General features: G+C 37.1%; 13 protein-coding genes, 3 long non-coding RNA genes and 2 other non-coding genes across 46 annotated transcripts; 14 read left to right on the top strand and 4 right to left on the bottom strand.

Annotated features, from left to right (window-relative positions):
• Positions 1 to 14,453: 14,453 nt before the first annotated feature.
• Positions 14,454 to 17,224, top strand: LOC138695145 (uncharacterized). Its single transcript, XR_011331081.1, has 6 exons — positions 14,454 to 15,184; positions 15,440 to 15,498; positions 15,646 to 15,715; positions 16,452 to 16,513; positions 16,616 to 16,743; positions 17,085 to 17,224. It is a non-coding gene; the product is annotated as an uncharacterized lncRNA (long non-coding RNA).
• Positions 17,225 to 24,247: 7,023 nt separating this feature from the next.
• Positions 24,248 to 194,681, top strand: stj (voltage-dependent calcium channel subunit straightjacket). Of its 10 annotated transcripts, none has more exons than XR_011331075.1 (31): positions 24,248 to 24,461; positions 35,537 to 35,618; positions 41,105 to 41,209; positions 43,345 to 43,561; positions 48,594 to 48,725; positions 55,398 to 55,657; positions 55,818 to 55,928; positions 57,620 to 57,821; positions 64,301 to 64,437; positions 64,820 to 64,966; positions 69,663 to 69,755; positions 79,965 to 80,021; positions 103,301 to 103,381; positions 108,003 to 108,077; positions 108,157 to 108,261; positions 113,025 to 113,096; positions 114,318 to 114,459; positions 122,858 to 122,912; positions 124,126 to 124,271; positions 129,091 to 129,141; positions 138,444 to 138,534; positions 145,147 to 145,179; positions 160,447 to 160,551; positions 164,814 to 164,932; positions 168,980 to 169,134; positions 173,771 to 174,013; positions 176,992 to 177,109; positions 179,438 to 179,642; positions 181,236 to 181,431; positions 182,495 to 182,684; positions 186,761 to 194,681. XR_011331075.1 is itself a non-coding variant. In XM_069819578.1 (31 exons), the coding sequence occupies exons 1-30, from the start codon at positions 24,364 to 24,366 to the stop codon at positions 182,597 to 182,599; spliced, it is 3,738 nt and encodes a 1,245-aa protein (XP_069675679.1). In that variant the 5' UTR covers positions 24,248 to 24,363; the 3' UTR covers positions 182,600 to 182,634; positions 187,134 to 194,681. The 10 variants fall into 10 exon arrangements, 4 of the variants coding, with proteins under 4 accessions (XP_069675679.1, XP_069675677.1, XP_069675678.1 ...); XM_069819578.1 differs by having other exon boundaries at positions 182,495 to 182,634; positions 187,134 to 194,681; XM_069819576.1 differs by having other exon boundaries at positions 182,495 to 182,634.
• On the top strand, positions 191,480 to 191,551 carry TRNAN-AUU (transfer RNA asparagine (anticodon AUU)). The gene has a single exon. It is a non-coding gene; the product is annotated as a tRNA-Asn (tRNA).
• A 646-nt stretch (positions 194,682 to 195,327) lies between the features above and the next one.
• On the bottom strand, positions 195,328 to 212,668 carry LOC138695144 (putative ribosome-binding factor A, mitochondrial). Of its 4 annotated transcripts, none has more exons than XM_069819580.1 (6): positions 212,495 to 212,668; positions 207,799 to 207,988; positions 207,551 to 207,719; positions 203,809 to 203,936; positions 199,093 to 199,176; positions 195,328 to 199,012 (listed from the first exon to the last, which is right to left on the bottom strand). In XM_069819580.1, exons 1-6 carry the CDS (start codon positions 212,527 to 212,529, stop codon positions 198,842 to 198,844), a joined length of 777 nt encoding a protein of 258 aa, XP_069675681.1. In that variant the 5' UTR covers positions 212,530 to 212,668; the 3' UTR covers positions 195,328 to 198,841. The 4 variants fall into 4 exon arrangements, with proteins under 4 accessions (XP_069675681.1, XP_069675680.1, XP_069675684.1 ...); XM_069819579.1 differs by lacking the exon at positions 212,495 to 212,668 and adding an exon at positions 212,226 to 212,474; XM_069819583.1 differs by lacking the exon at positions 212,495 to 212,668 and adding an exon at positions 212,185 to 212,473.
• A 3,129-nt stretch (positions 212,669 to 215,797) lies between these two features.
• Positions 215,798 to 274,463, top strand: LOC138695141 (retinoblastoma-like protein 1). 5 transcript variants are annotated; one of them, XM_069819569.1, is made up of 21 exons: positions 215,798 to 215,814; positions 215,962 to 216,141; positions 218,918 to 219,057; positions 222,097 to 222,297; positions 224,151 to 224,341; positions 224,483 to 224,643; positions 225,316 to 225,451; positions 226,333 to 226,446; positions 229,677 to 229,783; positions 232,374 to 232,546; positions 235,590 to 235,806; positions 239,010 to 239,213; positions 240,651 to 240,855; positions 243,836 to 244,021; positions 249,359 to 249,546; positions 250,849 to 251,028; positions 261,780 to 261,960; positions 265,354 to 265,556; positions 270,071 to 270,241; positions 270,740 to 270,926; positions 273,660 to 273,797. In XM_069819569.1, the coding sequence occupies exons 2-20, from the start codon at positions 216,004 to 216,006 to the stop codon at positions 270,911 to 270,913; spliced, it is 3,270 nt and encodes a 1,089-aa protein (XP_069675670.1). In that variant the 5' UTR covers positions 215,798 to 215,814; positions 215,962 to 216,003; the 3' UTR covers positions 270,914 to 270,926; positions 273,660 to 273,797. The 5 variants fall into 5 exon arrangements, with proteins under 5 accessions (XP_069675670.1, XP_069675672.1, XP_069675669.1 ...); XM_069819571.1 differs by lacking the exon at positions 215,798 to 215,814 and having other exon boundaries at positions 215,917 to 216,141; positions 249,365 to 249,546; XM_069819568.1 differs by lacking the exon at positions 215,798 to 215,814 and having other exon boundaries at positions 215,917 to 216,141.
• A 13,462-nt stretch (positions 274,464 to 287,925) lies between these two features.
• Positions 287,926 to 352,940, top strand: LOC138695142 (synaptic vesicle membrane protein VAT-1 homolog-like). Its single transcript, XM_069819573.1, has 9 exons — positions 287,926 to 288,242; positions 326,919 to 327,048; positions 330,510 to 330,725; positions 337,081 to 337,223; positions 337,368 to 337,471; positions 342,513 to 342,568; positions 343,838 to 344,032; positions 349,534 to 349,744; positions 352,006 to 352,940. Exons 1-9 carry the CDS (start codon positions 288,007 to 288,009, stop codon positions 352,032 to 352,034), a joined length of 1,320 nt encoding a protein of 439 aa, XP_069675674.1. The 5' UTR covers positions 287,926 to 288,006; the 3' UTR covers positions 352,035 to 352,940.
• Positions 352,941 to 359,011: 6,071 nt separating this feature from the next.
• Positions 359,012 to 370,921, top strand: LOC138695140 (uncharacterized). The gene is made up of 3 exons (XR_011331074.1): positions 359,012 to 361,561; positions 366,508 to 366,615; positions 370,636 to 370,921. It is a non-coding gene; the product is annotated as an uncharacterized lncRNA (long non-coding RNA).
• Positions 370,922 to 374,430: 3,509 nt separating this feature from the next.
• On the top strand, positions 374,431 to 393,284 carry Prosalpha3 (proteasome alpha3 subunit). Its single transcript, XM_069819567.1, has 7 exons — positions 374,431 to 374,792; positions 374,883 to 374,925; positions 375,013 to 375,175; positions 385,085 to 385,251; positions 387,885 to 388,015; positions 388,292 to 388,415; positions 392,995 to 393,284. The coding sequence occupies exons 1-7, from the start codon at positions 374,790 to 374,792 to the stop codon at positions 393,138 to 393,140; spliced, it is 777 nt and encodes a 258-aa protein (XP_069675668.1). The 5' UTR covers positions 374,431 to 374,789; the 3' UTR covers positions 393,141 to 393,284.
• A 19,180-nt stretch (positions 393,285 to 412,464) lies between these two features.
• Positions 412,465 to 440,474, top strand: blw (ATP synthase subunit alpha blw, mitochondrial). Its single transcript, XM_069819566.1, has 11 exons — positions 412,465 to 412,680; positions 413,554 to 413,676; positions 417,140 to 417,253; positions 420,729 to 420,925; positions 421,288 to 421,431; positions 422,325 to 422,473; positions 425,158 to 425,327; positions 430,058 to 430,372; positions 438,099 to 438,243; positions 438,444 to 438,561; positions 440,120 to 440,474. Exons 1-11 carry the CDS (start codon positions 412,615 to 412,617, stop codon positions 440,232 to 440,234), a joined length of 1,656 nt encoding a protein of 551 aa, XP_069675667.1. The 5' UTR covers positions 412,465 to 412,614; the 3' UTR covers positions 440,235 to 440,474.
• Positions 440,475 to 462,309: 21,835 nt separating this feature from the next.
• LOC138695137 (ATP-dependent RNA helicase vasa-like) lies at positions 462,310 to 500,441 on the top strand. 2 transcript variants are annotated; one of them, XM_069819564.1, is made up of 12 exons: positions 462,310 to 462,388; positions 466,656 to 466,699; positions 475,343 to 475,712; positions 475,973 to 476,106; positions 476,841 to 477,026; positions 480,051 to 480,272; positions 483,944 to 484,120; positions 484,957 to 485,152; positions 485,879 to 486,076; positions 489,151 to 489,323; positions 496,473 to 496,577; positions 499,255 to 500,441. In XM_069819564.1, exons 2-12 carry the CDS (start codon positions 466,661 to 466,663, stop codon positions 499,324 to 499,326), a joined length of 1,872 nt encoding a protein of 623 aa, XP_069675665.1. In that variant the 5' UTR covers positions 462,310 to 462,388; positions 466,656 to 466,660; the 3' UTR covers positions 499,327 to 500,441. The 2 variants fall into 2 exon arrangements, with proteins under 2 accessions (XP_069675665.1, XP_069675664.1); XM_069819563.1 differs by having other exon boundaries at positions 462,342 to 462,414.
• Positions 500,442 to 511,231: 10,790 nt separating this feature from the next.
• Dbp73D (putative ATP-dependent RNA helicase Dbp73D) lies at positions 511,232 to 531,619 on the top strand. Its single transcript, XM_069819554.1, has 10 exons — positions 511,232 to 511,571; positions 512,300 to 512,669; positions 516,333 to 516,483; positions 519,827 to 519,957; positions 521,622 to 521,799; positions 524,710 to 524,895; positions 526,328 to 526,501; positions 526,636 to 526,930; positions 528,025 to 528,190; positions 531,405 to 531,619. Exons 1-10 carry the CDS (start codon positions 511,549 to 511,551, stop codon positions 531,549 to 531,551), a joined length of 1,821 nt encoding a protein of 606 aa, XP_069675655.1. The 5' UTR covers positions 511,232 to 511,548; the 3' UTR covers positions 531,552 to 531,619.
• A 3,356-nt stretch (positions 531,620 to 534,975) lies between these two features.
• LOC138695135 (protein rolling stone-like) lies at positions 534,976 to 687,292 on the bottom strand. Its single transcript, XM_069819562.1, has 5 exons — positions 686,932 to 687,292; positions 543,649 to 543,755; positions 543,228 to 543,468; positions 537,170 to 537,292; positions 534,976 to 536,253 (listed from the first exon to the last, which is right to left on the bottom strand). The coding sequence occupies exons 2-5, from the start codon at positions 543,733 to 543,735 to the stop codon at positions 535,880 to 535,882; spliced, it is 825 nt and encodes a 274-aa protein (XP_069675663.1). The 5' UTR covers positions 543,736 to 543,755; positions 686,932 to 687,292; the 3' UTR covers positions 534,976 to 535,879.
• LOC138695136 (uncharacterized) lies at positions 538,899 to 556,900 on the top strand. Its single transcript, XR_011331073.1, has 3 exons — positions 538,899 to 539,710; positions 540,365 to 541,490; positions 549,988 to 556,900. It is a non-coding gene; the product is annotated as an uncharacterized lncRNA (long non-coding RNA).
• LOC138695134 (protein rolling stone-like) lies at positions 556,243 to 631,535 on the bottom strand. 6 transcript variants are annotated; one of them, XM_069819556.1, is made up of 6 exons: positions 631,505 to 631,533; positions 607,056 to 607,205; positions 572,656 to 572,775; positions 569,169 to 569,412; positions 568,966 to 569,088; positions 556,243 to 563,092 (listed from the first exon to the last, which is right to left on the bottom strand). In XM_069819556.1, exons 2-6 carry the CDS (start codon positions 607,095 to 607,097, stop codon positions 562,677 to 562,679), a joined length of 945 nt encoding a protein of 314 aa, XP_069675657.1. In that variant the 5' UTR covers positions 607,098 to 607,205; positions 631,505 to 631,533; the 3' UTR covers positions 556,243 to 562,676. The 6 variants fall into 6 exon arrangements, with proteins under 6 accessions (XP_069675657.1, XP_069675656.1, XP_069675662.1 ...); XM_069819555.1 differs by lacking the exon at positions 631,505 to 631,533 and adding an exon at positions 627,538 to 627,557 and having other exon boundaries at positions 607,127 to 607,205; XM_069819561.1 differs by lacking the exon at positions 572,656 to 572,775 and having other exon boundaries at positions 631,505 to 631,535.
• Positions 687,293 to 722,055: 34,763 nt separating the features above from the next.
• LOC138695131 (voltage-dependent calcium channel subunit alpha-2/delta-3-like) lies at positions 722,056 to 813,392 on the top strand. 4 transcript variants are annotated; one of them, XM_069819550.1, is made up of 28 exons: positions 722,056 to 722,217; positions 725,428 to 725,509; positions 730,902 to 731,012; positions 736,228 to 736,465; positions 739,770 to 739,901; positions 744,692 to 744,948; positions 746,599 to 746,709; positions 749,557 to 749,779; positions 752,356 to 752,492; positions 762,760 to 762,903; positions 767,148 to 767,252; positions 770,751 to 770,831; positions 772,496 to 772,570; positions 778,910 to 779,014; positions 780,536 to 780,610; positions 782,329 to 782,525; positions 786,497 to 786,684; positions 787,638 to 787,682; positions 789,316 to 789,409; positions 793,094 to 793,204; positions 795,129 to 795,241; positions 797,448 to 797,593; positions 800,233 to 800,481; positions 801,198 to 801,327; positions 804,907 to 804,975; positions 807,617 to 807,740; positions 811,814 to 812,012; positions 812,694 to 813,392. In XM_069819550.1, exons 1-28 carry the CDS (start codon positions 722,108 to 722,110, stop codon positions 812,787 to 812,789), a joined length of 3,747 nt encoding a protein of 1,248 aa, XP_069675651.1. In that variant the 5' UTR covers positions 722,056 to 722,107; the 3' UTR covers positions 812,790 to 813,392. The 4 variants fall into 4 exon arrangements, with proteins under 4 accessions (XP_069675651.1, XP_069675653.1, XP_069675652.1 ...); XM_069819552.1 differs by lacking the exon at positions 762,760 to 762,903; XM_069819551.1 differs by lacking the exon at positions 804,907 to 804,975.
• On the bottom strand, positions 729,377 to 729,448 carry TRNAD-GUC (transfer RNA aspartic acid (anticodon GUC)). Its single transcript has one exon. It is a non-coding gene; the product is annotated as a tRNA-Asp (tRNA).
• Positions 813,393 to 839,548: 26,156 nt separating the features above from the next.
• LOC138695349 (uncharacterized) lies at positions 839,549 to 848,691 on the top strand. 4 transcript variants are annotated; one of them, XM_069819768.1, is made up of 4 exons: positions 839,594 to 839,681; positions 840,218 to 840,598; positions 842,099 to 842,236; positions 848,516 to 848,691. In XM_069819768.1, the coding sequence occupies exons 3-4, from the start codon at positions 842,105 to 842,107 to the stop codon at positions 848,633 to 848,635; spliced, it is 252 nt and encodes an 83-aa protein (XP_069675869.1). In that variant the 5' UTR covers positions 839,594 to 839,681; positions 840,218 to 840,598; positions 842,099 to 842,104; the 3' UTR covers positions 848,636 to 848,691. The 4 variants fall into 4 exon arrangements, with proteins under 4 accessions (XP_069675868.1, XP_069675870.1, XP_069675869.1 ...); XM_069819770.1 differs by having other exon boundaries at positions 839,639 to 839,681; positions 840,560 to 840,598; XM_069819767.1 differs by lacking the exons at positions 839,594 to 839,681; positions 840,218 to 840,598 and adding an exon at positions 839,549 to 839,587.
• Positions 848,692 to 971,160: 122,469 nt separating this feature from the next.
• LOC138695130 (gastricsin-like) lies at positions 971,161 to 994,860 on the top strand. The gene is made up of 10 exons (XM_069819549.1): positions 971,161 to 971,246; positions 972,520 to 972,562; positions 976,076 to 976,181; positions 976,906 to 977,009; positions 979,949 to 980,172; positions 984,877 to 985,023; positions 988,175 to 988,298; positions 988,377 to 988,415; positions 988,570 to 988,671; positions 993,369 to 994,860. Exons 1-10 carry the CDS (start codon positions 971,191 to 971,193, stop codon positions 993,519 to 993,521), a joined length of 1,098 nt encoding a protein of 365 aa, XP_069675650.1. The 5' UTR covers positions 971,161 to 971,190; the 3' UTR covers positions 993,522 to 994,860.
• The last annotated feature ends 259 nt before the right edge of the window (positions 994,861 to 995,119 follow it).

Genomic DNA, 995,119 nt, shown 5'->3' with positions numbered 1-995,119 from the left:
ACATTTGCAGTGACTGTGTCATTGTTTTTATTATTGTATTATTTTGAGTTTTTTATATTATATTACTTACATAGTCATCCTTCCTGTACTAACTCAATTACGAGTTACTAAACAATTTGTATCATAGTTGTAGTTTGTAAAATAAAATTTAAAGAAATATTTTCATAAAATGGTCCATTTTAAAATATGGTGATTGGTTCCAGTGGAAGGGGATAATAATGTAATCCCCAGGCAATTGCTCAGGCTGGTGACAGAAGGGAAAAATATTTTGAAACACTTGTTAACAGAAATAATAGAAGTTTTATTTGATTGTAACAAAAGTAAAGAAATATTTCATACTTATGTATTCCTTCCCAAATAATACTTAGAGAATAGCTAGCAAATGTCATGTTGAAAATGAGTAAATAAATATTTTCTTTATTAGATATATTTAATTAATTTGCATATTTTTTGTCCCTCTTCACAATTAATCCGAGTAGAGGTAAGAGTTGGCACAGATCTTTTCCTCAGTCTTTTTAGTACCTTATTAATTTCAGAATCTCCTAAGTACGGTACTTTGTGTTTTAGGCAACATATATGATGTCAATAATTTTCAGTAGAAAATAAAGTCTTCATGTATTGGTTTTATGTGGTGGCAAGAAAAGTTGCATTTTCTACGAATCTCTGTACTGATGCAGGGGTTTTTTTATTACTTATTTCTGGTTTGACAATATTTATGGCTGGTTTGGGAGCTAATTTTGAGTATGACTTAAAGAAAATTATTGCCTTATCTACTTTAAGTCAGTTATACTATTACCACATAGAATTTTATTAATAGACATACTTAAGAGAAAACTTAAATTAATTGCTTAACATGTTGCAAGTTGTTTATGAATGCATGTAAGATCTATTGTTTCTGGAAGTGGATGGTTGGAAATTAGAACAGAGGGGTCACTACCAATTACTGGCAGGAAAAAGAGAGAGAGCACACATGTGAACGAGTATGTGGACAACAAAGTTTTTCTCTTAAGAGAGGCCCAAAGATTTGCATTGCAGCCCGAGACTTATTGCCAGATGATAGATGGAGTTGAAATTAATGATGAGGAAAGAAATCTGATGTCGAGCGTTATCCAGCAGTTCTACTTCATTTGACTGGGGAAAACCTCAACCAGGTTCTAACCAGAATTTGAACATAGGCCCACTCGTTTTACTCTGTTATTCCACAATGGTAGACGGACACAAATGTTACACCATTTCAGAGATAATGCTCTGTGGTAACGAAACTCGTTTATCAGCATCCAACTGCTGCAGCCGATCAGTATGCACAGCACACGTGGGTGCTTCAACTGCGCAGCTTACTGAGCTCGCATATGCGCTGAGTTTTGTCGTAAATTGAGACGAAATTCCAAGGGGCTGCACTGTTTTGTCTCAGACAGGTGACGCACTCAGTGTGAGCCTGTCTTAACACCACATTCGCGATGGTGACTAAAATGCAATCAGTAAATGATAAATGGTGATAATAAACATGTATTTGCTTCACTGAAACAGACCAACGAATGAGATGGTCATTATAACACAATTCTCATTCAGTAAATGCTCATTATGTCTGGTGTTCTCTGCTTTTCAATTAATTTAATAAAATATTTTTTAAAACTGCATATATTGTATTTTTACGACAAAGAGAGAGGGAGAGAATAATATGATCACCAGCCCTCAGTTTCGCTGTCATGCTTTATTCTGGCTTATATGCCAGCCAAACTTGGCGTATGCTGCTATGCAGCGAGAAGTGCGTGTGCATAAACTGTTATTCACGTGTTTCCTTTCTGTAGCATTGATTCCTTCATATGCTGGCATTGGTGTAGGTATGGTAGCATGTTTGTTGTAAAGAATTGGTGTTTGCTGTCGACCATAGCTGTGCAGTTCTAACTAGAGTGGTGTGTGTGCGTGTTCGTGCGTGTTTTTTTTTTTGTTGCTAAATATTGTAACTTTAAAATTCAAAACAATAATGTAGTTTTATTCTGACAACAATAACTCTTCACTTTCTACAATTTAATTCTACTCCCGTCAACAATGGGATTTCCACTCCACACAGTAACACAGTATTCACTATTGCACTCCACCGACGACAATGACAATTTACTTGGATTATTGAGAACAACAATGTAATGCTAATCTTAGCTAATGTTCACAAAGCACTATTTACAAATCAGAACTGTCAGTTCTCAGTTCACAGCTCGTTTGCCTTGGCTAGTTCTTCTAGCTCAGTCACTCGAGTTCACAGTATCTCGAACCCCAGACCTTCAGAGACAATCCGTTGAACTTCGAACTCAGGTCCCCCAACTGCGGTCCACTGCACTCAAACTCAGGACTTCCGGCTCCACAGTTACGGACACAACTCAAGTCGAACTTCGGTCTTGAAGCTGGCTTGCTGTCCACCGACTATAACCACACTGCTACAGTTCACTCGCGTCTCTTCTTTTATAACCAAACCATAGTTTCTGGAGAGTACAATCGACAGATGCCTAGAAGATTTCCACAGATGTCAGGATGGCATTCTCGAATAATCTGGATATCTCCCCTCTCTGCTGCGGTCGCTCTCTCTCCTCTCCCCCCTCCTTTCTACGCCACAGGAAGCAGATGCGCGCACTTGCACAGAACCACGGCCGACCTTGTAATTCTTCTGCCGGTCGTGAGATCGTATCCCAGCTCTGTCACAATATTAAATATGACTGGTGAAAGTTTACCGGATTCAAATCAAATACTCAGTTTTCTATTCCTCTGTTTAATCTAACCCAAGAACAGCAATGCCAGTTAAAAACCAAAAGTCCAGTACCGAATTTTAAAAGTGGGCAGAAATCGAACAAGTACTTCAGTTCTCATGATATAGCAGGTTTCCTTGACTGACTGGATGTGCTGAAAAGGATAGAACATTTTGCTATGCATGCATTACATTTGGAGTGAATGACTCCGAATGGCGTAAAGAGGACATATCTGACTTCTAAACATCGTTTATTACATACTGAGTCGTTTTGTCTCCTAGGTAAGACATGCATAGATCATGTATTATCAGAAGCTGTCTGACTTCAAGCAATAAAACGTGATGAAGCCTCTTCCAACAGACATCTTAAAGCGACTCATTCAATCGGTGATATTTTTAAGTAGGCAGGAATTAGCCTTCCGTGGATAGTGACTCAAACAGCGCAATTGAACTCAAGAGGCACATGGATGACCAAATATTTGTTTTTGCTCTGTATTTTCGAAGTATGCTTTACCTACATTGACCCTCTCTTCAATATCCTGGACTCTTCAGCAGTGAGTATCGCAACCTGAAATATGTGTTGCCATCAGAAACATAGAGAACTTCAGAAAAGAGAGTTTTACAGATAGGTACGTTATGTCGAGAAAAGTATGAGATTGAATGATATGCTACAACCTGAGACAGCTGGCATTTGAAGTGATAAAGAACTACTAAAATGAGAATTAGATGTGAAGACTTCCTCTTATAGACTTTGTTGAATTAGTAAGTGGAAACAAATTTAAGGAATACAACGAAGTGTTTCACCAGGATAAAGTGGATAATTTAGTAAAGCAGTATCAGTTCTTTAACAGTAACAAGCCACAAAATGAATGACACAATGACAACTGCAGTCAGCAGTGAATGAAGCACGAGTACCTTGAAGAGAATTGAAACCTGCCTCAGAAACTTCATGAACAACGATCATCTGTCATGTTTAATTCCTTGTCAATTGAAAAGAGACTTCTGGGTGAGCTTTCATTAGATCCAGCATTTCTTAAGATGATTTTGCAGAGAAAAAAAAGGTGATTGGAATTTATATATAAGGCTGTATAAGGTATGTGCATATTATTTTAAAAATAATTATTTTACATACTGGTACATCTTTTCTCTTTTCATAAAAAACATATTCAGACCAAGTGATATTCAGGCTGAGTAAAAGGTATGGAACAGTGCTTGTAACTTTCTTTTTTTCTAATTTTATTAAGAAACTATTTATACTAAAGTTGTAGGGTATCAAAGAAGGAATATTTTGAACATGTTTTCAAATATTATGCTTTTCATTTATGAAGAATGTACCAATGAATCTGTTTTTTAAATGGCACTATTTACTTATTTGCTCATTTTTGGATTCTTCAGGTCTCAGTACGTAGCTACGAAACAATATATATTTCCATTCATAAACTATTGTTTTGTAAAAATTACCTCTTTTGATGAGAATGTATGTGTACTGAACAAAGGGAAATTTTAATGCTATAGTACATCAGTTGGAGGAGGCTTTGGATTAAACAATTGTAGACAGAAGCTAACAGAAACAAGTGAATAAAGCTAATAAAAACGAATAACAATATTAATATTTAAATTTAAAAATTAAAAAAGACACATCGTAGGATATGCACCATTGAAATTTAACAGCAATAGTAATACAATATATGGATTTTAAAGCAAGAAAACCAAAATTAGCATTGTTTTGTTGTATAACGTGTTGATTTCAGTTCACAAAATGGCTCCAGTTTACCGCCAAACAATGCATAAATTTGTCTTGAAATTGTTTAAGGTTCTCAGCAATACTGTTCGACTGATTTGCTGTACTTCATCCCTAATTCTTCGTTTTAAGCCTTCCAGATCTCGTGGTCAGTTCTGATACACTCCACTTCAAATATCCCCATAAGAAACAATCTAATGAGATCAGGGGATCTTGGCAGCCATTTAATACTTCCTCTTCTGCCTATCCACTTTCTTGAAAATACTTGATTTAAATAATTCACCACCTCCTTTCCATAATGTGTAGGGGCACCATCTTGCTGGAATAAAATATCATCTTAAATTCCTCCTCCTTCTCCAGGGAATAAAGTACCACAAGCTGGAATTATTTCATTTTGCAGAAGGCTTAAATACAGTTCGGAATTTAAGTTGCCATCAATGAAAAATGGGTCTACAAATCTGCCATCAATTATACCAGCCCAGTGGCGTAACTTACACCCCCGCAGACTCCATGTTGTGGAGGGGTCCCGAGGCCAGGGTGGCCCGAAAACATTCAGTGGTTACTGACGCATATTTGGAAATGGGTGCGAATTACAGTTCAAGTATTTTCCATAACGCATAGCCACTCTTTTTACTCTCTGGCATATGGAAATCTGTGGTAATGACCGCCATCACTAGACCCGAAGATGGACATCTGGCAGTTCTTCGCATCATACATCCCTGTCAACTGCATCAGTAGGTGCCCATAACCATACTGCAGTGATGCCATCATTGAAAATGTGACATAGTGATTTTTATGGATGGAGACATTGTTTCTCGTGGTGTATTTTCATGTCATCAGGTTGCCAGCTGTAGTCGCAGCATATAAACAGTAAACGCACATTTAAATAAAGAAGTTTTTTATAGCAACACATCTACTTGTTACTAGACATCATTTTTCTCGTGTTTTGTGACAATGAAACCTTTTTTTTTTTTTCATTTCTGTTTACTTAATTTTGTTAAAAATGGAGTATTTTGCTATGCTAAATTGTTTTATTCAAATTAGATGTAAAAATAAAATTATTAAATTATTTAAAAAAAAAAAGGCACTAAGGAAAGGGGTCCAGACTCTCATTTTTGCTGGGGGCCCAGCTATAAGAAGTTAGCCACTTTACCAGCCCATACGTTTACTTTTTGTGGACGTTGTGTATGATGTCCTATCATCCAACGAGGATTCTCTTTATCCCAGTAATGGCACTTGTGACGATTTACATTACCGTTTAGACCAGGGGTGCTCAACCTTATGAATACTGCGGGCCAGTATTTTAAAAAATGTTCTTTTGGAGGGCCGCAGACATCCTTGAATAATAAATACAATTTACATAAATGTCTTACTAATTAGTGGTTAATGTAATCTATATATTTTTTTTTTTAATTTTAAGTTTGAAACTTTACTATCGGGCCGCAGCAAACATAGTGGCGGGTCGCGAGTTGCGCACTGAAAGTAACTTCATCGCAGAATATGATTTTTTTCACGAGGTTAGGGTTCTGGTTGAGCATGTCATTGAGGATTTCAGTATGTGTATGAAAGTCTCTTCACTGAGATGTGCCTTGTATGAGTGCCATTTGACTGCCTTCATTAAGTTTCATATGGATTTTTGGCTGACATCATTGTCAACTGCAAGCTGATAAATGTGGATTTTCTTCTATTATTAATACAATATCAAGAGCTTTTTCACCATCTGTAATTTGTTTTGGCCTTCCAGACTTTGGCTTATTTTTAACACATCCACTTTCATTGAACTATCTTAAAATTTTAGATGCCGTAGAATGAGTAATTTTCCTTTCTGGATGCATTTCACTAAATAAGACACAAACCTCTTCTTGGGTCCTCCTTCTATCACCTTAGCCGATCATCATTAATATTTCAGTTCTTTCTGTAAGATTTGCCATGATTAATTACTTTCAGGAAGATATTGGAATGAAATAACCATTGTTATTGAATTGTTTTTATTAGCTTTATTCACTTATTTCTATTAGCTTTTGTATGTAATTGTTTAATCCAAAGCCTCCTCAAATTGATGTATTGAAACATTAAAATTTCCCTTTGTTCAGTGCACATACATTCTCATCAAAAGAGGTAATTTTTACAAAACAATAGTTTATAAATAGCAAAAAAAAAAGTAAGATTTTATATGTACTGAGACCTGAAGAATCCAAAAATGGGGAAATAAATACATGGTGCCATAAAAAAACTCTCATTGACACACACTTTATAAATGAAAAACATAGTATTTAGAAATATATTCAAAATATTCCTTCTTTGATACCCTACAACTTTTGTATAAATAGTTTTTTCATAAAATTAGAAATTTTATTAGAAAGTTACAACCATTGTTCTATACTTTTTACTCACTCTGTATAGAATCCATCTTCATTTCAAACATAAATGAACCGCAATTCCATGATACGCAAATTAATAGCTGATTTTTCTCCCCACTCATCAGAAGGTCTTGGTGTTCCCATACAAAAGTGTAGGCTACACTACGCCACTGGTTTCCAAGGAAAAATCAATGAAATAAACGTATTTTTTCTAATTTAATCGTATTTTAATTCTGCTGAAGTGGTTGATTGGAAATATAGGAATTTTGAAGATTTCTTTCTATAATAATTGTTGGCAGCTACTGTCTTGTTCGAGTCACATTCATTCAGTTGATGATCTATTGTAGTATTATTTTATTATCGTTAATTAATGTTTGTCTAAATTTGTTCGGTATCGTAATAATAGGTTTTCTATAGCATGGTCTTAGTCTGTTAGATAAAGTGAAGGTGCAAAAGTTCATTAACGTGATGGTGAAAGTTCAACAGTTGCATCTGATTCTGAAAACTACTAACAACATAACGAAATGCAAATCCCCTTGGGAACATATGTACTAAGGTTGGATTTGAAGCAGCAACAAGTAAGTTCAAAGACTCAAAATCTATAGGTAGTTTTAAGTCAGGGGTAGACAAATCCCAAGCGCCACGTCGCCTAAAAGTTTTTATGTGATGCCGGAGTTATTTTATTAAGTTAAACATTTTAAGACTGATTTCTTTTATGTCGCCTAATACATAATGTTAACGAAAGCAGTCTTAGGAAGAAGTTCAGGTGCGTAACGTGTTGTATTAACTAAGAATATTGTTTATGTATAAGAATGTAATGTGATTGTTTGATTTATTAGAACGAAATTCATGGAATTGTGAAGAGTTAACATCGCCATGATTAGAGAGGAAAACAAGTAAAATAAATAGAAAATAATCTCGAAATTCAACATTGATATTAATGATTTGCGAGATTTCGTGGATAATTTAATAGGAAAGAACAATGGCCCTTTGCAGTTAACTGTAGCCAAAACAAAACGAAAACCTTTGGCTGTAAACAACGAACAACAGCAAAGTTCTCGAAATACGTGTTTATCATACCGGTGGGCTCGGCTTTCTGATCTGTCCAGCTCCGCTCATAGCTGACTTCCTTGAGTTTTCTGATCTGATCTGTCAGTTTGAGCACGTTTCGTGGGTGACTCTGCCATTGTAATGCGATGTTGCTGCTAATTTTCCAGTAAAATTACGCACACAAGACCCACACCGAAACTTCTGATTAAATATCACTATTCGTCCAGGAAAATAGGTTTATTTACAAACGAAAGCCATTTATTGTATCTGAATCGGACAACGCATGTAATCACAGCGCTTTCTTGAAGTTGTCTGAGCACCTGAAATTGTACTCCATCAGCTTCCTTCCCTCCCACCCTGTGCACATCTCTCCCATCTGGCACACCTAGTCGCATAGTGGAGGATATCCCCAAACGTTGCCACCTAATTGAAACCCATCAGGAAGTTCCTATCATACGAACGCTTCATATTCCTATTGTATTTCATTATGCAAACTTTTCTAGCCTACACCCACCAGGGTTGCCAGGTTTTAAATCTATCAAGGAGGGACATTCTTTTTCTATCATAGACAGTACTTACGTTTAGTCTTAAAGGAATGATGATATGATTATGGGCAGAGTTGACATTTTCATGACTGTACATGCAGTTGTCTCGAAATTGCAATTTTAATAAAAAAGAAACATATTCTAAGTATAGATTTCCAAGTATAAAACAATATTTATCATATGATGACGCAGAATTTCTGCACGGAAATATCATATGTACTTCAGTACATCGTAATAAAATATTTATCTGGCTGTAAGTTACATCACGTTTCTCTGGCATCTTTCCGAAGGGCTTGTGGCAATAATATGTTATGTCAAATTATTAACTTAATGACTTGATAGCAGTTCTGTCTCATAGATTTCCCCACCTGTTTATTATTAATTGTAAAGCACAAATTCCAAACGATAGCATCACATGTGACAAAATATTTAAATTTCAATGTTTATTAACTGATTACAATGACAATTTTTTATATTTCTTTCGTGGCTTAACATATTACTGCTCCAAACCCATCATCTAACATACAGTATAGTCTACATTTTCAGAGCTGATATACATATTTATCACAGGACATTTTCAACAGGCTTTCTTCCATTCTCTGTGCCATTCATTTCTGATGAACATCTCTTTCTAAACGTTTAGAAATGTATTCATACTGAATTGGCTTTCTCAAACCTTACACTTGCCAAAATATTCATTTTTCCTATGTGCAAACGTATATTGTTGAGAAAATTTATTTAAATTTAATGTAATTATGCAGATGTAGAAGAAAATAATTACTAAGTAGGGTAATGATAAAATTATAAAAGTAATGTTAATTTTCTAAAGGAGGGACTTTTTGCATCCCGACTCCTAATTGAAGCGGGACTCAGGATTTTTATATGAAAATTGAGGCATGTCCCGCCAAATCGGGACATCTGGCAACCCTGCACCCCACAGGCAGACAGAATTATAAGATGTCATCACGTCAAAAGTAAATCACAAATTCTATTACCATTAGCAGCACGGAAGCTGAAAGAGGCTTTAGCGCAATAGATGACATAGCCACTTGTGAAAGAAGTAGGCTAAGCTTACAGTCTCCCACTTGCCTAGTTTAATGACTATTAAAATTATCTGCAAATCTATGAAAGAATGGAACGCGGTCTCTGTGCTATCGTGGTTGAGAAATCATCGCCTTGCTACTGACACTCGAGTGTGTCCTGCAGCTGAGCAGAAACCATCAGTCAACAGAATGGCAGTTTAGAACATTTTAAACGTAAAAAATTATTATTATTATTATTATTATTATTATTATTATTATTATTATTATTATTGGTATCACAGTGGTCGCTTTGGGCCCTTAAATGGTTGTAAGCCACGGATTATTTATTACTGTACCAATAAGGTATCACTTATGAGGCAACTAAGCTAGAAGATAATAGGGTAGAGTGGCCAGTTCCTTTCCCTCTCCATTGCAAACATCGCTGACTATAGTAACATATTAGATTGTTCTTTCTCTGACACATATCGACTATATTACCATACCGGTAGCCACTTTTGTAAAGTACCGCGATAACCATTTTAGTAAACAGTGACCTTTGAGTGAGCCTTATGTCTCTTTCCGCTCTATCTCGTTTACGTAATATTTTTGTAAGTCATTAAGGTTTTTTAACCCTCTGACAGGATATCCTTAACTGAGTTTTTTAGTCTTTCCAGTTTCCACCTGACTTGGCTTACCTTGGCATTTCTATAGGGTTTTAGAGATGGGACATGACTGTTAGTGGCCGAGCTTGGAACTACAACGCCACGTTGCCAGTATGGGCGTCCACGCGACCAGCTGATGCAAGTTATCAGCTATACCAGGACCGCATGGGGGGTTTCTGTCATGTGGTGGAAGTCCTGATCACATATATAATAATTTTGACGATAAAGATCGGTACAAGTATAAACCCTATACTTACTTAAGGCTGGTCCACAATAAACCTGGAACGGAAACAAGAACGGAAATATTGTTAAAATAAATGTATTTATAAATGTGAGCTTCCACAATTAACGAGAATCTGCTGGAGCCCGGGATCGGGAACGTGAAAGTTAATTGTGAATGCTCACATTTTAATAGTTCCATTGTCGTTTCCGTTTCCGGTTTATTGTGAACCAGCCTTTACTTACAAATGGCTTTTAAGGAACCCATAGGTTCATTGTTGGTGAAATGGAAGAGTCATAACAAATTGTTAAAAATTTTAACACATATTAAGAAACGTGTTAGAGTTATAACATCTGTTGATGAAACCGGGCATATATGCATTTCTGGATTCGCCCATACGTGCTACATGCCCTGCTCATCTCAACCCTATGCCCATAATATTTCAAATATATTAATAATTTAGTAGGTGTGTTTTAGCTTCTATTAGCAGCAGGTGGCTGAAATTTCAATTCAATGTGTGCTATAATAAGTGAATAGAGTGTACCTAATCATAGGCATATAAGGAATTTATATTAAAAAAATGTTTAAATTAAAAAATTATTTTAAGCAAAAAGATTTACTCTAGAGTAACCACCCTCTTTTTATTTTAAAGCTTAGACACACATTACTAAAAAAAATGAAAGAGCTCTGATAAATAGTATTATTTATGACTACTTGGAGATAGGTTTTTTTACCATTATTTTGCATGCGATAAGGAGTAAGGCTGGGGACGGAGCGGTTTGGTTCGGAGCAGTTACTATGACGTCATTACTCGGTTGATCCGAGTACAGTACTGAGTACAAATTTGTGGCGATAAATTTAAAGTTTAGATATATTGAGTGTTTTACAAGCGTTGTATTAAAGTGCTTTCGCTTTGCCAATTGACGAGAAAAAAAGTGCGTCTCTTCATTGCAAAATGGCGGTTGCAAATTTTATTTGCGTGATTACAACTATTTGCGCAGTTGTTTTATATGAAAGCCCTATTTAACCTTCAGTGTTGTTATATATAACAGACGAAATAAAATTGATAAAATAATTTATAATACTAACCGCTAATAAATTAACATGTGAGGTAAACGTTAAACACTGCAGTTAAGTAAAAAAGAAGATACAAACAAACGGGTTTCATGATGCACTGCCTAAAGAACTTAAAAAATAACACAGAATTATTTACTATTACGGAAAGTGGATAAAATAATCAATAAAACGTGGAATCTTTAACTGAAGAACATAATGTTTATTTACCCGTATTTTATAACATTACTAGCCTTCCATACAACCATGTTCTCTTTGGTGAAGAGTAATGTTACTGATAAATTTAAGTAATTAGGTAACATAATTCGTAGAAATAAATACAAATAAAGTGATGACTGATGAGGTAACACAAATCAAGTAAACGCAAATAGAAAAAAATATAATGCACTTCCATTTTTTAACATATTTCAATATTAATCAAACACCCTAATATAATAATAATAATACTTATGACTTTTAAGGAACCTGGAGGTTTATTGCCGTCTTCACATGGACCCGCCATGGGTCCCTATCCTGAGCAAGGTTAATTCAGTCTCTACAATCATATCCCACCTCCCTCAAATACATTTCAATATTATCCTTCCATCTACGTCTCGGCCTCCCCAAAGGTCTTATTCCCTCCGGCCTCCCAACTAACACTCTATATGTATTTTTCTGGATTCGCTCATACGTGCTACATGCCCTGCCTATCTCAAACTTCTGGATTTAATGTTCCTAATTATGTCAGGTGAAGAATAAAATGCATGCAGTTCTGCATTATGTAACTTTCTCCATACTCCTGTAACTTCATCCCTCTTAGCGCCAAATATTTTCCTAGCATCTTATTCTCAAATACCCTTAACCTCTGTTCCTCTCTCAAAGTGAAAGTCCAAGTTTCACAACCATATAGAAGAACCGGTAATATAATTGTTTTATCAATTCTAACTTTCAGGTTTTTTTAGAACAGACTGGATGATAGAAGCTTCTCGACCGAATAATAAAACATATTTCCCATATTTATTCTGCGTTTAATTTCCTCCCGAGTGTCATTTATATTTGTTACCGTTGCTCCAAGATATTTGAAATTTTCCACCTCTTCAAAGGATAAATTTCCAATTTTTATATTTCCATTTCGTACAATATTCTGGTCACGAGACATAATCATATACTTTGTCTTTTCGGCATTTACTTTCAAACCTATCTCTTTACTTGTTCCAGTAAAATTCCCGTGTTTTCCCTAATCGTTTGTGGACTTTCTCCTAATATAGTCACGTCATCTGCATAAACAAAGAGCTGATGTAATCCGTTCAATTCCAAACCTTCTCTGTTATTCTGGACTTTAACAATAATAATAATAATAATAATAATAATAATAATAATAATAATAATAATAATATTATTATTATTATTATTATTATTATTATTATGGCAATGATGATGATGATGATGATGACGACGATGATGATAATGGTAAGTAAAACTTTTATTACTATTATTATTATTATCATCATCATCATTATCATTATTGTTTTTATTTATATAAAATATTTATGATATAAAACGATACATTATCGTTACTTTTCGTTTCTGATTTGAGTGTTCTGGCACTATTCAGACGAAGTGGCTTCAGCCGCCACTGGCAGGGGCGGCTTTAGAGGCAGTGCCATCGTGCCATGGCACTACCACCAACCACGTTGTAACCAGTGTTTGCAGCATGGATCTGAGCCAGGACTACGTCCCATAAGAAATATAATGGGATGCGCGCGCAATTTTCGTCTTCTCCAGTCCATTTCAGCATCTAAAATGTGCCAGGCACAGTTCACCGCTTTCGTTTTTAAATGCTTGGGTAGCTGTATACAACCCCATTCACTATCTCACTCCCTCACCTCGCACTCTCTACTGTTCTCCCGCTTTGTCTAATAAGTTTCTTAGAGGGGAGGACGCAAAAATAAGATAATAAAATCCTTGCGGTTTTTTTTTTTAATACTATGTTTAAGAGTGCTTTTATTTCAGTACATTTCTAACTGTAGTGCGAAACTGTAAACCTGTGAAGTGTTGTCGTGTTATGTAAGTTGTGAAGAAATTAATTCAGTTATCACTTTATTAAAATCTCCGCTTTCAATATTAACATATTATGAAAACTAAATTCCTGTTAAATAATTTACTTACACGGCATTTAAATATTCACAGCAACGTGCTAAAGTTAACAGATCTGGCAAATTCAACTTGGATGTTTATTAGGCCTATAAAAAAATTGGTTGTTTGGTTGAGATAATGGAGAAGTGTTCTTCTGTTTCCCGTGTGTTCTGATCCAAGGTGAACGTAACTATAACTATAGTTAAAAGGGGTCTTACAGATTTACTACACTTAGGGCCTGTACTACGATCGCCTGTTAAAGCTCCAGATTCGTATACTCCAGTTTAGCAATCTGGAAGTTAAATATTTTGTTCTGTACTACCAGCGGATTTTAACTGCAGGATTGTTATCCGGAAGATATAGTAACATTTTTATTACGTTGGCAATGAAGTTACTGAAAATGTAGTGAAATTTATTGCGTTGGTATACCTTTCCCCGCGTATTTCATGTTTATATTCCGTGTTTATATGGTACTATTTATTTTGAGGTTTTATTGTAAGCGTTATTGTTATTATTTATTATAATACTGAAGCTCCAGCCAAGAAAATAACAGAGTGAAGAACAGAAAATTACACATACTGTATGAAGAAACTTTACATGGAAGCAAAAGGTAAGATTTTAAAGGTTATGTTTCTTTTCGAATAGTAATAATTCCTACAATACGATAGTATTTTGGTTTTAATTAGTAGGCCTAAAGAGGACGGGTGCGGGTTCCAGCAAAAGTGCGTTTTTCTCCATAATCATTGTTTTATTCATGTGTAACTGCACAAGAAGTGTAGATGGCAATTATTTTTGTATTGTAATTAATATTAAGTGTGCTTTCAGTTTGTTGTATAGCCTACATTATTAGTGAATAGGGCCTATTTCGGTAATTTTTTTTTAGAAATAGTGTACTTCACGGCTTCAAATTATGGGTCGAAGGCACAGTAACTCGTTTAAAAAGAAAAGTTCACTGATACTGATAATAATGAATGATGTTTTTGGCCTGGGATTTCTAACCAACATTAGTACAGCAAGGTACACTGTTCCTAGCAAATTACCAATATTTCAGCATGTTAGGCCTACGTATTTTACTGTTAGTAAATGGGCGGATATTTTGTATTAGGCCTATAATACCATTCGATCATAGATAGGGCCTAACATTATTTTTTAAAAGAACAGCATGAGGTGGAGAGACGTTTCCACTAAAATGCAATATCTGTTGCTGCTACCAGTTCGACTATAATCACTCACTGTAATGCACATTCAACACCTCGTAAACTAACACAGAAACAGAAGATATTAAGTTTTTTCCAAAGTTTCTATGTACAGTATAGTCATATGTTTGATATTGTACTGACAATCGTCCAGTAAAAGCTCTTGCTTATTTAGGTATAGAAACTTAGATAAGGGAAAAAGAGAAATACAGTATATTTTCTAATGTTGTAGGTTGCATATGGAATTAACCTAGTTTTACTTCCTTTTTAGCAATATAGAATGAAGCATGGGAAGAATATAGTAATATCAGCACAAATACAAGGACCTGAAAACAGCTGAGAAGCAAATTTGAATTCTTGGAAAAGAACACAAAGAAAATTGCTGCTGCAGAGAGACAATGCAGGCTACAAACAATTGGAGCCCCTCCAACTGAAGCAAAACCAAATCCAAACTTAGCCAAGGTAAGTGATTTAATTCTCCTATCAATTGAGTGATTTCTCAGTGATTTTTATTCATATTCAATGCATAAGTTCACTTATATGTTAATTTATACAATTATTACATAATAAGCAGAGGAAATTGTATAACACAAGTTTGAATTCTTTTTATTTATTTATTTATTCATTCACTCATTTATTTATTTATTTATTCATTCACTCATTTATTTATTTATTTATTCATTCACTCATTTATTTATTTACTTACTTTTGTTACAGCCGAAGTAGTAACTAAACCAAGTTCCACTGATACCAGTGCAGCTAATAACACGAATGAGGTTAGTGTGTAAGGAATTAAGAGTCAGAAGAAGAGATGATGAGCTTTAGAGATAAAAACAAAATATTAGATTCTTGAAAATTGTTATACAAATTTAATTTAATGTCGGTATTACATTATAATACTATTATTTCTTTTTTATTTACAGTACCATTCAGGTTCACAGTGCAATTCTTTAGTTTTTGAAGTGAAACTGGACATCCCAACAATATCTCCAGGTAATTTGATTTATACTACAAAACGTTCTTTCACATTCTACGTATGATGCTTACTTTTCCAATCCGAAATAGCTGTAACATGTAAACACATTTTCAGCCAACATGTTGAAAATAAAACTAACACACATACTATATGAAATCTGCAGCAAGCAGTAGATAAATTAGATGCAAAAGTTAAAAAAAAAAATGTTAAAATATAAATTGTACATAATGATGAAATGGTCACAAGAAATGGATGTCTTAAAAATTAAACATCATTGTATTATAATATTATGTGGGATTTGAGTGGGAATTTGAAATTTATAAATGTAAGCCTAAAAATAGAAAGTACACTAAATTCAAGAATTTATTTTGAGATTTCTCTGTAATGGGTTTGTAATTAGATTAGGCCACATTATGTTAAGTTGTATTTCAATTTTACCGTGAGGATTCTCACTTTGAAACTTGTGAATGATTTCTTGTGTACAGAAAAACTGAAAAATATATTTTCATAAGGTAAAACAGAAACTGACTACACACTATTTACAATAGAACTATTTGCTTGGTTTTCTCTCTCTCTTTTTTATTGCAGCTTCACTTTCTTATTGTTAAAAATGAGTTTGGATTAATAGCACGTTAGAAAATACAATACTGTTACAGCTGCTGACTTTGAAGTGTCCACACATTTATGATAAAACATCATCTTTCTCCAGAATTAAATATCTTAAGAATTAATTCCACTCTTAAAATATTACAGAGTCAGCTGGTGCAGCAGATGAAGGTCTTCCACTGTACGGGTATTTACACAGTGTAATGAAAGTAAGTTTTAAGTGAAATTACTGGTTTATTCAGTGTAGGTAATGTAGGCTAAACCCAGAAAGGTCTGAATATAAGCATATATCCCTCTCTTAAATATTTCAGCTGATAATGGGATAATAGCTGATCGAGTTACACCCCAAGGGTGCTTAAAAACAAAAAGAAAGAAAGAAAAAGCAAGCCTCTGAGGAATGCATTAGCCACATTGAAAAATCTTTCTCCATCTGTGAACTGTAAGTTTAATGTTGACTTAATTTTACTTGAGATGTTAGAAATTCATGAACTTCAGTACGATTACAGTGATTTCTTTAAAAAATACATTAGTTGAAAGTTGGATGCTAACATTATAACATAGAATGATTTGAAATAAAAGTAAGTCATATCCTCATGTTTGCGAAGAGATGGGGTTTGGAATATCAAAAGTAAGATTTGGAGTTTTTACATTACTTTTTCCTCCTCTTTAATGGGTGGTCTATCTACAAGGACATCTTCAATTAGTGGCAGAAAGTAAATGCTACAATAATCACCCATTCTTTATGTTTTAACAAAAAATATGTTTAATTTTGTTGACCAGATTTGTTTGACCTGGATGACTGGGAGATTACTTCTTCTCATCCTTCTAATGGAGTGATAATCTCTTGCAGCTGTTCTTGATCCCTGTGGTCTCTGGCCTCTGCTTTATCTGCTAGTCTTCAGGATTAGGTTCGAGTCAGGTGATAATTATTAGCTAATCTAAGGTTTCTGGTTGGGTTCGGGTCTGGTTCAGATCAGGCCGAGATGGGCCGGGCCTAAGAATTATGGCCCGTGCAGATCTCTAACAAATGGGGCTTATAGCTGAAGTTGGCTCTGCCACAGTTTTCCAAGTTTTGTGTATTTGCATATGTATTTGTGTTGTGTTTAATTACAGTTACTGTGTACTCTTATGTATTAGCCTGTATATTATTAATTTGTAAATATGACATGTACCATAGCATATATAATGAGACAGTGGATGTAATAAATGATTATGCTTATTGTATCTCCTGAAAAATGTCGTGTTTTGTTCACACAAAATAAATAAATAAATTTTAAATTTAATTGCAGCTATAGTGCATCTCTCTTGTTTTAAGTACACATTCACAGAGTACCTGAATACAATTGAAGCGTCAGCTGGAACAACGTTGTAAGTTACAAAATTTTCATTCTGTGTGTTTCCGTGTAATAATGTTGTATGTCATGTTACCTTGCTATACTCCTTGGCTTGCAACTGTCCATCAATGCAGTACGTGAAATTTGTCCACTCAAAAGTTTGCTACCCTCATAAGAACAAAGTTGTACGCATATACACATTTTTGCAGCTCCTGTAAATTTTACCAAATATAACTTATAACGTTGTTCCAGCCGACGCTTCAATTAATGTGCCTCATGAAAAATGTTGTTTTACCATATTTTGCTTATGTAAAATAAATTTGAATTGCAGATACAGTGCATTTTTATTGTTTTAAATAGCCTACAGTGTACCTGGTCATAATTTTTAAAATGTATTTATCAAACCTTTGTGTTTGAATCATCTTAGCCTGTTAAGACATCACTGTGAGGGATCCAAGCAATAAAATATATTTAAAAAGTAACGATATGAATATGTTTGCATACATGAATCACTAGGCCTAGCGTGAATGAAACAGCTCCCTTGCAAAACATAAATGCCAATTCCAAAACTTTCAGGAAATGAAGAAAAACTGTCACGTCTAAAATTCAATAAACTGTTACAGTTTGTTAAATAATAATACTGTATATAGCAAGCATATCTTAAGTCTGATTAGTGAAATATGTTAGGCCTACTCCTACTGGTGAGCTATATATGCAAGGAAGGAGAAGGGAACTTGCCACCTTACCACATTATCTCCTGACAGTTGTCTCATGAGTGATGCCTTATTGGTATTCCAATCTATCTTCGGAGAGTTGACTAAACAACTAGCAGACACAAAATGAAACAGTTCTAGGAAAACTTTAATAAAGACCTATAATATATACATAAAACCTGTATTAAAATACTATTCAGAAGTATTCGTAACAGCATCAAAAAGAGAGACAGAATCCCTTGGGGTGGAAAAAAAACAAGCCTTGCACTTAATTACTGGAGCAAATAAAACTACTCCCAATGAAGCATTAAAAGTCATCACTTCAATTAAACCAAGCAGCAAGTGCAGCACTAGCTCGATTGACAACAGTTCCTGCTGTAACTTCGTGGACCCCACAAAAATCTCCTACTGTTGTCAATGTTCTCCCAGTGGCATAGAATCTCAATACCAGTAGTAGTTGGTCCATTGGAGGTAAGGCATTATTTCTGGAAAAATGTATAAACAATCAGATTTGGTTACACCTTTACCGGTAAATCTTTACAATAGCGTTACCAAAAGAAGGCAAGGACTCCCTACAGGATAGCCTGGAAGAGAGGTTTGGATGCAGTTTTGACTTTTTTTTTTTTTTTTTTTTTTTTTAGACAATTGTAAATATATGCAAATCATACTAACCTAACTGCCACTAACTCGATCTTATGAAAAACTTGTCTTTTCCCTTTAATTAGTAAGGAAACACAGTAATGAAATGAATGTGCTGCCCTTCCCTGCCGCCTACCCTTCTATCTCGATAGAGCAATCCTGCCTACCCGTACCTCTCCACCGCACTCCACTTTCACAGCAACTTTCCACCTTTATTTGGGAAATTGGTGTCGACACTCAATTTTTCTTTCGTTTATGGTACATATGACTTGACTAGAAGCCAAATATGTGAATACATTTGTATCTTAAAGTCGTAACGCAATTGTGAAGAAATGGTAGTTTACCATATAAAGGATTTTGATATATTATATACTGTTATTATTTTTTATATAAAAGTATTTTGAAACTGTTATTATTGTAGGTTGCCCTATATTATTATATCAATCACCTTCATACCTTGTAAGGGCAACAGAACACCTGCATGAAGCAACATTCTAACCTCACTTCTACTGTATTACAGGTTACTGTACTTCAAAATAATTATTATAGTGCTATTATATACAAAATATTGATGTAATACCTACCGAAATAGTGTAGCTTATTATTAACTGTGTACTTACGAGCTGTGTCTTGTTTCAGTTGATAATTGATTTCATGTAGTAGGTTTCGTTATTCGAAACTGTCTAAAAAATTTCTCGTCATCCCACTCTTCAAAATTATTTGGACGCAGCCTAATTCGTTTTGCTGTTCTGATATAACGAAGCATCTGCTCCAGAACTCATCATCAGAATCAGTATCAAAATTAAATTGATCCTTCAAATCACCAGCTGTACGACGTGCAGCCATCTTGATTTCAACACCGAGTTCCAACCTCCGGATAACGCCTATCTGCTACTCTGCCTCCCGGATTGCTAATCTGGAAGTTTAGCCTCCAGATTGCACATAACCAAAAGTCGTAGTACGCAATTACAACCCAACTTCCGGATAAATATGCCATCTGCCGGATAAGTTTAAACTAGAACTTTATCCGAGAGTCGTAGTACAGGCCCTTAGGGCTAAGGAATAAACTGAAACACAAAAAATCAAAGGTTCGTATGACTAACGTCTTCAGTTTGTGCTGGTTAAAGAGAATACTGAAATTCAGTTAAACTTATATTACACTCTCGCGATTGCAAAACACAACGAGCAAGTTGAAGAAAACAGAAATGTCTTAAATTGAATAATAAATTGTATAAAATTTTAGGCAGCAACAGATTTAGTATTGATTCAAAACGAGTTGCTTGACTGCATGTTGAAAGTGTACCATGTACAAAAAAAAGGAACTAATGATTACAGACTATGTTCCTATCATTGTTTACCACATCACTGATGTTTCAACTCCCCCTACTATTACGTTACAAGCCACCGGCGTAGCTCTGTCGGCTAAGGCGTTTACCTGCCGATCCGGAGTTGCTTTTAGGCGCAAGTTCGATTCCAGCTTGAACTGATTACCCGGTTGGGTTTTTTCCGAGGTTTTCCCCAATCATAAGGAAAATGTCAGGTAATCTATGGCGAATTCTCGGCCTCATCTCGCCAAATATCATATCATTATCACCAATTCCATCGACGCTAAATAATCTCGTAGTTGATACAGCTTCGTTAAATAACCGAGTAAATAAATAAATTACGTTACCGGTATATTATTGATGCAATGCTTGTCTGTTAACTGACAGTGTGCATTATCCCTCTAAATTTGTCTGGATTGTGTGTACAGTTGTATACATTTTGATGAGTTTAATAATAATAATAATTAATAATAATAATGATAATAATAATAATAGTCATTATTATTACTGTTTATTTTTGTCTTTATCTCTGGCACTAGGCATTAAATGTTTATGAGCCGCCACTGGTACAGTGTGTCCCACTCGGTAACGAACCCGGAATTTATTTCAATAATTCCAGTACTATAATGAAGATATTGATCACTGTTGTGTGGTGTAACTAGGAGTAGCAACAATGCGCTTGTCCGCTGGCTTATTTGTGACTGTTGCGTTGCGTGTGTAATCATTGATTGTTGATTGCGTTTATTCGTAATTCGAGTGTATTGAAAAACAGACTGTCAGGCATGTCAAGAGCGGTTCGTAGAGAGATTTGAAGACAACTGACATCCACCAAGTTAAGTCCACCATTTGGGCCTTATCGAAGAAACTTGAAACACATGCAGGAGGTAGAGAAAAAAATGAGACAGGAAACGATCGAGAATGTAAAAGATAGGCTACTGGCGTCTTCCTCTAAGTCATTATGCCGACTTTCGTAAGAAATAGAGATGTCCAAAAGCACTTGTCAGCGTGCTGCAAAAAAAAGCGAAGCTTCGCTCTTACCGTTTCACTGTGGTGCAAGAATTAAAAGAAACTGACGAAGTGAAACGAGTAGCCTACGTTACTGTCAAATGTTTCAAACATTTCTTCAACATAATCCGACCTTCTGGACTACACTTGGTTCACGGACGAGGCGTGATTTCACCTGTCGGGATACATAAATAATAAAATTCCCGCATTTGGGCAAGTGAAAATCCCCATATGATACACGAAGAGAGTCGACCTGGTTGGCGAGTTGGTTTAGCGCTGGCCTTCTATTCCTAAGGTTGCGGGTTCGATCCCGGGTCAGGTCGATGGCATTTAAGTGTGCTTAAATTCGACAGGCTCATGTCAGTAGATTTACTGACATATCTACTGACATGTAAAAGAACTCCTGCGGGACAAAATTCCGGCACATCCGGCGACGCTGATATAACCTCTGCAGTTGCGAGCGTCGTTAAATAAAAAACATTTTACACGAAGACCCCCTACATTCGGAAAAGATTGGTGTTTGGTGTGCAATATCTCGACGGCGAATAATTGGTCCCATCTTCTTCAATACAGCCATCGCAACAAATGAATACCTATCTGGAAATATTCAATACGTTTGTAAATCAACTGGACGACCAGGAACTCGCCACGGGATGTTTCCAGTAACACGGTGCGACGTGCCGCACATCAATCGCCAGCATGGACGAAATTCAGTCCTTTTTCGGCGACCGCGTCATTTCGAAAGGGCTTTGGCCGCTCGCCCGATCTGACATCACCTGATATTTTTCTGAAAGCGACAGTTTATAAGAACAATCACGAACCATAGACGCTTTGAAAGAAAACATCATCACAGAAATCCAGGCAATAAACGTGGACATCCTAGCGAAGACATCCGATAATATGGTCTGGGAATTCAATCTTGCCTGGATGCAAGTGGTGGGCACTTCCAGCATCTGTTATGATGTCACCACATTTCTCGCAGAATGAGATAAGTAATCTTCAAATTTCATTTCAATATCTTCATTAGCATTGGAACTACATATTAAAATAAATTCCGGGTTCTGTAGCAAGTGGGACACTCTGTATATAACTTATGCCATTGACAATGTCAGACACCCTGTGCTACAAGTCTGTTGACAATAAATAATGTCTATCTATCTATCTATCTATCTATCTATCTATCTATCTATCTATCTATCTATCTATCTATCTATCTATCTATCTATCTATCTATCTATCTATCTATCTATCTGTCCGTCTGTCTAAAATCAAAGGCAAGACCGCTTTGAAGCCACATAATTAAAGGCGGTAAGATGGAAAGGATAGCTCCGATTTAATTGAACCCAACAATGTGAGCGTGTATTGTTTTAGCTATTCTAACAGAACACGTGGAGTCGATGTTGCCAGAATGTTGTAATGTATGTATTTAATATCTAAGAATGCAATGAGAAGAGGGTAGACGTGACAGCTATGTCTTTGTCTTAGTCGCGCCGCGGTAGCTGACTTAGAACACAAAGTTTCACCATCAATTCAAGGAGTTGAAGATGCCTGATTCCCTGGAAGAAACTGTTGATGAATATAATGTTGAGTTTCAAGATACAGAAGCTACTTTCAATATCTCACTTAAGCAGTAAACGTACGCCTACTCCTACAACGGAGAGTAAGAGCCATCACAGGCAAGAGTAGGCTATGGACATATCGGAAGTTATTTTATGCTGTCACTAAAGTTAATATAGGCCTAGATTATATTAATTTATTAAATTTAAGCTCTGATTATAATCACATTGAGAGATTTGTTGTAAATGTATTATTATTATTATTATTATTATTATTATTATTATAGTTGATAATTTAATTACGCTGTATCAAATACCAAGTTATTTAGCGTCGATGAGATTGGTGATAGCGAGATGACGAGATGAGGCCGAGAATTCGCCATAGATTAGGCTACCTGATACTCGCTTTATGGTTGGGGAAAACCTTGGAAAAATCCTACCAGTTAATCAGCCCAAGCGGGAATGGAACTCACGCCCGAGCGCAACTTCGGATCGGCAGGCAAGGGCCTCAGCTGACCATGCTACGCCGGTGGCCATATTATTATTATTATTATTATTATTATTATTATTATTATTATTATTATTATTATTATTGCTAAATCCGGCCCTGGCCATGAATTTAATATTATGAAACGATTTTCCGTGCTATAATATTTAATACATCATTGTTGTCATAGCAACCCCTTTCTTCATAGAACATCATTACATATTTTATATGTTATTACTTTAATTATTCATTGTATTGTTTTATAATACTGTCGTGCAAAAAATTACGTATAAGCAAGTTTATAATGTGCAGTTATTGTATTCGTCATAATTAGGAAACTCGCTTCGCTCGTTTCCTAAACATTGGTACATTCAATAAAGTACAGAACATTATAAAACTTGTTTAATAGCATTACTATTACTTGCCAGATACTTACTGGCTTTTAAGGAACCCGGAGGTTCATTGCCACCCTCACATAAGCCTGCCATTGGTCCCTATCCTGAGCAAGATTAATCCAGTCTCTACCATCATATCCCACCTCCCTCAAATCCATTTTAATATTATCTTCCCATCTACGTCTCGGCCTCCCCAAAAGTCTTTTCCTTCCGGCCTCCCAACTAACACTCTATATGCATTTCTGGATTCGCCCATACGTGCTACATGCCCTGCCCATCTCAAACGTCTGGATTTAATGTTCCTAATTATGTCAGGTGAAGAATACAATGCATGCAGCTCTGCGTTGATTACTTGCCAGATAAATGGACTAATAGATGTAGCACATGCGTAAAAGAACTATAACATCCTAATACACAGAAGTTCCGTCGACACGCCTGGTAGATGAACAGATTCGTAAGTATATAGCTGACTTGCGCATTTTGAGAAGTAGAGAGTGGGGGTTAGCAAGTTGGAGAATCTGTCAGTGAGATCGATACAGAAAGCGAGAATGTCGGGGGTGATCAAGAGTTTCCTAGTCTCCTAAAATTAAAGCACTGTGAAGATAATGCACTTGCTTGTGATATTCAGTGCAGTCGTCCTGTTATCCTCCCCAGTCAGTGTGTCAACTAGTCACAACAGTGCAGACAGGATCAGCGTATCGACGTGAGTAGTTCAGTTATCGAATAAGCTCTTATTTGAAAAATTGCCATCTTTGTTACTAGCGCCTATATTCATATGACTGTTAGCTTAAAATGTGTGTTTGATGGCGATTAAAACTATTTAATTTTGGTATTATACTGCATGTTGACCGTAACAATTAATTTAATAGGAATTTGGTTTTAATTTAAATATTTGCATGTAAGTACATTGAAATTCTCAGGTTATTGAGTTTTATTATTCGATATTTCAGTATCTATATTGTTTAAGATTGATTAAAAGATACATTTGCTAACGGATTTCCTCTGCAACTACAAATTTTTATACCATAGCCTACTACGATGAATAAACCGTGACAATAATACAGTGATAATGTTAGATCTGCTATCTTGGAACAAAATTGAGTATACGTTACTTTAGACCTACTTGTGAGTTTAATTCTAAGTCATTGTTCATTGCGTTGCTTACGAGATTATACAAGCTTGCGCATAGCGCTTGAAATACAGGTCTGAAGTGGTTCCCTCGTAATGCCAATTCCGCCGCTCGGAGCGCTGTTCCATCCTAAATATTCATAGCAGAACACTTAAATGACTTTGTCATTTGGGACATTTAAAGGACTCACCATTGCTTATTAAATGCTTCGTACAATATTTTATGGATAATAGACGTAATTTTCAAACTTCTACGTCCAAGTATATTACAATAAAAGGCTGTCATTCTTGTTATTAAAATATATTACATATTATAAACTAAGGTACTACCTTTCTGTTGTTCAATTCATACACCGTACCTTTTCGGAAATAATGAAAGAAACTTAATATATTTTACATGAATACTGTAGTCTACCCTTTTCACGTATTCATTTGTTATTATTATTATTATTATTATTATTATTATTATTATTATTATTATTATTATTATTATTACAATGAATTAAGGTACTGTATTACCGTAAAGTGGGGTGACTTTGAATGCTGAGGTGACTTTGAACAGTAATTTAGCGCCTTTCTAAATTAAATGCTGTACCCAATTGCGAAAAAACTGTTTAAGTTGTCAATAAATTAGTTCAGTTTTTTCGCAATTGGGTACAGCACTTAATTTAGAAAGGCGCTAAATTACTGTTCAAAGTCACCTCGGCGTTCAAAGTCACCCCACTTTACGGTATCTTCCATTTCCCTGACTTCATAATTTAATCATTTGTAAGTGGGCCTAACTTATTCCTTTCTTTTTTTTAAATATATTGACGTTGAAGTGTTATGATGTTTACTAAAGCAAACAGCAGTCACAATACATGATTAGTACAAATGTGCGATTTTTCTTGCACACCTTGCAGTGGTGAAATAAATATCTAATAGGCCTGCTGATTAACCTGTTACTTACAAATGGCTTTTAAGGAACCCGCAGGTTCATTGCCGCCCTCACATAAGCCCGCCATCGGTCCCTATCCTGTGCAAGATTAATCCAGTAGTGGGTAGTAATAGCAACTGCTATGATATTTTAGTGTGTGTAAACAGTTTTTAAATTAGGAGTTAGAATTAAATTAATTAGGAAGTTAGACTGCAATATATGTGATTAGAAATGGTTTTCGAATTTGACCATTTCCCAAAACATAAACAAATATCTCAGGAATCTCAGGGACAATATTTTTTTTAGAATTTACCTCCCATAGGCACATGCGCATCTGCTCTCCCCGATCCCCATTTCATTTTTAGTAATGTCTGAATCTCGCTCCCCTGAGCTGTTTTCTGTCGTCACTCATTACATGTAAATTTAATGAAAACATAAAGTAAAATTTTCGGTACACCATGCAGTGATAATTGTACTATAACACAACGAATAATTGTAGTAATTATTATTTATTTATTACTCGTAATGTCGTAATAATATTTGATTTGGCTTGGAGGATGAGGAGTACGTTACATTAAACTTGGCATGCTCAACGTTAAAATCGCATTGCTGCGTATGTTGTATCCTAAATAATGCAAATCGTATATGTGTCAATATTCAGCAGTAATAATTAACCATTGTCGTGGAATATTTCACCGCTATAAATGATGATGGTAAATCATACTATTTTCCTCGAATAATGCTACTGATTGTCTTAAGGCAAGACAAGCTAAGAACTATATTAGTTTGATTTTGATGATGATAATGATGATGATGATAATAATAATAATAATAATAATAATAATAATAATAATAATAATAATAATAATAATAATATCTGAAAGTAGCAGAAACCGGTAGTTCACGTTCAGCAATTATAACAAATTAGAGGGAACGAAATCTGAAGGAAAAACACGGAACTGAAAACAATCTACTTGCCAAAGTAAATGAACCATATGAACAATGTAGTTTGGAAGCAAAATTTTTAATTCAATAAATTCAGACTTTCGGGAAGCAAAATTGTAACTTCCATTAAATGACGCTGAAAATCTGCATACTGATATTTAACAAGTCATGAATAAATCTCAAATAAGACTGTAATATGCTTGTTATGTGTATAATCTTCGTACTCGATCATTAATGCAAAATTAATCAAAGAATTTTCACGATGCACAATGCAGTAATGGAACTATTCATCATTTAATAGGATGGCGAGGAGAACCTAGCGGCAGAAATTGTCATGACGCTCAGAGACCCTCAGCTGTTCATTTTTGCGGAGTTACAGCAGCTGTGAGTTCCTGAACGACCATTGCAAAATGTCCGCGAGCCCCTACCACGCCGTAGCGAAGAAGTGAGAAATATGTTCCCAAATTGAAGCAGCAGAAAGCCGCCATTTGTTAGGTAGAAAACGCGCGGGATTTCGAAACCGCTGTTTGAATACGTGTTGCATTGCGTATCCGAAAGCTAAATGTTTTTGTTTAAAGGAACAATACTTCCTTTGCGATACCTTTAATACCGTGTCTCTATTGTCAGCAGAGTTGCTAGGTTTCCTGCGAAGGAAATTGGGATATCAGAAGCTAATCTAAGACATTAGACTTGTCAACAATTTAGCCTATCATAAGATTTATAGCAGTTTTCTGCATAGTGTTCACGTGCTTTTTAATGTAATAGGCCTATTCGCCTCCGTGAGAAACACTAAAATACGAAGGACACACAGTACAGTGAACACTATAATAATTTTTTCTTTTACTAACCGCGAATAGCCTATGTTTTAACAATTTGCTAATAAATTAATTTTGGAACCGATACTGCAGCAGTTTCACTATCTGACGATGAATCCATGTTTCAACATACAGTAGTTCACTAAACTATAAAACGCAGCAATTGTATGTCTCTGTATATGTACGATATCAAAACGCTATCTTTCTTGCCAGTCAACGCAGTTGAAATACACAATATTTGCTAATTGCGAGAACAGCGACTAGGGACCGGAACGGAATAATCAACATTGCGGTATAACTAGAAGAAGTATTATTTTGCGAGGTCCACACCTGTGGAGTAACGGTCAGCGCGTCTGGCTGCGAAACCAGGTGGCCCGGGTTCGAATCCCGGTCGGGGCAAGTTACCTGGTTGAGGTTTTTTCCGGGGTTTTCCCTCAACTCAATACGAGCCAATGCTGGGTAGCTTTCGGTGCTGAACCCCAGACTCATTTCACCGGCATTATCACCTTCATCTCATTCAGACGCTAAATAACCTAGATGTTGAGACAGCGTCGTAAAATAACCCAATAAAATAAAAAAAAAATATTTTGCGAGTTTAGTTGCCTTACGGCAATCAGCTGGACTACCTCATAGACTTCCTAAATATCCGCAGGTTATCTCTGTGTTTACAATGTTACCATTTGAGTCAATATATAAGTAAAAATATCGGATAATAGGAAATACAGACTAATTTGTTTAAATATGTTCAAGGCTAATATCTGTAAAATCGGGATATTTGTCAATCCCTACTCCCTTTAATCGGGACTCAACCAGGAAATTAGGAGAATCCCGCCTAAATTGGGATACCCGACAACCCTGGCTGTCAGACATAGGTACTGTGTTCATACTTGCATCATTTTCATACGAACTCTGAATGTGAACATTCATAACCACGGTTAATAAAAGAATTAATATGTCAACTTTTTAATTCAATCTGTAGGTTAAACTGCTGTATGAAGTCAAAAAAGTAGTGGTAATAATAGCAGTGGCAGCAGCAATAGCATAAGAAAATGTTTAATTAATCCGTAACTAAGACAGGAATTACTTTCAATCAGTTGTATTAAAAAAATATATATATATTTTTATAATTTATGCTGTATGTTTAAGTTCGGTGAATAATTTTATTATTCATGTATCCACTGAAACAACAGCTGTTTGAAGAAAATGAATGATATAGAGTGAAGGACAATAACAGTGTATAATAACGTAGATTGAAAGGTAATTACTATCTTAGAAATGAGTTGAACACACTGAATGATTCAATGTAGGGTAGAAATTCTTTCTGCGGATTACACCTATCCACTTTCGGTTAAGGGAATCTTTACTCAGAGGAAACTTGAAGCATAAAGAGTCATATGGCAAGTACAATAGTTTTTCTTCTGTAACATAATATGGAGAAAAAATCGTCGTAGAAATTAAGAATTAACTAACCATTGAAATATAACATTCCTTCCTTCTTTATCGTTACATCCGTGTGCATTGCTGCAATAAAAAGCAGCACACGAAAGAACCATACTTGTTCAGCTCTACCAAACAAATGGCCGCTCGTCGACGACTATTCAATTTGGGAACATAACACTAGCGCCAGTGAGCGGTCTAGCGGTTATTTAGTAAGTCTATGAATGTCCGCTGTGTTTACAATAACGAGTTAGAAAGAGAAAGATACTAACTCGTTGGTTTACAACAACGAGTTTAGAAAGAACTTTCTAACTCGTTGCGTTGGTTTACAAAGAACAACGAGTTAGAAATTCTAACTCGTCTAACTTGTTGACAAAGAAACACGCTGCTATTGTTCCGTCTACACCGGAATATATGTTACCATTGGTTGTTGCCTAGCCCCTCCACTTTCGCTGGCTAGCAGCAGGCTTGCAGCGAAAAAAAAAATTGCTACGAAAAATGGCGCCCGCTATTTCAGCGCTGTCGGCCAGCAAGGCGTTCAATGCAAAACGTCTTTGGTTCAATGCTGTCGCTACTTCAGCGCTACCTCAACGCTGTCCCGGCTGAACACAGCCTATAATGTGAAGTCCTTTTGTCATCCAGTGTTGCCAACTGGACGGAAATTCCCGTCAAAACTGACGGAATTTCAACGTAGCGGACGGGAAAAAATGGCTTTGACGGGTGACGGATTTTCTGGCGGAAATTACGATTTACATCGTCTTTTGACATGTCTAGCTGCTGTCATTTTTAATTGTTTAATTTTTGGGAGATTTTACTTTTTATTTGAACAGCCCTGCTGCCTGTTCCATACTATGTTTAAGAATCCTATGTTTCAGATTTCCTCGTAATCAAGTTAGATGTTGACGAATTATTATTTTAATCAGGATTGGTAAGTTGTGTTAAAATTTGCTTTATATATATTTATTTGGTCTTTTTTTTAATTTTGACGGATTCTGACGGTTTTCCAGGTGTTATACTGACAGGAATACAACTTATGTGTTGGCAACACTGTTGTCATCTAACTGCAGCGCGCGAACACTCTACGTGCTTTTGGTAATTGGAAATGAAGTAACTAATTTCCATTACTATGAAGGCAGGCATTGAATACTATAAAGCAATGCATTTTCATATCTTGATGAATAGCCCGATTTTTCCACACGAGAACGATGTAGAGGTAAACACTTGATAACTTCAAATTGTAGCTATTACGCAGTAGTCTTTATGTTACTACCTGTGCAGTTCACCAGGCTACAGTTTATTGATTGTCTATGTTCAGTATAATATTAATAATGTTTATATGCCTATGCACGTAGCCTACAGGAGAGAACTTTGTAGGTTACGAAAGAGCGAGTCAAGTCTAGATATTACATGCGATATAATACAGGTTATGTTAGGTTGTGCCAGGTTCTATTTGCATGAAACGCAACAGTACGGCCTAAAAAGTCAGTTTACTTTAGACAATAATGTTAATTTTGTGATAATGAATTTGTGATAACTCATATCTGCGCTCTGAAAGTATCACGAATCTCGGTTCATGATTTTGTCGTATTTGACTTCTGTCTAAATTATCATAAATACTTAATCAACATCTTGAACTGCGAACTAATTTCTAGTGCGTGCGTCAACACTAGCCAATAGGATATGATTTGGTATGATGCAATGGCGAAACCCTTAATAGACTTTTGAGACAGCCTACCCAAAAAAAATTGAGTTGTTATGCCTATTAACAGCAGGCCTATAAGCTGCATGTACAGTAACATTTGGTTTCACTCCGATCCTTCCATATATTAAGTTCACTGTTGGCAGTCATTCCAGGATGAGTTCTGTGCGAGGCTGGTCTCGGTGGGAATCGCGGCTAGCCTCTCCGTCACAATATGTCTCGCTATATTGGTATTCTGTGAATGCTCTTCGTTGTTGAATGTTACTTTAATAAAAAGTGCATGTGTGTATTACATGTTAATTTTGTGTAAAATGGCGCATATTGAGAGAACATCGTCATTTGTAAAATTAAAAGGGAAACAGTTTTGTAGAACATTGTCATTTGTAAAATTAAAAGGGAAACCGTTTTGTAGATCCACCCTCCCTCATTTGTTTTTATATTCTAAAAGGTTATGTGCATCGTAGTATTTCCAGAAAGAAACCACTCTGGCATTCTGGATGTGGTCTCTCTATAGAGGCTACAATGATGACGTATTAATTTATAAATGAATAACTTAATGTATTTTGATGCTTCTTTATTTCAGTGCTTTATAGAATACATTACATTTTTTATTAGCAGTTGCAATACAATAATTCACGGTAAAAGCACTTAGGTGAAACTAGCGCTGAGTTAGTTCTGCTGAGTTTGTAAATGAAAATCCGTCATTACACTATCTTATTACAGACCAGTAGTGACAACATCACAAAAAAAATCACCAGTCTTTGCTCACTGTATATGCTGGCATAAAAGCCTGAACTAACCTGTTACAGTTTCGTATATATGCATGGCATAGTGTGAGTGTACACTAGCTTGAAACTTTAGTAATGTCACCAAAGTGATGTTGGTATGACTGAGGAGAGAACTCTTAACACTTGAAGGTGTATAAGCAAAGTGCGAGGAACTAACGCAGCACTAGTTTAGCCAACAGTTGCTATAGATATAGCCTAGTTCTTTAGTTGTAACTAAAGTAAATTATTTTTACTAAAGTAGTAAGCATAATCGGCAAGGTGTATCCATTGTTGAGACCGAGTTCAATGCAGTTTTAAGTAGGCCTATCAAAATGGGTACACAAGGCATTTGCAGATACTAAAAGCACTCAAAAAGTACCAGATAGCGAGAAGGAACGGTTCGCCGAAATAATGAAGAAGTAGGCTTTAGCTTAGTGGAATTGAGAAATAAATGAGACGTGGGGGGTAAAATTGAAAAAAAGAATTCCTTATAAATTCTACAATTTTTAAAATAAAAACAAATGTATATATAATTGGCCGTATGTATGAATTGTTTAACTAAAAATAAAAAAGAAAGCCAACGGTGTAGCTGAGTCGGCTGAGGTGCTTGCCTGCTGATCCTGAGTTGCGCTCGCGTGTGGGTTCGATTCCCGCTTGGGCTAATCAGTTTTCTCCGAGGTTTTCCCCCAATCGTAATGCGAATGTCGGGTAATCCATGGCGAATTCTCGGCCTCATCTCGTCAAATACCATCTCCTATCATCAGTTCTATCGACGCTAAATGACATAGTAGTTGATACAGCATCGTCAACTAAGTAAAAAAAAATAAAATAAAATGAGCAACAATGATTGTTTGAAGTACTTGCAAACTGCATATACCAGTATGTATCATATTGTTCGTCACAGGCTAATTAGAATGGTTAACTATAACAGACCTATTAACAGCTGCATTTGCTGCCTGTTGAACTTTATGTTCATCGACGCCTTCCACTTTTACAGGATCAACTTCAAACACATCGCCGACTTGTATCCCAAAGTTATGGAGAACAGCAGTAGCTATGATAACATTTATTTTGCACATTTGGTTGGCTCAAATCTCATGGTTTTAGTCAGAATCTGAGAACTTTTTTTCTCCCACAGACCAAACACGTGTTCTACAATATTTCTTGTAAGGATACGAGTTCAATTGGAGGTGCCATTTGGCTACTGTTTTGGGGCCGAAACACAGGTATCTCTAGAGAGTATATACCCACTGTCACTGACCAACAATCTGTCATACTGTCTCTTTCCAAATCCAGCAGCAACTATGCTATTGTTCCAAATGCGTGGATCATGTGTAGAAGCGTGCCAGCGACTACTGCACTCAAAATCTTCAGATTCGCATCACTAATAACTTGAGAAGAGACATGTTTACAGTTCTGCATTAGGGTCAGGAGGACAGAGGGTGAGTTATGTATACAAGCAATAGCCCCTATCACATTCGGAAATCGACAGAGTATGAAGAATTGTTTCTTATTGTGTGATGCACTCTCTTAGCTATTCGGCATTGACAGATGCAATTTTTTAAGGCAACGAAAGTATTTAATACATTGTCAAATGCCCTACCAGCTGTAGTTCGATGGACATTTAATAAATATCCTGCAACTACTTAAGTAGTTTTAATCATATGGATAATGCTGAATTAATTTCAGAACTGTGTTGTAGAAATGGTTCCATCATATCAAACAGCATTTCAGTAATGTCTTACGGAATCCAAATCTCTCTCTGAGTTCGTGGGAGTGTACCCATTTGTGAATGAACAGTACAAAGTTAATTTTTCACCAAACTTTATTATTTTGATTTTAACTTGTGTGTGAACTTGTGCCATTTATTTTGCATACCTAAAATCACGCAGCTGATGTCCATCTTTCTTGATGCAGCTTTCAAGTCGAGAAGTGAAGCTGCCCCATATGCATGCCTGGTCTTGCTTGATCTGCAGCACCTCTACGAATAGCTGTCTTCAGTTTGTCGAAGTGAACTCACCCTTTCAGATATCCCCACAGAAAGAAGTCGCATATACTCAGGTCAGGAGACTGAGAAGGCAGAGGCACATCTCCGAACCTGGAAAACAAATGACCAGGATAGGATCCCTGTAAGATGTTCATTGAATTTCTGGCGGTGTGGGTGTAGCCCCATCTTGTTGTTCCAAGTTCAACATCTGGAGTTCTGACAGAAAAAAGCTGTTTATCATGTGCATGTAACGATTGAAATTCACTGTTACCGCTACACCATCCTCTTCAAAAACATAGGGACCGATAACATATCGCACACCATACTGTCACATGGGGTGAATGCGGAGGTCGTTCATGCAGTTGTCTTGGATTTTCCAGTGCCCAGTACCAGAGTTTTGCTGATTGACGAACCTGTTTAGATGGAAATGCACCTCATCACTCATAAAGATGAGGGCATAGGGTTCATCCTGAAGAAGAACCTGCAGCCATACAGCAAAATCTTTCTGCTGGGTATAATCTGTTCCGAGTAATTGCTGAACACAGACAATCTCATTGCATGAAATTTCAGATGGCATGTATGGAATGAAAGAAAATATGTGGTCAAGAAAAAAAGAAGCTTATCCGTGGATTGAGTGTAAGCAATGTAAGCTAGGCTGTAAAGTGTGTCATGAAGTAACTACATTAGGTGCATTAAAAGAAGACTGTATTTCTGTATCTAATGAATGGCGCTTATATTCAGTAAATTACTGGGGATCAAACAGATCAGATCAGATAAGCTTAAGTCACTACGAAAAAAATCATTGAACACAAGAAATCCAATGCTCATAATATTGCACAAACAATTATTGATATGTCTGAAAAGCAATCAATTGAAAATGTTGGCGAATAAACAAGTGCAGCCCACCATGAAGCAACAAAAGCGAAATTTATATCAGCTTATTACATTGCGCAGAATGATCACCCTTACAGTGATCATTTTGGTTTACTTGAGCTTCAGAAGCTAAATGGAGTAGGTATTGATTGGTGTTGCCTTGCATTCTCCTTACAGTCTTACTTTATGGCATTTCTTTCTTTGTCTTATTTTTTTTTTGCATCCAAACCTTCCCCTTCCCCAAAAGTTAAAAAACAAAAAAGAGCTCCGGCACTGTAAAGTTTGGACTACAACCCTGGAAACAATTGAAAATGACTTGCGATATTATTAGGCTTACTCGTATTTTAAGTATGCCCCTATTCTTTCAGTTTATGTATGAAGGACATTTTCCATGTAACTTATAAGGCTCTGTTAGCTAACAATCGTGTTCCTTTTTTAAAAATCCACTTTCTCCAATAAGTATCTAAAATACTTTGTTCCATACTTTTCAAAAGGGAGAGATATCTCGCGAACTCACTGTCACATGAAGTGAGCTGAATGAACTTCCTCCAGGCTTGTCCGAATCTTTCTTATCTATACTGTAAACAGACAAGTTGTACAATGAATGTCCGTAGAATATAGCCTTGATTTGCATAACAGTTTGCAGAATTGTGCTTTCTTCATACCTAATGTGAGAGAGAGAGAGAGAGAGAGAGGGAGGGAGCTATATAACTCTGACCTGGGGAGATGTGGATTGCCCCATATGTTTAGGGTTATGGTATTTTTTATTTGTTATTTGTAGTCGTAATTTCTGTTAATAGAAGTGCCCATTTTAGGTCTTGTTCATAAAGAGAAGTAACCACAGTCTAGTATATAGTCACGGATTACTATCGCGTCATCACATACAATGTGAAACAGTACCGGCACAGTCTATTGTTCCTAGTATCCTCATCAACTCAAGCTTCGTGACTGTATATACTAGACTGTGATGTAAGTATGCGCGCGCGCGGGGTGTGTGTGTGTGTGTGTGTGTGTGTGTGTGTGTGTGTGTGTGTGTGTGTGTGTGTGTGTGTGTGTGTGTGTGTGTGTGTGTGTGTGTGTGTGTGTGTGTGTGTGTGTGTGTGTGTTTTTTCGCTCCTTGTATGTGTTATCTATATTAACATACATTGTTATTATTCTTGTATGTATTTTCGTAGTGGACACATTTATGTGATAACGTATTAATTATGTAGGGTGCGAATATGGGCTGGAAAACTTGGAGCAGAGCTGTGGCATCTGGGGGAGTATGTGACCAGCAGAGAAGACATCCAGAAGGTAAACTTCATGCAATGCAGAGAGATCAGATGAGTTGTAGACACTCCTGGCAGGGAACGGACAGTGTAGAGTCACTGTGATACAGCTATACAATTTTCCATAATTATTTTAAAGTGTCTTCCTTACCAACTTTATTGATGAAGGTGCTGAAACTGGCTGCCTTCGTTATCCATACATTTTTGGCACTTCTTTATGAAATGTTGTTTGAGAAAAATATTAAATGTGGGTCTGTTAGTCCGTTATGAATATTATTCAGCATCCACTAACAAAGTGCATGATCACCTTGTTGAAGAGCATGTGTCTTAGTTATTTCATATGGCTACAATTTTAACAATTTAGTAACTTTTTGCACAGATCTATAAGAAATTCTTACTTGTTGTGAAAGGCACGTAAGTGATTTTCTAGGTGACTGTTCCAATCGATGACTAATGTCATCTAATGTTTCTTCTGTGACAACCCTACACTGTTTGTTTTGTTTCTTATGCTGAACACTTTCCATTGCCTGAAATTTATTATAAAGATTATGGGTTGTTCTCCATAATGGAATTTTTACACCTGGGAATCGTGTTTCAAACCACCTTCATACTTGGCTAGTAAACTGGGTTAACACATATGAATCATAAATATATACAATATACATGTTGTTTGGCAATAAACATTTGATTAGCCATTATACAGTTTACACTTATCCACACTTTGACTGGCATTACTGGCCAATCTCTTGGAAACCAGAAACCAGTTTACTAACCTTGAACACGTGCATGCTTGGCTCTGTCCACACTTGATCTGATTGCTCTGCAGATGCACTCCTTGGTGGTGGATAGTTTGAAGCTCATGGATTTTCAGTGCTTCAGTTCACAACTTAATTTAAACAAAGAACCCATCAAATTTTACAGTGAGCTGAGAATATGATAGAGGCAAGAAATAGGTCGGAGCCCAATAATTGTTTTGGCAGAACAGAAGCAGAGCTCTTGAAATATGGTGAACATGAACTGAGTCAGTTAAAATTATCTGGAAAAAGGAGACATTGTCTGGTGAATGGAAAATTGCATATTAAAGGAAATCAAATGCAGTGCTCAAGTAACGGTATTACACACAATAAGTATTTCCTATACAGGCCATGAAGGTGCTTGGGGGGCATGGAAGTAGAGCTCCATGCATTCTTGACCTCGACTCTAGAGTGAGATGGTTTGATTGGCACCACACTCTGTCTTTTACAATCATGAAAGACCCGGTACTTAATTTGACTGACTGAGTGAACCTCGGGCCTGTTCTGGATATTACGGGAAAGAGAAAATCCCATCACCACCTACAATTGAATCCAGAACCTTCCAATTCGTAGCCAGTTGCTCTACCAACTGAGCAACCCGGCTGGCCGATATATAAAATACTTTTTAAAATTCTTTGTTCGTCATATGCAGAGAGGGTAACACAAAACTATCAAACTATCTAACATTGTGGGAAATTCACTATTGGTCAGATACAAATATGTTGCTATTACTGTGAATGTCAGAAATATGACGAATATTGACAAACAGGAACAATAAACTTGTCGACATTTCCCAAAAGGTTATTTTTGCTGAAAGTTAAAATATGAATGGCAGATGAAATTTCTTTTGCATCAGTCAGTGGCGAATTATCATGGTCACAAATACTGTAATGGAGAATGTCTACATACACTTCACGCAGCTACATGCTTGTTTTCAGTTGTTTTGCAGAGCATCAGGCGTTGGTGTGGCGCGTGGTACAATTCTGTTTGGAATGTGATGAGTTAGTGAAAGTGGCAAAGAGAAAACAACATATGGAAAGATATAGTGCTTCAGTAATACGTCATTACATGTTTTGAAAAAAAAAAGACATGAAATAAAGTAAAGAATTATCAGTCAGATGTAGATATCATCTGTAAAATTTCTTCTCCTTATAGTGTAACTATAAGCATTCCAGATGTTGATTGAGGACTCACATTCATGATAATGAGTATTATCAAGTTGGAACAGTTGAGTAGCTTTCAGCATGTAAGGAGAAATGGCTTGGCATTGTTTTTTTTAGTAGGTTATTTTTACGACCCTTTATCAACATCTTAGGTTATTTAGCGTCTGAATGAGATGAAGGTGATAATGCCGGTGAAATGAGTCCAGGGTCCAACACCGAAAGTTGCCCAGCATTTACTCATATTTGGGTTGAGGGAAAACCCTGGAGAAACCTCAACCAGGTAACTTGCCCCAACCGGGAATCGAACCCAGGCCACCTGGTTTCGCAGCCAGACGCGCTAACCATTACTCCACATGTGTGGACCTTGACATTGTTGAGGAACACCATCATGTGAAATAATTTCTCTCGAATCATAATTATAGCAGTGGTCGAAGGTACAAACGTTATTCTTGTGTAAAGAAATGTTCATCAAATAAATGCATTTGTAAAAGTAATGGCGTCCTCTATATAAAGTGGATTAATCTAAACAATGTTTAAACATTTCAATATCTTGTACTAGTTCTGTTACTTTGAAAATTCATCCCATGTTTCTTACAAAAATGAATTCCTAGAGTTTCTGTTCATGTTAACAGCACTGATTTCTGAGACAATGTTAAATTTTCAATTTACAGTTCAGCAGTTTGAGTGTGTATTATGAAGAAATATATTCCTCTGCATTGAAGGAAATATTTTGAAATATGTGTGCTATCAGGTGTCACTAAGGCAATAGATAAATTACTATGCTATAATATAATATATTGTGTGCATAAACTTGTTTATTTTTTATTTTTTAACATGCACAGATACTCTTTGGGGGCTGTCGACATTCTCTGGTGATTGTTGAGAAACCTTTTTTCTTGTTAGAAATTTCCAACATGCATCAAATGTAAGACATTCGACATTCACAGTAACATCCTTACGCTGATGTTCAGAGTTATGTCCCACCTCGGAACAGCTCAGGAATCATCATGTGCACTGTGTTTACATGCATGCATTTTACATAGAGAGATTCGAAGCCTGGTCTTTGTAACGAGAAGAAAGAGTTCTATCACTAGGCCATAAAAGCTTCATAGGGATTGTGTCGTTTCTTGACATACAGATACATTGCTGCCACAACTTGATTCATCTTCTGATCTCGATACTTAATATTTGCCCATGTGAATGTCACCTTAACCCTAACGACACTTAAACAAATTTATGCTACAGGAGAGTGGCCATTTTCCATGTCAAAGGGTGTACATTACAACATAACCTTGAAAGAGAACAAAATACAATATTGAAACTTACCATCTCTTTGTAGATAGCATTAATAGTGCTGCACTTTATAGCATTGTGTAAGAATTTGAGTTTCCTGACAAATTAATAAGATTTGGGAAAGCAACAATAGAGAATAGTCAGTGGCGTATCCAAATTCATTCTGAACCGAGACAAATAAATTCTCTGGCCCTTCAAGTGAAAGTTTATAGTCAAGTGTTTTTCCATAAATCACTTTTTTGGTCACCGTTCTCACTATAAATTATGTAACTCAGAAACTATCAATGATAGGAAGCTCATATTTTGTACAGACTATTTAAAAAGATTTGGCTTCATTAGAATTTTGATATTTAAATTGAATATAAAAACTATTAATAATATGCAAAGAAGTGGACTCGAAAACTGAAATTCATGATATTGTGAACTCAGTTATAATGTTTCTGTAAAGCATATTAAAAATCAAGTGAAGCCATTTTGTGATATATTTTTTTGTGAATTTAATGGTAAAAGAACTTCTCAAATACCTATCTTAAAAAAAAAAAAATTGACTGAGTTATATCAGTTTTTGTAAATAGTTACAAATGTGGGGCTAATTGCCAAATTTGGGCTCCCCCTTTTTTTTTTTTATATAACACTCAATTTTAGATTTTATACATACTTACAGTTGTTAAGCACACAAGAAATTTCAAGTTTGTGGAAAAAAAAAAAGAAAAGACATTTCAAATTTTCATTATTCTCTTCTCTTAATTACTGTACTGTACAGTAACTCCTGGATATTGCTTGCTTCTTCCTCTAAGGAAGACGAAAAGAGAAATGTCTTTCTGTTCCCATTTATCAATGTTGTTAAGATATTTTCTATTAAACAGAATACCGTACTGGTGTGCACTAGCTAATAGATAAATGTACTGTGACTTGTCCAGAATTATGGATATGCATTTCTTCTTCGCTCTTTTGAACAATAAATTGTCATTACATACATTACAAAATAATGTTACAACAAAATATAAAGTTACATACCTTAAGTGAAAAAAAAGTACCTTCTGGAATTTGAACTTTGGACTTCATTCTCTGACAGAAACCATCTACAATATTTACCGTACCGATTGTGCCACAGACACACAGCAACATGGTATCAGACACATTTCCAAAGGTATTGCTGTGCCACATGCAAAGTCAATTAGTGAAGACCACTGGCCCAAAAATATTTCGTGCCATTGCGTGCAAGTTTGAACCCACAGACGTCTAGTTCCCTGTCTCAAAATACTTACCTGGGACCCCTCTACAATGCCTTAAATTTCTTCAGTTGAATTCTGAAACACTCTGTATATCAATAATATTGTACTACTCTCATCTTTCATTATGTGTTGCTTCTGTATACACAGATTGCACCATGCGGGCACTTGCACTGTAGCTGCAAGGCCCTAACTTTTCGTTCATTTAATAAACATTTATATGCATATCGTTTTTTGATCACTTGACTTATCCACTTTAGGACCAAATGACATTTAAAATCGTTTACCATGTACACACACGAGCTCGATCTATAAGCAGACACATAAACCTTACAACTGCGACCGACTTCCAGGTAACGGGCACATAAAACTCGCTGCACTACATAGTGCAGTATTTTTGGTTAAGAGAAATATATGTAAAGCCACTGTCCAAAGTGATCTGTCTGTAACATGCAAACCAGACATCGCAAAAACATGGGCTCTGGACTGAAAGTCATATATTGTGAGGAATTATACTTGTCAACAATGACAGTATAGCCTAACCTAACTGGCAACATTGCAATCTTCCTATTGGCTGCAGTCTTATCGGTGCTGAAGAACATCTGCCTTTGAATCAGCGTCTGCTTTAATAGAACGAGTTATAGCATGTTATACACAGATGAAAATATTGCAACAAATAAACTGGACTTGGTCCTACAATGCTCACCGAAAGAAAAATGTATTTATTATTGTCTAAAGGATTCATTCCCTCAGCAATGGGTTTTTAACAAAAACTTAAACTTCTCAGAAAAAATGGATCTTGTTCAAACCAAAGAGTAATAATACTTTGAAAACTTGCAGAATTGCTCTCATGGAATTGAACACACCAGGGGTCTCAACTGCTCTCCCCCAGGCCCAGGGATTTAGGTTTTAAGACAAGTTTAATAAATTTCCATGTGATTTACATTTTTTCTAGATCCTGGAGAAGTAACTTTTTGTAAAATTCATGTAATTACCTTTATAATTATTAATCCTAATCCTTTTTTTCAGAATTACAAGTCGGTACAGTTCAGCCGGAAAGATGGAAGCATATTAGCAAAAGAGATAGCGAATGACGTCAAGAATATGACAGACTTGAAGATCAGTGCAGTGAAGGTGAGATTCACTAACTACGTGTGTTTCTGTAGTCGGTTCAGTTCTTTCTTCGTATCCAAAATAATTGAATACATATATAGAAATGTGAAACCAAATTTGGATGGAAATTGAAAAGTGTAATTCCAAAACTTGCTCAGTCCATTTGCCCATTTTTATGATTTATACATATTTATGATTTTTTTAGACCTCTGTAATTATATTTTAAGATTGTTTTCTTCCAAAACAAGGCCAATCATTATCTAAAAGTTTGCAAAGCTGTCAAAAGAAAAAGTGGCCACTCTCTAGAAACTAAGTTCCCTTCGGGTATCTCCGTCACAATTCGGAGACAGGTGATGTTACATGTTGTTGGACCACGTTGCCTGATATCTATAGTATTCTCTGTGTTACAGTTGTAGCGTTTCAGGCTGGTATTTGTGAAGTCGTGCGTTCAAACACAACCTAGTGCTTTTTATGTTTTTTTGTTTTTAAAAGAGAAAAAAATGCTTCTGCCTCTTTATGACTGTTTTAGTACGTAATTAACATCAGGTTCATGAATATATTATGCCATGAATTTATCATGATTTATTATAACATTGTTGTTGCAAATGGAAAGAAAGAAAGAAAGATTATATTCTCGACAAAAATATCTTTCGTGGCATAAACAACAAATTTACTGGCGTCTGCCTTAGAAAATTCAAACAATTAAAAGTTCAAAAGTAAAACAAAAAGTCACGATTCAATATTTAGTCCATTTTCCTCCCATCTCGATCACATCTTGCAGTCGAGTGGACATCGAATCGACTAGTCTTTTCAGTTCTCAGCTATGGCATCCCAGGCGTCCTCGACGAGGTTCCACAAATCATCACGATGGCTTGGAAGGGGATTGGGCCAATTTTTCCGCATATGCTTCTTTACTTGTGGCCCCGTAGCTCAGTTGGAAGAACATTAGAATTTAGATGTCAACATCTCAGCTTCAAATCTTCATCAATCCTTTTCATTTTATTGTGTTACAGGATAGTATAATGTAATAATATAAGAAGAAAAAACTAACATTAGTATTATGCGACTGTATTGTTTCCATTATAACATTAAATTTATATTCCTTTGATTGCTAAAGAACTATAACACAATATAAATAATAAGTTGAATATTATTTATATCACTAAAGAACGATAACAGAATACAAATGATAACTTGAATATTATTTATATCGCTAAAGAATGATAACAAAATAAATTAACTACTGAAGCTTTCCTGGCGACATGATAACTCAAACGTTCTCGGGTTTCCAGCCAGGTCATAAGTTGGTGGTGCCACGCAGTCATGTCGTTCGGGCCATTCTTTCAGGGTGTTGCACTTTTCACAAACAGTAGTATATACTCTATACTATAAACTATACTATACTGTACTATACTATAACTACTATACTATACTATACAATACTATACTACAGTGGCGTATACTGGTTAAAGGGTTTGGGCTACCGCTGACCCTATTATTACACAAAATATATCTAACAATTACTTTAATTTTAATTACTATGGTAAAACTAATAATACAAAATTATTACATTATGTTATATTATAAACTTTTTCTTTTGTAATTTCCTTGGGCTACCGCTGGTAGCCCCGGTAGCCGTAAGCTTGGTGTCAGAAAAGCAGGCCCAGTCTTCACATTCATTTTCCTAATTTTAAAATGTGTCAAATGAGTAAATTGATTGAAGTTTTCATTTTTGTTTTGTGTTAAATTACCCATCTGCTCATTAAATAAGTGAATTGTAATTACTAAATCTAATTATAATCCAGTTTTTAACAATTTGTGAGGTGTGTAAAATGAATAAATTGAAGTTTCCATAAACGACTCTTAATGTAAATATAAAGTAAGTGATAGGCAGGTACAGTTTTAAAAGTCATCTCCCGTAAAGTTACACATATGTGACGTACCTTTTTCTCCTTCCTGTATTGTGCAAATCGACAATTTTGAAGTGATGGTCTTCACTCCTTCATAAAATGTTCCATTTGGCTCTCAAGTAATGAAATGTTAGACCACTCATAATAATTACCTCTGTAGAGCAGAATTAACTTTTTATGTGATTGTTACCAGATATATGTATAATTACAATTAACTTAAATCTTTTTGTTAATGTTTGTTGATAGCGGATCATGGATTCTGCAGAAGCAACAGCTGTATCGCACCAGGATGAAGTGGTGACAGAATACGAATATTACAATACCAAGACATTGCGGCCACCAGGTGAACCGCTGGAAAAGGGGGCAAAGGAGATGATCCTAACCTCAAACAAACACTTCTACAACATACCTGTCAACACAAGCTATAGTGCAGTGCATGTACCCACTAACGTATATGATCAAGGTATGCAAGAAGTATGAATGTATGACTTGAGGCTTTCCCGACATTTGATGTAGAATAGTTCTTCTCGGGTTCTCAGTTGGAGATTTGCTTCCAAGCTTCCATGGCTAGCTCTGCCATCGTCTTCAGGGAAATCTCCAACCCATCTGGCTGAGAACCCGAGAAGAACTGTTCTAAGAAGTATGAAGTTTGCATGATAGCTCAGTTATGATGGATTCTAGCAATAAGTTTATCCATTTGACTCTGATAATATCAGGCAACATGTTAAATTTTAATAATAGACCTACTCATATCATACAGCTCCAAAAAATTAATCCTACAACAGAGTTGACGAATTTCAATGCTAAGAAATAAATAAACTATTGGGTAAGTAGTTAAATGTGTGTATGTTTATATATATATATATATATATATATATATATATATATATATATGCTTTTTTCTCGTGTTCATGAACTTTATTCAAAACATTGATACATAAGAAAGACATATTGCCATTTATCAATAAAACAATAATTTTTTTTTAAATTTCCGCTCTCAAGTGCCCCTCATCTCTTTCGATGCACTCACGCAGCTGTGAAACTATGTTTTCCAAAGTGGCGAGGTTTCTGATGAAGCTCAAGAGGATTCACATCACTCCAATATCTCATGTTGACATTGCCACACAACTGAAAATGTATTTCATCAGACATTATCATTTGCCGAATGAGATCTGGCTGCTGTGTTGTTCATTCAGTAAATTGCTCACTGAATTTCCTCCTTACAACACAATTATGGTCTGAAAGTTGTATGGATGGGAATTCATATCTTGGTGCAAAATCCGACCCAGTGACACTTCTTGAGGTTTGACGTGTTTGTGTATGCCTGCATACTGATCATTTGGGACTTCGTTGAAAATCAATCCTTATGCGTCCAATGTTTTACAGCATCTACAGTCTTTGGTTTCTCTCCATGCTTTTTATCTTCTGTAGATGCTGTAGTTCGAAACTTATGTACCCAGTTAACTTATTTATGGTTTGCCGGTCTGGAACATGCCCTGCCTCCCAATGTTAAAATGTTATTTAAATATTCGTTGCGTCAGTACTGCAGAATCACCATAAAAAAAAGTCTCAACAGCGAAAGCACGATGTACAGCTGACCAGTGCTCCATTTTGTTTATTAAATGGCATTGTTTGTGGGTGTTGCCTTGCAGTAATTACATGGCCAGGTTGATGAACATCGCCCACCTTGTACATGTATACATAATAGGTTCGTCTATGATGGTTTGAGAACTGTTTACAAACTGTCCCAGCTTCACCTAATGCACATGATCGGTTTGAATACCAATTTCAAACCATCCGTGATTTCAGCAGAACTTACGACAGCAGAATAAATTAATTAAAATATTGTTTTACTTCAAATTGTTGAGAGAGAGAGATTCTCTGCTACATGGTGAAGTACATGGAAATAATAAATTCGTGTTATTGTACCTAGGGATAATATATTGAAAATAAGTTTCATTTTTAGGCCTGTCTCTTTCCTCAAATAATTCCAGCAAGCCTAGCTCATCCCCACTGGATATTTATTCCATATCGTTATCACTAGAATTGTTTGAATCAGACATCTGAAGGAATAATAACAGGCGTAAATTAGCCTAACTTCTATTTTAAAACACTTCTGGAAAATAATTTTATTACAATTAATCTGGGAACGACTTCAGAATAATACGCGTAAGTACATATATACGTTATTTCATCATTGAATTATTTATTTTTTGTGCAAGAGACATCTCTTTTTATGCACTTATTTATTTATTTGTTTGTTTGTTTGTTTATTTGTTCATTGATTCATTGATTGTTTCATTGATTCATTTAGTTATTTATTTATTTATTTAGTTTATTTATTTAGTTTATTTATTTATTTATGTATTTATTTATATATTTATTATTTATTTATGTATTTATTTATATATTTATTATTTATTTATGTATTTATTTATTTACTTGCAGTATGTATTTATTTATTTATGTATTTATTTATTTATTTGTTTATATATTTGTTTGTTTGTTTGTCATCAATAAAAAGTGTTTTAAATCATTTTCAATTTGCACGGTTTTGCTACATAAGTACTTATGTGGTATTCTGAAGTATCAAGAGTTTACTCATCATAATCACAAACTGTGAATTTTGCTTTAAAAGAGAACTGAAATAAAATCGTTAACTTACTCTATGCTATATATTTTACAAATTAAATAAAAACGTATCCAGAGAATTAAATGTTAGAGCTATTGAATAAAAAATAATAGGTCTATGCTTATAACTTATTCGGTAAAATTTTAGAATAGTATGCACACTTATATATAGTATGACCTTCCCGAAAAATGGCAATAATATGAAGACAATAGTACTAAAAATACGATTATATATTTAGGGCATACTGGTATAGGTTATGTTGTAAATAACATGCAGAAAACAATGGCAAAACTATCTTAATGCACATGCATCATCTATGATTAGAGATTGGTTGGCACTTGATTCGCAAGTCAATTCTAACTGTCAAGAATCTATTTGTGAGGATAGGTTGAGTGGATGAAGGAGCAGCTGAGTGGACAGAGAAGGATTGGCTGGGTGCATGGAGGGATGGCTGAGTGGACAGAGAAGGATTGGCTGGGTGCATGGAGGGATGGCTGAGTGGACAGAGAAGGATTGGCTGGGTGCATGGAGGGATGGCTGAGTGGACAGAGAAGGATTGGCTGGGTGCATGGAGGGATGGCTGAGTGGACAGAGAAGGATTGGCTGGGTGCATGGAGGGATGGCTGAGTGGACAGAGAAGGATTGGCTGGGTGCATGGAGGGATGGCTGAGTGGACAGAGAAGGATTGGCTGGGTGCATGGAGGGATGGCTGAGTGGACAGAGAAGGATTGGCTGGGTGCATGGAGGGATGGCTGAGTGGGGGGAGGGAAAGCTGGGTGGAGTAACCAGTTGCTTGACAAAGGGTATGAACCTCACATATGAGACAACAAACCAACCAAGTATTTGTTTTCGAGCAAGCTGTGTTTCGTTTCTGTTTGAAAATATTATCCTTTGAAAGTCTAGTTTATACTTTTAATTTAAAACTTTAATTATTTGCCAATATAACCGAGTTTGGCTTTTATTACATGACACATATTGCATGACATATTTGGTGACTTCCTTTAATAGATGTAGGTTATAAAGCACATACACTTAGTGTTAGAATTCCTTTTTTGTTTTAACAGTTTACTTGTAGCTGTATATATGTTTCAGTGAAAATATTGTGTGCAATTTACGTGTAATTAAATCTGTGCTTCAATGGCTAACCATGATAATATCTTTGAAAAATATTGGAGTGCAAGAGGTGAAATGACTTTATTGTCAAACTCCTGGCATTAGAAAACAACAACAACATATACGTGTAATTTGGTATGCATCTACTGTTTCTTTCTGAATTGTCTTAATTATTTCGTGCATCCGTTTGTCTGACTATACAACACAGCAGCCTACCTGCACATACAGAATTATTAAGGAGTGATGTTGAATAGAAGCATTCCTTTGAAGTCACAAGATAAAATGTTTTTTATACATTTCCTACAGATTACAGCCAATAACTCCAACACATTCCAGTCTTCAACAGAGGAAATTCTCCTCAAAATATGTGACTGGTTCTCAGTCAGTAAATTAGTATTAAATTGTAACAAAACATAATTCAATTTAAATCCTGTCCAAATTCAACCTCGCAAATTTCAATTGCAATAATTAACAATAAGTCCCTAATAGAAACAACAACTATTCAATTTCTTGGCTTAAAAATCGATAATGTGTTAAATTGGAAAAATCATATTAAATAAATTACCCCCAAACTAAATTCAGCATGTTTTGCTATTAGATCTATGCAAAAGATAGTAAATATCAATACCTTAAAAACAACATACTTTGCATACTTCCACTCGATAATGAGTTTTGGAATAATATTCTGGGGAAATTCCACAGTTAGTAATAGTATATTCCTGCCACAAAAAAGAGTAATTAGAATAATAGTAAGTGCCAAATCTAGGGAATCGTGTAGGACTATTTAAAAGAACTACAAATAATGCCCATGGCTTGACAGTATATTTTTTCATTAATAAACTTCCTCGTATGTAATTGTGAAAACTTTGTAACTAATTCAACAGTTCATAGCATAAATACGCATCAAAAAATGACTTTCATACTCCATCGGTAAGTCTGTCGTGCTATCAAAAAGTAGTGTGTTGTATGGCAGTAAAATTTTTTTAATAGCCTCCCTACAGATATAAAAAATGAAACTCAAAACATAAGTAGTAGAAAAGTTTTCCGGGCTATGAGGCCGTGGTCTGTTGGTTGTGTGACCAAACGTTTCGTTCACTGCTGCGGTGAACATCTTCAGTGGTGTCTAGTAGAACCAGCTGCACCAGCAATAGACACCACTGAAGATGTTCACCGCAGCAGTGAACGAAACGTTTGGTCACACAACCAACAGACTACGGCCTCATAGCCCGGAAAACTTTTCTACTATTGACACCGGCTGTGAAAGCCTACACTCCAATCAAAACATAAGATTATTTAGGGCCAAATTAAAGAAGTACCTAGTTTCTCATGCCTTCTATTCTGTAGGTGAATTCATGACATTCAACAACGCTTCATGAAATTGGTACTAAAACTTTGTGTTGTACTAGTAGGCTATATTGTAAACCTCTCCTGTATATATTTCAACTAGACTGTGACTATAAATTAAGACTTTATAGTATCGGTAATATTAAGTTTTCTGACTTGTTCCATATTCTAACTGTGAAGCAATGTACGAATACCATGGAACATTAATATAATACAATACAATCCTTGGTGTCTGTTTTAATTGTCCATTCATTCTCCAATTTATTCCAAGAGTTTTGTTTATCAATATTGTGCACATTAATGCAATGTTTTATAAATTCATATGAAAATCTGTGTATTGCTTTAACAGTTTCTTATTGTGGAGATGCAATTTAATTTAGAACTTCGTATTTTGTTCGATTTTCAGCACCCGATATTCTAAAAGCCATAAAATGGTCTGAGAACTTGGATGAGATTTTCACTCGAAACTATCAAGACGATCCTTCTTTGTCCTGGCAGTACTTCGGTAGTTCCTCAGGCTTCATGAGGCAGTACCCAGGCAAGTTGTTCATTATTCTAACTTGAGAATTGCGTTTTATGTTATAATCACATTGTAACTATAAGATTTAAGTCTCAGTACATGTAGGGGCTACGTTTAGCACATAATAGGCCTAGTTTAAAGTTATTATAATGTATAAGTATTTGCATGATGGCGAAAAATTCAGTTGCTGACATTAAAGTAGTTTTGTGTGCAATAAAGATATAAATTTAGAATAGGAAAATGTGATGTAATTTTATTTATATCATATATTTGAAATTAGAAAATACACTAGAACCTTGCTTATCGTAGTGTTGTACTAAAGTTGATTATCGTCCAAATTCTACTAAGCATTGTTTTTTGCTGTATCATGTAGCCTACCAGTAAATTGACCCTGGACAGCTACATTTATACAGTCTTGTGCACCCGCCCGAAATGTTGAAAATCACGTGGTGACTCACAGCTTACCCAAATTATTATTAAAGAGTGAATCATAGCTAGTAATGAAGTCACTGACTTCTTCTAGCTGTTCTGGTAGTGTTATTGTACTTAAAATGGCTGCAAGTGTGAAAGCAGTCAATACCAGTAGATCTAGAATCTAGAAGTGTTACTTCTTCAGAAGTTAAATATTGTTCGTAATTTTGAGACAGATAAACGAATTGGAAACATAACTCATGGTGTGTAAAACAATTACAATAATCACCGATGTAAGAATATAAAAATGACTGAAAGAAAAATGCTTGCAACATTTGAAGTAATGAAAATTTATGATGAAATTGTGAATAAATAGAGCATTTATTTTAATATAGATGAGTGAACAACATTAGTGTTCCGTATATTAAAAAAAAAAATGGATATGACGATCAGAAATTTGAAGACATTGTTGAATTTGTGATCAATAGGCTTGTAATTCTGGGGACCGATAGGGTGTGTCACTGTGGTTTCCAGTTGACTATCCATTCACCTGTCACTACTGTGGCATTCGTGAACAGTGCACCTGCTGAATAATAATGCCGAAGATTAAAGTTCTCGGCGCATATTTTTGCAGCAGAATTTGGTGAGTGTTTTGAAGTGAATGATGGGAACATTACATGTAAATTATGTAATACAAACATACGAGGTGACAAGCGATATTATATACAGAGACATTGTAACACAAGAAAAGAAAGTGGGAAACTCAGACCCATGAATAATTCTGTGATAATTCTTCTGCACGTAACGAAAGGTATGTAAAAATATATCTTTGTAATGCTATTTGGCATAGATTTACTTTTAGAGCTGTCCCGATTTGTTTATGTGCACCTTGTTATTCATGTAATCGATTGCAATGTTCTTGCACTAGCTCCTGTCACCATGCTGCACGCAACTTGTGTAATTGGTTCCTAACATTACAAGCCTGGTGATCAGAAACTATGGGACAAATGTTCCTCATGCAGAAATAACCACGCTGATAAAGCAGCTTCTAGATTTTCTCAACTAAATTACAAGTGATCATAAAAGAAGGATATTGAAGTTGGTGCAAAATTAGAATCGTATGTACTGGCACCTGACAAAACAGGATAATCCCCCTCTGATGACTTGAAATTACAACCGGGATTGGTTTCAGCATGCTTTAATACTAGAGCTAAGCTTCTATAAAATCTTAGCAGTCTGTTATATGGAAGACTAGCAAATGATTCTGGCAGATTTATAGACTTCCACCCGCCCTGCAGTCAACATAGACTAACCTTACTGACAAGGTGCTGCCAATGCCAAAACTTCAAGGGAACGCAAGAGATGACAGCGCATGGGTGTAAAAACTAAGGATTCACAAGATTTCAATCGAGTAAGAGCCTTTATCGTAAATCATTGATTTAAAACCAGAGAACTAAATTAATTTTAAAAAGTATAAAATAAAATGTTTCTGTTACGATGAAAATAATTATGTGCTTGAAAATCTCTGGACTAAAGCTGTTATAGAATGCTGGTACACGGAGCTCATCCTTATATCTCCATTATCACTCTGTTGTCAGTCCTTCTCCACAGAACTTCCGCGAATTCTTCATCTTTACAATAGACACAATCCGTTCTTGGAATTCATTACCTACAGCTGTTAGGGGCTGCCTGACCCTTAACGCTGCCAAGTCCAAAGGGAAACATCTTGTTTTAGAATGCACAGTGTCCCAGGGTATATTATATTTCACAATTGTAACTGGTTTATGAAGTAATCATGTTAGACTATAGTGGACTTTATGTTGTCAGCAAACAGCTGGATACATTAAGAAGATTGATAAAGTAATCATTTAATTTAATTTGTCATCTAGTTTAAGTAAGAAAGTTCGATAATCCTCTGACTTATGCATATTTTTCTGTTTCGATTTTGTCTTAGGTGTACCCATAACTTTCTTTTGCATTAACTTTATATTATCATGTATTTCCTTTTTATCCTCTGGTTGAGTGGAAGAGAAGGCCTCACGGCCTTAACTCTGTCAGAATAAATGAAGCATTATTATTACTATATCATTTTTGGTTGCAAATTTGTCAGCGATCTTCTCGTTAAAATGTGGGAGCTGATCTGGCAGCTCTTTCTCTGTAGACAACATGTCGACGAGGCATTCCATGCCAAGTCAAACCTGATTTAATCGCAACCCTTCAGATTGTATGCAAATATATTTTGTAGATTCTATGAGGAAATCATTAGACTCGTAATTTTTATTTACGAAATTGCGACTATATTCTCGAAGTTATGCACTTTCGTCGTTTCGCGTGAAAAGCCTAATCAGAGCACAGGCATAGTGTCCATAGTACTGTGTACAATGCTCATAAAGTAAATATTACGATGATGCTAATGACTTTTAAATGATTCAGTTCTGTAAAACAATATTATCCCGAATTTTTAAAATATGATTATTTATTCTGTCCAATCTTCGATATTGCCCCATACCACACACGGGATTGAAGTCTGATTTAAGTTTCTTTATGGGTTAAATGGGTTAAATAAGGGGATAGCTAAGTGACATTAAGCCGAGTATGTGACAGGGTTAGTAGGTTAGTTGAGGGGATTATTAAAGTGATATGAGGCCGAGGAATTGTGTAGTGTGGGGAGATGCGGAAGTTTCACCTTTATTCTTGATATTTTTATTGTATTCGATTGAAGAGATACCTCGGTGGTACATCCGATGCTGGCTTTTCTATAGCACGCGACACTGATACTTCCAACTTGGGTTAAGTTAAGTTAGCTTCTCTCGTAAATGCTTAAGTCTGCAAAGTGTAAGTTTTATTCGTAGTATTGTGATTATAAAAATTAATTACAGTGATATCAGTACACTATTCCTTTCTCTTAATCAGACTAAGACATGAACAATACAAATCTAACCATAGGCTAAATCATTGTATAATAAGTACATTCCACACATGCATATTTAGCTGTGAAAAGTTATTCCAGAAATTTCTTTGAAAATCTGTTTGTGCAACCATACATAGCACGTGTAGGCATCTTTAAATTAGTTGCTTTATGAATAAAAGCGACGATGTAACACCACAACCAACTGTCCATGTGCTAAGCGGGAGCTGATGTTTCGGTAGCATCATGAAGTGCAGCTTCACCTTCAGGCTCTGTCTTCTGTGCTCGTTGTACTGGAGCCTGTCAGGTGCCTGAAAGCCAGATTTGTGTAATATATTCGTTACTGGAGGTACGTTAACAGAAAGCCACAATTTAAGTCACACAGCATTTGTGTGCACTCAAAGTTGCGTTCTGGCATCTTGTCAGCCCACTTGAGTTGTGTGGATATAAAGGAAAATTTGTGATGGTGTCGTGTGTAGTTCCTGGGGTAGCTCAGTCGGTAGAGCATTCGTGCACTAAGCGAAGGGTCCTGGGATCAATACCTGGCCCCGGCACAATTTTTCCTTGAAATTATTCAGAACATTTAACGTTGAGCAGCATGTGAGAACAGAAAACACAAACGTGGTTTACAACGAATTGAAAACTGCAGCAAATGCTCCTAGGGGAATCCCACCAATCTCATTCACCATTCTGTGAACTTCGTACAGCCTTCCTTTGTGCTGACATTCCCTAAGTAAACTGGTTCATCCAAAACTTCGTGAATTCTTGGAAAAACATACAGGCAAATTTCTTCCACTATAACAAAGGATTACATCAGCCGAAGCAACAGATCAGACAATGAGTTGAAAATAAAAAGTATGGGTTTCAATTGATGAAACCACAGGCTCTTTGCATTGCAAATGTTATTGTGGGAACTGTGGACGTAGATGGTCCAGGTGAAAATTTTCTAATAAACTGTGAACATTTAGAAAAAGCCAATTTTTCCACCATTAGTAAACTGTTCGACAGGTCTGTGGGTGTCATATGGCCCGAAGGCGTTCAGCATGACAATGTACTGCTCTTATGTGGTGAAAGCTGTAGATTCACTCAAAGCATTATACAGTAAAATGGTGCACGTGAGTTGTTGGCTCACGCCTTACACAGAGTTGCAGAAGAGATTCGTAGTCAATTCAGTGAGGTTGATAAATTAATTGAGTGTGTCAAAAAGGTCTTCTAGAAAGCCCCTTCACGTGTTGCATCATTTAAGTTGGTAACTCCAGACATTTCCTTGCCGCCGTCTCCATTTTGACAAGATAGGGGTCCTGGATTCATGCTTGCAACTATTACTGCCAGAACTTCAAGGTTGTGAAAAACATCATTGATTCGTTTGACAGCAAGGAAGCCGCTTCAATTAGACTAGCCCAAGAATTAATATCTAATTCTTCCATATATCAGATTCAATTTTGGGTTTCTTCCTGCTGCTATAACTGCTTTGGAGCAGTCAAAGTGCCACTAGTGAAGAAAATTGTGAATGACTGGTGTTGTTTGTGGTCAAGTAGGGCAAGAAGTGTCAAAGAAAATGGAAAAGATGTTAGAAAAAAACGGGGTATCATCATACATTGTATTCCATTTCAATGATTTTGTCTGGTGAAAATTTTTCTCTTAATGACTCAGAATTAGATTCAAGTTATATTGCCCATTGTAAATATGCTCCTCTTGTGTCAGCTAAATAGAAAGTTTTTCGAAGTGCAAGGCTTTGTTGGCTGACAATAGGAAATCTTTTTAATTTGAAAATTTGCACAAGGTATTCATTGTACTTTGCAACTCAGAACTCATAAACTGAACTAAAAGAAACATGCGAAAAAATCATAGCATATTATGTCAACTACTGTTAATTTTAATGAAATAAAAAGCATACTACAATATTAAATTTCATACTTTAGCTTGCATATGCATTTTATTCTTAAATAAATAGTTGATTGTCATAAACTTACATACTAATTTTTTTTACAACTGAAATTATTACCTAATTATAATATTGTTAGGTCATATTTTTTATGTTATAGTACTTATTTCTGCAATTTTTAGGTCATAAATGCATATTTTATACTGTATATTTTGGAGATTTTTAGGTCATAAAAAACCCAGCCCTATTCATCACCATTAAATAAATAAGCATAAATATTAAAACAAAATCTAAATCAGCTACATGAACACAAACCATCTATTAACACACGACAATGGAAACACCATCTCAACAATAGTCAATGACCTACTGCTACACTCAGAGATCCTACACATGCTATATGATCATAGATGCTAAATCGTATATAAACATACATAATTTTTTTTTTTGGCAAATGTAATGTGATAGCATATCTAAAGAAAGTCCACAATAATTATTTGCCTATGGAAAGATTTGTTATCTTGCTTGTTTGTGCTCTGCCTGAATAGTTATATGAACTGCAAGATAGACCGTTTTCAGCGAAGTAGATTGTAATCATTACTTCGCAGTTAAACGCACCAATTTCTCCTAACCATATATAACGCAACGTGCATTTTTGACGTGGACCGTGCACAACTTCAAATTGAAATCCAGAGTCAAGATGACATTGAGCAAGTGAGATGGCTGACGGCCAAAATGCAATGTACGAGGGTTGCAGTTCCAAACTCAACGATCCTATTCCAAGCTTGGTTACATAATAGGTAATTTATGACTATTAATGTAAAAGGAGTTGAAAGCGTTTGCTATGGTTCTGTTGTCCGTTAAGGTTTTGTTGTACAGTAATGGTTCATTAGAGTATGTTTTCTCTTGTTTACTGCGTTGATAAATGTATATAAAATAGCCATATCTTACCCTAGATGAGAGTTGAATGTTTTTATTTCTTTAAGCACATAGAACTTGATGAATGGCGTAGTGCAAGTCATACATAATTGCATTATTCATGTTGACAGCAATTTTAGTGACATAAGAATTACATTCAGCTGGCTGTCAGGTATGGGTTCATTAAAAAAAAAAAACCTTTGTCACTGTGCCGTGCACATTGCCGAGAAGTCATGAATTTAACTAAAGAGGTAATGGAAAAATCATGAATTTGATTCACTGAAAATCAGTAGATAACCTGTACTACAACATGCCAAAATATTTACTGTTCCTCCTCAAACACTCTGAATATACGTGTATGCACCTAATGGAACATCATATTTTGCTAATGACAGGTCATTTTTCATTACCAGTTTCATAGTGAGGAAAGAAGTGAAATACAGCAATAGCCTTCTTACCACGCGTAGTTTATGTTAATAATCCATACTTGTAAAAATAGAGATATGTGATCGAGAAGGAGTAATTGCATTTTTGAAGTGCACCTGAGCTCTGTGATTACTTGGTGCAGCCATGCAGTGGAAGAATGACTCGGTGGACCTGTATGATTGTCGGACGAGGTCGTGGTACATCGAAGCCGCAGCCAGTCCCAAAGACATGCTGATCTTGGTGGACAATTCAGGGTCCATGACTGGGATGAGGAAGGAGATAGCACGCCATGTGGTCAGCAACATCCTCGACACGCTGGGCAACAATGACTTCGTGAACGTGTTCAACTTTTCAGAAGAGATCGACGAGGTCGTGCCGTGCTTCAAGGACATGCTCGTGCAGGTACTGCCAAGTCATCGGAGTCTGCGATCAGTTTTAATTTTCTTTTAGGTGTTTTCTAACTTACATAGGTAGATGCATACTTGCACTAATGAATTAGATAGAGTATTATTTTCGGACAGATTGTTGACATTTGCTGATCATAGTTATTAACTTATTACAGGCAAACCTAGCCAACATCAGGGAATTCAAGCAAGGAATGAAAGACCTGCACACTGACAAAATTGCAAATTTTTCAGCAGTTCTCGTCAAGGCATTTGAACTTCTACAACAGGTAAGAAATTTTTACATATAGGTATGATTCGTGATCACAGTATTGGCATTATTTCTTTGAAATAGCGAAGTTTGCTTCAGAGTAAATTTGTTATATTCATGCGTGAGATACATGGAGCAGAGTGGCTGAGTACACACATCAGTATCATTAGTGTAAGTTAACATCAGGCGCCGTTCTGTAACATATTTAATGTTAAACATGTCTGCATTTTACTTTTTAATATTATTCGCATAGCATGAAAATGTTCGGGAAGCAACTTAGGCTTATTATTTTACACAATGTTTTCATTGTCTTAAATATCAAATTGGTAATGGCTGGAAATAAGTAAAGGCTATATTATATTAACCTTCTTTCCTCTCCCCCCCTCCTCCCTGTAAATTCATGAATGGTTTTTTTTTTTGTGTGGTAAGTGTAAAAATCTTTTTACAATATCGCCAAAAATACCAGAGTTTTACAGCTTTCATTAAATAATATCATATTATGGTCACTGTTACCACATACTCTTAACAATAATACTGGAAAGGTTTCCTGTTTAGCATTGCAGGTGGTGGCGAAAAGTGACTGTGCTGCCATCTAGCAGCTTGAAATGTTGATATGCTCCTACGAGAGTCACTTTGTTCACAACATTTTAACTTAATAATAAGTTACAAAGTTATCAGAATAGAAATGAATTGGCACAATTCTCGTATTTTCAAATGTATATAATTTAGTTGTACATGACTTAGCAGCTTTTCATACATCACTTACTTCGTTTCCCAGCTATCTGGTTGTTCATTTTACTTTTGATGTAACAGTTTATTAGCATATTGAAATATTATCAATGAAGATATTGGAACAGTTACTGCAAACGGAAATGTTAACAGGGTGCACTACCATTTTAAATAGCTCTTTTGTTTACACCAGTTCTAGTTTTACAAATAACATCATTAATTAAAAAAAACAATCAGAACACAATTTTGTCGTAAGAGATAAATATTCTTAGAGAAAACCATTTTTTCAATCATCACAGTGTTTTTTTTTTTTCGATGTGTGTTGTTACATCATTTGGACTATCTGAAGAAAAATTTCGACAAATTTCGCGATTCACTAAGCTATACACCCAACCTGCAACATAAGTTCATGCATTCTCTTGCTTTCATTAACAGTTTCGTCCAAATAGGATCAAGTGATGAGGTTTGTGCAGCCAAGAGATCTTGGGCATTTCATTGTGAAAAGCACCATAATAGACCACTAGTGTAATGTGGAAAGTGTCGACAAAAACAGAAGCACTTGTGAACTCACTGATATCTCCTAATGGAGTTCGAGTTGAGATAGAAAAATTCGCATTCGTTTGTGGTGTGTATACTGATGCAGTTCAGATGTTCTTCCCCTCATGCGCAGATTGGTTTCATGACATACCAAATGGCCTATAACCATGTTCCTTTATGAAGTGTAAGCATCAATCTTGCGTTACTTGAGAGAATGGATGGTTCATTTGGCTTAGCTTTATTTAAAATAATGTAAATAATGTCGTCATGTTTTGTTTCTATTTAAAATGTCAAGAGAATGTTTGTGTCATTTAATATGACAGCATTCATTCTTCTTAATAACTTTGAATATTCTTAATAACTTGTAATATTTATGTGCTGTTCATAATATTTTAAGATTACATACAACATATTTTACAGTTGTTTTCCCCATGTGGTTGACAGTATAGGGAGACGAAGCAAGGTGCATGCTGCAACCAGGCTATCATGCTCATCACTGATGGCGTGCCCTACAACTACAAGGAGATATTCCAGGAATATAACTGGGTGGATAAATCCAATATGCCCGTTCGTGTTTTCACTTACTTAATTGGTCGGGAAGTAACAGATGTTCGAGAGGTAAAATGGATGGCTTGTGCAAATCAAGGTATGTTATTATTTGGAAGTGCGTACTACTTTCAATTGACTTTTTATTTATTTTTTTACTTATTTTTTTTTACTTACTTAATTGCTTGTTTGGTTATGTTAGAAAGTAGAAAAAAATGTGATGCTGTAAAAGTATAGTTTCAGATTTTTACAGAATTACATGTCGTTTCAGATTTTTATGGAATTACATGTCGTTATTTTGTTATATCCGTGACATTGTTTCTTTTCTACCCAAGAATGGAAAGAATGATCTATACTTTCTGGTTTTTGACCATATGAGTCATCGTCCAGTTGCAAAACTCATTATGTGCATTGAAACAAAATGTGCAGAAAGTGCAAAAAACTGTCATTTTTAAGATATCACAGATAGAAAGTTAGATTTTTTTACCGAAGAATTACAAAAATTATTATTAATTTACAACGAGAAAGGAATAAAATTTGACTTAAAATAACAATGTTGTAAATAATACTCGTAGTTTGGACGTAACGAGATTTACAGCAGGGAGGAGGACATAATGCATTTTGCTGCAGTAAACAAAAATTGATTGCAATGAGTATGAACTATACCTTGTGTTAAATTACAGAATCTTACGCAATATTTTATTACATCAGTTATAAGCACAACAATATACAGCATGTGATCACTACCAGTCCTCCCTTCTCTTCTGTGAAATCTCCCACATGATCTGGTACCTGAGCTGTAGATTCTTGCTGTGAGAACAATGTTTTAAAAAGCTGAAGATTTTCCATTCATCTCCAATGTGTTTTTTCAACAGTGTATTCAAAGTTGAAAGTCTTTCTTTAATTAGTGTTATTCCCTTTTGTACTTAATTTGGTTGAATGTACGACGATTGTTTTTCACGTTTCAATACACTCTTCGCTTGCCTAAGTCATTATTGTAGTTGGCTTCTCATCTTATGACACAGTTTTCCTGATCACTACTGTTGTAGATCCACTGACTACTTGTATTAATGATTGTCTTAGCACTGGCGCATTTCCTGATTCCCATTTTTAAAAAGTGTAACAATACGGAACCCAGTAGCTATAGGCCAATTTCGCTTATTCCCATTTTTAATAAAATATTTGAAACTGTAATAAAATATCAAATTTGTGAATACTTTGAATCTAATAACATGTTTCTAATTTTCAATATGGATTCAAATCTAATTCTAATACAACCAAAGCTGTTATTAGTTTTATTAGTTATATTTTCGAAGCTCTTGAGGACAAAAAAATTAGCTTTGCTACATTTTGTGATTTAAGTAAGGCTTTCGACTGTGTTTCGCATGATGTTATATTAGAAAAATTACAATATTATGGTATTAGAGGGAATGAATTGAAATTATTTGTATCTTATTTCAGTAACCATCAGCAGTGCCTCTTCATTGAGGGCAATAAATCTAAGCCCATGAATGTAAAATATGGTGTGCCTCAAGAATCAGTGTTGGGTTCTATTCTGTTTTTGATAATGGTTAATGATTTGATGTGCAATATGTCTGCTTATTCTGTGGTATTCGCTGATGAGCCACTTTCTTGACAAATCATAGTGATATTAATGAATTGAAAACTCTTACTAATTCAGTTTTCACGGAAATCAAGAAATGGTTTAGTTCCAATAAATTTCTTCCAGAAGAAAGTAAAACTGCATCTTTGTTGTTTAGTAGTACAGTCATGGAAAATTATAACTTCTAACTTTCTGGTATTACTGTGGACACCGCACTTACCTGGGGAGACCATGTTGCTTTTGTTTGTAAAAAATTCTCAAGAGTAATATTTCTTCTGCGAAATTTGAAAATGTATGTTCCGAAGAATTACATTAGAGTTGCCTATTTTTCTTATTTTCATAGTATACTTTCTTATGGACTACTCTTATGGGGTAATAGTACTCATATTAATAAGGTTCATATGTTACAAAAAGAAGCTATTATAACTAATTCATCAATGAAGGCACACTGCAGACCGTTAGTTGTAAATGAAAAAATTATGACTGTAACATCACTGTATATTTATCAAGCCCTAAATTTTGTCAAAGATAATTCACAAATGTTGACACATAGGAATGATGTTCACCTATACAACACCAGAAACCGTGACCTTTTTGATATACTTAAGTGTAGGCTAACCAAAACAATGAATAATTATTTTATTATGTGTTTAAAAATTGCAAATAAATTTCCGACACATGTTTTCAATCTGAAAAGGAAGTCTTTTAACAGACTTGTCTCTGGTTGGTTGGTCAACAAACCTTTTTATGATATTAATGAGCTTTTTAATGTTAATGTTGTTTCTGATACAATTTTATTGTTTTTTATGTCTCTACTGTTTATTTTATATATATTATTTGACTTTGTCAGTTGCACAAATTTGTGTTCACTGACTGTACAATACTCAGTATACTCTTGCGAGGTTGAAGTTTGAAATGCCATTGACCTGGTTTTTAGTGACTAAGGAAATGGCTTCTTTCCAATCCAATACAGAACACACTGCATGAGACTCGAAAATTTGTTCATAATCTTTGCCAGTAAGGATTGTTGAATGTTTTTTTTAATTTCAGATTCTATTCTTCCAAAAACTCTATCAGGAGCAATAAAGGAGTGCCTACCACAGGAAATTACAAATTTGTGTTATTGGTTCAGGGGCATGTTCTGCCAGATGTTTGCAAAGCATACCACTTAGGATTTTATTCTTATTTTGGCCTCAAAACAACTTGATCAATTGATAATGTGTTAAGTCTGTGGACAGTTACCAATGATGGAGGGCACTAGCAATTTGATTTTGAGCCTTCCTGTACTCATTTTCAAGTCACACATAAGCGAATATCAGAATATGTTGTAAAATAACCAACCTTATAGCTTGAAATTAGTATCTGATGTGAAAATATTAGAAATATTGAACCGAAATTCATTGTCACAAACTTTGACATAACGACTTTTGCAGCAGTTTCTAAAATCACAAATGTATTATTATTATTATTATTATTATTATTATTATTATTATTATTATTATTATTATTATTATTAATCTTTATTAGCCATTAAACAATACAATTATAATAGGCTTCGTCATTATTGAATTACATATTATAATTGGACATATCAAATATTGCTGCAGTACAGTCCTTGGACATAACGAGTTCTGCTGCAGTCAGTTTTTCAGAGCATGTTTAAGCTGGACAAAACGAAATATGAAAAATTATAATCATATTGTAGTGTGTATTCCAAACTGCGAAATAACATGGCGCCAAAAACTCAATTTAAGAAAAAAACATGGACATAACGAGTTTTCCAACTGAACAACTCGTATGATCTCGATGATAAAGTCTGTAATTAATTACCGAACATTCGAGAAACCTTGTAAATTAGCTACATCTTTAAAAAAAGAAAGCAATTGCCTTGAATTTAGTAAATCTCATTTCTTACGTATTTTTTTCTCTGAGCTATTGGATAATTTGTGTTGTTCATATTCATAATCATTATTTACTAATCAACTTGTTGGACTGTAAAATTATATAAATACTTGTCATGTAGTGTTGTGCCATACATATTTAACACCTAATGCCAAAACCAGAGATAAGGAATACGCAGTAAAATAATAATAATAGTAATAATAATAATTATAGTGATAGTAGTAATAATAATGGTGCAGTATGCAGGAATTCTTTTCCATCAGTTTAATGGCAAATGCAACAGAATACTGTATTACCATGACTGCTAATCTAACAGCCATAATAACCGGACATGGAAAAAAAAAAAACCATATCTGCACAGATTTTACATAATGGATGATCCTACTTATTCATGTTGCCACGAAACCCAAACAACATATCTTATCTTAAACTGTCTAGAACTAAAACATCAGAGGTATAAAATGATTGAGACAATTAAAGTGAAGAGTGGAAATTGACCTGTGTCTTAAGAGCATGTAGTAACGACATTTCGAAGACAACTTAGACAATTTAAAATCTTTATTAATTGTTTAGACTTCAACAGATTGTAAATATTTATCAAAGTGTAAATAGTGTAAACTGTCACAAATTAAAATTCACAGTTACCGTACTTCAGAACTGAAAAGGAAGAAAAAGGACTAAAACACCTTGCATCATAATGTGTATTTACTTACTTACAAATGGCTTTTAGAGAACCCAAAGGCTCATTTTCGCCCTCACATTAGCCCCCCATTGGTCCCTATTCCGAACAAGATTAATCCAGTCCCTACCATCGTATTCCACCTCCTTCAATCCATTTTAATATTATCCTCCCATCTACATCTTGGCCTTCCCAAAGGTCTCTTTCCCTTTGGCCTCCCAACTAACACTCTGCATGCATTTCTGGATTCGCCCATACATGCTACATGTCCTGCCCATCTCAAATGTCTGGATTTAATGTACCTAATTATGTCAGGTGAACAATACAATAGGTGCAGTTCTGTGTAGTGTAACTTTCTCCATTTTCTTGTAACTTCATCCCTCTTAGCGCCAAATATTTTTCTAAGTGCCTTATTCTCGAACAGCCTTAACCTCTGTTGCTCTCTCAAAGTTTCACAACCATACAGAACAACCAGTATTATAACTACACTACAAGTATTATAAGTGTTTTATAAATTCTAACTTTCAGCTTGTTTTTCCCTGGTTACAGAAATGCAAAAATATACAGAAATGCAAAAATATAGTTCTTTATCTGATTCCAAAGCTGCAATCCAGGCAGTTCATACAACTACTTTTGCTAAATCAAAAAAAAAAAAAATTAAGGAAAACCATTGTATGTTAAGGCAGATTCAAAATTTAAATAAGACCTTAGTTCTCCAATGGATCCTAGCCCATCGTGGAATATATGGTAATGAGAAAGCTGATATGTTGGCCAAGAAAGGAACTAGAATAAATGTAAAGAAGAACTGCAGTTTTTGATATGAGTCCATAAAACTAGTTATCAAAAGGAAAATTACCAGCAATTACGACACTAATTTTCCAAGTGAACATCAGAATTCAAGATGGAACAATTTACTACAAGATTTAAAATCCATTCCTGATCTACCACGAAAATCTGCTGTGGCCATGTTCAGACATTACTGGTCATGACTGTCTTACAAAACATCTACATCGAATCGGCTTATTGGACTCTGCTAAATGTTTATTGTGCAATAAAGAAGATGCCATGGACATGGAACCTCTAAAAATCTGTGAATTTCTGGAAAAATGTATGGACCTTACATCTAAATATTGGGAAGCAAGAAGGAGAATGACTTCACTGTTAAATATTGAGCATTAGACATACACACTTTCAGCTTTTTCGTGAGCAAACTGGATGACAAAAGTTTCTCAACTGAATAATAACAGGCATTTCCCATTTTTATTCTGAGTTTAATTTCCTCCCGAGTGTCATTTATATTTGTTCCCATTGCTGCAAGCTACTTGAATTTTTCCACCTCTTCAAAGGATAATTTTCCAATTTTTATATTTCCATTTCGTACTATGTTCTGGCTACGAGACATAATGATATACTTCGTCTTTTTGGAATTTACTTCCAAATCTCTCTCTTTACTTGCTTCAAGTAAAATTCCCGTATTTTCCCTAATCGTTTGTGGATTTTTTCATTGCTCTGGCCTTCGCATCTCTCTGATGAGTACAGTCAAACAGCAATTGGGTGATGTTATGTTGTGACAACAGCTGGGGATCTTGGTGTCTGCTTATGGCTTGTTCATTCACACTTCTTGGAATAGAATGTGAAGCACGATAAAAAGATGATGTAGACCTCTTTCTTACTGAACCAGATCTACTTGCAAGCCAAGCAGTTACTGGGGTCTTCTTACAATACATTATTGGCTTGGCCATGTTCATTGTGACACAACTTTTTTGTAACTTGTTTATTTTACGACACTTTATCAACTGCGCCGAAAGTTAAACAGCATTTGCACTTAATGTGTTGAGTGAAAACCCCGGAAAAACCCTCAACCAAGTAACTTGCTCCAATCAGGATTTGAACCTAGTCTCACTCATTTCATGGTGAGATGTGCTAACTGTTACTCCACAGTGGTGGACGTGTATAGCTGCATCCATTATAATTCCAGAATGGTTAGATTTAGTGCAACTCATGTTAATCCTGACATACCGTATGAGTGACGTGGTGAGCGACAGCAACAACGCAAATTTTCTTCTTTTATTGCAATTAATAATTCGATAAATATTCGTTGCTGTCCTAGCCAGAGCTTCAGCCTTCTTTAGTTCACACAAATTAAGTGCATTTCTTATATTATTACGAATTTATGACGTACCATACATCTCAAGGTATTGAGGTTGCCAGTGAGTGTATAAAATTGTGATTTCTGCCTTCTTTGTAAATTGAAATGTAAGAACTCCTAAGTATTCCTAATATAAGTAAATTTATGTGCTTCGAGAAGTTTGGGTTCGTTTGAAAGCTCCACTCCTCCTCCTCGATATGTTACAGAATAATTTTATTATAAGTATGTTTTGATATCTGGTCACAGGATACTACGTGCCGTTAAGCACGTTAGCCGAAGTGCGTGAGCAAGTGCTGCATTATATCCCCGTGATGGCCCGTCCTCTTGTGCTGACAAAGACTGAACATCCCATTAATTGGACGCCAGTGTATGCTGATATAACGGTGAGTGCAACGCATCCATCTTAGTTTATAGAGCAGTGCTGGAACTGTGGTCTGTCTCCTTCAAGAGGTTTCGATGGCATGAACAGAGTTACAGTTTACACAGTATATGAATTTGAAAATGCATAGATGAGATTCTTCTCCAGCATTTTCCCTGTGACCCAATGTTTCTTCATACTATTACTTTTTTTCTGTACTCTATTGTTTCTTCTGCCGTTTCTGCAAGATATCCCCTCCTCCCCCCTCTCAAATAATATATTGCAAACAACCCGTAAAAATATAATATTCAGCACAATCCCAACGACTTATCAGGAAGCTACAATAGTGACAAACAGGCACTGACACCAGCAATATGATATATTCATCATCATCGTTTGTGTTTCAGGATCCGAAAATGACAGATTGGTTGTGGGAGAGAAGGGAGTGCACTGAGCAGAAGGAGATATACGAGCTGTTTTACAGGGACAAGTTCCGCAGCAAACACCTGAGCAATGAAGAGCACGACCGGAGATATGTGCAAAAGTTGAAACGGGTAAGTTGCTGAAGCTTGTATAGTAATGAACAGATGACCAAAATAAAGATTCTATTGGATGTGTTGGAAAACAAATGACTAACACATCGGCTTTCCACATGAAATATGGAGGTCGAAGCACAGGTAAAACATGGCTGGATTCATGGTAAATGAAAGTGGGGCGATAAGTTTTCTGAAAGCACCCTCGTTTCTCCTGCTATATTTTACTTTTGCTCAGCATCCCCAACAAATAAATGAGCAAAGTTATAGTGTGCGTATGTTTCAAGTAATTCCCTTGCCTCTATCGCTGATGGGTGACGGCTGTACTTGTCAGCGATGCAGTGAAGGGCCGCTTGGGAGTCACTAAATATGCGCGCTGAGTTTTCGTTCTTAATGCACCATTTCATAGCTTCATTAATTGCTGGAAGTTCTGCCTGAAAAACTGCAATAAGGAGACAGTTTTATCTTGATGCAAAATATTTCATTATCATTGTGGTAGGCAACAAATGCGCAGCCTACTTGTTCTTCCAGTTGATTACTTTAGTGTCGTGACCCATCTGTATATATGTGGTAGTCGTGTGTGAGGAGGAGTTGTCCTTTTGATGGAATGCTTGGGTGTCCCACTGCTATGTGATCCGCTAACTGTTCAATATTGTGGTTGTTGAATGTCGTAGTGGAGTTTTTTCGATTTTTCTTTAAGTCAGATAACTGAGCTCTGTAGATTCCAGTAAGATCTAATGGTTCAATAGCTGCGATGACTTGAGCTGCATCAGTTGATACAGTTCGGTAAGCTCAAGTAATCCTCAGTAGAAAGCCTCTTTGGATTTTTGCTAATTTTGTTTTGGCCCATTGTTCATGTAGTGTGTCCTGGAAGGCAGATGCGCAGTATAAAATTAAAGGTTCTGCAGCTCCTCTGTATATAATGCGTAGTATGTCCGAGTTCAAACCCCAGGTGGGTCTTGAAGCCATTGAGAGTCCAGATAACAATTTGCTGGATTTAGTTGCTGAATAATTGAAATGTGCTCTGAACGTTAGTTTTCTGTCCAAAACAACACTAGGTACTGTAACTGATCAACTATTTCAATTTCTTGCTTGTTCATTTCGATTCTCGGTGTGACCAATTTTCTTCTTCTAGTTGCACACATGGCTTTAGTTTTTTCAGGGTTGAATTGCAACTTATTGTCACGACCCCATTCTAACAGGATGCTTAGTGCTGTGTTCGCATCTGTAGTTAGTTTTGAAGTGGAATCTGCCTTGACCAGCAGTAAAGCGTCATCTGCATATGCTAACAGGTTGCAGCTCTCAGGAAGGGGCAGTTGAAGTAGATCGTCGTAAAGGATGACCCAAAAGCCAGGACTGCAAGTTGATCCTTGGGGCAACCCCGCTCTACTTTTTTGGTAACAGTGGTGTTGCAGAGGCTGAGTTGAACTTTCCTGTTGGTAAAATAACTTTGAGCAAGCTGGTAAATATTTCTTGGACAATTTTTTCTTTTAAGGTTGTGTAGGATTCTTGGCCACCAGGCATGATTGAAGGTGCCAGACACATCTAATGATATTAGAAGACCAACTTGTTTCATCATAAACACGTTTTTCATCCACGTAACAATGGAGCAGACAGCATCTTCTGTTGATTTGTTGGGAGTGAAACCATATTGGTTGCTGCTGATATTTGTTGCTATAAAGGTGATACATGATGCGGTCTATCATAAGTTTTTCAAGTATTTTTCCCATTACAGGAACTAGACTGATGGGACGTAAAGTATTTGTTGAATGTTTGTTCTTGTTGATGCCTGGTTTTGGTATCACTGCAGTTTTCCACAGATCTGGAAAAGTTGAAACTTTTAAACACTTACTGAACAGTTTAGTGAAGAGTGTTGGGTTTGTTAAATGTATGTGCTTTATAATGTTTGCAGAGATGCTATCAATTCCTGGAGCTTTTTTGTCTTGTTGCATTTTTATGATGCGGCCAACTTCCTGTTGATCGAATAGGAAGTCATCTGGAGTGATTGGCAGAGTTTAGGATTCATGTCGAAGCTGTTCTTGAGAGGTGCTATTAGTGGTATCCGCTGAGAAGAAAGAATTAATTAGTGCGTTGGCAGTATCGAATGAATTGGTGGTATATCCATTGACTGTTTCTATTGTGGTTAACGTTTTGTTGAGATTTTCTGCTTTCCTACAAAATTTTTAGACTATGTTCCACGGGTTTTGGTTACTTTGTGACGTACAGAAGTTTCTCCAACTGTGTATTTTAGATTCGTATATGAGTTTTTTGTATTGAGCCTTTATAATCTGATATGAACTTATTGTCACGACCCCATTCTAACAGGATGCTTAGTGCTGTGTTCGCATCTGTAGTTAGTTTTGAAGTGGAATCTGCCTTGACCAGCAGTAAAGCGGAGCCAAAAGACGTTTCCTTAAAATTGATAGTTCTTGTGTCCACCAATAGTTTTTGGCAGGTTTATGAGATATCTTTGGGAGATGTGATTTACAGAGTTTAGTTATTTCAGTTGTCATTTATTCCACTGCAAGGTTGACATCTATGTCGGAGGTGGAGTTTTGTATTGTTGCTTAACGTCCCGAAATGTATATTTAGATCTTCTTTCAAAATGGTCCCACTTGACATTTTTCGTCCTATATTTCCTAGTCAGATTACATCAGGTAGGAGACCTAGAGTTTTGCGAGTAGTTGATATCTTTGTTATAATCAGTTTGTGATCTGAGAAAATTTCCATGTCATTGACATTCCAGTTGGTTATGAAAGGCAGGAGAGATGAGCCGCACATGGGTGATGTCAATGAAGCTGCATGCATTGTGTCGGCTGTATGTGGGTGTCTGACCGTCATTTAGTATACTGAGCCGATGGGCACAGCAAAAGTTGTAGAGTTTATTGCCTCTTTCATTGTTAACTGGCTGCCCAATGCTGCATGCTTAGCGTTGAAGTCTCCAGTTATTAGTAAGTGTTCACAGCTAAAATCCTTACACAAAGTTTCTAATTTCATAAGAGAAGCTTCAAAATCACAATTAGGGCTACGTACACACTGCATATATACAACTCACTATTCAAAACGTTAACATACACTACAGAACAGTGTTGAATTAATTGTAGAGCTGAGTTGGACGTCGTAATTATCGCGTTCACTTCCATCATTTGAAGAATACACTTTTAGATCTGAACCAAAGCCTTCGACATAGTTGGATTTGGTGTAAGGTTCTTGTACACATAGAATCCTAGAACGTGTATAGAATTCAGTTTGAATACAAAATTACAGTAAAATATTTAAGTAATAATGAATTAATAAGTCAATGAAATGAAATAAAGTAAAATAAAATAAAGTTTTAACAAACGATGTTGTCTATAAGAATATAAATATAAAGTATAAGCAAGCACTAAAAATATTTAAAAAAATATGTTCTTGTTTATCATCTAATTAAATGGAATAGTTATAATATTTTGTAACAGTTGTATTCGTAATGTTACAGGACAAAAGTAAATACATCAAAGAAACCAAGGAGGAAATTCTAGATAAGAATGAACAAAAATTATTAATTTTAAAACCAAATGGCGATTTTTCCATTGATTCTTTTAATTTTGGAATAACTTCAGCACGAATTTTGTTTGCTCCATCCTTGATATTTCGTCATATGGTCATTCAATGTGAAATAATAGAATCTGCATCCACCTTACCATAAGTAGCTGCAACGTCAATCATTGTCTGCGATTAAGCACCTCTTAATATAAGTATTGTAAAAATGTTAAGCAAAGTGAACGTGTACAGTTTGTTTATTTTTATTAAAAACTATGACTGAAATACATTTTGTCTGCTTTTGAAGAAATTTGAGGTGCATCACAAAATGTCTGTTCTTTTTATGCAATCACATATTTACTAAGTGCTAAACATTTTCATTGCTGATATAATGAGTTCGACAAGAAAGATGCTGAATAACATTATTGATAATATACAGCATCATTTCATATTTTAAAGAATTGTATTATTTAAAAATTATGTTTCCATGTTTAGAAGTTTAAATACTTCCTGCTTTTCGTGCTATCTGAAATAAAACAAATGGTAACCTTCTTAGGTACACTGTTTTGGGTATTGGGTATTAAAAGTTGATGTAATTGTAGTGCAACAACCTCGAGCGCTTATGACTGACTGAGCAAACATTGCAGCCAATCAGTTATAAATTCTCAACTGCATGCTCTCGAGGGAATCATTTTCCGGCTGCCTTCTTCACAATCAAAGACTGACGAACTCCGGTCGTCCGTTTCTGTGAGAATATAAAGGTCTGGCTGGCATCCACAGTACTAGAAGCACCTTCTAGCCTACCGCTGGAGCACAGTTTTGACTAAACTGGACGAATGGTCCTTGTTGGTTTGAGTGATTCCTCCTACATTTATTTGTGTGGAAAATGTAGTAAAGAGCTTGCGATGTGAATAAACCTGCCACCTCGCCACATATTCCACTTGAGCCAACTGCGTTTTTAACTTGGGTATCTAATGTGGAAAGCCGATGTTCTAATCATTTGCCTAACTATGCTTCCATTCATAGACTTTTCCTCTAGAAATGAAATTGATACTATTTGAAACAGTTACAAATATTGGAGTAAAATAAAGACTGGAGAATCAAAGAGGCTAATGGGAATAGTAGTCGCTATGAATACATTTTAGAGCTGGATGTTGAATATGAGTCCACAATGTTGTGTTCTGTTTGAGTGTAGGCACAGGACAACGAAGAAGAAGACGAAGGTTACCAGAAATATCAGCTGATGACGTCGGTGTCAATGCCAGTATTTGACCAGAGGGAGAACGCGGTATGAGTACAAGTGTTGCATTACTTCATTGTGTGGCTTAAGAATATCATTCTAAATTAAGAATTGTTACAAACCGTATTAATAGTACATTTTAATATTTTGTTTTATACTTTGGAACTTAATAAAGATTTTGTGTGATAATTCTTTGGTTTCACAACTGTACCATATATTATATTTCTTCAGGTTCTACTATTTATATGTCTGAATTCTTTTGTTTTAGGTGTCATGTAGACTCTACTTTAAGTCTCAAGTAATAAATGTCGATATTATTCATATTTCGTACTATTTCTGATGAAAGTCTAAAGTGAAATATTACATAATTATTTGCAAGTTTCTCTTTAATGGAATACATTTCGTGACACTTACCATGTTACGTTACTTTCCATTTAGTTGCTATGGACAGTTGAAACTTGTAGCTGCAAGATAATTGCACTTTTACCAACATTTGACGTACAGTACCATCAGAAACACAGTGCAAGTACGCCAGTGTTGATCTCAAGCTTGTTTCTGAATTATAATACTTACTATCTGTTGTGAGCTTAAGAGTCAAGTTGCTCTTTCTTGATACCGCCTACTAGGCATAGCAGTAAATTCTTGGAAATCGGAAATTGAGTTAATGTAGATTGAAACTAAAGTACTACTGTGTCAGAAAGAAACATGAATACATTGTGATTCTTGAGTTCAGTCATGGAAGGACTGTGTTACGAAGAATCAGAGTGTGAACTAACAACGTTCAAAATTTAGAATGAGAAGTAAAATGCACTTATCTTGCTCATTTATAACTTATGAGTGGACTTGCTTCCGAAGAAAACGTAAATATATGAATTGACATTTCCCCAGCATCAGGACTCATGCACGCTCCAAAGAATAAACAGATATTTGAGCTAACACTCCATATCCTTTGTGAATGGACTCTTCGAGGTTCCCTGGTGTCAGTGGTTGGGAATAGTGGTGGTGTCCATTGCCATGGCAACGTCTAGCCCTAGTACCGTGTGTTACTAACAGACGTTAGCAGATGTTGGTATGTGTTATGTGAAAGTGTTTTATCACAATTCAACTGATGAAATGAAATGGAAACAAAAGGAGTGTTTAAGTCATTGCATTGAGGGTGTATCCCAGAATCTCATTCCACCATTCCTATTTATTTATATTAAATAATTATGACTTTATAATCAGTGACCATATATTAGCATTAATGAACAGTAATTAAGCTCAAACATTGTTAATAATTTATTCATAAATGTGGCAATAAGTAAAGTTATAATTGAACTCTAATTTTTACTTATTATGTTAATCCTTATGACGTCCATACGAAATTCCACAAATTTTGGTTAATGGCATCTGAGGAGATTGACGTTTGAAAGATTTCCATCGACTTTGTTCAGCTCTTCTGGTACCAGTTTTTGAATCAGACTTACGACTTCTGATAACTGCTTGAACTATGTGCAGTAAGTTATCTGATACGTTCACCTCAATATAATTTTTTGTGAACAGCTTCTAAAATTGGACGTTGGGCATCCAGTTCAATAATTTGATCAGACTCCGGACAATTACATTGGAAACCTGAATTGTTCGGTTCAAAACCAGACAGTTGGCAACCCTAGCCTGGAACTGCAACAATACAAACATTGCCTTGTAAGGAATTTTAATAGTAGAGCAACACAGCAATTAAAATCTTAACGGAAGTAATGCAAATCCATGCTGATATGTGTGTAAACCTGACTAGTTGGGAATTCTATGTTTTCTGTAAGCAGTGACCGGAAGAGATAAATTGGTGATGAAAAACTGAAGAATGTGTAGCAACTAGTGTAGTGTAGCCTGTATTCTCAGTGCAAATAACTTCTGAACATAAAATTCCAACAACAAGCCATTTTTCTTCTTCATAAGTGAAGGCATAGACATCTACAGAAGCACTTGGTCATTGTGCGCCCGTAAACTAGAAATCACCCAGAAGATTACAGGAATGGTCAGTTTCATAGCTGCTGGGTTCAAACTTCTGAATCTCCTCTGGAGACAACCTGTGTTACTGAGTCACCGCTTGAACCCAGACAGTCCTCAGCGTCCGTCCTGCATTTCTGCTGTGAGGTCCAGTACATTACATGGCATTGTCTGATTAGATACCAATCTCAGTATTCTCCTTTCCATAGCTAGGAGTTGCTGCAGATCTCTGTTTGATTATACATGCCAGGAGATTCGTTTGTTCATTATTGTGCAGTTAATTCACGCTTTTGCATGATATATGGTATTTAGATGTTGGCTAAAACAGTATACTGACCGAGAGGCCTTCTTCCTTTCTCTTTGTAAACCATACCAGGTGGGAATTGGTTAAGATAATAATCTCCCTCCCTATCCAGCCAGCTAACAGACTGTTTTGGATTGTGACAGCTCTGTTCAGTGTTGTCCTCATGCTGCTGCATACTTTTTTTTATTGAGAAGAATTGCACCATGGTCTGAGGCTTATTGTGCATGCCACTTCTTTTGGTAGGGATGAGTTTTTAAGTCCTAGGACTGGATTCCTGACTCATGATTTACTGTTTGATGTCATCTATAGATTCAGCTATGTCCAGTTCCACACCCCTTCATTCCCTGTGACTCTCAGAATGACGCCATCTGCTTACATCATGCTGCATCTTGTGTTGAATGATGGTCGATGAAATTAAAATTAATTCTGGTGAAATGAGTCCGAGGTCCAATGCCGCAATTGGTTGAGGGAAAACACAACCAGCATTTGAAACCCGGCCCGCTCGTTTGACGGACAGACATGATGTTACTCCACTGCATGGGACCTGTTCGGTTGTATCCACGAAGCACTTTGAAAGGCAGCACCTTATTCCTTTAATACTGGATCCTTATCAGAGTGAGAGCATTTCCTAGTTTTATTTTCTTTGTAAACAAACTGATTTCAGTATTATTTGGATTTGTGCTCAGTCCCTCCCTCACGTATCAGTGTGATAACATGGTGTCTGAGAGTTCATATGACTAGATCTTCAGCATGGCCCTCATCTGTCACAATAAGGACCATAAGATGAGGACATGCATCCTCTTGTAACAGACTTCCTTATTAAACTGTCAATTATAGAGAGTAAGGTCCTCATCCATCTGTTTGAAGTGTTATCGATACTTCTTCTCTTTATAACTTGACATAGAGAATCGAAGGATGCAAATACTTCCAGGCAAAAGTCCATTGCACTGTGACCCTGGTTTTCTGCTACTTCAGTTCTTAAAATGAAGGGCGGTCTCAGTGGATTTGCTAGGTTGAAAGGCGTGTTGCCTATGTCATAGAGTCCTGCGTTGGTTACTTCGTAGATATACATCGATCACACTAGCTTCGCTTGCAAGAAGAGCAAGTTGGAGTCAATAGTTCACGCTACATGAAGTGGTCTTCTTGCACTATGTTTACATGTAAGTCAGTGAAGCACAGGAACAATATTCATGTACAAACTACCACTTGGACTTCATAACAATAACAGGGTGTTTATTTAAATTCAGCTTATATGCAATGAATGACAATTTTTACCAGTGATAGACAGTACATAGCCAGTACATTTACTGAAACATATAAAACAGTAGTATGCTCTGAAGCTCTGTAGTGACAACATCTTGAGCCTCTCAACAAATGTAACAATGTAAATTTCTTTCTACAACCACTTTTGTTAACATTATGTATTAGTCGTTGTGACATAAAAGAAATAGTCTTAAAACATTTTGAACTCTTAAGTATTCAGGTGCCACATCAAAATTTTTAGTCGCCATGGTGCCCGGAATTTGTCTACTCCTGTCATTTTTACAATAAGTAAAAACGCATCTAGATACTTCAGATTTAATTAAAGGTTGAAATTAACCAAAATAATGAAAAAACATAAATGTCAGCACAAACTTAAAATAAAATATATTATATTGACTACGTGTTTTACAAGTCTCTATACATTACAATCAATGACTGTAAACATTTTAAACGTTTGAAATGAAAAATTTCTTCTTTTTGATAAAATACATTTTCTTCTTTCCTAGTGAAGTGCCAAATTCTTCTATTGAAGCACTTATTTCCAAGTGTCTAACTTTGTTTTGTTTTTGCATATTCACTGCACACAGTTCAGGTAGAGACCTGAACTGTGTAAGTAGAATTTGATGCAGACGAGCTATGGTGTTTTGTTTTCATTTTAGACAGAGTAATATTTATATTCATTCATAGTGTTCTTCCCAAGGGCAGGTCTTTCATTGCAAACCCAGCTTTCTTTAGTCTTTCCTATTTTCTGCCTTCCCCTTTGTCTCCACATACGTCGTTATATCTTAATGTCGTCTATCATCTGATATCTTCTTCTGCCCCGAACTCCTCTCCCATTCACCATTCCTTCCAGTGCATCCTTCAGTAGGCAGTTTCTTCTCAGCCAGTGACCGAGACATTTCCTTTTCCTCTTCCTGATCAGTTTCAGCATCATTCTTTCTTCACCCACTCTTTTCAACACAGCTTCATTTCTTATTCTGTCTGTCCATTTTACACGCTCCATTCTTCTCCGTATCCACATTTCAAATGCTTCTAGTCACTTCTCTTCACTTCGTCATAATGCATATGCTTCCGCCCTATACAATGCCACACTCCACATAAAGCACTTCACTAGTCTCTTCCTTAGTTCTTTTTTTCACAGGCCTGCACAAGATGCTTTTTTTTTCTATTAGAAGCTTCCTTGGCCATTGATATCCTCCTTTTGATTTTCTGGCTGCAGCTCATGTTACTGCTTATAGTACACTCTAAGTATTTGAAGCTGTTCACTTGCTCTACTGCCTCATTTAGAATTCGCAAATTTAACTTCTTTATTTTTCTTTCTGTGACCATGGCCTCTGTCTCGTTTGCATCCCATACTCTTCAGAGCTGTCATTTAGCTCCAGGAACATATGCTTTAGTATCATCTCCTCTTCTGCTAACAACGCCATATCAGCAGAAAATATTATGCACTTTATTCTTTTTCTTCCTCCTCCTACTATCACTCCTCCCATGTTCTGAAAACAGTTCTTCACTAAATCCTTCAAGTAGATGTTGAACAGGGTAAGTGATAAAGGACATCCTTGATGTACTCCTCTCCCTATTTCACTTCCTTCAGACATTTCTTCTCCTATCCTGACTTTGACTGGTTGTTTCATACAAAGGTTACTGAACAGCCTCCTCTCTTTCCAATCCACACCAATTTTCTTTAGGATCCCCATCAGTTTGTTCCAACCCACTCTGTCAAACACTTTCCACAAATACTACACACACTTCTTTATTCTTCTCCGGGTATCTTTCACAGATTGTTCACAGCAGTTCAATTGCATCTCTCGTATCTTTTCCCTTCCTGAAGCCAAACTGCTCTTCTTCCAACTGTCTTTCCATCTTAAAATATAAATGTCGATTCAGTATTCACAGGAGCGTCCTTGCCGAGTGTGATATCAAGCTGATAATCCTGAACTCGTTATATTTCTTGGCATAATTTTTCTTCGATATTGGCAGCAACACCGTCTCCGTAAAATCTTCAGGTCATTTGCTGTTCTAATATATTTCGTTGCATAATGATAGAATTCCCTTCTTGTGTTTACCCAAGCATTCAACTAACTCAATGAGGATTCCATCAACTCCTGTTGCTTTTCCATTCTTCGTTTCCCTAAGTGCTATTTCAGCTTTTTCCTTTAAAATAGAAAATCTTTTTCAATCTTCTGATATGATTGCTTTGTCTCCTATAGCTAAGTTATCTGGACGATTCCCTGTCTCATATAACTCTTCTACATGTTTCGTCCATCTGTCTAGTATTCCTTGTTTGTCTATTATTTCGTTTCCAATTTCGTATTCTATAATAATAATAATAATAATAATAATAATAATAATAATAATAATAATAATGTTACTTGCAAAATTGTATATCATGAACTGTCTGGAAAATCGAACTTTAGGAAATTTATGAATATGTCTGAAGTGGCATTACAATTAGGATTTATATATGGCAAAGCCTCTGCAGTGACTGATGGTCTAGACCTTCGGCTGGTCCTGTTTTGAGTTCGATCAGATCAGGCATTTTTCATTAAAAATATCTTTTGTGACAATTGTTGTGGACAAGTTCATAGTTGGGGTTTTCGCTGGGTTTCCTCATGTTAGATATCAACATCATTCCATCCTCTTATTGTTTCCAGGTCGCCAACTGGCCTAGGGACGAAACCTGGGAACTCAGCGGATACTAGTGCATTCAGTGTGGTGTGGGTTTGAAAATGCGTCAGTATGAATTTCTTCCGATAGGATTCATCCTCCTCTTTCTGGAGAACTTATATCACAGCTCACCACTGATGTCATCACCACAGAACCAAGTAGTCACTCGATAAGAGAACTAAAATTCATGCATTTATTTTGGTTTCAACCAGTCATGTTTCTGGAAGTAAACAGATTAAGCAGACCACAAATGCTGCCATTAACAGATTTCAGTTCACTATGTGATGTCAGATAGGAAATATGTCGTGGAAATTGTGAAAGACTTGAATTATGATGGCTGACTGACTGGCTTTGAGAGATGGATCCGAGATTCATCCATATGCAGCCAGCACAATGAACAGTTGGAGAATCTAAACAGTCACGCAAGGTCACGCTCTTTACCTCCCTTAGGGGTGAGATCAGACTGTGGCGTGTTTCCTTTCTCCAACTATTCAGTGTGCTTAGGCTCATATTGTTCCATTCCAACAGGTGGCGGGGGGAAATTGCAGATCCAACGCTCATCTTGTTACAGAGGCAAGCCCTTTTCCAGACGGGTACATGGTATTGACTTCAGGATGCAGAGTGCAAAGTATGGAGCTCCAAAACTTCATCTCAGCCTATTTTTAACTATATTGGAGATGAAATGAGGGGAAGATGGAGTGTGTTGGTGGATTGAAAGAGTTAAATGGGAGTACCCTGAGAAAAATTTATACAGTGTCCGCTATGTCCACCAAAATTCCATCACGGCCAGGCTGGGCATCGAACCAGCACTTGCTGACACTGTGCCACAAACGAGGTTTGGATTGTGTAATCATTCGTATATTCATTGTGATAGAAATGGTAGAAATTCGTTTCATATTGTATTGTAGCACCAGTGCATTATACTGATATGGTTCCTTCAAGAAGGAAGGGAACAATTAATTTTGAAGGACTGAAATTATAAGTAATCACGTCTAAAAAGATCACTCCTCATGTTTCGACACGTGACAGAAGATGAACCCAAATCGGACCTGTAGAGAACTCTAATACAGTGGTGAGTCAGTGTTTATATGTAGGTTGTATTGTGGACGGAAGCTTGCAAGGAGAGAAGCATACATACATCCTGCATTTTTCGCAGGGATTGTTCTGAGGAGGCTGCAGAACATTTCGGACTCTGTTGCAATTATTGAATGTTCTGTAGCTGAATCGATGGATGGAACTAAACAGTGAATCATGATACAAGAATGCTGTTGTACGGATTTCAACAATAATCCATATAAAAGGAATGATAAGCCCTGGCTATGATCCAAGCCTTTGGGCCCCGCCTTTGGAGAAGAGAAAAAAAGACTGTATTACGCAGGGATTGCACCAATACCTATTTTGTTAGGTCAAACTTGTGAGATGTTGAAAACTTACTTCTTTCTCATTCGGGTGTAAACTAGTTGGGAAAAGACGAAACGTCATGGAGTGTATTGTGGAAGTAATAGATAAACGAGGAAATAAAGCTAAAGTTCATGTAGCTTCACAGAGAATTCCTTGGACCATGCAAACGTTCTACAACTCGTTTTGTTGTTGTCAAAGTATGATGTATGTGTTCAAGAGCACTTGTCTGAATGTATCACAATGTCACAATTGTCTGAAGAAAAAAAAAATAGGCAGAAGATCCTTGGTGATATTGTTAACGAATACTGTTAATGTTGTAATAGCTATTAAATAAGATGTTGAAAGTGACGGAAAAATGACTTGAAATGTATTCAAGATATCACATTGGGAGACCAGTGTTTTGTAATGTTTCGGTGTGTGACTGACGAGGTTTATGAAAAATTAATTTTTGTTGTAAAATGTAAGTCTTCATCAGGTGAAGTGTTGCTACAGTTAATAATGAATGTTCGGTCATTCCAGTATTGTATTCGTAGTTACAAGACAGTTCAGAGGTATTTTTTCTTGGCTCTCAAGAGAATCCCCACGGCAGATTTATATTTGGTGTTTGCACAAGTGCAGTGACAATTGGTGCTTCGATCTCCACATTGCTCAATGGCATTTCCATGTGTCTTGGGAATTCTTACCTTCGAATGGGAAAATATTAGCCAAACCACCATGGTAGAAAACTAAATATGATAGATGATGCATGGTGTTGCCTAAGGACAGAACTTTGAGTTCTTTAATCCTCAGAAAGCTCTGTATTTGGACATTATTATAACCCTTCATGGAGTTAAAGCATGGTAAAAATGATAGATGATGCATGGTGTTGGCTAATGTTAGAGCTTACAGAAAGGTGGATCATGCTTTGATCCTCAAAAAGGTCCTGCAGTTAAAGCATGGTGAATGACAAATCACAACCAGGCGCTCCAGTGAAAGCACAACTCGTACAGAGAGATTTTCCTCTGAAATATAAAACAAATTTTACAGCTCAACTTTTCCCACTCATTTTTTAATTGACGACTTCACTATCAAAATACTTGCAAACAAGCAGGCTACCATTTTGGATTTTTTTTACAAGTCCTGAAGGCAAATTGGCTCGATATTCTTACTCATAATGTAAAACACAGGAAGGCTTTTAGAACCTTCGAGACACCAAAAACTGCTGCAGATAGTTTTGTTAAGGAAAGAAAAGCAGATGGATTTGGACATCGAAATTGAAACTTTGCTTCCCGACAAACGAAAGTGCGGGAAAAAAGTTATGCCAGGAGAAATTTCTCAAGACGAAGTGATTGTTGATACCATCAAAACTTATGAAATACAGATCCATAATGCTATAACTGACGCAGTGATTCTTTACACCAATCTAGAGCAAAGAAATTTGAGTAATATCAAAAATTGAGGGAAGAAAGTTACCAGACTAGAATAATTGTGATGCAGGAGCCGCAGCAGACAATTTCAGTTGTGAACTGAGAAGTTTGATGTTTCATGGGAAAAAGTTAAAATATTCCGTAGGGCTGCCTACACAATTAAATACAGATTTGTTCATCCAATTAAGAAAATGTAAAACAATATAAATGCGATAAAATAAATGTAGAAAATTGTTCATGCTGAGTGTATAGAAGCTGTATCCTATATTGCTGCAAACTTTTAAAGAAATGCAACTTCTGACTAGGCCAGCTTGTGGCGCAGTGTTAGCCTCGCTGTCTTCCACTGTGGTGGCCTGGGTTTGTTCCCCACCTGAGTCACGAAGGAATTTGTGGTGGACAAAGCAGGTGCCAGGGGTTTTTCTCGGGGTTCTCCCGTTTCCCCTCACCACCATACTGCACAACCACCCTCACTCTGCGAGGTCCCAAAATATGGCTGAACAATTATACATATTGTTTATTATTAATAGCGCGAGTTGCTAAAAAGCAAATTGATGCCTAATCCACTCATTCCAGCTTTAGAGACTTTTCTCCTTAAGACGTCATCAGTGGGTTTTCTTTTATTGTGTTCTGCAAGTACTGGTTTGTGAAAGGAACAAAAGCAATGCAGTGCATATAGTGGGCAGGGTCAGAATTTTGTCTCAGTCCATCCCTGTTACCATTGTAAGTTTAGCTTGAGATGGGCAACACTGTAAATCGCCAGCACTTAGTGATGCAATGTATTTATAATAAATGAAAATAGTACATTCATGTTCAAAGAATGTGTTGATATTATTCATCAGTTTTGAGAGAGAACGAAACAAGACTTGTGTGTATACGAAAAACAATATTTTACAGAATTGCACATGATGATATGGCGGATTTTCTCTCGGGAGATTCAAATCTGGCTAATAGGTTTTTTCTTGATTTTCCAACTTCCAATGAACCATGACTCTGCCTTTTCAATCCACCACTACCATTCTATCTTACTGATGCTAAATGATGCTGTTCTCCAAGTAAGGAATAAAAGCATGCTGCGTGTGTTGTAATGGTACAGTTGTAAACCATGTTTTCCATGTAAAGTCATTATTAATGTTCCAAAATGTAAAACAGATATATTGATAAATGACATTGCTATAATAAGTTGTCTTGAGTTTTGTTACATCTTCATGTCGTTCGTTTTCCTGTCTGCAGAACATCACCGAACGGATTCTCATAAATGAGGCGATTTGGGTTGAAAAAATACGAGAGGTAGACGGAATTAAATCAGTTAACTCTCAGTTGTTTTATGTAGCAAATCCATTAAGTGGTGATAGTTACTGTAGGTAGTTGAGGAGGTAACAGACAGTCTCAGCCAATTAGAAAACTAGAACTTTATTTTCATTAAATTTGTAACAAATGTCTCATTATCATTATCATCAGATTTTTATCACCATTAGTCGTGGGTCAGTGAATGGAAATAGAACCTCATACATATACATTGTTCTGTCATAGGATGTAGAACTCGTTCTTTATTTAAACATATAGAGTAAAAGCAAAGTAATAGGTTTGCTGATGAATACTGAGGACTCCAGTAGACTGCATGTTCAACACATGCTCTTGAAATAACCGCATGACTTTACTTTATTAAGCCATAAAACACGGTTGCTGTCTAGCAGTTATTTAAAACAAGTTCCCAATAAACACGAGACGTCAAAATAGTCTGAGTCACATTGCAGTTATAAGTGTAATGATATTTCTGTATAGGTATGAATATTGTAAGTCCGAAAGTGATAAATAACACGGTTGCTCTTGTTTATATATTTTCCAGTTTTATTATAAACCTATTTTAGGACAGTTGACTATACAACAACAAGGCCAGATTGCTCTTGGAAACTGGAGTGTTAGGTAAATGGGCTGGTTAAAAACAACTTGTGCAATTAAGCCCATAATTCTAATAAATAAATTATATATATAATACCACATATATAATAATCCGTGACACTACAGCCCTTTAAGGACTCAGACCAATCAGCCAGAATGAATGTATTGTGTGGTTAGCATGATGATCCTCCCCAGTCACTATAGCTCCCTTTTCGTAACTCTCTTTTTCTCGCTCTCTCAAAAAAAAAAACAACAACAACAAAAAGCAGGGTTGGATTCATCCTACGTAGATCAGAAAAAAAAAAGTTCATCTAAACATGATTCGAAAATTCGTAATTTCTGAGATATCACACTTTGAATTTCCTGTAATCATGCACTCTCTTGATTATTACCTTACAAGAAATCGAAATGTCCACCCGTGTCTTATTGCAGGCTGCTGCTCATCGCCTCATGAGTCACTAACACACTCAAAAATCGTTCTCATGTACGTAGTGTTCGATCACTGAATATTCAGAGGTAGACTAATTCCTTCCCTGTTGGACTTCTTTGTGTGAGGGCACTTTAAGTTGTTAGTGTATGTGGAGGATGATGCAACATTGTGGAGACTTCTCATGCATCATGGCAGCCATGTTCGTGACAACAAGCAGGGGTGGGCATTTCTTGTGGTAATTAAGAGAGTGCAACGTTACAGGAAATTCAAACAAAGTGTGATTAATCAGAAATTAACACAAAGGAAGGACTGATGACCAGAACTCGTATTGAGAGATAGCACTAGGGACAACACCTTGAAAGTCTACAAAGAGGCACATAAAACAAACAGATAGCCAAATTCAGAAAGGGGAGAGGTACCTGCTGAGCTACATAAACAAGATACTGAGATACCAAAGAGGAAAATGCTATGTGGTATTCATTGATTACACAAAGGTCTTCGACCTTCTCAATAGAACAAAACTAATGACAAAACTGGATTCAATGATAGGAAGCGACAACCCACCATCTGTTTCCATAAATAACCTCCTGGCCTACAACAGAATAACAATAGATGATGGGGTGTCATTTTCTTCTCCTATCACACAGACCAACTGAGTGCTTCAGGGCGATTCGATAAGCCCAATTCTTTTTAATATAGCCACTGCAGATGTCGAAAACTCCCCAATTGTGCTGTATGCATGCGCTGACGACATGGTGCTGGGATCAAACAGGAAGCCATAAACAGGCTGCAGGAATGAGCAGAACTCCACTGAAACAAAGAGAAAACAGTGGCACGGTCTTCAGAAAAGGAGGAAGAATTGCAGCTCACTTAGCTACTGTGGACAAGAACTGAAGACAGTAAGCACATTTTGGTACCTTGGCATCACATCAGAGAGAGGACAGCAGCAGCCTTATGAAACGCAGAACCCCACCAGAATCTCCCTGGGAACTGTGATGCAGTTATTCCGCACCAAAATCATGCCAACATTAACGTACGGCATTGAACTCATATAGGACTACCACACACTGATGGATCTAAGAGGCGCATCCAGAAAGTAAATTTCCCTATTTTTTAAAAAAAAAAAAAGAACACACACTTTCAGAAAAACATTTATTGGCAACAGTACGGCAATGTTTCAGCTATTTTTCAACATAGCCACCATCAGAATTGAGACACTTGTCATATCGTGGGATCAACTTTTGTATCCCTCTGTCGTAGAACTCTGCCGCCTGTGAATGGAACCAGCGTGTGACAGACGTCTTCAGCTCTTCGTCGTTGCCAAACCGCTCACCGGAGGACAGGAATTTCTTGAGGTGCAAGAAAACGTGAAAATCACTGGGAGCAAGATCAGGACTGTAGGGTAGATGATGAAACAACTCCCAGCCAAATTCCGTCAAAACAGCTGCTGTGCACCAAGCCGTATGTGGACGAGCATTGTCATGGAGGAGCACAACACCTGCAGTAAGCATTCCACGCCTCTTATTTTGAATGGCACGTCGCAATTTTCGCAGTGTTTCACAGTAACGGTCAGCATTCACTGTTTCACCTCTTGGAAGGAAGTCAATGAGCAGAATGCCCTTCCTGTCCCAGAACACCGTGCACATCACTTTCCGTACCGACAGCGTCTGTTTGAATTTCGTCCTGACCGGAGATCCACTATGCCGCCAATGCATTGACTGCTGCTTGGTTTCCGGGGTGAAGTGCGAAATCCAAGTCTCATCGCCCGTGACGATCCTGTCGAGGATCTCGTCGCCGTCATCGTGATACCGTTGCAGAAATGTCAGTACTGCTCCTAAACGTTGCATTTTGTGTTCGGGTGTCAGGTTTTTCGGCACCCACCTGGCACACACTTTTTTGAAGAGCAGGTGCTTAGTGACAATCTCGTGCAACAAGGATCGCGATATCTGCGGAAAACGGCTGCTCAGCTCCGTAATCGTGAAGTGGCGGTTCTCCATGATGCACTGCCGCACCAGCTCAACACGATCATCATTGATGAGGGACTGTCGCCCACTGCGCTCTTCATCATGGACACTTTGACGACCTTCGGAAAACTGCGTACACCAGCGACGCACCATCTGCTTACTCATGATGTTCGGTCCATAGACCTGACAGAGCTGCCATGAATTTCAATTGGCGCAATGCTTTGTGCATTAAAGAACTTTATCACCGACCGAACCTCGCAGGCGGCAGGAGAAGGAATAAGAGCTTCCATTTCGGACCACTGCTGTCACGCTACTGGCCCAAGCGGGACCTGTCCGGCTGGTATATGATTGATACGTCATAGATCTGTTACGTATGCGCAGTTGACACGGCTGATTACGTTTACTTTCAAGGGGAAAAAAATCGGTAAACTTACTTTCTGGATGCGCCTCGTAGATACACTAGAAAAAGTAAAAGTGAGATTCCTGAAAAGGATATTGGGAGTATCAAGATCATCTCGACTGGCATATACTGTACATTAGCACAGGAAAACTTTCTTATAGGGAACTGAGATACAGATCACTACTGCCATCTACACCTCAAGCCGCGGAATCACTGAGGAGGAGAATGGAGAAAAGAGGAGAAATATGACCCGAATTCTACATGACATGTCATGATGAACCGAGACAGAGCAGGCCCAAACCATACATGGCTTTCATAATAAACTCTGCATGGAATCATTGTACCACGAACCGAATGAAAAGTGTGTGCAAACTGTGTAACAAGAAATGCGAAAGATGCCACTTCTCTGTATGCACAAAGACTCTAAGGAGTGATAACCCAAAACTTGATGTACGTTCGTACGCATTTCTCCCATTAATTAATCAGAAATTAGGAATTTCTGGATCCATGCTTATATACACGTATTATAGCCTTTCCTTCTGCTCTACATATGGGGAATTCACCCTGCAATTTTTCCGTGTATTTTGGAGCACCCTATTAGGTATATGTATATACATCTCTCAGAAAACTATGAATTACATATATATATATATATATATATATAAATCAGATTAGTTATTTCCACACTTAAATATAGGAAATTTCCTTTCAAAGAGATTTTTGTGCTTTATTTGGTTCTTAACTGTTGAGGACTGAAAGATGAATAATACTCTTTTGCAGTTAAAATCAGATGAGCAAACAGAATGAAATGAGTTTCAAACAGAATACGTATCGGTAATTGAGGTTGTGGAGGTCTAAACAGCTATTTAGGATATGAATTTACTAACACATAAACCAGTTATGAAATGTTGCACAAATAATTGTTGTCGCTAAATAGCAGTAATAGTAGTAATAATCCATCTGTCTATCTTCTTAATGTGACCAGCTGTTTGCTGACAACATAATGTCCACTATAGTCCACTGTAATCTATTCAGTTCTTGTTTTTCCCGAGAAATGAGGGGTATTTTGATCGATGTTCATTATAGATGCCTGTTGCTAGTAGCCAGAGTTGGGGTGTAGTCAATATAATAATAATAATAATAATAATAATAATAATAATAATAATAATAATATAATTATTATTAATTTTTCATATGTCAAGTAGGCCTAGTTTTATAATCCAGAATATACTTCGGTACCATATGTATACAAAGTGGGAATGAAGTCTGAGGAGGCTTAAGTAGGACAGGCCTGCTCCATATGTGTAGCCTACTTCGCTGCTTTGACATTTAATCGAATTAGTAGGCTTTGAATCTGATTTGTTAAGAGAAGTAGAATACAAAGAGAAATAAAAAAAAAAAAACTATTTTTTTATGATAATAGTATTATTTTGGTACCTGTGTAAAACTGTTCTTGATATTTCTGATTACAAGTACCGGTACGCGTATATTTTTTTTACAAAATAAGAGTACCATACAGTACGTACTGTACTAGAACTTTAGTGAGTAGGCTACCTCGGTATTTAAAATTGAATTGTGTAATCTGTGCATCATTCTTATATTGCCAAATGTACCACACGAACTTCGTTCTCGTTAAAATATGATCAACAAACTCTCTAATTACAAAAATCAGTTGTCTTACTGGCACTATTCTCTCATTGTTCCGGTATTTTGCTGAGTCTGAAAATTACTTTATATGGTAATATTATATTTAATTCGATATTGTTCCATTCCATTTAAGAAATACAAAATTTATTTTCATATGATGTCTATTTGACCTTGATTAGTTGAAATATTTATAATTAATGTTTTCAATTTTGATAGTTGACCTCTGTCTAATGCGAAATAATGACATGATAACATTAATTTTATTTGCTTTGCTGTAGTTGATAAATGTTCTTCTGTGTGTGTTTATTTAAAAAAAAAGGCGTGCTACATAGGTAAACAAAAATATGAAAAAAATAAAGAAAAAATACTACTTACTGAACCATTTATCTAAAATGTCTTAATCTATTTAGAGAGATTTATTGAACCTTCTGTCACAAAGGCAATAATACATCTTAAATTAGTCTAAAAATACTCATTTTACACGAAGGCTTAGTAGTTAGCATGTTGGAAATTAGGAATATGTAAATTGGAGATAAAAAATTACGATATGATAGTGACCAGTGATGAAACTCACTATAACGGACTTGCATTAACATTTAAAAATATGTCACTAATAAGCTCAGTTCTTATTTTGTTTTTGCTAATGGCACTGTAGTAATATTCACCCGCAACTATGGAAATGTTTATTGGTTTTGTCACGTTTTATTTGATATGAACTGGCAGGAACATGTTTCAATAATGTCTTAATTAATGTAGCAGCTACTGCAAGGAAGGAGAGCACAGATTGGTTCTGATCAAACTGCTGAAAGAGGAGATTTATAAAAATACTGGATCCCTCTGTTATTCATTCTACAACCCTATTACTTCCTGTGATGAGTAAAATTGTTTGGAATAAGTTTTTTATGTAATTTTCTTAACGTGAACATTTAGTTATATTGAGATTCCTGTTCAGTAGGGTACAGTATTGAGTATATGGTTACTATTCTACTACCACCAAATCTAGCATCAGTTGAGAAGCTTCGTTTCCAACACGTTACCAACTCCCAAATTTGATTCACTGAAACTATTTTTGTTTAGTGGTACCATCTGATACCTCCTTTACAGGGGTGCAATTATTTTATTTTTATTATAGTACCTGGTTTACGGCTGTAAAGTTGAAGAAAGCTCGACTTTAAGAATATGACATTTAAAATAACACCTCATTTGAAATTACTGTATTTCAATTTCTCATAGGCCCCATTACATGTTTCATGGTTCCCGCTTCTGATTAGCTTTGCATTGGACCAATGCCTAAAAAATAACATTAATTTTGTAATGAAGAATTCCTTTCTATACATTCCCTTGTTTCTTCAAAAGTAGTTCCTTTTCAGAGTGGCTTAATTTATTGCTCATGGAAATTGGAATTATTCTTATTTTTAATATCGAATGCTTAAAAGGATACTCTTGACATAACGTGACATTATTGTCCTTCACGAGAATTGAATATTATGCAGTGGAAATGACAGTAGAAAAATCTGAGTTAAATATTTCGTAGGAATAAATGTAATTAAGCTTAAGTATCTAATATCAATACACTACATACTGGTACAGTATTTACTTAATATAAATAGAAAGTAGGCCTACTGTATGTTTAGACTACCGGCATTTATTGAAATTATTTTATACCAGTACAAAAACACGTTCTATTTTCCAATTCTATCACTCCCCCATAGTTAGCTGCGAACTTGTTAGGTTTTCAAAGACATGCATATGTAGTGACTTAGATTTAACATACCGGTACAAGATCACTTCTTTGTCAGTGAAATTTTACTGAAATTAGGTAAACTTGCGAGATTGTGATTGGTATCTTTTTTATCTAACTCCAGTTTGTTGCCCTGCAATATATTTTATGAGTAAACTGCAACATATTAGGCCTATGTAGTTAGTTATAAAGCAATTACCGGTATACATAGAAATTTCGTTGCACGTATGTTATTAATAGATTCCAAACTCGTACGCAGTTAAATATCGTATTTTTCACATCAACGGGAATAGAAAGTACGAGGGGTAGTTTTGCAACACCCAAAGCTTGACTAAATGGACATTCTAATCGAACACTGCAATTAGACCTTGATAGTCTTGAAACGTAGTTCTTGTTTAATTCTCCTTGTGACTGAAGAGTTTCTTAATGCCATTTTCACGAAGATATAGGCTACCAGTACGAATAAATTATTTAATTAAAATTGTAATTAAAAATAATGTGTAATTGGAGCATAGAATTTATTAACATTAGAGGTTCAGTAAACGAAGCAATTTTTCACACGTGATGTAAGAAATGCGAAGCAGTGGGAAGAAAAAGACTTTAATTAACGTTATAACTTCTTTACTGTGTTAATATTATAAAAATTACCTGGTTGACTAGTTTCGGCGTGGTGTCCGTCATTGTCCAAAAACTAGCCAGACAGGTAATTTTTTTAATAGATTAGCCGATAGAATTATAAGCTTTCATGGCATCATCAGTACACAAAAAAATGACATAACATACAATATAATACAAATAAATTTAATTCAAAGTAAGCTTCGCATGCAAAACTACAATTCCTTTAATTGATAGACAACACTATGGATTATACAAGGTAATATATATTACTAAATGACATGCCAAAAATATATGTTCCATCCAGTCTCTTCTCTGTTTAATTTTCTGTGTCTGATCAAGGGCAGTATCAAGGAGAGAATATTAACTACAGACATTTTATATTTAGATATTCATTTGTGTAAACTGGCTTGTGTTAATAAAATGTCCTTTTCCTCTTTTTTTAATTTTCTCTTGTGAAGTTCTTTGATATTTTGTGGAAGTTTATTGTATAAATTGCTGCTTCTATGTGATATGCTGTTAAGACTCGTGGTAAGCCTGTGGTAATTCAAATGTATGTTTTGGGATATTCTGGTGTTATACTCATGATAGGTTGAATTTGTTTTAGAGGAATCTGTGTTTTGATGAATAAAGCACATTATTTCTAATAGCTAGTAGGCTCTGAGGATGGTGTGAAGAAGCACCGAAACAGCTGTAAGCCGCACATGCTTACACAATTAACACGAGTAAGATCGCCATTTAATCAATTATTTATTTCTAAAATATATACGCAGGGTATAGGTAAGATTTTTAGTTCTCTGAAAACTTTTATACTTTCAGTCCGAATAGGAACTTGTTTAATGATTTTAAGTATTCTTTTCTGCAATTTGAGAACTTGCGTCAATTTTGGTGAAGATCCCCAAGTACTAATGCCATATGATAATTTGAATGAACATAGCCATAGTAGACTGATTTTAAAAGTTCCATGGGTGATATCTTCGCAAGGACTCGAAAAGCATAACATAAGCGACTCAGGTTCTCAGATGTTGCATAAGTTTTCTTTTCCCATGTCAGACTGGAATCTATCGATAGTGCATTCTACTTGCTTAATTATGGTACCGGTATTATTAAGTACAGTACTGTGTGAATCTGATCAGATGGTTATTGATTAAATGACATATAGAATGTTTTCTTTACATTTAATTTAAGCTTATTATTTGCTAGCTACTGTTCTAGATTTCCAAGAATTGAATCTTGAGAGACACCATGGGGCCTAGCAACGGATTTTGATTTTACTGAACCAATTTGTATAAATTACTTAAATATGATACAAACAAGTTCCCTGCTAATCCCCTTATACCAAATTGATGTAATTTCCAGATTATAATTTCGTAATTAACAAGTCAGATGCTTTGCCAAGGCCCAGAAATAGTTCAACGGTTCGTTCTTAATAACACAGTAAGGAAGTTATAACTTTAATCAGTGTTAAGAGTGTAAAAAAGAGAAAAAGAAACTCGAGGATTCCAGTGTGAAGTAACGTGGAAATCATTTCTCACATTTATTTCAGTTACCATTCTGTAAATGGTACCATAATCTTTGCATTTATGCACGTGGTTGTGTATTCAGTGATGAATTTGTCTAATTTTCTCTTTCCCTTGTGAATTCGAAACCAGTCACTTGATTGACGGATCTATGATTTGTAATATATTGTATTTTAAGAACGATATATTCGGTCAAAATACCGTACTGGCTGACACTGTAACTGTACGGTTATAGTTACGTAGGTATATATTTAATTGCAGCTATTTGTCACGTGCCACAGTCAAAGCATAATTCATGTCGTCACCGTGGATTAACTGTTCGAATATGCACGCTTCTCATTTACAATTATGAGAAGTTAGGCCTGTCTATTACTTGAAATGTTTGAAGGAGAGGTAGAACAGCTGTGGAATATTTAAAGCTTATGTGTACTTATTAATTGTTCCAGCATTGATTCCAATAGAATTTAAACACAGTGTCTGTTCCCACTATGCCGTAATAACAATGGGAGGCCTGTACCGTAGATTTATCCTCATCATGACTCCAGACGAAATTTACCGGCCATTTGTAAAAATCAGACTCTGCTATTCTTGTTTGTTATACAAGTGCTGGTGCTTACAGCCAGACTAGCAGAGTCCAGAGACTGATCTCTTTTCCTTATGCCAGGTACTATTTATAAAAACAAAAGAATTAACACCTGTAGTTCATTACAGTATTATCAACCTTGTTTTGGCAAGTGAATGCTCATTACATGTACATCAGTAAATTAGTCCTGTATAGTAAGACAATGCTTGGCATTATAGAAATAGGCATCTCTTTGCTGTTAAGTCTTTAGCTAGCATTAACCTTGGTCTTGCCAAAACAGAGTTGCAACTATTTCTTACGAAAACCTGCTGAATCCCTCTGCAGTACTTCCTTACATACTTCTAGGCTTGAATAGTAGTATTTTTATTTTTTAAAAAAGTTCTTAAAATAAGTAATTGGAGTTGGTAGGTTTTGGAAATCAATCTCTCACTACGTAGTTGTTGCTTAGACTCTTCAACCCTGCATGGGTATTTCTTTAGATGCTCGCAGCCGATGTCGCATATAATACTATAAACTACTTTCTGTATGTACGTGTGTGTGTTTGTCTGTTTCTGTTATTTTAGGCTAGAATACTGACATTCTATGCCTTTTGTTTATATCGGCATCCATTTAAATATCTACAAATTGTCATAATCATCACCTGATTTCTATGCTTCATACAAGATGTTTCAAACACTTCAGTTGAATTTTACTAATCGAGCACTAAGCATATTTGCTATTTTGGGTGCAAACTGTATATATTTAAATATGTAGGCCTATATTTAGTTTGTAATTTCAATAAATTCAGATAAATTCAAACTGTAGTAATTAGAATCTGGTTTTTTTATGCAATATAAAATTAATTTTTATTGTTCGAAAATTAAAGCAGCAGAGTTATTATGTATATTAATTTCTTAATAGTAATAAGTACATTTTTTATTTTGTAACTTTCATGTAATTTTATGTAATGTTGTATATAAATATTTGAATGTACTTTATATTCACGTTCGTTGGAATATTCTAAAACGTTTTTCCTGATATTTGTAACATCTTGTATTCATATGATATAAGTTAGACATAATCTATCATTTCACATAAATTTAATTTAATGATAAATACTGTTCAGCATAATGTATATGAGACATGGTACTGTAGTTTATTTCAAGACTTCTATATCGTTGTTGCTTTACCCTTCATTACATTTTCTACTACCATAGAGATGCATTTCTTAATTTCTTTGTATTAAATAATAGTAGAAATTAAAATGTATGCTGTAACTAATATTGCATATTACTCTAGCTTTCTAATTTTACAGCATTTCAGGATGGAACAACCAGTTATGCAGCCTGTGTAGCTTGTAATTCACTTTCAAAATAATAAAATTACAAAATTTGCCAATTTTACACGTAATCATGATAAATTCCATCTCTGATTTTAGCATTATAATACAAGTTTAACACATAGTGAACTCAGGTTATAAGAGTGCCTCAAAATAATAACAACCAGTGGTGTAGAAGTTGTCCGGGCTATTTGATTATAGTTTGTCATGTGTGGTACTAAAACTAAAAAGTCATTTCATTATTGCTCATAAAATTACATTATCTTTACTTATATTTTTTATTTTGGAAGAAATCTGGCATAGGACAAAATTTGTATGTTACAAATTAAAAGTTAACTTTAGGCAATTAATGCAAATCTATCGAACTTAATATGAAACTAAACACGTAGTCTGTTACACATCGTTTATTTTAAATGTTAAAATGTAAGATTGAGTTGGTAAATTATAATTGAAGATAACTATCTTCCATAATTTTGTGGATTAATGGAGGTCATGAAAACTGGTTCCATAGACCTAACAGCGTCTGAAACAGAATATATTTGAAGAGTCCACTGCAAGAATGATGGATGTCATTTGGAATACATTTTGCAGGAGAAGCAATTGAAAGTTTGAAATGCTTAGCGCTCAAAGCTTAACTGTGATTTTCCGATCATTACTGGACAATGACTATCAGTGTTAATGCCATATAACTCTCTATGTACATTCTATGTGTCTTAAGCTATGCATTGACAGTCTTGGTTCATTTTCGACAAGAAAGTGACATCCATCATTCTTGCAGTGGACTCTTCATTTGTAAGAACATATGTCTGAATGCAGACACTCCATGTCGACTTAGAAATGTAATATCAATTCCATAAAATCTGGCTATTTCGTCGAATTGTTTCAGTTCGTCATAAGGGGATAAAGAACATTATTAAATTTTAATCTTACATTTAGCAGAACTGCGTAATTCTCCAGATAAACTGTATTCAACTATAAATTTATAACTGCGCAATGTAAGCTCACTCATGCTGTGGAGTAGCAGTTAACAGTCTGACTCACCCTGAGTGGCAGTCGGTATAGCGCTGGCCTTCTGTGCCCGAGATTGCAGGTTCGATCCCGGCCCAGGTCGATGGCCTTAAATGCAACAAGCTAGTGTCACTAGATTTAGTGGTATGTAAAAGAACTTCTGCAGGACAAAATTCCGGCACACCGGCGACGCTGATATAACCTCGGTAGTTGCGAGCATCGTTAAATAAACCATAATTTAATTTGTAACATGTCTGACCGTGAAACAAGCAGGCCCAGGTTCAAATCCTGGTTGGGGTTTTTCCGTAGTTTTCCCCTCAACCAATTCAAACAGAATTGTTGGGTAACTTTCGGCATTGGACCTCGGACTCATTTCACCATCATTAATTTACATATCATGGTGCGGCGTGCTGTACTTGTACATGAGCGTGGCTACCCAGTCATTCACAGAACAGGAGTGGTGAGCACAGCAAGCCTCAGGCTGCTCCATACGAAAAGAAGCTCGCTCGTAACATTGCTTGTCTGTTAATGAAAATGAAGCTATAAACGTTAGTAATGAGTCCTCTTAAATCTTGAAATTAGTTATTTCATTGCCTATAATTTATCTGATATACCCGAGCTTGCGTTGATTGGACGTGAACATACCGTTAACATTTAACAAATATGGGCCATTCTTCGAATTATTTTCTATGACAGCCTGCCATATTTCGATTATTATTTAGAACTCTTGTAACGTCATACAGAACCTGAAGTGTTGCCCACGCAGAAAATGCGCCATTTGAGTGTGTAGATGCAGTGTAGCTCACTTTTGCTCGAATAAAGGCAGATTATGTAGAACATAACATAGTCTTGTGCTCAACAGTGGTGTCTGTTGTTTTCTTTTGTTACACGAAGAAATTAGGAGTAGCTGATGGTAGATCTGACTCCATCATTCAGTTTGTGTATTCGTAATCTCAGGCTTTCACAAGTGATGGAAAACAGTTTATTGCAAATGGCCAAATGTTTATCACGTCTTTCGTATTGGTTATTTTTCGAGTGTAGTTCGCAGAACCTCACAATTTTGAAATGACCTCCTACAGTTCGTGCAGAAAAAGAAAATATATCAATTCCTTAGAATGTGGGGTACTTTCCACACTTCACTACATAAAAGTGATTTAGCAACATTGTCTGCCCTCCCATTGCGCAGGTGTTGAATGCTAGGCAATTTCTCTTACCTCAGGGACTGTAGACTGTAGACAAAAGTTTGTCTTCATTGAAATTCTTGAATCACTCTCTTTCAATTTTACAAATTTCGACAACGGCAACTGCGTTTTGCACTTAAATTCTTTTGCTAATAATAACACACAAACACCCTCTTTGTTGTAACAAAAGAAACATGCATTACTGTGACAAAAGAGGAGTAGCAGGTACATGATAGTAACTACCTACCCCTGAACTGTGAAGTCTTTTGAATCAACCTAATGAAAAAAATTCCAACACAACTGAACATCAGTTTTACCAATAGGAAGAAAGTATGTTATGATTATTTCTGATAACGTTAATGAAAAGTGGCTGCTTACGAAGGGAGAAATTTTCTTAAATCTATTTGTGATAGAAAAGAAATATGGTGCATGAAGTATAAAAACATTCTCTATCCAACCATTGGTAACGCTTATGTACGGTACTGGTACAATTAGAAAAAGTGCTTAACATTGACACACCAAACCTGGATTGTTAATGGCTCAAAACTTTCTTGTAAATTTTATAGAGGTGAGGTCAGTGATTCTTACGTTGTTCGTAATGCATACTTTAAATATGGCTGCATGACTGGTTCTACAACAGGATGGTTCAATTGCATCAAGGCTCAAATGTGAATTTAATGTCTGAAGAGTTCATTATCCTGCTGCAGTGTTATATTTTCGTGTCGTATTGTCAGAAGTTATGCAGTACGAATATAATGCCTTTATCTGATTCAGTTGTTGGATATTTGCATTATATCATGTTACGAAATTGTGAACAGTATATTTGTAATACGGTATAATGAAGAAAATAATTTCGTGTTTGTCATAAGCATGCTTAGGGGTCCTTGAGCACTGAACACAGGATGATAGGCTATGAAGTTGTGTTGATACACAGCGATGTCGCAAGTTACAAACAGCCCGCTCTGTTTTCACAGTCTGTTGACGTTTGCAATCAAACATTGTGCTGCTGTCTTCAAGTAAGTTTCTTCCGTGTCTCGTACACCAGTGATTGTGAAGAGTTTCAAGTTTATAAGCAGGACTACAGAATGTCTAAAGTACGTCAATCAAAATATAAAACAGTACAGCAATATGCTGAGTAATTCGGTCCTAATTATTTCTCTATAAATGACGAATTGGTAGAATGCAAATTGTGTAATTCAGAAATAAGAGGGAACAAAAAATTTAATATTGAACAGCATTACAGTGGTGAAAGACATCGTCACCAGATTCAGTTGTTGGTTCAATGAACAGGAGGAAATAATGCTCTCTGCTGCATATCCAAAATCATAATCCGAATTTTTTTTCAGATTTATGCCACGTGATGGTAGGAGGTGATATCCCATTAAATAAATTACAAAAGCCATGTTTTAAAAGTTTAATGGAAAAATATACAAAAAGGAGCTTTCTAAGTGAAAAGACAAAACGAAAGGGAAGTATTTAAAAGATACCTATGAAAAAGTACTTGTTTATGCAAGAGACTCTGTAGTCGATAATCCAATATGGTTATCATAGAAGAAATCAAACACAGTGCCAGGAGATCAACAGCAAAGATTGTGGTAGGACTGCTCTTACCCGGAGTGGGGAAAACTTGTCTGTTGACGACTGAGGAACTAGGTGAAGTAAATTCTTCAACTATTGTAAATATGTCTGACTCTTTGTTGCTTCTGTGGTCTGCTGGGATTAAAAGTGAAAAATTATTGTTTTTCGAAACGGACACTGCCCCTCATGCGTGATACAACAGAGAATAAATATCAGTCTCTAAAGATATTACATATTCGTGTTGTAAATATAGTGTCTATTAATAATGCAGCACCCTTCACTCCACTCGCCACTTGGTTACTCGATTAGTTACATGCCCGTCATCCTGTGTGTTTGGATTCTTTGTACTGGCTACTGATTTCAGAGTAGATAACTTGATGCCAGCTGCTTAAGAACCCCTAAACTGGTCATAAGTAATAACATCTGGGTAATTGAATTGAATTGGGAGTGAGAAGTAGCAGTTTCGCTGTTTGGGAGCATATTTGACCTATGTTCTGTCAATCCACACATGTGAGACTTCCGTACTTTAATGTAATTGTATGCTGTATCCCATAATCCCTATAACACATATTTACATTTGTTTTGTTAATGACCTTAATACAAAGCTGTGGTATTTCATGCTTATAATTTGAATCACCCAAGAAAAAAATAATGCCAAGAAATGTAACGAGTTCAACACTATCAGTCTGCTATCACACTTGGCGCGAAGATTCTCCTCGAATACTAAGATAGAAGAACAGTTGGAAGAAAAGCAGTTTGGCTTCAGAAAGGGAAAAGATACGAGAGATGCAATTGGACAATCGGCGAAACATACCTAGAGAAGAATAAAGAAGTGTGTGTAGTATTTGTAAACCAAGAAAAGGCTTTTGACAGAGTGGACTGGAATAAACTGATGGGGATCCTAAACAAAATTGGTTTGGATTGGAAAGAGAGGAGGCTGTTCAGTAATCTTTATATGAAACAAGTCAGTAGGATAGGAGAAGAAATGTCAGAAGGAAGTGAATTGGGAGAGGAGTACGTCAAGGATGCCCTTTACCACCTACCCTGTTCAACATCTGCTTGGAGGAATTAGTGAAGAACTGTTTTCAGAACATGGGAGGAGTGATAGTAGGAGGAAGAAGAATAAAGTGCATAATATTTGCTGATGATATGGCATTGTTAGCAGAAGAGATGATACTAAGGCATATGCTACTGTAGCAAAATGACAGCTCTGAGCATTATGAGAAGAAGATAAATGCCAACAAGACGAAGCCCATTGTCATAGGAAGAAAAATAAAGAAGTTAAACTTGCGAATTCTAATTGAGGCAGTAGAGCAAGTGGGGTGTACTATAAGCTGCCAGGAAGTCAAAAGGAGGATAGCAGTGGCCAAGGAAGCTTTCAATAGATAAAGCAACATTTTCTGCAGACCTCTGGAAAAAGAACTAAAGAAGAGACTGGTGAAATGCTTTGTATGGAGTGTGGCATTGTATGGGGCAGAAACATGGACATTACGACGAAGTGAAGAGAAGGGAATAGAAGCATTTGAAATGTGGATATGGAGAAGAATGGAGCGTGTGAAGTGGACAGACAGAATAAAAAATAACGCTGTGTTGGAAGAAGCATTTGAAATGTGGATATGGAGAAGAATGGAGCGTGTGAAGTAGACAGACAGAATAAAAAATAACGCTGTGTTGGAAGAAGCATTTGAAATGTGGATATGGAGAAGAATGGAGCGTGTGAAATGGACAGACAGAATAAAAAATGACGCTGTGTTGGAAGAAGTATTTGAAATGTGGATATGGAGAAGGATGGAGCGTGTGAAGTGGACAGACAGAATAAAAAATGACGCTGTGTAGGAAAGAGTGAGTGAAGAAAGAATGATGCTGAAACTGATCAGGAAGAGGAAAAGGAAGTTGTTGGGACACAGGCTGAGAAGAAACTGCCTACTGAAGGATGCACTGGAAGGAATGGTGAACAGGAGAAGAGATCGGGGAAGAAGAAGATATCAGATGATAGACGACATTAAGATATATGTATCATATGAGAACAGCAGGAGGCATTGTGAGTTGGGTGTTCATTGTGGCAACTGGCCATCTCTATGAATTTTAAATAACCATTTCTGGCTTATGTCTTAGTTCATCTTTCAAACAGATTAATTATTTTTAACACGAGGAATTTATTCGAATTATTTGGGGTGGGGGAGCGAGACCTCCTACTAATTTTTATTGATTGGACGACGTCCCTGGCTCTAAAAGTTGTGGGGGCAGAAAATGTCTTGCTCCCCCTCGAAGTCGGCGCCTGTAGTCAGGTCACAAAGGTCATAAATCTAACTGCAATAGAATATTTATATCCCAAATCAGAAAAAAAAAGTTGTTATGCAGTCTAAACATATTTTTTTCTCTCCACATTAGGCCTGTCATTGCAATCTTAGGCTTATTGTGCTACCGATTCTCCAGTCCTGCTTCTTTGATTAGATGTACAGTCTAGATATAGAACTTGGTGCAAAATGTTTTGGTTCTAGAGATTCTTTCCCAAAGATAAAGTATCGTGTGCAAACCAGTGAATTGCGAGAGCAAATGATGTGCTGGGCTATTTCACTCCAGTCCAGGTTACCTTGAAGCATACCCAGTCTAAGCACATACAGATAAATTTATTTCGATTAGTCCCTTATTTAGGTTAGTTACATTAATGCTTTTGATTTGTTGAACCATTCTGTTCTAAGGTAATTGTGTGTATTCTTTTATTTACAGCATGGATTCGAGGAAGGCGTCAACATTCATATCTTACAAAAATGTGATTTGAATGAAGTTTTTACACACTATGCTCTGCTGTGCAGCTGTCTCTCGTAAAGTGAAGCAATAAACTAGCGAAAAGCATAACATCTTCATGCAGATTGGAATATTCACATTAATTTCCATTTTTATTAGTTGTCAAGTTTTTGACATTGTGAAATTATAAAATAGTCATGCTATATCAAAACTGTGTCATGCGGATGAAACAATGAATGAGTTACTGTAAAATTGACAGAGTTGTTTTGGGTGTTGGATGAAGCACTACAGAATTCATAATACTGTACTTCACGTTCCCACAAGCCAGAGTTTAATGTAACTATAAGACGATTCTACAACAGTTCGACATAAAATCCTATTTTAATTTGAAATAAAATTGAAACTGCAATGTTTGTAGAAATGTGAGATGTCACATGATTGCATGCGGTATTCTATATCGCAATGACTTGGTCACTGTTTGTACAGAGACTGGAGAGTAAACAGATATGGACAGGGACAAGGAGTACGTATGATATGCCGAACCTTACACATTTATTAGTTGCTTTTCTTATTTGTTACACTTTTAGCAGAAAATTTAAAGAAATTCTGTGCTCAATTCAGATAATGCAGAGAGAAGAGAGTGACTACACAGTGTTTCTATAATTTGTTTATTTTCAGAGTGTGAAGGACAAATAATCCATGACATCATCATTATCATTCCATTGTATTATATATAATTATCATGTATGTAGGGAACTCTGTCTTAACGTAATTTATGTATTTCAAAATTAAACTGTACCACTATTTCGTACTTTCTGCATAGTAATGTGATTTCCGTGTTCAGATTCACCTATTAACATATTAAGACAAATGAAAGTTTATTTTAATTTACAAGTATGTTAACATGCACGGAACTGTAATTGCAATAAGAGCTAGACCGACAGACAAGGACTAGTTATACAGGAAATATCTTGGCTGTCCTATCAAGTGACCTACCTTGAACTTGACAGTTACGAAAGAACTGAAACTACTCATTGCTGCATTTGTTAAGGAAGGATCTGATTTGTGTAATCCTGTTGCTTCACTTTACTTTCTCACAGTAATTTTGTAATTTTTATATGTTTTCCAAAATGCCCATTATTTGAAATACCATAATATGAATACGTACTTTATTAATTTTTTTGGACAGTGCAGTGGTATATTAATTGTCTGGAGTCAACAGTAGAACATATTTTATTGTAATATCATGTCGTGTACAAAACATAGTCTAATACTATGTAGTACTGCATACATGGTTGTGTGACAGGATTGTGAAATCAATGGAGCATGAGTTTAAACTGCAGAATTTAGAATACTAAACATTGCACCAGATGCTGATCAGGTTTAATGTAGTGGAGGGAAGATGATTAAAAGGAATTTCTTAGTTAAACTGAAACATACTGTACGTTGGTATGGAAAACAAATACCTTACATGGTAATGGTCTTACAATGAACTAGAAAGTATCTGTTTTAATGTAATACTCTGAAATTGTGATTTACAAAATTAAAAAAAAAAAAGACAGTTTTTTTTTTTTTTTTTTTTTTTTTTTTTTCATTATAGTATACGTTGTCTATTTAGTAACTAAAGAGACAAGTGATTGTAATATAAAATGATGTGTTCGACTGTGTACCATATTTCGTGCACATACATTATTGTACAGTACATAGGCTACCACGATAAATAATATTCAAAATTATCAGCCATTACAATTAATTTGTCCACTGATTGAACAACTACCAGTGAGATTTTCCTGTAGCAAGAATCTGTTGAAGGGCAGACCATATGTCATCAATTGTATGAACCATGCCAATTTATAGAAGTAAAGGTAAAGGTACCCCCTTCACGTGCCATGAAGATACTTCCCCCCCCCCCCCCCAAAGGGTATGCTTCCTTGACCTCGGCACTAGAATGAAGTGGTGTGGTTGGCACCATGCTCAGACCACCCTTTACCCCTGGGAAAGACCCGGAACTCCATTTGATAGAAGGCTGAGTGAACCTCAGGGCCGATCTGGAAGTTTGGCAACAACGAAATTCTGTCACCATCTGGGACCTTTCAGTCAGTAGCCAGTTGCTCTATCAACTGAACTATCTGGCCTCCAATTTATGCAAATGGATTGATAAATTTGGAAATGGCAAAATGAATATTTTACATGGAAGATGTCTGGAAAAATCAATTGAAGTTCCAACGCCAATGTATGATAATAGGCAGGTAGGAGATAACTATTCAGGATATGGCATTAGCATTTTCTGTAAGTAAGTGTGAAAATTCACCAGAACTATCATAAAACTTGGAAGAGGGAGCTTATAGGTGAGAACAAAGGAACGAGGTTTAGGATAGGGCTATGCAGTAGTTATGATAAAAAGAAGAAGGCTCTATTGGACATCTGTGCTGGAAGATAAACATACTGCGAATAGAGAGTATTACACCGACTTTTCAGAATAATGCTTGTAGCACCATCGGATGTATTGGACATCTATGCTGGAAGATAAAATTACTGTCCATAGAGAGTATTACACCGACTTTTCAGAATAATGCTTGTAGCACCATCGGATGTATTGGACAACTGTGCTGTAAGATAAAATTACTGTCCATAGAGAGTATTACACCGACTTTTCAGAATAATGCTTGTAGCACCATCGGATGTATTGGACATCTATGCTGGAAGATAAAATTACTGTCCATAGAGAGTATTACACCGACTTTTCAGAATAATCCTTGTAGCACCATCGGATGTATTGGACAACTGTGCTGTAAGATAAAATTACTGTCCATAGAGAGTATTACACCGACTTTTCAGAATAATGCTTGTAGCACCATCGGATGTATTGGACAACTATGCTGTAAGATAAAATTACTGTCCATAGAGAGTATTACACCGACTTTTCAGAATAATGCTTGTAGCACCATCGGATGTATTGGACAACTATGCTGTAAGATAAAATTACTGTACATAGAGAGTATTACACCGACTTTTCAGAATAATGCTTGTAGCACCATCGGATGTATTGGACATCTATGCTGGAAGATAAAATTACTGTCCATAGAGAGTATTACACCGACTTTTCAGAATAATGCTTGTAGCACCATCGGATGTAATGGACAACTATGCTGTAAGATAAAATTACTGTCCATAGAGAGTATTACACCGACTTTTCAGAATAATGCTTGTAGCACCATTGGATGTATTGGACATCTATGCTGGAAGATAAAATTACTGTCCATAGAGAGTATTACACCGACTTTTCAGAATAATGCTTGTAGCACCATCGGATGTATTGGACATCTATGCTGGAAGATAAAATTACTGACCATAGAGAGTATTACACCGACTTTTCAGAATAATGCTTGTAGCACCATCGGATGTATTGGACATCTATGCTGTAAGATAAAATTACTGTCCATAGAGAGTATTACACCGACTTTTCAGAATAATGCTTGTAGCACCATCAGATGTATTGGACATCTATGCTGGAAGATAAAATTACTGTCCATAGAGAGTATTACACCGACTTTTCAGAATAATTCTTGTAGCACCATCGGATGTATTGGACAACTATGCTGGAAGATAAAATTACTGTCCATAGAGAGTATTACACCGACTTTTCAGAATAATGCTTGTAGCACCATCAGATGTATTGGACATCTATGCTGGAAGATAAAATTACTGTCCATAGAGAGTATTACACCGACTTTTCAGAATAATGCTTGTAGCACCATCGGATGTATTGGACAACTATGCTGTAAGATAAAATTACTGTCCATAGAGAGTATTACACCGACTTTTCAGAATAAAGCTTGTAGCACCATTGGATGTATTGGACAACTATGCTGGAAGTTGTTGCCATATACCCTTTCAGCGTGCATCTCCATCATGAGACTTTTCCAAGTTTGGTATGGAAGACAGTGATAAAGCAAAAATAAAACTGCAAGGAATTACTCTCTAAATAAAGTTCAAATCAGAATAATTCAGAATGTATTATTATTTTAGGAACCTATAACTTTTGTCACTTTGACTTCCAATATATTCCAATTTTAAAATATGCGTTGTTATCCAGTGGTTGTATACAGTTACTGTCAATGAAAGAGGAATATATGTAACCAATTTTTTTTTTTAGTGCCCAGCACATCAAACCGAAGCTGGTTGGTTCACAAAGAAAACTGATTACTGTACTTGCACAAATGCGTTCTCAGCTGAAGCTTTCACATCTGACATGCTACAGTGAAGGAAATTTTTTGGAATAGACATAAAATCAAGTTCTAATGATAATTCTGTAATCAAGTGCCTGAACATTAAAATAATAATAATAATAATAATAATAATAATAATAATAATAATAATTCATGTTGTGGTAAGAGAGAGCTTTCATTTCATAATGTTGTAATTTATCACTAATAATGTCAGTAAAATAACGCATAAAGCATTCATATTTGTTATCTTACTAATAACTTATCAATTAAACTTGATTGCCTTTAGTGAATTGCTAAATTGTAGAAAAATTGACTTCACATATTTATGCAAAAGACTTTTTTGTCAAGAAAATTTGAATTTGTTAAGTAAATATTGGTCCTGGGGATGAAATTTTAAAGACGAAAGAAATGTTAGCGTAGTTTCTTTTGGAGGTAGGTATATAGCTGGTTGTATAATTTTCAAGTGTCCCAAGTCAGATATTTCTAACATAACATTGCTGTAGCACGGGATCTGGCTCCCAGGTGACAGCTCGAGCTTCAGCCGGTAAAATGCTGCCTACAACAGCAGAAGCAGAAATGGATTGTGAAACCTGCCTCACAGTAAATGTTGAAAGTGTCGTCCTGCTCATGTACAAGTTTGACTTCGCGAGAATATGTTGTCACTCATCTAAGCTCATCGACTAAAACTCTTATTTCATGCCTAGACTTCCTCTAATGTGTGCAGATCTTTCAAACTACCCCATAATAACAATCACTGCTGGTTAAACAGGGAGAGCGTGACGATCACAACCCAACACTAATTGTTGCTCTCTCAATGAACACTTCACTTATTTTATTAATGATTCTTGAGCTGTATGTGCTGTTGCAGAATCCGGTTGAAAACAGCCATACAAATTTTTGTCTTCTGTCAACTGCTAAAAAACCCGCTAAGATTAGTGTTTGATACTGATCCGCATTTATTGTCTCACGATAAAATATTGGACCTATTATTCTCCCTGCATTACTGTACTCCACACATCAATTTTCTGGTCATAATGGGAAGTTTTACGCAGAATTATAGGTTATGTGTTTTGCACGAATCCGCACACATTAGAGGAACTCCAGACTAATATTGAGCATGGAATAAGAAGAATTTCAGTTGGTCTTAGACGAATGAGTGACGACATATTCTCGCGATAAGAATCTGAAGGACGACACTTTCAACATCTACTGTAAGGTAGGTTTCATAATCCATTTCTGCTTCCGCCATTGTAGGCAGCATTTTACTGGCTGATGTTCAATCTGTCGCCTGGGAGCAGATCCCGTGCTATGCCAGCCATATATATTATTGACACAACCATACTTTCCATGAAGTGTTGCTTACACATCTTGAATTACATGACCAATTAAGTATAATATTTTATACACATCAGATTGAAATGCAGATGTGTCGACTCATGTCTTTTGAAAATGAATGTAGTTGTCACTGCACTATCCATGTATATGTGATGTTAGTGATTATAAACATAATCTTTAATTAACCTTTATTTTAGTTTTCATGCATTACGGACGAAGGTGGTGTTTAAGTGCTTGCTGCAAGTGTGTGCCTTCTTGGTATGTTTGTGTAGTGAGATATTTTTCATCTAAGTTTTGTGAATTATTTGGGAAATAATTGGGCTGACATTACAAGTGACTTACTTCAAACTTTTCCTTGTTTGTGACACAGACAAGAATTGCACATCTGTTGGGTGTGGCAGGCACCGATGTTCCCATACAAGACATCCAGAAGCTCATGATGCCACACAAGGTGAGAAAAGAATACAAACATTGCAGGACTTCATTTATATGATTTGATTTGAAAAATTTTAGATGTACCTTAAAAGAAACTATTTTACTTATTTCATCAAAATGTAAATGGTTGAAAAGAGTATTGATTTGTAAAACCTAAGTAGTTTAAAAGAGTGCTGATTTCAAAAATCTAAATGGTTTAAAAGACTGTTGATTTATTTATTGCGTCTAATTGATCACATACATGATACTAGACATAATTACTAATACAGCATATAAAAACTGAAATACAACATACAAGAACTAAAATACAATGTAGGTAATAATTTTAACAACCGCAAGAACAGATTTAACACTTAACAAGGCATTGATTCGCACTTAATTCAACGGTTCAGAGAGAAGAGTCAATTTGAACTAATGTGTCCTTCACGAGAAGACATCCCATCTTGAAGTCGAGACCTAGAAAACAGGAAGTAGGTTTTTTTAAGCAAGACGCTCAAAATGTGAAGTGTTGATTTCAATCTCGAAAAAGGAGCATTAGACAATAATGAACTTACTGTTACCATACATAATCTTAGGTTTAAACTTGATTTATTCCTTAGACATTTGCATACTTTTTTTTTTTTTAATCTTTAAATATTTAATTTGAAGAATTTCGGTTAGTAGTATTAAAATTATCATGACTGACAATTTTAGAACCTTGCAACGAGATAGATTAGAGAGTAAATTGCAAAGGCTTGTTTATGTTATTTATGCTGTAATGGAATAGCAGATCTTGTTGCTGTCAAATATAACTGGCAGGAATAAATGAAATTCTCTCAGCCAGACCACAGTTGGGTGGGGGATAATTAATCAAATGGGTAAAGCAGCTACTGTTTCTTAGTAGCATTCTGGAGTAGGGAATTTTGTTGGTAGGAGTCATACAGGACGATGCTAAAAAGAAACTGCAAGGCCCACTGATTGAAAGAGTTCTGTTGCTTCGCAAGCTGCGCCTATATGCTGCAGCAAACTCGTACTGAGAACTGATGGACCTCACCCCCTATGTATGGACGACTTGCAATTGTCTCTGCAGCTGAAGAGCAGAAGTTGAACAGTGGTGATGAGCAGCCTGCTCTAGCCAGCAGTGCCTCAGTGCACTGGGATTTGGTTTGAATGTGCTTCACATGATATGCAGTATCCTGAACTTACACTTTTGTGAAGCATGCTGTCCTTAGAAGTGCTGTGATTTTAAAAATTCTAAGTAAATTTTGATGTTTTTTCCCCCATAAATACAGAGATTCAAGAACTTAATACATTAATATTGACAGTGGAATGGCACTGTAAAGTAATTAACTGAGAGGTTATTTGGCATCGGTAGAATTGATACTAGAGAGATGTACAAAGTAGCCCGCATCCTGTTTGCACATGCCATTTTGATCGAAATGCCATTCGAATCCCTTACTCCAGTGAAAACTGGTCAACGACTACATTTCTTGCTCCTCACCACATTAATTAATATATATATATATATATATCTTGGTTGTGCATGATAAGGTGCTCAATAGAAGAAAGAGTGGCAATTGTAGAATCTTGCGTAAGATGGGTTTGATTAAGGAAATCCGTGGAATTTTTAGGATTAGTTTCCAGGTAGAGGCAAACCTGCAAAGATAGCCCATACAGAGTTGGTTAAGAAATGGTGCACTGTATACATACAACGTCCAGTGACGAAGCTAAGCTGTAAATACTGGGTAGGTTGAAAAAATTTGCTTATCTTGTATCTGTTTATAGAGCAGATGTTTCTTGGCTTTTCTATCAAAATTGTTTGTGACATAGATCCCACAAGAAGATGATGACCACTCATTTTCATCCCCAAACATAATACAGGTATAAAAATATAACTTATTTGTTTCGGAGCACCCTGTTAGCCAGGGTTATTTCTTATACTGTGAAAACTGAAAATTTCTATTTTGTCTTCCTCCATCTGCTATTTTAATATGTAAATGTGGTGTCGATTTTCTATCTTTGTAAGCACATTTTCTTTCATATGTCCAACATGAGAATGGTTTCTCTTTTAATTCTACAAATAATGACCTCATTGTTCTCTCAGTATGAGCCATTTTACACAAAATTAATATGTAACACACACACACACACACACAAACACTTTTGATTAAACTAACACTCAACAACATAGCACATTAACAGAACACCAATATACTTACAAATGGCTTTTACAGAACCCGGAGGTTCATTGCCGCCCTCACATAAGCCAACCATCAGTCCCTATCCTGAGCAAGATTAATCCAGTCCCTAGCATCATATCTCACTTCTCTCAAATCCATTTTAATATTATCCTCCCATCTATAGCTCAGCCTCCCCAAAGATCTTTTCTCTCTGGCCTCCCAATTAACATTCTATACCCATTTCTGGATTCACCCATACACGCTACGTGCCCTGCCCATTTCAAAAGTGTGGATTTAATGTTCGAACACCAATATAGTGCAACGTATTATTGTGAATGTGAGGCTAGCTGTGTTTCAACTGAGATGTAGCAAATCGATACCCCCTCCCCAGTCCCCCCTCAAGCTTGCGAGTCAAGGTCGCGGCTATACCTTTAGAGGCTTCTGTCACAAGCCTCGCACTCAACTCTCCATGCTGGAATGACTGCCAACAGTGAACTTAATATATGGAAGGAGTGGAGTGAAACCAAGTGTTAAGATACATTGTTAGTGCAAACTTACAAACTTACTGTTACTGGGTGTAATGACTCAAATTTTTTGGGTAGGTTAAGCCTCAAAAGACTCATAAGAGCTTCGCCATTGATGACGCCCTAAAACAAAGTGCTCCTGAAATTTGCACACCGAAAGATAGTGAGGTAATTCACCATAGGATTACGCAAAGTCTGAAAAAATCAGCATGTAAATTGGTGCTGAAGGCACATGTAAGCCAATGTGTGCTGAAGATACTGCAGTTGAAGCCATATTGTGTCATAGTTATGCATCAATTAAGAGAAAGTGATAAGTTGCAATGCATACAATACTGCACGTGGCATTGGCGTGAGTCTGTTAGATCCATTCCTGTACATAGTGAGTGATGAGGCATGATTTAATCTCCTGTCACATAAATTCGTAATATTGAGCTATGGAAAACCATGAACAGTCATTCCATGACTAAAAATCTATCTTTGGTGTGCTGTGTGAGGAACATGCATCATTGGACTGATGTTTTGCGACAGTTTACATGATCACTTCTGTGTTCAAATCACTGAAGAAGAAAGACGACTTCTTCCAGCAGGATAAGGTGACATGTTACATTTATCATGTGTTTCTGCAGCGAGACTATCAAGTTTTATCTAAGAATCCAGCAGTTCGCAAAACTTTCTGGCTGTCACGTTCTCTTGACTTTTCTACTTGCAACTGTTATCTTTGGGAACTCATGAAGAGCACAGTATACAAAGTAAATCTACACGCAATACAGGAAATGGTGGACAGTGTACCTAAATAGACGGACACAGCTTTGCATTGATGCTGCAGGGAGCCACTTTGAACATCATTTACCTCCTGTATTCTTTTCTACATTTAAGCTGTGCTGTACTGTGGACTGGGCTACTTTCCATGCACCCCTCTGTATTTGCCGAGACAAGTCCGAAAATTCCCCATGGAATTACCTCACATTCGCCTAATATCGCATGTCCTGCGAATTTTTGTGACATTTGAAAACTTCTCAAAGAATTCAACCTGGCAATCAGTCCAAGCTAAATCAGAACCCATGCTCGCGCGAGTAGGTTACTCTGTATTACTTTGTTATAGAAATAGTATACATTGTCATCAGATGGGAATCCATGCACAATCATAGCCCGGAACGCGAGTAGCTGTGCATGCCATGTTCAGGTTACTCTATTATAGAAATAGTATACATTGTCAACAGATGGAAATCCATGCCCAAGAACAGCCTGGAACGTGAGTAGCTGTGCACGCCACGTTCAGGTTACTCTTTGTTATACAAATAGTGTGTATTGCCATCAGAATTAATGTGCTGTATAAGTGCAGGAACAAATGACATTACTTTATTTTTTGTGTACTAATCCAATAGTAATTAATTACTTTCCGCAATAATGTTACACGCTTTAGTAAGGTATTTAATCAGTATAATTGACGTGTTTTCACTAAAATAAATAATCGTGATTACAAGATTGCAATCTGTTAGTCATACATGATATATGTATGTTGCCACATTTGGGATCATCAAGAGATAAATGAGTTGAAATTTTGAAATGAATAGAGTAGAATATATATGAAACGTCCAATTCCAAAACTGTCTACATCCATTTTTTTTTAATTGAGATAATGGCGGTTTCGTCATCTACCTAAATGTCTCTAGCAATTTTCTAATGAATGTTGTGCCTAAATTCCGTCTTTCCTTCGATAAATAAGCTTCAAATATGACGAACACTGCAAACAATTAGGAAAAAAGTTATCAGTTTTTGGCGTTTCCTGAAAATTGTTAAGAATGGATGTAGACAGTTTTGGAATTGGAGGCTTCATATGTAGTATTGTGATTTATAATTTTGATTACAAAAAAAAATCAAGTTGGTGGGCTTGGAAATAGGAGATAGGCCTATTTATTAAATACACTATAAATGGCTTTTGTTTTATTTTCAGTTGGGTGTGAATGGATATGCTTTCATAATCACAAACAATGGGTACATCCTGATCCATCCAGACTTGCGTCCAGTGGTAAGTTGAAGTAATGAATCAGATTTGCAGCAGCCACAGCCGAAACTGTCTAGTTTACTTCCATTGGACTCTTCTTCAGTTTCAGGGAATTCTGAAGCCCAGTTACAATAGCGTGGATATGGTAGAGGTGGAACTGGTGGATGATCACAGAGAAGCAAGAGACGTGAACCCAAAACTTCGTGAAGTGAGTGTACCTGAAATAGTCACAAAATGGAAATTAATGCAAAGTGCATTTAGTATATTGTGTGCGTGCGTGCGTGCGTGTGCTTGCACACTTTAGGTCATCTGATAATGGAGCTGTTACTCTAGTTGAGCCTTCTCGTGGCATTTGGGTAAGTACTCAAGTCCCACCAGCATCGTGGCAGGTATTTTCAATAAAATGGAAGCAAAATACCTACGCCCATTCAGATTTTTTGTTGTTGCATAAACAAGTAATATTACTTTTAGCTTACAATTTAAAAACCTGCTTGAATATGAATAGAGTATGATTAAATATGCTGTCATACACTTACAGTTACTTTTATTTGTGTGATAAATGCACAAGGCCATGCCACAACTGCTTTCCTTCATGAGTCCAAACTCTACACTTCCTTCTTAGCACTGAGACACATGTATAAGTTTAGACCACTCTATAGCTGATTATCGAAATCCTTTCCAGTGATTGTGTAATGCTTGCTGTGCGAGCAGTCATGGCTGTAATCTTTGACGACATGTCCTTTACAAATATATTTCTGATTAAATTTATTGTTTTCTGCTGAAAGCTCCTATTTGTATAAAAGATGAACATTTTTCTCCATATCACAGATGCCGCATCTTTGGCTCGGTGCTCATGTGCTGGCTTCCATTCAGGCAGCCTGGGTTCGATTCCTGGCCAGATCGTGTTGGGGTTTGTGGATTTGTTTTGGACACAGCAGACCTTGCAGACTGTTTTCTCGGGGTAGACCCACTTCTGTTTTCCATATGTCATCTGCAGTAATTAAAATAGACTGCCTAAAGATGTTGATAAAGCATCGTAAAATAACCTACTTAAAAAAAATAGGCTGCAGTGAGGTCTTGGGATTAGTATGGGTTTCTTATCCAAAAATAGGAAGGACTTAGACTCTGGGCCCATGCATGGGAGTGGGATCTGGCTGTCAGCATTGGATTCACGAATGTCACTCAGGCCACCTATTGGATTTGGACAATCAACGCATATATAGGATGCACAAGGACCAGAGTTAGACCAGCAGCAAACTGTATTGGACATTCATCTGATACAGTATGTTGCAGCGTCATAAGAATGCGTGTAATCATTGTCACACCGAACGGCCCGAGAAACACTGTCCTGTTCGAGACAAAATATCTGATGCAGTTTGATGCCAGTCTTCCTGACTTCTCCCTTCGAAGAGCCGAACCAAGCCATGTCACAGTTTTCCTGCAACAGGGATAGTAATGTGGCACCTAGTATGCCCTATCAAGCCATGTCACAGTTTTCCTGCAACAGGGATAGTAATGTGGCACCTAGTATGCCCTATCAAGCCATGTCACAGTTTTCCTACAACAGGGATAGTAATGTGGCACCTAGTATGCCCTATCAAGCCATGTCACAGTTTTCCTACAACAGGGATAGTAATGTGGCATCTAGTCTGCCCTATCAACACCTTACATGCATTTATTATAATCCCCAGTTTTTTCTGGAATATAACCTTTTCGTCCTTCCGGTTTTTGTCACTTTCTACAATTTTTGCAGTATGTAGCATATATATGTCTCTCTGGTATGCCAGACCTGGAGGAGAATTTGACCCTGACGAACAAAAGTGGAGGGAAACGATAAAGGAGCCATGTCCTGCACTAGTACCAATGTCTGCATTACTCTATGCATTATTGTATTCTAAATTATCTCCAGTCAGTGTTTTATCATTCGCATTATTACAAAATACTTAATATTTGTATGCAACCGATTAACCTTCATTACATGACAGAGTACTAAAGTAATTTCTGATATCACAGAATAGCATTGTTGTGGGAATCTTAAGTTTCCCATTCATAAGGAGAGTAGAGGCAGAACAAAAACATGCACCAAAGCATGAAAACACTGGTGGGAGTCCTTCGACGTTGTATGACACTCGCACCAGAGATGTGAGTCAGTTTGCTGCAGTTTTCATGATCCTCATTGCTGAGCTGTACCAGCCTTCTTTGCATATTGCTCACAGTAATAATGGTAGATAGAAATGTTGACGAAATGGGAGTACTCCGAGGAAAACTCTTAATTTCGACCTTGTCTGCCTGAAGTGTCACTATGGATTTTTCAATGAAAAGTCCAAGGTCTTACTGGGACTTGAACCCGAAACGCCTGGATAACAGGTCTGGCCCACGCAGCCACCACATGCAATATTATTAAAACTAGCACTCAGAAATAGTTAACTGACCTAGCAAGGAACATAAACATGTTGAAATATTTTCTAGAAGGTAATGCAAGAAAGATTCGTTAATATTTTCAGCAAATATTAACAATAAAATTATGCACTTATTATCATTATGAAACTATACACTTATTATCATTATGAAAGTATACACTTATTATCATTATAAAATTATGCACTTATCATTATGAAACTATGCACTTATTAATATAAAATTATGCACTTATCATTATGAAACTATGCACTTATTATCATTATAAAACTATATACTTATTATCATTATAAATTTATGCACTTATTATCATCATAATACTATGAACTTATCATTATAAAACTATGCACTTATTATAATTATAAAACTATGCACTATGCACTTATTATAATTATAAAACTATGCACTTATTATAAAACTGCACTTATTATCATTATAAATCTATGCACTTATTATAAAACTATGCACTTATTATCATTATGAAACTATGCACTTATTATAATTATAGAACTATGCACTTATTATCATTACAAACTGTCTTCCGTGGTAATATAATTTATTTAATGTATTATTAGAAGTACCTAGTTACGAATTGTAGAATAAATCATAGGGCAAGACGAGTCCACCACTATGTAGTAACTGTTAGCAAGTCTGGCTGTGAAATGAATGGGCCGAGGATCAAAAGTTACCTGGTTGAGGTTTTTTCCAAGGTTTTCTCGTCAGTTGAAGCAGAATTGCTGGATAACATTTGGCGTTAAACCTCGGATACATTTCATCGTCATAATTGCACTTCCCCTCTTTCATCCTCATCATCATCTCTGTTTCTTTCCCATATTTCGGGCCTGCTCTGATGTAGAATTACCACCGAACTTGTACCCCATAGTACAGTGACACTGTTTTGTTCAGCCGTGCGGTTTTCATTTTATTGTCGTCCGCCGCTAGTAGCTTATCTGCGGCCAAGCGACCACCCTATCTGCCGGCACTGAAACATTTAGTATAGGAATTTGTACTTACCCAGTTCAAAGTAGGTGTTGAAAATGTCCCCCACCAACTGCTACACACTGTTGACATCTTCTTAAGAAATTGTTAATTACTTTAAGAAGTTTTGCTTCACTGATTTATTCGATTTCAGCTCCTATATAGTCTTTAAGCTCATTCATTGTATGCAGGTTTTTTGCATAAACCTTATTTTTAAGTGCCCCCATAGATAGAAATCGCATGGTGTTAAATCTGGACTTTGAGGGCCCAAAACTTTTTACTGATAATTCTTCTTCCAAAAATTTGACGCAATCCTTTGGCAGTATGAGCAGTGGCAGAGTCTTGTTGGAAATATAATGATGTACATTCTCCATAAATCAGTTCATCAACGATCTCATTCACATAACACTCACTGGTAATTGTGCCCTGAGTGAAAATAGGGTCATTAATTCTGTGTCCATTCATTGCACACCGCACGCCTATTTTTTCACCGTACAAAGGTGTTTCGAGTACAAGATTGGGTTTCTCCTGACTGTAATGCCGATGGTTTTGTGAGGATACGTGTCCATTTAAATGAAAATAGGCCTCATCAGAAAAATAAATTAATGTTGCATTCGTTTCCTCAGAATTTACTTTCTATAAAATCAAATTACAAAAATGCAACCTCTTATTGGGATCTTGTTCATTTAATTTTCGAAATACCGGAATTCTGTATGGCTTTAATTGAAGTAATTTTGTTGTTGACGAGCTGACTCGTAACTAACTTCTGTTTCCTGCGTGAAACGCTTAAGAGATTTTTGCGGGCTGTGCTCTGGTCTCTGTCCTATCTCGTCTAATTTTTCTTCTATAAGGCATGTCTCCTCCTCTGTATTTTACGATTATTTTCTGAACCTGTCTGTTTGAATTTTTTGGCTAACCTTCTTATTGCAGTGGCATTAGGCACAGGTCTGTCTGGAAATTTGTTACGGAAGGTCTGTCGTGTTCTCGCTCAAGATTTTCTGTACGTAGTAAGCATATACACACGTTCATGTAATGAAATCGCATTGTAGCAACGTCGAACACACACACACGCAACACAACACGAGTAATTCAACCTTCACATACGAGTGCAGATGTTAAACTAGCTCGCAACTGTCACTGTATGGCACGGCGTTCATCAGTGGAAGCAGGCTGGAAACACACTAGCTGTGTGGGCAATGTGGAAAATGAAAACCCTGCTGCATAATAAAACAGTGTCACTATATGTGGTCATTAGTTGCTGGTGGTAGTGCTATGTACCTTGGACTCTCATCTGGGCTTGTGGGACCGGGGTTAAGGGACCACAGTGATGTCTACACAGAAAGCTAATGGAATTCTATAGGCTGTAGGGGAGTTCGAAGCAGCCCACAGGCAAATCTGTAGCGCGGGGGGGGGGGCCTTAGGGCATGCATACCATTCCATTGTGAGTAATACAATGGGCCCATCCAAGTGGCCTACATGCGAGGGTTGTCCCCAGCCCATGCCCTTCCCCTCAAGGGAGACTAATAGATAGGAAAAGGTGAGATTGTGTGTCTTAAACAGTTTCTTATGTTCCAGTTCCGGCACAATGTTATTAACCAGACCACCGGTGCCACGACTTTAGAAGTGAAATATCATTATGATGACATGGTAAGCATCACCTTGCTAAATGAGAGTACATTTGGAGGGTTTTGTATAACTACAATTTGTACACCATTAACAATAACAATGTCACTTCACACTTGTACTTCCAGATGTTAACGAAATGCAACACTGCACGAACTCATAGAAATAGGCTTAACTCTTTGCACACAAAAATTCACAAGATAAGTTGATAAAGCAGTGGATAATTTTCGTTCTAAGCTTAAACATTGCTAATATGTACACACACACACACGCACACACACACACACACACACACACACACACACACACACACACACCCCGCGTAGAGTGTGAGAATGCTATTTGCTATTTACGTTTCATATTTACCTACTTTTATTAGTTGTAGAAATAAAGAATAGTATGAAACCTAAAGCTAAATACATGGAAGATAGACTGTGACATAATTTTAATTGCATCGCATGATATTCATAATACCGGTACTAAATAATTTAGCATTTAATTTTAAAAATGCTATTTCATAAGTTTTTATAGAGCATGTATACAACCAATTAATGTTCAATGCTGTACGAATTCTGAAAATTTCACCTGTGATATCCATCTTCGTACATTTCATATTTTTCACGGAATAAGCATTCAATGAGGTATTCCTGATACATTTGTTCAATTTGTTCCCATAATGGTGACTGAAAATTCTGTGTCTCTGCAGTCTTGACTTGCTGATGTCCTTCTTAAGCCAGGGATCATATTTAAAGTAAAGCGCATCTTCTTTCAAAAGTTGTCGATGTTGTTTGATATCCGTGTGTACACTGATTTCGTGATTCGTAACTGAATAAAGAGGCAGTTCTGATTAAACAGAATAACGTTGTGACTGCACTATTTCATTTGCAGTTACTTCACAATGAGTGCATACCATATGAAATGTAAGATTTTGTTCAGTTTCGGAACTTGCTATTCTACAGTTCTAGAGTATTTCACGGATATATCAGAAGCATTAGTGCTTGAAAGTCTTAAGTATTAAGTTTATGGATTCGGTATACATTATTTTTGAGTGATGGACATAATATAGCTTTTAGTTTCTCATAAAAATTTGTTGTATCACGTTCCAAAACTTATTATTGAGTTTGTGTATTTCTGATTGGTATCGTAGTGTCTTAGCATAAGAAATTGGAAATTAAGTGCACTTTTTATATAATTTTTCATATGGGCGAATGGTAATGTGAAAGAGTGATAATGCACATTTTTCAGAAACGGGCCTCGTGCATGAAGCGGCACTATTACTACACAGGCATCGATAACACTCCATTCACACTGGTGGTGGCTCTGCCCGACCACTACGGCCTCACTGCAGTCCATGCTCAGCTGGAAATCCGCCGGCTCTACAACGACGGTAATTATGACAGTATGTGAATACCCCCAATAAGGGTGTGTGGTGCATGGTTTGCCTATGCACTTATACTCTTATTCCGGGGGGGGGGGGATTCAATTATTGTGTTACAGTAATGTTAATTTTTCTCATCGGTATCTAGAAACTCTGTTGTTGTTGTTGTTATTGTTGTTGTTGTTGTTGTTGTTGTTGTTGTTGTTGTTGTCATCATCCAGCCAAGTACAGACCAACAGATCCATTATAGTCTCATGTCATCTCCAGATCTCTTCTCTCTAGGATAGGGTTCCCAGACATCCCTAAAATGTGGGATCGTCCCATTTTTCACTAATGCGTCCTGTTGTCCCGAGAAAAGTATTCAGGACAGCTTTCCGTCCCGTATTTTAGAGTTCTAAACTGAGAAAAAACTGAAAAATTACAATGTCTATTCTATATTACAAATTGCTAACATCACACTTCATCATTGCAGGCGACTGTTATGAAGCAATATTGTTGTGAGTTGCCATCACTCGCCTTTAGATGTTTAGATGAAGTCTGGGTGGATGTTTTTAAAAATAGTGAAGGAGAACTCTCAAATTTGAAGAGGGTAGTGGAGTTCATTATGTATATCTCTGGAACAAATGCGTGTGTTGAAAAATTATTTTTTCACATGAACGCTCTATGGAGTGATGAGAAAAATAAATTGTCTGTAAGAACAGTAAAATCAATGCTTGTTGTAAAATCATTTTTCAGTGATGATTGTGTTACTTTTCATGACATGATTCCATGTTAAGTGAAATTCATTTTTCAGAGAAATATTGCAAGGCCAAAGCAGATTGATTTATAAGAATATTGTCACTTGAGTAGTGTAGTTTGTAGCGATTTCTGTAATAGCAATAAAAGCAATTTGAAGGCAACTTACATAAAGAAGCTTAAACTTAATGCAGATATGCTCCTTAACATATGCTCTAGACAACAACAACATTTTTGTTTACTATTTGTTTTTTTACCCTTAGAGTAAAGTGTTTTTGTAGTAAACTTTACTACACACACACACACTTTGAAAGATTGGCGTATTTGATGGGTGTGCATACTCAGTGATAACTGATAAGTGTCCCGTATTTTTTTTTCAATATGTCTGGGAATCCTACTCTAGGATCATCTTAGGGATTCTTCCTTTGTCCATTTTTTCTTTGTTGTCCCTCCAATTTTTTCTTAATTTTCAAATGCACTCGAAAACCAGTTCAATCCTTAATTCTCTCAAGATATCCTCATTTCTCTTGAGATCCTATCTCACCACGTCTCTCTCTGCTGCTGTAATTCTACAGGCGTCGCATTTTCTGGCAGTCTATGCATTGCTCCCATAAGCTATAATGTGTCGTGCTACAGTTGTATAAATAACTCTTCTAAGGAAAGAACATAGGATTACAATTCATGTTTGAAAAAAGTCGAGAATGATTGAGTATGTGAAATGCAGTAGATCTGTTAGATTAAAAGTTGTGTTACTTTAGAAAACTACATACATACATACATACATACATACATACATACATACATACATACATACATACATAGTGTTCTGCCCAATGGCAGGTCTTTCACTGCAAACCTAACATTCTCCAATCTTCCCTATTTTCTCTCTTCCTCTTAGTCCCTCATATATCTCAATGTCTTCTATCATTTAATATCTTCTTCTGCCCCAAACTCTTCTCCCATTCACCATTTCTTCCAGTGCATCCTTCAGTAGACAGTTTCTTCTCAGTGAGTGACCCAGACAATTTCTTTTTTTCCTTCCTGATCAATTTCCGCATCATTCTTTCTTCACCCACTCTTTCCAACACAACTTCATTTCTTACTCTGTCCATTTCACATGCTCCATCCTTCTCCATATCCACATTTCAAATGGTTCTAGTCGCTTCTCTTCACTTCGTCATAATGTCCATGTTTTTGCCACATATAATGCACACTCCATACAAAGCAGAGATAAAATTATAAAGTGATAACTGTCATCTTCACCTGGGAAATGATGTCCAGATGTGATTCCTATCCGTGTATCAGCAACAATGCCCCTCATCCAGTGGCGACTCCTGCATATTTCTTAATAGGAGGATAGATGTTAACAGCATAAAATGACATCTTGAATGAAACATGCTATAAATTAGCCTACATGTTTAATTAAGACCAGGTTGTTTTGGACTTGACCTTCCTTTTTGTATAGCAATAATCTGTTCTTGTAAACTGAGTTTCCTAAATTGTCCAAAATATGTTTTCACTTCAATTCTTTGTTGAATAATTGCACAAATTAACAATTACAAAGAAATTCACAACTTTGCAGCATTTTTGCGCACACTACGTCATCACACATGTTAGAAGAAACGTTTACGGAAATGGGAATGGGAAATAATCTGTTAGGAAAGCGAGAACACTGCACCCACACATGTACATTTTACATGTTCAGTATCACATGCTTTTGAAGAATGTCATTTCTTGTAAAGTCCTACTACCATTATTGTTAAAACATAGTTTGAGCATTTAAGGTTTAAGTGAGCTGCTGGTGGCCGATTAATTTATTTTGTGTTAAAAATATTGTAGTTTGGAGTACTTTAAATTTCAAATATTTGTACGAAAGTGACAACTTGGCTGTCACCCTGTCTAGTAGGCAATGAATGGAAGTGAATTCTATTTCAGGGGCCAAAAAGGTCTGTGATATAACATAGAACTACTTCTACAATTGGCTTAATCCTTTCAACATTGACAGTGCTATCATTATTTTTGTTGTTGTTATTGTTATTATTATTATTATTATTATTATTATTATTATTATTATTATTATTATTATTATTATTATTTTCAGCCGTAATGTATAACTTCAGTTAAGTTCGTTGTAATTGCTATTATTCAATTTTTCTGTATAATTTCTATTTATGAGTAGTTACAGTAAACTTTGTTGTTCTCATTTTTTTTTAATTGCATTCTATCTGTAGATAATTGTAATCTCCGTTATTTTCAGGTTGTATAATTTAAATGTTATTGCTAAGCTGTATAATTTCAGTCTGTGTGGAGTTCATTGTAGAGTAAAATCCCTTGTATCCGGCACCCAAATAACCGGCAAACAATTCGCAGATACGATATTGTGACAGCGACGTGAGATTCGAACTCACGACCAGCGTCCCGCAAGAGAGAAGATCGCGCGGAGCACTTTGGGATGGCGCGCGGCGGAGAGGGGAAAAGGGCCAACGCGGCGAGAGAGTGGAGAGAGAGTGCGCGCGCATCTGGTGCTGGTAGAGAGGAGAGGGCTCGGGATTTTTCTGGAGTGCCATCTCTAGAGACGCGTGGAACCTTCGAGGCTACGTCGCTGTGGTTATAAATTACGGACGCGAAGGAACGACAGCAGTTTCGAGTTTTCAGTTATTCAGTCAGTGAGTAAGCCAGAGCAAGCAAGCAAGCCAGACTTGTGTGCCGGAGTTCGACTCGAGTGTGCATCCGCATCTGCGTCAGCATCCGAAGGCCTGAGTTCGCGTTAGTGGACCGCAGTTGGAGGGACCTGAGTTCGAATGCAGTAAACCGCAGTTGGAGGGACCTGAGTTCGAGTACAGTGAACTGTCTCTGAAGGTCTGTGGTTCGAGATACTGTGAACTCCAGTGACTGAGATAGAAGAACTGTGAACTGAGAACTGATAGTTCTGATTTGTAAATAGTGCTTCGTAAATATTAGTTAAGATTAACAGTTCATTGTTGTTCGTACTAGTCCAAGTAAATTGTCATTGTCGTCAGTGGAGTGCTATAACGAATACTGTGTTGAGTGAAAATTCCAATTGTTGCCGAGAGCTTTTAAGGCGAATTGTAGAAAAGAATTATTGTTGTGAGGAATAAATTACATTGTTGTTACTAATAAAATTCACAATATCTTTAAATTTACCACTTGAACTCGCCCATTTCGAGAGGGTGTTGGATGAATCTAAATAGGGAAGTGTGAAATTCTCCGTTTCTACAGCACGTAAAAGTTTCATTCGAGTCATAATACCTATATTTAAACAAGCAGATATTAGAGATATGTTAAAGAGGTTCGAATCATCGAGGGTTACTTCGTCTTCATAGTTGCGACATTGGCTACACTGCTCTTCAGGTCACATGGCCGCCATTTAAAATTGTCATAAGGTTACGAAAACTCTTAGTATTTTTTACGCTATTATGTATTAAGTTACCGTAATCTTATGTACTGATTAATGTAATTACCATATTCAGTACCAAAAATAAACATTGTACGTATTTAGAAACTTTATTTTTAAATATCTATATGGAAATTACTAAATTTGAACATGGAAAAAAAAATGTTCGTGCAGTACAGTATGTTTTTACATAACCTATAAACGTATTTTCCAATTATCCTGCAAATCAGTTATCCGGTATTGGCTTCGTTCCACAGTTGCCGGATACGAGGAATTCTACTGTAGTTCTTATTCTTAATTATTTTGTATAATTCCAATGTTCAATTTTGAGATTTTGACAATGTCAGAAACTTGTACTATACACACGTCTATTGACTGCTAATATTATTATTATTATTATTATTATTATTATTATTATTATTATTACTTACAAATGGCTTTTAAGGAACCCGAAGGTTCATTGCCGCCCTCACATAAGTCTGCCATCGGTCCCTATCCTGTGCAAGATTAATCCAGTCTCTATCATCATATCCCACCTCCCTCAAATCCATTTTAATATTATCCTCCCATCTACGTCTCGGCCTCCCCAAAGGTCTTTTTCCCTCCAGTCTCCCAACTAACACTCTATATGCATTTCTGGATTCGGCCATACGTGCTACATGCCCTGCCTATCTCAAACGTCTGGATTTAATGTTTCTAATTATGTCAGGTGAAGAATACAATGTGTGCAGTTCTGCGTTGTGTAACTTTCTCCATTCTCCTGTAACTTCATCCCACTTAGCCCCAAATATTTTCCTAAGCACCTTATTCTCAAACACCCTTAACCTATGTTCCTCTCTCAGAGTGAGAGTCCAAGTTTCACAACCATACAGAACAACCGGTAATATAACTCTTTTATAAATTCTAACTTTCAGATTTTTTGACAGCAGATTAGATGATAAAAGCTTCTCAACGGAATAATAACATGCATTTCCCGTATTTATTCTGTGTTTAATTTCCTCCCGAGTGTCATTTATATTTGTTACTGTTGCTCCAAGATATTTGAATTTTTCCACCTCTTTGAAGGATAAATCTCCAATTTTTATATTTCCATTTGGTACAATATTCTGGTCACGAGACATAATCATTGACTTTGTCTTTTCGGGATTTACTTCCAAACCGATCGCGTTACTTGCTTCAAGTAAAATTCCCGTGTTTTCCCTAATCGTTTGTGGATTTTCTCCTAACATATTCACGTCATCCGCATAGACAAGAAGCTGATGTAACCCGTTCAATTCCAAACTCTACCTGTTATCCTGTTATTATTATTATTATTATTATTATTATTATTATTATTATGTACGTCACCACACCTTCAGCCATAGTAGATAATTATGAACTCTTTAAATGTTTGAAAGGAAAGATGTGATTGCTCCATTCTCCTTTGTTTTCATGAAGTTCAGTGAATTTTGCTAGAAAAAGGATCAAATTCCGCGATTAGCTTCATTACCGAATCCACATTGAAAACCGTCCTTTTTGTAAGCTTTATCAAATAGTGTGAACGGTATCTTTCTGTTATAGCAGTGCTGTGTGTGCCTTACAACTTGAGGAACGTTAGAAGTAAGCCTACAAGACAGGCTAATAATATTTGCTGTTGCTTTTTGCTTCCAGTCTACGTTTCTCCAATGTTGAGATGTCTACTTCTGTACAGATAGTTTATCTCTTGTCTTTCATTTACGGATCTCGTATGGTGTTGAAAAATTTGGCTCTCTTCTATGGTATTGTGATTGGGATTGTGATTTGTGTAAATGTGCGAGAGAAATTGTAATAACACGGGTCTATAGTTTTGGTATTACGATTTGGCTTCCAATTATTTATAACATACGAGAATAGCAGTTGACAATATGGCTGTGGAAGAATGAAACATCAGCGAACCAATTCCTGTAACGTCGAGAGAAATGACACCTGCTCAGTGAAAATCAAATACATTAACCCACAGTGATGAGCGAGCTATGATTGTGAATTTATTGAATTGCTGTGAAGTTAAGAGGAGCAGAAACTGATCAAAATAACACAATTGAGAGAGTTGATACATACTGTGGGAAAAGCGAAGCTTCTGTTAAACAGATTTGCAGGTTCCTGGAGGAGCACGCAGAACTGTGCACAGAAAGAACACACAACAATAAGCGAGGGTGTTTTACTATTGTACTTCGTAATGCAGTAGTTAGTGTGGTCCAATGTTGTTATGTGTTTCGGGAAAATATAAATAGAAACAGATGTGAGAAATAATGATGTTGTTAATTCATTGTTAGAGTGTCCTTTTTCGAGAAGAAATGGTGTTGAAAGATAGAAAGTTTTAAATAAAGATATAGCCTATCGAGATATGTACGCCATCGCTGACAATTTTTCTGACAGATAATCTTAAAACTCGAATTTCTATTGCATCCTAGTATGGGCGACATAAATGGATCAGTGGCAATGTGATGGCCTTGTTTGTTGCTGTCAAAGGAAAAAATAAAAAGAAAAGAAAGATAGTGAGAGCTTCAGCTATCTGAAAAGTATTTCCAAGGGAATTTCAACACATACTTCAGCTTAGCATAATATGAGTTCCTTCACCACACTCAAACAATCACTGAAACAAACTAACAGCATAACAACTTATTTGGTGAGTGACATTATTTTTCATTAATAATAATAATAATAATGATAATAATAATAATAATAATATTAATAATAATTATAATATAGTAATAATGATAATAATATAACAACAGTAATAATTGATATGATGAATAAATATTTTCTGTTGGAGTCACTCCAACTAGTTGCAGTTGGCCTCACCGGCTGCTATTGCTTCATATCCTCGATCGTTCTCGACTTTTTTTCAAACATGAATTTAATCCTATGCCTTTTCCTTAGAAGAGTATTTATATTTGTGCACCACATTATCATAATCATCCTATCACATCATTGGGGTAATGTAACTCCGCCTTCCAGGCGCCCCAACCTCAGAAGTGGGTTACAACTAAGCCACGGCCAGGAGAGAAGACCAGAAATGTCGAAAAGACAACCTGGTGGCATTGGATAAAAAAAAAAAATATTTGTGCCATCAGCGGCTTCACATTAACCTTTATGTGTTTCTCCCCATAATTCCAAAGTAATTTCGCAACTTGCAGCGTCATTTCAGATGTCTCCGGTTTCTTAGGAACAGTGTGTATGAGACCACTTGAATGCAATGTTAGCGGTAGGAAAGCATATGTGTTCACCACCCATGATTATTTGCCTTTTAAAAATTTCTGTGGTTTTACTTGACATTTTAATTTTCCATAACTAAGTAACTCCAGACTTAAAATTTTTATAAAATGCTATTCAGAATATTAAAATACCTGTCAAAATAATATCAAATTGCATATTTTTTTACAACGTAAGTATACAATTAATTAAATATCTGCACGATTCCTTTACTGGAATGTTCTAACAACATAGTGTAGGATCTTTAACCTATTCCTTCAGGAAATTTTTTTTTCTTAATTGTAACCTTCAGTATTAAATTGTCTAAAATTTTTTATTAATAAGTCTATAAAGTGTAATATTAAGTATGAAAAGTTTTTTCATTCAGCTTTTGTAGTAACTGAGATATAAAAAAAAATGAATTTCGTTAAATTTTTACAGACCAATAGTACCTACAAACTTAGAAACTATAAATCACTGGGAATGAAAAATTATAAAATAAAAAAAATCCCAGCAGGGTTTGAACCTCAGTATTCTGCATATGAGACCAGAGTTCTATCCACCAGACTGCAGATGGCATCCTCGACCCACATGACGCATGTACTGCACTTTAGAACTTTGATTTTGACCCAGACAAGAGTCCTGCCATTTTGTCTTGTCTCCACTTTACCATCTGTTTGTGTAGAATGCATAATTCACTTTGGCTGCAGCTCCTCCTTTTGTATTTAAACGTTTTTAAGCAAATTTGCGTGTAACAGGGATCCTACTGCCTTGTGTGCTTCCTTCTTTCATCTGCAGTGAGACGGCAACACAGCAGAGCCTGCAGACTTCAATGGAAAGTGAGTCTAGTGTCGTTTACATGACAACTGTTATTTTTGGGTACTCAAACAAGTGAAAGCAGTGAATAATATTATGAGGATGTTTCATACCCGTACAGCAAACATGCTAAAGCCTCCAGGAGAGGATAAGGTGTACCGTCAGTAGTTAGATCTGCTGCATTATCTTACAATATCGAAATCTTAATACTGACTATATTATTATTTGCAGGAACAAATGCTTCACAGTATTTCCAAGGAGATAGTTGGAAAATTCACCCTGAATGGTAAGTGCTGTCAGAGTATTATTGCTTTAACAATGCTGCTGTAAATATTTTAACCTAAATTTTTGCTACTGGAACAATTAGTTCGTTCCTTAATTTGGAAAATTCATTTGCCATAATGTTTATTTGTTCATAAAGATTCTTGGTGCCGACTTGCTCAGATATACGTTCTTATTCCTCACGTGCCGCTAACTGCAGTGAGAATCTTCTCCTTCTATGAACTCGTGGTGCCACAATGCTTAGCTGGCTTTCCCCTCCATACACATTACATAAATAAATTTATTAATAAATTCGGTGCTCAACCTTCTCACAGAACTGAAAGTGTGATGCACAAGAACTATCATTAGTCATTTACACGCGTCAGTTCGTCTGCACTAATGGACTTAATTCCCGTTCTTCTGGAGGGAGTGGATTAGTTGCTTTATTACTTTGGCTGTTAGGAAATCTAAAATTTTGCCTTGTGCTGCCGCACTACTTCTTGCACTACGATATCTAACCATTGCACAACACTGCACTGCAGCGTGACTCAGGACTGATCTGCCCACAGTTCGGAATGTTGTGGCACTGAGTTCACAGAAGGAGATGCCGGCAGTCTTGCCATTAAGCGTCCGATAGCCATGTTCTGTACTGTACTGTACTGTAGTAACAAGGGGTACCAGGACAGCTTACAGAAGTACACGATCGGTGTATAGATACACAGTCTAGATGGAAAGGATCTGTTGCAAAGTCTTTTCATAAGCGAGATGACATGGGCCCATTGTTATCGACCATGGTCAAAAGGACAAAGCTTCACAGTTTACTGGAGACACAAAGATTAAAGTCTCGGGCTTCTCCAGGTAAGATTACCTGCTTTGAGAAAATCACTACAACCTGACCTTAAAGCAGTCAGGCAACTAAAATTTGAACTTTTTTCCCAACCACTTTGTGGTGGTTCACCTCTTTGGCTTATCGAAGGAAGTTGTGTATGGATAACACTGTGCCGGTAATGACATGACTTCAGGTGTAGCAGAAGATTGTGAACTGCTATACAACATTTCATGAGAAATGTGCTCTACTATTTTTTTTACAGACTATTCACTTTACATTCTTACTGCTAGTACCAATCCTGATGCTGCAGCAGATATTCCTAATGTCACGTTTCCAGTAATATATTTTGAATGACTTTTATGTACACTTCTGATTCTTCTAATGGTGAACTGTTTACTTACATTTACAGGACATATTGCAAGTACCATTATGATTCAGAACATGAGTTCCCCACGCCGGAAGCAGAATTCCGTCACTTCCTGGTGAGAACAGGGAATCCTAACTGGAAATGGTTGAGCAAGCGTTCCGTGACTCCACCGGAACACGCCGAGCAGTGTGAGTAGTTTGATGATCGAACCTCCATGTATTATTGATAACAGTTTATACTATCATAATCAAAAATTACTACAGAGTGGCAGAATGTGGTTATGGTAAAATATTGCTATGGAGTGGCAGAATGTGGTTACAATAGTATCCCTCCCCCATTCTCTCTTTTTTCTTTTCTTTACTTAAAATCTATTAGAGAGGTTAATAAGATCCAGCCATGAGTTGTGTATTACCTTCCTGTTGGGAAGATGTCTCACATGTTCAGCTGACCATTGCATTATATTGTAAATTTATGTTTGCCTTATTTTATTGAAGTGGCAACAGTTGAAGTGGGCGAAAATCGGAAATATTTTAATAATCAAAATATTACATATTAGATACCCTTGTACACTGATTTAAGGTCTTTTAATTCATAATAAATTTATTTATAATTTTTATATCCATAATCTTCTTAATAATATTAAATTTTACCTACATTTTAGCTTGTTATTTCAGCATAGATGTGTAATATTGTAAAATATAAAATTGCACTTATTAAAATGTTTCATTGTCGTGTTATTCTTTGCTCTAAGTAGAAGATTTCCATTGAATTATATTTTGTTGTAAATACAGCTATAATATCACAGAAGTAATAAGATAACTTAAATACATAAAACAGTAAAGTTAAACATCTCCATTAAAATACATAGTTACGTTTAGAGAATCAATTATTCTACTTACTTGTCATATACGCCTATACAACTCTAATGTGATTGTCAGATAATACTGTTTTTCATACTTGATTTACTGCACATCTCATTTACTCTTAATCTTTATCCCCCCTAATTCAAGAACTTGCTCATTAATGAAATTGTTAGTTTATCCCTGTGTGTCATTTGTTTCACCAACCAACTTCGATACCACAGAGTGACAATGAGTGCCGTTTGGTGTGCTCATGCGAATTGTAGAGAGAAAATATACTGTTGCTGTAGGAAGTCCATTTCAAGTTCTCACGGAAGTGTCTGATAACTGAAAAATGGCTTTCCACCTATCTGTGTCTTAAGTCACTGGACTGATATTGTTCGTATTCGTCTATAAGTGAAGTAGGTCCCTTTGCTTCACTCGCTGCTGGTGATTTTCGGTTGTTCGATTTCTTTTCACATAGCAGCCTACTCTTGTCTTCTGTTGAGATTTTCGCTATTTCTTAAGAATAACTAAATTCTTAAGTGATACAAAGTGTTAAAGGTGTGTAATCAAAATGTATAATTTCGCTATTTCTTGTTACGTTGATAAGCAGTATTGCGTGGCATTTTCAAAATGTATTGCAATTCCTCCTGGCCCAAGTACAAATTCGATACTTGTTCGGCTGCCTACATGAAATATAATAATCTTTACTAAAAACAAAATAAAATGGAAATTACCTCAAAACTGGCTCAAACGATTTTCTTGATTGATATGAAATAATATAGATTGGATGCTTACAAAAACGATCGTTCAGAGAAATTATCTACAAAATTCTGCTGCTAGTTGATAATTTATTTTTCAAAAGTTAGGGCATCTCTATGCGAAATAATTTGTGAATTTAACCTAATTCAAGGTGATACAAAAATGGAGGAGAAAAGATAGGCTACTATTTTTCTGTATGAGGTGAGAATATACTCTCAGCATGTACATTCCTTTCTTGCTACAGATAATTGAAATGCTAATCAGAGTTCGTTTAGTAAGAATATTAGGGGCCTCCTGTCCACTGACTTGCCCTGCCCTGTGTTTATAGGATGATAAACTAAACTAATTCACAAATACTTATTTTTATCATGAGCATATAATGTCCCTACATGCATAAAAGACAAATACATGGGCCTCCATATACATTGACAATGTAAAAATAAACATTCATTATGCTCTCTGAAACCTATAGCCTATCTAGCTGACTGAAATGTCAGTCGTACCAATATCAAATAAATATTGTCGTTCATTTTTCTATATACACTTTTAACACTTAAATATCACTGATTAAATTATCAACTTCATTACCGTGTTAATATTTAGCATTTACCTTGCTTGACTACTTTCGAAGTCTTGTGCTTCGTTGTCCATTGGACAAGGCTTCGAAATTAGTCAAGCAAGATATTAAAACGGTAAAGAAGTTGGTAATTTAATCAGTGAAATATTGTCGATTTTTGTTAACAAGATCCTAATATCCTTGTGTGAACTAGAGAACTGTAGGATGCTTCATATTTGTCCACTTCGCCATTTGTATCATTACATAGTTATAGGTTGGATGTCATTGCAGATGCACTATTATCTGCAGTATTAGCAGGTTCCTCATTCTTACTAATAAGTTTGCTTCCACTTTGTTCTATACTGGTACCGTACTTTTAAAAAGGAACTCATTGTCACATAAAGTGAACTGAATGAACTCTCTCAAAAAATGTTCCAGGCTTGTCCAAATTCTTTCTCATCCGTAGGCCTATTATAAAAAAAAACAAATCGCGTAATGAATGCCTATACTTAGAAACATAACGTTTACGTAAACATTGATTTGTATATTAATTTGCAAATAAATTATAACTCCTTAGAATTACTTAATTTATACTTAATGCAAGAGAGAGTCTGTAGCCTATATCACTTCGACATTGGCTGTATCTCCGCCTGTACTTTCACAGTACAAGTAACATAATCGCATTACAAACCACCAGTACTTTTAATATATATCTACGTGATATTAGAAACAATTACAATACGTAAATAGCTGTTTCTTACGAATTCGTGCAACATTATTTAGTCTTCTTTAAGCAGTACAGTTTATAAATTAAATTGTGCCTTACTTTTGTGAATTACCGGTATAAAATACGTACACCTTTATATGTAGCCCATGTGCCAGTTCTACAGGAAACGAATGTTTGTTTTATTTGAATTCACAGTAAAGTGATTTGTCTCTTGAATGATATTAACACTGTTACAAGAATCGTGTTATAAGTCCTCTACTCTTCCTAAGAATTCACATAACTGGCCTGAGAATATATTGATTAGGGCCTTGCTACTGCCTTCACTTAGCAACGTTTCTCATAAAAATCAGTTTTTCATTCTTCCTTAGGTTATGGTAAATTCATCACATTCACATTTTCACTGAATCTTTTCATCTTAACTTTTTAGTACCTACGTATGAGGACGAAAATTCTCAATTAATATTAAATTAAATTATATATATAGTCCACACCTATGGAGTAACGGTTAGCGCGTCTGGCCGCAAAACCAGGTGGCACGGGTTCGATTCCTGGTTGGGGCAAGTTACCTGATTGAGGTTTTTCGGGGGTTTTCCCTCAACCAATATGAGCAAATGCTGGGTAACTTTCGATGCTGGACCTCGGACTCATTTCACCAGCATTATCACCTTCATCTCATTCAGATGCTAAATAACCTAAGATGTTGTTCAAGCATTGTAAAATAACCTCTAAAAATAAATAAATATCACGAAAATTCTGCTAACCTTCATTTCGTCATGATGTCAGTCATTCATTCTGCACATGTGAAATACGTGTCAATTGTTCTGTGCAAGAAGGAATATAATGACCTTCCGACCAATTCTGAAACTATTAATTTCTCTGGCTGTAGCCCGAATGTTGGCTTCAGTTGTAGGGATTTGTGTCGTATATTGATGTTTCATTCAGTTTGGATGTGAATGTTATGTTATGCGAAATGCATGAATTAGCCTGCAGAGGTTTCTGTTTTTTTATTCTGTCAATGGACGTAGCACTCTAGCAGATTCGTACTGATGAAATTTCAGGCAATTTTTATCATGAAAATGACATACTGTAAAGTCAGAATTGTCTTAATTTTTTTTGGGGAAACTATATTCCCTCGTGTTTGTGTATAATCTCATAACTATAAGAATGTTACAGATTACTTCTCAGATATTAGCACATCATGATAGATAAATTCTACTTTTGATTATTCAATAAAAATCTGTAAAAAATGAAATATGGGAAGTCTCGGTTTAAGTGCAACTCATTTGTATTGCAGTGAAGATCATTTCCATTTTTAAATTTTCTGACTGAAACACTATCGACACAGTCATACTAACAAGGAAATCTAATCCTTTAGTTTTGTTTTGAGAAACTGATGCAAAGAATTTCAAATAAAGACTTAGGAGGGAGGAATGGACACTGTTTAGAGTTTGGCAGCAAGAGACAAAATTGTATAAAGTGACTAGCAGCATTTAACGTGAGTGCCAACATCAACATCATCATTCTCAGTGCTCCGTTGTGATCATAATTAGCGATGTTGTCACTGTAATGCAAACGTTACAGCAGAATTATATTATGACTTCGATTATTTATTTTCTCCTAGTATTTGAAGAAATTAGCTTCATATTTGCAGAAACCAGCTTGCAATTATAATTTTCCTCATGAAGACAGGCTATTGTCTGTGTGTTCCTTTGTCAAGAAAAGGCTAACAGAATCGTTTTGACAATGCGCAGTTATCATGAATTTAATACATAAAATTATTTAATTTTCATTGTAGATGAATGTACGTTTTATGGAAAAGATCATGTTTCATTTGGACTGACAGATATATTTACATTTGCTTCAGAGTGTGTATACATTTTCTTTATTGCCATAATTTTGTTTAAAATGCTTATAAGTATACAAACGGGAATTCCCTTCTTGAATAGTTAAGATTCTATTGTATATTTACTTTTATCACCTTTTAATTTATTTATTTTAAATTTATCTTTCAGCCACGGGCCACATTTAATCTGGAATCCACAAAACTGCACAATCATTTTTTTATTTACTACACTCTTTGTACTTTATTTTCTTATGCCAAAACTATTTCTTTTCCACAGCTAACACATCTGGGGGAAAATCAGAAAAATTGGACAAGGACTCATATTTCTGTGAGTAAAAACAAAAATGTAAACAAAAATTGTTCTAAGAGAAATTATTTGCATCTTAGAAAGCATTAGACTCCCACAATGCACCTTAGAACTGATACCTGAGTAGTGATGTAACATGCATGGTGTGCACTCAGGCAGGCAGGCAGGCAGGCACACAAAGCTTCTGGTAGTTACTATGTTGTCTTGAACTTAGCTGCACAGAGTGCTAAGTCTGTTTGCTGTCATAGCCTAATACTGTACTAATGGCTCTTATTCTTCCTGTTAAACTTATTATCTTCTCCTAAACTCTGACTTGCAGCGTCCATCAGGCAAGTATTACTCTAAATAACTGAAATATAATTACGCGAAACATTAACTTAATGTGATAATTAAAATCTGACTCACTAAATGCAGAAATGAATAATGATACACTAAACTGTGATGTTATATTACTGAATAACATTTTAAAAGTTACATAAATAACATAATATTCAGAACATATAGTTAAATAATAAATCATAAAATCTGAACAATGTGCATTTATGATTTCGAACTGAATTATACAGAGTGATTCATATAAAAACTTGTGCGATTTTAATCAGTTATAACATCCTTGCGGAAGTCAGTGTGAAATTGAAATTGAATGGCTCTGGGAGAATCACGGTTGGGCATGAATGTTGACTGTCCATTATCGCCTATGTAGTTGTTAGGTGGTTAAAACTCATTGCTTTACATATTCTGTGGTGTTTGATGTGTGTGTTTTCCAAGCAAGCCAACAATTCTGTCATGGCAAGAAAATTGGGCAAAACCGTTCAGAGGTAGGCCTGCAGTGCCTCAGAATCACATGAAGTTCGACACCGGGAGACAAGCAGTTATGGCACATGTCGGAGTAAATGAAAGAACCAGACGAGGAAAAGAGAAAGTGATGTTGCCAGTTCAGAGATTCTCTCCATAATATGATTTCTAAATGAAGCAAGATTTTGCTTGACAGGCTACATCAATTCCCGCAAGAGCAGATAGTGGGCTGACGAAAATCCTCATGTTATCCACAAAACGCAATTACATCCTGAAAAGGTTGGATCTGGTGCCATAAGAATGATTGGCCTCATTTTCTTGGATGAGATGGCGAAGGCTGAGGTTTACATCCACATATTTGACATTGAGATCACCGGACCTAACATAAAGGATGATAACTGCACACTTCTCAGCTCTGAGAAAACATCAGGAATAAAGTTAAGAACATAGCGAATGTCTGTTTGCATGGAGGTGGAGGATACTTCCAGCATTTGCTGTGAAATGAGAGAGAGAGGCAAGTCTAGTTACTTCAGAAGTGAATTCACGAGTTTGCTGTTTCTTGTTTCGAAGTTATAACTGATTAAAATGATAGATCATCCTGATAATGTATAGTAAGAGCATGAGAAGAGACGAGTTGCTGCCCTTTTCAATTAAGGAAAGTGATGCTTATTTTCTGATCCCAAACATCACTGCCAACTCTACGCAGTTGGCTTGTTTTGCTCTTTCTGCACTGTTGAAGTTAATGACGATGGATGACGTAGCGGTGAGCAGTGGCCTCTTTGTGAACCATAAATTCTGCCTTGAACAGCTTCTCTAGGTTAAAGAGCTAATGTCACTGTGGCAACGCTGTATTTTATCATAAACACGGAACTGCGAGCTTGTAAGTTTAAATGATGTGATTATAGTTAAAAATTGTTATTAATACTGCACACACCGTAATTAAGTCTAAAATTGTAAAGTTCGTTCAGAATTGTGAAGTTATTCTACCAAGGAACAAAGTTAAACTTGACCCACACAGTTTGGCATATGAAATGTGCACTCTCAAGTCCACAAGAGCTTTAAATTCTGTTGTACGATCTCCCAGGGAGAATGAGGGCACCGGTAAAGAATGAATTATTGTAGGCTTGGACAAAGAGGACCGAACAACATAACTCGACACTGATCATGATCACCGAGTGGCTCAGAACTGGCATCTAGCTAGTCTTGCACGCATTTAGACACTCAGTAGCCCATTATACGGAGTTAAAGTAATATGACTCTGAGCTTAGTACAAAAAATTGGAATGCCATGTTAGTCCCAATTGAATACTTTTCGTAGAAAAAATAATTTTCCCCTAAATGTTAATACTGTATTGCTCAATAAATGCTATCCATTCGATTCTGATTGTTACTCTTACCATTAGGGAAACTGATAAGGAATGATTTATCCCTCTGCAGTTTTTAAATAAAATGAACGGTTTTCTTACAAATGAAATAAAATCATTAACATTATCATTATTTCTTGCCATTAAGAAGTCTGCTGCAGTGACTAAGGGACGAAATGCTGTTATTCAGACTTGAGTTCGTGTGTATTCGTAGGTGAGCTGGAGATGCGCTGTTGCCAAATTATGCAGACTTCCACCTTAATTGTCTAATTAACCAGCACTTAATTACAATATGCTTCAGTGTATTCTGTTGTCCCTTCACTCCGCACAGTCACATCACCCCCATCCTGTGTATGCGATTATTGCTCCTGGCCTGGATGGCATTTGTCAATCCAATGCTGGTAGGTGGGCAGTACGAGGTCCCCCCCCCAGATGAGTACCTGATAAACAAAGATAGACAAGAAACGTAAATTCAAAACTAATAGGAAACCCACAACCACGTTAACACACCTGTAATCACCCAACATATTACAGACATGCAGCATTTGAGCCATGATACACAGACTAATGAACCAACAAGACTGTAACAAAGAGTGCACACAATCAAATTCATTGCACAAGAGGACTGATATTACTCCAACACAACTGACAATACAAAAAAGAGACACAATGATAAGAAACAAAGAAGCACAAGATATAGTCCGACCATCGGATCTGTGTCCCCGTAAGATATGCAAACTGAACCTTAATTCCTTTTCAGCCTCGGCAATTCATTTCTCCCCCTGTATTCCTATTTCTCTCTTTTCTACCCCTCTCTCTCTTTCTCTCCCCCACTACTCACAATTTTGAGCCTTCTTGCGGGACAGTTTATTTGCACTTGCAGTCCAGTGTTGTCAACTCAACATGAATACTGTAGCACGGAGTGGCGAAAGAAATATTATTAAGCAAGTAATAGCATTTTGCATAAGTCAATCAGCGTCATTAGACCTACTTAAATTAAATTACGAGTAAGTAATAATTAACCTTACATTATTATAAGCAATATTCAAGAGACATGACACTGTTTGATGGAAGTTGGGCAACATCCCTATTTGGCAGGGGCGTATTTTGCGGGCTACCGGGGCTACCGGCGGTAGCCCAAGGAAATTACAAAAGAAAAAGTTTATAATATAACATAATGTAATAATTTTGTATTATTAGTTTTACCATAGTAATTAAAATTAAAGTAATTGTTAGATATATTTTGTGTAATAATAGGGTCAGCGGTAGCCCAAACCCTTTAACCAGTATATGCCTCTGCTATTTGGCAAGGTTCGTGGCCTGCTGTTTGACGTAGTGGGAGAGAAACGGGTGGACTGGGGTGAGTAGAGGCGTTAACTTTTCCAAGAATGACGACAGCGCTGAAGGGGCATGGACCCGATGGTCTGACAATAACGAAGAAGCACATCACACTAACATATAAAAGCAAAAACACACACAAGATAGCATCTTCTAACAGGAAACTAAAATTATAACTTGTATTGGTCAAGGTAACACTGGAGTTTCTCCAGGAGCTCCGATTCCCCTGTGTCATCTCAACAAATCTCCAATAATCCCATCTCATTGCAGGTGAAGCCCTATGACACAACCTGAGGAACAGCTCTGTCAGTAGGGTAACTGGCTTCATAGGTGAATGACGAAGTCAAGTACCTTCCATAAAAAATACAACATTGTATACAGAACACAAACAAGTACGATCCGACAGGTGTTTACAAATTTACAGGCAATAGTTGTAACGAATTCTATATTGGACAGACTGAGAGATATTTTCGTACATTATACAAGGAGCATATCACACAATACTTCCCACATACACAGAATATTTCACTAACTCCAACCACAACCACATCAACATGGAAATTCTACACATTGAACTGAAAAGTTAGAAACTAAATACTGGGAACAATACGAAATTTATAGACATACAAAAACACATGCATAACACATTCTCAGCCCTCAACTGAATTTCAGAATGCACATCTTTTTCGACACAATACTACCAATCATAAACACACCCCACCGAGACACCAACCAAAAGAAAGCACAACACCTGACTAGCAATCTGAAGATGGCGTACATTCCTGCCAAAACTAGTCATTAAGGTAAAATACTGTAAAAGTTTCAATATCAACACAGTAAGGTTAAAAAGTTATTAATGAAACAAATTTAACAGATCATTAGATATAAGTGTCACTAACACGTGTAGATAGCATTGGCCATATTTTATCTGAAGTGTTTAGCTAGTCCACTGTAACAGACTAGTGGCACTAACGACACTGACCTTTGATGGCACAAACGTACAAGTTACAATCATGCTGCAGCTTGTGTAAAGGAATTCTAGTTATGGTCAAGACCGATACATTGATCAACTTGTCTCTTTTTCGTTTATTGGATTGTTTTTAATTCGTGACTACAAAGAGCAACGACCCTAGAGAAGTAACGGTGAAGTAGATCATTTTAATTTTAATGTTATTTTAGAAAGAAATAACCACAGCTGAATAACTTGCTACACTTCCTATTAGCTTGCCTGTTACGTCATACTGCAATAGCACTGACTCACTTACCATGAACAACATGTAGGTGTTCATAAGAACTTCAGACTGTGGATTTGGGAAAAATGTTGTATTGCCTTCTTCCGAGTTTTTCATTGTAATACTTATTGTAGGACCAGCTAGAACACTTCTACATAATCTGCCCTTCCCTTTGTTCCATGGTTATATATTTCTCTGTGTCCTATTGATATAACACCATGCACTTCATGACAACGTCTGGAACGTGAGAAGTGAGATGAAGAACCCCGTCCACCATTTCTAACATCCTTAGTGACAAAAAAATTAAGTTATGTTGACGTACTGATAGTTATGAAGAATTGGGTCTAGTATGAGGAGGTGCAAGAACAAGGACTAAGTAGCACTTACCAATCACAACTAGTTTTTCTGGAAACAATATATATATATATATATATATATATATATATTATCCAATTTCATAAACCCTATTTCACCCTGAGGTATATTGGGGTTACAGTTGGCATCAAAATACATATTTTATAACCAATAAACAACAGTAAAGTGATAATATAAAATAGTGATCACAGTTACAATTCACATGAATTATGTAGACGCATGCACATTAGTGAAAGAATGGCTCCTGTTAAAGATTATATATATATATATAGTCATAATACCGGTATAATAATTATTAGATAATTATGGGTGATAAAATTGAATTATGTGTTAAAACCAAAATATTTACCGTATATGATGATACCCACCAACATTTGTGGTGCAGAAAAGATTCTAGAACGGCGTTCTGGCAAGAGAATTATTTCACACATAACAGTATTGTGTTCTAGCTGGAGAAATAACGCTGATTATAACAAATGCGATAAAATACGTATCGGTATAAAAGTTTCAAATGTAATTTTTTTGGTTTAGTTAGTGGACGGTCAACTTTTCCAAAAACGGAACATGAAATGTCTTCATCTCATAGTAATACCCATATGTGGAGAGAGAACCATTTCCTTGGGGGGAAAAGCAAAACCATAAACTGCCCATATAATGGAGTTATGGGAGACATCATTTATCTCCTCCCCCGTTATATATAGCTTGACTGTGGTACAGTGTATGAGCATTTAATAAAGGTACTTTCGAGGCCATGTTTCTTACATACATATCCTTGATGTTTCAAACCAAGTTGTATAGACTTGAACTGTAGGCCTACTACAAATTATAAAAGCCCGCTCCCACTTAGCAGAATCGAATCGACAACATTTCTCTTCACAATGTACTTAAATGGAAAATACCAGAAAGCGGCGCATCGAATCAAACAGAATGGAATTCATGAGCTAGAATATTTATTCCACTGCCGGAATAGAATTTCTTGTTTCGGGTATGATCGTAAGTTCTCGTGAAGCCTTCGTGAAAAAACAAATGAACCACATCCATTCTTGGCGGCTTAATTTGTTTACTATTGAAAGTTATTGCTGAAATAGTATGTATACAAAAATCACAATGTAATATGAACGAAGAAAAATTAATAAATCTTGTGTAGAATTATTCTCTTTTGTAAGACAAAACACAAAAGTACTGTTCAGTTCGATTCCGCTAGATGTGAGCGGCAGCACACTTTTTGTTTCGATTCGATTCGGTTCGATTCCGCCAAGTGGGAGCTGGCCTTAATAGGGCAGAACTTAAAACAATCTCCCTCTTTTTCTCTCTCGTACAGAAACACGTGCATACATCAATAAAACTACGTAACAGTGCTAACAGAAACTTTTTTATATGGAGCTTACCTTCCTGAAAATATTATATGAAATGTAAATTCTAATTATTTTATGTAATCTCGTCTTTAAGTTTACACATTATACCGGGATCACTTTTCTTTTTTCTGCATTGTTGTGCAGCATGTTTCTCCAAGTGGCGGCCTGAACACCTGCAGACTTCTAACACATGAGTATAGGCTGTTACAAAAAAAAAAACATTACAGTGCTTCCATTCCTCAAATGATGTATAGAATTCTTATACATTCAGAAACTTAAAATAAATATTATAGTCCAGACACATGATCTGAAGACATTAATTCATCAATTTAAGCACAGAAACTTAATCATAAAGAAAAGCAAAAAAGATCTTTTGAATTCAATATTTTCTAATGTTAATAGAAAAAAACTCCGCCTATGGTAATAACCTTCTGCATTGGAATTGTCTCTCGACAGTCATACCGATTGTTTTGTTCCTTCTGTATTTTGCTTAGTTTCGCAGACACTTCAATCGTAACATTACAGTACCCAGTATCTGAAGAGATTGGGAATAAGTGAAAAATGCTAAAAGCAGCTGAAGGCAACATTCCTTTGGATCTATTTTCATTGCTGATTAATGATAGTGTAGTGGATATTCGTTGACTTCCATTATAAAATTAAGCATTTCTAATACAATAAGTGTAATTCTTGTTCGTTTGCGAAAGGAAATCGATGATTCAAAGAAAACTTCTTGAAGACTTCTTCCTCCACTAAATTACTTTCCACTCATCAGATACCAAAACCTAATATTTTAAATTTTAACGTGATATCCAGGAAAGGATAACTTTGAAACATATTCATACACATTTTGATATGCAGATGGTGTGTGTGCGTGCTTGTACTGTGCTTGAGCATTGTGTGCAATATATATTGTCCTCTTTCTGCTTTCCTTTCTATTTTTGCCCTTGTCTCTCTCTTTCTCTTCTTACCCCTACCCTCTCTCTCTCCCTCACACCTTCCCCTCTCCCCCTACCTCTCTCTCCCCTCCCCTTCTCTTCATTATTTATTATGTTTCTGATTTTCTTTTGTTTTTCCTCTTGTTATTTCTTTCTTTCTTTCTTTCTTTCTTTCGACGTCATCCCATTTTTTATTTTGTTTTCCATTTAATTTTTTTTTTCTTTTTTTCTTCCTCTTTTCCCTTCTGTCGTTCTTTTCACTTCCTCTTGCCTTCTTTGATTGTCTTTTCCCTTTTCTTTTATTCCCTCCCTCTTTTTTTGCACTGGCATTTTCCATATTACATTGGTTTACCATCGTACAGGTTTTCTGAGTGCGCTATTCTGTTGAACAGGTGGCAGGCCTAATGCTGAGAGTAACGTGATACATGAGAAGGTATAGGTCTCGCAAGCAGGGATTACCGACGGTAGGAATGCGAATGAAACAATATGATAAGGAAGAGCTGGAGACAGGGAAAGTTACGAAATAATTTGAATGATATTCAAGAGTACAGTTGGAAGAGAAACGACATCGATAAAACCAGTCTTGCATTATGATAATTAATTACGGTTTTGGTTTCAGTTCCACTGCATGTGAATACGTGTCTTCTTCCAAGTGTGTTAATTTTATTATAGGTAGTGATGGAGCGTTCCCCTCATGGAGTATCATTATTTTATTCATAAACATATGTTGCGCGTTTAATTCTCGTGGGGTTTTTCTCTTTATTTCCACAGGCGATGTAGGAAGAGGCAGAACTCCTCTCGTTCCCTCGGCATGCCTACATCCAGACAATAATGCCACTACTGCTTTTCGGTAATCGTTCCTTGCACGACCTATAATGAGTATTGGGATGGTCCCTGGGATCGAACCTCTGATCTCACGAATGAAAAGTGAGAATGATAACCATTACACGCTGTTTCCTTTATTCCTATTTTTTTAAATACTCTGTTCCTTGTTTGCCAGCTCAATCTCTTTCTTTCATAATATAAGTTTGGTTCCATTGGATTACTTTTCAGTGATTAAGAGCTAAAAAGTTGTCTTATTTTTTGGGAGTAAGCATTAACACGTTGTATTTCCCTTTTATAGGTAAAGATACAAAGAATAAGTAAGAGCACATTACGAAAACATCGCTACCTACTTTGTAACATTTTTCTACATAGACATAAAAAACCGCGCACACACACACACACACGAATATTCCTTGCAATAGTAGTGCGAGTCAAATCTGAATTCCCCCCCCACCCCCCAATTGCCATCAGATTGTCTTTCGACATTTTGGCCTTCTCTCCTCATAGTGGCTTATGTTTGAGGTTGAAGCAGACGTTAGGTTTTCCCTGATGACCATGATTATGTAGAACCTGGAGAGGTCTTAAATCTAGACTTACCCTAAATTGCAGACTATGGACGAACACAGGAACAGTTCCCTTTAAGGGAAAAGTCCCTATGCTCTGAACAGTAATCGAACCCGGTACCTCAGAAACTCTGACCACTAGCCCATGAGGCTGGTCAGAAATCTGAAACTGGAAATAGAAAGGCGACACCAGGCTCCTGGAAGTTGTGAGTTCTGTCGGGGTTCGAACATGCTGTCCAAACTCTGACTGGAGCAATCTGACCCCCACGTGTTTAATATTGCATAAATTAAGAATAAGTTTGAACTGCAATATGAATTGAATACCGTATGTGTAGTGCAGCTGTATTGTATAAGTTATATCTGATAGTGGAGACTAGGGGGAAAGGAACTGGCCAACCTACCCCGTTATCTCCTGGCCTAGTTGCCTCATGAGTGATACCTTATTGGTGTTACTTATGAGGTTCAAATCTGTCTTCGGACAGTTGACTAAACAACAACAACAGTGGGGACTGTCATGTCAAATGTGTCGTTTGTTTTTCTAGGTGACCGTGAACTGTTCCTCACTTTAATTTTTGATGCAAGGGCAACAGAATGGTTCTCCAATAGAAATATGAGTTCCAATCAGGATTCTAAGTAAGTTATTTTCTCTTTAATCTTTCGGCTTAGAAATTAAGAATATTCATGTTTAATAAAATGTTCATTTCGATGTTACGGCTCAGTCGTTAAATATTCATATGCTTAAATTTCCATTTATAAACTGTTCTTGGTAAAACTAAGAGAGCTCGCATTTAATACTTACTTCACAATCACCATGAACCTAGTGACGATTAAATGTCACAACATTGGTATTCGTCATCACTAGTCCAGTTCACAATGTTATGGGTGGAAGAAATTTGGTATCCAAGAACAGATGTAATGCTATTCCTAAGCTTATAGTATGTATATCTAAAAAGCATTTGAACATATGTAAATATAATACAATACAACACCATATATCACATCATGTCATGTCATCATTGTATCACACCATACCAAATATCATACAATACCTTACCAAATTCTAGGTGGACCCAAGAAATGGGCGATTTTGAATCCCTGATCTTTATTACTGATACATGTCTCAGCATGCTACTTACAATAATAAAAACTAAGCACGTTATATACCATTTGCTTTGTTGTAAAAGAATTCTCAAGTTTTCAACACCGTGTTCCTAAGATGGCCTCCATTTACCTCTACACATTCTTCGATTCTCGAACGTAGAGAACCTATCACCTGGCGCAACATTTGCGCAGAAATTCGAGACGTTCAAGACGAGTTCTTTCTTTCATTTGTTCTATATCTTGTGAAGACTTTCATTTTCAAATACCCCCATAAGAAGCAATTGCAACTTGTTAGGCCACGGTATATCTCTGTATCTTGAAACGAATGTCTGAGGCGTCTCATTGATTCTCCAGCAGTATGGCTGGTATGAAACCATGTGTCTGGGTGTTCGGGAATCTGAGTTTTCAAAAGGTTATCAATCATTGCAGCATAACGCTGTGCAGTTACTGTAACAAAATTGCCACTGTCATCCTCATGCAGGAAGATCCAATGATTTCAAACGACGACATGGCGCACAATGCATTGACCTTGGCACTGTGTAATGGTTCCTTCAAAATGTGCTTCATCGCTCATTATCAGGTTATGGACAATGTCCTAATTATCATTCATGAGCTGTAAGGATCACTGGCAAAAGTCCATACGACGTACTGTGTCACCTTTCTGTAATACTTGAAGCATTTGTAATTTGTATGGATGAAGCTTCAAGTCTTTATGCAATATTCTGCACAGACTAGGACACGATGTCCGTAGAGAAACAGAGTGACGTCGAGCAGAATGTTTAGGGCTTTGCTCAAATGCGATTCTTACAGTAGCAGTGTTCTCTGGTGTTCGCCCATGTCTTACTCTCCCTGTAGATTTCTTCTTTAGAGGAGAACCCGTCTCTTCGAAATTTTTCAGCCACGTTTTGATTATGTGTGCAGATGGCATTGACTGATATTGTAATGCTGCCGAAACGAGCGTTGTGCAGCGAAAAAACTATTACCACTTTTGTAATAAGCTTTCATGGCAAACACACGTTCTATACCACTCCAATTTTCCATCCTGTCTTTACTCTGATTAAAAATAACATTGATAACAAACTTTAAAATACTGAAAGTTTGTTTATGCTCGACCATGCCGAAATGTAGTAATTATACACCTGGTGGCAGTCCTTTAATACATGTCATTAAAGTACATCTATTCATTAAAGTTCAGGTTTTCGATTATTCTCGGATATGCAATCGAAAGACAACTATCGAAAGGTCACGGAGGCTGGAAATCCAATACTGTCGCAGAAGGTTATGTTCTGTTACTATAATAATTAGCCTTAATTGTAAATAATATTCAAATAAAGTCCATTTGTCATCTCGTTTTTCAATGTCGAATTCAATTTCAAGGTTATATCAAGACTAATGCTTATCTTACTCTCTAGATTATATCAAGGTCGTCGACATTCGTTTCCCAGAAAAAATCAATACTTTCGCGTCTGCGCACATCTCACAATTCATGAAGTAGGCTATTGCACTCACTCACATAACAATAACATGAATAATTATGAATAATTTCAAGTGAGAAATATGGTCGAGCATAAAAAGTCGTATGAAACTTGCCTATAATGGTAATTAAGATGCTCGTATGAAAATTATGAAACTTGCTTGCGCTCGTTTCATAAACATCCTCGCGTCTTAATTACTACCATTATAGGCTCGTTTCATAATGTACTATTATGTTACGTTGTTGCTGTGCCAATATTAAACCAGACCTCATTCTTTGGTAAGGATTAAATGGTATGCATTCCTAAACACAACAAACATGTTCGCAGCCTAACCTAACTCAGCTTAGCTGAAATAAGGAGAAGTTTAAAATCACCTGTTTTTTTTGGGTTCACCTTTTACAATACTATACCAAATAACATAACATAACATAACATAACATAACATAACATAACATAACATAACATAACATAACATAACATAACATAACATGACATTACACACATACATTCATAGACACATGTAGTAATTCCATACAAGAAGACAGACATAATGCACAAAGCCTTCCGTGCTGATTGGTCCTATGTTTGCATGCATCAACACATGTGGAGCAATGGCAGATGACGTAACATAACATAATTATTTTAAATAACATTCTAACATACGAATAAAGCATTGAATGCATTCGGGAACTTTACAAGAATGTACAGACACGGAAATAAAATTTCGAGCTACTCTTGATGATGCTTACAGCACACTACTGCGTTCCCTGTCCGAGATCGACATGACAGAAAATCATGAGTTCGGAGAACTGTGATGGTGTTTGAATTAGTTTTTTTTTTTTTTATGTGGAATAAATTATTTCCCACGTCCCATGGGATTGTATTTGACTTGATCCTGCAAAAAAAAAAAAAAAAAACCAGTATAAAAAATGTATATTGGAAGATCCATTTTGTCTTCTTAATGAGAGAAGGAAATAAAAAGTTAATCATAATAAAGAAACAAAAATAAAAATAAAAAACACTGGACGATCTAATACTTTGCCCACCAGCCATCTGCACCTACCACTGCTCTGATCTAGCAAGACTGCAGAACAAGGGTTCTCGATCTGTGGTGAGGTCTTCCCACATTTCGAGGACTTGACTCCACAATCATCTTGATTTCGAGGGGCTTGTTTTGAATTTCTCGCGCCCCCTCTCTTTTAATTCCACTCACACATTCTCTATTTCGTTGAAATCTAGCGACACAGGAGGCTGGACCAAGCTTGAACGTCTCTCACTGTGTGCACAGCAAGGTTACTCTGCTGAAGCAAAGTTCCCGAGCAGATGGAAGGAACACGTCTGTACTGCGCTGAATCCAAATGGCGATGGACCCTGCCTCATCCAGGCCTGCATGTTGTGGGTCACACCTCGAACCTGGCTCCGATAAACTCCAACAGGTCGGTCATAATCGGTCGAAATGCTGGTCTCGTCAGAGAAATTCACTCTTCCCCAATCGAAACTGTCATCTAGGCTGGTTACAAAAGCAAGACAGTCTACAGCTTATTCTAATGTCATTTTCTTGTAGTCACTGCATCTAATATTATAATCTATTATCAGACGGTTATGAACCGTTCAAGAACGACCTGGAAAGCCAGATGCAGCCTGCAATGGATGAGCAGAGTGGAAGGGATCTGCAGAAACTGCTCTGTGCAAAGCTTCATCTTGTACAAATATGCGGATATCCAGAACCAGGACATCTCCCGACCTAGCCACAGTGAGCCCACCCTGAGCCGTAAAACGAGGAATTCCCAGCCTATGACCCACTTCTGGGGCTGAAAAGCCATTTTTGATCAGAGCAATCAGCTGAAGCCTCAGTTCTCTGTGGTCCACCATGGCTGCTATTAATCAAAACACAGCCTAATAATGATAGTAAGAACAATTCAATCCAGTATTGGAGAAAGATATATTTTCCTTACTAAGAACGAACTCGCGAACTCAAACTAATGACTGAAAGTCGTTCAGTAAGATAATCGGATTATGACATTCCTCTCCAGCTTGGTACTTGATCACTAAGAACAAGGCTCCGTGTCAGATCATGATGTCGACTTTTTTTTGTTAATTCATAATGTAGGTCAAATTTAATTTACTGTCATTCTATTTTACTGCAGTGTTTATAAATACTTATCTAGTCTTAATATTAGATCACTTTTCATTGCATTATTTCAAGAATCGAAGAAAAATGATATATTTCAATTGCTGACAAAACGCTGCCGTGTGGAGAACTGGGCATGAGCAGTGACACACAATAAGGGAGCTCTAAATTTTATTTCCGTATCTATACATTATGAAGCATTCAGTTCAGGTAATAGACTGTTTCTAAAGGTTTCCCTTATGATATTGAGCCATTGATTACGGGAAACTGGCTCAGATATAGCCTACACTATATGGCGCAGGACATTAACAGAAATGCAATGATACCATATTCTATATAGTACAAGGAGCACCGTTCATGTTTTGACAGATGATGCAGCCATAGATAAGTTACACAACCTGCTTGTTATACAGAGTCCGCCAAGAAATGTGTGCATTCTGTAAGGGACGAAAACTGTTTATTACCAGTATGTGTTTGTTTTACATTTCAATACTGATCACACATGTAGTACTGTCTTCAGTTAAGCACATGGTTACTTTAGATGTTCAAAATGTTCGCTGTTGGCATAACGCAACAATATCCTGATACAGTATGACAAACAGTGTATATACTTTTTTGGCGAACTCTGATTATCAAGTCTCATTGCAAATGGTTAGTGTTCGTCCCCTCCCCGCTTACAAATCACATTCTTTCTTGATAGCCTTCAATAGTTTCCAAACTGCTTCATGTATCGTATTTTCTTCTTGTTTTGAAATAACAGCAAATTTCTCATGAAAAAGTAAAAAATATCGGCATGTAACAGGTTGTGCTTTCAGACAGGGATCTGATTATCTTCGCATTCTTGGCACTACATAATACTGTAGAATGTTTGTGTACAGCCAGTAAGAAGAGCTTCGAACACGTGCATTTGTTGACATGCAGAGTCTTCTTGTATGGAATGAAGATTAGTGAAATAAATATACAGGAAACACACGTGCGCACTATCCATTTGTTCGTATTATAAACAGTAACCCTATATTAATTGTATGTACGAAAACTGTCGATGAAAATAATTGTGAAAAATTGCATGTGTCTGCTTTGTACTGCAGTTTCTCTTTTGTCTGAGGTATGTTTAATGTCTGAAAAATTTACCTAGACGGCAATTTTATTTTTGATACAGTAATATGAAGAAAGAACTGGAGAAATTTCCGAAAATTAAGAATATATCTGATCGTGTTTGCTATTGGCACTGATTGCTGTGTGTCTCTGATTTATTAATAATTGTTGACTTAAGTTAGGCAGCAGTGCATTCCCAGATGTTTCTAAGATTGGTCTATTCTTTGTGTTTGAATCTTTCACTTCTGTTTGTATTGAGTTTGTTTTTTTCTCTCGGTTTGAGGTAATGGCGTGGATGTACAAGGGAAGTAATATTGTTTTTATTTTATACTAATGTGTCTATTGATACAGATTTCCGTCTCATAATATCAGAAGTTCATTTAACGATTGTTTCCGCCTTTCTCTAAGGCATCTTCAGGTTTACAATAAAAATCACTGTTTACATACTTGAACAATTTAGAAAGTTTTAAATTATCTATAAATTAAAGTTACATTCTTGTCAACATCTGCACATACTATTATTGTACAGTTTATAGTTATTTGTCATGAGCATTATCTTATAAAATGATGGAGTACAATATAATATGTTCGCAGCCGGATGCATTACTTGCTAAGGGTTATACAGAGTGTGTCTAAATTTCCATTACAGACTTTGACGGCTTGTAGTGGGGACCAAGTTTTGCATAGGAACTCATGTCCAGAAATTTACCGTTTCCACTACAAACCTTCAAAGTCTGTAATGGGAATTTAGACACACCTGTACATATAATTATTTAATAATTCTTTGGTTACACAAATACCATGTCTGTACAAACAAGCAGCGTACATTTTTAGAAATTCAAATGGCTTTGCAGCATATTATTATAGGGCAGTTGCGTATGTGTTTTGTGCCGGTCAGTTGTCCTAAAGTGTATACTTTGGTTTTCTTATTTCATGGACACCAAAAATATATTTATGGCTATCCCAACACTTTCGCTGGTAGAACTTCGTGGTGTGTTGGTGAATGGAATGGGGAGACTTTATTAATAAAATCATCAGAACAAAAAACACAATGGCCGTTAGTTTAAAACATTAAAATTAACAGAAGAAACGTAAATAGAAGGTTCCTCTGTTGTGTGCTACACACCGGTACCGTTAATGTGAAGTTGTTAATGTGCGATTCAGTTAGTAATTAATGACATGTGTGACTATTTCATCTAATTATACAATGAACTATAGCTTCAGTTATAGTATCCTTCAGTGTAATGATTGCTTACAGTTATAATATTACTCCATTAGGATAAGTATGCTGTATAATAGTATACTAAGTTATTCAGAGATGAACAGCAACATAATAAATTACTAGGTGACGAAGTTAGACATGCCTCGGACCACACTGCATGTGTGCTGACATCCACATTGCACTAACTGTACATGTCCTCCTATTCACTTTGTTCACAATAGCCCCATTGCAATGCTGATGGTACTACTTCCAAGGTAACGTAACATGTAACATGTAAAACCAAACTATCTTTTAAAATGTTTTCGCTTGTAAATAGAACCCAGTTTAATTACAGCTGAATGTAATAGACAATGTGTACCGTAAATGCATTCATACAGTTTACATGTACAAATATTTTTTCATTATAGAGAACTTTCGTTTTTTTTCCTTCGTAGATTTTATTTCTACTGGAATATTATTACGACAGTTCTGTCTGCACAATGAACTTATTTCAATAGACTTCTTCACATCAATTGTGTGAATGGATTTTAGTGTTAGCAGATTCTTGCAACGCAGAGTAATTTGTTGTGGACATTATTATTTTTCGGTTCTCAGTTAGGATCTCTTCCTCATATGCAAAACACAATAATGTTTAAATTATGAAGGAGACATTAATTGTTGTACTTAATTGAAGGCAGTTAACATTATTCTCTTATGACATTTTGTGTACTGACTCCGGATATTTTCTATAGAGAGATGATTGTCATAATATGCATTTTGTCATCTTTGGTAATTGCAGTATAAATTATTGCATTATGGGGATAACCACTCTTTCACTTCTAAATTATGATAAAGACTTTAATACGAACCAGTTATATGAGACGTTCTGTAAGAGAAGGGCGAACCCGCCAAATGTACCTGTAGAGATAACAGATGTTCAAAGTACTTTACCTGTAAATGAGATAAGGGCGGAGCCGCCAAGGACACGTCTGTAAATAATGATAATTTCTTTGTACACTGAAAAACGAATACCTTTATTGAAAATTGCAATTAAATGTCCAATTTAATGTTCCAACTTAATAGTGATCATAGATGACATTATGAATTCATCAATATTATGGGAATAATTTGAAAACAGTATATTAGAAAAAGCAAAGGGCGTAGAATGAACTCAGTAGTGGCAGACATTAATAACAATATAATAATAATAATAATAATAATAATAATAATAATAATAATAATAATAATAATAATAATAATAATAATAAAAACACATAATCGCATTATGTGACATTTACAATGTGTCTGAAATTATTAATAAACAAAAATAAGTAGATGCCTGTCATGTTATTACTCTTGCTATCAAAAATGGTCTCACTTGTTCTGGGAACAGAGGTGCTAATAATCCATTACATGATCTTCATGAAGATGTTCCTCTGAGTTGGTCACTGTTACACATTTTGTTTGTTGATCACGTCATCCAGAAACTTTCTGTGGCACATGGATAAGGAGAGCTTTCAGATCCTTGACTTTATCAGAAGAGAGCATTATTGGCGTGACATACCTCTTTGGCAAAACCAGCTGAGAGAGATCGGCCTGTTCTTAATGCGACATCTGTTCACATCAACACTGGTTCGAGCTTAGAAATACAGGCATTCTGGAGGTCATAATCACCCAACTCTCAGAAATTACGAAATTCAGGTTGCATTTTCTCCATACCTAATGCGTTGAAGCACCCACAAGTACATGGCGGGCCTATACCTCGAGCTTGCACATGTCGAGATGTTTTCGTATTAATATACGATTCACCTTTGTTCCTTTTAATCTTTGCTTGTACGTTTTTCCATTTTTCGACATGCCTCTGACGTTTCCTACAATAGCCAGATATGTCTGGTTGATTATCACCGTCACTCTTACTCATAATAAGCTATTACAATGTCCATAATACACGTAATTCCTCACTACTACAGTTGTACTCGACTGTGTGGTTACAACAACACTGAGACAATGAATGGCGCGCGCCTTCAGGCAAAGTGGCGTATTCGCCCTTCTCTTACAGAGTAATATGAATATTATGAACCTGTCACAGACTACGCAGTTTCTTCAACCTTACAAACAATGATAATTTCTTTGTAGTAAGGGAGAGCCCGCCAACGTCTGCCAGGGTTATCTTGCAGATATGTGTCTTAAATATTTGGAGGAGTAAAAAACACAAAATGCGACCCTTGGCAAGCTTGCCCTTCTCTTACAGAACGCCTCATATATTCTGCACTTACCTATTTCTTTTAACAGGTAACTTTTCTCTCCACTCTGATAAATTGATTTCAGAATGAAGAAAAAATAGTCTTTATTACTTTAAATTATGATATAAAATATGAAGACGTAACTTGTTTACTCTGCCATGTACAACATTTGATGGAACCTTGGATTAACGACTGACATCTTATAACATGCGAAAACTCTAGTCATCACTTAATTTTCTTTTCCCATCTCAGAAAGTCTTTAGGTCTATTCTGTACAGGATAGCTAGGGAAAAATTAATTCAAATGACTGCAACACAGGCCATCTTAGTACTAGAGTTCAATTTTTCTGTTCTAGAGCAATGTACCCATCCTTTGCCTTCAACAGATTTTTTCCTCTATTCAATCTCTTTGTACTTAATATGTTTTGGCTCAGAGTGTATTTTGTTCCGTATAAAAACTTGCAGTTAAAAACGGTACTCGTGTCTCCAGTTGACTACCTATGTGTCGGTAGTATGAGAGTGAAATGAAGTTCAGCTTGTAAAACTGGGTTTTACCCGTTGCTTTCTCTATGAACTTTACAGTACTGTATCTTAACAGATTTAAATTCACACGATTTTAATGGTGTCTTATAAAATGTGTCTCATTTTCCAATAAATTTGTTAAATTAATTTCCATTTTGCAACAATGTCTTGCATTGTGACTTACTAATGTCTCTTTACAGATATTTCTGCACAGACATAGTTGTGTGGTATTCCACTGTACCATATGTTCACATTGTCATGTTAAAAATATCTAATTTCTCCAAAATTGAAGCAAACATAAAGTTAAGAATACATAATAAGATATGATCTCTCTTTTTTATGTGCTGCTACACTATAATATACCGGTACTGTACCGTACATCTGTGTTCAGATTCAGGATCATCATATGAAATACTGAAGAGCCACGAAGAGTTCTCTATCATCAAAGTGTCAACATATTTTAACAAGTTTTTCTAATGTAAAACTGTGACTACGAAAACAGAGGAGTACCTGTCTGCTATTTTTTTATATTCCTATCTTTCAGGTCCTGACACGTGCACAGATATTTTCACGTATATGACAGCGATTTCATAATACTTATTGAATTACAGGAGTTACCGGTACTGCAAATGTTATCACATCAGTATATTGATTTTTTTATGGTCTGTTGTATAAATTCTGAGAGTACGTGGATGTTACTTGAAGTAAATAATGCTTATATAGAGTTCGTATGTTCAAGCAGCATTTCATTGGCGATCCGATATTAATTTATAGTTTATAGTTTTTATATTTTTGCAGTATCCTTCAAGATTTTATTGGCTGTACGTGAGATATCCAGATATGTTTCTATTTAGTTTATATTTCAAGTAAATTATTATCTTTTGCGTGCTGATTACAAACTTCATTTCAGTGGTTGTGACTTTCCTACATTTTACTCCCATATAATATTTGTTGTAGCTACGTTGTCCTTACAAAGTCGAAGAGTATTTTGTTTTGTAGCATCACCACTCGTAGTATTTATAGAATTGAATTACGTTGCCACCACACATGCTGGACTGGTACATTTAGATATTAACATATTTTCTATTGCTGCTTCAAATTTTAAGTTACATTTTTCGCATGATGCGAAAACTTTATGATGGAACATGGTGTGAAACAGATTAGTTACCCAAGCAGTGACGCATTGACTGAGCTACCCTTCTTATATGAACTCTATAAAGTACAAAGTTTCTTCTTATTTTTAGGTAATAGCCAACTTCTGTGTACGATTTAATTTGGTAGCAAACATTTTCATATTGTTGGACGCGATAATATGTGCTATTGTTACACCACTAATAACTGTTGAGAAAGACAAGCTTCAACACGAATCAGAGTCACGTGATTATCATGGTCTAGTCTTGGGCATCTCGACAATCGCATAATATAAATACATGTTCAATGTTCTAAAAAACGAAGGAATTGCAATATTAAACTCCTGTTAAACGTGCATTTATATATAAACTTGTTCAATGTTGGCCATGTTGTGACGTCGTGTCTTTCTGTTAGCCACGTGACTGTTGCTAGGGTCAACTGGACTGCAATAGTTCTCTGATGTGTCATAAAATGGGTCTTATGATGGCCATCGTAAATTTAATACACAACACTGTTTACTTGGCCATACAGGGCTGTCCATAGAAATTGTGAAATTGTGCTCCCCCCCCCCCCCCCCAAACTTATTTTGTCTGGGTCCTCCCCCCTCACCACTAATATTTCAATTAATATTGAAATTCTGTAATTTAAATACAATACTAAGACAACAAGCTATGAACATTTTATTACAGTATCTGGCAATCTTGTATTTATGGAAAATGAGAAATTATTTGGGCACGAGACATAAAAACCCTCAGTTTATAATCATGCTCAATAATTACATCTTACAATCAGTAAAACATTAATGCTGACATACTCCAATGAAAATATTAAAAATATAGATACCGTACTGTATTTAAGAAAATGTAATATGCAGATATAACTAAATCAGTGCAGTGTAACCTAATTAATTGTTGTAATTACAGCAGTATCCTAACCGTTGCTTACGAGATTATACAAGCTGGCGCATAGCGCTTGAAATACAGGTCCAAAGTGGTTCCCGCGTAATGCCAATTCCACCGCTCGGAGCGCTTTTCAGTCCTAGATATTCATAGCAGAACACATAAATGACATTGATATTTGGGACATTTAAAGGACTCACTGTTGCTTATTAAATGATTCGTACAATATTTTGTGGTCGATAGACGTAATTTCAAAACTTCTACGTCTCAATTATTAAAATGAATGGCTGTCATTCTTAACATTAAAAGATATTACATATTGTAAACCAAGGCACTACTTTCCTGTTGTCCAATTCATACACTGTACCTATTCGGAAATAATGAAAGAAATTTAATACATTTTACATAAACACTGTAGTCTACTCTGTTACGTATTTATTATTATTATTATTATTATTATTATTATTATTATTATTATTATTATTATTATTATTAAGTTCCAGTGAATTAAGGTACTGTATTATCTTCCATTTCCCTGAACTCATAATTTAATCATTTGTAAGTGGGCCTAACTTTTCCCTTTCTTTTTTTAAATATATTGACGTTGAAGTGTTATGATTTACTAATGCAAACTGCAGTCACAATACAAGATTAGTACAATTGTGCGATTTTTCTTTACACACCTTGCAGTGGTGAAATAAATATCTAATAGGCCTGCTGATTACTCTGTAGTGGATAGTAATAGCAAATGCTATGATGTTTTAGTGTGTGTAAACAGTTTTTAAATAAGGAGTTAGAATTAAATTAAATTAGGAAGTTATTCAGCAATATATGTGATTAGAAATGGTTTCCGCATTTGATGATTTCCCAAAACATAAATATCTCAGGATTCTCAGGAACGATTTTTTTTAGAATTTTGCCACCCATAGGTACATGCGCATCTGCTCTCCCTGATGCCCATTTCTCTTTTAGTAATGTCTGCATCTTGCTTCCCTGAGATGTTTTCTGTCGTCAGTTATGACATGTCAGTTTAATGAAAACATAAAGAAAAATCTTTGGTACACCATACAGTGATAGTTGTACCTTATCACAACGAATAATTGTAGTAATTATTATTTATTTATTTATTTATTACTCGTATTGTCGTAATAATATTTGATTTGGCTTGGAGGATGAGGGGAGTACGTTACACTAAACTCGGCACGTGCAACATTAAAATCGCATTGCTGCTTATGTTGTATCCTAAATAATGCAAATTGTATATGTGTCAATATTCAGCAGTAATAATTAACCATTGTCGTAGAATATTTCGCCATTAAAAATGATTTTTAATCACACTCTTTTCCTCGAATGTAGGCCTATTGAATAACGCTACTGATTGTCTTAAAGCAAGACAAACTAAGAACTATACTACTTTAACAATAATAATAATAATAATAATAATAATAATAATAATAATAATAATAATAATGTCTGAAAGTAGTTCACTTTCAGTAATTAAAACAAATTAGAGGGAACGAAATCTGAAGAAAAAAACACGGAACTGAAAACAATCAACTTGTCAAAGTAACTGAACCAGATGAAGAATGTAGTTTGAAAGCAAAATTTTTAATTGAACAAATCCAGACTTTCGGGAAACAAAATTGTAAATTCCATTAAATCACATAAAAATCTGCATACTCTTATTTAACAAGTCATCAATAAATCTCAAATAAGACTGTAATATGCTTGGCATGTTTAGAATCTTTGTACTCGATTAGTAATGCAAAATTAATCAAAGAATTTTCACAATACACAATGCTTAGTAATGGAACTATTCATCATATTAATAGAACTGCGAGGCGAACCTAGCGGCAGAAATTGTAATGATGCTCAGAGACCCACTCTTGATCATGCTATGCGCCAGCTTGTGTAATCTCGTAAGCAACGATCCTAACATAGCAGGCTACTGCTACTTTATTCAGAAGTAGACTACTTCTTAAAACTTGTTGAATGCATAATAATTACTATTTCAAAAATATGTGGTTTAACGGATTTCTTCTTCCATGTAAAAAAAAGCAAGTTTTTGTGAATATTTTGTTCCTCGTCTCCTTAAAAAATAAAAAATAAAAAATCGACCCTGATCCCATAGCATCCAGGACCCCACCCTTGTGAGTAATGTCCTCTCCCCCCACCCTATGGGTCCACGTATATAAATTATGGGGTTTAAGTCGTTTGGTACAGTGATATTCTGGAGAGAAAAAAAACTTAATCTGAAATCTTAGAATGTAGGCTGAAGATGTCCACCGGAGTAATGGACGAAATGTTCGGTTATATTACCGACAGACCACGGTCCTCTAGCCCAGAAAATACCAATCCTATTAATCTGAAATGTTACGTCACTGTGACGAAAATATTCTGAAACATTGGACCGATGTTAAATAAGTGGTGTCACGTAAAATGTTCTTACTGCAAATTATTATTTTTATAAGGTACAATCCTGTTGCAGAAAAGTCTGTTGCACTTGCAATAAAATATGAGGTGCGTTGTTTTCTTCTTTCCAATAAATAGCAATAAAATATAAAAGGTGCATGGTTTTCTCCTTTCTGGATTCTATCTTGTAATAAATAATAATAAAATATTAGAGATGCGTGATTATGATAAGTAGTAATATAGAGAGGCATGGCTTTCAACTTTTCCGTTTCTATCTTGTAATAAATAATAAGATATTAAAGGTGCATGATGTTCTCTTTTTCTGCTTCTATCTTGTAATAAATAGTAATGAAATCTAAGAGATCAATAGTTTTTACATTCTTTCTGGTTTCTACCTTGTAATAATTGCTATCTGATGCTTTTCCAATTCACTGCAGGCTAAAGCAAGGAGATGCAGTATCACCTTTACAGACAGGGTTTGGAATTGAACGGGTTACATCAGCTTCTTGTCTATGCGGATGACATGAATATGTTGGGAGAAAATCCACAAACGATTAGGGAAAATACGGGAATTTTACTTGAAGCAAGTAAAGCGATAGGTTTGGAAGTAAACCCCGAAAAGACAAAGCATATGATTAATGTGTCGTGACCAGAATATTGTATGAAATAGAAACATAAAAATTGGAGATTTATCCTTTGAAGAGGTGGAAAAATTCAAATATCTTGGAGCAACAGTAACAAATATAAATTATACTCGGGACGAAATTAAACACGGAATAAATATGGGAAATGCCTGTTATTATTCGGTTGAGAAGATTTTGTCACCTAGTCTGCTGTCAAAAAATCTGAAAGTTAGAATTTATAAAACAGTTATATATTACCAGTTGTTCTGTATGGTTGTGAAACTTGGACTCTCACTTTGAGAGAGGAACAGAGATTAAGGGTGTTTGAGAATAAGGTTCTTAGGAAAATATCTGGGCTAAGAGGGATGAAGTTACAGGAGAATGGAGAAAGTTACACAACGCAGAACTGCACGCATTGTATAATTTCGAGGGAAAAATTGTTCCGGGGCCGGGTATCGAACCCGGGACCTTTGGTTAAACGTACTAACGCTCTACCAACTAAGCTACCCGGGAACTCTACCAGATACCAATCCAATTTTTCCGTCTATCCACAGACCTCAAAGTGGGCTGACAGCCGTCAAGCAGCCAACGTTGAGTGCACACTGACTGTGTGTGACTTTAATTGTGTTTTTCTGTTAACGAACAGTGACGTGTATTATGCAAATCAAGCTTTGAGATATAACATCCTGTAAAGTTGATTTGAATAATTTCGAGGGAAAAATTGTTCTGGGGCCAGGTAAAGCAGCAAGAAGATTGTGTGTTGCTGTGTCATAATGCCACCATTTCCGGAATAAAAGCCAATGCAAAACCTTACATAATGGTAAGCAAGGATTCTGAGCACAGAAATAAACAGTAGGTGCTTTGTTCCTTTTGTAACAGTAAATGTATCGGAGAAGAATGGGTTTTATATAGGCCTAATACTTGAGCATAGCAAGGCATTGCTAATTAAATTATACTGACAGCAACAGCAGAAATTACAGAATTGCTTGTCACTGTTTATTCATTATTCACAATTTTATTATACAATAAATTAGCAAGTACATATATTAAAACAAAGACTACAGTGGCGGCTCATGATCATTTTTGTTGGTTGAAATGGAGGTACACCTTTTAAAACATGGTCGACTTAAGTTGTACACTAGAATAACAAACTATATAATAAAATTTATAAAGATAAATTTAAAAATAATAATAGAGGTACGGAACTTAACTCACCAAGTGGCAGCATTACTTATACAAGAGTTCATCTGTTCTACTGGCTGGCAAATGTATTGACGACTCTGTTGTTGAAGTTTTGAATTTCACTCATTTTCTCTGTATGAATCGAACAAACACCCACTAAATTCTGTTTGGCCCATGCTGTGCCTAAGCAAAGTGTTTATTCTTTTCAAGGTGTTGAAAGATCGCTCTGCCTCCACTGTTGAAACAGGAGTTGTTGGTGCAATTTCTGGATTCTCTGTACTTCAGAAAACGATCCATTGAAAGAATATACATGAAAAAACTGAATAGTCACAGACTGAAGGAATATCTTGGAAGGTATTATTGCGATACATCACTGGCAGTTAATTTTTCAAATAATGAGACTGTAACTTGATGCAAAAGTGCTGAAAAGTTAGCTGGGAAATTTTATGTGAATGTAGCAAATTTCTTTGGGTCAATAATTTTGAAACTACTAAATATTTGAGGCTCTTGTAATCGTCCTTCCAGTTTATTAATTACTATCTGAGCTGTGTTTCGGTTGTTTCCTTGAAGGGCCAGGACATGTGTCTTCATCAGCGTGATGCCTTCCTGTATTTTTCTCTTCTTTCACATACAGCTGATTTAAAATGTTGTAATGCGTTGGATATGGTAATTGTATTGGCACTCTGCATCTGAATTGTGTTACGTAAGATGACAACATGTTTCATAATGTCGTAGAAAAAATTTAGAAAAAACAAAAATCCTGGATTGTTAAGTAAATTCTTTAAATCAAAAGCTTTCCTCACTGGTAAATCATCCCATCCATCTTCCTCTTCGATCTTCTCGAAGCATTGCAACAAATCAGATTTGTTTTCATGAACACTATTCACAACCCGAGTCGGCCTGGGTAGCGTAGTCAGTATAGTGCTGGCCTTCTGTGCTCGAGGTTGCAGGTTCGATCCTGGCCCAGGTCGATGGCATTTAAGTATGTTTAAATGCTACAGGCTCATGTCAGTAGATTTACTGGCATGTAAAAGAACTCCTGCGGGACAAAATTCCAGCACACCGGCATAACCTCAGCAGTTGCAAGCATTGTTAAATAAGCCATAATTTAAATTTTTCACAACCCGAGATTCAAAGATCCAGCCTGTTGTGCTTATTGCAGACTGATCTAATAGGTGAAGAAGACAAAACGTTGTGGATCCAGTCATATTGGCTAAAAGCAACCCAACTGATTTTATGTTCTTAGAACAAGCATTTCTTATTACCAAATTCAGTTGGTGTGCGTAACAATGTACATATTTGGCATGAGGGAAATAATTCTGTATCAGAGTCTGAACACCCCCTTGGTTACCACTCATTACCGCAGCTTCATTGTATGCTTGAGCTACAGTATAAGTTTTTTGTCAGCATTCAAAGGTTGTAGACTTTTTTCAGAACCTTGCTGAGACCATAAGCTGTTCGATCATGAACTGTTTCAAAGGAAAGAAACCTTTCAACAGGTTTATACCCCTTAATATACCGTAAAATAATAACGAACCGACTTCGGCAGGTTATGTCTGTTGTATCATCAGCCTGCAGTGAAGCATAATTGGCAGCGTTAATAAAATTGATCAGTTTCTGATGCAGAAGTCTAGCAACTCATCCTGCTGGATGTGGGCAGAACCATTCAAGAAATTGCCGCGGTTTGCTGATTCTTGTGTTTCAGTGTGAGAGCTCTCAATGCTACTTCATCAGTACCACAAAATTTTAAACACTGTCTACTATGTGTATATTTTTTGGCACCAGTTAATTGTGTTTCTGGATTGAAATTTTATGTGCAGAGTCAATCTGCGCAGCAATGTTTGCAGTCCCAAATATTTTTAATTTACAGCTATTTTCTAAATGAAGTGCACTTTCCTCGTGTTTTTAATTCGTTCACTTAAAAATGTTCGAGATTCTTGCAACTTACCATTGTCCATAGTCTTCATCAACAAATAACAAACTATAAAAACAAAATAGACTTTGTTTTCTTCACTCACTGTTAACCACGATGTCTTACTAAACCACATATTACAGAAAGTTCTCTTTTTCTTGCCATCCAGTTGGGTTCATATAAAGTCATTTGATATGACCACCCAAACGTTTAATTTCAAGTTAATAAATAATCCATTTTGTTCATTTTACACAAAACACTAAGCGAAATCAACTGTTTGTAACACCGTGGACCAGTGCAGCGCAGCCCCAAGTACTGCTATGATAATGCAGAAGACAAGAAGAGGGGTGCAAGCTGGCCCACAATGTGCATTTTATCAGGCTTGCCACCCTTGACAGACTACGCACAGTATATTATTCTCATCTAGTCAGAGCCACTTTGGAAGTGATAATTACAAGAAAATAAATGTCAATGCAATACACGTTATTCTTGGTGGGGGCGAGCCCCACTGGCCTTTATTGGTAATCCACCACTGATTACTGTAAACATTTCGAATTACTTTATTTAACAAATCAGGGACAAAATCTGAGAAGGATTAAGTCCGGGATGTGTATGCTATCCTAATTTTTGGGGAGGAATTATCACCTTACTATAGTAATCATTTCACGTTAAAATCTTGAACAGCATGAAGGACATTGTAAGTAACAGCTTTAAATATTGTGTATTGTTTTATTGTTTACATGTTACAAAAATTTTTCTGTTAATTAATTTATTATAGGTCTGTAGTTTGGCTTTATATGATGCCAAATGATAAAATATAGAGAATGTTGAGCAAATTTTGTGTACTCAGGTATTTTATATTTCACACCAAAAGAATCCTTGCTTACTCAGTATGATTGCTTTTTGTGAATCATTCTCCTCTTAAAAGTTGTCAGCCAAGGGGTGTGTCTGATGCCGGCAAGTACGTTTCCTTAACTTTCTCCAATTTAACCGAGCCAATGGAATAGGAATTATTTTATTTCTGTAACTTATACTATTGTCCTTAAACACATCATCAGTTTACATTAGCTCCCTTTGTCAATGCTCTGACACATTGTTTGGCTGGCAGGCAGAGAGGTTTACTGTTACTTACTTACTGTTTATTGTTAATACTAATAAAACGTGTTATTTCTGTTTTCCTCGTAATTTAACATCCTACTTCTCTACTTTCTCATGGTTTTTACATGATTTTCAGCAAAGTGTACATTTATTATGTAATAACATTTTCTTTGAGTGTTACAGAGTCTTAACTGTCACTTTATCAAATATGTTTCAACTGTTGCAGATTTGGATGATTAGTTTTGAGCTCCCTCTTCATGTTTGATTACATTATTTTCTCTGTTAGTGCTTAACTAGTCTTAATACGGATGAAATGTTTCCATTTATACAGTAGTAAGCAAGTTTACATTACATTTCAGGTTGCGAATTAATTTTATTTATTGTAACATATGTTACTTTGCATTTTCAAGAACTTGATTACGTATTTTTAAATTGTATAATATGGCTTATGCAATTGTGTAATACTTCCATTAATATTTAATGAAACTTAAAATATATTTAATGCATAGAAAGTAATTATTTCGAATTTGTATATCATTATCAAAGGGAACCAAGTCACGTACAGTATGTCAAAGAATAATACACAGACCAATTCTGTACACTTTCTCATATGTGATACTAGTAGCTGCAAATAGCCTTCTTACCAAAGTATTCTATGTTAATATTTATTTTGGTTTTCTGGAATGTACTGTACGAAGACTGTATTTTCTTAAAAATACCGTATTTGTTTATATTTGAAACCTCATTCAAGATTAAAGTTCATGAATAGTTGATGAAAGGAGTAAATATTTACGTTGGAACAATTCAAAGGAGACTTTGGTAATTAGATCAACCTGGGTTCAAATCTCTGCAAATCAAAATGAAATTTTCAATGAACAGATTCCTTCAATGTTAGTAAGCAGCCAGGGAATTTGTGCTAATGTATTAATGTTTGGGCTTAGTACCAAATAAAAAGGCTCGATCTTATCGTAGTTGCCATTCTAATTACAAGCTTTTTTGAACATGTTTCTACTCAAAATTTTAGTAGGCTATTCGTCGAATAGGCAGACATTATTTCTTACTACATACTGGTACTTTAATTTTTTGCTTCTACTGAAGTCTTTCTTTCTTCTACTGTGTTGTTTTACGAATTCAGGAAAAAACTTTTTATTTTGCAGATATTTATACTCTTTCAAAATCATTTCTTTTGTTATTGACATAATATTTGGCATGTCAGAGGTTATATACTGTTCTATTAAATCTGATTTATTTTTGTAATAATTAACTGCTACCGGTATTAAAGTTGTCTTCGAAATAATTTCTAACAGTTATTATGTTTAGAGTAATTTTTTAACGGTCTCAGAAGAGAGGTATCTTGACAGTCGTGATATTAACAACCAGTTCTCACATGTGTACCTATGTTAAACATATACAGTATAGGTCCATGATAATTGCAAACATTACTTAGAAATAATTCAACAACTGAGTGAGTATTGGAGTGTACTATGTCCATCAATGTAAGTTCCGAGAAAATAGAGAAAGAAAGTACCGGTAAGAATGCTAATTTCACACATTTCACTTCTGTTTACAAAAATCTAATGTTAATATAATGTAACTATCATCCAGTGGCATAAATACAAGTATTAAATTTCAACGTAAAGTTATTTGTTTGTAAGAAAGTGAGAGAAATTGTTTGTTCTGTGTGCGTTGCAGGCGATGCAGTTTCAGTATTCCTTTGTGATTGTGGCGCAAATTGTCACATGGCGTGGTCAGTCTTTGACATGATACAGCAGAGTAGCAGTAAGCACTGTTATTCAGTCACTAACCTTATGATTGCTCGTTCTGTTTCTGTGAAGTGCAGGCGCTGTACTTTAACACGGAATATCAGACCTGATTTCTGATTATAGCACCTTAAAGTAAATATGGTGAAGAAAATGAACGTAATTATTTCTTAATGCATAATGTGTATAGATATTTTATTTTGTAATCTTTGATGAAAGACTTGCATAAAAAAAAGTATAGACTGAGAAACAAATTTGGGCCACCTTGATTTTCCAAGTTCCAATTATAACATACTGCACATGCTCAGTGCCAGATTTTGTTTGTGGGTCTGCACTTCGTTCATTACAACATCGATCATTAGCTCATTACGTTTCACTATATTTATATTGGACTACTTAATAAAAATGTTAGGATACTTGAACACAGTAATAGTTCCTGAAGTAGCTAAATGGTAGGGTACTGAAATAAGATAATACTTCTTTAAATAAGTGGTACGATATTAAAATAAAACAGTATCTCATTAAATAAAAGGTATGATGTAGTAGAATGTGGTACCTACTGTTTACTATATGAAACTATCTGTGGCATGTACTGCAGCATTCAGTATATTTCTTATTTTTCTTCAGACATTGTTTTACAGTAGAATCATTATTAAGGGGCTTAATTGGGCGAAATACTCTTTTTGGAAAATCAACTTCTACTGCCTACGTGTATTCATTTTAAACCTTACATCTATGTTCACAGATATTTCCAAAAATGATCATTTATAGGCTAAGAAAAATAGTCCCTTCTTCAAAGAGCAAAATGGGACTGCAGGAAAATTGAAATCAGTGGGCGCACATATTTTGTAATCGAAGAATTCACCTTCTGACATTTCAATTACTTCAAACGGTGGGCAAGACTCTTAGCAAACGATTCAGACGTAAGGGACTGTATATTTCTGTTTTTTTTTTTTCGTGCCACTGTCATTGCTTCATTTTTGTTCTGCAGCTCGCAAGAAACAGACTACAGGATTAAAATATGTTCAGCTAGCGGATTATCTTCAACAACGAAACACAAAATTTCTATCATAGCACTTGCAATTTGAATTGCAAGGACACAACAGGCTTTTCAAGTAGATGAACGATGAGCTATTAAGTCATAAGCATTAATTTTACGCATGCAAAGACATCTGAAACGTGATTGAAATACTGCAGGAAATTTTGGCAGTTTGATATAGAACAAAATAATGCTGAAGACACTGATATAGAACAAACGCATTTTGAAAATATATTTAGAGATGGATATTGTTATCACAGCATGTGCATAAGATATGTACCTACACTGAATGTTGGAAATATACATTATCTGGTATTTTGTTAAAAGTGAAGTTAGTACACTCCAATATTAAGCTGATGAAGTGTTCTGTGTTTAGCTTGAACGGAAATTTTTTCTTTCTCCCTGAACTGTTTGTTTGTTTTATTTATTTATTTAATTTACTTACTTACTTATTTGTATGTTTGCGTGTTTGTGTATTTGTTTATTTGATATTTAAGAAAAGAAAACAATGTTATTGTATTAAAGTAAAATTTCTTCAGCATAACATCATACCATAAAGTCATATATGGGAAAGACAAAACGTAGACCAGCTTATCTTTCTCTGACTTGTGTGAATAGTAAACAATATTTATCACGAGATACATAATATAGAAACTCCTGCTAGCCAGTTATCCTAGTTAAGCTTGTTTAATGTTAATGTGGAAGTGTCTGTGTGCTTGTAGGAAGGACTTCCAGCAGAGATTTGGGGTCACAATAGCATTCGTTGCAACTCACAGTGGTCTAACCAGATGGCAGGAATTTCCTGGGGAGGAAGTGAGAGGGCAACCGTAAGTAGAAGAATGATGTTTCAGAAAATTGCCTAATTGCTTAAACCTTTACCAACTATTAACATTTATCGGGAGTTTCTTGTGCCAGTTTTTCATGCATGCCTGCTACTGACCGATCAGTGAAGGCTGGGTCTGCGGATGGGCTCATATCATATCACAGCTGTTCACAGTGACAAAATGTTTTACTCACGTAATTTGTCCAAATAATTGCCCTCATTCCTCTATAAATATTGCAGTTCACTTTTTGTTATGGAAGCTTTTTCAGTTTGTCTGGGTTGTGTCTTTTCTTCGGTATGCCCAAAAGGTAATAGTCGCAGGATGAAAGATCAGGGGATCATTTAGGTCACACATTATTGGTAATCACTAATCACCCTGTCTTCAAACACGTCAAGAATTCTATCGGCGATGCGTATTGTTGCTGAAACCTGTTGAAAGAATTTTGCAGTTCATTTTGATATGGTCAGCTAAGCCCCAATACTAATGTTGCTATATATCAATATATTAAATCTTTCAGTCTTATGGCTTAACGTAAAATATAAAGCAAATTAACTCAGTGTTTTATATATTTACATTTTGTTGTATTATTCTACAAATGTTTTCACCCTCCTAGGGGCATCATCAGGTACAATGGTGTTTACATCATCAGATATCTAAAATCAATTATAAAAGAATATGACCACATGTTCAAAGGAGTGCATCGTAATAGAGTAATAATATGTGTGTAAATTATCAAGCATAGTGTGCAATTGAACAAAATGTTAGAATGAACATACAAAATTATACATTAAAGCATAAACGGGTCAGAATATATCAAATTCACAGACCTAAATGGCTCTTAATTGTGTGTAATGTTCATAGTATAAAGAATGCAATACGTTTAATTATAATATATGTATACTTTAGTGCTAAAACATGATATATAAAAGTTGAGTCATAATATAACATTAATATACTCGTACTATTGTAGAGGACTGTTAACTATCTCATTTTTATGTACACATTGTGCTTAAAGCAAATGAACTTTCATTTCTAAAATATTTAGAGAACATATTTATGTGTAAGCATGTGCATTAATATATCATTACATGTTGAACAATAATAGTTTGTTATATAATTTCTTATAATACAGACATATCTCTAAATGTTGAGTCGTAAACTGAAGTTAATCATTATGCCGGTTCGGATAAATGAAGTGTTCTCAGTATTCATGTAATACTATCGTGTACTCAACTTATATGTTGATAATCGAAAGCAAAATGTAGCTACTGGCTCGTTCATCTACTTATGTCGAGAAAGTATTACCACTATGTATTGTATCGTTTATTGAAATATATTGCAGTGGTATTTAATATTAGGTGACAGAACAATTAAACTCGTCAAGAAAATGTACCGCATAAACTATGTATGCAATGTCAGTAACTGACAAGCATATGGTATTGTTTTGTAAATGCTAACAAAACCTTTCAGGATACCCAGGTCATAAATATCTTTTCCATTCCACTCATCAGCAATCAGTGTCGTTCTTTCCCTCTTTGACTTCAGTGTGAATAAACTCTGAAACCTGTAAGGGTGGGAGGCAAGAAGATTAGTGAAATACCGGGGTTTGTATTGTGTGCGTCACCTACACTTCTACAGAGTAAGGAAACGGGTACCGTACATAGTGCTTCGTGTGTTGTGAAACTCGAAATATGGCCTTCTGGTGTGATCATCGCTGTGTAACTGCAAACGCCGTTCAGTGCACTGAGTTATAGCGATAAACTTAAGATAATAGAGGATGGTCCTCCAAAATCTTTTCTTAATCTTGAAACAAAGATGAAAACATGTGTTAGGCATTTCCATGTTAATTTGTATGAGGGAATCCAGTGGGTGTGAAAAAATTAACAAAACGTTCTGCTGGCCATGCCTTTCTGTTTTCAAGAGAAAAACACATTTTTACCAGTTCAATATGCTGATCTAAATAACTTCTACAAAATGAACGAGAGGCATAAGAATTCTATTCCTTGTCTCAAAGAACTTAAGTTGTTTGGCAAGAATACGTGGATTGAATTTACTTTAAGCAATCAATATAAAATTGCGGTTGAAAACCATAATGAGACAGTAAGGAATAATAGAAAAATTGTCGGGAATTTAATCACCACAGTTTGCTTCCTGGGGTCGCAAGGTCTTGCAGTAGTTCATCTGTAAATAGAGGCAATTACATTGAGATTTTCTACTTCATTTCGTGGTTCTTCTCCTCATATACAAAATGAGTTAGTTCTATCTGTCTCTGAATTAATGATTCTTAAAATAAAGAAAGAAATTTCAAGAACGAATTTTGTGGCTTTAATCCTAGACAAGACTTCAGATATCATTATGGAATGTCAAATGTCTTCGTATCTTAGGTATGTCACAACTGACGGTAATGTTAAAAATGGTTTTTACGAGGATGATCCTGACTCGTGAAAATCAAAGAGGTGAACCAGTCTACAGATCTGGTCAATGATTTGCAAATTCTCTTTTCAGAAAAAGTAATAACACTGACAAAGTCTATGACTGGAGGAGGATGAACATGGTATGAAGTAACTTTCTTGAGCCCTGCTCCTCATGTCCCATCATCAGATTTAGAGATCCATCTGTATACTTTGAAGGTGATCCCTATATGTGCTGCAGATTAGTTGCATGGCATCTAACTTAAGAATGTGTGGAGGATAATTTTTGGAATGATTTCCTGGAATAAAATGGTTTGCATAACTTTGTCAATAACTCCGCTTCATTCTGTGCTTCAAAGGCATTTTATAGTAGTGGCAATTCTGAAGTCGTCTGAGTACTAGATCCGCCACTGAATTAATTTTTTACTTTTGTTTTTCAATAATATTGTATGAAATATATATTATAAATAAATTTAGTGTCAGATTCATGCAGTTTTGTTAATAGCAACTCTAAATAATGCTATAATGGACATTATAAATAAGTGAGATAATCATTAAAAATCAAACTCAGACATTTCCATATTATTTTGTCATATTTATAGGAAACAACTAACATTTCTTGCCATTTAAAGGAATAATTATGGTACCGTAAAGAGGGGTGACTTTGAACGCCGAGGAGACTTTGAACAGTAATTTAGCGCCTTTCTAAATTAAATGCTGTACCCTATTGCGAAAAAACTGAACTAATTTATTGACAACTTAAACAGTTTTTTCGCAATTGGCTACAGCATTTAATTTAGAAAGGAGCTAAATTACTGTTCAAAGTCACCTCAGCGTTCAAAGTCACCCCACTTTACGGTATTAGTTCTGTCTTTAAACAGTTAGTACAGTTCAGACATTTTATGTGACATAGTTTGTTAGTAAATCATTTTTTTCATTTCCTGAAAAATTAACAAAAATGGAAATGTCGGTGTTTGGTCCTATACGACTCAGTATAGTTTGAATTAAAAAAGCCACTAAATTTGAAGCTAAGGGTTTGTTAAAAGTCACTGTTAGGTTGAAAATTCCCTTTGTTTTCCACCAGTTACTGTCAAAATTCTTTAATTTGTGAAAGTAGATATAGGGGATTTTGAATCTATAGGATTCACATATGTCATATCATATTATACCATTATAATATCATACCATTATAATATCCTCATGTTATGTTGTCTATGAGACGATATTAATTTTTTGTAAGCAAACAGAATTCTCTGTTATGTTTATTATGTACTATTTATATTATATTATATTATATTATATTATATTATATTATATTATATTATATCCTGTCTCCCTATGTTTGTATTCATTGCATTGTTTTATCAGTTGATTCCTCTAATAATAATCTCACATAGAGGCCTACTGGGTCTTACAATTGAAGACCTCCCAGGAATAAGGATGTAACCAACAAAACTGTAATTCATGTTTGAGAAGAAAAGAAATGAATTTGAGGGATATATTTCATTAGGCCTAATTTACAAACAAACCCATTAGACTAATCAAGGACAAGTTAATTCTGCTATTGAATGCAGTACTGGTAGTTTATTGTTATAGATGAACGCTTCAAAATTACTTTTTCCACCTAAGAAACACATTTCAGTAATTTGATGTTACATCCTTTTTCCGGGGAGATTTTCAAATAGTTTCCTATTTCATTGTTTTCTTATCAGTTTTCTCATTAGATACATTATTCAGCTGTTGTACATTTAATAACCCCATCGCCTGTGATATGTCTTTTGTCAAATTTTTGCACTCTCCTGGCCGTCAGAAATCTCCCATCACTTTTCAGAACTCTGCATTTTTGTTTGACAGACGTTTTGGTGACATCCACAATCGGGCGATAGATGAAATTTGGTACAAGCGAGCTGTGGAGCAGAATTATGTGGAAGAGGATAGCTTCGTGTACTCTGTGCCATTTGACGACGGCGAAGGTAAAGTTTAAATTGCTTGTTCTGAACTCAAATAGGATATTGCGAGAAATGGAGTTGGAATTATACTTTCCAATCTCAAGAATAGGCGAAAATTTGGTTTTCATTTACAAAAACAGATAAAAATACAGAAACATTATTGGAAGTAATAGATATAGATAATATTAACCACATATTATGTAAATATCATGAAACTAAAGTAGAAAATATGGTTTTGTTGCGAGTCCGTCGAGTTAGCTTTGTGGTAGTGCGTGTGCCTCCAGACTAGCTGGCCCTGGTTCGATTCCTGGCGGAGTTAGAAATTTTCATGTAAAATTTCTACCTCGGGACTAGGAGATATGGTGGTGTACAATTTCTGATCACTAAATTGTGCACCAATATGCTTGGGTTAAATCCCAAATCTCTCCACAGTGCATGAAGAGAGGCAAATGTCATTGTTGATAGTGATTTGTCCATCAAACGGAGATGTCAAGCCTGGTGCCCCCCCCCCTTGGTGCTATTTGAGTAGGCTATGTGCCGACACTGAGTTTCCCCTTCTCCCTTCCTCACCTTTATCAATATCCTCACCTATTCCCTACATTACATTTACATGAACATACACATACACTCACCCTAGTACACGACATAACTCTTCACAGATACACATCATGCATAACGTGGCCTGCCAAAGTTGTGTGCAACTTGAAATTGAGTCACAGTCCTGCCATCTATCCACAGTATGCGGAACCCGAATCACGCAAGTGAAGTGGATAGGCATAAAATACGCGCGCCCACACACACACACACACACACACACACACGTTTTTGTTGCCTGGATAACAGACACAGTAATATCTTGTGCTGATGGAGTTTGCATTAGGAAATCATTGTTCATTCCTCTGTTATATTGCATTAATGTGATGTGGTTGTAAATCATTCAGTTTTATCTTCAAAGTATCGGAGACAGTTGTAGTGACACTGGCAGTAATGTTGTGGAGTAGGTGCTGTAATTTATAAATCTGTGCCATGAGGCCTATATCACTACTCTGATTTCACAATTCTGTTTCCTATACCTAATTTGTTTGTGGTTACAGTAAACTTACTTATTGAATCTATTAATTTTACATTTCGAACATGGCCTTCAAACCATTCGACATAAATTTTACCCAAACAGAAAGAAATAAGTAACCAAATGTGAGGAAAGGCATTCCTTTTTTAAAATGAAATTACGAATAAAACATAACTGTGCACAGGATCTCTGTTATTAACCCTAGCAATACCAAGGTATTTCATATAACATGCAGTGCAGGGGTGTTTTGTGACCACTACAAAAATGTTCAATTTTGAACAACTTTTTAACATTTGTAGTCAGCAAATAGTACCTACTATAATAAAATAGAAAAATTGAAATGCCATTCTATATTTTCGAACAATTACTTCAACAAGGGACCAATATTTTTCGTCCACCTTGACATATTTTAGTAAAACTATCAGTAAAGTGATTAAACAATAACACAGTAAGATAGATGGATTCATAACTGACAATAAATTAATAATATTTGTTTCATGTTTTTAATATATATATATTTTTTTTAATCCAATGCCACCAGGTTGTCTTTTCGACATTTCTGGTCTTCTCTCCTGGCCGTGGCTTAGTTGTAACCCACTTCTGAGGTTGGGGCGCCTGGAAGGCGGAGATGTTTTTAATATAAGTATCAATATAAATTTTGGAGAAGGTGGTTACAAAGAACCTCCCTGTTGGTATTGTTAGGGTTAAGTTGAACGTCGACCTTTCACATTACGACTCCACTAGTGAAATTACTGTGTTAATGTGCACATACGGAAATAAGTGGAAATTTAAGATCTTGCTAGACTGAATTGAAACAAGTGCTGTGTTGCTGTTAAACGAATTGCTGCTTGGAAAGAAATTGATTGAATTAATAGAAATAAGAATTCAATCTCAATTCAAGTAACATAATTACTATAAAGGTGGTGGTTGTGCAACCCATCACTGCTCCTGACAAAGAACAGCTGTGGCCTGATATTTGTCATCTCAGGTTTAAGAACAGAATACAATAAAGTTGGTAGTTGTGCAAACCATCACTGCTCCTGATAAAGAACAGCTGTGGCCTGATATTTGTCATCTCTGATTTAAGAAAATGGAATTTTGTTTTGCAACTATGGCTTACCTACAAATGACTTTTAGAGAAGGTGGAGTTTCATTGTCACCCTCACATAAGCCTGCCATCGGTCCCTATCCTTTGTGAGCAAGATTAATCCAGTCCCTTCCATCATGTCTCACCTCCCCCAAATCCATTTTAATATCTTCCCATCTACGTCTCGCCTCCCCAAAGGTCTTTTTCCCACTGGCCTCCCAACTAATACTCTATATGCATCTGGATTCAGCCATATGTGCCACATGTCCTGCCCCTCAAATGTTCCTAACCTAATAGTGACCAGAAAGCACTGTTGTGTTTCGCCAACCTGCGCCAGACTGCTGCTTTCAGATGCATGATAAATATCAACCAAGTCATTCAAACCTGACAGAAAACATACAGATATAGACAAATTACTGGAAACTTAATTTATCGTCTTCTGAAATGTACGAATATAATAAAACATACAAAGAAAACCATGTCTCGTCAGCATAATATTCATTAAATTCCTCTTCTCTTCTCTTCTCTTCTCTTCTCTTCTCTTCTCTTCTCTTCTCTTCTCTTCTCTTCTCTTCTCTCCTCTCCTCTCCTCTCCTCTCCTCTCCTCTCCTCTCCTCTCCTCTCCTCTCCTCTCCTCTCCTCTCCTCTCCTCTCCTCTCCTCTCCTCTCCTCTCCTCTCCTCTCCTCTCCTCTCCTCTCCTCTTCTCTTCTCTTCCCTCCGCTCCCCTCCCCTCCTCTCCTCTCCCCTCCCCCTCCCCTCCCCTCCCCTCCCTTCCCTCCCTACCCACCCTACCCTACCCTACTCTACTTTTCCCTTTTCTCTCTCCCCTCCGCTCTCCTCCCCTCCCTGCCCCGCCTCTTCTCTCCTCTGCTATTCTCTTCTCTTTTCTCTTCTCTCCTCTCTATCCCCTCTCCTCTCTCCTCTCCTCTCCCCTCCTCAACTAGTCACAAGTTACGAAATGTTACTATTTTGTTCAGTCAGATACACTCTGCAGGAATATGAAATGTATAATATTGTCTCATTATTTTATGAAATTCTGCAGCGCAATAAATTGTAAAACTGTGTTTCTTTAATCAAGAATTATCTGCCGTTATTTCTTGTGTCAGATAAACTTTGCAGAAAAATGAAATGTAAAATATTTGTATTATTGTATGAAATTCTGTAGTGCAATAAACTGTAAAACTATGTTACTTTAATCAAGAATTTTCTGCCATGTTGGACCAGAACATAAAGATTTTTTGAAGTGACTTAGTAGCGAATGAACTTAGATTTCAAAGTAGTACTGTTTCATCTTAACCAGCATAGACTGCTTCCGTGAATACAAGTCACTATACAATACGAGCACACAGGCAGGCTTTCTTGGGTCCCGCCTGGACTGGGCTTATAAAACTCCGGCTGAATGGGCCAGTCTCAACTTTTAACCTGCTGTGCAGCTGCGCCGGAACCCAAGCCTGACGGCAGGCAGTTACGGGCGTGAGTCTTGTCTCATTTGCCAATCTCTACTGTGGTGCTAGGGATCAGCAATGGCTACTAGAAAAAATGCATTGTCATTGTAGTACAGTAGGGCCTACTTGATTCTCGCAAAAATGCTATTGCTATTTCACTTTCTGCAGTGTGTGAATAGATACAGAACAGTGAACTTCTACTCAAACCATTCCTGCTCACATTTTAAGATTGCAAAAATGCAACGTGACCTCTTTCTATTATACCCAACACATACGACTTGTATGAACAAACAAGTAATTTGTTGGATATTTCAGTATAAAATTACGCAGTTAACCTCTCCACTTAGAGACCACGTTTGCACACCACGTCGCTGATTGCATGATTGAACATCCAGCTGACTTGGAGCAGATTTCATACTGAGAGGCACAGCTGCTGTAAACCAGTTAATTCTGAGGTTTACTTTTGCAGGATATAAGAACGACACAGTAGTGACAGCCAGCCACGCGATTTTTGTTCACAAAGCAAATTCAGAAATCAAGACGACCAGATACCCAGTGGCTGTGGTGGGCTTCCAGTTCCGGCATATGTCACTCCAGGCACTATTCAAAAACATCACCAGTACAGTGAGTATAGACACCTAGTGGATTGTAGGCCAGGATACTTACAAAAAAAAATATTTGTGGTTTATTGCAGCAAATATTTTATTAAAGTTGGTGTGTGTTATTTTTTTTTAAGATAATTAATATTTGTCATGGTTTACTTCATTACTTCTTTCTGTTGAATCTTGATAATTAGCTTCACAGATAGAGGACACTGATTTTTTACGTGTTGCTGTCCAGTGTGATGGATGCCGGATGTCATGCAGTGTGTGCAGTCCCATGCTCCAATGCTAGGCAACCTTGCAGTTGGTAGAGCATTGTTTAAAGTTATAACTGGATTACATGCATTACGTGTTGTCCAGTGTGATGGATGCTGGATGTCATGTGGTGTGTGCAGTCCCATGCTCCAATGCTAGGCAACCTTGCAGTTGGTAGAGCATTGTTTAAAGTTATAACTGGATTACATGCATTACGTGTTGCTGTCTAGTGTGATGGATGCCGGATGTCATGCAGTGTGTGCAGTCCCATGCTCCAATGCTAGGCAACCTTGCAGTTGGTAGAGCATTGTTTAAAGTTATAACTGGATTACATGCATTACGTGTTGCTGTCTAGTGTGATGGATGCCGGATGTCATGCAGTGTGTGCAGTCCCATGCTCCAATGCTAGGCAACCTTGCAGTTGGTAGAGCATTGTTTAAAGTTATAACTGGATTACATGCATTACGTGTTGCTGTCTAGTGTGATGGATGCCGGATGTCATGCAGTGTGTGCAGTCCCATGCTCCAATGCTAGGCAACCTTGCAGTTGGTAGAGCATTGTTTAAAGTTATAACTGGATTACATGCATTACGTGTTGCTGTCTAGTGTGATGGATGCCGGATGTCATGCAGTGTGTGCAGTCCCATGCTCCAATGCTAGGCAACCTTGCAGTTGGTAGAGCATTGTTTAAAGTTATAACTGGATTACATGCATTACGTGTTGCTGTCTAGTGTGATGGATGCCGGATGTCATGCAGTGTGTGCAGTCCCATGCTCCAATGCTAGGCAACCTTGCAGTTGGTAGAGCATTGTTTAAAGTTATAACTGGATTACATGCATTACGTGTTGTTGTCCAGTGTGATGGATGCCGGATGTCATGCAGTGTGTGCAGTCCCATGCTCCAATGCTAGGCAACCTTGCAGTTGGTAGAGCATTGTTTAAAGTTATAACTGGATTACATGCATTACGTGTTGCTGTCTAGTGTGATGGATGCCGGATGTCATGCAGTGTGTGCAGTCCCATGCTCCAATGCTAGGCAACCTTGCAGTTGGTACAGCATTGTTTAAAGTTATAACTGGATTACATGCATTACGTGTTGTTGTCCAGTGTGATGGATGCCGGATGTCATGCAGTGTGTGCAGTCCCATGCTCCAATGCTAGGCAACCTTGCAGTTGGTACAGCATTGTTTAAAGTTATAACTGGATTACATGCATTACATGTTGTTGTCCAGTGTGATGGATGCCGGATGTCATGCAGTGTGTGCAGTCCCATGCTCCAATGCTAGGCAACCTTGCAGTTGGTACAGCATTGTTTAAAGTTATAACTGGATTACATGCATTACGTGTTGTTGTCCAGTATGATGGATGCCGGATGTCGTGCAGTGTGTGCAGTCCCATGCTCCAATGCTAGGCAACCTTGCAGTTGTTGGAAATTTAATTTTTCAGTCGTTGACTTTACTACATTATATATTTTGTTAGGTGTTAACCTTTACATAATAAGTTGTGTGATGTATGAACGTTTTCGTTGAGCATGTCAACATCATCAGATACACTCTGTCATTTTACAATATCAATACTCTCAATGTTATCTACACAATTCACATACAATACATGTTTACTGTCATATGAAGGTAAAACCTATTAAAAAATTATATGAATTAGTTTTATAATGTTGAATTGTGGATACCCCAACTGTCAACAATTAAAATATACTTATATTATCATGGGTATATTCTTTGCAAATCATCACATGTGAACGATAATATGAACGTTGTAATGATATGAGGCTAAAAGTAAGATAAAATATAAAAATGAGCTAACTCTATTTAATGCTTTACTATGCATGTGAGGATTTGCAAATTACAATATTTTGTTACAAGGTATTCACTTTTCCATATCATAGTATAAAATTCTGGCCTGTTATAACTGCCTATATTTTGTAGATCTTGGTGTTATTGTTTATGCCAATATGTTGGGTTTAAACTGTTTGTAATTAATCAGATGATGGGCGTATGTTCTGTTGTTGTTCATGTTACACTGAAAAATAATCAAAGTCGTAGGTAGTTAATCTAATTTTGAAACTGATGGATTTGATTTTAATAATTGTAATGTATTAAATGAAACTTACGGATAATTATTCAATATAGTAGTGATGTTGTAGAAGTTTATTTAACATGGTGTGAATCGAAAGTCTGAAATCGCTGAAAGAAATTAAGTGTTGAAAATTAATATTAGCTTAGTTAAAACAAATGGTGCAATTTGTTATATAAATTTGATTGAAAGTCCGGTTTCAATTAATGTTGAAAAAATGGGATGGCTACGAAGTACACTAAATAAAATGTAAATGTCGGTAATAAATTCTAACTTTGCTAGAGCAAGTCGGAAATATTTAATTATATTAACTACATACATTGAACAATACTCACTAGTTGTGGAAGTGTTTTCTGTGGATGTTGGTCGTGTACTGGCTAAGTGGAGACTGTGTACCTGTGTTTGACATAGTTTACGTAAGAAGCAAATAGTGCGCGCATGAATACACCGCATCACATGCTGTATAGTGTGTTTTGTAAATTGGGTAAATTTTCATTAATCAATGATTTATCTTTTTTATAATATTTCGAAATATAATATTCTTCTGCCGTGTTTATTTGTGTATTATCTTTATATGTTTTGATTATTGTTAGGGTATCACTTATTGATCCAAGTTCATGTCCATATTGAATGAGATGGGATGCATATTTAGATTTTGTTCTGTTGTGTTTAAAATCGGAGATGTGTTCTTTGTATCTTGTTTTAAAATTCCGTTTTGTTTGCCCAATATATTTGGCATTACAGGTTTTGCACTTTAACATGTATACTCCTTTCATGTTAATTTTATCGGTGTGGTGTAACTGATTGTTGATATTATTATTTAATTTATTGTTGGTTTTATATGCTAATTTTATATTTTCTTTTTGGAAAAAGTTTGCTAATTTGTTAGAAATTACTTTATTGTATGTTAACATTGACCATGTTTTGTTATTTTCTTTAGTGTTCCTGGATAAAGTAGATGAACTTTTCGTTCTTTGTTCATTTTCTTTTTTATGTATTAGTTTTTTAATTAAGGTTCTGCTATAACCATTTTCTTTTGCGATGTTAAAAATATTTTGTATCTCCTTTCTATATTTTGTGCGAGATAAGGGAATCTGTAATGCTCTGTTTATTAAATAATGAAACGTGCTTAATTTATGAGAAAAAGGATGTTCTGAGGTTGCTGGTATAATATGATTGGTGTGTGTTGGTTTCCTATAAATATCAAAGGATAAGCTATCTTTTTGTTTTATTATTTTTATATCCAAAAATGGTATGGAGTTATTCTTTTCCAATTCAATTGTAAATTTTAGGTTGTTATGGATTTGATTGAAATCATGTACGATGGAATCACTATTCGTTTTGTTGTTATATATTATAATGGTATCATCTACATATCTGCGGTAATATGTTATATTGTGTTTATTTAATAAATTTTGAACATGGTTTTCTTCTATGTGCTGCAAAAAGATTTCTGTTAGGATGCCAGATAACGGACTCCCCATTGCTAAACCAGTATTTTGTTTATATACTTTTTGATTAAAAGTGAAATAATTTTGTGACGTGCAAAGTGTTAGTAACTGGATTACTTGTTCGATTATGGAATCACTAACTTTGTTTTCACTAAGCTTTCTTTTAATTAATTCTATTGTTTCTTGAACCAGTATGTTCGTGTATAAATTTTCTATGTCCAGAGATATTAATTTTGTATCTTTGTTGATCGTGATGTTTTTCAGTTCATTTACTAAATGTTCTGTATTTCTTATAGAGTATGTGTTTTTCAAATTAAGGGTTTGTTGTAACCATTTTTGCAAGAATTTACTTAGTTTGTAATTGGGTGAGTTCATACTATTAACAATTGGTCGCATTGAGAGAACAGTTTTATGAGTTTTAGGCAAAGCCTTTAGGGTTGGTATTGAAGGGTTCATATTTATGTATTTGCTCGCTTCTGTTTCTGGAATAATATGTGGTACTGATTTTAATGCTGTTCTGATTTGTTTTTGAAAAGAATCGGTGGGGTCCAGTTTTATTTCTTCAATTTTGGATTTTACTAAAAAATCATTAGTTTTCTCATTATATTGGTCTTTGGTCATGATTACGATTGCATTGTTTTTGTCTGCTTTTATATGTACTAAATCATTTTCTTTTAATTTTCGTTTTAATTTGATTATCTTGCTTTTCATTTTCTTGGCATTCTGTATGAAGTTATTTGTTCTGGGATCATTTTTGTAATCATTTATAATTTTAGATGCATTATACCTTAGATAATCTTGCAGTTGGTACAGCATTGTTTAAAGTTATAACTGGATTACATGCATTACGTGTTGTTGTCCAGTGTGATGGATGCCGGATGTCGTGTGACTCCGACGAGTTGGAGTGCTATCTGCTGGATAACAACGGCTACATTGTGGTGTCAGAGTCGCTCAGAGACACGGGCAAGTTCTTCGGCGAAGTGCAGGGCAGCATCATGGAGATGATGGTGGCAGAGGAAATATTCAAACGAATCCGAATGTTCGACTACCAGGCTGTCTGCTTCAGGGAGGATGGCTCCAGGAACAGGGCTGCTTTCCTGCTGACGGTAAGGGTATACCTGTCCCTGCAGGCAGATCTGAAGCCAAGCCTGGAAATGCTGTTTCTAATATCTATAACAGATTTTACAAAAATAGGATACAGATATGTGCAAGGCAAGTTTTATGCTAATTTTAATGCACATTTAACTGATTTATTGCCATAAATACGTTTGCCATTCATAATTAAAGAGAATAATGACTACGACATAAATTAATGTGGTTGATTATGAACCATATTTTGTGGACCTACATTGGCAACATATCCCATTGTTGCACAGAATCCGTCAAGATAAATTATGCATGTAAAGTATTCTTAATTAATATGAAAGATAATGGTCCACTAAACATATAGGCCTACACTGATTAAGTACAGGCCATGACTGTTTGGCCAAGCATCTGCATAGAATTGGAATATATCAGTCCCCTAACTGTCCATTGTGCAACTCAAACCAAGAAATTGATTCAGAACATCTCAAAATCCGTGCGTCAGTGGCTAACCATGACAATATCTTTGAAAAATATTGGAGTGCAAGAGGTCAAATGACTTTATTGTCAAATGCCTGGCATTAGAAAACAACAACAACACTGATTAAGTAAATATCAGTGACACGTTTCTTGTATCAAATGGTAAGAAACTCCAGAGATGTATTCTAGAATATACAAACAATGCAACATCAATTGTATGAACGTGCCAACTTCTGTAAATGAGTTGATATGTTTAAAAATGATAAAACAGTTATTGTAGGTACCAAGGAGATCAGTCGAAATTTCAGTCCCAACGTCTGAAAAGAATATTGATAAAGTTATTTGGTAAGATAGGAGGGTAACTTTTCAAGATATGACTTTAAAAGTCCATACATAACATTGAAATGCTTTCAATTATCCATAACCATCCGAACTATCGTAAAATTTGAAGGTAGGTCCCGAAGTAGCTTATAAACGAGAAGAAAGAAACCAGACTTGGGATGTGCAATGGTTTGGATAATCTTTATTTGCCTGATGGGAATGAGCTTCTGAAAATAATGGAATGTGGACAGAGTCTAGTAAGCAGAGCATGAAGTGAAGGTATCCATCTTCACCTGTTAATAATATTCAAATCTAAACCATTTGTAAGTAAAGTTGTTGTTGTTTTCTAATGCCAGGCGTTTGACAATAAAGTCATTTGATCTCTTGCACTGCAATATTTTTCAAAGATATTATCATGACCAGCCATTGAAGCACAGATTTTGAGATGTTCCGAATCCATTTCTTGGTTTGAGTTGCACAATGGGCAGTTAGGGGGCTGATATATTCCAATTCTATGCAGGTGTTTGACCAAACAGTCATGGCCTGTTGCCAATCTAAATGCAGCTACAGACGATTTTCGTGGTAAATAGGGAATTAACTGTGGATTTTAATGCAGAGAGTTCCATTTTTTCCCTTGGGATTGTGTTATCAAATTTTGTTTGTTGAAGTCTAAGTATGTAGATTTAATAAATCTCTTCACAGAGTAATACGTAGATTTAGTAACAGGTCTGTAAGTAGCAGTGCTGCCCTTCTTTGCTAAAGCATCCGCATTCTCGTTTCTCAGGATTCCACATTGGGATGGTATCCATTGGAATACAATTCTTTTATTGAGTGATATTAATTGAGAGAGCATTTTAGTTATTTCTGCTGTTTGAGATGAAGGTGTGTGTTTAGAGACGATTGATAGAATAGCTGCTTTGGAGTCTGACAATATGACTGCATTCCTAAATTTATTTGTAAGTAAAGTAATGATGACTCTGTTTTACATTATTAATTTTATTGCATAATTCATTGTGTCTTCTTGAAAGGTCACTGCACTGTGATTAGCAAGCATTATGCCATCTTGTGGAGTCAATGCAAGGCAGGGGCTTTTTTCTTCTTTTTCTTCTTCTTCTTCTTCTTCTTCTTCTTCTTCTTCTTCTTCTTCTTCTTCTTCTTCTTCTTCTTCTTCTTCTTCTTCTTCTTCAGGATAACTGTCCGTACCGTAGTCAAATGCACTGGACAACTTGGTTGGGAGATTGGCTCACTCCCTTACAACCCAGATTATTAAAGTTTTGCTCTTGTTAAAGATGCTGTGAGACGAATCAGATTTGGTGGTAATGAGAAAGTGAAAATAAGAGTAGGCTAGGCTACATCAAGGTAGAGATCTATTTTCTGCAAAAATTCGAAATCTTATAGTAGTGCAGTTGTATGTCATGCATTATTGCCAGTAGAATAAGCAAGCTTGATCTGTGCTCTGAGTGAGATGCTTGCACCCATTTGAAAGGGCACAATAAAGTTGCACAAATATTAATTGTCAATATTACAGTTATTCTGTAGGACAAATTAATAAAATCTTTAATATTCCCATAGCTAACAGTGCATATTTCTGTACAGATTACTGTGCACTTAACTGCGGAATCCCGGCCAAATAAGTCACTCAGCTGAGTGCGCCCCTTGTGTAATGGCAGTTGACTTGGACATAAAACATCAACGTATATGCCTAACTTGGAGTCAGGCCAAAAGGGAAACATTGAAGGAGGAGGGTTCGATCCGGTGCTCTGGATTGAATTCGGCGTAACTCAGTGGTCAAAGCGCTTGGTACATAGAACCAAGGACCCATGTTCGATCCCCAGCGCCAGAGCGAATTTTTCTCCTCAAATATTAATCTGAAATCTACATTAAATCCCCTGAGGCCCTAAGTAAATCATTATATGGATAAAAGGAATGTAGACCGAAGTTTTATATTGTATAAATATAAGGAAATTTAGTAACAGAAATTGCCTAAATGCTGCAAAACATTTCTGCTCTCCAAGATTTTCACTTTAATGCATAATTTTGTTCACTATCTGTGTAACATTTTATTTAGGTGTGTTTTAAAATCTTTGATTGCATGTATCTCAATTCACCGTATTGAGGTACACGCCCTCAATTATTATAACATTTGCAGAACATTTCCGTTGCACCCAATAATTGTCATCTTTCAATTCTATCATGGCAGCCTCTGAATCATCTGAAATGGATGATGGAATGGTTCGTAGGCAACATCGTGTGGCTGGCCATTGAAAGCAACTTGAACTTCCTCTGGCACCTCACGGATGCATTTTCTTCATATGACGGTATGTACTGATAGGACAGTCACACGTTTATACCACAAAAGAATTCTGGGGCCACTTATTACTAGAATAGCCATAGCCACATGTTACAGATGCCAGAATGAAGTGTTACCGGTATCATTAGGGGGCGGATTGCTATGCATTAGAAAACAGCAAAATATGCATGCACTTATGCTCTTGAAAACCATGATATATGCACTAAAAATAACAAAATATGCACTCTTAAAATTTGGGGGGGGGGGAAACAATTTACCATTATTAACAATTTTTCTGTTGTACATAAAAATATTGAGACACCATCAGTTGCCAAAGTTGCGTGTCCTTCAACTCACAGCTTAAACAGTGCACCTGCAAAGAACTTTTTGTTAGACAGTGTTGATAAAACTAATTCAAAATGAATAATTTTCTTGCAGCTAAGCTGTTCTAAAATAGAATGCACTCTACACACTGTCGAAGTTTCTAAGACCTGCCACCATATAATTTTTTATTTTTATTTTAGTAGGTTATTTTACGACGCTTTATCAACATCTTTGGTTATTTAGCGTCTGAATGAGATGAAGGTGATAATGCCGGTGAAATGAGTCCGGGGTCCAGCACCAAAAGTTACCCAGCATTTGTTCATATTGGGTTGAGGGAAAACCCCAGAAAAAACCTCAACCAGGTAACTTGCCCTGACCGGGAATCGAACCCGGGCCACCTGGTTTCGCAGCCAGATGCACTGACCGTTACTCCACAGGTGTGGACGTCACCATATAATAAAATGAAAATAAATATTCTGATTTGCCACGTTGGTAAAAAAAAAATTGCATTATGGTGCCTATGTTATTGTTGAATTGTTGACAGGTGGCGAAATTCGAGTTTAGCGAGTGTAAAGAAGCCTATGACCTCGTTCTGTAATTTCTGCTCTAATCATATTGCAGTGTTCTAGTGACAAAATCTTATGAACATGTGGAGTAGACAATAAGGTGTCTTCTTGTTTGAATAACTGCTCTTTTAATCACAACTTTCATCCATCATAACATTCCAATATTGTAAATTTGCAGTCAGCAATACATTTCTTCTCACATCATAAAAATGTCTCTGTACTTTAGAAATGGCACTTAGAATAGGTAGCAGTATCTATAAAGTTTTTAATGACACTTAGAATTAGATATACTGGTACAGCTATAAATATCACTTAGAATTAGGTGTACGGTTATAGATAGGCCTAATATTAGATGTCCAGTTACATGTAAATTGTCCCAAGGATTATGTACTGGTATACAATTTTGAATACATAGTCCCTAGGGTTATATTTACGGTTTCAGTTGTTCTTGAGACTATATTTACTTTTTTAAATTATCCCTGTACAGTTTAAATTAGTCCCTAGTTTTAAATATATAGGATAGTGTTTCTAAGATTACATACAATTTTAAAAACGATCCCTCTTATTACCGTATTTACGCGATTGTAATGTGCACTTTTTTTGATAGAATGTCGTCTTGAAAATTAGAGTGTGTATTATATTCGCGTGCAAACACCAGACTCGAACAAATTTAAATGCCCTATTTATACTACGAGATACTGGCTGGAAAACCGCTGACAGAAGTGGCCTTGCATTTTCGTGTTTTCTCGTCTTTTGCGCATTTTTACCATGAATATTATTTTTAAATATGGGAATGACTTACTGGCAGTTTTTTCTTTTATTGCGCGTCTTTAAATAAACCAAAGAATTCACCAATAATAATTATGAGAGGGTGTCTTGACAGTCATTGTTCTGACATTAACCAACGAGTTCCAGAGTAATATAACTCGGGCATAAACCCAGACCTGTTGACCGGAAGTTCTATTTCTAATTCCAGCAAGTGAGGACGAATGCGATGTTTACCTAGAGGTAAGGATGGCTTTATAATATTATTTAAATACTGAGGGCTTTTAGCACAGGTGCGTATTATATTCGCCAGTTTTCTGTAAGATAAAAAATTGGGTTGGTTATTATATTCGATGGAGTATAGTAAATACCGTATATCTGAAGTTCTAAATTGAACCTACTGTTATATAAATAATTTTAGTTAGATCTACGATTTATTTGGAGCTTAAATTATGTGTGGAATTAGACTATATTTTTAAATGGTCCCTAGGATTGTATTTATATTTTTTAATGTTTATTGTTTTACATGATTCTTACTATTTGATTTCCACTTTTAATGGATCTACGATTATATGTAGTTTTTAGTGGTTCATGAAGGTTTTCAATAGTATGTACAATTTAATTAGTACTGTATATGAGAATTAAGTGGACAGTTAAAATAATCCCTGGCACGGTGTGACCATGATTACTGCACTGTGTAGATTATCACGACGGCTCCGACTTCGCTACTGACACGACATTCGTGGAGGACTCGGAGGAGCAGAACATGAAGCCCACAGAACCGCCCTATGAGAAGCTGCAAATCAACAGAACCCGTCCTGAACCTTGCGACATGGAGATGGAACTGTACCAGCTGGAGTCACGGAACGAGCGCGCCTTCTCCAAGAAAGCAGATGAATGTAATAGGTATACTGATGAATTTATTTATGTAATACACAAGGTTTGCACTACATTAATTAGACATTGCAGCAGAAGCTCGTGCTTGGGCGCAGTACTTACTTACTTACTGGCTTTTAAGGAACCCGGAGGTTCATTGCCGCCCTCACATAAGCCCGTCATTGGTCCCTATCCTGAGCAAGATTAAGCCAGTCTCTATCATCATATCCCACCTCCCTCAAATTAATTTTAATATTATCTTCCGATCTACGTCTCGGCCTCCCCAAAGGTCTTTTTCCCTCTGGCCTCCCAACTAACACTCTATATGCATTTCTGGATTCGCCCAGACGAGCTACATGTCCTGCCCATCTCAATCGTCTGGATTTAATGTTCCTAATTATGTCAGGTGAAGAATACAATGCGTGCAGCTCTGCGTTGTGTAACTTTCTCCATTCTCCTGTAACTTCATCCCTCTTAGCCCCAAATATTTTCCTAAGAACCTTATTCTCAAACACTCTTAATCTCTGTTCCTCTCTCAAAGTGAGAGTCCAAGTTTCACAACCATACAGAACAACCGGTAATATAACTGTTTTATAAATTCTAACTTTCAGATTCTTTGACAGAAGACTAGATGACAAAAGCTTCTCAACCGAATAATAACACGCATTTCCCATATTTATTCTGCGTTTAATTTCCTCCCGAGTGTCATTTATATTTGTTACTGTTGCTCCAAGATATTTGAATTTTTCCACCTCTTCGAAAGATAAATTTCCAATTTTTGTAGTTCCATTTCGTGCAGTTCAGTTTAGTTACAGAAAATTGAAGAGTCTTCATTCAGCACAATAATATGAATATATACTAAAATATAAACTATGTAATACTGTACAGGGTGTTTCAGACCACCTGTATCATCCTGTTTTCTCGAAAACTATATGATACTGGTTGTTCATAAAAAAATTTTGGTAACCAAAATCTATGTAAAGAATCGATTGGTGGCAGTACCATTTCCTGTAACAAACCGAAAGTTGGGGTACCGTGATCAACTTCGAAATTTCAAATGAGAACATGGGTCATTGAAGGTGCCATTGGAAACTACTTTTAAAAAGAAACAACTTTTACCGAAACTTTTTTTTCTAACTTTTATTGTTTACTCACAAAGCAACAAAAATGGTATTTTCTGAGAAATGTTATATGTTGTTTATGCACGTACTCTCTTCATAGTAAGTGTTCAAAATGTCCGCCACCCTGTGCAAAACAATGTTCTGATCTCCTCCTAACATCTGTTATTGCACAAAATGAACATACAACATAGCATACAAAACACAAAATACACTACGAAAACATCTTAACACACAAACAAAACCCGACAGATGTTTACAAATTAACATGCAATAGTTGTAGCGACTCCTACATTGGACAAACTGGGAGAACCCTTCAAACAAGATACAAGGAACACATGACAGTCGTAACCAAGTCACTAAGGTAAAGTAGGTACTGGTACCTAATAGCTTCATGAAGTTATAACAAGTGTAACATTCCCATTAAAGTTCCGAATACTTGAAAACAGAGTACGAGTTTTACTGATGCATCAAGCAATGCAATGCACTTGTGTTTGTATTGCAGACCTTTCGTGGTGCAGAAAGTAAGTTACAGCAACATGATTCTGGTGGTGGTGGACGCGCTGTGCTCCCTGGAGGAGAGGGAGCTCAGTGTGGCTCCGAACGAAGTGCGGTACAACAACACGCTGGCCTGCTTCAAGGTGCACACCACGGAGCTGCCTCGCAAGCGACCCGCAACTTGCATACGACACCATCCCAGAGTGAGCATCACTCTACTTAATTCTCCTAGTACAAAACTGCCATGCCTCCTTTGTTCAGAGTGGTAGGCCCACATTTTATTATAGGATCAACATTCACAGCACAATATTAGGATTTCCAGATATTCCTCACTTCATACATGTGCTAAGCAGTTTCCTGAATTTTGCACTTACTTCAGTCCATTGTAAAGAATGTGAATAGAAAGTTGAATCGTCAGCAGCTTTATTGATCCATTCGTTATTCATATTAATGCTGTTTTCTATGATCTGTGATCAGATAGTTGAAAGAGATCGCTGAATAATGAAACAAGTTTAGACAGTAAGTCATTAAATTAATTGACTGCACATGCTGAGAAATAACTTCAAGGTTCGAGTATTTTATATTCTTTTTATACTTATTGCATCCTTTATTAACTTTTTTCTTTCATTCAAAATTTTATCATTGAATAATACAGTAAAACTTACTCGGCATGGAATTGCAATGGACCGAATTTATTTAAAAAATTTGACAAGTTTCCACAGACTACTTAATTTCAGAGGAACTTTTTTTAAGAATGAGTAGGTCTGTGAGGCATGAGATTATTATTTACCTGTTTATAAGTGAAGCTGACACTAATTTTGGAGAGAATTTCTCGATTTTCCCTCACTAAAATTTTGAATTCTTAACAGTAGTCGAATAAAACAAATTACAAAAATGATTGTGTTTGAAACAGTAAGAAGAAATGCCACAGGTCTGCATCTGCACATCATACTTCTGGTCGGAAGCTTTCACAAGCACTCACTCCCTTTGATCTCTGCAAATACGTGCTTACATTTACTTTTAGACTCAACGCAAATGCAGTATATTGATTTATTATTCCTGTTAAGATTTTGTCACTATGATTAATTGTAGTCCATATAACTAGAGCAGTCAATAACATTGTTCATTTTAATTGAAGAAAGCATTTGTGAATTTTTGAAGCTGTATTTTTCAGGAATTAAACAGTACTCAAGCCTAAAGAGGTCAGTTTGAGTATTAATGATGGGAGTACTTGAATGAGGCTGATAATCGTCAACATGTTTTCAGGAGGAAGAAATAAAGCTATGCGGACACAGTTCGCGGGTGGAAGCGAGTCTTGTGCCACTTGTGCTGTGTTGGCTGGTGGCGTGTTTGCTGCACACAGAACACTAGTCGCAGTGGACGGAGCTCGCTGACTGTGATATGACGTAGGTAACTGGCCAGATAATTGTTGGACAGGACCAGTCGTGTGCATGAGGTGTGTGTGTTTTCCTTTCGTACGTTCGTAATGCACATTACAGTCTATTAACAGAATTAATGCTTGAGTTTTACGTTGATGCAAATTTAATGAAAACTAATATGGAAACTGAGCGATTTTCATTGCATTATTTTTGTGAAGAACCATCTAATTTCCTCTTCAGAATATCTCTGTACTAATTTTTTATGCATAGATGGTTGTGGGTCCATTTCTTATGAATTTTTAAAACGAAAATTACTTATTCATCGTACATACTCGGTAGATTATGTACTCGTACCTTGTGTCTTTTCACGCTTTTTGTGCTAAACAACTACCCAAAGGAATCACTGATGACATCCAGAGCCATATGCTGGCGGAAATTTTAAGAGCTTTAATTCGAAGCAAGTTTAAAAAATGTTACCAAAACAAAAGACATTCAGGAATTCACTTATAGTATCACACCCAGTTCCGCAGTGGCATGTGCGTCTGTGTTACTCCTATATGAGCAAGATGGCAGTATGACTCAAATATACCAGTAGACTTACTTATGTTCACAAGTTCGTATTAATTACGGATCCCAATTTTCAAAATAAACTGGGACACTTGGATGTATATACACGAAATATTTTAGCACCACGGCAGTTCCATATAATATGAGTTTTTGTGGTTTTAGGCTCATTTTGTGAAAGTCTGATGATTAGATATAGTCAGAGTTGGCACAGGACACGTTTTCCAAATATACTAAATTTAATCACTGATTTATAATAACTTTAGGTAATAATTAAAAACAACTTTAATTCTGTTTTACAAATATTTAGATATTGTACCTTTGTAAAGTGTTATCTTTGTCCTCAACAAAGTTATCCATGGGCCAGTCCACTCCTCAATTTCAGGGAATTTGTTGGAAGAATGAATAACTTTCAAGAGTGTGACGTCAGAAGATATAATTTCAAAGAACTTCAGACAAGTAAGGTCCTCGTAAAATGTTTTCAACAACAAAATTAACTTGACAGTATTTTCTTGAATCTTCTTTTTCCCTTTGGTCCACAAAGTGTTCCTCCCAACGGGAACCAGGCAGCCTCAAGCCAGTCAAGGTTTTCTTACTAAAGTGTGCAGAAGTTTCTACACTTTTAGATGCACTGACTTTTTTCTTCAGTTACAAACACTTTCTAAAGGATGGAAACATCAAAAGGTTTATCTTCATTGATGAGAGACTTTGCTAAGCCTTTAGCTTACTATAGGATTCTCCCAGGTCAAATCGCGTTCGTTTTTCTGCATCAGTCCACTCAGCTGCTGTAGAGTAAAGTTCTGCTCCTGCCCTTCATCTTCTCCACTCCTCGCCATCTCAAGAAGGTCAGTGGTTCATGAAACTTACTTCTTCCCTTCATTCAAGTTTCAACAGGAGGCTTTCTACTGCTTTCATCGCCGCAGAACCAATTGCTTCATCTCTTTCAATTTTAATATAGGTTCTGAAAATATTACAAGCTGACTTCGTAAGAAAATAACATACTTACTTACTTACAAATGGCTTTTAGAGAACCCGCAGGTTCATTGCCACCCTCATATAAGCCCAAAAGTATCTTTTGTCAAAAATCCTTTGATGGTAGTCGGGCACTTTTCAGAGCAAAGAGACTGGTACATCTCAATTTACCTGTTGGCTCCAAAGACAACCACCTGGTAAAAGATCTCAACTTCCCAACCTCATGATGTATGTGTGGAAATGGAAAAAGGTTTTCACAATCACAGTTGGATGTCAACTGGAAAAGTGTCTGCAGCTGTTTGCACTGCATTCTGCACCCACTGCTGTGTGTCCCTCCTTGCCACTCAAGTGCAGTCAGGAGATTTACGAAATATTTCATCAGCTATTCCATGGCATAACATGCTGGCAAAGAATACCTGCTGATTCATTTTGCAAATTGTTAAATTCTAGTGTTTGTGATCTGATGCATAAATCAGTCAAAATACAATATCTCTCAATTATTGGTACCATTTTCAGATCAATGTGGTAATTAACATCTACAGAAATGAGAGCTGTCATATTTAATCTTCTTCTCGACATTGACAGCAATTGCTTTACATTTTGTCTCTTGAAATAACGATTTTTTGTTTATAAATTGTCTTAAAAGTCCAGATGTGCATTCCATAGGCTTTTTTTTTTAATAATTTATTGATTGCTCAGGGCATTTAGCACTATACAGATCATTTCTAAATAAAATATAAATACAGTACATGACACAGAATTGAGGGCAGCCTATATTGGGCTCCTCAATGAGCAAAAATAATTGTTAATAAATAGTTATAAACATAGGTTGGTGTGATGATAAATTTTGATTACAATGTGAGGTCCATTGGAAGTTGGCTCTTGATTCTGGTGGGAAATGTGGACTTTCTTCCGAGAGAGTAGTGGATGGCGCCTGGAACATTTTCTAAACTGTTTGATTGTGTCAATACCAGTTTCTCTGTGTAGTTGGCTATTCCGGACAAACCAAAGAAAATTGAGTGAAATTCGTAGGACTTTATTTTGAAATGACTGGATGTGTTTAATTTCACTTATTGCAGCTCCTCCCCAGACAGGACAGGCATAAAGCAGTAGAGGTCGTAATAGAGATGTGTAAAGTAGCATGCGATTTTGTAGCTTTAGAGATGATTTCTTGTTGAGGAGCGGATATAATTTAGTGAGTCTTGAGTAGGCCAATTTAAGTTTGTTGTTGATGTGACAGACGGCGATCTAAGTGCACTCCAAGATATTTTACAGCTTCATCCTTTGGTTTCCACGGTATCACGTTGGTTGAAAGATTTATGCATGGAGGATTAGCAGGACAACACAAAGTAAATATCATTGCTTCGCATTTATTGTAGTTCAGTGCAATGCGCCAATTTTCAAGCCAAGGGCATATGATGCTTAAGGCTTCCTGAAGGTGATTTGAGGCTATGTTAATGTTGCGATGGGTTGCATAAATAGCTGCATTGTCTGCATACATAGCAATTTGTGCAGTTGGTGTTGCAGGAATATCCGAAGTATATACATTGAATAATATCGGACCTAAGATAGAGCCTTGTGGAGTGCCAGCACTAATAGGTCTAACAGTGAGTACAACTCACTCTGACTGAGAATGTGCGATTTGACAAAAAATAGTCATTATGTTGCATAGGTAGTCTGGATCGCCGGACTTGTGTAATTTGCACCATTTCAACTTTCAAATTTTCCCCAGAATGAAAGCAAGTTAATTTCTATAATTCGACCTCACTAAATCCAAATCTGGAAACCAAAATGTGCTATTACCTAACATTTTCCTACAACTCTATAGGATTCTACAATTCTGTTCTAAATCGTTCAACTTCTTTTTGTTATTACATCATAATCTTAAATTAATATGTGTATGTTGTGAAAACTGTTTGAATATTAAAGTGAGATTATGAGACATAAAATAAACAGTTATGGTATGCTCTATGAAAACAGTTCATATAATGACATGCAAAAAGAGAAAAAATTGAAATAAAAGTATATCTTTATTCACATTTTTAGAATTTCTTTCTTAAGCTCTTTCGTTTGTAACTGCCGCCAGAATCCTCTAGTAGAAGGATCCAATAATAGTCTGCTAACATATTCTGAAGTGACTTTCCTGAATATCTTTTTTCCGTGGTAGAAATATCCTGATGGAATCTTTCTCCGTGCTCCCAGGTTAGGAGGAGTCCAAATGGAAGTACAAAAAGTGCATTTTTAAAAACATATTGCATCCCATATGTCTTCAACAAGTTCCTGATAGTTATGGGCTTTCACAAAACCGAGGAAATTTATGCATATCTCTCTGAAAGCTAGCCATGCAAATTTCTCAGTTTCTGTTAACAGATTCACAAAAATGTTATCATGAATGATGTCACAAATTATATTCCCGCTTTTAACTTACTATAGTATGACGAAGTTTAGGAAATTTTGTTCTGAAACACCCAAAATCCTGGCCATGCTTTCCCAGAACTTTAGCAAAATGTTTCATCAACCCTAACTTAATCTGTAATGATAGCAACAGAATATATATTTTTTAACCAGAGGAAGATTCTGCACAGTTTTCTCACCTGGAATTATTGTTTGTCTCCAGCGTATTGCTGTGCTGCAGAATGCGTGGTCCTGCGTGCTTGTTGAAGAGGCCAGGATTGTTTTTAACATTCATTTTGAGTCTGCCAAGTAAAAAGATTTTATTTGTACTGAACTTACCTGAATCTAAGATTTATCCTCTATCGAAAATTAGAACAATTATTTTTTCGCAATATGGGGTAGTTATAGAAGGATATCACAATAGCTTCTTCGGAATTGCGAAGAATATTGATAATTAATAATGGGTCCCAGAACCGAAACAACATCTATTTTTCTTAGCAATGATTTGTACTCGACCTATTTTTGTCATAACACAGTACTAGCTAATTATTGACTTATTCTTTGGAGACGCTGTAGTATTTTTTATCTTTTCACAGTTAAATCTCTCAAAGTTGGACAATTACTGTTCCACCAAAATCTGTCCAGCTTACAGAGGTGTCCGAGATGTGGAACAAAAATTCTGGATGCAGAAGTGTACCATGGACATGGCACTGAACAAGGAACTGTTACAAGTACTGTAATAGCTGCATTTTTTTCCTTATTTCACTTAACTGAATTTGAATTCTTTTCTTTAGATGGTAGATCTATATGTTTATTATTATTAGGTACTGTTATTTAAATTAATTCGAATCAATTCAGTAGGCTACACTTATTTAGTCACAGTACCTATTGTATTCTATGTTTAGTCAAAATCATATTTTAAAATGTTCCAACAGTTGCAGCTTCATTTCGATTTGAATGGTTTACATCTGTACGCACTTTCAGGTAAGTTATTTTGATTGAAAAATTTGTTATAAGTCGCTGCCTATTGGTTTCATTTATTTCCTATTTTCGTCACAATAGTTCTCGTTGATCACAAGCAAAGACTTAACTCTGTTTCTTGTACAGCTTCAGCGCAAGCCTGAACAATCGAACTGAGGATATTTGGAAACATTTCCTCGTTAAAATCAAGGATAAAACAATTAATCTGTCCAACATAATATGACCAAAGTGAAGTCCAAGTTAAAGGATAGACGGGTGTCTGAGACATAGAGGATTCAAACCTTGTAAATATATAGTATTTTAAGTGGTTTCAAAGAAAAATGTCCAAGATAGAGGAGTGTCCAGGTTATAGAGATGTCCAACTTGAGAAGTTTTACTATATTACAAATTATTTACATTCCAAGCTGTTTAATTAGAGAAACAAAAATGACTATACAGTATATATAGCTTTGAGATCTTAGATTTGGGTAATTTCAACTCTTTGAAAAGCAAAATGTAGTAAAATAGGTGTACCGTTATAAAATGCAATTTATTTCTTTTTTTACGCTAGAGTCTTGATTTAACTCTTTAAGGGCACAACAGAACTGAAGCCCTACAAACAGCCTGTGGTATCACATAAAAATGCCAGTGACAATGCATGGGACAGTCCAAGTATGAATACTTGCTAAGCAATTTCTTTGAAGGGTCAAAGGCAAGTGTTCATAATTTGTAGATATATACAGGTTGTAAAGATCCTGACTTAAGATATTGCTCAACCACTAGATTTTTTCTGTTCAGTTTATTTTATTAGGAAGACGTATGCCTATTGTATTATTTTCACAGTTGAAGAATGTGATACCAAAACGTGTTCAGTCCATTTTTAGACAAGGATTGGCATTATTTTGGAAGATGATGATAGAGGGATGAAACATAATCATAATCATAATCTGGCCAGGTGGAGTGAGCAAGTTTTGGGATCGCACTTTTCATTTGCTTGTATGGTGTAAAAATGTTGTTGATAAGGAAGATAGGTGCAAATGAATGTAAAAAAAAAGTCACTATAAATGAATATATGTGAATTTTGCATATCTTATCATAAAGTTTCAAATCAAAATGCACTTTTTATGCAGTACTATTTTAATACCATTACATTAGCATTGTTTCATCAATTTTCTAATTAGTGTTATATATTCGTGTTTGATTCCCAGACATGACATTTAGATCTCATAAAAATGCACATGAGCAATGCTTTATGCAAGATTGTTTCAAGCCAACTTCTTGTGTTCTGGTCTGAATATAAATCAATAGTTGAAGCATTAAAAGAGAGAATAACTCCTTGAAACTTTATTTCAGATACAAATTGAATTAAAATTAAAAGGGAATCTGTTAAATATGTAAAAGAAGTAATTTCCAATGCATAATGCATATATTGTATTTTCCAGATCAAAACATAGTGTTGGTAAAATGTTGATATTAAGTGAAAAGCTCACCAACTTATTTTGAAAGATGGCGAAAGATTTCATTTTCTGTAGGCACATATTAATGATAGTATCACAGCTCTTGTTGTCTGGCCCACATTTGTCTCTCTTTCCTACTGGTTCATACTTCCATGCTAATCTTAGTATGCGATTTTGATTCATTCCCTCTAGGTGCCCTAGCCATTTTTGCTGGTAAAAGTTCCTGTAACATTAATATTTTACCTTAATAATTTCTAGGGAGGTCTTTTGCTTCCTCCTGGAGCTGTGTAGTAGAGGTGGGGGTGCGTTTATGATTGGTAGTTTTAGGTTGAAAGAGTGTCACTCGAATCTTGAGGATGTGTTGTCTGTAAATTTCGTATTGTTCTGGGCTTGTTTTTGATTGCTGCATACTTAATGTTTGTGGTAAAGATGGCCACATCCAATTCAACCACTTCGAAGAAGTTTTGTGACATATAAATATTGGCCCATTCTCCATAACAAAGTGCGTTTGTAAACAAAACTTTGCTGGCCTCTACTGCTCACATGACGCATTTCCGGTCATAAGCAGGGTGCGAATTGGAAAATTATCCCCTCTCATAAATTCATATCAACATTCCTGCCAGAGATAACTTCTGTCCCCCTCACAAAATACAAAATATAATTGTTTTAGTATGAATATACTTTATAAAGTATCAAGTAAGCAAAGAAAATAATATTGATGTATTATCATCACTGGCAAGCTAACAACAATCAATAACTTAGGAATTACACATCTTATCTTAAGCCTGCTCGTGGATATAATTATTGTTATTATGATCAAGATGCAAGACAAGCAACTCAGTGCGACCAAGCGTTGAGCCGTATCGAATGAGGATGATAATAATTTTATGTGTGGTATTCTCTATCAGAAATCTTAATCCGCACCCTGGCCATCCACTCCCAGTCTGTGTAACATCATTGGTGATGTACCGGGTGTTTCAGACCACCCGTATCAGCCCATTTTCTCGAAAACTATACGATACTGGTTGTTCATAAAAAAATGTTGATAACCAAAACCTATATAAAGAATCGATTGGTGGTAGTACCATTTCCCGTAACAAACCGAAAGTAAGGGTACCTGTGGTCAACTTCGAAATTTCAAATGAGAACATGGGTCATTGAAGGTGCCATTGGAAATTACATCTTCCCTCTCAAACGGTGGACAATGACAGCACAACAATCTTGAACCTGCTACTAATCGTGGGTAGAGTTTGTATTTCATTTAGGTTCAGGTGGTGAGTGCTTACGCAGTACATATAGATACTAAATGAGTAGTGTATCATTCATTACATAAATTAAAATCATTTACATCCATAGTACATTAAATGATTAAATAATTGAAATTTCTTCTTGAACATCCTTATCACCTCAGTTGCAAATTATCCGCGGTTTTTCACCCTCAACTTGCCAAGGATAATCGAGAGTCTACTGTGTAAGAAAAATAAATTACTCTATAAAACACTATGCAATGATAAAAGCAAATAGAAGAAACGGAAAGCCGAAAAAAAATTAACATAACAGATTAGAACATAAAATTATCATATGAAGACTAATATTCACGTGACAATGTCAGTGGCGTTATACCCACACCTGATTCCACCTTCGAAATCATTAAATACCTCCCACATGTCCCGACTGTAATTTCGGCTGCCTAAACAAATGAACAGCTTAAGTTAGACACCCTGTAAAATATTAAAGTTATTTCTTTCCTTATTTCCTTGCGTACCGTAGTAACTTTTAACATCCAAAAACAATTGAATCTTTTTGGCAACTTTAGCCCTAATCAGACTTAATATAAGAAAAATTTACATCCGAAAATAACTAAATTCGTCTGTCCTAAAATGTGAATATTAAATAATGCATGCAAATACACTATTAATGATTCTTTATACATAGTTTTTCTAACTGTATACTGCACTGAAAAATATCTATTGAAACGTTTTCTTTTAATTGTTATGATCTGAAAAATATATAATATGGATGCAAATCAAGATTTCAGGTATAACTCCCTGTAAAGTTGATTTGAATAATTTCGAGGGAAAAATTGTTCCGGAGCCGGGTATCGAACCCGGGGCCTTTGGTTTAACGTACCAACGCTCTACCACTGAGCTACTCGGGAACTCTAGCCGACACCGATCCAATTTTTCCCTCTATATCCACAGACCTCAAAGTGGGCTGACAACCGTCAAGCAACCAACTTCGAGTGCACACTAACTCCGTGTGACTTAAATTGTGGTTTTCTGTTAACGAACAGTGACGTGTATTATGCAAATCAAGATTTCAGGTATAACTCCCTGTAAAGTTGATTTGAATAATTTCGAGGGAAAAATTGTTCCGGAGCCGGGTATCGAACCCGGGGCCTTTGGTTTAATGTACCAAAGGCACACGGAGTTAGTGTGCACTCGAAGTTGGTTGCTTGACGGTTGTCAGCCCACTTTGAGGTCTGTGGATATGGAGGGAAAAATTGGATCGGTGTCGGTTAGAGTTCCCGAGTAGCTCAGTGGTAGAGCATTGGTACATTAAACTAAAGGCCCCGGGTTCGATACCCGGCTCCGGAACAATTTTTCCCTCGAAATTATTCATATAATATGGATGTTCAGCTTGTGAAACAGCTCTAACATCACAAGTCGACATAATATGCAAAGACAGCTACAGTTCTGATGCAAGATCTATGGAATACAATAAATAAAATGATTAAAAAACAGCATTTCATATATTGCTTGTGCATTGCTCATTCAACAGTGTATTTGATATTTTACCAATATGAAAAGGACAAGTTACGTTTACAAGGACCCTGTTCAGATCAGTTTCTAAAATGTGTGGATGACAATTCAATACTTCATTGTTTTCTTTGAGATGTTCTTGTTTACTAGTCAATTATACATTTGATGGTTTATTATATTATTTATCAGAGGCAGTCACATAAGAATTGGCTAACATGTAGTGTCTTCACATCCAAATTTTTTAATTGGCATATCTTAATAAAGAAACAGAATAATTGTTATAGTATTCCTTCTTATTACCTGCACTCATTTTACTGAATAATTCTCACACGTCTGTCAATTTCAGCTCATCACGTGTCTTACAATAATTATATTCATGAAGGTTTTCTTTCACTTTTGGAAGAAGCTGTAAGGTCACATTGTCGAGGATTGAACAGTAGGGGCTCAAAGAACATGTTGAAGAACTGTGACAGCTTGAACATGCGCAGAGCATTGCATGAGAAATTGACCTCAACAAATTATATGGCTAGAACTGTTCAAAGACATCGAAAATTACCTTTAAATACATTTTTGAAGTTTCTTTCATCTGCTGAACGTGAAAACTCTCGGGATAAGCTTCTGCAACAGTTTTCTCTTGGAAAAAATAGGGGGCCATATACCATTTTTGCAGGACATAGCACGAAACTCATTAACCGTTGGGGAATCCCCTATAAACTTCACTGTGGCTTTAGGATTTCCAGTCTCATATCCGAATGATTATTTACTTTTCCACTGGTGTGGAATGTCGAATCATTGCTAAAAATTAGCCTCTCACTAAATTTGAATCTTGCTCACAGTGTTGAAGCATTTCCACACATAAGTTATGACATTGATTTTGCCATCAGAGCGTGCAATAACTGAAGTTTGTATGGAGTAATTTTCAGCTGCTTCCATTGGACTGCTTTGGAAAATCAGTACGAACACGATCAGCTTCTTCACCCAACACATGTAGCCTAGTCGGTCATTATCTTCTGAATATATTCTAAGAGCCACTGTACGGCAGTAACAATGCGTTTTGGTTAATTTAAGCATGCAACATTCCTTTTTCAACTGCAGTGACAGGACTATGAACAAAACTCTAGAAATAGAATTTATACATTTTGAGTGGTCATGATTTTATAACATGTTGAAGTGGTCTATTTCTTTTGCAATCATGGTGTACTCTCCTTCCTATTCTTTACGTTGTAATTTTTTTTCTAATTATATCAATCAGTGATTATGGAGCTACTGAATTTGTATTGGCATAGGTAGATGCACACTTTATTCATATTACAAGAATTATTTCTGTGTTTCGTTTAATAAAATATCCCTATTCAAACAAAAATTACCGTAATGAAGATACTACCTTTCAGCCAACTCTGTTACGTTGCTGTAAATGTCTGTGCAAGGCATTGTGATGTGATTATTAATTCTATTATGCTGTTGGTCAGTATTGAGAATTTTCATACGAAAAATGGTTACGGTTATATGGCTAACAAAGTTATATATTTAAAATGTAACTAGCATCAGATAGAGCAGTGTTTCTCAAACTGGGTTGTGGTGCCATGTGAAGGTAGTCACGAAACAAAATATCGTAATGTATGCAAAAGGACTACAACAATTTTGTTTGAGAAAACCAACAGACAGATTTATTAATTATATAGTTCGAAGTCAAAATTTTAAATATGACGTGTTTGTTTTTCATTTAAAAGTTTGTCCATATGTAGGTCCACATTTAATTTTCAGTGTTACCATAAGACGTGGTGAAAGGGATTAATATTTTCATGTTGGAACACGTGACGACTCCCATACATCAACATGTACAAACTTGTCGCTAGCAAGACAGCCAGACAGTTTAGTCACTGTTATTGTTAAGTTTTTGCAGGGGGTCGCAAAGTATTAGACTTTTCAAGTCACGTTACTAAAAAGTTTGAGAAACACTAAGGTAGAGCATATCTGGAAGTGCTAGGTGATATTGTTACAATGTTCATCAATTTTATTAAATAAAAGTGTGTATATTACAATGTACTGATATACGTATGTGCCTTTTTGTAATGTATTAGTGTAATATTTCTTCGTTACAATACATTTGTGTTAAAATGTATTTGCAGAAGAATTTCATAATGAAGTGTACTGTGTTCTGACTTACCATATCAAAGTAAATTATCTCATTTCTACAGAAGCTTAGCAGCCAATAAGATAAACATGTTCACATGCTTACTAATTTTATGGACATATTGTATGCATCGTCCCTAGAATCTGATACCGACGTCTAGTAGCAAGGCTTGCACATTCAGAAAAGGGAACGGCAGGCTGTACCTGTCTAGACAGAGCCATTTGTAAACTATACAGATAAGGATGGAAAGATATTTCAAATGGACGATTCTAATAGTCACCAGGGTCTGATATAATGCGTTAGATACTACTGACATCAGTTCATACAACAGAATCTGAAACTTTGCAAAAAGGACCTCTGGACTAGTTAAGAAACAGACTGCAAATTTAAAAATACAAGCGAGCAATACTATTTTAAATAAAAATGTTACATTCTCTCCCTCCAGAGGTAACAGTGTTCTAGTCCACCCAGTGTGATGCGAGTCTTTCAGTGTTCAATGTACTGTGAAAAGCAGAAGCCTGCTGTCTACATCTGTGACAATGCGAACACCTACCAGCAGTCTCTCATCGTTCTCGTCATGTGTTTGAATTCCTGAATGTCTGCATATTATTTTCCATGTTCTGTGTTGTCTCAACTGGAAGAACGCTGATTTTGTAAACCGTGCATCAGGGAGATCTACCGTGATATTGTTTGAATTTTATTTTCTAAAAAAAATAGCTAGTATAGAAATTTTCATCATTTCCATACATGATATCTGTATTAGACTTGAAATCTTTGGTTAGAAATCCCATGTACTGTGGAAATTTCCAATAAAAAATATTCTTCAATTGACCAGGTAGCATCAAACTCTGATTTCTAGCCATCATCTCTGAATAAAAATTCTTATACATATTGTTTACAAGTGAATTGATTTTCAAAATAGAAATCATTTTGAAAAAAGCCATAATATATCAATATCAGGGTTGCTGGAACTATAATATATCTGTAGAAATCAACTGCTGTATTCACTCTCATATTACTTCCCTTTTTTTCCTCCTTTTTTTTTTAATGCAAAAGAAGTACGTATGTGTTTTATATTCACATGTGTAAAAAAAAAAGCAGTAAGAATAAAGTTTTTGAAGTTAGACTTAAATATAGATATTTTAGTTTTAAAATGCCAATACAGTTTGTCTACATAATCAATCACATTCAATTTAAACGACAAAGGATAACTAGCTGGCTTGTTGCTCATCTATATATTCACATCTTTCTCTGAATGACTGACTTCGGAAGTACGGTGTAGTAACCTATACCATCAGTAGAAGAAAGATAATTTGTCTGTCTGTGCTGTAGCATGTTGTTCCTCTTTGTCAGCGTGGATTCAGGACAAAGGGACTGAGGATAGTTTTACCTTGCAATCTTTCCGTGAGTATTTGTGATTGATAATGTAAACTTAATTTATACGTTTTTATGGGGGTTTAAAGAAAAAATGTATAAATGAAATTGCATTGTTTTTTATTGTTTACTTTAACATTTACGCTAAAACTATAAAATTTCTTAAATTAAAACATTTAAAGTGTTAAAAATTTTAAAAAAAGGTGATATACCTTAATGACAGACAGACCTGTTTCAACACCAGTGTGGTGTCAACATTAATGTCCTTTGAACTACTGCAGCTCCAGCTAGTCTTGATTGCTTTCGTCAGTGGTGAGGTGCTGCTTTATGGTTGTTTGTATAATATCGTATACTGTATGTGTATTGAATTGTAATTGTGTATTAAGTATATGTTGTGTGCTTGTATATTTAATATGTTTAATTGCGGACTTTTTGGTTGATGTGTAGTATTTCCATATCTGTTATTGTGTTGTTAGCAATATGTTCTGCGTAATTTGATGTCATGTATGGTTTGGTTGTCATTGTGTCTCATTTGGAATGATCTTCCAGTCTGTCCAGTGTCAAAATCTGAACAACTATTGCATTTTAATTTGTAAACCCCAGTTGGATTGTATTTGTTTGTTTGATGTGATAATTTACATATTTGTGTAATGTGTTGAAAAGGGCCATCTGTCATTACGGTATATTACCTTTTTTAACATTAACACTTTTAACGTTTTAATTTAAGAAAGTTTTATAATGAAATGGCATTTAATTACATCTGAAATAGCATTAATAATTAATTACATATGATTATTTTACAAAATAAAGTCAGTTCCAAACACATTTCTCTTTTCTCCACTCATTAGAATTAAAAAACCAATCAGCAACCTTGTCGTCATATCAGGTTGAGTCTACTGTCAAAATATTTTCAATTTGGAGGAGTGTTAGAATAGTTGTCACAGCTTTGGACTGGATTCTCATTGTTTAAAATGTTCCATTTCTTCTTTCTGCACATACCTCTCACCCCTCTTTGAATTGATTCTTTCACTGGGTATAACCGATTTACTGAAGCTAGCATGTGCGGAGACAACAATGGACAGTTTCGAATTTCCAGGAATTTCAAAGCCGGACACATCTTAACAATGTACACACATTGTACCGTATTTACGTAACTTTTTTGACAAAATGTCTTGGAAATTGGGATGCATATTATATTTGCACTCAGACTCGAACAAATTAAATTTAACGCTCTACGTATGCTACGAGATATGGTGGGAAACAAACGACAGAAACAGCCACTGAGAGTTCGTGTTTACTCGTCTTTTGCGCACTTTTCATTCGTAATTTGTCCATTTTTGACAATCACTAAATAAGAATAATATTTTTAACGACTAGAATGACTTAGTAACACATTTTTCTTTTATTGTGAGATTTTATGAATACAACTCTCAACAACTGCAAGTCTTTAATTAAACCAAAATAATTTACTGACGAAAGAGTAGCATGATGTTAGTCATTGTCAATCAATGTTCTGACACCAACCCAGACCTGTTGACCGGAAGTTCAGTTCTGATACTGCAGATGAGGATGAATGTGATGTATAGCTAGAGATAAGAGAATGCCTTTATAACCTGTCTTGATAATGCACAAGTGCGTGTTATATTCAATGGCGTAAATACGGTACTTAAGTGTTCTTACATTTTCACGGCAAACCTGATATCAAGCAAAATTTAATTATAGTACAATTAACGAATGTTTGTACTTCTGACAGTTAACATTATGAGTGAGGTGGGGGCACATTGCCATAGCAACGCCCAATCAAGTCTGTTCCCCTCTCACCCTGCTGCCACCAACCTTCAACAAGCATGCGAAGTGTTGCCAGTTCAACAAAATATACGCACGTGGTTTACGAGTCGGTTTGTTTTTCTGTGATGGCATTTCACTGTTCGCTGTTCTTGGTTTTATCGTTTAATATTCTGCCTTTTTAACTCAGTGTTTCATAGTAAATGTTGTAGGGAGTTGTTATAAGTGTGTGTGTGTGCGTTGTTAGGCTATTAGTGTTTATTTAGTTTTTACGGTTTATTTTTAAGTTTAAATTTTAAATGGCACAGTCAAGCCTTAAAGGTAAAAGAGTGTGGCCACGACTTCATTCTCCAAAAAGAAAAACTGCAAGGTTCGGCAAAGGAACACCAATTCGTGGCCAAGCCCGTGAAGTGGTATGCTCTTTTAGGGCTTATTTTGAATTAGAAAAACAGAATGAGGGTCCGCTAATTGATGTTAATAAAGTGTTGGCGAGAAGTGCTACTGCTCTGAACATTTCCAGAAATATTGCCATCAATATTGGTAAGGGAAAAGATGGCACACCAGCTGGGCCTTCAGATGCGCTGCGGAAAAACCAAACCCAGGTCAAAGCCAGTCACGGACCTTGATTTATTTAAAAAGGATGCCATTCGCTACCATGTATATTCATATTTCCTTAGAAAATACATAATTAATTAGCACATGAGGTCTTCCACACCACTTTTCAATTTTTATATTTTTGGTATTGAAATGTGTTGTAGATTATCAATGTTCGTGTACCGGTTTTACAACAATGTTATTTAAATATTAAATATGTCGCACATTTTAACTTTATTCACTCATTGTTGAAGCTCTCTGTCCTGCTCGCAAACAATCAAAATTTGAAGGAGGGTTTCGTTCCTGCAAATACAAATTTAAATCCATATAGGCCTACTTGTTTACGAATTCATTTATTTCGGTATATAATTATTTAGCCTATGTGAATAAATGTACTTTAAAAATGAACAAAAATACTTATTTCAAATAATAACAACACATAATTCGTTCATATAACAAAATTTACCCAGTCATCGGAATGTTATTATTATTATTATTATTATTATTATTATTATTATTATTATTATTATTATTATTATTATTATTATAAGTAGTGGTGCAGTAGTGATATTAGTAGTGTGATAGTTTTGATCAATCAAAATTTGTTGCATGTAATTTCGTAAACTTTTACTATTTTTAATTTTCCGACGATGTCTTTTGTCAGACAGCTCTAATAGCAATCTTGGATTCAAGATACCTGCATTAGAAATTAGAATTCGAGCCTAATTTAATACAACGTGAGATAAGATGTAGTTTTGAATTTTAAATCCGCTGTCCCATCCATCTCTCACTGCAATGTGGCAACAGCGCACTCCCAACTGTCAGAAGTACAGACTTTCGTTAATTCTAGTATAGAACATATAAATGAAGTTTTCTACCTCTTGGGGTTTAAAATATGATCATAAGTGTGAAAAACGTATAACTGAAACAAATTAATATGGCAAGTATAGGATTTTTGCCAGAGCTTAAGTGAGAAATGTATAAATGAAGTTTTACTGTATTTTTACATTTTGTTCTTAAAGTAGAGGGGTGTCTAATAAGCAAGTAAATACGGCACTTAACTAGAATTCCCAGACTATCAAAATCAATGAATTCTCAGAAGAATGTCAATGCTTAAAGATCCAAATGGGAGAATACTTCACTTTTGGAAGTTTTTATTCTAGAGTAATGCATCGTACTACAGTACATTCTGAAACCATTTTAATTCAGATACCATCTTTACATTGTCCTCAGTCTCATTACAAGTCCAACTCAGGGCTGTAGTTCTTCCTTTCCTTCTGCATAAACTGCCTCCTTGTGAGGAACTTGGTCAGCTCCTCTTTCCTCACACTGACGTCTTGCTGCACTGCTGTGTGGTCGGACGGTTTCTGCCTGTGAGGAGCCCGTGACTTCTTCAGGGACTTCTTAACCTGCGTGAACAGCATATCATTACACACGACAAGTCTTCGTTGTGTCCTTTATGAAAGAAACAAATGGGTTGGTTGGTTACCTTGGTCATAATTTCATCATGCTTGAGGCCTAAAACATCCATCCTCATCGGTGGCAGGGGCCGTTCAGGAACTTCACTGTGATGCTGCAACAAGAAGAGCAATTCTTGCAAAACAAAGTGTAACAAATCAGCCATTACATGATTATGGTAGGCTTCCCATTCATTTCGCTTTTCCTGGGACAGTTGGTTTTGGTAAAATGCCCCAGTGCCCCGAATTTATTCCAATTGTCTCACTTTTTAAAAGTGTCTTCCCTGAAAAATAACTGTGGATGGCAGATTTTATTCAGTTTATAATCAATTGAGCTAGCACTCCTGGTAGTCAATCCTTGAAACATTGTTGATCAATTTCTATTACGATGTTGGCAATACTTATGGTGATGCTCTTTTTTTCTCTCCAGCTTCTGTTGGCAGTATTTTAAAGGTGTCTTTTATAAGATGATTGATTGTGATTTGTACTTTTTAAGGCAGAATTTATATTGATGTATATATTTTTATACCTCTTCTATTTAAATGGCTTTTAGAGAACCTGGACGGGTTCATTGTTGTCCTCACATAAGCCCTCTATCAGTCCCTATCTGGGCAAGATTAATCCACTCCCTACCATCATATCCCACCTTTCTCAAATCCATTTTAATATTATCCTCCCATCTACGTCTCGACCTCCTCAAAGGTCTTTTTCCCTCCGGCCTCCCAACTAACACTCTATATGCATTTCTGGATTCACCCATACGTGCTCTCAACCGAACAGTTAGTAAATTCCAAACCCTCTCTGTTATCCTGGACTTTCCTAATGCCATATCCTAGAACAACATTAAAAGGAAAGGTGATAGTGCATCTCCTTGCTTTAGCCCACAATGAATTGGAAAATCATTAGATAGAAACTGGCCTATATGGACTCTGCTGTATGTTTCACTCAGACACATTTTAATTAATCGAACCAGCTTCTCGGGAATACCAAATTCAATAGAATATTATTATATAAAATTTCTCTCTTCACCAAGTCATATGCCTCTTTTAAATCTATGAATAACTGATGGGACTAATACTCCCATTTTTTTCCAATATCTGTCGAATAAAAAAAATCTGATCAATAGTCTATCTATTATGCCTAAAACCATATTAATAATCCCCAATAATTTCATCTACATATGGCGTTAATCTTCTCAAAAGAATATTGGATAAAATATTTTAAGACGTCAACATAAGTGATATTCCTCGAAAATTACTACAGTTAGTCTTTTGCTCCTTCTTAAAGATAGGTTCAATTATGGACCCCTACCATTGTTCGAGCAGAATTTCCTTTTCCTAAATAACAAGCACAAGCTTATAAATTTCGCTAGATAACGTGCTTCCACCCTCTTGTATTAATTTTGCTGGAATTTTATCAATACCTGAAGATTTGTACTTTTTCTGCTTTTATATCGCAATTTCGACTTCAGAAAGTGGTGGGTTCGGGTATAAATGGCTCAGCAGTTCGTATTTGAATTTCGCCCTGATCATTTCTACTTGGCCTATGTACATTTAGTATTTGTCCAAAATAGTTTTTCCATCTGTTCAGGCAAGTCACCATTCTCATCCATCATGTTTACCCCTACCTGATATCATTTCTTAAATTCCTTTATGCGCTTATTTAAATCTCTAATGTTTTTATTCTTACTATTGGTTTCTACCTCATTCCGTTTTTTCTTCAAGTAATCTCTCTTTTTGTTCCTAAGTCTACGACTTATTTCCCACCTTTCATTGAAATAATAATTATATCTATTCGCCTGGACTGGATCCTGTAAGAATTTCAATTTTGCCTGTTTCCTTCTTTCTACTACCATGCAACAGTCTCCATCATCACACCACGGTTTCTTTTTCTTAGTTTTGTAATAACTTATGCTCTGCTCAGCTGCAATTTTTATATTATCTCTGATATTTTCCCACACGCTATTAACATCTAACTCTTTCTCAACTTCGTCGGAACTTCCTAAAACGGCAAACCTATTTGAAATTTCGACCTGATAATGTTGCTTAGTTCCCTCGTCTTTTAATTTCGTAATATTGAATCTACTAATATTAACTTGTTGCTCTACTTGCTTGGCTACTAATAGTCTTTCTCTTAATTCTCAAATTACCAAATAATGGTTAGAATTTCAGTCTGTCCCCCTTAAGGTTCGAATGTTTACTATACTAGTATGTCTTCGTTTATTTATCAAGATGTGATTGATCTATTTGGTTGTGTGTCAATCCTTCTGGAGAAGTCCAAGTATATTTATGTATATCCTTATGGGGGAATATTGTACTTTTGACAATTAAATTTTTTGATGTGAACCTAATTCTATTATCATTACTAGTTACGTGTGAACTGCCTTTTCCAATAGTGTTTAAAAATATCCTCCCATCCTACTTTAGCATTGAAATTCCCCAATAAAATTTTCATGCGATATCTAGGTAACTGATCAAAAGTGTGTTCCAATTCCTCATAGAAGCTATCCCTTATATGGTCGTCTTTCTCTTCTGTAGGGACGTGAGCATTTATAACTATGATATCGCACCATCTACCCTTAAGTACTGAATATGATAACCTGTCACTGATAAATTCGACCTTTTTTACTGCTGATTTTATTCTTTTATGAATAAAGAATCCTGTTCCTAATTTGTGATTATTGTTTTCTTCCACATAATACAAGTAATCTCCTATTTGTGATATGTCATTCCCATTTAACCTAACCTCCTGTACTCCCGCAAAGTCTATTCTATATCTAGCTAGTTTTTTTGCTACTAATGTTACCCCTCCTATTCTTTAAAGCAGTGATCGCCAAAAGCTGTGTCGCGACACATGCCCCTGTCTCCACTCAAGCGTAACTATGACATACCCCCACCCTCTGTTTACAGCCATCACTTCGATATAAGTAGAGACATTTATCAGCAGCGGACGTATGCATGTAATGTTACAAGTGTGTAGGATAATATGTTTCGATGTCTTTTCCAAAACAGACAATAAGTAAAAATTTAATTTTAAGGGAGAAAAAGTATTTATTTTGTACAGATGGCAAAAATATGAGATACTTAATTAGTTGTAAAATTTTAAATGAAGTATAAAAGAACAATGTACATTGTCATTATTTTTCTTGTTATGAAGACTACCACGCCCTTACCTGTGACTTGAATAATAAACAAACAATAAAAAGTAACAGCTTCTATGTCTTAATCGGGGTAAAATACTTTGACGTTTTTTTCGACGTATGTAGTGTAATTTGTATATTTCATTAATAAATAAACAATAAACAGTATCGGCTTCTATGTTTTAATCGGTGTAAAATCTTCCACGTTTTTTTCTACGTATGAGTGTAATTTGAATATTTCATTAATAAATAAACAATAAAAAATATCGGCTTCTATGTCTTAATCGGAGTAAAATACTTCAACGTTTTCTTGAAGTATGTAGTGTAATTTATAACTGCGTGACCAGCCTGGTACGTTTTTCTAATTTCAAATTACTGCTGATGTAAAGTACACGCTCTTTCTATGTTAAATAAGAAAATAAATGTATGTTATTTTATTAATAATACAAAAATAATTAATAGGAGGATAAAAAATTAACATGGAAAAAAGTATGTATAGTTAATAAGTAGAAGAATATTATATCGCTTTCGTTTTTTGATCACAGTCAGTCTCTGCACTGTTATTCACTGCATTACCTGACGAGATACCCACTCCACCCCTCTCCCTGCGATAGTGGTGAGCGGGTTGCATTTGTATTACGTCACAATTTCGTGGTGTTTGGCAACCACTGCTTTAAAGGCTTTGACATTCCAAGTATCAAATCTCATAACCTTATTCCTTTGCTGTGGTCATACCAGAGAATCAGAACCATTCCAAGGCTTATGTTGGAGCTTCGTAACTATCTTTTTTTTTTTATGGTGATGGGTTGTAGCCCTTCGCCCAACCCCCAAGCTGAAGGACCACTCCTTATCGGCTATCTGTGAGTGCTTATTCAATATATTCGCAGCTACACTTCATATCTGGAGGCTGTCTCCTCTATCTGCAATCTGAGAACATGCCTGCCTTACAGTGAAACATGTGGTGCTTATTTTCGGTTTTCTTAATTTTTAACATGTCCCTTTTTTTTTTTTCTTCTTTCATAAAATGTCGCAGGTTTTTAATGTAGAAATTTGAAAATGTCCCGGGTTTTGAAAAAATCATCATGGGAACTTTGTTACATTTGTCTTCTAATAGTCTGTTTCTCTTTTATTCATATTTGTCAAGATCCCAGCATTTTGCGCAGCAACTCTGTGCTTACATGCTGATAAGGTGATACCGCAAACACTGATGACACACTTAAAATATCCTATTTGGACTTTATTATTTTGTGGGAAAACTGAAATATGTTTTCAAAATCCCTTTAAAGAAAAGTTTTTTCCCCTTCAAAGAGAAAGTTCATGACATCATCATCATGGAAGTCAACAAAAGAAGATAAAGGAATAGATGTCAACTGGTAAGATGTGAGCTAGTTGCATAGGTATTAAAACTTGTTTCTAAAGTAAAGTTGCACTGAAATGACACACCATGTACAGTGTAAATATCAGACACTTTAAGCTTCAGTGTTATATATAATTTAAAATCGTGTATATCTCCTGTCTGAGTTCTCGTGGAATGACTGATATTAAACCTTGAAAAAATATAAACGTGTGTTCACGTTCCTTACATATAGGTATAGAAACACTACAGTACCTCAATTTCAGAAGGCAGTTTTGTGTTTAATGTGAAACTGTAACCAGCATTAACAGGAACATAGTCCTCTCCAAAGTCGGCAGTTGCTAAAATTCTATCCACCTCTACCAGTTTTGCATACTGCTTGTCTGAAAAAAAAATGTTATTCTACAATTAGCTAACAACGTAATAACTATAGAATGTGACCACTATGACACCAGAGCCAAACTGCTGTTGAATCAATATCCTATGGTCTTCAAATAAATATCAACAAAACGGGGCATGGACCAGCAACTAGTTAGTATCTGATGTGTTTCAAGCAGAGGCCTGTTTCATAAAAGTATAGTAAAAAAAACTCTACTAGCTTACTAGACTAAATTTAGATTGCTGCTTAAGTTCATTTTCATGTTTCATAAAACTGTTACTACCTTAGTAAAATTTTTACTCTAGTAGACCATAGCAAACTTATGAATACACCATCTAGTGGGATAACATGTAAATATAATAGGAGGACATGATTATTGTTCATGCTGAAGATATAGAGCAACGTCTTCTAGTACCATTATTTTGGAATTGCTGAAAACTTAATCTGAAATGTTTATTGAATTCATAAGTATTTTTAAATATATCAAACTCTGTCCCTGGCGTAAATCTTCTTAGTTTTCTACATTCCACAATAACTTCATCATTGTCCACTTGATTCTGAAGACTTTTTTTTTTTTTTTTATAATTTTGTTCCTCTTACTTAAATATTGTGCACTAGTAATTAATTTTACCCAGCTATGAAGTTAAGTAAAAAAACCTTAGCATTTAACTATACGTCCATATTATTATCATTATTATTTCCGAAATAAATTCAATTCGCAATATAAACAGGGCAAGTTTGAGGGGGCTTAAGCTCTTCCCTAAATCCAACTACGTCTCCACTTCACTTCTTTCTGAGTCTTCTCAAATTTCTTCTTCCTACCAGAATGTAAGTACAAGCTACTTTTAAATAGGTACAGTCCCCCAAAAAAATAGAATGCCATGACATGACACTTGCTGATGCGAATGTCTAAGTTCTATAGTGTGGTACACATGATATTGACGTAGTCATACAGGAAGGGATCTAGCCATGTGTGCGTATGTTCACCTTGTTCTAAAGTACTGTATATACCTGTCAAAATTTTATCAGTTATCTGTCCATTTCTGGTATTGTTCCCTGATTATATCCGTGGAAGGAATCTTGTGGCAAAAAGTCTCTTACCAAAGGAGGAAAACAATGTTGTTATGAAATGACAAAGACAAGGACCACGGTATGGACTATGACAAAAACCACGGGAAAGAAAGACAACAAGGACCATGACAAGGACAACAATAAGGAGCACGATAAAGATCACGACAGGACCAAGTCCATGATAAGTTTTTTGCAGTTTTTCAAATGAGTTTCGGAATTAGTTCCAACAACAAACCAACGCATTATCTTGTGTATCTATGCTCCAAGTCTCAATCATGCACTGTGTCTTTTATCTGGGACTCAGAATATTCCATCGTCTCATTCTTTTTTGGGGGGATTGTATGTCAATACCAATTATTTTATTTCATATTGACTGACGTAGTTTCTACTTCTGAGTTTTAATATGTTTAATATGGAGATATTTCAAGGGTTACAAAGTCATTTTGCACAACCGTTACTTGAATGATTCGAGAGAAATTGGTTCTTCTACTTGACTATGGCAAAAGTATGGTTTACTCTCTGTATGGACGAGAAAGCAATGGAAAGCTTACAATACCTGTACTTAATGCAGTTATGGTGAATGAGCCTCCTGCAGGCATAGTGTTGTGCAGTAGTGATATAATGCGAACATACTAGGTGTCTTAGTTTAATGTCATTTGACTACACAGAGGTACACCAATCAGACATGGCATGCTGAGTTGGCGCTGGTAATATGTTATGTACTCACCTAATCTAACCAAGAACATGCTGAAACTGCCCGCCATCTTTTTCTACACATTTTTGGTACCTGCTTAACTTGTTCTCAATCACGCACTTAAGTTTCCACCAAGAAATAGAGGCAACCTCCTGATGGGTTATGCTTCAGATATTCTAAGGTATGTTGGTTTGTTCTGTACACTTTATCTTGCAATGAATCCAAAAGTAAAAATCACAGTCAAGTCGGGAGATCGAGAGGGCCATAAATTAAACATTAATGATTCTGTCCTGAACACTTAATTTGTTATAGGGAAACGTTCATTGTACAAGCAATGATGGAATCCTGTTGAAAAAAATTTGTAATTTCATCCCAGCTTATTCACATACCTATCAACATTGCTTCTTTAGAAAAAAAACTGTCTGACAATTCTTTCTTGCTTATGGCGCACCATACACCAACTTTCTCGTTATGTAAGATCTTTTGAACAATGTCTGGTTTTTCAATGGACCAATAATTGTAACTTTGTGAATAAAATTTACGTAAAAGACGTAAGCCTTTTTCCAGGATCGCCCAGCAGCAGCAAATAACACACACTAATTTTGTATGGTCTCATTTTTGACAAATTCAATGCACGAAAGAACGAAAAGTTCTCACTTGCTGGGTAAGCCACCTAATGGATTTTTAGGAAACTTTTCAAGTTGTAGGCAATGTCCTTCAAAGTTTCTTCCATCAAAAACTTTTTTTTCTTTTGTTTGCGTTTCCTAACACTTCCAGTCTCCAGAAATTTACAGATTGTTTCACAAGCTGGAACCTTCACAACAGGAAATCTTCCTGCAAATAGTCTTTGAACTTGCTGAGCAGACTCTACATGAACACACAATGTTCTGCAGAAAACAAACTCGGCCACATTGAATGACTGACTGGCTGTATGTGTGTGTGTGTTGTAGTTCTGATATTAACTGGGAACATAGGTTGCTAAGAAGTATATTAATTTTGTAATTCAAATAATGCTTTTAAAAGCAAAGAGCACCTAAGAGCAAAGATTGTAATAAATGTTAGAACAAGTGACGTATTTAGGATGCGAGGTTGCTTATGAAAGGACCAATAAATTGAGCAACAATTACATAGATATCAACAGTTAAAATGAACAATGAAATATTCTATTCATGAAGATAACAAGGGAAATAATCTTAAAATGTTATAAAGCACTGTCACTTCACACGTCATATGGTTCCAAAATATGGACTCTCACTCTCACATCTTAACAAAAGAAATGAACAGAAGTAGCAGAATGAAAGTGCTGAGGCTCCTTGCCAGATTTATTCTATTGCATTACAAAACAAAAGAAGAAATCTAACAAGAGTTAGAAGTGGAAAATATTTAAAAAAGTAAAGACCAGAAAAAGTGACTAAATCACGTAATGAGAATGAGTTCCAACAGAATGCCTAAAAAATTGTACAATAATTATAAATAGTTCAAAAGGCAGAAGATCTATTGGGCGACCAATGCAGTTTCTCTCATAAGAATTGACCCTACATAGTGTCTATCAAAGTAACGTACTCTAACAGAAGTCACAAGCAAAGAAACGAATTCTGAACTTTACCTGTTGCCTGAAATAATTGTCGCAAGGCAAATAAAGACTGTGTTGTCACATAGATCCTTAGCTCAGTTGTCACTATAACGCAAACACTTCTTTCTGTCCTTAACAGTAATGCCTGTCCACTGTTAGAGGGAAGAGGAGGGGAATGCAACTTTATGCCCTGACCCTCTGACTTCACTAGACATCAGAAGTTGTTTCTTTGGTTGTGACAGCTGTAATTGAATTATATGACTAATGATGTCAGGTCTACCTTTGATAAACTCTATACGAGGCACCACACCGATGACGTGCAACTGAGTGAGTTCGTGGCGCAGCTGGCCTGCTGATTGTTTAAGTATTGCCTCTACCTCGTCATCACTTTCTATTCCTTTTGTTAACCAGAATACATTAATTTTATTAAAATCTGGAGCAACCTGGACCTGTGAAGAAAATCATTACAAATAGAAACCATGTAACTCTCATATTATGGGATACAAATATGCCATTAGCAAACCGTACTCTGGATATCTGTATTCCTCTCCCAACTATGTCACTTGCAACTTCGCCTGTTGCCATCATATCGGTTATGTGTCTCATGAACAATTTATTTAAGATGGCGGTTCTCTTGTAGTTTCTTTGAATTCTTGAAATATTGCTACTTGGTAGTGCAGGATTGTTACTGATATATTCGGACTTATACCATGGTTTCCTGCAATAATAAAATTTCAATTACAATGTATTACAATATTTTCTGTAGGCTAGGCTTACATCTTTGATAGTCAGCACAGTATGGGACAGTCCGTATTTAAAATCGTATGAACTTGTCCCACATTAACCCCATATACACGTACAAAGTCCACACCTGTGGAGTAACGGTCAGCGGTCTGGCAGCGAAACCAGGTGGCCCAGGTTCTAATCCCGGTCGGGGCAAGTTACCTGGTTGAGGCTTTTTCCGGGGTTTTCCCTCAACCCAATATGAGCAAATGCTGGGTAACTTTCGGTAATGTACCCTGGACTCATTTCACCGGCATTATCACCTTCATTTCATTCAGATGCTAAATAACCTGAGATGTTGATACAGCGCCGTAAAATAACCCAATAAAAAATCCATACTTAAGGACTAGCCAAAAGGGCCATTTTTTTTTTTTTCTTTTCTTATTCTATTTACGTTTTGTGAGGATATCGAGTCACACAATCAGACATCACGTTGAAGATCTAAAAAAAACAGCAAAAAGACTACCACACTGTTCAGCATTATCATGCATGGTCCCGGTTCCATACATTCAGCTACATGGCAAAAACAAATATACATCTAGGCCTATGAAAATTACAAATGAAAATAGAATGACAGATCTATGTACAACATTTCAGAACGACTGAATTAATTTGAATTTTCGTATGTCACCACAATGGCCGTTTTTCTCTTCCACATGCGACATACTATAGGTTCTTGTTCTCGATTTATTGCTGATTGCTTACATAGTATTTGTTGAGTTGATATCAAAATAGGGAGAAACTTGTTTTAATAAGACAAATTATTATTTAAAGAATTAGGAAAACTAGCCTGGTTGGAAAACTATTTTCCTAAAGTCAAATATTCATTCTTAACCCAACATTAACCACTCCTCAGGGGGGGAAACGATGACGTCAAGCAGCATGTATTGAAGCTTTGCAACACACTGATAACAGCACAAAAATGGCAAGAAATGTAAACTTCACCTTTAGAAGCCACTACAAAACAGAAAGGACCGTGCAAAGGTTAGAGTGGGTTGGATGAGAGGATAGCTAAGTGACAGGAGACGAAGATTGTGACAAAGTTAGAGTGTGTTGGATCAGAGGATAGCTAAGTGACAGGAAACCAAGATTGTGACAAGGTTAGAGTGTGTTGGATCAGAGGATAGCTAAGTGACAGGAGACCAAGATTGTGACAAGGTTAGAGTGGGTTGGATCAGAGGATAGTTAAGTGACAGGAGACCAAGATTGTGACAAGGTTAGAGTGGGTTGGATCAGAGGATAGCTAAGTGACAGGAGACCAAGATTGTGACAAGGTTAGAGTGGGTTGGATCAGAGGATAGTTAAGTGACAGGAGACCAAGATTGTGACAAGGTTAGAGTGGGTTGGATCAGAGGATAGCTAAGTGACAGGAGACGGAAGACTGTGACAAGGTTAGAGAGGGTTGGATGAGAAGATAGCTAAGTGACAGGACACCAACGACTATGACAAGGTTAGAGTGGGTTGGATGAGAGGATAGCTAAGTGACAGGAGACCAAGACTGTGACAAGGATGACACTTTGCTTGGTGTGTGGATAAGCTTCAGGGCTTCTACCGCGTTGTCTTGGTGTTGGTGGCTGACATTTCGACGGCTGTGTTGTGGTCATCTTCAGAGCAGTTGTTGGATAAGGAAATAGTCTGCGAGCTCGTATATATATATATATATATATATATATATATATATATATATATATATATATATATATATATGTATGTATATACAGTAGCGTGCAAATTAATCCGAACACGACATAGTTTTACATTTTCTGTCATTGTTGGCCTCACAGCTGCTCATACCGCTTTAACTGACATCTGTAGTACGTGTAATTCAATTGTTGAAGGTCTGTCATTATTTTTTTTATAATATGTGACATTTTGCCTGTCGTTTTGTACTTATAAGCATTTCAGTTGTGTTGAAGACTTAATACTGCAATCCTGTGTACATTCTGTCGTCTTCACAAATGGATACAACTCCACGAAAACGGTCTAAAATTATAACATTAGCAGAGCATTCTTCTATGACACAGAGGCAAATTGCTGCAGAATGTCACATCGGTTTGGCTATTGTTAATTCGATCATAAAACGATACAGGGAGACTGGATCCATCACATCCCAGAAAAAAGGAAACTGTGGCCGGAAAAGGAAGACTTCACCTGCAGATGATCGTTTAATTGTCAGGAAAAGTAAATTAAATCCTAGACTAACTGCTGTCGACTTAACCCGCAAGTTAATGGCTACCACTGGGGCGAATATTCACGTCACAACAGTGCGGCGTAGGCTTTTGGAAGCTGGACGAAGGGCTCATAAGCCTATTAAGAAGCAACTACTAACCCTTGTTATGTGCAAAAAACGCTTAATGTGGGCAAAATTGCATCAACACTGGACAGTGAATGACTGGAAGAATGTACTTTTTTCCGATGAGTCTCATTTCGAGGTCCACGGCCACCGTGTTTCTTACGTACGGAAAGGATCCGAAAAAGTAACAGCAGCTCATCTCCAACAAGCACCCAAATACCCCCCTAAAGTAATGTTTTGGGGTTGTTTTACACATGAAGGGCCTGGAGCATTAATACATATCAAGGGAATGATGAATTCTGACAAATATATTCACTTATTGGAAACCAGAATCGTACCTCAGCTGTAAAAATCATTTCCGGATGGTAGAGGTGTGTTCCAACAAGACCTGGCACCATGCCATACGTCTCGAAAAACTACAGAATTCTTCAACAAGAAGTATATTCAGGTACTCCCCTGGCCAGGCAACTCACCCGACATCAACCCCATTGAGAACTTGTGGTCAATTTGCAAAAGAAGAATGCAAAAAATGGATTGTTCTACAAAGGAGAATATGATTTCTGCCCTCATTAGTGTATGGTTTCGCGATGAAGAAATGAAGAATATTTGTGGGAAATTAGTGGAATCCATGCCAAATCGTCTCAGAGCTGTTATTAGGAACAAGGGAGGCCAATAGATTACTGAGGTATGTCTTAGATCCTTTTTTTTATCCCATTTGAGTGTTTTTGCATAAGTAATTACGTTGTTCGGATTAATTTGCACGCTACTGTATGTCCGTCATCTAACCCACTCTAACCTTGCGGCAATCCTTGGTCTCCTGTTACTTAGCACTGATGTGTAATGGCCGCTGAAGTAATGCTTGCCAATGTAGTTGTAGAAGAATGTACACTTTTCACCACAAATTAGCCTAACTTATTAATCTTACTGAATAATTTATTAGCACACATTGTCTTGCAACTTACGAAATCTGAATCCCAAATAAATGGCTTAAATGTACGCCAATAATTTGGTAATTTTTCACAACTGCGTTACCAAATGAATATAATATCCATACCCATCTAAAGTTACCGATCAAAATGCATATATGCCTATGCAAGGTATACCAAAAGCTGAACTAACCCTAAACTGTCACCGATAATCATATTACGGAAACTCTTTCTATTCACGTACCTACCAGAAAGCTTACGTGTAAGGCATGCGATCCCGCCACCACTGTCAAAGCAATTTTCCACCCTTATTCCGGTGCGAAATTGGCGTCGCCCCTCAATTTGTCTTTTGTTTACGCCGTTTACGGTACTTATGAGTCGACTAGTACATAAATACATCCAAACTCTCTTTAGTAACGTAATTGTAAAGAAATACTCAATTTTCAAAATAAATGATTTTAGTTGTGCCCTAAGAATATGATGTGGCATGATGCACATAGTGTTCTCAAAATGTCGCGCCTTATCCTGTTCCGCATTAGGATTCTAATAATCTGGTAACTCTAACTCAAACCTAATTTGGGGATAGTTGTACGTATTATACATTATATTGCCATGCAGTATGTACGTGCCATTACCATTATACTAATATTGTGATACATGAAAGATAGACTAGCAATTAATATATTGAAAATCTAGGCTAAACTAGCACTGAGGTAGTTTTTTCATACTGCGCTTATACACCTTTCACATACGAATCTGTGACAGGTTAGGTTTGGTTAGATTTACGTTCTTGTTATGCCTTGCATGTACGCTCAACTGCATCTCTACAAAAAATACTCTCTAAATTCAACTTTTCACCAGAACTACTTCAGCGCTAGTTTTTCCAAAAATATATTCATTTATATACATTACAATCAGTCTCACGGCACAAACAAATTTAATGTTCAACGCACTTTTCTGATGGCTTATTTCCAAGCAACTTTCTCATAACACGACCTTCTTTTGTAGCACAATTTTTTAAATTAATTTGACAACAGCATATATTTCGAAGTGATAACACATTAACATAATGTTTATTCATGATATCAAGGAAACTGGCAAAATTAACACTCAAAACCATTTTCATGTTAGAAGAGAGTGGCCAAGTTGTCCTGTACATCATTCTTTGCGGTGCCGCCGCTGTTGCAGCCGCGCCTACCGTTGTAAATATTCGTTTGCTTACAAAATATATATATATGCCTCTCGTGTGTGCTGCATATGAGGCGTTCAGAGCTAAAGTGGATCAAGTCACAAATTTTCATAAATTGAGTTTAATTCATTTTATGATTATCTGAAGTTAGAACTGGATCCTTCCCCAGCAGTCGGAGCAAAATCCTTGTTGTTCAGTGTAATCTGACTGGTGTCATCTACCGGCGAATGCTTGAAATTAAGACTTGATCCATACTGGTGACAGACTACAGTACTAATCGCGATTAGCACTTAGCTCCGACCTCCGACAATGTTTTGTGTGCGCTGAATCCGAAAATGTATCTCTTTTTTTCGTATCACGTAAGGTTTTTAAGACATACTAAGATTTCACCTTTCGATAAGCGCTCCCCCAGGAAAATCTGGCGCGAGGGGGTATAAACCAAAACAAAAGCTAATGCATTTGATGAGTTTATGACTTATTTCCGGTTTCTTATGATTGTTGGCATGTTCTTTTGTACTTCTAAAAACAAATATTGGTTCCTTTTATTAAGTAAATTTCATAACAGTTCAAAGTGAGGTCTACACAATGAACAAACAAAGGTGTGGTTTTCAGTATTTAAAGGAAAAGTTTACCAGTTTGAGTGAAGGCAAATTAAAAGAGGGCATTTTCATCGGTCCACAAATTCACAAAGTTATGGCTGACACTTTGTTTGAGGAAAAACTTTCCGTTACAGAAAGAATTACATAGCGCGCTTTCAAAGACGTTTGCTCAAATTTCCTTGGAAATTCTAGGGCAGACAACTACATAGAACTTGTTGTGGAAACCATGTTAAGTTCATATGACAAAATGGAATGTAATATGTCTCTCAAAATACACTTTTTACATTCTCATTTGGATTTCTTTCCCCCTAACTTTGGGGCGGTAAGCTACGAGCATGGGGAAGGATTTCATCAAGAAATATCTTAAATGGAAAGGCGATATAAAGGAAGGTCATCATCCAGCATGCTTGTAGACTATTGCTGGTTCCTTGTAAAATACAGTCCCGGATCTAGTTATGAACGGAAGTCATCCAGAAAATTATTTTAAATGTAGGTTCAAATTCCGAGATTTTTCTCATTATACGCATGAAATAATTTTATTGTTGTTGTGTTTTAAATTATGTAACATCATTTTTGTAGCCAGTACACATTTTGTAAGTATTATGAGGAATTTTGAATCTCCAGTCTGTTGTAATTTTATCAGTAGCAGTGAAAAATTAAAAACAAGTAAGTTTTGTCTTAAAAAATTCAATTCATTTTCCCCGGAAAATGGTATGTGATGGGGAAATTTGGATTTTATATTCAGATTTAGGGCACACATATTAGTAATATTCACCTATTTTTATTTCGCAGCAAGACAAAAAGTAAAAATTAGTTGTTCAGTGTTATTAAGAGCCATAGTGGATCAAGTCACCAAAGCGTTGTATACTATATAACGTCTTTGGCATCATTTAACATCACAATTGTTTATATTTTATAAATTTAGAATTTGAGAATAGAGCAATAAAATTATTGCTAGTGAAATTAAATAATCCACTATAGCAAGTTAACTTTAAGTCCTATTATCTCAAAACTACGTCTCATGGACTTGATCCACTTTAGCTGTGAACGCCTCATATAACTGCAATATCAAAAGAAAAAAGACAACTGATATATCATATTTTCAGGTAAATTTTATTAAGTTGAGTCCATAGTTTTGTCAGTTAGTAGCATTTTTTTTCATGCGTAAATGTGTAACAAAGTCCGGCATACCATGCTGTGTGTACAGTATTTTTCTTTTCTTCCAGATTTCCTTTGAAAAAAAAAAAAAAAGGAACTGGTGGGTAATAAATATGAAACGAGACAAATGGTGTACTCCATCAAAACACTTGTTTATAATTTATGATGCAGTTTCACACAACCTATTGTTCAAGTCCCTAAATTGTTTATTGTAGTTTTGGTGAACTGCATTTTCTGAAAAAAAAAAATGAAATTAACATTGTCTTCATTATATCATAAGCTTTACGTTTTGTAGGTGAGGATCTGGAGTTCATGTTCTTCTGTAAATGTGCAGGAAAATCAGCAATTGTTTGTACTGCCTCGTCAACAACCGCCTCCTATTGTTTGTCATGTACATATATTTGTCTTCTGAAATGTGAAGAGTATAGGAAGTTGTGTTTCGTACGATGCCATTTAACCCTTGTCGTATTTTTTACCCACTGATTTATATAACAAATCTTTGTTTTCTAAAGGAAAAGTGTAGGTTTCTCTGTTCTATATACTTCATGCATAAGTAATTGCATGCAGTGTATTATTATTATTATTATTATTATTATTATTATTATTATTATTATTATTATTATTATTGAAAAATGTTTTTTTCCTTTCATTTAATATGTAATTAATATATTGTCTGAAGAAAAAATCTTGTATGTTTTAGAGTGCTTTCAAAATTGTGTAATATTCTTTATTTCTGCTCCTTGTGTCCTTCCTGTTTATACAAGACGACGATGAGCTGTAACTTATAAAAAGTAGGTCTATTTCGAAGACAAACGATAAACCAAATGGTTCACTAGTAATGGACTTATTATCTCCATAAACACCATTGAGCTTTATGTTGAGATCACTGATATACACAACGTTGTAAGCAGACGAATTTTTACAACGGTAGGCGCTTATTTCATTTCTGCCGTGTTTCGCGCAAAGACGTTATATAGTATACATCGCGACGTCACTGCAAGGAGCGCTGTACAGGACAACTTGGCCACTCTATAATCTCTCTTTCTAACTCATGTCGCTCTTGATGTTTCAATTGTTTCAATGACTAAAATGACAACATAAAATTACAAATTTCCCTACTATACAAAATTTGTCACTTTATAGTGATTACATTTCGGTTTATATTTATTTTATAAATTAAATACTACAAAATAAAATCTAAAAAAGTAATATTTAAAACAAAGGTATAAAAAAGAATTCGAAAATTTATTATAAATGATAAAGGAATATCTTTTTTTTTAATATCGCACAATTGGTTTCCCGCGGAAAGTAGTTCCTATTAACCTACTTAATTTGGCGCGCTTATTTTTATGCATAGAAATAAAGTCAAACTCCACAATTTTTTTAATACTTTAGTCTGGTCTATGCCTTTATAAAGAAATGAGACTTTTATACTGTAGAGGATTACAGTATTTTGGGGCAAAATTAGAAATAATAGAATATTTTAATCAATTTTATTTGGCGCGCTATAGCGCGCATGTCTTAATTTTCATAATTTACCGAGTTTATTATTGGATTGAAAAAATGTTATGAGAAGTGGTAAAATAAAATAGACTGGTACTATATTTAATATTTATAGAAATTATAACTGTTTTTCTTTTTAAAATAAATATCTTAAACTTCATTTCATATCGAGTAGTGATAAGGTCTGCTTTCCCGCCACTAGAGACCTGGATGTCGTAAATGCTTGGTTGGTGATTTCAGGAAGGATCGCTGTGCCTTTGTGAAGGTTTTAAATCTACGAAAATGGGGTTATTGGACGATGCCGATGATGATATATTCAAGAGACACCAAGATTTGTGCGGAAATTTAAATATGGATAAAGATGCGGCTGATGAAGCATGGCAAAGTTACGAAACTATACGACAAAATTATACTTTGGAAGTAAGTACTAGGTTAATAGCAAGTCAAAATATCCACAACAGAGTGCTATAATTAATTACCCGTAACGAATCCAGAATTTGAGATGTTAATTTCTATTTTAATATAAACTAAGAGCAGGATTTTTTTTATGTACAATGCCTAATAGATTGCAATTTAAAGGAACGAATTATGATCATGATCTTGGAAAGCATCACGACTATCTGATGTAAATTTCCCGTTTCTCTATTTATGGAATTGATTTTTACACATTTTTTCCTTAGAAATACTTAAATTATGTTGTAAATAAGATCAGGATATAAGTGTTCGGGTTAAGGACGACAAACTGCTCCTTTTTTGTTACAGTATTAGTGTTACGTTCACGCCCATAATGCAATAAACATATTTTCATTTAATTCCTCAAAAATTGGTTTTGGTTGCACTCCTGTAAAATTTCTATTGACACCATAATTTTAATTTGTGGACTTACAATTCTTGTTGCAACTCGATTTTAAGGTTTTAAATTTGTGTAAATGTCTTAAAATACCAGTTTTTCTTGTTCAGTAAAATTTAATTATATATTCCATGATTCATTCTGTGGTAGGTACCACGAAGTTTCGTTAAATATATTTTGCATAGAATATAGGCTACCTACATTTTAATTGGTTTGTTTCGACTGAATTACCGTATATTGTTAGTTTGGTGTTATGTACCGTTCTCTATGCAGTGTACTTTAATTCAACTAGCCTACTTATAATTATATTCCTTTATCTTGTTGGAGGGTCATTTCACAATAAGGGTTATGTTAGTCACAGGGCATTCAGAATATTGTAGCATATCTAAAACTAATAAAAATATAGGCCAAATGTCCAGTTTTTTTCAGAATTATACACCTGAAATCCTGCTATTAATTCCATATTAATTCAATAAAATATTTTCCTGAATAAACAATGGTACGATAATTATTTACTTCTGTGCCAAATTGAACATTGTTCAGTATAGCGAACATCATCGAGGATCAGTGACAAGTTAGGTTTGGTTTGTTCAGGCTTTTGATCTGCCTTACATATTAATACTTCTTTGGTAGGCATACCAAAAACCTGAACAAAACAAACCAAACCAAACCTAACCTGTCACTGATCCTCGATGATGTTCGCCATACTGACCAACGTTCAATTTGGCACAGAAGTAAATAATTACCTAAACAATAATAAAATGCAGTGTAGTCACAGGATCAAGAAATGTTGACATGATATAAAGATCATTTTCTATCCTCTGATTCGCAGCAGTCATCATAAAGGCAGGACTGCAATTTTGTGCAGAAGTACTGTCATTGCAAAACAAAATGAGACATCGTTCATTAATTTATTACTCTTTGTTAAAGTATTAGAGCGGGAAATGTGGAATGAGGTCATGTTAGTCACAGGACATATTCATTCACCAATGTTGTTGTTTTCTAATGCCAGGTGTTTGACAATAAAGTCATTCGACCTCTTGCACTCCAATATTTTTCAAAGATATTATCATGGTCAGGCACTGAAGCACAGATTTTGAGGTGTTCTGAATCCATTTCTTGGTTTGAGTTGCACAATGGGCAGTTAGGGGACTGATATATTCCAATTATATGCAGGTTCACCATTGTAAATGAAGACATCAAATGACCTGTGTATATTTTCACTGAATGAAAATGAAAACATAGGCTTGGATGGGGATAGGTACTTCCTTAATAACCACGTCTAAATCAACCACAGTTCTGTCTTCGTACTCTGGAAGACAGAATATTGTTTTTGCTTAGTCTGTCACTCTGTAGCAAATAACTTGAAGCTTTCCCTCTTGTGATTTGGCTAGAGTACATCTTCACGAGTAAGTGATCTGACAGGATGTAGAGGGAGTATTACAGCACTCGTTGTATGGCATGGCAGTGAAAACTATTACTGAATCACAATTCCAGTAAGCTTGCAAAATTTCATGCTGATGCTTAATTGTGTAATCCTCACCCATGACAACATGTCCCACAGGCAAGGTTTCCTTTATTTGACGAAATTATTTATGTTGACACTTACTGTTATGAACGTGGTAACTAAATTAGCCTATTTCAGGGTTTTCCGTAAGAGTTTCAATTGCTTGAAGGAGTGTTGTTTCACATTGCTTTTTCTTCAACTTCGTCAAGCCAGTGCATGAATCTTTCTCAGTTTTCCAGTAGTAATATGTGACAGCAGTAGTTTCAACCAAGGGTTCGATATTAGATGCTGAACACGTGGCTTACCTGCTATTGTTGTCATTCCACACCACTATGAGTGCTGTCATCGCCAACTTGTCGGAAGATGAAGCTCTTGCTCTACTGTACTGTACACCTTGCTGTCCAGAACTGATGGAACTAACAGCGAAACATAATTTGAAGGCCTTTCTGTCATAAAGAGGATTTTGTCTATAAAACTTTATTTATGATAAGTAATTTGTGCAATTTAAATATAAACAGATTCTCCTACAGGAACATTGTAGGTGTGCCAGCCATGCCAGCAGAGTCGTTGCTGGCATTGAACCCAGCGTAATGTGGTTCAGATCTGCCTGAAGGCACTGAATTTTTTAACTTTGATAAAAACGTTACAGATTTAGAGCATCTGAAAGAATCCTTATCCTAATTGAAAAGGCTACAGATAAATTTGGTAGGCCATCACTCACACAAGTTCTCTGGTTTGTGAACTGATATTGTTATAGGCCTGTGATAGTGGAAGAGTTTCTGATAGAATGTGTGGAGACCTGCAGGATCGTTAAGAATGTGCCGGAATGGCTGTTGCAGGGCGACCAGCTCCATTGGTTGGGCTGTGCGTTGTATGTTGCGTGCCGGAAGTCGTCCACGCCCACTGTGGGACGATCCGGCGCCATGGTGGAAGGAAACTGTGTCAGTCTGACTCGCCTGCTGAGGCTCTGCAAACTGAGGTGAGTCTGAAAATACCGATCGATAAGGGGCAGAGGCTGTCCTCAAATATCATGTAGGAATTGTACTATACAGCAATTCTTATAAAGTTTATGGAGGGAATTGATGTGAACAGTTCTAAAGATGAGCTCAAGAATCTTGTAACAGGTATTAAGTAAGATAGAGGCTGGATGATAGCCTTGTGGCAAGACTGTAATACAGGAACACAGCAGTCCTGCCATCCCGTAAATAGACGGTCTGCCATATCCTTGTGTCTAAAGAGTTATATTTTTCTTCTTTATTAAGTTGAATTACTAAATTGTGTGTTAAATAAACATCCAGCATTAATTTATGACAATGTTAAGTTCAATTTCAAAGACGAGAAGTGCGGTCTGAAAAGTTGCAGTCTGAAAAGTTGAAAATCATACCTTCAACTCCATATAAGTTAGGCATACAAAAGAATAACACATAACACAATATTACTGCTAATACAACTACTGCTGTTGCTACTTCCACTACTATTATTACAGTACCACTGCTACTACTACTAGTACTACTAATAATAATAACAACTCACCTTACATTTTATCTTTTTAACCTAGAGTCCTAGGCCTTACTCCTCTTATGGAAGAGAAACCTGCCAGCTTCACTGCAGCGTGAGACTTATTGTGCTCACCACTCCTATTCTATGAATGATTGAATAGCCGAACGGCAGTGTCCTTGTACAAATACAGCACGCCACACTGTTAACTGGACTCGGGCTATTGTATGCATGATGATGATATGTGAATTATTGATGGCGAAATGAGTCCGAGGTCCAGTGCCGAAAGTTACCCAACATTTTTGCTTCAATTGGTTGAGGGAAAACCCCAACCAGGATTTGAACTTGGGTCTGGTCGTTTTATATTCAGATGCACTGTTACTCCATAGCAGTAAACTTTTCAATTTTAGACTTAACTCTTCATCGCCACTTTTTACTTTTTCTGAAAATTGGTTTCAAGTGTTTTTTTTTTTTTTTTTCGTTCAATACCTGTGTATAATTATTAATGAAAGGTAATTAGTTATTTTAAATCCCGAAGATAATGATGCAATTTCTTCTACACTGTCTTCATTCATATTCAAGAAAATAACAGTCACAACAATTGTAAATAAAGCTACACTTCTTTCCTGAACCTCATTTGGAAAGTGTGAATTATGTCCCTCTCTTTTCCCTGAGAAATCCGCCTTGTCTCTTCATCTCCGTTGATCTGGAGCTGGAACACTGACAGTATGGTATGGATATATTGCGGTTAAACATCATTGGTAAGATTCGAAATTTCTTGGAGAACACGAACGAAAAGCATCATCACCTTTTACGATAGGAAAAATATCTTCCCTAATAACTAATTTAGGTTTAAATTGTCAACTCAAGAGAAGGACCTCCTCTTTACTGATTTGTGTTTTTAACCAACCATTAAACATAAAATTGTTTATGACAAAAGGTATTGCCTCTATCGGCTATAGAAGTTATGTTTGACTAATTAATAACATTATTTTTCACAACAAAGATCATTTACTTAAAGTAAAAACCCATGAAAAATGTCACTAATCGTAATGCTGATAATGAAGCCCTGGTCATTATTTGTTAACAGGTAGGGCTTGTGTATTACACTGTTTGAGTGTATGTATTAAAAATCTCGTTAAATGCTATGATAAGTGTTCCAATTTAGCCGGAAACTAGTTAGAAAAGTAAAGAAAAGTTTCTAGTTTCAAACGGTCGCATACAAGTCTTGTAACCACATGGCCATTTTTGTTACAATAAAACAGAAGTTGGTTTATGAATAGCCCTTGTACATACACTGCCCTCTCTTAACTTACGTACAGGATATCTGCTATTCAGTTCTTGGCAAACAGCGAGTCCTGAAAATCAATGAAATCAGTGCTGAGTGTTTTTTGCCGTGCTAAATGGACGGTAACTCGTCTGGAGCACAGCATTTATCTAGCACTCTTTGGGTGTAGAACGTTGTAAGTTATTTACTGTTAAAATAATAGTTTATGTTATAATTATGTGAAATAGTACTGTTTGTGTAGTCCTAAACTTTTTGTATGGGAATGCATTTTGCCATTTGGTACCAGCTAGGAGGCACGTGAGTACTGACATGAGTAACGTCACTTACTTCAGTGCGGAAAATGAGATCTAGTGCGCATGGGCCCTCGAAATGAATAATGTTTTTTGTATTTGACTTATTTTAAATTGAATTTAATTGTATATATTTGACCATGTCTATGCATATATTATGCCTTCGACAATAAAGTTCTATCTATCTATCTATCTCACGTGTTTAAAAAACATCTGCAGGTTGTATTGGAATATAAGGAAACTATTGATCTGCAATTTATCAAGCTAGCCATGCGACACACACACACACACACACACACACACACACACACACGCACACACAAGCTTAAAGAATTAACTTGGTTAAATTGGATGATTGTGTATCCTGCAAGTGGAGTAGTAATAGAATTTCTATGGTTGTACTTTATTTTCATGCTATTTTTCTGTAACGAAACATGTTTTAGTGTGTAAAAAATGTTACAAATGTAATTTTAACAAATGGTTTAAATAGATGTACAGTTTTAGACACAAAATGACCAGCTGCCATACTCCAAGTCCCCTTCGGAAGACTTCAGTTGATTCCGAGAGAGCTTAGGTTTACACCTGAAGAAATTTCTTATGCATGACTCTGCTCTGTTTTTCCTTTGTTTCGTTTGTTTGTTTTTCTGTCTCCTTATAGGTCAAGTGTTATGAATAATCTATAACGAAGATATATAAATTAGGTGCAAAATGAACATCCTTTCCCTAGCCGTGTGAACCAGGCACTGCTCGAATTCACGCTACAGAAGAGCTGTCATTTCTTGTGTCTAAGGCTGTACATGTCTTCAGTATTTTATGGGATACATGTACATACTATACGTTTTTATTCACTTATTTTTCTTGGTATGTGGGGAGATATCAAATTTATGTTTTAAGTGTGAGATTTTGTAATTGAAATTATTCTAATGTGGAAATTGCATTTTAGTCTGATCCAGTTCTTCAGCAAGAGTAAGAAATGGGCAGATATGGCGAACATGCCCCCAGAATTTCGCAGCAAGATTGACAGACTAGAACGTAACTTTGCAGTGTCCATGGTGATATTCAAGAAGTACCAGCCAATCTTTGTTGACATGTTTCACAACCCGGCTGATGACCAGTTGCGGCAACCACGATCAAGGAAACAGCGGTCAGTAAGGTGTCAGATTTTCATATAAAACCCAATTTCGCCTTTTTTTATGTAATTGAAAAACTGAAGAGAATGTATATGCGATTATCTAAAAATGAGCAGGAAACAAGACACATTTGTGTAGTAATACAGAGAGCTCCTATGTAGTGATGTCCTCAGGAAGCTCCAACTACAGATTTTATTGGAGTGGGACCGGTCAGCATAGGAACTCTCTGTACTCAAAGTCGGTAGCCTATTTATTGCAAATTTATTACTCGCAGCTTACAATTTCGATAGTCGTGCTCTCTCTCTAATTGGGTTCAAACTGCTGCTGCCAGAAGAAGATCGAGTCTCTGAATTCACGTCTGGAGCGTTTTCCGCGACTACAAGCCCCAATAAGTCATGCATTTATTTGTCTCTTGAAAATTACGACAGTCCACGCCTGTGGAGTAATGGTTAGCACGTCTAGCCGCGAAACCAGGTGGCCCGGGTTCGATTCCCAGTCGGGACAAGTTACCTGATTGAGGTTTTTTCTGGGGTTTTCCCTCAACCCAATATGAGCAAATGCTGGGTAACTTACAGTGTTGGACCCCGGACTCATTTCACCGGCATTATCACCTTCTCATTCAGACGCTAAATAACCTAAGATGTCGATAAAGCGTCGTAAAATAATCTACTAAAATACTACTACTAAAAAAAATTACGACATCTTTAAGTGTGATGGAGTCTTGGAATGAATACAGTAATTCAGGTTCCACAGACTGAAGAAACTGATACGGCTTAAACCTTGTTAAATTCAAGAAATGTAAAGAAGTAGCGCATTTGATATTTCTGTTATTCTTTGAGTGCTGTGTAAGTGTACAGAGCTTTATTCCGTGTAAATGGGTGGGTTGCTTGAGTTCACCCAAGACTAGAGTTGCTAGTGGCAGTGTAGCGAATTCAATTTCTGAAGGGAAGAGTACATAGAGTGAATTCGTTACACTGATGACAGAGTTGAATTTTGATTATAAGGGAAATGAAGCAATAAATTTCTCCTGAACCCTTTCAGTTAGGGCAGGCTTCATTCACGTGTTACAACTGTACCGGCTTTACTCCACTGTGCTGTATGCTTAGATGTTTATTGCTCGGCACGTTTGTGGAGACGGAACAAAAAGACTAGAAGTGTACAAACTCCGATGTTGGCATTGATAAAATATCTTAATGATATGTTATTTGAACATATTTGAGCAATGGCAACCTTACACGTACTGAGACACTATTATAGGAATAATGGTGACGACAGTTTCACGATTTCTTTGTCGGTATTAATAGTGCTAATGAAACAATATATGGTTTAAATACGGTACATGTTCTGTTTCATGCCCAGATAATTTTTTATTTGATTATTTAACGATGCTATATCAACTACTAGAGTATTTAGTGTTGGTGGAATTGGTGATAGTGAGATGGTATTTCGCGAGTTGAGGATGAAGATTCCCCATAGATTATTCTGACATTTGTCTTATGGTTGTGGGAAAGCCTTGAGAAAATCCCGGCCACGTAATCAGCACAGGTAGGAATTGAATCCGCACTCAAGTGCAGCAGGAAACGTGCCAACTGTATCGGTGGCTCTCAGATGTTGTAGTAATTAGGTCCAAATGTATGAAAACATCAAAGTGATTACTATTGCCAGAAAACTTTAATTTATTTGGACTGTAAACACAAATAGAGTAGAAATAAAGAGTCAAGAGTTGGAGTTGGTAAGCACTTTAACTTAGACCATGCCAAGCAGTGCAGCATGTTCACGTGTTAGTATGTAGTGCAGAGCACAGAACAATGGAAACTAGGCAGGTCTGCTTTGTTTTTGGAATGTACTGGCATTCCTTTGTTCACAGAAGCATGCCATGCACCGCAGCCAAGGTGTTTGACTTCTGCTGGACCCTGTTCGTGTGTGTGAAGGGCAAGTTTCCAGGTGTGAGCGATGACCTGGTCAACTCGTACCACTTGCTGCTGGCCTGCTGCGACCTGATGTTTGCCAACGCCATCCTGGCAGATCGACGAGACATTCTCAATCCTAAATTTCCTGGTAACCAATCATTCATAAACCAAAGTTGTTCCTTTATGAAAGATTTACGAAAAGTCTTGATGCTGCTAATTACCTCAAGAAGTTTGCTAGTAAAAAATACACACACACTTACTTACTTACTTTAATTTGTGCTGTTTTTAGGACTGCCTGCGAACTTCTGGGATCAGGACTACACACCGCCTTCTCAAGCACCTTGCATCATAAACCAGCTGTGCAAGAAGCATGACGGCATCTCTGTGGAAGCTATGGGGATAAAGGAGTATTCTTGGAAGACGCACATCAAGAGGCTGTTTGACACTGGAGTAAGTGATTAAAATGCAAAAGCCTTGATGGCATCAATTGCTTCTTTGTGCTTTTTGTCGTTATGCTTCTGAGGATTGATAATCGATATCATAGTTAATACAGTCGAATTCCCCTTAGCACATTTGAGGAAATGTTGTGAATTGAGTGCAAGTGTAAATTATGGCAAATGGTGTACGCTTACCAAGAACATTAATGATACAATGTTAGTACATAGAATGATTTATAATTAGTGCTCGGGACTTTAACATAGAGCGCTGTAGAGAGAGAGACCACCAGACATCACTGGAGCTTGTCAGCAAATTGCAACTCAGGACAGCATTTTATATTTTAATATTTTATTGACCACAGCTTATATAGCTTTTTATTTTATCCATATTTTAATTATTTTGAGTCTGCAATTGTTTATAGTAGAGGCTCGTAATTCACATTGCACTACATAACACGCATGTTCATGTGTATTCTCAGGCATAATTTCCTGAAGATGGCTTATTCAAGCCGAAAACGCTCAAGCTAATAAAATGTGATAAGTATTTTAACATTTAATATTAAAGTAGATAAGCATAGACGGACCCTGCTCATCCCTAATTCAAAATATTTTATTCTTATTTGCATTTCATTTCAGTAAGTTCGTCGACTTTTCTACAGAATAGTGATGTAGCCTCTCTTTGTAGGTATTGAAAGGCGAAAGTTCTAATCTGAGTGGGATTCTGGAGCAAGGACGTTTCGACTACAACTACAAAGCTGTTAGCAGAGCATACGAAGAGTACGTTCTGAGTGAGGGAGACTTCGATGAGAGAATATTTCTAGGTAAGAATGCAATGATAGTGTTCCTGCTTACTTACTATGCTCTCCACACCAACCTGCGTACCTCCCGCTACTTAATATTAAACATAATATGTTGGTGTAATTTCAAGTTTCCCTCAATTAACATCTCCAAAGAGTCGAAATACTTTACATAAGATTCTAAACTAGCATGTTCAGAGCTAGCAGTGGGACAGACTGTTGCTCCATTGTAATTTTACTTTATTACAATTTTTAATTAAGCTTGCATTAGGTGTCTAAGTTTGTTGATTATGGAAAAAGAGAGGAGGGTGTCTCCATTGTGGTACCGTGTTTTGGCAAAGCATCTGGGAAGCTGTGTTTCGACATCCACAGCATCATGAAATGTCTAATGTGCAATGGAATAGCTCTTAGAATGTAAAATAATCCAGAGATGAGATTTAAGAAAATGATTCCGTATTGCAGTGAGATTGAACATAAAAATGCCAGTTAGTGACGTAGTTCTGAAAGTTATAGACTTGCTGGGACTGAAGTTTGTAGACATTAGACTCGTTCATACAGGGCAGTCAGCATGTTCAGAGTCGCCCCCTTTAATGAAAAGTATTGTTCTAGCTAAGGAACTTTCAACTTCCTTTGCTGACTACATCATCTTTGATGACTCGAACTGCCGTCTGGAGGCATGCTGCACTGTCCTAGCATATTCCATGACATTGCTACATCATAGCAACAAAACATTAACACATCTGTTGTTCCTTGTTGCACCACCAGACAGTAGTTTGCAGCTCCCTCTGTCTTGCTGAAAGATGACATTTTCTTAGCATTTTAACATTGTCTTTGCACTGTCAAGTTGTCTGTACTGCATGCTGTTGAAGCTGTTTGTACTGTTGAGCGTGGCTTTGCTGCTGCAGTGGAATGTAAGCGATTGCGAGCGTTGGGTCCAAGAGCTAAGCGATGCCATTTGGTTGCTGCACTAATCAGGGAATCTCGACCAGAGCTCAGGGATAGGAATAGTGGTGATGAAGGTGAGAGATGAAATTCAGTTTCAAATATTGTAGGGGATGGGGAAGTAAAACTTAGATTGCATGCTACAGATGACCAGGGAGAGCAGCATCCCAAAGAAACCTGACAGTCCATGTGCTGCACCACCAAGCGACTGTTACATGTAAAGCTATAGATATGTTGCTACTCTTGGCATTTTCAATGACTTTGTTTTCTGTGTATCTTATATGAAAATCTTGGTTTATATTTGAAGGGACGTAGAAAATGACATCCTAAGACCACCTTCAAAATATATTTATAACAGAAAGATACAATATGTAAGTGGAACATAAAATGTCTGAAATAAAAATCATAAGTAGCTACAAGTACAGTATTGTTTTAATGCTTGTTTCATTCACTTGAATATTGACATAGCTGTGTACATATGCAGCTATTGTTTATAAAAAATAGTTTACCCATTATTATTATTATTATTATTAATAATTTATGTTATTGTAATTTAATTAATGTAATATTGGTTATACGACAGCCTGGAAACTAAATTTCAGAAAGCTCATCGTAATACACAATACCACTAATGAGGAAAGTGAGACATCATTACCCATTGATAATTTGTTTAAAAGATTGTATCTTTCTACTTTAAGGAACATTTAGTAATATTCATATTGCATGCGTCTTCAGTAAGTTGTTTTAAATGCAATGTCTGTCTGGGAAGTATCCAGTCATGCATCTCCTTTGGGGCTTCTGCATGTTGTGGCTGTCGCGTTCACAATAAGCAAGTGAGTAGATAGCAGTTCTGCATCAAGTTTACTTTCAACTTGACGCATTTGTCTGCAGAAACTATGAACTGATAGAGAGCTGTTGAATGATGCCCAGATAAATTCAGAGTTGACCAGGAATTTATAGAAAGTGTGGACACATTCTGAAAGGCCTTCAATAATTGGGACAGTTGAAATTAACGAAAATTTCAATTGATAGTGCGAGAATTAAAAGATTTGGAGATTTTATTCACTATTGTTACAGAGATTTTGAAGGAAGATCTTTTGATGGCAAAATTCATGACAATGCATCTGCTCATGGCAGCTCAGATTTGGATTCCTGCAACTTCTGGCTTTTCTGCACTAAAATCGTCGTTGAAAAGGAGGAGATTACAGATTAAGGAACTGCTGTGAAGCAGCTGAGTGGTGTGTGATGTTTCAAGGCACCATTGCCATAGGTAGACTTTTTTTTTTAATGGCTTGATACTTTCTGAACAGACTTTATATTTTAATTTAGTGGTTCTTACATATATTAGTAGTTTGTGTGTACCATTGTTATTAGCATATGTGTACAGAGATGTGTATGTATGTGTGCGTGCGTGTTTCTCCCCCCCCCCTCCAGCCCTTTTCTTTCAGTTTAAGTTAATTTGTTTACATTTGATCTTAACTGTAAGTAAATGAACAGTGATTGAAAATCTGGCAGGGACACTTTTTACTCCCATGATACATCGCACTGATGCTGTCCCACTAATCTTTAATAATATATTAACTAACTCACTGTCCCTGCAGAAATAGTTGAACAGGAAGAGCTCCAAGTTGTCTGCACCTTTTCACCTTCAGTTTCTCTTTTGTTTCTTGTTCACCATGCCAACTAAGAACACATGCTGATCCAGGTGCTATTCCTCCAATAACTTTACAACTTTATATTGTGACATCACAATAATTGTTCCATCAGCTCACAGAAATGTTTCATGAAAGAGCGTAGTCACACATAGGTTGGCTGTACTGCATACTTATCGTTTGTGGAATGGTGCTCTACACGTTTCAACAATGCTCCATGAATTTTGGTATGGATGTGGCCGTGTCTAATCTCTGCACAGATTTCAGAGCGTCTTCACTTGTTACCATGTTTTCACAAAAACTACCAGATAACGAACATTTTAATATATTATTCATGCAAACCGTGTGTTTACAATAATATCTTGAAGGAATATAGCAATCACAGTGAACAAGACAACGCCTGAACAAAGTTGTCAAACAGTTTTTCTCTACAGATAGATTGTTAATTTTTTTTCCTTCCCCTCTGAGTGTATTTAGAATTTTTTTAATAATTACATTTGAGTGTTTTATTTTTGTTATTTTATTTATTTTGTATTGTATGTAGCAATAAATACTGAATACTAAATATTTATTTATTATTTTAATTTCACGCAGAGCTTTCTCACTTACAGCCAGTCACGCACAATCTTTCTGACCTTGTGACGTAAATCTTGGAGAGTAAAGCCACTTACGTTAGAGTATATGAAGGAAACTTCACTAGGTGAAATCCTACTCTATCAGTAATAATAATAATAATAATAATAATAATAATAACAGGCATCACAGTTGAGGCCCACTGACCTGTTTCTGTACCCCTAGCAGACTTACTAAAACGGGTCCTCACAGTGCATCCTCGCATGTCAATCTTTCGTAATAATAATAATAATAATAATAATAATAATAGTAACAGGCATCACAGTTTAGGTTGGGAAGGAGCGCGCTGCAGAAAGTGAAAAACGCGAAACTATGAACTACACAATAAACGTGGCATGCTACGAAGCTGAGATCTGCAGTATGTATCCACGTCGCAGATGCCCCAGGATGTTGGAGCGTGTGCGTCACTACACTTGTGGTGATGAGGTGCTGCATCGCTGCACAGTAATCTGTTTAGGGTTATTGCATTGTTTCTTAATTCTCTTGGGTATTCGTTCCCTGGTAGTTTGTTAGTAATGATATACTTGTCAGATGTGATATGGTGATAATGCAGTCTATCACATTAATAAATTACTCAGTTATGAGACACCGAAGACTGTGGGTTCCTTATATCAAAACACTCGGCTAACATCCCTGAACAACCTCTGGAAGTTTGTTGGTAGAGTTTATATGTATGTGGACGTGTGCGTGCGTGAGCATATGGTGATAATTGTTACATTTTGTGCTTATGATTGTTTAGTTGTAAGGCCGTTCATTTAAACTCGTATACGCACACAAATACTGAAGAACATGCAATACCATGAATGATAGCTTGACGCTAGGTGGAAGGTATGGTTGCGGTTTTTTTTGTCAAAGCAGTTCATTAACTGCTCAGGATTGGTGTAAATTGCGGGAAATTTGAAATTTTGATAATGTAAATGGGCAGTAAGAAATGCATTGTGAACATAGAAAATTATTATACATTAGACATTTTTGCATTGTTTTCCATGAAGTGTTTAAAAGTTATTGCTTCAACTGGACAGGTGATGACGCGCACTCAGATATTGGCACGCCGACAAAAGCTTGTGTGATGGGAGAATTTGCAGAGAAGTTACAAGCGAAGAGAGCAGGTCAAAAATACAGTGGAGGGGTGAGTAACATTTTTAATGCCGAATACATTTATTTCTTATTTCTATTTTTCTTTGCTTTTGGTTATTATTAATAATTTGTCAGAAAATATTAATTTATATGTACATTAGAAGAGGGACCACATGTACCCTGGCTTTATCACCAGTGGAAATGGAAGGGAACAAAGTTTTAATATCTGTGTAATTAGTAAAACTTCATTTATACGTTTTTAAGGGGGTCTGAAGAAAAAATATAGAAGTGGAAAAAAACGTGTAACTGAAATGGCATTTAATTGCATCTGAAATAGAAATACATGTGATTATTAAAAAAAAAAGTCGGTTACAAACCCTCTTTCTCTTTCTTTCACTCACTGGAATTCAGAAACCAATCTATCAGGTTGAGTCTACTGTCAAAATATTTTCGGTTTGGAGGGGTTGTATAGTTGTATTCAGTGTGGTCACAGCTTTGGACCTGGATCCTAGTATATAAAATGCTCCATTTCTCCCCTCTGCACATACTTCTCTCCCCTCTCTAAATTGATTCTCCCGCTGGGGCATAACCGATTTACTGAAGCTAGAGCTCTTTCAGAATTAGAAGGGGGACTAGTTTAAACTGGTTTATGTTGATTGGTCAGTGCTAATGAGACAGTGTTGCCTATTTAAATTGTCTCGTATTACTGGCTTTCTTGTGCGCACCCAGGATTGAATTTTCATTCGATAGAGCTAAGAAATCTGAATCTGACTGTACAACAACGAAGTTCATACGTCGCGTCGCATGTCACCTGATTCACTCCCATGTTATCGCTTTAAGACTAAACAGTGATTATATCCAAGCTAAACACTGTATTCTCTGAAGTCTCTTGCTGTAAACAGAGATGGATTTAGACATGGACTGTTTATTGCGTGTACTGAAGGGCCTATATTGAATAGTAATACTTACAGTAGCAATGTCTCTTGAAAGGATTCAAGTGGGTCAAGTATTTTATTTTGTCTGTTACACGCAAAAGAAAAATTCTACACTCACAGGCAAAGGTAGGATCTGGTATGATTTTCACCGTAATATTATACACAATGTAAGAAGAAATATCGCAAAAAGTATGAGATAATTGGTTGATATTGTAAATGTCCTTTGCGATTAATTATAACGAAGAGGATTGACAACATGCCTCCTTAATAACAATGAAACTTTTTAAGATGAAATATATTTAATTACATTTCCAGTGGCACAACAACAGGGAGGTGAGGAGATAAGATTTACCCCCAACAATTCAGAGGGGTAAATAGTATAGCTTTTATACTTCTGAAATATTAGAGAGCTATATGTATAGTATAGTTTTTACCTTTCTTTGTGGCCAAAATTTCAAGTTTATGACTTTTAAATTATTTTAATGAGATGAAAGAACTTCAGAGTCGCTTTACTATAATAATAAAATTCGAACCTGACACGAAATGAATGTTCTTTTTGTCAGTTGTTGAAAACATCACAAGAGCAGCCGCAGTGAGTGTGGTTAGGAATCTAGCCCTGGCTGATTCACTCAGACTCGAACAAATTAAAATTAACGCTCTATTTATGTTACGAGAAATGGTGGGAAACAACTGACAGAAACGTGAGTTCGTGTTTTATCGCCTTTTGCGCACTTTTCATTTGAAATTCCTTGGCAACAATCACTAATAAGAGTAATATTTTTAACTGCTAGGTTGATTTAATAACGTTTTTCCTTTTATTATGAGATTTTATGAATACAACTACAATTGTGCATCTTTAATTAAACCAAAAGAATTCACCAATAATTACTGACGAAACAGTAGCATGACGTAAGTCATTGTCGTCAAAGTTCTGACACCAACCCAGACCTGTTGACCGGAAGTTCCAGTACTGATACTGCAAATGAGAATGACTGTTTTGGACCGCTGGAGGTAAGGGAAGTGCATTTATAACCTGTCTTGATAATATAATTGAATCTTGAGTGACCTTCAACACAGGTGCATATTATATTCGCCAGTTTTTTTTTTTTTTTCTGGATTTTAGGATAAACAAATTGGTGTGTGTGTGTTATATTCACTGGCATAAATACGAAATTTCCGCATTCTTACATTTCATGACAAACCACACTTCGAGCAAAATTTAATTAGAACATATAAATGAAATTTTGTACCTCCAGGGGTTTAAAATATGATCGTTTAAGTGTGAAAAGTTAATAACTGAAGTAAATTAACATGTAAAGTATAGACATATTGCCGGAAAAAACGTATAAATGAAGTTTAACCGTATTAACCATCCTGAAATAAACACTCTTTCTAATCGTCCATTCTTTCCTCTCTGGCGCTGCTAACATGCCGGGTCCTGCCTCTCTGATCTGCAAGCAAAGATGACACACCTGAGGTTTTTAAAATGTCTTGTAAGAATTTCGTGATGGTTGAAAAGGTTGCATTCTCAACAAGGTTATGTGCTATTACATCAAATTTATACAGCATAATGTTCCTTGTGTTGCAATTTTTTTTTTTTTTTTTTTTTACTGACATTTGGTCAGTAGTTATTACTAACTTAACGCAGTTGAGTTCTGTTAAAATGTGTGTGCATGCCTTGTGTAAGGGAAGGACATCTTGTTGCAGATGCAGCAGCTGGCTCCATCAACGCCGCTCACGGGGCGCCGGTACCTGAAGAGCAAGGAGTTGCAGCTGAATGTGACCCCTGTCAGCACGGCCACACAGAGTGTGAGTCGCTTGCAAACACTGCTGGCGGGACGCCAGGCCAGTCCCAGTGAAACTCTACTGGAGTTGTTCAGGTGCACATTGAAGACCGTATTTTCATAATGTTCCATAGTCATACAGAGCAATTGCAAATGATTCATCAGGTTTTAAATCAAATATTTGTGAAACCTATGGGTGCAGTATGTTCGTGCTAATCATGAATCAAAAGAAAAACTCTGAAAGTTTACTTTTCCATTGTTTAACTCTGATGCATGGCAGCATAAGCATAGTTTTCAAAATGGTAAGCGACTGCAGTTTTGAAATATGAGAAGTCATTTTCCTTTGTTACCGTACAGTGTTCGTTCCAGAGACAATACCCTGGAACTTCACCACCAGGTCACCAAACCATTCTGCGATGACAAATGGTACTGTAAATAAAGATAAAAGTAGTGGATGCCCAAGTGTTTCTAATGAAACAGTGGAGCAAGTGAGGGCAAGTTTAATTCGCAGTCCTTAGAAATCAACGTACTGCGCCAGACAGGAACTTGATATTCCACAACCGATTGTATGGAAAATTTTACTAACCCAATTGCGAATGAAACTACTGCACACAGTTACTGCAAAAGCTAAAACCGGAAGACCTCGTCAAACAATATGAATTTTGTAATTCCATGCAGGCTGCTATGAGGAGAGTGATGGTTTTGAGGACCTTCTAGTGTTCAGTGATGAGGTCACATTTCACTTGAGTGGCAAAGTAATCGCCATAATGTATGCATCTGAGGTGCTGAAAAACCTCGTTTGACGGTGCAACATGAATGAGATTCTCCAAAAGTGAATGTGTTTGCTGCAGTGTCTAAATCAAAGGCGTATGGCCTGAAGACAACTGTGACCGGCAAGTCACTCCTCGATATGCTGGAGCAGTGGTTGTCTCCTCAGCTGACTGAGGATTCCAGTAACTTCATATTCCAACTTGATGGGCGCCACCCCATTGGCACACTGAAGTGCATTGCTACCTGGACGCCACAGAACTCCTTGCCATTGGATTGGGTGATACACTGAAGATGACTTACAAGGGAACCTGCTTTCATGTGAATTGAAAGGTGGTAATGCCGTATATCTTTGGAAAGAGGAGGCAAAAGTAAGTCAGCAGCTGAAATTTCTCCGCCTGAGCTCCATAGGAACAAAAGTTAAGGGACTGAAATTTAACATGGCAGTCTGTGGGAAGTGACTTAACGGCTAAAATGAAGTTCTCTGCATTGCAAACAGCTGTAATGCCTTTGAATTGCAAACATTATGGACATCGTCACAGAGTGATGTAGAGAGTAACATTCAGTGCAGTGTGCACACCGTACGAAAGCAGAAGCTGTACAAGCGCTCCTAAACAGTCGAAGCAGTATTGACTTGGCTTTGAAAAGACTCTGGCTTGTCATCCAAGTACCACTGCCATAGAATGAATAAATGTGTGTTTTCTTCCTACTGAAAAGTTTTATATTTTGCACATAGGCGTTATCGCAGGAAATAATCTGAGGCTGCCATGAAAATGTATTGTTATTTTAAAAGTCTTGTATATCCTTAAATATCAGTCCTATCAAAATTTTGCATAGAATAAAACTCATCGGAAATCACTTTTAAAGAAACTTTTGTTATGTAACATTTTTCACAAAAATCAATAATTTGCGAGATATTTCGATTTATTTAATTCAGGCCCCCTTATAACACCCCTTTTAAGTAAAGTATTTTGAATGCCATATAGCCTAAAATATTCCAATTTTCATTGAAATCCATTCAGCCATTATCGTGTGAAAAGGTAACAAACATACAGACACACAGACATACAAACAAAACTTTCAAAAAGTGATTTTCGGTCTCAGGATGAATAATTGTACATGTTACCACCAATTATTTTTGGAAAAGCGAAAATTGCCAGAAAAATTTCGGTTACAGATTTATTGTTAGTATAGATATTACTTAAAAAGTGTGTTGTTAATGGATGTACTCCGATAAGTAAGTTTTTAATTTGTTGTAGGGGTTCTTGAATATCAGGAGGAACAACTTTTACAACAGTGCAACATAATCTGCTTGGCTCATTACCCAATTTTTTTGCATTGCATTTATTGCATAGTTTATACATTTGATCTATTTTAACACCATTCAATTGAGCATAGTTAAAATTTGGATTATAAAGTAATGGAATGCTAAGCTAACGTACTATTACTTCATACTAAATCAATACACTCTCGTTGTTCGTTAATTCTCTGAGATGAAAATGAATGTGTATATAAACATTATTTTAAGAAATACAGGAAACAAATATACAGAATAGCCTATCAAGTTTTCTGTGCATAAGAAGCTATTTTAATCTTACCTGTCCACGATTCACTCAGAAGTTACTGTAATAACATTATAGCATTATGTCCATCTAGAGAAACTACACTTTCCAATGGTGAAATAATAATTATAGAAATCGGTTAGTTAGCTTCTGAGATTAATTCATACAAACACAGAAACATTCTCTGTATGTTAATAGCTTCCGTTTGTTGTTGCCCAAGGCCCCTTATAGACGAAGTCATTTTTTATTTCATTACAGCCTGTTAGGTGACGATTATAAACGCATTGTTATTTTAAAACTCATTTATCTCATTAAATATCAGTACTATTAAAATTTTGCATAGAATAAAACTTATCGGAAATCATTTTTAAAGAAACTTTTGTTATGTAACATTTTTCATGAAAATGAATAATAAGGGAGATAGGCTATTTCGATTATTTAATTCAAGTCCCCTTATAACACCCCTCTTTTTAAATAAAGTACTTTGAATGCCATATAGCCTAAAATCTGAGTTACAACAAACTTAATTTATATTTCAATTTTCGTATAAATCAGTTCAGCCATTATCGCGTGAAAAGGTAACAAACATTCAGACAGACAGACATACAAACAAAAATTTCAAAAAAGCGATTTTCGGTTTCAGGATGATTAATTATACATGTTAATACCAGTTATTTTTGGAAATAAGCGAAAATTGCTAGAAAAATTTCGGTTACAGATTTATTATTAGTATAGATGAACTGCCATACATCCATAACAGTGAAGGGAAGGGGTTCAACTAAATCTGTGGCTGTTTATGTGTCCATCAGGTCATGTAGCTCAGATCCCAAGGAGAAGGTGGCGGAGTGGGTGAGGGAGATGGGTCACCAGTTCTGCACCCGCTACACGCAGCACACAGACGACCACCCCGGCAAGCACATGGACTTCGCTCGCAAGCGCCTGCAGCTGGGGGAGAGCTTGTACTACAAGCTGCTGGAGAACATCTTGGTGGAGGAGCGCAAGAAGAAGCCGGAGTTCGACCTCACGGTAACACAACTGCTGCTATGTGTATGACCACAGCCATACTATTATTATAATTGGCAACGTTGGCATAGGCTGAGTCAGGAGGCAGACTCCAAGCTGGAGTTTAAAGCCAAGTGCGGGAGAGTGATTGAAGATTTTACTTTGGAATACGAGGCGCGTCCATAAAGTAACTTCCCCACTTGTCCCACACCTAGCAAACCGTATGTTGTGCGAAGCAACTGTGTGTACGTGATAGAGTAATGTCCTGGCATGGCGCATGCGGAACTTCCCGAGTGCTCTCAGTAGCTTCGTTGCATTGGTTGAAGATGGACGTTCCTATTCCAGCTCCTGCCGCGTGTGAAATGTGGTCAGTGATAAAGTTTTTGAGTGCACAGGGCATAGCGCCGATTGAAATTGATCGTGATTACAATATGAATCTTTTTATTGACGAAATGTCTTGAAAACTGGGGTACATATTATTTGCGCACTCAGACTCGAACAAATTAAAATTAACACTCTAATTATGTTATGAGATATCTTGGGAAACAACTGGCAGAAACAATCACTGCGAGTTCGTGTTTTGCGCACTTTTCATTCGTAATTTCTTGTCCATTTTTGACAACAGTCACTAATAAAAATAATATTTTTAACTACTAGAATGACTTAACAGTTTTTTTTACTGTGAGATTTTATGTATACATCTCTCAACAATAGGGATATCTTATGTGAAGTTTCACCGTCAGATGGCAGGAGCATTCCATGCAGCACAACATGTTGTTGGGCTATATTATGTCATATGCTACAGTTGATTACATTCTCCCACTTGTTTTTATGTGTGTGTCAAAATTATATTTATAATTACTTTTATAACCTACTATAATGTAATATAATGCAGTATTTTCTTATTTCATAATTTAATTTCATTTTACAATAAATAATAGCGTAAACTTGTATAATACTGAGTGATTCCCCTTAAGAGATGGAGGGGGAATCTGGGGTATGCAGAATATACATACATGTAAATTGAATGTTCATGAACCTAAACGAGAAAAAAAAAAGGTGAATATTGCCTCTTTAATCATTAGTACTATAAGTTCCGTAAGCAAAAAACAGGATATGCAGCCACCAATATGTTTTTTTATAGGGGAGGGACTATTGGGCTTGAATTCCTCGTATTTTTTTTCTCTAATTGCAGAAAGATCAAATTCAGTTTTGAATAGGATGATATAATATGATTACAATAGTATCTCGATTATTCGTGTGTTTTGTAGGTTAAGGACATGCAGTTTTGAATATGTAGGATGATTTTGAAAATTTGAAGTTAAACCATGATTTTAATAATTAGTCTACATTAAAAGCATTATTCACGAAATGGATTTTTGCAATCAAGGTTCCCCTACTTTCTTATTTTACACATAGACTATATTATTTATAGGCCTATATATTTTTTTTCACCGGATCGTTTTGCATAATAAACATCCCAGTTATTCCAGAGTTTGCTATAGGCCTAGTATCGTCCCATTGTAAACTTTGGAGACTACTACAAGTACTGAACACAGTCTAAGCGAACATAGCTTGCTGTCGATGTTGCATATGTTGTTACAATATTGCTTTACCCTCTTCCAATTGAAACTGTAGCCAGCAATTCCTCACTTGAAGTAGTTCTTTTCCTTTAATAGCTAGCACTTTTGAGGCGCAATTTAATTAGTTATATTTTTTTAAGATTGAAAGCATATATTCAGATGAAAATAAAAGTGCATCACCCAATATCAGAGAAACCACAAGAGTCCAAGTAATTTCCTACCAAAGATGGATGTTTGAAAGATCTCTCTACTTCATTTCAGCCACTTATAAAACTTACCAGGATCACATATAAATCCCATTGACTATTTTTTGTTTAGGAAGTGTGAAATCGATTGAATTTAATTAAAGATTTAAAACTCATTACGCGATGCAAGCTTCAAAGTAGCTACTCGACAAATGATTTGTTTTATTCATACAATTGTTACGTAAAGTATGCATTTAATAATTCACCCATGACCAACCTAGTGATGATAAAAACAGCATTACTTCGTAAAAATGTTAACTCATCTCATACAGACAGTATTTTAATACTTTTTTTTTTTATTAAATATGCATAAATTCCTATAAATTTTACATGTAACCTTATCAATCATTTTTAATTATTTATTTTTAATTGATGGTTGTTTTAAACTTTTTAAACTTATTTATTGCAATATGTTTAACATGGATTTACTTACTTTTACATAACTATCTACTTATTAGTGTGATGCTGCCCATAATAAGGGCGAACACGTTCACTAATATGTATTAGTAAAATAACTTTTGATATTTTGCTACAGTAAATAAGTCTAAGACTGAACAATCATATTATATGACTTAATTGGAATACACATAAAATGAATTTAAAATTCAATTTAAAAAACTACGTACTATGTTACAACTTATAAAATTGATCTGTACATTTCTCTGATAGTTATTCAGTATGAAAGAGAAGTAAAGCGAAAGGTCCTTTCCCTAAAGAAGACAAATTCTGCCAAAATTTCCCGAGCAGCTATTTCTTGTCCACGATATTCCCTGCTCAGTAGAGAATGTCTTCTGGTTAATATCTTGATTGAATCTGCAAAACCTCACATGAAAGTATTTGGATGGCATATGAATTCAGTAGCTTTCTGTTTGCGGGCGTTTAATTTAAGACGAGTGTTTGAGTATAGGAGTTATGAAACATGTTGAAGAAGATATTAGCAAGAATCAAAGGTCCATACTTGTGGAGTAACGGTCAGCGCGTCTGGCCGCGAAACCAGGTGCCCCAGGTTCGAATCCCGGTCGGGTCAAGTTACCTGTTTGCGGTTTTTTCCAGGGTTTTCCCTCAACTCAAAGACGAGCAAATGCTGGTAACTTTCGGTGCTGGACCCCGGACTCATTTCACCGGCATTATCACCTTCATATCATTCAGACCCTAAATAACTTAGATGTTGATACAGCGCTGTAAAATAACCCAATTAAAAAAAATCAAAGATCGTGATGAATGCTGCATGATATCTAACTCAGTAGCCCTCAAATTCAATGCAGAACCTTGTGTGAGTCATAGAATCAGAGTATGCAGTTTTCATCATTTTGTTGATATTTAACTGTAAAGACTTTCAAAGTATTTTTAGCATTATTCTGAGGTCTTTTTTTTTTTTTTTTTTTTTTTCCACCACCAGAACCTTCTAGAACAGGAAGTTTTCCATCAGTCGTTGTTTGCCTGTTGCCTGGAGTTAGTGATCTACTCGTACAATTCCCAGCGGACCTTCCCCTGGGTCCTGGACGCTCTCAGCCTGGAGCCTTACTTCTTCTACAAAGTGATTGAAGTCATAGTGAAGGTGGAGGATCAGCTTTCACGTGATATGGTTAAGCACCTTAACTTGGTAAGCATTCACAATTATTTTGTTATTTACACGTTCAGTTTCAAAGGAGAATGCAAGTGGCACTGTAATGTATTTTATTTGATATTCTTGTGTGTGTATGTAACTGTTTCATCATAAATGGAGGAATGCCAGGTATATATAGATTGTCCAGAAAGCTTCTAAGGTAGCAGCCCTATTGATGGCTTGTAACTCGTTACATTGAAGTCTCCAAGGAAATGTAGTCATACTGATGATTTTGTTGACAACCAAAGTATGAATAAGGACATGTCTTTTATTATTCTCCACGAAATTGCAAGATTTTGGAGCAGCCTATGAAACAATGACGTGAAGTCTTAACAGATCCACTGGAGTATGTGAATGATGACGACATAACATATAATATCCAATATTTCCGTGACTATTGTGTCGAAAACATCCAGGCAAGAAGTTCATCTTACACTTTTGTCTCCGTGGTATGATGAGTGATGACAGAGTAAACCTTGTATAGTATGTCAGAATGTTACCATATTTCTATCTTGTAGGTCAATCATAGACTTTTCACCCCAAACTGAGGTGACTATACTACTGACAGTTTTGTGAGGTGACTACACTACTGACAGTTTTGTGAGGTGATACACTACTGACAGTTTTGTGAGGCGATACACTACTGACAGTTTTGTGAGGTGACTACACTACTGACAGTTTTGTGAGGCGATACACTACTGACAGTTTTGTGAGGTGACTACACTACTGACAGTTTTGTGAGGTGATACACTACTGACAGTTTTGTGAGGCGATACACTACTGACAGTTTTGTGAGGCGATACACTACTGACAGTTTTGTGAGGCGATACACTACTGACAGTTTTGTGAGGTGACTACACTACTGACAGTTTTGTGAGGTGACTACACTACTGACAGTTTTGTGAGGCGATACACTACTGAAAGTTTTGTGAGGTGACTACACTACTGACAGTTTTGTGATGTGATACACTACTGACAGTTTTGTGAGGCGATACACTACTGACAGTTTTGTGAGGCGTTACACTACTGACAGTTTTGTGAGGTGACTACACTACTGACAGTTTTGTGAGGTGACTACACTACTGACAGTTTTGTGAGGTGATACACTACTGACAGTTTTGTGAGGCGATACACTACTGACAGTTTTGTGAGGCAATACACTACTGACAGTTTTGTGAGGTGATGCACTACTGACAGTTTTGTGAGGTGACTACACTACTGACAGTTTTGTGAGGTGACTACACTACACACTCAGACTTTGTATCCACTAGAGTGGCATGTCCCTCCCTCAGTTGAAAGTGTACTATATGTGTGAACGTCTGTATTCTGAAACTAAACAGAATTCTTGTGGAATAATATTAAAAGTTGCACTAATTGTAATTAAGAAAAGTGTCGTAAACCGATATATTTAGCTATCCCCCTCTTTGTTGACAGATAGAGGAGCAGATAATAGAAGCTTTAGCGTGGCGCAGTGAAAGTCCTCTGTGGGAGAACATTCGAAACTCTGGGCTGCCTGTGCCGTCTTGTGAAGATGTCTGCTTGCCCGGCCAGCTGGATGACATGTCTTCGGTGTCCTGCCCGAATCCGGTCATCCGCAGACTTACAACTGGCATTGACAGATCGGCTCCCCCACAGCAGAGTGAGTGACGAGACATGGGACTAGTTCTTAGAGTTGATAAAATTGTATTATATTATAAATTCGACTACACCAGGAATAATGTAAGTAGTGCAAAATTCATTAACTTCCTATATTATCAATGCCAGTTCCTTCTGACGCTTTTTCAATTCATTGTGGACTGAAGCAAGAAGATACACTGTCACCTTTAACTTCGCTGTAGAGTATGCCATTAGGAAAGTCCAGGATAACAAGAGAATTTGGAATTGAACGGGTTACATCATCTGCTTGTCTATGCGGATGACGTGAATATATTGAGAGAAAATCCACAAACTATTAAAGGAAGCACGAGAATTTATTTGAAATATGTAATGAGATAAGTTTGGAAATAAATCCTGAAAAAAAAAAGTATGTGATTATGTCTCGTGACCAGAACATAGTACGAAATGGAAATATAAAAATTGGAAATTTATTCTTTGAAAAGAGGAAAAGTTCTAATATCTTGGAGCAACAGTAACAAATATAAATGACGGGGGGAAAATTAAACACAGAATAAATATGGGAAATGCCTGCTATTATTTGGTTGGGAAGCCTTGTCAACCACACTGCTTTCAAAAAACTGAAAGTTAGAATTTATAAAACAGCTATGTTACTGTATGGTTGTGAAACGTTAGTCTCACCAGCAAATAGCGATTATATAGAATGAACACTGAGCGACTTTTCATGTTTAATTTTCTGTGCACTGGCATTTAGTTCTGCTTTCAAGCGCTAGAGGTCAGTGTAATCGAGCACACGCTAATTGAATATAAGACTTGAGACAAGCATCCAAACATCACCTTCCTTGCTGCATAATCCAGTAACGACTTTGCTTCAAATAAATTCAAGTTAACAGCTTTTCCTTATTTCTCAGTGATAAACTAGTTGTAATAATAATTTTATATATAATAAATTATATTATAAAATAATATAATACATTATAAAATTATGTATCAAATTCGTTTAATATTTGTATACACTATAATAGGCACATGCTTTTACTTGTCGTAGGAGTTTTGTTTTTCCACTTTCAGCGCTATCAAATCATTACATGTTGTGGCGCCATGTTGGAAGACCTGATCGCGTCGGGGAAGTTGCGTGCACATCTAGTGCATGACACGGAGCAGGGGGGAACATTGGGAAGTTTCGCAAAGCCACGTGAACCGATTGTTGTAGAAACTTTGGGACGCAGTACATTCGAGAACGTGTAATCTAATAAATCAAAAAGGGGCAAGTGAGCCAGTTTAGTTCGGTCAGTCTAGTCCGTGAATCAGCAGCGAGCAAGGAAGCCAGCCTTCGAGACCGGGGTGCGACGTGAGGAGGACCGCAACTGTGGCAGCGACCAGGCGAGTGCGGCGTATCCGGAAGTTTTGGGTTCGACGTGCAGTGAACTGTTATCTGGAAGGCTTGGGTTCAACATACCGTGAACTTGAGTGAGCTAGAAGAACTAGCCAAGGCGAACGAACTGTGAAGTGAGAACTGACAGTTTTGTTCTGCACATGGTGCTTGGTGAACATTAGTTGGAATTAGGAGTACATTGTTGTTCTTCTCAATAATACACGTGAATAGTCATTGTCGTTCTGTGGAGTGCAGTAACGACTACTGTGTTGCAGTGTTGAGTGGAATACCCATTGTTGACGGGTGTGTTATTAAAGTTAAAACTAAAACTCACATTGTTGTTGAAATATAAAGTTACAATATTTTAATTGTTGGTGGGGTCAACATCTCAACTCTCGTATGACTTGAGGCTTTCCTGGCGTTTGATGTAGAATAACTCTTCTCGGGTTCTCAGCCAGGTGAGTTGGAGATTAGCTTCCAAGCTTTCGACGGCTAGCTCTGCCATCTTCAGGGACGAAGTGATGTGGGACCACGTCTAGCCGGTATATATGCAAAAGTAGGGCTTCCCGCTGCGGGCCAATCAGGAGCTAGTTCCTAGTCCCGACCGCCAGGCGCATTCTGGTTGGTGGACACGTCAGCCAATCAGGAGCTACTTGCTGGTCCCGACTGTCTGCCATGTGCTGGTGGTACATAGTGCTTGGTGTTAGTTGGAAAACTTGAGGAAAAAAGACCTTTGGAGAGGCCGAGACGTAGATGGGAGGATAATATTGAAATGGATTTGAGGGAGGTGCGATATGATGGTAGAGACTGGATTAATCTTGCTGAGGATGGTATGGCGGGCGGCAATGAATCTCCGGATTCTCTAAAAGCCATTTGTAAAAAAATTATCAATTATAATAGTTACAAGTTCTTAAAATAGTATGTAACCCTATTTAAACAATAGATAAGTAACTGTATTTTAAAAGAATAAGGTGTGATGACAAAGTCACTCACTAAATTAGCAACAGTGGCCACCACAAGCTACAGGCCACAGCCTTCTGTACTCGAAATGCTAGCGGTGTAAGCATTCCAGAAGCTGACTTACCGAGTAAACATGTCTTAATACACTTTGGATACAATTCCAGAAGGCTACTGTATGTTTTAAGTCAATGAAGCAAACAGGTAGTACTCTTTGCTATGAAGGAATGTGTAAATAAATTTTTACAGATCATATTTCAGTGATGGTATGTTTTCTGGTCATAGTGACCGGTGCAGTATTCCACACCAGCACGTATCATTAATACTTTCAACTTAATTCTTCTGTATATGTTTATCTACAATGTAACATTGAAAAATTATACTTAAGCACGCACAAGATGCTGCAGGATGCAAGTTACATGTTACAAATTTCCGTTGATACTTCTATCTGACCGAGCGGTTATGTCGCGGAGTCGGTGAAACGGGAAAGTCATGTGACAGTTGCTTAATGGGACCATTTTATTTAAATTATTTTAAACAGTTGTATAATATTACATAGACTTTCAATTCTGAACAGGAGTGGGGGGAGAAGAAATCGAGATGCGACATAACCACTCGGTAGGACAGCAGTAGCGAACTGTCCATAGTGTGAAGCATGTGTGTTGCTTTACAGATCCACAACAATCACCAATATCGTCGGTCTCTGAGAGATTTCAGTCACCAGTGGGATCGAGTCTGGCCAAGAAGAGATTGTTCACAGATGGACCAGCCCTCAACAACGTCATCAGGACCTCCCTTGTAAAACCGGGGCAGTCTCTGCTGCAGACGTCGGCCAAGACCATGTCCATCAACATACAGAGTGAGCTGCTGTGTAACTAGACACTTATTAATGGAGCAAGATTCGTCTGCACCAGAAATCGAACCCAGGACCTTCAGCTTGGCGTGGTGATACAAAGGAGGAGAGTTCGGTCAGTACGGTGGAGACACTCCATGCGCCAGGCTGAAGTTCCTGGGTTCGATTCCTGCTTCCGGTACGAATTTTTCTGCATCAATAAATATCATTCTACATTTAGCATTGTGATTACAGCGTCAAGTGATGCAGCTGTATGGGCAGTCAGCACACAGTTACTCAAAATTTATACAAGGAGAATGTAACCAACGATTTCACTGCGTTGGACATAATCTATATTGAATGATGCAGTGGATACAGTTTAATAAATCTGCACACGAAAAGAAAATTCCTTGTTACATTCTAAAATTACTCAAAATTTCTAACAAAATTAGTCAGTTTAGAAGTATAGATGGGACTTTTTCCATTGCCAATAATGAACAATCAGCCTGGGTAGCACAGTCGGTAGAGTGCTGGCCTTCTGTGCCCGAAGTTGTGATTTTGATTCCAACCTAGGTCGATGGCATTTGTTGGCATTTAAGTGTGCTTAAATGCGACAGGCTCATGTCAGTAGATTTACTGGCATGTAAAAGAACTCCTGTGGGAAAAAATTCCAGCACACTGGGAACACTGATATAACCTCAGCAGTTGCGAGCGTCGTTAAATAAAACAATTTAATTTGATAAAGAACAACTACACAATGTTTCCAAGTTTGGTACTGTCTTCGTCTTCATGTGAGAAGGACATCTTACTGATTGCATTCATTGCAAACGGCTAAATCTGCTAGACTGGTCCAAGTCAAATGGGCTGAGAAGAGTGTATTACTGGTTGGGGCCGTTACAGACAGCAAAATCTGCTAGACTGGCCCAAGTCAAATGGGCTGAGAAGAGTGTCTTACTGGTTGGGGTCGTTACAGACAGCAAAATCTGCTAGACTGGCCCAAGTCAAATGGGCTGAGAAGAGTGTATTACTGGTTGGGGCCGTTACAGACAGCAAAATCTGCTAGACTGGCCCAAGTCAAATGGGCTGAGAAGAGTGTCTTACTGGTTGGGGTCGTTACAGACAGCAAAATCTGCTAGACTGGCCCAAGTCAAATGGGCTGAGAAGAGTGTATTACTGGTTGGGGCCGTTACAGACAGCAAAATCTGCTAGACTGGCCCAAGTCAAATGGGCTGAGAAGAGTGTCTTACTGGTTGGGGTCGTTACAGACAGCAAAATCTGCTAGACTGGCCCAAGTCAAATGGGCTGAGAAGAGTGTCTTACTGGTTGGGGTCGTTACAGACAGCAAAATCTGCTAGACTGGCCCAAGTCAAATGGGCTGAGAAGAGTGTCTTACTGGTTGGGGTCGTTACAGACAGCAAAATCTGCTAGACTGGTCCAAGTCAAATGGGCTGAGAAGAGTGTCTTACTGGTTGGGGCCGTTACAGACAGCAAAATCTGCTAGACTGGCCCAAGTCAAATGGGCTGAGAAGAGTGTCTTACTGGTTGGGGTCGTTACAGACAGCAAAATCTGCTAGACTGGCCCAAGTCAAATGGGCTGAGAAGAGTGTCTTACTGGTTGGGGTCGTTACAGACAGCAAAATCTGCTAGACTGGTCCAAGTCAAATGGGCTGAGAAGAGTGTCTTACTGGTTGGGGTCGTTACAGACAGCAAAATCTGCTAGACTGGCCCAAGTCAAATGGGCTGAGAAGTGTGTCTTACTGGTTGGGGTCGTTACAGACAGCAAAATCTGCTAGACTGGTCCAAGTCAAATGGGCTGAGAAGAGTGTCTTACTGGTTGGGGTCGTTACAGACAGCAAAATCTGCTAGACTGGTCCAAGTCAAATGGGCTGAGAAGAGTGTCTTACTGGTTGGGGTCGTTACAGACAGCAAAATCTGCTAGACTGGCCCAAGTCAAATGGGCTGAGAAGAGTGTCTTACTGGTTGGGGTCGTTACAGACAGCAAAATCTGCTAGACTGGTCCAAGTCAAATGGGCTGAGAAGAGTGTCTTACTGGTTGGGGTCGTTACAGACAGCAAAATCTGCTAGACTGGTCCAAGTCAAATGGGCTGAGAAGAGTGTCTTACTGGTTGGGGTCGTTACAGACAGCAAAATCTGCTAGACTGGTCCAAGTCAAATGGGCTGAGAAGAGTGTCTTACTGGTTGCTGATGTCTGTAAATTGTCTGCGAGCTCTAAAAAGGAAGAAATTACACGACCATCCAAGATGTCTGTGATGTGTGCTTGAGCCACCACAAGATAATCACGATGCTTTCATGCCTGTCCACTTGTTGCAGTTCTAGGCTCATCAGTAAACATTACTGGGGCCATTTGCAAATACAAGCTGGGCTGCACGGCTTTCCCTAGTACTTGAGCAGGTCTTACATTTGGTATTGCCTGAAAAGACACTCATACACCAGAGGCTATCCTACGCAATACTTACTGATTGGCCAAAAAAAAGCTGTTATGTGTTGGCTATAAATTGCAAAATCTGCTAAATCTAGTACACCAGTGCAAGTTAATAAGATCCGTGCGTCTCCTAGCACTGTGAAGGGAAGGATAGGTGATATGACATTTACAAATTAATTGAAAAGGAAATAGGAATAAAAGTTTCTCAGTTCATGGCACTGGATGAATGTACAGATATAAATCACAAGGCTCAGTTAGCCATCTTGATTCAAGGAGTGAACAACGGTTTATCTATACACGAATATCATCTTGATTTGATTACACTGAAGAAAAATACGTAAACGACCATCAAATCCAGTTAGGAAAACTGGGACTCAACAATAAACCACCCGGTGCCAGTGCAGTGGCAAGACAGTGTATTTGTTCATTGTTTTGAAAGCGACCTGTCCTGATACAAGTGTATGGCTGCTTCTAATGAGTGAAGAGGGTGGGGATGTGAAGCCATTATTGGTGCATGTGTCATGACTAAAGGTAGGCAGAACCCTTCATATGCTTGCTCGCTCTCATACCTCTGTGTTGTGACTCCCGCTAGCTTGAGGTGATGCACGGCATAACATTGCGTTGCACGATACTGCAGATGAGAGCGACCACTCTCTGTCGTGTTCAGTCTCGACCAGTGATGAAGAAACCTTCACTTGCATTCCCTCACATGCCAATTTGCCAGTTGCTGCTCTAAGTATTATTTAGTTGCAGAGAAATGGCAGCACTTACTAAAGAAATAGTTATGAGTAAATTGGTCAATGGAGGTTTTAAGGTACCTACTTCAAAATTCAATTATTGACGAACTAAATGGGATATGTATGTTTGGGCCTATACACTAGCAAATGATTTACAAATCTCTGTTTCATATTTCAACATTGTGCTCTGTAATGTGCTCCTTCATTTACTTGTCATTTCAAGTACAGTACTTCAATATTGCACATTTCTGTTAATTAAAGAAGTCATCCATTTTTAAAAGAAGAACTGAAATATAAAATAAGGTGTGGACTAAATTCAAATTCCTGGAACAAATACAATAGTCTGGTTTTACTTTAGCATTTGAGGTCCTTACTGACCGTGGTTTTTCACTTCAATAATTTTCCTTATATGAAAATTTTATATCATTACATTGGGGACCTTATACATTCAAATTCGGAGGTTCACCGACAAAAGTAGTAACAATCATTAGGTTGAAGTCTCTTCAAGAGCAAGATGGGAATAACTGGAGCACAGCGGTGTATCTCGTAGGTGTAGCCTTAAAGTTATTTACTGTTTTCTTTTCGTTTTTTACTTACTCATCAAGTGATCAGGAAGATGCTGCATCCATCTTGGCAAAAAAAGAAGTTCGAGAAGAGGTGAACTTGAAAAATATGTAGACCCTACACAAGGATGTACTAACCTGTTACTTTGGTCCAGCAGGGCAGGGCTTATTGTTAATGATTGGCACAGTGCCTGCCATCGATCATGATCATGTGAATGACGTTTTAGTGATTTAAAACAATAAATTATTAACATTCTCATGCCAGGCTAGAGAACGCAATTTACAAATTATGTTAATACAGTATTATCATTAATTGAGTAGTTTAATATCAAAGACGGACATTTGTCGTCTCCATAGTTTTGATCTAGAGGCAATTTTTTGTTTCACAGTGTTCTTTGTAATATTTAACACAATTTATTTTATAAATGTAGTGTTAGAGTTTGCATATGGTTTCACTATAACTGGAAAGAGCATGAAAAATTGTATAAAAAACCACAGCTACCTAAATTTCGATTGAGGTCAGATGTCCATCTTTGATATCAAGCTACTCAGTTATAATCATGGTGGTAGTGGCGGCAGCAGTAGTAGTAGTAAGAAAATGTACTCACATAAGTACATACTCATAAGTGCCATCACATGACTGCTATTTCAGTCAATATCATGGACTACGAGATGCTTCCTGTCCACTTACCAAGCGAGAGCTCCGAGTTTTGCTCGCTGTCGATCTTGATAATGTCATTCTCGTCTGTTATTGTCTGTGAGGACAAGAGAGAGCATAAGGAGATTTGCTCGCTACTAGTTGCAACACAGCTTTTGGTGATCCCTGATATATGTTAAGATAACTGGTCATGTTAAATAACGACTGGTACTGTAGTAGATTCCTGCATATTGCAGAGTGGGAGGTAATGGGACAACTGATTTCTTGGCCAAAAATGGTATCATTGTTTCGAAGTCATCTATACTAGACTGTTTCTTACCACTGGGGTTAATATGGTAATATAACACACTAATAAAACATTGTAATGCTTGTAAGTAAATGGAAAAAAAGTGGTAGATATTGTGCAGTACATCTGATTTAATAACTGAACTTCCACGAAAATTTGCAGTGGCAACATTCTGATTACTAGAACCCAAATGACGTAAATGAAGTGGGTAGGCATTGGATACACACTGACCCTGATTGCCGCAATGAACATTAATTGACACAGTATTGGTATTGCAGAATCTCTGCAATCTTAATGAAGATAATTGTTCTGAGTTCCCCTCCCCCACATGATCCTCAGAAACGTCATCAGCTGTATTGTGGGTTGTTTACACTCACCTGTAATCCTTGGTCGCCATGGATTTGATTAAGCAAAAGTGGCAAAATTTTCTTTATATTCCAGGTTTTCTCTGGCCCTTAAAAGAACCAACAATAGTCCCCTTGGCTTAACGTGCATTTCCTTGAAAGCTGGCAAATGACAACTTCTCTCCTATTAACATATACAGACTCAGAAACAAAATTCAGGTGGCCCAAATTTTGTTTCTGGGTCTGTACACAATTCTGCTTGTGTGACATGGTTCAAAACCCGAATATGTCACATTGTGAAAGTGTGACTGCTAGGAATAGCATTTGTTGCAGCTATAGAAGGCGAGAATGGCCAGCGCTACATTCCCATCTCGTATGTTCCGGGCACGGGCAGCGTGATCATCCAGGCACAGCCCACGGGCGCGGTGAAGCAGCAGGCCTCACCCAACAAACAGCAGCCACTGGCGAGCAAGGAAAAGAAACCTAGGAGAACAGGCTCACTGGGACTGTTCTTCAGGAAGGTAATGTATCGGAGTCTAACTTATTTTCAGAACGTGTATTTGATTTATTTATATTCTCAGAAAACGGTTTGGTTGAAGCATGGAAGAGTGATATGCTGCGCTGATTGCTCCCATATCCATCATGCCTGCGCTATTACTTCACTCTGACCACTGAACTTATCCGAATGCACATGTTTTGTTATTATGTACAAGTACATATCGTAGCTCTTATTTGTCTCATAACAGTAGTCTTAATCTGTAAATGTTCTTCACAGTTGAAGGCCAAGAACTTGAGATAGACCGAAGAAACTATTAGGAAATAGGAACAGAAAAAAAAGGCAAAGTTCAGGTATTTTTAAAGTGCAGAAAAGAGTAATTTTATTGAAAGCAGTAGAAGTGTACGAAAGATCAGCTCATAGACTGACAAAGGAGTGAACAGTGTGTGACACACAAGGCAGCTGGCAAATGTGTGATGTATTGTGGAGTAGCAGTGCGTGCACACACTTCCATTAACATTTTCACTGTTAAGATTGGTTGTGACGTGCTTCACAGTTCGCAGAGGGTTGAGCATTCCTGCATAGGTACAGTTCCGTAAAATTTGTTCTATTTTTTAAGGAAAATTCGTTTTAAAATATCAAGATTTCAGTGTTATTGCCAATTTAGCGACTTTGTTTTAAAACTATTATATGCAAGTTTTATAAGATAGCAAACACGGTAAGAGTGGTTTGTGCTGTGTTGTCAGCATCAGTTTTCAGTTTTTACAGTTTATACTGTGTGGATTTTAATACACGGCTGCATTCATTTGTTGATCAAATGGAGAAACAAAATGTGCCATCGGAAAAGAAAAATACGGAAATTATGGAAATATTACTTAAAAATACATTATTGTTCAGATTTCGTGATTAAAACAACAAAGTGCATTTTTTGAGGTTGGGGGAAGAAGTATAAAGAAATGGTGCAAACTTTAGAACAATTCACATCGTCGCATCTTGCAAATTTCATGGATCTTTCTGTATTGTGAACTACAATGAATAGACGACCTAATAAGAGAAATGTTAGAATATGGACAGACAACAGAGAGCTATAATTCTGCAATATTGGAATAAATCAGGCGGAATTCTCGCAATATACTACAAGCAATAGGTAATGAGGTAAGTATTTAACTGTGGGGAAGAGTTTCTGTTGTTAGGCTGCTGTATATATGACTGAAAATAAGAGAATTCATTAATTTGTTTATTTTTTTGTTAAAGCCTCATAAATTATTTAAAATTGAACCAAAATAGGTCAGACACATTTGACAGGACTTGTATCTGTTGTGTGCAGTTCTACAACCTGGCATCGGTGCGCATGCAGGAGCTGTGCTGCCAGCTGGAGGTGAAGGACATGGAGCTCAAGCGCAAGATCTGGACCTGCTTCGAGCACTCTGTCATCCAGCACTCCGAGCTCATGCAGGACAGGCACCTGGACCAGATCCTCATGTGCTCCGTGTACGTTATATGCAAGGTCAGTTATCAGGTAGCACAGCAGTCTCGGTTTTCCTTTTTAAAGGCGAGAAATGAAGTTGCAAAAGACTATATAGCAAAGCTGATACACTTTGTCTATGTTGTAAGCATTCTATCCTTTTACCAAGTTGTATTGTAAATATAATTATGTTTTCCGTGACCCTGAAATAGAAACAGATCATTATTTACTTGTCTGCCCAGTCAAAATGAAACCGAGATTGTATAAAAAGAGAGAGAAAAAAAAAACAAAATCACAACCTGAATATGAAATCATATAAAGTTCACTTACTTAACCCTGCATAAGTGTGGCTCAAGACTGCAACATCTTCAGTGTGGCCGGTCTCTCAGACCATCCTACCAATATATTCTTTCTTTTTAGTTTTATTTCATGTTATGTTTGTGGGTAAGATAGCTGACTTAAATTTTGAGATATCTTGGGTTCAAATTAAGGACAGGTAGGTACCAGGTCTTGGGTTCGAGCCTGTTATTGCAATACAAATTGTTTAATTCCGTGTCCCATTCATTGTAACTGGAAATACTTATAAATTGTGAAGAGATGAGAGAGTATTATTTTGAAGTTCATGGACTTCCATAATATATACAGGGGGATTCTATAGAATGTTTTGCCTGAGATCTGGCTTCAAATCTTGTCATTCCAATGAGAATTTTTTCGTAAATTCTGAATATGTGGTAACTAGATAAAAGAAAGATTTATGGGCCTACTCCGTTATGTGGATTCAGATTTCAATTGGTTACATTTTGGTAAAGGATCCTAGGTTCAAATCTGTCATTCCACTTCAGGATTTTAACTCAAGCCCCATTCTCCATATATTGTAAGGACAACGAAACTTGAAAAAGTATACCGTGTCCCTTTCAAACTTTCCACATTTTAATTAATCACTGGAATCATGAAATGAGTCTGGTAATAAAAGAAAGAGAATCTCAAAGAATTATTTCATTTGTTCCAAATTAATTCATCTGTCACATGTTCGGCAACAATGGCATAAAACAAAATGGCGACTCCGCAGCAACGTGCACAAACTGTTTTCTGGTATGCAGAGACGAAATAATTACCCATGCAAAGAAATTACAGAAGAGAATATGGAGGAAATGCGCCTGATGGGAAAATCATTAAGGCATAGTGTAAGAAGTTTCTGGTGACTGGAAGTGTGAACAAACTATTAGGAGGTTCTCGTCGACGTGTCTCAGAAGAGAAAATTGAAGAAATTAGAGCAGGATTTCAGAGAAGAATTCGCCATTCATTCCGACAGTTCAATGTGCTGAGATCAACTGTGCATGGAGTGCTTCATAAGCAACTTCATTTGTATCCTACAAGAGGTAAATTATTCAACAATTAACCCATTATATCCCAGAGAAATTTTTTTTTTCGATTTTTTTTGTGAAAACTCTCAGAGATTATCATTATATGCCAAATAAGAATATAAAATATAAAAGAATTCGAAATAGTGTTATTTACGTCCTTTTATTCTATGTTTGATGTATCAAACGCTGGGCGTTGTTGTATAGCAATGTTATTTGGAAGGTTCTATACAGAATTATGTGGGATGTGACAGGGTAAATAACTGTTTTGGGTTATGGGGATGTTTGGAAAGATTTCAAGCATATGTAAAATCACTGGGATAAGTGGAACCCATAGTTTTCTATGGGGAAAGTGGAACCTAACGAATGACAGTGCCAGAGAATCATATATGAAAATGAAATTTAGTGCATATAAATTCCAGTTTACTTTTTGAGTTCATTATTACCTAATAGTTTCACCAGGCTTTAATAGTTTTAACGTAACAGCTATAGGTTCCACTTTTCCCAAGTTTCCACTTACCCCATTGTACCTTATGTAAAATAATTTACACTGAATTTTGCAAGAAACTAAATTATTATTTCCATAAATCATAATGGAATAAATTGTAACATAAATAGTCAGAAATTGTGAACACTTATTTCAAATTATCCATAAATACAAAAGTAATCCACATTATCCTACTTGGTGGGGAATTTTAGAAAGCAGTCTTTTGGGTGCAAGGCAACTTTACATTTGATGCAGTTGTATTTTGCACTTTTCTTGCATAATCCACAGCGCCTTTGATTGTCCTGAAATTGCACCAAATGTCTTTTGCCATCATACCGCAATTCAGTTGGTATCAGTGATGGTTTCTTCGGCAAAACAGACGTCCTTGGGGAGCTCAACTTTGGAGTTGAAAGTGTTACCAATGTTATCCTCCTAATGAATTCCAACAAAGGATACCCTGGAACATTCCTGTACAGTAACCACATGCTTACTACCGCCCCATTCAAACAGAACCTGAAAAATGGCCACCACCATTTTTTGACCTGATTCGAATTCGATACTATCCTCGGTGTTGATCGAACAAATCAACATCCCCCCATATACTTGTTGTAGTGTTTGATGATTGTCGGTTGAGTAACAGCAACACGTTTCTTTTCACTTGATTCCATCGTTGACAAGTTCCATAAGCAAGTGTCACATTTTCATCTTGAACATTAGTGCCCATAGTCACTTGATTGTTATCTTGCCATTTGATGAGCGTTACTTTCTTGTCTTTTGATTGAAGGGTGTGAGTTGCACCTCTTGACTGTTTTCCTAGGTCTTTTAACGGTGTATTTCCAGTCCTATCAGCTCGAATTGTTCCTGTTACATTTACGTTATGTTGTAACATTGTGTTGAGGAGTTCTAAAGAATTGAAATAATTGTCAATGAATACAAAACTGTTAACAGGAATAAATCCAATACAAATACTTTGAACAACTGACGACCCCAATGATTCACCTTGAATCCTATCCTTTTTCCCTGTATAAGGACAAAATTGAAGAAGATACCCTTCACGTGTGGCTAAACACCAGAACTTGAAGCCGAACCGTATTGGTTTGCTGCGAAAGAATTGCTTCATTGAGTGACGGCCATAATACAGCTTCATCCAGTGAATACTTCGAGCCAAGAGGTTGAGCAGATTCTTGAAATTTGTTGTTCAGGTAGTCAATGAGGGGCCTTACTTTGAATACCCTATCTGTTTGATCTATTTCAGAATTGTCACTGAAGTGAAGAAATCTATGAATTATGTCAAATCGATTTCTTGTCATTGCATTTGAAATCAGTAAGTTGTGTGTATCGTCTCATGTTTCCCAGAATAACCGCCGGTGTGGTACCTTCACATAACCGGAAACTAAAAGAATTGCAAAATATTTATATAGTTCTTCAATGGACAAATGTATAATGCATCCTTTCTGGGCTGCATATAATACAGTCTGCCGACATATCATTCCCATAATTTCTAAGTCGAATACCATTTTGAACAACTCATCGGGAGACTTATCAAAATTCAAATCAAAAATATGATCATTAGGGGAGGGTGGTAGAGAAATTAAATTAGTTTTATGAAGATTTCTTTCAATCCATTCAGTTGTATATTTAGCTTTCTTGGGTACAGATTTGTTTACTTTCTTCGGTATAGACTTGTTTACATTTTCAGAATTTGAAGAAGGATAAACATTCAGATGAGATGAAGTAGTAGAGTTCGATGGTAATGCTCTATGAGACGCGACTGTTCTTAAATTTTCTGATCGTTTCTCAACCCTAGGTTCATTCACTTTTGATTCAAAATTTATATCCTCTCTCTGTTTGAAATGGTCCCTCTGTCTAACTATCCTCATCTCATCTTCTTGAAGTAAAATTGCACTGCCCAGATCCATAAAAGTAGTTTTTTCATCGTCGTCGCTGCCACCATCATCCCGATCACTGTCGCCGCCATCAGCAGGAGGGTTAAGTACTACCTCTATTTCGTCAGCAGCATGTATACTTGCACATATTTCAGGATCATCTGCATCTAACACCTCATCTAGCCATTTTATCGATTGTTCTGTATCTTTCCTGTAAGATGGATAAAAGTTCACATAAACGCCCAGCGTTTGATATATCAAACATCAAAGTTTACGTAGTCCTCCAGTCCATATTATTCAAATTATTATGAAAAACTATAATAGTACTGAAAGGATACACATTTGCCAACACGTTAAAATAATTAATTAAAATCGAGCATTCAGAACCAACTATTCATAAAATAAAAATCCAACTTACGTGTTATCCATCTTCCATGCAGACTGGTACTGGAATTTCAACACTCGCAACGACTGCCAAATTAATATATTTAAGTTTTCCATTGTACCAACAATCACAATGATAACAAAAATGCAAATATACAACAATCAAACATCATAAGCTGCATCGTGTTTGATATATCAAACGGTGGGATATAATGGGTTAAAACCAGATGACAGGCCACGGCGACAGACATTTGCTACTGAAATGCTGGATCTTTAAAACCTTTTGTTTTCAGGCAAGGCAATGTTTCATGCATCAAGATCTGTCAATCGGCACAATGTAAGGATCTGGGGTACACAAAATTCACATGTCTACCATGAACATGTCCGGGATAGCCCAAAAGTAAAAGTTTAGTGCGGTCTGATGTAGAACAGGATTATCGGTCCTTTTTTCTTTCATGAGGAGTCAATAACTGGCACAGTATACCAAAACATGTTGGAACACTTCTTGTACCACCAAGTAGCTGATCTGCAACCTCAAGTTATCTTTCAACAAGACTGAGACTCCTCATATTGGAGCCTGGATGTTCGGAATTCCCTAACAGAAACCTTCTCAGATCACTGGATTGAACGAGGCGGACCAATTTGGTGGCCACCACGTTCGCCAGACATCACCCCACTGGACTTCTTTCTCTGGGCTATGTATACAAGACCATGTGTTTGCGACTCCACTACAAGATATTCCAGTTTTACGGACCCGTATCTGCGACACAATATTGTAACAGTATCAGTGGATTTGTTGGACAGAACGTGGAACGAAATCAAATACAGATTTGTGCTACCAATAATGTACATGTAGGGGGTGTATTAGTGTGTGACAATGAAACTTCTTTGAGTTTCTCTTTCTTTTAATACCTGTCACATTTCATAATTCCGCATATTTTTGTTAGCAATGATTAATTGAAATGTGGGACCTTTGGAAGGGATGCATTGTATTTTTTCTACAATACAATATAATGTTCAGCGTCTAGCTCATGTTCACTTCCTGAATCATCTTCTCTCGCCTCTATGATATAGTCTTCCTCAGCGTCTGATTCGTTATTTGATTCTGGTTCATGTTTGGAATATGAATACTTTCTAGTAGCCTCTGAATTCAACTTTCTTGTTCATAATTAATTACATCTAGAACAACTTACATATATAAATAGCAATAATAATAATAATAATAATAATAATAATAATAATAAAGATAATAATAATAATAATGTGATGAACGTGAGATTGGCCTATATCCTATTTTATTATATTTCATCAATTTGCTAATTTTACACTTTACCTCTTGTAATTATCGTTATCGTAATTAAATTAACAAAATATGAACATTATTATATAAAATTGTATTTATATACTGCATATGGAAGTTATATATACCTGCTTGTCGATCTCCAAGTTACGACAACAGTGTGGTCGGTCTCTGACACCGAATCGCCTCGTCTTACTTGAAAAAGGGATCTTTTGTTAACTGGCCTTGCTCTGGTATGTAAAGGGCAATAAAATATAAAGCTATACAAAATAACAACCCCTGTCCTTGAGTGGATGGGGAAAGAACATAAATTTATTCTAAGGTCGGTCTCTGACACCGTGCCACACTAACGCAGGGTTAATGATTGTAGTATGAAATAGTTATACCAAAAAAGACTGGATAAACAACACAATACCTGTGAGTGATGAGGTTGAAGAGTGGTCGCATATTTCATAGATGATGAAGCAGGCAGCATACGAAAGTCTGAGCACAAGACAAAGGTGGAGTAGAATAAGAGGTTCACAAAATTGGGATTATAACATTAAACAAATTATTGCAAACAAACGAGAAGCATATCAAAAATATCTTTGCACCAAAACGGAAGATGACAAAATTAATTACCATGAAAAATGAGTTATAGCAAAATGCGAAGTTAGAAAATACGTAGACAAAATTGGGACAAATTTGTCTCCTTTCTTGAAAATAATATAACATGAATTCAACCACAAATATATAAAACTAGTGGCTTGTGCAGCAAATGCTGCTAATTAAGTTCATTAGACGTTCAAATAAAAAATTTTTTCAGATTCATTTTCAGTGAAGAATACCAGACATTTTGAAAGTTATTTGCTTCCGTAATAATGAAACATACTCCCTCTGAATGGTTTTTTTTATGCCAAAATATTTTTTCTTGAATCTATCCACCTTCAGGTTTTGAGTTTCAATGCGAAAACGCAAGTAACAATGTCAGGATGATCAGTGGGTTTTTCATGTGGGAGTAAAGCAATAGCTATTTCAGATCATTCTGGATTGTAGGCGAAAGTTAAAAAATGTCAGGTGTGCTGTGCTTTTGAACAATACGCTTAGCATCTTGGTATAGCTGCTGCATGTAGAGCTTGAAATGTAGAGGGTAAAATCATTTTATCTTGCTAAGAGATCTTGCTGAAATTATCAGGAGACTGCATAATTTTGTAGGCTTTTTATTTTATCAGTAAGTAATACCTTTTGATCTTTTCTTAGGAACTGTAATTTTTGCGCTCTCTGGAGCCAATACTGAAGAGAATGACGCATATAAATATCTATACCACACCGCCATTAAGTATATGAAAAAGACCCAACCCCACTTGATTAATAACTATAAAAATATTTGATTTTTAATAACAATATTAGGTACGTACGTAAGTTTTGTAGGTATATAGCCGCCACGCAGTAAATTATAGAAATGAAGATCTAATTTAAGATATTCTCTACATCTACTTACATAACTCCAAAACGTTTCACTTTCATATAATCAATATAGCATTAATATGTATAATTAATGAAAAATAGTCACATCATGGCATTAACTATAATAATATTTCATTTCTAATGATAATAATGTCATCAAACCACCTCAAGTTTTGTAGATTTTAATATCCAATACACAGCTGTACTCAGAAAATTACACACCTCAGAATCAGACTTCTAAATTATTTTTAGTAAGTCTTGAAGTTTTTAATAACCAATTGAATTTGAGCTCTAAATATGTCAGGAATCCTGTAGGTCATGGCCATCGTGCAATTCCTATTGTTTATTGTAGTGTGTGTTTTGTTTTATATTGAAATGCAATTAGTTCTCAAAACTGACGAAAGATGGATTTTGGAAAATAGGAAAATTATGTAGAAAAACTAACGCTTCACAGAAAGTTACTATTTGTCTGAAAATCCTTGGATGCCAAGCTTCAAAATGACGGGTCATTCATTAAAATCCGTTCAGTTGTTTTCCGTAATTTCTATTACCAGTTCATATTATATATATAGATATTGAAATTTCTTGGTAAATAATTAAAGAAACTGTAAGTTTAAATAGTTTCCACGAAAACATGGTTAAATTATTACCAAACAGTACCCTTTGATGTTACCATATTCTGATAAATCTCATGCAGAGTATAGAACTGTTTAAATGAGCAGGACAAGCTTTGCTCTTAAGATTCCTGATATGGAATGGACAAGAACCACCTAAATCTGTTGTAATTTAATATATGAGAAAGGCAATCGAAATAACTGTGACAGTTATAGAGGAATAAGCCCATTAAACACAGGATGTAAAATTTTTGCGAATACAATAAAAAATAGACTTTACAGTTATTGTGAACATATTTTGGGAGAAGAACAAAATGGTTTTCGAAAAGGAAGATCATGTTGCGTTGGATATTTTACCTTTAAAATGTTAATATAAAAGACAGAGAATTTAATATGGAAACACACATCACCTTCATAGACATCAAAAAAGCATTTGATAAAGTTAATCCCCATATCTTGTTAAACATACTTACTTACTGGTTTTTAAGGAACCCGGAGGTTCATTGCCGCCCTCACATAAGCTCACCATTGGTCCCTATTCTGAGCAAGATTAATCCAGTCTCTATCATCATATCCCACCTCCCTCAAATCCATTTTAATATTATCTTCCCATCTACGTCTTGGCCTCCCCAAAGGTCTTTTTCCCTCCGGCCTCCCAACTAACACTCTATATGCATTTCTGGATTCGCCCATACATGCTACATACCATGCCCATCTCAAACGTCTGGATTTAATGTTCCTAATTATGTCAGGTGAAGAATACAATGCTTGCAGTTCTGTGTTGTGTAACTTTCTCCATTCTGCTGCAACTTCATCTCGTTGTAGGCCATCTGCAGAGGCTGAAAGGACTAAGTCATCTGCAGAGATTAATGTAGGTATCTAGATGTAGATGTCGATTTACAGTTACATACTTCCTGTTTTATAATGCTTATGTACAATCAAATTGACCTATGGATGTGAATTATGGGGAAGAGCATTAGCAACTCACACTATGTATTATAAAAGGATCTAAAAATGCATTTAAAATTGCAAGCCTCATCCAGATATCAGATGTTGTTCAAACTGTCGGATAATATCCTGTGTAATTTCTATAAAATAAACAAAGAAGAAATACAAATCTATATCACAGACACACTCATTGCTAAAACTGCAGTTGTGAGCGAAATTCCTCCATGGAAATGGGTGATTCCAGAATATAGCATACAAATTCCAGGAAATCATTCCAAAAATGAATCTCCATACGTTCTTAAGTTAAGAAGTACTCTGCAGCACATATAAGAATCACCTTCAAATTTATACAGCTGGATCTGTAAACCCTAATGATGGGACATCAGGAGCAGGGTATTACATTCCAAAATATCAAGAAAGTTACTTCATACCATGTTCATCCTCCTCCAGTCTTGACACTGAATTGCTAGCTATTGATGCTGCTCTTCAGTGTGTTACTCAAATTTCTGAAAAATTTATTTGCATACTTACTGACTCCAAGGGGGCTATATTTAATATAATATTAAATATGTACCAAACCTATATGCACATAGAATTATTCCAATTCAGAAACAACTAAGGAAACAAAAAACTTCTAAAGGAAATAACATTTAAATGGATACCTAGTCATTGTGGTATACCTAGAAACGAGAAAGTCAGTAACATTGCAAAACGGGCAACATATTTGCAACCAAGACCTCTTCAAGTGATATCTCTATCCAATGCCTTTGCTTCAGTAAAGTCTCGTTTTATAAACCTATGGATCAACAATTGGCTCTCTTCTGACAAAGGAAAAATTATACAGTGTGTACAAAAGAAACCAAATGATCTGGAAATGTACAAAAACTTGCCCAGACATGTTCAAACATTTTTAGCAAGAGCTAGAACAGGTCACATTGTCACACAATTGTACCTACACCGATTTCACATTTCTGATAATCCTACTTGTGTGTGGTGCAATAATCATGATGAAGATCTGGAGAACATTCTTCTATACTGTCCATCCATAAACCACAAAAGAAGTAAATTAAAATCATCAGTACCAATTGCAGAAGATACAGTCCTGCAGTATATTATATTGACTACGCCCAAACTCTGGCAACTAGCAACAGGAATCTTCAATAAACACCAACCAAAATACTCCTCATTTCTCATGAAAAACAAAAATTGACTAGACTACAGTGGACTATAGTGGACTTTATGTTGTCAGCAAATAGTTGGATACATTAAGATGATTGATTGATCCTTCGGTAGGCAGTTTCTTCTCAGCCAATGACCCAACCTATTTCTTTTTCTCTTTCTTAATAATTTCAGCATCATTCTTTCTTCATTCACTCTTTCCAGCACAGCTTCATTTCTTATTCTGTCTGTCCACTTCACACGCTCCAGTCTTCTCCATATCCACATTTCAAATGCGTCTATTCATTTCTCTTCATTTTGTCGTAATGTCGATGTTTCTGCCCATACATTGCCACATCCACACAAGCAGTTCACTAAAATATACACACACACACACACACACACACACACACACACACACACACACACACACACACACACACACACACACAGAGTTTTTTTAGATGACTTGTTTCGAATTATTCAAGATTGAAGGTACTAAATAATTACAAACATAAATGTTACTTTCATTGACACCACCATCAATTCTGAAATTAAGTGCTCGAGTTAGGCCAATAAATAGGAAGTTGTTTGCGCCATTTTTTATTTTTACACTGTTTAAAATGTAACACTTAAGGATCTAGGAGTATAATTTGGCATGAATTGTTGTTATTATTTATTTAATTCCAGAGACTGTGAAATACAGTATAGGAAAATGTCGTGTAGGTTACAATTAAAGTACAAAATAAAAAACATATAAATACTAGTGAGACAATAAGGTATAGAAGTTTCATACGAAGAAATATCATATAAAATAATTTATTTACTTTTACAAGGTGTGCCAAAGTTTATAAGGATGAAAGTGTGTGGACTGATTTGGTGTGTAAATTCTACCAGACATAGTCGATCCTGTTTCAAACACATTTTGGATCGCTCATGACACTGACTTTGCTTCCTGGTAGAAGTATTTGTAATACCATTTACCAGTTAGTGGAGATAGTCTTGCCACCTTTGTTTATTTGTTGTTGAAATGGGCAACCACTAAAAATTACAGTTACAACGTTTACATAATATGTAAGATTCATGTGAAAATTGCAAGCAATATTACTGCGGAAATTTGATACCTTACTTGATAAACAAAGATGTTTCAGAAATGTTACTTATCACGGCTGTGGTAGTTAATGAGAGTGGAACTTATTTTGTATGCAGGTCTCGCAGAGTGAGAGGACGTTCACAGATATCATGCGCTGCTACCGGCTGCAACCACAGGCCGCCTCCCACGTGTACCGCAGCGTGCTGCTCTGCTCGAAGCGCCGGCGGGGCTCCGGATCCTCCAGCAACGGCACGTCCAACACGTCGAGTCCAGTTCCAAGCGATGCGGAAGTCAAAGGTAGAATTGTAACCATCATGGCTAAGCTTTTGCATGAAGCCTGATGAATGTTGTGGAGAACAGGCTGCAACATTTGACAGGGCTTTTATCCATGATGCATTCTCCAAGGGTCCCAGCTTTAATGAGGCCAGCATTCAGTTTTATTGATATTGTGGTGGCAGCACTGTCATATCCCTGACTTCTCATATCATTTAGGTCGAGCTCCATTTTCATTAGGCCCTTGATTATAGTGTGAGCTAACGCAGAACCCATTACATCATAAAACCAAGATAATCTTTCCTTAAAGTCATTGACGTATCATACACACACAGTAAACTGTTCTGTTTGGGTGCTGCCAGTGATTACATCAGCTAACACTCAGTCGAACTTTTTTTGCTTTGGGACAGTATTTGATTATAGTTAAGTTCCTTAAAATCATAATTACTTTCGTTTGAATAATAGAGCTAGTCCACACCTGTGGAGTAACAGCACGTTTGGCCGCGAAACCAGATGGCCTGGGTTCGATTCCTGGTCAGGGCAAGTTACCTGGTTGAGGTTTTTTCCGGGGTTTTCCCTCAACCCAATATGAGCAAATGCTGGGTAACTTTGGTGTTGGACCCCGGACTCATTTCACCGGCATTATCACCTTCATCTCATTCAGACGCTAAATAACCTGAGCTGTTGATAAAGTGTCGTAAAATAACCTACTAAAAAAAATAATAGAGCTTGTCATCACTATTAGCTCTGTATCTAATAAAGTTACCATAATATTGTTTCCTGGTTCATGAATCATATTTGCCTCATAGGGCCAGTTTAAACTCAAGTTTTTCGTTCTGCTTCGTATTGTAAACCTTAAGTACCAGTTAATCTTGGGTTAACTTGAATTTAACTTGATCGGCAGTCTTCTGCTATTTAAACTGCAGTTCATAGGTGGAGTTATGGGGGGACACGGTCGCCTCCCAAACTTGTCTGAACTCTTCCCCCCCCCCCCCCCTATTAACGTTAGAAAATATTGAATTTAAAAGATCTTTTTTGCTTTCGTTTATGATTAAGTTTCTGTGCTTAAATTGATGAATTGATGTCTTCAGATCAAAATTTCTGAATGTATAAGAATTGCTATACCTCATTTGAGGAATGGAAGCACTGTAATGTTTCTTTTGTAACAGCCTGTACTCATGAGTTAGAAGTGTGCAGGCCGCCACTTGGAGATGTATAAATAACACTGCACAACAATACAGAAAGAAGAAAAGTGACCCTGTATGATGTGCAAACTTAAAGACGAGAGTATAATAAAACAGTTTACATTGCATGTGATGTCTTCAGGAAGGTAAGCTTCATACAAAAAAGTTTGTTAGCACTGTTACGTAGTGTTATTCATGTATGCATGTGTTTCTGTATGAGAGAGAGAAAAAAGGGAGATTGCTTTAAGTTATGCCCTATTATAATTTGTAGTAGACCTACAGTTCAAACCCTCTACAACTCTATCCACAAAATTGCGGATATGGATGTAACACTGTAAAGAAATATCTTTATTAAATATTGCGATATACTGTACCACGGTCAAGCTATAACGGGGAGGAGGTAAATGATGTCCCCCATAACCCTGTTGTATGTGGATTTATGGTTTTTCTTTGCCCCTCCCTCAAGGAAACGATTCTCTCTCCGCCTGTGCTGCAGTTCGAGGTTAAACAGTGCAAGATGGCATCTTCCGCTATATACATGAACATGACATGTTTCCGAAAAACTTATTAGTGATGATGAGAAAGTGATCAGTATTACTGAACGATCACAGTGGCCAAGAACTTCTCGAAATAGAGTGCACCACTTTTAAATACATATATAAAAATTGAAATTCAGATACAACGTGCAATAAAAAAATGAGAAAGTGCAAAACTATGTGTGTTTTAGAGTTTGAATTTAAAGATTATTTGAAAAGGCAAACAATTTCCTTTTTATTTTTGAAAACATTCTGTCGGAACCTCTGCATCAGATACTAGTTGTTCTGTGCTATTTTATATTTATTGAAAATAATGAAAGATTTCTGAAGCTCCATAAATCTACTGTAAGCCTATTGCGAATTGTACTGTGTGGCAGACAGTTTCCTGCTAAGATTTACTATGAAATACTGGAACCTGTTTTATAATAATAATAATAATAATAATACCTAATATTACCAAACTCATAAAAATAATGTTATTATTTGACTGAATTCTGTTTCATAAACTTTCTACACAACATATAAAATACGCACACTTATAATGCAGTTCATCAGTCAGCTGACTGTGTATGAGTTCAGTCGTGGATGGTCATGCCTGATTGTATTGTGTTTGGGAGTATAACGTTGGTAGCCTGCATTAAGAAGCCATTTGAGGTTAAGTCTGACAAGCATACTGTAGTAAGCGGTAAAGTTTTTTATGATATTCCCTCTGTTATCAGAGAACAAAATGTTTCCTAATGAAGATTCTGCACGAGCACTGGCCATTTTAACAGCAGTAATATAATAAAACAGCAGTGATCATCTTTTATTTTCCTAACAGCAATACCAATCATAGTCTACTACAGTTTAACTTAATCAAGACTCTGTAATACGGTGCATTGATTTAAACTCTCAGTTAGGTTTAACTTCAGTTTAACTTAATCTTTAGATTGAGCATATTTATAATATCGGGCCATAATGGTATTTCTTGCTGATGGTATGTATGACTGGTAATTTTTTCCCCTATTTCCACTAACATCCCCTTTTCTTTGGGAATCAGTCTGATTAATTATATAAGAAACTTTTTCACTTGCTAAATATATTTTATGTTATCAATGGTCAACTCTGTAAGTTAATTTGCGGTTTTCAATTTATTTATTTTCAGTTATTTAAATTCTTACACTGTTTAAAATGTTTTTTTTTTTAATCCAATGCCACCAGGTTGTCTTTTCGACATTTCTGGTCTTCTCTCCTGGCATTGGCTTAGTTGTAACCCACTTCTGAGGTTGGGGCACCTGGAAGGCAGAGTTACATTACCCCGATGATGTGATAGGATGATTATGATAATGTGGTGCCAGGAGAGGTCTTAAATCTAAACTTGACCTAAATTCCAGACCATGGACGAACACAGGAATAATCCCCATTAAGGAAAAATTCCTGTGCTCTAGCCGGGAATCGAACCCGGGACCTCATGAACTATAGCCAGAAGCTCTAACCACTAGACCATGAGGCTGGTCCCGTTTAAAATGTAACACTTAGGGAACCACGAGTATCATTTGGTATAAATATTTACTTCTACAAGTGTGCATGGCGCCAGTTCTCTGTTCTCGTTAAACCATTTGACACACACGTAGCCTTCATACTCCAGAGTCCCATTTTACCTTAAAAATGTCGCTGCTTTGAGGGAAGCTGCCAGCAGTGCTATGTCTTACTTGCAGGTGACGAGACGAAAGATGGCATCCGTTCGTCTAGTACATTGCCTGTGACACACCCACCATCCGCACCACCGACTCCCACACACCTGGCTGGCACTGGCACCAGCTTCGAGTTCGAGGACCGTGGTGACCTCATCAAGTTCTACAACACCATCTACGTGCAGAAAGTGCGTGGCTTCGCTTTGAAGTTCTCCAGTGGAGTGCAGGTGAGATTAGTACACACCATCAAGTTCTACAACACCATTTACGTGTAGAAAGTGCGTGGCTTCGCTTTGAAGTTCTCCAGTGGAGTGCAGGTGAGATTAGTTAGTACACATCATCAAGTTCTGCAACACCATCTACGTGCAGAAAGTGCGTTGCTTCGCTTTGAAGTTCTCCAGTGGAGTGCAGGTGAGATTAGTTAGTACACATCATCAAGTTCTGCAACACCATCTACGTGCAGAAAGTGCGTGGCTTCGCTTTGAAGTTCTCCAGTGGAGTGCAGGTGAGATTAGTTAGTACACATCATCAAGTTCTGCAACACCATCTACGTGCAGAAAGTGCGTGGCTTCGCTTTGAAGTTCTCCAGTGGAGTGCAGGTGAGATTAGTACACACATCAAGTTCTACAACACCATCGCTGATCCAATTCGCCCCAAAGGTGCTCAGTGGGGTTGAGATCAGGACTCTGTGCAGCCAGTCCAACCAGTGAGCATTATTGTATGCATACCACTGCACAGTAGCCGTCGAAACATGGGGCCAACTTCAGTTGTCCAACTGAGTGCCATGTTGCAAGAGGAATGGCGACGCATTCCAGTGGATATCCTACACAAACTAGTGGAGAGCATGTCTGACAGGGTGGCTGCTGTTATAGCAACAAGAGGGCAAAAAACAGTGCCCAATTACAGAGGGGAAGGGGGAGAGGGAGAGGGAGAAAATTGTATGGGCAGTAAGATATGGTTATATAATATGCATTTATATCTATCACTAATATTGCTTCATTTCAAATATAAACACACTATTCCTTTTTTTTTTTAAGTACCTAGAGGATTGACACTGAAAGAAACCATCGATATTATTGAATTAGACGACACTCCAAATAATGTGGAAAACATATTTTATTGAACCTCCTGCTGTGCACATCGATTCTGATGAAGATTTAGGTGACGAGGACAGCAGTGGTTTTGTCGACAATCTAACTGGAGTTCTGTCTTATAATGAACGTGTTGGGGGAGTTGATTATGATTCTTCTTGTTCCTCAGTGCTGCTGCCTTTAAACAAAAAACTAAAAGACAGTCTAAAAGCAACATTACGTTGCATGGAAAGTCACCTGTAGATTGTTTTGAGAAGATTGTAAATGATGAACTTATAAATTTTTCTAACAGAAGGATCATGAACTGCATTGACCCCAAGATAGCTTCCGAGGAGATGAAGATATTCCTGGATACTGTTCCCAGCAAGAGACCACATTGGGAAGCTGCAGATGATGTATGCAATGAACTAGTTGTGAACACCATGAGATGAGATTGCTTTTTGGAAATCTGTCGTTTCGTTCAGTAGTAGGGTAGGTTATTTTACGACGCTTTATCAACATCTTAGGTTATTTAGCATCTGAATGAGATGAAAGTGATGCCAGTGAAATGAATCCGGGGTCCAGCACCGGAAGTTACCCAGCATTTGCTCATATTGGGTTGAGGGAAAACCCCAGAAAAAACCTCAACCAGATAACTTGCCCCGACTGGGAATCGAACCCGGGCCACCTGGTTTTGCGGTCAGACGCGCTAACCGTTACTCCACAGGTGTGGACCGGTTCGTTCATTGCGTCGACAAAAATGATAAATTGTGCAAACTTCGTCCAATAATGAACCACTTGAAGAGTCGATTCATGGAATTGTTCCAACCAGAAAAGTGTCTTGATTTCGGAGTGCATGGTCAAATATTACGAACGCCACAGCTGCAAACAATTTATCCGCGAAAAACCCATCTGGTTTGGCTACAAAATCTGGTGCCACAATACGTCAACTGGATATTTGATAAATTTTTATGTTTACCAAGGAAGAAACCTAATGGCAATGTCGAATATGAAGAAAACTTTGGAAAATGTGCTGGATGAACTACCAGAAGAACTGAAGCCGCTACTATTGTGGATTTATTTTGACAGGAGTGAAAGTACTTGTTTATCTCAATAACCGCAGTTATGGTGCCACTGGGACAATCCATGAAAACAGAATATCGAAAGACTGCCCACTTACGTCATGAAGAAAAAGATATGCGACTCTTACAAAATAGTGAATATTTCAAATGGTATTGTGCAGTGGGTGGACAATTCCGTGGTGAGAGTAGCGTCCATCTGTCTTGGAGTGTAGCCTATTTTGAATGTGTCTCGTTACGCACAAGGACAAAAGAAGAAGGTGCGAATTCCTTGTCCTACACTAGAAAATGTGACAAGTATGTGTTATTTTATTTCTTAGAATTGATATGAAAAACTCGTAATTACAGAAAATTGTTTCGAAAGGAATGTTTTTATAAAGTGTTTTGTGGTCTGAAGCCGCTTTCAGTTGCAAATATTATATTTATAAATGTTGCTAATATTTTTGCTGGATGTCAACTCCGAGACAAATACATATAACAGATTTGCTAACATTAACGTCTAGCATGATCATATGAATACAGCTCCTAGTGACCAAACGGCTTAACATACGAACGAAATATTTTGTAAATATCATTGACAGACAGCTAGAAACGTAATTCTTGAGTGGAAACATATTCGGTAATGTTTTTTATTTTGGCGTTAAAGGGTTAATAGGAACGTTCTTATTTCAAAATATCAGATGAAAGCAAGGAAAAATAGAAACAAACATATGAATTACTTTACATTATTAGAGACTCGAACTCATGACAGCAACAGAAGTAGTCGTGGAATTTACCACTTATACACAAGTGATGGATGAGGATAAGCTCATAGAATAACAGTGGTTAGGCAAACATCGAAATTCTAAGGAAGGAAATTGCTCAGAACAACTGTTTTTTTTTTCATCCCATATGTTAGGTTTAAATGCTATTTATTTATAATATAGATTAAGATAGGCTACTAAACATTATTCATTTTGTATTTTGTACTGGTGCATGCACATATATTGATCACATGGTAAAATCTGAATAGAACCAGCCATGTTCAACTGTCCGATTATCAGTGGCGTAGCGTCAATGTAAGCTAAAAAGCTTAGCTTCCTCAGTTAATAATAATTTCATAATAAACTGGCAGTTTATGGAGAAAATTATTTATTAATTTTAATAGAATTTATATTTATGCGTTAAATATTGTGATGCGGCAGCTCAGGATGATTTGTGATGCAGCAGTAAACAAGAAGCCTGCACACACCAGCTTCCAAGCAGACTGGTTTCTTCTGTGTAATCCACCCTGCAGATTTTCCATCCCTTTCTAACTAAGCTACCCTAGTCGCAAGGCTCGCAAGAAGCTAGCTTTGACATTTAAAATAAGTAGTTTCTGAGTTATCCCTTTTCGTCAGTTGTGTTCAGTTGAAGTGTTAGTGTGCATTGTAGCTGATATAATAAATAATGAGCGAAATAACAGTTCCTGGCACTAATTTACTTGAATTTTTTTAGGACAGCTGTATTATCAAAACTGACTTACGAACAAAAGTGTGATTTAAAAAACAAATGACCGACTCCCTTGCTGTCAATGAAGGACACAACCAAAAGACAGACGCATACTTACATAATGATACTAATATTGTGATTTCTCTAAGTATGACAGGGAGTGAGCTAATCTTATATTGTATACGTGTCTATTTGTTAAGAGCTATGTGTAAACCGTGAAATCATGTTTTACTACGTATCATTTGAGGTCATGCCTTATTGGTGTTACGATGTTCCAACCAATCTTCGACTGCTGACTTGAAATTGACTACTATTTATTTTAAGACTGTATTTTTGTAATACGTTTTCTCATATTGCATGAAAGACAACTTGAGTTAGCTTCCCCTGCTCAAAATTTCATGCTACGCCACTGCCGATTATGAACTAAAAATCATTGAAGTGAATAGTATGAGGCCTACAAAAATTTACGGTATTTCAAGTAACCAGGATTCAAAATCCAGCACTGTGACATACAAGTCATTTGTTTACCACTCGAATACAATAGATCTATTGCCTACCGCGTTTGAATGAAATGCACGCTTTTCCGTCAATCACAGCAGCGGGTGTTGCGTTATGCATTAATATTCAATCGTTCCTTATCAGTGTTGGAGCTTTCTTATTTCTACAAGACTTGGTGGCCATTACTACTTCTTCATTTTGTTGTCTTCTGTCCGAAGATTCTGGTAATATTTTATTCACTTTCCTTCTGATATTAAGTTCAGTTCTAAATTACATTCTTCCTGTTAAGCAGCATGTTTAGAATTTTTGTTTGCTCAATCTTCTTGTCTGTCATAAATATAAATTACAAATCTTTATTTCTTTATTTATGATGTATGTCATATATCTAGTTTTCAAACCTGCATCCATTGTTTAGTGGCTGTTTCTTTCTGCTCGCAGATCTTGCATTTCGTCCAGATGTTACTTCTTAGTGATATAGATGAGCTGCCACAAATCGGAATTACATTGCTGCTGCTCTTTTCTGTTCATGCATTATCGAAGTTGTAGCCTTCTTTTAATTGTCATCGTTGCAGAATGAAGTGATTTTGGAGGTTGTGTGGTAGTTATTGTGTGTTTTATTTGCAGCCAGAGAACGTCACGCTGTCCCCGCTGCCCCTGGGCAAGAACCAGCCGATGTCGCCCTGCCGCAGGGTGTCCGACAAGCACACCGTGTACATCAGATCTCTGGAGTCCAAGCCGCTCCCCACTTCTCCGTCCCAGCCCCTGAGCTACTGCTTCAGCAGGAGTCCAGCCAAAGTGAGTCCAACTCGGTGTGGCTTTATCTCTTCCTCTCCCCATTTTTTTAACCTTCCATATAATATATATTTTTAATTGTTTCGTTATTAGGAAGTGCCCAACATCCATTCCTGTTCTCCACTATGAGTGGAAGTATCCGTCATTCCTTTGTATAGCCCTCCTTCCCTTCATCGTCTGAGGTAAGCTGCCATTTACAATACAAATTAAGCTTTATTTCTTCAAAAGTAAAATGAGTTACTGTCGAATGCCTGAAAGGCTTAAAACATTTGCAAATTGCGTTTTGTAGCAATTGATATAACTTGGAACAAACATTACTCCCAAATTTATAATGTAGCTTACTTTTTATATGAAAGATATTAAAAAATTAATATCATATTTTCTCAAATTATTGACATAAAGTTTTTTTTTGTATTAATTATGGAATAATCTTAGTGACCTTCCTTCTTACTTTGCCACCTGTTGAATATCAAGTGCCACATTACCCTCACCTGCTCGCAGGATTTGCGTGCAATCAACACCATGATTCAGATCGACTCCAAGAAGGTGGGCAAGCGCTTGCCTCTGGACGACGCCCCTGACGCAGATGCTTCCCCAGCCAAGCAGCACACGGCTGTGGTCACGAGGCGGTTGCAGGGCCTCCTCGACGATCGTCTGGGGCAGGCGCAGGACTAGGCGTACAGAATAGGTTGGTCTTTTATATTTTATTATGTCTGTTTGAATTTTCTAAAAAGTTTACAAAGTGGATTGTCTGTTCTGTAAAATCTTGTAGTTTTGAATTTGTTCACTATTTTACAAATGTACTTCTTATAGGTAAGTCCAGGAAAATACTCCTGAAATTCTCTACGACACTGAGTAGCTGATTCCTTTGTTATAAAGTTACAACAAATGAAAATTCTTTGTCGTGAACAAAATTCGTGAACCATGGCTTATGGTCAGAAATGTCAGATTTCTTTAAAATTTTGGTAAATAATTTTTTTGCCTCATCTGAAAGCTCATTTCTTGTAGTTTTCAAAAATATTTAACATGTACCCAATATCTTAATAGTACCCAATATCTTAATAATATCATAATTATTTGGACATTTATAATATAAGTGCACTATACTTTCTATACCTTATGCCATCTTCAGTGTCTGTTTTCTTCTATTTCACATTTTCCAACATTTGTTATCCTTCAGACAGACAAAAAGTAAACTTCCAATTGGGCAAAAGACTTCATTGAGGTACCAAATTGAAGACTAACATGTGGCTATTGTGTAAACTAAAATTATTATTTTCAATCGATTATAATTATTTTTCCCAAAAATATACAAATATTTTTTTTTTCTAAAGTGCTTATATAATGTGGCATATCTTTTGAATGGTTCAAGATCAATAAATAATTTTAGTTTGTAACATTCTCCATATGTAGGGGATCATTTTGGCGAAAGAAGTTTTACCCTAAGTCAATTCATAATATTTATTCCCCCCTCCCCCCCCCCCCCAGTTTTTTTTGGGCCCCTAAATTCGATTTTCACATGTCACCAAAGTTTAAAAGACATTAAGGAAAAAATATGGATTTTTATCCTAAGAGTCGATGTACACTATGTGATCAAAAGTATCTGGACACCCACATCAAAATGAAGTACAAGTTTGGGCAGCCCTTCATTGGGAACACTCGCAGTCAGTACGGTGTGGCCCAACCTTAGCCTTCACTCTCAATCAGGTGGCGAAAGTTTTCCAGGGGAATGGCAGCTCATTCCTCCATGAGCACCAAAATGAGAAGAGGTATCGATGTGGCCTAGCGTGATGTTGGCATTCCAAAACATCCCGGAGATGTTCTGTCGGACTCTGCGCAGGTCAGTCCATCACTCCCCGACAAGCCCTACAGTATGGATGAGTGCTTAGTTGAGTTGAAAGGCACAATGGTCATCCCCGAACTGATCTTCAACGGTAGGCAACATGAAAGTGGTTAAAATGTCAATGTAAGCTTGTGCCATGACATTACCAGGTAGAACAACGAAGGGGCCAAGCTCCCTCCAGGAGAAACATGACAACACTATAACCTCACCAACCCGAATATCATAGTCGAAACTATAAAGGCTGGTAGAAGTCGTTCACCAGGCATTCGCCACACCCATATCGTACTATTGGATCGCCACATTGTGTACCATGATTCATCACTCAGTGGTTTTCCACTCTTCTAGGGTCCAGTTTCAAAGCTCCTTCACATTTGTCTGTGTGATGTGTGGATATGGGCAACTCTCGACCATGGGAACCAAGTTTACGCACCTCGTGCCGAACAGTTATGATGCTTGAAGATCTTGATGCAATTCGGAATTCCTGTGTCATGGTGGCGGTGGATGATTGACGATTACGCTGCACGACTCTCTTCAATACTCGACGGACTCATGGGTGTTGGGCCTGCATGCTTTTGGGTTGTACGCATCCCTTCAGTATGATATCACTAGCAGGGATGCTTAGGAGAGTGGAGATCACGCGCACAACTACCACCTGACCACGTTGAGTTCGTCAGACTATCTCATTATGCTGTCTGATGTCTGCTGACTTCTGTGATAAAAACACGTTTTGCTGAGTACCTGGATACTTTTAATCACATAGTGTATAAAGAGCAGAGAAGTGAAATGTGATGGCTACATCAGAGACTGGCCTTATAGCTTATGTACAGAGGAGAACCAGTTGCGTTTATGTAGATAGACTACAAGGCCAGAACAAGACAAGAGACGAGCAGAGAAAGTCTTTTTCAGTAATCCCAAGAGATATCAGGATTAAATGTTTTCTCCTGTTATTTAACGACTGATGCTATATCAACTGCTAGAGTCCACACCTGTGGAGTAACGATCAGCGCGTCTGGCCGTGAAGCCAGGTGGCCCGGGTTCGATTCCCAGTCGGGGCAAGTTACCTGGTTGAGGTTTTTTCCGGGGTTTTCCCTCAACCCAATATGAGCAAATGCTGGGTAACTTTCGGTGTTGGACCCCGGACTCATTTCACCGGCATTATCACCTTCATCTCATTCAGACGCTAAATAACCTTAGATGTTGATAAAGCGTCGTAAAATAACTACTGAAATAAAAAAAAAAATCAACTGCTAGATCATATTATAGTGTCGATGGCGAGATGAGGCCGAGGATTCGCAATGGATTACTTGACATTCACGATACTTTTGCTGAAAACCTCGGAAACCCCCAAACAGTAATCGGTCCAAATGGGAATTGAGTCCATACCCCATCTGTGCCTGGGATCAGCAGACAAATATGCTACTGCCTGAGTGGCGTGGATCTAGGACTGTATGGGAACGTAGTGCCTAGGTGTTAGAACTGTGCCATTGTGGGCATTGAATTCTTTGTTGTAATGTAATGTTCAAAATGGACAACTGTTCGTTTATTTCGTTCAGATAATGACTGTGTTTGTTGTTGCAGGTAACAAAGGTCATGGAATTGATAATTCGACTTCAACTTCAGCGAACACTGTGATAACCTGTACATAACCACACAGCGCGTTGTACTACATTTTAAATTGGTTCGACATAATATGTTATCAGTAGTCAAATTATTTTTTTAACATTGTGACAAGATTTCAAGCTTACTTTCTATTTTAGATAATGAACTGCTTAAAGAAAGCATGCACGGTTCTAGTTTTAAAACTCAAAACAGTTTGTAATGATGTTTAGAAAATTAGTTTTAAGTATATAACATTTTAACATGTTACATGAGTGCAGCCTAGATATGTTTTTCATTTGGCATCAACGTGAAGTAAAAAAAAAAAAAAAAATTAGATTTTGAAATTTGTTGCATCTTTAGCATCAGTTGAGTTGCCTGCTAAGCTATATTACTTGTAGCTTGCTGTGCAGAGAACACGGGCATTGCACAAACAGAGACACGTTACAAACGAAGTTTGCTATCTCTCAACATAGACACCAGCACTCGCTTTATTGCCAACTGCCGTGGACATCAATCTTCATAATTCACTTTGTTATTGCATGCGATGTGTTGCTCTGTATTGTGATTCCTTGGAGGCATTTGTTATTGGAAGCAGGAAGTGAGCTAAGAACAGTGAACATGTGCACGTGCTGCCTGGCTGCCTTCAGAAGATCAGGTAGTGATGTTGTCTGCAGAATGCATCAGGAATCGAACGCCATTTTTTCCATCACTTTTGAAGTCCTATTTGTATTCGTGATTTCTGATTCATTTACATTAGTCATGACTGTTTGGCCAAGCATCTGCATAGAATTGGAATATATCAGTCCCCTAACTGCCCATTGTGCAACTCAAATCAAGAAATGGATTCGGAACACCTCAAAATCTGTCCTTCAGTGGCTGACCATGAAAGTATCTTTGAAAAGTATTGGAGTGCAAGAGGTCAAATGACTTTATTGTCAAATGCGTGGCATTAGAAAACAACAACAACAACATTGGTCATTGGTAAACTTTTTTGTTCATTGTTGACACTAACACGTTTTAGTGCTTTCTGGTGGAACTCATAGATGAAGTTACTTGCCAGCAGCGTAATGTTGAAACGTGTGTTCAGGTTTCTGCCCAGTGGCCAGTATGCATAAAACTAAGGAAATGCTTTTACTACGACTTTTTTAGTATAACTTACGTTTTCTTTGTAAATGCTTGTAATTTAGTAAATGTCGAAGTGAAGCATTTGATGATTCTAATTTACTAAGATTTCAGCATTTGATTCGAATCTTATGGATAAAGTGTAAGTAATGCTTTTGCTCCTTACATCAAACTACAGAAAAACGTAGTCTGCCACATTTAGTGGCTTTGCTACTGTAGTCAAGGTAAACAGATGGCAGTTTATATGCTTACATACAGAAGGAAGATTTGCACACCAAGAAGACTGAACTTAGAACGTGATTTCAAGAACTTACATAGATTGATGAAGATATGTCAAATAAAATATCTGAATTTATAAAAATCACTGGCATAGTTAACACCGTCTTCAAATCATCCCATGTTCAGAAACATACAAGGCTAAAGGTATATAAAACACTAGCTCGACCGGTCCTCACTTACGGTAGCGAGGCATGGACAATCAGAAAAGCTGATGAGCAAAGGCTGACGACAGCTGAAATGAGGTTCATGCGACGAACAGCGGGATGCTCTTTGTTGGAACACTGTAAAAATGTGGACATATTGCAGGAACTAAAAATGGATCCTATAGTTAATTTTGTTCAACAATATCGACTTCAGTGGAAAAAACATGTCGAAAGGATGGATCGCACAAGATGGCCTAAACAGATTCTTACTTATGTACCAAGAGGAAAGAGAAATTGGGAAAACCACGCAAGCGCTGGCAAGAGACCGTAACAGATCCTGCAGGGTCTAATATGTGAGGGATATGATGATGACATAGATTGGATGTGGAGTGGAGAAACATATGGTGAAGTCTCTTGTCTCAGGACAAGATTAAAATATTTTTTAGGTGTATGGCAGAACCAGATTTTCAGACGCACATTGGAGAGGATATAGGAGTGCATTAAATCACGATTTCAAGAACTGTAAAATTTGTTGTGTCAAATAAAATTTCCGAAAAGTCTTGTCACTGGATTAAGTTTCTAAATCCGAAGGCTGAAGCAGAATGAAGAGGAAGGGTTTTTATCCTTGGTGGACATAATCTTTTCCCCATGGAGGGAGCTTTATTGTTTTGTTGCCAGTGTCTTGTATCTTTTTAATTTTTTTACTTTTTTTCTTCTGTGATGTTGTAAGCTTCCTGTTATTCAGTTGTTCCCACTCCATGCGTGCGAGATATGCTAGAACACATCCATATTGTATTAGATAATAAGGTCACATAGGCATGCCTTAATATAAACTTGGATAGCCGTGGCTGGATTCTCAGTGAAGTGCTGACCAGGTTCTGCATACGAATTGAAGGAAATGCTTTTACTAAAACCTTTACCGAAAACAAAGGAAAGCAAATGCTACTAATTATGCATATTGGCCGTTGTATTTTATCTGAAGATTGGTAATTGATAACCAGAACACTCGCATTCATACAAATTTCCAGACCTAGTGAACTTTTCTTCACGGAAAATTTCCCGAGAGTTGAACCCAGAACTTCCAGATCTAGAAACCAACATGCTGGCCACCGGACCTCGGAGACAGATTGGTAAATGTGGAAGTACAGTTTGATTGCATTCAGAAAAACTGATCGAAACTGTCAGCATTCCGTGCCAATGACCTCGTGATAACTCATACATGTGTTCTGCTGAATGTGGCATGAACTTCAGGCCTGTTATGCTTATACATAAATGTCGAATCAGTCAGTACCTACTTATTAATTTTAGGGCGTGATGTTGCCTCGGAGCAGATATCAATACAAATGAAGTGGGAAGAGAGAAAGTTCTGTATGCTCTTATGTATATGTGTATCTTGTTTTCCATTTTATGGCCTCCCTTGTATGAGTTGATTGAACCCATAATGTCGCCATGAACTGGGTCCCCACGGCCCCATGTCAGATGAGTGCGAGTGCCATATTGTGCTGCATGCAGTCCACACGACTAGGAAAGGATGTTTATTTTGCAACTCATTTACCCTTGAACATATCTTTGTTATAGATTAGTTATAACTCGTGATCTATAAACAGACAGACAAAGCAACAAACAAACAAACAAAGGATAGACACAGTTCAATCATGCACAGGATATTCGTTCACTTGTAAAATTAAGCTCTCAGGAATCAACTAATGGGACTTAGCGTAGAACAGCCAGTCATTTCTTTTGTCTAAGATGGTACATAGAGAAATTTTTCTTTCCATCTGTCTGTTGGGAAGCCGCGGAGCTCCCTGTGCTACCTGGAACATGGGCTTGCCCAACACAAGTTGTAAATCGGGGGTACACTGGGTATCGAACCTGGGTGCGCAGTCCTGCACTAGCCCACTGTGGCAGCTGCCTTCATGTACTGTGTTCTGCATAATTTAACAAAGACTCTGAAGAAGTTTAATTTCAGAGAATGTTGAGTCTTTGAATTATTACACACATGACATTTGTAATAGCAAATGCTCGTTTATTCTTGATTGTCCCTGCACTTCAGTTCCGTTTCCAAGTGAGATATTTATTAATGTGCAGAATGGCTTGCTGATTTAGTACAGTGAACTGCAACTTAATGTTGAACGAGACATTGAGAAGAAAGAGTGCAATACATTTAAATTGGATATTTTCCATAGCTAATGTAACAACTCCTCCACACCTTTCTTTGCCAAACAATCTGCAATCTCATTGCCCATAATACCACAATGGACATGGATCCGTTGGATATACGGGTTATTTTGTTTTGCCAGTATGTGTATGGACGATTGAATTTCTGCGATTTTGGAATTTGTAGGAATATTGAAGTTATGGCTTGGATTGCAGAAATTGAGTCGCTAAATATAACAGCATTTTTTAACATATTAATTTGATAAATAAGTTGTGTTAATGCCCTGTTGATTGCTGCAATTTCTCCATCAACGTGAGTAGAAGGACTCACTGTAGACAAAACTGAATAATTTGGAATATATTCCAGCTCAGCTGGTTCATCATTTTGATATTTGGAGCAGTCTGTATAAATGTGTAACCAATCTGTGTCGGGGTAGAACTAGTAATGAGAACACTGCTCACCATATATACAAGAACTGAAAAATTTAACCCATTTACTACTGGCTAGCATATGTTTCCCTCGGCACTTAGTTTCTCTGTAACAAAATTTTTCAAACACGATGATTGATTAAATGTCAGTGAATCATCAACTATGATAGTGAACTCTTCTGCAGTAACTCTACCTTCAGTCTCATTCCAGAGAAAAACAATAGCCATTCAATGTTCCGAAGTTGAATAGACTGAAGTTGTGAACCTTCATCTTCGTGAAACCAATACATCCTCATGACATTCTTGCCTTCTTCAACTTTCCAGTTTTTCTGAACAATGGCAAAGTATTAGAATTAGGTTTTCGAGTAATCCACCGTGTCTTAATTTTAATTTCCTTTAACACATTTCGTGTATATCGTAATAGCAAAAAATCATATTCCTATGTATTTACATCTATTAATGTATAAAACATAAGTCAGCTGATGAATGGAGTAGTTTCACAAGAGCAAGCCAGACATGAAGCTAGTATTATACTGCCACTTGAAGGACTGCTCCATTCGAACCACACTTTCACAAATAGCTGAACTTCTTTCCCATGCGAGATCTGAAAGTAACACACAAACGAGACACACCAGATAAATCTCTCTCATAGCTCTGCTAGATTTGTAACCGAAAATGCTACTCCTGATAATCATAGTATGGTAACGCGTCTGGGTGAGAAATTAGGGAAGAGAGCTGAAAATAAAGACACAGCATAACATAGATGCATATTTATTTTACTACTCAAGATGAAATACATTGCATGTGAAAAATCTGTTGTGTTAGAAAATGAAATCTTTGCTCAGCTTTCTTCGTTCTTTCCTTATTTCACAATGACTATAATCAAATGATAAGATTTGTATAGAAATATGTTCATATCCACAATGCATGTTGATATATAGATACATGTTTCAGTAATTTTGTAATGATTTAGACAATGTCATTATAGGAATGTATTATGTAAATTTGCCTTTTTATCACATTTATAAATATTCTTATTATACTATTGTTTTCTTTTGTAATTATATCTTTTTCAAATCACAAATAATCTGTTCTCTGTAATTTTCTCCATATTCCAATATTTATTTATGAAACTATATCAATACATAGATGTTTACATTAATTTTTATGCGTGAATGTGTGTGTGTGTTATATCATGTAACACTATGGAAGCAGACTGCCTTCTCTCTATATATATACCAGGATGTGTTGCCAACACTTTGTGCACTGTATATTATTTAATGTATTGTAGGTACAGGAACACTTCTCTTGTAAGAATATAATGATAGCAGTTAAAATTTTATCTTCGAACTTGAAGATCTGTAAATTAAGCAGAACTATGAAAATAAATTGGAACGCTCACATGCTTGTGTTTATGAATCCCAATACTTGTTCCCACCGTTCACAGAATAATCCGAGCCTAAGATTGACATGTGGGTTTTATAAAAACCTGCATGACATCTTGGCATTCATACACCAAATTACTGATAATGTGATCACAGTGTTGTATGAAGTACAGGAATTGCATGAAAGGCAGAACTTCAAGACGCCAGAGAACAGGAAAGGATGGAAAAGACCTCCAGTGCTATCACTGGGGTGTGAAGTAGCATCATGGTTGAGACATTGTGCTGCAAGCTATCGGTCCCTGATAGGGTCATGGATCTGTGCTGCAAGCTATCGGTCCCTGATAGGGTCATGGATCTGTGCTGCAAGCTATCGGTCCCTGATAGGGTCATGGATCTGTGCTGCAAGCTATCGGTCCCTGATAGGGTCATGGATCTGTGCTGCAAGCTATCGGTCCCTGATAGGGTCATGGATCTGTGCTGCAAGCTATCGGTCCCTGATAGGGTCATGGATATGTGCTGCAAGCTATCGGTCCCTGATAGGGTCATGGATCTGTGCTGCAAGCTATCGGTCCCTGATACGGTCATGGATATGTGCTGCAAGCTATTGGTCCCTGATAGGGTCATGGATATGTGCTGCATGCTATCGGTCCCTGATAGGGTCATGGATATGTGCTGCAAGCTATAGGTCCCTGATAGGGTCATGGATCTGTGCTGCAAGCTATCGGTCCCTGATAGGGTCATGGATCTGTGCTGCATGCTATCGATCCCTGATAGGGTCATGGATATGTGCTGCATGCTATCGGTCCCTGATAGGGTCATGGATATGTGCTGCAAGCTATCGGTCCCTGATAGGGTCATGGATATGTGCTGCAAGCTATCGGTCCCTGATAGGGTCATGGATCTGTGCTGCAAGCTATCGGTCCCTGATAGGGTCATGGATATGTGCTGCAAGCTATTGGTCCCTGACAGGGTCATGGATCTGTGCTGCAAGCTATCAGTCCCTGATAGGGTCATGGATTTTCCCCACTGATCTAATGCTGGGATTCACTCGACCTCTAACAGGAATGATTAACAGACAGTTTTCTTTGGAGGTTATATATTTATCCCTACTGCTACTAATTCCGATTCCACGTTAACCTGTGTTATGGATACCTTGGACATGATTAACATTACAAAAGTGCACTTGTCTGTAAGCATAGTGCCTTCATGAAGGATTGCAAAAGAATTGCTTTCATTTTGTTTGATATGTTTCATACAGGGTAGAATAGAATGGAATGTTCTATTTTCGGTGGCAGAGTTAAGACCATAAGGCCTTCTCTTTCACTCAACCAGCTTTAATCAATACAATAGTGGCATACATACGAGTATTTAAATTATGAATATTTACAGTACATTTAAAAGATGCTTCAGCAATATTCTTCAGTTAAGTTTTAACGACTGGTATATAGGGTATTACTTTCTTAGATCTCTTTTTGATGACAGAAACAAGTATTGGACATGACAGTCTGAAATTCTGCTTCTATTATTCAGCTGGCATTATTGGTAATATTCTAGTTTTTCTACAACAGTCATTCAGCATGGGTGAACTTTTCAGCTTGTCTTTGGCATTACCATCTAAAGAATGCAGTATTATTTCAAGATTTTCTTCAAAAGCATGTACACCCTAAGACAAAAAAAAATGAGAAGATTCTTGAAGTCAGATTTTGTCTAAGTCCTACTTGGCCTTGTGCGTGGTTCACACTGGACTGAAATCTACTCTTTGACATGAATTGAACTCGGTGATATTGCCACATGTTGCATTAGCTCAGTGGTAAGGTATGAAGTGCTGATCGCTAGAGAGCAGTGAGTACACAGGTTCGAATCCTTGATGTGATTTTTATAACATTTCTTTATTTAATTAAATGATGAGTTTAAATCCACATTTTGTTTTCATCCTCATTGCTTCGTAGTATGAACTTCCTTATTACAAACAGGTTTACAAAGTAATATCACATCTTCCTGCGACCAATGTCCTACGTTATTTTTTTCTCCAATTCTATCTTCCCAGTCCCGTTCTTGCAGTCCTTTCTCTGCCTTCCTAATACAAAATATATATTATATTGTGTTGCAGTCAGTTTTAGTTAATTACAGTGTTGCTGATAGTCATGTAGATGGATGAGCAGCACATGCCTGTGTTTTGTTTTCTGTCATACTAAGTTCACACACAGGCAGTCACTCCTTACTCTTGTTAATGCTGCAGATTACTCGATTTCCCAGGCTGCGTAGAAGATGCAGAGTCTTAGCAGCAAAGAAAGAACACCTAACAGGCGATCATAAGCTGTTTCATCCCATGTTTGTAGAGGGAAAATGCCAATCGCAACTGGAATAGAGTCGTATTTTCAGATGAAGTCACATTTTCTTCTTCACGTGGGGGGGGGGGGGGGGTTTGAAGTGATCATTTACCATCACAAGGAGCCCTACATGACGAAAGATACGTGGTTAAGCAATTTCGCCGAGGCTGTGGTTGGATGTCTCGTGATCCTGTGGGTGTTTTGTAGATGCTTGACGACACACTGTAAAGGGAACAATACAATGGCATCACGATTTTCACCGTGAGGATGCATTATCCAGACAGAGTTAATGATTTCATATAGGAAAATCCTGTCCATCTAGTCTGAAAGGCAGGATATCATTGTGATTGACCTGATTTGAATCCTATTGAAAATGTGTGGGCAGAGGTGAAAAAAGAAATGGAGTCAAATTGACCTGCAAATCATCGGAGGATAAAGGATGCCTTGTCGGCTCAAATTGAAGAAGCCTGGGATACAGTATAACGTTATCAGTACTGTAGAAATTTGATTTCATCCATACCTCGGGCATTGAGACAAGTAATTCGGGCTGAGGGGTCACATATAAATTTTTTTTCATATGAAAATGTTTATTTTCGTTGATATTTATTTTCATTGATCTCAGATGAAAGAAAAGAAAAAGCTTATTTTTTGTTTTTGTGTGTGCACATCAATGATTTAAATGCAAAAAATTAATAAAAATAAAATGGAGGCAAGATTCGATCCTGTGATTTTACAATTTAGTGCACTAGCACTTTTAAATAGCCCAGCCACAGCGACACATTAGTGAAATGTTTATGTCAGGCATATACTCTTGGTGCATGACACCCACTGCAAAGGATCCAGGGAAAACATAAACTGCTATAGTATGAATGCAGCTTTATACGAGTGCATCCGAGGTCTGCTGATGCCACTTAGTTCCTCGAGCCTTTTCTCTTTATCTTTTTTTTTTTATTTTATTTTTTTTAGGGCTACATTGGCATAATTGCATAACTGTGTATAATAGAAGATATGAAACAGTGAACAGTTTTTTTAATCATTGATTATTATGACCCTCGCAACTGTATTGTTAAACAAATGTGGAAGTGCTGTATTGTATTGTATTGTATTTATTTACATTTCATGGTATTCGTACATTGCTTCACAGCTAGTATATGGAACATATCAAACAGAAAAAAAATCCTAATAGTACTATAAAGTCTTTATTATAGCCACAGTCTAGTTGAAATATATACAGAAGAGTTTTACAATATAGTCTACTAGTACAACACAGTTTTAGTATCAATACTTAATAGAACACAAATATTCATGAAGCATGGTTGAATGTCATGAATTCACCTACAGAATAGAAAGCATGAGAAATTATGTACTTCTTTAATTTGGCCCTAAATAATCTTATATTTTGAGTTTCATTTTTTATATCGATAGGGAGGCTATTAAAAATTTTTACTGCCATATAACTCACTCCTTTTTGATAGCACGATATACTTGCTGATGGAGTATGAAAGTCATTTTTTTTATGCTATGAACTGTTGAATTAGTTACAAAGTTTTCACGATTACATACGAGGAAGATTATTAGTGAAAAATATACTGACAAGCCATGGGCATTATTTGTAGTTTTTGAAAACAGTCCTACACAATTACCGGTACCTAGATAATTGTTGGCAGTGTGGTAGTTCTTGGCAGGTACTAAACATAATAATAATAATAATAATATTTTTTTTCCCAAAGACAAATCTACTTACAGAAAAAACATAGGTTATAATGTTGGTCACATTGTTGTGTGAATGTTTTTCCTTCATTTTCCGTCAGCCTGGGTAGCTTAGTTGGTTTAGTGCTGACCTTCTATGCTTAAGGTTGCAGGTTCGATCCCGGCCCAGGTTGATGGAATTTAAGTGTGTTTAAATGCAACAGACTCATATCAGTAGATTTACTGACATGTAAAAGAACTCCTGCGAGACAAAATTCCAGCATACCAGTGACGCTGATATAACCTCTGCAGTTGCGAGCGTCGTTAAATAAACCATAATTTCATTTTCCTCTGAGTCTTCACGCTGTGTGCGAACTGCATTATGTTGTTGAATTATAAAGAACATGGGAGTGACATATTCTGTAGTATTTGCCTATGTTGTATATTACAGTTATACTTGATCTGTATGTTTTGCTTATTATGTAATTAAATTCATTCAATCTCATAACTTAATTTTACTTAAAATAATTTGGGTGCCAACAACTGTAATACTGTGTATTAGTGATATAAGTACAGACTTTGAATCGCCTTCTAATGTAGTTCAATTAGATATATTTTTGAGTCACTTCTGATATTTAGTTACAGTTCTTGGCAGGGGTGCCAATAAACTGTAATGTCAAAAGAAACAAGTGTGACAGTTGGCTGTATTGCGATGTTATTGGAATCCATGACATCATTCCAAAAATAATTACTTCAACCATTAAAGGGTCTGTGGCAATTCTGAAAAATCATTTATACGGAATATCATAATAGCCCCCCCCCCTTTTCTATTCGTTAGTGTGTGATTGTTACAAATATATGTACAAATTTATTATTTCTTAAACTTAAGCTCCTAGTTCACATTTAAATTTGGCTCATCTATCTTACTGTAATCATTACTATTCTTATATGTGTGTTATTCTGTGTTTTTGGCAACCCAGGATGCCTGGGCAGACTATTTCTTGAAATAAATTATATATAAACCTTTTTTCCTCTGCACAGGATGTTAGAAATGTCGTCAAGAAAGTAAAGATACACATCTGAGAATTTAGAAGCTGCTATTAATGATGTCAAAAGTGGACTTTAAAAAAATGCAGCAGCGAACAAACATAACGTTTCTTGGACAACAATTCAGTTTCATCTAAAGCAAGATTTTGTTAAAAGTTGGCCTGGCCCCAACACAATTTTGACTGACGAAGAGAAAATCACTCAAAAAAATGGATCATTGATAGTTATAAAAAAAGGATTCCCTCGTCGTAAGGCAGATGTGATTGCAAGTGTCAAAGAATTTCTCCAACTGAACAACTGGCCAAATCCATTCATAGACAATATACCAGGTAGAGGTTGGTATAAGGCTTTTCTGAGAAGACATCCAGATACTGCGACTCGGACTAGTGGAGCTTCAGTTCAGCAAGCAGCTGCGTCAGCGAAAAAGATATATGAAACTGGTTTGTCAAAATATCTGAATGTATAACAGAAAACAGAATGTTGATGTTCTTAATCAACCTGACAGGACATTCAATGCTGACGAGACAAGTTTTATGTTGAATCCTGTAAATTCAAAAGTTTTAGGCCCAAAAGGAGCTAGAAATATTTATGAGGTGGATCAAGTATATGCCAAAACCTCCATAACTGTCATGTTCAGCTTTTCATCTAGTGGCTTGGTGACACCAATGGTAGTTTTCCAGGAGAAATTGGGCATTCTACAAGGATAAGTCAGTCGAGTGAGTGAAGAGAAAACATGTGCATGGCCAACTGTCTTGCAGAACAGAAATTCTTAATGTAAAGGTGAGTGTTGAACAGTGACAAGCAGTTTTTGTGTCTATTCCCTCCTTCTTCATGAAACTGTTGAGTCACAAAGAAAAGTCTTCAAGCTGAAGGACCAACTAGTGGTAAAGGAGATCACAAATTTCACCTGATTGAAAGCATGCGGTGTTTGTACAAACTGTAGGCATTGCTGTAGTTCAAATCTAGTTTCCAGGTAAAGCTCCCTGTGAAGCAGACTTGAATAATTTCAAGGGAAAAATTGTTCCCGGGGCTGGGTATCAATCCTGGGACCTGGCTGAACGCACCAGTGCTCTACCGACTGAGCTACCCAGGATCTCCACCCAACACACTCAATTTTTCCTCTTGTATCCACACGCCTCGAGTGGGCTGACGAGATACCAGAAACCCACATCCCTTCAAATTATTCAAGTCTACTTCACAAAAGCTAAAAGCTATATTTGCACAATATATACGTTAACATAAAACCACAATTTTCAAGTCACACAAAGTTTGTGTGCTCTTGATTGGGTGTCTGGCATCTTGTTAGCCCACTCGAAGTGCGTGGATATAAGGGGAAAAATTGAGACGGTGTCGGGTGGAGATCCTGGGTAGCTCAGTCGGTAGAGCGCTGGTGCATTCAGCCAGAGGTCCCGGGATCGAAACCCGGCCCCAAAACAGTTTTTCCCTTGAAATTATTCATTCCTGTAGTTACTTGCTCTGTAAAATGTATATCTCTTGAAATTTTGAAAGTGAATGCCTCGCATTAGTTTCCCACTGCCTGCATCAGTGATGGGGAGCTTCTAAGAAATGACAGCAGACAAAAGGAAAGACTCCTAAGGAGCCCGAATGCCCACAGCCTGTTGCGTACGGATGACGCATCGCGTGAACGTGTCCACACTCTCCTGGCCTTGCTGCACGCACTTGACCCACACATCCAGCCCGGACTCAACCTCGGCAGCAGGTGGCAGCAGCAGCTCCAGCTCTGGCTTCTTGCTAGTTGTGGAGAACTGCAAGTTGTTGGCAGCCACTGCGATGTGGTACAGGGGCTCCGCCGCATTGACAGGTGGAATCCATCTTATGGTGACCGTGCCCTCCTGTGACGCATAGCTGCATGTGATGTTCATCACGGGAGCTGGGAAACTCCACCGCATCACATCAGAAGTTTGTTCGTTGAATGACTCTGCGTCGAAACTCTTATGCTTCTGAAAGCCTTCGTGCAGAACTCCATCCAGGTCACTGTCGACGACTGTGTCCTGGAACATTCTGTACAGATATGCGGGGTGATGACAGCACTGCACGGCAGGAACCTCAGTCGTGCTCCTTATCTGTTGCTGATCAGACGGAGGGAGGTGCGCTATTCCGCCGAGGAGGGGTGGAGCCCTGGGATGTGCGACAGAATTGTCTTCTTTATTATTCACCCACGAATTGTAGAATAACCCGATGCTTGGAATTCTACACAACGCTTTTATGGGAGACACATTATGAGGGTTTATAGCAAAGGGGAACAATTCTATCACAGCTGATCCAGGTTTTAAAAATATGCATAATATCATGGCAGAGCCGTGCATTCCGACAGCTATCTGCGACTGTAAGAGGTGAGTTAGGATGCTTCTTGTATTATTCGTAGACACATCCAGGGTATGAATTTCTAATTTTGTGCCCATAGGAAAATTAGTTTTATACACATCTTCAATTTTCTTCATAACAGCATCTTCGTTTAGAATTTTTCGATTAATTTTTCTACTAAAAAATACAGCGTTTGTATTATTTGACTTTTCTTGTGGGTCCACCTTGAGTTTTTGTAATATGAATATTGTAAATTGTCGTATGTGATTTCCAGTAACTAATGTGTTTGCAAACGGTCCTTGTGGAATGCCAAATCCGTACTGAAACCACATAGTGCGAGTTGTTAATCCAGTTCTTGCCTCTTTGAAACAAACTAGGTTCTCAACACCGACCTTGTGTAAAAAAATGGGTTCTGAACTCGTGAATATATTGTACCACTCACTTAAGGGTCCAGGCTCTCCTTCGTCAGCAAATGCCAACCGGTATGTGGATATACACTGTTCCACATTCCCTAAACAAATATCCTTGTATGTTGTAAATAAAGGCAGTGCGTCATCGTGAATAACATGCATTATATTATCCCATTTAAACCTCCAAAGTATGTAGCCATGTTCTATAGTGATCCTATTTCTCTTCATAATTCTATTTTCTGGGGTTACAATCGCCAATTTCATAAAAAGTGCATTATGATTTGTTACAGAAGATAATTCGATTGTTTTTAAGTCGTGTATGTTTGTAACACCAGAGAGAACTGAATTATTTGTTAATACAAAAATGAATTGTTTTTCAAACGGAGCATAGCATAAGTTCTTAAAACTACAGAATCTCCTGTTGTCATAGTTGTGGCAGAGAACGGACGATATAAAACTCTCTCTTGTGTTTGAGGTTATGTTTTGCGAATGAACAGTTTGAACTTTCTGTGAAAACAAATTAACCATAAAACTAATACTTTCAAAGTGAAGAGTTATAACAATTATACAAAAACTAGCCGAAACAAGTAAAAACAGTACGTTTGTCATTTCATAATTTCAATCTGAACTATTAACTTCAAATATAAATATTCCTTTCTGTCATAATTACACCCCGCCAGGTTGGCCAACATCAACAACAAAATAGTACCTCATTACATGAACATTTCCTTGAGAAAAACCAATTTATTTTCTCAAATAAATAAATACATAATATAATATTGACTTTATGAAAGGTATCTCACTAGCGTAGACAAACATATATTAAAACCAACATATTTTTTATTGTTTAATAGTTAGAATTCACATTCGATTTTTTTGGAAATCCAGTTCTTAGCCTGACTCTCGTAGTGAAACGAGGCACCTGTTACTATCCCTTCCATACCGCCCACAAGTCTGGTGAATAGAGCGCGGCTTGGTTCGAGTCTGCGAGGTAGTTATTCGTCGTCGAAATGTCTGAGCAACAGGAGACTAAACCTGCAGAGGAGAAAGTTGCAGAAAAGACGGAGCAGCAAGATGCAGCCCCCGCGGAGGAGGCGGAGGCGGCCGATAAAACTCCGGAGCAACCCCCGAAAGAAATGAGAGCCGTCGTACTAACCGGCTTCGGGGGCCTGAAGTCTGTGAAAGTTCTGAAAAAACCTGAGCCAACGCTAGGGGAAGGCGAGGTCCTCATCAGGGTGAAGGCGTGGTAAGTACCCTGAACTTAGGTTACAGTCCGATATCTATTCGTGATGGTATCTATATGCGTTGTGTTTCATGACGTACCGTACGGTCTCCATTATCTTGACGTTTGAAGCGATATGCATGTACATCCGGCGCGCGAGATACGTAATTACTGCGATACTAGTTGGGCTTTGATATATTTTCTGTCAGAAATTTCACTATTCTGATTTTGTTTGATAGGGAAGTCTGTCGGTGTTACCATATGGTGTACATCGAATTCAAAACATCCATTTTGTAACAGCAAGAAAATTGTTTACAACACAATATCCGTTTGTCACAGTACATAAGCGTTGTATAGATCAAAGGGTCGAGAGCGTGAGGTCATATTGTCATGGAAACTAGCAAATATTTGTTAGCACACGTACTTGTCCCGTCATGGCGCGTCGGGACGGCTGATCACTCCATCAACAGGTGCCGACGCCGGCCAATTTCAGGCGTCTGCAAGAAGACCGCGCCTCGTTCCGGTTCCAAAACTGTGGTTTGTGATTCCATGTACGCTTTTCTTAAATTGAGATTTAGCGCCAATAATGCGTTGTTATGGGTAAGGGTGTGGCGTGGACCGATCAATAACGACCCCCTCACACATCAACCCTCTGCCAGCGTGTCAGTTGAGAAAGCCGTGCTTCGACTGCAAGGATGCAATACTGACGGCTATTTCTATTCTTCATAACCGTAATTCAGTTGTAACGAGACTTTACTTCTCTTGGAATGTTTGTAATAAAATTAGTCCAGTTTCTGAAATGATTATTCGAATCAGTTTCACCGGATTCTTTCTATAAAAACGTCTTTCCCATTCCACGTTCGGTAGAAACACGATGTTGAGACCTCTCGCCCATCTCAAAGGTACAGCAGCTGATAGAACGTCCGTGTTCATCAGATAATATATTCGGTCTGGTACCTCAGTTGGTGCGGATGGAAGATCCTGGGCTCCATCGCGGCTGGGAACGGTATTTTTCTTGTTGACAAAATATCCAGAACGACCACGAGATTCACGCAGCCTCATGTCAAATTGAGCTAATAGTGGATAAAAGGCGGTCGGAGCGTGGTGCCGACGTCAAAAAGGCATGCCCCCTCCCCCCATCAGGCGTGTACAGGGAATGTCTGTAATTATAACTGTTCACTGAAGTTGCAGTAAAATTCTGTGAATGTATTTGTTTTCTGTATTCCTTACTTGTGATACATTATGTAGATTATGCGTGAATTTTTTTTCAATGTTTCTTATGTACCGGTAGTCCGCATCCATGTGTAATACCTACTTTTCTGCATAACTTACAGTCGGTGCCTATATTTATAACGGTAGTATCTGAGTAAGTGCAGCATATTAGTGTTAGTCATTGTTATTAATTTCTTATTGATTATGTTTATTATTAATTGTCATATTGAGTGTAATTAGTTACCACTGCCACCTGGTATTTACCCATTTGCAGTGTGAATACATACAAAATATTTTGAGTAGCAGCTTGTATGATTTACGTTGTGTTTTCTTTACTGGGCAGTTGTGTTGAAATAGAATACCTTTTTAATAAATGTTGCAGATGTTCTTGGAATTATGAACCTATGAGAATTCTCCAGTTTAATTTGGTGGAGAGTCATGGCTTGTCAATATATTTTGTCAGTAATAAACTTCCTCGTATGTAATCGTGAAAATTTTGTAACTAATTTAACAGTTCATGGCATAAATACTTTTGAAGTCTATCATGCTATCAAAAAGGAGTGCGTTGTATGGCAGTAAAAATTGTAATAGCCTCCCTCTGTATATAAAAAATGAAACTCAAAATATAAGATTATTTAGGGCCAAATTAAAGAAGTAGGCCTACCTGAGTAATTTGTCACGTCTTCTATTCTGTATATGAATTTGACATTCAACAATGCTGCATGGATATTTCTGTCTTGTACTAAGTATCGATACCAACCCCTTGTGTTGTACAGACCCAGAAACAAAATTTGAGTCGCCTGAATTTTTCGCGTTCCAGTTATAACATACTGCGCATGCTCGGTGCTTACTGTAAAACCCTTCTGTATATTTCAACTACATTGTGACTGTGAATTAAGACTTTGTAATTAATTTTTTTACATGTTCCATATTGTAGCTGTGAAGCGATGTAGGAATACCATGGAATGTAAATAAATACAATACTATATTCCCAAGTACTTAGCTGTAGTAGACGGTTTCAGCGTATAGGGAATTACAAGTATGGATACTTCGCGTCGGTACCTTTGATGTAGCAGGACTGATTTCAATGACCTTCAAACCAGCTGAGCGTGAGATTCTGCTTTTTCCCTAGAGTTGGCGCTGACATCACACCAGCTAGCAATCGACACAGCGGAATAAAACATACAATTAATACATCTAGGCACATTATGTACTCAAAATGAATTGGACCAAAGAAATAATAAATCCGTCATTATCTGTAATGTCTGGACTTTAATTTAGAGTTGAGACGTTTACACCATCAACAATTAAAATACTGTATGTAATGATTTAATAGCGCTGAAAATGGAGAAACAAAACTCCTGTGAGAAGTAAAACCATATGCCTATTATAGTGTATACAAATATTAAACGAATTTGATACATAATTTTATTATTTATTATATTATTTTATAATATAATTTATTATATATAAACATAAAAAATTATTACAACTAGTTTATCACTGATAAATAAGGAAAAGCTGTTAACTTGAATTTATTTGAAGCAAAGCCATTACTGGATTATGCAGCAAGGAAGACGGTGTTTGGATCCTGAGTCTGAACTCTTATATTCGACTAATGGCTTGTGCAGCAAATGCTGCACACTAAGTTCATTAGACGTTCAAATAAAAATTTTCCAGATTTATTTTCAGTGAAGAATACCAGACATTTTGAAAGTTATTTGCTTCCATAATAATGAAACATACTCCTTCTGAATTGTTTTTTTATACCAAATACTTTTTATTGAACCTATCTACCTTAGTTTTTGAGTTTCAACGTGAAAACGCAAGTAACAATGTCAGAACGATCAGTGGGTTTTTCATGTGGGAGTAAAGCAATAGCTATTTCAAGTTATTGTGGATTGTAGGTGAAAGTTAAAAAAAAAAAGTCAGATTTGCTGTGCTTTCGAACATTAGACATAGCATCTTGGTATAGCTGCTGCATGTAGAGTTTGAAATGTAGAGGGTAAAATCATTTTATCCTGCTAAGAGATCTAATAATCGGAAGACTACAAAATTTTGTAGGCCTCTTATTTTATCAGTAAGTAATACCGTCTTTCCTTAGGAACTGTAATTTTTGCCCTCTCTGGAGCCAATACTGAAGAGAATGACGCATATAAATATCTACACCACACCGCCATTAAGTATATGAAAAAGACCCAACCCCATTTTATTAATAACTATAAAAATATTTGATTTTTAATAACAATATTATCTTGCGTAAGTTTTGTAGTATTATAGAAATGAAGATCTAATTTAAGATATTCTCTACATCTACTTACATAATCCCAAAACGTTTCACTTTCATATCATTAATATTTTTTACAATCAAGCTTGGAATTTAATATGTAAGATAATGTTTAACAGACTGCCAATACAAAATAGGTTCATTTAATACAATGTTATAAGATGTGCTAATATTAAATTCATAATACTATACAAATATTTACACACAGAATACTTAATACATTTTATAGAAGAAAGAGTTCGTCCAAAGGGCTGGATTCGGGAAGAGTACCAGAAACGCTCATTGCATTTCTGCGTTGAATAGTAATACCATAGTCTAGTATATACAGTCACGAAGCTTGAGTTGTGAGGGTGCTAGGAACAATAGACTGTGCCGTTCTATTTCGCATTGTCTGTAATGAGGCGATATTAGCGATCCTAGTGGTTAGCAACTATCTATGGATACATATTTACTACGTATTGAGCTTCGTGACTGTATATACTAGACTGTAGTAATAGTTAAGCGTTGATGCAAATAAGTAGTGCTACGGCGATCACCAGCAATGGAGATCAAAATTTGGCCGATTTCAGATACCAAAACTTTAGCGTCATGACTCCAAGGACCGAAGGTCTCCACAGCAAAGAGGATAAAGATATAATTGTCTAAAAGATGAGCATATTTATTGACTTTTTTCTTCACGGCTAATTCAGCAGCAGATGCTGCACGTCTGGAAGTATTTGGCAAGTGAGATGGAGTTAGAGTGTCAACGCAAGTGTAGTCCCAAATATAGCATTAATATGTATAATTAATGAAAAATAGTCACATCATGGCATTAACTATAATATTTCATTTCTAATGGCAATAATGTCATCAAACCACAAGTTTTGTAGATTTTAATATCCAATACACATCTGTACTCAGAAAATTAGACACCGCAAAATCAGACCTTTTTCTAGTAAGTCTTGAAGATTTTAACAACCAATTGAATTTGAACTCTAAATATGTCGGCAATCCTGCAGGTCATGGCCTTCGTGTAACAGCTATTGCTTATTGTAGTGTGTGTTTTGTTTTATTCTGAAATGCAATTAGTTCTCAAAACTGACGAAAGATGGATTTTGGAAAATAGGAAAATTATGTAAGATTCACTGAAAGTTACTATTTTTCTGAAAATCCTTGGTTGCCAAGCTTCAAGATGATGGGTCATTCATTAAAATCCGTTCAGCCGTTTTCCCGTAATTTCCAATACCAGTTCAAATTATATACTGTGTGTGTGTGTGTGTGTGTGTGTGTGTGTATATATATATATATATATATATATATATATAATCATCGAGGAACTCTTTGCGTGTGCTCGATTACACTAACCTTTAGCGCTTGAAAGTGAAACTAAACGCCGGCGCAGAGAAAAACAAAACATGAAAATTCGCTCAGTGTCCATTCTATACAGGGTGTTTCCGGGCTACTGTTACAAACTTTCAGGGATGATGAGGAAGGGCACATGTACCAATTTGAGATAGGAACCCTGGTCCGGAAATGACTGAGTCCAAAGTTACAAGCAAAAATAGTTGTGTGGAAATGAAATAATTTTATTCCTCTGTACACCTTATTTATGTATATTTATCTGTACATCTTACACATACTGTATTCATCTGACGTTGTTTACGTTGTCTACTTACAGTATTCCGTTCAGTGCGCTATCTGAGGGGTGGGGACAGGAAACTACACTAAAGCAATGCAGATAGCGTAATGTGTAACGGACATGGTCGGTCCTGATAAGCACGTCTGTATGTGTACAAGTTGCAGTGTCCAGTCGATCAGTCCTAGTGAAATGGAGGAGTACACGAGAGCGGAATAAGCAGACCTGATTTTCGAATACGGATGAGCCAATGGGAACAGTAGACAAGCTCACAGATTGTATCGGTACAAGTACCCACGTAGGAGACATCCGGCCCATACCATCTTTCCACGACTGTTCCAAAGGTTAAGGGAAGGAGGGCACGTGGTGCCAAATTACAATTCCATTTCCACACAACTATTTTTGCTTATAACTTTCGACTCAGTCATTTCCGGACCAGGGTTCCTTATCTCAAATTGATGCATGTGCCCTTTGCCATCATCCCTGAAAGTTTGTAACACCAGCCCGGAAACAACCTGTATAATCCCTATTCGCTGGGTCGATTATCAATTGGTTGTCAGGCTTTCCTTGGAAACACGACCGATTGGGTTTTTTAGTATTAGCACAGTCTAGTATATACAATCACGAGGCTGGAGTTTATGAGGGTACTGGGAACAATAGACTGTGCAAGTGCTATTTCGCATTGTCTGTAATGAGATATTAGCGATCCTAGTGGTTAGCAACTATCTATGGATGCATATTTACTACGTATTGAGCTTCGTGACTATATTGTAGACTGTAGTATTAATATTATTCGTAATTTGTCAGTCCAATCCAAACAATGCCGTTACCCTGCTTTCTGTCTGTGCTGTAACATCAGAAAAAACTGTGCAATGCTAATTTTTCGAGCCACTCGAATATCTGTAACATAAATTAGAAATGTGGATATTGATCTTCGTGCAACCCTGTTCTCACTGTATACCATTCAGACATTTCTCCATACAAAGAAGCACAGAATGAATGATCTGCTTTACTTGTAGTCCATAACCGATGCAGATATGATGATGGCATATTAAATTGAAGAGTAGTCCGTACTTGGTAATAAACTTTTTGCACGCTGAGATATACAGAATGTCTCCAACTTTAGGGTCAAAATTATGCAGTCTAGATGATGGAGAACTCTAAACTGCGCATTTTTACATCAGGAACCAGTGCAGTGGTCGGATGCCACGAGATCTTGAAAGGGACGTTTCTGTAAGCTGCTTTAATTTTCATAATGGCGCTTCCATGGTAATATTTATTTGTTATTACTTACAAAATGACATGTGTCCTTGTAATGTATGTGTTGAGACAGGTGGTCGCCATTTTCAACAGTTCTGAGCTCTTAAGTTGTTACTATGAGGTGTATGTTGTTTGGAAATAAAACATTTTAATATCTTGTTATTTGTAAAAGAGTGTAGTTGTAACCAGGGGCGTAACGAATGTGATACGGACCCGCCTGCAAAAATAAAATTTCGGGCCCCCTAAAATAAAATGTATCGGTGCACCCAAATGTATAACCTATCAATAGCATAAATATAATTACAGCAGATAGAAGTTCAACTTTAATGCAATATATTTCCATGTTATAAGAACAAAGGGATTAATCGTTCATTATTTTAAGATTATTAAAATAATAATAATAATATTATTATTATTATTATTATTATTATTATTATTATTATTATTATTATTATTATAGGTTAGTACATTCTAGAATCTTTGATTGCAACACTATTTAAAATGAATTGAAATTTCTCTAATTGGTTTTTCAAAGCAACAGCTTGTTCTCTTTCTTTTTATTTTAGATATCAATATTAATTTTGATAGAGTCTTAAGTACATCGACATAGCATAACGCAGCGCTTTAACGGACTGGTATCTCGAAGACCAACGTGTTGCGCAAAGTTTTTTTAAGGTATAAAAAGATTCCAAATGTTCCCATCTTTTAATACTATGACTGAAGAAAAGATACAACATTTCCACTGTGTCATAAAAGGACCTAACTTCTTGCATTCCACATGCAGCATCGTCAAGTACCAGATTAAATTATGCGCTGCGCAATGCACATATTTTGCAGTTCTTTGTCTTTGTTCAGTTCTCGTTCTGACACTTTGTATACGCCTGACATATTGGCACAGCCGTCATACCCCTGACCACGGCATTTGGTTAATAAGGGTCCCTTTTCGTCTATTGCACTGAGTATTTCCTTCTCTATTCCTAATGCACTTTGATCTTTTATTTCGCGAAAACCTAAGAAGCTTTCATTTATCTTCACGTCACAAGACTTTCCAGTTACATCATGTGAAACTGTAACGTATCTAAATATCTGACTTAATTATTCTTTTGGTGTTACGTCCTGTGTTGTATCTGTAATCATTGAAAAGAATGGGGCAGCTTTAATGTCATTAATAATTTCTTTTTCAACTGCACGGGATGAAACATCTATCAACTCATTTTGAATAGAAGGGCTTAGGTACTTCTGTGTATATTTTGGTTTATTTATGAGATCGCGTAATACAGGATCGTACTTTGCGAGAAGTTCGATGATTACTAAAAAAATTTCCACTGTTTGATTTTCCAGTTTGTTCCCTATGTCCCCGAAAAGCTATATTATTGGATGCCAGAGTTAATATTACATTCACGATACGCTCAAGGACCTGTTTCCATATGTTTTCACTTTTCTTTAGCTCTGAATCCCTACCCGCGTCAACTGTGTTTTTCTTACTCCACGAATTGAAAACGTCGCATGCGTTCAAATGTGCGTAACTAGTTTCGTTCCCACTATACTTTTGGTTAACCATCTCCAATCTCGGACCCCTTCAATCCAAGCTGAAGACGACTTCTACTGTCCAAAGAGCCAACACGGTTTACAATAAACAGAGTAATTTTAATTCAATAACACAACCATTCTTTCCTAATTCTTTGCCTTGTCAATGTGAATTTATCGTAATGTTTCGTGGAAAAGGATCTGTTATCCTGCTCTGGCTGATAAGGATTTTGTCTAACGGAGAACTTTTTAGTTTCATTATCTGCTTCTAAAATAATCATTTGAATACTCTGCAACTGCGATATTGGTAGGCCTAATTACATTTAAGGCGATTTTGTTATAATCTTCTTTTTCCCTAACGATTTCACAATTGCTGTCTATATTAACATGTATTTCTATATCACTTTTCACTTGAGACGCGCACTTACTTGTGGCACTGCAAACATTTTTGCCTTTTCTGTGCACCACTTAGATGTTCGCACTTAACTTTGAATGGTTTCATTTTTCAGTACTATACTGTCTATACTCTCTAATAATAATTTACTCGATTAAAACACAGAAAAATATACGAACAAAATTAAATTAAAAACTGTTCAAATAAAGTTGGAAAAATATCACACCGACCACACAACTGACATAACTTCCCGCAAAGAGAGCTCTTTCGAAACTGAGTAAAGTTGACTGATCGTTACTACACAAACATCTTATTGTATAATTTTATTATTGGCATTATAAATTTGAACGAAAGCCCATTCCATTGTTGTCGAATAAATGTATAACAAAAGTTAAACGTTCAGAGAAAAATGTGCATAACACCATCTCAGGTACCCTAATCATCAAGAAAATACAATTTTACAACTAAAATGTGATATTTTGGCATCAATTTTCATTGTTGTCATTATGATAAGATAACTTGGCGCTGCTCTTTTGTGATGCCGCACACCACGTGTACGTGTTACACGAGCATTGTTTAGAGCTGTGCTGGATTCAACAACATAGTCCGATTCTATGAAACCGCCGTGAATAACGATCTGACCAGTTCCATGCAGGCTGCAATTAATTGCGCTTCTTTTTTACTTCTTTTTTTTTTTTGCGTGGTGTTTGCGGGCCTCTTAAAACCCCGGGCCCACCTGCATTGCAGGCCCTAACGTTACGCCGCTGGTTGTAACTCTGCCCACTTCATATCCATGATCGCAGATTCTTAGCTGCCTGCCTCATTGTACAACCAAAGACGTTATAATAGTATACAATGTGGCCTCCGCGATCTCCAGATTTCAATCCGGCCGACTTTTGGTTGTGGGGTTACTTTCAAGAACGAGTTTTCCTGACATCCAACAACCCTACTGCAACTGAAAGATGCCATCTCGCAAGAAATTGCCAATATTCCAAGACATTATCTGCAAAATGCTGTGCACGGTGTCGCAGACAGAATGCTGTACGTTGAACAAGAGAACGGCGGACATCTTCCCAATGTTTTGTAAACACCGTATTTTCCCCAACACTGTGATGTTTTTGTTTTTTCCCTATCTCAAATATTATAATATTTACAGTGGTTTAATGTTTGAACAGACTTTTGAAATAGCCTATGTATTTGGAATCCAGTTACATCTGTTACCTATGTATTTTATATTGCAAGCACCACCTATGAGTTGGTAACCTCTTCAGAGTAGGTTACTATGTATGTATGTATGTATGTATGTATGTATGTATGTATGTATGAATGTATGAATGTATGTATGTATGTGGACTCCCCTTCTGCGTATGGATGAAAATTTGATTTATTGTATTCCGTAAATCCTACACCAGCATTGTAGCCTTGAGATGTGGAACAAGTTAAAAGTTACAGTGCATAGTAACAAGATTAATTCAATTGCAAGCATAAACAAGTCGTCAGTTGTGTAGAAGGTACAAGTGTGGAGAAATTTTGTTAATTCTGTTCTTAACCTTTTTCTTGGCTCTTCAGAGCTTTAACATAATGAATTAGGTAGTACATTGAAGATCAAAATATGTACATTGTTCACACTGTTGGGTTTATCGGATAATTTGACGTAAGCATTTCCATGCCAATGTCTCTCAATACATTATGGCAGGAGTAAATTTTGACGGGTGCAATAACTGTTTAACATTATAAACGTGTTTCATACGTAATTTTTTGTACGACAGCATTATAAAGCAATTAATAAAGAAATGAAATCAGATTTGTAATGATGGGTAGATTGATATCATGGTCTATGAAGAAAGAGGTTGCTATGACAACAATAATGTATTAAATATTATAGCGTGGCAAATCGTTTCATAATGTTAACTTCATGGCACAAGTTATGCCGTCATAATAGAAGTCATGACGTTTCAGTTGACATAGTAATATTTTACGGCTGTGGTATAATCAAATGTGTAATGTGATATATTATAAATACCTCCCATTATGAATGATTTTCACTAACGATGAAGACTGTTTATAATGCCGGAGTACAAAAAATCATTTCAGTTTCTCGTAGTGCAGGTCGAATGTAGACGACGTTATGTGTAAGGAAAGACTAAAGTTATGGTTGATCGGAACAGAATGAAAGAACAAAAACTTATTTCCGTTATACTGATTTTGATTTGATTGAACGATTACAGTTTTCGATTCAGACATGATGGTGGATTTAATAAATCAAGGCTTTATTGTTATTTAATGTAATAGTCCTTCCGGGAAATGCCTAATAAAGGGGGGACTAGTGAAATATGGTGAAAAATGATGATTTTTTGTTTTTATGTTCGTAAATATATTTTAATAATATTCTAGTTTCATAATACGGTTTCATTTCTTGTTTGAGAGCTTTTAAATTGTCATGTGATTTTCATAATGTATTGTAGGCCTAATAGAGAAAAAGTAAATTGTAAAAGGTTGAAAATGCTCCTTGTGGCTATGCAGATGAACCTTTGTCACTGGTCAGGCGCGAACTACCAGGCTATGCCGAGGTGTGGCCATACTCTCGGTTTTTGTCATTTATACAATATTTTATTTTACAAAATTACATAATTTGTGTGTTTCTCTTCCAAATGACTGTTTTAAATGATTTAGTCATATAGCTCATCAAATATGTTGAGAAAGGAGGGGTTTTCTACAATGCTGGCCACTTCAAGGTTCACTTTGCTTCTTATGCATTAAAACTTTGAATTCGTTTTTTCTTTCTTTAATATTTTGCACGTTTTCACAACTTAGAAAAGTTATTTTATTTTACAAAAATAGTTCTAGAGCTGTGATTTTTTTTTAAATCGAGTATCATAAAATCAGTTTTTTCTCCTCCATTCTAAAACTTTAAACATTAGGGACAAAAGAATACTATCATATCAAATTTTGTGGAAGTAGATATCATTTTAGCTATTTCAGTTTTCTTATTATTTTCAGATAAAACGTTTAAATATCTCGGAAAGTTACCTGACTTTCTTTATAAAGATAAGTAGTAATGCAAAAAGGTGTAATAAAGACTGTGTACAAAAGATTATCATTGTAGCATTTGTTGATAATCATTACAGCTCTGTCCCCCTTAACCTAGGCTTCGTTACAAACGAGTGTATGATGTCGAAAGACGAATGAGCTTCCATTGTGGCCGTATAATGAAGCTCTGCTGTACAAAGTTAACAATCATTGAGTCGTACGTGCAATGCAGTTTCTCTGTCAAATGTGGAACAACGCAGTAGCAGTCATACCCCGTGCATTATCATAATTTATACCTCGCGTACAATATCGGTAGGTTGCTGATATTGCATTGCTCAAAAGAGGTACTGTGTAGGTAACTTGAAGACTTCTATCGCGACCCCTTCGAAATTTGAAGTGTCACCTTCACATACAATAGAAATAGCTTCTATCGCTCATTATGTGGCGGTTTCAGAAGCTTAGTCTATCTTGATGCGAGCCAGACGCTTATCTGAAGGGGGGAAAGCAGACATGTCCACAGAAATCCTCACTGGCTATACAATATAAACATCCTGTATATTTTCCTGCGGTTATGTCAATACAGCAATAGCCTATACTGTAGCTGTTATACAGGGTGAACAGATTGAGTTTTCCACCCGCCAGCACACAATCCTCTGTCTGAGCTGTTGTACAGTATTGTGCTATGGCTTGTAGTGCGTATGTGCGTACAGAATCGGCTCGCATTGACAGGAGATTATTCCAAGAAAATTTCTCTCATGATCGCGTTTCAACTCGTGCTGCGGTTCCTAAGTTAACAAATTTCGGGAAACGGGATAGGAAGCGAAGACGACGATCCACTGAAGAAGTTCCGTGGTCTTCTATGCTGTGGATATTCCTTACGGGATATGGCACATTTGCTTACTAATACTTATTATTCCATAGTTCACATGGACAGCGTCTGCTCTATTATAAATTCGTCTGTTCCACGGCGCCGGCGGGTGCGGCACCTCCTACGTAATAGACTGTGGCGTCCACTACTGCTGTTCGACCCCAACTGTCCTGTTTGTTCTTACTTACCTAAAACTTGTAACATTATTCTACAATATATAAAATAAACTGGATTATTTTAAAATATTGTAGTGGCTTTGAAGTGAACACAGACCGAAACGTAAATGAAATGCCATTGAGGAGGACTGTAAAATAAATAAATAAATAGACAATGGAATAGGAAGAAAATTATTGTGAGAGAAAAAAGCAGAATTGTTATGCGAGGTGCGTTTGAAAAGTTCGTGGTCTGACACAGATGACGTTGAAAACATGTCAACAATGCCGCCATTTCAAGCACGAAAAATCATAATTTTCTGTTGACTACATGTTGTGTAGTTTAATTTTGAATTTAGTGCATCGAACAGATTGGCGGCAAAAATGGTAAATATTGAGCTTCGCGTTGCCATTAAATATTTCGTAAAAGAAAATGACCCCAACGGATATTAAAGCAGACATGGATGCTACACTGGGGGATCGCGTAGTCGAGAGAGTGTGGAAGTCGACCCCCGCAGTGGACGTCCAGTAACAGCAACAAGTGAAGAAATCGTAGAAACAATCCATGATATGGTGTTGAATGACAATCCATTGAAAGTGCGGGAAATTAGCGAGGTTATGCGTATCTCAGCTGAACGTGTGCACCACATCTTAGTGTCTTAGTCATGTCTAAGGTTCCGCGTTTAACACCGGAACAAAAGCAACAAAGCACATCCGATGTCAAATTTCGAGGGATTGTCTGAATCGATTAAAAAAAATAATAAGCCCCCACTACTACGTACCAGAGACAAAACAGCAGTCGGAACAATGGAAGCATAGTGAATCTCCGCCTTCAGAGAGAGAAAAACGTGTTCAATTGTCTTCTGTGATTCTAAGGGGATATCATGTTTGACTATCTAGCAAAGGGGAGAACAATAACCGGAGAACGCTATTCATATCTCCTACAGCAACTGAAAGGGAAAATTCGCGAGAAGAATCCTGGTATGGCCAAAATAGTGTTGTTTCATCACGACAATGCAACTGCTCACACGCCCGCAATCACGGTTACTAAATTACACGGACTACGGTTAGAACTATTACCGTCCCCCCCCCCCACTTACCAGATCTCACACCCTCAGACTTCTTCTTCTTTTTTTTCCAAAGCTCACAACTCCTTGCCTGAGAAGTAATTTTCGTCAAATAAAGAGGTTATCGCAGCAGTAGGTTAGGTTAGACCAGGCCTTACTAAAACTGTACTTGGTTCAATTTAATGGCACAGTTAGGTTATATTATAATCTATATTCACGGTGAATGTTCGTGAACCATATAACACACTCTTGTTCGGATTGATCTACATGCTGTATGTGCCTAACCTCAAATGTATTATGTTTTCTTAACTACCGTACTACTTTTGCTAGTTTTATGTAGAATTCTACATTCTTCTCTTCGACGTGCACCTCAATACATATTAGTGATGGGCGAAGTTGTTCTTTTCCCGGAACAGTTCCGACGGTTCCGGTTCCGAAAAAATACTATGTTCCAAATAACAGTTCCGAAATAACAGTCACCAGTGGTGATGAGTCGGAGTCGTTCATAGATACTTGCCTTCTCTTTGACTCTTGTTCCATTTGAGGAGTCGTTCAAACGAACGGTACAATACCCTCCCTCATCACCGTGCAGCTCACACTGGAGCATTCATAGGCATGACATAGTACACATTCTTATCTTTAGATGGCACTGCAATGCACATTCGAATCGATTTTGGAAAATTGCTGTGCACGCGGACAGAACTCAAAAGCTTAATGTTAGTAATTAAACAGATGTTGACTACAAGGACAGAATACAACACTTTGTTTTCGTACATAAAGTTATAAAGACATGGTAGCCAACTAAAAAAAATTAACATGACATTTAAAACATATTGTATGTAATTTCTGTTCTCTCTATTACATAATAAAAAAAACAAATCATTAATTTTTATTTTTACTTTTCTTAATGCACAGTTATAATAATAATAATAATAATAATAATAATAATAATAATAATAAATATTACAATTTCATAAATAATAAAAAAGATATATATTGGCAGTACTGAAACCTGGAAACCCCGCAGTGGGTTAGTAAAATGTTGGAAACGCATCTTTACCAAAGTGTAATTTAAACTTCGCATTAAACCTCGCTCTCCAAATCAGTACTTATATGGGCAGTTTCCAATAAATAATGCTACAACATTTTTTGTCGTTCTTTGATAACAGAGAAGATATCACAAAAACTTGTGCTTGTCAGACTTAACCTCAACAAACGACATACAGACATTGTAACTAAACCACTCATTACCATTTACGACTTTAACCTTACATGTATAGAATCAGCTGATCAATGAATTAATAATAGTATGCGTACTTTATGACTTTGTAGAATGTTTATAAAACAGAATTAGTCAAGGAACTGTGAAATAAACTATAAAGCGGGAATTAACAATTCCCGCGGAATTGAATAGGAATGAATATTACAGATTATTAAATACTTACTATAATCAGGACACATTACAGATGATTGGCCAGTCTTTCAATTGTTGATATTAAAGTTCGCGCCACAGCAAGGATTTCAATTTCCATGCGTCCCCCTCCAACCACGTGAGAGTTTCAAGTACCAACTTCATCCAACGAAGTTCCAAGTACAACATAAAGAACAACGAGAACAGTGTAACCGCAGCTGTCATTGGTTCATCGGAACAAGCTCCGACGTTCCGACTGTTATTTCGGAGTCGGAACATACCTTGTGCAACGCTGTACTGCGAGCCCGCAACAGCTGGGCAAGTGAGCAGCTCTGAATCGGAACACTGTTATTTCGGAACAGGAGGTTCCGACCTACTGTTCATTTTTGCAACAGTTCCGAGACAGGAACAGTTCCAAAATAACTGTTGTGTTATTTTTTACCCATCTCTAATACATATACGTATTTCATCAGTCGTGCAAACTCGATCTCACATGGCGGGCTGCTGACATGTGAATATAGGACTCGAGCAGACGATGGATTCTCTCGACTGCTCAGTTTTCCCCAATATCACGTATGGGACAGGAAGCTGACTTGGTCTGCGGGAACGAGCACAAAGTTGTTCTCTACTGTGTGGCACATGAAGACATTCCAAGGTGACCTTGAAACAACGAAGGCCTGTTATTAGAAGCTAATTCTTAGTCCAGATAGTAATTAAACATCTATAGTTTGAATTGCTGAATCACATGTCAATATTACATTCCGCTCCAAATCTTAAGCGGTTCGGTCTGCAGAAGCTTCTTCACGTCGCCAGTCAGAAGAATGAAACTCCAGGCTTAATCGTAACAAGAGAAGATATCGAATTTTGGTGAGACAATGATATCGTAATGCTACGAAGATACCTGAAAGAGTTAGCTCAGGTGCCTCTTGTTTTACAAGATGTTAATATTTGCACCTGGTGCTTTTATAGTAAATGCGTATCCTTTCTGACCAGTACTTGGTACTTCCGTGGGCTTGTGCACTTGTTTGTGACGTGTTATGAAAACTTGTACCTTGAAGAATTGAACTATAGGCCTAATGTTGTATGGATACCTTAATTTGATATTTCTGGTTTTTTACAGTATATTACAATCGAGGTGTTTGGTTCCAACTGAACACAGCACAATAATGGCTCTCTGCTTTGACTGGATATACAAATAATACAAGAGATGTTTTGCTGCATACTTCGTGTATAACGGCTGCTACATTGCTTCACTGTCATTGTCGTTGGCAGGTGAGCAGCTACTAAATGTTAGGGATGGGGAAGTTGTTTCGCTAGTCACTTGAGATAATTTTTCGTCCACTCATGTTATCAGTAGAATTCGAAATCGATTTCAATCCGGCCGACTTTTGGTTGTGGAGTTACCTTAAAGAACGAGTTTTCCTGACACATCGAACAACCCTACTGCAACTGAAAGACGCCATCTCGCAAGAAATTGCCAATATTCCAAGACATTATCTGCAAAATGCTGTGCATGGTGCCACAGACAGAATGCTGTACGTTGAACAAGAGAACGGCGGACATTTTCCCAATGTTTTGTAAACCCGGTTGTTTGTCCAACACTGTGATGTTTTTGTTTTTTCCCTATCTCAAATATATTTATAGCGGTTTAATGTTTGAGCTGACTTTTGAAATACCCTTTATATTTAAAAATTTGTTCCAATTGAATTTCGTTCTCATAATCGCAATGACTTCACGTAATCCCAACTATCCCAGTTTCAGTGCTAGTACGTACGAAACCTTCACGACCGGAAGAAGTAAGAAGCCCTAGCTGTTCCCCCACCTGCGTCCAACACTCCGCCATCAGTCAACCTGTATCTCCGCCATCGGACCTGAACTTCGAAGTCTAGGTATCAGGTTTACTGATGCTAGAGTGCAGATCAGTGTGTAAATCCGCGTTGCTTTTGCTCTTGTGTTGTAACTAGAAAGTCTGATTTATAGACGATTGTCATAGCCTACAAAGATTTCACGTTACGGTAATTAAATTTACGTTTGAGACAGCAAAACATTGCCTAGAGGCAGGAACAGAGGATATAGGATGATATTAGCTGTTACTGATGTACCTTCAGGTTTGTATGCACAATTAAAGACGTCACGTGAAGGGAGCTCTGTTCATTCGGAGTTTAATGGGTGCCGGTTTTGTATTGTTTACTGCATTCTAATAGTTGTCAACACAGCACGCCTATTTTCTGTTTAAAAAGTAAATCTTTGGTATGGAGTTGGGTTGTGATCTAGCAAAGGTACTGTCGAGATGTATTAAAATGTCACCAATAAAATCTGCAACTTTGCCTGAGCTTGTAAACGACTAGTTTTCAGTCAAGGACGGAAAAGATGTTACGACGTAAAATGTGCGAGTTAGGCATGAAAGTTAAGGGTCATGATTTACAAAAACATTCCGACTCTGAAAGACACATCGAACATCTGTAATTGTTGTGATTCGATTTCGTATCAGTCCACTTTTTATTATGACTTGTCTGATGCTGATACGTGCCAATATTCCGTTCCATAAACTTGATAATCCACATTTTAAACTTCATTGAAACATACGTTTAGGAAATTGCAGACTCCAACAACCATGCGTACTACACAATATTCACCCTCGTGCTATGAAATAACTTTAAATTCTATACGATCAGCTGTTGATAAACTAAAACTGAAGAGAGTACACTCGTGGAAAAAAAAAAATGACCGCTTTGTAAACGTCTTAATAGCGGCCATGCAGTACAGCTGTACCGAAATGTTACATCTTATTATATTTAGCTCACTGTTTTCCTCACACCTCCACGCTGTTCTCCGTTATGTATTTAATTTGGATATGATATAACTCATGGAACTTCGAAATACACGAATTTAATAAAAAATAATACATTTTTCAGGTGTCCGCGATTTTCACCGTGCATACGTTAGGAAAGGCTTGTTGTGCTGTAGCTCATGGCATGATGCTACGATCGGTGGTTATGAGCAAAGCTCTCCCCCGGTGCGATGCAGAGATCTCAAGGATGACCGACCAACCGACCAGCAGTCCGACACACGGAACTTCTTTCATTTAGTTTAAAGCAATTAATAAAGTCGCACGCTGACGTGCGCTACACGTCCAGATGGCGCAGGTTTCATCGTGTATGACAACGCAGGATTTTTATTGTTTAGTCCCCATGAATTGATGTCTTGAATGCAACCCGCAGTGTTATCGGCTGTATTTATTTTATTTTTTTTATTTTGTTGGATTATTTTACGACGCTGTATCAACATCTAGGTTATTTAGCGTCTGAATGAAATGAAGGTGATAATGCCGGTGAAATGAGTCCGGGGTCCAGCACCGAAAGTTACCCAGCATTTGCTCGTTGAGGGAAAACTCCGGAAAAAGTCTCAACCAGGTAACTTGTCCCGACCGGGATTCGAACCCGGCCCACCTGGTTTCGCGGCCAGACGCGCTGACCGTTACTCCACAGGTGTGGACTATCGGCTGTATTGCTTCCCTTGATGACAAGGTAATTGGTCACCACTCACATGCTGACGTTATGTGCCGTCCTTGCCTGTACCAACAGTCTGTTGTGAAATCAGTTTTTACATTTTTTTATTCGGTTCGAAGTTTATCTTGAACGCTGTCGTATAAGTTGCCTAAAAGAACCTGAAATATTCACGTAAAAGTGAAATAAAAATTTGGGAAAAGCAATCAAGAATCTGAATAGTTAGATTAGACTAATTGTATGATGATAAGTTCTGTACAATATCACAATACTTTTAGCTTGCAGAAAGTGTTACGACAGGGCAGTGAATGTTTTGGGTTTAAACTCTTGACGAATTATTTAAGTTCGGCATTTCCTACCACGCTATGCTGCTACACGTCTTTTGACATGAATTAAAAAAAATAATACGCGGATGTTAGCGGATTGGAATCGGTACATGGTATTTGTGTTTTACTAGCAGGAAGTTTACTGGCTACCCAAAACAGCGACTCGTTTTTTTGTGGTACATTTGTTGTTGTTGTTGTTGTTGTTGTTGTTGTTGGCTATCTGCGTTTGTTTCTACGATCAACTAGATATTAACTTTGATAAAAGGATATTATGTGCTACCGCTATAGAACAGTAATATAACTACGTTTAAATGAGAATAAAGACGATAAATTACTTTGAATGGCAATGCCAATTTTCCTTCAATAACTCTAACAGGGCTTCTCTTATCGAATGGTTGTCTGGCGGTGAGAGAGATTATTCCCTCGTGCATTTTCGATATTAAAACCCCGATGAGGATAAAACATATGAATGAGTTAATTTTGCCTTTGGGTAGTGAAGTTATAAATATTGTTTAAAAATTCAGTAATTAAATTTAGACCTACGTATTTCTTTTATACACATTTTATACTTTTTTTTATTCAATATTCCATCCTTAACCTGTTTATAATATTAACGTTATGCAATAATTCTAGTTGTGAAAAATATGAAATAAACTAATGGTGGATTGCAAGAAAACAAAGCTATAAATAAGTTAGTCTTCCATTAGTTAGTGGACCATTATAGTTATCGGATTCGCGAGTTGCAGATGGAAGATTTAAGGGACCATTAGTGATTGGAAGTTTAATATCGAATCTTTGGACTCCGTAGTGTGGGAACGTGGCATCTCATGAATAAAAAGTGAACATCGATTTAAATGTACCAGTTGTTTTGTCGTGTTTATTTGTTATAAATATCATTATGGAGCACAAAAGAAGCAGAAGCAAGAATTTCAGCGAGAGGCACAAGCATCTGTTGCTCGAAAGAGTGAAAATATATATTAATACAGTGGAAAACAAACAGACGGCATCACCAATAAGGAAACGGCAGAATTTTATCTATCTGTCTTTCAACGCACAACAAGACTGTTGCGAAACAGTCTCTGGCTAGGAAGAATTTCTAGAAGGTCAATCAGATGATGAAGTAGAATCTGTGGTGTAGAGTAAATAACTTAGTTACATGAAGAATTATGAAACAATAAATTATAAAATATATAATACTTTGCTAATAAACATTGTATACATACCGAAGAGCACGTACCTGATTGTGATGTAGATGACATCGTATAAGCAGATTAAAGACAGTGCAAAATTGTACACAAAATGGCTGCCTAACGAAGAATTAAATATTTAGAGGAGGTCAATGAGATCTCTAAGTTAGTGAATACTTTAGTGAATCATTAACACTAAAGATGTTTCTTGCAACACTTAGAACTTAGTGCATCATTAGCAGCTAACGATCCAATAAATACTTTCTTGCAACCCAGCGTAAGAGTTTAATTTCAAGAAACACAATGTTAACTAATGTCTATGAATTATTATTGAATTTAATATTTCGTACGTATTACCATCCTTCATTTATTTTTAGAGTGAATACATATTAATAACGTTATTCATATAATTATAGATGGCAATTATAAATCGGGAGTATAAAAAATTAGTGTATCCCTTCCGACTCGACTACAAGAAGTCGGTCACAACAGAGGTTATTGGTGTGTGTGTGTGTGTGTGTGTGTGTGTGCGTGCGTGCGTGTGTGCGTGCGTATGACCCAAAAACAGCCGTTTTCATAGCTACATAATTTTCCGAAAATATATTAAAGAAATATATACAATAATTCTGAGTAACACATGTTCAAATTCCAAAGATGTAATAATACAGTAGAACCCCGTTATACCGCGAAATCGGATATATCGGGGCACCATCACGTTCCCCGTTATTTTAAGAATTTTATTTATAGAATTCGCCTAGCGTAATCTTGATTCCAACTTATTTTATTCATGTTGTCTAGTTGTACATTTGCAAGCTCTTTTTCGTCGATACATTATTTCAGATCTGTTTTGTTTGGAGAGTACAGTAATGTGCCAGAATTTCCGACGACGCGGAAAATATGCAAACCACTACTGCAGATCATCTGGCCGACCTTTCACCAGCCGCCAAGTCCCAAGTCTTCATTATCAGCTTGTTGAATTTGTCTCCGGTGTCTCACCTACTCTCAATTACTCGTGGACGTAAAAATTTTCATCATCCTTTATGATTATTTCATCAGATATGGCAACCCAGCAACTGGTGCAATCCTGAGAATCGGACTCAGTTCCAAGTAGCTTGGCACCCCCACGTCCCAGCTGGTAGGTGATACGTACTGCACTGGCGCTCGATTTTCTAGGTCACAGCCACAGAAGTTTTGGTAGTACAGTACTGAAGGTCCGTTATGTTGACTTGTCTACTCTTGTCTTCTGACTTAAAAACTTTGTATCTTTGTGAACTGCATTCCTTTTGTACGTACATGCAATTCATTCTGTTATTTTAGCTTAGAGTGGAACGTGAGTTGGTTAGAGGCGACAGAAGTTGTAATTCCAGGGTGTGATACGACCATCGCTTCTAGAATGCTAGAAATAAGTTTGCAGCAAAGTGATAGATACAATATTGAACGTTGGGTAAACGCCGACCAAGATCTTCCTGTGGTCAATCTTTTAACTTACGAAAAAAAATCGCTAGAAAAACTGACGAATGTTAAGTAGGCCTACAGAGAGCCAGGGCTGGAAGTTAACGAAGTGGTGGAATACGTGCAGATCCATCTCGTGCATCTCTCCGCCATTGTAATGATTTTAATGAAACTGTAAATGCAGTTCCTCTAAAGTATTTTAGTGTTACTACTTAACTCTCACTTGCTTAAAAAAGCAAGTTTCATTATACCGCAGATAGATTGACGCGATTATAAATACCCCCCCCCCCCGCCCGCGGTATAACGAGGTTTTACTTATAAAAGCGAACGGTGGCGGCCGAGGACCGAACAGCGGGCTAACGGGCTGTTCATTAGGTGTGAGTATAACGTTGAAGTGGACTAATATTACCTTTAATATCTATTCTTCGATCAACAGGCATCCACACATTTCTTAACATTCTAAATCTTTCGTACGTCACATCATCAGGTCTAGTTTCAGTATTGCATTATTCTGCTTTATATGCGTGTTGACTTATACCGTTCGGCGCTATTAAAGAACTGCCGGCTACTTTTTCTTTCCGTGAAACTGATTCTTGAACAGTTCGGAAGCACGGAGAGTTCCTGCTATGCTGACGGTCCGAGGAAGCTGAGCGTAAAGGAACCGATCTGCATAGGAACGTCTGTATGTGATCTTTGATAATTCTAGATATCTTTGTCAAAGAAATTCCAAACACGTTGACATGGAGGGCGACGGGAGCTCACATCATGATACGCGGGCAGCTGTTAAGTGGCGGACTCGTACTTGAATAAGCACTGCATTCATTGCATTTCATTTGCAAATTATGCATTTCATGTTCATGTATTAATTTTGCACAAAAACTATTCGTATAGGCCTAATGTAATTTTCCCCTTTGTATTGAAGAAAGTAATGTACTGATTTTGTCCTGGAAGGTAACAAAGCGTGTTTTGGACGTTGGTAATGAACTGGCCAGATTCATTTCCCGAGACTCTGAAAAGCAGTGGCGGTTCTAGATGCTTGAAACTGAGGGGGAGGGAGCCGAATTGGAACAGAAAGCAAAGGGTGTCCAAGTGCAAGAAAAATTTAAAGGTTGCCCATAGTGCATGCAACATAAAACCATAAAATTATAATTTCGCATTTATTTGCAGAAACTCCTATATTTCGCATTTTGTACTCAATTTCGCATTTTACCGGGGTTATAAAACCACCGTAAGGTATGAAATTCCCTCTCTAAGGCACAGTTACGTGATTACGTAGCATTTGAAAACTTTTCGCGTTCACCGCGACTGCGAAAATCTACCATCTCTAATAAATATTAACGACAAATATTCTTGGGGTCCAAAAGGCTTCAGACAAGTAGCATGAAATTCTAGAGCAGCTAAGTTGTGTGGGTTAATAAGTTGTAAAATTTCAACAGAATTCGCTTTATTATTATCTATCATTATCGTCATCTGAAACAACTTCGCATGACCTCTGAGCTCAATGCCGTGCCGAGCAGTTGTGCAATATAAGATCATCTTTAGCTTTAAAATAACTGTGCCCCTACGTTCACTTTCCAGAAAACTGTTCCATTTTACTATTGAAGATTTATGACATGCAAGTGTGTGTGTGTGTGTCTCTTTTTCCTTCTTCTTTCCCCCCCCCCCCAAAATCCAGATTTAGTGAAAACATGTTCAGCATTGCTTAAATCAGATTGAACGAAATGATAGCCAGAAAAACAGAAACTGCACATTTCTGCTCAGAGTGTTCAATGAATTTATACATATCAAATCGTTTACTGTTAAAACTTCTGTCTCTACAATAACGTTTGTTCGTAAACTGACTTATGTCGTTTGCACAGACCATCGTAGATCGATGCAGTGATATCAAATGGTTCGTCTATATTAGAAACATTTGCACTCGCTTTCACGTCACGAAGCTGGGGAGATGTCGATGCATTTATGCCACATGGAGGTTTGTTTAGATTAGAAACATTTGAACTTACATTTAAGTCACAAAGTTGGGGGGGGGGGAAGTTTAAGACATTTCGGTTCACTGGGTTCACATACACTTTCATCGCACTTGGGCTTATCACGGGGGGGGGGAGAACTTCAAAATATTACATTGTTTAGACGAAGCGCAACTAATACAAGAACACTACTAGCATCAGATCAACGACTAATCATTTGCTACTGAAAACTGTTGCGAAACGACGCGGCGCATTCTTTCTGTGATTGAGAGTAGCCGACAGCGTTGTTCGTTGTATAGAACCTTCTAAAAATGTTGATTGTGTGTGCATGTACTGGATGTACTATGCATGTTAAAAATATTACGTTTAAACTTTTTCATTTGTTGTATTTTTTTAAACAATAAATAAACTGTGTTAAAATAGCATATCATTATCTTAATTCCAAAACCTCGTATGTAGATTTTCACTTTTTGCGCGTTTTTGATAGTATATCCACAGATCCACCTACTGACAAAGCAGTGAAGCCTAATTTAAAATACTAGCGCTAATATTGGGCTACTGCGAAACCACTTAATTTCTTTGTCTGTGAATACGCTTTCAAAATGCGTAAAAAGTGAAAATCGACATCCCAGCAAGTTACGAGGTTTTGGAGTTAAGATAAGGATACTTACTTACAAATGGCTTTTAAGGAACCCACCGGTTCATTGCCGCCCTCACATAAGCCAGCCATTGGTCCCTATCCTGAGCAAGATTAATCCAGTCCCTATCATCATATCCCACCTCCCTCAAATCCATTTTCATATTATCCTCCCATCGACGTCTCGGTTTCCCCAAAGGTCTTTTTCCCTCCGGTCTCCCAACTAACACTCTATATGCATTTCTGGATTCGCCCATACGTGCTACGTGCTCTGCCCATCTCAAACGTCTGGATTTAATGTTCCTAATTATGTCAGGTGAAGAATACAATGCGTGCAGTTCTATATTGTGTAACTTTCTCCATTCTCCTGTAACTTCATCCCTCTTAACCCCAAATATTTTCCTAAGAACCTTATTCTCAAACACCCTTAACCTATGATCCTCTTTCAAAGTGAGAGTCCAAGCTTCACAACCATAAAGAACAACCGGTAATATAACTGTTTTATAAATTCCAACTTTCAGATTTTTTGACAGCAGACTCGAAAGCTTCTCAACCGAATAATAACAGGCATTTCCCATATTTATTCTGCGTTTAATTTCCTCCCGAGTATTATTTATATTTGTTACTGTTGCTCACAGGTATTTCAATTTTTCGACGCCTTCAAAAGATAAATTTCCAATTTTTATATTTCCATTTCGTACAATATTCTCGTCACAAGACATAATCATATACTTTGTCTTTTCGGGATTTACTTCCAGACCTATCGCTTTACTTGCTTCAAGTAAAATTCCCGTGTTTTCCCTAATCGTTCGTGGATTTTCTCCTAACCTATTCACGTCATCCGCGTAGACAAGAAGCTGATGTAACCCGTTCAATTCCAAACCCTCTCTGTTATCCTGGACTTTCCTAATGGCATACTCTAGAGCAAAATTAAAAAGTAAAGGTGATAGTGCATCTCCTTGCTTTAGCCCACAGTGAATCTGACAAATTGACCTATACGGACTCTGCTGTACGTTTCACTGAGACACATTTTAATTAATCGAACTAGTTTCTTGGGAATACCAAATTCAGTAAGAATACTTACTTACTGGCTTTTTAAGGAACCCGGAGTTTCATTGCCGCCCTCACATAAGCCCGTCATCGGTCCCTATCCTGAGCAAGATTAATCCAGTCTGTACCATCATATCCCACCTTCCTCAAATTCATTTTAATATTGTCCTCCCATCTACGTCTCGGTCTATCCATATGTCTCCAATTCAGAGGGAAAGAGACTCCGAAGGAACACGAATTCTCAATCTATCCAACTTTTGCCGATCCTCCCCTTTATTCCACCACTCGCAGAACTTAATGAGTTAGGGATTTAGCAATACGCGGAACTTGTTAGTAAAAGATAACGAAGCGACGAGGCGACTTTTGCAACGTAAATTTTTGTGCCTGCAAAATGTGAACGGGTTGTTGGGTGATTTAGATACTGAATATAATCCAGAAGAAAGGAGACTATTCGTAGATTCATCAAAAGTGAGCTTAAAATAAGTTTTGAAACAAAACCTTTCATTACAGCCATTCAATTGTTACTAACAAGTCAGCTTATGGAACGTAATAAATTATAATGAACATGGCCGGTAATTTGAAAGGAATGACTTTGTTACTCAGATCAGACGGGGATTTACGAAGTTCTGTTGTTTTTTATACTTGTGGGATGGTCGAGCGACAGGACTATATCATGTTGTGAAGGACTGTCTTGCCAAAGAAGATTATATTCCTGGCGAGCATGTGTTAATTAACACGTACCACAGCCTGAAACAGCAGGCCTACTCCTTCCTCCGTGCACATCGAAAAAGTTTGTGAGAAGTCTAGATGCCTTGCTAAATTAAAGAAGGCATATTAGTCAGTCCATATATACGGGGAACATGCTAAACTTGGGGAATTAGAAACATTTCAATCTTTTGCATCTGTCGTCAATGGGTTTTTAGGGAACCGCAAGACAGAAAATTGCCACCAACATTAATAGAGAAATTAATAAGAAACCGTTAAAATGGGCTGTCGCATGTTGCTGAAGATCCAGTGTTACATTGGAGCGATAACTTTACGAGGATTAAGAGGCAAACTTATCATTCCTCTATTTTATTAGGCACGGAGAGGGGTTTTATATGTAAACATTTTGATATATGGTGGGTTATTGATTTAGCACTTTCAAAATGGCGAATCTTCCTTCAAAGGTTTACATACAAAAAATAGGCCCAATATAATTTTAATATGCAAAAATTCCTGGCTTTCTAAATTAAAGAGAAAATCATTATGTGTAACAAACGCGTTACATTGGCATTTTCGTGTCCAGCTGGTGCAAATTAGGCAAGTTCAGCATATTTTATTCATATTACGGAAAAAAAAGTTTGTAATTTATTGACTAGTGTAATGGGGTAACAACCTTTCTAAGAAATCTGTCCCAAACGGGGACGAGCAGTCGATATGTATGACGAATTTACGAAGGGAGGAGCACCGCCACATCGATTGGCCCGCTCCCCACTGACGTCGCCAGACGAGACTGCACGGCGTCCGACGAGGGGGCAACGCCCTGGCGCCGAGACGGCGTCCAATGGAACCCATGCCAACGCGTCGAGCTAAGAGACGAAATTCAACAATGCATATGGATACCGTGCGGAATGGGCACATCAAACGTGAATCATTTGCAAACTTGCGTAATGCGTTAAGTGGCTGATAACGCTTACTTGAATCAAAATATTTCCAGGCCATAGCTCCAGCCATGTGCAGCTCGAAACATTATCCCATCAATTGGGGTAAACAACATCTTTGTTTGAACTACAACAAGGTCACCGATAAGTAGACTACAGCATGTCAGTCAGCAGCTGCTGGGAATGAGTGACGTATGAAACTGTCTGATTGCGTTGTAATAAGAGAGAGTTGATTCGATTTCAAGAGTATCTGACTCCCATAGCCTCAAAATAAAGCTTGACAGCGATTAGGTTATGAAGCGCCAGCCTACTGTGTCCTGTTGGGAAACTCGCTCTGAAAGCATCGCCGGTTGAACAAGTGTCGTAGTTCGATTTCCATTAAAATGAACGGAGAAACATTTCCCGAGAAATGCATTCAAATGGAAAGCTATGTATAAAACTTTGGCCGAGTAGTAAGACATCATTCGGATATTCTTTTTTCTTCCACTTATTCTGTAGACAGAATATACTGAAACAATATGTTCGAATGACTACACAGCCCACACTTTCATAGCCAATTAAATTACTGATTAGTATGAAGATGTCTATTCTCAGAAATTGTTGTGATTTTTTTTTTCAAGAAATATTCGATTACAATGACATTAAAGAAAAATTCTCAGCTTCCATTCGACCTACAAGCCGTGCGTGCTGGCTGAACAGATTGCACAGAACAGCAATGCAGCTCTCGGGCACGCCGCTCGCAGACGCCGGTTAGGTGATACGCAACAATTCGACACGCCGCAAACTATTAATGTAAAATATTACTAAATGTAAACAGTTAAAAACGCCATTTCCTCACCCAAATTAAGAAAGATATGTCTTCTTGTTCCACACATTTATTGACTGGAAACAGAGGCGGTTCTAGTCCGGCCCCCCTCCCAGTTTTAATGAAATAGTTATTTTAAATTCCTCAATTACTGCTGAATAAATTGCTCATTAACTGTTATAAAGCAAACTTATGAATTTCATGAACTTAATTTCACGTTAATTTTAAAGTTTTATTTACTCCATGTAACCTATCTTTAAGAAGGGGAACAAGACTAACTGTAGTAACTTTCGAGGAATATCACTTTTGTTGACGTACAAAATGTTGTCCAATATCCTACTGAGAAGATTAACTTCATATGTAGATGACATTATTGGGGATCATCAGTTTACCTCCAAGCTTGTAACTTGGGTAAAACATGACCAAACACGTTTTCAGTTTTTTTTTTTTGTTACAGTACATAATTATCGAAATGTGACGGGAGGCCAACGACCGGCTGGTCTGTCTGGGCCTTCAAGAGCTGTGGCACCACAGATGATTATTATTATTATTATTATTATTATTATTATTATTATTATTATTATTATTATTAGTGGTAGTAGTATAATTGAGCACCCACGTGCAATAATGGGGTAAGTAGTTACGAAATACATTCATACTCACCCCATTATTGCACGTGAATTATGTTCTTTCATGTCCTTCCAATCAAATAACAATACGGCCTACCCGAGAGTTCTTCGGAATTTTGGATGCGAGTGTCGAAATACAATTTTAATATTTTATTGCTATTAATTTTTCACTGGGTTTGAAACGGAATTGTAGCATACTGGTTTTTATCCGTATTTAGTTCAAGTCCATTACTAGTGAACCATTTATTTGGTTTATCGTTTGTCCAGAGCGGGTCTCTTCTACCCGCTCTGGTTTGTCTTCGAAATAGACCTACTTTTTATAAGCTACAGCACATTGTCTTCTATAAGCAGTAAGGAAGGACACAAAAAGTGTCGTGAACACAAAAACCTATGCTCGGAGGCACACAGTTTGTCTCAATTCATGTTTATTACCCATTGTTTCACCACTTTTTTTTTTTAAAGAGAATCTGCAAGAAAAGAAAAATACTGCATTACACACGGTATGTATGCCGGGCTTTGTTACACATTTACGCATGAAAAAAATGCTGCTAATTAACAAAACTATGGACTTAACTTCATAGAATTTATCTGAAATATTTTAGTTGTCTTTTTCCTTTTGATATATGCAGCACACACAACAGGCATGTTTTTTTTTTCTGTTTTCTTCGTAGCTGTACCTCCGTATACACAACGTTATAATAAATAGATGAAAGCGCACTAATGTGCATTGATGTGGTGGTTATCTACTCTTCCCTGCTATACTCTGTCAGGGATCGTGTTCTTTTGGTGCAAATCGAGAAGTGGTATCGTTCACATTGTTCCCGCACAGGTTGCACACACAATTGTCCGCTGCTCGTGGTATCCTTGCTTGATGCACAGCTTGTGGTGCAAACCGTGTACCGACAGTCTTGTTAGGGCGCTGCGTAATTCCTGGTTTGGTCTTGTCCAGCTGCGATCGACCATGGCATCTGTGGACTAGAAGTCTTCCCAGATCTCGTCTCTCTTTCTCCGTCGATCGTGTAGAACTTCTGATTTTTCTGTTGATGGCAATAGTAGTTGCGAGCGTAGATCCTCATTGAGAAAATTTTCTTTGTAAGCTCGTATACTAGGCGCGATGGTGTGTGTATAGATAGGCCTAGAGTTTTCTTTAGGAATCTCGCCTTTGTTGATTCTGTGATTTCTAGGGCCTTTTTGGAGAGGTGCGTCCAGGTTATTGCTATTCCATAAGTCAGGATTGGTAGGATTTTTGCTGTGAATAAGGCCATTGCAGTTTCCAGGGATAAGCTCTGTAGTTGTGTGATGTCATATACTGCTTTTGTCGCGGCAATTTCTCTTTCTCTTGTGTGCATATGGAAGGATGTGCCGGTGGTTTGAAGAGTCATTCCTAGATATTTGAAGTGGTTCACAATCTGTAACTTCTTTCCGTCGAGCATGATGTGTTCTTTTTCTGCTATTTTGCCTCCTTTTCTGAAAATCATTTGTACAGTTTTGTTTTCATTTATTTCTAGGCTGTTTATACTTGCCCAGTTTGAAAGTTTGTTTAAAGCTTTCTGAAGTTTGTGGGGGTCCTTTGACCCCCACAACGTTATAAGCAGACGAGTTTTTACAACGGTAGGCGCTTAGTTCATATCTGCCGTGTTTCGCGGTGGCACCGCAAAGAGCGCTGTACAGGACAACATGGCCGCTCTATATTCTCTTTCTAACCCGTTGCTGAGAAATTAACTATTTTCCATACCGCAAATTGGGTTAAACTCGGCCGCCGAGGTAAACTTGAAAATAAAAAAATGGGAGGATTTAAACCTTAACATGACAGACATTTATTTATGAAGTTCATTATTTTTCCATTTCTTAAGAACCGGTATTTCCTTTATTATTTTGAGTCACAAATAGTGCTGATATTATGGTTTAAATTTTTATGGCAAGTTTACCGCATTTTACATTACATTTCCAGTTTTCACACATAGGCTTAATTTTAACTTATCCTAACTATATAATACGTAATTTACATGCACTTACTGTTAATATGACGTAGGTGAGAACAAATGAGTACACAGTTTTGTTGAATATTGAAGTTTGATTTATGTTGTTATCCTTCTTTAGCGATATAAATAACATTCAAGTTTTATGCAAATCTAGTCTTTCAGGTGAAGCTTCCTGTAAAGCATATTTGAATAATTTCAAGGGAAAAATTGTTCCGGGGCCGGGTATCGATCCCGGGACCTCTGGTTGAACGTACGTCCCGGGATCGATAGCCGGCCCCGGAACAATTTTTCCCTTGAAATTATTCAAATCTGCTTTACAGGAAGCTTCACCTGAAAGACTAGATTTGCATAAAATATATGCGTCACTGTGTACGTTAACAGAAAACCACAATTCCAAGTCACAGAGTTTGTGTGCACTCGATGTGGGTCTCTGGCGTTTCGTCAGCCCACGCGAGTTGTGTGGATATAAAGGGAAAAGTTGAGACGGTGTCGGGTGGAGTTCCCGGGTAGCTCAGTTGGGAGAGCGCTGGTACGTTCAACCAGAGGTCCCGAGATCGATACCCGGCCCCGGAACAATTTTTCCCTTGAAATTATTCAACATTCAAGTTATCATTTATATTCTGTTATCGTTATTTAGCGATATAAATAATAATCAAGTTATCATTTACATTCTGTTATCTTTCTTTAGCAAAATAAATAATATTCAAGTTATTTACATTCTGTTATCTTTCTTTAGCGATATAAATAATATTCAAGTTATCATTTATATCCTGTTATCGTTCTTTAGCGATGTAAATAATATTCAAGTTATCATTTACATTCTGTTATCTTTCTTTAGCGAAACAAATAATATTACAATTATCATTTACATTCTATTATCTTTCTTTAGCGAAACAAATAATATTCAAGTTATCATTCATATTCTATTATCGTTATTTAGCGATATAAATAATATTTAAGTTATCGTTTACATTCTGTTATCGTTCTTTGGCTATATAAATAATATTCAAGTTATCATTTATATTCTGTTATATTCTTTAGCTATATAAATATACATGTAACGTTAGATTTGGAAAAAATACAGTTGCATAATACTAGTGTTAGTTTTTTCTTCTCATATTATTATTAAATTACACTATCCTGTAGCACAATAAAATGAAAAGGAACGACGAGGATTTGAGCCTGAGGCGTTGACATCTGAATTCAGCTGTTCTTCGAACTGAGCCACGGAAGCACAAGCAAAGAAGCATAGGCCTAATAATATGCCGAAAAATGGACTCAATCATCCTCCAAGACTTCCTGATGAATTGTGAGAGCTCGTCCTGGACATGTCCACACGACTGCAAAATGTGATCGAGGTTGGAGGAAGAGGGACTAAATATTGAATCGTGGCTTTTGGTTTAGTTTTTTTAACTTTTAATTGTTTGAATTTTCTAAGGCAGACGACAGTATACTTGTTCCCGTTATGCCACGAAAGATATTTTTGTTGAGTATAAAATTTATCTTTCTTTCTTAATTTCTTACTTTCCATTTGCAGCCATAATGTCATAATAAATAATGATAAAGTCGTGGCTCAATGCATTCTGTTAATCAGGCCGACTAAAACAAAGAGACAGCAGCAGTTATATATTCTTTCTATTAAAAAAAAAAAAGCACTCAGTGGTGTTCGAACGCACGACTTCACGAATACTAGCCCGCAACTCTACCATTACGCTACAAGTGTAAGACATAAAATACTTTAATTATAACTATATATAGCAGGCATCGTGGTCCAACAACGTGTAACATCGCCTGTCTCCCAATTGTAGCTGCGGTCCACACCTGTGGAGTAACGGTCAGCGCGTCTGGCTGCGAAACCAGGTGGCCCGGGTTCGAATCCCGGTCGGGACAAGTTACCTGGTTGAGGTTTTTTCCGGGGTTTTCCCTCAACCCAATACGAGCAAATGCTGGGTAACTTTCGGTGCTGGTCCCCGGACTCATTTCACCGGCATTATCACCTTCATATCATTCAGACGCTAAATAACCTAGATGTTGATACAGCGTCGTAAAATAACCCAAGGAAAAAATCTATAAGAAGTGGCTGATGGGTTGTTAGTCCGCTCAACCCCCAAGCTGGAGGACCACTCCTTATCGGCTGTCCACGACTGCTTATTCAATATATTCGCAGCTACCCTCCATATCTGGAGGCCGTCTCCTCCATCCGTAACCTGAGGACGCGCCATAGCTAAATAGTTTCTGTACCTCACCTGATGTTCACTTCAAAACGACTTGCTGCACTTCGCTACGTTAGCAGGCTCGCGATCACTCACGTTTACTCGTCTGGTTGAGGACTGTCGTAATCATAATAGTGGTCCTTGTTTTTCTCATAGTATTTATCGGTCCTTATCGTGATCCTTATTATGGTCATTGCCATTATAGTGGTCCTTATCGTGGTCATTGTTAGGCCTATTCCTGTAGTGGTTCTTATCGTGGTTACTGTCATTGTCCTTGTAATGGTTCTTATCGTGACCTTTATTGTGATCACTGTCATTGTAGTGGCCCATGTGATACTTATCGTGATCTTTAGCCTTGTAGTGATCCTTATCGTGATCATTTTCATTGCCCTTTGTAATGGTCCACGTCATGATCCTTATCGTGGTCAATTCCAGGGAATTACCCTGGTTGTGGTCTTTATCGCGATCTTTGTGGTTCTTGTTGTCTTTGTCATGGCCCTTATCATAGTGTTTTCGTGGTTATCGTAATCCATGTCGTGGTCATTATCGTGGTTCTTGTCTTTGTCCTTTTCGTGGACCTTATTTTTTTCGTGGTCCTTGTCTTTATGTTTCTTATCGTGATTCTTGTTGTCTTTTCGTAGTCTTTATCATGGTGTTGTTTATTGTAATGGTTCTTATCGTTCTTCTTGTCTTTTTCATGTCCTTATCGTGGTATTGTCTTTGTCATGGTCTTATCGTGATCTTGGTCCTTATTGTGGTCTTGGTTCTTACCGTGGCCCTTGTGATCCATATCGTGGTCCTTATCATAATCCTTGCAATGGTCCTTATTGTGATGCTTATTGTAGCGCTTGTCGTGGTCCATGTTGTGATTCTTATCGTGACCCTAATCGTTATCCTCGTCTTCGTCTCTGTCTTTGTCGTAGTCCTTATAATAGTTTTTGCTGTTATCTTTGCCGCGGTCCTTATCGTGGTTCTTGTCTTTCTTGTACTCCATATCCTTGTTATCTTTCTCGTGGTTGTTATTGTCTTTGTCATTGCTGTACATTTATCATTTCATAATAAGATCGTCTTCTTCCCCTAGGATAAGTGACTTTTTGCCACATGGTTCGTTCCGTGGTTTCATAAAAGATAAAGATCATGGAATGTATTCAGGGACCTGTACCAGAAGTGGACAGATAACTGGTAACATTTTAACTGGTGTTTACTTTGAAATAGGTTGAAAATACGCATGCACTGCCAAATGTCTTGCTGCTTGGTTACGTCGATATCGTGTGAACCGCGCTATAGAACTTAATCACCAAGAGTCGTCTTGTTCCTTTTTTGAAGAACTGCACCTTTCATACAGTAAATTGTACTTATAGGAGAAATGAAATGTCACTATCATTTAGAATGGTTGTCCGTGCCGTCTACTATGTAGGTATATCGGTATGATACAGAATAAGCAGTATTATCACCTAGACTGTGGACACAGCAGTATCAGGTTGTTGGGCCGAACTTTTCGAATCGGATTTCTTAAAAAATAATTCTAGTTTTGGAATTTGTCTGATTAATTCATTGTTCCGAACAGTCTCTCTCTCTCTCTCTCTCTCTCTCTCTCTCTATATATATATATATATATATATATATATATATATATATATATATATATATCTTTTTGTGGCGCAACAGTTGATTTATTCACGGATTAACTACGTCCGCCTAGTTAACTCTGTGGTACCGTGTCTGCCTCCAAACTAGCCGGCTTGGGTTCGATTCCTGGCGGGGTCAGAAATTTTCGTGTAAAATTTCTACCTCGGGACTATGAGAGATGGCTATGCACAACTTCTAATCACTAAATTGCGCATCAATATCCCTGGGTTAAATCCCAAATCTCTCCGCAGTGTATATGAAGGGAAGGCATATGTCACTGTTGATAGTGATTCGTCCGTCGGATGGGGACGTTAAGCCTGGCGGCCCCCTTGGTGCTATTCGACAGGAGTAGGCTACCTGCCGGCACCAGGTTTCCCCTTCTCCCTTCCTCACCATCATCATCCTCACCCATTCCCTACACTACACTTACACGAACACTCACCCTAGTACACGACATAACTCTTCACAGATACACATCATGCATAACGTGGCCCGCTGAAGTGGTGTGCAATTTGAAAATGGGTCATAATCCTGCGATCTATCCGCAGTATAGTGAAGTGGGTAGGCATTAGACTCTCACACACTTTAGAACCACTTTACTGTGTTAACATGAGGAAATTACCTGGCTGACTCGTTTCGAAGTGATATTCTTCAGTCCGAAGTCTAGGACAAGACTAGGCTTCGGACAATGAAGAACACCACTTCGAAACTAGTCAGCCAGGCAGTTTCCTCATGTTAACACACTAAAGTAGTTATAAAGTTAATCGGTGATTATATGTGTTAAAAGTATACATAGAACATCGAAGACTTACTCTGCGCTCACTCATTCTAAAACAATTGATCGACCTACCAGGCTATCATCACTCCGCATATGCAACTTGAACTTTCTGACCGGTACGCTATACGAGTGCACGGTCAGTAGTCTGTCAGTCATTTTCCATTATTGTCCTAGGATAATAAATGTCTCTATTGTCGCTATTTTAAGCTTAATTTCATACGAATATTATCATTGACAGTTTTTAAGAATGCTACGTGTTTATTGTTGCTATGTGAATGACAACACCGCGCGCCATATCACGGTTGGATTTGTAATAAAAGTTTTCTTTTATTCGCTTTGGGTTTATTCGAATGTTGAGTCATGATATTTTATCGGAAAGAATAATTACATGATAAAAAAAATTAAATGCTGATTTCTAAAGTGTTTTTCTCCCTTTCCACCACCCCTCCCATTCAAAACGAATTTTTTTCCCCTCACTCATAACTGAATTCGCGAATGTTTTTGCTGGCCCTTCTGCCATCCCGAGGCAACTACCCTTTGCTAAATATGGGCCTGTCTGTAGTTTACCGTGCCTTCTCTTTGTTCCCTGCTGCCTTTTGTTTTTCTGTCCCTTTCCGCTTTTTTCTCTTTTTAGTCAAATTGTATTTTCTTAATTTGTCGAGCTAGCTATGCCGCAATGTAATCTTTTTTCTATCTGGTACCAATACTAATCTTTTTCCTATCTGGTGCCAATACTATTCTTTTAGAGTATTGTGAACCTGAATGCACAAATCTCAATTGACCAAACCTGTTTAATTAATTCGTGCTACGGCTTTCCCACGCCACGTCAGAGCCTGCTGCATCGTAGCAGTACATTTAGCGGCTTTTGTTTGGAGCAAATTGCGTGCTTTGTGGCGCGTGTCGCCCTTGGTTACGACCCCTTCCACCCCATTTAGGCGCCGAGCTGCTAGACGCCAAACCAGACATGACATTCTGGTGGCAGATCAATTGTTCGCAGCAAACACTACTTAAAGAATAATTGTCAACGTATCCACAATGGGGCTCTGCCTTCAGACATTTTTGTATAATGCACTTAATAATAAATTCTTCTCCTGCAGATTTCATAACATGGTAGAATGTTCTTGAATTAGGTCATCAGTCACACTGAGCGCCGAAAGCTCTTGTTCTTTTCAAGAAGGCCTCGTTCATACCACTAGCAGCCGTACAATAGATGGAGTTCTTTTATTTTCCACGAAATCTTGTTTTAATTATAAGATCGCTCCCGTATTTATCTATGCATTTAAGATACGTTTTTGATGAAGCACCCCGTACACGCAAATAAAGTAACCACGTTCAATTAGTAGGCTAGCGGTGTCAAAGAGGACGGAAGCTTTGTAGTTTCATTTGGTACCTAACGTAGGACCGCATCCCTACGGGAGCCATCACATCCCGCCAAGCTGTAATCGAGTTGGTTTTACATCGTAAAACTTAAGCTCTTCCAACTTAGTGACAAGTTGCTAACACGTGTCTTGTTTTAGAATCTTATTGCAATATATTTTTTTCTCCATAAGCATGTAAATGATTTATACAGTTCTATAAATTATAATAGAAATTTGTGAGAATAATTTCTTATTTCTGTACTTTCATAGCTTGCCGCCATTTCGTTGCAGAGAACTGCTTAAAACAAAACAATGACGAAATCTCTATCACATGCTCATAATAGGTATAGCACAGTCTAATTATGTATTAGACTGAGATACAGTTTGTATGTTTACCTTTTCTCCCACTTAATTTTGGGAGCCCTGCAATCGTAAAAATTCAAACAACCTCTGAACTCTGAAGACTTTTCTCTAGGCCGAAAGTTTTGATGCTTTCCTCTCATACACGAGGGGATTTGTCCTTTAAGCCAACTCTGTCCTAAGTGAAAATACTCTCTGTAATCTTAACTCTTGGAAAATTGATTTTGACAACATTGTGTGATGCTATTTCATGTAATTAACTGCTTTCTTCAGTAAGTATCACATGTTGTTATATGTTTGGTATTAGCACTGGAAAAAAACAAGACGTAACCACAGGATAATTGAAAGCATTAGCACATGAATGTATAATGTAAGGGAACGAGGGGTGAATTAACTATCGGGATAAGATGACGAACGGCAAAAGTACACAAGAATGCATCTGAAGTCTGATTAATGTAATATGTAGTTAATCAACGATGTATGCAATGGAGGGGAAAAGGAACTGGCCACCCCATCCCATTATCTCCTGACCTAGTTGCCTCATAAGTGGTGCCTTGTTGGTATCACTTGTGAGGCTCAGATCTATCTTCGGACAGTTAACTGAACAAAGAAAATTTTACTGTTGGCATCCATGTAAGAACTGTTCTCCAATGTCTGTAACTACATTTTTCGGCAGACTCATATTGTAAGGTTTCTTCGATGGATGAAGGAACAGGAGGAAGCAGTTTACAAAGGTTCCTAAAAAATTGTCTGTCCCTAACAGATCAGTTGCTAGAAGAAAAATCTCAAAATAATTTTGTTTAATTTTGGCCCTAATCAATTTTAAGGGTATTGCATATAAATCACATGTTGCCTTTCTTTTTAACGCTGTGCGAAGTTTTTGTTTTTCTAATTTATAAGATATGAAATGTTTTCATGATCATGATGCCCTTTTTTTGTTTTTATTTTTCTAATTTATAAGATATGAAATGTTTTCATGATCATGATGCCCTTTTTTTTGTTTTTATTTTTCTAATTTATAAGATATGAAATGTTTTCATGATCATGATGCCCTTTTTTTTGTTTTTATTTTTCTAATTTATAAGATATGAAATATTTTCATGATCATGATGCCCTTTTTTTTTATCAGTGTTTAAAAGTTTCTTTATCTCGTGGTATGTTTCACTCTAAACTTCCTCTTTTCCTCTGTTACTTTTATTTCAAAGATTATGTTTATAAAATCTTAGCACGTTAAAGTACACACACTAATTTAAAACTTTAAAAGAACATGCGTTTATAAAATATTAACATGTTAAAATACACAGTTAATTAGATCTCTAAAAGAACATGTGTTTATAAAATATTAACATGTTAAAATACACAGTTAATTAGATCTCTAAAAGAACATTTGTTCAAAATTAATTCCATGTGTTGTGAGGCATGGAATCTGTTCAGATAGGTACGTTCTTACTAATGTAACTTCAATTACAAGTTTGTGAAGTATTATTCTTCTTACAGAAGGGTTTAAACATTACAATTGAAAAAATATTTTGTTAAAGTTCTCCAAACATAATGTGAGTTTTAATATAGCCGGTCACGTCCGGTTACAACAATTATTTTACCATTTAATTCAGCTTCATTTAGAGTGTTCAATCCCTGTTTTGAAGTTTGCGCGTTCTTGCCCATTTATCAGTAATTAATTTTTTTCAGTGGTGGGACATTACCATATTACCATATTATTATGGTAACTTTTGCATATTTGGCTTAACAGCAAAAAAGAATCATGGAATAAGGAAATTATTAATCACTTGTGAGTATTTTAGGCCTGCAAAATTATTCACATGACATCGAACATCAGGTTAAAAATACATTGGACACATTTTTATCTAACCTTAAGAAACGCACAGTGAATCAGAACGCAAATCACTAGCTGGACATAATTAATAACTTCTCTGCATTCCAACAGATTGTTACGAAACTTTGTACATGCCTTACAGGTGGCACACATGTTTTGTGTATAAACTCTGATTACATTTGCACAAGAAAAATTACCTCTTTATCGCGGGTGCATTTAAACAAAATTAATAACTTCTCTCCTATCTAACAGATTTTATGAAACTCTATACAGAAGTTACAGGTGGAATATTTTATTTTTTGTCTGGAAAGTCTTATCACCCCTCAGAGTTCGTCACAGAGGTTTTGAATCACCCTGTATATCAAGCCGGACTCGTACGTGTATGGAGCCTTTAGCAATGCCGCCATGGTGAACTCTCGACACTTGAGGAGGACCTGATTGCTGTCTCACAGCGGCAGTTCGTGGGTGAGGATAGACTTGCTTGTGAATTTCTTAACACTTGCATCTGCTTTGCGTTGCAGCGGCCTCAACTTTCAGGACCTGATGGTGCGCCAGGGCGCTATCGACTCACCCCCCAAAACGCCCTTCATTCTGGGCTTCGAGTGCGCGGGGGAAGTTGAGGAGATCGGCGAAGGTGTGGACGAATTCAAGGTGAGGACCAAACTTTCTGTGCTGATCGCAATGTTGCATGTTTTTGGAAGCCATTGATTGAATTCCGATATGCTTTGCAGGAGGAGAAGTAAGTTACATTTGTTCAGATCAATTTCTGCACATTTAAAGTACAAAACTAAAATTCTTTCAATCATTTATTATCATAATACGCTGTTTTCTTTTAAGATGACTGAGCGTGTCTGATGAAGTTTTTATTTACATTCTTTTGCAAGTCTTGCGGAGTGGCTGATTGTAGCTACTCACCTCCACTGCGTATTCTCCAAACTATTAGACTATCAAAACTTGTTCGCATTGACTTGATCTGTTACTTCTGTGAATTAATTTTCTAGGTTCTCTTCCGTCCTGTGTATGTTAATGCCTTCAATTTCATTAAGCAAATTTATCTGTGCCTCGGGAGGAAATTAAACTTAGAATTAATGTGGAAAATGCCTGTTATTATTCGGTTGAGAAGATTTTGTCGTCCAGTCTGCTCTCAAAGAAGCTGAAAGTTAGGATTTATAAAACAGTTATATTATGGGTTGTTCTGTATGGTTGTGAAACTTGGACTTTCACTTTGAAAGAGGAATAGAGGTTATGGATGTTTGAGAATAAGATGCTTAGGAAAATATTTGGGGATAAGATGGATGAAGTTACAGGAGAATGGAGGAAGTTACACAACGCAGAACTGCACACATTGTATTCTTCACCTGACGTAATTAGGAACATTAAATTCAGACGTTTGAGATGGGCAGGGCATGTAGCACGTATGGGCGAATCCAGAAATGCATACAGAGTGTTAGTTGGGAGGCCGAAGGGAAAAATACCTTTGGGAGACCGAGACGTAGATGGGAGGATAATACAAAAATGGATTTGAGGGAAGTGGGATATGATTGTGGAGACTGGATTAATCTTGCACAGGATAGGGACTGATGGTGGGCTTATGTGAGGGCGGCAGTGAACCTGTGGGTTCCTTAAAAGCCATAAGTGAATAAGTTTATCTGTGTATAAATTAATTACATTACATTATATTTTGTATTCTCTATCTTCGAAATAACATTTATTAAACTTACATATATTTATTTATCTAGTTTCTTCCTCACAAATTGTTTTGTTGATTAACGTACAAAATTATGTAAATATCTTAATATTATGTTATTTTTTGTGATATTTCATTGTAGCTTTTATCTTATTTTAGTTTCTAGTTTATTTCTATAATCGTCTTGTAATTAATTAAAGTTTCTGAACAGCTGCAGAACACGAGTAAGACTCATTTGACCCTCAGATTTATTAAATTATTTTAGCCACTATTTTTATGTATTATTTTCTTCCTGTTTGTATTTTCTGTTTTATCTCATCTTGTAGTTGTTTGTATTTCCTCTATCTACGACAAATTTATATGTATAAATAAACTTGGACTTTCCTGCTTCTACATTTCGAATAACCATATTCAATTGATTAATTTTGTTCACGTCCCATGTGTAATATTTTGTGTGCACTTGATCTTAAAAAATAGTGCAACAGAAGACATCGATTTATCTTCGAACTTGTGTGTTTTGCTCTATTCTTTTCTTTGTCAAAATGGGCCTTCACGGAGAATAATAAACGGTAATATTTCTGAGGGGTACCATTATTTTCTGTTCTGAAAAGCAGATCCTTAATGACTGACACAGCCATTTTCGTACAGGGTAAAAACGGGACACCAGGGATGAACCGATATCTAGGATTCAGAGTATCCTACAAAACGACATTAATGTGCAATGCTGAATCACTTTAGTTACTGTACTGTTGCATCTTTCATAACATTTTACTCTTTGATGCGAGAGAAACAAGAAAACCATTTGCAACTTGTCAAACATTACCAAACAAATGAAAAGCTAGACTTTTCGCGGTGACCATATTCAGAAGAAGACATATTGGTTTTCCATCGATTCTGGAACTTAATATCTCCAGTATTTCGGGACTGCATTGAAGATTCCATCTTCAGAACAGATTTCTATCCATGCTCTGTCAACGTTTGCTGCTTCCATTCTTGTAGTTTATTCTGTAACACAACACAATTCGTTGCATATGTGTTTATGGAAACTTAGGTCAGATTATGAAATCTATAGCTGGATAAATTTCTGGCCAAATTAATTGTTTTCCAGGAGTGTCCATTCCAGTAATTTAACATCACAATTGTGAATATTCAAGGTTATTTTCTTTAATTGGGCCGAGAGTTGGGATTAAGATGTGCAGCCGCTTCGTACTTGCTGCTTCACCTCTCATGAAAGCCTTTTATCCTAATATGGTCCACATAATCTGTTTAGATAATGCATTACACAGAGCTGCTGAAACCATCAGAAATAAATTCCGTAAAGTTAATAGTCTTGTGTCGAACATGAAAAAAGTCTTCTGTAAATCCTCCCCGAGAGTAGCATTGTTCCGACAAATACAGTACCGGTACTTCTTTAATCTCGCTTCCTCCAGAACCTGCAATCACTTGTTGGGGTACCTAGATTGATGCAGTATCGTATTATGCTGAACATTTAAAAGAGGCTGCTGGTGTGGTGAATGCATTGCCAGAAGACATTGCGACATGTGTGAAAAAACTGTTGCAGGATAGCACCTTGAAGAGGGATTTGCTTACATCCAATCAGATTTTTCAGTTCTGTCTCACTGTATAAGGAAACTTGAAGCAAAGGGGAAATCTCTTAAGGAACAAATTTCAAACATTAAGGAAGAGAAACTAAAGTAAAATGTTCAACACGGAGGGTTAATGACAAGGTTAGGAATAAATGGAGTAATGTATTAAGAAAGAATCCTGTATTTTCAATTCTGAATAGTGTATGTGATGTTATGAATGGGGAGGATGTAGATCTACCGGAACAGACATAGCCAAGTTTAAATAAGTCAGTGCCCACTGAAAGGTCTGTTTCAGCTTACAAAATGATTATTTCAGATAAAAGATACACTTTAACAGCTGAAAATTTAGAAAAAAAAATAATTTGGTGTATTCCAATGCCAACTATGAATTGGAGAGCACCAAGAGAATGAGAGCATCGAAATAATGTGAAAACATGGCAATAATTTTACTTTGTGGTCAATAAATAGATTTACTATAATTAATTAACTTTACTTCATTGTTCTATATACAATTTTAACACTTATATAATCACTGATTAACTTTGTAACTTGTTTACTGAGTTAACATCAGGAATTTTACGTGGCAGACTAGTTTCGAAGTGGTTTTCTTCAGACAGCCAGGTAAAATTCTTCATATTAACCCAGTAAAGAAATTAGAAAGTTAATCAGTAATTAACTTCTTCGGATCTGCTGTATATTTTTTTATAGAGACTTGCACAATAATCCAAATAGATTATTCTGCTTAGGTGTGGGGCCCACTTGGGATAAATCGGTCCATTTGGCTTCAAACTGGCTTTGATCTTATCCTCATGTACTGAAGACTATCTGTTTTGTTACAGGTCGGGGACCGCGTGGTGGCTCTGCCAGAATACCGCGCATGGGCCGAGCTGGTGGCAGTACCAGCGCGGTACGTATACCCCATCCCTGACGACCTCAGCTTTTTGGACGCGGCCGCCATTGCCATGAACTACCTGGTGGCCTACATCCTGCTCTTCGAGCTGGGCGGCCTCTCACCTGGCAAGAGCGTGCTCGTGCACTCCGCGGGTGGCGGCGTCGTAAGTACAGCAGAGCTCTGCATGCTTTTGAAACTCGCCGATCAGTCCTCGTTGTGAAGAAGGCAGCCGGGAAATGATGTGCTCGAACGCATGCAGTCGAGAATTTATAACCGGTCAGTTGAAACGTTTACTCGGTCAGTCGCGAGTGCTCGAGGTTGTCGCACTGCAATTACATCCATCACCTTTTAATGCGTGATACCCAAAACAGCCTACCTAAGAAGGTTACCATTTGTTTTTATTTCAGATGGCACGAAAATTAGAAAGTATTTGAACATTTATAGAAGGAAACATAATTTTTAAATCAGAATTCTTTAAGTGAAACAATGTTTTATACTATCAAGAATGTTATTCAGCATCCATCTTGTCGAACTCATATCAGTACCGGTAATGAAAATGTTTAATGTAGCTTAGTATATGTGATTGCATAAAAGGAACAGAGATTTTGTGATATGTGTCAAAAGCAGACATAGTCTATTTCAGTCACAGTATTTAATAAAAATAAACCAAATGTACATGTTCACTATAATCCACGACCATATCACGAAATATCAAGGATGGAGCAAACAAAATTCCTGCTGAAGTTATTCCAAAATTAAAAGAATCAATGGAAAAATCGCCATTTGGTTTTAAAATTAGTAATTTTTGTTCAATCTCGTCTATAATTTCCTCCTTGGTTTCTTTGATGTATTTACTTTTGTCCTGTGACATTACGAATATAACAAAATAGTACAAGTTAACTGTTCCATGCAACTAGAGGATAAAGACGGACATATTATTATTATCTTTTTTTAGTGCTGCTTATACTTTATATTCTTATAGACAAAATGGTGTGTTAAAACTTAATTTTCTTATTGATTTATTAATTTATTATTTAAATATTTTATTGTACATTTTTATTCAATCTGATAGCCTGTATCCTTCAAGGTTCACTAATCAGGTGATAGGGTATCAGGCACTTTAATAATTTCCATAGTGCATACTGTGAACACATCGATGGATGACAGTTTTCAGTCTATGATACCCCCCATATGACCAGGACGACTGGTCGTCTGTGATGCTACGGTTGGGTGTTTTGCTTTCAGCGGAGTCAGGACATGCGGCAGCCAGCCTGCGGAGCGAGCGACCGATGGCACATATTATCATGACTCTCGGTAGTTCGTCCTTAATGAAATGCAGAGCTCTAAAGTCAGGCCAGGTGTAGAGTGAGATGACGACATTCCCGTACAGAAGCATTGCAACTTGGGTCCGCCTCATCTGGACTGAGCAGGACGAAAGTGATGTGGCACAGTGATTTAGAACACAAACATACACAAAAATCATAATTACATGATGTTCAAAGGTTGACGAATGACTGACGACGAAAGGTGGTGTGTTGCATTCTCAATAAATGAATTTGGCCTTCGTCAAGTTACGTAAATTCAGTAGCCAGGTTCACAGATAGTCTAAGTAAGGAATTCTTTCCATAACAATGCATAAACAGATTCAGAGAATTTTCCATATCATGGATAGAGAACAGAAATACTAATACTCATCTACGTTAGAGTGACGATAGGCATGGTGCGAATAGTACGCCTGTGTTACTATGGGGATAGGCATGGTGCGAATAGTACACCTGTGTTACTTTGGGGATAGGTATGGTGCGAATAGTTCACCTGTGTTACTTTGGGGATAGGTATGGTGCGAATAGTACATCTGTGTTACTTTGGGGATAGTATGGTGCGAATAGTTCACCTGTGTTACTTTGGGGATAGGTATGGTGCGAATAGTACACCTGTGTTACTATGGGGATAGGTATGGTGCGAATAGTACACCTGTGTTACTATGGGGATAGGCATGGTGCGAATAGTACGCCTGTGTTACTGTGGGGATAGGTATGGTGCGAATAGTACGCCTTTGTTACTTTGGGGATAGTTATGGTGTGAATAGTACACCTGTGTTACTTTGGGGATAGGTATGGTGCGAATAGTACGCCTGTGTTACTTTGGGGATAGGTATGGTGCGAATAGTACACCTGTGTTACTATGGGGATAGGTATGGTGCGAATAGTTCACCTGTGTTACTTTGGGGATAGGTATGGTGCGAATAATTCGCCTGTGTTACTATGGGGATAGGTATGGTGCGAATAGTACACCTGTGTTACTATGGGGATAGGTATGGTGCGAATAGTACGCCTGTGTTACTATGGGAATAGGCATGGTGCGAATAGTACGCCTGTGTTACTATGGGGATAGGTATGGTGCGAATAGTACGCCTGTGTTACTATGGGGATAGGTATGGTGCGAATAGTACGCCTGTGTTACTATGGGGACAGGTATGGTGCGAATAGTACACCTGTGTTACTATGGGGATAGGCATGGTGCGAATAGTACACCTGTGTTACTATGGGGATAGGTATGGTGCGAATAGTACGCCTGTGTTACTATGGGGATAGGTATGGTGCGAATAGTACGCCTGTGTTACTATGGGGATAGGTATGGTGCGAATAGTACGCCTGTGTTACTATGGAGATAGGTATGGTGCGAATAGTACGCCTGTGTTACTATGGGGATAGGTATGGTGCGAATAGTACGCCTGTGTTACTATGGGGATAGCCATGGTGCGAATAGTACGCCTGTGTTACTATGGGGATAGGTATGGTGCGAATAGTTCACCTGTGTTACTTTGGGGATAGGTATGGTGCGAATAGTACACCTGTGTTACTTTGGGGATAGGTATGGTGCGAATAGTTCACCTGTGTTACTTTGGGGATAGGTATGGTGCGAATAGTACACCTGTGTTACTTTGGGGATAGGTATGGTGCGAATAGTTCACCTGTGTTACTTTGGGGATAGGTATGGTGCGAATAGTACACCTGTGTTACTATGGGGATAGGTATGGTGCGAATAGTACGCCTGTGTTACTATGGGGATAGGTATGGTGCGAATAGTACGCCTGTGTTACTATGGGGATAGGCATGGTGCGAATAGTTCACCTGTGTTACTATGGGGATAGGTACGGTGCGAATAGTACGCCTGTGTTACTATGGGGATAGGTATGGTGCGAATAGTACACCTGTGTTACTATGGGGATAGGCATGGTGCGAATAGTACGCCTGTGTTACTATGGGGATAGGTATGGTGCGAATAGTACGCCTGGGTTACTATGGGGATAGGTATGGTGCGAATAGTACGCCTGTGTTACTATGGGGATAGGTATGGTGCGAATAATACACCTGTGTTACTATGGGGATAGGCATGGTGCGAATAGTACACCTGTGTTACTATGGGAATAGATATGGTGCGAATAGTACGCCTGTGTTACTATGGGGATAGGTATGGTACGAATAGTACGCCTGTGTTACTATGGGGATAGGTATGGTGCGAATAGTACACCTGTGTTACTATGGGGATAGGTATGGTGCGAATAGTACGCCTGTGTTACTATGGGGATAGGCATGGTGCGAATAGTACGCCTGTGTTACTATGGGGATAGGTATGGTGCGAATAGTACGCCTGTGTTACTATGGGGATAGGTATGGTGCGAATAGTACGCCTGTGTTACTATGGGGATAGGCATGGTGCGAATAGTACGCCTGTGTTACTATGGGGATAGGCATGGTGCGAATAGTACGCCTGTGTTACTATGGGGATAGGTATGGTGCGAGTAGTACGCCTGTGTTACTATGGGGATAGGTATGGTGCGAATAGTACGCCTGTGTTACTATGGGGATAGGTACGGTGCGAATAGTACGCCTGTGTTACTATGGGGATAGGTATGATGCGAATAGTACGCCTGTGCTACTATGGGGATAGGTATGGTGCGAATAGTACTCCTGTGTTACTATGGGGATAGACATGGTGCGAATAGTACACCTGTGTTACTATGGGGATAGGTATGGTGCGAATAGTACGCCTGTGTTTCTATGGGGATAGGTATGGTGCGAATAGTACGCCTGTGTTACTATGGGGATAGGTATGGTGCGAATAGTACGCCTGTGTTACTATGGGGATAGGTATGGTGCGAATAGTACACCTGTGTTACTATGGGGATAGGTACGGTGCGAATAGTACGCCTGTGTTACTATGGGGATAGGTATGGTGCGAATAGTACGCCTGTGTTACTATGGGGATAGGCATGGTGCGAATAGTACGCCTGTGTTACTGTGGAGATAGGTATGGTGCGAATAGTTCACCTGTGTTAGTATGGGGATAGGTATTGTGCGAATAGTACGCCTGTGTTACTATGGGGATAGGTATGGTGCGAATAGTACGCCTGTGTTACTATGGGGATAGGTATGGGGCGAATAGTACACCTGTGTTACTATGGGGATAGGCATGGTGCGAATAGTACACCTGTGTTACTATGGGGATAGGTATGGTGCGAATAGTACGCCTGGGTTACTATGGGGATAGGTATGGTGCGAATAGTACGCCTGTGTTACTATGGGGATAGGTATGGTGCGAATAGTACACCTGTGTTACTATGGGGATAGGCATGGTGCGAATAGTACACCTGTGTTACTATGGGGATAGGTATGGTGCGAATAGTACACCTGTGTTACTATGGGGATAGGTATGGTGCGAATAGTACGCCTGTGTTACTACGGGGATAGGTATGGTGCGAATAGTACACCTGTGTTACTATGGGGATAGGTATGGTGCGAATAATACGCCTGTGTTACTATGGGGATAGGTATGGTGCGAATGGTACGCCTGTGTTTACTATGGGGATAGGTATGGTGCGAATAGTACGCCTGTGTTACTATGGGGATGGGTATGATGCAAATAGTACACATGTGTTACTATGGGGATAGGTATGGTGCGAATAATTCGCCCTTGTTACTTTGGGGATAGGTATGGTGCGAATAGTTCACCTGTGTTACTATGGGGATAGGTATGGTGCGATTAGTACACCTGTGTTACTATGGGGATAGGTATGGTGCGAATAATTCGCCTGTGTTACTTTGGGGATAGGTATGGTGGGAATAGTACACCTGTGTTATTATGGAGATAGGTATTGTACGCTTCCACATTTCAATTTATTTAAATGTAGATCATCACAATTCAGAACAATTATTGTCTTAGTATTTGCACAGTACACAGCAAATGGGAATTGTAAAGAATGGACAAGGTGTGTGCTGCATTACTAAGTTATTACTCACCAGAAGTGAATATGTTTACTACAGGTACTCATTTGTCATGAGAGATAACCACTTGCCTCTAGCAGCACGTCTTGTATATGATCACCATTTTTGTGTGAAATTTTTGTGCATTAATATGCAGCTGTGAATTTTAAACAAAGCGAACAAAACGGTTTGGCCCATAAGTCCGAACTTTCGTTTGCCGTGAAGCAACCTTACAAACAGTTTCGTTAACAATTTATCAAGAAAAGCAGTTAAAATTACTCGATTATAAATTTTATGAAAAGAGGTACTGAAACTGACTGCTTTGTTGTCCACCATGTTTGGCACTTGCCACAGTTCTCGTTCAGGAATGGCGGCAATCTCCTGGCTGATATTAAGTTTGTTCTTCCAGGTTGTGTGGGACATCTTTTGATACACCTAGAGATAAAAGTCACGGGGGATTTTTAGGTCGGGAGACTGTGGAGGCCACAAATCTCTACTAATAACTGTGGACCTATTACACATTAAACTTTTCAACTTTTGACTTTGCAGTTTGTACTTTTCATTGCAGTTTCTGTTCCAATATCACTTTTTAAAACTGGTTTGCAAAGTGAAAAGTGGAAGAAATTTTTCAAACATATTACTTTTATCCCATCATTACAATAACATTGAAAAATGCAAAGTTATGTACTCAAAAGTGAATGAGATTTTGCAAGGAACCAGGTCTGCCATTAAGGTTAAATTCGTTATGTTCAGTTTATTTTGCTTTGAATTCAAAATAATTTACAGCAAAAATATGATAAGGGAACATTTACTACTAAGCTATTCAAGTGATGAAGAACCAGAAAAAAAGTATATAAAAACAGGATAAATTTTCATAACGTAAATTTGTCACAGTTCCTTGAATGTTTTCAATTACGCAGCTCAGTCAGATTATGTCCTTGAAAGAATTGGGGCTATTCTAGAACCGGGAACCGAAAACAAGGAGAAATGTCTGTCTTAATCTAAAGAACAATAAATTACTCATTTGTCTTCACAGGCTAGGAACAACAAGGAGTTGCAATAACTAGGGCTTACTAATATGCAGAGACTTTGCAGAATGAAATGAAACGGGTTTCATCGTAAAATTTGAGATCAAAGAAATTGGAGAGTTTTCCTGTCTGAAGTGCTCACGCTGAAACATTATAAGAGGTTGTTATTGCTCCCACAAATGAAACATGGGGTGCTGTCTAGATTCGAACATTGTATGCACAGGGCCAGGCTGTGGCGCAGCTGAGCAAGACCGTGTCGGACGTGAAGGTGTTTGGCGTGGCCTCCAAAGGAAAGCATGAGGCGCTCAAGGAGTCCATCGACCACCTGCTGGAGCGGGGCAGCGACTACGCCAGCGAAGTGCGCAAGTAAGAACTCATGCATTCTAGAGAAATCATCTAACAAGCAGAACATGTTTTCCTTGTCACCCGTGGTAAGATTTAATTAAAGCTATGTTCGAAATTCAAAGTGTAAGACACATAAGATATGTGCAATTTATGGACATGTTGCAGGCTGTCTCCAGAGGGCGTGGACATCGTGCTGGACTGTCTGTGTGGCGAGGAGTGTAACAGAGGCTATTCACTGCTGAAACCTATGGGAAAATATATCTTATATGGTGAGTCAGATAATGTTTGAGGGAGCAACCAGATTATTTTGCTTTCTTCTGCTCCAATATAGGCAACTTTGATCATCGTTATTAAATCCTAACAACTGGACAGTAGAATCCATCACAACATGATTCGATTCGAAAGTTGGAGCAAAATAGTACATACCAGCCTTTCCCACAATTGCACGGTTAAATTGACTAGCAACCCGTAGTCGCCCACTGCTATGGTTAGCGAGTGGGCCTGGGTTGGGACAAGTCACCTGGATGGATATTTTTCCAGGGTTTTCCCTCAACCAATTGAAGCAGAATTGCTGAGTAACTTTCGACGTTGGACCTCGGACTCGTTTCGCCATCATTAATTCACATATCATCATCATCATCATCATCCATACCATAGCCCAGGTTAATTTCACGGTGTGGCGTGCTGTACTTGTACAAGAGCACAGCCATTCAGCTACTCAATCACTCACAGAATAAGAGTGCTAAGTACAGTAAGCCTCAGGCTGCACTGCAAGCCTTCAGGTTCTCCTCGTACGAGAAAAAAAAACCGTAGCTCGTTAGTTTTCATTCAGAAGTTTAAGAATTGCTGTATAATGCTGACGAATTCGGTGAATTGATATAGCTGCTGAGTCAGAGGACACCATTTAAGTTTACTGCGGCAAAGAAACCGATTATGCCCATAATCCATCTGTCTTGACATCACAGATGGTATTTAAAATTTACAGGTCTCTTTACAGCACTTTTGTGGCTGTTTTATGTAAGAGAAAACTACGTCACTTGCATGAAGACAACTTACTGCCTTCTGATCTGTTGAGGCCTGCTTCTGACTAATGATTTAATTGTTAATAGCAGCAGGAACGAATGTGCCGGTATACAAACCAAAAGCCATACCAGTTACAATTGGGACTATACCAGTTCATTGTATGCAGTTGAATGTGTAGACTACTGTTTATTATATTGTCAATCACGAGTGAGACTAGGGTTGCTCAGTTTCCTCGTCCTTTAATTTCAGTATATTGAATCTACTAATATTAACTTGTTGCTCTACTCGCTTGGCTACTGATAGTCTTTCTCTTAATTCTCCAATTACCAAATAATGGTCAGAATTACAGTCTGCCCCCCCCCCCCCTGAAAGTTCGAATGTTTGCTATACTGTATGTCTCCATTTATCTATCAAGATGTGATCTATTTGGTTGTGTGTCAATCCATCTGGAGAAGTCCAAGTATATTTATGTATATCCTTATGGAGGAATGTTGTACTTTTGACAATAAAATTAATTTTTTGATGTCGCAAAGTTGACTAACCTAACTCCATTGTCATTACTAATTATGTGTAAGCTCTCTTTTCCAATAATAATCGGTTTAAAATATTCTCCTGTCCTACTTTAGCATTGAAATCCCCGAATAAAATTTTCATGTGATATCTAGATAACTGATCAAAACCGTGTTCCAACTCCTCATAGAAGCTATCCTTTATATGGTCGTCTTTCTCTTCTGTAAGGGTGTGAGCATTTATAACTATGATATCGCACCATCTACCCTTAAGTATTAAATACGATAACCTGTCACTGCTTATAGTACACTCCAAGTATTTGAAGCTGTCCACTTGCTCTACTACCTCATTTAGAATTCACAAGTTTACCTTCTGTATTTTCTTGCTATGACCATGGTCTTCATCTTGTTGGCATTTATCTTCATTCTATACTGCTCACAATTGTTATTTAGTTCCAGTAGCATATCCCTTCTGCTAACACCACATCAGCAAATCTTGTGCAATTTATTCTTCTTCCTCCTGCTATCACTCTTCCCATGTTCTGAAAACAGTTTTTCACTAATTCTTCTAATAGATGTTGAACAGGCTAGGTGATAAAGGGCATCATTGTTGTACTCCTCTCCCTAGTTCATTTCCTTCTGTTATTTCTTCTCCTATCCTGACTTTGACTCGTTTCATATAAAGATTGCTGAACAGCCTCCTCTCTCTCCGATCCACGCCAATTTTCTTTAGGATTCCCATAGGTTTCATAACATTTATTTATTTGTTTGTTTGTTTATAAGTTAGTAGGTCATTGATTTTACGAATAACCTTATTTAGCTTAATAAATGATGCAATAAATTTCAAATGTCTAAAATGCCTGTTACCCAAATATTTCTTTAAAAAATAGGGAATTTGCATAATTTTACAAAACCTTCTGGTAACTCTGTTTATAAAATATTTTTATATTTAAAAATTCCATGTCAACTTAATAATTTTCAACAGTTAACAGATTAATCAACTCAAAATACAATGCGTTCTTAGTTTGGCCGGACCGTTCTGCAGTGGCCTTGAACTGGGTGAAGATTGGCACACCTGCCACCAGAGTAGCGCTGTAGCTACTGCTGACGCGCCAGTCAGTCGATTTGGATTTGTCTTGAGGGAATGATGTCTGTGCGCGTGTTGTGAGTAAAATTGTGTTGTCTCGTGGTGATAGTGTCTATTAATAATGGTTGAGTACACTTTAGAACAACGTATTTTTCTCTATGATGCGTATATGAAATATCTTCTGCAAGAAGGTGTCGAAGAGAATTTGAACATCGGTTTGCAGGTGTTTGAATTCCTAGTAGGTCAACTATTCATGACCTTGTCAATAAAGTCAGATGTACAGGATCTTTTTTGAACAAAAAACGTGTTCAACAATGCCGTGTACTGACAGAAGAGAAGCTTGATAAAGTAGGGGCCCAGTTAGAATACTCACTCCGCAAATCACTGCAACGTTTAGCAAAGAGGTTAACATTTCCAAGACGTCAGCTTTTGTAGCAACGAAACTTCTGAAACTTAAGACGTACAGGGTAACTGTAGTTCATGCTTTATAACCACAAGTAGGATTAATTATTGCAGTTGGTTTGTGCATTCCGTTCATAATGGCGACGTGGACCCACTTTTAACGTTCTTCACTGATGAAGCGTGGTTTCATCTTCACGGTCACGTTTCTACTCAGAACAATAGATACTGGGCTACCGAAAATCCCCATATTATTCATGAAGTTCCCCACCACACTGCAAAGGCTGGGGTTTGGTGTGCAGTGAGTGCGAGTAGAATCATCGGTCCCATATTTTTCGACACAACAGTTCATTCACACGTTTATGTAACTTCAATTTTAAATCATTTTTTTCTGCAACTAACAAGAAATGAACGATTGAGTGGCTGGTTTCAGCAGGATTCAGCTACAGAGCACACCGCTGCGAATTCTATGCATGGTTTGCGAAGTGTGTTTGGTGACAGAATAATTAGTCGAGGATTGTGGCCACCTCGTTCCCCTGACCTATCTCCATGCGATTTTTACTTATGGGGAACGTTAAAGAATAAAGTGTATGCATCAAATCCGCACACGTTGCAAGAACTGGAGGACAACATCACGAGAGAAATGCAGGCAATCAGTCAAGATGAACTTTTGCGAGTGAACCAGAATTGTTTTCGGAGATATAGGGAATGTGTTCGAGTTGAAGGTCATCATTTTCAACATCTGTTGTGATGCAGGTAAGCCTAATGTTAGTAGAGTAGTTAGTGTTCTGTACCCATGACTTGCCGGTCGTTTACGTGTAACTTGGCGGCAGGCACGCCAATCTTCACCCAGTCCAAGGCCGCTGCGGAACTGCCGGCCGAGCTACGAACGCACTGTATCAAGACACAGGCCTAATATCATATCACTACCACGAAATTTGATATAATAAAGGACGAGGGAATTTCAGCTTACAACAAAATATAATTCCTGAGTATCCAAGGAGAGGTGCAGTTGCATCTTCTATTACTCACAGGGCATGACTGTTTGTCAAAACACTTGAACAGAATAGGAATTTTTTCTTCGCCATTTTGTCCAGTGTGTAGTCGGGCTTCAGGAAGAAGTAGATAGAATCATCTTCAGTGATGTTCAGCCCTTTCCTCTACACTCACTGTGTATGAGAAATATTGGATAATGAGAGAGTTGATGGCTTTATTGCTAAAGCTGAGCATTAGTTAACGATGACAACAACAACAAATTTAAAAAACATACTATTTCATGGCACTGTTTAAATCTGGCAAGAAATTTAAAACAATAGAAAAGGTGTTTTTTATTTTTTTAAATAAAACTTTTTTTCTTTTTTTTTTTTTGCCAGCCCTGGAAATACGGGAAGACTGTAATGCACACCAACACTTCAGATATGCACTGTGGAGAAAGTTCGTCTCTGAGTGTTTTGGACTCCATATAACATTTCTACTGTGCATATTGTTTCTCGTTAAATATTGCAAGGCCTATCTGTAGATTTAGTCTTCAAAACACCTCCATTGCTTCATAATTTTTCATCATTCATAACCTCATTGCATGTCATACAGGACGGAATTATGCTTTCCAAGGTGAAATGAATTTGATATTCTCTTCTAGCAGTGATTGCATAAGGACTGTTTTTATTAAATTTCTTAACAGTAACTGCACATGTCTCTGCTAATGGCGTGATATACCTAAAAAAAAAAAGTGTTGCAAAGAATTTGTGGTAGACATGCCTGTTTATTTCCAGGCAGAGATGCTACACTTAGTAGCTATATTTATAAGGAAAAGTATTACATCTGTAGTGTTTCCAACACATCCGTCACTGCTACAAGTTTTTTGTTTGTCAAAATAATTGTGTGAAAACCACTACAGCTCATATCTTGAAAGTTATATAGAGGATATTACTGTTCTTACTGTAATTTTTGTATGAAGAAGTGGATTAGCCTACATTTTTAGAAACATTTAAAAAAGAATGGAAGACATATTCTATTTCGAAAATACCACATAGACTTACCTGAAAATCCCCCCAGATGCCTTTAAAAACCCGGACATGTCTGGGAAAATCCGAATGTTTGGTAATCCTATACTTACACAAGCAAAATGCAGGAGAACTGACAAATCCAAAAGCAGTGATGTACCACACCCTGTACATAATTAAGATTGGTATGATGCCTTTGTAAAAGTTGTAATGTCGTTATCCTGCAGAAACAGATTCAAGTTGTCAGGTGCGTTCTGACTGATAAACTTACACCATCTTTTCATTTCAGGATCATCAAATGTTGTAACAGGTGAAACCAAAAGCTTCTTCAGCGTGGCCAGATCGGTGAGTTGGTGTGCTTGCATGCGTGTCTCATTCAGCAAAACACAGATTCTAACTGAAATGTCTTGCAAAGTCCTCCGATATCAAAATGTTATTTCTTTGCCTTTGTGCAGCATGTTCTCCTAAGAGTTCGTTTATATTCAGTTATGCAACACAGTAAATATGATTAAGTGGTATAATTTGTATTTAAGAACGTGGATTTTAATTAAACTTAATTATCATATAACACTTTACCATTTTCATTACTGGCAACTATAGACCTTACAACTAAATGAGATGGCCAGGCAGTATACTGATCACGAGAACTGAACGGGTTAATAGTACAGTATACTGATCACGAGAACTGAACGGGTTAATAGCACAGTATACTGATCACGAGAACTGAATGGGTTAATAGTACAGTATACTGATCACGAGAACTGAACGGGTTATTAGTACAGTATACTGATCACGAGAACTGAACGGGTTAATAGTACAGTATACTGATCACAAGAACTGGACGGGTTAATAGTACAGTATACTGATCACGAGAACTGGACGGGTTAATAGTACAGTATACTGATCACGAGAACTGAATGGGTTAATAGTGCAGTATACTGATCACGAGAACTGAACGGGTTAATAGTACAGTATATTGATCACGAGAACTGAACGGGTTAATAGTACAGTATATTGATCACGAGAACTGAACGGGTTAATAGTACAGTATACTGATCACGAGAACTGAACGGGTTAATAGTACAGTATACTGATCACGAGAACTGAACGGGTTGATAGAGAACCAAGGTGAGATGGTGCGGTACTAAGGATTGCCTTTGGGAAGATTAGTGCAGTGCACTGTGAGGCTTATGCGGAACCCTATGGTTTGCATAATTGATGCAGTCCCCGGGATGTCCTAGATTCTCCTGTCAGCTAGTTTATGTCCTCATAGCATCACAATACTTCTCTTCAGATAGGAAAATAAGCAACGGACTGAATTTAACATTCTGTGAAAACACAGACTACTTAAAGCCAGTCGTGTTACTTTGATCTTACAGTAGATGGATACAGTTGGTTAAACAGTGACAAGGAACATTATATTGGAAGAATATTGGTTACATTATGCCGACAACTCCACCAAGATGTAAACACTCGTAAAAGTAACTATTGTTTCAAAGTGAGCAAGATGAACTGGCGAGATGCGGAATAAAGAATAGTGAATGGTAGTCATGGTCATGTTGGCATTACTGCAGTGTGTAGATGTTGTTATAATGGTTGTTTCTTGCTTCACAGTGGTGGCAAGTGGACAAGGTCTCGCCTATCAAACTGTTCGACGAGAACAAGACTCTGTCTGGTTTGAACCTGCGCCATCTGCTCTTCCAGCAGAGCGGCGCTCCCTATGCTAAGGGCGTCATGGAGTCTGTGTTCTCCCTCTGGAAGGAAGGCAAGATCAAGCCTGTGGTGGACTCTACTTGGGCTTTGGAAGACGTGAGTGTGTACTGGTACTTGTAAATTACATCAAAAGAGTGTGTTCTGTATATTTCAGGTACTCCTCGTCCATCTTGTACTAAGTGATATGTTACCAGATATCATTCCATATCGAAAAAATCGTCCATATTTGTTGAAAACCTCTCAAAATTCTGAATTCTAGTTGAAATTGGGAAACTGATTTTTATTTTATTTTTTGTCTATGTAGTATTATGTAAACATTAAATTGTAGGGTTTGACTTGGTCTCCCATAGCGCATTCAGACAACTGCTATGATATTCCCGCCAGCTTAAATACTGTACTATATAGTAGTAAAGTGCACGATGTGTTTTGTATAGGTTATATATTCAGTAAAGAATTTTGTGAGGAACATCACCACACAAGCAGTGTTTTTCCTCAGTGGAAAGGAAGTTCAAACACATCTCAGATCATACAGTCTGCACTCCTCCACGTTGTAGATGTCATTGCTTATTCTTTACCTGAAGTTCCACTGGCAGTTCTCGAAATGCTGTGTTCACGTGAAGACGCAACTGTACACGTGATTGCTAGATACAGAATGTTTCCCTACATTAATTTTGATGATAGGAATTTGGACGCATCATAGTAATTTCGTTAGCAAGTTTTTTTTCAGTTATCTCGATAACCTTGAGATTAGTTTTAGTAAGATGTGGCCATATAACTTCCATTCCGTAGATGATGGGTGTTATTTTCCTATCAAACAACTTCATGGCTGTAATTGTGTATCATTCGTGGTTATTGTTGTTGCTGCTACCTTCCTTTCATATGTTTGATGAAAGTGATGCAGTATCATTCCCAGATATTTGAAATGCTTGACAGTGTTCAATATTCATTTCCTGATTCCCAGCTGCCATCTGTTTGTTGATTGATTGTAAAATTATTTCCCTCCGCCCATTCCAGTGCTGCTTGCAGCTTCTAGCACCATATCATCTGCATATATATAAATCTTGACCTGATCGTCCTTGATTTTCTGAACTGGGTTGTACATTGCCTCATTGAATATTATGGGGCTCAAGACTTTACCAGGCGCAGATATTAACTGACATCATGCCCTCCTGATAGGCGAAGTAGATATTCGTCTGAAGAAGATAAGAGTAAGACAAGTGATGAAGAAATTGAACACGGAAAAACTGAAGAATGAAGAAGAAAGAAGAAAATTGGAGCAAATTTTCAAGAGAAAGTCGCTACATTAGAATCCAACCTGAGAATAGCAATGAGTAAGCTGTATACAGACAACAGCATAAGAAACAATGGGATACAGAGAAGGTGAGTCACAGGGAAAATGTTGGAGAAATTGGAGGAAAGAAGAAAATGAAAAACATCAACACAGAAGAAGGTAGAAAAAATATAGGAAACATAACAACGAACTAAAAAGAGAAACTGATGAGGCGAAGGAAGACTGGATGAAAGAAAAATGTAACGAAATAGAGGATTTAGAGAGAAAAGGAAGATATGATTTAATGTACCTTGAAGTAAAATGTTTGGACTTCACAAATAAGAATAGGAAATCCATGTGGTTGATGGAGGACGAAATCGAAAATGAAATAAGACAGACCAGGAATACTGAACACATGGACGAAATATGTAGAAGAATATTATATGAGACAGGGAATCGTCCAGATGACTTGGCTATAGAAGACGAAGCAGCCATATCAGAAGACAGAAAAGGATTTTCTATTTTAAGGGAAGAAGTTGAACTAGTGCTTAAGGAAATGAAGAATGGGAAAGCAACAGGAGTTGATGGAATCCCCATTGAGTTAGTGAAGTGCTTGGGTGAGGACAAGAAGGAAATTCTATCATTATGCAACGAAATATATGAGAAAGGCGGATGGCCTGAAGATTTCACGGAGACAGTGTTGCTTCAATACTGAAGAGAAATAATGCAAAGAATGTAACGAGTTCAGGACTATCAGCCTGATATCACTCTCAGTGAAGATTCTCCTGCGAATACTGAATCGACGTTTATATTCTAAGATGGAAGAATAGTTGGAACAAGAGCAGTTTGGCTTCAGGAAGGGAAAAGGTACGAGAGATGCAGTTGGACTGCTAGGAACAATCGGCAAAAGATACCTAGAGAAGAATAAACAAGTGTGTGTAGTATTTGTGGATTTAGAAAAGGCATTTGACAGAGTGGATTGGAATAAACTGATGGACATCCTAAAGAAAATTGGTATGGACTGGAAAGAGAGAAGGCTGTTCAGTAACTTTATATTAAACGAGTCAAAGTCAGGATAGCAGAAGAAATGTCAGAAGGAAGTGAGATGGGAAGAGGAGTGTGACAAGAATACCCTTTATCACCTACCCTGTTCAACATCTACTTGGAGGATTTAGTGAAGAACTGTTTTCAGAACATGAGAGGAGTGATAGTAGGAGGAAGAAGAATAAAGTGCATAAGATTTGCTGATGATATGGCGTTGTTAGCAGAAGAAGAGATGATACTAAGGAATATGCTACAGGAGCTAAATGACAGCTGTGAGCAGTATGGAATGAAGATAAATGCCAACAAGACGAAGACCATGGTTATAGGAAGAAAAGTAAAGAAGGTAAACTTGCGAATTCTGAATGAGGCAGTAGAGCAAGTGGACAGCTTCAAATACTTGGGATGTACTATAAGCAGTAACATGAGCTGCTGTCAGGAAGTCAAAAGAAGAATAGCAATGGCAAAGGAGGCTTTTAATAAAAAAAAAAGCATCTTCTGCGGACCTCTGGAGAAAGAACTATGGAAGAGACTAATGAAGTGCTTTGTGTGGAGTGTAGCATTGTATGGGCAGAAGCATGAACATTACGAGAAGTGAAGAGAAGCAAATAGAACTATTTGAAATGTGGATATGGAGAAGAATGGAGCGTGTGAAATGGACAGACAGAGTAAGAAATGAAGCTGTGTTGGAAAGAGTGGGTGAAGAAAGAATGATGCTGAAACTGATCAGAAAGAGGAAAAGGAATTGGCTGGGTCACTGGTTGAGATGAAACTGCCTACTGAAGGATGCACTGGAAGGAATGGTGAACGAGAGAAGAGTTTGGGGCAGAAGAAGATATCAGATGATAGACGACATTAAGATATATGGGTCATATGAGGAGACAAAGAGGAAGGCAGAAAATATGAAAGACTGGAGAATGCTGGGTTTGCAGTGAAAGACCTGCCCTTGGTCAGAACACTATGAATGAATAAATACGGTCTCCCTGCTCTGTTTGTCTGCACTATCTTCTTGGACGTGACGTCAATTTGAACTGTATTACATGCCAGAATGATCTTGATGGTTTCCGTTACAGGGTTTTTCGTCATGGTTGTAGCATCTCCATCAAGATCCTTCTATCCAGCAGGTCAGACACTTTGGTACTGAATGTAATTTAGCTTTTTTTCTCGTAGTCAGTTTGTGACATCATGGAGGCATGCAATGTTGAAACCGAATTGGTTTTCAGATACGTTTTGTTCGATTATACCAGTTATTCTGTTGATCATTTCTTTTCTAAAAGCTTGGATGTTACTTTCGAGAGCTATTTCCCTCTAGTTATCTGGGGAATTGGCATCCCCCCCTTTCCCTTTGTATAGACTCTTTTCCATGCTGATTGTATATCTTTGAGGTTGATAACCGTGCTGTACAGACACACAGCAACTGTGCACTTTTGATTGAGTATTATAAAATATTGTAACTTTTAATACAAAACAAGAATGTAACTTCTATTCAAAACAACAATAATTACTTTCTATAATTCAATGTAAACACTCCCGTCAACAATGGGATTTCCACTCCACACAGCAACACAGTATTCGTTATTGCACTCCACAGACGACAATGACAATTTACTTGAATTATTGAGAACAACAATGTAATGCTAATCTTAACTAATGTTCACAAAGCACTATTTACAAAACAGAACTGTCAGTTCTCAGTTCACAGTTCGTTTGCCTTGGCTAGTTCTTCTAGCTCAGTCACTCAAGTTCACAGTATCTCGAACCCAAGACCTTCAGAGACAGTCCACTGAACTTCGAACTCAGGTCCCCAACTGCGGTCCACTGCACTCGAACTCAGGGCTTCGTATGCTCACACAGCTGCGGACACACTCAAGTCGAACTCCGGTCTCGAAGCTGGCTTCACTGCTACACAAGACTGGCTGGCTGGCTTGCTGTCCAACGACTACAACAACACTGCTGCTCGCTCACTTGCCTCTCTTCTTTTATAACCAAACCATAGTTTCCAGAGAGTACGATGCTGGAAATTCCTACGGATGTCCAGAAGATGGCACCTCTCGAATTCTCTGGATTTCTCCCCTCAGTCGCAGGCGCATTATTTTCCCTCTCTGCTGCGGTAGCCGTCTCTCCTCTCCTCTCTACACCACAGCACATGCAAGCAGATGCGCGCGCAGCTTCATTTGCCGCACCGAACCAACGCCGACCTTGACCTCCTTCTGCCGGTCGTGAGATCGTATCCCGGCTGTCACAATATAAATAAAATATTCTGTGAGAATACAAGATAAATAACGAAATTGGTCGAAATAAATGGAATGTAAAATTAAAAAGTACTCCTCTAAAATAGTTGTAGGCTTCGGTTTCATTTGCCATTGACAGAGCATTGTTGAACTCCACAATGATTTGCGTGTCATGACTATGCCAGTGCAGCGTGAGTTTGCCAGCCTCTGTGACTGAACACACTTCTGTCTCGTGGTTTATAATTCGAACGCAGATAGTTGTTAAGTGACAGTGATTTCTGTTGCAATTGTGATCCTAGCCCATGATTATTACATTTGTTATAGTCTACCTACATAAACAACAAACTTGCCAGTGCAGGGGAAAATGTTAACAGTTACCAGTGTGAACACGTATTTCATAATTGATTATGTGAAATTCCTTCAGTTCAACATTTTAGAGGAAAATAAAAAAATACAGTTCATCAGACTCTATACCTGTAGGCCTGCTTGTCTGGAATTGTTGATATGTTCTCGGCCTATATTTTAATAAAAAGCTAGAGAAATATAATTTCCTTTTAAGAGTAATACGTAACATTCTTGCAGATGTCATGCCTTCAAGACTTCCGGGTTGCAGTGTTTACAGTATTTATTATTAATATACCAGAACGAACAACAATGAAACTAACTGTTTCTTTATACTTGATTGTCCCTTACAACTTTTATATAATTATTTAAATTTAAAATAATTAGGTTAGGTGCCTAACAATTAGTATTTATATAAGTAATGTGTGTTAAAAGAATGGAAGTCTATACAATGAAGTCTGCTTTAATAATATTGTTACCTGTGCATAAAAGTATTTTAATTAAGTCGTAAATATACAATACAATAACCTATTTCTTAGGAGCTAGTTAAATTTCATTATTATGTATAACCAATTTGTAATCGCCCAAAATGATGCATGCACACGCATGTTTACATCAGGAACATGTGTATACAGGTTGTAAAAACACACGAAGCCTATATGTAATATAGAAGAAGGAATTTTAATTAAAGACGATTTCCTATGTTTTATTAGGTTCCAGAAGCCATGCAGAAGATGCATGATCGCAAGAATATAGGCAAGATCGTGTTGGATCCCGAGATGGAACCAAAACCAAAGCCAGCAACCCCAGCAAAAGGGAAAGCTAAGGGAGGAGACAAGGACGATAAGAAGAAGGATGAGGACAAGAAGGAGGAGGATAAGAAGGAGGAGGAGAATGCTGGCAACGACACAGATGCTGCTGCAGGTACGTATAGTTACGTACTCACACAAGTAAGATGTCCATAACTAGGGCCTGTCCTAATCTCACAGTATTCCGAACACACAAGTAAAGAATGTGTATTCTCTACTGGACATCAGTGTTACGTACTGTGCTCGTGAATTCACTACAAACTGTAGCAATATTTTAAAATTTCAGAAAAATTGTACATTGCTGAAATTATAGCAATTATAATCAGCACATATACACCGTGACATTTTAACACAGCGCTAAGTAATAAAACTATTAACTAGCCCAGCAACAATATACATTGCAGTTGATTACAGTTTGTTTCGAGAGTATCTCCACACCAGTCGCCTAGGTAGAAGCACCAGCGTTGTTTCCACAAAAAACTGCTAGCTGCCCGGTATTATTATAGTAAGGTATATGGTGTCAATAGTACCCAAAGTTTCCATGAAGCTCACACTCCAGACAAGTCATCAAGGGGATGTAACCAAGTCGCATCTGCATTGCTAGATTTTTTATTTGATCTAGAAAACTAATGCCCCTTCCACCATTCATCTGTTTTCTGATTCTTGTGCGAGTCAGAAAAAGAATAGCTTTATGATGGCAACTCTCGTGGCTTTTTTTGGAGCAAAGCAATATTTTTACTCGAATTCTTCATTTCTTTCCAATATGCGGTCATAGCTATATGGCTCTAGATCGTGTTTTTGGAAGAATAGACAATTATCTCAACAAGAAATGGAAAATCATGGACTTAAAATCGAGTGCTCAAAAGGTGTTAAGATCGACACTACCATTCAAGATGGCTCTGCAGTGAATGATCACTTACAGTAAAACTTCGGGAAAGGATCGTAATGTTTCTGTTACAGTTCAGAAAACATATAGAGCGTGTGCTAAAACCAAGAATTAAAATATGCTGTAGTATGTTAAACTCCCCTGTTCTTCCAGCAGTCAACATGGTGTCAAATGAAAAAAAGAACGACGTTAAGGAACTCGTGCAGTATTTCGAAGTAACAGCCAAAGCAAAGTACGTCTACACAACCGTTCTAGCAGATGTGTCCCATTAGACTTTTGTGATAAAATTGTACTTTTGTGTTGACACTAATAATTTCCTGCAATTTTATTGGTGTTGTAATGAGATTCATGTGAAGACAGACTGCATCTATCGAGTTTTGAAAAAATTCTTATTTTTTGCGCCTAAAACTAACGCGTAATAAAAAAAAAGTGCCTATATTTTTCAATCCTACTCTCATTGCCGCAGAACAAAGAATGCTTCCTATAAAAGTTGTTGTTGTAAAATAAATATTTGTATGTTTAAATTAAAAATTGTAATTTCTGTAAAATCTGATTTCTGCATCTATCGACTTTTGCAAAAATGCTCCACAGTTCCTATGTGGTTATAACTCTCAACACAAGCAACAGGTTTCAAATCCTTCCTTACCCGCGTAAGTGGAGGGGGTGGTTTCAGGTTTGAAAGCTAACTGTTCTCATAGTTGCTATGTGCAGCTGCAGCTGCAGCTTTCTACATCGCAGTGAAATAAAATCGGTGGTTTAATATGAACAGTATGTAATTGAAGTTCAGTCAGATCTCAGATTGTGAACACTGTTAACCTCTTTTAAGCAGCGGTCTCTTTTAAATGCAATGCTTTAGTAAAGAGAGATAAAAAAATGCATTGTCTAGATGTTAAAACAAAATCATTAAAGCAAGATGTGATTAATGTATAATGTTATTCATTGTACGTAGGTATTAAAAAGGAAGTCGAAGTGATTTTAAATACAGATCTTACGAAGTGCATATTGCGAACATTTTTTATACTTTTGAAGTAAATTGTACTCGGTTACGTTTCTCTTCTGTCTGCTGGCTTTTATGGACGTGCTTAGTTAACTTGGCTTCCCAATATTATAACACATGCAAGCATTGATTCTTCCTTTTTCATTAAGAAGTAAAAATTGAAATGTTTGTAGTCTGTTGGTTACTGTTGCAGATTCAAACTCAGTTGAAGGTGTTGGATTTTTAGGTGGGGAAAAATCAGAGCTTTTATCGGATGAGGAAATAAAGCCGTTGACATCTTATCTGTGTGCGAAAAGTTTCAAATAAAGATGAATACTTACACACTCGGCATTACTCCATTCTCAGCTCTTGGTAACAATTTGAGCCTTCTGGTAAAGATGAACGAGAAAAATGTGTACTTTCAACCTCATTGGTCCACAACCTTGTGTGTGCGAAGTGCCAGAACATGGCTCGGTCGCCTCTTAATTTAAAACTCTGTTGTCTTGTGTTTCAGAAACCAAAGAAGAAAAGAATTCAAGTTGAATGTGAGGAGGACGACCAAGAAGGAAGTCATCATGAACTGCTTATGTTCAAATCGACCACATATTGAAATTTGTGCTGTGTTATATTTTTGTGTAAGATATTAGCATAATATAATTATTTTGTCAATATACTTTACAAATGGAAAGATTGTATGTACGTATGTGTGTACATCTGTATATGTGCGCGTGTGTTGCTATAACTTCTATATCCCTCCTCCATTGTAAGTTACTTGTGCATAAAAACATTTTGCTAAAAATGAAGTTACACGGGTTTCTCAACGTTTCTTCAGGAGATATTTGTGATTACTTATACACAATCATCACTTAAATTTTTATGAAAACTAATTTATTTTTCAATCTGCTTTGAAAGAAAAGTAATCGAAATAGTTCACAAGACTTCTACTTTCACACATGTCTTTGACCACGGTGATATTTTACAGTAGAATTTTTGGTATACATCAATATTTTATAATTGAAAGCACGTGTGTGAGGAAGGTGCTCCTCATGATATTCTTACACTTGTAAACTGAAGCTTTGAATGTGATATGTGGAACAATACTACAAAGAATCAGGCCTGGTTTCTGAAACTGCCAAAATATATATATATATACACAGTACTTTGTAACTTATATAAACAGTTGCTTACGAAAATTGCTATTTAATGTTTCACTTAATACTATGTATGGCATTGGAATCTGTGCTTATTGATGTAAGACTGAGTTGCTTATAGATCTTGTTTTCTTCTGTTGTGAATAAGCGCATCATATGAACTGCCATTTCTGTTTGACATCAAGACCCTTCCTAACCTAAATTTTCCTTCTGTAATGAATGAATATCAGTTGAAGTGTGCGCTTACAAGCTGCATGTTTGAGACAAGAAGGCTCAAATAAAGTTGGCGTTAAAAGGCTGTGACTTATTTCATACATACATAGACACCAACACCATCCTGTCGAGGTCTGACTGTGACGTTGAGTTCGTGAGTTTCTTGTAATACTTTTCGAACTCCTTTTCTTGATTTTGTCGTGTTGCACTGAATGTCATAGCAATGGTTCCCAAACGGGAGGTCATGTAAATAGCTGAGGGGTTGCGAGATTATTTACAAAATAAAACAAAAACGCCTTACTAACATACACTTGCTGTGTGTTCAGAAACATAAATAACATTTAACATAATAAAAAAAGTTTCAGTAGTTTTATACTAAAGTAAAAAATAATTTTATTACTGCGACAAATGTGCCTGTTTCTCAGGAAGTATCTGTCAAATCTGGACTCTATTCGATACACACAAAGTGATACCACTTTAAAGTTCAGTGAGAGTTCTCATCTTTGTCTTGATGACAATTATAGACGAGAAGCTTATTTTGCACAAATGCAAGGTTGCAAATATTATAAAAAGAAATTTAAGAGTTTGTTCTGCAAGATCGAAGTATTCATGCATTCTTTTGATCCACAACTGGTCTACACTCTGCGAGAATGGATTTAGTGTTGCTCTGTGAGTGTCTTCCAGAAAATACTCGAAGAGCTGTTTAGAATTGTGCAAACTTAATTTAACAAACTCGGTATTTGTCGTATCATTTCCCAAGAATTCTTTAATCCACTGGAATGTATCACATTTCTTTTTTGTTAAGTAATGTAGACCAGAAATCAAGTTTCTTTATAAATCCTATGATTTTATCCCTGGCTGTTGTTATGTTAATATCTTGGCCTTGCAAACTCGTGCTATTCAAAGTGTTTAAGTGTGCGAAAATATCAGCAAAATAGGCTACTAGAAATGATCTTCATGTAATATTTCATGTCATTATTGCACTGTATTTGTTCTATTTCAGTTGTTTTTTGGGTGGTTTGCACTAATTTTGAGTAAAATTATCGTTCTATTCGATTTTATAGGGATTTGTATTTTTCCAATGGGGCTAAGTACCCTACAGTTCGGTAGTGAGATCGCATACAGAAGTCTCACCCAAAAGTGGGTTGCGGCTTCAAAAAGTCTGGGAACCATTGGTCATTGTTGTTTAGTCAACTGTCCGAAAACAGTGATATTAAGAAGGCACCACTTATGAGGCAGCTATGCCAGGAGATAATGGAGTAGGGTGGCTAGTTCCTTTCCCCCTCCATTGCATACATCACCGACTATCTACATATTACACTAGTCAGACTTCACATGCATACAAACAATTGTTCTTCCTCTGAGGATCTTTAAAATACTTTCCTTTCAGGTATTGCTTTCTCAATGAAAACAGGGTCATAGAATTCTGGGGTCAGGAGCAAAATTACATGATTACTGTACAGGGGGAAGGGGGCAGAGGTGTGTGCAAGATACAGTAGTTTCAAGATGTGTATCATTATTCAATCACAGAATGATCACATGTTTACAGATCAGACTTCTTGACGTTCTTTCAGTTTTACAGTCCACTTGTTGTGATAATTCAGTTGATTTTAAGTGTTGAATGGAAAATCAATTGTGAGAAAATGGAGGGTAAATAATTATGAGACAAGATTAAGTACATATATAATATAATTTAAAGGAGAAATAATATGAGACTAATTATATATAATACAATGTCATCATCATTATGAGTATTAGGCCCAATGTAAAGGAGAAATGTCAGAAGTACTTTCTCAAAATAATTGCAGTCCTAAATTTAATTTGCTGATGAATGTGCTAGAAGTATAGAACTCTAAAGACACGTCATGTACAGTGAGGGACAGAAATGTTGAGTGGCTCGAGTATTTTCTAAGTCAAAGAATGCCACATTGCGCATGCTCGGGGCCAAAAGCCTGGTTCACACCATGAAGATACATTGGTGTCTCTTTCCTGTGGCCAAGGCCACAGTGATCCAACGGGTGCGGATCGCCGCAACAACGGAATACCAAGGCCAATCCCCGGCTCTATAAATAAGGACAAGCAACCAGTCAGGTCATCAGTTGCTACAGGTACCCCTAGAAGGAGACTTCGACCTAGGATACCTAACCACTGAAGATGTCTGCCGCAGTAGTAGACGAAACATCTGCACCAGTAGACCACGGCATCTTAGCCTGGAAGCTCCATTTCAACTAGACACTGGCTGTGAAAGCCTGCGTGCTAAGATCTGTTGGAAGATGTGCTTAGATGTGGATCAGTGTAAGTGTGTGTGGAGATTTTGTAATATTGTGCGACAAAACAGTCCATGAACAGCAATGAGTATCTCGTGCATATTTCATTCAACAGCAGCATGTGGCGAGCAGTTGATTATTCTAGGTGGCCGTGAATAAACTGAAAATTCTTTTGTTTGGTGATGGTGGACTTAAGCTGAAAAAGGCGGAAATTACGATTATTGAAGATTATCGCAAATATGAGTGCCTATGGGGTGTTCAACCACAATTTTGCGATTCAAGTAGACCTAAGTAGCGGATTGATATTTATTAATTACAGACGTGGACAAATTATTAGACTAAAACTTTTTCTTGGAAACATAATATAATTCGTCATATCAACTATCAGTATAATTCACAGAGTCTCTATTGTTGTAAATATGATTGTTTACATCTTCTAGTATACTTTTCCAATGGTTATAAGTGTATTTTTTCTGGCTATGTTGGTACTACTGGTGTTTTAATTATATACTGCAGAAGATATTCTCCCATGGCCTGCAAGAAGACCGGACATGAAAGAACTTGAAAATCTGTGATCTGTACTGAAGAAGAAAGTGAACAAAAAGAGGCTTACAATAAAACATTGACTCATTTAAGCACTGTCTGATATCTGGCTAAATGATGCTGATATTCAAAGAAAGTGTCAAACTTTGGTTTTCAGCATCCCTGACAAAATCAACGTGTTAATAAAGAATAAGGGAATGTTCACAAAATATTAGTAACCTCCAGACTCAAGTTTCTGTTCGTTATATCTGTGCAAAATAAATTTTTGTTCATTATTTCTACCGATAAATACAGCTTCGTTACACATATAATTAATTTTGTCTAATAATTTGTCCACGTCTGTATTATATATATGTGATGAAGTTGACGTTCAATACGGCACACTGTGTAGACAAAATCTGCATACATCTGAATTGAACGTTAGTTTTCAACTTGATTCTTTCAATATTCTCTCATATTGCATAAACGCATGGAAAATTTCACCGTGTAGAAACACCTTTGCTTTATCTGTCATTGTCATGTTTATGAAATGTTGTTAACAATTCAGAAATTGTATTTGTCAAAGCAGGTAAGAATTGTCAGAAAACAACAATATTCTGACATACCGTATTTGTAGAATTGTCTGATTGTAGGACTTGTCAGATTTATGAAACAGAGTTCAGCAGCTGGTTCGGTAGCCACTGCTTTTCGGGTTGCACCGTTGTTCATACATCGCAGTACAAGAGTTGCGCAATATTTTGTACTGCAGCTCTGCAATCTGCAAAAGTAGCGACGAGTGACTGTACATTCGAAGGTTTCCACCTACGCTATTATTAGGTTTGTTTCAGCATGATTCAGAATCGATTCTGAACTGCCTGCTCATGTGCTTGTATTGTGACAGCCGGGATTCGATCTCGCGACTGGCAGAAGGAGGGCGAGGTCGGCAGTGGCTGGGCGCGGCAAATGAAGTTGCGCACGCATCTACTTCCTAGGGCATGTGCTAGGGGTGCGAGGAAGAAGGGGGAAGCTGGAAGCCAGGCGAACTGATTGTTGTAACGAGAATGATCGCGAAATCGTAGTTTCTGGAAAGTATGGCTTAACTTATAAAAAGCGAGCAGCCTTCGAAGTTAGTGAGTTGCAGTCGTTGCTAGTCTTTGTTCAGCAAGCCAGCTAGTCCTGTGTAGCAGTGAAGCCAGCTTCGAGACCCGAGTTCGACTTGTGTGTGTCCGCAGCTGTTGGGAGCGTCCTGGGCAGTGCGGCATATCCGGAGCCCTTCGTTCGAGTGCAGTGGACCGCAGTTGGGGGACCTGAGTTGGAAGTTCAGTGGACTGACTCTTGCAAGTCCTGGGTTCGATATTCTGTGAACATGAGTGACTGAGCTAGAAGAACTAGCCAAGGCAAACGAACTGAGAACTGACAGTTTTGTTTTGTAAATAGTGCTTTGTGAACATTAGTTAAGATTAGCAATACATTGTTGTTCTCAATAATCCACGTGAATTGTCATTGTCGTCTGTGGAGTGCAATCACGTATACTGTGTTGCTGTGTGGAGTGGAATACCCATTGTTGACGGGAGTGTTTACATTCAATTATAGAAAGCGATTATTGTTGTTTTAAATAAAAGTTACATTCTTGTTTGAAATAAAAGTTAAAAATTGGTGTCAGAAGCGAGATATTATCGACATAATGGAGAACCTACAGCAGATCCTGCAAGCCATTGCAGAAATGAAAAACAACTTAAGTGAACTAAAAGCAGAAATGAAGAACGATATTAGTGAGGTGAAAACGGAAATTAAAAGTGACGTTGCTATGCAAATCAGTAGCGTTTCGACTCATGTAGATGGAATTGTTAACATCGTGAAAGACGAACTTAAGGCCGATTTGGATAAACTAAACCAGAATTTTGCAACTATAAACGAGACAGTGACCGAACTAAGACAGGATGTAGACCATTTCGACGGCAAAATCCGCGATCTCGAGCGTCGTCAAGAGCAGACGAGTGAGTTGCTGGACAAGACGAGTGAGGTGATGGACAAACATGCTGAGGAAAACAAGCACATCCTCGCATTGGTGGATCGCCAGGCTAGAGCGCCGATACGAGCTAAGTACTGCTTCAGGCGAGAGCTTGCCCATCCAGAGAGAGGTCTTCCTGGACCTGACCTTGGGGAAGAGGAAACTGGAGATGTGGGTGTTCGTCGCCAACATCACCGAGGACGTCGTCCTGGGACTCGACGCCATGCGGTTACTCGATGCAACGGTGGACGTCCGGCGCCATATACTCCGTCTTGGTCAGGATGAAGTGTTCCTGATGGACGCCGAAGATCAACCCATGGCCAGCGAGCTCTCCTTGGAGGGCCAAGTGGGGGAGCAAGATGGCGCCCCCATGCAGTACGAGTAATCGCCACCCAGCCAAGCCCAGGATGGGATGACACCACATCAAGGAGGGAGTGGCTGGAGGACCCAAATGTTGGACCGACTAGCGGCCTACCAAGGGACTGTCCGAGACGGACAGCCCTAAAGATGGGAGCAATGTGACAGCCGGGATTCGATCTCGCGACCGGCAGAAGGAGGGCGAGGTCGGCAGTGGCTGGGAGCGGAAAATTAAGTTGCGCACGCATCTACTTCCTATGGCATGTGCTGGGGGTGCGAGGAAAAAGGGGGAAGCTGGAAGCCAGGCGAACTGATTGTTGTAACGAGAATGATCGCGAAATCGTAGTTTCTGGAAAGTATGGCTTAACTTATAAAAGCGAGCAGCCTTCGGAGTTAGTGAGTTGCAGTCGTTGCTAGTTTTTGGTCAGCAAGCCAGCCAGTCCTGTGTAGCAGTGAAGCCAGCTTCGAGACCCGAGTTCGACTTGTGTGTGTCCGCAGCTGTTGGGAGCGTCCTGGGCAGTGCGGCGTATCCGGAGCCCTTGGTTCGAGTGCAGCGGACCCCAGTTGGGGGACCTGAGTTGGAAGTTCAGTGGACTGACTCTTGCAAGTCCTGGGTTCGATATTCTGTGAACTTGAGTGACTGAGCTAGAAGAACTAGCCAAGGCAAACGAACTGAGAACTGACTGTTTTGTGTTGTAAATAGTGCTTTGTGAACATTAGTTAAGATTAGTAGTACATTGTTGTTCTCAATAATCCAAGTGAATTGTCATTGTCGTCTGTGGAGTGCAATAACGAATACTGTGTTGCTGTGTGGAGTGGAAATCCCATTGTTGACGGGAGTGTTTACATTCAATTATAGAAAGTGATTATTGTTGTTTTAAATAAAAGTTACATTCTTGTTTGAAATAAAAGTTACAGTATGTTCCAACAAGACTAGAACTGATTCCGTATCGATTCTAAACTCCCAGTTACATGTTTCAGCGTACATTATAACTCGTTTGGAACGATGAAATTGGTTCTCTGTTCTCGATTAAGAGCAGGCACTGTTGACGCATGCGCAGATGGTTTAATCTGAAGTTACAGTTAAAATACTTGTATCATATTTATTTATATTCCATGGTATTCGTACATTGCTTCACAGCTAGAATATGTAACATGTCAAACGAGAAAAAAATCTTAATAATACTATAAAGTCTTAGGCCTAATTATATAAAAATTATAGTCACAGTCTAGTTGAAATATATACAGAAGAGTTTTACAATATAGTCTCCTAGTACAACACAAAGTTTTAGTATCAATACATAATACAACAGAGAAATATGCATGAAGCGTTATTGAATGTAATGAATTCACCTACAGAATAGAAGGCGTGAGAAATTAGGTACTTCTTTAATTTGGCCCTAATAATCTTACAGACTGGGCAGGTTAAAATAAAAAAAAATAGTCGATCATGAGTGATTTGGAAGGTGATAATGATAATATATTTTATGACGAATTAAGTTCGGAAGACGAATATAATTTTAATATGAGAAGAAACTCAGAAGGCCATGAAAGAACAGTTCAAGAAACGTTCCAACAACATAAAATCCCGAACTAATAGTTCTGAGACCGTACACAACTGGGGCATGGATCGAAAGACGTTCGATATTATTAGCAAATACTTACTATGGTAAGGTATTTGATAACAGCGGACAGCTATATACTAGCAGCAGCAGCATTGACTTGAGTGCGAAATCAAGAGTCCATGTGCGAAATATCGCGGAACTGACATCTAGCGGAATTATGTCCACAAATACAAATATTAATACAGCGGGAATCGGACTATTGTCTAAAACGTGAGGTACTGTACTAATGTGGAATAATATACGAGACACTTAAGAAATGTTGAATAGTATTTAATGTAACATTATTTTGTATCAAAGCTGGATATTATGAGAAATATTGTATACTTCGTATTACTTTCCTTAATTGTTACATTTTTTTTCTTTGCTTTAGTGAGACAAAATTAATTCCGACATTAAGAATGAATTTACAATAACGCATTATACACCCATTGCTGACAACTGCAAAGATAAATTTGACAGTAATATCACAGTCTTTAGTATCTATATACAGTCACGAAGTTTGAGTTGTTGAGGGTAGGTACTAGGAACAATACATAGACTGTGCTGGTACTATTTCGTATTGTCTGTAATGAGGCGATAGTAGCGATCATAGTGGTTAGCAACTACCTATGAATGCATATTTATTACGTATTTAGCTTCGTGAGTGTATATACTAGATGTAGGTAGGGAGGCAGACAGACAGATAGATATTAGACTTAGGAAATACAGTGATTTCATGGCATCGTCAAAGTGAATACCTACATAATAAATATGCGGTTACATAGCTTGTTATTCCAACATACAAGATGTCAACAATAATATACAAATAATATACAATCACATTCTGCAATGAAGTCAATTTTCCACAGTCTTCTCCAGACCATTAGTTGTACCACCGTTGTACACAGATCTTGGTTATCTTATCTTCTTGGGCAGTCTCACCCCCAACTGTGGTAATATGATGCTTTTAATAATTCGTAAAGGCATGTGGACAACAATAAAACTCAATTTGATAAAACCTTAAAATTTCCAATACATTTTAACTTCTATTCATTTATATTGCCTAAATAAAAACACTAATTTTTATTGTTCTATCAACACAGAGACGAAGGCATTAGGCCTACTAAAGAATGTTGTTGACTCACGTTTTATGATCCCTCGAAAATCGAAAGTACTATTTGGAGCAGTTTGTAATGCTGTAATTGTAGCAGTTATACAGTAAATAGCACATACACTATTTACTAACCCAGTAACAATCTACGTTATAATAGACTACAGTTTGCTTCGCGAGTTTCAACACACCCTGCCGCCTAGGTAGCAGCACTTGCGCCGTTCGCGCGCAGAATACTAAACTGTCCGGTATTATTATAGTAATGTATTTGTTATTAGTTCGGAACGCGTTCTGAATTGCTTGCTGGATCAAACATATTGTTCAATTTTCATTGCTCTGGAATAAATTTAGTTTTAGTTTTGAAAATTGCATAGAAATATGGATTTTAGATATAAAGATTTTTATGTCTCTGTAAGTCGTGGAGAAATACAAGAAGATAATTCCGATCTAAATGAAAATCGAAAAAGTGATTATTCAGGAACTGAGCATGAAAAAATTTGTGATGATTATACTTCGAAAGTTGAGGTTAGAAAACAAAATGTGAAAGAGACTGTTGTGGAATATTATAATAAAAAAACTAGTATTAAAAACGAAGATGCAGAGAATGCTCATTCAGAAAACGAATTTCACGGAAGTGCAAGAAGTGTTGGTAGACAACTTCGGCCTATTTATACGGATATAAATTGGCCTTCAAACGAATATTTCACTATAAATCTAGGAATGGAGAAAATTTATGAATTTATTAAAACCTGGGTTCTTCATTCGTATTGGAAATACTGTATTGACTTTCTTGTAAAAGTAAAAGCCATCAGTAGTGATTATTATTTTTATGAGGTGAATCTTTATCAGATAAAATGTTTAGCTGTTAGCTTTCGTGTTGATTAGCATAAGTACATTTTAGAAGACCATACGTGATGTGTTTTGTTCAGAGTACATATTTTTTCCTGCCAGTTGTTTTGATTATCCCGAAAAGACAAAGTATATGATTATGTCTCGTGATCAGAATATTGTACGAAATGGAAATATAAAAATTGGAGATTTATCCTTCGAAGGGGTGGAAAAATTCAAATATCTTGGAGCAACAGTAACAAATATAAATGACACTCGGGAGGAAATTAAACGCAGAATAAATATGGAAAATGCGTGTTATTATTCGGTTGAGAAGCTTTTATCATCTAGTCTGCTGTCAAAAAATCTGAAAGTTAGAATTTATAAAACAGCTATATTACCGGTTGTTCTGTATGGTTGTGAAACTTGGACTCTCACTCTGAGAGAGGAACATAGGTTAAGGGTGTTTGAGAATAAGGTGCTTAGGAAAATATTTGGGGCTAAGAGGAATGAAGTTGCAGGAGAATGGAGAAAGTTACACAACGCAGAACTGCACGCATTGTATTCACCTGACATAATTAGGAACGTTAAATCCAGATGTTTCAATGGGCATGGCATGTAGCACGTATGGGCGAATCCAGGAATGCATATAGAGTGTTAGTTGGGAGACCGGAGGGAAAAAGACCTTTGGGGAGGCCGCGACGTAGATGGGAGGATAATATTAAAATGGATTTGAGGGAGGTGGGATATGATGATAGGGACTGGATTAATCTTGCACAGGATAGGGACTGATGGCGGGCTTATGTGAGGGCGGCAATGAACCTTCAGGTTCCTTAAAAGCCATTTGTAAGTAAGTAAGTAAGTTGTTTTGATTTTTTGTTTTGTTTTATTGGGTTATTTTACGACGCTGTATCAACATCTAGGTTATTTAGCGTCTGAATGATATGAAGGTGATAATGCTGGTGAAATGAGTCCGAGGTCCAACACCGAAAGTTACCCAGCATTTGCTCGTATTGGGTTGAGGGAAAACCCCGGAAAAAACCTCAACCAGATAACTTGCCCTGACCGGGATTCGAACCCAGGCCACCTGATTTCGCGGCCAGATGCGCTGACCGTTACTCCACAGGTGTGGACAGTTGTTTTGATATTCGTAACCTTTTGTATATTTTGTTACTAGTTTTCTCTAGGGCTATACCAGTATGCTTTTTTCAGGTTCATTTAGTGTCTAAAGTGACACTATTTTTTTCAGACTCTTTTACTTTTTGTTATTGGATTAAATTAACCTGGAAAAAGCATAGCCTATAGGCTAGAAAAAACTTGTAACAAAATAGACAAAAAGTTTGGAATATTAAAACGACTGGCAGGAAAAAAGTGGGTACCGGTAGCTCCTTAGATACATTGAACAAAACATACCTGGTATGCCATCTACACTGAACCAGCTATTAGATAATATGCAGGTGATGGTCCAATAACTGCCAACAAGACAAGACTAAGCAACCTATAGACAGTACAAAATAATGCTTTAAGATTAATTGCAGGAGCAGTAAAAACTATTCCAAGAACAGCATTACAATTGTATACTAACCACAAATCGTAGAAAAACAAATGAAGGTGGATACAACTAGCTACAATTTCTCTACAAATAAAAAGTTTATCAGATGCTACATGGATAAAAAAAAACCATAGTAAAAATAACAAGGAAGGCCCAAATTAACCCTGTAACAATAATAAAAAAATATTTATCAGACTTAGAAATCAATCTGCAAGTAGAACACTTACTGCCATAAGATCTCCTTACTACCAGAGCTACAGTTTTAACATAAAATTGATAGAAAATAAATGAAGCAAACACACTCTTTGAAATTCTTAAAGAAATTAAGGTACTATAGAAACAATCCACCTGAGACATTCACAAGAACAATGCAGAAGGCTTATACTGCAGCCTGAAGCGTATTGTGTTTACCACTCCTAGATTGGATAGCCGTAACTCCATCCCACTTCTTTCGCCAAAAACGAGTTTAGCTCTTAGTTCTGTCGTGGAGTTTTCCATCAGATTGCTGTCGTAAATATGTGCTGTACTTAAAATCTTCTTATGTTCACCGAATTTAGATGGAATAAATGCCTCAAGTGACAACACTTTTGAAAATTAACCTACTTTTCAGTTCCATGACAAATGGCATCCTAATCAAGTCCTCAGGGTTATTTGATGTGACATTCACTCCATTGATTTGCCGACTTAGTATGGTAATATCAGTTGATACTGAAGAGGCTCACTGGGAAGTGTTTACAAAAAGAACTTAAAAGTTTTTCAGCATTGTTTCTCATATCCATGAAAATATTTATTAATGTTTCAACATTTTGAGGTGGTAGCTGAAAGATCCTGATTTGGACTTTGCAGGTTCTTCCTTAATTGTAGTGTGTAAGCAGTGGACAAATTCTAATGCGACCAAATCACCTTGTGTGAGCGCAGAACTGAAACATGCGGCTATGCTTGCAGGCAGTGTCAGCACCATGATCATGCTCTAGTAGTCACAGTATAAGGAAATAGTTCTTGGGTCCACACCTGTGGAGTAACAGTCAGCGCGTCTGGCTGCGAAACCAGGTGGCCCGGGATCGAATCCCGATTGGGGCAAGTTACGTGGTTGAGGTTTTTTCCGGGGTTTTCCCTCAACCCAATACGAACAAATGCTGGGTAACTTTCGGTGATGGACCCCGGACTCATTTCACCGGCATTATCACCTTCATATCATTCAGACGCTAAATAACCTAGATGTTGATACAGCGTCGTAAAATAACCCAATAAAATAAAAAAATAAAAATAGTTCTTGAAATGTAATGATTAGAGCGCAGTATTTGATCACATTGAACTATAAGTTTAGTGAACACATGCCTGTGCTCTGCACTGAACAATGTTCATACATAAAAACAATAATCTTCGTGACTGTGATATTCAGCGCCCTCTTTAAAACCATTAAGCCTACAATTAATGACTATTTACACTTTAAAATTTTCAACCGAAAATGTTCTCCTTCTTTGGGATAAGCAATATTAGCGCTTCGGGAAACTTCTTTGAATTTAACGTCAGTTATCGTCTGCATCTCTTCTAAAACCTAAAAGACCTTCAAAACGCCCTGGGTACCTGATAGATAGAAGTGAGGACTGAGGTAGTAACGTTGAATAGATCATTGTCACAATGGCCTCTAAGTGGTAAATAAATGCTGGGCAGAGAACAGTGTTGTTTCTATTATTGGAATCTATCTTTTTCTTTTTACCTCGATTATTGCTGCCTGTTTTTATCAATTAAAACATTAACTGCCCTGCTGTCTTTTGATCTATATATTTTCAAGAACTCAACAGCTTTTCAGCTGCAAATAGGCGATACTGAGCTCGTAAATCTACAACTGCTCCGAATAGCATATGGAGGGATGGCTGGCTTGATATTAACGACATTTACTGAATTTAAACAAGTCGAGTAGTATTGTAGGTAAACGTTCTGTTTTGGGTAATACACTGACCATTTACTGACGTACTGTAAACTGCGAAACTGAATACAAAGTATTTTTATTTGAAAGTGTTGAAAGGCATTTTATATCTAGTGTATGCTGTGGTCCAATGGGGAGGGCTAAAGCCTGCTCAGTCCGCGCCTGCACTAAAATAATATTCAAAACATCATCTGAACGAAAAAATAAAAGCAACAAATTGAAATAACACAGAATAAAAATTTGTAAAAATATAGAAACATTATGCACTGAAAATCTGGAAAGAAGCAGTAGCAGCTTGACTCAGACAGGCACGATTGTCTAGCAAAGCACTCGGCATTTTAGATTCTGACAACTGCACCTTATGCGAGAAGATATGTTTAATATAAATATCGATACCAGGTAGTAGTCTTTAACTCTTCATAAAAAAATTTATGCATGTTACAATAATGGATTCTAGGAAATGTTTAATAGTACGTACATGGATAGATAAATATATATATTTATCCATGGTACGTATATAAAATTGCAGCTCTACTAAGACAAAAGATAGGAGTTGAAATCACTGAGACACAGCATAACAATCGAATGTCCAATATTACGTAACTGTTATTGTTAATGACTGTGATCATTTTAGTAGAGGATGAGGTAATGGGTAGATCATTCGTTGTCTCGTGAAACTAAATGCTTGTGTCCACCGTAAGAACCTTACGGTGGGGGTAAGTGAGCTAGCTACCTGCAAGTGGAAGTGCAGCGAAGGAGGAAAGCTTCCCAGTCCACTTCTTCTTTTCAGGTAGGTTTCACAAGATACCGAATGGCCTATACTGATTATGTTCAGGGCAACTGCGCTTTCCAACCATGATAGGCTGTAAGTTGTACTGAGGAAGGCTTACAATGTAGAGCAATAAATTTACTCTATATTTAACGACTTCTTTCAAACTACTGAAATTATAAGACGATATGGAGAAATAGTGATAAGAGAATGGCAAACAAGCTAAAATGTTTTTATTTTCCCTTTCCTCTGATTGAGGTTCTGGCTGATATACACGTCTATTATCAGGCAGTAAGTACATCACTTGACGATATGTGTCGAGGAAGAATCTGAAGTCTGATTAGGGTAATATGTTTCAACTCATAAATGAATAAGTGGATGGAGGGGGAAAGAAACTGGACATCCTACCCCATTATCTCCAGGTTTAGTTGTCTCATGAGTGATGCCTTATTGGTGTCACTTATGAGGTTCAAACCTTTCTTTGGATAGTTGACTAAACAATTTCATGGTCCTATTCCGACTACATAAAATGTATTATAGCCATTAAAACGTCGCTGATCGTGCAGGGAATTGAATCCCTGTTTCTTCAGGTAAAAAGTAAGCTGAACGACTGACACAATGATTGGAGTGCAGTATAAGCTATGCTAAGGCTACAAAATATTTGTTCATTAACAACACGGTTTACATTTTTTCATTTGCAGGTGAAGTTTAGCATTCCTCGTAAATCCTGCCCTATTCCTCCAGTGACAGCAAGCATTTTCTTCAGGATCGAAGTCTCGTATTTGCAGCCCTCCAGTTTTCCAGTGCAGGTAAATAAACTGACACATGAAATAACCTCTGTGCGTGTGCGCGCGCGCGCGTTTGTTTGTTGACTGGTTCCTTCAATCATTTGTTTATTTGTTTGTTTTCGTCCTAAGGGTCATAGAATATGATACTGAACACGTCAAAAGGAAATTAAAAACTGGGCTTATTTCTAAAACTAATATACAGTACATTTACAAAGAGACATAGCTACCAATAACAACATAGTTCATACATACAGTAATATTTGACAAATGCTGTTGAACACTACAGTTAATACAGCAATATTAAATAGGCCTACACAACTAAATATAGTTGCAAAATAAGAAAAACTGGCATGAGTATACATTCAGGCAAAACTTCCTATCAAATCTTCACACTAGCCCACAATTTAAGGCTAATAGTTACGACATGGGTGGATATTTTTTGTGTAATTATTGGTTGAGCGTTGCTTTGCATGATATGCATTGAAATAAGGGCAAACATAAAATGTGAAGTTCAGGACGATATTTTCTGTCAGAGGGCTCAAACATATTAGAGTGTTGTTGTGCCCAATGGCAGACTTTGGAGTTACTCCACTAGTCTCCTGGCCTTCCTATATAACTGAACAATATTCTTCTCATTTTCATCGGAGTTCGACCCTTCATTACTCTCGTACTTTTTCATAACGTGTTCAGTCGCGTGGGGGACAGCCGTCACCCAAGGTTTAGAGTATGATTTTGAACATTCTTCTCAATATTGTGGCACGCGTCTGAAGCGTTCTAGAAAATCCTGGTGGCCTCGGGAGAGTGTGCGCGCGCATCCAGCGCGACACGGGGCGAGAGGGAGGCGCGGGGACGCGGAGCTCGAGCTGCGGTGGACACTTGGTGCGGCGCGGAGCGAGAAAAAAAAGACTACAGTGCTGAGCAGGGAGACGTCTGGAAACAGATTGTTATGGAGGCCCAGAAATTTCGCGACGCAGAACACTCTTAGATAATAGTGGTAAATAAATAAAAGCGCGAGGAGCCTTCAGTAAGTCAGTTAGTTAGTCAGTAGCGAGGGGGAGAGAGCCAGCCTTGGGCAGCGAGCAAGGTGGACCTGACTTCGAGTTAGTCTTCGGAAGTCAGTCAGTCTAAACGTGAGTCTTCGAGCGAGCAATGAAGCCAGCCTTCGAGATCAGGGTTCGACGGACAGCAACTGTGTCAGCGACCAGGCGAGGATCTGAGTTCGACGTGCAGTGAACTTGAGTGGGTTCGTAACTGTGGCAGCATCCAGGCGAGGATCTGGGTTCGAAGTGCAGTGAACTGTATCCAGAAGGCTTGGGTTCGAAGTGCAGTGAACTGTATCCAGAAGGCTTGGGTTCGAAGTGCAGTGAACTGTATCTGGAAGGCTTGGGGTTCGACATACCGTGAAGACGAGTGAGTAAGCTAGAAGAACTAGCCAAGGCAAACGAACTGTGAACTGACAGTTTTGTTCTGCACATAGTGCTTTGGGAACATTAGTTGAAATTAGGAGTACATTGTTGTTCTTCTCAATAATACACGTGAATTGTCATTGTCGTTCGGTAGAGTGCAATAACGACTACGGTGTTGCTGTGTTGAGTGGAATACCCATTGTTGACGGGTGTGTGGTTAAAGTTGGAAATAAAAGTCACATCATTGTTGAATAAAAGTTACAATATGAATGGTTACATAAATGTATTACTAGGGAGTATACACAATTTATTAATAAATAAATATAAAAATAGTTTTCAAACAATTAGTTTCTTTATAATCAATATATAATGTAAATTTCAAATACTTTCTACATATATATATATATATATATATATATATATATATATATATATATATATATATATATATATATATATATACATACAAAATTAACACTGAAAACACGGTTACAATTTTTGCTTTGTTGTGAACATCTTTGTATATAATAGGTACCTGAATATCTTGTGTTTTATTGTTCTTTTGTCCTAGGATTATCCTTGGAAAATATTTATTCTTGAATGCTTCCTGCAGACATTTCTTTATAATACACAGTTATTTACAAGCAATTTACACAGATATACCTCAAATAATCGGCACATACCTATTTTGAAGATTTCATACACCATTTTCTAGAGACCTACCATATTCATAACAATGGCTCCTGGATCTATTCCGTTGTTCTGGGACTGGCGTTAGCACATTCTTGAATTCCAGTAGCCTTCTAATCTCTGAAGGAATTTGAAAGATTGTAGACCTACCCTATGTTTTATCAGTTTCCAGGCAATGTTAGAAAGAAACATCAGTTTACAAAATTGAAGTTCAATAGAACAAATTATCCCTAATGATATAGAATATAACTCACAAAAATTATAATAAATATTTATCGAGACTTTGCAGAAACTGTAGTGTAAAAAATCGCGCGTTGACAGTTGTCACCCAGAAGAATAAAACCTATATGAGCAACTTCAACACTGTAACTGAAGAACGTTATTATGTGAGATTGATTTTGAAGGTACTTAAAGCCTCATGGTTGTAAATCCCATCTAGAAAATACAACAATGAAAAGAAACACACTGGTTGACAGGTGTCCCCCTCCCCCGCGAATAATGAAGGGTTAAATGGGATGGATCATGTTGATGGAGTCCTTCTCTTTGCACAGAACATTTATAGTATTTTCTGTTCTGCAATGATACTCATAAATAAAATTGCGAGCTTCTAAATTGTGTTAGTTTTAATCGATCTAAAATATTTTTGGCAAACAATACAATCAATTTTACAGAAAATGGTTACTTATGTGGGAGGCAATTTTTTGTATCATTTTCAAATTGTAGCCTATAAATAAAAATACATGAGAGTCAATAATACTCGTGTATCTTAGTGTAATGCAGTGTTACTCACTACTTATTTCGCCTTGGAAATCTCATATTTAGCTTTCCATTATTTTGGCTATTTGGACATTACTAGGCTGTCATATTGGAAGCATCTTCTGATGCGTTTAGAATGCTAACACAAACAAAACGAAAGAAACAGACATAGCCCAGCTAGTCTTGCAGTGATTTTGTGTCTTCGCATTAGAGGGATCTACGTTCAAGCCCCGAAATGGAGTTTTTGTAGTTTTCTCAATTTCTCAGCCATACTAGGTGACTGTGTATGCTGCTGACTGCATCATAAAGGTGCTGCTTTCTCACTGACACTGATAGGCAGTTATGAGACCAGGCTATAAAATTGGATGACTTTCACTCACATCTTTGCTTCCTTGCCATCTTGTTAGCACTAACAATCTTTTAACCGTTAAGCAGGCGTGCCTAACTTTGTGACATTAAAAGTCGCGCTGGGTATTGCTGACACCCCAAATATAGTCGGTTATCAGCTATTTTTTAGTGAACAATTACAATATCGCTCTTTTTTATTTATACAACTATATGAAATACTCTAATACCTATCACAATGTTATAATTAATGTACAGTGATGGTAATATTCAATATTGGTTCACATGTAATATTCGAACGTCTATTCACTCCTAATCATGATTTACTGTTTATCTTCCTTTCCAGACCACTTGCTTGATTTTTCTCTGCACACAGTCGCTACTTAACATCCATTGCTATTATTGTTACACAAGTGTGGCCAGTTTAGTTACAACAGGAGCATTGTTGTAACACTACGTCACCCCTCACACTGAAACCATTATTATCTAGAGAATGCGAACTCCAACTTCAAACATGTTTACTGTTATTGTTGCCTTATCAATTCTAAGAAAGGTACTGAAAGTTTCAGAAGTAAGGCTTACTTAATATGTAGTTAACAGCTCCGTATATGTGAGTGGGGCATTGACAACGCCCTGCGCGACTACCAAAGGATTGAAATAAGTAATATCATGGGTTACATGTTGAATGTAAAACCAAAATTAACTTAATTTTTTTTTTATTGCAGGTAACTTACACGTTTGAAACTTCCCATTTCGTTCAATACCAAAGGATTGAAATAAGTAATATTATGGGTTACATGTTGAATGTAAAACCAAAATTAATTAATTTTTATTTTTATTGCAGGTAACCTACACGTTTGAAACCTCCCATTTCGTTCACATTCCTGGCAAAATAAATTTTCATGAGAAGTGGCTGGAGGACATATTGCTATATAAACTGTCTTTTCTTCCAAATCTTATCAAGTTTTAATTTTTACACTGATTATTTTTAGTTACAATCCATACACACTACTAGATACAGCACTTTACACCACAATTGTTACCTAGTGTAAAAATGTAAATACTGTAATATTGTATACAGAATTAAAAAAATTAAAATTATGGAAAACATAAATTCAATGCAGCCTCACACATTCAGCGCTTGAAACAAGTCGTGACAGTCTTCCGGGTGTTCCACCCCTTCCAACCAACACAGTTGCCATCCAAAGGTGGCCCTCACTGCCTCAACTTCTGTAATCTTCTGAATTTTAGTATCGGAATTCGTTTCACATTTTTCAACAGTGATAATTACAACAGTTATGGCTTGAGATACCATCGTGTACAAGTTGGCAGTAGCGAGTGCTCCCACTTGTATGTTTACTTCTATTAAATGGCATAGGCAGTGGAATGTCTTACATGTTGGGACGTGAAAACATGGAAAGTGTGATAGTGTCGACTGTTGTTACTTTAACAATCACAGAAAGAATTCGTCGTTTCGCAACAGTTTTCAGTAGTAAATGATTAATTGCTGATGCTAGTAGTGATCTTACATTAGTTGCACTTTGTCTAAACAATGTAATATTTTGAAGTTTTTTTTTCCCCCGTAATAAGCGCAAGTGCGATGAAAGTGTTTGTGAATCCAGTGAACCGGAATGTCTTACTCTCTCCTTCTCAACTCTGTGACTTAAATGCAAATTCAAAAGTTCAAATGTTTCTAATGTAGACAAACCTCCATGTGGTCTACTGTAAATGCATCGATATCTCCCAACGTGACGTGAAGGTGAGTGCAAATGTTTCTAATATAGACGAACCATTTGATATCTGGGCATCCAGCGGCGTAACATTAGGGTCTGCAGGGCCTGCAATGCAGGTAGGCCCGGAGTTTTAAGGGGCCCGCAAACACCACGCAAAAAAAAAAAGAAGCAAAAAAAACCTAATTGCAGCCTGCATGGAATTGGTCAGATCATTATTCATGGCGGTTTTATAGAATAGAACTATGTTGTTGAATCCAGCACAGCTGTAAACAATGCTTTCCTTGCCCTTGTCGTGTAACACGTACACGTGGTGAGCGGCATCACAAAAGAGCAGCGCGAAGTTATTTTATCACAATGACAACAATGAAAATTGATACCAAAATATATTTTAGTTGTAAAATTGTATTTTCTTGATGAGTAGGGTACCTGAGATGGTTTTATGCACATTTTTCTCTGAACGTTTAACTTTTGTTATACATTTATTCGACAACAATGGAATGGGTTTTCGTTCAAATTTATAATGTCATTAATTATCCAATAAGATGTTTGTGTAGTAACGATCAGTCAACTTTACTCAGTTTCGAAAGAGCTCTCTTTGCGGAAAGTTAATATCAGTTGTGTGGTCGGTGTGATATTTTTCCAACTTTATTTGAACAGTTTTTAATTTAATTTTGTTCGTATATTTTTTGTGTTTTAATCGAGTAAATTATTATTAGAGTATAGACAGTATGGTACTGAAAAATGAAACCATTTAAAGTTAAGTACGAACATCTAAGTGGTGCACAGAAAACAAAGAAGAAGCTCGGCTGGGCGGTGATGGCTTGGACTGCGTGGGCGCCATCTCGCTCTTCTACTTTCAGGCAGTGTCTGCAGCCATCCGGGCACGGGCGTCGTGATAGGACATCAGCGTTGGAATGTTTCTTCCTTTGGCAGTGTTCGGAGGTGAAGTTATATTTCTGCAGGCGTTGAACCCAACCGGCGGTCTGCCTCTACAGATTCTTGAAGCCCAATAGCCAGGTGAGTGCAGAATAGTCTGTCCTCAGATGGAATTCCTGGCCATACAGATATTTGTGGAAATGCTTCAGGCTTCCACAATGGCAAGAAGTTCTCTACGGGTCACGCAGTAGTTTCTCTCAGCCTTGGAGAGTGTTCAGCTGAAGTAGGCAATCACACTCTCTTGAGAGAGTACTCCGCCGATGCCTACGTTGCTAGCGTCCGTGTCGAGCGTGAACTTCCTTCCAAGGATGGGGTATCCGAGTACAGGAGCAGTGCGGAGCGTCTCTTTCAGCGAATGAAAGGATGACGCCGCCTCATCCATTCATTGGAATTGTTTCTCCTTGGTCAGCTGGGTTAAAGGCTTGGCAATGTTGGCGTACCCAGCTACTTCTGAATTGTAACATTTCATATTTTACAACTAATTTGAACTGTATGTTGCCGTTTGGTCAACTGTCCAAAGACAAGTCAGAACCTCACAAGTGATACCAAGAAGGCACCACTTATGAGGTAACTAGGCCAGGAGATAATGGGGTAGAGTGGCCAGTTCTTTTTCCCCTCCATTACATACATCGTCGATTAGTTACATATTACAGTATTCAGACTGCAGATGCCATGACCTGTATAATAGCTGCTTACAACTTGTTTGTGGGAGTTTAGGGTGGCAAATTTTAGCACTGCCTAGGGGCAGCACTATACCTAAATCCGGCCCTGAAGATGACATATTGCGTAACCGCTCAGCTGCGGCAACAATGGCCCGCGTCGCATTACTTTGTGCTCGGCTTAGAGGACATAGCAAAACTGTTTCGGTTGACGAAATGACGGTAATAAAGTGAATTTTGTTGAAATTTTACAACTTATTAACCCTCACAACTTAGCTGCTCTAGAATTTCATGCTACTTATCTGGGGTCTTTTTGACCCCAATAATATTTGTTGTAAATAATTATTAAAAGAGATGGTAGATTTTTTGCAGTAGCGATAAATGCGAAAAGTTTCCAAATGCTACATAATTACGGCTTACAGAGAGAATTTCATACTTTGCGGTGGTTTTCTAATCCGCGATAAATTGCGAAATATAGGCGTTTCTGCGAATAACTGTGAAATTATAATTTCATGATTTTCTTCAATTTTGCATGCACTTTGGCCAGCCTTTACGTTTTTCTTGCACTTGGACATCCTTTGCTTCTATTCCAGCCCCTCCCACCCCTCCCAGTTTTAAGTATCTAGAACCGCCACTGCAAATACCGATATAAAATTTTATTATCTGGTAGGATGCATTTGAAATGGTAGTTGTGTCATTTATAGAAAGTATGAGAATTAAATTAATAATTTATTATAGATTACAACTTCGTCTGCTATAATTTGTGCATATAACTAGAGTTACTTTCACTACCCAACGCTTTTGTTTCAGTTTCACAGTTTATGACTCCGTACAGATCTGAATGATTTTAATCATGCTTTAAGCACTGCTATACTTGTTTTTTGAAAGATAGCATATGACAATCAAGAGGAGTAGAATAGCCCTAGCCCCTCTTGATGACAGTTAAGCGGCCGAGCTTGGAACTACAGTGCTATGTTGCCAATATGGACTACCACGCAATTGACGTTAGGATGGCTGACGTTAAAACATTCATTGACAACTGACGCGAAGGTAAGAAAACAATAAAAAAAAAATCAGTATGTACCAAGGTTGTATACCAGCCTTGAGTATATACAGACGTGTCAGACTTCGGTTTCACAAATCAACGAGTTAGAAAGAGAAGACTCTCTTTCCAACTCGTTGTCACAAATAGACATTTTCAGTGGGAAATATTCTGAAATTATTTTTTACTTAAGAATTTTGCAACAGCATGTTACTCAACCTGTTTACGAGCGGCAACTATTTCAGCAAGCAGTGTCGCCAACTTGCTAAATCTGTAGACTTTCAACTATTTTTCGGTGACAAATTATTTCAACTTTTCCTTTGACTGAATAGGGAGTTAGCGACTTTTTTTAGCACTCTATAGCGACAAAAATAAAAGTTTCTGCATTAATAACCCTGATCATGGATTAATAATGAATAATCTAGCGACTTTTGAACTACCGTTCGGCGACTTCCTTAAACTCCTGTTGACAACACTGTTGGCAGGTTTCGAGTGTTTCATTGTAGAGTTGAAAACAAGGGGGAGCCTTTTTGGTTGAAAAGTAGACTTGTCATTGCGTATACAGGCTGTGGTATTTTTGAAAGTTGTATTAATAATTTCTGCTATATTATAACATACTAGTGTCATCATGGTAAATCCAGCTTTTAATAATATAAAGAGATGGGGTTAATGATGTTAATGATTGTTGATTTGTGCGTAAAATTTTAATTTCGGTTTTCAGGCAAGGCGATACGATACACGAACGACAATATTTTCTCCAGAGGGTAAAATTTCCTTTAAATAACATTCAGATATTATGCAAACGAGTAATGTGTAAGTAGGAACTATTATATGTTTATTTCTTTTTACAGGACGACTTTATCAGGTAGAATATGCAATGGAAGCTATTAGTCATGCTGGTACCTGTCTTGGCATTCTGGCGAATGATGGAATTCTCTTAGCTGCAGAAAGAAGGAACACAAATAAATTACTAGATGAAGTTTTCTTCTCTGAAAAGATTTATAAACTTAATGAGTAAGTTGACATGTTTGTTGGATGTAAAATAAATTTTGAATTTTCATTTTTAATGGGATAATTATGATATAAGTAGTTTTCAACGTTGCTGTAGGAAACTGATTAACTTGCACTAGCCTACAAGATATATTGGTGAAGGTTACTTATGTCCCAGGCACTATAGGAACTTGCTTAAATACCTTGAAAATGCCTTGGATTTATAATATTGATTAGTAGAAAGTGATGTGATCACTGGGAGAGCTATATGCCCACCCAATTCGCCCTAAATACGTACTTTACTTATATATGAAAATCGTCGTGCGTGAATGAAGAATAAGGCCATATTTCGTTTATGTAACAGTGGGTTTCTGTGTCGGCAACGTAGTAATAATACTACACATCTAATCAAACCTAACCAAACCTCTCACATAATACTACAGACCTAATCAAATCTAACCTAACCTGAGCATGGGAACCTCGTCATCAGTCACAGATTAGCGTCACCAGGATACACTAGTACAGGACACAAATCACTTATAACATGGAAGAAAAGTGGCCAATCTTAGATATTTTCCCGCAACACACACGGGATTGACATCTGATTTTCGTTTCGTTATGGATTAAATGAGGGGATAGCTAAGTGACGTAAGGCTGAGGTATGTGACAAGGTTAGTTGAGGTGATATCTAAGTGACGTGAAGCCAAGGATTGTGAAAAAGTTTCAATCTCCCGTGTGTAGTGTGATAAGATATCGAAGTTTCGGGTAGTTATGTAGTAACTTGCTAATAAATGTACAGTAGCGTATTCCATATATTTCTGTAGGAAAAGAAAAGCGAGAGAAAGACAGTCGGATAATTCATCAATCGGTTAATAGGTGATGGATAATCGGGGTTCTTCTGTATAATGTTTTATATTTGGTAATGTATGTGTTCTGGACCTCTATTGCAGAAAGATGGCCTGGCCAAAGCTTACTGCATAATTACGGTACTGAAGAAGACATTTTTCTCAATTGCTTTAGTCACTAATGTCCACCACAAAATAAATAGCCTATTAAATATCCACCACAAATTTTGTGTTTGAAATTACAGTATCTTCACTCGACTTGCAAAATCTCCTGCTTGACTTACATCTCTTACACTGCTGTGAAGACATCGCTTATACAACCATTTATTTATTTATTTATTTGAATATACATTTTCTTGAACCCTAGTTTACCCGAAAGTACATTAGGGTTATAGTTATAGACTGATAGTTTATATTATTACAAGGAGAATTCATTTGACGTGGGTAACCTACTACCTACTTGCTACTTGAAATTAACACATATCTACTGCATTAATTTGAATTAATTACAAATTCTTAAATATATTACATATAAAATTACAAAACTGTTTATAACAGCATGTTTTTCTGAACACATTGAATAATGGTTTGTCATATATTAGGCTGCATTACAAAACTGTAAATGTCCGACCAAAATAAATCTTCTGTTTTCGAATACTGGACAATGAAACAGAAGGTGATCCACAGTTTGCTGTTCCTCGCAGATACATAAGTAGCCATTTTCCTTATGTGAGTTAAATCGTTCTAAATAAGACCCAAATTTCCCATGACCCGATAAAAATTGCGTTAGTATAAAATTCAGCATAATTTTGTTGCTATTTAAGCGGGTGTCGACCCTAGGAAAAAAGATTTCTCTTGTAACTGAACCCTTCGTACTGCACAGCCACTGATTGTTCCACCTATTCATTATGTGCCCATTTAATCATATAACAGAAATATACTCTTTATGTTTACATTGTTTCTGCTACCAACGGAGACAATGGAAGTAAGTATGCCCAACTAGTCTACTCACAAGGGAACTGCTAATGAGTTCATGTCGAAACCTCCCCATAAATTGCGTGCATGGTTAGCTGTCATACAACCTGGGAATCAAGGCCTTGCTCACAATACTCTGCACTGTTTGGGCTATCTATTCAGCTCAGGTTAAAGATTTGGTGAATTTGTTATATAAACAACTTTCTGTGTTAATTGAAACTATGATAGTAATTTATCTTGGTTAATGACTAGTAGTAATTTATCTTGGTTAATGACTAGTAGCAATTTATCTTGGTTAATGACTAGTAGTAATTTATCTTGGTTAATGACTAGTATAATTTATCTTAGTTAATGACTAGTAGTAATTTATCTTAGTTAATGACTAGTTTCGGCCATCTTCAGATTTCTAGTGAGGTCAATGCCTGTTTCTGGTTCTTCTTTTGGTGCCTTGGTGGTGGGTAGTGTTGTGTCACTCCTCTTCCCTCCCCTCTCCTTTCCCCTCCTCTCTTCCTTCCCTGAAAAGAAGAACTAGGCTAATGCGTGTTGATACAAATTTCGTTAAAAGGTGTAGAGATGTGTGGTGGCACAAGAACATCATCTATGACAAAGGTTGGCGGTCATTGAGCAATCTTGTGCCTTGTGACCGCACACTCACTGATGGCTCTGTACAATACAGTCATTTGGGGTAACTTTGCACCAGTCAGTCTAACTTTGCACCAGTTCCCAATTTTACTAGAAGATTTAATTTCACATTTTCTAAGTGTGATATCTTTGGACTGAGGCCATCTCCATAACCTAGGACCTCCATGCTTTGCTTTCTATCTATTATGTCCGGTCCCTGAAGAATATTTAAGGCTCCACGTGGTTAAATATTGCATTCTGTTTATAGTAGCTGGTTTATGGACGATTTCAACTTTATATTGTAAGTATATAATTTGATCTTAGTGTTACAATTATTGTAAATTTAATGCTTATCCTCTCTTCTTTACAATACGGTGATAACCTCGTCACATACACAATCCTATGTCTTGTAAATTATAAAATTAATCCGACTTGTGCTGTTTTGGTTCGATTTCAGGGTTATTTTGTACCGCTGCAAATTCTGCATGATAACATTGATTCTATTATAAGCATTTATATTTGATTATAAATGTACATAATTAATTTGATTGTCAAACTTGAGCACGCCATTTCGAATTGCTTCGAAAATTTAAGGTAGAGTATTCATCAGCCACTGAACGAATATTGCATACTTTTATCACAGCCAATGTGGCGCTATAAACCAATTTTCAATACTTTTATCATAGCCACAACACTTTTCAATTCTTATTGTACTATATATAGCGACTTTCACTTTTCTGAATTCCCTTCCACAGCCTCACCCCCACCCACCCCAGCCACCCCTAACCCACTACCTGCTCCTTCGACCAGTGCCCTGTTAAAATCGTCTTTCAGCTCGCATCCTAACACTTTAAAAGTAGCCCACATAAATTCTCAAAGCCTTCTCTGTCATTTCAATGAAGTTCAGTCTATTTTCTCTCCTTTGTCTCTTCACGCTATTCTTATCTCTGAAACGTGGTTGAAGCCTTCCCTATCATCTTCTCTAGTAAGTTTAGATAATTACACCCTCTGTAGAAATGACCGAATTGGTAAACGCGGAGGTGGTGTTGCGATATATGTGCGATCGGACTTACCGTTTAAAATTGTCTACCAGTCTTCGAATGAAGTCTTAGAACATCCTGAATATCTATTCATCGAAGTCGGTGCAAGCAACAAAAAGTGCCTCCTTGGAGTTGTATACAAACCCCCTAAATCAGGATTCTTAAGTGATCTTGAAACACCTTTGCTTAATCTTGTGCCTCACTATGACCATACTGTTATTTTAGGCGATTTCAATACAAACTTATTAAATTCAAGTAATTACGCTACAGTTCAACTTAAGAACATGTTTGGGTCTTACAATATATCCATCCTTCCTTCCGTAGCTACCCACCACACCCAGGAATCGGAGACACTTCTTGACATTATTGCCACGACTAATCCTCAGCTAGCATTAACGAATGGACAACTACCAGCGCCGGGTATCTCAGCACACGACATAATCTTTCTAGAATATTCCTTGTATTGTCCAAAATATAAACCTCACATCACATCATACCGTGACTTGAAGCATATTGAGCATGATGAATTAATCAACGATGCACTTAGCCTGCCTTGGACTGAAGTGTGGAATTTACCAGACATTGACGACAAAATCGAAAAATTTAACGACCTAGTAATTCAGTTATACGATAAACACGCACCCTTGAAAACCAGACAAGTTGGTAGACGCCCTGCGCCTTGGATGTGCGATGCCATAAAATTACTCATGACAGACAGAGACACTGCTTATCGTAAATACAGACGGAGCAAGGACGAATTAGATTTTAATACTTACAAAGTTTTAAGAAATAAATGTAATCAAGCAGTAAGAAATGCTAAATTACGCCATGCACATTCCCTTATTCTACCTTCAGTCAGTGCGAGAGAATTGTGGCGTAACCTTAATAACCTGGGTCTAACAAAAGCAAAGCCTCCGGTAGATAATATCAACTTGTCACTCAATAGTCTAAATGAACATTTCGTCACTGCTCCACCTGAACCATTACATAAACAAGAGACTCTTGAATTTCTCAGATCTTACTCCCAACCTGTATGGGATAAATTCTTCTTTAAATACATTAACCCGACTGACGTAATAAAGACGCTGCGACGTATGAAATCTAAAGCCCAAGGTATAGACAATATAAATATCACTCTCCTGTATAAAATAATAGATGCGATCCTGCCGACCATCACCCATATATTCAATGCATCTATTATGACTGGGTCCTACCCCTCACTCTGGAAAATGGCATTAGTAAAACTTTTACCTAAATCTAACACACCTTCTACAGTAAACCAATACAGACCGATATCAATTCTTCCCACTCTTTCAAAAGCATTAGAACATATTGTACACGGACAACTTACGAACTATCTCGACGAACACAAACTCCTCGATGACTACCAATCGGGTTTTAGGCATGGACACAGCACTACTACAGCCCTACTTAAAGTGACCGAGGACATCCGTGAAGCTATGGATAGGGGTGAAGTAATGGCACTAACTCTTCTCGATTTCAGCAATGCCTTTGGTTCTGTTGATATCGACTTGCTTCTTGCAAAGATGAAGGCTTTGCACCTGTCAGACAATACCTTGAGCTGGATGGACTCCTACCTACGGGACCGCCAACAGTGTGTTTCACTTGATAATCAATTCTCCCAATGGCGATACACAAAGGCGGGAGTGCCACAGGGCTCCGTATTAGGACCACTACTTTTCTCTATCTACATTAATGACGTATCAAAGAACTTACAGTATTGCCGATATCACCTCTATGCCGACGACCTACAACTTTACATACATTCCAGACCCAATACGATCAATGAATCGATTGACAAGTTAAATTGTGACCTAGCCACTGTCTCCACTTGGGCGGCCAATTTCGGACTCGCACTTAATCCAAGTAAGACTCAAGCCATAATTATTGGACATAAGCGTTTAGTTAACTCCCTTAATAACAGTAATCTTTCAGTTGTTACCCTTAACAACACGCTAATCCCTTATTCATCTGTCGTAAAAAATCTTGGCTTCTTTTTTGATAATAATCTAAGTTGGAATGTTCAAGTTAAAGAAACGATAAAAAAAATCTGTTCCTCCTTTCACTCTTTGAGTCGCTTGAGAAACTTCTTGCCCCAGCAACTAAAACTTACCCTAGTACAAACCCTAGTAATGCCGCACTTCGATTATTGTGACGTTTTGTTAAGTGATCTAAGTTCTGAACTGTCAGTCAAGTTACAGCGAGCTCAGAATATGTGCGTCAGATACGTGTGCAACATCCAACGATATGATCATATATCACCGTCCTTCGCAAGTCTCTCGTGGCTCCGACTTAAAGAACGCAGAACTTTACACTCTTTGTCTTTACTCTTTCGAATTCTGCACACCTCAACACCAAATTACCTTTCGTCTCGTTTCTCTTATCTATATTCTAACCACGACATAAATACCAGATCACTTATCTGTGGCACGCTAAATATACCTCTTCATAGAACATCTTGTTATTCCTCATCTTTTACAATATCCACCTCGCGTCATTGGAATTCCTTGTCACAAAGTATTAGGGGCTGCAAGACAATAAACACCTTTAAGAACAGCTTAAAAGATAACCTTATTAGCATTTCACTCCAATCTTACTGATTTAAATTATCACTGACTACACTGTTGCTTTTTTCTTTAGACATCATCCTGATTGTGCTGCATTTTCAAAATTGTCACATAATAATCTCTTTCTATTATCTAATATCATTTGAAATATATTAACATTCTATGTATTTTAGTTTAATTCTGCTACACAGTTTATTTCAGTGTTTAATTAATAGTTCATAGTATTTTGTTGTTTAATTCGTAAATAACTCTTGTAAACATGTAACTCTCATCTAAATCAAATTGTTGAATTTTTTTGTAAGTTCATGCATATGTATATACACTTTCTGCTGGTTGAGTGGAAGGGAAGGCCTTACGGCCTTAACTCTGCCAGCTAAAATAAATCATTATTATTATTATTATTATTATTATTATTATTATTATTATATCACAAAACATACACTGAACGAACTAAATGTAATTATTATGAAAGTCGCCATATTTTCTGCCTTATGATCCACTTTCCTTAGATGCCCCCCCCCCCGACACGAGTAGCAGGGTTGCCAATACATGCAAACGAAATGATACTAAACGTGAGGAATGTTACTGCAGGTGTGTAGTATTATGTGACAGGTTAGGTTAGATGTGTGTTATGTGACAGGTTAGGTTAGGTGCGTGTTATGTGACAGGTTAGGTTAGGTTTGATTAGGTGTGTAGTATTATGTGAGAGGTTAGGTTATGTTTATAGTATTATTACTATGTTGGCGACACTGAAACCCACTATCACATTAACGAAATATGGCCGTATTTATCCGTTCATGCACGACGATTTTCGTATATAAGTAAGGTACGTATTTAGGGTGGCGGCTGGGTAGCTCAGTTGGTAGAGCAGCTGGGTACGGAATGGAAGGTCCGGGGTTCGATCCCAGGTGGTGACAGGATTTTTTCTCGTTGCCAAACTTTCAGAACGGCCCCGAGGTTCACTCAGCCTCCTATAAAATTGAGTACCGGGTCTTTCCCGGGGGTAAAAGGCGGTCAGAGCGTGGTGCCGACCACACCACCTCATTCTAGTGCCGAGGTCATGGAAAGCGTGGGGCTCTACCTCCATGCCCCCCAAATGCATGTTACGGGGATACCTTTACCTGTTACCTTTTACATATTTAGGGTGGGTTGGGTGGGCTTACAGCTCTCAGTGATCACTTCAGTTTCTACTAATCAATATTTTCATTTTGTAGCTTATGTGAGTGATTTTCAAAAAAAGGTAAGGATTGTTTATTAGATAACATGAGACAATAATTACAGTAAATTAATGTAAAATGTAACTACTAGATCTACTATAGACACATTTTAAGTTTATATTGAAGAATTAATTTTTTTTTTTTTTACTAAGTTGGCTTATTAATGAAATTTCTTTGATCTTGTTTAAGAAGACAGTATGCAATAAAGACAAGACATTCCAGTGAAATGCTGCAGCAGGCACTAGATGATCAATGAGAATGTATTCCATCCCAAGACAAACATTAGTGAATAAATTGAAAAGTAAACATAAAAATAATTTTGGGAGACGAAATATGTTTCCACTGAGAATGTTGGTGCTCTGTGCTATAATGACTCTGTAACAGTCTCATATAAAGAATCACTGGTCCCTGGTAGACATACGGTCAGTGGCATTGAACTGCATGAGCGCATGTCAAGTCAGTTGTAAGGTCAAGAAGGAAATGCATTGGATGTGGCCTGGTCAGTTTGAAGTAATAAAGAAAGTTAATAAGTTGGTAAATAAAAGGGACACGTATGAACTTGTTATGTTAAGACTGTGAAGAATTTGATTAGTGATTTTATAACTTATATCAAACATATATGTAGACGATAAAGAAATACAAATTGTGTCTATATTTTCTTTTGTGGTGCCAGTATATTTTGTTGTTGTAAATGTTCTACATTTTCAATAATCTTTTCTTTTGTGACTTCATATGAAGTAAAACTTCATGTATTTTCTTATTGTATGGTCAAAAGTTACCTTCAATTTAAAGGGAAATATAGGGAAATGAATTTGATAGGAAAACACATATCAGTGGCCCAGAACCAGACTGCTCCAAGTACATTTCACGATTTTCTTTTTTCAGGAGAGCTATATTAAGCTCCTGACATTCAAAGCTTCATGAAACAATTTGGAATAGCTTCATAGCAACCTTATGGAGAGGAATAAATTATTTATAATTTTGTTCGATTTATAAATGCAAACAAGAACTGGAACACAATGAAACACAGATTTCTTTCTTATAAAAAGTTGGACTTAGAACAGTCTGGTTCTCAGCCATCGATATGTGGTACAAATTTTCCCCAAATAGCCATGCAACTTTGTACCACAATTAAATGTCAGATTTCATCTATTTAAAATATTTTTTATGTTTATTATGTCTCAACCCATAAAATAAGTAATTTTCTTAAGTAATTTACTTTTAAACATCAATTTCAATAGATACTATTTTAGGTAAGTATAAAAATATGGGAGATGTGGTACAAAGTTACCCAAATGACTGTACAATAGAACCAACCATCATTATACAAACAAACCAATATATCACATTACAGTACAGGGTAAATCAAAAAGAATGAATGACCTTTATGTATTTAGTAAAGTAACTAACTTATTTATGATGGAAGAATGTGTAAGATATTACTGGACAGGAAAGCTGTCAGATTTACTAACTTCACAGAGATTCAGTGGTGTCTGTGCGATAGTAGAGCTCAAGGTAACAGGTCAGTTACCAAATGCCAGGTTATTGAGGCAATGTCAGACCACATTGTGATAATTGAGTGTTGTAGTCCTCGTCAACTCTACAGAAATGTGTCAAGATCAACTTTCCTTTCTGGTTTGTCAGAAAGACATTTATCTGGGTGAATCATTGGTGACATCATCCCCCACTGTGTCCACTTACTGATGATGTACGATCTTATCGTCTGGTGTAATGACTTGTTGCAACTGCAGTTTATATGCTTTGATGGTTACCTCATATGGAGAACAGGCCGTATGGTTGTATGGGACATCTGCGACTGATGACTGGCTTGCTGTGAAAGCTGAATGGTAGATGTTCTTCTTTACCAAAACGTGCGCAGAAGTATTGATGTACGAGTTGCAATGAAATGTACTTTTTTTTTTTGTCTTTGTTAATTTGAACAAACAATACACCTTCACCCATTTATTTGCCGTCGACTACAGAGCAGCAGGAAGTTGCAAGTGCAATTAAAAACTTGGAGAATTTTTATCATCCATGTTCTTCTGTCATGAATAGTTAGCAGTAGTGATCCTTATCAATTTGTTTGAATATTCACAGCATCATGTGTCAGCCGTCTGTCTCCGTGTTTTACTAATTAGTGTGCCTATTTTTCTCCTATCTCACATTCACGCCATGAGATGTTATTATCCTTCATGCCATCTCATTCTTTTACTGGTCTCCACAGTTCCCAATATGATGACCACTATGCTCAAGTTATAGCACTTTTAATTTTATGGCTTTTGCTTCTATCTTGTATTCTGCCTCTGTTTCCACTAAGATTGAGACATTGGTTCTTCTCTCATGCCATCTTGCTCTATGCATAGACACTTTATAATAAATTACCTTTTTTTTTTTGTGTACTTTCTGTACCGTATAATCAACCCACCATGCCAAACAATACAGCATAATCACCATACGTATATATTTTTCTACAGCCTCTCAGTAAGTCACTTGCCATCGAGAGCTGCTAGCTGCTCCACAGCACTGGAGCTTAATGTTGTTATGGAGCTTTCAGTTGCTCCTGTGTAGATGTTGAAGAGGAAGGGAAATGCGTGCCTGTACACATACAGGATCTGAATTATGCTGAGTGAAGCTGTATGTTTCGTAGTGACATGGTGTGCAGTGTTGCCGGCATCACATCCGATGCCAACGTGCTGACCAACGAGCTGAGGATGATTGCGCAGCGCTACCTGCTGCAGTACGGCGAGTCTATTCCTTGCGAGCAGCTCGTGTCCTGGCTGTGTGACGTCAAGCAGGCCTACACGCAGTATGGTGGTAAGTTTGCTTCACACAATTACGCATTCTTATAGTTCATTTCTTAGTTCTTGTTAATTTATTCCATGTTCAAATTTTCTCCTCCCGAAGGATCCATGACCACTGGCTACTGAAGTTCGACATATTTTGATAGAGTTCATTTATAGTGTTCTGCCCAAGGGCAGGTCTTTCACGCAAACTCAGCATTCTCCAGTTTTTCCTATTTTCTGCCTTCCTCTTGGTCTCCTGTATTTTAATGTCGTTTATCATCTGATATCTTCTTCTGCCCCGAACTCTTCTCCCGTTCACCATTCCTTCCATTGCATCCTTCAGTAGGCAGTTTCTTTTCAGCCAGTGATCCAGGCAATTCCTTTTTCTCTTCCTGATCAGTTTCAGCATCATTCTTTCTTCACCCAACACAGCTTCATTTCTTATTCTCTCTGTCCATTTCACACGCTCCATATCCACATTTCAAATGCTTATAGTCACTTCTCTTCAGTTCGTTGTAATGTCCATGTTTCTGCCCCCATACAATGCCACACTCCACACAAAGCACTTCACTAGACTCTTCCTTAGTTCTTTTTCCAGACATCCACAGAAGATGCTCCTTTTCCTATTAAAAGCCTCCTTTGCCATTGCTATTCTCCTTTTGACCTACTGGCAGCAGCTCATGTTACTGCTTATAGTACACCCCAAGTATTTGAAGCTGTCCACTTGCTCTACTGCCTCATTTAGAATTCGCAAGTTTACCTTCTTTACTTTTCTACCTATGACCATAGTCTTCGTCTTGTTGGCAATTATCTTCATCCCATACTGCTCACAGCTGTCATTTATCTCCAGTAGGATATCCTTTAGTATCACCTTCTCTTCTGCTAACAACGCCATATCATCAGCAAATCTTATGCACTCTTATATCGTTATTTTGAAATAATCAATCTTTATGGCTTAACAAAATGTACAAAAAACAAGTTACATATCACTATTTTTTATATATTTACTTTTTAATTTACATTTGCAAACGTTTTCACCCCCAAAGGGGCATCATCAAGCATGAAAAATATGTAGAAAAATGTACAAAAATGTGTATTGTGTTGGTACGAGAATAATACACATTTTTGTACATCTTTCTACACATTTGATTTTAGGTATTTATATATTATTTCATGCCTGATGATGCCCCTTTGGAGGGTGGAAACGTTTGCAAATGTAAATTAAAAAGTAAATATATAAAAAATAGTGATATGTAACTTTTTTTGTACATTTTGTTAAGCCATAAAGATTGATTATTTCAAAATAACGATATAAGTAAAAGATTGATTATTTCAAAATAACAATATAAGTAAGAGTGATAATTGGCTTAGTGGATCATTAAAATCAAAATGAATTGTAAATCTTATGCACTTTATTCTTCTTTCTCCTACTATCACTCCTCCCATGTTCTGAAAACAGTTCTTCACTAAATCCTCCAAGTAGATGTTGAACAGGGTAGGTGATAAAGGGCATCCTTGCCGTACTCGTCTCCCTAATTGATAAGAGTTTAACTTTTTATTTCAGACTGTATAGAATTTCATATGTTTACATTCCTCAAAAGAATGCAGAAAATGTTACTCTGCACTATTGTAATTACTTATGCCACTCAACTTCTACCAACACGAAAATATACCATCAGAAACATTTTCGTTGCGTGTAAAACAGGTACTTAGTTACGCACAAGATAGTAGCACTGCGTCATGTCGACAAGTTTGTTCTTTTATCTAGTTGTGTTGAGGGATGGCTGTTGACAGGACCCAACAACGGTTATAATGCACCTTCTGTGTATATTTTGTGTATGAAATAAAATAACGTCTCTCTAATTAATTACCTCGTGTAAATACTGGTTTGTAATAATTGTAATACATAAGCTGCAGCACTTACAAATCCAACATCTAGGCTAACATAACCTCTTCATTCAATTGGTTTATGTTGTTCATTGTTTTCCAAGTTCATAGTCCTTTTAATATCTTAATTCTGATTTGGTAGGGATTAGTTTCCCAATTGCTTCCTTGAATTTATCTAAAATAGTTCGTGAAGCATCAGTTCCTACATCTGAATCTCCCTCCATGAATATTTCATCTATGGACTGATTGTTGAATGCTATCGATTCTTTCATGATGCACCTCAAATTGAGCCTAGTTGAAGACAATTGAACATTAGTCCGCCATGTTTTGTTTGGTCAAAACAAAGGGGCGTGGCTCGAATGTTGTAGAAAATGACAGTGATGAAGTTAGTATTGTTGTGAATTGAGTTACATATTAGACCTATGTTAATAAGTAAAAAAGGTTTTTCAACAACTGTAGACCAGGAATCTATAGAAGAGAAGCAATAAAAATGGAATTTTCAAACTGTATCTAGCAGATGTTTATAGTGTAATAAACTATTTACAATTCAGATCCCCTTTCCCTGTAGAGTGGGTAGTAGTGCCATAAATTTCATAAAATGAGTGAAGGAATTTCCAGATTCCATGAACTGTGCTCCAACATTTGTTTTCACGAAAGAAAACTTTTCTTGAATGTGATTAATGCTCGATTTTACTAAATATAGTACATGCTCAGTCTTAAACAGCCTTTTGTTACCATATGAAGTATTAAGTTTGAGTTGGTTTGTCTGCTTTCTAGGCAAACGTCCATTCGGTGTGTCAATTCTGTACATGGGCTGGGACAAGCATTACGGATATCAACTGTACCAGTCAGATCCCAGCGGAAATTACGGAGGCTGGAAAGCCACTTGCATTGGCAACAACAGCGCTGTGAGTATCACTTAGTAGTAGCAATTGGCGTGTGTTCTACAGCAGAGTTATCAGAACTATTTTTTATATTTATCTAACCGCTATGGAAATTATGTGCACTATGGAGATTATGTGAGCAATTTATGGGGAGATTTCGCCACGAGCTGATTAATAGTTCCTTGCAAGAATAATTATAAAGCATAATGTTCTACGCAGTCCTGACCAAGAAAAAGACAAAGTTTGTACCTAATATTGCTGTCTAATGAGATAATGCTTTCACTAAATGTGTTCGTTTAGGCAGCTGTGTCGAACCTCAAGCAGGAGTACAAGGAGGGAGAGACCACCCTGAAGGACGCGATGGCTCTGGCAATCAAGGTGCTGAGCAAAACGCTGGACATGACCAAGCTCACTGCGGAGAAAGGTAATTCCGTGTTTTGGTCTGGAGCAATTTCAAATGAAACTGCAATCCAATGGTGGCAAGATTTGGTTCACAGTAAGAAGAAAGATTGCTTTCCTTTCACGATAACTAGAGTTCCTCTCTTTGTGATTTCAAGGAATCGTTTTATAAAATTAATACATGACATAGGAGTAATAGCATTTATTAGCGAGAAAATCTACTAAATCTTGCAGACACTAGAGTTATGTATTGATTAACTGCTCTAGTTGCATCCACGTTTCTCAGCAGCTGACCCAGAGGGTGTAATTTTCTTCTTGAGCACTTTCTAAAATATGTATTTAGAGTTTTTCTCTCAAGATTTTGCATGTCTTGATAGTTAACAAGTTTTATGTCAGTGCCTTCATGAAACATACCCAAGAGATCGAAGTTCAGTTTTCATACTCAGTTGTAAGATTCTTATATTGGCATCAATTGTTTGGAATGTCATATGCAGCTTATATGATGCAATTTATATAAATCTATTTGCTGCCCATTGTTATCTAGCACTTCTGAATGCGACGGATATTGGGAAACCAGAAGACAAATGGGCCAATGAAGATTTTTCAATGTACCCAATAAATATATATATATATATATATATATATATATAAAATACACACACACACACACACATATACTTACTTACTTACTGGCTTTTAAGGAACCCACCGGTTCATTGCCGCCCTCACATAAGCCCGCCATTGGTCCCTATCCTGAGCAAGATTAATCCAGTCTCTATCATCATATCCCACCTTTCTCAAATCCATTTTAATATTATATTATCTTCCCATCTACGTCTCGGCCTCCCTAAAGGTCTTTTTCCCTCCGGCTTCCCAACTAACACTCTATATGCATTTCTGGATTCGCCCATACGTGCTATATGCTCTGCCCATCTCAAACGTCTGGATTTAATGTTCCTAATTATGTCAGGTGAAGAATACAATGCGTGCAGTTTTGAGTTGTGTAATTTTCTCCATTCTCCTGTAACTTCATCCCTCTTAGCCCCAAATATTTTCCTAAGCACCTTATTCTCCTTAACCTATATTGCTCTCTCAAAGTGAGAGTCAAGTTTCACAACCATAAATAACAACCCGTAATATAACTGTTTTATAAATTCTAACTTTCAGATTTTTCTCAACCAAATAATAATAGGCATTTCCCATATTTATTCTGTCTTTAGTTTCCTCCCGAGTATCATTTATATTTGTTACTGTTGCTCCCAGGTATTTGAATTTTTCCACCTCTTCAAAGAATAAATTTCCAACTTTTATATTTCCATTTCGTACAATATTCTCGTCACGAGACTTAATCATATAATTAGTCTTTTCGGGATTTACTTCCAAACCTATCTCTTTACTTGCTTGAAGTAAAATTCCCGTATTTTCCCATATCTTTTGTGGATTTTCTCCTAACATATTCACGTCATCTCCATAGACAAGCAGCCGATGTAACCTGTTCAATTCCAAACCCTCTCTGTTATCCTGAACTTTCCTAATGGCATACTCTAGAGCAAAGTTAAGAAGTAAAGGTGATAGTGCATCTCCTTGCTTTACCCCAAAGTGAATTGGAAACACGTCTAACAGAAACTGGCCTATGCGGTCTCTGCTGTATGTTTCACTGAGACACATTTTAATTAATCGAAATTGTTTCTTGGGAATACCAAATCTAACAAGAATATCATATAAAACTTTTCTCTTAACTGAGTCATATGCCTTTTTGAAATCTATGAATAACTGATGTACTGTACCCTTATATTTTTTCTCCATTATCTGTCGAATACAAAATGTCTGGTCAATAGTTGATCTATTACGCTTAAAACCACACTGATAATCCCCAATAATTTCATCTACATATGGAGTTAATCTTCTCAACAGAATATTGGACAAAATTTTGTGCGACATCAACAAAAGTGATATTCCTCGAAAGTTACTACAGTTAGTCTTGTCCCCCTTCTTAAAGATAGGTACGATTATGGACTCCTTCCATTGTTCTGGTACAATTTCCTTTTCCCAAATAGCAAGTACAAGCTTATAAATTTCGTTGGATAATGCGTTTCCACCCTCTTGTATTAATTCTGCTGGAATTTGATCGATACCTGGAAACATAATTTTTCAGGTTTTCTATCGCAATTTCGACTTCAAAAAGTGTAGGTTCGAGTAAATGGCTCAGCAGTTTGTATTTCAATTTCGTCCTGGTCATTTCTATTTTGCCTATGTACATTTAGTAGTTTCCCAAAATAGTTTTTCCATCTGTTCAGGACTGAATGACAGTCTGCAAGCAAGTCACCATTCTCATCTTCCTGATCTGTACGTATGTCTGATTTCCTTTGTAAGCAACAATGAAACACTCTTCACTGTTGACCACCTTCCTACTAATTAAGGAAGCAGTTGTTTTGTGACGTGTTGTATACTTTCAATTAAATTAGATTAAATGTAGCTTTACTCGTCATCATTGCTGTCTCCCACATGAATCACAAATCTCTCCGGGGCATTGTCTGTGTCGTGATTTATGTACTTGTTCTCAATTTTGAATGTATGTTGGACACACGATGACCAGAGCTGATTGTTAATTGTCTTCACTCCATTCCGTGAAAGTTGACACATACTAGCACTGAAAGTAGGGGTCACATTATTCTTTCTTACATACGATTTCAAATTTTCTCATATCAGTTGGATTGGGTTTAGTACACAATGGTAGGGAGAAGACGCAACACTTCATGTCCAAGCTCATCCGTGACGAGTTTCTTTGTTATGTTGGCAGATCTTACAGATTCCAACAAGACGGTCTTTATTGGTACGGGATCCTGTACTTTAGTATTTAGGGTTGGGACCCTAACCAACAGCCGGGAATGATAACTAGTGTTGTCGATAATAACACATTTTTTATTCATTGGCAAGTTCGCCAACAAACAATTTGAAAACCATTTTTAAAAAACTTGTGCCATCATTTCATCATGGCTGTCAGTTTTGGAATCCCCATTGTTTTTTTGCAGATATAAAAAGGCAGTTTGGGACCCAACCCTCACTGCTTCCAACATGAAGTACCACAATACGCTTTCCTCGCGATGGAGGCATCTTCAGTATACAGTTGCAGGTACCGTCGTCCCATCCTTTCTTCATGACGTCACGGGTTTCATACCAAGTTTCGTCTAGATAAACGAGTCTGCAGCTCGTGTATTCGATTTATGTAACAGTACCGCCAAGCCACTATTCTTGCCAATTCCATCACTACATTTTTTTCTGCAAACACCGAAAATGAAATCCAAGTTTTTTTTTTAGAGTTCGCCAAGTGTTGCTTCCTTGTAAGGAAAAGCAGAAACAGTTTTTAAGTGTTTTAAAAGTTCACGCACTGTTGGCGATTGCCCATCTCTAAAAAACCAATAAACTTCATGTCTAATGAAATCACGTCAGAAATTGTCTATTTTATTAAATTTTAGTGTCTTGTTTCCTGGTTCTTTGGCGTGACAGGACCTCTCTGTACAATTCTTCGCACTTTTTCTGTCTAATTTCAAAATCTTGGCAGTCTTCTAAATTGAGGCTTTTCTTATATATATATATATATATATATATATATATATATATATTTTAAGATATTCGTGCACATTACAAACAAACTTTTGGCTTTGTTTATTTAAAGTTTTTGTCGCTTTCCTTTTTTTTAGGACACCGGAATCACTATTACTAGGTTGAGAGTCACTTGTTCATTTTCAGCAGAAGGGATTTGGTTTGTTTCCCAAGGCCTCCACATATTGTTAACCTATTCGCACTTAATGCACACTATGCAATACTACACACTATCAAATAAAACTAGAAAAATAGTAACTCTATACAAAAACATCCAGCTAAAACACGTGCTCACTGAAGAAGAATGCACTGACTAGCAACAGCGCTTTTTCTGGCCATAAATTATAATCCACAGCTGCAAGACGGTGTCTTTGACATTGACATTGTCGTCAGCTCTTTCTATCTCAAAGCCTTCCACTTTCTTTGATAGCACCTGGGCTTGAGTGAGCACGGCTTCTATATAAAATGTTTTCTTTTACACGTGAAAGTTTCATAATACCTTAAAAAACATGTTTTCTGAAATAAAGACGTCCTGCTTGAACGTAGTGCTGCCCCTCTTGGATGTGTGTCTAGCGGCTTAGCCCAACAGCATTTTACAATAGGCAGACTTCCAACGCAATATCTCTTTGAGTTTATGTTGCCTTGGCAACGTGCACATGATCTTATGTTCACTCCAACTTTGTGGAAGACAGCTTCAAATGATATATTTTTAATTTTCTGTTTTTATACCTGAAAATTTTACTTTAAACTGGCAAATCATTTCCTCCCCACCATCCATCTGATTACCGGTAGAAACATTAAAAATGTCTTTCGCCACTTCATTGAAAGCACTGTTCTCCTCTAATATGGCATGTGAAAGTTTTAAATTTTGGGACTGGAGAATAACCAAATGGTATTAAACCGCATTCCTCTGACTGATGCTGCACGTTGTCGAGTTTGTGGTTCAAAGCACAGTCACGTTATGCTACTCTACCCAGATAAGCTTTCTATTTGTGTTTCAGTTGAGATGGCCACTCTGACACGAGAAAACGGGAAGACAAAGACTCGCATCCTGCCTGCCAAGGAAGTGGAGGAGCTGATAGCGCAGTACGAGAAGGCCGAGGCCGAGGCGGAGGCCGCCAAGAAGGAGCAGAAGCAGAAGAGCTAGAGCACGGCTTTGGGGTTCATGTGACAGTTAACAATTCGTGCAGACAGTCTTCACTTCCCTGCCTGTGTCTGATTTGAGTTTTTCACGTCTTCTCTGTGTACAGTGATTTATCTGGAAAATAATATCGTATTTACTAAAGGCAAATGCATCTTTATTTGAAAAAACACGAAATGACGATTGGGTATTCAAAACCAGAATTGGCTCCAACAATTTTATTTCTATTTAATTTATACTTATACACACATGATAACTGAAAGGTAGGTTTGCTGAAAGAATGATTAGTATGCAGACCAACATCTTGGGCCTTGAATTGGAAACTATTGCCTTAATCCTTGCCATTACGAAGATATAGCAAGAAGAACATATGTTTTCGTGTCAGTATGATATTGTTGGCTTAAGCTTATATTTGAATGTCGGAATCAGTTTTTATTGTTACTGGTGTTGTTAATTAGATGAGGTAAGAAACTCCAACCATAGAAATTTTGTAACTTTGTAAAAGAAATAATGTCATTGTGGATAATTTAATGGACCTAGTAACTGAATAGAAGAAGAAGAGGAGGAGGAGGAGGCCTAATTGACGTGGTACGAGGCGTGTTCTTAAAGTAAGTTCCAAAAGGTTGTAGTAAGTATACGGGAAGATATTTACAAACCATTTTTGTTGCATTGTATTCCCCACACTTCAATTACTTCTCAACATAATCTCCACCATTATTGAGGCATTTATCGAGTCGTGGCACAAGTCTTTCTATCCCCTCATTGTAGAATTCGCCCGCCTGCGATGCGAATGACTCCCGCACTGCTGTTCTCACTTCATCGTCGCCATCAAAACGTTGACCACCGAGGAACTTCTTGAGGTGCAGGAAGAGATGAAAGTCACTCGGAGCCAAATCCGGGCTGTAGGGGGGATGGTCAATTTGTTCCCAGCCAAATTTCGAGATGAGATTTTGGGTGTCACGAGCTGTGTGTGGCCGAGCGTTGTAATGAAGCAACACAACTCCGTCAGTCAGCATCCCATGTCTCTTGTTCTGAATTGCACGACGGAGCTTCTTCAAGGTCTGACAATAGGTTTCTCTACTAATGGTTTCACCCTGAAGCAAGAATTCGATGAGTAGGACTCCTTTTCTGTCACAGAAAACAGTGCACATGATCTTGCGTGTTGACATGGTTTGTTTGAATTTCTTTTTCCTTGGTGATGCAGTGTGCCTCCATTCCAAGGGCTGCTGCTTCGATTCAGGTGTCATGTGAGACACCCAAGTCTCGTCACCTGTCATGATATGGTAAAGAAACTCATCACCTTCCTCACTGTAACGTGAAAGAAAGCTCAATGCACTGGAAGCTCGTTTGGTTTTGTGTTCCTCAGTGAGCATCTTGGGTACCCATCGTGAGCACAATTTTCGATATCGTAATCGATCTGTCACAATTTTGTAGAGAACACTCCGCGACATTTATGGAAAATTCAAAGAAAGCGAAGAAATTGTGAACCTCCTGTCCTCATGAATTTTTATATCGACAGCTTGCATCAAATCGTCATTGATCAAAGATGGCTGACTGGTACGCTGCTCGTCATGCACAGAGACGCGGCCCTCGTTGAACTTCCTAACCCATCTCCTGACCATTCCATGACTAATGGCATCATCACCATACACCCCACAAAGCTGACGATGAATGTCAGCTGGTTTGATGTTTCTCGCATTCAAGAAACGGATAACAGACCGCATCTCACAGTTGGCGGGGTGCTCGATCACTTTAAACATTTCAACTGATCACAACTAACCACACACACGGACTGAAGCTCTGAAACTGCATGCACAGCTTGCCTGAGGACTGAAGAAGAAAACATGCATGCGCAAAATAACGATTGCAGCAATGCGACGGCTATAATTGAAAACGGAACTTACTTTAAGAACACGCCTTGTACTTCCTCACCATTGTAACTAAACACTGAATATGTAGAACTATTTAAAGAAGAAGAAATGTTGACCGTAATGGCAGTGGCGGTGGTGAAAGTTGTGGTCATGGCAGGAGTAGTAGTGCAGCTATGTAATCAATGCGGCACAAAGTTTGATGATCCAAAAATGCTTTTTTTTTGTGTGTGCGTGTGCGTGCGCGCGCGCATGTGTAAGTGTAGTGTAGGGAATGGGTGAAGATCATGATGATGGCGGAAACCCGATGCCGGCACGTAGTCTACTCCTGTCGAATAGCACCAAGGGGGCTGCCAGGCTTAATGTCCCCATTCAATGGACGAATCACTATCAACAGTGACATAATGCCTTCTCTTCATATGCACTATGAGAGAGAGATTTGGGATTTAACCCGGGCACAATTTAATATTGAATTATACTAAATTATAAAGAAAATTGTGTCAAATTTGATAAAAATGTCCTAAATATATCTTGCTGGAATTAATCCAGTGTTACCATGCTAAATTGGTTGTCTGTCCGGGAACATCAATGCATTGCATTGGACTGCTGGGCAACAAATGGACTTATCTGCTAGTGTTGACCATTAGAAGAAAAAGAAAAAGACGACATGTTAAGTTGCTTATCTGCCAACATAATGATTTCGCATATTTTATTGGTAATTTCGTTCATAGTTGCATCTTTTGTTCTTGACTGCTCACTGCAATTTAACAGTTGACAGGACTCTCAAACCAATCTTTTACATTCATATAATCACACACAGTCATGCATGGCTTCCAGTAGTGACGAGGTGTAAGATTTTTATAAATGTAAGGCCCGATGCAGACTAGTGTTAAAAGGATGCTGTGACGCAGCGTTAATTATCTAGTTGCGGTTTCTGCCAGAATGCGGCGTCACCGCTGGCTGCTGCGTTCTGGCACTTCATTGTTGACTGTTGTTCAGTACACATGTGCGTCTATCGGCTATAGTATTGACAGCGAAATCGACGTAGAACAATTGGACGGGTGGACACAGGGACGCAGCGTTAACCAAATAATTGGACGCGCGTCTTTATGACGCTAGTCTGCATCGGGCCTAAGTGCTCTTAATCCAAAGTTATCACTGAAAAAGCAAATTAGTAGTAGTAGTATTGCGAGTAGAACTACACCATATGGCATCTTCCACCATCCTCTATTCTGCCAGTCGTCATCTTGCATTGCTCGAGAGTCGAGGTCTTCCTCTCTCTTCTTTGGATAGTTTCCAATTAGATATTTTTGAAGGCCATCTCACTTCTGACATTCTTCTTAAGTGCCCACACATGTTCAGACGTCTGCTTTCATTATATTGAATGATATCCCATTCTCTGTCTTATTATCCTATTTCTAACTTTTTCTGTTCTTACCACACCACAGCTACACCTCCAAAAATCCATCTCCAATGCTTGTAATTTATTTTAGTTTCTTTTCGAAATCTCCTCACCATGTAGCATTATACTTTCTACAGTAGATTTGTATATTTTCCTTTTAACATCATTCGTAATGTTTTTGTTCCAAATAATTGACTGTAGCTGTCTTATTGCTACTCTCCTTTGCCCAATTCGTTGTTCAGTTTCGTCATCACTTCCCCCTCGACAAGCTATGATAGTTCCGGAGTATATTATTTATTGGTCTGGCCCAATATTTTGGGTTTACCCTACGACACAGAATAGCTCACAATAAAATTTAAAATGAAAAATTATATAAACAGGTTTCAGACAAAATTGATTAAGACCTAAGAAAAAAAATAGAACCAGATATAATTTAAATTGAATGTGCACCATAAAGGTGCTGATGAAATATCGCTACAGAAAATTTCATTACGGTGGTGACGATGGCATCTTGAAGATCTCTCATCAGCTTGTATTTTTCCCTCCACTTTACAAAGGCTTTCGGGATGGTGCCTCTCGCTCCGAAGAAGAGACCGGTAACTGTGATTTTTTCTATGTTGTATTTCGCCGATAGGTACTGAATCATGGGCTTGTAGATTTTCTTTTTCTCTTTGTTCACTTCAGATGGTTGAGTGGCTGAGATTTCAAATCTGATCGTAGGATCAATTATTTTGGCTGTCTGTTTATTCCTATTTATAGCTATGATATCGAACCTACGATTGCTTCCACCATCAGCAATACAACGAACTTCCTCGTGAACGTCTAGATTTTTGGATCGAAGTGCATCTGCAATCATAGAACGTATGATGTTGTGACGTTTTATTCTGAGTACTTCTCCCTGTGGGCAACTCCCAAATACATGTGGTAAAGTTTCATACTCACTGCAGTGTCTACAGTGGGTTGTGCCTGTAGAGCGACCAGGGAGAGAACGTACTGGTGCCACCATCACAGTCATTTTTAGCATTTCTCTCCATTCAGAACTTGATAATCCGTCATGCTTGATGATCCACGAGTTGGCTGCAGGTACTTCTTCAAACAATACAACTCCTTTTCCCTTCTGGGGGTATGCACACCAGGTTTTAAATTCACGGTACCGAAGATGTTGTCTTAATTGCTTCACGGATCCTGTAGCCTCAGCATTTAACTATAGAATCATTTTCCATTACTGGATCTCTTCCTGTTCCCCCTATCACCATGTATTCCATCTTTTTGAAATTTATAGTCAAATCCCATACTCATATTCCTCACTTGGTTTCCTTAACATATAATAAACATTACCTTTTCCCCAGCAGAGATAACTTGGTTATCGACGATATGAAGAGTGTGCAATATGTCGTAATTAATCTCTATTCCTACATAGTCGGCCCTACCCCATTATCTCCTGGCATAGTTGCCTCATGATGTTCACGCGGTTCCAACCTGTCTTCAGATAGTTGACTGAACAACAATTCGAAAATTTAAAAATTACAAAGAATATCTGAAAATCATACGCAAAGTGTAGTTCAATACAAATTGATTATTTTACGACTTTTCGTGAACTTCTAAATCATGCATGCATATACAGAACTGGAGATCCCATAATTCGAGAACGCCATAATAGTATGTGAAAATGTTGATGCTACCTCCTGTAACGTTGAAATAAATTTAATATTAAAATAAAATATAATGGTATAATTTTTCAAGAATGTTATTTTTTTACTTTTAGGTGACAGATTGGTTGTTACAACAGCAACAGCTGCTTTAGACTCACAGAAAATAAGGGATCGGTACAACAGCTAAGTTTGTTTTGCTGCATCACTCTCCAGTCCCTTTATGCCTGATGTCACGTATTTTATTATCACTTTGTTTTGAGCATAACATTCTTCCTGCACTTTTTCCTCAGGAAGCAAAATTTCAATTTTGAAGTCCAAGTATATCTGCTCTATTTTCATACCCACCTTATTAGTCAGCAATGTATGCAAGGGAAGGAGAAAGGAACTGACCACCCTACCCAATTATCTCCTGGCTTAGTTTCCTCATGAGTGATGTCTTATTGGTGTCACTTACGAAGTTCAAACCTGTCTTCGGACAGTTGACTAAACAAAGTTGTGTAGCTGTTTAATGTCTCGAAGTCTGTAAGCCTGCTTGTTTGCAAGTATTTGACAACGAAGCCATTAGTAATAAAATTGTTTCATATCCAGAAGTGTTTATGTATGATTTTGTCTTTACTCAGAGCCGTCCCTAGCTCCCCCGTGTCTTTCCTGTTGTGTTTTATCATCTATCGTGGGTGTCTGTGTCCATTTGAAGGCAAGAAACATGGCAGCGTCATTCAGCTGTACTTGGGGATTGTACTGTCCTTATTAGGTGAATAAGAAATGCACTTTTTCAGTGACATATCTTGAAGAAACTTCGTCATTGGGCATTCGGTCAAAGTCTTGGGGGCAGTCTACACATCCCTCTTTTCATTTGGAAAATTGGTGCAAAGAGAACAGGATGGTTAATGAATACAGCAAAAACATTCTGCAAAATCTCCACTTAGCTCACATCAATCCTCAAACTTAAGAGTTATTGGTGTAATTATATAAACTAGAGAGAAGATTGCAAATATCTTGGCACACACTTGGACTAAAAGCTAACAAGAGGTGAGTGAAAGATGTAATAAGAGCAGCACTAGCCTAATGAGATTGCTCAAGATGTTCTGAACCCCACATAGACAGCTGTAATCTTGTATGGAAATGAGTATATAATTACAGGTAAGAGAAAAACATCAAGTAAAGAGCATAGAACATTACTGGCACAACTAAGTCTACTCACCTAATGAGGCCTAGTATAGTGATCCATGTTCCTTCTTTAAATAAAATGTGTTACTTTACTTCATTTCTTGTCATTCAGTGAACTTGGATGTGATAATGCCAACACTTCTTTTCATATCTAGAGAAAATAAGTATTATGGCAACTAAGAAGTGTTGAAAAGTGGAAATTTAGATCAAATTCAAATAACTTCCTTAGTCAAGTCCTTGCTTACCTGAAAATACAGTAAGTATGATTTCAGTGGTATGTCAAGTGTGAAAGGGAATACTTTGCCTTTCTTATGTATCTAAACTCAAATGTGTGTGCGGTCATTAGCACAACATCACTGGTGATATCTGTGCTGAGTTTCTTTTTAACAAACTTGAAAATGCTGATGGTCTTGTCAAGTTCATTTTGCAAATATGTGGTAGCAACACATAATGCTGACAACTTTCAGCACAATGAGTAGTGTCTGGTCAAACGAAACATATTGAATTTTCCTGATGATGTCAAGAGTGAACTTCAGATCTACCTGAATCTGCAGTATACGTTTACTGAATTCAAAGAAGTTCAGACTAATATAAAATGCTGGGAAGACAGAGGGTAATAAAAATGCGTATAAAAGGGGTAGTTGTTAAATTACAATGCTAAGAGTATGATGTACAGTATTTATTTTATTCTATATTGAACTTCGCAATTAAATGCGAAATTGTATCAAGCATATAATATGCATAATGTTAATTGTTTTCTTCTTTTAAATATACTGCGTAATAATTTCATTATGTGACAAAAACTGCATTCCAGTTCCCTCTTCAACTCCTCTCAATGTGGCCAGAATCATTAGTCTGAAAGGTAAGAAAGATGGCAGAACTGTTCAATATTCAGTTCAGTCAAAGATACGGTAACCAAATGTCCTGTCCCGAATATTTTTTGAGGTGAAGTGGGACTCCAAAATGTCCCTTTTTGTGGTTGGTATATGATTGCCGCAACAATATTTCTTACATACTCCTTTGTATCAGCTTCGTGAAGACTTTCAGTATTACTTACAACTGCTTGGTTAATATTATTGCTATGTTTATATACATGGTGTCCCAGGGGATATATTATGGTGTTTACTGACTTTGTAAGAGCGTTTGATACTCTGAATCACAGCCATCTGCAGACTATACGAAAGAACAGTTCCTATCAAACTTATAGCATAGGTACCAATCAACCTACTCTTCTAACTCTAAGCAGTGGCGTAATTGAAAATGTTGTTGTTGTTTTCTAATGCCAGGCGTTTGACAATAAAGTCATTTGACCTCTTGCACTCCAATATTTTTCAAAGATATTATGACTAGCCACTGAAGCACAGAGTAATTGAAAATGTGAAGGAATTCCCATATCTAGGCAGCATAGTTTCCCAGAATGGTGGTACAGATAGCGATGTGAGAGTAAGAATAAAAAAGGCGAGATATGCCTTTGGGCTGCTAAAGCCTATATGGAAGAGTGCTGCCTATACAATAAATACTAAACTGAGAATTTTTAACATAAATGTCAAATCCGTGCTTTTATATGGTTGTGAAACCTGGAAAATAACTAAAACTATTATCAATCAACTACAAGTGTTTATTAATAGATGTTTGAGAAACATATTAAAAATATTCTGGCCAGTCCAAATATCCAACGAAAACCTATGGTTAAAAACTAAACAAAAACCAGTTGAACTTGAAATTCGGCATAGGAAGTGGGGATGGCTGGGACATACACTTCGCCGACCTCCAGAAGACCCGCCAGGAAGCCATTGGATTGGAATCCGCAGGGCAGCAGAGGAATTGGCAGACCCAAGATAACATGGAAACGAACTGTTCGCACAGAAGCAAAAACGATGGGGAAGACATGGAGTGAGATCAAGGAGTTGGCCAGGAATAGAGTCAGATGGAGAAGCTTTCTGAGAGCCCTATGTTTCACCTAGGAATGATGGGAATATTGATTGATTGAATTTAATTTGTCATCTATTTAAGTAAGTATAAAGTTCGATAATCCTCTGGCTTATACATATTTTTTTTGTTTCGATTTTGTCTTAGGTGTACCTTTAACTTTCTGTTGTACTAACATTATATTATTATGTATTTCCTTTTTATCCTCTGGTTGAGTGGAATAGAAGGCCTGATAGCCTTAACTCTGGCAGAAAAAATAAAACATTATTATTATTATTATTATTATTATTATTATTATTATTATTATTATACACTTGCAAGAGAGTGGGGTGAGGCTTGGGGAAGTACATGATTGATGTAGCCGACTATCATTGCTCTGGCTATGGAGATGATGACAACCAACTAATCACTAAGTTGTACTGTTTTGTACTTTTATATGAATGCTGCCAGCAATATTGAAAACTGCAAACGCATATGCTTCTGTCGAAATGACTTCATTCCTGTTGTAGCCTTGGTGGAAGATGGTCTAGTGTTCTGAACTTGTGAATGAATGAACATATTTGTCTTCAAGCAATATACCTTTTGGTGAGGTGGCACTTCACATTATTAGTATACAGTGCTGTCTCCCCGTTTTACAATGCCTCTCATACAAGTCATTCAGGTCGTTACTTATTTTTAATTTATTATTGTAATTATTCCACTAGTCTTTTCTTGTCCGTCATCAATTCTTCCACTAACCTTACTCCTCACCCATTATTATACCAAAAATACTGTACTTCTAATTCTTGATCCCCCTCCTATATGGCACATTTTCTCTCACTTCACATCTCTAACTATTTGCACTTTTCACTGCTAACTTTTCCCATTGCTACTTTATTTTAGATCTTAATTTTCTTTTCTCTCGATTTATTTCCCCTCCACACCATTCCTTAAGTCATACTGTTTTTTCACCTTGTTTTCCCCTCTTCCTTCATTACTGCTTCTTGAACTATCACCTACTTGCATTACTCTACTTCTTGTCAGCCTCGATTTAGATCTTAGTTCCTTCACCCATTTCGGAATTGCTCCCATCTGATGTCCACTATTTCCATTCGCTTGCACTGAGGTCATGTTCTGCTTTGCTTGCTGAATACCAGTTGGCGTCACTCCTATTTCTTCTTAAGTTAACGTCACTGCTTACTTTCCGGAAATTTTCGCTGAGTTTAACACTTTTACACTTGTCCCACTGCTCTTGTGTACACTCACCATACTCATGTCACTAACCTCGCCTTTAGATACGAGATTCTTGATTTTTTCTTTCAAAATTTTTCTGTTCCTTTCCCTTTTTTCTGAACCTACAATCGGGTCCTTTAATGTTACTAGATATTGTTCAACACTAAAAAGCAAATTTTGTCCTTGATAAGTTTCGTGCTGCTTTAAGAAAAGGAATTAAAACTCGTCTACTTCTCATTCATAGCTCCAATCATTATCTATCTTCATAGTTGTTTTCCCTAGCATCCTGTATTTATAATCCTCTTCTTCGTAACGACGCTTTAAATTTTACTAATATTGGCCTAACTTGTTCTGAATTTTGTATTTGCTTCTTTCCTATTCTAAATGCTTCCTGTATGTCCATCGCTCACATCCATACCAAAACACTCCTTACACACTCATAATATCTTCTCGTATGTATCAATACTATGTTCTCTATCTTTTTCTTCTATTCCGAAAAATAACAAGTTTTTTCTGCTCTTCTTCTCCTCAAAGAGATCCCATTTGCTTTTTAGAATTTTGTTTTCCAGTTGAATTTCTTCCATCTTCCTCCTTAGCTCTGCCATGCTCTCCTTCATTTCCCATCAGGTCTTGTTTCACTGTACTGTCCTCCATTTCAGTATTACACACACTTATTCACCGGTTCAACACAGGTCAACGCCTCAGCTAATCGTTACTATCCTCTGAATTGCACAAAGTGAACTGACTTCCTCTGCAACTCGCTTTGACTGAAATCTCTTTGAATATTTTTATCAATTATTTCTTGATTTGAGGTCATGTAGGTCGAGCCAGGAGAAGGTTTGCTAAAGTGATATAGGATATTCAGCAATTGCTTCAGCTTTGTCATGCGGATTGCCTTTGTAGTATGTACGGGTTGCTGTTTATTGTTGTTGTTAGATGAAGTGAGTCCTTTTGTTATTTTCTAGATAGTATTTGAAGAAGTAGCATCCTTGACATCAGCTTCAAATTTGTCTATTTTTTTGTTAAAAAGCTCTTTTGTGCAGTTTGTTTTTTAGATTGCAATATATATTTTGTCAATTTCATTTCGAGTTTTTTGCAATTTTTTCCTAGCTAAGCGTTTCTGTTTGCAGAGAGTTTGAATTTCTTTGTTTTTTCTGTGTCCGAGTTCTTATTGTAGAGACCCAGAAACAAAATGTGTGGCACCTGAATTTTCAAAGTTCCTGTTACAACATACTGCGCGATAATGTTAATACTACATGACTTGTTCTGGTAAACATATGGAAATAGACAGCATGCTTAGTAAGTATGTTATAACTGGAACTTGGAAAATTCAGGTGGCCCAAATTTTGTTTCTGGGTCTGTACATAGTTTTTGCCATTTTTATAGCACCGGCACTGCTAATTGTAGAGGTGTAGATTTCTACAGCTTCAACTAAGTCATCTTTTGATTTAATAATTACATTGCTTGGCACAAAAGAGTTTATGAGGTTCCTTGAAGAACTTCCAATCGACTATTCTTCTTGTGCTGAAATGTGATTTAGAATTAGAAAGACTGGGACGTAATTTGATGACAGAGCAGAAACTGATTCAATATGATAGAGGTGTGAGGGCAGTCTCCAATAAATCGGGCATAGGCAGATTATGTATGGAAAGCGAGTTGGCTGTGTATGTTGTATTTATGTAGGTAAGCACGTGCTTCAAGTTGTTTTCTGCTCGGAGCAATTATTCTTCAGTTCCATTTTGGATTTTTACAATTAAAGCCACCAGCATGTATGTAGTTTTTTTGACATTCCATGAAGCAAATCTAGATCTTTGTCTAGAAATTTCAAATTAGGTGAGTAATGAATAGCACCTAATTGCAAGTTCAGGTTGTTTATTGGAATTTCTATGAATGTAGCTTCAAGATTTGTAAAGTTAAGGGTAGATATATGTCGATGATATAAAGTTGATTTAATAGCTGTAGCAGTACCACCATAAGGACCTCGAGGTCCACTGTTCGATATGATATCATGGCTGAAAGCAAGCCAGAACAATAGTGTTGTCCTACTTCAACATAGAGAGCTTCGCCATTGCATAAAATGCGAAATATGAAGAAAGCAGTGCGTAGGAAGTGCAGGTGATTACTCCATTTGTATTGTATTTTTGGTCCAGGGAAAATACCGTACTTGTCTTTTACGAAATTTCTGCTGAAGTATAGTGCCTTAAATATTATATATATATATATATATATATATATATTGTGACAGCGACGTGAGAATCGAACTCACGACCAGCGTCCCGCAAGAAAGCAGATCGCACGGGCTCCACGGAACATTGAATGACGTCGCGCGGTGGAGAGAAGGGAGAGAGGGTGTATTACGTCACGCGACGAGTCTGCGCGCGCAGCTGCTACGCAGTGGATGTGGAACGACCTTCCCGATTATTCCAGACGTCTGTCGATGTAGAGATATGAGATAATTCTCTACACACCTGTAGAAGGTTCTCGCAACTATGATTTTGCTATAAAAGAGCAGTCGCCAGCGAACGAGTCTTCAGAGTTTTCAGTTATTCCGTCAGTGAGTAAGCCAGAGCAAGCAAGCCAGAGTTCGACTCGAGTGTGCGTCCGCATCTGCGTCAGCATCCGAAGGCCTGAGTTCGAGTGCAGTGGACCGCAGTTGGAGGGACCTGAGTTCGAGTGCAGTGGACCGCAGTTGGAGGGACCCGAGTTCGAGTACAGTGAACTGTCTCTGAAGGTCTGTGGTTCGAGATACTGTGAACTCGAGTGACTGAGATAGAAGAACTGTGAACTGAGAACTGGTAGTTCTGATTTGTAAATAGTGCTTTGTAAATATTAGTTAAGATTAACAGTCATTGTTGTGCGTAATAGTCCAAGTAAATTATCATTGTCGTCGGTGGAGTGCTATAACGAATACTGTGTTGAGTGAGGATCCAATTGTTGACGAGAGCGTTTAAGGTGAATTGTAGAAAGGAATTACTGTTGTGACGAATAAATCTCATTGTTGTAACTAATAAGAATCACACTGGTGTCAGAACCGGGATATTATCGACAATGGAGAACCTACAGCAAATCCTGCAAGCCATCGCGGAAATGAAAGCTGAAATGAAAAACGACATAAGTGCAGTAAAAGCAGAAATGAAGAACGATATCAGTGAAGTAAAAGATAACATGAACGACATGAACAGGCACATCAGTGAGGTTAAGAACGACATAAGTGATGTGAAAACGGAGATGAAAAGTGACATAAGCGGAGTGAAAGATGACGTCACTACGCAAATTGAAAGCGTTTCAGCCCACGTAGATGGAATTGTCGCCATCGTGAAAGACGAACTCAAAGCCGACCTTGACAACCTAAACAAGAATTTTACAACTATAAACGAGACAGTAACCGAATTGAGACAGGAGGTAGACCATTTCGACGGCAAAATCCGCGATCTCGAGCGTCGTCAAGGGCAGACGAGCGAGTTGCTGGACAAGACGAGTGAGGTGATGGAAAAACACGCCGAGGAAAACAAGCACATACTCACGTTGATGGACCGACATGCTGAAGAAAACAAGCACATCCTCGCGTTGGTGGATCGCCAGGCTAGAGAACAGAAGCAGATAGTTGCCGAGGAGGTTCGACGTGCCATGCAAGAAACGGCCACAGAGTTGAGGACTCCATATAGTGGCCCTGCGGAATCATCGCCTTCAGCCAGACATTACAACGTCAAGACGCCGAAGTTCGACGGTACGACGTCTTGGGCGATATTCCGTCGCCAGTTCGAGGCCACCGCAGCACATAATGGCTGGACCCCAGCGGAGAAGACTACACAGTTGCTGACCGCGCTTCAAGGACAGGCGTCGGAGATTCTTCACAGCGTTCCAGAAGATGGGACAGCCGCTGAGATAATGGCGGCCCTGGAGGGACGTTATGGTGACCATCAACTTGCTGCAGCATTTAGGACCCAACTAAAAACGAGGGTCCAACAGTCAGGCGAGTCCCTGCAAGAATTCGCGATGGCGGTGGAACAACTGGCCCATAAGGCGCTCAGGGGCCTACCTACTGACTTCATCGCTGGAGAGGCGGCCTACACCTTCGGCAGCGGAGTTCGAGACCCGGAAATAAAGCAACAGCTACTCTTGGCAGAGCATCGCACCATCAATGCAGCTCTGGCGGCGGCCCTCAGGATGGAGGCAGCCAAGTTGACGGCGAACGTCTCGGCATCGCACCGGATTAGGAGCGTCGCGGCGGCCGACGTCGAGGAACGTCAACCGAAATCACCCGAGCGACGAAGACGAGGAGTGCCCACCTGCTGGTCCTGCGGCGAGCCTGGACACCTGAGGAGGGACTGTGACCGATCTGGTCACAAACAGGAAAACTAAAAGGGGCCGATGCGACGAGGGGCACGTCGGCGCCGTCATCACCATCCCCTCGGCTGATCTTGAAGACGGTTAACAGAAGATGTGACGATGGGCTGATTGCTGACGGATGGATAAGAGGCCGCCCATGCAGAGTACTGGTAGACACCGGGGCGTCGCTCACTATCGCCAGACCGGAAGTCGTGCGTGGACTACCTGGGAGGACGCCGCTGCGCCGGTATGAGCTACGTACTGCCTCAGGCGAGAACCTGCCCATCCAAAAAGAGGTTTTCCTGGACTTGACCTTGGGAAAGAGGAGACTGGAGATGTGGGTGTTCGTCGCCAACATCACTGAAGACGTCATCCTGGGACTCGACGCCATGCGGATCTTCGATGCAACGGTGGACGTCCGGCGCCGTATCCTCCGTTTTGGTCAGGATGAAGTGTTCCTGAGGGACGTCGAAGACCAACCCATGGCCGGCAGACTCACCTTGGAGAATCAAGTGACAATCCCAGCAGGCTGCGAGATGGTGGTGACGGCAAGACTGGACGGACAACCTAAGAGAAACCTGCTCCTCGATTCGCAAACAACTCCGATAGATGGGGTTTATGTGGCCAGATCCCTACTCCCGAATCAGAAGGTGGTACCGGTGAGGGTCCTGAATGTCACCAATCGGGACAAGGAGGTGCCTAGTGGAACTGTACTAGGTAACGTCGAGCCGGTGGTGTCTGTGACGTCGCTGGCAGAAAACGAGGAGTGTCACCGACCACGTCCAGATCTAGACCCATCACTGAAAGAGCTGGCTCGAGATTTGCCGGCGAATTTAAGCAAAAGAGAAAGAAGACAAGTCCACGATCTACTGACAGAGTTTCAGGACGTGTTCAGTCTGTCTGAAAACGACTACGGGAGAACGGAGAAAGTTCAGCACCGCATTGACACCGGAAATGCTCGCCCAATCAGACAACCTCCTCGACGCGTCCCTCTAGCTAAACAGAGGGAGATTGACAGCCAACTGGAGGGCATGAAAGCAAGAGGGGTCATCGAGGAATCCGACAGCCCTTGGTCATCACCTGTAGTGCTGGTGAAGAAGAAGAATGGGGACCTGCGTTTCTGCGTGGACTACAGAAGACTGAATGACGTCACCAGGAAAGACTGCTTTCCCCTCCCACGAATTGACGACACCTTGGACACCCTGGCCGGAGCAGAGTGGTTCTCGACGTTGGATCTCAAGTCAGGATATTGGCAGGTGGCGCTACATCCGGAGGATAAGGAGAAAACGGCATTCTCTACAGGCCAAGGACTATGGCAGTTCACCGTTATGCCGTTCGGCCTCTGCAACGCCCCGGCTACATTCCAGAGACTAATGGAGTCCGTAATGAGAGGCCTGACATACGACACCTGTTTGCTGTACCTTGATGACGTCATCGTGGTGGGCAAGACTTTCGGCGAACAGCTGTTGAACCTGAGGAAAGTGTTCGAGAGACTGCGACAAGCCAGACTGAAGTTGAACCCGAAGAAATGTCATCTATTCCAGAAGAAGGTCAACTACTTGGGACACGTAGTAGGGACCAACGGAGTGGCCACGGACCCGGAGAAGCTACAAGCCGTCAGAGGATGGCCGAGACCGAGGGACAAGCAGGAGCTGCGCCGCTTTCTCGGCCTCTGCACTTATTACAGAAGGTTCGTAGCTGGGTACGCCAACATCGCTAAGCCTCTAACCCAGCTGACCGAGGAGAAACGACAATTCCAGTGGACAGACGAGGCGGAGTCATCCTTCCAGTCGCTGAAAGAGGCGCTCTGCACTGCTCCTGTACTGGGATATCCCATCCCTGGAAGGAAGTTCACGCTCGACACGGACGCTAGCAACGTAGGCATCGGCGGAGTACTCTCTCAGGAACAGGACGGGCAAGAGAGGGTGATTGCCTACTTCAGCCGAACACTATCCAAGGCTGAGAGAAACTACTGTGTGACGCGTAGAGAACTTCTTGCCATTGTGGAAGCCCTGAAGCACTTCCACAAATATTTGTATGGCCAGGAGTTCCATCTGAGGACAGATCATTCTGCACTCACCTGGCTATTGGGCTTCAAGAATCTGGAGGGGCAGACCGCCCGTTGGGTTCAACGACTGCAGGAGTACAACTTCACCTCCGAACACCGACAAGGGAAGAAACATTCCAACGCTGATGCCTTATCACGACGCCCGTGCCCGGATGGCTGTAAACACTGCCTGAAAGTAGAAGAGCGGGATGGCGCCCACGCAGTCCGAGCAATTGCCGCCCAGCCGAGCCCAGGATGGGATAACGCCGCCATAAGGAGGGAGCAGCTGGAGGACCCAAACATTGGACAGCTACTACGTGATGTGGAGTCCGGCCAGAGACCAGTATGGGCCGATATCGCCAACCGTAGCACCACTTACAAGAGCTACTGGGCCCAGTGGGAATCCTTCACTGTCAAGGACGGTATCCTGAAGAGGATTTGGGAGTCGGCCGATGGAAGGACCCACATAGAACAACTTGTCCTGCCCAGGAGCAAGGTGAAGGAAGTGCTGGAGGAGACTCATGCTGGAGTGACTGGAGGCCACCTGGGAGCCAACAGGACGCTGGACAAGTTAAGGCAGAGGTTCTATTGGTTGCATCAGAGAACCGACACGGAACAATGGTGCCGAAGATGCGACACCTGTGCAGCCAGTCGCGGACCAAGGACCCGCAGCAGGGGAGCCATGCAGCAGTACAACGTGGGAGCTCCTTTTGAGAGGATCGCCATCGACGTTGCTGGACCGTTCCCGGTCACGGATCGCGGGAACCGCTACCTGTTAGTAGCCATGGATTACTTCACAAAATGGCCAGAGGTGTACGCGATTCCTAACCAAGAGGCTTCGACGGTGGCCGACGCGCTGCTTGACAACTTCATCTGCCGATTCGGGGTGCCCCGGGAATTGCATAGCGATCAGGGGCGCAACTTCGAATCCAACCTGATGGGAGAATTGTTCGCGCGTCTGGGGGTGCATAAAACCAGGACCACTCCCCTCCACCCACAGTCCGATGGTATGGTGGAACGCTACATCAAAACCTTGGAAGAGCATCTGCGGAAGGTGGTGTCCAACCATCAACGGGACTGGGATGCCAGAGTCCCACTGTTCCTCTTGGCCTACAGAGCTTCGGTCCACGATACAACAGGGATGACACCGGCAAACATGGTCTTCGGGAGAGAGCTGCGCCTGCCCTGTGATCTGCTGTTTGGCACGCCACCCAGCGCCGACCAGCCAGCAACTGACTATGTGGCAGAACTCACCGAGAAGTTGAATGGAGTTCACCAACTGGCCAGAGAGCACCTCAAGATGGCCAGCGACAGGATGAAGGTGCGCTACGACAGATTGGCCAACTCTGCAGGATTCCAGGAGGGCGACCTGGTGTGGCTGTATCGACCTACCAGGACCAAAGGGAAATCACCAAAGCTGCAGCGTGCCTGGGATGGACCATACCGCGTGGTGACCCGGATCAACGACGTGGTGTACCGGATCCAGCGACAACCTCGAGGGAAGATGATGGTGGTGCATCTGGACCGATTAGCAGCCTACCAAGGGACTGCCCGGGACGAGCAGCCCTAAGGAGGGGGCAATGTGACAGCGACGTGAGAATCGAACTCACGACCAGCGTCCCGCAAGAAAGCAGATCGCACGGGCTCCACGGAACATTGAATGACGTCGCGCGGTGGAGAGAAGGGAGAGAGGGTGTATTACGTCACGCGACGAGTCTGCGCGCGCAGCTGCTACGCAGTGGATGTGGAACGACCTTCCCGATTATTCCAGACGTCTGTCGATGTAGAGATATGAGATAATTCTCTACACACCTGTAGAAGGTTCTCGCAACTATGATTTTGCTATAAAAGAGCAGTCGCCAGCGAACGAGTCTTCAGAGTTTTCAGTTATTCCGTCAGTGAGTAAGCCAGAGCAAGCAAGCCAGAGTTCGACTCGAGTGTGCGTCCGCATCTGCGTCAGCATCCGAAGGCCTGAGTTCGAGTGCAGTGGACCGCAGTTGGAGGGACCTGAGTTCGAGTGCAGTGGACCGCAGTTGGAGGGACCCGAGTTCGAGTACAGTGAACTGTCTCTGAAGGTCTGTGGTTCGAGATACTGTGAACTCGAGTGACTGAGATAGAAGAACTGTGAACTGAGAACTGGTAGTTCTGATTTGTAAATAGTGCTTTGTAAATATTAGTTAAGATTAACAGTCATTGTTGTGCGTAATAGTCCAAGTAAATTATCATTGTCGTCGGTGGAGTGCTATAACGAATACTGTGTTGAGTGAGGATCCAATTGTTGACGAGAGCGTTTAAGGTGAATTGTAGAAAGGAATTACTGTTGTGACGAATAAATCTCATTGTTGTAACTAATAAGAATCACAATATATATATATATATATATATATATATATATATATTTATTTGGTGATTCCCGCAAGTTGGAAATTTCCACCCGTGCTTTCAATTTATAAATTAGTCAATTAGGTGACCTTATTTTGTCTAGTGGTGTGGATTGGAAAGAGAGTAGACTGTTCAGCAATCTTTATATGAAGCGAGTCAAAGTCAAGATAGGAGAAGAAATGTTAGAAGGAAGTGAAATTGGGAGAGGAGTATGTCAAAGATGTCCTTTATCATCTACCTTGTTCAATATCTGCTTGGAGAATTCAGTAAAGAACTGTTTTCAGAATATGGGAAGAGTGTTAGTAGGAGGAAGAAGAATAAAATGCATAAGATATGCTGATGATATGGCATTGTTAGCAGAAGAGGAGATGATACTAAGGGATATGCTACTGGAGCTAAATGAAGTTGTGAACAGTAAGTTATGGGCTGAAGATAAATGCAAATAAGACGAAGATCGTGGTCATAGGAAGAAAAATACAGAAGATAAACTTGCGAACTCAAATGAGGCAGTAGAGCAAGTGGACAGCTTCAAATACTTAGGGTGTACTATAAGCAGTACCAGGCTGCTGCCAGGAAGTCAAAAGGAGGATCTTCTGCGGACCTCTGGAAAAAGAACTAAGGAAGAGACTAGTGAATTGCTTTGTATGGAGTGTGGCATTGTATGGGGGCAGAAACATAGACATTACGACGAAGTGAAGTGAATAAAAGCATTTGAAATGTGGATATGGAGAAGAATGGAACATGTAAAGTGGACAGACAGAATAAGAAATGAAGCTGTGTTGGAAAGAGTGGGTGAAGAAAGAATGATGCTGAAACTAATCAGGGAGAGGAAAAGGAATTGGTTGGGTCACTGGCTGAAAAGAAAACTGCCTACTGAAGTGCACGGGAAGGAATGGTGAACGGAAGAAGAGTTAAGGGCAGAAGAAGATATCAGATGATAGACGACATTAAGATATATGGGTCATATGTGGAGACAAAGAGGAAGGCAGAAAATAGGAAAGATTGGAGAAATCTGAGTTTCCAGTGAAAGACCATGCTCAATTAGATGACCTTATATTGTCTGGACGGTGTTGCGAACAATAACTACGCACATTTGTGCGTATTTATTCTTTATTACTAAACGTTATTAATTGATTACAATCGAAAATAACTGCTTCAGATAAAATAGATTGTTTATTCAAAACCATATTTCCCGGCTTGCCATCTGTACAGTATTTCCGGTTTCTGTATAATCTTCACCTCAGACGTTAAGTCACCTGAGTATCGTACGATAATGTCTGGCACAAAAGCTTTGTGGCAATGATACAATACAGTGATATCAATTTAGTAATATAATACTTCAAAATATATGTATAAGCCAGAATACAATATATATACGTAATTACTTACGTGACTTCACTGTTTGCGTTGGAGAGTTTGTGAGCTGAGGTTCTTGGGTAATATTGTATCGTCTGTTCTCCTCCATCTTTTATTTGAGGACAGAGTCAGAGAAATGGCTTTGCTCTCGTTGCGTTTGGCTACTTCAGTGGCAAGACATTTGCCTAGCTCTGCCTCACAGGTATATAATGAAAGAATAGTAATTATTGCTTATAGTAATACATTCAAAATGGATCGTTATTATTACATTCAATCACATGAGTTAAGGAAATTTAGTTACCCATGGGTGAGCCCCAGACCATAATTTACATTCCACTTTTTATTGATTGCAGTTAAATTGTTGAAATCTTACTGACGCGTAAGTACACAATATTTAGGTCCTCTTTGTTCCTTTATTCGTAATTTCTATAACATTTAGTCTTCTGATTGCATAGTCAACCTTGTTTGTCCTTCATGTACAATTTAGGAGGAGTAGGCCTGGAGTTTGTTGTAAGCGATATGACTATTGTGAAAACATTCGAATTGCTTGCTTTTATGAAGTAATTTTAAGTTATATTTTAAATATTGTGAAAACATTCGAAATGCTTGCTTTTATGAAGTAATTTTAAGTTATATTTTAAATATTGTGAACACATTCGAAATGCTTGCGTTTGTGAAGTACCGGTAATTTTAAGTTATATTTTAAATATTCTGAAAACATTCGAAATGCTTGCTTTTATGAAGTAATTTTAAGTTATATTTTAAATAGGATAAATTTCAGAACATGGATTCCTTCCTTTCCCTCTTCAACCTTGTGCACACAAAATAAATTATTGGCACTGAATACCAGTGCCTGGAAAAATTTCAGTATACGGATTCCTCACTGACAATCTTAAAATACTAAAAAGAGCAGATTTGTCTGCGTTTGTAAAATGCGCATCATCATGGTTACGGAAAGTCATTTTTCAGTGCCAATAATTTATTTTGTGTGCAAAAGGTTGGAATTTTGAAGTAAGAGGGAAAGGAAAGAATCCGTGTTCTGAAATTTATCCTATATTTGAAATTTCAATTATAGGTAGTTAACCTGACATGGCCTGCAGCACAAGTAGCCAACCGCAAGCTGCATGTCTCGTGCAGCCAAAGGGCAGCAGAAATTTCTTCCATATTGGAAGACAGGATTTTAGGAGCTGCTCCTAAGGTATGTATGAGTTCGACTTTACCACCACAGAATGTTAAGTATGAAAGCGCGCCCACAACTGGATAATACACACGGTGGACCAATGTTGGTAGATGTCATTGCTTGCTGGCCACTAGTCACTGGGCCGCACCAAGCCGTGTTAAACAAAAGACAATCGAAATGGTGGTAGTAAAATTCGTGACTGATGTTCTTAAATAATTCACTCCATTATTCAAGTGCAAGGTTTATGCAGTACAATGGCGGTGTTTTGAATGCACCAAAAAGAATGCAGATGTAGTAAGATCTTAAAGTAGGTTATCAAAAGGAAATAAAGGGGGGGAAAAGGTGTGTTTCAGGGAAAGTTACCGACATCTGTGACAACCTTGTCGCAACTCTCAGCCTCCTGTCACTTAGCTATCCTCTCATCTAACCCACTCGAACCTTTTGCATTCCTTTGCCTCATGTCACTTAGATATGCCCTCATCTGACCTAACGTTTAAATCGGATTATTTACGGAAATACATGTCGGTGCAAGTAAAACACAATGCAACACGATTGCTACGGTCAGATTTAGCACTTATGTTCCAAGTACACCACAACATTGTGTTACTTACTTATCGTTGGATTACATTATTGCTTAAATATTCCACAGGCTATAAATATCAACTACATGTTATTGATGTATGCTCCGTGCAGTGGATAGCTGGAGAATGTAAACTGTAGTGCAAGGTCATATACTCTGTACCAGAGATGGAAGGAAAAATCACTAGCAGCGATTTTTCACTGGTGATTAAAATATCACTTTCACTGCAGTGAGTGAACTGTTCGTTAACCAGTGAAACAGTGATCCAGCGGTGATTTACTCACTGCACCATAAACAACTGTAATGTATCAGTGATTTCAATATATAGCTCAATGTCTTACCTTGTGGTCTTCTGCCACCTGTTGAGCAATTTTTTAACTGCTTGACATTACATGGATTTTTGTTCTTTTTAAGATTGTAATGATGGAAAATATTGAAATTTGAGTGCTGAGTGATATGGCATAACTTTCTTTGGTATATTTTTAAGGACTAGGTTACTAATTTTATCTGGTCCAGGAGACTTTGAAGATTTTAAAGTTTTGATAATTTTTAAACTCCTGAAGTGGTTATAAAAACTGTGCCTTTTTTTAGAGTACGTTTTTTGAAGAACTACCAAATTATGACTTCTGTGAGAAGAATATAATGATAAACAGTGGTTTTAATTTGCAGCCTCAAACACTTTCAACATAAAAATCGTTCCATAGCTATAGTGTAGCTATATTCTAATGTACCGTTGTAGCCCTCTCGCATGTTATGTTGGTAATTAGCGGGGCTTTAAAAAGGAAATGGTGCCTCAACCAGTTCATTAATTAGTGTGATGGAATTACAGAAGAGCAATTAAAAAGTCGGATTTTTTTTTTTCATTCAAGTAAAAATTAATTAGGCTTAGTAAGAAGAAGGCGGCCACTGGTGTAGCTCAGGCGGTAGCACGTATGCTTGCTTGGGCTGATTACATGGTTTGGTATTTTCCCAGGTTTTTTCAACCGTAAGGCGAATGTCAGGTAACCTATGACGAATCCTCGGCCTCATCTCGTCAAATACCATTTCATCAGACACTGAATAGCCAAGTATTTGATACAGTGTCATTAAATAACCAAAAGAAGAGAGGCTACAACAGTGCATTGGAATATACTGGCAAGCATCAAAAGATTTTTATTTTGAAAGTATTTGTACCTGCAAACTAAAGCCACATGTTTATCATTACAGTAGACCCTCTATTATCCGTCACCCTATTAACCGATTGATGGATTATCTGACTGACTTTCTCGCTCGCTCTTTTTTTTTATGTAGAAAAAATATGAAGTACTGTATGCACATTATATTAGTACGAATTTTTTCTACAGAGTGTTTTCTTTACAAACCTTTACCCTTATACAGTATGGTCTACTCTTAAAGGGGCCGTACTGTCTAACTTCTATACAAAATGTTTTCTACAGGTGTCAAAAGAAAACGTGTTGTACTACGAAAAAAGTACGAGTAATTGAATGGTTTGGAAAGAGAGAAACTGTGGTTCATCTCGCATCAGAATACGAAATAGGAGTTACAACTGTGCACGATTTAAAGAAAAATTATATATAAATTGTATAAAGTATGTAAATCTACAACCTGAGACCTGTAGGGCTGCTATTCCTATCTTTTTACAGGCAACCGTCATAAGGAGTTTTGTCGTTGAAAGTCAGACTTAAATTAGTGAACGTCTGATCTGTTATCTAGATTGTTAAAACAGAAGACCACGGAGGAAATTATGAAACTGTATTAATCTATGCACTTAATTTATGAAAACCTTGTATGTTACAGATTATCCGATTTTTTCGATTAACCGTTCACTCCACCGCTTTCATTACCACGGATAATAGAGGTTCTACTGTATATACAGAAGCCAATTAAGCTAAAGAAAATTTTACCTTCTTGGATGTAGCTTTCCTGGAGAATTACCACTAATATTTACCTGTATCGTAGTAGTTTAACCATACTAAATAACTGTGGAACATGTGAATAAAATGAAGGGTGAGTCTAGGATTATTAAGGTTAATGTAACAATGCAGGCCTACAAATATCACTTTGTTCAACCACACTTATCACTTACCACCTTTATTGTATATGCTGATAAATGAAAATTACATAATACCGGTATTTAAGTTACATATTTTTATTTTTAAATTCCGTAGATAATATCAACTAATGTGTCTGATTTCATCATAATATTATATTTTTTCTGAGTTGTTTTTTCTCTGCAATGTCAATACACCCATAATATCTTATTTTTTTCATTATTTTAACACAAATACATCTACAGTCATGATCACATTCTCCAATAATTCAGAACAGTTGATTGCTTGCAGCTCGCACTTCGTAGTGAGTAATCACACCCAATCGCCCCCACTCACTAGGTCACTGCTTTACCAGTTATCAGCTGATCCAAGACCGTTCTAGCTCGTTGATAGCGCTGGTCTCTCTTCGTCGTCACTGGCAACTGAAAATCGCCTCTAATCACTGGATCACTGGTTAAAATCACCGTGATGAAAAATGAGCTGTCACTGCTTCACCAGTGAGTGAAAAATCACGTTTTACATCATGTGGTTGACACGCAGGCTGTGGCTTGTTTACATTCTCACACAGTATGGATCATTATTGTTATGTGATGTTATTCTGTATTAAATACTTGAGGAGGGGACAAGTAGATAATTCTGTTCAAGAAATGAAACATAAGCAAAACCGCAATCTCACAGACTTACAGCAGACATGTTACATTGTGTCGTGTTGAGCAGGCCATCTGTGATCAAGGGTAGGTTAGGCTAGTTCAGTTCTCTGGATATCACATTTTACAGTGAATAATACAAGAATGATATAATTGTTTTTGTGTTATTTAAATAATGAAGTGCCATTGATTGTGCTTCACAGGCTGACCTGGAAGAAACTGGACGTGTGCTGAGTATTGGTGATGGTATTGCTCGTGTGTATGGACTGAAGAACATCCAGGCAGATGAGATGGTGGAGTTCTCTTCAGGGCTGAAAGTATGTGAAGTATTGCTTCTTGGGATTTACTTGGAGGTTTTGTAACAGTCTAATTTGAGATTAGAATCTATTATGGTTGACATCCAAGTGTGGAGCGACAATTTTGTTGCCTCATAATTTATGAAAAATACGGAGCATCTGAAACCTGCTGCTTCCAAGCTCTGCACTGTACTTCCTCACCAGACCCACTAACAGGAGTGCGTGGGACACTAGCAACAAAAGTGTAACTTTAAAATACACCCTCTGGTAACGAAGAAATATATTTTTCTTCTTATTCTTCCTTTCCCCTGTCTTAGTTTTCCATTATGTCTTTACAATATTCATAAGAACTGCCACGTCTACCTGTAACACGCTTTCGGTTTGAGTTAATGAGACAGATGCAGAATGAGGGAAAATTAAGTTCCATGTTCTCAGGCAAGAGATACATAAGTTATGTATGGATGTAATGTTACATGTCCTTAGCTGTGTAAAGGGAAAAATGGGCAGGAAGCATTACATATAATGGAGAATCATCTCTCAAGCTGACAACCTTTCCAAAATGAAGTAAAAAATGTAATTCCAAGATCTAAATTCGGAATCATTTTGTAGTCTGTAAATGTAATGACTCTCACGAGTTGCCTGGAACAGAATTGATCATTAGCAAATGCAGAGAACAACTTTAAATCCTTGTTTATGATTTAATTTCTTTGTCCAAAATAATTTTCTTAGCCAATGCACATTAGTGTGAGTGAGTGAGTGTTGTTTTACCAGTGAGGAGAAGCAGGTAACCTGAATGAAAGAAATGAACACGGAGTAATTTTGAATCTTGCATGGCATTTCATGAGTATAAGGTGTGGTAGGGAACAGATAGCAAGTCATGCCGTAAAAATATCTGTTAAAGTACAAGACCCTCTTCGTATCTTACTTATTGCCGAAAATGCGTGATCTAAAAATGAGTAGTATTAAATGGACGACAGTGTTAAAGAAACTCGAAAAGGAGTAATTCAATAATTATTTTATTATGAAATGTAATAAATACTACAGAGTGATGCATATACAACTCGTGCTTTTCTTTATTCTTTTGTTTAAACATACATCGCAAGGTTTCATTTTCCTTTGAAATGATGTGGGAAATCTTGGAGTTTGACCTTCAGGACACAGTGTATCACGAGATGGCACAGCTGTTTCGCAACTTGCAGCTGTCTGCTTTTTCATTGTCGTTTCCTGTGCCATAGCAATCTAGTCATTGTCATTGAAGATGCAAAATAGTCATCACTGAAAATACAGTTCACACTACAGCCATTTATAAGCCGGATTAAGTGCAATCTGTCAAGAAGCTTTTGAAAACCACCCACGGAGTGCCACATGCACGAAAAAAATAATAACGCGAATTTCAAAAGCCTTCTCTATTCCTCCCAGTTATATTAATATTTACATCATTGTTTGTAATGTAAGCATTCCTATTAGAAATTTAACTTTTTTCTCATATGAAAAAATCTTGAGCCAACACCATCAGTATTTTTGCAACATGATATGCCAAAAGTAAAGGAAGAGAAGTGACTGAAATTTCAAATTAATTAGACATAACTAAATCCATTGTTGTTAGAATGCATTCGATTTATTTAGTGGCTTCTGAAGGATGCACTGAAAGGAATGGTGAACGGGAGAAGAAGATATCAGATGATAGACATTAAGATATATGAATCATATTCGGAGACTAAGAGGAAGGCAGAAAATAAGAAAAACTGGAGAATGCTGGGTTTGCAGTGAAAGACCTGCCCTTGGGCAGAACACTATGAATGAATATTTTTTTATACATAAACTTACAAAGATGTTTATTAGAATTAATTTCCTGCTGTTTTATTATAATACAAAAAAAATGTATACAAATCTGGCTTTCAGGTATAGCTTCCTGTGAAGCTGGCTTGAATGATTTCAAGGGAAAAATTGTTTTGGGGCTGGGTATCGAACCTGGGATCTTTGGCTGAGCGTGGCAACACACTACCGACTGAGCTACCCTTCAAATTATTCCCTTTATGTCCACATGCCTCAAGTAGGTTGACAAGACGTCAAAGACCCTGCACTGAGTGCACACCACGGGGGGGGGGGTGCGTGTACGAATAATTGAGTCTGGGTCTGGTAGAGTTCCTGGGTAGCTCAATCAGTAGAGCATTGACACACTCAGTCAAAGGTCCCTGATTCGATACACTGCCCTGGAACAATTTTGCCCTTGAAATTATTCTAGAAAAAAATTCTTGATCCTGAGTTCAACACATTATAATTAACAACATTGCAGCAGATTGTTATATAACATTCATAAGTAATCTCTGATCAATAGTTCTTCCCAATCATTGCTTCTAACCATGCCTTACATCTGAAATCAAAGAGAAGGAAATAAAATATAAGTTATGAGCGCCATTTGTGACACTTGTTGAATTTAGGTGTACTAGAAATCATTAGCATTTCATGCTTGTAGTAAAGTGGTTTAAGTATACATTGCTGTGGCTGACTGCAGCTTTTCCCTTTCATTTTCTAGGTTATCCAAATAAAGTGATATGAAATGACAGTCCTGTGTTTGTCACTTGACATAAGCCTCTAAAACTGTAAACATACATAATAGGGTGAAGCTAGCGCTGAGGTAGTTTAATGATTTCGGAAGTGAAAATCGATGAATTTCGAAGAGATTTTTGTGGATATGCAGTTGATCGTATAAGCTAGGCATAACAAAAGCCTAACCAGTCACAGATTCGAATATGCAAGGTATATAAAATGAAATACTAAGAGAAGTACCTCAGCACTATTTGGCCCAGCAACTTACGTAATTTATAATAATAATAATAATAATAATAATAATAATAATAATAATAATGCACATGTCTAGGAAAATCTACCAGCATACATCAAATTGTTATTCTTGTTTTTGCATTTTGAGTAATTGCATTGTATTCGTGAAGCCATTGCAACATGCAGCATTCCAACATGAAACGACTAGGATTCAAACTATAATTCAAAATTCCAAGGTTTCCTTGACGTTCACATCTCCAGCAACTTTTGGCCAATGAGATCACCAGATTTGACCTCACCAGACTTTTATATAGGATGGAACGACATGTTTAGCTATGCATTGAAGTTGAGGGAGGGTATTTTCAGCACTTAATGTGTATTATTATTATTATTATTATTATTATTATTATTATTATTATTTACCACGTATATTACGACGAAAGATAAGGAGAGAGGATTGAGGTGCTGACTTTGTAATTCAGATATAAGGAACGTTGTCAGATCATTACCTTGAACTGCTATGTGATGCAAAGTAGATTTTTGGCTTTAGAAAATTGGGCGAATCTACGATAGGATCATACTTTCAAATAAATACGGTGTTTCCAGTAAGATGAAAGTTAGGAATGCATAAACATGTAGAGGAGGACCGCAGTATGGAAGGAGGTTGTTTCTTTGTGATGTGTTTAGTTAATGGTTTTGCTCTATTTTGCAGGGTATGGCCCTGAACTTGGAACCTGACAATGTTGGTGTTGTAGTGTTTGGTAATGACAAGTTGATTAAGGAAGGCGATATTGTGAAGCGAACAGGAGCAATTGTCGACGTTCCTGTAGGTGAAGACCTTCTGGGTCGCGTTGTGGATGCCCTGGGTAATCCCATTGATGGAAAGGGTCCTTTCAAATCAGCCAAGAGGTAATAAACACAAATTCATTTACTGATTTGAATTTTTCTATAATTTTCTTATGAAATGTTAAAATAATCGCTCCATTCTGTTTTAGTAAAAGGTGACAAAAATGAACTTAGAAATTGCAAAAAAAAAATTACGAAATTTGAAATCTCCACATCATATCTTATATGCACAGGTATATGGATGAATTTGAAAGAATTAATCACATACATTATTAGACATGTAAGTTGGCAAAACTGAACACTTTTGGTGACGAAACTTTCTTAATGAGGGTCAGGAGAACAGAGATTTCTTATTTCTTTGTAAAATAGTCCTCAAATTGTAATATACTGTAGAATGAAAATGAAGAGGGTCCTTCCATTGACAGGGCACGAGTGGGTGTGAAGGCACCTGGCATCATTCCCCGCATCTCTGTGAGGGAGCCCATGCAGACCGGCATCAAGGCTGTGGACTCGCTGGTGCCCATCGGCCGAGGACAGCGAGAGCTGATCATTGGCGACAGGCAGACTGGGTATGAATAAGTGCATTCCTTACAGTACCGTACGTGACTAGAGCTGATCATTGGCGACAGGCAGACTGGGTATGAATAAGTGCATTCCTTACACTACCGTACATGACTAGAGCTGATCATTGGCTAGGAGAACATACACTGTAATTTTGAATTCTTTAAACCTATTCAGTCGACATTAATATGGAGGGGTGGGGGGGGGGGAGATCTCAACATGGGTACATGCATGTCTGTCTTCATGCAGGTGAGATGCCTGAAGTCTTGTACTGCAGCATGAGGCTTGTTGTGCTCAGCACTCCTGTTTTCAGAATTATTTTATTGAAAAACGATTGCCTTCTTACACATTTGCTGCACTGTGAATAATTTAACTCGTGCTATGGTAATGATGATGATTGCATGTGGGGATATTATGGGAATAAAAGTCCCACTTCCAACTCCAAAAATACGCAGGAGTTTTGCTTTTGGTTGACGGAAATGTTCAAGTTATCTTTTTTTCTTTTCCTTAGTTATATTTGTAGATTACTGTCTGAATGCTCAATACTGTGTTTGGTGTCGGAAGTGTGACAGTAATTTAGTCTTCATAGTTGAGGAGACAATATTGCGTTAACACACACACATATATATATATATATATATATAATTTCCCCCCCCCCCCCCCCCCCCCCCCCCCCCCCCCGAGATTAATTTTTATGAGCCACACTCCTGGGAGGTCGTCAGATGCTCCTGTTTTTATAAACCAAGGATTGTTCAGACTGGATGTTACGCCATTGTGTGTCTGGATTGACCCACATCATTTGAAGTGCTGGAGAATGTGAGACATTCATGAAGTTTTGTTATGTAGTTGCAAAGAATCATAGAAAAAATTGCCTTTCTTTCACACATTTGTTTTCTTGTAGTAAAACTGCCCTTGCCATCGACACAATCATCAACCAGAAGCGTTTCAATGATGGTGATGAAGAGAAGAAGAAGCTGTACTGCATCTATGTGGCTATCGGCCAGAAGAGGTCCACAGTGGCTCAGATCGTGAAGAGGCTTACTGACACAGGTGAGTGAAGTATCACATCACAGCGTATCAAATTGAAGAAGAAGCTGTACTGCATCTATGTGGCTATCGGCCAGAAGAGGTCCACAGTGGCTCAGATCGTGAAGAGGCTTACTGACACAGGTGAGTGAAGTATCACATCACAGCGTATCAAATTGAAGAAGAAGCTGTACTGCATCTATGTGGCTATCGGCCAGAAGAGGTCCACAGTGGCTCAGATCGTGAAGAGGCTTACTGACACAGGTGAGTGAAGTATCACATCACAGCGTATCAAATTGAAGAAGAAGCTGTACTGCATCTATGTGGCTATCGGCCAGAAGAGGTCCACAGTGGCTCAGATCGTGAAGAGGCTTACTGACACAGGTGAGTGAAGTATCACATCACAGCGTATCAAATTGAAGAAGAAGCTGTACTGCATCTATGTGGCTATCGGCCAGAAGAGGTCCACAGTGGCTCAGATCGTGAAGAGGCTTACTGACACAGGTGAGTGAAGTATCACATCACAGCGTATCAAATTGAAGAAGAAGCTGTACTGCATCTATGTGGCTATCGGCCAGAAGAGGTCCACAGTGGCTCAGATCGTGAAGAGGCTTACTGACACAGGTGAGTGAAGTATCACATCACAGCGTATCAAATTGAAGAAGAAGCTGTACTGCATCTATGTGGCTATCGGCCAGAAGAGGTCCACAGTGGCTCAGATCGTGAAGAGGCTTACTGACACAGGTGAGTGAAGTATCACATCACAGCGTATCAAATTGAAGAAGAAGCTGTACTGCATCTATGTGGCTATCGGCCAGAAGAGGTCCACAGTGGCTCAGATCGTGAAGAGGCTTACTGACACAGGTGAGTGAAGTATCACATCACAGCGTATCAAATTGAAGAAGAAGCTGTACTGCATCTATGTGGCTATCAGCCAGAAGAGGTCCACAGTGGCTCAGATCGTGAAGAGGCTTACTGACACAGGTGAGTGAAGTATCGCATCACAGCATATCAAATTGAAGAAGAAGCTGTACTGCATCTATGTGGCTATCGGCCAGAAGAGGTCCACAGTGGCTCAGATCGTGAAGAGGCTTACTGACACAGGTGAGTGAAGTATCACATCACAGCGTATCAAATTGAAGAAGAAGCTGTACTGCATCTATGTGGCTATCGGCCAGAAGAGGTCCACAGTGGCTCAGATCGTGAAGAGGCTTACTGACACAGGTGAGTGAAGTATTGCATCACAGCGTATCAAATTGTGTAATTTGTAGAAACGTGAGTTATAATTGTAAAGCTTGGAATGCTTAAATCTAAATATATAAGTATTATAGAAAGTCAGTGCTGTCACTAAGAACCTGGAGAACTTCCCTTCAAGCTTTGAGAAAGTTCACATTTCTAGACTAGTGCTGGAGAATAGTACATGCAAGCATTTCTTTGCATTCTAAATTTTGTATTAGGATGTTAGCTCATACTGCTTATAGGGTACATAATTACCATTTTAGTGGAATTCATTGAAATCGGATGTAGCACTTTTATTTTCATTAATAGTATATTTTGGAACTGTTGAGAGACTGCCTGGAAAACCCCATTAAGTCGGCAGACATAATTTTTCAATAGAGCAGAATAAGTGAATCAGGACAAAAAAATCGATTTTGAGATCTTTGTCATCTATTAGATAACGTCATGAAGTACATATAAATACAGCTCCAAGGCTGCCAACCATGTTGAAACATGTTGTATTATTGTCCAATTTTGTTGTTTTCTAATGCCAGGCGTTTGACAATAAAGTCATTTGACCTCTTACCAATATTTTTCAAAGATATTATCATGGTCAGCCACTGAAGCACAGATTTTGAGGTGTTCCGAATCCATTTCTTGGTTTGAGTTGCACAATGGACAGTTAGGGGACTGATATATTCCAATTCTATGCAGGTGTTTGGCCAAACAATCATGGCCTGTTGCCAATCTAAATGCAGCTACAGACGATTTTTGTGGTAAAACGGGAATTAACTGTGGGTTTTGATGCAGAGAGTTCCATTTTTTCCCTTGGGATTGTGTTATCAAATTTTGTTTGTTGAAATCTAAGTATGTAGATTTAATAAATCTTTTTACAGAGTAATACGTAGATTTAGTAACAGGTCTGTAAGTAGCAGTGCTGCCCTTCTTTGCTAAAGCATCCGCATTCTCGTTTCCCATGATTCCACAATGGGATGGTATCCATTGGAATACAATTCTTTTATTGAGTGATATTAATTGAGAGAGCATTTTAGTTATTTGTGCTGTTTGAGATGAAGGTGTGTGTTTAGAGACTATTGATAGAATAGCTGCTTTGGAGTCTGACAATACAATTTTGTAAGTTCAACTTTAAATGCAATTTTCTCAAAATGCCCATTTTAAAAGTAAAGTTTTCAGAATTCAATGACATATGTAATTTTTGTCCTAGAAACATGAATTTTTTTTAATATTCAGCATTTTCTTGTCTTTCAGTACACTAAAAAACCGAAAATGGATATTTTCCGGCTTCAACTGGGTTTCACAGGCAGCCTCACATGTAAAGGAATTAGTAGTGCATTCAGTATTTTTGTTACATTGCAGGGGTGTCATCCTTCTCTGGATTTCAGAAATTACTGGCAGTGTACTAATAAACTATCTTAATTACACAGACAGATATACCATAGACTATAACACCATAATCATTCTGCTAACAGGTGCCATTGGCTACACCATCATTGTGTCTGCAACTGCGTCTGATGCTGCTCCCCTGCAGTATTTGGCTCCGTACTCTGGCTGCGCTATGGGCGAGTTCTTCAGAGATAATGGCAAACACGCACTCATCATCTACGACGACTTGTCAAAGCAGGCTGTTGCCTATCGACAGGTATGTTCATGGTGCCTGTGATTGCATTCATTTGTCAGAAATGAGGCATTCATGAAACAAGAAAACATTACAAAATATGTATAAAAGGTAAAGGTATCCCCGTAACATGCCATGAAGGCATTTAGGGGGCATGGAGGTAGAGCCCCATGCTTTCCATGACCTCGGCACTAGAATGAGGTGGTGTGGTCGGCACCACGCTCTGACCGCCTTTTACCCCCGGGAAAGACCCGGTACTCAATTTTATAGGAGGCTGAGTGAACCTCGGGGCCGTTCTGAAAGTTTGGCAACGAGAAAAAAATCCTGTTACCACCTGGGATCGAACCCCGGACCTTCCAGTCCGTAGCCAGCTGCTCTACCAACTGAGCTACCCGTTGTATGGAGTTTCTAAATATTTCACTTCCTGACAAAACAGTATATAAAGTAAAGGAGAAATCTCTTAGTCACTATATTGGATAGGAAACTGGCAAGGGAATGGAGTGTCCTAACTTTGGATCAATTGCAAGTTACAATAAGCAATACAGTGTTCAACAACAAATATATAGGGTATTTCAAAAGAAAGTTCAAACATTAAATTGCTATTAAATACACTCAGGGACAAAAAAAACCGGACACTTCTATATTTGCTTGTATTTTGTTGCCAATTATTTCAAAATGAAACAAAACCCATTTAAACAAAATAATGTTCCATTTAGCACCTTATACGACAACATTTGAAAAAAATAGAAATCTCTGATGAGAAAATTTACAAAAAATTACAAAGGGCGTATAACTATGGCATCGTTTGGTCTGTTTTTTCATATTATGGTGCCTTAAACATTAAAAACTCTTTTTAGTAACGGGTATTACCCCCTCTGGCTTGAATAACTGAATCCATACGTCTTGGCATGCTCTCAATTTGGTTAGCAATGTCTTCTTGAGGAATAAGTTCCCATTCTTCGCCAAGTGCTCGCCTCAACTCTTGTAACGATTCTGGTCTCGGTGTCTATTCTTAACACGCCGTCCCAGCATGTTCCACACGTGTTCAATTGGGTTCATGTCTGGACTCCTTGCTGGCCATGGAAGAACATGGATTCCCACTTCTTGGAGATAATCTCCGAACGCTTGGGCAATATGCGGCCGTGCATTATCATGCATTAAAACAAAATTATCGCCTACAAATTGGCCAAATGGCACAACATGATCAGCCAAACATTAATTTATATACCTATAAGCTGTTTGTCTTCCATTTTCAACAAAAACCAACTCTGTACGAGCATCCGTACACACTCCTGCCCAAACCATCATTCCACCACCTCCATACGGCACATTTTCGGAAATGCAACACTGTGAAAATCGTTTTCCCCTCCTTCTCCAAACTCTTTCACGTCCATCAGATGAGCACAGATTGAAACGGGACTCATCGGTGAACAGAACACAGCTCCACTGTCCATTTCTCCAATCCCTGTGATCATTTGCAAAACGCAGTCGTTCAACTCGATGCATCCTGAGAAGTCTGGGACCAGTTGCAGGTCTACTTGATATCAGCCCACTTGCTTTCAACCTCCTCCTAACTGTTTTGGCCGAAATTGGGCGTCCATGCATATTAACAAATTGCTGGGCTACACTAGTAGCTGGCAGGTTGCACTCCCTAAGAACTCTCAACACCATATACCTGTCTTCATTTGGATTTGTAGCTCTTGGACGACCCAAACCTGGTCTTCTGGTATATTCTAGGGTCTCTCTATACCGTTTTATGGCATCATGGGTTGTGCTTCTAGCCATATTCATAACATTTGCAATGTAACGTACACTGCGTCTATCATCGTAAAGGGCTACAGCTCGAGCCTCATCTTCAGGACGCATCTTGTTTTCAGACAAATGTTACAACCCCACTTAAACTCACAAAATGTAAAAATAAAGAAATAACGAATGATAACGATAATGAAGCACAAAATGGTTGAGACAAAATTGTTATAGCTGAGACTCCGAAAGCAAAATTGGAATATTTGTTTGTAATGGCTTGTTTATGAAACAAAAAACAATCAACAATGTATACACGTCTCCATAACAACAGATGGCTACCATAATATTGTATGAGAAGATAATATTTTGCAAAATACCAGCAAAATATTAAAGTGTCCGATTTTTTTTGTCCCTGAGTGTATTATAATATTTGAGATAGGGGAAAAACATCACAGTGTTGGGCAAACAACGGGGCTTACAAAACATTGGGAAGATGTCCATTGTTCTCTTGTTCAACGTACAGCATTCTGTCTGCGACACCATGCACAGCATTTTGCAGATAATGTCTTGGAATATTGGCAATTTCTTGCGAGATAGCATCCTTCAGTTGCAGTAGGGTTGTTGGATGTGTCAGGAAAACTCGTTCTTCAAGGTAACCCCACAACCAAAAGTCGGCCGGATTGAAATCTGGACATCGTGGAGGCCACATTGTTGGAAAGTGCCTACTGATGACTTTGGTCGGAAAACTAACCTCAATTATGCATGTTAACTGCACTATTAATTTTTTTAGTCGGTTATTGTACGACGCTTTATCAGCATCTTTGGTTATTTAGCATCTGAATGAGATGAAGGTGATAATGCCTGTGAAATGAGTCCGGGGTCCAGCACCGAAAGTTACCCAGCATTTGCTCATATTGGGTTGAGGGAAAATACCGGAAAAAACCTCAACCAGGTAACTTGCCCCAACAGGGAATCGAACCTGGGCCACCCGGTTTCCTGGCCAGATGTGCTGTTACTCCACAGGTGTGGACAATAATGGAATAAGACACACTGTTACAGTAAATGGGGAGCGCTACTACAGCATGTTACAGAACTTTGTCATCCCTGGACTGAGGAATCACGATATGGAAAACATAATCTTCATGCAAGATGGTGCTCCACCCCACATCTTTATCCCTGCAAAACAATTAATTACGCAGATGTTTGACGATCGTGTTATCAGTAAGAACTTTCCAACAATGTGGCCTCCGCGATCTCCAGATTTCAATCCGGCCGACTTTTGTTTGTGGGACTACCTTAAAGAATGAGTTTTCCTGACACATCCAACAACCCTACTGCAACTGAAAGATGCCATCTCGCAAGAAATTGCCAATATTCCAAGACATTATCTGCAAAATGCTGTGCATGGTGTCGCAGACAGAATGCTGTACGTTGAACAAGAGAACGGCGGACATCTTCCCAATGTTTTGTAAACCTGGTTGTTTGCCCAACACTGTGATGTTTTTGTTTTTTCCCTACCTCAAATATTACAATATTATAGCGGTTTAATGTTTGAACTGACTTTTGAAATACCCTATATATACTCTTCATTGCAAAAGTGAGTCACAGTTTATTGGCATATTGAAGCAGAACAAGTGTGCGAGATACTTCAGTCAAAAGTTTCTTAAATATTTGTACAAGGGAGTCCTACCTATATTGTGTTTGAGTTTGTAACTTTCCTTTGTTAGATGCGACAAATAATGAATCGATACAGATATTGAAGTAAAAGCTTCTACAATTTATGATGAAGAGAAACACTGTAAAATTTAAGTACTTGTATGCAAGACAAGATTGTGTAACACTTTATCTGCATTATTTGAAAATGCTGAACTCCATTAACTGTGAGGTGTATAGAGTGAAATTCAATCTTACTAATCTTCAGCTTGCTGTAGATCTTTCATTTACCAACTTGCATGTCATAAGCAAACTGTTGAGGCCCATTCACAGTGAAAATTAATCAAACATAAGTCAGGCATCATTCACAATGCAGTTTTAATGTTAACATGAAGACACAAACGTGTGTGGGAATCAAGGATACGGAATGAAACCTATTCCACATAAACAATAATGACTTATGATGCTGTTCAGTTTGTTTCTACTAACTACAATGACTTCATTATATGGATTTTGATATTTAAAATCAATGAAATATAGATGTAAAGTATGGTGGTTCATACATCGAATCAGACGAGAATTCGACAGGAGACTTTTATAACCTCTTACAGGAAATGGAGAGTTGATGATTTTATGATGCGGGAAGGATTTGAGAGAGGTGGGTTGTGATGCTGGGGATTGAGATAACTTTGCCCACGATAGTCTGATGAAGGAATTATGTTAGTTCGGTAAAGAGTCCCCGGATTCCTTAAAATCCATTTAGTTAATTAGTTCGTTAGTTTAACCACGCAACAGTAGCACAGATTTCTTCTTCCCATGAAAAGAGGTAGCACTTTACTTGTTTAATTTGATATTGAAACGATACAAACTACATCCACATACTAGCATATAAAAACTCAATATTCTAGGCTGTCAGTGTTGGCAATAACATGTATAACTGATATCTACTTTCAAAATTTATTCATTTTCTGTGCGATTTTTTTACATACATTCTCCTCTGATGTATTATAGTGATGTTTTATTTTTTGTCGTATATACAGCACGTGGGTTTTCTTGATACAAAATAATAAAGTTCTCGTCAAAGGATTCCATATTGCGCATGTCTAGCTATCGTCACGACCAATAGATCGAAATGTAGCTTGTAGGCAAAGCCGTTCAAACAATCGAAATTGTGCGATGTTTCCAAATGTTAGTGTTTACATGAATCATTGTGAATGATCCCATTCAGTAATCTGACTGCAAACTATTGTGTTTGTTACGTTTGTTTAATTTTCATTGTGAATGGGCCTTTACAGTTTGCGTAATTTCAGCCCATTATCAGATTATGTATTGTGTCCTGTGTGTTCTCTGCATAGATGTCTCTGCTGCTGCGTCGTCCACCTGGCCGAGAAGCCTATCCAGGTGACGTGTTCTACCTCCACTCTCGACTCTTGGAGAGAGCAGCTAAGATGAACGAGACAAATGGAGGTGGTTCTCTGACAGCCCTGCCTGTGATTGAGACGCAGGCCGGTGATGTGTCTGCGTACATTCCAACAAACGTGATTTCCATCACAGACGGACAGATCTTCTTGGAGACAGAGTTGTTCTACAAAGGCATCCGACCAGCCATCAATGTGGGTCTGTCTGTGTCCCGTGTAGGCTCCGCTGCACAGACCAGGGCCATGAAACAGGTGAGCACTATGTTGTAATGTGTACCACATTTACAGTAGTGGCCAAAAGTTTGACAGTTCAGTGTATATTTTCTTCGATGTAATTCTGGAAGTTCTGCAGTTTTTGGGATAAAATATAACAGTTACAGTTTTTGTGTTTTTCACTTTTTTACATTTTACATTATAAATTATCCAAATTATACTTTGTAGAACTTTGAGAATGTCGTAAATGTTTCTTCTACCAGATACGAGAATACGGAACTTTGAGAACGTCGTAAATGTTTCTTCTATCAGATACGAGAATACGGAACTTTGAACTTTGAGAACGTCGTAAATGTGTCTTCACCAGATATGAGAATACGGAACTTTCAGAACATAGTAAATGTTTCTTCTACCAGATACGAGAATACGGAACTTTAAGAACATCGTAAATGTTTCTTCTACCAGATACGAGAATACGGAACTTTATGAACATCGTAAATGTTTCTTCTACCAGATACGAGAATACGGAACTTTAAGAACATCGTAAATGTTTCTTCTACCAGATACGAGAATACGGAACTTTAAGAATATCGTAAATGTTTCTTCTACCAGATACGAGAATACGGAACTTTAAGAACATCGTAAATGTTTCTTCTACCAGATACGAGAATACGGAACTTTAAGAACATTGTAAATGTTTCTTCTACCAGATACGAGAATACGGAACTTTAAGGGTACTGGGACGTGACGGGTGCCTATTTTAGCTCTTGAACTAGCAAATAACATATAGGCTCTACTGAAGCATTCCTATGTCACAGGTTTATGAAGTTTATACCATGCATTAAACAATGTTTATATTATCTTTTCATGAAAAATTAAATCACTTGTCTCCAATAGAATATTTATAGGATGTCCCCAAATAAGGTAATTAGAAAATAAATTCTTATGCATGGTTCATCAGTTAGGTACACATATCTCATAGAATTTTAGTCAGACCTCTCTAATTTTTTTGTGGTACAATAAGAACATATCAAATGACAAAATGAATGCACTACTTTCTTGACTAAACATCACATGTGTAAAAAATTAAAAAAAATTAACATAATTTTTTTCCAAAATTTTCCTTAGATTTGAATTTTTAAAAATTCAATGATGAAGTTTAAAAGAAAACCACTCCATTCATTTTAAAGAGTTAATTAATATGTACCTGCCACAAAAATTTCATGACTCTATCTTCATTAGTTTATGAGATAAGTGTACCTAAGTTTTGAAAAATCAAGGTTACGGGAAAATGCAAAAAACTGAAAACGTGTATTTTGTACTTCACTCACCAATCTAGAACATTCCAGCCCCATACTCATCCTGCTCCTGTGTTTCTTGGTCCTCTCTCCTCCTTTTGGCATTCCTCTTTCTTGTTCTGGCCTCTTTAGTCATTTGCAAAGCAAACTTTTCACCGTCTTCGAAGCGCTTCTTGTCAATGGTGTAAAGTGCAGTTTTTGCATTTGAGCCCACTTCAATGCCCAAACTCTCCAACACATTTAGTCTACTTACACAACCATCATTAAAACAGATGACTGCATCTAATACACCCAGTTTTAAGGTTTTTAAACCCACAAAAACTGTTTTTGGGATGCGCTCCCATATACAATGATTAAAGCTTTCATTGGGGTTTTGTGTATTCCCATGTAAGCATTTTTTCAATAGCTCCTGGCTGCTGAGGTCCCTAAAGATGGGTTTTATTTCATCCATCACAGCTGGAGGCAGTGAATGCTGATGGGAATACTTATTTCCAGTGACTGAAGCTTTATTGTACCCACACCAGCAGTCTTCATCTGTACCTGGAGGACATAACGTGTGATATGGCTCCTCAGCTGTGCTATACTTGTGGGAGTATATTGCCCACACTGCTCTTCTCATTTTTCTACATCTTTTCCAGCATTCCTCCTTATGGCCAGTCCATAATAGGTTTGCAACTGATCTATTGCACTATCTGTTAGCTGCCCTCTCCCTGTTAGCGGTTTACCATCAGAACATTTTTTACCTTTCATGTCTTTACATAATTTTCTTAGTCTTGTTCCCATTCTCTTTTGCACATGTCCACAGCACTCCAGCTTACTTACTTCCACATTCCCATAAACATTTAATTCTTCAACTTTCTTATATCCCTTTGAGTCCCCATCTCCTAAGTAATTCACATACCTGACCTGATATAAATTCTCAGACCTCTGAAACATTTTTACTACTCCATCGCTCTCCATCCCACCACTGAAGCCATCATAATTTTTCATGCAAACATGTCCAGGCTGGTCTGATTTACAATTATGGCAGAATTTTGTCAAACATTCGACATCAATTACTTTCCCATTGTCTAGTGAAGTTGCAGTGATGACACCATTGAGGGAAGTGTGGCCTCGCTTCTGCCAGGACCCATCGAAAGCAGCAGTTATGTCCCTACTGTTTTCATTTAGAGCCACTGCTTCTTCTATAGCATTTGTAATAGATTTTTTTGCTACTTCTTTCAGACATTTCAACAGTTGGGAAGTGCAGAAATTAAATTTGGCAGTTGGTGGTGGGAGATCCATTATACCACACAGAGTTTGTGCTGGCTTCCTGCCTCTGCCAATACTTCTCATTCCATATACAAATCTTAAATTTACTTCATAACATTTTGTTTTCCCTACCTTATTGGATGTCATACTTGAAGCAGACTCTTTACACTTATTACAAACAACAGACAGTTTAGTTGCAAGCCCTCGCCTACTATTTTTATTTTCTGTAAGTTCAACACAGTCGACGCCACTACAATACTTACACTGTACAGTTTTCTTCACCAAATTAGATAATAATTGAATGTCCTCAATGATAAAAACCCTTTGAATATCCCTCATCACTAAAATAAAAGTTGTCATCACACTCTGGTTTTATGTGAGACAATTTTCTTGCAGAAGCTGAATGCACTTCTCTACTGCAGCTAGGCTCTGACAGGTTATGTTCACTTATATTATGTTTGCTTTTACTTACATTACCATTAAACACTGGTTTTCTTTTGCCAAACTTCTTTAATGTGCCCATTTTTACTACACACACACATTAATAATGCTGAATAAAACTGATGCAAATAACACCACAAAGATTCTTTTTGCAACAAAATTTACACGAGGTTATTCAAAACAAAACAGGAGTGCTTTCCACTGAGCTGTGTTATGCTCTTTGCAGTTTCAGAGTATCCAGAAGCACCAACAACAGCAAAGAAATTTACCCGGTCAAAATATTCCAATAAATAGCCCAGAAATTATAACATATTTAATAAGTTGAATTGGGCATTTAAAAAAGGGGCGTGCAACTACGACGCCATTTTTAAATTCCCTATTTTAGGGCATTTAAACCCAGAAACCCCTACAATATATATATATTTTTGGATAGAGAATTTATTCAAGAATTCGAAAACAATGAAAACAAAAAATGACATTTTTGGCCGATTTTCACGTCCTAGTACCCTTAAGAACATTGTAAATGTTTCTTCTACCAGATACGAGAATATGGAACTTTAAGAACATTGTAAATGTTTCTTCTACCAGATACGAGAATATGGAACTTTAAGAACATCGTAAATGTTTCTTCTACCAGATACGAGAATATGGAACTTTAAGAACATCGTAAATGTTTCTTCTACCAGATACGAGAATATGGAACTTGGTGGAGATTTCCATTCCTTTCTTCAGATCGTAAGAAAAGTTACCCCCTTTTTCTCTTTAGCAGTTTGTCCCTCTTATGAGGGTTATATTTGCAGCAAGTCTGATATAGTAATGACATTTGCCTTTTTCTTGCAGTTGAAGTTTCGTAGAAGTATGAAGCACGAATGAAGTTGAAGTTCTTACACAATGGAGAAAAATTAATTCTCATAGTTATTGATATTGCAAATTGTAGAAACACAAGTGAGGAAGGAGCCAGGCACAGAGCTCTACACACACTGCAGCTAAACAGAGCAGAAGACTGACTGCAAGAGATATGGAGAGCAAGCACAAGAACTGCTTGTAAAGTGCAGCACTGCTGTTGCAGCTTTCATTAGTGACACACTGAAGTCTGAGAAATATGTGAAAATAATAGAGAATTATGTTACTGTGGCAGAAAGGTGTGGCTGCGTAACAAGACAATGCAGCCTGTTGCACTGCACTGTTCTCTTGGAGTGTGAAATTAATGATCCATCTGCCCTACAGTCCTGATCTAGCACCATGATACTACTTGTTTCCAACCATCAAGTAAAAAATACGCGGATTATCCTTCAACGCCTCTGAAACTGTGATTGATACCTTGAATGAGGTGTTTGATGTGCCTCTAGGGAAGTACGACTGGTTTCAGTACATGAGATTTAAGGAGACACTCAACTATATTTTGGAACTTTTTTCCTATTTGACCAATCTTTTTCAAATTTGGAGAAAAAGTTTAATACACACATGGAAAGTAACATGCAAAATCTCAGCTCATTAGATCCAATACTTTTCAAAATAAAAAATATTTCAATTTTTAATCAATCATTAATTGAAATATCACTTTTAATTATCATTTTTTATTTTTTGGCTTTGTGCATTTGACTGTAACTTCCCAATGAATAGGGGAAGAATTCTGCGTATTGATTTTGTTCTGTTACGTAAATTAGTGCAGAAATTTAATTTTTCATTTCTATGACACTTTTTCTGCAATTTTTAAGTTGAGTGTCCCCTTAAGGGGGAATAGTTTGGGAAGCACGTATCAGTGTGACCCATAGTACGAGCTGGTAGTTCAGTGACAGATTAGAAGATTGTGTAATGCTCCAGGATCTGATTTGTGACATTATTGTGATAAGTTCTTATAAATCTGTGTCATATTTAAAAATTGAGCGAGTTACACTCTGTGGAAATTATAAAGGTTTAAGCATTTAAATGATCTACGAAAGTGGTCCTGGTGCATTACAAATTAAATAAAGAATATTCAGGTTATTACTCACCTGAAAATCTGTACTAAAATATGTTTCCACATTCAGCAGCAATGCAATGTGAACTGCGCATGCAGCATTCATTGAATCTCCTCGGCCGCGAGGTCGATATGTTGTAACAACTCCTTTCTTCTCACACTACTACAGTATAAACAGTGTGTTTAAACCATCTGCCATTTAAATAATCCACTTCTTCTCGTGAAAAGTGTGATAGTGTGCCATCATGCAATGGTATTTCTCCAGTAATGGAGGTAATTCCTCTCGAAAAAATTGCAAGTAGGTGATGCTCAAAAAAAGTGTGGACTGATCAAATCACAGCGCACATTGCAGTTGAAGCAGTGCTGTAAATTACATACCGCAGTTTTGTGGGATTTTCCTGTGACCAAACATCTAAATTATGCATATTGAAAAATCCATTGCAGGTAAATACTTTGTCATTAAAGAAAATGTGCCAATGGAACTCACTGATAACCATTTATCCATGTGCAAAACTGCATTTGTGCAGCTGTAAATGATAGGGATACATTCTTTCGTCATTCAGTGCTCTACACCCTACTTTGAGGAATACCCAGTCATCTGGATACACTCCTGGTACTGTGGATGGACTTCATTGTACATGTGAAGAATATTTTCGCGTGCTCCTTCAATCTCGACAACTGCATGCCCATATACCATCGCAACACTGGAGACTGAACCAGTGTCCCTCAGTGACTGAAACAGCATTCCACCCAGAAATCTTCTGTGTTACTCATTTGTAGCATTCCCGTCACACATAAATGATATCTGTGCATTTAATATTGGAAAACTGAAATGGTACTTTGCTAACACAATCTGAATGAGAGTCAGGGACTCACTTGAGTGATGTTGCTAGATGTCACAGAGACTGAATTGCTGCTATAGAAAGAACTAATTCTATCAGACACATGTACGAATTAACTTTTTCTTCACAATGATGTCGAGAATAAGATCCTAGAGTATTGCACCATCTTCGTAACTCACTCGTATTTACTCAATATAATATGCACCCCAATTCAGAAAAAAAATATAATACACACCTGTGTTAAAACCCACTTAATGTGCTGTAAGGCATCCTAACTTCTAGCCCTGATCACATATGCAACAGATTGGCCATCCCCACTGTTGATTGGTAACAACTGCTCCATGCAATTCAACTTGGTTTCATATGCAGTTGCCAGCAAAGTTAAATTGATAAAAGTTGTTGCCTTCAAAGCCCACAAGTCATCAATCTGATCTGCCCTCCAGCTATACATCACATTCATCCCCACTTGGACTTCCAATCAGCAGGTCTGGGTTGGTGTCTACATAAAATCTCAGAATAAAAGAAAAAAAGTGTCAGTAAGTCATTACCGTATTTAAAAACAATATTCGTATTAATAATGATTGTAAAAAATGGACGTGAAAAGAGCACAAGAGGTGAGGGAACATGAATGTGCAGTAGCCGTTTCTGTTTCTTATAACAGAAATTGAGTATTAATTTAAATTTGTTCCAGTCTGAGTGTTCGCATGCGAATATAATATGCACCCGCTTTCGAAGACAATGTTTTGTCAAAAAAAAAAGTGCGTATTATAATTGCATAAATACGGAATTTTGTGAATTCGTTGGTTTCCAGTGGCTCACATTTGAAGGATTTACAACCCATTTTGTATCTTGCCCCCCCTCCATCAATTAAGTCCACTTAGATTTTTTTGAAAGTTGAATTTCTTTTGTAAGTTTGATGTAGCCCTAGATCATATATGTAACAGGTCATCACTATGTTAAAATCGTTTGCACTTTGAAGAGAACAACCGCCAGGATCGCCACCCATCCTGTGTAAACGAACCTGAGATAGCAGTACAGTCACTAATGCAATTCAAATGGGAATTATGACGTGACTCCTTATGTAACAACTAGATGGCAGTGTAGTAAACCTCACAAAAATTGTTAACTTCAAAACCTATAAGGCCGACCTATCTATCTATATATGATTATGATGTAGCTCAGCTAGTGATCCTGATTCATATTTGTCTTTTAGTCTACTTAATGTGCATTTTCTGTTCCTAAGATATTATATTTGTACTTTTGCAAAAAATGTTGTGAATTTTCTTCATTGGGGTCTTAAAATAATTTTTGAGTCAGTGTAGTGATATTAAAAAGTACATACTGGTACCGTATGAAAATAATTTTAGAGAAAAAACATCTGATTAAAAACAATGTGTAAAAATTAAAATATTTTCTGCTTCTAAATATGATCTTAATTCGCCTTCATTTGTGCATAAAATTATATCCTTCCAGATGTCTGTGTGGAATTCGGGTGTGCAGTATTTTCCTAAAATTTAACAGATATATATATATATATATATATATATATATATATATATATATATATATATATATATATATATAGGAAGATTCCCTAAACTTTCGGTCAGTACTAAACCAAAGGCATGACAGTCATGTTTGTTCACAAGTGGTTAGGCCTGTTGATTCCAGAATCATATTATATGTATGTTACTGCATATATCTGGTGAGAATTGATTTAATATATTGATATTTATGTGCCTAAATGTGATTTAATATACACAAGGGCACAGAAGATGTCCTAAGACAGGTCTGAATCTCACAAGTGATACCAAGAAGATATCACTTATGAGGCAACTAGGGCAGGAGATAATGGGGTAGGTGGCCGGTTAAATGTGTACACACTTGAACGTACAAAACATGTTGACCTGGCATGCAGGATTACATGGACTGCCTTTACATAGAGGTCAGATTGTGTTTCATTGAATGTGCAGGTGGCCGGTTCCATGAAGCTGGAGTTGGCGCAGTACCGAGAAGTGGCTGCCTTTGCTCAGTTCGGCTCTGATCTGGATGCAGCCACACAGCAGCTGCTGAACCGCGGCGTGCGCCTCACAGAGCTCCTGAAGCAGGGCCAGTACGGTGAGTTAGCAGCACGTTGCTTCAAGATGGCAAAGACGTTGCCACTTTACTGTATCTGACGCATATTGACACGAGTTCAGTGCCATGCAATATGACTGAAGTTACACTAGTGATGAATTGGAAAATTGCCTTGGCCCAGGTTTGAACCCATGCACCTCAGGTTTACTGCTAAATAATGTGATGCACATGTCTGACTGCAGTGCCCATGGCCATTGAGGAGCAAGTTGCGGTCATTTACTGTGGAGTGCGAGGCCACCTGGACAAGCTGGACCCATCCAAGATCACGGCTTTCGAGAAGGAGTTCCTGCAGCACATCAAGTAAGTGCACTCGTATAGATAGGGTTCTTCAGAAATTAGCCTAGTGTAGTGTTGAAACTCACATAACTTTTTGATAAACGCCACTTCCATTCTCAGAGTGAGGTTTACTTTTTTTTTTGTTTTGTTACTTTGGTAACATTCGAAATACAATACATCTAAGTGAGTTCTGTTGAATATCATGTAGGCCAAAATCCGTAGAGCATGATGTAAATTCTGCAGTGGTTTACAGTAAATTCACGAAAGTAGTGAAAATTCAGAATATGGACATGCACACGCATGACTGCAAAAGACAACTTGAGAGGAATTGCACAACAGATTATAAAGTTCCTAAATGAAGGCAATACACATCTATTGAAAATGTACATGCTCTCTTTTGGACCATGAAGCAGGTACAGGCTAATTGGTGGAGTTGTTCATACATCACAAATGCGAAGACACTTCTCTTATCAGACAAAAAATACAATTCAGACCCTGAGTTCGTCAAAAATAATTAAGGAAATACATTACTTACTTACTTACAAATGGCTTTTAAGGAACCCGGAGGTTCATTGCTGCCCTCACATAAGCCCGCCATTGGAACCTATCCTGAGCAAGATTAATCCAGTCTCTACCATCATATCCCACCTCCCTCACATCCATTTTAATATTATCCTCCCATCTACGTCTCGGCCTCCCTAAAGGTCTTTTTCCCTCCGGTGTCCTAACTAACACTCTATATGCATTTCTGGATTCGCCCATACGTGCTACATGCCCTGCCCACCTCAAATGTCTGGATTTAATGTTCCTAATTATGTCAGGTGAAGAATACAATACAAGGAAATACATTACATTTATAAAATAAATTCGAAGCATAAATAAAAACATTTTCCAGTGGATCCAGCTGGAAGTATTCCTGGAAAGATAAAAATTTCTTATTTATAAAATACCTACCTAGAAAATCTGCTGCAACTATGTTCAAATTGGTTACTGGTCACGATTGCCTAAGCAAGGATCTTCGTAAAATTGATTTGTTAATTTCTCCAAATTCCGTGTTATGCACCAAAGAAGTTAAATGAGCACTTTGTCACTTTACCTCCAGGTATTGGGAAGCAAGACAGCAGATTTCATTGTTGTATCCTGAGCATTAGATACACTTGTTGAAAATCTTGAAAGTAAGATTCATGAATTGAGTAAAACCACTTACAGAAAGTTTGTCATGGTTTGAACTGCTCTCTCTCTCTCTCTCTCTCTCTCTCTCTCTCTCTCTATAGTAAAGTAACTGTTTGGCCTAAGTACTCACATGGTTGCAAGAACATTGTTGGTCCTCTGCTGCGAAGGTGAGGTAGCCTACATGTTACTTTCTAGTGCCCACTCTAGTAGTATTTTCATTAAATGCCAAACACCTTCTACATGTTTTGTGTTGAGGTTTGTAGTATCCATTATTGTATGGCTTTAAAATGGATGAATACTATGCTTAAAATTGATGCGTTGGAAACAAATTGAATAAAATAATACTTCTTGCAAATATGTTATTTTAAAAAATTGGAAGATGTATTGTACGGTATGTCCTCCTTTTCAGGACTTCCCACAAGGATTTACTTGCGAATATTGCAAAGGAGGGAAAGATCACTGAAGATGTTGATGCCAAGCTGAAGAAAATTGTATCAGAATTCTTGATCAGTTTCACATCGTAGACAAGGAAGTGTTAAGCTGTAAACTCTAGCTAGTACAGGCAGTGAGGAAAGGTGTGTAAGGTTGGCACATTGCATTTGTGGACCTGAGTGCTGAAGACTTCTGTTGTTATTGTAAGAGTGTCGGAAACGGATACATTTCAAAATGGTATTAGTAGAGTGCATTCGATTAATTTGATGTTGTCTTTGTACATTCAACAACCATCAGTGTTCTGTGACGTGAAATAAAGTCTAGAACCGTCATTGACCTGCCTGTTTCCTGTTGTCACCAGGGTCTGCATGTTGATGACGTAAATTGCCTTTCTCTCTTTTTATTATGAATCATGGAAAGTGAGATCACCACTTTTAGTCCTGCATCTTGGAAAGTGGAGTCGCTGAACATAAAATCATTGAGGCAGTGAAGTACCTCATAGTAAAACCGGTAAATAATAACCAGCGTCTACTGATATATGGAGAGAGAAGTCTGTAATATTGGGCATTTCTGTAGTCATTGAGTTTTGTAGTAAAACCTATTAATTTCAGTGTAGGTTTAGGATAGGGATGTGTCAGTCGGTAGTTTTGAGGGACTGCATTGAGTAGGTATAAAAAGTGGCAAGGTTTTTTTTTTTTTTTTACAGAAGAGGGACCCAGAGGTTTGTGGAAGTTTGTGTGTTTATTCACTCCTGATTTAGTTGCCGAACAGCCACTCTCTTGTACGAATACAGCAGCTATGGTAATGATGACAGCGACATTTGAATTAATGATAGCGAAATGAGTTTGAGATCCAGTACCGAAAGTTACCCAGCAATTTTGCTTCAGTTGGTTGAGAGGTAACTTGGGGGGGGGGGGGGAACTCCAACCAGGTAACCTGTCCCAATCAGGATTTGAACCTGGGTCTGCTCGTTCCAGGTCAGACATGTTGTTGCTCCACAGCACTGGACAGCAGGGGATTCGAGGAAATCCCTGTAATGGCTATAATGGGATTAAAGAAGTACCATATTTACTCGCATAATTTTCCCAGCCCCTCAATTTAGAAACTGAAATTTGGGTAAAAAAATTTGCATAATTTTCCAGTCTTTATTGCTGTTAATGAAAGCGTATTTGTAAATGTGACCGAGAAGCAGGAAGTGGCAACACACTGCACTAACGGGACTGGTCAATTAAGACTCTCAATACGTACTGAGTTAGTATGATGCATAAATACATTTAGGGTTAGATTTGCCATACGTGTTCGAAAAATTATATTTCAAACTATGATTCACTAGAAAGTAAGGAGCAAAGGGAATTAAGTTTATTCTCAATTTCTCAAACTTGTCAATTTTTTTCGGTTAACCATAGACACAATAAAAAGCATATTGTAGTATCACACAAATTTGAAAATGACATGTTTTCAATTTTACATTTATGTGCAAAGATATCCATCCGTCATGCAGGCTGTAAGCAAATCTGAAAAATATGAATGGCATGATTACGAAAAAAAGAAGCTAGTAATATTGTGTTAATTCCAATAACACTTTTTGCATAATGAGTGGATATTTTAATTATATGTCCTGGTTTTAGTTTGAAAGTTCATAACAACCCTGGCTGTACAACCAATTAATCTGAAAAAAGTGTGAATGTTACTTATGTCCCAGCCACTATAGGAACTTGATAAAAAAAAAACCTTGAACATGCCTTGGATTTATAATATTGATTAGTAAAAATTGATGTGATCACTGGGAGAGCTGTAAGCCCACCCAACCCACCCTAAATACGTACCTTATATACGAAAATCGCCTTGCGTGAACGAAGAATACGGCCATATTTCGTTAATGTAACAGTGGGTTTCAGTGTCGCCAACATAGTAATAATACACACCTAATCAACCTAACCTAACCTGTCACATGATACACAATAATTGTAATGGTTTATTTTACTTGGCAGAGTTAAGGCCATACGGCCTTCTCTAACACTCAACCAGGAGTAAAACTGCGATACAAAAAACACTACCAATTTACAAACTACACTACAATTTTACACACGACTGAATAAGATAATAATAATAATAATAATAATAATAATAATAATGTAAACAAGTAGAAACCAGACATAATATATAACAAAGAAAGGAAAAGGCATAATACAATGTGAACAGCAGGTCAAAATAAATGAGACATACAAAGTATAAAAATATAAGACACACACACAATGTCACACATTACTACACACAAATACCTTACTACAGCGTTTCTCAAACTTTTCTATCCACGGAACCCTTTTAAACCCAAAATAAAACTGTGGAACCCAACGGAATATTAGTGATGTGTGTATATTGCAGACAAATATTAAATTACCAAATGTATTTTATTACTATCATTACACATTTTTATTGATGTCACATATTATTACATATTTAAAAATTATAAATAATGTTGGACTGTATTTGCTGTTATTACAAAGATTAGTAATTCTGGCTTACTTTTACCACTAACACTGAACACGTTTTTTGAACTCACACATTATACATACTAGTATTTAAAAATTACAAATGTTTCTGAAATCTGTTTGCTACTGTTGCAAAGATCAGTACAATAACCATAAATGAAATTAAGTCCACTTCCATTGTTAATACTGTTGTGTAATTCACACTAAAATTCAGGGACTTGTTTTTTTTTTTCCAGAAAAAAAGAATACCTTTTTGTAATAGGCCAGTGACTAGTGTTTTTGTTGTTTACGCCTGCATATTTCTTTACTATCGAGTTTAATGCTGGAAAGCTGAAGTCTCATGTCTGGACTTGCATTCAGTCTGTTTCGGTATTTAGTTTTGTTAGACATACACACAGAAAACCCGTTTCACATAGGTAAGTACTTACAAAAGGAAGCAGAATTGTAATAACATTCTTTGATAACACTGGGTACTCTCTTCTCAGGCTGTGCCAAAAATGCATCGCAGGGAGATTCTTAAACTGAGATTGCAGGGATGAATCAGACGTCAATTCCAGTAATGCTTCATATTCTTCAGACGCGAGGGAAGAAAGTTTTTCTTTGATAACAAATGGATTTTTGATCCACAAGTTTTGAGAATTGTTTTCACTTTCCTGTTCTGGAAAATACTGATCTGTAGTGTGGTGCGTATCCTCCAAATGCTTTACAAATTATTCATTGATTTCATCAAGTTCTCCGAGAGTTTCTTCGTTCTCCTCGAGGAAATCTTTCAAATTCACCATTGGCTGAATTTCTCATTCAGAACTGCAAGTGTCTCTTGAAAGCCCTGATTTTATCTGCTGCAGTGAATAGATTAGCATTTTCCCCCTGCATGACACATTTACTTCGTTCATTTTGACAAAAATGTCAGCTAAACAGGCAAGTCTCAAGAGCCATTGTTTGTCACTCAAACAATCGTCTAACTCGAAATGGTGATCAGTGAAGAAAACTATCACCTCAGCCCTAAGTTCGAAGAGTCTACTTAAAGTTTTTTTCCGTGAGAAAGCCATCTCACTTCAGTATGGAAAAGCAGATATTTATTAAAGCTTCCCATGACCTCACAAATGATTTTGAAGAGTCTTGAATTTAGTGGTCTGGACTTGACAAAATTAACGATTTTTACTGCTTCATTAAGAACATTTTTGAGGGACAGTGGCATTTTTGATGTGGCCAAAGCTTGACTGTGCAAAATACAATGATTGCTTTTGCAATTTTTTGCAACTGACTTAATGCGCGATACTGCACCAGCTGTTTTTCCAACCATTGCCTTTGCACCATCCGTGCAGATATGAACACAACTGTCCCAGGGTATATGATTTTCTTCCAAGTACTCACTAACAAGTCTGAAAATTTCAGACAGGAGCTGGCAGCGGTTTACAGAACAGCATATCTTCAACAGCATCTTCATAATGGTAATGAGCGAACACTAGTACAACTGACATGATCTGAGCCGACGGTAATTCTCATATTTACGTTTTTTAATTACAGGTTCATGTTGTGTTTTGGATGTTGGCTCTTTCATATTTTCAGATGACGAGTAGCTACTTTGTAAACCCAGTCTTTCCATTTCTCCTTCATTACACCCACATACTTTCAGGGATAAATGAAGAAGTGATGCCACACTTGAATGTTGATTGTTTTAATGATCCTGTTTTAAGCCACCGATCCATGATTCGGTGTCACTTTGTATTAGAAAAGTAGAGTTAGGATCGGTAGAATTCTGTATTAAAAATAGGATGATGTAGCTCGCCCTCTACTTACGCAACTTGGAAGAAGGGATGACAAAACTCGCACAATTTTTCTTTAAAACATTTTACCTTTTTTCTGATACTATTAAATAAACTTTGAAACACAAAATTAACACATCTCTCCCTGAACTTCAAAATAATGGTCTTTCCTCTCCAGAAGAAGTTTCCTGTGCTTTCTTGAAGGAACGTCAAAACAACTCTGCGAAATATCCTTAACAAATTGTTCAATTAATTCCATAATACAATTTACACCTGTACATTTTTGTTGGAAAATGTGTTTGGTTCAGACACTTAAGTTACTTTAAGCGCACCTATTATTATTTCAACAATGTGCATTAGTGATCGGATTGACGTAAACAGTACCCATTGTTGTCCTGACAATTGCCAATAGAATGGCTGAATAAACAGTTATAGTTATGTTTTTATTCTTTTTCATGTCTTTATAACATATTTTAGAAATTAAAAAGTAAATAATTTCACATCAGGAACTGGCGGAACCCCTAAGAGTTGCTTATGGAACCTCGGGGTTCCGGGGAACACACTTTGAGAAACGCTGCCTTACTATAATAATACCGGACAGCTGTATACTAGCAACATTGACGTAAGTGCGAAATATCGCGGACCTGACATCTAGCGGAGCGGCGTGGAATTACGTCTACATATATAAATATTAACATAGCAGGATTCGGACTATTGTTTAAAACGTGAGTTACTAATGTGGAATAATATAATTTAATTTCTTCCTGTAGCCACTACAGGGTGCCATCGACAAAGAGTACCAAGATACAATAGAGTAAAAGCCTTGTGGCTTAGTGATAAATTGTTGTTAGAGTGAAAAGTAAACAATTTGAATTATATTGAAACACATGATGTTAAACGAAGTAACATCAAGGAGATGCGAATTAGTCATGGTCCATATGTATGATGCCTGAAAATAGCTATTGAGCCTTTGAGTGCTGCAATTGTTAGATCTCTTAAAATAATTTTATGCAGGCCAAAAGATTTACAGAAGTCGACTAGGAACCGGGGTATGGTCCCACGGGCTCCTATCATTAGTCCCGTAATGACGATGGATTCCAGATGGTATTTGTCCTTATAAAAACTGATGGAAGGTTCATATATATTCCTTTTTTCCTCGTGTACTTCTTCTGGCTGGTGTTCGTGCAATTCGAATCTCACAGTAGGGTCTATGATGAAACCTTCAAGAGAGGGAGGTTTAAATGCAGTGATGTCAATTCTTCGATTACTGCCCTCACTGGATATGCCGTGTACTTCTTCATATACTGAATAACCTTTGTTCCTTAAGGCAGTTGCTATTATAGATCTTACTGTATGATGCCGCGTATTTCGTAGAAGTTCACCGTGTGGACAGGCCCCCAGGACATGGGCAAGGGTTTCAACCTCCCTGTCGCAACGTCGACAGAGGTTACTGCCCGAAGACCTGCCAGGTACACTACGCACAGCTGACACGTTCGCATTCATCTTGATCGCTTCCCTCCACTCACTACAGGAAAGACCCTTGTGATTCCGGATCCACTTATTGGCCGGGGTATATTGTTGGTATAATAGCACGCCTTTGCCTTTATGTTTTTTCTGGCTCCAGTCTCAAACGCTTTTTCTCTTAATACTTGCCGTACCTTTCGCGTATCTACAGTGCCGTACTTGTCCAAAATATTTGCTGATTCGGTGATATTGAATGCTGTGAGACTGGATGCAATTTCTTGGGATAATTTCCTTGTAGCATGTAGGAAGGAATTATTGGATTTAAGCAATATCTTACATGCGTTTATATTTTGTAAGTATAATTCCCATGATGAACAGAATAAACCTAATCCCTTGAATTTTGTGTCTGTATACAACATATCTGTAGGAAGGTCATTAGGCAGTTGCAGTATTTCTTTCAGCACACCCCTTATCATAATATCTGCATCCACTATGAATTTATTAGAAATTTTTTTTGGAGGCACTGTCTAAAATGGATATATTAGACTAGGACAGATTGAGGTGTTAATGATGTTGTATTTTTGATCCGCTTGTAAGTGTGGTGAAGAAATAAGCAATTCTACATTTGTTCTTAGTTTAGACAATGTTGAAAGAGGATCAAAATTAATCTCGTCATAAAAATTGACTCCTAGATAGCGAATGAAGTCACCTCTTTGCAAACCAGCTATTTCATTTCCAGATGAAATGTGGAAATTTTCTTCAAACAGCTGACCCTTTTTAATACACATGCCTTTACACTTGTTAATGTTAATATCTAGTCCGATTTCATGGAATTGTTGAACTGCGTGATTGAATAGTGTTAAAGCAGATTTTTTTGTCTTTACCAATGATAACAATATCATCTGCAAAGCCCATTACAGTTAATTGATGTTCAGATGGACTTAAGTTAAATCCATACTGAGTAGTCATGCCGTGTTCACTAAGTTCGTTCAAAATATGGTCAATGGATAGATTGAAAAGAGTAGGTGACAAAGGGGAACCTTATAACACACCTCTGACTATGGTGATGGGTTTTGTTTTACCATTGTTAGATTGAATCGTTGTAATATTGCCTGTCTGTAAGCTGAAGACCACATTTGTGAGTTTAGTTGGAATGGGTAATGCATTTAAGGTATTTCTTAAGTGGTTATGACCTATGTTATCAAAAGCTTTCCGTATATCAATGAAAATAACAGCCAGATCTTTTGCATTTGTTTTGGCTTCACGTAGCAGAGAATCTAGAATTGCAGTGTTGATGTGAGTACCAGAGGAGTTGGTGAAACCTCTTTGGTTGGGGTTAAAACTCACGAATTCGCGGATACGTCTGTCAAGTACACGTTCAATTACTCTTCTGATTACTGAACATATTGTGATAGGCCTCCAGTTTGTTAAATCCATTGCATCACCACCTTTATGGATTAATATAGTTCGGGCTTGTTTAAACTTGGAGGGTACGAAGCCAGTTTTTAACATTCGTGTAGCGATAGAAGCTATTATTTCTGTTGCTGTTTTATTTTTAATTACTCTCACAATAATGTGATCAGGGCCAGGTGATGTATCTACTGCTATACTCCTTAGGGCTGTCTCAATTTCCCCGGTACTTATTGTTTCCATGAACATGTCCATTTGAATTCGTTCATCTACATTTAGGGTGGAACAACATTCAGTGCGAACCATATGATTAGGCTGTCCGTGTGTATCAGAAAAGTATTTAAATATAGCTTCAGTTGAAACATCACAACTTTCGGCTTTAGAACGTAGGACAGACCTCACTGCTTTCCTCCGTTGGTTGTAATAGAGGTATTGTGTAAGTTGAAATGTTGAATAATATTTAATGTAAAATTATTATCTTATGTCAAAGCTGCATATTATGAGAAATATTTCATCTTCATATTACTTTCCGTTATTAATTGTTACATATTTTTTCTTTGCTTTAGTGAGACAAAATCAATTCTGATATTAGGAATGAATTTACAATAATGCTTTATATACGCATTGCTGACAACTGCAAAGATAAAATTGATAGTAATCTGATCCTTGTAATAATTACTAAAGGCATGTGGACAACAACAAAACTTAATTTGATAAAACCTTAAAAATGTACGATACATTTTAACTTCTGTACATTTATTAGGTATAAATAACAAAGCTAATTTGTATTTTTCTATCAAGACAAAGACGAAGGAATTAGGCCTACTAAAGAATGTTGTTGATCACGTTTTATGATCCCTCGAAAATCGAAAGTACGATTTGAAGCAATTTGTAATGCTGTAATTGTAGCAATTATAAAGAGCACGTATACACCCTGATTATTTAACACAGCACTAATTAATAAAACTATTAACTAGCCAGCAACAATATACATTGCAGTTGATTACAGCTTGTGTGGCCGCCTAGGTAGCAGCACCAGCGTCGTCATGCGCAGAACTGCTAGCTGTCCAGTATTATTGTAGTAAGGTATTTGCTACACACCTTTAGTAACATTCCTCACATTCAGTACCATTTCGTTTGCATGTATTGCCGGTCCTGCTACTTGTGTCGGTAGCCATCTAGTGGAAGGTGGAAGTGTATCGTAATTCCAGGAAGAAAATATGGCGATTTTCATAATAATTACATTTAGTTCGTTCAGTGTATGTTTTGTAATATAGATAACCTGGTGGCATTGGATTAAAAAAAATGTTTTGCAATACACTAAATGTGTGTTTGTTTAACACATTTAGTGTATTACAAAATATACACTGAACGAACTAAATGTAATTATTATGAAAATCGCCATATATATAGTACAATAAGAATTGAAATGTGTTGAAGCTGTGTTAAAAGTATTCAAAATTGGTTTATAGCGCCACTTTGGCAGTGATAAAAGTGTGCAATATTCATTTAGTGGACGGTGGATACTCTACATTGACCCTGATGTATTTATTTCATCAGTCCAGTGTACCATCAAAATTTAAACAAAAATCTTCAGCAAGTTCGGCTAAATCTCACAACCTCAAAATACAAAGCAGCTTAAACCACAGATAACACAGACTGTAATATAACTCAAAATTGGGATATCTGACGTCCCTAACGAATATGTCGGGACTCCGGGACGGTGGACAGAAAGCGGTGACAATCCCGGAAAACCAGAATGAATGGTAACCCTGTGTATAGCTCTCGTAGGTTTCTAAAATAAAATTAATAAGAACCGTATACAGTTAATGTATGGCATAAAAATACCAAATCTATTCAAAATCTTTTATCTGATGTGTTCCTTATCAACTATAATGTACTCTGCAAACGTTTAATTTGTTAGCCACTTGAGCGCTACTGTCGCACCAGCTGTCAAACCGCATACGTATGGACCTAGACAGACCATCTATATACAAAACCGGAGCATTGAGTCGGCAACACTGTAATTAACTGTCAAGCGGAGGCCTACGGCACAAAAGCACGTGTTTGTGTTAATGTCGATTTTCAATATAAATGAATGTTATAACAAGTGTGTGTCGATAAAATTATGTTCGCCGTCGTACCAAACGTTTATTGTTTATGTGTTATAAACTAAGTGCGTATTGGCGTTAAAAGCAAGACGACAAATATGAAAATAAAATGGTTGCAGTCTCTGACAATTTTTACGGGTAATGATGACAAAGTTTTTTATTTTCATAACTTACATTCTAAATATGAAATATTGTATAAACTACATTTTTATTTTGGTTAGTGGTGTAACAGAATTCCAACCAAATTGTTGGGTTTCGCTTGCTACTACGCCGTTGATTTGCACGTTCATTGTAAACAGCTGTTTTGTGATCCCATAAATGTTGCAGTTTTTTTAAAGATTCGGATTGCCTACTATACGTCAGAACTACCTGTAATTTGTAGATGCATAGGCTACACTCGCGTTGTTGGTTTTCAAGGTGAGTTTTGTTGTGAATTTTTTTAACAAAAAAAGCCGCCCTAAATAAGGGTTCGAATAGATCGGCCTACTAATCAATTGTGTGACAATTTGAATGGAAAAAGAAAACATTAAGATAAATGATACGAAAACCTAGGAAATCATTCACAATAAAAGTTTGTTGGGTACAAAATGATTACTAATTATAGCTAAGGATGATTTTAACACGAGATCCTATGTTTCTGCAGTTTTTCCTAGGTCTTTATATTTGGCCTAACTGTACAACCACATACTTTATTACAATATGTCAATAGTTTCCTCTGTTTATATTTTTATTTTATTTTCATAATTTACATTCTTAGCTCGTTTTCTGCAGTTATATTTATTTGAAATTATATTTTAAAAAGTTTATAACAATTCAGGATAACTATATTGTTATGGTGACTGGCCAGGTTCAAACTAAAAAACTGGCTTCATAGGCATCTGAATTTTTTGTACAAGTAACATATCTTTAAGTATTTATTTATTTTCCCTTGTATCATCAATAAAAGAATATGTATGCTTTTAATTTTTTTAAAGTCACAAGTGGCTCTATGCAAGTATTTATGCGGTATCCTGAAGGTCAAATAAAATACCATTTCGGATTCCGTAAAAATTACGAACATCGCTACACTGAATCTTGATAATATGAACTTACTTTTGTATAAATTAATGTCGGAAATGTACACGTGACAACGAAACCAAAACTCTAAAACGTTAAACGTCATGATTATTTCGTCTCCGCCCGCCTCCACTCAGCGTTGCCAAACCTATCCATGATCCGGCTTGTCACTGCAGATGGCTCTCACCTATACTAAAAGCCAGGTTATGAACCGACGAAACAGGAAGTAGTTGGATGGGCGAGAGGAAAGTGCGGGTTAGAGGGGTAGTCTGTGCAGTGATGACACGTTGAGTGTGGAGGATTGAGGGGAGAACGAGAACGGAGCTTTTCATTGGACCTTGCGTGAAAATGTCATCTGCTAACGAAAATCTGGCAACGGAATCACGGAGACAGTGTAGCCAGTTCATTTGCAGTACCACGTGCATTACGAGTCGCATTTCGTACCAGCGTCATTAGCTCGTGCTTTCTTAAAAACAGTAATTTTAATTACTAATATTGTGGATAGTGTTATCGAGAACTATATACAGTAGTTATTTTAAACATATCGGTGACAAACGCTGAACACGCTTTGAATCTCGCCCCACTATGTGGCAACAGAGCTCAGAAAGAGACCAACAGAACGTTGCTTCCGGTTTAGTCGGTTCATAACCTGGCTTTTAGTATAGATCATAGTGTGGTATAATATACAACGAGTTAGAACTTTCTCTTTCTAACTCGTTGATAATATAGTATCTAACTCGTTGACTGCAATTGACAAAGTGATTAAGAAAAACCTGGCAACACTGCATGGCATGCCCAAGCCAGCGAAGTGCGAAGCCACGTCTAGAAATCTCGGCTTGAATAGGGCATTCAAAGGCCTAGAACAGGTAGTATTCCTTAAAGCCTTTTTTTCTGAGGGAATATGCATCCAATGATAGTTGCTAGTCATTAGGATCGCTACTATCAAACAGGCTATTATTCAACGAGTTAGAGAATACTAACTCGTTGCTATTGTTCCTAGTACTATCAGTTGCTAACCGCATGGAGCATAAATGCAAAAAGTCACCTCAAGCTTCGTGACTGTGTGTACTAGACTAGACTGTGACTACAGGAGACGAGACGATAAAAGTCACCCTCGGCTCCCTTTATTGCGCATGCGCTATTGGTGAAGAAATTCCGCTTCCGGTGTGACGCTGAGCCCCGTTGTAAGCATAAAAATGTTTTATTTACCGCAGTAATTGTGAACTGGATTTCTTTTACTTTCATTCGAGATTGATGGATTAGTTTTCAAACTTCTGTAATAATGCCTGTGGTATGCAAACATTGCAGTACCATATTTAGTAAACAGTCGAATTTAAACAGACATTTAAGACATGTACATAAAATAGAGCACGTGAACATGATATCGTATCAGTAATATTATATCTTTCTCTTGTAAAATTTTCAGTTTTGGAATTACAAGGTTTTGATCGCCACCCGACGATGAGCCATTAATTTCACTGTCATTAATATAACCCAATTTATCATTGTATTCCCGTTCACTGCACTTTCAGTGGGGACAATTTTCTTTATTAAGCATTTATCCATTATCAGTAGTTATATAGCCGTTGCTAATCAATTAACGAGCACACACCTACGACGACGATCATAACAAAAAAAAATCAACCTAAAAACGAGTGTTGATAATGGTTAGTTTTAAATTTTGGGTAATTAAGTAGTAATCATCAGCCAGGCCATCTTCCCGTAATAGAGATCCAGGATAGATACATTACCAAGTATACACATATATTTTAATAATTGTGTAGAAACAAACCATCGACAGGTCATATCGGCCAGGCCATCATCTTACTACAACAGAGATCCAGGGTGTAAAGTGGATACTGGATGACAAGTTAATCATATACAAACGAAATTTAATAAAAGAAAATACATATGATAACGGTGCCCTGGACCTCTATTGCGGGAATATGGAGGCCTGGCCGATTATTACTACATAATTACCATACACTGTTAATTAACTGTTAGCTCTGTGTTATTTCCGCTTGGTAAGACTTAGGACCAATACTGTTCGATCCCAATAGTTCATAGATTTGAACTGAACTACAAAAATGTGGATCATGGATAGAGAAGTGGAGTCACTCTGTTGCGTGTGTGAAGATTCACCGATCTCAAATTCAGGAAAGATAGCGGCATTGTGAATTGCTTTACTAACATGTTCGACAGCTGACCTCCTCTATCAGTGATTTAGATGGATAAAAACATTTAGGGCCTACAGGAACTCATAAAGTTAGTGGTATGTTTCCTAATTTACCATGATATTTAAAATGCTATTGTTCTAAGGGTGTCCCGATTTGTTCTTTTGGTTGGTTCCTTGTCCATTTTGTTACTCAACTGTGGAATAATAAATAATAATGAATATAGGTCTATACCAGTAATAATAAATATATATACATATATATATATATATATATATATATATATATATATATATATATATATATCTTCTTTTTTCCGAGATGTTCCAGTCGAACCAAACCACTACTCTCTATAGAGTTCAAACAATAATCTTTGGCCTATAACCTACTTCATCTTTCAAACAAATTAATTCAATTTTTGGCTAAACTAGTGCTGAAGTAATTCCCCGCTTATATACATGTTGCATATACGAATCTGTGACAGGTTAGATTTGGTTAGTTTAGGGTTTTGTTACGCCATGCATATATTTGTCTATGATGCATATACGATCAACTGCATCTACATAAAAAGAAACCCTTATAAATTCAACAATTTTCACTTCCGAAATCACCAGAACTACTTCAGCGCTAGTTTCGCCGCTTTATTTACATAGGAATATCTCTTCGAATTGTTAACAAGGTTGAGATCACTCTTAATTTTACTGGATGTGATGCCCCTGGTTTTATAAATTTGGACACAAAGTGTCTTGCAGCCCCTCTGAAGTTGGCACCTACGTTTGGTGATATTTATTTGCATATCACGAGATTCGTAAGTTGGTTTACAATTGAAATATTCAGAACTACCTCAGCGCTAGTTCTTGCCGCTCCTCTGAAGTTGTAGATGGAATATTGTGTTAGCCAAGTTTAATATCAATACTACCACCAGAAATTAACTCTTAATACATATAGCCTATCAAGACTTATGAGGAAATATTCTGGAATACAATTATACGAAAATAAGGTTTGACTTGGATAACAGGAGCTGGAGTAATAATTGTGAAATCTATCAATGCACTATTATTATAATTACGTAACTTGTATCACCGAAATGTAAATAATATATGATCGTGACGAAGGTGAATCTAGAATGCGGTGAATAAAACAATTTTTATGCTTACAACGAGGCCCAGCATCACACCGGAAACGGAAATACTACACCGATGGCGCATGCGCAAAAAGAGAGCCGAGGGTGACTTTTATCGTCTCGTCTACAGGAGGATGAGTGGTTTCTATAGCTACGAGGCTCACCTCGCATGCGTCGGTTCAGAGAAACCAAGACTCAACAGGAATACGTTAACGACGACGGTCTTGTAAAACGGAAGAAAATCTGAAAAGTTGGTTTTAAAAAAATAATTATGCATTCTTCGAAATTGTTCAAACTGTATTATCACAGTCTAGTTCTAATATATACATACAGTCACGAAGCTCCATACGTAGTAAATATGCATCCATAGATAGTCGCTAACCACAAGGAAGCTACTATCGCCTCATTGCAGACAATGCGAAATAGTACCTGCACAGTCTTATTGTTTCTATAGTACTCTCACAATTCAAGCTTCGCGACTGTATATAATAGACTGTGGTATTATCACAGTCTAATAGATACAGTCATGCAACTCATACGTATAAAATATGCCAACATTTGACAGCTGGCGCGACAGCAGCTCTCTAGCGGCAGGCAAGTTAAAAGTGTGCACACGACATATGATAACACATCAGAAAACGGGTTTTGCGTAATTTATTTTATATTTTTATGCCACACAATAAGTGTATATGGTTCTTATTAATTCTACTTTAGAATCCTGGAAGAATTTCACACGCAGTTAATCTACAGGTTTCAGAAGCTGGGAATAAACGTAATTTTTTCTGCTCCTTACAACTGAATCATGGCCCTGATCACGTATCATGGTTTGAAATAATATAATTGTTCGTGCGTGGTCGGTTAATTCAATTCATTCCTAAATATATTTATGAATCATTGGAACTTTGTATTTCCTGTGAGAAGAGTAAAAATTAGTAGCTTCAAAATTGTAGGGCATATCTCGTAGGGCACATCGCGTGGTGAACTCCTTTCCCCATTTCGTGAGAAATTAACGATTTTGCATACCGCAAATTGGGGTAAACTCGGCCGCTGAGGTAAACTTGAAAATAAAGAAAAAGGGAGGATTTAAACATTAATATGAAGTTCATTATTTTCCCATTTCTTAAGAACCGGTATTTCCTTTATTATTTTGAGTCAAAAATAGTGCTGATGTTATGGTTTAAATTTTTATGGCAAGTTTACCGCATTTTACATTACATTTCCAGTTTTCACACATAATGCCTAATTTTAACTTATCCTACCTATATAATACATAATTTACATGCACTTACTGTTAATATGACGTAGGTGAGAACAAATAAATGAACACACAATTTTGTTGAAAAAATTGTAACTTCAATTAACTCAGAAAATGTAGGCCTACTTTTACTTTCAGAGCAGAAGTGGTGTAAGTCAAAAATGAGTAATGAGGGGTTAAAGTAAACATTCTGTAAAGTGACAGTTAATATTGAATGTATTTAAACTATTAATAGTCAGTGAATAGCACGAAGGATATATTAATTGCTACTTTGCGCTGTATTTTACAGAATTTTTACTTTAAACCTCATTACCTGATTTTGACTTACACCACTTCTGCACTGAACGGCTCAAATAATCACTGGGAATGTAAAATCAACACCAATAACAGTCATGCAAATTATTACAGAAAAGATTGCTTTTTATATAAAATTTAAAAAAGCTCTTTTATTTCTTGAGAACTTAAGACGTCTGCCACATGTATCTACACCAACACCTCAGAAATTTATCGACACAGTCTGGATTTATTCAAGAAGTGAATATTTTGCAAAAGGATTACTATACTCCATGAATTCTTGAAAAATTAACACCATGATACCTACTTGAATGCTATATAACATTCAACTTTTGAAAAATATAAATAAAAAAACACGAATAAAAAATTATGGAATTACTTGCATTGAAAACTGTAGATATATTATCCAAAATCGTAATGGTTACACATTTACACATATGATATCTGCAAAAAAATAACATACTGTAACAGGTATTTACTTTGTTTTTATTTAAACTCTCCTTCCTGACATACAAATAATAGGTAACTGATAAGTAATAAATGTTTTATAGAACACAATACGTAGACTACCTACAACGTGGATTATTGGTTATGACTGAGTTATGATTTTCTCTTGCTCTTTAGAGAATCTGAAGAACGACAAATTCGGAGATTTAAACTTGTTGGTACTGCAATTTTCGTCATTGCACACATTGCCTTTATTCCGACGCATGATTAAAACGTTATTATAACATCTCGCATCCCTTTAAAGCACGTGCTGGCTGTATCAATCCTATGACCAGTGCCTTTCCTGCCGCTTGGGCGCTAGTGTCGCGAATGTTGGCCAAAAAAAGTGTTGAAGTTGCGAGACTGTATGTATTTGACTGTGGTATTATACTGAACCTGCAGAATAATTAAGCGAAACAGTTTGCAGTGCTGGAGTTTCATTTTTCTGCCGCAGTTCCAACCCCTTTTAAACATATGGACAAGGATGGAAGTTATTTTAGTGATCAGTAATCACATTCGATATGAAGTTGAAATAAAATACGTTAAAATTTACCATTCAATAGATATTTGTCTCGTTCAAAATTTGGAAAATTTATATTATCTGTGGTGAAAGTACAGAAGTTTTTAATGTTGACCATGTGCAATGTAATGTTTTTTTACTTACAACCACTGCCGACTGAATCGTAAAAGTGCTTAAAGCATGATTAAAATCATTGAGTACGGAGTCATAAACCACAGTCTACTATATACAGTCACGAAGCTTGAGTTTTGAGGGTGCTAGAAACAATAGACTGTGCCGGTACTATTTTGCATTGCCTGTAATGAGCCAATATTAGTGATCCTAGTGGTGAGCAACTACCTAATGTTTGCATATTTGCTACGTATTGAGCTTCGTGACTGTATATACTAGACTGTGCATAAACTGTGAAACTGAAATAAAAGCGTAGTGTAGTGAAAGTACAATGCACAAATTGTACGCATTTCCGTATTATTATTATTATTAAAGCACAGTCTCACATATACAGTTCCGAAGTTTGAATTTATGAGGGTACCAGAAACAATAGATTGCAGGTACTATTTCCATGGATGAATATATATCTATCCATGCTATTTCGCATTTTCTGTAATGAAGCGATAGTAGCGATCCTAGTGGTTAGCAACTATCTATGTATGGTTATTTACTATGTATTGACCACAGTCTACTATATACAGTCGCGAAGCTTGAGGTGTTTTTTGCAAATCTCGTGATAAAGCGCTCCAAGCGGTTAGCAACTAGAAACAATAGACTGTCCATGGTCGACTTTGGACTGTGTCGTATTTCTATCGAGTGCTAGATCGTTGCGTATTTCACATTGATGCTTGTGAAATGTTCGTTATTGGTTATAATGAAAATGTTAATGGCTAAAATATAATAATTGGAATAATAATATGGAACAAGGATGAGACGTTTGTAGTGCTATAAATTGTAGCAACAGTAAGAGAAAGAGGCCAGAGTTATCCTTTTTCCGATTTGCGAAAGATTCAGAAAGGTTCCTGGGTTTCCACTAGAATGCTGTGCAGAAACAAAACTGTTAATTTGAAGTTCTTTGTGACTGTTAGAATACATTATATCCTTAAATTTCACAATGAAACGTTTCAGTCTAACCGAAAGGACATTAGATACCGGTTAAAGTTCTGTCACTTAGGCTGCTAAATTTCCAGAGAAATAAAGGTTAGGTCTACTTTTTTTTCATATCATATATTTTTAATTGTAGCTATTAATTTTGTTATTATTTTTATGTGTTATTTAGTAAAGACGTGGAAAAATTAAGTTTGTTTTAATGAAATTTATTGATCACGGTTTATTTTCAATTCTGGTGGGATTATTATTGCTTAGGCCTACTTTTTTCTTCAAAGGATATGTTTTTAATTACAGCTGTTAATTTTGTTGTTATTTTTATTTGTTGCTTTACTAGAGACGTAGAAAAAGTCTGTTACAATAAAATTTATTGATCACGTTTTATTTCCAATTCTGGTGTGATTATTATTGCTTAACCTCATCCCACGTTGTTAACTACGTAAGCCTACACTACAAGTACCGGTACACGTAAGTTACTCCATTAATTCATATTTCCATTATTATTGTTGTAAAGAGAAGTGCAAATTAATATTTATTGGTTTCAATTCATGGTTAATTATCGCTATAATCTTGAATGAGTGAAGCTATTATAGTAAATTTCAGTTCGTTTTGCACAAACAAAAATTATATTAACTTATTTCTTGCAGGTATCTTCGAGTTTGTGGTGGAATTTAATATACTTCATTAAAGTAATAAATTAACTTTATGCATTTAATATTTCAATAATGGAAGGAAGGTGTTAATTTTTCCAAAAGAACACGACAACGAAAGTGTAACATATTTTGTCGGCTGGTAGGAGAGAGATCTGCGATGATGAGGCGATAGTAGCGATCCTAGTGGTGGGCAACTACCCCTGTTTGCATTTTTACTACACATTGAGCTTGGCGACTGTATGTGGTAGACTGTGGTATTGACCTTCACAACGTGTTCGCAAATGTTTACCACAGTCTACTATATACAGTCGCGAAGCTTGAGGTGTTTTTTTGCAAATCTCGTGATAAAGCGCTCCAAGCGGTTAGCAACTAGAAACAATAGACTGTCCATGGTCGACTTTGGACTGTGTCGTATTTCTATCGAGTGCTAGATCGTTGCGTATTTCACATTGATGCTTGTGAAATGTTCGTTATTGGTTATAATGAAAATGTTAATGGCTAAAATATAATAATTGGAATAATAATATGGAACAAGGATGAGACGTTTGTAGTGCTATAAATTGTAGCAACAGTAAGAGAAAGAGGCCAGAGTTATCCTTTTTCCGATTTGCGAAAGATTCAGAAAGGTTCCTGGGTTTCCACTAGAATGCTGTGCAGAAACAAAACTGTTAATTTGAAGTTCTTTGTGACTGTTAGAATACATTATATCCCTAAATTTCACAATGAAATGTTTCAGTCTAACCGAAAGGACATTAGATACCCGTTAAAGTTCTGTCATTTAGGCTGCTAAATTTCCAGAGAAATAAAGGTTAGGTCTACTTTTTTTTTTCATATGATATATTTTTAATTGTAGCTATTAATTTTGTTATTATTTTTATGTGTTATTTTACTAAAGACGTAGAAAAATTAAGTTTGTTTTAATGGAATTTATTGATCACGTTTTATTTTCAATTCTGGTGGGATTATTATTGCTTAGGCCTACTTTTTTCTTCAAAGTATAAGTTTTTAATTATAGCTGTTAATTTTGTTGTTATTTTTATTTGTTGCTTTATTAGACACGTAGAAAAAGGTCTGTTACAATAAAATTTATTGATCACGTTTTATTTCCAATTCTGGTGTGATTATTATTGCTTAACCTCATCCCACGTTGTTAACTACGTAAGCCTACACTACAAGTACCGGTACACGTAAGTTACTCCATTAATTCATATTCCCATTATTATTGTTGTAAAGAGAAATGCAAATTAATATTTATTGGTTTCAATTCATGGTTAATTATCGCTATAATCTTGAGTGAGTGAAGCTATTATAGTAAATTTCAGTTCGTTTTGCACAAACAAAAATTATATTAACTTATTTCTTGCAGGTATCTTCGAGTTTATGGTGGAATTTAATATACTTCATTAAAATGATAAATTAACTTTATGCATTTAATATTTCAATAATGGAAGGAAGGTATTAATTTTTCCAAAAAAACAAGATAACGAAAGTGTAACATATTTTGTCGGCTGGTAGGAGAGAGATCTGCGATGATGAGGCGATAGTAGTGATCCTAGTGGTGGGCAACTACCCATGTTTGCATTTTTACTACATATTGAGCTTGGCGACTGTATATAGTAGACTGTGACTGTATATAGTAGACCACAGTCTACTATAGACAGTCGCGAAGTTTGAGGTGTTTTTTTGCAAATCTCGTGATAAAGCGCTCCAAGCGGTTAGCAACTAGAAACAATAGACTGTCCATGGTCGACTTTGGATTGTGTCGTATTTCTATCGAGTGCTAGCTCGTTGCGTAGTTCACATTGATGCTTGTGAAATGTTCGTTATTGGTTATAATGAAAATGTTAATGGCTAAAATATAATAATTGCAATAATAATGTGGGACAAGGGGAGACGTTTGTAGTGCTATAAATTGCAGCAACAGTAAGAGAAAGAGGCCAGAGTTATCCTTTTTCCGATTTCCGAAAGATTCAGAAAGGTTCCTGGGTTTCCACAAGAATGCTGTGCAGAAACAAAACTGTTAATTTGAAGTTCTTTGTGGCTGTTAGAATACATTATATGCTTAAATTTCACACTGAAATGTTTCAGTCTAACCGAAAGGACTTTAGATACTGGTCAAAGTTCTGTCACTTAGGCTGCTAAATTTCCAGAGAAATAAAGGTTAGGTCTACTTTTTTCATATGATATATTTTTAATTGTAGCTATTAATTTTGTTATTATTTTTACGTGTTATTTAGTAAAGACGTGGAAAAATTAAGTTTGTTTTAATGAAATTTATTGATCACGGTTTATTTTCAATTCTGGTGGGATTATTATTGCTTAGGCCTACTATTTTCTTCAAAGGATATGTTTTTAATTATAGCTGTTAATTTCGTTGTTAGTTTTATTTGTTGCTTTACTAGAGACGTAGAAAAAGTCTGTTACAATAAAATTTATTGATCACGTTTTATTTCCAATTCTGGTGTGATTATTATTGCTTAACCTCATCCCACGTTGTTAACTACGTAAGCCTACACTACAAGTACCGGTACACGTAAGTTACTCCATTAATTCATATTTCCATTGGGTAATTTCATAGAAGACGGGCACTTGGTTGAATGTAGTAAGTATTACCAACTTCTTTATTTCAGAGTTAAAGGATAGTGATCTTTTAGTGACTTTTACATGTTAGTTCTAGGTTTTTGTACTAGGTGTCGCCGTGATTTTCTTTTAATTTTATTGGTTATAGTTGTCATTTGTTCTAGAATTTTCGTTAATTTTTAATGGATAATGATGTTATCAATTGTTCTAGGTTGTTTGACGTGAGTGGTGTTATGTTGTGTCTGATGGCTAAAGCTATTGAAAGTTTCTCAGTTTATGATTTTTGTGATTTTCTTTCGATATGATTGGTTATAGTTATTATTTAGTCTAGAATTTTCATTAATTTTTCATAGATAATGACGTTGTCCTGTTGTTCTTGGTTGTTTGACGTGAGTGGTGTTACATTGTAGATTTGTCTGCATTTGTCGAATGCGCATCATCATGCTTACGAAAAGCCACTTTTCAGTGCCAATAATTTATTTTGTGTGCACAAGGTTGGAATTTTGAAGTAAGAGGGAAAGGAAGGAAACCGTGTTCTGAAATTTATCTATTAAATTTTGTGTCGATTTTGGTTTAGTTCTTTCGCTGGTGAAGAAGGATTGTGTTGAATGTTGAGAAGAAAACTGTTTTTCTGTGGTTTAAAGGAATTATTTACTGAATTTTCTGTAGAAGTTACGATGTAATAAGTGTTCGAAGAGAATTTCATTTAGTGTAAACACGTGGTATATTTATGCAAAGTTGACTGTACGACAAGTGTTGGTTTAGTTCTTTGTTGCCTGCATGGTTTAAGTTTAGATTGCCTTAAAGCCTGTGTCATTTATACTGGAAGTGAAGAGGTTGTCGTTGAAGACGTCGATGAGAATTGAATTTTATTTGATAAGATGATAAATTATTATGTTTTGTTTTGTGTTTTAGTGATTTGTGGGGGTAAAGTGCGGACGAAAACTGCCAGAAAAGTACTACCAACTATGAAGTTCGAATCCCACCAAAAACCATAAAAATCAAAGATGAAAAATTAAACAGATTTTCATTTTTTGAAGGGCTTGTTCTTCTTTAAAAATATGAATATATATTTGATTTTCCATCTTTGATTTTGTGATGTCTGGTGACATTTGAACTTCATAGTTGGCAGAACGTTTTGGTAGTTTTCGTCAGCCATGTAGAATTTTGCCCGTCTTCTAGGAAATTACCTTCCATTATTATTGTTGTAAAGAGAAGTGCAAATTAATATTTATTGGTTTCAATTCATGGTGAATTATCGCTATAATCTTGAATGAGTGAAGCTATTATAGTAAATTTCAGTTCGTTTTGCACAAACAAAAATTATATTAACTTATTTCTTGCAGGTATCTTCGAGTTTATGGTGGAATTTAATATACTTCATTAAAGTAATAAATTAACTTTATGCATTTAATATTTCAATAATGGAAGGAAGGTGTTAATTTTTCCAAAAGAACACGACAACGAAAGTGTAAATATTTTGTCGGCTGGTAGGAGAGAGATCTGCGATGATGAGGCGATAGTAGCGATCCTAGTGGTGGGCAACTACCCCTGTTTGCATTTTTACTACATATTGAGCATCGCGACTGTATATAGTAGACTGTGTGTTAATTGTGATTAGATTATGCTTCCTCTATGGATTTGATGCTATTTCTGCGCCTCCTGGCGGTAGCCATGACATTTTAGGAGTGCTTTATTTTCGTGAGTCTGTGGCGGGAAGTAGTAAGGGTAAATTTCTGGATGTGTTGGTTCAAGGTTACAAAGGCAAGTTGTTGATTACATTTGTCTGTGTAAGTACATTATCAGAACTTATAATTGGTGAGTTCTTTGTAAATTATCTTATATTTTAAAGGTGAGTACATAATTAATTCATGTAAAGGAGCAGTGAGAACCTAATTTAATAGGAACATGTGCCATGTTTGTACGTGTTTGTTAATGTTGAATAATGAAGTATTGTCTATAGATCTTTTGGTTTACCAGTATTAGGTTTCATTTGCATGTATAACCTTTTAGTGATGTAGATGTATTACAATTTTGCGCTCCACGCGTGAAAGATTCTTCTGCACGAGTGTTGCCTTAATTTACGGATCTGCAAGACCCGTGCTAAGGGATTATACCATCCATCAGAATCATAACTAACCTACCAATTACTGCATAATTCTGAAACCAAATTGCATTGTTAGAATAACTTCGAGGGAGGAAGAGATCACAAAAAAGCGCCCGACTCAGAATTTTAATCCATATGTGGTAAATCTGTAAGTACTAGTTCTGTCCTTTTGAGTAAAAGAACATTCCAACCGCACCCCCCCCCCCCCGATTTTTGCCCCAAAAATTAAAACGCATAGAAAAAAGAGCGGAAAGTGTTAAAATTTCGTAACAGTTCGAGAAAAAAAATCTGAAAACTACCAATTTTGGCAAGTAAGTTATATTAAAAATACGAAAAATTCACAAAAAGAAAAAAGAAAAAAAACTTTGGTCAAGGTCACTGAGCGATTATTGCACACTTTTATCACTGCCAAATTGACGCTATAAATCAATTTTCAAGACTATTATCATAACCACAACACATTAAAATTTTTACTGCACTATATTTATATGGAATTATCACTGCATTAACACATTGATTCATTCACAAAATCACGAGGTAAATTTAAGGTCAACGTGACAGAGACAAAATGAAAACAATGGAATGTCGAATTGATGTGACGCCATCAAATATCGATTTTATATATATATATCCGGCTCTAGACAGAATCTTCCAATGAATTACTAATAAAAACCTAAACTAACCAAACCTAACCTTCGTATATGTAAAATTTGTAACCAGAGCACGAAGGAAACTGCTTGTTTTGATCTGGAATGTACACAGGAAAATAAATTCACATAAAAATCATGCTACACGGCCACTCCATGTGTTGTCAGCGCATGCACCACAGTGAAACGGTTGTTGTCCTGTTATAAACATCAAACATAAAATGGCCAACTACCACTTCAAATCGGCCGATATCCGTAAGTACGTAAACATAATAAAATGAAAACTACAGTTATTTTCCGCTCACGTTTTTTTTAAGTATTTTCACATTAGGAATAATGGTAATTTCATAGAAGACGGGCACTTGGTTGAATATAGTAAGTATTACCAACTTCTTTATTTCAGAGTTAAATGTTAGTGATCTTTTAGTGACTTTTACATGTTAGTTCTAGGTTTTTGTACTAGGTGTCGCCGTGATTTTCTTTTAATTTTATTGGTTATAGTTGTCATTTGTTCTAGAATTTTCGTTAATTTTGAATGGATAATGATGTTATCAGTTGTTCTTGGTTGTTTGACGTGAGTGGTGTTATGTTGTGTCTGATGGCTAAAGCTATTGAAAGTTTCTCATTTTCTGATTTTTGTGATTTTCTTTCGATTTGATTGGTTATAGTTATCATTTATTCTAGAATTTTCATTAATTTTTCATAAATAATGACGTCCTGTTGTTCTCGGTTGTTTGACGTGAGTGGTGTTACATTGTAGATTTGTCTGCATTTGTCGAATGCGCATCATCATGCTTACGAAAAGCCACTTTTCAGTGCCAATAATTTATTTTATGTGCACAAGGTTGGAATTTTGAAGTAAGAGGGAAAGGAAGGAAACCGTGTTATGAAATTTATCTATTAAATTTTGTGTCGATTTTGGTTTAGTTCTTTCGCTGGTGAAGAAGGATTGTGTTGAATGTTGAGAAGAAAACTGTTTTTCTGTGGTTTAAAGGAATTATTTACTGAATTTTCTGTAGAAGTTAAGATGTAATAAGTGTTCGAAGAGAATTTCATTTAGTGTAAACACGTAGTATATTTATGCAAAGTTGACTGTACGACAAAGTGTTGGTTTAGTTCTTTGTTGCCTGCATGGTTTAAGTTTAGATTGCCTTAAAGCCGGTGTCATTTATACTGGAAGTGAAGAGGTTGTCGTTGAAGACGTCGATGAGAATTGAATTTTATTTGATAAGATGATAAATTATTATGTTTTGTTTTGTGTTTTAGTGATTTGTGGGGGTAAAGTGCGGACGAAAACTGCCAGAAAAGTACTACCAACTATGAAGTTCGAATCCCACCAAAAACCATAAAAATCAAAGATGAAAAATTAAACAGATTTTCATTTTTTGAAGGGCTTGTTCTTCTTTAAAAATATGAATATATATTTGATTTTCCATCTTTGATTTTGTGATGTCTGGTGACATTTGAACTTCATAGTTGGCAGAACGTTTTGGTAGTTTTCGTCAGCCATGTTGGATTTTGCCCGTCTTCTAGGAAATTACCGGAATAATAAACAAAAAGTTTTAAAACATTAATTTTATAAAAAAAATCAAAACCAGTACTTAGCGTATAGATAATTACCAACTGCTCTTTTTAGTATTTTAAGATAATCCTTGTCAGTTAGGTATCCCAAGCTGCTTGAGCTCAGCTCACACTGCATCCTGCGTTCTTGCTCTGGGCCTTCCTCTGTACGTGGTTTCTGCCTCCACACTTCTTGGCTGCTCTGTCTTCAGTCATTCGTTCCAAATGTCCCAACTAGCGGTGTCTTTGTGATTTTATATCAGCGACAATCGTAGGTTCATCATATAAAGCATATAATTACTTCAGTGTTTGTTCGGGATCTTTATACACCATTTCCCCTGTATGTATTCACATATTTTCCGTAGAATTTCCATTCCCATGTGTCAAGTAACAACTCATCCTTTTTTTTTTTTTTTTTTGTAAGTTAATCTAGGTTTCACTACTGGTCATATTATTGTGCGATATATTAGCTTCTTCGAATTTCTTGGCGCATTCTAATATATATTTACATTTTGATTAAATTTTCAATGTTTTTTTTTTATGATTGACTTATCAATCTCCTTACACTCTTAACAGAAAAGTATTGGATCTATTGTGGGTAGATGGCAGCTTGGCCTCGGATTTTGCACTTGAACCATTGTATTTTTCAAACTCTTGAATATATATATATATATATATTTTTTTTTTTGAGAAAATTTTAGAACACGGATTCCACCTACCAAATTATGTCTTAAAATACTAAAAAGAGCAGATTTGTTTGCGTTTGTCGAATGCGCATCATTATATTTACGAAAAGGCACTTTTCAGTGCCAATAATTTATTTTGTGTGCGCAAGGTTGGAATTTTGAAGTAAGACGGAAAGGGTGCAATCCATGTTCTGGAGTTTATCCATTTTTTTTTTTCGCATCTTCCTCAAACTGCCTTGTGGTGTCCTGAGTTATCCAGAATTAAGATAGAGATAAGCAAGAACCAAAGCAGAACATAGCAAAACACCAGAAGATACTCAAGATTGGAGGAAGAAGACTGCCATTCTTAAAAAAGCAATCATAACAGCAAAAAAGAACAGTTTTAATAAATTTATTGAGTCTCCCAGACCAGGCTTGCACAGCAAGGCTGAGTTATGTTCTGAGCTGTATCGAAACATTACCTCTGCAGTCTATGACCAAATGGCATCCGTGACGATATGGAATAGTGTCTCAGACTTCGTATTGATCAACAGTTTGTTGCATCACCTTCTAGCCCAATGCACCGTTTCGGTACTTCTTTCCATCTGCTAACCATACATCATTCCTTCCTTCACTTGGGGTTCTTCTGCAACAATTTGTGGAGGTTAATTCATATTGGCTGTGTTGCAACATTTCATGTGTGCCACCACTTAAAAACTTTCGGAAACCACGCATTTGCAGTGTGCAGTGTCCTACTTAAAGACTGAAAAATTCTCGAACCTCACTTGAGAAGGAATTTCCACATTTGGTTTATCTTCGAGACTAGTTTGCCACGTGCTTGTAGTCTATTGGCGGTCCTAAATTTCAGTAGTAGTCATGCTGTAGTTCATGTACACCTCTTTCAGTACGAAAGTAGAAATGAATAACTTTACGGTGTGATTGCCTCCGAAGTAATGCCATGTATTGTGACAGCTCTTCTGTTTTGAAGTTTAGAATCAACATATTGCGTTTGTAATTTGCATTATTATATTATTATTACAACTCTTTTACAGTAAATATGGAAGAACTGTGGGATGATGGTGATTCTCCAATTATGGTAAGTTTCAAGAATAACAAAGAATCATTTCCATTAATCTTAGCATGCAGGCTTTCACAGCTGGTGTCTAGTTGAAACAGAGCTTCCGGGCTAAGATGCCGTGGTCTACTGGTGCTGACGTTACCAGACGTTTCGTCTACTTCTATGGCAGACATCAGTTGCTACAGGTATCCCGAGCAGAAGACTTCGACCGAGGATACCTAACCACTGAAGATGTCTGCCATAGAAGTAGACGAAACGTCTGGTAACGTCAGCACCAGTAGACCACGGCATCTTAGCCCGGAAGCTCTGTTTCAACAATCATTTCCATTGGTTATTAATGGAGAAAAATTCGCTCCGGCACTGGGGATCGAACCCGGGACCCCCAGTTTTTCTACACAGTGGGTGCTCTATAACCACTGAGCTATGCCGAGGCTCAATCTCCAGGACTGGATGGAACTTCGTCCTTTGGTATTTTCCCTAGTGGCCTTACTCCATGTTCGACACACACACATTAAGTCAACAGTCACCACACATTGCAGTGGCTTGGTGGCTGGGACTCAGCATATGCACTGTTGGGCGAATGATCTACTTGAAGGAGCAGTCCGCGATAAAATTATAAATTCTGATTATATTATAGGATGTTTATCTAAGTAATTCTTAGATTAACGGCGCTTGTCTCATCTCTCTACGCCTTTTAGTTTGTGAAATATTAAAGGTCTTACTGCAAGCTCTGACGTCATAACCACCGATCGCTTTATAAAACTGCATTGTAGTTCCGTTTAACATACAGTGGTGCAAGACGAGTAAATACAGATTCATATGTTACAGTCAGTTATTATTAACTCACTTAGGACCTATCACATGCATATATTGTAACAATAATAATAATAATGATAATAATAATAATAATAACTTACCCAAACTCTATCCCACTTTAAATCCCGTGTGCAATCCATTCTGTTCCATTCTGTGATTAGAACGACTTGGGTCTGGTAAGGGTTCAAACTGAAACGGTTTAATATTTCAATCCATTATAATCTAAGTCAACGCCTTCACTGAGTGAGTGAATGTATGCAAGACGTGAAATATTCGTAATGAAGGGACTACAGGTACGTGTTTATCTCACGTTAGCAATAAATTAGTACATGGTTTATATTATTTTATTGCACCATAGTTGTTGAGTCATACGGTTTAGGCACTTCCAACACATTTCTCTGTATATCTTCTCTCCACGTGTTTTCCTTCCTGCTGTATGTTTTCTTTTCCATCCATCGTTTAGTGACTTTCGAGTATTGGAGTCTGGAGCCAGTTACATCTCTTTCACGTTGTAATTATGGTCATTATCGCAATCATAGTTTTGTTTACCATTCCACCATATGGAAAGTGTTTTCTCTTACGAGTGTAAACCAATCTGCCGTTATGATATGATTCAAGTTTGCTGGTGTGATAAAACTGATTAGTCTGCTTTAGGTCTTTTAAAAGGGCAGGTTTACATACAACATTTTTCAGAGCATTATAATCGCTGGATCCAGGTTCGATCCATTCCTAACAGCGGAATGACAAATATTACAGAAGAGAAACTAAATTTGTAACGCTGACCAGAATACAAAAAACACCTTTTGGCTTTCTATATTACTTTCTGTTTCATGTGCAGCATCCTCGGAACCTGATGAATTACAATTTGAAGTTTCTTCTTCTATTTGAAAAGATCTAAGTCAGTTTCTGGCTCACCCACATCTGATTCACCACACACATTTCTTGGCGTCTCGCACTCTATCTCACACTGCACAGCTTTGTTTATATTATGTTCCTGCGAATTTTCAGCCTCATCGAGAACTACACACACGTCCATATTTTCAGCTATAGGTGCATCACTGCAAATTGCTATTACTTCTTCGACGACCTTCTTTCATTTATAAGCAGAGGAGCGCGTAGCATCAGATTCTCCTTTCAAAACTGAGGAAGGGACAGCATTTTCTTCATATTCATAGGAGTTCTGTTCTCTTTCATTGAACGTCTTTTTAGTAGAGACGATTCCTCCTCACAATCAATTTCATGGAAATGATTAGAACACACAATAGCAGTTTTTGATGGTGTAAAACATTTCTGTTGATTTTCTTCACCCATGTTTTTAAATATTTGCGGTGACTTTTCTCTGCTCGGAAATACATGAAATGATACCTCTTCTCCATGTTGTGGTTTTGTTCTTCCCTCTGAACACGAAAAATCACGACACCACGGCATTTTAAACTGTATTACGATATAATTTCTTCTGTGTAGTCTACTGTAGTTCAAAATCGTTCATATAAAGAAAAATAGCCCTACATAAAACCACAAAGTAGGTATGTGCTGTTTTATGATTAAATGAAAAGCAAAATATGACTTCACTCAATCACAACTGAGTCTGAAATTCTGTTCACGTGTACTACGGCGCGAGAAGATTATTTAATATAAAGCACCGCACTTGGAGATGTTCTAGGTCTACTACGCAATCACATCAGTTCAGTGGCTATGACGTCATAAGTATTTGTGCGGCGTCAGTAACTCAAGAACCATGCCTCGCATTGACATGCGGCAAATTGCATTCTACTTAGATTGAAAAACGTGTTTGATTAAAGCCAACTTAATTTTATCGCGGACTGCTCCTTTAAGATTAAGTTTTTGCTCCTACAGAATTATCTGTGACGGGTTATTAATGGAGAAAAATTAGATAATTCTGTAGGATCAAAAAATTAATCTTTACATAAAGAATCATTTGCAACACCCTGAGTGTCTGAGTAATCAAGGTGGAATTATGAAGTGATTCAATACTTATGCTGGTAATATTGAGAAACTGTTATCTTGCAAATAAGAAGTTGAATGACTCTGCACATACTTGATGGTCATGTGCACCGTGTTAGATGTTTACAATATTCAAAATGTACTTATGTGTCTAGAGCTGGCGAATTTGATCCCATTCTTGCTGCGCGCATTGCCAAAAACAGAAATAAAGGAAAGAGTTTGTCACGTATGAGAAATTTGTTAAAACAATGCACGAGAAAGTAGTCAAATGCATTGTTGATGAACATAGTGAAGTGAAGTACTATTCCTAATGTGAAGGAAGCTGAACTGCATTTCATTCCTAAGGAGTTTCCACTTGCACGAGCTTGAAATTGTAAAAGGTGTCGTGTGATGATGCTAGTAACATGTTTGTCGAGTACACAGGATTCAGGCAAGATTCTTAACATAAACCCATTGGCAGAATTCACTCCATGCACAGGACATTTCTTGTCTCAAATTGAATTGTTGATTCTCTTCCACATATTTTGATATCCTTGTATTTTTCTTATCTTCCACACATTGATGGGATATTCTGAGAAAAAATCTGGAAACTACTGCAAAAAATAATCAGACATTCTTCGCCTACTTGTTGGTTAGCTTGTGGTGATCCCTGTCGGAAACTTTATGAGAGATGGAAAGAGATATGAGGTGGTATCCAAAATGTTCGGGACTGGTACTGCCATCTGGGCTCCGAAGTAGTCCCCTTCTGCACTACACACTGGTTCCAAATGCAGTCGACCTGGTTGGCGAGTTGGTATAGCGCTGGCCTTTGTGCCCAAGGTTGCGGGTTCGATCCCGGGCCAGGTCGATGGCATTTAAGTGTGCTTAAATGCGACAGGCTCATGTCAGTAGATTTACTGGCATGTAAAAGAACTACGGGACAAAATTCCAGCACATCCGGTGACGCTGATATAACCTCTGCAGTTACAAGCGTCATTAAATAAAACATAACATTTTTCCAAATGCATCCTGGAAGTCGTGTTCTTTGAAGGTGTTCAGCACTGGCTGCATTTGTTTTTGGATCATCTCAATCATGTCGGACTGACTGCCTTTCAACTTGATTTTCAATCGAGGGAATAGAGCGAAGTCGCAGAGTGCCAAATCAGGTGAGTAAGGTGAAATGGAGGACAAAGTCATCTTGTTTTTGGTCAGAAAGTTCCTGGTGAACGAGGAAGTGCGACAGGGTACATTGTCGAGATGCAACAGCGCCAGTTTCCTTGTCGTCAAAGTTTGGAATGATGTCTTCACGCATTTTCACTGAGCCATCGCAAAATATCACAGTAATATGTGGAATTGACTGTTTGGTTTGGTGGGACGAATTCTTTGTGCACCATCCTCTTGGTATCAAAGAAAACAAGGAGCATGCTCTTGACTTTGCTCTTTCTGAGTGTTCGTCGTCTTCAGTGTATGTCCTGCAGGCCTGATCCGAGCGTACCACTCAAAATACGTGTATGGCTCATGTTTTTGTTCCCTAAACGCTTGTTTAATCATTGTCTGGGTCTCCTTAGCACTTTTTCCGCACAAAATTTGATGCACATTCACTCTTTCTTTCTCAGATCCATCGTGAAATCGCAACACACCACAGAGTATCAAAAAATAAAAATTATAAAATCTCAATGCATCCACCCAGCTGTATGAAGTTCTGCACACTGACTCATAAGATACTCTAGTGCTACCATCTATCATTGCAAAACACTGCTGCAGATGGCAGCACCAGTCCCGAATATTTTGGATACTACCACGTAATTTCCACTTTGTCTGAAATTGAAAATGACATCACACGGAATGAGGTCATGTGATGTGAAGCAAGTGAGATTCTGCAGCAATTTTTTTCAGCTGAGATTGGAATCATGACATGTCTGTGGGGTGATATTGTCACTGGAAGGAATGCCACGAGCAAGAAATTACGAAGTGAGAACGTTGATGTCTAGGAATTGTTTGTGAACTGTGTGGTCTGTTGAATATTTCAAAGAACTAGACTTACTGTATGATTAATATGAAGGACAGAGGAAGAAACTTAGTGGAGGAGGAAGGATGAAATAATGAAAACAAAGACAAGTGCATTCTTTCATTGAATTTCAAAACTGATACTTAAATAATTTTGCAGAGTTTGTCATCCAAATTGAATCATAGAAAAGTATCCTAAGGAAACCTCTCAAAAGAATTGCAGTTTCTCACAACAGTGCATGTGATATATGAAGGAACCTTCAAGAACTCTTTTCGGTCTATATTGAGTCTGGTTTGTTAGCAGATGTCTGTACTTGAAATCAAGCGGTCTGGAGTAGAGATTACTTTGTTCACACAGTTTTCACAAGAAATTGAACAGGAAGCCCTGTGGCGTGGACACTGCTGCCACAGTGTTGGCACACTGTTGAAGAATCACCAGTGACAGAAGAAGGCGTAGCAGCTTTGCAGATTGAGAGCACTGTACTATGAGGAGCAAGGCGTAAAGGTTCTAGGACACTTTGGCTGAGTCATTATGTCAATATTCGCAATGTAGATTTTGCATGCAAATGGGTATGTTCATCAAGTAAATGTGAGGGCAGTAATGTCGGTGTGGGTCTGTTCTGACAGCCAAAGTCTTGTCACTGTTTTATGCATCAAAACTTTCCACCTGTAGGCTCAAAACACTCCTGGTGATAATTATTAGAGCTGGAATTCTGTGTAATTACATATTTTGTTCCTTGTCATGTGGATGCTGGGAAAACATAAATGTCTACGAAACACTATTAGGGTTATTATATAACTGAGTTTCGTTTTACATAGAGCATATTCCGAATCTCACCGGTGAGCAATCCGATGGCACCACGGTGTTCCGAATTCCACCGATGACGTCATTGATGCTCCACCGGTGCCATCAACTTGCAGAGGTGGTGGCAGTCTCCATCAGCCGCCATCAGTGAATCTGATTGGTTCTTGTATAGGGCAGGAATTAGCAGACGAATAACATCGTGCACTGTTGTGTCATGGCGGTGTGTTCTGCTGTATTGTTTGTAATGAGCACAATGTAAAAACAATATGTTAATGGCTTATGAGCGAACATGTCAACGGACCAGTTATTACTACCGGTTCAAGAAATAAATTGTTTATGCTATCTTTTCTTTGAACGAGATGGCAGTACGAAAATTTCGCAAAATTTTGCTAGCGTAGCACAGACAACAACTTGTACAGTCGCCATGACAGCCATTGATCCTTCCAGCAATTTTGTTCCATATTTCGCTGCAACGTGACGTCATTGATGCCACCGGACCGGTGAGATTCGGAATACGCTGATATTGACTGCCCAGTTCAAAAGGAAAAAACTCAGAATTTAAAAGTTTAGAGAAACCTGCATTTTTAAGTTCCATGTTAATGTGAGAAATCCAAGGATAATTGAAATTACTCCGAATTCTGTTAATGATGTTTCATATATACTGTAAGTTCCAATTGGAGTGTGTTATTGGATTTTTCACAGCAACATGAAACTTTAGAGTGTAGTTCTCTCAAAACTTTAAATTTTGAATTGTTTCCTTTTGAACTGACCTGTCCGTATTTGGAGGTATTTTACATATTGTTAGTGATACTACATAAAATTACATAGTTTAGCATTCTCGTATTCACATGTATGTAAATTGTGTGTGTTGAAATTCGAAACTCAAGTTCTGGCCATTGTCACTTGCTGCAATACGGGGATTAAGATGAGTGGCAGCCATTTAAAAGGACAGCACTGTATGCAAAGAAACAGCTGCAGAAATATTCTCCTTTCATACTTCAGTACTAGTAATAAATAGCAATATCTGTGTACCACCTTTATTCCTTTAAACAGTGAACAGTGAGACTATTCATTTGAATTTTGGTGTTTCCAGAAATATTTTACTGAATAAATGAGATATGCCGTTCTCTTATGTTTCTCTGGAAATTCCATCTCTACCCTTACACACCATACCTAATCTTTATTATTTTGAAATATCTCAAAGTAATTTTAGTTTCAATAAAACAGCTGAAGGGAACAGTAGCCTAAGTGAACGGTCGACATCAGTTTACTGTAGTGTGAGTACGCATCCTTGCTGGCTTCAAAGTTAAAGTCGTGGGTTGCAGTTGACGAGTCCTTTAAGCTGATGACAAAACATGGCACAAACATATTGGATGTTCTGTGAAAACCCAGCTCGAACAGCATATACAAAGTGTACTGCATAGAAAAAGCAAACAAGTAAGTTTACCAAAGAAGCAAATACTTCAAAACACAGATGCAGTAATTCTTTTTATAAGGTTTTGTGCAGTGCGATGATTGCTGCTAATATTCCATGATACAGGCTTGAATTGCCAGAATTCAGATCTTCCTCGAAAAATATTCAACACTACACAAGAATAATCTTCAAGTCTGCTACGATGAGGCAATGGGCAGTTGAGGGAGTACATAGGAAATGCTTTCGTATGGGTTGCTGTTGATGAAACTACGGATGATAAGGGTTCGTTTTATTGCAAATCTTGTGGTAGAAAAGCTGGAATCTGACATCCCTTTAAGCCTCGTTGATCTACTGCAAAGAGCTGGACCATACAAATCGCTCAACTACTACGAGATTCGTGAATGGTGGACTGGAAGTTTTATGGCCTACTGGAATTCAAGAGATAAAGGTATTAATGCTGTGTTCTGATGCTGCATTTGCTCTGAAGGTACTTTGTTCCAAAATGATCCGTTTTACCTGCTTGGCTCATGGACCAAATGTATTACAGCTAAGTTTACACAAGTTAATAATTTCTAAAAGCCACATGATGACTGCTCTCTTACAAACAGCAACTGCCAGATATGCCATTTCCCCCAGCACCAGTGTTAACGAGGTGGGGAGTATGGATAGAAATTTTATAGTGAACGTCTGGATGCTATAAAGACTTTGTTGATTCTTTTGATCCTGTAAGTGCTGCATCTGTTCGTGAATGTCAGAGTGCCAAGTGGTCTGCCCACTGCCTACATCAGGGGCAACTTCAGCCGGCTTCTAGAAAACACCAAACTTCTGCAAACTTGAGGACTTGCCCTGCAAGATTCTATTGCTTACTTACTTACAAATGGCTTTTAAGGAACCCACAGGTTCATTGCTGCCCTCACATAACCCCGCCATCTGTCCATATCCTGTGCAAGATTAATCCAGTCTCTATCATCATATCCCACCTCCCTCAAATCCATTTTAATATTATCCTTCCATCTATGTCTCGGCCTCCCCAAAGATCTTTTTCCCTCCGGTCTCCCAACTAACACTCTATATGCATTTCTGGATTTGCCCATACGTGCTACATGTCCTGCCCATGTCAGACGTCTGGATTTAATGTTCCTAATTATGTCAGGTGAAGAATACAGTGCGTGCAGTTCTGCATTATATAACTAGATTCTATTGCTGTCATAGAAAATTATATTGAAAACCTACATGTTGTGCATGGAGAAACTGGTGCAAGTGTATCGAGTAAATTGCAAACGGAGTTGGAAAGAAACCCAACTGTGTGCCACATTCTGAGAGGAAACCCCGTTGAGCTACCTGAGGAGATTTCTCCAGGAAAAATTCCTTTCCTAAAATTTGTTTCACCTATATCATGCGATGTAGGAAGATCATTCTTTGCATATAAGAACATTCTGAGCGACAGGCATCAATCAGTGATCCCAGAAAACTTAAAAATATGTAATTGTCCACTTTGCTGCAAAATTTAATGCATGAATGTCTCTTAAGTGTTGAAACCAACAAAATAATAAATTGGTGTTACATATGTGATGTTACATATTTATGCACCTGCATGTTTTGCTAAATTATACTACTGTAATGATAATGAAATGCCCTGCTAATGTTAATTACTTAGTGACTTGATATTTTGCAGGTCCATTCGGTGATTGATCCAGGCAGAAGTATTGGCTGTGGGCGTGGTTTCGTCCCATGTGTCAACAATGGCAAGCCAGGAGGTCTCTCTGGTGTGGTTGGTGCAGGTGATGATGACTGGAAAGACAATGACATCCCCGACTTCTCTGGTAGCAAAATGAAGAATGACTTTGATAATGGGGGTAGTTTTGATGGAGGAGATGCAGACTTTCTTGGAGGACGAGGTGGTGGAAGAGGTAGAGGAGGGCGTGGAGGACGCGGTGGGGGCCGTGGAGGACGCGGTGGTGGCCGTGGAGGACGCGGTGGGGGCCGTGGAGGACGGGATGATGAAGATGACAACGACTCCAGCAATCACAGAGGTGGTGATAAAGGTGAGGCCAGTGATGTTCTTTCTGCGTGTTTCCAGGTTGGCGGCGGGAGTGATCTTACAGCATCTCGTGCAATTCATATTTCGCTGGTCCAAGAATGTTACCTGTGCATACTGGAAATGGCTGTCCATTAAGTGAGGAACTAATGATTTCGTTGTCAAGTGCTAGCATTAGAAATCAAATGAGCCAGCAATATATGTCAATCTATATGTGTGGTTACAGAGAAGGTGTGCAAAGAAAAGTTTCTTTTTTTTTTTTTGTAGAAAATGGTGATGGTCCAACCAAACCACGTGAAGTTTACATCCCACCAGATCCAACCGATGATGAGGAGACTATGTTTGCAGGCGGCATTAGCTCTGGGATTAATTTTGATAAATATGACAACATTCAAGTTAGAGTGAGTAAGAGAATGAATGCTATTGTGTTATGATTGATAGGCTTAAGTAATAAACTCACTCACTGTTCTTCAGGCTATCTATTCCTGTCCGGTCCATTTACAAGAGTGAAACAGGCAACCCAGAGAAACTATACTTACGCCTGTTAGTTGGTTGTAATGCCATTCATATTCTCAGAAGGCAAAGAACAGTTGTGAAGGTGTTACATCTAATTGAGGCTTAATATTTATTATTTGGTGTAAGTGATGTCTTAGGCGTCACTGTAGTACTTAGTAGAAGGGATCCAGTCCGTGGGGTCTCAGTTGTTGCATAGTTCAGAATGTGTGGGAAGTTCGATAAAGAACCCTGTCTGATACAAGTGAATTGTATTTCCCTTGTCGTTTAACTTAGGGTGTTTGTTTACTTTCCAAATGATCTGAAAATGTTCTAATTGGATTTAACATATTTTTCAAAGCAGACTATCAGGAGGAACACTTCTGTTAATTTATTTTACCTATAACTTTTCTTGTTATGAACACATTACATTTACAACTGATTTTGAGAAAGATTGTTCTGTTTGTTTATAACATTTTGTAAGTACGTGTGGACACACAACGTAATTGCATGTTGTACTGACTGATCTAAAAGAATGAATAGGATTTCATTTTTAAACATGATATGGAAAGTTGTGAATTCTTGCAGGCACAAAGGCCAGAAATTCATTTTCCTCTTGTGTAATGTGTTGTTTTGTGTGCAGGTAACTGGAGACAACGTTCCTAGTCCTGTGGACACATTTCAATCTGCAGGTCTCCGTTCATTCGTCCTAGATAATGTGAAGAAATCTGGATACATGAAACCTACTCCAGTTCAGAAACATGCTCTTCCCATCATCATGAATGGCCGTGATCTGATGGCCTGTGCACAAACTGGCTCGGGCAAAACTGTAAGTGAAATACAGCTCTGCAGACAGTGCAGTGGATGACGAGTCCTTTTAATTTACTTTTCATAAATATATGAAGTAAAATTTGAAAATAAAATTTATGTAGTTCCATTTGTATAATTTGCGATCCTGTGTATTGATTCATATTAGGCTAAGATAGTGGAGTGAGGAGAAACTCGTTGGATATTTGTAGTTAACATTCACATCAATGCCGGGTTCTTATTACGTCTTCAGAGGCAGTTGTAGTATCACAGACCTGAGAGACATCTGTCTGCAAAGCGGGAACAAATGGAAAGTGGCCTTCATGACATGGTTCTGTCACAACACCCTTGGCTTTATTTCTGTGTTGGAATTTTAATCACACTTAACATGCATCATCTCATTCACAAACCTCCGGTCTAAAGGTCGGCCATGCTGGCTGTATAGTGGTCATAATTTAACAATTTCGATCTGAGGAAAAGTAACCGTATTTGTGTCAGATGTAAGAGTAATTTATTTTTCATTACACAGGTACAGTGTGTGCACATTAAAATGGGAACAGAAATATTTAAGTAACAATTATTAATAGCATCCTTACATTAACAGTGGTTATACAATAAACAATTACATAAAATAATAAAATGTGTACGAGGATAAAAGTTCTTTTCTTAACTAAGTGAAATAAAAAATTAAATATGTATGTATTTATGCACTCTGCAAATAGTGGCAGTGGTAACTAATTACAATTAATAATAATAATAATAGAAAAGTAACAATAGTATAATAAAAGGAGCATCCTATATTAAATAAAGTACAATCACTTAAAATGCATAATTAATTATTAAAGTACATCTCTCAATATGGATTCAGATCTAATTCTAATACAACAAGTTTTATTAGTTCTATTTTAGAAGGTCTTGAGGACCATAAATTCAGTTCTGCTACTTTTTGTGATTTAAGTAAGGCTTTTGACTGTGTTTCACATGATGTTATATTAGAAAAATTAGAATATTATGGTATTAGAAGTAATGAATTAAAATTATTTGTGTCTTATTTTAGTAACCATCAGCAGTGTCTCTTCATTGTTGGCAATAAATCTAAGCTCATGAATGTAAAATATGATGTGCCTCAAGGATCAGTGTTGGGTCCTATCCTATTTTTAATAATGGTTAATGATTTGATGTGCAATGTCTCTGCTTATTCTGTGGTATTCGCTGATGACGTCACTTTCTTGACAAGTCACAGTGATATTAATGAATTGAAAACTCTTAGTAATTCCGTTTTTAATAAAGCCAAGAAATGGTTTAGTTCTAATAAATTTCTTTTAAATGAAAGTAAAACTGCATCTTTGTTGTTTAGTAGTACAGTCATGGAAAATAATAATTTTAAACTTCTTGGTATTACTGTGGACAGCACACTTACTTGGGCAGACCATGTTGAGTCTGTTTGTAAAAAATTGTCCAGAGTAATATTTCTTCTGCGAAATTTGAAAATGTATGTTCCGAAGAATTACATTAGAGTTGTCTATTTTTCTTATTTTCATAGTATACTTTCTTATGGGGTAATAGTTCTCATACTAATAAGGTACAGTACTTATGTTAAAAAAAACTATTACAATTATAACTAATTCATCAATGAAAGCACACTGCAGACCGTTATTTGTAAATGAAAAAATTATGACTAACACCACTGTATATTTATCAAGCCCTAAATTTCGTCAAAGAAAATTCACATAGGAATGATGTTCATATATACAACACCAGAAACCGTGACCTTTTTGACATACCTAAGTGTAGGCTAACTAAAACAATGAATAATTATTTTATTATGTCGTTAAAAATAGCAAATAAATTTCCGAGATATCTTTTTAATCTTGAAAGGAAGTCTTTTAACAGACTTGTCTCTGGTTAGTTAATCAACAAACCATTTTATGAAATTAATGAGTTTTTTAATGTCAACATTGTTGAGAGTTTTTGATTTAATTTTGTTTTGTTGTTTACTTTTTATTACTGATTTTGTCAATTGCACAATGTTGTGTGCTCTGACTGTACAATACTGAATATATTGAATTTGTAACTTAACTCCAAGTTCGAAACTTAAACCCATGAGTATGTATGATATGAGTTCATACATGCACAAATACCGTTCATCACTACACTCATTTCGCTCTCAACTCTGCACTGGAACTATGACACATTTCACTGACACTATCCTGATTTCACAAACACTTCAAAAACATTTCACTGTTCAAAACTTCTCACTACCATTATAAACTATAAAACTTCACTGATACAACACTTCAAGAACAAAACAATTACACCCTTATTCTTTCGTAGAATCGTACTTACTATACTGAACTCAGAATTGCTAACCTAGACCCTATTACAAGGTATTTTAGCACGTTCACTATAACTCACACTCTTTCACTGTAAATCTAACTCATTTCTGTGCCACTGTAACTCAAGAATTTGCTTTGAAGCTCACTACAACACACTGCAGATCCAATATAAACCACTGGAGATTCACCATTTTCTCTGCTTACTCACTGTACTTGTAAAACAACAAAATAGCGTGCATGATATACTACCGTCTATCAGTAAAGTCCTTAAGCCTATTTTTAAATACATTTTTTGTTATTGGTAAAGCCTTTAGTAAGTCTGCAGGTAGAGCATTCCATTCCTGATAGTACGATTGAGAAAAGAAAACTTTCTAGTGTCCGTCCTCTGTCTTCTTCCCCTCAATTTATGTGAGTGGTCGTTCCTTGAAGAGTAATTTGGCGGCTACAACCTATTTTTTTATTTCTCTCCAGGCAGGGTCACCTCTGTATGTCTTGATCATTGCATATAATCATATTCGTGCTCTTCTGTCCGTGAGTGAATCTGAAATAGCAACATGAATGCTTTCATGTTTACGGTAGGCCTTTCAACGTTTCACTTCTGGCTACACACATCTAAGAACTGTGTGGCAAATCAGTTAACTCTCTCACTTAGAAATAGCATAAGTTGCTGCATGAGACCGAAAAGTGAAATTGATTGAGTTGCACTGCAGGCTGCCTTTCTGCTGCCCATGATCAACGTGCTGCTGAGCGACCCCAGAGACCTCATCGTGACAGGCGAGCATTCCGAACCCCACGCCATCATCATCTCTCCTACCAGAGAGCTCACGCTCCAGATATTCAATGAGGCCAGGAAGTTCTCACATGGGTCGATTGTGAAGACTGTGGTGGCGTATGGAGGCACAGCTGTGTACCATCAGGCTCAGCAGGTCATGGTGAGTAGCTCTTACATTATTGTGCAATTCTCTTACAATCAAATCTCTCGTATGAATTTCGGAGGATATTAGAAGTAAGGAATGTTTGTGAATACTGCCTGAATAGCCCACATTTACACGTGCCAACTGATAGACTACAACATTAGAGATGCATAACAATGCTGCCTGAACATGGAGTGCATCATATTTACTCGCATAATTTCCCTCCTCCCTGTTGCTCTTTTTTTTTGTCTTTAAAAAATTAGTTGAAAAGTCAAGGAAGTGAAATTATCAATTAATGCAAAATACCGGGAGTGACCTGGTGATAAATAACATCAAGCAATCCACCACTGTGAAATAACGGTTAGCATGTCTGACCATGAAACAAGTGGGCCAGGGTTCAAATCTTGGTTAGGACATGTTACCTGGTTGGAGTTTTTTCTTCCATTCCAATAACCCGTTAATCCTTCAGTATCATGGCACCAGTTCTCACACGGATTACATTTGTGATCCTTCTCTCTTTTTTAAATTCTCGTGCAGTTACGAATATGTAATTTCACAACTTACATATCATAGTAATATTGCTTTACTGGTCGTGATGTAACTCTATTTGAAATTTAAAATTAAAATCAATGATATCAATATAATATGGGTGGCATTATGATGCAAGGAATGTAATTAAATACACTATTTTTATTATTATGTGGACTTATTTGTTATTCATTATAAACTATACTCCAGACTTATATCCTGCTCCTAAAATTTAAGTCACCGTTGAGTAGAAGTACATGTCTGTTTCATATGAGAAGTCTTTGTTCTGTATTATCACATATGTTCATATTATCAATATTGCAGGATAAAATAACCACTGCAGCGATAGCAAATACGTGTAAAAATGTCTTATGAACGGCTTATAGGAATAAACCTAATTACAAATAAGGAAATCGAAAATACAGTCTGGTCTTGTATTCTCTCCTGGCATTAGCACTCGCACGGATTAAAATAAAATTGACTCTGAAAACATATATATTACTACCAGAAAAAGTCACAATTATATCCAGACAGTGCAGACATTAGAGCTGAACTGTAACAGGAAGGTACTGAAAATTTCATGCCATCAGCATTGAAAGCAGAGGTGTGATGATGTAACAATCAACAGTTGATTACAAATATATGTCGCATGAGTACTGGAGGGTTAAGACAAGTGCTGAACCCTGGATTCATTTCGCTGGCATTATCACCTTCAGTTAACCATAGTAGTTGATAAAATGTCACAGAATAAAAAAAGTCAAGCAATTCACGAACTAATAAATTAAATAATACTGTTTGGTTTCTGAAAAGGGCGGAATTTACTCAGTTACAGTATAAATAAATGTTTCAGAATTGGCCACAGTATTGAGTAACTTAGGTTTTTTATCTGCCATAGTTCAGTCTATTTAAAGTTTTGCTTCTGATCTTGTCAGTGTGCTGAACAACCTTTATCACATTCACAACGTTGAATAAGGCCATTTTGCATTTGTAAAGGCGAAACCATTATTTTCTGGTATTTATTTGCAAAAAAACATGCATTACCCCACTCATGAACAGCTGTGGCTAGCGAGAAAGACAAGCTACATTGCAACGTCACATTCTTAGCCATAACATGGCCAACACTGAACAGGTTTGTATATAAATGCAAGTTTAACAGGAGTTTAATATAACAATTCCTTTGTTTTTTACAATTTTGAACATGTATTTATTATTATACAATTGTAATGATGGCTATGACTAGACCAAGATAATCACGTGACTCCAATTGGTGCCATAGCCTGCAACAGTGGAAGTTCACAGCTATAAGAAAACCTCGGTTGATCAAGTTTTAAACGATGTGCGCTCATGTGCTGCGTGAAAACTGTGACAAGGACGCGATATTGTTTGTGAGGAGGACAGCCAATCCTTTCGTCCTTTACTGCCTTTAACACACACAGACATCAGCGCACTAGTGGCCAGAGAAAGAAGCAGAGTTTTAAAGCAAGTAAATGAACAGGAAGGGAGGAGATCCTCCTTTGATTCTGCGCATAGGTGGGACATTGTGTAGCAGACAGAGACAGACTGGTCGTGTAGCAAGCTGCCACCTAGCTGACTATAACATATAGGAGCCACAATAAAAACAGTTTTAATGCAGAGCTGTGAAAGACACCATATAAACTTTTTTTAAACTATAAAGGTGCTATGCATAGACTTTTTGCTAGCCCACACTATGAACATGCTAAACTAGCCCTGGCTATCGACTGATTATTTGTACAGGATTCATATCATATCATATCGCTAACACTGGTTTATGAATACGAAAAACGTTAGTTCACTGATCATTCACCAGAAGCCCGCGCTAAGAATGCCTATGAATATGGCCTAAATCATTGCACTTTATATGAGCTACTATTCATGATATGAAACTTTCGAGGATGTTTGAAAGTTAGTCGGGTTTATGTAAAATGAAGAGGAAGTAGTTCTATGTTAGTATCGCAGATCTTTTGGCCCCTGAAATTCACTTCCATTCATTGTCTACTAGACAGGGTGACAGCCAAGTTGTCATTTTTGTACAAACATATTTGAAATTTAAAGTACTCCAAGCTACATTATTTTTAACACAAAAAAGTTAATCGGCCACCAGCAGCTCACGTAAACCTTAAATGCTCAAACTATGTTTTAACAATAATGGTAGTATGACTTTACAAGAACTGACATTTTCGAAAGCATGTGATACTGAAAATGTAAAATGTACATGTGACAACACAGACCATGTTGGTGGGTGCAGTGTGCAATTTATTGAACAGTGAATGGAAGTGAAAACATATTTTGGACAATTTAGGAAACTCAGTTTACAAGAACAGATTTTTGCTATACAAAAGGGAAGACTAACCCCAACACTATCTGGTCTTACAAGTATGCATGTAGGCTAATGTATAGTATGTTTCATTCAAGAAGGTGTCTTTTGTGCCGTTAACTTCTTTCCTCTTAAGAAATATGCAGCAGCCGCCACTGGTAGCCTGTCTTTCTTGTTAGCTACGAGAACAGCTTCATTAGCTGTTTCTTTATTTCAGTTGCCATAGCAACCATACTGAAACAATTGAACCAGAAGTTCCTGTGGATGTAACCCTATTCTTTTGTTAATCAAAACAAATCAAATGCTCCGTGTCCATGTTGACCGTCCAAGTTAATGTTAATAAATACGTAAGTAATCGTCTTAACCCTCTCGCCATATCCCAACAGTAAGAAAAAAACTCACCTCAGTATGTGTTTCCAAACAGTTCACATTCCTGCCACTACCGGCGTTACCGTACGTATCGGTATGTACTCTTCAGAATGAACGCCATACTTGCTAGGCAACTTGTCTGGTACATAGATAATATGCCTCTGCAGAAGTGTAGGAAGATTGAATTCTCTAGGCTCATCGGCTAGCCACATGATGGCATGCAGTGAGCCATGACACACTTTGAACTGAACACCCAGTAGTTACAGACTGCGTCATTAATGGAAGGAAGCAGGAGGTCTCAAGAAACTGTTGTGTATAAAATCACATTCAGACAGTGTGTGGTTACTGGAAGAAGGGCGTAAGTATACATGGGTATTATGGAAACTATAATCGCGGCATGTAGGGTGTATAACATCACACCTCAGTAGAGAAGCCATGAATGACTTGACGTTTCCAGAGGGGCTGTCATATCTTGGTTGCCACTCCTGGTCGACTGATGGACTTCGTGAATCGGGGCAGGATCACGTTTTCATCCGTGCGCTTTGTTGTGCTGGATGAAGCTGATCGCATGCTGGACATGGGCTTCATGCCAGAGGTGGAGAAGATGATGGCACATCCCACAATGGTTCCTATGGTAAGACTGCTATCAAATTGTCTACTATTTTACTTTCATTTTGTCTTACTTTCTTTTCTACAGTAGAACTTCCGTTATCCGTGGTAATGAAGGGGGTAGGCTGAACAGTTAATCGAAAAAATTGGATAATCTGTACCATAAAAGATTTTCGCAAATTTAGTGATTACTGCTAACACTTCCGTAAATTGTATTGAATGTGAGAGCTAGGTAGAGGATCAGTAATGATTGTGAGCTTGAATGTAATTTAAATTAAAATATTGTAGATAGTAGATTTAAATTACAACAAATAAGAGATGGTTTTAACTTCATATAATATTGTAAAAATGTTAATGATCAAGAGGACAGTTAATAGTTAGAAGATTAATATAAAATGTTCTGCATATGAGTTAATAGACCCAATTGACAACTGGTAAAGGCATAACCAATAAAAATGCATTGTTTTATTATATAATTTTTTTAACAAATCAGAAATGATTGCTAAGATGCTTAAATGATAACATTTGATATTAACACCCGTTAGTTACTTATTTACGAACTTACTTCAATTAACTCGTAAAATAAAAATTAATACTGTACTTTCACTCAGTTCATTAACTCTAGTTGTTACGGTAAAACTAGATTGATTTTTTCCATTATCTACAATTCATGTATATTAAGCTACATAACAGAGTATAGAACATTAGAAATGAAGTGTTCTTTAAATCATTTAATAAATCTATTGCTCTCCATTTCCTCATGATAATTTTTGGTGGATTTTGACTGAAAATCTAACACTGCATCTTTCACAAAATCATGTTTGTATAATGAGAAAGTAAAAGGAAGTGATTTGTGTGCAGGGCGAGAGGCAGACACTGATGTTCTCAGCCACATTCCCGGAGGACATACAACGGCTGGCCGGCAAGTTTTTGCACGACTACCTGTTCCTGGCAGTGGGCATCGTGGGAAGCGCCTGTGCGGATGTGGAGCAGCGCTTCCACATGGTCTCCAAGTTCGACAAACGACCAAAGCTAACAGAACTCCTCACACAGGAAGGTTTGTGGCATGTTCATTGTGCTAGAAGCTATTTTGACTTTTTCCATGCCATTCTCTGGAACAAAGTAATCGTAGGAGAGTAAGTGGATTTTCAAGTTGAAATTACCGGCATATATTTGGTTGCAGAGAGTGAGAATTGTGCAGCTCCAGATTGAAAACTGTATGTAGCTAAGGATATGTAGGGATAGCCCATGAAATAGAATAGATATGTCTTTGATGTCAGAGTTTAATATTTTGTCTGAGTATGTCACAGGAATTAATTGTGTTATTTGGATTTGGCAACTAAGCAGAACAGGTTTGTCAAGGCTGTACCACTTGAGATTTGGACAGTGATTAGAAGTTTAATATTGTGAGGCAGAGAGGTGAATTGTGGACTTCACCTGTGCATACCATATTCCACACAATGATTGGAACAACTATAGAACTTTTATAATTTAGACATTATAATTAAATATAATCACTGTTCATTGTATTAAGAGAAAATCAATTCAGTAAACTAGTTCGGAAACAAAGTTCAAATAATTGAATATTGTTTGAGTTTCATATTTACGCGCGAATGTAATTCACTGTGTCTGTTGAATTAGCTAACTGTATTTTAATTTAAAAAAACGGTAGTGTCTGACAGGCCCTAGTATCGTGAGAAAGAAAATTCCAAATTCGATTGTGTAGATGGTGAGAGATAAATTTGGGAACTTCATTTCAACAAGAAGTCGACTGTGTGTTCAGGTAGAGACAAGACGCTGGTGTTCGTGGAGATGAAGCGCACAGCCGACTTCATTGCAGCGTACTTATCGGAGCAAGACTTTCCCACCACGAGCATCCACGGCGACCGGCTGCAGCGTGAGCGGGAGGAGGCCTTGTGCGACTTCAAGACGGGCAACATGGGCGTGCTCGTGGCAACTGCCGTCGCTGCCCGTGGCCTGGGTGAGATATGAGTGTCATTTGTTTGTAGTGATATTCCAGAAAGTTGTGGAAATTACGATAGTTTTTCTTATGTATTTTGTATTGTTTATATATCACTACTTTAAGCAATTGCTGGTACATGTAAACAGCAAGTGAAGGAACATATTTAATAGAAGAAGCAAGGTAGGCATTTTAATATGCTACATTGAACTAAGTGATGCCCACCATCCTTCGTATCTCACCTCAGGTCCAGATGGTGCAGGCAGGACTTTGGACAAAGATGGGTTCAGGAAAAATGGAAGGACAAAATAAAATAAAATTTTTATACAATTGAAGGAAAATTGTAGGAGCAAAATTACAGCAGAATTCACTGTCTTCGAAATCCCAAATTACATTTGAGCAGCATGTTTTAAAAAGCAGTTCATTCACAAAAACTACTTTTCAGGACAGGGCAAAAACTTGTTTAATGTGTAAACTTCAGTGCATACGTCCAGTAGTGAGTAACTTTAGAAATGGAGTTAAGTTGGTAGTTAGTATTATCTGACCTCAGAGATGATGCTGGAAATGCTGACGTCTTTGTTTATGGTGACCATGTCCTTAGGTGAAGAATGAGGGACAAGAGTGCCAAAAAAGAGGATTTTGAGGGACGCAGCACAGCGTGGAATGGAGTTGTAATTCTACCGTCTTCCTTCTTTTATAAATGCAAAATTGATTTTTTACACAGATCTAATTTTGCATTTTTCAATCAGAAAATGCTAAAGAGAACATTTTATACTAACATAGATCTCAAAAGACAAAAGTTACTATTTTAGTTGATTGGCCTACTAACACATTTCTAGAATATTACTAAAATACTGAAGACTTTCTTCCAAAGACGACAGTTATATAGGCCTACTGATTTATTTCTAGAAGCATATAAAAGCGTACATTTTATTATTCGTGTTTAAATGTATATTTCTTGTTGCTTCTTGTATATGCCAAAATGTCCTTATCATTAATACAGTATTGGAAAAGTCTTTACATAGCATATTAAAGTTGATTTCTACTTGAAGCTGTGCTGTAAGTGTGTTCACATGAAGCCTATTCTAAAGATCTGACCATAATATTAGCTCCTGGCTGAAAGTTCGATCAACAAATGCACTTGTTAATGGAACTGGGTCGACCTAGTTGCGTTTCTATTATTTTGTTTTCCTTCAAGGAGTGAATTTGATGATTGCCGTCTATTTATTTAAACATGACTCTTAATTATTTTTGTTTTTAACAGCAGTGCTGAGAAGGTAAAAGAAATTTTTATACAATTCATGAACATCTATTTTACTTTTCAACTTTAATTCCTGATGCATTTTAAGAGTAGAGTTGAAATTAATCTTCTTTTCCAATGACATAATATTCGTTTTAAACATAGTTATTTTTTTAAGCATTAAATCTGGATGTCAAATACTCTAATGCCTTCGTATGCCAGTGTATGAACCTTACCTCCATTAACTGCATATCTTTCATTGACAGAAGATTAAGACAGGTCACAGTTTTGAACCCAAGAAAAAATCTATGTTATATTCGTTGTTTTGTTTTCTGAGGAATAAAACTTCAATAGTCAAAAAATCATTTCTTTCCAAGGACTCTGCAGTGTTACGAAACATTTTTAGACTATTTTATTGAACAAGAGCAAAATAGCAACGTGTTCTTTATATATCTTCATTACCATTCTGGACATGGAATTGTGTGAAGACCAAATACATTAATTTTGTGCATAATTATGTGTAATTATGTTAAACACGCCTTGTCAGTGAAAAATGTAGAGTTTAAAACTTCAAATCCATGCAGACTTGTAAATTGTTAAAACCTTTCACAATATAACACCTGTTTACCATGATCAGTCTCTTGTGATTGGTAGATCATTGTAGACTTATGTATATGCGTGTAAGTACAGCCTTCTGTACTGTTCCTACAGATAAACTGCCTTGTTATGCTAATTGACGCATTGACTTAGTAGGGCTCTGCAGCAGAACATCTGAAATTTCGTACAGTTTTTCCTCACTTAAAATCACAGACCTACCACTTTCAGGGATTTCGTGAACAGATCAGTTAGTCGAAATTTTCCAATGAAATCTTGCACAGTATCACAATTTGGAATCCTCGAATCTGAAAATTTTTCTTGAAGTTTCACCTTTGCATTTTCCTTAAAATTATCTCCTTCCCAGAAAACATGTTCAACTAAAAACATAAAGCTCTTCAATAGAAATATCGTCACAACTGAAAAATTACCACTTGTGACAAACGCGGCTTTCAGATTGACAGTTAGCCTGTGTACAGCATCCCCCACCCTTGGCCATGTCAGTGACCTGATAGGAAGCTGCCAAGTTAAGGGGTTCCACCGTGGAGAGACGAAATGTATGCACAGTATTAAGAACTGGAAATGAAGATTGAGAGAATGTAACAATGGAAAAATAAATACATTGTTTAATAAGCTCTTGCTGTGCTAGAAAAAGGAGCTTTGGAACAAAGTTGCTTCTGTTCTGAACTGAAGGCTCAGCTGAGCTTTGAATACACGGGGAAGAATAATATTGCAACTTGTCTCAACAGTGAACTTCTCTACCATATTTACAATTTCACTACAGATTCCCTGTTGTTGCTGTAATTTTGCACCAAAGAATTCTCAGAATTCGTTTTTATAATGTTGCTACTAGTAATATAAATTAAAGATATGGAATGAACAGAAATTATAGTGATTAGGTACTTTATTTTTCATGTTGTTAATGTAAGTAACGAAAATAAATTGGTTTGAAAATTAAACTATACAATCAAAAGGTTGCAATATAATGATGGATTTTTTTATTAGGCGTATAAAATTCACATCTTGAAATTTTTATAAAATTATTTTCAAAATTTTAATTACCTTATTTTCAGTGTACTTATGACCTCTAGAGGGCTGTTGTTCTAGATGATGTCAGGAATGTTTAGTAATGAAAACAGAAAACATGCACAGAGAATATTACCTGCCAAGTAATATAGGTTTCTAGCAGACAATGTCGTGATGCAATATTTATTGCAGTGGACTCTTCCCTGCATTTACTTAATTCCTTGTGCACTTTCAGATATCAAGAATGTAGCACATGTTGTGAACTATGATCTGCCTAAGAGTATTGACGAGTATGTTCATCGCATCGGAAGGACGGGGCGTGTTGGCAACAGGGGTAAAGCTACGAGTTTCTATGACCCAGATGTCGATTCTATCTTGGCTAAAGACCTCGTTAAGATTCTGAAACAGGTGAGATAATCTCCATGTACCATCAGGTGGCGAACAGTAACGAATCAGTGTTTCATAGATTAGTATCCTGCCTCTCTGGTAGATGCTGAAGTGACAAAAAATGAAATAGAAAAAAGTGCGCATAGTTAAAGTCAGTAAATGTAAGTGAATGGGAACAATAAGGAAAAGTATCTCAGAAACAAGAAATAGAAGTGGAAAGATTAACAGAATAATGAATGGAATGGAAGAGGAAGTGTGTATTGAGAAGTAAGTTCTGTTTTCTGTTACAATGCAAATATTGTTGATTTGGAATTGAAATAATGTGAAGTTTCATTCAAGCAGACTGAGTACTTCTGAAGTTCAGATTCTCTGCACACTTCCCCCCTCCCCGTTGCTTGCTGATGGCTAGTTTGGTATAGGATCTATTTTCTACATATCAACTAACACTGTAGTTTATTGTAATCTGTAGAGTACAGTGACTATGGATGGTATTGTATGGAGCAAGTGATGGAAGTAGCTTATATTCTTTAACCAATTGTTGATAAACTATTTTGGTAACTTGGTTATGTCTGAAGTTCTTATAATTTTATAATTATTCAAATTAACACAGTATTTGGCGTGATATTAGATATAACTGATTGTATTACACTCGGATTTTGTTAAAAGAAAAGTTGAAGAAAGAAGCAATTTCGAATGGCTTCCATTTCATGTATGGTTCTTTACTGAGAACAAGAAACAAATTGTCATTGCGAGATGGGCAGCACTTAGAAGAAATGAAAACATGGATCAGTGTAGCATATGCTTGTCTGCATGATGTGTAAGGCAACACCGTGCTTGACGTCTTTCTATTCAGTAGCCATACTTTATTTTGGAGGTTCCAAGAAGAGATGTTATCGAGATGAATTTTACTTGTTGATATGTAACTTTGTGAAACTGTGAATGTTCCTGCACATTCTGTATTTCATCGCATAATTGTAGCATTTTTAATGCCCTTTTTTTTTTTCTAGTGAAAATACACAGTGCAACCATTATGTGAAGAATAAATTAAAATGGCCGATTGGTTGTGATCAGCTTCCATATAATGGGAGAGAGTGCGTGAATCGAAGGGGAAAGAGGGATGCTGGAACCATAATGTGAATAATGTCTTTAAAAATTACTGCGGTATTATTGAATTAAAAACATTTTTTTTTTAAACATTCACAGTATTGTTGAATCACATGTACCAGTACATCTGCTACACTGGAAAGATGATTGGTCTAGGCCTAAAAATAGTAATATGCATTACAAGAGCGGTATGTTGATGTTTTCATGTTCGAGGAAAAGATTGAAAAAGTGAAACGTAGTTGAGCTTTTTTAATTTTCGAGAACATGAAAACAAACATACCGCTCGTGTATCGTACATTATTTTGTGCGAAGATCGTTTATTACATACCTGAAAGAGGAATTTCTAATTAGTTGCAATGAAATCTCCATCTTGGTTTCTGTTCAATGACGGCAACTTTGGAAAACAAATATATCTATCTTCAACATTGTTCCTATAAAATGTTTTCTGTGTTTACTATACTCCAGCAGGCTGTGATATACGTCTGTCTTTTTTTTTCCCCCCAGTCTATAAATGCGAACTTAAAACAAACGGTGAGGTTATGTAATGATTTATTTTTCATTTTCATACTTTAAGAAAATTATTTATATAACATATTGCAGTAATAACATCGGCATCTGGAATTGTTGATTTTTTCACGGCTTCCTTAATGTTACTTGCATCACGAATGCAATAACTTTAGTGGAGTAGTAGAGTTTACTTAATTTTTGCAAATATTTAAAAACAATAATTAACAGTGCAATTTAGGTGAAATTGCAGTGGTAAGTTTCCAATTTATAATTATTACTATGTTAAACGTCTCTAAAAATAATATGTTTAAAGCCTAAAGCAGTAAAATGAATATGGCGCTTAAGCCGTAAGAAGAGGGAAATTGTTGTGTGTTACGTTGGGAATACTGAATGTGGTATTTCACACTTACCGCATATTGGTTTTGTGCAGAAAGCAAGCAAATACGCACGATCTCGCACAAAAGTATTTGCACAACCAACAACTATTGAGATGAAGGCATTTATGGCCATTGCCGTGGTGCTAACATCTCGCCATGCACTTTCATCAGTGGCCACCACTGTAACGGTGTAAAGGTGTTTTGTGTTGCAGTGGCAGCAAGTTATTTTAAATATTGGTAATATTCTTGATTGTGATTAACAGAAATGTTCGTGCAACAATTATGCGGTGAAATTTTGAAGTTCTGGTCACTTTGTCTATAAACAAGAGTGCGTCCATTACGTGATGACGATTATGCATTGAAATATGGAATGACATGATGCTCAAACCCAAAGATCTCACATCATCTTAGCAATACAGTTCAAAGCATTGTCAGATTAAAAAATGTGTACTGTGTAAATGGATCATATTTTCATTTCATACGGTAACTAATAAATCTGAGATGTAGCAAAGGAGTTCCAGACAAGTTTCTCAGTATCTGCGTGGAGACAAAATAGGCAGAACACATGTATGTATGTATAATTAAATATGTAAATGACATTGATTTTTAAATAATTGGTGATAAGTTTTATCAAGTGAAAGATTTCCTTCGGTATAGAGGTGATTCCTCCAAATTCTAGTCGACCCCAAAGTCATAATGACTATTTCATGGGTAGATCGAGCTGCCTCTGCGAATCTGCGAACTGTTGAGCTATGGTACTGCTTGCTTCTGAAGATGATATTTGAATGTATAATAGGAAATTTTAGACGCATATATTTTTCTTTCCTTGGTTGACCTCTGTGATGCTCAGATCGGACTGATGATCCAGAATAAGTCCCTGTTTGCTGTTCTCTCTGAAAGCAGTCAGGCTGTTTGGGTGAACTACTGCTTGTGGCCAGACCGTGGACTTCCTCACATATCTTGGTCTTTTTTTTACAGCTCTTCTGCAATGTAAGATCTTATCTGATAGTGCCGCGTGTTTCTCAGATGCAAGAAGGAATACAAATATATTATTTGGATGAATACAGAACATACCATAAAATCAAGAGTGTATGACAGATATCACTGTTGGTACACAAAAAGCTTTTGTACAGAGGATTCCACGTTAAGAAAAAAAGCATTGAACATATGGGGGCTATTCCATAAGCTATTTATAAATATTTTCTTGAGAATTGGGAATTAATTAGTTCTCTTGAATTCATTGAACACAATTTTATTGAGAACTAGATTGATTTCATGCACTAAAATATTGTTACACCTCTAAAATTACCATATGTTTAATTTGCAATTAACTGGGTAACACCTAAATTGGTGGAATAACCTTCCGCTTTCTTACCAAACATCCCGCTGTGGAATTTAATAGACAAGGAAGAGTGGTACACTTAAGGCCAAAATTTTGCACTGTTAAAACACGTACAACATTGTCTGCGATCTTTAGAAATACATACTTGTAATATGCCATAATTAGGCCTTGGATTTTAAGCTAAATATCTATTTTTTCTGCAGGAATAAACTAGCACTGCTGAAATAGCTTCACATTTTACATAAAGTGTTAACATTTGGAATGGGCTTTATGGTGCGTAAAATACCTATTTTTCTCCATTATGAGTTATTTTAAGGTTTTAGAGTAAAAAAGAATGCCTTTATATTTTGTTAATATGTGTTTTTAATTTTTCGTGTAGGAGTAATAGCCTTCATTGAACATAAATGTGTACAACTATCAGCCATTTTGTATTTGTTTGGAGGCCTGGGTGTTGTGCATAGGGTAGTCATACGTCCTGACTTTCCTGTATTTTAGTGCGTGGAGAAGTGTCTCGCCCAATTTTCAACAAATCAGCTGATGTCCTGAATTTTAAGTTGCCCTTAGAGGAAGTACCAACTTGGGGTGGGTGGACATATAGAAGGCACTGTTAAATACTTATTGAACCATGGTTACAAAGTTGATGACTCAGTAGCACTCAATCAATCACTGTGTTTAATAACGTTTGTGAACGAAACACTGAATGAACCTGACAATAATTTAATGCAGAAACTAGTTAGTGCTAAATGGATGGTTCTTGTAAAAGTGGTGAGCAGTAGGCTGAAAACTGAAGGTGGCCAGCGGAAAAGTTGCGACTTGTGGCAGAAAGACAGCAGGATAAAGAAAAATAAATATAGTCAATATCTTGTGTCTCCACATCAATACTGAAAATTCGAATTTATAACGCATACTTGTAAAACTTGTTACGACAGTCTGCGCACCTATACAGCTAGATCTGTTAAAAGTAAGCAACTAGAGTACAAGGAGGGAAGCATCTGGCCTGTTTGTTAATAGGGTGGAGTGAGGGATGAGAGGGATGCTGACAGTCAGGGTAACGTTGCATTTAATAGGCTCTGCTGGCTAGGTTTGTACGCTGTTGTTCCTGTGAAGTGGTGTATCATGCTAGTGGTTTAGTTATGGATGTAATAGCTTTTATGCCCCGTGTTGTCATAAGTGGAAGAAAAGAATTCTGTACTCGCTGTGTTGATGAGTCCTTTGTTCGGTACACCAGGTCTGATAAGAGAGTCGCAACTTCCAACCTATAAGGATATGATAACACATTTTATTTAGATCAGAGAATTAAAAACAAACGAACTGAGTGGAAAACGCCCTTCAGTAAAAGACATCGCTCATGCAACTGCCATCAGATTTATCGGAGTTTGCAAAACAGCATGTCTTCCTACCATCAGCAAGTGTAGAGTAGTGGAAATGGTAAAATTGTACCGTAGTAAATATCAGAATATTCTGAAATCGCACAAACGAAGGCACATGGGTAGGCTTTTGATATAGCCTGCTGCTCGGCTTGCTTGTATTACCTTCAGCGTCGATGAGAAGTGTGCTCTGATTGCGACAAGTTGCAGATCTGCACGTCACACTCAGATGTGTTGAGTGGCAACTGATGCAGATAAGAAGCTAGAGATTGCTACACTCGAGGAAGACTGCAGTCAAGGTAAGAAGTGCCGTGTTTTGAAATGGAGTCTGACTATGCAGTGTAAAACTAACTACTACAAGTGGGTGGAAGTGCAGTGGTGAGCCCTCAGTAAATTTAAAGATATGTTGTTGTTGTTTTCTAATGCCAGGCGTTTGACAATAAAGTCATTTGACCTCTTGCACTCCAATATTTTTCAAAGATATTATCATGACCAGCCAATGAAGCACAGATTTTGAGGTATTCCGAATCCATTTCTTGGTTTGAGTTGCACAATGGGCAGTTAGGGGACTGATATATTCCAATTTTATGCAGGTGTTTGGCCAAACAATCACGGCCTGTTGCCAATCTAAATGCAGCTACAGACGATTTTCGTGGTAAATCGGGAATTAACTGTGGATTATGATGCAGAGAGTTCCATTTAAAGATATAAGCGAAGCTGATGTGGAGACACAGGAAATTATCAGATTACTATTTTCTTTTTTTCCACAGTCTTTCTGCCACAAGTCGTAACTTTTCCGCACTAGCCACCTCCATTTTTCGGGGGGGGGGGGGAAGAAAGAAAGAAAGAAAGAAAGAAAAATTCGATACATCCTAGTGAGCAACATTCAGAATTACTAAAAATTGCCCAGTTCTATTTCTGTTTACCTGCCCACAATGCATGTGTGGAATATGCCATGGACAGATAACAGGAATAGGCTGAAAATTGAATCCATTAGAGCAATTCTGATGGTTCAGTATAATTTTGAAGACATGTCATGCTTGCATTTTCATGAATATCGGATGCTGAAAAAAATTTCATCTTCAGAAAATATGACTAGTTTAAGAGTAAGGATGAAGTAACGAAGTGATTCTCTTGTGTAATTGTGTCGTAGTAATATGTTATCTGTTGCACATTGTAAAGTTTGTGTATTTTTGTGACCATACTACAGAAAATTAAGTCGTAATTACAATATGTTGTGTGGATGGTGGGGTCCTGAACCCTAGTTGTGGAATGATGATGAGAGGAAAACTAACAAAAGGTAAAGTTAGGCCTACATGATCATTATGTCCTTTGCAGGACAATTACGAGTAATGTGTTAATAAGAAATTAATTAGTTTAATTGTAATATCAGCAGCCATATGGAGCAATGGGACCAATGAATTCATTTATAAGAAGTTGATTATTCATAATTCAACCACAATAATTTTATCACTGTATAGCGTTGTACTAATTATTTGTATCGTTATAATTATTGTAGGTTGAGTGGGTAAAAATATTTAGGTGCCTAAAATCGTATTTCTGACTGCCTGAAATTGTATTTTTAAGTGCCTAAACTGTATTTTAATGCCAATTTTTTATTATTTCATATTTGAAGTGCCTAAAAGTTGGTTATTGGCCTAAATGTCCGAAGTTTAGTTATAATGTGTATAAAACATTAATGTATGTTTTTTCAGGAATCATTATGGCATTAATAGAGTTTTTTATCATTTGAGCGGACTTGTTATACGTGTTATGCAGAGAGTGAGACTCTTTCTTATAACGGAGGCACCTTGCGAGAACAGTGTATTGGACAAGGCCCATAAGACCAATGCTTTTTCTTAACATGGAATCCTCTATAGAGGGTGCCGAGGGGATTGAAAACTGATAGCAAGAGACTCAGGACAGGTAGTAGTGCACGTGTCTGGAGGGTTCAGTGTTGAGGACATTGTTTACTTCCACTTCAAGGGAAGGGAAGGGAAAAAATGGAACTCTCTGCATCAAAATCCACAGTTAATTCCCGATTTACCACGAAAATCGTCTGTAGCTGCATTTAGATTGGCAACAGGCCGTGATTGTTTGGCCAAACACCTGCATAGAATTGGAATATATCAGTCCCCTAACTGCCCATTGTGCAACTCAAACCAAGAAATGGATTCGGAACACCTCAAAATCTGTGCTTCATTGGCTGGCCATGATAATATCTTTGAAAAATATTGGAGTGCAAGAGGTCAAACGACTTTATTGTCAAACACCTGGCATTAGAAAACAACAACTCCACTTCAAAATGAAATTATTCAGATTTTAGGTTTTCTAATTTAAAATAATCACTCATTCTGATCTCTGAGCAGGAGCTGCTTTGAGGGAGGCCAGAAATCATATTATAAAAACAGTATTGTTCAAAAAGTGACGTTACTAATTAAAAAACGAAACTTGGTGTGTTGTGACATTGCAGGCTAACCAGGAAATACCATCTTGGCTGGAGAAAGATGCTTCCAGTTCTGGGTCTTCATATGGGTCCTCCCGTCCAGGTCACTTTGGAGGAAGAGATTTCCGAAAGGTAAGGAAGGTGCCTGGTGGTGGCGGTCGAGTCCTTTTCCTCCACCTTAAGAGAGTTCTGAGGAGCCCTTAGGTCTACCTCCAATCATACTCCCCAGAGCTCATTTATTGTCTGTATTCTCTTCTGTGTGGCTTGTAGCCAGTTACAGAACTACAATTTTTATTATTATTAGTGACAATTAAAATTTATTTCATGTGCCGTCTATGCTTATCCTTATTTAACAAGTATATTGGTTATACAATATTTTGTTACATAATATATCAATTGAACGTTTTCGGCTCTATGGAGCCATCATCAGACACAAGTAAGCCCATATGTATGATATAAGTACATTGTATGTTGCTGTACAAGTAAACTCAATTAATATTAAATAACATGTTTCTGTATAAAATCGATGACAATTTTTATCCCAAATTATTATACAAAGAGTGGACAAGAAGAACAGTTTCTGTATTTTGAAAGTTGTGCATTTAAGAATTCTGATTCAGAAAACTTTTCTCTGTATCCCTTTTGGCACTCAGTAGTTGCAGACTTAATTTACCGATCTTTGTTTTGCATTTTGATCTCAATACTGACAGTTTGTTTGTTCTCTGCTGCCTCGTGTATTTCCTGCACCAGAGTGGAAGCATTTTGTAAAATGGAATGGAGTCGACATGCTCCACAATGTCCTTCGATTTATTTATTTATTTTTCGTCGACATGCTCATTTTCTTAAAGCTTTCTCTTTTGTAGGTAGTATCACTTCTGTTCATACAAGAAATTTAGCAGCCATACAGTAGGAAGTGTTAACTTCTTTAATTCTCCCATGTTTCCATATCTTTGTTTTCTGCACTCGGTTCATATGGTATTCCTTGTGTTGTGTTTCAAACGTTCCATTATTGATGGTCTGGTCTGGTTTTGTTGTAAATAGAACAAAGGAAGCCTTTGAAAATTATCTACCAAAAATCTTTTTCGATCTTGGAGATATTCGGAACTATCCATCAGTTGAGAATCAGCTACAGACTGTGTAAAGAAAGTCACTAGTCTTTATACATACTTGCAGAGCTTGAAGTTGAGCACATTACTTACAGCCTACAATGCCCTTCTTGGTTACAGCAGCAACTCCCAGCGATCGGATAAAATATCCTTGCAACTGATTCAATTACAATAAAAATAAGCACATACCTTACGATGGGAGATGTTAGAAATGTTGTCCTGCTACATTCACACATTTATGATATTCTTAGGAAATTGCCATTCATACACATCAGTTCATCTTCCGAAATTGATTCAATTTTTCACCTCATATCTTTCAGTTCTTCTAATGTGTGGGAGTTTGTTTCATAAACTTTATTTTTCAAATTTCCCAATAAATACAAATCACGTAGAGATCAAGGACTATGTGGACCATAATCACTTGCTAATTACCCCATCTTAAAAAATGTAATGACTCATCAGCTGTATGCGCGCGCAGTCGATTGTTACTCTATGCATTTGCTGCGCACCATACTCTGATTTTCTGGTCATGCAAGGGAGTTTCATGTATAAAATCTGGTTTATCTGTGCTCCAATATTGTTATTTTGTGTCGAAATATGACCATGTAAATGGAACCAATACTACTCAGAAAAGAATATTAAGTGTGGATCAATTACTCTACACAACATCCAATAAATTACAGAAATGTAACTGAATGATCATCTGGCTGCAATTCGTGGACGAGAGTGACCTTGTATGGTTTCAATTTTAAGAGTTTGCTGAACGTATCGAAATCTCTGTTTCCTGTGCAAGTCAGAGGCATTTTTGAGGAGTATGCTTCCAATTTCGTCTAGTTTATTCTCAGTAAGGACATGCCTTTTTATCCTTCGTTTTCTTATTTAGAATAGATCCCGAATCTCTACAGTTTTCACACAGTACCTCTCCATGGAGCAGGCACACTTGCAATTCTGATAAAAATCGCCTTCTTACTTCCCTGCAAGATTCGTTTTCGCATGCGAATCATACATAAAAATTCTTTTGTTGTAAAGTATATATGTAAAGTGTAAAAATGCAAAATTTTGGAGGCAGTTGATAAAAAAATACAGATTGGAAGGATTTTTCTGTGATTTATCCAATTGTTGCTCTCCATGCACTTGCTATGTATCGCCAGTTACAATCACATGGTGTGCCAATAGTCGCTAAATCCAGAGGGGCAGCAAGTCCTTTCACCCCTGTGATTTATTATTTTTTTTTTCAGACCATATACGAACATGATATCATCGATTTATAAGCAAAACACGTTAAGTCAAAAATATTAGTTCTGAGAAAAGGTGTAGGCCCATATATAATGTATATAAATTTAGAAATGGAAAATTAAATACACGTAAAGGAAAACAACTTAATTTTGAGAATTCAGTTTTGTCAAAAACTTCAAACCCTTTTTCTCAGAAGCAATATTTTTGACTTGTAAACCGATGATATGTGAAATACACAGAAGGAAGGATGGAGGGAACATCTTCATCTTGATTGTTACTGGGAAGTGGGATGAGATCCCTTCATTACATTTTCGTAATGCTTATTGGTGACATCTTTGTATTAAAAGTGTACAGTAATTCCCTTGGATTGAGTTTAATAATAAAGTGTTGTGTGAGAGAGTGGAAAAAAGTAGGCCCGGTGCCTGTAAGTGTGCCAGGACCCACATTTGGTAATATTTGTGTTTCAGTTTGATAATGAAGAAAGCACAGGAGGGAGCAATGTGCAGCCCCAACCTCTGGAACCTGAAGAAGATTGGTGAGCTGGAAAGTACAAATTGTGAATCTCGTTGGCTGTGGATTAATATTCATGTTGGGTGACTGTGTGTCACTCTTTTTGTTTCCTGATATTTAATGTTATACATTGCCGTACCATATTTTGGGGTAATTTCAAGTTTGTTAAAGTGCAGCAGGACTTGTTCAGTGTGTAAGTACAGTGAAACTTTGACTTCACAGACTGCCACAGTTCTTGTGTATTAATTATAGTTCTGGAAGTGCTACAGGAGTTAGAAAATTGCCTTACTACAAATTTTGTGTTCTAATTACCAACATCGAATCTCGTCTTCTAGAAGTGCCATAGGAGCTGGAATTTCGAGAGATACAACATTTTCCTTGTTCCTGAATTCAGAAATAGCTTATTTAAAGATTTTTTATCTGGAAGAAATTATAGTAATCAAGATTTCACATGTTCTGTATTAATGAAAGATAAAAATTAAGCATAGCATTTTTAATAGAAGTTCATCAGTTTCTTTCATTTTCTTGTTTTGAAGATTTTTCATTTTCCACTGACTTATGAAAAACGTGAATGCTGAAATAATTCTTTGTGACTTGCAAATGCTACCGACTTTCAGGAAGTGACATAATTCAAGTTTCCGTCTCAAGGAATGAAGGTGACGCAGATATTGATTGAGATCTAATTGTTTGTTGTTTATGTAGATGTGAGCATTCTTGAAAAAAATTGCTCTTCTGATCTTCAGAATTGATTGCACTCTTTTAAATGCATATGTTCATGTAAGAAAGAAATCATAGTTCGGAAAGTCTTCCACAGAACTTGCTGGTTGTTAGCAAATACATGTCTGGGTTGCTATGCAAGAATCGGTTCGTTGGGTGATGCTCATGTACTTGCCCTTTACCTTGTCTTAGATTGATAAAATGTTTTATAAGCAAGTTGCTCAAAGAAAGAAGCTATTTTGCATAGTTTCCTATTATCCCTGTTCTTATTGTGCTTTCCTTTTCGTGGCATTCTTATGGCCATGCCACATTGTTTATTTTTATAATGCATCTCGGTGTCCATTTCGCAGTGTAGTCAGAATTGTGACACAACATGTAATCTGTAAAGTTTTATTTCTGAATTTCATATTAAAACAAGTTTTCTAAAGCCTGTCTTAAGACAAACTTATTCCCTGTCCATTCTGAAATTCATTTTGTTGTATTGTGTTAATAGCACTTTTCTTCCTACAGAAAATAGGCACCCCTTACAAGGGAATCTTAAAGACCTGTCATGTTGTGGATTTCATTCAATTTTCGTACATAGGAAGATGCTGGAATGAAAGAACGAATACCAAAAAATTGGCTTATTATGTAAACTACAAAAGGAGGTGTGATAATATTGAAAATCACTTGAGTAGCCCAATGGCTGTACTCGTAGGGTTGGCTTTTCTAGGCCTGAAGCGCCCCTCCCTGTAGTGGCCAACTCGTATCAGGCAAAAGCATGCATGCAGGTATTTATTTCAGTTAGTATAAGATTCCACATTGTCGCATACTGACGCAGACCTATGCATGTTTTATTACGTCTTCAATATCATTGAATCCATTAATGTACTTCGACTTGTTATGAAATATTTTCGTGAGAGAAATGTTAAAGAAACGGTGAGTGGATTATACAGTTAATAACTTGTTCTCTTTATAAACGAACCCGTATCCCATCTTCAGTGTTCCTACTGATATCAATTCAGCATCTTTACGCCTTACTATGTTTATGTTATTGAGTTCAGCTTTACATCCACTTGTTAAATAAATATCATACAAACTAATTATTATTATTTACATGTTGATTCAGAAATCCAGAAACAGCAAAAGCCATTGCCCTACAAACAATTAATAGATAATATCCACAAAAGGACTGTTTGTACATTTACACTGATGGATCAAAATGAAGGAGCTGGAGCAGGAGCTACTTGCCAATACTTTTCTCTTTATAAAAATTTTGGCAAGAACACAACAAATTTTGATGGCGAAGTTGAAGCCATTTATACATCACTTCAAAATGTATTTGTTTGGCTAAACATAGTCATCCTGTCTGACTTCAAAGCTGCAATCCAGTCCATCAGCTCAACTACATCCCCTAAAATGGAAAAACTAAAAGAAATCCATTGCATGGTAAAACAAATTCAAATGCTAAATAAAAAAGTGGTCTTCCAATGGATCCCGGCCCACTGCGGACTGAACGGTAACGAGAAAGCAGATATGTTAGCAAAGAAAGGAACTTATATCAACTTAAAAACAAATTTCAAGTTCCCATATGAATCAATAAAGCGAGTCATAAAAAGAATAAGTAACAGCGAACAGGCAAAACATCAAAATTCAAAATGGAAAGAATCATTCAAAGATCCAAAATTAATTCCTGACCTACCTCGAAAATCTGCCGTGGCCATGTTTAGATTGATTACTGGTCATGATTGCCTCAGTAAACACCTCCATCGTATTGGAGTACTGAATTCACCTAAATGCTTACTGTGCACATGGAGATGGAGCACCTGGCTAATTGTGAAACTCTTAGGACATTTGTGGACCTTCCATCAAAATATTGGGAAGCAAGAAGGATGATGACTTCATTGTTAAATCCAGAGCATTAGACACACACACACACATGTTGATTCATAAACCACATATTATTATTATTTACTTACTTATTCTAGTATATACATACTGTTTATACACTTGTATACTTTTATGGAAAATATATATACGCATTCATATTTACATCAGTTAAAATTATTACATATAATACAATTGTCATTCCCATATTGTGAGCAAAATTGTTTAAATTATCATATACACAGATAGCTTAATATCAGTGTAGTTATGTGATCAAGTGAATTCTTGCATATTTTGAATGTGGTTTACTGTATGTGCGAAGTCATTCTGTTTTGAAATATTGTTTCATTTCGTGATTACAATTTAAAATGCCCTGGATTTCTCTTTTTGTGACGGGTGTTGAGGGGAGAACAGATGACATCATACTGTTTTTTCAGACTTGTCTTCAAAACTGTACAAGTTTTTATAAATCGATAATAGTTACTCTGTTTATCTCTATTGTTTTTTTTTTAATTTGTAGAGTTATTTTAAATGTGTTGTAATTTCCAGACCTCCATTATCAGCTGTTAAATCAGCAGCATATCTTCAATTAAAGATGGTACATAGTAGAGTATATGAATGCGTAAAGATGACTGTACATACAAATTAAGCATGTTCCCTATTATCGTACATAAATAAAGCATTGTTTGGATTTTTTTTTTCACACTCTTAATTATCGAATATTTAAGGTCATTCACATCCCTGTATAAATGCAATCGTCTAATGGGTGTTCATTATGTGTCTACTAGATCAAAATATTATTTCGTTTTATTTTAATAATATTGTTTTATAAATTGAAAATGATGAGTATGACAACATTTTGCAAATCATATCCATCCTTGTGGTGCAACATAAACATCAAGTGCTGGTGAAGTGTGTGCATACTACTCAATATGAGACTACTCATCTTATTTCAAAAGAAGGGCCTGGTAGTGTAGGTAATGAGCTAATTTTTTGTTGTAAAAAGACCTTTCAATGTGTAAAATTTGAAAAAGAATCTCAACATGACAGTTGAAGGTTTCCTCATTAGCATATTGACCAACAAGTGCTCGTGCAGCGTCTGAACAATGTGTGTGATCAGCTCTTCATTCTCTGCATTCGTCTTTTTCAGGACTTTGAGGTGAGTACAAGAAAGAATTCTGTGGTTCCAAGGCAAAAGGTGATTGTCAGTTTTTGACGAAAATGAGATTTTTCTGTATGTTGTGCATCCTGGTGTATCTTTATTGTGCCAAAGATGACATGCTGTATTATCTTCTCTCTAACCCGTTGTTATGAAACATGTTTACTATGGTTTTGTACGGTTGTTTACACTTCAAATTCTCACTCCTGGAAAACTGCAAAAAATGACATCACATTTTGCCTTAGATCCATAGAATTATTCGCTCAAATATGTTTTTTTTTTTTTTTTTGGCAGTTTTCAAGTGAATTGCAGACACAAACTAACTGAAATACATATGTGTACTTTCAGTTGAAAAGTTTCTGATACATATTCGTGACTAACAAACTCTTTGTAAAAAGAATTGAGGTTGTGGGAGGAAAAAAACTATCCTCTACATAAATAATATCCCAAACGAACTTTCTGGCAAGGTCAGAACAGATTTTGTGTGTGTATTGCTGTTGTAGGTTTTCGGCTTTTGCATATTAAAAAGACTTGAGGATAAGTATATGCAAAGAAACACAGTTTGCACCAGGTATGAGAGATAATGAGAACAGAAGTGGTTAACACCATTCTGGACGTGCTTTGAGTTCGAAGACTGGTGATAGTGTATGGACTTGTACAGTGAGATCATTAGGAAGATTGCAAATGAACTAAATTTTGTGTTTCTATGTGGCAAAGTAGTTTTTATCGAAATTCCTCATGTGCATTGTTTGTCTGCAGGACTTGACTAAGACTGCTGACAGACGAATGGAAGGTGTGTGTCAGAACCAAATGGTGATGAGCCTTGGATTGTGGATATTGTCCTCATAGCAAAAATATTCTTCATCACACAATAAAATTATGCTTGTAAGGACCAAACAATAAACCAGTATTACAGAAGTATTTTGTTGAGGGGACAAGTGAGAAGGAATTGACACAATTCTTGGAACCAGCAGCATGACAGTGGACAATGCACTGTTACTCTATTCTCCTGATTGGTCCCAGCAGATTTCTATCTGTCTTTCTATTGAATTTGCTGTGAAAGGAAAACGATTTGATTTCATAGAAACAGTTGAAAGTAATGGAGAGAATTCTGAAGACATTAGAGGCGGAGGACTTGGAGGATTGCTTCTGAATGTTTCTTCTCATCCCTATGGAGTACTTAAAACAAATTAAAGATTCCATTGCAAAAATGTTTGTTAGTGAACCAGATATTAGTGTAATTTACTATAAACAGACAAATCTTAATCATGTTAAATAGAAGTTACACTGTAAAATTTTGGTGTGGAGTGTACATTTACCGTGATTTAACAGGTGGAAACCCTTTCCAAGAACTTGTGAAATTACAATTTTCCTATTAGAATTTCCTCATTCCAGCGCAGATGTGAAAAGCTTCTTTAGCTGTAGAAACCTAATTAAATCCAAATTTCAATTTGGTTGATAGGCCTTTCCCCTCTACTCACACTCTCTATCACCAGTGAAGGGGAAGATATTACTGTCCAACTCACAAACATTCAGCCTCATGGTCTAGTGGTCAGAGCTTCTGGCTATAGTTCATGAGGTCCCGGGTTCGATTCCCGGTTAGAGCACAGGAATTTTTCCTTAAAGGGGATAATTCCTGTGTTCGTCCATGGTCTGGAATTTAGGTTAAGTTTAGATTTAGTCCTGGTACCACATTATCATAATCATCCTGTCACATCATCGGGGTAATGTAACTCCGCCTTCCAGGCGCCCCAACCTCAGAAGTGGGTTACAACTAAGCCATGGCCAGGAGAGAAGACCAGAAATGTCGAAAAGACAACCTGGTGGCATTGGATTTAAAAAAAAAAAAACATTCAACTAATTGACTTTCGAGATTGTGACAAATTTTATTACTGAAAATTTTTACCGGTAATCTATGTTTTGCAAGTCTATACCAAACATTTGTATTTCATTTTTATTGCTGTTTATATCAGCTGGCACATTAAAAAGCTACTGAGAGCAGAGGATAAATGTTCTCTCCACCACTAGTTGCTACTCCACAGGATGCACAACGGGACAATCTGCACTGTGTCGCTCCCCCTGACTTCATAATACAAACTGACATTCCTTAATTTGGTGGATCGAAAAGCAGAAATGTGAAGGATTTTTTTTTAGAGAGAGATTTTTTCAGATAAGTCTTAGTAACCCAATTAAATAGTTTTATTATTTTTCAGTCTGTCTTAACATGCCATATACAAGGTATAATTCCTTTATATTACATAACTATAATTAATTATTTGTATAAATGTTTTCGTCAATGTTCTTATAATACACTCTTAGATTTGATGTAATTTAATAACTATCTCAATTACCCAATTCAACAATGACTAAATGTTTTATAACGTCATACTACATAATATTCACAATACTTTAAAACTAAAACCTTATACACTTTCGTGTATTGATATTACTGAATTTTACTTTATAGCCCCAAGATGTAATATGTTGTTGTTTTCTAATGCCAGGTGTTTGACAATAAAGTCATTTGACCTCCAATATTGCACTCCAATATTTTTCAAAGATATTATCATGACCAGCCACTGAAGCACAGATTTTGAGGTGTTCCGAATCCATTTCTTGGTTTGAGTTGCACAATGGGCAGTTAGGGGACTGATATATTCCAATTCTATGCAGGTGTTTGGCCAAACAGTCATGGCCTATTGCCAATCTAAATGCAGCTACAGACGATTTTCGTGGTAAATCGGAAATTAACTGTGGATTTTGATGCAGAGAGTTCCATTTTTTCCCTTGGGATTGAGTTATCAAATTTTGTTTGTTGAAGCCTAAGTATGTAGATTTAATAAATTTCTTCACAGAGTAATACGTAGATTTAGTAACAGGTCTGTAAGATTTAATATATACAAGTTTTCAAATATCAACCAAGTTTTTTAATATATATATATATAACTTTCAATGTACCTTATATAAATTCTTATAACCATTCATAACTATTGGAGACATATTAATATACTACATTTCTCTTCTAGATAAAAGACGATCTTCAATGACAAATTGTCATGCATTTCTTTTTTTTTTCTGTATTTGTTAAATTAATTTACTACTTTATTTGTTAACAGTCTTTACCGCACTGCTTATTTACGCTGAATTCGTTTCCCTGGCACTTGTTTTAACTACTAAAGGACGACATACCACAAAACAAAACTGATTTCACTGCCTCAACTAGTCCTACTCTTGTGAACCAGGTCACTCGTCTGATCATGCGCAGTGCCTCTTTCCAGGACTTATAAAGAGTCTGTGCGTCAAAACTTTTTTCTAAGACTGTACTCTCATTGGGAAGATTGGAACAGACCATTGTCACACATGTTGGATCTGTCTCTACGGATAACACTGTGCAACAATTTAAACTTTTTTCCTGTCCTTTGGGTGAAACTGTGATAGTAACAAAATGAGATGCGCTGAATTCATTTCTAAAATAACATACACCATTGTCATTGTAAAAACACTTTTTTGCTTACGTTTGTTTCACGGACTAACAAAAAAAAAAAATGAAAAAATTTACAAAGCAGAAAAATTAAAATGGCTTTCTTAACGAGTTGTGCTTGAGGTGGGTTTTGGGGTATCTATGATGATTGTCCAACAGTATTCACCGAACATACTTGCATTCCATCTTCCAGTGAAGTTTTCTGGGAAACAAGTACAGATGACTGTCCACAAAATATAGCTTGAAGGACATATTGTATGTCATAACATGAACATAGTGTAACATTTCACTTACAATAACTTTATAATCTACAGATTTCTATTTTGGAGAAAGTTTGTGAATATTGATTTATAACCTAAGCTGTTGCTAAAGCGTAAAATAACATAATAATAATATATATATATATATATATATATATTGATTTAAATGTACAACAGGACATTTTTTTCACTTTCAATAGTTCATATTCGATGACTTCATCTTGCATGACTGCTTTTATTTGTGGACCAATAAACATTTCTTCCTTAATCTTTGGATCACTTACAAGGAAACAGTCCCAGGTCGTGTAGCTTGAATTTAATGACAATGCATATTTAAGCTAATTTTCGTTTGTTAAGTAACATGGTGATAATCGTTTGTTTCCCTTTTTCCTTGTTTACGAAATACAGTGCCTTGAAAAACGATGCTACCTATGCCATTGCCACTTCGTATGCGCATTTGGATCCTCATAGTTCCGCTACACCGTATCACAGCTCTTGTATTAATGCTCTAGTTTATTTTCATTGTCTCTTAACTCACATTAATACAGGACTCTTGCTAAAATACAAATTCAATTTGAATTTAAAGTATTTATTAACTCTGTTCCTCACCTTAAATAGTGGGATTCGAAATGAAGTGGTTGGGAGAAGGAACCATTGAAGAATACAAACATTTTATGTAGGCTCGTTTTCACACACTTCTGTAAAATACACACAACATACAACATTGTTGCAAGAACATTATCAAACTTTCTCGCATGTTTTTCCATCACATACCCACACCTCTACCACGCATATATTAGCATTTTTGAGGGCAGGTGAATGAAACTGTTGATATAGAACAGAATTTCCATGTCATTATGAAACTCCAACCGTGCAATGTGTTTGGAACGTTTTCACAGATAATTTTATGCCTGAAATATTCTTCTAGCCTTCGAATTACAATTTATATATGTACAGTCATATTCCTAGACTTCCAGCTGCATACCTATTGATTTGAACGATGTACGAATGAGTGAAATATGCCATGAATTGCACAACTACTTTATTAATGTGTGTTAGAGAAAACAGATTGACTAGAGCATTAATGAGAGAGCTGTGTACGGTGTCGTGGAGCTATGAGGGTCTGAGTGCACGCAAGAAGCATTATAGTAGCAATGATTTTCAAGTCAATATTTTTCGTAAACGAGGAAAAAAGCGAAACAAATGACTATTACCACGTTACTTAAACGAATATTAGCTTAAATACGCATTTTCATTAAATTCAAGCTACACGACCTGGGACGGTTCCCTTGTCAGTTTTGGGAATTTATTCATGAGGTGCATGAAGGTTTGTATTTCTGTGTCTAGTGTCTTCACAAATATTCTCCATCAGTCCAAGCTTAATGTATATTGGTGATAGGAAGACATCGTGGGGGTTCACAAGTGGTTCATGGGAAATGCTTTTGACTCCAGGAATGAAGCTTTGTCTTGCAGGCCATTGTTTACAGATGTAATTGTTTGCTTTGTCGTGGTTATCCACTCGCACATCAAGCGACAGTATTTTGTGTACCTCACTGCATACCGAGTAAGATTCCAATACCTTGCAGGTCTTCACATATGTGCCACTTGCATTTAGTATTGTGCTCATAACCTCAAATGAACAGCATATATGATAGAAACAGGAAGTCAGTAAACAATCGCCAGACTTCTGGATAATGTTCATGGCCCAAAGCCTGGAGTAAGCTGTTCACATCTTAGCAAAAAATTATTCCTTCACTCTGAAAAATATTAAATATAATGATTCAGTCATTTTCTAAATTAAATAATATAACATTCCTATCTAAAAGATTCCTTTCTTGCAGTCTGGACCTAACAGTTCTGCTTGCCATTTAAATCCTCACAAAGTCATGAAGGCCTTCTAGTGATCACAAGATAAAAATGATGTAGATGGCTGACATTCTGACTGTCCGACAGGACTCATACCTGAGATATTCAGTGTTCCTTCTGGAACAATGTAGTGCTAGAAAGATGCTCATTGTGAGGAACTGGTCGAATGGCTGAAGGCAAATTAGGGTACTGGATCAGTCTTGAATTTTGAAGTGAAATCTTTTATGTTTATCTAAGGGAAGTAAATCAGCTATGTGATCCTGGGGTTCTCACCAAACCACAGGTACAGTGAATTTCATTACATTACATTTAACTTATAGCTTATTTCTCAAGTTTCTGAAGCATGAATTGCAGCATATACAAGGTGTCCATGACTTATTTTGGTACTCAACATAACATCCAAAATACAGTTCATATACCTTTCTAACCAAAGGTGTAAGGCTACACTTTCTAGTCTTGAAGGTAAGTCCTCCACATAGTACATAATAATATAAATTAGAATTATTTTTTTACACAATCGCGTCTATGTTCTTAAGGGGGGGGGGGGAAGTATGAATTTTAAACAATATGTGATAGAGAAAAACTAATTGCATATTCTTTGTGACCGTGACACAGTAGGCCTAACCTAATACACATTCTCGTAGAAAGGAGAAAGCATTGTGGAAGAGGACGAGGAGGAGTATGACTAATATGAGATAAGGCAAGGAAGTTAATGATAATGAAAATCGATTTATTAATATATTAAAAATTATAGAAGTTAGTGGCTTTTCCGACGATTTTTACTCATTGTTCTAGTGAGTGACCAATGCAGCTACTTAGAAAAGTCATTTACTATTGTCAGGCAACTGTCCGAAGAGAGATTTGAAACTCATGGCACCAATAAGGCATCACTTATGAGAACTAAGCCAGTTCCTTTCCCCTCCATTGCATACATCGGTGACTAGTATTACTCGACTGAGGCCAGTGGAGTCCTGCGTTCTTATAGTGGCATCGCAATAGCTCACATTAAGCCCAATATCATTTAGTCTACTATAAAAATATTCAATTTAGCTCTTTTTTAATTGTATACTGTTTCAATAATTTAAGGCTTTTTTTTTAACGTGAAAATTTTCCTTAAAGTGGGAATTTTTTTTATGAATTATTAAACATACTAGCAGAATTAAAAATATACAGTAATTTATAGTAAATACTAACCTTACTCCTGGTCCCCCCCCCCCCCAGAAGGTAACGTAAATATCAGCACTAAGTTTCCTTTTGATGAATTTTCATCCAGGTATACAATTCCTTGATATTTTATGTAGTCCTAATGTAGCCTAAAATAATACACTATTTTTACTTTATGTTGAGATGCTGTAGAAATGTATATATTGACAAGGGAAGAGTATGTCTAATCTGTAGTAAGTCATCCCAACGTTCAATGAGTATTCTGCAAAAGCAAGAAAGAGAGAATTTTAATAATAGATGTGTTTACTTGTACTCTTTTCAAAATCTTTCTTTGAAAGTAAATTTTTTTTCTTTCTTCCAATTTCGACCTAAGGTATAGAGGAGTATGATAAGGATGTCCTTTGTCACCTACCCTATACAACATCTACTTGGAGGATTTAGTGAAGAACTGTTTCAAAACATGGGAGGAGTGATAGTAGGAGAAAGAAGAATAAAGTGTATAAGCTTTGCTGATATGGCAGTTAGCAGAAGAGTAGATGATACTAAGGGATATGCTATTGGAGCTAAATGACAGCTGTGAGCAGTATGGAATGAAGATAAATGCAAACAAGACGAAGTCCATGATCATAGGAAAAAAATAAAGAAGGTAAACTATAGAGACCACAACCACTGCCATCGTGATCGTGATCTAGATAACGTTTGCAAATGATGAACGAGTTTATGGGTTGGCGACACTGAATGCAGCTGTTATTTGCAACGAGCTAGATACTGTTCTTACATTATTTTGAACAATAATGACAAATTGTGTGTGATGCAAGTGCTAACTTTCCTCTTTGGTAACAAAAAGAGCCCTAACGCATTAATAAAAAGAAAATTGGAGTAGGCCCTATAAACACAATAAATACTAAACTCTTGATGGTACAAACTTATTAATACAGATATTTCGCTTATGCTCAGTCCGTCTTATCTTATAATTCTCTGCGGCCATGGTACCTGTATTGAGAGGGTTTAATTATCCAGCAACGAATATTATGATTTACGGTACATTTCATTTAAATCCGAGGAAATGAGACATTTTTGGAAATTTTAAAGTCTTAATTATTACTTTTTCATTTATAAATCAGTTTTTTACAAAACCTATAGCGAAATGTTTAAATTAAATATTGATGTATCTGAAAAATATAATACATGTACCAACTCGTTACAGTGTACCTTTGATAAGCACTCCTTGCGGAGGCTGGCGGTACTAAAGACGCCATGTTTTTTAGGGAACGATCCATAGTACTGTTGGCCTCCGCAGGGAGCGCTTATCAGAGGTCTTTAGCCTCTCTATAGTATCTAACTCGTTGGTTATTTGTCTATGCAGTAGTTGGCAGTATCTATGCACAGTATGCGCAATCCCAAACTATTATTATAATGATGTTGGCAGTCCTGTTGATTTGAGCTCTGGTGGTGGAAGATTAAAGCGTGTAGTTTGTGTATATATTTTCGTTCAGTTATAGAATTGTAATTTAAATTCATATTACACCGCACCGCAACTGAAAAAATATTTCAGTGTAAATGAAATTATAAGAAACATTTAATCTGTATTCAAAAAATTCCAACTACAGTTTTTGGTACACATAGACTTGATTTCGTGTGGTGCTGCATTTGTTGGTTGAATAATTCGTGTTGAACCACGGCTATTATAACATGACAGGCATTGGATTTTAATTCAGTTATAAGCTTGTGGTGGAATATGGACTTGTTTGTCGTGAAGAGGTAAGTTGGGTAATTTTAAAGATGAAATGGAAACGCCTTGCATTCTTGACAGGTTAGGGTTGGTTAAAGTAACCAAAGTAATCTTTGTTATGTCAATGTTAAGGTACGGTCACACGTCGCTACTTTTGCTGACCGCACAACTTTTGTACTGCAGCTGCAGAAGTTGCGTATCGTGTTCACACGTAAGCCAAAAGTAGCGCGCTGCACGCTGCACATGGTGAATCCTGTAGAGTGAATGTAGAGTATCCAACGCCCACTGAATGAATATTTCACTTTTATCACTGCCAATGTTGCGCTATAATCGTATATGCAAGGTAGACTATAACAAAAACCTAAACTAACCAAACCTAACCTGTCAAAGAAGCAACAAGTTATTCTAAATGTGTGTAAAATTGATCTATGTCTCTATAGTGGGCGGGACATAAGTAACATTGGCCCGCATGAGAATTAGTATGAGCAGCACTTACCAGTCAGCCCATACTGACTTTTTCTGATAGTTGAATTGAATCATTTTCCGTCACTCATTTTTCACGTCGAACATTTTCCAAGAAAACTGAAACCTGTTGTGATTTACTCATCAATATTAGTATCTTCACTTGTCTATGAAAAACTCAAGTTTCGTCTTTCTTTAATACAGAATTTTAAGTTAAAAAGATGTTAATAATAGTGGAAAATGTTATTCTTAATTTTTTTTCAGCGTGCATTTACGTTTGTCTTTGTGTTATCAGGTACCTTGGAAATGAAGAGGCAGTGTGCAAAAACCTTGACGAGAAAGAGAAACTTTCACTTCTTCTGTCAAAAATCAAGAAAAGAAAAAAGTACAAGGAAGAACTTGGTAGACAATACCAAAAGGAGGAAAGTTCAGACTCCCCTCTTGGTGTCAGTGACAATGTTGCAGCTTCCTCTGAGTTGCCTGTGGCTAAGAAACAGAAAGGCAATGAAAGTGCTCAGAAAAAGAAGCGTAAAGGAAACCGTATTGAAGGACCCAGTTCAGAAGAAGATGAAAACAATGTAGAGCGAAATGTAGAAAAGAAAACTGGAGAGAAAGTAAAAGGATTTACTGTTATTGGCAGTGACAGATTCCGAAAGAAATCGAAGGTGGGTTCCCATGGATCATTCCTCGATCTTACTAAAGATATTTTGCTGTATGAGCGCAGGCAATATTATAGACAATAGCAAGCATGTCTGCATGGAGTTCTAGTCATTAGGTTGTTATAACAGACAGTCAGTTAAGTATTCCACTCGACTAGTCCAGCCGTCTCAAGATCAACGCGCAGCAGCTATTACAGAGAGGAAGTTTAGATAGTGTAGTCAGATATGCTCAATACCCGAAGATAGCCGATTGTTGATTCATGTTACAAGCATGAGCGAGTTAAGTTACAACTGTCAGCTGAACGTAACATGCAGGGTACATAGACGTTGTTTGCTACAACAAATCAATAATAATAATAATAACAATAATAATAATGATTTATTTGCTAATGATATGCGAATGATTAAAAGAAGAAACATGATCATGAAGCATAAAGGACCATACATATTACTCAATTATTTAAGCACAATACTTCATCTCTAGGTAAGTGGTTTTAGGTATCTCTCTATTCTTTTACATTTCTATTTTAATAAAATAAAAATCAGCTAAATAATATTTAAATTACAATGAAGCTTGTTGTTTTTTTTTTAAACTTGGTTATTTAACGACGCTATCAACTACGAGGTTATTTAGCATTGGTGGGATTGGTGATAGCGAGATGATATTTGGCGAGATGAGGCCGAGGATTCGCCATAGATTACCTGACATTTGCCTTATGGTTGGGAAAAACCTCGGAAAAAACTCAACCAGGTTATCCAGCGAATAGGGATTATAAAGAATGGACACTTTGCATCGGTACCTTTGATGTAGTCGGACTGATTTCAATGACCTTCAAGCCAGCTAAAGCATGAGATTCTGCTTTCTCCCTAGAGTTGGCGCTGATATCACACCAGCTAGCAGTCGACACAGCGGAAATATAACACATACAATTAATACATCTAGGTACATTATGTACTCAAATAAAATAAATTGGATCCATAAAATAATAAATTCGTCATTAACTGTAATGTCTAGACTCTAGAGTCCCTTTATAATGAGAGTTGAGACGTTGACCCCAACAACAATTAAAATATGTAATGATTTGATAGCGCTGGAAATGGAAAAACAAAACTCTTACGAGAAGTAAAACCATATACCTCTATTATATTATATACAAATATTAAACGAATTCGATACTTAATTTCATAATATATTATATTATTTTATAATATAATTTATTATATCTGAAATATAAAATATTATTATTACAACTAGTTTGTCGCTGAGAAATAAGGAAAAGTTGTTAACTTGAATTTATTTGAAGCAAAGCGTTACTGGATTATGCAATAAGGTAGGCGATGTTTGGATCCTGTGTCTCAACTCTATTCTCAATTATTATCTTAGCGTATGCTCGATTACACTAACCTCTAGCGCTTGAAAGTGGAACTAAACGCTGGCGCACAGCGAAACAAAACACAGGAAAATTCGCTGTGTCCATTTTTTTATAATCCCTATTCGCTGGGTTATTAGCCCAAACGGGAATCGAACCTGTGCCCGAACGCAACTCCGGATTGGTTGTTGAAGTATGTATTCTTATGATACGCCAACATTAATACAGTAATAGTTATTCAATATGTTTCGAAATGTTTTCAACAATTAAAAAATAACCTAAACATCTTAGGAATTGATAAATAATTATTTTAAATTAGAACATGCTTACAATTTGACGTATGACAAAATACAATACTGAAAGGCTTGGAACGTACGGTACTCGTAATGTAAGGCTGGACCGTAAGTAATGTCATTAATTTCAGCAGGTTATTCTTTGAGATATTCCAAACAACAAAGCTTAATACAATTTTGCTCGTTTTTGCATCCTTTTCGAGATCAGGATTGTTTTATATGGAACATTTAGCATGTTTTAGAAAAACCATTGATTTAATTCCCAATATACTCAGTCAATTTAAGAGAGCACTGCATTATGATAATAAATGATTGAAATAACTTTAGTTTTGTCCTTTAAATGTGCAGAAATCTAATCTAAAAAATGTAACTTTTCAATCTGCAATGGAATTTTTCAACTGTATGCTGTCATTACAGTTATCCACTGATACTTGCGACGCCCACAACTTTACTTTCCCTCTGAAATCTTTTATTTGCTGATTACTTATTACTTACAAATTACTTTTAAGGAACCCTCACATAAGGCCATCATCGGTCCTTATCCTGAGCAAGATTAATCCAGTCCCTACCATCATATTCCACTTCCATCAAATCTATTTTAATATTATCCTCCCATCAACGCCTTGGTTTCCCCAAAGGTCTTTTCCCTTCAGGTCTTCCAACTAACACTCTGTATGCATTTCTAGATTCACCCATATGTGCTACATGCCCTGCCCATCTCAAACGTCTGAATTTAGTGTTCCTAATTATGTCAGGTGAAGAATACAATGCGTGCAGTTCTGCACTGTGTAACTTTCTCCATTCTCCTGTAACTTCATCCCTCTTAGCCACATATATTTTCCTGAGCATTTTATTCTCAAACATCCTTAACCTCTGTTCCTCTCTCAAAGTGAGAGTCCAAGTTTCACAACCATAAAGAACTGGTAATATAACTGTTTTATAAATTCTAACTTCAGATTTTTTGACAGCAGACTGGATGATAAAAGCTTCTCAACCAAGTAAGAACAGGCATTTCCCATATTTATTCTGTGTTTAATTTCCTCTCGAGTGTCATTTGTATTTGTTACTGTTGCTCCAAAGTACTTGAATTTTTCCACCTTTTCAAAGGATAAATTTTCAATGTTTATATTTCCATTTCGTATTATGTTCTGATCACGAGACATAATCATATACTTTTTTTTTCGGGATTTACTTCTAAACCTATCTCCTTACTTGTTTGAAGTAAAATTCTTATGTTTTTCCTAATAGTTTGTGGATTTTCTCCTAACATATTTATGTCATCCACATGAACAAGCAGCTGATGTAACCCGTTCAATTCCAAACCCTCTATGTTATCCTGAACTTTCCTAATGGCATATTCTAGAGTGAAGTTAGAAAGTAAAGGTGATAGTGCATGTCCTTGCTTTAGCCCGCAGTGAATTGGAAAAGCATCAGATAGGAACTGGCCTGTACGGACTCTGCTGTACTTTTCACTGAGACACATTTTAATTGATCAAACTAGTTTCTTGGGAATACGAAATTGTGTAAGAATATTATATAAAACTTCCCTCTTATCATATGCCTTATAGAAATATATGAATAACTGATGTACTGTACCCTTGTACTCCCATTTTTTCTTCAATATCTGTGGAATGCAAAAAACCTTGTCAATAGTCGATCTAGTACACCTAAAACTTACTTGTTGATACTTTGTGGTAATAAGAATGTTCTCTCCTTGGAAATGAACGCAATGACTGACCGTTACATGGTAGCGGTTGGAGATGTCTGTTCATTCAAATGTCGCGGTCATTGACGTCATCTGGAGATATATGAACTGGTTTTGCATCTTATTCCACTTTTACATTAAAAAAGAGAGGAGAAAGTGCTCTGAGACGCCTGGCTAGACAGTAGTCAGTAACACCAGGAATACAGTCAAGCCTTTGAAATATTGTATTTTCTCTTTTCTACTGATATAGTGCTCCTGTTGTCATGGACAGTTCCCATTGCAAAGCTGACTTATTTTGCAGGTGAAGCGAGTGCTGCCTCAGTGGCTGGCGAACCCGTCAGTGGTGCAGGTGGATCTGCAGCAGCTCACCATGGCTGTGACGGCTGTCCCCGCCCTCGACGCAGACATCGTGGAGGCCCTGCAGCGCAGCAACATCACTCACTTCTTTCCAGGTACGGAAGTTGCCTCTCCTCAGTTTGTACGTGTTTGGGTGCTGTGGAAGAGCAAGATGTTATCTCATCATGCAATCGCCATAGTGGTGAGCTGTTACAAATGGAATAATGACGGGCGTGAATATGCATTTCGCTAACGAAGGCATCATTTACTTCCTGCTAATGGCTTTATGCCCTCATTTGATGGAGTCCACGTACCCAATACTTGGTCCTGACTGCTATGCCATCTGTGTCCATTATCTGTTCATTTCATGAAATGAAGGATAAGAGCATTGAACTTTAAAATCATTTGGTCTGAAACGTTCATATTTCCTTTAAGTACATGAAGTGATCTTTCACAAAATTAATATATTTTCTTTCGAAAATGTGTTATTCTTGTATTTTCCCGCGAGTTAGTTTGGTGCTACACCTGTTTACAAACAACAAAATTGTCTAATTCAGAGATTCAGTGAAAGTATTGATTTTGTCACTAACAAAATGTCACATCCTTGTAATTTCAAATTGAGTCTTTTAAATGCGAAAATGTATGAGCTGAGTAAGCCAACAGCAGCACAGACTCGTTATCTAGAACGAAATGTTTTAATACTACAACAGTGTGATCAGTTCAAAAAGTCTAGTTGCCGTTTTGCTCACCTTTGTGTGGAAAAAGGAATGTTTTGTTGTTTGCTCCCATTTCATTGCACAGCAACATCGAACATCCCATACTTCCAAACTGCACTTTCGTCACTCCAAGCACAGTGCACACAGGTTTGCTAGGATTTAATTCAATGCCAGGCAATGGATGGTTTGCGCAGCACCCTTTGAAAACCGCTGCCTGCTTGATGTACACAGTGTATACATCACATGCGAAGAACTGGTTTCAGCATTGCCATTATTCATAGAAGAAAGCCCAACTTCATCTTTCAAAGCAGATGTGTCTACTACAGTTTGGGAGAACAGTTTTCAAAATATGCTCTCGTTGCAGATCTGAACCAGTGGGAGTTCTTAGTAATAGCTGCTTTTTCCCTTGTCTCAGGTATTAATTCCTCCAGACTGCTTTCACTTTCTGATCCTGATTTGTGTGTTTTTGTCTCTGTTGTTGTTGTTATTGTAATCCTTTAGATCCATCTGTAAAGATCTTGGGTTGGTTTATGACCTTTTATCAGATGTTTTCCTCTAATAGTAGATTATCTGGCAATTGTTCCTAGTGTGATTGGTGACGACAATACTCATTATCATCACAGCATTCATCTGTAACAAATTTAAGCTTTGTAGGAGTTCAGTATATTCAAATATCCTTCACGTACGTTTTGTTATTATTATTGTTGTGAGAACTGAAATTCGAAGAAATTTTTATTGTAGTAGATAAAAAATAGCCCACACAGAACCATTTGTATGTATTACATAAATATAAGCCATTACAGTCGTGATTTTTAATTTGATTCTAGTCTACAGAGAAATATCGTAAGTGGTCAGCGTAACATTTCTCCAGTACATCATACAATGAGGGCATATGTGACATAAACCGTAAATACCGACAAATATAAAATAGAAAATAAGACTCAAGGAAAATTGAGCATTTTACTTCATTATGATTTGTATTCTATCTGGAAACTAATCCGTAAATCCGTAACACTAAATGAAAACTAAAGTTTTTCTTTTTAATGTCTTGCCAGAAACTAAAAACTGTAAAAAGAAAGTGACTTAAGCACCATTGACCATACTCTGAAGAATTATGAAAAAAAAAAAAAAAAAACTTTATATGCTGATGTCTAGACCTCCTGTGGCTCGGTGAAAAATGTAATCAGAGACCTTGTTTTCTTACTGCTTACAGTAGAGGCTTATTTATGTTTGAATTTCAGATATGCACTATTATGCAGTCCATATACTGTTTTCTGTAGTCTGGTATAAAGCTCTTGCTATTTTGCAGTACTACCTACTTGTGCTTTCTTCAACTAATCCATCACATTCGTTCGTGAGAGGACACAAAAATGTAAAATGTTCGGCACATCTGTTGAATTCACTTGATTCCACCTTCTGAGCTTTGATTTGCCTTGAGACATTATTGGAAGGGAAACAGCTTTCAGTTGGGTCATGAACAGCAGCAAGCAGTGTGGATGTCTTGTGGGGCTTACTGCCAGTGCAATAGGCTGCGTCAAGTGTAACATTATCACTCAGCCTTCTTCACAAATAGAAGCTCGTTGATTTTTCCAAGTATAGTTTTCTTTCGAGAGATGGATATTTGGTTTTCAAGTGCTGAACTAACTTTAATATCAGACAACACATTGTGGCTTACCATCCGTGTTTTAAATAACTGTCATTATGCAATCTCTTCTTTTTATTTCCAATTCACTGGATGTAGGGAGCTTGGTCCATTTTGCATTGAAAGAAAATATTTGAGTAGCTTAATATCAAAGACGGACATCTGACCTCAATCGAAATTTAGACAGCTGTGGTTTTTTATACAATTTTTCATGCTCTTTCCAGTCATAGTGAAACCATATGCAAACTCTAACACTACATTTATAAAATAAATTGTGTTAAATATTACAAAGAACACTGTGAATTAAAAAATTGCCTCTAGATCAAAACTATGGAGACGACAGATGTCCGTCTTTGATATTAAGCTACCCATTTCACGAATTATTTTTGCTGAGTGCACACTAAAAGCCGAAACCTCAATAAAATTAATCTGAAATGACACTTCTGAAAATTAAATGAAAGAAGCAGTTCCAACGTAGAAAATGTTCCACTTCTTTTATTATAGGCACTGGGAAAAGTGGTGTGTGACATGTGGAGATGTGTACATGGCATTCATGTCACTATCAAGGCAGCTAGATAGTTACTACTGATATAAGTTTCCATTATTATTATTATTATTATTATTATTATTATTATTATTATTAATTAATTAATTTTTTTACAGGAGTGATGGAGAGTATGACTTGTATTTTATTTATTTATTTTACATTTTAGGGGTCAGTTTGAGAAACATTGCTGTAAGAGAACAAGACAACTGAGTTAGGTTATATCTTATTGCAGCTGAAGGACTGAAAGGGAATGACAGTTTGAAGTTTACTAGATATAATAAGGAAGATGTACTTCTTAGTAGGCTGGAAGATTAAAGAGTACTAAAACTACGTTACATACACACTGTGAAGGAATTTGGTATAACTCAAAAGGAGACTGAGAGTTTAAATGGAGAACTGCAGGGTGCAGAGAGCCCAACATACGATTTATTTCCCCACCTTATAACGTGACTGTACAAGTTTCTGGACTATAACAGGCTTGCATAGGAAAGAAACTTGAAGGCTGTCAGGAATATCTAGTTGCATATTTGATTTGGTTTGTTTATTTTTGCCAGTGCAGGCACAAGTGATTCCCTGGCTGCTGTCGGTACACAGCAAGCCCGTGCAGTACTGGTTACGTGACGTGTGTGTGTCGGCCCCCACTGGCAGCGGCAAGACTCTGGCCTTTGTCCTCCCCATCGTGCAGGTAACTTCTGATGTGCCTGTCAGTTGACATGCAATTCCATTGTTGTTGTTATTATTATTATTAATTTTATTATTATTATTATTATTATTAATTCAGCAGCATATGTATAGGCCAGTTTGTGTCTGATGCTTTTCCAATTCACTGTGGGCTAAAGCAAGGACATGCACTATCACCTTTACTTTTTAACTTTGCTCTAGAATATGCCATTAGGAATGTCCAGGATAACAGAGAGGGTTTGGAATTGAACGGTTACATCAGCTTCTTGTCTATGCGGATGACGTGAATGTGTTAAGAGAAAATCCACAAACTATTAGAGAAAACACGGGGATTTTACTTGAATCAAGTAATGTGATAAGTTTGGAAGTAAATCCAGAAAAGAGAAAGTATATGATTGTGTCTCGTGACCAGAACATAATACGACATGAAAATATAAAATTTGGAAATTTATCCTTTGAAGAGGTGAAAAAATTCAAATACCTGGCAGCAACAGTAACAAATATAAATGACACTCGAGAGAAAATTAAACACAGAATAAATATGGAAATGCCTGTTATTATTCAGTTGGGAAGCTCTGTCATTTATTGTGCTTTAAAAAAAACAGAAAGTTAGAATTTATAAAACAATTATATTACTGGTTGTTTTGTATGCTTGTGAAACTTGGACTCTCACTTTAAGAGAGGAACAGAGGCTAAGGGTGTTCGAAAATAAGATGTAGTGTTTGAGTTTGATAAAGTTGCTCCAGGAATTAAAATAATATCTAAATCCACTCTCACGCTCCTTGGCTCAGATATTTTCCCTTTTACGAGGAAAGTTTGATACATTAAAAAAAGTTATTTTTTAATGGCTTAACTTCTCAATCCTCCCACACAGCGCAGTTTCTGTTGAAGAATTACTTTGCCAAACCTAAATTAACATATTTCTTACGTAAAGATTAATTTTTGGTCGTACAGAATTTTTCTCCTCTAATAACCATATTTCTTACGTACAACTCCTTTATGGCTTTTCCCATTCCTCATTCTGGAAACTGACATTCTCATACGCAATTGTTTGGAGTCTGTATTAAATATACGTCTCTTAGTAACTTTGCCTGTTTCTGTCAAAGATATTTGTTTACCAGCTTTCTTGTCTTCTGCATATGGAGTCCTCAATTTTGTCAAATCTATTCTCCCCATTTTCGATGATTAAGCCTTGATCTGTCATATAGATGAAGCTCTTGAAGAATGGTTCATTCTAACAAATAATTATGCAATTCTTTCTAATTCTGTAACACAGAAGTCCTGGGATTACATCCATTCTTCCAATATCTATCAGACTCTTTTTACATATTGTGGCACCAGTCTGGATTGTTCTGGTGTGTGCGCGCATCTAGTGAGAAGGGAGGCCTTCTCAGTTCGTATCAGTTACAGAGACTTGGCTCATGTGCCATGCAGGACAAATAACTTACCCAGTGGATGCTGCATGCCTCTTACATGTGGAAGCAAATAGAGCATTGGTTTTCCTGGAGACCTAGGTTCACGTCCAAGTGGAGGAAGATGGTGTTTGGGCACGTTTTCAAAGATGCTTTCATTTCTAATCGTAATCAGCTAACGCTATAATGCATCATTCGGGAGTCCCTGATTCAGCAGACGCTGGCGCACAGTTTTGATTTACTTGTGTTTGCGCAGATGCTTCGTCGGCGCATGGTGGTGCAGGTGCGGGCATTGGTGGTGCTGCCAGTGCAGGACTTGGCTGTGCAGGTGCACCGCGTGTTCCTCACTTACTGTCAGCACACGGAACTGCGCGTCATCCTGCTCACGGGCCAGACCTCGTTCCACAGGGAGCAGCAGCAGCTTGTCGGCTCAAGTATGTGTTGCTTGTTACTGGGGACACCATGAAACGGTGAATAAAATTAATCAGAATCAGTATTGTAAGGCGTGGAAAAAGTCGTTGTTTAAGTATGCAAATCGTGAAGGAGAAGTTTGAATTTAAACATGGAAATCACTTAATCGAAGTCAATAGAACTTACGTTTTGGCATTAACATGGCATGACTCCATTCAAATTTAACCCAGAAAGAATTTCCACTGGCGGGAAAATGTCGCCTTTGATGAGCAAACTGGTATTAATAAGGCCGTTTATACTATAGATAGGAAAGTGTCACATGAATATATATATAAAAAAAAATCAAGCCTTTATTCATTTGCACACTATGACAGGCCACTTGGCTGCCAAATTATCAAAATACGTTATTCCTTAATCTTCGTTGTGTACTCTTCTTGAAAATGTGGTAAATATCCTTTGTGCGAGATCGTGTGTATTTGCTTGGTTTCCGCACAAAACCAATCCGCGGTAAGTCTAAAATTCCGCATTCAGTATTCCCAACCTAACACACATAACAATTTCCCTCTTCTTACCGCTTAAGTGACATATTGATTTTACTGCTTTAGGCTTTTAACATATTATTTTTAGAGACGTTCAATATAGTAATAATTATAAATTGGAAACTTACCACTGCAATTTCACCTAAATTGCACTGTTAATTATTGTTTTTAAATATTTACAAAAATTAAGTAAACTCTACAACTCCGCTAAAGTTATTGCATTCGTGATGCAAGTAACATTAAGGAAGCCGTGAAAAAATCAACAAGATTCCAGATGCCGATGTTATTACTGCAATATGTTATATAAATAATATTGTTAAAATATTAAAATTAAAAATAAATCATTACATAACCTTACCGTTTGTTTCAAGTTCGCATTTATAGACTGGGGGAAAAAAAAAAGACAGACATATATCATGGCCTGCTGGAGTATAGTAAACACAGAAAACATTTTAAAGCAACAATATTGAAGATAGATATTTTTGTTTTGCTAATTTGCCGTCATTGAACAGAAACCAAGATGGAGATTTCATTGCAACTAATTAGAAATTCCTCTTTCAGGTATGTAATAAACGATCTTCGCACAAAATAATGTACAATACATGAGCGGTATGTTTTCTTTAAATTCTCGGAAATTGAAAAAGCTCAACTACTGTACGTTTCGCTTTTTCAAACTTTTCCTCGAACATGAAAACTTCAACATACCGCTCTTGTAACGCATATTACTATTACACATTTCTTATTATGATGTTACTGTGCAACGAACCTAAGCAGTGTGCATGCATGGCACAGTTGAGCAGCCGTGCTGTCCACATGATAAAACACGGAAGACAAACACATTAATTTTGAATGTTTCATTGTCAGAAATTGAATACACTTACCTGTTCTTTTACATATTGATATTTCTCTCTCAGGCATGTTAAAACTACGCCATGAATACCATACTTCTCAATATACTACAATTAACACAGTCGAATGCCCGACTAAGGTTACAACAGGGCATTCACATGCATCAAGAGATAACAAAATTTTATTAAACACAGAATAAATTGCAGAACTTGTTGATTTACCAAATCTGAACCCTGTTGGCTACTATCTAAGATATCAGTGAAGCCTAGCCAGCATGCAAACTGCTGCACGTGGCTGTTGGTCTATAATTTTCCAGATTATATTTATCATTTTTCTTAAATATAAAAATTATCTTATTCAATTTCAATTCACTTGGAAATTCACCACAGCTGAAAGAAAGATTTTCAAGATAAGTAAGTGGTTTAACTATAAATGAACATAGGTGGAAAATCATCGTTTGTGTCATATGCTCTAAATTCGAAATATCATGTAATAAATTAAAATTAGATCGGAATATGTATGGTAAGTACTTTCTTGTGTTAAATTTTTAACGTACCTTGTTAACATGTTTCGACCTATTTTCGGTCATCTTCGGAACTTCGGCAGTTCCGAAGATGACCGAAAATAGGTCGAAACATGTTAACAAGGTATGTTAAAAATTTAACACAACAAAGTACTTACCATACATATTCCGAAGTGATACAATGTTAAAAAGTTGTATAATCAAGATGTATAAAATTAGATATTACTTTAAGGGGGGCTTCTTTAAAAAATATGTTAAAATTCTCAGCAACTTCTTGTGGGTCATCAATAACACAATCTTCATTTTTAATAGTAATGTTACTGGTCTTCATGTTATTTTTAGTTAATTGATTAAGATTTTCCATGCCATTTTACTTTTATTCCTGGACTTAAGAAGAATATTTTTATAAAATTCCCTCTTGGTTTCCTTCACAAAATTTTTATTATTATGCCTGGCCTCTCTGTAAGTTCAGGATAAATATAAATTCTTTAAAGTTATACTGGAATATTTTATATTGTTACCATTACTTTTAACTGCTGAAATTAGCTTGTTGAAGATGAATGCATGCCTGCCTGCATGTTCAGTAATTTCCGCACTCCTATTATGTTACATGCTGCAGATCAAAAAATCAAATACCAGTACACTAATAAAAATTCCTTACAGCTGTACGTGTGTTTGCACTGTGCATGCAGAATTTTAGAATTTGCAGATTTTTAATAATAAATGAGAAGAGTTATGTCGAAACATTGCTTAACCTAAGTAAACTATTCGTGTAATTGAAAATAACTCCAAATGTCAGTTCTCCGTTGAGAGCAATGGACCAGAAAGCTGTAGGATAATCACTAAGACTGCTAAACATAATCCTTGCGAAGTGTGGAACTCTGGAAGAGGAAAGGTGTTCAGTTTTGATCGTCTATGTCTCTCAGAAAAAGTTATCCTAACTTCGTGGGAAATTTTTCGGAGCATAGGAAAAAACTGGAGTTAGCAAAAACGAGATACAGTCGAGTCCCTTGACGTTGCAGGTGTGACTGGGTACCGTAGCATGGTGGACATCGTGGTGACCACCCCTGGACGGTTGGTTGACCACTTACATGGTACGCCAGGCTTCACACTGAAGCACTTGCGCTTTCTGGTGATAGACGAGGCTGATCGCGTGCTGGAGAACGTGCAGAACGACTGGCTGTACCACCTGTACTCGTACATTGAAGGTGAGTGGACGCTACTACCACTGACGGGAGTTCTCAGTTCTTTTGAATGAGCATTAGAACTTCTGTCTGTTGACAAATACAGACGTGGACAAATTATTAGACTAAAATGTTTTTCTTTGAAACATAATATAATTCGTCATATCAACTATTGGTATAATTCACAGAGTCTCTATTGTTGTATGTATGATTGTTTACATGTTCTGGTATATTTTTCCAATGGTTAAGTATATTTTGTCTGGCTGTGTTGGTACCACTGGTGTTTTAATGTATACTGCAAAACATATTCAACAGTCTGTTCTCCCATGGCCTGCAAGAAGACCGGATGTGAACGAAATTGACAATGTGTGGTCTATACTGAAGAAGAAAGTGAACAAAAAGAGGCCTACAACAAAATATGGACTCATTTAAGCACTGTCTGATATCTGGCTAAATGATGCTGATATTCAAAGAAAGTGTCAAACTTTGGTTTCCAGCATCCCCGACAAAATCAGCGTGTTAATAAAGAATAAGGGAATGTTTAACAAATATTAGTAACCTCCAGACTCAATTTTCTGTTCATTATTTCTGCTGCTAAATACAGCTTTGTTGCACATATAATTATTTTAGTCTAATAATTTGTCCACGTCTGTATGTTACGATTACATATGACGAATAGCAGTAATCAGTAGAGACTGAAGACATCGTGCTGCTTGCTTGAATGCCTTTCTGCATTCCACTGGCAGCTGCAGCACCTCCTGTGTAACAACTGCTTGTGACCAAGGACGTGGATTTGTATGTCCTATAGACCCCAAGTGCAGTTTACATTGTAAAGCCTCATGTTTGCATGTAGTCATTTGCTCCTCTGCCTACTTTTTTGAGAGGGTTATTATGATGAAGAATCCTGTTCTGAGGTTGGGGCACCCATGAGGTCGGATTCAGTTCACTCTGTTTGATAGGATGACATGAGTATGGAAGTAGGAGAGATGGGTGGTGATGAGCCTGGGGTCCAGCATTTAGGGTTCAGAAAAAACCTGAACCATGCAACTTATGCCAGTGAGGAGTCGATCTGGACTCGCTAGTTTCAGTCAAGACTGCTGATCACTACTCCAAAGCTGTGGACCCTTGTTCACAAATAAAGATGAATAAAACTTTACATCCAGGGCTGCTATCACTCCATTCTCAAGTTTTGGTGACAAGTGTCTTCTCTATAATGATTGTGAAGGCCTCTGGCAGAAAAGAGTGGCAACCTCACTCATCTGTGGCCTTCTGCTCTTCATGCTCATGCGTGATAAGAGTCGATGACAATAAGTACACAGAAAGTCAGTTTTCTCTCTTCTGCAGCCATTTCTAGCAATGGTGCATCATAAACAAAATTACTTAGGCGTTCAACACACACAACTATGCCGTCATGATCCACGAAATGTTTGATTCTACAAAGTTCATTTATTTGCAGACGACTCAGCGGGCTGCCATGCTCCGCCCCTCACGGTGGCAATGCTGGAGTCGGCCTCTTCCCCTCGGCCCCAGAAGCTGCTCTTCTCGGCAACACTCACACAGGATCCCGAGAAACTTCAGCAGCTGGGACTCTTCCAGCCAAAGCTGTTCACTTCTGTTGTTAAAGACGAAGGTTAGTTTAGAAGCTAATGTAAGTCTTGTGGCGATACTAAAATTACATTGCACACATTCACTTCAGAAGAAATTCCTCCTTGTCATCGTTGTCATCCTCATTTAAGTTTGAAGCTGCTGCTTGTGTCATTACAGAGATCGCGCTGCAGGGAGCTTTCACAGGGAAGTACACAACTCCTGCAGAGCTGACAGAGAAGGTGTGCGTTGTGGAACCGGAACTGAAACCCCTGGTTCTGTACCACATTATCTCGTCCAACAGCTGGCAGCACGTTTTGGTGTTTGTTGGCTCCAAGAAGGAAGCACATCGCCTCTCACTGTTGCTGATGCATCTGGGGCGTGACACTCTGAAAGTGGCGGAGATTTCATCTGATCTATCACGCACTGCAAGAGAGAAGCTGTTGCATAGGTTCAGCACTGGCAAACTCAATGTGTGAGTAGCAGCAGCACAATACTGCAGTGCTCTAGAATCTGACTGTCAAACAACCAAGACTGTGCTGGCTGAAGTAGGTCCTCGTCCATTACTGTGTGTGGTCTGAAATGTATACTACAGTATTTGCATCGCATTTTATATGTGGCTAGAATGCTGTGGACCAGGTTCGATCCTTGCCATAGCCAATGATCCAGTAACACGTGTTTTCTCCGGGAGCTCCACCCCAACAGGTGTAGCTCAGACCAGCCTCCTATGACACGACAGTTGGTAAACTGGCTTCATATGAGTGAATGGCGAAAAGCCAAGTATCTGCCATTAGGGGAAAATATGTTTGTGGGATTCCAATGTAACATGCTTCAGTGTTTGTTGAACTGTGCACACTGAACACGAGTGGTTAACAAAAATCAAAACATGGAAGAGAGAAAGCATTGTGAAGGTGGTCACTGCATAACAAGTGGTGATAATGCCAGTGCTGCCATCTCCCTGTGGAACACCGGTTCTTTTATAAGAGTAATTCTTTCGAAAAGACTAAAGATAGATTATCCAGTTATGAACAATATGCTCAACGTTACTTAAATTTTTTTATAATTGGTTATTTTTCAATGCAAAGATATGCAGTTATGAGCTATGTCCAGGAAATATCACACCGTCTTGAATCAGTGTGTTGTGACGAAATTGAGAATGTTTACATTAGAACAACATATTTTTAGAGAAGGTGGGAAATACACAGAGAAAATTAAACAACAATTTATACAGTGGGATCCAAACTCTAAATTACGGTACCGGGGTACTGTCTTTGATTTGATAAATGAATTCTGTGAGAGGCTTCAAGGAGTGGTGGGTATCATTTGCTAACAGAAGAGAAACTTTTAGATATCTTTGATTGGATGCTTAAAAGTTCAATAAAATCATTGAGGAAATTCATTTAACACAAACATTTTATATACTGAAAACAGCTATCTGGGAAAGCCAACACACTTCTGGATTGATATCAGCACTGGGAACTTAGTTTAAAGTGTTTAGTCCAAAGCTTTTAATACATATTCCTTGTCAGATTATGCAACTTTCATCTGATTTATAACACTTTGTTCCAGGTTGGTTAGTTCCGATGCTCTGGCCCGTGGAATGGACATCCCATGTGTGGACTATGTCGTCCTGTACAGCATGCCAAAGTCCATCAAGAACTACATTCACCGTGTGGGCCGCACTGCGAGGGCGGGGAAGCCAGGCACCGCAGTCACGCTGCTGCTGGAGACTCAGGCAAGCATCTGTCAAGATAGTCTTTATGTGCTTTGCGTCATTTGCTGTATCATGTAATTTGTCCATCTCTCATACATACAGTAGAATACATGTCCCTGCTATTGCAGCTACCTCATTTGAGAATATTTGGTAATTTCATCAGATGTGAACTGTCACCTGAAAGAGGCAAAAGTTACTGGAGACAAAGCTGGACTGTACGGTGGTGTCCAGTGCAAAACCTTGCAGCAAGTTCTGCATGTTCGTCTTATCCTCCAGAAGTCCTGTGCTGTTCCCAATGTTCTTTACTTGGTTTCTCGTGTTTCCTTAAGAATCCCGTCTTGGTGAACTGGCTTGTCTCTGTTCAATAGTTCTGCTAGTGGTGGGATTCGAGTTTATAGTACTGCGTCTCCACTAAAATGATTTCACGAAACTGTACTATTTACTGTTGACTGATGACGCTTCTTTTACTCACAATTAATACTTCATTATAGCACAATTTGGTATCATATTGAACTGCCATAGTGCATTTTTTTTTTTTTTTTTTTGTGCATAGGATCCAAGTCCTGTGACATCACATCAACAACATTTGAGTTTCAGTAACTGCCACTTTAGTCTGTATGCAGCAGAAGCAACCTATGTAATAATGTAAGGGATATTACATGAACTGTCACTTTCATCAGTAGGAAGTGAAGCTGGTTTTTGGATCAAGCTGTCTAGTAATGACAAATTATGTGTCAATTCTGTGACAGTGTTGCCATTTGTACCAAGTCTGTCACGTCTGTGGAATGATGGAAAATGGCAGGTGTGACATATTGTTTCAACTTATTGTACCCAAGTATGATAAGCCAACCATATTGACTTTCTTCCTCGGTGTGTGAATGCTACACTTGCTTACTTTTTAATCTGCATTCTCCTTATGCATAAACTTACTTCTTATTTTGACAACCCAAAAGCAGAAATCAAGAATATAAGTCAGTAACTTCTGGCATGGGTTAGAACAACTTGCCTCTGGTCATAGTTGGAAATAATAGCTATTTGCTAGGTTCATACACTGTTACGTCATACAATTGCCTATGTTTATGTTATTGAAAAACTGATCTGATTAAGTTATTCACAGTTTTTAGATATTCTTGTCATTAAATTAGAAGTATGCATCGAAATTATTGTTTCGACTACAAACCCTTCCGAATGAAAAACTAGCAGAACAGTAAGAATCAGAATGAAGCTGAGATAAACTGAACCATAAATAATAATCAAGATAAAGAGGTCACAGACAACAAACAATAGCCACTGAATTCCACACTACTACATGCAAACCAATTTAGAATTTTCAAAGAGAAAATAAATTCAGGGCAAGGATTTAAGGAAAGCAGATGAAGATGTCCAAGCCCTTGTGAAAGTCAACAGCCAAGACATGTGGGGCATTCAGAGCACAAGGGAGTCAAGTCCACTGTTGGTCAATAGGAAGATATTTCGTCTGTGCAAACCTTAGACGAGGCTACTTTCAGAGCATAAAAGAATCTTTGCAATGGTGCAGATGTTTAAAATCACTCACCTTTAATGGGTAATTAACTATACATAAAAGACTTTAAGTTTAATTTTCTGAAAAGTTTATTTTTGTGACTTGATTCCCTTGTGCTCTGAGCACCCCAGATCCTCCTGAGTCCTGAGTATAGTATACATGATTGTCATGTAAGATGTATCTGCAGATACCCTGAGTAGAGTATAATGTACCTGCATTTGTGCCCTGACTATGACTGTAGATTTGTTCAGTATCTTTCCTCGTGTCAGTGAGTTTTTTTTAAAGTGCAGAATTATATTGAACTTTAAAATTAAAACAATAAATATCTCAGGACTCAAGGAGACTATTCAGTTAATATTGTACTCTAAATAAGTTAGAAGAAGACATCAGAAAATTAAAAACAAAAACCCAATCTGGAGTAGATGATATACGGTATTTCCAGAAGTGGCAAAAAATTACAGAACAAGATCTAAGAAATTGTTACTACATATTTATGATGAAATATGAAATTCAGGGAAAAATTTAGCCTTAGAGTTGTTAAAGACTTCAGTGATACCTATCCACAAGAAAGAAAAGGCTAACTTCAAGAAGACGTGGTATATCCACACTTGTCTGATATCTGGGAACGTATGGAATTCTAACACCAGATCAAGTTGACTTCTTCATTATGTCGCTTCTGGATGAATCAACATTTAGTTTTAATGAATTGTTTACAGAATAGAATGAAAGACTTTGGTTATAACATTATGTGTCATTTTGGTATCTTTTGTTGCCAAGAAATCTGCTGTATCATTTCTCTCTAAGGGGATCAGGTAATGTTTTTATTAGTGGCGTATATTTTCTGCAGTTTTGGAATTTTAACACTTTTTTAGGATTGTGGTGCAGCTATCACCTATCTGACTACACGTGATTATGACAAGATTACAGCATTTTGTCCTGTGCAATAAATTTTGTAAGATTATGAATATAGCAGCAATATTTCCATGAAAATTTGTTGTATTCTGACCCGCTTAATGATAAAAAGGAGAAAAGAGTGAATGTTCTGTATGATTTGGTAAAAGAGCCCATCTTTGTAGCAAGGTTGTAACTAGTCGGTGTGGACATTGTAATTCAATAAGTATTTAACGATTAATCAAATATAAGACAGGTATATTTTTAAACATTCTTAATATATTTACTAAATATTTTTTTCTGCCAATGGCGGGTACTTGACTGTTCGCCATTCACCCATATGAAGTCAGTTGTGTAGACTGAGTTCTTGCCCAGCGTGCGCCATAGGAGGCTGATTTATGCTGCACCTGCATAAGATGGAGATTTGTTAGGATGCCACAGTGGAACTGTTATAAATATTGGATATGTTAGGGATTGAACCCAGGTCCGCAGGATTATGAATTTTTTAAAATTATTTTAGTAGGTTATTTTACGATGCTTTATCAACATCTTATGTTATTTAGCATCTGAATGAGATGAAGGTGATAATGCCGGTGAAATGAGTCTAGGGTCCAACACCGAAATTTACCCAGCATTTGCTCATATTGGATTGAGAGTAAACCCCGGAAAAAACCTCAACCAGGTAACTTGCCCCGACCAGATATCGGACCAGGGCCACCTGGTTTCATGGCCAGACGTGCTAACCGTTACTTCACAGGATTATGAATCCAGTGCTGTAGCCACTAGACTGTATTAACTAAATGTAATGTGACTGGCTTGCAGGTGGCGCAGTTGAACGACATGTTGCGCATGGCAGGCAAGGCTGCCTTGGAGCGCCTGCAGGTGGAGGAGTCGCAGCTGGCAGAGCTGGGGGACCGGTACAGCAGTGCCCTGGAGGCCCTCCGGGAGAGACTGAAGGGGAAGACTTGATGTCGCTGTATTCTGTTATTGGACAATAAAGCAAGTCTTCAGAACCTCGCATCAATACAAGCACAGTATTTGATTTATGTTTTCTTTAATTTGTTGGTCTTGAGGGCAATTTATTTTTAGTTGGAAAAGTCGTAAGTACATCTTCCATTAGATGATGTATAGCTAGACAGTGGATTTATTTCACATAAATTATCTCTCTCTTGATGAATAAAGGCACACAATTCTACGTCCAGACCTCGGTAGAAGATGCTACCATAACATTGTTAAGACATATAGGCATTATGTGCTCAAAAGATACAAATGCACTAGTCTAGCTTTCATTCTGGATATACAGCTCCAACGTCCGCATTTTGTCGTAATTTGTTCATGTTTTCTGCATAAAAACAAGTTTGCAGCCATAGTTCCTTAGTCAGGGAGGCAGTTTCCTGAAGTAAGATTCCCGTCGATATTGCCGGCTGCTCCCTCTTCTGCATGTCACTGTGGGTGCTGTGAGGGATCAAAGCTGAGACCTGGACTTCGTTGTAGGAATAATTTACGTGGCCAGTAAAAGCACAGAGTACACTATCAAGACCCCAAGTGCCAGTTTTCCTGACTTCTGGAAATTATGTTAAATGTATGTAATTATTTTAAGAAAATTCGCAATGACTGTGCTTGAAAAAATGAATTTTTCGCAGTGTAAGCAGCTTGCGGCTGCAGTGTATGGCATAAGCAAAACCGAGGTTGCAAAATAAGCATTGAAGCCAATGAGAGGGAAGTTGTATACCCTAGCAAACCTGTTAGCAGTCTTGACAACTTAGCAGAAATATTCTTTGGAAAACTATTTTCATTTGATGATATTGACGAATTTTCATCTTCAGGAAAAATCAATAATGTTTTAAATTATTAGGCTAAATATCAGAGCCTAGATCTTCGACTTGTAGGATATTAAAAAGAATTGGCTTCAAGTATAAGAAATCTAAAGGTGCCACAGTGTGCCAGGTGTGTGTCTCGATGAGACGTGGCTCAATCAAAATCTTACTTAAAAATTTATTAACAGGATTTGAGAGAGGATGACTTAAAATTCCCATCAGCAAAGGAAGCTGTCTTATTAGTTATGTTGGATGAGCCCAAACAGAATTTCTGTGGGAGAGCAAGTGGGTATTTCCATTCAGATCACCAAAAGACTGCCACACAGATGAATGCAAATTTCAAAGGTGTTCATATGTAATTTAAAGGAAGGTTCTGATATTGTAATAGATAATGCAAAATGAAACAAAAGCAAAGCTATTAAGACACGTACTTTCATACAAAAATTAAGAGAAAATTAATGAACAGGATTAGTTGGCTGTTTGCCTGCCTTCCTTCATTGCAGTATAGTCCGATAGAATTAATTTGGGCACAGGTCAGACAGGAAATAGAGCTTAAATAATTTGTTGGAAGATTGGCCTGCAAAGAATTGGACAGAATATCAGTGCAAGATTGAGAGTGATGTGTGGATCATGTGGAGGGGCTTCAAGAAACAGGAACTAGCCTGTGAACTTAATAGACTGTGCTTCCAGTATGATGCTGAAAAGGACAAGGTAGAAGAACACTTGGAGTATATCATAGTATAGGCACAGTCTAGTATATACAGTCACGAAGCTCAATAATTAGTAAATATGCATCCATAGATAGTTGCTAGCAGACGATAAAATGTATTGTACTTTCGATATCGTGTTCTTTTGAAAAAATTAACATCTTCCTTCCACTATTGAAATATGAAATACATAACATTTTTATATTAGTTATAAGGTATATATTATATTTTATAAACTCACCTTCCAGGATCTTTCGGAAGAAGAATAACTCTGACCCCTTTTTCTTATAATTTATAGTACCACAAACGTCTCCTTGTCCCATATTATTATTCACATTATTGTATTTTAGCCATTTACAGTTATTACAACCGATAACGAACATTTCACAGTTTACACAACTTTTCACAACAATGCGAAATACAGCACAGCCTTTTCGATCTAGACCAGGCCGTAACATATTGTAACTTTTATTTCTACCTTTTCCACCACACACCTGATAACAATGTGACTTTTACCTCTAATAATTCACCCTAAAACAGTTGGTATTCCACTCAACACAGCAACACAATAGTCGTTATTGCACTCCACACGACGACAATGAGAAGACACGATGTGTATTGTTGAGAAGAACAACAATGTACTCCTAATTTCAATTAAAGTTCACATTTCACATTGCACTATATGCAGAACAAAACTACACAGTTCATTCGCCTTGGCTAGTTCTTCTAACTCACTGTTCAAGTTCACCCAGGTCTTCCAGATGCGTTACACTCACCTGGCCACTGCCACAGTTACGGACTCACTCAAGTTCACTGCATGTCGAACCCCGGCCTCCCAGCTACGGTCCACGACACATCGAACTCAGGTCTTCCCAGTTGCTGTTCTCTGCATGTCGAATCCCGGTCTTCCAGATGCTCTCGACGGTTGGCTTCCTTGCTCGCTCGAAGACTCACTTGTAGATTGACTTCCGAAGACTGATTCTACCGCTTTTATTTATTACACCATAACTCCTGGAATCTTCGATTCGTGTGGCTTACAGAATCTTCGAGAGAGATCCGTGTGCCGATGCTTCCTTACTTCGCCCAGCCACAGTAGTTTTTCTCCCTCCCTTGCTCCGTACTGCGGCTAGCGTCAAGGGTTCGTGTTTCTGTTTCCCCGCGCCTTCCTTCTCGCTAGATGCGCGCGCAACTCCCTAACGAGACCAGAACAATCCAGACGGGTGCCACTGTAAGTTCAGGTTTTCTATTTCAGTGTATAGAGCTCAGTGAAATATTATATTATAACTTTATTGCATATCATTGCTAAGTTTTATTTAGTGTAATGTGTCCATAAGTTCCGTTGACTTCTTGTTGCATAATATGTTGCAGAAATAATTACAAAACTGTGTTATTTTAATGTGAAGAGAATTTTACATGTTAACATAATCTGTTCGCGTCAACTTTTCAAGTTTAGAATGGAAGCTATTTCGAGGTTTAATAAAAAAGAATTTATATTGCGATTTTAATTTAGCACATCTACCTTCCTTAATTTTAGGCAAAAAATTTATCATACCACTCCTATGAAATTAGTGTACGTATGATTGTGTTACTTCGTCTCTTAGGTAGTATATAAATACAATAATTCATTACTCAATTGTAGTATTAAAATACAGACAAATTGAATGTGTGGGATATCATACATGACATTTTGCTTAATTATAATGTATAATTGCGAATTTAGGAATATAAGTTAAATATAGTAAACATAACCTATAATTTCCATATGAATGGCAGGGTGTTGGAGACAACTAAATTTAGACAAAGGGGCAACTGGGACAGTAAACTTAACCTATAATTTCAACATATCTAAATATCCATGCGGTGCAACTGAAAATTATTGAATCGTGCATAAATGAATGTACAATATTTAAATCGAAATAAAGTCAGGTATTACACGTGGTTCTATCAATTATAATCCAAAATGTCTGAGAGCAAATTGATTAGATAATTAGTAGAATTAGAATAAATTTGTACTGTGTATTCTTCTCTCCATAATTGAAGTAAAATGTTTGGCAGTAAATGATACCTGAAGCCGTGGGAGGCATGGGATTCTTTTTGTTGTGAACCTCAAAGGAAATACTAAAAAGTAGGAATTTATTCCTCTCTACTGGAGTTAAAGTTTACGAATATTTCTCCCAGCAGAGGTCAGTGCTACGAGAATTCAGCCTTATGACTTTTTAACTGCGTGTTGAGATATGATTTATCCGTAGTTTTGGAACTACTTACAGATAGTTGAAGACGTGTTCAGCACATGATTGTAAAAATATACTTCTCAGTACAATCATTGTGAATGACGAAAATATTGCATTGTCGTCATTTTTCTTCAAGAAGTGAACCTGTAAAAGTCCTTTCTGCTTACTGGGATGTAGGTTAGGTTAGGTTGGGTTGGATTGGATTATAGTGGTTCATTTGTAAATTATGGTCTTTTCAATTTGTTTTAATTTATTTTTGGAAATTTGTAGTGCCTGGTGAATAGTAAGTTGATTGATTTCACTTGTACACTTAAATGTTTCTTCTTATTATGCATTGATGTAGCTGTTACTAGAACATTTCATTTTCTCGTTCTGATTTCGAGTGCTTTATGACATCATTGAAATTTATATAATTCATTTTGCAGTTTTACTTCATATTCATAAGATCTGATACAAGGTACTTTTCAATCATGTCATATATGTAAGAAATGATGCTGTTTCTTACATTGTTCTATAATTTGAGTCTAACACTATTTCTGCCATCAAGATGTGATGTCACCGCTGGGCCGGATGCTGGAGCCCAGTCGTGCCTGTGCGATCCTCCTGCGTGCGAGCACGACAAGCCACGTGCACACGTGCGACACAAAGACTGATAGTGTGCCGAGAATGGCGATGGGAACAGTGGCTGCAGGCTTGGCCCAGTTGAGAGCCGGGTAGATGAACGGCATGTTGTGCTTGCCTGTTCCACCGGAGAAGTGGTACACCACAGTGAAGACGAAGTAGACGACGATGAAGAGGAGGGACCAGCAGAAGTGGAAGAGCCTGAAGGGGTGGTCGACTACCAGCAGATCCAGCACCATGAGCACGGAGTTGAAGGCGTGCATCAGCAGGTTGAGCGAGCTCAGTGTGTGCACCGCTGCAACAGCACATGTTGAGCACTCAACACAGTTTATGTAGGTTAATGAAGCTGGGTTTGAGTAGGAGAGATTATTTATAAGTCACATAGACACAGTTCATTATAAAACTGGCACAGTAGAAGGAAACAATGTGAGTTAGCAAATCAAAGACTGGCAGATAGGTAGGCTAAAACATCGCCCAAATGGTAAAGATCTGTCACAGTCCGTCGTTCAGGAGTAAGCATTGGATTGAGTGACACATCCAGCATAAATGTAAGCAAAGACTCCTATTTATACACATGATACTTTTTCTCAATATTGTAGGATGATATGACAGGTGGAAGTTAATAAACTTTTTTCGCTCTATGATTATACATAATGCATACATCTCCTGATCTCTTATCTCAACTAATTTTGAGGAACAGCAAACATCTCACAGTAACAAGGACATAAGAGCTACCATTACATTGTGAAACTTGCATTATTCAACCAAGTTGATTAGCATCTTTTGCTAACTTGTTGGACTTTATTAATTTGCAGCTGAAACATAATCATGAAAGTCGGTGATCCCAGAAGCATCTCATTTCCTTGTGAAATACTACTCAATTGACAAAATGTTAAATCTTATACTTACTGCTTTAGTTATTATTGTGGTGGACAGTGGCGCCAACTTTTGGAAAGAATTGGGTGGGCTGAGTTATAAGTTAAAATAAATAAATCTCATAAATAATAATGACAACAATAATAACATGATGAATTGTTGGGTGGGATCGGGCCCCATGCGCCCATATAAGTTGGCCCCACTGGTGGTGGATATGTTTTGCAGAGTAGCAAACTGTACCTTCTTTTATTAACACGAAAATTGTCATAATGTAATTCTGTGGAATGTCCACTTGTCACGTATACATAAGGGCCAACTTATCAATCAATACTCACCAGGGTCATAGTCCACCACAAAGTAAGAACCAGTGATGCCAAATGCAATGACCACAGCGAGGGTGTGCAGCAGCCAGTACACCTTGTAGACGACGGGCATACTTGCGTGGTCTTCAGTGAATCCTACAACAACATGTAAACAAATGCAATGACCACAGCGAGGGTGTGTAGCAGCCAGTACACCTTGTAGACGATGGGCATACTTGCGTGGTCTTCAGTGAATTCTACAACAACATGTAAACAAATGCAATGACCACAGCGAGGGTGTGTAGCAGCCAGTACACCTTGTAGACGACGGGCATACTTGCGTGGTCTTCAGTGAATCCTACAACAACATGTAAACAAATGCAATAACCACAGCGAGGGTGTGTAGCAGCCAGTACACCTTGTAGACGACGGGCATACTTGCGTGGTCTTCAGTGAATCCTACAACAACATGTAAACAAATGCAATGACCACAGCGAGGGTGTGTAGCAGCCAGTACACCTTGTAGACGATGGGCATACTTGCGTGGTCTTCAGTGAATTCTACAACAACATGTAAACAAATGCAATGACCACAGCGAGGGTGTGTAGCAGCCAGTACACCTTGTAGACGATGGGCATACTTGCGTGGTCTTCAGTGAATTCTACAACAACATGTAAACAAATGCAATGACCACAGCGAGGGTGTGTAGCAGCCAGTACACCTTGTAGACGACGGGCATACTTGCGTGGTCTTCAGTGAATCCTACAACAACATGTAAACAAATGCAATAACCACAGCGAGGGTGTGTAGCAGCCAGTACACCTTGTAGACGACGGGCATACTTGCGTGGTCTTCAGTGAATCCTACAACAACATGTAAACAAATGCAATGACCACAGCGAGGGTGTGTAGCAGCCAGTACACCTTGTAGACGACGGGCATACTTGCGTGGTCTTCAGTGAATCCTACAACATATATATACATTACTGCATCAAATAACATATAGAGATTTTATTTCTTCAGCTGTGATGTTTTTGTTACATAGTCCATAGACAGTGTTGTGACTGACTCTATACCATACCTGTAATGGAGATGAGTGTGCTCATGTCAGTGTTAGCACATTCTCTGACATCAGCTCATATCGAAGCTGACAGAGAGAAATAAGTCGTTTAAGAGCTGCTTTAATTGTGCCATGTTTTACATATGTTGTCAAGAGTTAATTCGAGGTAGTGTGTTGCAATCAGACTACGGTTGCTGTGAACTGAGTGACATGCATCCAATCGTGTCACCTTACCCCACCAGCAGCAGCACAAGCGATCCTGAAGGATTGAAATGCTAGGCTTATTGATTGAACTCTTTGTACATACAATACCTCACAGCTACAATGCATGCCTACAAGTGTGAGAATGATTACTGGTAACAGTTCTGACAGATTATACAAATCTAGCTTTCAGGTAGTAGCTCCCTGTAAAGCAGGTTTGAATAATTTCAAGGAAAAATTGTTCCGGGGCCGGGTATCGATGTTTTCAGAATCGACAGAAATAATATGCATATTATACTGCATTTCATTGAATATGGCTATTACTCATTAATTGTATCGGCTTTGACTTTTTTCTTTGTCTTTTAATTACCTATTCTACATCTCTAACTTCATGAATTGCACTCAAACGCGTTGTTATTATTACTATTACTATTATTATTATTATTATTACCTAAAGGAAAATACTAGTCTTTTTTTAAGTCACTGATTTATGATTTGCAGAGACTGGTTTTCACAGCTAATATATATATATATATACACATACATACATACACACACATACATATATTAAATTGACAGGCTCGTGTCAGTAGATTTACTGCCATGTAAAAACTCCTGTGGTAGAAAATTCTTGGGATATCTGATCCATACTGATGAGCTAGCACGTGCTTGGGGTATCTGAATCATACAGTTTCATGTGAGTCAGCATGGTTGCTGAGATCCAGTCCTCTTTCTCTCATGCCTATTCTGACCTTGTTTCCATGAGTCAGATGTGTACCTCAGTTTTCCTTACTAGGTGGACACCATTCTAGTAACCTTTCCCCTTGCATTCTTCTCTTATGTCCATACCAGTTCAGATGCTTATACTTCATATAATCCTGCACAGAATAATTCTTGCCATACATTTTATATCTTATAGCTTATTTGTAATGTTTTCTCATTTTGAATGTCTCACAGACTGCCTTAAAAAATCCATTTCCATTGACAGTAGTTTGGATTTAAATGTTGATTTAGTTTCCATGTTTCAACACCATACGTAACAGTATTCCTCACTACTGAATTATATATTTGCGCCTTATTTTCTCTGGTTTTATTTCTGTTCCACACAATACCATTCGAACCCCCAAATACTCAAATTGTTCACATTTCTTAATTCACCCTATCTGATTTTCCAATCTTAAATGCTGAGTATCTATTCCACATCAAATATTTTTTTTTTTTTTTTTTTTTTTTTAATCCAATGCCACCAGGTTGTCTTTTCGACATTTCTGGTCTTCTCTCCTGGCCGTGGCTTAGTTGTAACCCACTTCTGAGGTTTGTCGGATATAGGGGGGAGAGCCATTAATCCTTCCCATTGAAGGCTTTAAGGAACCAACCTGGACAAATACCCAATGTCCCATCCCTACCTTCCCGTGGCGTAGCTGTTAGTAAGCATAATTTTACGAGCTGAACTAAAGGGAGGGGCTACTCATCCATTAGCACTGGTCAGCTTGATGAGTTAATGACAGAATTTGGTATAATTTTCCTCTATTCAATACCTAATTCCCTCTTTACCCTTTCCTATCCAGTCCTCTGACTGAACTCTTACTTTCTTCGACCCCGACAGCATTAGAGCATTCGAGCCTAGGGGTTCATTTCCCTTTCCTTCCTCCTCTTTCTACTTTTCTGTTCCTAGTGCTGACCTACTATGACACTAAAATCGTCCTCCAGTGGCTCAAGGAGGGAAAGCTGGTGATCAACAAGATCTCCCAGCTAGGTCCAATGGACCCGTCGACCAACAGGAGGTGTGGTCCTCCAGACATTCTGGGGGTTGTGTGAATGAAGTAGCCACCAAAACATTAAAATATGGTGTTCACTTAAATCGGCTACAACGTGCCATTTAACTCCAATATGATAAAATATTGGATTGCAAGAGGTCAAATGACTTTATTGTCAAATGCCTGGCATTAGAAAACAACAACTTCTGAGGTTGGGGCACCTGGAAGGCGGAGTTACATTACCCCGATGATGTGATGGGATGATTATGATAATGTGGTGCCAGGAGAGGTCTTAAATCTAAACTTAACCTAAATTCCAGACCATGGACGAACATAGGAATAATCCCCTTTAAGGAAAAATTCCTGTGCTGTAACCGGGAATCGAACCCGGGACCTCATGAACTATAGCCAGAAGCTCTGACCACTAGACCATGTCTCATCTAAGTTTACTTTCAAAATAATATTGCATATTCTTCCAACAATTTTCTCAACATAAATTGCAATAATAGCAATACCAGAAGAAAATGTTTGAAGTGCAATGGCGAATCTTTAGAAGTGCGTGACAAGTGGGAGACTGGAGGTGATTATTTTCAAAATAAATATCGAAGTTGTGTGGAATTAAAGTAATAGATACTGGTCTTCTAATTTATAATTAAGAATTTACCTTGCAGTAAAATTGGACTATGTTGTTACCAGTACAAGTATGTGATTTGTGCTGCTGCCCCTGTAAAATGTGAAATTGAAAAGTTGAATAAGCAGCGATGAAGTTCTTACATTCAGAGGAAGAATATGCTTCAGTATTAAGGAAGAACTAGAGCTGGATATGGATATACTGAACATAATAAAAAAAAAAACTTAAGACCGGTGTGACACACACACATTTAAAGAATGCCAACAGAGAGAAATTACAAACTTAGAGGGCACCAAGGTGTTGAACACCTCTGACTAGATGGTAATCTCTTAAAAGGACAACAGATCTAAACACACTTCATAGTGTACATACTTTTATTAGCATTAAGTGGTACACTACAAGGTAGACACCACAGATCTCATCTCTTCTATTTTACAATAGCATGTAGTGCATGTAGTGTGCTTTGTGCAGTGCCACAGAAGGAACAGCTGCCACCAGTGGTCACACTTCTCTGTGCGTGAGTGAGCAAATTTGAGTGCATTTGGAGGTGAACCATCATATAACCTTACCTACTGAATCCTCAATTGCGTCATTTAAAAATTGATCTCGAGTATCTCTATGTTGCAGAGGGTACGGATCACGGCTTCCTGCAATGTACATCACAGAACAGTTTGGGACACACGATGTTGACCACATGTGAAAACAGGTAAGCTTCTTGAATTGTTCTTACTCTTCACATTTTAATAGCAATTTTTTTAAGAACGTGCGGTCTCTTGTTTGAAATAAATTAGGCTAATGGATGCAGTTGTTTATTTCAGATGACTGATGATGTTTATATATGCAGAGAAAATGTATGATGCTTGAACAATAATCTATGAGTGTCAAATTAAACACAGGCTGAACATTTTAAAAAATATTGCAGTACAAGAAGACTAATAGCTTTCATGTTAAATAGTAGTTCTTGCTAGATGTGATGTCTTCATGAAATCCACCTCATTGATCGAGTAACTCCGATTCCAAATTCGTCAGTTCAAACCTAGTTGAGTGCAAGGCCTCTGTGTGTCCCTGGCAAATAGAAGAATCCTGTCCCTAACTATCAGCCAGATACAGAAGAGTTTCAATAATGCCACTAGGATGCAATGTGTCTATGAAATAAAACGAAGTGCTCCACAGTATCCAACTTGACTTAGTTATGAAAGTAGGCTATACAGACAGGGTGGCAACAGCAACAGCTCTGTGGTCGCACGTAATTAAAACACTACCTGTACTCACTAAATCTTAAAAATTCATATTAGAATTCAGTTTTTTTCACTACCCTGATTAAATAATTAATTCTTGTAATTCAGCTTGTTAACTAGTCAGGGACTACCAATAAAAAGAGAACAGCGTTTGTCTTATTTTCATTCTTGTACTATACGAAGTATTGTGACCCTTCAGGATTGTCATGGAACTGCAGCACCTGCATTTCTAAGACTGCTATCTGGTTTGTCTGTATACAGTGATTATTTCTAACCTATGAAATTGATTTTGTCCATATTTACTATCTATGAGTGAATTCATCCAGGACTGATGCACAGTACATGGCATGTAATGGAAAATCGAGGTCATGAAGATGACACATACTTTCTGTCACATTTTACTCATTTTGCAACGTTTCATTTCTTATCTCATTATGAGGAGATACAACCTTCTTCTTCTACTTTGCATACAAAATGCATTTTTTTTATAGATTCCATAAGGTCTAAGTGATCTTATCGAGTGAGCCATGTGATTTCAATTAGAAATTATTCGTTGTAAGTGAATGTATGAAGCTAATTATTTATTCTGTGTTGTAATAAGTCTATCTTGTTATATTACAAGTTGATTGCAATATTAGACTCTGTTAACAAACCTTTATAACGAGTTTCTAACATATAGTTGTGAGGTAACCAACCAAACCTTTTGACAGGAAACATTAATTTTGTAGTAAAATTTATTATAAAATGATGTTGAATTGGCTTGTAGGTAGGTACTAAATATGAACGAACTCAGATCAATAGTTTAGGAGAAATCACTACAAACAGTCTGCTGGATACGCTTTGTTCAGTATCATGAGCTATGACAGTTTTTTCCTTGAATTTTAAAAACAGAAACAATAAATACCATATTCCATATCACGTTATTGTCAGAAAAACCAGAGAATTATGCTTCCAACAGATAGGCTTAACTATTTTAGGGCATAAAGAAATATAGCCTATATGAATCAGAGCATGAAGTGACATGTGCTTGTATAACTTGTCATGCGTTTTTTCTGGCTTACTATTACAAAAGGCACACTTGCCACACTTCATTGTTACTGTGTTGTATATCCTTGAACTGGGAGTTAGACCAGGTAGAAAGATCTGACGGGTACTTTGTGACCTTATGAGAGAAAGGGATGTATAAAAATAAAATCGTCAGTCACCTGTGACTCGCTCCTTGACGAGGCGGTGAGTGACAAGCCCAGCGCCCAGAAGGGCCTGTGCGGTGCACAGTGAGTACCCCCAGTTGGTGAGGTAGATCGGCCACTTGCTCAAGAAGTTCTCAGTAGGAGAGTTCTGTCTCCTGGCGGAGATGAAGGAGAAGATCCACACCGACAGAAAGAATACAGCGAACAGCCATCGATATGCGAGGTAAACGATGCTGACGCCTTCATTACGCTGCCACTGCAACAGCAACGAAGCATTGCAACTCCTGCCGTTGGGAACAAGTAATGTGCTAGCTTCATTTTTAGGAGCAAAGGGTTTGGTGATCTTCAGCTTCACCAGTGTAAATCATCAGAGCTGCATTTGTAATAATTTGTTTGTAAATGGACAGTTTATTGTTGAATGGATCGGACTGGTTACCTGGCTCCTTACGAACTGGCCGGGCTGCTCGTGGCTGAAGCCCAGGCACCGGCTGTTGATCTCTCTCCTCCACAAGGTCTTCATCATGTTGGCGCTCGCTCAGTGGTCTGTAAGGGCAAACACACACAAGCTTAAGACATTCTATCTCGTAATATGGGTAAAAATGTCGGTATTGGTATAATCTTCTATCTGTGATTGCTAAACAACAAAAATGCATTTCCTGAGGATTCAGAAAAGCAGAACATAAATCATATACATAATAATAAAATTATACCATAATCTATACTAGTAAAAAAACTGTAACCAATATTTTTCTGGTAATTTGCAAAAAATTATTGGAGTTAACATGTATAACTATCCTGACACCAAAAATCACATTTTTTAAATTTTTGTTTGTGTCTGTATGTTTGTTACTTTTTCACGTGATGATGAAACACTTCTGACTCAAGACAAAACAAAATTCGGAGATTTAATAAGTGAGGAAGAACAGGAGATTTGTTTACGAACTAACAATGCTATCATTTCGGCAGCTCGACCCAGGGAAACTAGCATTAGACGCTTTGATCGACTTGCCAATAACAGAGTTCAAACTTACCAGGCTCGAAAAAGAGGAAAGAGCGCTGAACTTCCTCAGAGAATTAACGAACAGCGAGAGTGTATTGATTTAGTATGCATTGATAGCATGTTAGGTTAGCATTCCATTATGATCCAAATATTGATTATGCTCATTTGAATTGTGTTAAAATAGGTAAAATCTTACAGCGGTTTCATTTTTTCAGGATCAGCCTTTATCTTTCCATCTTTAATTAAATAACAAACAAAGTCAATTTTTGTAGAGAAAATTTTGACTTTTCTTCATTTAGTGTTAAGTTATACTTTTTCGCTACTTCAAGAAATGTAGATAAGTTTTTATCGTGCTGTTCCACATATTACCTCATCGAAGTATGGAAAGTGTCCGTCGGTCTGCTCAGTGACTGACAGATCAATGCATTAGTTGTGAATAAGCTAATTTTATCATTTAGGCAATCCTAGTTTATTACAGGCCCTGTTAACTTAAAATGAAAGGCGCACTCGTAAGAAAGATTTTGTTTACAAAAATATAACAGCGAAAACCGCATGTTTCATTCTCTCGCTACGAGTCAATAACTGTCACACCGAGGTTGGCTGAGGTTCATCTGTTGCTGATTGGAATGAACCTGGGGTCATTCCTGCCTGTTGTAGTCACACAATAACTCCCGCATTTGATTTTATCTAACAAACTTAATTTCGTTTCTTCATTAATACATATATATTACTTACTTACTGGCTTTTAAGGAACCCGGAGGTTCATTGCCGCCCTCACATAAGCCCACCATTGGTCCCTATCCTGAGCAAAATTAATCCAGTCTCTATCATCATATCCACCTCCCTCAAATACATTTTAATATTATCTTCCCATCTACGTCTCGGCCTCCCTAAAGGTCTTTTTCCCTCCGGCCTCCCAACTAACACTCTATATGCATTTCTGGATTCGCCCATACGTGCTGCATGCCCTGCCCATCTCAAACGTCTGGATTTAATGTTCCTAATTATGTCAGGTGAAGAATACAATGCGTGCAGTTCTGTGTTGTGTAACTTTCTCCATTCTCCTGTAACTTCATCCCTCTTAGCCCCAAATATTTTCCTAAGAATCTTATTCTCAAACACCTGTAGTCTCTGTTTCTCTCTCAAAGTGAGAGTCCAAGTTTCACAACCATACAGAACAACCGGTAATATAACTGTTTTATAAATTCTAACTTTCAGATTTTTCGACAGCAGACTGGATGATAAAAGTTTCTCAACCGGATAATAACAGGCATTTCCCATATTTATTCTGTGTTTAATTTCCTCCCGAGTATCATTTATATTTGTTACTGTTGCTCCCAGATATTTGAACTTCTCCACCTCTTCAAAAGATAAATTTCCAATTTTTATATTTCCATTTCGTACAATATTCTGGTCACGAGACATAATCATATACTTTGTCTTTTCAGGATTTACTTCCAAACCTATCTCTTTACTTGCTTCCAATAAAATTCCCGTGTTTTCCCTAATGATTTGTGGATTTTCTCCTAACATATTCACGTCATCCGCATAGACAAGCAGCTGATGTAACCCGTTCAATTCCAAACTCTCTCTGTTATCCTGGACTTTCCTAATGGCATACTCTAGAGCAAAGTTAAAAAGTAAAGGTGATAGTGCATCTCCTTGCTTTAGCCCACAGTGAATTGGAAACGCATCTGACAGAAACTGACCTGTACGAACTCTGCTGTACGTTTCACTGAAACACATTTTAATTAATCGAACTAGTTTCTTGGGAATACCAAATTCAATAAGAATATCATATAAAACTTCTCTCTTAACCGAGTCATATGCCTTTTTGAAATCTATGAATAACTGATGTACCATACCCTTATACTCCCATTTTTCTCCATTATCTGCCGAATACAAAATATCTGGTCAATAGCTGATCTATTACGCCTAAAACCACATTGATGATCCCCAATAATTTCATCTACATATGGAGTTAATCTTCTCAAAAGAATATTGGACAAAATTTTGTACGTCAACAAAAGTGATATTCCTCGAAAGTTACTACAATTAGTCTTGTCCCCCTTCTTAAAGAGAGGTACGATAATGTATATTACATATACAAAAAGTCTTTACGTTATTGTATCTAGGAATGTTTTTAATGATGTGCTTGCAATAAATACAACATTTGTAATAATTTTATTACCAACAGGTTTGTAATTAAATCTTGGGTAAGATAATAGCAACAATGAAAATATGGGTATGGAAGAAGGCAGTGTTGGTGTAACAGTTCTATATCTATAATAATAATAATGAAGTAATGACAGAAGAAATAAAGATTGTTAGATTTGATGTAACAGTGCGAGTGATCGCAGGTCAGTTGAGTTTTTCACGTCACACTATTTTTGTTGTATTATTTTATACGTAGGGTGTATGCTAGTCTATTGGAAATTCCTCGATGTATTGTTGCTCAAAAACTATTAATACAGACCTATATTCATGAATTTTCTAACAGTAGAAGCTCACCAGATAAGATTTAAAACATGGTTGATTCGAATAAAGTGGCGTAATTTAAAATCTATCCAGAATTCCATTGTTTGTTCTGAACATTTAGTGAACAAAACATTAGATTATGTGAATGGGTTAAGCATTGGACTGGAGAAAGATTCTTATGTGGCCAATGATGTTCCATGATGTATCGCGGACCGTCCTGAGTCACTGGAAGTTGTGTCGAGCTGCTCTTTCTCGAGGTTCAAGGGACTTTGTCCAATTAAAACTTCCGATACATATACTGCTATCAAATATCTATTTAATACCCGAGATTCTCTTTTGCTATCAAATATATGAATTAAAACTTTGAATTTATTAATTTAAATATCTCATTATAAGAGGTTTTTGGAATTGATTATTAATCTTTTTTTTTTTCCAATCGTGTTATCACTAATGCTGCAATAAATGTTCAAAGATATATTTGAGACGTAAAGTTATTAAAATCTTCTAAAATGAAGGAACATTTGGTAACATTTTAAAGTAGTCCCATTACTGTAAAGATATAGAGACCTTAGTTCATTTTCTTAAAGTTATTGAGTGTTGGGTGAAAGAAATTAGCAATAGTGTTTGAATATACTGTATATGTTTTTAATTTAAATCAATTTCCAGTTCTGATTCCTATTATTATTATTGTATTTTCGATTATTAATTTATTACTTTTGTTTTAGTCCAGTTTATTTTTCACTGTTGAAATTTATGTATTGCATTATGCATGCTATCCTAATTGCTTGTTATTCTGTGTCGATATGGCGAGCTCAGCTATGAGTCAGGCTGTGAAAATAAAATTAAAAACGAAATTTCTCTTTCTGGCAGTTTGAAAGTGCCGCCTATATTCTTTGTTAGACTCAGAGTGTTATTCATGAATTTTATTAATTATATTTTGCCTCCTCTTCCGAATTAATCCAGTAAACAGTCTGTAAGAGTAGATTACAAAGTGTTCGATGTGTCCCTAATTAGTACAACAGCATAAGACATTATAAAATGCAATGCACTGAGCACTTCTCTTATCATGACAATTTCACATCAGCAGGGACAATGCGTATGGGACACACACACCACTCTGTGCTTCCTTGACGGTCTGTATGCTTGCTGTTTTCTTATAATATGACGTCTCCTGGGCTCGAATTGGTAACCCATGGCCTCATTCCAGCCAGAACTCGTGCAATTAACTGTAAGATATGTTGCTACACCAAGTACGTACTTGAATTAGGAAAGCCATAACTGACCACTGATGTAGCGAACAAACTTAGCGAAGCTGGGATGTGTGACGTCACTGCTGTAACTCTGGCAATTTTTCAACTTGGATTGCGAGCACTGGAATTTCACAGAGACTAAGCTCTACACCTGATCTATTATAATCTCAGTGACTGACAGATCAATGTATTAGTTGTGAATAAGCTAATTTTTATTGTTTTAGACAGTCATAGTTTATTAAGACTGTTCAGTGACTAATAGATTAATACTGGCGTATTAGTTGTGAATAAGCTAATTTTTACTATTTAAACAACCAGCCATGTCGGTCTGGATAGCAAACTGACGACATAATGAGCATGATCTCTATATATATCAGTGGCGGACTGACAAAGAACTGCAGGTGGTACTGATGAACAGGGTGGCCACTTTGGCTAATCAGTCTTTCCTTTGCTACTTTTGAAAGTGAAAGGACTTCTTTTTGGCGTTAGGGGAACTTCATTTAACTTAACTGAAACCATTCTCCTTTGTCTTAAATTTTCTAATAAGGACATGCAATACCATTAGAAAAATTTTGTTAGAGATTCATTGCCCATTTTACACAATCACTTGTATATCACTACATAATATTATTTACTCATTTCAATTATTCTTGTACTTTTATCTCATGTTTTTCGGAAATCAAATTGTAATTTATTTTTATGTTTATCATTGTTTTGTATTCTTTCCGCAAATCAAATTGTACTTTATTTTTAAGTTAACGTTTGCTTTGTATTCTGGATGCTAGTAGTCAGATGTTCCAAATTGTGGAATTAGTAGTTATGTGTTTTGAAGAATTAAACCAGACACATTTTCGAAAATAATTCATCTTTGGTACCTATCTCGTGATTTAGACAGCTGATTGCTCAGCAAAGTCCTGATCCTGACTTACAGCTTGATGCTTCGGAACAACGTTAGAACTCCTGAGACTATCCTCGACCAAATAACTGATGCAGAAGGTTAGAAATTATATGAGAGAGCTCGTGACATATAACACATCCTAACAGACACCCCACAAGTCACTGCAACATACGCAAATACAAGTAGTACCATTAATAAAGCTGGTTACCAAATTGAATCTAAACAGAACCACACTGAATCCCAGTGGAAATAAGTTCCATTATGTTGTATATCCCACGGATGTTTTCCGCCATCTTGCAAAATGTCTACCAATCTACTAAATGTTATGAACAAAACAAGCACTTTCAGGCCACTGATGATGTGTATTCACTGCCCGAGCTTCAACTACAGTTCCAGCAGTGTATTTATTGAAAGATTATACTCCTAATTGTGATTGTTTTTCTTGGTATTGTTGTATATTTTTGTATTCTGCCTTCTAGAAAAGTTTGGAACTTTTAGACTTCAGTTTAGGAGTGTTCGGAGCATACTGTTTGTTTTAGATGCCAGAAAGAAAAATTTGTTATTAAAAGTTGGAACAAAAATTAACATTGCGGTCCCTCTTTAAATGTATTTTACTAATATATCTACTATACCTTCTGCTGCGATGGTGTTTTTTATTTCAGCAAATACTTTGTTTCTCTCATCACCATAGATAGAATCCTATGTTGAAAGATGCATATTGTAATGCCGTTTGACGTGCTTTTTGCATGCAAGACACTGCCCCTTCCCTCAAACTCGTGGTAAAGTGTTTGTGTTGATCATTAGGTTTAATTTACTTCCCCAGAGCCACATGCAGTGTTACAGTATTCAGTCTGTACACTGCTTTCCTATCCCTGACTGCTGTGTTCACTTCTCCACTGACTAGCAACTGTTACCCAAGTACACAGGACTCAGTACAATGTGCATCTCACACTATACATGACTTGCCATGAATGTTTCAGACAATAGAATTTATTTATTAAGTCTGCTCAGTGGCTGATAGATTAATATATTATGAATACGTTTGTTTTTATCATTGTACTGTAGATAATCAGACTTCATTAAATCTGCTCAGTGACTGATAGTTTATGTATCAGTTGTGAATAAGTATGTTTATTTTTATCATTCTAGACCATAGGAGCACATTCGCTGCTTGCTCTGTGTCTTGACTGCACAGGCGATCTCAGGAATACTGGATCAGTGGAGAGTTCATCATGGCAGAACACGTGGAATCTAGCAAAAGAAAAGATAAGGAGATCCGACCTGGTAGTTCGTGGCATGATAGATACTAGTGTCAAATATGAAAGAGGCAACCAAGACATCACAAACTTCGTTTTATTTCATATGAGAAACTAATTGCAAGATCTGTACTAAAATCCTTAAGCGGTTGAAACATGAAGAGGTGTGAGTGGAGGACAGTGAATCAGGGTGGAACAAACACGACATTCTGCGAGTCAACATCAACGAATATCGAACTTCGCTGTACTCAACAAACTTGAACCGAACATAGCATCTATAATGCACGAACTAATAGATACTTTATACCTGGAATTAAACACCATGCAACATGTCTACTGTGTAATACAATTGTTACAGGAAGCAAATATAATATTGAAGACACTACAAAGCTAGACACATGACTACATATGATGAATTTGGAGAGGAAGAACGTTTGAAGATATTGAAAGATCTGAAGTCATCGAAAGAGGTAAATTTTTTCAATTATACAGTGTGTTCATAGCTCAGCCAGACCTTTCTGTGGTGGCCTTGAACTGGGTGAAGATTGGCGTGCCTGCTGCCGGAGTAGCGCTGTAGCTACAGCTGACGCGCCAGTCAGTCGAGTTGGATCTGTCGTGAGGGAAAGTTGTCTGTGCCCATGTTGTGAATAAAATTGTGTTGTCTCGTGGTGATAAAGTGACTATTAATAATGGTTGAGTACACTTTAGAACAACGTATTTTTCTCTATGATGCGTATGTGAAATACTTTTCTGCAAGAAGGTGTCGAAGAGAATTTGAACATCAGTTTGCAGGTGTTCGAGTTCCTAGCAGTCAACTATTCATGACCTTGTCAATAAAGTCAGATGTACAGGATCTTTTTTGAACAAGACACGTGTTCAACAACGCCGTGTACTGACAGAAGAGAAGCTTGAAGAAGTAGGGCCGGTTAGAGCACTCACCCCGCAAATCACTGCGACGTTTAGCACAAGATGTTAACATTTCCAAGACGGCAGCTTTTGTGCAACGAAACTTTTGAAACTTAAGCCGTACAGGGTACCTGTAGTTCATGCTTTACAACCACAAGATCCTGTAAGTAGGGTTAATTATTGCAATTGGTTTGTGCAGTCCGTTCATAATGGCGACGTGGACCCACTTTTAACGTTCTTCTTTGATGAAGTGAGGTTTCATCTTCACGGTCACGTTTCTACTCAGAACAATAGATACTGGGCTACCGAAAATCCCCATATTATTCATGAAGTTCCTCACCATACTGCAAAGGTTGAGGTTTGGTTTGCAGTGAGTGCGAGTAGAATTATCGGTCCCATATTTTTCGACAGAACAGTTGATTCACACGTTTATGTAACTTAAATTTCAAATAATTTTTTTCCGCAACTAACAAGAAATGAACGATTGAGTGGCTGGTTTCAGCAGGTATGAATTCTATGCATGAATTGCGAAGTGTGTTTGGTGACAAAATAATTAGTCGAGGATTGTGGCCACCTCGTTCCCCTGACCTATCTCCATGCGATTTTTATTTATGGGGAACGTTAAAGAATAAAGTGTACGCATCAAATCCGCTCACGTTACAAGAACTGGAGGACAACATCACGAGAGCAATACAGGCAATCAGACAACAAGAACTTTTGCGAGTGAACCAGAATTGTTTGCAGAGATATAGGGAATGTCTTCGAGTTGAAGGTCATCACTTTCAACATCTGTTGTGATGCAGGTAAGCCTAATGTTAGTAGAGTAGTTAATGTTCCGTACCCATGACTTGCCGGTCGTTTATGTGTAACTCTGGCAGCAGACGCGCCAATCTTCACCCAGTCCAAGGTTGCTGTGGAACAGTCCGGCCGAGCTATGAACGCACTGTATTCTTATGATAATGTTATCTTTTATGTTAATGATACGTTATATTTTATTAATTTCTCGAAATGTTTATTTAAATTAACTTTAATTTATTTTTAATTTTAGATTTGGTAGCTCAATGGTTTACTTTTGTACTTTATTATTGTTTTAACTTTTCAAGTAGGACATGAACTTACAGATTCAGAATCAATTTCCTGTCCTAGCTAGCTATAAAATGGAATACCTAATTACAAGAGAATGCCGATAATTCTCAGAAGGAGCTTCCACAAAACCGTGCTTGCTGAGACAGTGACTCCAGGAGAAGCTACCAGATTTAACGTGGTCAACCTCTCAGCTCGAACTATATAGAAGAACTTAGTATATCTTCTGTTACTGTACATTTCTGCAAAATAAGGTCACATGCCCACCACTGCTAGTCTTCAAATGACCTCGCATCGGTGCACTTTCCATACCCGCGTGCTGATTCCTGTTGTAGACAATCAGATCTGCTCAATGAATGATAAATTAATGTATCAAACGATCAGAGTTCATTAAATCTGCTCAATGACTGATCAATTAATTCTTGTGAATTTACAAGGACATTTTTGCATAGCTAAAATAATGAAACACATAATTATATTATCGTGATACTTTTAATTGCTTGCCCTTATTTGCAAACATAATTGCTTGAAGCTCCACTTTTCTAGCATTCTTCACTTAGTTATATAGAACATGCTTGTCCACTAACATGGCCCGTTCTGTATTTTATTCTGTATTTGCTGACGTCATACTACAGGCTTTATTTGGGAGTTTGGAGGGTTAAATCTTGCACAGGGAACTGTGTTAATTCATTTTTCTCGGCATGTGAGGGGATATGAGTTCACGAATGGAATTGAAAGTGGATTATAATATAGCAAAATAATCTCTTAAAATGTGAGTAATAAACCCGAAAAAATAAATCATCCCTATAATTTTTCTAGGGTGCTTGCAGGGTACTAGTTCCAAACAAAAATGTGCTGTACCTGCAGTCCAGATTAAATTTTATGTGTAGTCTTCTTAACATTTAATTAATATATTTGATACCTAAAGACAATTTTCCTGCTTAAGTAGAAAAGACAGCTCTCCTGTACATCCAATAACTTTTGAACTCTCAATACGTCAAATTATGATGAAAACTGCAGACTTCACTAGTCTTAAAACTGCCGTTTTTCCAGAAGTCCTGCTGTACAGTTAGTATGGGCATGCAGCAAGATGCTGTAAGTACAGCTATCAAAAGAAAACGTGGCTGCTCTCTAGAAACTAGTTCCCTTCAGGTATCTCCGCTACAGTTCGGAGACAGGCGATGTTACATGTTGTTGGACCACGTTACCTGATATCTACAGTTATAATTAAAGTGTTCTTCACATTAATGTGATAGCGTAATGGTAGTGTTTCGGGCTGGTATTCGTAAGGTCGTGTATTCAAACACAACCTAGTGCTTTTTATGTTTTTTTTAAGAGAGAGAGAAAATATAATAAATTGCTCCTGTCTCTTTTATGACTGTTTTAGTAATTAACATCAGGTTCATGAATGTATTATGCCATGACTTTATCATTATTTATTATGACATTAAGGCTGCAAATGGAAAGAAAGAAAGATTATATTCTCAACAAAAATATCTTTCGTGGCATAAACAAAACAAACTTACTGGTGTCTGCCTTAGAAAATTCAAAGAATTAAAAGTTCAAAAAGCAAAACAAAAAGCCACGATTGAATATTTAGTCCATCTTCCTCCCATCTCGATCACATCTTGCAATCGAGTGGGCATGGAATCGAGTAGTCTTTTCAAATAGCAACTGTTCTCAATCATGGCATCCCAGGCATCCTGGACGAGGTTCCACAAATCATCAGGACATCTTGGAGGGGGATTGGGCCAATTTTTCCGCATATGCTTCTGTACTTGCGCCCCGCAGCTCAGTCGGAAGAACGTCCGAATTTAGATGTCAACATCTCAGGTTCAAATTCTGGTCACTCCTTTTCATTTTATTATGTTACAGGATAGTGTAACGTAATCATATAAGAAGAAAAAACTTAACACTAGTATTATGCAACTATATTGTTTCAAATGTAACATCAAATTTATATTACTTGTATCACTAAAGAACGATAACAGAATACAAAAGGATAACAGAATACAAATGATAACTTGAATATTATTTATATCGCTAAAGAATGATAACAGGATACAAATGATAACTTGAGTATTATTTATATCACTGAAGAATGATAGCAGAATACAAATGATAACTTGAATATTATTTATATTGCTAACAAAGGATAATAAAATAAAATGATAACTTAAATATTATTTATATCGCTAAAGAACGATAAAAGAATACATACAAATGATAACTTGAATATTACTTATATCACTAGGTAATGAACGATAATTAAAATGATAACTTAAATATTATTTATAACGCTAAAGAACAATAACAGAATATAAATGATACTTGAATATTATTTATATCGCTAAAGATCGATATTAAAATAAAATAATTTGAATATTATTTATAACGCCAAAGAACGATAACAGATTATAAATGATAATTTGAATATTATTTATATCACTAAAGAACGACAACAGAATACAAATAACTTCAATATTATTTATAACGCTAAAGAACTATAACAGAATATAAATAACTTGATTATTTATATTGCTAAAGAACGATAACAAAATAAAATTATAACTTGAACAAGGCTCAAACTCACAACCTTCAAATCATTTAGCAAACACACTACCGCTCCTCTACGAGACGCAGATGTGAATGACTCCTGCTTAAACATCTTAGTTCCGAAACTGCTTCTATAATCGCCTGCATTGTGTAACATAACCGTGATCCGAAGTGGACTTAGAAAATATTGGCTGTTCACGAGTGCAGCCACTTTTTTTTTTTTTTTTTGTCAGCTGTACAAGTGCACCGCGTAATGGATTACTGATAACGATAATATTGGAAGAACTAGGGTCCTGCTTACTAACCTGTATTCAGTATTACACACATACAAAGTAAAAAAGAAATACCGGCACGTCCAGTTATTACTTGAATACTGGCAGCACGGAATCTGTCATCTGGATGCTTTATCAGGCATAAATCCTTTCCTTAAGATAAAGCAACATTTCTTGAGATGAACTGAAGCTGAACGCCTCATCTCGTATGATGCTGATAAGTAACAAGTGAGGGAGAGGGTGATAAATACAGAAATAATTAAGAGAGAGACAAACGAAATACAATTAAATGTTGTACCGACACATGTTATGTCAATAGCAATAAAATCTGTTTTGATAGAAGCTCCGTGATAGACTGAGGTGAACAGCAGTTTTGCATGTCTGTATTAGTAAGATGCAGGAGTTGATTTCATGGCGAGATGCAATCATGAATGTGTTTCTGTGCATGTCGAGCTTAATGGGAGGTTGAAATATCGTAACTTGATCAAAACAATCAAGCAACAAATTCGGGACACAGAAATAAAAGGCTGTAGTATTTCTGACACTGGTATACTTTTCCACACCTTTCTGTAAAGCAGCTCTTTCTATCGATCGTATACCTTTATAACAGACAGATCTAAACCGTGAAATGATTTTGTGGCACAGTCTACATCGGCAGGGATTAAGCCTTCAGGACTGCGAGCCAGCATTGCACAGTCACAAGCAGCTGCATGAGAGAAGGAGATACCCTGCCAGGAATTATCATGTAGGTTTTTAACTGCAGACATCATATAAAAGAATTCTAAACCAGTGTACAATATGTTACTGTAAACTGGGGTTACTTTGAACATTTCTTCAGAAAATCATATTTAGGTTTCTACATGCTGCACTTGTTATAGATGGAGGTAAATTATCATAAACATCACTCATACCAAATTACCTCCATCTAACAAGTGTAGCATCTACAAACCTAAATATGATTTTTCTGAAAAAATGTTCAAAGTTTCCTCTGTTCAAAGTAACCCCAGTTTACGGTATTTCGTTCGTGATAATGGCTTGAAAGAACTTCTCTGCATGATTAGCAAAAACTTGAGGAGAGCCTAATAATTATATGTATGAAATTATGTAGAATTGTAATCGCATTAGTCAATATCACGTAAACAAACCTGTGTCTGATTAGGACACCTTAGACAATTAGTTTTCTCGTGTTTTGGTATTTCTAATATATAATATGAGCTTCAATTTAACTGTTGGATTTATAGTTTTATATGAAATTGATATACCATAGCAACTGTCCGAAGACAGGTCTGAACTTCACAGAAAAATATTCGAAAATAAAATTAATAACAGTATACACAGAATATGCACGTTTATTGGTCGCTTCTTACATACATGTAACATATATCACAATATTACACAGACATACTTCACATATCCATCTTGATATGACAATGACTCGTTTCAGATTTTATATAAATAAACTTGTACACAATTAATTAGTTAAACAACAAATGTGATACATGCAATCAGCTTAAAATTACGAGTATGAAATATCACCTTTGAATATTTTAGCAATGTTCACAATCTACACTAACATCCATCTATCACATGTTTAACTTAAATGTAGTCGCTATCTATCAAGGAATGCATAAAATACACAGAATTGTTGCCATTGCTAAAATAATAGAGGATTCATCAGTGTGTGTCAAGTCATATTTGGGCTTATTGGTAACTGCACCTACCACATGTTGCCTTAAATACTGACATAATCACGGCATTGATAGAAAACCTCACATTGGTATTCCAAGATTCACATTTCAACAAACTTGTAACTTTCTGGATTCCTCGTGGTTCATTGACTTAAAAATGTTATTTGTTATTCTGTTTCAAGCTATCACAGTTACATCTAAGAAATGTTTGAGCTTCCATGCAATAGAAATACATCAGTCGACACACCATCTGTCACACATGACATGCACATGTAGAGCTTGGGCGCCCATTTTGGGATCTGCGGTGAAACAAAAATGGCAGAATTTCGAATGCTTACTGTAACAAGACTCTGAGCCACAGCCGAATGCTAACGTCATTAGTAGTTACGTGACTTTTGTGTCGCTCTCTCTCTCAGATATATCTCGACATGGAGAGCAGCTGCAGACCTGTGCGACCACTCATTTGATTCGTAATCGCGAGTTCTGCAATATTAAAGTGATGCGATACATTTTGAGTGAGCCGGACTAATTTCTGAATGTCACTTCATATGAAGAGAAAATATATTGCATCCTCTTCATGCTACTTCTCTTGTCATAGACCCATACAGTCCATTTCTTACAAACAAAAATAAAACATTAAAACCAACACAACTGTAGTTTTATTCCCGAAACTGGGGGACATGCGAATGTATCCCTGGTGCAGTGAACATTTCTTTTTAATCTTGCACAGAAACTATTACGAATGTTTTTCAGGTAACTGTAAAGTTCTACTTGTTAGGACTGGCATGAGTCACAACACTAAGCAGATTTGTAGATAAATAGTAATTGCAGCAATAAAAGCTGTCGCTGTTCTTTTGTCTGAAGAATTTGTTTTGTTTGCCAAATGGTTAGCCTACATATTATTATTTGGTCTGTGCCATTTCTTTCTTGCTCATTTCGAATATATAACACAAAATTACTGTCTTCAAAGTTAAGTGGCAAGTTCTTTACATGCTAATTAATTGAATCACTGATAGGTTAAGCTAATCCATACCTAGATAACTGAATCACTGATAGGTAAAGCTAATCCATAGTTAGAATGAACGTGTTTTTTGTTAGAATGTACACAGATGTGCTTCAAAACTGATGAGATAATGGCGTGAAATGAGAATAAAAAGTGTTGAAGATAACTGATTGCAGTGTGGACCTTTTATTAAGAAGTTGTCAGCCCTCCATAGTCTGATGTATCTTTGTTTGGACATATGTCGTTATTTTTTACTGAATTATTTATTTTGGTCCAGGGAACATCTTTTTTATGTACTTATTTATTTATCCACCCTTGTGCCATCAATAAAAAACATGTGTTTTAATTATTTTTAATTTTCACAGTCTTTATACATAAGTACTTATGTGGTGTTCTGTAATATACGCCACTATTTGCACTGGGTTTGCAATAAGAATTTCTTCATCATCCATTATTAATACATAAAGACCATTTGGGCCTTCATTTTTCTTGTAGAACTCAAATTTAACATCAGCTTGTGTGTAATTTCAGTAATTTATATGGGAAATAGCTTTTCCAAAATGCTGTTAGGGTCATCAAGTGTGTCACAGTGTGGCATTTGAACCAGAGGTGTGAAGAGAGACTGGAATTGCTTGTGCTCTCATTTCTGTTGACCAGTAAACTCAATCGTGCATAAATAAATGGTAACATATGAATGACACATACATTCACATTGTACAAAATAACAAGGAAAAGCTCTACTTTACTTAAAGCTGTGACAAATGAACTGACTGCGACCAGTCTGACTTCTTATGTTCTAGAACTTACAATATAGTAATGACCAATACAGATGAAGTGAATGAGAGAGATTTTCTGTTTGAGGATAATATGCAGTGGAACTGTTATCTGCTAGTTGCTATGGTTACAAAGTAGGGGCTGCGAGTTCGTCCTATTCGTCAATGGGCGCCAATTTTACTGTCAGGTTTGTGAATATATAATTAATAAAAGTTTTTTATGTTATGAATCTGTGAGCTGTGATGTCCTTGAAGTCCCAAGATCGTTTAGCTAAGACGTTTTCGACTGAAGCACAGAAGGTTTCTGAGCTTCAGGTCTATACCTTTCATTTCCTTTGTATTAAATTCAAGAAGATTGATTTTGAGTGACTCACCACTCTCTGTAATTTTTGCTTAAGGACTTAAATAATGTAAAGCTTCTTGAGTGGGAAATTTTATATCCTGCGTGCATAATTCCTGGATGAATTAACTCGTACTTACTGAATATGGGCAAAGACTGTACACAGACAGCAGCCAGTAATCCCCCTTTCCGTTACATCTCTGGGGAAACCTCAGAACAGATTCTTGAATCTCATTTTTATATTTCGTAAGATGAGCTAAAATTAATACAACAGAATTCTACAGACTCAGAAACAAAATTTGGGCCACCTGAATTTTCCAAGTTTCCTTCAGAGCTTTGGCAGCTATTGAAAATTATTTTACTTCGATTGTTGTCGCAAGCCGCAAGGTATTTTAAGAGATGCGAAGAAAAGTAGTCTATTGCTAATAGTAGATGAATATTTGTAAATCTTGCAATGAAATATAATGATGGTAAACGAAATGTAAACTGCATTATGAAAAAAATATCTTCCACTCCAGGATTCGAACTCTCAACCTTCTGGTCTGCAAGCAGGCACGACTGCACAGAGCTATCGGAACAATTGAGTAAAATTGTCATACTCGGGATTATCACATTATACTGCTCGCGTTCACTTACTGAATACCTTTTCGTCATTAATTTGACCTTACTTTCAGATTGATTTCGTGCTTCTTGCATTAGTTGTGAAAGTATACCTTGCTGTAAAACTGTTAAAATAATACTGGGTTGAAAACCCTTGTTACATCGTGTTATCACCATTAGACGTGTATAAATATTAATAGTCATTACGTCGATCAAGTGAGGGATTCATGTCTACTTTAAATGGTAGACCAGAGGTTTCAACTAATTGCTCTGATCCAAAATGGCTTTTGAGCTTCAGAGGCGAGCCGTATACTGGGAGTTTCTCGTTCTATGGCTCATCGTTATTGAAATCATGGGAAGGTCGGTAGATGTCCTGGTTCTGGACGTCCGCGTGTTTCAACCAGGAGACAGGACGAAGCCTGGGGCAGGGATCCCTTCCGCTCTGCTCATCAACTGAAGACATTGTCTCGGTTCCCAGCTGTTTACGAATGGTTATTAACTGTCTAAGAACAGATTATATTACACGCTACCAGGAAGCGACTAAAGAAAAGCTGACTGAGGAACAAGCCTTTGTTCAATTGGACGAAAATAATTTTTTCCGACGAAAATGTCATCTCAACCAATTACAGCGGACCATTTGGAGTCCGGTCACAGTATGATCTGTGATATGGGCAGGTCGGCGTGTCATGCTGGGCTGGAGCAGTGCCTTGGAGAGGATCTGTGGCTGCTTGGATTCGGCGCAATATAGACGCATTTTGGAGAATGTGTTCTATCTACCTGGGAACATTATACTGAAGGAACATTATTGTTCCAGCAGGATAACTTTTCAGTGCACACAGCACAGGCAGTTCAAGCCTGGTTCTCGGAGAGACCTGAGATCGAAGTCGCCAGATTTGAACGTAATAGAGAATGTCTGGGTGAAATTGAAGAATGGGAGACACGAGTTGTTCGAAAATGAGCCCCCTCAGAATCAGAACGAGCTGTGGAGTCAACTTCTCGATGTCTGGATCAGGGCTATTTCCGTCAGCTCGTCGATTCCATGCCTCATAGGGTCAGAGCAGTTGCAGGAGTAGATGCGTGGTGAACGAGGTATTAGATTCACTTTCTTTTTTTTTTTTTCGTTATTATGATTATTTTTTTTCTTTGGAAAACAAATTGGATCTTTCAATTGATTTTTTTTTTTATTGTTCTCTGCAGGGTCAAGCCAAATAAAATCCCACAAGAGATGGAAATAATTATTTCACATGCAAAAACAAACAAAATGAAAATTCGGTCGCAGTATCTTAAACAAAAATAATGTAAAAGAATAAAAACGTGGCCCGAACCCATACCCTTCAGCATGATGATCAGACAGCGTAACAGTCTGAGCTATTATGATGAGATAGGAATGCTCTCCTCATGCAGCATGTCGATGGTCCGGGTCCGATGTTATGCTGACAGGGAACATTGCCATTCACTCTGTAAGGATGTGCAAGAGTTGGCCCAAATTTTGTTTCTGGATCTGTACATAGTTATCAACATTTTGTGTTTGTTCATTGAGCTCGATACAAAGCAGTAACACACTGTGCTGCATGTACTGGAAACAAGTCAACTGGGCAGTTTAACTGGCTCCAGTAAAATTAATACTGATACAAAAAATCCACACATACTTCATTATTGTACTTTGTCCACATTTCTCATTTCCTTTTTTACCAATGTTATTCCTATTCGTAGTTTATTTCTTGAGTTTTCATTGAAAAAATATACATAAATGAAACATTTTCTGTATCTCTAATATGGAGAAAAAATAAGAAAAAGCTGCTGGAACCAATTTTCAATGGGTGTAGAGGTACAGCTGTTCGAATGTTATGCAAGAAGGATATACGATTGACTTAATAATTACATTTACATGGAATCAATACATTTCAACAAGTCAGTGCACTTTTCCGCTCTGTTGTTTTTGTGAGGTCTTCTCGTTGTTCTTTTATGAGGGTAGCACTATTCATCATTTCAGCAACCAATTCGTCTCTTGTGTTTACTTTGTTTTGTACACTTCGTCTTCCATCCATCTCACAGACAAAAACTGACAGAGCAAGGTTTGGGTACTTTGATGGCAATGCACGTGACCACTGTGGGAATGTGATACTTAGAAGATGTTTTTCCTGATGACTAAAATGTGCAGGAGCTCTGTCATGCTGGAAGAACGTGCCTATTCTTGTAGCCAAAGGAACTAAGAACAGCTGTTTCTCTACACCCATTATGAACACTGCTGCCCTCAGATAGTCTCAGAAGAGTGACACGTACTATTCCTTTTTATGTAGTCAATAGTACTTAGTTATTTGTCGTTTCTTCATACCCTTTGCAAGGCTTGTTATGCGTAACATTCAGACAGCTGTATCTCCACATCCATTGAAAATTGGACGCATATTTAATGTTTATATTTATATTTTTAATTTACTCAGATAGTCCATATTACCATCCTCAAAAATATTTACTGTTGCTCCTGTGTGTGTGTCTATATACTATAGTGCGTACATTTTATCTTTCCATGCTCACAGATATAGAGCAGAAGTGCACTGCACAGCAGAGTGTGGAAAGATAAAATGTATGCACTGTGTGTGTATGTATATACTGTATTATATATATATATATATATATATATATACATTCACTATAGTATCATATGCATCATTCCTATATCAATTGGCTCGTAGATACTGAATGTGAACAAAATCGATGTAATAAATCTCTGTACACAGACAGACTGGAAGTCGAAGAGTACAGAAATGCTGGAAGCGTGTACTTGTATGAAAATTCCGAAATATACTTCTTGCAGCGTCACATAGTAGATGTTTGGCCTCGAAACTTGTCTGCCATGCTCGCCAGTGAACCCAAGTATCATCAGTTGAAATTCTGCCAAGAGCGCAGATCTATGCTGTGTATCTGTTAGCGGCCAACTGATCCATGTTTTGCAAGTCAATATTCAGATTGAGGCTGCATGCTGGACAATGTTTCGAGAGATTGCAAAAGCCTCTGATGGACAAAGTACGAAACGCCTTCACTGACTGTGTGATATGCTGAAGGAGATGCAAGCTGTAAATTATTTGCTGTGAGGCCGTGAATTTCAACACCGAAGTATTGCTAAGAGTTGCCACACTTCTATTTTAGATACCAGCAGGTAGAACGATCTGAAACTGGAAGTAGGAAGTTTAAATACAGCATACTTTTGCTTTTTAATTGTTCGAATGTCTTAAGATTCTTTGCTATGCCACGTGTGGCATACCCTTGACTTCTATCGTTGACTAGGTATGAATCTGAAAGACTTGGGTCCAGTCAAGGAAATGAGATCTCTGACTACGAAGCACGGGGATAATCGCTGCCATCAGCAGACGGTGTCGTCCACTCCCAGAGCTGGCTGCAGTTCGGGCGCCGCGAGGCCGCCCTTGTCTGTGTACGGCTTCTTCCTCACAGTGAGCGTGATCCACTTGCGCAGCAGGAACAGAACCCAGGCCGCGCAGTGCACCGTGAGCACGAACACCAGCCCGAACACCGAGGAGGCCGCCGTGCGCTTCGGCAGGCGCCAGTCCAGCAGCGGATACACAAACGGCCGGTCGTGGCGGTCGGTGCCGCCCGATTCATAATAAATAAAACTGAACACGACGTAGCAGACAGTCACCAGGAATGGCCAATAGCAGTGCAGGAGCCTGAAGGGGTGAGCGACTAGGAAGAGATCTGTCACCATCAACACGGAGTTGAAAGCGTGGACCATGAGGTTCAGGGCGTCCAGAGAGTGGAGGGCTGCGACAGATCACACAGCTTCGGGGTAAGTTACTTCGGCACAACGGAAATATTTGTAATTAAATATTAAGACTGATTAGTGATCACAATATTATCCATTTACATACCACCTACCAGTACATGAAAAAAAGCTAAACTTCAAAGAAGATTTCACACAGAACATGCAGAAGATATGACGTAACTACAGCAGTGGTTAGGACAGTGATCAGGTGAGCTGCACTTATGTGGAGTGGACACAGGTTAGGTTAGGTGATACCAGCCCATTGAAGGAAGAAATAACTTAACGAGCCTGAAAACTTGATCAGTGTTTGAGAAAGTGAGCCACAATTCCTTTCGGTAATATGTCCTACCTTGTCACAATCCTCAGATCCAGAATTTCTCAATAAAAGAACACGATGATGACCACACTTCTAAACTACACTGACAAGTTGCGTGACTCAATGAGGGCAATTTATAGAGTTTGTGAATAGTTTCCAAATGTGTGTGCTCTGAGGTAATGACCTGCGTCACATTCTCCCATTGCTATTGAAAGAAACTAGACAATTAATTGAGATATATACGGTAATACTTTTCATTTAGCACTACCCCGAAAGCTCTTTCATTTTTTTAAATTCAATTTTCTATTAATATTTATAACCATGAGTGGAAACGTCTTTCTCAGGGATGTAAACTGATGAAAAATAAATCATATACACATCGACAAGATTATTGAAACCATTCATTCATTGTTTTCCGCTCAAGGGCAAGTCTTTCACTGCAAACCCAGCATTCTCCAATCTTCCCTCTTTTCTACCCTCCTCTTAGCATACGATCCATATATCTTAATGTTGTTTATCATCTGGTATCTTTTGCTCCAAACTTTTCTCCCATTCACCATTCCTTTCAGTGCATCCTTCAGTAGGCAGTTATCCAGCCAATTCCTTTTTCTCTTCCTAATCAGTTTCAGCATTATTCTTTCTTTATAATCCCTTTCAAGCACAGCTTATTGAATAATAGTTATTCAAAGATATTATATTAAAAGCGCGATAATGCATTGTAAGACTGCTTTACTACATTTTTGTGGATAAATACAGTGACTGTGTAATCTGTCGAAAAACAATCTGCGAGCAGTTCTGGTGATATAAATGCAATATCTTAGAAAAACATCTCAGTGGATACAAAAAATAACTGTAGGTGAGGGCGCTCCATATTTACATTTTTTAGTTCCTAGTGCGTGAGTTTGTCTTTATTGGAGGTACAAATGGGAAAAGTCACAAGTTATGTGTAACAGGAAACAGTGATGTCGTGCAGTGATTGCGGACCACCATGTTACACTTAAAGCAAACTGCATGAAGTGTCCATATCATACAAGGGGAGTATTCTCAAAAACAAATGAAAGCATAGACGAGTCCATCTCATACAAGTGTAGTACCGGTATTGTAAAAATGGAAGACACATAGCCACACAGTGAAAGGAATTTAAAAATTCCATGTCACTTTATTCCTTTAAGACTCACCAGCTTATTTTACAGACTGGGTGGCTTAAAACTCCTTGGCTGGTCGGCAGCCCAAGCACAATGCAATTGCTGGCATTCCCCTCCATGAAAGTATGGTGTTCCTTTTTTTTTTTTTTTAATTGGTTATTTTACCACGCTTTTTCAACTGCTATGGTTATCTAGCACCTGAATGAGATAGTGATAATGCTTGAGAAATGAGCCCAGGGTCCATTGCCAAAAGCTACCCAGCATTTGCTCTTAATGGGTTGAGGGAAAACTCCAGAAGAAAACCTTAACCAGGTAACGTGTCCCAATCAGGATTTGAACCTGGGGCCGTTCGTTTCACGGTCAGGCCTGCTAACTGTTACTCCACAGCGGTGGATGGTGGTCTTCCCAACTGCAGTCAGTCGTGAGTGAGACTTCATTGAGTAGAACAGTAGTTTGTGCTGTCATGAGTGAGATTTCATTGAGTAGAACAGTAGTTTGTGCTGTCGTGGGTGAGATTTCATTGAATAGAACAGTAGTTTGTGCTGTCATCAGTGAGATTTCATTGAGTAGAACAGTAGTTTGTGCTGTCGTGAGTGAGATTTCATTGAATAGAACAGTAGTTTGTGCTGTCATGAGTGAGATTTCATTGAGTAGAACAGTAGTTTGTGCGGTCGTGAGTGAGATTTCATTGAATAGAACAGTAGTTTGTGCTGTCATGAGTGAGATTTGAGTAGGACAGTAGTTTGTGCTGTCGTGAGTGAGATTTCATTGAGTAGAACAGTAGTTTGTGCTGTCGTGAGTGAGATTTCATTGAGTAGAACAGTAGTTTGTGCGGTCGTGAGTGAGATTTCATTGAATAGAACAGTAGTTTGTGCTGTCGTGAGTGAGATTTGAGTAGGACAGTAGTTTGTGCTGTCGTGAGTGAGATTTCATTGAGTAGAACAGTAGTTTGTGCTGTCGTGGGTGAGATTTCATTGAATAGAACAGTAGTTTGTGCTGTCATGAGTGAGATTTCATTGAGTAGAACAGTAGTTTGTGCTGTCGTGAGTGAGATTTCATTGAGTAGGACAGTACTTTGTGCTGTCATGAGTGAGATTTCATTGAGTAGAACAGTAGTTTGTGCTGTCGTGAGTGAGATTTCATTGAATAGAACAGTAGTTTGTGCGGTCGTGAGTGAGATTTCATTGAGTAGGACAGTAGTTTGTGCTGTCATGAGTGAGATTTCATTGAGTAGAACAGTAGTTTGTGCAGTCGTGAGTGAGATTTCATTGAATAGAACAGTAGTTTGTGCTGTCATGAGTGAGATTTCATTGAATAGAACAGTAGTTTGTGCTGTCATGAGTGAGATTTCATTGAGTAGAACAGTAGTTTGTGCTGTCGTGAGTGAGATTTCATTGAGTAGGACAGTACTTTGTGCTGTCATGAGTGAGATTTCATTGAGTAGAACAGTAGTTTGTGCTGTCGTGAGTGAGATTTCATTGAGTAGAACAGTAGTTTGTGCTGTCATGAGTGAGATTTCATTGAGTAGAACAGTAGTTTGTGCGGTCGTGAGTGAGATTTCATTGAGTAGGACAGTAGTTTGTGCAGTGGTGAGTGAGATTTCATTGAGTAGGACAGTAGTGTTGTGCAATGGTGAGATATTGACTGAGTAACCCTAGTAATTATATTGTTTTCAACCAATATTGCTACATCGAACTTTAACAGTCTTCTGAAGATTTGGTTATCAGCAAATGACGTGATCCAAGTGAGTTTCGTCCACTGCAAACATTAAGAGGCTTCTGTTTTTGCTATCCATTTAGATTCTAAATGTAAGGAAGTTACGTATTACAATACATGCACTCTATGTTTTTCCAAGAGTAAGAAGTAATTTTAATTGCTCGTATCTTTGTTATTTTCTATACAATCTTAGTCGTACTGACACTTTCTCATTAAGTTATTGAACAGGAAATGAGACTTTTTACTGCAGCATCCAACGCCATAACTTTATCGTAAATGCTCTGTGTGTTCACCATTTTCTTCTTGTATAAGTAGCAGCCTCTCTTCATTTCTGCAAATAGTAGCTCTGACTTCATTTCTGGAATATTCATTACATACTGTATGATAGATTTCTTCAACTGATGAATTGTCATAGATCTGTTCAGACACATGCTACAGCTACAATCAATCTTCCAGGTCAAGTTACAGGAAATTACCATTGATAACATGGTCACTGAAAGTGTTATGTAAATTTCTTTTGGCTTGTTAAGGATATGGGGAGGTGCACTGTAATGCAATCAAATACCACTCGCTGTCCATTAAGTGTAACAGTTGTTATTACTTATTCACCCTCTTAAAGAAGTACAGACTGCTATGTAATGGCCCATGATGGCACACCAAAAGTATGGTAACTTTCAAATCGTAAAGTTGGTTATTAAAAGACCAAATTCTGTAATTAATTATGAGTGTTTACACCACCATTAAATTGGAAATATGCTTAGCGAGTCAGAACACTTCACAGTATCCAGCCACTGCGGATCCATCTGAATTTGAGTTCTCACTTGCACAGCGAAATCATGCTATTAATTTAATATCTTGTTAGTAAGTTTTGGGTAGCGCTGTTTCTGATTCATCTTCAAGCACTGTTTCTTCTTTATTTCATTCAAATATATAAGTTAACAATATTCCATAAATATGCTTTCAATCAAGTGTTACAAGACTATGAATGTGATAACTCGGATTTTGCATCTGATTATTATAAGTGATTCAGGCGTGTCTTCTGCTAACTGATGCAGATTAAACTATTCAGCTTACTTATGTTACGAACAACTGCAATGCAAAGTCGTTATTCAAGTGTGTATACATGGATAGGCAGGGAGTAACGGTGACAAGTAGTCCTCCTCAGTGATGTGTTGGCTCGCTCTTTGTGACAAAGTTAGGTATGATTTGATGGTGACCAGTAGCCCAGTGCCCATGACAAGTTGTTTCACTGCCAGTGAAAGGTAGCCTTCCTCACTCTTTGTGACAAGGTTAGGTAGCGTTTGATGATAAGTTGACCTGCTGCCAGTGCCAAGTAGCCGCACTGCCAGTGACAGGTAGTTCTACTGTCAGTAACAAGGTTAGGTAGCGTTTGATAAGAATTAGATTAGTGATAATAAATTTTACCTGCACTGTCAAAGACAAGGTTAGGTAGAAATGCAGTCTCGTAAGTAAAGAAGGAATATTTTGCTTCTCTTTTTATTTTAATTCTACGTCTCCATGCAGCAGATGATACTTTATTCACCGATAGTGTACTGCCATTTGTATTCAGTAGGTGTTGTTTGTAGCCTCGGCTTTATTTTAAGAAAAACACCAATTTGGGGTGAGTAAAGTAGGATTCCGAAATATACAGAAGAAACATCTCCCATTTTCAACTCTGTCCTATATTCGACATTCTTTTTGTATCATAAAAGTGATGTTACGGTACAGTACTGAACCAGTATTAAAATCATTTTGTTCAACTTCTTCCCCTTATTTGCATTATTAATAATGGATAAAGTTTAAGTCGCCAGATCGTGCTGCACATCTCCAGGGGCCATACTAGTTTGACACTGCATATGATATAAACTTCAGCAACTATTATCTGTTGTCACTGTAGATTTTCCTGATCTCTTTTCATCTGTAACAACCAATTTCTTCAGATTCTGATACAATCTTCTGGAAATACCTCTTGAACCATTATGGGCTAAAACCTCCGAAAAGCAGGTGGAAATCTTTGTCCACATTCGTAATGACATTGAATAAGTGTGATACGAGTTTGCTCCGGTAGAAAAAGACCTTCACGTCAGTTAATCTGTTATCAGGCCCAACAAAATATTATTACAGGCACAGAAACAAACTGAAGAAGGATATAGTGGATAAGATGAATTGAAGATGATGAAGAAGAAGATAATGGACAAGTGAAGGAAGACCTGGTGAAGATGATGGACAACATGAAGCGAAGATAATGAAGGGCAAAATGAGGATGAAGATGATGGACATGGTGAAATAATAACATTAAGGTAATAGAATTGGAAGATAATGAAGATGAAGAACATGAAGATTGAGATGAATAATATTATTGATAATTGAAGAGACGACAAAAATGAAAATGTGGGGGAACAAAATGAATATGAGACGAAGATAATATTGATGATATCAAGGTGAAAATATATATGAAAAAGAGACACTAGAATAAAATTGTAAATTAATATCAGACAGCACACTTCATTGTATGGATAATTAGAATGCTAAAATTGTTGAAATAATTTATTTAATGATTTTGTACCAGTGAAGTGCCTATACAGTGTCAGTGGAGGCAGCAGTCTGGATGTGCAAGCGTGGGTCACGTGACTTTGGAGGGAGATTTAGGAAGTGACAGCAGGCCATTTCGTAAGATGACTGGCAGACTACCCACCTGGATCATACACTGTGAGCCAGTATGCAACTGAAATGCCAATGGCCATGACAACTCCAGTCGTGTTTAGAGCCCAGTAAACTTTATAGCTCAGAGACATCTGTGAGGCGTTGGCTGTGAAACCTGCAACAAGAAGTGAATTCACAGTGCATGAATGAAGTCGAAGAGGTGGCAGCAGCTACACAAGGAGGACGAGGGCTGACCTGGCTTGCGCTCCATGATGAGGCGCTGGGTGAGCAGGTAGGCGCCCAGCACCGCCTGCAGGGTGCACACGGTGTAGCCCCAGTTGGTGAGGTAGATGGGCCACTTGCTGATGTAGCGCAGGCCCGTGCTCTTGGGGCTGCGCCCTGTGTCGCAGATGGAGAAGATCATCGTGGCCACGAACAGCAGCGCTAGGAACCATCGGTAGGTCAGGTAGACTAGATGCACCCGCACTCTGCTCTGCCACTGGAACAGACCGTCAACTTGTCGTCACCTTTTCCGAGAAGCTCATCTCTTAGGTATTTCGTAACTTCTTATCATTTCTGAATTATTAGGATCAAATCCGAGTACATAGTTTAAAAACTCAAAATCTTGACAACCACTGTGATGGCCTGACGTGTTGTACTAGGAGCAAATGACGTCTGTTAGATATGTTTGTTTCTTGTTTATTTTTTATTTTATTTCATTGGGTTATTTTACGACGCTGTATCAACACCTAGGTTATTTAGCGTCTGAATGGAATGCCGGTGAAATGAGTCCGGAGTCCAGCACCGAAAGTTACCCAGCATTTGCTCGTACTGGGTTGAGGGAAAACCCCAGAAAAAACCTCAACCAGGTAACTTGCCCCGACTGGGATTCGAACCCGGGGCACCTGGTTTCAGGCCAGACGCGCTGACTGTTACTCCACAGGTGTGGACTGTTTCTTGTGTTATGGATGTGGATTATATGTACAACCATATTTTTCGTTACAATTTGAGTGTAAGATTTTACATCTTTCTGTCTTACAACTTATATTCAACTCATATTCACATGAATTAAGTATTAATTTGAAAGTGAAAGTCAAACTTTGTTATATTAATATACTATTGATTATCTTTTTAAGGTCGTGTATTTACTCTGAAACGGTTAGACATTCTTGTATATCTTTTGCATTGATTATTCCTCAAACATCTCATTAATCTTTAACAGGATCCATTCTTTCATTAAGGTGCATTCTTCTACATAATTCATGTGAATTGTAACTGTGAACACAATTTTGTATTATAATTTTACTATTGTTTATTGGTTATAAAATATGTATTTTGATGCCAACTATAACCCTAATATACCTCAGGGTGAAATAGGGTTTATTAAATTGGATAAAAAAACTTATATTCACAGGGAATAGATATTTCTAAATAATTAGCAGTCATTATTTGTAAACTCCCTTTGTGATCAGTGGGAGAATTTCTCCAGAAGCAGTTAGATCTGAATTACAGCATTGTTGTGTAGTATATTTCAATACATGCTTTAATAAATTATTTTAAATATGAACTACCGGTACCGTGAACTTGAAGGTATTAATAATTACAATATATTGTGAATAAATGCTTTATGTAATAACAATTAATAGTCATGTACTTTAAGTGTACAGTTACAAATGAGTTAAGTATCTTAACTTTGGGATTATAAAGAACGCCTTTTATGCCTAATCCAGAATGTCAAAGTTCATTCGTTTCTTTTTCTTATGTGTAGCACAGAATGTTGATAAACTATGAGCAGGAATATCATTAAATAACTGAATTAGAAAACATGTGGAAGGCCCCTGACACTGATACTTATGGTACGGTATCTTACTATTTTTTGGGAGAGAAATTTTCAGTGCTTACAAATCCGTCTCCATTTCTACTGTGCAAGGGGACTAATATTACATTTTGATGAGAAATTGTCTGCTTTTGAGCGATAAAATTGGTCCTCATTTATATAAGAGACAATTATTTTAATTGTTCACATCTTCGTTATTTCCTACACAATCTCAAACCTCATTACATAAGAAACTGGATTGCTGTAGGAACGAGTTTGTTCTTGTATATGCAGTAGGCCTGATATTATGTTTGAGTTTGAAATTTCAGAAGATTAACTGAAGTAAATGGGCGTTTTATCAATTTTTATTTGTGAAAAGAAGAAATACATAGAGAACTTATTCAATGCTATTATGAATGTGGACACAGTTTTGCAGCAAACTTCCGATATTGCCACATCTACATATAACGGCTTAAGAGTCGGCCAATTCAGTTTGAGTAAATCAGAAAGACCCGCAGTGGCACTGTTATTGGGCTCATCTCACTGTCACCAATTCCATCAATGCTAAATAGAATGAACTCAGTTGCTGTTTGAAGTGTGGCAATGGATGCTGCATTAAAAAAATCCCAGTTCTTGTAATAAGGTTGTGTGAAAATAACAGAGACGTGAGCAATTAATTATAACTACCATATCTGTTACTTTGGGAATAGCTGATATAAGAAAACTGTTATGAACTCTTTTGTTTGAAATGAGTGGCTTTCTAATAATGTGCATAATGCAGATTTCAGATCTTGCAGTGAGTAAAGGTATTTTGTTTAGATGAACAATTTACCTTCCTCCATCAAGAGACTGCCTCGTGGTGCATTGTCACCTAGTAATTATAATGAGTCACAGCATAGCTAGGCGATAGCGCATTTGGAACTGTGCTCGGGTATGAGTTCGATTCCCGCTTGGGCTCATTACCTGGTTGGGATTTTCAGGGTTTTCTCCAACTGTAAGGCGAATGCCAGGTAATCTATGGCGAACTCTCGGCCGTATCTCTCCAAAACCATCTCGTTATCAGCAATTCCATCCTAGTAATTCGTACAGCATCATTAAATAACTGAATTTAAAAAGTAACTACAGTGTAATACATACTGTATATCCGAACTGTATATAATAATATACGAGGCGTGTCCATAAAGTAACTTTCCCACTCTTCCCCAGCTAGCAAAGCATGTATTGCGCGAAGCGACTGCGTGTACGTGACAGAGTAATATCCTGGCATGGCGCATGCGCTAGCAGAACTTCCCGAGTGCTCTCAGTAGCTTCGTTGCATTGGTTGAAAATGGACATTCCTATTCCAGCTCCCGCCGCCTGTGAAGTGCGGTCAGTGATAAAGTTTTTGAATGCACAGGACATAGCGCCGATTGAGATTGATCGTCAGCTGTGCCAGGTCTATAGGCAAGCAGATGGTGCTTTGCTGCTGTAGACAATTTTCAGTAGGACGCTAAAATGTGCATGACGAGGAGCGCAGTGGGAGGCAAACCATCATCACAGACGACCTTGTGGAGCAGAGATCTCACTTGTCTCTACCCACCGGTACTGTCACCTGGCAATCTTTCGACAAACCACGAGGAAGGCCTGTCATGGTGGGCGGTCGATTCAGTGCAGGACAAGCACGTGTAGTTACCCTGTTCTATAGTGGAAGGGCAACTGTGAGGACTGAGTACCTAGGCAAGCTCTACTTTGTTGTTCACAAGTACAAGTCTGGTACTTTCTTCTGGTTATTTAACAGCGTCGGTGACAGCGAGATGATATCCTGGGATTTGCCATGACATTACCTGATATTCGCCTTAAGAAAATGTCGGATAAAACATAACCATGTAATGAGTCGAATTGGAACACGATTCAGATCGGATGAGTATGGAGGATGCGAGGACTTACCTGGCAGCGCACGAAGTGCTCGGGCTCGCCGTGGTCCAGGCGCGCGGCCTTGAGATGGAACTCGCGCTTCCACAGCGCGGTGAGCATCGCCCTCGTCGACGACTTCATAGGCCTGGCATCCTGCAGCACAGGCTGGAGTTAGCAGAGACCCTGGGAGCCTTCAAGAGCGTTTGGGCAGGCTGGCAGGCGCGCTTGTCTTCGATTTGACCCCCGACTAGGTCGTGATAGAATTATTTGTGTGGACAAAGCTGACGTCGCAGAGTTTTTCCGGGGTACCCCCGTTTTCCCTACCATTCCACCTCACCCTTATTTCTGCAATAGTTAAAAATGGACTGGTGTGCAGTACAGGCTGCCGATGCCGATAGGGGCTCCGGGCTTATCTGAGGATGGGATATGCCTCTGCCAGAGCTGAGACAGGATAACCCACCTGTCAGCATCAAATTCACTACTTGGACGACATCGCCAAATTAATCGCGTGCAAGGAGCGCCCATCGATATTCCTGTAGCGCACTGAATTGCTGTTAATCCGTGAGTGGAAAGGTAAGCAGAACAGATGATTTTAAACCACCTCTTTACGGATTACTTTTTAGTCGATTGTTTAACGATGTTGAATCAACTACTAACTCGATTGAATTGGTGATAGCGAGATAAAGCCAAGGATTCGCCATAAACTACCTGACATTCGCCTTACAGTTGGGGAAACCTCGGAAAAACCAACCAGGTAATCAAACAAGCTGGAATCGAACCCACGCCCGAGCGAAAGTCAGGATCAGCAAGTAAACGCGCTACTGCCTGAGCTACGGCGGTGGTTTAGAGATTGCTTCAGATCAGTTTTCCTTCTCAGTTAACTTTAGACTTGTTAAATAGTGCAAATACTCTGAATAAAGATTGCTATAAAGCTGCATCTACAGTACACGGTTCAATTTTCCATGCGCATGCGCGAATAATATTAAGAGAATCAAGATTAAAACGCACGTTCAATTTTAAGATTTTATGTCCTCACAGTCTAGTATATACAGTCGCGAAGCTCAATACGTAGTAAATATGCAAACATTAGGTAGTTGCTCACCACTAGGATCGCTAATATCGCCTCATTACAGGCAATGCAAAATAGTACCGTCACAGTCTATTGTTTCTAGCACCCTCAAAACTCAAGCTTCGTGACTGTATATAGTAGACTGTGACGTCATCTTCACTAGGTACGTCGCAGCTGCTCCCCTTAAAAGAAGTTCCTAGCTACGGGCCTGATATGAAGGCTGCAGATTTCAAAATAATAATAATAACAATAACAACAACAAAAATAAAAATTCACAGGAATAAGGCATTTAGGCAAGTTCGATCTCTGCAGCAAATTAGGAAGCCATATTTTCTCGGTTTCATAGTATTCATTCTTGTGATCATTTTATAACGGAGTACTATGTATGAAAAGTATCGTCGAACTTCCCAGTCGTTCATATTCTGCTATTTTTATGTCTTTTGCCATCTAAAAATTTGTATTTTACGATTCTCAAAGACGTACGTAATTTTTACTGTTCAGTCTACCTCTTTGCAGAGCGCGTTCAGAATGACATGAAGAAGTTCGATGCACCATAGCAAAACAGCCTGATGGTGGGGGTAAAAATTTGTCATTCTTGCTTCAGGTACTCGGCGCGTTGGACGGATATCGAAAAAGTGAGAGTGAGTTTGTGCAAAAAGGAAATATAATCTAAGAAGAGCGGCGCATCATGGCTTCCTGGCGAAGGCGGGTCATCGCATCTACTTATGGAGGAAGAGACGATAGACACGAGACAATGCGTTGAGGTATGTGTAAATGTATTCAACTTGCCTAATGAACTAGAGTCTTGAACTTTACTGTCAGTAGTTTTCACAAAGAAGATAAGACACTGAATGGTTTTATAGTGAAGAGGTTAACATGTCTCGGCTTTACTTTTGGTGCGCTGCGCGGTGAAGCAAAATAGTCTTTGAAGTGGACAAAAATAGAAAAACCCAAACGTCGCTGTTTGAATAAAAAAATGTAGAACTATTCTATAACAATCTGGCTATTGCCTGTACAAATATTACTGTTAAAATCCATTTCTGATAACATCGTGAAGTTGTGGACTCGGTCTACTTCCGTCCTATAAGTTGAATGTTTGCACTCGGTTTGGGTAGTTGTGTATGTGATGTGAATTCCTTACCTATATAATGGACGCTGCTGTATTAGTTTTAACGTCAGGATTAAAAAAATCACACGTTACATAATTTAATTGATCAATATTGAGAATTACCGTTCTATTTCTTTTGAGTTCTATTTTTTTTACGCATTTACTTATAAAGCGAGATTTTGAGTTTGTGTTTATATAATTTTCGGTGAATCTTCGAGCCCACTACGCACAACACACGGGAGAGAAAAGTAGGCCTACTTAAAACTTTGAAAATAACCTCAAAATTGTAGCACATCACTCTAGAAACAAGATGTGGCACTGTGAAAGCCATAAACCCGCCCTAAATACCTTCGTTTCTTATATACCCGACCGATGATTTTCTCATACATTTTCACACGAAATCATCACGTAATCCAGTGCTGCACTAGGAGGGAAAGCACTCCTTTCTTCGGTCCAGGGTAAATCTATTTATGTACAGTATCAGAAAAAAGTAATGGACCAAGTGTTGATGTTAAAATGTTATGTTTTATTTAACGACGCTCGCAACTGCAGAGGTTATATCAGCGTCGCCGGATGTGCCGGAATTTTGTCCCGCAGTTCTTTTACATGCCAGTAAATCTACTGACATGAGCCTGTCGCATTTAAGCACACTTAAATGCCATCGACCTGGCCCGGGATCGAACCCGCAACTTTGGGCATAGAAGGCCAGCGCTTTACCAACTTGCCAATCAGGTCGACACCAAGTGTTGATGACAGTCCTTGTGTATGTAGGCAACAAGTTTCGCAAGACTGTGATCAGTTAGTCTATGTTAGGTGTTGGATCCTGCAGGTCAGTCTTTATAAGGAAGCATGCATTAATGTAGATATTTCTATTGATTTTTTAGTTTAATTTTGTTCCTTTTTAAATAATTCAATTTCTTTATCCTACTGAACGTATTTTTATCCCTCTACTGTTCCATATTTGAAGTCTTCCAGCGGCTCGCGTAATACTAGCATTGGAAATTATACATTGGCATTGCAGTCTTGTCCAGCCTTACAGTCTTCTCTGTATTGCAGTCTTGGTCTGGCATTACAGTCTTGGTCTGGCATTGCAGTCTTGGTCTGGCATTACAGTCTTGGTCTGGCATTGCAGTCTTGGTCTGGCATTACAGTCGGTCTGGCATTGCATTCTTGGTCTGGCATTACAGTCTTGGTCTGGCATTACAGTCTTGGTCTGGCATTGCAGTCTTGGTCTGGCATTACAGTCTTGGTCTGGCATTACACATTGCAGTCTTGGTCTGGCATTGCAGTCTTGGTCTGGCATTACAGTCTTGGTCTGGCATTACAGTCTTGGTCTGGCATTGCAGTCTTGGTCTGGCATTACAGTCTTGGTCTGGCATTGCAGTCTTGGTCTGGCATTACAGTCGGTCTGGCATTGCATTCTTGGTCTGGCATTACAGTCTTGGTCTGGCATTACAGTCTTGGTCTGGCATTGCAGTCTTGGTCTGGCATTACAGTCTTGGTCTGGCATTACACATTGCAGTCTTGGTCTGGCATTGCAGTCTTGGTCTGGCATTACAGTCTTGGTCTGGCATTGCAGTCTTGGTCTGGCATTGCAGTCTTGGTCTGGCATTACAGTCTTGGTCTGGCATTACAGTCTTGGTCTGGCATTACAGTCTTGGTCTGGCATTGCAGTCTTGGTCTAGCATTACAGTCTTGGTCTGGCATTACAGTCTTGGTCTGGCATTGCAGTCTTGGTCTGGCATTGCAGTCTTGGTCTGGCATTGCAGTCTTGGTCTGGCATTACAGTCTTGGTCTGGCATTGCAGTCTTGGTTTGGCATTACAGTCTTCTCTGTATTGCAGTCTTGGTCTGGCATTACAGTCTTGTCTGGCATTTCAGTCTTGGTCTGGCATTACAGTCGCATTTGAAATATATATTATTCGAAATGAGCGATGGTAAACATTTCAAGCAGCAACGCCAAATGTTGGGCCGTACCTACAATTATTGGTAGTGTCCGGCAGTGATGCGGTGTGTACAAGAGATATTAGTTAATTAACATTATCGTCTTTGGATGAGAAAATAATGTAAATTATTTCATAATTGCTGAATATTAATTCGTCATTTTGTGTGGAAGCACCCTATCGTATATGTTGCATTACGTCATTACTGGACATTAGGAATTTAATGTAATGGCTACTTTCTTATAAAGCTGGGTATATTGGAGTGATTTCATAACACCGTAGATGCATTTAGAATAATGGTTAGCACTAATTTTGGTAATTATGTAGTAAGCATCAGCCATTTTGTCATGTAATTGTCTATTACTCTACTGTATATTAACATTTTATTTTACTTTCATTTACTTTTTTATTCCTTGTTTTGATTGGTAGGACAGTGTGTGATTAAGGGAGGTATTAACATATAACGTTGTGAATGAAACCCATACATTCTTGAAAAAATTGTCTAGCACCTAGCTATGAGTTCTACGCTATCTTCACAAGAATTGGTATGCATGTTTATTGTGGTCGTTCCTTTTTAGATAATTCGTCAAAATATACTTTCTCAATAGCTGTTGTCGACAAATAGTTCATAAACTGTTCTAACACATTATCATAGGAAAGTAGGCCTATACCTGTTCAGAGCGTTACGTGTTAATACCCCCTTAAAATTGTGGCGCATCCCTTCGCCAATAACATCCAATGATCATGAAGTAATCAATTGAAGCCTCTTTTAATGTATTTTTGACCTGCTTAAAAGGTTTGTAGACACTACGCGTTACCTCTGAATAACACAAGACGTACGGAATTACGTTTGGAATTTTATTGTATGTCTTCGGAAGTATTTTTGACATAATTTGTAAGGTTTTAACTTTTCCATTTAACAGTGTGGGAATAAAATTATCCAGGCAGCTAAAATAAGAAAGTCAACAGTAGATGATGAGTAATGTGCATAGGGTATATTCTGTGTTCGGTTGTGCCCGTCCTTATAATCAGGACAGAAAGCGCTGACCGCCGACTTCAGTCTCACGGCCGCCTGATGATTTGTCAATCAAGTGCCGTCATCAATCACTTAAGTCGTCAGCAGACGGAATTTTGCTGATGCAACACGCATAACTCAATTGAGCCACTAGCAGGGTCAATTTTCAAACTGTTTGTCAATTGACCCGGTTTGATTTCCCGCTTATTCAATACAGCGAGCCTTCAGCGCAGTCTCCTTACTCCCCGCCCTTTCTGGTTCTCATTCTCCTTCCTTCCTGTTTTCTGCAGCCGTATGCTCATCTGGCGCCTTTAAGGGAAAGGATGGTTTAATATGGTAGAAAATCAGTGAACTGTTCAGTTTATTTTATTTAAAATACTCTTCGACATGTGAAAAATACATTACGTAAAATTTAATGCGCATTTTTGTCCTTGTCAACTCCTGTTATCTGGCTCTTAACGGCAATTCACTGCAATCTTCGGAATGTGCAAGCATGACATTCTTAACTCTTTCCTTTCCTTTGGCTATTATGAAACTTTTCTGTGGAATAGAAAAAATTTATTTTGTTACATTTCAAAAATATCCCACCATATTTCTATAAAATACGTCTAAATTCATTCTCAAAATGTAATTATTTATCTTAAAATTTTTAAAGCCGATATCAAAATTAGGTTTGTGCTCTTAGAAGTAAAATGTCAACGAGATTTTGATCCTTAAAAATGGCTGAGATAGATACATCCATTTAATGAATTTATTTCTGTTCCCTGTTACTTTTTTTTTTTTTTTCTAATTTGGGCCTCATTTTTCTTTCCAAAAACTAATATCGAATTTTAGTTGTTCGAGTAGGCCTAATGATATTTCTACGTGCAATAAATGAAAAAGTGTATCAATTAGGAAAACTGTCAAACTGTGCCATCCTCTGCTCTCGAGGCCCGCGCTGATGTGGGACGTAGACTAGTCCGTGTTCGACACTCGTCTGGGTCATGAAGGAATTTGTGGTGGGCAAAGAGGAAATTTTCTCGGGTTCTTCGTTTCCCCTCATCATTATCGTTTCACCAATACTCTACAATCAACCCCATCCCAGGTCTTCGGAACAAATAAAAAATGGCGACAATTGTACAGCTGTCAAAAGAAAAAGTGGCCGCTCTCCTGAAACAAAGTTCCCTTCGGGTATCTTCGCTACAATTCGGAGACAGGCGATGTTACATGTTGTTGGACCACGTTGCCTGATATCTACAGTTATAATTGAAGTATTCTGTGTGTTATCGATAGCATAATGGTAGCGTTCAGGCCTCTTATTCATGAGGCCCTGCGTTCGACTACAACCACGTGCTTTTTATGTTCTTTTTTGTTCTGTTTTTGAGAGAGACAAACTATACATAATGGCTCCTTTCTCTTTTACGATTATTTTAGTAATTAACATCAGGTTCATTAATATATTATGCCATGACTTTATCATTATGATATTGTGGCTGCAAATGGAAAGAAAAAAGATTTTATTCTCAATAAAAATATCTTTCGTGGCATAAACAAAACAAATTTACTGGCATCGGCCTTAAAACATTGAAACAATTAAGCGTTCAAAAAACAAAACAAAAAGCCACAATTCAATATTTAGTCTATCTTCCTCTTATCTCGATCATCTTGCAGTCGAGTGGGCATGGAATTGACTAGTCTTCGCAAATAGCGACTGTTTTTAGACACGATATTCCAGGCATTCTGAACATACATACATAAGTGTTCTGTCCATGGGCAGGTCTTTCATTGCAAACCCAGCAATCTCCAATCTTTCCTATTTTCTGTCTTCCTCTTAGTCTCCGCATATGATCCACATATCCTAATATCGTCTATTATTCTTTTCAACCAGAGACCCAACCAATTCCTTTTTCTCTTTCTAATCAGTTTCAGCATCATTCTTTCTTCACTCACTTTTTCAAACACAATTTTATTTCTTATTCTATCTGTCCACTTCACACGCACCGTTCTTCTCCACATCCACATTTCAAATGCTTCAATTCGTTTCTCTTCATTTCGTCGTAATGTCCATGTTCCTTCCCCATACAATGCCACACACCACACAAAGCACTTCACTAGTCTCTTCCTTAGTTCTTTTTCCAGAGGTCCGCAGAAGATCCTTCTTCTTCTATTAAAAGCTTCCTTTGTTCATGTTTGCAGTTTTTCTTGGGAAGGATAGGCCTAAATGCGGTAACATCCCGTTGCTTTCCGCACACCACTATCTCTTTCGCATCTTATTAAATTCCAGGGGGCCCAAGCGTGGAGATGAGGAGAGTGGATTTGACTAATTGGACCCTCCGGACTTCACCGAAAGTCACGGCAAGGGTTAAATATTAATTCTATCAGGATGTTTGACCCTATCAGAGATCGGGAAATCTTAATTAGCCTTTGCCCCCCGCATCCTGGACTAGCTTCTACGAATCATCAGAAAATCTTAGAGTGTGATTGGGCCAATTTTTCCGAAAATGTTTCCACACTTTTGCCCTCGTAGCTCAGCGGACGGACGAACGTCGGAATTTAGATGTCAACGTCTCAGGTTCAATTCCTCGTTACTCCTTTTCATTTTATTGTGGTTCAAGATAGTATAATGTAATAATACAAAAAGAAAAACTAATAGCAGTATTATGCAACTGGATTTTTCCAAACCTAATATTAAATTTATGTTATTTATATCGCTAAAGAACGATTACAATATAAATAACTTGAATATTATTTATACAGTATCACTAAAGAACGATAATACAATATAAATGATAAATATCGGTTTGTTTAATTAATATAAGATATTATATAATACGTGTTTAATTATCTAAATAAAATAACCTATTTTACAAAGAAAGATGTTTATTTGTGTTATAATAATTACTTACATAAAATACAGATTATTTATATTGCGAAAGAACAATAACAATATAAATAACTTGAATATTATTTTATAATGCTAATGAAGGAAAACAATATAAATGATAACTTGAATATAATTTATATCGCTAAAGAACGATAACAATATAAAAAACGTGAATATTATTCATATCGGAATTTCACAGATTTATTACAGATGTATTTAAGAAATTGTAGAAGAATAGTAATTAGTAACAGTGTCCTATTTATTTTTCTTGGAGCCAAATTTGTAACTTTTAAAAGTGTGGTTACTATGTTGAAGTGTATGTGTTGCAACGGATGCTTGATTTGTTATGTATGTGAGTCAGTTATGGGATGCTTGATGTCGTCGCAATATCGTAATTATAGTTTGATTGTGTTTGTGTGACTATTGTGTATTAATTTATTATGTATGGTACGGAAATCTGCATATTTATGTTATAGAAGTGTTACGTATGTGTGTTAATGTTTTTGTATGTTTAAAATTGATAACTGATATTTGTTTTGCAATCGCAATGCCTAATTTACGGATTGTTTATGTTTTGTTTACATCGCGTAAGCTAATTTAATTTTCTTTTCCATTTCTCTTTATGCTTATCTTTTTTGTACATATGTAAAATAGGGCTAACCCCCATTGGAGATACTGTAACTACAATAGTAATAATTATTATTCATATCGTTATAAAACGATAACAGAATACAAATGATGACTTGAATTTTATTCATATCTCTAAAGAACGATAACAAAATATAAATAACGTGATATCCATAAAGAACGATAACCGGATATAAATGATAATTTGAATATCATTTACATCGCTAAAGAACGATTAAAAAATAAAATGAAAACTTGAAGAAGGCCCGAACCCACAACCTTTGAATCATTAAACAAGCACTCTACCGCTGGTCTACGAGGCGCAGATATGAAACACTTTCATAGTTCCGGAACTGCTTGTACAAGCACATGCATCGTGTAACATCGCCGCGACCCGAAGTGGACTTTGAAAATATTCGCTGTTCACGAGTGCGGCCACTTTTTTTTTTGACAGCTGTACACACTGTGTGTAATAATGATTCCAGTTGATACACTTCAAGTAGCGTGCCTCCCTGGGCTCGCGCACCACTGCATGCGCTGGGACGGTGGCGGCATCGCATGTAACACGAGATTTCCTTTCGGTTTTCGACCGCCCGTGTATAAAGTAGACTACTCTGATGAAGAACTTTATATAGTTCAACTCCTGTTTGACGAGGAACTGAAACAAACGTACCTAGCATAGGCTATGAAGTTATTTGCTGAAAGACGAGAAACAATTTTTTCCAATACTTTACAGTGGCATATGATCAATATCCTGAATTGCATTTGCGACGTGATCCCCATCACCACGTGCAGAGCGCGTATAGAACAGCTTATGTCAGCGATCTGCGCGAGTTTTTGCCGTCCTCTAGAGGATTTTGTTCTGGACGGTACACAGAGGTAACTAAAGGACCTGCAGCGGAGTGCCTCAAGAAAGACGAAACAGGGATAATGAGACATGGCCGAACTAACGGAAGCGATCCTCTATAACATCGTTTCCCAACCTGTGGTTCGCAAAATATTTCAAGGGGTTCGCCAAAACATTTCCGTAATGGCGGGTTTCGAGGTTAGCCTATTATTGTTTCCTTCATTTCTGCGGCATTGCCATAATAATAATAATAATAATAATAATAATAATAATAATAATAATAATAATAATAATATTATTATTATTATTATTATTATTATTATTTTAAAATTAAATAACCCCATAATGCCCCTTGTTACATATGTGTAACATTAGGAATTTATCACATTATTTCCACAATAAATTAACATTTACCGCGAATGCCTGATTTACAGTTATGTAACAACGTTAGGAATGCATTTCATTTCGCTACAATGGAAATTTAGTCTGCCAGCTTCTTTGTGTTCTAACAATACTAACAACAGGACCGCGACCTGACTAAGGAACGGTTACATGGCGGTCAGGCCTTTGATTTTAGATGTTAATGTGGAATTTCAACAAACTTACCTACATTTAATTTTGTATTTTCAACAATAGCCTACTTCTTCTTTCCTTGTGGCAAATGCAGTAAGTTGTCAGTTGTGTATCAGAATCGTTTCCGTTCACATTAAAATGGATAACTGGTTGAAAAGTGAAGTTTGAAAGGGAAGCAGGGTTTAACAAAATCGCAAGTCAGTGTTGTGTCAACAGGTCGCTCAGCTTCTAGTGATGTGTGTCAATCCGACAAAAGTGAACCGTGTGTGAAGAAAAGAAAGTACGATGATAATTACATTAGGTTTGGATTTTCATATATAGGTGACAAGGACTGTCCAAGACCACAGTGTGTTGTTTGTGGCGACATTCTTGCTAACAGTAGTCTGAAACCTTCTCTACTTAAACGCCATTTAGAAACTAAACACCCCACCACCGTAAACAAATCTGCCGATTTTTTACACGAAAATCTAACGAGTGGAAAAACGATTTAACTACTTTTGTATCCGCTGCAAACAGTGACAATGAGAAAGCTCTTGAAGCGTCTTATCGCGTTGACTACAGAATTGCTAAAACTTCAAAACCTCATTCAATAGCTGAAGATTTAGTGCGGTCATGCATAAATGATGTAGTACAGTGCATGCTTGGAGAATCTTTCACAAAAAAGTAAATACGGTACCACTGTCCGACAATACGATCAACCGCCGGATTAAAGACACGGCAAATTAAGTATGTCGAAAATGAAATTTTGGAAAGATTCGTGCCAGTCCTTATTTTGCGATTCAACTTGACGAATCGACTGATGTTGCCAATTTAGCCATTTTGTTACTTTTCGTCCGTTATATTAATGGGGAGTCTGTAGAAGAGGAGCTACTATTCTGCAAACCCTTAAAAGAGAGAACTACGGGAGGAGTACTTTCGCGAAAATTCAATAGACTGGACTCGCTGTGTAGGCATTTGTTCAGATGGTGCGAAATCTATGATAGGATTTGTTGCCAAAGTGAAATCGGTAGCGCCGAACGCTTCTTGGACACATTGTTGCATTCATAGACAGGCGCTTGTTTCTAAACGCATGCCAGATGGATTGAAATGTGTGCTGGACGATTCAGTGAAAATAATTAATTTTATTAAGGCTCGCCCTACAAATTCCAGCGTCTTTGCAGTGCTTTGTGAGGAAATGGGAAGCACTTATAAGTGTTCATTGTCTCACACTGAAGTTAGGTGGCTATCTCGAGGTAGAACTATTTCCAGACTGTATGAGCTTAAAGACGAAGTTTACGTTTTTCTACCAGCCATGCCTTTCACCAAGCAAAGTGCATGGAAGATGAAATCTGGCTTCAGACTTTAGCTTATTTGGCAGACATTTTCTAAAAAATTAACAGTTTAAACTTCTCTCTCCGGGGGTCAAATATAAACGTTTATATTGTGCAAGACCATATCGAATCATTCATTAAAAAACTTAATTTTTGGGAAACGTGTTTCAATAGCAATCAAACCGAGTGCTTTGATACCCTTCACGACTTCCTGGTGGAAAATGATCTTTCTTTGGACGAAAATGTCAAGAACATGGTTAAAGAACATTTGAAGGGACTTGGAAAAACCTGCAGAGAATATTTCCCTGCTATGTCCAATAATAACAATTGGACTCGCAATCCCTTCGAAGAGTCAACAACTTTAGAATCCACATTAAGCGTAGATGAAAAAGAGCAGCTTCTTCAAATTTCCACTGATTTTCAGTTACAGAAAAGTTATAAATATTTGTCATTAATTGGTTTTTGTTTGAGTTTAAAGGAGTTCCCAGTGTTAGCGAATAAAGCCATAACGGCTTTATTACCCTTTTCATCCACATATTTGTACGAAAAGTAGTTTTCTTCATATGCCTATTTAAAAAATAAATAGAGAAACAGACTTTGTGCCGAAAGTGATTGAACTTCTGTGGCCCCTGACTTCAAAGCTCTGTGCCATGGAAAGCAGGCGCAACCTTCTCACTGAATTCCAAGGAAGAGGCGAGTAATTACGGTGACTATTTCGTTTATATGACGTCATTCCATTTTCGACCAATGAAGTGTAATGAAATTTTGAATTCCAACCAATCACAGTCAGACTTTGCGATAATTTCTGCAGCTAGATTTATCGCTATCAATTTATCGCATGGTCGTTCTTTTGTTTAGTCGTCGCTAACTGTTTCCCCGTAAATTGATGATCATGAATACATTAAGATGCAACTACACGATTAAACTTTTCTTTCAACTTTAAAGCAATGAATGCAAGATTGATATTTAATATTAATTAATATATTTACGCAGTGAAGACCACGTTCAAAACGGCGCACCATGTAGACACAAAAACTTTATGCATCTTAATTGAACGTACCTTTTAAACTTGATTCTATTCTTCCCAGATTGCACGCATACGCGATTGGAATATTGAACTGTGTAGATGCAGCTTTAGTTCCGTTACACACTGCAGCGAGAATGCGTTTGTCGAGCTGTAAAAAATGCTTTCGTGTAGGACTCATTGTAAGTAACGGTCGAAACAAGGCACAGCTGACATTGGTCCTGCTTCCACAGGTAGGCCTAACGTAACCTATAAAATTGTAGCCTATAACATTTGTATTGAAATTAAACAAGTAATAGACGTTCAAATTTATGTAACATCGTCGCATATCAAACTCAAAGATCGGCAGATCTCAGACCTCTCGTGACATTACTACAGAAAACTTGTATTTATTATTGCAACTAGGCCTACACGTTGTGTAACTTTTAAGCCGTAACTAGAGTAACTATAGGTTTTTAACCATTAAGGGTTAAGTTAATTTAAGGTTGTTAAACCTTTTGCTTGGAATTAAATTTTATGCATGTCTACTGTATGTATATTTAAAAGTCAGCGGTTCACCCAACTCAGATCGTTGTGGAAGGGGTTCGCTCTACAACAATCCAAGTGCTGCAAGAACTGTGGGCCGCCAAGCAAAGCTGAGGACTGCAGCTGAAAGCTCGTTAGGTAAAATACTATCCCCTCTTTACGACGACAACGGGATTCGAACCCGTGCTGCGTCGCAGACATTAAAGTGGAGCAGTGCACGCTTCCCACGCGCATGCGCCGCTCAGCGATGGGTGGCGGCTAATGACGGTAATTTGTGTTGTCTAATTCCCGACACCCGGCACGTTGCCATGTCGGCCATTCCCACGCGCCAGACCTCCACAACAACAGCTTCCTAGAACCCTTCCAGCCACCAACTGTCAGGCTCGTATCTTACCACGTACAAATTTTTATTTCGTCTGGAATATCTTAATTTATTCAGCCGTTTACTTTTTATGCTGTGACGTCACTTGGGTACCGAAGAAGTGGTTTTCGGTGTCTTGTCCGTGTGTCAGTGTAGCATTGTGCGGACTTTTTCTACATTCAATATCCGTAAATGATGCATCGAAATATAACAATTCTTCTAAATTAGTTAATTGATGAGTTTTATTTAAATAATACAGAATGAATGATTGAAAGTGACTTACTTTTCTTTCCTACATATGATCACGTGGAACGTGAGAGCATTTAAAGATATTAACTACTAATACTTACTTACAAATGGCTTTTAAGGAACCTGCAGGTTCAATGCCGCCATCGGTCCCTATCCTGTGCAAGATCAATCCACTCTCTATCATCATATCCCACCTCCCTCAAATCCATTTTAATATTATCCTCTCATCTACGTCTCGGCCTCCCCAAAGGTCTTTTCCCCTCTGGCCTCCCAACTAACACTCTATATGCATTTCTGGATTCGCCCATACGTGCTACATGCCCTGCCCATCTCAAACGTCTGGATTTAATGTTCCTAATTATGTCAGGTAAAGAATACAATGCGTGCAGCTCTGCGTTGTGTAACTTTCTCCATTCTCCTGTAACTTCATCCCTCTTAGCCCCAAATATTTTTCTAAGAACCTTATTCTCAAATATCCTTAATCTCTGTTCCTCTCTCAAAGTGAAAGCCCAAGTTTCACAACCATACACAACAACCGATAATATAATTGTTTTATAAATTCTAACTTTCAGATTTTTTGACGGTAGACTAGATGACAAAAGCTTCTCAACCGAATAATAACAGACATTTTCCATATTTATTCTGCGTTTAATTTCCTCCCGAGTGTCATTTATATTTGTTACTGTTGCTCCAAGATATATATGAATTTTTCCACCTCTTTGAAGGATAAATCTCCAATTTTTATATTTTTATTTCGTACAATATTCTGGTCACGAGACATAATCATATATTTTATCTTTTCGAAATTTACTTCCAAACTTATCGCTTTACTTGCTTCAAGTAAAATTTCCGTGCTTTCCCTAATCGTTTGTGGATTTTCTCCTAACATATTCACGTTATCCGTATAGACAAGAAGCTGATGTAACCCGTTCAATTCCAAACCCTCTCTGTTATCCTGAACTTTCCTAATGGTATATTCTAGAGCGAAGTTAAAAAGTAAAGGTGATAGTGCATCTCCTTCCTTTAGCCCGCAGTGAATTGGAAAAGCATCAGATAGAAATTGGCCTATACGGACTCTGCTGTAAGTTTCACAGAGACACATTTTAATTAATCGAACTAGTTTCTTGGGAATACCAAATTCAATAAGAATATTATATAAAACTTCTCTCTTAACCGAGTCATATGCCTTTTTGAAATCTATGAATAACTGATGTACCATACCCTTATACTCCCATTTTTTCTCCAATATCTGTCGAATACAAAAAATCTGATCAATAGTCGATCTATTACGCCTAAAACCGCACTGATGATCCCCAATAATTTCATCTACGTAGGCCTACGGAGTTAATTTTCTCAAAAGAATATTGGACAAAATTTTGTACGACGTCAACAAAAGTGATATTCCTCGAAAGTTACTACAGTTAGTCTTGTCCCCCTTCGTAAAGATAGGTACAATTTATGAACTCCTTCCATTGTTCTGGTACAATTTCCTTTTCCCAAATTGCAAGTACAAGTTCATAAATTTCGCTTTGTAATGCACTTCCACCCTCTTGTATTAATTCTGCTGGAATTTGACCGATACCTGGAGACCTGTACTTTTTCAGATTTTCTATCGCAATTTCGACTTCAGGAAGTGTGAATTCGGGTGTAATTGGCTCAGCAGTTTGTATTTGAATTTCGTCTCGATTGTTTTTATTTGGCCTATGTGCATTTAGTAGTTACCCAAAATAGTTTTTTCCATCTGTTTAGGATTGAATGAGAGTCTCCAAGCAAGTCACCATTCTCATCCTTGATCACGTTTACGCTTGCCAGATATCCGTTCTTAAATTCCTTTATACCCTTCTTATATAAATCTCGAATGTTTTTATTCTTACTGTTTGTTTCTACCTCATTCAGTTTTTCCTTCAAGTAATCTTTCTTTTTATTCCTAAGTGTACGATTTGCTTCCCGTCTTTCATTGAAATAGGGTAATTATCTCTATTCGCCTCAAAACTGGATCCTGTAAGAATTTCAATTTTGCCTGTTTCCTTATTTCTACAATCCTTCATCAAACCACGGTTTCTTCTTCTTCTTCTTCTTCTTCTTCTTCTTCTTCTTCTTCTTCTTCTTCTTCTTCTTCTTCTTCTTCCGGTTTCATGACTGCTGACGCCGTCTTCCGGAAACCAAACGCCAATCCTCCCTATCCATCACTGCTCTGGTGTCAAATTCCTGGAAGTCCTGGCATCTTTACCCCTTCTATCCATGTCTTTGCTGGACGACCTCTTTTCCTTCTTTCTGTCGGTATCCATTCCATAATTTGTCGTGGTAGTCATTCTCTTCACATGTCCATACCATTGTAGTCTTTTCTTCTCTGTAACGTCAGTAATGTCTGGTTCTTCCTCTACTTTCAAAATTTCTTTTATCTGTCTAGTTTTTACTCTTTCTTTTCTTGATTTCCCTGCTGATCTTAAAACATTCTTTTTCTTATTTTCATAATAACCTATGCTCTGCTCAGCTGTAATTTTGATATTATCTCTTATATTTTCCCACTAACTCCTTTGTCGGAACTTTCTAAAGCGGCCAACCCATTTGAAATTTCAACCTGATGGTGTTGTTAATTTAATTAAGATATATGGATTATATGAGGAGACAAAGAGAAAGGCAGAAAATAGAAAAGACTGGAGAATATTGGGTTTGCAGTGAAAGACCTGCCCTCGGGCAGAACACTATGAATGAATGAAAATGTTGTTTAGTTTCCTCGTCTTTTAATTTCGTAATATTGAATCTCTAATATTAACTTGTTGCTCTACTCGCTTGGCTACTGATAGTCTTTCTCTTAATTCTACAATTACCAAATAATGGTCAGAATTACAATCTGCCCCCCCCCCCCCTGAAGGTTCGAATGTCTATTATACTAGTATGTGTTCGTTTATCTATCAAGATGTGATCTATTTGTTGTATGTCAGTCCATCTGGAGAAGTCCAAGTATATTTATGTATATCCTTATGGGGTATGTTGTACTTTTGAAAGTTACATTTTTTGATGTCGCAAAGTTGACTAACCTAACTCCATTATCATTACTAGTTACGTGTAGGCTCTCTTTCCCAATAGTCGGTTTAAAAATATCTTTCCGTCCTTCTTTAACATTGAAATTCCCCAATAAAATTTTCATGTGATATCTAGGTAACTGATCAAAAGTCTGTTCCAATTCTTGCTAGAAGCTATCCTTTATATGGTCGTATTTCTATTCTGTAGGGGCGTGAGGGTTTATAACTACGATATCGCACCATCTACCCTTAAGTACTGAATACGATAACCTGTCACTGATAAATTCGACCTTTTTACTGCTGATTTTATTCTTTTATGACTAAAGAATCCTGTTACTAATTGGTGATTACTGTTTCCTTCCACATAATATAACAAATAATCTCCTATTTGTGTAATGCCGTTCCCATATAACCTAACCTCCTGTACTCCCACAAAGTCTATTCTATATCTAGCTAGTTCTTTTGCTACTAATGTTACCCCTCCTGTTCCCTATATCATAGACTTGCAACATTAGATTCCAAGTACCAAATCTCAAAACATTATTCCTTTGCTGTGGTCGTGCCAGAGAATCAGTCCCATTCCGAGGCTTATTTTGGGGTTTCGTAACAAGTTGTTTTTTTTTTTTTTACAGTAATGGGTTGTTATCACTTCACCACGGCATACTTTACTATAGGCGGGAATACTGGTGGAGGGGAGCGTGACGTCACTTGTCCGTCGGGTCTGGAGACGGCGTGGTATAAGTCAATGTTAACAGTGGTCAACAAAATCTAAAAGTCTGCTTACTTCAATCATAATTCACTTTGTTACCAAGAACTAAGTGATGTTCTTGGACCGAATTTGATATTGAAAAAGTGGAGCTGTTTACAGCAGTTAGTTAAATGCTTCGCCGTGTGCAGACAGACTTTTCCAGAACGTAAAATAAAATATGACAAATCTAAAAGAAGCCTTAGCAAATGAAGAGTCCACTGCAAGAATGATGGATGTCACTTTCTTGTCGAAAATGAACCAAGACTGTCAATGCATAGCTTAAGACACATAGAATGTACATACAGAGTTATATGGCATTAACACTGATAGTCATTGTCCAGTAATGATCGGAAAATCACAGTTAAGCTTTGAGCGCTAAGCATTTCAAACTTTCAATTGCTTCTCCTGCAAAATGTATTCCAAATGACATCCAACATTCTTGCAGTGGACTCTTCAAATGTTAATGACGATAGTTTGGCTGAACAAGTGGACTTTTTCTTGGAACAATTTTCCTTGGCTTTAGTATCAAAACAGATCTATTCGCCGCGCATCAATATGATAGCTTTCATTATTTACATGCAATAAAAAAAAATGTTACGAAACACTACGAGCAAATAAAATCGTTTGTTATTACCCACCCTAAACATTTGCAGCGGCTTATATACCTTCATTAGGCTTTTTTTCAAACCAGAAATATGAGAACAATTTTCTAGAAGCTGTCGGCGATAAGTTATCCGGACTGGAAAAGTGGGTTATTTTGCAACTCGATGAAGTATATGTCCAGGAAGGAATAGATTACAGGTATGGGAAAATCACTGGTTTCGCGGAAATCGCGATCATCTCATTGAGGCTGACAGTTTTCACATACTTAATATCTTCTGCATTCTCTAGCTTCGAAAATGTTGTTTCCCTTCATCCTGTAAGAGTAATATCGGGTTCTGAAATGGCCGATGTAACAAGAAAGGTTGCACTGTACATATTATTGAAAAAAGTGGTTTCAAGGTATCCTGTGTCATTTCGGATAACAATAAAGTACATCAGAACATGTTTTCAATATTAAGTAAGGGCTCTGAAAATGATTCTACCCTGTTCATGTCCGAAATTGACCATGACGTTTATTTTATGTATGACACTGTCCACTTGAAGGAATAAATTGGATAAACGCAAAAGACCAGAATAAGACATCCTCTTTTCCTGACTTTGAAGTTACTAGTGAAACCTGCAGTACAAATTCAATCAAAAAAGCGGAATTCAATCACGTGAGGCCTGCGTATAAGAGTGAGACAGAGAGCATGGTGAAAAAAGGATACAAATTAAACTATAGGATGTTGTACCCTACCAACAAGTATTTATTTATTTTATTTTATTGGGTTATTTTACGACGCTGTATCAAAATCTAGGTTATTTAGCGTCTGAATGAAATGAAGGTGATAATGCCGGTGAAATGAGTCCGGGGTCCAGCACCGAAAGTTACCCAGCATTTGCTCGTATTGGGTTGAGGGGAAACCCCGGAAAAAACCTCAACCAGGTAACTTGCCCCGACCGGGATTCGGACCCGGGCCACCTGGTTTCGCGGCCAGACGCGCTGACCGTTACTCCACAGGTGTGGACTACCAACAAGTAGCCCTCGCTTTAAATATCTTCCATGAAAGCACGAGGGCGTCTATGATTGTTCGCGAGACAGCGGATCTTCTTGATATCTATGGAAATGGTGGTCCATTGTAAATAAGAAGAATCCTGTTTGTGGTGCACGCAGAAATATCGACTTTGGGTAGCCTATCCGTTTTATTCCACAGTAGATATAAGATTACAAAATGTTATTATCTGGATAAAAAAATGGATGGAAGCTGGCGCACATCTTACAGTAGGATCATTAACAAATGACATGGGCAAAGCTTTAATTCACAGTACAAAATGTCTTATAAATATTATAAGACTCTCTCTCTCTCTCTCTACTTTAAATGTGAAATATGTGTTATGTGGAAAATTTCAAACAGATAAGTTAGAGAAAAGATTTAGTATGTAGAGGCAATTTAGCCGTGGCAACTACAACATTGGTGTGATTCAAATAATTGAGCAGAGAAAAAAATTAGAGCAAAAAATGTGTTGGGAATAAATCAGCAAGGCATGGCATGGTAACACTGGACCTTGATTTAATTAAGTATGACACAGTACAAGAGATTGATAAATTTGTGGTTATGTTGCGTTTAAAATTGGCACAAAAATCGATTGTGAACATTGCACGGAAGTAACTGTCTGCGATAAATACTTTGAAGCTGTCAACAGAGGAGGATTGTTGGTCCCAACTCGGTAATTATTAGTGTGGGAGAAACTACATTTAGGCTGACGAGTATACTTGTATCTGAACGGCATTCTTCCAAGAATGCGATAAACAATATGAACTCTTATGTAGACTGACGGTAAAAAATAAGTGTGTGAAAACGAAGAACTAAATTCAATCTTCATGAAAAAATGTATTTGTGGAAATCATAACTTAATTGACAGAATTATTAACGATTCATGTGTCTTGTTAACAATATATCGGAAAGGAATGCTGCTAGCAGTAACAAATCAGACTGGACGGCATGTGGTGAGTTGACTCAGCGGGGACTAGTGACGTCACGCTCTCTGTGAAAAGCGCGGGCAGTGTTCCCAGAGTACGCCATGTCACCACCCAAGCCCCAAGCTGGAGGACCACCCCTTATCGACTGTCCGCTACCGCTTATTCAATCTCTCCACAACCTAAGGACGCGCCATGCCGTGGTGACAGGGACCCACAATACAACAGTAGGCCTAGTTTGTGGAATTGTGAACACATGTACCATCTGAATGACGAATCGGGTCCTTTTCTCTTTAAAATACAGTAGAACTCCGATTATCCGTCACTATTAACCGGTTGGTGGATTATCGGTCTGTGTTTCTCTCGCTTTCCTTTTCTGCAGAAATATATTAAGTACTGCACATTGTATTAATTACAAGCTTTTCCCTTACACAGTATGGTCTCCTGTTCGAATTGTCGTACTGTATGGCTTCTATATAAAATGTCTTCTACGGGTGTCAAAAGAAAACTTGTGCCAAGTATAAAAAATGTAAACAATTGAGTATCTGGGGAAAGAGAAACCGTGGCTCACCTCGCATCAGAATACGAGATTGGAGTGTATAAAGTATGTAAATCTACAACCCGATACCTCCACTATTAATATATTTACAGAGACAGTCATTACAAGGAGTTTAAAAACCCATCATTGATAACCAGACTTGAATTAGAGAACTTCTCAGCCCTACCCAGCGTGTTAAATACAAGACTACGGACGAAATTACGAAAGTTTAAATATTATTCACTAAATTTAAGAAAATCTTTTATGGTACGGATTATCCGATTATTTCGATTAACTCTCTAGTCCACGCATTCATTACCACGGATAGTAGAGGTTCTACTGTACTACCTTGTTAACGTCGTCAAATTTGGTTTCCAGCCCACTGTGTGTGTGTGCGTGTGTGCGTGTGTATTCACCTTAAGCTATGTAACTGATTTTGATTATGTGTAATTTTCTACTTTATTTTATATTGTCCTTATATTATGTAACTGATCTTGACTATTTGTGATTTTATATTATATAACCGATCTTGACTATTGTAATTTTCTACTATATTTTGTGTAATTTCTAAGGTATTTTCTTTTGTGTTGTTTTGTAATCTAATTTTGTATTCCATGTATATTATTGAAACCTGGTTGAGTGGAAGAGAAGGCCTCATGTCCTTAACTCTGCCAGGCAAAATAAAATTACTACTACTACTACTACTACTACTACTACTACTACTACTGTTACTACTACTACTACTGCTGCTACTACTACTGCTACTACTACTACTACTACTGCTAATGCTGCTACTACTACTGCTGCTGCTACTACTACTGCTACTGCTGCTACTACTACTACTGCTGCTACTACTACTGCTAATGCTGCTACTACTACTGCTGCTGCTACTACTACTACTACTGCTACTGCTGCTACTACTACTGCTGCTGCTACTACTACTACTACTGCTACTGCTGCTACTGCTACTGCTACTGCTACTGCTGCTGTTACTACTGCTAATGCTGCTACTACTACTGCTACTACTACTGCTGCTACTGCTGCTACTACTACTGCTACTGCTGCTACTACTACTGCTACTGCTACTGCTGCTGTTACTACTGCTAATGCTGCTACTACTGCTAATGCTGCTACTACTACTGCTACTACTACTACTGCTGCTACTACTACTACTACTACTGCTACTGCTGCTACTACTACTGCTGCTGCTACTACTGCTAATGCTGCTACTACTACTACTACTACTACTGCTGCTACTGCTACTACTACTACTGCTACTACTTTCCCTGTAGCTCTGATCAGTTCACTCACGTTGTCTGAATGGAAATTATGTGCAGCTGAATGTCTTAATTGTCAGTCAACTGTTGACGGTCACACCTGCTGCTCCGTAGCGGTGCTCAGCAGGCCGTGGCGTCGTGCATCACAGATGCTGAATATTCGCTGATGTTCGCTCTGCTGTTCCATTTGTTATACAAATATTCGCTGTCCTCCATTCTCATTCATGTTTAAGGATTTTAGCACAGACCTTGCTTATCTTCATTTGAAATAAAACGAAGTTAAGGTCTTAGTTGCCTCTCTCATGTTCGAACATTGCGGGACACTAGTTCACAGCATTTGTGGTGGATTAAAACCACCAGTTGACGTGTAGGAAGGCATCCATCCATGTCAGGGATTTTCCATGTTTATCAGGACAGATTACCTACAATGTAGAATTTACCCTTTTTATTTCAAAACGTTGTTCAATTTTGCATCGCGTCGACCCCAAAGGGAGCAGAGCATTCTCTATAGGTCACGAGTGAATGACAAAGAGACAAGACAAGACGTGCTCTTCTCGCTAATTCAGTGTTGGAAACCTAGTCGATACTTTGAAATAGAAGTTTATAATTATACACGCAAGGCTGTGTTCGCTTATTCATGACGACTAAATGGAGTTCAAAAGTGTTTTTTTTTTTCTAGTTAAAAAGTTTCTATGCATATTTAGGTCAAATGCAGTTTTTTGTGTAACTTCGCTGAAATTGCTACAAGAAAAACCTGGCAGTGCAGGAACTACGATACCTTGGAAACAGACTGAGAGTCAGTTATTATTATTATTATTATTATTATTATTATTATTATTATTATTATTATTATTATTATTATTACTCTTAATTGAACCGCGTGGGAAAATTGATTTAATATATATTATTTTGATTTCAATATGGTTCACATAAGAGCGTGCTTCAGGTCTCACTTCAAGTTCAATAAACTGGTTTAAACTCTGCCACATGAGTGGCAATTTTGTGTACTACTGTTTAACAGACTTGTTGATTCATTTAATTTTCTTCTATTTATAGTCTTCCCGTATAAGAATAAGTTCCGATTGTTTATTATAAGCTGACGATTTAAAATTCTTTTTACATTTAATAACATTATAGACTGTAATTGTCTTCAACGTGACAAGAAAGCTGCCGTAAAATGGCCTGAGAAGAATGATACGAAAATTAATATTTCAAAATTACTTATATGAGGAAAACTACTGTCTTAAATTCAACTATAATATTTTATATCAAAATCAAATTAACAGAACAGATAGTGTCAAAGATCTTGGTTTTTTTTTTTTACAGTAAATTGTTTCCGTAAGCATATTTATAATTAAGAAATTAGAATATTGGGTCTAACACGGTGGTAAGTGACTTATTCTACACGCTCGATTCACTTGTAGGCCTAATATTTTGCCTTATGTTACTTTTTATTACTTTAGACCTATCGCAAATAAATTTAAAATTTTGCCTAATTTTTTAATCATTTCTTTTTCAATGCAAAATTACTCGTACTACATTAAATAGCCAAGTTAAAAATCTGAATATATATATATATATATATATATATATATATATATATATATACATACTTATTCCCTGATGTATTATCTGTAAACTACTGCATTTAAAAATGTGCGATCTGCATACATACATTTGCAACGATTTATTTTCCGAGGCATGCAATCCCCAACTAAGGAACAGTTTGCGGTGCTAGAAGGCTGCGCGCAAAGTTTTATGAAATAAAAACGAAATGTACAACCTGAAAATTACATAGTTATTGCACACTTTTCTGAAAGTAATTCTTTTGTAATAGAAGATTCAGTACAAGGCGTGCATTGGAACAACTGCCAAGCCGCAATACATTCTTTTGTAGTATATTTCAAAGAAAGTACAGAAATTCGCCACAAACGTATTGTTGTCATCTCAGAAAGCATGAAAAATGACATTGATTCCTTTCACTTTTTTCAATCTGGAGTAATCAATTTCTTAAACAAGGATTCAACGATATTAAAAAAAAATTACCTACTTTTCCGATAGATCAAGTTCACAACACAAAAACAAAAAGAATTTTTAAAATATCTGTTTACATGAAAACGATTATGGAATTAGCGCTGAATGGCGCTTCTTTGCAACGTCGCATGGTAAAGGTCCATGTGATGGCATTGGAGGAAGGCTGCTATTACACTATCAAAGCTCTTTGATAAAGAATATGATAAAATATTTTCTCAAAGATCTTTGATAAAAGATAGGATTTGGGGTATATTACATTACATAAAATCTTTTATAAAATATTTTATCAAATATAACCTAAAATTAGGAACAAAATTCACCTAACACTTGTTCCACAACAGTTTACACGTGTTCCGAGGATATGTTGATACTAATATTTACGCTTTAAGTTTATAACACCGTGAATGAAGAACAGTATTATGATTGGTTAGCTGCAATTAGTTCAGTTATTACAAAAGCATTTTATTGAAAAGGAAACGCCTGTGGGTTAAACCGTGGACTGCAAAACGTGGTAAGAACGGTATCCATCAGAACTTATTGGAAGAGCTACAATGCGAGGACTTGAAAAGCCATACAAATTATTATAAAATAGTATTATTATATAACATTAATACTATATTATACAAATTATTTATTTACAACATTTAATTTTCTTCATACTCCGATATCAGAATTTTTTTGGTAGCAACAGTCCAGTTATATTTGCGTTCCGCCATACTACACTGGCATATGTTTTATAATATATACTAGTGGCTTGTGCAGCAAATGCTGCAAACTAAGTTCATTAGTCGTTCAAATAAACATTTTTCAGATTTATTTCCAATGAAGAATACCAGACATTCGGAAAGTTATTTGCTTCCACAACAATGAAAGATACTCTCTCTCGAGCCAATACTGAAGAGAACAACGCATATAAATATCTACACCACACCGCCATTAAATATATGAAAAAGACCCAACCCCACTTGATTAATAACTATAAAAATATTTGATTTTTAATAATATTATCTTACGTAAGTTTTATAGCTTTCAGTAACATATACTACATAGCCGCCACTCAGTAAAATATAGAAATCAAAATCTAATTTAAGTTATTCTCTACATCTACTTATATAACCCCAAAACGTTTCACTTTCATATCATCAATATAGCATTACTACGTATAATTAAAGAAAAATAGTCACATCATGGCATTAACTACAATAATATTTCATTTCTAATGGTAATAATGTCATCAAACCACCTCAAGTTTTGCAGTTTTTAATATACAATACACAGCTGTACCCAGAAAATTACACACCACAGAATCGAACCTGTAAATTATTTTAGTAAGTTAAGTTTTTAATAACCAATTTAATTTGAGCTCTAAATATGTCAGCATTCTTGCAGATCATGGCCTTCGTGTAATATTGTTTACTGTAGTATGTGTTTTGTTTTATTCTGAAATGCAACACGGCCGACTTGATGCTCGCTTCGCTTCTCCTTTACAAAAAAGCGAAGGGAATATCAAGTCGGTCGTGAATGCTATTAGCTAGTTCTCAAAACTGACGACAGATGGATTTTGTAAAATAGGAAAATAATGTTTAAAATTTGACATTTCACTGAAAACTACTATTTTTCCGAAAAACTTTGAGTTCCAAGCTTCAAAATGAGGGGTCATTTATTAAAATCCGTCCAGCCGTTTTCCCGTAATTTCCATTACCAGTTCAAATTATATATATATATATATATATATATATTTTTATTTTATAAAGGATCTTTGTCAAAGAACTTTGATAGTGTAATACGAGCCGAACTGTTAATAGACTTGCTACGAGGGCCAGTCTACAACCCAGTCAGTATCCTATAACAACGCCAAGAAACATTTCTAACGTGTCATTTATATTTTGTCCCCTGAATAAGCACAAAAACCACACTGAAAATTTGCAGGCCAGATATCACAATCTAAAACCAGTAACTGGTACATTAACATTACATTCTTTCATTCCGTTGTCAAAAACTGAAGCTTTAGTAAAACAATTTTCTTTCTAGAAAGAAGGTTGCCGAGTAAAAATTTAAAGTGTAGTGTGAATGAAAACAGACTTTAAAATGCAAAATGTACAAATATTTGAAGGTATAATAAGTGAATACAAGTGTAAGTTAGCAGTGTTTCCTCGAGGACTTGATCCGTACTGGTGTAATGTTGCGATCATCCAGTGCCGATAAATCTCCCAGCGCGCGGTCAACGCTTCCTGTCCCCTGCTATTACACATTGCTTTGTAAATAATTACATTTCTATCACTATTTGGGATCCCATTGTTATTTTTTCTGGAATTATTAGGAATACTTCAGCGCACTTAGTAGGCATTTGTTTTAGATTTTTAATATTGCTATTTCATATTGATATCTAACTTTTAAAAATTGAATCATAAAAAATATATGTAATAATTATTTTAAAATCAGTTACTAAATATTTAATAAAAGACAGCATTTCAAGCTTTTAAATGCATTTTTCAAAAAAATTTTAACATCAATATCCTCAGAGACATTTTTAACGAATTTTAACATGCAGTATTTGAAAACATGTGGACTTCGATGGAAATAAAAATACATTTGTTAGTTTATTAGATCCATAGAATTGGTAAAAAATATATACAAGCAGTCAGAAATATGAAGGTCAAAATTTGTACAATTTTGTGCGATTTGACGTGGAATGACTCATATGCTACCTTTAACTTCCGTACAATGTTTCATAACAATCTGTTAGATAGGAGAGATGTTATTAATTTTGTCTAAAATCTACCCCCTATAAAGAGGTAGTTCCTCTTACTCAAACGCAATCAGAGTTTGTACACAAGAAATATTTGCTAGCTATAAGATCTGTACAAAGCTTCATAAGAATCCGTTGAAATCCAGAGAACTTATTAATTTTCTGCATCTAGATTTACGTTTTGCGTTGCTCAGGCGGTAGCGTGTTTCCCTGCTGATCCTGAGTTGCGCTCGGGCGTGGGTTCGATTCCCACTTGGGCAGATTACCTGGTTGAGTTTTTCCGAAGTTTTCTGCAACCGTACGGCGAATGTCAGATAATCTATGGGAATCCTCGGCCTCATATCGCCAAATACCATCTCGCTATCACCGATTCCATCGACGCTAAATAACCTCGTCCATACAGTGTTGATAAGTAATCAAGGGGGAAAAAAAAGAACATCACTTCGGTCACTAGATGTCAATGTATAAAGTTTATAAGTAGTGTAAAAATGGGACTGCTGGCCCCAATGTGTTGGGTGAAATATATCATATCTTATCATATCATATCATATCATATCATATCATATCATATCATATCATATCATATCATATCATATCATATCATATCATATCATATCATATCATATATCATATCATATCATATCATATCATAATAATAATAATGTTTTATTTTCGCTGGCAGAGTTAAGGCCATAAGGCCTTCTCTTCCACTCAACCAGCCTTAATCAATACAATACATAAATTTAAATTACAAATATTTTCACTACACTTAAAAGGTTCTCCAGCAATAATCTTCACTACACATTTATTTAAATTTAGATAAATCTATAAGGTAAAGTAGTGACTTAATTTATGAGCTAATTTAATTCAATGAATTATAATTAATTTAATATTTGAGATAGCTAGTAAAATGATGAAAATTAATTTAATATAAGCTTACTAGGACTATGTTACAGGGAGAATATATATATTTCTATTTCTATAATGAGAATATTAATGTAATTGCCATTAGAGGTTTTGTAAATCTATTTAGAGAAATTAAAGATAATAATAATAAGAATGGACAGATGTTAGTTTCATTATAAGTAACAAATATTAATCAGCAATTCATCTGTTAAGTAAGAATTTATGTAATTTTGACCTAAATGAAGTTATTGTCCAACAACCCCTTATATCACTCGGAAGCGAGTTCCAATTTCTAGCAACTGAAACTGTATAGGATGAAGAATATAAAGATGTCTTGTGGTAGGGTATAATGAGTAAATTGTTATGATGAGATCTTGTACTTAGCTGATGATATGCGGATAAATTTTGAAAACGAGAAGCCAAATAGATTGGGGTAGCGGTGCGCAGAATTTGAAATAAGAGAACAAGAGAATGCAGGGCTCGTCGATCGCTTAGCCTTAGCCAAGACAGAGTTTGGAAAGACGGGGAAACATGATCATACTTACGAATATTACAAATATAACGGACGCACGCATTATGCACACGTTGTAGCCTGTTGCTCAAATTTGCATTTAGGTTACTTAATATAACATCGCAGTAGTCAAAGTGTGGCATCACGAGTGTTTGTACAAGGATTAATTTTAATTTATCAGGAAGAAAGTTCTTCAGTCATATATCATATCATATATCATATCATATCATATCATATCATATCATATCATATCATATCATATCATATCATATCATATCATATCATATCATATGAATAATGTTAGCATACATGTTCCTGTTAAATGCATGAGAAGTCAAAAACTTTCATAACAGAAATCCTCAATCTCTCCCTCCCTCATAGCCTGTCTCTATATCAAGTTAAACTGCATGGCAAAAATTATAATTCTTTCACATACAAACTAATAATTTGGACAATTATTGTTAATTATTTAACATCTGTTATTATTATTTTTATTATTATTATTATTATTATTATTATTATTATTATTATTATTATTATACTTATGGCTTTTAAGGAACCCAGAGGTTCATTGCCAACGAACCTGCGGGTTCCTTAAAAGCCGTAAGTAAGTAAATTAGCTTGAAATAGGATTATAATTGATTGGACATTTTGGTACATTCATCTTCATAACTAATATATTAATAAACTAATGGACATCGGTAACAACAAAGGAAATAAGCGTAATACATAAATGGAATCTGACATGTAAACAAATACAAGAATAAAATAAATTACAATTACTTACGAAATAGAAGAGCAAATATGTACATACTTACTATTGTAACGTTCATACTTTAAACTCAAAATACATAACCTGCCACTGAAAGAGTAGTTGTTAATATAGCCTATGTCTTTTAATTATTCTAAGTGGATGTATTAGGCCTATTATTTCTCTAATAAATCGTTTTTAGGGGGATAAAAAGTTATTAACAAAAATAAAAGCACTGATTGTAGCTTCATGATGCGTGCTGTTGCAACACCTGGATTGCTGAATGGATGGATGAATGGATGGATGAATGAATGGATGGATGGATGAATGGATGGATGAATGAATGGATGGATGAATGAATGGATGAATGGATGGATGGATGGATGAATGAATGGATGGATGGATGAATGGATGAATGGGTGGATGGATGAATGGATGGATGGATGAATGGATGGATGAATGAGTGAATGAATGGGAAGAGAGGAGAAAATATCATTTGAAAGGTATACGATAATAATCGCGTCCTTGAAACGATTCTTGGAACTCCTGGATGGCTCACTGTCTTTCATGATCCACCCGTGTGAGACTCGGACATTCGTTAAACCGAACACTGGACCACTCCGCGAGACGGAAGAGCTTCGCATACTGTCTATAGCGCCAGGCGTTCTGTCTTTTCTATCTTTCGTAACCGGTTATGCACGATTCTAATCTGCACATAAAAACCAACATAAGTTTTTTAATAATGAGGGATCCAGTGGAAAAACGGCCCATTCCACATTCTTGTTGATTCTTACTTTCTTTGATAATCCGACAGATCTTGCCATCCAGGACCTCTTTTATGAACTTCCAGTCTTGTGGCAATTGTCTACCGACACGGTTAAGCATTTATAAATGCCTCTTCTTCACTTGAAGAAAGGGAATCTCTCCTACAAAATTTACTTTTATGGCATGGACCCCCTTTCCACCCAGCCCCTCAATTTTGGGTAATATCTAGCAGCTTCTAAATACATGTCGAGCACCTTGAGATGTTGAGATCTTATTCAATAAATAGACAGGTGGATGGGTAGGTAGATACCAGTAGATAGATAGGTGGATGGGTAGGTAGTACCAGTAGATAGATAAGTGGATGGGTAGGTAGATACTAGTAAATAAACAGATTATCATGCGCAGTACACATTTGGGACTACTCTAACGTGTCACACTGTAAATGGTTCAGTTTATTCAAATTTGTTTGGCTATCTTTGGCAATATGGTTGTTTTCGATAACAAAAGAGCCTACACTCATTCTACCTCACTTCGATTATTGCGACGTTTTGTTCAGTGATCTCAGGATTGATTCCGCTCAGAAACTACAGCGTGTTCATAACGCGTGCGTCCGCTTCATTTGTAATGTTCGATACTATGATCATATCTCACCTTCTTTCAAGAAGTTATCATGGCTTAGGTTACATGAGAGGAGAAATCTGCACTCACTTTCTCTCTTATATCGAATTATGCACTCTTCATCCCCCTATTATTTATTCGCTCGATTTCATACTATCTCTCGCTATCATAATATTAATACTCGAGCACAACGCGATAACACGCTAGAAATTCCACTTCACGCATCGTCTCTGTATTCCTCATCCTTCACTGTTGCTACCTCTCGTCACTGGAACTCTCTGCCGCCTGAAGTCAAGGGCTGCCGAACATTGAATTCTTTCAAATCCAAGTTAGAAAATTATCTTATGACGAGTTGCCAAACTAACTTACTATTATGACAAGTGTTGTATTGCATGTTTCCACGTATTCACATTTTTTTTATGTTCTAATGATATTCAACTTATTTTATATTTTTGTTTTCATATTTTCCGATAATGTTATATTTCTAATGTGATAAGTTGAGCTATATATAATCTTAATTTTCCTTATTGTGTGTACTTAGAAATATTGTATTCACTGTATACTTTGTACTGCACTATTTTATTATTACTATTAGTATTATTATTATTATTATTATTATTATTATCATTATTACTATTCTTCTTTATTATTATTATTATTATTATTATTATTATTATTATTATTATTATTATTATTATTATGAATAATTGTCTTTTTTTTTGTATGCCTCATTTATTTTGACCTGCTGTTCACATATTATTATGCTTTTTTCTTTCTTTCTGTATGTTATATATTATGTCTGATTTCTTCTTATTTGTTGTTTATTTTTTATTATTATTATTATCTTATTCAGTTTTGTGTGTAAAATTGTAGTGTAATTTGTTAATTTGTAGTGTTTTTGTAACGCAGTCTTTATTCCTGGTTGAGTGTTAGAGAAGGCCGTATGGCCTTAACTCTGCCAGGTTAAATAAATCATTATTATTATTATTATTATTATTATTATTATTATTATTATTATTACATTTTTACATATTTTACTTTTCATTCTATCGCATTTCTTGAGATTATTATTATTATTATCATCATTATCATCGTTGTTGTTATGTATGGATTTTTTTTTGTATAATTGTGTTTTCTTATTCGCATAGTCATAGCTTCATTTTTACACAAAGTTCTTTAGCCGCTGCTGTTGAATTGGAAACTTCTATCCAATAAAAAAACCCACTACGCGTTCTATGAGCAAGATTTGATAATTTTGGCTTCTTTCGTGGACGATGTTTGTAGCCTATCAGTAGGCCTCGGATTTTTATGCAATATGAAAGTGCTAGATATGTACATAGAAATGTAGTAAATATCGGGGAAATATGTAATTAAATATGTAGTATTAATAAAATATGGAATCTAAAATCACTATTTATTAATGCCTTAAATTCACAAAAATGTCATCATAATTAATCTGGTCAGCTGAAGTGGAAGGATATAGCCTGGAAAGTGACTTCCCATTTCCACCTCATTGTATAGTTGACAAATACAACTTGTCTCTGCCACAGTTTATGATTTTTCTTGTGCCTTGAGATTTCCTAGAATGTGGCACACACAATGGTATTTTGACTTACCTGCCACCCGACCCAAACTCCTCGCTAATAGCCTACTTTCAATATATGACCGGCGCGCCTGACCATCCCAGATTCTGAGAAAGCATTAGTGCAAATGTATAGAGTTGAGGCACTCCGAACTAGCCTGCTGTGTTTTACCCTAGATCATATAAACCCAGATTGCTCTGCGTTATAGGCTTTGACGGTAACAACTTCTGTCAGATTTACTATGCTGCCATCTAGTTATTACATAAGGAGTCATGTCATAAGTTCCATTTGAATTGCATTAGCGACTGTACTGCTATCTCGTGTTCGTTTACGGAGGACGGGTGGCAATTCTGGCGGTTGTTCTCTTCAAAGTGCAACCGATTTTAACATAGGAATGAGCAATCTATATATGATCTGGGGTTTTACAGACAAACAGCTGGAATCCGTAGTTTAATGTTTGTTTTTTATTTATAAAAGAACTATTCTCTTAAGCCAGCTTTAGAAATTGAAGTATTTTCTATAGTTGTGAACTAAACATAACGACGTCAGTACCGGGCCCTCCCATCGTGTACTATAGTGAGAACAAAAGACGGCTCTCCAGTCGGAGTATTGGAACAGGAACGTTAAGATATGTCTACAGTAAATATATATGACAAAATTCAATAATTTTGTCTGAAAAATAAAACGAATTTAATAAGAAAAATTAAAAAATCAATAACTGCCTAGATATGTATAAAAATGTTACATTCTTTATGTAATATGTAAAATAACTAAGAATATGTAAAAGTATGTAAAATGAAACTCAACTATAACCATATCAGAACACAAGTCGCCGACATTTGTCATTGTCAGTAATCTACAAGTAAAGGAATGCAATATGTAATTACCAAAGATGGGGTACGTTATCAGTGGGGGAAGAGGTCTTACCTACAAGGTACAGTCATTGCACGCACAGAGCTCTCTGATCTTATATGTGTTGTCTTAGATAGTTTTCAATACCTGTGCATTTCCTGGCGTATTTGAATTTCCTATCTTCTTCATATTCTTCTTTATCGGTCCTTCTACATTATTTCCTGTATTTACTTTCTTCCTATCGCAGTCCTCCTAATTAGTTGTACTTGTGTTTACCAGTGCAAAGCAATTATTTGCCTTTACATTACAACATAATTTACGATATGCGGAAAAAAAGAAGCCTCGGCTGTACAATTGCAGCGATTTGTTGAGGAGTTCGGATCGCAGCACTTTCCTACAGATGGTGAAAAACTTACATGCATGGTATGTAGAGTACATCTACTGAGGAACAAGAGACACCATGTACAAAAACACTACAGCTCTACAAGACACAAGGAATGTTTTAAGTTCTTGAATTTGAAGAAAGTCGAAGCTATTGCCACGAGTTCAAAATGGAATGTGATTTTTACCAAGACTTGGGCCACATGTTCATTAGGGAAAATATTCCATTTAAAAAACTGGAACACCTATGTGTCAGATCATTTTTGCAAAAATATACAAGTAGAACACTACCCCGACAATCTACTCTGCGGACGGGTTATCTAGCAAAACGTTATGAAGATGTCTTACGTGAAATTAGAGAAACCTTAAAAGATGAAAAATTGTGGGTATCTATAGACGAAACGACAAATATTGCAAACAGATCCGTTGCTAATGTTATTGTTGGGGCACTTCAAACTGAAGGTGTGGGCGAAATGTTTCTATTGACATCCACCGAAGAGCTAGAGAAAGTAAATCATGTTACCATTGCAGCTCTGTTTGAAAAATCAATGCGATTATTGTGGTCTGACGACTTGAAAGCAGGAAAGCTTAATGAAGTATATCGTCGTGCACTGTAACAAATGCAGTCATGAAGAAGAGCAAAGTAGTACAAAGTAAAATACTATGTTTTCTATGTTGTGGCATTTATATACAATATATTGTTCTTATATAGCTACATTAATATCATGTAACACAGAACTCTGTATGTTGTAATTAAATGTTAAATATAAACAATAGGTTATTTAATATTACAAAGTGAAATTACTGAACAGTAAAGATAATTTGCTGCAGGAACTGTACTCTAGTCGTCGTCGTTGTAGCGACACGATGACATTCACCCCCTCCCTCCCTCGCTCCCTAATACATTACGATACAGTGCATGTAGCAGTTAACTCAACGGTTTACGTACACCAAATGCTCTCTCTGATGATTACAGCTACCCCGTGCACGAATGAGTATTGCCATTCAGAGCATTCATTGCAATTTCCACAAATTATTGCCATCCACCTATCTGTTTATTGAATAAGATCTCAACATCTCAAGGTGCTCGATGGGCAGTAAGAAGCTGCTAGACATTACCTAAAATATAGGGGCTGGGTGGAAATGGGGCCCATGCCACAAAAATAAATTTTGTAGGAGAAGCATATATTCCTCTGAAATTCTCTCCCTTAAAGTGAAGAAGAGGCATTTATAAATGCTTACCATGCCACAAGACTGGAAGTTCATAAAAGCGGTCCTGGATGGCAAGATCTGACGGATTATCGAAGAAACTAAAAATCAACAGGAATGTGGAATGGGCCGTTTTTCCACTGGGTCCCTCATTATTAAAAAACTTATGTTGGTTATTACGTGCAGATGACCGGATCCTATTCTCAGGATCGGAAGATATGCAACAAATACTCCTAAAGTTGTTTCCTTAGACACAAAATTATGACGCATTGCTCCGCCGCCAGCCCAAACACTCTCGATGCAAACTTAAAAATTATTTGGGGACTTACATCCAAAGTAGCCTGGGCACAACTACCTGCCCTCAGGCTTTGCATTCAATGTGATTTGGGAACTTTCACAGATTTGTACTCACGTCTGGGCTCCATAGAACGTCAGAGAACTCAAGTCGGTCCATCACCAGACTGACGTACTGGTTGCACTCACCGGGCTGCGTGTGTCCTCCGGCGCCGTCGTGCTGCGACTGACTGGTCCTCTTCCTTCACTCGGGTCGGGGGGACTCCGCCTGCCAAGCGCACACGCTCGATAGTGGCTAGTGCATCGCAACGCCCGAACGGCAGAACGGCCGGCGTTCTTCCGTAAAGCGGGTGCCCAGACAAAGACGCCGCGTCGACGCTTCCGGTACTCGCTAATGTCTGCTGGACGCACTTCGCAGTTGCTGCGCTGTGCAAGATCGAACCCGTTCGCGCATCGTCGTCATTTAGCAGCTGGCTGGTATTTGATGAATCTGGCCATTCTCGTAACCAAGCAACAGCACAAATCGCTCCAGATCGCTTTTAAATGTACCTAATAGTTTAACGTTCAGAATCCGGACACTGAATAGCACTTCCATGTATATGGAATTATTCTATGAGCATATGGCAAGAAAAATTAACATTAAAACTATTTCGGCGAGCATATTGATGTTTTTTTAATATGATAGAGGCATTATAATAATAAAATGCGTGTTATTTCAAGCTTGATCCTAAGAAAAAAGTAGAACTATGTACTGTCGCGATGAACTTTACTTTATCATTTAAAAGTATATTTGGCAGCATTCCTTTATGCATAGAAGTAATGAAGTCCCAGAACCAGACAATGCAACTGTTCACTATATTAGCCTATTATGTCTGAACACCAGTGTACGCTCAGTCCCAAGAGAAGGTGGAAGAAAGGGCGTACGCAAGGGAGGGGTGTTACCGGGTTTAAATCCCTCCCTCGAACTTAAAAAAAGACATACTTAGATTTGAGTAGTGGCTTGTGCTGCAAACTAAGTTCATTAGACGTTCAAATAAACATTTTTCCGATTTATTTTCAATGAAGAATACCAGACATTTTGAAAGTTATTTGCTTCCGTAATAATGAAACATACACCCTCTAAATGGTTTTTTTATGCTAAATAATTTTTCTTGAACCTATCCACCTTCAATTCTTGAGTTTCAATGCGAAAACGCAAGCAACAATGTCAGGACGATCAGTGGGTTTTTCATGTGGGAGTAAAGCAATAGCTATTTCAGGTCATTGTGGATTGATTGTAGGTGAAAGTTAAAAAAAAATGTCAGGTTTGCTATGTTTTCGAACAATAAACATAGCATCTTGGTATAGCTGCTGCATGTAGAGCTTGAAACGTAGAGGATAAAATCATTTTATCCTGCTAAGAGATCTTGCTGAAATGATCGGGAGACTACAAAATTATATAGGCCGGTCTTGTTATATCAGTAAGTAATACCGTCTTTCCTTAGGAACTGTAATTTTTGCGCTCTCTCGAGCCAATACTGAAGAGAATGACGCATATAAATATCTACACCACACCGCCATTAAGTATATGATAAAGACCCAACCCCACTTGATTAATAACTATAAAAATATTTGATTTTTACTAACAATATTATTATCTTACGCAAGTTTTGTGTATATATATATATATATATATATATATATATATATATATATATATAACATCATGGCATTAACTATAATAATATTTCATTTATAATGGTAAAAATGTCATCAAACCATCTCAAGTTTTGTAGATTTTAATATCCAGTACACAGCTGTACTCAAGCTGTACTGAGAAAATTACACACCGCAGAATCAGAGCTGTGAACTATTTTTAGTAAGTTTTGAAGTTTTTAATAACTAATTGAATTTGAACTCTAAATATGTCAGCAATCCTGCAGGTCATGGCCTTCGTGTAATACCTATTGTTTATTGTAGTGTGTGTTTTGTTTTATTCTGAAATGCAATTAGTTCTCAAAACTGACGAAAATAGGAAAATAGGAAAATTATGTACGAAAACTAAAACTTCACTGAAAGTTACTATTTTTCTGAAAATCCTTGGATGCCAAGCTTCAAAATGACGGGTCATTCATTAAAATCCGTTCAGCCGTTTTCCCGTAATTTCCATTACGTACCCGTTCAAATTAAATATATAGATATATCATTAATTTGGAAGTATAATAATGACACAAACATTTTTTATTGTACAAAATTAAATAGAAGTTAAAGTTTCTTAAAAGTTGGATGGCTGTGAAAAAAATCACGTTTCAAAGATTTTATATGGATATTCATGAATATGTTCTATTAGAACATATAAATATACCTAACATAATAATAATAATAATAATAATAATAGGCCTAAATTATTATTAATATTAATATTATACAATAATAAATAATAATAATAATAATAATAATAATAATAATAATAATAATAATAATTATTATTATTATTATTATTATTATTATTATTATTATTATTATTATTATTGCAATTCAGAGTTAATACATAATACATTCTGAAGTAGGGTTACGAATTGATTAATAATATTCAACAGAACAAAGTTTTTATTTCTTAGGACAGATAGTAAACTAGTAGGTCTAATTTTCTTGACTCATATCCGTTTCTTCTGTCACTTTGTCATAATAACGCTTGATATGTGATATGTGATAAAGAGAGTTTACCACGAATCAGAGTTTTTTTTTTTTTTTTACATTTTAACTTACTGAAATTGAGATATTTCTTGAATGACTGTTCCTAGAGCAATGAAACTTCGCACGCATATCTATAATATGTTGCATTCATGTACACATATTATTATTATTATTATTATTATCATTATTAATTTTTTTTAAGGATGCTGTGATTTTTAAGCACGTATGGGCGAATCCATAAATGCATATAGAGTGTTAGTTGGGAGGCCGGAGAGAAAAAGACCTTTGGAGAGGCCGAGACGTAGATGGGAAGATAATATTAAAATGGATTTGAGGGAGCTAGGATATGATGGTAGAGATTGGATTAATCTTGCTCAGGATAGGGACCAATGGCGGGCTTATGTGAGGGCGGCAATGAACCTCCGGGTTCCTTAAAAGCCAGTAAGTAAGTAATGCTGTGATTTTTATGTCTGGTAGTGAAGTTGAAAAAAAATCAGATGCTCAAAGTTAATTTTGTTTACTAATGAAGTACATTTGCCAGGAAAAAAAGTAATGCTCTATTTCATTATAGGGAGTCTTAGATTCATTTTTTACTTCTAGAAAATTGACTATCTTTATGTGAGACTCAGATAAATTTGAATTCAAAATTGAAATGACTTTTAAGTAAAAGATATAACATCATTTTTCTAGGCACATAACTTATTTTAACATAAAAATTTGAATGTCGTAGAAATTTATTATTTCTTAAATTTAAGCTCCTAGTTCACATTTCAATTTGACTCATCTATCTTACTGTAATCATTACTATTCTTATATGTGTGTTATTCTGTGTTTTTGGCAACCCAGGATGCCTGGGCAGAGTATTTCTTGGAAATAAATTAAATTATATACAACTATATACTAAGGCATCGCTCATGATGTAAATAAGCCAGGAGATAATGGGGTAGGGTGGCCAGTTCCTTTCCAACTCCATTGCATACATCGCTGACTAGCTACATATTACACTAGTCAGACTTCAGATGTGTACAAACAATTGTTCTTCCTCTGACACATATCGTCAAGTGAGATGTACTGCCTGACAATACAGGGTGATCCGTTTGGTTATGGATAAAATAAAAACACCGTAAAACATTTACTATTGAACTTTATTTGTTGAAAGTTTGTGCATACAACACTGAAAGATGGGAGATTCCTCAGAGCTCACTGACCCCCATTGCGCACCCTGCATAACTCAACGGTGATGCAATTCAGCCCATGTCCGTTGTAACACAAGAGGACTGCTTTGTTGAAAAGCTTTAGCAATTATTACTTTCAGATCATCAATGTTCCTGGGTTTCTGTGAATAGACAATGTCTTTAACAAAACCCTACACGAAGAAGTCAGGAGGGATTAGATTTGGGGAGTTTGGGGACCAAGCCAAGAGATAGCTGCTTCTCGTACTGGCTTTCGCCTGCGACCTCCTGCATGTTTTTTTAATACAGAACCTGTTTCACAATTGGTCGATACCACAACATTATGGAATGGTATTTTTGTACATTACGCACATCATACTCACGTCGAAATTCCCCTTGAATTCTTTTAACACTCTCAAATTTAGCATACCAAAGAACACATATCGCCCACTGTTGATTTGTAGTAGTCATTTTAATCGTCTACGATTTTCATTTGTCCTTTCAGATTATGCATTGTTGACTGTCATATATGGAAACTGCCATCTTTTAATCTATATATAATTTGAACTGGTAATGGAAATTACGGGAAAACGGCTGAACGGATTTTAATGAGTGACCCCTCATTTTCATGCCTGGCATCCAAAGTTTTTCGGAAAAATAGTAGTTTTCAGTGAAATGTCAATTTTCCTACACAATTTTCCTATTTTCCAAAATCCATCTGTTGTCAGTTTTGAGAACTAATTTTATTGAATCACGGCCGACTTGATTGAATTTCAGAACAAAACACACACTACAATAAAAAATAGGCTATTACACGAAGGCCATGACCTGCAGGATTGCTGTCATATTTAGAGCTCAATTTAATTTGTTATTAAAAACTGATTCTGCAGTGTATAATTTTCTGAGTACAGCTGTGTATTGGATATTCAAATCTTCGAAACCTGAGGTGGTTTGATGACATTATTACCATTAGAAATTAAATATTATTATAGTTAATATCATGATGCGTCTATTTTTCATTAATTGTACATAATATTGATGCTATATTGAGGACATGAAAGTGAAACGTTTTGAGGTTATGTAAGTAAATGTAGAGAATATCTTAATTTAGATCTTCATTTCTATAATTTACTGAGTGGCTGCTATATATAACTACAAAACTTAAGTAAGATAATAATATTGTTATTAAACATAAAATATTTTTATACTTATTAACCCAGTGGGGTTGGGTCTTTTTCATATACTTAATGGCGGTGTAGTGTAGATATTGATATGTCATTATCTTCAGTATTGGCTCGAGAGAGCGCAAAAAATACAGTTCCTAAGGAAAGATCAAAAGGTATTACTTACTGATAAAATAAGAGGCCTAGAAAATTTTGTAGTCTCCAGATCATTTCAGCAAGATCTCTTAGTAGGATAAAATGATTTTACGCTCTACATTTCAAGTTCTACATGCAGCAGCTATACGAAAATGCTATTGTTCGAAAGCTTAGCAAACCTGACATTTTTTAAACTTTTGCCTACAATCTACAATGACCTGAAATAGCTACTGCTATCGTCCTGACATTGATACTTGCGTTTTCGCATTGAATCTCAAAAACTGAAGTTGGATAGGTTCAAGAAAAAGTATTTGGCCTAAAAAAATCCACTCAGAGGGAGTATGTTTCATTATTATGGAAGCAAATAACTATAAAAAAGACAAGTATTCTTCATTGAAAATAAATCTGAAAACTTTTTATTTGAACGTCTAACGAACTTAGTTTGCAGCAGCATTTGCTGCACAAGCCACTAGTCATAATATAATCAGCAAGAAATTTTTCCTACTATCATAAATTAATATTATCCACACCCAAACGGATCAGACTGCAGATGTGCATGTCAGCCAGAACCTCAATCAGAGCATAGCGATATCTGAGCGATGTGAAGTCTTCATGAAAATTGTAGGAGTTAGAAAAACCCAGTGGCGCTTTACCTTAAAGTGACATTCTCTCTTTTTTGACAATGACTGCGCATTAAGAGACATTAAAGTGTTAATGAACATAACCTGTTGCTAAATATTCAAATTTATTACTTTACTAAAATCATCCTTTAATGTATGTTAAAGAGATGGACGCAGGATTTCGCTGTTGCAGTTGCTCGTCTTCCTGCCGCTCAAGGCCTACGCACGTCGTTCGTTGGTATTCCGTGCAATAAAGCGATAAAACTCGAACGCTCGCGTCACGCTGTGGACACGAATGAAGGAGGATTTCGTCAGCCCGCCAGTTTCCCCACCGCCATGAAACAAATCATTCGAGACGAGAGATACGATCTCGTTCTATTTCGCGTTTCTGCCTTTTGTGGCGATGTGGCTAATGCAGAATGGCTTCAGACACCTGGCCTCTTCATCTGCTGATCCATTCTTCGTATATGCCCGCAAGTTTTGCCATAGCACTAACAGACAATGCTCCTGCTCGCCGCAGTTTTCAATCCGTACGTCACGTTCCGTGTTGCTCACATTTAAGTCATGGACACACGATCATGATCGCCCTGCACCATGACACCATGACCGTGCATTTCTGCGGTGTGATCCATTCCATAAATGTTGAGGTAGGCCTAGACTAGACCGCACGACACATTGTAAGATTAGATACATATTTTCATAGTTCAACACGCCAACAATAAGAGATTTTGAGAAAGAAACGACGAGGAAGTACAGAACTTGAACCCTTGTACTTCACGCACTGCAGTACTGATCAAGAGGCACTTGGAGAAAGCAGAATTAAGGCCATAAGGCCTTCTCTTCCAATCAACCAGTTTTGATCATTACAGTGGTGAAATGTGTAAATTATACAGATTTGCAACACAGTGAAGGCAGTTTCAACTGGCCCAGCGGTGGCTGAGTGGCCTGTTAATCCGTCTGGAGAAGTCCAAGTATATCCTTAAGAGGGAATGTTGCACTTTTGATGTGGCAAAGTTGACTAACCCCCTTGTCATTACTAGTTACGTGTAGGCTCTCTTTTCCAACACTCGGTTTAAAAATATCCTCGTATCATTTTCATGTGATATGTAGATAACTGATCTAAACTGTGTTCCAGTTCCTCATAGAAGCTATCCTTTATATGGTCGTCCTCCTCTGTACGGGAGTGAGCATTTATAACTACGATATCGCATCATCTACTCTTAAGTACTAAATACGATAACCTGTAACTGATAAATTCGACCTTTTTTACTGCTGATTTTATTATTTTATGAATAACGAATCCTGTTCCTAATTGGTGATTACCGTTTTCTTCCCAATAGTACAAATAATCTCCTATTTGTGTTATGCCATTCCCATCTAACCTAACCTCCTGTACTCCCACAAAGTCTATTCTATATCTAGCTAGTTCTCTTGCTACTAATGTTACCCCTCCTGTTCTATAAAGGCTTTGACATTCCAAGTACCAAATCTCATAACCTTATTCCTTTGCTGTGGTCATACCAGAGAATCAGAACCATTCCAAGGCTTATGTTGGGGCTTCGTAACAATCTTTTTTTACGGTGATGGGTTGTAGCCTTTCGCCCAACCCCCAAGCTGGAGGACCACCCCTTATCGGTTGTCCACGACTACTTATTCAATATATTCGCAGCTACCCTCCATATCTGGAGGCCGTCTCTATTAGAGCTGGGGACGGAGCGAGTACAACTGTTGAGCTGCTCGGTTCCATCGGTTTATGTGCTTGGCAGCGGAGCACCGAAGTTACTCGGTTAACCGTAGCCGTTACCGGTCAGTTCAAACAGAGTTCACGTGTTTTACTTAATTCTAGCAGGCAACAACGTAGGGACTGTTGTATTTAAATATTTTCTGCTGCAGGACAAATTATTTCCTTGTCCCCAAGGCGGGCTGAAAGGCCTCTAGTGTTGAAGAGGAGTTCATCCTATTATATGACCTGTCAAGTGGGCCTAATGAACACTGACAGGCTGAACATATTACTGTACATAATAATAATAATAATAATAATAATAATAATAATAATAATAATAATAATAATAATAACGGAAGGATGTTAGTTTCATTATAAGCAGCAAATATTGAACAGTCATAATTGATCTGTTAAGCAAGAATTTACATTTTTTATCCTAATGAAGCAAGCCATTGTTTGACAACCCTCCCTCCACTCGCAAGCGAGTTCCAATTTCAACTCAGGCCTACAGCATGGAGGATACAGAGCTGCGTTTGGCAGGCGTAGTGAGCAAGTTGTGATGCGGTCTGGTACCCAGCTGATATGCGGATAATTTTCGAAAGCGAGAAACCAAAAGATTGGGGTAGCGGTGCGCAGAATTTGAGAATACGAGAATGCAGGGCTCATTCGATTACCAAGACAGAGTTTGGAATTAATATATCTATGTCTACAGTGTCGTAGGATTTAGAGTGTTAGTATTGTGATTTGTCCTTCACATGTATCCTAAGTCACTTTAAACACTGCTATGTCCCTGATTGGTAAGGGTCAAGGATATGACATGAAATAACTTCATCGGATGGATATGCAGTTCAGGAGATAACGCATAAATGGCTAAAGTATATCCTTAACGGACACCAGATCCATACAGTGTGGTGTCGTCGCCGGTCCTTCGTCGTGGTACCACCGCCGCGCTTGAGAACGAAACGGGAGGAACCTCTAGGGTGACCAGACGCCCTCTTTTATCCGGACATGCCCTTTTTAGGCCTTTGTCCTGGGTCCGGGCGGATTTAAAAAAAACTCAAGAAATGTCCTCCTTTGCGTAACTTGTACGCCTGATATTTTGAAACTGTCTGATTTGACGCCTTTTTCAAGTAATTTGCCAGTGGGTGGCAGCAGCATCGGCGGAATATATTCTTTGCCAACGTTCACAACTCTCCTTGCCCCTCCTTTTGATAATAATTATAGTTCCCTTGGCTTTCATATGTAGCTGACTGTAAAATCATTTTATATTATTAAGTTTTATCATATGTATGCTAAAATAAAATAGATATTGACATAATTTTAAATACAATATAGGCCTAAGCATAATATATAAATAGATATTTTCTGTCCTCTTTAATAATTATAGATCCCTTGACTTTCATATGTAGCTAACTGTAAAATCATTATTATTCAGTTTTATCATAATTAGGCCTATTTTGTAATAAAATAGATATTAACATGCTTTTAAGTATGATATAAACCTAAATCTGTACTGTAAATTGACGTAATTTAAAATATAATATTGGCCTAAGCCTAAATCGAAGTAGGCTACATATTTTCTGCCTCCTTTTTGAAGCTTTGTGTCCTCTTTTTTATCGATGTGAATCTGGTCACCCTAGGAACCTCCATCCTTTGATTCTGACCAGTGAACGCCGGGAATCGAACCTGAATTCGGGGAAAGATGAACCCTCACCACACACCCCGAAGATCGCAGGTTCAAACCCAGCTGAGGGCTTTCCAGCGACTGGAATGAAGTGAGAGCCTTTCATTGACTAGGCCGGCCTCGTGACAGCCAAGCACGGGGGCGGACAGCTGACAGCCGAGGCGTACGGAGCGCCAAACATGCCAGTCCTGCGGCGGCGAAGATCGATTTCGTGGATTATTTAACGACACTCTGTCAACTACTAGGTTAATTAGAGTCGATCATAATCAGAAAAGTATGCATTAAAAGTTGTGTTAGAATTCGGGACACATCGAGTTATGTGAGGGACGTTCTAAGAAACTCGATTTCTAAACTCGAATCAGAAAATGATTATAATATTTCTAACAGCTCTCTTCTTTCACGACTGGCAAGCTATTATTTGGCACCAAATACGCAGTTTTCATCCAATTCTTTTTACCATTACAGAAGGGATAATTTCTTAATTTTAGTGTCAATCAATGAAGATGTTCTTTTATACTTCTAAAAATATCGGACGAGAGTTCATCATCACACGATACTAGAAATGAATCGAATCCTCACGAGAACAAAAGTTTAGTTTCTTTATTGTATTGTATTGTATTGTATTTATTAACATTCCATGGTATTCATACATGCTTAGAGCTAGAATATGGAACAAGTGAAAAAACTTGATACTATTATAAAATCTTAATTTATAGTCACAGTCTAGATGAAATATATACAGACGAGATTTACAATATAGTCTACTAGTGCAACACAAAGTTTTAGTATCAATTTCATGAAGTGTTATTGAATGTCATGAATTCACCTACAGAATAGAAATTAGGTACTTCTTTAATTTGGCCCTAAATAATTTTATGTTTTGAGTTTCATTTTTTATATCGCTAGGGAGGCTATTAAAAATTTTTACTGCCATATAACGCACTCCTTTTTGATAGCACGATAGACTTGCCGATGGAGTATGAAAGTCATTTTTTTGACGTGTATTTATGCTATGAACTGTGGAATTAGTTACAAAGTTTTCACGATTACATACGAGGAAGATTATTAATGAAAAGATATACTGACAAGCCATGGGCATTATTTGTAGTTTTTTGAAAATAGTCCTACACGATCCCCTAGATTTGGCACGTACTATTATTCTAATTACTCTTTTTTCTGTAATAGAAATATATTGTTACTATCTGTGGAATTTCCCCAGAATATTATTCCAAAACTCATTACCGAGTGGAAGTATGCAAAGTATATTGTTTTTAAGGTATTGATATTTACTATCTTTTGCATAGATCTAATAGCAAAACAAGCTGAATTTAGTTTGGGGGTAATTTCTTTAATATGATTTTTCCAATTTAACACATTATCAATTTTTAAGCCAAGAAATTTGGTTGTTGTTGTTTCTAATAGGGATCTATTATTAATTATTGCGCTAGAAATTTGCGACGTTGAATTTGGACACGATTTAAATTGAATTATGTTAGTTTTGTTACAATTTACTACCAATTTATTGACTGAGAACCAGTAACATATTTTGAAGAGAATTTCCTCTGTTGAAGATTGGAATGTGTTGGAGTTATTGGCTGTAATTACTATACTGGTGTCATCTGCAAATAATATGGGATGACCTATATCTTTTATTAGGGGGGCAAGATCATTTATAAACACTAGAAAAAGTAGGGGACCTAATATTGATCCTTGAGGAATTCCATTATTAATAGTTCCCCATGTTGATGCAGATTTGATACTTGTATTGATTTCAACTTTCTGTTTCCTATCTATGAGATATGAGTGAAACCATTGGTGTGCAACACCTTTAATTCCATAATAATCTAATTTATCGAGCAGCATTTTATCATTGATTCAGTCGGTGAACACAGTGAAGTTGGACCCTGAAGATTAGAATTCAAAACTAGGAACATCGCAGAGGTGGCCTAGTAAGACTTGCAGCCAAGAGAAGTCCCTGAGATAAACAAACAAGCTGATAAAAATCAGAGAAAGTAATGAAGTTAAGCGGAATTAAATTATCGTTTGATAACACACTTGATTCCGAGGATAGCTTTCAAACCACTGTTGGACGCGCAAGTCCACATGAAGCATAATAATGTTAATAAAGAAGTAAAGCGGCGAGTTCGTCTATCCAATCGAATACAAAGCTGCCCTTCGCCATTTTTTGTATTGCTTTGAATCAAATGACAAGAGAAATGTGAAATTTGATGTCCAAAATAACATCTTTCAAGAGAGATTAAGTACTATATACACGATTATTTTCATTTTTCTTTGCAAATTTTTCCAATTTCGAAACCCGGAACATCCTAGTTGCTGGTTGGCGCATGCGCACCGCGGCAGAGTTTAACTTTTCAGGCTTACGATAAACTAATACCGGTACTGAGATTTTAAAAGCAATATCGATTTGAATGCCGATATTTTCAGACGCATACAATGTCAACCATACTTCGAAGAGTATATAGCATAACTATGTGTATATTTCTCTGGTGGTGGGAAAAAGGGCTTAAATCATTCTATGCAAAATTTACAAAGATTTAAACAACTATTCAAAATCCGAAATGTGACATGTTTCGGCTATTTCATAATTTCCCTTATTTTTGTCGTCAGTGGTCTTAGGTTCCCTTTTAGGAAACGGCTTTAATGAAGGGATATAGACTAAAATTAAAATCATATATCACAAAAATTAATGACTTAAGCCCCTTTGCCCCCCACCGAGATTTTGTTTGTATTAGTAATACATATTCCTACGTCATAGTTGCTCACAAAGCAAGAATCAGTTGTAGACAAATACATTCAAACGAAGGGACATCATATGGCGCGACTTCAAATTTGAAGTTAGATATAAGTTAGGCCTATTTCTGTTTGTAGATAACATGATATTATCGACAGATTACGAAGATGGCCTCCAACGTCCAATTTTTCAGTTACAATTAGTTTTCAAGGAATACGGGATGGAAATTCAGTTGATAAGACTGAAGTAATGGGCTTAATCGGAAAAAATAATCTCGCAGCAAAATTTTCCATTATTATAACCCTGTAGAACAAGTCTTATCATTGAAATATATCATTCAAGCTATGAACAGGAAAAGATAGTTCTGCAACGTTGACTTGTTTGATTATGCAATGAGTAAGTACTATTAATAAAATTTGCAAACATTCTTTTGTGCAAAAACATACATGAATAAAAACCTATAAAACATTGGCACGATCTGTTCTCATGCACGGAAGGAACATCGAATTTTTGCCAATAAAATGAAATTTTTAAGAGCTGCGGACTATACCAGACAAGAATAATAACAAATGTACTTTCAAAGAATTACATATTCACCCTAATTTAGAGACAATTCAAATTTTTTATAGATACAAAAGGAGATCTCAAGTACACAGGAAGTTACATACAAGAATACCATGTCAATCCAATCCTTTCGAATAAAGCCTAGCTTGTTTGAATACCCCAGTGTTTGTTGAAATGTGTTATGTCAATTCATTCTTTTGAATAAAGCCGAGCTTGTTTGAATACCCCAGTATTTGTTGAAATGTGTTACGTCAATCCATTCTTTTGAATAAAGCCTAGCTTGCTTGAATACCCCAGTATTTGTTGAAATGTGTTACGTCAATCCATTCTTTTGAATAAAGCCTAGCTTGCTTGAATACCCCAGTATTTGTTGAAATGTGTTATGTCAATCCATTCTTTTGAATAAAACCTAGCTTGTTTGAATACCCCAGTGTTTGTTGAAATGTGTTATGTCAATTCATTCTTTTGAATAAAGCCGAGCTTGTTTGAATACCCCAGTATTTGTTGAAATGTGTTATGTCAATCCATTCTTTTGAATAAAGCCGAGCTTGTTTGAATACCCCAGTGTTTGTTGAAATGTGTTATGTCAATTCATTCTTTTGAATAAAGCCGAGCTTGTTTGAATATCCCAGTATTTGTTGAAATGTGTTATGTCAATCCATTCTTTTGAATAAAGCCGAGCTTGTTTGAATACCCCAGTATTTGTTGAAATGTGTTATGTCAATCCATTCTTTTGAATAAAGCCCGGCTTGTTTGAATACCCCAGTATTTGTTGAAATGTGTTACGTCAATCCATTCTTTTGAATAAAGCCCAGCTTATTTGAATACCCCAGTATTTGTTGAAATGTGTTACGTCAATCCATTCTTTTGAATAAAGCCCAGCTTGTTTGAATACCCCAGTATTTGTTGAAATGTGTTACGTCAATCCATTCTTTTGAATAAAGCCGAGCTTGTTTGAATACCCCAGTATTTGTTGAAATGTGTTACGTCAATCCATTCTTTTGAATAAAGCCCAGCTTGTTTGAATACCCCAGTATTTGTTGAAATGTGTTACGTCAATCCATTCTTTTGAATAAAGCCCAGCTTGTTTGAATACCCCAGTATTTGTTGAAATGTGTTACGTCAATCCATTCTTTTGAATAAAGCCCAGCTTGTTTGAATACCCCAGTATTTGTTGAAATGTGTTACGTCAATCCATTCTTTTGAATAAAGCCCAGCTTGTTTGAATACCCCAGTATTTGTTGAAATGTGTTACGTCAATCCATTCTTTTGAATAAAGCCCAGCTTGTTTGAATACCCCAGTATTTGTTGAAATGTGTTACGTCAATCCATTCTTTTGAATAAAGCCCAGCTTGTTTGAATACCCCAGTATTTGTTGAAATGTGTTACGTCAATCCATTCTTTTGAATAAAGCCCAGCTTGTTTGAATACCCCAGTATTTGTTGAAATGTGTTACGTCAATCCATTCTTTTGAATAAAGCCCAGCTTGTTTGAATACCCCAGTATTTGTTGAAATGTGTTACGTCAATCCATTCTTTTGAATAAAGCCCAGCTTGTTTGAATACTCCAGTATTTGTTGAAATGTGTTACGTCAATCCATTCTTTTGAATAAAGCCCAGCTTGTTTGAATACCCCAGTATTTGTTGAAATGTGTTATGTCAATCCATTCCTTTTTTGAATAAAGCCTGAAGTTGAAAAGCTTTCAAGATACTGTTCGCAAAAAAAGTATTGCAGTTTGTAAATTAGGATCGAGTCGGCAAGATTATTTGGGAAATGTAATTGGTAAACTAAAATTACCTGACGTCAGTACAGCAGAGTTACAAAATATGAAGCACGTCTGCCCATGACACGAGGAACATTCCACATTCCAGAAATAGATACGAGAGGAGATCGATATCCCGATGAGGCGAGAAGATAAAGCGACTGACTGCACACGTCACATCCGTTATGATTGTAAAATGCACAACTTTGAAGTTTATTTGCATCAGGACTAATGAAGTGTGGTGGTGAAGTTGCTAAGGCTGCATCTTCACTTCAGTGCAGTCAGCACATCTTAGCTAACCTTAACGAACTAGAAACTACAGTCACGTGTTCATCCACCGTCCCTGGTATACATTAAGATCAAGATCTGTGAATGAGAAGAGTTGTCAAAAAGTATGTAAAGCTACAGTCAGAGATCATAAATAAGACCTATTGAAAATCACGCAACCGCAGAAATAGGGCCTGTTTCCAAAGACTAATAATTTTGCAAATCAAGATTTCAGGTATAACTCCCTGTAAAGTTGATTCGAATAATTTCGAGAGAAAAATTATTCCGGGGCCGGGCATGAATCCCGGGAGCTTTTGGTTTAACGTACCAACGCTCTACCAACTGAGCTACCCGGGAACTCTACCCGACACCGATCCAATTCTTCCCTCTATGGATCGGTGTCGGGTAGAGTTCCCGGGTAGCTCAGTTGGTAGAGCGTTGGTACGTTAAACCAAAAGGTCCCGGGTTCGATGCCCGGCCCCGGAACAATTTTTCCCTCGAAATTATTCACTAATAATTTTATCTTCAAAACTGCTCATGCTTACGTACGTAAGAGAAAGGCACCTACAGGGATGGGGTGGAGGGGAGGTTGCAAAAACGAAGTTGGGTATGAAATTATATACAGGATGATTCACGAGGATTTACCGTCCCTTACGGACCTTATTTCCGAAGACTTCTGAGCAAAAAATGTCATATAAGCATTTGCCTTAATCTCAATATTTTCAGAGTTACACTTATTTTAGGTTGTTTGTAACATACCATTATTCTAGAGTTTTAAAGGTAAAATAATATTACAGATAAAGAACGAACTATTTAGGAGTATCATTTCTTTAATTACCTAATATTCTGAAGCTATAGTTGCTTCGTACAGATTTTTTTTTTTTTTCGATTTTTAACTACAAAATTACATTTTCTTACGCTCTTATCATAACATTTGTTAAAAATCACGCCACTCTTGTAAATTCTCCACGACTCTGCATTAGGATGCATAATTAAACCGTGAAGAATCAAGTGACAACATACTTTCAGCTTCAGAACACTAGCCAATTGAAGAAATGACATTTCTGAATAGTTCATTCTCTATTTGTAATATTTTTTTACCCTTAAAACTAAAGAAAAAAGGTATATTATAAACAACTTCAAATTAGTGCAGTTCTGAAAATGCTGAGATTAGGACAAATGTTTGTATGACAGTTTTTGCTCAGAATATCTTCGAAATAAGCTCCGTAAGGGACGGTAAATCCTCGTGAATCACCCTGCATACACTCCAGCAGAAGGAAGTTGAAGCGGAAGCGTTAATATTAAACACATTAGAGCTATTGCATAACATTGTTTCGTCTTTTCACGACGTAACAACAAGCAGTAAAATAATGTGATATGGAAGCGAAGTATGAGATCGACAAGCTGGCAGCTGCACTTGTCCACGTTGGTACTTACGGTGCGCCCATGGGATAACTGCATCACGTGACAAAAGCTTCTGTTAAATAAATAAATCGTAAAAAAGACTTGTTTGGACGTCACATGAAGTGATTGATGCGTATCATATCTATAGTGCATTCTAAAGCACTTTATTATTCAATCAGAACAATCCGCCATATACTGTTCTCCAACCAGGAGATCAACCGTGAAAGGAATGTGCTTACTATTGCCTCATCTATTGGAACGAAGTAGATAGATAATATTACCGTTATAACGCCAGTTTAAAAACCATGCGCTCTCCTGCATATGTTATTTCCTGTATGGAGAGATTAAAAGACCAGGAGATTAACTGTGATCTAATTTTGTGACTAGGGTAGTATCAATATGTCTGTATCAATGTTATGGGTTGTGTTGTGAGAGCTAGCCAATATAGATAAGAGTACCCACGTGTGTGACCTTATGACATCAACATTCATTGACAGCGTTACGCCCCTTCGTCTCATCCGGCGGAGACTTTCTCGTGGTTGGAGCAGCACAGTACATTGCTGTAGTCCAGCGCTTCCCAAGTGTGGGTGCGTAAGGAGCTGAGGGGGGCGGGATGATTTAGAAAATAAAACAAGCAAATGCCTTACTGACAAATTTATGTTGTATTCAGAAACATAAACAGAATTGAACCTAAAGTTTCAGTGGTTCTAGCTAAAATAAAAAACAATTAGGCCTAACGCTATAAAGGTGTCTGTTTTTGAGAAATCTTCAGTGTGCGCACAATTGCATCATTCACAATTCCAAGGAGATTTCTCGCTTTTGTTTTGATGGAAATCATAGACTGAAACTTATTTTGCATGAATACGAGTTTGCAGTGCTATCAAAACTGTAAGTTTCTTTTGCAAGCTCGAGGTATTCTTACATTCTTTTGATCTAAAACTAATCTAGGATATGAAAAAATTATGCTTTTAACCTTCCATCAGTAAGCCACATTTTAATAAGTATTTTTCTTAATTTTTCTTTTATTTCGGCCAATTGAATGCAACTGTCAGCAACGGATTCAGTGTCTGTCTGTCTGTCTGTCTCTGTCGTGATTGTTTTGAGTTTCTTCCGGGGATATTCAGGAAGCTGTTGTTTAACATTGTGCAAAGTTAATTGTGTGCGCAAAAGCAAACTAAGAATTTGTCGTTCATACGATACGCAGCTAAATTTTCCAAGTTCTTTAATGCATTGGAATCAATAAATTTTCTTGTTGCCCAGTAATGTCTACCAGAAAGCAAGGTTCCTCATAAATCCGTCGACTTTATTTCTGGCTGTTATCTTGGCTTCGCAAACTAGTCTACTGTTTCAAGTGTTCTGATTATTTGAAAAAAATATATCAGGAAGGAAGGCTGATAAGAATTGAAATAGTATTTTACGATACAAGATTGGGAAGTGCTTTTTACAAAATCGAGGAAGAGTTTGAAAAACGAGCAGGACGAGTTTGTACTGTACAACATTTTTTGCACGTTCACATTTTTGAAATTGCAAATACCATATATTTTGCATTTAAATATATAGTAATATTATTCCAAAGCCTTCGCAAAACTGCACTGTAAAGGTAAGTAAATAACAATAAGTGCACTGTAACGGGTCTATTTCAGTATAGTTTTATGTTATGAAGAATAGTTTCCCTAGCAACAGGTTTCTTTGTGGGAATTCTAACTTCCAAGGTCTAACAACAATAGCTGTAAATACAACAAAAACACGATCGTGTAAAAAAAATAGGCTTGCAGATTGCAGTTCCTCGTCTTGCAGGTGTGGACACATTAGACGTTGTGTGGGATCTGCTGGTTGTGAGGTTTTGAGTAAAATTATTGTTGTTCACGGTCTTACAGACATTTGTATTTTTCGAAAGGGGTTAATTACTGGTAAGGTAATGGGGGGAGGGACCACTGCTTTATCCATTCGCTTTCGTACCAGAGCAGCAGTATCTCCACTGAAGCGAAACAAACCCCAACCTGCACTGCTATCTCAGCTACTGTACAGTACACGTAGGGTTTTCCAAATCTTTAAACTCGTAGCTACTTTATCACCATCCACGAAAAAACATACATAAGTTATTGTAACTTAATTAAATTATTTAATATCCAATATAAAAGAATATGGATTGTTTACTCCATAGAGTTAATAATACGAATCACAAATATTTGACCAACATTTAGTATATATTGAGTATTAAATATATACACACTTCTCTATAACAACATTGATGGAAAACGTATATAAATAGGTCCATACAAGTTTTTTTTTCAAAGTAACGTATAACTGTAGTTAAAGTTGTGCCTTCACTACAATCAATTGTTTATACACTTCATTCACTTGTTTTCGCATCGTTTGTTTTCTGTCGTCGTCTAGCAACCTGGATTATTGTTATTGTTGAAGAGAATAAAGCTACAAACACGTATTGAGCATTTCATGTAATAGTTTTATTTATGTATTAAATTGTTTTAAAATGATGTATACCTTTCAGGAGAGAACATAAATCATCCTTATGCATTAAATTTAGGAAATTACACAAAATAAGCTGTTTTTTCATCCTACAATGAACTGATAATAACAAAACTACAGGTTGCCATGCGACAATAGAAAACAAAAGATGCGAAAACAAATGAATGAGGTGTATAAACAATGGAATGCTCTTTCATATCTATACTAATAATAAATCTGTAGCCGAAATTTTTCTGGTAATTTTCGATTTTCCAAAAATAATTGGTCCTAACATATATAATTAACCACCCTGAAACCGAAAATCGCTTTTTTTTACATTTTTGTTTGTATGTCTGTATGTTTGTTAACTTTTCACGCGATAATGGATGAACGGATTTCGATGAAAATTGGAATATAAATTATGTTCGTTGTAACTTAGATTTTAGGCTATATGGCATTCAAAATACATTATTTAAAAGGGGGTTATAAGGGGGCCTGAATTAAATAAATCGAAATATCTCGCTTATTATTGATTTTTGTGAAAAATATTACATATCAAAAGTTTCTTTAAAAATAATTTTCGATAAGTTTTATTCCTTGAAAAATTTTGATAGGACTGATATTTAATGAGATAAATGAGTTTTAAAATTAAAATAACTGCCGTCTAAGGCCGTATAATGAAATAAAAAACAAATGACTTCGTCTATAAGGGGCCTTGGACACAACAATCGAAAGTTATGAAAGATAGCCTAGAGAGAATGTTTCTGTGTTTGTATGAAGTAATATCGGAAGCTAAATTAACCGATTTGTATAATTAATTATTATTTCACCATTGGAAAGTGTAGTTTCTCTAGATGGACATAATGCTATAATGTTATTACAGTAACTTCTGATATAATATAATATAATATAATATAATATAATATAATGTAATATTATATAATATAATTTAAATTATTTGAAGGGCTCAGAACCATAGTGGGCCAAGCGCCATTTACTGAATACGTAGAAAACAAGGGTTAAAATTAAGTTATTACCATAATTCAATGGAAACCTATAACAAGTAAAATAAAATATACACATTAAATCTAAATGATGTCAATGTTCATTAAAATATAGTTGCATGTAATAAAAGTTAGAAACATGCTAAAGGAATTGTCATTGCACCAATGAGTGGTCTCTGGACCAAAATGATCGCATTTTAATTATTTGGATGCAATTTAAATTAACATATTAAACGATTTATCCTTCTATCAAACACGAATGTTCCCTGGATCAAATATCCTATTTTAATTATGTAATTACTTTATATTTATTTCTAACGGGTGCAGCGGAGCGCACGGGTACGGCTAGTTTAAGTATAAAAATATAGAGTGCCATTTGAAATTTGAAAGTGGGGGGGGGTGACGGGGGGTGGGGTATGAAATCTAAAATGCAATTAAGCCTGGTTTCAGACTTCCCCCTCAATATCTAAATTGGCGTGTTTTTTGATTTAAATTGAATTCCTTTTAAATAAAGAGTTAATTAGACTGGGAAGTTTTGAAATGAAAGACCTGTATAATTTCTGTAATAAGTAGGATAAGTAGGCCTATGAATTGTTTGCTTCATAAACTTCACACGAATCACAAACATCATTGATATGCATTAGGTCAGTGATGTCAAAGCAAGCGCATTTTTGACCTTGACGTCGTGCGCGGGCATCAACCGCTAATTAAGGAGAGAGAAAGGGTTTGTGCATGAATAAGCAGCCTGCTGGATTAAGAAAACAGTGGTGCACAAACTTCAAACGGAACGTAACATTTGATTTCGTTATTTTTATATGGCTTCTTTCTGTTTGATATTATCTATATTGTCTGTAAAACAAAAACACTAACACTGATTTCTTAATATTGCACTTGTGTTTTAAATGTTAATAACATAATAGAGAGTTAAGAAGGAACATTCACATAAATTCCATAGCAGTACAACTATACTGTACTAAGTGAATGAAACACATCATTCATAAAGAAAGTGATATCCCAAAAAAAGAGACTGAGTATGACATAAGTTGGAATTTATATTGATGGTATCTTTAGCCTTACAAAAGTAATCAATAAACTAATCAAAACAATATTACAGTACAAAGCAAAGTTACCTAGGTGCTGTATATTTTTTAACTGTAACTAATATTACATAACAAAACTCTTACCTCATTATGCTTTTAATGTGATATTGGTGAGCAACTTCCTATCACCAGAATATTAAATTAATTTCTCGAAATGTGCAGAAGCTATAGAGCTGACATTTTTACAACACATGGGCACGTATCTTTTGTTTATGATGTAACAGTAGTTGCTTTGTTAATTCATTTTCTTACAAACAATTTCCATGCGAATATTTTTAAAATTTTCAATACTCTATTTCAGTATTACGTATTTACGGTACATTAGATTTACGAAAACATTCTGTAAGGCTACTAAATAAATAGGCCTATATCTGAAAATTTCACTTTTCTATTTAAAAGAAGTTGAGAAAATATTTCTTTTGAACAAAAAAATCAAACTTGTAAAAAATGAGCATTAAAATTAAAACTTACATTCTTATAATGCACTTATACTTCTCAGACAAACCTAAAAATTACCATGGATACAGTTTTAATAAGTTCTCTTCCCTTTATCCATTGAATCAGTGCTGGCCATCCCTGAATATAGCTCGACCAAGCGGCATATACCACCTCTTTCGTGTTGATGGTGGTATTGTGTTAAATAATTTGTTGTTTATAATGGTAGTGTTGATGGTGGTATTGTGTTAAATAATTTGCATCAACATCTTTACTCCTGCTGCACATTATCATTCTTCACAGTCAATGTATCCGAACGAGTTAGCCGGATCTATTTCAATCTCTCTCTACCTGCGCCCTCTATGTTTACTACACTGCATAACGCGTTCAGCTCGTGGGGGTTGCAACCTCTTCCCATTCCACTGTCAACGTTTGCAGGTATGTAGCTATAACTGTGGACTTCCGGACGTCATATTAAAGCAGCAGCTGTCTGCAACATTGTTCACTCCTCGTTCCTAGGCTGTTCCGTGCGAGCAATGTAAGAGATTTTCTGCATTGTATGCAAATGGAAAAATTGTATTCGTGCAAGTCTGTAATCTAGTCGGACGGAGTGTCGGATTGAAGCGATCTCCACGTGTGAAAAGCCCTTTCGCCTTTAATGGAGGGCAAATGAAGTTATAATTATGTATTGTTTGGGTAAAGGGAGACGTCATTAAAGTGAGTTTTGAGATAAATGAAAATTAAGGGGAGGCAGAGGTGAAATTTTCGAACAAAACTGAAGAAAAGATGAAAATTTGTTTTTTTCCATTTTTATTATCTTTATTTTCATATTCCGATGTTAGTTTTTGATTTTGTGCCCTTAAAAGTATGAAATTAAAACCAAGATAACTGTATTACTATATTATTCCCACATACATACATACATACATACATACATACATACATACATACATACAAATGGCTTTTAAGGAACCCGAAGGTTCATTGCCGCCCTCACATAAGCCCGCCATTGGTCTCTATCCTGTGCAAGATTAATCCAGTCTCTACCATCATATCCCACCTCCCTCAAATCCATTTTAATATTATCCTCCCACCTACGTCTCGGCCTCCCCAAGGGTCTTTTTCCCTCCGGCCTCCCAACTAACACTCTATATGCATTCCTGGTTTCGCCCATACGTGCTACATGCCCTGCCCATCACTAACGTCTGGATTTAATGTTCCTAATTATGTCAGGTGAAGAATGCAATGCGTGCAGTTCTGTGTTGTGTAACTTTCTCCATTCTCCTGTAACTTCATCCCTCTTAGCCCCAAATATTTTCCTAAGCACCTTATTCTCAAACACCCTTAACCTATGTTCCTCTCTCAGAGTGAGAGTCCAAATTTCACAACCATACAGAACAACCGGTAATATAACTGTTTTATAAATTCTAACGTTCAGATTTTTTGACAGCAGACTAGATGATAAAAGCTCTCAACCGAATAATAACACGCATTTCCCATATTTATTCTGCGTTTAATTTCCTCCCGAGTGTCATTTATATTTGCTACTGTTGCTCCAAAATATTTGAATTTTTCCACCCCTTCGAAGGACAAATCTCCAATTTTTATATTTCCATTTCGTATAATATTCTGGTCACGAGACATAATCATATACTTCGTCTTTTCGGGATTTACTTCCAAACCGATCGCTTTACTTGCTTCAAGTAAAATTTCCGTGTTTTCCCTAATCGTTTGTGGATTTTCTCCTAACATATTCACGTCATCCGCATAGACAAGAAGCTGATGTAACCCGTGCAATTCCAAACCCTCTCTGTTATCCTGAACTTTCCTAATGGCATACTCTAGAGAGAAGTTAAAAAGTAAAGGTGATAGTGCATCTTCTTGCTTTAGCCCGCAGTGAATTGGAAAAGCATCTGACAGAAACTGACCTATACGGACTCTGCTGTAAGTTTCACTGAGACACATTTTAATTAATCGAATTAGTTTCTTGGGAATACCAAATTCAATAAGAATATCATATAATATTTCCCTCTTAACCGAGTCATATGCCTTTTTGAAATCTATGAATAACTGATGTACTGTACCCTTATACTCCCATTTTTTCTCCATTATCTGTGGTATACAAAAAATCTTATCAATAATCGATCTGTTACGCCTAAAACCACACTGATGATCCCCAATAATTTCATCTACGTACGGACTTAATCTTCTCAAAAGAATATTGGACAAAATTTTGTACGGCGTCAACAATAGTAATATACGTTACAAGGGCGGTATGTTGACGTTTTCATGTTCGAGGAAAAGATTGAAAAAGTGAAACGTAGTTGAGCTTTTTTAATTTCCGAGAACATGAAAACAAACATACCGCTCGTGTATCGTACATTATTTTGTGCGAAGATCGTTTATTACATACCTGAAAGACGAATTTCTAATTAGTTGCAATGAAATCTCCATGTTGGTTTCTGTTTAATGACGCCAACTTCGGAACTTTCTTCAACTTTGTTGTTGTAAAATGTTTTCTGTGTTTACTATACTCCAGCAGGCCGCGATATACGTCTGTCTTTTTTTTTTCCCCCCAGTCTATAAATGCGAACTTAAAACAAACGGTAAGGTTATGTAATGATTTATTTTTCATTTTAATATTTTAACAATATTATTTATATAACATATTGCAGTAATAACATCGGCATCTGGAATCTTGTTGATTTTTTCACGGCTTCCTTAATGTTACTTGTATCAGGAATGCAATAAGTTTCGTGGAATAGTAGACTTTACTTAATTTTTGCAAATATTTAAAAACAATAATTAACATTGCAATTTAGGTGAAATTGCAGTGGTAAGTTTCCAATTTATAATTATTACTGTGTTAAACGTCTCTAAAAATAATATGTTAAAAGCCAAAAGCAGTAAAATGAATATGGCGCTTAAGCGGTAAGAAGAGGGAAATTGTTATGTTACGTTGGGAATACTGAATGTGGTATTTCACACTTACCGCGTATTGGTTCTGTGCGGAAAACAAGCAAATACGCACGATCTCGCACAAAAGCGATATTCCTCGAAAGTTACCACAGTTGGTTTTGTCCCCCTTCTTAAAAATAGGTACAATTATGGACTCCTTCCATTGTTCTCTTATTATTCCCATAATAAACTAATACTTATCATTATTTATATACCTTCTCTGAACATATAAATAAAAAGAAATATTGAAAACTTCTTACAATATGGTGCATGGAGCATTTTATATCAAACGATATAAAGTTTTATAAAATTATTAATATTTACAGAACTATTGTACTTAGAAAGTTGAAACTTGGTATGTCCATTACTAATAACATACTTAGTATCCATGACCAATTTCAAACAAATCGGATAAATTTTGTGGATTTTGAAATATTCACCTCTGTCTGCCCTTAAACTTCGGACCTTATTGCAAATAATTTTCTATACAAATAAGACACATCAACTGCCGGTATTCTTTGATTTTTGTATAATTTAACTTGCGTGTTCACCTGGGGAACAAAAAGAGACTCAACCCCCTTCACCCGAACACCTCCGAGTTATGCAGTTTCTGGAGCACCTCGCCCTACGCGCTGCACTAGCCACTCGGAGCTGTTACCTGAGAGCGCTGGACCTGGTGCACGTGTGCGGCGGGCTGCCTGCTGGGGACTGGCCAGGGGCTCTGCCCCGTCATCCCACCCGCGCTCTTATTGATCCAGTCACGTGACGCCTCGCACCATATCGCGCGAGGAGGATTGGCCTGCGGCACAATGAGTGGCTGTGTTTTGAAGGGTGGCGGCAGCGTAGGTACACATTTCTATGTGATGGCGGCCTTCATGGTGCCAAACAAATAAGTACGGTAGCGAAGTATGAGGTTGTTCGTTTTCATTCTGGTGTAATCTAGCCCAGACATCGGTGCCACTAGGCTATATAAAGAATCGATTACTGGTACTTTCATTTTCTCGGACAAACCGGATTAGAAGTAACCGGGGTCAACTTTGCACATGAGAACCTAGGTCGTGTAAGTATCTTTGTGCGAGATCGTGCGTATTTGCTAGGTTTCCGCACAAAACCAATCCGCGGAAAGTCTAAAATTCCACATTCAGTATTCCCAACCTAACACACATAACAATTTCCCTCTTCTTACCGCTGATGTGATATAGTGATTTTACTGCTTTAGGCTTTTAACATATTATTTTTAGAGACGTTCAATATAGTAATAATTATAAATTGGAAACTTACCACTGCAATTTCACCTAAATTGCAATGTTAATTATTGTTTTTAAATATTTGCAAAAATTAAGTAAAGTCTACAACTCCACTAAAGTTACTGCATTCGTGATGCAAGTAACATTAAGGAAGCCGTGAAAAAATCAACAAGATTCCAGATGCCGATGTTATTACTACAATATGTTATATAAATAATATTGTTAAAATATTAAAATGAAAAATAAATCATTACATAACCTTACCGTTTGTTTCAAGTTCGCATTTATAGACTGGGGGGAAAAAAAAAGACAGACGTATATCACGGCCTGCTGGAGTATAGTAAACACAGAAAACATTTTAAAGCAACAATGTTGAAGATAGATATTTTTGTTTTGCAAATTTTCCGTCACTGAACAGAAACCAAGATGGAGATTTCATTGCAGCTAATTAGAAATTCCTCTTTAAGGTATGTAATAAACGATCTTCGCACAAAATAATGTATGATACACGAGCGGTATGTTTTCTTTCAATTTTCGGAAATTGAAAAAGCTCAACTACTGTACGTTTCGCTTTTTCAAACTTTTCCTCGAACATGAAAACTTCAACATACCGCTCTTGTAACGTGTATTACTATTGTCTCGCATACCAGTTAAATGCTTCACCGTGCCACAAGGGAACACTTGTAAATACCTTGGTACGGTGTATATCTAAGTAAGAAACTGGGTTGGGAGGAACAAGTCACTAATATTACAAGGAAAGCCTGGAAAGCACTACATTTCTGTATGCGTATTCTTAAGAAAAGTAACCGTAACTCGAAAGAATTAGCATACAAAACCCTTGTTCGCTCAATATTAGAACATGGAGCGGTAGATTGGGATCCTTACAGACAAACCCAAATTGATTCCCTGCGGACATGCGGCTTCGTCCTGCCTCAGACAAATTCGGGATGAGCCCTGGAGATTGGCCACGGACCTAGTTGCCCATCCCTATAAAGGTCCCGAAATTTTGCAACATAAATTCTCGACATAGATGCTCTGGCTCAGCTTCCATACAGCTCCAACTTGTCAGTTCTACTTAATTTTTATGCTTTAGCTTTAATAGTTGGACTATTGCGAGCGGATACCAGCAAGGTGTAATATCGACTTTTGTTTCTTAGGTCCGAAGATTGGCAAGAATAGACCTGTAGGTTTTGTTGACGACATCCTGGGTGACGATCTCTTTCGTTGCAGTTGGATCGAGTCCTGAGGGAACAGAAGCTACTTCAGAACGGCGCCCTCTACTTTTCCGTTAAGTTCTTATAAAGCGCACTGTGAATTCTTTCTTCTGCCATTGTTGCAAGTTTGCAGTCCTACTTTGTGATGAAACCTGCTTTGTATGACAGGAGGAGAATTGGGTTAGCCTGTATTCCGGGACAAGTTGCTGTCTGTAATTGTTATTGAAACCTTTCGATGGCGATCCTGAATTATTACAATCATTTATCACAGACGATGAAAATGGGTAAAGGGTATTGCATGAGTGACATCATGATGATTTTTGTCAAGCTCATCATCGTCATCATCATCATCATCCTGGCCTGTTACGGTCTTGTTTTCTGTCCATCTCTTTTGAGGTCTGCCAGTGGATCTTTTTCTCCTCGGTCGATAATGTTTGGAAATCCGTTGTTGCTCATTCTGTTGACGTGATTTTTGATACCGCCAAACGTATTCCAACACTGCTTCAGTCTTGATATTCTCATTCCGCTTGTGGTGGAATTTAGTGTATCCCGCATGGATCTCATCTCACACACTGTCATTCTGCTAGTATAGAAAGGTATGCTGAAATTACGATTTTAGATTTGCCAGAATTTATTCGGGAAGTAATGAAAACAAAATTGGAAACTCACTGTGCAGACAAACGAACATCGGCAATATCACTGGTTGACAGCCATTTTGGATATGGTGCGTGATACATCAATTCATATAAATCTTTGGTTGTAGAATCCGAATATGCTTTCGGAATTGCTGTATCAGTAAGGTTTTTGGGATATTTTAGATTTTATATAGGATTTTTTTTATATTTTTTCTGGTCTTATTTTTTCAGGGAAATTGTATGATAAATTACGCTGGTTACACTATATTTGGATATAGGCCTAATATACAGTGGGACAAGTTTTCAAAATAATATATTTTCAGAGTGACTAGTCTACTGGATAACTACAAGAATATGGGGTGTAAAATGTCACTGAAAATTGATTTTTTAGACTCTCATCTTGACTTTTTCCAAAAAACTGTGGTGCTTGTAGCGACGAACAAGGTGGCTTTTACCAAGAGCGCCGTTACCAAGGTTACTGCAACCCTTCTGATTACGAGATTATAACGTACAAAATAAAAGCATTGTCATCCCATTTTGCTGAAGGAAATTGTCGTTTAACGTTGTAAATAATATCTTGGATTAGTGTAAATTATTTTAGTGCTTTTGTTTGTTTATATGAATTTTCTGTTACCAAGAAAACTTTCGTGGGTCCTGAGTGTTATATTTATACTCGTATTTAAAATGGTAAATGTGTGCCAATACTGTATTACTATCTTTGTGTTAGTGCTGTGTATCTAGACAATGTGACATGTTAGAAAGAAACCGATTTTTCCATTGAATTCAGCATCCCAAAATTAATTAAAACCTCCCATTTACAAACCAGATACAGGAAAAAAGTTTAAATTTGTTGACTAGTGAACAGCTGCCAAAGGCCGCAGCATTCTGTGCTTAGCAGGTCCGACGTGACTGACGGCATCACGAGGCCGATGCAGTAGGTCGGTCAAGGGGACCAGCCCAGTATTGACAGCTGAGGCAGACTCGTCAATAACGGAAGCAAAGCGCAGAGGCGGAGGTTAAAAGTATCTGAATAGCGTATTCAGCTACAGGAATCAATAACAGTGCTATGAGCATCTAGGGGACAGTCCACGTGCTCATGTAGTAGTCACGTGCTGTTGTAGGGGATCTCCGTTGAATTGCCAAGTCGCTAGTTTTTAAAATAATGAATTCAACATTATTAAATTCTTACAAGTAGAATTCGATATATTTTCGAATACCCTATTGAAAAGGAAGACATGCCAATTTAATATTGTGACATTATTGTACAAATAGTTTTAATGCTGGATCGTTCCACGTGTAGGCTACTTCAACGACATTAATGTGAATGTATATTTTATACAATAAAGCTTTCTTGGATAAAAATAAAGAAAACCTCACGGCGCGGGCAGTGCATAGAAGATGCAGCGACTTTGCCGCTAGACCTGGCTGCATCAGACAGCGACAAAATTAATGAAGGGGGCAAGATAGCTACTCAGGATCATTTGTTGTTTTTGTTGGCAATAAATTCTCTGAATCTTCCCGATCAAGAATATATACAGTTTTATAACCTTGCGATGTGTCTAACCTACAAAAAACATTTGAATAATTTCAAGGGAAAAATTGTTCCGGGGCCGGGTATCGATCTCGGGACCTCTGGTTGAACGTACCAGAGGTCTCGGGATCGATACCCGGCCCCGGAACAATTTTTCCCTTGAAATTATTCAAATCTGCTTTACAGGGAGCCTTACCTGAAAGACTAGATTTGTATACTACAAAAAACAGTCCACACCTGTGGAGTAACGGTCAGCGCGTCTGGCCGCGAAAACAGGTGACCCGGGCTCGAATCCCGGTCGGGGCAAGTTACCTGGTTGAGGTTTTTTCCGGGGTTTTCCCTGAAACCAATACGAGCAAATGCTGGGTAACTTTCGGTGCTGGACCCCGGACTTATTTCACCGGCATTATCACCTTCATTTCATTCAGACGCTAAATAACCTAGTTGTTGATACAGCGTCGTAAAATAACCCAATAAAATAAAATACAAAAAACAGTTTTTAATTGAAGCGGGCGTCTCATTAAATCAGTAGCGCCACGCTCCTTCACTGAAATATGAAAGTGAAAACGTTGTGCAGGATGTACGTACCAGTAATGATAGTGTTGTAAACAACAGTGATGATGCAGGCCTGAATAGTAGTGGTAATGTTATAATTAGTGTAGATTTGTAAGTAAGTCAGAAATTGATGTTAATTTTTAAACGCGGTCTTCTTAAAACATTTTTATGTATATATGCACCTATATCTCAGAAACTATTAGTGTTACAGAGCTAAATTTTGCACGCTCATTGTACATCATATACTGGGTGTTCATTTCAAAGTGTGTCATGACGTCACTGTTGTGAGTCAGCGATTTGAAGCGAGTTTCAGCTTTTATGTCAGACAAGTTGTCTACTAATCAAGGCGTTCAACCTGAACTTGAGAACGTGTACGGTATAACTTGAACGTCGTAGCAACAGATGGCGGTCTGTACGGTCTGTGTGCTACCATAACCTCTTTCGAACTGTGATTTGCGCGGGCAAGTCGTACGCAGGGTATTTGTTATCATCGGTTGCGTACGGAAACATTCCACAACACAAGTCAAATGCTCCGTGTCCATGTTGACCGTCCAAGTTAATGTCAACAAATACGTAAGTAATCGTCTTAACCCTCTCCACATACCCCGACAGTAAGAAAAAAACTCACCTCAGTACGTGTTTCCAAACAGTTCACATTCCTGCCACTACCGGCGTTACCGTACATATCAGTAAGTACTCTTCAGAATAAACGCCGTACTTGCTAGGCAACTTCTCTGGCACATAGGTAATATGGCTCTGCGGAAGTGTAGGAAGGTTGAATTCTCTAGGCTCATCGGCTAGCCACATGACGGCATACAGCGAGCCATGACACACTTTGAACTGAACACCCAGTAGTGACTTAATGGCAGCACTTTTACATTCATATAATATATATTACAAGATTTAGATATATTTTTATGTTGAAAATTTCAGGTTTTTCTGAGTAGAATTTTTATAAAAGTATATCAATACTTACTTACAAATGGCTTTTAAGAAACCACAGGTTCATTGCCGCCCTCACATAAGCCCGCCATTGGTCCCTATCCTTAGCAAGATTAATCCAGTCTCTATCATCATATCTCACCTCCCTCAAATCCATTTTAATATTATCCTCCCATCTACGTCTCGGCTTCCCCAAAGATCTTTTTCCCTCCGACCTCCCAACAAACACTCTAATAATACATTTCTGGATTCGCCCATACGTGCTACATGGCCTGCCCATCTCAAACGTCTGGATTTAATGTTCCTAATTATGTCAGGTGAAGAATACAATGCGTGCAGTTCTGCGTTGTGTAACTTTCTCCATTCTCCTGTAACTTCATCCCTTTTAGCCTTAAATATTTTTCTTAGAACCGTATTTTCAAACATTAAAAGTATATCGAGCTAGATCTATAATTTTGCTCGTGAACGTAGATAAGTATTTTGCAAATATGTATGAAAAATTTTAGCCATATATATTAACCAGTTTTCAAGAGAAAGGTGCATGAATTTTAACATTTTTTTTTTTTCCTTTTTCATTTGAATACAATTTTTTTAAACTCAATTAGCCTATAGCAGCTAATACAGAGTTATTTATATAGAACTGACACATTTCTTTCTTTAATTATTCCGTTGGAAATTCATTCAATGACTCAATTTTAGCACCAAATTAAGCAGAATGTTCTGGAGTTTCGATTCCTTGTCACTAGATGCGCAGATGTTTATGTTTTATTCCTATTGTTGGCAGCTGTTTTCGACATTTTGTGTCAACGTGAAAATGCAGTACACATTAAATCAACGACTCTTCCTTGTGAAGCAATACTGGATTACAAATTCAATTACAGCTACTCAAAGGGCATACCAGAGAGAATTTGGTGTTCGCAATCCTCCCAAAAGAAACTCAATACTGGGACTGGTAAGCAAATTGGAAACAACTGGATCTCTGGTGAGTGAAAAGGGCAAGCATCGTTCATCTAGGCTTCCCACGGTTGTTGTTGACGTAAGAGCACGACTGGAGCAGTCACCCAAAAAATCATTAAGACGTTTGTCGCAGGAGACAAGGTACACCTACTCAATGTGTCAGAGAGCCTAAAGCCATATAGGGTTACGGTTGTTCATCAGCTACAGGAACCAGATAAGGATACAAGATTGAATTATTGTCGTTGGTTTCAGACCTTCATTGTGCAAAATCCTGCCATATTGTCCATCACATGGTTCACAGATGAAGCATGGTTCCATTTATCCGGTTATGTGACGGCCGAATAATTTCCAGGAACCTGTGGCCACCGAGATCTCCGGATTTGACAACGCCGGACTTCTTTCTATGGGGTTACTTAAAAGACAGGGTTTACGCCACACGTCCCCAGACATTGGACGATCTGAAGCACATCACACAGGAGATTCAAGCTATTGACAACAGAGTCCTCCAACGAGTGGCCAGTAACATGGAACGACGTGTTGTGTTGTGCCTTATGCAGGATGGAGGACATTTTCAACATTTGCTATGGAGGTAAATAATCTCCCAAAATTCCTCTACAATTTAGGTATAATAAGTTGTCGCTAGCACAATTCGTTTTGAAACAGTTAATGAAAGAAATGTGTGAGTTCTATATAAATCACTCTGTATTAGCTGCTATAATTGAGTTAAAAAAATTGTCTTCAAATGAATGAAGGAAAAAAAAAAGTTAAAATTCATGCACCTTTCTCTTGAAAACTGGTTAATATATATGGCTAAAATTTTTCATACATATTTGCAAAATACTTATCTACGTTCACGAGCAAAATTATAGATCTAGCTCGATATACTTTTAATGTACAAACTGACCACCAATATAATTCTAAAAGCATGTAGAGTAACATGTAAAAATTTGAAAATAACAGCTTTTATACTTCGGAGAAAAAACCACTTAAAATCAGCATTGCGCACTAAGCAAATACCTAGACTACCTTGTCCCCTTAAACTTCTGTGTTGTTTAAATTCAGTCTAGCGACTTTAAAGTGCCGTCAGGTTCAGGAATAAAATGTTGTTTGTTGTTAATACAGCAGCTTAACGGCCTGCTCACAAGCCTGCTATGTTCCTACGGCACAAGCGCAACTACTATTGCATCATGGAACTTGGAACTTAGTTTATAAGTACAGGAGCGGATGGTTGTTAATGATAAGTTTCCTGGTTTTACAGTGCACTGCTGTTAACGTACAAATGATTCAAGTCAAGGCCCAATTGGACGAGGTCGACCGATCGCACTTGTAAGTAAGACGCGATTTAATATTTTAGATAAATAAAGTTTTGGCCTTTCCATGGTTGTCCAACACTTGTTAGACAGCGGGTTTACAATAATATTGTAACTGTACACTGGATATGTAATGACGGAAATACGAAGTGGTGTTTAAAATCAGAGCATTACAATTGGCCTTACTAATAAGAACTCTATATACAGACGTTTAACTGTCTTATACAATGAGTAGCTCGTTTATAAGTCGTGTGTAAATTCCTTACTAATAATCACTACATACGTCGTGTATAACAGTACAACTGTTACACAGCTACGTCATAGTTTCGTCATTACTTCGTTACGAAAGGTAATAGAATATCTGAGGTTCTCTACTGGATCCGGTAGAGCGCTCTAGTGTGCCGTGTTAAATATCGATAGTACAACTGGCTCTAATCGATTACCACACTACATTTTGGTCAAAGAGTACAAGCTACAGCAATATTATTCTAATAATTCTATGATCTTTGATTTGTTCTTCTGTGGTTACAAGGTAAACATCATCATAAAATGACAGTCGATACGAACAGCTGTTAGAGGAGCGGCCATTTTTTCTCTATATACAACGCTTAAACAAGGGTTTCGTGTATATAACTACTGCAAAGCAATTCCCATTGTATAGTTACAGCCTGTTTATACGTCCATAGCTTATTCACGGTTTATTAGTAACGTTTTCTGTCTCAACTCTGCATAAGTCTCGTATAAAAACTATACACGGTTTATTAGTAAGACTGTAATGCGGCAGAAAAGAATGAAGATCGACAATACAATATTTCAGAAAATAGGGAGGTAAATAAGCGCACGAGTGGCCTATAGGATGTCACCAAGGAATTCAGGAAACACATGCTACATTAAAATTGTACGTTAATTGGTCTAGTATGCTAATGGATGTACAAAATTATATACAAGGAACTAAATCGTGTCAAGTCAAGAAAATGCTTCAACCACATAGTAAGTACCCCTACAAAAATCACCGATAAACAAAACCAACCATGGGACACGATATATTTGGGGTGCTGCAGTCGTACCTTTGCCCAGGGAAGAAGAGGGAAGTGTCAGGAAAATTTAAGCAAATGTCTAATTGCAACACCGAGGCGCAATCAAGCAGTAGAAGAAGTAGCAAGTAAATTTGTCTGAAATTATTTTGCGATACAGGATTGATGTGTCTGATAGCCACTGCGAACTTCTAAAAATAAAAAAATAATAAAAATCATACTTGCGTTTACTAGTAATGGAGCGTTAGAAAGATCTGATGAAATATTTAAGATGTTTCTTAATAAAACAAGACTGGATTGGGTCATTGGGCTCCTTTCGCTTGTTTTACACTATATTCGACGACCAGTTCACACAACGAACGTTTTATTTGGAAGAAAAGTGAATCTTACGGGTCTTGTACAGAGAACAATCTCAGTGCAAAATTTAAATCACAAATCCCAAATGACACAGGCCCAAGCAAATGAAAATTTAGTACAAGGGAAGGAAAAGCAGGATGAAAAGTTAAATATTAGGTGACAAGGTTCGTGACCAAGCTTTATTATGGTTAGGTTCATACGAAGTAACAGCTGACAGTCTTCCATCAGCCACAGTAGGAACAGATAAGAATGAAAATAAGACACGAAGCCTTACGTTATGGCGAAATTTTAACACTGAAGTACGGTCTTTCTGGTTGGTTTTATTATGGAGGTTGGCAAATTTAACACAGCAACAAGAAGATAAGCCAATCTCGGAAGCATCGGAAAACTGTGTGAGTGGTGTTATTGGCTGCGTGCATCTTTATCCTCAGCAAAGGATCACTGATAAAAGACTAAACATTAATTTATCATTAAGCCATCTTTCTAAGCAAATTAAGAATGACAGTTGATACCCGTACACAAATTTGGCGTATTTTGATTGAAGGAGTAAAACTGTAGGCAGGGTAAAATATATAGTCAGTGTTTTAAGGGGCAGTCAGGTGAAAATTAACTGAAAAGAGAAATTTTGAATTTTGTTTGGAAGGTTTATAGCACTTTATTTGGCGCAGCTGTAGAAGACGGAATTATGAGAAATCAGAAAAAGTCTAAATCTTAAGTGCTAGTTTGAAGTATACTTGAATCACTATGAATTCTAATTAGAGAAATGTGGACGTCAATGAAAAACGAATAAAAATATATTAAATACAGGGTGTTTCCGAGGTGATGTTACGAACTTTCAGGGATGATGGCAAAGGGCACAGTATCAATTTGAGATAAGGAACCATGGTCCGGAAATGACTGAGTCGAAAGTTATAAGCAAAAATAGTTGTGTGGAAATGGAATTGTAATTTGGCACAACGTGCCCTCCTTCCCTTAACTTCTGGAACAGTCGTGGGAAAATGGTATGGGACGGATATCTCCTACGTGGGTACATGTCCCGATACAATCTGACAGCTTGTCTACTGTTCCCATTGGCTCATCCGTATTCGAAAATCAGGTCTGCTTATTCCGCTCTCGTGTACTTCTCCATTTCACTAGGACTGATCGACTGGACACTACAACTTGTACACATACACTGCTGTCTACAGACGTGCATATCAGGACCGACCATGTCCGTTACACATTACGCTATCTGCATTGCTTTAGTGTAGTTTCCTGTCCCCATCCCTCAGACAGCGTACTGAGTGGAATACTGTAAGTAGACAACGTAAACAACGTCAGATGAATACAGTATGTGTAAGATGTACATAAATAAGGTGTATAGAGGAATAAAATTATTTCATTTCCACACAACTATTTTTGTTTGTAACTTTCGACTCGGTCATTTCCGGACCAGGGTTCCTTATCTCAAATTGATACATGTGCCCTTCGCCATCATTCCTGAAAGTTTGTAACACCACCTCGGAAACACCCTGTATATAGCAATGAAATGCCAATAGGCATAGTGCCCTGCAATATGAAGTAGAAATGAGTCGGACTGTTAAAATATTAATTAAGGAGATCCACAGGAATATAGAAGAAACTCGACATACGTTCGATTTCTGAGTGGATGGTTTACTGCAGGCACAGACCATTACGATGCAAAAGTATTGTCTAAAACAATGCCAGAACGAACAATCTTTCCGCGGAATTGTGTAGACCAGAGGCGGCCAAAATGTAGGAATCAATTTATGCAGCCCGCATAACAACAAATTGACAAGGTGGGGAGAACAAGAAATACATTACTGATGTCTGCGGCTGATAGCCTGACTTCACGGCGATCTCAGAGTTTGTTTTGTTTTCTGTCAGTGAAAAACTACAATTCTAGTCAATTACAAATCACCTAAGAATGCCGCCAAAGAAAGTACAATTCCTGCAAATATGTGGTGTCTGAAGTCTAAATGTTTGAAATTTTACACGTAAGTGCGGAGGCTCAAATCAAAGCTTCTGGAAAGTAAAATGTAAAACTGACAGAAAAAAACTACATACAAATATAAAAACCCCAGAAAATACGCTAACAGCTAGAATCACCCCGCTAGCGGCAAACCCAATAACATGGCAACACTGGCATACAACAGACTAGCAGTTCAATACACGCCGCAAGATGGCAGGCGCGTACTAGTGCCATCAGAGCAGTGCATGCCATGCCGTCTGCTGCACGTGGCCTCGGACTGCACGAACAACGTAAATGGAGCTCTGCGGACCAGCCACGCGACTGGTTTACAAGCAATGTGCAGCTTGACTCTGCATACAAGCTACAAGACACTTCTACCAGAACTTCATTCCAGCGACGATCCTTTCATCTCATCACTATGAAGTTACGATACTCGGCAGTCCACCGAATCCATCACGGATCATTAGGCCTTTAGTTTATTGACTGTTTTTTCTTTATTATAAATCTGATGTTATTACCACTGAATTTTCATTTAGTGATTTTGTCCCCACTTAGTTTTCTATGCGTAGGCAAGAAAACCAAGTGGTTTTGATATTCCTTTGTTATTAATATCCTGAATGAATTTTGTGCTGGAATGTAGTACAGTCATCAGCCAATATTTCTAGATTAATAAGTAAATTTTTATTGAGTCCATAAATATTTATTGTGGATGGTAAATATATTTTTAAATTGATGAAAATTTGTGCAGGGAAAATTAGTTTCCCCGATATTTTGTACGATTTTGAATATTTTAAAATGCTTTCTTCTCTGTTTTATTCACAATACTTTTGAGGAAAGTTCATTCAGTAAAAAGAAACAATAATCATTTCCTCAGGTGTAGGCCTACATGCCTCCTTAACCGAAGATCGCCCTGTTGTGCCAGGGCGCAGATGAATGCTGATATTTGCCATCACAATCAGTGTGCATAATCTATACTACTAATAAATCTGTAGCCGAAATTTTTCTGGTAATTTTCGATTTTCCAAAAATAATTGGTCCTAACATATATAATTAACCACCCTGAAACCGAAAATCGCTTTTTTGACATTTTTGTTTGTATGTCTGTCTGTCTGTCTGGATGTTTGTTACCTTTTCACGCGATAATGGCTGAACCGATTTATATGAAATTTGGAATATAAATTAAGTTCGCTGTAACTTAGATTTTAGGCTATATGACATTCAAAATACGTTATTTAAAACGGGGATTATAAGAGGGCCTGAGTTAAATAAATCAAAATATCTCGCTTATTATTGATTTTTGTGAAATATGTTACATAAAAAAAGTTTCTTTAAAAATGATTTCCGATAAGTTTTATTCCTTGCAAAATTTTGATAGGACTGATATTTAATGAGATAAATGAGTTTTAAAATTAAAATATAATGCCTTCGAAGGCGGTGTAATGAAATGATAACAAATGACTTCGTCTATAAGGGGCCTTGGACAACAACAATCGAAAGCTATGAAACATAGCCTAGAGAGAATGTTTCTGTGTTTGTATGAAGTAATATCGAAAGCTAAATTAACCGATTTGTATAATTAATTATTATTTCACCATTGGAAAGTGTAGTTTCTCTAGATGGACATAATACTATAATGTTATTACAGTAACTTCTGAGTGCTCTCTGGACCAAAATGACCGCATTTTAATTATTTAAATACAATTTAAATTAAGTAGCATATTAAACGATTTATCCTTCTATCAAACACGAATGTTCCCTGGATCAAACATCCTATTTTAATTATGTAATTACTTTATATTTATTTCTAACAGGTGCAGCGGAGCGCACGGGTACGGCTAATATTATATAAACTAGTTCAGCTGCATAAACAATAACTCATTTTCTTAAAAAAAAACTGTTTTTTTTTTATTACCAAATTTTGATCTATCCTTTCCATGTGGTGCTGAAGTTTACGAGGAAAAAAACGAAAAGGATAATTCAAGTCCTGGCCTTTCGTTTCAGAAGACCGCCACAAAGAACAAAGATCTTGTTATTTACTGGAGAAGCGGAATTGCTGACACAGACTATGAAGACGGTGGAAAAGTTACTCATTTTCTCGTCCCGTAGTTTGGAAAGATCTTAATAATTAAGAATTTAAATCGGTCAACGGCGGATGCGACATGAGTAGAAAATACTACGGCAAAAAAAAAAAAAATTCTTCCATCAAACTCGACAACAGGCACTACCAGACTCTAAACTAAACAACACAAAAATCAAATCGACGACTTTTCTCGTGACCGCCTAATTGTAAACACGTGCCACGCGTGAATTAAGTTAATTAAGTTCTCATATTCATCTCTTTCCATTAATCCTGTTAGAATATGAGGTTTCTTGCTTGGTTTATCGAATTAAGTATTTCCTTATTTCAGCGGTTATTTATCGCCCTTGAAATAGAACGTGTCGATTCCTGTCGCTTCCGCAACTCATTCTCTACCTCATGAATGTCTGTTATTGATGAAGGCAATTCAACACAACTCACATCTATTTTTCGCCTGTCGTTTCATGAAGTAATAAACATTTGCAATAATATCTTGGTTCTGCTATGGCTATGCAATGCTTTTTTCCCTTCTAACTTAGAAAATGTAGGAGGAGTGCCTTATTGTGAAATTATTACGAAGGAATCTCATTTACGACACTCCCATAAATCTGACTGTGCTGTGGTGTGTTTCAATAGTACATTATGCAACGAGCCTATAATGGTAGTAATTAAGACGCGAGTATGTTTATGGAACGAGCGCAAGCGAGTTTCATAATTTTCATACCAGTGTCTTAATTACCATTATAGGCAAGTTTCATACGACTTTTTATGCTCGACCATATTTCTAATTTGAAATTATTCATAAGCATCCATGTTATTCTTATCTGACTGGGAAGCGGAACTGACCTTGTGCAATATCTCGTAAATTGTGAGATATGCGCAGACGCGAAAGTATTGATTTTTTCCGAGAAAAAAAATGTCATTGACCTTGATATAATCTAGAGAGTAAAATGAACATTAATCTTGATATAACCTTGAAACTGATTTAGACATTGAAAAACGAGATGACAAATTGAATTTATTTGAATATTATTTACAATTAACGCTAATTATTATAGTAACAGAACATAACCTTCTGCGACAATATTGGATTTCCAGCCTCCGTGACGTTTCGCTAGTTGTCTTTCGATTGCATATCCGAGAATAATCGATATTTGCGCTTTCATATTGCTACAATGGTGTTTTCTGATTGGTGGAACACCTGAACTTTAATGAATAGGTGCACTTTAATGAGATCCATTAAAGGGCTGCTACCAAGTGTATAATTACTACATTTCGGCATGGTCGAGCATAAAATAATATAAGCGGGTGGTGTGGACATTCAAACGACGACTCCGAGCGTTATCGCAGTTCACAGAAAACATTGGAAATGTCATCGAGGTCACGTGCCAAAATCGCTGACTCCGACTGTACCGGACTTATTTATTTTTCTTTATTTCCTCCTTTTCTTTTCTTTTTTATTTCTTTACTTTTTTGCTCGTTTATTTTTTCTTTCCTTTCTTTCTCTCGTTATTTATTTAATCTCGTAGAGATAAGGTCATCAGGCCTTCTCTTCCCCTCTACCAGGGCATTACAACTACAATTAGAATAAAATCGAAGTACTAAAACATTACTGATTAATAAAGACTGGACAATTTACTGTAGAATTTAAGAACAAAGAAAGTGTTAGTTACTGAATTATAAATTAAACATAGAACAATATTGTAGGGATGAAATTACTGGAGATTGAAGTACTTTATGCTACAGTAAGAGAACTATTTATAAAGAGAACTGAATAAGTACAGGCAGTGCATTTAAAGTGATTCAAGATTCCCAATGAAAGGAACGGTTTCTTTCTGTTCAAACTGGCGAACGAGCCAAATGCTTAGTATTAGTATTAGTATTTATTTATTTAACCTGGTAGCGATAAGGCCGTCAGGCCTTCTCTGCCCTTCTACCAGGGGGTTACAACTATAATATGAACAGTCTGTTGTATGGGGGGAGGGGGGATATAATATATATCGTTGAGCCACATTACAACACCAGGCATGCTCAGACAAGTCATAATACTGTTGGAGATGAGCGTATGCAACTAACAGAAATGTTAAAGCAGTCCGTCGTCAATGAGATAAGTTGTTTTAGGAAAGTAAATTATTGCTTCAGACATTTCCCTGCTTATTGCAAAACACAGAAAACAAAACTTATAAGGAAATACATAAAGCAGAATCATAATAGCATTTCTTTTTGTAGATAATGTAGATATATATTGCTATCTAAGTGTAGATAATGTAGATATATCGCTAAGTTGAAAAGGCAAATTGAAATGAAGTAATTAATATTGTCAAAAACATAAAAGAAAATGTATGAAGTAAAACATTTGTTTTTTAGATAATATAAATATATTATAAATACAAGTTTCCATTTTTAAAAGACATAATGTTGAAATAAAGTGATACAATATGGTCCACTGTTTCTTCTTAAAAATTCCTATTTCCAAAGATGAGTATTCTTATCTGCAGTCATCGTGGTAAGAAGTCACTTGCTTCAATTGTCACAGATCTCGAAATGGACATTTTCACGTGCAGCAACGCTCGCTGATTCGTGGACACGACATTGACGACGACTGTAAAATGACGCCGATTTTACATTAACGTAGAACTATTACATATTATATATTATACACATCAATTATTATAACAATTTCGGACACTTCTTCGGAAATTTTCATTTTACACCTATGGGAAGCACGACCGGCAGTCATTGTGAACACAGTGGCAGTCGATGGTTGCCGTAACTGCTCGCAGCGTCGCATCTGACCTGACAGCCAAGGCCTCAGTGGAAAAGGTGGGGCGACGCGATTATGTGTGAGAGCAACTGCTGCTGCAGTTCCCATGCACGAAGTGGTGCCACTCATAACACTGACATTTCAATTAAGAAGAAGCTTCAGGTCGTCGGAGATTTCCTCGCACACGGATGGCAGCAGTGGCGATTTCTCTTAAGGAGCACAGGAGCAGTGCACCACCTCTTCCAATAACACATGTTTTTAAAGTTATATCAATGAGCTGCAGTAGACTATGTGAGCGACATAATTCTTCATTACAATACAATGTAAAAATAACGCTGCACGTATACTGTTCTTGTTGACGCCTGGGACTTATGTTTACCGCTCGACACTTGCGGCACACTGTTCATTGGAGCATGCGCAGTAGTACTGTTTCACTGGCAGGCTTTGGGGCATGGTAGGGAGCCAGTACAGTGTGCGCAGGCGGGATTAGGAGCACTTTCAGATGTGTTCTCAAGCTGTCTGCAGTAGCTGTTGGCCCGTTCTATCGTAAATATTGCAATGAATAGTGACCAAAATCTTTTAAATGTGTAATTTTCTGTAAGCCTTTTACACGAAAAAATAAAAATAAAGAAGCTGGGTAGACGTACACGGGAATTAAAATTGTAAGTGACGAAGAACAGTAATAGAGAAGTGGCAAGAAAATTCAACATTCGGACTTACGAAATAGTAATATGCGTTACAAAAGCGGTATGTTGACGTTTTCATGGTCGAGGAAAAGATTAAAAAAGCGAAACGTAGTTGAGCTTTTTTAATTTCCGAGAACATGAAAACAAACATACCGCTCGTGTATCGTACATTATTTTGTGCGAAGATAGTTTATTACATACCTGAAAGACGAATTTCTAATTAGTTGCAATGAAATCTCCATGTTGGTTTCTGTTTAATGACGGCAACTTCGAAAAACTTAATATCTTTCTTCAACATTGTTGCTATAAAATGTTTTCTGTGTTTACTATACTCCAGCAGGCCGTAATATACGTCTGTCTTTTTTTTTTCCCCCAGTCTGTAAATGCGAACTTAAAACAAACGGTAAGGTTATGTAATGATTTATTTTTCATTTTAATATTTTAACAATATTATTTATATAACATATTGCAGTAATAACATCCGCATCTGGAATTTTTTTTTATTTTTTTTTCACGGCTTCCTTAATGTTACTTGTATCAGGAATGCAATAAGTTTCGTGGAGTAGTAGACTTTACTTAATTTTTGCAAATATTTAAAAACAATAATTAACATTGCAATTTAGGTGAAATTGCAGTGGTAAGTTTCCAATTTATAATTATTACTATGTTAAACGTCTCTAAAAATAATATATTAAAAGCCTAAAGCAGTAAAATGAATGTCGCGCTTAAGCGGTAAGAAGAGGGAAATTGTTATGTGTGTTAGGTTGGGAATACTGAATGTGGTATTTCACACTTACCGCGTATTGGTTCTGTGCGGAAAACAAGCAAATACACACGATCTCGCACAAAATACAATATGCGGCTGCAATATAAAAGACGCTGTATTTTGTTTTCCTTGCCTATTGTTCGGCGGCGAACATTCACTGACAAAAATAAGTACGTTTTATGAATTTTATTTATTTTTCTGTTTGAATTTAGGACTGTGCGTAGTAACTAAATAATTTTGATTACCGTTCTGCAGGTATGGTTGATTTGAAGCACATGAATGAAAGAATTAAGAAACACGATTCTTCAGCTGCACACATCAACAATAATGTTACATTGGCAGTGTCGGGTGAAACAAACATACAGACACAATTGGATTCAGTTAGACTGTCGAACTTGACAATGATAAAGTTACCAACAACAGATATGTGCGTGTGGTTTTGTGTAGCTTTTGAGTCGACTTTAAGCGGTCACGATGACGGAAACTCATCTTTAAACGCTAGTATTTTTCTTGGCCTCATCAATTTTAGTTCTGAATTAGACGCACTCTTAAGGAATATTTGGAAAGAGGAACAGTGTTTAAGAGCACATCAGACACTATACAGAACGAAGTCCTTCACGCCATTTTGATGGTGCCATGACGAGATTTCAAAGAAATAAAGAAAGCTGCTGACTTTTTTAGCAGTTAAGGCTGATGAGACGACACACGTATCGAATGCTTGTGAACGTGTAAACTGTGTTATAAAACGCACTATAGCGAAAACAATATTATTTACTGTGTACTGCAATGGAAATTGAACGCTTTACTTTGCTATTACTGGACCTACATGGGAAAATGATTAACTGCAATTTCTTGACTAACAAACTTATGTAAATCTATACCTATATAGGTCTAACATATTTTAATAGTTATGTCATAGTATCTATAGGCCTAATAATAATAATAATAATAATAATAATAATAATAGGGTGTAATAATATTATGATAATCATAATCATAATAAATATTTGTGCACCACCAGGATTATTTACCACCACACGCCACTGGATGACAGTCATCTTAGTCCTTGCACCCAAAACAATCTGCTATGGTTTCCATTTCTGCAATACTTCACGTGCATCTTGTTCCTTAGATAGAGGGAGCGCGCCGATGCAACCCGCAACATATCATTGGAAAATAAATGAAATTTGAATACCATCGTAATTATATCATTGTACATGCATGTGCTACATTCAAGATATTCTGTTCTGTAGGTGAGTTTAAGACATTCACCAACGCTGCATGCATATTTCTGCTTTGCATTAATTATCGATACTATCCCCTTGTGTTGCACTACATTGTAAAACTCTTCTGTATATATTTCAACTAGACTGTGACTATAACTAAGACTTTATAGTACTATTAAGATTTTCTTGACATGTTCCACATTCTAGCGTGAAGCGATTTACAAATACCATGGAATGTAAATAAATACAATACAATACAATACAATTACTAGTGGCTTAGCGGGCATGTTCCACGCAGTCGCAGAAACCCCTGCTTTCTTTGTTAATTCAAAGATTGCTGTTCTCTTCTAAGACACCTAAAAACTAAAATAAAATTTATATAATGAAAATTTACTAATATAATTTTATCTTTCTATATTGAATTGTAACACTGCTGTTCACAGCTAGGGTAGCTATAATGAAATCAAATTTGCACAATTATATTTAGATACATAAGTTTGAAGTTAATTCTAACATTGCTATCCTCTCCTGATGTGCCTATAAATGCCTAGAGAAAATATGAGGGTAGTCAGTATTTTAAAATCCACTTTACATACCTAAATGCGCTATTTTTAGAGTTTAAATAGGCAAAATCTGCTCGTCAAAATGAATAAAATCTTTTAAATAACTTTGAGCTATCTGTATGGGCGGACAGAATCACGAAAATCCTTATTCGTGTTTGGTGATTATGTATTAGGCTATTATTATTACTTACTTACTTACTTACTTACAAATGGCTTTTAGAAAGCCCGGAAGTTCATTGCCGCCCTCACATAAGCCCGCCATTGATCCCTATCCTCAGCAAGATTAATCCATTCTCTACCATTATATCCCACCTCCCTCAAATCCATTTTTATATTATCCTCCCATCTACGTCTCTGCCTCCCCAAAAGTTATTTTTCCCCTCAGGCCTCCCAACTAACACTCTATATGCGTTTCTGGATTCGCCCATACGTGCTACATGCTCTGCCCATCTCAAACGTCTGGATTTAATGTTCCTAATTATGTCAGGTGAAGGATACAATGCGTGCAGTTCTGCGTTGTGTAACTTTCTCCATTCTTCTGTAACTTGAGCCCAAAATATTTTCCTAAGCACCTTTACACGTATTATTATTATTATTATTATTATTATTATTATTATTATTATTATTATTATTATTATTATTATTATTTACTTTCAATGTTATGTAATATTAACATAGCTGACTACATCATGGTACCAGTAATTTAACTACACAGTATAGCAGCGGTGGCGAAAATGTAATCGTGCGCCGAGCCACTGTGTAACCTGCAACGTGCATAGCACCTACGGAGGGAGGCGGACACCCGAAGGGGAAGTGAAGCAACTGTCTGACTTATTAACGGATTTTCATTTTCCTTACGTCAAGCACTTAAATATAATTTTATACAGTACAAGGCTACAAACTAATGTTTAGTACGTGTAACGAAGAAAGAAATGAACAATAAATGAACAATATCACAACCTAAAATTAACTGTCTTCAGAATGTCTCTGCGACAAAGTTTCAAAATCAGGAATTATGTCACTTACTGCCAGTCGTAGTTGATCACGAAAGTATTTGTCTGTCAGTCGTGATCTGAATTTGGTTTTTACTATTTTCATTGTTGAAAATAATTTTTCACAAACGTAAGTTGTAGCGAACATGGCTTCAACAGAGCAAGCGAAAGAACGAAGCTTCGGATATTTATTTTTTGCCAAAGATTTGAAAGTTCAACATTTGTCAAGTCCTCACATGTAGCTTTCATTTGACATCACATAGTAAATCAGTGAGTTCAAATTGAAGAGCTAACCGCATTATTCGTACATCTGCTGAAAAAAGGGTCGACGTACAGAGATGATGATGATAACAATAACAGTAACACTTAACCTTTTAATGTTTCATCAGTAACGTGTAGTATAATGCCGTTTTATGTTATATAACCGTTTTCCTTGTAATACTTGTGAACAAATCATACATTTAATATTCTCATCATATTGACAGCAAAAAAATGCGTCCTCCCATCCTACTTGGAACTTTCGTACATGGGTTCGAGAGACATATGCCACTCGCAGGTCAGAGACAAATACAAATGGAACGGAGTTTGACTCCAGTGAGTGAGAGGGTGGGGGTTGGGGGAGGTTAGAAGCAAGCGAAATGCACAGCTATCACTGAGAGCCACAATGTCTCGCGAGTCACGTTCTCGCCAAGGCTGCAGTATAGCATTGCCCTCACTGCTAGCTGATTTTAGTCAATGCAGTGGAGAAGCGCCAGAACATGTTGGACGGAAGTCACTGTGAGAGCAAGAAAGCACGACGCTTCTGTATCCTGAATCTCTCTGTCTCCCTTTTACTCAACAACGCATATTGAACACTCTTCAATGTTGTATAACTAAACTGAACTGCGCCCAAGCACGAGCTTCTGCTCTTGTGGGGTGCAGTGCAAGCCTTGTGTATTAAATAAACAGATTTGAATTTGATAAGCAATAGTTGGAAGCTAACGTCTCACATCATCAACGCGTTCAAATCCATCCCAAGTCTAAACACGATATAATCATATAAGAAAAAGCTAATAATAATTAACATACACATAGAAAATCTTTGCTTTAAACATGAAAAGGGAAGCACGCATCTCCCTACGCCCAGAAGGTGCACATGCCTGACTGTGAAACGAGCGTGCCGGCTTGAGCAAATGCTGGGTGACCCTGGACTGATTTCACTTTCGTTTAATTGAGACTCTAGATAACCATAGAAGTTGATAAAATAAACCAATAAAAATAAGTACGCAGCACTCGTTGGATTGTGCAGCAATGCAAGACACAGTTTTCCTGTCCACAACCGGACAATTTCATTCAGATATTAAACAGTCTCCACGTTTTGAATTAGATTGGATCGGTTTCATAGTTTCAGTATATTGTAGACGTTGTACTTGGTTCATAATTCCTCAGGAACATTGTGCATGCTAAGAATCCTGTAACTGTATATAATGCCTTTATGCTCGACATGCCGAAATGTAGTAATTATACACCTGGTAGCAGCCCTTTAATGGACCTCATTAAAGTACACCTATTCATTAAAGTTCAGGTGTTCCACCAATCAGAAAACACCATTGTAGCAATATGAAAGCGCAAGTATCGATTATTCTCGGATATGCAATCGAAAGACAACTAGCGAAACGTCACGGAGGCTGGAAATCCAATACTGTCGCAGAAGGTTATGTTCTGTTACTATAATAATTAGCGTTAATTGTAAATAATATTCAAATAAATTCAATTTGTCATCTCGTTTTGCAATGTGTAAATCAAGTTCAAGGTTATATCAAGATTAATGTTTATTTTACTCTCTAGATTATATCAAGTCAATGACATTTGTTTCTCGGAAAAAATCAATACTTTCGCGTCTGCGCACATCTCACAATTTACGAGATATTGCACAAGGTCAGTTCCGCTCCTCAGTCAGATAATAATGACATGAATACTTATGAATAATTTGAAGTTAGAAATATGGTCGAGCATAAAAAGTCGTATGAAACTTGCCTATAAGGGTAATTAAGACGCTCGTATGAAAATTATGAAACGAGCGCAAGCGAGTTTCATAAACATACTCGCGTCTTAATTACTACCATTATAGGCTCGTTGCATAATGAACTATTTCAACTTCTGCGAAACACATGACTGGCGGTTTGTTGAATTCTTCTAAGGTTTGATTACAAATAGGCTATCGCGCTAGTCCCTCTTGCTCGAGTTCATCAGGTCTGATTCTACACTATACAGTAATTTAGTCTTTTTGTGCTGATTTTTGTAATAATTGCAATATACTGTCGAGGAGAGTTACAGTATCCGGTTTTCTAACCTCGTGACGGCATGCAGGCTGCTGTATCAGCAGACCAACGACCAGAATTGCTTAAGGAAACGATAAAGGATAAAACCGGACAAATTATTGGAAAATATCGATATTGAAGCAAATCTGAAACGAGTGGAAAGCCCGGAGTAGCCACACTTTGCAGTGGCAACCTTACCTTTGAATTATTGAATGAATAAATGAGTGAATGAATGTATGAATAATATTACAAGTAACTACAAGTGGTAGTTACACATAACAAACAAGATATATAATACTACAAGTGGTAGTTACACATAACAAACAAGATATATAATACTACAAGTGGTAGTTACACATAACAAACAAGATATATAATACTACAAGTGGTAGTTACACATAACAAACAAGATATATAATACTACAAGTGGTAGTTACACATAACAAACAAGATATATAATACTACAAGTGGTAGTTACACATAACAAACAAGATATATAATATTACAAGTGGTAGTTACACATAACAAACAAGATATATAATACTACAAGTGGTAGTTACACATAACAAACAAGATATATAATATTACAAGTGGTAGTTACACATAACAAACAAGATATATAATATTACAAGTGGTAGTTACACATAACAAACAAGATATATAATACTACAAGTGGTAGTTACACATAACAAACAAGATATATAATACTACAAGTGGTAGTTACACATAACAAACAAGATATATAATACTACAAGTAGTAGTTACACATAACAAACAAGATATATAATACTACAAGTGGTAGTTACACATAACAAACAAGATATATAATACTACAAGTGGTAGTTACACATAACAAACAAGATATATAATACTACAAGTGGTAGTTACACATAACAAACAAGATATATAATATTACAAGTGGTAGTTACACATAACAAACAAGATATATAATATTACAAGTGGTAGTTACACATAACAAACAAGATATATAATATTACAAGTGGTAGTTACACATAACAAACAAGATATATAATACTACAAGTGGTAGTTACACATAACAAACAAGATATATAATATTACAAGTGGTAGTTACACATAACAAACAAGATATATAATATTACAAGTGGTAGTTACACATAACAAACAAGATATATAAATAGCCTAAACAAAAGAGATAAAACAAAAATATAAATTAAAAAGTTGAATAATTGAAATATTGTGTACAAATCTAAACACATATCAGACAACTCAGCTTCACTGTCTGTCGTAATGCTTTCTAGTACAGATCGAGAGAGGGGAGAGCTACGCGAGAGGGGAAAGGATGGGCTATCAGAAACGAAGTTTGTTTCTGTTTGGTTAGACGAATCTACAAACACGGAAATTCATTTCAGACAAAACCTTACTTTCCCTTCATTCCACTGATGATATAGCCAAGGTGCACAGGACGGATCTACTGTAGCTGTGCATATGCCATTATTTCAGAATCTGGCACTTTGGCTCATTTTTCTCCACTGTTGTTTACGTTTTGAACCAACATAAGTCCAAATAACACTACGCTCAGTCAGCCAGAGTGGCAGTGCTCTCACTGATGGGTCACGAGTTCCCTCAATTAACGAAGCCAAGGTCGGACCAGTCAGCTGTGGACGGTCTCTCACCGAAGATACGTGGGTTCGATCCTAATTATATTAACTGATCGAAATCCTATTCCTTCGGAGCGCAATTTTATTTTACTTTCCGATTATTTTTATTAGGCTTTTCCACTTTTCAGTGTTTACCTCTAATGCCTCTTCTTGTCGATAGTTGAGACCACATTCAGTCAGTCGCGATATTTCTTCGGCCTGAGACAACATTACGAAGCAAGTGTAATGTGAGGCTGTACTTACCGTATGGCATGCTGGCACCGAATAAAACGTTGTGGACATGCCGTCTATGTGTAGAGCGATTTCTCCTTAACTTTTGACGGATTTTCTTGTTATTTAATTTCTACAAGGCAATTTATCAGAAAGTGGTGTATATGGAAGAATAATTTTTAGCAAAAAGAGTGAGTGGGTCTTTGTTTAAATTAAAAAAAAAACACGATGGCAATTTAGTGCAAATCAAATAACACAATTTTTTCGTGTTTTTTTTTCTGTTACGCTGAACAAATGGCATTTTACATAATATTTCTTTTTTATTTCAGCTTGAGTCTTTTCCATGGGCAAACCTAAATATCGAAGATGCATTTTCTTCAGTAGATAGAGAATGCAATACATCTTGAAATGATATCATTGAGAAGATATCAGACGATAGGCGACATGGATCATATGCGGAGACTAAGAGAAAGGCAGACAATAGGAAAGATAGGGAATGCTGGGTTTGCAGTGAAACACCTGCACTTGGGCAGAAAACTAGGAATGAATATGAAATATAAAAGATCAATTTTGCCGATTCAGCGCGAAATATGTTGCCATAACAGAATCACGCAATATATTCAGAATGAGGTTGGCAACATACCCCACACCCAACACACTTCCCTTATTCACTCCCCCCCCCTCCCCACACCCTACCGTAAGCACCGATCGGCCATATTTTATTAGAGCCATTTCACAGCCAATTGGCTGGTCTTCTGAATGGGACAACTCATCCTGCCTGTGGCTTTCCTAAGGAGATAGGACACTAGTGTCGGCATGAGAAATAGATCACGAACCCACACTCTTCCACATGAATTTCCAAATTAAAGCCTTGAAAAATCGGAACCTTGGCTTTAGCATGTTACCTGCGGTACTCTAGGGCGAATTTACCGAGTGTCTCTTGCACAGCGCAAGGACTCGGACCCCTTCTCTTGCGAGGACTGCGGCGATCCTGCCCTGTTGCTGTTCTGTCTGTCCCTCATGCGGCAGCTTTGAGTTACGAACTTCCGGCTTTCTCCTTCAATTCTCTATGGAGTGAGACAAGTGACCAACAGGCTTGGAGCCCACACAGACACTTTCTCAGCCCCAACTTTCCTTTTCGCGCGCCTTTAAATGTTTCTCCATGCATTAATTCATTCTCACGTGTAAATATGTCCGTGGATAGGAGTGATATCTTGAGTGAAGTGAAGATACTCCCTCTGGACGCCATATAGGCGCATGGGGGGTGTAGAGGTCTCATCCTGCCTAAGGTTTTTCCGTGGTTTTCCTAAGGCCCTAAGACAAATGTCGGGATGAGCCCTAAAAGAAATGGGCGATGGACCTGCACTCATATCGCCATGAACCCCCTTAATTACTCTAAATTAATTAATAATTACATCTCTCCCTGCCTATATCTTCGTAATTGAGTCACCATGAAGTCAAATAGCTGGTCTCTAAATTGAGACGATTAAACAAGGCTCAAGACAATCAATTATCTCGTACCTAATAGCCAAATTGGCTAGTCTCTTTATGAGATAACTCATCCTGCCTAAGGTATTCCGTGGTTTTCCTAAGGCGTGACATAAATGTCGGGATGAGCCCTAAAAGAAATGGGCCACGGACCTTATATGCCCTTCCCCATATATTCCCCCTTTTCTAGCAAACGACGTAATGCCCTAGTTCAGAACCTATAAATTGCCTGTTAAATGTGCGAGGTCACTCATTTAGTCGCAATGCGAAAGGACAGGGGAACCTTTCAAATTGCAGATTTAGATTTCATGGCGCTTCTTCTGACGGCCTTCACCTGCCTTGTCATCGAACAACAGATGACAGAGTCTTCACGACTCCACTTGCACTGAAAAATGGCTAAGACCATTTCAATGTGCAAGGTAACACCTGCCATCTTAACGGCAAACAAACGAGACCTCTCGACTCCTGCACTGCGATATGACACGGTTCATTTCAATGTGCAGATTACACCAGCCATTTCCACCTCGTCCCGTCCCGTGATCACTTGATCACATTTCCGTCCCCTCACGTATGTGGTACCTAAGAGGTTACGTCCATTTTCGGTTTTCCCCTTCAAAATTTTCTAGAGCTCATTCAGTGGAGCAGCGTAACCCGGAGTGAGACTAGTGGCCAACAGGCTTGGAGCTCACATATTTAGTTTCTTACAGCCCCCAACTCCTTGCAAGGACGCGTTTTGCGTACCTCTTAAATTTGTCTTCCCAATTCTCCTCTTTCGATTTTTCGATTTTTTTCGTGTAGAGGTGGAGTTCCATTCTCACACGACTGGAATGAGGTGGTGTGGTCAGCACCACGCTCTGACCGCGTTTTACGCCGTTAAGACCTGGTACTCAGTTTGAGCGAACCTCGGGACCATTCTGGAAGTTTGGTATTGGCAAAGAGAAAAATCCCGAGATCATTCGGAATAGAACCCGGTACCTTGCGATCTGTACTCGGCCGCCACAACAACGTATAAAGGCATATCCCCAGGTCTGAAGTCACTGTAACGACACCAGGGATAAAGGCAACGGCGACTCATACCTTGTCTTTGTGTCAAACACTAGAAGGACCAGCCGGCCATGTTGGTGTTTGAATCTCCTCTGTGTGCTGCCTAATCTTCGGGACTTATCGAATTTACTCTCCTGAAAATGAGAAGTCCCAAACATTGTAACAAGTACAGACAGCTACCTAGAAGGACCAACACGTCGTTTTGACTGGTTTGCATTCTCTTGTTTATTACATGAGCAGCAAACTACTTCATATTCTGCTGCTTTGTGATCGTCTAACAAAGAACTCATTACATTGTCGCCATGTGGCAAGTTCATGGAATGTATGCGACAAGGCTTTCATATTACCGGTTGATATACCGACAACAGGGAGTTTATAACCGCTAGCTGAGGTATCTGTAGTACTGCGTGATGACGTCGCTAGGGTTGTGCTATGCAAACGACGCGGCGCGGCGGCGGAAGGTCATGCTTATTTCTTATCAGCAGTGCCGGTGCTTGTGTGATTGTAAATAAATTGTAACTAATAAACTAGAGAAACAAACTAAATTAACAGTAACTAAACTTGTTTATTCTACTCGTTTTAAATTATAATTACTCTTTACTATGCTTCAATAATAATAATAATAATAATAATAATAATAATAATAATAATAATAATAATAATAATAATAATAATAATAATAATAATAATAATAATAGTAGTAGTAGTAGTAGTAGTAACAATAATAGTTACATTTTTTGTCAAAGAAAATAACATTATCACAGTTCGTAAATCTAAAACGTTATAAACCACACAGCGTACGTAGCAAACAGCTCATTAGTCTATGGTGAAAATAATCAACGCAACAGAAACGAATACGTAAATTTCATACACGCCAACATTTCTGAAAATCAGAATACAAAATAATAAATATATCTTACTGCAAAAATAGAAAAAAGAACACAGATATACAAAGGTCTTACATTTTTCATCTCTCTTTTAATAATATTTTCAATGGATGCTGTAATGGACTCTGATACGGCAAGCCTCTTAACCTGCGAAGTGCAATCCGTCACACTTGCTCTTAATTTGTCTTCATTCTTTTCTTTCTCTATTTTATGCTTCAGGATCGAACTTTAGATTGTTAAACACATTAGTACATACGAATTGCCTTACGTCATCACTTAGTACAGTGAGTAAATTCATCTTTTTGTCACTAACGATGTCTTCATATTCTTCAGCATGGAACACATCACAATGCCGCTTTAATTATACTTTGTGCGAGATCGTGCGTATTTGCTTGCTTTCCGCACAGAACCAATACGCGGTAAGTGTGAAATACCACGTTCAGTATTCCCAACGTAACACACATAACAATTTCCCTCTTCTTACCGCTTAAGCGCGACATTCATTTTACTGCTTTAGGTTTTTAACATATTATTTTTAGATACGTTTAACATAGTAATAATTATAAATTGGAAACTTACCACTGCAATTTCACCTAAATTGCACTGTTAATTATTGTTTTTAAATATTTGCAAAAATTAAGAAAAGTCTACTACTCCACGAAACTTATTGCATTCCTGATACAAGTAACATTAAGGAAGCCGTGAAAAAATCAACAAGATTCCAGATGCCGGTGTTATTACTGCAATATGTTATATAAATAATATTGTTAAAATATTAAAATGAAAAATAAATCATTACATAACCTTACCGTTTGTTTTAAGTTCGCATTTATAGACTGGGGGAAAAAAAAAGACAGACGTATATCACGGCCTGCTGGAGTATAGTAAACACAGAAAACATTTTATAGCAACAATGTTGAAGAAAGATATTTTGGTTTTCCGAAGTTGCCGTCATTAAACAGAAACCAAGATGGAGATTTCATTGCAACTAATTAGAAATTCGTCTTTCAGGTATGTAATAAACGATCTTCGCACAAAATAATGTACGATACACGAGCGGTATGTTTGTTTTCATGTTCTCGAAAATTAAAAAAGCTCAACTACGTTTCGCTTTTTCAATCTTTTCCTCGAACATGAAAACGTCAACATACCGCTCTTGTAACGTATATTACTATTCTGTACTGACATGTTTTTATAAATAAGACACTGTCCACTCTCTACTTTGATTCTTAAACAAAAGAATAACAATTTGTTAAGCTCAGTTCCAGGTTTCTGCTTTCCGACATCCATGGAGATAGGTTGTACGCACTTCACCCCTGATCTGTACGAAACAAATCCCCTACTCTCATGGTCACCGCTACCTTAGAGAAGGGTAGCAGTCCTTCCCGCGAGGGAACAACCCCGTTTTGATTTGCCCGTACGGGTATAACGCTCATTGCCAGCCCTGCTCTAAACAGCTGCATTATTATTTCATTAATTATCATTTTTTAAGATAGAGTGTTATTAACAAAGAAAAGTACTCTCAAGCTCTGATGCTTGTACTTTCACTATAAATGTTGTTGCTCTTGACGATACCCAACGTGGATGAATTAATCAATGTATTAATGTCTCGTAACCAGAATATTGTACGAAATGGAAATATAAAAATTGGAGGTTTATCCTTCGAAGAGGTGGAAAAATTCAAATATCTTGGAGCAACAGTAACAAATATAAATGACACTCAGGAGGAAATTAAACGCAGAATAAATATGGGAAATGCCTGTTATTATTCGGTTGAGAAGCTTTTGTCATCCAGTCTGCTGTCAAAAAATCTGAAAGTTAGAATTTATAAAACAGTTATATTACCGGTTGTACTATATGGTTGTGAAGCTTGGACTCTCACTTTGAGAGAGGAACAGAGATTAAGGGTGTTTGAGAATAAGGTTCTTAGGAAAATATTTGAGGCTGAGAGGGATGAAGTTACAGGAGAATGGAGAAAGTTACACAACGCAGAACTGCACGCATTGTATTCTTCACCTAACATAATTAGGAACATTAAATCCAGACGCTTGAGATGAGCAGGGCATGTAGCACGTATGGGCGAATCCAGAAATGCATATAGAGTGTTAGTTGGGAGGCCGGCGGGAAAAAGACCTTTGGGGAGGCCGAGACGTAGATGACAAGATAATATTAAAATGGATTTGAGTGAGGTGGGATATGATGGTAGAGACTGGATTAATCTTGCTCAGGATAGGGACCAATGGCGGGCTTATGTGAGGGCGGCAATGAACCTGCGGGTTCCTTAAAAGCCAATAAGTAAGTAAATAAGTAAGTATTAATGAATCAGTCAGTCGATGGCTTAATGTGGTCTGCCTTTGCCATCCACCAACAAAGGGTGAGAAGCAACTCGAATATTCGTTAAACCGAACCTGAGACATTCCGCGAGACGGAAGAGCTTTGCGTACTGACTACAGTGCCAGACGTTCAATAGCAATGTATTATTTCTCTTTTCATAACGGATTGTGCACAACTCTAGTCGAAATACAACAACTTTCGAATAGAAACTTATGATCTACGAAGTACTCCTGGGTCAGTGCAAGCTTGGGAATGTCGGGAACGTCATTGCAGATGAGGCACTGGGTTCGATACACTATGAAATGATGAAGACGTTCAGTCCGTTAAGATGCAGTACAGTACTTGGCATCATTTTCCGTTTACTGTACGTCTGCTAGTGATTCGTGCGCTCTGAGACAAGTGTGTTGTTTGCATTGCAGTGCGTGCTGTGAAGGTAACTGCTGTGTTTGTGACACCGATTGGTGAAATAGAACAATACCTGTACACGGCACAGGCCTAACTCCGTAACATACATTTAATGCATGGCAGAGTCGCTGATAATGCTCAGCGCCCAATATCAGCACAGACGTCAACCACAGCCTACACGTTCACCACCGAGTCGAGGAGACAAAACCTCATGTGGGCCGGACAATCGCTATGGCGTACTTGCACACAAGTGTGTGGCGCGACCACCAGCTGCACCCTATCATCCACAGAGAGTTCAGGGTTTGACTGTGAATGATTTACCACGAGTTCACTTTGTTGACCGTCGTGAGAATAAGCCCAATTTTCTAAGCACAGCTCACCAAAGATGTGTTCTCATATTGGCTGGACGCGGCGCAATTCCCAGGCTGTATTCGCACACCACCTCCAGTTTGCAGGTTAATGTATGAGCCGGTATTATCGGTGATCACGTGGTCGGATCGTACCTCCTGCCTCCGCGTTTGAATGGGGTGTCTTCATACTAGACGTTCTTCCAAGGATGTATCACTTACCGTGCGTCGTCAGATGTGACGGAGCACCTGCATATTTTTCTCTTCAAATACGTAACATATTAAATGACACATACCGGACGTTGGATCGGAAGGGAAGGTCCAATTGCATGATCCACCCCGCTCCCCTGATCTGACGCCTCTTGATTTTTTCTTTTGGGGGTCATATCAAAAGCCTCGTGTTCGACACACCAGTTCCCGACCAAGAAACACTTCTCACCAGGATACTTGCAGCATCTGATGAGGTTCGTGAGATGCGTGATGTACGCCAGAATTTCCTACGAAGATGTTATGCCTGTTTTGAATGTGGTGATCGTCAATTTGAACAAAAAAAGTGTTGAGTGAACATTATCTTTGCTTACCTTAAATTTGTGATTGTCCATTATGTACTTCCTAACATTTCTAAGCTTGCAATGACCCGGGATTACTTCCTAGACCATAAATTCTTATTCTAAAGTTGTATTTTGACCCTTCTCTAAGCTTCTTAAGTTTGTGTGCAACCTTTTAAAACACCCTGTATAAATAATGACAACTCTGAGCATTTGTATAGAATTGTAATTGTTTTCGTTGCAGGAAATGAATTGTAAATTTGTTTATTTCCCTGGAAAGGGCCATTCATTAATCACTGGCTTGTGTCAGTGCAGCTTCCCATGGTTTCCTGCGGGCGCTAAGACAAAGGTACGGATGAGATCCATAAGAAACGGGCCACGGACCTAATCCCTTTCCTCAAAAATTTTCCTCCTACTTTTCTTAGTTTATTTTCCAAAATTGTTGACGTCCATATTGTTCCTAGCAATCGCCTTGTTCGGGAATTATTGCTCCGTCTTGATATGTATGCCCTCCGAGCGGACCTTCTCGAGAACACCCAGGTTGACGCTCACTGTCACGGACCGACCGGAACGGAACGAACCGGAAATATTCTGCGAGAGACGTATGCATGTATTTTAAACGGCAAACGCTCACTTGTCCGAACGGAAGCAACCGGCTGCCGGTCCTGACGGACAGGGTTCTCGCTACACGACCCTAGCGGAATTTCCGTTGACGATCGTCAGCATTCGTATGTCTTCGCTGGTCTTCGGAGAAAAGTGTGTTGGCTGTTCTCAGTACTTTCCCACTCAACATGTGCTGGTGCGTTGTCCAGACAGATTATTCTTAAAATGGGTGATGAAAAGTTAATTTTAACAGTGCTAATCGCGCTTCTGTGCTGATTGGCCTTCGAAATGTGATGTTTCCCTTCATTATTTCAGGTGCTAATAACAGATGAAGTTTTAAACATTTTTCTTCGCTCATACGAAATTACTAAAAAAACCATTATTATATCCTTACACAAATCTGGGAAAACATGGTTAAATTAATCAAAACACTTTTTTATAATGTTATGACTAGAGCCCGGATTGTATGTAATTACATATTCCGTTCCTACATAACATATGTAGCTGTAAGGAAAGCTAAAAGTCCGCGAATCATATTAAAGGGATCATTATTCCGAAGTTTTAAATGTTTTTACATATTTTGGTGCATAATAAATATTTTGGCATATATTATATATTTTTACATATTTTGAAGGATATTGCATATTTTGAAAGAATATATACATTTTTTCACCAATTTTCTCTCTACGTAATACTTACTTACTTACAAATGGCTTTTAAGGAACCCGAAGGTTCATTGCCGCCCTCACATAAGCCCGCCATCGGTCCCTATCCTGTGCAAGATTAAGCCAGTCTCTATCATCATACCCCACCTCCCTCAAATCCATTTTAATATTATCCTCCCATCTACGTCTCGGCCTCCCTAAAGGTCTTTTTCCCTCCGGTCTCCCAACTAACACTCTATATGCATTTCTGGATTCGCCCATCTCTCTACGTAATTCTTAAGTTATTTTTTAAAATTATTTATAAAGCATATCCCTTCGTCTCTAGTGCATAAATATAATCTAATAATTGAAAATAATAACGTATTCTGTCAAAAAATGGACATCTCTTTGCAATGTTCTTTGTAAAATTATAACTGGAGTAAAAGAAGAGTTATTTAAAATGGCAGCGCCAGTGCTGTAGTTGGGCCGGTACGGCGTACCGTCTGAAATGAAAACTCGCTGTTACCGTACCGGCAAAAACTATAGACTCGAAAACATTAATTATGTTCAACTAGTCTTTAATACACTTTGAAATGGTGGATGTAAGATGTCTGAAAACATTTGATTTTGATATCTGGCATAAAAGTAACGGCTGGCATATCATAATTAACCTTTGTTTAAACGCTTGTAAATTCGTTGTTTTATCAAAAACCATGTTTGTGATTGTTAATTTCAAGCTTGAAGATCGTCGTGGTATATATAATCAGTGGCGTAGCATGAAATTTTGAGCAGGGGAAGCTAACTCAAGTTGTCTTTCATGTACATATGAGAAAACTTATTACAAAAATACAGTCTTAAAATAAATAGTAGCCAATGTCAAGTCAGCAGTCGAAGATTGGTTGGAACATCATAAGTAACACCAATAAGGCATGACCTCAAATGGTACGTGGTAAAATATGATTCACGGTTTATACATATCTCTAACAAATAGACACGTATAGTATAACATTAGCTCACTCCCTGTCATACTTAGAAAATCACAATAGGCCTATTAACGGTCAATAGATACAGTATTAGTATAATTACGTAAGTATGCGTCTGTGTTTTGGTTGTCCCCTTCATTGACAGCAAGGGAGTCGGTCATTTGTTTTCTAAATCACACTTTTTTTCGTAAGTCAGTCTTGATAATGTTATTTCACTCATTATTTATTATATCAGCCACAATGCACACAAACACTTCAACTGAACACAACCCATGAAAGGGATAACTCGGAAACTAAATTGTTTTCAATATAAAAGCTAGCTTCTTGCGAGCCTTGCGACCAGGGTAGTTTAGTTAGAAAGGCATGGAAAATCTGCGGGGTGCATTACACAGAAGAAACCAGTCTGCTTGGAAGCTGGTGTGTGCAGGCTTCTTGTTTACTGTTGCATCACGAATCATCCTGAGCTGCCGCATCACAATATTTAACGCGTAAATATAAACTCTATTAAAATTAATAAATAATTTTGTTCATAAACTGCAGGTTTATTATGAAATTATTATTAACTGGGGAAGCTGAGCTTTTTAGCTTACATTGACGCTACGCCACTGTATCTAATTAATATGCCTACTAGCCTAATGCCATGGTGTTATAAGACTGAAGCCTCCAATAGTAAAGAGACTAAATAGAGGTCTAAATACGAAAGTTTAGCTAAAATTACGATTTCTTGATGGCCTTATTATGAGAGATCTAACAATTTCAGAAGCTTAAAAGCGTTCTGTATTTTAAGGTCTTTGAATCTAAGGTACATTCGCCAGGGTCTTATGTTGAGGAGGCATTCTCTGCTTCAAACAGAAAGTTTTAAAAGAGAGTGAGCTACGCAGCAAGACAAAGATAGCTGAAATAAACCCTAATCAATTTTACAGAAGCTGGCAGAAAACTTCAAGCAGTGGCTCATCAATCCCACACAAACATCCTACTTACATTGACAATCTAAGATTAGTCGTACAAAATGGAAGACAGGTAAAAAAGTAAGAGAGTGTTAGATTTGACTTGTAAATACAAACATATATAACCTGCAGTGATTCATGCATCTCAAACTTGTATGAACATTTCCATCTTGAAGACAGGCGAAAGTACATTCAGGCTTTCAATTTGAAACCACCAGTGGCGTAGCATGAAATTTTGAGCAGGGGAAGCTAACTCAAGTTGTCTTTCATGTACGAGGAAACGTATTGCGTCTTAAAATAAATAGTAGTCGATGTCAAGTCAGCAGTCCGAAGATTGGTTGGAACCTCATAAGTAACACCAATAAGGCATCACCTCAAATGGTACGTAGTAAAATATGATTTGATGGTTTACACATATCGCTATAGACACATATAATACGTATAATTTAACATTAGCTCACCCCCTGTCATATTTAGAAAAACCACAATATTAACGGTCAATAGATACAGTGTTAGTAAAATTACATCAATCAATGTTAAAAGCCACCGGCGTAGCTCTGTCGGCTAAGGCGCTTGCCTGCCGATCCGGAGTTGCGTTCGGGCGCGGGTTCGATTCCCGCTTGGGCTGATTACCTGGTTGGGTTTCTTCCGAGGTTTTCCCCAACATAAGGCAAATGTCAGATAATCTATGGGGAATCCTCGGGCCTCATCTCGCGAAATGCCATCTTGCTATCACCAATCCCATCAACGCTAAATAACCTCGTAGTTCATACAGCGTCTTTAAATAACCAAGTAAAAAAATCAACGTTAAAATCTTTATCAGAATATTATTTTTGACTACATAAATTAGTGTCAGGAACTGTTATTTCACTCATATTTATTACATCACCCACAGTGCATACTAACACTTCAACTGAACTCAACTGACGAAAAGGGATAACTCGGAAACTACTTATTTTCAATGTTAAAGCTAGCTTCCTGCGAGCCTTGCGACCAGGATAGTTTAGTTAGAAAGGTATGGAAAATCTGCGGGGTGCGTTACACAGAAGAATGTGTGAAAGAAACGAGTCTGTGGAGGGGATTGTAAGCTGGTGTGTGCAGGCTTCACGTTTACTGCTCCATCACAAATCATCCTGAACTGCCGCATCACAACATTTAAGACGTACTTATAAATTGTAAAATTAATAAATAATTTTGTTCATAAACTGCAGTTTATTATGGAGTTATTAACTGGGGAAGCTGAGCTTTTTAGCTTACATTGACGCTACGCTACTGGAAACCACCAGAACTTTGTAGTTTGTTATACATAACAGATTTCAACTACAGAATGCGAAGGCGCATTAATGTAATGAATGATATCTGGACTAAGAAAAGGAACACTCTTGTAGTAACAGAAGTTGTAGGCTTTTGTTCCCAAAATGTGTAGGGCCTCCAGTGTTAGCATTCAACTCCATGTCTGATGTGCAATGGCTGCGATCTGGAAGGCAGTCTGCAGAGGAGACTGAAATAACCTTGAAAAAGAAGTGCAGTGCGCTCCGTATGGCGATTTCAGCAGAACCCAACTACAGCCTGCAGTGACTGTGCCAACATCGTCATTGATAAACATTTCAATGCACTAATAAACACTTACATTAAAAATAAAATGGGTAACTAGATAGAAAACGAAAAATCGGTAAGCGATGTATGAAAGCTGCTTCGTCATGTACAGGGACATCATTTTATTTTTACTAACATTTTTAATATTAACCTGTCTATACCTTTAGAGAACCGGAAACACCGCTTGCTCCCCCCTCCAAGACTGGAGTTCGATGATACTGGCGTAAAACACAAATCACTCTACTAGGTATAGGAAGGAAGAAAAGTAGTTCATCCATTTACGTAAACTAGGAAATATCGCGATTTTGAGTTTGATAATTTTCATTAGGTTTTTCTTTAATCAAAGTACAGTACTGTATTAAGAATAAGTGTTTTTACTCACGAAGTGAGTTATCCATGCGAACGTATTCATTATGCAGTGTATATTATACTGTCTATAGCACATTAGCGTACAATATAGAGAAAGAAGTTAAATTGAAAAATAATCATAATATGAATATTTAAACACAATTTTGAAAATGGTGGCCGTTCATTTCGATACAGGCTTCAGTTCTTTTGTGCATATTATCGCACTATAGACTATTGCATCTAATTCCAATTGCCAGTTTCGTCCTTCGTACTAGTAACTCATGTTGAAATAATTCTGTACCTACTCTACGTACTGTAAATTCAATCTTCACTTCTGCCCGACCCGAAAATATAAAATTACTCAGACATGCTATCTAATGTCCGTCCAAGTGGTTATGCCGCAGGATTGTAGAAAGGGATGAAATCACGTGACAGTTAATTACTTAACGAGGCCCTTTTATTTAAGTTAAATTAAACAGCTGTATAATATTACGTAAACTTCCAATTCCTAAGAGAAATTAATATTTTCAGAAAAGAGCTAAGACAGCCCAGCTTTTACAGAGGGGCGAGCAGAAGCAGGTGGGGGAAATCGGGATGCGGACAGTACCTGTGCGAAAATATGATTCAATATTGAAAGCTCTTTCGTCACTGGAAAACGCGAACGTATTTCTGGAACGTACTATACTCAATAACTCAGTACTGCTTACTATCTGCGGTCTTGGTTCTGTGTGGAGTTGGAACTTCCTTAGTAGAAGGGGTGGGGGTGAAGTACATTCAAAAACTCAGGTACAATAAGAATTGAAGTAAAAATAAAATGATGTCCCTGTACAACTAAATAATATACATTTTAAAATACGAGAATTAATTTCTAGTAGCTATGCCAGTAGCTTTGTAACTTGATATTAATTAAAAATGTTGTGAACAAAGCGACCCCAAGTTATACTATAGCTTTGCGTCTTAGTGACATCGAATGCACATCTCTGCGCTTTCCTCATGTAACCAAGTACGCCGCAAGGAGTGTATCAACATTTCAAGCCCCTAGATGGCAGCACAATCACTTTTCGCCCCTGCTTGCAATGCTAAACAGGAAATCTTTCCAGTATTATTGTTAGTGTATTTGCTGATGGTCGCAGAGAGGTAAAGAACACTTCATATTTTAAATAATCAGTATTTCCTTCTAAGGGTTAGTAGCCACGATTTCACCGTTACTGACGGCGATCATCCTGCTGACCACACGTTACCACGCTCTGGTTGATGATCGTTCACCGCTGCTGAGGCATGTGGACTCGACCGACAGTCGACTGTCGCACCGCGGATAAGATAAATCAGAAGGAAAGCAAACACGTGCAGCGTTTGAAGGAAGGGATCCATATCAACAGGGATTGTTATATAGCTTATGATGGTCTTCAATATTTGTAGACAGCCACTTACGTCGCTCTTGCGATAACTTGTGGGAATTTCTAACCAGAAAGGGGTTGTTGTTGTTAGGGGTTGTAACCGCTGCAGGGTTGAACGCGTAACTGTACGGTACTTGCTCTCTTGTTTAACATTTTCATTTCTTCTGGCTGTTCGAGGATCGAGTCAAAGAGATTGTATTGTATTCAGAGGCGGCCGGTCCTTACGTGTTCATGTGCTACAGCACATAATAAAAGTAAGAGAGAAAAATATGTTTTGTTTTAAAAACCTCAAAAATATTTGTTTAATTTAAATAGTTACCTATGTTTCCATTCTGTATTGTTAAAGCATTTGAATCATCCGCCTTGACACGTTTCATCATTCACCCTCCACTGTAGTGCGAGATGTGGTAAGCACGGGACAGATGTCGACATGGAGAAATGCGCATGCTTCAGTTACCCTTTTCACTTCCCCGCAAACACCGAAAACTGCTGTCCCTTCTGTGCTCACCAAAGAGTAGCCAGAACAGAATAGCCAACTTATGTATTTAGTACCTAAAACTTCATTTATTAAAAATGTATTTAAATATGAAACATTTATTTTTATATTAGAAATGTGGTTTTTACCCATCGTTTTCAATTCTTCTAGTTCATAAAATTAGACATATATCCAGGTCGATGGCATTTAAGTGTGCTTAAATGCGACAGGCTCATGTCAGTAGATTTACTGGCATGTAAAAGAACTCCTGCGGGACAAAATTCCGGCACATCCGGCGACGCTGATATAACCTCTGCAGTTGCGAACGTCGTTAAATAAACCATAACATTTTTCAATACCAAGGTGATAGAAAAGTTCGCCAACAGGAAGAAAAATGGACTTTAATTTTGGTTATTAGGATGAGTGCTATTATTATTATTATTATTATTATTATTATTATTATTATTATTATTATTATTGTAGCACATACGTTTAATAAGTCACAAGCCGCCATTTATTGTATTGTATTTATTAACATTCCATGGTATTCATACATTGCTTACAGCCAGAATATGGAACAAGTCAAGAAACTTAATACTATTATAAAGTCTTAGGGCCGTATTCATAGACATTCTTAGACAGGGCTTTCGGTGGATGATCAGCGAACTAACGTTTTTCGTATTCATAAACCAGTGTCAGCGATATGATATGATACGAATCCTGTTTAGCACGCTCGTAGCGCGGGCTAGCGAAATGTCTATGAATAGCACCCCTAATTTATAGTCACAGTCTAGATGAAATATATACAGACGAGATTTACAATATAGTCTACTAGTACAACACAAAGTTTTAGTATCAATTTCATGAAGTGTTACCGAATGTCATGAATTCACCTACAGAATAGAAGGCGTGAGAAATTAGGTACTTCTTCAATTTGGCTTGGATTCGCGAAAGTGGAAGTGGTTAATCTGAAAGAAGATCAGCGGAAAAATTTAAATATGGCAAAACTCAGGCTTTAAAATCGAAGGAAAAAAATAACCGAGTGGAATTCCATTAAACGACTGGAGATTACTTCGAAGCATACAATGACGCAGAGAAGTTCTGTACATTCCAGGTTCTTTCATTTTATGTACGTGCAGCGGGGTTGTAGTCCCAAACTTTACAGTGATGGAGCTCTTTATGTTTTTTAACCTTTGGGGAAGGGGAAGGGGAAGGTTGGATGTAAAAAAAAACAAGCCAGAAAGAAATGCCATAAGTAAGACTGTAAGGAGAATGCAAGGCAACACCAATCAATACCTACTCCAGTTAGCTTCTGAAGCTAAGTAAACCGAAATGATCACTGTAAGGGTGGTCATTCTGCACAATGTAATAAGCTGATCTAAATTTCGCTTTTGCTGCTTCACGGTGGGCTGCACTCGTTTATTCGCCAACATTTTCAATTGATTGCTTTTCAGACGTATCAACAATTGTTTGTGCTATATTATGAGCATTGGATTTCTTGTGTTCAATGATTTTCTTTTGTAGTGACTTAAGCTGATCTGATCTGTTCGATCTGTAGCAATTTACTGAATATGAGCGCCATTCATTAGATACAGAAATACACTCTTTTTAATGCACCTAATGTAGTTACTTCATGACACACTTTACAGCCTAGCTTACATTGCTTACATTCAATCCGCGGATAAGCTTCTTTTTTTCTCGACCACATATTTTCTTCATTCCATACATTCGGCCACTCACTTTGCAGGCCGACTTTTTTGCTTTCACTGTTTTGAACATTATGATGTTGAATATTCTTCGCAGTCATACTGGAACTGTATCTTTTATAACAGTATCTCTGGTTGAATTACTAGGTTCATCAAATAGAAGCGATGGGCTTGAGATATCAACAAGATCAGGAGAGGAAGTTTTTGTAAGTCACTAGTAACAACAATGGCACGAAAAAAGAAAGAAGTAATGTTTTTTGTCTATGTTTATTTTGTTCCTGGCTGATATGTATATCTATTATCAGGCAGTACATCTCACTTGACGATATGTATCAGAGGAAGAACAATTGTTCGTATGCATCTGAAGTTTGACCAGTGGCGGTGCGTCAATAAGAGCACAAGAGCACGTGAACACCTTGTTTCTATTAATGCACGACTAGTTTTATTATTTGATACCATATTGACGTAGTGGGGATGTATAATATCAGAATCGAGTATTTTAAACTTCCCGCATCTTGCATAAACTTCTTATATAAACTTGGCAACATCCGTTCACGTACAAGCCGTGCTCTTTTCGAGTTGGTTACAGGAATTTCACGCATGCGCGGGAGAAAATTGTCTTTAGCTGGCCGCTTATGACTTGTCAAGAGCACAAAGCGTTAAGTGAACATGATGAGTATCTATCCTACAGATGTCAGGTCCATCGATGCCTATCGTTCACGTGCTATATCTCGAGGAGGAAATGTAATAGCCTGTAGATGTCAGCATCTGACTGTAGGAACGTTTACTACGTGTACAGTGCTGCTACGAGAGTGTAGTTTGTGAATTACTATACTTCAGTGCCGGCATAATAGCATAGTTTGGCCACATGGTTTGGCTTTCAAACACGTGCTGGCTGACTGTGGTGGTGGTATGAATTTAAGTATCTGTATGGTAGTGTATAATATTTAAGAATAATATTTACTGGCATGTATTTATAGCAATCAATCTATGTGAATGGGATTACAGTACTGGTATAGGCTGTAGTGTATCAGTGTGTTGTGAATCAAAATATATTACTGAACACACGCGTTTGTAAATAACGAGACCGTGGTATGTATTCATTTTTAACAAACGTAAACAATGAACTCTGTTCAAGTAATTTTGAACAGTAAAGAACTGGGTAAACTGGCTTACCAAGAAAAATTGGAAATAAAAAGACTGAGTTTCATTATTATTTTTATTATTATTATTATTATTATTATTATTATTATTATTATTATATGTTGTTTTGAATTTATATACGGTTTTTTTCGATAGTGAAACATTGGAATCATGACATTTCATATTAGACTAAACGTACGATTTCAAATTCTCTTCGATTTTGGAACCACAAAATTGTGAACACACATAATATTTTATCACGAGCCGCCACTGAGTTTGACTGGTATAATATGTACACTACCGGTCAAAAGTTTTCGATCACCTATCACAACTATGGATTTATGGTTAAAACAGGCATTTCGTTTTGAATATTCTATCATATCATAATGCTAGAGAGAGAAAATATTTATTTTGTCGGTCTATTTAGTTTTTCCGATGTGCTGGTACATTGAAATAAAGTATATAGTTGTTTTCATAGCTGATACAAAACTGTTGACCGGTAGTGTAGCTAATCAGCGAATGTATGCAATGGAGGGGGAAAGGAACTGGCCACACTACCTCATTATCTCCTGGCTTAGTAGCCTCAAGAGTGATGCCTTATGAGGCTCCACCTGTCTTCGTACTGAATATAACTGTTGTGGTTGTGCCACTTCTGGCACCAAATTGTTGTTGTGCCTCTTTGTTGTTAGGCACAACTTTGTTGTGGCCGATGCTATCGGTCACGGCTAAGTTATGATTAAATTCTGACACCAAATTATTATGTTGTGGTTCTGCCCTACCCAGCATTACTCTTGTCAAGGTATTTCTGACACCAGTTTGTTATGTTTATGTTTACGTTAGGATATTTCAGGATGGTAATGGTCGAGCTACTATCTTAACGAGGTACTGCGTATTCAAGAACAGGATCACAGGTTGGATCAGGCTCGAAGAATATCAGCTTAATCAAATCAAATAAGTCACTTCACTGGTTATACTATAATATATTGTAAACATTCTTATATACATGAGTTATACATTTAGCTATTCAGCTATGTTATGAAAAGCTGCAGAATGTTTAACAGGTCTAGTGAGTTATGTATGCTTCTTGTTATTTCACTTTACTTTACTTTACTTCACTTTACTTTACTTTACTTAAGCAATAAAAGAGAATCTAGGATATACCTACTTGGTATACATACTCAGTTACATGAGTTTAAATAAAAACAAAATGGTAAACTAAATCATTGGTTATATTTGAATGCAATTGCTTAAACAATGAAATAATATGGAAACTTCAGTGCGTCAACTTGGTTACGTAAGGTGCAATTAGTAGAACAAACTTCGTAAAACAATGCAAAACTATTTAAAGAATTTACATACAAAGGCGTTTGTCGACTCAGGTGCCATTCGGCTTGGATTCCCGAATAATGTTAATGATATCAAGATATCGCATGAGGTAGTACCATTCAAAAACCTTGGAAAAATCCATTACGTCTTAAATAAATGCGTTCAAAGTAGAACTTTGAAGTATACACAGTTCACTGAATTTCAAGCACTGATATTTCCTTATTATATTCTATGTGGTATATTACTCTGACACTAGTAACATTTAGTAAATCTCTCTCGACATTAGTAGCAATAGGTATATGATGAAATGTTATAACTTACAGTACATACGACGAAAGTAGTGTTGACGATGGCGGACGCCATGGTTCCGGCTTCGATTGGTTGACTTAAATGCTTCTCACCGTCTTCTGACTTGCGGTCACAAAACTGACTGATCTGTTGGAAGTGAGCACTCGAAAGACGAAGGGCCGAATGAGCCTTTGGTATTTATGAGTTCGGTCGCGTCATGACGCTATCCGGGCCGCGTGAGAAAAGTATGGCTACTACTGAGATGAAGTGTATTTCGTATACGCCAGTCTTACTCTCAACGCAAACGCTGGATTTGCGTTAATTTAACATACAGAAAAATCATGGATTTCCTGCGATCAGCAAGAGAGGGCTATGGAACAGTCTAATCACACACGCTCCTAGCGCGTGGAGGATAAAGCTGTGGGAAATGCTGACATCGCGTTCTCCTCGACAATGCGAGATGTTCGCGTCTTATTTGCAACGCGTACAGTTCGTGAAGAACTTGCGCATACATGGTGCTGTCCGTAAAACTTGCTATGAAATGCATGACAGTTGCTATGTTTGACCACCGTAATTTATCCCTTAAATTAGTGGGGCATAACATAACATTTTCTCCGTAGGGTACATAGTGCTTCAGTATATTTTCTGTGCTTTACTTTCCTGTTTCAAGGCTTGAAGAACACTTCTCACTGCGCAGCTTCGTTGCAAGTTGTGAGGATCCTAGATGAGGAATAAAAAGTGTCCAATTCACTCACCTGCAACAAGTAAAAGAAAGAACATAAGCAGATGGCTTCAGTGCCAACAACAGAGCTGCACACTAGAAGTCGTCATGAGAGAACTGCTTAAGGGGGAAGGAATTGGATTTTGGGCTAACATTTTTATTTACTTTGTAGTTTTCCAATATATCATTTGGTTTTTCCTATTTATTTGTTTGTTTTTTTTTTTTCGCTGTATGTATCCATATTTCTGTTGGCTAGGAAGAAAAGGCCTGATGGCTTTAACACCACCAGAATAAATAAATTTATTATTATTATTATTATTATTATTATTGTAACTTTAATTACAGCAACAATGTGACTTTTATTTCTACCTTTAACCACACACCGTCAACAATGGGTATTTCACTCAACACTGCAACACAGTAGTCGTTATTGCACTCCACAGAACGATAATGACTATTCACGTGTATTATTGAGAAGAACAACAGTGCACTCCTAATCTCAACCAATGTTCACAAAGCACTATGTGCAGAACCAAAACTGTCAGTTCTCACTTCACAGTTCGTTCGCCTTGGCTAATTCTTCTAGCTCACTCACTCGAATTCACGGTACGTCGAACCCCAAGCCTTTCAGATACAATTCACTGCAATTCGAACCCAAGACTTCCAAATACAGTTCACTGCACTTCGAACCCAAGATTTCCGGATACGCGTCGCCTTCGCCTGAACGCTGCCACAGTTACGGGCTCACTCAAGTTCACTGCACCTCGAACTCTGATCCTCTGGATACGTTTTGGTACGAACTTCCTATCTATGCATATAACTAAGGAGCGGATTTCTATGTAATTAAATATTATTTTTGCATGTGGTAAAACACAATTAACAAAGTTAAAAATTCCGAACATGAAGTTTCAAGTTTAAAACCCGAATCTTATTTCACATAAAAACACATATTTTCAAAAAAAAAATGTAAATACATATTTTCAGGAAATCTATTATAAACACATAAATCTTGGAGTATTTTACTTAAATAATTTTTACAAGAACTTTTAAACATTTTAAAACTAAATCAATTATGTCGCTCAGAAGTACGTTAACTTTTTAAGAATCCTTGGTTGCTTCGTGTTTCTAAGCGCTGTGTGGTATATCCATGATCCATTTTTATAATAGTATCGCCTCAAGTTCTGAGAACTGCTAGGCAGCATATCAGTGTTATTATTAGAGAATAAATTAACATGGACAAGGAGGAGAGATGCTTTGTTTGTGAAAACACAACAGATAAGAGCTGGGTATGAACATTATGGAATTTAAACAAATCTCTCGCCTCTCGCTCATGTCCATCAAGTAAGGCAATACGGTACGTCTTGTTGTGATTCCCTGTTATCGGGCTTCGGCAATCGATTTCCTTCAAGATGGTTGTTTAGAAAACGATTTGGCTTTCCTATTAGCAAATCTAAGCTTTTTGTGTGACCACATAAAAAACTTGAAACATCCAAAAACCTGTTGTCTGAAACAGGGAGGTGCGTGCCGTGAAAATTAAACTAGACTCGCTACCAGGTTCAGAAGTACAAGTACTAAGGGACAAATTCCAGAATGTGTTTGGGAAAAACAGTGGATATAAAAAAATGTGTAAAGTGGCTCAAGTATTGGAGGGTGTGCCTGTAGGTGAAATTGACGGCGTATGTGTTTGTGACATTCCTCTCTTTAAATATGCACGTCTGACGTCCTGTGATGTGGAAAGATCGTTTTCACAGTATAAGTCGTTGTTCAGAGATAATCGGCATGCATTTGTGATGGAGAATTTGGAGATGACCTTTGTTGTTCACTGCAATTCTCGGCCAACTACTAGCACTCAAGTGTGGTTGGTGAGTACCTAGTAACATTTTTTTTCCAAGCTAAGTAAGGTATTTTGTCATATTTATAAAAAAAATATTTTATTTTTTATTTTTAGCAAATATTTTCGTACTTTTTAGCACATAAAAATAAATATATTTAAATTTTTTAGCACATAAAAATCCGCTCCCTACATATAACTATTGCAGATACCACGTCATTAGTTGCTGCAGTGGAGGCAATAGAGAACTGATATCAAAATGAATATGAAAATAAGGAACTAAATAGAAAAACGAAAGACAATTTCACCTTTACTTTTTAACTCTGCTCTAGAATATGCCATTAGGAAAGTCCAGAATAATAGACAGAGTTTGGAAATGAACGGGTTACATCAAATACTCTACAATGATAATACCGGAAAGTTCACGGTAAAAGTGGCGAATGACTCGCCAGTGCTATCTAGCGGCAGGGATTGGAGGCAGCGAGGATGGCATGACGAATACCCCAATGAACTGTGATGAGAGCTTTATTCTTAAAAATCACATGATGTCCTAAGGGTTATTCTCATTATAGTTGTAGCCTACACAATGCCAGTTAAATGTGGAAATGTTTGTACTATGTTTTGTAAAAACTATGCCTACCAAAATATGCTAGAACTTTCTTCAGATTTCCAAAAGATAGAGATTGGGAGTAGTCATGTAAACACCAGTATATAGAATAGTACTTTTCTGTTACAAGATGATGCTGATTATTATTATTATTATTATTATTATTATTATTATTATTATTATTATTATTATTATTATTACTGCTTCTACTACCGGCACTAGTTATTTGCTTTTGTCTTCTAGGTGGCCATGCTCATATAGGTAAACAAACGCAGACTTTAGTTAATGAGGTTTAATAGGGCGCGTCAGCTATCGCTATTTGCGTCCTTATCTAAACTTCTTTTAAAAACAAAACACAAACGATATCATAAGCAAAATGTGAGCACTAACTAAAAACGCTGTCAACAGTTCTAGACAAACGTTTAAAATTAGAGGGATAGAATATATTATGTACAAAAATCACAAAATATATTCGGATTACTTTTGATTATCGGACGTCAATAACCATAATTCAAAACAATAGGGGAAAGTAAAAATAGGGTGTAATAAATTGGAAAAAGTATACCGAAGTTTTAAATCAGTCGTAGCACTGTTAACTTTTAATACTCTGGTTGTAATAACAGACTGAAGATAATAGTTATTCCTTCACTGAATTTAACAGCTCCTTCTTCCGAAAATATGAGTCAAAATCAAAGCACAATAAAAGAATCGCGAAGGTCCCAAATAAACGTATTAGATCTTGCCTCGAGGAAGGTGCGGGATTTCTGATATCAGACAGAAGGGACAGACCATACTCCTCCATCGTGTAATTAGATAGGCATTAGCAATGACATATTCTCTGTGTTAACTGAAACGGTTACTAAACTGCATAAATCTACTTTACATTGTTCATATAAAACACAATTTGCTTATAGTTTCTCCGTATAAAAAATTGAAAGTCTTTACTTTTTTATCCAAATAGTGTGTCTTGGGATACGTAACATAAAAATGTGAATTGTTGATTTTGTGAAGAAAGTGGACTCATGTTTTTTCATAATAAGTTATTCAGGTAGTTATTCGGACAAATAATTTGCCTAGTCCTGTATTTTAAAGGCATTATTAATATTTCATTAAATTAAGATCATTTCTTTTACGATGCAAGAAATCCTAAAAGATAAAAACTGGCTCAACCGGAGATGACAGCTATAAACACAGCAAGTCCAAATGCCGATTTAATTAAAATTGTTCAAGATGATGAATTCACTAGTCACAAGTGTGCTTAAAAAGAAGGAAATGGGGAAACGATATTCCAGTTACGATAAACGTTTTGCCGCAACATTCCATTAATGTTCACCTCAATACGAAAGATATTTAAGAAGAAAATTATGTTTACCAACAGTTAGATCTCTCAAAAATTGACGTCATGAATTTGGTATAGGCCCGGTATAAATCGCACAATTCTAGAATTAATTATTAAAAATAAAATCCGATATTGTACCATTGAATGAAAAGGTTGTAACTAGGCCTATTATTGTTTAAGATGAAATGTCTTTGAAGGGAAACATAACTTATAATGCTAAAACAGACACTTTGAGGGATTCATTGAATTAGGTATAGATAGGCATAATCAACAGACTTCAACTGACGTAAAAATTTCTGAAGTACCATTTGCAAACCAAGCACTGGTTTTCATTATTCGAGGCATGTGTAAAATTTTAAAGCAAACTACGTATAAGTTATTTTCTATCAAAAGATACAATGCCTGCAGAAATCTTAAAATCACATCTGCTTGATGTAAAAAATAAAATGCAAGATACAGGCTTTATCCCTAAAGCAGCGACTGTGCCAGTATCTTCACTGATAAATATTTCAATGTGCTAGTAAATTGTTACATCAAAAATAAAATGGATAATCATTAGCCAAGGAACAAAAGTTTCTAAAGTCATGCACAACTTAATCACAATTAATTTGAAAATACGAGAATTGTTCCATTTTATTTCTACTCCAATAACTTTGTAACTTCTTATTAATTTAAGATGTTGTGAACCTTCTGGTCTTAAATAAAACTATTGATTTGTATCTTTTATTGACATCAAATGAACACACTCCGTTTTTCCTCACGTAACCCAGCACGCCGCAAGAAGTGTGTAAACAATCCAAGCCGCTAGATAGCAGCACAGTCACTTTTCGCCGCCGCTTGCAATGCTAAACAGTAGTGATGGGCGAAGTTATTCTTTTCCCGGAACAGTTCCGACGGTTCCGGTTCCGAAAAAATACTATGTTCCAAATAACAGTTCCGAAATAACAGTCACCAGTGGTGATGAGTCGGAGTCGTTGAGTCGTTCAAACGAACGGTACAGTACCCTCCCTCTTCACCATGCAGCTCATACTGGAGCACTCATAGGCATGACATAGTACACATTCTTATCTATAGATGGCACTGCAATGCACATTCGAATCGATTTTGGAAAATTGCTGTGCATGCGGACAGAACTCAAAAGCTTAATGTTAGTAATTAAACAGCTGTTGACTACAAGGACAGAATACAACACTTTGTTTTCGTACATAAAGTTATAAAGACATGGTAGCCAACTAAAAAAAAATAACATAACATTTAAAACATATGGTATGTAATTTCTGTTCTCTCTATTACATAATAAAAAAAAACAAATCATTAATTTTTATTTTTACTTTTCTTAATGCACAGTTATAATAATAATGATGATAATAATAATAATAATAAATATTACAATTTCATAAATAAAAAAGACATATATTGGCAGTACTGAAACCTGGAAACCCCGCAGTGGGTTAGTAAAATGTTGGAATCGCATCTTTACCAAAGTGTAATTTAAACTTCGCATTAAACCTCGCTCTCCAAATCAGTACTTATATGGGTAGTTTCCAACAAATAATGCTACAACATTTTTGTCGTTCTTTGATAACAGAGAAGATAGCACAAAAACTTGTGCTTGTCAGACTTAACCTCAACAAACGACATACAGACATTGTAACTAAACCACTCATTACCATTTACGACTTTAACCTTTGTATAGAATCAGCTGATCAATTAATTAATAATAGTATGCGTACTTTATGACTTTGTAGAATGTTTATAAAACAGAATTAGTCAACTAATGGTGAAATAAACCATAAAGCGGGAATGAATATTACAGATTATTAAATACTTACTATAACATTACAGATGATTGGCCAGTCTTACAAATGTTGATATTAAAGTTCGCGCCACCGCAAGGATTTCAATTTCCATGCGCCCCCCTCCAACCACGTGAGAGTTTCAAGTACCAACTTCATCCAACGAAGTTCCAAGTATAACATAAAGAACAACGAGAACAGTGTAACTGCAGCTGTCGTTGGTTCATCGGAACAAGCTCCGACGTTCCGACTGTTATCTCGGAGTCGGAACATACCTTGTGCAACGCGGTACTGCGAGCCCGCAACAGCTGGGCAAGTGAGCAGCTCGGAGTCGGAACACTGTTATTTCGGAACATGAGGTTCCGACCTACTGTTCATTTTTGCAACAGTTCCGAGACCGGAACAGTTCCAAAATAACTGTTGTGTTATTTTTTACCCATCTCTACTAAACAGGCAAGCTTTCCAGTATTATTGTTATAGAGTATTTGGTTACATCAGCTGCTTGTCTATGCGGATGACGTGAATATGTTGGGAGAAAATCCACAAACGATTAGGGAAAACACGGGAATTTTACTTGAAGCAAGTGAAAAGGTTTGGAAGTAAACCTCGATAAGGCAAAGTATATGATTATGTCTCGTGACCAGAATATTGTACGAAATGGAAATATAAAAATTGGAAATTTATCCTTTGAAAAGGTTGAAAAATTAAAAAATCTCGGAGCAACAGTAACAAATATAAATGGTATACTCGGGAGGAAATTAAACGCAGAATAAATATGGAAAATGCCTGTTATTATTCGGTTGAGAAGCTTTTATCATCCAGTCTGCTCTCAAAAAAGTTGAAACTTCCTTTCATTCTTTTTCTCTTTATTTATTTATTTATTTACTTCTTTCTTTATTAAATTATTTATTCATTTATTTTATCTGGTAGAAATGAGGTCATCAGGCCTTCCCTTCCCTTCTAGCAGGAGATTACAACTACAATATCGAGGATATAATTAAAATTACAATTAATATTACATTTATAGTTACAAAACATAACCTGATTAATACGGACTGTTAAGTTAAGAAAAAGGAAGTGTTGGTTCTTGAAGTACAAATTAAACGTAGAATAAATGATCTAGGTCTGAAATTATGGTGACTGAGTCTAATATTATGTGCGACGTACGACATACACTATTAGATTTACAAAGTTGTTGTTCACTTGATGACAGTAAGATATAATGTATTCATATTTCATGTTTACTCCAGTAACGTCTTGTGACGTAGAACGAATATTAAATTTTCAAAGTAGCCTACAAATATTGTTTTTTTTTTTAACATAAAAGGAGTATTTCTTTTGACTATTACACTTTATAGTTGTAACCCCTGGTAGAGGGGCAGAGAAGGCCTGACGGCCTTATCTCTACCAGGTTAAATAAATAAATCTTTAAATCTTTAAATCTTTACTACGTCATACTACTTTTGACCAATAAAACAGCACAAAGGGACGTGTTTCAATCAATCACGGCTATTTATGTTACAATTTTATCACTTTTCTAGCATGTGTTTGTTTTTATCACTTCCCTAGCATTTGTTTCTTTGTTTGCCAACATTTCAAAATGCAAATTGTTTACGCTACTATAAAACATGCTTTGCGGTCATCATTTGTTTCCCGCACAGATAGTCAACTGAACATGGCGACTCCGTTCAAACGTTTTGGTGAAGCTGACGTTAGTGAAATAGCATTTTAGTAAGTCAATTAATATTTTATTCTATTAGAGTACTTTGTTTCTTCTAATCCTTATATACTTTCTTCTGTTTTTATCACCTCCCTATCATTTGTTTCTTTGTTTGCCAACATTTCAAACTGCAAATTCTTTACGGCACTATAAAACATGCTTTGCGATCGTCATTTGTTTACTTCGTAGATATTCAACTAAACATAGCGACTCCGTTCAAACGTTTTGGTGAAGCTCACATTAGTGAAATAGAATTTTAGTAAGTCAATTAATATTTTATTCTATTAGAGTACTTTATTTCTTCTAATATTTATATAATTTCTTCTAATCGTGTAATATCAATTAAATTCCACTCGAGTTTTGATTTCACTAGATAAATCAAAACCTCTAGTGACATTACTGTTGATAATGAAGATGTGCATTGTTATTTGTTATAATGAGGCTAGAATCATGATTGTATACTTTGTATGTAATTTTTTTTATGTATGGGTAAACTACTTTAGATTGGGAGTTATGAAGTTGTAATTACAAACTATTGTTTTTTTTTTTTAAATATTATTGATTTATTGTTTTCTTGCGGCTGTACATGTTCCTCCTCCTGGTTCACTGACATCGAGAGCTGCGCTACTACTTTTCATTCGGTAGAGATATAGTCCAAGGTCACGTAACGTAACAGTTTCGCTACCAACTCCCTAGCCTGATTATATCTTTTATCTTGAAGCATCAGTGGCGTGTGCACACGGACTGCATAGGCTGTACGTTCACCTCGGCTTGGCTTCGGGCGCTAAACTTTCCACACTCGCGCATAATGTCTGATTTTACTCTCTTATATTACAACTTTGCTATTGATATTGCTAAAAAAGACTGTTACAAAAATTATTAGGAATAATAAAAACCAGACGAACGTAGTCATTTTAAATACAGCTCCTACCTGGCAAACAAAGACGTGTTTGGAAATATCTGTACCAATATTCCCACCGCCGCGCAGTTGGCATTTTCGTGAACATCGCAATATTTAGTTGTCAGCTCAAAGAATATAAAATGGCAGAACTGTCGGCAACTGATGACAAAGGAAAGCGTTGGCACACTTAGAGCAACACAGGAACTTGGCTGAGCTTCATACGCCATGATGCCGTTGGGTGGAATTCGTAAATACGATGCTGACAAGCGGGCCATCCTGCCTCAGCTCTGCAGGTTAAATCCCATCCCAGAGCCCGTAGCCGTACATCAGCGAAGCAAAGCGTACTCCACAACTTCACCTGCGCCTATTTTCACTTATTGCAGATGATAAATGAAGTGAAGAGAAAGAGGAAATGGGAATGCCACGAGAAAAAATACGTCTGCTCACAATATATAGGCCTAATAATAGAAATCAGACATTTCTCCTCCTCTACTTTTGAACTATGTGACGCAGTCGTTTTATATTGCATATCGTGAATATGCTGTTGAAAACGCATCTTATATTTATACTTTTATTAATTAAATAACAAATGGCAACCATAGTTTCCCGGTTGTGGCTACGTAATGTTTTATCTTGTAATTTTCAACTATCAAGAGGCATTTGGTGTCATTAGTTTTCATTATCTCAACACAAATAACAAAAGTCACTTAAAATTAACAATACATTATCATTACATTCTCATTAAAATTAAAACAAACTTAGATATTTAAAATTGCCGCACACATGTTTACACCACACTATTCCGACATACAACGTCGCTCTCGGTCAGTGCTCGTGGGGGAGTACCACATTCATAAACAGGAAGGTCAAGCAAGGACATACGTTCAAAGACACCTATTTCCAGTCTCCGGGTCTACAAGCGATCGGACGTGATGCCGACCACACCACCTCTTCTCCATGCCTTGTGGTATGAGTGAAACACACAAATAGAACAATTCTGCAGACGGGGGGGGGGGGGAGAAGTCTTGCGGATTTAAGGCACCTGAAAGAACTGTAGGCGAGGCTTGGCCTTGGATAATGTGCACAGCTGAGAGCGCCGTTGAATGAAATGACGGAGTAGCGATAGTTTATAACTAATCTATGAGAGTCGGATGATGAAATTGAGGACGTTTATGACGTGAAAGAGGAAATTACTGTATACCCAAAGAACGAGATAGTGAGCGTCCTTTCTCTTTCTACAAACGAAATGGCAACTTGAAGCTTATCGCCGTCATTCGTATAGTTCCAACACGTACAGTACAGCCTCATGCAGAAGAATTGAACTTCGTCGAAGTTTCGCAGCACATGAAGAGGCGCGCAGCTGCCTTGTGGCACGTTATCAGGCAGTGCCTGTTTGATAGCAGCTGTCTTGAATGTTACGGAACCGGGAAATAAACCCATCGAGCTATTCAATAGACTTTTTATCTACACACTTTCCCGCGTATTCCTGGGACACGGCAACAGAAGAGCAAATTGTGCCACCGCTTATCGATAACTGAAGAAAGTGGTGGAGATAAGCCAGGATGCCATTTCAAATAAAAGCTTAAAGAATTACTGCTCAACGGATAGTGTGACTGGTCCCCCCCCCCCAAGCTCTGGGCTGTTCAGTAAAATAGTATAACCACCAAAAGCTGCAACTATGCCGTCCCTACATTTCTAATTCAATGTTTAACACATTTATCGATAATCATTTTATGCTACTTTAATTAAATAATAACATCGTTCAATTTACAGTCTCATTAACAAGAGTGGTAAATTACCTAACCACAGTCTGTAACTTCTACGAATTATTACCTTGTGTCTAATTTTAACTTCAGCTCGAGCGATAACATTAGCTGTCGTTACTATAACATGTTCAAGACATCATTTTAAACGTGTAAATTTGATAAAATCTCGCATTTCTTCTCACAGAATTATGTCCACTATTTTTGGGGCGATTGGGGTAATGGTTAACATCCCTGACCGTGAAACGAGCGGGCCCGGGTTCAAATCCTGGTTGAGGTATTCCCTCAGTTCATTAACAGCAAATGCTGGGTAACTTTCGGCGCTGGATTCTAGACTCATTTCGATGGAATTATCACCTGCATCTCATTCAGATGCCAGAGAAACAACGCAGTTGAAAGCGTCGTACCAAAAGTAGCCTATTATTTAATAATGAATTAAAAAACGATCTCAGGCAACATACTGAAATGGCCACTGCGTGATTCTTGAGGTTAAATTCGCTGTTCTATAAATGTTGTGATGATCTCTCGAGCTATATTAAATGTATTGCATGTGTTATTGCTACATTATTACTTACCTCGTCACTTATTGTATTCATGATTTCTCCAGGATAAGTTATATTAAATGGGAACGACTTCAGAATACCGGGTAAGTACTTTGGTCCAGGGGACATATCGTTTTATGTATTTATTTATTTTATCTACCCTTGTGCCATGAATAAAAAAACATGTGTTTTAATTATTTTTAATTTGCACAGTCTTTGTACACAAGTACTTACGCAGTATTCTGAAGTAAAGCGATTAAATGTAGTGTTCAAGTAACGTGATGATAAGAATTTTAAATAATTTAGTTTTATTTGTCTGAATATATCCATATCTATGCAAGACAGGGAATTATCTCGCGGGGAAGACCATGATAAAGTTGTAGACCCAGTTCTAGAATTTGAAACAAATTTCACTTTTGAATTTGAACACATTTTTGTTTATCTCGATATTATACATAAGAGAAATGCATTTTATCGTTATCATGCAAATACAATAGCTCTACACTTAGATAGGTTTACTTCCCGCAACAACTCATCACTGTGTTGTTTTAGCACTAACTAGATAAATGTAATCCGTTCTTACGTTATTTCAAGAGGCGCATTTTCAATTAATGTTCTCCTGTGTTGCAATTCCCAGGGTTTTCAGCTCTACGTGCTGATGCTTTATCCACTAAGCCACACCGGATACAACTCCGACGCCGGTTAGAATCGTCTCAGATTAAGCTCCAACTCTTGGGTTTCCTCTAGTGGCCGCCCTCTGCATTACGTCATAGATGTCTATGAACGCAGGACCGAAGACCACACATGTGCTGAGGTGCACTCGGTATGAGTGACTAGTTGGCCGGGATCCGACGGAATAAGCGCCGTCTTAAATCACGAAGTGATTTACGCATATCATATATATACTTATAATAATCCTAAGATAATTCGAAGTTTATACGAATTTTAATATCTATAGTATAAATATTTCTGACTTCCTTTTCCTGTACTACACGTGATGCAGAAAAAATTATGTCGTAATACTGGTTCTGCAGAGAATCAGAGAATGTGAGATCCTAAGTAATACTGTACGTGTTGTTGTCACATGCTCTGACAGACCACCAATACGAGTAAAGAGCAATAATATACAGTAGTTATGTCCTACAGTTCATTGACTGTCCTTGTTTTAATATTATCTACTTGTTTCAGTTTATGTTATTAGATTTCTTGTAAAGAGCAAGAATCCAAAGAAACCTATTATGTACGAACAGAAAGCATTTTAAAAGAAATGCATTTTCGTATCTTAGATAAGCGCTCCTATCGGTGGAGAATGAATTGTGTAGTTCTACCGCAAAAATTCAGTCTATTCCGCTTGCGACTATAATGGAACGAGTCTTACCTTGTTCAGCGTGATTCATAGCGCCTTCCGCAGCGTGAACTAGCAGCACGCCCGTCGCTGGCACCTCACTGACTGAAAGCACGCGACAGCACACCAAGATCTCCTTGCGGTAGGTTGGCACCACTCGAACTCTCCGCTCTCCACGCAACAATATGCTCCGTCCATTACGAAGGTTACGCGTCAGCGTGGCCAACGGCTTCAGATGTGTTACGTCACATAATGTTTCGTGTTTCCTCCTTGCTTGTGAACAAATTACCTTGCCAGCAATAGTAATAATTGTAATTTACATTTCCTGCCAATGGGCTAGGCAGCTTATGTTATATTTTGTTATAAAAACTAGACGTAACCGTGCGATACTTTTGCGTGGTTTGATTACGACATTTCGACCTATCGACATGAAGAGGACACGAGCAAGTGAGAGTAAAACGTGTACAAGTTCCCTCTCTCTCTTCTGTACTGTAAACCTTAGAACCAGTTTTATTACATATTTTTACGAACGAGTACCGGGCACTTAAATCTTTCTATGGAATGAAGATCAGTTGTAATAGGATCGCCGCCTGCAGTTGACGAGGGGAACGTGGAGTAGGCCTATATTTTTATCCTTCAAATGTGTTATAGCTGGTCGTGGAACTCCGTCTTGGGCATGTTGTAACGGTGCCGTCTAGGGCATGACAGTCATGAAACTTCGCACCTTACGACTAAGAAGCATTCTGTACTGTGATTAAAGATTGTACAAGTGTCATGGTTCATAGATAGCTGGACAGCTGGAGTGATTTCACTTCAATCTTCATTACAGCTACCAAATTACAGAGTGCAAAATTTGAATGGTTGTACCGTGGACTATTGATGTGTGAAATTACAGTACGCATTTAACCAGGAGAGGTGACCATTCTTCTTCGATTTCGGGAAGTGTCCGAAATAAGATAGACCTGTACGTCCCGGGCCGATATTGTTAAATGAATTAATTTGAAAGTCATATGAGTTGGTGTTTTAATATAGTTGCTAATTGTATGACTGGCAACAATGGACGGCGACGAGCATTTCTATCACTCCTACTTCTCGCATGATCGATGTGTGCCTCGAGTCCAGTGTTGCCATATTTGAAAAGCCAAGCTATTGTACTTTGCTTCCGAAACTATAGTAGGCCTACATTATTGTACATGTAAAGACATGTATAATTATATTGCATATACTGAATATATTAACGATATAAATATTTATACACACACGCATATGTTTGCACACGTATAAAGAGTTTAAATCGAATGTAACTTGTATGATTGTTGGGTCAATGTCTAAGGAAAAGCATAGAACAACTCGAAATCAAAATCTTTTTTTTTTAATGAGGGGAAAATGCTAACTTCGAAGCGATCTGTTCAAAATAGACATGTACGCCTTAAAAAGTTGGCTTGAAATCGGCAAACTGATCCACTGACGACAATACGTACAATACATTTCGTCCAATGGCAATGGCCCCGTCGCAATGTTTTGTCCTTAAATGATTTTGGTCCATACCTTTCAATTGTTTTGGAATTATGATAAATGAATACAGCATTTTTTTAATGCAGATTTGGAAAATATAGTCTTATCAGTAACTCTGAATCGAGATCTTTATTTTCGGTGCGTAATTTAAGCTTGTAGATTACTGTGCGCCAGTAGACCTGCTGGTCGATGTTGTTTCTGAACATCTAGCACAGCGGTCATCAGCACACTACTCTACAGCACCAGCGTGCACCGTGGCTGCTTCCTCCCGCACGAAGGTGCGTAGTGCTCACCCGTAACCCATTTCAGCGAGTGCTGACGCCCACTGATCTAGCATTACAAATCTCGCCAAGAGGAGTAGAATCCTCTAATCCACTCCTCTTGTCTCTCTTTTCCAAGACATCTTGTGATTTTTGTTTAATTAATGAAAATGATAGTAATGATAAAATTATTGTAGCCCTATACCGGTTTTTTATCTCTTAATGAAATAATGTGTGCCATATTGGATCCACTAAAAATTTGTAGGGATGTCGTAATGCCATTTGTACTACGCACTAACAATGTTCATCATCATCATCATCATCATCATCATCATCATCATCATCATCATCATCATCATCATCATCACCATCATCATCATCATCATCATCATCATCATCACCATCATTGGCATTACGGCCCTTATAGTTTAGCCTTAGCCTCCCTCAGAACATCCGACCAATCACTCCTGAGATTGCAGCTGGGAATCGAGGTCTTTGGGCATTGAATAAAACTATGAAGTCCAGGTGTGTCTCAAGAAAAGCTAAAATAAGAATATATAAAACAATGTTGATAGTGTGATTTTATTCTGCTTGGACTTGGAGGTAGATTTAATTTGAAAACTGGACGAAGTGTAATATTGGACGAATTGTAGTCATGGACGAGAATTTTATTGATTGTGGACAAAACGTCATGGAAGCGGCAATAATTTTCTATTTTCACATTAGATGGGGGAGGGTCAGCGCGAGAGAAAAATTAAGAAAGAGTATTCGCTTGGCGAGGGACTCTAGACTCAACCTTTGGCTTCTATAAAAATCTTTGCATTGATTTCAGATCTGTTTACAAAATATTCCCATCACCCAACGTTTTTGAGTTAATCGTGAGTTTTATGAAAGGAAATTCGGTCAGCTGCTCTTTCCATTTCGGTATAATAACTTACGATGGCATTGCGAGACATTGAAGATCAAGGTGTGCTATGTAGCTGTCGGTATGATTTGGATTGCTTAGTAATTTCTTTCGATGAACTTCGACCGTGCGATAGGGCGATATAAATTATTTACACTTCGTCTTATTTATATTACAATGTTTATATTATTTCATCAATAATTCCTATAACTTTACTCCTTTCGATGAACTTCGTCTGTATGATCGGGTGCTATAAACTTAAATCTTGTTTTATTTATGCTACTGTATTGTCTGTTCCTGATTTAAGATCAGAAACAATATCTTATGTCCTATCAGTACTTTACAATTTTTAAAAATTAATTTCGTGTCTCATTGTTAAAACATGTTTCGGATAAGGGAAAGTGTAGTTTTGGTAGTAATACAGTAATAAAATAAGGATTTAATGAATCTGATCTGCCTTTTTGACATGAATAGGGATGAGAAACTCGTGCTCACAAAGTGCTAAAAAACCTTGAAAGGGGGAAAGACAGACGAAGCCATCCGCAGCAGTTGCAAGTTGTTTGTAGTTTCGCTGCAAAAGTCACGGTGCGCTCTGGCGGCTCATGCAGGTGGTCGTGATATCTACTCCATGATTTGAATTTCAGAATGACGCTGGTACAATAATTATAGTAATTTTAGACAGACTGTACCTAAGCACACATAACAAAATTATATTATTTCCTAGCTTTGTAAATTAGTTTAGTACTGGAAACATAAACTGAATACAACCTTTTCAAGATACAACAAATATAGCTGCAACACTTATTTATTATTACACTATTTGTTAATATTTCTCATTATATGTCTTATTTGAAACATATAACGCTAGAATTTACAAGTCTTTATACATTAAAGAGTATTCCTCTTTTCTCAGAAAGGTAATAGTCTCTGTTCCCAAATAATCACAAATTCAAGGAAATATTTTGTACCTGTCACGGCAGATGAAATAAATTACTTCTAAGCTCTTTCAGTATATTGAGAGCTCTTACACTTCTTTATTGTATTAAACTCTGACTCAAGCTCATAATGTGGAAGCAAAGAGTATATTTGGAAATTGTGGCTTAGGCAGTATTACGATCGGTTCGATTCCTGATTTCGATGGAATTTGAATGGCGTGCTGTTCTGTAGATTTATCAATACATGCTGTAAACTTTCAGAATCTGCTATCGGCTGTAAGCCGAAAGGATTTCAGAAAAATCTCGATTCCTTGTCAATTGTCACTGTTTCTCCAAACTTACCAGTGAATTCTGCTGTAGGTCGTGAAGTACGGTCTTACATTTGATAAGAAGATTTTCTTATCACTCTTCAAGATAGTTTATAGTCAAAGAAAGTGAAGTTGTCTATGTTCTACATGATACTGTCAGATTTCAAATTTATCCATAAATGCTCTTAGCTAGTCGATCATATGTCATGCACTTCTGTAACTCGAAAGCATAACTTGCTAACGATATTTGATATCAGTCTCACCTTGTTGATATCCAATTTTTACCTTTAGCTATTCTAAAGCATATCTAGACAATATTCCTTTACTAAAACCTTCACTATGTTTATTATTAGCAACATAAAATGTCGTGCGTAAGAAAGTGTAATAGGACATAATACAAGCTTTATCTCCCTTCTTAATAAAAAGAATCTTTCTCTTTCGACTCATCACTGAAGGAAATGATCTGGGTATTATATTGTTTTTCACTTAAATCGAGCCGCCACTTATTGCAGAAGCGAGTAAACTTGTGTCTTGCAAGAACGGCATACATGCACTACAGCTAGTACAGAGTCTGTTCTATCTGCACTGAGGTTGTGTTCACACTTTGAGAGCACGAGTTGCCCACCCATGGACATGAAGCTAAGACAGAAAAGTTGTAAAGTTTCGACATCTGATATCTTTCGTGGCACATAGAAAGAGAAGTGTGAAGTGAACTCGCCTTCCGTCCGCCTCGCTCTAGTCACTACGTAATGTTCTTCATGGACATTTTGGATGTATGGGTTATGGGCATGGGTGGGCAACTCGTGCTCTCGAAGTGTGAACACAACCTCAGTGCAGGTAGAACGGACTCTGTACTAGCTGTAGTGTCTGTATACAAGTTTGCTGCGTCTGCAGTAAGTGGCGGCTCGTTTTAAGTGAAAAACAATATAATCCCCAGATCATTTCCCTTTAGTGATGAGTCGAAAGAGAAAGATTTTTTATTAAGAAAGGAGGTAAAGCTTGTATTATGTTCTATTAGCTTTCTTACGCATGACATTTTATGTTACAAATAAACACAGTGAAGATTTTAGTAAAGAAACACTGTCTAGATATGCTTTAGAAAAGCTTAAGGTAAAAATGGGATATCAACAAGGTGATACTGATATCAAATATCGTTAGCACGTTGTGCGTGCGAGTTACAGAATTGCACGACATATAATCGACTAGCTAAGAACATTTATGGATAAATTTGAAATGTGGCAGTATCATGTAGAACATAGACAACTTCACTTTCTTTGACTATAAACTATCTTGAAGAGTGATAAGAAAATCTTATCAAATATAAGACCCTACTTCAAGACCTACAGCAGAATTCACTGGTAAGTTTGGAGAAACAGTGACAATTGACAAAGAATCGAGATTTTTCTTAAATTCTTTTGGCTTACAGCCGATAGAAGATCCTGAAAGTTTATAACTTGAATTGATAAATCTGCAAAACAGGGCGCCACTCAGATTCCAGCGAAATCAGGAATCGAACTGTTCGTAATGCTGCCTTAGTCAGAATTTTCAAATATACTTTTTGCTTCCATATGTACTATGTCCTTGAGTCAGAGTTTAATACAAGACAGAAGTGTAAAAGCTCTCAATGTACAGAAAGAGCTTACAAGTAAGTTTATTTCATCTGCCGTGACATGTAAAAAATACTTCCGTGAATTTATGTTTGTTTGCGAATATAGACTTTACATTTCTGAAAATAGAGGAATACTCTTTAATGTATAAATACTTGTAAATTCTCGAGTTCTATGTTTCAAATAAGACATACAATAAGAAATATTAACAAATAGTGTAATAATAAATAAGTGTTGCAGCTATATTTGTTGTATCTTGAAAAGGTTGTATTCAGGTTTGTTTCCAGTACTAAACTAATTTAGAAAGCTAGGAAATATATAATTTTGTTATGTGTTTAGGTACTGTCTGTCTAAAATTACTATAATTATTGTACCAGCTTCATTCTGAAATTCAAATCATGGAGTAGATATCACGACCACCTGCATGAGCCGCCAGAGCGCAGCGTGGCTTTTGCAGCGAAACTACAAACAACTTGAATAATTTCGAGGGAAAAATTGTTCCGGAGCCGGGTATCGAACCCGGGACCTTTGGTTTAACGTACCAACGCTCTACCACTGAGCTACTCGGGTGTAGCTCAGTGGTAGAGCGTTGGTACGTTAAACCAAAGGTCCCGGGTTCGATACCCGGCTCCGGAACAATTTTTCCCTCGAAATTATTCAATCAACTTTACAGGGAGTTATACCTGAAATCTTGATGTGTACAAACAACTTGTAACTGCTGCGGCTGGCTCCGTCTGTCTTTCTCTCTTTCAAGGTTTTTTTGCACTTTGTGAGCACGAGTTGCCCATCCATGGTTATGGGCATACAATAAAACACATTGCCATGATAAAGAAAGTATTGATTACTTTAATGCGAGTACAGACGTTTCATGCAATCACTGGGATTTCTTGTGACAAGCATTTCATCTGATGGGGTCAGAATGCCAAATTTAAACGTAAATCCCGATTAATTTTTTTTTTATTAAAGTACTTCTCTAGCCTTTTATCTATCGCTGAAAGAGAGTGAATGTTTCAGTTTTAATTTTCCATGTAAGAAACAGTCTGAAGTTTGTGTGCATTTGAAAGAATATTATTTTTCGTATGACGACATTAACTGGTTGAAGTACTCACATGTGTTTTCCCGCATAAATTGTAGTTGAGGAGAAGTTTTGATTTAAAGAGGAACAGTACAGACCATGTTATCAGTGAAAACAATATTCACTCGTTGCTTACAACAACTTGCACCACAAGATGACGCAAACACCACGCTTGTCTTCTAGATTCAATATTTATACTGTAGTCATATTATTGTGTGCGTATGGGGATGTTTCTATCATGGAATATGGATAAAAAAAGAGAAAATGAAATAAAAGTAACTAGGTAATAGCTATGTTGCATGTGTCCCACACTTGAACCTCGTGGCCATGCTCCTGTCTGGCTACATTCCAAACCAAAGTGATGTCAGCCATAGACAATAACAGAGAAAGACCCCAACTTACTAAGTGACCATTTTGTATGTGGAACGTAAACAGCGACGCTGCGACCTTACATTGTTACCAATGTTGGTACTTAGTGGAAGAGAGAAATACATAGTCTATGACTTGAATAAGAGAGCGATCGTACTGCGCAGGTGACGTAACAGCGGCGCGCTGTGTATTAGTACAAGCCTAGATCATATATGTAACAGATAACTCCTCGCTACGTTAAAATCGGCAGCACTTTGAGGAGAACAACCGCCAGGATCGCCACCCGTCCGCCGTAAACGAACACGAGATGGCAGCACAGTCGCTAATGCAATTCAAATGGGAATTATGACGTGACTCCTTATGTAACAACTAGATAGCAGCGTAGTAAACCTGACAAAAGTTGTTAACCTCAAAGCCTATAACCCCGACATATCTGTTACATATATGATCTAGGGTACAAGAAACTGACGTTCCACAAACAGAATGGTCGGGTAATTGTATATCCTTGAGAGACTATTGAAGCGATGTTAAATCCAAGCCAATGGTGGCAAAAATCGGAACTACATCTCATGTTACACAGTCCGATCGGTATTACAGCTACCCATTATACCAACAATATTATTTTATAATATTTTTCATGAGGGGGAAAGGAACTGGTCACCCTACCCCATTATCTCCTGGCCTAGTTACCTCATAAGTGGTGATTTTTGGTATCACTTAAGAGGTTCAGACTTTCTTCGGACAGTTGACTCAGGAACAACAACAACATTTTACATATTACTCCCCAAAGGAGCGTAATGGTTTATCAGTTTAATTGAAATGTTTAACCACAATGTATACCACATATGGTTTTTGGTTTGACGTATAGATATGAATAATTATAATGGTTGAACATTAAACTCAAAACCATTGACAACATATTCCCTCTGCTATCCTGTCTGTTCACATTAGTCAAATGTAACAGGTTTGCCAACATGTAATCGCTGACCAACTGGACAAATGAGACTAATACCACAGTCTAGTTGTACAGTCACGAAGCTCAATACGTAGGGAATATGCATCCATAGATAGTTGCTAACCACTGGGATCGCTACTGTCGCCTCATCACAGACAATGCGAAATAGTACTGGCACAGTCTATTGCTCCTAGTACCCTCAACAACTCAAGTTTCGTGACTGTATATACTGTACTGCGCTAAATTCCAATACGTATAGCTACTTTGTCTTCGACTGAAATTGTAAATCGACTGTGGTCTGCAGAGAGACGATTTTGTAGTTTAATAATAATAATATCAATGTTGTTAAAGTGAGAAATCCTGTAAATAATGGGTATTCATAATATGTGTTTAAAATTGTCTGTTTGGCAACATTTAGAAGCAATTTCTTCCCATCATTCCCGTTAGAACAGAGCTGGCACACTCTGACCCAATACGGCAAACAAAGGAACTTCTATAAGGACACAACTTCCATTACAAGAGTTACACCCCCTGATACCAGCTGTGTGTTATGTAGCGATGGTGATGGATAACGCTGAGATTCGCCATAGAATTAGCTGACATTTGCCTTACAGTTCCGAAAGCCTCGGGGAAAACCCAACAGAATTCCTACCCGTGCCAGAGTGCACGAGTGCCGCTCGTTGACAGTTTATGAAGGTGAGATTTCATACTTTGCCACAAAAGATTCATGTTTTTTATCTGTTTCTCAACCTCTTTGATGATGAGGCCCCTCCCCTTTCCCCGCATTGCTATAGTGCTGTCCTCTCCCCAGACCCGAGCTGCGGTGTGACGATAGAATAGACAACGCATTAAAAAAGAAGACAGTTTAAATATGCTTTTATTTAAAGTAAAATATTCGGATTTTAAATTTTCAGAGATAAACTTTTAAAAGTTGTTATAATAATAATAATAATAATAAATTATTATTCTTATTCTTATTATTATTATTATTATTATTATTATTATTATTATTATTATGTTCACATCTCCCCTTAAGTGCTCGTCCGACTCTCAGAGGGCCGCGGTCCTCCGGTTGAGAATCGCTATCAAGTGAGTCCTGAAAGCGATATTCACCGTGAAGCGTAGATAGGCCCTAGATAGATGGATGGATAGATGGATAGATGGATAGATAGGTAGATAGATAGATAGATAGATAGATAGATAGATAGATAGATAGATAGATAGATAGATAGATAGATAGATAGATAGATAGATAGATAGATAGATAGATAGATAGATAGATAGATAGATAGATAGATAGATAGATAGATAGATAGATAGATAGATAGATAGATAGATAGATAGATAGATAGATAGAACTTTATTGTCGATGGCATAATGTATGCATAGACATGGTCGAATATATACAATTACAATTTAATGTAAAATAAGTCAAATATAAAAAACATTATTCATTGCAAGGGCCCATGCGTGCATCCTCAAGATTGTAGGGACACAATTTTATTAATTTCGTTTTTATATAATTCCTAAATTTGAGAGAATTTTTTGTATATTTGATGTAATCAGGCAAACTATTGTAGATTTTGATACCAAAGACCATATAGGTTCTACTAGTGTTTGTAAGGTGGTGAGCTGGAATAGTTAAACTATTTTTGTTACGAGTGTCGTAGGTATGGAAATCACAATTTTGGTGAAAATCAGGCAGATTTTTATAAATTAGTAGTAAAACATTAAAAATGTATAAACCATAAACAGTAAGAATATTATATTGTAAAAAATGTTCCCTACAAGAGGTCCTACTGTCAACGCCCGCTATGCATTTGACAATACGCTTTTGAGCAATAAATATGTCATTCAGCATGGTTCAGATCCCCAAAAACAAATACCAGATGAAAGCCTTGACTCGACGTGTGCGAAATAATAAGACATTAATACATCGTGATTTATTATCGTCCTCAAAATTCTGATTTGATAACAAATGCTATTGAGCTTAGAAATTAAACTCGTGCAATGGGGTCTCCAAGACAAACAATCATCAAATGTAACGCCCAAGAATTTAGTAGTTTCCCATTTACATAAGTATTGATCTTGAATAGAAATATTAATGTCCTTCAAATTTCTCTTTTGAGAATTGTGAAAGTGAATATATCCGGTCTTATTAACATTTAAGTGAAGCAGATTGCTATCAAACCATGTTTTGAGATCTTTTAACAGGTAACATGGGGCCGTATTCATAGACATTTTTAGCGCGGGCTTCCGGTGGATGATCAGCGTTTTTCGTATTCATAAACCAGTGTTAGCGATAGGATATGATTTGAATTCTGTACTAGTAACCAGTGGATAGCCGGGGCTAGCTCAGTACGCTCGTAGCGCGTGCTGCGAAATGTCTATGAATATGGCCCATGATGTGCAATGAACGCAAGCGAGGGACAGGAACAGATGAAGTAATGTTTGTGTAGTAACCACGGTGATTAGGACTGCTTGCATCAGGTAAGATTTGGTATAACGTATTCTGGAACGTCACACAAATGAAATTACGTTTTCGAGTCACGTGACATATCAATCACATTCAATTACATTCTAATCAGGAAAGAAAAGAGTTCATTATTACTGTTGACAATAATATTGTTGCTAATAATGTAATAGTAATAATCACGAGACGGAAGAAAATACGGATGATGGTTACGCAAGCGCCCGTTGCACGACCAAACGTTGCCTTCAACTGTTTAGTTTATGACATCAGTAATGCCGCGCAGGAGAATTCAAAACAAACCGACTGCTCCTGCCACATTACAAAGCCACGATGAGGATTGTCGTGAGTTCACTGATTTGATTCCCGGAACAGACATTCAGATGGCTGTTGTTTTTCAGCCAACTGTCCGAAGACAGGTTTAAACCTCATAAGAGACACCAACAAGGCGCCACTCTTCATGCAACTAAGCCAGGAGATAATGGAATAGAGTGGCCAAAATTCAAATTATATTCCTTTTATATTTTATCTCGCGACAGCTGAATAGCACAGGCCGGAAGTTGTACTTTCGGTTCATTTTAAATTGTTTTTCCACTTGAATACAAGTAACTAGCACTGGGCTCAGTGGCGGCTCGTGAACTTGTGGATTGGGGAGCTGCAGTAGATTTTGGTACATACAACTTTCATTTCTGATATCATTACTAATAAGTATAGGACAAAAATAAATGCACTACATATCGAAAAATCAAAACTTCCTGACTTAGTTGGGAGATGTCTATGGCATTATTTGCCATAATCGCTAAAGAAAAACTAATACCATCGATTTCAGTCTGAATTTCGGCAGACACTCAACATGCAATCTACCAGTTCATCCTGAATTGTTTTAGAATTACCTTTAAACAGTGGCATGTTCCAAATGATTTTTGAGAGGCTCTTTTAGCTTACTAAAGAACTGTAGCAACCCACGAAACACATCAGGGTTCTTCGAATCATTTTTTCATCACGTCCCCTAAGGGGAAGTTCATATTGGCGACAAAATTTGATACAATCAATATTTTGTAAACTAATTTCACGATTTTTTTCTCACTTCTTGATTATGTTTGAGAATGTTTGTCCTGTTCGCTTCATTTAATTGCGCAGCAATATTAGCTTTGCCTAACATAGCCAATGAAACAATATTTTCCAGGCGAGACTGCGAAGATTTGTGCTTTTTAACTTTTAGGGGCAAATGTCCTAAATCTGTCACACCACTCCTAGTCCATGCAGTATCACCACCGAAGAGGAGGCAAGGAAAACAAAATACAGAATTTTTTTTGTTCACATCCACGTAACCACAAATGCTTAGCGTAAATTTCATTATTATACTTCCTTACATATATGCACTATTTCGGCTGGATGAAGCTTAAGTAAGATTTAAGTCGGGTAACGGACGACCCTACTTCATTGCATCAATCTTCTCCGCAAGGGGAAGTTGAGAAAAATAAAGTTAATATTCTGTAATTCACACACACTCATGCTTCCACATTTGCACTGGTTAAGTTACGGTACTAAGACGTCACACCAAAGCAACACTCAGATATACTGATGGTCAACAATTTTCTAAAACTGGAAAATAAGTCTCTTCCGTATTTTACGTGCTATATCAAAAGGATTCTACTCGTGCAATCATTTTGAGCTAAGGCAAATATTAGGTTCTACTGGAGGCTGGATATATACGTAATAATAAGACAAAATACAATATTAATTTCGTTATATTATCTCGATAAGATTCTACAACAATAAGTATGTGAAAAGAAAATAAAAATATTGTCATTGAGCTTCAAGGGAATAGAGAATCCTTTTGACGCAGCATTACAATAGCGGTGTGGGAGGAGAGGAAAGATCCCTTGTGGCCTGGCTCTGCAAGCCACTGCAGCGAAATATGGGTTTTAAACAGCGGCAGTTTCCCTCTGCTTCCCTTCACCTCTCTACCCCCTGACCATGCAAGACACACTCTCTATGAGCTGTCCCACCCTGCAGATCCCAGGACGACTTTGAATGCAGTGTCAATTCTAATACAGTCGACAAGCAAAAAGATTATGCATAAGATAATAGTACATATACCCGGCCAGATGAAATATAAAGCAATTTGCCAATAAAAGCTGTAACAATTCTTCTACAAATTAAAACAAATATTTTTATTTTCCTGTCAAAGCAGGGAGTGCTGCAGGTCCGCAGCTCTTATGGACGAGCCGCCCCTGACTGGGCTGCCGTCAGGAGTCGACGGCGAGTTACTCCAAAACGTGATTTCTTATGAAATGGCATGCTGGAGTGTCGAACGGAAGACGACTGTATCCTACAGACTTATTGACTGGCACTCTTCATCGGCTGTTCGGCTGAGAAGATAACAGCCCTACTCTCTTGAAGGATTACGATAAACCGTCATCTAACGCGTGGATGAATTTCCACAGAAACAGTTTGACTGACAGTACAGAGGAAGGGGTGAGGGAATCTCCATGTGAGCCACCAATGTCATGTCTTCGAACAGCCACCATTGTGACAATGATTTTGTTATTCAACGTACCCGCCATTGGTTTAAATTTTAAATAAATTTCATGTAGCACGTGACTGGTGTTGTTAGTCAGCTGTCCGAAGACTGGTTGCAACTCCAATCAGATTTCAGATGTATACAAACAATTGTTGTTCCTCTGACACATATCGTCAAGTGAGATGTACTGCCTGGTAGAGATGGGTAAAAAATAACACAACAGTTATTTTGGAACTGTTCCGGTCTCGGAACTGTTGCAAAAATGAACAGTAGGTCGGAACCTCCTGTTCCGAAATAACAGTGTTCCGACTCCGAGCTGCTCACTTGCCCAGCTGTTGCGGGCTCGCAGTACCGCGTTGCACAGGGTATGTTCCGACTCTCTCGGAACTGTTGCAAAAATGAACAGTAGGTCGGGACCTCCTGTTCCGAAATAACAGTGTTCCGACTCCGAGCTGCTCACTTGCCCAGCTGTTGCGGGCTCGCAGTACCGCGTTGCACAAGGTATGTTCCGACTCCGAGATAACAGTCGGAACGTCGGAGCTTGTTCCGATGAACCGACAGCTGCAGTTACACTGTTCTCGTTGTTCTTTATGTTATACTTGGAACTTCGTTGGATGAAGTTGGTACTTGAAACTCTCACGTGGTTGGAGGGGGGCGCATGGAAATTGAAATCCTTGCGGTGGCGCGAACTTTAATATCAACATTTGTAAGACTGGCCAATCATCTGTAATGTTATAGTAAGTATTTAATAATCTGTAATATTCATTCCCGCTTTATGGTTTATTTCACCATTAGTTGACTAATTCTGTTTTATAAACATTCTACAAAGTCATAAAGTACGCATACTATTATTAATTAATTGATCAGCTGATTCTATACAAAGGTTAAAGTCGTAAATGGTAATGAGTGGTTTAGTTACAATGTCTGTATGTCGTTTGTTGAGGTTAAGTCTGACAAGCACAAGTTTTTGTGCTATCTTCTCTGTTATCAAAGAACGACAAAAATGTTGTAGCATTATTTGTTGGAAACTACCCATATAAGTACTGATTTGGAGAGCGAGGTTTAATGCGAAGTTTAAATTACACTTTGGTAAAGATGCGATTCCACCATTTTACTAACCCACTGCGGGGTTTCCAGGTTTCAGTACTGCCAATATATATCTTTTTTATTTATGAAATTGTAATATTTATTATTATTATTATTATTATTATTATTATTATTATTATTATTATTATTATAACTGCATTAAGAAAAGTAAAAATAAAAATTAATGATTTGTTTTTTTTTATTATGTAATAGAGAGAAGAGAAATTACATACCATATGTTTTAAATGTTATGTTATTTTTTTTAGTTGGCTACCATGTCTTTATAACTTTATGTACGAAAACAAAGTGTTGTATTCTGTCCTTGTAGTCAACAGCTGTTTAATTACTAACATTAAGCTTTTGAGTTCTATCCGCATGCACAGCAATTTTCCAAAATCGATTCGAATGTGCATTGCAGTGCCATCTATAGATAAGAATGTGTACTATGTCATACCTATGAGTGCTCCAGTGTGAGCAGCATGGTAAAGAGGGAGGGTACTGTACCGTTCGTTTGAACGACTCAACGACTCCGACTCATCACCACTGGTGACTGTTATTTCGGAACTGTTATTTGGAACATAGTATTTTTTCGGAACCGGAACAGTCGGAACTGTTCCGGGAAAAGAACAACTTCGCCCATCACTACTGCCTGGTAACAGATGTAAGCCTACATATCAACCAGAATCTCTATCAGAGGTGAGATGCCTGTTACACTGAACAACAAGAATTTTGCTCCGACTTACAACAATGTGTCTCTTATAGTTTGGTGTGTGCTGAATACGAAAATGTATCTTTTTTCTTCGTATCACGTAACATTTAAAAAATATACTATGATTTCACTTTTCGATAAGCGCTCCTCCAGGAAACATCTGACGTGAGTTAGAGGTTGTAAATCAAAACAAAAGCTAATGCATTTTATGAGTTTATGACCTATTTCCGGTTTCTTATGGTTGTTGGCATGTTTTTTTGTACTTATAATAAATAAAAATATATTGGTCCCTTCTATACAGCAATTTCGTAACAATTTAATTTGAGGTCTACGCAATGAACAAACAAGGGTGTGGTTTTCAGTATTTAAAAGAAATATTTACCAGTTTGAGTGAATGGAAATTAAAAGAGGACATATTCATCGGTGCACAAATTCACAAAGTTATTGCTGACTCTTTGTTTGAGGGAAAACTTTCCGTTACAGAAAAAATAGCGTGATGTGCTTTCAAATATATTTTGCTTAAATTTCCTTGGAAATTCTAGGGCAGACAACTACATAGATCTTGTTGTGGAAATCATGTTAAGTGCATATGAGAAAATGGAGTGTAATATGTCTCTCAAAATACACTTTTACATTCTCATTTGGATTTCTTTCCTCCTAACTTTGGAGCGGTAAACGACGAGCATGGGGAAAGATTTCATCAGAAATATCTGAAATGGAAAGGCGATATAAAGAAAGATCATCATGCTTGCAGACTATTATTGGTTCCTTGTAAAAATATTCCCGGGTCTAGTTATAAATGGAATTCATCCAAAAATTCTTTTAAATGGTAAGTTCAAATTCTGAGAGTTTTCTCACTGTACGCCTGAAATATTTATATTGTTGTTGTATTTTAAACTATCCAACATCATTTTTGTATCCATTACACATTTTTCAAGTATTACGAGGCGTTTTGAATCCGTAGTGTGTTGTAATTTTATCAGTAACCGTGAAAAATTGGGTTACGCATTGGGTGGCGAGTAGTCGAGAAAACACACCGAAAAACCTAAGCGTTCAGGCAGGCACTCCGAACAGACACCGGGGAGCGAACCTCTGTGCTTCTGTGGGAAGTCAGCTCTTACGTAGACCGCACATTATGTAACACATAATTATACTGTGTTCACTTCCTACTAATTGCTTTGTGGAGAAAGCGTGTTGCAGTTGTAAAAATCATTATTCTGAAGGCAAATGTAATTTAATGTTATGACTTATGAGTTATGAATATATTTAGCTTCAGTATTTTCAGAATGACGCCGTGTGTGCGCAGCCCAGATCATCACACTTCATTTGTCAGATTAGTTTCACGCCAAGTCGTAGAAACGCAGGAGCTGATGACGGGTTGTTCTTCGGAATGGAAAAATCCACTTAACAAAAACCAGCCTCTGGTGTTGTGCAGTGAAAGCAAATTATGGATCGGTGAAGGATTCCTCGAGCGCCATGCTTGCTTGACTAGAGTGCTCCAGGCACGAAACGAAGCAATGCCAGTTAGTGTACTACCCTGGCGATAAATCTCTTTTGCAGATAATTTTAATTTTTACGAATACACGAGAATATAGTAAAGTAAGCTATTACTGTGTATAGATCTAATTTCAGGATCAGAAATAGCAATCCCCCATACTAAGTGCACGCTGATACTAACTTGAGAATCAAATTACGTGACGTAACTCATTATATCACCACAAGCAGTTCGCACAACGTACGATAAAATGACGAAGTTCTATTCAAAGCAGATCCTCTGGTTCGCGTTTAGACTTCCGGAGGAATATCAATGTGTGTCAATTTCAATACGTGTTTCAATTTATTGTTTATTTGTGTTTTATAACACAACTGATGTATTACGTACAGGGGCAGGTATTTATGGAGATTCATTTTATCATTTGTGTTTTTAATAATGGTGTCGGCGGAGATTGATTTGTACTCTTGGCGGAGATTAATGGAAATTTTGGAAAATACAATTATTTTGGAATTGGAATATTACTCAGTATGAATATTACTTTCCAAGTAATTAACATTAAAGGTTCCTTGGATTCTGGTAAAGGTGCAGTATGGCCAATAGACAATATTTGTTGGATTGAGACTGTATTTAACACATTAATTAGAAACGAAAAAAAAAACTTGTAGCCCTCAAATTAACACTTTCAAATTATTAGTGAAATGTTGAATTCCCCGTCTTCTGAGTTCACTAATGTAATCAGAACACCTGGAATACCGTGCAATGTAGCCTACTTGGATATACAGGGTGATTCACGAGGATTTACCGTTTCTTACGGAGCTTATTTCCGAATACATTCTGAGCAAAAAATGTCATGTAAATATTTGTCCTAATCTCAATATTTTCAGAATTACATTAATTTGAAATTGTGTGTAAATCCCATTATTCTTGACTCTTAAGAGTAAAATAATATTACAGATAAAGAATGAACTATTCACGAGTATTATTTCTCTAGTTAGCTAATATTCTGAAGATAGAAATGTGTTGTGAATTCCATAGTTGCTTCGTACAAAATTACATTATCTTATGCATTTATCACAAAAATTGTTACAAATCACTCAAGTCTTGTAAATTCTTTAAGACTGTACATTAGGATGCATAATTAAACTGTAAAGAATCAAGTTCCTAAAGTCGTATGATTTGTGTTCATATCTTGTTATTACGATATTATATGGCATACCATGTCGAAAACGTTAATCTGTTATTGCCCCCTATGTATTGTGATGTATGTGAATAAATAAATCACATGTATTTCAGATAAGCTAAACAGGTCGGCGTACATAATCTCAATGTATTTAACTTTAGAATACGATAGGTTAAGAACATTTTCTGAATTGCGCGGCGTTTCATTTGACATTTAAGATAGATTGTCGGCCGACTGTTTACATAACCCCCGAATGAGGTTGCCGCTGGAGAAAGTGTCGCCGTCTTGTTCCGGGTTTCAGGAAAACGTCAGGAAGAGAGAAGAGAGCAAGCAGGATTATCTACAGACCGAGTGCCTCAATCTGTATACCTAGGCCTGTTGTTCGTAATGGTACTGGGTGGCCCAAAAGTCTGGGCCATTTCGATTAATATCTCACCATCGCTGATTTGTTTCAGAGAGGCGGTTACTTAGTCTATGATGCTGACTGGATGCGCTTTCAATAGAACTATTGCTGGGAGCAGTGGCGCCAACCTTTGAAGAACACTGGGCGACTCAAACATATAATTTATAAGTTCACAAAAAGATCCTCCCTTGTGTGTATCTTGCCATAAATTTTTCATAATCTTGAAATGATTAGGGATGGTTTATACCGGGCTTTTATTTCAAAACCTTCCAACTATTTATTTCAATTACATTTAATTTAAACAAAAAAACCTTCAATTTAGACATTGAGAAGGGAAGTTTAAAACCAGTGTCAATAAAATTGCATTTTAAGTTCCACTCCCTCAACCTGCCTTTGAAATTTTGTTCCCGCGCGAGCACTGCACACTCCACCCCTCTACCGATCTTCATGTACGTACTGTCTTCCTCCGACGAGTTTAGCGCTGGACCTGAGGTATTCTTGCCATCGGTGCGGGGGTTGCAGGTAGATTCTTTTGTTGCTACAGCCAAGCCGAGCCGAGCGGAGTGGGAAGTATTAATCGTCCAAAAATATGCAGTCTTCAGTTTGTAGTAGTGTGTGAATATTTCATATACATATTGTTTACCTAGGCCTATATGGTTTTGTTATTAATATATTAAATATATTGTTGCAATTTTTGCTCAAACAGCTCCCTGATGTTAGCTATGTTAATATTATATGAATTACTCATATTAAATATTTCACCGTTACAAGTCATTTTTAAGGAAACATGCTGTGGAAAATGGGTCAACGAGACGAGTAGGTATTTTAGCGTACAATGCTGACACTAAACAGGGCATCATTGTGGACCCCACGATACGTTTTGAAGTAGAATGTCATCAGTCAGCCGAGGTCCACCTTGAGAAGAAGTCGATCTATGAGCCTACAGTCAACTATTTCAAGCTGAAATATGCCTTAATTCACGTTGAGGTATTCGGCTTGCTCATAGATGCTCGAGGGACTATACCAGCTTTTTTCGAAGAATTTCGACGGCAGTTTGCTCTGCCAACATCTCTGAAGGATGACATTGTGATAATTGTGTTAAAAAAATCGTGCCAAATCCTAATTAATCACATGGTGCCACATTAATAGCAATTGTAATTTTTCACGCCCTTTTCTTTGTTTCCCTTTTTTAAAACTTAATATCTATGTTTACATACTGTCATTGCAAGTTATCTTTAACCTTACATCCCCTAAGTCTGTCTTTGGAACTGCTCGGTACGGCGTGTACTCATCAACGTAACGACACGGCAAGGATGCCCCTCCCTCGGGTAACGTGACTCTTTTCAGAAAAGTTGGTTCTTTTACCTTACGGCTCTCTACTGTAAAAGAACTTGGTTCAATACAGACATCATCTTCTCTCGATACTCCGGTTTTGAGGAGAACATAGTTTCGTAGCAAGCTTTAATTAACCTATAATGAGTAAGTATTTAAATATAATCGTGTGTACACTCCTCTCCCATCAGGGCTGGGGACGGCAAAGGCGGAGTTACTACAGCTACTTCTATACATTATATAGGCCTGCATGACTTACACCTTCAGCTAATATGTACGTATTCTTATAACAATATTTTAAAGGCTTATTATTTGAATTTACATTGATTTACAATTATACACAATCCATATCCCCATCATTGCTGCCATCATCGCGTGTTCCAAAATTAATTATTTCGCCAATGGCATCATCCATTCGGAATTATCTTCTTAATCGTAGGTACTACTTTCTGAACACGATAGAATTCTTCGATTGTATCCCGAATAACGTGTTGATCGAAGTCGTCCACTTCAACTTTACACAAGTCCTAATTCTGGAATGAAATAATATGTTTAGTAGAACTATAAGGAAATAATAACTTACAATGGTGATTCATTATGTCGCTCAATACACACACTATTGTACATAACTATTATAGCAATAATTTCTAAACATTACATACCTATTCTTTCCCGGAGTAGTGTGAGGTTCATTCGGTTGTAATTCAATATTATTCTTAATTCTCTTCACGGAACTAATACTTTTGCCAGAGTATTTAGCCGCTCTGTCATATTCCTTAGCAAGAGGTTCCAGCAAATATGTGATTAATTTTTCCTCCTCGCAACGCTTAACTATATTTGCGATAATTTCTCTTTTTCGGCTATGGATAACAGCGTTACTTTTTCTCCGCGGTGGTGTGATTTCACCATAATTACTACCCTGTGGTTGCTGCTCCATGGTAACACTACTGGTACGCAGTGAAGGAAATAGTACTATGTTTCTTGACAAGAGATTATGCTGCGGAGCATGCGCAAACAACTCAGTTGGCTCCACCCAAGTTACGCGCTTCTTTCCCTCTGCCCCTCTGTCCCCGCTCTGAAGGTTCAAGATAACTTGCAATAACAGTATGTATAATATTTTTTTTTGAGGATATACTGTGTTCGTAAGCCTACCCTCAATGGGGGGCAGTTTATTATTATTATTATTATTATTATTATTATTATTATTATTATTATTTTTTTAAATTGATTACTTTACAAATTTAATTCAATTCTACTAATCACTAAATTTTATAGTATGATTCTTCTTTTCATTTATATTATTGTAGTTTTATTATGATTTTTATGTTTATTTATTTTATTGTATTTGTATTTCTGATGGTGTGATGGCCTTAACTTCACCAGAATAAATAAATAATAGACTAAATAAATAAATACAATGTTCTACAATACTTTCCTTCTCTGAACACGTAAGTACGAATGGTTGTATCTCTAGCTCGCCAAAAATACGTTAGAAAACTAATAGGCATACTGCTCTCGTAAACTGGGCGAATGTTTTCAGTATGATTGTACTTCCTTCCAGACTGCCGCTGTCACTGTTCCCTCCCACTCCAGCACCGCGCTAGACTAGTCGGAACCGCATTCCTCTCAGCACTAAACTCCTCAGAGGATGACAGTACAGTAAGCAGAGGGTGAGCTTGGTAGTATAGCATTGTAATCAGGGGTGTGTAAAGTGGTGAATAAATTGAAGCGTGCGGCCGAACAACGGGACAAGCGCCAACTTGAGCAAAGTTGCTATTTTCAGTGGAACATGAAGACTCATGGTCTGTTTCATCGATTATCCTCGCTAGGCTCGTTTCCTTTTGTGCAGCATGAGTTGCACTGTTTGCTCAGTGGCTCTTGTCACGTTGTTCGTTGGTGATGTGGAGGTTAAGAGAAGCCCTGTGTTGATTGTGCGCTACGACGAACCTCCACATCACTTTTAACGACCAGACTGACAATCGCACCGTGTGCCAACTTCTGCAGGAAGATCATTTGAATCATGTAATTTTTATTTTATCATTCAGCCAGCGTTTATTTTGTATGTCCATGTCATATACTTTAGTTTTAAATATTTTAATATGTAATCGACATGTATCTTAGCCGTAATGTTCCCACACGAAGTATTCATATTCTTGATTGTCACGTGTTCTGAAGATGGCAGTTTGTGCCGAAAACGTTTAACACTGTAAATGCTGTAATATTTGCTAATTATAGCATTGTGATGTTGATAAGCAATTTAACGAACATACATATTCGATTATTGTTTTCTGTAGTTATATTTACTTAAAATTCTATTTCAAACGTTTATAACAAATAATTTAGAAGAACAGTAGGCCCATTGTTATGGTGACTGGCCAGGTTCAAACCAAAACTGCCTTCTTAGGCATGTGAAATATTTATAGAAAAACACAACAGATAATCGCATGAGATTAAAATGTATATGGTATCCACCTAGACCAATCACGTCAGAGGTGAAACAACATAAAGTGGCAAAACCTTGTCAATTTACTAGCCACATTTTACTTAATTGATTGGAATAGGGTATTGCGAAAGTACGTCGTTAGTGCATTACTGAATTATTTATTTTTAGCACAAGTAACGTTTCTTAATGTATTTTTTATTTATTCAGCCTTATACTAGCAATAAAAAACATGTATGCTTTTAACTTTTTTAAAGTTATTTTAAGAGGCACGTGGTATTCTGAAACTCAAATAAAATACCATTTCGGATTACGTAATAAATTACGTACGTCAGACTCTGAGTCTTGATTACATCCACTTACTTTAACATAACACACAGAAGTGCTTTTAAACGAAATTTGATTTCTTGTATGCAAGTTTTATTTAAAGGGTGTAATTGATATTTTGTTATTGAAGTGTTCTATCAGTGAAGAATTATGTTGTGTCAGTGAAGTGTGTGGTGTCAGTGAAGTGTGTTGAGTAAGTGAAACGTGTTCCTGTCAGTGAAGCTTTATAGTTTACAGTGGCAGTGCAAAGTATTTGAACAGTGAAATGTTTTTGAAGTGTTAGTGAAATCAGGATAGAATCAGTGAAATGTGTCGTAGTTCCAGTGCAGTGAGTGAGTTGACAGCGAAATGAGTGTAGTGTTGAAAGGTACTTGTGCAGATATGAACATATCATACTCGTGGGTTTTAGTTCGAACATAGGTTTAAGGTACAAATTAGATTTACTTTAAATGTTATTTTAACTGATCGTGCTTCATTTAATTTAGGATGTTCCCTGTTATAAAATAATAATAATAATAATAATAATAATAATAATAATAATAATAATAATAATAATAATAATTATTATTATTATTATTAATTATTGTTAGTATTAATTATTATTATTATTATTATTAATTATTGTTAGTATTAATTATTAGTATTATTATTAATTGTATGTTTTATTAATTGTGTTTATTATTGTCTTTATTGAGTGTAATTAGTTACCACTGCCACCGGGTATATACCCATTGCAGTGTGAATAAATACATACATACAAGTTTACCGGTTGCTACATTAAAAATTAAAGTGGAAGAGAATTATTTCTAATTGGCTGAAGAAAATACTTGTAGTATGACAAACGGAGGTTTTTTGAATCATTAATATGTACAACGTAAAATAAGCTTTTCTTGTTATTTGTGTTCACTTAATATTTAATTAAAATTAAATCGAAGAGTTTAAAAATAATATTTTTAATTTAGTTCGTTTAACGTGAAATAAGCAGATCGTATTTTTATTTTTTTCCTTTAGAGTTTTAAATGTTAAAAAAAAATTGTTTTTACAACGTACATAAGCATCATTATTGTTTACATTCTCAAAATATTCAATTGAAATGGGAGAGTAGAAATATTTCTAAATCTTTTCAATTTAATTTTGAAATAAACTTATTTTATTGTCTGCATGTTTTAAACAATTAATTAAAATTATGTTGTAGAATTTATTTCAAATTTTCCAAGATTTTATTTAACGTGAACTGAGCATTGTTCATTCTCCGCGCTCTAACAGAGTTCAGTACGTGGCGTTGTAGGTACAGCTATGCGCCCACTCAGCCACAATTTTTAAAAATCGTGTAGGCTTATTATGAAACTTACCTTTTCCTTGGCATCTACATGCGTAAATGTATGGTCGTTAGCTTGATGTGGTCTAATCATTTAACTTCCAAGTTTAATGAAGAAAACGCAGTTTGAACAATCGACTTCGTTCATAACTGAACATATGAAATTAGCCCTGCATGCAAACTGAGATAAGCTGATCCAGGCCGTTGTTTTATTGCCCTGCCACCAGTAGTGCTAAACGTTTCAACAGAATTTTCTGATTGGGTGTTGGTGGGAAAGCACACAGAACAACATGGCTACCATTTTTATTTTGAGATGAGAATCTGATGAGTCGTTGGTGTGTTTATGTTATTTAATTAAGAAAATATGACAGTGAAAATTTGATCAGAATAACTAATGTTTTATTTGTATGTATGTATGTATGTATGTATGTATGTATGTATGTATGTATGTATGTATTCACACAGCAAATGGGTATATACCCGGTGGCAGTGGTAACTAATTACACTCAATAATGACAATTAATAATAAACACAACTAATAAAAACAATAATTAATAATAATAATAATAATAGTAATAATAATAATAATAATAATAATAATAATAATAATAATAATAATAATAATAATAATAATAATAATAAAATAGTAATGAGCATCCTAAATTAAATGAAGCATGGCCACTTAAAATAACATTTAAAGTAAATCTAATTTGTATCTTAACCCTAAGTTCGAACTAAGACCCACGAGTGCGACAGGTTCATACCTGCACAAGTAGCTTTCGGCACTACACTTATTTCGCTGTCAACTCACTCACTGCACTGATTCTACCTGATTTCACTAACACTTCTAACCATTTCACTGTTCAAATACTTTGCACAGCCACTTCACTGACACCAACACACTTCACTTACACAATAGACTTCACTGACACTACACACTTCACTGACACAACACACTTCCTCATTGATAGAACACTTCAAATAGCAAGATATCAATTACACCCTTTAAATAGTTATATATGATCTAAAGAAATGTTTATTTATTATCCTAATTAAATAACATTAACACACAAAAATAATAACATTCATCTTTTACCAGCTTTATAATCCACGCTGTGGAGTAACTGTTAGCGTGCCTGACCTGAAACGAGCAGGCCCGGGTTCACATCTTGGTTGGGACAAGTTACCTAGTTGAGGTTTTTCCGGAGTTTTCCTCAACTCATTAAGAGCAAATGCTGGGTAACTTTCGGCTCTGGACCCTGGACTCATTTCGCCGGCATTACCTTCATTTCACTCATAGCAGTTGATAAAGGTAACCATAGCAGTTGATAAAGCGCCATAAAATAACAAATTAAAAAATCTTTATAATTTGATTACCAAAACTGCCCATTTCGCGTTCAAATGTTCACATGTTAAGCTTCAGAGCCAAGCCACCAGGAGCGCATCAGTTCTCTGCTTCCCTCTCGTAACATGCTCCGTGCACATCTATTATCTATGGTGCACGTGCAGCTGTAGGCTCCGGTCAGCAAAGCACGTCGAAACTTGAGCGCTGAAGTTGTAGGTCCCTACCAAGCCCATGGTGGAAACATAGTAAAGGTGTGGGACTGCGCATGCTGTTGCGATAGCGGCCGAGGCGTGTGACGTCATCTTTACTGCAGACAGCGATCGCAGCTCATTGCGTTGAGTACATTTTCTTTAATAAGCCTAACTAGACATTAATTACAATACATAATTTGAACTGATTGTTGCCATTGTTATTCATATCCTTTTCATTGTGCGTTTAAGTTCATGTACTCTTTAAAAGAGTTATGAATAAAATTTGAAAAACATATAAAAAATTTACAGTAATAGCTTAAAAGTCACTCCCTCAAATCTGCCGTCCTAGGCAGCTGCTTAGTCTGCCGAGGCCTAAATACGCCCCTGATTGCATGTAGGCTACTGTACCTATTAGCTTTCTTTCACTTCAGCGCAACAGGTGCATCCAGCACTAATGTAACAATGGAAAATCGCGGAGCCACTGAGTCTACTGTCACAGAGGAATGCCAAATACTAATACAAAGAATTCAAGAATTAGAAGAGAAGAATTACTCTCTAGAAACGAGGATTAAGGAATTGACAGCTGCCAACAGGAAACATGAAGAAGACAAAAGAAAATTACATGAGGATGTAATTTCATTGAAAAACATTAGACAAACAGAAGTTAAATCTAAAGTGGCTGAAATTTTGAAACCATTTTTCACTATTGGGCAAATTGATGCTCTTTTGAATAAAAAGCGTAGGGTGAAATGGTCTGTAGAAGATTACGGTACTGCAATAACACTTCGAAACCTAAGTCCAAAAACATACCGATACGTAAGAACAAAATTAAATTACCCGTTACCTGATTTGTCAACTCTGAGAAAATGGGCAGTAAAACAATTATCGCTTGAGGAAGGGGTACTTCATGATGTCTTAAAATTAATGAAGGCGAGAGCTACAAATATGTTGGAGTTAGAGCGTGTAACAGTATTAGCATTTGATGAAATGTATTTAAATGAGGAGGTTTCTTTTGACAGTAGGGAAGAACAAATAATTGGACCTCATAAGGCAGTGCAGGTTGTTTTTGCACGTGGTTTGTTTGCAAGGTGGAAGCAGCCCGTATACTATAAATATGATCAGACAATGACAAAAGAAATCCTAACAGACATAATTTGCCAGTTAGAAGGCAGTGGTTTTCAAGTTGTGGCCACAGTTAGCGATTTAGGTGGAAGTAACAGAAAATTGTGACGTGATTTGAAAATTTCTACCAAACTAAATTGCAGTTTTTCTAATCCAAATGATTCAACTCAAGAAATATTTGTTTTTTCAGACGCTCCACATATATTGAAATTACACAGAAATCACTTTCTAGATCATGGTTTCAACTTGAACGGATTGAACATTTCATCAGAACCAATTCATGAACTTTTACGTGCATCCTCGTCCTCTGATACAAAATTAGCTTACAAGTTAACTCCGTTACACTTAAGTGTCCGTGGTACCCAAAGACAAAAAGTTAGTTTGGCAGCACAATAATTTTCCAACAGAGTTGCAAAGGCTTTGAAATGGTGTGGTGAAAACGAGCTGTTGAGATCAAATGAATGGAAAGAAACTTCAAAGGCAATAAAATTAACTAATGATTGGTTTGATTTATTTAATACCGTTTCTAAATTCGGTACCCACAGTGGGCTGCATAGTTACGGAATAAACCTTCAAGATCAGAATATTATACTCTCAGAAATGAATGACTTCATGACCACAGTTAAAGTAGGAGAAGCAAACAGGAAATTACCTTATCAGGAGGGGATTCTAATAAATAATAAATCATTAACATTGTTGTATGAGGCAATGAGGTACAAGTACAAAATTGAATACATCATCACAAGAAAACTTAACCAAGATCTGGTATAAAACTTTTTTTCGGAAATTAGAAGCATGGGTAGAACAAACGATCATCCCTCTGCTTTAGATATTAAACATAGACTGAAGTGGTACATACTAGGTCGAAATCCATTATCTCAGTTTTGTGAGAACAAAAACACCTCCGATTTGCTCTCGGAAGAAGGGGCATCAATAGTGGGTCCTAGTACAAGCCAATCAGAAGTCAATCATAATCTGCAGAAAGAACTATGTGCAACGGCAGAATTTCTTAAAGGCATACTGAAACCGGTTAAATTTACCAACGATCGAGATCCTGAAGAAAATATAGGCCTCCCAGAAAAAATATATGAAATCTTTGCAAGACAGCGGATATGCCAGGAAGGATTAAAATATATTGCAGGATATGCTGCATCAAAACATATGGAGCAATACCCGAATCTTGGAATTCCCACAAAATTGTCAACTTCTGCTAATCAAAAAGACTGGATTACTACAGTGTCCCGTGGAAACTTAATTCTCCCTTCTAAGGATCTGCAATTGGTTGCCATGCTTGTTGACAGTACATTCTCAGATGTACACGGAGATTCTGTTTCTCATAAGAAATTTATAATAAAAAAGACTGTAAATTTGGTTAATTCAGCCATGAAAAACGAAGCAGAAATCAGTTCTCCTCTTCCGCCAGAAGTAATTACGACATTGGTTAGAACAAGAACATTTATTGGAATTAAAGAAATTAATAAAATAATAAAAATGTCTGGAATTTCAAAGAGAAATATTATAAAGAAAATGAAAAAGATTGCATAAGAATAAGTATTTACTTAACAGAGTGGGATTTATAATGGTGAAATTATATTATGTCGTGTGTGGAATAATAAGGTAAATAATGTAGTAGACTATATTATGTCTCCAATAGCCTGAATATATAAAAATATTTGTTTACTATAATGACAAATTATTCCAAGAAATTCATATACATATGTTAGTGAAGGTTCGAAAGTATTTGAATTCATGTACAAAATAATGTATGTTATAAATAACTGTATAGATCTAAGTATGTATATATTTATTACACATTGTATTGTAATTATTATAAAACCACGTGTATATTACAGAAGGCAATATTATTAATGACACACTGCCATATCACATTGTTTCTTGAAACTTGAGTTTAATATGTAATAGATCATAATTTTATTACGTTATCATTTCAAGGTAGTTCCTATTGTATTTGAGTTCATGTGTAATATAATTTGTGTGATATATGGACCTAATTTTGTGCATATTTGTAGCATAACGTATTATAATTATTATAAAAGTACTTGTATATTACAGAAGGCAATTATTAACGTTGCACTACCATATTACATTATTTCTTGACTCTTGAATTTAATTTATTGTTCACTATTTTATAATGTTATCACTTCAAGATAGACCCTATTATAGCCTATACTGTCAATATTTACTGAATACACAAATCATGAGTTTTATTTATTCATTTAAATCTATGGACGCAGATCTAACCATCAACAATCTGTTATGTTGACTGTGTCATTCGAGTGCGGCCTGCAGTAAAGGTGACGTCATGCGCAGACTGAACGAAAACACGAACAGCTTGTCCCACACCTCTACTATGTTTCCACCATGTACCAAGCCCCTACAGTCTCGGCTGCGCGAAACGAGGAAACCGGGGCAAATTGAACGCTGCGCTTGCCGCCATATTGTTGGAGAGCAGACGCATAATAGCAGAACGTAAAACACGCAATTTAACGCTGTGATGATCTAAAATTGACAGATTATGGCCATTTTCGACGTTTAACGTAAAATTAGGACGAAATAAACATATTCAAAGTTTCATTGATATGCGTTAGAACATTAAAGAAAAGAAAATACGTACGCAGCAATTTATAGAAAACATACTGATACATCCACAAATAGGCCTACACAATACACATTATAGATTGTATAATTTTACGATAATCAGCATATTGTTAGGCTTCAGTGAATCTAAAATTATATTAACATACATTACTCTTAGATCACAAGACATAAATATATGCACCTTGATTACACAAGTTCTTATTATAATCAAATTCTTAGGTGAAATAAATATGTGATAATCAGTATAGGCCTGTTGTTAAGTTTTAGAGAATCGAAAATTATATTACCGGTACTTCTAGACCACAGGTCATAAGTAATCTGGCAAAATATAATGTGCGAAGGTAGCCAAATTACTGTACATTGAATTCATTCTTCAATTAATAAAGGGAATGCTATCAATTATAAAAAGTATCGGTACCTAATACATTGCAAACAATAGGTAACGTGAAGACCTAAAAACTAAACAATCAGTTTATGCAAGATAAAAAAAAACACATACTTTTTATGTGTGGATTTTTTACATATTGTATTGTTATTTTAAGTAAATAAAATAGATATATTATCATTGCTTGCGGAGTGTTGGTACATAATTTTTACGCACATATGTAATATCAATAAGATACCATTCCTTGCTTTTGTTAATAAAATATATCCGCCAAAATGTAAAAGAGTTATTTATAGGTGAACTCTGAATCATAAGTTCACAAAGAAGGCTTAGCTATTATAGTTATTTATTTATTTATTTATTTATTATCTGTATAATTATTTATCCATATATGGATCTTGAATGAAAGTTTATTATCTTGCAGATAAATTAATTTACATAATAAAAACAAAAAGTTATCTTTCCACTAATGTTTTAACATCTGATGTGTAAGTCTAAATAATTCACTCAGTAGGATTTCTCTACAGTCTGATATACCTGTACTAACAATTAAGTATTCTTTATTGTCGTGAACTATTGATTGATTTTAATGATATTGATATTGTAACAACAGAGATAATATTATATCGTACCTTTCGCAAATGGCTTGGAAAATTAAACAGGGATGGTATTATCGCCGCGCTCTCATGGTTAACATTCGGCAGGTCTTTGAGCGGCCTCATGCATAAAATTCGGCAGGTCTTTGAAATGTATTACTGTTTTCAATTTCTTGTGTCGCCTCTCCAATCACTCGCCTCAATTTCAATAATGCAACCAATAAGCTGCTTCCATTATTAAATAACACTTACTTGTCTAATCCACGTGGACTAAAACCGAGGTTGCAATGTCTTGTGCTGAGGACGAACATTAAGGTATGTGATTAAAAATTATTATTAAAGAGTTATTATTAAGAGTTAAGAAAGCCAACGTACTCGTATATGAAATAATACTAATAGTAATAATAATAATAATAATAATAATAATAATAATAATAATAATAATAATAATAATAATAATAGCCATTTAACAATATAACAAACTAGTGCTTATTCTTATCGAGGAAGTAGACGTGACAACGTGACGCTTAGAGTGAAACCTACAGAGCAACAATCGATCGGCAAAATTATGTTTTAAAAGCACACCGCACGTTATTGTATGATGCCGACATGTTAAGCATGAGTCCGCGGCGATAATATATTATCATATATCATCTTTCAAAATTCTATTGCCATTACTTTTACACTGTTCACTAAAAACACCCGAGACAAAACAAAGGACAAGTAAGACAATCGTGTTTACCGCCCTATTTCTACCAGTAGCATGGCGGCGTAAACATGCGCAGAATGGTTTCAATTTTGGATAGCACACCAGCGCTCTGTGTGAGTCTAGTATACTATATAACGTCTTTGGTCCCTACCTCAGACTTCGCAACTTGTATGCTCTTTGAAGTGCTTATCGACAGATGTGCCTCGTTTAACCGTAACATACGAATCCAGTGCACTCTGTTAAACGAAAAATATGCATTCTTAAATTTAAGAAAATATTGGTGGTGCACGACCATATGGCCGCCCGCGAACAAGAATGTAACGTTCGCTCTGAATGGTAGCGATTCACTCAGTTTGGTTTAGATCATGTAAAACATAATATATGTATGAAATTGGATTATTTTGAAAGACCAACGTCTAGTATTTTCCATTTCCTTAGAGAAAGGATGCAGCCATTGTTTGTAGACCGTAGAGTATAATTCATGATTGTTACTACTTTATGAGGTAATAAAATTGTAATTTAATTGAAGTTCGATGTTATTGTAGCTTATGCATATTTTGCTGCTTCCTTTTGTCTTAACGTATGCAGAGTGCAAGTCATGTAACTATTCATGTTGAAGGGGGCAAAGCAATAAATTAAAATAAATTAACTTATCATGCGTTCAATAATTCGCATGGTTAATCAGAAAATAGGCTCGAAGTCTGCGTATTTTGGCAACAGCGCATCGCCGGCAGCATTGCAGCAGCAGGACTGCTAGACTCGCTATGACAAGAAATAACGATAAGCGTTAATCGTTTTATTTAATTTGCAAGAAAACTGAAAAGGGATAAATCATTCCTTATCAGCTTGCCTAATGGTGGGAGTAAATATCATAATCGTACGGATAGTACGTCTTGTCCACTTAACATTTAGGGGGGAAAGTAAGCTTTTCATTTAAGACTAATTTGGTATTAGAATTTTTGTTGTAGTCTATCCAAGGAATAAGGTGATAAAATCTGCACATTTATATTATTTCCACACTGTGTATAATATTTTTGTGATAACAATGTATTCTGTATTTCTTTTCATTCATACGGCCGTAACCCTGCCAGAATAAATTATTTATTACTATTATTATTTATTTATGACCAGCCTCATGGTCTAGTGGTCAGAGCTTCTGACTATAGTTCATGAGGTCCCGGGTTCGATTCCCGGTTAGAGCATAGTTGTTCGTCCATGGTCTGGAATTTAGGTTAAGTTTAGATTTAAGACCTCTCCTGGCACCACATTATCATGATCATCCTATCACATCATCGGGGTAATGTTACTCCGCCTTCCAGGCGCCCCAACCTCAGAAGTGGGTTACAATTAAGCCACGGCCAGGAGAGAAGACCAGAAATGTCGAAAAGACAACCTGGTGGCATTGGATTAAAAAAAATATTTATTTATTTATTAATTTATTCGAATGACAGGTACATAGATAACCAGGGAAAGGATTTATATGTAAATACATATTTACTTATAAAGCTAATATAATTTATATTTTGCATTATCTTTATGTTTCACAATGTGTAGGGTTGAAAAATCCTACTTTTATTTTCCATATTTTTCCATATTTTAGAGTTTAGTACATATTTTCGTTAATTTCCATATATTTTCCATATTTCATATAAAACAGTCCATATTATATTAGGTTTAACAATAAAACAAAACAAAATTCCATTAACTTTTAAAAATACATTTCAACAATAGAGATTTAAACACATGTTCAGTAATCCCTTTAACATCAGAGTTATTTGAAAATTAGCAGTCCTATCAACAATGGGAAAGTAAGTTACAAAACTGTATTAATTTAATTTAAAATTTTTAACAGACTTCAGTTGTGCAGCTCAACAGTTAAATGCCAGTCAGAGTACACATAGGTTCAGTTTTGTAAATCATACTATAAAGACGGTAAATATGCCAAAAGTACGTCATTCAGTCAATTTAAAATCAAAACTAACAAGTTACATTTCAGAATTTAAAGAAGATGGTTTATCAACTGACAATAAAATATTATTTTGTAATTTGTGTCAGTGTGCAGTATCATCTACAAAAAAGTTCCTGGTGCAACAACACATTACAACTAGTAAACATCAGGCCAACAAACAACTAAATTCCAAGCAGAGACAATTGTTTTTAACACAACCAACAACATCGAATGTAAGATCTGAGTTTAACATCGACCTGTGCCGTTCTCTCATCTCTGCTGATATTCCTCTCTACAAACTAAAGAATAAGGTCTTCAGGGAATTCCTTGAAAAATATACTCAACATACAATCCCGGATGAGTCAACACTTAGGAAGACGTATGCTCCATCCATCTACGATGAGACAATACAGAAGATAAGAGATGAAATTAAAGATAGTTCAATTTGGGTTTCCATTGATGAGACTCCCGACAAAGAAGGTAGACTTGTTGGTAATGTAGTTATCGGTTTGTTAAGTGAACAATATTCTGAACGAATTCTTTTACATTGTGATGTTCTAGAAAAGTGCAATAACAAAACTATAGTTAAACTGTTCAACGAAGCTATGGGTATCCTGTGGCCAAAGGGTATTATGTACGATAATGTGTTATTCTTTATTAGCGATGCTGCCCCTTATATGGTCAAAGCTGGACAAGCATTATCTGTTGTATATCCTAAATTGACTCATTTTACTTGTGTGGCGCATGCATTTCATCGTGTGGCAGAAGTGGTCAGAGACAATTTCCCTAAAGTAGATTTGTTGATTTCATCAGTGAAAAAAGTATTTCTCAAAGCTCCCAGTAGAGTTAACGTGTTGAAAGAAATGTACCCTGAAATTCCATTGCCACCAAAGCCAATTTTAACTAGATGGGGTACATGGCTAGAAGCAGTTGAATATTATGCCGAACATATAGACTCTATTAACAATGTTCTCCTTGCATTGGACTCTGAAGATGCAGTCTCAATTGATACTGCGAAAACAGTTACCTGTGACATAAGTGTGAAGAATGACTTAGCTCACATTCAGCATACATTTTCATGCATCATAAAAACGCTCAAAAGTCTCCAAAATAGGCACCTTTCACTATCTGAAAGTTTTGAAATTATAAATAGTACTGTGGAACAACTGAATCGTGGTAGAGGTAAAGTTGCAGATGCAGTAAGAGCTAAGGTGGACACTGTACTTCCAAAAAACCCTGGATATGAAGAACTACAAAAGGTTGTTGCTGTGATGAGTGGTGAATCAACAGTGAAGATTAACTTGGACTTATCCCCAGCAGACATTGTGAAATTGAATTATGTACCAGTTACTTCTTGTGACGTCGAACGCTCTTTTAGTCAGTATAAATCTATCCTCAGAGACAATAGAAGAAGATTCACTTTTCAGCACTTGAAAGAAATGTTTGTAACCTATTGTTATGGTAACAGACAATAAAAATTGTGTTTTGTTGAAACTACATTGGAAGATAAGGTACATCCATTATATTTTTTGTTTAGTTTGATTAAAATGTACCAATATTTAACGTACATAGTCATTTTTTTATAATTTTAAGTCCATATTTAATTCCATATTTTGGTAAAAATCCATATTTAATTCCATATTTTGGTAAAAATAACTACATATATATTTACATATTTCATATATTTTTAGTCCATATAAATCCGTTCCCTGTAGATAACTTATCTTTGATCTAAACACAACCTCAAGATTAAAACAATATAACTTGATACAACTTAAAATTAAATCTATTATTATTATTATTATTATTATTATTATTATTATTATTATTATTATTATTATTATTATTATTATTATCAGTGCTTTTTTTCTGGAAAAAAGTTTACCGGAACTCTATTACTCGACTACATTATACAACAAAAACGTAGGTTTAAAGATATCTGGCCTACATCTTATATTACAATAAGTTCCAAACGGAGCTCATCGATTTTAAATATAACGGAAATTTTGCGATTTCGAGCTATAGTTTCAGGATCAATAACGGAAGATGGCATCACTATAGTCGCGACGCTGTTATTCCCGGCGTGACTCCTCCTCTTTGCTTACGTCTTAGGAAGTGAAGGCTCTATAAAGTCTAGGTAGGTAGTATCGTTCGCTGTTTTTGTTCTTTCGTTGCCGAGCTACCATATGAGGAATCTATTTGCCACACCGTTAAACATTATCATGTCGTAGCTCCTATGATAAAAAATCAAACGCACTGCAATTCAGCAAATAATTGTGCAGAAAATAACGTCTTCGTGTGCTTCCTGCGAACTCCAACGAAAGAGCCAAAATGGCGGGCGATTATATTAAGTATTTATCGAGCCTTAAGAAATGAATAAAGTCTTCACCAGCGAATCACAAGACGCACACGTTTAAATGTAGCCGACCTGCAACGCGATTGGCTGACGGAAATTAGAGCGACGGGACTATAGATTGCATGAGTTACTTTTGCACCAACGATAATAATGAGAAAATGTAAACTCTTGGGCTCGGCAGTGGCGGCAATTTTAATTTTCAATTTCACTTATAAAATATATCTCGTTGGAATTTGTAATGGCAAAAAGTTTACCGGAACGCTGGAAGGTAGCCTTTCTTTTTAAACATCTTACAAAATCCGAAATTGCATTTTGAACGCTTAAAATATGAATTAAGTTGCCTTGGTATTACACTTGGTTATTTAATAATGTTCCTACATTTTCTCGTGGCACGGGACACATCCACTGCATCTAGTCCTGCTTCCTAGCATGTTAGTGGTCTGCTACGGCCTCTCTCCATGTTATCTATAATTTTTAATGCTCTTGTGAGGTCCCCTTGCGACTCCTGTCCGCGGGCAGTTATGCCACTGTTTTAAATAATATTTTCCCTACACAATTGACACCATAACAATAATTCCTATTCAGGAATGGAGCTAACATGCGCGCTCTCTCGGGGCATCCGTCGTTATTCGTGGCGAGCCCTGACTCAGCGCTCCCGGCATGCCCTGCGCTGCTCATCTGCACGTGCTCCAAGAATAGCTCAGTCGCTGCACGGAGGGCGGCATGGCTGTGAATCTGCGTTCCGTGGTCCGGGCTTCGTGCCTGCTCGCGGTGCTCTGTCTAGTCGGGGGTGCCGACAATGACCTGGCCTTCAGCCTGCTCGAGCGGGAGAAGTAAGTAGAACCTTGGAAACGACACATTTCAGGAGTACAGGGCCAGGTATAGTACAAGCAAGTCGGGCTCACTTCCCCAACGCTTTGTTGCAGACTGGCACTGCAGTAGGAACCAAGGCTATAAATGTTTGCATGCCCATCAAAATGTTATTGTCCTATTAGATATTTGGGTACGAGACGGCACGACCGAGCTGAAGAAAGATGAGCCATAGAGTTCTTCATTGCTAATGACGCATTGGAAATCACGAAGTTTGCGAGATTGAAAATGAGATAGGGAAAGGGAATGTTTTGTTCGTTGGGAGGCAAAAAATCCGTTCGAGTGAGATCTAAAGGCGAGGCAGCCTAGCAAAGCAAGAAAAGAATGCAGGTCCAACAGAAATGTAACTGGCGTAGAGGAATAATTTGTCAGGCAGGGTGTAATGGATCAGGACGTGATGTAAGACTGTTTTGACAAAAACCTGGTCTGGCTTGGAAACCTGTCCACCCGCTGGTTTGCATGGCGTCAGATTCAACAGAGAAATAGATGTTCGTTATGTTAGTTGTCTCTCAACACAGAAATAATTAATCTGTACTAATCTGAATTAATTTAATGCAATAATAATAATAATAATAATAATAATAATAATAATAATAAACTGGTTTTGTTTCACATGTTCCAGTAGATGTAAATTAAAATCTAGGGTTTGTGTGGATTTGAGCAGTTTTGATGTAGACAAAAACATAGAGAAAATAACGGAACTATTTTATAGTTCACAAGTAGCTTGTGTTACTTCTATGATAAGAGTACAGTACCTAATTTTCTTGAAAATGTGGATTTTCGTGTTAGCACAAATAGCAGAATCAAATGTGGTGTAGGCAAGATATTCTATTTCACCTTTGATTTTGTAATAAATTTCAGATGTACGACTGTAGGCCGTATACAGTACACCTTTCGGATGGATAGCGGTTTCTAGTGTTGGATATTGAATATCCTCAAGATATCTCCTTCAACAAGATAGCAAAAGCGACCTCCTGATGAAAACCTGAGGAGAGAAACTTATTTGTCTTGATCACTATTCACGTAGCGCTGTAGGTTGGCAAGCGTCGTCGACCTTGACTCTAATGTTCTGTGAACAGCCGTGGCGCAGTGCTCGGCATTGTGGTTGAATGGAATTGATTAAGAAGAAGGAAGAATCGCGTTTCAGAGGTGTGAAATTAGTTAATGAATTCTGAATTTTTTTATTACAATGTAGACAGTGAGAGATTTCATATTACGATAAGGAAAGCCAATTAGAAAACTGAATTCGAGCATTATTCGAACATCCAGACGCCCATATTACTCGAAACTGCGTTGCCAACCGGTAAGGAATGATTTTCCTTTTTTTTTTTTTTCAGAAACTCATTACTTCAATTTATGACCTGGAAATAATTTATATAAGCCTATGCAATTGAACTTGTATTTTCAAATGTTTAGGCCTAATGTCTTCAGTTCTTAATCAATTCCCTCACTAATAAAAAAAAATAAAACTAAGTTACTGACGTTGATTTAGTTAAAGTGTCGTAAGTTGTAGTGTGTTCCCACATACTGTACGTAACATTTTTATCTCAATGTGAGGATGTGTGCGTGTAACAATTCGTACATTACTTTCTATATAGAGTCTGGCACTGAACCGTATTCATCATCATTAAGGAGCGGATTCCTATGTAATTAAATATTATTTTTGCGTGTGATAAAACACAACTAACAAAGTTAAATATTCCGAACATGAAGTTTCAAGTTTAAAATTCGAATTTTATTTCACATAAAAACACATATTTTCACAAAAAAAAATGATGTAAATACATATTTTCAGGAAATCTATTATAAACACATAAATCTTGAAGTTTTTTTACTTTAATCATTTTTTTTCAAGAACTTTTAAATATTTTAAAACTAGATCAGTTATATCACTCAGAAGCACGTTATCTTTTTAAGAATTCTTGGTTGCTTCGTGTTTCTAAGCGCTGTATGGTGTATCCGTGATCCATTTTTGTAATAGTATCGCCTCAAGTTCTGAGAACTGCTAGGCAGCATATCAGTGTTATTATTGGAGAATAAATTAACATGGACAAGGAGGAGAGATCTTGCAACACATAATTAGGAATGTTTATTGTTGCTGAAGATGATTTCATTCCGCGCTTTGTTTGTGTAACACAACAGGTAAGAGCTCGGGTATGAATATTATTTAATTTAAACAAATCTCTCGCCTCTCGCTTATGTCCATCAAGTAAGGCAATATATCTTGTTGTGATTCCCTGTTATCGGGCTCCGTCAATCGGTATCCTTCAAGATATACTGAAAGATGGTTGTTTAAAAAAAACGACTTGGCTTTTCTATTAGCAAATTTAAGCTTTTTGTGTGACACCATAAAAAGCTCGAAACATCCAAAAACCTGTTGTCTGAAACAGGGAGGTGCGTGCCGTGAAAATTACACTAGACTCGCTACCAGGTTCAGAAGCACAAGTACTAAGGGACAAATTCCAGAATGTGTTTGGGAAAAACATTGGATATAAAAAAATGTGTAAAGTTGCTCAAGTATTGGAGGGTGTGCCTGTAGGTGAAATTGACGGTGTTTGTGTTTGTGACATTCCTCTCTTTAAATATGCACGTCTGACGTCCTGTGATGTGGAAAGATCGTTTTCACAGTATAAGTCGTTGTTCAGAGATAATCGGCATGCATTTGTGATGGAGAATTTGGAGATGACCTTTGTTGTTGGCCAACTACTAGCACTCAAGTGTGGTTGGTGAGTACCTAGTAACATTTTTTTTTTCCAAGCTAAGGTATTTTTGTCATATTTAAAAGAAACATTTTTTTTTATTTTTAGCAAATATTTTCATAATTTTTGGCACATAAAAAATAAATATATTTAAATTTTTTAGCACATAAAAATCCGCCCCCTAATCATCATCTCCTAATTACTGTGGTTCCCTAAGTTTGGGTCTCGTACTCCTGGGTTGTCGTGTAAAAAGCTAAGGGTGTCGCGAGAGGATTTACAAAATAAAACAAAAGCGCCTTATTAACATAACATTGCATTGATTTTGTATCTAGGAACATAAACATAAACAATATCTAATATAAAAATAAGAACAAAAAATGTTTCAATAGTTAGGAATTTAAAAAAAGTGCAATATAAAAGAAGCCTCGAACACGATAACACGAGAAAAGAGACATTAACTTTGGGTTGTTGCAGCATTAAGAACTGGGCCGACGTGCTGGGAGACGAACTATGGAAGCTGGGCCAGAGCGTGACCAGGGCGCCGGAGATAAAGGCCGTGAGTATGAAAAGTTTCCCAAAATAACAACTTTTAATTTTCTCAAAACTACGTGTTTCAATAATTAGTTCTTATGTTGATAATGTAAACCTAGACACTTCTATAAACCCCAAGCTAATAATTGGGCTTCGTAATTCAGCTGTCTACAGTAGCTATGTACAGGGACATCATTTTATTTTTACTAACATTTTAAATATTAACCTGGCTATACCTTTAGAGAACCGGAAACACAGTTTGCTACCTCCCACGACTGTAGTTCGATGATACTGGCGTAAAACACAAATCACTTTACTATGTATAGGAGGGAAGAAAAGTAGTTCATCCATTTACGTAAACCAGGAAATATTGCTTTTGAGTTTAATAATTTTCATTAGGTTTTTGTTTAATCAAAATACAGTACAGTATTAACAATGAGTGTTTTTACTCAGGAACTGAGCTGTCCATGTGGACGTATTCATTATGCAGTGTATATTGTACTGTTACAGCACATTAGCGTACGCTATAGAGAATGAAGTTAAATTGAAAAGTAATCATAATATGGATATTTAAACACATTTTTGAAAATGGTGGCCGTTCATTTGGATACAGGCTTTAGTTCTAATGTGCATATTATCGCACTATAGACTACTGTACCTAATCCCAATTACCAGTTTCGTTCTTCGTACTAGTAGCTCATGTTGAAATAATTCTGTACCTACTCTATAAAAGAGTACCTTACGTACTGTAAATTCAATATTCACTTCTGCCCGATTCGAAAAGATAAAATTACTCAGACATAGGCCAACTATCTACTGTCCGTCCAAGTGGTTATGTCGTAGGGTCATAGAAAGGGGGGAAATCACGTGACAGTTAATTACTTGACGAAGCCCTTTTATTGAAGTTATTTTAAACAGTTGTATAATATTACGTAGACGTCCAATTCCTAACAGAAATTAATGTTCTCAGAAAAGAGCTAAGACAGCCCAGCCACTAGCTGGCGAATAAAAGCTGGTGGGGGAAACCGGGATACTACGTAGGCAAATGGATGACAGTACCTGTGCGAAAATGATTCAATATTGAAAGCTCTTTCGTCACTGGAAAACGCGAACATATTTTTGGAACGTACTGTTTACTATGACCGTAAGGCTACTATGACTGTATATGCGGCCTTGGTTCTGTGTGGAAGACGGTTGAACTTCATTAATAGAAGAGGTGGGAGTGAAGTACATTAAAAAACTCAGGTACAATGAAAATTGAAGTAAAAATAAAATGATAAGTTATCCCTGTACAAGATGGAATGTAATTGCCTGATTCGAAGTAGCGTATATGTGACGTCATAGCGCAGGTAAAGGTGTATTCGTATACAAAATAGTTACGCTTCCTGTACCCTCTCGCTCTAGTAAGTCGAAGCGGGGACGCAGTTATGATGAGTACTGTTACCAGTCAGCGCTGTTCTGTTGCCAGTCTTATTACGTAAATAACTAAGTGCATCTTTGTAGGTTAATTGCAAAGGCGCAATGCCTTAGGTAAGACGCTCAAGCGTGTAATGTTGCAGGGCATAGTTGAGGAGTATTAAATTGATATTCTCATACTTAATACAGACAACATTACATATAAATTGTGTGAAATAAACATAAAAGTGACAAACAGTGCATTGAAAGGTACTGCAATATGAAAAACGCACAGAAAATGTGTTGAACATAATCCAAAAGAACCAGAGCGTAGAAATCTGAAAATTATCAAGACGTTAACTCGACGTCCAGCATGGGTTTGTGTGCCATGATGGTCAGTGCCGAGATCCCAATCACTGAATTAAATAATCGACATTTTAGGAAATTTCCAGAAAATTCCACAGAAAAATATTGGGTTTTCAGCGGTGGGTGACATGCGCAATAGCTGATGAAATGTTAGACAAAAGGAATATCTTGTGTTGTTCTCATGCACCAATAGTGTCACGTGACACTGAAAGGAGTTTCTCGCGATATAAGATCATTTCAAGTGATATCTGCAGTAAGTTCAAGTTCCGTAACTTATGAATGCACGTTATTATTCACGACTCTAGCATGCGTTTATATGTTATATACGTATAGCTCCATATTGGTCAGGACTTGCTCCACTATATTGCGAGTTGACTGTACTCCACGAACACGAAGCGACGACCTGTTTGTTTATATCTTCATCCGTTCCTATACAGTATACCTACTGTCGGTGACTCAGGAGAAGACGAGAGCGGACTGAGGAGGAAGGGATGTGAATAGATAACGTACGACAACACGTGCAATATTTGTACTGCAGTAAGCGGAAACATTAGGTCTCCTTCTGTTCGACTTAGCTTTAATTTCCATACGCATTGTTACTCATGTTTCCTGCACAGTAATAACCTGGCTACTGGGATGCTTATCTGAGCGATGTTTATAATAATCAGCAGCGATAGTCAAGAAGGGCACATTCTTTCCGCTCGTCTTCTCCTGAGTAACGGACAGTACGCAATGTGTCTTTGGCTTCAATTTTTAGATAGCTGAAATACTATATACCGTTTATAAAATAATTCAAGTTTACTTTGGGAACTTACGAATGTTCAGTCTGTGCTCCTTGTATCACACGGCACACATCAAGGCGACATTCTAGTAACTAGTTCATCCCCACACCCGGTGTAATATCCTATCTGCATCGACACATGCCACACATCTCGAGATATTTTGTTTCATCTCATCTAAATCATTAGGGGGATGTAAACCTTGTCTTTCACTAATCCCCAAAGAAAAAAGTCGCACGATGTAAGATCGGGGCTCATTGGTGGCCGCCGTGCGAGAACTCAGTTGTCGTCTGTTGTACGGCCAATCCATCGCTGTGGAAGTGTTTCGACCATATCATTGTAACACCCTGGTGCTAATGGGGCGCTACTTCATCTTATTGGAAGATGAAGGTTCCTCAACTTAACAGCGCAAAATGCATGTCGATATTGCAGATAACCGTCTTAAGCCCGGTTCAGACGGTGCGTGTTTCTGTGATGGATTCCAAGGTGGCTGCGCGGATGGGTCGCCTGCGCGGTCACTCGCCGGAAGTAATGCGCTCTGGTGGCTCCGTGGATGGCAAGCTTGCTGGATTTGGAGGGTAGGTTCCTTGCTATTTTTCGTGATGGTTTGCAGGCTGGAAACCAAAGATGATCATATAATATCACCACTGAAACCATGTCGTCATGTTCGTTGTTTTCCAACTAAACTTGTTTTTTTTTTCTATATTCTTTAGTTTCCAAGAAACAACAATTAAATATCGGACTTTAGCTGTTTTGCACTTATAGCTTAATTACTTTATTACGACATTTACTACTGTTAATGTAGGACTTTAGTTGTTTTCCACTCACGGTTTAGTTTCTTTTTGACCATGAGTGTTGGCAACAGATGAAGCAGCAGATGATTTTCCAATTTGAACTGTGAAAAGAGCCAGCTCCGTGTGAACAACTACCATCACCGTAGGCAACACGGGAGCCAGCCAGTGAGCACGCAGGGCAGCCATCAGCGCAGCCACCTTGGAATCCATCACAGAAACTTGCACCGTCTGAACCAGGCTTTAGCCATCTTCAGTTACAAGCCGGACCATGGGGTACGTTTGGCAACGCCGAGTGGAGGCGGGCGGAGGCGAAATAAAGGCTGACGTTTGACGTTTTAGTGCTTTGATTTCGTTGTCACATGTACATTTTCGACATTAATTGATACAAAACTAAGTGCATATGATCAAGATTCAGTGTATTCATGTACTGTACGTAATTTATTACGGAATCCGAAATGGTATTTTATTTGAGTTTCAGAATACCGCGTAAGTACGCAAATCAAGATTTCAGGTATAACTCCCTGTGAAGTTGATTTGAATAATTTCGAGGAAAAATTGTTCCGGAGCCGGGTATCGAACCCGGGACCTTTGGTTTGACGTACCAACGCTCTACCACTGAGCTACCCGGGAACTCTAACCGACACCGATCCAATTTTTCCCTCTATATCCACAGACCTCAAAGTGGGCTGACAACCGTCAAGCAACCAACTTCGAGTGTGTTGTTTCACCTCTGACGTGAAAGGTCTAGGCAGGCATGTCAGAAAGGAGGCGCTGAATGTGCAGTATACGTGCGCGGGATCGCCTGTCTGTGCAGATCGCGTCATTCACGCGCTGCTCGTACCAGTTCTTAGCTGGAGGGGTGTACAAGAACCTATTCTGCGCTTCTGGTGTTGGATTGAAAATTAAAGATAAATTATTTGTCCGTCTTTGCAAATAGTTTCTTTCTTGCTCCCTTACAACCTCGAGAGCCTCACAGGTATTCCTCGCTCAGTAGTTTCATAATTTAACAGCTTATCAAAATAAGTCGTAAGTCGTTTAACCTTTGACGGGAGTGTGAGAAGAAATTCACGTTTGGCTTGCCTCGACAATAGGCCTACTGATTAAGAAATAAGCATTGTCGAATATATTCTGAAAACTTTACTAATCTAATCTAAACTGTCACAACATTATTAATTTGACATGGGCTGATGAAATCCTACCGTTTTAAAATAATTATTAGCTATATTTGATTCAGGAAAAATTAATACCCTAATTATTTTCTATGATTCCTGATTTCTCGTCTTCGTTATGTCTGCTGACTCACTTTACTTTTCGTAACGCGTTCACATTCACAGGCCAATCACTCACCATACTCAAACAAGTGTAAAGTTCTACGTTGTACTCAATATTGTCAAATCCTGATCGCTTTTGAATTGCGCGTGTAGGCCTACAGTTTTTTGAGCGAGTGTAATACAAAGGTACGCATTGAGTAAATGGTAGTATGTGAGCAGCAAATAATTCATCCACCTATCAGAATAAGAGGTGATTTTATAATTTTATAAAACTTAGCTACATAAATAAGTTTTAAAAATGGTTAATAATAATAAGGAAAGAAAATACAGGAAAATTTATAAATTGAAGGGAAACCAGCATATGTAATCATAATGTAATTTTAATAGTAATAATAATAATTATATTAATAATATAATAATAAATAATAATAATAATAATAATAATAATAATAATAATAATAATAATAATAATAATAATAATAACAAAAAGTAAAAATTCACATCTCAAAAAACAGACTGCTCTCAATGTGTTCCAAAATAGACTATAATATAATTAGTAAGCTAAACATTGAAAAAATGTTACCCTAAAATCAATTAGCCTTGGAATAATATGTCATACAATTACATATTCCTTTAATAAGGATAAAAAAAACGATTTGCAGGGTGCAGGGTTTTGACATGCCTGCCATATACAATAATAATATGGAGAGGGGTTGAATGAAACTTGGAAGGTGCAGTTTTCTGTTGAATGTTGCAAAACAAAATGGTTGAAAACCAGAGCTTGATAGCTGTCTTGCTTGTTATATTTGCAGCGGTACCAAAAGCTAAACGTACGGGTCCAGGAAAAGGATGGGGAAGGTTTGCTGAAGGAGATAGCGGACACTGTGGAGAGAATGCTGAACCGCAAGATGGATGCCGTGAAGGTAAGTGCAGTGGTGTGCTTTGCTTGTCCACTTGGTCTGGTGATCGCGGGTTCGACTGACAGCGGCTGATCGGCCCGCGCGATAAAAATGTTTTACAGCTCCCTGTAACCGTTTGGGAAGATAAACTGCTGCTGCAGCAAGTAATGTGAGGGCTAGAAACGAAAAACTTCACGAGTCGGAACGGTAGCCTATAACACATCCATACTTCTGTCAGTATTGAGGTCTAAGTCAGTCGAAGGTTCGTTCAGCGAATAGGGATTATAAAGACTGGACACTGAGCGAATTTTCCTTTGTTTTGTTTCTCTGTGCGCCAGCGTTTAGTTCTACTTTCAAGCGCTAGAGGTTAGTGTAATCGAGCATACGCTAAGATAATAATTGAGAATAGAGTTGAGACACAGGATCCAAACATCGCCTACCTTATTGCATAATCCAGTAACGCTTTGCTTTAAGTTGACAGCTTTTCCTTATTTCTCAGTGACAAACTGGTTGTAATAATAATATTTTATATTTCAGATATAATGAATTATATTATAAAATAATATAATACATTATAAAATTAAGTATCGAATTCGTTTAATATTTGTATATAATATAATATAGGTATATGGTTTTACTTCTCGTAAGAGTTTTGTTTTTCCATTTCCAGCGCTATCAAATCATTACATATTTTAATTGTTGTTGGGGTCAACGTCTCAACTCTCATTATAAAGGAACTCTAGAGTCTAGACATTACAGTTAATGACGGATTTATTATTTTATGGATCCAGTTTATTTTATTTGAGTACATAATGTACCTAGATGTATTAATTATATGTGTTATATTTCCGCTGTGTCGACCTCTAGCTGGTGTGATGTCAGCGCCAACTCTAGGGAGAAAGCAGAATCTCACGCTTTAGCTGGCTTGAAGGTCATTGAAATCAGTCCGGCTACATCAAAGGTACCGACGCGAAGTGTCCATTCTTTATAATCCCTATTCGCTGGTTCGTTAGTATGATGCACTATAGAGGATTCCACTTTAAGAAAATAGCATTGAACATATGGAGGCTGTTCCATCAACTATTTATAAATATTTTTCTTGAGAAATGGGAATTAGTCTCATTTAATTCATAGAACATACAGTAGTTTCATTGAGAACTAGATCGATTTCGTATGCTAAAATTGTGTTACACCTCTAAAATTATCATATATTTAATTTAGGAATAACGGGGTAACAGCTGAATTGATGGAATAGACTTCCGCTCGCTTGCCGAACATATCCGTTGAAAAACTTAACAGACAAGTAGGGGTGGTACAGTTGAGGCTAAGATTTCACACTATTAAAGCACGTACAATGTCTGCGCTTATTTGAAGAAGTACACAAAATTTAACTGTTAGCAAAACAACAAAGGCATTAGGTGTGTATCTTAGGTTCTTGTTTGGTTATAGTGTGAAGTTAATAACGGAAAAAGTGTGCTGCACATAACCTTAATTTTTTATTATAAGCACTGCGTAACATTTAATCACAGAAAACGTGTGCTGCAAATGATTTTAAATTTGTATTGTAAGCGCTTTTTAACATTTAATAACGGCAAACGTGTGCTGCACATAATCTTAAGTCTGCATTGTAAATATTTCTTAACCCAATAAAGTTATTATTATTATTATTATTATTATTATTATTATTATTATTATTATTATTATTATTATTATTATTCTAATACTTGGGGTGTACTATAAGCAGTAACATGAGCTGCTGCCAGGAAGTCAGGAGGATAGCAATGGCAAAGGAAGCTTTTAATAGGAAAAGGAGCATCTTCTGCGGACCTCTGGAAAAAGAACTAAAAGTGCTTTGTATGGAGTGTGGCATTGTATGGGGCAGAAACATGGACATTACGACGAAGTGAAGAGAGACGGATAGAAGTATTTGAAATGTGGATATGCAGAAGAATGGAGAATGTGAAGTGGACAGACAGAATAAGAAATGAAGCTGTGTTGGAAAGAGTGGGTGAAGAAAGAATAATGCTGAAACTGATCAGGAAGAGAAAGAGGAATTTGTTGGGTCACTAGCTGAAAAGAAACTGCCTGCTGAAGGATGCACTGGAAGGAATGGGGAACAGGAGAAGAGCTCGGTGCAGAAGAAAATGTCAGATGACAGACGACATTAAGATATAGACCTAAGGATTATGAGGAGATAAAGAGTAAGACAGAAAATACGAAAGATTGGAGAAAGCTGGGTTTGCAGTGAAAGACCTGTCCTTGGGCAGAACAATGAATGAATGAATGAATGATAGTTTAAAACCGTTTAATATCAAGTTGAAATGGTATTTAATTGGTTGGATGGTGATGTCAATGCAGAAGTACAGAAACATAACGTATGAGATCGTTTTATTAAACTTCAGTTGCAGTGCTTACATTTCCAGTGTTCTGCATGTTTAGAATTCTGTAATCCGCCTTCTGATTGCCTTGGCTTCTTTCCTGTCGTGTGCCCTGCGGACATTACGCTGCGATGCGCAGGCGCCTAAGATCATGTGAAGCGGCGCGCGCAGGGTTTATACTGCACTCAGTATTCATCAAAAAGTATAATAAACATGGCTTCTAAAATTAATATCATCGGCATCATTGGAGATTGATTTCCACCAATTGTAACGCGTCTTCCTGTCCTTCCTCTTGGGTAATCACACCTTGTTACCCTTTTCTTAATTCATTTTCATGTGATGCTGGATATCCAATAGGAAACAAGCAGAGATTTCAAATTAAAAGATATGCTGTTCTTACAATGTCAAGTTCGATTCCCGGTCGGGGCAAGTTACATGGTTGAGGTTTTTTCCGGGGTTTTCCCTCAACCCAATATAAGCAAATGCAGGGTAAGTTTCGGTGTTGGACCTCGGACTCATTTCACCGGCATTATCACCTTCATCTCATTCAGACGGTAAATTACCTACTGAAAAAATACAATGTCAATTCCAATGCCCTTCTTTAGTACGAAATGTAATCTTGGGATACATGTTTATTAGACTTTTTTCTTGTTTTGATAAATACTACCGCCTCTCTAAATAATGATTTTTTTTAATGTAATGGAAATCACATTTAGCATCCCTATGATATTGATGAACAAGTAGGCCTACTCATATTTCGGAAGATATTAACCATGTTTATTAAACTGTTTTCTTGTTTTGATGACTGCTAGCATCTCTCAAAATATTGTGACGCCCACGTGAGACTCGATCTCACGACCGACGGAGGAGAGGCTAAGTCGGCCTTGTGTTGGGCGGGGTGCGCGCGCATCTGCCTCCTGGGGCATGGCTACGCGCGGTGAAGGAGGGGAGCAGCAGCATGCGAGATGATTCGAGAATGGAGACACGCGTCGAAATATCGCGATCTATCCAGAACTCGTACTTTCCAGAAACTGTGGTGTGAGTATAAATTACGCGCGCAAGTGAACGCGAGGCAGTTTTCAGTTATTCAGCCACTCAGTGAGTAAGCCAGAGCAAGCAAGAAAGCCAGTCTTGTGTACCGGAGTTCGACTCGAGTGTGCGTCCGCAACTGTATCAGCATCCGAAGGCCTGAGTTCGAGTGCAGTGGACCGCAGTTGGAGGGACCTGAGTTCGAGTACAGTGGACCGCAGTTGGAGGGACCTGAGTTCGAGTACAGTGAACTGTCTCTGAAGGTCTGTGGTTCGAGATACTGTGAACTCGAGTGACTGAGCTAGAAGAACTGTGAACTGAGAACTGACAGTTCTGATTTGTAAATAGTGCTTTGTAAATATTAGTTAAGATTAACAGTTCATTGTTGTTCGTAAGAGTCCAAGTAAATTGTCATTGCCGTCAGTGGAGTGCTATAACGAATACTGTGTTGAGTGAAAATCCTATTGTTGACTAGAGCGTTTAAGGTGAATTGTAGAAAGGAATTATTGTTGGAAGAATAAAATCCTATTGTTGAGTGGAAATAAAGTTACAATATTAATTTGTTTAACACACTCTATACAGTCGACGGCTCCTCGACTGTTCTGCTTCACAGCCACGTACCGCAGCGCCTTCACTCGCGTCTCTTCGCATTGCCGGTCTGCGTTCTTCATTTGTCACTGGCCTCTTGCGTCGTCCGGTAGTTTTGTACTTGGAAACAGTTAAGGCTGGTTCACAATAAACCGGAAACGAGAGTCTGAACGAAAACGAAAACGGTAAAATTGTTAAAATGTGTACATTTAAATGTGAGCATTCACAATTAACGAAAAGCTTGCCGGAGCCCGGGGTCGGGAACGGAGAGTTGGCCAAGTTTCAACTTTGGCGTTCACGTTTCCGATCACAGCCCATTAGATTCATTCTATTGCCATCTAAAAGCTATTTTGTCGTCGTATATTTTGTAGCAATAACCTATACATTATTTTGTTCTGTGCTGTGCATCATGGAGCAACTTTTATTTGATGAGATTCTAATATTGAAATCCTTACATTTACGATAAGCGGCGCGCCTCTGATCGAAAATGTAAGGATTTCAATATAAAGATGAGAAAATGAAGGAGAATACGTGGCTTTCAATAGCTGCAGCTTTGAACACCGATCGTAAGTGAATGATATTTTATTACTGTATTGGTTGTATAACACACTACATATTCATGCTTCAATTCAATAACTACTGTTGTGTTCATTTGTGTTCTATTACAAATGTTTCTTCTCTAATTATTTTACGTTATGGTAGACTTAAAATAGGTTGTGATAATAAAGATGCATGGGCATATTTATAGTAGGCTACCGTATCTAATGAAATGTTTCAGTTGAAATTTCGAAGTTGGTTAATCTGTGTTTATGTTGGCTGCCTTGTACTCATGAGAGAACGCCATTGGTCAATTATACACAAATAACATCAGAATGCGTAATATCGACTTTACATATTGTTATTGACATGCATATCGATCTGCATAGTCGTCTATGTTCTCGGTTTATTGTGAATAAAAAATTTTCATATTCACGCTATCTGCTTCTCGTTTTCATTCTAGTTCTCGTTCCCGGTTTATTGTGAACCAGCCTTTAGTAGTAACGCGGCTCGCAGCAAAACTACCGCGTGAAAACGGTTTAAAATCTTTTCTAATGCAACTAACTACCTAATTTATAGGCTGTGTAAATAGTTTTAACTCTGACGAAGCCTATTGTAATGTTATATTATTTAATGGTCACCGCAGTTGGTGAAGCTTCGTGAAATAAACCAGTCGAGAAAAAAGCCCTCCTCATGTCTGCTTGCAGTGCATCATGAGTGCCGCCGAGGACGCTGCCGAGGGCTTCAACCGCTCGGACGTGCCGGCGAACTACACCTTCTACAGCGCCAAGCACTCCTTCATCGTGGGCGAGGCGCACCGCAGCGTGTACGAGGACAACAACACGTACACGCCCATGGAGCTGCGCCCCGACTACCACTTCTACAACATCCCCGTGAACGTGAACCACAGCTGTGTGCACGTTCCCACCAACGTGTACGACATGGGTAGCTATGGTCCTCTGGCTGGCAGTAGAGCGTAGAGTAAGGGTTAGCGCGTCTGACTGTGAAATGAGCGGGCCCGAGTTCAAATCCTTGTTGGGACAAGTTACGTAGCTGAGGTATTTCCGGGGGTTTCCCTCAACCAATTGTAGCAGAATTGCTGGGTAACTTTCGGCATTGGATCTCGGACTCATTTTGCCATCATTAATTTACATATCATCATCATCGTCATCGACATCGTCATCGTCATCCATGCCATAGCCTGGGTTAAGTTCACGGTGCGACGTGCTGCAGGTTATGTACAAGAGCACGGTCGTTCGTCTATCCAATCATTTATGTGTTGCACAAATTGAGAGCAATTCTGCTTACATAGCGTGCTGCATGTAGTGTGAGGTGGTTTATTTGGACTTTTCGAATTAGCAAGTTGTCGATGACTCTCCTGGGGATCGTGGCCCCCTTGATATGGCACTGTGACTCTCCTGGGTATAGATGGCCCCCTTGATATGGCACTGTGACTCTCCTGGGTATAGTGGCCCCCTTGATATGGCACTGTGACTCTCCTGGGTATAGTGGCCCCCTTGATATGGCACTGTGACTCTCCTGGGTATAGTGGCCCCCTTGATATGGCACCGTGACTCTCCTGGGTATAGTGGCCCCCTTGATATGGCACTGTGACTCTCCTGGGTATAGTGGCCCCCTTGATATGGCACCGTGACTCTCGTGGGTATAGTGGCCCCCTTGATATGGCACTGTGACTCTCCTGGGTATCGTGGCCCCCTTGATATGGCACCGTGACTCTCCTGGGTATAGTGGCCCCCTTGATATGGCACTGTGACTCTCCTGGGTATAGTGGCCCCCTTGATATGGCACTGTGACTCTCCTGGGTATAGTGGCCCCCTTGATATGGCACTGTGACTCTCCTGGGTATCGTGGCCCCCTTGATATGGCACTGTGACTCTCCTGGTTATAGTGGCCCCCTTGATATGGCACCGTGACTCTCCTGGGTATAGTGGCCCCCTTGATATGGCACCGTGACTCTCCTGGGTATAGTGGCCCCCTTGATATGGCACCGTGACTCTCCTGGGTATCGTGGCCCCCTTGATATAGCACTGTGACTCTCCTGGGTATAGTGGCCCCCTTGATATGGCACCGTGACTCTCCTGGGTATCGTGGCCACCTTGATATGGCACTGTGACTCTCCTGGGTATAGTGGCCCCCTTGATATGGCACTGTGACTCTCCTGGGTATAGTGGCCCCCTTGATATGGCACCGTGACTCTCCTGGGTATAGTGGCCCCCTTGATATGGCACCGTGACTCTCCTGGGTATCGTGGCCCCCTTGATATGGCACCGTGACTCTCCTGGGTATCGTGGCCCCCTTGATATGGCACCGTGACTCTCCTGGGCTTCGTGGCCTCCAGTTTTTAACATAAGGCAGGACAGAATTTTATTGATCAGTGAACAGAAACTGACTCACAGTCTCTTTTGAGGATGTTCTCGTTGGGACTGAAGAGTCTGGGTCTACATTAATGAGGGAAGCGAAATAATTAAAAAACTGCAGGAGCTGGCTTACGAGTTGGGTTCACATGCTGCAAATATACTTATATCAGTGGCGGTTCCTCGGGGGAGGGAAGGGAGGAGCGTCCTCCTCACATTTTTCTTCTTTTGAAAATATATGTCAAATAAAGTATGTCTCTTGAAATTCGAGGAAGATTCGATAATTTTTAAGTTCACAGCTATAAGAAGACCTCGGTTGATCGAGCTTTAAACGACGCTAGAAAACTGTGAGAAAGATGCGAGATTGTTTGTGTAGAGGAAAGTCAATCCATTCCTCCTTTACTGCAGTTAACACACATAGACAACAGCGCACTAGCGGCCAGAGAAAGAAGCAGAGTTTTGAAGCAAGTAAATGAATGGAGATGGAGGAGATCCTCCTCTGAATCAGTCATGGGCGGGAAATAGAAACCGACTGGTCGTGCAGGAAGCTCGCTACTGCTACCGCTGCCACCTAACGATGGTACATTCAACCAGGCTATAACACATCTAGGAGGAGACACAACAAAAACAGTTTTAACGCAACGCTATGAAAGACACCATGTAAACTTTTTTTAAAAATTATAAATCAAAAATATTATTCATTGCACTTTATATAGGCTACTATTCATGGTTTGAAACTTTGATATTTGAAATTTAAAGTCGGGTTTATATAAAACAAAGTGGAAGTAGTTTTATGTTAGTATCGCAGATCTTTTGGCCCCTGAAATTCACTTCCATTCATTGTATACTAGACAGGGCAACAGCCAAGTTGTCAGTTTTGTACAAATATATTTGAAATTGAAAGTAGGTAATCCAAACTGCATTATTTTTAACATAAAACATTAATCGGCCACCGGCAGCTTTGAACAATAATGATTGTATGACTTTACAAGAACTGACATTCTTCAAAAGCATGTGATATTGAACTTGTGGCAACACAGACCACGTGGGTGGGTGCAGTGTTCTCGCTTTCTTCAGATTATTTCCCATTCCCATTTCCGTAAAACGGTTCTATTACGTGTTAGTAGCTATAGTCTCGTCCAACACGTGTGATGCTGTAGTGTGCTGGAAAAATGCTGCGAGGTTGTGAATTTCCTTGTAATTATTAATTTGTGCAATTATTCAACAATGAATGGAAGTAAAAACATATTATATTTTGGACAATTTAGGAAACTCAGTTTACAAGAACAGATTACTGCTACAGTATACAGAAGGGAAGGCCAACCGCAACACTACCTGGTCTTACATGTATGCATGTAGGCTAATTTGTAGCATGTTTCATTCAAGAAGGTGTCATTTCGTGCTGTTAACTTCTTTCCTCCTCTTAAGAAATACGCAGGAGCCGCCACTGACTTATATGGAAGGAAGCCAAGCTAAATATGCTAGTCCACACCTGTAGAGTAATGGTTAGTGCGTCTGACCGCGAAGTCAGGTGGCCCAGATTCGAATCCTGGTCGGGGCAAGTTACCTAGTTGAGGTTTTTTCCGGGTTTTCCTCAACTCAATACGAGAAAATGCTGGGTAACTATCGGTGCTGGACTCCGGACTCATTTCATCGGCATTATCACCTTCATTTCATTCAGACGCTAAATAACCTTAGATGTTGATACAGCGTCGTAAAATAACCAAATAAAAATAAATATGCCATATTAGAATTATGCTTAGTTTCCAATGAAATGCAAGCAGTTCAAAAGACGTGAAATGTCTGCTGTATTTACATATGGAATGAAGCTCTAAAAACTGCGTCTGTTTTAATTCGTGACTCACACGTTCCAGCCGAGCCTGTGCTGGACATCATCAAGTGGTCGGAGGTGCTGGACGACGTGTTCATCCACAACTACTACAGCGACCCGGGTCTGTCCTTCCAGTACTTCGGCAGCTCGTACGGCCTGTTGCGCAGTTACCCAGGTGAGTTGCTGTCAGATCTAGGAACCAGAGAAGTTACTTCGTTCTCCTTCTAAGTTCGTGATGTGACGTATTGAAGTTCATGGATTGGCATGGTAATGCCTTGTAGCGTGCATGGTAAGGGTAATGTGTCGCATCCCCTGAATTTTTCTGAACAAAAAATATATTTATCGTTATTTACCGGTACTTTATTTTGTGTATATCAGGGGCGAATGCTAGTCACAAAGTTATGCTTGCTCTTCTATTCATAGGGGAAGATGGGAGGATATAATAATTCATAATATAAAATAATCAGACCCACATAAATAATTTATTTTATAATTATGAAATCATTATGAGTCATGGATCATATTCGCTAATCAGATGTAGAAGTTCGATATAATATAACAAACATGGCCAACAAAACAGTTTATTTAGTTTTCTCGACCCTGCCAACCAATGCACATTGTTGTATTGAGCTGCACTCAACGAGCGCACATATTCTCTATAATGTCTGTCTTCTCTTGAATAGTCCTTCGGGAAATGGATTTAATAATAAGGTTTCAATAACACATTTATTGTTTGCAGATGACACAAGTATAGTAATTACAGCCAATAACTCCAACACATTCCAATCTTCAACAGAGGAAGTTCTCTTCAAAATATGTGACTGGTTCTGAGTCAATAAATTAGTATTAAATTGTAACAAAACTAACATAATTGAATTTAAATCCTGCCCAAATTCAACGTCGCAAATTTCTAGCGCAATAATTAATAATAGATCCCTATTACAACAACCAAATTTCTTGGCTTAAAAATCGATAATGTGTTAAATTGGAAAAATCATATTAAAGAAATTACCCCCAAACTAAATTCAGCTTGTTTTACTATTAGATCTATGCAAAAGATACTAAATATCAATGCCTTAAAAACAATATACTTTGCATACTTCCACTCGGTAATGAGTTTTGGAATAATATTCTGGGGAAATTCCACAGATAGTAACAATATATTTCTATTACAAAAAAGAGTAATTAGAATAATAGTAGGTGCTAAATCTAGGGAATCGTGTAGGACTACTTTTAAAAAACTACAAATAATGCCCATGGCTTGTCAGTATATCTTTTCATTAATAATCTTCCTCGTATGTAATCGTGAAAACTTTGTAACTAATTCAACAGTTCATAGCATAAATACACGTCAAAAAAATGACTTTCATACTCCATCGGGAAGTCTATCGTGCTATCAAAAAGGAGTGCGTTATATGGCAGTAAACATTTTTAATAGCCTCCCTATCGATATAAAAAATGAAACTCAAAACATAAGATTATTTATGGCCAAATTAAAGAAGTACCTAATTTCTCACGCCTTCTATTCTGTAGGTGAATACATGACATTCAATAACACTTCATGAAATTGATACTAAAACTATGTGTTGTACTAGTGGACTATATTGTAAATCTCGTCTGTATATATTTGATCTAGACTGTGACTATAAATTAAGATTTTATAATAGTATTAAGTTTTTTGACTTGTTCCATATTCTAGCTGTAAGCATGTATGAATATCATGGAATATTAATAAATACAATACAATACAATACACAATTCCGAACTCATTGCAATTTTTCAAATTAATGTTTAAGAATTAATAATACATGTAGCAGCTAACACATGCATTCCGCTCATACAATTACATTGCACTTGCAAATCACAGTACATTCCCGCTGTCAATACTGCTCTGTGTAACGTTAAATAGTCGTTGGTGTAGCTCTCGGACCAGAGCTTCAAACAACACATAGCAGAAGCATCTGCGCCTAGGACGGACCAAGGAGGAAGGCACTTGCGCGCACATCATATTCTCGCTATTTCTACGTCTTTCCTGTAGCTCCGAGAAACGAGCAAGCGTTGCAATACTTGCAGTGTGCAACCTGCAGATGGTATTACACCTATACAGTATTTCAAAAATCAAAATAACCACATCGAGTGCACACAATCTCTGTGTCACTTGGAATTGTGGTTTTCTGTTAACGTACACAGTAACGTATATATTATGCAAATCTAGTCTTTCAGGTGAAGCTCCCTGTAAAGTAGATTTGAATAATTTCAAGGGAAAAATTGTTCCGGGGCTGGGTATCGATTGTGTGCACTCGTCGTGGATCTCTGGCATTTCGTCAGCCCACGCGAGTTGTGTGGATATAAAGGGAAAAATTGAGACGGTGTCGGGTGGAGTTCCCGGGTGGCTCAGTGGTAGAGTGCTGGTACGTTCAACCAGAGGTCCCGGGATCGATACCCGGCCCCGGAACAATTTTTCCCTTGAAATTATTCAGAAAAGTCTTTCATCAATAAAGACTTTAACGTTAGGTATAGCAATATCAGAGACGACAATTGCTTGGGAAGCTGCAGATCTTAATGCTGCTGAAATTCGTCATCAGAATCATTGTAGCAATAATAGAAATGAAGTAAATGCTACAAAACAAATTACATAGATGTTCAAGTTCTCAGGAATTGTGAATGGAAATCGACTATTGTTATCACTGTAGAGAAATAGGTTATTTAGCAGAGCATGTTTATCACTACTGAAATCAGAAAAATAAAACAATACAATGGTAACCATGACTTCAGTACATATCAGTTCGTGACAAACGCTGACGAAGGCCACTCACAATCGTAGTTTTGACTATCTCTAAAGAATGAGAAACAGGTCAGTTGATACGGACTGCTAGGCTACAAGTCATGCTGTAGCTGTTTGTATTTCTGTTCGTTCAATTTGAGTGTGGAAAAGTCCAGTCCTTGATATTCACAGCCCAAGCCCTTTCTGTTCCCTACCCATTTCTTCTTTGTAGAAGACCCCGACAAAGAGAAGAAATAAGGTAAATTGAAAGAATTGCAAGATTTTTAAATAGTGTTATCTTATGGTACACAGTGCGGAAAAGTTTCTGCGTGTCTTGTTCAAAATTGTATTATTCTGGAAAATACAAAGTAATATTCATAAAAAGTTAATTTCATATGCAACAGCTGTTAGGCTTGCTGCAATGAAGAACATTTTCTCGGATTGAGGATGCGAGAATGGACGTCGAAATTTACTGACTCTTCATCGAATGATTAGGATGCAGATTAGAACTGTCATCTTTTCAACATTTTTATTTCATAATTAATACATGTTTTATTTTCTTTATGAACATTGTTAATGAATGTGTGTGTCTAATGCTCTGGATTTAACAATGAAGTCATCATCCTTCTTGCTTCCCAATATTTTGATGGAAGGTCCACAAATGTCCTAAGAGTTTCACAATTAGCCAGATACTCCATCTCCATGTGCACAGTAAGCATTTAGGTGAATTCAGTACTCCAATACGATGGAGGCAATCATGACCAGTAATCAATCTAAACATGGCCACGGCAGATTTTCGAGGTAGGTCAGGAATTAATTTTGGATCTTTCAATGATTCTTTCCATTTTGGATTTTGATGTTTTGCCTGTTCGCTGTTACTTATTCTTTTTATGACTCGCTTTATTGATTCATATGGGAACTTGAAATTTGTTTTTAAGTTGATATAAGTTCCTTTCTTTGCCAACATATCTGCTTTCTCGTTACCGTTCAGTCCGGAGTGGGCCGGGATCCATTGGAAGACCACTTTTTTATTTAGCATTTGAATTTGTTTTACCATGCAATGAATTTCTTTTACTTTTTCCATTTTAGGGGATGTAGTTGAGCTGATGGACTGGATTGCAGCTTTGGAGTCAGACAGAATGACTATGTTTTTGCACTGGTTTAGCCAAACAAATACATTTTGAAGTGATGTATAAATGGCTTCAACTTCGCCATCAAAATTTGTTGTGTACTTGCCAAATTTTTATAAAGAGAAAAGTATTGGCAAGTAGCTCCTGCTCCAGCTCCTTCATTTTGATCCATGAGAGATCCATCAGTGTAAATGTATAACCAGTCCTTCTGTGGATATTTTCTATTACTTGTTTGTAGGGCAATAGCTTTTGCTGTTTCTGGATTTATACCTTTTTTGTTGAAGACTTCATCAAGATCAAGGCAGCAATCTACTTTGAAGTTATTAAGTGGATTATATCGAGACATCAAGTTTTCCTTTTCACTTGGTATTTCTAGAATTTGCTTAAGCTTTATGAATGTGACAGTCCTGAGAGGGCAGATTCTCTGCCACACTTTGTGGTCAAGGCGATATGAGGCAAGGACATTGATGCTAGTCCCACACAAACACTTGATGGACGAGACACATGTATGGGCTTGGATTCGGACGGACAAGTTTAAGGGCGGGGGATGGGTGCAAAACTGTGCTCCAATTGTGGCAGACGTTGTCACAAGCCGGAACACGTAACTCATCCCTTCCCTTCAACCCTCGCGTCATTGTAGGGTATGGGGACAAGAGATATGTATCCAGTCTTGTGGCCATGCTTCCACCGTTCAAACTTGGGAGTGGAGCAAACTGTGACGTCAGTCTTGCAGGCCAAGGTCGGAATCTTTGTAAAAGGATTATTTAAGGTATCTACTTCCTCTTTCTTGCTGTTCATAATAGAATTTACAGATTACCAGCAAGGCATGTGAAATAACTTCATTGTTCACAACTAATAAATAACTTTTAGTATTTCTATCAGTTTTGAATAGCTATGGCACCGATTTTCGTGGACAATTCATCTGAACTACACAATCTGCTTGTGAGGAGTCCAACTCTTCATGTTTATAAGACGATGTCTTTTAAGTGGGAGGTAGACAGTTGAAGATCTGTCTTCTTATTTGGGTTAACTGCAGACGACTAGGTTTGAGTAGGATATCTTGTGTTACAGCTATGAAGTGGAGAGGAGACCCTGACCTCTTTGACTGCCGCAACCGGTACTGGTACATCCAGGCAGCGACCTGTACCAAGGACTTGGTGATCCTGATGGACAACTCGGGCTCCATGACGGGTTACCGGAACACCATAGCCAGACTGACTGTCAGCAACATCCTGGACACACTCAACAACAACGACTTCGTCAACGTGTTCAACTACTCAGAGAAGACCGACGAGGCTGTGCCATGCTTCAAAGACATGCTCGTGCAGGTGCGACCAAAATGTTCCATTAGTATGATAAAGTTTTTGTGCCTTTAATGCCATGAGACACCTATTCTAATTTGTAGTAAAGCATGTAACCTAAAATCACGTTTTTACAGCCTAAAAATGGAGAGCTAGTGATCACTAATTTGTTTTCCTGTCATTGTGTTATTAAGTTTGTGTTGTAATATTGGTGATGTTTCATTGAGACTTGATCAACAAAAATGCGATATATACAAAATGGAAATTAAATAGTCTTGCAGATTTTCAGCATGAATAGTTCATGTTGTATGTAACAAAAAATAATATCGTATTGGTGGAAAGTTCATAATCTTTCAGAAAAAAGTGTTTCCCCCCCGCCCCCAATTTTTGACAATCTCTTATTCGGTACCTATTGCAAGTAGGATCGTGAGTTTTGTTCATATTAATAATAAATCTAATAAAGAATAATTATATTTTATTCCTCTGGTGTATTTCAATATTAGCGTGTATGCTTTTCGTGTAAATTTAATTTTAAAAACCTCTAAATTCAAGCCATGACAATGTCTTGGCAGAGACGTACTGAGACACACCGAATTCGTTGACCCCTTACATCTGTATCACTAATAGTGTGTCAGCGACGATGTTGCCGGACTGCTGAAACTTAAAACTTAATTTCCTAATTAACCGAGCATTTAATCACAAAACGTAATATAGGTTTTCTATTAATTTACGTGTACCCTATCGACCCTTTCAATCTACAAGGTTATTTCACATCCACCCTACTTACATACATACATACATACATACATGGAATCTCTTGTATCCAGTAATTATGGGACAAAGTCAGTGCCATATAATTGATTGTGCCAGTTAATTGGAAATTTGTGTTTCCCGGGAAAAACAAACAAAAGGTGCCAAGACCAGCAATAACCAGTTATGAAGATGGCCGATAACAGGCTGAAACATGTTAATGAGGTAATATACAATAAATTTAACATGAGAAAGACACATAATACGTTTTCCGAAGTGATACAGTGTTAAAAGTTGTGTAATCAAGATGTATACCAAAATAAATCACTGAAGATTCACTATGTTACTCACTATACGGTGCTTGTAAAACAACAAAATAGTGTGTATAATATACGGTATTACCGTCTATTAGTAAAGTCCTTAGGCTAATTTTAAATACATTTTTGGTTATTGATAAAGCCTTTGGTAAGTCTGCAGGTAGAGCATTCCAGTCCGTGATAGTACAATTCAGAAAGAAAATTTTCCAGTGTCCGTCCTCTGTCCTCTTTTCTTCAATTTATGTGAGTGGTCGATCCTTGAAGAGTAATTTGGCGGCTACAACCTATTTTTTATTTCTCTCCAGGCATCTTTGTGTAGGGGGATGCTTGACAGTACATATGTGGGATAGCCATAAAAAAGTAATCAAGACATGCTTCATATCTAGTTGGGCTAAGACCAGTGGGACAGCCTACAAATTATAGGACCTAAGCAAGTTTGAGAAATATCCTCCTGCCTTATTACTTGACGCTGAGATCAATATTTAAATCTGTACCAATAGTTATTTTAGTATTACATTTACTAATAGCAGCTAGGATTTCTCTAAGTTTTGAAGGAGTAATGGAATATTGAAATCAATGCTAATACATTACTTGTTTGTTTATTCTGCAGGCCACATTGGAGAATGTTAATACATTAAAAGATGCTGTGGAGAACATAAAGCCGGAGGGATACGCCAACCTGACTTATGCTTTCAATAAAGCTTTCCAGCTACTAGAGAGAGTAAGTTGATAACTGATTTCAGAGAGAGCTTATGTAAATGTGCATATAAGTACAAACTAGTTCACTTCGAGAACATGTTTATTCTAGATCAAAGATTTTTACTTTAAAATGACACTTAAGGTATTAATTTTCAATTTACTTTAAAATGACACTTAAGGTATTAATTTTCAATTTACTTTAAAATGACACTTAAAGTATTAATTTTCAATTTACAAAACTTTCAGTGTCAGTGTTCAAGAGACACTGTTGAAACGATAATGACTGTCAATAAGGTACATTACTGTTGTGTTCCCTTCATTTGTGCTCCTTGCGGATCTACCTCAAATTTTGTAAACTTTATTTGGTTCAAGTATGGAGTGGCCAGCAATATCATACTCCCGCCGCTTTACTTGAGAGGGAGGTTAGGCAGCCCTTGCCATTTGTCTTGCAATGGCAGCTGCACTTCCTCCCGCCAAATGGCAGCACTCTGCAGTCCCACCCTCAAACCAAGTTGTTTCTGCTTCAACAAGTGAGGGGGGCGCTTACGGAAGCCTTCACTCTATATGGCTGGAAAGAGAGGGAGAGAGAGGGAGGGGGAGGGAGGGGGAGAGACGGAGAGGGGAGGGGGAGAGAGGGGGTGAGGGGGGAGGGAGAGAGAGGGGCAGAGAGAGGGGGAGGGAGAGAGAGGGAGAGGGATATATATATATATATATATATATATATATATATATTGATTTTTCATATAGGAAATGTTTATGGAAATAGAAAACAGAAAAAGCACAACAAAACACATTATTATTATTATTATTATTATTATTATTATTATTATTATTATTATTATTATTATTATTATTATTATTAATGCGAAGTAGCCATAGAATATAAATGAGTAGCGTAATATCAAAGGCAGACATCTGACCTTCAGATCGAAATTCAGATAATGTTGATTCTTATACATTTTTTCGTGCTCTTTTCAGTTATGGTTATGCAAACTCTAACACTACATCTATAAAAATAAATTGTGTTAAAATATTACAAAGAAGACTGTGAAATAAAAAAGTGCCTCTAGATTAAAACTATGGAGACAACAGATGTCCGTCTTTGATATTAAACTACTCAAATATTTAAATTGTAATAATCGACAATATCCCCCTTATATAAAAAACAAAGGATAAAATCATTGCAATTTTGTATTAGCTGATGTAGGTACCCAAACTGACATAAAGCCTAGGTCTGTATTCACAATTATTCATTGCACTCAAATAGGAGGGAGTATTCTGTTAAACGACATGAATAATTTGTCAGCAAGTAACTTTCAGCTTTCAAGTAGGCTAAGATACCAGTACTGAGTCGTCGAATGCTGTAAACCAGTGGTGAAATGGGTAGAGTGCATGGAGGGTAAGGAACTCTGCTCTGTTGTGCACAAGGGATACAGACAGCATACCCGCCAGCAGCGACGATTGCACGCTAGGACTGTGTCTTGTCCACGGATAAGAGACGCTAGTCCAAGCATGCAGTGTTTTAATGACTGCTGCTGCAAACAATAAAATTGCCAACAGAACACTGTGAAGGCGAAGTTGGTTCATACTCTGTAGAATGCGGCCAGGCAGTGAGCAAGGTCAAGTAGTTTCTGTAGGTGGAGGAGGTTAGACCTTTATGGATTGTTGATTGATTGATTGATTGATTGATTGATTGATCTATTAACTGGCTTTGCAGAACTTGGAAATTATATTTTGACATTTGTTTTTTCACTTCAGCAAGTGAATTACAAAAATTTGATTGGTGAAGAAGTAGACAAGGTGCTTGCACTCTGCTGTGTTGTCTCTGCTTGGGTTTCACAGCAGAAAGTTGTGTTTGCGGACGGAGAAGCATTACAGTTCTTAAAGTTAGATCGTCATTTTTAATGTAGCCTACGTATCAGGTACCGTAGTTACTGAATGACATTGTAAACAATTGGTGGAATATCGATGCTCGAAATTGGATGAGTGATGTAATAAATGTAATAGGACAAACTGAGGAAAATTTTTCACGTTTATCATAAATTTTACAGAATGAAACTGCATGTTGAACTTGTTCACCTTCATATTTACCAGTACAGTTTTGGAGACAGTATTTGCTTCAAGTAGTGTAACTATTATCATCATACTTATTGTACTTACCAGTTCTTTCCGATTGTTTCAGTTCATGTTTTACTAAAGCAAGGTTTCATAACTTTTGTTTATTCTTTGCGAGTAATGTATTACATTTCTCAGTCTTGATTGTGAATTGAAATACCAGTACAGATCCATCGTGAGAGCAGTACGAGTAGTATTAATTTGTTTTATATTTAGTGACTTTCTTTATATATATATATATATATATATATATATATATATATATATATATATACTGAAACTACAATGAAATACAGTGTTCCATAATATATTTTGGTTGGCTTACAATGTGAGCAGTGGCTACAGTTCCATGGTAGCACATTGTATAGGTAACCAGCACCAACTTCAAAACTGTAATTGGAAAATACTTGAGTAGCAATGGTTCAGATCCTGCTCCCATGTGTACACATAGGAACATGGAGACAGCCATCTTTACTTCTGTAATGGTGTCTCTGATGGTGCCTGCATCGAAACTAAACAGACTCGAAACTAGATTGAACACTAGCATTGCGATCATTGTTATGTCTGCTGCGGATTACATACTGAGGTTAATGGAAGAAGAGAATGCAATAATAAGGGCTGGCTGCTAAAAGGAATGTGGTCACAATGTGAGTAATATCTGGGGCAAAAATACCTACGTTCGAAGGAAAACATGCGAAGACTTGTTCTTATTAATAATGATGTAGCAGTGTAAAGCATCGTTTGTTGTGTGCAGTACCGGGAACTGCGGGGCTGCAGCAACTCGAGCGAGGGCGTGCAGTGCAACCAGGCCATCATGCTGGTGACGGACGGCGTGTCGGGCAACCACACGGAGGTGTTCGAGGCCTGGAACTGGCAGGACAACAACACGTACATTCCCGTGCGTGTGTTCACCTTCCTCATCGGACAGGAAGTGACCAAAGTGCGCGAAATCCAGTGGATGGCCTGTCTCAACAGAGGCAAGTGTTCCTCACTGCAGACAATAATTGACTCTTCTTTTTCTCTATAATATTTTCATGGTTTTTGTAGTCTTGTTTCGTGTTCTATCTTTTTTTTTAAACAGAGTTCCCTCACATTTTTTTCGTTCTTATTCTTTTCGTAAGATACTTTTTTGTATTTTGTGTCTCGTTGAGTGTAGTTTTGATTTTTGCCATTTTTGCTACTATCTACCAATGCAACTTGTTCGTTTCCCCATAGAAGTTCACTATGTTAGATTTCTTTCTTGTATTTCTTGCTATGTACTTATTTACTGAATTATTTACACTATTTTTTTTAGAGATCATATAGTGCAATTATTGCAGCTGTGGATTTATCTGTCTGTGTCAGGGTTCATCTTCAACCCATTATTTGGACACTTCCAAGCTGACGTGGCAGCAATCCAATGACGTGTGTCCAGATCAACATAGTGACAAGGAATGGACGTTTATGCACGGTCAAACCTGTTACTTTCCCCTTGAAAACTGTGGCAATTAGGAAGGGAACCCATGCCTCATCCATCAGACAATAATTGTATGCATATTATAAGATTCACCATTTGCACCCGTATCGACGAGGTGCTGTGCTGACTGCCTTCTTTTTGTGCGCAAGCCTCTAGTTCGTAGTAGTAGAGCAGGTGGAGGAATACTGACTGTCTTTTGTTGTTGCTAGTCAGGTTCTGGTTATCATATACAGCATTGGCCTGTTATAGCGGTGTACAGTGCCACTGCTGTGTTGCCAATCTTACAGATTTACCCATTGCACGGTCACACTGCCTTTTCTTTTTCAAATTGTAAATGTCTTCCCTCATATTCCAATTTCTGGTATGAAGCCGAAGTAGTGTGAATTTTTAACAAAGAGTGGAGTAAACCTACAGAGGTATAAGTGTCCTCAGTACCGGATACAAAATATATGCAGAAATACTTAATGGAATAATAAGGAAAACCTCTGAAGCACGACTGTCAAATGTTCAGCACGGGTTTCGTATAGGCCACTCAGTTCCGAAACAAACTACAGAGAAGCGACACGCGTGCAGTGCTGTGGAGGGAACTTCACGTCTGGAATGCGTTGTCATAAGTGAAAATATGAATGGCTCTAAGTCGAGGACTCTCAGTTTTTGAATATGTAAAGAAATATTTCTTTCTTTCATTAATAAAATTATACTTGTATGAGGGCCTCCATTTTATATTCTCTGTCATTTTCACGATCTTTCGTTTCTCTGGAGATAACAGAGCAAGCATTCGAAGTATTGGTGGCTTCTGTAGTTGCTCTTGCGTTTACCAACAAAAGATATTTTTAATATTCACTGAAAGTGTACAGAAATGACAAGATCTCCTTTATATTTGTTCTTTTATTCTAAATTTGTCTGGTACCGATACTTTTAGGTCTATGTCGAATTTTGAAAAGCAGTACACAGCAATATCTGATTCGTTATTCGATTCTCTGTAATGTTTGTAAATGCCAACGATTTCATATAGTAATAGGAATAGTAATTTATTCACCATAAAGATCTTTACAAATCATGGCTTCGTCAATCTTATTTCTAAGTCTTAATCTAGTTTCTGATTATACTATGGACATATTTTTTATTGCAGGACATCTGCTGACATGATACAATTACACATTAGTAGGCACTTTCTGCAAGGTCTAAAGACATAAATTCCTCTTCAGTATATGGCATATGAGGCAGCAGCAACCTGTTGACCATGCTTTTAAACTTCTTTTGTTTACTACTTATTATGGAGCTTGGAATTTTATTATACATATTTATGCCTCTATGTAAAATATTTTTAAGACTTGTGGTTATTCTATGGGTGGACAGATGGATATGACTTGATGTTCTTGTTCGATACATGAATTCAATTTGAATTTTGCTTTGTTTTTATGAATGAAGGACACTGTTTCTAGAATGTATATACAAGGTACTGGCAGAATTTTGAGTTCCCTAAAAATTTCTTTACTTTGCGACCTTATAGGTGCTTGTTTCATAATTTTTATAATTTTGTTCTGTAGCTTAAAAATTTCCGTAATTTTGCTTGTTGCCCACCATAATGGTATGCCATACTGAATCTGGGAATGTACATAGCCAAAATACATAGATCTGAGAACTTCATTAGAGGTTGTTTTGTTTAATATTCTGAAAGCATATACATAGCGGTTCAATTTTTCTATAGTTTTCTCAATATGACAGTTCCAGGTAAAATAAATGGAAAGCACCATCAAACTTTTGTAAAAGAAGATATTCTGTGTACACGTTATATATACCGGTAACCATGGAAGTAAGGAAGATGATCTATATTTACATAAATATTTAACATATTACTTGTCTGAATTAAAAAGAAATGGAGAAATGTTTATTGAATCATGAAATTTACATGTTACCATATATGTAATAAACTATAGAATTTAAAGTATTTATGTAAAACTTATAAGAACTAATTTAAAATAATAACTTAATTTTTCGTGGTGGTTCTCTGGCTTGTTGAAATGGGCCTTGTTTAAAAAGAATGTAGAGGAAGATTGCTGCCACTGCGTACACTGAGCCAGCTTCGTGTTGCAGGGTATTACGTCCACATTCACTCAATGAACGAAGTGAAGGAGCAAGTGTTCAAGTACATCCCAGTGATCGCCCGGCCGCTGGTGCTGCAGGAAATGATCCACCCATCCATCTGGACGCCCGCGTATGCAGACACGACTGTGAGTTATGCACTGTAGTCCTTGAGCAGTTTTCATTCCGCAGTTTTTCTATTTGTTACATCCTTCGGGAACAAAATTTAGTTTCCCCCAAAACAAGGACACATGCAGGGCGATCTCGTGGTGAAAAGCGTGCTCTTGTGCAGCTGACCAACAGATTGATGGACTAATTGTTCTACGTCACACATGTCAAGTCTGGTAAATTGTACGATTGTGCTACATACGCCCACTGGAGCCGAAATAGACAATTACTGGAACGTCGTATTACTAATAATATAATCATTGGTCGAATTGAGGCCGTATGACATACTGGAAGTAACATAAAACATAGCGGCAGTATAAACTTGAAATTGACTGTTATTTAGTAAAGCTGGTCACACAGTCACTTACTCTAACAAACAGTGTCGTCATACTCTGCACCTTATTTTAGACATTCCTGCAGTAGTGCGTGATGTCTTATATAATGTACCGATACTTTATTTAGTTCGCGCATAGAAGCAATGTCTTATTTAAGAAATCCCCAAGTCTGTGCATGCCAGCAGTAATTTACTTCCAATTCGACTACTGGTAGGTAATACACATGATCACTTGAGTAGTTCGTTGGTACAACCGCAAGATGTCAGTTCAAGCTCTAACGACCAACAGGGTCTGTACATTAGTACATAAAAATGTGGTAATAGGCTAATTTTTTCGCTTACAGTTTCGAATTTGTTATAATTTCTGCTCGTTCTGCTATTAGCTTGGGTCATTTTTAACCTAGTTAATCACTGTGGGTTGTGTTAGCCTCTGTCAGGTTGCCATGATCTTTCTTGCACAGATTTGAAAAGTTTTTCTTTTGGAAAATACTCCTGATGTCATCCAAGGAGTAACGAAGCCTCACCCCCGCAAACCATCCCATCTCGTGGCCCTACAACAAGATGAGGATGGCAGGTTGTACGAAGAAATAGCTAGTGGGTTTTCATATTGTTCGTAATCAGGCCTGTCTTGCTCACACTGCATCATATTGCAAATAAATACGAGCTGAAGGCTAAGCAATAAACGCTTGGCAACAAAAATATAGAAACTGGAGGACCGCAGTGAATAGCATGCAGACGGTATGTATGCAGATTGTTTATTTGTGTAGAACAACGGACTTGCAACGCAGATAATTTGTACTGAGTCACGTGAGCAGGCGAGGGTTCGAATCCTGCTTGGGTAAGACAAATATCAGGTCATCCTTGGACTTGTCTCGCTATCAGCACAGCAGATACAGCAAGGCAAGTCTAGACATGCAGGCAGGAGGAATTGTTACAGTTGGGCTGGTACCCTGTAGTTTGTAACATTTTTGAGGGTACCGGTACAGGAAATTTTCAGCTGTGGTACTCATTTTGTATAAGTTGTCACAATATTTGAAGATGTAATGCCTGTTAATGTAAATGGTTTAGGCAGGAGCCTATTGTAAGTCGGGATGTGTGAGGAAGGCATTTCCTTTGTATTGCAGCACCCTGGAGACGCCATAGCTAGAATAATTATACATCTTGGGTACTCACTTTTAACACTTTGGTCCACACCTGTGGAGTAACGGTCAGCGCGTCTGGCCGCGAAACCAGGTGGCCCGGGTTCGAATCCTGGTCGGGGCAAGTTACCTGGTTGAGGTTTTTTCCGGGGTTTTCCCTCAACCCAATACGAGCAAATGCTGGGTAACTTTCGGTGCTGGACCCCGGACTCATTTCACCAGCATTATCACCTTCATTTCATTCAGACGCTAAATAACTTAGATGTTGATACAGCATCGTAAAATAACCCAATAAAATAAAATAAAATAAATAAATAAATAAATAAATAAATTTAACACTTTGTATCACTTAAAAATTTAGTTTTAATAACTTTATAATGTTAAAATGAAAACTAGTGGTAAATTCTGAAGATGACTGATACAAAGTCGAAACTACTCAACTAAGGCAATTTACCGCTTAGTTTTCGTTTTAGTTGTTATTATAACTAAATTCTTAAGTTGAATGATGAGCTAGAACGTTAAACACAAACTGGATGATCTTCTGCCTGGGTTACAAATGTGAAAACGAACTGGACAGGCGATCTTCCTCACTTATTTCCAGTTAAAACTATAGGAATATTCACAGTAGGGAAAAAGACCTTTGGGGAGACCGAGACGTAGATGGAAGGATAATATTAACATGGATTTGAGAGAGATGGGAAATAATGGTGGAGACTGGATTAATCTTGCATAGGATAGGGATCGATAGCGGGCTTATGTGAGGGTGGCAATGTATAGTATAATATAATATAGCATAGTAGTATAGTATAGTATAGTATAGTATTTATTAGCTGTCGTTATAGCAAAAGCTAATGATATTGTCAAATTACACGTGTGAAATTATCATGCAAAAATGAAAATTATTCTATTACAACACTAAACATAAAACAAAATGATCACAAATACTCCTTAGAGTTTACAATTGAGAATCAGGATTATCAAAAAATAGGCTAATATCTAGATGAAAATTGTAACACACTGATCACAAATATTATTTGATTTGCTCCGTTTATATACAATAAAACAAGAATTAACTTAACAATTTATGAGAATTTCCTAATATATTACAAAATAATAATAAAATTCAAAGAAAGAAACCTAAAAAATATCTATAGCTTGATTTTCTAATTCAAAATATTCTTGCACTTAATAGAATGGGTTTCTAAGAAGCCACGTTTTCACTTTGACTTTGAATATGTCAAGTGACACTTCCTGTGCTTCCTGTGGTAACATGTTGAACATCCTACAGCCCAACATGTTAGGACTACTGTTAACTTTGGATAGTCTGCAAAATGGTATGTCCAGTTTTTCTTTATTCCGAGTATTATGCTCATGTTTATCCATCCTACTGGTGAAGCCATAAAGATTTTTCTTGATGTAAAGAAGGAGTTCCAGAATATATTCATTAACAACTGTTAAGATGGACTCCTGTATGAACAGTGGTTTACAATGTGCTTTGCTTGGTACTTCTGTGATAATTCTTATCGCTTTCTTCTGAATCAGCAGGACTTCCATAAGTTTATAGCTGTTTCCCCACACCAGGATTCCATACTTCAATATGCTATGAACCTGCAAGTTCCCTAAAAGCCATAAGTAAGTAAGTGTATAAAAGCCTTCATTCCAATAAACGAAATTATACTGGTAACTCAAACTGTTGTTATCCAGTGCTCAGCTATCTTGTCAATGAAGCCATCAAACTAGAAGTACCCTTTTTTAATATAATATATTGTGGACTTTTTTTATCTTCACGTAGTAGGAGAGGCGAAAGGCAACACTGCAGCCTGAGGCTTATTGTGCTTACCACTCCTGTTGTTTATCCATTTACTTGGATCTCCCTCTGTCAATATGATCCGCTGCTGTATCGATATGTGAAATAATTCTGGTTGTGCTCAGCTAGACAATCGGCAGAATCTCAACCTTATGAACCCATATAGAACATTTCGAAATATTACGTGAATACCAGTTGTTATTTTCCAACCAATCCCCTGCTTACAGGGATGTCAGATTTTAGATTTATCAAGGAATGATACTTTTTCCAGCATACCTAATAAATACTTACGTTCAGCCTTTGAGAGTGATGTATAGGCAGAGTTGATATGTCATGATTGAAAAAAAAGAGAGACGTTAAAAACTAATATGGTTATCAAAATTGTCATTTTAATTAAAACATTCGTTTGCTTCCTCCTTGAACTGTTAACAGCGGATCATTACAAAATCTGGGAATAATTCACGGAGCAATAGTAAATGCATAAAAATGCTCATTCCTGTGATTCATAAAGCTGTTTCTCAAGTCATTGAAATGTTCCACATACCACACATCTAACAATTCAATCTCTAAGACCATGTGAAACGCCTCACAGCATATTGGTTACGTCTCCTGGGTGGATGTAAGGGGTAATCATGGATTTGCCCAACATAGCGCAGTGGAAGCAAGCAAATAAAGCCAAGGCTGGGTATTAGGCGATGTATAATGAAATATAATTGACTAAAAGAATAGAAATACATAGAACAGTAATTGAATGAAATAAGAAAACGGTAGTAGTAGTAGTAATAATAATAATAATAATAATAATAATAATAATAATAATAATAATAATAATAATAATAATAATAATATAAAAGAAGTTAACAACAATAAAGTAACAGCCGATACACACAGCACCTCACGGAATTTACATTTAATTGTGCTCAATAAAATATACAAGACTAACTCGGCTCGTAACAAAGAAAAATAACCACAGTACCGCTATCACATCTCTTTCAACAATGAGGTAGATAAACGAGAGGAGGAGTATTTCTAACAACTTAATAAGTACGAGTCCATACTTACCACCAGATAAATCTTACTATAACTTTTACTATTCTCTGCCCGGACATAATGCCAACATTTATGTCAGCATTGGACAAATATTTTCGTTAAAGAATAGGCAGTGGGCACCCTCAGTGGACTGTTGAAATAAATAGTCTAACTGGCATTGCATGATGTCCAGTTCAATTTGGGACAACTGGACTTTCACAAAATAATAAGGTAGGTGAGCCATTTTCCGACATGGTCTTAATTACGACAGTGGGCTCTGCTGCAAAAAATTGTGATCTAAACCGACAGAGGACTGCAGTTTCTCGAAGCAGTCTTAGAGCAATATCAGTTCCGTGATAAACAAGTTTGCAGAAGCGTTTCTCTGCTGGTCAGAGCGTGAGTAGACATTTTGTGTAATAGAAATATTGTCTGAAGGAAGCATATTTTGTCTGAGTATTCTGCTTTTGACAAAGGTATGTAATTCATATTGGACATCATTCACAGTGTAAAGTATTGTAGTTTAATTTGACGTTCATTAATTTCAGAATCTATCGATATGGATTGTGTAATAGCGCGATTAGTAACAGCAAACGAGGTGCTCTTAAATCCGACACATGTCGGAATTATGAACCCTGTTGCACTGACTTCAGTTATGCCTACTACAGGATTTATGATAAAGCATCCCAATATAAATTCGAGTTATTTAATGCTCTTTAATGTTGGAACGGCATACTTAGCAGTATTAATGCATTTTACCAAAACTACTGCTGTTTAGCTCAGAAATTAGGTGCAAAATTCGTTATCTTTAATACCTCTTCTTTATTTTAGATTATGGGTAAACCACGTATGGGCGAATCCAGAAATGCATATGAGTGTTAGTTGGGAGGCCGGAGGGAAAAAGACCTTTGAGGAGGCCGAGACGTAGATGGGAGGATAATATTAAAATGGATTTGAGGGAGGTGGGATATGATGATAGAGACTGGATTAATCTTGCACAGAATAGGGACCGATGGCGGGCTTTTGTGAGGACGGCAATGAACCTTCGGGTTCCTTAAAAGCCATTTGTAAGTAAGTAAGTATGGGTAAACCACGATCGAAAATTTCTGAGGATGTAATGGCACGGGCTATTGCAGCTGTGAAGAATGGTATGCCCCTTAACACAGCTGCTACACGCTACGGTATAACTAGGAACACCCTTAGGTACCATGTCAATGCCAGGGCTGAGATGAAAAATATTGGTCGTCCTGCACTTTTAAGCTTCGCGCAAGAAAGAGAATTGTGCAGCCGACTTTTCTGACTTGCAGATGTAGGGATGCCGTTGACTAGTAAACTTGTGAAAAGAACTGTTTTCACATTTTGTGAAATAAACGGCATGAAGAATAATTTTAATAAAAACTTAGGGTTAGCTGTAGGAAGTGGATGAAATTACTTCTAAAGCGGCATCAAGATGTGTCAAAAAGGAAAGCGCAAACTTTGAACCAGGGCAGGGCAATGAAACTAAATCGTGTAATTGTGAAAGACTATTTTGATAAACTGGAAGCTATAATGGTCGAACATGGATTTATGGGAAAACCTGAGAATATTTACAAAATCGATGAGAAGGAGTGTCGATTGACTCTTCATCACACACAGGAAGTTTTTGCTGCTAAAGAAACTAAACGCTTACATTTGATTGCACCAGAACATGGAGAAAATGTAACAATTGTAACTTGTTGCAACATAGTAGGTCAAGCAATTCCTCCAATGATTGTCTTCAAAGGAAAAAGGAGACGACCGGAATGGGGTGATGACATGCCCCCAGGCACAGCTGTTAAAATGACAGAAAAGGGCTCAATGACGTGTCAAGTCTTTATTAAATGGCTAGCTCATTTTGCTAAATTTAAAACTGTCGGCAAATCCTTGTTCATTTTCGATGGTGCAAAATCTCACCTTGATGCCAATATCGTTGATATAGCAGAAGCATGACATAATATTGTTTTGCTTGCCAAGTAATTGCACACACGAATTGCAGCCTCTAGACAAGACAGTTTTCGGACCCTTCGAAAAATACTAGGATTGGGCAGTTTTGCGGCACTGGAGCAATCATGGCGAAAGAACCGTTACGAAAGCAAGATTTGGGAGAATTTTTCCGACGTTTGGTTGAAGTCCATGACACCTAACAATATCATGTCAGGGTTTAGGGCCACTGGGATCTGTCCATTTAACCCTGAGGTAACACCACATAGTGCATTCGCTCCCTCTGATTTATATTGTGGCGCCATGTTGAAAGACGTGGCGCGCGTCCGGCAGGAGGGAGGGCGCGCGAGATGGTAGGCGCGCGGAGAGAAGGGGGCGATCTTCAGTGGGCACTGGAGCGCGGGGAAATGAAACGTGGGCTTCGGCAAGCGCTTGGGCGCTGGGCTGTGCGAGGTGAAGGGGGAAAAGAAGCAGCGAGAAACAGAAGTCTCATGAAGCGCAAGCCTCGCGACATCCGTTGATACTTCGGGAAGCAGTACGTTCCAGAAGTGTGATTTAGCGATAAACAGAAGGGCAAGTGACCCCCACAGTCAGTTTAGTTTGGACAGCGAGTTCAGTTTGTGAATCAGCACGCCCAGACGGAAGCAACGCGTCCAGGAGTCTTGGGTTCGTCGGGCCGAGAGCTGAGTAACTGTGGCAGCGTCCAGGCCGAAGCAACGCGTCCGGGAGTCTTAGGTTCGACACGCGAGTGAGCTGAGTAACTGTGGCAGCGTTCAGGCAGAAGTAACGCGTCCGGGAGTCTTTGGTTCGACACGCAGTGAACTTGAGTAACCGTGGCAGCGTCCAGGCGGAAGCAACGCATCCGGAACTTGAGTTCGAAGTTCAGTGGACTGTCTCTGGAAGTTTTGGGTTCGATGTACTGTGAAATTGAGTGAATGAGCTAGAAGAACTAGCCAAGGCAAACGAACTGTGAACTGAGAACTGACAGTTTTGTTTTTGTAAATAGTGCTTTGTGAACATTAGTTGAGATTAGGAGTACATTGTTGTTTTCAATAATCCACGTGAATTGTCATTGTCGTCTGTGGAGTGCAATAACGAATACTGTGTTGCTGTGTGGAGTGGAATACCCATTGTTGACGGGAGTGTTTAAATTCAGAAATAGAAAGCCATTATTGTTGGAATAAAAGTCACAATATTTTCTGCAACCGCCCAAAAAAGATAGAGAGGGGTTAGAATCTGACGAGGAGAGTGACGGTAACAGTGAGCTTTGCAACTCATAAGTCACTGAATGTGCTAATGATAGTGGAGTTCCTGTCAATGCGAAAGGCTGTCAACAAGCTTCACAGAAATTTTGACTTCACCCAAACTTAAGAGGAATAAAACCAAGCCAAGACGTCCCGCTGTGAACTCAAAAGCTCAACGTATAGTGAAGTCCTTATTCACCAAGACAGAAACGAAGAATCTTCCAAAGACTATAGCATCAAAAGTTCCAAAGAATTTTTCCGAATGTCCCAGTAAAACTACGTCTGTGCAGGATTATCAAGAAGCAGGACCAAGTGGAATGCCTTCAAAAAGAAAAGAAAGCTGGTTTTTCACAATATGTATGATGGACAGAGTCGCCGATATGCGAATGTGCTGCAAGTGTAAGAAGTATGTGCATGAAAAATGTGCTGACATAAGTGTTGATTTTCGAGGATCCTTCGTTTGTCCTAATTGTGAAGAAGACTGATAATGTATGTCTCCAGTCAAAGGATTTTTCTATCCAGTTTCTCTGTACCAAAGTTTAAATCAAGAATGTGTTCATGTTTTCTACCTTGTTTTTTTATCAAACCATCCTGCTTGTATTGTGTCACCATATTGAACGTGTTTAGCTTTATTTAACTTGATGATTATAGTAATAAATATAATGAAAATGGTTTAGAACTAATTAATTTCACTTATGTAAGGCCGCTTTAACGTTTCATAAGGTTATTGTTAAATTTGTTTGTGTGTCGGAATTAAGGTACATCATGTGTCAGAATTAGGACCACAGGGTCGCAATTCCGACACTTTGTAAACTTTTCAAATTCGTTCTACTGTTTGAATTTCACTGTACATACATACCTGAAATATTTTTTCTAAGTATTTATGTAAATATACTAAACGTATACAAATTATAAAGTTTCCACGTTGAATGGAAAAATAAATATAAATTTTCAAAGCTTAGAGTGTCGGAATATGGCTCATGTACCTTATCTAATGAATACCATCAGAAAAGTACAGTTGGTGAAACTGTACAGTAAAACTGCAGTCTGTACACATTTTTATATTTTATTGTACATACTGGTGCTTGTAGTAATTTACATTAATTTGTTGCCATGCATAGTTGTGACCAGTTCGACGAATATCTTGTTTATTGTGACAAAATGGCTTGCATATCAGTTTCATGTTTCCTGCGCCAACATTGTCATCGTCTTCCATCAGGATTCGAACCCACATCTGCTGCACTCTAGCCAGTGCTTATCTTCGATTTTCCTTGTTACTAACATGTGAATTTGGATAGTTGGAAGTCCGATGTATTTCATTTGATGTTTTAGTTTCAGTTTTGTCGACGATTATTTGACAGCTTCGCAATTTAATTCTGATGATCTGTTTCATAACACAGCAGTACACTAATAGACTGAATGGCGACGCAGCTCATAACGTGTTAACTTACTTATCATTAATCAGCCAGTGAGGCGCGTATTTCTGGACTCAGATAATTACAGTTACGATTTTCTTCTTCTGGAGATAAAAAATACGGGTGAAATTGTGATTTTCAGTTTCGTGTTCATTATGAGCTCATCTCTGCCCAAATGTGGAACATATTCTGTGCGTTAGTCACATCTCAAAATTGATGGTAACTGAAATTATCTGGTTTTTAAATTAATCAGTCAAATTTACGTGAAGCACATTTGATACAAAATAACACTGATTTGTCTTCATTGGCTGGAAGAGCTCAAAGGAATAAGAACACCAACAGTTTCTTGCACTGTAGACTGTATGGAATAATGCTCTACCTACTTGTGTCTGTCATTTTATTTTAGAGAAATTTTATTTTGCTTTCAGCAGTTGCTTGGTTTCTTTTGCAGTTCACAACATTTTCAAAGTTGGCATTAACCACTGAGTCAAGATTACAGCATACAACATTTGCAGCTTCTGGAAAAAATCTAGTGATAGATTCTAGAGACAGACCCATATTTCATTAAATGGTACAATTTACATCTACTGACGGGGTCACATAACTTCAAAAGTAAACTGAAATAAATTAAGTACATAGTAATAATAAAAAAAAAAATAGTTTAATAATTTATTTATTTAATCAGGCCAGCAGGTCTTCTCTTTCACCCAGCTGAACTGTGATTGAATATAATAGCCTTACCAATTGACGAACTATAATCTGTAATAGATTGTGCAGGGAATAAATAAATACAATACAATGCAATTACAGTACTCTAATGATTACACTAAGTCCGTAAAAATAAACAAAGAAGTAAATTAAACAGTTTTAATGAATTTTGTCATTGTTGAGAAGTGCACAAATAAAAAGAGGCGAAAGATGAAATTAAAATAGACGCTTGCTGGTTTTCCAGTAGGCCTATCATTTATACAGTGAAATACTGAACAATCATGCAGTTGATTGGTGTTCATTATAACAAAGGAAACAGTTTAGAGTTCTAAATATTGGAATTTTATCGAGGTGGGAGGCAGTGTACATTGAAAACAAAGTACCAGAAGTGGTGAACATCTTGTGTTTGCAGCTTTTGTCTTTTGTGTGACATGTGATGATGTAAGATAAACTAGTGCCAGCCTGCCGACGGGCGAAGTAGTGAAACATCCCACATTAAGCATAAATAAGTAGGACAGATGAGTACCGCACTTAAACAAGCAAGTAAATAAATAATGAAGCCAATCACATAAATGTGAGAACTGAGATTCAGTCAGATGCTGTTTTGTGTTCGCAGGACCCCACGCTAGCCGCGTGGCTGTGGGACGTGAGCGTCAACACCAAAGAGCACAAGAAACAGTTGTCTAAGCATGCTCGAAATACCGATCAGTACTTTAGTCAGGGCAAGGAAGACCACATTTACATTAGAGATCCGACCCAGGTACAAGATGCTGCTCGTCAACCTTGTGTCCTACCTGGAGCAGGAAATGACGTCTGTTCCAGGAGTCTTGCATTTGTTTTCCTGTTGCGTTCCGGTTTAAACTCCCTGTGTTCCCTCACAGTAACCAGAAACTTTGCCATCATACGATATGCCTCGAGTCGATCATAACTAGATAGCGGACGTCAAGGTTAGGTGCCCAAGATAGGCTCGTGTAGACTGAGATGCTGGGGATTGGAAAGCTTGTGAATGAAGGAACTAAACGCCGCAATGTTATCAACATAGAAATCACGTTACTTGTCATTTAATATGGCGCAAATGAAGCCCTTTCCATTATTCACCCTGTGTTTGCGAGCATAGCTTATAGATGTCGCTAGTGCCAAGAAGCATAGATCACTCGTCAAAGACTATCCACAGTGCACCGCAGGCCATGGATGATGACGGAGAGTTATTGGGATGTCACAGAGGAGGTGGAGTACCTGAACCATGGCTTGCTTAGCACAAGTTATGAAATATTCAGAGTTAACCCTTTCTTACCTATAGATACCATATGGCAATAATTAATTTTATAGCATTTATACACTTGTGTGTTACATATGAAGGTAAATTTTGCTGGATAACTTCTATTTCAATACATTTTCATCAATATAGTTTTGTTTCAAATGTTGCCACTCCCGTAATTTGGTCACTGAATTGGTCCTAATACAGCTATTTGTTTCAACATGGATTGCTTGTAAATTTAATTTGGGTTAGAAAGGGTTAATCGACTGGGATTTGAATATGGGCTCTCTGACTTGCTAGCACTCAGCCACAACAGCGGTTTGTCATTCAATATTAATTGTCAAATATTTAATTGAGATTTTAAATTTATTTTACTTCATTTTTTTGCTACCATTTTAGTTGTTGTCCAGAGAGATTCCAACCTTTCGTTATTTTCAAAAATTTTGTCCGACTTTGTTTTCAATTTTTCACTGTGTGAGATGTTCCAGAAGTATTTCTATTCGTTAGTTGAGAAGCTAGTTTGTTCACAGATTGGTTTCCTTTTACTTCGCAAAACTATAATAACTACTCATAAGCTGTTAAGTTATTCAGATTAAATAAATAACAACTTCGCTGTGTTAATATTTAAATCGTGATGTTATTTTACCTGATTGGCTAGTTTCGATGTTATTTCCATCATCTTTTGAATTCAAAGATGATGGAGATAACATTGAACTAGTCAATTAGGTAAAATAACACCATAATTCATATAATAATTATTTCGGAAAAATACTGCCAGTTGAGTACATCTTGCTGTACCGGTACTGGTAGAGTCTAAAAAAACAACAATGTCTGCATTATACAACTGGTGTAATATATGTTTGGATATGAGTGTTCATGAAACTTGGTTATGGTTTTAATGCACTACCAGTTACGAAATAAATAGAAGTTGACCTGAAATCCACATCTAGTCACGGCACTCTGTTATCTCTTCAGTGGTGGAATACAATCCAGTAGCAAGAAGCTAGACACTTGCTTGTGAGTAGCCTCAGTGATGTCACAGTTTTCTGTGAACGAATCCAAAGAACATCAATAGAAATTTAAAGTTACATATGTTACTGTTTGCAGATGATGTAATATTATTAGCAGATTCTGAAGATGCCTCCAATTACAACTCATTTCTCAGGAATACAGGATGGAAATTTCAGTTAATAAAACTAAAGTAATGGAATTCATCGGAAAAAATCATCTCCGCAGCAAAATTTGCCTTTATAATAAACCTGTAGAACAAGTCTCATGTTTTAAATATTTGGGTTATCATTTTAACTACGAACAAGAAAAAGATGTTTCAACAAAATTGAATTACTTTAACTACGCAATGAATACAATTAATTACATTTTTAAACCTTCTCTTGTCCAAAAACATAGAAGAATTAAAGCCTATAAAACAATAGCGAGACCTGTTCTCATGTATGGAAGTGAAGCTTGGACCACACGTAAATGTGATGAACACCGAATCACTGCCAATGAAATGAAGTTTTTAAGAAGAGCTGCTGGCTATACTGGATTAGACAAGAAAAAATAGGATATTTTGAAAGAATTAATATTGACCTAATTTTAGAGAAAATTAAAAAAGACAGAAATGGAAATCTCGTATACTCAGGATGCTACAACAAGGATACCACGCCAAGCACTAAATTACCACCCTTTAGGAACAAGATCTTTGGGCCGTCTGCTGAAGCGATGGAGTGAGACCGAACAGGCCACCAGGCTTAATATGTGATAGGAAGAAGAAGAATTGAAAGAATTCATGGATAGTTGCGCCCATTGTCACTTGTTGAAGTGTTTGAAACTGTGTACTGCATTGCCATCTAGCCGGAAAAAAAACTCTTTTGTGAGAGTGATCACGAAAAATTCATTTTGACATCCATTATCTTTTGTTGCGTTTATTAGACCAAGAAGCCAACATAACTCCGAAAGTTTAAACATACAAGAAATTAATTCAGAGAACTAATTGAAAAACCTCTAGAGAATTTGATGTACTTCTGATTGTAAAATGTTTCAATGCTATTTGGCAAGCTTACATTAGTTTTCTGAACCAAGAAGCTGCATGTATTCAAATTCATATGTTTTTAATGAATAAAATAGCTTGCACGATATGTGTACGATTCCATTTCTGCTGATAAAGTACTTTTAGGAACCTATAAGAGCAGCAGTTACTTATCGTAAATATTTTTATGCTTCATGGATAATTCTATTATTTATATCGAAGTACAGACAATTCATATGCATTTCTAGGTAGTGAACATGCATAATAAAATTCGGAATAGTGTAAATGTTGTGCAACAATGTAACAATAACTGTGATCCTCTAGAATCTCAGTACTTAAGAAATTCCCTTCAAAGCTATAACACTGACTTGTAACACTCAGTAACGAGCGAGTTACAGATTCTGTATAATCAGAAAATTGTTTAATGTGAGGGAAATGTACATAGTTACAAGTAAGATGGAATATAAACGAATGTCTGCATAGTTTAATTTCCTGGTGATAGTAACGTGTTACTTGATGAATATTCAAAAGCAGAGTTTGAAATGCACATTCCAAATAAGTTTTATTTGAATTTAATAAGACAGAAGATGAAAATTTTTGTAGAAATTAATATTCATAGCTAACATAAAAACATTTGAGAAAAGGCGTTTGTTAGAAAATATTTGTAATGAGGACATCGCCCTTTTCCAGTACCTATCACTGTCTGGACTGAAATACACTTTTGTTATAGACTGGTACTTCATAAACTTTTGCTTTATGCTTGTGAAGGAGATAATACGTATAAAATAAATGTGTAAAAGAATTAAAGGCTTTGCATCGTAACATGAGTTCTGCTTACACAGTCAGTCATTGTTATTGTGTGAGGTAAACAAGCCAACATCAGAATTTCACGAAGTTATGAATTACAACTTGATGTTAGAAAAAATGAGGAGTGTTACAATCATTGTTATTCTTTGATGAGGGATGTTTTCCTTCTATAGCTGTTCTCTAGTGTCCGCTGTGACCTGTGAGTGGGGACAATGTCAAGTCAAGACTGGAGGTCCTCGGTGCGCTTGTCTAACTGTGTTCTGCATGTGTGTGTTGCCTAACACGTTGTTCCTTGTGGGCAGGTATGTTATCTAACTCTGATGTCATAAATATTACAACAATGTTAAACTACATAATGTAGGTACTAGTAATGTTCATGAATTTTTAAGGTAAGCATGCAATAAATGTCGGAAACTCGATCTTTGAAGTGCAACATGGAATCACGTGGTTTTTATGCCCCACACTTGATTGCTCGCAATGTTTGCACTTGTAATATACTTACGCACTGCATTAAGCACACTTCCTCGTTTCATTCACAGTAATGCACGATTATAATGATTTACTCAGTGTCTTATAAGAATATCCAGTTACTGACATTTTAAATGCTGAGGTTTGAAAAATTCGATCTCTTTCGAACTACATTATTTACTAGTTTTTGTATATGGGCACTGAATTTATTATAGAATACTTTCTAGAGGTTGTAGGCTGTCTGTGTTAAAGACATGAGCCCATAGTTGTTGTATTACGTATTGAATTGACTCAGTATGGAATTGTACAGTTGAAGTTCCTCTGATTAGAATTTCTGAAAGTCTTGCAATAATGGATGACAAAACCTAAATGAAGATTGTCAGTGTGTGAACTAAAGATACAAGTCAGTCAGTTGCTGTAATCTTTGATGTTTTGATGTTAGCAAAATGGTGGCAAAGAAGAGCCCAAGTTGCAAGAGTACCGTGTCATGGTCTCCGTGTCCGTACCAGCTTTTGACAGGAAGACAAACAGCTACGTCAGCAATGAGGTGAGCAGAATGATGAGGAGGAGAAAGTTCATTCTTTATTATTATTATTATTATTATTATTATTATTATTATTATTATTATTATTATTATTATTATTATTATTATTATTATTATTATTATTATTATTATTATTATTATTATTATTATTATTATTATTATTATTATTATTATTATTATTATTATTATTATTATTATTATTATTATTATTATTATTATTATTATTATTATTATTATTATTATTATTATTATTATTATTATTATTTTATAGTTCAAAACGCTTAAACGAACTTCATATTACAACAGTTCTTGTCAGATCCTAGCAAGATTAAAGCTACAAAACGGGACACCCTCTAAATGTGAACAAGATCAGTGAGTGACATTCCGTTTGATTGTCTTCTGTGTTTGAAATGCATAAAATAAAAATGGTTACATGTTGATCTACATAAACAGGTTAAGTTTATATTATTTTGTTTTATTGAGGAATTACTTGTCAATAAGTTTATTACGCATAATATATTTAACTTTATATCAATCGGTAATTATGTATGGAATTATAGGATTGGGTAGCTCATTTAAATCCAATTTTAATCCACTTTATTTATCACAGAAGAAAATAATTAAAATATGTCTTCATAAACCTATTGATTTTCCATCTCAAAATTTGTTTTTAGACTTTAATGTACTTAACGTAAGACACATTTATTATATTGTATTAATAAAATTCATACATAGAAATCGAAATAATTTTGAATTGTATTCTCATAGTTATGAAACAAAAGATATGAATTCTTTAAGATTGTTTGAACCAAAATGCAACACTGTTACAGTATTTAATTATAGTAGTAATTTAGGCCCAAGAATATATAACAAATTTATATTTAAATATCCTAATCTTGTCGATTCTAATAGTTCTAGTATTAAATTTAAAAAGTTATGTATGGATTTTATAAAAATTGAAAAATTGTAAATTTAAATTTATATACTATAATTGCATAATAGACATAAGACAAATTGTATTGTATAATTATTAATTTCAATTCAGGAATCCGCCCCTGAGCGCGAGTTCTACGCTATCAGGGGCGAGCTAAAGTTTTTTCTGTATATATTATATTTTATGTTACAATTATTAGCAAAATAAATAAATGAATGAATGAATGAATGAATAAATGAATAAATAAAATCAAATGAATAAATAAAATCGAATGAATGAATGAATACTACGGCAAGTCCCAGTCCCCGTGTTTGTGCCAGCTGATCAGCAGCAAGTACTCCCCACCTCCCACTGTTTACATCAGCGAATTCACCGGATTGAAACGTACAGTACATACTACTGTGTTATATTAATAACATTCAATACTCATCCTCCTCACAGAAGCTGCTGCAAGTGTTGGTCATATTTTGTGATACATACAATTTGCATCGGCATAAGAAACTGTCATTCACAAGCGTCAGTTGCTCTGCACTAATGGACGAATGTTTGCTTGAAGTTCCTCCAGCATGGGGATCAGTTGCATGCACTTTATTTTTCAGTGTTCTCCAGAAACAGGTCACATGGTGTTAGATCTCGGAACGTGCACCTGCTAATAATTCTATGGCAGGGGTGTACGCAAGTGTGGGGGTTCAACCCCCCCCCCCCCTCTTGAACTTAAAAAAATGACATATTTAGATTTGAGTATTTTTTTATCCATAATCGTTTTCTCCTGTGCTTGGTAATGTGGCATTTCGAATTATAACAATGCTGTCTTTATTACAGGGAGACCTACTGCCTAGTACTGACCTTGTAATAAAATGAAGCCGACATAATATGAAATTTAACTTGTTATGAAACATATTGAAAAGTTTGTTTTGACAATTCCACAGTGCTGATTTTAAATATTTTGCATTGTCGATTTTAAACTCATTTTAAGAGCGGTATTCATCCATTCGTTAGTTTGAGTTCTGACTTTAATGTGAAACATTCGTTTAACGTTTTGTAGATTTGACAGTTCATATTTTTTATATAAATATATAATAATATTAATAAATATATCATAACTTAATAATAACAATAATAATAATAATAATAATAATAATAATAATAATAATACACAGCATTTACAATACCGATAATGTAAATTGTAAACAATATTAATAATTACCCCCCCCCCCCCACCTTGACAAAATTCTGTGTACACCACTGTTCTATGGCCAGATATATGAATGTTATTAATATAAAATAAAGCGTGTTTTAATCCAGTGAAGCATTGTGAGTTCACAGATCTATGCAAGCAATGGTTGTAGTGGAGGGACCGTCACTGGTCGGTGAACTTAAACACTGCACTATGGGCCAAGCAAATCTAGCAGCCAAAATGTAGCTTTTCACAGTTGACAGAAACCATTTTAAACCATATATTGTTTTGTGTACAAATTCTGATTACGTTTGCATAAGAGGCTACCTCTTCATAGGGGTGCATTTAGGAAAAAATTTAATAAATTTCCTCCTATGTAAGGAATTTTATGAAACTTTGTACAGGAATTTTGGATGGCATAGATTTTTTTTTGTGTATAACTCTCGTTACGTTTGTAAAAAACGGATGGGGTGCATTTAGACAAAAACTAATAACTTCTATCTAAGAAATTTTTTATGAAATTTTGTGCTACCACTAACTCTTGTACAAAGTTTCGTGAAAATCTGTTGGACAGGAGAAATTCATTAATTTTGTCTAAAACCACCCCCTTCTCATACAAACGTATTCGGAGTTTGTACACAAAAAATATATGCTACCTCTAACGCCTCTACAAAGTTTCATAAAAATCTTGTTTAGGAGAGAAGTTATTAATTCTGTCCAGCTAAATTTTCGTTATGACATGACCCACTCTGGCACAGGGAATGTTCACTAGAACTCGCTGCACGATCATAATTTATGTGCAGATTAAATAGGTTTTCACCTGTACTGGGTTAAAAATAAATTAATGATATAGTGCACGAGTGCATAAATGAATGAAAAACTAATTTATTAGTTTATTACCGCCACTACTGCTGCTATCAACCCACTACTATTGCTAAATTGTAGCACTACCATTACTTTCTCTTTTTTTCTGCATCTTCAACATTCGATTACATGCAGGACTATTTAGCAGTTATTCAAACTGATAGAATTTGAATTGTGTAGCAACAAATGCTAATCTTTTCACACAAAAAGACTATCGCACGTCTTTAATACTAATTTAATTATTGATATGTAATGCTGCGCTAATTAAAATATATATTTACGTTTTTAACAATGATTCTGTTTCGGTAAAATGGTGTCATCAGTTATTATGTAGAGTTCAAATTTCAAATAATAATGTGAATTTCCATAAATTAATATTGGAGTTTTAAACATATGGAATGAAAATGAGCAGATTTCTTAAGTAAGACATTCATGTTAAAATTTGTTGTCCATTTTGTTCCTTTCTTAATGGTATTGAAAACAAATAGGTTGAAGCCTTAATTCTTACTGATGTCTTCATCCTCAGACACGGCTTGCAGAGCTCCTGGGAGTGGCGGGAACTGACGTGCCTATCAAGGATATGGAGAAACTCACGTACAACTACAAGGTAACATGATCACGTTGATCACGTGACTTGATGTCGAAAAGGGAAACAACTCAAGATTTAAAGATTTGAGATACCTGCGTTTTAAATCTTCATGTTGCTTTGAAAAATCAAAGGATCGTCAAAATTACTCCAGATTCTGTTAATGATGTTTTATATATCTGCAAGTTTCAAATTAGTAGGAAAGACTGGAGAAATCTGGGTTTGCAGTGAAACACCTGCCCTTGAGCACAATGAATGAATGAATGAATTGGATTTTTCACAGCAATGTGAAGATTTAAAATTCAGGTTTCTCAAAACTTTAAATTTTGAGTTGTTTCCTTTTGACTGGGCCGCTGGAGTCTGTGTCCTCTCTGCACCCCTTACATATGTAGGCCTACGCATAGTCACATACCGTATGTGCAGGTGAATATTGATATGTGCATAAGACGTTATATGAATAAATTAACAGTTTGTTACGATTGAATGTACGAAAAATGTCGTATTATTTAAGAAAAGTTTAATAGATGCAAAACGAAAGGTATACAACAGTTTTGCTGAACGCCTGAATTATAAAATAGTGGTGGAAGAGCTTGTGGGCATGTAGCAGAGTAGAAGTGGAAACTCATTGAAGACAGCCATTTTATACATTATGAATGATTCACAAATTGCATCTGTACTCAATAAAATTTACTTGTAAAAGAAAATCCCTAGTGAATATAAGAAACTTCAAAAAGCAGTTATATTAGATAGTAAGAAGAACAGTTGGGAGGCCGGAGGGAAAAAGACCTTTGTGGAGGCCGAGACATAGAGGGAAGATAATATATTGTTGTTTTTAATGCCAGGCGTTTGACAATAAAGTCATTTGACCTCTTGCACTCCAATATTTTTCAAAGATATTATCATGGCCAGCCACTGAAGCACAGATTTTGAGGTGTTCCGAATCCATTTCTTGATCTGATATATATGATATATCATGAACTGTAATATACTATACTATGATATATCATAATACTTGTATAATTTAAAATTGTATATTACTAAATGTATAATAACTTATAATCCAATGTAAATATCAAATAGATACTCTAATATAATGCACCTGAGAAACATTTTCTTTAAGTTGTATTAATTTATGGCGTTCATTACCAACATATTTGTCATATTCAGTAGCATGTTGTAAAGAATAATACCGTTGGATATTGAACTTCTTAATCAGTTGGGGTGTTTTATGCCAAATTAAACACTTTGCTAATCCACTGCTCTCTACCAAAAAGAACTCCTCCTACCATGATACATTAAACGCATTGGGAGTAGCGGGACGCTTTAGTGTATGAGCGGAAGCTCCGTCTTCAAAGTTCGCCATCATACTGCAGAGTCACCACTGCACTGACACTGAATGACGTACAGTATGCTTACGTCACAGCGTTCGCAAGACGCGCTCTTTAAAGCACACAGCGCTCATTTCTCAGAATCACGTAATGTGCCCAGCCCTGTGCTAGACTGTGGTATTACTTCATTTTTCAGTAGGTTCAGTTTACTTTGTAAAACAAGTTAATCTCTCCCTCCATGAAGATATTTGTGAATGCAACTTTAGATTTCTGTAATAAGAATTGTATGAAAGATGACTTTCTTAATCTTTGTTTTTGCTAGTGAGATTAACTTGGTGGCTTCTTCTTTTGTTGCAGAGCGGTGTCAATGGTTATGCATTTATTGTGACTAACAACGGCTACATCTTGCTTCATCCGGATCTGAGGCCAGTGGTAAGTTTGCTGACCAGTACCTAATATATTATTGTTCCTTTCAGTTGTCAGTATGAAAGACTGGACAGAGTTCATTGTCATTGTGATCCTGCATTCCATTGAATGTTCATCAGCCAGTTACTGGTGGAGGGAGATTGTTGTAATGCTCTGCTGAATCGAGAGTGTAGTTTGACTGAACTAAAAGAAAATATTTTGACAGAAAAGTATCAGTAGCCTTTTACTTCATCATTAGTATCGGCGGGCGTACTTAGCTCTCAGATTTATTAGGATGTGGTGGAGAGGAGGGACATCCCTCAGCCAGAGTTAAAGAACTATAGCACTGCCTGGTGAACTGAGCTGGACAGTTCCTGGATGTAGAACTGCATTTGGTTGTGGGCGAAATTGGAGGAAGAAATGTTTCGAATTTGTCCGGTTTATTAACTGAATGAATAGTTTACAGAGCATGCTTACAGGCCAGACAATGTTTCAGAAGTTGACGGGTGTGGGTTATCATGGGTAGTTGTGGTTGTTGAGGGGGTTGTTTGGTGTTGACACTATCGGAGTGGTTGCTGTACAGCATATGAGTGAAATGTCGCTTACACATGCGTGCGCTATCCAGGGTGACCAGCTTTTGAAAGTAACAACCCGGGACACTTCTTAGATGCGACATATCAAACACAAATTTTACAAATTGAAATTCAGATAATTGCAACTGCAAATTTATGTTGTTCTGATAGAAGAAATAAGAATGAATATTACATTTTCTCATGATTTTAATGCTAACGTAACCATAGCGACACATGTAACTTACCTTAGCTTAAAACAATAAGTTGATAATTCTTTAATCATGTAATGTTGCTTTAACTAAATTTAGGGAAGCACGGTTCTTTTCATCAGTCCAATAAGGTTGAAAACACGTTCCAGACTTGCATTGTTCTCTGGAAGACTACAAAAAATCAGCAAATAATAAAATGCTGTCCAAAGTAAGAAAGTTTTCTTTATACTTTTATACAATACAATTCCACCTGTCACTCATACTTTTTAAAATTATATTCACTCACATTGCATTTCACGGGGAAATGTACCGCTTTCAAAACATTTTTCACCAGTGCAAGAAAACCGGGACATTTTCGCATCCTGACAATACTGAACTGTTGTTGTAAAACAGGGCATCTGGTCACTGTCACCATGCTCTCCTGTGCCCCTCTGCATTCCTCAGCAGTGGTATTGGGCTTGTTTGATTTGTCTTGGAATGCCCTTTTTCTCCTATGGTTCTCACTTTTGCATTCTCTTAACATTTGAATTTCGAGGCATTTTTAAAGTTCATAAATTTTCATGACTACTTCTTGAAAGCTGAAGGTCCAATTTACCTTAGATCATTTTCTTCTTTCTATTTATTTAGTCAGTCCTGTTGTGCTCGATCGATCAACCCTCTAACAACTGGGTGAGTTCAAATCTCACCGAGTTATGTGAATAAAATGGCCGCCAGAATTCAGTTTTGAAGCATGTTTTGCCCCAGCCATCTTGCTGGCCTCGAGGTCTGTTCACTTCTGCGCAGTTGTGAACTTTTTCGGGACTCTCTTGTCTACATGGTGGTGTACTTTTCGTTTCACTAGGTTTATTTAGTCAGAAGTTAATGTACTGGGAACACCTCCTTTGGATATTGTTACTGAGCAACTGTGCCGATTACAAAGATGTATTTCTACATTAAAAAATAGCAAAAGAATTTGTAGCCGGCACAGCTGAAATGACAATGGCCACTTCACTAAAGCCTGTAAAAAAAGTCTGTGTTGCTGCGTAGATTTATTTGAGGTTTGTAGAACCATGCACGATTGTACTGTATTGTATATTGTATTGTATTTATTAACATTCCATGGTATTCATACATTGCTTACAGCTAGAATATGGAACAAGTCAAAAAACTTAATACTATTATAAAGTCTTAATTTATAGTCACAGTCTAGATAAAATATATAAACAGACGAGATCTACAATATAGTCTACTGGTACAACACAAAGTTTTAGTATCAATTTCATGAAGTGTTATTGAATGTCATGAATTCACCTACAGAATAGAAGGCATGAGAAATTAGGTACTTCTTCAATTTGGCCTTAAATAATCTTATGTTTTGAGTTTCATTTTTTACATCGATAGGGAGACTATTAAAAATTTTCACTGCCATATAACGCACTCCTTTTTGATAGCACGATAGACTTGCCGATGGAGTATGAAAGCCATTTTTTTGACGTGTATTTATGCTATGAACTGTTGAATTAGTTACAAAGTTTTCACGATTACATACAAGGAAGATGATTAATGAAAAGATATACTACAAGCCATGGGCATTATTTGTAGTTTCTTGAAAATAGTCCTACAAGATTCCCTAGATTTGTCACCTACTATTATTCTAATTACTCTTTTTTATAATAGAAATATATTGTTAATATCTGTGGAATTTCCCCAGAATATTATTCCAAAACTCATTACCGAGTGGAAGTATGCAAAGTATATTGTTTTTAAGGTATTGATATTTACTATCTTTTGCATAGATCTAATAGCAAAACAAGCTGAATTTAGTTTGGGGGTAATTTCTTTAATATGATTTTTCCAATTTAACACATTATCGATTTTTCTTTTGTTTATAAATTTAATTTATTAAATTCTGATACCAACTGCAGTTTGCTTGTAATGCAGCATTATTATTTGTTAAATGATAATTTTACTTGCTTCATTTTATAGACCACTTTATTCTTTATGTTTGTACTAGTACAGTACGTTGTCTTTTTCGCTCATAAAATTATCAATTGAAACACTTGGGCAGTTCTCACGGTCTTTCATTTACACACTTGTCACGAATTTCACTTAGAGGTCTGCTTTCTAAACATGATGAGCACCAGTGGCGTATACTGGTTTAAGGGTCTGGGCTACCACTGACCCTATTATTACACAAAATATGTTTTAAAATCCCTATAATAAAATTCCTTACCTATTTATATGTGAATTCCAGACGTCTTGATTGGGACGAAAATACTTGGATGACTTCGTCATTGAAATTACAGTTGGGCCGCTTGCGAAGTTTCTGTAGAAATGACTTTTCAATGGACATCAGTGCCAAGCCGGATAAACGTTCTTGTGTATGAGTTGATCTACAGTAGGATTTTATTCTCTTCAACGCAGAAAATGTTCTTTCTGCCGATGCTGACGTAGCTGGTATTGTCACAATTAATGTTGCCAATTTAAGGACTTCAGGAATAACTTGGTTCAGCTGGTTTTCATATATGGCAGATAATATTTCATGGATAGGTTTGTTCGAAAAATCAAAGACTTCTGCTGAATATATTACACTTAATTCATTTTTCAAACGTACTTGATCAAAGTGACTGTTATAGGACTGAAATAATTTGTTTAGTGCCTCATTCGGGAAGTTTTCTCTATAAGCAGAACAATTTTGAGAATCTAGAAGATGTGTGAACTGAAGCTTTCCATAATCAGAAAATCTGTCAGTAATTTCCATGTGCATACGATCTAGTATGCTGTAGTACAGCTGCCTGTATTTCAATTCATCATCTCCTTTTCTTCGCTTTAATGGTGGTTCCATTGTATTGTCTGAAGAATTTTCATTTTCCATATTACTCCATATGGACGGAAACCCACTACGTCTGAACTCGGATATAGTATTTTTTAACTTTGATACCTCTTGCAAGCAGTATGCTGTGTCTAGACTTTTTGTCTGAAGAATATTGTAGAGCACATCTGTATGTGCGAACACTCTAGCATAGACTTCAAGAAGAAATGTATTCTGAAACTGTGTGAAAAAATACAAATATCCTTGAGCCTGCACAATTACATCATCATCCCAGTTTTCTTCAGAGTCATTACAAATGATATTTTCAAAGAAAGCAGTCAGTTGTTCTCTGTATTTCTTTACTGTACAGTATTTACAAGCCGAGATGTAAAATCCATGTAGTTGGTGCTACTTTTGGGAGTTTCTTTTTCATAAATTCCTTGAGTTTTTCTGATCTTTTAGGAGATGATGAGAAAAATGCAGCCAAACCCGACAGTGTTTTGAAAAAAATGCGGCATTCTGGAATGGTTGAAGTAGTTTGTCGCAAAACTAAATTGAGAACATGGCTGTAACAATGGACAAATAGTGCTTGAGGATACTTTTCTTGAACTTTTGTTTTTAAGCCATTAATATTTCCCGCCATAACTGAAGCACCATCGTATGTCTGTGCAATTAACTTATTGCCGACATTGTATTCTGCTATAACACCTTCCACATGCTGAAACAAAGCAGCAGCAGTTTTGCCCGAACTGACATTTGTGAATCCCATAAACCGTTCTTGAACATTGGCAGTACTGTCGACGTATCTTAAAACAGTGGACAGTTGACTCTGATTAGAGCAGTCACTTGTTTCATCAACAACAATGGCCACAAAAGGTGCTTCTTCTATTTCAGATTTTATGTTCTTTATCATAACCCCACTTATAGCAAATATTAAGTCATTCTGAATTGCGGGAGAAGTACCACGAAATACTGTTGAACTCTCAAGATGATTGGCCAGTAAATGGTCAAATTCACTTAAGGAACTTAAATATTCAATATAATTTCCTCTATTGTCTGATTCCACACTCTCATTATGACCCCGAAAAGCCAATTCTTGTTTTCCTAGAAAGCAGACTGCGTTAATAAGACGCAGTAAAATCTCCCGATTTTTTTTCACAAGAGCATTGTGTTGGTTGATGTGTAGAGCTTTTTGCTTATCTAGCTGTAAATCAATTCTTGTCTTCCCAAAGTTTGCAAAGTTCATGCTACTATAAATATGAGCTTTTGATTTGTCATGTTTTAGGACTGCCGTTCGAAGGGAGTTCATATTAGAAAACCCCTCTTTTGACCACACATTAGTTTCGCGGCTAAATAACAAACATGGCCAGCAAAATAGTTTAGACAGTTTAGAACTGCCACACAACCAATTCTACTTACCATATGATGTTGAAGTGAAATGGCGTGTGTACTCTTGCTGTTTTTCTTTTACGCCCATGGACAAATTTAACTCAGGAGTTGGTCTTTCCATTTTCACAATTTCAACTTTCTCGTTGTATGTACGACGGTTAAAAGGCACTTTTAATAAACCTTCTATTACACAGTCATTTTCAACACAAACCTCTCCAGAAATTTGTTCTGCCATATTTTTCACAATATCACTTAATTGGGAAATTAAAAACTTAATAATTCACAATTAATATAACTCTTAGACACTTGAACAAATCACAAATTTAAAATACTGCACTGCAAGAACACAATCACATTGATGAGCTAGCGTACTAAGCGTAATGTTGCTTTGCGCCTGTGAAGAAACCGATCATGAGAGCGGCAACTCACCCGGCCTACACTAGTACACTGCACGATGGAAACAGAGGGGAGCGGGGGACGGACAGTTGTGCGACAGGACAGCGTTAGCGTAACAGTCACAGGCTACCCCTTGTAGCAGCGGTTTCTCCAGTGATGCCGCCTTGACAACTTGTTTCTTTTCGAGAGCAGAGAGCGCATATAAATCCAACAATTACTTTAATTTTAACTACTGTGGTAAAACTAATACGGTAATATAAAATTATTACATTATGTTATATTATAAACTTTTTCTTTTGTAATTTCCTTGGGCTACCGCCGGTAGCCTCGGTAGTCCGCAAAATACGCCCGTGATGAGCACTGCAACATCGTTCTGCTTCGCAGCAGGAACATTGAACAACGATGATGATCCTAATAAACCATTCCACATTCTTGAACATTCGCCTGCAATATAAAGAACACATTACATTACCTACCAATACCGATATTTACATACGTGGATTGAGGGAAATCCCCAAGAAGTAATCCAAAGCAAATGGAAATTCGAACCGCATCAGTTGAAAACAGTGAAGTTATTTTCTACGATATTTAAACATGCATAGGTACAGTACCTGATTTGTCAGAAGACATGAACCACTTCTTTAGTGCTTGAAGGACTGAATTTTGTTTCGAACGTTTTAAGTTTCAGGGTACTGCTCCAAGTCGTTCCACCTCCATCACCTAATAACGACTTCTCCAGCTACTCAGTTTCTGTAGTCCTCCCTGATCACCTTGACTGTTTTTTCTTGCTCGCACGTTTCGTTCAGAAGAGCTACAATTTCTGACGGCCAAGTACCTACGACAAATATCCCTTAGAAGTTGCTATGTTCCCCAGAAGCTAACCAGCGCGAGAACTTGATCACACGGTTTCTAAAACAGTCAAAACCTATAACGTGCACTCCACAGAAATCTGGAATTTGTTTACTTGTAATTATTACTAATATTCTGTCACATTGTCTGTCTGTGGCAGTTCCGAGGTGTGCTGAAGGAGAACTACAACAGCGTGGACTTAACTGAGGTGGAGCTCCTGGACGACACGCGAGGGCCACGAGAGCTGAGTCCTGAGATCATTGAGGTCAGTGCGTGCCAACAAGGGAGATCAGTTTGGTAAATACAATAACTATAAATAATTACGTTATTTATGTTCAGGTAAGGTACTTGTCTACACAAAACTTCGCGAATTTTATTTATTAATTTGCAAGAAATAAGTGCTAAAATGTTTTTGAAAGATGCATATGGTAGCTATTGGAGTATTCTGATGCCAAGTGTTTAGGTGCAACAAATCAGACATGCAGTACTGAGACGTCGCAAAGTGGTAAGTTAGCTTAATACATTTGTACCAGCCACCAGCGTGGCTCAGCCGGTTAAGGCACTTGCCTGCCGGTCTGAAGTTGCGCTCGGGTGCGGGTTCGATCCCCGCTTGGGCTGATTACCTGGTTGGGTTTTTTCCGAGGTTTTCCCCAACCGTAAGGTGAATTCCAGGTAATCTATGGCGAATCCTCGGCCTTATCTCGCCAAATACCATCTTGCTATCACCAATCTCTTCGACGCTAAATAACCTCGTAGTTGATACAGCGTCGTTAAATAACCGACTAAAAAAACATTTTTACCAATTCTCGATAGAATATATAGGCCTAACAGAGACAGATACAGAGGAACATGATGCAGATGATTGTCTGACAGTGTTAGCACAGTCTAGTATATACAGTCATGAAGGTTGAATTGTGAGGGTGCTATGAACAATAGACTGTGCTGGTACTATTTCGCATTGTCTGTAATGAGGCGATATTAGCGATCCTAGTGGTGAGCAACTATTTATGGATGCATATTTATTACGTATTGAGCGTCGTGACTGTATATACTAGACTGTGGTGTTAGTGTGCAACTGTAGAGAAAGAAGATACAGTACCTATGCTACCTTGCTGCAAAAATATTGGAGTGCAAGGAGACTAATGGCTTCGTTGCCAGATGTCTACGCATTGGACGACACACACGCACATACATGACAGTAGTAATAATAATAATAATAATAATAATAATAATAATAATAATAATAATAATAATAATAATAAAAATAATAATAATAATAATAATAATAATAATAATAATAATAGTAGTAGTAATAATAATAATAATAATAATAATAATAATAAGAGTAGTAGTAATAATAGTAATAATAATAATAATAATAATAATAATAATAATAATAATAATAATAATAATAATAACAACAACAACAACAGCAATAATGGAACACATTGAAAAATTAAATATCGAATGATGAATAATCGGTAGAATGGAGAAAAATTTTCTTTGGCATCAGGACTCGAACCCATGTTTCCAGCTTTACATGCTAACGGTTATCCACTAAGCCACACTGGATTGAAGTCCCAATGCCGAATCAAATCCCTCTTGTTTTTAAATTCTACCTACTGTGTTCCCCTTTGTTGATATATATATATATATATATATATATATATATATATATATATATATATATATATATATATATATATATATATATAAGGGTTTTCAACCTTTTAAATGCTACTTTGTTAATCTAACAAGAAACTTCAATAAAATTATTCCTTTTCAGCTGAGGAATGCCATGGTGAACCATTCTGAGGGGAAGATGCTGAACCTTAAAATGAAGTTTCATTACGATGACATCGTGAGTATACTTTGTGTAATCATGGGATAAAAAATAACAGAAGATAAAATAAGCAAAGCATTGCTTGTTAGAGTTGAAAGAATGGCCTGAAACATTTTCAGCAATTCTGTTGTGATACAAAAGTGCTTAAAAAGTCTACCCATATTGGTGAGATGTTAATATAATGACCATCAGGCCTTCAGTTTGTGGAGTCTCATTACGCAATAGTTCTAAACAATGAGTCTTCAGACAAAAAGAAATAGTGGCAGTTCTTAGGAAATGTCACCAGTAGCAGTTTACATATTCCTCTATAAGTTTTCCTGTTTATATAATGTGTGAGTGTCTATGTACTGTTTCTTAATGTGTAACACATCGTCTACCGGCACCAATAGCCTTTTCCATTCTTGTGTATTGTATCACTGGTCCTCTCCTAGATTTAATATCTTCATAGCCGTTTGTACGTTATCCATTGGTGCCTCTGGAGTAAGTGTAGGAGTGACTCTCCAAGAAAAGGGATTTTCTTTCTCAAAATGAGCAAATTTCACTCCAAACTGCAATCTATTGTTAAATTACCGAGCATTCTTTCATAACACTACTGGTAACAACAATGCATACATTTTAATTACTACAATTAGGATTAGAACTCACCTCATTGTTTGTAAATCAGATCAGTTTTTCTGGTCTTCATTTTATGATGTTTTCGTAGAAGGAAAGAGTTTTCATTAATTCGCTATTTGACACCAAATTTCAACTTTTCAACAATCGAACGCACCCACACAACAGGCAGCGAAGGTCGAGATGATGCAGAGATCTAGTAGGCTCTGAGGATGGTGTGAAGAAACACCGAAACATCTGTAAGCCGCACATGCTTACACAATTAACACGAGTAAGATCGCCATTTAATAAATTATTTTTAATCAATTATTTCTATTTTATTTTTTTTAGTGACTCAGCGATTCAAATGCTTCAGTGAAAATTTCCACCAACGTTATCTTTTCAAGTTGTTACAATTCTTCCCCTTATACTCTTTCTTTTAGATATCCAGTCTAAAACACTTTCTGGTATCCTGTATTCTTGCATATGTGTCCATAACATTCTAATTTTATAAAATCTAATAAAGAATTTTGAACATCTATTTCTTGTCTAATTATCTCTTTTCTGATTGTACACAATCTCGAATATCTCGTCGATGGTCTCATGAAATCCATTTTTGTTGATATTAATTTCAGATAATAATATTGTGATATAATTGCCAGCTTTCAGATGCGTCTGTTGTGTTTGGAACTGTCGATTTATAAATTTCAATCTTGGTGTTCTTCGTTGTATACAGAGGATAGGATCGCAACAGGAATGAAGACGTGTTAAAAGAGTTTCAGTTCGAACTTGTAATTGAATACAAAGGAAAATAAAGAGAAAACTGGACAACCAAAGAATCCCTCTGCTACAGACCCCATGGAAAAAGTTCAGTTGAATACCAGCTAAAAGATGGATTGAGTCTGTAACAGGCCTTTGGTTCTAGCACATGTTTGAATGATGATGATGATGATGATGATGATGATGATGATGATGATGATGATGATGATGATGATATAGTTTCTTGTATATAAGGTTTTACTTTCCTGACATCTCAAATGCATCACTGTGTGTTTTTATCCTGTTTAACATTGCTGTTGCTGATCTCTGTGGTTAATAATGGAGGTATTGACATGCTTTGCTGCTGCGTGGTCGCTCTGTTGCAGCGAAGAGTGGCTGTGGAGGAGAAGAACTACTACTACGCTCCACTGAAGGGGACGCCGTTCACCATGGGTCTGTCGCTCCCCGCCAAGTACGGCATGCAACACATCAGAGCTGGAGACGAGGTGCAGAAGAGCAGGCATAAGAAGATACCCATTATCAACTATTTGAAGGGCAGTGGCTGGAAAATACATCCAGAATGGTGAGGAGACAAAATTATAACTATCTAGAGTTTCCATTTTTTTTTATATATTTCTATTGGAGGAAACTGATGTTGAACTATCATAGGAGCTATGACATCATCTGAACTAGAGTGGAGAATTGTTTGATGAACCAAGAACGTGAGTCTCGACTATCTCTGAATTACTAAAATATGGAGTTAAGGGCCCACGTTACTAAGTTTTGGTCAATTTTGGTCATTTTCTTCATTTTTTAATATGATAGCCTACCAAAAAATCTAGGTTTTTTTAGGAATACTGTAATGAAGATATATTTATTCTAGAAGTTAGGAATTCAGTTTATCCAATGTAAGTGGTTGCTATATTCAGAATGCATATTATAAACTTTAACCCTACGTTAGTTGTATGTGGAATTTTGTTCCGCACAATAATAATCAGACAAAATTGCCGTAATAATTAAAGTAACATGATTATTATTACTATTTAATACGAGAAAAATTCGTACCGGCACCGGGAATCGAACCCAGGACCTCTCAGCTCTGTGCGCTGAGCACTCTTTCCAACTGAGCTATGCTGGGACACGATCCACGGTGCCGGCCAAACCCCTCTCATAATGCTTTTACGGCCTGACTACCTGCATTTGAGACGATACAAGTCATATATGCAGGAGTGCATATTTAAATGGCTTTGTCCCGGCATAGCTCAGTTGGAAAGAGCGCTCAGCGCACAGAGCTGAGAGGTCCTGGGTTCGATTCCCGGTTCCGGTACGAATTTTTCTCGTCTTATATAGTAATAATACATATTGGCTACTTCATAGTAGCCGTGTAATATTCAATGAGGTGGGCGAGAGCTCATACAAATGAATATGTGATGTAACATGATTATATTTTTTATTATTGGCTGAAATATTAGTCTCTCCTATTCATGTTGTTTTGAGTGATGTTCATGGAAAATTATATAACTGTTCACACCAACGATATTCATCATAGCAAACAGGAGAGGTAATGGTGGCCATCTGTTAATTTTTCTGCCTACAGAATATGTCTCTTTCATTTCATCCATCGTGTCTATGGCTCCGTTAGTGATGTAGAATGATGTCGTTTCAGGTTTTCTTGCTTCTCAAGTAGATTAATCAATTTCATGACAAAAATGCATGCAAGAGATCAGATTCACTAGCCAGTTTTTCGGTACTTTAAAGGAGAGTCATATTTTCACCGAAACCAGAGAGACAACTGCATCGTTTTCCTTCGCTAAATATAGTGGGTATTTCTCTCTTATTCTTCCTCAGAGTGGCCATTAGAGATAGTCTGTGATGTCTCTGTATTTCGTCAGCCAGTGGTATGGAATTGAACCAGTTGGCGATATACGAGTAGATTCTACTAATCTCAATTATCTTTTTGAAATGGTTCATCCGGTTGCTGTCCTGCATATACTTCGATGTTGACGACATAAAAAATCCTGGCACCACACAAGGCAAAATATCTTTATGTCATACTTCGTCTTCATGTAGACCCGGAAACTGCAGCGTCCTCGAAAGAGCTCGAGCACCTCATCAGTGGCAGTACACCCGCCAACAGGGTAGCAGTCTTTACAACGTGAGTTAGTTGAATTCTTAAAAAATCTCCTGAAGACGTGCCAACTTGTCGACGTTTTTCCTCGTCTCTGTTTGTCTTATCAAAACGAGTCCGCAAGATATAAAAGTCGCAGCAAGACCTTTACTTCTGTAATATTTGTTCTTTGGACATCCCTTTCTCTACTAAAAGCATCAACCCACTGGTTAGTAAATTCAGTAATTCTCTCCAACATACCGGTCAAAACCCCAACAATCAATCGGTGTCTTGGCTCCTGCTGCATGTCCCTTTACTCCGGTAAATGATTCAAAATATTTTGACGTGGAGCATGTGTGTACCATCCTTTGCTAGCAGACATGTACCTGTGCTGTTGTAGGTTATCTGATCCAGCTGCGGTAAATTGTCGTATTCATCAGCTGATTCCCCACTGCCAGAGTTATGGTCACTAAAATCGACTTCATCTTCTATAATGCTTCATTGGCCCTCTTCATAATCTCCAACAAGAAGTTGTAAATTATTGCTCCTCTCTTTCATAATCATCCATCTTCGAGATGTTAGACAGAAATCTATATAAATAAGTGTTATAAACTCTTATAAAAATCTTATGCCTGAAAGTTTATTTCACACCAAACAATGTACAGATAAACCACTGAGAACATCTTTCAGGCTTACAGTTGGGACAAGACTGACGCTGTATTGTTGTGAAATAAAAGGATTCAGGTATGCAGGGTTGTGAATGAAAAAATGCCAGGATATATAGATAATCCATTTAGAGTTATTATTGCATATACATAAATATAGGCTATGTTTGTATATTTATATACATACATATATACATCAAATTTATAAAACATTCAGTAGACCCATATATGCTAACTATTATTGTTCGCGAAATGCAACAATGATATAAAACGGATTGTATTGTATGTGACATTTAAAAATCTCGATGCATGTCGAAATTACGCCAACGAAATGGGCAACTTTATTTAGTCGCGCGTGGAATTCTTCTCCACAAATTACACTTTTGAAACAAAATATCCAGTGCTCCTTAACACTTGGGAACAGAATGAAAATTTGTATTGTAGCGTAAAAGTGAACGATAAAAAGTAGCTAGACAAGAAATCAATGCTGGGTAACTTTCGGTGTTGGACCCTGGACTCATTTCACTGGCATTATCACCTTCATCTCATTCAGACGCTAAATAACCTGAGATATTGATAAAGCGTCGTAAAATAACTTAAGCTTACTAAAATAAAAAAAAAACAAGAAATCAAAATATTACGGTTGAAGACAACGGAAATATTAATGGAAATAGTTTAATACGGAACAGAATTCCGCACATGACTAAAGCAGGATTAAAGTGAATTTACCAAAAATCAGAGTTTTTACGTTTTAACTTGCCAGAAATAAAATATCTCCTGAATGGCTACACCAAGAGTAATGAAACTTTGCATACATCGGCCTATTCACAACAGATCTGTGTATGAAATGCTGCATTCATTTACATATACGATTATTATTAAAAGAGCTGTGATTTTTTAAAGAAAAAATAAATAGAATAAAATACATTTTCAAATTATTAGGCCTATTATCACCATTTAATTAGAGAAAAATTCGTTCCGGCACCGGGAATCGAACCCGGGACCTCTCAGCTCTACGCGCTGAGCGCTCTTGCCAACTGAGCTATGCCAGGACACGATCCACGGTACCGGCCGAACTTCTCTCTTAATGTTTTTACGGCCTTACTACCTGCACTTTAGACAATGTAAGTCATACATGCCGGAACAAATTTTTCTCGAATTAAATGGTGATAATATACATTGGCTACTTCATAGTAGTCGTGTAATATTCAATGAGGTAGGCGAGACCTCATATATAATGAATATGTGATGTATTAGGCCTATTTTTTTTTTTTTTTACTAATGAAGTAAATTAACCAGGAATGAACCAATGCACCATTTCATTATAGGAAGTCTTAGTTTCATATTAAACTTTTAGGAATTGATTAGGCCTATCTTCATGTGAGACCCAGATAAATGTTTACTAAAAATAGAAATTATTTTGAAATGCAATTTTTTTTTCTGAGCATATTTTTCAACATAAAAATTTGATACAAATTGTGCACATGTATTTTTTTAAACAATATCTAACTGATGTAAAATTTTTAAAAAGCTATGATGGAAATTGTAGAAATTAAAGAACAAGCTCGTTGCCTTAAGAATAGCGTTAACAACACCTAATGGAATGTATTACTAGGAAGATCCTTTGACCTGTTATCCATTTTGAGGTTATCACTATTGGTGATCCTGTCTATTGAAGGCCACTTGGTTTCGAAATTAGATTATTTCTCTCTTAGACATGAGATGAATTGAAGTAACTGTGTATAATTGGCTACATTTCAATCCTTCAAACATGGCTTGTAGGACGTACTGCAAGTACCACCATCAGACTCGCACCTTCGACTCTCCCGAGGAGGAGCTGTCTCACTTTCTGGACAAGATGAGGCGCCCCGACTGGGTGTGGGCAGAGCGCTACGAGCGAGAAGAAGACATCGACGAGCTGGCCCTCATGCAGGACTCGCTGGTGTTCTTCGTGGAAAATGGCACAGAGAGTATGTACCTACTCATTTACTGGTTTATTTTTCTCTGCTTAACAACCATTGCCTGTGTGACGCCCTCAAAGAGTCTTGGGTGCGATCTCGACACCTTTGCTTGCGTGAGGTAGACGAGCAGTTGCTTAGTTTCCAAATGGCTGCAGATATGAATAATGAGGAAATGTGATCAAGCAGATTCTAATTCAGATACGGTGTGGTGCAGAGCAAGCGTGGCGCAATCATTGTCATAACCACCACTGCTGCCACCCTTTTCAATATTTTCCGTCTCAAAATAAATAAAAAAATTGACTTACAAAACCTAGTCAAGTGGAATTTGAAATTTCCTTATATCACTATATGCCTATTGTAGACAATGTTGTTATTAACTAATGCTGAGTTCTTGGCAATAAGCCATTCTCTCTCTTGCTCTCCAATATCTCACACAGAGAGGGCTTAGAGCAAAGGGCTGGACATCGCTCAAGATGTTTCTGATCCATTTCGTCCTGAAGACTGCACAATGGACAAAGTGGTGAAGAAATAATTCTAATTTTGTTCAAGTGTTATGACGAACAGTCATACTCTGTGAGTAATCCAAAGGATGCAACTGCACTTTTCCTTGGATACTCAGGAATTATAATATTTTGTTGCATTGAGACTCTCTCATCTTTATTTGAAATTTTGTGAAAATGGTGTGATATTATATCTTGATAGTTTGAGTTGATCAATCTTTTAACTGTTGAAAATGATAAACTTGACATGGGTTTGCAAGATTTTACTTCCTTTCTTAGCAAGGCAGTCAGTAACACATTGCAAAATCAACCTTTCATTAAGCTCCAGTATTTTTATTGTCATTAGTTTACAAGCAAGTGAGCGTAAGTTGTGGAATGCTGTTTGTTCTTTCACTTTCGTTTAAGCTGCATTTCTTATTTTATGCAGTCATTGCTGTATGAAATGTGCATTTTCTGTTTCAGCCGTTAACTGCAACAGACGATTAGTGGGTGAAGACGAATATTATTGTAAGTACCAGTACAGATATTATATAAGTCAGCTGTAATTCTGAAATATATGTAAAATCATTAAAATGGCGTATTATCCGCTTCAATTGCTGGTCAATCTGTGATGCTGCAATTAGGTTTATTCATGATTCCTTTTATCTGCCTGCGTCATATGGGTTTTGTTGACCTACAATATGTTTCAACAAACTATTGACTGGTACCAGTATAATGATTTCATATTATGACTGATTAAAATATATGAAATTAGTGTTGTTATGAGCTGTCTGTGTAACGAAATTACCAATAATTCATTTTAGTAATTTTCGTTACACCGAATCATAACAATGTAAATAATGTAATAAAAATAATATGTGAAAATCAGAGTAAATTTTCTTTTATTGATTAATTTTATTACTTCTGCATTTAGTATAGGCTACCTACAATATTTTACTTTATTAATAAAACATCAGTTGAAAGTAATTATGTTCCTAAATAAGTAAAGGAACAAACTTAAACAATTGCAAATCTAAATGAAAGACAGGCTAGTGGAAGTCCGTAATGTTTATTGTGTTGTTTATATTTGTACCGGTAGGTATTTTGTTTTATATCATCAAATTGATGGATAAATTGAAGCTGTAAATACCGGTACACATCATTGTGTAGGCTGCTTAAATTTAATAATATGAAGGCAGTCATACAGGAATAACTGCAATCACATAAATACGCAGTATGATTAAACAGATGCAAAGTTTCAGCAGGAGATTAAGAGATTAGCTTTGCAGTGTGTGTGAACTATGTGAAATGATATTCCAGAAACACAGATAAACAGGGAAGTAAAATACAATAATAACTTAGTAAAGTTTCTGATAAATTAAACATTTCAGAAATATTTTTAAACTGAAATTTACGAAAATGTAAAAAATGTAAAATATTGTTATTGAATTTAGATCAATAATTAATTGTTTCAGATCAGCTGTTACAATATTTAGACATGTGATAGATATGAATGCCTCACGAAGCATTTATATAGACTGAGAATTGAGAGATTCAGAGAGAGTAATATATATATATATATATATATATATATATATATATATATATTTACGTACTACATCCAGTATAAAGGGAAATGTTAATTTAACTTGACGAAGATGACATGTTTGCGTAAATATCTGATATAACCTTGCAGCATTATTTCAATAAAGACATAAATTAATAAACTGTTCTTGCTGAACAACTGACATTAATTATAATATAGCCCACTATGTATTTTTTCCTTCGAAGACACCGAATAACTTACATAACGAAGTTTCTGGTATGAAGTGAAAAGAGTAATTGTCTAGGCTTAAACTCACAGAATTAAATTATTTACACTCTAATCCAGATCAAGTATAGCTAGTTGAAGTAACACTGTTCAGAGTTTGGATGCTGTGGTTACAGAAAATGAGAAGTTTTGTTAATATTATGTAAATGGCCAAGTCAACTGAGACAGTCTCACATTTGAGGTAATAAATCGAAAAGTATTAGGTAGTAAAAAGAAAAAATTCACCATACTATGAAGAGAAGTTCTTTCTTCCTCGGAAGGTGTATGTGCCCCTTAATTGTGAGAGAAACACAGTAAACATTATTATTGTTTTTTGTATTTCCTTGCCAGGTGACCGGGAACTTGTGCAGCTGTTCACATTCGACGCCAGAGTGACCGAGCCATTCTTCAAGGATGCAGCCCTCACACCCAGAACTGAGCTGGAGTAAGTCCGCAAGTTACTGTGCCTTTCTCCACGGAAAGATTGCAGTTCTCATTGAGGCTAGCATTCCCAAGGACTTTCTTTGAAGAAAATGGAGATCCGCCTTCTTTAGTCAGTGTTTACTGCATGTAGCATGATGTACAAGCAAGACCAAGACAGTGAAAATGTAATTGATTAACTAGTGGACTTATTCGTGTTAATTATGTAAGATTTGTGCGGCTTACAGCTGTTTCAGTGCTTCACGCACCATCCTTAGAGCCTACTCCTGTTATGTGGGTGTGTTTGATTGTTGAAAGGTGTTGAAGGGTGGAGTCAAATAATGTGTGTGTACTGAAATTGATCTGTGTGTTGAGAATTTGATCACAGATCAATTTCAGTACACACACACACACACACACACACACACACACACACACACACACACTATTTGACTCCACTCTTCAACACCTTTCAACAATCAAACACACCCACATAACAGACAGAGAAGTTCGAGATGACGCCGTGATCTAGTAGGCTCTGAGGATGGTGCGTGAAGCACTGAAACAGCTGTAAGCCGCACAAATCTTACATAATTAACACGAGTAAGTCCGCTAGTTAATCAGTTGTATTCCTGTATGACAATAGTACCACACTTAGCTTCTGTGGAAAATACGGGTCAGTTTTCTATCAAGCCTAGGGACATAAGGAGAAGGATCTCTAAATTGAAAACTCATAAATCAGTAGGACCTGATGGTATCGCCGGAGACGTACTAAAATTGGGAGGGGAAGCCATGATTCCCTATCTAGTGCGTATATTTGAAATATCAATTAACAATGGTACTGTCCCGCGAGATTGGAAAGATGCAATAGTGGTGCCAATTTATAAGTCAGGGTCTCGCTCAGATACAAAAAATTACAGACCGGTCAGCCTCACCTCTGTGGTTTGCAAACAGATGGAACACTTGATTTCAGCTTATCTAAGACAGCATTGGGATGACTCAAATTGGTTACATAACTGTCAGCATGGATTTCGGGGGGGCTATTCATGTGAGAGTCAATTAGTAACGGTATGTCAGGATTTAGAAGACGGAATAGATTCCAATAGCCAAGTAGATGCAGTGATTATTGACTTTTCACGCGCATTCGATGTAGTCCCACACAATATATTGTTGGTTAAACTACAATCAACGGGGATTGACTTCAGAGTGCTCCAGTGGATCAAGGAATTTTTAACTTGTCGCACTCAGAGAGTACGGGTAGGGGAGGAATTATCGAACCCAATTGAAATTACTTCCGGGGTCCCGCAGGGGAGTGTCTTGGGGCCTCTTCTATTCTTGGCTTTTGTAAATGATCTGCCAGTTAATATCTTGTCTAGGGTTCGCTTATTCGCGGATGATTGTATGTTATACAGGGAAATAAAAAGTCATGAAGATACTACTCTTCTCCAGAATGACCTCAATAGAATAAATGATTGGGCAATAGCCAACAAAATGAAAATAAATTCTCTAAAGAGCAAAGCCATCAGCTTTACAAGGAAAAGAAATAAAATAGTCTCATTGTATACGTTAGGGGGTGAAACCATTCCGGAAGTTAACAAATGTAAATACCTCGGAATAACATTTAGCAGCGATCTCGGTTGGGGGGAACACGTTACACATACAGCGGGAAAAACATGGAGAGCGTTACACTTTGTGATGAGGGTGCTAAGAAAAGGTTCTGATAAATCCAAAGAGATTGCGTATAAATCACTAGTACGTCCAGTAATGGAATATGGTGCAGCATGTTGGGATCCTTACAGATTAGAACATATTAAGACACTGGAAAAGATTCAAAAACGGGCTCTTAAGTGTTGTCGGAAAAATTCACTATTAAAATGGGACACACTCACGGACAGGAGAACGCGAATTCGATTATGCGCACTGTTCAAAACATACAGAGGTGAGCCTGCCTGGAGAGAAATAAAAAATAGGTTGCAGCCGCCAAATTACTCTTCAAGGAACGACCACTCATATAAATTGAGGGAAAGAAGGCAGAGGACGGACACTGGAAAGTTTTCTTTTCTCAATCGTACTATCAGGGACTGGAATGCTTTACCTGCAGACTTACTAAAGGCTTTACCAACAACCAAAAATGCATTTAAAAATAGGCTTAAGGACCTTACTAATAGACGGTAATTATACACAGTACTTAAAGGGTGTAAATGATATTTTGTTATTGAAGTGTTGTATCAGTGAAGAATAATGTTGTGTCAGTGAAGTGTGTTGTATCAGTGAAGAAGTATGTCGTGTTAATGAAGTGTGCTGTGTAAGTGAAACGTGTTCCTGTCAGTGAAGCTTTATAGGTTATAGTGGCAGTGCAAAGTATTTGAACAGTGAAATGTTTTTGAAGTGTTAGTGAAATCAGGATAGAATCAGTGAAATGTGTCGTAGTTCCAGTGCAGTGAGTGAGTTGACAGCGAAATGAGTATAATGTTGAAAGGTGCTTGTGCAGATATGAACATATACTCGTGGGTTTTAGTTCGATCTTAGTTTTAAGATACAAATTAGAATATTTCAAATGTTATTTTAAGTGATCGTTTCATTTAATTTAGTATATTCTCTGTTGTTGTTATTATTATTATTATTATTATTATTATTATTATTAGTATTAATTATTAGTATTATCATTAATTGTATTTTTAATTAATAATTTTATTATTGTCATTATTGAGTGTAATTAGTTACCACTGCCACCGGGTATATACCCATTGCAGTGTGAATAAATACATACATACATACATACATATTCAAGTGTTAAAAGTAGTGTATGCAAAATTCAAAATACAAAAAACATTGTTTATAAAGGGATACTATTGCAAAAAGACAACAGCACAATGGCATTTGCTTCATTCCTGCCCACAAAAGAGAATGTCAATATACATGCAGCATAGCCATGTATCACATGTAGGGTATCTGCTTAATTAGTACGATTTATGAATTAAGTGAAATGTCTTAATTTTGGGATTTAGAGAATGCCTGCCTATTGTGTAATCCAGGAAACAAAAGTTCATTCTCTGGAGTCCACACCTGTGGAGTAATGGTCAGCGCATCTGGCCAAGAAAGCAGGTGGCCCAGGTTCGAATCCCGGTCGGGGCAAGTTACTTGGTTGAGGTTTTTTCCGGGGTTTTCCCTCAACCCAATACGAGCAAATGCTGGGTAACTTTCGGTGCTGGACCCCGGACTCATTTCACCGGCATTATCACCTTCATTTCATTCAGACGCTAAATAACCTGAGATGTTGATACAGCGTCGTAAAATAACCCAGTAAAATAAAAATAAAAACAAAAGTTCATTCTCTGGATCTCCAGTGAATGATTTCAGTAGCACATCTTTTGAACCATAGTTCAAGAAATGAACTTTGAGTTGTGATGTCATCATTCACAACGTGATAAAGGTCTAAGTTGTTACGGAACATGTAAAACGCTTAACATTACCTTGGTGACTGACAAATTATGGAAGCACTGTGATCAGGGAATGAACTTGTATGTACAGCAACTGGAGTTGTTCGTCAGAAATTCGATTTTCTAATAACATTATAATGTAAGCAAACAGTTCTTCATCGTGCCCTTCGTTCGTAAAGGGTTATTAAAATATGACTTTAAATTGGTTGGATGAAGTAGATACACGCAATGGAATGTCTAAGAATTGTTCTGGCTTTCTTTTCTTTCAGAGAAGAGTTGGTGAGCCTGTACAATGTGACTCTGAAATTCGTGTCCACCCAGAGTGGTCTGACGAGGTGGATCCGGGTGCAGGACCGCCCCGAGTCAGAGGAAGGTGGCTTGTAAGTCCTGCACGTGGAAAAGTTAATTTAGAAATGACTTTCTGCTGTTAAATTGAAACTAAGTTGCTAAATTATCTTAGTTGACTGGTTTTGACTGCACTGTTAGTTATCTTCAGAACTAATGAAGTCCTCGGTTTCTTCTGGAGTTGCTTTGGTGGTGGATGCGTTTGTGTTGAGTAGTTCGGAGTCAAATAGGGTATGTGTTTTGAAATTTAATTTTATATTGAGGATATACAGTATTGTGGGTGTGTTTTTGTATGTCTGTATATTTCATACTATTCTAATTTATTTAATTTCTGGTTTAATATGTAGGATTGCCATATCTGTTTGTATGTTGCAGTAGTTGTGGTTGATGTTCTGGATATGTGAAGGTATTGTGTGACTTCGTTATGGCTTTGATCTATTATTCCTTGTATCGTATTTGAAATAATCTCCCAGTTTGTCCACTGTAGAAGTCGTTACAACTATTGCATGTACTCCCTATTAGGCTGCGTTTGTTTGTTTGTGTGTTGAGATGTTTTTATAGTGTTTTTTATGTTCTGTATGCAGTGATATAATTTAACTTACTGCATGAAGATGCGATCTTGTATATGTTTTTGTTTTCATATGTTAATGTGCTGCATTTTTTTGTGTCGTATTTGTTTCTTGTGATTATTTTTTGTCTATTTTTATGATGCTGTCTATTATATTGTGGTTGTATCCATCCTCTTGTGCTGTGTATTTCTTCTTTGTAGTCTTGTTGGTTCATTGGTATGTTGAGCAGTCTGTATACCTTGGCTCGAAATGTGGCTTGTTTATGTTGTGTTCGGTGATAGGATGAAGAAATATTGTAGGTACACACCATCAAGTACAATAGCACAAGAGAATTGATATGTTACCGCACACAAAGGCACCTATCACCAGAAGGAACGGAAATAAGCCAGTCAATTAAGGTACCATAATTCACCAATTTAGTTTCAATTTAACGCTAGAAAGTTGTTTGTAAAACAAACTCTTAAGTGATATGAAGTGTTAGAAGTGTGCAATCAAGGTGTATAATGAAGACAAAGTTAATTATTTGCTTGCTTAATGATGTTTCAAGATATGAAAGCTATTGAGCGGGTGAAAGAGACAGACCAATCAGGATAAGGAAGCTGTTGCCTTGTTGTTCCATCTGTTTAAAAGTGATGCATCTCTCACTGCAGTTTTGTTTTCTCGGACATTGTTTTCTAGTTCATCCAGTTAAGTGGACTACTTTTGTACACTATCTATTACAATTTCTCAGAGATAAAAGTCACAAGTGGTTAGATCTGGGGAACCTGGTGTATTTCTTGCACCACTGTAAATTTGTGAGGTTTTAGCTTGAATAACGTTATAGAAATTCGCTTAGAACTCTAAGATTTACTTGTTTCCTGCAAAAGACAGTGAAACTATTTTAGGGAAATTTTCGAAATGTTACTCAATGTTACGTTATCATCTGAATTCGTTGTCGAATTTGTTAGCACTGATTCACAGTAACTTCTTTACTGCGTTGATATTATAAAAATACCTGACTGACTAGTCTCGAGGTGGTCTGAAGCCTAGTGAGATGTTGTGCTGTGCTGGTGTCATTGTATTTTAAGATCTAATAATGATCCCACAAAAAAATCGGCATGACTCACGTGAGCTGACTGATGAACCAACCACGTGACTGACCATGTGACCAAATTCAAGCCAACCGGTTCGATGACAGAGCAGTCCTGAATCAGAGATATGTTGACCTGTTGCTGGTAAAACTCGACCCAGGCCTGACTTGTGCATCACTTGATGTTTCGTTGGAACTTTGCTGTTTTTGTGTTGGTTGTTTGGCCGCGTCTTTAGTTCCAAAGAGTGGAGGGGAGAGTTTGGTCGTTTTCTCTTGTTACTGCTATTAGAAGTGAATCAGCTGCTGCTGCATTTGTCGCAGGGACTTCGGAGACCTGCACACCAACTCCATCGACGAGCCTTGGTACAGGAGTGCGGTTCTGCAGCACGAGAAGGATCCGGAGTCTTACGTCATCTCGGTGCCGTTTGATGCAGGTAATCTAATCTTCATTACTAACTGACTCCATGTTGTCTAAGGATTGGTGACCATGTGTGCGCCTTGATCAGTGTTGAACCTGGCCTGCTACAGCAATTGAACTGCAGGAAGCTCGTTCATTCGTCATGTTTTGGTCATCGCCTCATTATGTTTCTTTGTATTTATTTTACGCATTAATCTTGCTTTCTGGACGCCACACACAACTTGAGAGGCGAGATATTTTGACAGTGGTGTCTCGTGAAGTTGTGAAAAGTAAGTATGGTAAATAAAGATGCTAGAATTTTGCAATGAGGAATCGTGAATAGTGTGGACATAGATGAATTGAATCATATAAAGGAAGCATTTCAAATTGTTTCCATAAGGAGATCGCTGTTCCAAAGCTCCTATACAATAGCCGTCGCTGGTAAGAGACCGAATAATTTGGAAACCAAGAGACCAAGTGTGCGTTTCAGAAAGCATGAAGTAATATGGTGATGCATAGACCCAGAAACAAAATGAATTTTTTCAGGTTCCACTTATACCTTACTGCGCATGCTCAGTCCTTGGCACTCGCCTAAATACATTTGTATTTTAATTCGATATGACGGGATTTCTTCTCTGCAAAAACATCAGTAATTCTATCTTTGAACTGAGGATCCTTTGACAGCTCAGAGGGTAGTGTCTTATCAATGGCCAAGAAAGATAAACACGATAGATAGTCGTTCATTGGTCATAGAATTTCGTAAAAATGTTTTAACCCGTTTAAGAGCACTCATAATACGTTCACTTGAAGCAGTTGCTGCAAGCAAAACACAAGACTAAATGCAGAAGCTTCGTCATTTGTTCGTAAATATCTTGTAAGTCATTCTGGTGAATGAATTTCAGAAGGTTAAGAGGTGACAAATATCAGAATCACAACAGATAATACTTAATTCATTTTTCAGTTGCTCGTCTTCGAAAAATGGATAGGCCCTATACTCACAATAATTTTGTAACTTTGTGAGGAAAACTTAATTTATAGTCACTGAACTTTTTTTCATTCAACAGTTCCACAAAACTTATTTCTTCAAAATGTTCAATCTATTTTTCATCTGAACTATCAATGAATCTAAAATTTCATATGTGAGATTACGCAGTTTGCTGATATCTTTTGTCTTATACTCATTGTTGTCATTTAACAGTTTTGCTTGCTTACAACAATGAAGGACTGTTAGCTGCATTTATCATTTCTTTGAAATTACATACAGTAATACATTTTAAACTTCATCATTGCACAGTTTTATGTCAGATGTTCCTTTTGCCTGAAGCACATTGGACAGATATCAGTGAACAAAAACACATTGCTAAAAAGGCACAGCAAAAACACGAAAGTTGAGTCATTTAATTTTCTATCAAGATCCCAATCATCATCGTCTATTACATGTTTTATTGCCCGCCTCAATTCAGAGACATGAGATCTTATTGTTGCAACGACTCGAGAATGATAATTCCTCCTTGTGTCACTGTGGGGAGGAAGTTGAAGCCTTGTTCCCGCAAGAGTTCATTCCATTTTGTAAATGTACTGAAGAATGTATGGAACATAGTGAGATCACAAATAAACAATTTAATTTGTTTAATGTGTTTCATGTTAATAATAATTTAATAATAGAAGTGTTAGGAAATGTTTAATTTGTTATTAATTATGTGATGTCATAATAATTATTGGAAGTAAACATTTTGTGCTCTTTTTAGTAATAGTGAATTTATTATGCAATATGATTGCAAAATATGCTATATTACTTATTTTGAGAGATAATGAGGCAAGGATAGAACTTTCCTCTGATGCTTATGTTTGAAAATGAAAATACAGAAACAGAATTGAATTCAAACCTTCAATCTGCATTTTTTTTTAAATATTTGCCAAAACAAAAGTGTATTATGTCTTTGAATACACAACAATTCTCAATTGACTTGCACTACTGCTACTGCTTGGCAGTTGTTTCCTAATCTATGTAAATACTCCACAAAATGTCAATAATTCTTAAAAAGAAGAAAAATCTTCCTTTCATAGTAGTAGGGAAATGTTTTCAAGGTAAAAATAACATACTGACATAAGTACTTTTGAGAAGGAAATGGTGAAAATAATAGTTCTAGTGTAATAATACATTAGTGTGCAAGAAGCCTTCATGAAACACGAGTTTTCTGATTTATAGTAGTAATTATATAGTGATGACTGTCATTTGTTAGGAATAAGGGACGACGCAGTGGTGATGGCGAGTCACGCCATCTTCCCTCGTGATGGCGGCCTGCAGGCCCCAGCCTCGGTGGTGGGCTTGCAGTTCCCCCACTCCGCCCTGCTGTCCCGCTTCATGACCATCACGTCCCAGATCAACGTGAGTACTTCACTGTACAGACATTGCAGAAGTGCGGTGTTTGTTTTCAACTTTTGTGACAAAAAAATTTATTGCATATTATATCTTGAATTGCAAATGTCGCTTCTCTTGCATCTTTAATTCTTCTTTGTTGAAAATGATTTTGACTGAAAATGATTTCATCGTTTAAGAAAATTAAAATTATGCATGTTATAAATCTTTATTTATTTGTTTGTTTGTTTGCTTGTTTGTTTACTTATGTAATTAGTTATTTACGTATTTATTTATCCAATCTTTCTGTCATTACAAATTATTGCCATGAGACAAAGAATATCAGTTTCATTTGAAAACCTTTGTGCAAATTATACACATACACACACTATAATAAACTTTTTTTAAATTAGGAAAGTGAACACATTAAATAGCCTACATTAAATCCAATATTTAAAATGGTTGTTTTTATTTGGTTATTTAACGACGCTGTATCAACTACTGTACTAGGTTATCGATGGGATTAGTGATAGTGAGATGAGGTCGAGAATTCGCCATAGATTACCTGATATTCGCTTTATGGTTCGGGAAAACCTCGGAAAAAACCCAACCAGGTAATCATCCCAAGTGGAAATCGAACCCGCACCCAAGCACAACTCCAGATCGGGAGGCAAGCACTTCAGTCGACTGAGTTACGCCATTGGCTTTGAAATGGTTCTACAAGTTTTCTCTATCACATACTTACTTACTTACTTACTTACTTACAAATGGCTTTTAGAAAATCCAGAGGTTCATTGCCGCCCTCACATAAGCCCACCATCGGTCCCTATCCTGTGCAAGATTAATCCAGTCTCTACCATCATATCCCATCTCCCTCAAATCCATTTTAATATTATCCTCCCATCTACGTCTTGACCTCCCCTAAGGTCTTTTCCCCTCTGGCCTCCCAACTAACACTCTGTAAGCCCATACGTGCTTCTCTGTCACATACGGTACCGGTATGCCATGTAAATGATTTGGATAGTCTATAAAAATGCATGCCTGCCTGCCTGCCATCTTAGTGATATAGAAGTTGTTGGTGCAAGAGGAACATCGCCACTCGTCTCCTTTCTTTCTGCAAACGCTTTGAAATACAAACTACTGTCAGTAAAGATTTAGGCCTAGCTCCACATCCTGAGCTACCTTTCTAGTGCCACTTGCTTACCCTTTTACTGCGTTAAATTTTATATTGATCACTGTATTATAAAATTCCTGATTTCTTATCATGTTTTATTCGATTTTAACCTTATTTCCATTATTCTTTGTCATATGGCTACCTCAGAAGTTCGGGAAGACATAAATTAAATTAAACCGTTCCATTGCTTAAAGAGTCCTTCGCGTAATATTAAACTACAGAGTTAGAAAACTGTAGTATATTAATTGCAAATTTCTGCACTCACTAATATCTCTATTAAATTAATTCCTAATAATCCATGTTAGGTCTCATTTTACTGTGATATTTTTTATGTTGACACTTAGTAAAGGAAGATAAACATGTCGAACATAGGTATGTAGAAATAAATCGGTTTTCTTTATTAATTTCTCACAACAGTCACTAATAATATATACGAACCAAATTATATCACACTATAGGAATAATCCTATATAGAGTTCCAGTGCATTAAGTTAGTTTTAGACGCATGTATACATATCTTTCCATAGCACCTGGTCAGAAAACTGATATCATGTTGTGTAAATAAAGTAACAATGGACAAATCAAGGGAACATTGTATTATGGATGAAATTATAGTAAAATGGCCAAATATGTGTAAACATTAGTTTGAACAAAATTCTGTGGGGCAATACGGTACATGTCATGGACTTGTTTCTGATTGGATGAAGAAGTGTGAACTTAGGACTATGGACAAGAAAACAATGTAATAATTATAATGTGCAAATGTATTAAACTCATGTGAAAGTTACTGAAAAGAGAGTACGGTAAATTCAACAAACAGCAACTGGAACCGAACTAATTTTTACTATCAGAGAATATAAATTATTATCTTTGAACCCTCAGTAAGATGGGAAATTTTCTCAAATTACTGTCTCTATTTAATCACAAAAATAAATGGAAAAATCGCCAAACTGAAATGTAATTTTTTAACGTGTTTGCTAAATCTGATTTCTCAGTTGTTTCACCACACTTTCAATGCTTCCCAACTCTTGCTATCACCAACATTTCCTTCGTAATAATTACTTTGTATTCTACATTTCTTGTCGTAGGCATATTAGTATAGCAAATGTTTTCATAACGACACCTGTGAACATTGATGAATTTTTTGCTATTAACATTATTGTAATGTAGTCATAACTTATCTCACTTAAAAATGATACTAAATAGCAAATAATCCAAGAATAAAATTTATATATCTATAATGTGTTTGTCACTGCTTGCAATTATTGGTTATACAAACAGGAATATCTGTTTACTGAAGTGTAGATCTTTCCAAAACTAACTATATCATGTCTTCAAAAAGTGGCAACACAGCTGGAGAACTATTACGTTGAATGAGTGGTACTGAAATATATTAAGTGTATCAATTAAATGGGAGATGTGATTCTATAGTTTGATTTATCAAAGCAAATGCTCTAATTTGCAAAGATGAACATGCGATGATGATTGTTCGCAGTGCCCGGTTTGCTTCGAGTGTGCGTCAGAAGAGCTGGATTGCTTCGTGCTGGACAACAACGGCTACGTGGTCCTGTCAGAGGACCAGAACTCCACTGGCCGTTTCTTCGGAGAATTGGAGGGGGCGATCATGAACGACTTGCGGACTGGAGAGGATGCCGTGTTCAAGAAGGTCCCTGTGTTCGACTACCAGGGTCTGTGCTTCGACGAGGTCAGGAAGATCACCAGTGATGCCAACTTCTTGCTCTCTGTAAGCTTGGAGTTCATTAATATTTCTTCATCTGTTATTATTATTATTATTATTATTATTATTATTATTATAATTGTTGCTGCTGAGTTAGGTCTATTTGTTTCCGAAGGCAGAATCTTGACTCTCTGACCAAGAGATACAAGACCACATTGACATAATGCACTTGCCACGAAAAATGGCTGTAACATTATTCAGAGGGGAAATGGGACATGACTGTCTGGCTGAATATATATCTATGTATGCAATAGATTGTCTACCAACACACGAGTGCATGACCTACGAAGACAAAGACATTTCGGAAAGCAAATGAACGCAAGTACAAAATTACTTGTACACAACGTCACTTTGTCCACACCTGTGGAGTAACGGTTAGCACGTCTAGCCGAGAAACCAGGTGGCCCGGGTTCGATTCCCGATCGGAGCAAGTTACCTGGTTGAGATTTTTTCTGGGGTTTTCCCTCAACCCAATATGAGCAAATGCTGGGTAACTTTCGGTGTTGGACCCCGGACTCATTTCACCGGCATTATCACCATCTCATTCAGATGCTAAATAACCTAGATGTTGGTAAAACGTCGTAAAATAACCTACTAAAAAAAAAAAAAACGTCATTTTCAAATCATGCCTCAGACAAAGCACTGAAGTGTAGGTACCGGTATATAATATATAGACACACAGTTATAGTGTGTGTGTATCTAGGCCTGTTTGTTTCTTGCAGCCGTTCAGTCAGCTGAAGCTGATGGTGCAGTGGGTCTTCGGGCATGTCTTGTGGCTGTTGCTGGAGAGCAGCCTGGCCCAGCTCTGGTACGGGGCCCACACCACTGCGGCCAGCATGCCCGAGATTGAAGGTCAGTTGCTGCATAATGATTGTATTTTAAAATTACATCAAATTCTCTTTTGTTCTTCTGAAGTGTATAGAACAATTCGAGTGAACTATTTGCATTATGACTTTTCGTTATAAAGAAATAGAGTGGTCTGTGTTAAATTTGTTCTGATTAAATAATAAATATAAATAACGAATGAATGAAGAATGCATGAATAAGTGAATAAGTGAATACCTAAATATGCGAATAAGTGAATAAGTGAATGCATAAATGAATACGTGAATGGATAAGTGAATATGTAGTGTTGCAGCCAGAATTTGGTTCTGGAGGGGGGTTTGAAATTAAAAAATAAATGACTAATACATACGGTACAATAAAAAAATAGATCCCAACTAAAACAAACACTAATCCATTTGCTGCTGAGTCCACATGGACACAAATGCAACATATGCTTTCTAGGCAACAATGCAGTTATGAACATGCACAGTGTGTTATCACCACCAAAAAAATCTTTTGAGTTTATCTTTCATACCACGTATCACTTATTGTGCTGATGCATAAACATGAAATGTATATTTTTCTCGCTGTAGTTCATTTCGTCACTCTTTACTCGTAGGACATAAGTTTCATTTCATTGCTCTTATTCTTTTGTTGTTGACACGTTCAGAATTCAACATGCTTGGTTTGGCAACACTGTATTGTGTACTCTACTGTAACCTACCTCATAGACAAATAGTGCTTTTGTTTAGTCTTAGTGGTAGTGTATAGCAGTGCATTTTTTTTTGTATAGTTAGGGAATTCCATGTATTGTGGGTCCCTATCACCACGGCATGGCGCGTCCTCAGGTTGCAGATAGAGGATACGGCCTCCAGATATGGAGGGTAGCTGCGAATATATTGAATAAGCAGTCGTGGACAGCCGATAAGGGGTGGTCCTCCAGCTTGGGGGTTGGGCGAAGGGCTAACAACCCATCACCGTAAAAAACAGCTTGTTACGTATCCCTATAATAAGCTGAGATTTGGCACTTGGAACGTAACTAGTCTTTATAGAACAGGAGGGGTAACATTAGTAGCAAAAGAACTAGCTAGATATAGAATAGACTTCGTGGGAGTACAAGAGGTTAGGTTAGATGGGAATGACATATCACAAATAGGCGATTACTTATTGCATTATGGGGAAGGAAATGATAATCACCAATTAGGAACAGGATTCTTTGTACATATAAGAATAAAATCAGCAATAAATAAGGTCGCATTTATCAGTGACAGGTTATCGTATTTAGTACTTAAGGGTAGATGGTGCGATATCGTAGTTATAAATGGAGAAAGTTACACAACACAGAGCTGCACGCATTGCATTCTTCACCTGACATAATTAGGACCATAAAATCCAGATGTTTGAGATGGGCAGGACATGTAGCACGTATGGGCGAATCCAGAAATGCATATAGAGTTTTAGTTGGGAGGCCGGTGGGCAAAAGACCTTTGGGGAGGCCGAGACGTAAATGGGAAGATAATATTAAAATAGATTTGAGGGAGGTGGGATATGATGGTAGAGACTGGATTAATCTTGCTCAGGATAGGGACCAATAGCGGGCTTATGTGAGGGCGGCAATGAATCTCTGGGTTCCTTAAAAGCCAGTAAGTAAGTAAATTAGGGAATTAACATGCCTTCAATATAGGCCCAAAGTATTTTAGCAAATTTATTTTAAATAATGCTCTTTTAAATATCTAATTAAGTATGTATTTTAACATGTAATATTTGTTAAACAAATGCTTTTTTAGAGTTTTACATAAGTGTGATATTTCTGTTATTATACTTTTAAGCTGGATACACTGTATTTCAACGTTCGGCGTTTCTTACTTAGTTCCTTGGGCACATCATTTTCATTCTCAGACATTTTCTCACGCATAGAGCCAGTACATAAGGCGCTCGTTCCCTGTACTGTTCCTAAGGAATGTTTCCTTAGTGATGAAAATGGCGTTTCAAATGTACAAGTAGTTACAAGGAGAGTTGCCATTATTGTGGACAGGTTGTGTATTACTGGAAGTAAGTCACTGTTACAGTGTTGCAGAGCTTCAACTGCGTTCTGTTTTTTTTTCTGGGAGGCATTGGGGGGGGGGGGGGAGGGGAGTTACCACCAAAATCTCCACCTTGTTTTGCCAGTGAATGAATAAATAAGGGCGAGTAAGCAAATGAATGAAATTGAATGATTGATTGAATGAATGAATGAATTAACTAATAAGTAAAAATAATTTATAAAATATGAAATTCGCATGTTATTTTAAAGAGTTAAGTTACTTGTTTTATACACGTCGCTATTCAGATGGCAGAAAAAAAGACTGCGATTTCATATAATGGGAAAGGACATGTAAAAGAATCATGGCCTGGCGTGTAAAGTTGTCGTCGAATTTTTCTTTCTCGTCTAAATTATAAGTTATAATTGCACTGAAACTGTCAACAATTAGTCACTAACCGTTTTTGGTTTTCCTACATTTAAATCTAATATAGATTCTCAAACGAATTCTATTTAGATGCCAAAATCCATGAAGCATAGAGCGCTAGAGTTAGGCATCTGTAATTATAGAATACTGAGGCATTATTAAAAAAATTGTGATATGCCCTGTTTTTTAAATTCAAGATTCAATTAGCATTATATTCTATTAGCCGATCTTGAACTGTTCTCTATTCCGTAGTGTTATTTGACTTTCAAAGTGACGGCATTTTTATTTACGCTGTTATTAGTATTAACAGCCATTGCATGTTTCATTGCTGATTATTGTTGTTGAAATTTTTGCACATTTCACTGTGGGATAGTTGGCTGTACTCGCATTGCCTGTCATTTGTTTCATATTTCGCCACGTGTCATGGTTTCCCTTTAGTTTAAGTGATGCACTTTCTCTGCTTTTATCTTTATAACTTGTTCATTTCTTTAGCATTCGGACGCGCTCTCATTTATCAGTATTTGTAGAAACTCTCGTGGAAGGATTTGCAATACTGGCCAATGACAATCTTGAAACCTGGCCACCAGAATAGCAATAGGGGTCGTAAAGCTGTGCATGAGGATCTTGTGGAAAAGATGATTTATTAAATCAGTGACAAAGAATATACGCAACTAGACACTATGTATCTGGTACAATTACATAAGTTTGTCTCATTTTCTACAAAATTCATTTGTAACAAAGGAATAATCTATTGTGAAGCTCGGAAATGACTTGCCGATGGTGGTAGCATCTCTCAACACATGTTTGATGTGTAGCAGGCGCAAGGCTCTTGCCGACGTTGCTATGCACACTGTGAAGTTACAGTCATGGCACGCTCTGGATTGTTTTTCATTTGTGTGAGAATTGGACAAGTTATTATCGGATTGTGTAAGTAATAGTGGCTGCTGTAGTTGTTAGTCACTTTTCTTCATTAGAGACAAACTGTTGAAAATAACGTTATTAAAACGAGTAAAATGATCACATTGGGCTATAAATTTTGTAGCGTAAAGTATTTTACATCGTTATGGTGGACTAGAGGTTAACTGAACCTCGTCCACTCTGTTCTTCACCACATGCAGAGAGAGACTAGCGCTTTTCGTGTTGCTATTGTTTCTTGCAGTCTATTACGAGTCCTATGAAATTGACGATTTGGAACCAGAGGACATCGAAGTGGAGACCGAGGACACCGGTGAAGATGACAAACTGTCTGCTGTTTGTGCACTACCGACCCCAACCCTACCAAACGCTTTTTTGTTTTCTGTTGAATTGTATTGTTTGATCCCACTTCCTCCACTAACAGTTCTGTATCACTTCCTTGTTATGCAGCATGGCGGAGTTGCATTGTCTCAGTATGTAACTTCATTGAAAGAAGTTTGTTTGTATCAAATATATATGTGCATCACATTTCAGATTTGTAGTGCAGAACTATTCCTTGGATTTTCTCCAGTGCTAGTAAAATATTCGAAAATGATAACATTTTGAAGGTTGAACAAAGGAGTAAGGAGCATCGTTACAAATGGTCAGATGATTGTGGCTTAACTATCTGTAACGATCCCATCAAGTCTCATAGATGAAATAATGTGATTCGTTTTAATACTTGACTAGCAATGAAAAGTCCACCATTGCTTTCACCTGCTTATATGTGAATGGTGTCAGTTCTCATGCTTAAAAAAGGCTGATTGACTATAGGGATTTCTTTTCATGCTTGAAACAGTAGTCCTGTGGAGTAACGGTCAGAGCATCTGCCCGCGAAACCAGGTGGTCCGGGTTCGAATCCCGGTCGGGGCAAGTTACCTAGTTGAGCTTTTTTCCGGGGTTTTCCTTCAACCCGATACGAGCAAATGCTGGGTAACTTTCGGTGCTGGACCCCAGACTCATTTCACCGGCATTATCACCTTCATATCATTCAGAAGCTAAATAACCTAGATGTTGATACAGCATCGTAAAATAACCCAATAAAATAAAAAATAGTAGTTGGTAACACTGTACTATACATAATGCTATGTATTCTTGATTAAAAATTATTCATTACGTTGATTAAGAAATTCTACATAATTCCTTACTGGTTAGGGTTATTAAAAATATTTCATAGAAATATCGTAAGCGTTAGTGCACAAATGTTTGTTAAACTAAAAGCACAATTATTGTCTCTGTGCAGAATGTGTAATGAGGAAGTGTGTACACCTTTTATTTGTTTAGTCCACGCCACCAACTCCTCCAAATCCACTTCCACGTAGTGTAAGGACTTTTGTTTATCTTGAAAAAGCTTTTGAACAGCAGAATGATGTGAAGTGTATGTTGTCAGACATTTAGCAGCTCCTGGAATGACTTCCTTGCCTCCTGGTTTGCTGTTTGCAGTTGTGTGTTAGCTTAAGTGCGTCACAGATGTGGCTGTGATTCGTGTCATTTTTAAAGAAATGTGTTTCATTCTATTTACTTTGAAAGTTCTAATTATGAACTTAGCATATAGAAATCCACCGCTTGCGGTAGTGATCAATGTGCCTGACTGCGGAACTCGCGGACCCGAGGTCGAATCCTGCTTATTACAAGTTACCAGGTTGAGGTTTTTCCTCAACACTTCTACTTAATAGGCCTACTGGCTAACTTCCGAAGTTTGGTCTTTGGGCTTATTTTTCATCACCATTACCATCACCACCACCATCACCATCACCACTATCACCATCACCACCACCACCACCACCATCACCACCACCACCACCATCACCAACACCATCACCATCACCACCACCATCACCACCATCACCATCACCACCACCATCATCACCACCACCATCACCACCACCACCATCACCACCACAATTACCATCACCACCACCATTACCATCACCACCACCATCACCACCACCACCACCATCACCACCACCATTACCATCACCATCACCACCATCAGCATCACCACCACCATTACCATCACCACCACCACCATCACCACCACCACCACCATCACCACCACCATTACCATCACCATCACCACCATCAGCATCACCACCACCACCATCACCACCACATCACAACCACCATCACCACCGCTACCACCATCACCACCACCATCACCATCACCACCGCCATCACCATCACCATCACCATACCATCACCATCACCACCACTATCACCATCACCATCACCACCATCATCATCACCATCCTGAGATATGGAAAGCAACAGGATATTACTGTCTCTCTCGTCCACAGTCTGATAGGTGCCGGATTGTTACTGTCAGGCACTGTGTGGCAGCTATCAGATTGGCAATGATAGTTCCAGTCAGGCACTCAAAGAAGAAGGTTATACAAGGTCTCTGCCGAAATTCTTCAGTGATCCGTCCCTTGGTGTGTTGTAAATTCTATAATTAATAACATTGTACATTAACAATGGGTCCTTTTTTGTGCAAGTTTACAAAGTGTAATTAAGATGTTTTATTATTATTAACTTATTAGTTTATGATTAAAATGTGACATCGATCACTTTTACACAAATAAGTAACAGAAATAAAACATTAAGCTTGAAGCTGCCTAATGTGGCTAGATTCTCGTGGTTGCATCTCAGAGAATTGAAGCTAACTAAAGGGATAAATATATGAGATACTACCAGTAGGTATCCTGTCTGACAATTGCTGTTTAATATAATTATATATACGTACAAACAGTTTCTCGATTGTGTAAATGTATTGCTCAGTGAAAGCTTACTAAGATTCTTTGGAAATCCAAATGGAACGTTTGACTGCGAGGAAAATGCTTCCTAGAAAACTTTCGCTGTTAGCCAAGTTGGGCGACTTTCTCAGTTGAGGAGTTTTCTATGTATTGTGCGTGTAGGTCCTGCCCAAGAGAAAGTGGTGATCATCCAGGTGCCACGACCCTGCGACCAGAAGACCAGCCTGTACCTGCTGCAGGACGACATGCTGGATAAGTACGCCTACTCCCACGACCAGTGCTCCAGGTACCATCATCATCATCATTATTATTATTATTATTATTATCATTATTATTATCATTATTATTATTATTATCATCATTATTATTATTATCATCATTATCATTATTATTATCATTATCATTATTATTATCATCATGATCATTATTATTATTATCATCATCGTTATCATTATTATTATTATCATCATCATTATCATTATTATTATCATCATCATTATCATTATTATTATTATTATCATCATCATGATCATTATTATTATTATCATCATGATCATTATTATTATCATCATCATTATTATTATCATCATTATCATTATTATTATTATCATCATCATTATTATTATCATCATCATTATTATTATTATTATCATCATCATCATTATCATTATTATTATCATCATTATCATTATTATTATCATCATTATTATTATTATTATCATCATCATCATGATCATTATTATTATTATCATCATCATGATCATTATTATTATCATCATTATCATCATCATCATTATCATTATTATCATCATCATTATCATTATTATTATTATTATCATCATCATTATCATCATTATCATTATTATTATCATCATCATCATCATCATTATTATTATTATTATTATTATTATCATTATTATTATTATTATTATTATCATTATCATTATTATTATTATTATTATCATTATCATTATTATTATTATTATTATCATTATCATTATTATCATCATTATTATCATAATTATCATCATTATCATTATTATTATTATCATCATTATCATTATTGTTATCATCAATATCATTATTATTATTATTATTATTATTATTATTGTTGTTATTATCATTATTATTATTATTATCATTATCATTATTATTATCATCATTATCATTATCATTATTATCATCATTATCATTATTATTATCATCATTATTATCGGTATTAATAGTTTCGTTATTGGTGGTGTGTCACTGTATATTGTTATTGCCATTGCTGTTATTGTTAGTGTTAATATTCTGTTACTGTCATTATTATTACTTTTTATTTAATAATAATTATTATTTTAGACGTGAAAAAAGGCAAACATAAATTTGACAGATAGGGATTTATTTCATCATTCATAAACTGTCACTGACATTTATAGTTAACCTGATAGCAGTAACCATTGCAGCATGGATCCCATTCATTTAGTCAAATGCGCGTAGTAATAATGCTGTAAATTACGTATTCATTCGCACCGCAATTCAAATAACTGAGCAGGTTTGGTCAACTTATATGAAACATTGAATTAAGGAGAGAGTTTTAGTTCGGAGACAGGACAGTCTGGCTGGCACCAGTACCGGTTTAGGCTTAGGCAACCTAGGCAGTTGCCTACGGCGGCAATTTCTGGGGGGGAGCGGAATTTTTTCTCTCTCTCTCTTTCTCTTCCTTTTTTCATTTTTATTTTACAGTGATTTTTTTTTTTTTTTTTTTTTTTTTTAAACGCTTGTTGGTAAATCTTTTCTGAAGTTTATTCTTGAACACCTTCTGGAAGTCGGATATTGTTTTGTTATTACATTGTCGTGGTCGCGGCGAGAGTAAAAGGAGAGTGTGCAGCTATATAATTATTATATTGTAATACCGGTATCACAGTATCACGTTATTACACTACGAAACTGCTTACATATAAGTGCTTGCATAAAGAATGCATTGTTGAAAATCAATTTGAATATGTGTTTATTATTTATCGCTATGAATAGTAACTACAACTCACAGTTAATATTTCCAATATACATCGTCAACAATACTATTTAATCACTTTCCAGCATATGCACTGTATAATTTGATATGAAAGATTTCTTCTGCAAAGAGTTAGAATTTATTTTTCAATTTACTTTATGCTTCCTATCGAAGTAAGAAATACTCGTAATAATTATTATATCACCAACAAAACCAATGCTTAAAAATAAACCACAGCCTGCCTTTCACAAATCAATTTTGTTTCAGCAATGAATAAGTCTGAATATTATGTTTCTTTCCATCGAGTCTGATGTGTTTCGTCAGATCCATAGGCAGAGAGAGAACCGGTTCCTTCGGGGGTGGGGGAAGCAAAACCATAGAATCCCCATATAAAGGGGTTATGGGGGACATCATCATTTACCTCCTTCCCCATTAAGCTTGACCGTAGTACAGTATATCGAAATGTGATCATTTAATAAAGGTATTTTCGGGGGCATGTTTCTTACAGCGTTACATCCACATGCGCGATGTTTCGGACCGAGTTGTGTAGGGCTTGAACTGTAAGACTACTACAAATTATAATAGGGTATGATATAACTCAAAATAATCTCCCCCTTTCTCTCTCTCGTACAGAAACACGTGCATACATCAACAAAACTACGTAACAGTGCTAACGGAAACTTTTTATATGAAGCTTACCTTCCTGAAGATGTCATATGAAAGTAAACTCTAATTATTTAATGTCGTCTTTAAGTTTACACATTATACCGGGATCACTTTTCTTTTTTCTGCATTGTTGTGCAGTATGTTATTCATATTTCTCCAAGTGGCGGCCTGAACACCTGCAGACTTCTAACACATGAGTACAGGCTGTTACAAAAAAAAAACATTACAGTGCTTCCATTCCTCAAATGAGCTATAGAAATTCTTATACATTCAGAAATTTGAAATAAATATTATAGTCAGACACATGATCTGAAGACATTAATTCATCAATTTAAGCACAGAAACTTAATCATAAACAAAAGCAAAAAAGATCTTTTGAATTCAGTATTTTATAACGTTAATAGAAAAAAAGAGTTTAGACAAGTTTGGGGGGCAGTGCCCCCACCATGCTCGCCCATAACTTCGCCTATGGTCAGATCGACTTGATGACATCATCAGTGCTTGCTCTGTGAAGAAAGTGCGAAGGAAATCTTCATAATTCACAAGTAAGAAGCATGCATTTTGATTTTAGTTACATTGAATTGTAACATTTTATTTAAAAGTAGTTTAAACTAAACATGACCTGTATAATGGCTACTCATAAACTGTTTGTGGGAGTTGGAGGGGGATAAATAAATTTTAGCACTGTCTAGAGGCAACACTGTATCTAAATCCTGCCCTGGTGTTTCCAGGAGAAGGTATTGAACAACTGGAGCATGTGTGGAGCTTTCAGTAAGAACGAATACCATCGTCGTCATCATTGTCTGCAAGAATAAGATTTTTTGTGCCTCTATCGGTCAGATTACATTCTGGCAGCTGAATTCTAATAAATCCGTATCAGCCATCTTTTATTTAGTTGGTCGATATTTCTTCTTCTGAAAGATCTATAATAATTTATCATTAATTTCATATTCTTGAAGTGAAACAGGTATAATGCCTAATTCCAAGGAAGCAGAAGAAGAAAAAGAAGCGTTTTTTCCATTCGTTTCTATACCCTTCTTACCAAATTGCGCTCTTTACATCACGAAGTGCCCCTGGACCAAGAATATCTTGATGCAGTGCATTACTTCCAAGTACCGGAAGTGAGACTGTAATGACGTCATGTCACAAGCAGCTCATTGAAAACCAACCAAACCATGTTCGTACTTCACAGACAATGCATGGTGAGTCCATTTTGAGATTATAGCAGTACTGAGATCTATCTGAATGTATACTCTGAGAATATATTAGGGACGCACTACGGTAATTCCCACATCACTCTGTTTACTCTCTATGTGTGTCTTATACTTTTCAAGGTATGTTATGGTTCCACTACACCAAAAATAAAAGGAATATATTTGTAACTTTACCAGGGGTGAAAGGAAAAAACGTGAAATTTGTTTTTTGTCTGTATCCTAAAGTTGATAAAATGGACTCACTATGCCGTGCCTCAGAGGTACAGATGTGTTATCTTGTACAGCTCTGTCTTCTTCTTTCAGTAATACAGTATTCTTTCCATTTGTATCTGTGTGTTGTTACTTTGGTCATTTAAAACTGTTCTATCTTTATTAATATGTACGGTATATTTATTTCTTTCAAATGCATTTCTAAATATACTTAATAAGTAACAAACGAATCTCATGTCTCTCGTCCTTCATGTCATGGTCCTAACTTTGCAGACCTCACATGGTGCAGCGGATCCCCCGCACCAATCTGGTGCTGGTGGTCATCAAGTCCATGTTCCAGACCTGCTTTAAGAAAGTGACGTCATCGCCCTTGGAAATCCACTACAATGGCACGGACCATCCCTGCCAGAAGCTGCTGCTCAACGACCTGCCACGCCGACGTCTGTCTGGCTGCTTCTCGGAAAATCCACTGGTAGATAGAACAGCTCTAGGGGTGCTACTGTCTTCATCTTTAAAGAAGGGGATGAGAAGGATATCCTACTTGTTGGAATCGTTACAAATGACCTCTTTACACGTTACAAAGAATCCCAACGAGTAGGATATGCTTGTGAGCACCTTTCTTACCTGAGGACTAAGTTACAGCAATTCTTCGAACGTTGTGAATTCCGTATTCATTATCAGCAAAGAAAAAACCCAGTCTGTACTCTTACATCATTACTTTCTCCCTTTTGTACATGAATATTTACTTCTTGTTGCGATCACATTAGTACTGACTCACTTACTGACTGGCTCACGCACACTCACCAACTGGCTCACACTCACTCACCAACTGGCTCACGCACACTCACCGACTGGCTCACGCACACTCACCGACTGGCTCACGCCCACTCACCGACTGGCTCACGCCCACTCACCGACTGGCTCACACCCACTCACCGGCTGGCTCACGCACACTCACCGACTGGCTCATGCACACTCACCGACTGGCTCACGCTCACTCACCGACTGGCTCATGCTCACTCACCGACTGGCTCACGCACACTCACAGACTGACTGGCTCACACTCACTCACTCACTTACGTGTGTTTGATGATCGTGATATTTAAGTGGAGGAAGCCGCAGTTTCTTACTAAGACAGTCGCTGTTGTTGCAGGAGCAGGAGGTGAAGCTGTGTGGGGACAGCGGCCGGGCGGTGCTGAGTGCCTCCGTCTGGCTGGCGGCTTGCCTGGCACACTGGCTGCGTCGATGAGAACCTGCCTTGCTCAACACTTGCTCAGAAACATTCTTGGTGAAAGAAAGTGAAGTTGCTCAGTCGAAGCCGCAACCCTGAGACAGACTCGTCGGCATTCCTTTGTCTCAATCAGAGTTATGTTGTTTATTATTACAACATACAGGCGTGTACGTGTTTCATTGAACCAGCTTACATTATGGGTGCTTTCCAGCAAATTTTAAAATTAGATTCATTGTAACAAAGCTTGTTAGATGAACATTATCCAGACTGTAATATTGCTTTTTACCAATTTCAATAAATTTTTTATCTTGAATGTCTTAAAAAAAAAAATTGATGCCTATATGTTCAAAGAATGGAAAATTGCCGATTACCGAAGGTGATTTGCACTGAGAGGAAGAAAAATTGTTAGTGAAGTTAAGAGTTTGCTGGAAAGACGAAATAAGTCTTTAAAGTCGGACACGCCATTTTGTTTAAACCTTTAAGAAGAAGACCGTGGATATCAGGATTGTTTACTTAATTTTCAGACAGGTACTTAAAGAAATTAATGCGATTTTATGAAGTTCCAGCATTTTATCTGTATGTGTTCTTGTGAAAATAAAGACAGTCTTGTATGTAAAACAACCTTCGGTGAAGTTCTTGGTTATTCTGCAGCATAAAGCACAGAAAGCACAGATGGATAATTTTTCATCCAACAATCCACGAAGTCACATTGAGGATTCACGGCCAGTAACATGGATCTAGCTCAGTGGCGGCTATTCAAGTGAAGTAGGTGAGGGCCACTTTCACCCCTTTTTTCGTAGTTTAATAAAATAATTTATATTTTATCAATAAATTAAAATAAAATGCATTCCTCACTAAACCATATTTTGCTCTACTTTTTAATCCCTCTTGTTCGGCTTAATCCACTCAGTTAACCTCTTTCTGGAGCACTTCAGAAGACCCCCCCCCCCCATCAGTCAGGCCACGTGGCTAGCAGACCAGGTAGTGAGGGATGTGGATGCTGAAGGTCCAAAGGAGACTTTCCTTTTTGCCTTTAGTAAACAAACCCGGTTGCCATGACGACGACTTGCTTACGTGAATTGCTGACCCTTTGTGCGAGGCTATGATGAAGATCTGTTGAAGAGCCATTCACCTGGTTTCTCTCTTCTCGGAAAACATTGGACCAGGGTGGCAAACTGTAATATTTTGCAACTAAATAAGAAAACATAAAATATTGTGTAAGGGAATCAAATATTGTTTAAATTTAAGATATACAGTAACATATATATTTCGGTATTTTTTTAACGTTAGCATCTCTTGGATAATATGTTTTGTGTAGATTTTGGAATATTTTGAGTACTATGTAATAAAGAAAGTTGACCTAAAATTTGAAACTACATTGCAGTCTATGCATATTCTTTGTCATGACAAGCGCAGTGAAGTGTTACGGTGTTAGCAAGTGTATTAATACGTTGAAAACATGAATACGTTATACGATTTAGTGTGTAATGTTTTGGAGACATCGTTCTCTCGTTGTTCTGCAGAAGATAAACAAGATATTTTAAAATGTGACAGACCGACACCTCACATTAATATGGAGCGAAGTGTAAGGTAAAAGATTTGAAAGCAATCTGAGAAACGTAATTTTATCCCTACGGATTTATTTGTGGTGTTTTTTTAAGGCAATGCATCTGTGAAAATCCTAAAATTTGTATTTATTAACCTATGATCTTCAAATTTTTACCAGATCATGAAAATTCAATGTTAATACAACACAGCAAATTGCACTGCTGTATAATGTACTGTTCCTGAGATATTAATTTTTAATTAAACTTTTAATTGCTAAATTTATATTTCATCAATATGCACCATGCGATGAACGGTTTCAAATTGCTATTAATATTAAATTTAATAAATTAAATAAAATTTAATATTTGCCTTACAAGATCAATATAAACAGACTGATGTGGGGTTTCAGACATGTCTGTGGACAATAGACTAAACAACAAGCATCATCCTGTTGTCCTAGAACTTCCCAGAGGAGGGAGCCACAGTAAAATAGAAAGTTTATTCATAATAAAGTACTGAAAAAACTAAAAACGTTTTTTCCATTTTCGACCAAAATTTCACATGGATTGCCTTAAGTTTTCTATTCAACAGAATATTGCTTTCATTTTACTATAAATTGGTAGTCGCATGTTCTGAAGGTGATTTAAAATACAAAAAGAGCTTATGAATACGATTATGATTTTGTATTTTGTTATGGGAAAGTAATATTTCTTCATTTCTTGTGTACGCTTTTAATTTGATGTGTTCTATAAAATGTTGTGTTAGATTTTTGTCTTTTCTATATCATGTGGTATATGTTGTGTGGAAGTTGTGTTGGAACAGTGAATTCTTCAGTGTTAAGGGGGCGTAAACTCCGAAAATGTTGCAAATTTGTACGTATTATATGCTGTGAATTTCATGAAATTTAAGAAAATTTGAATATATTACATTAAACCAATATGGCCAACGTATAGCTTACAAAATCGTTCGCATCATCAGTGATGATGATGTGGCCATCCATTGATTTCAGGAAATTACCCAGAATTCTATTGGCCTTCACCTAATTTATCTGGCACGAGCCACCACTGATCTAGCTTAAACTTAAACACGACAATCATATTGAGGATATCAGGGCTAATAGCAATGGATCTTCCTTACACACGACAGTTCATAGTGTTGTAGTATCTGAGGGGCTCACAACCAGAGTGGACCAAGTCCTTCCGGAATAGTTCTGAGATATTGAGTCTCAAAGTTCCTGCAGTTCTTATGAATTGCTGTTTATGCCGTCTGAAATCTGCTGCCAATGAAACAAGAGCTCGAATCAGAAAAGTCTTCTTAGGTAAGTGGTGGAACAAGACTTTTCTCAGCATTTCGGTTTTTCCTCCATTATTTTGTTGTCATTGTCTTTATCATCTTGAATTTTAAATAAATGCAGGTGGCAGAATCAAGAATTGTACCGGTATTCACATGATAGTGTAGAAAAAACTCTAACGACATTTGCAGGTTGTGCGGGTTGTGGTTGAATAGCTTGCTGTGCAAACTGCTGCTGTCTGCCCCGTGAAGGAGATCTCCTTTCCTTAGAATCAGTGTCCTCCCCTCGCAGGCAAGCACTAAGAAAACTGTTGCCAGACTGACGTCCATCATGGGATTTGATTGCCACCACTCTGTTTGTTTTCACAGCAGTTATATTCGATGACGGCCTTCCCTCAAACCACTCCATTAACCCTCATCTACGTACAGTGTGTGAGTGCTATAAGGAGGGGTGTCAACCAAAGTGGAAACGTTTACAAAAGTAAAGCAAGGGTGATTATTTATGAGCTTCCTTCCAGGAGAGAAGGCCGTTATGTTTCGTCACTAAGTAGAGTGGAAGTGGAAAATGGAGTGAAAAGAATGGCAGCTTCCTTCAGTCTTATCGAGTTCCGTCATTTGAATTCCTTATAATCGAAATATGTTACGAAAATATACTGATGGAGAGCATAATTATATGGCAGATTGTTGTTTGTGTTTGAAGAAGAAGGCAGGTTGCTACAGAAGCAGAGGCGGCACGAGGCAGGCTCCTCTCACCCAACACTGGCACTGCCCAGGATACTGGCAATGGGATGGACTGTATTGATTTTAATACCGTTTGTCACTTTGTCAGTCTGTCATGGACCTTTTCAACTGTAATTTTAAATCTGATTTGATGACGATTAACATATTTCCATATTCCTCATAATGGATGAAGGATGGTGAGTGGTCAAGTGTGGTTGCTTATCAATCAGATTAACTTTTTCATAAGATAATTTGGGTGCACGAGTAAGGCCAATAAGATAGCCGAGTAGTTCGAATATAGACGTCTGGTAATCTTGACCTCTAGGTTGAGTATTATTATGTACGTAGCTCAATTAATTTAGAATTCAGTTAATTAAAAAAGGAAAGAGTAGAGATCGTAGGCCTACTTATAATTTTTAAGATCAACAGCTGCTAACTTTTAGTGTGCATTCCTGTACATCTTTTCGAATCAGAATTTTTTTCGAAAGGCTATAATCCAACTTTCAAGTTTCCGAAAGCCATTCTTCAGAAACTCATTAATTTCGAATAACAGAACTGTTAATAGCACGGTATAAAGCCACGGTTTGGTTACGGCGATTATAAACGCTGGCGATGATCGTCAGGAAGTGGTTTCTTTGTCAGCGTACATTGTTGTCAAATCTCATTTGTTTTGCTGCCATAACTCGATTCAATATTTCTACATGGCCTTCTCTAAATATCGATTATTGAACATGTATGCGACGATGTGCGTCCTGAATTAGCTTCAGAACATTCAGAAGCATCCTCCAGCGATCTGCGTCGCGTCCAATGGTCTACGCTGTAAAGCCTTGCTTTTTCTGAACCGACGCATGCGCCTCGCACGAATCCGGACTACACGAGAGATAGTGAGTGGTTTGTATAACTGCGAGATGCGCAGGACTCGCATATCGCAGCTATAGAAGCCACTCCCTATCTCTCGTGTAGTCCGGATTTGTGCGAGGCGGGCCTCGCGCCTCGCATCCGTGCGTTTTTTTAAGCGCTTCATGCCTTTGCTGCAGCAAAATGAGGGTCGAAAAAAAATCGCAATTAGGTCAGCTGACTGCAAAATGGTGGACAAATAATATTGACATCTATTACTGCAGTAATAAATTTAACCTTAAAAGAACCGAACATGTTAAATAGTTTCGACTTCCATGATAATGACATAGAATTATTATTACTAAACGATTTTAACAATAATAAACGTTGCAAAAGACCAAAACATGCATTCCGACATGATGGATCGTGCAGCAAACTCGTAAAGCGATGTTTTGATTTGCTGCACGGTTGCTACAGCGCTTTACGTCTTACTTACTTACTGGCTTTTAAGGAACCCGAAGGTTCATTGCCGCCCTCACATAAGCCCTCCATCGGTCATTATCCTGTGCAAGATTAATCCAGTCTCTGTCATCATATCCCACCTACCTCAAATCCATTTTAATATTATCTTCCCATCTACGTCTCGGCCTCCCTAAAGGTCTTTTTCCCTCCGGTCTCCCAACTAACACTCTATATGCATTTCTGTATTCGCCCATACGTGCTACATGTCCTGCCCATCTCAAACGTCTGGATTTAATGTTCCTAATTATGTCAGGTGAAGAATACAATGCGTGCAGTTCTGCGTTGTGTAACTTTCTCCATTCTCCTGTAACTTCATCCCGCTTAGCCCCAAATATTTTCCTAAGAACCTTATTCTCAAACACCCTTAACCTATGTTCCTCTCTCAGAGTGAGAGTCCAAGTTTCACAACCATAAAGAACAACCGGTAATATAACTTTTATAAATTATTCTAACTTTCATATTTTTTGACAGCAGACTTACGTCTTGCTTAAAAAAACGCACGGCATCTCGCATGCGTTCAGAAAACCGAAGCTTAAAGAAAGCGTGCTCATTCATTGTAACTGCTAGCAACTCCAGACGACAATCGCCAACGATGTGCGCCCGGCGATGATCGACGTAAACAAACCGCAGCTTTAAGGTGTTAATAATTAAAAACTATACACGCGTTATTAATTACGAGTAAAACAGGGGGCCTAGCCTTGAAGTGTCATTTGCAAACTACTCGTGGCCTTCATTACTGTCTTCCTCTGTATAAGAGTCAAATAATAGAAATCTCTCAACCTGAATGTTTTTGTCGTGAATCTCAAGCAGATCTTCTAGTAATATCGGATTTGTCGTTTGACCACATCTCCTGTCCTTTTGGATTGATTTCTTTAAATTTTCCCTTTCAGGCAAAAACTTATGACACCGGAAAATACTCCTAGTTCATTGTGCGATATTAGTGCTGGAAGATCTTGGGCTGCACTCTTCATGTTTTGTTTTGCTTGCTCTGCCCCTTCTCTGTTCGGAGGAAGAGAATGGCATGATAGTTCGTCAGCCTTAAGAACTCCCTACCTTCTGGATCTCGTTTCATAATAGTAGTCTGCTATATAAATCTATTTAATGAAAATTTCAATCCTTCCCTTCCAAATGTAACTGTTGTATTCTTTCTCTGCATTTTTCGGTTTGTAAGTGAATAGGTGAATAATACACAAACATTTTTATAATAATAAAAATACACACAAAAGGGCATGAAAAATTACAATTGCATCAATGTGGCATCATGTGACTGTAGTATAAGCATTACTTAGCAACACAAAAAAAAAGTACCGGTATTGTAGTTTCATAAATTTTCATGAGGAAAATAATGCTTCTTCTTCTTCTTCTTCTTCTTCTTCTCAGTTTATTTATCGATGTCCTATTGGTGAAATAATGGTTAACGGAAAAAATTCTTTTGAGAAAAATATGCATTACGAAAAAGTTTCGAAAGAAGTGGCGTTATCATAATTTGAGAAGCTAAAATACGGACACATTAGTAACTTATCACGGGTTCGATTCCCGCTTGGTCTGATTGCCTGCTGGGTTTTTCCCGAGGTTTTCCCCAATTGTAAGGCGAGTGTCAGGTAATCTATAGCGAATCCTCGACCTCATCTCGCCAAATACCATCTCGCTATCACCAATTCCATCGGTGCTAAATAACCGAATAGTTCTTACAGTGTCGTTAAATAACCAAGTAAAAAAATAACAAACCTTCAACATAGGACATGTCCGCCTAAATACGGACTTTGGTAGCCCTAGGAAACAGGGATTCGGAAAAAGAGTACAATTAAGTATAGAAAAAACAGACGTTGGAAACAATGGTTTCGGAAAAATGGTTGGGAACGTTTAGGATGATACGTCACATTTAATACGAGTATTGTTCTTTTATTTCAGTGTAGATAATTATGCAAAGACAATTCAAAATACTTCAAATTCAACTACATGCCCTTAATTTTCATTTGTCAAATCTGGCAACTCTAAGTAAGAGATATAATATATCTATTATGCTGTGCGATAAAGTTTGTATGCGCACTATTACGCTACTACCAGTAGATGGCGGTACAATAACATAGGCGTAAAGGAGTGTGTTCAAGAAACCAAGAGACACATTGATCTCTCTTATCTTTGTATTAGCCTATGCAAAAAATGAAATGTACCCAGTTTGTAATTTAAGATGGCTGACAGCTGTCATAAGGTAATTGAAAATAAATAATGTGAAGTGAGGATTTGTTAATGAGTGTATAATATTGTTTCATAGAAACTCTTTTTGTCGTGCTGAATAAATTATGAATAGATAGAAATCAGTTGAACTTATCATACTCAGAAAAGGTCCGTTTTGAAGACTGGAAATTGCGTAAAGACGTGCTTGACTCTTAGCAAGAAATGAGAGATGAACAGTTTATTTTTTTTTTTTTGTCGTGTTCGTTGTGTTCAACCGTGTTACCGGTACCGAAATGGATCAGCAGTTTTAAGACTTGGGAGAATCGTGAAAACTGTGAAGGCGCAACTTCTTAACATCACACCGAAAAGGTAAGCAAGCCTACAAGTCTGTTGTAGACAGAGTGGAAGGGAGACTTGGTGTCTTCCAACATTTCGTTGTGAGCTAACGTAATAGAGTAACTCTCCCCCCCCCCTTTTTATATAACCCGGATTTTGGATTTTAAAAAGTTGAAGACTTGTTCAATTCATGAGATCGAGTAAGTAGGCCCACCGGTGGAGAATCACCCCATAGGCTACTGTGTGCAATTGTTTAGATTGATGTACTGTAAGTAACTATTTTATCAGTCCAAAATACTAAAATGCCACCCGCTTGGGCTGATACCTGGTTGCGTTTTCCGAGGTTTTCCCCAACTGTAAGGCAGGCAAATGTCAGGTAATCTATGGCGAATCGTCTGCCCATCACGCTATCACCAATCCCGTCGACGCTAAATAATCTCGTAGTTGATTCAGCGTCGTTAAATAACCAAGTAAAAACAATATACGAATCTGTGACAGGTTAGGTTAGGTTATGTTAGTTTAGGCTTTTATTATGCCTTGCATATACGCTGGGCAAAGGCTGGTGATTTCTTGCTTTGTGTTGTCAGTAATAAGAGGGGGGATTTTCACTTACGAAATTACGAGGAGAACTTAACGCTACTGTCCACATTTCACGAGATGATCCGAGTAAGGAATGCAAGGTTTTCCCCCACTCACACAACCAAACATCGAGACAGAACCGGGTTTGTGTGCTCTAAACTTTCGCTATCAACTACAGTGAAAACATTGTCCCTCAGTAAAACATTAACTTTGTATCCGAATTATTAATTCATACAGGCTACATATTATACATTTAATATCTATAATTAAGTTAATTACGGAAAGCAATTATTCAGTGACAGTGTTATACTACATCAGTCAATGTAAATATTATATGTTTGGTTTACAATATAGTAACTAATAATAATAATAATAATAATAATTTAATTTATTAATTTAATTATTTAATTTATTAAGATTTTTTTTAATATATAGAAATTAAAATTTTTACGAGTATATGCTGCATGTTATTTAAATGAAATATTAAAGCTTCATGTATACTTTTGAGCTTACTAAACTTTTAAATTTGTTCCCCTCTCGAAGTCATGCCCGTGGTTAACTGAAGTTATTGTAAGTTTCAATAATTTAATGTTGACATTATGAGAATATTATTAAATCAGTCAGTGTAAATGAAATTAGTATTAAATTACAAAAAATAAATAAATACCTGCGTATTTAGCAGTTCTTTCTGTAGCATTCATCAAAGGACACAATAATCTCTTCTGCCTTGCTTCTTCATCATACATCTTTATTACATTCGCTATACTTTGTCGTTCTTCACTATGCACAGTTTTTCCATTTTTACACTTTGACAACATGATAACTGATATGTGACACTATTGAAATCAAACAGAACTCTACTTCGCTTTAAAACTACTTAACTAAATATTTCACTGACTAAACAAATTCGTAACTCATTGTCTAACTAAATTACTAATTTAAGATAATTGCCTAATTAAAGGCAATCTGCCACGATCTTTAAGTTTAAGAAATTAAAATCTGACTTAAGAATGTTTTAATATAAACTACACTTGTTATCCACAGTATTCACAACACCAACGTCATACAATAAAATCTCAACAGTAACTAAAATGCCTGCACAGTTTGCAAAACCAACGTTTTCAGGTGGAGTGTCACTGAACTCTGTCCCAGCCAGTCAATGCCACCCCCTCATCTGCCTGCTCTTTCAGACGCACTAAGTTATTGTACATTTCCTTACCCTCGTCTCTTACCCCGCAAGGACCATTCCCCCTCGCAGAGATCATCTCGTGAAGTGTGGACAGTACAACGTAGTCACACTTCTACGATGTACTAATTGCATTCATTCGGTCTTCTGATCATTGCTGGTATCTGTTAATTCTCTGAAATAACAATGAAGAGATAGGAGAAGATAGAAGGACGAAAGGAAGGAAAGAAAGAGGTGGACAGTAGTTTCATCAGGAGACTAGTCACGAAGGAAGGGGCAAAGTCAACTTGTCGGCAAACATCGAAACTATGTCAGCACTAGTTTCACCGGAACTGGCTACCCCACCCCATTATCTCCTGGCTTAGTTGCCTTATAAGTGGTGCATTATTGGTGTTACTTGTGGGGTTCAGACCTGTCTTCGGAGAATTGACTAAACAACAATGTATTCTATGCTTAATTGCATCGTCTTTCTCCAATATCGGTTTGTATGTGTTATCCTTTGTTCACATTGTTTATTTTTTGCTTGTACTACGTTTTTCCTCTTTGCCTTTCCTGTTTCTGCCTTGCAGATTTGTGATATTTCATGTTTTCATTTCCATTTGTTTTTCAATTTCTGCTCTCTGGTGATTAGAATTTGTTTTTAATACACACGGCATTTGTGTTTCTAACTCGTAATGCTTATTTTGCTGCGTGGTGTGTTGTTTTGGGGTACGTGATTATATTGATGTGATTTCAAAAATTCTACTGCAGTGGGAGCGTGATCCTTACTTGAATTTATTTTCGCGTGTACATTGCAGATTAAATGATTCAGACCCTTCTTGCTCCGGTTACAGACCTTGCATATACGAAGGTTAGGTTTGGTTGGTTGAGGTTTTTGTTAGTAAAGTCCGCGCATGCGCAGACAGGTAATATGATCCTGTCGCGAGCCGCACGTGATAAGTGATATGAGGTCGAGGAATGGGAGAAGGTTAGGTTAGCTTAGCTTAGGTTAGGTTAGCTTAGCTTAGCTTAGCTTTGGTTAGGTTAGCTTAGATTAGATTAGATTAGATTAGATTAGGTTAGCTTAAGTTAGGTTAGTTTAGGGATAGGGAAGTGACAGGGGATTTTAACATGAAATTCATTTACATATTATGTAATATAAATGTTATTTTCATGTATTTGACGAAACTTTTTAATTTTAACATAAAATTTGATTTCATTCGTCCAGGTAGTAGTTAAAATTATGTAATATGACAGTTTTTGATTCGTAATATTGATAAACAATAACAGGCCTATAAAGAAAGCGGTGAATAATTTTATGGCCCCTAAAATTTTGTTTCGTAAAAGGATAGGTATTTTTCTCTAGACCAGAAATAAAACAGCAACGCGGTCATAATTACGTACTTAACGCTTTAGCGAACATTTAGCGGAAATTTACTTTCCGTCATTGTAATGATATTCCGTGAAACATACCGTTTTTCCTGTTCATTTCCTTGTAATAACCTACTTTAAGATTTTACTACATCTGCATTTTCTTTTAATACATTCAAAAAACCGCCGTTGTACTACATAAAACCTTGCACTTGACTAATGGAGTGAATTATTTAAGAATATAGTCGCGAATTTTACTAAAGTTTGGTTTCATAAAAATGTTTTTTTTTATCACTGGTGAAAAAACACAAATGCTGACATTTACTAAAAAAGATATTAGTGAGGGTAACCAAGAGGATATTAAACTGTTAGGATTCCTCATAGATAGACATCTATCTTGAAAATCACATATTAGGTATGTATGCATTAAGTTATCTTCTGTAACCTATTTGTTAAAAAAATAGATGAACATTGTTAGTTTTGAATATGTTCGAAATGCATATTTTGCCTTTTTTCAAAGTGTATTCAGATATGGACTTATTTTGTGGGGAAATTCTAGTGATATTACAGACATTTTATTAATTCAAAAGAAAGTTATTAGAATACTGACAGCTTCAAAAATTATAATACACTGTAGACCTCTGTTCATACAGACAGGTATTCAAACCGTCATAAATATGTAGATGATGTTCTAGTGTTTATGAAAGAACATTTGCAAGATTTTAATTTCAGAAGTGAGGTACACAATAATACAACGAGGAATAGGCAATCATTAGATTATCCACTTTGTAGACAAAAAAATACTATAAATTGAGTGGAATCAAATTATTTAATAAGCTCCCTATAAACATTCAACTTCTTCCTGTTCAAATTTATAAAACAAAATTGTACAGTTGGTTAATTAAAAACCCACTCTACTCAATAAATGAGTTCTTTGAAATTGACATACATTTTTAAACAACGCAGTTTTAAAAGTTTTAAATGTTATGGTTGTTGTTTCTTAATTTTTTTTAATAATGAGATTTTAAATGAAACCTAGTGGTAAATCAATTTACATTTAAATTTCAATGTATTAATGAACAGAGCAAATTGCACTACCTCATGTTGCATTTTCAAAGTTTATTATTAGCCTCTGTTGTAGTATTCTTAATTAGTTATTAAACATATGACAATTAGTACTTGATACTGTCTTTTATCTAGTAAATATAGAACTTTTAACTTTATATTATGTAATTGTATCTACATTGTTTTTATAATTAAATTTTTATTTTGTATATCTATGAAATGTATTGCAATAAGATTGTAACATTTGATAATGTCTATAGTGAAGTTTTTCATTCAGTGACAACAAATATTATTATTATTATTATTATTATTATTATTATTATTATTATTACCACCATTTCGATTGTCTTTTGTTTGACATGGCTCGGTACGGCCCGGTGACTAGTGGCCAGCGAGTAGCGTCGACAATCGACATTGTTCTGCCGTGGATATTATCCAGTTGTTCCCTTATTAATTTTTCATCCTTGTTTATGTAATAATTGAGGACCTAACGTTCTAAATGTGCTAGGTGCCAAAAACAACTTCTGAAATATTGATGAAAAAAACACTCTGAAATGCGTGATGAGATACCTACAGCACCATCTTTTGGCGCACGAATGAGTCACTTACAGTTGAGCTACGACAAAGACAGTTCAGCATGATATTCTCAAATGGATGTTCCTCACTTAGATTGAATAAAATGAAATTTGAAAAATTGGCACTTAGCATATTTAGAATGTTAGGTCTTCACTTATGTATTTTCCTCTTCCAAAGATTGGTTAGTTGGTTATTTACTATTTAACGACGCTGTATCAACTACTAGATTAACTTATTTAGCATCAATGGAATTGGTTATAGCGAGATGGTATTCGGCGAGATGCTGCTACAGATCGTCTCACACTGGGGAATTAGTCACAGGCTTTTAACTAATAGCACAGGTTTTCATGTGATAACATTCTGACATCATTCCGTAATCACATGTGTAATGTGTTTGTAGAGGTGAAGTAAGTGGTTCGTGCTACCTCCAGAAAATGTGAACTTATCATATTTAGCGATTATCAAGTACATAGAAACAGGGACAATGCACGGAAATGATTCCTACTTCCCGTTGTGATATCAGCCTAAACTTTATCCTTTGACAAGGCATGGGAATAAGGGAGGAGAGGTAGATACGATCGAGTATTTTGGACGTAGCTATGGACGTCAACGGTGACTAGTGTACATGAACTTGGCTTCTCTTCCGCTTAGAGATGTATAAAACTAATGCGACATACCATTACATTAAACATTTCAAATCGAGTCAAATAAGTAATACAGTATTCCTAGGGTCACTGTGGCTTAGCATTCATTATATATAATCATTTTTGTGATATAGATTACCTTCACTGTTGGTCAGGACGAGTCTGACTACTAGAATGAATATTACTACTACATCTAATATTATGTAGTTAGGCTGTTAGACGTGTACGCGCAATATTTTACATCAGGTTCAGTTTAGAAAAAAATTGTTCGCAGACATACAGCACGTCAAACGTTGCCAGCATCTTATAAACAAACATTCTGATGGGGGCAGATAAAGTTATTTTTTTTCTTCCACCATGTTAATAATGTCAAAAGAAATGCTTATACAAATTTTGGTCACTCGACCGCAATTACGAGGCCGTCCAGAAAGTGATTTTCCCTGGGGCCGTTTACAGAAAAAAGCACAATTGCATGGAAAGATTTATTGAAATATATATAGCATTTCTTGCGCTATTTGTCAACATATCCCCCACTGAAACTGAGACATTTGTCATACCATGGGGTCAATTTTTGTATCTTTGTGCCGTAGAAGTCGGCCGTCTGGGGTCGAACCAGCGTTTGACAGAACCAGACTGTTCCAAGTCCATTTTATTATTTTTTTTTTTCAGGAGAGCTATATTAAGCTCCTGACATTGAAAGCTTCATGAAACAATTTGGAATAGCTTCATAGCAACCTTATGAAGAGGAATATTTACAATTTTGTTCGATTCATATATGAAGACAAGAACTGGAACACGACGAAACACAGATTTCTTTCTTATAAAAAGTTGGACTTAGAATAGTCTGGTTCTCAGCCATCGAGTCGTCTGCGCCTCTCTGTCGATCGCATGAAATGACAAATATCTCAGTTCCTATGGGAAATATGTTGAAAAATAGCTCAACAATTGCTCTGTCTGTTTCAATAAATTTTTCCAATGAAATTGTGTTTTCTTTTTGTTAACGGCCCCTGGCGAACTTATTTTTTTACGGCCCTCGTAATTTTATTATGGTCGAGTGGCAAAATTTGTATAAGCACTTCTTTTGACATTGTTAACATGGTGGAAGAAAAAAAAATAACTTTTTTTTATCGGCCCCCCCATCAGAATGTTTGCTTGTTAACTGCGAAATTACGTAAGTTAGGAGACTGGTCATTAGGTAATAATTCGTACAGTTTCTTGCCGGGTTTTCTGACTCTTGAAAAGGGTATTGTTTTCTATGACATGCGATAAATTGATCGGACTGCATTTTTAACTAGCTACTAGTGACTGTGGATTGACTTTTCCAAGAACAAATTATTCTTGCAGATCCTTCAAAACTTTCTCAGTATTTCAACCTGCACAACAAATTACATTAAAATAACGCATCGCTTTATCGCATGTAACAACTATTTTATAAATATAAACCATCTTAATCCTATTTTAAACTCTTACCTATAAGTTTATGTTTGCCAAAACCCTTCTTGTGTTGAAGATCGAAGTGCCGTCTGATATTATAATGTTTTATATAAACCTCAATTGAACAGTCAGGCATTGAACTTTATGTTTGTTCATAATAACAACATTGCCTTGTCACCATGCTTCTTGGAAATTAAAATGAAACCTCTAATTTATTAGCCATATTCGACAACTTTACACGCTCTGGTACCAGATTCAACCTTTGTACGTGCACGCACACGGAGAGTGGTCAGCACTACGCTGGCAGGCCCTCTTTCTTGAAAGTATTCTAAAAGCCCTTCCCTTTACACAGACAGTATTCAGTCCTAATATATTCTGTAACAATTACATAGTTTTTAAATGTATACAAATTTTCGTAAATAGGAACTTAATATTAGAAATTATTATGATACACGAATACGCAGTTATTTTGTGTGAACTTGAATTTACTTGAGCACAATTGCTAGAGGGCCTATCTGAGTTATACCACAGTCTTGTATATAAGTCACGAAGCTTGAGTTGTGAGGGTGCTAGGAACAATAGACTGTGCCGGTACTATTTCGAATTGTCTGTAATGAGGCGATATTAGTGATCCTAGTGGTTAGCAACTATCTATGGATGCATATTTACTAGTATTGAGCTTCGTGACAGTATATACTAGACTGTGGTTGTACTGTCTTTTGACATCAAAGAGACTGACTGCCTTTTGTGTGAAAAGAAACGCAGGTTTTCCATAAAGTACTCCGATATGAAATACCTTTTAAATGGAAATTATGTGACTGGAGGTTCATATTACAAAATTATGTTCTTTCATTAATCAGTGCCACAAATAAAGGCAGGTCAGTGGAAAGTAGGGCTGCGAAATATGGACAACAGACATAATGTGAGGCAGTTCTTGATGTGAACTACACACGTTGCCTCGAATTTCATGGTTGGAGGCATGACCTAGTAGATTGCAATGAAGCTTGTTGGGCGTTTGTTCTCTGCCATTTCACTCGTCATTTTAGCTAAGAAAATTTTAAAACAAAGATCAATTATTTTATAAAAGATTTCCATGTTAGCATTGCTATTGATTCCTAGGTAGGTGCTTATTGTTGAAAATACCCGTCAAGTGATTAAGGAGAAGTCACGGCAGACGGTATACTGATCGGTATGAGGATGCCTAGGCGATGTATTTGCTTTAAAGTTTCAAATAGATGTTTGCAGTGCCTATAAACTTCCTATGCCGAAAAAGTGAAAGTATCCTGCAACCCCTGCACTAGGCTTCAAGACAAACATGTAAGAGTAGAGAAGTCGAAACTTGTTTGCGAGCTGCATTATTCCAGACCCTCTCCGCAGTTCCTCAGCTTTGTGGAAGCGCAGAATAAAAAGTGAAGCTCATGATAAATGAAAGGACGCGCAGGTCAAGGAGATGGATGGCAGCGCTGATAACACTTCTTTTGTCATAAGCCTACTCTGACGTCACAGCGTGTCAGCTTGAGCAGTATGAATGGACTGTCATTCTTTCAGAAACGCACGTTTTATTAAGCTCTGTTTGCAATGACTTGGGTTCGCCCCGTATAAACATACCGGTTATTTACAAGGCAATAATAATAATAATAATAATAATAATAATAATAATAATAATAATAATAATAGTCCGTGGCGCTACAGTCCACGAAGGGCCAAGACCAGACGGCTGCTGGCCTCACGGCCACATGGCGAAGCAGAGGTGGACGATCATCCAACCAGAATGGAGATATCGTGTGGGTAGCACGATGAGCCCCCCCCCCCCAGTCGTTACAAGGCAAAGATAGAAAATGGAATTTATGTATGTATGTATGTATGTATGTATATGTATGTATTTATTAACACCACAATTGGTATACACCCGGTGACAGTGATATATAATATACAACAATTACAATTACATGAAATAAAATAAAATAAACGTAAATCTATAAATAGTAGATGCAATAAACCTAGGACTATAAATAAAAACCATTCTATAATAACGCCTACGATAAACAAAAGTAAATGTAACTTATAAGTACTTCTATTTCACCCAACAATTACCAATTTAAGTAATTACATATCACCTTAATTAATTACATACCAACTTAATTACATATCACCTTAATTAATTACACATCAACTTAATTAATTACATACCAACTTAATTACATATCATCTTAATTAATTACATATCACCTTAATTAATTACATATCAACTTAATTATATATCAGCTCAATTAATTACATGACACAACTTAAATAATTACACTGCACCTCCAATTACATTTTCAGTCTAATCTTCTCAACCTTTCCTTAAATGTATTGATTTTGAGAGGACCACCCTGAAAGATTGCCGCAGGTAAGCTGTTCCAGTCTACTATTGTGCGGTTAACAAAGGAAAATTTTTCCACGTCCGTTCTTTGTTTTCTACACTCAAACTTCCTAATATGATCAGCCCTTCCTAAGTATGATGGTGTTGCTAATCTAGCATTGATATCGGTCCATGCTTTGTGTCTCATTTGTGCCTTAAACAATGCGGTGAGTCTGGTTTTTCGTCGCCTTGATTTAAGAAGTTCCCACCCTAAGTCTTTTACTATCTCCTCACCATGTCCCTTCCCCATTTTGACATATTTTGCTGCCTTGCGTTGGACCTTTTCTAATGAATCGATTTGGTTTTGTCTGTACGGATCCCACCCTACGGCTCCATATTCCATAATTGGGCGAACAAGGGTTTTGTACGCTAATTCTTCTGACTTTCGGTTAGATTTCTTAAGAATACGTATAGAGAGAATTGAAGTAAGGAATGTTGAAGTCCATCGCTGTGCAGTAATGACTAGCACGTCTGACCATGAAACGAGCGGGCCCGGCTTCAAATTCTGGTGGAAGAAGTTACGTGGTTGGGGGGTTTTCCGGATTTTCCCTCAACCAGTTGCTGGAACTTTCGGCGTTGGACCTCGGACTCATTTCGTCATCATTAATTCACATATCATCCATACAACAGTCCGAGTTAAGTTCACGGTGCGGCGTGCTGTACTTGTACAAGAGCGCGGCCGTTCGGCTACCCAATATTTCACAGAATAGGAGTGGTGAGCACAATAAGCCTCAGGCTGCAGTGCAAGCCTTCGGGTCCTCCTCCGCACAAGAGAGAGGAGAGAGGCACGTTGAATACAACCTGATGTGGAAAGACACGTTTTCGTCGTTGGAAAGCTTACCATACGTTCCGACAGGCCTAGGTGACCGGGCGGCGTCGGGACGCTCAAAAGTCCGCTATTTTAACTGAACTTTGTTTCATAATGTGAACATCAATAATCTCTCAATCTGAAGTTTACTGCATTAATTATTGAAGCGTCTAGTTTCACCGCTGGTCTACTAAGTGCACAGCACTAGTTGGCACGCAGATCCAATGAAGGAGCTGTTGGAGATAGATTCGGCGCTATCTCTTGGAATAAATTGGTACTAATATACCTTTCGGTAATCCATAAACCCTTCTGAAATTCATTGGGCAGGACACATGGATCCATTTAAAAGTATTAGCTGTTAAATCGTTATTTTGGCACTTAGACCCTTATAAAACTAAACGCTTCTATTACTGTTGACATTTGTGTTTTGATTTGTATAGATGTTAGCAAATATTTGATTTTGATATCAGCAAACATCAATAAACTGTGTATGAAGGGTAGTGTTGGACGAAAACTAAAGCATTGGCGCCGATTTCTTTGAAATATTAGGAAGGGGGGGGGGAGATTCTGCGCAAAAGTCTGAGAAAACTTTAATTGCTGTTACTCAGAAATTTCCTTAGGTTTTTTTGTTCTTCAGAAAATAATAGCTTTTGATTTTTCATATAAAACGCATGGGAATTGCTTAACCCAAGATGGTCGGAAACTGCGCAGCAAGTAGGCTATACTGAACTTGAAAGAAATGCCTATAAACAGAATAAAGACAGAAGTTAATACTTCTAAAATAAAAAAAAAAGATTTAATATTTGGAAATTAAATACACTTCTATGTATAAAAGACTAGTAATTGATTAAATGATTAAATAAAAATTAAAATAAATACATCAATTAAGCACCTACTCATGTATGCCTACTCATCGGTGCTATGAACTCTGTAGCGAGTGATGTATCTGGTTTTTCAGAGCAGCGAATACCTTCGAAAAGCATCGCGTCACGTTCAGGTATTCCTGAATTTATCAATACTTCTTGCAGCCAGCTCCTGCAGTCCGTATAGGTCAGTTTCTATCTGATGCTTTTCCAATTCACTGCGGGCTAAAGCAGGGAGATGCACTATCACCTTTACTTTTTAACTTCGCTTTAGAATATGCCATTAGGAAAGTTCAGGATAACAGAGAGGGTTTGGAATTGAATGAGTTACATCAGCTTCTTGTCTATGCGGATGACGTGAATATGTTAGGAGAAAATACACAAACGATTAGGGAAAACACGGAAATTTTACTTGAAGCAAGTAAAGCGATCGGTTTGGAAGTAAATCCCGAAAAGACAAAGTATATGATTATGTCTCGTGACCAGAATATTGTACGAAATGGAAATATAAAAATGGGAGATTTATCCTTCGAAGAGGTGAAAAAATTGAAATATCTTGGAGAAACAGTAACAAATATAAATGACACTCGGGAGGAAATTAAACGGAGAATAAATATGGGAAATGCCTGTTATTATTCGGTTGAGGAGCTTTTACCATCCAGTCTGCTGTCAAAAAATCTGAAAGTTAGAATTTATAAAACAGTTATATTACCGGTTGTTCTTTATGGTTGTGAAACTTGGACTCTCACTCTGAGAGAGGAACATAGGTTAAGGGTGTTTGAGAATAAGGTGCTTAGGAAAATATTTGGGGCTAAGCGGGATGAAGTTACAGAAGAATGGAGAAAGTCACACAACGCAGAACTGCACGCATTGTATTCTTCACCTGACATAATTAGGAACATTCAATCCAGACGTTTGAGATGGGCAGGGCATGTAGCACGTATGGGCGAATCCAGAAATGCATATAGTGTGTTAGTTGGGAGGCCGGAGGGAGAAAGACCTTTGGGGAGGCCGAGACGTAGATGGAAGGATAATATTAAAATGGATTTGAGGGAGGTGGGATATGATGATAGAGACTGGATTAATCTTGCACAGGATAGGGACCGATGGCGGGCTTATGTGAGGGCGGCAATGAACCTTCGAGTTCCTTAAAAGCCAGTAAGTAAGTAAGTAAGTAAGTAAGTAAGTAAGTAAGTAAGTAAGTAAGTAAGTAAGTAAGTAAGTAAGTAAGCAAGCCAGCTCCTGCAGATGATAACTTTTTCCCCTGCGTTACGAAGCATCTTTGAAACCCATAGTCAGACATTATAATATAGTATATTATAGTTGCTATGTAACCTCTTCTCATATTTATATTTAATTGACATGGTTCTCCCCACAAGATCACGATTCAATCACACCTAATTGCGAACTGCGGGATTTCCTTGTCGGTTGTAATTTCCGGCTTGTAGCAATTGGCAATAACAGTGATGAGGAGAAAACACATGAGAGCGCTAGCTGGAAGCTGTCATTAATAGAAAAGCTTATGATTCTTTAAATCTGTAACTTTGAAAAAATAATTTTGCAGTGAGCTTGCTTGCAGTTGTTGTGGCATTAAATTTTTTTACCTTCTTTAAATCCAAAAAATATTCCGGACTTACTGCAGCCAAATTGTGGTTCTGAAAATTTGAATTATACCAGCGTTTGTCAAAGTATAGTCCGCGGACCACCTGTGGTCCTCGAGGTCTGCGCTTGTGATCCTTCAAAAAAGAAAGAAGAAAAAATAAAATTCAAATGAATTGCGTATCACACTATAGCTGAAAATCTCAGAGATTTGAAATGACACATGGCAATCGCTTTCACATTTTCTCCCAGTACTGACATTTTATGAAATTTATTACCCTACATGTCTATCGACTTTCCACTCTACTCTCGGCAACAAAAGAAGGATTTAAAGCACTATGAACGTGGTGTTTCTCGCCATCTTTTCCCTGCACTTCTGGTGCTGCACCTGTAACCCAGCCAGGGACCACCCGAATTCTTTACAGAGAACCAAAGTACCGAACCTTTTCATGTATTTATGACTTTAAATCCTTCTTATGTGGTACACGCTAGTAGTTGTCCATGTCTCTGTTAAATAGTGCCCATTATACATAATGGAAAACTGGCTTCGATCCGGATCTTTGAAAAGAAAGGAACTTGATGATACGCTTCATTTAGGCTCTGCTAATAGTTCAGAAGCTGTGTGCGAAGATATTAATATCAATGATTCTAGTGCCGTTAAAGAAATATCTAGTCATTCAAATATAGGCCTAGAACAACTGTGTAAGAATCGACAGGCTCATCCATCTCACTAATGTGAGTACCAACATTTATTTATTTATTTTTTTTATTTTTTTTTTTTTTAGTTAATAAGTTAAAGATTATCCAAACTCGAATTTTCTTCTATTAACATTAATTTAATTAGCTAATACTAATATAAAATTAATTGAATTAAATTAATTTTAATTAATTAATTAATTCTAATTTAAAATATAAGTATACTGATATTAAAATATGCTACAAAAATTATAAATTTACTTTAGAAGGGAATAAGATTAAGGTGGTCCGCGGAACTGTTCTGGCTTAAAAAAGTGGTCCCCATTTCAAAAATGTTTGAGAAACGCTGAATTAGACTATTTGTAGTTCCTCAGTAGGTGGCAATGCGAGTCAGAAGTTTAAAACCGTGGATGGGTGGTTCTCCTAGGAAGGTACATTTTACTGTCACAGTAAATAACAACTCTAAGCACTCGGTATTTATACTAAAATTAAGAGTAAAACTAGGTAAGCATACAAATACAGTTGAAACTGTAAATTAGTTTTACTTTCTATAATTAAATGTTGTCAAAGAACGCGAAAAGCCATGTCTGTGGACTACCACAAGCACCAAACAAATTGATACAAAATGTTGTAGATCAAAACGATAACTGTAGACTATAACTTAGTGTTACCCAAAGGAGGAAAGCTCGTGTTTGGAAGCAGTTCAGCATTACTTTACTTCGTATTACTTACTTACTGGCTTTTAAGGAACACGGAGGTTCATTGCCGCCCTCACATAAGCCCGCCATAGGTCCCTATACTGAGCAAGATTAATCCATTATCTATCATCATATCCCACCTCCCTCAAATTCATTTTAATATTATCTTCCCATCTACGTCTCGGCCTTCCTAAAGGTCTTTTTCCCTCCGGCCTCCCAACTAACACTCTATATGCATTTCTGGATTCGCCCATAGGTGCTACATGCCCTGCCCATCTCAAACGTCTGGATTTAATGTTCCTAATTTTGTAAGGTGAAGAATACAATGCGTGCAGCTCTGCGTTGTGTAACTTTCTCCATTCTCCTGTAACTTCATCCCTCTCAGCCCCAAATATTTTCCTAAGCACCTTAGGTCGTGCCAGAGAATCAGTCCCATTCCGAGGCTTATTTGAAGGATTCGTAACAAGCTGTTTTTTACGGTGATGGGTTGTTAGCCCTTCCCCCAACTCCCAAGCTGGAGGACTACCCCTCATCGGCTGTCCACGACTGCTTATTCAATATATTCACAGCTACCCTCCATATCTGGAGGCCGTCTCCTCGATCCGCAACCTGAGGACGCGCCATGCCGTGGATTTCGTATTGCTATTTTTATAATTAATTATTTAGAATAGTTAGTAATATAACTATGTGTATCTAAAAATATAAAATTTACAGATATTAATGGGTACATAATGAAAACAAATTATTTACAGAAGGAATATTTTAAAAGAATCATGTAAAATAAATGATGTAATATACCTAATTCCTTTTATTAATTTGTCATTTATGAATTTCGTTAGTTCATTTCTTTTAATGAAAGAGTTGAATAACTTAGAACAAAACTGGAGCTGTATTTCAAAGCAACAGTTGTAAGACGTTAGCTTCAATTAATGGATTTTTCTATGGTTTCTTCTTGCATCAATTTTTCTCTTATTCGTAGATTAAAATACGCATTTAGAAAATGAGAAAGGCGATAAAAGAAGGGAATTAAAAGGGCTGCTGTCGCGTATGTAGACACGCGAAATATTTAAAGCCGATTTAATGCTAAAATACTTAAAGTTGATCTAGATTCTAGACGGATAATATAGTTTAATGAAGTTAGTAAGGACTAAGGCAAAAACATCCAAAAAAACATTTTTATCTTAATTGTAAATTTCGGAGACCAATACATTCAAAATGCACTTTTTGTGGAGAATGACCCGAGTCTGTACGCCAGTAATTCACGGGGCCCAAAGACTGCCCTGGCGGATACAGAGGGACGGAACCAACAAGGCTGCGATGAAGAGAGGCTCGCATGTTGAGGGGTTAACAGAAGTGGCCACTAAAATTTTCCTGGACAGAGTTTTGCTTCTTCTTCTTTTTCTTCGTCTTCTTCTTCCCCTCCTCCTTCTTCTTTTTCTTCTTTTTCTTCGTATTCTTCTTCATTTTCTTCGTCGTCTTCTTCTTCTTTTTTTCGTCTTCTTCTTCTTTTTCTTCGTCTTCTTCTTTTTCTCCGTCTTCTTTTTCTTCGTCTTCTTTTTTCGTCTTCTTCTTCTTTTTCTTCGTCTTCTTCTTTTTCTCCGTCTTCTTCTTTTTCTTCGTCTTCTTCTTCTTCTTTTTTCGTCTTCTTCTTTTTCTCCGTCTTCTTCTTTTTCTTCGTCTTCTTCTTCTTTTCCTTCGTCTTCTTCTTTTTTTTTGTCTTCTTTTTCTTCGTCTTCTTCTTCTTTTCCTTCGTCTTCTTCTTCTTTTTTTTCGTCTTCTTCTTTTTCTTCGTCTTCTTCTTTTTCTTCGTCTTCTTCTTTTTCTTCGTCTTCTTCTTCTTTTTCGTCTTCTTCTTTTTCATTTTCTTCTTCTTCTTTTTCTTCGTCTTCTTCTTTTTCTTCGTCTTCTTCTTTTTCTTCGTCTTCTTCTTCTTTTTCGTCTTCTTCTTTTTCTTCGTCTTCTTCTTTTTCTTCGTCTTCTTCTTCGTCTTCTTCTTCTTTTTCTTCGTCTTTTTCTTCTTCTTCTTCTTTTTCTTCGTCTTCTTCTTCCCCTCCTCCTTCTTCTTCTTCTTCTTCTTCTTCTTCGTCTTCTTCTTCTTTTTCTTCTTCTTCTTCTTTTTCTTCGTCTTCTTCTTCCCCTCCTCCTTCTTCTTCTTTTTCTTCGTCTTCTTCTTCTTTTTCGTCTTCTTCTTTTTCTTCGTCTTCTTCTTCGTCTTCTTCTTCTTTTTCTTCGTCTTCTTCTTTTTCTTCGTCTTCTTCTTCTTTTTCTTCGTCTTTTTCTTCTTCTTCTTCTTTTTCTTCGTCTTCTTCTTCCCTCCTCCTTCTTCTTCTTTTTCTTCGTCTTCTTCTTCTTTTTCTTCTTCTTCTTCTTTTTCTTCGTCTTCTTCTTCCCCTCCTCCTTCTTCTTCTTTTTCTTCGTCTTCTTCTTCTTTTTCTTCGTCTTCTTCTTCCCCTCCTCCTTCTTCTTCTTTTTCTTCGTCTTCTTCTTCTTTTTTTCGTCTTCTTCTTTTTCTCCGTCTTCTTCTTTTTCTTCGTCTTCTTCTTCTTTTCCTTCGTCTTCTTCTTCTTTTTTTTCGTCTTCTTCTTTTTCTTCGTCTTCTTCTTTTTCTTCGTCTTCTTCTTCTTTTTCGTCTTCTTCTTTTTCATTTTCTTCTTCTTCTTTTTCTTCGTCTTCTTCTTTTTCTTCGTCTTCTTCTTCTTTTTCGTCTTCTTCTTTTTCATTTTCTTCTTCTTCTTTTTCTTCGTCTTCTTCTTCCCCTCCTCCTCCTTCTTCTTCTTCTTCGTCTTCTTCTTCTTTTTCTTCTTCTTCTTTTTCTTCGTCTTCTTCTTCTTTTTCGTCTTCTTCTTTTTCTTCGTCTTCTTCTTTTTCTTCGTCTTCTTCTTCGTCTTCTTCTTCTTTTTCTTCGTCTTTTTCTTCTTCTTCTTTTTCTTCGTCTTCTTCTTCCCCTCCTCCTTCTTCTTCTTCTTCTTCGTCTTCTTCTTCTTTTTCTTCTTCTTCTTCTTTTTCTTCGTCTTCTTCTTCCCCTCCTCCTTCTTCTTCTTTTTCTTCGTCTTCTTCTTCTTTTTCGTCTTCTTCTTTTTCTTCGTCTTCTTCTTCGTCTTCTTCTTCTTTTTCTTCGTCTTCTTCTTTTTCTTCGTCTTCTTCTTCTTTTTCTTCTTCTTTTTCTTCTTCTTCTTCTTCTTTTTCTTCGTCTTCTTCTTCCCCTCCTCCTTCTTCTTCTTTTTCTTCGTCTTCTTCTTCTTTTTCTTCTTCTTCTTCTTTTTCTTCGTCTTCTTCTTCCCCTCCTCCTTCTTCTTCTTTTTCTTCGTCTTCTTCTTCTTTTTCTTCTTCTTCTTCTTTTTCTTCGTCTTCTTCTTCCCCTCCTCCTTCTTCTTCTTTTTCTTCGTCTTCTTCTTCTTTTTCTTCGTCTTCTTCTTCCCCTCCTCCTTCTTCTTCTTTTTCTTCGTCTTCTTCTTCTTTTTTTCGTCTTCTTCTTTTTCTCCGTCTTCTTCTTTTTCTTCGTCTTCTTCTTTTCCTTCGTCTTCTTCTTCTTTTTTTTCGTCTTCTTCCTTTTCTTCGTCTTCTTCTTTTTCTTCGTCTTCTTCTTTTTCTTCGTCTTCTTCTTCTTTTTCGTCTTCTTCTTTTTCATTTTCTTCTTCTTCTTTTTCTTCGTCTTCTTCTTTTTCTTCGTCTTCTTCTTCTTTTTCGTCTTCTTCTTTTTCTTCGTCTTCTTCTTTTTCTTCTTCTTCTTCTTTTTCTTCGTCTTCTTCTTCCCCTCCTCCTTCTTCTTCTTTTTCTTCGTCTTCTTCTTCTTTTTCTTCGTCTTCTTCTTTTTCTTCGTCTTCTTCTTCCCCTCCTCCTTCTTCTTCTTTTTCTTCGTCTTCTTCTTTTTCGTCTTCTTCTTTTTCTTCGTCTTCTTTTTCTTCGTCTTCTTCTTCCCCTCCTCCTTCTTCTTCTTTTTCTTCGTCTTCTTCTTCTTCTTCTACCCCATACGCCTCTTAGAGCGTTCGGATCCTTGGTGAAGGTTTTTCGCTTTCTGTACAGAGTACTGTACAAACCACTTAAGGTAACCAAAAGTGTAACTCTACTATAAAATAGAGCACTTCACATTTTACTCTGTGTCTTATGAAATTTTTAAGCAATTAATTTACCATTCTTAATCTAATGATTATATAACAATGTTAGTAAATATTTTTGAAGAAGAAAAATGTGAAAAAAGATATGTGCCAATTTTACTCATAAACTAGTGGAAGTATTTGAATGAAGTTTTTCTTCTTCCATACAGCTTTCAAATATTATTAATTAATGTAATTAATGTAATTTTTGAAATTACCAAATATCATATCTCCTTCATAGACTAACATCGGAAAATGATTATAGTTTTCCTTTTTGAAATTTGAAAATTAATGCAATTGGTGTAATTTTTGAAAACGCCAAAACATCATATCTCCTTCCACAGACTAATGTCTAAAAATAATTGTAGTTTTTCTTTTTGAAAATTGAAAATTAATGTAATTAGTGTAATTTTTGAAATTACCAAAACATCATATATCCTTCCACAGACTAATGTCGAAAAATAATTGTAGTTTTTCTTTTTGAAATTTGAAAATTAATGTAATTGGTGTAATTTTTGAAATTACCAAAACATCATATCTCCTTCCACAGACTAATGTCTAAAAATGATTGTAGTTTTTCTTTTTGAAATTTGAAAATTAATGTAATTAGTGTAATTTTTGAAATTGCCAAAACATCATATCTCCTTCCACAGACTAATGTCTAAAAATGATTGTAGTTTTTCTGTCTGAAATTAGAAAATTAATGTAATTAGTGTAATTTTTCGAATTACCATGAAGAAAAAAATCTTATCTCATTCCCAGACTAACATAGAACAACGATATTAGCTAGGCCTACCAATATTAAATGATTTGTGTAGGCTGTAAAAATATCATTAAAATCCTTGCAATTGCCTATGAGAAGAATTGGAACTTATACCTTCACAATTTGTTTCAAAAACACTTCATATATGTTTACTTTCTTTTTTTTTTACTAGGTTTATTTTACGACGCTTTATCAACAGCTTAGGTTTATATGTTTACTAGAATATTAAAATTTACAGGTTATCGGAGTTCCCTTAAACTGTGTTAAAATTTCCAAATTGATATCTTTAAAAGTTGACGAGGTACAGAGAGAAATGTGCGCTGCTGTATCTTATTTCGTAGTGGAGTTGTTACTCAAGCAAACCTCGACGCGAGCAGAGGATATTTATCACTTGGAATTGCAATAGTATACAGTCTGAGGAAAATGTGGAAAAGGATGTGCGGCATCTCAGATTCGTCCTTGTGCGGGGGACATCAGTGCTCATTACGAGGCAGGGCTGATCCTCCTCCATGACGCGCAGATCGCGAACGTCAATTACTCCCAAGGCCCATGTTGGTCCCGTCCACACTATAAAAGGGTGAGCAGGCAGCGCGGTACAGAATTGCACGGAGATGCGCCACCTCACGGTTTGTTCTCGTAACTCATCAGCAGGCTTCGAGACTTGGGACCCGATACAATAAGTTTACTGTGCATGCACTATAGGTTGTTGACTCGCTCCAGGTAGGTAGAGATGTGTTGAGGTAACAACGTTGCTATTTAGAGTAGAGTACGGTAGTATGGAGAAACACACACACATATGTACATTCTGAAAGTAAATATACATTACACAATGACAATGTCAAACGAATGTGAAAAGCATTTATTCTCCTGTCTTTTATAAGCATTTGTGTTTAATTATACACAGTGTTAATGGTGGAAATAAACATGTAGCAATTTTAATTTCTTAATTTATCCTATTGGTCGTCTTTAGGAAGTGCAGTTACAGTACCGAATTGCAATGTACTACAAGATACATTTTCAGTGTCTCAAACGTAAATCTTTTTCGGTTGTCTACCAAAGTTTGTACTGTAGAAAGCTGCGCTCTACGTCGCATGACGTGATGGGAGCAAAACGAAAAAACGTAACATCATTGCAGTCTCTAAGAGACAGTCCTTTATTCTCGGGTGACTCTATGTCCACTAATTTGCTGTATATGTTACACAATGTTCCATATCCGTTATTTTTACATAAAATTGATTTCCACTTCTGTTTTACAGGTTCAGTACCCGGTGTACTTGATGTCTCATTAATTCTCTGCATCATTTTCTAAATTAATTTGAGGGCTTCCAGCATCTCTTGCTCTGACTCTTCTAACCGTGTAATAGTTTCAGACACAGTTTGTATGAATACCAAATTATTCGTCAGAACCTTGAAATCCAGAGCGTTTTCCTTTGCGTATTTGTTGGCATTCATTCTACAGTACCCCCACCCACTGTACGCTTTACCACTATACTCAGTACGCCGTCATGCGCATTTCACTGAAGCTCTATTGGGTCCCAAGTCTCGAAGCCTGCTCATCATCTAGACTAAGCTTATCGTGATCTTGGAATTCTGAACAGCTGTACAGAGCCATCCGCCTGTCGTCTGGCAGACCGAGGGTAAGTCAGAAAGCAAGTTGAGTGCAAAATCATAAGCATATTCGGAAACAAATTTCACATTAAAATCTTCTTCTTCTTGTTCTGGTACCGATCAGTACGCAGCCTGTAGTAATGCGCTCATGATCTCAGACTTCTTGGCTCTCAAACGCTCGGCGGTAGAGCGCAGTCTGCTGAAGCTGAGATTAGTGCGACAACGCATGGTGTCGTGCCTGATATTGTCGGACCATCGGATCTGTGCCCCTTCAGTGCTGTCGTCGTTCTTGGTAAAGTTAACGCCTGTACTCACTCCATTCCACCCGCTTTCCTCCACCACGTTGAACAGCAGGCCACGAACCTTGCCGAATAGGGATGTTGCCAAACTTCCGTCAAACGTTGTCATAAATAACTGGTCCTCCATGCTACAATATTTCTTTCAATCAAAATACATCTTGTATTTCTACATTTTTAAAACCTAAATCGCATGTCTCGAATCACTTTCCGTAGCGTTTCTCTCCAACCTTGGAAATTATTGCTTCTCTCGCAACCTTCAGTAATTTCTTCAATATCGGAATTTCTTTCTGCAAGGTATTACATTGTTGTATCTTTTTTCTTAAAATATACATCGGTTCATATGATCTACAAGAATTAAAGGTTCTCTTGGCCTGTTCTTCCCTGGTGATTCTAACTTTTCATCTCCTCCACAGACTCTCTCCCTCTCTCTCCCTCTCTCTCTCTCTCTCTCTCTCTCTCTCTCTCTCTCTCTCTCCTGATTTTCTTTATTAGGCGCTATGACCTGCCTATATAAATTATATAACATGTATTAGATAAGTAAGTAATTTTAATACGTAATCAATTGAAATAAAATAAGCCTCACCTGTGATCGCAGCTGCTTTTATCGTTGCCTTATTTATAGGAAAGAGATGACCTGTTTGCTTAATAATATTTTTCACCACTCCGTCACAGTCTAATACATATTAGACTGTGACTCCGTGCTACAGTATTCATGTTGAGTTGACAACACTGGACTGCAAGTGCAAATAAACTGTCCTGGAAGAAGGCTCAAAATTGTGAATAGTGGGGGAGAGAAAGGGAGAGAGCTAGAAAAGAGAGAGATAGGAATGCAGGGAGAGAAATGAATTACCGAGGCTGAGAAAGAATTAGGGTTCAGTTCGCATATCTTACGGGGGCACAGATCCGATGGTCCGACAATACAGATTTCCAGGCAAAATTCGTATCTCACGTTTAATTTCTACGTTTGATAGCCGCTGAAGTTGTAAGCGTCGTTAAATGAACAACCACCACCACCACCACCACTACTACGATTCTGAATGGAATTGTTTCATGTCACTGCATTCACATTGGCCTGCCCTATTAATTATTTTTCTACTTTCATCATAGCGTTTTATTGGTTGCCCGGCCATGTTTGCATCGCCGTGATGAGCCAGACCTCGTCGCTTGCTTTTTGACTGCTCCTGGTGCTCGGGGCTGGTGCAGGGTGTTCACCTCGCTTTGTTTTCTCAGATCGTGATGATGCTGATGGCGGTCGGAGCTCTAGGGGACGAAGCCCCTCCCCCGCCGGTAGCTCCGATTCCACCACCGTTGCCGCCACTGCCTGCTGACGCCCACACGTCGTCGCCGTCGCCTGGCAGCTCCTCGCAGGTCAGGGTCTGCGCTTCCTGTCCCGCCTAGGACTTGTTACGAATTTGCGCTGGTTCGAGCCCACATAGGGAAGGAATTTTTTCATGATATTTCGGCTAGTGTATGGGAGTGGTGTCCACCCAGCATCGTGATGAATTTGGGGAGTTACTATAGTTAACGAAATCCGGTTTCGAAAACCAGCTATAATGACTGGGGGGATCACACATTACTTCTGTACTGGTTGCTGGCCCTTCATGGGTTGTAGAGATATGGACAGATGAACGATGGAAATGCTACATGATAGTGAATGTGGTTCCTTCTTCAGTTTGTATAGTGCTAGAGCCTGTCGTTCCACAGCATAGCACTCAGCAAACTTGCAAGGGCCCGACAAGCAAGACATTCCGCAGCTGTAAGGTTTGTTTCTGCAGCGAGTTTGATAATAGGGTCCAGGGGAAAAACCTGTTAAGTCCAAAATTATCAATTTTTTGTTTGGATGCCATGAAATACCTCAGGCAGTAGAGGTTTCAGTGGGTTAATTGTAAAGAGTAAAAACTTGATTAAACCAGATATATTTGAAGAATGATAACTCAGATACAATAGAATGTAATGGACCTTGAAACATTAAACTTGCTCTCCTGTAAAAACAGTAAAATGTGACTTAGCAGGTTCTTCCATTGCTTGCAAACTATTCCAACCTCAAATATCGCGCATGATTAGCGGTGATCGGCTTGAAATTAATTTCAAACCATCCCTGCACGAACGCTCATGCACTAATCTCGTACATTGCAGATGTAATTAAACTTGACAGCATATTTTAACAACCAAATGAAGACGAGCTTGAAAACATAAAATGTTATTGCAAACAGTACGTGTGTGCCAGTGCAGTGGATGAAAGTAAAGCACAACTATCTTACTGCGCATGCGTCGCTGTGATTTCAGATTGGTTTGCGCATGATTCGCAAATTTTTGTGACCTTCAGGAAATGGTTTGGTGACGGTTTGATATGCTGCAAGAACGCCAGCAACTAACCAGAGTTTGAAGTTATCGCTGCACGAACAGTCAAGTCGATGTGCGCATGCTCATGACGGTTAGAAACTGTTGCAGAAACAAATCCAGAGTAAAGTTGAAAACTGTCTGGTTCATGCGCATGCGCGTTTACTGAGCGTGAGCAGTGTGACGTTGTTTTACTCTCGTTGGCTTCCTGCACGGTTGAGCGTACCTGCCTTGCATCAAGTCACATTGTTGTATAATGTATAATCAACTTGTTTTGTAGAAGCAGACGTTTGCAGGCCCGTCCTCTCTTCAGTCCTGAATACACTGCAACTATAGTCGCGACGCTGTTATTCCCGGCTTGACTCTTCCTCTTTGCTTACGTCATAGAAAGTGAAGGCTCTATAAAGTCTACGTAATGCAGAGTAACTTTCGGTGCTGGACCCCGGACTCATTTCACCGGCATTATCACCTTCATCTCATTCAGACGCTAAATAACCCGAGATGTTGATACAGCGTCGTAAAATAACCTACTAAAATAAAAAAGTCTACGTAGGCAGTATCGTTCGCCAATTTGTTCTTTAGTTGCCGAGCTACCGGATGAGGGATCTATTTGCCGCATCGTTAGACATTATGATGTCGTAGCTCCTATGATAATAAATCAAACGCACTGTAATTCAGCAAATAATTGAGCGGCAAATAACGTTCTCGTGTGCTTTCTGCGAACGCCAACGAAAGAGCCAAAATGGCGGGCGATTATATTAAGTATTCATCGAGCCTTGGGAAATGTATAACGTCATCAGGAGCGAATCACAAGACGCACACGTTTAAATGTAGCCGACCTGCAACGTGATTGGCTGCCGGAAATAAGAGCGACGAGACTATAGTGATGAGCAGAAAATGATTGACCTGTGATTTCATCACAGTGATCGAACAATCACGATGACACCTGTGATTAAACAGCTCTTTAAACAGTGATCACTGTTCGATCATCAGCTGAGACAGTTCCTGTTCTTTACTCACTGCGTGCGCGTGCTGCTACCTAGTGGCCCTCAGGACTAATAATGACAAAACTTGGAACAACTACGCCCGCGAACTGTGAGCGCCCGATTTTAACAATACATTCAGTGTAGCCAACTCAGTAGATTTGAGGCTGATCCTGGCAGATTTCAATTTTTTAAAGCCGGAAAATATACTATTGTCAGCCGACAGCCGAAAATCTGTCAGGATTTTACATTGCTTAATTAATTCCATTATTTTAAACACTGAAGTTATTAATTGACTACACTATTCAACTTGTAAAATTATAATAATAACAACATTTTATCAAATATGACGATGATTAAAAAAAATTAACAATGAGTCTTTCACCTTCTGAGTGATGTGTGAATTATGTCAAAATTACTAAGTTGCCGTTTTTTCCTATATGATATTTCACTTCAGGAATACTGAACAAGATCAAATCATTGTATTGGGTAGCCAGGCGACAAATATTCAGTTTGTCTGTAACATTAGATTAAATAAATAAATAAATAAACAAATAAATAAATAAATAAATAAATAAATAAATAAATAAATAAACAAACAAACAAACAAACAAACAAACAAACAAACAAACAAACAAACAAACAAACAAACAAACAAACAAACAAACAAACAAACAAACAAACAAACAAACAAACAAACAAACAAACAAACAAACAAACAAACAAACAAACAAACAAACAAACAAACAAACAAACAAACAAACAAACAAACAAACAAACAAACAAACAAACAAACAAACAAACAAACAAACAAACAAACAAACAAACAAACAAACAAACAAACAAACAAACAAACAAACAAACAAACAAACAAACAAACAAACAAACAAACAAACAAACAAACAAATAAATAAACAAATAAATAAATAAATAAATAAATAAATAAATAAATAAATAAATAAATAAATAAATAAATAAATAAATAAATAAATAAACAAACAAATAAATAAATAAATAAATAAGTAAATAAGTAAATAAATAAATAAAGCTATTGACTTCTAAACTTATTAATCTGCCTTTATAATGACGAAAAGCCTACATTTACTCCTCAGTATTGTGCTTACACTTGAGCTTGTGAAGTACAAACACGTGAGCCTACTGTATTCGTCTGTCGTGATGCTAGTGCGGCGAACTAAAAATATTTAACCCATTGTTGTTCCTCAAAATACAGCTGAATTAATTTCCTCTCAGTTTGATTGTTTAGTACATACTGAAATATAATTTTCATAATATAAATTATAGGTTGCATTTATTATTTAGTTTGGAACATAATCTTTCAGGATTTTAAATACAATTTTTCTGTAACTTTATCAAAAGCCTTATTAAAATCGATGAGGCAAATGTTTCTCTTTATTAAACTCTCTTTGTTTTTCTATTATCACTTTTAGAGTAAAATAGATTTTGCTGCAATTACGGAAACAAAACGAAAATCAAAAGCTACGAAGGAAACACAAAATTGTATAAGCATCTAAATGTTTATTAAAAAACAAAAACGGTAATATTGAATTTTAGTTTTTAAATGAATGCTCGAAATGATGTCCTTCAACGTCACTACATTCTTTCCAATTCTTTGGAGAAAAGACTGGTGCGTACGTAAGATTACTTTTCTTCCTCAATATTCGCTCCAGCTTGTTTTCTGGAGTCGTTGGTGCAAATAAACTATTTGAATGCTTTTTATATAATACAATTTTAGACGATTGACTAGAGACCGTAATCTTTCCCAGGTCGTACAGAGATAGGTTAGTTGTTCATAGACTATATTGATGTGACGTCATGTTTGACGCGTGCCACAGGTACTATCAAAGAACGCTTGCATCTTGTTTGTGTTGCAGTTCACGTTCAGACAGTTCACAATGTATTCCAGACTCATACTATGATGACCTTTCCTACAGTTTGAATTATTTGTTCACTTATTTAAATGATTTATTTTTACTGGTAGAGTAGTTAAGTCCATAAGGCCTTCTCTGCCACTCAACCAGTATAAAATACAATGCAAATATAAATAACAGCAACACAGAAAACAATGGAATAATAATAATAATAATAATAATAATAATAATAATAATAATAATAATGGTGAGTCAAATGTAGATGTGTTTAGTTACATGTAATTCTAAGATTTAAACAAGTTCAGTGTTAAATTAATAACATAGTTAATTTTGGTCAAAGGAATGATTAACATAATGGAGAGAATTGATAATCAAACATAAAAATCATATTCTCCGAAAGTTATAATTATTTCAAGAAGAATTATATTGTGCGGTACGAAAAGCAGTCTGTTGATAATCCACTTTTCAAAGTAGTCAATGTCTGACAGAGCTCTACACCATCTACACTAGAGTAAGGTATTTGCAGTATCATAAACTATGTACATTGATCAAACATTGTTTACACTACAATACACTATTTACAAAGTAAGTACGATATTATGAACTAAAATACTTGCATTATAATGCACATAGTATGTGTGCAACTAATGTTCGGTCAATGTGGGCCTACGCTATTTTCACTATTTACACTATCATATTCTAGTGTGCATAATTTAAACTGTAAATATTAATGTAATTACTAAGGTGGTCCATCTTTTGTTCCGCCTAACTTTATCAACAAAGAGTTGTGTGAGCACTCAGTCAAATACTTGGCTTGCTAGAGGCACGCGCGTTGTCTGCTACCGTAAAACCTTCAATAATGCTTAATTTTGTACTCTCCTGGAACAAAGTACGGTCCTCATGATGGGGCCATCCCTGAAGCACTGCAACTCATTGTGGAATGAGTTGCATGCCAACTGCACGCACCTGAAAAACTGGTTCCGCCATATTCCATGTCGCGTGTTCCACTCCAGCCTACGTAATACCATTTTCTGGTGACGATTTCCGTTTCTCAGTTCCCTGAGTCATCGAGATCCGCTTCAACGTCAGAGCGAGGCAGGCAGGCATTGGCACGTACAGCCCAGCCTGTTAGCAGCGATGAGCTGATTGCGTGGCGGGAATGGACTGACACTCATTTTTTTATGTTTGCAGTCTTATTTCCATTTTAATTTGCGTACGTGTTTCTAGTGTTGACAGATGGAAATTTTCCCACAATGGGGAAAATTTTAACGTCGTTTGGGCTCGGAGAACAAAGGAAAAAGTTTAAATACTGGAATGGACTGAATGTGCAGATTGCTAATTGTTTTGTACTACAGCCATAACATAAAACCAAATTGTTTAGAGAATTTTCAATAATAGTAATATGCGTTACAAGAGCGGTATGTTGAAGTTTTCATGTTCGAGGAAAACTTCGAAAAAGCGAAACGTAGTTGAGCCTTTTTAATTTCCGAGAATTGAAAGAAAACATACCGCTCGTGTATCGTACATTATTTTGTGCGAAGATCGTTTATTACATACCTGAAAGAGGAATTTCTAATTAGTTGCAATGAAATCTCCATCTTGGTTTCTGTTCAATGACGGCAAATTTGCAAAACAAAAATATCTAGCTTCAACATTGTTGCTTTAAAATATTTTCTGTGTTTACTATACTCCAGCAGGCCACGTCTGTCTTTTTTTCCCCCGGTCTATGATGAGTCTGGAATCTTGTTGATTTTTTCACGGCATCCTTAATGTTACTTGCATCACGAATGCAGTAACTTTAGTGGAGTTGTAGAGTTTACTTAATTTTTGCAAATATTTAAAAACAATAATTAACAGTGCAATTTAGGTGAAATTGCAATGGTAAGTTTCCAATTTATAATTATTACTATATTGAACGCCTCTAAAAATAATATGTTAAAAGCCTAAAGCAGTAAAATCAATATGTCACTTAAGCGGTGAGAAGAGGGAAATTGTTATGTGTGTTAGGTTGCGAATACTGAATGTGGAATTTTAGACTTTCCGCGGATTGGTTTTGCGCGGAAACCAAGCAAATACGCACGATCTCAGACAAAATGTATTAAGTACTCCGAGATTGTTGGTCTAAGAACTGTGCTAACATATTGTATAGTTTCCAGCAGTGTTAGGACTGAACCCAGTTCCTTGCTCCTCCCGTGTCTTGAATACTATTCAGTGTGTTTCACATTCGAATTTCTTTTTCTGCCTTGGGAGTGGAAGGAAGGAGATTTAAACCAGCTTCGAGGTAAACGATCATTGGGCTTTCTAATAATATTAGATGTTTATCGAGCTGTTGAAAAAAAGGGAAAATAAATCGTGGTTGTTAAATTTTAAGGTAATGAAGGAGTTTGTACAAGGAACGCTTGATTTGAAACACTTTGTGTACTTTCCTGTGACAGATCCAGTCTGGGGCATTGCCGCCTCCTCCTGGCCACCTGTTGCTGTCTATGATGGCCATGGGCAGACACGTCATGGAGCAAATGGCAGACCGCACCTCACGCGTGGCGGAGACGGTGTAGCGCCTCATTGTAATGGACGATTAAAGAAATGCAGATAAATCGTGTTTTATTTCTCCGACTGGTTTAATTGCCTTTACGCAACCTGCAGCCTGGAACAAATAAAATCCTTAAACGAAGGAAGGGAAGAATGCTGTAAGACAATGGAAATGAAATGGAATGCTTTCACAGAAAGGAGATTAAGGGAAACAAACGAACAACAGCTAAACATAAAGCGAAAGAAGGAAGTGGGGAAGGGAGAGAATGTAAAACAGTTAAAGGGAAACAAAATAAAATTAAAAAAAATAACAAAAGACTGGAAGAAAGAAGGCATGTGTCGTATCCATATAGTCCTGTTCAGCTGTTGAGGACGGTTTGTCAGAAGCGTGAACGAATAATAGTCTCACACCTGCAGCTATACTTCTAACTCGTTGATCGCATCCCTTAAAAAGCTCCCGCAAGCAAACAAGTAACTTTGGTCAGTTCCGTAAAATATATTTTTCAAATCCCTTCCTTCCATTCCCCGCATCCCTCAGGCAGTTGGAACTGGCACCACACACGACGTTGCCACATATACATATATAGTCTGTAACTTTCCATCCGCACTTATCTGGCTGCCCGTCATCCAGCTGACTGCCAACAACGGGGTTATTGCTGTTATCTGCAACGTCGTCGGTCACAGTCGGGCTTCGCTAGAGACGTCAGAAGTCGCGTCCTTCTTCGAGACCAATTGTGGCTCCTTGTACTGTACCTGTGCATTGTGCATTTGCTATGACCTATGATATATGAACTGCCAGAAGACGCTATTGTGTGTGTGTGAGAAACTGAAGGAGAGGATAGATAGATAGATAGATAGATAGATAGATAGATAGATAGATAGATAGATAGATAGATAGATAGATAGATAGATAGATAGATAGATAGATAGATAGATAGATAGATAGATAGATAGATAGATAGATAGATAGATAGATAGATAGATAGATAGATAGATAGATACTGTCCGTTACTCAGGAGAAGACGAGCGGAAAGAATGTGACCTTCTTGACTATCGCTGTTGATTATTATAAACATCGCTCAGATAAGCATCCCAGTAGCCAGGTTATTACTGTGCAGGAAACATGAGTAACAATGCGTATGGAAATTAAAGCTGAGTTGAACAGAAGGAGACCTAATGTTTCCGCTTACTGCAGTACAAATATTGCACATGTTGTCTTACGTTATCTGTTCACATCCCTTCCTCCTCAGTCCGCTCTCGTCTTCTCCTGAGTCACCGACAGTAGGTAGATAGATAGACACAATAGGTAGATAGATAGATAGATAGATAGATAGATAGATAGATAGATAGATAGATAGATAGATAGATAGATAGATAGATAGATAGATAGATAGATAGATAGATAGATAGATAGATAGATAGATAGATAGATAGATAGATAGATAGATAGATAGAGCGAGGAGAGAATACGAGATGCAAGAATAAATCGCGGTTTTGAAAGGGAATAATTCATTTTAGGGATTTTGTATAAAAATGAAAGAATAAGGATTTTTGAACTTGGAGCTAATAGATAACTCGGCACTTCCTAGCATGTCTCATAGTGACTACCTGGCAAGAAACACTCAAACAATTTGTCTCACCTTGCACTTACGTGATTCATTGTCTTCCTCAACCCTGAGATCATTTCTGTCCAGAATGGGAAGTGTTTTGGTTCTGTCCGTCAATCTTGTGTGACACGTGATGGATATTAGGAAGAACTTGATTTTCGGTGATCAAGCATGCCGATACAATTAGCTCAGTTAATGATGACGTTGTTTGAGGTAGTGGTGGTGATCCTGTTGTGTGTAGCATGTTCTCCAAAATCAATGAACGGGAAGACTTTCTGCAGCTAGTAATTTGAATAGGCTAGGATGTAATCTAGACAACAGCCAGCCGGCAAGTAACGAGCCTGGTGCATCCAGCAGCGTATGGCTTTAAATCAGATTTGGGGCAGAAAATCGATCATTCCGACATCGATGGCTTACCGATTACTCATCATGGCTGGTATATTCTGGGGCTTTGTGTCGACATTGCGTGATATTTCGACCACAATTGCATCTCGCTTTCCAAGGTGCCTTTATAGTTGGTTCACGTTCTTTTACTAAGTACAAATGTCCGCCGTAAACATGTGGGTCGTCGGAGAAGTGCAGTAATTTCTTGCACGTTGTGAAAAAGAAGTGCTCTGATGTGGCGCAGCGTATAGAGTTAAACAGAACCGACGAAAGCTGCAGTCGATAGTTTGAGGCACATTTTTTTTTTAACTCGTGACTTAGGCCTACTAATTCTACTTTTTGATAGGAATTCTATCTCTGGCGTTTCATAATATCTTATCGACTTTATAGTGATGCAGAAGACATTGTCTTGAGAAAAAGACTTCGAAGCAAGCATCGGAAATGCTAAATAAAACATACTTCTGTTGATAATCTGCCACCAAATTGTTCTGAAGGAATTATAGCAGGGAGGACAAGAACAATTCTCACTAGGAATGCGCTTTATTTATAATGTTGGTAGTGCGTCTTAGAGAACAATGGAAGGAATCCATAATTATTGTACCTATCTTTGAGAAGGGGGAAAAACTAACTGTAGTAACTTTCGAGGAATATCACTTTTGTTGACGACGTATAAAATTCTGTCCAATATTCTTTTGAGAGGATTAATTCCATATGTAGATGAAATTATTGGGGATCATCAGTGTGGTTTTAGGCGTAATAGGTCGAGTATTATTGATCAGATTTTTCATATTCGACAGATATTGGAGAAAAATGGGAGTATAAGGGTACAGTACATCAGTTATTCATAGATTTCAAAAACATATGACTCGGCTAAGAGAGGAGTTTTATATGATATTCTTATTGAATTTGGTATTTCCAAGAAACTAGTTCGATTAATCAAAATGTGTCTGAGCGAAACGTACAGCAGAGTCCGTATAGGTCAGTTTCTGTCAGATATGTCTCCAATTCACTGCGGGCTAAAGCAAGGAGATGCACTATCACCTTTACTTTTTAACTTCGCTTTAGAATATGCCATTAGGAAAGTCCAGGATAACAGAGAGGGCTTGGAATTGAACGGGTTACATCAGCTGCTTGTCTATGCGGATGACGTGAATATGTTAGGAGAAAATCCACAAACGATTAGGGAAAACACGGAAATTTTACTGGAAGCAAGTAAAGAGATCGGTTTGGAAGTAAATCCCGAAAAGACAAAGTATATGATTATGTCTCGTGACCAGAATATTGTACGAAATGGAAATATAAAAATTGGAAATTTAGCCTTTGAAAAGGTGGAAAAATTAAAATATCTTCGAGCAACAGTAACAAATATAAATGACATTCAGGACAAAATTAAACGCACAATAAATACGGGAAATGCATGTTATTATTCTGTTGAGAAGCTTTTGTCATCTAGTCTGCTCTGAAAAAACGTGAAAGTTAGAATTTATGAAACAGTTATATTACCGGTTGTTCTATATGGCTGTGAAATTTGAACTCTCACTTTGGGAGAGGAATAGAGGTTAAGGATGTTCGAGAATAAGGTGTTTAGAAAAAATATTTGAGCCTAAGAGGAATGAAGTTACAGGAGAATGGAGAAAGTTACACAACGCAGAACTGCACGCATTGTATTATTCACCTAACATAACTAGGAATATTAAATTCAGACGTTTGAGATGGACAGGGCATGTAGCACGTATGGGCGAATCCAGAAGTACATATAGAGCGTTAGTTGGGAGGCAGGAGGAAATAAGACCTTTGGGGAGGCCGAGACATAGATAGGAGGATAATATTAAAATGAATTTCAAAGAGGCGGGATATGATGGTAGAAACGGATTAATCTTGCTCATGATAAGGACCGATGGCGGGCTTATGTGAGGGCGGCAATGAACCTCCGGGTTCCTTAAAAGCCATAAGTACATTGTTGTTATATATGTATAGGCCTGTTTAGTGATTTTTCTGTTCATTTCGTTGGCTATTAAGTTTTGTGTAGTTTCATGGCCTATATGAACAAATCTACTTATTTTGAATGATGTAGTTGTTTAGTCAACTGTCCGAAGATAGAGTGATACCAACAAGGCACCATTTATGATCAAGTAAGCCAGGAGACAATGAGATAGATTGGCTAGTTCCTTTTCCCGTCCATTGCATACATCACCGATTAGCTGCATATTACATTAATATTTAAAAGGATATTCAGTTACATGAATGAAATGTTTATGGTTCATACATAATGTTTAATGCACATTTCAAACTTGTAACTTATATTGTTATTTAAAGGATAATGTTTTGTGTGCGCAACATGCCTTGCTTCACAGTCTGTATGTTAAGCAACTTGCAGCTCCTCATGACCGATAGCTCATCCTCCTCAACTCCACTCTATAAGGATTCTACAGCGTAGCAGGCCGTAGTATTTAGTTCGCTCAGACTTCCAGGAACATGCTCGAGAAGGAGGGTAAGCCGACCTGTCTCAGCAAAGTATGCCGCTCTTTCCCGTGCGAAACTCTCGTTTAAAATTCCATTTCCCCGCATTCATAAGACTTAATAACTTCCCCTATCCTCTTCATCCCAGAGCAGAAATCTCCCCAGAAAATTGTTTTGTGGTCCATTATGACTCGTTGCAGTGGCGGTTCGCGTAATCAACAACATTCCGATACTCAGGGCGGTGAGAACAGTTGACATTACAGAGCGTGGTCAGTCTCCACTTCTGCTCTTGATTGCGTTTCCATGGCAACCCTGTCTTGCTGCGGTGTCGCTATGAGAGCATTGGAATCTGATACAGCCTACAACTGAAAATGGCTACGATAAAGTTTACATTATGAGGGGAAGAAGACCTGCCCACGTCATTTGTTAGAGAATCACTGTCATAGTTGGTAACCCTGATTCATTGCCTTATGTGCGGACATGTTAAGATTTCTTCTACATTATTCCTAAATGGAAACGAATGAGGAACTGTCGCCGTTCATGTCCAGTTGATAGCGAGGTATATGCTGTGGAGACTGCTGGGAAGTGAAGTCTGTCCCTGGACGAGGCAGAATTTAATAAAACACAGTCTGACAGCTATCACGTCACCGCGGGGCTTTCCTGGCGTGCGACCTGTCTAGAGCCATGTGCTGATAATGTGTATGTTTGCGATGTTTTATTTGTATTCATATATGTTACTTTGGTGACAATCTTTAATCTGTCATAAGTTCATAAGGATATGAATTGAAATAGTCACAAAGTTGTCAGGATATCTGATTAGGCAGAGGGACAACAACAGCCAAAGCTGATATGCGGCACTTATCAACTTATGACACGTTTTTTTCCATTCATTTATTTAAGTCAAAATATGACATGTGGTTCATGAAACCAAGCCTAACATTGTCTTGGCTGCACTGTCTTCTACAAATGCGAAACCTACTGAGAAAATTGGCCTATAATAATAATAATAATAATAATAATAATAATAATAATAATAATAATAATAATAATAATAATAAAGGCTGCTTTGTTATGCACAGTCTTGCTAATTGGCTGAATATTATTGTATTGAATAGAGTTGTTAATAATAGTATTAAAAGTCTAACAATTTGGCAAAATCCTAAACAATGATGTGGGACTAAAACATTATAGGTACATATTAGCATTATTAGAGCGTAGAACGAAAAATTATAATTATTACATTTTTTTCTGGTACTAGTATACATTAAGTTCTTAAATCTATTTGATGGCTCACAGTTTCCCTTACTTAGCATGGCTGAACTTCAGTCCAAGAAGACTGGACCACGCCTTTAGACTAATTTATTATCACTTTGTAAGTTTAAAAAGAATAGTAGTTCATTTCATAAGTAATATAGATGCTATACCTACTGGGTGTTCATTTCAAAGTGTGTCATGACGTCACTGTTGTGAGTCAGCAATTTGAAGCGAGTTTCAGCTTTTATGTCAGAAAAGTTGTCTATTAATCAAGGCGTTCAATCTGAACTTCAGAACGTGTACAGTATAACTTGAACGTCGTAGCAACAGATGGCGGTCTGTACGGTCTGTGTGCTACCATAACCTCTTTCGAACTGTGTTTTGCGCCGGCAAGTCGTACGCAGGGTATTTGTTATCATCGGTTGCGTACGGTAACATTCCACAACACAAATCAAATGCTCCGTGTCCATGTTGACCGTCGAAGTTAATGTCAACAAATACGTAAGTAATCGTCTTAACCCTCTCCCCATATCCTGACAGTAAGAAAAAAACTCATATCAGTATATGTTTCCAAACAGTTCACATTCCTGCCACTACCGGCGTTACCGTACGTGTCGGTACGTACTCTTCAGAATGAACGCCGTACTTGCTAGGCAACTTCTCTGGCACATAGGTGATACGCCTCTGCGGAAGTGTAGGAAGATTGAATTCTCTAGGCTCATCGGCTAGCCACATGACGGCATACAGTGAGCCATGACACACTTTGAACTGAACACCCAGTATATATGAAGGGTATGTCTGTGACTGAATTGTTGTATTAATATTAATGCCCTGTTTCTCCACATTCTAACTTATTAGTTCACTGTCACACGAGTAAGATTCCCTTCAGCTCATACACCCACCCCTCATCCCTAGCACGGTGAACACTTGGTATCCTGATATAGACAAATGTAGGAGTAACGCGATCATCATCATCATCATCATCATCATCATCATCATCATCTGTAGCAGTCTTCATCATTCTCGTCCCACTAATGGATGGATTACTTCTCTTGTCTATTTCCAGTTTACGGCCGTGTGAACTTCTTATCCGGACATCGCACAGCCGGACATTGCTGCCAAACCTTCCTTCGGATGGTAAGTCACACAAACGTATGGCTTTACGATTTGACCAGAATTCAGTTCTCTACACGCGCTCGCAGGCAGGGAGTCACTGAACTCATTGCTGCGACGTCTTGTGCTCATAACCAACCAGACGTAACATTTTATCATTCCAGTTCTAAGATTAGTCGAAGTCTCTATTTCTCAGCTGTTTCTAATCTTTTTAGAGCTTTGCGGGCTGTGTCAGCCATTTATTTCGATGAGCCGTGTCACCTTATACTGAGCCGAGCGGTGTGCGCGGTGTTCCAACCGAGTTGTGTAGGCTTAAACTGTAGCTCTACTACAAATTATAACAGGGCAGAACTTAAAACAATCTCCCTCTTTTTCTCTCTCGTACAGAAACACATGCATACATCAATAACACTACGTAACAGTGCTAACAGAAACTTTTTTATATGAAGTTTACCTTCCTGAAGATATCATATGCAATGTAAACCTTACTTTATTTAATCTTGTCTTTAAGGTTACACATTATACCGGGATCACTTTTCTTTTTTCTGCATTGTTGTGCAGCATGTTATTCATATTCTCCAAGTTGCGGCCTGAACACCTGCAGACTTCTAACACATGAGTACAGGCTGTTACAAAAGAAACATTACAGTGCTTCCATTCCTCAAATGAGCTATAGAAATTCTTATACATTCAGAAATTTAAAATAAATATTATAGTCCAGAGCTAATCGGCGATGTATGCAATGGAGGGAAAAAGAAACTGGCACTCTACCCCATTATCTCCTGGCCTAGTTGCCTCATAAGTGGTGCTTTTTGGTATCACTTGTGAGGTTCAGACCAGTCTTCGGACAGTTGACTAAACAACAACAACACGTGATCTGAAGACATTAATTCGTCAATTTAAGCACAGAAACTTAATCATAAACAAAAGCAAAAAAGATCTTTTGAATCCAATATTTTCTAAAGTTAATAGAGAAAAAAGAATTGAGACAAGTTTGGGGGCCAGTGTCTATGCTGCACAGGATCTTTCATGAAAGTAAAATGCTCCGATAATCATGTTGTGTATAACACCACAACGAACGCTGACTTGGGACTGTCTCTCACCTGCTCGTGGGATGCGTCTGATTTCTCTGACTATGGACATTGTGTCGGTTAACTTCATGTTGCTTCATCTGAAAACGTACCGTATCTAGAAATCTGGGATCAACGTCAAGGCGAGAAAGCATTTCCATTGTGAATTCACATCTTCTTGGCTTGTCTTCCTGTGATCTCTTGAACGAATTGAACTTTCTACGCAAAGAAATGTACAGTAGTCTTTTTGTAGGATTTTATGAACCATAGAAGCGGCCATTTCAATTCTCTTGAGGCATGCGTAATAAATTTCCTAGGGCTGCGTGTGTAAACGTCACGCACTTCCTCAACTGGTAGACACGTGGCTTGCCTCCTCCACAGTCTAGTATATACAGTCGCGAAGCTTGGGGTGATTTTTTGCATTTCTCGCGATAGTTGCTAGCCGCTTGGAGCGCTGTGTGTACTAGGAACAATAGACTGTGTCACTGGCATCGTGATCTAATACAGGCCGTAAGGCAGACCATGTGACTCGCTTAACCCGATCACGAAGGGCGGCGTTTCAACCATATGAATTAATTGGAATGCATAAAGAGTAACATATATTTCTCTAAAATGTAGTGTAATTGCGTTAATAAAATTTAAAACAATGATTATGAGACATTTCAGACATAATTCACTTGCGAGTTAAGGTGTAACATTATTTTTGGTGTGAAAATTACGTTGTTCGTATGTGTAATACCTGCCTTTATTTCGATTAAATATTGCGAAATTCTTGTACATTCATTTATGCACGACTCAATAATTTTCAATTGCACCTCACGGATATTTAGATATGTTGAAATTATAGGTTATGTTTACTTTACCAGTTGCCCCTTTCTGTCTAATTTTAGTGGTCTCCAATGCCCTGCCATTCATATGGAAATATTATAGGTTATGTTTACTATATCTTATATTCCTAAATTCGCAATTATAATTACATTATAATTAAGCATAATGTCATGTATGATACTCTGCACATTCAATTTGTCTGTATTTTAATACTACAATTGAGTATTGAATTATTGTATTTATCTACTACCTAAGAGACGAAGTAACAATCGTACGTACGTTAATTTCATAAGAGTGGTATGATAAATTTTCTGTCTTTATCAAGGAAGGTAGGTGTGCTATATTAAAATCACAATATAAATTCTTTTTTATTAAACCTCAAAATGGCTTCCATTCTAAACTTAAAATGTTTATGCGAAAAGATTATGTTAACATTTAAAATTCTCTTCACATTAAAATAATACAGTTTTGTAATTATTTCTGCAACATATTATGCAACAAGAAGTGAAGGGAATGTATGGACACATTACACTAAATAAAACTTAGCTATGATACGCAATAAAGTTATAATATAATAATTCACTGAGCTCCATACACTGAAATAGAAAACCCGAACATAGGCCTACATTACGGCCTGGTCTAGATCGAAAAGGCATTGAGTGTGCCGTATTTCGCATTGTTGTGAAAAGTTGTGTAAACTGTGAAATGTTCGTTATCGGTTGTAATAACTGTAAATGGCTAAAATACAATAATTTGAATAATAATATGGGACAAGGAGCACTATAAATTCTAAGAAAAACAGGTCAGAGTTATCCTTCCGAAAGATCCAGGAAGGTGAGTTTATAAAATATAATATATACTTTATGAAAATAATATATAAACCTTATGTATTTCATATTTTAATAGTGGAAGGAAGGTGTTAAGTTTTCAAAAGAACACGATATCAAAAGTACAATATATTTTATCGTCTGCTAGGGAAAGAGTCTGTGATGAGGCGATAGTAGCGATCCTGGTGGCTAGCAACTATTTATGGATGCATATTTCAACGGTCTATGTTTGCATATTTAGTAGGTATTGATCTTCGCAACTGTATACACTAAACTGTGGCCTCCTCCGTGCTTCTGTAGCCATTCTCTTGTCAATAGATGCTGACACGACGAAACTCACGTTGGACGGACACTACGGGCGTTTTCTTGACCTTTCGCTATGTTTAAAAAGTGCCATCTCATATGAATGATTAAACTGGAACATAGAGAGCAATAACACGAATATAAACTGGTCGTCGTGTGCTTAACACGTGGTCCTTCAGTCGGTGTTAAAATCCTGGAGTTTGTTCGTGTTATGTTATTGCGCTAGCGTGTATTGAAACTTTCTTTTTCCAGTGGCTGAAAAAATCATTGACTCGTTTGTCTTCTGGCTTCCTAATATCGGTCCCATTTGGAAGTGCTGGATAAAAATGGAAACGACTAAATTGTAAGCTGATTTCTGTCAAATTGCTCCTGCTGACCACACAGCATGCAGTAGGGTTCGCCAGAATCTTGCATCCGTAGTTCGCCTTCATTCCACGGCAACTTCTCCGGCTCGACTGTGGCGCTGGTTGCGGTATTCAGGCGTCTTAACAATTCGAGCAGGCTGTTACACCTGATTATGTGCAGCCAGGGCTGGGCACCAAGAGTGAAGTCTACTCTCTCACGGGGAGCCTTCAACCCCTTTATTCCCCGTCGAACACCGCGCAGCGTGATTCAGTGACGGATGAATATTAAACGTCCCCGTTTAGAGTCTGGATTCGCTCCCGGTACCCGCCCTGCTCTAAGGTATACATCGACTAGAAATGCCAGATTACTTCAAAGTTTGGTAATAGTACTACATTATGCAACGAGCCTATAATGGTAGTAATTAAGACGCGAGTATGTTTATGAAACGAGCGCAAGCGAGTTTCATAATTTTCATACGAGCGTCTTAATTACACTTATAGGCAAGTTTCATACGACTTTTTATGCTCGACCATATTTCTAACTTGAAATTATTCAGAAGTATTCATCTGACTGGGGAGCGGAACTGACCTTGTGCAATATCTCGTAAATTGTAAGATGTGCGCAGACGCGAAAGTATTGATTTTTTCCGAGAAACGAATGTCATTGACTTTGATATATATCTAGAGAGTAAAATAAACATTAATCTTGATATAACCTTAAAATTGATTTATACATTGAAAAACGAGATGACAAATTGAATTTATTTGAATATTATTTACAATTAATATAGTAACAGAACATAACCTTCTGAGACAGTATTGGATTTCCTGCCTCCGTGACGTTTCGCTAGTTGTTTTTCGATTGCATATCCGAGAATAATGGATACTTGCACTTTCATATTGCTGCAATGGTGTTTTTTGATTGGTGGAACACCTGAACTTTAATGTGGCCCATTAATATATATATATATATATATATATATATATTCTAAAGCGCTTATATAATGTGGCATATCTTTCAAGACAAATAACTTTAGTATGTACAGCTTGATTCAGGGATTTTGGCCCTTGCAAAAAGTAGATAGACTAAGAGCGAGTTACTCATCACTGCTGGCCAATTGGGTCACATAGGTCAGGCCAAACAGTCATAACACCTAACGCTTCCTTCTTATCTTGTCGCGGTACAGTCCGTCTTAAAACACAATATTCTTCCACATGTCCCGTCACTAACCATTATGTCAGTTGACTAAACAAAGTCATGATGACGTATATTTTCTTGGCATGAGTGTTTCTCAGCTACGAGCGAGATATTATATTCATACTCTTCCCTCTTCCCCTCCTGTGTAGTTTGTGATTAAATTTCTTTCTTATGACACAACACACAGCTGGCTCACTAGCCAAACAACCAAGGACAAGGGCCAATAACGCTGAATCGAGCTGTAACAGTCTCCATATGTAGGGGGTAATTTTGGCGACAGAAGTTTTACCCTAGGTCAATTTCTAATGAAGTTAGGTCGGTCCAGCATTTTATTAATTTTTTCCCCAAAAAATTCTTTGTGTCTCCAAATTTGATTTTCAAGTTTGAAGTATATACGGTAAATTGCTTAGTTTATTCCCAAGAATCATGTCACCAAAGTTCGAAAGACGTTAAGGAAAAAATGTGGATTTTTATCCTAAGAGTCGATGTATGCGTTACTTCGTCTACTCAACAATTCTGGTACTCCTCACCCCGCATCCACAAGACAGCAGGTCATCCTACGATTGATTTATTTTGTATTATCCCATAATCCCATAATCTAAACACCAGGTCACAGGAGAGTCAAACCCTAGCAATTCCTGCCCATAGAACACCCCACTATTCATCCTCTTTTACTGTCTCAGTCCCCTGTGAATGGAATTCTCTACCTCAGAAGATTAGGGGCTGCCAGACAATAACCACTTTCAAGAAAAGGCTAAACGATTTCTTACGGGCGCAGTCAAATTGAAGTTATAATTGTGATCGAGTTTCATAATTTAATTTAATTTAGGTATGACTATCATTACTATTATTATTATTATTATTATTATTATTATTATTATTATTATTATTATTATTATTATTATTATATAATTATTTTATTGTTATGAAGATAAAAAGAATTGTCATTGTATTATATTATATATTATATTGTATTGCTTTGTATTGTATTGTATTAATTATGTTATATTCATAGCATTGTAGTAATTTTCTATCATACTCGTTGAGTGGAAGAGAAGACCGAATGGCCCTAACTCTGCCAGTTAAAATAAATCATTATTATTATGATTATTATTATTATTATAAATCATTATTATTATAAATCATTATTATTATAAGTAGAGATAGTCTAGATCTGGCATGGGTTTTGTATATGTATTAATTAAAAAAGAAAAAAGAAAACGAAAATGGAAGAAGGAAAACTGTAAAATAAGTCAACTTCATGAAAATGGCCTCTGGCCGGTAAAAAAAGAAATATTGGACTTCATATATATTTTGATAGTGTCATGGCGGACAGTGAGTAGCAACGCTAGTTTGAGCTCGTGCATTCGCATATTTTTTCTGGAGGTGTACCCGCATTTCGTCTATTATTTTTTGTATTTATTGATCTACCAGTGTTGTTTGATAATTTCTGCTATCATGGTTCGTGGAAAAAGCAGGCAACAGGAGGAAAGCATTGAAGATTGTGTGAAGCGTGTGTTTGAGGAGTCTTGGCGCGATCCCACCATATTGGCGGGTCTTGCCAACCTCATCAAGGACTCTGTAGTGTCGGAGCTGAAGTCTGCTCTCGCGCGCAACACGGAGGTGATTGAAAAGCTGGAGGCATCCCTTCGTGAGAAGGATGAAAGAATCGCCAGCCTAGAAAGAAAGTTAGAAGACAAACAGGATGCTCTTGAACAATATCAGCGCCGGCAGAGTCTCCGTATATTTGGGATCCCGGAAAACAACAACGAGGACACAGACCAGATCGCCATCGAAGTCGCGGCAAAAGTCGGGGTCAACCTGGTGGTGAGCGACATCGATAGGAGTCACCGGGTTGGGAGGCAAGGAGACCGACCTCGGCCGGTGATCGTAAAATTCGTAAGTTACCGAAAAAGAAGAGAAGTGTTCACTAATAAAAAATTGTTAAAAAACTCAGGTGTAACGTTGAGAGAGGACTTAACGCAATCCCGGCATGCACTATTGAAAGACTGCATCACGCGATATGGACTGACTAATGTCTGGACCACAGACGGTATTATTTTTGTTAAAATTGGGAATGTAAAACACAAAATTGTAAAAGCTTCTGATCTGCCGTAGTTAATATGCAAGCACTAGGTCATAACATCATACACTGCCACATTTTCTTAGTCCGTAATTCAATTTTTAGTGGTAGGATTGCAATATTCACTATTACTGTTATCATATAAGTATTATTATTAATCTCTTTCATTATTGCATTACTATTAGTTTATATTAATTTAGTTTCTGTAAGTTGTCAGTATTGACTGCATCGAGGTGAATGACTCGCTTTCTGCAGCCCCTCACACAAACGACTTTCACTTTTCTGAATTCCCTTCCACAGCCTCACCCCCACCCACCCCAGCCACCCCTAACCCACTACCTGCTACTTCGACCAGTGCCCTGTTAAAATCGTCTTTCAGCTCGCATCCTAACACTTTAAAAGTAGCCCACATAAATTCTCAAAGCCTTCTCTGTCATTTCAATGAAGTTCAGTCTATTTTCTCTCCTTTGTCTCTTCACGCTATTCTTATCTCTGAAACGTGGTTGAAGCCTTCCCTATCATCTTCTCTAGTAAGTTTAGATAATTACACCCTCTGTAGAAATGACCGAATTGGTAAACGCGGAGGTGGTGTTGCGATATATGTGCGATCGGACTTACCGTTTAAAATTGTCTACCAGTCTTCGAATGAAGTCTTAGAACATCCTGAATATCTATTCATCGAAGTCGGTGCAAGCAACAAAAAGTGCCTCCTTGGAGTTGTATACAAACCCCCTAAATCAGGATTCTTAAGTGATCTTGAAACACCTTTGCTTAATCTTGTGCCTCACTATGACCATACTGTTATTTTAGGCGATTTCAATACAAACTTATTAAATTCAAGTAATTACGCTACAGTTCAACTTAAGAACATGTTTGAGTCTTACAATATATCCATCCTTCCTTCCGCAGCTACCCACCACACCCAGGAATCGGAGACACTTCTTGACATTATTGCCACGACTAATCCTCAGTTAGCATTAACGAATGGACAACTACCAGCGCCGGGTATCTCAGCACACGACATAATCTTTCTAGAATATTCCTTGTATTGTCCAAAATATAAACCTCACATCACATCATACCGTGACTTGAAGCATATTGAGCATGATAAATTAATCAACGATGCACTTAGCCTGCCTTGGACTGAAGTGTGGAATTTACCAGACATTGACGACAAAATCGAAAAATTTAACGACCTAGTAATCCAGTTATACGATAAACACGCACCCTTGAAAACCAGACGAGTTGGTAGACGCCCTGCGCCTTGGATGTGCGATGCCATAAAATTACTCATGACAGACAGAGACACTGCTTATCGTAAATACAGACGGAGCAAGGACGAATTAGATTTTAATACTTACAAAGTTTTAAGAAATAAATGTAATCAAGCAGTAAGAAATGTTAAATTACGCCATGCACATTCCCTTATTATACCTCCGGTCAGTGCGAAAGAATTGTGGCGTAACCTTAATAACCTGGGTCTAACAAAAGCAAAGCCTCGGGTAGATAACATCAACTTGTCACTCAATAGTCTAAATGAACACTTCGTCACTGCTCCACCTGAACCATTACATAAAAAAGAGACTCTTGAATTTCTCAGATCTTGCCCCCAACCTGTATGGGATAAATTCTTCTTTAAATACATTAACCCGACTGACGTAATGAAGACGCTGCGATGTATGAAATCTAAAGCCCAAGGTGTAGACAATATAAATATCACTCTCCTGTATAAAATAATAGATGTGATTCTGCCGACCGTCACCCATATATTCAATGCATCTATTATGACTGGGTCCTACCCCTCACTCTGGAAAATGGCATTAGTGAAACCTTTACCTAAATCTAACACACCTTCTACAGTAAACCAATACAGACCGATATCAATTCTTCCCACTCTTTCAAAAGCATTAGAACATATTGTACACGGACAACTTACGAACTATCTCGACGAACACAAACTCCTCGATGACTATCAATCGGGTTTTAGGCATGGACACAGCACTACTACAGCCCTACTTAAAGTGACCGAGGACATCCGTGAAGCTATGGATAGGGGTGAAGTAACGGCACTAACTCTTCTCGATTTCAGCAATGCCTTTGGTTCTGTTGATATCGACTTGCTTCTTGCAAAGATGAAAACTTTGCACCTATCAGACAATACCTTGAGCTGGATGGACTCCTACCTACGGGACCGCCAACAGTGTGTTTCACTTGATAATCAATTCTCCCAATGGCGATACACAAAGGCGGGAGTGCCGCAGGGCTCCGTATTAGGACCACTACTTTTCTCTATCTACATTAATGACGTATCAAAGAACTTACAGTATTGCCGATATCACCTCTATGCCGACGACCTACAACTTTACATACATTCCAGACCCAATACGATCAATGAATCGATTGACAAGTTAAATTGTGACCTAGCCACTGTCTCCACTTGGGCGGCCAATTTCGGACTCGCACTTAACCCAAGTAAGACTCAAGCCATAATTATTGGACATAAGCGTGTAGTTAACTCCCTTAATAACAGTAATCTTTCAGTTGTTACCCTTAACAACACGCTAATCCCTTATTCATCTGTCGTAAAAAATCTTGGCTTCTTTTTTGATAATAATCTAAGTTGGAATTTTCAAGTTAAAGAAACGATAAAAAAAATCTGTTCCTCCATTCACTGTTTGAGTCGCTTGAGAAACTTCTTGCCCCAGCAACTAAAACTTACCCTAGTGCAAACCCTAGTAACGCCGCACTTCGATTATTGTGACGTTTTGTTAAGTGACCTAAGTTCTGAACTGTCAGTCAAGTTACAGCGAGCTCAGAATATGTGCGTCAGATACGTGTGCAACATCCGACGGTATGATCACATATCACCGTCCTTCGCAAGTCTCTCGTGGCTCCGACTTAAAGAACGTAGAACTTTACACTCTTTGTCTTTACTCTTTCGAATTCTGCACACTTCAACACCAAATTACCTTTCGTCTCGTTTCTCTTATCTATACTCTAACCACGACGTAAATACCAGATCACTTATCTGTGGCACGCTAAGTATACCTCTTCATAGAACATCTTGTTATTCATCATCTTTTACAATATCCACCTCGCGTCAATGGAATTCCTTGTCACAAAGTATTAGGGGCTGCAAGACAACAAACACCTTTAAGAACAGCTTAAAAGATAACCTTATTAGCATTTCACTCCAATCATACTGATTTAAACTATCACTGACTACATTGTTACTTTTTTCTTTAGACATCATCCTGATTGTGCTGTAGTTTAATTGTCTCGTAATAATCTCTTTCTATTATCTAATATTATTTGAAATATATTAACATTCTATGTATTTTAGTTTAATTCTGCTACACAGTTTATTTCAGTGTTTAATTAATAGTTCATAGTATTTTGTTGTTTAATTTGTAAATAACTTTTGTATACATGTAACTCTCATCTCAATCAAATTGTTGGATTCTTTGTAAGTTCATGCATATGTATATACACTTTTTGCTGGTTGAGTGGAAGAGAAGGCCTTACGGCCTTAACTCTGCCAGCTAAAATAAATCATTATTATTATTATTATATTGGTGATCAAAATCGGAAAGACGTCGCTGAACCTGTCTCCGCGTTAAAATGACTGAAGAAGAAGGAAAGAAAGTCACATTTAGAGCTTCCCTTGCGTGAGTTTACATCTCCTTCGTTATCTTATGGCAGTCGAGAACCGAAAAAGTAAATCAGAGCATCACTTGTTGCCTATTCCACGATCACAAAGGTGCTGAATCAAGATATTTCCGACTGAAGCGCTCCTATCATTGAGGTTCCTCCCACCGTTACTTCATTTGCTCGTCAGGATTCTTACATTTCTTCATGAAAGTCCGCTGTATGATGTTGCTGCCTTCATTAAATTGAAAGCCAGTCAGATAATTCCTTTTAGCATTAATTAAAAATGTGCACCTTCCCATTGTTAGAAATGTGGCGTAGGCATTACTCACGGACAAACATTGCAGGCCATAATTATAGCGGCTGCTGCTCTTCAGAGTGGTGCCGGCATGATGAACTTTGAGCTTATTTCAACAGCATTGTGGTCGGGGTTTTCCATACCTTCATTACTTCGAAATCTTTTATCTCACAGTTCTACATTTTACACTTGGCGCTTGCAATGAGGTCTGGCCTTGTGATGAATAATGCGTTTCTCTCTCTCTGCATTCCCTCAGGAGAATCTGTTTTGATGTAGGATATGTCTTTTCCCACTCCTAATGTACCTTTGTATGTATTTATTTACACTGCAAGTAGGCAAGCGCCCGGTGGCAGTGGTATACATTATATAAACAGCACACAATACAATTATATACACAATACAATTATATACACAATACAATTTTACAACACATATACAATTTTATACACAATACAATAATAATACACAATACAATTTATACACAATACAATTTAACACTTACTTACTTACTTACAAATGGCTTTTAAGGAACCCGAAGGTTCATTGCCGCCCTCACATAAGCCCGCCAGCGGTCCCTATCCTGTGCAAGATTAATCCAGTCTCTATCATCATATCCCACCTCCCTCAAATCCATTTTAATATTATCCTCCCATCTACGTCTCGGCCTCCCTAAAGGTCTTTTTCCCTCCGGTCTCCCAACTAACACTCTATATGCATTTCTGGATTCGCCCATACGTGCTACATGCCCTGCCCATCTCAAACGTCTGGATTTAATGTTCCTAATTATGTCAGGTGAAGAATACAATGCGTGCAGTTCTGTGTTGTGTAACTTTCTCCATTCTCCTGTAACTTCATCCCGCTTAGCCCCAAATATTTTCCTAAGCACCTTATTCTCAAACACCCTGAACCTATATTCCTCTCTCAGAGTGAGAGTCCAAGTTTCACAACCATACAGAACAACCGGTAATATAACTGTTTTATAAATTCTAACTTTCAGATTTTTGGACAGTAGACTGGATGATAAGAGCTTTTCAACGGAATAATAACACGCATTTCCCATATTTATTCTGCGTTTAATTTCCTCCCGAGTGTCATTTATATTTGTTACTGTTGCTCCAAGATATTTGAATTTTTCCACCTCTTCGAAGGATAAATCTCCAATTTTTATATTTCCATTTCGTACAATATTCTGGTCACGAGACATAATCATATACTTTGTCTTTTCGGCATTTACTTCCAAACCGATCGCTCTACTTGCTTCAAGTAAAATTTCCGTGTTTTCCCTAATCGTTTGTGTATTTTCTCCTAACATATTCACGTCATCCGCATAGACAAGAAGCTTATGTAACCCGTTCAATTCCAAACCCTGCCTGTTATCCTGAACTTTCCTAATGGCATATTCTAGCGCGAAGTTAAAAAGTAAAGGTGATAGTGCATCTCCCTGCTTTAGCCCGCAGTGAATTGGAAAAGCATCAGATAGAAACTGACCTATACGGACTCTGCTGTATGTTTCACTGAGACACATTTTAATTAATCGAACTAGTTTCTTGGGAATACCAAATTCAATAAGAATATCATATAATACTTCCCTCTTAACCGAGTCATATGCCTTTTTGAAATCTATGAATAACTGATGTACTGTACCCTTATACTCCCATTTTTCCTCCATTATCTGTCGAATACAAAATATCTGATCAATGGTCGATCTATTACGCCGAAAACCGCACTGATGATCCCCAATAATTTAATAAAACATAAAATATTTAATTTTACAATACAACCTACATATGTATAGACCCTACATAAGTTTCAATAGTCTTTCACTTTACTCTCATCTCACTCACTGTAGTGGCACTATGACGCATTTCACTGACACTTTAGAACACATTTCATTGACGCTAAAAATTCTCACTGATCGGAACTATTCACTGCACTATAAAACCATAACTTCACTGACTCACCACGCTTCACTGATACAACAGCTCAAATAAGACAAATACACCCTTATGCATACTTATAAACAGAACTACATTTAAGCTAAACATTTCTAGTCTAAGGCCCTCTTACACGCTATTTTTAAATAATTTACAAATCAAACCAAGGGAGTAACTCTTCAGGCTAAGTAAATACATGTCACCTTAAAAAATTAAATGTTAAATGTCACCTTAATTTTAATTTGCACTTTATACACAACTTTTTAAGTTATTCTTGAATCTCCTTAAGGAATATGGGCGCGCATTGCAGAATCCGTGTTGAAACAAAATAATGTAGAATTTCAGATGCTTAGTGTAACAGACAGAGCCCCCTTTCTTTTCCCTATCAGATTATGAACCCTCACGTTGGATTTTTCTGCATCTGTGACGTTGAAAAAATGCAAAGTGTTTTGTATTGAATTCAGAACCTGTATATCCGTGACTTGAAATCACATATCCAGGGTACTTTATAATGTTGTATTTAGCTTTGTGTATTATTTGCTTCGAAAGCAACGAGTTTCACCTGTTTTCTATTGACATGTATCGCAGTACTAAATACGTGGTGCAGCATCTTTGTAGGTTATTTCTAAAATATATTTGAGCAACTGAAGGCATATTTCATACAGAGCGACTTATGCACAGGAGTTAACATGAGGAGGCAACTGAGGATTCTGCCGGGTTTTAAGGAGATTTCAAACCACAGTGTTCACTCTTTCCTATAGCGTTGGGCACTCGATCTGCCAGCTGATATTTGGTTCTCTATATTCATTCAGCAGCGGTTCAGTGTCCAGTGTTCGCATCCACACGCATCTAACAAGCACACATCCTGATGGGGGCAGAAAAAATAGTTAAATATTTTCTTCCACCATGTTAATAATGTCGAAAGAAGTGCTTATACAAATTTTGGCCAGTCGACCGAAATTACGAGGCCGTCCAGAAAGTGATTTTCCCTGGGGCTGTTTTCAGAAAAAAAAACACAATTGCATGGAAAGATTTATTGAAAAATATACAGCAATTGTTGCGCTATTTGTTAACATATCCCCCACTGGAATTGAGACATCATAACATGGGGTCAATTTTTGTATCCTTGTGTCGTAGAAGTCAGCCGCCTGGGATCTGAACCAGCGTTTGATAGTCTTCTGTCGATCCCACGACATGACAAATATTTCAATTCCGGTGGGTAATATGTTGAAAAAATAGCTCAACAATTGCTGTGTCCGTTTCAATAATTTCTTTCTGTTGACGGTCCCTGGCGAACTTAGTTTTTACGGTCCTCACATTGCAGTCGAGTGGCCAAAATTTGTATAAGCACTTCTTTTGACATTATGAACATGGTGAAAGAAAAAAATAACTTTTTTTTCTGCCCTCATCAGAATGTTTGCTTATAAGTTAGTTTTATAAACGGATATTTCCATTTATTTGACGTATTTCTGCGAGGCCTTGCTCCTACATTCCTAACTGTGCACGTCTATCTAGTCTGCTTGTCTTGTGGTGACAGTTGAAGGCCGCGCATTATTGAACCTAACGGGACGTGAATTGAGGACTGTAGATAGCAATAAGGAAGCTTCTATGACTCAGCTAGCATGACGGCGTAGTGGGGATCAGTCACTCCGTAAAATAATGATTATTTTAATCATTAAAGAGCTTGACTTTGAAATGTATCGCTTTTTCCGAAGTGTTATCTGCGTACAGCGATTAGCACCGTGACCGCGCAGTCTAGGTTCATAAACACTGTCGTCACCATCGTACTCCTCCTCCTCCTCCTCATCATCATCATCATCATCATCATCATCATCATCATCATCATCATCATCATCATCATCATCATCATCATCATCATCATCATCATGTTCCTCTTTCAAGGCTTGAATCCGCTGCCGTTTTGTCTTTACTTTTGTGAGAATTCAGAGGAATTCTGTAAGTTCCGAATCGCTGTTCGTGAGACGAGCATAGAATAAGAGACTCTCTTCTATTCCGAAATTTGAAGCAGGGTCCCCTGGATGTGATGTGAGCACAGAGTTCGGAAAAATTGGATGGAATATCGGGAGGGGGCACTACGGTATTTCAAGATATGTTGTGCTAACCCTCAAGCTAGGCGCATTTCCAAACCTACATCGGCTGACTACACAAAGGTCCGAGCTAGATAGACTCGCGGAGTGGTGCTGGCGTCACCGCTACGGAGACGACCGGACTGCGCCGCAATATTCGAAGTCGTGACCCGTGTTGGTCCATGATGTCGGATCGATCCTACAGGGTGTAAAAAATATACGTTACAAGGCTCGGTGGTAGGTAGATGGGTATCATGTGATCATATTTTGTTAATAAACTCATGTCCAGAAAAGATCTGTAAATGTGCTAGCGTCTCTGAAATGTGAAGGAGGACGTAGGCAGTAGGGGACAAGTTACCTGGTTCAGGTTTCTTCCTCAACTCATTAGAGTGAATGCTGGGTTACTTTCGGCGCTGGACCTGGAGCTTCATCTCAATCAGACGTTCATAAAGCGTCGTGAAATAACCAATTACAAAACTAACAGTTAACGAAAAAACCTTGAAGAAATCAAATATATTCATAGCTAAGTTTCTTTGAGCAAGTAGTGGAGTCTTATGCACCTTGCATATGAGTTTAATATTTACAAAAATATTCTTCAAGTTGCAGAAAAACTTGGAAAGAGGAAAGAAATTTGAACTCTCAGCGTTAACGGGCCTCCACGTGCTCTACTTGTAAGTGTTAGCATATTCTTTGAGGGATCAACCTTGGCAGTACTTGAGTCGACTATGTTAAAATATTCGGTGAGCAAATTGTGACACTTCAAATTTATTTATTTATTTATTTTTATCTATTTAACTAGCTAGCTAACTAGTGAGTACAAATTAAAATTATAAAACAAAAATGTTTCTAGCCACTACCGTAAGAACCAAGTTCGTGTACGGTGTGTATTAGCCAATAATAAATGTAAAAGAATTTGGAGGAAGTCTGTGAAGGACGCAATGGCGTATTGACATGCCTCGTGACTCAGTCTTAACGGGTCTTCTGCAGGATATTACATAAACGTGAGCTCATAGATATTCCAGTGCTTGCCTACGCCAATTGGCTGATAGCGCGCTAAGTGCCAGAATTTTCTAAAACCTGGAGATATGGCAAAGTAATTCCCCATTAAGATAGGCAGCGCAGTGAGTTGAAACAGTCCTCGTTTTATAAATTCTAAACGTATTTTGTTCCCGCGATCTATTACCAGGTGTTCAGATCTCTGGACCACAGCAATTCAATTGTGTTCAGCACTGCGTAGACCTGTTTATGTTGAACATATCTGCCCACGCATTTTAAACCTCTGTATAAACCTAATATTGTAACGTATGTTATGCAAATATAGTCTTTCAGGTAAGGCTCCCTGTAAAGCAGATTTGAATAATTTCAAGGGAAAAATTGTTCCGGGGCCGGGTATCGATCCCGGGACCTCTGGTTGAACGTACCAGCGCTCTGCCAATTGAGCTACCCGGGAAAGGGAAAAGTTGAGACGGTGTCGGGTGGAGTTCCCGGGTAGCTCAGTTGGCAGAGCGCTGGTACGTTCAACCAGAGGTCTCGGGATCGATAGCCGGCCCCGGAACAATTTTTCCCTTGAAATTATTCAACGTATGTTATATTTCTTTCCTTCTTTACTTAATTAAGTCATTAATACATTCTTCTCTTTGTAAAATATTCAGTTCACTGCATTGCACTCTACTCAGTAAGATGCTCACTGAATGCTGTTAAATTGCGACAGTCTATGGGCATTGTGATGATGTCTTATTTGTTGGTATGTCTAGTAGCAGACTTTTGTGTGTGTAGAGATTTTAATACTACAGTATGATAGGTATCTGAAGCGGTAGGCATGGAGGTGTGAAGGACTTGGAAAAGGAGAACAAAGCAATGAAAATTTCTACGTTCGTTAAGTCGAAGCCAGTATAGAGTTTTGAAAGATGGGGTGATGTGGTCAGCGCGAAAACTTTTTATCTGGTGGCAGCTCTGGTCCTTCCTCTCACGACTTCACATAATCCGCAGGCGCAACAATTATAGCCGGTTTCTTAACGACGATGTTTCTAGCATCATTACGATCGGTGGATTAGCCATAATCAGCGCATTCCGAATCTCACCGGACCGGTGGACATCAATGACGTCACGCTGCAGCGAAATAGGACCAAAACTGCTGGAAGGTTCGATGGCTAACATGGCGACTGTACAAGTTGTTGTCTGTGCTACGCTAGCGAGATTTTGCGAAATTTCCGTACTGCCATCTCGTTCAAAGAAAAGAGAGCATAAACAATTTATTTCTTGAACCGGTAGTAATAACTGGTCCGTTGGTATGTTCGCTCATAAGCCATTAACATATTGTTTTTACGTTGTGCTCATTACAAACAATACAGCAGAACACACCGCCATGACACAACAGTGCACGATGTCATTCGTCTGTTAATTCCCGCCCTATACAAGAACCAATCAGATTCACTGATGGCGGCTGATGGAGACTGCCACCACCTCTGCAAGCTGATGGCACCGGTGCGACACCGGTGGAGCATCAGTGACGTCATCGTTGAAATTCGGAGCACCGTGATGCCATCGGATTGCTCAGCGCTGAGATTCGGAATAAGCTTAATAGTATGACATACAAATTTAAAGTTACATGCAACGCCGGGATTTGATATAATACCAACTGCAACAGTAAAGAGTCTTTGATATCAAGTACGTCACTTAATCTTATTTTATTGTCTACTGTAGTCATTTCAGGACTTTCATTCTTGCTGAGTTATATTAACAAAATTTATCATTCTTCATTCTTGATTACACATTTTAAACACTTACTTATCACTGAAGAACTAATAAGTTATAAAAAAATAATTAACAGGCCCAGTCTGCCAAGTGTTGTGTAACATTTGTGGAGTGACTAGCAGCAGTTGCATTTGTAATTGTGTTGCCTCAGCTCTTCCAAAGAGTGAAATCCATCACGTTGGTACACAACACTCTTCACAAACCCCCAGAGAAAAGTCAAAGGAGAGTCAGGTTGGGTGACCTAAATAGCCACGTAGCCTCTCATTTTCCGATCAACCTATTACATCCAAGAAGTCATGCATTGCTTCATAACAATAGGTGGAGCCCCACATTGCTGAAAAACCGATTCTGGGGAGAAGTTGGTCAACAACAAAAGTTCTGCAACATGTCCAGATACACATTCCCTGTGATTGTCGCCTCCATGAAGAAAAATGGTCCATGCACTACTCGTCTACTGAATGGCGACAGGCTTGTTTCCGCGTTAAACATTGGTGCGCATGCGCATGAACGTGTAGCTGTTTTTAAACCATTGTTGCATAAATTTGGATAGTTTGTGCATTCTGTCAGATGTAAATCACAACAATGTCTTTATCTGATTTTAAATGGTGGAACTTTATTTCTCGATCCCTGGACACGGTGTATAACCCTTCTACAAGTCCGCAAAACTCGACATTTTCGTCTCTCGATATCCTCCCAGTCCACATTAGGTCGAATTTGTGGTATTTGCTTGTGAAAATCTTAATTCATTTTTCTGGCATCATAACATATGTTTTTCATAGCGTAAGTATAAATAGTGAACAGAATAGAATGTTTTATTTTAGCAGGCAGAGTTACGGCCATAAGACCTTCTCTTCCACTCGAGCCTTAATCAATACAATAGTCACATACATACATAAATTATTAATATTTACAATACACTAAAGATTCTGCGGCAATATTTTTCAGTTAAATTTTATTTAATTTGAGATAAAACCTACACGAAAAGGTAATACATTTATGAACTAATGTAATTCAATTCAGTCTATATGCAGTATGTAAAGAATTGTAATTAAATTGAGATAGTGAAAGAGGTCCTTCCATCCAGAAAGAGATTTGTGAGTTGGGTTAGGGTTATCTGCAGTGCAATTTAATAAGATTATTCAACGAATAAAATTAAATAACTTGCAAAATCGAATTAGTCTACTTACATAAATGATAATTATTATGAAACACAACAATAAGACATTATTATATTTCCTTGTAATGAAGATGAAAAACAAACTGCTGTCTATCACGGCATACTAAATACTATTGCCATCTACTCAGAGGGGAAAAACGAAACAACAATACTTAACGTCAAGAGTAAGATAAGCTGAAATGTTGCATTACTTATGACTTTTAAGGAACCCGGAGGTTCACTGCCGCCCTCACATAACCCCGGCATCAGTCCGTATCTTGAGCAAGATTAATCCAGTCCCTACCGTCATATACCACCTCCTTCGTATCCATTTTAATATTATCCTCCCATCTACGTGTCGGCCTCCCCAAAGGTCTTTTTCCCTCCGGCCTTCCAACTAACACTCTATATGCATTTCTGGATTCGCCCATACGTGCTACGTGCCCAGCCCATCTCAAACGTCTGGATTTAATGTTCCTAATTATGTCAGGTGGAAATGTTATATTGACAGAATAAAAACACGAAAGGTTTTTGCATACATTTATTTAGTACTGAAAAAGTAACTTTCAAAATTAAATTTTGTTGACATTTCTAGATTTTTTGTGATTGACACTGAAGTATTGTACGAAACGCAGCTATGATTGGTTGATTTTAAGTCTGTTCTGAAGCGTTCTTGGCCAATATTGCAAATCATCCTATAACTTGAATAGTCATAGAACACCCCGCATATAGACCTAAAGAATAATTTGTGTTTGTCCTGTGTTGGGTCAAACTGTCGTCTTCCGTCACATAATCAAAGACATACTTTGACTTTGAATGTCTAATGTGATATGCAATAAATAGTCCATAGTCAGTAGGTAAAATGTGCGATTTTGAGGTGAATATAATTATATGATCGATGTAACTTAAGGTTTTCAAATTTTTTTTAGAATTTCCGGGGACAGATATGGCTATACGAAAAAAAAAAAACACTTTCACATTTCTATTAGTTTCCCATTAACTTAATTTGTCGTTAGACACTTTATGAAGGAATTAAATTAGTCGTTGTTTACGTGTGCACACTGAATATATTCATTCTACTTAACTAGCTTGCTGGTTATTTTCAGAAGAATGGCAAATTCCTGACTGATCATGTTGAAGTTGATGACGATAGCAAGCATGTCTCGAACACTTCACAAATTTATTTTTGTTTTGATTTTTGGTATGTACGCATCATGTTCATAACAAAATTCTCTCCACTGAAGCATTACTTCCAGGAAGACGAAGAGAGAGTTCAGTTAACTTCTGGAATTGTGCACAAGGAATAATTTTCTCACAGAAAAATTTTAAAATTTCATTGCATTTTCAGAAAAGAGCAGCATTTTCTTCTTTAAACTTTGCTATTTTCTCTGAAGTCACATTTTTCAAGCAAGAAATTTCATCATCGGGGAGGTAAATGATCTTCATCCGAGTCAAGTTCATCTACATCGCAGAAAAATAATGCAGTGCCTCTTAAGCTCTGAGATGCTCAACAGCGGTTCCGGACAATTGGCCACAGAAATTTGGTAACAGGGACAATTCGCCACAGATAGCCAATTTGCCACACTGAGATACAAAGATAAATCTATGACTTCCAGAAGATCTATATTTGTGCGAATGGATACAGAGGTTAATAATTGTAAATTCCACTAAGTATGTGAATTGCTATGTACATGTAAATTTGGCTTCAAAAATGTCCTGCTAGGTTGTGGCCTACAGCTCTCAAGTACCGGATGACGTGCCTTCTCCTTGTACCGCGGGTATTCTTCAACTATACGTGATATTCGTCTGTCCATGTCGATGTACTTCCGCTTCTTTTTGGTAGGAGAATGACCACCTTCCAATCTCTCTATGTATCTGTCGGCTATAACGTTCAGTTCGTCAATATTCCTTGATTCAGGTGGTAGGTGCAGCTTCCTGGCACGGCGCACAGTTTTTTAATAGATGGTTTCTTCGGTAGATTCACATTGGCTTCGCTTGCAATACGCTGTAACTCATTTTGAATAACGACAGACGTTGGTTCTCGGGAAGTCCCCGCCCTTGCCTTCATGTTCTCTACACATTCCTTTGCCTTAATCCTTCGCCAGTCTGCAGAATGATTCTTGTGTTCAGACGGTTCTTTGACGACACTGCTTCCATCTTCTGATAAGTGACTGCTGCATTACACCGCCACGCATGTCACAGCGCCAAACAACTCCATTCTTATTTTCTCTAAGTCTCGTGTACATGTAGCCAAGCTATATTAATTTGTCAGAGCCTCTTTCTGATTTTGTGAAGCGAATTTCTTCCGCCATAGTTCCAAATTAGCGCTATACTGGAGAATTCCCACGGTATCATTGAACCGTGCCGTTACGTTTAGCGCCAAATTTTACTAAATACACAATCTCGCCAACATAAGAACACGATGTTGGTGTGTGGCGTCATTAGAGAGAGAAATTTGTTCATTTTCTTTCTGTGCCTCCTTCGTTCTGAACATTACTGAGAGATAGCACCACTGTTAGCTACAAGGTATATTTGCGCAAATATATTGCAAGTAGATTACGTGACTTAAGCACAGGAACGCCATTTCGTAATTTCATTTAAGAAACAAGCCAAACGAATTATCTTTGCATCAAAAACGGATGCTCCCTGGACCAAATTATCGTATTTTATAATTGTTTGAAACTTATTACATGACTTAGATGAGAGTTTCGAGACAAAACAGTTTTGCTATATTTGTTTTTTTTATTAAATGTTAAGCACCACTGTTAGGTACAAGGTGTATTTGCGCAAATATTGCGGGTAAATTATGACGATTGGCTTAGATGAGAGGCTCGCGACAGAAACAGTTTTGCTGTAGCGCATGCGCGGACCTCTCATGCAGTGGAAGCGTGATCCTTGAAATTATTTTCGCGTGTACATTGAAGATTAAATGATTGAGATCCCTTCTTGTTCCGGTTACAGACCTTGGATATACGAAGGTTAGGTTTGGTTAGTTTAGGTTTTTATTAGCCAAGTCCGCGCATGCGCAGACAGGCAATATCCTGTCGCGAGCCGCATGTGATAAGTGATATGAGGTCGAGGAATGGGAGAAGGTTAGGTTAGGTTGGGTTAGGTTAAGTTTGGTTGGGTTGGGTAAGGTTAGGTTAGGATAGGTTAGGTTGGGTTAGGATAGGATAGGTTAGGTTGGGTTAGGATAGGTTAGGTTGGGTTAGGATAGGTTAGGTTAGGATAGATTAGGTTAGGATAGGATAGGTTAGGATAGGATAGGTTAGGATAGGATAGGTTGGGTTAGATTAGGATAGGTTAGGTTAGGATAGGTTAGGTTGGGTTAGGTTAGTTTAGAATAAATTAGGTTGGGTTAGGATAGGTTAGGTTAGGTTAGCTTTGGTTAAAAAATAATAGGCCTATAATGAAAGCGGTGAATAATTTCATGGTCCTTAAATTGTATTTCGTAAAAGGCTAAGTATTTTTTCTATAGGCCAGAAATAAAACAGCAACGCCGTCATAATTACGTACTTTACGCTTTGGCGAACATTAACCGGAAATTTACTTTCCGTCATTTTAATTGTATTCCGTGAAACACACCTTTATCCTGTTAATTTCCTTGTGATAACCTAGTTTATTATCTTATTACATCTTCATTTTCTTTTAATGCATTCAAAAAACCGCCGTTGTACTACATAAAACCTTGAACTTGACTAATGGAGTGAATTATTTAAGAATATAGTCGCGAATTTGACTACCACCATTTCGATTATATTTTGTTTGATACGGCTCGGTACGGCCCGGTGACTAGTGGCCAGCGAGTAGAGTCGACTATCGATATTGGTCTGCCGTGCGTATTATCCAGTTGTTCCCAAATTAGTTTACAGCTTCTGGATTTGTCTTGTGTTGCCATAGAAATATATTATAAATTGTTGTGAATTTGAGTATTGCGTTGAATTTTAATGTGTGGCTAATTGTCTTTGAGACGAATTTCAGTTATGTGGCGAGTTGCCTCTGTGGCGAGTTGTCCCCAACCCGCTCAACAGCATATCCGGGACATTTCGGGACGAATTTTGTCCGGGGTCAAAAGTAAAAATTCAAGGACTATCCCCGTTATTTGGTAACCTTAATGTAACTGAAGCATGTTTTCTCGTCGGTCCTTTGCTTTAAACTTCGCATCGGCTGCAGTCCAGGCTTCCTTATTGTGCAGGCTGTTTCATATTGCAGCAAAGATAATCTAACCACTGAACTTAGAATGGACATCTCTGCCGACTGTGCTACTTATTTTTGCCGATATTAAAGACTCTTCTGCGCATGTCTGCACAGACACCGGCATTCAGTGGAAGTCGCTTTGTGGTGCAGACTCACAGAACTCTGTAAAGGCCGGCTGCATAATAAAAATGCTGATTGCGTCGCTATCAGTCACCAAGCGGAGCATGAAATGGCGACGGGAGATAACAAACATGGCGGAGTATAAGACGGGGCAGCGTCGCGCAGTTGCCTCATTGCACAAGATGGTGGCGCTGCGTGTGGCCGGAGCGCTGCTGCTGCTGCTGGCGGCGGCGGGGGTGAGGGGGCAGTACGACTGCTACTTCAACGTGTGCCTGCAGGAGCGCGCGGGGGCGGCCACCTCCTGCATAGTCAATAGGACCTGCGACACGAGCGCGGAGTGCAGCGGCGGCGAGTGCGTCACGGAGTACAGCAACGTCACGCGTGACGCCATCTTGTTCGAGTATGCCACCGATGTCAGGGAGCACCTGGCGTCGAGCAAGGATGTGCTGACCAAGTACCTGAACGACGAGACGCTGGGGGCAGAGGAATCGCAGGCGATCAGCGACCTGCTGGATTTTCTGCTCAGCGCCGCCTTGGACAGCCCTGCCTTCCCCCTGGACTAGACCGCGAAGTCTAGTTCGGTGAGCGAGAGTAACTGGTACATCGGCAGTGTTTAGTTTAAAATTGATGTTATTGAAATGACAATATATTATAATAATTGTATATGCATATTAAGGAGGAATCAATAAAACCGTCATGTAGCTTACTGCAGTATATTAAGTACTCCCTGAAAGTTTGAGATCGATGGAAATAAAAGCTTAGAACTGCGATGTGAAAACATTCATGTAGGTTAACTATAACAAATAGAACAACATGCAAGCCTTCCCCTGAAGCCCCCAACTGCTGTGGGAAGCGAAGCGAAACGAGAGGTGAAATTATTCTGCAGATCTGGTGTCGAATTAATAGAAAGTGGGAAGTCGCCGTGAATGGGTGTGCTATTTTCTTACTGTTAGTGGAGATTTGCTTTGTGTAATGAATGATAACTGGGAGCTACTTTGCATGGTTGCTGTTTCTATTACGTTTCCTAGAGATTCTTGTTTTTACAATTTATTTACTTATTTATTTATTTATTTATTTAATTAATACTTTACACTTGAGCTACATTAGGCATTGCAGCCCGAAAGAGCAGAAGCTCGTGCTCGGGCGCAGTTCAGATCAGTTATACAAAATATATCACAAACTTAAGAGAGTTCATTGAGCACAATAACATTAATAAATGGTAAAATAATACAGCATGTAATAATAGGGTCTATGTACAAATAGAAAATACAAAAGTACATGAATATTAGAGTATCAATTTTTAACTCAATTAGCTTAAACAATTAAATAATTAATTTGATTTGTTTCTTAAATCTATATGTGTTAAGTGTACTTAGCTCAGGGTAAGCTCTAATTAATTCATTATATATTTTGGGTCCAAAACTTCTGCTGTGTTTAATCCAGCAGTTGTGTGGCATTTGGGAGTATTTAGAAAGAAGCTATAGTTTTGTCTGGTATGGTATTCGTGAGGATCAAATTTAAATTTATTGTGGTTTTTATGGAAGTAAATCAGCAATGTTTGTTTATAAATTTGTTCTAGATTTGATACACCAAATTCCTGAAAAATTAATTTTGTTGGGTAATTAAAATGTTTATATAGACAAATTTTGATCATTCTTTTTTGGAGCAAATTTAAAGGATGGAGAGTCGATAATTAAATTAAATTGCTTCTTCATTTTTCAAAATATTAAGTAGGCTTTTCTGTCAGCTTTGTAAATTGAATGGTTGGTCAGTACAAATGTTTGTTTCTTGGTAAATAAATATTAATGGTTTACAAAGCACTTACTTATTGGAAAGTACACACTGAGGTGAAGTGAAGTGTAAGTGATGCTGACATGTACAGACTTTGATAAACAAACTCGTTCCAAGCTTAACTCAACACACCAGAAAATATAATAGTTACAACCTTGTTCTAGTCAACCACTCATTTATTCCAGGCTGCATTTTCAATGAATATTTTATAATGCATTAAAACATTATGGGAACCGATTTGTATATTTTATGGAGATGATGTTTGACATGCTATCGATTTCTCTTGAACTATAGGGACGAGTCTGTTCATATGCAGTCAGTTGAAAGAGAATCATTCCTATTGTACTGAAAATCAGAATATTTAGAAAAGAAGTCATAAAAGGCAGCTCTAAACATTTCTCTTAGGAATAAAACATGCTATAATATTTTATTCTACTCAAGTTCGAAATTAAGTGTGATAATATTTCCTCGGAAATGCTGGCCATCGCATCAGTCGCTAAGAGGAGTTGTTCATCTCCGACGATTGCAACACTAAATGAAAATGATCAAGATTAAGACCGCTTAGATAACCTTACGCATGGTTGTCGAGGTCTCTTAAGGGTATATGTACGTGAACGACCACAAATATTATCAGAAAATGCAGGTTATAGATTCTAAAATTTTGTATGAAAATGAACTGAGAATTCGACAAAAATTACACGATACCACAACAAGACTTAATAAAACTTAAATATGTGACAAAAGTATAGAAAGGTTTACTAATAATATTTTTAAAACCAGTTTTATCAGAGTATGAAAAAGAAAATCTGCAGTTACGTCATTTGGTAACCATAGCATTGTTATGGTCTCTCTGACATCTTTAATATTTTTCCTGCATGTAATAAACACTTATTTCTGAAAAGCATACTACTCTCAGACATGTAGAGTTGTTTATTTTAATAAACGTATTTTTTTATTTGTCCTATATAAAATATATTAAAATTTACATAATGTTTTGTGACCTAATTTTTCTATTTTCAAAGAAATGGGCATTATTGTAGTCTACCTTTTGCATAAATTCATGTTAAATCAGTGCACAACATTTCAGAATTCTATCTCTAATGGTTGTGGAGTTATGAAATAATAAAAAAAAAGGTAAAGGTATCCCCGTAACATGCCATGAAGGCACTTGGGGGGCATGGAGGTAGAGCCCCATGCTTTCCATGACCTCGGCACTAGAATGAGGTGGTGTGGTCGGCACCACGCTCTGACCGCCTTTTACCCCCGGGAAAGACCCGGTACTCAATTTTATAGAAGGCTGAGTGAACCTTGGGGCCGTTCTGAAAGTTTGGCAACGAGAAAAAATCCTGTCACCACCTGGGATCGAACCCCGGACCTTTCAGTCCGTAGCCAGCTGCTCTACCAACTGAGCTACCCGGCCGCCGTTATGAAATAATACATGTGAAAATTTTCAAATTTTGAAAAATTTAATTTTAGTAAAAAATAAATTCTTAAAAATATTATTAGTAACCTTTTTTATACTTTTATCAGATATTCAAGTCCTAATAAGTCTTGTTGTGGTACCTTGTAATTTTTGTTCAATTGTGAGTTCATTTCCTTATAAAATTTTAGAATCTATAACCTGCATTTTCTGATAATAATTGTGGTCGTTCACGTACATATATCCTTAAACTAACGTTTTCCAGCCTCTCTTTTCCACATTTTTTAATCAGCGGCATTTTATATTTATCAATGATTAAGGATACCGTGATAACAACACAGGCACTGCCACAGGGACTAATAAACCTTTAGAGACAGATGACTGTATTGTTGCTTGCGATAAAATTGCTGATTAACCACTGTTGTGGAGGAGGGGAGGTGGAACCGACAGCAAAAAAAAAAGTTACGTAACAATAGAGGTAATCCATGTAAAAGGGAATATAGAAAAATTAGGTTAGTTAAAGAAATAAAGTTTTTTATACTTGTTTTAAACACTACTAAATGTTAATGTAAGCATTAACTTAAAAATTTTAATATCTTTATGCAAAACATGGTCAATATTAACTATAATTCTGCTTGAAATTATCACATAAAGCGTGTTAAACGTTCTTTTTACGCAAACCACTTGAATTTAGTACAAGTAATAAATTACTCACGATTAAATCAGACAAATGCGTCTTCCAATAGCTTTTCTAAGATTTTTAAAGGACACTGATATGAATACGCACATATATGGAAAGCTTCGAGGTCATTTTAAGTACATTTCACAGTTTACAACAAATGCGATCGAGATACAACCGATCTTATTTAGTTTCCAACGTTTTTATTTAATTTCATATCCAACCGTTTTATTCATTGGCAGCACTAGATGAAGGCGGCAGTAGCAGAGTTGCACATTGTAAAATGTTAAATATATCAGAGATAATTCAGTGGATGTCTCATTTTTTGCATACAAATTAGTGGTATTTGGGGTTCTCATTTGGCATCAACAAATTTATAATTATCATATTATTAGTTTATCATTTTTATTTACTTAATTTAAAGGAAATAAGTTGCTGCTATTTTTCAAACTAAAAACTTGAATCTCTTGAACTAATTGTTTCAAATTTCAGAAAATCTGTAGCTATTCAAACTGTAGAGGATGAACTACTTTCATAGAGATGTAATATTAATTTAATAAATTTTATGTAGGCTAAATAATGTAAATTAAAAATTATTTTTTTCCTTATGACAAAATAAAAAAAGTCCATAAACTTTATAACTTAGGAAGATCGCTGTAGTCTATCCTCTAACACTGCATTTCTGGAGTCAGAAATAAAAAAGAAGCTTAGAATCTGACAAGTGGTTTAGGAGACACTAGCCTATGTTTTTCCTCTTGTGTAGCAGCAAATTATTTCCTTTAAATTGTGTAAATAAAATTAATAAAGTAATATGATAATTATAAATTTGTTGATGCAAAATGAGAGGCCCAAATACCACTAATTTGTGTACAAAAATGAGAAAGATCCATTGAATTATCTCTGAGATATTTAAAATTTTGTGAAAAGTTTACAATACGCAGCACTGCTAATGTATGATCCCTCTTAGAGTTAATTGAGAATTTTCTTCATTAAATACAACTAATGCAATTTCCAGTCTTTTCTCTTTAAGAAGAGTAAATAATGTTTGTTGTTTTGACATCGTACAGTAGAATATTTATAGCTATTTATTGTATTGCTCGACCGAGTCGGGATCCGGCGTGTTCGTAGCCGGTGATTTCGCCAACGGTATGTTTCGTCACGGTCATCCCGCCACGGACTTTTTCGTCATATGAGAATATTTTGTCACAGATTGCATTTCATCATACGTACCTTTGCGCCACACTGGATATGTTCCGTCACAATATTGAATGTACTACAGGGACATCATTTTAATTTTACTTCAATTTTTATTGTACCTGAGTTTTTGAATGTACTTCACTCCCACCCCTTCTACTAATGAAGTTCCAACTGCCCTCCAGACAGAATCAAGGCCGCATATAGTAAACAACACTGAGTTAGTGAGTATAGTACGTTCCAGAAATATGTTCGCGTTTTCCAGTGACGAAAGAGCTTTCAATATTGAATCATATTTTCGCACAGGTACTGTCCGTTTGCCTACGTCGCATCCCGATTCCCCCCACCTGCTTCTGCACGCCCCTCTGTAAAGGCTGAGTTGTCTTAGCTCTTTTCTGAAAACATTAATTTCTGTTAGGAATTCGACGTTTACGTAATATTATAAAACTGTTTAAAATAACTTAAATAAAAGGGCCTCGTTAAGTAATTAATTGTCACGTGATTTCCCCCCTTTCTACGATCCTGCGGCATAACCACTTGGACGGACACTAGATAGTATGTCTGAGTAATTTTTTCTGTGCAGGTCGGGCAGAAGTGAAGATTGAATTTACAGTACGTAAGGTACTCTTTTATAGAGTAGGTGCAGAATTATTTCAACACGAGTTACTAGTACGAAGGACGAAACTGGCAAATAGAATTAGATGCAATAGTCTATAGTGTGATAATATGCACATAAGAACTGAAGCCTGTATCGAAATGAACGACCATCATTTTCAAATAGCCTATGTGTTTAAATATCCATATTATGATTATTTTTCAATTTAACTTCATTCTCTAAATTGTACGGTAATGTGCTGTAGACAGTATAATATACACTGCATAATGAATATGTCGGAATGAATAACCCAGTTCGTGAATAAAAACACTCATTGTTAATACAGTGCTATATTTTGATTAAACAAAAACCTAATGAAAATTATCAAACTCAAAATCGCGATATTTCCTAGTTTACGTAAATGGATGAAGTACTTTTCTTCCCTCCTATACCCAGTAAAGTGATTTGTTTGTGTTTTACGCCAGTATCATCGAACTGCAGTCGTGGAAGGATGTAGCGAACGGTGTTTCCGACTCTCTAAAGGTATAGCCAGGTTAATATTAAAAATGTTAGTAAAAAAATGATGTCCCTGTATAACACAATATTATTTTCACTATTATTTATTGAATGCTCATCAATTCTTATACACATTTTTACTCGAAGTCAGTGCATATATTCAAAATAAGTAATTTAACCAAGTGTCCAGCGACACCATGCCCAGTTGCTCGAAGGTAACGTAGGACATTCTCATCGGCTTTGTATTCCTGATATCTCTCTGCAATTCGTGATAATCTTGTATCCATATTTTTTTCTTTTTACGTGGTGGCGACTGTCCACCTTCCAATTTTTCAACATCATTGTGAATGTTTGCTGTTTCGGCCTGCAGCGACTCGAGAACTTGGTGAAATTATGGACGAAACTTTCCGATTAGTGTGTTACGGCGTCGGTGCTACGCCTCACAAGTGTTAATGGTCCTTGGAAGATTTTCTAGCTTTCGGACGTAACGATTCCAGGTGCATGGAGCAAATATAGGCACCTGCCACGCATTCTTCGGCTTACATAGTTGTGTAGTTCACAAGGTTGTCGGTAAGCCATCTCTTAGTAGTTCGAAAGCGGGGACGACGTTTCCTCGGGAACAAATGCTATTGCAGTTAGCGAATGGAATGTGGATCGTAAATTTACATTTTCTTCCCGTTGTAATCTTCAACGAGTCCATGAGACTGAAGTCTTCTCCAGACACATTGCCCGAGATGAAATAAACAACCGACCAGCTTCCCTTGTGGAAACGTATTTGAAATTACGGCCACTGCGGTTGCCTCGTAATCGGTCCATATAAAGTGCGGCAACAACTGCTTTGTAATCTGGTATTTACCACCTCTTTACTTACTTACTGGCTTTTAAGGAACCCGCCCTCACATAAGCCCGCCATCGGTCCCTATCCTGAGCAAGATTAATCCATTCTCTATCATCATATCCCACCTCCCTCAAATCCATTTTAATATTACCTTCCCATCTACGTCTCGGCCTCCCTAAAGGTCTTTTTCCCTCCCGCCTCCCAACTAACACTCTATATGCATTTATGGATTCGCCCATACGTGCTACATGCCCTGTCCATCTCAAACGTCTGGATTTAATGTTCCTAATTATGTCAGGCGAAGAATACAATGCGTGCAGTTCTGTGTTGTGTAACTTTCTCCATTCTCCTGTAACTTCATCCCTCTTAGCCCCAAATATTTCCCTAAGCACCTTATTCTCAAACACCCTTTAACCTATGTTCCTGTCTCAAAGTGAGAGTCCAAGTTTCACAACCATAAAGAACAACCGGTAATATAACTGTTTTATAAATTCTAACTTTCAGATTTTTTGACAGCAGACTAGATGATAAAAGCTTCTCAACCGAATAATAACAGGCATTTCCCATATTTATTCTGCGTTTAATTTCCTTCCGAGTATCATGTATATATTTTTCACTGTTGCTCTAAGATATTTGAACTTCTCCACCTCTTCAAAAGATAAATTTCCAATTTTTATATTTCCATTTCGTACAATATTCTCGTCACGAGACATAATCATATACTTTGTCTTTTCGGGATTTACTTCCAAACCTATCTCTTTACTTGCTTCCAGTAATATTCCCGTGTTTTCCCTAATCGTTTGTGGATTTTCTCCTAACATATTCACGTCATCCGCATAGACAAGCAGCTGATGTAACCCGTTCAATTCCAAACCCTCTCTGTTATCCTGGACTTTCCTAAAGGCATATTCTAGAGAAGCGTATAAAAATAAGTTCATAAGATTAGAATACAATGTATACAGAAATCGTCCATGAATTAATTTCTCCTTCCCACGTGTAGTTTTCCCGAAACGTATGTTATCAGACATAACTGTAAAAATGTTGATTATCACCTAAAAATGTATTCCATAACCTTGGTAACGTATAACAATATAGCTATCGCAATTAATTACCAATTATTGCAATTATACTTGCAATGAAGTGTGACATCGTAGGGCTGTGACAAAAGACGGTGTGACGAAAGGTAGCCTACCTATGTCAAAAACACCTGAACCCAGTGGAGTCCCGCAGCCCGGAGCGCCACTTGGACTGCTCCCCTAGCGTCATCGCTATAGTTGACACTCGGCTCAGTCCAGTAATCTATACTGTGATGCCATGCTGTAAACAAAAATTTTGTATTTGCTAAACAAAACTAACTGAAAACGCAGCTCACCTGACTTCTCACTGTGATAAACAAAACTATCAGAAGGTTCAAATTCAACCAATCAAGATCGGCCGACTCAGGTACTGAAAGTCGCCAACTAGCCTTTCTTAAAATCTCCTATAGGCTATAAAAAAGAAAACACCAACCTTCAAGAAAACAACTACCTGCAAATTGCATAACAGAATTTATGGTTACTATTTCACATCAAATTGAAATATATTGTATAAATCATATTGTATAGTTGAAAAAGTCTGAAGTCTTCGGTTATGCTGCAATCGGTGGGGATAAATTTTCCCCTGATGTCATCACTGCAATGAACTGGAAGTGTTCTCGGGTCACCATTCAATTCATTTTTTCTTTCTAGTTATTGGATATTTAAGAGAAGCGGAAAATGAATTGAACACCTCTCGCACGGACTTGCAGCCAACTCAGACCCTTACTTGGGGATTATTCAATTGTGTTTATTACTGACATTATCTCTAGCGTTGGCGTCGCAAACATAGATAAGCTTGTATAAAAAAGGAACTCTGCACAGATCTTTAAGAATCTCCGAAAATTTCTCTCACCGTCACCTGCAATTTTTTCACACTGAACACCACCTACATACCACTAAATTAAGTAAGAGAAATTGGTAATACTGCCTATGAATTGCGAAGTAATTGAATTCTTAATTCAAATATAGGCTACACAGTGATCCAGAAGGAAAAGTACATATTTTAGCATGATGGAGCCTCTGTTCATTTTAGCTGTTAGGTAACTAACCTCACATTCCCGAAACAATGGATCGGTCGCGGTGTGCATTGTCCACCAAGGTCTCTAGACCTTACTCCTGTAGATTTTTATTTGTAGGCTTCAATGGAAGGCGAAGTGTCCAAAAGAAAGCAAACACAAGGGGTCGACCTGGTTGGCGAGTTGGTATAGCGCTGGCCTTCTATGCCCAAGGTTGCGGGCCAGGTCGATGGCATTTAAGTGTGCTTAAATGCGGCAGGCTTATGTCAGTAGATTTACTGGCATGTAAAAGAACTCCTGCGGGACAAAATTCCGGCACATCCGGCGACGCTGATATAACCTCTGCAGTTGCGAGCGTCGTTAAATAAACCATAACATTTAAACACAAGGGACGAATTGAATAGTTCTGCCCTCACAAAAGAATGGCAGATGACCTGTTCCCAATTCACAGCAAATCCTTTCATGTTTTCCTATGGAAGATAATGTTGCTCGTTCAATCTTGCGCACGGTTCTTCTTAGGAAATGAATTTTTGCACTTTGTATTCTGTTTGTACTTTTCTTGCTGAGTCCAGGTGGATAGTGTAAAGAAGTCATGTATTGTAGAACTGCCTTCTAAACCAATTTCTGTGAATTCACAAGCAGGCTACTTGTCTTTGCAGTCACAGTTGTTTATAGTGTCTTATCCATTTTCTTCTAAAACATTTCTTTAGCTTACTGTACAGTAGTTTTCTCGTTTTTAAAATTTATATGCAAGCCTTTGTCTTCAAAGCAATCACCCTCTACATCACTGAACTGCAGTGTAATTGTATTGTTCACGTACCTTTTCAGCCTTCTTTATTCGTCTGCAGTGCGATGATTGGCAGGACAGAGGTCACGTGCTGCGAGGAACATGTTAAGTTTGAGCATAATGATGACGATGATAATGTTGATAAAATAAGTACAAACACCTTAAATTAGAAAAAGTTAACACACAATTCATACACACATCAAAAAAAGTTTTGCATCACCTAAGAACTGAAACGTACAATGCAGTTATCACAAAATTGGAAGTGATGCGTGCAATTGGAACACATCTGAAATACACATTGCTCAATAAATGGAAAACAGATCATAATTTAAACAAAAACAGAACTTTATTCTCTCACTGTAAACTTGAACAAGCCATTTCAATGAGTTAAATACTCGGTAGTTCGTCCCCTTGCGTTAAGAAAAGCTTGGATCCTTCTTGTCATACCACCCATCAGTTCATTAAGCCACTGTTGGTCCATATTGTTGCATTATTTACTAACAATTCTTCATAGATCTTGCCGATTGCGTGGTCGGTCAGGACGTCCAAAAATAGCTTGTTTTAAACGAACCCAGACTTACTCAATAGGATTCATGTCTGGGGAACAAGCTGGTCATTCCAGTCGGACGACATCTGTATCACGAATTGTGCAATCGGGATGTTTAATTCGATTTTTTGTGAACATGAATTTGTAAAATATATTTATATATTTGATCAATTTTTAGTAGTTGGGAATTCAGAATAAATAAATTATGTCGAATATTGTTGCGGTTTATGTAGACAAATTTTAATGATATGTGTGGATAGTCTTTGCAATTCCATGCCGATGGAGTATGAAGGTCATTTTTTGACGTGTATTTATGCTATGAACTGTTGAATTAGTTACAAAGTTTTCACGATTACATACGAGGAAGATTATTAATGAAAAGATATACTGACAAACCATGGGCATTATTTGTAGTTTTTTGAAAATAGCCCTACACGATTCCCTAGATTTGGCACCTACTATTATTCTAATTACTCTTTTTGTAATATAAATATATTGTTACTATCTGTGGAATTTCCCCAGAATATTATTCCAAAACTCATTACCGAGTGGAAGTATGCAAAGTATATTGTTTTTAAGGTATTGATATTTACTATCTTTTGCATAGATCTAATAGCAAAACATGCTGAATTTAGTTTGGGGGTAATTTCTTTAATATGATTTTTCCAATTTAACACATTATCGATTTTTAAGCCAAGAAATTTGGTTGTTGTTATTTCTAATAGGGATCTATTGTTAATTATTGCGCTAGAAATTTGCGAGGTTGAATTTGCACAGAATTTAAATTGAATTATGTTAGTTTTGTTATAATTTAATACTAATTTATTGACTGAGAACCAGTCACATATTTTGAAGAGAATTTCCTCTGTTGAAGATTAGAATGTGTTGGAGTTATTGGCTGTAATTACTATACTGGTGTCATCTGCAAGTAATATGGGATGACCTACATCTTTTATTAGGGGGGCAAGATCATTTATAAACACTAGGTTCTATTAGCAGCGTTGCTGTATTCTGGTTGAGAGTCCCAGGCTTTCGAAGGAGCTTTTTGCGGAGTGGAATAGCCCCAGTTGTAGAGTTAATACGAGTAACTCCGTATTAAAAAGGTTCGTAACAGTATCGGTGCATCATGAGCGAATGTACCGGAATCCTTCTCCAAGTATGTGGCGTACAGGTATCATCGAAGAAAGGGGAATGAAGCATATTATGCTTATTCATAATGCAACAGCAATTCAAATATAATTAGGTACAAAATATAATAGAACTTACTAAGACTACAAGTACGCTCAGTAACCAACTTACGAGTATAAACAGAACTGAAATCACGACCAACCACTGCTGAAGTGAACGTTGTTTGTGACGTCTGCATATATTATTGATAAGGACAATAATTGCCCGGAGCCGGCTCTCACATAATGTGGTGGGCGCGGTATTACCGCCATTGAAACTTACGACACATTTAATTAATCTACGTTTGATTTAGATCGCTGTAAGTCAGTGTCACTCCTGGACCGTGCGTGGAGCTACTGTGTTACGTTGTTCCAGGCAAACGAAAATTGAGAGATCTTATACTATAACGTTACAATATCTTGGGTAAAAATTCCTTCGGTGTTACGGGCTGGATCTATTTGGTACATAGTGCTTAAGTTGAATGTAAAGTACGAATCCTTCAAATAAGCCTCGGAGGAGAAGTTCAAATATCTCGGAGCAACAATAACAAATACAAATGACACTCGGGAGGAAATTAAACACAGAATAAATATGGGAAATGCCTGTTATTATTCGGTTGAGAAGCTTTTATCATCCAGTCTGCTGTCAAAAAATCTGAAAGTTAGAATTTATAAAACAGTTATATTACCGGTTGTTCTGTATGGTTGTGAAACTTGGACTCTCACTTCGACAGAGGAACATAGGTTAAGGGTGTTTTATAATAAGGTGCATAGGAAAATATTTGGGGCTAAGAGGGATGAAGTTACAGGAGAATGGAGAAAGTTACACAACACAGAACTGCACGCATTGTATTCTTCACCTGACATAATTAGGAACATTAAATCCAGACGTTTGAGATGGGCAGGGCATGTAGCACGTATGGGCGAATCCAGAAATGCATATAGAGTGTTAGTTGGGAGGCCGGAGGGAAAAAGACCTTTGGTAAGACCGAGACGTAGATGGGAAGATAATATTAAAATGGATTTGAGGGAGGTGGGATATGATGGTAGAGACTGGATTAATCTTGCTCAAGATGGGGACCAGTGGCGGGCTTATGTGAGGGCGGCAATGAACCTCCGGATTCCTTAAAAGCTAGTAAGTAGTAGTAGTAGTAGTAGTAGTAGTAGTAGTAGTAGTAGTAGTAGTAGTTAAAGTACGAATAGTCTTAAAATTGCTGTCACTACTTTGTGCTAGACATGCCTCTGCTCTATGGAAGTGAATTTTATTTCAAATGAATCGAGACATAAGACATGTTGAACCAAGCTGTAATAAAACTGCACTTACTGGAACTAGAACCGCGGAAATAAAACATTAATTTAAGGTTGAATTAATAAATCCTGAAGACTAATAGCAATGCGCGGGAGCTGAAGAAAAGATCTTAGTAAGTGGTTATGATTTGCTACATTTCACCCTTTTATTTTAGAAGTATTTTCTATATTTGTTTATAAAGAGAAAGAATTAATTTACTACGTTTACCAATGAATAGTCATTGTTATACTGGGGACAGAAAATCTAGAAGCTTGGAGACGGTTATTTTTACTGTCCGACCACCCCCTCCTCCCGCATTAGCAGGTATACGGTACCGTTCAGCTGCAAAACATTTTCTGAACAGACGTTATTGTATTGTGAGAGCGCAGCTGGATCAGTGAAAGTAGATGGTCAACATTTTCAGTTTGTAGTGCAACGAACAATTCTGCTGTGTGTGGGTTCTTCTGTAGAATGCTGGGTAACTTTCGGTGCTGGACCCCGGACTTATTTCACCGACATTATCACCTTCATTTCATTCAGACGCTAAAAGCGTCGTAAAATAACCCAATAAAATTAAAAAAAAATCTTCTGTAGTGACGTCACTGAAGCCTCTAGTTGCTCTGTCCCCGGTATATTGTACATGTTTCATGACAGTGGAGCAATGGCGTAACTTGCACGTGTCGTTAAACTTGTTTAGTTCTGCAAGAAACTTGCCGTTCGTAATTGACTTTTTGTTGATAGTCACATTGAGAGAAGGACTATGGTAAAAAGTGGAAGGGCACTTTCTTGGGAACCTGGTGCAGGTTTATTAATAAAGAGCTAGAATAATAATAATAATAATAATAATAATAATAATAATAATAATAATAATAATAATAATAATAATAGTTTTATTTTCCCTGGCAGAGTTAAGGCCATCAGGCCTTTTCTTCCACTCAACCAGGATCAAATCACATACAGAAAAAATACATACCGGTATACAAATATGAACTTAAAAATAATAATAAACATAATTAAGTAGAAAAGAGAGATTGAATACATATGCACAATCAGTATTAACTTTGAAATAACAATAATAAAAAATATATATGTAATAAAAAAAAAGAGACTGAATACATAATCACAAACAGAAAAATACATTCTAGTATACAAGGAATAAGTTAAAAGAAAAAACAAAGAATTAGTACATATGAATATAATCTCACAACTAAAGGAATAGTACAATTAGTATGATCAGCACAGCACGTGTTACATTGAGACAATGACAATTACCTAGATATTAGTGTTTTAATTTAAAAAATAAAGTAATGACTGTGTAAAATAATAATAATAATAATAATAATAATAATAATAATAAATAAAAATTATACCTAAAAACTAGTTCTTTGCATTTAAAATATTTCTAAACAACCTAATTTTAAACAACTGGGGACTAAGACTACCCCTGATTTCCAGCGGCAGCGAATTCCATGAGCGGGCCATGGCTATTGAGAAAGAACTTGAGTACAGAGATGTCTGATGACGTGGTATTGATAGCAACAGATTGTGCTGTGAACGTGTATTACGATTATGATGTGAAGCTAGAGGCAAGGTAGCTGGGTGTGGAATCATGTATAATTCGATATAGCAGGCAAAGAGAATGTACTAATCGTCGATCTTGCAAGCGGAGCCAGGAGAGCCGTAGAAAATATTCCGATATATGATCATGTCGGCGGATATTGAAAATAAATCGGACGCAGACATTATGTACACGTTGAAGTTTTTGAGAAAGTTCAGCACTTAGGTCACTATATAAAACATCACAATAGTCAAAGTGAGGCATTACAAGGGTCTGTACTAGAATTTGTTTGAGTTTAGTAGGAAGGAAATTTTTCAGGCGTTTCAAAGAATGCATGATAGAGAAAACTTTTCTACAGATATATCTGATTTGCGTATTCCAGTTCATATTAGAGTCGAAATAGATGCCGAGGTTTGTTACAGTTGTTGGTTCAAAACGTGAAGTTTTGTGAATTTCATAAATAATTCCGTCAAGCTTTAATAAACTTTTGCGTTAACTTGTTTCATTACTTTGTGTGTTATAGGCGATGAAACAGACTTTGAATGCACGGACTCTGATATGAGTTTGAGAATTTTAAAATATTCAGCATTCTTACTTCTAGCATACATTAAGATACACAACTAATTTTTGCTGCTGAAAACCTGTATATTATTTGCTAGCCTTTCCAGTCAGTGAGACAGAACCGAATAATTTCACCTTGAAGAAATGACGCAAAAGATAAGGAGTTTCGTTGAAACTTGCAGAGTTCACTTATCGGTCCCAACCGGTCAGGTAGCTCTGGGACTGAAATAGAAATGAAGCGATATCCACGACCAAGGGTTCGCCTTCCGGGTAGGAGGACGGCATTTGTCCGTGTGGGGTGAAAATGAGTCATTGCAAACAAGACACAAATATTTGCTTTTCATTTACCCTATATTTTAAGTCTATTAACAATATACTCGTTTCAGACCATTTGTAAAATGTAGGCCTACAATTCCCGTACTTGATGATTCGTTGTCTTCCGAACAGTTTGTACTGGCTTCCAGACTTACGTCAACAACGAACAGAGTATTACTGCGACTTACCAACTGCAATTCTTGAGGTGTCTTGAACATGTGACTACATTTTCAAAGTTCATTGCCGCGTTTAATAGTGCACCGCTCATTATACTCTTCATTTTACATCAATTTAAAAGCTTCAAATTTGAAGTCGAGTCTTATTCACTCTACACACTTCGTGCTTTGAAGTCTCGTCACGTGTTCAGTTGACAAACTTCAGATTTTGCACTCTCACTATTTTTATGTCAGTTTACGAACTTTACACTTTTCATGCACTCTCATTACTTTTCGTCAGTTTGAAAACTTTCCTGTTTGAAGTATTATCGCTTACTTACTTACGGCTTTTAGAGAACCCGGAGGTTCATTGCCGCCCTCATATAAGCCCGCCATCGGTCCCTATCCTGAGCAAGATTAATCCAGTCTCTACCATCATATCCCTCCTCCCTCAAATATATTTATTATTATTATTATTATTATTATTATTATTACTATTGTTATTATTACGTGAATATGTTAGGAGAAAATCCACAAACGACCCGAAAAGACAAAATATATGATTATTTCTCGTGACCAGAATATTGTACGAAATGGAAATACAAAATTGGTACCGGTAATTTATCTTTTGAAGAAGTGTAGAAGTTCAGATATCTGGAAGCAACAGTAACAAAATATAAATTATACTCAGGAGGAAATTAAACACAGAATAAATATGGGAAATGCCTGTTATTATTCGGTTGAGAAACTTTTATCATCCAGGCTGCTGTCGAAAAATCTGAAATTAGAATTTATAAAACAGTTATATTACCGGTTGTTCTTTATGGTTGTGAAACTTGGACTCTCACTTTGAGAGATGAACAGAGATTAAGAGTGTTTGAGAATAAGATTCTTAGGAAAATATTTGGGGCTAAGAGGGATGAAGTTACAGGAGACTGGAGAAAGTTACACAACACAGAACTGCACGCATTGTATTCTTCACCTGACATAATTAGGAACATTAAATCCAGACGTTTGAGATGGGCAGGGCATGTAGCACGTATGGGCGAATCCAGAAATGCATACAGAGTGTTAGTTGAGTGGCCGGAGAGAAGAAGACCTTTAGGGAGGCCGAGACGTAGATGGGAAGATAATATTAAAATGGATTTGAGGGAGGTGGGATATGATGATAGAGAATGGATTAATTTTCCTCAGGATAGGGACCAATGGCGGTCTTATGTGAGGGCAGCAATGAACCTCCGGGTTCCTTAAAAGCCAGTAAGTAAGTAAGGAAGTAAGTAAGTATTATTATTATCCTCCAATATGGTGTGAAGCTAGCTGGGAATTATCACAAAACGTGTACAAAGGCGCATTGATATCAGTTGAGGGAAACTACTGTTCAGCACCTCTGACCCATGTCCAATAAGTTGATAGCTAAAGGGTTTTGATGATTGTTTAGTTGGTGTTATGCAATAAGTTGATGGCTGAAGGATTTTGCCATATTTATCGGTTCTATGATGAAAAATACAACAAAAAGGTGCCGGAACACCTTAGGACAGATGGCTTTGACATTGCTACAAGAAACATATGTATAAAACAATTAAGACATTTAATCAGTGGGCCATGTTAGAAATTAGCAGGCTTTGACAAATTGTAAAACAAGAGAACATCATTATGGTTCAATAATTTCGAGGGAAAAATTGTTCCGGAGCCGGGTATCGAACCCGGGACCTTTGGTTTAACGTACCAACGCTCTACCACTGAGCTACCCGGGAACTCTAACCGACACCGAGCCAATTTTTCCCTCTATATCCACAGACCTCAAAGTGGGCTGACAACCGTCAAGCAACCAACTTCGAGTGTCCCGGGTTCGATACCTCTGGAACAATTTTTCTCTCGAAATTATTCAAATCAACTTTACAGGGAGTTATACCTGAAATCTTGATTTGCATCATTATGGTTGCTAAGCAGTAGCGGCTCGCCATAAAATATAGGTGAAGTGCTGTTCATAAATGGACATTTTTACCAATATAATGACCAGGCCTACAATTCGTAAACTGCGTGCAATTTTACTAGTTCTGGAACACATGCAAACAGGAAAATTAATTTATTTCAGGACTCACCCAATTTATTGCATACCAAGTCAATCCTCCTATCTTTTAAATAAAACAAATCTGTCGATGATGTCTGATAATGTCTGATTTAACTGAGGGTGGACAGTATATCCCTATGCAAAGCTATGGAGCTAATGAAGAAAGTCTCTCCTGTGATGTAGCATTCCGAGTGAAATTTTCGATCTTTTCGAACAGGAAAGCTTCTTTCATCGGGAGAATTTTTTACAGTTATTTTATATACTGTACGTTCTATATTTTCTTAGCACTTTTTAAAACAAAGAATAAATGGACTGTCAGTCGTTCAGAATTTAATAAATCTTTTTTTTTTCTTCTTCTCATACTTAAGTGTATAAAACGGCATTTCTAATAAATTACAAACCGTGTCATTTTCGGGATACATATTTCGCATTCAGTTATCAACATACTGGTACCTAAGTATTTGTATAATAGCACCATTGTGATTAAACATACTATAATGTAGGATTAAAACACGATATACACTAATCACTAATATACCCTAAATACATTAATAGGCTATTAAGTTAATATAAACGTACACATTATTAAATTACATGTGTATACTTACGCGCGAGTTATAATTTCAAATACAAGATCTGGAACAAAACTGGCGAGGTTACGAGGAGAAATATACACGGAGCGGAAAACATCCTGTGAATGTATGTGGGGTGCATTCCTGATAACATAATGTCATGGCTCTACATTATTATAATACATATCAGGCAGAATCTCAATCAGAGTTTAGTATATGCATATAGTGAAGAAAATATATATATATATATATATATATATATATATATATATATATATACCGGCATTGAGATTTAAATAGGAGCTACTGGTACTTGTTTTTACGTTCACGATGTCATAGGTTTGTTTGCCGAAACTAAACCAAAGCAACCGTCTTCCAGGTTGGTGGATTGGTAGAGGAACGCCAATAGTGTGACCACCTCGTTCCCCCGGATCTTACATTTACGATTTTTTCTTATGGAGATTCAGATCGGGTGTATGTACCACCGATACCTGTAAATGTCGCTCATTTCAGAAATTGTTTTACCGTCACTGTTTTTCACTTCTACAATATTGTAAGGTCCAATAGACACTGTTCGGCGCTCGTTATATTACATTCAGCGGATAGTTACAGGTAGTATTTATACAACTAGACACTGTTCATAACAACTGAAAAGAAACTTTTTTTTTATTTTAGAAATACGATACTGATAATAACTAGAATTAATTATTAATACGAGGTAAAATTGCGTTTTATACGTAAATAGGTAAAGTGGCACTTCGCCTACTTCGCCAGAATAACCGCCCCTGTGTGCTAAGTCAAAGTCGGAAGTTCGCTTATTTTATAACTTGTCAGAACCTTCTAGTTTACAAACATGGTCACTGATTATTTTTTCATTGTTTTTATTATATAGGATTCTTATGGGAATGTTGAATCCCTATGGCATGGCAGATATATGTATGATATTATGTATAATTATTAAACGCAGAATAAATATGGGAAATGCCTGTTATTATTCGGTTGAGAAGCTTTTATCATCTAGTCTGCTGTCAAAAAATCTGAAAGTTAGAATTTATAAAACAGTTATATTACCGGTTGTTCTTTATGATTGTGAAACTTGGACTCTCACTTTGAGAGAAGAACATAGGTTAAGGGTGTTTGAGAATAAGGTGCTTAGGAAAATATTTGGGGCTAAGAGGGATGAAGTTACAGGAGAATGGAGAAAGTTACACAACGCAGAACTGCACGCATTTTATTCTTCACATGACATAATAGGCTTAAGGACTTTACTAATAGACGATAATTATACACAGTATTTAAAGGGTGTAATTGATATTTTGTTATTGAAGTGTTCTATCAGTGAAGAATTATGTTGTGTCAGTGAAGTGTGTTGTGTCAGTGAAGTGTGTTGAGTAAGTGAAACGTGTTCCTGTCAGTGAAGCTTTATAGTTTATAGTGGCAGTGCAAAGTATTTGAACAGTGAAATGTTTTTGAAGTGTTAGTGAAATCAGGATAGAATGAGTGAAATGTGTCGTAGTTCCAGTGCAGTGAGTGAGTTGACAGCGAAATGAGTGTAGTGTTGAAAGGTACTTGTGCAGATATGAACATATCATACTCGTGGGTTTTAGTTCGAACTAGGTTTAAGGTACAAATTAGATTTACTTTAAATGTTATTTTAACCGATCGTGCTTCATTTAATTTAGGATGCTCCCTGTTGTTGTTATTATTATTATTATTAATTATTGTTAGTATTAATTATTAGTATTATTATTAATTGTATTTTTTATTAATTGTGTTTATTATTGCCTTTATTGAGTGTAATTAGTTACCACTGCCACCGGGTATATATCCATTGCAGTGTGAATAAATACATACATACATAATTAGGAACATTAAATCCAGACGTTTGCGATGGGCAGGGCATGTAGCACGTATGGGCGAATCCAGAAATGCATATAGAGTGTTAGTTGGGAGACCGGAAGGAAAAAGACCTTTAGGGAGGCCAATACGTAGATGTGAGGATAATATTAAAATGGATTTGAGGGAGGTGGGATATGATGATAGAGTCTGGATTAATCTTGCACAGGATAGGGACGATGGCGGGCTTATGTGAGGGCGGCAATGAACCTCCGGGTTCCTTAAAAGCCATTTGTAAGTAAGTAAGTAAGTATTATGTATAATTATAAAATTGTTCAACACCTTCGTGACTTATATTAACAAACATTTGAGATGTTCTAAACTGTAAAAATTATTGAGAGATGAAATTCAGTGTTGCGAGAATGTGGCCAGGACTCTCTACCAGGGACAGGGTTTGAATGATATGGTGGCGGATAAGAAGTGCACTCGGGCGGCGCGACTCTCTGGCTATAAAGCGGGCCGCGGCCGGGGCGACGCCAGTGCAGAATGGGGCCGCTTCTGGTGCTGCTGGCGGCCATGACGGCCGGAGCCGCTGCGCAGGAGTGCTACCGCGGGGTGTGCGTGCGCGCGCAGGACAACTCCAGCGAGCTGTACTGCTCCCTCAACGTCACGTGCAAGATGGACGGCGACTGCGCAGGTCTGGAGTGCGCGGGGGAGTTCAGCGACGAGACACTGGACAGCATCGACTGGGCGCTCGTGGTTCGAGTCCTGGACGAGCTGCTGCCGGAATTAGAGGGCATTTTGGAGACCGCAGGCCTGGCGGGCTCGCGTGAGGAGTTCCTGGACAATGTCTTGAACGGACTCTTGCAGCTGTTTGCTCTGGACGACGAGGAGGGGGGCGAGGTGCCCCTGGAGATAGAGCAGTCCACGCCCACTAACTAGGGTTTGCTTGTAATTCACTGTGTTGTATTCCTCAGCTTCATGTCAGTCAGTTACCTGATCCGGCCGTTGTTATCGTCACTACTGTCATCCTCTGAGGAGTTTAGGGCTGAGAGGAATGCGGTTCCGACTAGTCTAGCGCGGTACTGGAGTGGGAGGGGACAGTGACAGCGGCAGTCTGGAAGGAAGTACAATCATACTGAAAATATTTCACTCGTATATAGAGTACCTAACACGTGCACACAGTCACACACTACTACAAACTGAAGACTGCATATTTTTGGACGATTAATACTTCCCACTCCGCTCGGCTCTGCTTGGCTGTAGCAACAAAAGAATCTACCTGCAACCCCCCCGCATCGATGGCAAGAATACCTCAGGACCAGCGCTAAACTCTTCGGAGGAAGACAGTACGTTAAGAATAGAGAATGACGTCATGCTTTCTTCTTCTTCTTCTTCTTCTTCTTCTTCTTCTTCTTCTTCTTCTTCTTCGAATACAGAAAGCGGCAGATGACGACCGCTGGCGGATTGATTAGATTAGATTAGATTATTAGATTAGATTAGATTTATTTATTTAACCTGGTAGAGATAAGGCCGTCAGGCCTTCTCTGCCCCTCTTGTTGCTTGTTGGACTCGTACCATGTTGCTATTTGCTTCATATTGAACACTTTTGAAGTTTACATTATTATGAACAAGTGTTACAAAGTGAACTACAACAATAATCAGCATCTGTTTTTGCAGTAAAGCGTGTAGAAGTTGTAATGATGACGTGGTCATCCTTTGAATAAAAAGATGGAGGCTGTGATAGAGATTTGTTCTTTTTTTCGGTTTACACCTACACCTGTCAGCAGTGCCTGATTACTTGAGCTAGGATCCGTATGTAGTAAAAGCTAATATTTTTAGTTGTTATAGTTTATAAATATACACGCCATGCCCCCCACTTCTTATAAGTGCCATTCTTGTCTTTCAGTACTTCCATTACTTAGCGCTAAGGGTCTTCAATCCTTTTAATACCACTAACAAAACAGCGGGAGGTTTAAAAGCTGCATTGTCTAGTCCTTGTGACTTTCCTTGCATTTCGAGTCTTGTCAACCAGACTTAAAACCTTCTTAGCCGGCATCACATCGACTCAACTATACTCGGCGTCATTCTTAACTCTTACTACATATAAATCCTAGCTCTACTGATTACCGTTTGTTAGTAATGATATCTCAATCACGAAAATGGTAATGTTATATCGAAGCGATGGATGGATGGATGTGATCCCTTAACCCTCTTAGTGCCGACCTTGAAAAATGGAAAGTAAATGCACACATGTGAGTCGCTGCTGTGAACTGTATCCAGACCGGCACTTGTAGCAAAATTATAAACTCACGATGTGATCGCGATGGGCACTCACAGGGTTAAGGGCATGTTCATAGCGGAATGACCCTTCGTAACACTTATATCTACCTTAACCTAGCTAAAATATAAGGACAACACAACATCCAGGCCATACATATCAAGAAAAAAAATACTAACCGAGGAAAAATTCCTTGACAGAATCTGGAATCGAACCCAAAACCTCCTGGCTAGAAACCAATTCGAAGCAATACAAGAAGGCAGAAGATTGCGTAGTATGTAAGAGAATTCTGAAGTAAGAAATGAATACAGTAGAAGTATGTAGGCTACATGATGTACCTATACCAATTTTGCACATGAAATTGTGTACAAAAATGTTAAACCAGAAATACACAGCATTATACAGCGAGTGAAATACAAACTTAACATACGTTATTATTAAAATTAAGAATGGAACTCTATATTTCAGTAGTATTTCATAATAATATTAGTATTGTTTGTTGCATTCATTAATCAGTGTTGAAAAATAGAGATATTAAAGTTGTGCATATTATCCCTTCTGCGATCTATTAGGCTCTTTTTATTTCAGGAACACAATAAAAGTACAGACATGATTCATAGTTGCTAAGCAACCAACCAGATCTATCTCATTTCAACGATGACTAGAGACAGTAATCTTAGCCTCTACTCTTTGAAGTTAAGTTCATGCAATGAGCCAAATGACTTGACGAAGAGTAGTTGCGAGAGGTTCTGTACAACACACAAATTTTTGTTTTACTTGGTTATTTAACGACGCTGTATCAACTACTAGGTTATTTAGCGCCGAAAGGATTGGCGATAGCGAGATGGTATTTGGCGAGATGAGGCCGAGGATTCGCCATAGATTACCTGAGATTCGCCGTACTGTTGGGGAAAACCTCTGAAAAACCCAACCAGATAATCAGCCCAAGCGGAAATCGAACCCACGCCCGAGCGCAGCTCCTGATCGGCATGCAAGCTCCTCAGCCGACTGAGCTACACCGGTGGCTCACACACATAGAAGAGTAGGGCTGTGTTGTGTCTAGCAGAGGAATAAACACAACTTGAACTGTGACTGTTTCACAGACACTGCTCTTAATGAAATGTTTAAGGCTATATTTCAACAATCTTTGATGTAAAATTTTAATGTTACTGTTTCATAGGTACCGTTCTTAATGCAATATTTAAGCCCCTATTACGACCATCATTGCTGTAAAATTACAATTGTAACACAGGTACTGCCCTGAATGAAATGTTGAAGCCTATGTCACAGTAATCATTGCTGTAAAATTCAACTTAAAATACCGGTACTGCTATAACAAGGTACTGTCCTTGTGTACAGGTGTGCTTTCCAACAAAATTGACCTCAACTTTGTTGTAAGGAATGTTGTTTTAGATCTCTGTTAAATTAGAATTGCTAGTTGAAGGTAGATCGACAGACTCACTTCTTTCTGTCAATTTCAAATTGTTAATGTATATGGTTTTTAATTACAGCGCTGCTGTAAATACCATCCCTTAGAACAGATTATGTCAGCCTTTCATAAATTACACACAGTTATGTCGCCACTTACACAGACATACTGTCCTCCGAATTCCTCTACCCACTTCTGTACATTCCTACTTGTTTTAGGCCCTCTGTTTCAATTAATAGTGCATATTACTCACTCACTCACTCACTCACTCACTCACTCACTCACTCACTCACTCACTCACTCACTCACTCAATGTTCTGCCCAAGGGCAGCTCTTTCACTGCAAATCCAGCAGTCTCCAATCTTTCCTATTTTCTGCCTTCTTCTTTGTCTCATGATCCATATATCTTAATGTCGTCTATCATCTGATATCTTCTTCTCCCGTTCACCATTTCTTCCAGTGCATCCTTCAGTAGGCAGTTTCTTCTCAGCCAATGACCAGCCAGTTCCAGCGTCTTGTTTTCTTCACCCACTCTTTCCAACACAGCTTCATTTCTTGTTCTGTCTATCCATTTCACACGTTCCAGTATTCTTTATATCCATACTACTCGTTTCTCTTCACTTTGTCGTAATGTCCACGTTTCTTACCATAAGCATTGCTAAGTTGAAGTACGTATACTGTTCATGTTTGGGAGTAAGTACTCTTGGTTTCACAAGTAAAGAACCTTCGTTGCAGGGTTAGGTTGAGGAAGCCATAAATCTGACTGACAAGCTCCCCCAATTAGTGAAACTGTGGACAAAGATACCGCCAGGAGACCGCCGAGAATGCTGTGTTGTGAATTTTCCATTTTTGAAAGAATCCAACCAGTTGCAAAAGAAAATACATTTAAAGAGTCCAGCCAAGAGCAAACGTGGCAACAGTTTCCCCTAACTGGCCTGTCAATCACTGTCATCTGTGCAGAAGTGGTGTGAGGCCAGGGTTCTTTACTTGTGGAGCGGAGAGTACCCTGTAGTGCTCGTTACTTGTCTACTGAAGGACACGCGCCATTTTGTATATCCCGTGCACACGTATACGTGGGACTAAGGAAACGGTATTTACTCATAACTTATTATCACATTACACTATAGAAATATATCTCGACTTTCCCTGCTTTGATCCGTGGACCGCGGGAAGGAGACGCCACGCTTCAAACTCAGCGTCCGTTTAGCCTGCACAAGGAAGCATCTGACTGCAACACGCTCGGGGATTGATGCGTTAGCTTGGGCGATCTTCAGATAAAGGTTCCGTTCTACTCCTCCAGTTGTGTTCATCGTGGATATAAGAATCGATCAGTGGCGTGCAATGTTTGTAAGCTACATTTACATTTGTTGTAAACAGAAAATTAAGTGTAGTATTTATGTGCCACTCATTGTGAACGTCACTGAACCTTTGCGTTGTTTATCGTTCCTACCCACAGCCCTGGGTTAGGACGTGTTATGTAATGAATAGCATGATGTTGACACTGGTCGTGCGTCATGTTGTGCAACGACAAACCTGCGTAGGCCTATACCTTTTACTATTTGATAAGTAATTTTCTCCTGAACACTACTGTTTTCGATAGCAGCAGTCATTTATTTTCCTTGACGTATGAATCATATGGAAAATTACACTTGTTAGGAATACTAAAGGTGAATATGTCCACTAGGGGTATGACTTTCTGCAAAATAATTGGTTTCCTGTATCGTAAATCGATGAACTTTTGCTAGTAAATAATGAAAAAGTTTTCGGCCTGACTAAAAATGTACGCTACAATGCAGCTGATTATCAGAAGCTATGTAGCAGCTTGCAGGTTCATGGAAAGGCATTGAAGTGTGTGAAAAAGTTTTGGAATCAGGAACCATCGAGATTGGAAATTTCCAGAACAAATCAGTGTGCAGAACGGACAATCAAGTGCCTTCAAGGTCTTTATGACATCTGTGAAAAGGAGAAACTTCAGCTTATATTTAATTTTTCTAAGAAAACATAATAGTTGTATATTTTGCGTAATAATGCTAAATACTCCACAATGTTTTTTGTTATATAGCTATTCCTTTGTAATTCCTTATGCTATGCTATAGCAATAAAATGTAGGCCTATTATCAATAAACAGTGCTTCAAAACTGAATACATACTATACAATTACATCACTAAAATAAAAAAATAACGCTTTTAAAATATTTTGATTTTCTTACCCTATAAGCGTATACGGTAACATTGAAATTTCGGTTTGGGGGTGACCTTTGTCAGGAACTCAACCAAATTAATACCTTTTTCATTACTTATGAGCAAAAGTTCATCAACTTATGATACAGGAACATGAGGTTACAAAAAAGTCATAACCCTAGTGTCCACAGACAGCAAACTAGCAGTCCATAACTGCTGCTGGGTCCAATAGACTCGCACCACAATGAACACATTTGTCGTCATAAACTGTCAGAAGTGCTCCCTGGCATCTTCCTCTGTACTCTTCGCTTGCCTGATATCCAGTTGTATTCGCCATGGCAAAAGTAGAGAAACGTATTTTTGTGCGAGATCGTGCGTATTTGCTTGTTTACCGCACAGAACCAATACGCGGTAAGTGTGAAATACCACATTCAGTATTCCCAACGTAACACACATAACAATTTCCCTCTTCTTACCGCTTAAGCGCGACATTCATTTTACAGCTTTAGGCTTTTAACATATTATTTTTAGAGACGTTTAACATAGTAATAATTATAAATTGGAAACTTACCACTGCAATTTCACCTAAATTGCAATGTTAATTGTTGTTTTTAAATATTTGCAAAAATTAAGTAAAGTCTACTACTCCACGAAACTTATTGCATTCCTGATACAAGTAACATTAAGGAAGCCGTGAAAAAATCAACGAGATTCCAGATGCCGATGTTATTACTGCAATATGTTATATAAATAATATTTTTAAAATATTAAAATGAAAAATAAATCATTACATAACCTTACCGTTTGTTTTAAGTTCGCATTTATAGACTGGGGGAAAAAAAGACAAACGTATATCACGGCCAGCTGGAGTATAGTAAACACAGAAAACATTTTATAGCAACAATGTTGAAGAAAGATATTAAGTTTTCCGAAGTTGCCGTCATTAAACAGAAACCAAGATGGAGATTTCATTGCAACAAATTAGAAATTCGTCTTTAAGGTATGTAATAAACGATCTTCACACAAAATAATGTACGATACATGAGCGGTATGTTTGTTTTCATGTTCTCGGAAATTAAAAAAGCTCAACTACGTTTCGCTTTTTCAATCTTTTCCTCGAACATGAAAACGTCAACATACCGCTCTTGTAACTTATATTAATTACTATTGAATGAACTGAGTCTTTTGTAAAAGAACAGCTTGACATACCAGAGAATGTAGTCTGTAAAACACGTAGAATGGAAGATTATGTAGAAGTAAAGCGTGGAAAAATATACAGGTAAAGATAAAGAGGCAAATAATAATAATAATAATATTCCTCAACTTGGTGAGGTTCCCGAAGACAAAGAACGTTAAACAGTAACATTTATGGTGTGAAATTAAGAAAGTCTTACAAGAAATTGGTTTACAATAAACTGAAATTTGCAGTAGATTATGTTTTACAATATAAGATAATGAAAATGTACAGTAAAATAAAAAATACAGATAAAAATAAAATAAAATTAGAAAATTCAACTGTAATTTGAACTGAAGTACAAGTGTCACCGTAAAATCTACAGAGAACCCTTCCAAGCTATCATATAAGTTTCCTTAATTGTTGTTGTTGGGACTCCAAATTTACGACAGAATGACACGAATCGTTTAGTTACGGTCCCTCTAGGGCCCGCCATGAATCCGATGACTTCTATTCCATGAGTTTATATGATGTTTTGTAATAAGGGATAGTCGGTTCATAAATTGCCCTTTTCTCTAGATTAACCTCCTCCGGTTGATTCTGATGCGTCTCGAATCTGATGGTCGGATCCAGAATATAACCTTTTGTCTCTCCAGGTTTAAATGTTATAATATCGATACGCCGTAGACTTCCGGCATCCGCTACTCCATGAACGTCTTCATGGGTAGTGTAGCCATTGGACTTCCTGATCTTGCGATGCCTGCTGTTACGAAGAGTTTTGCCAAATGGGCATAACCCAAGACATGTGTCTTGAATATGTGTAAATACCGGTAGGCTACTCCCCAACTAATATTGAAATGGTGATGACAAGGGTTCGGATTTCTATGACGTCATATTTTTGTCGTAGGCAAGTCTCTTTTGACAAATTTAATAGTCTATACATCTTGATTACACAACTTTTAACACTGTATCACTTCGGAATATGTATGGTAAAACTTTCCTGTGTTAAATTTCAACGTACCTCGTTTGCATGTTTCGACCTATTTATGGGTCATCTTCAGAACTGGTCGTTGTTGGTCTTGGCGCCACTTTTCTGTTTCCTGTGAGGGTGTGTTCCTGTACTATAGTGTAGAGTCAAAGAGTCAACACAGACATGGAAATACTGCACATCCAACCAAAAAGCCAGAAACTAAACACACTAGAACAATATGAAATATACAGACACACAAAAACACACCCCAACGAAATTCTCAACACACAACTCGACTTCAAAACACACAAACTCTTTGACTCTACACTATACCACAGGAACACATCCTCACAGGAAGCAGAACAAGTGGCGCCAAGACCAACAACGACCAGTTCTGAAGATGACCCATAAATAGGTCGAAACATGTCAACGAGGTACGTTGAAATTTAACACAGGAAAGTCTTACCATACATATTCCGAAGACAAATTTAAGTTAAATTAAACACATTGCTAGCTTTCGTGAACATAACGACACGGTTTTTGTTAGTCATATAAATGCATATTGTACCAAATTTTATCATTATTTCATATTTGACCAAAAGTAGTATGGAACATATTTAGGTCATATTACAATACAGTAGTTTTAACAGTGCTACAACTATTATTAATCTGTTTTGTGTAAATAATAGCGAGAGATTTTGTTTGCGATTGGTTGTTTGTTTTGGATTTTCTCTCCTTAGAAATATTTTGTGGTTAAATGAAGTTTGAAGATAATTAGGTTCGCCAGCAGTGAGTTGTTAAAACGCAAATGACAGAAGCATGTAAAGAAAATGTCCAGATCATTGCCTTCACCTCCTTTAAGCCTAGGTGCAAGGCCCGCCTCGCACAAATCCGAAATATGCAAGAGGTAGTGAGTGGTTCCTATAACTGCGAGGTGTGCAGACCTCGCACCTCGCAGCCATAGAAACCACTCACTATCCCTCGTGTAGTCCGGATTTGTGCGAGGCGGGCCTCGCACCTCGCAAGTCGCTTGCGTCGGTTCAGAAAAAGCAAGGCTTTACATGTGACGCTTAAGAAGTTCCAACCCAGCTGTACATAAACAGTCGGTTACCCTGTTAAAATAATTAGTGACGCATAGGACAGACATTGGACTTTTTGCACCCTCTATCGGTCATCTGATTTTTATAGGCTGAACAGCCCGCTAGGCCAATACAAGGAGTTGATATTCACAAAAATAATTTTGTAGATTGGTGAATAGTAATGTTTTATAAGTAATTTCTGGGCAATATTTAATTTATTTTGCGTCATATTTCCAAGTTTATTATATTTCTAGGGCATAAATGCATGTTAATTTCCAGAGCTTGAAATGCGAGCACTAGTGGCGACTGCTGGAGAAACACAAACCTCATCATTACAAAATAAATAAATAAATAAATAAATAAATAAATAAATAAATAAATAAATAAATAAATAAATAAATAAATAAATAAATAAATAAATAAATAAATAAATAAATAAATAAATAAATAAATAAATAAATAAATAAATAAATAAATAAATAAATAAATAAATAAATAAATAAATAAATAAATAAATAAATAAATAAGTAAATAAGTAAATAAATAAATACATTAATACATAAATAAGTAAATAAATAAATAAATAAATAAATAAATAAATAAATAAATAAATAAATAAATAAATAAATAAATAAATAAATAAATAAATAAATAAATAAATAAATAAATTTCATTTGAGACTGTCATTTTTACATCTTGTAAATGTTATGGAAAAATTGCTATTCCATCATATATTATTTCCAGATAATTTTGACATATTTGAAAATTAGCATCTGAAGTACTTGGAATAAACTCATTCTGTTTTGTTCCTTGTATATATTACACACAAGAATAGATATCCCAGAACAGCGTCAGGAAATGTGTCACACAATTTGGCTTCACTTGGGATTTATTAGAAAGAACGAACATGGTGCCGCATTGTCGGAGATGGTCTTGCGGCTTGATTTCCAGAGAGACATTCCAACGATTAAAATAATGTCGCTAAACGAATAGCAACAGAAGTCTCTTGTTTATAATGCCTACAAAGTCTGCGTCCAGGCGTAGTCAGTCAGCAGTAGAATGAAAGCCAAGACGAAGACTGACGATTCCGCGGTTCCAACGCAGTAGTGACTTATCAACTTTTACGAAAACGAGATTTTGCAATATGCTGTACATTCTGATGATATCTTTATTGTGGCAAAACATGACATGTATATATCTATTACGTCTCTCTCAACCGCCTTGTTAACAACCACTTTGTTTACTTGGTTATTTAACGACGCTGTATCAACTACGAGGTTATTTAGCGTCGATGGAATTGGTGATAGATATTTGGCGAGATGAGGCCGAGGATTCGCTGTAGATTACCTGACATTTGCCTTACGATTAGGGAAAACCTCAGAAAACACCCAACCAAGTAATCATCCCAAGCAGGAATCGAATCCGCGCCCTAGCGCAACTCCGAATCGGTAGGCAAGCGCCTACGCCGGTGACTGTTATGAAACATAATTACTACGGTTTCATATGTCGTTCACACTTTAAATGCTCGCTCCTGGAAAATGCCAGATGTGACATCACATTTTGCCGTGGAGGTACAGAATTAAGTTACGTACTGAACTAGATTTGCAAGTGGACTGGCTGAAGCTGTTCTATCTCCTCGTTAATCTACAGCTGAACAATGATCCGGTCGGATGTCTTGTCTGCTCTGCAGCTGAACAGTGATCCGGTAGAATGTCTTGTCTGCTCAGCAGCTGAACAGTGGTCCGGTCGGATGTCTTGTCTGCTCTACAGCTGAACAATGATCCGGTCGGATGTCTTGTCTGCTCAGCAGCTGAACAGTGATCCGGTCGGATGTCTTGTCTGCTCAGCAGCTGAACAGTGGTCCGGTCGGATGTCTTGTCTGCTCAGCAGCTGAACAGTGGTCCGGTCGGATGTCTTGTCTGCTCTACAGCTGAACAATGATCCGGTCGGATGTCTTGTCTGCTCAGCAGCTGAACAGTGGTCCGGTCGGATGTCTTGTCTGCTCAGCAGCTGAACAGTGGTCCGGTCGGATGTCTTGTCTGCTCTACAGCTGAACAATGATCCGGTCGGATGTCTTGTCTGCTCAGCAGCTGAACAGTGATCCGGTCGGATGTCTTGTCTGCTCTGCAGCTGAACAGTGATCCGGTCGGATGTCTTGTCTGCTCTGCAGCTGAACAGTGATCCGGTCGGATGTCTTGTCTGCTCTGCAGCTGAACAGTGATCCGGTCTGATGTGTTCTTTGCTCTTCCCTGTTTTTCTATACTTTGTTAATTTTCACGTCGTCGAGAAGTGAGCGATGAACTGTACTCGAAGCTGTTTCAGTTGCCAGGGAGACACGCGGGTGGCGCTTGCGTGTCACGCGTCGCTCAGTGTGGCGCACGAGCTGCGATAACTAAATGCCAGCGAATTGTGACTAATGACACATGAACCAGGCGTTTCGTAACTCACAACCGTTCCGGCCAGGTGTGTACAAGCCACTCTTGTAAGCAATATTCCGGGTCTTGTAAAGCTTCTACCAAAAGTTTAAGGACACGCCTCCATAAGTGATGTTTCACTCCTGCCCTCATTCTGAAAGCCCCTGATGTTTATACAGGGACCAAATGCCTGTGAAAATTGAAGTTTTTACTGCAAACCCAATCTGTCTATCTTTAAAACTGTGGATTACATAACAACTAGTGGCTTGTGCAGCAAATGCTGCAAACGAAGTTCGTTAGACGTTCAAATAAACATTTTTCAGATTTATTTTCAATGAAAAAGACTAGACATTTTGAAAATTATTTGCTTCCATAATAATGAAACATACTACCTTTCAATGTTATTTTTATGCCAAGTGCTTTTTCTTGAACCTATCCACCTTCAGTTTTTGAGTTTCAACGCGAAAACGCAAGTAAAAATGTCAGGACGATCAGTGGGTTTTTCATGTGGGAGTAAAGCAATAGCTATTTCAGGTCATTGTGGATTGTAGGTGAAAGTTAAAGAAAGTCAGGTTTGCTATGCTTTGGAACAATAGACATAGCATCTTGGTGTACTGCTGCATGTAGAGCTTGAAATGTAGAGGGTAAAATCAATTTATCCTGCTAGGAGATCTTGCTGAAATGATCGGGATACTACAAAATTTTCTAGGCCTCTTACTTTATTAGTAATACCGTCTTTCCTCAGGAACTGTAATTTTTGCGCTCTCTCGAGCCAATATTGAATCTACACCACACCGCCATGAAATATATGAAAAGACCCAACCCACTTGATTAATAACTATTATAAAGTATTTGATTTTTAATAATAACGTTATTATCTTACGCAAGTTTTGTAGTTTATATATTAACATCACGGCATTAACTATAATAATAATAATAATAATTAATTTCTAATGGTAGTAATGTCATCAAATCACCTCAAGTTCTGTAGTTTTTAATATGCAATACACAGCTGTACTCAGAAAATTACACACTGCAGATTCAGACCTGTAAATTATTTAGTAAGTCTTGAAGTTTTTAAAACCAATTGAATTTGAACTCCAAAAATGTCACCAATCCTGCAGGTCATGGCCTTCGTGTAATAGGCTATTGTTTATTGTAGTGTTTGTTTTGTTTTATTTTGAAATGCAATTAGTTCTCAAAACTGAAGAAAGATGGATTTTGGAAAATAGGAAAATTATGTAGGAAAACTGACATTTCACTGAAAATTACTATTTTTCTGAAAAACTTTGAGTTCCAAGCTTTAAAATGAGGGGTAATTTATTAAAATCCGTTCAGTCGTTGTCCCGTAATTTCCATTACCAGTTCAAATTATACATACATATATATATATATATATATATATATATATATATATATATATACATAATATGGAACTTATTGAAAAATTACATATTTTGTAGGGGAAAAAATAATTACTCCAGAATGGATTGACTTAGATTAATGAATTTGGAATGAAGTTAGATTTTATCTCCAGTCATTCTTTCACATCGCAATAATCTGCCACTTCACGTCCACACTCACTGAATTTGTACCTATTTTTTTTTTTTCAATGAAGAAATCTATCCTTTCCACAAACTCCACAGCTGATTGCCAAAAGTGGAGGGAATAAGCTGACTGATCAATGTTACCAACTGCCAAAGTTTTGGTGTAAATGGCAGTGGTGGATCCATGTCCATTTGCCGCGAATTTCTAGCTCATGAGAATTTTAGAAAACGGCAATTTTTTTCTAAAGGAAAACAAAAACAATCTGGAATACAATGCCTGTAAGAATTGTTAAATTGTTTTAACAAAAAGCAATAATTGCACAGGAAGTCTTTCAGATTTGTTTAACTCTTGCCCAAAATTCACTGATCTGAGCTAACACATTCTGTAGTATTTTTTTTTTTTTTTTTGCTACAGAAGCATATGAAGTAATACTACTGTACGTTATATTAATACCAGCACGTATTTTTTTTTCTAGAGAGTGTTATTACAAGCCTTGACATTTAAACAATATGGTCTACTGTTCGTGTCGCCGTACTTTATATAAAATATATTCCGTGAGTGACAAAAGAAAATGTGTTGTGCTAAGTACCGAAAAAAGTGCAAATAATTTAGTTGTTTGGGGAAAGAGAAACTGTGGCTCATCTCGCATCAGAATAATAGATTGATGTTACAATAATTATGCGAGAATTAATAAAAATCAACAATGAAGTGTGTAAAGTACGTAAATCTACAACACCAGACCTATACTATTCCTGTCTTTCCGCTGACATCCATTACAAGGAATTTCCTTGTCCCTTAAAAACCCCTCATTGACAACCAGACTTAAATGAGAGAAATAATGATTCACTACCTAGCGTGTTAAACACAAGATCACGAAGGAAATTTAAAAACTACAAGTATTATCTACTTAATTTACGAAAATATTTTTTGGTACGGATTATCCGATTTTTTCGATTAACCGTTCAGTGCACCCCCTTCATTACCACGGATAATAGAGGTTCTACTGTACTTACTTACTGGCTTTCAAGAAACCCGGAGGTTCATTGCCGCCCTAACATAAGCCCGCCATTGGTCCCTATCCTGAGCAAGATTAATCCAGTCTCTATCATCATATCCCACCTTCCTCAAATCTATTTTAATATTATTCCCCATCTACGCCTCGGCCTCCCCAAAGGTCTTTTTTCCCCTCCGGCCTCCCAACTAATACTCTATATGCATTTCTGGATACGCCCATACATGCTACATGCCCTGCCCATTTCAAACGTCTGGATTTAATATTCCTAATTATGTCAGGTGAAGAATATAATGTGTGCAGTTCTGTGTTGTGTAACTTTCTCCATTCTCCTGTAACTTCATCCCTCTTAGCCCCAAATATTTTCCTAAACACCTTATTCTCAAACACTCGTAACGTATGTTCTTCTCTCAAAGTGAGAGTCCAAGTTTCACAACCATACAGAACACCGGTAATACAACTGTTTTATAAATTCTAACTTTCAGATTTTTTGACAGCAGACTGGATGATAAAAGTTTCTCAACCGAATAATAACAGGCATTTCCCATATTTATTCTGTGTTTAATTTCCTCCTGAGTATCATTTATATTTGTTACTGTTGCTCCCAGGTATTTGAATTTTTCTACCTCTTCCAAGAACAAATTTCCAATTTTTATATTTCCATTGCGTACAATATTCTCGTCACGAGACATAATCATATACTTTGTCTTTTCGGGATTTACTTCCAAACCTATCTCTTTACTTGCTTCCAGTAAAATTTCTGTGTTTTCCCTAATCGTTTGTGGATTTTCTCCTAACATATTCACGTCATCCACACAGACAAGAAGCTGATGTAACCCGTTCAATTCCAAACCCTCTCTGTTATCCTGAACATTCCTAATGGCATACTCTAGAGAAAAAGTTAAAAAGTAAAGGTGATAGTGCATCTCCTTGCTTTAGCCCACAGTGAATTGGAAACGCATCTGACAGAAACTGAAAATTTGTTTTTTTTTTTTAAGAGAAATTGTGATTTTTCTTTTACGAAATTTTGATTTGAAGTGCCTAAAATATATATTTATTGAAAGTCATAAAATATGGGTGAATTAATACAATAAGCTTTAGTGAATCTAAGTTTCCTGCGCGCTGTAGTGATTAAAGTTAGCTGGGTTTACGATTTTGTTTTAATTGATCACCTCACCGAAATAAGGATGTAACCAAAAAAACTTTAATTCATGTTTTAGGAGAAAGGAAAATGATTTCAGGGACATATTTCATTAGGCCTATATTTACTATGACAACCAGTTGACTGAACAAGAGTACAAGTTTATTCAGCCGGTGAACACAATAATATATTGTAATAAACAAATGCTTTAAGATTATTTTTTTCCACGTACATGACATGTTTCAAGAATTTGATGTCACTGCCTTCTTCCGGGAAGGTCTAATTTTGAATTTAATATAGACTCGTATTTCAATAGAGACTTTTGAATCTAATATTCAAATCAGATTTTGAGTGAATTTATTCACAAATATAAAGTAGAAATAGCCTGATTATTTTGTAGTGCCTATTAGGACACTGTTGCAGAAATGTTTTTACACAACAGTTAAATGCCGATAGAAAACTGCAAGTTTTGTTAAAGTGTACAAAGATCCTTAAGACTCTCTTGATGATACAGAAATCCAGTGTTTTTGGAAATATTCGATAATGTATTTTGCACGACGGGAGTCAAAAGTTATAGTTTTAACTATGAAATAACGCAGAAATTAACCAAATTTATATACCGAATTAAAAATTTTTATTCGCCGTAAAATAGACCCCTATTTATTAGACACATTTCAGCATCACATGCTTAGTGGCAGTGCCTGACCATTCTACAGGGACATCATTTTATTTTTACTAACATTTCTAATGTTAACCTGACTATACCTTTGGATCAACGACTAAGAACCGAAAACACGTTTTCTGCCCCCTTCCACGACTGGAGTTCGATGATACTGGCGTAATATACAAACAAATCACTTTACTAGGTATAGGAGGGAAGAAAAGTAGTTAATCCATTTACGTAAACTAGGAAATATCGCGATTTTAAATTTGATCATTTTAATTACGTTTTTGTTTAATCAAAATAAAGTACAGTATTAACAATGAGTGTTTTTACTCACGAACTGAGCTGTCCATGCTAACCTATTCATTATGCAGTTTATATTATACTGTCTACAACACATTAGCGTACAATATAGAGAATGAAGTTAAATTGAAAAATAATCATAATATGGATATTTAAACACATTTTTGAAAATGGTGGCCGTTCATTTCGGTACAGGCTTCAGTTCTAATGTGCATATTATCACACTGTACACTATTGTACGTAATTCCAATTACCAGGTTCGTACTTCGTATCAGTAACTCATGTTGAAATAATTCCGTACCTACTCTATAAAAGGGTACCTTACGTACTGTAAATTCAATCTTCACTTCTGCCCGATCCGAAAAGATAAAATTACTCAGACATACTATCTACTGTCCGTCCAAGTGGTTACGTCGCATCGTCGTAGAAAGGGAGGAAATCACGTGGTAGTTAATTACTTAACGAGGCCCTTTTATTTAAGTTATTTTAAACAATTGTATGGGTATAATATTATGTAGACGTCGAATTCCTAACAGAAATTAATGTTCCCAGAAAAGAGCTAAGACAGCCCAGCCACTAGCATTTACAGAGAGGCGAATAGAAGCAGGTGGGGGAAACCGGGATGCGACGTAGGCAAATGGAAAATGATGCAATATTGAAAGCTTTTTCGTCACTAGAAAACGCGAACATATTTTTGGAACGTCTGTTTACTATGACCGTGAGGCTATTATGATTGTATATGAGGTCTTGGATCTGTGTGGAGGACGGTTGAACTTCATTAGTAGAAGGGGTGGGAGTGAAGTACATTCAAAAACTCAGGTACAATAAAAATTGATGTAAAAATAAAATGATGTCCCTGTACAACATGTGCTTGTACCCAATGAATTTGTTTTGTTAGTTTCTAGTTAATGTTAGAAGTGCATAAATTCATTCTTTTCGATATTATGACAATCTGAGTGGCCTAGAACCGAGTGTGTGCAGCTTCTCTAAGTACAGGGACATCGTTTTATTTTTACTTCAATTTTTATTGTACCTGAGTTTTTGAATGTACTTCACTCCCACCCCTTCTACTAATGAAGTTCCAACTTCACACAGAACCAAGACCGCAGATAGTTAGTAGTACTGAGTTAGTGAGTATAGTACGTTCCAGAAATATGTTCGCGTTTTCCAGTGACGAAAGAGCTTTCAATATTGAATCATATTTTCGCACAGGTACTGTCCGTTTGCCTACGTCGCATCCCGGTTTCCCCCACCTGCTTCTGCTCGCCCCTCTGTAAAAGCTGGGCTGTCTTAGGTCTTTTCTGAAAACATTAATTTCTGTTAGGAATTGGATGTTTACGTAATATTACACAGCTGTTTAATTTAACTTAAATAAAAGGGCCTCGTTAAGTAATTAACTGTCACGTGATTTCCCCCCTTTCTACAATCCTGTGGCATAACCACTTTGACGGACAGTAGATAGCATGTCTGAGTAATTTTATATTTTCGGGTCGGGCAAAAGTGAAGATTGAATTTACAGTACGTAGAGTAGGTACAGAATTATTTCAACATGAGTTACTAGTACGAAGGACGAAACTGGCAATTGGAATTAGATGCAATAGTCTATAGTGCGATAATATGCACAAAATAACTGAAGCCTGTATCGAAATGAACGGCCACCATTTTCAAAATTGTTTTTAAATATTCATATTATGATTATTTTTCAATTTAACTTCATTCTCTATATTGTACGCTAATGTGCTGTAGACAGTATAATATACATTGCATAATAAATACGTTAGCATGGATAACTCAGTTCGTGAGTAAAAACACTCATTGTTAATACAGTGCTATATTTTGATTAAACAAAAGCCTAATGAAAATTATCAAACTCAAAATCGCGATATTTCCTAGTTTACGTAAATGGATTAACTACTTTTCTTCCCTCCTATACCTAGTAGAGTGATTTGTTTGTATTTTACGCCAGTATCATCGAACTCCAGTCGTGGAAGGGGATAGCAAACTATGTTTCCGGTTCTCTAAAGGTATAGACAGGTTAATATTAAAAATGTTAGTAAAAACAAAATGATGTGTCTGTAGTTAGCTCACGCCACGTTTTGTTAAAATCCTGACAAACATATCGGCCCGATGCTTGGACATGCAACTAACGACGAACATGTCAAGTTCCGAAAAGTCCTGTCTGGAATGTCGGCCGGCGCGGTCTCGGCGGGGGGCGCAGCCCGCCTGTACATATACGGCCACGTGCCGGCGGCGCTATCAGTGCACGCGTGATGGGCCCTCCGCTTGCTGCAGCTCTGTTGTTCTTGGCGGCGTGCGCACCCTGCGGGGCGGACTCCATCAACGTGGTGTCGCTCGCGGGCAGCCTGTTGGAGCGGATCCCCACCATCATCGGCGACCTGCAGGCCGTGCGGCTCAACGACACTCGGGTGCGCGTGGTGCACACGGTGGAGCTGCTGGTGCGCGAGCTGGTGCAGACGGTGCAGAGCGGGTTGCTGCGTCTGCCGGATCTGCTGCACCCGCGCACCTACCTCGGCGAGATGCTGCCCCACGTGGCGGCCCTGGGGCTGGTGGCCCTCACGCTCGTGCCCTTCCTCGTGTTCCCCGCCAAGGTGGCCGCCTTGATCCTCGCCATCGTGGGCACGTTCAACCCGGACTGGAAGCTGTTCGACTCCAACTTCCTGCGCGACATCTGAACGCCTCTGCGGCAGAGATTTGTGCCGTAACAGATCCTCTGACAACGGCAGCACTTGCGATAACAGTTCCAAAACTCCCCAAGTCCAGAGAAGTAAAATTTTCAGGAGATGAAAAAAACTATATAAATCTGTATTTTTTTAAAACAAACTTATTTATTCAAGTATCATATTTTAGAATGATACATCAATTTCTCAATAAGTTCTGTATCATTTAATTGCATAAGTTAGGTCAGATGCAACAGTGTTCATGAGTACGATAGTTATATACAATAAAAGTAATTTAATACAGTTACGGGAGAGTCGGGTAGTATCGGACAGTGCGTTTCTTTCATCTACCACCATATGGTAGTACCTGAATGACATGGTTACGTTTCTCTTTGTGACATCACAGAACGTAACCATATTAATCAAGTACTATCATCGTGTGGTAGATGAAAGAAACTCACTGTCCGATATTACCCGATGTCCGATACTAGCCGACTCTCCCCTATATGAACACTTTTTAATGATTGAATAAAATTAATAAAATCAATTAAAAAACAAGAAATGTTTCGAAGGAATGCTCCTCCATCTTCAGTGGTAGTACCACGACGCTGGTATGGATGTTCAACCGCGTAACGTAGCGTCGTGGTACTACCACTGAAGATGGAGGAGCATTCCTCCGAAACATGTCTGGTTTTTAACCGATTTTATTAATTTTATTCAATCATTAAAAAGTGTTCATATAACTGTATTAAATCACTTCTATTCTATATAAGTTCTGTATCAGTTTGTGCATGAAGCCTTCAAGGTTGTGGACTGGAAATCACATATAAAGGAGACGCATTGAACAGAGGTTAATTAGTGTATTAAGGGTAGAAAATTACACAGAAACATGAAGCTTACAAACTGACCTATTCGTGATCATAGTCTCCATCCTTATTGACATTATCACCAGTACCAACAAGTGACTGAATGTAGTGTAAGTGGTTCATCAAAGAGTTCACATCATTCAGTTTCTTTTCATTTACACGAATCTGACCTTTCTAAGCTTTCTTGGAAGGAATTACAGATTTTGCGTTAGGTTCCAATACCCTGAAATATTGTGGCATGATGCCACTCATTGTGTATCAAGACAAACTTCATCAACATGGTCCCTGCTGAATCTGAATCGCTTGTATTTTGTTACACTAAAAGTTTCCATACTTTTGGTGACACTGCCCTTAAAAATATTTTAAATTTATTCTGAAAATCAATTATGTTATTGTCATTTACAGTATAAACAGGGAATTTCTTTTGAACTAACTGAATTGATCCTTGATACATTTCCATGGACTCCATATTTCTTTTCATTTCTTCAATGACCGCAAAATGCTGGTCACAAGATAAGAAAGAATGTCCCCGAAGTGGAAACGTTTGTTCTACTCTCCTGTACCTACTAAGTCCTGGACTTATGATCATATTGAAATCACTGAACACTTCAAGGTTGTCGAAATATCTGTTAGGATAACTGGATGAAATGTGTCTAAACCAATGCGTTTAAATAAATAACACATTTCGAAAAAAAAAAAAAAAAGTGACTTGTGGAGTTCTTGAACTGACCGTTTCAATTTAAGGAGAATGCACAGAAGAACGGTCTGCCATTGTTGTAATGTTAGCATAGGCAGCTCTGAGCAATTTATGCAATTATGACAATTGACTGCTAACTGCCCACTGCTACTGTGTTACAATTATATACTTAACAATTTGTAAATAACGGAACGCTAACAGTTTTCCATAAAATGTTACTTCCTTTTATGTGGTTTGAATTTCTTACGTGTGAATTATGTTTTGTGCAGAACTAATTCTCGCGTCACCCGACCCTGCAATCCTGCTCCTGTTCGATTCCGAGTTCTATGTCTCCGACACTCGTGACGTCAGGGAGTGCCTAGAAAACAGCGAACAGTGATGATAATGGGTGTGAGGCCCGATAACAGAATTGTCGATGAATGAGGAGCAGCCATTTAAAGGTACTGAGTAATATATCGAGTCCTTGCAAGGGCTGATCTTAATGTTTATGTGAGCTCCTAGCTTAAGAACATCTGTCTCACTTCACAGTATCCCTGTTAAAAAGGCTTAAGTTAATTTTGCAGGGGAAAAGCTGAAACTTTGGGCAAGCTTCTTATCACGTTGCTGCTAAGACTGAAGGAACTATTCCGCCCCTCTGTCCCACTTTCTCTTTCAAGCAACAGGAAACCGGCTGTTTACGTGTTCACACAGTCACCTGCATTGCCCTGAGAGGTGACAGTATATCATAACACAATGACATGTTGTCTTATGCTCAGTGTAACGTTTGTCACTCTTCACTAAATAGTTGACATTCCTAATATATTAAAGCCATACTAAACATAATGCTAGGTTATCCCGTACAATTTATGTCATTCAAGACTACGCAAAGATGCGGTACCCAGGGAGAGGAACGGCCCTCAGGTCCAGTATATCTTCACAGGCTCCGGTGTTGTTTATAAATGAGGAGTTTTGAAACGGGAGCAATGCAAGATCTGAGGAATGCTGTGGTGGACACGGTCCAGGCTGGGACGTGTCTGTTCAAATAAATTGGACACCAAAACGTGCAGTTCTCAAAACCATCCGAACTTTTTATGTTTAATAGATGTTAAACTCAAACTAAAGACAGAAATCCGTTTCATTGTTGGTTCCAGATGTTTAAGAAAGGTTCCTCTAAACATCACACTTCTCTGACTAGGACTGCCAATACAGATGTTCACGTAATTAATTATAAAACATTAGAAGGCGTTATAACCTGCATGGCGTTAATACCTTCACTTACCCTAATTACATGAACAATGCGTGAGTGGGTGCCAAATTTGGAGGAAACCTCAGCATTGCAGTCTTCATGCGTTGCGCAACTGTTGCCTGAATTGTATCTCTATATTCCTTACCAATTTACTTATTTAGTTTCTGAGATAGGTTTTGAAGTTCTCACTTGTACGTGGGGAACCAGTAAACTTGTTACAAGAGTATCTTAATAATAATAATAATAATAATAATAATAATAATAATAATAATAATAATAATAATAATAATAATCATCATCATCATCATCATCGTCATCGTCATCATCAACCGTCACGGATGTTAGATCAGCTGGTGCCTGTCCACAAGAAGTGGATGTTGAGTATTGTTCATTGCTGCAATGTTACATAACATATTTATTCTGTTGGACGACGCGGCGCTGTCCAGGATTTGAAAGCAGCACCTTCCCCTTCAGAACACTCGAGGGAATTAGGTTTGAATATTCTTAGTCTTTTTCTTGCCACAGACTTGATATTGCCGAATTCTGTGTCAATTGATCTATTCCAGCTGAGTACCGAGGTTCGAGCACATAGGCCTTCACTAGGAGGCTGAGAGAGCAGAGAACGGTGCGTGAGGAAACGGAATGCACCCGAGAAAAACCCCAAGTGGATTTTTCAATGAAACTTCGACCACAATTTATCAGACTGTCCAGGACTCGAACCCGGACCAGCTGAAGGTCTGCCTTAACACAAATCTTGTTAATCGTGTATTGTTTCAATATGTTTTAAGAGGAAGGGCCTGCAGGAAATATCTTTTCTCATGTTATTTTATGTATTTCCCTAACATAGTTTGATATCAATGTATGGACTCTTTTAAATACAACATTTCTACATATTTTGTCCTTTGTGGTACAGTCACAGTTATAAAAACAGTATTATAAAGAAAATGATATACTTACTCTTAAGAGTATCGCAGAACCACAAGTCTTGCTAAAGCTAAAACACTGCTAATCAGTTTTGGTTGGTGATTTTTAGAAATTTTAAATTTTACATATTTATTATTATTTTGCATTTTTATGAACAGAAAGAAAAATTGCACGTCTATTTTTAACTCATTCTTTAATTTTCAATTTGTCAATTTCCTCTTACTAATATGTTCAGAATATGCCCTGAAAAAGTTATTGAATTATCTCTATTATTATCTGAGGAGTTAGACTTCATATTAAATGTTGAAGAATGTAAAAGAAACAAACTTTGGATATTTAACGGAGAAGTTTGATCACACATATTTAAAAATGGCGTAAAAGCAATTATTTTCTTCTTAACGACCTTGAAATTTCGCTCGAATGAAGTCAAAACTTTGTAATATTTTCATGCTAAAAAAATGTTAATTTTTACACACGTTTGGTCGTTTCTGTAGGTCCTTCCCCTTAATTCCGAATTTAATATTTTATTGACGTGTCGTGAATCGTATCAGTTCAATTTCTGAGCCCTGCCTGATGAACGATCGCCGCCGATTAGACAGCAGGGACGGACATTTTCTTGTATAAAAAGGTCAAAACCAAATTAAAATGGTATTGACTGAATAGACCCCAATTGACGTTCACGGGCACGCACTGCAAGCTTGGTTACTGTCATTCCATAGTTGTAACGTTTTGTTTTCACTTGCCATAAATGTTAAATTGTTAAGGTTTTGCTAAATCTTTCCAGTTTCCTATGTTAATTTATTATGCTTGATCTCGGAATACTATTCTATATAATATACAGCTGAATACAGGAGGAAATCACAACCGTTAAAAAGATGTAACTGTACGCCGTCAGATGATTACAAATGTCGCGAAACGCAAAGCAGTGAAGAAGACTTGTTCCACAGACCTTCAGAATTAATCATGAGAGAAATATGCTCAGCCCCACAAGAAATACGCGAGAAAATCTTCATCCAGGACTACCTGAAACTAGCAAGAAGTTCATGAAGCTGTACAAGCAGATTAGAGCACACAATATTGACAGAGGTCTGCATCGGACGTTTTCGCTCGAGCGCCAAGTAGTTCATAGCATAATCCGATAGGTAGCGCACATGCATGATGGGTAAAATTGTCACGAGCGATAAATCATCGAACGGTATAAGCCGAGCGTTAGGCATTCGTTCTTGTTACAGTGATGAACTGTGTAGTAACATCATAGATGTTTATCATTTCAAAACTTTGCAGTGTTTAACTAACCTCTCCATAGTACAACTACAAAACTTGCTTTAAAATGTAATATAAATGTTGTAGGTAAATGTTTTTTTTTTTTTTTTTTTTTTCCACACAGGAGTGATTTTGTTTTTGCCACTTCTGATAGATGTTATTGGATGTAAATGTAATTATTGTAATTATTATAAACGGAGAACACAATTACGATAATGCAAGAACTGTATCAAGTTTTCTAGTAATAATAATAATAATAATAATAATAATAATAATAATAATAATAATCTCTAATAATTAGTGTATCAATCTTTGCGTCTGTAACAGTTGTGCAGCATGATTATTCGTTTTATTATATTTTCTGTGACGTTATCTCTGTACTAATATTGTTATTAATCTACTGCTATATCAATAATATTTTGTAAAACGTTTCTACATTGTCGCAGTATATAGGCGGAGCACTATGTATGGACCTATCATATTATATATGTGATAAATCAAATATTGAGTAATTATTAATTAGCAATAATACCTGTATATCGAAGTTTTTCATACTATTTTATTTATATATTATTTTATTTTAATGTACCGAGTACATATGATATTTCCATGCAGATATTCTGCGTCATCATAAGATGAAAGAGTAATGGAACGGAGAAAAATTCTCTCCGGCGCCGGGATTTGAACCCGGGTTTTCAGCTCTACGTGCTGATGCTTTATCCACTAAGCCACACCGGATAACACCCCGGCGTCGGACAGAATCGTCTCAGATTAAGCTCCAACTCTTGGGTTCCCTCTAGTGGCCGCCCTCTGCACTGCGTCATAGATATCTATGAACGTAGGACCGAAGTCCACACATGTGCTGAGGTGCACTCGTTATGAGTGACTAGTTGGCCGGGATCCGACGGAACAAGCGCCGTCTTATAATAAGTGCAGAGGGCGGCCACTAGAGGGAACCCAAGAGTTGGAGCTTAATCTGAGACGATTCTGTCCGACGCCGGGGTGGTATCCGGTGTGGCTTAGTGGATAAAGCATCAACACGTAGAGCTGAAAACCCGGGTTCAAATCCCGGCACCGGAGAGAATTTTTCTCCGTTCCATTACTCTTTCATCTTATTTTATTTATAACTTCATGTTACTGTTTTGGTACGTTCCATTAAACGTTTGTCATAAACGCAGAAAATAAAGCCTTATTTTTACCGTGTGAGCAAAACATATGTGTATGTCGGTGAGATGACCTTGTACTGTGCTTCTAGTTATTACGAGCGTATCACGACCGATCGTATCTCACTCGAGGGTGCGACACTCGACCGAGTTCAAGCGAGCGATTTAACTGCAATGCAGCACCCTGATTGACATTACTAATTTGTTTACTCTGAAGTGTGAAGAGGATTTGCCTAGTATTAATGTGAAAGAGGAGGGTAACTGATGAGGGGAGATAGTTGCACATTTTGATACGAGGTTGACGAGGGTTATTTTTTTGTTGCGGAGCTTGATATTGTCCAAAATGTTTACACTAAATAGCATAAAGACTTACCTCCGCAACTCCATGGGATTATCTTCACTAACGAATATATCCACACACAAGGACTTGCATGACTTGACTGAATAAATCATATCGATGGCGGTTGGGTAAAGGGAGATAAGTCAGAAAAATAAGTTTTGAGAAAAATGAAAAACTTCGGACCCTTATTAAAAATAATTTTCTACACAAATAAAATATACCAAATGCTGGTTTTGTTTTGTTTTTTGCACACCCACTTGTACAATTTAACTTGTGTATTCACCTGGGTAACAAAACTCCATTTGCACAAAAAATTACTTAATCCTCTTTATCCGAACCTTTATGCTCACGATTTGTAGCTTCACATGTATTTTAAGTCACGAGCCGCCACTGCTTTCCTGCACCGCGTCCCATGTTGTCACACACCACCACCACATAAATCAGCTGAAGCGGCCATTTAGCACAGCGAGCAACTGCTGACATCAGCGTCTCAAGGCCGGGCGCAGTGTTGCCAAGCTGTGAATGTCTTGTTTTAGAGAAGTTTTTCCCTGGTACTTCAGTTCCCGCTACCATTTCCGACCCAACCACAGTATAAGAAGAATCAGTAGGGACAGCTCTTGTCGGCACCTTTGATGTTGTTGGTACTAAATTCAAGCTCAGTAAGGTCTACTTCTCAATGAATCCAACTATGTCGCTAGTATCAAACCACTATCAAAATATTAGTAAAATATTTATTTATTTTATTGGTCAGTAATACGAATAATCTTGTATGTATATTATCTATCATTAATATTATGTCGCTAGCAAGTCAAAATACTTATATCCATTGTTGACGTTCATGTTCGCACTTCACCGCAACGGACGCCGTGATGTATTATGTTGTACTTGGATCAATTTTACCAACATAAGCCTCAAACAGTGACTTGAACGTTAGCGTCAATTAGTGAATATTTTCATGATTGCATACGGAAGTTATTATTATTATGGTTGTGTTGCCATTCCTTTGCCTCATGTCTTTAAAATTGTTAAAAGATGAGTAATGAATGTTTTCAGTTAATATTAAATTATGCCAGCCTGTCGTAGATGAGATCCATCTGGTGGAGGTTCCAGATAATACACCCGATTTCGTGACATGCGCACTCAGAATTTGTTCCCACGAAATGGCTTAGGTGTCTACTGTATATTCTCTATACTGTGACCCAACTCTCTTAAGGCGCACCGCAGGGTTGCCAGGTTTCTTCCGAGCGAAATCGGGATACCTTTAGTTACTATTTATTTATTTATTTGAACTGGCCATCAGGTCTTCTGTTCCCCTCTCCTGGGAGTACGATTACAACTTTAAGGATGCAATTAAAGTTACAGACGCTGACCTAAGAAATTATCAAGATTTTATCACGTGATTTTTAGTCGCTTTCTGAAAAGTGTCCGCGTACACAATAACAAGCTTTCCTTAAGTTGACGGAAAATAAAGTCGTAATCAAACATAATATTTTTTAAAAGGAAACGATGTAGCCTGGAGATGAAACAACCTCTTTTTAACAGCTTCTTCATTCCTGTGTCCAGAAAATGAACTTTAAGCATGTGGGTGAATAGTTCAGCTTCTAATATTACAATTGACAAATAGTTTCTTTCAGCTGACCAGAGGTTCCTCATATGGCTTAAAATTCTTTCTGGAGCAGAAATGGATTCAGGTGTAGAAACCACGAAGCGGACGGCCTTAAAGAGGTTCTGGCAATTTTCACAGAGACGAAAAATGTGATCCACTTTTGATCGGGCTGTAGCTCAAAGAAACCCTCCTCTTTTCCCTCAGAATTACACACTCACATTATCTGTACCGAACTCGGGGAGATTCGTCTTGCCTTATCGCTGTCAGTGTGTAAATCAAAATATTGGAGAACTGGAAATACAGGTTGATTTGCTTAAGTATGCTCTAATACATTAAAAAAATCGGGTTTTTACCAATCCCGACCGGTTTTAATCGGGAGTCGGGTTCCACTAGGAAAATCGGAACAATCCCGCCTAAATCTGGGTACCTTGCAATGAGCCTCAAATGCATGAAGTTACCTGTTACATGCAATGCAGTTAATTGTTTCTGACGAAGAACTCTTTATCGTCAATACTTTATCAGGAAAGTCTGTCTTCCATTGTGTTTGTGTGTCACGGATTTACTTAGTTTGCCTATCGCAGGAATACGCACCTCCTTATGATAATATGGCTTGCATGATTACACGGTAAGAACGGCTGTGAACACGAATTAAGTTAGCATTTGTGCAATGCTACTTGACGAGTCTGGCCAGCGAATAGGGATTGTAGACAGTAGAATGACACTGAGCGAATTTTCCTATTTTGTTTTTCTGTGCACCGGCGTTGACTTCCACTTTCAAGCGCTAGGGGTTAGTGTAATCGAGCACACGCTAAGAGTTCCTCGATAATAATTGAATGTAAGAGTTGAGACTCAGGATCCAAACACCGCCTTCCTTGCTGCAAATCCAATAACGGCTTTGCTTCAAATAAAATCAAGTTAACAGCTTTTCTTTATTTCTCAATGATCAACCAGTTGTAATAATATATTTATGCTCGACCATGCCGAAATGTAGTAATTATACACCTGGTAGCAGACCTTTAATGCATGTCATTAAAGTACACCTACTCATTAAAGGTCAGGTCTTTTAGCCAATGACGACTCAGGTTACAACTGTTCAGCCAATGACAGGTCAGCTTTCTACCATTATAAAACCGCAAGTATCAATTATTCTCGGATATGCAATCGAAAGAGAATTAGCGAAAAGTCACAGAGGCTGGAAATCCAATACTGTCGCAGAAGGTTATGTTCTGTTACTATAATAATTAGCGTTAATTGTAAATAATATTCAAATAAATTCAATTTGTCATCTCGTATTTTAATGTCTAATTTAATTTCAATGTTATCTCTGTAGGTTCTTATGGCCTAGCAAGGTCAATGTGAACATCTGTTCCTCGGAAAAAATCAATACTTTCGAGTCTGCCAACATCTCACAACATACGGGACATTGGTCAAGGTCAGATACAAAGAAAATTAATAATATCAAGTTAGAAATATGGTCGAGCATAAAAAGTCGTATGAAACTCGCCTATAATGGTAATTAAGAAGCTCGTATGAAAATTATGAAACTCGCTTGCGCTCGTTTAATAAATATCCATTTCCGCTTCTTAATTACCTTCATTATAGGCTCGTTGCATAATGTACTATTATGTTTTATACATAATAAATTATATTGTAAAATAATATAATACATTATAAAATTAGGCTATGTATCAAATTCGTTTAATATTACTATAATAGGCGTATGGCTTTACGTCTCATAGGAGTTTTGTTTTTCCATTTTCAGCGCTCTCACATCATTACATATTTTAATTGTTGATGGGGTCAACGTCTCAACTCTCATTATAAAGGAACTCTAGAATCTAGACCAGACCTACAGAACTGTAGCTCCTCAGAGCGACTGTCTTCTTACCCCCTTCTACCCCATCCGCCTTTTCTACTGTGATCATGGCGTTCTAGTTGCGCTCAGCTATATCAACATGTATTCTAGCGGCGGCAGGTACACAATACACGTACTGCAGTTTGAAGAGAACTGAAACATGGCAAAATCTAAACCCTTGAAGAAATACTACTTCCAAAGGAAATTGGAATGTGATTATTTTGTTGTTGAAGAATACGAAAGAATAATTGTTTACTGTGTCCCATCCAATTTATTTCTACTAGTCATTTCAATATTAAACGACAATTAAATAAAGTCCATATTAAGAATTATGGAATATACAAACTTTCGGTAAGTTCATTATTACGCACTGTATATTGGTTACTTACTTATGGCTTTTAAGGAACCCGCAGGTTCATTGTGACCCTAACATAAGCCCGCCATCGGTCCCTATCCTGAGCAAGATTAATCCAGTCTCTATCATCATATCCCACCTTCCTTAAATCCATTTTATATTATCCTCCTATCTACATCTCGGCCTCCCCAAAGGTTTTTTTCCCTCCACTCTATATGCATTTCTGGTTTCGCCCATACGTGCTACATGCCCTGTCCATCTCAAACGTCTGGATTTAATGTTCCTAATTATTATGTCAGATGAAGGCTACAATGCATGCAGTTCTGCGTTGTGTAACTTTCTCAATTCTCCTGTAACTTCATCCCTCTTAACCCCAAATATTTCCCTAAGCACCTCTGTTCCTCTCTCAAAGTGAGAGTCCAAGTTTCACAGCCATACAGAACAACCGGTAATATAACTGTTTTATAAATTCTAACTTTCAGATTTTTTGAGAGCAGACTGGATGACAGAAGCTTCTCAACCGAATAATAACAGGCATTTCCTATATTTATTCTGCGTTTAATTTCCTCCCGAGTATCGTTTATATTTGTTACTGTTGTTCCAAGATATTTGAATTTTTCCACCTTTTCAAAGAATAAATTTCCAATTTTTGTATTTCCGTTTCGTACAATGTTTTGGTCACGAGACATCATCATACACTTTATCTTTTCGGAGTTTACTTCCAAACCTATCTCTTGTATATTGATTTCATTTATTTATATATTGTTAAATTAAGGACATCACTCGTTGTGTTCATTTTGCATTGACATGAATAGTGACATTTATATTAACTTTCAAGGTTCATAACTTAAATGCTACAAATTTTTGTTTCCTTGGGTGATGAAAGGAGGAAAGTTTTGGAAAATCTAAAGCAGGCTAGGTGCAAAGAAATCTCAAAGAAACAACCGACAGAAAATCTAGCATAATCGTAAACCTAGAAACGACATAACGCATTATAAATACAATGACTTTATTATAATCTTTTTTTTTTAATTACAGTGCCGCCACTGACAGATTTTCTCACATGCAAAGAATGTCAGCAATTCTACGTAGAAGTCAATCATCCTCAACAGAAATGGAGTGAGGCTGACGTCATGTTTCCCCTACTTACGGGTTCTGCAGGCCTGGTCTAGACATTACAGATAATGACGGATTTATTATTTCATCGACCCAATTTATTTATTTGTACCTAGATGTATTAATTTGTATGTCTGTTATATTCCGCTGTGTCGACTGCTAGCTGGTGTGATGTCAGCGCTAACTCTAGGGAGAAAGCAGAATCTCACGCTCTAGCTGACTTGAAGGTCGTTGAAATCAGTCCGGCTACATCAAAGGTACCGACGCGAAGTGTCCATACTTGTAATTCGCTATACGCTGGTCTGGCTGCCGTTGGTAATCACTTAGTCTTTTGTTTTATTGGACAGTCTAAAAGTCATACTGTCACCGCCGACCGTTTCTAAACTCAAATAACAGATAATTTGGAACTCTGATATGCAATGCTGCTATACTTGGAAGAAGATGTCTCTGAAGCCAGCCTTTATTCGTACGAAATATATTTGCTTCATACAAATATAATTAAATTTTGAACATATAGCACTCGGCATAAACACGTGTGCAGGCCCGTAATCAGGTTTATTTTTGTACTGTTTAGTGAAACGAGAACTCTGAACTCACAGAAGTCGCGGTTTGAATCCTGAAGTCGACCTGGTTGGCAAGTTGGTATAGCGCTGGCCTTCTATGCTCAAGGTTGCGGGTTCGATCCCGGGCCAGGTCGATGGCATTTAAGTGTGCTTAAATGCGACAGGCTCATGTCAGTAGATTTACTGGCATGTAAAAGAACTCCTGTGGGACAAAATTCCGGCACATCCGGCGACGCTGATATAACCTCTGCAGTTGCGAGCGTCGTTAAATAAAACATAACATTTTTTAACATTTGAATCCTGAAAGTCAATTAAGTCTCGCGTTAAAGTCCCGATGACTGTGAGAATTCGAGGAACCAGTGGTCTTCGGAATGAGTCACGTGACCGACAGGCTTGGGGCACGCATAGTCAGAGAGCACTTGCAGCACTTCGTGTTGTCACGTAGAGAACGTAAAACTAAGGTCCGAGCGTCTTCATCATTGAGATGGGATAAACTGTTCTTTTTAAGAAACAGTTTCGACTGTAACTGTTTCATGAACGAAGCTGTTCCAAAATAACAGTTTCAAAGAAACAGTTTTATAAGAATATGTTTACAACATAAATGCCAAGTGTTCCAACCTCTCATCTGCTTCAGGAACATGTTTCAAGGCCCTTGAATCGTCTTTAAATCAGCTGTTCAATGTATTATGACGACGAAAGTCATTTTTCGTAGGTTACTGTTAAGGGTACAGTAAATAACTACAATTCAAAATAAATCTATTTTAGTAAAAATAACGCACATAACCCTAGAAGAGTTTAATTACGATGACATTAGCCGATGATATTTTTCGCGAGAATATTAATAATAATTAACACTATGTTAGGGCACCATGAACATATTTTCCATCAATGGGCAGCTAATAATTAGGAGATTTATTAGGGAATTTGATTCGTACAATTAAATTGCGCGATCCTACATAGGCTACTGTTGCACGAAGGCCGTGTGGAACATGGATAATATTATATTTCTTTTCGATTGGAGGTCAATGATAGCGCTACACGTGACCTTTGCAGACAGAAAAGAAGAGGAAGACTGTTTAGAAACTGAACTGTTTATCTGTTGGAACCTTGTGGAAAGTTGAAGTCATCACTGGAGCAGTGTATGACACTCTTTGGAACAGTTGGAACAGGTTATATCACGAAACTGTTTCAAATAAACTGTTCCAGCTTTTTTTAACCAGCTCTACTTCATCATTTATGTGGATGCCTCACGGCATGGTGACCTTGGAACCTTGTATTTCCTCCATGTCAGGTTCTGCCACGTAAATTTGAAACATCTCGGGACTGCCCTCACCAGGAATCGAAACGGAGTCCATTGACTTTGTCTCATTTTGAGATTCCGTTTCCTGCCTCTGTATGTAGAGCACGTTATGGTGTAGGGCCAGAGCGATCGTCAGTTTCCGTACCGAATTACATTCTTTCCGTGATTAGAATCCTGCATGGAAAATCCACTCAGCCATGGATGAGCCCTAAGTTACTTCAGCCATCTGAGGCCCTGACGTCAGAGTTATTTCAGACCAATTATCATGCTGGACTTAACGGTGCTTGTCTGATAGCAAGGCAAAGTCAGTTCTCTTAGGTAACACGTCTCTGCGAGCAGCTGCTGACAAATGCACTACCTTCTTCCATTTGGTTGTAAAAAAAAAAAAAAAAAAAAAAAAAAAAAGGAGAATGTCCAGATGGCCATTCAGTGTTTTAAAAATAAAGACTGACTAATATGCACTACAGTCCAGTCAGGAGATGTACCTGTTTTGCTCCAAAATAATAATAATAATAATAATAATAATAATAATAATAATAATAATAAATGAGCGTAGTAGACCTAAATACTGATACAAACATGTAACTGTAATGAAGTAATTAACACGTGTATGATGACGTTGTGAGTTTCTGAAAGGCATGCATTGCTCGTCCTGAAAGAAATTTAATAGAGACACTCATCCGTGAGGGTGCGGCTGGAAGCACGCTGTTTGCTAGCAGGGTCAGATATTCATAGCTAGGGCTAGGATTTTGATGACCTATAAATCATGAAAAAATGTCCTAAAAACAATGCATTTATGATCTAAAAATCTTAAAAAAACGCCCTAAAATTTTTTCTTACATAATTGGCTTAGTAGGAAAGAGGTTTTGTACTACTTCATACTTAGACTAGTAATTAAATTAAATTCTAGTACCAACATTTAAGTTTATTTAATTTTACATAATTTTTTCTAAGTAGTATACTTTAATTAATTATTTTACCTGATGTAGTTTCCATGTAGTCCACCACAAGGCCACTCTTATACGGAATTAGCAGGTATAGAGGAGTCTATATTGAAGGGGTGGTTGGAGTGTACTACGTTAAAATTTCGATATTTGTGTAGAAAAACGGTTAAAATATTATACAAAATAATGAGTATTAGCCACCAGCATAGCTTGGTCGGTTAAGGCGCTAGCCTGCCGATCCGGAGTTGCACTCGGTTGTGAGTTCGATTCTCGCTTCGGTTGATTATCTGGTTGGGTTTTTTCCGAGGTTTTTCCCAACCGTAAAACAAATGTCAGGTAATCTATGGCGAATCCTCGACCTCATCTCGTCAAATATCATATCGCTATCACCAATTCCATCGACGCTAAATAACCTCGTAGTTGATACAGCGTCGTGAAATAACCAAGTAAAAAAATAATGGGTATTAATGGACAAAATATGTAGACAAATATCAAAGGAAATAAACATTATTTTATATTAATAATGGGGATTTGTGGCCAAAATTAAATGAAAATGCCGAAATAAAACAAAAGATGCTCATATGAGTTGAAACAGGCAAAAAATGCAAAAAAATGCCCTAACAAATATATCTTAAAACACTCAGTTTATCACATAACATATAAATACTAAAGCAGCTATGTTTCTGGCTTACTAGAAAAAACATGCAATTTCATCAAAATCCTAGCCCTATTCATAGCCCTTAAGTCAAGTGCATAGATTGCTCATGCGAATTACAATAACCAGCTACCTTTGTTACAGAATACGTGGGCAATTATATTCTGAGCCGCCATACATCTGTGACACCTTTTAAGAAAATTTGAATTAACACGCATTAGTTCTTATTCTGAAATGGCTACAATTTGCCTTCATTGTCTTTTCAGTTCTCCCAACGTATAGGGTTATTCCGATACATTTCATTTTACTTATTTTTTAAGTTTCCTCGTAAATAAACATTGCATGGGGTACTACAAGAATATTATGTACTTCCAAACCTATCTCTTTACTTGCTTCAAGTAAAATTTCCGTGTTTTCCCTAATCGTTTGTGGATTTTCTCCTAACATATTCACGTCATCCGTATAGACAAGAAGCTGATGTAACCCATTCAATTTCAAACGCACTCTGTTATCCTGAACTTTCCTAATGGCATATTCTAGAGCAAAGTTAAAAAGTAAAGGTGATAGTGCATCTCCTTGCTTTAGCCCGCAGTGAATTGGAACAGCATCTGACAGAAACTGACCTATACGGACTCTGTTGTAAGTTTCACTAAGACACATTTTAATTAATCGAACTAGTTTCTTGGGAATACCAAGTTCAATAAGAATGTATATAAAACTTCTCTCTTAATCGAGTCATATACTTTTTTGAAATCTATGAATAACTGATGTACTGTACCCTTATACTGCCATTTTTTCTCCAATATCTGTCGAATACAAACTACAAGATTATTTAAATTGATACCTGATAATGTTTCTTAAGAAGTAAAGTATTGAGTGGAATTATCGTAAATTATATTTGTTTACAATTATCTTTTCGTGATAAGATCATTTTTCAATGACACTATTATACGTTAGGTTAGGTAACTGTGGGTAGGGCGGGTTAGGGACGACCCTTTGCACGTCGGCCACACTGAGGCCTATTGTGTACTCTGAATTTATGGGATGAGGAGTACCAGCCGACCGACCGCATGTAACTCCTCACCCAATGGTGCCCCCCTACTCCTCCTGATCTAAATTGATACCGCCAAGGTGACCAAGCAGTACAGGAGCCATTCCAACAGTCCTTCTAAGGTGTCGAAGCGCCCTCGGAAGTTGTCTTAAGGAATGAATTCTGGCAGAGATAAAACCAGGAACGGTTGCGGAGAGGACGCCTCCTCCCCCCCCCCCCCCGTAAGCTGACGAAGACCTTAATATGTCTATGGAATGAGATGAAGAAGGTGAATAATATGAAATCTAAATTCTTTCTCTGCATGGGAGGGGAAGGAAAATGGACCGTTGCAATGAAAATTCCAACCCGGCATTTGCCTAAGTAACTGTGGAAGACCACGGAGAAACCACAGTCAGGTTGGTCGGTCCGGGAATCGAAACACAGACCTCCCGAATGCGAGTCCCATGCGGAATAATACAGGGACATCATTTTATTTTTACTAAAATTTCTATTAACCTGGCTATACCTTTGGATCAACGATTGAGAACCGGAAACACCGTTTGCTACCCCCTTCCACGACTGGAGTTCGATGATTCTGGCGTAATATACAAAGACATCACTTTACTAGGTATAGGAGGGAAGAAAAGTAGTTCGTCCATTTACGTAAACTAGGAAATATCGCAATTTTGAGTTTGATAATTTTCATTAGGTTTTTGTTTAATCAAAATACAATACAGTATTAACAATGAGTGTTTTTACTCACGAACTGAGCTGTCCATGCGGACGTATTCATTATGCAGTGTATGTTATACTGTCTACAGCACATTAGCGTACACTATAGAGAATAGAGTTAAATTGAAAAATAATCATAATGTGGATATTTAAACACATTTTTGAAAATGGTGGCCATTCATTTCGATACAGGCTTCAGTTCTAATGTGTATATTATCGCACTATAGACTATTGTAGCCTACGTAATTCGAATTACCAGGTTCGTATTTCGTATCAGTAATTCATAATGAAATAATTCTGTACCTACTTTATAAAAGAGTACCTTACGTACTGTAAATTCAATCTTCACTTCTGCCCGATCCGAAAAGATAAAATTACTCAGATATGCTATGTACTGTCCGTCCAAGTGGTTACGTCGCAGCGTCGTAGAAAGGGAAGAAATCACGTGACAGTTAATTACTTAACGAGGCCCTTATTTAAGTTATTTTAAACAGTTGTATGGGTATAATATTACGTAAACATAACAGAAATTAATGTTCACGGGAAAAAAAGCTAAGACAGCCCAGCCACTAGCATTTACAGAGAGGCGAATAGAAGCAGGTGGGGCAAACCGGGATGCGACGTAGGCAAATGGAAAATGATGCAATATTGAAAGCTCTTTCGTCACTGGAAAACGCAAACATATTTTTGGAACGTACTGTTTACTATGACCGTAAGGCTACTATGACTGGATAAGCGCCTTGGTTCTGTGTGGAGGACGGTTGAAGTTTATTTGTAGAAGGGGTGGGAGTGAAAACTCGGATACAATAAAAATTGAAGTAAAAATAAAATGATGTCCTTGTATTATAAGTCTTGGACCAAAATTACCGCTATGTGTAACTTATGTCCTGTATTATGATACAGCTCAGGTCTGTCAGCACGTCTGGTGCGAAAATAAATAGAAGTTATTCCTGTTTCTGGGTACGGTATATAGTTACAGTCTTACTAATAAACCGTGTATAGTTTTTATACGAGACTTATGCAGCGTTGAGACAGAAAACGTTACTAATGAACCATGCATAAGCTATGGACGTATAAACAGGCTGTAACTATACAATGGGAATTGCTTTGCAGTAGTTATATACACGAAACCTCTTGTTTAAGCGTTGTATATAGGGAAAAAATAGCCGCCCCTTTAACAGCTGTTCGTAGCGACTGTCATTTTATGATGATGTTTACCTTGTAACCACAGAAGAACAAATCAAAGATCATAGAATTATTAGAATAATATTGCTGTAGCTTGTACTCTTTGACCAAAATGTAGTGTGGTAATCGATTAGACCAGTTGTAGGCTACTATCGATATTTAACATGCCACACTAGAGCGCTCTACCGGATCCAGTAGAGAACCTCAGATATTCTATTACCTTTCGTAACGAAGTAATGACGAAACTATGACAGTTGTACTGTTATACACGACGTATGTAGTGATTATTAGTAAGGAATTTACACACGACGTATAAACGAGCTACTCATTGTATAAGTATAAGACAGTTAAACGTCTGTATATAGAGTTTTTATTAGTAAGACCGTTAATATATTGCAGCAGATATTGGAATTTTAGACTGATTTTAATAAGACGTTTCTAAAGGCAATGTCATGGATTTATAGTGAGGGTCACCTAAGAAAAGTTTCTAAACAGCAAATATTGCCGTCTTGTCAGTGTTGCAACTGTTACCAGATATCACACGATCTTACGTACTACATGATTTATTTACTTACTATACTTTATGTTGTAAGGTTATTCTAAATAATTCAATAATTTGTAACATATTTTCGTAGGCAAACTATACGAGAAAGGGATCAACATGTCAAATATTTTGTCTGGCAATACGAAATTCATTGGTTTGACTAAATAATTGACTCACGAGACCTAACCTAAAAATGTATTTTGTTTGACTACATGAAATTATTAGTACTAACTCCGAAAACTTACCTGACTATAGTCTTGAATTACTATAAGCACAATTAATACTAATATTAATAAAATTATTATTTATTAGTATGTTCAAATTTCACTAGCTTCCAGTAACAGGCTCAGAAATCTAGCACAATTTCAATTTCATGGAACTCCAGTACCGACAAATATTGTCGATATTTGTCTAGCTGCCAACATACCCGTTACAAAATCACTACCATTTGTAGTATTTGTCAGTATTGAAATTCGAAACGAAGTTGGCAAAAGAAAATTCAACCTGCAAACTAGAAAATCACCACAATCCACTAGCATATGTAGTAATGGGGGAAAAATGGTTGGGTTTCACCCTTACGGTATGAAGTAAGCTGACCCGGACTATAGTGACGAATTCTCCTATTTGGTCCTTAGCACTATTACTAGGTTCGTTCCAACAAGCGGTTCATGGATCAGTTCATGTACGGTTCCTGTACCATCTTATGAGCATGCGCTAGTTGAGCATCTGCTATGGGATTGAAACTGGACTGGACGCTGTTGGAACGCTTTCGCGGATCGTTATGTACTAAATCCAGAGATGCTATAACTGTGATCATCTTTGCTAAGAACGGGATGCTTATTATTATCGTTTCGCAGCTAATTCTAATTGCAGAAAATATAATTTCGTTCATTTTCTATAAAAATATGACAAAAAATATGGAAGGCAAGAATTCCGCTAATTCAACATCGTGTACTGGGGGATTCTCATCTAAAAATAGTTATTTTTTTTAATTATTAATGTATGTACGTTATTTATAATATTTTTAATCAAAGCTGCATGTTGAAATTGTAATTAACTGTTTCAATACCCAAATAATTTCCATTCCCTTTCTTTTTGGCGAAAATTTAAATTAAATCTCTAGTTTTATTATTCGTCTGTACTGTCGCTTTTCATCTTAACCTCAATGATGTGAACAGTCGATCATGTCTTTCTTCAGTATCCAGGAGACGTTGGTGAGCTTATGCGCATGCGCGTCTCGCATACTCTTCCGTACATGCCTCAATCCGCGGACTATTTCTGACCGCTCCGAACCCGTGTCAAAAGCTTGTTGGAACGCCCGACTGCAGTACATGTTTCCGGTTCAGGACTGGTTCGGATTGTGTTGGAACGCTTTTTCTGTACTGCGCATGCTCACGATGGTTACGGACGGTTCCTGACTGTTGTTGGAACGAACCTACTATTGCTATCACTTCCAGTACTTGCCGGAGCGATTACAGTTAGATGCAAACGTTGCAACTTGAGGATCACTATCGCCGCGATAGCCGGGGCGTCGGAGCGTGGCGCCCCTATAAAGGCGGCCGTCGTGGCCGCGCAGGCAGGGATGTGGCGGCTGCTGCTGGTGTTGTGCGGGGTGGCGTGGGGGGACTACGCCTGCTACCGCCACGTGTGCCTGCGGGACTGCGAGGGCCCGGCCCTGCGCTGCATCGTGCGGCAGTACTGCGCGCACAGCTCCGAGTGCGCCGAGCCCTGCGCCACGGTCTGCAGGAACTACACGCGGCAGGCCGTGGACTACTCCATCGAGGTGCTGCTCAACGGCGCCGTGGCGGACAAGGACGGCGCCACGACCAAGGACGGCGTCGGCCTGGTGGACCTGTTGCGCCTCGAAGGCGCGTCCGCCGCGCAGCTCGCGCAGTACCAGGCCCTGCTCTAGGGCGATGACGTCACTCAGGACACTGCACGCTTCTTCCCCTCACTTTATACTCGCAACTACATCATAACGCACGTGGCATGGCACCGTAAGTTTGCTGAACAAGAGAACATCGCACCGCGCTCGGTTGGCATTCTATTGCCAATTTGTCCCTAGCAGACGAATTTTTGGGTCTTGAACTCCAGCGACAAGTTAACTCACTCAGCTGCACAAACTATCCCTCTAACTCGCCTATAGAACTACTCTATCTTTGAAACAGAGCTCTGCATTTCATTAAGAACGACCGACCGAGAGTCACTGATATACGTTCGGTCGGTCGGTCGGTCGCTCGCTCTGGCTGCCGTGTGTCTTGACTCCGCAAAAAGCAAAACACCCGAAACATCACAGTCGACCGTCGGTCTGAAGGGTATCATAGACTGGAAACTGTCTTGGATCGATGTGCTTACAGTATGCGTATAGAAATGTTAAACTGCCTGATGCCCTATCAACTGATTTGTGAACCCAGAAAGTATACAGGCTATCATATTGAATAAAAAATTACAATAAAATATTTAAATAATAAATTGATAAATCAATAAGAAAATTAAGTTTCAACAAACCATTTTGTCTATAAGAATATAAAGTATAAGCTGCACTAAAAAAATATAAAAATAATAATATGTTCGTCTTTATCCTTTAGTGGCACGGAACAGTTGACTTGTAATATTTCGTTGTATTCGTAATGTCAGGACAGAAGTAAATATATCAAAGAAATCAAGGAGGAAATTATAGACGAGACTGAACAAAAATTATTAATTTTAAAACCAAATGGCGATTTTTCCATTGATTCTTTTAATTCTGGAATAACTTCAGCACGAATTTTGTTTGCTCCATCCTTGATATTTCGTGATGTAGTCGTGGAATAATAGAATCTGCATACAGCTTACCATAAGTAGCTGCAATGTCAATCATTATCTGCGATTAAGCACCTCTTAATGTACATTATTGTAAAAATGTTAAGCAGAGTGAGCATGTAGATTTGGTTTATTTTTGTTAAATACTATGACTGAAATAGTTTATGTCCGCTTTTGAAGAAATTTGACACACATCACAAAATCCCTCATATATTTACTAAGCTTCATTAAACATTTTAGTTTATATTCAGTTCGACAGGATGGATGCTGAATAACATTATCGATAATATAAAGATTCTTGTGGTGTAGGCTTTCACGGCCGGAGTCTATAGATCTAGATTCATTTTCCGGGCTGAAAGCCGTGGTCCGCCGCAGTTGCAGACGAAACGTCTGATACAAAACCAACCCACAGACCACAGCCTCTCAGCCCGGAAAACGAATCTAGATCAATATAAAGATTATTTAATTTAAATGAATGTGTTATTTAAAAATTGTGTTTCTTTGTTTAAATGTTCAATATTTGCTACTTTTCGTGCTTCTCTGAAATAAAAATAAAATGGTAACCTTCTCAGGTAGGCTGTTCTAGGTATCAGGTATTGCAGTGTAACAACATGAAGTGCTCGCGAGCGACCGAGTGAACGTTATAAATTCTCGACTCCATGCGTTCGTTTCCCGGCCGCCTTCTTCACAACCGAGGTCTGATCGGCGAGCACGGTCGGTCGTTTTCGAGAGAATGCAGAGGTCTGCTTTAAACATGGAAACTAGTTCCATTAGTTCCGTCATTGTGACGTTTGAGCATCTGGACGCAGGCCTGCGCAAGAAGAACGACAACGCTACTAAATAACTGCGATGTAAAGAATTGCTTCCTTATAACTGAGACAGCTGCGTTTGCTATTATATTTGTCTTCATATTTTGTGTGGCAGATAAAGGTATCTGGAATGTTGGTAATTCTGTATGTGGATAAAACAGAGGTTGGTGGGTCCTGTACTTCAATAAAGAGCTTGTGAACAAATGAAATTAGCTTTACATATTTAGTGTTGTTGAAACATAATAAAGTTACACTGTGCGTAAAATAAAGGATTGTGGAGAGAACATGAAGTTTTATTACTTACTTACTGGCTTTTAAGGAACCCGGAGGTTCATTGCCGTCCTCACATAAGCACGCCATTGGTCCCTATCCTGATTATGTCAGGTGAAGAATACAATGCGTGCAGTTCTATGTTGTGTAACTTTCTCCATTCTCCTGTAACTTCATCCCTCTTAGCCCCAAATATTTTCCCAAGCACCCTATTCTCAAACACCCTTAACCTATGTTTCTCTCTCAAAGTTAGAGTCCAAGTTTCACAACCATACAGAACACCCGGTAATATAACTGTTTTATAAATTCTAACTTTCAGATTTTTTGACAGCAGACTAGATGACAAAATCTTCTCAACCGAATAATAACAGGCATTTCCCATATTTATTGTGAGTTTAATTTCCTCCCGAGTATCATTTATATTTGTTACTGTTGCTCCAAGATATTTGAACTTCTCCACCTCTTCAAAAGATAAATGTCCAATTTTTATATTTCCATTTCGTACAATATTCTTGTCACGAGACATAATCGTATACTTTGTATTTTCGGGATTTACTTCCAAACCTATCTCTTTACTTGCTTCCAGTAAAATTCCCGTGTTTTCCCTAATCGTTTGTGGATTTTCTCCTAACATATTCACATCATCCGCATAGACAAGCAGCTGATGTAACCCGTGCAATTCCAAACCCTCTCTGTTATCCTGGACTTTCCTAATGACATACTCCAGAGCGAAGTTAAAAAGTAAAGGTGATAGTGCATCTCCTTGCTTTAGCCCACAGTGAATACATGAAGTTTTATTACTAACTTTAAATAATGTTTTCCGACCACTTGGTCGCTGCAGAATGTCCCTAGGGAACTTCCTCAGGGAAGTGATAATTCCCGCTGTCGTATTAGAAACCTTTCCCTGACAGAGGCTTTAGTTAACTCGTGAAGTAGTAGAATGGCTCCATCCGTGGCAGTTCAATTAATCTGTTGTGATCAGCAGTTTACGAAGTATTAAATCACAGTACGTCCATTATTGAAACAGAAAAAGATCTGTGGAAAATTACAGAGTAAGTTATTTATTTGGGTACATTAGTAACTTAACTTATTAAAAGTGATTTCTTTCTTAATCACAAGCTTAGTCAATACTGTAAATTTAATGTTGTCATGGTTACGTTGTTACCTGCTGTATGTTAATGATGACAACTATTATCAGGACTAGAATGCCGAAAATTTTTCTGTTAAATAAGTTGTGCACATTTTTAAAGTTTCCCTGGTGTAATATAAAAGCATGAGAATAGAGCCTGATGACCTCCACGGTTACTTGAGCAAACCACAGTGAGCATCCAACACCGAGAAGGCAGTTCGGCATAACTACGCGGCAGATGTTGGCTCCTACTAAACAGGAAGCAGCTATGAGGGCTGAGGGCTTTCCAACGAGCAGGGATAGCTCTATGTATTACAGCACAGAGTAACAGAGATCAGGACAACCCAGGAAACGATGGAAAGACCTGTGAAGACAAGAAAGAGAACATACAGCATTGTGATGTAGGCCTACGTGTACGCTTAACATGGCATTAACTTTCGATATCGCTATTTATGAATATTTACCACAAGTTGCAGTCTAATACGTATTGATAATACTGCCTGGAGAAAATACGGTATTAAAGGTATCTGACCTAACAGAAATAAAAAATGTAGAGTAGGTCTACATAACTTCTCAAGATCTGTTAAAATGTCTTTTCTGGCTTCTATCAAAACAGTTCTCTGCCTTTAACATAATTTCCTTAACTACTCCAGAGTATTTAAATATGTTTTAATCGTAAAAGTAAGAAAATTATTGCGTTATTGCTCGTGTTATTTTCTTTAGGCCTATATATACAAAAATGAGTAGAAAGCAATTCTCATTACTGGCACCTGTCAACATAGTTCTCGTACTATCAAACTGTATCCTTTCTTTTATTTGAGGTTCCGTATCTAATACAGATTATGCAAATAAGTTTCAGTGTAGAAGTAGCGGACGGTACAGCTCGCGCAAGAAACGATTACCGAAAACCAATGGTGGCGTTGCTGTCTGTTTTGACGTGTGTATGTAGGCACGCTGAGGAGGGAGAGATGCGAGCCGATGGAAGTACTGTCTCTTCCAAGAAGATGAACAAATGAGGACATCGCTGTGGAAATAAAGAACGTAGTAAGAGAAAAATTCGAAGCTAATTAAACGCGAAACATATGTTTACGAATGAAATAATAATGCCGTGCGATACAAGACACGTATTCACATGCAATGGAACAAACTCAAGTCGTAATGTAACTATCACAACGCAAGACTGATTCTATCGATGTCATTTCTCTTCCGACTGTACTCTTGAATATCATTCAAGCTACTGTCCGTTACTCAGGAGAAGACGAGCGGAAAGAATGTGACCTTCTTGACTATCGCTGCTGATTATTATAAACATCGCTCAGATAAGCATCCCAGTAGCCAGGTTATTACTGTGCAGGAAACATGAGTAACAATGCGTATGGAAATTAAAGCTAGGTTGAACAGAGGGAGACCTAAAGGTATGGTCACACGTCGCTACTTTTGCAGCGCTGCAGTACAAAAAACTGCGCAACTCTCGTACTGCGACGTGTGCACAACGGTGCAACCCGAAAAGTAGCGCTGCCGAACCTGCTGCCCGCTACTTTTCCATGCTGCGCGCAGCTTAGAAGTAGCGACGTGTGAACAGGGTTCTCAGGGTTGCAGCCGCAGCATTTTTGATATCGGTTTTGTTGAAACTTTTGCTGCGGTTGCAACTAGTGTTGCCACCCAAATGTGTCAATGATACTTTTATTGTTTGGATATATTTTAATGTTAAATGTGATGAAAATAAATTATTTGTAACAGTTATTAAACACACAACACAGTCTGAGCATAATTGCTGACGATATAATTCATTTTTTAAATTTTCCGTAGCGTAGTTCCAAACAGGAGGGTTGCCAACATTGATTACGTGAATATACTGTTGGTTATCATTTAAGTATATAGGCGTTTTTAAAAGCTTTATACTAAAAATAACGTCAATTTCTGAATACTAGATACGACAGAAAAGCAAATAATAGATAAATAAGTTTTCGCATGAGTTTCTTAATAATGCGAACATAACCACAAAATGTATATTCAGAAGTCAACACGGAGATGGAAACCTGCAGCATGACTGCGGCTGCAAAAGTAGCGCCTTGTGTGTGAACAGACTCGCAACCTCCAGTTGCAACTTTTGCAGCACTCGGGTTGCGCAGCACGAAAAGTAGCGTGCAGCGTGCTACTTTTGGCTTACGTGTGAACACGACACGCAACTTTTGCAGCCGCAGTACAAAAGTTGCGCTGCAAAAGTAGCGACGTGTGACCGTACCTTAATGTTTCCACTTCCTGCATTACAAATATTGACGTGTTGTCGTACGTTATCTGTTCGCATCCCTTCCCCCTCAGTCCGCTCTCGTCTTCTCCCGAGTCACCGACAGTAGCTCGTGACCTTTCCTCTCTCCCGCCCTTCCTTATCGCAGTGTCCTGCGCGAGAATGGTGGACAGCGCCCCTGCTGGACATGAAGTGAACATAGTTCATACATTCGACACCAGAGCGAGCCAGCGGCCGACCCATGTTGAGGTGAGAGATGCCTGCGGCGCATATCATAACCATAATCAAGAACGCTTCTTTTAATACTCTTAAAATTCGGGCACTTTCCTCCTTGGTGGTGTGGTCAACACAAAACAAGTGAAACGTGTCCAATACTGAATTTGTGGCCGAACCCTACTACTGGGTCCACAGTGGAGGGCAACAATGCAATCAAATAATAACTACTGATTGTTCGAGCTGCGAAGTCAGTCTTCGAGCGCAGATTTGGTTGCTTAAAGTCCTTGTCGGGACGTGGGGCTGTCAGCTATAAGCTTACCTGCATTTCATCGAATAGATCTTCATTTATTTATTTATTTGCTAAAATATGCAATAAGTCTTTTGGAACATTTTCTTCAGATGAGAAAAACAACATTACACAAATGTTCACTTCGTCGGCTTAAGTAACATAGCTCAGTTCGTCGGCAGCTATGCGCCACACAACCCACATCTCCATGTTTCCTTGTAGACCGCTTTTAAGTTTTGCGGGAACATTTGCCAGTGTAAACCCCCAAAATCTGTGACCACAAAATGTTATGCAACGTGTTATAGTTACCTAGAAAAAACATTCAACAACGTCTGACGTTTCATTTGGTAACGAGACTGCTTCAACAGTTTGGATTAATGTCATGCTCTATAGTAGGATATTGTCTCTCCCGTGACGAGTTGTTAGCATCTCGGCCTTCCACCATGGCGACCCGGGTTCGATCCTCGTTTGAGTCATAAAGGGATATATGGTGGACAGAATGGGCGCGAGGGGTTTTCTCGGTATTATTCCGTTTTCCCTCACCTTTATTATCAATTTATTATTATTCCACCAAAACTTCACAATCATCCTCACTCTGCGAAGCTCCGAGCCAGGCTGCAGATCAAATAACCAAATGGCTGAAAGATGTACACATCTGTGTTAATCCTTTTACACCGCGTGGTTTTGGTATAAAAGGAACAATTAGGCCGAACGTTCTCAGAGAATTAACGAATAACGAGAAACACAGAGTTAGTACGCAGTAATAGTACGCTTGCATTCCGTTACGATCCAAATATTGATTATGCTAATTTGAATCGCATTCAAATAGTTAAAATAAATAAAACATGAAATAAGTGCAATGCAAGATGGAATGGATAATGAGCCAAACGTAGTATGTTGCCCTGCTGGAAAGTTGTTCTTCCAGACATTCAAGAAAAATTTACTTTATGTGCACTTCTGTTACCAACACACTTTTTAAATAATACGAGATAGTAGAAAACTGATTAAATGGCATCGTTTGTTGCCAACATTTGTAGTTCAAGGACCGCCTTGTCGTTTAATTGAAAGGCTTCTCAGATGTCACAAATATATTCTGTTTCAGGCGCTGGCCAATTGTCTGTCTAATAAAATTCCAAGCTTAAAAGTAGAACTAAACAGCTTCAGAGAGTACTGGGTGATGATATAATTTACATTTATCAGTCCACACCTGTGGAGTAACGGTTAGCGAGTCTGGCCGCGAAACCAGGTGGCCCGGGTTCGATTCCCGGTCGGGACAAGTTACCTGGTTGAGGTTTTTTCCGGGGTTTTCCCTCAACCCAATATGAGCAAATGCTGAGTAACTTTCGGTGCTGGACCCCGGACTCATTTCACCGGCATTATCACCTTCATCTCATTCAGACGCTAAATAACCTAAGCTGTTGACAAAGCGTCGTAAAATAACCTACTGAAATAAAAAATAAATACATTCATCGTTTTAAACAGAATTTGGAAAATAATTCAAGATAAAATGACTTACAACTTATTATAAGCTAGTTATTCACTAAGTAATAATAAAGTTGCATTCGAAAATATAGTAGATTTAGGTCAATAATATTTATTTGTAACAATGCAGCGAAGCGCACAGGTTGTAAATTAAATGTTGAACCTCAATATGCAGACGACATTATTTGGTTTAACATATATTGTACATATGACTATAATGTTTGAACATTAAGCTTAAGACTATTGACAACACATTCCCTCTGATATCCGATCTTTTCACATTAACGGATTGTATCTTTAACATAACGGGGTCGCCAATATCCGATCACTGAACTGGATAATAAGGCCTTCGATTGAAATCCTAAATCGCCTATACATAATAATAATAATAATAATAATAATAATAATAATAATAATAATAATATTAATTTATTTATTTATTTACTAATATTTTATTGTGTTGTACAACAGCCAGTGGGCAATAATAGTTCCGCATAAAATGACAATAATTACAAATAATGACAATAACTACAAAAAAGTACATGAATATAAGTTGATGGATAGAAGTGAAATAAAAAGTAACTCAATTAAAATAGTAATAACTAGACTTCGTGGAATTGCCACGAGAATCGTAAGGTTTACTACGCACGCGGTATAGACTGTATGAGGAACGGACGTGCGACGGACGGAGTATGCCTCTGATGTAAACACTGAGCAGTATACTGCGGTTACAATAAAACCTGTATCCTGCATTCAAGAAATATAATGAATGATCATTGAAGTAGGAAATGTCTAAACATGTAAATACACAATTATTTTGTAGTGAGATATATTAACTCTTAAAATTTAATGTAACATACTCACATCATCCTTGAATATGTGCATTGCAGTGAAGAGTTACGTACATTTTGAGCGACTGCAAAGTAAACCTCCTCCGATGGTCACTTAAACAGTTTTTATTTTGGAAAAAATGTACGTTCAACATCACACGATGTAATACGTGCATATTTGAAGACTGGAAAATCACTACTTTTTAGTACACCAACTTCAGACGTCTTGTCGTGACCTGATAGCACATCATTTATAATACGAAGTTGTGAATAGGCAGAATTTTTAGCAATAATGTTTCTCAACTTACATTTCACTTTTTCTGAAATTAGTTAATTGTTATTTTGGATAACAGTTTGTGATACTTTATACACTATATTAAGGGCTTCTGAGAGTTGTAGTTTAGACGATTCTAATAGAATGATGCTTTTGGACACGATTTTAAAATTAGAATCAGTGAACAGAATATCTTCCAATAACTGTTCAGAAGGCAATGATTTTACAGCTGCAACAGCGGTACTGTCTGCGCTATCCAATGCATCAATTACCTCCGTTATTTTGCCGTAATATTCTGCATAATAATTAACAGCAACCAACCACGTTTTCCAACGGGCCAAGACTGGCTGCGGGGGTAAGGTTATTCCAGGAGAAAATATTATTTGGAACAGCAACACTCTCATTGTGGCATGTTTGATTGAATTTTTTTCTGCACTGAACAAATATTAAGCTTTGACTGTTTCAACCACAGTAATACAAAAACAAGTGCTTACATAGGTATACATTAGCTGTAGCTGCTCTATCTATTTGGACCGGTCACAACTCTTAACATGAACTGCTTATACTACGAGACCCGGTGGTCGCTCACCTCTTCTATACTACCGTACATCGGCAACCTGATTGCATGCTGCGTGTGGCAATTCAACGAAGTCTAGTAATAACAAAACATGGGTTAGAATTGAATTAGAACCGGCAAATTACTCTTCAAGGAACGACCACTCATATAAATTGAGGGAAAGAAGACAGAGGACGGACACTGGAAAGTTTTCTTTTCTCAATCGTACTATCAGGGACTGGAATGCTTTACCTGCAGACTTACTAAAGGCTTTACCAACAACCAAAAACGTATTTAAAAATAGGCTTAAGGACTTTACTAATAGACGGTAATTATACACAGTATTTAAAGGGTGTAAATGATATGTTGTTATTGAAGTGTTGTATCAGTGAAGAATTATGTTGTGTCAGTGAAGTGTGTTGTGTCGGTGAAGTATGTTATGTCAGTGAAGTGTGTTGTGTCAGTGAAACGTGTTCCTGTCAGGGAAGCTTTATAGTTTATAGTGGCAGTGCAAAGTATTTGAAGAGTGAAATGTTTTTGAAGTGTTAGTGAAATCAGGATAGAATCAGTGAAATGTGTCGTAGTTCCAGTGCAGTGAGTTGACAGCGAAATGAGTGTAATGTGGAAAGGTACTTGTGCAGATATGAACATATCATACTCGTGGGTTTTAGTTCGAACTTAGATTTAAGATACAAATTAGATTTATTTTAAATGTTATTTTAAGTGATCGTGCTTCATTTAATTTAGGATATTCCCTATTATTATTATTATTATTATTATTATTATTATTATTATTATTATTATTATTACTATTATTATTATTATTATTAATTATTTGTATTATTATTAATTGTATTTTTAATTAATAAGTTTTTTTATTTTATTGGGTTATTTTACGACGCTGTATCGACATCTAGGTTATTTAGCGTCTGAATGAAATGAAGGTGATAATGCCGGTGAAATGAGTCCGGGGTCCAGCACCGAAAGTTACCCAGCATTTGCTCGTATTGGGTTGAGGGAAAACCCCGGAAAAAACCTCAACCAGGTAACTTGCCCCGACCGGGCATATGAATTGTATAGCTTAACGAAAATAAGTTTGTAAATTGAACTAATTTGATTGTATATGTTTGCATAGTTTGGCTGATGAATTGTATATGTTCTTAAAATGATTACTAGTCTGTGTAGCTCTACTGATGAATTGTATATAGACTTACTGTAAATTGAATGGTAATATGTATAGCTCAAATGATGAATTGTTTATGATTATAAATTGAATTAATCTACTTGATATTAATTGCACAAATTTGTATAGCTTAATGAAAGTATGCTACTTTGCATTGTATATATTTGTATAGTTTTGGCCGGTGAATTGTATATGCTTTAAATTGAATAGTAATCTATATAGCTCTACTGATAAATTGTTTGTGTTTGTAATTTGAAGCAGTTTGCATGATATGTATTATCAATTTCTGTATATCACAACTGGTTGAATTGTTTATGCCTTAAATTTAATTAAATTGTTTTGTATTATAATATAGCTCAACTTATGAATGATCGTTTGCGTTTGTAAATTTAATAATCTGATTGGCTATGTATTGTATACTTTTAGTAGAGCCATCGATGTAGATCAGTCGACAGACTCGCTGGGCTGCTGATCCGGAGCTGCGTTCGGGCTTGGGTTGGATCCCCCTTTGGACTTTGGTTTCTTCGGAGGTTTTCCCCAGCCGTGTGACTGAAGCCGGATGGTCTATGGCGAGTCCTTGGCATCAACCCCTTTGATTTGATTACCCCCTTTGATTTGATTACCTGGTTGGGTTTTTCCGAGGTTTCCCCCACCGAAAAGGCAAATGCCGGGTAATATTTTGGCGAATCCTCGGACCTCATCTCATCTCACTACATCTCGCCAAAATGTAAAAAAATGTAAAAAAATGTAAAAAAATTGTACAAAATTGTAAAAATTGTAGAAAATTACTAAATTGTAAAACTATAAAAATTTGTAAAAATTGTAATTGTAATATTGCAAAATGTTGACATGTTCCACATCTTAAAGCTTCATTGCTCATGTAAGATCTATGGAATAAAATAAATGAATGAATGAATGAATGAATGAATGAATGAATGAATGAATGAATGAATGAATGGAACCCGGGCCACCTGGTTTCGCGGCCAAACGCGCTGACCGTTACTCCACAGGTGTGGACAGTTAATAAGTTTATTATTGTCATTATTGAGTGTAATCAGTTACCACTGCCACCGGGTATATACCCATTGTAGTGTGAATACATACATACATACATACATACATACATACATACATACAATATTGAAACAACAAGAATATGAATATCCAAACTATACATTAAAAGGATCCAATTTCATACATGCAAATTGGCAAGTTTTATGCATCTGGCAACGGTGAAAGAGATTTAGACTGATTGGCATAACAGATTTTTTGAAATCTTAGTCCTTTAGAAGGAATCCGAAAACAGATATTGCTTATGATGGATTCACAAAGAATGTCACTCTTTATAGCCTTAGAAAATAATAAGTAATCGAGATCAAGACATATGGCAGAAAGACTAGAAGAGTTAAAATTATTACAGGCTGGCTCATAAGTGAAAACAGAGGAAGTTGGTGGAAATATAAAGGCACGTAAGGAAATACATTTTCTTTGAATATTTTCCAATTTAACCGAATGAGTAGAAGTAATAGAATGCATATTCAAGTTTGGATCTGACTAATGTATTGTATAAAACTAGTAGAGTAGCAGGAGTAGAAAAAGAAGAAAGTCCAAGCATTCTTATGGAATGATTATATACATGTCGAACATGATTATGAAAATGTAATTTGGAATCAAGTAGAACTCCAAGATTTCTAATACAGTCTTTCCTAATTACAGTATGTAGTAGTAGTAATAATAATAATAATAATAATAATAATAATAATAATAATAATAATAATAATAATAATAAAAGGTAAAAAGGTAAAAAGGTAAAGGTATCCCCGTAACATGCCATGAAGGCACTTGGGGGGCATGGAGGTAGAGCCCCATGCTTTCCATGACCTCGGCACTAGAATGAGGTGGTGTGGTCGGCACCACGCTCTGACCGCCTTTTACCCCCGGGAAAGACCCGGTACTCAATTTTATAGGAGGCTGAGTGAACCTTGGGGCCGTTCTGAAAGTTTGGCAACGAGAAAAAATCCTGTCACCACCTGGGATCGAACCCCGGACCTTCCAGTCCGTAGCCAATAATAATAATAATAATAATAATAATAATAATAATAATAATAATAATAATAATAATAATAATAATAATAATAGTAATAATAATTGCCAATGTTTATAAAACCAAGTGACTTCTTTACCTAACGAATGAGGACAGTCTGTGTGATATTTCAGACTCTTCCTGAACTTGCTCTCTTGTTTTGTGGTTCATAGGTTTGAAGGCATGACCTGTAGGAATTCATTCGTCTAGCATTTTGTGCGCTGCGTGTTATTAATCTTGCCCAGAATGATTCTGTTTTTAATTCCTTTAGAACTTTGTCGTGCCATTGTGATCTAGAAATGTATGTCCAGCCTCTTAGGAATCTTCCTCTTCCATGTCCAATCCTGAGACATTTTGTTTCCATACACTAGTCCAAGTGTCGGAACGCTAACGTGTCATTCATTGTAAATCACGTGGTTTTTAACTTGACAATACTTTAAAATTGAGTTAACATTATTAATAAATTATGGAAATTTAATTAATTCGGTGAAAATCTGTTTCTACATATGAAAACTGACATCTAATTGTTATAGTATGTTCTTGCAGTGGGTTGTTGTCCCAAAGACAAATTTTAAGATACAAAACTTTGGGTCGTTACCATTGTAAGCAGTTATGTTCTGTGTTTGTAGAGACTTTTTAGTAAGAAGATGTCCTTCCAACAGGTTACTAGCCTGGAGGAAGTAAGTCCAGTGTGGGGTTGCCACCTATGGCCTCTGGACAGGCATAAGAACCAGTCCGTAGCAAAATTTGGATCAATAATAAGATCATCGAACAAGTAAAAAATTTTAGTTATCTCGGTTACCAAGTTTCATATGAAGAAGGAAACGATTTGAATGAGAAAATTATTAAATTCAACAGAGCAATGGGGATAATTAATCAGATATTCAAACCAACCTTAGTACAAAAACACACGCGCACCAGAATTTATAAAACATCGGCCAGACCTATATTCTGTTTTGGTAGTGAAGCTTGGACGATTCGTAATATTGATTCACAAAGATTAACGGCGGCAGAAATGAGATTTATGCGTCGTACAGCGGGATACACGAGAATGGATCACATTAAAAATTTTGACATTATGAAAGAACTGCAGATTGAACCGATTACGGAATACCTACAGAAATACAGACAAAACTGGAGATCACGTGTCATCAGAATGCCTCGTTCTAGAATTCCACGCCAAATTTTAAATTACCATCCTGTGGGCAAGAGATCCTTGGGCAGACCATTTCAAGCATTGGCAAGAGACCGTAACGGGCCACCAGGCCAATACATGCAAGGATGATGATGATGATGAAAACTTTGGATTGAAAGTAAGAGATCGACCACTGGAAAGCCGTACTTCAGGCTGGGAACTTACCCTATGAATGAGCATCTGCTTTGAAGTCTATAGCTCTACAGAAATGCATTAACTGTTCAAGGTTCAAAGACATGTCCATAGACTCCATTATTATTTAGGTCACGTTGCATGTGATAAAATGGCTTCCATATTAGCTGATAAGATCGCTCAGGGTCAAGCCGAAAGCTCTTTGAGGCAGGAAAAATACAGTCGGCATGCTTGTTTTCCAACCAGTCAGTCGGTCATTTTCCAGGTATAAATTTGAGTGATTAGAGCCTTCCATATATTACCTGGTCGACTTGAAGGCCACTCGTTGATATGCAGCGGGTTGAGTCACAAGTTTTATTCTGACGTGTGTGCTAGCATATGGGGGTAAATCTATAGATGTTTACTTCGGTCACATTCCACTCCACGTGTTTCGTTTCTTGTTGTTAAAGTGTGTAACAGAAGCATTGGTACCGGTACACTTTGGAAATTCCAGCAAACTGTACGTCAGCGAAGTCTGGACCCTTCCAAAACAAGACGTCACAAAATTAAGCGCAGCACAAAAATATAGTAAGGTTTCTCAGAACAGATTAATGCACGCCCTCACTCCGCTAACGTGACGAAAGCAGCTATTCAGGAGCTTGGTTGGGAGGTGATTTCACATGTCCCATATTTTCCGATTTTGCATCTTCAGATTTCCACATTTTCCTTTGATAATGAAGATGCTCTACAAACTTAGCTTGACGACTTCTTTAACTCCAAACCAGCAGATTTCTTCATATACGAAATCTAAAAACTTCCCCAGCGTTCGAAGAGTCTTAGATATAATGTAGGACAATATATTATTACTGATTCGAGTTCGTCATTTTTTCCGGTTATTATATGCTTATTTAAGTTGTGTTAACTCTCGCTAGTGGTTTTATATTTTATTTTATCCGTCTTAGTATTTATTTTATTATTGTAAATAGTTTTGTTTTATCACTATTATTGTTATTATTATTATTATTAGTATTATTATTATTAATGAATTATTTTGTATTACTATCTTTGTATCATCTCCGTCACGATTATTCTATTATTATTATTATTATTATTATTATTATTATTATTATTATTATTATTATTATTATTATTATTGTTACTATTATTTCTATCATCAACATTATTATTGATCTCTGTAAAATTTATGTAGACTACTGGACTGTATCCGAGCACGAGCATATGCTCATTTCGGGTATCGAAATGTTATGTTTTATTTAACGACGCTCGCAACTGCAGAGGTTATATCAGCGTCGCCGGATGTGCCGGAATTTTGTCCCGCAGGAGTTCTTTTACATGCCAGTAAATCTACTGACATGAGCCTGTCGCATTTAAGCACACTTAAATGCCATCGACCTGGCCCGGGATCGAACCCGCAACCTTGGGCATAGAAGGCCAGCGCTATACCAACTTGCCAACCAGGTCGACTCGGGTATCGATTCATAGGTATTCATTTCAAATGTAAATTGTAAATAAATTTGAAATATGAATGTGAATTTTATTAAGTTTTTCTTTCTATTCATCTCAAAACCTTTTGCCACAGCGAAGAAACGCTACATCAACCCAATACAGTGCGTGACATAGTTCAGTTTTTCGAAAGATATTGTTAATTGAAATTATTAATGTACTCCAAAATAAGATAATGAACTTTCGTTATCTGTATTACGAAACGTTTGGAAATTATACGGCTTATGTAGATACATCTAATTAGTTTTACCTAATTCTTGACAGCACACCACTTTTTCTTTTCCACTCAATCAGTTATCAGTCTCATACAGTACAGCTCAGCCGTGTGTTTAATAAAAAGTGCAAAATGCTTTGGAAACTTCGCAAATAATTTATATGGTTTACACAGGTTTCAACTTAGAATGTTTTAATATGTTTTATTAATGGACGTATGCACATGTAAATTGTTCCTACCTAGTACCTGATTTATACTTCTGATGTCTTGTATGCACACTTGTTTGTCAACTTATTTATAAATATATTCAGTAGAATGATTATACAAATTGATCTGAAGATGGCTCATTTGAGCTGAAAATGTTCAACAGTAAAAATGTAAAAATACCATTTGTTTAATTTTGTGACAATTGTATCAGATAAGCATGGACGGCCTTTTAAATATATATATCACTTCGCAAAGTTGGCAGTGAATGCAGAATTTAATTTCATCTTGGCTCGGTAATTATTTTGTGAAACAGCATGGAAGAAAGATGGTTTATGTTATTTCTAACGATATTGCAGCCGTTATGAATGAATATAACATTGAAAGGCACTACTAGGCGAAACATTCTCGTGATTTCGATAAATGAAAGGCAAAGAGCTTGTTAGAATATCACCTCACAGCTCAAAGTGGAAGTTCGGAGAAATAAAACGCTACTGAGCACGGGATAGATTTCGCTGAGGACGAGCTTGTTAGAAACTCATTGTTGCTGCTGTCGAAACGTGACGTCTGTCATTTTGACCGTTGGACACTGAACATCAACAAAATCCGAGAGAAATCGCTGTACACAGACAGATAAATGAGCAAACGGCATGTCTAAAATAGTTATTTCGGCATCTGGGAGGTCTTTTGACCAAGATCGCGAATTCGAATTCACGCTACATCACAATACTTCCTGTAATACTGGGAATAGAGCGTAACACATGCTTGTCTATTACTTACGCTACATCATAGTACTTCCTGTAATACTCGGAATAGAGCGTAACACATGCTTGTCTATTACTTACGCTACATCACAGTACTTCCTGTAATACTCGGAATAGAGCGTAACACATGCTTGTCTATTACTTACGCTACATCATAGTACTTCCTGTAATACTTGGAATAGAGCGTAACACATGCTTGTCTATTACTTACGCTACATCACAGTACTTCCTGTAATACTCGGAATAGAGCGTAACACATGCTTGTCTATTACTTACGCTACATCATAGTACTTCCTGTAATACTCGGAATAGAGCGTAACACATGCTTGTCTATTACTTACGCTACATCATAGTACTTCCTGCAATACTCGGAATAGAGCGTAACACATGCTTGTCTATTACTTACGCTACATCATAGTACTTCCTGTAATACTTGGAATAGAGCGTAACACATGCTTGTCTATTACTTACGCTACATCATAGTACTTCCTGTAATACTTGGAATAGAGCGTAACACATGCTTGTCTATTACTTACGCTACATCATAGTACTTCCTGTAATACTTGGAATAGAGCGTAACACATGCTTGTCTATTACTTACGCTACATCACAGTACTTCCTGTAATACTTGGAATAGAGCGTAACACATGCTTGTCTATTACTTACGCTACATCACAGTACTTCCTGTAATACTCGGAATAGAGCGTAACATATGCTTGTCTATTACTTACGCTACATCACAGTACTTCCTGTAATACTCGGAATAGAGCGTAACACATGCTTGTCTATTACTTACGCTACATCACAGTACTTCCTGTAATACTCGGAATAGAGCGTAACACATGCTTGTCTATTACTTACGCTACATCATAGTACTTCCTGTAATACTTGGAATAGAGCGTAACACATGCTTGTCTATTACTTACGCTACATCATAGTACTTCCTGTAATACTTGGAATAGAGCGTAACACATGCTTGTCTATTACTTACGCTACATCATAGTACTTCCTGTAATACTTGGAATAGAGCGTAACACATGCTTGTCTATTACTTACGCTACATCATAGTACTTCCTGTAATACTTGGAATAGAGCGTAACACATGCTTGTCTATTACTTACGCTACATCATAGTACTTCCTGTAATACTTGGAATAGAGCGTAACACATGCTTGTCTATTACTTACGCTACATCATAGTACTTCCTGTAATACTTGGAATAGAGCGTAACACATGCTTGTCTATTACTTACGCTACATCATAGTACTTCCTGTAATACTTGGAATAGAGCGTAACACATGCTTGTCTATTACTTACGCTACATCACAGTACTTCCTGTAATACTCGGAATAGAGCGTAACATATGCTTGTCTATTACTTACGCTACATCACAGTACTTCCTGTAATACTCGGAATAGAGCGTAACACATGCTTGTCTATTACTTACGCTACATCACAGTACTTCCTGTAATACTTGGAATAGAGCGTAACACATGCTTGTCTATTACTTACGCTACATCACAGTACTTCCTGTAATACTTGGAATAGAGCGTAACACATGCTTGTCTATTACTTACGCTACATCATAGTACTTCCTGTAATACTTGGAATAGAGCGTAACACATGCTTGTCTATTACTTACGCTACATCATAGTACTTCCTGTAATACTTGGAATAGAGCGTAACACATGCTTGTCTATTACTTACGCTACATCATAGTACTTCCTGTAATACTCGGAATAGAGCGTAACATATGCTTGTCTATTACTTACGCTACATCACAGTACTTCCTGTAATACTCGGAATAGAGCGTAACATATGCTTGTCTAGCCACTCAGGAGATGCAGATTGTGCTGTGAACTGCGCTGCACATCCCACGGCCCACACCTGCAGAGTGGCTGAACTGTTTGTGACGAAGCGTCCATGAATGGTGTTGTGGATATACAACTTTTTTAATTTCGGCAGGAAAGCTGTAATTTCTGTTTGAAGACATGCAGGTTGTTTTGGCTGGTTCAACAAGTGTCAGCTTTAGTAATTTGATGAATGAGTGGGCGTTCGCATTGGCTATAAAGTTTCCACGTGGAAACAAAACTGCGAGGTGAAGCAAGCTGGAGTAATGTCCACCAGTCTGTTGAGTTGGTACTCTTGCAGACGAGATTCCTGCCCAGGTGTGTTCTTCTTGGCTTCATTATGGCAGTTGATCTGTTTTTGTTGAAGTTGATAAACCTGACAGTACTCTTTATCCCGGCTGAAATATAGGGTCCGGAGTTGTTGACCCTGTTAGAGTCACAAATCCTCCAATCTTTATTAACATAGACATCTTCGGCCAGCGGCATAACTAAGGGGTAGGAAGCTTCTCTTCTGCCCAGGTGTGGGTTTGGCAGATACTTTTTGTGATGTTTTCTAAAACTGTAACGCGAATGTTAAGTAATCCATGTATAATTCTCGTGCTCATCTCACCTGAATACCATGTCCATACAATCTTCGTTATATAACAGTCTAGCTCCTCCAGAAAGCACAGCGAATAGTAAGTAGGCCTACCAACACGAATTACTGAAGTCCGCCCGCCATTTATAATATTTTGGAATATGTAATTTATTCCTTTCTCGTGTTAAATACTAGGTACGGTACCTTGTTGACTAGTTGTTGGCTCTCCTGAGAGTTCTGAGATAGCCCACAATAGTCTGAAACTAGTCAACAAGGTACTGTACCTAGTAATAAACACGTGAAAGCAATATAATATATATATATATATATATATATATATATATATACACACACACACACACACACACACACACACACACACACACACACACAGGTTGGATAAAAAGTAATAGCAACATTGCTGTCACGTGATGATGGTGCGTTCGAGAGTTGCCAGCTGTATGGACATGAACAAGGACTGTTAGATGAGTTAGTGCAGCCAGCGGCGACAGTACTCTATCAATCTACTGCAGTGTGCAGAACGTTGACTTTCATAGGGATAGTGCGAGCGCCCTAAAATCATGTTTACAAAACTAGAGCAACGTTCCTGGGTCAAAATTGAAGTGACACGAGGTCGTAGTGCACAAGAATGTTTTCAGGGACTGCGTGAAGCATGTGGCGATGCAGCGTTGCCATATCGCACAGTGGCACGATGGGTTACAGCGTTCCGGGAAGGCCTTGTTGGAAGTGCTGTGAAGGAGATGTTCATTGTGGCGTATGACATTGATGGGGTAATACTGCACCACGCTGTAACTCCAAGGCAGACGGACTACTACTGTAGGTTCCTGCAGCACCACCTTCGTCCAGCCCTCAGGAGAAAACGACGACACTTGGGGGTACAGAACCCCACCATTCTTCATGATAATGCAAGGAGTCACACCGCTGCTGCTGTCAAGGACCTCTTGCGCCGCTGGCAATGGGAGATTCTGGAACATTCACCGTACTCACCTGATATGATCCATGCGATTACGATCTTTTCACCAAAGTGAAAGATCCACTGTGAGGGACCCGGTACAATACCAGAGATGAACTTATCCGTGCTTTAGGGCGGTCAATACGGAACATCAACAAAGATGGACGCGCTGATTGTGTACGACGCCTTCCAAACATTTGGCAAAAGGTAATAAATAAGGGGGGCGACTATATAGAAGGTACGTAAATGTTGTACCCCTGTGAATAAAGCCATGTCAGGAATATCAAACTGTTGCCATTACTTTTTATCCAACCCAAGTATATATTCCGAAGTGATGTAGTGTTAAAAGTTGTGTGATCAGATGTATAGTATTTTGTTATTAGTAGACTTACTATTCAGCTACGTTAAAACTGAAGTTAAGGGCACATTGAATATATACAGTAGTGCGCTGAACACAAGTAATGCAACGCATAAACAAGTCGTCGCTTCGAGTTCGTGAATCATAATAAACTCTCAATAGAGTAGAGCACAAGATACTGAAATGAGGCGTGGAAATTTGAAGCTGTTACAATATGTAGGCCTATATTACGCTATAACCTATTACAACATGTAGGCCTATATTACGCTATAGCCTATTACATCATGTAAGCCTATATTTCGCTGTAGCCTATTACATCATGTAGGCCTATATTACGCTATAGCCTATTACATCATGTAGGCCTATATTACGCTATAGCCTATTAATCATGTAGGCCTATAGACCTATTACGCTATAGCCTATTACATCATGTAGGCCTATATTACGCTATAGCCTATTACAACATGTAGGCCTATATTACGCTATAGCCTATTACATCATGTAGGCCTATATTACGCTATGCCTATTACGTTTAAATATACCTTGCATACTTGAGCCGTGGCCTCCATTTTCATCGTGATCGTTGCAGTTAATAACAATGTGCATTCGTAATGTCAATTAAAATAGTTTTATATCGCGAGAACCTTCGTTGAGTAAAACACGACTTATTCGCAATAAAACAAAACTATTTTCTATGAACTGGACACACAATAAGAAAATGGGGTGTGAGCTTATATCTGAATGAATACTTAAATTTAAAGCTGTGTTGTACCCCATTATCTCCTGGCCTAGTTGCTTCATGAGTGATGCCTTGTCGGTGTCACTTGTGGGGTCCAGACCTGTTTTGGGACAGTTGACTAAAACAAACAAAGCTGTGCGTCTATAAACGAAGTACTCGTATTTCAAAGTGAGATAATAATACAGTAGAGTATCGATTATGTGAATACCGATCAACCGAAACATCGGTTAACCGAAAGCGTTCCAGTCGGCAAATTCAAATTTGCGCGCGCGCCATGTAGAAGTTACGCTAGCGCTGTTTGCGAGATTTGACTGCAAAAAAAAAAAAACAGTCTCAGCTCTGAAGAAAAAAAATTGAACTTCTTTTCCTAAACTATAGGCCTACTTTAATGGCCATTTTGAACTTGTCAGACTAGGCTAGTCAGTTCCCTGTTTTATTTGTAAGACGTGTGATTCAAAATATATACTGTATGTACAGTTTTCTGTGTAATAAGTGTTTCTTTGTTCCCTACTGCTCCTATGATACCGGTACAATTTATTTTCGTAAATGATCGGTTATCCGAAAAATCAGTTATCCAAACACTTCCCGTCCCCAATTGTTTCGGATAATCGATGCTCTCCTGTATTGAAATCATGTAAAATATATCCTTTCAATAAATAAAGATACGAATCAATGATTGCGTAAGCATTTACTTGGCCATATCGAGGACACTTGCTAGAGATTGTTACTGTTACGCATGCTTCATTTGACCTCAAAATAAATTGAATTTTCACGAGAACTATAGTATATAGACAAAGAGCATTTCCACCAGCCATAAAATAAAACACACCCAGCTGAGTTGATTGATGCCCACAATTTATTTCCTTCCAGTTGGAAATAATTAAATACTGCAATGATAATAATTTCTTCTTATTTTTTTGCCTAATGAAATTTTTCAGAAACTATACTGTATGTCAGATATTGCCATACACATCGATTATTAGTAGTTTGACATTGTTGGTGAAAATTGTGACAGTGTCGTGTATAGTTCCTGGGGTAGCTCAGTCGGTAGGACATTTGTGCGCTAAGCGAAGGGTCCCGGAATCGATACCTGGCCCCGGAACAATTTTTCCCTTGAAATTATTCCAGGGAGCTTCTACCTGAAAGCCAGTTTGTTTATTGTTGGTGAAAGTTTTCATTTTTGACAAAGTCTTAATCATTGTTTTTAATTTATTAATTGACATAATATAATGATCATTAAAAGTTATAAGAAAAAAGAATGTACGGAAAACTGGAGTGAAGAAGATGAAACCATGTTTAAACATTTTAATCGCTCAAGGGACTATTAGTACTTACACCTGCAGCAACTGAGTGGCCTTGCCGGAATGCCCAAAATAAGCGAGATAAAGTAAAGTTGATGGTTGTAATTTAAGACATCCAGTTTCCAGGTCGTAAACTTCGCGGACGACAATCTACAGCAATTAACGACCCCGTAAATATCGGCGCGCTGTAAATAAGTTGTTTACACAACGAGCGGCACATAAAGCAGCCAGCTAGTATCAGCCTGACACTATCTGCACCGTAAGTCATGATGTTAACCGGTCTCCAATCTTCTTTCATTTTCATTCCGTTTTTCCCGTTTTCTCATTCTCTTCTGTTCCTTCCACTTCGCATAGTCGATAGTTCTTCTCTTCCCCTTCTGTTCATCGAGACTGCACGCAACGGGAACAAAACAGAGACACAGAAAACAGGATAATTTTTTGAAGGAAAAGGAAGAAAAAAGAGAAGGAGACTAGCAAACGTGTGTAGGCAGCAGAAGTTTGTGTAAAGAGAAAACAAAGAATAATTGGCGAAGGTATAGAAAGGAGGAAAAGGAAACTAGAAGAAATATGACACAAAAGTATGTGGATCTCAAGAAAAAATAAATGAGCATGAAGGAAGAAGATGAGAGAAAATGGAAAAGAGAGAGAAAAATGGGAGTCCTGTGATCTCATTTCTTGTGTCTGTACTCTTTCCTACATGTCCATAATTCTGATCCAGAGAGAAGCATGTCTACACTATGATACAATTTGCCCTGAATGTGTGCCTCCTGTTAGCAGTCTTATAAATCCCATTTTTTATGGCTGTAGTTCAGATTATTACGGAATTAAAGGTGTTGCACACCAATGATTTCACTCATATCTCATAGTCAGGAAACAGAAAGTCGAAATCAATACAACTATGAAACCTGCCTCGACATGGGGAACTATTAATAGTGGAATTCCTCAAGGATCAATATTAGGTCCCCTACTTTTTCTAGTGTTCATAAATGATCTTGCCTCCCTAATAAAAAATGTAGGTCATCCCATATTATTTGTAGACGACACAAGTATAGTAGGCCTAATTACAGTCCAATCTTCAACAGAGGCAATTCTCCTCAATCAATAAATTAGTATTAGATTGTAACAAAACTAACATAATTTAATTTAAATCCTGGCCAAATTCTACGTCGCAAATTTCAAGCTCAATAATTAACAATAGGTCGCTAATAGAACAATAACAACCAAATTTCTTGACTTACAAATCGATAATGTGTTAAATTGGAAATATCATATTAAAGAAATTACCTCTAAACTGAATTCAGCTTGTTTTGCTATTAGATCTATGCAAGAGATAGTAAATATCAATATCTTAAAACAATATACTTTGCATACTTCCACTAGATAATGAGTTTTGGAATAACATTCTGGGGAAATTCCACAGATAGTAACAGTATATTTCGAATACAAAAAAAAAAAGAGTAATTAGAATAATAGTAGGTGCCAAATCTAGGAAATCGTGTAGGACCATTTTCAAAAACCTACAAATAATGCCCATGACTTGTCAGTATATTTTTCATTAATAATCTTCCTCGTATGTAATCGTGAAAACTTTGTAACTAATTCAACAGTTCATAGCATAAATACACGTCAAAAATGACTTCCATACTCCATCGGCAAGTCTATCGTGCTATCAAAAAGGAGTGCGTTACATGGCAGTAAAATTTGTTAATAGCCTCCCTATCGATATAAAAAATGAAACTCAAAATATAAGATTATTTAGGGCGAAATTAAAGAAGTACCTAATTTCTCACGCCTTCTATTCTGTAGGTGAATTTATGACATTCAACAACTCTTCATGAATATTTCTGTCTTCTATTAAGTATTGATACTAAAACCTTGTGTTGTACTAGTAGACTATATTGTAAAACTCTTCTGCATATATTTCAACTAGACTGTGACTGTAATTAACACTTCATAGTACTATTACGATTTTTGTTTGACTTGTTCCATATTCTAGTTGTGAAGCGATGTACGAATACCATGGGATGTAAATAAATACAATACAATACAATATGCTTTCATCATGTATACTGTGCACCGTACACGATACAATAATGATGTATATTAGTATATTTTAGTCTCTCAGAATGAGTGACTAAGAAATCAAGTGTTATATCGATTACTGCTAGTCGAAGTTGGTTCAGTTGGTGATTGTCAGTCTGTCGGAATCTACGTTTGGATTTCACATGTTTTCATTACACTAAATAGCTGCTCAGAAAAATAAGTTGAGCGAAGATGGCATCAGTGGAATAGGCAAAGGAGCGAAGCTTCTTATATTTGCTTTTATACTAATTATTAAAAACCTGTGCACCTGTTGATTCCTTAAGTGATAACATCATATTGTAAATGAATCACTTCTCATTAAAAATGGAATCTAGCCTTTTTACATCTACCGAGAAAGATCAACATACAAACAAATGTCGCGCTCCGAATGTCTTAAGTCAGAAGAAAATCTGTCGTCACAAAACTGATCCTTCAGGGAATTTAAGCATGAAAAATAGTGTAATTGCGCATTTTAAGTATTCCAAGTGTTTCAAAAAGAGGGTAAATTTGTTTATGAATGCCTGAATTGTAGCATACATTTCGACAGTATATTGCTGGCGGTCTTGAATCTCGTGAATTAATAATAATAATAATAATAATAATAATAGGCCTAATTGTAACAACACACATCCAAGTAAAACTTTTTAGTAAATTAGACACTTCATGCTTTCGTCATATTCAGGAAAAAACTTCTTACTTCCACTGTTAATTGAATTTTCGCTTTTCAGATGTATACTGGGTAGTTTTGAAAGCGACATTGCGATCCGCCACGTATACCAGCTAGAATGAGCAACTCAGAGGCGCTGCAAGCCAAACGGTGGTAGGGGGTTGAGAAATCACTAGGCATCACGATTCACGTTTTGGCCATCTATAAGACAGCAACACGCAGTGGTAATGATAGATTAATTTCTTAATCTCTGCTCGCTGTGTTGGTGGCTACAACATTTACATTCAGAGCTACGGCATTCTATTGTTTTTCCTGTTTTACGTAAATTGCCTAATTCGTTATTGGAAATACTGAGGACATATTGCGTACATTTTGGACTACAGAATGCCGTGTTTGTGATGCCAATAAACATGCCGTACCATAAATTCTGAATATTTTCGCTGTTTGTGTCGTCTTCCCAGTAGTTTAATTAGTGTGGGATGTTGAGAAGTTATTGTGGCAAGATGTGACCTACGACTAGTCGTATGAGATTACCTGGCATTCGCCTCGCAGATACAGAACATTTCGAGTTATGTGGGTAAATGAGCGCGTGTCTGCCGCGTCACGAGGCCCTTTTTAATTTTTCTGTTCTCGATTTCTTGCTATACTTGCGTTGAAGTCTCCGCTGGCATGCAAGTGTTTCAAATTTACTTTTCAGGAAATCAAAGTCATTTTTATCTTCAATTTGCTACACAGAAATACTTGTGTACCAGCTAATTCCTCTCAGCTGCCTGTCCGAAATCTTTTATCGATCCGTCCGTCCTATGACCTGAACGAGGTTACGTATTTACTTATAAAGTTCAACACCTACTCATAATTGAAGTGTTATGTACCTATAGGGCTAAGAAGTTCGTACCGAAACATAGCTTTCAAGTTGAGTGCAGCCACGCCGCTAGATCACACTAGTTGTGCTCTGTGTATAGGCCTACTACACTCTCTCCACATAAACAACTCACAGTGTGGATGGATGACTTTCGTAAAAATATGCACAGCAGAGAAGCAGTTCCATTACGTGCCAACGTTCGCAATGAAGTTGTGTACTATAATGAGTGATTTTATTTTATTTTATTGTGTCATTTCACGACGCTGTATCAACATCTCAGGTTATTTAGCGTCTGAATGAAATGATGGTGATAATGCCGGTGAAATGAGTCCGGGGTCCAGCACCGAAAGTTACCCAGCATTTGCTCGTATTGGGTTGAGGGAACACCCTGGAAAAAACCTCAACCAGGTAACTTGCCCCGACCAGGATTCGAACCCGGGCCACCTGGTTTCGCGGCCAAACGCGCTGACCGTTACTCCACAGGTGTGGACGAGTGGTTTTAATATGACAAAATTTAAATCTTCCAATCATACGAAGTTCAATGTAATATTTCAAGGTTTACTGATAATTATATATGAAGAAATGGAGAAAAATTTTACTGGAAATTATGCAATGTGTAAATATAATCTACAAAACGAATATGAGTTCTGGGACACTGCTACGAAATTACTGTACATCAGTACATAATGATATAGCATGGAATACCTTTCTTTGCATGCAAAATACAGCAATAAACGGAAACATTCTACTCCAAAATCTGACTCAAGTGGACAAAATATTGTATTCTTTCTCGACATATGTATAGTGTTGGTATCCTCTAGCCACCGGCGCAGCTCAGTCCGCTAAGGGGCTTGCATGCCGAACCATGGTTTCTTTCGGGCGCGGGTTCGATTCTCGCTTAGACTGGTTACCTAGTTAGGTCTTTTCAGAGGTTTTCCCCAGCAGTAAGCTGAATGTCAGGTAATCTATGACGAATATTCAACCTCATCTCGTCAAATATCATCTCGCTATCATCAATTTCATCGACGCTAAATAACGTCGCATTTGATACAGCGTAATAAAATAACCGAGTAAAAATATAAGCCTCCTAACAATTGTCTGCAGGAATCACTCTGCTACATTCCAGAAATGACAGAGGTCTGTTCGAATATCCGTAGAAGTCCCAATTATCATTGAAGCAAAAATGAAAATCTTCTTGAAAATAATGATGGATTTAATGTGATGTGCCATATATGAAATGCACTGTAAGATTCATAAAACTGTGTTTGTTCACTTGCTGGTGCCCTACAGTAAGAGTAAGGAATACTGTAGCATATTTCAGAATTTCTTCAGTTACGTCTTGTGACGTAAAAGGAACATTTTCAGAGTACGTATATAAACATTCTCAGACATTATCAGTATTACTGGAACCTTTCTGGTTGTGCGAAATTGAGTGAAACACGGGACACGTGCACAGTCCGTCCTAGATGGATGCAGGTGCAGTGTTTCAAAATTGCCTCTCCTGCACAATTTGCTCAGTGGCTCGGTCGCACTCTTCATTTTCAGCCGAAGCTTGCTATAAAAATACATACATACATATATATCGTTTTTGCACTCTTCAGTTATTACTTGACCTGCAATGAAACCCATCACATCGTGCCTTTGACGTCAGCTGACAACTGATGAGGGCGGCATTAGATAAAGCAGAAAATGAACGACAGGTTGTAAAAAAGTCGGTAGACAATAGAGTGAGATTATGCTGATGATGCGTCCCGCTGTAAGGCGGCCTTCAACACGGCGGTGGTTAGCGCTGCAGCGCTGCAGGTAATTACGTTGATAAACATGGCACTGCAAATTATGTGAAATTCCCGTAATTAGCTGTTTATACTGCAACGTTAACTCCACAAAATTTCATGTACGTCTCTTGCTTCTACAACAGGGAATTGACAAATTCTTAGCCTAAAATGGAAAAAAGTCAAAACAATTTATATTCACTCAACATAATACATTTCAACACTACAGAATGTTTCATAAGTACTGTACGTACATGTAAATATGTAAATACTTTGTGGTGGTAATGTAGAGGTAAAAATAAAACTAAAATAGTATGTATGTATATATATATATATATATATATATATATATATATATATATATCTTCTTAAAGAAATCCTTAATTACCGACTTAAAGGGCAATACGTACTGTAATGCCTCGCTAGACTGAACAACACGCGGACAGTACACATTTTCAAACGCCTCACTGCAGTTGATTCAGAGCTCAAGCGGCCTTGTTCATGTCTACATTGTGCTCGTGGTGTCGTAGATAACCTAACGTGCATCACAACTGTAGTTTCAGCTGTCGTCACGCTTCTCAGGCCCAATTGTATAAAACTCCCTGACTAAAGATCAATTTTGATCGAAGATCGAAAAGTGAACCGAGTTCAGACACTTCTTCTATTCTATAAAACTTTTCTGCGATCAAATTACCTTGGTTCAAATGAAATTTAAGTTCACGTGAAAAGGATTTGGCAACATCGCATAAACAGGTGAAGTATGTGATGCGCGGGCCATGTTGTACAGATTTGTTCAGTGTTGCCAATTTAGCGACTTTAACTCTTTTTCAACGACAATTTCTTTTAATTGTTATATGGCTTAAATAGGGATTTAGCGACCTTTTTAGCACCCCATAGTGACAAAATTTAATCTTTCTTTGTTGATAATGAGAAATATAGGACAATAAGAAGATTGACCGTTCTCCAAATTGTTATGTTATGGTGTTTGATACTGCTAAACATAATAAAGCGTATTTTAATTTTTTTATTTATTTTTTTATATTTTTTATGTACCGAAGTACATATGATATTTCCATGCAGATATTCTGCGTCATCATGCGATGTAAGAGTAATGGAACGGAGAAAAATTCTCTCCATTACACTTTCATCGTATGATGACGCAGAATATCTGAATGGAAATATCATATGTACTTCGGTACATTAAAATATACATGATATGCGTAAATCACTTCGTGATTTAAGACGGCGCTTATTCCGTCGGATCCCGGCCAACTAGTCACTCATAACGAGTGCACCTCAGCACATGTGTGGACTTCGGTCCTACGTTCATAGACATCTATGACGTAGTGCAGAGGGCGGCCACTAGAGGGAACCCAAGAGTTGGAGCTTAATCTGAGATGATTCTGCCCGACGCCGGGGTGGTATCCGGTGTGGCTTAGTGGCTAAAGCATCAGCACGTAGAGCTGAAAACCCGGTTTCAAATCCCGGCGCCGGAGAGAATTTTTCTTCGTTCCATTACTTTTACATCGTATAATAAGGCTGTATAAAACGACAATTTTCGTCTAGTAATACAGTTAATTGAAAATTTATTAATGTACCTATCATATCCATGGTTGTTATAAACATAATATAATTATAGATTATGTTATTTGATACTGCTGAACACGATAAAGCCTTATAAAATATAAGAATGTTTGTGTATTAAGGCAAGAAATTGAAAAAAAAAAAAAAAAAAAAAAAAAAATATATATATATATATATATATATATATATATATATATATATATAATAATGGTTATTTTTTTTTTGCACAGTCTGCGACTCGTATATTTCAAACAGAAAAGAAATAACTGAACTTAGGTCATCTAACTTAACCGGAGAAATTTCTTCAAAGTTGACTTTAGTTTAAGCCAAATTAATCTCAGATTAGACTTTATACAACACAAAATTCCAAGTTCAGCTAGAGCGAGTATCAATTTAACCACTGATCTAAGGGTAAATGGTTTATACAATCGGCCCTTAGAATTTCAGTTTGTGCTGCATTGGTATCTCTATTTCACTGCATAGCTCTAAAACGTTTGGGAGAAATAATTATTACTTTCAGTTTGTGTTGTCCTTACTTCGCTGCATGTCTCGGAAATAAATATATCTCAAAGTGTTGAAGAACAATCTTACGTGCACCTCTACATTATTTCCTTACTTGCTTCTGGCTTATAAGGAACCCGGGGTTCATTGCCGTCCTCACATAAGCCCACCATCGGTCCCTATCCATTGGAAGATTAATCCAGTCTCTACAGTCATAATTTTCTCCTCAAATCCATTTAAATATTATCCTCCCACCTACGTCTCGGCCTCCTCAAAGATCTTTTACCCTCCAGCCTCCCAACTAACACTCTATATGCATTTCTCAATTCGCCCATACCTGCTACATGCCCTGCCCATCTCAAACGTCTGAATTTAATGTTCCTAATTATGTCAGGTGAAGAATACAATGCGTGCAGTTCTGCGTTGTGTAACTTCCTCCATTCTTATAAACAACTAAAATAAAACATACGTGTAAACTTGCTTGCCTGAACTAGGTAGGCCTACTTTATCAACAGTAATCTCACTAGAGGTTTTGATTTATCTAGAGAAAATCAAAACTCGAGTGGGATTTAATTGACTATTACACGATTAGAAGAAAGTAGCTATATAAAGATTAGAAGTAACGAAGTACTCCAGTACAATAAAATATCAATTGACTTACGAAAATACAACTGTCTTCAAATGTATTATTGTACCATCTCAACATTACAAATATTACGCTAGATGCATGCTAGATGGCAGTAGTGTGTTATGATTAGCTGTTATCTTGCAATCAGTTGTGCCAACTATGGAATCTTCATTGAACTCTGTAGACGATTACTAGCAATGCCTTGTCGATCTGTATAGATCACGATGGCAGTGTTACTAGTCAAGAAGGCTTTGTTGATTTAGTTTCATTTTTATTGAAACAGTTGCATTCCACTTCAATTATCCGGATCCCAGTAATCAATGTCACTTGACAGATGATTTTCAATAAATCTTAATATTAAACAATCTCTGATACGTGACTATCCATAATATCATATAGCAGAAGCTATAACATAACCTAAATAATATATAGAATTGTTAGAAAAGTTTTAATTAACGACGATGACATAAAAAATAAACTTGAATAATTTTAAAAGAAATAATTATTGAAAGTACAATTTTCAAATTTGAATGTTTTAGTGGTTGGTGGTTCAGTTGATGTTATATTGGACGTGTGCGTGAAAGAAGTGAAACTCGTTGATGTAGGCCTACATGGTGTATCCCTCAACTTATTCAGGATTTCCGAATGGTGCTCGTCATTTATTTGTAAATCGGATTTCAGAAGATGCATAGCTATGACCAGTGATCTTTATTAATTCTTGTTCTTGAATGCCAATGCGAGTCATATTTGAAACTGCTGTGCATCGACTGGAGTGGTTTGTATTTTTTTTTTTTTTTTTTTTTGACGTCCAGACCAGTGCAGTTTGAAATGTTGGCAAACAAAGAAACAAATGCTAGGGACGCGATAAAATTGTGCGATAAGCAGCCATGATTGTTGAAATACGTCCTTCCGTACTGTTTTATTGGTCAAAAGTAGTATGACGTAGTAAAAGTGTAATAGTAACCGATAAATGCTCAATTATATCAAAATATATTTTTTATCTCACATAATTACTTCTTTAAGAATTCACAATAGAGACCAGGTAAAGTTTTTATCACCAAACACTGAATTACTACTTTCATGGTAACCGCTTTCACTTATTTTGTAACGAAGATCAAAATCTAACTGCTTGTCAAAACCCTTTTACATAGTGCCTCGTTAGAACAAAGAAAAACGGATATTTGAGAATGTCATGCAGCTTTGTAGATGCACATTGCAGTTTGGAAGTGATTTGGTTGACCCAGATTCTGCTGCGCATCAAACAAATTTGTTGCAAATAAATGACAAATTTTTGGTGAAGTACCGTAATTAAGATGGAATACATGACAGAAAATGCCGAAAGGTGTGCTAGAAGTTGATGATAAGGCAATAAGGAAAGAGAGGAAGTTATGATGCTCATTGGAAAGTAAAGACACGAATTTAGAAAGGTGATGATATCGTCTGAAAGTTAGTAACTATTTTGTTGAAGAATGAATTTTATTCACACGGATGAACACTATGTGACTATATGCACAGGGTGGAAATGATGTAATTGTGCATGTTAAAGGTTGGAATAGAATACATTAAAATAAATAAAATACATATTATGCCTTTTGTAATTAAGTGAATGGTCATTTATAAAATATTTTTGTATGTAGCATCGTCTTTCAAGGAATTAAATTACAACATTGCATAGAAACACAAAACACACTACAAAAATGTTTCAACATACAAACAAGACATACAAACAAATACAACCTAACAGGTGTATATAAACTAACATACAATAGTTGCAACGACTTTTACGTCGGACAAACAGGAAGGTATTTTCAAACACGATACGTGAAACATATCACAGCCATAACTAAATCACACAACAATTGAACCTTTGCAGAACATATCACAAACTCCAACCACAACTGCAGCAACATAGACACTGACATGCAAATCCTACACACTCAACCAAAAAGTTACAAACTCGACACATTAGAACAATGCAAAAGTTATAAACACACAAAACACACATCCACAACACATCCTCAATATTCAACTGAATTTCAGAATGCACTCCCTTTTCGATACAACACTATTAATCATGAACACACCCCAACAAGACAGTAACAGGAAACCGGTAGATAGCGCGGATCTTCACTGGATTTCAGAAGATGATGCACACCACATCGAAACTAGTTAATTAAAGTAAAATACCAATACTAACACAGTGAAGTACGTAATTGTTTATTTAAATAACTTGCCGGTTTTTCAGTTAGCATTTTTTCGGTAATGGGGATACTAAAAATTTGTAATCCCGTGAGAATGTTGAAATCCGCGTCTGTAACGTACATCCTTCATCCTCTTTGCATTTCTATATTCTGTGACAAGGCTTAAGGACCTTACTAATAGACAGTATTTATACACAGTATTTAAAGGGTTTAAATGATATGTTGTTATTGAAGTGTTGTATCAGTGAAGAATTATGTTGTGTCAGTGAAGTGTGTTGTATCAGTGAAGAATTATGTCGTGTCAGTGGAGTGTGCTGTGTAAGTGAAACGTGTTCCTGTCAGTGAAGCTTTATAGTTTATAGTGGCAGTGCAAAGTATTTGAACAGTGAAATATTTTTGAAGTGTTAGTGAAATCAGGATAGAATCAGTGAAATGTGTCGTAGTTCCATTGCAGTGAGTTGACAGCGAAATGAGTGTAATTTGAAAGGTACTTGTGCAGATATGAACATATCATACTCGTGGGTTTTAGTTCGATCTTAGTTTTAAGATACAAATTAGATTTATTTCAAATGTTATTTTAAGTGATCGTTTCATTTAATTTAGTATATTCCCTGTTGTTGTTATTATTATTATTAATTATTGTTAGTATTAATTATTAATTGTATTTTTAATTAATAAGTTTATTATTGTCATTATTGAGTGTAATTAGTTACCATTGCCTGACTGCCAGGAATATTGAAGCATAGGGCGGTATACTGGAGCAGACAACTGGTTATGAATAACAGAGTGCATTTTCATCATAAACACTTAATTTCTCAAGTTAAGTTCTGGATTCTCAGCAAGAGTCCTTATGCAATCTGTTATCCTCCGAGCATATATTTTGTACTGTCTAAGGAAATAGATATCCAGAGGCTGGATATATTTAGTTTTCTTTAGGTGGAATGATCACATTCCATATCCTAGCCTTGGAATGATTCATTTATTACTGTTGCGTCCTTGTGCACATTCAATGACTCACACAACAATCCACCCCTCAACTTGTACAGTGCTCTAACAGACAAACCACACATTACACAAACGAATGCTTTTGGGAGCTTTACAGAGCTGTAAAGATGGGCCTGTATACAAATTTTGGATACGAAATTCCTGTTCGAGCCGAAAGCCTTCCCTTGTAAGAAAACTCAAATGTTACATAACTTCTTCATCCACTAATGCCTTCAATTTTATTAGTAGGCGTAATGAAGACATGTGCAGCATTCTGGGGCTGTATTTCCCCGAGGAGACGCTTCGTAAAACATTATTTCTGACGTGCTAAGAAGGTTTTTTTTATCTACGAGTACAATGTCGGTAATAGGTGTAAGTTGATAACGCCGCGTTCATTGTATAAAAGCCATTACAGGCGTCGTCATGGCTACGTCGTAGACATGGGTCGTTGCTGCATTCTCACTGTTCTGCTGCTCGTCTGCCATGCAGCGACTGGGTAAGTTAGGCGTCTATGTTGGCAGTACTGCTGCTGTTTATATTTCTTGTTTTTGTTTAACGACAGAACAGTGGATCTCATCGGGGCGTCGCGGCCCCCATTAAGGGAGGAGATGGGTGAAACTTTGGTAATTTTTCGAGGAAAATCCCATTTTAGATTTTTGCAGACAAAATAATAATAATAATAATAATAATAATAATAATAATAATAATAATAATAATAATAATAATAATAATAATAATAATAATAATAATAATAACACCTGGCATTTGATTTATATGTTGGCCAATTTCATGAACATAATCGTCCTAAAAATTGATGCTTTACTTACATCTCATAATTACAAACAGGTTCTCATGACGGAAAATCAAGATTTTAAAGTCATTTTTCACACTTTTATTTCTACTGCATTTACTCAAATTCAAATACTACAGGCTTGCAACAAATTTCAAGCTGAGAAGTTCAAATTTTTACTGCATGTTCTGAAAAATATGGTTAATAAAACCATAGAGATTTTTTTTGGATAAAGTAAATATTTTAAATAGTAAAAGATAAAATATATTATCCTGCCACCAAAGAAATTAATTTGTAAATTGAATTTCACATCATTTATACAGTCAAAATTCAAATTATAGCTCTGCTGTTAAATTGTATGCATGTCAAAGGTACTGTACTTTTTCAGTTCTGTAACTTTTAATTTATGGGAATAGATACATTTTAAGAAAGCTAAAGATTAAAAATAAGTATATACAAGAGCTCAAAAAGTGTTAAATTGACACTGATGAAGCTTCGAGACATTAACAGCTACTGTGTAATAACAAGAGGTTGCAGTATAGTAAAAAAATTAGGTATGGAATGTAGGAAATATAAATTAGACCCAACTGATTCCTTAACTGCTCTCTGTCCTGCCCCTAAAGGGCCGCAGTCCCGTGGTTGAGAGTCACTGTTCTACTCTACATCTTAGGCCAGGGGGCAGCACTAAAATAAAGTGAGGAAAGGGGGCGTCATCATCAAAAGGGTTGAGGAACACTGAACTAGAGGTATGGAGCCGTGGGGATCAAGGCGTTACGTTTCAGTACAGTTGATCATCGGCCAGGTATTTCACAGCGTTATGTAAAATAAAGCAGCCAAATATAAGAGAAGGAACGTCACCCGGGCACTGCATATGTTGCAACGGCCGCTATTGGCTATCGCCGACAAGCGGACACACCTGCAAACGTCAGGAGGTTTGTATACAATGTATATATTATATTCTGTATATCTTTTTTTATAGGGATTCTGACGTGATCGCTGTTCCCATGAAGAATTTCTATCAGGTAAGAATAAGCAGACTTCCATAAGGGACATTAATTCGAATCTGGTCTTCATCGTCGTGTCTGGTAATCTGGCAATGAAAGGTAAGGTTGGCTTCACATCGAAAAGTACTGCTATTGGTGGAATATTTGACGTCACTGGAAAGTCTTCTTTTCTCAATCGTACTATCAGAGACTGGAATGCTTTACCTGCAGACTTACTAAAGGCTTTACCAATAACCAAAAATGCATTTAAAAATAGACTTAAGGACTTCACTAATAGACGGTAGAAACTATTTAAAGGGTGTAATTGATATCTTGTTTTTGAAGTGTTCTATCAGTGTGTTGTGTCAGTGAAGTGTGTAGTGTCAGTGAAGTCTATTGTGTAAGCGAAGTGTGTTGGTGTCAGTGAAGTGGCTGTGCAAAGTATTTGAACAGTGAAATGGTTAGAAGTGTTAGTGAAATCAGGTAGAATCAGTGCAGTGAGTGAGTTGACAGCGAAATAAGTGTAGTGCCGAAAGGTACTTGTGTAGGTATGAACCTGTCACACTCGTGGGTCTTAGTTCGAACTTAAGATAAAAATTAGATTTACTTTAAATGTTATTTTAAGTGACCATGCTTCATTTAATTTAGGATGCTCCTTGTTATTATTATTTTATTATTATTATTATTATTATTATTATTATTATTATTACTCTTATTATTAATTATTGTCTTTTATTAGTTGTGTTTATTATTAATTATCATTATTGAGTGTAATTAGTTACCACTGCCACCGGGTATATACCCATTTGCAGTGTGAATAAATACATATAGGCCCTACATACATACATACATACATACATACATACATACATACATACATACTAAGGCAGTACGGAATGCGCAAGATTTCAAATACTTAACTTAGAATATTAATTTTAGCACGAATGAAGTTAATTTTCGTTCATCTTTAACAGCATTATAGAAAAATGAGATTAGATAGCCTACACTTAGCTGAACTATTTCTCAGGCAGGAATTCTGGAAAGTGGGTACAATTGGTCGTGATATAAATAGGTTAATCCAGTTCAATTTATTAAGCCATTAAACATACAGTGATAGGCTTCGTCACAAATACAGAAGGGGGAAAAAACATGCATTTGAAAATATACATATAATTGAAAACAGTAAATGTTAGGAGAAAATACACAAACGATTAGGGAAAACACGGAAATTTTACTTGAAGCAAGTAAAGCGATCGGTTTGGAAGTAAATCCCGAAAAGACAAAGTATATGATTATGTCTCGTGACCAGAATATTGTACGAAATGGAAATATAAAAATTGGAGATTTATCCTTCGAAGAGGTGGAAAAATTCAAATATCTTGGAGCAACAGTAACAAATATGAATGACACTCGGGAGGAAATTGAACACAGAATAAATATGGGAAATGCGTGTTATTATTCCGTTGAGAAGCTCTTATCATCCAGTCTGCTGTCCAAAAATCTGAAAGTTAGAATTTATAAAACAGTTATATTACCGGTTGTTCTGTATGGTTGTGAAACTTGGACTCTCACTCTGAGAGAGGAACATAGGTTAAGGGTGTTTGAGAATAAGGTGCTTAGGAAAATATTTGGGGCTAAGCGGGATGAAGTTACAGGAGAATGGAGAAAATTACACAACACAGAACTGCACGCATTGTATTCTTCACCTGACATAATTAGGAACTTAAAATCCATATGTTTGAGATGGGCAGGGCATGTAGCACGTATGGGCGAATCCAGAAATGCATATAGAGTGTTAGTTGGGAGACCGGAGGGAAAAAGACCTTTAGGGAGGCCGAGACGTAGATGGGAGGATAATATTAAAATAGATTTGAGGGAGGTGGGATATGATGATAGAGACTGGATTAATCTTGCACAGGATAGGGACCGATGGCGGGTTTATGTGAGGGCGGCAATGAACCTCCGGGTTCCTTAAAAGCCATTTATAAGTAAGTAAGTAAAGTTTAATTAGAATGAAAATACAAAACATTTTGAAACTATAAAAATTAATGAAAACACTTCACTCTTAATGTATTCTTTGTAACTAAATGTAAATAATTTTATTGATTAAAAAACGATTTCGTATGAATTTATGTTAAGGAACTCATCTACAACGTAGAAAGGATTAATTAAAAGCCAATAATAAAATCTAGCTTTGAAACTATTGGTTGGTAACTTATAATATTGACTGGGAAGCTTATTATATAATTTCTTCCCCATGACAGAAAAATTTGTACTAGTTTTATGTAATCTACAGTACGGAATATTAATTTGTTCACTATTTCTAATTTCATGATCATGTATATTGGCTATTAATGAGTAATTGTCTATATTTTGTCGAGTGTAAAGGACTAGGTCGTATATATATAAATTTATGACAGTTAATATCTGTGATTGTTTGAAAAGTGGTCGACAATTTTCAAGATAGTTTGATTGACATAGAATTCTAATGGCTTTCTTCTGCAAAATCAAGACGCTCCCAATTTTGCTACCATTTCCCCAGAAAATTAAGGCATATCGGATTATCGACTAAAAGAACGAAAGGTAGGCACATCTTAAATAATTTTTAGAAACGCAAGTCACTAATTTCTTTAATAAAAATACAACTCTTGATAACTTTTGCATATATATTCGATATGTTACACTCAGAAGGAACTATATTTCCGTGCATATCAAGTGGACGTCCGTCATATTGTTGACTGTCATATTGAATTCAACTGAGAAATTTTAGATAGGAAGAGGGACATAACACAGCATGACCAAACTACACAACAATTCAACCTACGCAGAACACGTCACAAACTACGATCACTACAGCGACATGAACTACTGCACATCCAGCCAAAAACTAGAAACTTGGCACTCTAGAACAATATTAAAATTTCAAATATAAAACACATCCTGAACACTCAACTCAGTTTCAAAACACACACCCTTTTCGACACACTCATGAACACACCCCACCACAACAGAAAACCAGAAAATAGCGTGGGATTTCCACTAGACTTTGGACAATGGAGAACAACACTTCGAAATTAGTGAGCCAAGTAAATTCCTAACTATTAATACAGCAAAGAAGTTCAAAAGTTAATCAGTGATGACCTATATGTGTTAAAAGTGTGTATAGAACAATGAAGAAAATTCTTACTGTGAACTTTTCGACTGCCATTTCAATGGGATGATTGCCTCATAAGTGGTTCCTTCTTGGTATCACTTGTGAGGTTCACACCTGTCTTCTGACAGTTGACTAAACAACAAACAATAACAAATACACACATACACAGAAATTATACTGAAAAAAAAAATATAAGGAAACTATACAGAAATAAGGAACGCTAACAGTATTAGTCCATGCGATAACAGCACTCGGACTCGAAGCAGCCAGTCACGTGACCTCCAGCCGAAAGATAATCTGACCGCTCAGCGTCTACTGTAAGCTTCGCTGTGTTGCCTGTTAGATCTGGAGGGGCGACGGTAAAAAGCTGAATTTGACGTTGAGGTGTGTGCTTACAGGGCTCTTACATCGTGCCCATGAAGATCGGAAGCCAGGACTTCAAGGTGCAGCTGGACACTGGCTCGAGCGACACTTTCGTGCCCTCCATCACCTGCACCAACTGCGGTATTGTTATTATTATTATTATTATTATTATTATTATTATTATTATCATTATCATCATCATCACCATCGCCGAAATTAATAATATAACAACTCCCAACATCAACGACATAATGGAAACGATGACGAAAAAGGAGCATCATTCCATGCAATAACGCGTTCCCCTGGAATGGAATGAGGTGCAGGGACGTTCCTGTTCATGGCTAGGTGCACTTCAGTTAGTAGCCATGGCAACAGTGACGTCGCAGATGCTGATGTGACTGAGGCCTTTACAATATTCTTTTAAGGAGGGATATTATTTTTCGGCAAAATCTAAAAAAAGATAGATGTTTGGTTTTTACATTAAAAAACTTAAGGAAAATGAAAACCATTTTAGTACCTATGTTCTCTTATGAACTATTATTTTTAAGGTTCTGCGGCCATTTTTAAATCACCGAATGCGAACCTTTGAAATCATGTCAGTTGTAGAAAATTGCAATTTTTCTCAGAAAGACATTTGACATCTCCAAATTACTCCATTTTATATCTGATTGGTCCGAAATTTTGCTTTAGTGTGGGTAATAAGATAGTTAATAGAGTGTAGATTCGCTACGACACAAGAAAACGACAGACGGCATGGCACACTCTTCAGCCGTACAAACCCGACCTGCCACGAAACTCCTACATTGTATTGAAGGTAGAAGAATACTCAAGTGCGACCCTGAGAAGTGCTGTGTTTGCATTGCAGGTAATCACACCAAGTTCGCTTGCAAGAACCCCAGCAAGCAACTGGTGAACGTGACGTATGGGACGGGCGTGGTGACGGGTCGCTTCTGCAGGGACACGATCCAGGTACGACTGGAGAGTTAAAGGAATTACCCAGATTTCGAAAAATTTGCATTTGAATGATAACAATGCCACAGACAAGTGACATGCGCCAGAATAACAGATCAGCAGCTTGTCGCTTGGCATTGCATAATGTTATACTTTATGGGATCAGTCAATTTTTAGGGAAAGAACGAAGCGAGTTTCTTAATTTTAACGACTGCAATAACTGTATAATATTATAAACGTGATGCATACGTTACTTTTGTACAGAGACATTATAAAACAATTAATAAAGAAATAACATTAGATTTGTAATTGAGGGTAGTTTGATATCTTGGTCTATGAAGAAAGAGGTTACTACGACAACAGTAATGTGTTAAGGCTGGTTCACAATAAACCGGGAACGAGAACAAGAATGAAAACGAGAAGCAGAGGACGGGAATATGAAAATGTTTTATTCACAATAAACCGAGAACGTAGACGACTATGCATATCGATATGCATTGTAAATAACGATATATAAAGTCGATATTACGCATTCTGATGTTATTTATGCATAATTGACCAATGGCGTTCTCCCATGAGTACAAGGCAGTCAACATAAATACAGGTTAACCAACTTCGAAATTTCGTCTGAAACATTTCATTAGGTACGGTACTATAAATATGCCCATGCATCTTTATTAACATAACCTATTTTAAGTCTACCATAACGTAAAATAATTAGAGAAGAAACGTTTGTAATAGAACAAAAATGAACACAACAGTAGTTATTGAATTGAAGCATGAATATGTAGTGTGTAATACAACCAATACAGTAATAAAATATGATTCACTTACGATCGGTGTTCAAAGATGCAGCTATTGAAAGCCACATATTCTCCTTCATTTTCTCATCTTTATACGAAACGCGCCGCTTATCGTAAACGCGAGGGTTTTCCTCAACACTCAATATTAGAAACTCACCAAATAAAACTTGCTCCATGATGCACAGCACAGAACAAAATAATGCATAGGTTATGTCACGGTCTTCTTGCTACAAAATATACGACGACAAAATAGCTTTTAGATGGCAATAGAATGCATCTAGTGGGCTGTGATCGGAAACGTGAACGCCAAAGTTGAAACTTGGCCAACACTTCGTTCCCGATCCCGGGCTCCGGCAAGCTTTTCGTTAATTGTGAATGCTCACATTTAAATGTACACATTTTTAACAATTTTACCGTTTTCGTTCCGATTCTCGTTTCCGGTCTATTGTGAACCAGCCTTTAAATATTATAGTAGCATGGCAAATCGTTTCATAATGTTAACTTTATGGCACAAGTTATGACGTTTTAGTAGACATAATAATATTTTATGGCTCTGGTATAATAATGTGGCATATTATGAAGGATTTTCACTAACGATAATAGTAATTTATGATACGAATATGTAAAATGGGTACTATTTTGACAGGAGTGTAAGTTTGAGAAACGAGAGGATGTGAAGTCACGGGACTTGAATCTCAAACTGTGATTGGCGGTATGGACTTGTTCTTCATCGTTTACAATTAATAATGGACAGTCATCACCTACTATGTTACATGCGTTTTTACATATACCTATTTTTAAGAAGGGGGACAAGACTAACTGTGGTAACTTTCGAGGAATATCACTTTTGCTGACGTCGTACAAGATTTTGTCCAATAATCTTTTGGGAAGATCAACTCCGTACGTAGATGAAATTATTGGGGATCATCAGTGCGGTTTTAGGCGTAATAGATCGACTATTGATCAGAAAAGGAATGTTTAATTAACTGAAATGAAGTAATGTACAAAACCAATCAAAAACAGATATTTTTGACGCTGGGGGCCCAGGTATCTACACGTCATTCACTACACATTAAAGAACAACTCTGAGATCTGGAAAGATATGTAAACCTGAAATAGAATTTAGTTTAGCTTCACACAAAGAGAAAAAAAATTTGACTGTTTTTTATGCATTTAATTAGGAGAAACCAGGATAAAACCAGCATGCTAAGAACAGAGGGCATTTATTACAAGCATAGCTAACAATTAATTTCACAGATAGGTCTAATTAATTGTCAAAATCGACCGAATTAACACCAGCAATTTGAGGGCGGACAGTTAAAAATTTCATGCGAACGTTTAAGATATCTTGTTGCAGCATGCTGTTATCTAGAAGGTATGCAATTCCTAGTTCTGTAGAATTTCGTAATTTACGTTGTGAACAAAGAAAGTATGCAAGTTCTTGTGAAGAATCTCATCTCTGGTGTGCATGATTTAATCAGATTTTTTTTTTCAAGTATAAATGTGTTTTACGTTAATGTTGGGATTAACGAAGTTTAACACATTGCTTATACAGCTATTACTTAACACATTTCTTACCATAGTGTTGTTGGTTTCAATTCTTTTTAGCATATTGCTTGTTCTAAGTATTGTTAGATACAACTTTTTGTTTAACATATTGCTTATTCTAAGTGTTGTTGGATACGTTTTATTTTATATTGTTAATTTGACAACCTTGTTTCTTACGATTATTGTTCAAAATTAGTAATTGTTTTGTTATATAGATATATCACATGAAGAACTTCTGAGTTTATACGAGAAGAAATTTTCATGTTGGCATGTTATTTGCTGCATTAGATATAATCGGAAAGCAATAATTATTACTACGATTTAATTTGTATTAACATTTCTTTTGTGCACTGTACTATCTTTAATGTATTAATTTCGGTTACGTAGACATTAAATTCATCTGATACTAATTGATTTTGAAATATGCTACGAGATTTTTTTGGTCGTATTGATGATAGAAGTAGAAATATCGAAAGCTATAGAACTACAAATCAAGCAAAGCGAGAGCTGCTCTTTAGGACACTATAGACTGCAATCCCGCATCACTAACATCTTAAATCTTAAAATGGCGGGAAGTGCCATCTCACTTCGCACGTGATGTCGCAGCTCGGCGGCTTGGTGGTGGAGGACCACGAGTTCCTCGTGCTGGAGGACGAAGCGCCTGGCTTCCGCAACCAGCCCTACGACGGCATCGTGGGCATGGGCTTCATCTGCGACGCCGCGACGTTCGCCGAGGAGGACGGCGTGGCCACGCACCTCGAGCAGCCGCTGTTCGCAGCCCTCGTGGAGCAGAACAGCATCGGCAACGCCTTCTCCTTCTACATGACATGGTGCGTAGTGAAAGAGTTGAAAACATGTGCAAAATATACCTACAGTGGCCTCACTCCACTAAATTAAATAAATATATAAATACGTACATACATAAATGAATGAATGAATAAAATACATAAATATATAAGTGACTAAAGAAATAAATGAATGAATAAATAAATAAATAAATAATAAACAGACAATTAAGTAAAAAAATAGTAAATAAATTAATAAGTAAATAGGTGAAAATAAATAAGTAAAACTAATTAAGTAGAAATAAAATAGTACCATAGGCAACGAGCCTATAATGGTAGTAATTAAGACGCGAGTATGTTTGTTTATGAAAAGAGCGCAAGCGAGTTTCATAATTTTCATACGAGCGTCTTAATTACCATTATAGACGAGTTTCATACGACTTTTTATGCTCGACCATATTTCTAACTTGAAATTATTCATAAGTATTCATGTTATGGTTATGTAAGTGAGGAGCAGAACTGACCTAAATTGTGAGATGTGCGCAGACGCGAAAGTATTGATTTTTTCCGAGAAACGAATGTTATTGACCTTGATATAATCTAGAGAATAACATGAAGATTAATTTTGATATAACGTGGAAATTGATTTAGAATTGAAAAACGAGATGACAAATTGAATTTATTTGAATATTATTTACAATTAACGCTAATTATTATAGTAACAGAACATAACCTTCTGTGACAGTATTGGATTTCTAGCCTCCGTGACGTTTCGCTAGTTGTCTTTCGATTCCATATCCTAGAATAATCGATACTTGCGGTTTTATAATGCTACAATGGTGATTTCTCATTGGCTGAACAACTGAACTATAATGAATAGGTGTACTTTAATGAGGTGCATTAAAGGGCTACTACCAGGTGTATAATTACTACATTTCGGCATGGTCGAGCATAAAGTAAATAAATAAATATACAAATAAATAATCTTGAAAATATTCGATGACGCCTCTAGCTGCTGGCGTAAGAATGGAGAGGATCAGGTCCATAATCTGCATTGAAACTTCGTCCATAGTTATAAACATAGCATGTTACGCAGTATATTAATTATTTCAAGAAGGAATCTCTTAACGTACAAATCCTACTGCCATTGAACTGTCATACATGGGAGCAGTTTAACATAGAAATTGGCTGCCAGTAGCAAGATTTTGTCAGCATCATTTTTTATTTATTTTTTATTTATTTTATTTATTTTTTTATTTATATATATATATATATTTCAAATATACAGAATAAAGAAATATAATTACAAAACAAACAAAGAGAAATACAAATAAAATAATACAAGCAATATAAAAAGAAGATAATAATAATAATAATAATAATAATAATAATAATAATAATAATAATAATAATGTTTTATTTTCGCTGGCAGAGTTAAGGCCATAAGGCCTTCTCTTCCACTCAACCAGCCTTAATCAATACAATACATAAATTTAAATTACAAATATTTTCACTACACTTAAAAGGTACTCCAGCAATAATCTTCACTACACATTTATTTAAATTTAGATAAATCTATAAGGTAAAGTAGTAACTTAATTTATGAGCTAATTTAATTCAATGAATTATAATTAATTTAATATTTGAGATAGCTAGCAAAATGATGAAAATTAATTTAATATAAGCTTACTAGGACTATGTTACAGGGAGAATATATATATTTCTATTTCTATAATGAGAATATTCAGTAGTATTAACAAAATTTGAGACCGAATGAGCAGCGCTCGTGCTCGGTCGCAGTTCAGATATAATATTAAAATAAAATAATAATAATAATAATAATAATAATAATAATAATAATATAAATAAATAAGTCAAATAAAATAGGAACTAAAATATAATTACAGCGGCAATGGAATTATATAATATAATATTAACACTAGAGAAGAATAATATCGCACGTGAAAAGTAGGACTAATATATATTTCAAAATTATAGAATATAAATATAATATAGGTTGATTATTTCATACACATAGGCTATAAATTTATTTAATCAAATTGAAGATATTAACACGTTTCTAATTTTCTTGTTATATGTTAGTGGGTTACATGTTAGAAATTCTGGGTGTAATTTAGTTAAAGCATTGTACAACCGAGGGCCAAAATTTATGCTATGCGTTAGACCAGCAGATGTGAGACATTTAATGTTGAATTAATATTTCGTCTTGTGTCATAATTGTGTGTCTGTAATACAAACTTATTACGATTTTTATGATAAAATTTTAACAGCGTATACTTATAAATTTGTTCAATATTAAATACATTAAATTCAGAATAAAATTAATTTAGTTGGATAATCGAAACGTTTCTTCAAACAAATTTTAATTATTCGTTTTTGTAGTAAATTTAACGGACTAAGATTAATTTTTGTACTTCCACCCCAAACAATTATACCATATTGAATGATAGACTGAATAATGGCCAAATAAATATTTCGTAGAACTCTAATAGGTAAGTAGCATCGAAGATTAACGAATTTATAAATTGTTTTACGAAGCCTCTTACAAAGATAAGTAATGTGATGAGGCCATTTTAAATTCTGATCAATAATGATACCCAGATATTTGACATACGTGGCTTCTTTCAAAGGTGGACATTTACAACTTTTGGGATCTAAACAATTTTCACTGTGTATTATTAGTCTATATTCATCGCTAAATTTTAAATTTTGAACACTGGCAGCTGTTAACGAAAAAGGAACTAAAGTTGATTTAGATATATTTAAAGAAAGGAAGTTGGAATTAAGCCATTTTTTAACAATGTTAGCACCTATATTAGCATTTCTATATGCTTCCTGCCAAGAAAAACCACTGAAAATAACTACAGTATCATCCGCATATGAATATATAGATCCATTAAATTTGTCTAAATTTATATTTAGCAGATCATTAACATATATTAGAAATAAAATAGGTCCCAAAATTGTTCCTTGCGGTACACCTATATCAATATATTTGTATTCACTAAATTGATCTTCAATTTTGGTCATTTGCCTTCTGTTACTAATATATGATTGGAATAATTTTAAAACTATACCTCTAACTCCAATAGTATGTAGTTTGTCCAAAAGTAAATTATGATTGATAGTGTCAAAAGCTTTCCGCAGATCCAAGAAAATACCCAAACATTTGTTTCCGATATTTAGTTCATTGATAATTTTTCCAGTAACATTAATAAGAGCATCATCAGTAGAAATATTATTGCGGAAACCAAACTGATTTTTAGAGAGGATTTTATGTTTTTCTAAATAATTTATTAATCTATTCTTTAAACATTTTTCAAGCAATTTGGAAAATGTTGGAAGTAAAGATATAGGTCTATAGTTATTCAAATTATTTTTATCTCCATATTTGTATATTGGAATTACTATGGCACATTTCAAAACATCTGGGAATATACCTTGCACAACACATAAGTTAAAAATATGAACCATGGGTTTTAATATATATTTGATAATAATTTTGAAAGTATTATTCTTAATTCCATCTATACCAGGAGCAACATTATTTTTTAATTTCTTAACCAAAATAATAATTTCATCTTCAGTTACAGGGAAAAGAAACATGGAGGAAGCTAAATGTTCATCTTGTGTCTCATTTTGTAGAGAAGAGTTAAAATTTGACTTATTAATGTTAGAAGTAACTTTGTGTCCTATCTCTGAAAAATAATTATTAAATTCGTTTGCAATCTCTTTTCTGCAATTTAATATTTCACCCTTATCGTTTTTTTAACTCCTTGATTGGCTGTTTATTTTGTACATTTACATCTGTAGCTTCATTTATAACTTGCCAGAATTTTTTAGGTTCATTTTTGTATCTATCAAATTTGGATTCATAATATTTAATTTTCGTTTTTCGAATGATAAGAGTTAACATATTTCCATATGCTCTGTAGTAATTTTTTAGTTGTACGTTACTTGGATTCTTTTTAACTTTTAAAGCAAGTTTGTCTCTTGTACGAATAGAATTAATAATGCCGGCCGTGATCCAGGGTTTTATTTTCTTGGATTTATTAGAAATTTTCTGATTACTGTTTATAATAGTATGTTTATCTATATACTTTATGATTAAATTGTAGAAAATTTGAAAACAGGCATTGGCATCATTACAATTATAGACCGATTCCCAGGTTTCTTTTAGAAAATCTGTAATCAAATCAGGATAATTAATTTGTTGCATATTTTGTGATGAGAGAGTAACAGACGGCCTGGAATTGTATTCATTGTTAGACATTTTTAATAAACTAAAAACAATATAATGATCGGTAATAGCACTAGACAGAACGCCAGGTATGAAGCTATAATTATTTTGAGTTTTTAGAAATATATGGTCGATGCATGTGCCAGAAATTATTGAAGGCCTAGTGATGGCATTTAAATAATTTACAAAACCATATTCATGGAGAACATTCATATATTTACTGCCAATTAAGTCTATACTATTTTATCTATCTATACTATACTATTTTGAGTTGCCTATTGTCGATGGAGCAAGTAGCTTTCGTGATCCTTCATTTCTCCTCAACTAGAACTTTTGCCCAAAAACAAACATTCTGTCTTCGACATTGTAATATGATACAAGTCAGGTAGTAGAACACTGATCTGATACAGTATATACTACAGGAACTGAAAATAGCATCATTAGTTTAGTCGAAATTATGACTCGAAGCGGGTTGGATGCGATTGCAGGACGGTGGACGAGCAGAGCCGCGTGTTCCTGGGGGGCTCGAACCCGGACTACTACTACGGGCAGCTGCAGCACGTGGAGGTGGTGCCACATCCATCCGAGGACTGCAAGGAGGACAACTACTTGTTTTGGATCATCCCCTTGGACAGGCAAGCACGATACTGTTTGTTAAAATGGGATTTATAGGGCTTCTGTTCAAGCGCCATACCTCGTTCACTTCATGTAAGGGTATACTGTTCAACACCATGCGGTGAAACAATATAGTGCAGTGTATTCCAACATCACAGAGTTTAACTGTAATATAGCTTGACTATTTCGTTTATATGACGTCATTCCATTTTCGACCAATGAAGTGTAATGAAATTTTGAATTCCAACCAATCACAGAGACTTTGCGATAATTTCTGCAGCTAGATTTATCGCTATCAATTTATCGCATGGTCGTTCTTTTGTTTAGTCATTGTCGCCAACTGTTTCCCCGTAAATTGATGATCATGAATAGTACATTAAGATGCAACTACACGGTTAAACTTTTCTTTCAACTTTAAAGCAATGAATGCAAGATTGATATTGAATATTAATTAATATATTTACGCAGTGAAGACGACGTTCAAAACGGCGCACCATGTAGACACAAAATCTTCATGCATCTTAATTGAACGTACTTTTTAAACTTGATTCTTTCAATATTCTTCTCAGATTGCACGCATACGCGATTGGAATATTGAACTGTGTAGATGCAGCTTTAGTTCCGTTACACACTACAGCGAGAATGCGTTTGTCGAGCTATAAAAAATGCTTTCGTGTAGCACCGATTGTAAGTAACGGTCGAAACAAGGCACAGCTGACATTGGTCCTGCTCCCACAGGTAACGTAACCTATAAAATTTTAGCCTATAACATTTGTATTGAAATTAAAAAATTAATAGACATTCAAATTTATGTAACATCATCGCATATCAAACTCAAAGACCTTGCATAGTAATAATGTCTTTGATCAAACTGCCTTTCGTATGCGTAATAAAATTCGTGTTTTAATTAGGCCTATCTATACAGAGATGGCTTCACTGTGTAGCAACATGTCTCGCTGTGAATACATAAGCATTGGTATATAGCTGTCCCCACTGTTACTGTTAAATTAAATTATTATTTCAGCAGATAATGAAAATGTATTTGTTACAATAATAAGACAAAAGTGCAGTACATGTAATTAACATTGCTAAACCTGTATTTCGCTTTTCGCAATTGGCATTACTGAATAATAACAACGAATTTCTTTATTGCAATAATCGATATTCATCTACGAGTATTTCAACTTCACAATGTCTGAATAGGTTAAATATTCGTTAATATACAATTATTAACATTTTGCGATCGAATTTTAGGGATATGTTATTTAAATTTTTATTTTATTCACGAATAGTCCTAATAAATGTCACTCGAGGGCTGAGATTTCCCAGATAAATCCACTATCTTCGCTCGTGGATTTATCGGCAGGTCTCAGACCTCTCGTGACATTACTACAGATAAAATGCAATACAGTGTAATATAACATGAAAACAATAAAATATAATGTAAGGTAACATGCTGCAATACAGTAGCCTATAATGTATTATATTATCATGACACAATACAATACACTGTATATAACGCGATACGATATGATACAATAAAGTACGATGCAATGCAACACGATACAATATGCTGTAATACAATTTGATGCAGTACAATACAGCATGATGCAGTACAACACAAGTAATGTAATATGATGCAATACTTAGGGAGAACTGCTGGATCACAAAAGGATTCCTTGACATTGCAGACGAACTAGAAATAACACTTCTTGTATAATATCTACAACAATACAGATAAATTGGCTTCAGCATGTGCAAAGAATGGAGTGTACCAGACTATTAGACAGATGCTTCACTGCACACCACGAGGGAAAAGACTTATTGGAAGACCCCACAAGAGATGGATGGAGACTGTAACAGGCACTAGGCCTACTACTGGAAAGGATGATGACGATGACAGGAAACCTTCGATCCAAGTACCGGCGAGCCGTACGACTGAAGTGTGCAGGAGCGCCATCATGCAAGAAGTGAATGTGTTGACGATTGATCAGTGGAGTATCTTTTAAAACATGAGGTATGGTGTTTTCCAGGAAGTTTGTGTTCGCCTGCCCCGTAAGTCTGTTTACAAGTACATGGGGTCCAACTAATCGATCACCAATGATACCGGCCCACATGTTGAGGGAGAACCGCACCTGGTGATGAGATGGAACAGTTGCACGTGGGTTTTCATACGCCCATACATGCTGATTGTGGAAATTTGTTATGCCATCTCGTGTGAACTGTGCTTCATCTGTAAATAATCTAAGGCAGGAAAGTTCGGATTTTCACCACACTGCTGCAAGAACCACTGACAGAACCTAACTCGTGCAGGGTAATCTGCTGGTGACAGGGCCTGTACACGTTGCAAATGATAAGGATACAATTGATGCTCTTTCAACAGTCTCCAGACAGTCGTATGAGGAACATTGACTTGCAACGCTACCCTTCGTGTGCTGATAGAAGGAGTCAAGTTCACAGCCTCCAGAATCTCCTCCTGTACTTCTGGAGTTGTAGATCTTGGTTGTCCCCTTCCCAAACCAGGAGAGTTAAATTTTCCATACTCGCACAGACGGTAATGGAGACGTACAAATGTCTTCCGATCTGGACATTGTCGCTGTGGGTACCTCTCCTGGTACAAACGACGAGCCAGCGCAGCATTGCCGTCCGCCTTACCGTACATGAAGTGTATCTCTGCCAGCTCTTGATTTGAATACATGTCGCACAGTCTAACGCCTACACAACACTGAATGTAACCTTCGCCTCGGAATGAACTGTCAGAGTGCCCTCTTAATGTCTCCTTTGATGGCAACGACCTGCGGAAAGAAAAACGTTCCGGTGAATTTCAATGTTGTGAAGGCCATAACTCGGAAATAAAGCATTTCCGGACACATGTTGTACTGAACTATTTTGATTGTCTACATGTGGGAAATACATACCTGAAATTATGTCCCGTATTTTTAAACACCCTGTATAATGCATGATGTATTACAATACAATGTAATTCATTATGATTCAACACAACACAATGCCTTACAACACGATAAAATGGAACGTGATGTAGTAGAGCACCATACAGTACAACGAAATACTTTTCAGTCAATTTAAGATGATACAATTGGCAAATAGTTGTAAATAGCGTGATGAACTGATGAAAACAGGATGTGTTGAAGAGCTGGCTGTCTGTTGCAGGTTTCTGATGGGCAACAGGCTCGTCTGGAACTCGAAGATTCCCGCGCTCATCGACAGCGGCACGTCCATGGTGACTGTGCCCGAGAGCCTGTGCGGCACGGTGAAGCAGGTCCTCGCCAGCGCTGTGAGTGCTTCAATTGTCACGCAGTGTGCCTGCCACGACGACAGTATTTAACATTTACACTGAAATGTTTGTTTTCAGATTGGAGCGTCGCCGAAGGAATTCTCCTTAAATAATAAGGTGAGATAAAGGTGTGACTTACGGAACTGAGCGTTAACAAGAAAATACGACATTTCTGTAATAAAACTATTGTTGGCGACCAATTCCTTTGGCCTGTGATGACATCACATTTCTTTGGCGTTATTTACTTATTAAAGACGTTTCCTATTCGCAGATCAGCTGCTCCTACCGATACAGGCTGCCGACCCTGAAAATGCGGATGGGGAATTTGGTGTTCGAGCTGGAGCCCACGGACTACTTGGTCTACTACGGAAACGTAAGTGTGTGCATTCTGAACATTTCTTGACGAATCTCTTAGCTCAGTGGTCCCCAACTCAGAGCATAGGGATATCTTATGCGAAGTTTTACCGTTAGATGGCAGAACCGTTCCATGCGGCGCAACATGTTGTAGTGCTATATTACGTCATATGCTATAGTTGATTACGTTTCCCGCTTGTTAGTTTCCTGTGCGTGCCAAAATTATATTTGCAATTATTTTGTATAATTTAATATAATTCAGTATTTTCTTACGTCATAATTTAATTTCATTTACAATAAATAATAGCATAGGAATCAACCTGTATAATATTGGGCGATTCCCCTTAAGAGATGGATGGGGAAATCTGCAGTATGCAGAATATAGATACGAGTAAATTGAATATTCATGAACCTAAACGAGAACTTTGAGAACGAGATGCACGAATAAAAAAATAAAAAAAGGAACTATATCGTAGGTGAATATTGCCCTCTTTAATCACTGGTATTTAAGTACCGTAGGTACTCTAAAAACAAGATATGCAGCCACCAATGTGTTTTATAGGGAAAGGACTATCGAGATTAAATTCCTCGTATTTTTTTCTATGTTGTAGTAAGATGAAGTACAATGTTCGATGGGTTGATGTAATATGATCTCAGTAGTATCACGATTTTTCGTGTATTTTGTCGGTTAAGGACATGCAATTTTGAATACTATGTAGGATGATTTTGAAAGTTTGAAGTTAAAACATGGTTTTAATAATTAGTCTACAGTACATTACAAACATTATTCACGAAATGGATTCCACTACGGATCGTCCTGGATAATAAACATCCCAGTTTATCGAGAGTTTACTGCAGGCGTAAACTTCGGAGACTCCTACAACTACTGCATATAATCTAAGCTAACATAGCTCGCTGTCGAGGTTGCATATGTCTTTATTAATTTTTATTTTTCCTCTTCCAAAATGAAACTGTAGCCAGCAATTCCTTACTTGAAGTAGTTACTTTTATTTAATAGCTAGCACTTTCGAGGCGCAATTTAATTCCTTATTTTTTAAGGTTTAAAGCATATATTCAGAATATTTCGGGACCTAAATGAAGACAAAAAGCTTTCCCTGGTTTTTACATGTAGGAATATAACAAAAATTTGGCATTTTGAATGAGTTGTTTTTAAGAGTGTTTGATATACTTATACACCACGTATATCCTCAATGTTTATATACCGAAAAACAAATGCACACGCAAAGCGCATCCCTCAGAGTACACGTGCGCTATCTGTTGGTGCTAGTTCAGATATCTCTATTGTGTCGTCATCAAACCTTGCCCGCTCGGCCTTTCGGCAGGAGAAAGTCGTAACAGGGCAGGTAAAACGTTCAGCGGCGGGACCACAACATGAATTTACTGCATAGGTTTATGATTGTTTTCTGATGCAAAAAGATACGGACTGAATAGAAATAACTAAATAAACTATCTTAAGCAATTTGAAAAACATTGTAGCCTATTTTCAACAAAGTTAAAAGTTAATAAATTTATAATTACTTTCAGAAATGTAATAGGTACACATATGTTAATTATTCGGGTAATGCATGACAATTACTGTAAAAGTGTAAACTGCTTCTGTTAAGGAAAATGTTGAACAAAATACATAAAAACCCTAAGAATAGTAATGCAGAAATTAACTCCATCCAGTTCGCTCAACACTGGCATTAGCACTGATTTTTCGGGATTTGTTTAATTCTCTTTTCATTCAGCAATTTCTCAACGTTTGGAACTATTGTTCGTATAGTGCGTAATCTGACAGCACATTTCAAGTTGTGATCCGATACTTGGCTTCCATGACATGGCTTGTTTATCTTCATCATAGGAAAAAATTACTGTTCGCACAGATATGTGGGTCCGAACATGCATATCTGTACAATCGGGGAAATCTAACACATGGAAAGTTCATATAAAAGTCAGATAACTTCTTTCATTTTGATATTTGTCCTTCCATTCACTATCGTAAAATAAATCAATAAGTTCCAATTACAGATAATAATCGAAAATCAAATTGAAAAATTTCCTAGTCAATCTCGAATCAAATTCCTGGCGCAAATCGCATGATAACGTGTGAATATATTCTTCGAAATCCGAAGTCTTAAGAAACTAGTAGATCTAAATCGTAGTTAATTTTAAAAAATGTGCTGTAACTTATCCTTTTAGTTTAGCTAACGTTGTGCAATCCCAATCCATTTTCTGACCAACACAGATTTTGTTCATATTTCGATTTTCCAGTGAATTTACTCCGCAATGATGCACGTGAGGTAGAGTATAATAATATTGGGAACAATTTGAAAAATATTTTTCTGAAATCAGAGACGTTTGGGGTTTAGGCTATTCAAAATGAAGACATACTATTTTCTTCGCAAAGTTCCATATTATTTGGAATAAAACAGCATGGTTCGTGTCAGTATTTCTTGTGAGATACTAATCATACAACAGAATTATTTCTTTGAGCCTAAACTTCTATCACCGCCAACTTGCTTGCTTACTTATGGCTTTTAGAGAACCCGGAGGTTCATTGCCGCCCTCACATAGAACAGAATAGAATGTTTTATTTTCGCTGACAGAGTTAAGGCCATAGGCCTTCTCTTCCACTCAACCAGCCTTAATCAATACAATACATATATTTTAAATTACGAATATTTACACTACAATTAAAAGATTCTTCAGCAATACTCTTCAGTTAAGTTTTAACGACTAGTACATGTTTATTTACGTTTAGATAAACCTATAAGTATAGGGGGGACCTCCAACACAGAAGAGTAGCGGTCACTGTACTGGTTCTCACTGTGTCTGGGCGATAGTCAACTGGAGCAATTAATTATTCAATTTGTCTTCAGTGATATTTTACAGTTCTTCTGGCTATTTGGCACAAAAGGAATATACGTAGATGATCATTTTAAACTACTAATACATTGTAATATTCATACTACTGTACTTCTAATGTTATATATGACTGTAATGCAGAATGACGTACGAGGTCAGATGTCTTATTTTTTTAATTATTTTACAGTAATCCATTTTGTGTGCAATTAGGCAAAGATTGTATATCTTCTTATTTGGTGGATATTGAATGATTTCAATGATCCGTCTTTTCATAGAAGTTCTAGACCAGGCATGTCAGAAATCAGACTCTGAATGTGCAGTTATGTGCGCGGATCGCCGGTCTGTGCGGACTGCATCATTCAAGCGTTGCTCTTACCAGTTCTTAGCTGGAGGGGTGTACAATAATCTATTCTGCGCTTCTAGGGTTGGATTAAATAGACATTTGGACATTATAAACACACTTAGCAGAACGTTAAAAACAACTATTATCAGTGTCTATATTTGGCAATTGTAAGACAAGAAACTTTAGGCTTACTCAGTTATACTTCACAAAGTAGTGGTTTGTAAAGCATAATTTATTAATATGATTTTTATACAGTATTTGAAGAAAAAAATTCCAGTAATTTCGAAACAAGAAACGAACAAGTATTTCATTTTACGTAGTAGGTACTAATTATTTTAAAGTAATAGACCCTACTCTTTATTTGTTCGTCAAGCATTATTATTTACATTGGTACACAAATGTTGAAGAAAATATTATACTGCGAACAGTAGGACATTGTGAAGTTTTTACACTGAAATCATTTCTTTGCTTTATGTCAATATAAACTAATATTAATATTAATAAATATAAATTAAGTTTATAATTTAAATTCACATATAGTTTATTTGAAAACTTTGAGAGCAAGTATCGAAAAGTTGGAAGCGTTACTCAAAGAAATTAAAAGTGTAGTTCACAAGCTGTGAAGCGACGATATTCTCTTTGTCAGATTTAAAGATTTCTTAATATAAGTATATTGAATTAATATTGTGACGCGAGATGGAAAATTTGCCATTATATATTTTTCCAGAAAATTTTTCTGCTTTGCAAATAGTTGTTTTCTTCTCTCCTTACAACCTTAAGAGCCTCGCATGTATCCCTCACTATATTCTCATCACTTACCAGTTTATGAAATGAAAGTCGTAAGTCGTCTAACCTTTGATGGCTGTGTTAGTACAGACTCCAAAACAACGCCATTGTCAAGTTCGTTTTGCCGTGAGAGTACTGATTAAGAAATAAGCGCTGGCAATATATTTTGAGAACTTTACTAATCTGATCTAAATTGTCACCTCACAACACTATTACCTCGACATGGGCTGATGAAAGCCTTTCATTTTAAAATAATTATTATTGTTGGCTGAGGAAAACATTATAACAGTTATGTTATATGATTCGCAATTTCTCTTCTTCGTTATCTGTGGACTCCTCACTTTATTTATCATAACTCATTCACAGACAGCCAAATCGGCACTCGTACTGAAACTGTGTTACTGAAACAAAAGCTGCTGCAGGACTGTATAGCCCTGTCGCGTTCCCCTCCAAGGCGATTCACTCCCTCCAGGTAGGGGAATAGAGAGTGCACATCGCACAGGGACAGTTGCACAATGTGCAGGGTTTTGACATGCCTGTTCTAGATAATAAAGGGTAATGCAACATGTTGCATGGTAACAAAATTGTTCCCACTGTTGCGAAAGGCCTAAACGTAAGATGAGAAGTTGTGTGTGACGTTTGTGGCGCCTATCCTTAGTTTAATGCTGTTGTGGAGCTGTGTGAGGCGGGTTTCATAAAGTGCGGGGCCGCTTTTGCAGGGCCAGTGCGTCATGTACATTCAGTGCTTCGGCGACTTCTTCATCATGGGGGACGTGTTCTTCAGGCGCTACTACGTCGAGTACAACATGGCCGACAAAACCATCGGGTTCGCACGCTCCAAGGCTGCGAACTGGGTGCAGCTGATTGGCTGACATAGCTGATTGGTTGTCTGGCAGGGGCAGATTAAGATTTTGCGTGTAGCTTTATTAACCACAGATTATTGTTCACATATTATATTGTAAATCTAAGTCATGGGATAACTTATCCGGTTTATATATTTCACGCTACCAATGTCTATAGAAATTTTGATCTTCGTTCCACCCAGATACCTAAAAACCAATTCGCAATGATTACTTAAGCTGCTATATTTTACATTATTTAGCTATTCCACTTCATTTATTCTTATACTCAATTTGTCAAGGAAGTAATGCTGTGTTGCCACGTCGCATGTGTCTTAATACGGTGAAGTGTCACTGTAATGAACGCCAAGCAACAAAATTATTTTCCGATTCCTCTAATTTTTATTTTAAAAATTACCGATAACGCTATAACGAATATTTCAGTTTAAAGTAGGCCTAATAAAAATTCATCCCTCCAAGAAAGACCGATCAGTATAACTACATTTTTTATACAGAGTGGCGCAGATAAAAGTAGCTCGTGTAAGTACAGAGTAAAGACAGAAGCGAAGTGCTGAAGAGGAATCACTTTTTATAGAAGATGTGCACGTCTAATCATGTTCAGATACACCCGGCCGGCGAAGTGCAGGAGCTTTTTCTCGTTTCGTATTTTAGTAAGGCGCCATTTTAAACCAAACCCTGTATTGCTCTCTTTGCCGGTTGTCCTATATCCGGAAAGTTTCGCGAATTTCCCTAATCGAACCTGTTCTTACATACACTTCCACTCTTTCTTGTATCGAGTACGTCATTCGAACAGACACGTGTAATTCGAATGATGTCTGATGAAATACTGATAGGAAGAATCCCAACAATCGATTATTGCATAAAATTGTCGATTGTTGTAGCTGTTTACTCATTTCGTTATGATACAGTACGATGGAATATAATAATGGAATTTCAAGCAGTCAAAATATCGCATTCTCATTCAAACGGGAGGCGGAGTACTTTTTTCTGCGCCACCCTGTACAATAAGTATTTGTGAACACATTGCACCGGCCCACTTATTGGGAATAAACCTGGGTAAACGTACAAAAATGAACTTTCTGTATTAAGTAAACTTCATCAGTAAATTTGTTTCCAAATTATGGCAGCATTAACTTGTGTTTGATTGTGATTGGCTGACAATACAGTTAGAAGTGTAAACTAGTAGATTAATTGTTTCTAATTTGATGAAGGATGGATAGAACAGAGAAAAATTTCTCTCCGGCACCCAGGTTGGCAACGCTTTATCCACTAAGCCACACCGGATTCCAGTTCCGATGCTGGAATGAATCTCTCTCAGTTTAGTTCTACCTCTCTATTTCGGTACTTTAAAATAATATATATGATATGCGTAAATCACTTCGTGATTTAAGACGGCGCTTATTCCGTCGGATCCCGGCCAACTAGTCACTCATAACGAGTGCACCTCAGCACATGTGTGGACTTCGGTCCTACGTTCATATACAATATACGTTCGAATACAATGCGTGTAGTTCTGCGTTGTGTAACTTTCTCCATTCTCCTGTAACTTCATCCCTCTTAGCCCCAAATATTTTCCTAAGCACCTTATTCTGAAACACCCTTAACCTATG

This window comes from Periplaneta americana, chromosome 2, assembly GCF_040183065.1.
Source record: "Periplaneta americana isolate PAMFEO1 chromosome 2, P.americana_PAMFEO1_priV1, whole genome shotgun sequence".
Classification (NCBI taxonomy): Eukaryota; Metazoa; Arthropoda; class Insecta; order Blattodea; family Blattidae; genus Periplaneta; species Periplaneta americana.
Note: the sequence above shows the minus strand (reverse complement) of the source record. Positions and strands in the feature narration are given on the sequence as shown.

Bases quoted from the DNA above. Each gene is read 5' to 3' on its own strand.
- LOC138695130 (XM_069819549.1), top strand. From the start codon at position 971,191: ATGGGTCGTTGCTGCATTCTCACTGTTCTGCTGCTCGTCTGCCATGCA. The intron at 972,563-976,075 runs GTAAGAATAAGC...GTGTGCTTACAG, and splicing joins CCATGAAGAATTTCTATCAG to GGCTCTTACATCGTGCCCAT. The intron at 977,010-979,948 runs GTACGACTGGAG...GTGATGTCGCAG, and splicing joins TCTGCAGGGACACGATCCAG to CTCGGCGGCTTGGTGGTGGA.
- LOC138695131 (XM_069819550.1), top strand. From the start codon at position 722,108: ATGGCTGTGAATCTGCGTTCCGTGGTCCGGGCTTCGTGCCTGCTCGCG. The intron at 801,328-804,906 runs GTCAGTTGCTGC...TGTTTCTTGCAG, and splicing joins CAGCATGCCCGAGATTGAAG to TCTATTACGAGTCCTATGAA. The intron at 812,013-812,693 runs GTAGATAGAACA...CTGTTGTTGCAG, and splicing joins GCTTCTCGGAAAATCCACTG to GAGCAGGAGGTGAAGCTGTG.
- LOC138695134 (XM_069819555.1), bottom strand. The intron at 569,413-572,655 runs GTAAGTCCTCGC...GGTCTGTTCCAG, and splicing joins AGCACTTCGTGCGCTGCCAG to TGGCAGAGCAGAGTGCGGGT. The intron at 569,089-569,168 runs GTCAGCCCTCGT...TTCTTGTTGCAG, and splicing joins CATCATGGAGCGCAAGCCAG to GTTTCACAGCCAACGCCTCA.
- stj (XM_069819578.1), top strand. From the start codon at position 24,364: ATGCACTTGCTTGTGATATTCAGTGCAGTCGTCCTGTTATCCTCCCCA. The intron at 129,142-138,443 runs GTGAGTAAAAAC...TTGTTTTTCTAG, and splicing joins GGACAAGGACTCATATTTCT to GTGACCGTGAACTGTTCCTC. The intron at 164,933-168,979 runs GTAAAGTTTAAA...TTACTTTTGCAG, and splicing joins GCCATTTGACGACGGCGAAG to GATATAAGAACGACACAGTA.
- LOC138695137 (XM_069819564.1), top strand. From the start codon at position 466,661: ATGGAAGAACTGTGGGATGATGGTGATTCTCCAATTATG. The intron at 466,700-475,342 runs GTAAGTTTCAAG...GATATTTTGCAG, and splicing joins ATGGTGATTCTCCAATTATG to GTCCATTCGGTGATTGATCC. The intron at 496,578-499,254 runs GTAAGGAAGGTG...TTTGTGTTTCAG, and splicing joins GAGGAAGAGATTTCCGAAAG to TTTGATAATGAAGAAAGCAC.
- LOC138695144 (XM_069819579.1), bottom strand. From the start codon at position 212,434: ATGATGTACAGGACAACTTGGCCACTCTCTTCTAACATGAAAATGGTT. The intron at 199,177-203,808 runs GTACTGTAGTGT...TTCTTGTTGCAG, and splicing joins AACTGCCTTCTGAAATTGAG to CATCACAGTGAAGTTCCTGA. The intron at 199,013-199,092 runs GTAACCAACCAA...CTGTTCACGCAG, and splicing joins ATGATGAAATTATGACCAAG to GTTAAGAAGTCCCTGAAGAA.
- Prosalpha3 (XM_069819567.1), top strand. The intron at 374,926-375,012 runs GTAAAATTTCCT...TTCTTTTTACAG, and splicing joins GACAATATTTTCTCCAGAGG to GACGACTTTATCAGGTAGAA. The intron at 385,252-387,884 runs GTAAGTTTGCTT...TCTGCTTTCTAG, and splicing joins GGCCTACACGCAGTATGGTG to GCAAACGTCCATTCGGTGTG.
- LOC138695141 (XM_069819569.1), top strand. From the start codon at position 216,004: ATGGGGTTATTGGACGATGCCGATGATGATATATTCAAGAGACACCAA. The intron at 224,342-224,482 runs GTAACCAATCAT...TGCTGTTTTTAG, and splicing joins TCTCAATCCTAAATTTCCTG to GACTGCCTGCGAACTTCTGG. The intron at 235,807-239,009 runs GTAACACAACTG...TTCCACCACCAG, and splicing joins AGCCGGAGTTCGACCTCACG to AACCTTCTAGAACAGGAAGT.
- LOC138695135 (XM_069819562.1), bottom strand. From the start codon at position 543,735: ATGATGAAGACCTTGTGGAGGAGAGAGATCAACAGCCGGTGCCTGGGC. The intron at 537,293-543,227 runs GTGACTGACGAT...ATGTTGTTGTAG, and splicing joins CGTCAAGGAGCGAGTCACAG to GATTCACTGAAGACCACGCA. The intron at 536,254-537,169 runs GTGAGTATTGAT...GTGCTGTTGCAG, and splicing joins TGTGGTGGACTATGACCCTG to CGGTGCACACACTGAGCTCG.
- LOC138695349 (XM_069819767.1), top strand. The intron at 842,237-848,515 runs GTCAGGGTCTGC...TTCCTGTGACAG, and splicing joins CGCCTGGCAGCTCCTCGCAG to ATCCAGTCTGGGGCATTGCC.
- LOC138695142 (XM_069819573.1), top strand. From the start codon at position 288,007: ATGTCTGAGCAACAGGAGACTAAACCTGCAGAGGAGAAAGTTGCAGAA. The intron at 288,243-326,918 runs GTAAGTACCCTG...TTTGCGTTGCAG, and splicing joins CTCATCAGGGTGAAGGCGTG to CGGCCTCAACTTTCAGGACC. The intron at 327,049-330,509 runs GTGAGGACCAAA...GTTTTGTTACAG, and splicing joins AAGGTGTGGACGAATTCAAG to GTCGGGGACCGCGTGGTGGC.
- blw (XM_069819566.1), top strand. From the start codon at position 412,615: ATGGCTTTGCTCTCGTTGCGTTTGGCTACTTCAGTGGCAAGACATTTG. The intron at 425,328-430,057 runs GTATGTTCATGG...TTCTCTGCATAG, and splicing joins AGGCTGTTGCCTATCGACAG to ATGTCTCTGCTGCTGCGTCG. The intron at 438,562-440,119 runs GTAAGTGCACTC...CCTCCTTTTCAG, and splicing joins GAGTTCCTGCAGCACATCAA to GACTTCCCACAAGGATTTAC.
- Dbp73D (XM_069819554.1), top strand. From the start codon at position 511,549: ATGGACTTGTTTGTCGTGAAGAG. The intron at 511,572-512,299 runs GTAAGTTGGGTA...TTGTGTTATCAG, and splicing joins GACTTGTTTGTCGTGAAGAG to GTACCTTGGAAATGAAGAGG. The intron at 526,931-528,024 runs GTGAGTAGCAGC...ACTTTGTTCCAG, and splicing joins AGCACTGGCAAACTCAATGT to GTTGGTTAGTTCCGATGCTC.